This window comes from Halichoeres trimaculatus, unplaced genomic scaffold (genome assembly GCF_033239565.1).
Source record: "Halichoeres trimaculatus isolate MK-OKI-2021-1 unplaced genomic scaffold, fHalTri1.1 fHalTri1_scaffold_10, whole genome shotgun sequence".
Lineage (NCBI taxonomy): Eukaryota > Metazoa > Chordata > Actinopteri > Labriformes > Labridae > Halichoeres > Halichoeres trimaculatus.
In genome coordinates this window covers 9114257-10267689 of record NW_027437187.1, presented here as the reverse complement: position 1 = coordinate 10267689, position 1153433 = coordinate 9114257, and the positions used below count along the sequence as shown (strand labels likewise).

The 1153433-nt window shown below is 40.4% G+C and overlaps 5 protein-coding genes and 1 long non-coding RNA gene across 8 annotated transcripts; 3 read left to right on the top strand and 3 right to left on the bottom strand.

Annotated features, from left to right (window-relative positions):
* Positions 1-29146: 29146 nt before the first annotated feature.
* On the bottom strand, positions 29147-170797 carry LOC141796031 (uncharacterized). Its single transcript, XR_012598861.1, has 3 exons — positions 170685-170797; positions 82238-82408; positions 29147-29203 (listed from the first exon to the last, which is right to left on the bottom strand). It is a non-coding gene; the product is annotated as an uncharacterized LOC141796031 (long non-coding RNA).
* Positions 170798-299273: 128476 nt separating this feature from the next.
* On the top strand, positions 299274-815549 carry cdh13 (cadherin 13, H-cadherin (heart)). The gene is made up of 15 exons (XM_074678416.1): positions 299274-299560; positions 452104-452224; positions 492372-492583; positions 509848-509961; positions 525316-525321; positions 535457-535609; positions 570262-570406; positions 630593-630771; positions 697413-697553; positions 718751-718933; positions 719021-719274; positions 762176-762318; positions 785785-786018; positions 789381-789599; positions 813922-815549. The coding sequence occupies exons 1-15, from the start codon at positions 299516-299518 to the stop codon at positions 813927-813929; spliced, it is 2157 nt and encodes a 718-aa protein (XP_074534517.1). The 5' UTR covers positions 299274-299515; the 3' UTR covers positions 813930-815549.
* Positions 815550-948896: 133347 nt separating this feature from the next.
* mlycd (malonyl-CoA decarboxylase) lies at positions 948897-965419 on the bottom strand. Its single transcript, XM_074677666.1, has 5 exons — positions 964817-965419; positions 960874-960986; positions 960553-960709; positions 960009-960161; positions 948897-950141 (listed from the first exon to the last, which is right to left on the bottom strand). Exons 1-5 carry the CDS (start codon positions 965360-965362, stop codon positions 949596-949598), a joined length of 1515 nt encoding a protein of 504 aa, XP_074533767.1. The 5' UTR covers positions 965363-965419; the 3' UTR covers positions 948897-949595.
* Positions 965420-967273: 1854 nt separating this feature from the next.
* Positions 967274-1010858, top strand: LOC141796715 (DNA topoisomerase I, mitochondrial). 3 transcript variants are annotated; one of them, XM_074677966.1, is made up of 20 exons: positions 967274-967457; positions 967620-967748; positions 971069-971123; positions 972821-972873; positions 976387-976503; positions 976641-976728; positions 977698-977828; positions 977930-978045; positions 979737-979858; positions 982970-983092; positions 983213-983400; positions 983773-983917; positions 985363-985506; positions 988576-988761; positions 995368-995436; positions 1004926-1005040; positions 1007838-1007965; positions 1008144-1008244; positions 1008764-1008913; positions 1010557-1010858. In XM_074677966.1, exons 2-20 carry the CDS (start codon positions 967633-967635, stop codon positions 1010657-1010659), a joined length of 2250 nt encoding a protein of 749 aa, XP_074534067.1. In that variant the 5' UTR covers positions 967274-967457; positions 967620-967632; the 3' UTR covers positions 1010660-1010858. The 3 variants fall into 3 exon arrangements, with proteins under 3 accessions (XP_074534067.1, XP_074534064.1, XP_074534066.1); XM_074677963.1 differs by having other exon boundaries at positions 976638-976728; positions 1010557-1010857; XM_074677965.1 differs by having other exon boundaries at positions 967285-967380; positions 976638-976728; positions 1010557-1010857.
* A 360-nt stretch (positions 1010859-1011218) lies between these two features.
* Positions 1011219-1015473, bottom strand: hsbp1b (heat shock factor binding protein 1b). Its single transcript, XM_074677967.1, has 4 exons — positions 1015281-1015473; positions 1013310-1013376; positions 1013041-1013167; positions 1011219-1011773 (listed from the first exon to the last, which is right to left on the bottom strand). The coding sequence occupies exons 1-3, from the start codon at positions 1015323-1015325 to the stop codon at positions 1013046-1013048; spliced, it is 234 nt and encodes a 77-aa protein (XP_074534068.1). The 5' UTR covers positions 1015326-1015473; the 3' UTR covers positions 1011219-1011773; positions 1013041-1013045.
* A 2819-nt stretch (positions 1015474-1018292) lies between these two features.
* LOC141796956 (solute carrier family 66 member 2) lies at positions 1018293-1106572 on the top strand. Its single transcript, XM_074678305.1, has 5 exons — positions 1018293-1018336; positions 1022501-1022755; positions 1023228-1023361; positions 1071128-1071344; positions 1106381-1106572. The coding sequence occupies exons 2-5, from the start codon at positions 1022547-1022549 to the stop codon at positions 1106553-1106555; spliced, it is 735 nt and encodes a 244-aa protein (XP_074534406.1). The 5' UTR covers positions 1018293-1018336; positions 1022501-1022546; the 3' UTR covers positions 1106556-1106572.
* Positions 1106573-1153433: the final 46861 nt, after the last annotated feature.

Below are 1153433 nucleotides of genomic sequence, written 5' to 3'. Positions count from 1 at the left end.
TTGAAAAAAAAGATTTATTTTATCATGAAACAAATTTATATTTTTTCCACATAAACACAAAAAAAGTACTGAAAATTGGTGCCGTTGAGTACCGATACCTATTGCCTGGCACCGGGCATCTGTACCGCATCATTTCGAATGTAAAAGACGCCCATCCCTACTTTTTTTCAAGGCATTCACTTACTACAGATACTATGATGCTTAATGCATACTTTTCATTCTTTAGGTGTTAAATGTGTTGGGACCAAGGTGTGTAATGGTTCTTCATATTTTGCTTTGTTTTGTTTTAAAAATTCCTAACTTGACATTTTAGAGTTTTGTTGAATGTTCGCAACACTGACAAAATTGTTTCAACATAAAGTCTAAAGTCACACAACACTGTTTTTATGTAGCATAATGAGAAATCAAACCAAACAACACAGTGTGGCAAAATTTAGTTTGACTGTTTTTAAGGCAGGAGTTACTTTCAATTGTTTTGATTGTCTTGTACGAACCATGTCGTGTTGGAGTGCTTCAGCTCTAAGGTGAGCCTTGAACGTGACCTGACCTTGTTAAAAAGTAAGTGTCAATATATAATCACCCAGAGGGGTGTTGAAACCTGAAAAAAGTCCCAGATATCCGTCTGGGGCTTCAGTTTCAAGCAGCAGACATCTGGTTTGTCCAGTTTCTCGGGTCATTTTGGCGTGTTTGACACCCTCTCAGTTGAACTCGTCTCTCAGTGAACTTCCTGACAGTTTGCACCTCCTAGGCTTGTTGCATGAGATTTGGAGGTGTCAGTTTATCCCCAGGTTATGCAAATGCTGAATCATTGAAGTGTTACGTGTTAAAGTTATATGTTCCAGTAGCCCCTGGTGAGCTGAGGGACACATTGTTTATTCACACGTCTCTTACTGTCATTTGTGCCACCTCTCCAGGATGAAGCTAATCTTATGTCTCATCTCGTATCCTACAGACTTCAACGACCTCCTGCATCCTCCTGTGTTTCCTCGCTTTTATAGTGCTGACTGAGTTTCCGGAAAAAGTTTTAAATGCACTAAAAATACATAAACACATTTTCAGCACATGGGTACTTAAACCTACTTAAACTCGGGCCCTGGTGAGGTAAGCCTGGACCATCGACCATGTTAGATACAGCAGTCTATCTAGCAGTTTATTATTTATTGGATGTATGTGTGGAGAACAATCCCATCATTGACACCGTCTCTCAGACCAAATAAAGCTTAACTGACTAATAAGGTATATGTTTTTATCATCCAGAATAGATATCAGTAGTTCAATGAATCAATTAAGATGTACAATTGTAGTTTATATGTTTAAAAACTGATGTAAATGTTATGCTGTAACATAACATTATGCAGTTGCTTGGAGACAAATGCAGCTACATCTCTGCCTTTCCACAGGTGGCATTTTGTATCCGGCATCAAAGCTCATATCAGAGTGTGAGAAAGGATGGGGGAATGGCAAGAAACAAGTGTGTTTATAGTTTAATTACTTACTATTGTCTTGATTACCTTTGCCCAGTGCATGCTGGGATTGTCCCCAGCCTGTTGCAAAGAGTATCAAAGAAGCACGCGGCAAACTCAGGTCTCAGAATATGAGACAACGCGGAAGTGCTAAAATCTGCTGTTTCTCGAGTGTTCACTTGAGGCTGGCTCTGGAAGTACCGGAAGTCACATACACAACAAGCCATAAATGAAGTATGTTTTTATAGGGGGGGGGGTCTGACTTGGCAGTTCAGAGAATATTAAGATTGCGAGCTTGCCCCCCATGAATGCCTGACCTGTCTGTATTTGCACACTGTAATTTTATCACCTATTTATATACCTTCTGTATTTTAATCAACTGTTTTTATTAGCTCTATTTATTCACTCATTCATTCATTTTAATTAAATGTCCTTTATCAGTATTTTTAGGTTGACTGTTTGAATACATGTTGTATTGTACACGCACTGATGCTCTGCACAAACAAAGTTCCTAACGGATAAATAAAGTTCTTTGTATTGAATGAATTGAATTGCCCAATCAGAGGCACATCTCAGGTCATGTAACTGATGGGCACCCTATAGCTGTACTGTAAGCCCTTGCCACTACCAATATTGCTGCGTGATGGCCGATCTGCTTCAAAAATCTGTTTCAGAATCAGACAGGCGACGTCGAGGAGACTACATCCATTTATTCTACAGTCTATGGCTTTAACTCATCAAACTGTGACTCAGACATAGACAGAGGCAGCTTTGCACATACAAATTGCTTCTTTCCAAAACAAAAGATCCTGTTAGTTTTGTAGCTGTTCTCTAAGCCCCCATCACTTTCATTATGGTCATGATAGCCAATTTGCTTTAAAAGTCGGTTACAGAAACAGACGAGTGACGTTGGGGAAACAAAGTCCATTAATTACACAGTCTATGCAAAAAAGGGATATGTTTTTTTTTTTTTTTTAAATAAATAAATAAATGAAAAAATAAAGGTTTATCCTGTCCCTCTTGTGCCCCCTGGCAACATTAGATGGTTAATGGGGAGAAAAAAAAATTGGCCTGAGGACTCACACTGATGTTTCAGAACACCCCTAGTTCAGCCTCTGTCTGAAATGCTTCATTTCAGCTGCTGTCTCTTTAAGGCTCCACAAACCCCCTTCTTTCTGACTGGCTAACCCCCTGAAGGCCTGTCCCAGCAAAGCTATGTGCTGTACCTTAGTGTTTGAGGCCTGCTCCTCCAACGCATCATGAACCAGTTAGGAGATCCTTAAGTGATGACCTCATAGTGTCAGCAAGTCGCCTGAAGATCTTGTTTTTTGAGTAGTTTGCAGACAGATTCAGGGGATCTAAAGATTGGCATGTGTTTAGTATAAACATCCAGCATTTCTACTTCATATCCATGTTTAAACTACAGTAGCGCATAATACCTGCTCTTTAAGCTATTACCCTCTCATTCTGTCCTTGTAACCTGAGTCATGAGATACCACAATGACTTGCTGCATGCAGACAGCTGCTTTGGCACTCTGTTGAATCTAACAGTGAATGAAGCAAGAAGTGACCAACCTGCTGGTCATGATGACAGCAGGGTTTCGTATGCAAAACACACTCCACATAATGAAAAAGACACACTCTCTATCGTCCATGTACACAAAGACGAAGCATACAGAAACACAGCATCTTAAACAGAAACAAAAACCTCACCGTGCTTTTTGCTGGTTCCCTACTTTCGTAGTCTGACCGCAAAAGACAAAGATTAGAGAGCACTAAACAACAATGACTGTTAACAGCTCATTGTGTTTCCTTTGTTAGAAAAAGCCTCTAAGCTTAGTTATTGTTACCACTGTCACTGTGAGACTCCTCTCTCTGACAAACCCTCCTGAGAAGCATCATGATAATACAGAGGAGTGTTTCAGAGCATGTACATCTGTGGACTATAAAGTGTGTGTTTATGAACAGGAAAGCTTGACCATGAACATGTTGCACTGGAAATAACAGCCCCACTTGAAGGGGCTTCAAAACAGGAACAGATGCCCTATCTGTTGGTCAAACTTACTGGGAGATTATGGTTGTTGAATTAACCACACAAGAGCACCGAAAACATGTAAAACTGCTACACATATGACAACAGATTAGAAGCTTAGCGTGTTCTCTGGACCAGACTGTGTGCCATATCTCTGCATCTATGTGTGCTATGTCCATTGATCCACATTTCTGCAACTTGCAGAGTTATAACTACTCTTTCTTACATTCTTTGCAGAGTGAAACCATCAGTACACTGCAAAAAAAATGAAATCTTATCAAGCGTTTTTGTCTTATTTTAAGTAAAAATTGTCTTATTATACATGATATGAGCCACATTTAACTTATCATTCCAGAAAAATGTCTTGTTTCAAGTTATTACAAGGTCTGAATTGCTTGTAACAAGTAAAATAAATCTGCCAAAAAACAAGAAAAATTTGCTCGAAAATTTGCTTAAAACGAGCATGATGTCTTAATCCAAGTAACTTTTTTTTTTTGATCTATTGGAAGATTTTTTTCTCTTGTTTCAAGCAACTCAGACCTCATTTTTTTCTTTAATTAACTTGAAATAAGACATTTTTATGGCCTGGTCAAGTGATTGTGGCTTATATCAAATTTAAAAAGACATCTGTTCAGTGTTGAAAAGAGTGCCTTTATACCCATGATGCCTTGGTGTCGAATGCAGGGCATACACAGAAACATGAAAGAAACTCCCTCTAGCCACAACAGAAGGCATCCATCATTTTTGGCATGAAAACATTACTTATATTAAAATCCTTCTGAAGTTAGTGAAATATGTTTATTTTAATCCCAAAACTCATTCAACAAACAACACAGTCAACAAAGAAACAGCCTTTAACTAAGCTATTGCACTGCAGTCACAAAGTTACAGTTACAAGTGTTTTGGGGGCAAACTCTGGATTTAAACGTCTACAGGAGGAGCTATATGGACATCAGAAATCGCATATTCTCATGCCAGTGATGATCTCAGAATAATTTTACTCAAAAGTGCATTGGCAAAACTTTAATTCCCAGAACTGTGAACAAGATATACTTTTCCAAAGATCTGTCCTTCTCACTCTGTTTTTATAAAAAGAATGGGTCAAGTTGGCAATTAATCATAAGTATCATAACACAAAAGCACAAATACAGTACTAACCCAATAACACCAACAGGAGATCGTTTTCAAAAACTAACTGAACATTAACTAAAATGGAAAACTCCTGGATTATTCACAACCAAGCTACACTTCAAACTTTTTGCATGTCCAGCACGTACTTAGACATAACTTTTATTCCCTCAACACGTCTATATCTGAGAACTCTTAATGTAGTCTCTCTGCTACATCACCCGTCTGTTCCTGATGAAAGGTAAAGAAGCCAATAGTAGGCAGGGACTATATTGTAATTAGCCTACTAACTAACAGCTACAGGGTGCCAGACCCGTCACTTGAGTTGCGCCTCTGGTTGGACAAATATGTGATCATAATGTTTTCTAAGCTCTTGAGTTAGAAAAAAAAAATATGCCCCCTGTATAATATTTACCATTTGTGAAATTAGCGATTCAGAGCCAAGCTGTTTTTGAACCAGGCTGTAAAAGTCTGTTTTTTTTTTTTTAACTTGGTGTGTACGTGGATTCTCGATGAACTGTGGCTTTTAGCAATTCCGCATAGGCCTAACTTTTGTTAACCAGATGATGCCCCTTAGTGTACTGGTATGTTTTTAAGATGTGCTTAAGAAGTTAGCATCATACCCTTACGGCATGAGGAAGGTGAAAGGACAGCAAGCTTTGTGAAACTGAGAACTCTGACTTGAAAATGAGATCAGACTTTTCTCTGAGTGACAGGGACATAGACGCATCCCCATAACAGAAGATACAAATACCAAACTAAACTAGAAAAGCACTCAGAGAGTGCAGATCTCCAACAAGTATATTGTGATTGTCACCAACACTTTAGTCCTACTTTAATGTTATACTCCCTTTCAGCAGACTGTCTGCTACAATTTGGTGTTAGTTGCAGGTTTGTACAATCTTCCAGATTCCAGATACAATCCTGATCTTAGTATCCAGAATTTTGCCAGGATCTGGATCCTACTTTTACATCTGTCAGAAATTATGGTGGCCTTGTCTTGTATTGTTTTGCAAAGCAATCTGACCATTTATAATGGAGTTATATACACATATGGTGAAAACGGCCCTATCTCACAATGATAAAGAATCCTTTAAAAAAATCCTGGATCCAGGCTGTGATCTGGATCACCTCCAAAATTTAATCACTTCTTCCTTATCCCATTTTGAACATCTCGTGAAAATTTCATCAAGATCTGTTTGTTATTTTTTGAGTCATGTTGTTCACAGACAGACAAACTCTCCCCAAAACATAACCTCTTTGGCGGAGATAGTAAGCCAACTAAACAACAAAACAACTAAACAACAAAACAACTACTGACAAAGATAAAGAAAATAACAAATCAACTAATCAAAAAAAAAAACAAAAAACCAACAAACTTCTCTAAATCAGAATTAGAAACAATCACAACCATGACACCTTCCTACTTAGTCTTCTTAGTCTTCTCTTCTTTTGGATATGTTGGCAACATGTTCCAATTGAACTGCCACTCTTTTTCAGAAAGCAGCAGACATGCTAGATTAATGAATGTGTTTTACTCAACATACAACTGAAAATCATCAGTCCCCTTCTATGATACAATGAGGACTAAACTAACAATGTTTTAATGAACAGAAAGTTAGCACTGTGCCAGAATGTCTCTACAGCAGTTACCTACAATACCCAGGTTGGTGTGTCTTTGACTCTTAGTGGGAAAAAGGAGCACACAGCCTGCCCTCTTTATGGGCCTTCACCATCATTATGAAGGAAGACACCCCCCTGTCCCTGCACACTCTAACACATGCACACAAAGATGCACGGGAAGAGAAGGGAAATCGGAAGCAGCAGAACGAGCAGAGAAAGTGAGGGAAGAGGGGAAGGGGAGGGCGCTGTGCACAAAGGAGAAGCCTGGATTAAGTCATGAGTGGCAAGCGACATAGGTTGGATTTTTAAAGAGTGAGATCACATCCTCTTCCCTAAACAGAGGAGGAACTCATCCTCGGGTGGACAGAACGGACGAGTGGAGCGCCACTGTCTGTCTGTCTATCTGAAACAAACACTGGGACATCCATTAGCAAACTAAGACAGTGACATCCAGCTCTAGCTGAGCACACAGGACACGCCACATGTCAGAGGCTGCACATTTAGGGACACACAACCAAAGTGTGTTGGGATCCAGAGGGGACACTGTTTGCTTTGATGAGCGTATTTTTTCTGAACAAGCTTCTGCATGTGTGCAGACATGTAGATGATGATGACTAATGAATACAGGTTCAACCATTCCTCATCAAACTGTAAAACAACTGAGACTAATTGCTGCTAACTACATTTTAATTGCATGTTAATACTCAATTATTTTCCATTTCAAAACACATTTTAAGCGCATATAAACAATGTAGAACATAAATGTCATAAAATTATCTTTATTATGATACAGATTTCATGCTGAGGTCTGATCCATGATTTACTTTTTGTAACCATTGACAAATGTGCAGGAGTTGATGAACAAAAATTTTTTTTTTTGTCACAATATGCCAGTTTGAAGATTGCACTCTAAGCTTGTGCTCTGTTAGCTGTTTGCCGCAGTTACTAACATTTGTCTGTTTAGCTGCATGCAGAGCCTGATGTTATCTTTTTTCCTTAACAGCCACTGTGGCTAGGGGTTTCCCAGAGTAACGAACCACTCAGCATTTATACTAGCCACATTTTTATTGTTGGATAATTGTGTCTGATATGATTAAAGCTGACCATGACATGCTTAAGTTAACTTTAACTGTACTGAAAACCTTTTTTAACCCATTTGTGCCCCACTGGCAACAAGTGGGGCACAAATGTACCACTGTCATTTTCTACTCACAATAAAAAATCTCAATGTTACTTATTCAACTTTTTTCATATGCTAGTAGACAACTAAGATTTTGGTTGATGAAAGATAGTTTCTAAGTGGTTCCTGTCACATGACATCATCTGCTTCCTGCTCCTTCCGGCAGAAGACATAGTGGACTCAAATCGTCCTGGAAAGAGGCAATTTTTTTTTACAAGTTTCTTATGATTTACCCCCCAGACATATTTATAATTATTCAATTAGTGAAGTCTCTTGAGTAACCCTCCCCTGTTTTTTTTTATTGTTGTTCATGGGCTTATTTCTGTTAGTGGCAACAAAAGTTGCTGTTGGTGACATAGCCAGTTGCTATATAAAGGAAAACACTGCCGGTAGGTTTTCTCATAATGTACTTATTTCAAATCGTAGAATCAGGTACAATGGCTCATTTTAGTCCTCTAAGAATACTCTCCCTGGCTAAATACAATCACAGGTATTCAAGGCCTATGTCTATAGGATTTTGATACGCTACATTAGAGATGGGGAGTACTAGTATCAGTACCAGATATCAGACCTATACCTGCCTTTTTTTTCAAGGTATCTGTACTTGTGAAGGCTGCAGATACTAGCTAAATACTTGAGATACTACTTAAGTTAAAAAAAACTCTGACACCAAGCAAGTCCTCCTTGCCACTAGATGCTGCTACTTGCTGTGGTTTAACACAGTTTAACATTTAAACTGTTTTATTTTGTTCCTCAGTTTATTTTTTAAATACTCTGCAAGTTTTTAGACTGGGCTGTCTTTGTTCAAAATGATATGTCTGTGAATTGAAATTTTATGTATCAAAAGTACCAGTAGTATCGGTACTCAGTACTGTTGAGTAATCAAGAGGGAGTACTTGCTCTAGAATTAGTGTGAAAAAGGCAACATCCCTAGTTACCATACATCATTTTTAATCTTTCTCTTTTAGCGAACATTAGCCTGTGCGTCACTGAGGTAAAAAATGTTGACGTGTAGTTAAAGGTGCACTTTACTTTACACACAAGTACTTACCATAGCCCCCCCACCCCATCCCCCCACTTTGCGGTGTCATTAATCCTATTTCATCATGGGTTTTGCTGACAACTGTTAATACTGAACAATAAGAAAATCAATCTTCCCTCTGTTCAAATTTATTATAAAAAGGCTACACTAATAAGATCCTGTGTTTGTTGTCTCAGTCAGGAGAAGGCTTGCAGAAGAGTGGAAAAATTTACGTTTAATTTTGGAAAATTTCTTGCAAACTATCATGGGAATTTTAGCTCAGGAATACAAATTTTCGGGGTTTACTTTTTTTTTTTTCCAAAAAATTCCCAAGAAAATTGCGGTGATTTTTTTTTTGTTATCAAGTTGATATAAAACTATTGCATTAGGCGTGTTTGCATGAAGGCCTGCTTATAACAAACCAAAATGTTCAATATTTACACATGTACATAACTATGTTAATGCAGTAAATATAAATTCCTGTTAATTCCTATTAGTTTCTGAAAATTCCCACTGATTTTTATCAAAATTTCCAGAATTTTGCAACACTGTGCAGAGGAGACTGGATTCACATGTTGCAACAAGAGTTGTCCCTGTAGTTTCAACACAATGCAATGCCAGAACTTTGGATTTGAAAAAAAAAAAATCAGATACAATTTGGTTCATCTTAGTATAGGCATAGTTTAATCACACATTTGGCTAAATCTGACCAATACAGACATTTTTTCCTACAAATACCCAGCTGGCAAACATAAAAACACAGTCAGTGCTTCAACTTCTCATGCTGCATAAAGTCTGGGTCCCTGAACACCTGTAACACCTGTATTTTTACTAAAGAAACTCCTCTCACAGTGTCCTCCAGGAGACCTGCTTGGCTATAACTCACACTGGACCAGGACCAGTGAATGATGGGGCAGTTTGTAGCGCTACGGGAACCACAGACTGAACCACGACCTCCCTAAAATTTGGACTCTCTCACAGATCAATCATCCTGGGACAAAGCCTGAATGTGTGCTCCAGAGTGGGTGCTGATGGGAAGTTCACACTAAAAGTTTCCTAGTCAGCAGTGGTTCTGGTTCTACTGGAGGTTTGGGGATTTGAAAACTGTAGGCATTTAAAAATGTCACTTCAAAACACTGCTAAAGTCTTTCCAGGAAAAAGGAGCTCAGAATTTACAGGACTCCTACTCTATAAATCCCACTTTCTCAGGCTGAAACATGAAGACATACCTTTTTGGAAATGAATGTTGGAAAGCTTTCCACTGCAGGACACACCAGGAGTGTGAGACTGATTTGAGTCCCAATCACACGTGCTGTAGGTAAGACTGTGAGTCATACACATCGAGCACAATCCTGCCCTCATGCTCCTGCCATCAACTATCCCCACATTTAAATGCGGTGTAGAAAGATATAATATATGAAACCAATCCCAGTTTCTTTTCCTCCCACTCCCTAACCTCCCCTCCCTCACTCCTTTCCTCCACTTCCCATCCCTGACCAGACATGACCCCTCGTACAGTCTGCAGGGTGAGGTAGTAAAAGTCTGGGCTTGGTGGGCTGAGGGGAGATGGTGCACAGATGGAGATGGTCTCCCATTACGGCCTCAACACTGTTAAAAGAAATTAGTAAGACAGAGGAAGAAAGAGGGAGGGGGGAGACAAAGGAAGAGATGGAAGAGCTAGATCCAAAAAGGAAAAAAAACACACACACACAAGGCCGCTCTGGGAATTTTCCTCCCTTTTGGAAATATTTCCTACATGTCTGTAGCTGAGAAGCCTGTTACTTGTCCCTCTAACCCTCTCCCTCATTCTACCCTCCCTCCACCCTCCATCACCCCTCTTCAGACTGGGCTTTCACTTTGGGGGGCCCTCAGCTTCCCTCTCGGCTGACCAGGGAGCTTTCAAGGTACCCTGATGGATGCTAATGCCGGACTCTTTCAGATCATTTTACAGCCGGAGCCTTTGATCTGCCAGCAGGCCTCTCTCCACGGGCTGCCCGTCCTGAGAAAATGTAAATCCCCGCCTTACAGACACCTGTAAAAAAAATACAGCAGAAAGGGAGACAGAAAAAGAAGTAACTCTAAAGAAAAAGGGGAAGAAAAGATACAGTATTGTGACATTTGGTAAAAGGGGGCATAGTTAAGATTGCAGCAAAGCGACAAAGAATGAGATGGAAATTGTGCGGAAATAAGAGCGAGTCTCAAAAAAAGGGGGAGAAAGGAGCAGAGAAACTGAGACATGGCAACTAACAAAGACAGAAAAGAGGAATGGGTACCACAAAACAGAAGGACAGAAGGGACATGGAAGGAGGCAATAGAAAAGAAAGGCTACAACGGCAGAAAAGAAGGAAAGTTCATCTAAAGACCCAGCATGGAAGACAGGAGGAGAATAGGTGGGTGAGGGAAAGCAAGATGGAAATAGTGGAGTAAAAAGTTAGTAAAGGCAGAGACAGATGGACAATTTGACTGGGGAAGAAAGAAAAAGGAAGACGGAAAGCCAGCCCAGACAGACATACGAGGCCTGCTGTGCAGCTTAAGGGCGGATGTGTCTGTAAGGTTGAAAATTTAAGGAGGAAGAAGTGAAAAAGAAAGTATGGTGAAGGGGACAGGAGGGCGATGGCAGTGAAAGAGGCCTCCCACACCAGCAGCAGCAGCGCTCTGAATAGCGAGGCTGCTGCTAGACAGCTGGCTGCAGCTGATCGGAGGACAGACTCTGTGCAAGAGCGCTTGTCTTCCTGCAGCCAGCTGCTGTGTCCAGAGGCCAGCAGTGACAGCACAAGGCTCAGAATTGATTACCAGAGCTGGCAGTTCAATGGGTTGGATGGAGTGCAGCGAGGGTGACTTCTCTGAAGTAGTGTGCACTGTACAGCAGCAGTGGAGCACAGCTGGCACTTACTGTATCCTCCACTGAGAGCGAAATAAGAGGAAGGGAGAGAAGAGAGGCTGCTATTAATGTCATTTCTCCTCTTCTCAACCCGACAGATCAGTGAAGGTCGCGTTGCGGAGGGGAGAAGCTACAGAAAAAGTGCCTGAGACTTCAAAGCTTTGTGAGTCTTGAGAGCTCGCAGGTCGAGCTGTTCACTGTGGAACATGAGGTTGTTCAGTTCAGCTGAGGCTCTTCCTGTTTCAAGCTCAGGTCATGCACATGCAAACTCTGCTGTGCATTTGAGGTAAACATATAAAAGTTGTCTTGTAAAGTTAATCCAACTCGAGCCTTAATTCACTTTATTGACTTTACTGCTTTATTAGATTCAGAGGAGGAAAGGGTGAGGAGTGGAAAAAAAACATGTATGTTTAGGAAATCATTCTCCTATCATTCACTGAATCCTCGATTAGACCTGAAATCTGATTCACCTCCTGTCTTCTCCTGCTTCCTTTCCTTTCCTCTCACTCTCTCCTGCTCTCATCCGCAATCCCCGCCGCTCCCTCCGCCTTCCTGTTGTCCTATCAAAACAGGAATGATGTCACTCTCCATGTAGCTCCGGATGGGAAGAAAAGCAAGCCTTGAGTCCACAGTAGCAGCAGCAGCAGCATCCTCCTGTCTGCATGCCTGTTCCTCGTCAGTCTGTCTGTTTGATCAGGGCACATCCGGCCATCCTGTGACTCCCCCGAGGCCTCTGTGTCAGGGGGAAGGAAGGAAGGAAAAAGGGAAGGAAGGTAGGAAGGAAGGTCTTGCGGTCATTCAGGAGGGAGAAGGGAGAAAGGGAGGGAGGAAGTGTGAAAGGGTGCCTTGGCTGGAGCTGATCCACTCCACTGGAGCCTAAGACTATAGAAGGGCTGTTTGGACAGGGACAAGGCCAAGCACAAGAGTGTGTCTGTGTTAGTGTGTGTGTGTGTGTGTGTGTATGTTCATATGTGTGTGCAAATGGCTGAGCACCAAAATCATCACAGAGACAGAGAGACAAAGTTCTGTCGTATCTCTTGATTGCATCTTTAAAAAAGTCTGCATATAATCCCAGTTGGCCCATAAACTAGCTGGGGACAGCAGAATGTGAGTGTGTGTGTTTTGTGTGTGACTCAGTGTGTCTGCTCATAAGAGAGTGACAGCTTACCTCAGTGGAAATTCAACTGAGTCATCATGTTCGGTGACTGCGCTGAACTAGGAGAGTTTAGCACCCCTCAGCGCTACAGACACCCGCAAGCACAATCACACAAATGCACAAACACTCACTTCCAACTCTGGGTGAGAAGATCTGCCTCGTTCTCATGTGAGAGAAAAGCCGTTCCCCTCATCATTGTGAGAGCGGCGTACGGTGTCCCCTTGCAGATTTTGCTGAGTCCCCTCTTTTCATATGACAAGTTAGTCTGAGCAACACACACACTGTGACTGAAAACTGAGAATAGACGTTGTTGGAGAATGCTAATGTTAGCCAGCAAAGGATCTCTTCTGCTCCTGGCTTTTTTTTTTGCTGTGGAGCAGAAAGGAATGAAGTGCATTGGAGAATGATTTGGAAAAAGATATTTCCTGGTGTGAGAACCGGGGCGGCTCAGAGGATGACTGCCAGGCTCAGAAATGGTGAGACGCAGCCTCTGTTCAGCTTCCTCTCACTTCTGCAGGTAGAGAGTCTGGGGTTACTGGTTTGATCTGTGGAAGAGAGAGGACCAGTCTGAGGACCAGGAATGGAGGCCCGTCTGTCGGCTACATCCAAACTATCTCTGCTTGAGTGCTTTTGGGGAAAATCAGTGATATGATCTGAGACTCAGCTTATGCTTGGTGCGACTGCACCAGACAAATCCTTTGACTTTACAAACCAAAAAATGCGACTACAGTCGATTAAAAGTGAATCAAGCAAATAATGAGCCTTGTAGCCAAAACACCACCTCCATGGGCACCAATCCATTTTTTAAGTCCAAATACAAACAGCGATACCTTGTTTTTTGTATTTTCTGCTTAAGACACTAATCTGATCTGAGACCTGTTTTTATTTAACATTCACCATTCTATTATGATGAGACTGAGAATTATCATTGTAAGATTTTAATCAACACAATACAATTATTTTATGGGCTTTTAAAGTGTAAATGTGTAGCGAGTAGAGAACCAAAATGAATAACTGTAAAGCTCAAAAGATGATAAGTGAGGAATTAAACTCACACACATTGTAAGTTGCAGTCAGAGTTGTTGTTGAAATGTGCGTGAAAACACTCCCACACTGTTGAGCTGCTTCTGGTGTTGGTGACGTAGCAGGGGCTGCACCAAGGGTGGGCCCAATGGTCCAGGGCCCACCCACTTTCTGACAGGCTCACCGCAAACTTTCCTTTGAAAAAATTATTTTTTCTTTTTTAAATGGTTTAAAAGAAGAATCTTCTAAATTTTGTCACTTTTTGCTCCTTTTGTTGTTGTTAGATGCCCTGTCTTTATGAACTCAGCCAAGTTTGACAATCTTGTAACCTGTTGGTATAAAAAGCTGTGACTCATTCAGCCTCATGTTATACCAGTAGGACTAGAGAATGATTTTGGAAAGGACTGTAGATTTTTGTCTTTCATTTAACTGTAGTTAATGTTTCTGTTCTTACAACCTATAATATATCAAAAGTTGAGGTGGAGCAGTCCTTGGTGCATTCGAGGACTACTCTTTGGCCAATACCATGGGGAGCCATTGCCGTAACTAAATGTTAGAAAATGTTACAAATTTTTATCAAATATTAAAGGATCAAAGCAACCAAATCTGCTTTAAAGTATACAAAGTACGCTAATTTATTTATATTGTTATGGTTATTTACTAACTTTTGTAATTTAAAGTGATACTCCTGGATGGAACAAGTTGGGTCCTATCACAAGGTTTAGGGCAGAAATTACCCCTACAGCAGTGATTTTGTGCAGCAGAAGCCCAGAGCGCTCGCACCAAACACCCCCTCCCTGCTCCTCTGTCAGTTTCCTCTGCACTCAGACGAGGCCATATTTTACTTGACCAAAAACACAAATAAACAGACTCCCACCGAAAAAATCTGATATCGGTTTGCATTCACACTTTATATAGAGAATTTTCAGCACATTACTTTCACACAAAAACACAGCTAAATAAGGCTCTAGTTCTCATTATGTCGTAAAACGGTGCTACCTCCGCTGCAGAGCCATAGCTGGGTAAGAGCCGCTCACCGCTTAGTGTATCAGTCTGCACGCGCGGCGTGCCAGATATAAACAAACGCAGGTAGTCTGCCAGGACGAAGAGACACGATGAGAACTAGAGCCTTATTTAGCTGTGTTTTTGTGTGAAAGTAACGCACTGAAAATTCTCTAAATAAAGCGTGAATGCAGACTGATATCAGAGTTTTTTTGTTGGGAGTCTGTTTATTTGTGTTTTTGATCAAATAAAATATGGCCCCGTCTGAATGCATAAGAAACTGGCAGAGGAGCAGGGAGGGGGTGTTTGGTGCGAGTGCTCTGGGCTTCTGCTGCACAAAAACACTGCTGTAGGGGTAATTTCTGCCCTAAACCTTGTCATAGGACCCAACTTGTTCCATCCCGGAGTATCACTTTAAGGCCCACCTAAAATTGGTTTGGCCCACCCAAAACTGAAATCCTGGCTCCATACCTGTAACGTAGTAAACTAACATGTTTGTCGTAAACACAGAAGAGCATAGAACTGAGTTAAATAGATCTGCCCTATGGATTGGCCCCTCATCTGATCTAAAATTTTGACCAATACCCAACACCTGGATTGGACTGTTGCTTCCCTGGGAGACATGTTACAGGAAGTAGACATATCCTAAATTTCCATTTAGGGATTAATAAAGTAATTTCTATTCTATTCTATTCTATTCTATTCTATTCTATTCTATTCTATTCTATTCTATTGCAATAGTTAGCTAAGGTATGAGCAGAGGTTGTCTTGCTGGTAAAGCAACAGGACTGATGTCATGGTCTTTCTGCTGAGCAAAGCATGCTTAGCAGCTAAATAAAAGGTTAAGGATCCCTCAGGTGGTTTCAGTTCTCTTGGGGACAGGATTTGTGTTGATTTGAAGGAAACACTCACAAAAAGTTCAGAACACTGATAGAATCCACATTTGTCAACAAAGCCATCAATCCTGATGTGACAATCTCTCTCTCTGTCTTCTTCTTTTTTTTTCTCCTAACAAATCATAAAACGAACACAGTGTCTCAAAATGTCACTCTTTTCAGAATTCACCCTTAAACAAGAGCTCTTGTGTGTTGATCTTTTATTCTGGTTAGTTTAGGAACCAGACGTTCCTTTTTTCGAATGAAAACGTAACTTATTGCACTAATGTGCTCTTGCACACAAATAAGCCATTAAGCCATCAATAAAATCGTACTTTAATAATGGAAAAATGTTTGAGGAAAATAACTTCATTTTATTTTTATAGCCTGACATTTAATCTGTTAACATGAGAGAAGCAGAGTTCATGACCCTTACTGCATCCAGCCAATACAGAGAGCTCTAAATCTTTTGACTTCTTAGTAAATAAACGTTGCATTGCAACAGTTTTAACGCACAGTGTATGGTGAAGGCTGCATCAACAAAGAGGCATGGGAAAATGAAAAGAAACAATAGAATATCCTCAACTTTTACAGCAAAAATCAGAATTTATAACATCTTCACAGTGTGTGCAGTGAGTCAGAGAGAAGGAGAGCAGAGGCAGAGATAAAATTCCTTCCCAGTGTTTGAGAAAGCTGTCTGCCAGCTGCAGTTAAAGTTGAACCATAAACCCACACATCACTTCCTGTGTTGTGTCATTATTGTTTTATTTGATTTATAATTTCTCTTTTTCTCGCTGTGTATTCAGCTGATAAGACTCAGAGTCAGGGATAGAAAAGGCACACCCTTGCCTGCTCTTGTTCAGCTACTAAAAATAAGTGGTGAAGTAATGTGAAAAACATTGCTCTATTTACATTCTGGTAAGTTACAGCCTCGACACTGCCGGCCGGCCTGCAGGCTGTGTTGAATCTGGGCTAAATGACTGTGGGGGAAATTTCACTGCTCTTTTTCTGGCTGAGGGAGAGAAAAAATAGTGAGAAAGAAGTAATAAGGAGAAAAAGAGAGAACTGAATGAGAAATACTGAAATTACAGAGAGAAAGAGTTAAGAGTTGGGCTAAAGCTGCTTATAGTGCCAAAGGGTGTGAGGGCCAGGGACGGGTAAACACATGAGAGGAGGTAGATACTTTGATATTATGCACTCAAGTCAGATTGATGAAAACTCAGATGAAAATTTGGGAGTATTTAAGACAAAATCAGTGATGAGGCAAAAGTTGATATCTAATTATATAAGAAAAGCAAAAAAGATACAAAGAATATTCACAGAAAAAAAAATAGTGATGACCCTGCAGTTTTACATTTTAACAGTTGGATTAAAAATAACTCAATTCATGCTGTTTTATAACCATAGACTGTATAAAACATGTGCGACATCACCCGCCTGTTCCTGAAACCATAAAATGAAGCCAGTCCGTGGACGTAGCCACATTTGTTATAACGCCAGCTGTGAGTTTTCTTCGAGCAGCTACAGGGCGCCCACCAGCCACATGACCTGAGCAGTGTCTGATTGGAAAATCAAACGATCCTAATAACTTCTAAATTGCAGAGATAGAAAAAAAATCACTCACCATTCAGTGTGTGCCGATAGTGAAATCAGCGTTTTAGACCCAATACGTTTTTTTGACCCAGGTTGTAAATATGCTTTTTAAAGCCATAAAAGTCAGTTTTTAAAGCTGGGTGTGAACGTGACTTCCAGTCTTTCTGCAGCCAGCCTCAAATGGTTTCTTGACAAACAGCGACTTTTAGCATTTCCACATAGGCTTAATTCTTACTAACTGGATGTTGTCCCTTGTTTATAATTCAACTCCTGGGTCATTATAGCTCCAGCCCAGCAGCAGTCAGTTTGACCCAGCGAGATGAGTTATATGTTAAATGCTGGGTCAAATTAAATACAATCCTGGGTTGTTTCATCCACACACATTTGAACTGATACACCCATAAAAAAGGGTGGTTTTATTCAGCTCCATATGAGACATGTTTCATGTAGTGGATTGCAAACGACCTGTAAATGATGAAGTGTTCAGACAGTTGATCCACGTCATAAATGGTTGACACAGCCCGAGAGCCTGCAGTACATGGACTTATGGGACATACAGCAGGCTCTCACGTACACTGCATTCCCTCCTCACTAACAGTTACAAAAAATTACTTTGCTAAAATCAATGCCTTAAAATGTAAAGGGGCAATTGTTTTAATGTAAAGGCAGTTATTTAAAGTGATGTTACAGAGTAATATGTCATATTTAATAGAAAAGGTGCTGATATATGTGGCTGCTTGGTGCATGGAGCCTGAAGCGATGTCTGATTGGTGGAGTACATCTGTTGACATGATGACGTGATGACGTTTGGATCACATACAACCCAGCTCAACTAATGTATGTTGGGTTGATGGGTTTTTAACTCAGTGCTTGAGTTTCATAAAAATAACCCAACACACATATAACTAACCTGTTATGGGTTAAACATTCCATAACCCAGAACCTGAGTAATGAAATAACCCAGACCTTTTTAGTGTATAAAGGAGACATTGTTTCTGATAGTTTAAATGTGAATGTAAAGTAATGTGTGCAGTTTGTCTAAACCTCTACATATTAATATGTTGTAGAAATCCCTGAATCTGTCTGAAAAGTGATCAAAACAGTCTTTTCTAAAATAAGCATGAGGACTTAATGAGACTTGCTAAAATGATGAGATCATCAAATAATGATCTCTTTACTGGTTCATGAAGATGGGCCTCAAACACCAAGGTCTGCTCCGACCTCAGAAGGGAGAGGGTTTGTGGAGCGGGAAGCCTTAAAGAGACAGCAGCTAAAACAAAGTGTTTCAGACAGAGGCTGAAATAAGTGTTTTTTTTTCTTTTTTTCTCAACTAACACCCGTGTGAGGAAAAAAGTTTTGGATTTTTATATATATATATATATATATATATATATATATATATATATATATATATATATATATATATGATACAACACCACCTCTCTAGGCTAGGAGCAAATCAGTTTAAAAATATGTAGGATAGAGACGACCAAATGACTTAAGTTGATTATTTCAGTTGCTGTCTTGAATAACTGAAAATAAAACTTATATAAAGTTTCCTCTTATTTTTCCTCAGTTCCCTAGGCCTGCTACTCTCCTTTTATTCCTTTATTAGTGTGACAACATTTGATAAAAAGACACAGGGTTCATGATCCTGGGCATTTTCTGTGAAAATTAAGCTGATATTACCCTTTAATATGACATCCTGGCAACTAATCCGATTTGTTAGGAGAAAATATGAAAAATAAAACGTCATTCTGCCTGCAGGTGCTAATGTGCAATGTAACCAAGCAACTTCCTGTTGAGGCTTATCTGAGATGTCAAAAACTCAAGTTGAAACAACTAATTTTCTTACACTGGTGTTTAAAAAAAACTTTTATTTTATCTTCTGTTCAGTGTTTGCAGACCACCCCTCCATTGTGTATTGAACCGGTCGAGAGATCTTACACAATAACCTTATTTCAGCAAGTTTTGTAAAGATCTTGCACTTTTCGTAGATCGGCCTGTCTCAGATCCAAGGATTTCTGCAGCATATGAACAGGAGTAGCAATTTGTGAATTAGCACATGCTTAGTATGAACACCCAGCATTGTTACTTTATATTCATCTCTAAATCATGGGAAAGCACAACACCCCTCTTTAATCCTGTTGGTTATTCCCTCATAAGGACACGGTTGACTTGTATAACCGGGGCTACCCTGTAGCTATCTGTGAAGAAACTAAAGGCTCGCCCTTTACCTCATCCCATTTATCAAAGTTGGATGAAGTCAAGCTTTTCCAATATGACACCTGCCAATAACAGGCCACAAACCTTCTATTATACTTCACAAATTGAACTATTTTCAATGAGGATGTCATCTGTTTTGGGAGACCCTTTGATAAAATTTAGAGAATGCTGAAATAATCCTCCAGGACAGTACAAGATGTTCCAGGACATTTTGCCCCTTCTCTTTTTTCTCATGCTTTCATGACTGGAACATTGGTCAACTGTTTTCAAGGTTTTCCAGGACATGTAAGGACTCTGCAAAAGTAAAAGCAGGGGTAAACAAACAGATGAATCAGAAAACAAAAGAGGATGTGTCAGAGATGCTAGAGCAAGATGTGTGCAAGAGACAGTCTGCTGTCATCCCTGTCATGTGAGTGTGTTAATGTGTGTACACACACAGTTAAATCTCATTCCTTCCTAATAGCCAAAGGGAGCTGGGGGACAGAGATAGTCCTGCAGGGAACTGCAGGGCGGACGTAGGATACAAATCTCTCAGGCTGAATTTATGAATGATTGGGATCAGAGGGACACGTGGACGGATGTGTGCTCCCTGCTCAGGCCCTGCCAGCCGTCACGCATCCTCTCTGACGACACTGTTGTCCCCAAGCTGAGATGATGCCAAGAGGGTTCACAATCAGCCCCACTATGCTCAGCTGACATGACATGATGTTAAAGTCTCAGAGAGGAGTCTGTCATACTTCTGTTTGAAAGGATTAGGGCTGTTAACCAGTACAAGATCACAAAAAGATGCAACTTATAAATACTAGTTTCATACTAGGATGTTTTTTGTTTGTTCCATTTATCTCACTTGATTCATAAATGTGTACAAGTTTTATTTTTATGTAATGAAATTCAAGTCATTTTTAAAGTGCTGATACAAAATATGAATGAAATCAGCAATAAAGGTCCCATATAAAGCAAAAATCACTTTATTAAGTCTTTTAGTGAAATTTGTGGGTCTTTGGCTTTCCTCCCAGCCCACAAAATGTGATATTTAATGACAAAACCTGTACTTAGTGCTTGTGAATGTAAAATCCTGACCTGAAATGAGCTGTTTGGACTTTGGGGATTTGCCGACATCAGCGATTTCCTTTTTTGACCAATCAGGAGCAAGTCTGACCTGATTGGTCCACCAGAGTAGATACCCCCAAACCCCCTCCCCGCCCACTCCCTTCCTCGCTGCTGGAGAGAAATCTTTCCAGTTGCGGGGAGGAGAATGCCAAAGTTGAAGAGCCATCACTGCTCTGTTTTTGGCTGTAAACAGCCACATAGTTCCATTTTGCACAAGCTTCCCATCTCAGAAGAAGACAAGACTAAGAGGCCAGAGTTCATTTATCAAGGAAATGTGCCAGCTACACTCAATAAAACTAAGCATGTGTGTGCTAGTCACTTCACGGCCGACTGCCTTTCCAACTTTGGACAGTACAACAGAGGGCTAACACATAGACTGGTCCTGAATCCAGGCGCATTACCAACCATCCGCTAACAAACCTCGGACCCTGGAAATGTCAGTATTTTAAATGCTGTGTGCTGTGGAGCAGATGTAAGAGCTTTCCCTCAGTGTCCCCCCTGTCTCTGTGTTAGCTTCAGGATGCTAACTTTAGCTGCGGTTAGCCTGTTGTTTTAGTCTGTAATGTTACGGTAAACGAGCTTCTCTGTTTTTTAAACATTGTGCACTTGGAGCTCGTGGCGCCGCTCTCAGTGACGTGGAAGAGTGGGGCGGTATCAGCAGTGGCTCATTTACATATGAAGGTCACGCCCACTAAATCAGAGTGTTCTGAACAGAGGGGCTATGAGAGCCTGGAAACAGTGCTGCTGTGCTTGATTTATTGGCTTTTTGGACCAAAACATGTTACTACCATTTCATGAAGACATCGATGATCCATATTTAACTGCAGAAAAGGAGCAGAATATGGGACCCTTAAAAACATCATTTTTCAGCAACAACACAACAGCCTTAAAGCACAATGTGATGGGATATAAAATAAAGATGTCTGCTGAAACCAAGGTTTTTTTCTACTTCTGCATAAAAACAAGTCAAAGAGTATTAAAGTATTTTTTCTGTTTTTTTTTTTTTTTTACCGCAAAAGTTTCTGTTTTGGTTTCCAGAATAAAGACAACATATGAGAAAAAGCAGCAAAAAAAGGTACTGCGCCCATGCAGCACAAATATCTCTAACAATCTGCTTTGAAGCTGGAAACAATTTAGACGGTCGTGGTTGAGTAAATTAATCACGTACCAAGGCCTCCATTAAGTCACTTAGGGACTGTTTGAAGACAAACACTTTGATATGGATAACTAGATTTGGTTATGCAGACATAAAGCAGCCAATCTTTATTTGACTGCACTTCATTGACGCCTCATCTGATCTTTTAAATGGAGGCAATATGAGAGCTGGCATGGCAGAGCTGAGTCACACCCAACCAGCTGATGATGAAACAGACCCAGACTCCGTCACGTATCTTGCCAGCCAGCCCCCACCTTCCCTCACCTCCCAAACCTCTGATGAGGAGAGAGAAATAAAAGGGGCTTGTTTGCATCTTATCTGCAGGAAATAGCATTAGCCAAAATTGTACTCTTGGGCTGCAGCATGAAAGGGATGGCATAGCTACAGCCATCATTAGCCCTGTCCCCTAACGTGCGGCCTGCCTCTGATCCAGAGCCAGGGCTGAGCAGAAAGGCAGAAGGTGGGCATAAGAGGATCGGCAGCCCTGGGTGGGCTCCGCCACTTGGGCCTTGCTAATGGGCCGACAGCCATCAGCCTGGTATGTCGGTATGCAGGCCGCCACTGCTCGTGCCGACGTCAGGGGATTTTAAATCGGCTGCAGCAGACGATTGTGGAACAAGTGTGGCCACCCAGCCCAGCTCACCACCCTCACTGCCTCAATCAGCGAGCATCCAGCTCTCATCTCCACATCTCCCCAGTGAAGTGAAGCCAGCAGAGCAGAAACTGCGCTGAGTTAGTTCTGCTTGGTCTGCTTTAATCTTGGTGCTTTTTGTGTCCATGTTTCCATGTTTCCTCCTTCTCAGAGGGAGCAAAACAGTCTTTCTCATCTCACTCACATCCCACAATGCCCTGCACTGCCACCAATGAGAACTCAGCCTTTTCCCAGCACTTTCCACCACGGCAGCTATTTTTCCCATGCTCCCCTTCCAGAGAGCCTATTTGGGGCATTGAGGCCATCAAACCAGCTCAGGATGAAAAAATAACACTTTGAGTCAAGGAAAAAATCTACTCACTTCTTAATTTAACAGCACTATTGTTTCTTGTTACACTTCCTTCTCTTTATCACTTTAAAAAAAGATTGTTAAACAGCTTTCTCCTGACTTCACTTTCTTTTTTCTACAGCTGTATTACATGATGTTTCCTGTGCTTTCAGAAACAATGAGCTAATCAAAACGCTACGCGCCTGTATTTACAGCTTCTTTTGTGACCACTGTGTCGGGGTGAAAAGAGCGTGTGTCCTCGGGGCAAACACAGCACCTGTCGTTGAGGATAACGGGCGTGTCAACGAGAAAGGCATCACCTTTGCTCCTTGTATTTTACAACACAAGACTCTGACAGTCACACAGCTCTGGGGCACCGCGCAGCATCACAGCCCCGGCACAGGGCTGAAGGGACAACTGTCAAAGACAGTGTCAAGTGTCTCCTAATGGGACACTCAAGTGTCCTCTATTGTTTTATGAAAAGGTTGTGATGTACAGTGAAGCACAGAGAGCTGAGCAAAAACAGGAAGGAGAGGAAACGTATATTCTATAAGAGCCCTTTGATGCTTCAACGAGATGTTCTCACAACCAGACTGAAGGCTGCGACTGCACAAGGAGCTGAGCTGGCTTATCAGAGGACGACTATTAATACCAGAGGGACACTGTCCCCCTGTCCCCTGGGGCAGAAAAATGGAGGAAGTCATCGATTCTTCCCACCATAATCTCTGGGAAGGACAGACCTTGCCTTTTCCCTTTTGGGTGACGAGGGTTATTATTCTTAAATTTTTGAAAGGGCCCACACAAGAGCTATTTCTGTTTCTCAGCAATGGCGAGGCTTTAGAGAGTCAGAGCCTGAGCCACCGTAACACCAACACAGTCTTTCTCAGGACTGGTTCCTGATGTCAGAGAGATTAAAAAATCTACCAACAGACAACACCACTGTGCATTTCTGAGATGTAAAACTACCTGTAGTTATATAGGATGGACTTCTTATGATACTTTAACCAAGCGGCAACCTATGGTCTGAGAATATGAGACAATGCGGAAGTGCTAAAATCTGCTGTTTCTGCTATTGCTTGAGGCTGGCTCTGGGAGTACCTGAAGTCACATACACACCAAGCCAAAAAGGCAGTTTTCAAAGCAGTAGAGCCAATCATATTTACAGCCTGGTTCAAAAAATGTAATCAGCACACACATTACGGGGGTGAATTTTTTTTCTAACTTGGCCGTTTAGAGGATGTTAAGATTGTGAGCTTGCCCAGTCAGAGGCACAGCTCGGTCATATGACCGACGGGCGCCCCATATCTGTACTGGGAGCCCTCGCCACTTCCATTATGGCCATGATGGCTGATCTGCTTCAAAAATCTGTTTCAGAAACAGACAGGTGAGGTCGGGGAGACTACGTCCATTCATTATACAGTCTATGGCTTTAACTCTTCCAACTGTGACTCAGACATAGACAGAGGCAGCATGGCATACACAGTTTGCTTCTTTTTAATACAAAAGGTCTTGTTAATAGTTTAACCCCTTTTCTCTCTGTTTGCTGGCTACCTGTGGTCTGTGAGTTGAGTTTACTTTCTTGGAAGTTATTTTCAAAGTGTAGAAGAGAAGTTATCATCTGATTATGTCTGTTAGTTACGCCAAACTTCTCAGTTTTGAAACAAGCATCAGATAGATAACTGATTAAATCTCACTCAAATGTAAGCTTCACAGAGGAAGTAGCAATCATATTTCTTTTTCCTTTCACATATTTAAATGTCCACCACAAACTGTGGGATATTTATTCATAACAATACAGAGCAGAGGAGATGCTTGAGATTTTCTTGGAGAGGGGCCTGACATGTCCCCACTGTCCATCAGTTATCTTTAACACTTTGTACTTTTGAGGTTGAAGTCTGCCAAGCTGTGATTGGGCGAGAAGCAGGGTACACCTGGACAGGTTGCCAGCCTACTGTAACAACACAGGTAGAGACAGACACAAACTTTTAGCCAATTCTGAGTGGCCAGTCAACCTCTTGTGCTTGTTTTTGTTGGAGGAACCCACACATGCAAGCAGAACATGCTCCGAAAATAAAGTTAGTCCTGACCTAAGGATTCCCAGCAGAAACCTTGTTACTGTGAGGCAAAAGTGCTAACCTGCCCCTACTTGTGCTTTGGTACATTTAAACCAACCTTTTGCTGTGGGTATGAAGGGTTTCAGAAACTATTTCAATCCTGTTACCTCCAGGCTATCCACCCAAACTTTTCATCAACCTGCCCTCATTTCTGACAGGCTAAAACTGGACCTAAGCACCCACCTTTTCAATACCAAATGGTCTTAAAATGCTGCTTGAAGCAGATCTTCATTAATCACTACTTCCTGTGCACTGTGCCCCATAGTGTCTTACTCCTGCCCTTTAAACAGCCTGAGTACACAGCCTGGTGCAAGACTTGGTTTCTGTACTTGTGTGTGTGAAATGTGTCTCAGCACATTGCAGCCTCACACGTGCTGCAGAGAGGCACAGGAGAGGAGAGGAGAGGAGAGGAGAGGAGAGGAGAGGAGAGGAGAGGAGAGGAGAGGAGAGGAGAGGAGAGGAGAGGAGAGGAGAGGAGAGGAGAGGAGAGGAGAGGAGAGAAGGACTGAAATAAGGAATGACAGAAAGTAGGACTGGTAGATTTGGATGCCAGAGCAGCTGTCAGAGGAGTCCTCATGGCAGACTGTGGACTGGAGGACAAACTGCACAGGGGTTGTGACAGGATGAGGATGAGAGGAAGACAGGCAGCATCTGTGTATGCGTGTGTGCGTGGGTGGATGTGTGTATGTATTAGTGTGTGCACAAGTATCAATGGAAGTGTGCTTTGTGAAGTAATACTCTTCCTCTGGCAGGCCCAACCAATAGGTCCCCCTGAGTGTGTGTGTGTGTGTGCGTGTGTGAGTGTGTGTAGATCTGGAGCAGTTAGAACAGCACCAAAGCAGATGTTTCCTCTGTTTGACTCTAGAACATGAACATGACGACAAACAAAGGGGCTCAACCAGAAGACAGGATCTCATTGATCACACCAACAACCAGAATCAGAACTGTGAACAGTCGAGAGGATTTTAAAACTGAAGGAACCACGCTTCAATTGAACAACAAGTATCTTGTCCTCTCGTAGTTTTCTGAGTTTAATGTTTTAAAATCTGTTCAGATCTGTGTTTGAGCGCAGTGCAGCTAAGAGCAGTCAGGCTATAGTTAGCAGGGAACAACACAAACAGGTTACAGTGTCTTTCTGTAATAAATTACAGCTTGTTTATAAACTAATTCTTTTTATGACTTCTGAGCTCTTAACACTGTATGAGTATGCTGCGCAGTCATAAAGTTTAGTTTTTAGCAGGTTTAGATGTGTTCAATATAAAAAGACATGTTTTATGTTACAGTGTCCTGCTGTGGTCAACACAGATCACAGATATGTGTCAGTTTAGCTGCGACTTACAGTTACGCCTGTGATCAATAAGTATTTCTTATCTAGATCATACTATAAACAGTCAGGAGCCTGTGTAGGCTGTTTTATTAAGAAATAGAGCAGATGTCTTATGCTGTACTTATGCTTTATTTCCTGTCTGGGCTATCTTTTGTGCTCAGTCGGTGAGCTTCAGCTTTAAACTTTAGGGCTCTAGCCTACTGCGAGTAACTTTTTGAATAATAATATCTGAATATTCAGAACACCTCATGATGATGTCTATTTTGTAAAATGCGTGGCTCTTTGTGACAAGCACTGAGAACATGTCTTATTCAGAGTGCAAATTACTTCATCAAACTTGCACAGATGTCACAGAGATACACACAGAGATAGCAACATGCGAGCAAGTATTTCATTTCAGGAGTGACTCTGTAAACCAGGGATTTTAAGCCAACAGTTGAAATATTTGGATGGATTAAGGTCACTGTACTGATGCTTTATTCTGCATCTCATACACAGGAGTCATGAATGAAACAACCTCTGTAAGAGTGATTGACTGATTAGAAACTGCTGCAGAGGCCCATTGAGCTGCACCTCTGTAACACTCCCAGAGTTGGTCAGCTGTGAGGAGCCGAGCAGCTGCGCTGAGCTAATCCTAACAGTCAAACGTTATGAACACAAGTGTTCTGCTGCTGCCACGCAGCCAGCTGCATGTCAAAAGTGTCGAGTCACCCTCAGAGCAACCACTGACCCCCTGATAGCTCTGTCGGACTGTGCACTGCACAGCCAGGTAGAAACAGGCAGGTGTACAGTCAGGTACGTAGTGAAGGAGAGTAAACATTCAGGTGTTTACCATTTCAGAGGAAGGTACCAGTGCATCCCAGCTAGAAAGTTTGGATTCAGCAGGTTCTGGATTTAAGAAACCAGCCTGTGAACCCAAAACAACAGCGCAATGTCACATTTATTGAAGGGGCTGTGAGAGTTTGAACGTGATCTTGAAAAAGTCTCCCTTCTAGATATATGCCTGATCAAAATCTACACTTTAAAATTAGATTTTCAGGGCCAATATTATTGGTTACAGGTTATTTCAAAGTGCTACTTCTTAGCTTAGGAACGGATCGGTTTACGGCACGTCTAGGTCTCTATGACAACAGCATGCTGACTGACAAAGTTTAGTACTTAGAAGAGATAAAACACCGAGATCTGTGTTTTTCTCTGCTAAAAACGCTTTCTGTGATTAATTTTGTAGTGTTGGTGGACCCAGGAGCTTAACTGTCAGACAGAAAAAGGTCAGAAGAGCAGAAGAAAGGTAAACAGGAGAGTGATGCAGCCCGAGCTACAGGCTAATTAGCCTGTAGCTTGGGCTGTATCACTCTATAACACAGGAGCTAAAGTGTTTGTGCTAATGTCCATTCCAACCCACAGTCAGCAGTTATTCTGCAGTGGTCTGTTCAAACTTGAGAGTCTATCAATAAAATGAAGAGTGAGGTTACGTTAGCTCTGATTGGTAGATGACTGACAGGACATAACCAGGATTTACTAACATCATGCATTATGAACATGTCTTAGAGCACCGGACTGCCATCTTCGCTAAATATTAACAACTGCTAAACTACATACAAATGGAAAGTATTTTCTTACTGTCACATTAGCCTAGAGAAACGTAGGAGCACCGAGCTAACATATAGCCGGCTACTACAATGTTTGCTTGATGCCATGTTTTAAACTGTAGCGCTACGTACATGTGCTGATAAATTCCTTACTTCGGCGCGTTGTATTCAGTAAAAAGTTGTCTTGAACAAAGAAAATCTGTTTTGATCTGATCTCCATTTAATTCGAAAGCAAACACGCCTCACTAAAAGTAATTTCTGACAGTGTGTGGAGACTCCGGGCCACAAGGTGGCGAGGGAGTGCAGTTAAAAAAAAATCCTCCTCATAGCATTTTAAGCATTTCTTTCAACCTATGATTCAGGATCATATCAGCCTTTCCGCAGTACAACACACTAAACATAGGAGATAGCTAAATACATAAATTACAGTTAACCAATAAGAATTTGTGGTCAAGTGTTAATTAATTCATTTGGTACCAACATTCACAAAGTAACATCACTTTGCTGTCCAGGCGAAGTGATTTTACTTTGTGACAAAGTGACATCAAATGGAAAAAGATCTACACACATGAGGAACTTTTAAGAAATTATGTGTTCACATTCTCTCTTACACACACACACACACACACACACACACACACACACACACACACACACACACACACACACACACACACACACACACACACACACACACACACACACACACTTTCACCACTGGTTAACACGTTCTTGCTACATGACACAATTTTGGCTTTCACGGTGAAATAAAAGTGATTTGTAATTTACAGAACCATCAGTCATTGTGTGAAAACAGATGAAAGCAGAAAAAACACCTGAAGCTCACATTTACAGGAATCCATGCTTTGTGGTTTCTGTGACAGTGAAAGACGCAGTGACAGTATCAGATCATTGTGATACTGAAAACGACAAAAACAAAGTAAGAGATAGATTCTCCGCTGACCTTCAGGCCCCTGAAAGCCTCCCCTGTTTGCTGCTGTTCATACACCTGCAGCAGGTCTGAGCAGAGATGTGTGTCAGTGGAGTACTGCACCAGCTATGAACTGAGTAAACCAGTACAATATGACATCAGGCAAACACATGATTATGAAACTAATGTCAACATCAGCACAGCTAAAGGCAGACCAATCCAAGCTCCACCAAGTTTCACTTCTACAGGAAGCTCATGCAGGGATTAATGGGAATCCATCTTCATCTGTCCTCACAGTTTTTATCCTGATCAGAAACAAAAAGCATCAAAGAAAGACGGTTGATGGGCAGAGGACAGCTTTTCAGACTCTTGAATGAGACAGACAAGCCAGCGAGACTGGTTTCAATCACAACAAAAGTTCAGGCAGCAGTGCTGTGTGCTGCTGTTTCCACAGCCGGTGGCCTCAGGGGAACATCAGGGGAATCACCAACACGGCTCACACAGTCTCCTGAAGGCACCTCCAAAAACCTCTGTCTGTTTCTCTCCTTAGTAACTCATCATCTGAACCTGTGTCACATTTTCTGCAGATACAAACAACCCGCCAAACGCCACCTGACATGTCTGTTCACACACAGCAAGTGAGTCATTCAGGCTGGACTGGAAACAAACACAAGCTGATGCTCACATGAATCAGCAGTGGGTGTGAGCTCAATAAAAGAAAGGTCATTCATCTCACCTGGGATCACCTTCGAGGCTTGTCTCTGCCAACCATCCAAATGACATGCTCCTGTTCCTAGAAGACACAGCACACAGAGGCATGAGGAATGATTCAAGGAGTGACATTTAAAGATTACTCTCAAGCTTAGACGTGGAGGAGCTGTGACTAAACAGAAAGATGTCTTAAGTTTGATACTCTGATAAAACATGGAAAGTCCTGTCGCTCTGACACACTGTGGTTACTGTAAAAAGGAATCCTTCATGTACTTTCCAGTGTTAGTTAAAGTATCTTTACAGTTTTAGTAAAAGTTATATTTCCAGCACAGATCTGAACTGACATCATTCATGTAAATACTGCAGCCCCACCAAATGAAACTAAATCTCATAATGTTTGTTTCCTGTAACACAAGAAGTGGGTTAATACATCGCTCTGTGGAATTTTTCCTCCTCTCATGCATGTGAGGCCTTATCACTCGTCACACTGACTTATATGAGCAGAGTGGATTATTCCACAAAGGGGCCAATTGACTTTATGCTAAGTCTCCTTCCTATCAGGTGTAATCTCCTGCTTCCCCACAGAGATCGTCTCATGTGAGCACTGCAGTGAAGCCTCTGGGCAATTTACCACCACGGGTCAGGGAGATAGCTTTGCTTCCGACAGGTAACGCCTCGCCCCTCCCGCCCAGGCTCCTGCATAACTTTATTTAAAGGTGGGACAAGGATGAGACAAGGATGAGAGAAGAGCTGGGGAGTGAGTGAGGTGAGGATGTTGAGATACGAGGATGGCCAAACACATAACCCCCTTTACTTTCTTTTCTCAAACTTATTGAATACAGGAGGAATACAAAGCAGTTGAAAGGTAGAGAGGTTTGAATTAGATCCCTCAACCTTCTGAAGTCAGGAAATGGGATCAGGGGAATGACGAGGAAGGCATCCAGGACTTAAGATCCTGCATTGTCTGAGATGGCTTTTTAAACATCTTCCATTATCCGGCCTTGTCTTTGAAACCTGAGCTCCTGGCACAACACATCGGTTACCTGCTTCCTGATAAACAAACAGGAGACAACGCTGCCAAGACACTGAATTCAGTGGAAACCAACTTGACTCTATGCTTCAGGCTACAATGCTTTCAGAACCTGTCTGGAGACATCTTCAAATATTCATAATAAGTGATTAATACCACAGAACTACTGAAGGCTTGCATACTTTTATTATCACTATGTACAATTATATTTAATGACACCTCTGCGTCTGTGATACATTACAAATATGCATTCAAATTATTACCAGCATTATTTATCACAGCAATTATCACAACACTGAATTTTATTGGTATGTACATCTGTTGTTGCTTTATCCCCACTCTTCATCTTCATATCAAACCCTTAAAGGCTATGTAAGGACTTCATGAGTGATCTTAAAGTACTCTCTCTTTCATTTATTTGCCTGATCATGGATCACAATTTAAAGTGAGATTTAATTTTTTTTTACCTTTAATTTACCAGGTAAAAATGTTTGAGAACCAGTTCTCATTTATGGTTTGGCCAACAGAAGCACAAACACATGTAAAGAACAGGGGCCCTGTTCTATGAAGCAAGTTCAGTCTAGCGAGATAGCCTTGGAGCTACCTCGCTGAACTGAGCGCGGTAGCCGGCTGTCTCGCTACACGGTTTTAAGACGCTGGTTATCAACCTCATAAGTTGATCCAGGTAGGCAATGAGCGCGTGCACGCATATAAGGCGGAGCCAGCTGCATCTGACCAATCGTGAACATGGAGCAGTCTGGAGCGTCAGAGCAGGCCGGAGAGAAAAGGACCGCATACTTCACACAGGAGGAGCAGGAGGTGATCATGAGGAAGTATGACGAGGTGAAACATGTAATTAACGTTAAAAGCAACACCATCACCGCTGCTAAAGCACAGAAGGAGTGCTGGCAGAAAATTGCTGACAGTCTAAATGCGTAAGTGCAGTGCAAAAAAATTTTTTTGTGCCATTATCATCCTGAAATAGCACTGTTCCCCACCTTAGTTCTTACGTGAATTTATTCATTTGTTCATTCCTATCGTGTTTACATTTTTTGTGTGATATGTAGCCCACATGAGCCCTACATGAATTCCTGTCACAATTTTAAGACGAGCAATAAAATATTGTCATGGAACAGAAGTGTTGGCATTGAAGATCTTGTTACGGCAATGAGAGTTCTTCATTCCCTTCAACTACCTGTAGAAAGTGTCATGTACTACCAACCCCTCCCTGGAAAACCGGTACCTTTCATAAAGGTGGTCATACGAAAAAGAGAGTGGGTCGAGCTCCGATGTCCGCGGGATCCTCTAAGAATGGACGAGACATTTTTTCGTGAGGGCTCATTGGTCAGTGAGCAGGGTTTTTATAGTCCGCGAGTTCAATCCTAGTTCGAACGGCTAACCTGCCCCGGAGCAGGTTAGCTGTTCAGCGTGTGTTGCCATGGAGACTCGCCTCGCTGAGGAGTGATCCCGTGTCGTAGAACAGGGAATCCTGAATCTATCCTCAAAGCTACCTCGCTAGGCAGTAATCCTGCTATCTAATATAAACAAAATGTTAGTACAATAATATAGAACAAAAAGTAAATAAGTAAAAAGCAATATGCTTAAAGTGTAAAAATTACAGGTGTATGTATAAGTGTGCATGAAAGTACAAGTTCAAAAAATGATCAGCAGGAGCAACAGTCAACTATAGTCTCCTGAAGTTTAAGCTTGAAGGTGGAGAGTGGAGTTAAAGTTAAAAGTCTGAGGGTGTTTTGCGAGGTGTTCCAGTCATTAGCTGCTGCAAAACACAAGGAAATACGGCCACAAAATATGGAAGAACTGAGGATGATGAGCTTGATGTATTCACTGGACTTCGTGTAGTATGAGGTTATTAGCAAACCATCACAATTGTTTACTTCTGAATGCTGTTTCTCAGTGTCTGTGGTCTAGAGCAGGAATCTCAAACTTGTGTCATGGAGGGCCAAGAGGTTGCAGGTTTTCTTTCCAACCAAAAACTCCACCAGCTGATTTCACTGATTAGTCCCTGCTCTCTGCTTGAAGGTGAGGTAATCAGTGAAATCAGCTGGTAGAGTTTTTGGTTGGAAAGAAAACCTGCAGCCTTTTGGCCCTCCATGGCAAACTTTAGCAGGAAGAAGTGAGTTGATAGAGTGAGAAGAAAGATCTGTTCTTTTTCTTTAAAACAAGGATTCCTTGTATTCATTTTGTCATGATGGCAGACGCTGGAGCAGGACCGGCAAAAAGAAAAAAGATTTCAGGGCAGAAGAAAGCTGAACAGGAGAGTGATAGAGCACAGGCTAAAACATAGGAGAAAACAAAATAGGAGGAAGAACCAAATGCAATGATGTAACAGAAACTTTTATTTTAACTAAACTCAAAATTAAAAAACTCAAACAAAAGGAAAAAATCAAAAGTGCTAAAAAACTTAGAAAAAACCCAAGAGGCTCAGGAGACACAGGACACGAGGCACGACATGCGGAGACAGCTACAATGAACCAACCAAGAACAAAGGAAACACAGACTTTATACACAGGGGAGTGATCAACACAGGTGTGAAACAAGATGCAGGTGAAACACAAGGATGCAACAAAGTGACTAGAAAACACACACACAAAAGGAATGACTAAGATGAACACAGGTGACACAAAACACCGGACAAGAAAAGAATTACAAAGAAACACAAAAAGACTAAAACACAAGAAAACCCAGAAATACACAAACTACAAACCGAGTAAACAAAGGTTGATTGTTGATACCTTTCAAACAAGAGCTATACTAACTGCAAATAAATACATAACCTTGTTGCTTTGTATCCTGCAGAAAGTTGTCTTCATCAAAGAAAAGTAGGAATGATTACGATTGAATGACTTGTTTTACTAGAGAAGTTGTTTACTGTTGTGCATCTCAAATGTCCTTTTCTTTTTCTGTACCCACATCATAAATAAAAAAATTAAATAAGAGTATTTGAAAACAAACAAACAAACAAACAAACAAAAAAAACCCAAGAAGCTCTGCTCTCCATTCATTTTCTTCAAAATAGACGCACAACTCAATAAGAGTCACATCTTTTCGACAGTGATGGTACTTAAGGGAAATTGAAGGGCCGTTTACACAACAACGGTTTCAGGGTGAAACACAAAAGTTTTGTTGCGTTTTAGCCTCGCTTTTACACGGAAACAGTGTTTCAGCCGACCAAAAACGCAAACTTTTGAAAAAGACCTCCAGAGTGGGATTTTTCTAAAACACTGCCGACATCATTGCTGAGTAAACAGTAAGCCGCTGTTTCAGTGGAAACAGACATCACACTCCGCTTCGCGCGTGCATACAACAGGACAACAATACCGTCGTTACAATTGTCGGGTACTACCGTGTTGTGCTTGTGCTGCTGAATCTGCTGAATCTGCTGACTGTCTTTCAACAAAATGAGGATCTGTTGCTCCACCTTTGCACTTAGTATTCCCAAATACACCAGATGATCGGCTCAACTTTACTTCAGGTGGAGATCTCCCAAAAGCAGCTTCCGGACAAGACAGTTATAGCACCAACTATAGGCCTGGCCTGCTCACTACAGCGTTTCAGTCGTTTCCGTGTAAACACTGATTTTTTTCACTGCGTTAAAGCGTTTTCAGATGAAACGTTGTCTTTTAAACGGGGCCTGTGTCTTTATTCAAGGAAAACAGTAGCGATTGCAGCCAAAGGTGTCACTGCAATAAACAGCAAGTGGGAATTCCTCACAGGGCTTTTTAAGCTCTTTCCATTTGATATTTGAAGTTCTGCTGTGTGACCCTTTGACTCCTCTTATTTATCTTACAGAGCCAAAGCAACTTTCCATCACTCTCTCCCTTCATGAGTGCTTCAACAATATACCACCATCTTTGTAATCTGCACCATGTCCTGAAATGACAGCAGCTGCAGTGGTGGGCCACACTGTGATCTTCAGTGGATGTGGGGAATCTCCCCCTGTGAACAATGCTTCAACCATTAACACTTCAAACAGCCTTTTCTGGGCATCCTCAGCTCTGAAGGAGAAGATAAACGGCAGCATTTTATCAGGGTATTATTGTGTCTGTGAGTGCATGTGTGTGCATGTGTTACGCAACGCACACAGTTCATCCAGGTGGGTGACAACAAAGACACAAGGGTGCAGGTAGAGTACCAAGCCTATTCTGGCTTTCTAATCTCTTCATTCTGACACACACTTTGATTTGTGAGTCAGTCTAAAGCCTAAGTAAACAGCCCGTCCCGTCACCACCCAAGGAAAGACTGCCAGCTACTTTCTGTCAACTCTCTGGTCTCCTCAGGGTTTGTTCAAGAAGGTTATCCTGGCTATCCTTTTAACCCTTGGTTAGCAGTTGATTGGCAGACATTGACGAGCCCCCACTCTCCCCTTTGTGAAGTGGTTTGTTCAGAATTCACCCTCTGTGTTTGTCCCTCAGCGTGACCAGGCAGATGTTCCCTCACAGAGATCACTGACTTATAAATGCATTAAAGCACAATCACACAATGCTGAGAGAAATAATTCATATCATCAAAGACAGAAGTGAGATAAAGTAAGAATAACAGACGACAAAGAATTCAAAAGAGAGGAGAGAATGAGAGAAAAGGGAGGGTCTGGAAGAGCTGCAGGCACTTCTCAAGACAAAGCGATGGATTCCTGTCCTGTTATTGCAGGTTAAATCTTTTGTTCTGAAAGAGAAAACACACAGAGCATTTTTTCCTCCTTCCTCCACTCAGGCCGGTAGCTCGATATCATCAGTCTAGTAAAGGTGGTCTTTCTCAAGCGGTCAGCTGTAAGTGTCCTCACCAATAAACTAACTTAGCCCAACCCAAGACCAATGAAGTGCAGATCTGCAGCTGGCATATCAGAAATCATTGCTGCCATCTTTGCTGTTCAAGACACAGTGTGTAGAAATGTGAGTATTAAGCAACACTGAGCAGTCAGGCTCCAGACTGAAGCACGACCTCACTCACCCCTTTGTCGTATTGGCAGTTTTTAAGGAGCTCCTGTAATGTGCAGCGTGAGTCTCTCTTTGTTAAGATTTTATCATCGAAAAGGTCTTTTCATACAAATTTACTGATGCACAAACAACCAGATTTTTTTCCACTTCAGTATACTCATGAAATACAAAAACACTTAGGTTACTGGTTTGTCCATCCTTTACTGCTGCCTGTGTAGTTCTAAAGGCTAACTTTAAGCTAACAAAAATACCAAAATGATCATTTTGTTCTGATTGGGGATACATTTTTTGAACCTAATGCATATTAAATATTAAGAGGAGGTATTGTTGTAACTGGCTGCCCTTTCTGCAATGTCGTTAGTATTTTATTTTTGATTGTGTTTTCCGTCATGGAGCCTTTTTTGTTTCCGACCAGAAGGTGTGCTGTCAGGAAGTATTTAAGCAACGCACTCCTGTGTTGTTGTTCGAGCTTCTTTCTTGGAACAGAACAGCATGGTATGTTACGGTGTCTCCCGTTTACTTTCATTCATTCATTGATTCATTCGTTCGTTCCTTGAAGTTTGGCCGGTTGTTTATTATTTGTTTCCTTTGGTAGCATGTATACGCTCCCACCAGAGATTATCGAGGTTGCCTCAGAGTTATTAGCATCCCTGGTCGGCAGAGTGAGGTATGTGTGTTGTTTGTTTATTTGTTGGAACTATTGTACTATGGTCAATAATGTTGTGATGCTTTTGGACGAGTAATGCAAAGTGCATTCTAACTATAGCTGAGCTTCTAACAGACTTTTTGTGTGTTTCAAGTAAATGAATTTGTGCAACGAAGTATTTATATTTTTGTAAATGAGCGATTTTTAGAATTGTAATGAACGTTTCTTGTTGTATTTATCCAGTTTCACGGTGCCGATTAAATAAAGGCAATTGCACCTGTTGAGTTCGTCTGCTTTGTTCGAGTGGCCGGGGGCCAGCTACAATTGTGCTTTTTTAACCCTCTATGTCCCTCGTTGCCTCAACACAACATGTCCATTTTTGCTCTTTTACACACAATACAGCCCAGTTGTCATAAAATACTTTTAAAAGAGAAAAGACATGAGGAACCAATACCAGAGTTTGAATTTGTCATTTGACCCTCTGGAGGTCATACAGAATCCTTTTTTCCAAACTTTCTTGCAAGGACCAACTCGGCCAATTCTCTTCTTCCCACTGTCTAATACAGGGACAAATAAACTAAAATAACTAACTAACTAACTTTCTGCTACTTAAATTTACATTATTTGATATGTATTCAAGGAAACATGTAAAAAATCAATTGTTGGCCTGAGGCAACACTGTACCATTACAGATTCACCATGACACCATGTTGGTATGGTGTCTTGTGGTCTAAATACTGTTTGAAAACCAAACTGGTCATTAAATTTTGTTTTGGACTTTTACAGTTTTCACCTCGATAAATTTGATGTCAGTTTTAGTTAAGTTCGGACTTAAACTGTGGGCTCTAGTCTTCTAAAGTGAACTTTGTGAGCTGTCTTTACATAGCACAGGCTTCTATCCTCCACACATTTTTCCCACAATGAAAAGTCTGTCCCCTGGAAGCCACAAAACCTAAGTCTTTTGTTAAATCGTTCATGTAAAGTTGGATAGAATATGTTCAGACTCCTTGATTCATTCATTCCAATGGGCTGTTCTTCAGTGGTACAGTGTTGCCTTCCGGCAACGTTCAAACAGGAAATCTTATGAAAAAAGTTATTTTAAATTTTTTTTACTCTTTTTTTTGTAAATTGTATACTGTAAAGTGTAAACTGTTGAGGCCATCAAGTATTATCCATGTTTTTTTATTTTTTATTTTTTAATCTAAAAAAATAACTCTTTGTTTTCACGACTGACCATTACGATACAGTGTTGCCTCAAGACAACAAACCCGCCAAAAATATCTATAAACTTTTCAGATTAATTTAATAATTCAATTTAATTTCTTTAGATTATGTTCATTTGATCTTTAAAAAAAATTCAAAACATTTTTTTCTAACTGGCATCACTATGCATACCATAGAGGGTTAAGGCTTTACTTTGTCGCTCTGGTACCCCTGTAATTTCTTCACAGGATTTGCAGCTCAAACAATCTCTATTTTTCTCTCAGTGGTGTCTTAGAAAACTCTTATCTCAGTTTCTCTTTGAAAGGCTTCAGTTTTGTTGCTGCTTCTTTAAGGCTCCTGCCCCAGGAACCCCCTTGCCTTTGATTGGGCGGCCCTCGAGAAGACTCTAGAGGCAGAGTCATGGGCAGATCTTGGTGTCACCAAAGTGTCATGAACCAGGTAGGAAGTCCCAATGCGACAACCTCATCATTGGCAAGTCTTAAAAAAATCTTGAGCTATTTTTAAAGTACACTGTTTTAAAGAGTTTCTTTCTTTCTTTCCTTACAGCACATACATTCGCAGTGGTTTGAAAATCTGTATGTTTGTATAAACATCTTGCACGTTTACTTTACATTCATGTTTACAAAAACGATGAAGCACAACACTGGCTCTTTAAGTAATTCATTGTGTTCACACTTGACACCCTTTTTCTTCCTCTTGGAATACTTGCTGTACATGATTTTCAAGTTATAATCGAGTCATTCACAACTGAAATAAAGAAATACAAACACCAATGATCTCTCATCGGTTTGTAGCTGCTGATCTTGCTCTCCCTCTCTAAAAATGATGGAAGCTTTAGGCTTTTTACGTAGGAAATAGAAGCAACTTAAATTGTTTTCTTTTTCCTGATAAAATTGTGGAATTTATCATAATTAATTAAATTAATATATTCCTCCCACTTGTCAGTAATATGTCTGACTAACATATATCATGTGAAGGGGTCTGAGTGAAGAATTGAACCAACAGTGATGGAGTTTAAAAAAACATGGTGTTGGTGCTGTGACCCCACACGGTGTCCTGCAGCCTGTGTGCATCCCACCTCAATTCCTCACATACCCCACTTAGACGTGAAACCTGTGCTGACAGCTCAACCTGCTGACCTCTGTGACCCACACTCTCCTTCCCCCTGCAGTGGGACGCCTCTGGAAGAGGAAGTGACATGGCCACGGAGGGGAAAGGTCGTCCCAGATGATGCATTTCAAATGAGAGTGGACAAGATTGATGGTGAAGGCTGCCGTGGAAGAAACTTGTTTTCACTGGTCAAGGAATCTCCTCTTTATCGTGTGCCCTGTGCCAGTCTGTGTATGAGCCGGTGGAGGCTCCAGGATGGTGGTAACATGTTGCATGTTTTTCCTTTTAAGCTACTCAATGTTTGTCTGGGACTTCAACTCATCTTGTAGATCATCTAACTTGGGTTTGGTTGCTGTTCTTGATTTCTGACGTCTAGTCTGGAATCATTCATGTTTGTTTCTGTTTTCTTAGTCAACTTCTTCTGCTGCTCCTGGTTATCATGAATTTGGCAACAAGTGCTAACAAAAGCTAAGCAAACTAAACACTGGAAGATGCCAGGCCAAAGACGGTTACCTAAAAGAAACAGAAGACTCAATCTCCTGTTGTTTTATTATTTCCTCTTCATGTCACATTTCTCTTCTTGGGAGCAGCCTTTCAGAGCTCAGTGTTTATGGAGCCAGTTAGTCGTTGACTCTAAGCTTAAAATTGATAGTAGAGTTTATGAAAAGCGCACTTTTTTAGCTTAAGATTCCAAAGTGAGAAAAAAAGAAATATTTTTTTTTAAAGGAAGAGATACAAATCCATCAAATACAATCACATCAATAGACCAAGACGTTAGGGGACATCAAATTTGTCTGTTTCACATTTTTGAAGTGTAACATGAAGAACTTGTGCACTTCGGCAATGACAAACAGTGGCCCTGACAAAATGTTTCAAACAGTGAAAAACATTTCAAGGATTCATAAATTAACATTCTTTTTTTTTTTTTTTTTTATTTTTTTTTTTACTAAATGTAAGAATGCAATTTCATGAAACATTGAAAAATCTTATGACAGGAAACATCACATAACCACAAACATTATATAAGACTTTCAAAATTGGCCATGGCAAACAGTTTGTTAAAAGCCAGAAAGATACTTCATCAGCCACAAAATAATTTCACCAATGGTAAAAATATGTAATAGGATATTAAAAAACAAAACAAAACAAAAACTGAAATGTACTTTCACTAACACAAAAATCGCTAAAATTTAGAAAAATTGCAAAATTTTTTAAAAACTTTTTTTCTTTTTAAATTCATTTAGCATTATTTAACATTTTATGTTTTGTTTGTTCCTTCTACTAATGATTATATTTTATATTGCGCAAAATTTTTACTGGGTAAATTAAACCATTTTCTTTTTGTTTCTTTTCAGGTTTCTTTCTTTATTCATTTTGTATTCATAATTTCTTTCTTGTTTTACATGCTTTTATATTTTATCAAACCTTTTTGGGGATGATTTACAAGACATTGGTTGGTTTCATATTATGTTCATATGAGGTAAAAGGACCTTGTTGACCCTCTGGATATGTTGGACCCTATACTCATGTAATCTACACTTCATCCTGCAAACATCTTATGTAGACCCAAAATAAAAAGTATGATGCTTAAGTCCTTCATGGGATGTGCACTGTGAGTGAAAACAGAATGACAAAGCAAAAGAAAAAAACTTTATCTGCGATTACCAACCGTAAAGCAAAGCAGCCAAAACTTACTCTGGGTAAGTTGTTTATGACATGAATTTATGTTCAGTATATCCGTTATTTTTTCATGATACTGGCTTAAAGATACTTCATAAAGAATAAATGACAACAGGTGTGTGAGGGAAATCATTTGTCAAATCAAAGGTCTTTCAGTCCCACATATGACCTGTTGTCAGAATACTGCCCTACAGTCCCTTTCTTAACCCTGCCTGCCTCTCCCTGAACATCCAGGAGCTGGGTCTGGGGGCCACATTCTTGCCCTCTCCACACTCAACCGCCAGTGCAGCACGTGGCTTTGTGCAGGCTTCACCGATGGCTCCTTTTAGGACTTCTTAGTGGGTCACACGCACAAAGCACTTCAAGTTACCAAGCAGTGAACCTGATGGGATCAGAGGAGTCACCTGGGTTCAGGAGAAGAGGAGGGAGAGACAGAGACTCATAGACTCATGGGTCAGACTCAGCTTCTGTTTCTTTAAGAATGACCCGTCCCCTACCTGAGGTCTAGTCTCTGAAATCATACAGAATAAGACCAGAAGAGGAAATCTCCATGACTGACCGACTGAAAGATGTATTGTTTGGTCTGCTTGTGATGTATGCATATGATCTCACACACACACACCCAGACAGGCATATGTGTATGCATAAACACACACATTCATGAAAGCATAAACCTTCAATGAAAAAACACACATCCTCACAAACAGATAAGATAAAAACACATATGCATTGAGGCACACATATACGAATGTACCCATGCACACAAAGACACAAACCCACATGGACATGTCCAACAGTGGTGAACAGCTGCATGGGTCGCTCTGGAGCGAGACCAGCCACCTCTTGGCCACAAAGGGCTGCTTGTGCCCCCGGCTCGCTAGGAACATAAAACACAAGAGATAAGACCAGACACTGTTTGCCAGGAGCTGCCTCCCCAAACAGGAACTGCAAGTGCAAGTGTTTCACACACACACACACACACACACACACACACACACACACACACACACACACACACACACACACACACACACACACAAACACACACACACACACACACACACACACACGTATTCGAATGACTTGCAAGGGCATAGAGAATGTCCTAATGTGTGTGTGTGTGTGTGTGTGTGTGTGTGTGTGTGTGTGACAAGCAAAGTGACGTTCACCTCTGCTGAACTACTTGAACCAGTTTAAAGCTCTGTGACGACTAAGTAGCTGAGCTCTGCAGCAGGTGAGCTGAGTCTTTGTTGCTGAAGTCGAGGAGCCACTTTTTATTCGAGACGGTTATAAAAAGGGGATATTGGTCTTTTTAAGGGTTTAAACTGCCCCTCTAGTACCCCGTCATAAGTTGAAATGAATTACAGCGGAAAAAAAAAAATCTCCATTTTTCTCACTCTGGTGTTTTAGAAAACCTGTCTTTCAGTCTCTATCTGAAATAAGCTTCTGCTGTCTCTTTAAGACTCCCTGCTCCACAGACCCTCTTCTCTCTGATTTGCCAGCCCCCTAGAGGCCTGTTAGGGGGCGGAGCTATGGACAAACTTTAGTGAGCCAGTTAAGCGATTCTTATGCAATGACATCATCATTTCAGCAAGTCTCATAAAGATCTTGCAAATATCTATTTTTAGAATGGACTTTTTGGAGCGGTTTACAGACCGATTCAGGGATATCAATTACACGTAAATATGTGGTTGCTGTCTGTGACCAAGAACATAAGAAACATACTGTAGCACCATGTTTTTTTTTTCTTTTTGCAGTTAAACCACAATTCATGTCTGTAATGAAATATAAATGACAATATTTTCTCATTTTGCCCCATACTTAAGTATTTATTTATAAATATATGTAGTTAAAATGTTTTGGAGTGTTACTTTTCACTTTTGAAGGAATATCAAACATAGCGTCATTTTTCAAAGACTGGTCTGTATGAAATAAAGCTTATCCTCAGGATGATCAAAGCACAGACATTTGTTAACTCACTGTTGTAGTAAGATAAGCCCTATGCAGAGCAGCATGGTAGAATAAGCACATGATATAATAATATTGTGAGAAGTCAAATAATCATCTTCATGTTAAATCCCGTAATCAACATAGCTTCCTTAAAAAAAATATAATTTAAGTATGATTCAGCATACTCTGAATGTTCACTGCAGAGACTTTATTATGAACACGGAGTGTATTAAAAACTGATAACAGCCTCTCTACTCTAAGTGCATTGATAAAAGGAAACACATTTTTTTAATACAAAGGAATTCACGCTGCTCTTTCATAGCGATGTATTTCATAGATTGGCAAAAGAGGGGTGAACTATTACAAACATTCTTGGTGTCATATCTAATTTAAATCCTGAAATATTATTTTTAAAAAAACATAAGTTTTTCTTTCTGAAAATGTTTTGTGCTCATATGATCTAAAAAATTCTCCTCCACAGACTGATTTTTCTCGCCACACTACACTCCCTATTGACATGAAACTTGCGTACACAAACTCAGACCTGGTGGAGGATTTGATCTTACCCTACGCTCATGTTCAGATTGGTAACTGCGCTCTGTGCGTTGATATGAGAGCACACCCATTTTTTGGGCGTACGGACCATAGACGGTATAAAACATGGATGAAGCATCGTCACCCGTTTCTGAAATGGTAAAATGAAGGGATCCGGGGATGCAGCCACATTCCCTATGACCCCGGCTGTGATTTTTTCTTTGAGCAGCTACAGGGCACCCGGCGGTCACATGACCTGGGCTGTGCCTTTGATTGGAAAATCAAATCATCCCAATAATCATTGAACCAGGCTGTAAATATGCTTTTTAATGCTGTAAAAGTCTGATTTTATGGCTCGGTGTGTACGTGACCCTCAGTCTTTCTACAGCCAGCCTCAAGCGGATTCTCGATGAACAGCAACTTTTAGAACTTCTGCATAGGCTTCATTTTTACTTACTGTATATTGCCCCTTGGTACGCACGTTCGATAAATGAGGGCCAATAAGATTCAGTTTCAAGAAGCGTCACAACAAAAAAAAATACTCACAAATTTCTTCACCTTGTGCTAAGTTTATTTGCAGCCTTTGTGAGTACTTGCAAGTTGCTCTTTACTCTTGCAGTACTTTGTTACGTCACACATACTGTGTTTGAATTGCTCTTGTGGCTGCTATTTGGTAAAGTTACAAAGGATAACTTTAAATATTCTGCAACATGCAGTGATCGTCACGTTTTAGAAAAATCCTCTTGCACGCGCTCTCTTAGTGGCTGTCTGAGGTCAAGAAGAAGAGGAAAAAGTCAGTGGACATTCAAAGGAGTCGGATCTTTTGTGTTTGGATAATGAGAGTCCACAGAAACCTGCTTCAACAATGAAGACGTGCTCTTTTCTTCTCTGCGTAGCTTAGCTTCTGCTGAGTCATGATTTGTCCAGTCACCACTTGCAGGCCAGCACAACAGGGCCACACACACCATGACACAGTGGAGTCTGTGTGGCTTGGATCAAGGTCCAGTCACAGAAGGGAGGAGGGAAAACCCCCTAAACGTGACTGATGTCTTTGTCCTTATCGCTGCCCTTCTTCTTCCCCCTCTCTGTCTGTCCATCCATCACCAGCAGAGTCCCTCTCCCTCTGTCAGCCCCCCACGTATGTCCATCTGTCACTATCACCAATCCCATCTAACATCAGGTATCTGTCCACGGTGCGTCTTTAAGTTCGTTCTCCTCTCCTCATTTTATGCAAAGAAGGCCTGCTTCTTATGAAATCACACGATGCAAGTTTCAATTCATGATCTCGTGGGAGAGTTTCTGCACAGAGCACTGACAAAATTGACCTTTGGTGTTTTAAATATTTGTGCTCATTGAATCAACAGGGTGTGCATCTTTGTAAAGCCAGATGTGTGGGGAACATATCGGCAGGGAGATGAGGAGGCCAGGCACATGAATGTAGCCGCATCACCCAGCAGTTTATTTTAATAATTTCCTCTTCATTCATCAGCTGTCCATACCGACCAGTGGGCCATGCAGCTGTAGCTCATTCATAACCTCCAGCGGCCACACACACACACACACACACACACACACACACACACACACACACACACACACACACACACACACACACACACACACACACACACACACACACACACACGGTCTCTCAGTCACACAAAGTCACACATTGGACTCATACAGTTATTTGTGTAGGACAAAATGTTTTAAACCTGGTTGAGTTAAATAGAAAAGTTAAACAAAAACACTTTTGAATGAAGTCTTGTGTGGTTTAGGATGAAATTTAGGGGATTTTACCGAAATGTACTTTTCATACTCAAGGTGGAAGTTAACCATCTGTGTATGCAAATAAACGTGAGAAGGTACTTTGGTTTGAAAACATCTGGGACTTGGTCCCTTTTGGGAAAACACATAATCCACAGAATCAGTCGATCAAACAGGAACTGAGTGATATAAAAGACGGCAGATTGAGGAAGAAGAAAACAATGATGCGTACCGTTTGTTCTTGAAATCCAATGTGAGGCTATAGTAATGCAGCACATTCTTATTTGACACATCATTTCCTCTTAATACACCTTCTCTCTACTTTAGACTTTAGGATTTAGTTTTTACAGGCCTGCTCTCATTCAGTCATGATTGTCCAGAGAAACATCCCTCCATGTTGGGATAATGTAATGCTTTGACAGAGTGTCCAAGTGATGAATGGACCAGAGGTTCAGTCATACTGCTGCTTTACTTTCAAATCCCGCTCATTCATGATCGTGAGAGGAAGGTAAGACAGCCAGAAAAGGGAAGTTCAAAAACGCTAACAGTCAGCTGATGCCACAAGAAGTGCTTCATGGTATGCAAAAGTTAAGCTAAGAAAGCAGATTCACATGGCTGAAAGATAGTTCAGATACTGCTTTTGATGGTGCCAACTTCCTCTGAGACAATTCAAATCCAACACTATCACTCGATGCGTTGTCCACAGGAAATCTAAAAATACCCTTTATTAGAGTGGTATCTCAGTGTTAACACCAACAGCTGCATCTCATTGTTTTGTAATCGAGTTAAAAAAAATATGATCCATTGCCTCAAACCATTGAAATATATTCCAAAACCATTATAAAAGGATTCAAGATGCAAAAATTGCTCTATAATGTGTTTATTGAGGCTGTCACTTTAACACATTAATAGGATCAATTGCACAGCAGATTAATGGGTTATAGAAATTAACGCAATTAACTCATTCCCTGCCAGCCATTTTCAGAGCATCTTTGAAGACCTTTTAAGACCAAACTAGAATAGAATAGAATAGAATAGAAAATACTTTACTTATTCCCAAGGAGAAATTCAGTAGTCACGGCAGCAATCAAGAAAACAAAAGTAAGAAAGTGTATAGAAAGTGCAAAAAGGTCCACAAGAAAATAGATAACGACTGCCCGTCCACCACTCTCCAGCCCAGCCAGTCTCCACCTCCACAGGGTCCAGGACTGAGCCTCCCCAGCAGTCTGTTCAGTCTCTGTCTCCTGGATCCTGTCTGCTCACAGCAGGCGAAGTTCCTCCAATGTGGCGCCGGCGTCCGATGTCAGCTCCGTCAGCCACGTCTGTGAACAGCACGATGCCACTCTGCCCTCTGGCAGCCCCTCTGCCGCTGGGCTAGCACGGCTCCATCCCACCGGAGATAGATCCCACGTTCCCAACAACGATGGATGGAAGGACAGGTCCACGTCGTCACCTCTAGGCTCACACCCAAGAACCAGCACGTCCTCCTCACCTCCTCCTCATCAAGCCCTACACTAGTTAGCATTGACATGCTACAGGCTGCTAACAGCTGAGTTCACTTGTAAACAATGCAGCCATGGTTACGTGTAGGATCTCCAGACTAACACAGGAGAAAAGTAGTAAAAATATCACTGAAGCCTCTAAAAGTTTGGTGCCCATGACCATCAATGAACCATACAAAGTAACGATCCACTCCAAATACAAAGACTACGAAAAAGAGACAAAAAAATTACAAGAAACGGACAAAGAATAAATAATAAATAATCTTGTTTTCTATGAATATGTAAACACCAAAACTGCCTAGGAAGAGTGGACTCTCTTCTTTTATGTCTCTCTTCCTGTTTTTAACCAAAAAATAGACAAAATATATTTTTTTGATCACGTTCACCTTGGACGCTCAAGCCTTTGATCCTCTCCATGAGCTTCGTCATCTTTTCTCAAAATTGTGCAACTTTGTCTCTCTAAACTACTGTGACACATCCTTGGTTCGAGCATGAGCTGCCTGAACTTATTTTTCTGACTTGCAGCGTCTCGCTAAGTCTCTGTCATCTCACTTCTTCTCCTCATATCCATGCTGATCTCTCATCCAAAGAGTGCACCGCTCTCACCTGCAGTAGTTTACGAGCAGGATTTTGATCGACAAGCTCCGCCAGACCCCGCCTCCCCCCGCTGAATAACATAATTTACTTCTACAGACGTAGTTTACAGTTGCACAATGTCAGTGGCATCTTTTTATGCTATGACCTTATTAACAGTGGCTTACTCTCTTAGTGAAGTTCACTATGACTGTAGTAATTAGAGATACATATTAATTCAGTCTGAATATAAAATCAAACTTAAAAGTTAAGTTTTCAGATATTTTGGGGTTTGCATTTTTACATTTTTGGGGCTGTATCCATCCATTCATCCATTCATTTTCTATACCGCTTATCCTGTTCAGGGTCACGGGTGGCTGGAGCCTATCCCAGCTGTCATTGGGCGAGAGGCGGGGTACACCCTGGACTGGTCGCCATTCAATCACAGGGCTTACACATAGATGGACAACCCTTCATGCACACAGTCACACCTAGGAACACTTTAGAGCGACCAATTAACATGGTGAGCATGTTTTTGGACTGTGGGAGGAAGCCGGAGTACCTAGAGAGTACCTCCTCGGAGTACCAAGGAGAACATGCAAAACCCACACAGAAAGGCCCACCGGCCAAGCTGGGAATCAAACCGGTGACCTTCTTGCTGAGGAGCTGCAGCGCTAACCGATGCGCCACCCTGCAGCCCCTAGGTTGTTATCATCAAAAACAAAAATAAGAAAATTCTTTTTAACTTTTTCACCTCAAGAGTACTGAATATTTTGAAGTAACACTTTCATATATCAGATAAAAACCTTGAACTTTGTCATTCACAATTTTTGACATATTGTATATAATTTGTTGATGGCGTGAGCCTGTTTGTTGAATGATGATTTGGTTTAAACCTTTAACTGTTCTCTGTGTAAATCTGTCTCCAGGTGACATCTGCCATCTCTAATGTTAAATCAAACTGAACACGTCTTTCACGCCGTCTTTTAGAGACATGTTTTTTTTGAGTTAAAGACCTTGTCTGAACTTTAGAATATTATCTTATGTTCTGTTTTCAGACAGGGGAAGTTATGAGTAATACATTCTTTTTAGCACATTTTTTGGATATGAAACTTGAGGAGGGGATTTTCCCTGATTATCCGGAAAATAAAAAAGAGGATGAGGTTGACTCAGTCATTAAGTTATTTACATTCACACTGATAGCAGAGTCTGCAATGCTAAGGAACCATCAGTGTTAACTAATACTGTCTGTACAACCATGAAATGTAGATCTCAGTGTCTTGCCCATGGACACTTAGGCAGAAGTTAGTGTCGTGTCCTCCGATGCGCCCCGCTGTCCATTGACCTGCTGCAGGCACAGCGGCTCTGACCGTCTCCGCTGCCAGCACTCTCTCCGCGGTGCTGTAGATCACTCAGACCAATCAGACGCTGTGCCTCGGCTGCAGGGCATTTAAAGGCGAGGAGAGGCGCTCATTTGATTGGTAAAAAACAGCGCTCGGCTGTGTTAAACCCACTCACGGCTTTTCTCCTCCCTCTCTGCCATTTGCGCGGAGGGAGGCGTGGAAGCGCACCCCTGCCCCTCGCTGCGCCTTCAGTGCGCCTCTCTTGGCACTGCAGGAAACTTGCAAAGTGCACCGGTCATGCCCTGTGTGCACGGCGAAAGCCGGTGCAGGGCAGGTGCGCCTGCGCCTGGTCTACGAAATTTGAGCCCATTCAGTCCACACCACATACAGCTGAATGATGCCACAAGGAGCACAGACAGCTGGTCCATGCTGTGAAGCACGGACAAAGAGTCCGTCTCATGTGGCGCACAGACAGACTGTGCCACTGCTGCACGGCTAGAAGTCCAGCAGGGTCTCATATCAACTGCGTCCCCTCCTCACTCACAGTTTCAAAACACAGTCACAAACTAATGATACTGTGTTGTGCTTACTGAAACAGTAGTTAGTTACTGTTGTTAACTCTACTCAGAAATCATCATTTTCAACACTGAAAACTCAGACATTTGATACATTTGAACTTACAAATTTTAAGTTTTCATAGTTTAATCCAATGGAGTAATTTGAACTTTGGGGTTTACAGTGCAGGTTGAGGGAAGACCCACTCTTCTACTGTGTCAAAAGAAGTAAAGTTCTGGAGTGAAGGTAGTCCAAGTTAAACAAGTTTATGTTCATCATAGATGATGCTGAATATTAGCTTTTGGTTAACACCACTAATACATTTTTTTTAAATAACGTTTTACTTCAGCTTTTGAGAAACGTGGGTTTCTGTTTGGCTCAGTTGGTAGAAGAGTAGGCGCCTCATGTAAAGAAACTTTACTTTTGTCTCACCGGCACACTTTAGCTTTCATGTCTAATATAAAGCATAAAACAAGGAAAAAGTGAAAACACTGACGGAACCACTTAAACAAAAACCATCCCATCATAGATCTGCTTGTGTTTGAATGAATGCTGTTCTTGCGTCTCTGATGCTACCGTCACGTTAACTCTGTGGTTACCCCGCCCACTGCTGTATGTGACAAACCTGTTTTAAAGCAAAGGGTTGACTGAACTTGTGAACACAAGGTCATGGACATGTGATGAGGGATGATATCTGTAGGTATGTATCTTTTCAGGTTTTTGATCGATCGTCTCTACAAAATGTGATTGTTATCAAAAATAACTGAATAAAAAACTTCCTAATATTCATATTTTTCAAACAGTGGACGACCCTCTGGCTGAAAGCAGCTGCGTTCTCTGAGTGTTTCTCTAATTACAGCTAATTCCTGCATCACCTCCCTGTGCCTCGAGACATTCCACCGCTGCTTTCTATTTTGGATTGAGGTATTTGCCTGTTTTTGTCTTCCTTTGGTTGCTTGGAAAAAAAGGTCCTGTGATTGGGCTCTGAGAAGAACTCTCCTTCACTCCCAAAAGGGATCTGACTAAACTTTAACTGTTGTCAGGCAAAATAGGCTCACATGACAGGAGGGGGACTGATTCCCATGTGATTGGTTGATAATTGCCATGTTTGGAATGATGGAAAGATTCTTTGAAATCTGTGTCGCCACTGTTCATGGGCAATTTACTGTACATGAAAGGGGAAAGTCGGCATCACTGATTAACAGGAGTCAATATGTTAGCAGACTGACTCTACCTTTAGTGAACCCTGATCCACAAACAACAAACCAACACCATCTCCAGGTAGATCACACTCTCTTTTCAAGCTCCCCTGAGAAAAGATAATCATTGTGAAAGCAAAGTATGCAGAAGTTAACACCCTTAACACAGATGAGATTAAACCGAATTCCAGCTCACTGCTGTCTGTTTGCTCACAGTTTGTCTTGTGTTAGCTGCTAATGCAGTGACTCATAATCAGCAGGGTGGGCATGGAATGATACTGAAAAAAAAAAAATGCTGTGCAGCCAACTGCCTGTTAAAAAGTGTCAAACGGAGGTGAGCTTACATAATGATACATAGATAACCTCTGATCAGCAGCAAACAGGATGTTTTGTTTCTTCGGGTTCCACTGTGAAGGATGTGAAACAAAAGATGAAGTGTGAGGCGTGGTGAGCGCTGGGCTGCAGGTCTGGAACAGCTGAGAGCTCTCGTTTTGACTCAGCGTTTCAGTGCATCCCGCTGCATCACGAGCACAGCCTATGGTTGATGTCAGACTGCGGTGTGTCGTTCTGGCTAGAAACAAATGACGTGTGTTGAAACTATTTTTACAGCACTGCCAAAGGGTTTGCATTTTAACTATATATTAAAAAATCTTTTTAGAAAAAGAAGATTCTTAATACTTATTTTAAAGTGTCAAATGAAATCGGTAAAGATTTGTTTCTGATCTCTGAGAACCCAGTTTCAGCTTCTTGATTTTGACAAAATAATCGACATGGAAACAAGTAATGTTTTTGAGGTGGAATTAAAAACAAAGACAAAAAATAAACAATTGGATAAACCAAAATAATTATTTCTAACGATTTACTTCAATAAAAAAAGACATTGAGAGCAGTTAAATATTTTCATTTGATCTATTTGGTCAGAATATTTAGTTTTTCTTTATACTGTTTCCCACAATATTGTTAAGTTTTTTCTATTGTACTAATGCAAGATATGTTTTTTCTTTTTTTTTGCTGTAAGCTTTTGATCAACCAGGGCTGGTGTTTAATTATGTTATTTTTGCACATTATACAGTTTTCACTGTTAAATTAACCCTTTTATGCCAAATGTTTTATATTTGATACATGAGCTTCAAAGACCTCTATCACATCGACATGATAAAAAAAGTTTCATAAGAAAATAAAGTTTAAAAATTTGAAATAAAAAAAGGTTAAAAGATGTAAAAAAAAAAAAAAGTTTTAAAAAATGTTTAAAAAAAAGTTAAAAAATGTACAAAGAAGGTAAAGAATTAAAAAAAGCTTAAAAAATATTTAAAAAAGAGAAAAAAAAGAAATGAAAGAAGAAGTTTTCTACCAGTCAATATGCCATTTTCAAAATGGCTGCTCTCAAGAAATCAACCACACATTTTTTTTCTGTCAGGAAAACAGTTGCTAAATTTCAAAAAAGTTGCTGTAAAAATAAAATCAAACTGTAACACATATTTAAAAAAAACTATTTTCTGCATTGAAAGGATGCGTTTTTACAAAAAAATGTAACTAAAAATAGTTGCCAAAACTAATTAATTAATCAAAAGTGACACAAAAAAAAATCACAAACAAAATGATGACGCCATTTTATTTTTGCAAGTTTTTTTTAAGTTTATAAAAACATCTCATTTTACAAAAAAACATGGACAATTCTGTGGCTGTTTCTTGGAGTGTCAGGCTGTTAAGGGTTAAAATGTGTCAGTTTAGTTTGAATGTATTTCTTTAACAGTGAGAGTATTTGTGTACAAAGTCACAGTCTGCCCTCTTTGTCTCTGCACCTCTCAGCAGCGTGCTGCTGACTATCATTTCCTCTGTGCCCTCCAGCAGCTGCAGGCAGCCACTGTGACTAGCGCCCTCTATGAGCGTCAGGCACTAAATGTTTCTCTGCAGAAGACAGCAGCAGAGCAGAGCAGGGCGGGCAGCTGGACAAGGACAAGTGCAGCATGGTCACCAGCAGCACTCGTGTACAGAGACAGTGGTGCAGCCCCCAGGAAACAGCTGCTCTGCTATCAGTCACACTTACACCACACACTGGAGAGAAGGAGCTAGGCTGCTGGGATCAGTCTGTTCATGCCTTAAAGAGTATTCCTTTTACATTATCAAATACATCAAGTGGAAGTTTTGAGTCTGTCTACAAGTATGTGAAAATGTTAACCGAGAGATTTACAAGTCAAGGTCACGCCTTGATTTCCTCTGAAATCAAGCTTATGTCACATTCAGCCCACATACATTTTGTTTTGCAGGTTATTTTTGTTAATTGTATGCATGTGTGACTGCGTGTAAGTGTGGGTGTGTGGGAGGGTGTATGCGTATACCAGCTGTGAACAAGTCAACCGCAGGTCAACAAAACAACAGCTAAAAAGAAGCCATAATACTATAAGAGAGTGTCTGTCCATGAAGATGAGGTGGGGTTAAGATGTTTAGGTGTGAAAATTACAAAAATACTGAAAAAAACAAACAATCAGAGTTCATACCATCAAGAGAGAGTCTGAATGAAAATATAAAACAGATGAAAGGAAAGCATAAAGAAGTGAAAGCTTTTCACCCAGCCCCTATGTTCAAACATGGAAAGAATACCACACAAAGCATGAAACATCTGTACACCTGAAGAAACGGAGCATGTCCTGAACTGTACAGCTTTGCTTTCTTACTTTCTTTCTCTTCTTTGACGGTAAGTCGCTGCACATACTTCTATGTCCTGGTTCCTGTCAGGTCGCACCTTGTGTTTTCACTTTCTAGGCATTTAAGAGCAAAAAGCCATCCCCTCCAAAACCTTCACAGTTTAGATAAAGGGACGAAATCTTCTGTTTACATAACTTGAACACAAGCGCAAATTCTGCAATCTTTCAGTTTTAACCTAAGAAACCTTCCGAGGATCACAGCTTCAGCATGTCAAGCACAACAACAGTAGGTGGGGGAATTCAATCATGATTTATTCAGTAAAAAAACGACTCAAAATGAAACCTGATCTGCATTCATCTCATGTTGTTTATGCATGACAGACGTGGAGGATATTCTGAGATGTACAGATAGACATGCTCACAAAGTCAACATTTGAACCATTTCAACATTTCGGGGTGTGGCACCTTGTAGCGCTTTGAAACCATGTTTGAGATGTATAAGAGTCAACATGTGCACACACCAACGAGAACCACATGTTTAAAGACAGGGCGTGTGTCATCTCCAGCTTCAGTCATGCATGTGCTTAAAGAAATCTTAATGAGCGACACTGGAGCATAACAATTAGTCCGAGCACATACTCGCCATGGTGGCCTAATCTTATCAGCTTGGGTGGGGAGAGGAGGCGGCTGGTGTTATTTCCGCTGGCACTCTTTCACATCAGTGTTTGCAGTGGTATAACCACTCTACTTCAACCGTGGCAGGGAAAGGTGGGCTCTTATCAGTGTGAATAAAGTGCTCTCAGGAAGAATTGTGACTAACTCAGTACAGGAAAAAAACTCTTCACTCAGTTTCAGGCTTTATCTAACGCACGGGTAGGTGATGGTTTCTGTAACTCCTAAGATATAACTCATCACTTCTTTTATTAGAGAGGGGATTACCTGTGAGTCATACATGTTTGTATCAAGAATCAGCACATCATTCCTCCTTGTGCATGCCTATAAAAGAGAGTTTTTTTTAAAGAGCAGAAACAGTGAGTCATCTCTTAGCATGTACTTCATGGCTAACGCTCCACTTCCTGGTGTTTCGTTACTCGAGTGCTCTGGGAATGTGAGGTCCTTGCAGGGCCACGGTTAATATCAAGAGGGCAGGTGGAGAGAAGGGAGAAGCACAGTAGGGTTTCATATCAGGTGTCTTTAATGTCTGTGGGTCGGACATTCCTGCTTCCCAAAGCCTGGGGTTCCCATCTATCTTCATGCTCACACTGTCTGCCACCTACCTGCAGCATGCACACCACATTTCTTTCTCAAAGAAAAAAGTGCACACTGAAACCCATTCAGACATGCAACGACACCAGCTCTCACATTCAGTTTCCAGTTTCCAGTTGGGACGGCAAGGCATTAAAAAAAAGACATTCATGAACAAAGTGCAGGGCATCGACACTGCTGGGCTTAAATGCAAGACAGACAGACTGGGATGCTCCCTGTATCCAGGTCTCATGGACCCCCTGACATTTTCTCATCTTCCTCCATCCACAAAGCCTCTGCTCACCCTCTACACCTTACTCCTGAGCTTCCTTGTTACTGGCTGCACCATCTGAGTCATAAAAGGCAGAACACAAGCTGCTGGTGTTGGTACCAGGTACCGTCTGGGTGTGGTTCCCCAGCAGAGGAGGAGGGGGAGCAGAAGGATGAGAGAGCTGAAAGAGTTCCCATTCAAATCAAAAAAGAGGGCCACAGGAACAACTTCAGGTAAAGTTAAAAAGGAAAGCAAGGTCCTAAAGTCTTTAAGTTTTTATTCTTGAGTTGCAACATCAGAGGTTCATCCCAGAATGCTGTTGCTTTTGCCTGAGACTTAATCGTTGTTCTTGTTGGCAGGTTGTAAAACTCCACAGTTAACCTGTTTGGGTGAGTCTATCATCAGCTGTGTTTCCACCAAGCAGTTCGGGTCGGTTCAGTATGGTTTGGGACGGTTTGGTACAGTTAAGCCTGATCCCGTTTGCGTTTCCACAGCAAACTGTGCCCTCTCGTGGTGGGCGGTGTGTAAGCCGCATGCCGGAAGCCGCAGCTGTTAAACAATAGCGCAACGCCACAGCAGCTTACCCCACTATTAAATCCAACAAAGAAGAAAATGCGACACAGTAAACAAACAGCATAGATGGAAGACATGCAGCATTTCGTCCTCTCTGTGATTAACATGTAACTCTCTGTGTACAAAGTGCAATCAAGCTTAGTTTCAGAGAGGACTGTGTGCTGCCAGGAGAAATGCAGCCGCTGTCGGGGTCAGTGACGATTCTTTTGACCAATCAACCGTCTGCAGTGTGTTGCTCAACCTTCCGAGAGCGGATCAGGTCAGTCTGGCACCCATACGAAAGGGTCCCAAAAAAGTGGGACGGCTCGTCTCGGTTTTTAGGGATCCATCCCGGGATGAGTCAATGGAAACGCCGCTAAAAGCGCACCGTACCGAGACGAAGCGAACTGATCTGCTTGGTGGAAACGTGGCTCAAGTTTATTTGCCTTTGATGAACATAAATAATATTACATTGATGCCTACTCTTTTAAAAATCACATGTTGCAAGAGATGATGCATGGTGAGCTTATCCTGCTCATGATCTGGGAATCAAATAAAAATACAAAAGAGTTGTCGCACGAGTTGATCTTACATTTTCTTCAAATAAATAAATAAACATTAAAAAAAAAAAAAAAAGTAGATAAAAAAATCTATCCATGTATATAAAAAAGATACCTCATGAACCTGTTGCTAGTGACTCTCCTACAGCTTCATAGCAGTGCTTTTGACAGCACACTTGCAGGTTATCAACATCAAACTGAACGCTTTCATTGAAGTTTTTATTCAGTTAACGGTCTCTTCATTGTATCTGTCACTACAGGTGTATTAAAGGACTATCATAAAACCTATATCTAAATCTGTGAAATTTAATGTTTGCTGCTTTTGGTTTAATCATCTGGTTAAGAGACATGACTCATTATTACACCAGCACACGAGGCCCATAAAACACAGTCAGTGTGAATCATACTGCACATCATGTTCAAATAATTATTCTGACAAATTATGCAGTGTCTTATCAAAAATTAAAAAGAGTGAATAAATCTGATGTGTTTCAATTTTTTTTGGTTCTGATTTCAATTAAATGCGATGATTCCAGAGGACTTTAAAGATGAGGTTGTTTTTTTAAAGGACAAACTTGTGACTGTTATGCTTGATTAAAGTAAGAGTTAGCTTTCTCTTTCTCTTTCTCCAGCAAAAATGCTCTGGAGTGTCTGCAAACTGTCTGCTGTCCTGTGTGTGTGTGTGTGTGTGTGTGTGTGTGTGTGTGTGTGTGTGTGTGTGTGTGTGTGTGTGTGTGTGTGTGCTGCTCCATCTTTATCTTCCAGCCATGCTGCTGGGTGACATTGCTGTATGAAGGATTTCCTGGTCAAAACTGATAACACGTTCTTCATCACCCAGGTCATTTCCTTTACCCACAATGCATCTGGGCCAGCTGGTGAACTAGTTTTAGGGTGAGCTTTGGGGTCAATGTCCGAGTCTTCAATAGTGTTAGGATTCAAACATCACTTTAAGTCAAATCTCGTCGAGATATATTTGTAATATTTTTCTCTTTCTAACTGTTGATATTTTATTTTTTACAACTAACTCAGGAAAATGTATCCTTTATAAACTATAGAAAAACACGACAAAACACTCAGGATTGACTTAAGGATAAACACACACAGAGCTGACTAAAGGGAGTACCAGTACTGCCTATAAGGCTACGTATCTACTTTCATGGTCTCATGTCCCACCAGACATCTCCCTTTGATTATCACATCAGTTAAACACTAACCTTGTGAAGGTTACATGAAAACAAATGTCAGAAACCTCATTTTCATCAGAAGGAATTTAGCAGTACAGTAATACACATTTGATAAACATTTCAGCTTCAGCCCTGAGCATGACATCAGAGGAAGATGGCAGCAGTATGATAATGATGTATTCTAAGTTCACCCAGTGTGACAGCTGAAGAAGGAGAGAGAGACAAGTGTTTTCAGTTAAATTAGCACTTCACAAATTTTTATTTCCTTAAAAGTGCAAGAAAGAGCAAGCTGAAGGTCAAAAATCTGAAATTTTGTCACAATAGCAAAGTGTATAGCACTGACTACGCAAACCCTGGTCATAGAGATAGAGATAGATAGAGAATGCTTTCTTTATCCCGAGGGGAAATTCAGGAGTCACAGCAGCAACCAATAAAACAAAAGTAAGAAAGTGTATAAAAAGTGCAAAAAGGTCCATAAGAAAATCGATGACGACAGCCCGTCCACCACTCATCCACCACTCTCCAGCCCAGCCAGCCTCCACCTCCACAGGGTCCAGGACTGAGCTTCTTCAGCAGTCTGTTCAGTCTCTGTCTCCTGGATCCTGTCTGCCCACAGCAGGCGAAGTTCCTCCAATGTGGCGCCGGCGTCCGATGTCAGCTCCGTTAGCCACGTCCGTGAACAGCACGATGCCACTCTGCCCTCCGGCAGCCCCTCTGCCGCTGGGCTAGCACGGCTAGCTCGTCCATCCCACCATCCCATGTTCCCAACAACGATGGATGGAAGGACAGGTCCACGTCGTCACCTCCCAGCTCACACCCGAGAACCAGCACATCATCCCCACCTCCTCCTCCTCACCTCGTGGGAAATCATCAAGCCCTACGCTAGTTAGCATTGACATGCTACAGGCTGCTAACAGCTAATTTCACATGTAAACAATGCAGCCATGGTTACATGTAGGATCTCCAGACAAACACAGGAGAAAAAGTAGTGAAAATATCACTGAAGCCACATAAAGTTTGGAGTCCATGACCAACAATGAACCAAACAAAGTAATGACCCACTCCAAATACAAAGATGACGAAAAAGAGACAAAAAAAATTACAAGAAACGGACAAAGGAGAGAGAGCTGCTGCAACAGGCAGCTACTTGGGCAGCGCCTAGCAACGAGAAATGTTCATGGTCATGTTCATTTCCAAGTAAAACTGAAGGGATTGCACCAGAGTAAGATTTTGCTGTACGGGGAAGTACTATTGCAAGTAGAAGCTGCTGAAAATTGTCTTAGAAAAGTCAGAGTCAGGCATCTTTAACAGAACAGGATGTAAAAAAAAAAGAGGGATTGAGTTCTTGAGGAACACTGTCAGCCATGGGAGTTCAGTTCAACACTGACTTTAGGAGAGGAAGAAGAGAAAAAGAGATCTTATTTTCATGTTCATTTGAAGAATGTGGCATTCACTTTGTAAAGAGCAAGCAGCGTAGCTTGACTGAATTCCTTGGACATGAGTGAATAACCCCCCACTGTTTTCTGCAGCAGAGGGGCAAAGGAGTAGAATGATTATAAATTATGGATCTCAGAGATTAACATATGATACAGAGCATGTTCTATGAGGAACAGATACATAGTAAATATCATATGTCAAGAAACATCCGGCACAGCGAAACACTAACGCTCATTGGCCCTGGCTGAAACTTTGCACACCATAAAGATGTAACTTGACACTATTCGTGCTGTAACAAATATGAAATTCTTTATGTGCTTTTAAGGGCCCCACAAATGTGTTTGCTAGCTGATATGAAAACGTGATGCCTCTAACATGCAGGCACTGAAAATGCACTATCTGGTTTCTTCTTATGGCATGTCTATAAAAAGTGTTGAGCCTATTGGACGACCAGGTTTCTGCAGAGTTAGGTGTATGAGGAAACAACAGTTTACGTGGAGAGCAAAAGCAGGCAGTATACACACTCCTGCAATGACTTTCCCTCTCACATCGGTAGAGATCTGCTCATAATTTGTTATCACTTCACACAAAAACTCAATGCAGGTGTAACTAACAATCTGTTACTAAGTCGGACATTAAAACTGTTTACCTTGAGGGTTAGATGGCTCGATCACTGACCTTTACAACTCTCTTGGAGGTTGCTTTCTTCTCCTACCAGGGACAGAACAAGCTGTTATGTGGAAGTGCTAAAAACTATACTTTTGAGATTCTGCTTGATCTGGCTGCAGAATGACTGGGAACCACATACATATCAAGACAAAGACGCTTGTTTTTGCAGTAAAAACAAACATGTTTACATGGTTCATAAAATGAATTGGGTCTACAGCTCATGTTTGTATCGACACTTACTGTATGGAAGATTACATTTTTACAACCCGTTACTTTTGAAGTTTAAACTTACAAGTTTAGCCCGCAAAAGGACATGGTTGAGTTGTTAAGGGTGCACACAGTAGCTGTCTGCAAAGAGGCTAAAGAAGGCCCGCCTCTTTGCCCCATTCTGACCTAAATCAAGCTAGGTTGAGTTTAGCATTTCCATTATGGCGGCCAGAAGACATGGGCTTAAAAACTTAGTATCAGAAACAAATGGGTGATACCTGGTCCATATTTCATACATTGTTTTTTGTTTGTTTGAGGTTAAAAAATTGAAGTTTTTTTTACAGAAAATTTAAACATGTGAGAAGGATCTGTTTAATTCAAAATGCACACTGTTGAGAAGACATGGCTTCTACCAAGGCATTTGTTTTGGAATTAAATGGAGATCAGATTGGAATAATTTTTCTTTGTGCAAGACAACTTTTTACTGGATACAACGCCCAGAGGTAAGGTATTTATCAGTACAGTTAGTACTGCGGTTAGTAGTGTGGTTGGAAGCCCAGTGCTCTGAGACATGTCTGTAACGTGAAGTTAGTGAATCTTGGTCTTTCCTGTCAGTCATCTACCAAGCAGAGCTAACGTAACCTCACTCTTCATTTTATTGATAGACTCTCAAGTTTGAACAGACCACTGCAGAATAACTGCTGACTGTGGGTTGGAATGAACATTATCACAAACAGTTTAGCCCCTTTGTTAGCCTTTAGCTTGGGCTGTATCACTCTCCTGTTTATTTTTCTTCATCTCTTCTGTCCTTTTTCTGTCCGACAGTTAGGCTCCTGTGTCCACCATTGCTACGAAACTGACGGAAGCAGAGAAAATCACAGATGTATCTTCTCAGTGCTAAACTTTGTCAGCTGGTGTGGTGTTGTCATAGAGACTTTGATGTGCTGGAGGATGTAATGAACCAAGAAATATTGGGCAATGTCTACATTGCACACCCAAAACCAGTGCAGAAACTGAAGTTTTAGCAGGACACTGGCTGCACTTACTGACAACTTCCCAGAGACATTTGAATTTGATGTCTTGACGTGAGGTGATTAGGGGTGATGACTGGTGATGGCTTCTTGGATTGGAAGGACAAAAACATTAAAAATAAACTCTATGTGAGTACTTAAGGTACCAGACTATATGTCAGGGAAGATGATTGTAAGAATACACCTGGGACAAAACATCACAAACTCTCTGTTATTAACAGCTGATGTTTAAAACAGCTACTAATAAGGTTTCACCTTTCTTGGAAAGTTTTGATAAGAACCTACAAAATTACCCTTAACCTTGAGTTATGAGCTAGAAACATAGAACTACTTCCCCAAATAGCACAAGAATAAAAATAAAATCAATTTCAACTTTTGACAGAGCCACAAGAAGATCTGTGATGTGGTTTCATTCTGTTGGATGACAAGGTAGCCTTCACTGAGGAGCCAATTGAACTGACAAACTGAACAGTCGGGGGAAGGGTGTGTCTCTCCACTAAAACCAGATCTCTCCTCAGTAAAAGTTTGGAGAGGAAGCACTGCTGTTGGCTCTGAAAGGAGGAGCCCTGTCAGGGTGGCCGAGGATGATTCTTCTTTTGTTCTGTCCCTGTCACCTAATCAATTTTCTTTGGCAACTCCTAAATAAAGTCATATAGTGGTACTAATGTTTTAATATAACGCCATGTGTCTGTGGCACAGTGACGGCCCCAGACCTCCTGATCCCCTCCTTCTGTATCTTGATTCATTCGCGGGCTAAAGGGGCAGCATTTGTTCTGCAGCCAGGCAGAATGAAGAAGATGAGCAAAGAAACAACAGAAAAGGAGGGAGGGAGGCAGGGAGGGGTGGGACAAGAAGAATGGAGAAGTGAGTTTCAGGAAAAAAGAAAAGCAAAGAGAGACAAAGACGGAAACGAAGAATGAAAGCAGTAGAAGAAAATCCTCATCAAAAGCTTCAGACTTCAGGAAAGCTGTCAGAAAGAAAAGGGAAATAATTTGATCACAGAGGAATGAAGAAGAAGGAAAGGAGGAAGATGGTGAAGAAGAAGAGGTGAAAAAGCAGCCGTCTGAGAGCGACTGCTGGGCTCAGCAAGTTAGTGATTACTGATTAGCCAGATCGGGCCTGCAGGGAGGCCTGCCTGTCCTTGGCTTGGGAAAACAACATAAAAGGGAGCCGGCTGTTTTGTGACGGGACTTGAAAGCTTGGTAGCTATCGGGAGACATAAGCCTTATCAATGGCCGGTCACCAGAGCTGGGCTATATGAAGCAACAAGGGCACTGCTTTTCCACAATGAGATAACCAAGGCATACCACGGCCCACATTTGCATGCGCTGGAGCAACAGACGCCCAGAGACACACTGTATGACAAGAAAGTGAGAGACAAGTATGGAAAAACATCAGAAATAAAGTGAGGCTGGACCAGGGTGTGCCAGCAGAGGACATGATGCCAAGCAGCCAGGGCACAGCCAGCCGGACAGCCAGTCAGTCAGCGTGTGCCGCTCGGTGCCCAGATGGGTGTGACCACCTGACAGTTAAAGACAGAGCTTTACTTTACTGTGGCAGCCTGCCTGATGCTTCTTTAATCACGCTGTCCTGTCTTCTACCAGGCTGCATTGGGTTTTTCCACATATACATGTGAATTGAAGTGAGAGGTTAACAAGTGCAATGGCACCTTTCAATCATTGAAAAGAACACCTTGACACTTGGTGTGTGTGCGTTTGGCTGCTTTGTGGGACAGTTTTCCATTGGGTCAGGTCCACTAGTCCAATCTGCTGAACCGGGGTCAGTGGAAAAAAAGCAGCTTTGTGAGGGACAGGTCTTTGGTGAACCATGACAAAATGAGAAAACATCAAAAGACTTTCTGGAAAGATCTCTGCTTTTCCTGCATCACCACTGTACATAACACATTGGACCAGCTGACAAGCAAACTCTCACACAAAGAGAGCGACACATACACACACACTTACTTCCCTTTCTTAGTGCTCCAGCCCTCCAGCCCTCCCAACATGTTTGTGCTGATTGATTTTTGTGGGGTAAGGTCACTAGGAACAGCTGCTGATAGACCGGCAATTCATCTGGAGTTCAAAGAGTGCTCAGGTCGGTCAGTGCCGTTCCTGTTTGTACTTTACCGAATGACAACGTCATCAGGCACCCTGCCTTGTCAATAGCGTGGGTGGCAGGGCAGTCTGTCCGTCAGTCAGTCCCTTCTCTATGTGCTATCACAGTTACCTAATCAATGTAGTGGAGCCGTGCATATGGCGCTGTACAAGCCTGGCCTTCAGATAATGTAATGTCATGGACATCTCAAACTCTGGTACTCCTCAGAAACTAAACTTTTTGAGTTTGGAAATGAGGAATCTTGCTCTTCTTTTCAGAGAAGTGAAAGAAAAGATTAATTTCCTCCACCATCCCCACTTATAACAAGTCAGCCGGACGGTAAGTTGATGACTAATGAGGATGTTTCCAAGATCAAATATAGTTTGACTTTGCATAAAAAAGTCAGTGACTTGGATCCTGCTTTCCCCTTTTTGCCTGGTATGTGTTATTTTGCATTTCTTACAAGTTTAGAGTAACAAACTCATCAGCCCCCTTGTATCTGCTCCAAGCTAAAGGTGTGTTTCAAGCAAAGACTGTATAAAACATGGACGAAGCATCTGCAACATCACCCATCTGTTCCTGAAACTATGAAATGAAGCCAATCCGCGGACGCAGCCACCTTCGCTATGACGCCAGCTGTGAGTTTTTCTTCAAGCAGCTACAGGGCGCCCTGCGGTCACGTGACCTGAGCTATGCCTCTGATTGGAAGATCAAACAATCCCAATAACTTCTAAACCGCAGAGACAGAAAAAAACTCACCCATCGTACAGTGTGTGCTGATAGTGAAATCAGCGTTTTTTGACCCAAGCCATTTTTGAACCAGGCTGTAAATTTGCTTTTTAATGCAGTAAAAGTCTGTTTTTATGGCTGGGTGTGTAGGTGACTTCCGGCCTTTCTGCAGCCAGCCTCAAGCAGATTCCAGTGACTTTTAGCACTTCTGCATATGCTTCATTTTTACTTACCCCTTGGTTTCAAGTAGCAAGTTCCTCAAGTGATATTCAATGACCATGACAATGCTTAGTTGTATCCACATATAGGATGAGTTTCATAGAGAGGTACCAGAGTATTTAGGAGTCGAAACATGAAAGACAACCAGCTAACTTCCTGGAGTGAGCTAACAAAATGTAGCTTGTTCAGATCAAATAAAAAGCTTTTTTTCATGATGAATGGTCCAGTCCATGTAGGATCAGGGCTGACCCTCAGACAGCTCTAGACTGGTTTAACTACTCATTATTGCAACAGTAATAGTTACTTAAACAGACTTTGAGCACAGCTGTGTTATTTTTAGGTCCACCAGAGGTGAAACTGTTGCTGGAAAATTTGTTTTGTCAACAATGCAGTTTGTGGAACATCTAACCTTTTTCCTTCTGTTTTTGAATCAGATAGTGTCTCTTTTGCTCATTTGTACAGGTATTGCCTGTGCATAAGCCACAAGCCCTCAGACTCCTCTGTTGGCCCCTGTCTTGTTTTCTTTCTGTTGTTGTCCCACTTCTAAGACCGCAGCCGCTTCAGATCTTGTTTTCCTGCCGCTCAGCTGACTGGCTGGCACACCTTTCAAAGGACAAAGTCCCTGAGTGGGAAAACAGAAGAAAACACACGTGCACACAAATTCGAGCACTTGTGAACACATACATGTAATCAAATGCAAACAAAAGCAGGCGCACCGGGATGCAGACACATCTCACACACAAGCCAAGCGCACAGATGAATACATGCACGGAGAAGCTACATACACACAAAGAACACACTTCCAAAGTCCTTCAGTGTCGTGCCTCCCCACCCTACACTTGATAAACCCTTATGTGAGCCTGACAAAGCAGGAGAGGGCACTCAGCAGCCTTTGAACACTGGAGCAGGTTGCATAAGACGGATCAGTGGACCAGCAGACTGCATTCACACACTGAACTGTACCCAGACATGTATGACGGGTGAACCTCTCATCCCAGTGGCTTCAAGCTTTAAATACTTCTTGATTCATCACAGTCATTTCTGTTATTTGAGGCAGTTTTACACAGAATCTGTGTGAGTAACAATGACATACAACCTTAGTGTGATTGATAAAATAAATTCAGGTTAAGAGTCACAACCAAGAGGAAACATCCGGTAAGTAAAAATGAAGCCTATGTGGAAGTGCTGAAAGTCGCGGTTTGTCGAGAATCTGCTTGAGGCTGGCTGCAGAAAGACCGGAAGTCATGTACACATCCAGCCATAAAAACAGACTTTTACGGCATTAAAAAAGCATATTTACAGCCTGGTTCAAAAAACGGCTTGGGTCTAAAACCCAATTTCATTATCGACACACAGTTTTTTTTGTATCTCTGCTGTTTAGAAGTTATTTGGATTGTTCGATTTTCCAATCAGAGGCACAGCTCAGGCCGGGTGCCCTGTAGCTGCTCAAAGAAAAAAAAAACTGCCGGCGTCATAGCAAATGTGGCTGCGTCCATTGATTGGCTTCATTTCATAGTTTCAGGAGCAGGCAGGTGACGTCACGGATGCTTCGACCATGTTTTATACCAGTTTAGATGTTACCAACTCCAACACACCTGATTCAAATGATCAGCTCGTCATCAAGCTCTGCTGGAGCCTGATAACAAGCCATTCATTTGATTCAGGTGTGCTGGAGTGGGGTAACATCTAAAACATGCAGGACAGGGGTCCTCCAGGACCTGGGTTGGGTAACACTGTTTTATACAGTCTATGGTCACGACTTGTCATGACCTGGTCACAGTCAGTGTTGCCAGCTTAGCGATTTTGTTGCTATTTTTAGCGACTTTCTGGAACCCCCCAGCAAGAAAATTAGAGAAAAGCGACTAGCAACAAATCTAGCGCCTTTTTTGGTCGTCGGAGGCTCCAAGATCACGGGAGAAAAGTAAAAAAAAAGCGCTGTTTTCTCTCTTTCCCCATTCATGCATGGCCAGCTGTGCACTACGGGCACTAGGACAGCTCAATTGATAGATAGGTTCTTCTATCTACACACTTCTAGCTACTTTTGAGCAGGCCTATAGCTACCTCCGATGCTGAGGAGTTGGCAACACTAGTGACAGTGCTGTCTCTGTGCACCTGGTGGATGGAACTTGTCTCAGGCTCTACGCACACAGTGTCTAATACTCGTTCACGTGCATGTTTTGTTCATTTTACAATTCATTTAAAAATGTATTCTTTGTTTTTAAATCTTAACATGGATCAGCACCTCAGCACATTTCTGACCTTATAAGTATTTACACTCCCTCGCGGTCCCTAAGGTCTGCTGTTCACTTTCTCCTCATGGTCCCAAAAAACTGTTTAAAAACTTGAGGTGGTCAAGCCTTTTCGGTGGTGGCTATAAAACCACGATCTGCTGCAAAAAATTATAAAATCCCCCACCTTACCAACTTTTAAATTATGTCTTAAAACTCATTTTTATTCTTTGGCTTTTAATTCAGCACGAGAGTTGTGTGAGCCGTGTCCTTTTATGTCTTTTATGGCCCTAACCTCTTTGTTTTTATGACTCCTATTTGTTTCTATGTGTTATTTGGTTTTGTATTTGTTTTATTGTTTTTTTTAATTCGTTTTTTAAAGTGCAGCACTTGGTAAACTTTATTCTTTTTAAAATGTGCTTTATAAATAAAGTGGATTGGATTTTTTGCCCCAGCATGTGACTTCCATGTGACAAACTGTAATAACACGTTATGACTTAAATTTGTTGTCATTCACAGAGGGAGTTATTTTTTTTAACTCACTGTTTGCCAGTCTTCATCTTCACTCTACAGAAGATTCATCTACCAAGGGAAGGGACAAATCATTTGTGTTTTTTTATTTTTTTTAATTTGAATTAATTTTAAATAAAGCACTACATGAGTTTCTGAACTGATATAATGCACGGCTCATTTCATGCTCTAATCTGAGCTGTGGTTACTGCACTTATTCTGTGATAAAACATAACTAGGATGTGCATCTTAACTCATATAAGAGTCTACTGCATCAGATATTATGGAGGACATTAATGGAACAAGAAACACTGTAATAGCATGGTCAGGTTTTAAGAGCAGAGTGCAGCGAATGACAAAGGAGTATTATTCTGTTTGACTCACACTTTTAGAAAAGGAGTTTCTGTGGTGGGAGTTAACATGCTGTTAGTCAGCAGTTCATATGTTCCATGTTCCATGTTTTATCTTCTCCTGTGGACTGGAAACTCCAAAGTTTCAGACCTGTGACGGACTGTGACAGCAGTGGATGTCAGATATGCTGCAGCCCCCTGAGACTCCGGCAGGGATTATGTTGGAAGAGAAACTGGCTGAATGAATGAGTGTCATTGTCTTGAGGTTAAAAATGCAGAATGTCAGCTATAATTTAAGGGCATTAGCAGACATATCAAGTTAACAGCAAAGGATCTGCAGTATTTGGCGCCCCCAAGTCTGAGTGTTGAAATGATTCGGATGTGTTTGATTTGTTTAAGAGGTGTCAGAGGTCACACATTTTTGACTGTATGTGAAGTGCACAAACCACAACCTCTAGTCTGAACATATGGAGCCTACGCAGAAGTGTTAAAATAATCTTTACAGCGAGAAATAAACATGTTTACTGCCCAGGTAAATTTTTGGATTGGATGTAGCAGTGTTGCCTACTTCTCAGTGAGGAGGGTTTCTGTTGGCTTTCCAAAAAGTCTCTACCAGTCGTTAAATGATGCTATCTCCGACTTTGCATGTTGCATGGCCATTTGGATGTTACTGTATTGGGTGCTATAAAACAGCAGAAAAAAACTGTCTAATAATTTGAAATAGAATCTTCATCACAAAAACTCAAAATTATAATCACAATGTGCATTTATGCTTGAAATATATGGGATAACACACCGTCCTTCCTATATTTCAGCATAGCCCCATCAAAAGCTTAGAGACCACTACGTTTACATGCAGTCAGTAACCCTTTCATAACCTGGTTGTGCACAGTCATGTAAACATCAATAACCCTTTTTAAAAACCCAAATATGCTCATATTTAGGTTTTAAAAACCCCCAAATCACCTCTGGGTTACCCCTTTTCTAGCTTAAATATTTGGTAATGTTGAGATATCCCCACTGAAAGATACATTAATTTATGTTCTGTGCATGTTCTGTTCGCAAGGAGTCTTGGTCTTTTGAGTGCAGGAAGTCTGCCGTGCTGCAGCTGTTATTGGTGTTGCTGCTGTTGCTATGGATACAGGAAGAAGAGGCGGGAATGATGCGCACTGGTCATGACGTTCTCTATGCATCAAGATGTTGTCTGTGCATCACTGTTTTGATCAGGATGCTACATCAACAGAGTTAACCCTGTTTGCTTTTTCAGTCCAAATGTTGACTGCACGTAACTGTAGCCACTGTCTCAACTCTTCACTGCATGATACATTAATGTATACTCTGCATCAGGGGTAAACATTTAGAGCATGTGTCTACAAATAAATGTGATGCCCACAATACAAATTCTTTTACTTATTCTATAAATTACACTCCTCAACTAACCTGATAGAAAACAGAGACTTTCTTTTTAGAACTTCAAATGAACTGAGGCCAAGCCAGGGTGGGAATAGACGGTGGCAACATCACACTTTTGGGATTCATTTGGAGTATGGACACAAAGGGGTGAAGGGTTGCTTTGTTTTTAGTCATTCATTTGTTTTATTTAACCTTTATTTAACCAGATAAAAGACCCAATGAGATCAAGATCTCTTTTTCAAGGGCCACCTGGCCAAGAGGTCAGCAACACATGTCATTAAAACAAATTCAGTGGTGGCAATATACAATAAATTAGGATATACATATTTAGTGGTGTTTTTCAATTAAGGGCATAGAAGACAATTCAGAAACATAAGCGCTGTTCAGTCGTCTCACGCTGTTAATCCATTAGCATGGACAAAAAGGCTCTAAGTGAAACTTACCAGTTTTTCCCATATGAGGGCATGGCTGGTTTCATTGACAGGTGGACACCCTGTTGCTGCAAAAAGAGCAAAGGCCCATCTCTTCATCTCATCCAATCTTAAATAAAACTAGGTTGAGTCAAGCTTTTTCAATATGGCCGCCATCTATGATGGGCTCCAAAACTCTGTATCAGAAATAAATGGGTGATGTCACAGACTCTTGGTCCACATATTACAGAGTCTGTGGTAGTGCTTCAGCACAGGCAATACGTAATGTTTTCAACATTGGTCTTTCATTTTTATGCAAAAATCATTAAACTATTCCTGCAGGTGGTAGGAGCTGCACGGTTTGCTAAATGACTCCACAGCTGTAAAGGAGTGAAACACACTGCACTTAGGAGAGTATCACCTCATCTCACAACTCTCATCATCACCAAACTAACTTGAGGAGTGGCGTCAAGAGGATTTATTTTTCTACAATTTGAGCAAAATGAAAACACAAAAATCCATTCTTCAACTGTAGTAATGTAACGTTTTGCATGGAAATGCCTTTTTAATTGTAATCTTTGCATTAACCTCTAAAAAATCAAACAAAATCTTAATTTGTGTAATCTGAATGTATTTTTGCTGTCACCCTTTTCTGAAACCCCATTATTAGATGATTAGACATAGCTGGTCAGAATGAAATGTGTGATGTTGCAGCTATTAACCATGTGCTGTAACCACTTGACTAACAAGGCACATTTTTTTAAACGGGAAGCATTTTGGCTGTCATACAGATTATGCAGAACTAAGTTCCTCGTGTCTGCATCCATAAGGAATGAATGGAGAAGTTGTTGAAGTTCAAAGCAGCAGTTTCCATCCCTGAAGAGGAAACCAGAGCGCTCTGTTTGTCATTGATGTCATCGCCAGCAAACCACACTTCAAACTGGTAATAAGGCAGCAAGGGTATTCGCTGCAAAACACAGAGGGCCTTATTTGTTCAAGCCGCACACCCGGTGTGTGTGTCCATGCCTCCACCAACACTGTGTGCTAATAGTTCCCACATCAGACTCTCTGAGTGGCCTCAGTCACATATGACTGCCATGCATTGCCATCTCCATCCACCTCACCTCACCTCCAGCAGGCTCAGTCAATTAGTACATAGCATGGAGAGCGCAGTGCGAGCTTCTGAAGGGGCCTCCCAGTGGGGGATGTGAACTGCCTGGCTGAGAAAGCGGAGCTGTATTTACTGAAAAGCACATTTGGGATGCTCTGATAGTGATCTGACTTTAATTTAACTGGGAAAAAGGGGATGTGAGTGCATGCATGTGTGCATGCGAGTGTGCGTAGAGCTCGGGGTTTGTGGGAGCCCTGCACAGAGTAATTGAGACCGTATTTCAAACAGCCCAGACCAGATCTTGACTCAATCACGTCTGGCCCCATGGATGGGGTAGACTAGGGTCTACATCATTGTTTGACATTGTGTATGCTGCGGATTGATTTTCTGGTTCCAGTGAGGGAGCGGGAGAGGGCAAACGGACGTGAAAGGGAGGTACAAGATTATGCATCATGAGGAAGGAAGTACAGAAAAGCGTAGCATTTGGACCATGTGGTGCACTGTACATTCAGATTTTTCTTCTCCTTTGTCCTTTCATTTCCACTTTATCAAATTGAATGCTAGCTGTGTTTCCTCTTTTGGAGACAAAAGGCAGTGATATGAAAATGTATTATAACATTTTGAGCCACGAGACAGCAAATCCAGAAAAGAAGTCTTTGTTTAGCAGTGAGCACATCAGTTACCAAACTGTACAATCAGCCCATAAATCTCAAAAATCTACCCTGTAAACCACAACAGAGAGAACTACACCCCTGATTAGGGTCTGGATAAAAGAAGCATGGAAGTGTGTGTGTATGCATGTGTGTGTGTGTGTGTGTGTGTGTGTGTGTGTGTGTGTGTGTGTGTGTGTGTGTGTGTGTGTGTGTGTGTGTGTGTGTGTGTGTGTGTGTGTGTGTGTGTGTGTGTGTGAAAAAGAAAGAGTGGTCTGGGAAAACCATGCTGCAGTCTGCTGCCTTCCTCACCTATGGAGGCGCAAACAACTAGTCCCTCCTGGCACACTGAAATGAATAACTTTTGATCATTTCTCAGTGTTAACCAGAGCTGCTCTTGTCATGTGTCTAAACCATTATCAGTTTTCTCATCAGGTCCATGCTTTGAAGACTAATTTTAGAGAAAAACAAAAGCTTCTTGAATTGTGTGTTAAATTAAATTCACAAATGCTTTCTTTGTTTTTCTTGTAATGTTCAACCAGCAAAAATTCATATTCTTTTTTAATCTCTGGGAACTTTTGGCTACCTCGAAGTTTCATAAATGAAGAGTTTTTCACTAACTGGGAGGAGTCGGTAGTTTGAGGTGAGTTGACCTTGAAAGCTGCAGCCACAAAAAGTTCATACAAGGTTTCTGTATGTGAACAAGCTTGAAAGCTCTGAAATAGGAATCAAGCTGAAAAGTTTCCATCAATGAAGCAGTGTTTGGACCATATCATGATGGGTGCTAGCTAGGCCTGGAAGCTCATAATGGTGAAGTGCCAACGTTAACATCAATTCAAATTGACTTGCCTTTTAACTCATGATATTATATCTGAGCTGTGTCATCAGCAGGTTCTGCAGGGCCAGATTTAACACAGCATTCGCTCCTGCTTTTCAGAAACAGATGAGACTCACCCCACAGCAAACATGTGAATTGTTTGTCCCAAAAGTTTGAATGGAAAATTCCATTTTCAAAAGAGTTGGGACACTACGTAAAATGTTGATAAATACTGAATTGAATTAGGCTTCCGGTCTTTTAAAGCAAAAACTGTCTCAGGGGTTCTAAAATATGAACAGACTGCAGGGATGGGTTCCTTTCACATTTGAAACAATACGGTATAAATGCCCAGTACCTTGCAATCGATATTGGTACTTAACGGTACCATTTTCAGGTACGTTTTTGTGTTTATGTGGTAAAAAATATAAATTCAATAAAATCTACTAATACTTAAATCTCAAATTTCTTCAATTTAACATATTTTTCCCTAAATATATATTAAACTTCCAATGCTAGGTTCATGTCCAGCATGGAAAATTGACAATTCTGTCAGTGCCTCACATTCACAAGGATGAGTTCAGATACCTAAACATGGTACCTTTTGATTTTACGTGAATCAGTACCCGGTACTTTTGAAAGAATTCGGTTGGTACCATAAACTGTATATAGAGTGGACAGTGTGGCTCCGCCATTTATTATTGTACGGTTTTGAAGCCAAAATACCTTTGTCACAGGCGCCACCATTGTGGCAGTTTGCAGCCAGAGTCTGCGCAGTAGAGACTGTGAAGGATTCTAGGAGAATCTGAGTGGAGCTTGGTGACAAAAATGATAATAATTTTTTTCCGTTCACTTCCAATCACTTCTTGACTCTCCCTCCCGACATATTTTTCAATCCCCGAAAGAAATACACGAGAACGGCAGCTGTCAATCATTGTTAAACGTTACGTAAAACCTAATTTTTAACCTTGTATAACTACTGAAAATGAAACTTTTCTGAAAAAAGGGGACTTGAATACAAGACAGCCAAATGATATCTTCAAATCACCACAACAATCGGATGTGAGAAACATTTCTACAAGGTGTATTAATTTTTTAAAGTTTGACCACAGCGCGTGTGGAATGGCTGGAAAGCCAGATTTTTTTAACCTATACTGCAGCCAGTCACCAGGGGGAGCAGATTTTGTGGAGACCTCACTTCAAGCGGGCGTCCATTTTTTTTTACAGTCTTTCTCGGTACCTATAAAAGTACCTAATTCGGTACCCATCGGAAACAGAGAGTTGATAAGAGAAGACACGATGTGACCAAACATGTATTAGTCTAGTAGCAATGGTGAACACAAGAGCTGTACTGGGAAAAAAAGGACGTTAGAACAAAGCAGCAACCTTGGGTCTAAGAGTATGAGACAATGCTGAAGTCTGCTTGAGGCTAGCTCCAGGAGTACCAGAACTCACATACACACCAAGACCAAAAAAAACCTATTTACAGCCTGGTTCAAAAAACGTCTCCTGTCTGAATTCCTAATTTGACTACCGGCACACACTGTATGGGGGCTGAATTTTTTTCTAACTCGGCAGTCCAGGGGATATTAAGATCGCGAGCTCACCCAGTCAGTGGCACAGCTCAGGTCATGTGACCGACAGGTGCCCTATAGCTGTACGCAAAGCCCTTGCCACTCTCAATGTGGCCGCGATAGCTGATGTGCTTCAATGTCCATTTCAGAATCAGATGTTTAACGTCAGGGAGACTACGTCCATTAATTATACAGTCTATGGTCAGAGCAGTAGAAAACTATCAAGGAGAGTGACAGAGCATGAGCTAAAACATGGTCAGGTTACATTTGCTCTACTTGGTGAGGTTGAAGTTGGTAGATGAGCTCTGGTAGGGCATAGCGTCTCATTAATTTGCCTTCTTGACAAATGAACACCTTGGCAAGACTCATGTCCTTGTGAAAGCGGGTGATAGTCCGTTCCACAAAAACACAATCAATTTAGGGCAAAGGTGTCACAGCAACCAATGCCAAACAGTCAAAGCATCTCTAAATGAAAAACAAGTGATGTGAGATGTCCTTATATAAACAGATCATACCAAAAAATTGAAACCTATTTTTGAGTCTGCAAAGGAAACTGTCAGGAGAAAAAGAAACCATCAGCAAACTGATTTGTTGTTGGTCCAGACCTACGCCAACACTCCCCAGACGTGGTAAGACTGATATCTTTGTAGATATTCTTCTCATGGATGGAAACAATTACCCCTTTTTCTTGTGTTTGCTAACGCAGATATGGATTAAAATACATCAAGGATACATATCATTACAATAAATTCTGAAACTGTTTTGTCTCTGTGCAATTAAACTCAGCACACTGTTGCTCTCTCTCTCAGTAATTCCTCATTGCATCTGTTTTTTATTTTGCTTTGTTTTTCTGATGGCATCCCCACAACTGAGCTCCGTTGGCTTTTTAGAGGAAGTTCAGCACTTAACAGCTCATAATTTTTGATGCGTTTCTGATGTAAGCACAAAATTAACAGTGTGGGTGAGCGTGAATATTTCTTAATCTGTAATAAAGCTGATGTGCTGTTGATGTATCTGAATTAACTATTTTTTGAAACACATTTGTTGAACTAAAAGAGACACAAAGATGTTTTTAACTCTGCAGATTTAATAATGAAGTGAGTTTTAATTCATTTTTCTTCTTCATTCATAGCACTCACCATGTATTCACTCTGTGATGTCAAACACATGATCAAAAACCAACACAGCACATGGTTTGAGTTTCACATCTTTAGGGATCATCCCACACGAGCTGGGAAAGTAAATGTGCGTGGGTGGGAGGGAGGGTGGGTGTTTCGTACTTCCAGGTTTACTGCTCCTCTACCTGTAGGCCTTTGGGTTTTTGTTCTCTCCTGTCTTTGATCTCAGTTGAATGACTGACCTCAGTCAGACCTGATAAAATGTTCCCCACCTACAATCATTGTTGCACTTCACATCGAAGAGGATGATCTCAAGAGTCTTATGAAGCCTCCATTAAATCCAGGCACCGTACAAGATTTCTGCTGCTGGGTTATTCAATGCAATTCTCATTGCACTGCAGGAATGCACCACAGATGCAAGAACTCAGTGAGATAATGTATACAATATGGAACCATGAGAAACAAGCTTTTTATATGATCCTAGTTACCGGTTTTACAGGAAGTTCATCTAAAAAAAGAAAAGAAAAACAATAACCTACAGAGTTAAACAGAGATAAGAAGGGAATGAATGTATGAATGCATGACCTAACATTTTCATAATGTCAAGCCACATATGAAAACAGTTTTCCTGCAGCGTGACGTCAGATTATTATAGGACAAAATACCATAACATCCTGAGTATGCTGGACCCTTTTTTCCTTACTCAAGACGGGGTAGCTGTTCAGAAGGGGGTGCAGATCAAACGCTGTGGCCTGGGGCGGATTAGATCCAATTCCACTTTGCTGCAGAAGCCTGCATTTATTATCTGACATTTAGCATACAGTAAAGTCAGACATAGCCCTTGCAGAGGGGGCCCCTCAATTGGAGTCTCCTAAACCTTGGATGAAGAAAGGAAAGGGGCGACTAGAGGCAGCCTGAGAGTGGAGAGCATCTGACTTTCATTGCTGAGCTCAGCTTGTGTGTTCCACTTAGCCAGCGGTATTCTGAGGAGATGCACAGCGCTTTACCAGAGCCACACAACCAAAGACTCATGATGTCATTGAGGTTCGATCATCGCACACTGCAGATGATGCTGCCTCTGGCCAAATTGGTTCCCACACTTGTTATTGCTAATATCATCTTCAAAGTAATAACAGTTAGAGGTTTCTGGCTTATATTTTAATTGTGTAAAAAAAAGTAATAAATCAATGGAAGTACTGACTGAAAGTACAAACAAAAAAATAAACTTTTTTCTTTTTTTTTCATAACCACATTTCATGTTGTATTGTTTTTGGAGCATCTGCTTGAGACCCCCTTAAGACAAAGACAAACAGAGAGCCCTGATAAAGTTCCCAAAGTTCCTGCTGGGAGAGGCAAATCTTCCATGACATATTAAGTTTTCAAAACTTGTTGACAAGTTTCTCCAAATGAGAATAATTTCTTTATACAAGGGACTAAATGAGAAAATTTCCCTTTCCCTATTGGCTGATTTCTTTTACTGTTTGTCTTTTAATATCTTAAACCTGGCAAATGTGGCTGAAATGGATTGATAAGAAATGTTCTTTTGCAAAGAGATAAGACAAAAACTTGTCTAGAGATTTGTTTTTGCAGTATCCAAAACTTACTGACTCAAAAGTCCACTTTTTTTTAACAGGGTATTTCAAGGTCACGGTATAAGTGGGTGTTAACCTCCAGATAGGCTCGACTGTACTGTACTGCTTTCATTTTGTAGCCAATCCACTTTTTAGGAACATCTGAGCACTTGGAATGAATTCTTCACTTTAGATAAGGAGAACAGGTAATCTGGTCCAAATAGGCCATCTGCTGTTCCCACTGCCAATAACAGAGCCTAATAACATGCTGCATCCAATCAGATTGTACCACAGTCAGCCGAGATAAAGGCATAGCAATAAAATGAAACAATCTGCTGCTTTGACACTACAAGGAAGAGAGCTTGCTATTTCGCTGCTGGGCCGGGGGCAGGAATGTGCTCTTTGAACCAGCTTTATTTAACAGCGGAGCAGCATGCGCACAGCACGCCCAGAGTCTCTTAGCTGGCTCAGGGACCGTTTTCTCCTGGCGTGGGCACGTCAGACGCGGGGCCACCGGGTCAGGGAGCTGGCATCCTCACCCCTGGCACAAGTTGCTCCCCTCGGGGGCGTAGGGGCTGACACTGGGCCCATGGGGAGCACCAGACAGACAGGGGCCTACCAAACAGCTTGTGACCATAACCAACAGTGGCAGAGAACAATGAATGCAATTATTTACAAGAACACAGTCCAAGTCTCTTTTAGTCTGTCCCTATTACGCCTGTTTACTCCCACTCTCCTTTAGCAGGGCAGCACGGAGGGGCTGTGACCCTGTCGGTACAGTCGTCAGCAGGACGTTTTCAGAGAGCCCAGGGCTACCACGCTATTCATGCTCTACTGCCGCTCAGCGTCCAGCTGCAGCCTCTTTCCTACCAACTGCACTGTTTGACAGGAGGTCAGGCGAAGACACATCACACTGAGTTTAGCTGAACTTTTTGAGCTTCCACTAAGACAGCAAACAGTACAACACAAAACTTTAGATTAAAAGTTTTCTTCAGGTACTGCGAGGTACTTCTGGAAAAGATAATTTGACTCACACAGAAGTGTAAATCATCTTCTACCATTACTATAAGGGTATTTAAAAAAGGACGCCATGGCTGTTCTGCTTCTCTGTCTTTTTTGGACATTGTGACAAAATCACACCAGATCTGTCCCTGATCTGTCTACGCTCCATCACAGCAACAGATAAGATGGGTTTCAGTTCAAGTCAATGGATTAACTCACACTGGCTTCCCTTCATTGTATTTTGGTCAAAACACAACGAATGACCTCTACCCTTGCAGGATGGCAGACAGCACATCAATTTTCAATGAGCAGATTGAGCAGGAAAAGAAGTCGGGCACAGGAACCACATTAAAACACCAGTTGACTTTCAAAATAAAATACACCGTCTTGACACAAAATCATATTTAACTTAAGAACAACAACAAACCAACTTAATAAGCAGAGCCAGGCCAGGAGTCAGCAGCTCTGTACGGCCAAACATCAATGAAGAGAGGCTCATCATTGGGATGAGAAGCAGAGAAACGCCACCTGTCTTGCCGTCCCCCTTCTTCCTCTTCTTTTTTGTATAACTTAATTAATCTTTGTGTTTTTGTGGAAAAGAGACAATTTTAACCCATTCCTGACTACACCAAAAATAGCGATTAAAAGGTCAGACTACAGAGTTTCCCCAGGTATTGATGATAGTGATTAGAAAATTGCAGACCAGAAACCATACAAAAATATCCTTCTGCTTACAAGAATAAACATGCAGCCAGTGTGAGCTGATGGATAAGAAAGCACACAGTCAAATTGCTAATGAGTGGTGGACATGGATCTGGTGCAGAGAGTGGTAGACTGAGGACATGCAACAAAGAGCCAAGATCACTTGTTAAAACAGCAACTGCTGCAACAAAGACTGTTGCGCCTCAGTTCATGGGGCGCAACTGATGATTATGACTTTTAAACCTACATCAGCGTACAGTGACAACAATCTGCCTTCATGATCCCCATCATCAGTCTTAGGTGATTTCTCATTTCCTACCTTATGACGTACGTAAGGAAAATCCTACAGTGTTCAACATTGCCCTCATCTTCTAACTGTACGTGTTGTCGCCATAGACTGTTAACAAAATGGATATCATCTGGCTCGGCTTGAAATGAGGTTGCCATAAAAACTGCTGGTGCTCCACATTGAACCAACTCCAGCTGAGCAAACAACCTACTCAATTCGGAAGCTACACAACAACAATAATAATACAAAGACAGTTTCATAAGCCCTCATTCTGACTGTGCATGCAAACAATGACGCGTACACATACAAACACAGACTTAGACACACATACAGTAGATACAGTCAGCTCCACTCTGCTCTCCTCCTGTGGCTCTTGGCTGTGGCCCTTTAGGAGCCTCCAGATGAAGAGAGCGTGGAGTGTGGCAGAGGGTCCTTCCATAAACAATAAACAACAGTTATCTTGTGTGCGGCCGTCTGTGTCGAGGGGCACACCAAGCCAAGCCCAGCATCTGAGAGGCGTCTGCTCTTCTTTCCGCCTATGCTCTTGTCTCTTTCAATGGCTTCGAAAAGTGTGGATGTGTGTGTACTCCCAAGAGTGTGTGTCTGTGTTTACAGCACAGCACAGGCCTCCTCTGTATTGTATTCTGAAGCTGGCTGAAAGTAAAAAGGCAGAATTAGGAGAAGTGGGGGCAAGAGAAAGGGGGCTGCCAGCACACTGCAAAACTGTAGGGAGCTCCCCCAGATCCCAGCTGCCCAGCACTGGCTGAGAGTGTCAGGCGAGTGCCAGGCTTCCTCGGCCCTCATGGAGGTGGGCCAGAGTGAGTGGGAGGAGTAGGAGGTACATGTCAGAACAAAATGCCAAAAATAATGTCTGGGCCTTCACAAAGAAGGCTTTGGAAGACACACAATGCTGACATACACAAGAAAACTCTGGGGGGAACTCACTAAGGATTGATTGCGGCTGCTAATAGCAAGAAGTGCGCATCATTTAGCACATTATCTCCTCTGCCTGAAAGTCCAATTCGCATAGAAGATTGCTCCAACAATAATCAAGCACAAAGACTCCCACAAAGTTCAGCAGCTCTGTGCAGTTTGCTCCAGTTTGGCACCTGGTTATGAATGAGATGAGCTGTTAGCATCTCCACTGTGCCTAGTCAATCTGAGCTGTATCTCATCCCAACAGTGCTTAATTACATCCTCATACATGACGAGCTGGATTGAGAGGAAGTCCTTACCTAACAATTTTATTTAAGAGTCATTTCATCAAAGATGTGATACAAATTTCACATTTTTTTTAATTCAGCCAACTTCTCGAAGCAAATATGAGAAATGCATCTAGTTCAGATTGAAAAGTAAACAAACAAAACAAGCAGCCTCAGGCTCCATTTTCACAACAACTTTTCATCCTTACATGCAGTGAAAAAAAACCCTGGGAAACACGAAAACACAGAGGGTCTGACACCACTGTAGTAAGCATGCCAGGCCTGTAGTTGGCGCTATAACTGTCTTGTCCAGAAGCTGCTCTTGGGAGATCTCAACTGAAGTAGAGTTGGGCTGATCATCTGGTGTATTGGTGAATATTAAGTGCAGAAGTGGAGCAACAGGTGCACATTTTGTTGAAAGATAGTCAGCAGATTCAGCAGATTGAGCAACACAAGCACAACATGGTAGTTCTTGACAATCAAAACAAAAGTACAAAAGTACAAAAGTCTTCTTTCTCCCTTTTTTTTTTTTTTTTTTTCAATTTTTTCATCTCTTTTTGGTAATCTTTGTATTTGGACAGGATCATTACTTTATGTGGCTCATTTGTTGCTCTAAGAAGTGACGACATGGACCTGACCTTCCATCCATCATTATTGAGAACATACAATCTTTCGCCAATAAGATGGACGAGCTAGCTGTGCTAACCCAGCCACAGAGGGAATACCAGAGGGCAGAGTAGCATCATGCTATCCACAGACATGGTTAACAGAGCTAACATCAGACACCAACGCCACATTGGAAGAGCTTCATCTGCTGTGAGCAGACAGGATCCAGGAGACAGAGACTGAACAGACTGCTGAAGAAGCTAAGTCCTGGACCCTGTGGAGGTGGAGGCTGGCTGACAGGACGACGATGAACTAGCTGTTGTCATCTATTTTCTCATGGATCTTTTTGCACTTTCTATACACTTTCTTCCGTATTAGTATTAGTATCAGTAATAAGTATCATTCTATTCTATGCGCTTGTGCTAAGTGAAGCGTGACGTCAGCGTTTCCACTGAAAACATCGGCTGACTGTTTACACGGTAATGGTGTCTGCAGCATTTCAAAAAAATTCCACTCTGGAGGCTGTTTTCAAAAGTTTGCGTTTTAGATCTGCTACAAAGCCGTTAATGGGTAAATGCGAGGCCGAAGCGCAACCAAACTTTTGCGTTTCACTCTAAAACTGTTGTTTGTGCAGGGGCTGATCCACCTGATTATTATTACTTTAGTAAATTCACAGGAATATTAACATAAATTATGTGTAGTTAGAATATTTTTAGGACATCCAGGGGTGGGAATGTGTACCTGTTGCATTTGAAATGATTCGGTACTGATGCCTGGTACCTGGCAATTGGTACTGGTACTTAACCGTACCAATTTTCGGTACATTTTATGTGTTCCTGTGGTAAAAAATATCAATTTCTTTAATAATAAAATATAACCTTTTGTTCATTTTAAGGTATATATTCTTCAACATACCTTGCATTGCTGTGTTAATGTCCAGCATGGGAGATCACCTAGCCTTCCACTCCCTCACAGTCATAAGGATGCATTTAGGTACCTAAACATGGTACCTTTTAGATTTTACGTGAATTGGTACTTGGTACTTTAGACTCAATTCGGTCAGTACCCATAAAAGTACCTAATTCAGTACCCATCCTTATCCAGGGGTGAAAACTCTGGATCATTTAAAGATTTAGATGGTAGATATTTCACTCAAAGTGCATGAGGCTGTTACCACTAGTGTTTTTGTATTAGGTGTTATATGCCATGAGGCAAACTTGAGCAGTAAACAGTAAATATAAATGAGTAATGACTCATTTAAATGTATAAGAAAAAGCACACTGACACACAGTGACGCTGCTTGCTCTGCCGCACAGTTTGTGGAGCATTAGAGATGCCCTTTTGGCTCATTTCCACACGCTTTACAGGTGCAACATGTGTGTAATCCTTTTGTGAATCAGGCCCTCAATCAGTCTGGTGGGATGCAGAAGGGCACTTTCTGTATCTTTACACAGAAAATAAAATGTCTTCTTTTCCAAAATATAATCGGAGACATAAGTTGTTTATAGTTTATGCAGAAATAGATCCAAGACTTCCTGAGTAACTCAAGGAAATGGTCTTAGAGCAGTGGTGGCCTGAATGCTTCATTCTCCATAGAGGCTGGCAGCACAGTGGAAAATAAAGTTTATCTGGAACTGCTTAATGCATTATTTGTCTAACAATCAAGGAAGTGAGTTTATTTTGCAGATAATTATAGCTTTTGTTGCGTTGATGGCCAAGATAAGCCAGAGTTCCGAACCATTAACCAGTTGTGCTTTTTCTGGCAAACACCAGCACTGAGTTTATAATGCAAAACCCATTGTAAGAGACCTGGCAGTAAGCTAGGAGCTCAGCCACTGTGGTGAGAGACTCCTTCTGCAGTACAGCGCAAATCAATCAATCACTCTATCAGCTCAGTCTTTGAATCAAGTATTGGGTTTTGTCACTGGACTTAATTGTTCATAAATTAAACACAAGATATTTATCACCACAACAGTTCCCACCCTCCTATCTCTTGATCCGCTCACATCAAATAACACAACTCAATGAAAAATGGAGGCCATTAACTATCACTATTCAAACCATATGTTAAGCCAAAGTCTAATCCCACTACCCCCACACACTGAGAGGGGGAGTAATGTCGACAACCGTCCAAAGTGGAATGTGGGCTCTGAGAGTTAGAGCTTTACTGTTAGCAGACACTGCTACAGCTCAGGCCAGAGCAGTTGGAAAGTCCCTTGCCGGTGCAGACACTTTTGCCCTCTGAACTGACCCAGGAACCATCTGAGGAGCTGCTCATGGCGTTTGGCAGTAAGCAGCATTTTTCCATGGTCCTGGGAGAAAGCCCTTCCTCTACAGAGGCAGGTAATCACAACAAAAGCACATCCCACCCTGAGGCACGCATGCTCCAACAACTCCACCAGGAATTAGGAAAATATTCCTGAGCTTCTGGCAGAAACAAATAACCCTGTGGCACTCTGCGTGACAGACTGACTGCTGCTGGGGAGCTATTGTGGGTGGGGGTCACAGGAACCGGAGACAGGAAGTGACATCAATTACAGAGAGAAACCCATTTAGACATAGGACAGTGTTTGGGTATATCCAGGATGAGACTGCATGTTGGGTCTTTGACATCTAAGGTCGTCAGAGGTTAAAATGTGCTGTTTGAGTGGAAAATGAGGGGTAAAGAGTGTATTTTAGCTAATGGAGGTTTATAATTACTTCATAATGTTTGTTTCCTGTTCTACACATTTACAGCATCACCTCAGACAGCCAGGTCTCCAGGTGTGTTTCCTGTGTCACAGCTCTGACGTCAGCTCACTGTGTTCTCTGCGGCTGAACTTTTTCCTCTGGACATCTGGACTTTTATATGTCATGCCCAAAAGGGTTATTGTGATGCACTTCATTTCATTTTATCTATCTATCTATCTATCTATCTATCTATCTATCTATCTATCTATCTATCTATCTATCTATCTATCTATCTATCTATCTATCTATCTATCTATCTACCTACCTACCTACCTACCTACCTACCTACCTACCTACCTACCTACCTACCTACCTACCTACCTACCTACCTACCTACCTATCTATCTATCTATCTATCTATCTATCTATCTATCTATCTATCGAAAGTTTAGAGTTAACCTGATGTCAGGAGGCATTGCCGTAAAACGTCAACTGTCAACCTTCTTTGTAAAACAGTTCAAGGAAGAGAGCATTCTTAAATTTATGGATAGTACAAAAAACACAAAATGGTGATCTGTTTAGACTAGTTTGGTATGCACACACTTTCGTTAACCAAAAAAAGGATCTAGTACCATCTATCATAGTGGAGTAAGACATTTTTTCATCATTAGTCTGATTCTCTTTTCTGTATGTATACACGGACAAGAAAAGATCCCCAGCTGTGACTATAGGATTGAGCTATGACCTTAGTCAGACTGCTGCCTGCATGTAAATGTAGTGAATGTAAGGTCACAAATTTCAAATTGAAAAGATGCCTCAAACCCCATATATTCGCCAACTGCAGTCAGTCACCACCTTAATGGGAAGCCCTATCGATAACTTCCCTGATTGAGTTCAGTCATAGGTCTGTGGTGATTTGCACTCCAGCTTTTGTTCTGTGGTGTGTGAATGAGTAAGTATGAGTTAGATAATACTGATAATACCTTACTGAAGCAGCCTGAGTGTGCCATCAGTAGTTGGATGAGACTAGCCGTGTAAAAACCTTTTCAGTAGTCAGACAGACTAGAAGTACAAGCCCATAAGTACGAGTTTATCATAGCATTCTGGCTGCTTTTGTGATGTGTTTACCCGCTGACATCTGTCTGGTTAACTGTACCTGAACGCTTAGTGCCACTGGAGGTAGCTTGACCTCACAGTATTAATAAAACAGTGATCCCATTTGACGCAAAGTCGCAAAGGTGTGTAGGATGGACTAAACAAACGAAAATATGAAAATGAAAATCTTCGGTGTACTGTAGCTACACATACAGTTCCAAACTAAATTGCATAAGGAGCACTGTGTTAATGCTGGCAGCCTTTGAGTACACAAATATTACCATAATGAGAGACACTGGACACTGTGGTGGCACACATTTTTGTTTGCTGTCAGACAGTGTCACTTCTTTCCAGAGCAATTAATCCTTTTATTTTGACTCCGTAAATGACAATTTCAGCAGAACAGAAATTGTTTATTTCCCAATGAGGAACTTAAACAGCGGCTGATTTTACACCCACTGCCAACACTTCCTGCAGGCCAAACAGGAGGTCTCAATTTGTGTGGCCACCATGTAGTTTGGTGACATAAATACAGGAAGCTTTGTGAGGTCTCATACCAGAGCACTTTCCTCTGTGAGTGCTCAGAGTAATAAAGGTAGAAAAGCAACCACCAAAGGACAGATCTGATTTCCTCACAAGCTGGCCCCAGAGACAAACTATCCAAAGCTCAGGTGCCCTTGGTGGGTTTGGTCGCAGTATCCTTGACAAAATTTGTCCTGCACACACACACACACACACATATGCTCCTGGAGGTGCCACATGTGAACACGACTGTTCTTTTAATAGACATGCGCTTGACATTCAACAGCCACAACAGAATCTGTTTCAAGGCAATCACTGGGCCAATGAATTCACGTTGTTCAGGTAAAAGGTGAATCTGCATGACTTACATTGGGAGCTTGTACAGGTAAGGTCTCCTCAATCTGGTCCATGTTGATGATGTCATGCAGGTGAGTCTGAACAAAGCATCTGGTCCACCTGCCTTCTGGTGCTGCCTCTTTGTACTTTGCATTCTTCTCTTCATCAGAAAATATTTCTGGGTAGAGTATGATTTCATTTGTCTGTAAAATTAATACACAAAAAGAAACGATTTAGAACACAACTTTTTTTTAATCAGCATCATCGTTTTTATTTTTGTTTACACTTTGGACGTGCCTGCAACAGTCAAATGCCTCTGTCAATGTTCTGTTTTCTTCTCCCTAGAGACCATAGGTTTCTTAGCCAGACCCACCAGGCCTAGCCCACCCTGGCACTCACTCTGACATAGCCAAGTGGACAATTATTATCTACCTCACTGCTCTTGCAAGCAAGCTGACGGGATGGGCAACATTTGTCTGGCCAGCACATACAGTATCTGTCTGCCTGTGGAGGGTCAATGAGTGCATCTTAGTCCACTCCTCCAAAGTCAGACTCATATGTTGTTAATCTGATCTTTAAGTCCAATGAGTGGGATTTTTTAAAGAGAGTATAATGTTCATTTTTCGTATTAAAAAAATTGTAAAACTGTGAAAACAGCTCTTAAAAAACTTCACACTGTGGCAAAGAGTGCAGGAAACCCCACTGTGGTGTGACTCATCATGGGATCTTCTGAAATAGTGGTCTCCTCCAAATCCTCCTCTCCTTCTCCTCTCATTACAAACATTTTTTGAACCCACCATAGTCCCTTAACAGCCACCCCTGACTGTCCTTATGTCACCAGTCTAAGACACAGAGAACAGTCTTTAGTCATTTTTACAGTCTGGGACAGTACCTTAACAAAGCCCCCCTCGAACCTTTTTACTCAGTCCACACCATTGAACAATTGTGTCCTAGAGTGTGATTCTGCATCCATGCTGCACAAGCACAAACGGCAAAATGTCAAAACAAACACTCACAAACACTCCTAAAAGGTAAAACACAACAGAAACGACTCGATCCCTCTGTGACATTTACACTGCCTGTGAGACTTCACATGGGCATTTAAGTCCTGCCTTTAAATGGCAGTGTACGGAGAGATTTTGCCATTCAGAAGTTACAGATGACACATCAGTAGGATTCAGCTCTGCACCTTTCTGAAATCAGCTACAGCAGCTTTCATTTTGACAAGCTCTGCCAAAGCTATCATATACCTTTATGACTCAACCTGCAGCAACAAACCAATCTGTGGCAGGCAAAGTGAAGTACTTCCTCTAAAATGACTCAACCTTGACCTTATACAAGAAACTTCAGCATGTGGCAGTTTTCTGCAGACCTTTGTGAGTCAGAGCACAGAGCTGTGGATAGAGCATGAGCAGGCAGTCGGAAACAGTGTAGAGAAAACAATAAAGAGCAGATAATGATAGATATTGCCTGTGACACAGATGGGTCAGGACTGATGGAGATAGACAGACTAAAATTGCAGAGTTGAAGGGAGGACGCATGACTGGAACTGGAGGATCAAAGAGGACGTTTTACACACTTACATTATAGCCTTCAGATGGTGCAAAGGGTGGTGTGGTGATGCATATGGCTCTGCACGATAATTCATACTCTTATACCATGGGCGGAAATGTTTTTTAGATCTATTTATAAGGAACTTTTTTTCTTTACGTGTCATGCAGTTTTTGGGGGCTTTTGTTGCTTGTTGAATCGACTTGTACTTGACGTCTCCATAACTACCAATAGTTACACAGGTGATCATCAGTCCGACTCCTGAACCAGGGCCGAAGATTATAAGTGTGTAAAAAAAAATAAAAAATCATCAGCTAAATGCTGCAGCTGCAAAAAGCCCCTAAACAAAAAACATGCACATATGAGGGTCGAATAAAAGTTAAATAAATAAATAATAATAAAAAGTCAAAATAACTCTTTTAAAAAAAATACCAGCAAATTATTACACACTGTTAAAAGCATTTATAAATTCAGTATGAATGACTTTGTTATGATATGTGGCACAGTTAACTCACTAGATTGGAGGAAGAAACAGAAATGTGAGAGAAAGCAAAAAGATGAAGTGTGCTGGAGGACACGTTTTAAATTGTGCTGTCAGATGATTAAAATCTAATTAATTACAGGATTTGTTATTAATTAATATAATTAATTACATTATAATCTCATATCTTCTTAAAGGGCAACTCTGGTTTTCGACACCTGGACCTTATTTATAGGTGTGTGCATGCTCATATACTCACTCAGACAAACATCGTGCAGCTCGGAGTCCTTCAGAAGTTATTTAGATCCAACAGATTTTAGCCGCACTTAGTGGGGGCCACGGCAAGGGAGCTTCAGTGCGGAACATAATCTCTGCAAAATCGCTCACTTCGGCTAAATTTTTTCATCTATCGCTATCCATCGTTATCACAAACACACTCCTCTTCTGTTGCCATAGGTGAACACTGTCCACAAGCGCACCACCAGTTCGCATTGAGTCGTGGATGTGCTCCTGTTTGTTGTTCTCGAGCCAGCTCTTCGTGTCTCTCCCTCTGCATCCTTCTTTCATGGAGCTCCTCGCCCGTGTACTCAGGCTCAAACCGGTAAGGACAACCGTCAAACTCGAAGTCATAGTCTGAAGACGGTAGACGATCTGACTTCATGATAACACTGGCGATGGATGAAGAAATATAGCCGAAATGAGCGATTTTGCAGAGATCATGTCCTGCACTGAAGCTCCCTTGCCGTGGCCCCCGCTAAGTGCAGCTAAAATCAGCTGGATCTAAATAACTTCTGAAGGACTCCGAGCTGCACGATGTTTGTCTGAGTGAGTATATGAGCATGCACACACCTATAAATAAGGTCCAGGTGTCGGAGTTGCCCTTTAAGGTCCTCAAATAAAGAATTTGAATTCTAGGACATTACAAAGTTGTAGTGCCTGACTCTTCAAATGAAAACACGGAGAAGAGTAGATTTGTAAATCCATTTTTTTTTCAACTGGCCAATATCAAAATGTCTGTGTTCCCTGCTACTGAAGTCTATAGACATCAACTTGTTTGCAGCCGTTTACTGCAGCTATAGAAGTAAATTATGATTTTCAGCAAGGGGAGGCAGGGTCTGGCGGAGCTTGTCAATCAAAATCATGTCTGTGAACGACTGTGGGTGAGAGCAATAGGCTCTTTGGATAAGAGATCAGCATGGATATGAGGAGAAGATGTGAGATGACAGAGACATAGTCAAATGTGCCAGTCAGAAAAGTTCAGGCAGCTCACGCTCCAACTGAGGATGTGAGACAACATTGGTAATGGAGAGGATCAAAGGATGGAGCACGCAAGATGAACGTGATCAAAAAAAGTACATTTTGTCTGTTTTTGGATTAAAAACAAGAAGAGAGACATAAAAGAAGAGAGTCCACTCTTCTTAGGAAGTTTTGGTGTTTACTTAGTCATAGAAAACAATATAATTTGAGATCTGAAAGATTGTCCAAGATGCTCTGAAAATAGCTGGCAGGGAATGAGTTAATTGAGTTAATTTTTTTAACTGCTAATTTGTGGTGTAATTAATTAATCAAAACGCGTTAAAGTGACAGCCATAGTTTTAATGTAAGGGACTAAAAATGCAAAAGACATAACAGCTTACAGTTAAAGCCATGCAGTGTAATGTTTAAGTTAAAAGTGACAACTGACTTATGGCTAAGTCCCGCCCACAAACCCAATGAGCCAATCACAGTGCATATAGCTTTCCAATTCACTTGGACAATCTCAGCCGGTACATCCATTGAAAACACATTGCAGAAAGTTATTTTTCATTCAGTTTTGTAAGGTCAATACTGTAGAACCAAACTAACAGAGACTCTCTTGGTAAAGATGGTAAAAAGCTGATATATTTTCCTCATGACCAATGCTGACCCACTATCTTGTTGTCTAAGATGGTGATAGCAGTGGGTGCTGTATAACACATTTGATAATGTTGCGATCTGTAAATTTTGGTTTGTAACTGAAGCTACTATATTGAAATAAATCATCAACAACTACTTTGGCTAGAAACTAATTGTGTTATCATTATTTTTAACAACCTGAGGTGCTTGTAGGGGTGATTTTGGTATCCATTACACTACATGATGCATCTGTGGTCTGATCCGATGCTGTGACAGAGCAGAGTTGGACTGGAGAGGGCCAGTGATAACGCTGTCAGTTTAATTTGCCTCTTGATAAATTGACAACTAAAGCTTGTTTGTTCATTAGTTAAGCTCAGGGTAGGAAATCCGGTCAGATTTTGTTGGAAAATTGCAACATGGAAATCATTGAATAGGAAAACTTATTTGTTTTGTTATCAATCAAATCACATGATGCCAGTCAGATGATACAGTGAACACCGAAGTCTAAAATTCATAAAACAAAAATACCCTCGACAACCCTATCTGTTTCCATCCACAGTCTTAGAAAGCTGCAACTTCAAAGCTTGGAACAGTGCCGCTCTCTCAAAGTCCGAATGATCACTTGTCCCAGTTTGGACGTGATCCTAGAAGTTTTTGACATCGATGTCAAGGAGACAGGCTGGCTCATTCAGACAGATTTGCTCCTTCCTGGCTCCACTTGCTTGTTCTCACAAGATCTCGTACATTCATGTCCATACATCGATCAACAGTATATGAAGTACAGCAGATCAAGAAATGATTTACATGCACTGCAAAAGATTTTTAGCGAATAATCAAGTTAGATGTTGAAAAAATATCTCAGACAGCAGAGCTCCTACACCACTGGTTCACCCTGCCTGTGAGCTTCAAATGATCCCTCAAAAACTCAAGTTTCCTTGAACCACTCTTCATTTTGACTTTTTTATTAACCAGTCTTAAATTCAAAGAGTATTTAAAAACTGAGACAGTGCCAAAGAAACAGCAGTCCCACTTGTTTGATAATGTAACCTGTAAATATGGAATCCCATAAGTAGTAGGGCTGAGATGATATGCTTTTCTCCCAATTAGATTCTTTTATGATTTTTGGGGTGCCAATTTGATTGGCATTTTTTTTTTCGATTTTTTTGTTCACTCATTGAACATCCAGGCCAAGTGAAAAAGTTGAATACAAATGATGTCGCTACAGACAATATCTAGAGCCACATTTTTCCCAAAAAATGCACATCACGTGTGACAATTTTTAGTATTTATACATGGGATCTGACATCTCAATGTCTTTTCAACCCAACTTAGAAACAAAGACTGAAATGAAGGACTTAAATTAAAGACAAAACAAAACAAAAACAATTTTTTTTTACAGAAAAAATCACAATTTAAAATCATTAAACAAAAAAATCCAGAAACAATTATATGATTTTTTCTCCCACCCCTAATAAGCAGAGGGAGAAGAACTGTGTATAGACCCACAGTGATCTGTCATCATCTATATTATGCAAGCAGCAAGAAATGAAGCTGATATCAAAGTGATAAAACCTGCAGCTCTTTGAGTGTCCACTTGAGACGGGCTTCAGAAGCATAAGACACCACAAACACTGCAATCTTTACAGCGAAATTAGCTCCTGACTTTTCTTTTAGTTTCGGGGATATTAAGGTGATAAGTTTGCTCAATCAGAGGATCCACTGACCTTACTAAAAGGAAAGTACACTGTAGCTGATAGCAAGGAGGCTCAAATCCCACCTTTAAATCCTCCTGTTTACCTCGCATAACCTTAAGTCAAGTTGACTCAGGTGAGTTCAGTATTTCTAACATTACACCCGACAACGACATGCTACAAAACTCTGTATGAGAAACAGAGCTTAGGGAGCGCAGTATTGCGTCTTACAGGGACGTGGCTGCATTCATAAAATCCTGACCGCACCGTCACAATTGGCTACTTCTAGACTGACACCAAACAACTGAAATCAGTGCTTTGTACATAGCTGATTTCAAGTAATCTGCTTGTTTGTTGTTCATCTATTTCTTTCATTGATTCCTCATTTATTCATACTTTCTGTCACACGTTGATATTACTTTATTGTATATAAGGGTAAGTGTGACGACCAAATTTGCCCCAAGGATAGAAAAAGTATCTGTGATACTGATTCACTGATTCCCCGCCAATTTTGAGGAACTTAGTGGAAGTTTCTTTTACAGTCGTTCAGGGATTTAACTGTGAATGATCAGCTTCCACCATCCCTTTTCTTCCCTCTCACATGCTCAGCTTTTCATACACAGGGCTGTCCAAAAAAGTGCACTTTGCTATAGTTAATTGAAAATACAATACATGATACTAGCTTGAACCTGAAAACAGTTTTATGTGTTTCAATTTAAAGACCTGACAGGCTTGAGCCTCTTCAATCAAGTGCATGGAATATATAAGGGGACAGTTCTCATCTACACTAGTTTTAAGTATGGTGTTCCTCAAGGCTCAATGTTAGGACATTTCTTTTTCCAATTAAGTTATTTTTTTCTGTTTTTTTACAACTTTATTAAGAGTCAACAAGACAGTGTATAAAGCGGTAAACAGTGAAAGAGTTGGAAAGAGGCTCAAGGATGAATTTGAACCCAGGCCACCTGTTTGAGGGCTAGCCTCATGCAACACGCGACCCTAAATGGGTCGACTTTTTCCGTGCAACATCCTTTCTTCAGACTCACCTTCATATGACATTGTATATCTCTGATACTGAAAAACAGTACTCAGTCGTATTCAAAGGACAGAAACATACAAGATTGTTGAGGTTCTGGTCTAGATTGACATTTCTTCAAGAGAGATTTCATAACAATTGTGTTTTTTTCTTCTTCTGCCGTCACCACTTACATGTACACACTCAGAGTTTCTCTTTGTCTCTCTTGGTCCTCTGCTCGAGACACACACGCTCCATTATCTGTCACTCTCATCTCTTGGATCCTGCCTCTCACTGGCCCCAGGCACCACACTGAATATTCATAACTGCCCTCTGATGAGCATGCTAAATGGGTGTCAAGATGATTTGGCCATATGACAGAGCTGGATTGTCTTTGATAAGCCTCGACTTGAGGCAGAACAAGGCAGCAAGGAGGAAAAGAGGGGCACAGAGAAAAGAGACTTTGACCCCAGAGGGTTTAAGTTGAACCAATCAGAACCCAGGAGCAGGCCTGTTGGAGCCATGCCTCGGCTGCAATGGAGAGGTCAGTAGGGGGGCGGACCCCTGTTGTGGCCCTGGGGGTGAAAGTCATTGTCACCAGGCTTTAATGGGTCCCAAAATTCCTCCACTGACCAAAACCTGTGAACGATTGAGAAACGAAATACATTTGTGATTCAAATTGGGCCTCTGGGGGCTCCACCATGAGGTCCGCAGTTGGAAATGCTTCTCAGAGGAAACAAACACTCTCCCATACCCACAAGGATAAGCCAACCTCGTGTCCTTTTTGCTACAATTTCACATTTTCATATTTTAACATCACAAAACTGTGGGATTTAGCTTGGTTTACTTCAACCTTGGGACAAAGGCGGCTTTTATTTGAAAAATGAATTACTTAATTTGTTTGGCTGCATAACAAAGAGAAGAGGTAGAGTGGGAAAAACAGCAAAGTTACATGGTTTGGTGTTTTTCTTTCAAAGGCCTTCGACCATTAACAGTCTAAAAAAGTAAAGATCCTCTTATCCCAGCCAAGAAATGTTTGTTCAAGATCACAAACAGTAACAGAAACTTCTTCATAATGGACCTGCATCAGTTTCTCAACAACCATGAGAAGAAAAGCCAGTGTGTAATTTCAGGAGGGAATAATTTCCCTTTTTTTTCTCCTGGTTTATTTATTTACTACACCACTTGTATTAGTTTGGCATAAGCTTTGCGAGCCACCTCTGAGCTCCACAGCAGCAATAATAGGAAACAGAGATTTCTTGATTTGATAGCCCCTTTGGAGTACTCTAGCTTTCCTATAGGCACTTCAGACAAAAGCCAGGGATAAAGCTTGTATGTGTTCCCTGTAGTCTGTGTGTGGCAGCAGGAATCCCACACCAACTGGAACCATTTCTTCCTCTGGACAATGAGTTTAAGATGAAGAAGAAAAAGTTCTCAAAGACAATATCTCTGCTCAGCAAACAGACCAAACTGTGTCTCTGGATGCCTCTACTCATATACCTTGTTTGCTCTGTTAAGGTTCAAAAAATGAAATAATTCAATTTTCTTTCTCTTTGTCTTCACATTGCAAAACTGTGAGGAAGGCCTGCACAGTGTTACAGTCAATATAATGACTTTGTGACTGGTTTTGAAATAGTCTCACTTAAACAGATATTCCAGTTCATAAAGGTGATTCTAAAGGTGATATCTCAGCAGCATCTGATGTCAAGTGAAAATTTCTTGACAGTGCTCATGGAAAATAGAGTCTTTATCTTGATAAAAACATACCAACCTCATCTAAAGTTCTCATCACAATCAACCCCAAAAGAAGTGTCTTCAAAGAGCCTATGAGTTATTGTACCCTGCCAGACCAAAAAAAAAAAAAACTTGCCATCAAAAAGAAAAGCTTCTGCAATGTCACCAGATTTATTTCCATCCAGTGTTGTGTTAATTTTTCACCTAGATCTTCATTGATGATGGTAGAGTCTGATTGCTAAGCAAAGCCTTCTCTAGCACATCCCAAAGATTCTCAATAAGGTTAAGGTCTGGACTCTGTGGAGGCCAATCCATGTGTGAAAATGATGTCTCATGCTCCCTGAACCACTCTTTAACAATCTGACCCTGATGAATCCTGATCATTGTCATCTTGGAATATGGCCGTGCCATCAGGGAAGAAAAAGTCCATTGATGGAATAACCTGGTCATTCAGTTTATCCAGGTGGTCAGCTGACCTCAGTCTTTGAGCACAGACTGTTGCTGAACCTAGACCTGACCAACTGCAGCAACCCCAGATCAGAGCACTGCCCCCACAGGCTTGGACAGTAGACACTAGGCATGATGGGAGATCACTTCATCTGCCTCTCTTCTTACCCTGATGGCCCATCACTCTGGAACAGGGTCAGTCTGGACTCATCAGACCACATGACCTTCTTCCATTGATCCAGAGTCCAATCTTTATGCTTCCTAGAAAATTAAAGCCTTTTTTTCTGGTTGGCCTCACTGATTGCTGACTGACAGTGGTCAGACTCTACCATCATCAATGAAGATCTTGGCCAAAAATTAATGCAACACTTGATGGAAAAAGGTCTTGTGCCATTGCAGAAGCTTATCGAAACAATGCCACAGTGAATGTGTGCTGTAGTTATAGCTAAAGGGGGTCCAATGAAATATTAGAGTGTTCGACCTTTTTTGTGGTGACATTTTTTGGCCGGGCAGTGTATTATGACCTCCTTTTCTCAACAAAAAAAAGAAAAAGAAAAAAACCTCTCAGAACTAAATGAGGTTTTAAAGGAATAAGTGTTTTCTAGTCCAGTGATGGAGCTAAGCTAACAGCAGCTCTTCTGCTGATGTTGAATTGGATAAAGACAGTGAGTAACATCAGCTTATCACTACCTTACCTATGACAAGTGATGATTCAAGCAGCTGTTTGTTCAGTTTTGTGGGGTTAATTGCATCATCACTGCAGACAAACCAGTCCAGCATTAAACTGGAAGCAAGCTGAGACCACCTCTTCTCGGTCCAAACCACCCAGAGCAAGCAGGGAAACACCCCCTGTTTTAGGACAAAGACTTGAAACGTTTGAGCTGTGAAAGCATCTTAAGCCATTTGTATGAGGACGTGTCAGAGTCCATCACAAAGAAATGATAAATATGTTTGGAAAGACTAAATTGTAGGAATCTTGAACACAATTAACTTCGAAAGCTGGTAGATAAAGTAGTTAGAGTTTGTGAACTGAGTTGTTTATATTCTTTACTGCAAAGTAAATATTATTTCTTGACACAACTGGTGGGCTGACACTGCAGACGTTGTGTCTTATCTTGGACCTGCAAACTCCTCTGCCCTCACAGTCCTGGCACAGCATAAAACCTGCCCAGCCTGGATGGTAGATAGGGACCACCAACCACTCTCAGGCCTCTCTATCCCTCTATCTGTGACTGGTACCCCACATTTACCAGGCACATATAAACATGTGCATGCACGCTCACACAAAACAGAAACCTTGGTAGGCTTAAAAACCTGCTCACTAATCTTTCCTAAATCTTCCCCCCTGTTTGGCTTTATCTGTCTTTTGTTATCAGTGCTGGGACTAAAGAATGGCAGGAGGTCACAAGGGTAAGACTTCTTTTCCAGCATCTGCTTAAAGAAAGGGGGCAGGAGTGGAGAACTACACAGGCCAAGGGGCCTCCCCTAACTCAACTCCTCAACCCTCCAAACCCCAGCCCCCAACTCTGATATTTTTGGAAGTCTTTTTTCCTTTAGTCCTCTTTTTTTCCCTTTTCCTTTCCTCCAAAACCCAAATAAAGTGTGTGATGGATGAGTGAGCAGCGGCAACACCTCCCCCATCAATCTAGAGGCTGCCTCAGTTTAGGGAGGAGGAGGTTGTCCCTTCACAGGCCTCTAGAGGACCCAACAGCATGGCCCCCCCATGTCTCTCTCACACACCCACTGGACACACACATGCACCATCAAACACATTACACAGTTTTCATCCACAGTATTCATAAAGAAACATGTGCAGGTGAAATACAGGCACAGTATAAAGGAATACAAATGATGGATAAGCACTGCTCCCTTCACTTCACTTCAGCATAACACAGTCAACCCCTGTAGCCCCAGCAGCAGCTCTGAGTCTGTGGACCCCCATGTTCACAGAGGGCCTGATTTCAAACCAAATAATGAGAAATGCCATAACCCAGACAGGATGAGAACAAATGAAGAAAAAAAAGTTAGACTAAATGTAAAAGACGGAACAGGAGGGGTAAAGAAAAGCTTGTGCAGAAAGGAGACACCAAATGGTCCTAGTTAGTGGCTGCTGAGCACAGAGAGATCTGAACAACACAGTCAGTCTCCCTCTCTGAGAGCACCACCAGCACAAGGAGTGAATTCCAAGAGAGTGTCGTCACCAGGAGCCAGCGAAAGGCAGGGAAGCGGTTTTAGAAGAAAAAAGAAAACCTTGGTTTCAGCCTGTGGGTGAGTTTGTGGGTGGTTTGGTGGGTGCTGTTGTATATATTCACTCTATATATACCGTCTACACGTGTGTGTGCTGCGAGTGTATACACAAAGTTGGCAGATAGGTGGACAATGGGGGGTCAATTGCATGGGAATTTGTAGTCCTGTATGCACACAGGTTACAAGATCCCATCAGTCTCTGAGATTCTAATGCATGCATTATATACTGCAGATGTGTGTCATAACATTGGTAGTGTGCTGATGACAGTTTAATGATGTCTGATGGATTGGTCATCACAGTGCTATAAACCAATAAGTTCATTAAAGAGGGGGTATTGGGCTTTTTTGTCTTCATACTGTCCCCCTAGTACCCCTGTAGTAGCTTTAAATGATTTACAGCTGAAAACAGAATATCAGTTTTTTCCCACATACTTTGTTTCAGCTGCTGTCTTTTTAAAGTTAGGGTCTGCAGGATTTTCCTTAAATAAGGATGTCAACTTTTACATGCGTGTCAGTGTCTGTGTCTGCCTCAACCTCCCCCTCAGCCTGTGTGTTTATGTTTTGGTTCAGTTGGGATGTTTCTGGGCAGTGGTTACATCAGCCAATCACATCGCGCCTAGTGTGTAAGTGATAGTGTTGATCATAGCGAGGGGAAGATGCTATTCAGAGTAGCTAGTGGATGTAGCACAGAGGAAGAAAAGCTCAGCTACAGTGAAACAAAACGCCAAACAGATTAATTTTTTTTTTCTTCCTGAATGAGGGTGAAGCTTGTGCTAACATGCCAAGTCGGGTGCACGGCTCTTGAGTCTGTCCTATGTAGAAATGTGATGCTGCAGGTGGTTGCTGGGCTAGTGAGTGGGTTCACGTAATCACAGTTAGAGGCTGTTGGTGTGTGCTGCAGCTGGCACTGAGCCAAGTAGGAAAAGCCCAGTTTGAATGTTGTGTTTACAGAGATGTCTACAACGTATGACTGTGTAATGGTTTAAAAATCTGCAGAATTAACTTTCATTTGTAACTGGGAAAACTTGATTTCAAATTCTTTAAATAAGAATAATGTCTTCATTTATGAAACTCTACAAACCCCTTTTTCCTCAAACTTTTTTCACTCTGCAAGCAACTGAGATGTCAGTTTTGTTTTTTAATCTCTTGAAATACAACATTTTCTGCTTTTGTCAGTGAATAAGGTTCATATTAAGAAGAAGTACCCACAGAAATAAAGCTCCAATTGATGTTGTAACCCATTGGCTATTTCCTCGATGACAACATGCACTTCTGGGAACAATGGCCAACTTTTCAGGCATTCCAGCTGGTGGAAAGCAACTTCCAGCTTAAGTCTCATAATGCTGTGTCCTTCATTGCTAGCTGTTATATCTAGCAATTTGAAAGGTACTGCTGAAGGAAAAAATGAATTTAGCCAACCAGATCTACAACCAACAGCTCACACAGCCTCAGTATGAACAAACAAACACCATAAAACAGGCTTTTAAAAAGCTGTCAGGTCTAAATGTTAAATTAATATTAAATTAAACTTGGTTTGAAATGAAGGTCAGATCAATAAGTTTTGGTGCAATCCACAGAGCAAAATCAACGCATGTACCAGCTTATGCACAAAACATTGAGATTTGTTGTTAAGTTTGGCTTTTAGTCAAGGTAACTGCATAGATATCAGATCAACAGATACATGTGTTGCTGTGAATATAAATCTGTTCCCACCAAGCAGTCCAGTGTAGATCAGTACGATTTAGTACAGGTTGGCTCGGTTAAGCCTGGTCCTGTTTATACGTCCACAGCCTACCGTGCCCCCTTGTGGAAAGGGGTGTGTAAGCTGGATGCCAACAGTGCCAATAGTGTGACGCCATAGCAGCACAACCATAGACTGTATAAAACATGGACGAAGCATCCGCAATGTCATCCGTCTGTTCCTGAAACCGTGAAATGAAGCCAATCCACGGACACAGCCACACTCGCTATGATGCCAGCTGTGAGTTTTTTCTTCGAGCAGCTACAGGGCATCCGGAGGTTAGGTGACCTGATTCTCAACGAACAGCGACTTTTAGCACTTCCACATAGGCTTCATTTTTACTGACCTGATGTTGCCCCTTAAGCGCGCCACAGTGTACCCCACTAATAAATCCAACAAAGAAGAAAAACGGGACACAATAAACAAAGAGAAACAATGGAAGACATCCAGCAATTCATCTTCTTTGTGATTGGCAAGAGGCTCTTTGATACTAAGTGCAATCAAACTTTGTTTCAGACAAGTCTGTGTGCCGCAAGGAGAAATACAGCAGCCGCTGTCGCTCTATAAGTGACGATTCTTTTGACCAATCAATAGTCTGCAGTGTTGTCGCTCGACCTAACGAGATCGGATCGGTTTAGTCTGGCACCCCTGCACAGGGGTGCCAAAAAGTGGGACGGCTCATTTCAGTTATTTGGGGGTCTGTACTGGGATTAATCAGTGGAAACACTGTAAAATGCGTGCTGTGCAAAGACGAACCAAACTGAACCGCTTGGTGGAAACACGGCTTCAGACCTTATGAATTATTATCCAATTATCATCAAACTACATCACAGGGATTTGTGTTTTCATTACAAAGATTTTTAGTTCTTATGTACGATTTGTGAATAAAGATTCACCAACCCAGAATGCACCTGTACACCTGTCAGTTGTCTTGATCGGTCATACTCCAGTTTCATGGAGGAAAGTTGCTTATGTGATCCACTTCAGTCATGGTGAACATTGATTGACACACACATTTACACATTCAACAAGCAGGATAAGTGTGCTCAGTGAATCCAACAGCCTGTCAGAAAAATTCTTGGGCCTGGGCTTACTTCCTCTGAACACAGTCTTAAAACTGTAGTGAGCTGACTCATACTCAGTGAAACCAGATCCAGCAGACTCCAGACAGCCTGATGTTGGGATGGGGACCCTGTGTTGTCATTTCTGTTTGTGGGTCAGCCAAGTGCCATAATTAACATCCCACATTGTGAAGTGTGCTTCTTTTAATCCCTGTGTTTGGCTTTAAAATAGACTGTTTCTCTTTCACTGTTGGAGACCTGTATGCTAAAGTATCTAATGTGATTTAGGAACATGAACTCAGGAGAGGGTCAGTAGATATCCTTAGAGTGAGGTTTATAGATCTAAAACATAAAATCCAGGTTAAAAGGCAAACAGAGCTGCAGCAGAGCTAAAAATACTAGTTATCACGAGCACTCGAGGAGCGGAGCTAAACATAGCAGCAGGTTTCTGACACAGTGAGAGGGACAGAGATGGATAGATAGAGATGGAGGAATACAGTGAGAGAGATAGCCTAACTAACAGCTGTGAACATTTTCCATTTGAAGTGAAAAATTCCTGTGTACTCGCAGCCCTGCACACTCCAGCGGGCTTCCTCTCAGCTCCATGTGGTATTTCTCCCCAGCTAAGATCCAGAGAGTGGGAGAGAGAGCTGCAAACTTTCCCAAGGATACCATCCAGCCACATGCCACTCATGTCCTCCCTCACAGCAGAGCGGCCCCGCTTTCCTCTCTTCCCACTCGCCTCCTACGCTCCCTCCTTCCACTACAGTCCTCCCACCCAGACTCAGAACTCTTCAGTAGAGGTGGGTGATACTGGGAATTTTGGTATTGATCCGACACCAAGTAAATACAGGACTAGTATCACTGGTACTTTTCAATATTTAAGGTTGATGTATCATCAAACTGCTGACTTTTAGGTGTTTTTGTGTTTTTTTTCTTCTACTGATTATGTTGTTAAAACCTGGGACAGAATTTGGGCAAAGTTTAAAAGTGATTACAAAATACTTTAGTGTCATGATAAACATTTATGTTCAGAAACGATTGACCAACAAAACAGACTTTCCATAAAACATTTTTATGTGTGGAAAAAAAAAGTGCAAAAATGATCACTTTAAGGTAAAATACATTTTTTTAAGGCACAGAGTTGAAGACCGCTAAACAAACACAGACACAGACACAGTCAGTTCATCACATTTAAAAAATCGCAGCAGTCAGTGCATGCAGGAGAAAAAAATAAACTAGAGTAACAATCTTTTTACAGTGGCATCATTCGATATCAATACCAATGTTGGTATCGATATTATCGATATTTGGATAGATCTGCCCACCTCTACTCTACAGGACATCACCACTGAAGAAATCACTTCATATTCTCACGATGAGTGACAGATGAGCATGATCTCAACAGCTCTGTGAAGGATGGTCACAATTTTTTTTTTTTATGTAGAAACCTGCAAATTTGATTCTGAACATGTTAAAGACACCAACTTTTCTCAGTCTGGCCTCGCAGGGATTCCCATGCACTTTGTTGTTTTACCTCAAACAACATGATCAAACTAAAAACCTATCAGTCACAGCTATTTACACCACTAAGTGGCAAATCAAATTTCAACATCCTCATGATGGAGGTGATGCAGGCAGCTTGGTATTGTAGCCACTTTTTGTCTGTCATCCAGCGACTGATGGGTTTTAATTCAGTTATTTTGGAAAAAGATGGATGACAGGGTTAAACGTTTGAGTCTTTCTTTACGTGTGATGGAGTAGGATTTGATTTAAATGGATGCTGTGACAGGTAGTATGCTAAGTGTAACCTTTTAAACCCTGCTCTCTTTCAAGAGGATCAGATTTTCATCGGTCAGTGGTAAAAATTAGCACCATAGTTTTACATAAAAAAGTGTCCGGGTAGACGTTAAATAAAGAATTAAGAACTCTAATGTCCAGGGGGAATCTTGGGGTGCAGCTGTATGCCCTTTAGATTAAAAGGTGACATTTAAAGTTGTTTGGGTATCTGATTAGAATAAATTCTCACACCAGATCCAAGTCCATCTCTGCTCCAGTGCATTTTGACTGCTGCGCTCATCAGTCAACTGACACTGGCAGCTTGTTTGGTCCAGTACGTAGCAGGACTACAAGATAGAGTTCCAAGACCAAGAGTTCCTGCACTTCCCACCCTCAGGATGAGTCTCTCTTCATTCATGTTGGCCTGTAAAACCTCAAACCTGTTGACTCTTCGCCAAGCTCCACTCATAGTGTTAGTTTCTTGTAGTCTAGCTAAAGACGATCTGGAGTGAACATGGTGTATTTCATTTTGAAAGTCAAGCAATTTTATATAGTATCAGTGCCAGACAAGGGCGTAGGTTTGCATAGGGACGGTAGGGACATAACACTACCAACTTTTCAGGAGGCACAAATTGTCCCCACCAACTTTTAAGCAACTTTTTGCACAATATAATGAGTTCAGTTATATAGGGAATTTGGATTGTCCATGTGCCGGTCCATTTTTTTTTCCCTCAAACGCACGTTAGATTGGCTAATGACACACACACACACACACGCACAAGCACACTCACTCATCCCCAACAGAAATACGTGTCGACAACATGCTGCCTCCTTCGAGGAGGAAGGATATTAGAAGTTTTTTTCGGCCAGCAGCAGCCACTGTAAGCAATGTAAAAAGACGTCAATGTCGTGGAGCTGGGGAACACACCACTAAATTTGCTACTGAAAGTCCGACCTGCATCAGAGCTAGCATAACATTAAACTATGTGAACTTGCTAACCTGCAAAACTCGAGTAAGAAGCTTGTTCTGTCGAAATGTCATACTCGTGCGAAACTTGCCACTGGAGGCTGATTTGACAGCCTAAGTACTACCGTTGTTTTTCAGTTTGTTTTGTCGAGATGCATACAGGTAGAACGTTATTAAAATCCCTTAATATAATATGTTCAAATATTGCAATTTAAATTTGCTAATAAAATCCTGACATTTATTCTGGAAGTTTTCAAAATGTTTCTTTAGTAGTTTTTGAAAATAAAAGTTTGAATCGATGGTGTACCAGGTGAACCAATACACATGAAAGTTAGAATGAGTCAATACAGATTTATTTTGCATTGATCATTTAGCCTATCAATTAATTAGGTTCATATTTGTGAGAAATGTAGCCCTGACCCCCGTTCACCCAATCTGTTTGGTCTTATTAATGTCCCGTCCCCAGCAAAAAGTGTACATGCAGGTTATGCTGCTATATTGTCCCTACCAATGTTGAGACCAAACCTACGCCCTTGGTGCCAGACATCCATATTTTCTCTTACATCCAGCAAAACTGGAAAACTTGTGTATCTGATCCAGAGAGACCTGACCTGCCAGAACTGTGGAGCACCTGAAACTCAATGGAGTCAGTGAGAGTTAACACAGTGACGTAAACTGAACCTCATTACCAGTTCTGTCAGGCCATTAAAAATTAATCTAATTAATTACATGATTAGTAATTCATTAATCTAATAATTACTATTCTAATGACATATCTGCTTAAGGTCCCCAAATTAAAGATCTGACTATAGGATATGACAAAACTGTAGTGCATGACTAATCAAATGTATACACGAAGAAGAGAAGGTTAGTACTGCCCGATATTAAAATGTCCCTGTTCGCTGCCATTGAAGTCTATAGATGTCAATTCGATTGCAACTGTTTACTGCGTCTTTAGAAGTAAATTATGTTTTTCAGCAGGGGGAGGCAGGGTCTGGCACAGCTTGTCAATCAAAATCATGTTTGTAAACTACTGTGGGTGAGAATGTTGCGCTCTTTGGATGAGAGCTCAGCATGGATATGAGGAGAAGATGTGAGATGACAGAGACAAAGCGAGACGCTGCAAGTCAGAAGAGTTCAGTCAGCTCATGCTCAAACTGAGGATGTGTTGTGGTAGTTCAGAGAAAAAGAGCAGCGTGATCTTGAAGAAAGACAACAGAGATCATGGAGAGGATTAAAGGATGGAGTGCCTGAGATAAACGTGATCAAAAAAAGTATGTTTGTCTCTTTTTTGGTTAGGACACAGAAAAAGAGACATAAAAGAAGAGAGTCCACCTTTTTTAAGTAGCTTTGGTGTTTACATAGTCACAGAAAACAATATTATTTGGGTTTTGAAAGATCGTTTAGATGCTCTGAAAATGGCCGGCAGCCAATGAGTTAACCTTGCGTTAATTTTTATAATTAATTAATTAATCTAATTAATGCGTCCAAGTGACACCCCTAGTTATTACATCTGGTGCTGTGACAAAGCCGATACTGATCTGTTGTAGACCACGGTAGACCTGAGCTCACTCAGGGGATTAGATATCCCAGTGAAAGGAATGCTTGGTTCAACTTGCTTAGCTTGATCCCACAGCAACCTGACCTAGAGATCCAGAAGAAGTTTTTGGATGGATGTAGAGATCCGAGGTGAGACCCAGCTAACAGCTTACACCAGTGTTACCCAATCCTGGTCCTGGGGGACCCCTGCCCTGCATGTTACCCTAGATGTTACCCCACTCCAGCACACCAGATTCAAATAAATGGCTCGTTATCAGACTCAAGCAAAGCTTGATGACGAACTGATCATTTGAATCAGGTGTATTGGAGTCAGGAACATAAAAAACATGCAGGGCAGGGGGTCCCCAGGACCAGGATTGGGTAACACTGGCTTACACATTACCCTGTGCTCAAGACAACATTCGGACATGGTGCAGGAAGGGCTCAAGTGAGAAAACGAATGGATGAACGTCAGCCCCGCAGTTCAAAATTTGCAGAATGTCAGGTCCACCTATGTTTGAAATGAGCAGGTATGGAGAAAGAATGTTTTTAAAAATTAATTTTTGTTTTTTTCTTGAGATCTTGCTGCTGCTTGTTTTTCTGAAATGACAAGATCAAATCTGTGGGTTGATTCCTATTATTAACCAAAAGACGCTGTGTCCACTTTTCTGACACTTCCTATGGGATTCAGGGTAAGTAAAGCCTTAATCCGTATTGTTTTTTTTTCTGTGCTCTTAAAGCATAAAGGCAGCTTTCCACACCATCTCCTGGTAAATGAAAGTGATCAACCTACTCATTGAATTTTAAGAGCGCCAGAAAATGATCTTTTCAGCTTGACAAAACATTTTTTTTTTTATTTAGAAGCAAATAAGTGGAAATCAAATCAAAAACAACCTATGTTAAGTTTTTTTTCCCCTTCCACTTGCACAAAGCGTCCACTTCACCTTAACCTACAGTTCTTAGAGCTAAGAGGAAATCTGATTTTGATGGTTTCACAGAGTGATGCATGAGAAGCAACCAGTGAAATATAAATTATTAGGATTGTATAATCAACCACCCACTCCCTCTATGTTGGCCCGAGTTCAAATGCACATTAAGAAGCCTGGATGTCTTTCTCCTTTTTTCTCGCCCTGTAACAGCCTTGACATGTGTGTGTTTGTGTGTGTCCTGGGCTCTGAGCTGTACTCGTGTGTCCTGTGGCTCCTTGGGTCCCCAGTTGTGTGGGTAACATGATGCTACGACCCCAGCCAGTTGCCACAGATGGTGAGAGCACAACAGCCAAGCACAAGTGGGGAACGAGGAGGAAGTGTTGTTATCACCAGCTGGCTCAGAGGCTCAGAGGCTCTGTCGGAGTAAGACGAGTGCAGCAACAGGAACGTGTGGGTGGCTGTATGAAGGCTGTGTGTAGGCCCCTGTCTTCTGAGGGCGCGACAGAAAGGAGTCTGACCAGGAGTGTACTCGTAAGCTGCTTCTAGGTGCACTAGGCATGAGTGTGTGACCTTTAATGCTCCTAAACGCGGTGGCCCACACATGACGTACTTCTAGCCCAGAGCATTTTCTGTGACCTTCATCTTGTTTATTTGTGCAGCCTTCTGAGCGGACGCTGAGAAGCTTTTGCTTGTTGCTGTGTTGTTTTAGTCTTGATTACCCAGCGATTAGCGTCTAAAAGTTACAGCAATTTGCAAAGATCTGAGATAAGTCAATACTGCAGGAAATATAACCAGAAAAAGATCTGCGGCAGTGTTATTCCTTCATCGGACAGTCTGCTCCAACTTTTGGGGTTTGATTTTTCCCAGGCTGATGATAGGATGAGCAGACAGAATTCAGTCAGCAGGGAAACATCCTGAGTTGAACCTCTTATGTCTGCATATCTGGATGCTTTACATTAGCGCCTGTCTGAGCTGACAGTCTCTGAGGGGTTCAGACTTAAAGGAGCGAGGGCCTCTGACGGTTGGGAGGATGCAGCCATGAGACCTTGCGTACCAGTAAAACTAAAACAAGAACACATTTCCCGTAACATATATCAAATCCCCTCCCATTTTCAACGTTTGGGTGTGTTTCTGTGTGCCGTCAGTGTCTTCATGTGGCTTTGTGGTGTCATCAAGTTCACACTCAGCCATCAGCCTAGGAAGTCTCTAACGTACGGCATAAAGCTGTAAAAATGAAACAGAAAGCCACTTTGAAACATATCACTGCAAACATTTAACAGTCTGTTTACACTGTAAGGTAGGCTGGAACTCTGCAGCTTGACTTTGAAGATATGACAACACAAGTGCTCCCTTTCCTCTTTTCACTCTAATCTTTCCACATTTACATCTCCATTTATAAAAAGTCCAAGGCCGACATTCTCTCCCTCTCATCATGTCATCCCACCCTTTCCTAAAGGCAGATATTATTAGCATGTGGAGTCATCGCGAGCACAAAAACAAAAGGGATTGTCTGCTGCAATAAAAAAGGGACTTCACCTGCACTGTAAAACACAACATTGACTTTAATAAAGAATATTACGTGAACCCAACTCACTTTTTATCAAAATGTTATTTGCACAAATTTTAAACAAGTAATGATAATTTGAAGTTGAGAAAGTTGAGAAACTTTTTCTGAGTTGAGTCAACATAGAAAAATAAAGTTGATAACAAAATGTTTTTAGTTGATCAGTCCACACATGCACAAATAAGCCCCGATCTACTTAGAACGCAGTGGATATATAGCCCAGCTATACTTCAAAATGTGCAGGGGTGGCGTAGGCGGTTAATGCTTCAAATGGCATGGACTAGCTCTCTGTGCTCCACAAGGCATAGACCGTTTGTCCGTGCCATGTCTGTGCTTCACAGCATGGACAGGCTGTCTGTGCTCGACATGATATGGACAGACTGTCTGTGCTGAACACACTATCCAAGTGATAATTAAACTTAACTGCAAAAAGAGAGACAAAAAACATTTTTAACTACAATTCACTACATTTTCATCATTTCATTTCAAAATTGGCCAAAATAGCAAATGTCTGGTCAAACATTTAGTTTATTAATACACAGATCATTAGGCATACTTCAGAATTTAGTAGATACAAGACCCTGTGCCATGGAGCACAGACCACCAGTCAGTGCTGTGGGGCTCAAACAACCTGTGCCCCCTGAAGAACAACATTTCAATGTACAGCAGGGTCTCATATCTACTGCCTTCCCTCCTCACTCACGGTTACTGAAGTTATAAAATTAGAGCTGATTTTTGTTGTGATGGTGTTTGTAACCATGAGTGAGGAGGGAACGCTGTGGGTATGAGACCCAACTGTACTTAAAAATGTTATTTCATTTAATTGTTTCGAACTGCTTCAATTGTTTTCATCACATTTACTTAATGCATAAGGAAAATATAATGATTTCACAGCTTTCAGTTTTATTTAATTGTATTAAGTGTAAAACTTAATACAGATTTAAGTGAGTAGAGCGTATACTTTCTAGAGTACAAAACAGTTATCATGAAGCATGACCTAAGTTACATTAACTAAGTAAAAAATGTAAGGAAGGTTTTGTGTACTCAAACTTATGTACTTTTATTTGTAATATTTGAGTCAGCATAACTTATTTTTTTGAGGCAACAGGTTTCCATTTTTTTGAGTTAGGTCAACTTATTATGTTTTTCAGTATGACATCATCTCTTCCTGGTCTCTTTTAATATCTCTGATGTCCACTTTCAGTTGTGCCTCTGCCACACTACATCTTTAAGAGAGTGGAGCTCCTGTTAGGGAAGGCACGGTTACATAACAGCCCCCCTGCCCCTTCCTCCGCACATGTTTCAGAGTGTGACATGAGTTCCACGCTGAAAAGGGGGACAGAGGACCCTCTGAAGGATCAGAGCTGGAGGAAGGAGGACAGAGAGAGGGGAGCGATGTCCACACAGTACATCATTCCTCCTCCTCCCCCTCTCTGTCACCCTCCACCCTCTCCCCCAGGCAGTCAGCCGTCCCCCGTCGACAGACAATGGGACTGTTCAACCAAAATAGTACCTTGCCTAAGCCAGGCTTCCTGCCTGAGTCCTGGCCTTGCAATACCCCCCACCCCACCACCCCCATCAAAAGGGGATTCCAGTGGATTCCTAACTCCAAATTATGACTGGATTGGAGGAAAGTTTAAAGGTGATGTCCTCTCAGTTATCTGACATGTGGAGGGACAGGAGCAGAAAAGCTGAGTAGAGCCGTGAAGATGTAGAGGCGAGACTAAAAACAGAAAGATAGCACATTGTAGTTCAGAAAGTGTTTGAACACACCAGGGTCAGACCAGAGGCTAGTTGAAAGCAGAGAGTACCAACACCCCTCTTTCTGCCCTGGTTGCTAAAGATGCCCAAGTTACATATCAAGAAAATGATGGACTTCTGCAAACTCCCACAGCTGCTCTGGAGCCCTTTTTGAGATTAGTCAACTCTGACCAAATTAGACCACAGACGACGGTACTGCATGTAGAAGCAACAACAATGGACACACATGCTGTCAAAAACAGGCTGTGCTAAGCCACAGAAAACACAAATGATGTCTTTAAATAGGCTAAGAGACTGAAAATCCCCCTAAAATCTTGGCCTGCGGAGGGTAAACAGAGTAAAAGGAAGTACTGAGAGCGTCGTCAACATCTACAACTTGAAAAATATTTGCATTGTTCTTTGAATATCTGCAGAGTGCTTGAATGGAGAATAAAAAAACAAGTCCACTTGAGACTTAATACTCAGCATTTGCCCATGACATATCCATACCAGGCTCATAAAAACCATAAGAGAGGAACTCAATAATATGTGTTCACTGTAAAATCAAGAGCCGTATCACGTAAGTACAGTATAAACAGATGAAGCCGTCTTCTGGGAAGAAGATATCTTTCTAATTTATCATTTGAAAGAGAAAAACCTGAGCAAAACCATTGGCTTTTTGCCAACCACAATAACAGAATGGTTCACAATTTGCTTCTTTCTCACACCAAACACTTTGTGACTGCCTGAATTTGTTGATCCTGTGTTTGTTCTGCCTTATTTGGAGATGATCATTCTTACTAAACATGACGTCAGTGATAAGATCCCAAATCTTCAGTGGGTTGAGATCTTTAACTTTTTTTGGTCGATCTCAAAACACTGGAACATTAACAGCAAAAATGCCACCCATTTTTGGCAATTTTGCGAACATGATTTTAAAAAAAGTCTCTGACCACATGAAGAGATTTCTAAGCCCATCTTTCTTTCTATGCCCTTACAGCCTGAAGACAGACCCTGTCCTCCCAAGAGTTCTGCTCGCTGCAAACCCAAGAAAGACTTTTCCTCTGCATTGTGTAGAAGACATGTTGTGAAAGGTTTTGGCTCTGACTGTCAGACAGCAGTGGGGGCTGTCTGTGTGAGGGCCTCATTCATGGCTGTGGAAATATGATGTGGTGAGTCGATGCATATGGGGCTGTGCATTTCTAGCCCTTTCTGTCTGAAGTGCATTCAAACCACGTCGTCCTACTGAGAGCTTTATTATTCTGCCCAGGGGAACACGTCGTCTCTGTGGCTGCGTCAGGGATCCTCTGCCGACTTGGCCTCTCTGGTTTCTATCTCTCTTTCCACAACACAGTGCCGAGACTTACTGGGAATGCACCTTGTCCATCTCTAGAGGACCACCAGGACAGAACAGCACGCATCCTCTCATCTGCAAATGTCCCTTCAGCACTGTGGGAACTCCGGAGAGAGTCTTCCTGCTAAGGCCATTATGACTCTAAATGTCTTCTTAACATTACGTTTACATGACTCAGGCACGTGTTTGTTAAATGTGAGACAAAAAAGAAAATATATGCAACTGCTGGTGACACAAATTTGATCTACATAAAAACATAACCCACAAATTATATTTAAAGAGAGGCTTTATACTGCCCCCTCATGTTTTATAGCTAAAAAAAGTTTTTTTTTTTTTTCACAGCAGTATTTTAGAAGCAAACACCTATTACAGCCTCTGTTTGAAACACTTCACTTTCCCTGCTGTCTCTTTAAGGCTCTGTGCCCTATAAACCTCCTCTTCCCTCTGATTGGTCAGCCCTCTGAAGAACTGTTGGGGGCGGAGCTATGGGACTTTCTTATTTGAGGCCCACACCTCAAACATGTCATGAACCAGTAAGGAGAGCCCAGTTTGATGACCTCATCATTTCAGGAAGTCTCATTAAGATCTCGTGTTATTCCTAGAACCGACTGTTTTGATTCGTTTACAGACAGATTCAGAGATTTATAAAACATATAAATGTGCAGTGGTTTGGAAATTTGCACACGTTTGGTGTCAGCATCCAGCTCCTTCAGTCTGAAAAATTTCAACAAATGGTTGGCAGATTTTATCAAGTCAGGTGAATGACCTCCCATCTTGGCACAAAATTTAAAAAACAGGGGGTCTCCTCCATCAGGAGTATAAATACTACACTTCCTGCATTTCCATAAACCATCTGTCACAAACTTTTTTTTTTTCTGCATCAAACATGTAGCATCAATTTAAATCAAATACATCAAGTATTCCAGGCAAATTTGTTTTCAACCACTGGACTTTTCCAAATCCCAATTTTAAATCAATTTCCACAACATTAGTTTTCCACAGTTTTTTAAAATTTGTTATTAGAGCTGTTGAAATTGCCACGATGATAATATGTTAATAAGAATTTCCCTTAATGCCACAAACTTATTTGACACATGATTAACATGCACACATTCTGTGTATGACCCTCGGCCCGCCCAGTAGGTTGGGAAATCAGGAATGAATACAGCACTAACATAAAACTGGGGTTGACAAGCACATTAGTAAAGATGGTGTGTTGAATGGGAAATTCAGCTCCAAAGCACTGCTAGATGGCACAGTGGTCTTCCAAACCGTGCCGTGCTCAAGCACAATATGCCCCTCTGTGCAGCGCTGTCCCCCTGCTGGGGAGTATGGCCAGTGGTCACACAACTCCAATATGAACCATTTGTAGGTATCACACACACGCATGGCTCCCCTACGTCATCATGAAGAGTCTGTTTACACAAAGCGCAATCTCATCAATGTCAAAACAATGAGACACAAAGAGCACTGCTACAACTTTAGAGACTTTCCCCACTATTGTTCAAAATGATTTGTGGTGATCATACGTCACGGATCATACACGTTGTCTGTAAACTTGTGCTCGTGCATGAAGTGAACCGTGCTGAAGCCCACCTCTCCGAAGCGTGCCAAAGCAGAGAAGTGAATCCTGCTTAAGCATGGCACGCTTATGGTCACACTGGCCAAACAAGCTGGGCTTTAGGGTTGAAGTGTGCTTCTGCATAGTACGGTCTGCCAGTGTGACCACACCCTCAAATACCACTTGCAGGCCAAGCATACAGGGGCTGCAGAGAGATACATTTTGTGATATAATTTTTTTTAAGTGTGAAGTGTCCAGGGAATTATTTATTTATTTATTTTTTATTTCTGACCACAACTGGACAATGCATCTGTTGTTGTAATGCATGAGCTTTATCAGTTTGTGTTAAGATGCCTAAAAAAACAGACTGTTTAGTGTAAAAATTTGAAAATTGTTTCTTTAAGGTACATTTGGAAAAGATAAAAAAAAAGTGCTATCAATTTGAGATTATTAGCCACTTAACTGTGAACTATCATACAATTAATCATGATTATATATTTTGATCGTTTGACAGCACTAGTTAAAAGACAGCTTCAGTAACAAACACTGTGCAGCCCTGTTATCCCTGTTATCAGCTAATGCATATTATTTCAAAACACTGTTAACTCACCTGATTAGTAGGGAACTTACTCTTACATACCTGCATGTTAACTCTAAACATTGTGTACTTTAGTATTTAAAATGGTTTCATAATGATGTTGACATTTCGAAATTGGCTGATGGAGTGCTACCCTCAACAACATCAAAGCTGGTAGCCGCCATTCCCAGACAATCTGCAGCACATCCATGTTGATATCAGTTAACTAAAAGACACCTGTTGCCTTGCTCTGGAGTACACTCATGCAGGGTCATGAGCACAAACAGCCAGCACAGCTCAAAATTATCCTTTTAAAACTGGCAGGTTGCCCTTTGGTGAGATATCGACCATCATCTTCAAAGACATTTATAGCCCGATGGGTCAGCTTGAAAGGTTGGAGAACCTGGGGTTTCAGAGTAGCATGATCATATTCGGACCAATAAAAAAATGTTGATTTTGTCCATGGAGGCAAAAGTGTGTCAACCTCCTGAGATACTTATTACAGCCGTCTCAGCTACTACGATGGACAATACCAAGGGGAATTTTCAGTGTCAGTGCCGAAAGGCGTCAGTATATCCCCTACAAAGCACAGTGGAGCGTGCACACACAGAGGCCTGCAGGGACAATCAAAATGAGCTCTGTGTGAGTGTAAACGATAAAAAATGTCATTCACTGTGTCATGAGGTGACGTCACATCCGAGCTGCAGGTGATTGATAGAGCGCCAATCCTCAGAACTACAACGAATCACAGGAACAACAAAGAGAGTGATCATCAGTGAGTTTACTTGTGTTTCCAGTTCAGTACAAGTAACACATACCAGCAGCACTCATGAATGCAGCCTCATACAATTAACAACAATCAGTTGCATCCCCTTAAGGACTTTCCCAGCACAACAGTGCTCGCCATATCAATCCTGTCTCTTGCTCCCTCCCTCGCCTGCAGTGCTGTGGTATCATATCTGGCCTCTTTGTGCACAGGGGGATTTCCAGCCGCTGAAACGGTGAGCTGGTTGGGAATGGGCAACCGACCTCTGGGCAGCGTTTCTTTAACCGTGTGGGAACGGAGCTCTCCGTGTGGGACTGGATGACACGTGACGAATGCACACACACTTTTTCACAAGCATACACAGTAACACTGTGACACAGATGGTGTGAGAGCGTGACAGTGACAGAGGAGAGCAATAATTCAGGACCAAATTATAGGCTCTTGTTGAATCGGTTGGCTTTAACTGACCTGACCAGAGACGGTCCTCTTTCTACAGGGGTAATAAGGTGAACTGTCTGCTACATACTAAAAATCATTTCTGCAAATTTCACCAAGAAGCTGAAAAGGTAGAAGGTTTAAGTTTGTAGTTTGTGGCTAACTTTTCCCATGTTGTGCTAATCAATAACCCTGATATCAACAAGGCAGCTTCATCTAAAAAATGACACTACTTGAATTCGTATCCACCCCAACAGCCATATTCTCAAGCTGTGGTAATAGAAAGGTGACGTATGACTTCAATCAAATTGCATGAACCTTGCTGTCTATGCTGGTCAATCCACTCAGCATAGCAAACAAATTTCACTACCTGGGTAAATAGCGTGAATTTTCCAGTTGAAAAACAATCCGTGTGTTTGCTCCTCAGACTCGTGCACACTTTAGACGCCAGAAAGGCACATGAGACTGCTTTGAAGTGAGACAAATTCTTTACATTCTTTCTGATCAAGGGAATTTAACTGATCGAGTGCCACTCCAAAGCTGCATCTGAAGCCTGTGCAGCCGATCAAGTTGTGTTCGAAGGGCACAAATTGTGAATTATTGCAGCTAAAATAAATAAATAAATAAACACTTGAAGATCTGAATGTTTTGAGGATATTTGGCCTTATATAAAGGTCAAATTCTAGAAAGAAACTCTTTCTTGTTTATTTCTCTTGTTGGTGAAGTGACTGTGGCCATGGGAGAAGGTGCCCTGATACATGATCATTATGATCCTCCATCTTTTAAGTTTTACCATCAAAAACATTTATCAATGCAATTTTCCTTTGTACACAACACTCTTTTACTTGTCATCTAACCATTAGCTCAATCCTAAGAGGCAACCTCTGGTCTTAGAACATGAGACAATGTGGAAGTGCTAAAATCTGCTGTTTCTTGAGTGTGGCTCTGGAAGAACCAGAAGTCACAAACACACCAAGCCAAAAAAAAAAAAAAAAAACGTTTTCAAGGCAGAAATTAACCTATTTACAGCCAAATGTCTCCAGTATGAACTGCTAGCTGTACTATCAGCACACACTGTACGGGATTTTTTTTCTAACTCAGCGGTTCAGAGGATATTAAGATCGTGAGCTCGCCCAACAGAGGCACAGCTCTTGTGTGGGTGATGTTGGGGAGGCTACATCCATGTTTTATACAGTCTATGCTCCATCATGTATACGTAAAGAAATAATTTGTCTGTTATTTGCTGCTGTAGCAACATGGCAGTGCAATATAGCAGCCTCTGCAGAAGAGACCTGCTCCTCTGTAGAGACAGAAGGCTTTTCTAATTTAACAAAAACAAATAATTGATAAAAACTACGGTAATTACACACTTATTTGGCACACCTGGTAAAATCCTGTCCTCTCCAATAGCTGACTTTCACCATTTCTCTCACTCCTGGTCTTGTTCCTTCATTCATCAAAACAGCTTCTATAAATTGTGTACCCAAGAAACCTGGTGCTAAAACCAAACTAGCTAGCTAGCTAGCTTGCTAGCTAGGTGATAGATAGATAGATAGATAGATAGATAGATAGAGAGATAGATAGATAGATAGAAAGTAGATAGATAGATAGATAGATAGATAGATAGATAGATAGATAGATAGATAGATAGATAGATAGATAAAGACTTTATTGTCCCACTTGAGAATATTGTCTTGGGCAAAGTGCAAAGTGCTACATCAACATATAAAAGATAAAGCAACATAAAACCACAATAGGAGCACAGTACAGCATTTTGCCAATCTATATGCTGGCTGTTTAATAATACAATAGAAACGGGAATGAAGAAAAGTTTAAAACGGTTACTCTTAGTGTGACACACTCTATAGCATCTACCAGAAGTTAACAGCTCATGCTCTAAAAAAATAGTGTGAAAAGGATCAGACAGTACTCTGTTAGCCAGAATCTAGAGATTTCCTGTTCCATTTCAAACCTTCCATTTCTTTCTAAAAATATGTAAAACTTTAGTTGCGACAGATGTAGCTCATACCTTTCCAAAAAAAAAAAAAAGACCTGTTTGGAAAAACTCCAGTCCCCTGCTCAGCACTGATACTGCCTTTAAACTTACACATGATTTGTTGATGGCAGCTGGCTCTGAGCTCCTAACTATAGTCATCTTCTTTAGCATAGCTTTGAATGCTAACTGCCATACCATCCCCCTTGACAGGTTAGCCTCATGAGCTCTCCACTCACTTGGTCTAAAACTTAGCCCTCTGGCTGCACTGTTTGATAAACTTAAAACAGGGGGTTTTGTGCTTTTTTCTATGCTGTCCCTTGTGTACTCCTACTTAGCTTTACATGATTTACAGCTCAAAAATGCACATTTTTTAATATTTGTGTGAAGCACTTTAAGGCTGCCGTCTCATGAAGACTCCCATCTCATGAAGACTCCCTGCTCCACAAACCTCTTTCTTCTGATTGGTCAGCCCTCTGGAGGCCTGTCAGGGGCAGAGCCATGGGTAGGCTGTCATGTCTGAGGCCTGCTTCTCCAACGTGTCATGAACCAGTCAGGAAAGCCTTGTTCCATGACTGTGTCATGTTAGCAAGTCTCTTGACGATCTCACCATTTCAAGCAGTTTACAGACAGATTCAAGGATTTTTGCAACATATTAAGTGGTTTGAAATCTGAAAAACTTTAGTTTGTAGTTCCAGCATTGTTACTTTATATCCATGTTTAAAATAAGTGAAAGCATAAAACCCCCTCTTTAGAAACAAGGGATCAGGAACCCCCACAGTAACCCCTGGTATACCCCAGGGATCTGCCCTGAGCCCCTTCTTCTCTCATTCTTTACCTCAGGTCAAGCCAAAACCTTAAGTGTCACTCTAACCATCAAAAACTCTTAAGTTCCTTTTCCCCCACAAGTCAAGAGTCTGGATGTCATCCTTGACTTTAAGTTCTCCTCCTAAATCTACATCACTGATGAAACTCTGCCAGCAAATTTTCTCAGCAACATCAGTCACCTCCTCGACACAGAACACCACTGTCATTCTTGTCTTTTCTGGTCTTCACTAACTTCTTCATAGAGTTTAACTAGTCCAGAACTCAGCTTCTTGGATCATAACAAGAACTCCTCCTACAGAGGACACAACCCTTATGTTAACTAATCCATCCATTGCAACTAATTAGTTTTTTTACTTAAGTTGTGTCATTGTTTGGTTGCACCTTTAAGACGTAAAGTACATCTTAAGTAGCAGGCTGTAGCTATCATACCATTGACTGTATACTAACCAAAAAACTGTCACAGCAATGACTTTTTTGTATGATCTGGTGATAATAATGATATAGCCTCAACTAAAATATACTCAGTACGTTCACATGAATGCAACGGTTCAACTAAGGCCATAGCTCGATCTTAAAGTCACAGCAGGGGGATCTAGTCTTGTCTGCTTATACATGCAGAAAAGAGAACTGCACGTCTATCTGTCTGAACGTCTCACCACGTATTGATATAAGTGGCGCTGAGCCCTTTTTTGATACACAAAAGCTGCATACATATCAAACTAGTTTTGATTCACCCAAGGAGGAAATAACATTCCAACTACAATTTGCGAGATGGTTACAGCTGTAGCTCTTCATGTTGTTTACATACAATGTGTGTTAATTACATTACATTACATGGTGTTCACTGTTTTGGAGCACAGCAAACCTGTTTATTATGGTCTTCTACTTCTTCTGGGTAAAATTTGCTCAAGCTGAACACCTAGGTGTAGCGAGACATGCTGAGTCCTGCCGAATCCAATCATAGTCCGATTGTAATCACATTTTCTAGGTTTATCAATTGAGCTAAGTCAGTTCTAGGTTCGACTTTGCTGTTTACATGCATCTTAACAGTCAGATCTTGTACTGACTAAGCTCATAGTCCAATTTCTCAAGCTGCTTGTGAATGTACTGACTGAAGCTTATATAACAGTACTTTAGTATTGATTCAACATTCAATACTTTATTGCCATGTCGACACTGTCGACTGGAATTTGTTTCAGTGGGCGTCACGCAATGACAACACTCACATACACACTAACAATAAAGATAATTCATAAAAAAGATAAAAAAGATAATTAAAAAAAAAACACCTGATCTATGAACAGTCTGATGAAAGTAATTCAGCTAAAAAGATATGATAAATAAACCAGGGACATAAATATGGCGCTTGTTGCAAGATTTAGCAAAAGGAAGTTACAATGAAATTGCCCCTAGATAATAAATAAATAATTAAATAAATAAATATTGTGCATATTAAAAAGTACTAAACTTAATAAAACCTATATTTGACCACTGAATTAAGTGATACCAAAAGTCCTTTAAAGTGTTGAGGAGTTGGATGGCTTGAGGGTATGTGCTGCTCTGGGACCTGCTTGTTCTGGTTTTAATGCATCTCAGTCTTTTTGTAGCAGAAGAATCTGAGCAGATTCCCTCACTGAAAAGACTGGACATTTGTTTTTTTTTTAATATAACAGATATGATTGTTTTTGTTATAAAATGTTATGATTGATGTAATGTGTAGTGGTGGCCAAATACATTAGAACACCTGACAGATCTGAAAGTATGTACCTTTTTTTTGCTTCCAAATCATGATCATGAAACATGCAGATGGTTGCTCAGAGCACAAAAAAAAAACAGATGAAGGGAGTCCTACTGTTGTTTCTACTTGTAATTTTAATACTTGTTTTTTCCACCTTTTGCAGCAGTTAGAGCAGCACATGTCTCTGGCATAGTGTACATATATCGCCTGTAAACTCCACTACTAATTTTATCCCATGCTTTCTGCAGGCTGAAGACTTTTTTTGAATGTTTAATAGATCCGTCCAGTTTATCTTAAAACTCTAGTCCATCATTTTCAGTGTTTCGTTTCATAAGAAAAATGACTTAAACCTCCTTATGATAGCTGTATTCTGTGGTATATAGAACATCATGATGACTCTTAAGATATTTCATTTATTACAGGGGTATTTTAATGACCAGGTTATTAAAAACAGCTGTCTTAATGTCTCAAAAGGTGCCTATATATAAAATGTATTCACATTATTTTTTATGTATCGATACAACACAAATGTCATGTCTACATACCACAAAGTCATGCTGAAATACAGTGTATCAATGTAATAAAGCCACCCAAATATTATGTGAGATGTCTGATGGAACAGTTGATAAACAGGATATATCTAATTACGATTCAAGGGCCCTGACAAAGACCCTCATACAGAGTCTGTTACCCTGCATAGTGCTGCTCTTGTACAAGCAAAATACCTAATCTTGTCTCAATGAGTGAATCGCTAAAAACATGTCTGGCCAGTGGTCAGTAATGTGCAGACAAAAGGTTAATCAAATCTACTCAGCAAATGCAGGAAACCCCAGCTGCACAGAAACCATTCTTCTCTTAACAGACTTGTAATTTCAGAGACAGACAGACAGATGCGGCTTACAAAACAACTCGTGAAGAGGAATGCCAGCCATTTGGCGTGTACAGTACAACAGATGAATAGCTTTTGTTGAGGGGTTTCACCGCGCCTAGTTGACAGAGGGCTAAAGTCAGTGCTCCCCAGCCCAGCAGACAGACGGGACAAAGACAGGCCAGTGTATTTCACACACAGTTTTTCTCTAGGGGCCTTTTCACAGCTAATCCACTGGGCCTGAGAGGAGCAGCAGGACAGGTCAGTAATGCTGCTCCACCTCTGTGGAGGCCTGAGTCTTTGGCAGCATTATTGAGGCAGATAAAGGAGCTAGACGCTGCCTTCTGTGTCTCTGAAGTCACTCTTGTAAGGCTGATCCTGATCCCTGACATGGGACTATTGGAGAGCAGGCTGGCAGGTCATTGGCTCGGTTTGATGGCCAGGTAAGCTGCTGTAGAGCCTGCTGTTCCTATAGCCCGACTTGGCTGGACGCTCACACTATGGCCTGGCTGTCATGAGATGAACAACAGACATCCCTACCTTCCATGACCACCTCCCCTCCCTATTTCATTCTGTCGTCCTCTCACTTTTGCCCCCTCTTTGAGCTCCCCACCCCACTTCTGGACACCCTAAATCACCCAGCCCACTTTTTTTTATTGGTGGCTGCTGCCTCTGAATCAAAAGCACTCTAAATATGTCACATTCCACATGCTACCTATCTCTGTGGTGGTAGGACTTTCTCACAGAACTTAAACCCTATTTTTCTTTCAATGAGAGTACTCTATTGTTGTACAAATTGTCCATCCAAACCCTAGCAACTTCCCCAAATCGGTATGCCACAGGAATTCCTGGCTCCACTGCCAACTTTAGCTACCTGGTAAAGGGGATTAGGGCTGCTTTATCCTTTAGTCAAGAATGCGGAATGGCTGAACTTCTGACCAAGTCAGACAGGCTTGACATTCAAAGCCTCTGTTCCAGGGTGATGCCTCAGACCTCTGTTGTCCTTTTCTCCACTTAAAGTTCAATCAGGACAATTTGATATCAATATCACTTAATAAGCCTTTCAAACCATTCTCTTCTGCAGATAATGACAAGTGATGCAAGGTTCAGGTAAATTAGCAATGTTGACACAAAGGCTGTCATAAACCTTGAAGATCAAACAGTTGTGAAACAGGTCAACGCCCACTCAAATACTTGGCCAAAAACTGAAATTACAATTATAATCCCAGCGTTCATGTTTGAACACCCTCCATGCTCATCAAAGATGTTGCGTTAGAACAGGTAAAACCATGCGTCCCCCATTTATCCCATTCCTCCTCCTTGGCCTGAAGGCTATCATGTGAAAATAGCTATCATCGATAGCATTCCTGAGTCATGACGCCGCGCTCAAGGTGACTACCACTCCCAGGCAATAAGTCTTGTCACACTCAAGCCCATTCATGACTTGAATCCCTGTGAAAGCCTTCCATCAGAACCTAGCTGCGAGGGTGCACATGGCTCCATCACAACACGCAGAAATAATGACAGGGCAAAAACAAGGGGGAAAAAAGCTACTAACAGAAGCAATGTTTCAAGCATCACATCTAATTCAACACATCTTAATTCATTTATTGGTCTGAAAGCTGCATGTTCTTAAACTGCATAATCAAAAAACTTCATGAAAAAAAAGGAAGAAGAGGTAAAAAATCTTTAAAGATTTCTAGAAAGTGGCTCCTCAAGCCGGTCTTTTGAACTGATGAAGGTATGAGGGACATGCCAGGGCAGGATCATGCTACAGCATGTCAGCAGGGTGACGCTTCAGCCTCCTTGCGAAGCGGTTATAAATATCTAAGCATTCAAATGCTACCTGCTAAAGCAATTTCAACCTTTGCTGAAAGCTTATTGAGCATGGGAAACATGCAATGAAACAGCACCAATGTGGAAACAAAACCACGACTTGTGAAGTTGGTCCAAAGCAGCTGGGAGCTGACGTTTGCCAAAGGCTCACCAGATCAGCATACATCACAGAGCATCCAATGAGCATATTTTAAGACCTCAGCTGGTTGTAAAATGCTTCCTGTCCAAACATCCTACTTTTAAACAAAAAGGGAAATCTTTAAAGCAACAAGACTGCTGTAGCTCCATCTATATGAACTGAATGGGTTAACTTATAGCTATGGTATACAGTGGATCATATTTGTTTATTGGTAATGACAACATATTTCTTCTGTACAACACAAACAAATGACACTACCATGGGGGATTTTTAGTCAAAGCACAAATGGCATTAAGCTAAACTCTAATACGTTATGAAGACACACTGAAAAGAAGAAATATGAGCTGTGGGAAGTTTGCCTGTGTTCAAAACATAAAACTTAATTCTGAGAAACTGTCGCTAGGCCACAGCCCAAGCTATGATCAAACACCAAAACCAAATCTTGCATCTATCTCAAATCAAAACCAAATGGGGCTTTTCCATTTTTAGTCTCTGCCTATCTCAGTAATACCACATTAGACAAGTGAACAGATTAGAAACACGAGAGAGGAGTCTTAGAAAATAAGGTGTGTCTGAGTTTTGGCAAGGTAAATGTAAGTTCTGTAGCAAAGAAAAGTATAAACAGGAAGTTCACCTGAAATTTAAAGAAATCAACACAACAGGTGAGGCAGACAGATTGATTTGAGTTGATGGTTTGGCTGTTCCAACAGCTGCCAATCAGGCTCCCTTCAAAGAGGGAAAAATCCAAACTTTTCCCGCCTGTTGGTCTGTATTCAAGAGAGACAATGCACAGATTTACAAGAACAGAAACGTGTTCAATCCAAACGTGTGCTTCATCCAGTCTGCCCTTTAAAGCTTAACCACAAACTGCACTGCTGCAAGGAGTCACGGGGGACGATGTGATTAACTGAGACACACACGTGTTATGTCATAGATCAGACAATCTAAAACCCTCAGGTAGCAAATATGTTTCACCTATCTTAATTCTTCTCATACAAATATCTTTACAGTGACAACAAACTTTGGGTTAAAGAGGGAGCAAAACTGGCAAACGTTTAGAAAACATTTGTGCTATACACTATAGAAGAGAACAAAAGTACAAAATATAAGTACAGAGAAGAGCGCTATTTATTATTTATATGCACACAAATAAAACTGCATTAGAGTCTGATAGTTACATAAATAAAAGTGTGTATGAGGAAAGTTTGCTTGGCTAATAGAAAAGATTTCCCCTTTTTAAGAAACAACAACTACGATGAAAAAACATGAGAGAACTAGTAAACACAGGATCTGGTTAAATAAGTAAGTGCAATTAAAAATTAATTACACAGAAAATGAGAGTTATATTAAATGAAATGTGACTTTGGTGTGTAAAACAAACTAAATACAGCGCCTGGTGCACTATTCAAATGCTACTAGCTTTTAACAGAGCTTGTCCGACACTAGATCAAAAGCATGAATTCAGAGCAAACGAGGGAGTAATGGTTAAGAAACCTTATGAAGAGATGATTGTTTTGCAGCACAGCATTAAAGGCCCCATATTATGCAAAATTCACTTTAAGTCTTTTAGTGAAATTTGTGGGTCTTTGGCTTTCCTCCCAGCCCACAAAATGTGATATTTAATGACAAAACCTGTACTTAGTAGTTCTTGTGAATGTAAAATCCTGACCTAAAATGAGCTGTTTGGATTTTGGGAATTTGCCGATGTCAGCAATTCCCTTTTTTGACCAATCAGGAGCAAGTCTGACCTGATTGGTCCACCGGAGCAGATACGTGAACCCCTTCCCCGCCCACTCCCCTCCCTGCGGCTGGAGAGATTTCTCTCCAGCCGCGGGGAGGAGAATGCCAAAGTTGAAGAGCCATCACTGCTCTGTTTTGGGCTGTAAACAGCCACATAGTCCCATGCACAAGCTTCCCATTTCGGAAGAAGACAAGACTAAGTGGCTAGAGTTCATTTATCAAGGAAATGTGTCAGCTACACTCAGTAAAACTGAGCATGTGTGTGCTAGTCACTTCACGGCTGGCTGCTTTTTCAACTTTGGACAGTATATCACAGAGCTAGCGAATAGACTAGTCCTGAATCCAGGCGCATTACCAACCATCCACCAACAAACCTCGGACCCTTCCTCAGTGTCCCCCCTGTCTCTGTGTTAGCTTCAGGATGCTAACTTTAGCTGCAGTTAGCCTGTTGTTTTAGCCTGTAATGTTACGGTAAACGAGCTTCGCTGTTTTCTAAACATTGTGCACTCGGAGCTCGTGGCGCCTCTCTCAGTGATGTGGAAGAGCGGGGCGGTATCAGGGGTGGCTCATTTACATATGAAGGTCACGCCCACTAAATCAGAGTGTTCTGAACAGAGGGGCTATGAGAGCCTGGAAACAATGCTGCTGTGCTTGATTTATTGGCTTTTTGGACCAAAACATGTTACTACCATTTCATGAAGACATCAATGATCCATATTAAACTGCAGAGAAGGAGCAGAATATGGGATCTTTAACAGGTGGTTCAAGAAGGAGCCACACAGCTACACAGAAACAGCACTTTGCTGAACGCAATGAAAGTCTTCATGAGGATGACAATTAATGAGAATCTTTTGATAAGAGCCCTTGCTTCATTGTGGAATAAAAATTTGGGTCATAAAAGGTCAAACAGCTGAATCATTTTACACTCTGGGAGCTTGAATCTCAGGATTTAAATTTTCAAAGTTACCCCCTGCACTTTTTCTGCTTTTGAAAATTGGTGCATGTGAGCTCTGACAATTTGAGTTGCAGTTAATTTCTCTATCAAAACTGTTGCCATCAGTTTCTGTCCATGCTAGTATTGCTGACCTTCAGGGGGGATGGGAGGCACCTGTGAGGGGGATGCTGCGATCAGCCTTGTCCTCCTCTCAGTTCTGCAGAGCAGCTGACTTATATCAGAGGGCTGAGTCTATCAAGGACATCACCTCACAGGCATACCACTGAGAAAGAGGAGCTACTCTCCTCCACCAAGTATTCAAACACAACACATTTTAATTTGCTCCATTTTGGTTCCTTTCAATGGGTCAGTATGAGCTTAGAAAATCAGACTTGTTTTTCCATTCCTCGAAAACCCTGGGGCGGCCAGAGCAGGGAGAACTGAGGCCTGACACCTGATGCCCTCCTCCTGGCACCAAGGGCCACTGAAAGATTCCTCAGGCCTGTGAAACCAGCCGGCTGTGCACAGGGTTCAAAGATTCAACAAATTCCAGGGCAGCTCTCAGGGGACAGTTACTTTGTGAACGGCCACACAGAACTAAAAACCCTTCAAATATCTGAGAGTGGTGATTATAGACTCAATAAAAGTATCAAAGACAAGGAAAGCTCCTCTGATGAGTACTTAACTGTGCAGAAACAGATATCTACGGCAGTATTTCCTTTAATGATAGTATTTCAAGGCTTGATACACAACTGCTTTATCTTTTCACATCACTGCAGCAGTTTTAAAAGAACAATGCATTTCAGTGCTTACATTATGGTGACAAATGTGTTCTGCAAAAATAGTTAAGACTTCATTTGTAAAAGTCAATAAAGTGGTCACATATGGCCAAACAAGGGAGAAAACCAATACGCAATCTGTGACTCTGAAAAACTTCCTGTTGAGGTGGGAAGCTGGATACCAATAAAGGACACTGTGTGTCTTTGAGTGTGCATGTGTGTGTGAGTGTGTGTGTGTGTTAGTGAGGAGGGGGTGATGTCCAGATGGACAAAGGGCCAACATGGACGGACTGGGGTCACAACAGAAACCAGAGTATCAAAGCTGAGAGGGCTGATTCCAGAAAATTGGCACTTTCAAGCAGCACTTATCTGGGGGTATCATAGAAACTTAACCCCGCCGTCAGAATGGCCGCCTGGAAGGAAATGAGTTGAGGGTCATGACCTTGAAAGCACAAGTCAAACTTCGCCGGCCATGACACACAGAGAGTCACAAGGTAAGATGCACACTCACAGCTTCAGCGCACCAGATGGCTTCAAAACCTGAGTCGACGGCTGATGGAAATCTCTGTAGACCCACGTTCTATCTGAGCCCCCTCCACAGGAAAAACAGAGTGATACATAAGGAACAAGGCAACTGTCACAGGACGACCACACACCATCTCACACCAGTTCCTTTTTTATCAGCTAATCCAAGGACCACAGAGCAGCATGAAGAGTAGAGCCAAATAAAACAGCAACAGCGTGCTTCAGATTCATTTCTTGTAGATTGTCAACAACATTACCTGGCCGGGAAATTTGGTGAGGGGTTTTTCATGTTTGTGGATTACTTTTTGGTTCGAAGTGAGACTGCATGATACACTTTCACTGATTGCAGTGCAGTGTTGCAGTCCTTGAAGTTGTGATATTTGACTCGTTTCTGTTTAAAGGGGCTGACTGTGAGCCTGCAGAAGAAGATGTGGAGTTGGATGAGGACAGTCAAAGAATATTCTTGCTGGAGTCCCTTTCACCTTTACTCATTCTATCTTTAAAGTAAAATATAACAAACACACAGGCTTTCATTTTATTGAAACATTTTTTAATTGTAGTGTGTTCAAAACTTAATTCCCCCTGCAAGTAAGCTGCTGATAACATGCTTCTCGCCCTGTTGGGGTGGCCTTTGCCCACCTGCTCACCAGAGAGAGATGATTCAACAATAAGGCTTTATATCCCAGCCAACTAACAACATTTTGACAAACTCAACACCAGCTGATACCTGTACTCATGAGGCTGATAACAAAGAACAAACAGACACCGCACTAGAGTGGCTGCACTGGAGCATTGTAAATATCCCCTTAATGGTAACACTTACGCCCCTTTTCCAGTGAAGTGGCTTGGGGTGATAGTTCACCTTGTGAACTGAGAACCAGCTTGTTTTTCCACAGAAAAGAGCCACGTCAGTTTGTCACTAAATATGTCAGAAAACACATAGTTTGCAACACAATAAACATGTTGATCTGGGAAAAAAACATTTTCTTTATAATTCAACTACACAAAAGCTAAAGCTTTCAATGTGATCTTTTTCTCAGGGGTTTTTCTTTTACATGCCATGTATGTTGTCAAGGCAGTACTGTGACATACTGTGACGCCTCACATCAACTTCCTTACTCACTTCTCTCAAAGCTAACTCTCTTAATTTTCATAAAAACAAAAATAAAATTAAAAAACAGGTGGCATCATGCAGATTAGGGAAGCTGTGCACAGATAAATGAATCTGTCTCATATTTTTACAGATAAATGAACCTCTGCTGGTGCATTCAGTCATTTGTCACTGAAGGATTTACATGCTGATTAGGTGTTATGGTGCGAGTAATTTATTTAGAGTTCAGATTTTTCAGCTGCCGCGGATGAAGCTGATAAAGCAAATGAGATGCTAAATGTATTGGGATTTAGTGTCAACTTGCATCCATTTGTGTCTTTATTTTGACCTAACATAGAATTCACTTAACATGATGAATTCTTGATTTGTGTTTGGTGTGGACACAACGATTCAGGTCAGTTCGTTTGTGGTTGAAACACAAAGATCTAGTGTGTGATCAAGCTTTGGCTCCAAACAAACACTCAAAGTTGTTTTATTGGAAAAAGGTTCAGAGTTACTGTCTGGTGTTTAATATAAATTACATAAATTCTGTTATGATGAATACATTGATGATTTTCTACTGTCTATCTATCTATCTATCTATCTATCTATCTATCTATCTATCTATCTATCTATCTATCTATCTATCTATCTATCTATCTATCTATCTATCCATCCATCCATCCATCCATCCATCCATCCATCCATCCATCCATATATCCATCCATCCATCCATCCATCCATCCATCCATCCATCCATCCATCCATCTATCTATCTATCTATCTATCTATCTATCTATCTATCTATCTATCTATCTATCTATCTATCTATCTATCTATCTATCTATCTATCTATCTATCTATCTATCTATCAAATGCAGTCTGATCCAGTTTCAGTCAAATGCATCATGGTCTCAAATCCATAGAATAATCTAACAAAAGATTCATTAAAAGCCTGATACTGGATAAGAAAAATGTAATGTAGAGGTTTTTTATTTTTTTATTTTTTATTTTTTATTTTTAAAGGCAAAAAAACAGCAAAACAGTATCAGCATTCTGTTTTAACCATCATCTGACCTGCTCACCAAACATCAGTGTCAGCTCCATACTGCTCTCTATACATTATCCCTACATTATATTCATGGTGTGATTTTCTTTAAATCTCCATTCTGAAATTTTGTCCTCAACAATACAATGAATGTTTTTTTTTTTTTTTTAGAAAATGTTTTCTCGTTATACTGTGAGCACTGTTATGTCACTGACCACGCTGTCTAAAGCACAAGTAGGTCATAATGATGCATCACGACTTTGCTCAAATATCACCAAGGCAACAAGACAACAAATAATTGATGTTGTTCGTCTTTTTATGCATCGTCTCCGCTCATTCATCAGATTCATGTCAGATAACTCTCGCTGCCACCAATCTTCACTGCAGCCCAGGATAAACTTTTAGTCAACAAGTGTCTCAGTGATGTCCTATGTCTGAGATAACTGAGAGGACTGAGAAAGTTTATTTCTAAATGCCAGGATCATTTCTTTGTTTTAAAAGCAGAAAATGTTGATAACATGCCTTTTCAACATTCCCTCAAGTCCTGTTAGCAAGGCAGAGTCAGGGACACTGCTAACGACTGTCGGGATCGGACTCAGGAGTCTCTCAGCGTCTGCTGATCATCCAAACCGAATCATGACAGCAACTCTGACGACATTCACAGTGAAGATTGTTGCCTTGCTTTTCTACATTACTCACTACAGTAGCGTTCCCCCGGGCCTGTAACGAGTCACAAATACCATTACGGGTGCCACTCAGCAGGCTGCCAACTCTTTGAAATGACAGCGAAGAAGCTGCAGAAGGACAAAAACACCTTACTCATTTCCAATCTCGGTTATCTAAGTAGGTCTGCTGTCTGCACGCTTCAAACAACCCAGCAACAACCTGAGGCCTCAGCTTGAGCTATGTCTGTGCTACAGTGTTTACATTTTACAGTGCCATATTAAACAGCATATTAGTCAAGAGAATGTGGCCTGAGGACATCTGCTCACTGATATTGCATCATGCACAGTGGCTCTTCAAGGTGTCCCATTTCTCACTCACATGAGATGAAATCATAAAAGTTGATCACTAAATGCTTTTTATGATCAAATGCAGTCAGTAGGTTTTAAAGGTGCAAAGTAAAGGAACAAAAAATCTGTCTCATTCCAGGTACCACAGGCATGCAGGGAAATCTCCTGTAAGATGAAATTTTTAGGCTCTCATCTTGTTTAGTCAGCAATAATCTTCACTTTGGATTTTCCCACCAGCAGCGAAGTGACCACAAGCTTGGACTGAACACTGAGAAATCCTACATTTTGTGTCCAACAGGAAACTTAAACGCGCTATTTCTAAATCGTTTCCTCTCTTCAGCCTGCCTCGTGAATGTGTAGCAATACATCTAATGAAACTGACTCTTATGAAATAATCTCACCGATGGCTTTCCCGGCACCAACTCTAACTGCCAAGAGTGAGAGCATTAGGATGTTGACACCAACACATATCAGAAGAGTGACTCATTGATTTGTTTTAAACCCTTGGAGTCATTTAGTATTGACTTGTTGTCGTAGATGTCAGGACTCAATACAAACACCCTGAAATACTACTCCTAAAATCCATTGCAGCGAGGACACACACTGATGATGATAGTGAATTGTTTCCAGAAATAGATTATGTTACAGCTGTGAGTGGTTACAAAGAAACATGGTTTTCGATTTTGATTTTCCAGGTTCTGCTCTTTCTGGAAAAATAAAAATCACCATTAGTGGGTTTGACAGTGCTGCCTTTTGTAGTCTTACATCTGTGAATTAATGAACATTAACATTAAGCTTATCAATTCGGAGATTTGTTGACCAACCCCCTGGAGGACTTGGTGCTGGTCATGTCCGTCACAACATTAATGCCATGTTTCTGTGGCCAGGCAGCGTGCTGTGTTTGTTGACATTTTAGAGTCAAGGTCAACATCAATAAATCTCTCTTTTTCTGAATCTCACTGCTCTACATTTTTTATTTTCAGACTGCTGCTGTTTTATCTTTCTTTTGCTATGTGATGCAGTCAACATTCTTATATCTCCTAATGTAATCTGGTTCTTGTTGGGTGGGAATACTGCTTTAAAACTAGGCACCAGTAAAATAATGAAAAAATTGTAATTCTTTAATTAGAGAATATTTGTAACAATCCATTTTTAATAAACTAATGAATATATAATGCCTGAAAAATGATGGCCTTTTCCTCATCTTAATACAAGGAATAGACTCATACAGTAAAACCAAAGTAATATTCTCAGAATGTTTAGCTTGATGAGGATTTCCCAGCTGATCATGAAATTATTGTTCTCTATCAATTTTTTGTTTTTGAATGTCTTCCTGTTGGTAAATTAGGTCTATTTTATATCATTCTGTTTTTGTGAAGCAAAATAGGATTTCCACATTCTATTCTATTCTATTCTATTCTATTCTATTCTATTCTATTCTATTCTATTCTATTCTATTCTATTTAAATATTCTTTTTCTATTAAATTTTTTTGATTCTATTCTATCTAATTCAACTATTTTCTATTCTATCCTTTTATATTCTATCTTATTCTATTCTATTCTATTCTATTCTATTCTATTCTATTCAAATACTCTTTTTCTATCATTTTTTATTCAATTCTATTCAATTCAAACATTTTTCATCTATTCAATTCAAATGTTTTTTATTCTATTCTTTTCTATTCTGTTCTATTCTGTTCTATTTGTTCTATTCTATTCTGTTCTATTCTATTCTTTCAATTCTATTCTATTCTGTTCAAATATTCGTTTTCTATTGAAAATTTCTGATTCTATTTTATTCTATTCAAATATTTTCTATTCTTTTCTATTTCATTTTATTCTATTTAAGTATTCTTTTTCTATTGAAAATGTTTGATTCTATTAGAATATTCTTTTTCTATTTACATTTTTGATTGTATTCTATTCAAATCTTTTTCCATTTAATTTTTTTGATTCTATTTTATTTAATTCAAATATTTTCTATTCTATCCTTTTCTATTCTATTCTGTTCTATTCTATTCTATTCAATTATTGTTTTTCTATCTTTTTTTATTTAATTCTTTTCAATTCAAATGTTTTCTTATTCTATTCTATTCTATTCTATTATATTCTATTCTGTTCTATTCTATTCAGTGTTTCCCTGTCCAGTAGATCAGAAGGGGCGATGAAGCAGTATTTCTGCATCAGAGGGTCTAAAAAAATTCATGTAAGGAATAACACAAGCAAAATGGGAAAATGAGATATTGCAGATTGTAACAGATACATGATTTTATAAAAGCGTCACCTTAGAGTTAAAATGTTTAAACTATGAGTCATGACTTTCAAGTCACAACTTCTTGTTGATGGGAACCAAACATTGATATTTTGTATTGCAGATGCCCAAAACTAGACTCAAACTACAAAGGGTTAAAAGGGCTAAAATGTGACTTTGTTTTCTCAGCTTTTAACTTAGTGGCTAAAATTACCACTGCCCAGGTGGTGGTAAATCTTGGGCATCAGGATTTAAACTACCAACCTCCCACCTGTCTAAACCTTAACTGATGACACTGACAGCTGTTGTAATATGAGTGACAACAACAGTTATGTGTTTGGTTACGAGTTGTTAAAAGAAAGACAAAAAAAAAAAAAAAAAAAAAAAAAACCTTTAACAGGAAACAGAAAAAAAGCAGACTCAAAACACCAGTTGCCTCACATTCCTGGAAATCCTCCTAAAAATGAATACCAAGAAGAGGACGTGCAAGCAGCCTTACTGCGTAACTGAGTTTCCATTTTGCTGTTTGGTAGCTTGACAACGGCTGCTTTGTTGCCTCTTGCTCACATCATGCTCAAACTTTTTTACATGTTACATGAACTGTGACACCAGTGATGTAAAACGTGACATTTTTCTGCATCACTGGTGTGAGCTTTATCTGGGCTAACATCGTCGCACGTGAAGAAAAGAAAAAAAAAAACTGATGAGCTATGTAAAGGATTGTGACATGTAGATACTTTGTTTGTTAATAATGTGTTTTAAGATAAGTATCGTCTACAACACTGCAGAAACCAAAAAGAAAACACACAAATGAGCGTGTAGTGTTTGAAGGAATGACGTTGAATGAGTCATGGGAACTATCTGCTTGGTTTTCATCTGACAAGAGGCTTCACAAACCTATCTGTACACATGGATTTTATGTCAAACCACACACCAATAACATGTGATTACACAAACTTGACTCATCTTTACTCAGTCTCATAGCTGGAGCTTTCAGGCCCATGCACAGGTTTCATGAAGTGCTGCTAAATGGCTGGGATCAGCAAAGTGTGGGGAGCAGACAAGGTAAGACTCTGGAAGTGAAGGTCTGGCTTTCTGAGAGGAGGCTGTTCAACGGTTAAGTCTCAGATGGTTACACACCTGTGGGCCTCAAAGAAAACACCAAGTCCTTGAAAAACCTCCAAGATGCATATTTATAAAGTTTCCCAGAGATTGAATGTAATCCCTCTATAACCAGAGATCAGACTGAGTATTTAACAACATATGAGGAGATTATAGTCTTGGTGTAAGAACATAAATTAGAAAAACAAAACATAGACACAGGTTTAAAATGTGACGATGGATGTGTGACCGAAAAAAATTAAACCTACATGCCCACTTTCCTCACTCAACACTTTTGGAAAGCTAATCTTTCAAAACTTCCAAATGTTCATAGATTTCTTTTGTTACTTCCAAGTATGCACATATCAAATGTAAAGAAGTCTACATTTACTGCAGCTAGTTCTTTTTTTTTTTTAACCATTTTTGTGATGGGGAAAAAAACCCCAGACATAAAAGACAGCATAGGTTAATTGAAATACATATGGAACCTACCTTTAATAAGTTTAAAAGTTAGGGCCAGTATGAGATTCTTTTGGAATAGTAACCCCAATCAAACTTATCAGGGTTACAGGGTTTTGACTGAATCTCTAAAATGTGTTACAGTGAAACATCTGGGACCCCAGAATTTTCTTTTTCAGTTGAACACAGTGTGTTCTATTCACAAGCATATTTGGAACATTAGTTAACAAGTGTTGATTATTTTATAACAGTCTTTTTGCAGCCAGTGCAGGTTTGCCAATGATGGCGTCACAATGCTGTTATCATAATTTTTTGTTGCTTTTTGCATTAGATTAAAAATATGTTAATATGAATTAGGGTTCGATGTATCATAGTATCATGATTTTTTTTGTTTAATGACTTTAAATCATGATTTTCTGTTCAAAGTTCTTTTTGTTCAAAATTCTTTTTTTTTTTTTTTTAAATTTAAGTACTTATTTTAAGTCTATGTTTATAAGTTTGATTACAAAAAAGTTGAGATGTCAGATCCCCTGAATAAATCTTAAAAACTGGCTCACATGTTATGTGCACTTTTTTGGGAAAATACAGCCCCTGATATAGTCTAAAGACATCACCATCACCACCAATAAACTTTTTTACTTGGTCTGATGTTAATACAAAACAAAACAAAAAGAAAAAACAAACAAACAAGCAAACAAAAACTAAAATAGAATAAAATAAATAAATAAATAAGAAAAATGGCAAAAGTTGGAAATATCATAGAAACACAATTTAAATCAAATTTATACCCCAAAAATCATAATATAATAAAGTTGGGGAAAAAAAGACTACTGTCTCAATATCTCACTATTCTGCCCACTAACAATTTTATACACATGCAAATTCTTAACCAGTTACATGTTTCAGATCTAGTTTTAATATATTTGATGAAACAGAATTGTGTTTTTGATTATGCTTTAATTTTCTGAACAGGACAGTTCATTTGTACAGAAGCAAAATTAAACAGCGTTATTCTATTCATTTAACATTGGTCAGCAACTGTTTGTCACTAAGGATGGGAAACCCTGTTGTCATTCAGTGGGATGTTTGTTCCACAGAAGTCACACTGATGAGGCTACCTACAGTGTCTGAGAAATCATTTGTTGTGCTTTTTAATCAGCCTTGGCTGAGTCAAAATTTTAAAATGAAAATCTGCCTCAGAATTCTTCTCTAGAAACTCATGGGCTATTACTTCGTGTCCAACAATGCTTTACTGACTGTGTTGATTTAAGGGTATTGCACATAAAGCTGCCCTCACATCTGACTCTTTGATGGTCATCAAAGTTGGATTGGCAACACTTGTGTTTTAATGAACGGCAGTGGCTAGCAGACTTTATGCTAGCAGCTGAAGCAGTCAGTGATACAGTATGATGAAACTCTGGCTCAAACTCTGACTTTGAGGGGCATCCCCTCAAAGTCAGTGAGTGTTTAGAATTGTCCCAAAATATGTCTGTATGTGCAGTTTAACAAATACATTAAGTTTCATACATTTCTTTCAGTTTACTGGACAGACTTCTTTGACTTACAGGAGCATATCTGTAAAATGTCAATTATTTCAAACAAAATCTTGTTCAATAACAGTTCATACTGCTGCTCAGGTGAGCTACATGATGACATTCAGGTTATGTGAAGTGGCAAAGTGCTGTCCTAATGCAAGTTATACCATTTTGAGCACTTGCAGACTTGTGCACTCAGACACTTTCCAGGTGATCTCACTTAAGCCTGTAAGGGCTCAGGGCTCAGGGTTGAGGGGGGATGTTGAGACTCAGCCAGTGAGTGCTCTGAGGGATGCTGCTTCATAGACTTATATGTATTGGTGTAGTGTCTGTGATGTCACTCATTTGTTTCTGACACAGAGTTTTGAAGCCCATCGTTGATGGTGGCCATTTTGGGAATGCTGAACTCAACCCATCATTGTTCATGGTAGGATGAGGTGAAGAGGCGGACTTTTAGCCTCTTCAGACACAGTTACAGGGGTGCCTACCTGTCAGTCGAGACATGCCCTTGCATGGGCAAAACTTATGAATTTAATATCTTCAAATACAACCAGTTTCTAGGGACTTGGAGCAAAAAAAATTTAATTTTGGTTTGGTGTTTTTCCCTGTTTCTGCAGCCATCCACAATCTTGAAAAACTACACATTTTAGCACGTCCACACTGGCTTCGTATCCTAAAAATGGGACTGCTGCTTATGCTGGATGCAGCGGTTTCTCTCCATGTACTTACAAGCTGCCTTTCACAGTCTGTCAAACTATCTGGCAAACCCCATTCCACATTTTTTCTACTACACACAGATTCACAAAATTAAATGAAAGATGAGGCTGGGGCACAGTTTTATCATGAGCAGTGAGGGTAAAGGCATCCAGACACATGGCAGCATATCTTAAAATCAATAATCAGGCCATAACCTTGCCATGGTAGGCTGGTGATAAGATAGAAATGCACAATTACCCCATTCATTATTATCATTACTATTACTTTTTTTTGTTGTTATCATGAATGAGCCCACTTATTTTTGGTGTTTTCCCTAGGTTCACAGCCTTAGGAGGCAGCAAAGTCTTCGGCAGTAGGCACGTTTCTTGTGGTGGTTTTCCCAGCTCTTTGTCCACCATACAGAATGTGCTTGAGTGTCTGTGAACACGTTGGGGGGGGGGGGGGGGGGGGACTTTGCCATGCGCAAAACAGCATGAGAAAAAATGTGAACCCGACGATGTACAAATTACACCAGGTCATGTAAGTTAGAATAATAACATAAGGCTATTTAGTCTGTTATATATATATATATAAAAAAAAGTACAGACCTGATTTATGAGAGAGGTAACTCTAAAGTACTTCTGCTGTGATCTGGCCCCAAAAGAAAAGTACAATTACCTTGTCTTACAGGAGTAGGGGAAACACTGCTTTTGTTTTGAAACCTGCAGCACTGTCATTAGTTACCAACTTGTTACGTTGATGTTTTACTACAATCTGTGAAAATTCTGAGAGAAACTGTAACAGCCAATCAGAAAAAATATTTGATTATCTTATTTCAAGAAAGCTAAAGCTGTTAGCCTGAAGTATTTTTTAGAAACAGTGTGGTATGAGATAATATTTTCATGTTTTGCATCTTTACCTACATGTAAAAATGTTCACAGCAGTTATTCAAAGACACATAACTCTTCACGCATCATTAGAGGACTAGTCCAGTAGTTTTGCATTATGTTTTTAAAAAGTTGAGGCGCAAATGAGAGGAAGTTGAGACTCAAGCTCTAAAGAGCCCAGATTCTACGGTATATTTCTTGAAATGAATCCAGACAGTGTCTTCCTTTGTGAGCCTTAAAGCAAGTTTTCTGTTAATGAACGAATCATTAGTTGTTTAATCTGGTATAGATTAGCGGATGTTTTCGCCTTGTTTCTCTGACAGTCATGTAGATATTAAGTGGATGGGTGTCAGGGAAATACAGTAAGAATTAGTTCTGTGTTACAGAAACAGTTTAGTTCACTACAAACTTTCAGACTGAGGTAATATTTTTGTTGTGGCATCATGACCCAGAGCATGATTTAGTCAACATCATCATAAAACTGTAACTGTGAGCTTATTGTTCACATGTGATTCCCTTCAAAGTGTCATGGTGGGACTTCGCTGTCACGGTCGTCTCGCTGATGGTAGTTTGTGCTATAAAATGATAAATTTACTTCAAACAAATCTGGGATTTAGGCACTTTTTAAAGCCTTGGGCTCTTCCTGTTTTCTCATTCATTTTGACTGAATTAGGCCATTCAATGTGTTTATGTTTTACTCTCATAATGCTTGTATTCTACAGTACATTCACTGCTTTGCCACCACATGTGACCACAGAGGCTCTCTGAGAAAAGCATTAAAATGAATGCAGCAGTTCCATCTTAAGGTCAGCCGCGGGTACTGCAGCAAAAAATAAAACCTCTTTTCCTCTCACTGAGACTCATCTTCTGCTGCTTATGAAATCTAAACAAGAGCATACTCAGTGTGTTGTGAACTGATTGTGAAATGAATCTGCAGGAGAGGGGAACATGCTTCACCAGAGAGACCACAGAAGGAGCTGCACATGGAGGATTGGAAAGGGCTGCCTGTCAGTGACCAGAGGGTTCCTTCAAGCTCAGAGCTCAGTCTGTAAGTTTGTTTGTAAGCATTATTCTCAGTCACGTCTTTGTCAGATGTGAAACACACACACTTATGCACAACTGCAGGCATACATCTACAATCATACACAAACACGACTGGAGCATTTTGGGTTGGATGCCAAAACCTCTCCTGGCACCTCTCTGAGTTTCCCATGAAGTTCTCTGTCGAGCAAAAGTGACTTGAACTGATTGAGGTGAATAAGTGGCCTAAGCAAATAGCCCTTCCACTGTGACAAGGGAGCTGAGGGAGCAATTAGCCTGGTCTTGAAATCTACCGCTCCATAACCTGAGATAAACCTTCTTGATTGCCACACAAAACTGGCCTTTCCTGAATGGCATGCCGTTGAGGAGAAATGGGGCTGAGTAAAGTGCCAGGCTGGCAGCAGTCCTGGACTTCAGCGAGTTAAAACTTAGCCTCATGGGAATCAATCATACATATCAACAGGAATGACAGAAATACAGCAGGACTAGGATTAAAGGCATACCTAACAATCCCAAAGCTGCTGGCAGGTAGAAGGTGTTGTTCACCAAAACAAAGCTGAGCGCATGCTTTGCTAACTGCTTTAAGCGTTGGCACACATGAAACTGATCTTTATGTAAATCCGAAGGTTTGACAAACAGAAGCATTACTGAGACAGAATCACAAAAACACATCTGTAACAGACCGACACATCACAGCTGCTACAGCATCTTATTCACCACAGTTTCCCTCTCAAACTTCAAGAAGGCAACTTTTTTTTTCCTCGCTTCATCAACAGGTGCCTCCACAGAAATCCTCAGCTAACCTCACATCAGCTTATATCTTCACATCTCCTGAACTTACTGCACTCAGGATGCCTCTACTGGTGATAAAACCAGCAACCAGAGGTTTGAGCGAACTCTGGAGTCTAAAGCCCTGTTTCCACCAAGTGGTTAAGTTCGGTTCATGTCGGCACAGCACACTTCATTTCCACTGATTAATCCAAGGACAAATTCCCAAATTAGCGACCTGTACCTTTCCACTTTTTGGGTCCCTTTCAGACCCTCCTGGAAGGTGGAGCTACAACACTGCAATCCATTGACTGGTCGAAAGCAGGGGTGCACCAATCAAAATTTTCTGGCCGATTACTAATCAGCGATCTTTAAAAAGCCTGACCTGCCAATTTAGGCTGATACCGGTTTTTATTTCTTATAACTGACAACATTTACTTTCAGTGTTCCAATCTCATTTTATTGAAAATCATTGAACAATACCTGTGAAACAATAAAATCTATATGTTTTGACTTAAACAACCAATAAAGTGTCCTGAGGATGGACCAATCCCAGATCCCCAATCCCTGATCCTCAATCCCTAATTCCTGATCCCTGAACCCCGATCCCCAATCCCTGATTCCTGATCCCCGATCCTCAATCCCTGATCCCCGATCCCTAATTCCTGATCCTCAATCCCTGATTCCTGATCCCCAATCCCTGACCCCCGATCCCCAATCCCTAATTCCTGATCCCCGATCCTCAATTCCTGATTCCTGATCCCCCATCCCCAATCCCCGATCCTCAATCCCTGATTCCTGATCCCCGATCCCCAATCCCTGATTCCTGATCCCCGATCCCCAATCCCTGATTCCTCATCCCCGATCCCCAATCCCTGATTCCTGATCCCCGATCCCTAATTCCTGATCCCGATCCTCAATCCCTGATTCCTGATCCCAGATCCCCAATCCCTGATCCCCAATTCCCCAAAATTAAGGAAATAGGCACAGATCGATCGGTGTATGTCTAGTTGAAAGAGTTGTCACACAGTCTTCTCTGAAACAAAGCTTGATTGCGCTTTGTAAGAAAGAGCCACAAAGAAGGCAAATTGATGGATGTCTCTAATAGTTGCTATTTGTTTACTGTGTCGTGTTTCTCTTCTTCATTGGATTTATTAGTAGTGTACACTGTGTTGGCATCACATTGTTATTTAACTAATGCAGCTATTGGCATTCGGCTTCCACACTGCTTACAACAAGGGGGCACGGTTGGCTGTGGAAACGCAAACAGGACCGGGCTTAACCACGCCAGCCCCTACCAAACTGTGCTGATCTAAACAGGGGCTTTGCAGACAAGATGCCTGGTCACCACAGCCTGACTCCTACTCTGGGTTAAAGCCAGTGGCTAAAAAACAGCTACAACAAGCTGTGAAGCATCAAAGATTATGAACTTATGATATAACTTGTTATGATTCAGCAAACTCTAACTCAAATGCTGACAAGTTGAAGACACAGGACTTAAAAATCACTGCAGTGTGATGTAACCAAACTACCAAAGCAAAGGCGCTGGTGGAAGTACAGTAAAGGGATTCAATATGAGGGGGCTGAAAGGATAGAGGGAAGGAGGGAGGGAGGATTGAGCGTAACAAGCAAGCACACATAAAGCCGGTCTCATTCTTTTTTTCCTCCCCTCCCTCCCTCCTCTCCATGTCTCTGCCTCTCTCTCACCATTACAGCAGCATTAGAAGCTGAGCTGCTCAACTGTTCCAAGATGTCAGAACTACAAAGCTCCGTTGAATGAGGGAATGTGGGGCCCAGGGCGGCGAGGGGGTCTGGAACAGCTGGCCCAGTGGTGGGGCCTCCTGTTCCCTCGCTCTGCAGCCGCTAGCTAGCTGGGACAAGACAGGGATGTCTGGCTATAGGGGGAAAGAGGTGGGTGTGTGTTGGTGTGTGTCTGTGTGCATGATGTGGAGGATGAAGGGGTCAGGGAATGTTTCTGTCATGTCAGTGTAGGAGACATGACACAGGGATCACCAGGCTGCCCCCCCTTAGCAAAACTGGGGAGGACAGGATGGGTGGGGACTGAAGGGAAACCATGTGGCGGGGTAACTAAGAGGAATTTCAGTCAGTGACGTATGCCAGACTCAGAAATTTCATTGATGAGTGGTTGCTTTGCTGAATGACATGGAGGGTAAACATCAACAAGAAAGTGAGAAAGCAAATCCAGAGAGGAGTTATTCATCCTGTTACTAACACAGGAAAACATGCACGTGCACACATATGGACCAACGGCCGCATCCTCATCTGCTCATGCTCTGCGTGTAGGGAGACATGGAAAATTACAGGGGGAGAACACTTGTGGCTTCCATCTCATCTTTGGTGTCAGAGAAGTGTGACTTAAAAGGGAGCAGGATAAAAGGAGGCTAACTATTTTGGACGTCAGGAGAAAGCTGGGAGCTGTTGGAGCGCATAAAAAAACAGACATCATACCAAATTTCAAGCAAAGTTCAAGGAAGGTATCAGGTTAATATATATAGTTGAATTTGGCTGCTCAGTGAGCCTCCGTTTCCCAGAACGTGAACGTAGACGGGAGTTCATGGGAGCTTGTTGTGGGCCGCCACACATGATGCTGGAAAAGCAGGCTCAACGCAGGCACTGGAGAGCGACTTTAAGCAGCTACATCTGCACTCACGGATATACAAGACCCACAATTACTGGCTGCAATGGAAACACCACTTTCAAAGAACAAACTGAAGGCAAACGTTTAACGTAAACCACCATACAGTTAATGTAACCAAATGACGTCTGGTCCCATGAACGGGCTCTGTTGTTCATTTAAGATATGGCACCATGCAGGAATCTCACTGTAATTGTATTGTTGCTTGTTTTTATTGCTGTTTGTTTTTTTCCATGCTTTGGGGGTGTTGTCATCTGCATTAATGAGATACATATGAATTCACTGGAGCTCTTTCTGACATGTAAATGCTCTTAAAAGATGCTACCCACAACACAAAAACACACACAAACATGTAACAAAAACAAAAACAAAAAATCAGTATCTGCATGTTGCACACACATGCCTTAATACACACACACATGCAGCATTCCTGTTGGGGGTGTGAGTGCTGGGGACCTCATAGATTGTGAAGTGCACAAATTCCAAAACAGAGAAGTTAAACATCCCCTTTTAAAGAGAAGACTGGATTATTTTACAGGAGTTTCTGTTTGGGGGCGCCACACAGGCGACCATGCTCAACACGACAACATAAAGCTCAGACTCTGGGCGGCTGTGAGAGCCTTCCAACAAACTTCAGAGCTTCAAACAGTGCACGTTAGTGATTTTACATCAGTTTTCCTCACCCTTTTAGAGTCATATAAACATCTGGAATTGGGCATGACATGGCTTTTTTCACCATGGCAAGAGAAGAAAGTGACAGGCTGAGAGAAAAACAGCAAATAAAACAACAAAGCACAGGAATAAAACTTGTAAAGATTCAGCATTTTAAGGCTTTCCCTTTTTACTGTGCAAGCATGCGAGGTATGTGCTGGAGGAGGACACAAAAGATGACTCCTGGAGTTCCTCTTTTGGCTCTCAGCGCAGCAGTGAAGGAGCCAGGAAGCTTTTAAAGCAGCCAGGCAGCACAGCAGCCCCAGCTGGAGGAACTACAGCTCTCCAGGTCTTAGAGCAGCTTCCTGCAAGTGCATGTGCAAGCACTGCATACATGCAAAGAGTTAACACTAGAGTGTGATCAATCAGGGTTACCTTTCTATTTTACACATTTTACTGTTTCATGAATCCATAATGAAAAGATGAGCCTCAGACATCTTTGTAAGGGTGTTTAACCTTTCAGTCAGTGGCTCCTTTGGAAAGTGGGAGCTGGTCCACAATCCCTCTTAAGGAGATAAAAATGAACACAAGGCTTAGTCACACCAAATGTGGAGGAGCATCATATTTTAAGAACATAGCATATGCAGTACAAAAAGGTCAACACTGCCGTTCTTCTTGAGGAGGGGGTCTTGGAAGATGCTTTATGTGGGTGTCATGGGTCTGGAATCTGGTCATAAAGCTGATCAACCTCCTTGAAATTTTGAAGCAACATTAAACTTGTAAATTTGTAGCTCTGCAGATCAAGTCTTTCCATAAAACAGACACAGATGCACATCTTTTCTCACAGGTCAGACTGACACGAGTGTGTTTCTGTGAGTTTTCTGTAGAAAATCCTTCATTTCATTTCCCCTCATATGAATAAAGATGTATTCATTTAGTCCTGGGTCCAACACTTGATTGATTGACATAAAAGACAGGAAGCAGTCAGTTCATCTCTCCCATAATCTGCTGCTTGTGACGGACGGCACTTTGAAACTCAAACCAGCAGCGATCTACCTCCTGATATTTACAATGTTAACATTAAGGGAGGCAATAGCGCTCATTTCCTTCGTTTATTATTGCACACACTAGTTACACAAAGAGAGCAATCTTACACAATTCACCTCTGCTGGAGGAGCGAAAAGAGAAGGGGAGCTTCTGTCTGTGGGAATGGTCACACAGGAGCGTGGAGGGGAAATGGAAGACGAGGCTGCAGAAATTTTGAGAGAAAAGTACTTTTAGACAGGAGCTTAGTTGGACTGAATGAAGGGTTAGCTTTAAGGCAGGGATGTCCAAAGTCATGGTCTAAGGTCCATTCTCATTCAGCTCCCAGCTTTCATCACTGAAATGAACCACGCTCTAAATTGTGTGTACGTTTACGTTTTCTGTCAAGATCACAAACCCAGACAAAGTCTATTTAGTAAAATCTCACTAAACTACATTTGGACTGAGCATAGGGAACTTGTATCAAGCTAAAGCTCTGTACATTCAGAAACACAATTCTTACAGCCGCGGTCTTTAAATTAGACATGCTGGCCGATCCATCTGTGCCAATTTCCTTAAAGGGGACATATCATGTTTGTTTCTCCCTTTCACTTTGCCAGACTAGGATGCCTGTAAAGCATTTCTGCCCTCAGTACAAGTCATTTAGTTCCTTCATTGCCCCACAATAGCGTTCTCAATATCCTCAGTTTAGGCCATTCTGAAGATCTCGTTGAAACGCTCCGTTTCCAGAATGACCTCCAGTAACCTCGCAACGTCACAGCCCTTTGTGCTCTGATTGGTCAGTTCTATCAGAGGGGCGGAGGGGGTAGAGCCAGGGGGGTGGTTTTTGCAGAATGGCAGTATTTACAAAATAGCCACATTGAATGGAGCAGACCGAGCAAGTTTGCTGTTTGCCAAAACTTCACTGTAAGGCATTGATAGCACTAATAAAATGGTAGAGTGTAGGATACATCCTTTCGTATTGGACCCCGAGTCAGACCCAGACGGTTCTGCAGCTCAGGAGGGTCATGGTGGGTGTATCCCTCGGTGGGGGTTGTGTGACTAACTGACATCACAGAGGAGAAGCTGCTTTATCAGATTACTCCAATAAAAAGAGAGGATCCTCGTGTTGTCATGAAGGTCGAAATCTTGAAGCCAAATGGCAATGCCCTTTTTTCAGAGGCATCAAATCTCGTTCTAGGATATCAAAAAAAACTACAATATCTATTTTTTTGAAAATTCAGGGGGTGCAAGGTCTTGTTTTCAACTTTATTATTTTATATGTAAGTATTAAATCACGGATCAGCATGATGTGTCTCCTTTAATTTTGGGGGATCGGTAAACGGTGATTGGTGATCAGAGATCGGTGATCTGCATACTCTTACATATGAAACTGATCTTATATACCTCCAGGAAGGTCTGACAGCCAGCCATCGTTGCTTTTTTGCTCTGAGACCTAAAACTCAGGACACTTTATTGGTTGTTAAAGTCAACACATAAAGATTTTATTGTTTCACAGGTATTGTTCAATGATTTTCAATAAAATAAGATTAGAACATTGAAGGTATATGCTGTCAGTTTTATAACTTTACTAATAAAGTGTCCTGAGTTTTAGGTCTCAGAGTAAAAAGCAACAATGGCTGGTAGTCAAACCTTTCCAGAGGTATATAAGATCAGTTTCATATGTAAGGATGGGCCGCTCACCAATCCCTGATCACTGATCCCCCAAAATTAAGGAAATTGGCATGTCTAGTTCTATTAGTTATGATGGCACAAGTCTGACTGACTTTTACAGAAGCCACTTAAAAAAAAAAGCAAAATAGAGCCTTCATTATGTTACTGTCTTGGTTAATAAAGCATGCTTTTATAAAACCAAGAATGGGCTTCTTCAAAAAAGTTTGGAGGAGGGTGACTGATCAGGTATGAGGAACCGGTCTCTGCTTTGTCTGCAGTTTGGCTCAAAGTCACGTGCAAGCCACTGTATCCTCTTCTTCGATGAATTGGAAACTAGATGAGCAAGAAGATGGATGAAAGGAAAATGCAAACATATGCCGAATTCAGTGATGATGTGAATTATCTTGGCTTTGGGAATGTGACAGATTGAAATGATCTGCCGGTGAGTGAGTCTCAGGATGAAAGGGCAACTTTGACTAGACTGACAGACCCGACAAAGACAAGTGGCACCAGAACCATTTTTAAAACTTCCCCCAATTTTCCTGTTAAAGGACACAGAGGAAAAGAAGCTATTTTTGGCAGTTGAAACACCAAGAAAAGTTTCTGAGTATCCCAAATCCCTCCAGTGGGTCAACTGTCAGTGGCACTAAAACCAGGACGCTTGGTGACCTCACACTGACTCCAGTGACAGCTCAGCTCCCATGCCTGTGAGACATTAGACTTAAACTTTGTGGCTTTTTCTCTCATGCCACTGTTAGACACTGTCTGGCATAATGTAAGCCATCCTCTGAGAAATTACATCTGACTGCTGCGACTGTAAACGTCCTGTTGTTTGAGCGTCATGATGGCAAACTATGATGAGAACTTGTCAGGTGTGTGGATGTGGACTGGGTAAGTTTGCCTGCTTTCCTTGGCAGGTGGCATTCCCTGTAGGACACACACACACACACACACACACACACACACACACACACACACACACACACACACACACACACACACACACACACACACACACACACACACACACACACACACACACACACACACACACACTGTCCTCTGTAGAAGATGACTCACACTGCTGTGACATCTGGTTAGTGTTGGATACATTGTTCAGGCCAGCGCAGTGACTTAACGCTTCACATAATGGAAGGAAAAAGGAAAAATGGAAAGCTGTGGAATAAAATACATGATCATTATATTAGGCCTTGGTTCTCTCTTACTGTTTTTTCCTCTATAAACAATGGGACATCACGCTGCCAGCTCAGGGGACAACTTTGTACTGGTTAGTTTCTGGACTCTCTGGTAAGTAACTCTGGGAATATAAGTGAGTCGATATTTCTGTTTCTGATACGTAATTGTTTCTAAACGTGAAAGCAGGAAGAGTCCAAATCCCTCCCTAAGTATTTCCCTCCCTGCTTCTTTCATGTTAGCACATGGTCCACTTTTGCAGATATAATAGTTTGCTCTCAGACTAAAGGGAAAGCTGTGAAGTTGGTGAACACAGTGTCAAGTCTAGTGTAAATGAAGCTGCCCTTGTCAATAAAGAAACAATAGCATTAACTGTGTATGGAAATGAGCTTGAGACAGATCCAAAGCAAAATAATCTGCAGAGAATTTATCCTCTCATCCCTCATTACTGCATCCCCCCACAGCTTCATCTGGGAGAGACACTGGTGGAGAGAGGCTGCTGAAGAGACCCACCTCCCTCTTCTCCCAGCGCTGCCTCAGGAATGCTTTTCTTCTGGCCCCCTTAGCCCCATGTGTAGACGCCCTCTCTGCAGGGTGTGTTTTGCATGTAAAGCAGGCTGCAGATGCTGTCCGCAGAAAAGCGACCAGGAGGGACAAGGGGGACCGGGACACAAGGAGGCCCCACTGCCATGCCACCCGCCTGGCCTCGCTTCACTTTGCTGCCATCCCCTCCACCGCCCTCCTCCCACAACACCTCTCATTACTTCACCCCTCGACAGTCCCCCTTTGCATCCCCGGTTCGACATGCCACCCCTCCATCACCCGATCCCCTCCATCCAGCCCCTCAGCCATCCCTCTGCCACCCTCCTAGCACACGCAGTTGTGTGTCTCCTGGGAAACAAACTCTGGTGGGTGTATGGAGGCATGCTGGGCTCAGACACGCACACACTCACACACACAAACACACACCATACCGCTTCAGTAGACAGAAAGACCTGAGAGACGGCATTTGGACATGCACAGAGAAAGAAAGGGAGAGGGGTGGGAGAAAGAGAGTGATCACTTCTAATAAAATGGTCCTTTACAATCCTGTTATGCATATTTGGCTTGACATGACCACATTCAGAGGAAATAATTAACAAGTATATGGCAGACATTAATATTGCATTTGACAGCAGACAGGTGGCTGGCTGGGAGCAGATGTTAGGAGGCAGAGGGAGACTGAATGAGAGGGTGATGGAAATATACTGTAAGATTCTTTCACTCGCATGTTTTTACCAGAGTTTGTAAACTTTGTGACTAAATGTAAGACAGCAGATGAAATGATCGAGTTGTAAAGACAGACAATAGAGCTTTATGGCCCAAACCGGACATTTTTGTCATCCAATTTTTCCCCTTATAAGTTTTGTAAATCAATCTTCTTTGTGGTTATAAACTTGAAAAAAAAAAAAAAAAAACTTTTGTAAACTTTTTTTTATTTTTTTATCTTGCATTTGAATAGTTGAGGTGAAATGACCTGTTAAAAAGGCCATATATTAATCAATCATCCAACTGTCAAACAGTAGTATAAGTATGACACCACGTTTCAAATGATGCGCAGCACAGCAGCCTTCACATTTTTCATCCTTTCAGCTCCTCTGACTGCCGCACACAAAGCTCCACAGTGTGGCCAGTCAGGGAGTCTGCAACTGGGATGACATAATGCTGTTTTCCATCCAACCTCTCCACTCCCAGGATCTGTACAGTGCTGAACAAGGTGTGTGTGTGTCTGTGTTGGAGTTGAAAGGTGAGCAATTGAACTGACACACTGGTACGTTCAGATAATGACCTCTCTTTTTTCTTTTTTGGTGACTTGTCAGTACATCTCAGCCCGTCTCTACATGTGCAGCCTGTGATTCTAGAAAGAGCCTTTGTGACGCCTCACACAGCTTTATGTAATCCACAAGCTTTCTTTCCTCTCCTCTGTTTGATGAGGAGTTACTGCTCGACAGAGTGACAAACATTCAGACTGACTGGTCTGGTTTGGTCTGCATCAGATGTCTGTTTTTCTTTTGTGTTTCTGAGTTGTTATTCTTAGAATCACAGTGCAACAGTTTGGACAGCTTATGCCAAAGCTGCGTGCTGTCATGCATCAGAGGTGTATATGAATCCCTATTCAACAGGAGCTTGACATGACCTACAACAAGTCATCAGGCGTAAACGCACAAAACAACACCGGACATGAAATGAAGTGATCCACACAGAGGGATGTAGAGCCTGTTAAACATCCTGCATCATCTTCTGTTTTTCTGCAGGAAAAGAAAAGCTTTACTTCCTTGAAGAAGGTTTGTGTGTTGAGATGGAGGGCAAGGGAGGAACAAGTTTTTTCTAGCTGCACCCTCATCTAGCTTCTTTTGCCTAACTGATATGGTTTTTATCTTATTAAACTGCCATGAGTGGCTCCTGCTGGCTAAACAGCATCAACACCCTACACTGACCCAGGCGCCATTTATTTGAGCTCTACGTATTGACAGTATAGATTAGAGATGCACGATATTATCGGCACAATATCAGTATTGGCTGATAAAAGCTTAAAAACACGTTTATCGGTATCGTCAGATATGAAAATTTCTGCTGATATGCACAGCCGATAAGGTGCTATTCAGTTAGGATTATTATTATTTTCCATCTGAAAAATAAGCTCCTTAAATAAAATGTAGCACTTCATTTATTTGCACTGCAGAGCTCTGTGTCTGTCACCAGGATGTTACAGTAGCTCTAAAATAATCAAATGCAACTTGGTTATGTTTAAAAATGCATTGTACATTTAAAGTTCATGTGATCTAAAGAAATTATTTTTCTGTATTTCAATACTGAATGTCTTTGAAAAAATAATACATTTCGTATTTATGGTAAAATCAAATGTTTATTTGTCTTGTTTTATGTGTGTTTCTTAAACAAATAAGACCGTCACAATAAGAGTAACATATAAATTCCAGCATAGGATAGACTTAGCTTTCTTTACAGTGAAAAAAACAAATTAACTTGTGATTATCAGTATCGGTATTGGCCAAAAGGGGTTTTGATATATCGGCATATCGGATATCGACAAAAAATCCAATATCGTGCATCCCTAGTATAGAGACTACTGCCCCTCCCTTTGTGCTCCCGCTGGCCTGACAAGAGGACGGGCAGTAAGAACCAACATATGGACATGGTTATCAGGTAGACATGTGTCTGGTGTTTCATTCTTTACATTTAGTTTTTTGCTTTGTATGTCGTACCATTCACAGACAGTACATGACTCTAAGGGCGCAGTCACACTGGCCATCCAAACCGTGCCATACTCAAGCATGATTGCCCCCCAGAGTACGGCCAGCGGTCACACTACTCCAATATGAACCAGACTTTAGCAGGTATCACACACTTGTTTGGCCCGCCTGCGTCACGGCGACACATCTGTTTACATGAAGCGTGATCGAAAAAGGGTCATCACAATGAGACACAGAGAACACTGCTACAACTTAAGGGACTTTTAGACTTACATTAAGTTGTTTTAGCCCGACACAGCCCTCTAACAACCTCGCTTTGTTTAAAATGATTGTCGAGAGGAGCGCTCGCAGCGATTGTATGTCATGGATCATATGCATGGTCCGCATGCTTGTGTTTGTGCATAAAGTGAGCTGGGCTGAAGCCCACCTCTTCAAAGTGTGCCAAAGTGTGGTCACACTTGCCCAACAAACTGAGCTTTAGGGTTGGAGCGTGCTTAAGCACGGTACAGTTTGCCAGTTTGACCGTGTCCTTAGATGTGTTAATTTTGGCAGCTGTTTCGGGTTTAGTCTGAGTTCTGGTAAGAATCAGTTTAGGTCGCGTTTGATCTCTTTAGGCCTCTACAGATTTAGTCCATAGTTTATTTGTTACTTTTAACCAAACTTTTTCTCTTAACATTCATTCATGTTGTCAATCAGAGACAGGTTTTAAAGTCTAAAAGTAAAGTGTTAAAGTCTGCAACATTTCTTCTCTGAATACTTTTGCTTGTGTAAGATCTTCGTGTAATAATTGAGCCTCAACTTTGCTGTCCCTGCTGATCTACAGGGAAAGGAAAGGTTGTTGCTCACAGACACAAATTGGTAAGAAGAAAACACTCTCTCTGTGAACACTACGTCTGGATAAAGTGCAGACGCACCAGGTAGTTTTCTACACTCTACAGCTTCTTCATCTTTGATGATAAAGAGTTGGTCAAAACTTCCAAAAGTCTCACTGAGTGTGTCAAACCTATCACTAAACAAGGATAAATTAAACTGAGGACACAGAGCTTTTAAGGTTAAAATCATCCATGAAATTCGAAAAGATGCTTGGAGGCAATGTGAGCTTATACTCACAGCACACCTGTAGTGGGACAGTGACTAAGCTAATTCTGTAACCCTGAGCTAAAAGGAGTTTCTGTGACAGGAATGTATTGGTAATATTTAGACAGTTTAAACACACGATGGGGAAAATAGCATGGATTTTGAATGTTTAACAAGTTTACCACAAACAAATACATCTCGTCATTTTCTAACAAACAAAAACAAACACACATTTCTCAGAGTTTCTATCAGTGAATTGTTTCAGCTTCTCATCTTTTCATCCTCCTCATAGAAAAAAGGTTTGTTGAGGAGTATTTATCATCACAATTTTTGTCAACTAAAATAAAATTATCTAGGGCACTACATAGCTTTGAAAGAGTATCACCATGGTTAGAATACACCTTGGTCTGTGCCAGGATGCTGTCAACAAAGCATCTCTCCAAAATCCCTCTCTCCTAAATCTGTGATTTCTGACTGACTGTGTGACTCTCGAGCTCAGGGGCCAGGAGGAAACCCACAGGTCAGGAGGTAGGGACTCTCGAAGTCTCCGTACTTCTCTCCAGCATTTGGAACCACTCTCGACCTATCACGAATTCCTCCTTCTTGGCAGTGGTACAGTTTTTCCTCTCTCCCTTTCCTCTTTTCATCAGAGCTGGCAGTGGAACTGTAGTCTACATTCTGCACTAATTAACAACCTTCAGAGAAGGACCACCAAACTGGTGAACTGGCACACTCAGCGCACGCTTACAGTAAGACTCTCCTACCGTCGGTTTTTATCTTTCTTCATTTCCCGTGCTTCCTTCCAAAAGCCGGGTTGTATTGACAGTTTGTTGCATTAGTCAACAAAACTTTCAAGCTAAAATGAAGCTCCATGTAAACTTGAGCCTCCTCCAGACCGCATACACAAGCACACTCTCAGACAGGAGGAAACTGATCTAAGCCCTTTCTATTAACCCTGCTACAAACTGTGGCATGGCAGCTCGCCCTGCAGTGAAAGCTCGTTGTATGTCATCACGCTGTGTCTACATAAAAAATGCAACACCCCCAGCCCCAACTCTACCATATTAAACAAAAAACAAAACAAAAAAAGCACTGCCTTTTATTATATTGTAGTATTTCTGACTATTTTAATCCTTTTCTCCAAATCCATAGAATCCATCTTTTCCTGTTTGTGAATTTGGTAAATGTCCCAACCTGTGTAACACTGTGGCTCTACAAGCTGTCTTGAATGATGTGAATGCCAGGACTGGAACAAACAGATGACTGAATCTTAACTCCTTGTGTAGCCTCACTTACAGTTCAGCGCGTGTTTGTAAATCATTAATGCAACAGAAAAGAAGCAAATTTGACTTTCGACTACAAATATCTGACATGTTTGAAACTCATTACTTTGAAATTTCTTTTGAAAAATGAATCAGAATGAGTGGGAACATCTGGTTGGAGTGACAGGTTCAAAATGTATTAAAATGACAGAAGTATCAGCTCTTCTATTTGTTTTACTATTTTGTAAAGAACTACCTAAATCAATAAAAACCATTCCCACAAGAGCATTCATAACACTCAAGGACCTGAAAAACAGACTTTTGGAAATTGTGGTTTACATATAATTTCAGTTGTGGTATCTGTTATACATGGGTTGCTGAAATGACCGCAATATTATGTCTTTTCAAATGAACCAGCTGTTATCTACAGCTGCACACAGTTTTAGTGTCATCACAACCACAGATTTTGCAAAAACTAACAAAAAAAAAGTCTGATGTGCACGTCCTCCAAAAAAATAATTACATTTTGGAGGAGACATACCACACGCCCTGTGATTGGCCCAGTGTGCAGCATGATATTTTCCCATATTTACAGAATTTAAGAAATCTCTGTACACAGGTTGTACATTTCATCTCCTCCCTATTCTTTTTTGGAATAATCCCTGTATGATATAGCGCAACATGTATCTGCTCCAGTATAATACAATATGCTCAAAATCACTGTGAAAATAAACAGAAAACTTAGCGCAGCGTTTAGCCTACCGTTAAATATGGGGAGTGGCCCGCCCCGGAAGTTGATTTTTTTTTTTTTTTTTTTTTTTTTCATGCAGCGCCAGATCAAAGCAGAAGTGGTTCAGAGTTTCCTCTCTTATGAATCAGGTCTGCACCTTGTTAATTTAATTTAACAGACTAAATACCCTTGTGTTATTTATCTTTTTTTTTTGATGGGATGTCATTAGTACATTGTTGGGTTCCCATTTCTCCTTCACAGACACACAAACGTGCGCAGATTCACACACAGAGACAAGCACATTCCCAGGGCTGTAAACCTTGGGGAAACACTGTAGCGTAGCGTGAAACAGGTGATCTGATGATCATACAGAAAAGACTGACCTCGAGTGTTTTGGCGGAGTAATGCACAGCAACACAGACACTTGGATGTAGACGTACATGGTACATGACTGCATTAGCTGCCACGGCATAGTATTAACGCTGGAGTACTGTCTATATCTCTGACACGACCAATCAAAGTGTCAAGAAAAGCAACGTGCCTACAGAAACTCCCTCTCACACCCCCTCACACACACACTCACAAACTTTGCGTCAAAACTCCAAGCTTCTGGTCTCGGCCCTCAATCGAGTCTCTGTTCACTCTCCTCACCCTCCTAGTCTTTGCCACCAACATCCTCACCACATAATTTGTCATGGAGCAGCATGACCTGCACCCAGACAAGCAGCTCTCAAAGCTCTTTGAAATTACAGTCAGATACAGAACAGCGTAACCTTTGGGTCTCACTGCTTTCAATTCTTCTTGAATTACTTATTTGCTGAAAAAAGGTAGCTTCCTAAAGAGATGGACTTTCACCCAGGCAACAGAGGGTAGGCACATGATGTGATGATGGGCAGAAGTCATTGTGATGCCAATCACTCAGTGGTATTTAGTGGGCTTTGGTCTTTTAAATTACTGTGATGCCTGAAATGCACCAGATACATCTGCAGTGTGACCATGTTGGGCTGCGTCTTGACTGTGTTTGTCAACTTACACCAGAACACTGGAGCTGTATGACTGACAGAAAGCTGGAGTCACAGACTGAAAAGTTCCTGCTCTTCCCACTTTATTGATAAGTCTCTCTTCATTCATGTTGGGCTGTAAAACCTCAAACCTGTTGCCTTTTGGTCCAGCTCTGCTTATTGTGTCCATTTGTCATAGTAGTCGAGCTAAAAACAAACTGATTTTGACACTGTCTGCTTTATTTTAAAAGTCACTGGGTGTTATTAGGTACTTTCCGGTTACGACTTCCTGTCCTGCTTAATCCTCCCTATGCTAAATTTATGTGTCACAGCTCCGCATCCGTCAAAAATAGGATGGCTGAGTATTACCTGCATCACGACGGACCAGCCACGCTGACAGACTGCAACAGAATAGATCTGGTGTAAGTCGACACATTGAGGCCCCGTTTACATGACGCCGAAAACGGTCGATTCCGCAAACATTTTGTTGCGTTTTGGCCTTCCGTTTAGACGAGACCACGTTGCGTTTTCAGTGAAAACGCAAACTTTTGAAAAGGCTCCCCAGAGTGGAAAGATCTGAATCTGCTCCTCCATCCAGCTCTGAGTAAACACAGAGCGGAGCGTCTCAGGGTGAAACGCTGACGTCACCGCATGCGCACTCGCAGTTTCAGGTGAAGGCTCCGCGCTCAGCCACATTTCCAGTTGAGCCAGTAGGTGGCGGTAATGCGCGTTATGGTTTGATTGCCGACCGTCTCACACAACAAAACGGCAGAAAAAGAAAGAACAGAAGAGGAGACTTCTCCTCCTGGAGTCGTATGAACGCAGATTGTTTTCACGCCGTCCTCATGTAAACGCGGGTGGCTTTTGAAAACGCAAAGGAAGAATCGTTGAGGGAGTCTCCGTGTAAACGGGGCCTGATTTGAATGAAACCTTTTCAATCCATTTGCCGTGACATAATGGAGTTGCACTGCAGATACATCTAGTGTATTTCATCTGTGAGGGTTTAATGTGTTTAACATTTTCTCACACGTAGAAAATATTTTTCTCACATTTTCTACGTGTTAGCCCCTACAGGCAAAGTTAACATCTGACAGTTGTGCTGTGTTCCACATGGATCACTTGCAAAGTTTTTCTCCCCCACAGATCATCAACTGATTTTTTGTCTTCTAGCTGATACACAATCAATAGCCCCAACCTGGTGTTTTGTTCTGAAATGAATAGATGGTATTCGTAAAAAGACTTGGTATCTTTAGCAAAGTGAAGAGATGTAGTTGAGTTGCTTTGCAGAGCTCCTTGACAAATGAGGAGCACAGTTTAGCTTTCAAGTGTGGCGCCGACAGAACGTGTCGCACAAATGTCCTGTGGAAATTAATTTCGGCAACTCACCTTAAGGTTATTTGAAAAGAATAGACTTTTCAAGACTCTATGATGAGTCTTTCCAAGTTGTGGGGGTTAACTCAGTTTGTAGTTTAGTGTCCAGAAGGTGAACAGACTATCTGAATAGTGTTCTTCGCAGCCAGTTGCTCTCAGACAAGTTTGTACCATGTAACGTTAGTGAATCCTGGGCTGTGAACGAAATCACTAACCTTGCAGAGCAGACAGACCTGCCTGATTCAATTTCTGAACTCCTGCAGGTCCATCTTGAAAGGCTCCAATGACCAACGAATTCACTCGGCTAAATTCTAACCGGCCCAATCAGGGAAGAGAGGCGGGAGCTGTGGGAGCAGACGTGATGTCAGCAGACTTTTGTACTTGTCAGCGTTCCTTTGATTCTTAAGTTAAATTTATAAAAACGAAAGCTGTCGTCTAAGGCCTTTTTCACAGCTGTTTCTTGTGATTCAGTAGTTGTTCATCTATTGTTTCTTAGAAGCATCGGCTCACATAAGCTACGTCATACCGTGGCTTGATGTGGATTGGTCTGTGGTGAGTGTGTTGATCAGAACGGTCGTCTAATCACCAGCTGCAGATTTTTTTTTAAGTCCCGCCTCTGAAAACAAATCGGAAGAGCTGCTACCCAGATGGACTAGTGAAATTTTTCCGTGGCGGATATATGAAACTGTCCGTCTGGCGTGTCAGGTTACAAAATCACTCCCTATTCACTGTATAGTGAATACGCCATTTTTTAGTGCTGTCCGAAATCTGAGCAAGCATGGTCATTCACTATATAGTCCACTTGATGTATCGAGTGCATTTTTCAATGCATTTTGAAAAGTAGTGTATCAGCAATGCCCACTATATAAGCAATATATATCATCATGCATTGTAGTTCAAACCGAAGAAATTGATTACTGATAACATTAAACAACATTAAAAACTGTCAGAGAATAACACTTAGCTCTCTGTTTAACTTTTGGATAAGCCCGTTTCACAACTTCGAGCAGAGAAACAAACAACACGGACGTTAGCTGCTGAACCGTGATGCATTCACTGGACCTTGTAATTCTCAAACACATCATAAGTTACTGCGCAAATGTATGATTTATTTATTTGAAAAATGTGTGTAATAGATGTTTCTATTATCTTTGGCTGTTGTGGAAAATACACTAAGTATCATATTAGTTATCACTGAAATAAATACTGTTTTGCAGTGTTTGAGAAAAAATTATAAAGGTAAATCCCCAGCCGTCCGTGAGCAGCGCAAGAGTTAATACGTCACTGTTAGCAGCTGGCGAGTGAGTGAGTAGTGTCCGAAATGTTGTTTTAATTTAGCTGATTGAGTGGACTTTATAATCCACTATATCTAATTCACTATATAGTAGGGCTGGGTGATTATAATAAAAATAAGAATCCTGATTATTTTAAGTGATATTGAAATCACGATTAATATACACAATTATTCATTTATTCAAAAACTTCAGTACTGATTTAAACACAACTTTAAAGAACCAGCAAGTGGCACAAACAGTATAATTGATACACATAAGTCACAGTGTGTGACTTAGTGTGACTGTGTACACACTCGCTGTGGCTGCACATGGAACACAGAAGAGCTATGAAGCAAAGGAACTTGCATACATCTACACTGTGTGGCATATTAATTGTTTTTCTTCGATTATTTTGTTTTTATGATTGTCAGATGGCAAAATTGAAATCACGATTAAAATCGGATTAATTGTCCAGCCCTACTATATAGGGAGTAGGGAGTAGGGAATGAGTGAATGTTTTCAGACACAACCCTGGTTCTGTCCTGCCAGTGCTCATCCTCCAACTCTAACCTCACCAAACAGAGCTAACGTAACCTCACTCTTCATTTTATTGATAGACTCTTGAATAGTGCTGACTGTGTAGTGCTCCAGTGGAGAAAAGGGGCCTTTAATGAGCATGAAATGAAAATAAACTTAAAAAAATAAACACAGTTCATAACCCTTCAACTGGAAAAATTAAGAGGTCCCTCTGCGGTTAAGTCTGCTTGCGCTCTGACTGCTGTCAAGACAGTCGAGTCACTGATGCCTCTTGAGATGTTTCCCTTTAACAAGCAGAAGGAGGATATTAGAAAGAAAAGAAAAAAAAGACATCTGTAGATTTTTATAAAACCACAGGTGTTTCATGGAAGAAAAGTTAGAAAAACTGGACAAAGGGGGACAAAATCATGATGTATGTTATTTGTGTTTCAAATCTCATGTGACAATCTGAACTGTGGGTCCAAACCAGAAAAAAAGACCCCACCAGACAAAACAAGAGGCGAGGAGTAAAGAACCAAGGAATTCCGAGAAGACGCTGGGTCCAAGGAGACAGTTTGCTTTGTTTCCCAAAGAGATGCTCTGGCATGCCATTGATCAAAGACAGCCTTCCAGCGCTAAGTGACTCTGAATAGCAGCGAGAGGACAGTGAGAGGACAGTGCAACAAGACTGCTGGACCAGAGCGAGGCGAGTGTTGCTGGCAGGGCTGAGCATTGTTCTGGGAGCAGACCAGGAGGCTATCACGGCCAGGGCCAACCGCTAGCCACGTGCTCCTCACCGAGGCCCGCGTGAATTATTACATTTCATTCTGTTATCTTTCAGCATGGTTCATTACAGGCAGACAATCAGGCTTCAAGGGGAGCAGCATGCTCAGGGGTCCCCCAGATGCCCTCAGAGACAGAGACAGGGAGAGAATCCCTGCACTCTCCCCTGAAAGGGATGGAGGAGGATGGACAAAAACACATTGTCTATGGATTTTGAAAAGAAGGCTTATGGCTGCAATGAAAAAAGAAATGTGCTTTTAAAGAAGAGAAGAATGAATATGCCCGCTGACGCAGGCTCAATGAGATGTACGCTAGCAGAGCCTTAGAAAGAAGCGGGAATTAAAAAGGGATGGAATTTTCAGGCAAATGACACTCGAGTGTTTGAAAATAACTGACAGCTGCACAATAGGACACCAAAACAGACTGCAATCTGCCCATAGAGAGATGAAAAGACAGACGCTTGAATGGAAGTGCGACCAAATACATACAGAGATACTGTCCATTCACAGCACAAGTGGATAAATAGACAAGCGTGAAAATGGACATGAAAGGTGAGCTTTGGGTCTGATAAATGAACCAAACAAAAGCTATGTGAAACAATTAGGCCACTTACTTAAAATACACAAGTTTTCCTACTGTAGCTGAGCCCTTCAAGAGTTACTTTCATCAGGGAGTCGCATTATTTTTGCTGAGACACTCAGACAAAATGCCACTTGTTGATCTGCTGCCACTCAAAGACCTGTGAGGATCAGAGATGATCCTGACTCCAGAAGTACAGTGATGATAGCAGTGTCTCCAGGTTAATGCACATGTATGAGTGTGTGTGTGTATGTGTGTGTGTGTGTGAAGGTGAATCAGAACACACTCCTCTTGTCACTTGCTGTTCGCTGCATAACACAGACATTTTCCATTCTGTCAGCACGAGCAGCGAGCACACTGGCTCCTTCTAAACTCAGCCGCCACTTCATTAAATGACTTCAGACTCTTGGCAGAGTCAGTGGGAAAAGTCTATATTAACTGTGTGTGAGATCCACGGGGTGACCAACAAAGGCCATAGTTGTTCCTCGACGCTGGGTGCTGCTTGGGGGAATTCTGGGGCCTATCGGGGTACCCCTCCGCTGGGCCCTGCGCCCCATTTGTGTTCCACATTTGCTCTGGCTTTTCCTCCTCTTTCTCTCTGAGACCTCACATACACACAGAGAGAGTCAAATAAACACATTCAGATGCAGAAAAGTCACATTAAGCTCGCCGACCTTTGCCCTACTTTCCAGGAAACTGCACTAGGACTGTGAGTTACTGTAAATCACAGAGTGCAAGCCAGTAAGGGGCATGTGTGTGTGTTGGTGGGGCACAGTTTTGATTTTTTTTTTTTTTTTTTTTAATGCTGGATCAGGCTGCATGAAGGGCTGGGGGATGAGATGAGGGGGATGCATGTGCAAAGGCCCAAGAATGATGAGGAGCGGAGGAGCTGGATGTGCTGAAGCATTTCCTTGCAGGTCGAGAGAGTCAGCGTGATGGTACCTGATATAAAGGCGGAGAAGATGAAGGTTGCTCAGAACTCGAGTGTTTTAAAAATGTGATGCAACATTCACAGTGCTTATGGGAAATGTTGTACTCTAGGATGAGTGGGTTTCAGGAGTTAAGATGTTAGTTCCTCAATGCCCATTAACCATAACCTTACAGAGCAGATGGACCTGCCTGATTCAGTTTCTTAAGTCCTGCAGATCCATCTTGCCAGGCTCCATTGACCAATGAATTCACTCGGCTAAATCTGACTGGCCCAATCAGGGAAGAGCTGAGGGAGCAGCGGAAGTGACGAGCAGACGTGAGGTCAGCAGACTTTGTACTTCTCAGCGTTCCTTTGATTCTTATGTTGACTTTACAAAAACGTCAGCAGTCGTCTAACGCCATTATCACATCTGTTTCTTGTGTTCCTGTAGTTGTTCTATTGTTTCTCAGCAGCAGCGGCGCACATAAGGTACGTCATACCGTGGCTTGATATGGATTGTTCTGTGGTGAGCATGTCAATTAGAATGGTTGTCCAATCACCAGCTGCTAATTTTTTTGAAGGTCCTGCCTCTGAAAACAAATCCAAAGAGCTGCTACCCAGACGGACTAGTGAAATATTTCCATAGAGGATACATGAAACTGTCCGTCTGGCGTGTCAGGTTACGTTAACCATTAGACAAGGTAAAACCAAATACTTTGAAACTGAAATCTTGAGGAGTAAAACTTGTAGGCTGAACCCAAATGTTAACTAGTCAGTGTTTTTGAACTTGAATGCACGGAGTGATGACCTCTTCCTTAATCATCATGGTCATATTACACTATGTTTGGTTATAGATAGCTCCAATGTGTTAAAAACAGAGCTGTGCAACCTCTATATCAGGTGCTCCCTGCACCCTATTCCTGGTGAATGCTGGAGCAAAGACGCATCAGTTTTTATAGTGCCAACTTAACAGGACAGGAAGGGAAGTACTGAAACCACATTAAAACACCTGGTGACTTTCAAAATAAAACACACCATGTTAACATCAAAGACTGTATATAGAGTGGGCAGCGTGGCTTCCCCATTTATCATTGAACGGTTTTGAAGCCAAAAAACTCCTGTGACGGGCGCCTATTGGTAGCAGTTGTGCAGCCAGAGTCTGCGCAGTAGAGACTGTGAGGGATTCTGGGAGGATCTGAGTGAAGCCTGGTAACAAAAATAATAATAATTTTTTTCTTTTGAGAGTCTCATCTCTTCTTGACTCTACCTCCTGACATATTTTATAGTCCCCCCAAAAAATACACAAGCGCGGCAGCTGTCAATCATCGTTAAACTTGGTGTAAAACCTCACTTTTTAACCTCTTATAGTGACTGAAAACGAAATCTTTTCCGAAAAAAGAGGACTTGAATACAAGGCAGCCAAATGATATTTTCAAATCACAAAAACAACAATCGTATTTGAGAAACATTTCTATGAGGTGTATTGATTTTTTAAAGTGTGACACAGCCCATCTGGGATGACTGGAGAGCTGGATTTTTTTTTACCTTTACTGCAGCCAGCCACCAGGGGGAGCAGTTTTTGTGGCGACCTCACTTTGAGCCGAGGAAGATTATGTCCATTTTTTTTACAGTCTATGGTTGACATAAGATCATATTTAACTTCAGCCCAGGAGTCAACAGGTTTGAGTTTTTCAGCCCAACCTGGGCCTAGTCCTACAATCTGCCGGACATGCGGTCGGTGTGAGATGACTGAGAGTGCAGTCAAAATGCTACAAAGGGGAGACGAAACGAACATTGATCTGGTGTGAGTCTCCAGCCTTCAGCGGCATTGACATTTGAACACCACACCCAGGGAAGGCACTGGGTTAAATTATTTAAAATTTACTGCCATTGTTCAGATGAGTGCATCAGAAAAGTAAAGCAAAACCTCCCTTAAGGAAAAGGGGCAATATTTTCTAAGATGTACATCTGATTTTTACTTGCTACAGGCCTATCTGCACCCCAGAATCATAACATAACACAGGGTTGCATTTGTCTTCAGATTTTGTACAATTTCTTTGTCTGTCCACAACTAAAGAGCTGTAAGAGCTTCAGCTGAGGCTTCACACCTGCCAAGACACAGAGAGACAGATAGGCAAAAACAGGCTCCCAACCTTGATATGTTAACCTATTTTTCCCCCCACAATGATCTCCTTCTGACACTTATAAACCCAGAATCAGGCACAGAAAAGATCAGGCCTTTTCCAACCAGACAAATTAAGACCGATGTGAAACAGCGAGGAAAAAGGACACTCGAGTCGAGCCATGCAGTCCATCAGTGGGAGTGACTTGATATGTGACTGCTAACTTCTGTGGTGACCTTTTTTCCCAATCTGCAGGATTTATTTGTTCTAATTAAGAAGGTTAAGGCCACATGCCTTCACAAATTAACTCATTCATCTTTATGTGACAAGTCGGAGAAGGAAAGACCAATTACCAGTGCTCAGAGGAACAAGCAACTTCTTCAGTATCAGGAGGTGAAAAGTCCATCACATGGGGTTAACATTTACACACACACACACACACACACACACACACACACACACACACACACACACACACACACACACACAAACACACACACACACACACACACACACACACACACACACACACACACACACACACACACACAGAAAGACAGAGGGAAAAAAAACTGCTCTGGGCTGACTGAGGTGCTGTCTCATTTCCTTGTGTTGCCATCACCTTTACAAATGTTGCAGAAGTGTGCTCAGTCACTTGTGGACTGAATTAAGTCCTGACTGTAAGCCGTGGACTCTATGATATATGATTGTAGTCTCTGTGACATTGTGATGTCATCCATCTGTTCCTGAACAAAGTTACGAAGCCAATCATCGGCAGGGGCCATATTGGAATTACTGACTCAAGAGGCGGGCTTTGAGCCTCTCACTAACAGCTACAGGGTGCTAGACCTGTCCGTCACATGAACTGTGTCTCTGATTGGATAAACTTGTAATCTTAATATCTTCTAAACTGCTGACTTAGGAAAAAAAATACAGTATGTGCTGATAGCAAAATTAGCCATTCGGACCCAAGCAAGTTTCTAAACAATAATGTCTCATGTATTTATTTATCTTATCTATGCAGCAAATCTGTTTTTATTTATGCCTTGTGTGTATGTGTTTTTTTTTGTTCTGCAGCCAGCCTTAAACAGATATTCAACAACCTGCAACTTTTAGCACTTCTGCATAGGCTTCATTAAAAAAAAAAAAAAGATTTTGGCCCTTGATTTTAGAGCAGAACCTCTCCAATGAGGCTTTTGGAGGGACGAAGTATGTTTCAAAACTGCTCCAAGATACTTTGCAAGTCCAGGGTTACTACAAAGCGATCATTGGCAGTTGAACAAACAGCTGTCACACTCAGCACGTCAACATTTAACCTGGATATAAGGAGTCTGGATATAACAAGCATGTTTTTATCAATGACAATGATAAAATGACATTGCCATCAGTTAACATTAACTTAATCGATAGTATTATTATTATTATTATTATTATTATTATTATTATTATTATTATTATTATTATTATATTTATTTATTTTTTATTTTTATTTATTTATTTATTTTTATTTTATTTATTTATTTATTTTTATTCTTTTTTGGGGGGGGGGGGGTAAAAACTGTTAACTTTGATTCAATGATTATAAATATCTTAGTGTCTTGTTTAACAACAAACTAACATTCAAATATCAAATTAAAAACCTTACCGTCAAATTACGTAAAACAAGATTGGCGACCTGTGTAGAAGTAGACTGAGTTTCCCATTTCAATTTAATTCAGTTCAATTCAATTCACTTCAAAAATGTAATTTAATCCTTGAGGGGCAATTAAAGGCACATAGAGCAGTAAACAATGTAATCAACTATACACAAAGATCAGAAAAAAACCAAAAACCAAAAACAACAAACCAAAAAATAAACAAACAAACAAGAAAACAGCACAAACTGTACTGCACATTTAATTCAAATTTAGTCTTTTTTTTATTTTATTTTATTTTTTTTATTTTTTTTATTTTTTTTTTTTTTTACAATTTTAAAATACTTAATCCAGGAAAATATACAAATAGAAAACGATTTGCTTGGATAATAATTTACTAAAAAAATACTAAAATACTGATTATCAAAATTTAACTAACTACTAAAAAACCTGAGTATTGGAGACCAACATGATGGGTTCCAAATAGCATGAGGTAAAGTGCAGTAAGGATTGATTAAACAAACAGAGGAACGTAGGTGTATAACTGGTGCAAATAGCATTCATTCATGGTTAAGGGGGCAGGGAGGAGTGCATTATGGATGCATTGTCTGTCGGAAAAGGTTTACTGAAGCAGTTTTTATTTCAGTCAGGGATTACTGTGATGTTGCCAATAGACATGCATCTACCACAACACTAAAGCTTTTGGATACTGTCTTTCATCCTGGGCTTTGGTTCATTACCTGTTTTTGCTAATTAATTTCTTTGCTGTGAAACTGTATTTAATCTACATGAAAATTCAAGTCTCTTGTTCTCTAAATTTAAAAATACAAAATTGGATTTCAGTTTGCACAATTGAGATTTAGTTAGAATAGAAGAATACAATAGAACAGAACGTACTGGATGAAATTCAGTTTGACTTTACAACGGTAATGGTGGTGCCACGCTGAACGAAAATTGAACTGTGAAACTTAATCTTTGGACAAAAGTGTCTGCTAAATGAAATTGTACAATTGTTTAAACTGTTATAAACATGTCAGATGGATCTAAAATTTGAGATCTAAACCTGATTGTTTTTTTCACTTTACATGGTTTAAGTTATACTGAACAGTGTCACAACTGTTCACACATCACAAACTTTTCTCATGTCCTGCGTAGTCCCCACTGCAGCATCAAGGGTTTAAATGAGTACAGGGACTTTCTTGTAACAGAGGCAGTCATCTCTAAAGGTACGGGGTCTTTAGGGAGAGTCCCTGATCAGTTCAGCTTGGTTAAGTACTGAGATCCTTTAAAAGAATGAACGGTCCTCAGGTGGTTTGACTTTGCTATGCTGAATTTCACGAGTTTGTTATGGTTTAAAAGGAGTTTGTGCTAATTTTAAAAGGTTAAATATAGCATGGTGACCTTTGTACAGTTGTCTGACATTCCAAAGGTTAGCAAAACAATTTCCTTAATCTTTGTGATCTCTCTGAAAACACAGACAACAACACCGGCCCGCAGCAGGGGTGTGAATTTCAGCTCTTTTTGGAGATCAATATCATAAGCTCAGCTAGAAAAGCACTCATAAGACACAACAGAACAAAACCTGTTTAAACCTAATAAATGATGAATAAAACATTTTTTTTAGAATAGGAAATTTCTACTTAATTTGTATTATTCACTTATTACGCCACACAATGTGTCATAGTTTCAAATGAACATAATTGTTATGAGTTACATAGCACACCTATGCATGTTTCTATGGTTCTAGAGAGAGAGTATTTACGTCCAATGTCTCACAGCCTGTATGCTCAGTTATGACCAGACCCACCACAGTGGGTACCAAGATACATCCAAGCTTGGTTTATAATTATGTATGTTTATGTATATTTATAAATGTGAAGTGTACACACCACACTTAAGACCTAAGTTTGCAACTTGATAGACTCACAATAAAATAAAATACATTACCAAAAATATAGCTCGCCTAAAAGACAATCCTTATATGATGATGCTGCAAGAACTGATTAAACACCAGAAAATCATTTATATATCAAACATGATATGACAAAAAGTCCCCTTAAAGGTCAACTGCAGATATTTTGTTTATCAATTAAAAATATCAATATTTGGTGCCAGTAGTGCCATAACTGAATTTACTGCTCTAAAGCCCTAAACAACAGCTGACCTGTTATACCAGAAGCAAATAAAGTTCTTGAAACAGGAAATTCAGATTGACACAGGTATGGGTGCCAAACCTCATAAACCCTCGAAAGCCTAACCTGTCAATTCAGATGAATAAAAGAATTAAAAAAAAAAAAAAAAAAAAAAAGACAGAACATTCTCATCTTTTTGAACTGAGATGTTTATGGACCCTTTCCACAAAATTCACGACAAGATCTTACTATATTGTTTTGTTTATGATATACTGTTGTATCATATTTAACCCACTGTGTAATTTTGTCAACTTTGTACTCAAGTTTTTTGAACATATGCAATCTTTCAATGCAATGCTTATTCTAAAAAATAAGGAACAATTTCAAAGCATAAAAGGGCAAAAATTCAACTTCAGCTGCTTGTAGTTGTATGATAATCCTCAAGGGGGTAGTAAATGTTATATATATATATATATATATATATATATATATATATATATATATATATATATAGTTGTTTTATTTTATTTTTTTGTTATAAAAGTCATTATCAAATATGATACGTTCGGCACTATAGGGTTAAGAATAAAAGGTTTCAAAAAGATATTTTAGGGATAGGTCGAGGCCATGATTTTGGAAGTGTCAGTTATTGAAAACTGTATTGAAAACTAAAGCATTAAAAGGAACATTATCTCATTAAAAAGTTGTACATTTTTTCATTATTTACACTGGTTTTCGGTAGTAATACAGTCTCCCTGCCAGACGGTGGCTGCAGTGCGTCCTAAAGCTGTTTGCTGACTGTATTACATGACAGAGTAAGAAGAATGGTGACTGCATCGAATCATCTGCTGAAATAGAAAACATTAGCCAAAATTGCTGAGAGTGACAGTTGCGCTGAAACTGTTGAAATTCAGTCATGCTCAGTCTGCAGTTTCCTCAAACACGTCACACTGCTGCATTATAGAAACACCAAGGTGCTTCAAGAAAAGGTGCTGCTCGAGGCTCATCGACCAATCACACAATAGATGCCAGTGACAAATTAACAGTATTCTACGTTAAAATGCCAATCTTTAAATAAATGACACCTAAACACAGCAAAAATTGTTCTGGCTGAAACAGTCCACACTGTGTACATTAAGTCTGGAGCCACCAGGGGGTCTGCATTGAATGAAAGCTGCCCAGTGAGTAGCCTCCAAGGGTTTGATGGACACAATTGCAAAGAGAACTCAGGTTTTCTCTTTTTCTTACACTGTACAGTGGTTAAAGTGATGATAATCAGTGTGTGCTCACGTGTTGGAGCATCGCATACAGCTGCACATCCAGACCACTATCAAGGACATAAGGATGCTCACAAGCCCAAGAGCAGCAGTCCTTGTGCATCTTTATCCAGTCAGGACTTTTAATCCACCCCAAACACAACCCCTCAGTTTCAAGCCAGAGATGACACAACATCTGTATTGAGGTTCCATGCTGCCAAACCCTACACCTTTTAGAGGAATCTATGAAACGAGAGAAGTTGCTTTTTGATTTAAGAACACCAGAATAATTTGAGCACGAGTAGCCACTAACTTCCACGTGACTCCTTGGCACCCTGCACAATCCAGCTTACTTCATGAGGAGATTCAGAGCTCAAAATGAAGAGAAAACACTGAGACTCAGTTCTGTGCACCACGGGAGATTCTTACTCCTGAGAAATATCTGGAGTTTTAAAATACAACATCCTTTCTAAAGTAGAGAAGACTTCTGAAAAGGTCTCTCTGTCTCTAATTGGCCTCTTCAACCTTTTCATCAGGGCTATTTCTCTCTCTGTCTCTCTCACAAATGCACCTACAGCAGTGTGAGCATACACATACACGCCACTACACACTACATTCCCGTCTAATCCACTTCCATGCTCTTTGTGGAACACACTCCAGATTGGTTTTGCTTCTTTTATAACCTTCCAAGTCGGGGTCATACACTGGGGTCATGGGGGCGTACAGAAGGACTTGTAGCATCACTTCAAAGGGAGAGCTTGTTTGGGCTCAACCCCTCACATCCCTACATGTCTGCTTCTTATTGTTATTACTACACGCTAAAAGCTGGGTTCCCATGCTGCTGCAGACATGCCTGACTTGTCTTCAATCCACTTTTCTGCATGAACCAGGGCTGTAGGTGCTGCAGCAAAATAAAGTCTCTGCCTTCTCCAGATGTAAAACCTAATCCGTGCTGTGACAGGCAGAGAATTTTCACCTTGGTGCAGAATAAGATATTTATTGATTTCCTGCTAAAAACCTGCAATCCCCTGACAAGCAGAGTAAAGACTGCTTTCACTGCTTCAATTATTGAACTGTCAGGTTGATACATCTGAGCCTCAAATGAATGTGTTACTGATGAAAATATGACAATCACAGATAGTGAGAAAGAAAGTTTGTTGTAATTGCTTAATCAGATAAACAATAGTGTTCGAATGGTTTAGTATTATGGTATCAGATGCTGAGTGGTAGCTTTTAAGTAATGTAAGTTGTGACTGTTGACCTGATGTAATGTCCCTGAGTCCCTTTAAATCATACGTTTCTGTTTCATCACTATGCCTCTTCTGCCCTCTGGTGGTGTTCCAGGTGAACTGCAAGTTAGAGCATTTATTTATATCTAACTTATAACTTATATCTTTAGGACTAATTAAAAAAAAAAAACAGCAACAACAACAACAACAACAACAAAACTCTACAGTGGCACATTCTATTCCTCAAGATACTTCAATTGAAGGGGCACGATTAGCTAATATCGCTCTGGCTATTTCAACACATTAAGTCCAGCTTGAGTACAAACACTTGAAAAACACATCTCCTCAAATATCTTTGCTTTTTTAATGAGTGGTATGAAACTGTATACACAGTGAAGCTTAAAATTAACAGATACAACGCTGGTTAGACTTTCAGTGATCAAATTCCTGTGCTCTACAGAGACTGTCGTCCTCTTTGTGAGCAGCTCAGAATCAATACCAACCTGCAGCCTCTTGCTCTGTGTCACTCTCACTTCTCACCCTGAATGTACTCTAACTCCTGATCCTCCCCTGAATATGATTTAATGAAGGTATTAAAGGGGAAAAAATAGTAGATTGTGCTGCATAAACTGCATCATGATATAAAACAGTTCTTGCCATGGAGGTAAAAGGGTTAAAAGTATCACCCTGCACAAGGATTTCCATTGCTTTTAATAATAATCAAAATGTGAAGTTTCTGTTCAACTGTGAAAAACTTTCTGCAACCATCTGTTTGCAATCCTGTTAGCTTCTCTTTGAGCTTAGTGGAGTTTACATTTGTAGTTGTGAGATGCGTGTGGACCTACCATAAAACTGGTTTTCTGAGACTCACACTTGCCGGTCACTTGTCATAAATTGAACAGACTTTGAACAGACACTCTACAAATCCTAATTTATAAACAGCTCTATGTTTTAGTTTTTTTTTTTAAAAAAAAGGTATCATTATAATCTAACGAGGGAGAAAGTCTGATTTCAAGGAGCACTGCTAGACCCATCATTTCACTATGTATCTAGCCAGAAAGAGGATGCTTCAGAGGGTATCTAGATTTTTTTTTTTTGCTTTACCTTTTCCCTCTGCAAACTCCTGTAGTTGCTTTACGTGTTTTGAAGTTAAAAAGAAAAATCTGTATTATTTTCTAACACTTGTTCAGAAAACTATTATTTCAGCTTCTATCTAAAATGCTTTGTTTTACCTGCTGCCCCTTTAAGACTCCTTGTCCCACAAACCACCTCCACTCTTAGTGGCCAACCCTCTGAAGGCCTGTCAAAATGGAGCTGTGGGCGGACCTTGGTGTTTGAGGCGCCCTTTTCCAACTTATCATAGGAGATCCTTATACAATGACCTCAAAACTTTAGCAAGTCTTATGAAGATCTCAGTCTTTTTGTTTTTAATTAATAAATGTGTTTCGAGCAGTATAGTCAGACTCAAACAACATTTGTATGTAGCTGTTTGAACATGTTTAGTATGAACATCCAGCGTTGTAACTTTATGTCCATGTTTTAAAAATGGAAGAACAAACCACCCACTCTTTAAATGCTGTCTTGTGGGTAAAGTACTGTAACACATTTAGATTTTTGGAGGTGGCTTAATTTTTATATGACTAAAAAGGTATTAAAATGTGTCTAATATACCAAATTAATTGTATAATAGTTATGTATAGTCAGCCTGTGTTACTTGGGACCACACAGATACATTTCAGCTGTATGGTTCCAAATCAACAGTATTTTTATAAGAACGTATTTATTAATTCAAGTTTTAATGTATTTCTGCTGGAATCTCATAAAGTTTCAGTTGTACCAAGTTTAGCTGGGTCAGCTTTTATTGCAAAAGCCAGACCGACCACTAGAGGTCAGAGTTCCATTATCTATGAACCACACCATCATTACATAATTGTATTCATCACAGCACTGTCTTCTCATAAACTACGAAAAAAAAGCTACAAAAACAAAAACTAGAACCCTGTGAGATTTGTTGGCAGATTTTTTCATACACAGTTTCCAAATTTTATCAGATCTAAAACAGCATTTTTAATAATTTCAAAGAAATACAACCATTTTGGATAAACAGCCCAGAACCACAGTCAGCTGCAGCTAAGGAAGACATAACACCATGAGTAAAAGACTTGGATCATTTATCTAGTTAACTCGTAATATTCTATTTACATATCCCAAATTCACGCTCCTAATAATGTATTAATGTAATATAACACTAATAATGAGGAATGCTTTCATTTTTAATCCTGAAGTTAAGTTTCAAAGACATGTTTTGAATCTCCTAACTAAACAAACAAGCAAACAAACAAAAAAAAAAAAGAACATATCCTTTGCATTTACGTCATTTCACTTGCACTACATCTAACAGATCTAAGGATCATTTGCAAGAAAAGTTTCACATTCTACCACATCAAAGACAGTCTTGCTGGCAGCTGGGTGACATGAGATCAGTGGCTGTACCTTTGGGAAATGCGTTGACAAGTCTTGACGTATGCACACGGGGGGATTTTTAGAACCACAACATAGCAACATCAGCAGTGCATCAAATCAGATGTAATGTCTGACTTACTGTACTGACAACAATAAACAGCTGTTATGAAACAATGACCGTGAACAAAAAAAAAAATTTGATTTTACTTCTGTCACGTCTTCAGAAAGCTATACACGCATTTTGCGCCTCAGCTGGTACAGAATAGCAGAACAGCCTATATTTGAAAAAATGCAAGGCTTCACACTGGGGGAAATGCATAAAGGCACAACATGACTTTGCACCAGACTACATCACTGAGAATCAGAGAAGCTTTCAGTTTACAAACCAGGAAGGCATCTCAGATCTTTCAGCTTCTCTCTTCAACTATTCCTTTTATTATTTATTGATTAATTCAATTGTAACACTATTTCCATTATTTTAGCATATTGGGAATTTTAATGCATTTATTTATATTTATACTTACCTTATTATTATCATAGTAATCATATGTATTATTTTTAAAATAATTTTATTTATCATTATTAATTTGATAATAATAATAATAATAATAATAATAATAATAATTATTATTATTATTATTATTATTATTATTATTATTATTATTATTATTATTATTATTTATTTATTTATTTATTTATTTATTTTTCATTTGTTTTAACATTTTGAAATATCATTGTCATTTTGATCTATCTCAATACATGCATTATATTGTTGTGGATGTACATTAGTCTGTACTCTAAAATATTTGTATATATTTTGCCATTATTTCAATTTATGATTTTCTAAGTCATTTTTTTTTCAATCACATTAAAGCACCTTGAACTGCATTTGAACTATACAAAAGGTCTTATGTACATAAATAAAAGCTGATAGATTGATAGGAAACATGCATGGCAATAATTACCTGAATTGCTGCCCTTTGGTCACCGCTACAGGGTCATTAAAACACACATTCATTGACTTAAAACTATTTCTTTCCAAGAGCACTCATTGCACTTAACAACAAACACATGAACCCACATATTGAGCAATATTTTCAACACAACACAATACAATACAATACAATACAAACTACCGATGTGCAAATCTCTCCCTCTTTTTTATGTATGTTTGTGTGCCTGCAAGCTTTTAAAATTTTCATGGTACTTGTTACATGACAATAAAGGTCTTTCTATATACAACAAAAGCAGAAAAAAAAAAACACTTTATGAAGACACTAGGCAGTCACTCTCTCTGCTTGAACTCGTGTGTTTTTGCAATAGCTGAGTTGGAAATGAATGCATTCAAACATAGTACACAACACAACATCCAGAGAGTTCATTCAGGCTTTGATGCTCCATATAGCTGCATTCCTACAGTATGATCGCCAGCATAAGTAGGAAGAGCAGCTGTGCTGATCCTGGTCCAATTCCATAGTAGACACATCCTTAAATCTAATCTGACACCACTCTGCCTCCTCCTCCTCCTCCTGCTCTGGCTGCTCTGCTAACAGATCAGATGTTAAACTCAGTCTTTTTGTTCTTTTCAGAGGCTTTCACACACAACTATATAGTTTTTCTCATGTTTCTGTGCCAACTCCACATCCTGCGCTCAGTGAGAGCAGGAGGGAGAAAGTGTGACAGTATCACTTTGGTTCAGCTGCTGAGAGGTTGTGTATTGGTGTAAAAATAAGTTCTAACAAAATGCAACATGTTAATTTTGGATACCGAGAAGTGTAGTGACGCATTCAGGCATGTGATACAGGAGGAGTAAAGATGACTGACTCTTGCCTCTCAAAGTGAAACCACTATCATGTTTATCGGGAACATTTTCTTCTGTGCAAATGATGTTTCTTTGTAACAGCTGTGATCTCTGGTTATGTTGTATTCAAAATGTTTCTACATGATTGCTCACACATGCTCCTTACAACCAACACACCTTCAGACTTCCGTGACTCTGGTGACAGCTGTTGACAGCAACATTTAACCCTAAGATGTAAGAAAGTAGAACATCCACACATCATAAATTGTATCATATCCTGAATTCAGAGTATCTTGTCTCGCTTTCTAACACTGTTCTGCCTGTTTACTGAGAAAGAAAAGATATTCCTACTTCTCATTTGAAGCGCAGCATCTGCTCTAAACAGTTCAATAGAGGAAATCAAACCATCAAACTCTGTGGTCTGTCTGTCACTGCCAACATACGTTTTGCTTGTGTTAAGGTAGCGTGACAGGAAGTGATGACGTCTTCCTGTTCGGGTAAGACAGCCTCTCTGGTTTCAGTCACAGCAGCTCCACATCAAAACAAACTATTCTAATCTCCCAGCAAAGTGTCGGCATGACTTGAGTTTACTGACATGCACGTTCAGTTTCAATATTGCTTAAAAAAAACTTTTCAGAATCATTCAATCAAAATACAACTACAATATTCAAAATATACTGAGCTGGGGTAACCACCACAATTCTCATTATTCATCTATAACAGTCATTTAGGTCCAAACTGTGATATTTTTCTGACTTCAACTAATAAGAGGAGTTTTTAAATTGGCTCAAAGGAAAAACGCAAAAAATTTAAAACTTGAGATATTTAACACTTGTCCTAAGACAGAAACAAAAGCCCCGTTTCCACCAATAAGTCCGGTTTAGATCAGTACAGTTTGGTACAGGTTGGGTCGGTTAAGCCTGACCCTGTTTGCGTTTCCACAGCTGACCGTGCCCCTTCATGGTAGGCGGTGTGTAAGCCAGACACTGATAGCTGCGCGGGGTGTGACGCCACAGCAGCGCAACACAGTGTGCCCTGCTAATAACTCCAACCAAGAAGAAAGCTCTTTGTTACTAAGAATCATCATGCTTTGTTTCAGAGAAGACTGTGTACCGCGAAGGCAAATAGAGCTGCTGTAGCACGGTAAGTGACATTCTTAGACCAATGAACAGACTGCAGTGTTGTAGTTCCACCTTCAGGGATCAGATTTGTTCAGACTGGTACCCTGATGGAAGGGTCCTATATACCAAAGGATCTGTCTCAGAATTAGTCAGTGGAAACCAGTGTTGCCACAGTTACTTTGAAAAAGTAATCTGATTACTAGTTACTGATTACTCCTTTAAAAAAAGCAACTTAGTTACTTTACTGACTACTTGATTTTAAAAGTAACGCAATCAGATTACAAGTTACTTTGTTAGTTACTTTCAGCAGCTGCCGGCAACACCTGCAGCTGCATAATTTGGCAAAAAATTGTACAATGCAATTAAAATGAATTATGATGTGAGCCCACATGTTTTGTTTAAAAGTAACATGCAGACATTAGTAGTTGTAAAATGTGTACTTAACAATTAAAAACAAAAATATTTATTTTACACATTTTGAATTTCAAAATCCAACTAACAAATGCTTTTACAGTACCATTTTTGGTGCACTGGGCAATTTTTTATTCAATTTATTTTCTTTTTATTTATTTTATTTTTTTTTCAGTCTAGTTTGGGTTTTATCAGTTTCATTTTTCTTAAAGTGGTAGTCTATTGAACCTGTATTTGTAATACAACAAGCAAAAATAAATGTTGCTGGAGTGCGGGCTCACATAATCCTCAGTACCCTGCTCGGGGCACCCCAGTCTAAAAAGTCTGGGCACGCCCCTGCTTGCCACTGGGTGCCTCGTTGTGGCCTACGTTATGTTGCTCTGCTCCTCAGCGGATGGATTTGTGCTTAACAGAGGGTTCAGCTCTTGGAATAGAGGGAGTTACAATGAAAGATGGGACTCACCTTTCCCCAGGTAAAAATCAAACAACTTCTCAAGCGTTTATGGCCGCAGTGCACTGATCTCTCTCTGATTGATTCCTAAATGTTTGGGTCAAATATCTTAAGCAAACTGCCAGTTCAGAGTGAACAACGAACCATAATATCATCATCTTTAGCTGACACAAACTCAAAACAGTGACTGTGTTTCCAGCTAAAAAACGAACATCTCTCCTCTCCCCCTCTGTTTCCCTTTGTGTCGCTGGCTGCTATTACTTGTGAGTTGTCCTCATGCTGTAATGTGATGAACACGCGACTCCCGTCACTCCCCGAGACACAAGAAAAAAGCATTTCGATTTTTTTACATAAAAAATGAAAAGAAAAGTAACGCAAAGTGAGTTGAATAAGTAACTTTAATCTGATTACTGCTTTGGTAATAGTAACGTGTTAGATTACTCGTTACTGAAAAAGGTGGTGAAATCAGAGTAACGCGTTACTTAGTAGCGTGTTACCGGCATCACTGGTGGAAACGCCACAAAATGCATGCCGCACCGAGACAAACCGAACTGAACCGCTGGAAACGGGGCTAAAGTTGTCCAGTTGTCAGATGGTACAGAGCAGATGTGAGTGTTTACTTGACTATACACTTAAAAAGGGGTTTTATGCACACTTTTTAATAGCGATTTTTGAGACCAGTGATATCTTTTGCAAGGAGGACCTGGCCAAGTATGGAAGCAACGTAATTTTTCCACTACAAAACAATCAGAACCACATGGAATTAAAAGCCCCGTGAGAGAAATCAGCTATTACATCTGCATACAGAAAGCCTGGATTCAAACGTTAAACTCATGATTGAAAACATACAAGGTAACTGAGTTCAGCCTGTAGACTGTCCCTGGTAAAAAAGAAAAAAGTGCTAAGTACATAAATGCTTTCTTTCCCAGTTCAGACTAAATGAACAAAAAATGTCACAACTCACAACCTTCAAATGTTGTGAATTCCATCATTCAAGATTGAAAAGAAGAAAATGTCTTTTGGGATTTTGCCCACAAAGGGTTTAAACACACAAATACCACATTTAATTCAAATTTCATCCTACTTCTTTAAATAAATAAATAAAACAATTAACAAAAAGATAAATAAATGATCTGCATGGTACCCTGCCCCACGTTGCTTTTTCTATCTTCCTTTATTTCCACTGTTTTTATTTGGACTTGATGAAAATGAAACACTGGCTGTCTTATTGTTTTTTGGTTGTTTATTGGTATTGAGTCTCATGTCTTATGTCTCTGCAAAGCAGGAGGAAAAATTAGGTTCACAGGACTCATCATGTGATACGGAGTCACAGGTCATTGGGTATACGAATTGGCGTTTCCCAGCAGGCCTGATTCAACACAGTGCACTGATTGGATCAATAAATCTTACACACTTACCGTAAAACTTAGGACTATTCATTTAAACAGCACATTTGCTGTTACATGTTGAAGAGATTAAATTATTTCTGATATGATTAGGGTAAATATAATAATTTTGATAAATTATATTAAAATATCTGCATCAGGGCTTGTTTTTGTGGGCTGACTTTCAGGCGTGCATGAGCTATATTCAGGCACTGCAATGGCTGCAACATTGATACTACTCAAGTCATAGGATACACAATGTTTTTAAATTACAGTTACAGTAAAAGGTTTTCTATTTTAATTGCAATTGACCAGAACATCAAAAAAAAGAGGATTCACATTTTGGAAACATTACATCTTTTTCAGTAAACATACAAAGTAGAATAAGGGTTGTATTTTTCATAGATGGATGTATCAACAAGCAATATTTTAATAACATCCAAATGATTCTATCCCTCTCTGCTGTTTTTACCCAAATCAATTCAGATTGAAGACTTCAAAAACAATATTTTCAAACTCTTCAAACCTCTGATGTTTCTCTTTGGGCTGTTTTATCCAAATTGACTATCATCTCAGATGAAGCTCACATTTTCATTTCCTAACCACAGTGTCTTTTTGCATCCAAAACAATATCAAGGAGCCAAAAGCTTCCAGTGACAGCAGCCAAAAATACCACTTAGTACGTTATGCTCCAAAGCATTCTGGAGATGAGTAAAAAGTGACTGTTATGCATTAACTGACAATAATGACAAGGCAGCAACAGCAGGAAGAGAGATACACATCTTCAAAATACAAAAAGAGACTAGAATAACGCTTGAAACCATCAAGATGAAATGTGTCATATTTCCAAAGAAGTCACAGTGAAGACACTCATGATACTAAGTACAAAGTCACTCCCCCCTGAGTCTCAGCCAAAGCTGCTCCAGTGTCTCGGCTGCTCTCACAGGAAGCTTCTTCCTCCCCCTTCCTCCTCAACCCCTCCCTCAGCTGAGGTGGGCTGCAGAGGGAACACAGCATGCAGATGTTGACGTTCCACAACGAAAGCTGTGCCCACATCCGCTTAGAGTGAAGTCTCATACAGCCTATAGCAGCCTGTTCAGAGTGACAGCCAACAGCAGGCAACAAACTATGGCTCATCTACAGAGCAGTTCACTTACGGCACCACTGGAGATAAAATGTAAGTATGGGAATGGCTTCAGTGAGCTAGACTGAGCTTTGTTTGAGTGACAGGGTGAGTGACAGATGGGGGGCTGGGAGATGCACCATGTTCACATGAATTTAAAGAACAGTCATTAACAAAATTTACTCACACATCAGCACACAAGAAGGAGCCTTAAAATAAAATTAAAGCGTGCAACATACACACCCTCTTTATGTAACTACCTGCTAAACTGATGGATTGTCACAGGTGCTTGTCCCAGACTAGAACATGGCCCAGCAATTATTGATACCTGCTCCTATCACCCTCTGACACATCCGGAGGTGGCCTAATCACAGGTCTGTCTGTCTGTCTCACTCAGACAGAAAATGCGGAGTGATTTTCAATGAACTCTGCCCCATCATTAGTCAGCTTATTAGAATTACCAAGGAAATGTGCACACTTTTACCAGCCAAGGGTAACCTCGTCTTCTTCTTCTAACGCATAATTTTCTTCCTGGTGTTAGAAATGATGTGCAAGGGGGAAGAACAAAATGTCAGGTAACGCTTGGACTTTTTGTCTCTTTTCTTTTTGGCACAGTCAGACTCCCTCCTCTACGTAGTAGGAACATCAAGACAGTTCCTTTATGTTACACGTAAAACCCTCTCGTAAACAAACCCTACCTCTTTTAATCAAGCTAGTAATCCGCACAGCTTAGTAGCATTTATAGCACATCTGTTTATCACCCCATGAAGCCAAAACAGGATTTCAGCGTTTTACTATAGGTTTCAGAGCCGACGTCATTCGGCACGCTGACGCAACCTTTACCCAGTAGGGTATAAGAAGGTCTTATTATGTACCGTAACGTGTTTTCCTTCGTTCATAAAAACATCCCTTCCCAGCTGGCCCTCCTCACTTGTCCCATTACATGACAGCTGATTTGGAACAGCACGACTGCTTACTACGCGTCACGAGGACACTTCTACAAACGCTCGGCACGCGCACAAACTCACAAACATTCAGCGCACGCGACAACGGCTCTCAATCAGCACTCTGTCTTACCTGTTTCTGGTCTCTGTGTCGTTGGACGGCAGCACCTTCGTATCCTTACGTGTAACTTGAAAACGACGAGCTTTAAAACAGCGTGTAAGAGTTGTTTACAAAGTTTCACCGTGAACTCCGATTGGTCTGAAAGTTTAGTCGACGCCCCACTTCGGTCACTGGGCCGAGTCTCACTCGTTATTTCCCGGAATCGCTGCATGCCTTCCCGAAGAGGGGGTACACTGTCAAGGAGGCTTCATGAGTTTTCTTTTTGCAAAAACTCGTCTGATTCCCTCCACAGCCTTTCTGTAGTAATGGAGATCGTTAAACCCACGTCAGCTGCAAAAAGACACAATTCCCCCGAGAGCCAGTGGGAAGGGCCTGATATGAAAACTGGACACTGAAAGTGAATGCAGCAGCACATTGAGCTCTGGACTTCAAAAAACAGTTTCAAAATACTGAAAATAAAAACGGATGTTGTGCCGTATGCTTGACATGGTAGCTTTGTTTTAATATCCGGAATATAAATGTTACATTTAAGTGTTATTTTTAATAAATAACAAGGTTAACCATGTGTTAGACATGCCCTATATCATTCCTCTGAAATGAAAATGGTCCCATGAACGTTTGAGTGTATGAATGAGAAAAAAAATAGATATTCAAGCATGTTTTTTTTTTTTTAAATTAAGCTATCATTCTTCTTTAATTTTCCTGTTTCATATTTGTCCCTTCATTTATTTGTATTAGAAAATTTAATGCAGACATGTATTGAACAAAACTCATTTTGGCCTTCAGTACAAGGTGTAGTCTAAAAACTTCAGCCTTTCTGATTCAAAAATGGTGCATACACAGACTCTTTATACAAAAATCCTTGCACCTGCTGCCTTTAGGCTGCTTCACATCAAACAAGTCCAGATTAATTTGAAAGTTGTCTGAGTTTTAAAGATTTGATTGTGCATTACCTTCAACAATAAATCATGTGGTTGTATCTGCAGACTCAGTGTTTCCTGGGGCAGCACCGATCTAAACAAAGTTAAACAAGAATTTTCCAGGGAGCATCTGGATTACTTTTTGTGTTTGTTTATGGCACCTAATGTTCTTTATTGAATGAAAGTGCCTTTGAGAAAACAATAAATTGTTTTCTTTGCATCTGGTGGTTTCCAGTCTAATTTACTTTTGTATTTTAAAGGCCTGTTTCTCATCAGTTTTCTGCTCACTGATCTCATTTATAAACCCTGTAGGTGTGCTCATGGATCAAAAACTCATTTATGTTACTCGCTGAGTGATGTTTGTCTTCTATCACTTTGCTTACTTCATTCTGAAGTCACAGGGACAAACCTGCTGTCAGCACTTAGTAGAGAATAATCTCAGCAGCATATGACAAAGACTATAAACTTCACTTCAGCATAATAATGTATGCTGCCCATTGGGTTATAAGTCTGACAAAAACCATACCCCAAACACCCGCTTTTACCTCTATATAAGTAGGTCTTATCACCCTCTGGACCAATCTCATTGACTGCATCTCATACTACCGCCAGTAGATGGTGCAAGTTGACCTGCCTTGCTTTTAACATTAAAATAACACCCTTTCTCTTTAAGTTTGCTAGCAGTTACTGCATTTGTATGCTGATTTAGCATGACTGCATGGAAGAGTTGCATTACTGTTCTTAAGCCAACCCAAATTAAAATAGAAACATTCCCCCCTGTGGGATTTTTCACTAACTGCACACTTCATACTGCCAATATGCAACAACAACAGATTATAAGACTTGTGCTGCCTTGGCAGTTATTTCAAGTTAATGTTCACCAAGACAGTTTTTCAAGTCCTTTCTATGCAAAGCTATTGTTTTATTAAGACATTTACAGCTATGGTTCAGACTGAAGTAAGATTTTGTTTTGTAGTACAGGATATCAAACATACAACCAAAATTAGAAGGCTTAAATAAACTTCAACCTTGCAACCCAACCAGAGACCTATGCACACCGTTCATGTAATGCAATGAAAATGTCCCAGTCTTTGACCATCTGTTGATAAATCCATCTACCAAAAGCATGACCCAAACATGTATGATTTTCTAGGATCAGGAAAGAGTTGGTAAAATAATTCCAATTGTAGAGTACAATATCTACATTTTCAGGGTCATAGGTCACATCTTGGTTTTATTTTTGTCCATGAAATTGCTTCAAGAAGAGACAAGAACAAATTCATTGTTTTTTTATCCAGGTAGTCAACAATATTTGTGGGCATTTTTCTTGGTTTCATGGTTTCACTGTTTGCATAGTTACGGCATGGTTTCACACATACAGGGCAAAACCGAGCAAGAAAACAAATGTTCCTGGAAAGTGAAGATCTATTTACCCTATGAAAATGCTGCAAGTTATCATTTTTGTCAAAATAAGAATAACTGCACACCATACAATCACTGAACTTGTGAAAAAATCAACTTTTCCGTGATAGCCTTACACATTTACATATTAGAACATATTTCCTCTCTGTTCACATGAGTTATTGAAATATGTTGCTGCAATATCCTTTACTTTAAAGGCAGTGGCATTTTCTCCCGGAGGCCAAGGGAAGCCATGCCTCCTCTCTTTTTTAGACTGTAGCTGTGATTTAATGAAAATACTCCTTTTTAACAGTTTAGATAAGTCTTCTGTGTTTTGTCACTGTCATCTCTTCCTTATTTCTCTCCTCTAATTATTGAGCATTTTGCGATGTGTAAAACAGCGCCCTCATAAATGTTATGCGGTGAATGAGTGGTGAAAATATGATACTGCACGCTGTTGTCCCCAAGGAAGCCAAGCCGAGTTGGTGTCCCTTGGTGAGAAAAAACAAAGAATGATTAACCAATCAGATGAGGCCGCAGTCATGACACTGCTCACCTGTGATTGGCCAAGACTGTGTCAAGGGAAGCTAACCCGTCTTTGGCCTCAAACCAATCAAATCACAGTATTGTCATTATAACGCCACTGAATGAAATCAGGGAGGTTAGCACATTAGCAGTCTGCATGATGCGGCCCGTTGTGTGTTAGAGTGGGTGGTTGAGTAAATTAATAAGATATTTAAGCTAAGTCAAGAGGACAATGTACGTGTGAATAAGTGACTGAGGGTGGTAGAGTGACAGGGTGTGCAGCCGTGTTCAAAGCAAGTAAAATGAGCGCTCTCTGGGCGCTCTGACAGGTCACTCCGTTACATGAAATAGCGATATACAAACTGCAACATAGTCTTTAATGTACCACACTCCCTAAAAATCATACAGATAAGAGGCTTTGTCTCACTTGGCTTCCTAAAAAAAAAAATCCCCACGCCACGCCACTTTTTAAACGTAGGGTAAGGAAGATTTTCCCTCAAAAATAGATTGTCAACTTGTACAGGAATGATCCTGCTCAATCGTCTCTTACAGGCCTCTATGCATGTGTGTCAGTGTCTGTGTCTGCCTCAAACTCTCCCTCAGCCTGTATGTTGATCTTCTGGTTGTTTCAGGACGTTTTTGGGTGGAGAGTGGACGTGGCTACCTCAGCCAATCACAGCATGTGGAAGAAGCCATCCTGAGCAACTTTGATTGTGGACGTGGCACAGAAAGAGAAAATCACAATCAAGTTGAAACAAAACGCCAAACAGATAAAGCTTTTTCCTAAACGAGGGTAACGTTTGGCTTGGCTTTCACTCGCTTTCAGGAACTTGGAGATAAGCACAGGATGAATGACGCAAGCTGGCTTTCTTCTAACTAGGTATGTGTCTAATACCTGTGATTAGCTTGTGCTAACATGTCAAGTCAGGTGTGCGGCTCTTGAGTCTCTCCCACATAGAAACACAATGTTGCAGGTGGTTGCTGGGCTAGTGAGTGTGTTCATGTTGCTTTGGTCAGAGGCTGTGGGTGTGTGCTGCTGCTGGCACTGATCCAAGGAAGCAAAACCCCGTTTGAATGTTGTGTTTACTAACAAGTAACAAAAATTCCTGCAGACCCCACCTTTAAATTCTTTAAGTTTGTAACAGGTTTCCACTTAGTGGAACATTACTCTAACAAATGTCAACTCAAGATTTCTGAAATGTACAGCTGAGTTTGTTTCTGGAGGGCTCACTGTGTGGTGGTTTACTTTATGTTTTCAGGAAACTTTGCTGATTGATTTTCTAATCAAACCAAGTGTGATGCTTTCTAGCTCCTTTGAAAAGTCCTGATTCAGTCACAGTCATTTAGCTAGTGTTCAGTGTGCAGTCAGGCAATTTCTGAGAAAACAGAAAAGATGAGCCTGATTGCAGACACCTTACTGTGCTGTTTGCTCTGTTCTGAGAAGAGGAGGATAGCTGGAGGGGTCTACTATATCCTGGTGAGACTGTATAGATGTTAAAAAAGCATAAACTATAAGATGAAAAAGTGTAAATGAATTCATATGTTACCTTGATAAATAAAGGAAAATCATCAGTAAATGAATGCCATAATCGTTTATTTTTCCCTCTTTATCAGTCTCTTTATACTTTTTAGTCAAACATTACGCAGTAATACATAAGTAATGGGCAGCTTATCATACTGTAACAATGGACACATTGTTATGTTCATATAGCTTTTGTAGCTGCTCCATTGGGCTTTCTCCCACCCACAGAGGTGGCTGCTTGACAGCAATCATGCTCTTTGATTGAACTGCTTTCATGGTCAGACCCCCAGGGCCACGCTTTAAGTGAGGCAGGTGAACAGCAGCATGGTGTCCTGGACGAGTGACTATTTAATTGACAGATAGTTCAGTTTGGCCTCCTCCAGAGCACTGTGCCAGAAATAATGCAGAACAGAAAGAATGCTCACAGGGAACCTCACTGTCACCTTTCATATTCACTGTTTGCACAGCAGGTTTCAGATCCAGCCCAAACTTATGACAACTCCAATTTTATTTTGGTGGCTCTTTTTCAGAACAAGTGGCAGAAAAACTTGAGAGAGTCTTGGTTAGGGGTCGTGTTTTTAAACATAGAAACTTGTACCAGCAGGGCAAGTCATATCTTAACTGATGTAACTGGGCCCCCCTGCTTGCTGAGCCGTACATGTCACTGTGCTCACAGGAAGTATACTTGCTGGACATGATGGCACAGGAGTAGTATTGATTCCTTTAAACACAGTTGAATGTGTCAGGACATATACTCTTAGATGCATGATTCCTCACATAACCTTTACATATATTTTTTGGAAACTATTTCTGCTATTTTTGCTGGAATTTCTGTTTTAAATTAAATACAAACGTTTGTTATGACTTAATTTTTCCATTCAGCTTTTGATCAGATTCAGTCTACCCAATTAACACAATCAGAAAATATTCAGAGCAGTTGTTGAACTTGCCAATACATAGTCCCTTAGTATTTTTTTTAGAACTGACTGGTTGAAGTCTATTAGAAATATAACTAAATATGTGCAGAAAATAATGAGTTGTGAAAAACAAACAAACAAAAAACCTCTGTACAGCACGTGCCCGTTGAGATATTAGGTAATTGTACTTAATAAATGTTTTTGAAACAAGTTTTCAATGTTTTTATTTTTGCTTTTGTTGGTGTGTATGTGTTTTCTGGTGCTTCTGCAGCCAGCCGCAATAGGTGCTCAATGGGCACCATGTATCTCTGTGTCATAACTGGTGACGAGTACTACATGCATCATTGTTTCCTTTTTGAGAAGGCTGGCTGGCCATCTCTTGATCAGAGACAGAACAAACATTGTTTTTTGTATAAAGCCCTTACTGGCAAACTACCACCCTACTTCTCAAACCTGTGAGAGTTTTATGATGGGTCCTACATGACTCGTTCATCTAATTTACAAACTATTAAAGTTCCTTGAGACTACAGTGAATTTGGCAAATCTGCATTTTTTTATTTGATACCCCTTACTCTTGGAATATACTCCACCAAACTCTAAAGATAACAGCCTTTAGCTCTCAACAGTGTTTAAAACCTTGATCACTATTCTTCTTATTGTAACTGTTTTAAATGATTCTTTTGCATTGTAATTGATTTATTTTGAGTCATTTATTATTATTTCTGTGTACAATGCTTGTGATCTCGATGACATTAAAAATGAGGGTAACCTCAATATCTTTTTCAAGAGTAAATAAAGGTTTAATGAATGAATGAACTGCACTTTTTAACATCTCCACATAATGTTATATATATTAAATCCAGAGATTGCAACTCCATTGAACCTAGAACCTAGGATCTAGATTTGGCATTAATTTACATAGTGAACATATGGGTGAAGCTATATTTTATAATTTTTGTATGAAGCATATGCAGAAGTCAACTGGCCAGTCTGGCCTTTCATGTCACAATGGGTACAAAAAGGGTAAGGGTTCTGAAAGTTTGCAATCACAAGGGCAGGGTCAAAAGGCAAAATAATATTGAGCTGAGTTGAACAGGCTCCTTAAACTCAAACAGCTCAGAGAAATGAGAAATGGAACCAAAACCAGCACCGCCAAGCTACTGACCTCAAACCAACCGGAGACCATCCTGATAAAGAAAATACTTAAGATGGCCAAGTACGCCTAACACAAAGAGCTGGGTTTGAAACTAGGTCCAGAGACTAAAATGACTTGGTAGAAGCTGCTTGAAATGCCAAGTCAGGCACAGGGGAATTTCAGGGGGCTTAACAAAATGGTACACTGAAATATGCTGGAAACACCGCGCCTGAAGTCCTCCGACACTGTCCCCCTGCCCAAGAAGCAACACACCTCCAGCCTCAGTGACCACTGGCCAGTAGCTCTCACTCCAGTGGTGATGGAGTGCTTTGAGAAACTGGTACGGGGTCACTTCACCTCACTCCTCCCTAAGAGTCTCGACCCCCACCAGTTCGCCTACAGGTCAAACGGATCAACAGAGGATGCTGTAGCCACAGCGCTCCACATGTCACTGTCCCACCTGGAGCAGCAGGGGTCCTACACACGGATACTCTTTGTGGTTTAACACCACCCTTCGTCAGCCTCAGCATCGACTCCCCCCCAGGTCTGCGTGCTGAGCCCTCTGCTCTGCACTCTCTACACATCTTACTGTACCTCTGCACACCCCAGTAACACCATCATCAAGTTTGCAGACGACACCACAGTAGTGGGGCTCATCTCTGGGGGGGATGAGTCTGCATACAGGGCTGAGGTTGAGCAGCTGAGTGGGTGGTGCAGAGATAACAACCTGCTCCTCAACACAGCTAAGACCAAGGAGCTGATCATCGACTTTCGGAGGACTAAAACAGACATTCCACCCCTACACATCAACGGGGAATGTGTGGGGAGGGTAGGGGACATCCACTTTCTGGGGGTCCACTTAGAGAAGGACCTGACTTGGACTGTGAACACCTCTGAGCTACTGAAGAAGGCCCAGCAGAGAGCATCCACCAGAGACTGCTTGTACCTTTCTATAGGTGCACCATCGAAAGTATCCTGGCGTACTGTCTGTGCGTGTGGTACACCAGCTGCACAGTGGCTCAGAGGACGTCACTGCAAAGGATCACCAACAAGGCCAAATACATCACTGACTTCCCCTTTCCTCACACTGGAAGAACTGCACCTGAAAAGGCGGGAAAAATAACCCAGGGCCCCTCTCAGCCCGGACACCTCATGTTTAATCTGTTACCGTCAGGCAGGCGGTACAGGTCTACCACTACAAGGACAAACCAGAGACAGTTTCTACCCAACAGCAGTAAGGGTCCTGAACAAAGGCTGAAATCACTACCTCATTGTCGTCAAATAATTACAACATAACAAGTACCTCATGTCATCAATGCACCTGAACATGGCAGCTACTTTGCACTTTACACTGTTTTGCACTGACTGAAGGGCTTTTTGCAATTCTGTTGTACTTGTTGCAATGACAAATGAAGTTCTGTTCTATTCTATTCTTTTCTATTCTATTCTATTCAAAGTAATAAATCTGACACCTAAGAGATTCCCTCTGACACCTTAAACAGTATCTCATCCATGTTTTCTACCTTCTGCAGGTAAAAATAGAGCCACCCATACCTATGAACAGTATGTGTGCGGGTAAATTTTTAGTCCAAATGGGAATATATGAGAACGAAAATGATTGTTTCTCCTATACAAAAGAAAATAGCATGAAATTTAGTTACGAAACAGCAAACAAAGGAACTCAGCACTTCATTATGCCTGCAGTTTTGATCTTTGGCTTGAGCAGATGCAGCAGTATTTTTGTGGGTTGACTTAATTAAGATGTGTAATCCATGAGCTCTCCAGAGGGTCAAAGTACAGAACAACAGTAATTAAATCAAATAAATGAATAAGAATGAGAAAGTGTTTTTCTTTCTTGGTTAATCTTTCTTTTTGATGTTGAACATTATAGAGAAATCTTGTGTGTGAATGTGTTCATATTAGAAGATAGGATTTATAGTATGTTAATTGTTTGCTGATTTATTTAGCAGCTGGCTTGAAACAGGAAGACAAATATGTGAGTGGAAACAGAAGGGCTATTTAGTTGGTTGTCATTTGTGGGACGTTGTGAAATAATAACTTTGTCATAACGAGGACACAAGCTGCTCCAAACCCTGGGCATCTCATGTCCTCATCTTCCTGATTGAGTCTCACAAAAGTCTTATCAGTGTTTTGTCACAGATCTTGCTAATACACACTCCTGATATATGATGAATTGACTTTGAGTCTGCACATAACCACAGTGAGACTTTGAGGCTAGCCACATCCTGGAAAAAGTCATCAGAATAATTTCAGAACTCCATTTTTGTTAAACTGATTGACAATTAAGATTATATTGTAATATTGTGATATTTTTTAAGCACTACTGAGAAACCAAAGCAGAACTAAATATCTGATTAAATAATAAATTTAAAAAGGCACTTTAGGGAAATAAGTACATTCAACATTTAAAGTAGCAATCAAAATTTGTTGCACTAAAATTTTCTTGAGTTTTCTTATTAAAATTGTTTCGGTAATTACAACATTTTCTAGGAGAACGTAAACATTCATTATAGTGCAAAGCTAAATTTTAGGTGAGCATTATACAAACATAACCTGAAAATTAAAACATGATGTACATGATTTTGTGGGGGTCCCTTTGGGGTTCTTGAATATATTTATTTACCTGATTTCAGGTGTGTTTAAAGAGGGGTGCCATGCATTTTAAAGGATTTCTTCTGTCCCTCTAGTAGAAGCTTTACATGATTTACAGCTAAAAAAAAGTCCCTACTTTTCACACTGGTGTTTTCATATCAGCCTCTCATTTAGCTGCTGTCTCTTTAAGGTTCCCCACTCCACAAACCCCCTTCCCTGTGATTTTCCAGCCCTCTGGGGGCCAGTTGAGTTCAAAGATATCGGCAGACCTTGGTGTTTGAGGCCGGCCCCTCCAACATGCCATGAACCAGTCAGGAGATCTTCATGGGATGACCTCATCATTTCAACAAGTCTCCAGCAGATCTCATGGAGCTATCTTGCAATTTTTGGAACACATCGTATATTTAGAAGTTTAGACACAGATTCAGGTTTTTCTCTCACGTTTTAAAATGTAAAGTTTTGAAAATATGCTCAAGGTCAGAATGAACATCCAGAATTGTCCAGGATAGCCCTTCCTTTATTTTGTTGAAGGGCTGTGACCCACTTTTTTCTACTTGGCAGACTACACAAAAAATGACATGAAATCTAAAGCTTTCCAGCTCCAGAAGTAAAAACTGTGTCATTTCATGACTGTACAGTGCCTTAGGCTGCTTTACAATGAGCAGAGAGCCTCCCTATGGGGTGCATACAAATTTCAAACTGCAGACTCACTCAACCAAAGATGGCTTTGCCAGTTTCTGCTGATGAACAGATACAGCTTTCTATTGGGGGGAAATAAAAGTAGTGTGTTATAAAAATGCAGTTGCACTCAGAGACCTTCAGCTGCGCCAAACCACCCCAAATGAAATACCTAGGTGGTATTGTTTTGATGATGATGATCTGATTAGCTTATGTCAATGTTACGACTGGCTCGAGAGCCACAACAAAAAGGGAAATGTGCACCAACAAATCAGAATTTTCCTAAGCATATTTTATTAAGTCAGATTTTAGGAAGAGGATGGAGTGTCATTGTCTGTATCAGTGGAGGGTGTGAGTGTGTGGCTGTAGTGGATCATGTGTGGTGCATGTTGTCTGTGCAGGAGGTGAGAAAGAAAGAAAGAAAGAAAGAAAGAAAGAAAGAAAGAAAGAAAGAAAGAAAGAAAGAAAGAAAAAGAGGAGCGACTGCTGCAGTGGATGCCAGGGAGAGAGGACTGGTGCTGGTGTGGGCGGGCCTGTGCACCAACCAGGTGCACCTGGTTGCTAATCAGCACCTGGAAGAAACAAGCACAGAGACAACCAGTAACCAGGGCAACAATGAAACATGACCCCAAGAGGCCCCCCAAGGCTGTAACGGTTACAAACAAGTTAAGACATTACATTTCTTATGTTTTGGGCTCAGCATCTTGTTCGATCAACTACAAGTTATTACAATTTAAAGTTTTATAGAATTTTTGTTAAATCACATTTTTGGTCGTTGTTACATACTGGTCTCTAACAAGCCCCACAGTATAGTTAAGTTGAGGATCAGGGCCCAAAGGTGTGCCCAGCCATTAGCAAGAAAAACAAACCTTTAGTACTAAAGGTGGAAAAAACATTGATTAGCAGTATGCATGAGCCAGGTTAATGGGCCAAAAGACAATGAAATGTAATGGAGGTATATCCCAGCATTACAGCCAGTAATGGCTGAATTACCTCAGCTGTTCAGCTATTCAAAGGTGGACACTGTGCAATGCGTTGCTGTTTAAGATAAAATATGCAAAGACAGTGGACAATCCTTTGGAAAGGTGGTGATGTGTAACCATACAACAAATTTAGATTTGGGAGACACAACATTATTCAGTGAACAGATAGGAGAAGGGAGGCAGTCAAGGCTGATGTGGCTGTCAGTTTTACAAGTTTGATTCACTCGCCAAATGCTTTTACCCATGACCTTCCAAGATGTGCATGGTAAAATGTTAGAGTTTATAAACTGTAGTTATTCATTGAGTTACTGGGGCATTGCTGGGGTGCTTGTTTGGCAAAGCAGCTTTCATACTGATTGTTTTATTTTTGAGGTCTTTTACCAAGCGCTCAGAAACACCATAAACATTTAAGCTGTTCAAGATCACCAAACTTTCTCTTTCTCTTTGTTTAACTAACTGACTAACTGATAGCTGTTATTGTTATAAAATGTCCATTTCTCCGGCTGACAAATGTTTTCTTTGATCTTCTCTCCGTCACACCATTATCGCTTGCCAGGTTTATTGCTGTTTATTGCTGTTCATGCCTGGTAGACATGTGCAGTTTGAAGTTGTTGGATGGGGTTTCCTGGAGATTCTCCTGAATTTTGACGTATTCTGCACCTGAGTCCCTTTAATGGTGTAATGAGTTTGCAATTGTGCCTTCGGCTAACACTGCAGCCAAACAAGCTGTTCCATAACAGTATGGTAGGACTACTGGTCCCGGTTGTTTAATGACTGAATGTACAGACCCTGGATATTACTTCCACCTCAACACAAAATTTCTTGATCCCAGTTGTCCCTCATTTGGAGGGTCTGGGGTTCAATCCCCACTCCTGCTAGCATGACCAGACACTGAACCCCAGTTTTCTGTAGCTCTTGGTCATCTGTGTGTGAACTTGTATGAAAGAAATCAGCTAATACGGATTGTTCCCCACTACAGCAGCCTGTGTGAGTCTACAGTGTGTGAGTGCGGTGAATGGTACTAGAGGGCAAAAGTGCTCTGAGTGGTCAGATTAGAAAAGAGCTACATAAGTATAGGTCCATTTCCCATTGACCACAAATACCCCTCTACAGGACTTAGCTAATGTCTGCAACTTTCTAGCATGTCTGAGCGATGGCAGAGGGAGAGGAGGGTGAGTAGCTCAGGAGGTCAGAAGCGCAGGACAGGGCTGGAGAAAAACTAACAGTGCATTCCCTTGGCTGATGCCTTTTTGTCAGAAGCTCCCATTGGGATGCCCAGGGAGCGCTAGCAGGCTAATTATCACAGCGCCAAGTGCTTAATCCCCATCTTAGTCATTAGTCTGTGAAACAAACAGTGGTGCTCAGATTGAGGGTAATTAAGAGCGATCCCTGACACACAGGCTGAGTGTTATTCCTCTAAGCTCAGCTTCACTGTCAAACAACTCTTTTGCTTGCTTTCAGCAGCTCAGCTGTGTTCACAGAAGTACAAATATGCATATGGAAAAGAATTTCCCTTTGACTTCTTGCAAACAAAAAAACTTGAGAAGTAAAACACAGAAAACAACTTTTATCAAAAACCCAGAGAGAAACAAAGGTGAGATCAATTCTTACCACCAAAACAGTATTTTTATTCAGGTGAATATTAATACACACTCATTTGTATTTCACTGTGTCCTCTGGTTCTGCTTATTGACCTTTTGCATATTGCATCATAATGTCTGAGCGCTCTCACCTGGGAGACATGTAACTGACTGGATGCTGTGGCTCAATAAATACTCTTGATACACTGTTGTAAACTGCATAGTCAGCCATGATTATCTCCTACTGTGCAGTAGGCTGAACTGTGGAATCAGAATGAACTCCTGTCAGCTGTGACGGCTCAGAACCAAAAACTGTTTCCTGGCGTACACATGATGCCATGAAAACAGAGTTTTCCCTTTGGTCAGAGTTTTCATAAAACTTTGTTTTTATCAGTGATGTAAAACTGTGTTTTCCTGTGGCTTAAAAGCCTCAATGTACAGAAATGTATGTGGTTTCCCAGATACCCAGCTTCATGTGGACATGGCCTGACTCTGTGAGACAACAATCTCAGAGAAGGGCCAGGTGTGTCTGTGTGTCTGATTGCCCTGATTTGGAGCAGCTGTGAGGAGCTTATATACTGTATGTGCTGTGGCTTCAGCTCCTGGTCCTGACTCTTTATGACACCTTAAGAGGTAGTGAGAGGTTTGCTCTAGGGCTGTCATTTTAACGCGTTAATTAGATTAATTAATAACACGCAAATTAACGCGTTATAAAAATTAACGCAGATTAATCTGGATCCCAAACCCGCGGGGTGTTCAAAGACACACTTATTTTCAAATGTCTGGCATTTACAAACCGTTTGTCCTACTTGGAAAAAGTGGTGTTCTCGTCAGATTCTCAAATTTCCGACGGTCCCTGAATGTATCACACTTGACGTCAGCAACATGCTTTAAACGGGGGGAGTGATTTTTGGGGGACTGCCGTCCACATCTTGTTTAGTCACACGTCCTTTTTAAAAATCTGCAGAAAATGAACCGTTTGCTCTAGCTTAATTCTGTAAAAACCAGATAATTCTACACCCTTTCTGCATCAAAGAAGCCCTGAATGATCAATATTTGTCCTGTATTTAAATCTAAAGAATTCTTTGAAAATTTGCTTCCATCTTCCTGGTGTCATGTTTCAGTTTGGGGCTGCTCTGCACCAATGAGCAACAGTTTGTGTGTTCAGAGCATGTTAAACTAAAAATACTTCACTTTTCTTTGATCCAAGACTTGAATTAAGTGTTTTGTACATAGTTCCTCACAGTTTTTAGCCTTTAGCCCTGGTTCTCCTGACCTCATAGAAGTATAGAAGTTCACATTGAAGTGAAAATTGAGTCCACATCAAGTAAAAATGTGACATGAGCAAAAACTGTCCTAATAATCAAATCAGCTTATCTTAGGTGCAGGACTGCGTAGATTTTGTAAAGATAGAACCACAACGCTTTTTTCATGTGTTCCTTATGCCTCAGGGTACCTAAAAATGTGATGTATATATTCCCAACTTATTTTTTAATGTTTTTTTAGTGTCTTTTAATGTAATTTTAATGTCCTGGAATTCAAATTCTTTATTTTGGGACCTTAAGCAGATATGAGATGAAAATGCGATTAATTAGATTATTTAATTACAAATCCTGCAATTAATTAGATTAACTTTTTAATTGCCTGACAGCACTAGTTTGCTCATGTCTGGTTTCAGTGGTTGGCTGTGTCCCTGTGATTGTTTGCGATCTCAGTGATTATCCATTTGAGTTAACTTTCAGAACCCCCTCTTCTTTGGTCTACAGTTGTGTCCAACTTCTCCTGCTGTGACAAATACTGCAATCTTCACGGGTTGTCAGGACAGAGTGTGAAATGTGAATGATGGAAAATGTATTCCAATCTGACACACTCTTCAAATTTCAGATCTTTTAATTTTTAGCTTTTCAACTGTTGTTTAACTGGTTGTCGAAGGATGTGTCTTTCTCAATCTTTGGTTTTATGTTGAGTAAGTTCTTATGGACGCACATGGATTGCACTTTATGAAAACAGAAGGAGAGCTTCTCAGACCAGTTGTTTCACTCTGAACAGTGTGGTGTGTATGCATTAAGGACAGGGAGGTTAGCTGTGACATGATGCCTGTGTGCCAAAACTTGCGTGCCCTTTTGCACAGTAAGCATATTTTACCAAATGGCTTCTGAAACATGTTTTTCAACTAAAATGCACCGCTGATACAGCTATTCTATTCTCCACTGTGATGATTTCATAGTCATGAATGCAAATGATCAATACCAAAAGATTAAACCTTCTCTGAGGTTAATGTGTAGTGGCCTTTTTAAATCTTTGTTTATTTCATCTACTTTCTTTTTTCCTCCATCTTTTCATTCCTGAAGCAGTCATGCCTGACATCCTAAACAACTAATTTAACTGCCTGGACGTTGCGGCCAGTCGTGATCAGGTGTATTTATGATCAGTAGAAATGTGCCTTGGAGTTCCCTCATCTAATTTATGATTCACAGTTACAGACAGAGAAAGCATGGAGGCCTCCCTGGTTCACTTCTTATTTAATTCTTGTGACATTATGGAGTCTTTCCCATCAGTCTCTCCTCAGTACCTTTGACTGTGGTAGTTAAACACTTACTCTGTAACCCAGCAGGCAGATGTTGCTATCAATCAAAGGTTTGGGCTTTAAGTAGAGCAGACAAGAAGTAAAAGGAAGGAAAATCTCTGAAATATTTAGAACAAAACTGCAAAATCTCAAAGAATGATTGTGTTTAATGTTCTTGAGGTTTGGCAGTTTTTAGTGATTCTCACGATGCAGTGTATTTTCATTGCTTCTCTGTGTGTACACTTATTCCTCACAGCTATCTGTTAATGGTATTCCCACCAAGGACCGGAGCATGATAACTGGAGGAAAGCTGACAATCCATCACCCTAATCTCTGTGCCTTTCTGTAATACAACACTGGCTGCTGCTGTATTACTTTGCAGGTTATGAGCACAGTCCGTAAGACAAAACACCTGTAGCTGCTGGCTAAGATACGCACCATTGATCTTAACACACCTAGAATGTGCATTGGCTTTGATTAACCAGTTGTTCTTCTGGTTAGGTCAAAGGTTAATTCACAGTGTGGGGTTCTCAGCCAGGACACAGGTAAGGTAACCAGATCTTGTTGAGTAAAAAGGTATTGTTAAAGGACAAGGGGCAATAATTAGCACAGCCCAACTGACGAGGTGGAAAACTACCAGCCTGGCTTTATCAGACGGCTGAAAATAAACTGACCTCTGGGGTAACAGCCGGATAATACGACACTATGTTTTGCCTTAGATTCTGCAGTGAAATAAACAGGTACTGGTGCTGACTGGTTTAAGTTAAACACATTTTTTTGGTGTTTTCTCTGGTCTCCTTGAAGCCTCCTTTAAAAGGCAGAGCTCCTCAAAGAAAGAGTTTTGCTCTGTTGACACACATTTGGCTACATGTTTCTTACTCCTGGAAACGTTCCTAGTGGTTGGCAGCTGCACAGCGCTCCTTTCCTCTGTGATGCCAAAGTTAAAAAAACAAAAAAAACAACCAGCGTCTATGATCTGGGAAGGACAAAACCGGTCTGAGTATGCATGTGTATGCTACGGCCAGCAGGGGGAGTAGATGCACGCAAAGACACAGACACGAGCCACTCCACCTGGCACATGCTTCGCAGCATTGAGTGGATGAAGTCATCTGTTTACAGAATACAGGACTACATCTTTTTTATGGATCCCCCCCTCCTCATCTTTCTCCTCTTCATTATCATCACAGCTATGTCTATTACATGAAAAGGCTGCTGCAAAAGTGTGCGCAGATCCAAAGCCTGATATTGACAATCATATGTTCTATTATACCGTCTCTAAATGTTAATGTCAGGAAGAAGAAAGAAGACCTGTTACGACATGTTCCAAAGACCCCAACATTTCATATTCACGTGTGGCAGGAGGGATCCCATTTGAGAAATGTTGAGATGTCTCACTGGTTGAAGTCTGCTTTTAAAGCAGGCATGATGTCAGTCACTCTTCAAAACTCTTCTTTTTATCCACCAGTAAACAGAGTCCTTCATCCCACCAGGGGTTTCCAGAGCAGCAGCAAAGCTCAGGTGTATTCAGACCACCCACTGATCCATCTGTGCTGAGAGGATCCACGTGTGACATCTTTGACTCCTCACAAACGGAGAGGGAGGCGGTAGAAGAGGGGGCAGTCAGGGAGGTTGTGCTGGAGCAGTTTCTTTTTCATACGGCACTTTCATCATTTGACTCAGCAAGACACAGCTGATAAGCCGGATCAAAAATTACCAGCACATGTACATTCAAACAAAGCATCAGATTTCAACAAAGCAGTGATCCTGCTTCTTGGTAGCAAATGTAAATGTGACATCGCCTTTCATTACTGTGAACAGCTAATGGAGGTTTACTGGTGACATTTAGCTGTATTAGGGGGAGTAATTATTTGTGCAGCTCATATTATGAATGGAGGATCACCTCAGAGGCTTTTTACATCATAAGATAGATGTCATTTACCAAGCATAATGCACATGTGCTTTTGGTGATGTGTTCTATTTACCTTTGTCTGCAATGCCGTGAAATTATAGCTATTCACTGTGAAACAGAGGAGCAATTCAGGTCTTATTTTTGGCTTACAAATTCTTGTAAAAGGTGAATGTGGACTCTTGACTTCTCCTGATAAATGCATTTCATTTATTTTTATATCTTTTAATCCTAAATGTGTGAAAATCAAGTCCTTCTCCTGCCCTTCGAAGCCCCCCATGACAAGTCCTCTTTCACTCTGACCTGCACCACCCCCACACTCCTCACAGCAGTCTCCACTGCTCCAGTGCCAGCTTCCTCTCTTCAGCACTTTGGTTCAATCTTTGGATGTGAAGCAACAAAACTTTTTTCCATTGCTGCCTTTTCCCTCTGGATAGACAAGGGGTTTCTGAGGAATAGCAAAAAGTCAATCAGGAGCATCATTATACCAACGGTGGCCAGGAGGTGGCGCTTTGCTTCAAGCCACTCTGAGGAGAACTTCAGCAATTTTTCCACTAAGTCCCCTATCGGATCTGTCTGCTTAATCCAGCACCAGCTCAAAAAAGTGTGTGTGTTGTCATTTTTATAGTTTTATGTAGTAAACAGGCAATTTTGGGCTACTTCAATACTAAAGTAGCCTCCTAACCCTAACCAAAGCTACCTAGCCTTGTTAGGCTACATAAGGGAATACTGTTGCCCACACCCACACACGCACACACACGCACACACTTGTATGACAGTCTTGCCTCTGGGAAAAATCAGGCAAAAGATCAAAATGGCATTAATCCTCCACGTCATGCCTATGTGGAGGTTACATATCTAATATTTATTTTCTCACACACTGTAATAAACTGATTTCACTCAAGCACATTGTGTTTAATTTTTTTCTGTTCACATTTCTACATTGCATCTTACTTTGCAAGTCTCCCAGACTGTAGCTCTCAGATTTCCAACCATTTCAACTGCTGGCAGCCATAGACCCCTCCTCAAGGTCCTGCTCAAGGTCCAGCTGGCTGACCACTGGAGGATTCTGGTTCAATACCCTCAGGTAAGCCAGCTTGGTGATGGCAGTGCGGCGCTTATGGGACTAAAGCCCCATGTCTATGTGCTGCTAGGTGGGGTCTTTATGTGCCTGCAGGTGCCTCACAAAGTGCAATACATGCCTATTGCAGTGGGCAACGTGCTCAACAGTGGAGGGTTCTCTCTGTGGCCAGGTTATTTAATTACCTCTTTTCTTATGGTTGTTCAATTGATGAATATTCCACAGATGTTTGGAAACACACTATGGGAGTTTCCCACAGATGGGGCATTCCCCTGTGCTTTGGTTTTAGTCATATCTAAAATAGAATAAATTAACTAGAATAAAAATTAAATTAAACATCATGATTAAAAGTTAAGCTGCATTAGCATCACATTTAAGCATTCAAAAACACAATTTTTTATATACAGTGATTGATATATAAAATAGTAAAAAGGCACATAGTCTGAGCAGTCTAAAGCAGATTTAACCCATTAGGTATCGATAAATTGATCAACCCATTAAAGCCATTCATTTCAACATTAAACAGTATGTTCAGGAAACATAACTCACATCCGTGTCTCTAATACACTAAAAGCAGGAAATAAAATGTAATCCATTCTCAGAGCAATGGGATAATAATATTTTCTATTTGACAAAAAATCAACACAAAATGAAAAGGTAATTTTGGGTCACTCTGTCATAAATAAAATGTTTCCCAAAAAGAATTTGTTGACTGAGACCAGAAAGAGCTAAAAGGCTGAAATTCAAATCTGCACATCATGACTCGATGCTTTGACTTAGGAGACTTAAACTTGAGTACAAGCAACGTAAATTGATGTGTGACAAGTGTGTACAGTCACAGACCCCAATGACCTTGCCAAGTATGACCAGGACCCCCCCACCTGTGGTATGGGGAACTCAATGATCACCTAAAGTAATCCAATTTTAAACTTGCTGTAAAAATGTTAAAATGTATTGAAGGTGAGCACTTTAATCGTCAAAACAACGTTTTTAAGACCCAGACTTTGAAAAGTATAGGTCTGTTTGACACCAAAGTGATGCCTTTCTGCTATAGGTCCCAGACAACATATTAAGAACCAGACTTAAAGGACTTCTGGAAAAAAAAATTGCAACAAACTTTCCATTCCTGTCAAAAGGGTGTCAAAGGATATAGATTTGACTTTGTATCCTAGTAATGGCCAAAAACACTTCTAAAAGACTTGGTAATTTACTCGTTTCTTATTCTTGTACAAAGACGCCAAAACATGTACTGTGCCACGTTTAGGTTCTTAAAGGACAAGTGTTTTTTTGTTTTGTTTTTTCTTTCCAAAACTGTCCCTGTAAATGAAGAGGGGGGCCTGAAATCCCCTTTTCTTTAATGTTTCATAAATGTTTTAGGATACACAGATGAAATTTGAATATGTGCATTGTGACTGGCTGGGCAACCTGACCAGAGTGACCTTCCCAAGTGTTCTTTTAATGAGTCCTGAACTTTGTACTGTAATAAGATTTTATGTGAAGGTCTCTGAATGCTTTGAAAAGCACTTTTTAAGAGGTATAGGATCATTATTATTCAGTAATTAAAGAAACTTAAGTTTTGCTTTGAGTGACACAAAAAGACCTGTCTCTGACATAAACTGCCTCAACCTAAGTTAGGTTGAGTTCATCATTTCCAGCATGGCACGAGAGAAACTTAAGCTTCAGAGCTTCTTTATGATATCAAATAGTCCATGGGTGAGACACAGCATAGTCACACAAAAACCACACAGAGCATCTTTCAGGTTTTTTTTTTTAATCTTCCTTTTTTCTCACAACGTACACATCATAAAGTTGTTTAAGGAAGCGACTGCTTGTTGATAGTGGCAGCTGCTGTCTGGATCACAAAGTGAAGGTCAGAGTTAAATTTACATCTGCATCGCTGGAGTGGATGTGAGTGATTAAATTAGGAGGTACAGATTAGTGGTGCAAGATGCTGTGATCAGACTGAAATGAGTCACTTGATTAAATAGAGCTGTGCTCCGAAACCGCAGACATGATCAGGTGTACAAAAAAACACCGAAGGTGGAATCTCAAATTAGACAGGAAATGACATTCATTATCATTGTGATGATGTTCAGTGGGTGGATTCTATTTCTCTACACGTTTGGCTGTTGCCAAGCAAGCCCGAGGCACAGCTGGATCAAAATGCAGCAATGACCCTAAATGATTCTCAGAACAGTTGTCAGCAGTCGCACGTGCATTTTATCAGGTAAAGATGTTTAAAAAAATTTTAAAAAGAGGAAGAAATGTGACAAACACGCTTACAATACAGGGGAGGATGTTTTCTCATGTATATATATATTTTTACAGCCAATTTAAATTGTAATTGATCTTGGTTAACCTACTTGATAAAATCATTTGGAGAGTAAAATGTTTGCACTTAAGCTTTATACTTATCATTTTTTAACCAAGTGCTTATCTGTAAAAAAAAAAAAAAAAAAAAAAAAATATATATATATATATATATATATATATATATATATAAATGAACAAACTTTTCAGAAGGCCAACATTTCTGTATGTGTATGTATATATATATATATATATATATATATATATATATATATATATATATATATATATATATATATATATATATATATATATATATATATATATATATACAGAAATGTTGGCCTTCTGAAAAGTTTGTTCATTTATATTGACTGACTACTACAAACCAAATCTTAAAACTAAACTTAAAATCAAACTTTAACATTATGCCCTGAGGTCTTTTGTCAGGCTTATTCACAGGTGAGGGCTGTAATAATAAAAAGATGCCTCCCTATGAGAGTGTGGTCTGACTTCCGGAGTGACAAGGAGCCTGCTGCTAGAAGAGCACAGAGTCCATGAGAGTTCTTAAGGTAAAAGCAGCTCTGAGCAATTAGAAGGCCAAAGACCATTAAGACATTTAAAACAAGTAGAAGAAACTTAAAATCCATCCTGAAACACACAGGGAGCCATAGCAGGGATTTTAAAATGGTGTTATGTGGGCCTGCCTCCTGGGGTTAGTCAGGACATGTGCCTACAAAAGCAATGAGCCAATCACAGTGCTTATAGCCTTCCAATACACTCGGTCATTCTCTGCCCATACCTCCCTTGTAATGTCTTGCAGAAGGTTGGTCTATGTTTTGTTTTGTGAGGTTTTTCTAGGATTTTGAGTTTAAAGATGGTCAAACTGTTCACGAGGTACATGCAACTCCCTCACTTAGTATTCTCAGAGGCTGGGGGACAGGATTTACTTTTTTACCCTTCCATAAGCATCATCTCAACAGAGAAAAATTTCTTCTTTGGATAAAGTTGTGCAGTAGACCACGACATCAACTCAACATGAATGAAATGAACAAGGATGTCTACATCCGTTTTAAGGTCAGAGGACAGTATGTATGAGGCAACATGATGTCACTCTACTGGAAAGAAATACAAGGTTTCCTTTAACATTAAAACTGTCACTGCAGTCTGATGGACTGTTTGGGATTCTCCCTAGCATTAGCTAAAGTTAGCCTACTGTTAGCTTCCAGCTGTCTTGTCCATCATGTCTTTGTTTGTTGGGAGTTCATTGGCCTGTTTTGTTTTAGTTTTTGTTCTTTGGTGATTGTAGATCATTGTTAGCTGTTATCCCATGGGCCCTCATTAAACTTACGTTAGCTTCATTAGCTGATCTGTTATACCTGAGATAAAAAAGGTTGGCAAACATGCTGAATGATTCAGTTGTAATACTGTAGCACTGAACTAGCAAAGACATACTCTTGGTAAAGATGGTAAAAAAGCCATTATAATTTTCTCATTACCAATGCTGATCTTCTGTCTTGTTGTCTGAGATGGTGATAGCAATGGAATGTGGTTTATCATGTCTTATAACGTCCGGATCTGTAAATTTTGGCTTATAACTGAAGCTTTTTATTAACCCTCCAAACAATAAAACAATAAGTAAATCTTTCCAATGCACAGTTTAGACCCTTTTGTGACTTCTAGATGATATGTGATCTTTCTGTGTCCAGAAATCATCAATAGCATCCTGTGAAATGTCTCAGAGTTTGATAGCGGCCTTCAGCTAGTCTGTGTTACTGAGTCTGATGTCTCTTGGGTTAAGGTCTGGCCAGTTCTCTGCCAATCAAGCACATTAAAAGCATGTAATCTAACCAAAATTCAGTTCTTCTGGCAGTGTGGGCAGGTACCCCTCCATAAGCAGCAAGTGCTCTAAAATTTCTTGGCGAACATCTGTGTTGACTTCGGACTTTTGGTAACACAGTGGACCAAGAGCAGCAGATGACATGACGCTCCAAACTGTCACAGACTGTGGAAACTTTGTACTGGACTTCAGTACAAAGTTCTTCCTCCAGACTCTGGGTCCTTCATTCACAAATAATAAATGACTTCCATCTGAGACTTTGGACCACTGAGTCATAGTACAGTGTTTTCTCTCCCTAGTCAGACTCTTCTCTCAGCTTTTGGTCCTAGTAGAAAAATCTACAATTGAATTCAAAACTAACTCTTTCTGTGCTGCCCACCTGGACTGTGCTGGGCTCTCAGGGGGTAACCTTGTTAGCACTGTTCTTAGGCCTGCAGGATCCAATTGTTCTGATTGCTGCATGCAGTGTTACTCACCATGATTGTCACCGCTATCACCGTCCTCATCAGTGAAGCTGTGGAACTGATAGTAATTGTAATTGCCTTCTAAGTGGTGATTGCATGCTTTTTGGTCCTCCCATAGCTGGCTGTTGTTACAGATAATATGTAATTAGCCCCATAATCTTTGGTCTTTTGAGCCTGTTCTGTAAACTGAGTTCCTCCTTCCATTGCAGTGATTGAGGAAAGGTTTGTACACGAGGCTAAATGTTTAAAGCCAGAGCATGCTTTTTAATCATGGTGCTTTGGTGAAAACAAAGAGGCAGTAAGCAATCTCAGACCACCATGCTTCACAGGCAAAAGAGTTGCCAGTTAATCTTGAAGAAATTGGTGCCTCTGGGAGTTTAAACACTTTCTGTTATCATTGAAGTTAAAACATGTCCAGCTTCTGTGAAAAGCTGAAGAACAGATGGGAAGACAGATAAAGGATCTTACATTTTCTTTCCAACAAATTTTCATTAGGAAATCTCAAAGGGCAACACTAAAAAGATTAAAAGTGAAATGTTTCTATGTTGGACTAAAGACAAGAACTGAGCACGCACATATATCTGTGTGTGTCTGTTCTCTGGACTGTATTTTTCCTATACATGCTAAACTTGACAAAGAAAGTTCTGTGTCTTTATTTTTAGATAATGAACTCTTTGCTACCAAAATAAAAGCTGTTTATTAAAAAAAGACTTACATTTGTTTTTCAAGGACATGCACACTAATGCAAATTTACAGAGTATGAAGTTACACAACATTCATATGACTTTTTTTTCTTCTTTTATTCCTTTATTAACACCTCATGTTTTAGTTATGGATTAAAATATCCTTCCAACCTTTGAGAACTAAAAACACAAGAAACAATCTCACACTTTAATAAGTCAAAAAATCAAACAGGATCACATCAGACACCAACAAGTCAAAAAATAAAGAGAGGACTGAACAGTGCTGCATATCTCTGGTTTGTTAGACATTTTAGAAACTTAATAAAAACTATTTTCATCAGGTGTTGAAGACTGATTTTTCTTTGGTATCAAAGGTTATATTTGCAGAACAGATTGTTGTTTAAGCAGGTTTGGAGGACCAGGGGCAGGCTTGTGAAGTTAGTGTCCTTTAAATTGCTTGAAGTATGTTAGGCAGGTTAGACAAACTTGTGGATGCAAACAGACAGGTTCGCAGATAAGTTAGGTTGCATCTAAGAAGCACACTTTGAGGAAAGTAAGTTAGGAGGTTGGATTGTTTTGTATATGACTAAAACTTTTGTCCATCACTTAAGTCCAGTTAGCAGTTGTTCTAGCACTGCCCCAGTTAGCATAATCAGCATCTGTCCGCCGTGTTGGGTGGCAACAGACTAGTGACATGTACTGCTGTGTGTGCATTTCCTTGACAAAATATGCGCTAGAATTTCTTCATCTGTTGTTCAGAATCAGCTACCTATCACAGGTAACTGGCTCCACCTCCTTCTCATTCATCCCCGCAGCGTCTCAGAGCTTTAAAGGATAATTTCGGTTTATACAGTTTTTACATTGTTTATAGAATGAAGTAGAACAAAATACTCACCCAGAAGGCTTTCCTGATCCAAGCAGTGCTTCAGGAGATATTTAGATCCAAAATCGTGCAGCAGACGTCTGTATAATGGGATCCATCAGGGCATAGACAGGGACGCTCCTTAAAACTGCATTAATCGTCCAAAAACTCATGTTTTTCACCAATATTCCATCATAGTCTGCTCTGGGTTAGATATCAATGATCTGCTGCAGTCTGTGTCACTCCAGACAGCGCTGTGTGGCTGTACTGACCTCTGAACTCACGAAGACTTTGTTTACGCTTGCCCCTCAAAGAAAGGAGTCAGCTCTCCAGAGAGTACTGCGCATGCGCAGTACTTTCTTTGAGGGGCAAGGGTAAACAAAGTCTTGGTAGTTCAGAGGTCATTACAGCCACACAGCGCTGTCTGACTGCAGCAAATGACTAACCCCGAGCAGACAATGATGGAATATTGGTGAAAAACACGAGTTTTAGGACGATAAATGCAGTTTTAGGAGCGGCGCTGTCTATGCCCCGATGGATCCCATTATACGGACGACCGCTGCATGATTTTGGATCTAAATATCTCCCGAAGCACTGCTTGGATCAGGAAAGCCTTCTGGGTGAGTATTTTGTTCTACTTCATTCTATAAACAATGTAAAAACTGTATAAACCAAACTTATCCTTTAACACAGTCGGACGCTGAGTGTCTTCTGACTTCAGCGGGGAAGTGTAGAGTGGGTTGTTCCACTGTGGAAACTGGGCTTCTCCATGATGATTGGATGATCTGTCTGAGGCTGAATCCCTTTTTAATTGACAGTGAAATGAGCTAGTCAGCAATCTTGAAGTATAACCCTCCACTGGAGCATCTTCTCAGTTGTTTTGGACTGATCTGGAGGCTTTAATGAACCCCAGTGAGTTCACCTTTCTTAAAAACGACGAGCGTTGAGAGAACACTGGTTGGTACGACAGGGTCACAGATCGTTTTCTTGAAAAGGAACAGAGGGTAGAATTTACGTTTAAATAAACAAACAAATCTATGATGTAGGCCAGAAGAAAATGAGTTTCCCCTCCTTGACTGACCAGCAGCCGCCACTGCAACAGACCCAATATTGTTTAAAGGGAACTCGTCCTCTGTTGTAAGACATCTTTGTGTACCAACGAAAGAAGTGAGTCCTTCAGCATATCAAGCAAGTAAACATGAAACATTCTGGCATTCATATGTATAAGAATTAAAAAAACAACTTCATTATTTTATTAGTGTTTAGTGTGAACAGCGCTTAACTCATTTCAACAATATAAGACTGTGAGTGTAAATCTGTCTTAAACACAACACCTGTAAAAGTCCAAGTTTTATTTGATATAAGCAGCTACCAAAGTTAGAATGATACCCCGAAAAGATGATTCAGAGTGAGTTGAGAGTCAGAGCCAGGAAGCACAAAGTCGGCAAAAAAACTGCAGGTCCCTCAGAGGAAAGCTCAGGTGATGACACCCGATAAAGCTTGCACTTTAACTGCTCTTCACCCTGTGTTTCTTATTTCTTTCCTGCCAGGTCATTTTTCTACAGGTACTGAACCACAGATGCATTCAAAAATGCACAAAGCCAAAGAGAAGTGAGTGATATGAAGTGATATGGTTGTTTTTGAAGTACCAACAAGAATTTTGAACAATACTACCACCCCTGACTGCTTCACATCATGAGGCTAAGAAGAAAAAATAAATAAATAAAGATAAACCAGTCTCCTAGACAAGGCCAGCACTTCTGATAAATAACCCCTGAGTTCATACACAGAAGTTTTGAAGACAGGGAACTTGCAATGATATTTGGTTCAGCCAGAGGATCACCTGCAAAATTTAGTTCAAAACAAAACTGTCTCTTCAGTAGAGTTTTAAAAGATTTAGTCTATTTTGACACCAAACAATGCCTCAGGTCTGGTCTTAGTGATTTATAGCAGCAGACAGCTTAGGGCAGCAGACTTGTGGGTTGTGTAAATTTCTGAGGAAAAACAGAAGGTTTGATAAAAGTGGCTGCAGTCTGTGCATTAAGATGTACAAGTCCCTGATGGCGCTGCTTAAAGGGACTGGGAACAGGAATACGAACAAAGCAACAAAGGTAAAACTGCTAGAATGAAGCCAGAGACATCAGACATGAAAAATACGACACCTAGGTGGCACTACAAACAAAACCCTTCCTGGGAATGGGTCATGAACCTTGATTCACCAAAGTCTTAAGTCCATGACAGATAAGTTTTTCTCTGACTCTATGCAGCAGGGATTTGAGACAAAGATACTATGAAGGTTTACTTTATATGAATTTATCCTTGCCAAATTAAAAGCAGCATCAACGTGTGTAAGTTTAGGCACGGCTGGAAACAACACGCAACAAGCAGTGGGCCTTTACAGTACAGCTAAGTGAGCTATTGATAATCTTTAACACAGATTACTTCACATGACTTACAATGACAAAAATCCATTCACTGTAGACAGAGACAGAGGGAGTGGTGGCTGAAACACAGTGCAAGTGTTCACAGGCTGAACACATTCCTGCAGCTACAAACTGAAACTGAAAGGTGTCAATGTCTTAATTTTAGGAGAGAAATAATTTTAGGTTAAATTGCAAAAGTTTTGTTGTGTTTCAGCCTTGTGTTTACATGGAAAAGGCGTTCCAGCCGACCTGAAACGCAAACTTTTGAAAACGGCCTCCAGAGTGGGATTTTTCTGGTACGCAGCAAACGCCGTTGCTGTGTAAACAGTAACCCGGTGTTTTCAGTGGAAACGCTGACGTCACACTTCGCTTCGCACGAGCGCATAAGACAGGACAACAGTACTTTTGTTACGATCGTCACAAACTACCGTGCTGAGCTTGTGCTGCTCAATCTGCTGTATCTGCTGACTGTCTTTCAACAAACTGTGCATCTGTTGCTCCACTTTTGCACATAATATTCCCCAATACACCAGATGATCAGCTTAACTCTCCTTCAGTAGAGATCTACCAAAAGCTGCTTATGGACAAGACAGTTATAGCTCCAACTACAGGCCTGGCATGCTTACTACAGCATTTTTAGCCCCTCTGCGTTTTGGTGTAAACGCAGATATTTTTCACTGCGTTTAAGCATTTTCAGAATAAACATTGTTGTGTGAACAGTGTGGGGCCTGATTTTAAAGACAGAAATCAGACTTGGTGGTAATCAGTATCATTATCAAGATTCTTCTGTTTAGTGAGCAAGTAATTCTTTCAACAAGGTCAGGACTTCCTGGGTTCTACAGATCTACAGTTTCATTCAGCAGATGCTTTTGTTCAAAGCAATGTACAACATAAGCATTAATTTAAACAGAAGGAAAAACCTAGTTTGTGCAACAAAAGTGCTAGAAGTTATTTAGCTGCAGCTGCTGCCATTAAGTGCAGGATTTTTTTTTCTTAAATAATGTAGGATAATCTAACCAACTAACCACAATTAATTGCTGCAACAATATACTTCAACCTTCAATAACGTTCAGTAATAAGTGCTGAAAGTTCACTAAGAGCTGAGTCTGACACCTTGTGACTCATTTCACCCCTGAGGACAAAGAGGAGAAGGGTGAGCATCAGTGCTTAAGTGTTCCCTGAACAGATTACGACAGGTGTTGCCTCATGTCACGTTGTATTACCAATCACAAATATCAGGAGGGTTATATAAACCAGTAAAGAAGACAGATATCTTTCAGTATTCTTCACATTTTGGAAGTGTGAAAAAAAATTAACTGATCACTGAAATATTGTTTTTGACGGGTAGATGAAGACTGTTAAAAGCAAAAAAAAAAAAAAAGAAAAAAAGTGAATTCTTCAGTAACAGGCTCTACGGGACATATCGCTCCAATTATTCTACACAATGGCATAAAATGCCTGAAGAGCATCATTAGAGCAATTATTTTACACCTTGAGGATACATTCCGCTGTTATGATGTACAGAAGTCTTAGCGCCATCATCTCTCATCTTGTCGGTAAAATTATCTTTTCCGTTATTTCTATAACCGTCACAGGCATGTTAATGCTTGTAAAAGGCCGTGGTGTGTATGCAACACACAGGAATACAAGATTGTTTTTCAGTGATTTGAGGATCTTTGTGGGCAATTGATACATTAGCAGGTAAATAAATTCAAAATTATGTTTTGCTGAATGTATGTGGCAGCACCAACCCAACCTATGCCTCATCTCCCTTATCGTGTGTAGCACAAGATCTCTGGTAAATAAGCCAGGTGATTTAACAGGATAAGCCGCAAGTCAGATGGAGTTTAGGAAATGCAGAATGGAGAGCCTGACAGAGACTTTTTACCCAGTTGTACCCAGACCCTTGAGTGAGTAAAAGGAAAGAGATGATGTACCGTAGAACCTTCAGGTATGTTTTCAGTGTCACCTTATGTTGTCTTTGGAGGTTGAGTAGCTTTGTGTGTTTTTTTCTTGTGTTCCAGATAAAAAAAAGAAAGTTCTCCATTTAATAACCTGAGCAACCACTTTAAAAACACTTGAGTCTGTGTCCTTTGATCAAAAGTTTTCTCACTATTTGTATGGAATATGCTTAATATGTTTAAAATCCACCTGGTCAGAATAGTTTCTTGTTAATATTTGTGCTCCAGAGAAAGGAAAAACACTCACATGTTACCGAGGTTAACATGTGAACACAGAGGTCTATGTTTGCTGATGAGGTCACTGAGTGGAGCCAGTGCAGAGAGATCCTCTGAGTCGCCGAGAGAAGGTAGAGGAGCAGCTTTAGCCTTCAGGCTGGATGTGGAAAAGACAGATAAGTCTTCTCAAAGGTTTTCAGGGTCAGAAATCCGGCTCTATTTAAGCAGAGTGAGGTCACCAGCTACTAGGACCATGATATGTGCAGTTTCAGCTTTAAGGAGACTGGACACCGTTTTGCTTTCAGTTTTATTACATGGTGATGTTCTCCTGAGCTAAAATGATATAAAATCAGGAATTATATTAACAACATTTGAACGCAAGGGCTGTGTCCGAAATCACTCCCTACATACCATAGTGCACCATTAATAGATACATCATTTTTTGCGCTGTGTGCATGGTCATACCCTTTATAGTCCACTCAATGTATCTATCCCACAATGCATTTTGAAGTAGTAGTGTATAAGGGATGCTCACTATGTGAGCGATATATACCATCATGCATTGCAGTTCAAACAGAAGAAAGGGCTGATTATTGTTAACATGAAACACTATTACATACTGTCAAAGAATAACACTCATCTCTCTGTTTAACCTTCAAATGAGTGCATCTCATAACTCCAAGAGGAGAAATACACAACATGGACGTTAGCCGCTGATCCTTTAATCATGTGAGATGCATTCAAAGGACCTTGTAAATCTCAAGCACAGCATAAGTTGTGGTGCAAATACATTGAAACAGTGGCGATTGCTTTAAGACTGCAAGGGAAGCTCAGCTTCCCCTAAAATGTCCCCAAAAAAGTAGTGATATGTACTGCTGTGTGTACATTTCATTGACAAAATATTCACTAGAATTCTTTCATCTTTTGTTCAGAATCAGCTCCTATCACAGGTAACTGGCTCGACCTCCTTCTCATTCATCTCCGCAGCGTCTCAGCGCTTTAACACAGCCGGACGCTGAGCGTCTTCTGACTTCAGCGGGGAAGTGTAGAGTGGGTTGTACCACTGTGGAAACTGGACGGTCATTGGATAAACACTGGGCTTTGTCCCACCCATTGGACGCTCAGCGTCTCTGGGGGTCTATGAGGCAGTGGGCTGGCCTGGACGCTGGGCTTCTGCATGATGATTGGATGATCTGTCTGAGGCTGAATCTCTTTTTGATTGACAGTGAAATGAGCCAGTCAGCGATCTTCTGTAGACTGGAGCTTCTCCTGTTTAGAACAGCTCAAGTCTTACACCTGCAACACAATGGGCCAAGGCCGTTTAAGCAGTCTAGCTCTGCTGGTCATTGAGAGAACACTGGTAAAATCACTGGAAAAAACACCTGGTTGGTTCGACAGGGTCACAGATAATTTTCTTGAACAGGAACGGAGCGTAGAATTTACGTTTAAATAAATAAACAAATTTATAATGTAAGCCGGCAAAAAAACAAGCTTCTCTTCCTGACTGACCAGCAGCCGCCACTGCATTGGAGTTACTAATTTGTTAACCTAAAAAAAGTGTAAAATGTAATTATTATATCTGGTTGTTAATGTGGAAAATATGTAAAGTATTACATCAGTTACCACTGAAATCCATGCAGTTTGCATTCAAACTGGAAAGCCGACCGTCTGTGAGCGAACTGAGAGTCACTGTCAGAGGCTGGCGAGTGAGTAAGTAGTGTCTGAAATGTTGTTTCATTTTGCTGATTGAGTGAAATACATAGTCTACTACATCTAATTCACCACATAGTAAGTAGGGAGGAAGGAGTGTGTGAGTGATTCCGGGCACAACCGTTGAGTATGTGTGTAAAAAAACTAAATCCGGCTTAGATGGATGAAGCGGAATTGCTAAAAGTTGCTGTTCATTAAAATCTGCTTGGAGCAGGCTGCAGACAGGCTGGAATGTACACACCAAGACAGAACAAAACATCATAAAACCAAACAAACAAACAAACAAATAAAAAATCACACTACACTTTTATGGCATTACAAAAACACATAGACAGCCTGGGTTAAAAAAAACAGCTTAGATTTAAAAGACTAAGTTAGGTCCCAGCACACACTTTATGGGGGTGATTTATTTTTTCTAACTCAACAGTTTAGAAGATATTCATAATGTGAGCTTAGCTGCACCTCTGATTGGACACTTATGATCTTGACAGGTGCCCTATAGTTGTTTGAAAGAAAGCTCAAAGCCCATGTCATACCTATATCAAGTAGCTTGTCTGCAATTGGGTCCTGTCTCTCGTTTGTTGCCACAAACATAAAAGTATTCTGTGAAAATGACCAACATGTTACAGAGTCTATTTTTTCTTTTTGACCTTTAGACAGCCACAAGACTTCATATTTAAGGAGCATCAGCTGCATCTCTGGTCCATGTCCTTTCTTACATCAGGGCACCTACAGAATACAGTGCACAGCAGCAGATGTGCACAAGCTCCACTACCAAAACCATTATCAGAGTTATTGTAGATTCTTTTCATAGAGTATCATCCCTCAACTCAGTTTGTACAGCTGAGTTCATCTGACCAGCCCAGGAGAATCATGATCTGAAGCTGTAATGTTAGGAATAAACAGGGAACAACTACAGTTTATTAGATGATAAATTCAATATATTCATTTTTATGAGTATAACTTCTTGCAGGCTTTGCCCAGTATATTTCCTCCTTATAAATGCCAGGACACTGGATTTCTGGCCACTTGATGTCAGTGTGTCTTATGTAAACTGCAGGGATCTTTCTTAACCTTTACTGAAGCAGATCTTTGTCTTGAGCTTCAGGATACTTTCCCCACGTGGTCCAAATGAGGGAAAGTAACGTCAGCGCTTACTTACCTTAACACAGACAGGTCTTAACTTGGTGCTCTTGTGCCACTTGACATCAGCCTGCAGTCTGTCCGACCACCGAGCAGAATTAATGTGGTGCGGGAACAGGACTGAGAGAACATAATGAGGTTTATAATTAGCCTGAGGGTTAGAGGGCTGGCTGCTGGAGGTCAGGCCATGCTTCTCTGCTCTCAGGTTAATGCATATGTGTGTGTGTGTGTGAGAGAGAGAGTGTGAGTGTGGAGGGGTTCATTCATACCTGACCACTAATTAGCTTTTGCACCTCATTGTAAAATCTTAGAACTTTACATCAAGTTCAGCAAATACTACACTCCAAAATCATCAACTGAAACTTCTCATTTAAAAACAAAGGAGGTTTGTAGATTTTTTTTGACACATTCATTTTTTTTCTGTTAGGACTCAATCAGCTGCACCAACTCACCAGCTTTTAGTCTGTTTCAACAGCCCTCAGTAGGAGGGTGAACGGCAGCACTGACACAACCAGATCCACTCCATGACCAGAAAACACTTTCCAAGCAGGTCTTTGAAGGTCCATTTTTTCAGTACAGCTAGCAGGCTGCACCCATACAAAGAAACCCTTTTGGAAACATTGACCCAACACTCTTTAAGTGACATCAAAACCAAAGCCCTCGCCTACTTCTGTCCAGTTGAAGCTGAGGCTCCTGTAGATTACACACAAAACACACAGACTTTCATAGATTTATCTAAGAGCCTCTAACCTTTCCCTTGCTATGTTATCATTAAACACGACCTTAGTTCAGAGGGCTGTAAACCTTTACAGTGGGGGGATTTGGGTTATCACGGAGGATGACATTTTGATGTGAAGGCAGGGCTGTTAACGGGGGGGCTCTATCTGAAAATGATGGCTCCTGGGTGTTCAGGTTATGAGAGCTGTAAAAATAATAGACCTCACAGCTAAGTTTATGTTGCTGTGTCACTCCTGTTACCCCTTGTTTCAGTGTGCATGTGTGTGTGTCTGAGAGGAAAATAAAGATTGTAATTCCACAACACTGAACCTGCTGGAAATGGGTGTTGTACCTAAATTGGAGCAACAGTTACAGGAGCCTGTAACATGTTTGTAACTTCCAGGTAAAACCGCAGAGACTAGTTTGCTCTGATGTTTTAACTTGAAGCTGTGAGTTCTACTTGTTTTGGCTGCTCTCTGAATTCTTTAAGGGCATCATCGCAGAGCAGGGTAAGGTGTGTGTGCATGATTGGCCCTTATTTGGAACAAGTGTTGGACGCTCAGACATGGGCTGTGCCTCAAACTCATACTCCATCAGTGCACTTACATGAAGTAAGCTATAGACTCAAGGCTGACGTTTTTCCCGTGGGATTCCCATGGGATTCCCGCGGAGTGGGAGACGACTTTACTTATCACAGGATTGAGAATGTGCAGGTTAGAAAGTTAACAGGAGCAGACAGGAGTGGGAACCAATCAGGAAGATAAAATATAATATGTGACATGCAGAACTACACTTCCCAGAAGCCAACAGTAAACTTAAAAAGAACGCAGAGAAAATCAAATTAAATTCAATGTATTGCCTAAAAATTAAAAGAAGGAGAGAAAATGGCGAGTGAAAATCCACTCCTGTGTCACTCTCGAGTACGCTATGGACACTCTGTACTTAGGCAAAGCATGAAGCAGGAGGGATACAGCAGGGTTCAGGTGGCCAGTGTGACCGCGCTCTAAGTGATGTCTATCTTAAAGCCATTTCTATCTGAGAAGAAGCGTGCTCAGGTGTTTGGCAGCAAGCATTCACAAGAAAAAAACAAATGAGAGTGTAAAATAATTCCCACTGAGAAGTGCAGTTATTCAAACATTTTAATGTGTTTTTTTTCTCCTTTTTGTGGAACACCTGAAGTGGCCCCCTTATGACAAGACTGAATGCTCAGCAGCCCTCAGGTAATTACAGTTTGAGACCCCTGCTTGAAAAAGCTGTTTTAAACAAGGTAATGTGTCACATGGTCCTCTAAAGACTTTCCTTACTTCTGCAGCTTACTGTGGCTGTTTTCCAAACCACTTAATTCATACTACATGCCTGCTGCTTCGCATGTAGTATGTAGCATAACTGTCCTGATGGGTCTGTTTTATAGAGTACTACTCTGGTTTTCAGTTTTGGAAAATGGAGCCACAGGTGATGGATTCATTTTGCAATCATTATGAATGTTCAACACAAACTTTGGGCAGATCTCAGCATTTTAGTTAGTTTGTTAACCACATCACAGCAGAATCATCATATCTAATTTTTAATCCTACACCAAAAGTTTTATCGTTTAGCCTACTGCAAACAAATCTGGAAGGGATTTTTATTTTTACAGCAGATTGAAAAAACACTTCCTACAAACAAATCCTCAATTGGTTTAAAAAAGTTAATTAGTGGTTTATATGGACTTATATGTAGAAGTGAACGCCTGTATTATAACTGGAAGTAACAAGATTTACTGTTGTTTCTTTAGTGTCACTTCAATTTCACTGACCGTCCAACAGCATTGTTGCATTGAGCCGCGTTTCCACCAAGCAGACCGTTGTTAGGTAAGGCGCGCATTTTGTGGCGTTTCCACTGACTCATCCTAGGACAAATCCCCAAAGACCGAGATGAGCCGGCCTACTTTTTTGGGACCCTTCCGTATGGGTGCCAGACTGAACCGATCCGCTCTCGGAAGGTGGAGCTACAACACTGCAGACCGTTGATTGGTCAAAAGAATCGTCACTTACCCCGACAGCGGCTGCATTCATCCTGGCAACACACAGACTTCTCTGAAACAAAGCTTGATTGCACTTTGTAACAGAGCGCTACATGCTAATCACAGAGAGGACAAAATGCTGCATGTCTTCCATCTGTGCTCTTTGTTTACTGTGTTGCATTTTTTTCTTCTTCTTTGGATTTATTAGCGGGGTAAACTGTGTCATGCTGCTATGGTGTCATGCTATTATTTAACAGCTGCAGCTTTGCAGCATCTAGCTAACACGCCGCCTACCACGAGAGGGCACAGTTTGCTGTTGAAACGCAAACAGTATCAGGCTTAACTGAACCAAACCATACTGAACCGAACCGGACTGCTTGGTGGAAACGCAGCCTTGTAGTCATAATGCCGACTTATTCCTGTAGATGGCAGTAATTCACCAAAACCTGCTACCTGCATAGACAAACAGCATTAGCACTGTGCATTGTGGGAAACCGGATGCCAGGTAGACTGGTTCGTTGCATACTGAGATATTTTCCTGGATCAGGACATCCGGGGTTTTTTGGCATACTGCAGATTCAAAATTAAATAGTAAAATAGGCGAAAATAGTAGGCACTGCTAGTGTTGTAAGGGGTTTGTGGAGCAGCCTCTGTGCTTTACTTTCGGCAACACAGCCCATGCAGGTTGATGTGTGAGAAATGATGGAGACAAAGCAGAGCAGAGGCATATGAGTCTGTTGTTAGCTCTCCCTCCCTGACTGTTGTTTTTCAACTGTAATTCCTGTTGTGGAGGCAGCTTTATTGTGTCATGTTGTAAGGTACTGTATCCTGCCATTGTGCTATATTGAATGGTATTCTGATTTATTGTCTTACACAGTTGCATCATTGATTGCAATAAATCATTATGTAACAAATCATATTGTGTTATTTACTCTGCCACGAGAGGCCTTTGTTCAGAATAATATTGATGTGACATGTTTTGTTTTAGACATACAAACACAGGACCATTGTTGTGTTTTCCAGCGAACAGTTCCACCTCCAATGCATGATTTGTGTCAGGGGGACAAAGGATGTCATCACTTCCTGTTAATCTGCTGCAGTGAATCTGCTGTTTTCCTTTTCTGCCTCAGTAAACGCTGTAACATAACCCAATACAATACAATTTGAACGAATGCTTTCCCCTGCAAGATGCACGGTTATACTCTTTGTTTCCCTGAAAAGCAGGTGTTTTTCCACGTGAAAGGAGTGGAATAACTTTAAAGGAGTAAGTGAGAGAAGAGAGAAGATTAAAGCTGGCGTGCAGATCAGTCATATGGCGGCACTTCAGCGATATGGTGGGAGATTGAAGCTTGTGTTAGGGCTGTGCATATTTTTATGTAGAAAAGGCACAAACAGGGCTTTAAAGATGGAAGAAGAAATGATATCACATTAAAAACCTAAAGTGGGGGAACCCTTCTCCAAATGAGTGCATTTAGATGGAGGTGAATTCACAACAAGTACCAAACAAGTGACTCAAACCGGTCAAATGACAGTGACAGGAAATGTGAAAGTGAGTGCAAAAGCAGGTTAGTGGTGCCTGCTTTCCGCTTCACTGATGCTCTGACAGACACATGGATGGCGAAAGGATAGATACAGCAACATCAACCATCTAGGTCACCACTGAACCAAACAACCCAAGACAACAGAGCAGTTCATTCAGCATCGCTGATATTTTGTGGAGCCACACTTGAATGATGTTTTTTCTCCATTATCTGTGTTCAAATTATCACATCTCAGTTCATGCTTTTGCCATGAGACGCGATTCAGGATGCTTCTTCGACTTTACTTAACCATTCACTGGTCTGGGCTTAATGAAACTGCTGATGGGCATTAGGAGAATAGGATCTGGCTCACATATAAATGTCTCTTTAATTTTTGAAGCTGCTGGAGTTTTCATGTCATGCTGTAATTTTAGATGCGTTTACATGCCTGTGCCACACTGTATTTTGCCACACACTGCATGTCTCATAGTAATTAAAGCTTGAAGATTGACTGTACCTGTGGTTTTTGGTTGTAGACTATAACATTATGATGCAAGGATTTAAAATATCATCTTTTTTTCCCCCCTCACCCTCCCTTTGATTGCATTTCTGAACCCCATAATTGAACTACATTATTACATTGTTAATGCCAATCGGCCAAATCTATCTTAAAGCACATTCCTCTCCCCAGTGGTGGGGAAAATTGACAATTCAACAGTTAATGCTGTTCCACCACAGTGCAATTTTCCCAAACAGCTTCAGGCCCACTGTTTCTGCTGTACTCTGTGATTTAACAGCTTTTCTTGGAGGCAGCCGAAAGAAAGACTTTCAACTTAATAGCTCAGCAATAGGAATACAACAGCACTTTCCTCATTACAGCTACAGCAGTGTGGCCTTGTGTTTCATTTTTTTCTGTGCTTCATTTTTTCACATCACTGCTCAATAATATATTCCTCTGACTGCTACATTGATTTAATGCTTTGTAAACTAACTTTGCAGATAAATTGCAAATTGGTCAGTCTTATTTGCACATCATAACTTAGAAATCAGCTCAGCTGCACATGGAATATTGATTTTGTTAGTTTGTCTGCACAGATCCTTCAGAACATTGCAAGAACTGCATGGACAGATATAAAAGTTTGAACAGTTATTTGTGCTGAAGAAATCATTTTACGCTACTTTGGTTCTGCTCTAACCCTTTACCCCCCGAGGTTAGTTAACATATTCTGAAAGTATTGAATGGAATCCCACGCTGAATGCTGACAATTAATGATGTCAGTGACCTCTCACCTTGGAGCAACTGCAGGTCAAGTTTACAAGCGGGGTGTCAAAAACTGCAGTTTACCAAGCATCCTCTACTGACTTTATGACTCCATTAGCACTGAAAAACAAGTACACACCAATTGAAAACGCAGATGTTCACATCAAAAATAAATATTTTTACAGCCCAGCACGAAAAAAAAACAACAACAACAAAAAAAAACAGATTTGAGTCTCAATAGATCAATTTTTGGACAGCACACACTGTACAAAGAGTGATTTACTTATAAATCAGTGGTTAAAAGGATATTAAGGTTACAGGCATGGACTGTATATAGAATAGACAGCTTTGCTTTGCCTTTTACCGTTGTACGATTTTGAAGCTGACATACTTCAATCAGACGCGTCACCATTGTACAGCCAGAGTCTGTGCAGTTGAGGATCTGTGTGGAGCCAGATGTGCTTTTTTTCTGTCTCTTTCCAAAGTCCAATCTCTTCTTGGCTCGGCTTCTCGATGCATCTTACTATGCCATACAGATGTGTGAAACATTTTTAAGAATGACTTTATTTTTCAAAGTCGACAACAAAGTGACCATTGCCCATCTGGGATGAAATGGTGGCACAGAGTTTCTGACCTACAGCGCAGCCAGTCAACAGGGGGAACAGATTTGTGGAGACCTGACAACAAACAAAAACAAGATAACCCAAACACCTAACCCTTACTCAACCCTAACCCTAACCTTTAACAAACTAACCCTAACCCTTCTAACTGTAACTGAAACCCTACACCCTAGATTGATTTAACCAGTCAGAAAAATTCAGTGTCTGAGACTTCTTACTGTTTCTGTTTTTTTTTCCTTTGGTTTTTGACAGTTTTTAGGTAGCCCTATTCATTTATTCCTGTGGCAGGGGCTCACCAGTCTCCAGCACTGATAATTTAGGAGTTTTGGGCTATAAATTTTGGGAACTCCTGCTCCATGATCTGAACGCTCTCTGAAAGAAACAACATTAGATTTAGTATGCATGGGGATGGACATTCGTTAGACGCGCTCATATTTTCATGAACTGTGAACTGAACCACTCAGTTTATAACCCCTGAATGGGAATGAGAGCAAAGTTCACTCCTGGGGCAGTGAGCGGCCCGCTTAAAATCCAAGGGGCACCGAAAGGTGCTGAGAGTGAAGAAGAGTTGCCAAGAAATGCTGAGCGCTGTGATACACAGCAACAGGACTCAGATATGCCACTAAGGCACTCTGTAAATCCAGCATGGCTCATCCTGCAGTTCAACAAATACTGTTATGTTTTTTCTTCATAATAGCATACAGAGATTCATTAATGTGGAGAATTAGCTTGAGTGATTTGGATTAAAGCATAGATGGCTCTGCCAAACAAGAGAACTTGTAGCAAAAAAGCATGAACTAGTTCATTTTTTGGACTATGAACTAAGTTCAAAGTTCTTAAAAATGAACCATGAACATTTATTCAAATTGGTGTGAACTGAACTTTGAGCCAGCTCACTTTGCGCGTGAGCTGGCTCAACATTGGAAGTGATGGCACAGAACTGATGCCTGGTACTCGATATCAGTTCTCAACGGTATCAACTTTCAGTACTTTTTGTGTGTTTAGTGATGATAAATGTTAATTTTTTTATAATAAAATCTGAACTTTTTTTAAATGTATTTCTCAATGTATAAACTTGCAGTGCTGTGTTCATGTACAGTGTGGTATATCGTCTACTCTTTCTCTCCCTCATAGTCACAAGGATGCATTTAGGTACCGAAACACGGTACTGTTTAATTTATGTGAACCGTGAACTGGTACTTGGTACTACAGATAGAATTCTGTTGGTACCTTTAAAAGTGCCTTATTTGGTACTCATCCCAAGGGTACTCATGCTCACATTTACTCTTCACAGATGAATTTCCTATAATCTCTTGATATGATAGTGTTGACAGGTTTAAAAAAAAAATAAAAAAATTAGCATGCCAGCATCATTATCATTTCCATCTTTGGATTACAATAATTATAACAACAACATCAATAATAATAATAATAATAATAATAATAATAATAATAATAATAATAATAATACTGTTTCGTTTTGTCTTTAAGTGCTGTGAAAGAGAGCTTTGAGTGTGACAATTTTTATGAATGTAACACACAGTTGCCTCTTTTATCTGTTACAATCAGAACCTTATGGAGAGAAAATAAATTACCTCCGTAGCCAAATTGTGTTTAAATTTGTTTTGTGTTGCAAGGGACAAATAAAGTAGAATTTAATCTAATCTCTAAAACAGAATATGAGAAAATGTGCATCTAATCAAATCCAATTTTTATTATTTAGTCTAATTCAATCTGTTTGAGGAACAGAATAGAGGAGTGGAATAGATGTCTCTTTGGGTATGTGCCTCTTTTACATAAGCAGGAACCATCAGCTTCAGTGCAGAGTAAGTGTGAACATTTAGACTCTGTCTCTTTCAGGTGACTGCTGTTCATCCCCTGTGATCAAAAAGCAGCGGGGATGAAGCAGGAGCCTGCAGACGCCTGATGGGTGTCTGTGATTCTCTGCTTCTGTCACCCTCACCCACTGAGAGGGAGGAGAGAAGGGGTTATGAATAAGAGAGAATTGGTAAAAAGGAGGCAGACGGGGAGCTAAAGTCATACGTGCTGTTGATAAAAGGCACGGCAGTAATGAGCGGGAGGCAAAGAGAATGCTAGAGAGAGGCAAATGAGAAGCAGAGATACAAAATGTACCCTTTTCATCCGTGGTCTGCTCTCTTACTAACACACAAAAGGGTTGTTAGGACATGCTGCCTCTTTCCTGCAGCCTGTCTCTCCTCTCTCTGGCTGCTACATGTGTCTCTTGCTGGTCTACCTGCACTGTTCAGTGAGGAGATCAGAAAGCATTAGTCCAGAAACAGGTGGAAACGGGCAGAGAGCATAGGATAAAGGGTATCTTATACTGAGATGGAGCTGATTTGCTGAGACCCAGTCTCTGCAGGATAATGAAGCCTGAGGCTCTGGCAAAGACATGGCGATGATCCTCAGTCAGAAAGCGTTCAGGGTGACCAACCAGATGTCTCACTTAAACAATCAATGCTCAAGGATTGGCCAGCTCCGAATTGGCCTGCTGGGCTGACTTGAGGAGGAAGTGTAGGGGAGAAATCCTGCAAGAAGGAACAGAGAAGCTGATCTCTCTTTGGTGAGTGAACAGAGCTACTGGGAAAATGTTTCTTGAGGTACGAAGAAATACACATTGTTGTTGTCGGGCTGAGCATCATGACCACGCGAATTCGGCCGACACTTGTAAAAAAAAAGAAAGAAACTAACAAACAAACAAAAAAATAGTTCAACACATAAAGTAATGCTATGATGTAGTCAGTCAATCCCAATAAACTTCAGTTGGAGAAAGTTTTCATTGATTTCAGTCTATAATTTTTTTAACCCCCACCTTCCAAAGACAGCTAAGTCCTTCCTGTTCCTCATGTCACTCACTGAGGCATACATTACTCCAGCTGTCCTCCTGATGGAGTTTCAGGAGACTTTTAGACTGATTAATATCGTACTGAAGCTCTTATTCACTGTCTTTCTAAGACGAGAGTCGAGTTTAGCTTTTTGTGTCCCCTTGTGTTAGACAGCCTGTGAGACAGAAGTGAAGTGATGTGAGAGAAACAGGTAAATCTTCTCACTTCCTCTTGTAAAAAGGGTGTTAACGTCTACAGAGTTCATATAAGTCTTTGTAAAACGTTTTTACTTTTTTTCAAACCATACATGGATAATATAGAAGCAGTTTTTCCGTCAACTGTAAAAATAAAAATTCAATCCGTTCCAGATTTATTTGAAATAGTTAAAACTTTGGTGTTAGATAAAATATGAAATAATGAATTCTGCTGTAATATAATTTGTCATTTCTCAGTTAATTTGAAATGTACCTCAAACCACTGAAAAGTATTAAAGATGCTCTGAAGAGGATCTGGAGGATTAACTGGACTGCCTCACCACCTCCTGGCCCAGAGTCTTACATGGCAAAGAGCAAACTTGATAAGTAGTTTAGAAGCCATCTATATTTAGCACAGTTGACAGCCCGGAGTTATAAGATGTGTCTGTAATGTGTAACATTAGTAAATCCTGGTTAGCTATGTCCTGCCAGTCATCTACCAATCAGAGCTAACGTAACCTCACTCTTCATTTTATTGATAGACTCTTAAGTTTGAACAGACCACTGCAGAATAACAGCTGTATGTGGGTTGCAGCTTAGCCTTAAGCTCAGGGTGTATCACTCTCCCGTCTAGCTTTCTTCTGCTCCTCTGTAGTTTTTTTTTTGCCTGACAGTTAGGCTCCTGTTTCAACCATTACTACAAAATCAATCCAAGAAGTCGCTTTCAGGGGAGAAAAACACAGTTCTCACTGTCCTGGTGTCCCTTGGCCGTTTAGACTGTGCTTCTTTGCCTGTCCTGTGGGTTTGTTTACCTGATTTGGACTGGTTTTGGGGTTCTTCTAATACCCCCCAGTTAACTGTAAGCCTTATGATCCTAAACTTTATGTTATGAAGTTAAAAAAAAAAAAAATCCACCAGATGTACTTCCTGTTCTACAGTTTCATTTAGCAGATGCTTTTGTCCAAAGCAACGTACAACACAAGCATGAATTTAGACAGAAGGAAATACCTGGTTAGTGCTGCAAGTTATTTGGCTGCAGGTGCTGCCATTAAGTGCTAGAGGATTTTCTTTTGATTTAGTTAATTCATTTCATTTTATTTTATTTATGCATCTATTTTCATGTAGAATAACCTAGCCAACTAACCACAATTAATTGCTGCAACAGTATCCTTGTATTTCTAAACGACAGAGGAGCCAGGTCAGGGAAAACACACTCACAGGGGACTGTCTGCACCAGGCGCTACTCATGGACACCTCCACCCAGCACAACTTTTTACATTACTTTTTTGAAAATATATATATTTCTGGCTGCTATAACATTTTGGTTTATTGTTACCTTTCAGGTTGTTGTTTTATATCAGGCTTTAAAAGGCTTAGGAGGTGAAATCAAGCTCAAACAAGCCAGCATCAAGTGTTGGGAACATTTAATCCAGTGCTAGCCCACAGTCTTGGTGTCCCTGGTCTTCTTCTGGAATGACCCATTGAGCCTGCCTCTCTGCCTGTCCTGTGGATTTGTTTGCCTGATATGGACTAGTTTCTGGATTCCTCTAATACCCTCCAGTTAAGTGTAAGCCTCATGATTCCATCGTCTTTTAGAGTGTGGTACTTTGTGTGTTCCTGATTTTTCATTAGGCACAAAACTTAAACATGTTTATATTACAAGTTATTTTGCGAGCAGTTTGACTTCAATAGGTGTAAAAACTGAAGAGAGACAGGATGTGTGGAGTTAACCGTGGATGATGCTGCACAACTAAGGGACTGACCAGGAGTTGAACTAATGACCTTTGCAAAATAAAAAAAGACCTGAAAGCATTTGCCTGTCATTTTCCAACTGGTGCTGCTAAACCAGCACCAGTTCATGAAATATTAGTCATCATTATAAAATACTTGGTGCTGAAATGGGCCAAACAAGTTGAAAGTTTTTGAAGAGATGTATGAAAGCTTTATGAGTCAGCCTCATTACTGTACAGTGATGAGATGAAAAGAAGATGGTTTTGAGATCAGTCAGAGCCTGAGCTGGGCACACGCACATTTTACACTCAGATAAAGAGTTGATGAATCATTCAGTTCAGTTAAGAGGGTGAGCACTTCTGGTCACAGTGATCAGATGGTGAGTCAGTAGAGGTAATAGGATGGGCTAACTTAACCTAGCTCAAATGAAGCTAAGTTTCTAGTATGGCATCCATCAAAGATAGAGTTTAAAACTCTGTATCAGGAACAGATGGGTGATGTCACAGAAACAATGTTTTCATACATTTTAAATGTGCAATGCAATGTAAAGAAGGGCTCTGCTTTAATTTACTTGGAATCTAATTAAAGAGATTTTTTAATGAAACATAGAGCAGCTGCCTGTAACACTCAGTACCTGCTAAAACTGGTCTTAAGAAAAAGTACTAAGGAAGTCCTGTTTAGCAGATATTGAAACACATCAATTGAACTGAATCAAATACAAGGATATCAAGGAGGAAAAGTTTCATTTTAAAGTGTCAGGACCAGCTCCAGTAGATGTAACAGAAAACATAGATTTACACATTACATGTTAAGCCCTGACATCTGTTTGAGGTTTTTTCAAAACTGAAACTGGCTTTTTTTTGGGCGCTGTGAATGTGTGAGCTGTCACTTGTGTGTTAATACTAAATGATTGTACAACATGAGCCGCCAGCAGGACAATCTCTCCTGGCAGTGTTACCGGCTCTAAATAGCTCATTAGCTATTGGCCATAATCCTGTTGTACACTCTTTGCTTTGCCAGATAACCAGAATGACATGTGCATAAAAATGAGAAGAAAATGGCAGAGTCTTTGAAACGGTGGCTGTTTAATCACCTTCCCCCCCCTCTCTCCTCTGTTCTTTCCTTGGCTCTTTGGCCTGACACGGCTCTGACTGACTGCCTGCTGGAATATGATGTTAACTTTATTCACAAAGGGAGAGATCAAGAGTTTGACATCATTAGAGTTTCCACATTGCTAGCATAAGTTTGATTTAACTCTGCTTCTGAAAGGGTGATACATCATGGCTGTAGTCATCAGTAGTCCTGTGGAAAAAAAAAAGACAAATGAGCCTTTACAAATTCTCTCTCCTCTTCTTTTCTCTGTGCCATTTGGTTTGTTCAGAGGAGCTGCAACGACTTAAATCCACTGAGAGCATCAGCAGCTTTTTACTTTCATATATTTTTCTTTTGGCTTATTCTACTTTATCCCCCATCCCTTGTTGTTGCTTTTAATATTGCATGAACAACTTTATTTCACAGCTGAATGAGTAGAAGCTGGTCTCTGTGTTGTGTTTCAGTTTAAAACTGTTGACGAAGGTACCAAAGGAATTATCTTTCAAACTTTTTAGTGGTGGCAAGTAAAGACAATACTTTTTCAGAACAGAACATCAACAAGGACACGGTTTAGAAAGGACCAACACATCTAGCATGGTCTTAAAATGTTCGCAAGATTTGCTTCATTTTGTCTTTGAATGGCTTTGCACGCTAATTGGAAACAGGGTAAGGCAGAAGAGCATTATGTCAAAGTGAAATAACTGAACGTTTAAGTAAGAATCAAGGTCTCTAGCACTTAAAGAGGGGATATTGTGTTTACTGCTTAAAGCTTATATTGTCACTCTGTAGAAGCTTTACACTATTTACAGCTCAAACAAAAGCTTTTATTCACACTGATGTTTTAGAAAATCCTTTTTTCAGCCTGTCTAAAACACATCCCTTTAGTTGCTGCCTTTTAAAGGCTCTCTGCTCTGCAAACCACCTTCCCCCTGATTGGCCAGACCTTGGTGTTTGAGGCCCGCCTCTCCAACGTGTCATGTACCACTTGACATCATCATTTCAGCACATCTCGTGAAGATCTTGTACTGTGTTTTGAACGCTCTGGTCAGTTTACAGACCAATTCAGGGGTTTCCACAACATCAATGTTCCGCAGTGTAAAAATCTGGACATGTTTAGAATGTCTATCCAGCATTGTTACTCCAAATGCATGTTTGAAATATCAGAAAGCATGCAACCCCCTCTTTAAATGGAGAATCAGTAAAATTGGTGTGGGACTCCAGTCAGTATAACCAAAGGAAAACCTACGACCTCTAAAATTACCCAGACATTGTGTTATTTCAGGTTTCACAACAGTAGTATTCTTTGTAACTGTGTTCTTGTACAGCTAGAGTCAGAGCAGTTCCTGTATTATCAGCAGGAAGACAAGGAGGAGTTTGAAGGTGTTGGGCCTGTCAGATTTGTCCACTTGTACATATTCAGAATAGAATAGAATAGAATAGAATAGAATAGAATAGAAAATACTTTGTTTATTCCCGAGGGGAAATTCGGGAGTCACAGCAGCAATCCGTTAGCCATGTCAGTGAATAGTGTGATGCTACTCTGCCTTCTGGTATTCCCTCTGTCGTTGGGTTAGCACAGCTAGCTTAACCATCTTATTGGAGATGCATCCTACATTCCCAATAACGATGTTGTCACTTCTTAGCTCACACCTGAGAACCAGTATGTCATCCTCACCTCCTTCTCCTCACCTTGTGGAAAAACATTAGGCCTTGCACCAGTTAGCATTGACATGCTACAAGCTGCTAACAGCTGATTTCACACGTAAACAATGCAGCCATGATTACATGTAGGATCTCCAGAAAAACACAGGAGCAAAAAATGATAAAAATATCAATGAAGGCAAAACCAGGTTGGTGTCCACAACCAACAAATGAGCCATACAAAGTAATGACTCACTCCAAATACAATGACAAAAAAATAATTACGAGAAACGGACAAAGAAGACAAAGCTATTGCAAAAGGCAGCTACAACCAACAGGGCGGCGCCTAGCAACTAAGGAGAAGAAAAAGAGTTTCACTGGTATTCTTGGAGGAAGGTGACATGTTAGGGAACGATAAGGGTTTGCTTCTTTTTCAGCAGATGATGTGAGTCTGTTTGCCCTGACCTCCAGTGTGCAGAGGCTTCCTGCAGATGTGATGAAAAGAAGCACCTCCATTTACGAGTGGTGTGATGACTTTTCTTTGAGAAGAATTCAGGTGTTGTCAATCTGGAGTCTTGTAAAAACATATGAAGATATTTTGGGACCTCACAGGAGGAGCTATAAAACCCTGAGGGGGAGAGGTCGCTTCACCACCTGTCTTAACCTCCCGCAACCTCAGATAAGCAGGAGAAAACAGATTTTTTATTATTATTTACCCACAGTACCTTGCAGTGTTTAAAAACATTTATCACCCAATACAAAGCTCCAGTTTGTGTTATTTACACCTGTGGTCCCTTGGCACTCTTGAGAAAAAGGAGCTCTGAGTAATGCCAAATGGTGAGTCATCGGGTTGGGTAAGAGCACTTTTCTCACCTACATAACCAAACAGCATGAGGAGTCCACAAAAGAAAGAGCTCCAGGAGACACAAAGCAGCACATTTTCTCCTGTAGCCTTCAGTTTGAACTGGCTAATAGTTTCGTTATTGTGAGTTATTGTGACTGACAGCTCTGACTAAACCCCGCTGGTGACCCGGGTAATCAGTGTGTGCAGAGGAGATCGCTTCAACTCCCAGATCTCAGTTACAGTGTTTTCTACTTCACAGAAGAAATCCTCGGAACAGATATTTGCAAAGAAAAATTAAATTTTAATGAGGAAGTGCAAAGTATGTACACGAGCAGCATTTCTGTGTCAGGGAATCGTTTGATCCATTTTTTACATACTGCTGCTCCTCTTGGATATTTATGAGCTGGATGGTAGTCTTGAACATTTATTTCAGTTCAAAATGGAAGTTGTTTTTTTTCAGAAGTTGATGGATCAATAAAGTTTAAGTTGTATTCCAGAGAGCATGAGCAAAGCAGTCATGGGTGTGGCTCACAGGAGCATGATTTTAAAATGTAGAAAATCAGTATGAGATAATTACTCAGTCTGTATCACATGATTTGAGATGTGAAATATTAACAATGTGAAGATCTTGTCCTATCTAGAGAGATTTAACTTCAAGAAAAAACAAACAAACAAAAAAACCCTCTTTTGCTTTCAGGAAGTTTAATATGCAACGTCTCCCTGATGGAGTCGAGACACTGATGATTGTGTGGGAAGTTGAAAGATGTCATGAGGAGTGGACTTCGGCATAACTGGTTTTGTCTAGTAAACATGTCTATTAATGTAACTCATTGAGGCAGCTTGGATCATTGACGTTTGAGTTGCTAACTTTGTCTGCTAGGAAGCACTACAAGTGTGGTTAAATCATGCCTTTAGATTTCATTCAGACATGGACTCTCAACATACACTCATCAGACACTTTATTGGGTACACTTTGCCAATACTGGTTTGGACTAGATTCTTTAAGGTGCTTGAAACCTGCCACAGAGAGTTTGGTCCCTATTGACATGATAGCATCACGCACTTGCTGCAGATTTGTTGGCTGAACATCCATGATGAGAATCTCCTGTTCCACCACATCCCAATGGTGCTCTATTGGTTTGAGATCTATAAAGGCCATAGGAGGGAACTCATTGTCATGTTGAAGAAACCAGTCTGAGATGATTCCAGCTTAATGACATGGAGTGTTATCCTGCTGGAAGTAGCCATCAGAAGATGGGTACACTGTGCTCATAAAGGGATGGACATGGTCAGCAACAATACTCAGGTAGGCTGTGGACTTTAAACCATGCTCAGTTGGTACTAAGGGGCCCAAAGTGAGCCAAGAAAATATCCCCCACACCATTACACCAGCAGCAGCAGCCTGAACCGTTGATACAAGGCAGGATGGATCCATGCTTTCATGTTGTTGATGCCAAATTCTGACCCTACCATCTGAATGTGGAGCAGAAATCCAGACTCATCAGACCAGGCAACGTTTTTCCAATCTTCTATTGTCCAGTTTTGGTGTTGCTGTGTGAATTGTAGCCTCAGTTTCCTGTTTCTATCTGACAGGAGGGTCACCCGGTGTGGTCTTCTGCTGCTGTAGCCCATCTGCCTCAAGGTTGGACGTGTTGTGTGTTCAGAGATGCTCTTCTGCAGACCTCGGTTGTAACCAGTGGTTATTTGAGTTACTGTTGTCTTTCTATCAGCTCCAACCAGTCTGTCCATTCTCCTCTGACCTCTGGCATCAACAAGACATTTAGTTCCAGAGAACTGCTGCTCATTGGATATTTCCTCTTTTTGGGACCATTCTCTGTGAAGAAGAGATGGTTGTGTGTGAAAATAGTAGATCTGCAGGTTGTCAAATACTCAGACCCACAACCATGCCACATTTAAAGTCCCTTAAACCACCTTTCTCCTCCATTCAGATGCCTGGTTTGAACTTTAGAAGGTAGTCTACACCATGTCTTATATGTCTAAATGCACTGAGTTGCTGCCATGTGATTGGCTCATTAGATAATTAATTGGCAGCTCAGCAGGTGTACCTAATAAAATGGCTGGTGAGCATACACAACACAACGATTGAAGCATGTGTAGAAAGGAAAAGCTCCTTCATGTCAATGGGTTTTGGAGCATGCCAAGGTCCCTAAAAAGGCTTTTCATTTGGCCAAACAAATTCCCTGCAATCAAATAGGACCCTTGCAGCATCCCTGCTCAGGAAAGAGGATGTGAAAGTAGACAAAGCTGAGCTGAGATTCTCAGAAAATGCAGAGAAAAAGAAACTATCCAACAAAGATCATGGAGCCCACTGAGTGTAAAATATTGAAAAATAGAAAGTTCCAACAAGAGAGATGTGAATGTGAATGTAAAAATGTATGAAGATGTGAAGGTGGATTTTTCTACTATTCTTTGGGGAAGATCAGAACAATCTTTTTATAATGGTCGTCTCTGCTGGAGATGGAGGCTGGTGTGAATTTCTTATTCTTTGTTAAATTGGTCTGTTGAACACAAAGATTTATTAACCAGGCTCTCTTTCTTTATAACCCTGGATTCAAGCTGAGCACTTTGACAGTGAAGAAAGACCTTCGCTCAAAGTTCTGGCTCATTTTATGAAGTTGAAAACACTGTATATTGTAATAATTTAGAGGGTGTTTTATGTAATAGGAGCTCCATTTATAGATTCATGTCCCTTCTCCTGCTGGAGCCCCTGCTATTGACTTGAATGGTTTCAGTTGGTATTATGCAGAATACAAAAAAAAGACTCAGGTGTTGAAACACCATGGTTACCAAAAAATACAATACATTGAACAAATGCAACAGCTTAGGCCTGGCTTCTGAGAAACTGTATGAGACACAGTTTGTTTGCTTATTTTTCTGTCAGCTGCATTCAGACTGGTCCGGCTCACTTGAGATCAAACTGGTCTTTTTGTGGTCGCCAGACTGAAATAAGTGTGAATCTTAAGCTTCAGAGTCCTGGGTTGTTTGAGTCTGGATTTAGTCGTTGGAACTGGGTTTTTGTTTTCTGCTAATCTTAGAGTTAATAGTTTAAGTTGATGTCTCAGTCCTAATTTTTTTCAGAGTTTTTAAAGAAACCTTTTAAGGAGAGATATTTTTCCCTGTTTTAGTTTTATTTTCTTGTGTTTACTTTTTTTTAAATTTCTATTTATTTATCTTTTTAGCTTTTTTCATGTCCAAATAAATGAACGCCCAGGGGAAGTTATGACATTTACTACGACTTGAGTCAGTAAAACTCTTGTAAAATCATAAATCATAAACCGTAGGCATAGTGGTTCCATAAATGTAACGATGGACGCATGTTGCACAACATGCTAATCCACAGGATGTGTTCTGTTGAGCTGGATTCTGATTAAACAAGTCATAGTGCGAATCGAGAGCAGAGGCCACAGAGAACTCCCTGTTTTGTAAACATTAAATTTGTTGAGTCATTTCATTGAGGCATTATTCATCACTGATCATTACCCGGAAAGACGATGTTAGTTGCTTTGTTGCCAGGTGTCTCTTTAATTCAGGGATGTATTTTCCTCCCATTAAGCATTCACAAGGTGTTCCTTCCTTACTGGGACAATACTTTCGGTCTTATTTTGTATTAACTAAAGAAAATGTTTCCATGGGCTGTCTTTCTTTTTTCCTCCTGCACAGGTTTCTGGTTGTTATGAAGCCACACAAGACTGTTAATAACTTATCTTGGCTTCTTAAAAAATCTAAAACACTAAATTCTTTACAACCAATGCAAAGATCCTCCAGGGACAATAATGAAGATGCATGTTGGAAAAGGAGAAAAATTGTGCTGGACACTTATTGGAAAGAAATGACTGGTTAAAACTGGAAAATGACAGGCTGTTTGCCCTTAGAGAATAATAAACAGGGATTTAGTGAAATTATCTTTCTCATTTCCAGAAGCCCAAACCACCTCATCTGGCTCCTCTCATTGCAGAGGAGCAGCGGCTCTACTCCAAGCCTCTCCCGGATGTCAGAGCTCCGAACCCTATCTCTAAGGCTGATCCCAGACACCCTGCGGGGAAAGCTCAGTTTGGCCGCTTGTATCAGGAATCTTGTTCTTTTGGTCACTACCCACAGCTCGTGGCCATAGGTGAGGGTTGGAACGTAAACTGACCAGTAATTGAGAGCCTTGCCTACTGGCTCAACTCTCTCTTCATTAAGGTTGATCGGTACAGTATCTGCATCACTGCCAACGCCGCCCCATTCCGTCTGTCCATCTCTTGCTCCATTTTCCCCTCACTTGTACAGAAGACCCTGAGATACTTGAACTCCTCCATTTGGGGCAAAGACTCTCTCCTAACCTGGAGTGGGCAGTCGTGCTGATCTTCATCCCAGCTGCTTCACACTCAGCTGCAAATCGCCCCAGTACGAGCTGGAGGTCAGTGTTCGATGAGGCCAACAGGACCACATCATCTGCAAAAAGCATACCCCTGAACCTGACTCCCTCTGCCACTTGATTGCGTCTATGAGGAGATGTTTCGGGCATGTTCAACTGGGAGGAGACCACAGGACATGGTGGAGAGATAATATCTCTCGACTGGCCTGGGAACGCCTGGGTATCCCCTCAGATGAGCTGGTGGAAGTGGCTGGGGACAGGAGCCATGGGTCTTGGCCGTTGGCACTGCTGCTCCCACGTCCCTGACTCGGATAAGCGATGGAAAATGGAATGGAATGGAATCTTTCTCATTTCATTTTTGCTGCCACCAAAGACTTGAGATTTAACCAGGACTGGCCAAAAGTAACTCTGTGTAGCTCACACACACACACACACACACACACACAAACACACCTGCTCCTGTATACACCTGACTGCTCAGAGTGTAATGAATGTTGAAAACACCCACTGAATCATCGTAGAACATCTCATAACCAGTTCAAGATTGAAGTTGAACAGATAAACACTTTCAGTTCAGGGTTAGTTTTTTTTTTTATTATCACTATTTGCAGAGGATATTAAACCCTCCTGCTGAAACTTACCCACTTTCACGACACAGTGACTCACTGCAGTAAGTGGAGCTGAAGATGGAGAGATTTCATGCTTTTTAGCAGGAATGATGCACCACTTTGAAAGTTTTGTGTGTGGGGTGAACATGCACACGTTAAGTATCTTATCAGTGTTGACCGCAGAGGAAGAACTCACTGGAATTTACATACTTAAAAAAAACCTCACTTAGTGCTGCACACATAAAGTCAGATCCCCAGCAGATGAGAGCTGTAATCATGAAAATGGTTGAGCAATGAGAAGCATAAAGAAACGTCAGCAATGCTATTAGACAGTGTATGACAAAAAAACGAGAGAGATTGAGAGTCTTCTATGGGAGGCCTTGGGTTCTGGTTTGTTGCCTTATATTGAGATTAAAGCTCAAAGCTAATAAAGGCCTGCAGAGCTTTTCTTCCCCACCACTCACCACCCAATCATTCCTCCAGCAGCTCCCTAATACTGACAGTCAGGGGCTGTCTCCGTCTTAGAAAGCACACTATTACCTTCAGTTAGCAGGAAGCGCTGTAGGCATGTCTACAGCATGATTTGCTTTGTACTCATTTACAAAAGCATTGTTGAGGCATGCATGCATAACCCAAAAGAAGCAAAGGGGAGGAATAAAAATGATCCTCATGCATGTCATCCACGCTGCTTCACACTAAAGGTCAGCTCGCAGAGATTAGTTTCTGCTTCTTTGTTAACTCTGCTTGCAGAAAATGGATCATGACAGAATTATTTTCATGAGGAAGCAGGAAGCCGTGACGATGTAATTGATTGTTTCTCACTGTTATGGTAATTACATATCGGCAAAGCAGGCAGTGATATAGTAAATATCGTGGGAGGCTTGAATAGGCCACCCTGTCTTTTGGTATGTGATGTAGTGGCTTTGCTGTATTATTCCCACCTCCACTTCTCCTGTGAGCCAACACAACAGAAATCATTTCCTGCTGTTATTTATTCTATAACGCACAACCAAGGGTTGGATTCTCACACTTGCAAGTTATTGCAGTGATTTCGCATCTTCAGGTTCTTTTGTATACTTGATGCTTTTCACAGTGTAAACACAGGGACAAAGTGACTCTTCTAGCATCCTCTTTTCTGCCATCTGCATGTCTCACTTTCCCACACACCTATTGTTCCCTTCAATATCATCTAAGCTACTGCTTACTTTTACAGGATATATATATATATATATATATATATATATATATATATATATATATATATATATATATATTAACTATCGAGCTCTGCAGGACATCAGAAGCCACAGCACAGATTTCTGAGAAAAAAAAGAAGGAAAAAAAGAAAGTGTTTTGTTTTCTTCTTCTGATGACATACTGTGATCAGCTTCATTGAGAGAGTCATCAACATGTTAAGCAGCATATTTTATCTCAGTTCATTAAATTCAAGACAGCAAGCTAAGGAGGGGCTATGATGTTTTTAAAAAGCTTTAAACTGTACCCCTGGTAATGGAATTGCATGGTGCTTTAGTAAAACCCTTACTTCAGCCTCTGTTTTAGCTGCCGCCTCTTTAAGGCCCTTCTTTCCACAAACTCCTTTACCTCTGATTGGCCCCTTCTCTAGGCCTGTGGGGAGCTGAACCATGAGCGGACCTTGGTGTTTGAGGCCCACCTCTCCAGTTTGTCATGAACCAGATCCTCACGTGATGACATCATCATTTCAGCAAGTCCTCAGATCTCCTGCTGCCCCTCTGGACACTAAACTACACTACAAACTGAATACACAAAACAAACGCACTTTTGATAAGAGTCACATCCTCACAACAGTGGGTGCAAGTGTTGGGAGATGCAGTCTTTGACACCAGCTTTTCCAAATAGCCCTCACATATATATCTGAGTAAAATGCTCTGAAGCAGGCTTAACAGCTAGTCACCATCTCAGTTTGAGCCACTATTTCTCTGCTGGCAAACAGCTTTATTCAACAACTCCTAAAATGTTGTATGTGTGCGCTCACCATTTCACTTTGGACTGCTTTCTCAACAAGGGCCAGTACAAAGCAGGATTCACCAAGAACCTGAAGCTGAAGCATGGATCTGTACCAACTGTCCATGACCCAGCTACATTCGTGAGAGCTGTAAGTTTTACTAATTTATGTTGCTCTACTATATGCTCTACCAAGCATGATAGCCTGATCAATGTGGTTTTAGCATGGCAGCTAACGTAAGTTACGATTCGTAACTTAGTTTCCTTACACTACGTTAACACACATGAGTAAATAATATCAGGGGACATTAAAGAGAAGATATATGGACATATATTTCACGTGAAGCTAGCTTTATAAACATAATGTTATCTTTAATTTGGATGGATATGACAACCCCTGGCGGGGCTAATGTTGTGCTACAGCGTAGTGAATGCACTCCCAGCTGTTATTTTGGAGGCTAAGACCACAGTCACCACTAATGTGTGTGTTACTGCTGCAGTTTAGTTTGCTTGATAGATGTTTCTCATGGTACTGTCTCGAAAAACTAACAGTCTAGGCTGCACACAGTTCTTTCTGCTCGGTAAGGTCATATAACTCATGCACATTCTCGTAAAGAGCTCAAAGTAACAAGAAGACAGCAAAGATGCAACCATAAGCAGGAGCTAATGCTACCTAGCTTCATGCAAGAAACTGTGTAACAACACGCACAAGCAATGTTTAAAAAAGTATCAAGACGCATAATATTTGTTACTAACCACTCAGAAACGTGTAGAGTTTGGATTTCTTCAGGTGCCTCGCTTTCTGGGTCAGACTCTGGATCAAACTGGTATGACTGAACCACGGCGTTTCTATGAGCCACATCTACGCACTTTATGTAAACACTGCAGCATGGTACCACGCCCTCGTCCAAAGAAGTGCAGGGCAGCTCATTATTACTTTTTTTTTTTTTTTGTACTGAGGGCAGCTCATTATCATTTAGTGCTACACCCACAGAAACAGCTTGTTCTCAGGAGCGCTCGGGAGAGGGGATTTACAGAGTGACGGAAGTTCAGAAAATAACTGGATTTTGAGGCAAGCAACTTTAAATTGACTGTCCTGGGACCTCTGAGACCTATTTGAACTTGTTGAAAAGTTGCATAATACGGGACCTTTAAAGTTTTACAACATTTTTTTCTTCCTGAAATCCACCTCGAAATCCTATCTGCTGTTGGGATCAGGATAGTCTTGTTTTGTTTTTTTTTCTTTCTTTCTTTCTTTTTTTTTTGTTAAGTTTTCTAAACCCAACTGAAAAGTTTTAAACAACAGACTAAAAATTTGATTCAGATTAATACTAGGATTGGACTACTTGATCTAATCCAATTTCAAAATTTGTCTTTCCCTTTTAAACAACCCATTGTCAAAATTTGGTCCAATAAGACAACCAAAGTCTGATCAGATTAATTTTGAAAAACTGGCCCATAGAGACTCAGCTCTGAGCTCAGACTTCTGTTCTATCTGATAACGGTGTTGTGAAGGCATATTAAAAGAGATAACCTGAAACCATGATTTTTATTCAGACTATATCTGTACCAATAATAATAATAATAATAATAATACTGTTTTTTTTCAGGCCAGAATTTCCCACAGGAATCTGTATCAATTGCGCAAAAGCAAAATGTGTCTTCTATAAAGACAGGAAGCCAAAAGGCAGTCTGTGCTCACTTCTATAGCTGCTGTTCATCCTCAGCTGTTTTAGCTCTGATCCTCCTATGTTGTATTTCATCACTCATATAAATTTGATATAGCCTCTGATTAAGACTTTCCTGAAAGTGACACCACAATTCACTTTTTTAAAAAAGTAATACATTATGACCTTTTTTCCAAACACTTTTTGCACAAGTCTTCTTCTGATATTATCCTTAAAATGAACCCTGTTGGTGTGATGGAAGTAGTCGTTTTTTTCTGTCCAACTTGCTCTAATCCTGTGACTCAACCCCTCAACCTCTCCTTGAGTTTGATTAATGACACAAGACTCTGCTCAGTCATGGGCTGTGGTCGTGCATTACGTTGTCATATCTTGTCACACACAGAGGCCACACTGCAGGCACAACACAGTGACAATGTTCAACATCATTCTTCCTCTGATGTATTTTTGTCCGAGGAGCTGGGTTGCGGTTGGAAACAGTCAGCACATGAGTGATTCTCCGCTGCCTGTTGGCTCACTTCATACACCTTGTAAAACAATGCCAGGCCAGGCTGGGCACAGTGCAGCCATCTGTTTCTCATGGAGATCCCTTCCTGAAGTTTGCCTGTCAATACGCTTGACGGAGAGGGATGGCAGTCATTGTTTTTCTTTCAAGGCCACCCCCTCTCCTTTTGTTTGAATGAGAGACAGGGAGAGTTTGAGGGTGAATAGAAATAAGCATCCTCTGCTCCTCCACCAATAAAGACCCCAGAAGCAAATAACTGAAACAGGGGGTTGTGCGCTGGCGTCACTTGAGAACACTTCTCACCTCACTGTGTGATCACCAAGTAAGCGCCTCAGAGTGCACTTATGGTTGTCTCCATAGGCCAAGGAAACCAAGGGAGAAAGGTACTCAGTGTTTTCCCTACCATTATATGGTGGAGGCGGCCCAGAAGTTGAGTTAAATTTATTTTCAATACAGCGCCAGATCACAGCAGGAGTATTTTAGAGTTCCATCTCTTATAAATCAGGTCTATATCTTGTTTTCTTTTAATCTAACAGACCAAACAGCCTTATGTTATTTATCTAATTTTAATGATGGGATGTCATTTGTACATCGTTGGGTTCACACTTCTCTTAACAGAACTTCACCATGCAGGAAAGAGCACGTGATCTTAGGCGCACCGTGAGGTTCTGCTACAGGGCATTAACAGACACACAAACACGTGCACGGATTTACACACACAGACAAGCATATCTGTATATTGGACAGAGAGCTGGGAAAACCACCACACGAAACGTCTCCCAACGCCTTCTCTGTGAGGATCAAAGACCATATATAGAGTGGACAAAGTGGCTCTGCCATTTACCATTGTATGGTTTTGAAGCCAAAATACCCCGTCACAGAAGCAGATATTGAGGCAGTTGTGCAGCCAGAGTCTGTGCAGTAGAGACTGTGAGGGATTCAGGGAGAATCTGAGTGGAGCTGGGTGACAAAAATAATATTTTGTTTTTCTTTTTTTTTCTAATCACTTCTTGACTCTACCTCCTGACATATTTTACAGTCCCCCCAAAAATTACACAAGAACGGCAGCTGTCAATCATCGTCATACGTGAAGTAAAACCTTGTTTTCAACCTTGTATAACTACCAAAAACGAAACAGAAAAAAGAGGACTTGAATACAAGGTAGCTGAATGATATCTTCAAATCACCACAACAATCAGACGTGACAAACATTTCTACGAAGTGTATTCATTTTTTGAAGTTTGGCCACGGCCCATCTGGAATGGCTGGAGAGACAGGTTTTTTGACCATACTGCAGCCAATCACTAGGGGGAGGAGTTATTGCGGCGACTTCACTAAAAGCCAAGCAAGATGATGTGTTGTTTGAAATCTGTTTTCATTTGTAATTTAACAAAAACTAAGATGCTGGACACTGGTTTTTTTAGTTACTGTATACTCTTTCTCAGAGTGCCTCCACTCCACCTCTCAAACCTGTTCCTCAAGAATCTGAAAGTCAGCTGGTGTTCTACGTTTAGTCCTACCTCAGTGCATCTAAATGTTGCTTTTTGAAATTATGTCTCGAAGTAAGTAAGACGCAGCCATCCTGTTTTTGACAGACACAGAGCTGTGAGGCATAAATTCAGTTTCGGGAAGATGAAGCAAGACAGGAAGTCGTGACCGGAAAGTACCTAAAAACACCCATTGACTCTCAAAATAAAACAGACCGTTTTAAAATCAGTTTATAATTGGCTTGACTAGGATGATAAACAACAATATGAGCAGAGCCAGAGCAGGGCCCCCCCAGGGATTACTGCCTAACGAGGTAGCTTTGAGGACAGGTTTCGGATTCCCTGTTCTACGACACGGGATCACTCCTCAGCGAGGCGAGTCTCCATGGCAACGTACGCTGAACGGCTAACCTGCTCCGGGGCAGGTTAGGTTCCAGCTTGAACTCGCGGACTATTAAAACCCCGCCCACTGACCAATGAGCCCTCACGAAAAAATGGCTTGTCCGTTCTTAGAGGATCCCGTGGACATTGGAGCCCGACCCACTCTCTTTTTGGGATGATCACCTTAATCAAAGGTACCAGTTTTCCAGGGAGGGGTTGGTAGTACATGACACTTTCTACAGGTAGTTAAAGGGAATGAAGAACTCTCATTGCTGTAATAAGATCTTCACTGCCAACACTTCTGTTCCATGACAATATTTTATTGCCCGTAATAAAATTGTGACAGGAATTCATGTAGGGCTCATGTGGGCTACGTATCACACAAAAAATGTAAATATGATCGGAATGAACAAATGAATAAATTCATCTAAGAAATAAATTAGGCATGTTGCATGTTACAGTAAAAGTGCATGGTGAACAGTGCTATTTCAGGATGATAATGGCACAAAATATTTCATTTGCACTACACCACTACACTTACGCATTTAGACTGTCAGCAATTTTCTGCCAGCACTCCTTCCGTGCTTTAGCAGCAGCGACGGTGCTGCTTTTAACGTTAATTACATGTTTCACCTCGTCATACTTCCTCATGATCACCTCCTGCTCCTCCTGTGTGAAGTATGCGGTCCTTCTCTCTCCGGCCTGCTCTGACGCTCCAGACTGCTCCATGTTCGCGATTGGTCAGCTGCAGCGGGCTCCGCCTTATATGCGTGTACGCGCTCATTGCCTAGCTGGATCCACTGATCAGGTTGATAACCAGCTTCGTAAAACCGTGTAGCGAGACCGCCGGCTACCGCGCTCAGTTCAGCGAGGTAGCTCCAAGGCTATCTCGCTAGACTGAACTTGCTTCGTAGAACAGGGCCCAGGAGTTAACAGGTTTGAGGTTTTACAGCCCAACATGAATGAAGAGAGACTTATCAATGTAGAGGGAAGCGCAAGAACTCCTCGGTCTGTGACTCCAGCTGTCTGTCAGTCACGCAGCTTGTCGGCAGCAGGTGTAAGTTGACAAACGCAGTCAAGACGCAGCACAATAAAGTCAGGCTTATCTGATGTATTTCAAGGGGTAATAGGACTGACATGGTGGGTCTTTCCTCAGCAAGCTATCACTCTCTGGGATACCTAACCAATACCTTGGGCACATGCTTTAAATGAGTGACTAATTTCTTCGGGGATACTGGACCAATTTTTTTTTTTTTTTATCATAAATGTGGACGAACTCTACGACCACACTTCAGAAAGCTCTAACAGATATCTGGCTTGTGCTTTCAGCGATGCTTCTCAGTTTTAGTTGGTAAAACTGTCTCCTTCAACTATTTATTTTCACACATCATACTTAACTCAAATGGATTCCCAAGGCTCCATTTTATTTATTTATTTATTTATTTATTAATTTATTTATCGTTACGGTATCGAACAGATTTAATTGGTCCTGCAATGAACATTTTAGACTTTATAATCCTGCTGCTGGACTTCAGAAGAAAAATTCTCCAACTGTTTGTCTAATCTTTTAATATTCTAACTTCTTTTCATGTTGTAATTAATTTTCCCACCTACAGTCCTACTTCACCTCCCCCTGGCATTTTCTCTTTAATTCTCTCCCCCGTTTTTTTCCTCCTGGTGGTGAGGTTTTGAGTTTTTCGAGATGGAAGTCATTGCTTGTGGGGACAGAAAACCTAATCAGACCTGGTGGGTGGTATTGGAATATTTTGTTCCAGTTCATATGAATATAGTTGAATTGATAAATTAGTAATTGGAAATCTTTCCGGTGCAGAACAATTAAAAATGTGGCTAATTTATCAAGTCGTTTGCACACTCTGGGAAATTAAGAGCCCTCCATTTTAAAGGTTATGCAAACCGTTGTTACAGTTTTATATTACTCCTCTCTGGCCATTACAGCCAGGACATCAGCCAAACATTTCAATCGATTGCTGCAGCCAGCTCCATACAAATGTGTCGTCTCTTTTCTTCATTCTCAGATTTTCTCTCCTGTCTTAGATGATTTTCTGAAGAAAGACATTGAATTTTCTAGAGAAACAGATGACGCTGAGGGTTAAAAAAAAAAAAGGGGGGGGGGGGGGACTCACCCTGACAGTAGGAGACAGGATAAGCAGGAGACAAACGATAGTGAAAGTCCATTAGTGAGTTCTGCATCTTGGTAATTGCCTCTCATTATCCTCATCTCTGCACCAAGGTGCCACAAGTCGTCTTGAAATTCATCTATGAACTCATATTTCAACAAGATGTACAGCAGGAAGGGCAGGAAGAGGGAGGAGGAGGAGGATGAATGAACAAGAGGAGGAAATGGAGGCAAAGGTTGAAAAGCAGCTGAGAACAGGAAACGATATTGGTGCCAGGGACAGAGTTGTCTGAAGAGAGAACAATGTGAGACAACAGACACTTGGAACAATATGTTCAAAGACAACAGTATGATGGGGCCATGCCCTTTTACCCCGAAGTAAGTGAAACTAATCCCTGCAGCTTTTGGTGTCCTCACTAGTGTTGCCAGAAGACAATTGTACGAGTCCCTCCAATCCGAGTCCCAAGCAAGTAGCAAGTCATTTGGTCCAAGTCTCAAGCAAGGCTCAGGTTTTCTGTTGTGGGCAAGTCAAGTCACAGCGCTTGTCAATTCAAGTTGACTTAGGTCACAAGGTTGTGGAGTCAAGTCAATGGTTATATCTCAGATCTATACCTTAAAGAGAGAAACCTTATCTTCCTAAAGTAAATGTCAAAAATACAATCAGATTAGTCTACAGCTCTGCATGGATTAAACCATATATTTTAATATTATAATGGAGAGGTATAATTATATTTTAATATGTCATTTATTATCAGGCACAAATTTAGCTACCTATAGTGCCTGGCCATGTGCATTTGTTTTGCTGGCATAGGATCCTTTATCCACCCTCCAAAAGAATAACAGAGTAAACTAAATGCAGCTATAGCTGGAGGAAAAACTTATCTGACAATAAATGAAAAGGCATAAAGGTTTAGCGTGGGAGATATTTACTCTGCTGACGAGTCATGACTGGATGTTTGTTATGAAGAGTGAGGAAGTGTTGTAAGACGGGGGCTTGCTGCCATGGATGGATATTATTTATACAGTCACATAGGCTTCAGTAGCTCATATCAGCGTTTGCGACAGTGGTGAGTGAAATTATTTGCCTTATTATTAGCAACAATGCTAATAGTGTCAGCTTGGTTTCACTTCTTTGGCTTCATGTTTTGCATTGCACATTCCTTCTTTTTCCTTTTGAGATTTTAAAGGCAAATTGCTCTTCTTTTTGAGTAGCAAAACTGGCTACAGGTTCGGGGGCAGTAGCCATTATTAGGTAACAACCACTCTGTGTTGTGTGTGCCCACTGGTTGCTTGTGTACTTGTGATCACACCTCTCTCCAATCAATCAATCAATCAGTCAATCAATCAATCAATCAATCAATAAAAGTGGGAACCAATAGCATGGTGAATATGCTAAGAGTCGTCTGACTCAGCTTGTCTCAAGTCAAGTCAAGTCGAGTCTCAAGTTTTTAACCCTCCAGTTGCATCAAGTTGCAAGTCGTCAAATTTGCGACTCAAGTTTGACTCGAGTCAAGTCTCTATGACTCAAGTCTAATTTTCTTGTTGCCAGTTTTCGCTATGTCTGATTAGCAAATTCCCTTTTAGGTTCTGACATACACACCACCCAATTCACATATTTGACATTAACAAAATTGAGCTTAATCAGTCTGTTCAATTCTCAGCATTGGGTCATGTGTAACGTTTTTTTTTTCATCTCTCTGAAAACTTTAGGAGTGCATTTACACACAAAGCAGATACTTTCAATCCCCAGGAGGATGCAAGCAGTTCAGGTGTATGTTTCTGTCTTTCCATGCAACTCCTGTAAAATGTTGTTGTAAATACAAGTACTTAGGCTGAAACCCTCAGAAAAGCCAGATTAATGCATATTATAATATGTACTTTCCACATTTTATGAATTAATCATTGTTGACATCTTTTAGATGAACACAGGTCTAATCTAATAAGCTTTAAACGTGGGCAGCCTTTGAGTCCAACTGAATCTGAAGCAGACTCACTGCCCAGGAAACCGTAGGAAAACAGGGCAGAGCAGGGTCAGCCAATATGTGTGTATGCGCTGGACACATTAGGCCTTGTTATCCAGCTTTTGATGGACGCTGGAGGGTTGTGAGGTGACAGGGTGAAGGTAGGCGTAAAGACACAGGAAGTAAGGACAGGATGTGAAACTGAGGAAATGGAGAATTTTGGGGAAGAAAAATAAAATCATGGGGGCAAAGAGACAGCACGTGAGGAAATGAAAGGGGAAGGGTCTGCAAAATGACAAAAAGAAAGGTAAAAGAAAGGACGAGAGAATAAGAAAATCATATGCAAATCAGGCTCTGAAGCAGGGCGGATGAGGACAGTAATGGCCTCATTTGTATTCTGACAGCGGCAGAAGCGCTGGTTTGAACAGGGCTGAGCTCACCTGCAGTTTATTTCACCGCATTAATAACAGAAGAAAATAACATGCATGGCATTGTGGGTTTTTTTTTTTTTTGTGCTTGTTTACTTCAGTGAACATCTTCGTTTAAGTGATGAGACAGACTGGTGCATCAAGAAAAAGACTAACTTATTGTTAACTTGGTACATTTGCAATTAGACACATTTAGGATTTAAGCAACAGTTTTTTTGGTCATTTGATGTTAAACAGTTCATATCAGTGTCTTGATAGATCAGTCATTTATCATGGTTTCATGTTCCTTTACAAATACAAATGCATAGCACACACAGTTATAACACATGACTCAGTGTTGTGCTGAGAGCTGTGTTTATCCCTGTGTCTATCTGTGGTTTAACATTCTGAATAACATCCTTGAATGAGTTGTGGTTTATTAATTACTTACCCTCAATTTCTCATTTAATTGAAAGCAAGTGACCACTTTTTTTGAAGACTTTTGGCTGAAAAATACTTTCCTCACAGCTGATGTGTCTCATCATTCAGGCAGCGTTCTTTTCCATAAAGTATTTATTTTCCCATTTCAAGTTTTTGCCTCTAAATCTGCCATTTTGATGTTGCTGCTGTATTGTTTACAAAACTGTAAAAGAAGAAGAAACAGATTTTTAGTGAGAAGTACCTGGGGCTACTCTGATTGTTTTAAATTATTTATTATTTTAACCAGAAAATAACTAATTGAATATAAAAAAAAATATCTTTATTAAGAGTTCCCTGGCCAAGAAAGCAGCAGCACAGTTAACAAAGTGACTCACAGATGGTGAGTAGCCTTTTCACCCTCACCTTAACCTTTTATTGCCAAGCTTATTGTGTTTGATACATGAGTTCTAAAGACCTTAATTGCATCAACATGATAAAAAAGATGCTGTAAGGAGGATCTGTTTTAATTGGCCTGCCTCACCACCTTCCGGCCCGGAGTCTCACACACACTGTCGTAAATGACTTTGAACAATTTATCAGTGCAGTTACATGGCGCTACAGTTTGAAACATGACATCAAGCAAAAGTTATAGTAGCTAGCTATTTGTAGCGCCATGCAGCCCAGTGCTTTGATGTATCTGTAGTCTAACATAAACAAGCAAACACTGTCAGTTTGTATGTAGTTTAGTAGCCCGTTATATTTAGCACAGCTGGCAGCCCGGTGCTCTCAGACATGTCTGTAACGCTAAAGGCTAACTAGCCTGTAGCTCGGGCTGTATCACTCTCCTGTTTATCTTCCTTCTGCTCTTTTGTCCTTTTTCAGTCTGACGGTTAGGCTCCTGTGTCCACCATCACTACAAAATTAATCACAGAAATCATTTATAGCCGAGAAAACACAAATCTCTCTTCTCTCACACTAAACCTCGTCAGCTGGTGTAGTGTTGTCATGGAGACCTAGACGTGCAGTAAATCAATCCGGTCCTGCTCGACTCGATCGGGAAGCTAAGAAGTAGCATTTAAATGCCCTGCGGCCGAGGCGCAGCGTCTGATTGGTCTGAGTGATCCCCAGCACCGTGGAAACAGTGTGCTGGTAAGACCCGCTAGCGGAGATGGTCAGAGTTGTGTCTCTGCAGCAGGAGAATGGACAGCGGGGCGCATCGGAGATCATGAAGTGCGTCACCGTGTGGGCCAGCTCCCGGGAAAGATTTAATCTGTTCCTTTGTCATTAATAGGAGTAAGAAATGAAGAGGCAGTTACACAGCTGGATTATCCATTCAGAATACTTTTGATCCACCTGCACTCCTGGTTTGTCATCGCCAAATAGCAGAACCTTTGGTGATATACTGTATACTCTCCCAGTGTCTCCACCTCATCCTCCTCACAATAATGTACTCCATCTTTTTAGATCACGTTAAAAATAAAGACTAAAACAGAGAAATATGGGAAATCACGGGTAAATCCTGAGTGACATACATTTATTTTTTCTCTTTTTTTTCTTCGTCTTTTCTCTCCCTCTTTTCTTTGAATTAAATGAAATGAGAGAACCAGATATTTACTCTGTATCAGATGTTAAGGCTGTTTATTGTTTAATTGTAAGATGTGCATCAAACTTCCAGCTGCCGTCAGGTTAACTTTCCATTATGACAAACGGCTTTAATCTGACATCAGATGTGACGGGACAGTTAATATAGATACAAATGTTTATGCTGGTTCAGACAGTTACATTAAATAGTGATTGCTGTGATTGTTTATTGCATTAAAATGTGGCTGACACTCTGGAAACCTGCCTCTGAGGCGTTGTTGACATGTGCGCACAAGTGCGCCTGTCACCAAATTACAGGTGCAGATGGTGCGCTCCGCTTTGTGCCGAGGATAGACCAGGTTGGAGCTGGCGAGCTTTCAGCACTCTTTCTGCACTGTTTTTGCGCCAACATGAATCTTCCGACACCTCCCCCTGGTGTGCCGTCAACTCCCCCTGGCGCGCCGTCACACCCATCTCTGCGCAGACGGTCTACCGAATTGTCAAATTGGCAGCGCACTGCAGTGCGCCGCACAAAATTAGCACTGCGCAGGGTGCGCGAGGCTTGCGCCCCCTGCACTGCGCCACAAAATTAGAGCCCTCTTGTTGATTAGGAAGACCAACTAACACAGTTGTAGAGAGAACAATGATGAGTCAGCGCTTTAGAGTTGATGATATACCTCAGAGCTCCATGGTATACAGCAATACAGGACATTATTGTAGTCTCTCACAGACATAAAGTTGCAGGATTAGTTCCTGAAATAACAAAAAAACAAAACAAAAATAAACCATTAAAGTTTTACTCTTCCCACCAGCTGCTCAATACGATGTATAAAGAAAGAGATATTCAACAATTAGGAAACCAAGACAAGGACACCTGTATTGAGAAACTTTATCTGTGATCCCTGGGAGCTAGAGATTGAGGGAATTTTTGGTGGTTTAGATTTGTCAAATTTCAGAACAGCATGACTTTGTTTTGTTATTTAAAAACAGTTTTAAATCAAACAATTCATTAAAGTGTTAAAAACTGTTTGTAACCTGGAGGGAGCTCAGACGGAAGTGTGTGCTGAGCAGTAAATGTGCTCTATAAATAAAGTTGGCTTTGTCCTCTTTAGTTCTTCATTTTGATGTGCTCAAACTCACCACAACAGGACTCTTCATGAAGAGAAATGAGTACTTCAAATTGTTTTTCAAAATTCCAGACTGCCAATACACTTTGTATCATAATTGTGACTCATTAAGACACAATAAAAGATAATGACTGTGTATAACCATCCAGGGTTTTACATAACAGAGATCCATAAAATTACACACTGACAAACAAAAAGAAGATTGCATGGCTCAGTGGGCATTTGCCCAAAACTTAATATTTTCAAACGTTTGCAATGAAACAATCAATTACAAACATAATTGGACAAATATGGAGCTTCTCTGCGCTGGACTGTGCGTGAGACTAAGAAAGTAGGACAAACTGAAAACTTTATTAGAGGCAGGGAACTTTTTTATTCAGTCTCTTTAAAATGAAAAATAAATAAATAAAATAAAATAAAGAAACGGTCTGAGAGGCTTTTCTCCCACAGGATCTTTCCCAGTGAACAAGAGACTTTTGGAGGAACTATGCGCTTTTCAACCGCAGGAACTAAACTTAGTTCTGGGCTAGCTGATCTGCTCTGTGGTTGGTATTTTCTAGAGGTCCAGGAAGTATGGAAGCTGAGGCCTTCAAGTTGGCCACTTGCTTGTTTAACTTGGGTTTTATAACTCTGAAACAGTTGTGAGCCTGATAGTATGAATGTGTCTCTGTCAGCCCCCCGGTGTGACGGTTTAACAAGTGATCCTGTAAAGTACAGACCTTCAGCTGAACATGTCAGTGAATTTTTAATTTACAACAGCTGTTGAAACACAGACAAAGACCTCAGGATTTTTTTGTTGTTTTGTTCCTTACATTTGGCTGTATATTGGTGCAGTGGTTAGCACCAGGTAAAATCCTGGTTCAGGCAAAGTGGGCCTTCCTGTGTGGAGTTTCAATGCTCTCCCAGTGCATTTGTGGATTCTCTTCAGGTACTCAAGCTTCCTCCCACAGTCCAACAACACATTCATCAGGTTAATTGGTGATCCTTAAGTAATCTCCTCCAGAGATAACCCCCCAGGTCTGGCTTTGAGCCTCCACACTAACAGCCATAGGGCACCCGCCTGTCAATCCGAGCTCTGCCTCTGATAGGGCAAACTCTCATTCACTCATTGCCAAGTCAAAAAATAAATAAATAAATAAATAAATAAATAAATAAATAAATAAATAAATAAATAAATGAATAGATAAATAAATAAAATTTAAAAAAAAAAAAAAAACTTTGTACAGTATGTGCCAGTAGAGAAACAAGCTATTCAGACATAAGACTTTTTTTGTATGAAGCTGTAAACATGTTTATTTCTGCTGGTAAAATGTATTTTTTTTGGCTTGGGGTGTAAGTGGTATCTGGTATGTGGTATTTTCAGAGCCACCTTCAAGCAGACACTCAACAAACTGAAGATTTTAGCATTTCTGCATTGTCTCATATTTTTAGACCAGCAGTTGCTGGTCAGCTGTATCTACCGGTAGTTCCATGAGGACTCAATGAAAACACAGATGCTGTTGCCAGAGCTTGACAAACTTTTCCTCTGTCTCCTAGATGCTTCCCAAACCACTATTTTGAAATTCTTCTTTGCCATTTGTTTGATTACACTCATGACCTTTGCATGCACAGAGTGCTCCGTGCTCTCAGTGGTTAACCCTCATTGACGTGGCTGAACAAATGGTGGGTGGCAGAGAGGAAAATCAATCCTGAGTATTTCTGTCACGAGGTGGTGACCCAGACTTTGCCTCAGTGGCTGTTCACTATGAGACACTCTGTGAGACAACAACAATACAAAAAACACAAAACAAACAAAAAAAGATAGTAATTAGGGATGTCCGATACCAATACCAGGTATTGGTATCAGGCCAATACCATTTTTTTTCAATACCGATACTCGAGAAAGCTGCAGAAACTAGCAGCAGATACCCTAGGCCAGTGGTTCCCAACCTTTTTTGGGCTGTGACCCCATTTTTACATCACAAGTTTCTGGCGACCCCAGACACCTAAAACAAACGATTTTTTTGCTAAAAAGTTGTTTTTGTTCATGTAATATCTAGCAGCATCTTAAACCAGCAACAATAAACATTTTAAAGATAAATCACCGTGCTTCAGTTTCAGCTTCAGAGTTTTTTTTTGTGTCTTTTATGTATTGTGACTGTCTCTCTCAACTTTAAAGTGATACTCCAGGATGGAACAAGTTGGGTCCTATCACAAGGTTTAGGGCAGAAATTACCCCTACAGCAGTGATTTTGTGCAGCAGAAGCCCAGAGCGCACGCACCAAAGACCCCCTCCCTGCTCCTCTGCCGGTTTCCTCTGTACTCAGACGGGGCCAAATTTTACTTGACCAAAAACACAAAAAAACGGACTCCCACCGAAAAAATCTGATATCGGTCTGCATTCAAACTTCATTAAGATAATTTTCATCTCTTCATGTCTTTTCGTCCTGGCAGACTACCTGCATTTGTTTATATCTGGCACGCCGCGTGGATTGATACACTAAGGGGCGAGCGTCTCGTAGCCAGCTGTGGCTCTGCAGCGGAAGTAGTGCTTTTTTACGACACGATGAGAACTGGAGCCTTATTATGCGGTGTTTTTGTGTGAAAGTAACGCGCTGAAAATGATCAAAATAAAGCGTGAATGCAGACCGATATCAGATTTTCTCAGGGGGAGTCCGTTTATTTGTGTTTTTGTGTTTTCAAAGTCAGGTGCTGTGGTGGAGAGAGCGCATCTCATCTCCGACGTAACATCCAGTCGAGAGGGTTAAACTTGTTTTTTTATTATTATTATTAACATAATAATTATTATTATAAAGGAAAAATGTGTGGTGTTTTAATGTAAATGAAATGTATGGGCCTATTCAATCATTTAAAAATATATTAGTATTTTTTTTATCTTTTTTTTTTTTTTTTTCTTTTTTTTTATCAATTGCAGGAAATTCCAGGCAACCCCATTTGAATTTCAGGCAACCCCATGTGGGGTCACGACCCCAAGGTTGAAAAAGACTGCCCTAGGCAAAAAAAATCTTACGTCTAGCAAGTCCTCCTCGCCACTAGATGCTGCTAATTGCTGCGGTTTAACACCTCGGCAAATGTGCACCAGGTCCTCTTCAGACACCATGAATGAACCAGGGAGAGTAAAAAGTTTAACTGTTTTATTTTGCACTTTAGTTAACCTTAAAGAATACTTTAACCCTGACAGTTGTTAGTTTTATTGTGGACTTTTAATATATATATTTTAAATACTTATCAACAAAATTCTAAACTCAGAGAGTTGTTTGAGTTTTATTTGGACTTAATGGCAGAGTGACTGTGCTGTCTTTGATCAAAATGATCTGTCACTGTTAGTTGAAATTTTATGTATCAAAAGCACTAGTAGTATTGGTAATCGGTATCGTGAGTACTCAAGAAGGAGTACTTGTACTGGTATCGTCTGCATAAAAAGTGGTATCAAACATCCCTAGCTGTAATGTATTAAAGCTGTGCTTAGAGAAGGTGCTGTGTGTTAGTAGCTGTTTTATAGTTTTTTGTTTGTTTTTTGTTTTGTTTTGTTTTTTTCACATGGTTTTTGAGCTCAAAAAACAAAAAAGTGTAAGTTTTTCTCATGCTGGTGTTTTAGCAAAGCCTTACTCCAACCTTGTCTGAAACGCCTCACTGTGGCTGTTGTCTCTTTTTCTGCACTCTACAGATCCATCCTCTCTGATTGGCCAGCCCTTTGAAGGCCTAATGGGGGCTGAACTCTTGGCCAGACCATGGTGTTTGGGGCCCGCCTCTTCAACCTGTCATGAATCAGTAAAGAGCTCCTTATACCTCATCATTTCAGCAAGTCTTGGGAAGATCTCTTGATGATTTCATGTTTATTTCAGAACTAACCATTTTTACCAGTCCGGACAGAGTCATGGATTTCCACAACGCATGAATGTGTAGAGGTTTGAAAATTTGCACACATTTAGCTTGAACAGAGAGCATTGTTATTTTAAATCAATGTTTGACGATAATGGGAAAGCGTCATACCCCCTCTTTCAGACATGAAGTCTGATCCAAACATTATGGTTTTGATTGAAAAGGGGAAAAAAGGCTTGCAGCCCTTCTCATTTCAGATGGATGTAAGAACAATATATTTTAGCTTTAATTATGTGAAGATTTGCAAGTAATTTTATCTCCCAGCAGGATTTAAATGAGGTACAAAATGATCCCCAACACATTAATCTAATCTTTATATAACACACAGTAATAACCAAACCAAATGTCCAGAGCTTTAAAGTAACTTGTTAATTCTGGATGAGGAAGCAGGTAATTACACACAGACTAATAGCACAAAGATTAAAGTCCAGCAGCAGCAGTTAAGTCAACATCATAAAAACCTCTAATAAATTCAAATGGCTTTTGACTTCTATTATTTTATCCATAGAGAGAACAAAAACATCTACAGTTTATTAAAAAGAAGGCAACGCACAGCTCCATACTAACATTTTGCACTGGTTGCACTGGTTGCACTGGTGTGCCTAACTTTTTTTTGTTTTATTTTGTTTTTGTGCACCAGGACAAAATCAAGGTGCACACAGTTTTTTCATTGTGTTGCCTTTCACACCACAAGTTCAACTTTTTATTGCTCTCCAAAAATTTCATTTCATTTCAGGGGTGGACTAGATCCATCTCGAGTTCCTCAAGGCTCTGGTTATTGCAGGACTTGGCTGACGCGTCTCTCTACACCCTTGCAAGGGTGATAGAGGGGGCATGGGAGTTCACCCAACCAGTTCACATGTTCTTTGTGGACTTGGAAAAGGCTTTTGACCATGTCCCCCGAGGTATCTTGTAAGGTGTGCTCCGTCAATATGGTATCGATGGCCCGTTGTTACGGGCTGTTCAGTCTCTGTATTTTCAGGAGTGAGAGCTTGGTCCGTATTGCCAACAGTAAGTCAAACTCGCTGTCTCCCTTTGTCACCTATTCTGTTCATTACTTTTATGGACAGGATTTCTAGGCACACTCAAGTGGTGGAGGGAGTAAGGTTCGGGGGTCTCAAGATCCCATCTCTGCTTTTTGCAGATGATGTGGTCTCATTGGCTTCATCAAACGCTGACTTCCAGCTCCCACTGGGGCAGTTTGCAGCCAAGTGTGAAGCAGTCGTGATGAAGATCAGCACCTCCAAAGTCGTGGCCATGGTTCTTAGTTGAAAAAAGGGTGGACTGCCAACTCCAGGTCAGGGGGGACCTGCGACCCGTCAGTACAAACTAGACAGTGGCAGGGGTACTTTTGCTTGTGCTGACTTTGTTTATGGAAATAAACCTGGAAATAAACTCATTTGATATTTATACTGTTGTGGCATCTGCTTCATTACAGTTTATAAAACAAAGAGTTAGATGAATCCTGGAAGCAGGATCTGTAAACACACTGAAAAAGAAAACAGTTGGACCAACTTAAATTATTGCTTCAATTGGTCACACCTTAATAAATTAAGTCATTTGAAATGAAGTTAATAAGTTCAATCAACACATCTGATTAAGTCAAATGAACTTAAAAATTTAATTATTCTCAAATCAACATTTTGCATCAATCCAACCTCAACCTCAAAGTAAAATCTGACGAGGTGTTTTTAAACTTTATTGCACTGTAAAAATGTGACAAGTTGAGCTTCCTTAAAAGAATATAGAAAAACAGTTGTACTAAAAGGTTAGTAAATATGACTAATGGTCTTAAGTTGAGTTTACTTAATGTCTACTTGTGAAGTTTACTTTACAGCCTATTGAATCGACTTATTTCAAACCGTGAGTGAGGAGGGAATGCAATGGGCATTAAACCCTGCTGTACATTAAGATGTTAACCTGCCAAGAGCACAGGCCTTCTTTGCGCCATATGGCGTGGACCTGCTGTCTGTGCCCTGTGGCATGGACCATGTTCTTTTAAGAGTGTTTAATATTTTATAAATGAATAAATGAGATGTGTTGATGGGCTAAAATTGTGTTCAGAAATTACATACTGGGTTTTGTCTTCAGTTAAATTTAAATTACCATCATCAAAAGTGTATTTTAATTGGAGCCCTAACTGCCATGAATCACAGGCAGCCAAGGCAAGCAGCCTATGCCATGGAGCACAGCCAGGCAGGCAAGACAAGCAGCCTTTGCCTTGGGGCAAACTTTAAGTTGGATTGATGCAATTAAATTTTTGAGTTCATTTGACTTAATCAATTGTGTTGATTGAACTTATTAACTTAATTTGAATAACTTAATTCATTTAGGTGTGACCAATTGATGCAAAAAATCTAAGTTCGTCCAACTACTTGTCGTTTTTTTGTTGTAGCAACGCAGAATTTCAAGTTGATATGATCATCAAAAACACCTTGGAAACCTTAGCTTAAAATATTGAGTTTGATTGATTAAAAAATTTACATCACTTCAACTGTTTGAAGATTCCCTTTTTATAGTGCACTGTCAGTTGAACACTGATATTTTTCAGTTATTGTGTCTTAGGTACATGCATCAGGTGGAATCTATGTGGGGCTTGGCATCTTACCAGGGACTGAGGGCTTCCTATCTTGGCTGGATGGACTCTCAGGAGTGGGGATGGTTGGAAGGACAGTAGAAGGGCTGGTCGTAAAATAAGACTTTTTTTTTTTTGCCCTTGGAGAGTTTTCACTGTTTCTACTTTTCTTCTTCCCTTCGTTTGGTCGGGATTATTTGGGTTGGGCTACTCCAGTCAAGTCGCTCACAATTTTTAAACCTGCACAGCTTGGAGCAGTGAGTAAACAGGACCACCGACAATCAGAGGCAAACACCCTTTTTCTATACGTTACTTCCTTGACTTTTGGCTAAGCATGAGTCTTTTTTTTGTTATTTGTTATGGCATGACAATCAAAAAAAGGATCAGTGGAACAGAAAATCCTGAAGTGTCCTTGGGTAAAACACTTAACCTTGAACTGCCTCTGGTGCTGAGTCATGGGATGTGAATCTAGTGTGAACGACATGTGATGTCCAAGGGCTTTGAGTGGTCAGTGAGCGAAAGTGTTATGTAATAACACATTATTTAGTATTTATAGGCAAACAGAAGATTTGGATTACATCATTCTAACAGAGTCTGGTGGAAAATTTACAACAGAAAGTCTAAAAACTTCTGAAGAGCCACAAGAAACATCCACAAGACAACACAAAAAGGTTTAAGGATAGTCTGCAGAGAAGAAAGCACACAGACACAAGGCAGGCGAAACAAACAGTGGTAATCAGAGTGGACAGAAACACAAGAGCGAAGGAAAAAATAGGACACAGAAGTGGCAAGCGCTTCAAACTGAAACAGGAAACAATGTAACTCAAGTGAGGAAAATGATGGTGAAAATATGCGCTGAGAATGAAGTGAGAAAAAGAAATAAAAGGGATGCAAAAAGCTATCTGGGCAAAGACACCTCTCAAGATGTGTCACATCAATCTTCAGGAAGAAGTCCAGCAGATTTATTACTCTATGATTTCAGTTCTTCCTGTTGATAGTTTCTGAAAGCAGTGATAGACAACGTGGAGGATATTTTAAATATAACTCAGTTTGTTTGTAGAGCATAAACTTTGATTGGGAGTTATGGCATGGAAAAGACACTGATTGAAGGAATGGAAAAGCACATACATTTACACTTTAACAGGAATAATGAAAATGTAAGGATCAATATGATGTGTGGTAGTAAATCTGGCTAAATGTAAAGCTTAAACATGGATAGAACTTTAAACTCAATATGAATCAATCCATAAGAAAACCCTTACAGTGGTGCTACCAACCAGAGAACCTGAGGGACATTTTCTAACTGAATAAGTAAAGCATTTATAAACCATTGGATCAAGATGTCAGGTTGTTCGTTTCATTTAGGGAATGTGTAGTGAACAGGTTGCTTTGCAAAACAAGCCTTCAGACCAGTGGCGATTTCTCTAAGACTACAAGGGAAGCTCAGCTTCCTCTAAATTGTCCCAAAAAAGTGGTGATATGTACTGCTGTGTGTACATTTCATTGACAAAATGTGCACTAGAATTCCTTCATCTTTTGTTCAGAATCAGCTACCTATCACAGGTAACTGGCTCCACCTCCTTCTCATTCATCCCCACAGCGTCTCAGCGCTTTAACACAGTGGGACGCTGAGTGTCTTCTGACTTCAGTGGGGAAGTGTAGAGTGGGTTGTTCCACTGTGGAAACTGAACGGTCATTGGATAAACACTGGGCTTTGTCCCGCCCATTGGACGCTCAGCGTCTCTGGGGGTCTATGAGGCAGTGGGCTGGCCTGGACGCTGGGCTTCTGCATGATAATTGGATGATCTGTCTGAGACCGAATCCCTTTTTGATTGACGGTGAAATGAGCCAGTCAGTGATCTTGAAGTATAACCCTCCACCAGAGAATCTTCTGAGTTTTATAGTCAGTTGCTTTGGACTGATCTAGAGGCTTTATCGATCCCCAGCGAGTTTGCCTTTCTTAAAAACGACGAGCGTTGTGTTTAAAGATTCTCTCTCCTTTCACCAATAAGCAGCAACAGCTACAGCTACAGCTGCTGAGCTTCTCCCCCTGTCAGTCACACTTACAGCCTGCAGGTGTAGAGAGAAGCTTCTCCTGTTCAAAGTGGCTCAAGTTTTACACCCGCAACACAATGGGCCAAGGCCGTTTAAGCAGTCTAGCTCTGCAGGCCATCGAGAGAACACTAGTAAAATCCCTGGTTGGTACGACAGGGTTATAGATCATTTTCTTGAAAAGGAACAGAGGGTAGAATGTACGTTTGAATGAATAAACAAATTTATGATGTAGGCCAGAAAAAAAAGAGCTTCCCCTCCTTAACTGACCAGCAGTCGCCACTGCTTCAGACGGATTGAGAAACTCAAAAAACATGTAACATTCAGCTTTTTTACTGTTCATCTGGCTGTGTAAGATGTTGATTGATTGGTCAAAACCCTTGAAGAGGGTTATTAACTTTCACTATCACGAGCAGCACCAGAGACAAACTGATCACGTCATGTTAAATTGTTCCCTGAAAAGAGTTCAGAGGGTTTTGATGCTTTTTTCCTGGCATCACAGCCCATAAGCTGAGGTGAAACCAATGACTCCTTTAAAAAATTGGTAAATGATGTGGCTACAATTATTGTTTTAGTTAAGCATGTTAATTCAGGGATGGAAGCAGAACAGGTCACAGCAACTTTTGCTTATTGGTTGCTTCAAAGAAGCTTAAATCAACAGAGGTGGTGTTAATAGCAGCAGTGTTTCAAGTTGTGACATTTGCCAAGTTTATTTTTTTAAAGGTGCATAAACCACAGAGCTCAGAGAAGAAGCAGAGCGAGATGAGAACAGTTAAACATTAACTCAACCACAATAGGCAGAGAAGAATCCATCAGGTTTGGAAGCTAACTGCTGTGGAATCACTTAAGGCAAGTACACACTACAGGATAATCTGTCTGATTATTGTAATTTTTTTAAATTGATGCTTTATGCCAACATGTTTGTTTTTGAAGTTAACAGCCAGGTAATAAGTAAGATGGTGAGCATGGTTATCTTCTCAAGGTTCTGCTCACTATCATCACCTGCTATTACATCATCTCTTACAGCAGCATTTTCAGGGCTCTAATTTCGTGGCGCAGCGCAGGGGGCGTAAGCCTCGTGCAGCACCGCCGTGCGCTGCCAATTTGACAATTTGGTAGACTGTCTGCGCAGAGATGGGTGTTACTGCGCGCCAGGGGGAGTTGACGGCACACCAGGGGGAGGTGTCAGCAGATTCATGTTGGCGCAGTGACAATTTTGTGCCAAAAAAGTGCGCTGAAAGCTCGCCAGCTCCAACCTGGTCTATCCTCGGTGCAAGGCGGAGCGCACCCCACGCAGCTGTAATTTGGTGACAGGCGCACATGTGCTCACATGTCATCAAAGCCTCAGAGGCAGGTTTCCAGAGTGTCAGGCACATTTTGATGCAGTAAACAATCACAGCAATCACTATTTAATATAACCGTCTGAACCAGCATATACATTTATATCTATATTAACTTTCCCGTCACATCTGATGTCACATTAAAGCTGTTTGTCATAATGGAAAGTTAACCTGACGGCAGCTGGAAGTTTGATGCACATCTTACAATTAAATAATAAACAGCCTTAACATCTGATACTGAGTATATATCTGGTTCTCTCGTTTCATTTAATTCAAAGAAAAGAGGGAGAGAAAAGACGAAGAAAAAAGAGACAAAGTAAATGTATGTCACTTAGGATTTACCCGTGATTTCCTATATTTCTCTGTTTTAGTCTTTATTTTTAACATGATCTAAAAAGATGGAGTACATTATTGTAAGGAGGATGAGGCGGAGACACTGGGAGAGTATACAGTATATCACCAAAGGTTCTGCCAGCTATGTAACTGCCTCTTAATTTTTTACTCCGGATATGACAAAGGAACAGATTAAATCTGTCCCGGTAGCTGGCCCACAAGGTGACGCACTTCGTGTCCTCCGATGTGCCCCGCTGTCCATTGTCCTGCTGCAGGCACAGCGGCTCTGACTGTCTCCGTTACCAACACTCTCTCCCCGGTGCTGGAGATCAGTCAGACCAATCAGACGCTGCGCCCCGGCTGCAGGGCATTTAAAGGCGAGGAGAGGCGCTCATTTGATTGGTGAAAACCGCGCTCGGCTGTGTTAAACCCACTCACAGCTTTTCTCCTCCCTCTCTGCCATTTGCGTGGAGGGAGGCGTGGACGCGCAGCTCTGCGCTCATGTGCGCCTGTACTGCGCCTCTCTTAGCACTGCAGGAAACTTGCAAAGTGTGCCAGTCTCGCCCTGTGCGCACGGCGAAGGCAGGGCAGGTGCGCCTGCGCCTGTGCCTGGTCTACGAAATTAGAGCCCTCAAAGTTCGTAGCTTAAGCACAGGTTTTTTTTTTCCACTGTTCAAATTCTTTCACAACTGTCAGACAGTGGTAAGAGCGTGTGTGCTATGCTTGTCACTCTATAATAAGCCTTGCGGTTTAATTACATTTGCCTGACAGTATAATTGCCAAAGGTGCTTTCTCTATATTGGCATTGACTACATACTGTACAGTCTGTCTCATTCTGAGATAAGCTGTAGTTAATATGGACTGATGGATGTATAACATGTACAATTTATAAGTTTAACATGTAACATTAGCCAGAAAAATTAAACAACTGAGAAAAGATTAACATAACAGTGTTTAACTGTTCTCTATTTTTGTGTTAAAACCATCAAAGATGCCATTGTAATGTCTTTGTGCAAATTATATAATATATGTGTGTGTGTGTCATTGTAGAAATAAAAAGGGGATTGGGAAAAAAAATTCAGGTAAACTTAATATTTTGACATAAAAAATACTTTGTAAGATAACTCTAAATATTATAATTATTATAGTTTCTGATTGTTTTTAGTTTTTGTCTCACAATTTTGACACAATGCATGGTTTGATCAAAAAGCTAGCCCATGTATTTGTCTATATGTTTTACAACAGTAGATGAAACAATTTATAAACAGTTTTTCATTCTGAAGGCATTTCTCCACCCCCACTTTGAGAAAGAAAAGCGAGACCTAGGGCTCTAATTTCGTAGACCAGGCGCAGGCGCAGGCGCCCTGCGCCGGCCTTCGCCGTGCGCACAGGGCGTGACCGGTGCACTTTGCAAGTTTCCTGCAGTGCCAAGAGAGGCGCAGTACTGGCGCACATGAGCGCAGAGCTGCGCGTCCACGCCTCCCTCCGCGCAAATGGCAGAGAAGGAGGAGAAAAGCCGTGAGTGGGTTTAACACAGCCGAGCGCTGTTTCCACCAATCAAATGAGCGCCTCTCCTCGCCTTTAAATGCCCTGCGACTGAGGCGCAGCGTCTGATTGGTCTGAGTGATCTCCAGCACCACGGAGAGTGCTGGCAGCGGAGACGGTCAGAGCCGCTGTGCCTGCAGCAGGACAATGGACAGCGGGTCACATCGCAGGACACGAAGTGCGTCACCTTGTGGGCCAGCTCCTGGGACAGATTTAATCTGTTCCTTTGTCTTTATTCGGAGTAAAAAATTAAGAGACAGTTACACAGCTGGCTTATCCATTCAGAATACTTTTGATCCACCTGCACTCCTGGTTTGTCATCGCCAAGCAGAGCCTTTGGTGATATACTGTATACTCTCCCAGTGTCTCCACCTCATCCTCCTTACAATAATGTACTCCATCTTTTTAGATCACGTTAAAAATAAAGACTAAAACAGAGAAATATGGGAAATCATGGGTAAATCCTGAGTGACAAACATTTATTTAGTCTCTTTTTTCTTCGTCTTTTCTCTCCCTCTTTTCTTTTAATTAAATGAAATGAGAGAACCAGATATATACTCAGTATCAGATGTTAAGGCTGTTTATTGTTTAATTGTAAGATGTGCATCAAACTTCCAGCTGCCGTCAGGTTAACTTTCCATTATGACAAACGGCTTTAATCTGACATCAGATGTGACGGGACAGTTAATATAGATATAAATGTATATGCTGGTTCAGACGGTAACATTAATTACTGATTGCTGTGATTGTTTACTGCATTAAAATGTGGCTGACACTCTGGAAACCTGCCTCTGAGGCGTTGATGACTTGTGCGCACAAGTGCGCCTGTCACCAAATTACAGCTGCGTGGGGTGCGCTCCGCCTTGCGCCGAGGAAAGACCAGGTTGGAGCTGGCGAGCTTTCAGCGCACTTTTTTGGCACGAAATTGTCACTGCCCCAACACGAATCTGCTGACACCTCCCCCTGGTGCGCCGTCAACTCCCCCTGGCGCGCCGTCACACCCATCTCTGCGCAGATGGTCTACCAAATTGTCAAATTGGCAGCGCACGGCGGTGCGCCGCACGAAATTAGCACTGCGCAGGCTGCGCCAGGCTTGCGCCCCCTGCGCTGCGCCACGAAATTAAAGCCCCTATTGTTGATAAAAAAAAGTGAATTCACTGTAGAAAAGGTACACAAGGAACTCAATTAATGTCATATTTTAGTAATAAAACTAATCACAAATCAAGCAACACTGAAGGTTTTCTGCAGTTCATTTACTTTCATATTTTTTGGGAGGAGAAAAACAGATTAATGGACCAAAAGCCTGTCTTTTAGAGCATCAGTCCCGTCCAGTCTTTCTTTAATTTACAATCAGTGCCATCACACACTTGCCACATGTGTGCCAATTTTCCCTCTGCATTACTTTTTTTCCGCGCAGTTGCTCCTTTTCTTTTCCATCCTCTGTTCTTTAAACTGTTTTTCCCTTTAGTTTTTTCCTCTTCTGCTTTTTAAAATCTGAGCAAAATTCCATTAAAACTACAGGGAGGATAAAATTATGATCTACTTTTCTGACCACTGCAATCTTTAAAATTTGAGCTCACACAAGGTTCCTCTGAAAAAGGATCGCCTGCAGTTTACACCAGCAAGCAGGGGTCTGTACATGAAAGTGCCCTTGTGAATGTTTCCGCAAAGTACGTCTATAAATGGATGCTCCAGTTACCTGGAAACTACCAATCCAGACTCACGGAGTAAACATGTTGGTATAGCACAGACTACATTAGAGCTCATGTAAATATGTCTCAGCTAAGTACAGAGCTATACTGCTCGCCTACCTTCCATGATGCCAAATGTAACCAGTACACCTGACATTGTTTACCTACATTGTGATAAAAAGAGGCCGAGGCAGAAGGACAGCTCTGATGGTTGTGTACTTAACAATAATCTAGTGTGAACTCAAAAAGACCCCAGAGGAAAAATGTGACAGTTTAATTTCATCGAATCACAACAAAGCTCAGGAGGGAATGTGCCCTAAATCTCGTAAGACGGCATGATAGGATCTGCAAGAATACTGTGTACTTCGGTGTGTTTACACTGTTTGTATTTTAGCTATAGATTAAATTATGTGCACTTGCATTTCATCAAATCCTTTTTTAGAAGTCACAGAGTGCTTCATGCACCTGCTTTGAATTTCTCCTCTTACCTTTGCCTCACTTTGAAAGCAAAAAATTACAGTACAGAGCTCCTTGGCTGTAAAAAAAAAAAAAATAAATAAAAATAAAATGAAGAGTTGTTTGTAGGCTGTGTTGGTGTAACTTAAAGCACTGCCTTGCCAGCACATGCATGTGGTCCTGAAAGGAGGCACTTCATGAAACCCCACTGTTTCTGTATAATAGCTCATACATTTGGGTGTCTGGAGTAATCTCCCACCCACACAAAGCGGAATAAGCCAACTCTGTAAATAAACTCATGATATACACAGGTTCAAATCTACATCTATACACCAAGAAATAGCCATGTAGAGAAATGGCAATTAGAGCTGGTTTAAATCCTCCCTTAGCACTTGAGTCGTTGAATATTGACTCTAAATCATAGTGAGGCTTTTACAGTTTGATAATAGAAGATTGTATAAATGATTGGGAAAAAAAAGGGTGTGACACCCTCAAAAATGCAGCCGATATTTGTCAGCTGGGGACATTTCCAGCAAGTTCCTTCAAAGACAAGAGGGTTCTTGAATCAATGCTCCAGGATTCATTAAATCCTGCTGTTATTTTGTTTCCCTGCATCTTTTGATTGTTACTTCTACCATTGATGAATGGCATTTGGTATAAGCAGTATTTTGCTGCATATGTTATGTAATGTGTTGATAATTTGAAGTTTTGTGACTGTTAAGGCTGTGGTCACACTGTTTACACTGTAAACCCCAAAGTTCAAATTACTGCATTGGACTAAGCTATAAAAACTTAAAATTTGTTAGTGAGTTCAATTTACTCAAATGTCTGAGATTTCAGTGTTGAGAATGATGATTTCTGAGTAGATTTAAATTTTGTTACTGTTTAAGTAAGCACAATTTAAAATCATCAGTTTGTGACTGCTTTTTGTAACCGTGAGTGAGGAGGGGACTCAGTCGATATGAGACCCTGCTGAACATTTAGATGTGCAGCAGTGGCACAGGTTCTCTGTGCTCCACATTATATGGACTGTTTGTCTGTGCGTCATGGCATGGACCAGCTGTCTGTGCTCTATGTGGCATGAACAAGCTGTCCATGCTCTATGTGGTGTGGATAGTCCAGACCAGTCAAGCATTTCATTTATGAATATATTAACCATTAGGCACACCGCAAAAGTCAGTAGGTACAAGACCCCGTGCCATGGAGCACAGACCACCAGTCAGTGCCGTGGGGCTCAGAAAACCTGTGCCCCCTGGAGAACAATATCTACAACATCTCCTCACTCATGGTTACTAAAGTTGTGAAATTAGAGCTGATTTTTGTTGTGACGGATATGAGACCCAGCTGTACTTGAAAATGTTATTATGTTGAAATGCTGACTCAGCATTTCAACATATTGTTATCCTGTGACTTTATTATGTTGAAATGCTGACTCAGCATTTCAACATATTGTTATCCTGTGACTTTATTCCACTTCTTCTTCTTCTTCTTCTTATTCTTCCGTACGTTTTTTGGCTCTTTTCACAGCCTTCAAATTTTGTCCGATTTTCACCGTTCAACTTTTAAACTATTCAGCTTGTTTAGGAATAGTGTGCTATATCTTTTCACTTTTCTAACTATTAAACTTTTTGATTTATTCAGCTTTTTCCAAAAAAATTTCTCTATGTTAAACAGATGGGAAATTTCAGCTCCTCTGACTAAAATCTGCTTCAACTTCAACAAGCTCTAACTTCAGCTTACTCCCACTTACAGACTTCATTTTTGCTTTAAAATGTTCACTGATCTTTCCACTACTGATATCTGTAATAACGTTTTTAATATCTTCAACTGTTTTTGAGATTTCACTGTCTAAGCGACACAAACTTTTCACTCTTTTCACCTCTCCTCCTGCTCTCAGAGGGCGGAATGTTTTCAATTTGACTGAGAGAAGCAGCTGCTGCTACTGAAAAAAACTGCCGATTAACCTGCCATAAAATTCTCAAACTTGACTCAAATCAAACAAAAAAGGCTGCTACTCCTTCAACTTCAACTGCTTCTACCTTTTGCAGACTTTGACTCGAGACTCTGTTCACACATTAAACTGGTCCTATTCTCCTCATCTCATTTACACATTAATCATAGATTTCTGCTTTCTTCTACATTTTTGAGATTTCACTGTTTGGTTTCTCTCTCTTTTTATTTAATTATTTTAACTTTTGTAGGCTGATTTACATTTCCACTGTATCCACTTTCTTTATCCACTCATTGTCTTTTCCTCATTTCTCTTAACATTTTTTTTTTCCTTTATTTTACATTTTCAGTTTTTTCCACTTTTATTCAAACTTTTCCAGCTTCAGCATTTCAACGCATTTGCTGCAAGGAAATGCAACTTCTCTAGTTATGTTGAAATGCTGACTCAGCATTTCAACATATTGTTATCCTGTGACTTTATTCCACTTCTTCTTATTCTTCCGTACGTTTTTTGGCTCTTTTCACAGCCTTCAAATTTTGTCCGATTTTCACCGTTCAACTTTTAAACTATTCAGCTTGTTTAGGAATAGTGTGCTATATCTTTTCACTTTTCTAACTATTAAACTTTTTGATTTATTCAGCTTTTTCCAAAAAAATTTCTCTATGTTAAACAGATGGGAAATATCAGCTCCTCTGACTGAAATCTGCTTCAACTTCAACAAGCTCTAACTTCAGCTTACTCCCACTTACAGACTTCATTTTTGCTTTAAAATGTTCACTGATCTTTCCACTACTGATATCTGTAATAACTTTTTTAATATCTTCAACTGTTTTTGAGATTTCACTGTATAAGCGACACAAACTTTTCACTCTTTTCACCTCTCCTCCTGCTCTCAGAGGGCGGAATGTTTTCAAATTGAGTGGGAGAAGCAGCTGCTGCTACTGAAAAAAACTGCCGATTAACCTGCCATAAAATTCTCAAACTTGACTCAAATCAAACAAAAAAGGCTGCTACTCCTTCAACTTCAACTGCTTCTACCTTTTGCAGACTTTGACTCGAGACTCTGTTCACACATTAAACTGGTCCTATTCTCCTCATCTCATTTACACATTAATCATAGATTTCTGCTTTCTTCTACATTTTTGAGATTTCACTGTTTGGTTTCTCTCTCTTTTTATTTAATTATTTTAACTTTTGTAGGCTGATTTACATTTCCACTGTATCCACTTTCTTTATCCACTCATTGTCTTTTCCTCATTTCTCTTAACATTTTTTTTTTCCTTTATTTTACATTTTCAGTTTTTTCCACTTTTATTCAAACTTTTCCAGCTTCAGCATTTCAACGCATTTGCTGCAAGGAAATGCAACTTCTCTAGTTAAGTGTAGTTGTTCTGATCTGCTTCAATTTTTCATTACTACATTTACTTAATTCATAAGGCAAGTTTATTGATATCACATCTTTCAGTTTTGAGTAGGGTCAACTTATCGTGTTTTACAGTGATAAGCAATCTTTTTTTTTACATTACTTAATATTTCAATTTGTAACAAATAAGCACCCAGGTTTATTTGGTTAAATACATTCAATAGAAAGATTGTCCATGATAATTGTAGCTACTTAAGATGTTTAGTTAAATTAACAAATATCATCACTTATTTTATTATTATTATATTTTTAAGGTAACTGGTTTACAAGCATTTTTCAAGAAAACTAAACTTATCCAGGTTTACAGTGTAGGTGAAATGTATTGCCTGTTTTAGTTTAATGGTGTGGTGTTGTGCTGTATGATCTGTTAGATATGATGTGTAAAGAAAGACATTTGGTTACGAGCATACTGTCGTCAGACAGTTTGCCCCGATCATTCCTGTTCTTATACTTCAGCCTCTTTCAAATGTGCAGAATGAGACACCAGAGGACTGATGAGGGCTCTGCCTTACACTGCTCTGTATTTATGTCTTCATTACAGGAGCTAATTGCTCCTGTAATGAGCTGAACAGGTTTCACTAAGACCTTTTTTTGTTTGTAGCAGGTAAGCTTCCAAACCAGACTGTTGAACCTGGATGTAGTCATAATAACGAAGCAGCAGGGAGGATGCATTCATCACCCTCTGTCATACTAAGACAGGCTGGACCTATAAAGCATGTCTGTGATGAATACAAACCTTCACAATGCCCAACCGGCTCTTTGACTGTTGTTCAGACAGGGTTTGGGTTACTGAGTTTACTTTAGATTGCAGATGTTAGATAATTTGTCTCTAGGGCAGCAGTAAGAGATGCATGAGAGAACATTTCGTGTGCTCTGCTCCATGTTTTATGTATCTCTTCTGAGTCCGAGGGAGGTCGGTAGTTCTCTTGTTGCATCTGGGGAGGTTATCTTCACTGTTGCTGTGTCAACAGATTTTATTGTGGTAAAGAAAAGTTTTTAGTGAGTGATGGACCAGAGAGTTTAGGGACATGTGGCAAATCAAGGTAGGCCAACAGATGGATGGATTTAGATTTTCATGGTGTGCTCAAAGCAGAGCCGCTTTAAGTGTAACAGCTGGCGGCTGAAAAATACTGAGTGCAGCATATAAACAGGTACATCTCAATGAACCAGAATATCTTAGAAAGATTTATTAATTTATTTCAGTGGTTCAGTTGAAAAAGTGAAACTCGTTTTGTTTAGGTGCAGCGTAGAGGTGGGCGATACTGGGAATTTGGTATTGATCCAATACCAAGTAAATACAGAGCAAGTATCGCCGATAATGATACAGATACTTTTTAATATTTAAGGTTGATGTATCGTCAAACTGCTGGCATTGAAGTGTTTTGTTATTTTTTCTTTTGATTACGTTGTTAAAACCTAGAATTTGGGCAAAGTTTAAGGGTGACTACTAAATACTTTAGCGTCGTGATAAACGTTAATGTTCAGAAACAATAGAACAGGAAAAGGACAAATTTTCCCCAAAACACAGTTGTGTGAAATTCTTTTCTTAAGAAAATAAAATGCAAAAAAAAATCATTTTAAGGGTAAATTATAACAAAACCTTTTTTAAGGAACACAGTTGAAGACCACAATATAAACATTTAAAATTCCCATTTTTGCACTTATTTTTTTAAATAATAAAACTTAAAGAATTATCACACCAAAAAAAATGAAACAAAGAAAAACTGAAACAAACATTTTCTTTTTTTAAGTAGAACTCTCTATTGAAACACTTAAAAAATTAAGGAACATTTTTTACCTTGAGTGCATGGTTTTCTTTTTTTTTTTTCTTAAATAAACAAAGGGAAAAATTATCACTTGTAAAGGAAAACAAACATCTTTATGGAGGTAGAGAGTTGAGAAAGCAGAGAGCAGACACAGGTCACCACTTTTATAAAACCACAGCAGTCAGTGCATGCAGGAGAAAAAAATAAACTAGAGTATCATATTTTTTTGCACTGGTGTCATTCAATATCAATACCAACATTGATGTTGATATTATCGATATTTGGATTGATCCGCCCACCTGTAATTCAGTGTACACAGGGTAAAATATGTCAAGCATTATTTCTTTTAATTATGATTATAGCTTAGAGTTGATAAAAATGGAAATGTTGGCCTATGTTCATTTATACATGGTTAATACTTCTGAACTGCGTAAATGTGGTGTGTCATGAAGACGATCAGCCCGTGGCTCAGCTGAAACGAAGTAGATGCTCATGTTGTTTTGACAGCGGTCTTCAGCTCATCTGTTTTCCTGGATCTGGTGTCTCTCATCTCCTTTTGACAGTGCTCCCTCTTAGATTTTCTATTCAGGCAAATTTGCTGGCCAATCAATTGCAGTGATATCATGGTCAGTTAGTCAGTTTTTGGTGATTCTGTGTGTCCTGTGTGAAAATGAAATCAGCATCTCCATATAGGTAGAAGCATTAAGTTTCCAAAACTTTCCTGATAAACCTCTGCGTTGACTTCAGAAAACACAGTGGACCAACAGCAACAGGTGACATGACATCCCAAACCATCCCTGTCTGTGGAAATTTACTCAAGACTCTTGGATTCTGTGCCTCTCCACTCCTTGTTTCCCAAATGTACTGAAATATCTCTCATCTGAAAAGGAGACTTTGGACCACTGAGTCACAGTCCAAGTGAGACTCTTCTGACACTGTCTCTGGTTCAGGAGTGACTTGACGTGAGGTGTGTGGCAGCTGCAGACACATTCCTTGATCCGTCTGTGTGTGATGTCTCTTGATGCTCTGACTCCAGCCTCAGTCCACTCCTCGTGAAATTTCCTTAAGTCCTTGAATGGCTTTTTTCCTGACAGTCTTAACTCGTGTTGCTTGTGCATTTTTATTTATTTATTTTATTTTTTTTTTTTTTAACGCACATTTCCTTTTGTTAGTAATTCACCTGGAAACAGCACACAACACTGTGAACAGCTTCTTTAGCTATAACCTTTGTGTCTTTCCCTCCTTGTGAACAGTCAATGCGTGTCTTCTGGACAGCTGTCAGTCAGCAGTCTTCTCCATGATGGTGTAACTGACTGAACCATTAGCTCACGGGTGGCCAACCTGCGGCTTGCATGTGGCTCTTTGCCTTTCAGTGTGCGGCTCTTCGATCCATTCATAAAAAAAATATTTATATGTATATTGTTATGAATAGTGGTGTGGTGATCAATCTTAATCAGTATTGATCAATACTTGAGTAATGAGACTGATACTTAAGTTTCAGTTTCTCTTCTCTATATGTTCTCCTCTCAATCACTCATGTGCTCATAGATAGATAGATAGATAGATAGATAGATAGATAGATAGATAGATAGATAGATAGATAGATAGATAGATAGATAGATAGATAGATAGATAGATAGATATAACTTTGTCTCCTCTGCAGTAAAAACAGAAATTTATCTATCACACGGCTTCAAGTCTGAATTGAAACACACTTACAAACACAGTAAATCTAGCTTTGAAAATTGGAAGTGTATTGATTTTTACTTTATGTCATTTCGTTTAAGTGTGAAAGGAAGTGCGTTTGTCAGACCACGTGTGGGATGTGGCTCTTTGTTGTACCATGGTCATTTTTGTGGCTCTTGGTCTCGGAGTGGTTGGCAACCCCTGCATTAGCTCAACATATTCAAAGTTTCACAAAATTCTAATTTTACGAAATACGGAAAATTGACTCACTAATAAGAATAATTGAAATGAACACATATTGGTAAATATCCACTCTGCATGTACTCAAGCCATACATTATATAAGTTTCACTTTGTGTCATGGACTTTCCCATGATATTATAAGTTGTACTGTATGACAATCAATAAATATTTCAACATGCTGTTTGGGAAAATTTCAGAAACATTGAACTGGCATAAAAAAATACATTAATGTTTAATGTATTCACATACCCACGTTCTTATAGAAAGCATGATTTAGTGTAATTGTAATTGGGCCCCGATTGACTCAACTCCCTGACATTGAGTGCAGACACTGAAACGTATGATTCCCACCATTGTGTTTGCTACAATGGCTAATCAATGAACACAAGCGAAAGGAGAAAAACACTAATTAGAGAATGTTTTACATCCACAGGGCCGGCCTGTTGTCTGGAGGAGGTAGGCTCTGCAGAGACAGACTGCTGTGAATAAAAATGCATTGTGTGTGTCCATTGTCTCTGCTTTGCAGTGCCCCCACACCCAAGAGGGCTGATAAGATTGCTAATTGAAAAAATGTTTTGGCTTTGTACCAGTCTTGTGAATCCCTAATGGTACTTATTGTGTAGTTCTGATTACGTCAGCAGGTTAGTTTGAAAGAGAAGTGTTGTGAAGATACTTGGAGCACTTAGTGTCGGCTGTGTGTTTGTCTTTCTGTGTTGTTGCTGAAGTTGTTTTGTGTGTAAGTGCGAACACGGTTGTGTTGCCATCGAAAGTACTGCTGTGTGTTGTCCATACATTCACTGTCTCCTCTCTTTCTCCCTGGTAAACAGTGCACAAGCTGGTGTATACACTTGGGAATTAAAATGTGATAGCAAAACTCTAACACACACATCTTTGTATTGTGTACATCAGGACATTTATTAAAGCTATAAAATCTAATCCTAGCAGTTCCCTTCATTTGGTATTGTGCCGTAAATCTTAATCCTTAACAATCCTGGAAGGGCACAATTTAATAGGGTTGCAGGAAATTCATGCTTTAACACAAAAGATGACTCAAATTGTTATGTAAATGAAAACAAATAAGAGACGAGGGAACTTTGCTGGTGCTGGGCCCGGTTGTTTATTATGGTATAATGAATGACCTTGCATAATAGGAATTCAAATTGCCTGGGTTTACACGGTAACACTTGCTTTGAGCAGGGATATTAATCTATCCCTGGAAGAAACGCAGCATGCAGATGAAACTTTTTTTTCAGGAAGTTATGAGAAACTTTGGTCTGGAGTGTTTATGCTAATCAGGGATGTCAAATGGTTTGTTTGTTACTTTATTGCATTTGTCCTGTCGCGTAAATGTGTAGCAACTCCATAAAGTTGCAAGGGCACTAAGCATACAGCGCATTTACTTGCAGTTTGGTTTGTTTTATAGTCACTTGGGACTGAGGAGCGGCCACAGCTGACCTAATGATTATTCAAAATATGACCATAAAGCCTAACTGTGATAATAACAACAATTTCTGGCTTGAGAATTAGTCCCAGGAGGAGGAGAGGCTTTTGCAGGGATGATCAAAAAGGTCTCACTGCGGATGATACTGCTGGGCTTTTTACTTTGTTAGGAGCATGAGTTCCTCTAAGTACAATCACACAAAGACTCCCATCGCTCATGGCCACAGTTCATTTGGCTGCAAGAGAGTCTACACTTGTAGAATTGTTGTGGGAGTGTGGAGCTGTTTGCCTGCCTTCTCCATTAAAACATGCCAGATTAACGTACTGCTACACAGCTCCATGGACACCTGCTGAGCTGCACAGAAGTCACAGCCCATATGGACCCCTACATCTCCATTCTTACACACTCACTCTCTTTTTCTCTGTGGATTTCCCTTTCTTTTCCTCCCAATTTTCATGCACTTTGTATTTCACTGCTGCCAGACCCCTTCCATCGCACACATACTGATAGGGAAATACTGTAGATTTTAATTGGATCCTGTGAATTTATTATGGTGATTATAGAACACAGAGGTTTCTGGGATTTAATTCCCAGTTGCATTGTGCAGGGATTTAATTGGTGCTCATTTAGACAATGTTGTAGGGTGGTGCAATGTTTGGATAAAAAGAGGCCATTGAGGGAAATGGGTGCTGGATCTGGTCCCAGGAATTCTTGTGCTGTTGCTTGTTGCGTCTAAGTGCGACAGCAGTATGCAGCATATGGCGGTATTTAACATTTCATTTCCAAGTTCAACACATGTACCCTCAGTCCCATGAGCTGCCAACCTCTCTGCCTTTCTCTACCCCCTCTCCTACCCCAGTGCATCCATTAGAGAGCCAGACAGTGTGCACGGATACCAGTGAGTGAGAGCAAAAGTGCTAAGAGCGAAGGTAGACAAGGCCATTCAGGGACGGGGATGTGTACTGCATACTTATCCAATCATCCTGCCTTCTGGATTTCAAAGCAGGCCGAGTGCTGAGCTGCTTTCAATATTCCCCCTGTCTCCTGAAGGAAGAAACCACAGAGAAGCTCTGGCTTTTTTTCTTAATGGGCCCTGATAGAGATGAAAACAAACACAGCCAGAGAGTCGCAAACAGAGCTGAAGGATCAATCAATATTTTTTTGTGGATGCAGTGTGGGCAGAATGCATAAATCCAGTCTGCTGTGTCTGATCATATGCTTTCATGAATTCTTGTCTCTAGCATTGTACAGAAGACATACAGTACTCGTTCTTGTATTCACGTGTTGTCATATTTGCTCAAGAATGAGCTTGTGCATTTATCAATGAACCCACTGTCATGCAGTGAGCGTGGGGTAAACTTTATTCCCCAGCTGTTAGAAAAATTGCCTCTGACAACAGATTCTCCCATAGGAGGACTGAGGGACTGAGGGAAATACTGCCAGAAATGACACAGAGCCTCAGGGGAAACTACTGTCACCAATGATGGCAACAGTTCTTCATGTCTATAAGGAAGAAAAATAAAGTCATTAGTAACAATCTCAGTCACTCGTACCAGAATAATAAAAAATATATTTGTGAGGTGTAATGTTCTTGTGTTTTCTTGAAGGGATTCTGTTCGACAAACCTGCATTTTTTCTGACACAGTTAGGCCCAATAATATTAAAGAATGAAACATTTTGTCACCAGTTATTTTTAACATGTTGACTGGTTAAGAACACATCAATACACTTCTGAATAATCAGTTATCAACTTCTGTCATTTTAATTCTGCTTTTCTTCATTGTCTTGTCATGGTTACAGGGTTTGACAACCAAGTAACGTAGATTTGAACAGGTGTAAAGGTAAGTGACAGTGTTATGCTTGAATACTACAGGTACTATTGTGATAGCAAAAACATTGTGAAGCAATATCCAAGTGTAAAATGACATCTCCACATCTTAGAGGTTTCTTCTAAGTAAATCTGTAACAGGATTTTATTTATAAAGGGCCCTCTGAAGACAAGGAGACAGGTGTTATAATTGTTTAACTTGTGATGTCACAAGGTGAGCAGATTCTTGACAGACCTTTAGACTTTGTGTTGACAGACAAATCACAAACAAAGAACTGATTTCACAGTAAAACCCAAGGTTATGAGAACATGGAAAACATTCTTCACAGTTGTAGAAGAAAGACTGCATTTTCTTTTACCAAACCAGTCATATAACTCTGGCCTGATGCCTGATCTACTAAGATCCTAAACAATGACTGCTAAATTGCGTGTACTGACTGAAAAAATTGAACGTTATTAGTGGGTGTGTTGCAGGTAATCTACTCAAACTGAATGCACAATTGACAACAATTGAAAACTGTCCTAGCTACAGCTGGATTTAGCATGTGCTATCTGTTGTCACCATGGAGACTTTAGGAGAGCAGAGTTGCCGTAAAAGAAACATGAAGTTTGAAGCCATTGAGTTGGAGAAATCAGAAGTATGGATCACAGGTTACTGCGCAGGAGGTGAGAGCTGTGTCCAGTGTGGTGCGCCACTGTGACACCCGGGCCATAGTTGCGCATACAAAGCAGCTGGTCAGTGCTGTGTCTGAGCTGACAATGAACTTTAATGCTCTGTCAACATGCCAGAGGTCATCAAGTGGCAGTGGTCCTTCAACTGAGCTGTTGGTGAATAAATAGGGAGGGAAACACAAAACCCTAGTTAAAAAAAAATAAATAAATAAAAAGAGCAAAAATAAATGACGTTGTTTGATAGACGGTGTGTCTCCTTTATTTTTATTGCTGACAGTCCAAATATGTTGATATGCACACTAAAGCTTCTCTCTCCATTGTCTGTCATTGCACCTCTGACCGCAGCTGTTTGTGTGTAACGCTGTGCCAGTTTGCACCTGCCTTTCAAACGTAGTCACTATAGACGCAAAAACAGCGACCACTAACAATTTCAGGCCTAATAAATTACTCTGGGGGTCTAAATGATTTTGTTTGCATCTCATCCCCCCAGAATGTTGCGCTTTCTGATGATCTGCATATGTTCTGCATATTCATGAAGGCAAACACGCTAAATGGGTTGCATGTGCTATTTTGCTCATTTGCCAGGCGCAATTCTTGGTACACCAGGTATGTAAATCTGCTTTCCACGTGCTATGAAGTTTGCACATGTTTTTATAAAAGCAAAACTTTAGTAGATCAGGCTGCGTGTGTATTAATTTCTACAAAAATAGTTTCCCTTTTTGTATTGGATGTCTAAAATGAACTTCCTACAATATTGATAAGATTCAACTGTAAAGTAACACCGAAAACCTGGATAAGTTGAGTTTACTTGAAAAATGCTTGTAAACTGGTTACCTTAAAAAAAAAACCAGACAAGTATTGAAATAAGTCCACTTAACTCAATATCCTTAGTAGTTACGATAATTATGGAAAATCATTCTACTGAATGTTTTTAATCAAATAAACCTGATGCCTATCTGTTGCAAATTAGAATATTAGGTAATGATAAAAAAAAAAGTTGCATATTGCTGTAATAAGTTGACTCAAAACTGAAAGATGAGATATCAATGAATTTGCCTCTTAAGATTGTATTTAGTTGAGTTATTCAGATCTGCTTCAATTTTTATTAACACATTCACTTAATTTTTCATAACTTTAGTAACCATAAGTGAGGAGGGAAGACAGTAGATATGAGACCCTGCTGTTCATTGAAATATTGTTCTTCAGGGGGCACAGGATGTCTGAGCCCCACAGCACTGACTGGTGGTCTGTGCTCCATGGTGCGGGGTCTTGTACCTACTGACTTTTGCAGTCTGCCTAATTGTTAATGACAATAAATTAAATTTTTGACTGGACTATCAAGCCATTAAGACCCATTTTGGAAGTGTAAAAAGATTTATTAATTCATTTTTAACATGGACACCCAGTCCACATCACATAGAACATAGACAATTGATCAATGCCACAAGGAAAACAGACAGCTGGTCCATGCTGTGATGCACAGACAAACAGTCTGTGTCATGTGGAGCACAGAGAACTGTTTTGTTCTACAGCAGGGGCTCATATCAACTGCATCCCCTCCTCACTCATGGTTACAAAACGCAGTCACAAACTAATGATTTTAGGTAACAAAAGTTAAATCTACTTAGAATTCGTCATTTTAAACTGTGAAAACTCAGACATTTGAGTAAATTAAACCTTACTGACAAATTTTAAGTTTTCATAGCATAATCCCATTGAGTAATTTGAACTTTGGGGTTTACAGTGCAGCACAGATCCAATGAGTGTTCCTTATTGCAACAATATGTTCGCTGAGCACACAACAGTTCCTCAACTTCTCTGAATACTGATAATTCCCTTTTCACATTGGTGTCCTGCACCCTGGAATGCTCTCCTTCATTCTGAGATCTTCTATTCAGTCTGCTGCAAAAATACTGTAGATCCAGCATGTCACTTCTTGTTTTTTTTCAGCATTCGGCAACACATAAGGTGTTTAATTTACAGTTCCTGCAAATGGTGTTTTTTTTGCAAGGTTCAAGGAGACTCCTGACCTTAAAACCCCAGATTTTCTACCCATCTGGTAAAATGGATCCGAATGGATCTCATCTTTGAGTTCTTAGTTGTTCTCCACTTCTCCCTGTTGAAAAAAAAAAAAAAAAAAAAAAAAGACTTCTCGGTTGCATAATGCCTCACTCTAATCACCTTCTGTTTGCTGATCGTGTCTGTTAGCTGGGCAGATCACTTATTTCTAATCTTATTAAGAAGAGAGGCACCTACACTGAGATGGAGGCGTGTTGTAGATGTGAACAAAACAATGTCAGTAATTTCCAGCAGCAGCGATTTAGCGGCATTATGCTTCTTTCAGTTAGATGAATCCTGCCTTTTCACATTCTTCACCCTGGACTACATGAGATTTTTCTTTCTTCCTTTCCAGTTACAGTCTCAAACTATTCCAACACTGACAAAGCACAGGGGATCCTCAGGAAACTAATGAGCGGGTCCAGATCTGGTTGCAGTAGATTAAGCAGTCTGGTATTGAAGTCACTGCAGCTTCTCTGCTTTGTTCCCTTGGATTTTCAACTCTGTATTCCCCACACAAAGACGAGGAAGAGGTGTTTGAGGAAGCTTTCAATCGCTCGCAAAAGCTTTCAGATAAAGTTTGTTGTATTTCTTGCTGAGAGCTCTCATGTAGTATGTGTTACCAATTAAAGCACCTTGTATGCTAAGTGTTTTCTACTTTCAGCATTTATTCAGCCGGTCTGTATTCATTCTCCGTGCTTTGCAGAGGGATTTATTTTACTGCTAATTTCAGCTGCAAATGTGTTTTGGAGTGCTCTGATTGTTTCCTGTGTAATGAAAGCAACAGTCTTTGTTGACTGCCTATTTTGAGGACAATTCCATCAAAACGAATGAAATTGATTTATTAAAAAGGTCTGGGGAAGCTTACATTGCATTGGTATTTCTTTAGAGGGCAGAATGACGGCTGACAACCTGATTCCATTAGACTCCCAAACATTTTGTAATTAAACACTGCTCTTAAAAAGTCTTGGCAGCAGCCAGTCCTGGCGTTCTGTTTTCTGTCTAAAATATTTTGACAGGAGAGAGAATTCAAAGGTACAGACACATTTAAATGTGCTGGCTTGACAATATGCACACACTTTAGACTTGTGTGAACTCGGTCTTATAATTGAGTGTGAAATGTAACCCACTTCCTGCTGTGGATGTGGATTAGCTCAGATGCAGAACAAGTCTTTGCACATGGCTCTTCTGGTGCAGATCCTGAATCTGAATGCAGCTCAGAATAAATGACCGATGTTCGATTTCAGATGTGAAGCTCTGCCACTGAGAGTTGGAGGAGAGGGGCTGAAAATTTCTTATTGGTAGAGCACCCAAAGTGTTAATTCCCATGCTGTAATTTTTCACTTTAAAAAAGTACCATGCAATTTTTTTTCTCTGACCCTGGGAAATGCATCTCTGCCAGCTCCAGATGTGGTTCTGTCCGAGGTACTCATGGTGGGTTAAGATGAGTTTAAACTCCTTGGGCTCTAATTTCGTGGCGCAGTTCAGGGGGCGCAAGCCTGGTGCACCCTGCGCAGTGCGAATTTCGTGCAGCGCTCCGCCGTGCGCTGCCAATTTTACAATTTGGTAGACCGTCTGAAGCAGCATATACATTTATGTCTATATTAACTGTCCCGTCACATCTGATGTCAGATTAAAGCCATTTGTCATAATGGAAAGTTAACCTGACGGCAGCTGGAAGTTTGATGCACATCTTACAATTAAACAATAAACAGCCTTAACATCTGATACTGAGTATATCTGGTTCTCTCATTTCATTTAATTAAAAGAAAAAAGGGAGAGAAAAGACGAAGAAAAAAGAGACAAAATAAATGAATGTCACTCAGGATTTACTCGTGATTTCCCATATTTCTCTGTTTTAGTCTTTATTTTTAACGTGATCTAAAAAGATGGAGTACATTATTGTAAGGAGGATGAGGTGGAGACACAGTATACAGTATATCACCAAAGGTTCTGCTATTTGGCGATGACAAACCAGGAGTGCAGGTGGATCAAAAGTATTCTGAATGGATAAGCCAGCTGTGTAACTGTCTCTTCATTTTGTACTCCTATTAATGACAAAAGAACAGATTAAATCTGTCCCGGGAGCTGGCCCACACGGTGACGCACTTCGTGTCCTCTGATGTGCCCCGCTGTCCATTCTCCTGCTGCAGGGTCCGCGGCTCTGACCGTCTCTGCTGCCGGCTCTTTCTAGCACACTGTTTCCGCGGTGCTGGGGATCAGTCAGACCAATCAGACACTGCGCCTCGGCCGCAGGGCATTTAAAGGCGAGGAGAGGCTTTTCTCCTCCCTCTCTGCCATTTGCACGGAGGGAGGCATGGACGCGCAGCTCTGCGCAGCTCTGCGCAGCTCTGCGCTCCTCTGCGCCTCTCTTGGCACTGCAAGAAACTTGCAAAGTGCGCCTGTCATGCCCTGTACGTGCTGGGAAGGCCGGCGCAGGGCAGGTGCGCCTGCGCTTGCACCTGGTCTACGAATTTAGAGCCCCTTATCTTGTCTTGATGTTGGGTTTCTGTTAATACAATTTTATTATCATTAAGAGGTCTAGACCTTTGAATGTTTCTGTAAAGTGTCTTGAGATAATATTTGTTATGATTTGGTGCTATAAAAAAAAAAAAAAAAAAAAAAAAAAATTGATTGATTGATAGTTCAGTTGCTTTTATTTCCCTCCATGAATCACTGACCTTTAGGCACAACATCTTCTTGAGCGAGAGGTACAGACACCCTTTAATCAGAACATACTGAGCAGAACACTTTGTCCTCATGACAGTAACTCAAAGACAGAGTATCAGAGGAAAAAATCAGAGCAAAAGGTGGACCAGGCTATTAAAGTAAGGGGATAAAGGTTCACCTGGTGTGAATTAATTAACTAATTTATTTATTTCTTTATGCATCTCAGAGCAAGAGGATGTTGAACAGCTGCTATGGGTTATTGTTTTTTTTTTTTTTGCCTGTTTTGTTTTTCTGTGCTGTGTCACAGGTTTCTTCTATAGTGCCATCAACATTTTTTACGTTTAATGCGCTGTTTGCTGCTGTCTGTTGTTTGCCATCCACTGATCTCTAACTCTCATGGATGCTCTTTCTTGTAAACAATTATTCATACTGAAGCTTATCCACTTACATGCATAAAGGCACCCAAGAAATGTACTTGACCATCACCCAGAGTAAATATGTTTGCCACCACTGCCCTAAATGAACAGTATACAGTTGACAACCAAAACAATGTCAATGTCAATGTCAATGTCAATTTTATTTATATAGCACGTTATATAGGACAAGCCAGACAAAGTGCTTTACATGAGAAAAATATAAACACTTTTTATGATTCTGTAACGGTTGATGCGCCAGCATGTCTAAGCTCTTTAATTAAAATTTTGTATTTCATGCTAAGATTGAAATATTTGTTGTTACCCATTAATTCTCGAATGTATTGTTTTACATAAAAATGTAGAAAAAATGTAAAGCACATTATAATGTGTTGATTGCTAAATTACAATTATTTACATAAGGTCCAGTTTCAGTTTTCTGGCTCAATTTTAGGATAAAAACATGAAACCAGTCTGAAACTCCTCACTTCTGTTCAAATGGAGAAGCAAAGGAAAATCTCTGAAAGGCAAAGAGTCAGAGTCAAGCATGTCATGATGCTGGATGGTTTTCTCATTTGTATGACAGGTGGTCCAATAAATTTGTTATGCACTGTCCATCTAAATGAACAAAAAGTGGACCCCAGTTTGGACCTTATCTCCACCCAAAAAGGTGTTTGTGCACAGACAAGTGAATAAGTATGAATTCTGCCAGTGTTTGACTGCTACCTCTGCATTATAAAACATGACCCCAACAGACGATAAAAGTAAAGTTCACATGCAGGATCCTCCCAGGGTGTCACGATTGTTTGAAGAAGTGAGAGGGCCACATTCCATTTATCTTCTTAGAATCAATGTCTCTTATTCAGAGCTTTCACGCATGTGGCTCTGAGCAGGGCTTTAAGGACAGAATAACCTTGTTTACTATCACAGCTGGAGCACAACATGCAAAGACACATGACTTTCATTTGGATTTCAAAGTTTTTTTTGTTTGTTTGTTTTGTTATCAGCCGATGCATTTGAAATATATTTACAATTAAAATGTAGCTCTGCATGAGCTCTGCAACAGTTAAGGATTTGGAACAGGGGCATCATGGGTTGTTCGCCGAGAGGGAAATATCTAATAGATGAGGGTAAAGAAAGAGATTCTGCATTTTAAATGAAATTGTAATACTAACATCTCGAGTGTAGCCGGTGTCATTTCTTGGTGTCTGCTCAGTGCTGCTGCACGGAGCGCAGTGTCTCTCACGCTGCCGCTTCATATTTCTGGCTGCTGTGGCCTGAGGGCAGCTGTTTAGATGGAAATAGTTCAGCACCATGGAGAGATCCTGCTCGGCTTATTCTTTCCATCTTGAGAGATCAAAAGGCAGCAGAATGCCTGTAAGTGAAGGATGCCAAGGAATAACATCCATCTGGAGCACACTGAGCTTTGTTATATAAGGCCAGTGTTGTGGTTTTTAATGTCTTGCCTCCAAATAAGAAGAAAAAATTGTACAAGAAGGAAACTCAGATGAAAAAGATTGTTAAAGTTAGCTTCTTGAGCTGTAGGGATGTTTCTTTTAGTTGTCTTCCGAGGAGAATGGTCTGCCTCATGGTGCTAGCAGGGAAGTACTTTAAAGATTTTCTAACACTGAATCCCCGCCTAAATGCTTTCTGAGGCCTGTGTGTATAAATGTCTGTGATTGGATGTGTGTTCCCCTCAAGACAGATCACATGCATTTAATGTGGCCTCAGATAAAAAAGGTGGAGAACAGACAAAAAGGTTAACGCAGAGACAGAAGAAGGCAGAGCAGAATGGCTGGAGGCTGGCCTGGGTGTTTTTAAAGGAGCAGGGAATTTGTGCAAATGAAAGAGATGATTAAATCCCTCAGAGTGTGAATACCAGTGGACAGAAGTTGAACATTTCCTCCAAGCTTCAGGATGTAATTCACAACCGACAAGTTTGTATCTGTCTCTGCCTGAACACCACTGAGTTTCAGAAGCAATGGGAATCTGTTCACACGTTTGTGTGTGTGTGTTTGTGTGTTACCCATGAATGAGTTCATGTTAAGTTGCCCTTCAATCAGCAGAACGTGGGCTGCTGGTTTACTCGGGTCCTACATTTCAAACCCTAAAAGGAGAGCTTTTGTGAGCTGGCTCTTTCTGCATCTGATTACCCGCTGGCTTAATTGATCTAATTATTGAACTCTGCTTGTGGGTGCTTTGTGTTTATCCAGTCAGGCAGAGTCTCAGAGATAAGGATATGCTTCTTATCATTCCTTTTGCTCCAGCTGTATTGCCCTCAACTGTTCAGTCACAGCATGCCATTATCAAGTTAATTGGGCAATTAAGAGAAAGTTGCATAATGAATGTAGTGGATTGCCAGTTTTAACTCAGTAAATTGGAACGGTGGAGTAGCTGAACTCACCCCAAATACCATTATTACCATGTGAACACTGGTGTTTACTGGTAATCCAACAATGAAAGTGATGAAAGTGTGTACCTTTGAGGGAAGGGAGAAAACAAGAGAGAAGCTGTCCCACTGTGTGGAAGCATCACTGTGTGACAAGAGTTCCCTCGAGAATTTCATTCTTCATCTTCATCTTCATCCCACACATTAATGTACAGAGTCTATTTAAAGAGCACACTGTCTCTGTGCCGTAACATCGCTACGACTGCAGCCTGCTTTATGGTGTGCTTGCATGGTGGACCAATTTGACTGAAACAACTGCAGCTTATGGGGCGTTGTTGTCTCTTAACTTTACAGTATTTTTATCTAAACTGTTCTATCTGGAAACAAACACTTTTAGAGCAGTGTAGTGATTATCTAACTTTGAAAACAATATGAATATTTTTTAATCTATTATTTCATTATTTACGGGCTGCAACGGTTAGCGCTGGTTTCAATTCCCAGCTTGGCCGGTGGGCCTTTCTGTGTGGAGTTTGCATGTTCTCCTTGTGCATGCGTGGGTTCTCTTCAGGTTCTCCGGCTTCCTCCCACAGTCCAAAAACATGCTCATCAGGTTAATTGGTCGCTCTTAATTATTCGAAGGTGCGAGTGTGTGTGTGAATGGTTGTCTGTCTCTGTGTCAGCCCTGTGATTGGCTGGTGATCAGTCCAGGGTGTACCCCACCTCTCGCCCAATGACAGCTGGGATAGGCTCCAGCCACCCACGACCCTGAACAGGATCAGCAGTTCAGAAAACAAATGAATGAAGGGATGAAAACATAAATATACCAAAGACCCCAGCAATAGCGATATTTATTACTGTAAGGGATAATGACCTACAAAGGTGTCTATAATCAGAAACTAATGGATGACGTGGAGGCGTGAACCATCCAACGTGAAGCAGTGAACTAATTTTTTTATCTTCTGAACTGACTCCTTTCCTGTTTGAACACACTTTCTGATTCAATTTTAGATTCAGGAACTGGAACTGGCATGGTGCCAATGTGACAGGTTTCCTTGTGTTCCCCTCCTGTGTGATTGCCCCTCATTTCTTTCACCTGTGTCTCTTTTCACACCTGTGTTGATTGTCAATGTGCCTGTATAGTCTCCGGCTGTTTTCCAAACCGCCTACTACATACTACGTGTAAATGTAGCAGTAGGCACTGCAGACTGCCTACTGCTTTACACGTGTGTATGTACTATGTAGTATGTTTGGTAGAGTAATACTCTGGTTTTCAGTTTTGGAAGGTGGAGCTACAGCTGATGATGTTTTTTTTTTGTTTTTTTTTTTTGTTTTTTTTACTTCATTTAAAATGTAAAAAACAACTATGGGTTGACTGTAACATTTTAGTTACTTTTTTTTAATTATATCACAAACATCAAATTTTATTTTTAATCATACACCAAAAGTTAAATATTGTTTATTTAAAATCATCTGGAAGGGACTGGCTTTTTATTTTACAGCTGAAGGAAAAAACACTTCCATATAATCCACGTAAAAAAGGCAATTATTGGTTTAAATGGGCTTTAATGAATTTGTAGAAGTAAACAACTCTTTAACAACTAGTGTGAGTCTTTCTTATCACTTCACTTCTATTTCACGGACCGTAACGTTAATGTTGTTGTAGTGCTGTAATTATACTGACTCATTTCAGTAGAAGGTGGTAATTCACCAAAACCTGCCACCCGCATTGACGAACAGCGTTTGTGATGTGCATTGTGGGAAACAGTATGCCAGGTAGGCTGGTCTGTTGCATACTGAAAAATTTTCCTGGATCAGTACGACATACAGGGATTTTAAGCACACTGCAGATTTTCAAGTTTTTGCATAGAGACTGATTTTCGCCCAAAATAGACACAACCAGTGTAGTAGGCAGTTAGGAAAACAGCCTCTGCGTTCCCTTGAGTTCCTTTGTCAGTTCAATGTGTATCCGGTCGCTGTGTGTATCTTGTCGCACATCTCCTATTTTCTTCAGTAATTCCTAGTAAGTTTTTCCAGTGTTTTTCACTTTGTTTCATTTGTAAGAGTTTTTGATTCCTTTTCTTTTGATCTTGGTTTTTGAGTTAAGCTAATAAAACCATTTTTGTTCAATCTGCTTTTGGGTCCTCCAACTCTCTTGTTTTTCACTGTGGATTTCTGGACAAGCAGGCCATCCACAACAACCCAGAGCAACCTACAAGACAATTCCAAAAACTCCCAGAGAGATGTGTGGTTAATACCTTAAACAGGGCATTGAAATTAGAAGTTAGACTAACAGAGGAGGGAGAGGCACAGCATTGTGAGTTATTCAGTGGTCCCCCCAAATCTCAACCATGGTGTCCCTTTTTGTCCACAGTCCTTTCTTAATTCAATAAGTATGCTATGTAATCATGATCAAAACAGATTGAAAGCCCTGTTAATGATCTGTAAATTCAGCATGCTGTACATTTTAATCATCTTATTTCCTCCCACACTCACATACCACCGCTCTCTTTCTCTGAACTCAACTGTTCAATCAGTCAATTGACATTGATTCTCCCGGCTTTTATTCCCCAGTGTCAATCATTTCTCCATCACCAAGAGAAGTTATCCATCTTATTAACACACCCACTCTTTTATCATTATTTTTCTCATCTTATGTGTAAATTCACAGCATGGCAATTATCTCAAGGGCTCAAAGTAGTGCTACAGCTTCTTTAGAGTTAGTCACAGGAACTGGGAGACTGACCCACTTCAAGGCCTCTCTGGTTAACCGTCCTCCGTTCAGCAGACACCAACACTCTTTGAACAACACTAAAAATAGACTGCTATAGCTCCCAGAAGCTCTCAGAGAAATTATCACATACATGAATCACAGGCATCACATGCTGCTCTGGCAACTAGTTTTCACACAAAGAGGAAAATGTCCCTTTTACAGCCTTCTGTGGTATCGTGGTTGTCAGCGTCGTCATAGCAGTGTGCATAATAACCTTGAAATCTCCCCTGTGCTAATACGCTAACGAATCCCTGTTTTATCTGCCGAAGAGATTAAAAAAACATAGTTTTATTAATTTTGTCATTATATGGTTGTAAATGGCAGCAATATCATTTCAAAGTCTAATGAATTAACTTGGAAATGAGGCTTTGCAGCCAATACTGCCACTAAACCAAACGCAGAAGGACACCTTAATGGGCCATTATGCTGCACTGCAAATCATTCTTTTTTCCTTGTTTGGGTTTTCTCTCTTATTTTTCTTTCACAGCTGAAGAAAAAGCATGGAAGAGGGGCGGGCACTACAGTCTTCACCTCCCATACACAAAGCTGAGAGATGGAGGCACAGAGACAAACAGAGGACAGAGATAAAGTGGGAAAATAAGAGTAATGGTGGTTCTTGAAGCCATAATCCCAGTCAGCCTGTACAATACAGACTTTTATCCTCCTTGTAAAAGGATTTCTGTGTCTACCCCGTCCCTTAAGGTCCTCCATGTTCCCTCTTCCCCGTGTTATGGTCACCTTTAAATACCCTTTGGTCGCTGTGTTCTGTGATTTGCTAGAAAAGAAAGAAAGAGTAGGAGTATTTACACTCTGAAGAGATGAAGTGAAGTTAGTGTACGCTTTAAAATGCATTTGTTGTTCTCAGACATCATTTCAAGTCAGTATGATTACTTCAGATTACTGAAGTTTTTGTAATAACACATAATTAAAATTAGCATCATCTTAACCACATAACAGGTTTCAACTTGAAAATCTATGTCCATATAAATCAGAAATGCATATAGAAATGCATATATATATATATATATATATATATATATATATATATATATATATATATATATATATATAAATATATATATATATATATATATATATATATATATATATATATATATATATATATATATATATATATATATAAATATATATATATATATATATATATATATATATATATATATATATATATATATATATATATATATACTTATATTATGATATAATTATAATAATTTAAGTTGCAAGGTTTTTTATGTCACTTATCATTTTCAATAAATTTCATTTCGAGAATGACTATTTCATCTATTAATGGGTACCTTATAAAGAAAAATAAAATTGCATGTTTCAGCCTTGAAAGCAGAGATTTCTTAGTTATATGACACAAGTTACAGTAAAATTACTTGTTAATTTTTATTTTGAAATGCTATTACAGTACTGTAAAAATTTTTTATCATAAAATAAAGGCAACATACTGACCAACCTGCTGCCAGTACTTTACCCTTGTTTTACAGCAAAGACATTTTTTGTTGTGATGGTGTTTTGTTACCGTGAGTGAGGAGGAAACACAATGGATTGGTGACTTTGCTGTACATTGAGATGTTACTGCGGGGAGAGCACAGGCTGTCTGTGCTCCACTGCACGGACCTGCTCTGTGCTCCACAGGGTATGGGCCCATGTATTCAATTATTTTTACAGTGCATTTAGTGTTTATGCTGATAAATGAGATGTGTTGGTGGGTTAGGGTTCAGACAGCTGGTCACTGTCATGGAGAATTAACAGCTGGTCTGTGTCATTTGAAACACTGACAGCCTGTACACTCTGTGCAACATCTCAAAGAACAGCAGTACCTTATAATTACTGTGTTCCCTCCTCACTCACGGTGACAAAATGCCATTACAACAAAAATCGCTATCTGAACTTACATTTTATAGTTAACCTAACAAAAGATTTTGTGTTGACTACACTAAAGTTTACCGCCATCTTTTCAGCTTTAACAACTTATTATTAATGATCTACTTAACTTGGAAATTTTGAGGCAATCGATTTTCTAAGTCTTTTCAAGTAAACCACAAATTACATTTTACAGTGTAGAGGAGAAAGAGGAGTGACTCATTTTGTGTCAGGCGGTTTTATGATCCTTTGGTACTGTTTGCCTGTTTTTAATCCATTAGTCAGTGCACTGAAAGACGTGTGCAGCAGCTCTCCTCCTGGGCTCTTCCAGGTCGCTGAGAGGTGATCATAAATATCAAAGGATGCACTGTACCAGTTAAGACAACGAGGAGGAAAGCATACACGTTTCACACCCAACCAGACATTAAATCAAAAGGTAGGTTTTCAATGGATCAAAAATGTCTTAGTGTCTGCCAACCTCTCATCTTAAATTCGAAGGCATTGACATTTTGAATAAGCTCAATTCCTGCTCACATTAATGTGCTCTTTCTCCAGCTCCCATTTCTTGACCTGCCAATACATAGCAGTCGCTGATATTGTCAGCTATGACTGTTGTTCATTACCTGAGTGTTTCTTATGTTGTTTAATCTTGTGACACAAAGAGTATCATCCAAGTTAGATCATCTACAGTATCAAAAAACTAGTCTCAAAATAGCTGCTTAAAGTAATTTGAACTATTTTACAAGGCACAAGGGCACAACTTTAGAGGAGCATGTCCATCTTAAGCAGCTTTTAAAATATTTATGAACATATTGAGAGGGGACTCAGAGTCTCCAAAGCTGCCTCAGATTCATTTGCAGCTGCACAGTCGGTGGTTGATATCACAGGCTGACATTTCTCACAATCTGAGACTAGTGTCCATACCTTTCAGGGCTCTTCTCTCTGTTTCTCTTCTTCTCTCAGTCTGTTTGTCAGTCCCTCTGTCTGTCTGCATCCTCCTTGCTGTGGCATCATATGATGAATTACTGGTACATAAGGGAATACAACACTGACCCATCTAATGCTCCCTTGAGGGCAACCAGTGCTCCCATCAATTTCTATTTTTGATTTTTCATAGACACACAACACATACCCAGGTTTTCTATTCTATTCTATTCTATTCTATTCTATTCTATTCTATTCTATTCTATTCTATTCTGTTGAAAACCAAGCCTCTGTCTGGTATGCTTTGATTTAGCTGCTGTCTCTTTAAGGCCCCCCCTGCTCCACTAACCCCCTTTCCTCTGATTGGCCGAGATCTTTTTTTTTTTTTTTCAGGGGGGTGGGGGGGGGGGGGGGGTCCAGTTAGGATGTTATGACCTCATCATCTTAACAAGTCCCATAAAGATCTTGTGAAGAGCTTGTGTCATTAAGTTTGTACGCTATGTTTACAACAGACTGATTTGGGGATTTCCACATCACATGAATATGTAGAGGTTTGTAAATCTGAACATCTGGCGTTGTTACTTATATCCATGTTTGAAATATGGAAAACCATAATACCCCCTCTTTAATCAGGTTCATAAGCCTGTAGTTTTTTGTATTCCTATGAATTAACATATTCATCCTCATGATCTGCCATGTTGTCTCTTTTACGCAACAATAAATTAAGAAAAGAAAAAATGAATAAAAAATGAAACTTAATCATTTTGTTTTTAAAAAAGAACTGCTGGTTGTCAAACAATAGGTTGTCGTCCAACACTTTCCCATCTTTGTGGAAGGGAAACACCCACACCAGATATGTCGTGGCCTATATATCTGTTTGGGGTATTTGATGCTTTCTCTTGGCATATTGCTTTCAACACAACAATATTTATCATTTGACATATTCCACTCTTTGTTTGAGGCACAGGGCATTATTGTTCAGCATGCATCTTTACAACCCACTCCTCTGTTTTTGGATGGAGTCCTGCATGTCTCAGTCGTTTTCTGTGTCTTTCTTTCAAGGATTTCTCTCTTTCTCTAAACAACCCATGGTTAAGCCAGCCGGGTGTTTCTCCAATAACATTATTTCAGGAAACAACAGACCATGGCTCATAAATATATTCAAATATATTCCTGGACAGTAAAAGCAGCATTTTACGGCAGAGCTTTTCAGAGGACTGTAATCCTTTTTGGCACGATTAATAGTTACCACATGTGAAGTGAAATCGTTTAGCTCAAGTGACTTGTTTGTGGGTGAAAAGCAGTGAATAGATCAATCACTATGTCACAAACTGTTCATCTGGTGGCTCTCCCCTCAAAGATGAGACATTTTTGGAACCTGCAACACAAATACTTAAATCTCAAAAAAATATCAACAAGATTATCAGTGCCAATATAAGTTATTTCAAAATGCTACTTCTTAGCTTTCTGATCGGGTTAAGCAGGACTGGACTAAATCACGGCACGACAAAGTCTCTGTGACAACATCACACCAGCTAAAGAAGTTGAGTAGTGAGAAGAGAGACCCGTGTTGTTACCTGCTAAAAATGATTTCTGTGATTAATTTTGTAGTGATGGTGGACACAGGAGCCTGACAGGCAGAAAAAGGACGAAAAAGCAGGTGAAGGATAAATGGGAGAGTGACACAGGGTAGGGCATAGCTAACCAGGATTCACTAACGTTACACATGACGGACAAGTCTCAGAGCATCGGGCTGTCAGCGCTACATATGGACAACTACTAAACCACTGTAAGAACTGACAAAGTTTGCTTGTTGTCACGTTAGCCAATGGATAAATCGTAGCACCAGGCTGCTAGTAGAGCTGCCTATGGCCAGCCTGATATAAACTACATCATCTTGTTGCGTTATATCTGATAAAAGTTGTCTTTAACTAAAAACTTTTTTTCCAAAACAAACACACGCCTTGGTAAAAGTCACATCTTCATGACAGTGTGCAAAAGACTCCAGGCCAGAAGGTGGCGAGGCAGTCCAATGAAAACTGATCCTCCTCACAGCATCTTTAAACAGATGTACTTATAGCTAAATACTATCTCATTACAAACAATGTTAATGCAAAAAGAAGAAAAAACAAAATTAATTTAGGGAAGAATTTATTAAAAACAACATTTAAGCCTGTAAAGTCTGTTCATCAGCTGATCAGCAGTTTAAGTCTTTGAACACTAACTGCAAAAATGTGGATTCATTTTCTGTCAGGTCTTCACTCTGTCATGACCTTCTGATGGCAAAGGCAAAAAAGCTTTCTCTCTTTGAACGTGGTCGGATTGTTGAGCTGCACAAGAAAGGCTTCTTGCAATGTGTCATCGCTGCTGAGGTTGGATTCAGTAAAACAGTCATTTTGAATTTTTTCAAAGATCCTAAGGGTTAAGAAACCAATACATCAAGTGGTAGATCCAAAGGATCTGCTGAGCCAAAGGATCTGATTGGCTGTCTGTCTTAGGCCCAAATTAAGGCCACTACTGGTGCTGACAGCAGCCCATTAACCAGGTGGCATTGGCAAGAGAAGGACTTTAAGAGCAAAAAACCTCTTCAAAGGACTTGTCTCTTTCAACACCACAAAATATGACTTTTGATGATTAAAAATGTAACCTTGACTGTTGTGATGGCTTCCAACTTCACCATCGCCATCCTGATGTGGGCTGCTTTTTCTCCAATTAAACAATGGAACTGAACATCAGTTCCAGACAGTGGATGTTCACAGTGAAACTATTAAAGTTTAGCCCCCTCAAAACACTTGGATCATGCAAGCCAAAACAAATTTTTGAAGTGATCAACAAGAATGCTGGAGGTACTCATTACTGAGTCTTTAAAAAAAAAAAACATTGATTGATTGATTAATTGATTGATTGATTGAGGTGTGGTCTAAAATGTTCGATTGCAGCTGAACAGCCTCTTCCAGTTTAATTGTTTGTTTGTTTTACCAATAAATCACTTTTTTTTTTTTTTGTATCACTTTCATTTCTTGATTTTCCATTTTGAAACTCAACTGAAAAGCTGTATAAGAACTTGCAATGGAAAATGTAACTTCTTGCAGTCTTATTCTATTACTATTTATTTCATTTACTAGTGTTTTATTTATTTATCTATTTTATTCATTTTATGATTCCTAGCATATGTAGTTTTATGCTTTTACTCTATATCTCCAGTGTTTCCTCAGCAGGGGGCTGCCTGCACTGGGGGCCGCTGGCTCTGGCTGGGATGTCTCTGTCTGTGGTGGGCGTCGTCTTGGCCAGGTGGGGGTCTGCAGCAGGGCTTTGCTGCAGTGGGCCCCTTGCTGGTCCTGTAGTGAGGCATGCCCGGGTGGAGGCGTCCTGGCTTTAGACTGTGGACGCCGCCCAGTGCAGTCGGCCTCCTGGTGTTTCCTGACCTGGCTCCTCTGTACTCAGCCACACGATTTTAACATCACACATTTAAAATCATGTATTGTGTGTGCACATGTATGTGTGTGTGTGTGTGTGTGTGTGTGTGTGTGTGTGTGTGTGTGTGTGTGTGTGTGTGTGTGTGTGTGTGTGTGTGTGTGTGTGTGTATATGTGTGTGCGTGGGTGGTGCTTTGGGGTGGGGGGGACTGTTTTCAACATGTATAGTACTTTGTGCTGCATTTCTTTTGAATGTATGAAAAGTGCTTTATAAATAATTGATTTGATTTTTCAACCAGTCTTACAGTTTTGGTCAAGGTGTGTATGTGTGAAGTGATTGAAAAAAATACAAAAAAACAAACAAAAAACGATTACATGTAGATTACTGCAGGTAACATCGTGAACAAAATCACTATAGGCTGTATTTAACACGACATCTCCACCTCCTTGATGTTCATAGTAAACCAATGGAAGGCTGAGGAGGCAGGTATTATTATAATTAATCACTTTGTGACATCACAAGTTGAGCATATTCTGAACAGACGTGGACCACAAACAAAGCACTGGGTTGTCTTATTTCACATCACACAGGTGGGGGAGTACTCATGGCACCCAACAATATGAGCCAACTGATAAAAATCTGTTTTTCATATGTCCCCTTTAAAAAAGCTTTTGCTCCATGATTGCTGTTTACTCTCATTATGTTCAGTTCAAACAAAGAACCTGTTTGTACTTCCACCAAGGTGGAAAAAACAACAACTTACTGAAACTAATAATTTTAGACCTGTCAAAAGCACAAAGAGTGGGCCCCTCTGCAATTATCTATGTCTCTTTACTTCTGTCAGGTGTAATTCACACACCCTGCGTGTGCTGAGCTGCTCTGATTGCAGAGACGGAGATAATGCGTAGAAAAGAAAAGGGTAAAAGATAAACATTTGTTATCTCTGCTTGAAATTTTTCTATACAACCTGTGGTCTCTCTGACATGAAGAAGACAGGTAAACACTCTGTAAACATCACACAGCAGGGCAGGGAGCGAGTTTGGAAACGTTTAATTTAACCTTAAAGACAGCTTTGTACCACATCCTACGCATCATACATCCTATACATTAATAGACAAAGGCTGTTTTCCAAACCCCTTACTACCCACATACATGAATGTACTAGGTAGTAGGTACTGCACACTGCCATCTGCTTTTGAATGTATATTTTTCTTTTCATGGTGTTCAAAAGTTTATGGTACATTCTAAATTTCAAGGGCATTGCACAAATCTGTAAAACTGTGCGTACTCAAAACTCAAAAAAGGATGAGAGAAGTTACTGTAAATGGTGAGGTGATGGGGAATGAATCCAGAGTAGGAATGAGGCATGTGAGGGCAGGTGAGAGTCATGGGGAGACAGAGACAACTCCACACATGAAAACATACATAAATCACCACAAATTCATCATATTTGAATTTTAATCTTTCACCTAAGGTCGTATTGTTTACTGAAAATAAATCTGGAACAGGTTGAATTTTTAATTGTACAGCTGTTGTAAAAAATTACTTCTGCATACCTCACATTGGTTTATAAAAAAGGTTGAAGGATGGTTTATATTGACTAAAAAGAGAAGTAGAAGTAAACACTTATTGTAAGACTGGGAGTGACAAAGTGTTTTTTTTTTTTTTTTTTTGCTTTGTTTTTTTTTCTTGCATTGTTCACTTTTATCCCACGGACTGTCTACCTTTAGTGTTGTTGTACCATAGTTTTCAAGCTTACTCATCCCAGTGGGCAGCGGTAGTGCACTTAAACTCATGTATTGTGGAAAGCAGTATACAAGGTAGACTGGTCCATTGCATACTGGGAAATTTTCCTGGATCAGTGGGACACATAGACTGTAAAAAATAAATAAATGAATAAATTTAAAAAATTGGACATCATCTTGCTCAGCTCGAAGTAAGGTCTCCACAAAAACTGCTCCCCCTGGTGGCTGGCTGCAGAATAGGTAAAAAAAAACAACAACTTCCCTGTCATTCCAGATGAACTGTGGTCAAACTTTGAAGAATAAATACACTTTGTAGAAATGTTTTTACATTTGATTGTTGAGGTGATTTAAAGATATTATTTGGCTGCCTTGTATTTAAGACCTCTTTATTCTGAAAAGTTTTATTTCCATTAGTTATAAGAGGTTAAAAATTAGGCTTTACGTCATGTTTCAGGATGATTGACAGCTGCCGTTCTTGTGTACTTTTTGGGGGGATTGTAAAATATGTCGGGAGGTAGAGTCAAGAAGAGATTAGACTCTCGGAAAAAAAATGATATTTATTGTGACAGGAGTATTTTGGCTTCAAAACCGTACAATGGTAAATCGCAAAGCCTCCTGTACACTCTATATACAGTCTATGGTACGACACCTGGGAGTTTTTAGCAGGTTGTAGATTTTGCTCCTTTTCCACCAAATTTGTAGACACTTGTTTATTTATCTATCTATCTATCTATCTATCTATCTATCTATCTATCTATCTATCTATCTATCTATCTATCTATCTATCTGTCCCTCCGTCCGTCCGTCCGTCCGTCCGTCCGTCCATCCATCCATCCATCCATCCATCCATCCATCCATCCATCCATCCATCCATCTATCTAGTTTATTTGACATGGACCATGCAAGAAACAGAAAACTGTCACGCCACAGTTAGCTGTAAAGATAATTTTCATCAGTCGAACAATGTAAAAGAACATACAATACAAATGAAAAAGAACAAACGTAGGCGTAGTATAGTAGGCGGTCTGGAAAACAGCCAAAGTCAGATTGAGGGGGCCTGCTAAGTCAGCAAATATCGGTTGCTTTGCTCAAGGGAACCTCAGCAGTGTCCAGGAAGTAAATTGGCATCTCAAGCTATCAGCTCAATGGGGTATGAGGATTTAAACTGGTGGCCCTCTGGTTCCCAGTTCCCATTGCTTTACCCCACTAAGGAATATAGCATAACATTGTATAACATAAGATACTAACAAGTCTGTTTACTGTGATAGGAAGTTTGAAAAATCAGCATTCGAGTGTTTTTGCACACATGCTTCATCCCACCCCTGTATGAGTCAGCACCCTGGTTGAGCCACCCTGACCAAGTTCCTAATCGGATGGGAGGAAAGGCTAAAGAGGTAATCCTTCAATAAATAAATGAATAAATGATCAAGTTTACTGCTGCATTACGCACAACAGCACACCTTATCTTGAGCCACAAAGCTGCTGAGACAGGATTTATTCGTTTTAATTAGAGGTCTTCTGCTGGGTTTAACAGGCACACACATCTACACACAGACCTGATGTTACAGTTGTTTCTCTCATGTATCCTCTGCTCCAGAGTAACCATCTGATTTCCAAGTTAAACAGGGTAAATGTTTCCTCTTCAAATGCTCTAAATGGATTTGAGCATTCATGCGTAGCAGACTATCCACGTCTACAAATTTGATCAGAGTGCATTGAGAATTTGATCACGCTATGACCTCATCATCGCCCGATAAGTGGCTCGTAACGTGAGCCATTGTGTCTACATGTGTCATTAAGCCATGTCAGATGGAGGAGAACGTGAAAGGGGATTTTCATGTTTGGTTTTTGTGGGTAATTTATTGTAAATATCTGCAACATTATCAACGTTTATGAACTGACTATTTGCACAAGTTGTAAATTCATTTCTATATGAAATTAAAATTCATGAACATGCTTAAAAATGAGCTCTTTACAGAGATTCAAACAGACTCCCAGAGTAATAGAGCACAGGCAGAATGCAAATATCAGAAATGAAAGCAGATGAGATTAATGATGTTTAGTGTGCTGGCTGAGATGTTTAATTTCTCTTTCATATTAATGAACACTCAAATCCTCAGATGGTGGCTTGTTAAATAAAAAAGAAAGTTTTTATGTTAAATACTGTCAGATAAAATGTAATCTGTCAACATTAAATTGTAGAATCTGTCCATGGAGGCCTGGAATCTTCGGGATGGGAGATTTTCTGGTCTAAGTTTGGAGTTAGAGGAGCTCTGACAGACAGAGTCGTACCTGAGTTCACAGTGCCACTTCATTACCAGGCGTCCTTCCAGTTCAGCAGCTGTTGTCTAGAAGGACAAAGTTCGAGTAACTCTGAATAAGAGACGAATAAGGATGAATGAAATGAATAAGAGGAAGAAAGACCTTTCAATAAACTTAACTCAAAATGAGTCAAAAATAAGTTTATCATTGATCACTGCTCAAATGATTCCAGAAGTAAGCTGAAGATAACTTATCCTCTTTACAAACATAAAGTATATCTAAGAACAAACATTAAAAAAACTGTTTTGGTCATAAATGTCAACATGAAAAAAAGGCTGTTATCAGCTGGCAGCCTGAAATGAATGAGGAATACGACTGATTCCTGCTGGGCCACTCTATTAGGCACACCTGTCCAACTGCTCGTTAACGCAAATTTCTAATCAGCCAATCACATGGCAGCAACTCAATGCATTTAGGCATGTAGACATGGTCAAGACGATCTGCTGCAGTTAAAACCGAGCATCAGAATGAGGAAGAAAGGTGATTTAAGTGGCTTTGAACATGGCATGGCTGATGGTGCTAGACGGGCTGGTCTGAGTATTTCAGAAACTGCTGATCTACTGGGATTTTAACCAACATTTATCTCTAGGGTTTACAAAAAGAGAAAATATCCAGCGAGCGGCAGTTCTGTGGGTCAAAATGCCTTGTTGATGCTAGAGGTCAGAGGAGAATGGACAGACTGGTTGGAGCTGATAGAAAGACAACAGTAACTCAAATAACCACTGGTTACAACCGAGGTCTGCAGAAGAGCATCTCTGAACACACAACACGTCCAACCTTGAGGCAGATGGGCTACAGCAGCAGAAGACCACACCGGGTGACCCTCCTGTCAGCTAAGAACAGGAAACTGAGGCTACAATTCACACAGCAACACCAAAACCAGACAATAGAAGATTGGAAAAACGTTGCCTGGTCTGATGAGTCTGGATTTCTGCTCCACATTCAGATGGTAGGGTCAGAATCTGGCATCAACAACATGAAAGCATGGATCCATCCTGCCTTGTATCAATGGTTCAGGCTGCTGCTGGTGTAATGGTGTGGGGGATATTTTCTTGGCTCTCTTTGGACCCCTTAGTACCAACTGAGCATGGTTTAAAGTCCACAGCCTACCTGAGTATTGTTGCTGACCATGTCCATCCCAAAGCTGGAATCATCTCAGACTGGTTTCTTCAACATGACAATGAGTTCCCTGTACTCAAATGTCCTCTACAGTCCCCAGATCTCAATCAAATAGAGCACCTTTGGGATGTGGTGGAACAGGAGATTCTCATCATGGATGTTCAGCTGACAAATCTGCTGCAACTGTGTGACGCTATCATGTCAATATGGACCAAACTCTCTGAGAAATGTTTCCAGTACCTTGTTGAATCTATGCCACGAAGGATTAAGACAGTTCTGAAGGCAAAAGGGGGTCCAACCTGGTACTAGCAAGGTGTACCTAATATAAGGAAAATTTAATTTCTTAAAAGTCCAGCGTGACTGCTGACTGCTGTATAACTGAGACTTGCTGGAAACAGAAGAATGAGCGCTTTCTAATGGCATGAAGTTGTCTAACCAATGACAGTGTTTACATGGCGATCTTTATACAGACTGGAAAATAAGGACTCTTGGCTTGAAATTGACTGTGTTGGAAGAGAGACGACACTAAAATCCCCAAAAGTTAGCATTCCTTCCCTAAGGCACAAGCTTCTTCTTCCTGTAGTGTTACCAGTAAAAAAAAAAACAACAGACTTAAGCCCTAGCTATAAGTGTTGGTAGGATAAAGATGTGTTACACTGAAGCTTCACACTCTGTTTTTCCTCCGATAGCCCTCTTGATATGTGGACTGGGAGTCTTATTAATTCTCTGATTAGACCGATTGATCCTCCTACACCACCGCTCTGAATGACAATCAAGCTGGTAAATGAGCAGCCGTCTCCCCACAGACTTCATTCAGTTTGGTTCACAGGAATGGCAATGTGTCTAAAGTGAAGTGACAATCCCATCTGAGGTCACTTCAAACTTGGTGACTGAATAAAGCTGCCAGGAAACTGCACAGCATGGTGGAGCTTATTGATCTGTGTTTGGAGGGCAGCCCTGCCTCTCACCAGCACTTATTCTGCATTCAAACTGATAAATGCAAGGCTTCTTAACCTAAGGATGTTAGTGTTTGACAGTTTCTGCACACAGCTCATGATGTCAAGAAGTCAAACTTCCTTTCACATAGGCCCAATCTGGGGGGTAAGAAACTGACTCACTGTCAGATAAATAATTTATAGTCAGCGTGTAAATGCTTTACTCAAAAACCTTTACCTCAGTATTTCAGTTTCAGTTTTTTAAAGCTGGATGACTGAGGATGAAGCTCATAGTCTAACAGTTAAAGAAGTGGCAATTCAAATACATCAGCTGACAAACCAACACCAGCAGCAGCAGCAGGCTGAAGCATTGGCACCAGAGGGTAATATCCCCCAAAAATGAACCCTTTGCAGGAATTTGCAGCTTGACACTGGCAACAGAGAGACTGGAAACCAAATAGGCTACACACCAAGCCAAAAAACTCTGACTCTTATGGCACTGAAAAATACGTTTAACAACTTGTTCAAAAAACAACTTGGGTCTGAATCACTGTTTTCACTATTGGCACACACACTGTATGGGGGTGAATTTTTTTTCTAATAAGGTTAGAAAATACAGGATTTCTAGGTGCGGTCAAGTGGTGGGAGAGAGTCTTTGCCCCAAGTGGAAGAGTTCAAGTACCTTGGGGCTTTGTTCATGAGTGAGGGGAAAATGTAGCAAGAGATCGACAAATGGATTGGGGCAGCGTCAGCAGTGATGCAGATACTATATCGGTCAACCGTAATGAAGAGAGAGCTGAGCCAGAAGGCAAGGCTCTCAATTTACCGGTCAGTCTTCATACCAACCCTCACCTATGGCCACGAGCTGTGGGTAGTGACCGAAAGAATAAGATCCCAGATACATGCGGCTGAAATGAGCTTTCTCCACAGGGTGTCTGGGCTCAGCCTTGAGGATAGGGTTCAGATATCCAGGAGAGGCTCGGAGAAGAGCCGCTGCTGTATCAATGCATCTGTATTGAGAGGAGCCAGATGGGGTGGTTCAGGCATCTGGTGAGGATCCCTCCTAGATGCCTCCCTGGGGAGGTGTTTATCGGCATATCCAAGTTGGAGGAGACCCCGGGGTAGACTCAGGACACAGTGGAGAGATAATAGCTCTCAATTGGCCTGGGAACGCCTTATCACCTCAGAGGAGCTGGTGGAAGTGGCTGGGGACAGGAGCCATTGGTCTTTGCTCATGGCAGTACTGCCCCTGCAACCTGGACCCGGATAAACAGTGGAAAATGGAATACTAAGATCACAAATCTGTCCAACCAGAGGTGCAGCTCAGGTGACCGACAGGTCTGTCGCCCCATAGCATAGGAGGCCCAAAGCCCCCCTCTTGACTTGGCATTTCCAATACGGCCCCCACCAATTATTGACTTCATTACTCAGCATCACAGACAGCTGACATTACTGAGACTGCCTCCATATATGACTATGCAGGATGGATCCATGCTTTCATGTTATTTACCCCAAATTCTGAACCTATCATCTGAATGTGGAGCAGAAATCCAGACTCATCAGACCAGGCAATGTTTTTCCAATCTTCTATTGTCCAGTTTTGGTGTTGCTGTGTGAATTGTAGCCTCAGTTTCCTGTTCTTAGCTGACAGGAGGGTCACCCGGTGTGGTCTTCTGCTGCTGTAGCCCATCTGCCTCAAGGTTGGACGTGTTGTGTGTTCAGAGATGCTCTTCTGCAGACCTCGGTTGTATCCAGTGGTTATTTGAGTTACTGTTGCCTTTCTATCAGCTCCAACCAGTCTGTCCATTCTCCTCTGACCTCTAGCATCAACAAGGCATTTTGTACCAGAGAACTGCCGCTCACTGGATATTTCCCCCTTTGCTCAATTTGTATTTCAGCAGGTTGTCTTCACCATGTCTACACCTTTAAATGAGTGTCTGCCATGAGATTGGCTGATTAAATATTTGAGTTAACAAGCCAACATGTGTTCCTAATAAAAGGCTGGTTAGAATAGTTTGATCCTGAATAATTGCCTGGCACGTCTTCATCAGTTGACTTCAACAAGCTTTCATACAGAGAGAGAAGTTGGTATCTCTGATTAGAATACATTGCGTCACTTTACATTTAAAAACAGCTTATTATAATCAAACATGTCTGTTATTTAATCTGATTATGCAAATTAAATACTGGACAAGTCAGCAGTGACTGAAAGTTGGTCAGGTAGCAGCGACCAGTCCTTAGTTTGAAGAGGTCTGATCAGGAAATATGATTGGCCCTGCGCTTGAATACATAGAGCCTCAGTTCATTAGCTCTGAAGAGTTTTCAAGTTGAACTCGTATCACAATCAAAAACTGATAATGTTTAGATAAAAGGTTTAAAGCCAGCATACTTCAAAACCCGGAGGTGGTCCTCTGGTTTTACCTCTAAGACATCTGCAGTTCAAATAACTGCAAGAATCCCTCAACAGAGCTGACATCAAACATTTCTGCAATTTAATTATGCGGTGCTGGAGCAAACATTTCTTTTTACGTTAAATAGCTTAAAGTGGTTCGCTGCATTTGCAAACAGAGAAACAAAAATGCAATAAAGGAAAACAAGTCCTGCTTTCAAAACACATTTATCACACTCAAGGAAGAAAGGAAACAGATAAATCCTGGAGTAAATGTAAAGGAAGGGGATTATGTTTTTCCTCTGTATGCAGGAGTCTGAATAAGTACAAAACAGACTTAACCATTCATTTTTTTATTATCATTCCTTCTTCTTTCTAAAGAGCTTTAAAGATTCATATCTCTTTCTGAAAGTCCAACTTCCCACACCTCCTCTCCAAATCACGTGCTTCACTCACAGATGTAAAGCCCAACACAACAGAGGACGGAGTGGAAATTACTTTTAGCCGCTTCTAAATGGATAAAGATCAATATCTTCTTCTTCTGTTCTCTTGCACATTCATTACCTGTACATACTTTCAGTGTAATCAATATGAACTTAATAAAAAGTGTAAACACAGCAAGCATCAGTGAGAGAATTCACGTTAATAACTCTGAACAAAAGCACTGTTAAAGCAACTGGGTGGTCTTTAAAGATTTACCACTGGTGAGTCTAAAATTCGAAATAAGGTCAAAACAAATACTTCAAAAACTCTCTCTGCTAAAACGGTTTTAGAAAGCATAGAAAAGTCAGCCACAGGAGCCAAAAAGAAGAAAAAATACAAGAAAACAACAGAAGTCAGCTAAAAGTCAGGCAAGAGGGCTTCGACAAGAAAAATGTATTGAGAGTCTTAAAGGTTGAGTTACCAGACAGGTAAAAGAATCCAAGAACTGGCAGATGCTTGATGGAGTTAAATTATTTCTCACTGTTATGAACATGAGTTTCAGTATTTGGTAGGCAGTTAAAGAATAAGCTTTCCTCTTTCATCAGCAAACCCAGGACTCATTTCAGATCAGAGCTGATAAGAAAAATGTTTTAGATTCCTTGCACCACTCTGAAACGGGTCATCGTAGTCCACACCAACACACTGTTGTTCAGTAGTGGAGTGACAGGGCTATGGGTATGTGCCTGTTTCACCTGTCCCTGACATCACCTCTATTAAGTACATGTATTGTGTTCATTCTTGCTTGTTCTGTCCAGAGACAGTCCGCATGAAATATCCTGTAGCAGCAGGAACCATTACTTTTTCTTCAGAGGTCAGTTTCCACATCAGGTTTTTGAAAATGTATCATCTAAGTTGGAAAATGGAGCTTTGTATGTTTTCAACTTCACTTACAAGTGTTCTTGAAATTGACGCATACCTGGTTAGTACTCCCACTTTCTCCTCATTCTGTAACAGTTTTTGAAAGCAGCCACACATTTTTAAAAATCTAAAAATAAAGAATTATTGATATCAAGGCTTCCAAAGATACAAATCAGAGACAAATTAAATGTTCATACATAGGTGGAGTTTGGTTTTTCAATACTCATGCTGTTGTGATGTCCTCTGAGATGTTGTTTTGATACCCTTTAACACAACTATACAGACTAACAATTAAAACGGCTTTATTCATCTCAACCTCTGTCGCTATGGTGGCGCTCTGCCTCAGTTTTTTTTTTTTTTTTTTGTACGAAAACAAAAACAATAATTTATAAATTGTATCATTAAAAACAGTGGTTTACAAAATGCTTTGAGAAACAAGAAAAATTAAAAAAAAACACAAACAGTGAAACACTCCAAAGTACAAACCCACGATGAGATAAGAGCTCAAACAGTGACATTCATGCAACATGATTAGCATCTGAACCAAAGCAACACAGGAACTCATCAACAAAAATGAAGAAAAAAAAGGCAAAAGATATGAAGAAAGTTTTGCACCATCCAAAAGTGTACTACAGTGAGACCCTCATGACAGAGCAGCAAGAAAAAAGGACTATGTAGCATTAAATTAATTGGCCAATTGGAGGTATAAATATGTGCATTTTAACAGAAACATAAAACAAAAATGGACCTAAAACTAAACCCTGTTGTACACCACAGTCATTGTTCGAGGTTGATGAAGTGTAATTACCAATGGTGACTGCTATGCATTACTTCATGTCATAAATGCTGTGGGTTGGGTCAGCTTTACCTGGACATTTAGGAGACTGTTATTTAGATGATGATCATTTTTAGCTGCTGACACTTGACTATACGTGGGCAGTTATTGTTCTAGATATGTATGTCTCATGTGTGATATACAGGGCTGCAGTCTCAGCGATGCCACCTATTTGTTTCTGACTCAGAGTTTTGAAGCCTATTATTGTTGGTGGCTGTTTCGGTGACACTGAAAAAATGTAGACTGAAGACTTCCATGTAAGAGGAGACTTTCTCAACATGCAAGAAAAAAACAAACAAAAAAAAAAGTAAATAAAAGTTACGTACAACAGTTTCAATCAAATAAGCTCTACATGTCTCAGCATGCTGGGTTTAATTTAACACCCTGGTTATCCTCTCAAGTTGTTGAGTATTTGCAGTGTTAGACTTCTGTTTTATTAACAGCTTTCAGGTGTGTTTAAATGTGTGAGTGGTTGGGACTAAAAAGCTACCTTTTAGAAATAGAAATAGAAATAAACTACAATATTCAAGCAGCAGTGTGCTGTGAGCTCAAACAGCACATCTTGATTCTTTTCATATCTTCATCTTCATCTTTTCTCACTCTATCTGCAGCACTGAGTGCTTATTTAGATGCTCGGGGATGAATAAAAAATCATGAATTGATTGTTGTGATTGTGGGGTTTGGGACTCAGATGTGTGAAAATGGGAAGCAAGTGAGAGGAGCGGTAGTCATGCATGCATAACTTTACTTGAATGAGACTTCATAAGCAGATGTTTTTTTCATTCCAGTGTGTTTTGATTTGTCTTTTTGTGAGGAACATTAACCTAATTTATTCCAGACAATAACAGTAGTTTTTGTTGTTGTTGTTGTTGTTGTTGTTGTTGTTGTTGTTGTTGTTGTTGTTGTTGTTTTAAATTTGATTTATGTATTTATATATTTGCAACAAGCAATGTTCAGGTTCCTTGGCCACAGATGATCTGCTCCAGCATCTCAGGTCAGCTTAGAATTGGTGGTTAAAAATATCTTTACTGAAGTACAAGGGCTGCTTCTATGTGCACTGTGGTGTGAGGAGTATAAAGGCTAAATGCTGCAGTGGTCAAGTTGTAAGAGAAACAAAATATTTAAGGTTTCAAGGTTGGACTGGTTTGGACTGAATAACTGTTATTTTTTTCTTATTTTTTTCTTCTTGTTTTGAAAACAATTTCAAAAACCAAATGTTGTAATCCTTATAGATGATTCCAGTTTTAGCACCATGGGGTCATTGCACATCATTGTACTGGTAAGTAAAATTATTATTATTATTATTATTATTATTATTATTATTATTATTATTATTATTATTATTATTATTATTATTTTAGACGTGGCAATAGAAGTTCTATATTTTGAACAGCATTATCTTAAATACAGCATTTATTATGGAGTTAGACTGCATAACAGTTGTATCAGATAGTTGTACCACAGCCAGCTCTTTTTGTGAAGCATCTTGAGAGTTAATATTTGTTATGTACTGGTATATATGAGTAAGGGCGCGGTCACACTGGCCATCCAAAACGTGCCGTGCTTAAGCAGAGCTGTTCCCCAGCTGAAGAGTACGGCCAGCGGTCACGCTACCCTTATATGAACCAGACTTTAGCGGGTATCTCACACGCGCATGGCCCGCCTACGTCATCATGAAGCATCTGTTTACATGAAGGGCATCTGTTTACATGAAGGGCAATCTCATCGGAGTCAGCACAATGAGACACAGAGATCACTGCTACAACTTAAGAGACTTTTAGACTTATGGTGCCGAAGCGTGCCAAAGCAGAAAAGTGAATCGTGCTCAAGCACGGCATGGTTGCAGTCACACTGGCCATTCCAAATGTGCTTTAGGGCTGAAGCGTGCTTAAGCACAGCATGGTTGGCCAGTGTGACCGCGTCCTAAATATTAAGTGCTCATCAAAGTATTTACTATCAGTTAGTAGTTGGAGAGAGCCTATGTTTCTGGGTTTCATATTCTCCTGCTGGAGTAAAGAAATTTTTCATCATCAGTTTATGTTGACGGTTTAGTAGTTGTGAAAATAGTGTGTTGATTTTTGGTTCCTTCAAATTTTCTGCCAAAGTTTTTACCAGTGATACTGATTACTGCTCTGATTCCACTGCAGCATGTCAAGTCAGCCCAAGAGTTTTTTTTTTTTTTTCTGTCTGAAGAGGGGCTAAACATGGACCCACTTCCAATGAGTCTTTCTGTGGCTTCCAGAGGATGATTTACTGTTGGTTTAGTTATTATCCTTTTGCTTTTAGTGCTTCTGCAACGGATGGTTACTCTGCATAATTAAAGAGGGTCTCTCTTTTCTAGGTTTAACTGAGTTTAAAGTTTATGATTATGTTCTAATTTGTCATGCTGCTGCCCACAGATAAGGCCAGTAGCTTCAAGTGGGGGGTTCTTCTTCTTCTTCTTCTTCTTCTTCTTCTTCTTCTTCTTCTTCTTCTTCTACTTCTTCTTCTTCAACTTCTTCTGTCATTTTAATTTATAGGTTTAATACTGTCCCTCAATGACCCTTTAGGTAGCTTTACTTGATCTACATCAAAATGATGTTTTAGAAAATCCTTCTTCAAGTGTTTTCCTGAAGCACTATATTTCAGCTGCTGTCTCTTTAAGGCTCCCTGCTTTACAAACCCCCTTCCTTTTGATTAACCTGATCTCCAGTTAGGATGACCTCATCATTTCAGCAAGTCTCGAGATCCCGTGCTAATTTTGGAATGGATCATTTTGATCAGTTCACTGACAGATTCAGGGATTTCTACAATGTATAAATAACTGGAGGTTTGGAAATCTGCACGTTTATTCTGAATATCCAGCATTGTTGCTTTATATTCATGTTTAGGATATAAGCCATCATAATACCCCTCTCTTTAAGTCCTGTTCGGACCATGCATTAAACATTTGTGGCTCTTTCATAGTTGTTTAGTATATTTCAATCATCGATAATTCAATTCTATCAACAGAATCAAATAAACAAGAGTCTGTGTGTGGTGTTGTTGCCCTGATGGTCTATACCAGACACTAGAATGGACACGGATCAGCTCCGGTCTACAATGCAGGATGGGGCACACAGGAGCCAATGTGGAATCAACATGTTATGAATGTTTTAAGAAGACAAGTTGAAAACCAGGCGAGCATAAGATCATACAAACCTGCAACTAACACCAAATTGTAGCAGAAAGTCTGCTGAAAGGGAGTATAACATTAAAGTAGGACTAAAATGTTGCTGACAATCACAATATGCTTGGAGGAGGTCTGCTCTCTCTGAGTGCCTTTCTAGTTCTTCATGTTATTGTAACTGTTATGGCCTCTGGAGCACAAAGAAATTCACCCACAAAGTTTTAGGACGCGGTCACACTGGCCAATCGTGCCGTGCCTAAGCACACTTCAGCCGTTTAGCACATTTGGAATGACCAGTGTGACCGCAACTGTACCGTGCTCAAGCACGATTCCCTTCCGTGCTTCGGCACGCTTCGAAGAGGTGGGCTTCGGCACGGTTTACTTCATGCCCGAGCACAAGCACGCGGACAGCGCGTGCGATCCATTACATATAATCACCGCGAGCGCATCTCTCGACAATCATTCTAAACAAAGCGGGGGTGTTAGAGGGCTGTGTCGGGCGAAAACGACTTAATATAAGTCCAAAAGTCTCTAAAGTTGTAGCAGTGCTCTCTGTGTCTCATTGTGCTGACTCTGATGAGATTGCGCTTCATGTAAACAGATGCTTCACGATGACGTAGGCCAGCTGTGCGCGTGTGTGATACCTGCTAAAGTCTGGTTCATATTGAGGCAGTGTGACCGCTGGCCGTACTCTCCAGCTGGGGAACAGCTCTGCAGGGGGGCAATCGTGCTTAGGCACGATTCGGGCCAGTGTGACCACATCCTAAGGCTCAAACCCCAAGAGACCGATAACATATAAAGGTCACAAACAAAGGAGTCAGGAGTTTTAAAGAACATGTACTTTAACACAAAAACATTTATTTGTTGAAGAAAAGAAAAATAAATTAAAAGGTTGTAGGCGCTGGCCAAAAAGAACAAAAGAGGGATGGTGGACCTGGCTAACCACACAATGGGCCATCGAACCAGCCACCACCCCCTAACTGAACTACCTGACCAAAAAAAAACCCTAATTCAAAGAAATGAAGCAACAAAAATAGGAGTACCAGTGCACTACAGCCAAACTAAAATAACAAAACCCAGCAATCTAATATTCCTGGGGAGGGGGGACAAAAAAACATGATCAAAGAAGAAATCTTCAAGCAAAAAGAGAAACAACAAAAAACCTCCTTAAACCTGTCTCCAGTTAACTATGTGTGTGTGTGCAGCCCAGCCTCCAGCTCTCTCTGACGCGTGCTCCTCTCCCTGCTCCACTAAAAAATGCCCACTCCACCTGAGTGTTAAACAGCACACAGGTGTACTGCAGCCACACAGGTGGAGGGAGGAGGAAGGAGGGAGGAGGGAGGGGGGAAACAGAGAGAGAGAAACCCCAGCTGCTGCCACCACACACATAACAGTAACATGTCTATTATGTGACGATTTTACAGCATGAGATCAGAGAAGTAACATCCAAACGCTCATTTCACTGAACACAAGTCTGTCATAGTCATCTGTGTTGCTCAGACATGAAACTCCGTGGTTTGTTGTGTCGCCCCTGGTTCAAAGCTTGTTGTTCTCCCCAGGCATAAAGAGTTGTTTTGTGGCATCTGGATGTCAGGCTCAGTAAAGCAGTCGTCTCTCTCTCTTAGGAAAACAAGGTGTCTGCCTCACTCCCCCCTGTTGGTCACATCTTTAGTGTGTGAAAGGAAAGAGTGGAGGAGAAAACGCGAACATTTTAGAGGGTGTTATGCAAGAAAGATCCTCACATCTGAGTCTGATCTACAGGGAAGACAGTGGGTTCCCATGCAGCGTGGGCCTCAGGAGACAGCAGAGCGCTCTGGCCTCGGGCTCTTTACTGTGGCGTTCACTTATAGAGGCAGCTTCAGAAAGAAGACAACCTCCTTCCCTCATTACAAAAAAAACAAGGAGGTTTTCCTCCTCTCCGCCTGCCTCTCCGTCTCTGAGTGAAAGCTTGTTGCTCCGATGTTCCACATGAAGGATTACCCACTCTGCTGTGAACACTTTTACTCCATCTAGTGGCAATATATCTCCAGCAAGTTGAGCTCATTTTCACAAACACTGTGGACTGTGTGATGGCTGGTTTATGCTGAGACACAAAGGAGAGATCTGTTTTTCTTTTCCCTGGGATAAATGTGTTCTTACAGAATGTTAATACCAAAGCCTTATTAAAAAATAAGAACAGTCTTTTGTTTACCTACAGCAGCAAGGAAGGAAAAATGAGCAAGAATGAGGGAGGCACAGCGAGAGGGAGGGATGGAGAGAGTCAGTTTTGTGGCTTAAATCAGATAAATGGAGCTAATTGCTTCCTCATGTCCCCTGTGTGTTCGTGTTGTTGTTACGCATGATTAGCCTAATGAATCTGAATAATTGGGAACATGTATACACGGTTACATTGTGCTACAGTTCAAGGTTTCAGGACCGGAGAGGATTAGTTTTAGTGAAGCAGCTGAAGCTAATAAATAAAGTACATACGCGTTATTAAAACAAATCACTGTTATTATTAAGCTTGACCAGCGAAAGCAAAATTAAACATAAATATTTTAGTCTGAGACTAGAAAAGCTTTTAAAGAAGACCCATGCTGCATTTACTGACCTTTTTCACAAATTCATCTATTCAAAGAAAATACAATTCGTGAAAAAGATTTGGACTTAATGTTGTTACAAGATGACTTTTCTGACTTTCTAAAATCTGACTTCCACAGTGACCCTGATCATGTCACTCTGAAATGGCTTTACCATCTAAAGGGGAAAGTTTGTTTATATTTGTTAATTTATTGAATTTATGAATTGAGTTAAACTCAAGCGGCAACCTCCTGTCTAAGAATATGAGACAAAGTGGAAGTGCTAAAATTTACTGTTTCTCGAGTGTCTGCTTGAGGCTGGCTCCAGAAGAAGTCACATACACACCAAGCCAAAAAAAAGCAATTTTCAAAGCAGAAACCAACCTATTTACAGCCTGGTTCAAGAAACGTCTCCTGTCTGAATTGCTAACTTTACTATCGGCTCCCACTGTATGGGGGTGAATTTTTTTTCTAACTCGGCCGTTCAGAGGATATTAAGGTCACAAGCTCACCCAATCAGAGGCACAGCTGAGGGTAACATGACCAACAGGCGCCCTATAGCGATATGCGAAACCTTTGCCGCTACCAATATGGCCGCTATAGCCGATGTGCTTCATTTTCCGTTTCAGAAACAGACAGGTGACGTTGGGAGACTACGTCCATGTTTTATACAGTCTATGGTTGAACTATGGACAGAGTGAGAAATGCAGGGTGTCCCAAAGACCCAGTGAAAACTATAGATTAAAAACATGGAGTACATGCCTCAGTCTTTTTAACATCATAAAAACACCAACATGATGGTCATCAGCAAAACTCAGAACTTAAAATTTATGTTTTAAATTGTTAGTCAACAAAATGATCTAGCGTTGGTGTTTCCAATCTTCTCCATACCTTTTGACATCCTTTAAATTAGTCTAATTTTTTACAGACTCTCTCTTTGAAATGACATAACAAATATTTATTCCCTCATGAGATAAAGTATTTCTGATCCTGATCATCTGAAAACACTAGTCCTTCTTCTTGTTTTTGGGTGTCCCAGTGACATCAAATACCCATCTACAGAAAAACAGGTCATTACCTCAGTGTAACAGAGCTCCTATCACAGAAGTTGAATTAGCAGAGCTTTTAGAAGTTTACTGCAGCCATGTTTTTATGAGTTGGAAAAAAAAACGACGATATACAGTCAAAAATATGTTTGTGTAAATACAGTTTATAATACTTCAGACAATAACATATGATCTTTTTTAAACCCACTGGTGTATGTGACAACTGGTGGTCCATCTTATTTCTGGCTGGAACGAAAAAGTCACTTATTTAACTGTGCTTAAGAAAAAGCAAACCAAGACCACACAGTTCAGTAGTATTCCCAGTTCGGGGGAAAAGAAACATTGTGAAAGAAATTGCAGTTACATTTCCCCGTAGGTTTTCTCTTTGTCTTTGCAAATGTGAGTTGTGAGCATTTTGGAACGATGAAGTTTAGCCTTAAAGCTGCCAAACTGAGCAAAACAGACGTTTCTGTCATAATTTTCTGATTCCACTCAGCCATGGCTGAACATGTCTTTTTCTAAATCTACAGAGTCTCATGAGGACTTAAAAAAATATGTTTTTAAAAAAAATACTCTGACATTTCATTCTTCCCTCAGCCGTGTCATTTTAATTGATAATTTCAGTCGCCTGTCTTTATGGACCCAGTGCATTTGTTCCCCATCAGCTGAGCTTGTGTGCTTTGAGGCGGGCAGTCACTCGAGTGACGTTCCCAATGCCTTTACTTTCCTGATAAATGAATATGGCAGAAAAATTGTCTAGGAAAAGCAATTCCTCAGGCGTCACAACAATTCCCGCCTTCATTTTTCACATCCATTGAGGAGGGAAATGGAGACTTTGACTGCTATCCCTGCACTCAGAGATACTCTGGGAGCCTCACCTGACTTTTGTGTAGTGCCACCAGTTTCTGTTGCCTGTACTCAAGAGGGATATAGGCAGGATATCTTTCATCGCATTGTAAACAGCTTATAACTCTGTGTGTATGTGTGTGTGTGTGTGTGTGTGTGTGTGTATTAGAAAAATTGAGGGTTAGAATAAGGAAGGAGCAGACATCAGGAAGCTCTGAATGTTTCCATTATCTTTGAGTCCCTTTGTTCTACCTCTGTAGAGGAGACCCATCCATCTGCTTCACTCCCGATAAATTTGTCTGTGTGTTGGAGGTTAGGGGCACTTTGCATGAAGATTAAGTGTGCTCTTTGACAGCTGTGCCCCTTAGGAAAGACCGATGGGCTACTTTAATAGACATCTGACCTTTGGGCCCAGAATGAGAAAAAGTTTGTGAGTTTATTGAATAAAACTCTGCAGTGTCTCAACCTTTACCATCGGCCAAATCTGGACCAATGACCTAAATCCACAATACTTTTCCTTTTCATGGTTGTGTCATATCATGCACATGACAAATATGGCTGCAAGGAGAGATCCTGCAAACCTATTGGCCAGAGAAGGACCCATCCATTAATATCAACCTGTTATTGCTTAATCATGGACTCAAGATGAGTTCCGGAAAAGTTATTGGGCTTTGTAGCAGTAGCTTTTTAAGCTTTCCACATCAGACATTTTCATTTTTTGGACTTTATCCGTCACCTCTGGAAAAGTAATTATGTTTTAAGTCCCTCAAGTACCAAGCAATGACATTTTTCCTGTTTTGTCCCTGTAACTGGTGCTAACATCGTACACAGGTGGCGCCATGTAGAGCCAGAGTATGTGCAATAAAGATCATCTGATGGTGCCGAGGTAAAGCCTTAGGCAACATCTCCTCCACAAACCATGTTAAAAGACAAAATAATGTAGATCTCTCACTTCCCTGGAGTCCATAGCAGAACAGATTCTTGTACCTGTCCACAGTAGACACTCATGATATTTGAAGATTCAGTGACTTTTGTCAGTTTTTAATGTTTTATTTAGTCATCCTTTCTCTTAAAACATGTTTGGGGGAATCTTTCTCAGGGGACCCAAACTTCCGCCAGTCAACAGAAGGAGCTGATTGGTTTTTGCTTCACCTTTGAGGAGTTGTTATGTCGTCCATCTGTTTGAACACTCTGTGGTTTCCATCTTGTTGCATTAATTCTGAAATGTTTGAAAAGTGTCTAAAAAAGGAAATTTTATACAGTTTGAAACCCTGATGTGGAATGAAAAAAAGCAGGCACATACTTCTCGTCTCCTTTGTGTGTCACCACCTCCAGCTGGGCAATAAACCTCAAACTTGCTCCCACTGTGATGCAGCTTCCTCTGTTTCTTTATTTGATACAAGGAAAACACAATGCCAAAGATGTGTAACAAATATGAAAAAAAGTCTGTTAAGGTAGAGGTAAGAGACAAACAACACTCAACCCAGACCCAAAAGAGCACAGGGTGGAAAACATTCTCTAATTTAAAATGACAGACACCAAAAACTGCCTCACTTCCACCTCTCCACCGCTCTCAGGAAATAGTCACTGAAGGGTACATGTACAAAGAACAGATTGTATCTGCTCACAAAACCATGGTTGAAATCACAAGGCAGATCATGCAAGCCAAAATAGCCACTGAGTTTTAAAGTTTTTTTTTCCATTTACTCATGTTTTACTCTCTTTTATCTTTAATTATTTTTTTCATTTTTTTATTTTTTTATTTATTTATTTTTTTTTATTGGGGCTGTGCAAGGGTAAAAATTATTTGAATTATTACCAAAGGGTAATCCTTTTATTAAGTAGTGTAATAAAAGTAGTAGTGTCCAAACTTTTCAAAAATCAGTCACTTCATGTCAGTCACTAACATCCTTGTGCCATCACCACAGACTGATGAAATCAAACCTCACCTGTTCCTCAAGTTTCTTTTGATACCAAGTGATCAGTGGTCAGTTTTCTGCAGTGTTACGTGCTACGTAAACATCAACAGACTCTGCTTCTAACCAAGGAAAATGTTCTCCATCTGGGGCTGGTATGGGGAAAATATGTCAGGATTTTTTTTTTTTTTTTTTTTTTTGTATGTCAGGTTCAGTATTATCATTGCAACTACATTTCTTTTCCGGCACTCTTAGCAACTTTCTGCAGTAATTTTTGCATTTTCTGCTCCATTTCATAACTCTAATCTAGTCTTGTATCCTCTCATGTGTTTTTTGAACTCTCACATTTTCAAAACATGATGAACACAATCGTTCAAAGATGTCAGCTGGGAGAGTTGTTGAGTTTCTGCAGAATGTACAGAGTTTTAGCTTTATACAAGTAGCTTATGCACAATCAAAGTGCACTTTATTGAAACATTACTGGAAAGACTTTGGTTTGGTTTGTGCAGTTTATGGAAAATGTGAGTGTACAGATATTTAGAACATAATTACTTTTAGTGAATTAATACATTTTTTAAGATAAAGGTTGAGCCTGAAGCCTCGTGAATTTCCCAGCATTTCTCTGTGATTGTTGCAGAACATCCTGATTACTCAACAAACACAGAGAAGTTCAAGTTGAAATGCTTTGATTTTTCTCCCCTCAGTATGGATCATCTCAAACTCCTCTTGATGAGCAATGGACATGCTCCTCCTTGCTTTCATGATTTTACATTTTAAACCCCTTCCCACCACAATAACAGTAGTTCCCTTCCGACTAAATAGCCCCATGATAACACTGACTGAAGTCAGTCTAATGTTTGCACGCAGCACTTTAATATGTGTGATCAGGTCTTTCATCAGCAACTGGGCTGAATTCAAATGAGCCGTCCTCCAATTTAACAATTACTCGTTGGTTAATTGATTATTTCCAACAAGAATCTCAGAGGTCACAGACAGTGTCGGTGCAGCATGACTCGAGCTGTTGAGTGTTTGGATGAAGGACACCTGAACAATTAGCTTCCTGTCCTTTTACATTGAAGAAAGGCCTTGTGATGTTACTTGACAACAAAAGCGATATTAATCTGACAGTAATACAGAGTATCTTTCCCAAACAACTGCAGATATGAAACTGATTTTATTGGAGTGTATTCTGCTCAAGGTGTAAATGAACTAAAGTGACAGCGTGTAATCACAGCATCCCTGTCATTAGCACTACTCATCATATGGTATTTATAGTGTGCACATAGAGAAACCTATATGTTCATACCCCTGCATCCAGAATCAATACATGTATCCTGATTTAATAACTTCATCTTTCTTATGCAGACGTCTGTGATGTTTGCTCTGTGCACCACAGACTTCAGCAATGTTGAAACCTGAGACAAATGAAAGCACTGTGGCTTATTGTGGTCTTAGCACTATTAAATGCCAACACTGTGCTGCACATTTAGCTTATCTACTTAATTTCCTGTGATGGAAGAAAGGCCTGATTAATAAGGCTTCACTGATGCTCCAGAAGATGCCGTCATCATGTTTTTTTTTTTTTTTTTTTACGTTACCTGGCTGAGGCTGCACCTGGGCATCTGTCAGAAACCAGGGAAAAATGCATGTGTGCCGTGGCGTCCTATTTTTATTTTATTTTATTTTTTTAGTTTTCTGGATAAAAAATCCACACAACAATAAAATAAAATAAAATAAAATAAAATAAAATAAAAAAATAAAATAAAATAAAATAAAATAAAAGCAGAAAAATAAATAAATAAATGAACTCTTAAAAAAAAAACAATTTATTATTTATTTTTATTTATTCTTCTTTTTTTTTTTTTTGGGGGGGGGGGGGGGGGGGGGCAAGCTCCTGAGAAATAAATAAAACCTCATGGATTCTGAGTCTAAAAGTCAGGAAATTAACCGACGACAGAAACTTGCACTGAGTCCCCACAGCTGACTTCTTTATGCAGTCTCGTACAGTGGTTTTATTGTAACGCAGCTCTCCAATGTTTCATCACTGAAGTTTCTTTCTCCCCGGCTGCCCGCAGGCTCCGCCGCTGCTCTGTGCGTTCCTACAGGCTGCGTGGAAGGACTTCCCGCGCGCTCGCACGCGAAGATGAGAAACCCCATAAATCAACTCAATGAAGAAGACGGATTATGGATGCTGGTTTAAGCGCTGTAAAGCTGTCTGGTTGAGCAGCATATGAAACGTGTTACTCTAATGATTGATCTCGGATGAACCTGCAGCTGCTGCTGCTGCTTCACCTGCGAAATAATCCGGTGTTGAAAATTAGACACGCTGACCCTTCACTGAGAAAGACACAAACCCCCTCCTCTTCTCCCTTCTCTCTCAAACACTCCCCTCTCCTCCTGCCTCACCTCCTCCTCCCCCTCTCTCCATCCTCCTCATAAATCTATTGGTTGTGGTCTCAGCTCCACCATCCAATGCTTTGCTGATCAGACTGCAGTTGTATTTCGGGGAAGTTGGCAGCCGGCGGCTCACGGCGAAAGGCTCTCCTCTCTGCTCCCCTTCTCTCCGGCGCTTGGACAGTGGAATTATGAGCAGAGCTGATCCAGCCTCTGTCACCCAGTCTTGAATCTGTTTCCGTTTCACACCGAGAGAAATTGAACCGACCATGGAGATTGGAATCCGCATCCTCTTGGCTTTTCTCGTCCCTCAGGTAAGACAGGGGAGATGTTCGTGAGAGAGTGTGTGAGCTGGATGTGGGGGGCAATTTTAGACACCGCAGACGATTAGATCCTTTTTGTGGGGTAAATTGCTCTGCTTAAGCTGGTGATGTTATTTTTCTTCAGTGTGCAGAAAGATGGCTTATCAAGTTTGATGCACTCAGTCACAGAGTCACCTGCGTGCTCCCGGGTCCGTACGTGCCGTGCCAGAGCAAGTTCATCCCGGTTTGGTCCCTTTGTGCGCATGGGTGCTGTTTGTGGAGCTCTGGGGCAAAGGCAGTCGGGGTTTGAAAACTGCAGTGACTGCTTACTTTTTGAATCATATAATTTTGTAAGACAAAAAGAGAGCGATGGATGACATGAGAGTGGAAGGAAGGGGTCAAATAGATCGTGAAGACAGGAGGAAGAAACGGAGAGGGCGCGCAGGAGTTGAGTCAGTGTCTATGTGCAAATCACGGCTCTGGCTGTTGTCTCCAGCCGCATCTACATTCCGCTCAGCCACCAACTTGAGCGTTTCTTTGGGCTTGTGAGTGTGTGAGTGTGTGTATTTGTGTGTGTGTGGGAAGCACAGGCGGATGAAGGAGGGGAGGGAAGGAAAGTGTGTGAGAAAGAGAAGTATCCTGGTTGCGCTGCTGTGTTATTTGCGGCGTCTCTCCGGGTGTTTAACTCAGTCTCTTACTCTCCGCAGACGTGGATTCTCCCGGGATATTTAATAAAGTCTTAATTCCCACTGTGATAGAGCCACTCGCCCGTTTGATCTGACTTTAATGTGGGCAGAGAGAGAGGGGGACTCGGAACAGCTGTTCCTGCCAGTCAAGTCTTGAGATGACTAAATGGAGGAGAGCGGCAGCGAGGCTCACACTGAAATTTCTCTGACACCTCTTACAGTTTAATCACCTGATACCAAACATTTCTTAAAACGCTTAAAAGTTCTCAGCACTGCCGATGCATTAGCTCACACAGCTTATACTTACAGGAAAACAGCAAAGGTAGCCTGCAAAAGGCTAAAGCTCTCTTTATACCATTGATTCATGGGTCAATGTCGACTCTGTTAAATGTTAAAGGCATGCTTCACCTTCTGCTGCAATAATGTGTGACACAAAGAAAGGCACTGTGTTTAGTTTTTTTTTTTTTTAAGTTTGGTGACAATGCACTCTAGAAGATATGTCCTCATCTTTGTGCTTTTGACAGATGTGTCCTTCATGCTTGCAGCAGTTTCTGTGGACTGTCTTTAGCACATGATTGCTCTTTGTTGTTTTGTGCTAAGATGAACTGATTCAGTCTTTGGTGGCTGTGATTCCGTTCAGGAGTGGTCCATCCAAGTAAGGAACGATCTGGTCTCTGAATCAATTCAGTTTGATTTTGTACAAAGCAAAATGATCAGACAATCACATTTTTTGATCAAGTATGACACAAATAGAAGAAGAAATTAAAGAAAGTGTTTCTTTTAAAGAAACTTAATTGTATTACTTTTTCCAAGAGACAAACAATAGACAAATTGTAAACTGGAATAATAACAAATAAATTGGAGCCAAAGTGTCTAAGGAGAATGTGAAAATCGATATGATAAGGCAGAAATCTTTGTTTTAGTTTCTAGCAGAGCTTCACAAAGTCGTTGAAAGTACTGTAGATGTGTAAAACAGCAAAGTTCTCATTGCTCTAAAGTAAATTAAACAGAAAATTTAGATGGAAATATATATGGCAGAGCTCATTGGGTCAAATCAGACAGATGAGCAATGCTGCTGTGGGAAAATTTGCAGTGATTCAATAATGAGCTACTCGTGCCAAAGATAACCTCACACTTTGCAGAGTGAAGGCTGAAAAAGTGTCAAACGTTGGATATTTCTCATGCAACTGCTTGCTAATGCTAGCATCATTGTGCAGATTTAGTCACGGGGTGTTATCAGATTGAAATTTGTCTTGGAGCAAATGTGCATAATCTCGTCAGTGCAAAGCTTAGAGACGGGCAGACTTTTGGAAAGTTTTTCCTTTCTTCATTTGAATACACATGACTTAACTTCTGAGGTGGAGTTTAAATCCCTTCACTGATAACAGACATGATCGATTTCTGCATGGAAGATTGCTAACGCTACCTCGCCAGCCACCTAGCGAGTGTTTGAGTCTTGAGATTAAAGACGCTGAGTGCAGTTTGCAGAATTAGAGCAAATCGTTCAGGAAAACGAATCACAAATTTGAAACCATTGATTGGTTTGTGTGAGATTTGACCTGGGATCTGTAGCCCTTTATGGGACACTCATCAGAATACTTTGAATTAAAAAATTTCAACCCTAGATTGTTGTTGGAGGATTTTCAAAATTTTCTCATTTTGTAATGTGTGAAGGAGTCACCCGTCACAGTTTCTCACCCCATCAAGGGTTAACATTCAGGGCCGTATGCACATTCAGCTATTAAACAAACGGGACCATTAGTCCTAATGTTCTGTTATACAACGGCCCGTTTGGTTGCAACGTTAGCTGCATGCATGACTGCAAATAATCAGACAGTTAACTAATTACACCATGAAAGAGACGCAGGTGCAATTTACGTCATAATTCAGGGGAACCTCCTGGAAAACCCCATCAAACAAATTTGATCTGTGCATGGCTTCCACTCATAAACTGCAAAAAAAAACCTGGCAAGTGGTAACAATGCAACTAAGAGAAGATAAAAAAAAAAAAAAAAATTAAGCCAGAGAAATAGAGATTTTATAACAAGAATACACTAACAGCTGTTTTCAGTGAGTCACTCAGGTAAACAAAGAGAAAGAGAAAGTTTGGCAATCTTGAAAAGGGTAATTGTGTGTAGTGTTTCCAAGCGCTCTGTTGAAAACTTCATTAATAAAATCATCAATATGAAAGCTGCTTTGAGGAGCAAGTGCTGCAGCAATGCCCCAGTACCTTGATGAATAACTCTTAAAGCATTTTATAAAATCCAACATTTCACCGCACACATTTTGGAAGGACCCTGACGCATAAAAGCAAGTAAAACTGATGGCAGCGAGCCACACCAGTTTGAGACTCAAATGTCTCCCTCATCTCATCTGTTCACTAATAAAAAAAAGTTGTGTCTCCTAGATCTAAATTGGTTGTATGCCACCTTTGCAAAGGATTGTCCGCTAACTTTGGGAATTTCATCTCAAACAGTAACGCATTGCACGATGTTCGCCTATAAACAGCCAATCAGTTGCTGTAATCCTGCCATTAGCGCCTGTAATGGTGGTGAATACCTCCATTAAATCTAACACTGTTTTGGGCCGTTACCCTGGCTCATGCATAGCGCTAATACATTTTTTCGCCATTATTACAAACAGTGCGTTTTATTCACTGATGGCTGGTTATGCATACGAGCACAGATTGGACCAGTTTGGACTGATGCTTTGCACCCCTACTGTTTTGTAGTGAAGTGAAAACTCTTCAGGTGCTGAATCCAAGAGACTAAAATCCAATCTACAAAGCAGAAAAAAAGACAACACAAAAACTTTCATGTAATGGGAAAACAAAAGTGTGTGTGAAAATGGTCACACAGCACAAAAACCAGAGCACCATCATTATCACTGCAGCACAAAATATGAAACATGCACAAAGCCTTGAGAAAAGTAAGGGATTATTTGGCTTTTTGGTTACCCCTGTGACACCTGGTGGTAAAATCAGTGGTTTTTAGTGCAGACTGTCCTTCAATGTCAGTGCAAATCACCGCAAGGAAGACATGGAGTTGTCAGCCTGTGGTGACTTAATGCTGTGAAATAATTCTTACATATTCAAAACTGTTCACCTGGAAAGACAGGAAGAAAAAAAAACCATCAATCCATTGTTCAAACTGAATTAATCATCTGGCTAAATGTAATGACTCACTCACAAATGTCATGAGCGACTTGAGACAAAGCATCAGAGAACGGCTTTAATCAAACTGCGAGGGTTCTCTTCACCTGCTGTTTTGACCTTTGACGCAACCACGTAGAAAAAAAAAGAAACTCTTTCTCTTCATGAAAACGAGTACAAATGCCTGAAGTAGTTACACACTTATTTGCTCTCCTAGTGGCACACTGCAAGGGTTTAAGTGGCAGTAAATTTTAAAATAACCTAGCAGAGAGAGTGCTTCTAAACACAGCAAACATGGGGGAGCCCTGAAGCATGGCAGAAAAACAGCTCATTTGGGAAGCGGTGTGTTGTGCTGCGTCTCCCTCCCTTCTTTCTACTCTGGATGCATACAGAGGCCACAGACAGACAGAGAAGTCTCATTTGTTTATTTCTTCTTTGACCTGTGTAGGCTTGGAGCACATTTACAGCTGTGTGTTATTCATTTTTAATAAGAGAAGCAATGTTTTCATTTTCTCATTGCAGTTTGATCTTCTGATCTGAGGCGATCATGATTCAAGCTAATAGAGCTGACAAAGAAGTGATTTATTTATTGATTAGATCCTGCCCCCTCATGCACACACACCACACAGATGTGTGTCACTATATTTCTGAGGCTTTCCACTGACTGGATTCATTTACCGACCTCTCAGGGAGTTTCGCTGTTTCACTGAGAGATGTTTTGTCTGCACATGCGCCTGCTGCTGCTGCCGCTGCAGGTTCATTCAGAGTCACACACTCACTCAGAGCGCCACATCTGCAGTGGGTTAGATGTATGGTGCTGCCTTTCTGTCCTTTGGCCTCTACTTCTGGCTGGTTGATTTACAGGCTGACCAAGCTCCATGGGGGGATCTCGATCCTCTGCCTGTCTCACCAGAGGCAGGTGCTGTAAATATTTCCAATACCCCAAAAAATAAATTCATCCTCCGCCTGAACGAGGCACAGATTGATGCAAACCAGTGGAAACTTTTACCATATGTCAAGCTTTTCTCCTCCAGTGATGCAGAATTCAGCACCTCAGCTTCCCCTAAAACACACACATTAGTATGCAACATGTCAACAGACACTTAACCCACCTAATTCATCAGAAGGGAAAGTGCATGGCTGCCTTTCCTCCTCTCAGAATCACAGCAGCATCTAATCTCTCTGTATTATATAGTGAGTGGGATCAAATTGTGTTCCTATATTTATAGATCCTCAGGTAGGAAGCCAAGTTTCACTATGCACTACCATACACACCTACATTTCTCCAACACTCCCACATATGGGGACACACACCAGTAGCAGCCCTCTCCTGCAGCAATAAATCCCTGTTTTCCAAATGAAACGCTAAGTAGTCTCTCCGGGTGGAGCAATGATTCAGAATAAGCACAGCACAGCTGGGACATGCAGGTGCAAGGATTATTTCTTGTCCTTTTTTAACTTCACCCTCCCCTCAGCCTTTCTTCTCCGTTTGTTCACCTCCTTTGTTTTGATCCACATCCTCCTCTCCCGTCCAACTTTGTCTTTTACTTTAATTAACGTGTTTAACCATCAGTCACCTTTATTTCCTTAAAACTCTCAGTGCCGTTCCTCCTCCTACTCTTTCCAGGTTACCTGTCCTCCATCTCTTTCTCTTACCAGTCAACTGTGGAGGACAGTTATACTCACAGTTTAAATTCCGGGCCGGCGCTTGGGCGTGTCCGTAGGAAGATTTGCTGTCATAGACGTTTATGGGTGCAGTGACCAACAGACTGTTAAAGATCCTGTTTAAGCCTCTACAGGCACAGGGGGACTGAGAGAAAAAGGTCAGTGTGTCCAGGATGAAGTACCTTTGGTTTGGTGCTGAGGATGGAGCCTGGCTATGGTGTCCTGTTACCTGCAGGCAGGTTTGTCATGTGTCACACAGATGCCAGTTTTAGCCTTTAACCCTCTGCATGGACTTCCCTCTTTGTTTCCTGACTCTGGGGAGGAGAAAAGTGCGTCAATAAAGTTGTGGGTCTGTGACGGTGTGAAACAATCGGTCCTCTGGGCATGGAGTGTAGTTTTGGTTCAGCTGCAGTAGAACAGAATGAATGGAAGTAAGAACTACAGAGACCATCGGCTTATCTGCGCCCCTCATCCTCTGTGCTCTGCTCGCTGCCTCAGTTCTAGTACAGCCAAAATGGAGAACACCAGAGTGGAACAGTGAAATGATTTTGTAATTTTGATGCCCCAGAAATAAATCTGTCAAAGACAAGTGTTTTGGTTTCCCAATTTCCACGCATCAAGAAATGACCAAACTAACAAAAACAATATGCAGACACAAGAAGACTTTGGTGACCTATACATTAAGACAAGTAGGGATGGGAATCCAAAAAAAAACAGTTCCTGTTGAGAATTGATAAGAAATGTTTCAATCTATCAATATTGTAATCCTTGTGTTATCAATTCCCTTATCAGTTCTTTACACTATTCCAGAGCTGCAGGACCTTACATGACTAGTCTGCTGGAGCTGTCTTAGCTTAGCAGTTACATAACGTTTCTCAAGATAACTCTGATTCCTTATTTTCAGCTTGAAGATTTACTGATGAAATGAACTCACAAAGAAATGTACATTACTCTGTCATAGGAGATTCATATTCAATATATTTGCAAAATGTAATAAATCTCTGTATTTACCAAAAATGATATAACAAAGAAGCGCTAGCTTGATACTTATGTATACTGAAAATTGCCACTTATATGCTAGTGGTTAGCATACATTGGTATAACTTTGGCTTCTGAATAGAATTTCAACTTTGATCACAGAGACATGTCACAGTCTCACTCTTTGTAAACAATACAGAAAAATCCAAATGTCAAAATACTAAGAGTAATGTGCAGGCTCATGGCTGGTTTCATTACAATGGAAAGGTTCCAAACAACTTAGAAAAATGCTATAACCACTTTGAGACACTAGATGGCCTACTTGAGTCAATGATATATTACAAAACAGTAGATCAGTGTCACATGACCTGCAGTTTTTCCTTATTTCTGTATATTTACACCCAGAGCCATCCAGATCCAGAGACATTTTTATTCACTTTTAAACTCAGTTTATTGTTGTTGACCAGAAAACCTGTAAAGCTACTTTTATTTTTTTACAGAGAAAATTCACAGACAGAATTGATGAGGGAAGTGATAATGAATCAGATTAATAAGTAGAATTGATAAGGACTTTAAAATCAATAAAATCTTATCAATTCCCATCCCTAAACACAAGTAATATGAGAAGAAACTAGGCTTAACTGTCACCTTTAAGAAGATAAAGGGAAAAATTGAATAAATAAATAAATACGGAAATTTTTACAGTTGCAATTTACAAAAACAAAAAAAAAAAAACAAAAAAAAAAACACCTTTGAATCACACACCATCACCAGCACTCTACAAAGAGACCAAATCTGAAGTTACACAGAGCATCGAGCTAACAGAGAGTGTCTCAGTCACCATGGATGGCTGGACTTCCCCATCTACTCAGAGCATCAGAAATATGGAAACTCTCTTTCATTCTTGTGGCCGAATTATTTTTTGTGACACATCTACATCTTCGTTCAGGGCTAGAATATCATTGAAATAACTTCAGTCTTAAAAGCAGCTAGCAGTGTGATGAATCACATATCACCTGCTTTGGCTATCAGCCTACATATATAAATATTAAAACATATACATACCTGCAAAATGAGTGCTCAACCATGTGTAGATAGCAACAGAGCACCGAGATGTGATGCTCGCACAGACAGAAGCACGCTTCTTTACTTTTGCTTTGAGAATCAGACGGTTAGATTTCCTCTAGTTATTGTCAATGCAGACAAAATAAGCCACAACCAAACATCCTCAGAAAGCAGAGCTGAAGAAACAAACAGGTGTAGGAAGGAGAAAACAGACCCTGCATGCTAAAGCTCTTAGGTAATATTTCCCTCTCATCAGTCAAACTCAAAGTAGTTACAGACCTGCCATGTAGAGAAGCACTCAGAAGCTCTTACTGTCGTCAGGGGGAGAGGATCAAGGAGACAGAAGGGGAATCTGAGGAACAGTTGGAGGATACTCATGAGCAGCCTTCAAGGGAGTTTTTAACTGACAGACATTACACCGTAAAGCATATCACTCCCTGATTAGATGCTGCACTAGATCTTCAGTGAAATTTCACATCTCTGAAGTTTAAAAGGGTCATATCATTCCTTTTTCCATCCATCCATCTTCTACCGCTTATCCATGGCCGGGTCGCGGGGGCAGCAGCCTAAGCAGGGAAGCCCAGACTTCCCCCTCCCCAGCCACTTGATTCAGCTCTTCCTGGGGGATTCGAGACGTTCCCAGGCCAGATGAGAGACGTAGTCTCCCCAGCATGTCCTGGGTCTGCCCCGGGGTCTCCTCCCGGTGGGACGTGCCCTGAACACCTCACCAGGGAGGCGTCCAGGAGGTATCCTCATCAGATGCCCGAGCCACCTCATCTGGCTCCTCTCAACATGGAGGAGCAGCGGCTCTACTCCGAGCTCCTCCCGGATAGCCGAGCTTCTCACCCTCTCTCTAAGGGAGAGCCCAGCCACCCTACAGAGGAAGCTCATTTCGGCCGCTTGTACCCGCGATCTTGTTCTTTCGGTCACTACCCAAAGCTCATGACCATAGGTGAGGGTGGGAACGAAGATCGACCGGTAAACAGAGAGCTTCGCCTTCCAGCTCAGCTCCCTCTTCACCACGACAGACCTGTGCAGAGTCCGCATTGCTGCAGACGCTGCACCAATCCGCCTGTCGATCTCTCGCTCCATCCTTCCCTCACTCGCGAACAAGACCCCGAGATACTTAAACTCCTCCACTTGGGGTAGGATCTCGTCCCCGACCTGGAGAGGGCAGTCCACCCTTTTCCGGCTGAGGACCATGGACTGAGATTTGGAGGTGCTCATTCTCATCCCAGCCGCTTCACACTGGGCTGCGAACCACTCCAGAGAGTTGAAGGTCAAAGCTTGATGAAGCCAACAGGACCACATCATCTGCAAAAAGCAGTGATCCAATCCTGAGGTCACCAAACTGTACCCCCTCGACACCCTGGCTGCGCCTAGAAATGAATCATTCCTTTTTTTAATATTTAACACAGTCCTATGTTATCTTACATGATCACCCTCACTGTTTTTAGTCTAAATATTATATAAATTAAACACCAGGAGGTTTAAACCAGTTATAAACAGCCTTTTTCTAATTGCTGAGTTTTGGAGTGTGTGTCTCTTTAAATCTACATGAGCTCATTCTGCCCCTCTCATCCACAGAGCGTGACAACATGAATGAGGCATGTGCCTACATTGCAGAAGACAGTGGAGTTTGAAGAAGTATATGACACGACAGAAATGCAGATAATCAAAAAGGACTTCAATAATTTGCTTGTTTGAATAGTCTGTAAGGTTTTAAGCAGGACAACAGACAAGAGGAACTGTATGTGCAGGAGCTTGTTACACAAGTAAAAGCATACACAAGGAAAACAAAAAAGCAAAACAAAACAAACAAAAAACTGTGGTTTTGTTTTATTAGCGCTAATAAGTGCACACATGCAGACATAAACAGCTGTTTAGGCAGATTGACAGCTGATCTAGTAATGATCAGCTGTAGCTGCTTTCTGTATTGCCTTTCAGGAAAAGACGTCTCATGTCCCTCGAAACAGGTGTCTTTGTTTTCTTACTTCCTGCCTTCACTAACTTGTTTTATTTTATTTTATTTTCATTCTTCTCTGGAGGGAAAAGGTAGAAGTGTGAGATGCACAGAAGCATCTTGTGAGACAGATGTAACAAAGTTCAATGATCTTGAACTGAACAGGGACAGGTGAGATGGATCAGACGCAGGTGAAACTCTAAGGATAGGGCACACAGTCACCAAGGAGGAACAAAATAAAGGCACACATGGAAAAAAAAGCAGGTCAGAATGAAACATGAAGTTATGACATTTATCCCCATTGTCTCCGCCCTACCACCCCATGTGCATTAACAGGGCTAGCATCCTTGGAGTGAGGTTTAAGGAACTCAAAAGCTAATGATCATGTTAAGGAGCCCTGCCAGTCATTAGGGAGGGGAATCAATAAGATTTTATGGATATCGATGACATTATCAACTCTGCATATAAATTCCTTAACGATTCCCTTATCAATGCCTTTCTTTGAGTTAAAAAAAAGTAGTTGAAGCAGCAGAGCTACTCTATCCACCATCGCTGTCGTCTAAAAATAATCAAACGACAAACTATTTGTACAGCATTTACTTCGGTTGGTATGAATTCAAATAAATTATACCTTGAGTCTGGCATGCATTGTGCTTATGTGAACACAAGAAATACAAATCTTCTGTGCTTTGTTGAGACCGGGCAGCAGCAACTGACAACTGGTGGAGAGCATCGATGCGACTCCTTATGTTTGATCCCGTGCCCTGTTGACAAATGTTTAAGCATGTTGCTGGTGTTTCCACCTTTGCATGGCATTCGACTTTTTATTCAGTCAACCATATTTTTTTACTCAAGGTCTCTGTTCTCGTAGACTGGCTCTTACAAGACCGTTTTTCAAGGCACCTGGAAGAAAGCATCATTGAGGGAATTGCTAAGATAAATGTAAACAATTTTGATGTATTGAAACATTTGGGACCAGTTCCCAACAAGAACCGGTTCTTGATCCCCATCCCTACCAGTCACCACAGCGGGATGACTTCTTTCTTTCATTCCCATGTCTGTCCTCTTCACCCTTTTCGTCCTCTTTCCATTCTGCCATCTCACCCTGCTGCTGCTGCTTCAGTTCCAGTGCAGAGCGGCCAGAATAAAGGGTTAGAGTTTAGAAAAATTGCAGAGAAGTTTGCAGTTTAACAGCCCATAGAGACACACGAGCACTCTGAATGAAAGGAGCATGAAAAGACTCAAGTGAAAGCAGCCCAATAGCAATCCTGACTTGGCTGTCTAAATGTACCCTGGTGTTACAGTGGTTCTAACAATCGGCTGGCAAATAGGCTTTCTGGTAGGCTTTGAGGTTTCAGTCTCCTTCACATAATACTTATCTGAGCTTTTTCCACCGTGAAAAGCACAAAGCCAACCCTGGTGTGGAGCACTTCAGAGCTCTTTGTGGAAAGTTTTGGAGTCAGCTGTTATTGACAGAAAACATCTAAGTGTAAAACTTTCATGTAAAAAATACTCGTGCAGATGTGAATTGAGAAGCACACATTAATATTTCCAGCCTGGTTAAGAAAATGTCTTCAGTCTGACTGACTCATTTAGCTATGGACACACACCGTATGGAGTTTTTCTTACGTGTTCTTAAAGGTCCGAACCATTAAACAGAGCTGCAGCCCTTCAGTGGATTATGAAGAGGTGTGCTGATGAGGTATCATGTATGAATGAGAGTTTGGGGAATTCACTTATGAAATACCTACCATGACTTTGCCTAGTTGAGGCTTCACAGGGCTGTTCAGATGTTCTTTTGGAACCAGGTTTTACAGATTGGATTTATCATTGCATTGACTGTTTATCATGGGTTGTGCTAATCAGCATAATAAACATCAAGCTGTTATTAGTTAGAAACCAGTTTGTCCCGAAGAGTAGTCTCGTCCCAAAATTTAAGGTCATCCCTCCTTGTTTTTTTTTTGTTTTTTTTGCTTGTTTCAGATTTCATGGGGAGTCATCCCTTTGGTACATGAGTTCCTCTGACTCCCTCTGTCCGTACAGTTGAAGGATGACATCCTTTGTTATAACACCAGCTCAGGATACAGCATCTTGACACCAATTAAGATCCTGTATCCTTAACTAGTTCTTGGAGGTAGACATAAATTGACCACAAAGCTTTTAGTCAGAATGTTGTGTGCTCCATGTGTAACCATTCTTCCTTCAGTGTTTCTGTGAAAAAGTGTCTCTTTGGTTTTGCTAGTTTTTTTACTTTAGTCTTGTCTTTCATGATTCCCAGGTTTTATTTTGTAGACATATCTCTCCTCTTGTTTCCGGTCATTTCACTTCCTGCCCTGATATTTTTGGGCCCTTGGGATTGTGATTCCTGTCCCTCACTGTTTACACCTGTACATCTTTACCTCGTGTATAAAAGGCTGCATCTCTGCTTGTCCTGTGTCACATCGTTGTAGTTACTCTGTCTTTCATGTACCGCCTTGTTGACCTTTCATTTCTGCTAAGCCTTGTGTTTATATTTACCAGTTTGTTTTTGGTTTTCCAGTTAGATGCTGTGATTCTTAGTTGTTACTTTGCTTATTTAGTTGAGAAGTTCTGTTTTGTGTGGACACTTAGTTTCAATGAACTTTAAAATTAATAGTTTACTTTTGTCAAACAACCTGACAGTTGTGTGTTAAGATCTTTTCTACTGATCCATGTCAAAAAGCTGTTTTATTTGCACCATTTTACTATTTTTTTTCTTTGGTGTTATTCCTTGTCTGCTCTCGAAATCTCCTATAGAAGAAGAAGGCTTTGACCTCTGCATCTCCTCCTTATTTAGTTTCTGATTTAACTTTTGTTTGCACCGTAATTGTGAGGTGGTAAGACTCTGAAGAAACCTTTACCTCATGGTTTAAACCCACTATGACCCCTAAGTGCTGAATTTTTAACTCTTGTTTTGTGAGTTGTTTGTGATACTGATGTTTTGAAGACTACTGTGAAATATGGTTCTGTTTTTTGTGATCCCTTAGCGTGCTGGGGTGACTTGGCCTCAGCTGGTCATTGTATTTATCAGCAAACAAAGATGCTGAATGAAGTATACTTTTCACCTGTGTAGCATTAGCATTGTAGCTTTCACACCATAAACCTTTAGCTGAAAGCTCTGCTGGGTTTTCATTTGACCACACAGAGCGTTTATCACAGCTATAGAGGTGTCTACCTCACAATTAAGTTTAAACTTCATTGGACAAACATTTTAAGTACATCTGTATTTGTTTGCACTAAGTACAGTGATATTGCAGTTATGTTTTCACTGCAACAGGTTTTATTTTTCATTCATGAGACAACACTCAAACATACTAAATAAAAACATTAAAACAGGTATTTGAGGATGCTGTTTCTGTTTGCAGGAAATCCTCCAGTGTAACAATAATTCTGCTCAGAAACATGGCGAGCTTGGCTGGCCTTGTAGGAAGTCCATCGAGCATACTGCTCCTCAACCTTATTCTCCATCTCCTCATCCTTTTTTCTCCCTTTGGCCATGTATTTGTCCATTCAAAACTGGATCTCAATTATGTTGGGCACCCACTGCTTGGGGTCCTTGGATGCTTACTTGTTTTCTTTACACATATGTATGAAAAATCTTCATTTTACACACAGACGATACAAATCTAGAGCTACAATAATACATGATTAAAAAAAAAAAGTAAGTCAAAAAAAGAGAAAATGTATTAAAAGGACATCAGGTTTAGATATTGGATTAAAAAGTGATTAAAAAAAAAACCTCTCCAGACTTTGGGCCCTCCTCTACAGAAGAGAAGGTAGGTGGATTCAGTGGGCTGGACTTTTCTCTGACAGTAGGGCAGTGTGTGTCAGGCTCACCTAGCAAGTTATTGATCAGGGTTTTCTGTCTGCCCTGGAGTCTTCAGGTCAGAGGTCAGGAGATCACAGTGGCTCCTGTCTCCCATCCTCAGCAGGGGGGGAGTGCCCAGCCTTCTCCTGCCTCTCCTCTCTCTGAGCGCTGGCTGTGTACCCAGGCCTTTCACCACACTCCTCCACCTTCATCACCTTCTTCCAGCCAAGCCTCTCTTGCCTCAGCTGCTCTTGTTCTCCACTTCATTGGTCTTTCTCTCCTCTTCCTTTCTCTGTTTGGCCTCATGAATCCTCTTCTCCTCCAGATATATTTTTCTCTGGTTTCTCACCCTCTCCTCCAGTTCATCTCTCTCCTCTCTTTCCTTCTTGAGTTTCTCCATGTCTTTCTCTCTGCTTTCCATCTCCAGGGCTCTCAGCTCACCATTCATCCTCTCAAGACTTCAGACCTGTTAACTCTAGCTCTGGCAAAATTAGAAGGCAACTCTTTAAGTTGCCATATAATATTGATGGGCAGTGTTTTACAGAGATGTATGAAGCACTTAGAAATAAACAAAAACTGTTGTGAAATGCTGTGTCCATTCATAGTTGTCCTCTTGTTAGGCAGGTAGTTTTATTGCATTTTTCGTGCAATATCGTCAGAAAGTCGTTATCTGAAAATTTGAAATATTAATCGATAGATATTCATTTGCCCTTATCACCCACCCCTATCTCTGAGATGTAATCTCCTCAGCGGGTCAGTGTGAAATGATGGGGTAGTTGTATCACTCCTGATAACTCCAGTGATCTCACTTGGCCACCACTGTTCTTTCAAAGCTCTATATGACCAGTGTATGACTGTATGACTATGACCAATTTAACCTGAGCCCAAACTGACCCAAACATCTTGTTGAGTCTTGAAAAATGTCTTAATCAAGTGTTTTCTGACTACGACAGGAGCAGAACAGTGAAAGTCGACAAAGCAGCCAAACCCATGAGTCATGACCACAAACTCAGAATATGATAAATAACACGTGACTAAAGGCGACATACCGTTTGTTATTGTAATGTGGGGCTGCACAATATGGCCAATATCCAATATCTCCATATTTGTAGGCTATATCTCGATACAGGATATATATCTCGATATTCGGTTTTCTCCCCTAAATCACTATATTGATGTTGAATCCAACCCTTTGATGCATAAAATGACATCAGTAAAATGATTCAAGCAGACCTTTTAGTTGGATTTTTAAAATTTAAATGCAAAAAGGGGAAAATCTCAATCAGGTAAAGTTTAGCAAACCTTTTACTTAAACCAAACTTTATGTAGTTATATATTTTTAATTCCAGTAAAATCATTCATTCATATTTATTCAACTGGCTGATGATATGATGCAATATGATATGATATGATATGATATGATATGATATGATATGATATGATATGATATTATATGATATGATATGATATGATATGATATGATATGATACAATATGATATGATATGATATGATATGATATGATATGATACGATATGATATGATATGATATGATATGATATGATATGATATGATATGATATGATATGATATGATATGATATGATATGATGTTATATTACAAAATATCATGAACTAAATTTGGAGATAATATGACTTTTATTTATAAATATGCTACCTGGATAATGTTGGTCATGCTAAAAGGACTCTAGCGACTTGTCTTTGAGCCTGGGGTCTGGTTTAATTGTATTGGATTTGGATTTGTCCTCTGATAATATCCCAGCTTTAAGTATTTTGGTATTCAGCTGTAAAACATTATCAAAATTATCTGCCGTCATGTTTCAAGCTGTCCCCAGCTGAGTGCTGTGACTGAACAGCACTCAAAGAGGAGTGGGCAGAGTGCGCAGAGAAGTGAAAGTGAAACTTAAAAACAGGTTGTGTTTGTTTCTTGTTGTGGAGAGCTGGGAGAGAATCAGGGGTCATACAGGCAGCAAAGCAACCCCTAATAAGCAAGTACACTGTAGAAAACTGGCCCGGGAACCCACAACTGATGAGACATGCAAGAGACTTTCTTCTCTCCTCTCTTAGAATACACAAATCACCAAAGAGATTTACGTTCCAACTTCTGAAAACATTTGGGTTGCTATTCATACTCGATGATTGCGATATAGTCATTTCATACATTTCACATGCAAAAACCTGCAAAAAATTGAGTATATTTGATACATCCCCCTGCCCTATTGTAATGTTATCATTTTTGCCATCAGCTGACTTCATAGGTCAACATATTTGTTTAGTGTTGTTTTAATACTTTGGTCTGCACTGGAACTTCTCACAATCTGTTGAAAAGATATCAACAAACCTTCACACATATGAAAACACCACGGCAGACATGCTTAATTAGCAGCCTTGGGCCAAATGAGGCTCTTCACAACCTCAACTCAGCATTTTAATATTTTATCAAAACTTTTTACAAATACCAAATGATATGCATTACAAATTCCTGCAACTAGATATAAGTGACCTGTTGATGTGGATGTGCAAACACTCTGATGACCTCCTTATCTGCCCTGTTGCAAGTTTATGACTTGTGAAATCTGGAAGTGAAAGTAAAATATCTAAACAATCATTTATTGGTTTAGCATTAATTAAATTTGGTTCAAATATCATTTCTAAGCAGTAGCATCCCTTTTACCTAATTTTTCCTTAGCGCTACCCTCTTCTCAAAGTTGGGTTATATGATTATATTAAATCCCTCAGTGACACATTGACCCCTACGGGTTTATTTGAATATGATTCCAATAAAAGTCTTATTATTTACCTACTTTGTGGAAGTTTTTAGTGTGACAGTGATAAAGGATAATCACCAGCCACCAACTGTCAGTGACTTACATCCCATCCATCCCTTACATGCACCTGTTTTTTGTTCACACCTGGGAACAAACCCCTAAATGCCACAAACTGAAACAGATCAACTTCACTAAAGAGTTTTATTACCTCTTTGTGTGTTCCCCTGGGACTTGGGCTGAGTTGCCCTTCTGTGTAATGGACATTAAGGTCAAACGCTATCTTAACTCCGCCGTGGGAGGTTGTGACCTTTGAGGGAATCACTGTCTTCTTCAATCTTCTCTCCCTTCATGCCACCATCACAGTCTCTTAAGGACTGAGTGAATGAGAAGAGGATGAGAGATAGAGATAGTGAGAGCAGCAATTTAAGTAAATATGTACTCTTAGCGCTCCATTAGAATCTGCTCGATTTGATATAAGTGCCCCAATTATGCAAAACGCCAATGGACATGGTGTGGTGTAATCATGAAATGTGCCAAGTGAGAAAAACACAGAGAAAGCACTGCATCCTGGGAGAGTGGATTAATGGCTTATTTGTAAGTATTTGATGACTTATAGTGGGCAGAGAGAGCAAAAAACAGACACACACACACACACACACACACACACACACACACACACACACACACACGCACATATAAAGAGCCTCAGTATCCATGTGTGAAGGACACACAGTACAATGCAATCCTGTTCCTCCAGTTGATCACGCCTTCATCTCAGTTTGTTCTCCACTTGTCAGTTCTGTTGTTAGACGTGCAGACGAATAAGCACTCGAATAAAGTGGATGTCAGGCATACAAAGAGCTGAAGAGCTGCCAGGTACGAAGATAACAAGTTATAAAAACCTGCTCGTAAACTGCGCAGCCATATTCACAAAATCAAGAGCACACGGAAGAGAGGAGGAGAGACGTCATCCACACCCCTTTTCTCTGAGTGTGTCCCTCTCGCTGCATCCTCATCCCCCATCACTGGCTTGAACAAACACTATCTGTAACACGTTATAGATATTCACGAGCTGTTCACCCGCTCTGTTTGTCTGCCACGCTCACAAACACCCCTGATATGTCCTCCCCGCTCTTCTGCTGTCACACGCTCCAGCCTATGTTTGGCAGGAGGCACAAGTTTCCTTTTTCAGCGCGACGGCAATGACTCCCCTGTACTGCCTCAAAGAGTTCTGAAGCTGCTAGCAGCACACTGGGAGTATTCATGTAAAAGGCCTGGCACTGCGGGGCTCTATTCCTTCCACAAGAGTAGTTTTGCTGATGATAGAAGCAGGGGATGATATTATGAGATGCATTGGCCTTTTTAAGGGGCAGCGCTTCATTGTTGGCAGGCTGTAATTTTATTTGGTTAAGGTAATAGATGTGTTGCAGAGTATTCTTGAATAACAGACACTTGGTATAGGTCACTGGAAAGCCAGCTCTTACTTTGTTAATTGTAGCCACAGGGTCCAAAGAGGTTGATTTCTGTGAGATGTGCTTTATCCAGGTGTTTTATGTGAGGGGCACCTCAGCAATGTTTCTGCAGATATACCAGTCTTTTAAAAAGAGTTTTCCCTAACACACGAAGCCAAGTGGCAAATGGAATAGAAATAAATGTCAATCAAAGACTTTCAGTTCAGAGAGAGAAGAGCTCCTTTTTTCTTGCTCTTATATTTATTTGCACTTCGGCTGAATGAAGCATTAGGGAGGAAAATTCAAAACATTAACAGTTAACCACTGTGCTATAATAAGTACCTCAGGGCGGAAACACATCGCTAGGTTTCAACTTGACCCAGACCTAATTAGCTCTTACACACAAAGTTTGATGAACACTGAAAGTGCACTTTCTCTCACAGCCCACATGTACACACACCTTTAAAGAATGGTAACTACAGGGTTTAATGGGGTCCACAATTTTCTGAGTTTAGACCTGAATGCCCAACTGAGAGTATGTGATGCATGGCCTGCAGTATGCTTACCTTGCACAATTCCCTGTGGACTAGTTTACTCCTGGCATACTAATACAGAGTCCTACCTTGCCTTAAAATGAGGTAAAAATGGTGACTCAACTTAAACGTTTGATATCTCTTTAAGAGGAAGAGGAAAAGAATTTAAAACATGGGCAACATCTGCTTAGGTCGTCAAATTGTAAACTTTATGGTTCAGAAGTTTTAAAGCCAACCTCATCTGTTACAGAAATGCCAGCACAAGCAGTTTTTCATGGTCATAAAAATGCACATTAAAGAACTTAAATTATAAACAGCCATAGTTTGATGTAATTACAATCAAGACTTGGATTGAAAGCTTTTCAGACAGCTTTTATACCGCACTGTAATTTACTGTGTTTGTATTTTTGTGTCTGTAAATTAAATGCTGTTACAATAAAATGTAGGGAACAAAGACAGTCACAGTGAAAGGAGAATAGTCATATCAATCAGGTGGCTGCACATGAATGTTAGCTGCACAAACTCAAACCTATACCCAGGCACTCATCACACAGTATTTCTGCACAGCAATATACTTCAAAACTCTACTTTCATAATCAAATAACTCCAACTGTTACTGGCTAATATAAGATCACCTTGTGGATAATTTTCCGAACAATATTTGTTGGTTATATTTTTCCAGTGGCTTTGGCAGTATAAACTATGCTGGAGTAATAATAGATTTATAGCATTAACTAATATCCCCAGACCCCATCCCAAATGGCACTTGAGAAAACAATGGTTAGAGGACAGGGCACCCAGGACCTTAAAAAGGGAGGGGGGGAAGGGTTTTTATAAAAAACAAACAAACAGACAGACAAACAAAAAAACCCTAAAAATAGAAACAATTAAATTAAAAAAGGATATTTTATGTTCCTATCCAACTTACAAGTAAATATATTGAATTATGACTTTTTCTGATTTTTTGTTGTTGTTGTTGTTGTTGTTTACTTAAGTGGAGTTTTGTACTAAAATTTGTGGCTCCAGTCTTGCTCTTGTGAAACATGATACTGGATCAGTGTTTAAGTTTCTGGCTGTTTTTGTTGTTGAACGCTGATTATCACTTTTTTTTTGTTTTTGTTTTTTTTTTGAGAAAAACTCTGGAAAGGTCACCAACTATAATGATAAAGTTGCTTAAGTTGGCAACACTCACTGTATCTCATTAATCTTTTTACGTCATTGTCTCTGAAAAGGTAGTGAAATAAAAAAAAAAAAATTGGAGTATTTGGGACATTTCTTGTCTCACTACAGTGAGTATTAGTAAAAAAAAAAAGAAACAGCAACTTATTATGGCCAACAAGTGCTAAAACTCAGGGTTCCCTTTTGAGAAACTGCTTTAAAATGTTACTGTAAAAGTAGAAATGTTTGTTTAATGGGCCTTTGACTGTTCAGGGTATGACTCTTTGAAGCTCCCATGCTTTGTGATGTGGTGACACATCAGATTGTATTCTTCGGCAGCAGCAATGGTTACATGGTGACACTATAAATACATACTTATCACTCTATTCTTCATTAAAGCTGCAATTTTCTGCGTCAACATTTTGCTTAAAACTCTTTGAGGGTGACATTTTCAAAGATTCAAATATATTCAGAAGGCCTTTCTCCTGCTGCTCTTCACCACAAAAATAGATGAAACCTAAAACACAACTCCACATAATAAGACATGTAAGGAACAGCCAGTGAGCAGTTTATTAGGGTCCTCGGCCTGAGCCAGGGCACCTTCTAGCAGGGCTAGAAGGTGCCCTCGGCTGAAGGCCGAGGGCACTATTGTTCCTGCTGCGTTTCTTTTTTTTTCTTATTATTATTCCGCACTCCCCGAGAACGCAAATTAGACCCCCTAAACATGCTCGAAAACTCACCAAATTTGGCACACACCTCACAATCCAGAGAAATTGCGATTTGGTACTGAACATGACCCCCGACATCCCATAATAATCTCTCTAGAGCCAAAAAACCTCTAAAAAAAAACAAAAAAAACACACTTCAGTGTTTCCCATTAATTAATGAGACTGTGGCGGCCCGCCACAGTCTCATTTGGCCCCGCCACAGTCTCATATGGAGAAAAAAATACGATCCGTCACTCGGTCAGATCATTGCACAGCTGTAATTTCCTACCGCACGTAAACAAGCAAGAACAAGAGTGCGCGCGCACTGGTCACGCTCATACACGTCGCTCTTTACTTGATACGTTTGACGCAAACCAGATTCCAGAGACACTGGAGCGGGGCGTCTGACTCTGAGGTACGTGCATTTTTGGGCATTAGCGCTCATGCTAACTGCAGCCGTGGCCACAGTAGCTCACTGCGCTGTCTGCCTCCCTTCACTGGAAGAGGACCGGCTGCACAGCGCACGTCTCGGTACCAGAGTTTCAGTAACGAGAGCGACCACACTGTTTTAATATCATAGCGCATTCAGAGTCAGTGCAGGCACACAGTACAATCACCTGTTACCATCCCAACGAGCTGACGCGGCTTATTATTTCATGGTCTCCTCTCCTGGGGCCTCATTTTTTACAGCGTGTAAAAGTCCTCTTAAGTTTCACTTACGACGAAAAGGCAAAACGTGCATACGACCAAAACATATACACTCTTTTCAGATCTATCAAACTCTGTGTACACACGGCTGCACGCTATTCCCTGTGATAAACCACACCGCGCCGAGAACAGCGTAAATGCGGTGACGTGAACACACCTCGTTTCCCGCCTTCAGCACGCCCGAACATAACCATATATGGTCAATGCAAATCAGTACGTGCATATTAAGTAGCCATGTGCGCTGTGGGATTTTATAGCGACATCAGCGTAAGATGGTGAACACAACATACGGAGAGAGCATGGAAGAAGCTGAATTTCTCTCAAAGCCAGATACACAGCAATATCAGGAAATATCAGTCAGAAAATGATCTTGCATTGATTTAGGCTACATTTTGTGATGAAGTGGGCCTTAGCAAATTTAGGCATCTTTATTTATTTAAACTATTTTCTGCAGTCACTGTAGAAAAAAAAATAATGAAAACACAACAGTCCTAAATCCAGATAAGGGAGCAGAGAGAAGAAGAATAACGGTAGGCTACAGTCTCAGTAGCCTGATAATGGATCACAGATCATGGAAATAGTGTAAATAACCTGTTGTTGAAATGCTGTTCAGTAAATTTTTCAAAATATTGTGAGTAAGTGAGTTTTTGGTTTTGTTTCTGAATCAAATTTAAAATATTTCTGATATGCCTTTGTAAGTTCTTATTTATCAGCGTACGTTCATGTCCATGGTCCCAAACTGCACTTACTGTAAGGGCGATACATCGTGCTTAAAATCGTACACACACATTAAAACCGCCGAGGGTCAGCGACCCTGCCACCACAGTCTCTTAAAATCCTGTGGGAAACACTGCACTTAAACGGCCCTAGCTCAGGCTAGGAATGTCGTAGAGACATGAAACCAACATCAAAACGTTCCTCTCTTTGAGGTGCACAAAAAAAGGTAGGGGTCACTATGGCTCTATCTTAAACAGGAAGCCGGCAATTTGCCCGCCAAAATAAGAGATTTCGGCATTTTTAGCCTTTCTGCAAAAATTTTCTCCTCTGAAACCAAAAATGGTACAGGTATGAAAATTGCATCACATGACAGACCAGACCCTGCTCTACAAAAGTTGTGGGGGTTTGTTGTTGTTGTTTTGGGCCCGGTTTTCGAATGGCGAGCCCTCAAAGTCGCTGACCGCTTTTGGCCAATTCAGGATTTCTCCATGTTAGCAGATGAGGAGAACCGATTTCAGGTCAAAACACACATTCTACTAGTGCCACATTTGGGCATCTAGACAAAAAACTAAAAGTCATAGAGCTTTAAAAATTACATGGTTGGATTCCTGACAAAATTGTCTACAACCATATGATATTTTTACACAGATTAAGCCAACATTGTGACCTACAGGACAAGTAGTTTGGACGTTTCTCATAAATAAAAAAATCCATTTCCAGCACTCTTCCATCTGTTTTGTGACGCATTTGTGCTTCTAGAGAAAAAAGTATAACTCGTACAGCTTTGAAAATGCCAAAAATGGATTCCTCACAAGCCCTTCTATCAAATATGATATTTTTGACACAGATTGGTGTAAAAATGTGGACTCTGTGAGGGTTTCTTTACATTAGATGGCTGATAAAATCTCCCTCTACACTCTAATCACACTAGTGTCACGCTAATTAGAATTCCAAGCATGCAGCTGGTGATGTCATTCAGCATAGCAGAGGATACGTTGCCATGGTATCAACTGACTCCCAGACATCCCATAATATTCTCTCAGAGCCATTAGGCTCACTTTCACCCTATGCACACCAAAACAGCCCTAACTGGGGCTAGGAATGTCGTAGACAGATGAAACCAACGCCGAAATGTTCGTCTTATTTTGATGGACACATTGGAGGGAAAACCGGCAGGAGCCCGAGGACCCGTCTAATGCTGCTTGCAGCTTTAATTATATATAAGGTCTTATTATCTAACATATGGTGCAAACACAAGTCTACAGTTTTAAGTCTTCACACTTTGATCCTAGTCTGCATCAAAATGTCTGATAAAACACATAAAATGCTTTTGGTCAGATTTTTTTTTTACAAATCAACACATGAAGACAAAGATGCTAACAAATAGAACCAGGTTGTTTTAAAAGTCATAAACAAAGAGACAATTGATAGATCTCGTTTCTGTATTGCATCGTCTAAAGGCTGAGGAAAACAATCAAGTTTTACAGTTTTCCAAGCTGTCCAGTAAAAAAATTGATGTCAACTACAAGTTTTTCAAGTTTTTTTATTTTTTATTTTCATTTTTTTGTATTATTCTATCGTCCCTAAATGGGTTTTTCAAAGCTATGAAAGTCTGGTTATTTGTAATCTATGATAAAATACAGTCTGTCAAGCCACAAAGAAAAGACACTTAATTTTATTAAATCATAGTTGACTAGTTTATTTTAAATAAATTATAGTAGCACTGGAGATCTCCTTGGTAAATTTTTCTGCTGCAAAGAAAGTAGGCAGAGTAAAGAAGGGGAGAGAGAGAGAGAGAGAGAGAGAGAGAAGCATTAGCAGGTGAGCTGCATGCTGCTTAATTAGACAGGCAGGTAAGAGCTGCAGGGAAATGTGCAGCAGGAGCAGAAACTGCAGCAAGGGCAGGAGTAAAAAGGAGACTCCCGAGACAGCAACGGTCAGTTAATCTGTTTACTTTAGTTATTGGAGGTTAATTTAAGAGATATTCTGTTAAATTGAAATGCTTATTGTCAATTTTTGTTCAGGGTTTCAACCTATTCTTATGAAGACAAATAAAAAGAAAAGAATCTTCATGAAAAGGGAATTGAGTTGTCCTGTGTCCTCTGAAGTTCTGCCTTTGGCCTTTACTAGTTCAGGCATCCTGCAAGTAACCTTTAAAGATCTTGACACAGTCTGTAGTACCAGGACTGCCAGCTTGGGCTGAGGTTGGGTTCAGTTTGTCATTGTCTTGAACTCAGGTGGAATTTTGTACCAAAATATGTGGCAGGTACTGGTGTTCTTAGCTGAACCTATGAAGGCAACAAAAAGCAACAAAACATCCGTGCTGTTTGAGATTAACAGCTGCACAGGCACAGATGTTTTGTTGCAGCATAGACCAACAAGTTATATTTTGTTTTTTAGTAAAGTTCAATCTAGCTGGGCAATATCTCTGAAAGCATAGAGTGAAAAAGACTTTTTAAAGATCAAAACTGCTGAAGTGCAACACATTAACCAGTGGAAAGGAAATCCTCTTTTTCTGAATCAATAAGGTAAATGTACAAAAACTTCGCCAGGGGAAATATACAATACAATCTGCAGTTCATACTTTAGGCCTGTTCTACTAAGATCTCAGATAACGAGCACTAAATTGTGTGTACAAATAAAAAAAATGACATGTGCTCTTATTGGACATGTTTCAGGCTAAAACACAAAGCCCCTGTCAAAAAAAAAAAAAATCAAAGCTCAGAAATGGCATTGCAGGAAAGACAATATGTCTCCACTATTCTTACTTTAGACAGTCTAAATTTGTGGATATGGGCATGGAAGATTCCCTCAACTTCGCTGGTCATTCCACCTCTGTCCCCTTGGTGCCACAATGATCGCTGCCATTTGTGCGTAACCCTGTGCCAGTTTGCGCTTGCCTTTCAAACGTGTCAAATATGGATGCAAAAACAGTAGCTGCAAAAACAGTTTCAGGTTTGATAAATCACTGCGTGTTCAGATGACCTGCAGAAATTCTGCATATTCATGGAGGAAAACACGCTCATTTGGCGGGCGTAAACCTCTGTGCCCCCAGTTCGTGTATCAGCTTTGCACGAGCCATCAAGTTTGCACATGTTTTTATACATGCAAACCTTAAGCAGATCAGGCCCTTATTGCATTATGGCGAGCTGGTTATTTTCTGAAGCATCATTCTGCCTTAGTTGTCTAATAACTTGTCCTACTTTTGTGCGACATATGAATGGTGAATCCTGTCTTTTATTCTGCTGGCCCTTTTGCAGTGAGTCACTGCCAGCCACAGTCATGAGGGTTACACTTACGTTAGCGGGAGGTGGTGGGGGAAAATTGGAGTTTAATTACTTAACACTGAATATAAAACAGCCACCTTTTATATTTTAATTGAAAATTAACATTTTAATTCTATGTAGACTGGTTTATGTCTGTGTCAAGTAAAGTTGATTTCAAGGTGATTTTCATGCATTTCAAGGCAAATGATGAGCGACTACAAAGAAAGCCAGGAATCATTTTAAGCTTTGATGATGGTATAAGTTTTATCATCACCTTGACTTAAATGTCGTACTTGAAGGTGGAAACCGATCCTCTAATGTGCTGCTTCACTCTCAAAGCATGTGATGTGATTGTTTGAAGGCAGCAGCCCTGCTTTTCCATTCCTTTTCTAAATGACTCTGGGGTTTTTTCACTTCGCTCCATGTTCAGCAAGTGTCTTTGAAGTAATCAAATCCCCTCTGCTGTTGAACCGATGAGACAGCGGAGAAGGTCTACTTGACTTTTACAAGAAATCACGGCAGCTGGCTGACGTTCCCCTTTGCCGCTTCACACGTTTCTTTACCAGTTGTTCTTTTCATCAGCTCTTGTTCTCTTTCCTGCTCTCTCGTTTCTCTCCTGAATGTGTCTCCAGTAATAGGTGAATCACACAAGACAGCTTTAACAGCTTTAACAGCTAATTTTTGCCCTTTCTCTCCCTGTCTGCTCCATTATTCCAGCTTCAGTGTTGCAGTAGACATCAGGCAAGAGAAATATTTGCCTTCAGAGGAGAAATCAATATTTTTGTCTTCTCTGAAGCCAGCAGTACCACCTCACTTGCCTAGATGGCGACAAAACGCCAGATAATCTTGGAAAGGTTGACAAGGATAATTGCCACTCAGATCCACTCAGCGTTTCCACTGTGTGTGCGCCTGAGTGCGTGTTTGTGTGAGGCCTGTTTATGCCTGTGTGGTTCCTGGTTACAGCGTTTTGTACAAATGTGTTTCATGGAGGTAGAGTGGCCATTCAGACCCCTAAACCTGACTGTCAAGAAACAGACAGGGATTGGAGGACCCATTTGAAGTGAGCACACAAAGCACTATATTGGTGCCTATGCAGGCAGGTCGCTTCAAGGCAATTAGAATAGCTCTTCCCACTTATTGCTTTTGATGTCAGCGTGTGGGGAAATGAGAGAGCCAACTTTTGCCTGCCGCTGACAGAGAGGGCTGCCACTTCAGTGGAATTCCTTTGGACGCAATTACTGTCGCCCTCCATTCATAGGTTTATCTCACAATGTTGTAGCAGGTCCAAGGCTTTGAGCTTCTAAATGAGTTAAATGAGGAGGAGGAAAGAAAATGAAGCTGAAAAAAGCCATGCAGGCAAAATCTTTTTAGTTTGATAATGACCTTGTCCATTACAGTGTTATGAAAGCTTCACTTTATTTTGAAGCTGTTTGAAGTCTAGTTTAATGCTGTGCTGATGATCGTTGCTTCGATGTTTTCCTGTGGGAACACTTCCTGTGCTCTCAGCAGCATGTGGTTACACTGCTGTGTGGCTCTTTGTGGGGACATTTGTTTTTTACTGTTCGACTTACCCCCAGTTTAGTTGTTGAGTGATGGTGAAGCTGAGGACGGGTTGTCACTTTACTTGTTGAAGTGATACACACTAACACTCTGAAACAGATTTACCAATATTAACTTTATTCTTTTCTCCTGTTTTCCTCAAAGAGGGGTGATAGTGGATTTTTCAGGCACTATAGAGGGATTATCAGTCTATGTCATCATAAAGATGCACACGCATCTTGACCGCAAAAGCAGCATTTAGGTGCATCATTCAGACCAGTTGGTGTTTTTTAAACACTTAATTCAACCTGTTATCAGCATAAAATTGTACAGTTCTGTGGTCAGTTTTTAGAAGCAGTACTATACAACAGAGGCAATGTCTGTCAAGTTTTGACCGTAACAGAGCAACTGGTGTTTTGGAGTTAATTGCAACCATGCTAACTGGCATCTCTAAGCGGACAGTATCAGTGATTAATGGCCGAGAGTCACCAGTCAACAGAGTCACACTTCACACTGAAACACCAGTGATGTAAACGGGTGGTGCAGTTCTCTGGACGTAGTTTTCTGGTTCTTTTATTATGAACCGGGTCTCTGACTCAGCAGTCTGTGTGCTTTTTTTGGTCTTGGAGCATTTCTGATTCATTGACACATGTTTACCTCCTGGTATGTCACAGTCTGGTAAGTGTCCACGGATAATGCAGTCACAAGCATCCAGTGACAGTTGTGTGTTTATATTGCTCTCTGGGTACACACCGGATGTCCCCCCTAAAACCATCTGTCCACCTGACCTCTTCTATCCACTCACTGTTTTCTGACAAAATCAGCTGTTTACCATCTGAATAAGTGCTGATATTCAATTTAAAAATGTGTTTTTTGGTGGTTAACTCCCCTACGTCAGTTGACAAACCATTGTACTCCTCAGTGCTTCTGCGCCCAAGTTGCACGCGTATCCAGCGTTGTTGATACAAATAATCCCTCTATACTTTCCCTCTAGTGCCTCTGTAGGAGCTTTACATAGTCTTCCTAAACTTCCTAAGTTTCCTGCTCTGGTGTTTTGGGGTGAATTCACACCTGGATTGTTTGGGGCAGTAGTTCTGAAGCAGTGAGCAGCCCCCCTTGAACCTCTGTTCATTTAGGCATATGTGAACACAGCAATCGTGCTCAGATGTGGGGCAAAACAAACATGAAGGTTGAGATCCCCAAAAATACGTGGTCTAGGCAACTGACTCATAACTGTGGCTCACACTGTAGTGATGGGGACAGTAATGAGCTCAGTTGACAGCTGTACAGTCAAAACTAGAGAAGAGGAAGGAGTAGAAAAATTTAACCACAGCAGCAGAAGAATAGAAGGCTGAAGAACTGAGGAAAATGAGTTGTGGCCTCATGTGGAGCAGTAAAGAAACAAAGTGCCGTATCCAAGTGCCTAAACACAGTCAGGACTCTTAAAAAAGCTACATTGGTCATATAGCGTATATTGTTAGCTAGATAAATGCTATAACGCAAACTAGCCATACATGTTGTTAATGCTCCATGGCTGTTGTTTACTGTGGAAAAGGAGTGAGAACATGAATGAATGAATGAAGATGAGGAAACTTCCCATCTTCCAGGTATGATTTCTGACCAATAAGAGAAAAAATTGATCGCACGTGACATTTGTTCACAACTTTGAACTGCAAGAGACTTTTGCCTTGTGAACACAAATGGACCAAGGGACAACCGCTACATTTGTATCATTTCTGCCCCTGAATCGGAACAAAGCAAACGAGCTACAGATGTGAATACACCCTAAAACTCTTATTTCAGCCTTGGTCTGAAGCTCTTCATTTCAGCTGCTGTCTCTTTAAGACTCCTCTTGCCACAAACCCCCTTCACTCTGATTGGCCAGCTCTCTGGAGGCTTTTGGTGTTTAATACCCACACCTTCAACGTGTCATAAACCAGAGATCTTTATCTGATGACCTCATCACTTTAGCGAGTCTTGTGAAGTTCTTGTGAAAATTTTGTTTTGTCTTTAGGACAGACCATTTTTAACAGTTTGCAGACAGATTCAAGGATTTCTACAACATAAGAGTGTGTAGCAGTTTAAAATTCTGCATCCTTAGTACAAACACTCAGCATAGTTACTTTATATTAGGACTGTAGCTTATGCTGACCAATCTATAGATTATTTTTCTTGGCATTTAAACTGTTTAATTTGTCACAGACTTGTGAAGGACACAGCCAACTTTGGATAACAAAAAGCAAGAGTCTGGAAGTCTGGAGTCAGCATGTCCCTTCCCAGTGTGTAGGCTCTCTCCACTGGTAGTCCACCATGATAGCTTCTAGCTGTGTATTTACTTATTTGTCTTCACACTCATCTGTAAAGACTTTGTGAAAACCCTTGAGTAGGTACGAGTCCTCCTAAAGGACTGCCTCAGTGAGTTCTTGAGTTGTGTGGTCTGTGCAGGAAGTTGTCCTGCAGACCTCGAGTAATTAAAACATACAGGCCAGGGCACAGAGCTCACAATCCATTTGGATAAGTGCTTGGATAGCTTTTTGCAAGCATACTTAAGGGATTTTGGTGAAGTTGGTTGTGCTGTGAAGCTCCCAGGAAAGGCTGAAGCAGCAGTAATGGAGAAAAAAAAATGGGACTGAGGTTAAGTCTGAGTGCAGGCGGGGGGATGCTGTAAACCTGAACACATGCTGTGATTAATGCAAATAACTCAAAGATGTACTCTTGTTGCAGATGGCAAAGCTGTTCTCCCACAAACAAAAGGATCAGGTTTACTCTGACATCAATGATTTTCATTTGCATATTACAGAGTTGGCATTTGCCCTTTTCATTATCAGAACTTCACCTCTCTTATCAGCTGAAGGAGAGCTCTGGCCGAGCTATAGGCTTCCTGCCACACAGATTCTCCGAGGAGCGAGCAGACTGGATTTGATTTTCATTAGGATTGCATGTCTTCACTGTCACATCCGCTCCCAACCTTGCACGCTTTACTGGACACAATTTTCCGCTGCGCTGGTCTCCATACTGACGGCTTGGGTTTTCACGCCGCAGTAGAGTCACACCGGGTGGCCGGTTATCAGTGCATTCACCATTACAGAGCCCTGTGTGGTTGACCTGCTCAGAGAGGGCTTTTCTGCCTTTCCTGGAGTCCCACTAGGAGACACGCTCTGCTGCTGTGCTGAGACACAACCTACAGAATTACAGGAGCTGTAGCAGGCTGTCACAAGTCAAACAGTGTACTGCACAGACCTGGATGTGCAGGTCACACATCCTCTATCACACACACATACACTGTGTTGACAGACAGCTGAAGGCTGAGACAGTACAGGCTGATGTTACTGCTCCACCGAGGGTTTGGAAGATCGATGGGAGATAATTATTTCTAATGGAGCCAGAGGAGAGACAAGAGTGTCCTTTTCAGCCATAGCTGAAAGCCAAAGAGAGTGTGTACACACCACATCCGAGTATTTGACCGAGGTTTGCTTTTCTTGGGATTCAATTAACTGCAAATGAGTCGACTGGCCACTGCTGTTATTAAATGTCTGTTATTTGATCAGAGTCAAACTGGAAGCCTCCAGTTTAAAAGCCACGGCTCAAAAACATTACCCCAAAACTGTGACCCAGATCCTCTTTTAAGTTAAGTTTTTCTTTCATAAAAGCTTTCAAGTGACTGCACATTTTTCTTAAATCAGATTTTACCTCCATATATTATTACTGATGAAATTTGTTTTTTTGTGTTTGTAAAGAAAAGGAAAGATACTACATCAGTGTTCTTTCGATTTTCCTTTATTTTTCTAGCAAAGTAAGCTCCAGATAAAGGTTCAGTAGTTGCATTTATTTTAGATTTATAGGCGTGCCTCATTTTCTGTGCCTGAGTCTTTATCTCCCGAGCCTCTCAGCATCCCATGTTTTGGTATTCAGGTCAGAAACATGAACATTCATTACAGCAGCAATGTGTTCCTCCACCAACAGAGGATATAGGCTTGAATTATCATGGCTCTGCCTCATGATTTATGATTTTCGGCTTTGGCCTAGTCTGGCTCTCTGTCAGTGCTGGCAGACGCCCCCTCTCCAATACAGACTCACACACCTTTAGGACATCAGCGCACGTTCACATTGCTGACCTTAATAAAGAATAACTTTTTCTGGGTAGTATAATTAAAATGTGGAATAATTCCTTGGAGATGGTTAGATTTGCATGTTGGTCAGCAAAATCAACAGGGAAAAAATTATCCAAACAGAAGACAAACCAAAATCTGTCACTCATTATGAACTGAAGCTTAAGCTTCCTTATGGAGGAACCCTTTGACTATAGTTTGATGTGAAAGCTGACACTCTCACAGGGAGGCCACAGGTGAAGCCAGCAGTCATCGTAAGAAAATTCTGCCCTTTTTTTTTTCGGGGGGGGGGGGGGGGGGGGGGGGGTAGTTGCTTCTTTAATTGAGGACAACCCTCTCAGCAGTCTTTCTTCAGAAATCAAAGCTCGACATGTTCTTCTATTGATCAGCTGTTTGGGTCTACAAGACTGGAAAGAACCAAAACAACTTAAGAATGACTGATCAGCAAATTAACTATTTGCTGATTTCCTTTTTGTATTTATATTTCTGCCTTTACATTTCAGCACTCCATATTTTAATCAAATACGTATAATCCCCTGACACTTGGCACGATATTTTTCATGATACACTATACTTCTTTACTTCTTCCATACTTCTTTTTTTATTTTCTGTCCTATCATGTTTTAAGGATGCAGTCACATAGTTTACTGGCCATCCAAACTGTGCTGTGCTTAAGCACGACCCCCCCCCTGCAGCGCCATTCCCTCATTAGAGAGTACGGCCAGCGGTCACACTACTCCAATATGAACCAGACTTTAGCGGGTATCAGTCATGTGCATGGCCCACCTACTTCATTGTGAAGCGTCTGTTTACATGAAGCACGATGTCATCAGAGCACAATGAGACACTAACAACTCTGCTACAACTTTAGAGACTTTTGGACTTATGGTAAGTCATTTTGGCCCTCTAAACCCCGGCTTCGTTTAAAATGATTGTCAAGAGATGCCTTTCATACGTCATGGATCACATGCGCTGTCCGTGTGCTTGTGCCTGCGGACAAGCACCGAGCCGAAGCCCTCTTCTCCAAAGCGTGCCAAAGCAGAGAAGTGAACCGTGCTTAAGCAAGGCACGGTTTGCCAGTGTGACCGTGTCCTAGGGCCACGTTTTCTCTCTTTGTAATTGATCCTCCTGCCCACTGGCCATTACGGCAAACTGTTCAACTGTTGTTTTATTGATTTGATTATCTTATGTCATTAACATCAACCTGCCAAAGGGACTAAAGATGGAAATTGGCCGTTGGCTATAATCTTGCATAGTTCCATGTATATGTCCATTAATATGTATTGTCCCTGTTTTAAATAAATAAACTTTAACTCCAACTATGCAGACATGTGCTCAGAAAAAGTAACCAGAGTTAAATCTGCAACAAGAAATGATTGTTTTTCAGTTAATTTTTTTTTTTTTCCTTTTTCTTATTGTGTGTGTGTGAGTGTGTGTGTGTCTGTGTGTCTGTGTGTCTGCATGTCTGTTGGCCCCACTCAGCAGAATGTGGGCTGAAACTTTGTTGTATTAAACTATCCAAAAAAATAGAAATACAATCATCCCTGATGGCTACCAATCATGCCACACACCTGTATTTCTTTCCAGAGATTACGTTTTTTACAGTGTCCAGATTTCATATGAAATGTTGCTGTGGCTTAGTGGAACAGTTCCCGAGGGTCTTGGGTTTGATCCCAGCTCCTGCAGTCAAGGGCTCTGAACCCCATATTTCTTCTGGTGTTGTTCAGCAGTGTGTGAATGTGAATGGATGTGTTTTTTTTTTGCACTGCTTGCCCCTTAATGAAGTGGACACACCTCTTAGTGAAAAGTGACATGTACAGGCACCAAGCAGTAAGGAACAAGGAGTTCCAGCTGTGAGCTTTTACTTCTGGACAGAGCCAGGCGTCGTCGTTTCTCTTTTCATATTGACCACAAACAGTTTTGTAAGTTTCTCTGGCAAGCAACAGCTAAACTGTGAAGCGCACAGTGACCGTCAAGTGGTTATCAAAATTCTACAACCTGTACAGGAGACAGAAGGGGATGGAATAATTCAGTGTGTGTTTGTTTGTGTGAGTGTGTCTGTAGCCTTTACTTGTATTAATAATACACCTTTGAGCCCTTCTAATCTCCATCTAAAATGAACATTTTCAGCAGTGAAAACAAAACACTGCTCTTGAGCTTTAATGGTATTGCTCATTGAAATGGAGGAGTCAGCCGTCAGCATGCTCCAATAGTTTGATTTTAATAATAGGAAGTATAAAGCAGCCAGCAACACGGACTTTTATTCTAAACATCCTCGCACCAAAACACTTTAGAAAGGTAACGCACATGTCAAGTGTTTGACTGCACCGCAGGCGCTTCTTGATAACTCTCCACATCAAAAGCTCAGACAATTTATTCTCTCTCCTAGTCTGAATGTGAAGAGGCTCCAGCACTTAACTTTGTTTCTGCAGTGGGTGGGTGGAATCTCCTTCATCTGTGCTTTGCTCAAGTTGGAGAATAACTTGACTTAGCCAAGAAGTGATAATGAATGTGTGGGTAAGCAGACAATGAAATGGTGCTGCCAAGCTGAGGAATACATGATGAAGGTTTGAGTTTTTTTTCTCTCTGTGTGGTTATGCACTGTGAGTTCTGAAAGCAGTTAAGTATGAATACATCCATTATCTTTTAATGCTTTTCTCCTTTTGGGGTTCGAAGCTGGAGCGTAACCCAGCTGTTAGAGGGGGTGACAGCATGGACAGGTCACCTGCCTATTGCAGGGCAGTAGGGGTGGGTGATAGCCTTAAAATTCAGTGGCGATTGTTCTAAGACTGCAAGGGAAGCTCAGCTTCCCCTAAAATGTCCCACCAAAAAGTGGTGATGTACTGCTGTGTGTACCTTTCATTGACAAAATATGAGCTAGAATTCCTTCATCTGTTGTTCAGAATCAGCTCCTATCACAGGTAACTGTTTCAACCTCCTTCTCATTCATCACTGCAGCGTCTCAGCGCGTTAACACAGTGGGACGCTGAGCGTCTTCTGACTTCATCGGGGAAGCGCAGAGTGGGTTGTTCCACTGTGAAAACTGGACGGTCATTGGATAAACGCTGGGCTTTGTCCCGCCCATAGGACGCTCAGCGTCTCTGGGGGTCTATGAGGCAGTGGACGCTAGGCTTCTGCATAATGAATGGCTGCTAGCATAAAATAAAATCTACGTTTAAATAAGTAAACAAATTTATGATGTAGGCCAGAAAAAAAATGAACTTCCCCTCCCCGACTGACCAGCAGCCGCCACTGTCAAAATTATGTCACAATATTTTATGGAAATTTGCCATAAGGATATTTATGATGATATTGGGGGGCAACAGCATTTTTATTGCACACACAGTACGGAAGCCACTTTTCCAATCGTTTATCACTACAACACAAGCTTGAAATGTAAACATAATAAGTAGGTCAGATTCAGAGGAAATGTGACATTTTGGTGGTGGAAAAGATAATATTGGCGATGAAAAACTTCATTATTCTGTACGACAAAACACTTCTTTCTATAAAAACACTATAAGGAGAAGGCATGGGCTGAAGGAGCTGAAGTTTGGGGTAGAGACAGATGAGCTTAACCTACTAATTAATTACCATGCAAGTATGTTGTCATGGGTTGGATTCCAGCAGGAACATGTGGTTCACCTTTGATCTTGTGATCTCAGGTATCCAGCTGCTATGGGCGCTGCCCTGCGCTGTGCTGCGCGGCGCTCCAAACACATTCAGTATGAATTGGTACGTGGCCAAAATCTGCGTAACTGCACTGGATGACCAGTCAACCTGATGGGCATTTTCTTTTTACTGTGGGGCTTGGAAACTTATCCCTCATCATTAAAAAAATGACAATGCCAAGTGAATTAAAATTAATTCACAAGAATAATCCAACATCTAACTGGTATAAGTCTGATTCCATAATGTGTTGAGCCCATACAGCAAAGAGTCAGTTTCATATGCGGATTTGTTTGACTATCTAGTTCATTATTACCTGATACAAAGTTCAAGGATTTAAATCTTAACCTTTTCTCAGCTTTTGGCCTGTGATTTTGATGTGACAAAAACAAAATGTGAAATTCTCACAGGCTCCCAAATGCTCCCTGTGAGCACGTCACGTCAGGCAAACTCATCTGGAGCTTTAACTGTGTCTGACAGATGGTGTGTCTTTACATTATTGGTCATAAAACACATTTATTGGCCAAATTACTTCAGAACAGTTATAAATGGTGCCAACAACAACATCTGTTGTTTCACTGTTTTGTTTTAAAACACACCAGGTTAAATACATTAGACCTTGTTTTCTTCCTTTGGCTTCACATACACAGCAAGTATTCAAAGAAAACGGGTATATTTATTTTCTTGTCATATTTCTGTCCATTCACTCTCATCCACTTATCTGAGATCAGGTTGTAGGGGCTCCAGACTTCCCATTCCCTTCCCTTTTTTTTTTTTTTTACCAACAATAATGTAAAATTGTATGTAAAATGAATTATTCATGTAAACAAGGCATATTGTCTTGCTTTTTAGATTTGTATATATTGTCTATATATGTACTCACTCTTCAGGGTGCTAAAAAAGGAACTCTAAAATGCAATAACAAACGTGTAACTGTTTACAATTTAACTTTTAGCTTTTTTTCCACCAAACATTTTAAGTGAAACAACACAGAATCAGTGGCTTGATAAGAGATTCAAATCTTGCAGGCTTTACTCCTTTTCCTGCTGTCACTCATTTTCTTAACTTTACCTTTACAGTGCATTTGTGTTGTCTCCTTCTCTTTTGTCTCCCTGACCTCCTCCCTCCTGTTCTCCTGTTTGTGTGTAACTGCTGCCTCTCCCCCATCTGCTCAGCGCAGAGTAGTGAGGGGGATTTGTCTCTTTCAGCTCCCAAGTTACCTTATAACCTTTATTACCACGAACAATGTAAAATGATTTACTGTATATTAAGGTCTTTATTTATTTTATTACTCTAGCTTATTGTTTTTATTACTCTTTCATTCTTTCTTATAATAATAATAATAATAATAATAATAATAATAATAATAATAATAATAATAATAATAATAATAATTGGCTCCGATCACAGCTTAAAAAGAAAGAAAAAAAAGTCTGGGTGCTGAAAAAAAAAAAAAAAAACACAGATTAAAAAAAACAAATTGGCTATGATCATGTGCGGCCTAAAAAAAAAAGTTCAGGAGCCAACAACAACAACAAAAAAATAGATAAACAAAAAAATAAAAATGAAAAACTAATTTGCTCCCAATCAGGAGCTGGCTCCCGTAGTTCACTTTGAAGAGCCAGCTCATTCACGAATGGCAAGCTTCTTTTCCTCTTGATAAGGCTGAGTCCAGTGATTCTTATTTCTGCTGTTTGTATCTGTGATCTCATTCTTTCAGCTGGAACCCAAAGCTGATGACTGGAGGTGAGGGTTTGAATGTAGATCGATTAGTAAAATCCTCTCAATGGTCTGTCTGTCAATCTCACAATCCATTTCATCCTCACATGTGAACAAGACCTGTGAACTCCCACCCTTAGGGCAAAGACTCACTCCCCACACAGAAAGAGAAAAAATCTTATTTTCACACGCTAGAAGTGAAAGTGAGTCGTGAATTTCTTGTAACAAAAATGGAATCTACCATTTGGGTTGGAAAGTTTTCTTTTTTGTTTCTTGATATAACAAATTGTGGTTCATTAATTGAAACAGGTTCATTTTTCTCACCAAGTTAGCAGATTTCTTCTTCTTGTTATGAGCTCATCCTAAGGTCTTTGTAGCAACCCCTTCAACTTTGAATTTTTCATTTTACTTCAGGTCTCCTTGAGTTTGATTCTTCTTTGGATAACCCTGCATTCACTTACTATCAACGAACATCTCTCCCTAACATGATGAAATACAACATCTGGTATGATCCTGTGTGTTTGTGTGAGTGTATTCATCCTCATATATCATTTTAATTACACCCAGAGAGCCCCTCAAAGATCCATAGGATTATTTCCCACGAACCTTTGTGTTGTACATGACGTGCATACCCATCACCCAACAAAAGAGAAAGACTATGAAACATTCACCTCATTTATTCCCATCCTGCACAACCTTTTCTCAAGCACATCCATTTTTTTTCATACCTAGCTTTACACATTCATGCGCTCTTGAATGCATTCACACACACAGACACGTATCAGTAGTCAGTGCTAATGAATATTTCTGATTGCTTGATGTCTGAGCTGCTCCCCAGTGTCACACACTAGTCAACACTGTTTATCTACATTTCTTTACAGCTTTTATTTAATGTTTCACAAATATTTAAAACGCCAGCTTAAGTTTTTCTTAAGTGGGCAGAAAATGAATCAACAGTGAGTATATAACCGATAAATGATGACCCCTCTTGAACCTGGCAGGACAATTCAACATAAAAGCTCAAACAAACACTGCAGCAAACATATTCATTCACTTCACTAAAGGACCCACTTCAGAATGTGCACTGATGCTGATAAAACTGGAATAAAATATTTTCTACCTCTTCTCTTGAAATGATTGTGACAATGTGGTTTATTCTTTACAGATGAGTGTTTATCCTCTAGAAACTGACTTGATAGATCTTTTCTAAACAGATGTTACTTAATGGGCAACAGTATCTTTGGTGCTCTTTGGTGTCACCTAACCTTGGCTGTACAGCTGAGTTCCGGTGTATGCAGCATCCTCAGAGTGATTAAGTTTCTGTCCGCAGACCACTTATATAAGTTATTTAAAAGTCAAGAGAATATTTCTTCCAATCTTTTGGAAGAGGAAACCCTGCGAGTTCGACCCCAGTGCGTCCTGCTCATCCTGCCAGATTTCAAATCAGCTTTATTATCTACACATGAGCCAATTAGGGACTTTAATAAGCTAACAAAAAGGAATTATTTGAAAACTTTCTTATTTATTTAAAATGCACATTATTTGTATGTGAAAATAACCCTGTCATATTCTATTTCCATGGCTGCAGGGGACCTATATTTTCAACAGCCTACTTACAGAGCAGACCAACATTTCAGTCAAACACAAGTCAAATCATTAGGGCCCGTATGCACGTTTAGTCATTTAACAAACAGGACCATTAGTCCTAACGTTCTGTTATGGAACGGCCCGTTTGGCCGCAGCATTGCGCGACTGCAAATAATCAGCCAGTTAACTCACTACACCATGAAAGAAACACAGGTGCAGATTACGTCATAATTAAGGGCAACCTCCTGGAAAACCCCGTCAAACAAACTTGACCTGCACATCTACCACTCATAAACAATAATAAACCTGATGAGTGGCCACAGTGTGACTGAGAGGAGATCAAGAAAAACATTTTTCAGCCGGAGGAATGGAGAGTTTATTACAAGAATACACAAACAGCTGTGAGTGAGTCAATCAGGTAAAGAAAGAGAAAGTTTGGCGATCTTGAACAGAGTAAATGAGTGTGGTGTTTCTGAGCCCACAGCAGAAAACCTCAATAATAAAATCAGTAATATGAAAGCTGCTTTGCCAAACAAGCACCACAGCAATGCCCCAGTACTTCAATGAATAACTCTTAAAGCACAGAGCAAATCAGACTTGTTAAACTGATGGCAGCAAGCCTTGCCAGGTTGAGACTTTGATTATCTCCCTTACCTCATCTATTCATTGAAAAAATGTGTTTTTTCCTAGATCTAGATTTGCTGTATGGCTACGCATTGCCACCTTTCCAAAGGATTGTCCTCTGTCTTTGCATATCGCAAATGCGATTTTCCATCTTTGAACAGCCGGACAGGTGCCATTAGGGCCTATACTGGTGGTGTATACCTCCATTAAATCTAACGCTCTTTTGGCCCGTTAACCTGGCTTATGCATACTGCTAATCTTTTTTCTTTTTGGCCATTAGTACAAACGGTTTGTTTTCCCCACTGATGGCTTGTCATGCATACGGGCCCAGACCCTTGACATTGATATTAGGTGCCACTGAAGGTCTTCTGCTTTCTATCTTCTCCATCAGCGCCATCTGTGACTCTGCCAAAATCCATGAGAGATTAAGTCAATGAGAGAGATCACAGTCTGCTTCCACTTGCGAGACAGCCTATCTGCAGATCTTGACAGCAGGAGAGAACATGCTAACTCCACTCTGAAAAGCCCACCTTACCTGAACAAGGACTCAAACTGGTGACCTTCTTGCTGTGAAGCAACAGTGCTAACCACTGCACCACTGTGTAGCCCTGTTAAAAAGAGATTCTTGATTTTGATTTTAAAAAATAAATGTCATTGATTTATTGGCCAGTGCCCACTTTAAAAAGATTCTTTGATGTTCACACCAAAGTTCGGTAGACTGCAGGGGGGCTGATGCTGCAAATCTTCAAAAAGAGGAATGATTGTAACATTTAACTTCGTTTAACTCTTATTTTTATCTTACCCAATACACTTTTTATATACAAAACATGTGTTAACTAAACAGCTACTTAACACTTTAATCAATGAAGAAGAGTATGGCTGAATGTTCCAGTGTTCTGTATTCTACCGATGGCGTAACGTGTAGTACAGGTGAATTTAGTTTGGCTCTCTACTGCCATGTTAGACTTAATCCTCATTCTGTTTCTGTGCCATGGAAGGTCAAAGGACCAGAACACATATCTGGTGTGAGTTTGCCGTCACTGAAGGGTGAGATGTGTTTTTTTAATTTTGTGTAAGATCAAGGACCTTTGAAGAAGAAGTATTCCACGTGTGGTGCTTCTCTGCATTCACCAGCCAAAATTACCAGTCCGCCCAGCACCCTTCAAGCTGCAGCCTCGATGTGGATGAAGACTGAGAGTGGAGGAGATAGATCAAGAGTGAGGAAGAGGGAAAGGGTCCAGGAGAGGCTGGAGAGTGAAGGTAATAATGGTAGAATTGTTGAAAGGTGAGGCAGCCGGATGAAGGGGAGAAAGGAAAGAGATAGAGGAATTAGTGAAAATGGAGGCTCTGTGGCGTTGCTGGTGTGTGGACGGTGGGTGGACGAGGTTGCTGAGTTGTGGCTCTGAAATGGTTCCTGACAGAGTCATTTCTCACGTGGAGATTTACCCAGGCTCTCTCCAAAGGTGGGAGGACAAGAGTGAATAACCCCTTCCACTTGTCATGAATATTTATTTGGTGAGAGCGTTCACAGGCTGCTGTGCAGAATGACAAATCGTGGTCAACTACCTTTATTCTTCTCCCATCTATTATTATTCTCCATCCACCTGGGACAGTCGTCTTATCTCCAGGTCTGTCTCTCTTGTTGTTTAAAAGGCAAGAGTATGAAGAGAGTAAAGAGAATGAAAGTATGAAGAGTATGTGATAAAGAGTAAAAATACAGGATTTCTTTTTTAATTTAACCTATTTTTAACGAGGTAAAGCAAAAGTTAACACTCTTTTCCCAAGCTCAGTGCGGATACTAGGGACAGACAGTGTAAAAACCTCACATGAACACAAGGCACAGTGACTTTTGGTTCGTTGACAATAAGAACATAACAAGGCACCAAATCACAAAGAGCTTTATAAATCAGATGGGAAATTTGAGATTGAGTACAGGTCCCAGTGATGAGTTAATCTTCCACAACTGGTAACAAATCTAAACGCCAGTGATACATAGTGTCAAGTGACTTGAAACATTCAGCCGAGGCACCCATGTACACTACATCTCCATAATTCAACAAAAGAAGAAAGATGAAAGGCCAAGATGGCAATATGTGATTTAAAAGACAGAGTAAATCCCAAGTACTTATAGCTTCTGACAAGTATGATTTCATTTCCTTGAGAAGTTAAAATCAATGGAACAGTTGTTACTTCTCCACTGGATTGAGAAAACACAAGTTTTGTTTTATCAGTGTTTATAACAGCTGGCAATAGCAGACAATAGATACCAAGCAGCAATAGATGATAGTGTCATCAGCAGGAGGTCCTCGACTTGTGTCTTTTCAACTTTACGACACCAGTTAATATAAGCACATAGGAAAATAGAGGTTTTAAAGTTACACTGCTCTGTTTGTAAGCTCCTATGACGTGTACTAGTTTCGGAAGCATATGAATACACAGCTGCGCAGTGCTACACGGTCATCAGCACCGTCCACTTTGTCTAGAGTTGGGTCATAGTGTAGATTGTCTGTGGTTGTGCTCCGTAATTTTCTCTGTATTCTCACCTTTTTGGCATCATAGACACAAAAAGGAAAGCAGGATCTGTTTTCCCATGAATATGAAGTATAACACATGTATTTGGAATCCGACTTCCATGGAATTTGGGGTTATGACGTGTGGTAAGAACGGTACTCGTTCATAACTCAAGGACGGCTTGTAGAACAAGAAGACTGAAATTATATATTGAAAGATTAATGTGAATTGATCATTAACTAGTCATTAAGGGGAGAAGGGGTAGGATTAAATAAGCTGATGCTTCTTTCTACTCCTTTTCAAACTTTATTGTTTTGATTGTTTGGGGGTTCTTTTCTCTGTTGCTGTTGTTTTGTTTTTCCTGTTTTTTTTTTTTATTTTCTCTATTATTATTTATTTTTGTATTTTCTTTTTTTCCCCTCTGCTGATGTATTATTTTCACATGTTTGTATATGTTTATTTGTCTTTTAAGAGCTGGGGCTTAAGTCACAGTTCAGTGTTTACGATGATAAAGCAGGGGGTTTTCTTTGTATTTTGATTGAGCAAATGATTTCTTCACAGGTCTTAATTTTTCACGAGGGACATACATCTTCTTTTTGAGTTCCCAAAGAAACGAGCTGAGGAGATTCTGATGCTGATACTTCTTTATGCAGCGTTTCAAGCAGAGGAAATGATTCATTAGAACAAAAGAACCATTCTACTGTTAGAAGTTGAAATTTCATAGAAGATGACTTAGAGAGATTAAAGAAACAAAATTAGATTCTTTGTCTGTGCACACTTAATCCCATCCCTGCCTGAGTCAGTGCCAAGGTGGACTGTCCCAGTCATAAAATCCCAGACATGCCTCCTGATAGAGAGTCTAGCTGTAAAGAATGTAAAAGATGTATTAGACATTAAACTCTCATGTGTGATTTTAAGGTGAAAGTTTGAGCAGACAGTTGCAGACTCATCCATCACTAAGGGATCATAAGCTTTAATTTGGAGCTGTATATCACATTTATTCTCTTGTTGTCTGTGTATTGGGTTCATGTCAGTGCACTGAGGGAAATTTCAGACTGCTCCACTGTTACCAGTTTGCAAACTGGGTCTGTGAGACCATTTACGCTGAAACCAACTGCAGGTTTATACGACTCTGGTGAGGCCAGTGAGACAAAAATGACTAAACGCATGAGCAGTGTCGGCGAGTATAAAGTCCCGGAGAAAGCTGTTTGATATCTACAGTTTTTGTAGAACTTCTCATCTAACAAAGATATTTGTCTAAATGTTTATGTATGAGTGCAGCTTTGAGAATATTAGAGCACAGTTTTCATTTCAAACACATGACGTGTGAAATGTTCCCCAGCCTCGAAGTGGTCTCAGTCTGTCCTGGTAGCCTAGTGACGGCCCATAAATGTCCCTGTTTTATCTTTTTCCATCATATCTCCCCATTTACAACCAGCTGCATGATGTCCTGAATTTTCCAGCATGCCAACCTGTTATTACCCAATTTGGAGCAAACAGCATATCCCAAAGTGAAACGGCCTCATTTACAAAATCTGACTCATCTTTCTACGTTCCTGTATGGCCAAACAGAAATGTCCAAATGTTGCAGTCAAAACCTCTTCTACATGAGTTTGATGTACAAATGCTGCTCTAGTCCTGCAGCTCAGACATTTCCTCCATCATTACACTGGTCTCAGTAGCACTCTAGTAGCAGCCATTGTTCTCTAAACACCCCTTTCATTATCATTTTATCAGTCATGGCTGCAGAGATTTGGAGAGAGATTTGGATCTGGGCTGGATCATCTGCTGGTGCACAGGCATCAGCCAGGGCACTGCTGGCTGGCTCAAGTGTTGAAGGCATGAAGAGGCATTCGCTCACAGTTCCCAGCAAGGAATTCAAGAAAAATCCATTCAGCTCATTATTTTGATGCTTTCGTTGGCTCTGCTTTTTATAGTGTCATTTCTTTATGTTTATCAGTGACACTCATGTCCCCACGTCTTCTTTCTCAGCCAAGCGTGCACTTGAAGGATTTTATGTCTGTCAAATCCAATACCATCAGCTGCAATATTTCACTCATTACATTAAATAAGACATCTGAAGTGTTGCCATATAAATGGTTGTTTCATCGCAAAAAAATCTGCTGCATCTCACTGAAACAGCTCTCTAGATTTCTCTTGCATTTTCCTGCACAGGGACTTCACCTGGCTGCTGTTGATCCAAGAGAAAGTGCACAAATGGAAAACAGACTCGGATAAAACAAGCAGGGATGCAATTTTCCCTAAATCCGAATGGTAAATGTTAGTGACAAGAGCAAGTTTTCAATAACTTTGAAGCAGATAGAAGAGAAACAACAAATAAAGTGCAGCCTTGTTCCCATTATTTAATTTTCGCTCTGTTGTAGTACAGGGTGGGCAAATATGGAGGGATATGAAAAGTGACAAACAATATAGCAGGTTGTGTGTATTTGTTTGCAAGTGAAGGCGAATTCCTGTATCTCATTTTTTGGTCGACTGGCCAGCATCGGCCTTACATGTGGCTGTGAGTGCTATTATGGTGAGTGGTGAGTGTGGAAACAGAATGGTTTGAGGCTATTTTTTTTTTCTTATCCAGCTGGATCTCTCTCTGGGAGGAGAGATTGGGCTTTGTAGTTGTGATTGGAGGGAATTAAGGCCTGCCTTTGGTAGCCGGCAATAGCAGACAACTGGGAACAGGTTGAGCTTCTGAATGCTTGTGTGTGTGTGTGTGTGTGTGTGTGTGTGTGTGTGTGTGTGTGTGTGTGTGTGTGTGTGTGTGTGTGTGTGTGTGTGTGTGTGTGTAGTGAGAGAAAGAAAGAGAGTGTTTTACTCAAAGCAGCACACCAGCCTCTGAGGCCACATGCTCACCTTGGTCCTATCTGCACAAGGATAATGGCACTGAAAGCTGCTGCAGTTCACCTAGCAGCACGTTTCTCAACCCTTCTTGACCTACTGTACCTCTGTGCTTGCACTTGTTGCAAAACTATGGACTAGAGAAAATTTCATGCCTAATTTAGATAGGAAACTAGAAAAGCACTCAGAGAGCACAGACTTCCACCAAGCATATTGTGATTGTCACCAACACTTTAGTCCTACTTTAATGTTATACTCCCTTTCAGCAGACTGTCTGCTACAATTTGGTGTTGGCTGCAGGTTTGTACAATAATTTGTACAATAATTTGTTACCTGACAGTGTTGAAAATGAAGATGAACCAGTACATATTTCATATTGTGGATCTTAGTATCCAGAATATTGCTAGGATCTGGATCCTACTTTTACATCTGTCAGAAATGATGGTGACCTTGTCTTGTGTTGTTTTGCAAAGCAATCCAACAATTTATGGTGGCGTTATATACACATATGATGAAAACAGCCCTATCTCACAATGATAAAGATGGATGATATATTGTCCCACAATTATTAACGATAAACGATATTATTGACAATATTGTTTTGAGACCAAATTAACCACTAATAGAAAGATAACATATCACACTAATGCAATACACCTTTTCAAACACAGTTAACTTTTATTTCTGAGTTTTTTTTACTAACGTAATTGGAATTTCACTAACTTTCAATTATTCTAAAAAAATAAACCCAAATAAAATTGACTTAAAGTCAAAATTTGCACTTGAATGAAAAACTGTATCAAAGTTCAGCATTTATTTTGACATGTAGCAAACTATACTTTGTGTCTGTGTAAATTCTCACTCATCTAGCTCAGTCATTTTGAACAATCCAAAGCAAAGCAACTGGACTGTTCAGAGCTTGTGAAGATGTTTCTCCTCTCATCCATGAGACTTCATCAGCCTCATTAGCTGAAGCTGAAATATTTCGACACAGAGGCTGTGGCATTTGGGCTAAGAAATATCTTCTTTCCTCCTAATTTCCACAACGTCAACCAGCGTTGGCCCTCAGGAGCTCCTGAGGCTAACTGAACTATGTGTGTTTACGTTAGCCTGATGCTAGCAGCCCCCCCTCCCCTGAAGACAAGATTCTGAATGACTGACAAGAGGGTTCACCCCATTCATTTTTGCTATGGAACAAATGCGCCCAGGTGCTGACATCAAGCCTGATTGGAGGCGGGAGACGAGGGAAACAAACACGCATGCACATGGCGATATATTGAGGCTGGCATAGTTATTGAGTTTATTTCATGTATTATACAACTTATTGATTTATTGACTATCGTCCCAGGCCTTATCCTTGATCCAGGCGGGGATCAGGATCACCTCCAAAATTTAATCACTTCTTCCTTATCTAATTTTGAACTTTTCTTGAAAATTTCATGAAGATCTGTTTGTTGGTTTTTGAGTTATGTTGTTCACAGACAGACAAGTTCTCCCAAAAACATAACGTCCTTGGCGTAGGTAAAAATGGACAGACAAGCTAACTTGATAACTATTCAAAAGTGCAGCATCTAAAGGTTTCACTGTGCAGAATAAGACTGTTGATAGTGAAGCAGCTTTGACTCTGGCACAGAGGCCATTATTTCAGTCCTCAGAGATGTGTGGATAGTTTATTTGCGACAGTGTTAAAAGATAGTGAAAGGAAATTAACACACTCGTATCATTAAGGGCTGAAAAACTACATCAGACGCTGTAGCTATCTGTGAAGTCCCATTTGTCTTTTATCACTACACCATCAGTATTAATGTTGAGTGAAAGAGATGCAGTATTAGCCAAGCTGTCTGTTTTTGATGGCTCCAGAGTTAACCATTGTCACTGATGCAATTTCTGTCGAAAAGTAAAGTGGGCATTTATTCAGCACGAAAAATATTATCCGTTTTTCAATCATTGATTAACCTTTACAGAAAGTGGAAATGGGGACTCCTGTGATCAGGTTCATTTTGTTTTGACAACCAGCTTACTGTACATTACTACTTGTTTAGTGCAAGGCTTTGCTAAAAAGCAAATCCTTTCATTGTTTCTGTGGGTCTTTTTTAAGTGCTAACCCCAGGTGTTGGAAAACGAAGCCAAGGCAAAGGTGAGGAAGACTGACGTTCCTCAGGTGTCTTGACTATTAGTTTGTTTTGATTCAGACCTAAAGTAAAAAAGAAGTAAAAAAAGTTTGTGCCATTGAGATAATTAAGATAATGGCTGGGTTGACTTGAATGTTGTTGCTGTTGTACTTCAACTAAAAATAAGGTTGAGTTAGCATTTCCAACATGCTCATCTGTTTTGGGGCTTCCCAAAACTTTTTTTTTTTTATTATTATTTTTTAAGTAGGCTTTATTGTGTCCCTTTTTTATCACCATAATATCTGCACATGATATTCAATTTAAACAACAACAACAACAAAAAAAAAAATTCTTTAAAAACTTCGATTTCACTGCTGTATCTTGAAGGCTCCTTGCTCCACAAACCCGCTTCTCTCTGATTGGCCAGTCCTCTGGAGGCCTGTCCTTATGTGATAATCTCATCATTTCAGTAAGTTTTATGAGGATTTCCGACAGATTTTGGGGATTTATGCAACCTAGAGACAGTTTGAAATCTTTAGTATGAGCATCCAGTTTTGTAACTTAATACCTATGTTTAGAATATGGGGAAGCAGAAAAGCCCCTTTAAAGAATAAACTTGTCAGGCCACTTTAACTACATCCATGTTTCCCCAGTAAGTTGCTTATTTCCAGTAATATCAGTCAGTGCAGAGAAGTCAGGTAAGTTAAATGTCAGCCTCTTTACTGCTGCAAAAAAGAAAAGGAAAACAGAACAGAGCAGAGAAAGGCTAAGAGAGGTTAATAGACTCAAAGAGCGGGAACACAGAAATGACTCATTTATATCAAAGGCAGAGCTAAAACATCCTTCATCATCACTTTGAGACTCAGTGATCTAAAAGGTGCAAATCAAAGCACACAGCTCGGTGGTGGTTTTCAGGCATTCTGATTTACGTTATACAAGTGATGACTCTTCTTGTTAATGGTGTCCTTGGTTTGTTTCAGGTCAGAAAGAGACTTCAAAGCTATGTTTTTGTTTTTCACAGGCAGTCAGAATCCTGAGAGGTCTGGACGACGTGCTCAGCCATGAACAGATTTGTGTTCAATTTAAAAATACCTGTCTATTACAAACTCATTACACTGTGGTTTTCAAGGTACTAAAGATTTGTCAGTACTTAAAGATTTAATCCTCAAAAAGCTTTAACTACACAGTGGGAACATGGCATACTGGCAGTTATCAGGGGCTGTGTTTCTGTAGCAATCATAGGAAGAAGTCAAACTCTCTCTAACTGCAGTTACCAGAAAGTAACACGCAGCAGAGATGAAATAGAAGACACCATGGCAGCCTGCGGGGCTGCTTCTAGTATATTTTCACCTCAGAGGGATTCCAACTCTCACCTGCTCCTCTGCACGCTGGGATATCCTTGATATGATACAACAGTCCGACACACAACCTGCCAATTCTAACGGGAGCCTGAGTGACTCATGGAATTTTAAATACGGTGCCAAAGAGATCAGGCAGAGACAGAGCAATGGTTAGCACGAGGGAGGGGGAGTCTTTTTTATATTATTGGTGTTTATTGAAGCTGAGAGTGGAGGGGGGAGTGTCTGCTGATACCCCCTCTGAACCATCTCTTCTCCCTCCTCTGAGTTTTATCAGAACAACAAGGGCTCCCTGATAGCAGGCCGTTGCACTGGGAAAAACAACCCGCTCTTGTTTTACAGCGGCATCAATGAGACGGAGACAGACAGAAGGAGAAAGAGGAGGAGGAGGAGATAAGGAGGGAAGAAGGGAGGTTGACGGAGCATTCAGACGTTTGGAAATAGTGGGTCGCATTCGGGAATGAGGCAGAAAACCAGAACAAAGCTTTAGCATCATATGTGCATGTGTCTTCATTCTCTTACTTCAATGTCTGTCTGCTGCAGTTGAGCGCTTTAAATGACTGAGGAATCACAGTTTTGTCTCAGCATCCACACTTTGTCAGCCTTTTGTAAGGAAAACATGTTTTGATTTGTGTGGTGCTGTTGTGTGTTTGTTTCCATCGAGCGGCGAGGCTGTCTGGTAGCTTCCCTCACACTGCATGCTGTCAGGATGAAATGCAGGCTGGTGGAGGGAGAAAACTAGCTTATGAGGACTCGGACAGACTAACAGGAAGAGAGACGGAGACAAGCCTGAGGCACACACAGTCCCAAGAGTGGTGGTGTGTTGGCACTTGTGTGTGTTTGGCGGTGCATGTATGCGTGTGTGTGTGAGATGTGTGCTTGTGTGTCCCCTTGAGGCTGGAAGTAGTCGTGGGATGGAAGTGCTGCTGATCATCAGCCTCCAGGACAGCCACTCCAGACCGACTCTAGATGTATGGAAATTGCACACACACGCACACACATGCGCGCAGCAGCTTGCACTCTCAGAGGGTGTTGGGATCTGAGGTGCATGAGCAGAATGTTAAGAAATATCAAGGCTGAATAGGAGGACCTTACAATGGCTCCTTTTGATGTATCTCTGTCTTGATCTCTCTGGAGTTTCTCTTTCTGTGTCGCTCTCTGCAAAGGTCTGCTGAGGTGACTGAAGCAGCCACGTGTGGCTGACAGCGGAGAAATAAAGTCGAGGTGCACAGGGGGAGGAGGAAGGAGCAGAGAGCGGCGGGAGGGAGTGAAGATGAGATGATTAAAATCCTCATAAAAAGGGTTGGCATGCAAAGAAAGAGACAGGCTAATAGGACGTTAAATAATGTGTGAAACTTAAGGCAGCTGCGGAGTTCGTCTGCTAGCGTCTGACTGTGAAGACAGAAAGAAAAATAAAACAGGATTGACGCCGTCAGAGTAACAAGAAAGGAGCAGAGAGATAAAAAGACGAGAAGCAAGGGGAGAAAAATCGTAAACATATGAAGCAGAATATTTTACACAGTTTTAAAGTACACAGCTCGTCAGATCAGGCACCTTCCAGTGGTATTTAGAAAATCACACTAACAATGAAAGCATCAACACCCACACAAGGCAGATAATGAGAAGGCTGAAATAATGGAAAGCTTATAACGAAGAAAAGAGAACAACAGCAGAACAGCTGCCGATAAGATTAAAGCAGAATTAAAACAAAATGACTACACTGCATCAGAGATGATGACAGCTAAGAGAGAAATGATGACAAACAACTCGTCCTCGTGTCTTAGATAATGAAAAAAAAAGTCTTGCACACTCCCTCTACCCATTATCTTGTCTTCCTTTTCATTTTTCTCCGCCCCGTTTCATCACCTCCCTTTCATTATAATTATTATTTCCCCCTTGTGGGTCCCTGGCCACACAGCCAGGCGAGCATTTCCTTCCTCCACAGGAGCCTACTGGGACGACCAGACTGTGCACGGCTGCTCTAGTTTTCCTGAGCACACAGAGAGGAAAGAGTACCAGCAGGGTTGAAATACACATCTCCATTCTCTCACATTCATTTCCTCCTTCTCAGGGAACTTTAACAAACCCCGGCTGGTTTTGTCATGTGCTTTCTCTCCTGGTTATTTTACAGCACGTTAATGTCAGTATCTGCACACATCAGTATTCAGACACCACTCATATTTAATGACACAAGGTGTAAGTGCGCTTTGTATTAGACTGTGAGCTGTAATTTGAGGAGAGTTTGCATGAATATGTGTGCAGAATGAAAGATGGGGAAAGCATGCTGCTGAATGATGACGAGCTGCTGATTGCAGAATGAATACATTGGGATGCAAAAGACAGCAGTCACATTAATATGCCGTATACAATGATTTATTAGCAGAGCCTGGTGTTTCTTCTGCGGGGTCTGTAATGTGGGAAATATTGGCTCTACACCAACAACTTCCACAGCTGTGGGAATAACTTCACAATGATGTGACCATTTAAAACTACTCTGTGCCATTTTTGGGGTTTCTTTCCAAAATAATTTCTTTGAAATGTTATCAAAGGAAACCAAACCCCTATGGGCACCAGCATTATCAGTGCTAAATGATACATGAGCAGCTGACAAAACAAAGCAATACCTCAAACCCCAACGTTAACCTCCAATATTACACCCCGCACTGAACATGATCTTTTTATAATTTGTGGTCTGGTTTAATATAATAAATCTGTGATTTATCATAATGGATATGTGAGATATATAACAAACACAACCCACGCTGCCTAATGGAAGGGAAACAGCCCTGACAAAGTGTTCTTGGCTGACAACATGAGATGTGACTGTGCTGCTCTGTTGTTCAGAGGAAAACGTTCAAGCAGCATCCTGCTATGGCAGCATCACAACCAGCGGTGGACAAAGTACAGAGCTTCAGTACCCGAGCCATACTGTAGATCCTCCTTACTCCAATAGAAGCAAAAGTTTCTCTGTTGAATTATTACTTGAGTTTAATTCCTGGAGTTCTTCTGTTTGAAATACTAAAAAGGGGAATATTCTGCTCTCCCTGACTTTAAACATGAATATGAAGTATCAATGTTGGATGCTCAAACTAAACATGCAGACTTCCAAACCACCACATATTCATACTTTGTAGAAATCACTAAATATTTCTGCAAACTGTGCAAGACGATCTTTTCTGAAAATGGCACAGAATCTTCATGAGTTCTTAATGAGACTAACTGAAATAATGTCATTACATAAGGATCTCTTAAGTGGTTCATGACTCATCTGAGTGTCAGCCCTCAAACACCAAGGCCTGTCCATGGGTCTCCGTCCACAGCACAGGCCTCCAGAGGGCTGGCCAATCAGTAGGGGGGGCTTAAAGGGACAGCAGCCAAATTAAGAACCTAATCCAGTGTGAGGAAAATAAGGATTTTCTTTTAGGTGTTGTGGCGTGGCATTGAGGAAGCCAAGTGAGACAAAGCCTTTAGATCTGTATGTTTTTTAGGGTGTGGGGTACATAAAAGACTTTGTTGCAGCTTGTATATCGCTATTTCATGTAATGGAATGACCTGTTAGAGCGCCCAGAGAGCACTCATTTTACTTACTCACTCTTGTTATGTAACTGACACTTCAACACCGACACACACCCTTTCACTGTCCCACCCTCAGTCACTCATTCACACATGTACATTTTCCTCTTGACTTAGCTTAAATATCTCATTAATTTACTGAAACGCCCACTCAAATACACAACCGGCCGTTTCATGCAGACTGCTAATGTGCTAACCTCCCTGATTTCATTCAGTGGCTTGATGATGACGATACTGTGATTTGATTGGTTTGAGGCCAAAGATGGGGTGGCTTCCCTTGACACATTTTTCACACAGGTGAGCAGTGTCATGACTGCAGCCTCATCTGATTGGTTAATCATTCTTTGTTTTTTTTTCACCAAGGGACGCCAACTCGGCTTGGCCTCCTCGTGGAAAACAGTGTGCAATATTGTATTTTCACCGCCCATTCGCCACATAACATTTAGGAGGGCACAAATAAGGAGGAGATGACGGTGACGAAACACAGAAGAATAATCGAAACTGTTCAAAGGACTATTTTCATTAAATCACAGCCACAGTCTGAAAAAAGAGAGGAAGCATGGCTTCCCTTGGCCTCCAGGAGAAAACGCCACTGTTTAGGTGTAAGTTAACAGTTACTAAAAGTCCATGTTAAAGGTCTTTCTGGTTTGTGAGTGGAGTCGTTAAAACATGTTTACTTTAATCTACTTAATGTTAATTCAGATAATATTTTAGTTCTCCCAAAAAAGTATACCATGCAATAAAAACAGTAATTCAGTAATACAGTGACTGCAAGCACAGGCAATTAGGTTTTAGATGCCCATACCTGCCCATAGTTTGGCTCCATACCTCAACACGCCTTCACAGATTGGATGGGGAATTTTTGTTGCTGTGATGAAGTTTTTGCAAACATACTGAAAAATTAAATTATTCCATAATTCTTCATTTTAAAAACTGGGTGTTTGGGTGGAGAACCAAAGGCATCGATAGCACCACTCAGACAAACTACATGCAGAACTACAGAAACACAGTTTATTTTAGGATCATTGACAAATAGTCATATAGCTGACTTAAGCAAAAGTGGAAAGTAACGGAGTGCTGATAACATGGTTTTAAGTACAATATCTGTCTTTCACTTTTAGTGGAGTGAAACTTCTTAAATATCAGACTTTGTTTCTGTCCACTTCTGATCACAATAGCATACTTTTTCTGTTTTCCTCCAGCAGCATAGTTCTGGTTTTAATCAGGGTCTTGGCTCAGACCTTCCTCACTTTGCCTCAGGCCTTCAGCTGCTCATAAACACAGCGCCGCCAGCCACATCCCAGCCCTCCCTGCTGCTGGTCCCAGTCTCAATGCCAGTTCAAGATTGACTCTGAGGCTCACTTCCAACTGATACTCCTCTCAGCCTGACAATAAAATACTAATTACTGTCCTTGCTTTGTGGCATGGAGTTTAGATCTGCTCTGACAAAGCCTCCTTCTCCCCCCGCCTCCCCTCGCCTCCCGCTCGCTGTGGTCTCACCTCGCAGTCACACCGGCAGAGCAGGAAGCCACTCTCTCTCTCTTAAATGGATTAACGCTCTGATGGAAGTGGCTGGGCTCGGTGAGGGTGTGTGAGAGGCGTGTGACTGATGGAATTAACCATCACAACGACGGGGTGAGAGGGGGTGAAAGCGGGTGTTGAGCAGTGACTGATGGAACAGTGCTTTGCTGGAGGGAAAGAATGGATGAGAAAATGTGATGGATAAGGCAAACACTTGGCACCAAGGCTGGAAATAATGGTGATGTGAGAGATGGAGGGAACAAACGTTGGCTGCAGGGGTCAAAGGCAAAGAGTGAAACTAGATGGTTTGATGTTGGAGAAGCAGGGAGACAGAGGGAAACAGGGGAGGAAAGTTTGAAAACAAGATGAGAGAAAATATTACAAGAGAAGGACCAGAGGGGAGAAAGTGAAACAGAGGGTGAAAGAGAAGGAAATAATAACAAGAAAAAGAAAGGTGGATAAGCCGCAGATGGACGTTTGTATGCTGTGCCATGACTTGCAGAGGAAGGCCACAGTGATGGATAGCAGCATTGTGTGAGGCCAGGGCACATTCACGCACATGACTGAGACCATACGCTGGATGGATAGAGGCATGATCCTTCAGTTCATTTAAAGCAATGGAAATTACTGCTTTATACACATGAATGACAGCAGAAAGAAATCAGCAGGACAGACGCTGAAAAAAAAATGTTCTGTTTCTCTCCAGCCACCGACTCAGCTAGGAAGAGACAATCCTCCATCAGCTCATTTACTTTGGTTTTTGTGTGCGGTATTCTTATGGATTTGCTGCGGCTTTTTTCATCTTAACACCTTGAGGGTCCTCGATTTGTGCATGGATCTAGTTTGTTTTGAGTGAAACAGACAAGCCGAATTGAACAAACAGGGTGCATTAGCCGTGACTGACAGATGAATACCCAGCCTGTTTGTGATGAAAAACGTAGGCCAACTGGGTATGTTATCGTTTCCCTGCATGTTTGTGTTTTTCGCAACAGCTGAGGCTCCAGTTTTGTGTTTTTAGGCACTGTAAGCTTCAACAGGAATGAGATTAAGGCCTCTGCTGGGAAATTCTCTCCAGATAGCTTGCATATCACTCGACTGACTTTATTGTCCCCGTGGTGGTATAATCCCAGTGCACATCAGCAAACATGGGCATGCTTGAACGCACGCTTGCACACATGCATGCGCACCCACCCACAGACTGGCACAAGCCTCCTCATTGCCCCAACCGAGTGAACTTCAGCTGTCCCTTATCTCCCCTCTTGTTGCTCGTTTTGAATTCAGCTCGCAGACAAAGCTTGATCCTGTTCCGTTCTGTTTGGGTGTTTAAATCCTGCATCGCTTACGCCTAACCTCGGGGTACACTTCAACTCAATTTCACAGTTGCCAGCTGCTAGTATGTCGTAATTCAATTTACGCTCTTTAAGGAAGCAGAGGCTTGCTCTCTGGGGAGTGTAAAAGAAGGAATGGTCTCGTCAGCTTTGGTCAGTGGCCCACAGCAGGATAGTTCAACGAACAGATAGCCTCTTCTGTTAGGCATGATGTTGTGCACTTGACTGGCCAATGGGATCTCCAAGTGAATTTACAGCAGTCTCAGGATCAATATGTAGGATTATAGCTAAATCAGATCATCTGGAGTGTGTTTTGAAAAAAGATAGTAATTTTACAAAGTTAGATGAAGACTACTTTTGTGCCTCTTCTGACACCATCTACTTTACCAAAATCTGTTTTTGACACAGTGTTTTAGGTGTTTGTGTTTTTGTGAAAACAGGAAAAAAGTTGTTCTCTGGCAATAAAATCAGATTTCACCTTAGTGCAGTCCCCACTTTGAACACTTCTCTTTCATTAAAGAAAATTCAACCTGAAGAAAAAAACATGAATTCCTCACTAAATCCAGTAATTGTGAACACAAATTCAACACTAACATCTCACTCCTCTGTGTATTAGAAATCATTATCCACTGATAAGAGCCCACTCTGTTTGGGAAACTCTGTCTTTGGGCTTGCCTCATGCCTCTTCAATTCATCGCGGGCTGTGGGAGTGGTGACCTGAAGAGCACGAGGCCTTGGTAGACGTCTGCACTCTATTGAGTGCATACTTGAAGGTTCATTGCTGTCTATTGAATTAATATTCCATCAGTGCAACCCTGAGGAGTATGATGCAATGTTGTGAATCAGGGATGCTTTGAATTATTAAAGCGATGGCAAACTGTTGTTTCAAAGAACGTGTGCTCACTGTAAACCTACAGAATGCTCGGCTCATTCAGCAGAAGGGTACAGCTATTTTCCCATTTACAGCAAGTGTACCATGGTACCAGAAAGACCTTCAAAAAAAGAGAAAACAAAACATCTACTTATAACCTGAAACAGTTGATTGGTCAGCCTTGTTAAGTTAATACAGCTCTTTTCAGGGTTACAGCTTATGGAGAAGAGAGCGCTGTCTGAATAGCCATGAATTTATTATTTGAAAAAGATGATGCTCTGCAGCAAGGTAGAGGTCTGAGGGAGTCATCGTTGACATATCATTTTAGAGTAAGGGTTTGCTTGCATGCACATTTAAGGTGTCGTGTTCAGTAGATCTGACTGCAGGTACTCATCTTTATCTGCCTACAGTTGTTTAGTCTTTGCAGGTCTTACTGTAGATTTGAAACACATGAGCTCCTATCACAAGAACAGCACAGGTGATGTAAGGTGTATAAATATTGGCTATGTTGTATTTAACTGTCTCAATAAACTGAGCGGTACCTATGATCCAGCTTTACAAGAGGAGGACTGTTAAACCAAAGGGTTGAACAATGTTACTTTGCTTCCACAGCTAGTGAAATATCCACATTCTAGGGCTTCTGGATCTCCTCTGACTCCGGCTCCCTCAACATCCTTCTCAATCTCAGTGCAGCTTTTGCCACCGCTGATCACTCCATCTACCTTAGTCACCTACAGTCACATGTAGGTATAACTGGTTCAGCACTGTCCAAGTCCAAATCCTACTTTTTAGACAGGTTTTCATACATCTTCTCCATCAGTAACTGTACATCTCAAACTTTTACACCCGGTGTCCCCCAAAGATCTGTGCTTGATTCTCTCCTGTACATGCTGCCATGGTCTTTACCTCTACTGCTACGGTGATGATACCCAGCTCAACAAGACTGAAGCAAGCTAAACAGATTAAAAACTTCCTGTTGTTATATAAAGTTCATTTTTATCTTATACTTCTTACCTAGAAGACCTCATTTGGGATTTTAAATGAGGCAACATCAGCGAGCTAGATCAGGGACAACTTCAGCAGCACTAATTTAACATCTGCCATGTGTCATTTTAACAATTACTTGACCAATGTAACTTCATTGTACTCAATCAATCGTGATCACAAAAATGTTTTTGCTGTGACACTGGGCTTGTGATGAGTTCCGGTCTTAAGTTATAAGTCATGTTACAAAGTGCTCTGTCTCAGAGGGATTCAATCACTCTAACCTCTAACTGAACATTGCCTACTGTAACATTTAAAGATTTCTGTTGCGTAAAGGGCAACACTCTTAGGTAAACTCCTTCTATGTGTGAACACATAAGTGATGTTGATTACCTCAAGACAGAGTGTAAATAAATTAGTAGTGTGTATTAACACCTCTGTGATAGACACAAGGTAGGGTTTGTTACATTTTTTTTTTTGTGATGATGTGCCAGGAAGCAAGCCCCTGGAGTTAAAACCAAACAGTTGATGTAACTTGAGTGCATCTTAAAGAGATAAACTGCAGTCTCCTCTCTTCTTCGCGGTACCAAAGGTATTTTCTGAGTCCCCATATTGAAGGATGTCCCAGAGAAATACCTGTACATGGAAGAGAGAGGAGGGAGGAGACTGATCAGAGGAGTGATGATCAAGGAAACATGAGAGCTGGCTTTAGGATGTGTTTTCATTGACAGACATGCTCCCATATGGACTATCACTCTCTGATTGGACCTGCAGTGGCTCAGACTTCTCTATATGAAACTTCACATCAACGGAAGTTGAGAGAAAAGAAGACCTGAAAACAGGCACTCAATACCCAGTTTTATAGAATTGTTTAGGTTGGTGTCATCATCCAGTAAAATTCTTCATATTGTTAAATAAAATATGTAGAATAAAACAAATTCATATGTGATCAATTATTTCTCTCAATTATGTTGATTCTCTTTTTCTTTATGAAGATTATTTAAGTCAGAGAAGTACTTGTTACATTTCCTTAAGAGTCCGTCATGTTTTATTCACGTGTAAAAGGTTATTAGAGAATAAAGAGTAACTTGGTTTCTATTTTTATTGAAATCTAATAATGTCTTTCTGAGAAACAATAAACAAGGTTATATTAATAAGTTTTAGAGTTCATGATCACATAGTCTCTAGAAAGAGGCTAAATAATTAATAAATAATCTAATGATGACACATTTTACCCGTAAAGTGACCCCTGAGATTCTTAACAGCACACAGAATAAACAGAGCAAGTTTTTTTTTCTTCATAGTAACGTGTTTGTTAAACAGCTTGAAGGAACAAACAAAGCTCTGCTACTGTTTAATTTGGGGATGTCCTGATCAGTATTTTTTGCCCCCAATCCAGATTATTTGATATTGGGTATCGGCCGATATCAAGTCCTGATCCGATTTTTGGGTTTGGAGATAAACTTTGCTGAAGAAGTGAGATGGTGAAGCAGCACAGTCTTTTTGTTTTGTGTTAACAATACTGAACATATATATATATATATATATATATATATATATATATATATATATATATATATATATATATATATATATATATATATATATATATACATAAAGTTATAGTTAAACCTTTTTAAGTCTATTCAACTTGGTCCAGCTAGTTTTGAAGTTTAAACCCTCTGGATCCTGAACCTGTAGGAAGGATCAAAACACCACTTATTTTTAAATGACTGGCATTAACAAGCCATTTGTCCAATCCAAAAAAATGAAAACACTTGGGTTGTCGTTAGATTCTCAAGTTTCCGAGGGTACATGAATGTATCACATAGGAAGCTGAAAACATGTCTTAACATGACGCAATTTGGATTTCGTGTCTTCTCAGAACAGTTGCAGAAAATGACCCGTTTGCTCGCTAAATTTTATTCAAAAATCATCTACGCTTCTCACGGCTTTTAGCAAACCCCGAATGGTGGACAACTTTTAGCATGTAATAGGCTTCAGCACGCTAAAATCAGAGGCTGCCCTGAACACAACTCTCCAAAGACGGTGAGAGACTTTGAAGGTACGTATTAGACACCAACAGGGCTATCTCCTGGTTCCCCTTTAATGGAAATATTTATTTTGCTACAAAACGGATTATAACTTTAACTGACCTGAACCATCCATGGCAAGGGATCAATTTTTGTGTGCTGCAGGCTCAGCAGAAACACCGGGCAAACTTCTGTTGATAGACCTATCTCACCATCATCACATACTCAAATGTCACTACGGACTGTGCTGTACGGCTGCAGTGAAGTGTCTGAACGGAAGGGCATACCGTGGATAACCGAGATGGCATAAACCTGCGTACCACCTTCTTCTCAGACCCTGGGCGCTGTCGTCCTCTCTCTGGATATTTATCCGTTCTTTTGAAGCACAGACACGGCGGAGCAGCCTCTCCTCCGTAAGTGAACTACGTTGCCTGTTGTTTTGGGATGTTTTGGTCGAGCTGAAAACCTCTTAAAAAGATTGCAGAGCATAGATGTGGCTGTTGGACTGTCTTCACTTTGTAGTTTGATGTAAGCCCCGAGTTGTTAGTGCTAACCTAACAGACTTTAAGTGTTTGTATGTTTTCACCTTTTGAGCTGTTTGTCACTGTGGAGTTACCATAGGATGCTGTAAAGCCAATGTTATTGCTGTAACGTATCTGGTTGTGCACGTGTGTTAAAGCTAAGTGTGGCTGCTGGTTGGCATGACTGTACCAAACCTTTTGTTATTATTCTCTCTTCAACTTAATGAGGCTAGGTGCACTTATAGCACTCGGTTTTACTGACCCTTTGGCTTTATGAGAGGATTGGCTAGAATTCCCGATCAACGATACTTTAAAGATGCAAAAATCGGCCCGATTAGATACTAGAGATCAGGATCGGGACGTCTTTAGTTTATTTTTAATTAGAGTTATTACAGCACATGTGCAGCAGACACTCAAATAGCTGTTAGTGCTGACTGACAGATGATCTAGAGGTGATCAGCTGACGCCGTCATCACTGAAACATGTGGCTTCATGTAACAGGACAGGAAAGGACCTCTCATTGCTCTTATATTGAATCTCCTCCATTCATCTCTCCTGTCTTCATTTGCTCACGTCTCCCCCATGCATCTCTGGTGGGAGAGGTGATGACTCAAGTGAACGAAGCAAGTAAAGGAAGGAAGGATGAAACTTTGGAGCTTTGAGACGCTCCCCTTGTCAGTCTGCTTAGTACTGGAGCTTTTACTTTTGACCTTTGCAGCAAGTGGCTTATGTTGTAAGACTCCCAAAAACAACAATCTGGATGTGTCAGTGCCAAACCTCTCAGAGTGGACCTACCCTGATGGGTCGCATCCGCCTCAGAGGATTACTTTGTCATTTGACTGTTTTATGGCTGGCAGCTAAGGTGAGCTTCTGGGAGAAGTCCAGACTTTTCTTTCTTTGTCTGATTTATGAACTTTTAAAAGACTATGAGACCCAAAGTGTGGAAAAAAGGGCCCATGTGAAAATGCCGTAACTCCCCTTTACATTAGGTTGTGCCGTTGCCAGACTTAAAAGCATGACTTTGAGACTGATCCTGTTAGCAATGCTTGAGGCATACCCGAGAAATAAAGCAAATGCTTCCTTCTGTAGCACAAACATGTTGACTTTATTGGAGCAGAAAGTTAAATTTGAATCTGCAGACTGACTCAGTTGGATCAAGCCTAGCGTTTGCCTCCAAGCAGTAAACAGCAGAAACTAGGAACACATACTTAAACCAGCATTCAGGAAAGAGGAGCCCTGCTCATGTGTGTGATTTAGTCATCAGCCCAGAACAAAGGAAACTGTCCTTCAACACTGAAGTGGATGCTTTTGTTTGAGTGCTTCAGCACTGAGGGTTACATTGATGGTTGGTGTAAACTAAAAGCTGCACACTAGTTGGTTTTTACATGTTTCAAAGAGAGGCTGGACTATGCATTGATTCGCGAAGGTATGTAAATGAAGACCAAACATGAGACGTCCTTGATGTCACTGTGGGGATGCATCACCTAATAGACAGCTTTAGTTAAATGTAGATGTATGTATGGGGAGTTATTTACCCTTGTGTTTCAGCAAACTGAGGTTCTTATTTTGGAAACACATTAATTCTACATTTTTGCATTCAATACAACAGCATTTATATTTCCAGAAAATAAGGTTTTTGTTCAAGCTGTGATATCAAGCCTTTAGTGTTGGTTCTGAAATTGGGCCAGACCTGCCAGACTCACAGCTCTGTTTAACAAATGAAGGATTTTTGCATTTAATTTAATGCTTTTCCAAAGAAATAATGTTTTTGTTGAGCCCTGTTCTATAAATTTCTTTTAAATAATAATTTGGATGTTGAGCAGCCAAAGAGGCTTATGAAGCAGTTATCTTTAAAGAACATATCTCATGGTTATGTTTCATAATAAACTCGCACAAAGGTAGCACCATGAATGACTGCCTGAATGACTTAACAGAATGCTCACTTCAAAAAGAAGATATTTGGGCCCCTTGGCTGGATGAAGGACTCAGTAACAACAGTGTTAACAAAAAGTAACAATAATCAATTAAAAACGGATTTTGGTTTGGCTCAGTGGTTAAATACAGTCAATCGTTTCACATTTGTGTGCTGATGTCTCTGTGAGGTTCTTCAACCCGCAAAAAGAAAAAAAAAAAAAACACAGATTGTTGAGTGTCTGTATGCGGTGGCTCCATGCTGGAAACCACCCAAATACATATTGACAATCTGGTTCATCTCTTTGCCTCACCCAAACTCAAATTAAGCTAGGCTGAGACAGCTTTACCACCATGGCCCTGGTCGACTGGTTGACAATACGCTTTAAAACTCTATTAGAGACCATTATAGATTATTGTACAGCCTATGGTTTGTACATGGATCTATGGCAACCTTGAGTGTGTTTTGTTAAGTTGTTGTCATGCTCTGTTACATTCTAGAGAAGAAATGAGAGAGGAAATCGAATGTACAGCTGTTGCAGCTTATCACACAGCTTCTGTAAGTTCAAAATAAGATGTTGCACAATGGACCAGTCACAGGGCTTGCAGTCTGTGTAGTTTTGATGCATGGTTACTTTTTGGATGAAGTGCACATAAGGCTACATGAAAAGGCTTCTGCATGGGAACAGAGTTACAAAGACTTCTGCAAAGAACTCAGCACAGACACTGTAGGCTTAGTCCTCAAAGTTTGGCGTATTGTTCCCCACTCTCGCTTCCTAACTTCCCACTCTACCACTGTTCTCTTAATGAAAAAGGCAAGACAGCCCATCAAAAACGTGATAAATAGAGAGAGATTGATTTTAAAAAGTATCTGTACAGGAACCAGCTATCAGCTGCCACCTTTTGTGGAGCTATACCTCAAAAATATTACCCAAGTAACCTGGGGTTCAATCATTCAAAACATCCAGAGGACACCTCGTGTGACCCATAACACCATAACATCTTAATTTGCTAAAGTTATAAAGTCCACACACATATTTTTACTCACCTTAACAGGCCCTTTACAGGTCTGTAACTGAAAACTCTGGATTTTAATTTACATTTTAATACATATCTGTAACATTTTTATATTAGCAGTAGACTGATTAAAAGAAGCTGATGGATGCTTTGTAAGTGAAGTGAGGCTGACTTTATAATTTAAGGGACGTGCTTTGAGAAGTCAACAGGAGAGGGAAAAAAAGGATTTTAATTAAATTCAAGGTTAGAATACCTTCACACTGGGTGCAGTATGACGCTCCCTCACTCTCATAATTCTTTGACTGTGGTTCAATTACTTTAGTAAATCTATTTTTTGCTTGGATTAGCTTTCTACATCAGGCAGCAGCTCATCACACATCCGTTATTATTATAACACTTTGAAATGTGAGATATGACCCTACGTGAGTGTGTGGCCATGTGTGTGACTGTGTAATAGAGAGACTTTGTAAAGGGCCTGATGTGTGTGTATATGTGTGTGTATGTGTGTATGTGTGTGTGTGTCAGTCTGTGTGTACATGTGGGTGCGCCTGATGGATTTTCAATTTCATTTCCTATGTACACGCTCTGTCCACCAGGGCAGTAGATGAGATTTAGCCTTTACTGCTGGTTCTGAAATTGGGCCGGTCCTGCCGGACTCACAGCTCCATTTAAATGCATTAAAGCAGAGAGAAAGTGGCTCGTACATCAAGGGTTTTGACATGTGGCAGTGGGACAGTTCACAGCTCCGTGGATGGTTGCCGCTTGACATGCAAGGTTCTCAGGAACATCCATTAACATGCGCTACATGCGTGAGCTAACTGATGACTGGGTCAGGTCTCAGTTAACAGCGTGGAAAGGGAACATCTCTGTGGCTAACAGCTTGTTTGATCATCAACAAGGGACCTTCATTTTTATCATATGAATCAGTGAAACTCTGACAGGTGGCTGTTGATCTTTACATCTTGAAAAGCACAGGTCTTAAATTAGCTTTTACAATCAACTATCATGGGTGCTGCCAAAAAGGGCCTCAAATGGAAGGCTGGTGGGAAAACAGAGTGATGGATTGATAAGCTTCAGGGTTTGTGAGAAGGAAATACAACGCATAGTTTACTTTTGTATAACGTGATTCTATTATACCTGTGTGGGTGTCGTCTATGCAATCGAAGGAGAATGAGCAATGGTAATTGTTGCAGTTTCCTGAAAGGGTGTTTGTTCTCTGTGTGAAAGTGGGCAGGACCAATATGAGAATGATTGTGCTTCTTTGAAGCAGGGGAACCGCTCGCTCGAAAATTTCTAACCTGCCAGACAGAGACGCGCAGACAAGATGGCCAAAGAACAGGATTTTCTAGTAGAAGAAGTGCAGAAACACAGGCATCTGTATGACTCTTCACACAGAGATCACTGTGATAACCAAGTGGTAAATAATTCATGGTTGAAATTGCAACCACTCTCGGCTGAGAAGAGAAATCGGTTAAAAGAACCTGGATAAATCTTTGGGACAGATATGTTGTAAACCAGTGGTACCCAACCCTGGTCCTGGAGGACCCCTGCCCTGCATGTTTTAGATGTTACCCCACTCCAGCACACCTGATTCAAATGAATGGCTCGTTATCAGGCTCGAGCAGAGCTTGATAACGAGCTGATCATTTGAAACAGGTGTGCTGGAGTGGGGTAACATCTAAAACATGCAGGGCAGGGGGTCCTCCAGGGCCAGGGTTGGGTAACACTGTTGTAAACATAGGCGAACTTCTTCGACTCTCATTAAGTACCCTGGTAGACTTACATTTGTGACACACCGCCCCCTGCAGTTTGGGAGTGAACACCAGCGGACACATCAGGAGGTGTTAAAAAACATAAAAGCATCACGCGTGGATCTTGTGTGTCTGATTTCCGTGTGTCACATTTGCGTGGAAACCATAATACAGCCTGAAGGCTCCCTGCTCCTCAATAGAGTATGTGAGTGGAGTGAAACAGCGAGAATTTCCGCTCCTCGCAACCGAAGGTTTCTGCCTCTGATGCTTTCAAGGGGTCTCTTGTGTCAATTAAGGGGTCTCAGACCCCCCATAATTTTCACACTGGGCATGCTTCGGACACATGATGTGAGTGGTGACGGAGCTAAACTGGAGTGGGACAGCTCACTGCACCGCCTTCCTATCCTGGAAGAAAAAAAATTGGGCTCTTGTCAAATTCACCGCTTACATGCTCTTCTCCTCAAACCCCCTTTCCTGTAATTGGCCGGCCCTCTGAGAGGTAGAGCTATGGGCGGACCTTGGTGTATTACCAATGAGCCATAGACCAGTCTGAAGTTCCTGATGGAATGACCCCATCATTTCAGAGAGCCTCAGAGATCCTCCTCTTAGAACAGCAGTTAACGGATTCAGGGATTTCTACCACATATGAATGTGCAGAAGTTTGAAACCTGCACGTTTATCCTGAACATCCAGCATTGTTACTTATCAATGTTTAAAATACTTGAAAGAATTAAACTCCCTCTTTAAAGGTTTATCACAAAGTTTGTGTCTTTGTTATTACTCCATTAAGAATTTTACCGAAAATGATTGCGTCTGTATGCTGAGGAGAAAAACATGTTTATCTTTGCATTTAATCGTTTCTCTCCAAACACTCTTAGACTTATTTATTTCTTTAGTTTTTATTACCAGCATTTAACAGCTGACTATAAACCTAACTAACTAATAAAAGCCATTTAATGGAGTAAGCACTGTTTTTTTCAAACCATAATGAAGTGAATAAAATGCTTGGAAAACCAGTGCAGCAAAGCCAGTCGTGAGAGGTGGTTGAAAAGACTGAGGAATGTGAGATTCTGAGACAGAGCGGATGAAAATGTCTGTGGAAACGAGTTCACTGGAAGCGCCATGTCTCAGTGGGTGTGAGAATGCATGACAACTGTCTGCATAGGGGAGAGACACCAGCCTGGAGAGAGAAGTGTGCAATTGTGGGGACACGATGAATGAGTCGAGTCAAAAATTTGCTTCTGGGCACAGATGCAGGGTTGAACAGTACAAGTAAAGAAACACCAGAGCCTATGTTTGGCAGAAATTTTGAAGGGACCCATTTTGACCAAGAAGTTAAGACATTGTCTTGGTTAATGTTGACCTTACATGTGAATGTTTGTCATTGTGCAGCTGCATCCCTCTGGGGAAAAATGAATACATTCTTGGAAATTCATAGATGCTTTTAGCATTGACCTTCATATGACGGATGTTTAGCCTCATACTTCAGTGTCATAAAACTGTAGAAACTTTCCTTTTTTTAATTAGTATAATGTATATTCCTTTTAAAGGTAGGGTCTGCAGGAATTTGTGTTACTTGTTGGTAAACAGAAATTCAAACTGAGCTCCTCCTCCTTGGCTCAGTGCCAGCGGCAGCACACACCCACAGCCTCGGACTTTGACTATGTGAACACATTCAGTAGCCCAGCAACCACCTGTAGCATTGCGTTTCATTATGGGAGAGACTCAAAAGCCGTGCACCTGATTTGACATGTTAGCACAAGCTCTTCACATATCTGGTTAGCAGAAAGCTAACTCTTGTCACTCTTTGTCCCAAGCTGATTTCCAAGATCCTGAAAGTAAGTGAAAGTGGAGCCAAGCTTCACCCTCATTTAGGATGAAGCATTATCTGATTGGTGTTTTGTTTTAGTTTGGTTTTGTTTTTATTCCTCCGTGCTACGTCCACTATTGTAGCCACTCGGGATAGCTTCTGACCTTTGCTAATTAACATGCCAAGTCACACACTGTGATTGGCTGATGTAAGCATGCTTACCCTCCACCCAGAAACGTGCCAGTACAACCAAAACATCAACATACAGTCTTCTGTAGTGAGGAGAGGGTTCGAGGCAGACACAGACACAGGATATATTTATAGAGACACGATATATGAATAGAGGCCCAGAAGTGGCAATTTAGCAGGATTGTTTCTTTAAAATTTGACATTCTGATTTTCTTTCTGTTTTTTTATTTTTTTATTTTATTTTTTTTTGTATAGGAAAATCCTGCAGACTCTACCTTTAAGGGTTTTTTATGTCTGTTTTGACAGAAAGGCCTGATCTAGTACTGAGCTCTGTGAGACCGTGCTTTCCCTCCTCTCCTACAATTTTCCAACCTTCTTCTTTGCCGTGTTAACCTGCACACCACCTCTGTGCTGCTATAACCAGAAGAAAGCTGCTTTGTTTAATTAAAACTCTCACATGCGAACCAGAAATAACAGTTTTCAATGCAACCTGTGAGCAACAGGGTGAGTGGGGAAAGTGAAACAGTTTCACCTCACCAGAATGAATCCAATTATCACTTTGTTTTTTCAACTTCTTTGTGTTAACAAATTCATGCATTGTATATACTGCGACTTTGTGCACAAACTGCTGTTTAAGTTGCTTCTTTGGCCAGAGTGCTTTACATGCAGTTGTTGTACTTCATCTCCTCATTTCACTCTGAATTGCTTTTTGTCAGGCCAGCTGGTTTCTGCGTTGCAACCATCCCAGAACCGGGAGCTCTGGTGTTTTTCAGATTACAAAAAGATGCTCAGCTTTCCTATTGTATCAGGGATAATTGTAGAGGCATCCCTTGGCTAAAAGGTCTGAAAGAATTACACGAGAGGCATCTGTGAACAGGTGCTGGGTTTTTGTTTCTGGCTATCTGGACTGAGAGTCAGTGGAGACCGAGTGGCACAAAGTGAAGGGGATGAGGGAAGGGACACTGGCGGGAACATGAACGGGCATCACAGCCAAGAAATGGTCTCTGGACAAAAAACCGGCACACACAGACAAAGCAGGCAAATATTGAACTATTTCACAGTTGAATAATGTCCCTCTCTTTTCATTTTCACTCTGAGTCCAAGCCCATTCAAGCAGATGGTGTGTCGACAACCTCATGACAGGATCTTTTCTGTATTTGTGTAATTATGTGTGGCTGAGTTGAGGTCAGAGGAGAGTGCAGAGTTTGACTGGAGGCCTTTACAGTCAGTCCTCACATAACTGCAGTGTCTTTTGGCTGAATAGTTTCCCTTTGGTCTCTGAAAATGGATTGTGACTGTTGATAGCATCAAAAATTGTGCATCCAAGCTCCAGATCACAAGTCAAATAGGGCTACTGTTGTTTGTGCAGAAAAACACTCCTAAAGCCCTGCTGCTCAGTACAGCTTGCATTTTGCACATCATTATGACTGAGATGAGCTGTCAGCATCTTTACTCTTTCAGCGTCACACTCTGCTGCACAGAGCTGGGCTGTGTGCTCCCACCCTGATGACAATAGATCTATCCACGTTATCAATGGTTTACTCGTTAGAGAAACATTCAGTAACCAGAGAAAAACCAAGAACAACCATCCAGTGTTAACCATTGTAGTGTAAGGATCTGCTTGTGGAGTTGAGTTTGGTAGATGTCACATGAAATTCCATTCATATTTATATCAAGCTTTTTCTCCTAATGTGGCACATAAAGCTGAACCTTGCAGAGCAGACTGACCTGCCTGATTCAGTTTCTGAACTCCTGCAGGTCCACCTTGAAAGGCTCCAATGACCAACGATTTCACTCGTCTAAATTCTGACTGGCCCAATCAGGGAAGAGAGGCGGGAGCTGTGGGAGCAGACGTGATGTCAGCAGACTTTCGTACTTCTCAGCGTTCCTTTGATTCTTAAGTTACATTTATAAAAACGGAAGCTGTTGTCTAACGCCTTTTTCACAGCTGTTTCTCGTGATTCAGTAGTTGTTCATTCATTGTTTCTTAGATGCATCGGCTCACATAAGCTATGTCATACCGTGGCTTGATGTGGATTGGTCCGTGGTGAGTGTGTTAATCAGAACGGTCGTCCAATCACCAGCTGCAGATTTTTTTTTAAGTCCCGCCTCTGAAAACAAATCGGAAGAGCTGCTACCCAGATGGACTGGTGAAATATTTCCGTGGCGGATATATGAAACTGTTCGTCTGGTGTGTCAGGTTACATAAAGCTGCTTGTTTCACAAAAATAAAAAAAAGAAATGCTTTGTTTCACCTGGTGGCTTGGCCTTAATGAACAGGGATAGGAAAGCAGAGAGAGGTGAATTTGTAAGAGTTTGGGCTTAAGGACTTCAGCACAAAATGTGTCAACTTTCAACTTACTTGTTAAACAGTCAGTTTATCTCAATCAATATCTCTACGGCTGTGAATGGTTCTTGATCATTGAAAGTGGCTGTGTGTGCAAAAGCCTCCCTTCTAGAGATATGCCTGATCGTAATCCACACTTTAAAGTGAGATTATTAGCACCAATATTACAGGTTACCGGGTATTTCGGAATGCTGCTTCTTAACTTCTTGACCGGGTCGAGCAGGACTGGATTTATTTACATCTAGCCAGCTGACCAAGTTTAGAGGTAAAATGAGAGATCTGCGTTTTTCTCTGCTAAAAGCTATTTCTGTGATTAATTTTGTAGTGATGGTGGACACTGGAGCCTAAATGTCAGACAGAAAAAGGACAGAAGAGCAGAAGAGCAGAAGAAAGCTGAACATTCCATAACACAGGGGCTAAACTGTTTGTGATAATCTTCATTCCAACCCACAGTCAGCAGTTATTCTGCAGTGGTCTGTTCAAACTTGAGAGTGTGTCAATAAAATGAAGAGTGAGGTTGTGTTAGCTCTGCTTGGTAGATGACTGGCAGGACATAGCTAACTAGGATTCACTGACATTACACATTACAGACATGTCTTAGCGCACCGGACTGTTAGCTGTGCTAAATATAAACTGCTGCTAAACTAAACTAAACTGACAGTGTTTACTTGTTGTCACATTAACAGTCAATCTATTAGCCTACAGATACGTTGGAGCACTGGGCTGCTAGTTACTTAGAGCCAGCTACAACAACATTTGCCTGTTGTCACATTTCAAAGCGTAGTGCTGCTGAACTGTACTGCTCAATACTTAACCTCGATACGTTGTGTCCGGTAATAAAGTTGTATGAACAAAGAAAATTTGTTCCAAAAAACCACACCCCTGGTGAAAAGTCACATCTTCACAATATTGTGCACTTAGGGCCAGAAGATGCTGGTCTCTGGCACCATTTAGGGGGTCATGAGCTGAAACATTTGGGGACCCCTAGAGATTACACCTTACCCCTAAATTCCACTGCAAGCACCGCGCAGCGGAGCGCCGTGGTCTTGCTCCGGTTGTCAAACCTCACTGGAAGCAGCGCTGCTCAGCTCAATCTGGAGAGGGAGAACTGGTCCTCGGAGAGTCACAGGCTCTCGTATTATCACACGATCACCATCCACTCCCATAACTTTTGATATGTCAGTCCACACTTTGTCCTTTCTGCCGTTATCCTTATTAAAAGGATGTTTGGGATCACACAGAATGTTGAACTTATCCACTTCCAAGATCAGCTTCTCTTCATCCATGCCTTTCTGTTGTGTCTAGGACCCTCCGACTGACTGTTTACCTAATGCACGTGGCTTCAGATGTGGCATATGTCATAACATATGGGGGAAAGTTACTTTTGAGGGTCCGTGCATTGTGTTTTATTTGGAATCTTCCGGGTACTTTACACAGTGACTTCCTGTCTAGTGCGTTCTTATCGACAGTGAATTTACGAGGATTGGAAGCGGCAGCGCAGAAAACAGACCTGAAGCGTCTGAAGCAGGTTACTGGCTAATTTTCACAAACTTAGTGCTCAAAAGTTGGTCAATCAGACTAAGTGTTTACATTTCAAACAGACATTTTTTTTCCGTGTTGAAAGTCTTTTTTTTTTTTTTTTTGGTTATTGTGTTGATCCTCCTGATGACCGATCCTTTGACATTTGCCAAACCCATGTCTTTATTCATGGTAACAACAGTCATTGACAGGACTCCATTTCCCAAAAGGATGCACTTTGAAAAATATTAAAGATGAAACAGATTTTTTTTAAACCATGTTGCTCCTAATTGTACAAATTATATTTCATGATGTTAATTCTCTGTATGTAACACTCACCATCAATGAATACTGACATCAGAGCGCAACAATTTGTTTTAACGGTCCCAGTGGTGGATACTTCAATTATAATTCATAGATTTAAGATGGCTCCCCAGAGAATACTCTTCACGGGAGGCTTTTAATACATTCATGTTAACAGGGATTCACTGTTGTGAGTGTATTGACAGAGCACGTTTGAGTCTAACAGCAGGTGACTTCTAACGCTCTTAAATTAATGCATCATTTTGAAGTATAATAACCTCTCCAGTGTGTTTCTGTTGACATTATTCTGTATTTTGTCACTCACACCAAACTGATTTTACCATTTTCAAAGCTGCCTGTGAGTAAAGTGCAAACAGAGGAAGATCTCTTTAAGATATAAGCCCTCCAAAAGAGGCTATTTATTTATTTATTTATTTATTTATTTATTTATCACATAAAGTACCCTTGTTTTTTCTCTACCAGTGAGTGTGCTCTTGGAGTTAGGAACTTTTTTTAGTCCTGCTACCATCATAAGACCATAGATATTGTGTTTAGTTTTGACTGGCTGTGCTAATTTATTGATTTGAAAACTCAGTGCTTATCATTTTTCAGTTGCAGATACAATGAACATTCAAAACTAAGGGCATGTAAAATTTTAAGTTTTAAACCATCTACTCTTAATATGATTTAATCCTCCAATGACAAGAAAATCAAAAACTGTGAGTTAAGTTTAATGCAACACTCTGCAAACTGACAGAACTTGGCAAACAAATCTCCTTTTCTATCTATTGTATGTCTCCTGCAGACAGATTTAAGGCTGGGTCAGGCCAAGTTTGGATTTGATGGATTTCATATTCACCTTACTCACTCAGATTTCCTGCCTCCCCCCTGACAAGGCCAGCAGAGCTCTGATAATGCTTCATGTACAGTATAATGTCCATGAGTAAAGCGACAAGGCCAGCCGATTGCTGATATTACTTCATTTGTTAAGTGGATTGGCTGCTTCCTTTCCAACCAGCAGCAGGCAAGGTTAAAACATCGCTTTGTCACAGCATCTATAATGGGAGTGTTTTGCATTTGCAGATGCAGGATCAAGCAGGGTTGGTTAGTAGGAAGAGAAATGGAGAGGATGGAAGTATCCATCACCCAGGTGAAGCAGCCGGATGCCGGCACAGACCTGCTGCCACCCAAACACGCTCTCAGCCTCACTGAGACACACGTTCAGAGTCCTGCGTGTCCGCGGACCTCTGCCATCACTGTCTGCTGCTGGCTGTGTGGGCGTCGCTCCGTCAGTCAGCATGAAGGGCAGACCTGAGCCCAGTGGGATCAATCATTCTTCAGGACACACTGGCAGTGTAAACCTTTGATAAAGAGTGTCGTTCACGGAGAAACCCCCGTCAAGGCCTTATTAAAGGCCTGACACAGTGTGATTAACGAGAGAGCCGCTGCAGCCAAGCTGGGCTGACGCGGGGCTTAGAAGCAGGGGGTAAGGAGATGAAAGAGGAGGACTGTTCAGGAGACCCACAGGACTCCTATCACGAGAATCCATGTGTGCTCACACTTTAAACTGATGGGCATTTCAAAGTTTAACAGTAAAATATGCACAAAGTATCATCATTACTTAATTCAATTTGACATTTCTCTTTATTTTTTTCTTCAATAATCACTCATTTTCTTATTATTCACTGCATGGTAAAAGTGTGAACATAACACACTTGAAGAACCACAATGCAGTCTGCACACTCAGTGCTTCGCTATCAGCCAGACTCCATTATCTGTAAGCTGAACTCTCACCCTTTGCAAAAGACCTGCAGCTTCAAACTTCAACTTTGCTTTCTCTCAAGTGGAAATTACTGCCAGTTTCTGCAATCCATTTTCAGAATGAATTATTAAGGAAACTTTGTCAGAGCTATCTAAGTTACTTAAATATGGTTGGAGAGAGCCGGATTGTGCAACAACTTGCCACTTGAATCTTCACACTTAGAAACAGCCACTTAAGCCGTGAGCATAAGAGACGTGAAAGCCTGTAGGGATGTTGTGATTCATAGATACACTGCCTGGTAACACTTTACTCGAGAGGTCTGCAAATTTCATCGCACCTAGGTAATATTTAGACAAAGTTATTTCTTATTTCTTTGAAATTACCCCCTAAAATTTAATGAGAATCTGGTGAAGATTAGCACATAACTTCTGGCCAGATTCTCTTTTGCAGTTTGCCTGTACTCACAGTGTCTATCACAATCAGGTAAGGCCAATTTACAGACCCAATCTTGGTGAATATCACATCTGAAGGTAGGCCTGTCACGATAATCAATAAATCAATTAACCGAACAATAAATAAAAATGTCCGTTTGCCAGCCTCGATAAACTGACACGAGCATGCATGTTTGTTTTTCTCCTGTCTTTCGACCAAAGAGGCTGAATGAGAAGATGGCTCACTACGTCTATCTTTCCTAACATCGGGGTGCATAGGTTCTATAGCGGATTTAGCGGATTTTTAGTGGGGTGAGCATCTGTCTGAAATGCGATCTTTGGCATCTTTTGCGAAGGGGCTGCTCGCTCATACACACAGAGAGCTGAAACGAGCGTCCTGAGGGGTAAGGAGGAAACACAAGCTAATATGAGTGATGGCATGAAAGATACGGTTCTTAAGCCGCCTGCCACAGTCCCAGTGTGGGAATATTTTGTTTTTTTATCAGAATGAACAAAATGTGAGCTCATGAACACCAACGAGCTATTATGTCGCATTTGTTTGAAAATAGTGGCGACGAAGAAGAAGAAGGGGAGGTGCAGTGGAGCCTTTTTCTTCGACAATCCGCTCTTACTGAGGCTTTTGGTCTGCAAAGTAAATAGAAACAAAAGCGCCAAATGGTGGGCGCTCAAAGACAGATACATTGCTAAAGAAATGCAGCTCTTCTATACGTTTGAAAGCCAGAAATGTTAAAAATGTTTGACAGACAGTACGGATTGACTGGGAAAAAGTACATGTTACAAACAATTCAGGAACTGTATAAACTCCCTTTTATTTAGGCTGTAGTTTTTATTGTTTTTTTTGTTGTTGTTGTTGTTGTTGTTTCTTTTTTTTTTCTTTTATTTTGGGGGGGGGGGGGGTCATTTTTTTTTTTAGAGTTAGGGTCTATGTTTTATTGTTTTTGATTAGTATTAATTATTTTCATTGACATGTATTTTTTTTCTAAAAGAGAGTCCATTTCATTTTCATTGTATTTTTTTCTCTTTCTTGTTTGTTTAATTTATTATATTTTTTGTGTAATTTATTTTATTCAAAAGATTCTGACCTTTTAATTACAGTTAAATACTCTTAAGAAATTCAAGTTTCTTGCTTTTGCTATGGTGTACTCACTTTATTATCCCATTTATCATAATTAAATCTATGAAAAAATGAAAAAAAAAATAATATTGACAATAATATTGTTTATCGGCAATAATATTTTGGAAAATTATCGTCTAGCAAAATTTGTTGTCGTGACAGGCCTACCTTAAGGCTTCAGTTGTATAATGTAAAACATTATAGGCCTAATCATAAGGGTAAAGGTTTATCATTTTACATGTGATCTCTCTTGTGCATATCAACAAACCCGGTACTAAAGAACTTGGTGATATTATATAACAAATAGCTAACTATCAACTGCTTATTATTCACTTTACATTTCATAGGTGATTAGAGGAAACAATGAACCTAACTTCTGTTTTCAAGAACTAAGCAGCTATTTATCACCTGCTTTTCTGAAAAAAGCAGAACTGTTGGGATACTTCTGAAAACATTTTGTGGTGGGTTGTGATTTAATTTCAAATAAATCATTTGCTAATCATCACCTTCTTACCTTGCAATTTGGAGTCAATTTCAAAGAAACTGGAAAAAAACAAAACAGTAATCTACCTTTTTAAGAAGTGATGTGCTAATTTAAAAGAAGTTATGAGCTCATTTCAAAGGAATAGAAAAAATTTGTCCAGTTATCAACTAAGTGTGATGAAATTTGCGGACCTCTAGTAAAGTGTTACCCACTGCTTTCCTGGGTTTAGTTAATAACAAAGTCATCTGTAGCACCAAGTGCTTCCGACACAAAGTCAAAACACAAGTAAGCATGACCAAGAGAGGAGGACAGAAACCAGAAAAGACTTTCAGAGACTCCACTCACTTTGCTCCCCCATCTTCATTAAAGGAGTGTACTGCAGTGTGATATTACATACGAGTTCTCTTTAGCCCCTGTGATAGAGATATAGAAATGATACGCAGGAACCTGTGAGACAAGATGAACGAGAGAGATGAGGGCCAAATCAAAAGAGAAATGAGAAATGTGGAGGTAGTGGTGGCTGAGCGAAAGTGTGTCGGGTGTGAAAGAAAGAGATACAAGAAACAGATGGACAAATTGATGGTTCGCTGGTCTGCATCACTGAGCAACACTATATGTCAGAACAGTTGTGCTGTCCTGTAATTCACCGCCACAGATATCTACTATTTCTGCAGCCAATTCAAGACAAGTCTACTTCTTATACCATTGAAATAAGGACTAATACAGTAGTGTTATTGCTCATAAAAAAAAGTTCCTTGAGAGAAAAGTTTCCCCCAAAGTCCCCCACTGGTGTTACTACAAATTCCTGCACAGAGAAACAACTGGAGGGACATGAAGTGTAGGGATATGAATAATATTTACCTGTCGTATCTGTGAAGCAAAGCTCCAAGCTGTGAATCGCCCTTTTGTTCGTTTGACGTGCTAAGGGCGATTCGCAGCCAGTTGCAGCCTGTTATCCCTGTTGGCTCCTCACCTTGTGCGTGGCTCCTCTCCCTGCCTTATCAGGATGCATGAAACATGGCAGGAGCTGTGTTGTTATCTAGCCACTCCCTTGTTATGATGTACTTTATGTGGCTTGGACTACATTTGTGAAGCGAACCTTCGGGGGAGCAGACAGAATATCCACACACACACACATTTTTAAGCGCACAGGTACCTTCTCGAACATGCATACATGCATGTCATGAATACTGGCACCTGTGACAAATGCATCTGCTTATGTATTCTCAGCGAGTGCTTCGTCTCATGAGATTATATATTTTTAACAAGTCCTCCCCAGTGCCAAATTGTTTCACGCTTTGCAGGAAGAGCCTGCAGGGCGTGGAGGTGGCTTGCAAAAGAGGTGGAATGAGCTGCTCGATGAGTTATTGATGAGGCAGCCTTTGCATGAAACTCCCATTCTGTAGATGAGCACAACTATGGAGCTAAGGGGCTGACCATCCTGTGCACATACAGCAGTAAGAACAGTTGGAATAATAATGCTCTCAGGCGTAGCTGTCAGACCTGATAATGGTGCTTCGTTTTTGCAGTGGTTGAGGGATCAACAAAGGTGTTGCTAGTTTTCCAGCATGTGTAACTAAGAGTTCACGTACCTGAGCGGTTAATGGGTGAGATCAAGAATCCTCAGAGAAAACTCTTATATTATAATTGACTGCTTATTAATAAACAACCAGATGTGAAGGATCTCCTCAGCTCTGTTATTCCAGCATAAATCAAAAGCTGAGATAAAACAAAACTGCGTAACCTTGACATACAGAAAGCAGCTGAGAGTTATTATATCCACAAAATGCTAATTAGTATTGTTGTAATTTAGCTTTTTAGTTAATTTTATGGTTGGTCTGCTCGAGTAGGATTTTGACAGCTATGATCTACTTCCATCTGAGCCGAAAAGTGCCTTCATATTTTCTGGTATTCACTTTTGTATTACAACGGCTCTTGGCTGCAGCTTTTTTCACGAGCTATAATAAAGCAGACTTTTTATGATTACATTAGCAGACTCTCAGACTGCACAATTACACAGTAGAATGGTTTTAAATTAATGAAATAAAACAAGATAAGCAGAGGTCAGATAAACAGATTATGATTGGGAGATTTTTGAAGCTTGGCACTTGTCATTGGAGAATAATCTATTGACCCTTTGCAAGACACTATCAGCATCTTAGTTAACATGTCTGGTTGTTGAAAAACTGTGTATCTCTTAATATATGATAAAATACATACTAGGAGTAACAAAATAAATCAAATATTGATCTGTTACTTATAGACACATTAATATTACAGGCATGTTCACAGGGGTCACCCACCCCAAACTTTTTGACTGTGCTTATTGTCTTCATTTGCCTTGTTAAAGATGGAACTGATGTTAAAGTCTTAGCAGGTCAGAAATCCAAAAGGGGCTTATGGTGTGCCATTTATTGAGCAGCAGTGCTTGTCAGTCACTCAGCGACACATGCTGATCGCTCTGTGATGCCCACCAATCTGTAAGTGACACCTGCCAATTTGAGCACTTGGTAGGTGTCATTAAGCAGGTTGGTAGGTGTCACTGGTCAAATGGTAGATGTTGCTGTGCAATTGGCAGGCGTCACTGGAAGACTGGTTGTTGTCACTGAGCGAGGGCAAGAGTTGCTGTGCAATTGGCAGGTGTCATTGAGCAACTGGCAGGTGTCACTCTGCGAGTAGCAGGTGTCACTGAGGAACTGGTAGGTGTCACTCTGCAATTGTAAGGTGTCACTCTGCGATTATAAGGTGTCACTGATTGATTGGTAGGTGACACTGAGCGATTGGTAGGTGTCACTGTGGGATTTCGAAGTAGGTGTCATTGCGATTGGGAGGTGTCACTGATCAATTGGCAGGTCTCACTGAGAGATTGGCAGGTGTCACTGAGCGATTGCTAGGTGTTGCTGGAAAATGTGTTAGTGTAACTGAGCATTTGGCAGGTGTCAATGAGAGATTGGCAGGTGCCACTGAGCGATTGGTAGGTGTTGCTGGAGAATGAGTTAGTGTAACTGAGCATTTGGCAGGTGTCAATGAGCGATTGGTAGGTGCCAATGAAGGATTGGCAGGTGTTGCTGTGAAATTGGCAGGTGTCACTGAGTATTTGGCAGGTATCAGAGAGCAATTGGTAGTTGTCAATGAGGGATTGGTAGGTGTTTTGAAGCCCAATGATAACAGTCACAGCCTGATGGAAAAGCTAAGGCAGGCCCTTCGCCCCCTTTAGACAACCACAGTGTTTCTGCCTGTCAGTCCAGTCAGCCATGTCCTCTTGTTCTGTGAGGATCTCAGACCTAAAATATCTCAAATTTGAGCACAGTGTACATTTAGGCAGACCACAATGTTGAAACTGTAAAATGTAAAAAATACAATGACGTGAACAAACAATTAGTCCATACAGTTGAAGCAAATGTCGTGCAAGTGCAGTAAAGTGCATTTGAATTGGTCGCAAAATGAGCAGGTTATGATTTATTTTCAATGTTGCTTATCACGAAAACACTGCCCTCACCAAGGTAGCCGCCACTTGGGCATGATGTATACAGGGCTGCTACAACGTGCTTTTGTATCCAGTCGATTATACCTTTGCTTTAGCCTGCCCACTTGTCCTGCTTCTCCTGCAAATCACTTTGCAACCCACCTTCACCCCAGCTCCTCCTCTAACAGTGTGTCTGATTTCACCAGTCTTATGCGGTCACTAACGCTCGCTGTGTTCTGAACCCTGGGGGTCTTTGCTGATGCTCTCCCTGCCTCGGCTTATCATGTATGCACATGAAAGAGAGGGGAGGTATATTCAAAATAAACTCCCCATACAGTGTCTAGACTGGGAAATTAGTTTTTAAACAGAAATCACCTCTGTTCTCCATCACAAACAAGGAAGTGTTAACACATCCCTGATTTGAAAATGTTATGATGAAGTCCCTTGTTGTTTTATTCTCAGGAACTTGACCTGCTGGATTTCAGCAGATACCAGGAAAAAGTCAGATGGCTACTGTTCTCTTTCCCTCCTCTTGGGGCCAAAAAAGAAGTGGTTGTGTGTCTACAGCCCTGCTTTGATTGATCTGATCAATGGCTCACATGTTCCGAGGTAGTTTTAAGCTCTGTGCCTGCAGCCCCAGAGAGAGGAGGACACACTAACAAGTTTCCTTTTTTTTTTTTTTTTTTCTCAATTCGACTGAGCTGCTGCTCTGAGAATCTGAGCAGGCTTTACCGAATGACTGACAGCTGCTGTATGTGTGTGTGAGTGTGTGTGTGTGAGTGTGTGTGTGTGTGTGTGTGTGTGTGTGTGTGTGTGTGTGTGTGTGTGTGTGTGTGTGTGTGCGTGTGTACTTTGGCAGCAGCATGGTTGAACACTGATGCGGTGATCCAAAAAGGCAGAAAATTCTCAACAGCACTCTTGAGCTCTCAGATTCTGGGATTTTTCTTTTGTTGGTGCGCTGTTCTGCAGCTCTGGGTTTGCCGTTATTGGGTGCAATGTTGTGCCTGAGATTGGGATGGAAGGTCTTGAGTGGTGCTGTAGCAGGTTTGTGAGCGTGTGCATGTACGTGTGTGTGTGTGTTTCTCTTATTTGAAGGTGGTGACAACAGATCGATCCCTCGTAAATTTTCTGCCTTCCTCCAATGAGGCAGACTGCCGGATCCTGCAAAGAGGGAACAGTTGGATACAGGAGGACTGGTCACCTATGGCTGGGCTCAGACTGTGACAACTCCCTCTTATACCCATGATCAGCTCAGCCAGATGTATTTTATCTTTAAAAGGAACCATACAGTCCTGGACAAAGCCTTTCCACTTCCTGTTGGATCTTGAAAATGTCACATATCCGTTCTTTATTTGGCCTCATACTCTTCAATATTATTTCATTTTCATTCTTTAAGTCTAAAGTCCAAAGGAGAAACGTTTTCTTTCTTTATCCCTTTTATCCTTATATGACTCATCGTCTGTTCAGATAGACAGTTTTCAGAGCTTTGTCTCAAGCTGTTAGCTGCATACAGAGACACTTTTCATGCTTCTCTCTGTGCATTCATCCCCTTTATCCTAGCTCGGTATAACTCCACTGTTATCGATAGTCACTCAAAATGGCAGGGAATAATTACCTGCCATTTCCTGAACTACGGGTGTTAGATAATGTTATCCTTGTTTTGAAATGCCTTTAGCGGTTTTGTTAATCAAGCCGTGCATTATTACATTAATTGGCTCTGATTAAGTGCTTAATGAATGGATATTAGGCTAACGAATCACAGCTCAACAAGGGGGCGGGGCTAATGTGAGAGCTCCCAGATCCACATAGAGACGTCAGAAAATGAAAATGAATGTGTTTGTTTGCGCACATTCTGACACACACACACACACACACACACACACACACACACACGCCACACACACGCACACGAAGGTAGCCAAGCATTAAATTCAATTGAGTGGAGCCTGTCAATAACAGGGCAGGGGGCCATTTATTCCAGGACCTTTCGAAAGGATCCTTGTCTCCGTGAAATGAGATGAATGAGAAATAAAGAGATGAAGACAGAACATGAAAATGCAGAAAAAAGAAAGAGACTTTTGATCAGGCACCTGAAAGAGGGTGCAGAAGAACTTATTATATATTCTATATTATATGTAATCTGCTTCATAGTTCAAAGTTACTGAAGCACTTGAGAAAAAAGTGAAAAATTATTGATAAAAATAGTTCATATCTGTCTGCTGCTCACTGTAAAAGCAGTGTTTCAAATCCTCCTGCTGACATTAAACCTTCTTAATAGTTGTTGTTTTTTTCTTGTTGATATCTTCTAAAGAGAGTAGACTTAAAAGAAATGATGGATCTCAAGAAAGAGGCTTTATGGTATGGCCACACCAAAGGCGAATTTGCAGCGAGATTACATGCAAAGTCAATGCAAAGACGCGTTTAGACGCCGATTCGCCCTGGACGGCGTGTTTGGGGTGTTTCTGCGTTTGGAGCGTTTGCGTGTTTGGAGCTTTTGCGCGTTTGTGCGGCAGACACGAATTCGCTCGAGTTGAAAATATTGAACTTTCGATGCAAATTCACATGAAGGCTGTGCCACGGCAGCCAATCAGCGATGACATTCCCCCGCGACGTCATTGATTTGATGACGCTGGGGGGAACAGCCACCTGCTCGGACTCCAACCCCGCCGGGAGATGGAAGCAAAAATAATCTGTGTGGTGTGTCATTATCCAGAGTTATACGATACGACGTGTGTACTCTACAGAGACCAGAAAAAAAGGAGCAGGCTTGGGTGAAAGTCTCTGAGGAGACAGGTTTTGAAGGTAAGTTCTGTAAATGTTTATTTCCAGCTGGATTTGCCTGCTGAGGTCATCACTGAGTCCGACTGTGTTTTCCTCAGTGGAGTTTTGAGCCTGATAGTGAGGAGGAAAGAGCGAGGCAGGGGCAGAGCCAGGGAAAAGATGGAAGTTCTCTGTGGTCCTCTCTTTCCTCCACCCCTTCATTATCCCCAGGGAGACCTCCGGGAACATGGGTCAGGTTCGGGTGGTCGGGGGTCCGGGGGGTCAGAGGTTCGGGGGGTCGAGGATGAGATCGCAGGGAACAACCAGGCAAGGCTGGTGGATTACCAGGGAGAGGCAGCAGGCCTTGATTGTGATCTCCAAAGCTTTCACACACTCTCCTGTCATACTTTTGAAACCACAACTCATCGTTTTTCAGATGCTCTTTTGGGCTTTCCGTCTTTAAATGAGCAGGCTCTCTACTCCGCATGCGCAGTGCCGGGCTAACCCACGTTCGCCCCTCAGCTTGTCAAAAAAATCCAGCGTCCAGACTCGGGCGTTCACACGGTGCGTTACAGGTAATTCACGCAAATAAATCCGTGAGTTCGCGTTTGGTGTGGCCGCAGCATTAGAAGTCAGTCTCTGCATTTGTCATCAGTCCAACCTAATATCTCAATACACACTGACCATCAAATCTATAATGTTATTGAATGCTAGATGTAAAGTAAATGTTTCTGTGTTCTTCTCACAGTTTGCTATTGTGCTTTCTCAGATGGAAAGAAAAAAAAACTCTGTCATTCCTTGTAAAAAAAAAAAAAAAAAAAAAAAATTACACAATCAGTTTTTGTGCAGCCGTAAAGCCTGCCATTAGTTGCAGCAGTGAATGTAATTGTTTGGGAGGACAGGACTAGTACCCTGAGAATAGTGCTTCCCCACTGCACTGGTCACTTACTGACAAAAATGCTTTGCACAGCAAAGCAGCCTTTGCTTTTTCATGTGCACAGTTTGATTGGTAAAATACCAAAGTCTAACACCGGGAATACCACCAGGAATAGACGCGTCTCTGCTCCGCTGCGTGTTGGCAGCTTAAGTCAACTCACACTGGCTGCATGTTCAGTCCAGCACCTTGCAGGGCACCAGACAGCTGGAGTTGGGAGGATGAGGAGATCTTGTGCTTCCCAATTCATTAATGAGCCACCTGTTGACTTAGTTTCTTATCTTTGTGTCTTCGTAGTTCATAATTTTGACTTTTTTTCCTCATAAGTTGACTTAAAATAAACTATTCACCTATTTAATTTTATTTCTCCTCTTGGCAGAAACATATCACCTGTTGCAGGGAATGTTCTGACATTATTATTGTCCTTCAGGAGGAGGAGACTTTTTTGTGTATACAGTCAGTGCTACCATGTCAAGAGCCTAGTGTACATTAAAGCTATTTATTTCCCTTTCCTTATTTCTCAGTCATTTCCTCTAGAGCTCTTTGTAACATACTGTGTAATGTGCTGAGCATGCTTACATGTTATAAATCATACCCAATGTATGATGCACACTCAGCTGGTGTGCATATCATAAGCCTTCATTTCCATTGTGATGTGACAGCATTCGGATGGTTTACTACACCAGCTATAATCCGTCCTAATCTTCTGCTACTTAGCTCATTTATTCCCAGTTGTCTGAATGACTGCAGAGCAGGGCTGGTACAGACACAGCTCAGGCTGCTATCGAGGAGGAGTGGCATGGAGCTCTGAAAACTCCTGTGTCAGGATTATTCTCCACCCCTGCCGATTGAGATGTCAAGTAACATGATCGTTGATTTCAATAAAAAAAAGAGCTTTGATAAGCTACATCCCGCTTAAGTCAAACAACTGAGCTTTTGATTCTTCTTGTATGTGTGTGAGCGTGTGTATGTGTGGCTGAGCACACAGTAAGACATCACAGTAAGGATGGCAGCCGCAAAAAGTTCTCCATTGGTTACACAAACACAACTCAGCAGCAATTTTTATTTGTCCTTCACACTTCATGCAGCTCTCGCTCTGGCTCTGTCAAACCTGTCACTGTGACTTGACATGCTTTTCATCCTTAAGTGTTTTATTTTTTCACTCACACATGTGAATGTGTCTGATTCAGTCTACCGAATGAATCTGAACTATTTGAATCAAATGATGAATCCAGGCAATGAGTCGTCAGCACCTTTAGGTAATTTCTGCCAAGCTCAGGTACTGCACTGTGTGACCCAGTGATCCTCAGCTTACTGTGAAAAACTAAACACGTGTTGTGTGTCTTTAAGCCGTGTACCAAGCCATATGTGGATCTAAATGTGTCTGAATGGAAAGGTAAAAGCAGAGGCTGTGCTGACTTTATTTTCAGGGTCAGAGAAGCAAACTGTCACAGATCCTCGACTCTGACTGATGCACAGGCAACGTTTAAGACATCGAGAGATGGAGGCAGAGACACAGAGTTGGCTTTTGAGACTCGAATTTAAAGTCTGCAGCGAGTGTTTCATAACAGCAGCACTCTTTAGACTCAGACAGTGCCAGTAAGAGCAGACAGAAAGATAGAAGAATATAAAAAGACCGCTGAAGACTGGACAGACGACTACAGCAGCAAACAATTTTCCTGACAGAAATCACATCTTTCGTAATCCTTTTATGTAATAACTCCTCCTGTCTCGTCTTGCCTCTTTTTGAGGATATTCCTGTACAGTTATCTCCATTTTTGCTGTGGAGTTACTCTGGATTCAGACACTTCAAGTCTAGTCTAGTCTAAATATCTTAGTCTAAATACTGATATCTGTACATGTCGTATTAAACCATGCATGGGTTTGCAAATCAAGTGCACTCAGTTCCCTCCTGCAATTTGCACATAGCTCTTCTTTATTGGACCTCAGCACCTGTTTCAGACAACGACAAGCAGAAAATTAACTCCAGGCCACTTAAATTGGACATTATCTTGTTTTCCATTTTCAAGTGGTGTTAATGAAAAGTTGCTAAACACACCCTAGCATCCGAGACAAACAGGATTTTGCGTTAGTGTGTATGCAGATATGCTCTTAGCCTGTATTTGTTAGTTTTCTTACTTGTTTGGATGACTCTGTGTAACATGGTGCTCTGGTGTGAAGCACCCGTCAGCTTCCTGTTCTCCAATACAGACAAATGTAGAAAACGTACCAGGGATCAGGTCGACATCACTGCTTCTCTCTGTGTTTTCTGTCTGCAACAGACAAACACAGCTCAGGCATTGTTATGATCTACCCAAAGGGATTTAACACGGGGTTGCTGAATGAGAAGAGGGGGTGGCGATGTAAGAGCTGCAGGTGTGTTGGAGGGCAGAGCACAGAGAGCACAGGACCAAGCCTGGCTTCAGCTGCATGCAAAACAAACCCATCTCCCCACTGTGAGTTCATGAGCAGATGTGCACGACTTCTTCCAAACATGCCACTGTGACACAGGTGTCATTAACAAAGCTCACTCTTTCTACTTCTTCTCTTTGACAAAAATAAGGCAGTGGTTCTTGCTTATTTTGTCGAGCTACATTAAAAAGCCATCACAGACCGTATCTGTCAGCTCCTTCCACAAGTCAAGCTAACAGAATATTTTTTGTTGTTGTTTTATTTTCACATTAAGGGAATTCATTTTTATGGTGAATCAGATAAACTGTGATCTTAGTAGATTCTTAAATTTTAAGGACCTGAGCTTAAATCTAAAATGGCACCAGATTGAAATTCCTAGTAAGTTCTTGAGGGGAGGATTTACCAAGAATTATGCATCAGCACTTCCAGCGCTGTTTCATGATTTAATTCACAAAATGAATTAAGCCAATAATAATCAAGCATAAAAATGCCAGCTGCAGTTCACTCCAGTTTTGCACCAGATTTTAACCAAGACAAGCTGCCACATCTCCTCAGATCGGAGCTGTTTGCTCTCATCCTTGGCAACACTTTATTCATTTTACATGTTTACATGTATGATGTGCTGGTAAAGAGACAGAGCCTTGACAGTATATTGTGAAGTTGATCATGACAGATGTTACAGAAATGTATGTCTCTTTTTATATTACTTCCTGGAATGAAACCTCTGTTGTGCTGACTAGCACAGGGGTTCCCAAAATTTACTATGACAAGTCCCCCCCCCCAAACAGCATTTATTTCTGGCTGGGGACCCCCTTTGGAATCCAACAGACTATGCTTCAAAATATGTAAAGAAATATTAACTTTAAGGATGTTTTTCTAACTTTTATTCACTTTGCAGTAGGCCTAATTATTACATTTGTTTAGAGCAGGAAATTATTAACATAAGTCAGACTCACACAAGTAGGTTGTTGCAAAAGGGAGGGTTTTTTTAGAGCTCTATCTGCAAGGGAAATAGCCTCCAAATTAAGCTCAGTTTTTCAGATAGCTTATTGACAGGCTCAAACCATCAAATCGAAACCACAGATCATGACATGACTCTGAAGTTGCAGCTGTCACACAAAGTGCAGTTAAGTACAGTAGGAAAATTACATGCACCATGTTCAGGAAAAAAATGTCACTAGGAAAAAATAATGATTCTATTTTTCCCTTCCCTCCAATTTTTTGAGACCCCCAGTGCCTCCTAATGGCCCCCACTCTGAAAAGCACTGTACTAGCACCAGAGATGGGAAGTAACGAAGTACAACGACTTCGTTACACTACTTAAGTAGAATTTCCCAGTACTTTGTAGTTTTAGAAGTATTATTTTTTTGGACAACTTTCACTTTTACTTCGCTACATTTTTAACAGAATATCAGTACTTTCTACTTCTTACATTCCCTCAAAATGCTTGCTACTTTTTGTCTAATGTACATATATATTTTTTGCACCGTTAGACAAAATGCAGTCAACTGATGTATTTAACACCCCGCCCCGCTTCGCAAGGTGAGTTGTCACTACTGCTTCTGCCAGGCACGCAGCCGTGTTGTTCAGATTAACAGTGTCACAGAGACACAGGTAACATTAGCACGTCAAACAACAGCCATAACTGACGCACCAAATGGACAATAGAGAAGACCCCGAGGAGGGCCTAGTCCCTGGATCGTCCGAGTCTCAACAAGACGTCAACTTTTACCCATGGCCATACCTAAAAGAATTGTTCCTGTATGCTGGTTATTTATTTTCATTTGTGGTCCCTGGCTGTGCCACTTGCAATAACACACCACCTGGACAGTGATGGACAGTAGTCCATGATGTTTAGTTAATGATGGACAGTAGAAAAAAAATATTAGCAATAAAAAGTTGATTTAAAGAAATGTTGGGCCTATGAGAATGACTTCCAGTTTGGAAGCAATCATACTCTAAATGTAGAGAAGTATAATGTGTAAAGCTGAAGTGTGCAATACAAATGCAGACAAACTAGACTGTGAAGCATATAAGATACATCTTGTGTGTGCCCAGCAGCTTCTGAATAATATGTTACGAAAGCATTATTAGTGTTCTTAGGCTTTGCACTGAATCGTGCAATAAAAATACTTTTTACTTTAGAGAAATACTTCAAAGTACATTTCAGAGCATGTAATTTTTACTTTTACATGAGTCGATATTTGGATGAATACTATTACTTTTACTTAAGTTGTTATTTACACTGGTACTTTTACTTCTACTTAAGTAAAGAATCTGGGTACTTTTCCCATCTCTGACTAGCACACAGTATGTGTGCGGGGGTCCCACCATTGAGAGTCAGACTGGTTTAACTCTTAAAATTAACAAAAAAAGGAATGTTAAAGTAACACCCGAAGACTTTCTTTATGAATATATTGTTTCGAAGTCACCCAGACACCCACTCCATTGCTTTTTGATTGCTTACTCTCATCTCGTGCCACCAAAGACCAAACCATCGACTGTATAAAACATGGACGTAGTCTCCTCAATGTCACCCTGAAACAGTGAAATAAAGCCAATCCGTGGATGCAGCTACATCTGATATGACGCCAGCTGTGAATTTCCTTTTGAACAGCTGCAGGGCACCCGGCAGTCACGTGACCTGAGCTGTGTCTCTGATTGGACAACCAAACGGTTCTAATAACTTCTAAACCACTGAGTTAGAAAAAAAAAAAAAATCCCTCACCGTACAGTGTGTGCCGACAGAGAAATCAGCAAATTTTAGCACTTACACATAGGCTTCATGTTGCCCCTTGAGCCAAACCTCCAGACTGCTGGAGTCATGAGACTGAGGTGACTCCAAACCCAATGCTGAACCCCTCCTGGTTCATGTCTGGGGCTGTAAAATCCTCAAACCTTTGGACTCCTGGCAGGGATCTGTTCACTGTGGTGGTTTGTTGTTTATTTTGAAAGTCAACCAGATGCTTTTTTTGTGGTTAAATTGCACAGCTTCCTGTCTTGCCCAGTTTGCTCTCTTCAAATTGATGCAGTGTTGCTCCGACATCCTACAAAAATAGAGGTGTTTCCTATCTCATCAGGAGAGCCCTGACCTGCCAGATCTGACAAGCAGCTGGAATAAACGGAAGCAGAGTTAGTGCGAAGGTAACACATTGGATTGGAGTGAAACCATCATGTCACCTGCTGTGACCAAGCAGAGACAGATCTGGTGTGATTTGACTGTTACTTCTTGCTCAATGGAGCATCTTGTAGAGCAGAGGTTATCAAACTTATAATTAGCCTAATGTTAATACTGTTTAATAATTAATATATAGTATTTTGCAACAAGAGAGTTCAGCTACATTTATACCTTTCAAGTAAATCATTTTGTAAACTTTAAGAAAAGGCTGACTCCGAGGCAGTGGGGGGCATGTAGGGTGGTCAATGCCCTTGTGGGCCAAAAACTTGTGCTTAAGTGCCCTCTTTGGTGCAAAAACACGCTTAACTACCTCTTTGGGTGGTTAAAATATGATACACTGCTTTCCTGGGTGACAAAAACACATCTTGTATGTACTTTTTTTCTTCTTTATGCCCCTGACCTTCAAAAAGTCATGCACGCCACTGCACCAAAGGGTTTTTTGGTTCCTTTTTTTTTTTTTTTTTTCTTTTTCATTTGTCAGCACTATGCAGTGGTAGATATGTGGTGATCGTATGAAAATTGATCTTATGGCACATTAGGTTAGAGTATTGGAAAAAAAAATAGCTGATTTTACTGGTGCAAGAGATCCCAGTTTGTTGATATTTTCTTTTTAGTGATAAGACACACTTTTACAATTGTTTTTTTTTTTTTTTTTCTGTTATTCTGTGGACCCTCAAGCTATGGCTTGTGGATCCCTGAGGGTCCTGGGACTCCACTTTGAAAAACACTGTTGTAAGTAGGGATGGGTACCTTCCACATTTGAAATGATTTGGTACCAATGCTCAGTACCTGACAACCGTTACCGGTACCAGTATCGGTACTCAAGGGCAATTTTCGGTACTTTTTTGTGTTCATGTGGTAAAGAATATCAATGTGTTTAATAATAAAATAAATATATTTTTAATTTAACAGATTTAATCTTCAGTATACAACCTCGCAATGCTGTGTTCATGTCCAGTAAGGAAAATCACCTACTCTTCCACTCCTTCACAGTTACAATGATGCGTTTAGGTACCTAAACATGGTACCCTCTGATTCAACTTGAATCGGTATCCGGTACTTTTGACAGAATTCGGTCGGTACCTAAAAAAGTACCTTATTCGGTACCCACCCCTAGTTGAATGGCGTCAAACTCCTGGATGCACTCTGTGAGTTTGATCATGTAATTTGAGCTCATATGCACAGGTATATAAGGCACAAAATCAGCGGAACAACACTTATATGAATCAGGCCTCAAAAGTAGTGCTGGATCCAATCCCTCCAGCTTTTTTATCATTCTACCTACTTTACTTCACAGCTTGTCCTATCTGAATCAGGTACACACAGCTGCACATACTACACCTTACCAAGACTAATACATAAACATCAACAAACTCTTGGTATTCTCTTTCAAGTTTCCAGCAGCAGATTCATCAGTTTCCCATAAGGCCTTTATCAGGCTACATTATAAGGCATTATTAATGGCTAGTTTGCTCATCTACGCAATGCCATTAAACTGTCGTCTTTTTTTTGTAACACAATGTATTAAGGGCTTAATGTCCCACCATAAATTACCTGACAAAGACTCTGACACAAATAATCATGCGGCAGGGTTCTGGAGGAAAATACATTTTCAAGTACAGATGGATCCATCAGTAGTGCAGTAATAGGCTGGAAAGTCATTAACATAACATTAATTCCTTTATTAGGGATAGTAGAAACAAATAGCTTTTCAGAAAGATTCTGACTTGGAGCCAATCCTCTGCGGTATATGAGAGGAAAAGTCAGCTTGAATTCAAATGAAATATATATTGAAGGCTTAGAAATAATGATGCTTCCACTCTCTTTGACTTCACTTTCTTTCTAAGAATGTCCTCCAATTTCCTATTTTCCCCCTCCGACTGTTTGTTTCAGACTTTCTCTCCATTCTTTACCCCCCTCTGCCTCTCTTTCTTTCTCTGTCAGTATTTGATTGTGCTGTGAAGGCTGTGATTGTGTGTCTGTGTGTAATTAGCTGTTTGAATGAAGGGCAAGTTAATGAGATCAGCTTCAGCTGTCCCTACACAGGAATAGCTTTGACATGTAGCAGAATCATTGGGTTGTGTATGCGTGTGTTCATGTTTGTGTGTGATATTACTCGAGCTGTCTTCACTCTGGAGCACACACAGGCTTTCACTTTGAGACATCCATACCAACAACATCCAACAGTCAAAAACCATTGATATCTTTTGGATATATCGCACCTCAGAGTTTTCTGTTCAGGTGTTATGCTGACATCACTACAGTCGTGCCTTTTTGAACAACTACTGTGAGCATGAAGTTTGAATAACAACTTCTTTAGTGCTGCAGAGAAAAGTCACTTGGTGTGCTCCAACACCCTGTGCCATCATTACAGACTGATAATATCAAACTTCACCTGTCCCTTATTTGTCTCTTGATACCAGATGATCGGTGGTCTGTTTTCTGCAGTGGCACGTGCTGCATAAACATCAACATACTCTCATACAGTTTGCCCTTGGGCCTGACTTTGGATATGCTGTAATATTTGTGGAGGATCTGGGATCCTAGAACTACGCCCTCAAAAAGTCTGTGAAAAACCTTCGCTGTGTTGAATATGCCTGTTTTCCCAGCAGCCTCCCTCTCCTCATGTCTGCCAGTCTTGAAGAGTTCACTGCCTGTGTTAAGTTTCCAAGGACCATCACTTCCTCTAATGGTTGCAAAATCCATTTTAATTTGAAAAGCTATTGCATTTTCACATTTTGGATTGATGCTCATTCATAATTCATAATTCATTTACCCATAATCTATATTCAGTTCAGTTAGCCTGATGTGCTCTGAGGCTTCCCAGGTGGGAGACCTTGATCAGAGGGTAACCCCCCCGTCGGGGTTATTTGGAGGGATGGGCTGTGTGCATTGCACGGTTACCCGCAGTCAGATAACTTGATGCAATGCATCACATCTACCAGTTGGTTATTGAATTCATATTAAAATAGTTCTGCACCAGCAGTGCATGTGCACTATATGCATTTCATTTTAGGACGTACGTGCAGAGCAAATGAAAACTGCAAATATGTGCCTTATTTTTTTCTACACCAGTGGCACTTACTGCTACACTGCAAAATACTGAAATCTAAACTAGTGATTTTGTGTAATTTTAAGCAGAAAATGTCTTTTAAGACTTCATCTGAGCCACATTCACCTGACCAGTCCAGAAAAATGTCTTGTTTTAAGTTATGTAAAGACAAAAATGAGGTTTGGAAGGCTTGTAACAAGTTAAAAAATATCTACCAATAGATCAAGAGAGAAGTTGCTGGTTTAAAGTCAGTATTTAAGTTTCAAGCAAATGTTCTTACTACATTGGAAGCATGGGAAGTTGCTTAAGGCCTGCCCAAAAGTAACTAGTGGGGGGGTGCTGAACCTGAACCTGTATGGCTGCCTACCTGTCAACTGAGCTGTCCTAGTGCCCGTAGTGCACAACTGGCCATGCTTGAACGGGGAAAGAGAGAAAAAAAGTCCAAAAAAGTTGCTAGATTTGTTGCTAGTCGCTTTTCTCTAATTTTCTTGTGGGGGGAGTCCAGAAAGTCACTAAAAATAGCGACAAAGTCGCTAATTTGGCAACACTGCTTGTGCTTCTCAATCTGCTGTTTCTTCTGCCTGTCTTTCAACAAAATGCGCATCTGTTGCTCACCTTTTGCACTTTGTATTCCCCAATACACTTGACGATCGGCTCATATCTACTTCGGTGGAGATGTTCCAAAAGCACCACCTACAGGCCTGGCATGCTTACTACAGCGTTTTCAGTCCCTAGGCGTTTCCGTGTAAATGCAGATTTTCTTCTCTACGTTTCAGCGTTTTCAGATGAAATGATGTGTAAATGGGACTGTAGTCTTGAAATAACTTGAAACAAGTTATTTTTTATGGGTGCACAGATCACAGTTTTCTGGACGATCACTGATCTTTCAAAAGCCTGACCTGCCGATACTCATTTGGGCCAATACTGATTAGTATTTTTTATGTTTTTACAGCTGACAACATATACCTTCAATGATCTAATCTTATTTTATTGAAAATCATGTAATGATACCTGTGAAACAATAAAATCTTTATGTTTTAACTTTAAAGAACCAATAAAGTGTCCTGAGTTTTAGATCTCAGAGCAAAAAGCAACAATGGCTGGCTGTCAGACCTTCCTGGAGGTATAAAAGATCAGTTTCATATGTGAGCATGGGTTGATCACTGATCACCGATTGCTGTCCCCCAAAATTAAGAAATCTGGCACCAATGCATGTCTAATTTTTTTGTCATATAATTCAAATGAGCCTCACATCGAGTATGATAAGACAATTTTCATTTAAAATAAGACAAAGACACTTGATAAGATTTCATTTATTTGCAGTGTAGCAAAATCATGATCACAGATTGTGCTCTTTGTTAAGACTGACCCATTCTAACTTTACTCTTATTAGTGTATATTTTGTTTTTTCAAAAGTGCTTAAGAGAAAAAAGTATGACATTTTAGAAAATGTGTTTGCTGTTTTGCCTGCAGATGGGTACTAAGATTAATATAACCACATGTTTGTAATCTGAATAGAAAAGCTACAGCTGGCTCGTGACACAGTGCAAAGAGTAAGAATAACTTGTTTTCATGTGAAGACTACAATGACAGTAATTACATCAAATTTCAACTGGGAATGTGTTCAAACTGAGTGTTTCAACAGAGTGTTTGAAATGTAACCACAAAAGTTTGAGAGTGAAAGTCCAGAAAAATTAAATTAAATTCAGGAAGGGAAGAGAGGATAATTTTTTCAGCAGAAGAAGCTTTTGGGAAAACTGTAGACATAAGGTTTAGGATGTATAAATCCCTCGTACAGACGGCTCTCAGCCTTGCAGAGCTCATATATTTAGGCAGACACTGTCTTCTGCAGCTTTCTGTGTTGTCTTGTTTTGGAGGGCAGCTCTGTTTCGCTCTGTAAACTGTTGATGCTTGTCTCCCCGTTAAAGAGGTCGGCAATCATCACTGTCACAGCGGCACAGAGCCGCAGAGAGCCCCGCTGTGGGGCTGATGTGGTGGGAATGACTTGGAGGTGTGACTGAATGAGAGATCAACAGGGGAGTGACTGTCCTAGTTTTTCTTTATTGCGCTCTCTACTTCCTGTATGTTGTGTTTGTGTTGACAGCCGACTGTCTGATTGAACATCGAGGCCAATTTTGGTCCACACATCACCATGCTCAGTGGTTTACAGCTGGGCAACGGGACTGTGCTTTCCTGTAAAAAAAGCAGAGCTGTGGTAAATGTGTGTGTGTGTGTGTGTGTGTGTGTGTGTGTGTGTGTGTGTGTGTGTGTGTGTGTGTGTGTGTGTGTGTGTGTGTGTGTGTGTGTGTGTGTGTGTGTGTGTGCCTGCTCCAGCATGCCTAATTGAACCGTCAGATTGCTCATGCTGTTCAGATGGTGCAGCTTGTCCAGACTGAAGCCACAGGGTGCTTCCATTCTCCAGTTGGCTTAGGGTTGTACCACAGCACAAGTTGGACACCACTCCACCCTCTCCAGCTCTCCCAGCATTGAGGGCGTTTAAACACCATCTGTCCTCAGTGTCATCTCCTCCTCAATCTGCACCCATCAACGCTGCCACTCCACAAATCCACTTTGTCCATTTCAAGCACTCTCTGGTTTCCTTCACACAGCTCCTTCAGCTCAACAAACAACCCGGTCTGGTTGAAATCCTCACCTGACAGATCACGACAAACTGTGTACCTAGACCTTTAGTAAATGTCTCGCTGTCAGTTCATTACAAAGCCAACTTACTGACCCACACTGCAAAAAAATGAAATCATATCGAGTGTTTTTGTCTTGTTTCAAGTTATTTCAATGAGGCCTGAATTGCTTGTAACAAGTAAAAAAAAATCTGCAAATGTAATAAGAAGAATTTGCTTGGAAATTTGCTGAAAACTAGAACAATGTCTTAAAACAAGTGACTTTTCTCTTGATCTATTGTTAGACATTTTCAACTTGTTCCAAGCAATTCAGACCTCATTTTTGTCTTAAAACAACTTGAAACAAGACGTTTTTGGGGACTGGCCAGGTGAATGTGGCTCATGTTAAGTCTAAAATACATTTTCTATTGAAAAAAAGACAATCACTTGATAAGATTTCTTTGTGATCTACATCATCCTCTTGGGTGCTTTCCTGCTCCTGTATTTTGCATGGTTTATATTCCAGCATTAAATCATGGCAATGTTGTGATGTGCACCATCGATGTGACTAACACAGACTGCAACCCTATGACTGGTCTGCCATGTGACACTTCCATTATATCTCTTCTTCTGCTCTGAGAAGGATTCAGCCATATATCCCATCTCCCACCCATCTAATAATTGCACTATGTTGTACTGGTGCTCAGTATTTATCCACACCAAGCCCAACAAAGCCTGCTCAGATTCTGTCAGCATGGTTTCCTGTGCACAACAAACAGAAACAGAAAAGTATAGAAATTGTGCTGCCAGCTAGCAACTCATGGAAGCAGACACCAACAGCTCACTGGTTCATACACTCACCAGCCACTTTTTTAATTACACCTTCTCATACCAACTGCTCAAATGCTTTAATTCGTGGTGGCATTGATTAAACAAGAAACAAGGTACTGGAAACATTCCTCAGAGAGTTTGGTCCATATTAACATGATAGCATCACACAGTTGCTGCAGATTTGTCGGCTGAACATCCATGATGAGAATCTCCTGTTCCACCACGTCCCAAAGGAGCTCTATTGGATTGAGATCTGGGGACTGTGGAGGACATTTAAGTACAGGGAACTTATTATCATGTTGAAGAAACCTGTTTGAGATAGTTTGATTTTTGTGACATGGAGTGTGACCCAAGAAAGTGTGCCAAGAAAATCGTCACCACACCATTACACCACAGCAGCAGCAGCAGTCTGAGGCATTGATGCACGGCAGGATGGATCCATGCTTTCATGTTGTTGATGCCAAATTCTGACCCTACCATCTGAATGTGGAGCAGAAATCAAGAATCATCAGACCAGGCAACGTTTTTCCAATCTTCTATTGTCCAGTTTTGGTGTTGCTGTGTGAATTGTAGCCTCAGTTTCCTGTTCTTAGCTGACAGGAGGGTCACCCGGTGTGGTCTTCTGCTGCTGTAGCCCATCTGCCTCAAGGTTGGACGTGTTGTGTGTTCAGAGATGCTCTTCTGCAGACCTTAGTTGTAACCAGTGGTTATTTGAGTTACTGTTGTCTTTCTATCAGCTCCAACCAGTCTGTCCATTCTCCCCTGACCTCTGGCATCAACAAGGTATTTTGTCCCACAGAACTGCTACTCAATGAATATTTTCTCTTTTTGGACCATTCTCTGTAAACTCTTGAGATGGCTGTGTGTGTCTTTACTTCCTAACCTTATTCTAAGTTTGACAATATGAAGTTGTCTTAGTTGTTGAAGTTTCATATCGCTTTATGCCTCTCCTTATTTGATACTGTAAATTGCCTCTATATGTGTCCCCATTATAACCCTCACAAACCTGTCTTTGGCCTTAAAGTTATCTATACACAGAGACAGCGTGTGTCCAAGATTCCTGAAATTTCCTCAGCAGTCTTCTGAATGCACTGAGTTGCTGCCATGTGATTGGCTGGTTAGATATTTGCATTAACGAGCAGTTGAACAGGTGTACCTAATAAAGTGGCTGGTGAGAGTAGTCCTCAGTGGTGCACACCATTACTGCGCATCTGCAGAGCAGAGTCAATGCAGAGGTGTAAACAGGCTTTTCTTTTTTTAATCTCTTTCTCTACTTATCCCATTTCTCCCCAGATATCTCCCCCTACCCCTAAAAAATCAGTTTCTAAACACAAACATGAGCAGAAACTCTCAGGAGCAGCTATTAAACAAATGGAACCATTAGTAGACATCATGATTCACCTGGTAAATGAGTCTGCAGCAGAAAGCTCCACATCCAGTTAAACACCAGCATAACAAACTCTGGTGTGTGTGTGTGTAACCATCTGAGGCTGTGTGTCAGAGCAGACCAACACTGTATGGCCTACGTGGACTTTGGTATTCAACACTTAAGTTTGACAATATGTTTTTCTTTCCCACACTTTCTTCCCACGGACATTGTGGTGCTAGCTTCAGTGGGCTTACTTCTGTAGATTTCCCAGAGTAGATAAACACAAGTATGAACAGTTAGTGTTTGTGCATGAGTTTGAATACACTTTTGTTTTACATATGTTTTAATTTAATTTTCTCTGAATTACTGAGCCATGGTTGCTTCCACTCAGTAAACAAAGCATATGAATGATTCAATTAATATTAATTAGAAATGCCAAGCCCTCATGCTATTGTCTTTGGGCCTGCATTGAAAATCTCTCTCTTTAGTCTTTTCTTTCTTGCTTAAGCTGATTTTGCATCCCCTGTGGATTGAATGGCTGTTGTTCCCGCTTTTGCGGTGATACTAACACACAAACTGCATGTTAGTTTACTTCCCTCCAGAGGCAGGGTGGTAATAAGTCCCTCATTATTTTCAGATAATATAGAATATATACACAGACTCTGAATCAAGTATCGTAAAATGACATGAAGACCAAGCTTTCTCCTGAGAGATTGTAGAGACAGGCCATCCATCACTCATGTTATCTTTCAGGTGATTCTGTTACAACCTTGTTTTACCACTGGATAACTTAGGTAGTTCTTTGGTGTACGTTTAACCCTTGTATTATTTTTGAAAAAAAAATTACATTGATTATGTTGTGGGTCATTTTGGCCTGCACTATGTAAATCCACTTAAAACAGTAAAAAAAAAAAAGATTTGTTTTAGATTGTATATACATTTATAAAAGAGAAAAAAAGTCCATGTTTTTTACAGTCTATGTGCAAAACACACACTAAAGTGCTCTCTTTGGAGCCAAAACCTGTGCTAAAAGGCCATCCTTGATCACAAAGGCACTAAACTGCCCCTTTGGCTGGCTAAAACATAATAAAGTGCCTTTTTGGGTGGAAAAAGAAATGTGTGCTAAAATGCTCTCCTTTATTCTTTTTTTTTTCTTGTGTTTTTTTGTTTTGGCTCTTCCCATTAAATAGTCAGTGCACACCACTGGCAATGTTGACCATTTTATTTTATCATCTTTAGATGCTTATGTCCTTCTGATGTAGAAACAACAGCAGAATTGTCCTCCAGATCCTCTTTATTGTAGGTAGATTAAAAATCAGGATCATCAATAACATTGTCCTCTGTCTCTGAAATCTTTCTTCTTGAACACTATCTCAGTTCAAAATCTGTGATAAAGCTTCTTTAGCTGGAAACTTATTTGAACTCATTTTTGGTGTTTATGTCAAAGAGATGATGTGAGAACATTGACAAGGACAAGGAAGAGGAACACATACCTGGGTCTCTGAGTCTGAATTTCTATTCAGAGGCAGTCAAAATATAAACAATTGGGCCATCAAAATAAAGTACATCAAAGAAACATCTTTATTTTGGATCTGAACAGTTAACTCACCCATGTGAAAGGGTCTGGGTCAAAATGACCCGCAACATCATCTTTGTTTACAAACTGTGCACAGACATTTCACTACACACTAACGTGTCCAGATTTTACACATGTGTTTGTAGCCCTAAATAAGGGAAAGTCACAAAATTACATGAAGAAAAAGAAAGGATAAGTAGTACTTTAGTCAACATGAAAGCAGAAACAGGTCAAATTGACCTGTAACACAATACAACATCTGTTGATCATGTGCTGTGTGCATGGGGTTGAGCATGGTTTTTACCATGTGCTATTAATTGATAAATCTCATTTTTGTGTTGGATTCATCTTCATAACTGGGATGATGTGTCTGTGAGTGAGGATTTTTTGGTGTTTATGGAGGAATTTGTGTCTTACAGGTGAGGGTGAATTTATTCAAGTTAATTTTGAGTTTTGTGTGTTTATGTTTTAGGTTTACAACCTAGTTGCTTTGTACCCAACTGTGTGTGCGTGGCCAATACATGTAGAAAGAAAAGAGACGAATCATGTCCGCCGCCACACCTGTTCTGAGCCCCTTTCAGAGGAAGTTTATTGAATTATAAGAATTATAGTTCTTTAAAATCTGGACAACCACAATGACACTTTTGTAGCTGAAAAGCACAGAGGTTGTGGGGTTCACTTTGGTGCAGGTGATGATATGAAATACCTGCAGGACAATAAAGAGAACAGAGTACTTGTGCTTTCATTAAGAGTTGCATTGACTTCTATATTAATGGGTTCGATAAGAGTACGTGGGACTTCACAGAGTCAGTTGTATTTCTCTCAGGGGGAAATTGTAGTAGATGGATCGGCTCTTGTTATTGAATTAAGAGCCACCTTGTTAATGCCAGCTTTATGGCTGAATGTGGGCAGGAGACAAGGGCATACCTGTCCTCTGTCAGCCTTAGTTAAATTTGAACAAATGGCCCTGTGTGGACTGGAACCAAAGGAGAAGTAGCGGTGGTCTGAGTCATAGCTCGTAGGCTGTGTCACACCCCCACAGCAGAGCAAACAGTACGCTGCTGTGTTTTCCAAGGAAGTGCATATGGAGGGAGATTCACTTTGTCTGCCAGCAGCTGTGGCTCTATTAAGGCCTTGGCTGATGGATCTGTGGCCATCTGCTCTGGACCAAGATACAGGGAGCAGAACGATCCTGTGCCAATATCTGTAATATCTGTCTGAATCTGACTACATGTTCGACACAGTGACAACAAACACTCTGCAGAGAGACATGAGCGTCAGCTCAAAGACGCCTCAGTGGTCAAAAAGCTTCACTCAGACTGGCGGTTGTGTTGATCATGGGAATCAGAGCTGTCACTACCACCATCATCATCATCATCATCATCATCATTCCTGTTTCAGACCTTGTCATTGTTGAGTGAGGTGTATTTTTATTCTAATATTTACACCCTGTGTGTTTTATCTCCACGCGATAGCTTCAGAGCCAAACTAACAAACAAAAAAAAAACAATGTAACATTCTTGAATTCACTCAAGCAGAATTTCCAGTCTCGCCAATGCCACTGCTGCTTAGGAAATAATGACATCACTTCTTTATTCCTGCATGTAAGGTGTGAGCAGACTGCAAAGACTGCCTGCTGCTGAAATAAAAGTTTAAATCAAAGTGTCTCAGATAAGGCCAATAACATGTTCGTGCAGTGACAGAACAGTCTTCAGGTCAAAGGTCAGAGAAACAAACCAGTAACCATCTCTGTGACACTTCTTCTTTTTCCCATGTCTTCAGACGATGTGAGCTGGTTCAGTTGTTGCCTTCTCCACCAAGCATTGTGAACCGTCATGGGGTCGGGAACTGAAAGTTTCACATTTCTCACCATTTCTTCTTTGTTTCCAAAATCCATTGGCAGAAAAAAAATACTGTGAAGCGGCAAAGAGAAAGCTAGAACAGACAGGGTGGGAATAAAAAGAGAAAAGTCAGTTTTACCCTGAGGAGCAGACAGGTTTGAAAAATGTTCTCATGCCTTTCCAGAGATTTAACATGAGAACTACCAGAGCAGAGTTCATGCTAACTTGGATTAACATACAATCATACACACGGTGGGCCTGGAGGGAGGCAGAGAAGCGCTCTCCATGTGTGAAGCCTGTAAAACCTCTGTAGTTCAGGGTCAGTTCGTTTTCTTTCCACTTTTTCTCCCTTTTTTTCTGGTAATGCATTTATAAAAACATTCACATGTTTGCAAGTTTTCTGTTCAAAAAGAAAAGAAAGGTCTTAAAAGGAGATGTGTTTCTGCTGTTGGGGTTAAATTGTGGAATACTGCAAATATAACCTTAGAAACTTGTACTGCGTGTTATTAGGGATGGGCACCGTTCACATTTGATATGGTACGATATGGTACCAATCCCTGGTACCTGGCAATCAGTATCGGTACTCAATGGTATCAATTTTCAGGACTTTTTTTGTGTTTTTGTCGTAAAAATATATATTTTTTATAATAATAAAATCTAACATCTTTTCAATTAAACGTGTTTATTCTTCAGTTTATAACCTTCAATGCTGCGTTCATGTCCAGTATGGAAAATCACATTCTCTTCCACTTCCTCACAGTTGTAAGGATGCGTTTAGGTACCTAGACATGGCAGCTTTTGATTTTATGTGAACCGGTACTTTTGACTGAATTCGGTTAGGTACCTATAAAAGTACCTGATTCAATACCCACCCCTACATGTTATATTTTTCGAAAAATTGTTTATTGGGTTATTTTTGAAATCCACAAGTGCTGATCATGTGACGATACTGATAATGATGTTGATCTTTTCTAATATCTGTTTTTTTGTTGCTTAATCTTCTTAAAAATGTAGGGTAGGCCTACATAAGCATCCTTCTTCTGTCTATGCTATTTTAGTCAATACGCAATATAACAACTTTGGTTTATTTAAAATGTTTTTCTTGTGAAAAATAATGCAACATGTTTCAAGACTGAATAAATCTTACTACTACTACATTAAGGAAGTTATCCATCTGTTTGTCTCACACTTGTGAATTATGGCTGGTTGCGGAAACACCAAAAATTACATTTGTAAAAAGCTTGGTGAAATTCATTATTAAACATACAGACCCTGTTGACAACAGGTCTGAAAACTTTAACATAAATGGATGGGTGATTGTGTATGTATAATATCCAGTCTAATGTGAAGCCCAAGCTGACATCATGATGACAGGTTTTCTCCATATCATCTTTTTACACATGTGTAATAATTCAGCTGTAAAGAGTCAATTTACATGAACTGACATTCAAGTAGTATCCAATTAAAAACCCAATTAAAAGTGAAATGGAGATGAATATAAAAGGCTTTGTTTCAATGTGTGTGTGTGTGTGTGTGTGCTGTGATGTTCCTACATGCTACTGTCTGTGTCAAGTAGGACTGAATGCAGAAACCTAATTTTTATATTTCACTGTAGATGATTTCTTTCACCAGTGAAGAAAATCTGAAACTGAACTTCTCCCAGCTAGCTTTGACAAGCTCAGCGTGCTTATATTGGATAAAAACGAATATTTGACCTCAAATCATCAGAGAGTTGACCTAATCTTTTTCTCCTGCCCTAATTTAGCTCCATATTCTGGCAATTTGGAGGAGAAGGCCTGTGGTTGCAAAAGACACCACAGTACACTGTAGAGGAGGAGAGATTCTCTGCGTGAGTCTGCTGTCTGTGTGTGCGTGTGTGTGTGTGTGTGTGTGTGTGTGTGTAATTACCAGGGTTTTGAGTGATTTCTGTATCGTATCTCCAGTCCCACTCTTTTTAGGGGGATGACAGATCCAATTCACTGTCACAGAGAACGGTTTGTTTTCATGCCAAGTTCTCAGACGAAATTTCTTGTCAGTACAGAAACAGCAAAGGCGCCATGCTTTCCAGGAATTTCTCCACAAAGTTCATCATCCTCATCCTCATCATCATCATCATCAAGTCGTTTTCTTTATTTCACAATAAAGTGCCACAGCTTTTGAGTTTCAGTGCATTTTTATTCCCCTGAAAAATAAGATGTTCATCAACGTTCCCCCAGAGAAATGTATGACATTAAGTCCAAAGGGTGAGACGGATCAAATGAGCAGCACTGAAAGGACAGGAAATAAGCGGAGAAATGTGACAAATCTTCACCTGTAATTTTGCCACAGAGTGATGGCACCAAGTCTCGGCTCAAAATGATCCTTTGATTAGTATAAAAACCAGGAAATGACCTCGTTCCCCTCAATTACTGCCTTTCTTTTTTCCCCCCACATTGAAATGTAAACCAGGTTTGCTAAACGAAAGCACGATGGCCTCCACAGCCGCGCTGCAGCATCAGTGCTATTGTGTGTGATGGTAGATGAATAAACATAATGGATGGAGAGAATTCATCCAAGACCCTCCACATGATTTTCAGTTCTTTTAAAAAATGCAGTGTAGCTCCGGTTGCAGCTCCAAGTCACGTTTAAAAGCTTTTAATCAGGGCATCCTACATCAGCTCTACAAAGCTTCACACAGATGAAGTAAAAGTGCGTGCTGAGTGTGTGTACATGCACTTTCACACTATGTGAGCACAGCTTGACAGCACCGTCGTGCGTTTGGTGTGTGTTTTGGGTGCAGCCCATTTGTGTGTGTATCCGGATCAGTGGCGCTTTCAGACCTTCTGGGTCTGTTACTCCCCTGCTAGCACACCAACCTGTCAGCTCCTCTCCTCCTTCTCCCTCCTCTCCTGCCGCCTCTTCCTGTCTCTCATTCACTCCCTCACGATGAGCTGATGAATGGTCCTGGGTGAAAAGGTGAGAGTTGTGACTGCTCAGTTCCTTTTCCTCTCATAAGGAATTAAAAGATACAACCTTTTTTCTTTTATGTGTTTATTTGCGAGTGACCCTTCCATCCTCTTTGACTTTCTTTCAGCAGATGCCTCATGAGTACTTGGAAAGTTTAAATGATTTGTGGCTGTTAATGTGTTCACACAGTAAAGGTTTACGACTCGTGTGCTGCCTGCCAGCTTTTGGTGTAGACTTTTTACGAGACTTGAGATAAAGATGAGCTTCTTTGTGCACATTAAACAAGTATTTCTGTGACAGCAGCAGAAGTCGACATAAGCACTATACACACACTAGATTATGTTAAGACACGTGTCTTACACTAGAAGAACTTCTTTTGAAATCCTGCTCTGAGAGTGCCGACAACGTTATTAAGTGGATAAAGAGTTATCCACCAGCTACTGGTACAAAACTATATATGAATAGCAGATCAATTACTCTACTGAAAGCAAACTGATCAACAATAATTTAGATGACAGTCATTTTTTTCTCTTTAATTACCTCTGCCATAGAGGTTGTGTTTTTTGGGAGAGTTTGTCTGTTTGTCTGTGAACAACAAAACTCAAACAGATCTTGATGAAATTTTCAGGAAATGTTCAAAATGGGATAAGGAAGAAGTGATTGAATTGTGGAGGTGATCTGGATCATCGTCTAGATCCAGGACATTTTTAAAAGATTCTTTATTGTTGTGAGATAGGGACGTTTTCACCATATGTGTATATAACTCCTGTATATAACTATAAATAGTCGGATTGCTTTGTAAAACAATACAAGACAAGGTCACCATAATTTCTGACAGATGTAAAAGTACGATCCAGACCCTGGCAATAATCTGGATACAAAGATCCAGAATATGAAATATGTGCTGGGTCATCATAATTTTCAACACTGTCAGGTAACAAATTATTGTACAAACCTGCAACTAACAACAAATTGTAGCAGACAGTCTGCTGAAAGGGAGTATAACATTAAAGTAGGACTAAAGTGTTGGTGACAACCACAATATGCTTGGCAGAAGTGTGCGCTCTCTAAGTGCTTTTCTAGTTAAGAATGCCAGACTGTCACTGGTTATAGCCTACCGCAAGAAGACCTTTTTTATTTCATTTTATTCATTTTATTTGTCAGGCTTTTTGTACCTTTAATTAAAGAATATTGGGCAGTGGATGAAGTAGGAATCAGGGTTAGAGTGAAGAATGACATGCAGGAAACAGGCTATAGGCAGGACCCCACTCGAGAATGAACCTCATGGGGGCGCAACTTCTGGACCATTTACAGAACAATGGTTTCAGGATAAAACACAAGGGTTTGGTGTGTTTTGGGGCCGCTCGTTCATGCAGAAATGACATTTTCACTGACCCAAAATGGGCACTTTTGAAAAAAGTCTCCAGAGTGGAATTTTGCTGTAACACCACCGTAGGCCTGGGTGATATATCGATTATATCGAATTTTTGCTTGTGGATGATTTAAAAAAGGAAAAATTCGAATTTTTCTCCCCCCGCTATTGCGCACCTTTTATACCGTGGCAAGCGCTGACTCCGCGTATTTGCAGTGTGATTTAACAGTTCACTAACAAAACAACAGAAACATAAATGTCATTAAAAATGTTCTTGTGCATCTTTGAGACAAGGGTTAATTAACATCTGTTGATCATGTGCTGTATGCATGGGGTCCAGCATGCACGGAAGGCAGCCAAAAGATGCTTGTCTATGGCCAACTACAGGCCTGGGATGCATACTACTGCCTTTCTAGTCCTTCAACGTTTCCATGTAAACGCCTTATTTTTTTGCACTGCATCTTTTGCATTTTCAGGTGAAATGTCTTGTAAACAGCCTTCTGGACCACCAGGCCATCTATCTAAATCTATCTCTGGTTCTCTCAAGTTGTGTTTTTTATTTCCATTTTCCGTGATTTTTCTTCTGTTGTTAGCAAAGAGTTTGATGATGCATGTGATGCATATTTTAGCGCTGTGTCAATCTTTGGTCATAGAATGTCAAACCTCTTACTTAGCAAATGAGACAGTGAGATGTGTGATTCAGCTGTGGCTGCCCTCTTCCTGCATTCAGAGTCAGAGTATCCCCTCACACAGCACAGCATCACACCGTAGAGGCCTTACTTAGCTAGCTGTTTTAGTGCTCTCCTGCTGAGCTTGTTAGGGTCAGATAACAGGACTTTTAATTACAAGAAGAATCCAACACCAGAGACACAAAAAGCCCTGCAATGCCAACCAGAGGAAGAGTGTCTGACAGTTTCCATTATATATAGTCCCTGGTATTAGATCTGTGATTAGGTCAAAGTCCATTTACGGCATCACCCTGATGTTCACATCCACAGTCACACAGAGTGTCTCTAACCTCACACATCCTTAAAATGAGCCACTCAGTTCAATATCAGCCATAACCTATGATTACACGGCACTCTATCTCAACAACCCCAGTTTAATTTTCCCGATTGCAATTGCTCTTATATCAGGAATTGGGCTTTGAGTCTGTGGTATAATTATGATTTATGTCAACAATGAGGCTGTGTTTTCCACCATTTGATTGCTTGTTCACTGAAGTGCTGGTACCTAAACGCTACCTCACCAGAATGAATAACTATCAGCCCTGACACTGTTTCTTTCTCTCTTTCATTCTTTGTTTTCCATTGCTGCCTCAGTCTCTCATTTATAGCAGCAGCTGTTACCTGCTGAATGCTAAACACATATCACAGCTCTCATCGCTCACATCCAATTTCTCCCATTGAGCGCTGAGAGATTTACTTCGATGTGATTTACCACAGCGTCAAAGACATTTCCACTGTCCCCGCCTGAATCATTTCTTCTCTTTCTGTGAGAGGTGGGTACTTACATCTGAGTGAAAAGACGACAATGCAATGTCATATGACACATTCAGTACTGAACTAAATGCACATTGCTCGGCTTTGGTGACTGCTATCCAGAGCGTCGGGAAATCTGAGTGTGAGCCGCTGCTGTACATTCATCGCCAGTCAAACTGTCAGCTCACGTCATGTTATGAAACAGTCTGATTCGAGTCGAGCCTGTGCTTATGTCGTGTGCTGGCATATACACTGTATACATGACAAGAGAGCTCATTACTCCTCAGCCTCGGCGCCTTGAAAATACTCGTTAATTAACCAATCTTCTAACAGTATTACTGAACAGCGTCCAACAGGACTGCTGGCATCGACTCAGACACGACTCTTCAATATGTTGCCCAGTTGAGTGTTTGATAGAGCCTGCCTGCAGAACCGGATTAATGAGGTCAAAACATTTGTGCCAGGCACAGAATCAGAGAAAAATAATTGAAGACTTTTCAAATAATTATTTGACCTGGGTCTCTCCTCCGTATTTGAGTGCATATTTATGTCCATTTGGTACCTTTGATGATTACATTTCACACAGGCTCAATTATCCAAGGGACACATTTCAGATAACACCCAGGCTTTCCAGGGTGGTTGATTTGTCAGTTTTAACCCCATCAGTCCTCCCTGTTATGGTATCACAGCAAAGCTTTTGATTCTGGGACCCTCATGCTGGAAATGTTCTGCATTAGAGACCCTCATTGAGGGACAGGATTGGTGAAAGCATTTGAGTACAGAAAGCTGCAAACGGAGCCCGAGATGGATGATTCAAGGTGGATGCAGGTGTGTGTTGTCCCTGAATTGTCAGTCAGCTTTGTTTTAGTGGCTGTGTGTATTTATCACCACCTTTAAGTGCTCTCTCAGAGTGCCTTGAGGGCTATAACTCTGACTAATGGAAAACAGAGACCTGGGCCAATACAGACAGGACACTCTCTACTTCTGGCACATTTACCTGTCTCACCTTTTTGTTCATGTTCCTGCAAAGCCAGGCAAACAAAATTCCATAATTTGCAATGTTTGTCTATCTGAGGACGATAACTTAACAGGGGAGTCATGGTTCTTGGTTTTTAGTCAGGGGTGCATGACGTTAATTGTGTCACATTTGGGCCCAATTTCATGGAGTTACAGCACCACAAATTGAAAGTTGCCTCCTCGGTTAGTTACGGAAGATACAGGACACAAGGTTGCACTAATCCAGGTGTGTATTGATTGCCGTGTCTGCGATGGCTTGCACATGCCGTGACAGTTAATAGATTGTTGTTAGAGAAGGAGTCGGAGGTATGCTGTGAGATGGAGTGATTGAGGTGAAAACATGGGGAGTAGAGAGGAAACACTGATGCATGAATAACAGAGAGCAGCACAGACTTACTTAGCCTTCGGTGTGGAACACATAAACTTGTTTGACCTCAGAGCAAGCTTGAGGGAGGTGAGTGCAGATATAAAGAGAGGATAAAAAAGAGTGACTGAGGAAAACCGTTTATCAAGTGCAGGGATTCAGCTGTGTCCAGATGTGATTTTTAAATCCCCATCCATCACCCCAAAAACAGCCGGCTCGTAAAACAGAAAAACAGCACTTAGTGTTGAATGTGTGAATGTGACGCTGTCTGATTGCATTTAGTCAACCTTCATATACAAGATGTCCATAACACTCTTTTTGCACCTCTCTTCTTGTTTTTACTGTGTTTCTTCCTCCTCCTTTCTCCTCTTTTACTCATCTGTACTCCACCGTTTAGCTCTGAGTAGACGTGAGCAAGGAAGAGGAAAATGTTGATGCATTTTTAAAACACTTGAATGTTTGCTTTTACATAAAGTATGACCTTTTCACTTAAATCCCCTGATGAAAAGGTTGACATTTTACTGCAACACAGTGGATGTTTTCAAAATGAGCAGTGACTTTTATTATTTTTGTTAGTTTCCCACGAACACAGGCTGTATTGTCTTCTACCTGCAGATTATCTGCTCAGTTAAACTAGGAAACTTGCACCACTGTTTTCAAGTCACAAGAATAGAGATACCAAGCCTTTCCACTTTTGAATGTATGGGAATTTAAACACACACACACACACACACACACACACACACACACACACACACACACACACACATATATATATATATATATATATATATATATATATACATGTATACATGTATTTTATTTTATTGTATTTTCATTTTGAATAGATATGGGGAACCAGTCTTAAAGTTTGATTTGTTAGACATTTTGACTCTGTAAGTGTTTTTTTTTTTTTTCTTTTTTCTTTTTTCTTTTTTCTTTTTTCTTTTAGTATTAGCATTAGTATTAACAATCTAGTCACTTTGCACCCCGGGGAAAAAAAGAAAAAAAAAAGGTTTTCTTGATCCAACAAGTGTAGACTTTAAAAGGAGCTCTGCTCTATATTCATTTGATTCCAAAAGAAATGCAACCCTTGGCAAGAGTCAGGTTGTTAGGACTGCAGGTGATAGAGATTTTTTTTTTTCTTACTGCAGACAAAAACTGCCTTAATCCTTCATCGCATAGATTTAACAAGGTACTGGAAACTTTCCCCAGAGAATTTGGTCCATATTGACATGATAGCATCACACAGTTGCTGCAGATTACTCGGCTGAACATTCATGATGAGAATCTCCCGTTCCACCACATCCCAAAGGTGCTCTATTGGATTGAAATCTGGGGACTGTGGAGTACATTTGAATACAGTGAACTCATCGTCATGTTCAAGGAACCAGTCTGAGATGATTTCAGCTTTATGACATGGAGCGTTATCCTGCTGGAAGTAGCCATCAGAAGATGGGTACACTGTGCTCATAAAGGGATGGACATGGTCAGCAACAATACTCAGGTAGGCTGTGGACTTTAAACCATGCTCAGTTGGTACAAAGGAGCCCAAAGTGAGCCAAGAAAATATCACCACCAGCAGCAGCCTGAACCGTTGATACAAATCAGGATGGATCCATGCTTTCATGTCGTTGAAGCCAAATTCTGACCCTACCATCTGAATGTGGAGCAGAAATCCAGACTCATCAGACCAGGCAACGTTTTTCCAATCTTCTATTGTCCAGTTTTGGTGTTGCTGTGTGAATTGTAGCCTCAGTTTCCTGTTCTTAGCTGACAGGAGGGTCACCCGGTGTGGTCTTCTGCTGCTGTAGCCTATCTGCCTGAAGGTTGGACGTGTTGTGTGTTCAGAGATGCTATTCTGCAGACCTCGGTTGTAACCAGTGGTTATTTGAGTTACTGTTGTCTTTCTATCAGCTCCAACCAGTCTGTCCATTCTCCTCTGACCTCTGGCATCAACAAGGCATTTTGGCCCACAGAACTGCCGCTCACTGGATATTTCCTCTTTTTGGGACCATTCTCTGTAAACCCTAGAGATGGTTGTGGGTTAAAATCCCAGTAGACCAGCAGTTTCACCAACAACCATGCCACATTCAAAGTCTCTTAAATTACCTTTCTTTCCCATTCATTCCTCGGTTTAACTGCAGAAGATTGTCTTAACCATGTCTACATGTCTAAAGTTGAGTTGCTGCTGTGTGATTGGCTGATTGGAAATTTGTGTTAACAAGCAGTTGGTTTCAAATCCACATTATAGTAAGATGCCATCTTTGTGCCTGACCACACCTCATTTTAGGACCAACATACTTGCAGGCACAGGTTCATTTGCTGTCTACACTATTAGGCTCTGAGTGTGAAAGGACAACTGCATCGAGTTGAAAATAATGGCACTTGTGCTGCATGCCAAGCTGTATGTTACCGAATCCACTGATTCTTTCCTGTCAGTACAGCCTGAAGACAAAGGACTACTTTCTGAGATGGGGACATTTTTTGCAAACTGTGTAGTCAGAAAATGACGCAATCACAGCAGCAGTTTCCACCCCCTTGCTATTTCTTCTCTTCTCTGATTTTTTTGCTGTTCCAGTCATACAAATGTACAATTGCACACCATCATGGGAGAAACAGTCTGTAGTGTGAACTGTGTGTATAACAATAAGTTATACAACAGCCCCTGTCTCCCTGAGCTGACTCTGCTTTCCAAAACAGCACTGAAGGAGGGTACCTAAAGGAACCACAGCACGACAAAGACTGCATTTGTTTGTCGTTCACTTTGTGTTTCCTACCGTCTGCGGTCGTGGTAACTCGAAGATCATTTACATAAGTTAGTACTGCAGGTGGAGGTAAAACTCTCCTGTGAAAGTTTTGATCTAAAAGATTTATCTTAAAGGTAATTGGAGCGGGTAAGCATTCCTGAAATGTCAGCAGCTGTTTGTTTATTCACTGAGCCAGCCTGGGAGTTGAATATATTTTGGGGTGTTTTTGCTCTGAGTTTAGCTGCAAGATCAGGTAGTCTTTATTCTCTGTCCATGTTTACTGCTGCCAGCAAGTTACAGACGGAAAATATAAATTTAGGTAAAAACAAAACGCACTGCCTGGGAATTCAGTTTTTGGATTGTCTTCAGTCATCCATTTATTTTTTCAGGAATGTGTATTTTTTACCTTCACTCATGGCGGCTATTCTGAGCGGAGTTATATAAGAAAGAAAAGTACAGTGATAGATTATTAGAAATCATTGTTCTCTTTGTTATTTTGCTCGGGGTGTTTCTGCAACTTTTTATTTTATATGAGATGTTTTCAGATTGTTTGCAGAGAAAACTACAAGGCTGTAATCTTTGTGTTCATCATCTCTCAGGGAGGATTTGACAAGCGTTTCTTAAAGTTCTGTAGCAGAAGTCAAAGGCAGCGACATCCCTCAGATTTCTGAATGTCCTCCGGGGAAAGAAAACCATCCAGACATCCTGAGTTGTAGCGCTGACCCTGGATATCTGCCGAGTGGCTCACCGTGTTGTTTTCGGACTTTGGAGCACTGGGTCAAGCTTCCAGTGCAGACACAGATCCTTGTTTTACTTGGAGAAAAAAAATGTGTACAGATGCTGGGCTTACTCTTGACCTCCAAGGGTCCAAGGATGTCTGGGGAAGTACATGGTTTGTTATGGCAGGAAGCAACAAATGGGCATGCTGCAAGTTGAAATGGTTCCAAGGTGACGGGATAGGAACCAAGGCGAATCAGTTTGCATGCATTCAACGGTGATAAAAGCCTCTATATGAGGGAGGCTAAAGATTCACAGTTCAGCCTTGTATTCTGTGTCTGGCCTCAGGGCTTTGAATAAAACTTTACTTCCTGCACTTTTATTGGACACTTCCTCCTCTGACCTTTTTTCCTTATAGACTGGATTGAACAGTAAATTGGCTGTTCTGTTGCTGATCCTCCCTGTCTCTCTTTCTCAGGCGGCATTATCTAACGCCACTAACTCCAACGTCTCACTGACCTTGTATCTCTTCTCATCAAGTCAAAACACATACACACACAGGTAGAGAAACACACACAGTGCATACTTTAAGCACAACATCTACTGCTAATGGGTTTGAAGGTCACAACAGCCACTAGTGGTAGATGAGCGAAAATCACTTTGTCCCTGTACTCCTCCAATCAAAGCCCTCTCCTGTGCTGTGGGAACCCTTTAATTACAGTCCCCACTTCAACAATGTGAGCTTGTTAATGATGTTCCACATTCTGTACTCACTGGCGCGCCCTCTAATTATGTCCCCACCCTTCAATAACACGGTTGTCAGGGAAGCAAGTGCCAGAGGTTCCCCTCTACAGCACTTCCTCCCCCCCGTCTGAAAGGGACTGTGTAATGGGCAGCCCCCCTCTCAGCCGCGGCCTTGGCGCTTGATGAAGGACGCCGGTCGGTGGTTACACTGCGTAGGACTGATTACCCCCCTGTCCCTCATTGACCCAAACTTTAGCATCTCCTCCTCTTGTTGCCAGGCTCTGCTTCTTACCTCCTGTAAGAATGATTATTGCTGGCTCTAACCCCCATTGGCTAAATGGGTTCAGGCTGGAAAAGGTACTCCAGAGGAGCTCTCATCAGAGCCTGAGGGATAAATCTGCCCCCTGTACCCCCCTGCACCACTACACCTCGGCAATGCAGCTGTGTCCCTCCCTTTGCCTACCTCTTAAAGTCATCTACCTCTGCTCTTCCTCCCAGCTGGCTTCTCTTGCTTGCCTTCCCTCCCTCTCAATCCTTCTCTGGGGGTATCTGAGTTGTGACAGGTAGTGTAGTCTCCTGGGCTGTGTGGCAGAATGGTGCTTGACCCCAGTTCAACCTCTGCCGCTGTCCCGCGTGCTATTCATTTATCTCCAGCCAGGCAGCGCGAGGCTGTTTCTTGTTCGATTAGGGAGCGCTGATTTTGAAATCAAACAACATCACAGAGCCTTAGTGAACAAAGACGAGCCACAAAACTGTCTCTGGCTGTCTTTTACACACACACAAACACACACGCACACTCACAGACACACAACCAATAAGGAACAGTAGGGCATTGCTGGGTCAGCTTGCACTCCAGCACTTAAACTGCTAATCTGTTCCACGGTGATGTAAAGTGAGCTACATGACTGACCAGAATCAATTTGCAGTATTGACTCAAGCAAACACAGACTGTGATTCAGCCTCAAGTGTTGTAACCTGGGCTGCATGGAGACAGAACACATCATGAACCAGGCAGCAAAGAATAAAAATAGAGACGGTTGTCTTGAGATGCTTTGAAGGTTCAGGTGAAGAACGCAGAGACGGGGAAGACAGTGTGGATGTGGGATGATTTGTGCTTGATGCTGAAATGGTTTGCTGATGATGTAGCATTTGTAAATAACTGGATATGCTGGCTGCTAAAAATCACAACTTGGCTTGTTTTTCCCTCCAGCCTTTGGAATCAAAGACAGAGAGGAGGTCATTTATTAGTAATGACTTCCTGTGAAAAAATGAAGAACATTCATTTAAATGTAAGTTTGTAAGTTTCACTGGAAGTTCCCAAAGGCAGCCGAGGAAGACTGCCTACGGGTGATTATCACATGATGCAGGGTGCTTGGTTCATTTTTCTTTAGTTAAGTGAGTCCGAAGGAATCTGTAACTTCTGCAGTCATTTGAACAGTGGCGTGGCGTGGGGATTTTTTTTGAGGAAGCCAAGTGAGACAAAGCCTCTAATCTGTATGTTTTTTAGGGAGTGTGGTACATAAAAGACTATGTTGCAGCTTGTATATCGCTATCTCATGTACTGGAATGACCTGTTAAGGTCATTTTACTTACTCACGCTTGTTACGTAACCAACACTTTGAACATCTACACACACCCTTTCACTCTCCCGCCCTCAGTCTCTCATTCACAAGCAAACATTGTCCTCTTGACTTAGCTTAAATATCTTATTAATTTACTCAACTGCCCACTCAAATGCACAACCAGCCGCTTCATGCATTCAGTGCTAATGTGCTAATCTCCCTGATTTCACTCAGTGGCTTGATGATGACGATACTGTGATTTGATTGGTTTGAGGCCAAAGACAGGATGGCTTCCCTTGACACAGTCTTGGCCAATCACAGGTGAGCAGTGTCATGACCGCAGCCTCACCTGATTGGTTGATCATTCTTGTTTTCGTTTTTTTTTTTTTTACCAAAGGACGCCAACTCAGCTAAGCCTCCTTGCGGACAACAGTGTGCAATATTATATTTTCACCACTTATTCGCCGCATTACATTTCGGGCGTTGTTTTACACGTCGTAAAATGCTCAATAAGTAGAGGAGAGAAATAAGGAAGAGATGACAGTGAAGAAACACAGAAGAATTATCTAAACTGTAAAAAGGTAGTATTTTCATTAAATCACAGCTACAGTCTGAAAAAAAGAGAGGAAGCATGGCAGAAAACGACACTGCATTTGAAATTCCTTCAAAATAGTTTAGCAGTATTTAAATAGGGTCTAAGTTGTGCCACGCACCTTTTTGGTCACTGTACAGGATTTTCTTTGTGGTTGGTGATTCTTAACATTTCACATACTGAAAGTGGCCAAAAGCAATAATTTATCCTCTTCGTTAAGCACTTTTTTGTAGCAGCTGTCTCTCAGAGGCCAACACTGACAAAGCCTCATCCACTACTGTCGTGCTTCAGAGCTGTTGTCAAAGTTAGTATGAGTCACATTCACATAAGTCCAGCGAAATGTTCAAAATTAACACTTGAATTGCTTGTAGCCCGTGGAAAGAATAAAATAAAAATAAATAAATAAAAAAAAATCTGGTGTAAGAAAAATGTACCTGTCAAATTTATCTTACTCAGACATTCTTACTTCAAGGAAACTTGACAAGTCAAATTTTCTTACCCCATTTGCATTTTTTTTTAACTGTGCAGGCAATTCAAGCGTCATTTGTGTCTTTTAACAGCCTGAAATCAGACATTTTTCTGGACTTGTCAGTTGAATATGGCTGAAATTAAGTCTTGTGAGATGCTTTTGACAGAAAAGAAAAAAAAAAAAAAAAAGACATAAACACTGTACTGCAAATACTGACTGCGTGTTAGCGGAACAGTGCAGAGCAGAAGTCTCATAAATAAGCGTTGGTTATGAACAAAGCAGTGCAGGAAGTCAGCCAGCCGCCTTTTGAAATCTGCTTGTACTTGTCAAGTACCTTTAAACCTTCATGTCAGATGCGTGATTTTCACATTCCCTTATGTTCATGAACAAGCTGCTTTGCACTTCCCACCTATGGTCAAATGTGTGTGTGTGTGAACAGGGTGAAATACAAGGCTGAACCATGTGCGCATATTCCCAGGTGGCTTGTACTTTTAAAGGGAACGTGAAGTTAGTGTGTGTGTGCCCACATTATTCTTGGCAAATGCAATTCTAGGTCTTCAGCATATTTACCCTTTCAGTGGCGACTAAACATAAACTTTTACAAACAAGACCACAGGAATATTTTTTATGTGCATATACATTTGGGAGATCCAACTATCAATGATGTCACAGATTGAGCAAACGTGGCCCCATCTGGATTATTCCAATACAAAACTAATTTACAGTTTGAAACTAACAACAGCTGACGTTTTATTTTCAAATTCTTTGTAAATAGGACAAAGCAAAAAGAAAAGCCCACTTCTAAAAAATCTTTAATATCAATATATAGAATATTGTAGGTAATATAACAGAGATAACCATGAGGCCTGCCTCTCTGAAATGAACCTTTTGCCCTGTGTGTCTTCACATACATTTACACGGGACAAACGGCTCAGTGTGCTGCCCTCGTGTCTGCAAAGCGTCATTCCATCAGAAACAAAGCTGACGAGCTGGACAGCCGCCAGCTGACAGGACTTTGTCTGAGAGGCCGTAATGAGGAGGGGACATGTGGTCAAGAGCTGATACTCTGCTGTCAGGGGCGGGTGGGGGGGAGAGGCCTCTGAGCAAGTGACACTTTTATCTGTAATGACAAGGGCTGGCAAATGTACAGTAGCCATTTGAGTGGCCATAATGAGAAAAGAAAGAGGAGTGATCAGGCTCTGATGGTGAACTGCAATGAAAGACAAAAGCAAAGGCTCGGGGGAAAAGTGTTTTTTCAACTATTGATGGAGCCTCTTTGATGTATAGTTACTGTCTGAGTGGCTGTAATGGGTGTAGTCAGGCAGTGATAATGCAGTTTGTGAAAAAAAAAAAGCAAATCAATTTGGGATATTGAAATCATACAGAGCAAAAATTCAGATCCTAACCAGTGAGTAAAAATATCTCAATAAAATGAAATAAAAAGCCACATTGGCATGACAAGCTTAAATAAGCATTTATTGCTCATACACTGTGGTATCCTAAACTTTACTTACCTAGCATTACTCTCATATAAAATAACCTGACAAGCTATACTTACTCACTGCACTGGCAGGTTGTTTTACTTATTGTAGGCAGTTGAGGTCTTATTTTTGTTTGGGAGTTTCTTGAAAGACAATGTTAATTTGGACCTGTCAGGTGGATGTTTATCACATCAACGCTAGTGAGATTTTTTTGGACTAGCAAGACAAATACATGTGTTTGAATGAGAGTGTTTTCTCTGGAGGGGGAGTAAGATAATTTTCCGACACACAGCACACGTCTGACTGCGTTCTTAAGCAGACGGATGTCGGCAATGAAGAAAGTCGTCTTTAAAGTGTGACACTGACAATGCAAACAGCATGAGTGCAGGATGAAATGGAAAATAATGAGATGAGTCAGTCACAGCACTATCCCACCTGTCCATCTATTCACAGCTGAATACAGATTGTAATTTTCTCTTCAGATATGATCATTCTTATGCGTGATGACTTTATTCTCGCAGTCCAGGCTCGAATCTTCGTGACTTTCTCACTGTGCCTTCACAATCACTTCCCATATTGATCTATTCCAGGCTGTAGTTTCTGCCCTTCAAAAGGCCTTCATCTGCCGCAGATAGGGGGGCTGTATTCCAGTTTTCTCCAGTGACTGTGCCCGAGCTGAATTAGACTTTTACAGCCTGGCTTCAGACTATCATTTGTGCTCTGCTGCTCTGGGACCAAAAACTAAACAGCTGCACTCAAACTCTTGGCTCATTAAGGGAGTGGCTTCAGCTGGTGTCTAACTTGTAACATTAGACATTTGATAATCAATGTGGAGATTATACTACACATGCAAGCCGCAGGGCTTGGAGTTGACTTATTGTAACAGGTGCCAGTTTGCCACAACTCCAGTAAACACAGTTTCCCCAAAAAATAAATGTATCACCAGGCCTGCAATGAAGTGCTCACATTTTTTTTCTGTCATTTTTTAAATATAACTTATTCCATAATAAAAATTTGATAAAGGTATTTGCCTCTATAGATCATCTAACTCCATCAACTCACCAGACTCTACTTCTTTGGCTCCGTTACAGTGCAGTTGCTGAGGCTTGATGTGCACGTGCCCAAGTGAGGCTGCGTGCACGCCCCCTAGTGTCTATGCAGTTACATAGGTGCACGTTTTCAAGGTTTTTTAGTTTGCTGCTCATGTGCAAATATACTGAGGTGTTCTTTTTCCCTAATCTCAAACTATGCCCCCCTCCTTCCAGGGTATAGTCTGGTATTGCCTGTACTCCTTTTCTCACCTGAGCGGGGCGCTGTGCACGCTGCTGCCCCCCAATTCACCTGTTCTTGTCTTCCCCCATCTCTGTCCCTGTCACCGTCTGTTTTTAGAGGGGCAGTAACTGAAATGTAAAATTGTTGCTCTAAACCATGTGCAATGACGAATGAAGCTATTGTCATCATCATCAACATCATCATCATCGTCATCTTCTTTTTTTTTGTATGGTTTTAACCCCCTTTGTTTTTATAACTCTTATTTGTGTCTATGTGTTATTTTATTTGTTTTATTTATATTATTATTATTGTTTTTTTGTTTGTTTTGTTTTGTTTTTTTCTGTGCAGCAATTTGGTAAACGTTGTTGTTTTTAATATGTGCTATTTAAATAAAGTGGATAAGAACGGATTGGATCATCAGGTATGTCTAAAATCAGCCCTTTGGTCAACAGTGCCCTAAAGTCCATTTCCCCCCAGTTTTCATCCTACATTGTAATAGTAATGTCACTGAACTGAATCTAAACTATGTGTATATTTAGGGTGTGGTCACACTGGCAAACTGTACTGTGTTTAAGCATGCTTCAACCCTAAAGTTCAGATCATTTAGCCAATGTGACTGCAAATGTCCCATGCTTGAGTACGATTCTCTGCATGAGCACAAGCATGTAGACATGAGGTATGACACATGAGGTCTGATTGCTGTGACTACACCTCCCAGCAGTCATTCAAACAATGGCGGGCTGTTAGAGGGCTGTGTCAGACCAAAACAACTGAACATAAGACAAAAAGTCACTGGAGTTTTAGCTGTGCTCTCTGTATCTTATTTTGTTGACTGGTGGGATCGCACTTTGTGTAAACAGACGCTTCACAGAGACCTGGGAGGGCCGTACTCTACAATGGGGGAACAGCGCTGTGGGGGACTGTGCATGAGTACAAGTTTGAATGAATGGCCCAAATGACTGCACCCTTGCATTGTCTATAAAGACCACAGACATAAACAAAGTATCTGGTAACATCTTACTAAACTACATTTGGACTGAGCATAGTCTACTTGTATAAAGCTAAAGCTCTGTACATTAAGCAGAAACTCAACTACTCTTACAGCCAATGAGTTTAAATGGATGTCTTCATCATGATCATCCAAAAATCAAAAAACTTATCAGAGGGCACAAGACTAAATTAAAGTCATGAGATGGTGCAAAAAAGGCCAAAACTGTTGCAGAAAAATAGTTCAGAATACAGCCTAAGAAATATCTGGGGCTAAAAATGTTGTTTGCAGGTCAAAATATTCATCATGAAAAGAAATGCTGATTAAATCTGGATCCTGGTCCTGACTTAAAAAAAAAACAAAAAAAAAAAAAAAAAAACACCTTTCCTCTCACTGCCCTTAACAGAGAAAATTTTCCTTGGTCAGAGGCAGAGTTTGCTGATGTTAATGCAGCACATAACACTGCAGAAAACTGACCACATCATCTGGTATCAAGAGAGAACTGAGGGACAGGTGAGCAAAAACAAAAAAACAAACAACAAAAAAAAAGAACATACAAAACTTCCCATCCATGTCTGTAGATGATCAGAAAGAGACACACACCTGCTGCTCTGTCTGTCCTTAAATGCATTCATTGCAGTCCCACATTACCCATTAAGTACAATCCTTCTAATTGTTTTAATTGTTTTGTGAAGCATCTTGCTGCCGCTGTGATTTTGCACTTTCTGAGATGAGTCATTTCTAACAAGCCTCCCCACATGATGCTCACCTGCTCCTTATTTTTCTGGCTGCCAAATGTCTTAATGTAGTGACTCACTGTCATTTCAAATAATAAAGCACTGCATTGTCAGCTGGGACACGTTAGAGCATCTGTAATGAGATCCACTTCAAACATGATCACTGCACATTTCAGAGTGTGGCATTTAATAAAGTCATTACATGTTTTGAGAACATTTCTCTAGTCTCACTGTCTCTCCTACATCGACTCCTCAGCTTGAGAAACTCTTCACCCTCTCCTCACTGTTAAGAATGGTTTTTCACCTCAAGAGCTCTCTTCAGGATGAAGATACTTTGTGAAGTACAAGGGTGTAGTCTTAACTTTAAGGAGGAACTCTTGAGGTGTAGCTCTTGAAGTCGTGTGCTTCTTTTTGGAATGTGCAACAGGGAGCTTTACGTATAGTAATCACTATTGCAGTAATAACAAAACACTGCTGCCTTAAACTGTATGTGTGATGGTAGCCAATAGTGCTTGTTTATATGTCTGGCCTCCTCTCTCTAAAAAGCAATGAGGCTATTACATCGCATCACCAGCTACTAAATCATATAAGCACAAAATGTGTTATGGAGCCAGGATATGTAGTTTAAATCAGTCATATAAAACTCTCACAGCATTTTCGGTGGAAGCCATTAGCAAAGTCAGCATCCAGGCTGCGTGGTACTCCTCGAGCAGCCTGCCACTGGGAGTTTGACACCATTACAACAGGTTACAAACACCCTTTAAACCAGTGGTGGAGCTCGTTATTTCACAGCTACACTTTAAGCCTCTGCACCGGCAGACGCAGAGCAGCTTTTTACGGTGTATTCCACATTACTCTCTGAGTGGGAGTTGCATGTGTTGATTAAAAGTGGCTGCTGCAGCTGTGTCCTTGTGTCAGCATCACTGTGGACCGCCGATACCATTTGGTGGGAAAATGTGGCTCTGTGGCTCCCAGACGTCTCTATTAGACAGTGTTTGTGCATGCACAGCTTTATTATTCTGATTTAATACAACAATGCCCCCAATATCCCGTTCTGCTTCCCCTCCTTTCACTTTTTATTTATACCACTATTCCTCGCCTTCCCCTTTTCTTCCTCCTCTGTTTCGCTCCCTGCACCAGGCAGGACCTGCAGCACAATGGATATTAAATCAGATTTATTGTCAAGCAATGGAATCGTGTTTGACCCACAGAAATGTTGCCAAACTAACACCCTGGAGCAATTCCTCCCGCCATCTCCTCCGCTTGCCCTCACTCAATCTCTGCTCTGACATGCCCGAAGTGACAAAATGCCCCTCCACTCCAAATTGATAGCCCCTCAATTTGCTACCTGGAATTGGCTACACTCAGTTTCCAGAATGACACCAGAGCAGTCTGGAATTAGGGTCAGTGAGAGGGCTGCTTAAAGGCAGGCATTACAATAACTACAGGATGTGCTGACGGCTTATGGAGGCTAAGGCTTAGCAAGGCTGTTTGACCACTGACCATCCTTCACCCCATCATTTGGATGTGGAGGACGCTCAAGGTCAATGCTTAGATGATATGGGGGATGCAAATGATGCAAATGTTTGTTTGGAAGAGGCTGAGAAAAGTCTATTTAAGAAATAACAGGGCTTTAGAGATTGAGGTCACAGATCCAGGTGTAGAATTTCGACATAAAAAGACTGGATGGAAATCTGAGAGACTCCTTCACCTTGATAGGCTGTTAATGTGGGGTTTCTACTGATAAATACTCTTTGGGAAACCACACTGAAGTCATAATACAACTAAAGGTGATAAACAGGGACAAAAGCAAAAATTTGACAATGTGATTCAAAGCTTTGATGCATTTCACTGAACAGAAGTCAAGTAAAAAATAATAGATAAAAATAAGACATTAGATATAACAATTACTCCTGAATTGCTGGAAAAAAAAGAAAAGAAAAAAATGGGGTAAGAAAAATGCGCTTTTCAAGTTTGTTGAAATAAGGATAATACCTCAACACAAAAACAGCTAAACTAGATGATTATTCTTACACCACTGGCAGATTTAAAAAAAATCTTTAAAGCAATTCAAATGTCACTTTTTGTCATTAGATATTATTAAAAAAAAAAGGTTTTCTTCAGGTGAATTCTTTTAATAGAATAGAATAGAATGGAATAGAATGGAATAGAACTTTATAATCATTGTAACAAATACAAAAAATTGGAGTCACAGCAGCAATCAGGAAAACAAAAGTAAGAAAGTATACAGAAAGCGCAAAAAGGTCCATAAGAAAATAGATGATGACAGCTTGTCCATCATTCTCCAGTTCAACCAGTCTCCACCTCCACAGGGTCCAGGACTGAGCTTCTTCAGTCATGCTCCATCTCTGTCTCCTGGATCCTGTCTGCTCACAGCAGGTGAAGCTCTTCCAATGTGGCGTTGGTGTCTGATGTTAGCTCAGTTAGCCATGTCTGTGAATAGCATGATGCTACTCTGCCCTATGGTATTTCCTCTGTTGCTGGGTTAGCATGACGAGCTTGTCTGTCTCATTGGAGATAGATATTACAGTCCTAATAATGATGGATGGAAGGACAGGTCGATGCCGTCACTTTTTAGCTCACACCTGATAACCAGTATGTCATCCTTACCTTGTTGTCCTCACCTTGTGGGAAGACATCAGGCCTTACACCAGTTAGCATTGACATGCTACAGGCTGCTAACAGCTGAGTTCACATGAAAACAATGCAGCCATGGTTACATGTAGGATCTCCAGACAAACACATGAGACAAAGTAGTAAAAATATCGCTGAAGCCACAAGAAGTTTGGTGTCCATGACCAACAAATGAGCCATACAAAGTAATGATCCACTCCAAATACCAAGATGACGAAAAAGAGACAAAAAGATTACAAGAAACGGACAAAGAAGAGAGAGCTGCTGCAAAAGGCCGCCATAGCCAACAGGGTGGCACCTAGCAATTAATATGAAGTATAAAGCCAGTCGGTTTGGTCAATAAAGTCTTTTCATCAAAACAATAAAATTCAAGTTTTATCAGCATGTATAAAGCTGTCTGTTTTGGGGGTCCAGTAGAGGAGAAAAGGTCTTTCTTGGGCAGGTGGGGGTCTTTCATTCAACAGAATCCATTCACCTAAGCATCTGTGCAGCTGAACTGTAGCTTATTCATTCTTTGTTCTGTTGTCATCATGTGAAATTATCAATCCCGACAGCTTCTCGCTCAGTTGTTGAGTCCAGTCAATCTGCCCAATTTCCTGCAGTTGCTCCACCCATGTCTGCTTGTCTTTTTTTTTTTTTAATCAAACCAGGAATCCACAAGGTTTTTCTGTGTTTTTACTTTCTTTAATGCATGAGTGTGGCTCTACGAGGAATAAAGGTTGTTAAAAATTTGTGCTGCCAACCTTGTCTGAGCAGCTTTATATCCCAGCTCTGCACAGTTTGGAGCCTGGCGCTTTGGGCCTAAATATTATAACACAATAAAACACATAGATATTCTTTTTATGCTGGAATATAAGTCTCACTCATGCACTGGACTTGGTCCACTTTGAATGAAAAAGTTATATTGGTGGAAAACAAGATGGTCGTCATGAACCATGGTCGTCATGCTGATCTGTACTAGCTGCGTAGCTACCTGGTACCTCCACAGTGGTTATCTCTGTCCAACTGTTCTCTTTGCCAGTGAAATCATGGCCTGTTGTTTAGGACACATTTTTGTTGTTGCCACACATCAACAAAGTGATCCTACATTTCTGACTTTACTTCAAACTTTACACTTTGTGTTTGCTATAAATAACATGGCTGTGTTTTGTCCTGTTTCTGTCTCAAGTCAGCCTGTCTCCTGATTGTTTTACTGCACAGTAAATCACACTTGAACACTAGTCATGACTAGTTTCCCAGCAGAATAGAGGGAGTAAAATAGGATTAATTTATCTGTTGAGAATCTGGCACCAGACTTGCATGAGCCATCAGAAAGTCAGACCATTGCTGAATTTTAATTAAAGAAAAGAATCAGACCCAGAACCAGCTTAGTTATCCTGGAGTGTGCCCTTCTTTATGCCTCTGGTTTTACCAATACTTCACAGGCTTCACGATGAAGGCCATGTGAGAGAATAAGTGTTTGTCCTGAGTCAGCCTGGACCAACTCTGATGACTTACTTTAAACAAAAAATATACTGTTTGACCTAAGGCTCAAACTGTGTCCAGGAAATGACTGTAACTTCAATTTCTGCTCATAACTTGATTTATTGCGTAACTGTATCTACCAGCAGCAAAGTAAAGACACACTTGTGGCACTATTAACTGTTCGCACCAACACAAAAGCGTACTTATTCAGTTTCTTAAACTTGACAGTAAAATTATTCCTACCCCCATTGGCAGTTTTTTTTTAACCTTTTATGAGCAAATCAGGTTCAATTTTCTCTTTCAGTATCTTGAAATAAAACCTTTTCTGGACCTGTCAGGATAATCTGTCTTAAACACTGCAGTGTAAAATCCATCGTACATCCTGCCACTGCACATTACTTCCAAGAACAATGAACTCCTCTCTGCCGTGTGTCTTCTCCTGGCTTAGGCAACAGCCCCATCTAAGTACTCTTCTCAGATCCACCTTAGGTCCATCACCTGGAATAGCAGCAGCATCCTAATACGCCCAGGAAGAAGGTAACAACTGCAATCTTTCTGTCCGACAGCAAATGGCCTAAGATTAGGGGCATTAGGGTGGAGGAACTTTCCTTAGAGTTTAACAAGCTTCACTCCAGGTTTATATCATGATTGATTCTGTGCTCTGAGCTTTTTTATCAATCCATTAGTGCGCAGGCTGCAGCGTGGCAGCCGTCCAGACACAGGCATTAACATCCCATCTCAGGGCCAGAGACACCAGGAAGGTCAACAGGATGGGAGGGGGGCTGAGGAAACATTTACTACTTTGTTACAGTTATTTCCATACAGCAGCACAGCCGTATATCCAACATATTCAATATTTACTACTGTGTGAGCCAGAGAAGGGCTGCAGTAACATTTATTACTTTGCCTCTGTGGAGGAGGGAGGTAGAAACACTGATACTTGTGTTTGGATGTTGAAGTATGCTGAGGTTTAGAGGGAGGAGGATAAACAGTGGAGTTGTTTTTATTAAGTATGCGACACACAGGCAGGAAATCAACTTCAAAAGTAAACTCTGTGTTCACGGGACTTTAATAATTTAAAAAAATGAGATTCAAATGTCTTTCTTACTCCTTAATGTATTGTCACATTGACTGCCAAAAACATAAAAATAATAAAATGAGAGACATTACTATCCCTGCCTGACTGAATAATGTCCTGTTTTTCTTTCTGTTGAGTTCCGTTAACCACTTCTGACTCCGTACAGGAGAGCTGTGCCGTTGGAGCACACAGGGAGAGATTAATAGAGCGTATTATGTAGGACATGAATGTTTAAACAGTTGTGCATTCATCATACTTTGTTAATACAACAACTTATTCAGTGGCAAATTGGAAGATGAGTGGGCGAAGCTCATGAAAGCTTCCTTTCTCTTGTTGGAGCTCGACTGGGGGAGCCACTGCATTCATTAATGCTCAGTCATATTTATTGGCACAGGCCTGCCATCAGCAAAAGACGAGTTCTAAAAAGCCCATGAGTTATCATTAAATCAAACACTTATGGATTATTCATTAAAACGTAGCAAACAGGGGACATTTGGAAAGTGCTACCCCTGATCCTTTTGCTGCTGAATGTAGAGATCACTTTAAAAACACTCAACAGAGTAAACGAGCTCCACTTCAGGGGGCAGAACCTGGGACAGCTTTATTCTACAAATGTGTTACATTTTTAGGCTTTGCTGTGCCTATAGATGGAAAAAAAGTAAAATTGCAGGTTTTCTTGAGAAGATAGGACAGTGGATTGAGTACAACGCTGGGACGAGAAAGCAGAGGATGAAATTAAGCAGAGGATTGAGTTGGAACAGAAACCTGGACACCTGCTCTGAGGACTAAAGCTTCTGTATATGGAGTGTAATACCAACACAGAGCCAAAGTGGTCCCCTGTTAGAAGTTTTTTATTTTTTATGAATAGAATAAGAAGTTATATCAGTGATCAATTATGTTTAGTGTTGGGTTTTTCGAGTTACAAAGTAACGTGCTAAAGTAATATAACTACTTTTTCGGTCAAAAAGTAGTGTAATGTGTTACTACCGAAATACGGTAACAAAATGTAGATCCTTTTTCAGTTGGGCACAACATTACTTTTCCCAGGGACTAATTTGACAGATACACTGCCTCAGCTGTGCGCATGCACAATGGTCACGAGTTCTCACTGAGACTGGTACTCCCAACAGCATGCAGAGAGAAGTCAGTCATCATGGCATTATTGTTTTTCTTTTCAAGTCTCTGTGGGATTTTTCATAATAAAGAGCACAAGTTATGACCTGTTATGTCCTCCATGGTAGAACTTGACTTAGGCCTGACCACATTTTGGGAAATGAGATGGGATTCTGCCTACAGTCGAGCAGCAAAAAAGTAACCTAAAAGTAACAAGTAACGTTAAAAAGTTTCTTTCCATAGACGGTAACTATTAAAGTAAAGGACTACTTTTTCCAGAAGTAACATGTAATGAGCAAACACCACTTTTTAAAAGTAGCTTTCCCAACACTGATTATGTGACTCAGTGTAGATTTTTGAATGAATGAGTAGATGGCAGCTTAAATAGTTATAACTACAAGTAAGTGATAATCAGGAAAAACAAATGACAATAACTTCTTAAGGTTTTCAGTTTACATGAGCTAAAAGAAGAAGAAAGAAGTATGAATTCATCTAATCCTACCTCTTTAGATGTTTCTGTAATTCTTAACTGAAATTAAAACACTGTCTTAGATTTACCAACAATTTTAAACTTGTGCAGTGAGTATCCAACATATCATTTATACAGAAAACACAATCATACTCATACTCTCTTTACAAATAAGTCTACCCTACCCTGTACAGTTTTGATCCAACAACAAGCTAACACCTTGTGCTATTTTTTCATCCATATATCTTTACAGAAATATTTCTGTATAGCTCTATTTCAACAGACTTATGCTTAAAATATGTTTTAGTTTTGCACTCAGTCTGTTCCACAGTTTAACGCCACGGACAGGGATAGAGGAACTTTTTAATGCTATACCCACACTTTTGACCTTTAGGTTTGCATTCTCCCTTAGATGACAAGGGATAATGCAGAGTTTAAGTTTATTTTACGGAATTAATAAATAGATAAAAATTCAAGGAATAAAAATAAACCAATGACCAGAAAAGCCCTCAGAGAGTGCAGACCTCCGTCAAACATATTGTGATTGTCACGCAACACTTTAGGCCTACTTTAATGTTATACTCCCTTTCAGCAGACTGTCTGCTACAATTTGGAGTTAGTTGCAGGTTTGTACAATAATTTGTTACCTGACAGTGTTGAAAATTCATGTTCTGGATCTTAGTATCCAGAATATTACCAGGATCTGGATCATACTTTTACATCTGTCAGGAATTATGGTGACCATGTCTTGTATTGTTTTGCAAAGTAATCTGACCATTTATCATGGAGTTATAAACACATATGATGAAAACAGCCCTATCTCACAATGATAAAGAATCCTTTAAAAAAACATCCTGGATCCAGATGGTGATCCAGATCTCCAAAATATAATCACTTCTTCCTTATCTCATTTTGAACATTTCCTGAAAATTTTGAGTTATGTCGTTCACAGACAATCAAACAAACACTCCCAAAAAAACAACCTCCTTGGCAGAAGTAAAAAGATTTAAAAACTAAAAACAGAGCACTCTTCTTACTGGGAGGAAATCCTAATGTTTTACGATATTAAATGTTAACACAGAGTGCTCTTTATTCATGTTCTTTCTCCCTCAGAGAGCATTTGCTGTCTCTGTTTGTTAATATGATATTATGTCCATCTTTTTTGCCTCCAGGGCCATGTTCAGACTTGTTGCCTGGGGTGGCCTGATCTGGGCACTGAAACGGAAGCAGTTTTGTACACAAGCAACAGCATACAAATGCATGACATCAAGCTTCTCTGTTATGTTCCACTCACCACAGGGTCAGGAGCAATACTTCATTCATCCCAGGAGGAAAAAACAGATTAGAAAACAATGGAAGGAAGAAAGGATGAAAAAGCAGGAGTTATGTAACTGTCTGCTCATACAGTCATCACATGCTCATTAGTGACAGTTATAATGACTGTATTAAGATATAAGCTACCTTAACAGATGTTCACTTTGGACTTCAAGCATCTACTTCTAAAACCAACAGATGCTTTCACCAACAATATATCCATATTTGTTGTCACAGTTAAACTCCTGTTTCACTATTCGTGGGCTCACCTTTCTCACCTCTTAGCCTGTTGGCCACTCCCACCCAGCCTCACCTGAACTCACAGCACCTGTGCACCCAGCTACAGCTCACCTGTACTCAGGCCTGTCTTTGAGGCCATGTCCACACGTAGCTGAGTATTTTGGAAACCACATATCTTTTTAAACAATTATGCCTATCATCCACAGAAAACCGCAGCTTTACTGAAAACTCTGGCCAAAGTGAAGATTTTGGAAAACTCTGGTTTCTGGTTTCGTGTAGAGGCTGGTAAACAGAGTTTACGCTCTCAAATGTCACATTTCCATGATGGGGGCTCATTCTGATTGGTTGGCACTGGTTTTCCATCTGGAAAACACTGCCAAATAAGGGTTTGACATGTCTTGAGATGCAACAATCAGCAGATTTGCCCACTGCATGTGGATGAAAGTGTTTTTAAAAATGAACAAGGGGGATATTTGTTTTTTGAAAATGCCCGGCTACATGTGACAAGGCCTAAACCTCACCTTTCCACCACTGTTTTGCAAGATTGTTTCCAGCACTTGTATCTGTTTTGTTTCCTGGTTCTGACTCTCTTGCTTGTCTTTGACCTGTCTCCTGCTGTTGCCCTTTTTGTTTTTTGTTTTTTGTTTTTTTTAGGCCTGTTTTGCACTGTTGATTGCTGAGGTTTCTCCAATGAAAAGAACTAGCTGGTATTTTCCATTCTTGTGTGCTGCTTTGGCTGTGTAGTGGAGTCTCTCAACCCAAAGGTCAGATCTTACTGCCACATGCTGAGGACTCTGAGACACTGATCCCCAAACTCCTCCTGCTGTTGGTCAGAGGTGTGTGACTGTGACTGTGTATGAATGAGATTAGCTAATACTGATGGTCCCTTACCGCAGTATCCTGTGCCATGCCATCAGAGTGTGATTGTGGTGTGAATGGGTGAATGTGAGTGGCAGTGTAAAAAGCTTTGAGTGGTCAGAAAGAAGAGAAAAATCCATTTACCAATTACCAGCCAACCTTTGGCCAGCTCTCTAGACAGTGCCTAATTTGTCCACTTGAGGTCCTGAAACAGAGAGAATGCTTATCCTGTGGCTCCAGGGGAGGCAGAAAAGCCACAGGATGCTTTAAAAGCACATAGCACCTGGGGCACACTGGATCATCCACAATCATCAATCATAGTTAATGGCAGAGAAGCATGAAGAATTATTTTTCACCTTGTGGATCCTTCCCGTGAGTGACATGCATGTCAAACTACATTAAACCAATGATATAAAAGCTTCTTCCAGGGTACACCCACATAAAAAAAAACAAAGAAAAAAAAAAAAAACCTCATGGTTCGTTTTATTCCCTCTTGCTGTGCTTATAGTATTGAAGTTATGGGTAATAACACAAGCAGATTTCATATAGAATAGAATAGAATAGAATAGAATAGAATAGAATAGAATAGAAAATGTTGAATTTTTCCCAGAAGGGAAATTCAAGAGGAGTAACAGCAGCAATCAAGAAAACAAAAGTAAGAAAGTGCAAAAAGGTCCATAAGAAAATAGATGCTGACAGCTTGTCCATCATTCTCCAGTCAGCCAGTCTCCACCTCCACAGGGTCCAGGACTGAGCTTCTTCAGCAGTCTGTTCAGTCTCTGTCTCCTGGATCCTGTCTGCTCACAGCAGGTGAAGCTCTTCTAATGTGGCGTTGGTGTCTGATGTTAGCTCTGTCAGCCATGTATGTGAATAGCATGATGCTACTCTACCTTCTTGTATTCCCTCTCTTGCTGGGTTAGCATGACTAGCTCGTCCATCTTATTGGAGATAGATCTTACGTTCCCAATAACGATGGATGGAAGGACAGGTCCATGTCGTAATTTCTTTGCTCACACCTGATAACCAGCATGTCATCCTCACCTCCTTCTTCTCACCTTGTGGGAAGACATCAGGCCTTGCACCAGTTAGCATAGATGTGCTGCAGGCTGCTAACAGTTGATTGCACATGTAAACGATTGCACATGTAAACAATGATGCCATGGTTACATGTAGGACCTCCAGACAAAAAAAGGAACAAAAGTAGTAAAAACATCACTGAAGACAAAAACAGTTTGGTGTCCACGACCAGCAAATGAACCACACAAAGTAACAATCCACTCCAAATGCAAAAATGACAAAAAAGGGATGAAAAAATTGCAAGAAACAGACAAGGAAGAAAGAGCTGCTGTAACTGCCAGCCACAACAGGGCGGCGCCTAGCAACATATAACACACAAAACTCCAACACAGGTGTTCCCTCATGACCTGACTTCTAAAATACCCTAGAGAAATCCATATGAGTGCAAAAATGGGATTTGGAAAGCAGTCAGTAAAAGACAGAAAAGGTAGCATTACAAGTATCTTAAAATTTGAGTTTCAGTTTTTGGCATCTCCCAGTTTGGTAGCTGCCAAGTTAAGCCTTGCCTCTGGAAATGCTCCTGTTTGCCTCTGAGTTTATCACATCATCTTATCAACTGCAGCTTGTAACTGCTTGGGATGCTAAACTTAATAAATCTAGTTTGCAACTGAAATTAAAATTAACAGAACATAAAAAAAGATTTGTGTTCGCTCCTCTCTGTGCATGGATATTTTTATTCACGACACCATCTGATTAAAATGTTCATAACAAGGACTAACAAGCAATTAGCACAGTCCAATGACACCAAACAGAATGACTAAGATGTTCAGCTATTAGAGGAATTTCACATCCAGCCATGACAAAAATGCGGGTCATGAAAAGGTCTCTGACAGAAAAAATAAATAAATAAATACACTTCATGTTGCAAACAAAGTATGACTGGCAGGAACAAGCTCATCAACATAAAATATTTATTCAGGTCTATTCATGAGAGTTGTGTGAGGACTGGTTTTGTAGAAACTGATCACAGAGACTTTTAATTGGATTAAAAAGAAATAAATCAGCTAAAATGGAGTTTTACTGATAAGGTATAAATAATGAACTGGCACTTTGCCAAACATCTGTTATGCATTTGGGCTGTTGCTTGCAGCTCTTATGAAAATGAAAGTTATGAATTAAACAGAAGTCATTGTGAGGAGTGGATGAGAAGTGAGAGAAAATGTGGTTTGTGAGATTAAAATAGTGGAGGACGGTCTAATAAATGTTGCCACAGCTGTGAAGAGAGAAACCTTTGAGTTTTGTCAGTTGCTTCAAGGTGTCTGGTTTTTCCCTAAAATGTTGTTGGCTCATTTCCAATCTTCCTCATTTTGGGTACTTCCCCAAAGTAGCACCAGAGTGATTTTTACACATCACAGGTCAAGAGGTGGGTCTGTCTGATTGGTCATCCCAGTGGTCACCCTTTAACCCTGAACCACTACTGAAACTTTTGATGATGATGGTGATGATGATGATGATGATGATGATGATGATGATGATGATGATGATGATAACTCAAGACATACATCATCTTTTTGAGTCCTTAAAGAGAGAAGTTCAGATATTTAAATGTTGAGTTTCCTCTGCAGATAAGTATGGCAGAAGTAGAACACATTCTGAATTATTCTAATAATGATCATTTCAATAGTTAACAAGGAGGTTGTCAATATTTTAAAAATGAATAAAGCACCGATGCCTAATGTTCATATTAAACATGTGCAAACAGCTTCATTTACATGTTTTAGAAATTACACAATACGTCTGTAAACTGATCAGAGCAGTCCGTTCTTAAAATAGCAACAGTCTCTCAGAAGATATTTATGAGACTTTGTTTATGCATACAGATCCCCTCTTTGTTCACTTTTGAGTAGCAGGCCTCAGACACTGGGCCTCATAGCAGCTAAAACAAAGTGACAGAGGCTGAAAAAAGGGTTTTCCAAAACACCCCAGTGAGAAAAAAAATGTTGTTTTGTTCTTTTTTCCAAGCTACTACGGGGAAAGAACGGGACATTATCTCCTCTTCAAAATGGAAGTGATTGTGGGAGAAAGCCCTCCAAAGTTTGGACTTGGTGGTATCCCTTAGGTACTGGCCACTCAGTATTTTCACTGGCCACAATTTGTTGTTGGATAATTATGTTCAATATGATTAAAGCCGATGATGACATGCTAAAGTTTACTTTAAAAAAGATTTACAACCTCTTTAAATGTAAATGACCCCTATGCACACTCAAAACAAGACTACATCAATGTTAAAATCCACAGGTCCTTAATCAGGTATTCAGCTCTGATAAAGTTGTGTGTAACATTGTGCTCCTTTCATATGAAAATATGCAGTCTATTAAGACATAGTTGTTAAAATAGTGGTTTGTTATTGCTTATGATAAAATGGTAAAGGGGATTAATTGAACGGATAAAAACTCAGCAAGAGACACTGTCTGCTTAAATATTTATTAATGATTGTAATCAGAAAATCATTTCTTTTTTCATGAGAATGACAATGAAGGAGAGGTAAATTAAATTTCCTCAGAGTTTTCATCATCAGAGTCATCTTTTTGCTTCTCTCTGCTCCATGTTTGAGATAAAATTCAACCCGCCAAAGTAGCCAGTGGGAGTGGTGGTGCTACCAGCCACTGCCGAAATCCACCCGCATTTGGCCGGTTGGCTGGTGTTAATGTCAAGCCCTAGATACACACACCGCTTTAATATAGATTAATTTAATGTGACACTTGCAGTTCATAAGGCGTCTTTCAGGAGCCCGTCGGACCTTCTCTGACGCAGCTAAGGTAAGCCTGACCATAAGCCTAACCGTAAGCCTGCCTGGGACCAGGCTTGTCGCGCTGGCTAATTTACCATGGCTACTAAGCCACGCTAGCCCTAAGCCTCATTTGTGGAACAGAACACTCACCAAAGTTAGCGAGTCTAACTGAAAAAAAAGCCATGCTTTGTGGAATACCCCCCTGGTCTGTGAAAGCTGCTGGGTGACCTGCTGCTGTTTGCACACTCTATATGGCCTGGTTAACTTTAGCCTTTTGTAAAATCTAAAGGCAGTAGAGTTTGGAAAAATAGAAGCAGTGAGATTAAAAGTCACAGATAACGAGATAAATAGATAGATAACTCCCTGTGTGTTGGATGCAAATAAGATTAGAGGAAGACAGAGTTGCAAAACTATTCAAAAAGCACCTTTTTTTTTTCCTTTGTTTTGTTTTTTTGCAGCAAAAATAGTTGGATTTCCTCTTAGTATGATTTAGTATGGCTTCACTCATATTGTGTGATTTGCATTGTGTTAACTTTTCTGTAAACACAGGGAAAGTTTAGATTCCTTATGAGAATGGTAAATATTGGGGTGTGGACAGAAATGTTATAGGTGTTCTGTATTATTGCGGCCTGGTCTAATTAGGTCACTGCTTGTGTGATCATACACTTCCCTTAACTGATAACTCAACCGTTAGACTTTGTTGATGTGTGGAGGGTTATGTAGTCAAAGGGACCCAATCAATTACGTACTTGAAAGGCATAAAGACAGGCCCTGAGAGAAGAGTAAAAAGAAAAAAAAGAAGAAGAAAAAAAAAGGATCTCTGGCTGTCACTTTGGGCGGGATCAATGACTTCAGTCCTGTGACAACACCTGCCAGCTCTGTGTGATCAAGAGCAGCACTTTGAGAGGACTGATGATCCATCATCTCCTCCTCTCTTCTCTTCACTCCTGCTCAGAGTAGGCAGACAGAAATATAAAGATAGCAGCATGGGAGGACATGGGTTGTGAAGGAAAAAAAAAGTGCTCTGGGTCTTTATTGATGCATCCATCAAGCTGGTGTATTTGACCCTCAGCTCTCAATCACTTCACCAAAGATCACAACACAAGAGCATGAACTCACCAGAGGCAGAGTCACAGTTATAGAAATAATTGCAGTTAGTGCTCCTCCGCCTGCAGCTCGGTAAAGTGAAACAGCAGCAAGTGTTAGATATCAGAGCTACTTAAAACATCCATAACCACCATTCGACAAGGTTCAAAAACCGTAATGTTGCTTTTAGGCCATTTTTAAGACTGTGTGTAGAAGTTTGTCTACCAACGAGCAGACCTAGGAAATAGGTTAGAGAGGGCCTGGCTGTCTGTGTTACTCAGCTGAGGTTTTCTGTACTAATAAGACAGTACTGTTCATATTGTTAACCTACCTGTTCTTTGACATCTACCAGCACTTTGTTTTACTGTCATCACAGCTGATACCATTCTGTTTTCTAGTTTGACTGTTTAAAAGTCACATCTTTCGAAGTTTATTATAACAAGAGACTTTTATTGAGGATAGTCTGTCAGGAATAAAATGTAGATCACCGAATTAGCAGAGCAAAATTTGCAAAGGTTATCAGGAGTTGTGGCTCAAATACACCAGATGCGTCTCCAGTCCAGCTCCACTCAGTTGTGTGCTGACTTCAGACGTCAACTCACACCAAGTGCCTGTTCAGTCCGGCAAGTTGAGACCATGGACTTCCTGTACTTCCCACTCTATTGATGTCTCTCTTCTTCCTCATTGGGTTGTAAAACCTCAAACCTGTTGACTCTTGGCTTGGGTCCTTTCATTATATTGGTTTGTTGGCGTAGTCAAACCAAATTTGATCTGGGTTCGACATACTTTGTTTGCTTTTAAAAGTCACTGGATGTTTTAGGAAGTTCCTGTGAACCACTTCCAGTCCCTCTCAGTCTACCCTACGGTGAATTGATGCATTATGGCTACGGCAAAATAGAATAGCTGTGTATCTGCTGTGACCTGCTGCAGCCAGACCACAATGGAACTGGAATGGAAACCTGTCAGATCCAGTGCCATGATAGAGCCGGACAAGAGATGCATCTGGTGCATTTCAGCCGTTGTGACATTTACATTTGTTCTCTTCACAACCAGTCACAGCAACACAATCAGACCCATCTTGGACTTCGGGCTATGGAGGTAAAACACATTTACAAGCAGGTTGACTGTAACAGAGATGCAAGTCCCAACTGCTGTTTGATGCAACGCATAGACAGGTTCTAATGTTACAAATGACTTTACTGCACCGTTACTTTTTCCCGCCACACTATACACATCAGTGTTGGGGGAACCAAGTCCTTGTCACGTGTTGTTGGATCTAAAATGTTTGTTTAACCAGTCATGACTATAAAATGATGTTATGGCAGTACTCAATACCGTTGGCTATACTAAATCTGTACTGTATCTAACTTTATTCTTCTATATCCATATTTACATCCACCAAGGAAGTTGTTTTGGGGGGAATTTGTCAGTTTGTTTGTCTGTGGACAACATAATTTAAAAACTAAATTTCAAGGAAATATTCAAAATGGGATAAGGAAGAAGTGATTAAATTTTGGAGGTGATATGGATCACCGTCTAGATCCAGGATTTTTTTTAAGGACTCTTTTTTATTGTGAGATAGGGCCGCTTTCACTTTATGTGTAAATAACTCAATGATAAATGGTCGGATAGCTTTGTGAAACAATACAAGACAAGGTCACCATCATTTCTGACGGATGTAAAAGTACGAACCAGATCCTGGCAATATTCTGGATATTAAGATCCAGAATATAAAATATGTACCAATCACTGACAAACCTGCAACTAACACCAAATTTTAGCAGACAGTCTGCTTAAACGGAGTATAACATTAAAGTAGGAAAGTGCTGTGTGGCAATCACAATATTCTTGGCAGAGGTCTGCGCTCTCCGAGTGCTTTTCTTGTTGTTTTCTGATTTTACTTTTTATTTAGTGTCATAATCCCAGAGAAAGAAACTCAAAGATCCGTGAATGATGTAAAGAAAAATGAGAAGGGGTCACTGTGATGGCCATCTCCTTGCCTTTGTGATTTTAAGTCAGTTTTTCCTCAGCTGAGAAAGACTGGAGTTTCTCAACAACTACTGCAAACAGAGCATCATGAGACCCTGCAGAGCATATTTATCCATATTGTTTTATGTCCTCCAAGGGCAATGGGGCGAGACAGCGCTGTCCTCTTGAGAATAATCCATCCACTCTTGCGCTGAGCTGAGTGTGAGCGCACAGCTGGAAAGCAGCCTGGAATATGATTCTCAATTTATGGCGTACTTTTCTCAGGATCAAATGGGATTGGATGTGCGGCCGAATTTGAAAATGTTGTTTCCTATGCCTTCCTAAACCAGGTTAGGAGCTCCCCAGTGATGTTCCATCAGAAGAATCAAATTTCAACACTGTATGGGAAGTGTTTTTAAATTAACTTTGTGAAAACACAATATCCACTCTTGTAGGCTGTTGTGGTCTGGGTTACCTCTGTGAGAAAGTGGAATATTGGGAAAATTTGTTTTTATAGATAGAGCCTGTGTTTGTGCAGGGTTTTGGCCTCCAGGCCGAAAACAGAAAGGTAAACCTACAAAGTTCATAAATCAGACACATTTCTTCTCTCAAAGCTGAGCTGTCTCTTCCTGATCAGTTCTGTGAAGCATGCCACTGTTTCTCGACTGTTTTCTCATCTGCTCATGATAGTTGTGCACGATTTCTTTCTCACTTTATTGCTTACTAGATGGGAGAGACAGTGAAAAAAAAATCCTTCTCTTACACACTATCTGTTTTAGGCCTCAGTGTTTATCAAATCTACCAGGAAATGGCAGATGAGATGGGATCCCCATGGTGCCGAGAAAAGAGATAGTTTGGTATACAAATAAAGGATTTTAGTCTTTCAAAAGCACTCCTCTTGGGGAATATGAAGGATATGAAGGACGTCTCATAGAGTAAAGAAAACTAAGTAAAGCAAATACTAAGTCACTGTCAGTGAGAGCTTTTGCAGGAACTTAAGAATCCCAATCATGAGCCTTATACTGGTTGTGGGTGCTTACACAGGGAAAATTATTTATTCATATCTGTATAAATAAGAAATCCCAGTTTCTATTTACTGCATCTTATTTCTGCAGGCCTGAAAATGTCACGTTTTACTACTTAAACCACAAAAGTGTTTAAATCTGAGCAAAAACTCGACATGCTGTGACCTGTTGTGGACTTAGGACTTTTAAATGTCGATATCATGCAGCAGATATGGTCGATGCAACTTTAACCACACAACCATCCTCAACACCAACTGTATCATGTTTGTTACGTTGAAAACATCTGGCTCGCATGGTTTAAACTCCTGCAGTGACCCTAAGTCGAGGTGGCTGACGGGAGCAAGATAGACTTCTTTGTTGATGTGTCAGTATCACTCTGCAATTTTGCGATTTCAAATTGTTTTATTTATCCAAGAGAGGCAATTACATTTCAGTTTCATCCCTTCATAGTGTTATATCTGATCTTTATTTGATTCATGTTGTCATATAAACAGATATATACATGCAAAATAAATACATGCAAAATAAACATAAAATATAAACACTTTACAAAACACACATAAAAGAAGTAATACTATTTGGCCAGCATGCCTAACAACCTTCTGTTGGATCATCCTTAAAGCAAAATGAAAAGCAAAATGATTCACAAACAGAAAACTAAAGTTCCATCAAAACAAAAAACAAAACAAAAAAAAACAAAACAATGCCAAACAAGATTTAGAATTTCTTGGATTCCCTATGTTTGTCTAATGTGTTGGTTTTAATACGTTTTCTGACGATATGATGATGCGTTTCATAACGCAATACCTTTGACTATAGTACTTTCTTCCTTAAGTGTTGTTCTGACTCATGGATTTATAAATATTTCAAATCATTTTAAGTTGTAACTACCTTTTATGACAAAATGACACTTATTGTTGGGTGGTAGGAGATTTTTGTGAGCTTTGTGGGCTTTGTACATGATTTGCAGCATTGGGTAATCTATTTGGTAACCCTTCAAGAAACATACAATGACAGTGACATATACATTGGGAGACAGGAATGGGAGAACACCGAAACACATAAAGGCTTATTCATAATCATTAGATCATCTGTTTCCAGTCCTGCTACATTTGATGTTGCTTTTCTTTAGCAATATTGAACTTCTTTTTAAGCCCATACTTGTTGCTGTTTATCATAAAACCATTACCAGATAGGAAAGAAGGGACGTCAGAGGGTATGAAACATATGGCTGATTTCAGACATGTAAATACAGGACACACAATCCACTCTGCAGACCAACCACAAGGTTTGTGGTCCACATTGTTTGGCAAAGGTGCATGTTTGGCAAATTGTGTAGGTGTGTGCATGGCTCTGAGGTGGATGGCATATGGTACACACATGATTCAATCACAACTATAAACCAGGCTGCAGTCAGAAACAGGAGTAAAGCCTTCTCATTTTCCTTTTTATTGTCAGATTTCTGCTGGCAAAATGAGATTTCTTAAGTAGGTCTCAGATATCAGGTACATTGTTGAATGGGTTGCATAAAAAACACCTGATCCAACTTGAAAACTTTCGCCCAGTTTGTCAGATTTGAACCAGACAGTGCAGAGATATCTGCGCCTGTTTACAGTTTTTCCTTTCCTCTCAGAGGATGGCCACTGTGCTCAGATTGAACTGACGTCAGTTACAACAGACTCCACTGCTGGCAAGTTTTCATCCAAGAAAATAGGGATGAACTTTTCAAACAACTCCTGAAGCAAAATCCATCTCTCTACTGTCCGTCTATAGGGCTCTGGATGTCCTAAAGCAAACATGGTGAATATGCTATCAGTTACTTTGAGCTGTGGGAATAGGAAGTGTTTGTTCAAACATCTCTGTATGCAGAGGATGACATGTGGGGAAAGCATCACTGAAATGCACAATCCCATCAAGTTTTCAGCGCACAGGGAAAATGTGAGTGTCTGGCTGTCTCACTCACTGCTGGGAAGTAATGGAGGGAGATTATTTTCTTTTGGACAATGTGAGGGACGGCGAGAAAGCAGCACAGGTGGAACATGAAGAGATACAACATGGAACACAGAAAAGAGTGAAAGGAAGAGTTGGACACAGTCACTTCTAAGAAATAGATGAGCTGGAAGTATTCATCTGCTCACAGCATTGTGTCCTTGTGATGTCCGTTTGGTGACTTTATTAATGGCTTACTCAGAGTGTTCCCTTTGATGCTGGTAATATTTTGGAGCGGCTCTCCATTATCATTGTGTATGAATGGATGGAGAGAACAAAAAGAACGTGTGCAGATTTCTTTCACCCAGGCTTTCTTATTGTGCTTGCTTGCAGTTCAGTTTTTAGGAGACTGTGTATTATGAACCGCTAACATACTTTATTTCTGTTACTATTACATGCAGGAAGAAAATAGCTGTCAAATCTGACGGTTTACTCTCAGTTTTCTACTCAAGTTTCTCAGACCCGTCTTAGAGTAGAAATAAAGAGAATGTGTGGCCTGTATTTTTACAGATTAGTTTTTCAAAGTGGAATATATATATATGTATATATATGTGTATATATATATATATATATATATATATATATATATATATATATATATATATATATATATATATATATGTGTGTATATGTGTATATATATATATATATATATATATATATATATATATATATATATATATATATATATATATATATATATATATATATATATATATACCATCTACCAAACACAAAGTGAATTTGTGTTTGGTAGATCATTTCTAAATCTTCTACCCTTATAAAGCCTGCCTATTTCTGTTTTGAATGGAGCCACATTTGTCAGGAAAATTTTTTAGTAGGATGAAAAGCAGAGCTGAGTTTGTGGGTTGTGCCAGTGACAAAATTGCCAAATCTTCACTGCCAATGCCAAACATTTTTATTCTGCTGATGTTTCTTGTTTGATGTGGCGGTTTCAGATGTAAACCTTTGTTTATTTCATTCATAAAGACACTTTTCTCAGTTAAGATGTAGCTTATGAAAGGGTAAAGAAAAGTACATTCTGTCGCCAGGCCTCTCAGCATACTTAGTGTCAAAGTTGCAAGAACCTCATGAACACAGTTTGACCATTTTTGAGCTCAAAATCTCAGAAAAAAAAATGATAAGACCTTATAAAAAAGACCTTCTGCAATGAATTTTAATAGATGTACAGGAATAGGATGACCAAGTGAATTGAAAGGTTTTATGCAATGTGATTGGCTCATCACGTTTGTGGGCGGGACTTAGCCATAGGTCAATTGGGGGACTGTGAGGTCACTCTGCTACAAAAGGCACAACAATAAGCACTTATCAGAAATATAGTCATATTGCACATTAGATCAAACAGGAGAAACTCTGCCGCAAATTCTGTCAAGTCATACTTCAACTGAACCTTCTGTTGAGTAGTACTTGTGTTGGTACACTGAGCCAGTGTCATAAATACCAGTACTAAGGCCAGGGCTAAAAGGGTTTAAAGGGGAATAAACAGACTTTATAATGGTATGTGGTTTATTGCCAAGAAGTATTATCATATCAGAGGAATAACAACCAAAAACAAATCCCCTTACTTTCTGTGCTTAGTTTCAACTGTTTCCCAGTAACAAGGAAAATTTGAAGAAGCGTCAGAGACATGACTTCCAAAAGAGTTAAATGACTCATAGAAGGTAACAGATATGTGTGAAACAAGCAGTAAGAGAGAAGGAATCAGTGAAAAGAGTTAAGGAAAGTGGGGACAGAGAGGGCAAAGAGAGCTTCAGCCGGTTGTGTAAGGAAAGCAATTAGGGAAGTGATGAGAGGTGGAATCCTGCTCTAAAAGGTTCTGGCTCAGGTCAGTTCAAGGTGGAGGGAGGAGTGCTAAAAGAGAAAGTATCAGCAGCAGGCTGTTACTTTTGATGAATGGAGGTCAGCAGGAGAAGGAGAAAGGTAAGCTGATAACGACAGATAAACTGTGCGGAGAAACAAACACAGACTTCAATCCTTTACTTCCAACGACAACCCACTCCAATACGCGTGTGCTGCCCACCAGCTGCACAACAAAAGCTGCAGACACAGGCTGAGTGATAACACAGGCTTCATGAATGTCTGTCCATAAACTCTCCTACTCTCTATCGCTTTATATCGACCCTGCTGCATCACAGAGCGATCTCCTCTCTGATAGGTTTGTCTTTAGGAGCAGCTGCTGATTAGTCACATTATAACTTGAACAGTTTCAATGTGTGTGAGTAAAGTTTGATAACATCACCATTCACATGTAGCTTTTTTAAAACAATGTCCAAAATGGTTAAACCTCCCTGTTAGTGTATGGCTATTTTATCCAGGACAGCTTGAGTCTATCTCTCATCTCCACTGGTTAAAAAAGGAGAAAAAACTTGGCTGTCGTTAAGACACAAGAAACTCAAACAAAGACGGGGGAAAGTCACTTGAATAGTCTCGAAAACACTTCTTCGTGTTTACCTACTCAGGCTGTTAGACAAAACACTCCTTTCAAGGTGAATGAACATGGCATCTAGATAAAGCTGAACGTGCTCAGATTGACATGGTAAATCCCCACAGGGAAGAAATAAAGTGCATTCAAATGAATTCTGCCGGATAGCAGCTGGTGCCTGCAGCTGACGCTCTCGTCGTTTTCCAATCCCTCACTTCACACCTCTCTCTCGACGTGCCTCCGCGCCAAAGTGAGAGGTGTGAGGGGTGGAGGTATTGACAAGCTTGCCAAGTACAGAAGGGATTTGAGCAGACTAACGGTGAGGACATGATACTGTCAGGGTTACGCCAGCTCACCTACCATACAACTCTGCACCCCCTCGCTGCAGGGGCGGGGGTGGATTTGCATGGCAATGGCACTGCTTGGATAGAATGCAACACTGAGTAAAATCAGTTTTCAGAAGCTGTTAGAGAAGTTTTAAGAAGTGGAAGACATAGTAAGGAGTCTATAGCTGCTTTGTGACCACAAGAACAGGAACTGGGTACATTTTAAGAAACTACAGTATGCTTTTTTCAGGAACTAGGGTCTAAATTTAATTCTGGAGTAATTGAAACAGCCCTGCTCATGGGTCCAAACTTTCAACAAGTCCAGGAACTTTGGGGTCGTGGCCTGTAGGTGTAATGTTTCTGATTAGTGGAGCACCTAGAGTGTTTTTAACTTTACCTACCAACAATAAGATCACACACAGCTGTGATTGACTTGGTTAATAACTCTTAAACGATGATCTTATTTGAGCCTGATAGTGTGACTGTATCACTGTCAGCTCCCAGTGTAGAGGTCTTCAATAAGGGGACCATGACCCATAGGGGGTCCATGTAGGTACTGCAGGGGCGCCATGACATTTTTAGTTGATTAGGCCAGGGGTTCCCAAACTTTCCTATTCCAAGCAGGGTTCGCTTCTGGCCAGGGACCCCCTTTGGAAGCAGACGTTTCAAATTATGCAAAGCAATGTCAACTTCAAAAAAGTAATTTCTAACTTTTATTTATTTTTCAATAATTATTACATTTGATTAGAGCAGGAAAATATTAACAATCAAAAGCCAGACTCACACAAGTAGGTTGTTGCAAAAGGGGAGAAGGCATTTCAAGGCTCTGTCAGCCAATGTGGGGTACTCCTTTCTTACATGTAGCCAGTAGTTAGACAGGGGAAGAGCCTCAAAGTTCAGTTTAGTTTTTTAAATAGCTTTATAACTGGCGCAAACTGCCAGGTCGACACAAATCATGACATCATCATGCTGTAATTGTAGCTACCACTCAAGAAGCGGTTAGGTACAATAGGAAACTTGAGAATCCAGTGATTATGGCACTTTACGTGCTGTATGTTCAGAACAAATCGTAATAAAAAATTAAAAAATGAAATAAAATAATCATAATAATTATAGTTAGATCCTTTTTTTCACTTTCCTCCAATTCCCCTGGTGTCCCCCCAGAGGGCCATGGCCCCCACTTTGAAAACCTCCAGATTAGGCAATTCATCATTTTCCAAGTAATTTTTCCCAAATATTTAAGTTTTTATTCATGTTATTGTCTTTGAACACACTGGAAAAAGATTTTATCTTTCAGTCAGAAATGAACACATTCAGCAACACACCAGGTCTCTTTAACCACGCATAGGTTCACTCAGCAATCACAAAGGAAGACCCACCTCTGTCGCTGCTCCACCTATCACACGACTGCATGTTTCAGACAACACCCCTGGTTTCAACAATTTCCAAGTTTGGGATCAAAAAAGTAATTCTATTCTATTCTATTCTATTCTATTCTATTCTATTCTATTCTATTCTATTCTATTCTATTCTATTCATTTTTTATTTTATTTTTATGAGTCCCGTGCTTGATTTGCAAAATCTTCCTGCAACTTCAGTCCTTGGTGGAGTCACAGACAACAATGGGCCCCAGGAACCATGTAGTTCCTGGTAAAGTGGGGACTAACCCCAATCAAATCTGGGACTATTTTTTTTTTTTGCAGAGGGGACATTCCCTCCAAGAGCAGTAGTTAGAGGACTATAAATCAGCATGTCCCCTTATTTGGAAAAAAAAACAAAAACTTCATCCTGAACTGTTAAGCTGCCTCTCCAGCATATCATGAATTTATTACAAATGTACAGTCAACAGATGGATTACAGTGATTCCTAATGGAGGCACGTCACATGGCAGCTGATAAAACACACACATTGTAAATGTAAAGGTGATAGCCTTTGACCAAACCTATACTTCAATAAGATAAGCAAAAGTTTTTCTTCACTTTAATGACTTAGAAATGACCTGAGTATAACTTTACCAATAATAAGACAAATCTCATTGGTGTTTTTGTGTCTTTTTTTTCCATGAGAGCCTCAGGTTACTGTAATTTTCACTAATTAAACCATCCACTGTGTTTTTATCAGCATAAAGAGAAAATTCTCCCCTTCCCTTCGTGTTTGCATCCATTATTTCCTTTGTGTTGTTTGTTTTTCTCTCTCCCTTGTTTTGAAGCTTCCTCCTTTATTACTATCTGTTTCTGCATTCATACAGAGACAACAACCACCCACCAGCAGCAAATATGCTTTCTTCTCCTCCCGCTCCCCGCTCCGCTGCTCCTCCTCCGTAGTGTGGCGGTGTGTTTACTGCTTCAGTGTTGTTTTACAGGCCCAGCAGGTGTGGCCAGAGTTCGGCAGCATGGGCCGGACCAGATGGTTTCATGACTCAGGTGCTCCACGCCTGGCTGACCTGCCAGCTGCAGGTGTCTGAGGCCCGGTGTGATTGATTTTCTCCCTCTCCTGGCGTGGTGGCGCCTGGATGTAGCCAGGCCTGAAGTGGTCAGCCAGGCCTATGCTGAGGTGTGTGCACTGACATTTACTGTGATGGTGAAAGAAACATTGCGAGATTGGGGAAGAGGAGTGTTGAGTGGGAAAGGCGGCTGGATGAAATGTCAGGTTACTGGAAAGCTGTCGGGCTGGATTGCTGGCAACTTGCAGGGGGGTTGCAGAAACACAGAGACATCCATACCAACACAGACTGAGGAGATCAGAGACGGGCATATGCTCACTGGTTTACTGGATCACTGGCAAATCCTTCAACAGAAACAATATGAGGAAACAAAGAGGAACCCCCAGAAATACAGCAAAACTGAATGATTTTTTAGGCATCACTGAGCACAGTTTCTTATAGATAATTTCTACATATTTAAATGTACAATCCTCTTTAATAACTAAAGTTTTCAGGTTATTGAAAGACAGCAGGAGACAGCTGCAGGCTAAAACACTCAACACTAACATAATGAATCTAAATAGACCAACACTTATTGTTTCCCTTTAAGGCTTCAGGCATCTATTTGCCACATTCAGCTCAGTGAAAGGAACTGACTAATACATCTAAGTGATGGAGACATTAGAAAGCATTAAACGAACAGACCCTGACAGAATTCTGATCTCTCCTTTTCTCGCCTCTTTAAATGGACATTTCTTCCCTATCCCTCTGTCTGGTTGAGTTTGCCTCACACACATACACACATATACACACATATAAAATACATTCCTCCCCATTATAGCTATCATAGCCTCTCACCCTCTTCAGCAAATATCAGGCGTAGTGGCCCTCTCCATCACTATCTATCAGATGCACTGTGGATTCTTGAGGCAGTATTGATTTCCTCCAGAGGTGACATTTACTCTGAGCTCCACCAAGTCATTGCCTTAATCACCTGACTGCTCCTTCACACTTGAACTGCATCAGGTGTCAAACTCTCGAGTGATGAGCTGACCCATTATCGTTCCTCCCCATTGAATATGAGTTGCCTAACATCACAGCTACAACAGCTACGACATCGGCGTAAGAAACCACTCCAACATGTCCTGTAGCCATCTCATTTAGGCTCTAACACAGCAAAGCGCTGACCTTTACATGATGGTGATGAGAGGCTTTATTTATTTATTTTCTCCACTAAAGAATTGAATCTTATTGAGCTCTTTTCATGGGTTGCATGTTCCTTACACGTTTCTTTCCATTACCGAAAAAGGACCCTTTAAGAGGAGGGGGTGATAGAGATGCTGGAGGTAAAGAGTATGGATCCTTCCTCTTGATTGAGTATTCTTTGGCTCCACTTAGAGAGCTAACATAAACCTATAGACCTAAACCCTAAGTGCACGTCAATAGGTAGCTGTATTTATTTCTCCCTCTTGCAAACTGATCTATATGAAACCAATCCAAACCTTGGTGGTTTTCACTGCCGTAGGGCCTCTGCCTCCTCTTACCTTTTCTCTCCTCTGTAATACACACATTGATTCTATAATGTGATCCGGTTGGTTTTCTCTTGTACAGATGTAAACTGGGGCTTTTGCAGTATACATGTATTGACGATTACTGTCTTTTTGACAAATGAGATAAGGTTGTGGTGCTAGAAAATAGGCACAGAGTAATAGTGTGTGTGTAGTTAGTTGCCGGGAGGGGTTGGTACAAGTTCATCATGCTGGTTCCTCTCCTGCCGCTAAACAGAGGGGAGATGAAGAAGCAACAGCGCTGCTGAAAAAGAGGACACTGGCTGTTTTTACAATACAGACGCTGTGACCTTCAAAGACCGCATTTGACGCTGATTGCATCACAGCAGCACATCGAAAGCTGTCCCGTTTTGAAGGTCCCTCCTAATGTGACCAAAATACGTCCTACTTTCTCCAAGCATGGACGCTGTATTGTGTCTTTCTTTAGGGCCGAGCATAGCCCAAACCAATTCAAAATAGATGGCGGACTTTTAAATGACAGAGTCTAAAACCTCCAGTCTGAAAACATGGGCTTATGTGAAACTACACTTCCTTGAATGTCCACTTGAGGTTGTCTGCAGAAACACCTGAAACCACCTAGAACATAGTTTTGGTCTAACTAGCCAATTTCTGTAATGGCAAACACTGTACAAGGGGTGAATTATTTTCACAACTTGTTCAGTAAAGTGGCTGTGAGGAGTTTGAAAGTGATCTTGAAAAAGTCTCCCTTCTAGATATATGCCTGGTCGTAATCCGCACTTTAAAATGAGATTATCAGCAACAATATTACTGGTAACAGGTTATTTTAAAATTGCTATGTCTTTGCTTCCAGGTCGGGTCGAACAGGACCGTGCTGATTTATGGCAGGTCTAGGTCTCTATGACAACACCATGCTAGCTGACAAAGTTTAGGAGTGAAAAGAGATAAAACATAGAGATCTGTGTTTTTGTCTGCCGAAAACAATTTCTGTGATTAATTTTGTAGTGATGGTGGACACAGGAGCCAAACTGTCAGACAGAAAAAGGACAGAAGAGCAGAAGAAAGCTAAATAGGAGAGTGATACAGGGGCTAAGCATTACAACCCACAGTCAGCAGTTATTCTGCAGTGGTCTGTTCAAACTTGAGAGTCTATCAATAAAATGAAGAGTTAGGTTACGTTAGCTCTGCTTGGTAGATGACTAGCAGGACATAGCTAACCAGGATTCACTAACATTACACATTACAGACATGTCTTAGACATAGACTTTATAAAACACAGACGTAGCCCCTGCAATGTCACCGTTCTGTTCCTGAAACCGTGAAATGAAGCCAATTTGTTGACACAGCCAGTCACCATTTTTTTTAACCAGGCAGTAAATTTGCTTTTTAATGCCCTGAAAGTCAGTTTTTAGTGCTGGGTGTGTATGTGACTCCCGGCCTTTCTGCAGCCAGCCTCAAGTGGGTTCTCAATGAACAGCAACTTTAAGCACTTCAACATAAGCTTCATTTTTTACTAACTGGATGCTGCCCCTTGATCTTAGAGCACCGGGCTTGCCAGCTGCACTAAACAGAAATGGCTACATTATTGCTGCTCCTGTCACGACATATAGCCGGCGGCTACAACATTCACTTGATGTCACGTTTCAAACCCTATGGCTACGTAACTGTACTGATAAATACCTTACCTCATTAAGGGAGTCCAATTAAAACAGATCTTCCTTATTGCATCTTTAGGAATTTAATTTACTTACGAGTTTTGGCCATGCTGACTTGACTGACCGGCAGGCACTCTGTAGATGTCTGCAAAGAGTCTAAAGACCAGTCTTTTTACCTTTTCCTAACTAGACCAAAGCTAGGTTGAGTAGAGCTGCACGATTTGGGGAAAAGGTGCGATTTGCGATTAGGTGGACAATATTGCGATTGCGATTGTGCTTGCGATTTAATAAAAAAAGTTGTGTCATGATGAGTCTACAGGCTTGCTTGGTTATCATGGAGAAAAAACTGAATTGCATGTGCTGACATTGCGATTGCGATTGCGATATCCTCTTTTGCGATTACGTAATTGCGTGTGCTGACATTGCGATTGCGATTGCGATCGCGATAATTGTGCAGCCCTAAGGTTGAGTTCGGCATTTCTAATCTGGCCCCTGCCACTTTGAAACTCCTTATCAGAAACAAAAGGGTGACGTCAAAGACACTACATCCTTTTATTATACAGCCTGTGGTAATACTGTTTTAAATGATGCATGACAGTCACACAGCTGTAACACCTACTTCTCTCTCTACTTTTTCTTTCCTTTCTCTTTTTTAATGCAAGCACTGAGTTTTAACTTTCTCTGTTGCAGTTTTAAACCAGTGCTAAGTTGTCCCAGCTACCTGCTGAGCCTGTGAAAACACACAAAATGTGAGAATATGAATTTTCACATTGTTCATTTATGTTCTTTGTTCTCAGTTTGGATTTGAGTCAGTATGATTGCTCCAAAGATTTGTGCTGTGACTTGTAGTGACACTTGCCACTGAAGCTTTCAAATGCAACAATATTAAAGCATAAAAGGAGTTCTGGTTCTGACTGCCCTTGGGACTGAGTCTTGTAATTAAGCATGTTGGTCTATGCTTGATGTGGAGCTTTGTTGTGGCTGCGAGTTGTTCTAATTTTACAACCAGACATTTTTTACTATTATCTGTCTCACTTAATTTCCCCCTGCTGAGGGTGTTCTCTCTGCCAACTTCTTCATGCGTGTACCATTGTATCACTGCCTACACTGATGTCAGGCAGAGCTTTGCCTGGTCGTTCAGCCTCATGCGTGATGAGTTACAATGGATGAGTCAGTGACTTTCTTGGGTTGCTTAAGTGGCTGCCTTAAGTACAAGACAGACTGCAAATATGCTCACTTCAGCACTTGGACTCTTCTACAACAGAGCCGTACTGTTGTGAAACATACTGAATGTTATGTTGTGGAGGTTTTTTTTTGTTTGTTTTATGTTGCTCTGAAACTTGTATATGCTGTTGAGCACTATTACACTAATGCTTGCTTTAGCTTTAGTTCTTAAGTTTAGTTCTCACGAGGTTAGTTCTATTCACTCAAAAAATGAAACAAATAAAATAATTTAAAAAATTTGTGATAATAATAGAAAAGATAAGAAAAGAAAGAGCTGATCTGATTTCTCAAACCAAAAGACAGTTTTCCTTTTTGGTCCATCTCCAACAAATTCAGGCCCAGAGATGTGGCCTACATGTCCGTATCGTGTTCATACAGGGTTCCTCTTTGCATGGTACAATGTGAACCTTCATATGTTAAAGCAGTGACAAACTGTTCACAAACAGTTGTTTTTGGGACCGATTTGGAGTCCATGCAGCGATTCCCATTACAGAGTAATGCCTTTTTATTAACTGCAGTGCCACCTGAGTGCCAGAAAGCATTGACAGTTATCAGCTTTGCCCTTTTTTTTATAGAGACTTCTCCAGGTTTACAATATCAATTCTTTATTGCTTCAGGGTCTGGGTGTTTTTTTTCTTTTTTTCTTTTTGGCATTACATATTTTAAGTGTTCATTTTCATTTTTAGTGGTCATGTCCTAGCTGTTTTGAAACATGTTGCTAATGTCACATTTAAAATGGGTTTACAGTTTTCACAAAACAATCCTACTTTTAGTAAGAGCATAATATAAATTGTTTTTTGTGCTATTTCAATACGTAAATTTGAGTTTTAAATAATTTTTATCAAAATCCTTTTAGGGCAGTCTCCAATTTCTTACTGAATGTAAGTTGTGACATGATGAACTGAAATGTAATTTCCCCTTGGGGATCAGTAAGATAATTCTGATTCTAGTTGTGATGAAGACGTGGGAAATCAAATCCATTAATTAAAGACTGCATGGTTAAATAATATATCACTCTAGTCACACACATCCTGTACCTTAGTGTTTCTGAGGGATCAAAATGAGCCACATTCAGAATGACCTGATACCGATCCTCTGGTCTATTTGTAGTTTGCCCCACTGATCTCTCCACTTTGTCCCCACATGCCCTTGGATTTATTTACCTCGGTGGCTCTCTGTTGATCACCTCATTAAGCTACAGCACAAGACACAGTTTTCTGTGGGTCCATCTCTGCTCGAGCATGTTAATTATTCCTTTTGGAAAGATTTTGTTTCATGCAACCAAGGCTCTTTGTTTCCTCCAGACTGGACCGCATAATCCCTCTGTGGCTCTGTGCTCTGACTGTCACACTAAGCCAATCACTGCAGAACAATGATGCCCTCACAGCGACTTCAAACAGGAAAAACACTAAAGCTGAAACCCAATGATGACACTTAGCAAAGCACTTCTTTTTGATGTTTATGAACATCTTCATGGTCAGGTCAGGTTCCAGTGTTTTACCTTGGTATGACTCATTATTTTTCTGCGTGCTGTACTGATCTTCTAACTCAAAATAAAAGCCTTACACAGGATTTTATTCTCTTATATTGTCATACAGTGAGCTGCAGTTGGGAGAGAAATAAAGCCATGTCCTACTTTGAATAGTGCAACAGAACCCTGCGAACACACGTCAGTGTGACATGAAGTGTGTATAATTTTCAGAGACAAACTGACAGAACACATGTCCCCTCCATACTGGTTTAATAAGGGCTCAGGCAGCGAAAAGAATAAGCCGTCAGCAGGTAGGAACCACAGGGATGAATGAACAGTTGCTCAGACGTAACACCTTGTTTGGATCAACTGTTATCTTTTTTGACATCGACAGCGGGACCAGGACACAAAAGTTTTACCATCCTTTGTTGGTGGCATTCTACAGTAAGGTGTTTCAGAATCTGTCCCTTTAACTGGGTTAAAGCGTGATGGGTATCTTTACTCGTTCAGACTGCAGAACATGAAACCATCTTTACTACGTGATTTTTTTATTTGGATATGCAAACATGTGTAAGCCTTCTTCTAATAGCCTGATGTATTACATCTTAATGTGTAACTAAGGGTTATTACCTCCACCAAGGAGGTTATGTTTTTGGGAGAGTTTGTTTGTCTGTGAACATCATAACTCAAAAAGTAAAGAACAGATCTTGATGATTTTTTTAGGAAATGTTCAAAATGGGATAAGGAAGAAGTGATCAAATATCAGAGGTGATCCGGATCACTGTCTAGATCCTGGATTTTTTTAAAGGATGTATATATAACTCCAGAATTCATGGTCAGATTGCTTTGCAAAACAATACGAGACAAGGTCACCATCATTTCTGACAGATGTAAAAGCAAGATCCAGATTCTGGTAATATTCTGGATACTAAGATCTAGCATATAAAATATGTACCGGGCAGTGGCGGTTGTTCTTAGACCACAAGGGAAGCTCAGCTTCCCCTAAAATGTCCCCAAAAAAGTGTTGATATGTACTGCTGTGTGTACATTTCATTGACTAAATATTCACTAGAATTCCTTCATCTTTTGTTCAGAATCAGCTACCTATCACAGGTAACAGGCTCCACCTCCTTCTCATTCATCTCCGCAGCGTCTCAGCGCTTTAACACAGACGGAAGCTGAGCGTCTTCTGACTTCAGTGGGGAAGCTTAGAGTGGGTTGTTCCACTGTGGAAACTGGATGGTCATTGGATAAACGCTGGGCTTTGTCCCGCCCATCGGACGCTAAGCGTCTCTGGGGGTCTATGAGGCAGTGGGCTGGCCTGGACGCTGGGCTTCTGCATGATGATTGGATGATCTGTCTGAGCCTGAATCCCTTTTTGATTGACAGTGAAGTGAGCCAGTCAGTGATCTTGAAGTATAACCCTCCGTCGGAGCATCTTCTCAGTTGTTCTGGACTGATCAGGAGGCTTTATCGGGCGAGTTTACCTTTCTTAAAAACGATGAGCGTTCAGAAAACACCGGTAAAATCCCTGGAAAAAACACCAGGTTGGTACGACAGGGTCACAGGTCATTTTCTTAAAAAGGAACGGAGGGTAGAATTTGTGTTTAAATAAATAAACACATTTATAACGAAGGCCTCAAAAAAATGAGCTTCCCCTCCTTGACTGACCAGAAGCTGCCACTGATACTGGGTCAGCATAATTTTCAACATTGTCTGGTAACAAATTATTGTACAAACCTGCAACTAACACCAAATTGTAGCAGACAGTCTGCTGAAAGGGAGTATAACATTAAAGTAGGACTAAAGTGTTGTGTGACAATCACAATATGCTTGGTGGAGGTCTGTGCTTTCTGAGTGCTTTTCTAGTTTGATTATGATTTATTTACTTTTTTTTTGTCAGGTTTCACCACTTGATTATTTTTTTTAAGTGCATTTAAATGAAATGTCCCAGCAAAGTAATTTGCAGGACAACAAAAATAGCAGTATGCAAAAACACAGATGAGCTGTTACCTGAGCTCACCTCGGTGTATGTGTAATGGTGTGTAAATACCCACAGTCCTTGTCTGTGCCGCTCCATCCCATGGAGTTTCAGGATCAAGCAGCTGCTTGTATTACAGAACGGCTCCTGTAAGAAATGTCAGACTGCCTTGTTGTTTGCCTGTTCTGTTGCTGAATCCTGCAGGCAAACTGTGTGCGTGCTGTATTTACTTACGTTCCATTAACAGAGGTAGCTATGGTTGAAAAAGCTTATGTTGTAATGTACAGATATTGTATAGAAATGCCACGACAGTAATGGTGGCTTTTTGTCTGGTAGAAACTTTCTTGTATTTGTCTGTAGAAACTTCCATATTATACCTATTATGAACTCAGTGATCCCTTCCTTTGAGAGCTGCAGTGTTTGGCATTTCACAACATTTAAGAGAATTGATTTGATGGAAATGGACTGTATTAAGTAATAGTATTTGGAAACTGGCAATCATCTCAATATAAAATCATCCTTTTGAGTTTGTCAAATAAGAATAAGTTATTAATATTTCCACAGGGTTAGGGACGGGTTCCCTTCAACTGGGGCCGCCATTTCGCACCGCTATGTTTCTAATGTAACACAAACTAGTAACATAATCTGATGTGAGTACCTTGTCCAAATAGACAAGATGGATTTCGACCTAGAATCTGACCGCTAAATATTCCCATTTCTACACTGTGCCTTTCATTTGAAGGTTAAAGGATAAACAAGATCATTTAAATCTATCATGTTCAAACTATTAAACTATATAGCAATTCAAATTGTCAGTGAGATGTTGCTTTCTATAGCCTTTAGACCACTCAATTCATATTCACACCACATGCATGCACCACTGCTATAAGCTGCTAAACTCAAGTGTGTTGCTCAAGGACACTCCAGTGTATGGACAATAGGTCCTGTGACCAAATCCCTGACCTTTATGTTAAGAGCTAACTGACTCCACCATTGAGCCACAGCAGCTCAGTTATTGTGAAACTGTGTTCTGTAAGCACATGTTCAAAAGTTTTAAAGTCAGTTCCTCCACAAAGTGCACATAAACATAACATAAAGGTCAAGATTCTGCTCTCTGAGGGTCAGACTGTTGGTCTCACACCCTTGCAGATGTTCAGCCTCCGAGGCCATCGTATACTTTATTTTATTAACTTAAAAACAGATGTGGGTGTTTGCTTTTTAATGTCCCTGAGGGCTGATATCTCAATTCCCACTTTGCATAGGAATACACCTAAGCCTTCATATAGACGCCTTCAGAAAGTGTTGGTATGGATCTTCTTATGTAAAATAACACAAAATGTGTCTCTGTCCTTCGATATACAGTTTTTAATTAATTCTTCTTGTTTGAAAGGAATTTCTCAGAGCGATGTAATGATGGGAAGCGTTGATAAAATGACTCAATTCATTCTGTTAGGCTTGACTTGTGTAACCTTCATGTCTAGTGCGTCCTTAAATGGATTCCTGATGGAGAACATTCCCCTCAATGATAGCCCCCTTTGCCAACAATGTGTCATTAGCATAGCTTTGCCTTAATGCTTTCATGGTCCTACTGTGAGTCACTGAGGCTGGATTAATATTTCCTCTTAATGGATGTTAAAATAGTTGTTCATGCTGTTTAACGGGGCTCAGGGGGATGTGTACCCTGTTTTTGGAGGTAACCACTTCCTTCTGCGCTCTTTCTCGTACCAGCCTGTGTGTGTTCACCTGTTAATGTCATGTCTTGTATTTGCATGTGGTCCCATGTACCCTTGCTATTCTGACAGGCTTTTGGGCCTTTTAGGCAACTTGATTAAGTTAATGGACCAACAAGCATTTTATCCCACCTTGTCAGGAAGCCTTGTGATAGAAATGAATTACTGTTCCAACATGAGTAGGAAAAGCACAAAGTCCCATGGGTGCAGTGATTACTTTGCAGGGACATTACATGTAATGACCTCGACGGCTGAACGTCTGCCAAGGTCTTTTCATCATGCAGACAGTTCTCCATTCACTGCGTAAATGCTGCTCACTGAGAGCCTTGTAACTTCATATAACTGTCACTCGAAATGAGAGGGAATATTTCACATCTGAAGATTTGCCTGCTAACTTTCTGTTAAAACCTTAAGGTTACATCATTTCTTATAAAACACAGAAAGCTTTGAGTTTTGGCTATTTAGCTTTTAACTTGCTTTGAAATGTTTACTTTAACAGATTGATGTAACTGCAGTCAGCATTTAATATCAGCCCAGTGACACAAAGGAACTTCAGCAAATACCCTTAATGTGGGATCCTTTGTCTTATGTTGAAACAGCTCATTGAGTGAGGAGACAGTTCTGAGAGATTCACAGAGCTCTTCTGCTTTTACATTTAGTAATATGCGCGACTGATGAGTCTTTTATAGATCTTGGTAATAATCTTTGAAAGGTTCTTTCCTCTCGTCTGAACATAAATGATACTAAGTGCCTTCTCACAGTATGTTTGTCTCTGGCTGTGAAAGATAGTCTGTGCTATTTTATGTAATTTTCACCACTGAATAATGCCTCCTTAATACGACACTTCTACCCATGACACACACATCCTTTATCTTACCCACACTTCCTTTTCCGGGTTTTAGGGATCTGGGGCCTCTCTCAGCTGGCATTGGGTGTGAGGTGGGGGACATCCATGACAGGTTGTTAGCCCATCACAGGGTAACATGTGGGTGGAAAAAAACACTTATGAATACTTTCACAACTACGAGCAATAAAGAGTGACCAATCGGCCTGATGAGCATGTTTTTATCTTTATTGCCACAGGTACGGGGAAAGTTGGTGGGCTGTTAATGTTGTAGGACAGGGGTGGCCAACCTGCGGCTCGTGAGCCACATGTGGCTCTTTGCCTTTCAGTGTGCGGCTCATCGATCCATTCATCGAAATATTTATAAAGTTATGAGTAGTGGTCTGCCGATCAATCTAAAATATCGATTTACTGATGCCAACGTTGGGTTCAGTATTGATCAGTGTGTGGGTGTACAGGTTGATACTTAAGTTTCAGTTTCTCTTCTCTCACTGGAAATTTAAACACACTAACAAACACAATACATCTTGCTTTGAAAACTGGAATTTTTTTAATTTTCATTTTATGTCATTTTGATTAAGTCTGAGTGGAAGTGTGTTTTTAAGACCATGTGTGTGATGTGGCTCTTCGTAGTACCGCGGTCATTTTTGTGGCTCTTGGTCTCTGACTGGTCGGCCACCACTGTTGTAGGAGGTGAAGTAGAAGGGTGGCAGGTTTTATTGTAAGATGAATGTGATGCATATTTAGTTTAGAAAAAGTTAGATCATGATTTTGTTTAGTGTATGGGTTAGGTTAAGGTAAGGGTTTGGGTTAGTGTGTTTAGGGTAGGGTTGAGGTTTGCATGTCTTGGGTTAGGGTTAGTGTGTGTTTGGGTTAGGGTCATCATATTTTCTTTGTATCGAGGCATCATTTATACCCTCTGTAAGTAAAATAAAAAGTATTCAGATCAATCATATTTATTTAAAGTTACAGGGAGCCACTGCAAAGGAGTCAAAGAGCCAGCAAGTAGCCATGAGATCATACGACCCAAGTCAACTTCACAGTCAAACAAACAAAAAAAAAAGGTTTTAAAATTGTATGCCTCACTTTAAGGTTTCCCATGGGGCTAACAAAAAATAGTATAATTAGTGAGTATGAAATACAGAGAAAAAATAAATAAATCAATAAAAAAGAATGATTCATGAGCACATGAATAAAATCAAAAAGTCCTCAAGGAGAGTCAGCAGGGCAGCAGGGCAGCAGACCCCTGACTACTGGGAGCAGCCGCGAGCTCGTTAAGGCTGAGGACCAGGTGAACCTCGTTACCAATCAATGGGCTCACCTGAGAACAAGCAGAGGCAGACACACACTACACACTGTAACACTGCATGATGCAATATGACAAGTTATTATTCACAGCAAGTACACCAAAATCATGCAACTACTGCAAGAGTATAATTTGTTTCTGGACTGAAAATTAGGAGACAGAATAATTTTATAGCATGTTTTCATGGGAAAAGCTTTCCTTTAAAATGTGCTTTGTCTTCTCAGCAGAAGGGTAAAATATGTTAACAGGTCAATAAAAGTCTTTGCTCCATTTCAAATTTAAATCTAAAGCCAAATTGAATTTTCAACTTCCTTTCAGTGTAAGTAAAGACATTTGTTTTTACACTGAACCTTAAATAAAGTCATTGTTGAATATACATAGTAGACGTCTGACTCTGTCCAAGTTACCCAGGACAATAAATGGGCCGAAATTCAAACAGAGCCTCACCCTTCTCCTTTTTTTCCTCTTTATCCAGATGTAGTCATTTCCTTACTGTTATGGTTCTGAACCGGATATGTATCCACTAGGACCCAGAAGCAGAGAAAAAGGAAGCAGGCTGGTGAATTTATTGATCCTAAAGATGTTTGAGGGAGGAGAGTGCAGGCAGGTGGTAGTCAGTGAAAAGAGCATGGCAGAGTGGGACGATGAGACAGGAGACCCATGGAGGCACTGGAGGAGAGAGAGGGACAGCAGTAATTAGTCACATAGAAACTTGAAAAGGTAACTTGAAATCTTGAAATTCTGGTACTCATATAGTTGGCTGATGTACCACAGGAGCAGTGGGTGTACTCTGGCACTGGAGTCCACACTCTGTTTAAGCCTGTGGTCCACACGAAACCAAAGTTTTACATCACTGAAAATTATGTGTCCCGAAAACTCTGTCCAAAGTGAAGATTTTGGAAAACTCCAGTTTCGTGGTTTCATGTAGACACCAGTAAAATGAGTTGTTGGTCCTTGAATGTCACAGTTGAGTGACGGGGGCTCATCCTGATTGGATGACACAGTTTTATGTCAGAAAAACGCTGCCTATTATGGGTTTGGCATGCGTCGAGCTGCACTCACCCGCAGATTTGCCTGCTTCTTGTGGACAAAAGTATTTTTTTAAAAGTTTGAGGAGGGAAATCTGTTTTTGATAATACTTGGCTACGTGTGGACAAGGCCTAAAAACTGCCTCCTGATGAGCTCGATAGGACCCAGGTGTGCAGGTGGGGTGCTGAGTGACAGTGCTGAGTGACAGAGCCAAGCCCAAGCTCTGTAGGGAAGACCAGGGAAAACTCCAAACAGGAGATACAGATCACCACACTTATCGTCTTAAAGGTAAATTTAAAAAATACTTTGTATTGACCCAACACCCCCTGAAACACACCTATTAATCATCAAGAGACTTACTGCAACCTGTTTGTGCTCTGCACCTTACTCAGCACCCAGATGGTGCCACTTAAGATGTCAATTCATCTTTTAAATAATTAGGGAAGCGCATTAGGAATAAAAGACGAATGCTGAATGAACAAAACTAAAAACTTGTTTGGAAGAAGAAGAAAAAGTATCCATCAGGAGAAAACCGGAGTGCACTGCAGAACTTATTAGTGCTCTTAAGAAACTTTCTGCGTGTCGGCTGATTTCTTTTGTCTCTTTACTTTTCCGTATCTGCTGCAGCCTTATGTTGTTTATTCGGGATTAATGAGGATTAAGTCTTAAATTATTTATTTTATTCCTCCACCTGCTTGTGCCTGACAGGTTTATCTCCACAGAAACCGTGTGTTCATGTTCATTCCTCTGACCTGTCCTTTGTTCTGTGTGTTGCAGGTTGCTCGTGTGGGTGGCCAAGAGGACGGAGAGCATGAAAGCTGTGTACCTGGCTTCCAGGTCAAACAATACCAGGTGGCGTACAGCGGACCATTCCAGAAAGGCCAGGCGCTTCTACAAGGTCAGCTCAAATGGACACAAACAACTTTGATATTTACAATATTACTGTTTGTGCCAGGCGCTGGAGTTTACTCTGCTGCACTCTTTCTCTCTGTGCTTTAAAAATGCTGCCACTCACCGACACAAATCTGCATGAGGGAGCGCAGAACACACACAGGGTGGAACACTAAACCCTTAGCCTGCAGTCTGTGTCTCCTGAGGGGTTGAATGGCAGTGTATCCAGAAGAGCAGAGCTTAGCCAGTCTCCCCCCAGGTCAACCTGATGATGTGTGTGAGTGTGAGTGTGTGTAAAGGTTGTTTTATGCATCTTATGAATTCTTCAACAGGAGATGCAACAACAACAACAACAACAACAACATAATTTGTTTGCAAATGAATTATTCTCCTTGATTGGATTATATTTACAAAAGCGTTGTTTTTCTGCTTTTGTTCCTTCCCTGAAGACAGCTTTGGGCTGCTCGGTTAACTTTGCATTTCCTGTGCGCCTGAACGCATGCTTGTTTTTCCTCGTGGCTATTGTGCCAGAGCGTTTCAGTCCCCGTGCACTGGTTACCATGCTCGAGCTGACTGAGACCCCCTCAGGACTGGGTCCCAAAGGGCCTGGGAGTTTCATTTCCCTTCCACTGCAGAAATGTGTGTTTGATCTCAGCAGGTTTATAATCACTACATTGAAGATTTGAGAGGAAGGTGGCAGGTCCTCGACTGAGCGGTCAGTCTCGACGGCAGGAAAGCAGCCCCACCATGATTTTGTTCCTGCAGTGGCATGTCAGATTCCCCTGAGAGGCTCCGCTCTAAACTCCATATTGCTGCCACAAGTTATTGGTCCACTGTGCTCCTCTGGGACCTGTCTGCAATGCCCTCTGCTCAGCTCTGCTCTGACTCCACAGAGATCAGCAATCATGTTTCTAGCGAGCATTCTGCTCCTCTGGGGCTGTTGGTGAGTCATGGCTGCTGGCTCGTCTTTCCATTGAGACAAAGCTTCCGCCAAGTTCTGCAAAGACAGGGAAGCTCTCACTTATTCATTAGCTCAATAAGCTATTCCTGTGTCTGCACCATGCTGTTGTGCTTTTCCCCATTACGTATGATGAAATATAACTGAAATATGTAAATTCAAATAGGAATAATTTATAGATTATTAATGCAGTCTGTCAGTTACTGTGAAGCTTGTTTTCATCCCTGTCTCATTATTCAGCTGCTTTATGTATTTCATCATTGTACTCTGTTGCATGTTACAAGATCATATTAGTGGAATATCATTACCTACCTCAGTGAGTAGCACACATCATGCTCTAACAATAAGTCTCATTTTTATGCGTCTCACTGAGCACAGAGGTGTTTTGATACAGCACAGAGTTCAGCGTGTAGTCCGCTCCGTCGCCTGAAAATACATACTTTCCTATCAAAGAGGCAAAATATGACAAATCTGAGCATTTTCTTCTTCAATCTCTTTTTTTTTTTCTCCTTTTCAGCTTTATTGTGTTTGATTCGGTCAGCCAGTGAGGCATTTTGTCATCTGGAGGTTCAGTGGTGCGTGTAGTAGGTGACAGAACTCAGTTCTGCTTTAGTGCTCTGCTCAGGGACGACAGAGTGCTTCTATTACCTTGAAAATGCTCCTGTCAGCAGAAACACCCTTCACCATGGGGGGTCCTACTGCTCACCAGTAATGGACAGAGCATTGGCATGCCTGCACTTACACTCACACTCCCTCTGCATATATGTACATGTGGATGGGTGAAGAAGAAAGAAGACAACATGGGACACGGGGACGAAAGCATTAGTGGGTGTTGCATCTTGTTCTTGTTGAGAAATAACACTGCAGAAATGATGTATGGTTGTTGATTTTTACAGCGTCTCTCAAAGACTCAAAGCACTTCCACAAACACAACCCCACAGTGAGCAGGGAAGCTGAACAGCAAGCTAAAAAACAATAAGATGATGCTGAAAACAGCATGCAAGAGAGAAGCAAAGAAGCAAATGAAGCACATGATTCATCTTATAGTGTAAAGTGTGCATCCCTTTGTTTCTGTTAGTTACTCTTCTGCTACACAGGGGCACATCTATGTGAGCTTGTTATTGACAAAGTAAAGAGCAGCAGAAGAGAACACTGTGTTTTAATGCTTGTTATTCAGTGCATCACCCGTGTGTGCAGGTTTTACCATCCGTTTAGCTAAATTTGAACCAATTGTCTGCTGAGTGAGCGCATGATTCATACACAGAGCCAGAGGCTACAGCCAGGCACAGTGACACATGCAGATTTATGGAAATGCTGCTCAGCCCTGTGCCACCTGCTGTTAGACCCCCTGTGTAATTACCAGTGGAGGGGCGGTCTGCATGTGAGAGATACCTGTTGGCATAGACCCGGGTTCAAGGACATCCATCTCAGCTAATGGCCACATTGAAGAAAACACAGGTATACACATGCAGAGTCCAAACATTCTTCACTTCCTGCTCCCATTCTGTTAACACTCTGGATTTTACTACCTGTGTGTTTCCTTTGTTTGTGTCCATTCACCCTACCTGTCCACCTCATCTGTGGTTTCTGATACAATGTGGAGAAGTGACCCCTCTGTTTGGCCAGCTCAATGAAAGGTCGTTACTTTGAGTTTGATAGAACTATGTGGAAGTTTTCCATCTAAGGCCATGTCCACATGTAGCCAGGTATCTGGGTAACCGCATATATTTTTACAAGTTTACGCCATAGACTGTATAAAACATGGATGTAGCCTCCGCGACCTCACCTGTCTGTTCCTGAAACCGCGAAATGAAGCCAATCCATGGACACAGCCACATTCGCTATGACACCAGCTGTGAGTTGTTTTTCAAGCAGCGACAGGGCTGTTTCTGATTGGACAATCAAACAATCCTAATAACTTCCCAGTTGCAGAGATAGAAAAAAATTCACTCACTGTACCGTGTGTGATGACAATGAAATCAGCGTTTTAGAATCAAGCTGTTTTTTAAACCAGGCTGTGAATATGTTTTTTTAATGCTTTTAAAGTCAGTTTTTTTGGCTCGGTGTGTACATGACTTCTGGGGCCTGTACTACGAAGCTGGATTAAGTCATCCAGGATAACTCTGTGACAACTCGCTGAACTTCACCGGATCTCCGTTATCCAGATCTGCTGTACCACGAAGCTCGTTATCAACTCGATAAGTGAATCCGGCTGGGATCTGTGCGCGCTCACATGAAATGGGCGTGGTTAGCAGCTCCGGAGCATTTTCAATGGACACTGGAAAAGAGAGCATCCTACTTTACAGCGGAGGAGCAGCAAATAATCCTGCACAAATAAGAGGAGTACCGCAGTATTATCCAGGCCAGGAGCACGACTGCGGCCGCGAGAAGCTGGAGGGATTGCTGGCAAAAAATCGCCGCCTCTGTGAATGCGTAAATTTCCAAAATGCTGATATTAATAGACCTATCTCATCATGTGACGACACGGGCAGTTAGGTCCTTATTCATTCATGTTGTCAGTCAGTGTGTGTGTGATCAGCATCGTATCCGACCTCATAATTAGAAAAAGTCCACTTTCCTACAAATCCATAGGAAAACGCTCATTACAGGCAATTTGTATTGCAGATGCAATAGCAGTGGGGAAACAGGACGTGGGAGAAAATAAAAAAATAAATATAAAAACATCCTTCAAAGTGGTCAGTATGAACGATTCCATTTGCACACATTTCTACTTTTCCCTGACAATGTCTCAGTTATGATGATCAGTAAGATATTGTTTGTTCACAGCCCATAAGAAAAAATGTTGGGCCAAAATGACAGGGGGCGGTCCCACGCCGGAGGACTTCACTCCGGCTGAGCAAATTGGTGACTGAGCGGTCTTTCATGCCCGGCCGAGAGAACGGATTGGTCAGCGGGCGGTCTGTCACACCCCGTGAGCTCTTATCCTGGAACTTAACCTGCTCTGGACCAGGTTTGGCGTTCAGCATCAGTTACTGAGGCAACATGTCTGGATAAAAAGAGATCTTAACTTATCCTGGAAGTTATCTCGCTAAGAGCTAATCCAGCTTCGTAGTACAGGCCCCTGGTTTTTCTGCAGCAAGCCTCAAGTGGATTCTCAACGAACAGCAACATTTAGCACTTCCGTATAGGCTTCATTTTTACTAACCGGATGTTGCCCCTTGGTTTACACCTGTCATCAACACAAAACCGCAGCTTTACGTCACTAAAAACTCCAGCCGAAGTGAAGATTTCAAAAAACTTTGGTTTTATGGTTTTGTGAGGACACTGGTACACAGAGTTTTTTATCTTCAAATGTCACAGCTGAATGATGAGAGCTCATTCTGGTTGGCTAGTACAGGTTTTACATCTGGAAAACACAGCTAGATATGGGTTTGGCATGCCTCGAGCAGCACTTATAGCAGATTTGCCCCGCTGTGTGTGAACAAAAGTATTTTTAAAAATGTATGAGGGCTGGATATTTGTTTGTGAAAATACCCAGCTATGTGTGGACATGGCCTGAGTCAAGTGGCAACTTCCTGTTTAAAAACATGAAGCAATAAACACAAATAGTTTGAATGTCTCATTTTTTCAACGGCACACACTTCAGAGAGAAGTTTTTAAACAATTTATTATGTAGAAGTCACTAAACTTGCACATTTTGCCAAAATAAGGACATAGTTGACTTGACTTGCGAGAGGGTGCCCTATAGCTATTTGTAAAGAGACCAAAGGCCTGCCTCTTTACCACATAGTAGCTCAAACAAAACTTGGTCAAATTATTTTTTTTCATGAGTAATCTTCTTTAAAACCTTATGTACACACAAGGTTAAACATTAAAAATTTTTGTCCTTCCTGTGAAATCTCTTTTGTATGAACACTCAAGAGCAACAATCGATGGTTTGACTAATTACTCTTTACTACAATTTACACGTCATCACATCAATTTAACTATAAAACAACCTCAAACCATTCTGAACAGAGTGTGAATTAATTACACCAAACAAAAGGCTTCGTAGAAAAATCCCAACAAGCTGCATTTTGCAAAGGCCTTGATTTGATATAAGGTTGAAATAAGTTTACCCTGATGGTGAGTAAATCCATCCCTGATGAACACTGAATGAAGAATTTAGAGAATTACTCCTTTATAAGCTGTCAATGCTAACTAAACACAAGCTGCTTTAAAAGATTCAAAAGAGACAGGGACCCTATGCGTTTTGACTCCGATGGTATGTAAGCTTTGCCTTTGTATACTGTCAGAAATGTTTAATTGCATCAAATTTTCTGCATACCGAATGAAATCTCCACAGGGCTGAGGAGCATTATGCAGGTGAGGGGGTGGCTGACATTTACTGAAGGATAAATTAGGTTCTCAGCTCAAAAAAAAAGTAACTTTCCCCATTCTTTCTCCCAGTGGGTCCGCCTTGACATGGAGAAATACAGCAATGAGATGTATTGATTTTCACATGGTGTTATAGCTCACCTTAGTTTTGCAAGCTGTTTCTTTCTGCCTTGCTGCTGCCTCCTCCAAGGTAGCAGTAAAGTTGATGCAGTTTGCTGTCGCCAACCTGGCAGCCTGTCAGGCATAATGGCACTTCATAATATCAGTAATGCTGTTGCTGTGCAGAAAGCGGACTTATTTAAGAACATTTATAGCCAGGAGAAAACGTTATAAACGAGGCCATCATAAGAAGACATTACATTCTGTTAATTCATGCAAACGCGCTTTTGATTTTACAGTGCCCTGGGATGCTACAGGGCTTACAACGCTGACAGCCAATAAACTGTGGAGAAGAAAAGAGGAGAGCTGCCTTATCTGTATCCTGCAGAGCAAGACCATGGCTCTGTGAGGCTTTCCTACACCCAACAGCAAACATGATTACTCCTAAAAACATGGAAGCCTTCAGCCAAATTGCATCACTCACATCCTTTAATTAATCATTCTTTTGGATTTGACTTCAAGAAGTACACCTGAAGCAGGCGGTCCTCTCCATGCCTGACACTACTGGCAGTCAGGTGTCCTCCTCCTGCTCAGCAGCAGTGAAAGAGCGGCTCTCCTGGCTGGCACGGGGCCCAAAGCATATTAACTGCTGAGCCTCAAAGACCTCTCAACTGGCACATCTCTTGTGTCTTGCTTGCGCGGCCCAGACTTGATCATTAAGGCAATTTAAGAGTACTTGAATTCTGATAGTGCTTAGTAGTTTTCGATAAACTAGATAAATGGAAAAGCTCTCTTATTTGTCACATTTTCCTCTGACTTGGCGCTGCTCTTTAGGTTAAGCTGTCCTTTGTACTTTATCTTTCCAGGCAAACTAAACTGTCTTTCATCAAATACTCCACAACACAATGTATGAAAGATGAGTTTCACTCGTGCACTGGTTCCTCATGTGTCTGTTGCTCATGCAGATGCTATAAAAGCCTTTTCTTCTCCACTCAGCCCACTAGACAGTCTTCAGTGAAATACGTAAAACTAGAACATCCTTTCAATCCTTTGCCCTGCCATTTAGAATGTCATTATGTTACCGCTGTTACTTTACACAAATGTGTCCCACTTAGGGAAGAATAACAGGAATACAGACATTATATCTACCAGTTAGCATAGTAAGAGCCCATTCTGGCCAGCTGTTTATTGCTGCTGCTGAGTAAAATGCCATTGTGTTTCAGGCTCAGAGCCAAATGTGTATTTCTGTTAGGTTGTTTGCATAAACTAAAGTGTAAACTCAATTTTAAAGAAGATTCTCTGTACCAAGATGTAGCAGAGCCACAAAGAGTCAGGCTTCACTGTGAGTAAAACTCTGCTGTGTCCCACATTGCAAAAAAGTTTAAATTTTATCAAGTGTTTTTGTCTTATTTTCAGTAGAAAATGTTTTTTTGGGGGGGCTTAATATGAGGCACATTCACCTGACCAGTCAAAAAAAATGTCTTATTTCAAGTTATTTAGAGACAGAAATGAGGTCTCATTTGCTTGTAATGAGTTAAAAAAAAATCTGCCAATGTAAAAAGAGAAAAGTTACTTGTATTGAGACATTATTCCAGTTTCAAACAAATTTTCTAGCATTTTTTTCTTATTCCATTGGCAGATTTTTTTTTTCTTGTTACAAGCAATTCAGACCTTATTTTTGTCTTTAAATAACTTGGAACAAGACAATTTTCTGGACTGATAAGTTTAATGTGGCTCATATCAAGTATTTTTTACTTAAAATAAGACAAAAACACTCACGATATCAGTTTTGCAGTGCACTCATGGTTGTCCTAATTACTCATTTTGGCATCATGACCTGTCCTACCCTCCTTGACCCACCAAACCCACCCTTCCAGTGCATTTGTGAGGCTTGTGAGGCACACTGGGATTGGTCGTCTCTTGCACCCTCTCTGCACAGCACAGTGTCTGTCCCGATCATGCCACTCTCATGCCTGTAATGGAGGATCATAAATCACTCTCTGAAGCCGGCGTCACCAGGACCTGCAGCTTCTTTCCAGTGTATTTTTAATTTCACCATAAATCAAGGTGTGCTTTTGACAAATGACTATAATTACAGCAAAGGCCATTCTGAGTACGGGTATGCATGTGTCCATGTGTGTGCTGTATGTGAGTGTGTGGACAGGTCTCACTTTATTCTTAGTGTCGTATGCACAGTATGAGTGCTGTGAACATTTTATATATCTGTAACAGGTATGAAGGCAGCGAGGGAGTGAACAGAGAGGAATAAAGAAGATAGTGTGCGTGGGACCCTGATGGACTTGTCTGTCTCACAGCTACAGTAAATCTTATATGGGTCAACCTGTGGCTGTAGGCAGCAGATAGATGGTTGTGTATAAGGATGGAAGTTATAGGGACTGATGTAGAGAGGCAGGAGAAGAACTGAGGGAAGTATCAAGAGTGCTGCCTGATCACCATGTTGGCAGCAATTTAGTAATAGGTGAAAAGAAATAATCATACTTTATAAAAGCCAAGGCAAATTGGCTCAAATTATTTTTGGAGCACCATTTATACAAAGAGCAATTCAAAAATGCTTTACAGAGTGAAAAACAAAACACAAATAAAACAAAATAAAGGAAAAATAATTACATAAAATATAAAAATTAATGATATAATCAGGAAAGAAAGAGAGAAAGAAAGAAAGGTTAAATACATATTTTCACTAAATCACAGTTTGAATAAAAAGGCATTATTTATTTAGTAGAACTACCTCAAAGAGATATCAAAAACCAACGTTTAAAGTGAGTTTTTATCTATTTGAGGGCAGTGTACTCAGAATAAAAGAGGACTGTTTTCAGCCTGGACTTAGAGGCAGTCAGAGACACAACTTGTCTAACATTAGCTGGCAGCTTATTCCAGGTCTGGACTGCTTCTCTTAGCTTTGTTCTGACTCTTAGCATCACTGTGACACAGCAACAGTTCATATGTCACAAGCCTGTCACTGGTGTAATTTGGCACTGAGCCACAAGATTTCAAAACTGGAGTGAAAAAACTTCATCAAGACTTATTCAGCGACATTTTGAAGTTGCTGAAAAGCTTCATTCAAAGTCCTGTGAATAGACCACTGCAGTTATCTAATCTACTGGAAATAACCTCTCAAGGTCTGGCTTTTGCATTATCCCTCTGACTCTAGCTTCGTTGCTCAAATGGTAAAACAGCAGATGAGTCTGATTTTATGTGACCCTGGAAATTTTAGTACAGGATAACTCTGAGATTGTAATCAGCGTTGCTGTGATAGACTCCTCGAGATCTAGAGATTAAAGTGTAAGGGTCTTAAAATGGAGCCTTGTGGCACTCCCCATGTTTTTCACCATTTGGTCTGACAGACATTTCCATTGAGACAAAGCCCTTTCTGTCATTAAAGTATGATTGAACAGTTTCCAGCATTGGTAAAAGCTACCTAGATATTGTCAGTATTAACTCAAACAGCCGTGTTTGGGGTGACACTCAGAGTTAGAGTCAGTCTCTGTTCAATCAGTTGGCGCTGAGTCACAGACTGAGGTGTCCTTGGGCAGGACATCAAACCCCAAATAACTCTTAATGACAACGACAGAATGCAGAGATTGAGTAATACCCATGGTTCCCTGCTAGGGTATCCTTGGCCATCAGTGTGTCTGTTTTTCTCACACTGGTATTTTAGAAAAACCTTGTTTCAGCTGAAATGCTTTGCTTTAGCTACTGTCTCATTAAGGCTCTCCACTGTAAAAACTCTCTTATCACTTGATGCCTGTTAGGAGCTGAGCTCTGGGCAGACCTTGGTGTTTGAGGCCCACCCCTCCAATGTGTGATGAACTAGTTATGGGATCCTTATTGATTGGCCTTATCATTTCAACAGGTCTCATGGAGATCTCCTGCTACAACAGACCATTTGGAGCTGTTTACAGACAGATTCAGGAATCTGTACAACATATGACTACGCAGCAGTTTGAACATCTGAGAATGTTGAGTGTGAACATCCAGCAATGTATACGCATACTGCCCCTTTTTTAAAGAAACACCAGCCCTAATTTGAAGTCATGTGTCTGACCACACTGAATGCTGCAGACTATTTCAAAATGCCAACTGTCATTGCCTGCTGTTTGTCATCAAGCAGACAGCTTACAGCTCATTTTTAAAATTAAATCACAGGAAAACCTTCATGTTTCAACTACATCCCCTTTCTCTCTGATTGTACTTCAGTTTTAGAGCTCATCTTGTAAAATGCTCAGATGGATAAGGCACCTTTCTATCAGCACATCTGCTGCTGGCTGTGAACTGGCATCTCAGTCCACTGGCACACAAACTGGCATCATCAGTCCTGAGAGGCTGCCTGTAGAGGCTGCAATCACAGGGCATCAGGGGTGCAGGGACAGTGGTGCCAAGACCCCATCTGCAATCATGCTGCAATTGGCAATCTTTGGTTCACTATCTGTTACTTGCTGTCTACATTCTTTCTCCCAATCTCTCTGCTCACCCTCCATCCTTGAAGAGGATCACTTTTGCTTCCTCTGTACACTCAGGCAAGATATTTACATTTCAGATGCAAATTGCAGTACATCTGCTAGTCGCTCTAACAAACATCATTCATGGCACCCCTGGAATGAAAAATAAGTCCACATGTTTAATTCAATACAGTCTGTTCTCTAAGAGGGCACTCATCAATTAGTAACATGATGTTTTATAATTGCAGCTCTGAAGGACTTATGGGAGCAGGTTTTGGCAGGCACATATGAACTGTCAGCTTTAATATTACATTATTCTGACCAGACATTGGCACGTCTTGTGTCTGTAAGAACTAAAGAGCTTGGTTTTACATGATGCACGTTGCTCAGAACTTTCCCATGTGTTTGTTTATTCTCCCAATTTGCTTTATGTGAATTCAATGCATTTGTTGTATCATTATCGGTTTTGTTTAGTCGTTTTCTATTCCAGCTTTACACCACTGCAGAATAGCAACAGTGATGGACTTCTCTTTCAGCTGTCAGAGCATTTGAATTACAACTTTGGCTTTTTTAATTATTGCACTTTGATGAGTCTGTAAAAGAAGATTAAATGCATCCTCAGATCTGAAGCTTTAATATCATTAAAATGTTTGCAGGACATCCCTTTGGACATGAATACAAAAAGCTGTAGTGAATAGGTGTGCACAGTCTATTCTTGGAGTGGAGAAACCTTTGTGCTGCTCTCTTGGAAACTTTAGCCCAGGTTTTGTGCTGGTATGTTTTTTTTTTTTCTTTTTCTTTTTTGTCCGCTGCACTCAGGGGATCGATTTGGCTAGCTGGCTTCACTGAGTTCTTATAACACTGAACAACTGGATACAACATCAATACAACTTTCCTGGTGTGACAGTTTGAAAACCTCTCCAATCAATTATGGTTCCATTTCTCTTAGCATGAGAGAGTGGTGGCTTTTTTCTCCAGATTATGAATGATTTTTAGAAACTTTTACTAAATACTCTCTCACACACACATTTTAAGCAGTATGGACATTGGTTTTTGATGTTCATTGGTTTTGTTTAAGGAAATGTTCTCCATCAGTCTTTTTAACAGGGTGAGAGTAAATGGCCTGTGGTTAACTGTATCAAATAAATGTATTTTTTTGTCAAGTTAAGTTAATATCAGCAGTATTCAATTACAGTAAGTTGAAAGTGATAGAATAGGGAAAAGTACCATGAACAAACACAGAAACGTAATTTTTCTTCAGTTTCTGAAGACTTCATATTTTTCTGCTGACCAAATATCCTTCAGGTCAGTGGGCTGCGTCCTGTGCACAAGCACAAACAAAATACAGATGCAGAAGGGTCCATTTTATAATGTTGGTGCATTTTACCCATGCAACAACTGCATGTCTTCACATGCAAAGTCAACATAGACATACTAAAACTGAAGTTTATCAAGCACCCATTTGAGGCTGGCTTCAAAAGCACTGGAAGACACAAACATGGTCTTTTAAAAAAGACTATCCTTACAGAAAAAAAGTAACTTTTTTAAATAAATGTAGTAAGTAAATGTATCAGTTAAGCCTATAACAAGGCATGGCTGGTGTAACTGTCAGGGCACCTAGTAGCTGTTTGCAAAGGGGTTGAAGACCCTGCCTCTTTACCTCATCCTAAACTGAACAGAGCTAGGTTCATTCAGGGTTATCAATATGGCGCCCACTACTGACAGGTTCTTAAACTCTGTATCAGAAACAACTTAGTGATGTCACAGAGACTTTCTCCATATGTTATATAGTCTTTGGTTTTATCCTGTAGATGGGGCTAAAAGAGACTTGGATCACTTCAGTGCACAAAGTAAACCAGGTACTTGGCGGACCTGTTTTGTGGCACCACTCTTAAATAATCAAAAAGACGAATGAAGTCCAAGCAGGAAGGAATGTTGTGCATCATGCCAAGCTGGTCATAGGCAGTGAGTCCATCCATACTTCATAGTATGTAAGTAGGTGTATCTGTCTTTTTTTTGTTTGTTTGTTTGTTTGTTTGTTTTTTTTTTTTTTTTTTTTTTTTATGGTAAGACCTCTAATACAAACATATGGTGTCCAAAACCATCAACAATGCTGCCATATCAACTCCTGTATTATGGCAGATGGTCCTGAAGAGAGCTACACATCTGCATGGAAACTGTTAAGCTCAAATACAGATTGCTTCTAACATAGGAAGTTTTTATCATAATAATCTTAAAGAACTCCTCTCTCATCTTTTGTTTATCATTTCCTACATCAAGATCTGTCAGGAAAATGTGGCTCCATGAAGTTTAATGAGACACTTTTGCTCCTTCCTGAGTTTTCACAGTGTGAACGTCTGTTTTGTTTACGTTTTACGTGTAAGGAGGCACCTCAGTGTGCTAATATGGATGTCATTCATCTGGTACGTCTTGAAGTCATTATCCCTAAGTATCTAACACATAACATTAGATGATTTGTGTTGTTACTTTACCATCAACTGTTAATGATAATCAAGCTCCTTTTACAGATTTCTTTCTTCACAGTGTCTGTAAGTGTATTTGGAATTGTAAAGCAGGGTGAGATTTTTTGTGCAGCAGAGAAAAGTCATCAAATGTCTCCCTGTTTCACAGTCACAAACAAACCATCAGTACCTCATTATTTCACGGCCTCCGCTCCATGCAGCGCTTGTGTTTTTCATTCAGCTGTCACTCTAATTATGAGCAGCAGAGTTACATCAATGTAAAGACACATAAGCAAACATTTTGTGTTCCATGGGTGTATCTGTTCTTTCACGATAAGACCTCTGACACGCACATCTGGTGCCCATTGCTGAGTTTCCCTTTTTCAAAGCTATTACATGTATCATTCAGTGCTGAGCTGCTGTTTTCTGCCGTTGACATTTCAAGACTCATGTCTGGGTCAAACATAACCTCAAATTACCTTCCTAATATCAGGCTCAGACATAAAGACAGCTTACTGAATGTGACAGCCTTTTGAGATGTACTTATCCTTTTTATAACTCTGTGTGGTGCATGTGCATGAGCTGACATATGTCCTCTATTTATCCTCAGCAACCTAATAGTATTTACAGTCTAAGTTGCTCAACCAACAAGATACTTAACAGGATGAATCAGAAGACAGTACAGTCAATAAGACACAATTGAATTTATGTATGTCAGCCATTTCTATTTTCATTTCTAAAAGTTTATTTAACAAAAAAAAACAAACAAACAAACAAACAAAAAAAAAAAAAAATACAGCCAGTGGCCAGTGAAAAGACAAATGCATTTTAATCCACAGTTCAGGGTAGGGTGACCAGGTGTCCCGCTTTTTGCGGGCCTGCACAGCATTTTAATCACTTTCCCACTTCCCGCAAATTGAGACGATATCCTGCATTTGATCAACTCTTGCTCTCCAAAGTGCGGCAGTCTCTTTTCTGAAAGCATGATCATCCAGTAGCTGAAAGATGGCTATTGCCATTACGTTTGTCCGCTGTTAATCAATATAAACGTACATGTGGCGTCAGGAGTTTATCAACCTGTCATCTGTGTCCTCCTTACCCATTGACATGAAATAGAAATGTAAAAGCCGTATACACTGAACTAAAGATTTTGGTGGAGAAGCATGAAATTCCTCAGAAAAAAAAAAAAAAAAAAAAGATCTAAGAATATATTAACTAAAGGTCAAAACCAGTGCAGGGTGGTTCACAGTGAGTGTTTAGGGATCTTGATCAGTTATTTCTCCACTCCACAGGGAGGTGAGTATGACGCAAAGCGACACACGTCTTGATGTAAAACCTACATAAATGTCTTCTTGTTGAATGTTCTGTGTCTCTTGTTATTGTCTTTAGTTTGTGCTTCTTGTGGTTTTGATTTGGTTCTTGTCTTGTGTGTGTCTTTTTGGAATTATTCTTAGCATTTCTGTGTTATGTATCTAGTCTCTGTCTGAGTTTCCCTGTGTTTGGTTTGGTTTGGTTCTCCTTGTGTTTCCCTTGTGGTTGATTGCCCCTCATGAGTTTCACCTGTGTCTTGTTCTGCACCTGTGCTTGATTACCCTTCCGTGTATAAAGTCTCTGTTGGTTCGTTGTATGCCTGCTGTCACTATTGCTGTTCCCTTGTGCCTTGTATTTCCTGTGCTTCTTGGTTTCCTCCGTGAGTTTTCTGGTGTTTTTAATTTTTTTCCTTTTGTTAGAGTTTTTGGGTTTACTTTGATTTTTTTTTAGTTAAGTTAAAGTTTTATTTTATCTGCATTTGGGTCCTCCTATTTTGTTTTTACCTGGGAATCCTGACAACTCTAAATGTATTACAATATTTCAGAATCTTTCACAAGTAGATTTTTAATAGTTTTTATGAGGATCATTTTCCTGTGGCAAATCCATTTCCTTGTCTTTTGAATTGGAAAATTCCATAGAAGGGAGAAAAAACAAAAATGTGAATACTATGTGCAACCAAATCAAATTGTTGTACAATTATAAGCTTGGTCTCATTAGAAATATTAATGTTTCAGGGTTAAATGGACATTAACTAAAATTTGACTCTATGTTTTAGCGTTTTGGTAATGTGTCCTACAGTTTCTCCCACAAACGCACTCCTTGTCCCACATTTGGCTTGTAAGCATCTGGCCACCTTAGTTCAGGGATGTTAGTACTTTTATTTCCATGCATCTTGTCCTTGTGAATAGAACAAAACACAAGTCTGAAGTGAAATTAAAATAATAATAATAAAAAATGTTCATGCACACATTCAGGCAGAAACAACCATTGCTGAAATGTATGACTAAAACATCTGAAAGCACCCGGGTGCTTTTTGGTGATATACTCATACACAGATAAATGCTACTTAAACATATATTTCAAACTCAGCAGACTATGCCAATGCACCTTTGGCTTCACCAGCAGAGGCCATACCTCAACAAGACCTCCTGGCAGACATTTCCAGTGAACTGTGACCTCACTAAAGAGCCAGTGATGGCCACTGTCATAAGAATGACAGAATTACTTTGTGTCAAAAGTTTCGTTCACGCCCATATGCTACTTTCCCCCATCCTCGACTCTTGGCCCAGAGCCCAGCATGGCTCCCCTTGAGTGGTCAGAGAAAGTGCTGAGTAACTTGGTTCAAGCCCCAGGGGCTCAACCTAGGTGTTACTCGCTTCCTGAAAGCCTATCGATCTGCCTGAATGCTTCAACGCCTTGCTGGGTGACTGTGCGTGGCAGGAGCTTGGCTTGTGTGTGAGATTACGTTTGCTTATAGATTTGTGGTGTGAGTTGAACTGACAGTCCATGTGTGGGTGTGTGTGTGTATGTGTGTGTTTGTGTGTGTGTGTGTAGTCCATAGTTGTTTGATTGACATGTTTGGGTGTTTCTGCAGTTGGCAGGAAGTTTTCAGCTTTTTTCTGCTTGGCTGTTTAATGGGTTGGCAAAAATCCCTCCTCTGCTTGGGCCAGAAAAGACCTTTGAAGACAGCCACAAACTGGCCTGTCCATGTGCCACTGGTGCACCCATACTTAAAGTTGTTCAGTAAGTGTACAGTTGGAGCAGAGCCTGTGGCGAATGCACACATACACTAACAAATCTAATGGAGGTACAGTGCCATCTGGCATCTTTCTTAATCTTGTGCTTTCATAGCAGGTAGACTGGCATGCTCACTCAACATGCTGACAGCAAAACACTCCAGCCATGCTCATGGTCTCATTGTCCCATCGAAGAACTCAAGGATACTTCTTTGAAAATGACATTATGTAAGCTCAAAGGCGATAAAGGCCTACAGTGTCGATTCACATTGCCATAGAAATATTAGAGCATCAGCTTTGAAAAAGTTCATAACTTTACAGTAAAAAGCAAAATCATGAAAATATGCCTTTGAATTATATATCGGCAGTGCTTGTACCATGCTAGCAACAAAAGCAGCAAAATCAATGGTTATGTATGTGTCGGGGAAAGCTGCAAAGAGATCACACTCCATGTAGTTTGGGGGTAATCCAATCCCTTGGCAGCAATGACAGACAAAACTTGGCAAACGTATTGTACCAATTAGAAGAGGCAGGATTTGGGACAATGCTTGTTAAAGACAAACAGGTACACTCTTTGACCCACAGAAAAGATATGAAGATACTGAGGACAAACGATCAAAAATGGTCAAACTGTCATCTCATCTTACAAAAGCTTTCTAACCATTATTTTTTTACCAGGGCCTGACTGTATCACAGTGTAAGCCCTCAATAGTGGCTGAAAGCTTTTTTTTTTTTTGTACCATCATTTAATAACAAAGAAATAAATAAGTAAAATTAGATAGTAGAAAGAAAGGTGCTGATAAGAGTTCTGTGAGGAGCTTCTCTGACAAACCAGGTATAAACACTAAGTTTTTCACTTGAAACTATCTCAACATAAGTCTTCAGCAGCTATGCCCAGAGAGCGCAGCACTTAGCAGACAGAAATTAATTGCCCTGTAGTTCTTTGAATTTTGTTTGAGATGCCTATCCAAGTAACAAACTTGTCTGATGAGTACAGAGATAAATGGGACATGATTAAAATATGAATCACAGGTTGGCTGGAAATAAACTATCTGGGGCCGGGATCAGAGACATTACTAACGGGAAAAGTTACTGAACTGATCCTCCTCATTCCACGCAAAAGTGGTGTTGATGTGATATTGTTGATGTACCACCATGTTGTTTTTACCCATTTGTTTTTTTCTGTTGAAAGCTGTGTTTTTACTGTGTTTTTCTTCTCACAGGGTTAATATAATTACCATCTGTAATTTCTGTTTATTGCAGTCTGATCAGAACTAGAGATGCACCTGCCTAACTTGTCAAGTCCTGATACCAATGTGATACTTAGGCTCTGTAAGGGGTGGGTACCAACTAGGTACTTTTAAAGGTACCCACCAAATTCTGTCGAAAGTACTGGGAACTGATTCACGTAAAACCAGAGGGTACCATGTTATGGTACCTAAATGCATCCTTGTGACTGTGAGGGAGTGGAAGAGAAGGTGATTTTCTATGCTGGACATGAACCCAGTATTGCAAGTTTATTTATTGAAGAATAAATGGGTTAAATTGAAAAAAAAAAAAAAAAATATATATATATATATATATATATATATATATATATATATATATATATATATATATATATATATATATATATATATATATATATATATAATTTGGGGGGGGGGCAAAAATCCTGTACAATTTTTAGGAAAGCAGCTTACAGTATCCCCAAACTTCTGAGCTGCTGTAGTTATCTTCCTTCATGATATTTTAGCTCCACTGTTAAAATGCACAACGCCAGAGACATTGATGACCCAATTCATGCACACGGCTGCTGCCTTTTACAGAAGAGTAAAGAACTTAAAAGGATCTGCCTTATCGATTGGTCCTTTGTCACTGATAATTGGTATAACTTTGACTCTGTATCAGGCTCAAAGTTACAAAAACACAATTTTTTTTTCATACAATAACTTATTTGAAACCTCCACCTTATCCATACCAAAAACTTGCTGTTGCCTGAGTTAGGAAATAATTTATCAATTTTGTAGTTCCAGTCTGAACACAAAATAAAATGCAAGTAAATCCCTGAAGTCAGTGTGCAGCTCTGAGGACTTGGGGGAACCGAGTATAAAAAGCTGAAAAAGACCAGGAGGCAGCCCTGAAGCACTCTCTCACAGCAGGACAGCTCTGAGCCCCCCTGGATTTTCTGGTGAGAGCATCACGGTCTTAAGGTGTGAATGCTGGAGCTCTGAGTAGATACGCTCTGATCATGTTCTTATAAATAAACATGGAATAAATCATTAAACTGTGAACTTTTAAACATGGTGTACAATGTCTGAACATATCATCCTAAACAAGTTGAAACAAGTATTTGGGGAAAGAGCTGCGGGGTTAGAAACAGAAACATGATCCAATATTTATAGCTTTCATACATCTGAAGGTCAGTTTACAGCAGGCGCTGCAGCAGAAACATGGGGTCACTGAATTTTTCTGTGACTCTGAGCGTACTCTGCACCAGATGGCCGTTCAATAGCTGTCATATGTTTCAGAGGATAGTGAATGACTTTTGACCCTGACAATTATTTTGGCACCAGGTTTAAATGATCATTTAAGGTTTGATTTTGACAGAGTGGGATAAACAGCCACTTTTCACATGTTTCCTCAGGGTCTCCTGGGGCATTTGATAACGCCTGCTCATGCCAGATTCACTGATGACTGTTTATCTTTGGGTGGAGGGCTCAGATGTCCACAGAATGTTCGCCAGCCTGCCCACTGTGCTAGTTTGCTAATAAATTAATGATATGAATATTGATTTTCAACAATATGACCAACAGTCTGGCCAGAAGTCCTGAGAGGTTTTTGAATTGATAACTGGAAAGTTTTATATTAACTGATAAAATTTTGAACATGTGGGACACCTCTGACATGCAGAAAAATTACGACAGCCTAGCCAGCAAAACCACCTACAATCAGTTTCCATTTACCAATAACCAGAGCCCAGACTCTCTGACCTGGAAGTTTCTCAAAACATCCTTCAGTAAAATGTGACTTAAATCAAACACACACGGCAGAAGATGGGAACATTTCTTAGTTTGATAAAGCTGCTAATCAACAAGTTTGTCCACTCTGGATGTTCATGTTAGTTTCTCCTGAGCCTTGCCTGTTGTCAGAGTTGCTATGTTTGTAGTGCTTCATTCTCCAGTGAGTTTGCTTCCTGATGGGCTGTCACATCATGTAATATCATTATGGTTGTTGGTCTGTGTGTTTGACAAACTGCTGATCCACTGGAATTTTGATGCACAACCATCTCGATGTTCACAAAGAATGGTCCCAAAAAGAGAAAATCTCTGGTGAGCAGCAGTTCTCTGAGACTAAATGTCAGATGTCAATGGACAGACTGGTTGGAGATGATAGAAAGGCAACAGGAACCACCACCACTGGTTACAACCGAGGTCTGCAGAAGAGCATCTCTAAACAGACAACACGTCCAACCTTGAGGCAGATGGGCTACAGCAGCAGAAGACCACACTGGGTGACCCTCCTGTCAGCTAAGAACAGGAAACGGAGGCTACAATTCACACAGCAACACCAAAACTGGACAATAGAAGACTGGAAAACGTAGCCTGGTCTGATGAGTCTGGATTTCTGCTCCACATTCAGATGACAGGCTCAGAATTTGGGGTTAAATATGTGAAACCACTTGGTTAGACAAGATTTGCATCGTGAATGTTCAGCAGACAAATCTGTGGCAACCGTTTGATGCCATCATGTCAATATGGAGCAAAATCTCAGAGGGATGTTTCCAGCTTGTTGTTGAACTTATGTCACCAAGAAATGATACAATTCTGATGTAGGGGCCAGCAAGGTGAACCTAATAGTGGCTGGTGAGAGTGTATTACTTTAAAAAGCCTGTCTTTCTTTTTGTTTTGCAACCTGATCATCAATGTTTAGCATGTTAGATGCTCAGGGTTTTTAAAGTGGGTTAGCCTCAACATTCTCAGTGGTTTAGAGAAAGTAAATTTCCCCCCAACAAGCACTACCCTTAAAAAAAGAGACAACAAAAAAAAAGTTGCTGTTTTTTGTTGTTGTTGTTGTTTGTTTGTTTTTTTTGTTTTGAAGGGGGAGATTGGTGCTACACTAATCTGATTGTTCTGGGGCTTGCATCCTGCTTTAGTGGAGCTTTGTTAAGCAGTTTAGAGCGTGTGGTTACAAAGTGCAGAACAAATGGGTAAACAAAATTTCAAATGAGGAGTCAACATTAAAGAACCACATTTAGAGACAAACCACATCAAATGAATCCAAAACACAAGACACTGTAAGGTTAACAGGGAACAGGGGTGCAGATGACCTATCGGTTTGGGTTGCAATTTATGAGGTTCACCCTCAAGTTGGTGGCCTGGGTTTCAGTCCAGCCCAGGGCCTGTTACCCGCATGTTGCTCCCCGCTCTCACCCCCTTCCTTACTCTATCCACTGTCTTCTCCTCTTTCATTGAAGGCATGAAAAGCCAAAAAAATTACTTTAAAGTAAAAGAACTAGGTTAACAGGAAACAGAAGTGAAAGTAAGACCGTGAACCGTGCTTTGTATTTAGCATACCAGATCCTGTCATTTCTACGATATTTCTGACACTAGAGTGATTTGCTTTATTGTGAATGATTCTTAGTTCTCTTCTATACTGAATACAAATCACATTTGGTTGGGCTTACTGCTGAGTCCTACTCACAATGGTGGTGATGGCTGTGATTTACTGATGCCACTAGCTCTGCAGCTGATAGAGCAGATACTCCTGCCTTTATAAATCCCAGCACTGATTTGAACTGTCTTCCTACTGCCAGGCTATCTCACCATGATGTGCTGGCATCCATCCCTGCCCTGACCCTCTTTGAAGAATTGCTTCACCCTGCCACTGACAAACAAACACAGGCTGATTGAAGTTTGTTATGGTGCTGAAATAAACCCCACTCATTCCCTTCAGATATGTTGCTGTGGTTAACCTTGTCTAGCTGAGCTTCAGGGGATCTCAATCGCATCGATACGCTGAAACATTTTCATTTATATTTCCACATAAAAATAGGGTGAGGAGTGCAGCGATGGGTTTTGAAATAAGAATTCATATGAATTCATATTTAAGCAGGTGTAACCTTGAAACAGGCAACTTCAAAGACCAAGCCTGTAGGCCTAAACATTTCCAGCTTTTGTGCAGACAGCCGCATGTTTACTGTTGCTGTCGGTGTGCATTTGAGAGTTATTTACTTTGAAAATCCTGGATCCCTTTGCTCCTCAGCTGACTCGCCAGCTTATGGTAGTATTTAATGAACATGAGAGAGATCTGATCAATGATATTTTATGTTTTGCTTCCCATATGCCTTACAGTGCATCACTGAAACCATCATGTAAAAGATGCAGCACTTGCATTAAAGAATGTGTACCCTATACGCTAACCTGAAGTGTGATTAGAGAAATCTCCTTTCAATATTGGCTCCAAACTTTGTCACAGATTGCTGCTGGTAATAATCAGAATCTCATCTAGAGGTTTTGTCCTTTGTCTGCATCTGTGACTGCCAGTGGAGAGTCGAGGAGGCTGTCTGAGACTTATTTAGCATCCTGATTAACGTAGGTGATTATAACAAGAGTGCTGCATCCTGTCTGGGGAAATCCACATTGCAATTATGGCAGAAAAGATGCTCAGGAAACCTTGTTAAAATCCAATAAGCCCAGGGTTCTTTCTTGTTTGCTTTGTCTAGTCAAGGCTAAAAATGAAGATCACAAATACCCAAATTAAATAAAAGTGTGAGAAAACCGACAACAGATACATGGTTAGGTATAAACCTGAGTTCTCCTTGCTTCATAAATCGGATGATTTACACTGAATTACGTTTGTGTTTAGTGCACTCAATGCGAATCTATGACTGCAAATAGAAACCATTTAGAATTTACCAACAGCAATTTAACATGAAGTGGCCCTGGCCCTCCACAGGATCTGGATCAGTGCTTCATTCTGCAGCCCTCCACTGGAAATGCAGCTGCACCTGCACCTGTGTTGCAAATGTGAGATAACATCTGGCCAAACCTAGGAGGCAGCACTGAAGTGTACCTCGAGCATTAGTGGATGCTGTCTCCGTAGAGACTCTTCCAAGACATGAGTACACATTTACTTTATCTTCTGTCAGTGTGTTCAGAGAATTGAAGCCATGAGACCAGGTTGGCCACCATTTTTGGTAAAGACTGGAACACCTCAAAACAGTGATGTTTGTTCAAACCAAACAGCAACGGCGAGCCATTAGAGATGAAGCTGATGTGGAGGTGCTAAAAAAAAAAAAAAAAAAAAAAAACTCAGTTGTTTGAGTTTCCACTTGAGACTGGCTGCAGAAGCTGGAGATTACACACCCACCAGGGAAAAATAGGGGGGGGTGTCAGCATCAATAAACATGTTTACAGCCTGGTTTGGAAAGCAGCTAGTGTAATAATAGCTCATTTCTCCATTTGCATACACTTTGCAGAAGTGACATCATTTATCACACATTTTTTCAAAGGTATGAAACAAGTTTTGCCCATATTAGAGCTGTCTGCAAAGAGGCTGAGATGCCCTTTAAAAAAAAAAAAAAAAAAAATTACCTCATCCTTACTCTAACAAGACTAGGTTGAGTTGAGCATGACCAGTATGGCACCTTTCGATGATGGGTGTCACGAAGACTACGTCCATGTATTTAAAGTCTGTTGTTCAAACCTGAGGCGTGAGAAGTAAGGCTTTGATCATGAGTAGCTTGGTGACAGTTTCCCTTTCTTTTTTCTTCAGAATGGAGCTAACGTTTCAGTAGTTTAGCGTAGTTAAGTGATGAAGTCTTGCATTTTCTACACTATCTACAGTTTCCCAGAACAAAGGTGAATTGCTGTGCTTTATTTGACTGTGGTCTAAAATGAAACCACAAGGGATCACTTGATGATACCAGCTGATCAGGGGCACGGCCATTGATCGGTGGGGGGCCCCTTCCCTTTGAAATCTGATTTGCCACAATGTATTTTTTTCCTTTACAGGGGCTGAACCCATATCCAATCTCATATAACACATTTTTGGGGCTTTTTGGTACTTTTAACTTTCATAATTACAGAGGGTGTCTATCAGATATCGCACATAGCATTCCTGCTGTTGCAGATTTATGGGTATTGGGTCACTAAGCATTAGGGATGGAACAGTTCACAAAAACCACGGTTTGGTTCTTATCACAGTTTCTTGGTCAGGGTTTTCAGTTCAGTTATACATTGTTGTTGTTCTTTTTAGCACCCCAGATTACCATATACCCTGATGATTCACTATTAACTGATTATTTTTAATCAATTTTGTCATGTATAGTCCTGAAAAGCCTGAAAGAATGAGGCTGTTTCACATTTCAAACATCATTAAAGCTGAGTGAAACATTGCTAGTTTCAACATGCCAACTCCTCAGTAAGGAAAGTAACTGGCTGTCCCAGAAGTCACTAAAAGTCACTAAATGATGCTGCTGTCTAATTTGTAGAATAATTCATTTGCGTGTAAATGTCATGGACTCTGTGGGAGAGAGAAATAACGTGGAATAGACGGTAAGCAGGTAAAAGACAACATCATTAATATGTAAAGAGCTACAAATTAACTTGCTCCTGTCCATTCTTGTTTTTTTAATGTCCAAATATCAACCCTCCTCCTTTATCTGGGCTGGGGACCTGCAGAAGTGACCATAATGAGACACACAGCCATGATTTATTTGAACACTGACCATTAAGGAGATCAAAACACGCTTTAACTTCTGATTCTCCAAACCCCAAAAAGTTCCAAGAATTGTTGTTTTTCAATGAAAAAAAAAAAGTTAAGTTAAAGGTATAATTGATAGTTTGGTTTAGATACACTTTTTGTTATACTGGTTAAAATGATCTATATGTACCGATGGCAAGAAATACATGATGTGTTCTTAAAGTAGAGCTGAAAATATCAGCTATCTACAGCAGGAGTAAAACAGGGAAAACACCAACCAATCGTCATCCAGAGACACTTTGTTTGTAAACCAATCAAATCCCGTTGCCGTTCAGCCTGCCTCCTGTGCGTACATTTCACTGGCGTGCACATGATTCAGTGTAAAGAAAAGAAAGACGGAGGCTTTCTTTTCTTGCTCTGTTCCCCTGCCTCTAACTACTGCCCCTCTCGCTCCACCTTGGGCCTGTCCCCTCTGACCTGATGGGGTACATGGCTCTGGGCTGTAGTTCGGATCAGAGTCTAATAAACTCTCACCACAGGGGCTCTGACAAGAAAAAAAAAAAAAAAAAAACTGTGATATTTGGTAAGTCTTAGAGAAAATGTACATGTACTATTTGTATTATAGCTTTACTCCTGATATCATGTCACAGGTAAAAGTGGACAATTCTAGCATGACAGTCGCGAGTACTGACAAAAGCCACATTTGTTTATTGTTTTTTTTTTTGTTTTATGTTTTAACGTTTTGGTGTTTCCTTATCTCTAAATGAGACATGACTCTACGTAGTGCAAAACATAAAATGATGTGCTGAGTCCGTCTTTCAGTCATTCACAATCATAGTTGCGAATCAGCGGCGCCTGTGCATGTGAGCGGGGGCGTTGCTTTGAGGGAGCCTCAAGGGGAGCGGGAGGAGGGGCTAGGAGGAGTTGTGACGAGATGCTACATTCAAATTCATGCTAGTTTTTCAGGACTGCCAACTCTGCCTTTAAGTTAGCAACACTTAGTTGTCGATTTATCCTCCACTTTCTTGCTCACACCAAATCTTAAGTGCTCCATGACAGCACACAGGTCTCAATGTTCAATGCCACAGGTACACCCTCCAACTCTGTCTTCTCCGCTCGTCATGTTAACAACACACATGCTTCCTTATGCTGTACTCCTGCACCTTGCATTGCACATGTGTATGATCGGAGTTACATACTCACTTCAAACTGAGCTGTAATATGAAGAAAAAAGAAAAACAACGAACCAAACAAAGCACATGCGCCCTGAACTGAGTGAGGGAAACCCAACGGTTCAGATTTTTTTCATAAACCATCTCATCCGTACTAAGCATGTGGATGTAGCTACAGGTCATTCCCCAATATGCCAACACAATCAACCACTATTTAGTTTACCACAAGGTCAGTCTGCTTAAAGCAGCCAACAACGTGTAAACTTAAACACTGAACATACAGCACGGACAGGGACCACATATGAGAATAACTCACTCAAGATACATCTTTTTTTTTCTATCATGAACATATTTCAGTGTATTTCATTACACCATATTAATCTTGGTCATCTCAAACACAATGCTTTGCAACCAATGACAATCCCTGAAAGGGAAAAGTTGCAAAACTAATGAATGGATGGATGGATATAAAGCTTTTGTGACATGTAGATATAGCTCATAGTTTCTGTACAGAGCAGTCCAGATATAAACATTGAGCTCACTTTGAAGCTTAGCTTGCTATTTTTCTCTGGGTGAACGCTTCAGTGTGGTGATGTTAAATCTAATGAAGAGTATATTTTAGCTTAGCTCACTAGATTTCTCACAAAGCTCTCTTTTCACTCCTAATAGGAAAAGTTGATACACACACCAAGTGTCAGTGCGCTGCCTGCATTGCTGTAAAAATGTAACTTATCTAATTGTTTAATATCGGAGAAGAGAAACGATGTGTTACTGCCTTATTAGCTCAGATGAGATTTAAATGTAACCATTAGCCAGCTCATGTGTTGGCCACTGAGCTTCAATTATGGCTGGTAAGACCTCTTGTGTCAGCTTAAATGAGACCTCAATAAAACAGTATCAGGTTCATTATTTTGTGGAAATAGTGTTCTGTGTGTGAGCGCTGCGGTGTCCCGACATATCCTGTCCTGTTAAGGTGGACGTGCTTTAACTCCAGGCGATAACGAGGAGAGGATCACCCTGAGCTTTGAGTCAGACAGCACTGGGCTGCCCCTCATTATTCCACCATAATGACTCTCTCTGTCTCCTCCTCACTCTCTCATTTCTCCTCTGTTTCTGTGTAATTTAATGGCAGCAGCTGAACGACACAAACAGGACCCTGTGTTACCCGAAGAGAAACAGCAGACTCAAACAGCATAAAATGAGCCGGCTTGTGTTGTTGACTCTTACAAAAAGGAGCTTCTCAGATCCGTGTAAGAAACCAAACCATCAGATCACTTCCAAGCCAGACGCTGCTTTTAGCACAGCAAACAAAACCTTTTCAGGGTAGGAGATGCTGATTTTGATTCAAATGAGGCTGTGAAACCAGATAGCTTTGAGTGTGTGTAGTCTGTAGAATGGCTTCAACTCCGCTGCTAAGCCGTTAGTGACTGATCTATTTTGTAAGTGCCAGCTTATCATAATCAGCTTTTGCACATTTCTAAGCTGGTGATTCAACACAATCTCTGAACCTCAAGTAAATAATTTCAAGAATGTCAGTGGCGCACAGTGAAACTTCTCTCCTGTTTTGACAGTTTTATAGTGGCATAAAGTGAAAAAAAGAAGAACTAAAACCCTAACAATAGAAATATTCGTCTGAGGGCAGAAGTTGACAGTGACATTTTAGAGCCCTGTTATTTGTTCAAACACTCAAGGGGAACACCGTGTTATAATTAGCGTGCTGTTTCCTCTCAGCTGAAATCCATTGTACATTGTGACAGGAACTTGTAGAAAAACAACAACAAAACAATGAATGTCAAACGGAAAAAAAGGACTCTGTTCCTTAAGTAAGTGCATAAACAACTTTTCTGTTCTCGTCAAAAGTTGAACATGCAAAATCTTGACTCTTATGAATTGCAGACATAAATGGACGGAAAGAATTTTTCTTTTTTGCAAAACTGCTGTTTTCATTTTTTCTTCCTCTTTAGAAAAAGATCTGACACAATGTTTTGCAGGCTGAAATATCTCACATGGTCCAAAACTAACACGTTAAGGGTATATGTGTGGTCACTTTAGCCAATTATTTGGAGCAGACATCGAGTATTTAAGCTAGTATCTATATTTGCATTGCACTTTAACAATCTCCATTATAATTAATGTAATAAAGGTCCCATGTTATGCAAAAATCAATTAATTAAGTCTTTTAGTGAAATTTGTGGGTCTTTGGCTTTCCTCCCAGCCCACAAAATGTGATATTTAATGACAAAACCTGTATTTAGTAGTGCTTGTGAATGTAAAATCCTGACCTTAAACGAGCTGTTTGGATTTTGGGGATTTGCCGACGTCAGCGATTCCCTTTTTTGACCAATCATGAGCAAGTCTGACCTGATTGGTCCACCGGAGCAGATGCCCCCGAACCCCCTCCCTGTCCACTCCCCTCCAGCAGTGGGGAGGAGAGTGCTGAAGTTTAAGAGCCATCACTGCTCTATTTTTGGCTGTAAACAGCCAAAGACTTCCATGCACAAGCTTCCCATCTTAGAAGAAGACAAGACTAAGTGGCTAGAGTTCATTTATGAGGGAAATGAGTATTTTAAATGCTGTGTGCTGTGGAGCAGATGTAAGAGCTTTTCCTCAGTGTCCCCCCTGTCTCTGTGTTAGCTTCAGGATGCTAACTTTAGCTGTGGTTAGCCTGTTGTTTTAGCCTGTAATATTTCGATAAACGAGCTTCGCTGTTTTTCTAAACATTGTGCACTCAGAGCTCTTGGCGCCGCTCTCAGGGACGTGGAATAGTGCGGCGGTATCAGTGGTGGCTCATTTACATATGAAGGTCACGCCCACTAAATCAGAGCGTTCTGAACAGAGGGGCTATGAAAGCCTGGAAACAATGCTGCTGTGCTTGATTTATTGGCTTTTTGGACCAAAACATGTTACTAAAATTTCATGAAGACATCAATAAACCATGTTAAACTGCAGAGAAGAAGCAAAATATGGAACCTTCAAAAGTAGTTCTGTCTACTGGCTCTCTTGCTTTCTTCGGACTGCATTAACATTTATAAAAGTAACATACAAAACATTTCCAATCCCCAAACTACATTTAACAACTTTTAAGTTTAAGTTTCTTCCTCTTCACAAACACATTGTTTTCCATTTAACTTGCCCCATTTCTCAGATTTTCAAAGTTCTTCACGATATAAAGGATGTCACTGTCTGCTTTCTACAGATGTAATTCTTTCATTTGACTCAAGAGATTATTGTTTTATTGTCCTCTCAGAAAGGGCAGACCTGGCAAAACATACAGTGAAGTTATCTCTGAGGAGCCTAAACACGCACTGAGGTACACTCTTTGGAGCCAAGCCATGCATGTTTTCAAAAACTCCCCCTCATAGTACGTCTTTGATACTAACTTTAGCAATTAAGTTGCTTGCCTTCACCACTGCATCACTGACCTTCTGACTGCATTTCTTCAGTGGGCATGATTAACTACCCACGTGGGCAGGATTTGACCCACGGACCATATGTTTGAGACCCTGATCTACATAGTCAACCTCCGAGCATGTATGTAAGTTAGGCATGTTTCCAGGTAGTCGTCATGCTGACCCTTAGAAGTCCATGAGGCGTTTGTTGCTCGTCCTCAGATCAAAAAGTTACTGTACTTTGATGTATGGCTCTGCTGATCACTGCAGGGTAACAGCTAATCAAAGAGTGATCAAGGGCTGTAGAGCACACATATACACACAAAATACGCCTGTATGCACTGGTGTTATGCAGAAACCCGACTTTTAACGAGAAACTGTGCAATCCATCCTCTGTAAACGCAGCTCACCATCTGCTTGGCTTACTCTCTGACTACAGAACCATGTGTGAGGTCGTAGGATTGTTTGAAGAGGCAGGAGTAAAGGAGACAGTAGATGATCATGCTTCACCCATTAACCCTATGGTATATAAGACATAAAGCCTTCAGTACCCTTGTGCATACATCAGTGAAACCATTGCAGCTGAGAAGTCCAGACCTTGTTAAAACTGAATCCGACAAAGGCTGGTACACCTTGATCTGAGATAGGTTTCACATGGGTAAAATGCAATCCAAGGTGTAAATACATTTCCAAAGTGACTTCTTCTGATGCCCTGTGATTATTTCTAGACGCTATTCTCCAGAGGCTGAGCACACTTTGTTGAGTCAGACACGGCAGCTATCAACTCAAACTTACCCTGCCATCACCTCTGATATTACTCCTCTGATTCCCATCTCCCCCATCATGGAGACTTGACATTTAGTTACAAGATAGAAAATTGTCTTCAAAACACCTCAAAGAGAGCTTCAGAATCTGGCAGATGGGGAGAACAATCTAATTTCTGTGCCAGGCAAAGAGAGCAGAGGCAGTGGGAAAAAAAATCTGTGATAAAGTCAGATATGAAAATAAATTGCTTCATTAATTAGTGGCAGGAGATAATGATTACAGATGTGCATGCAAGTAATTCATGTCATTGTTCTGAACCTTTTCACATGTGAAATCATTTTAATCAAATCTGATTTGACTAAACTGAAAAAAAAGCTTTTAAACTTCATGCAGGGATTCTATGTTCAATATCAGATCCATTCCAATCTATTCAGCAGACGTGCAGGATGCACTTCTGACTTTATCACGTCAGTTATCTGCGCCTCTTTGGGTCCATTTGTTTTCCATTTCTTTTTTAACATTTTTTTTTCTGACTAAAAAAACTGCAGACTGATTAGTTTGGATACACTCAAAGTCTTTTCTTTCATAGCAAAAAAAAAAAGCAGATAAATTAGCTCGTTATAATCAAAAGGCACAGAGAAAAAAAACAGCTGCTTTTACAGCCGAGGCTTCTGGTTGTTTAAACTCATTTTACGCCTCATTTCATCATATACTTTTAGGTTTTATCACTGAATCATTTTCTATCCTCACATTTCTTGTTAACTTATGGTCTTGGCCTTTAATGCATGTCTCTTATTTTATGCTATTTCTTCGTACTTCCTGTGATATCACACATAATGCAAAGATTTTCATGTGATCCTTATAATGTCCATTATTGGCCTTACAGCTCCAACACATTTGAACGGTGTCTGTTGAAAATCCTTCTTATGGTCTCTTTGAAATAATTTCAGTGCTCAAACAAACAGCAGACCTGTTCACATTTTATGCTTCAGCCTTAAAACAGACTTCTCTATGTTTACATGTTTACCTGTACCAGCTACAGCTGCAGCCGCCTGTAAAAGTTCCCTCATGAGCTCCCTGCAGGTCCCCAGCTTCACGTCAGTTTGTAACACGTAAGAAAGCTGTCAGTAAAATGGACCGTAATTGTCATAAAGGACTTATGCGACCACGAGGTCCGCTCATCAAAGCTGAGTGAAACTCTCTGCAGACTGAGAGCATCTCTCCTCTCGCCTCGTAAAGACCTGGAGTCGCTCTCACTCTCCTCCTTTTTGGTGCTGAAAGGGACCAGCCTATCTCTTCACTTCTTTTCACTGCTGCTTAAGATCTTCCTCTATAATGCTGCTGTGTCAACAACATGTAATCAAGAACAGCTGGTCTCTGGCTATGTAATGTTAGCCACAATATGAATAACACTTCATTTATCCTGGGGGTAAATTATTTCATCAAAGTTGGCCTAATAAGCACTAAAGTAATATCAGAGTAGTAACAGAAAGAACAACAACAAAAGAGAATGAATACAAAATAGAATAACAGTAAACTCAGTGAAAGCTGCAGAATATTGGGAAATAGCTTTGTTCATCTTTGTTCAACAGTGTGGAAGCTATGGATGGCTACAGTGTGGTTATTCTTGAAACTCTGCCTGACGCCTGGCTAGTCCTGTTAGCATATCCATCTTTTTGACACACGTCTTATGTATTTTCTTCAAAAGCTTCCGTTGTCTTGTAGCAGCTATCTTCCCTTGAGCTTTAGTCATCTCTGCATTCCTGTGTGTCTCAAATATTCAAAGTTCTGTAGAAACCTCCAGAGGTTTGGCCAATAAGCCGGATGGCTTCAGTGCTACCAGCTGAACATGGATGCTGCGCTGCTACATCAACAATAGTAACAGCATTGGAAGTTCAAGTTGTGATTCCAATGTGAAAAAAAAGAGTCCACACATCAATCAATCAATCAATCTATCTATCTATCTATCTATCTATCTATCTATCTATCTATCTATCTATCTATCTATCTATCTGTCTATCTGTCTATCTGTCTATCTGTCTATCTATATCTATCTATCTATCTATCTATCTATCTATCTATCTATCTATCTATCTATCTATCTATCTATCTATCTATCTATCTATCTATCTATCTATCTATCTATCTATCTGTCTGTCTGTCTGTCTGTCTATCTATCTATCTATGGTGGGAGAGAAAAAAATGAAAATCAATAAATCATGATTTTTTTTTTTGTTTGACAATATTAAAGTCAGGAGTCTTTGTGAAATTTTTTAGTATTTTTTTTTTTTTTTAAGTTTTTTTTTTTTTTTTTTTCAAATTTAAATTCTTCATTACCGTCTTTTTTATGAACTGGATTGGAAAGACATTACCACTTAACTCCAGCAGATTTTTAAATGTTTCTCCCTGACTCAGGTGATGTGCATTTTACGGGAAAATCTGGCTCCTGATGTAGTCTGTAGACATTATCATCATCATCATCATCATCATTTAACTTGTCAAAAAAAAGCAAATAAAAAATTGCAAAAATCTCAATTTTCAAGAATTTAAATCAAATCGACGCCCCAAAAATCACAATAGCGTGAAATCACAAAATAGATAGCATACCGTCCCAGCCCTTCTATCTATCTATCTATCTATCTATCTATCTATCTATCTATCTATCTATCTATCTATCTATCTATCTATCTATCTATCTATCTATCTATCTATCTAATTGCACCTCTGTTGAGTGCAGTAGTAACGTTAAAATAAATGGATAAATAAATAAATGAATTAATAAATAAAATCAGAAGCCAGTGAAATGATGGAAAAAAAATGTAGTACAGTAAAGCAGAATTTTCCACAGCAAAGAGTGATGGAGACTTTTTAAGGATGAGATTTTTCATTGGAATACTTTCACTCTCACAGAATGAGATCAGCCAAGAGAAAAAGCTGTCACTGCCTCTACAGGGGGTCTACAATCAACAGCTTTGCCACAGTGTTCAGTGTCAGTCTACTGAATTGGTATTGATTTAAACACACACCCAAAATAAACACATAACGAGAAAAAAAAAAAAAAAGAACATGCACAAAGTCTGGCTGCTCTCTTGATGTTTTTGATTTGAACATGAGAATATTTAATGTGTCATTCAATCAGTCATACAGCCCCTTCAGAAAGTCTTTATTTCTCTCTAAAAGCTTGAGTGAAGTTAAAGAGCTTTCTGCAGTAAAGGCTGTTGAAGAAGCCCGAGGTAGTAATGGCTCCTGTTGAGTGAGTTTCTGGAACATTTGCCTCTTGCAGACTTCACAGGAGGTCTTGCCCTGGAAACTTGAACTTGAATGTCAAACTCGATGAAAAAGTCAAGCCCCCTTCTCCTCCTCCTTTTCCTCTTGAGTCATCAGTAAGGGTTCTCAGAGTTTCTAATCCATGATGCACAGAGTTTTTCAACCCTGCACCACTGCTCTGAAGAAATATAGTGCATGAATGGTGGCTCTGGTGGTGAGAGGGGTAAGTTGCATTCTGTCATTGTTGTCTGACTTCAAAGCCACCAGCTCACCAAGCTCTTCTCTGAATCCCCCCAAACCTGACAACATTAGAATACCATCAAACACTCTGTGGCTGCCTTTGAAATGCTACTGACACTCGTTGGCGCTGCAATTTGCAGGCTCTAAAGAGCGCGGCCATGTTATTGAAATAAATCTGAGGCTTGTAATGGGAATGGAAATGAACACATCTTTCATGCTTTGGCTTAGAAGTGAGTGTTGAATATTGAGATGCAGGCTTGTTTCCCTAGAGAGTAGGATGTTGACTTTGTAGCTCTCCCTCAGTGTCCATTGAAGCCTCGCCTCTCCTGTCATTTATTTTTTTTCTTCATTCTCTGCTCCCTTCTTCTTTTCTCTCCTCCTCCTCTTCTCTCCAGTGTTCTCCCCCACCCTCATCCAGATGGCATGAAATGGTTTTGTCCTGAGGGAGGATTTGAGAGTTTCTGCTGCATCATGGGAGATAAAAGAAGCCAGACTAAACAGTCACAAAGGTTAAGTGTACTAAATGAGTGCTTTGATAGACTTCAGTCCATTGATTTATAGTTAGGTAGTGCTTACTACGCACTCTTCTCATTGCACTTGGTGACTGGCGTGATGGAAGATTAATGAGCAAAGACTGACAAAAGAAAGAAAGAAAGAAAGAAAGAAAGAAAGAAAGAAAGAAAGAAAGAAAGAAAGAAAGAAAGAAAGAAAGAAAAAGAAAGCTGAGGCCCAGGTAGCTGAGTAAAATGAGGTATGGGCATGAGTGATTTGGATCATGATGACTCTAGCTATGAGTCACTTCTTCGTGGATGTCAAATCAAAGAAATGCCAGACAAGGGTGGAGCCACATGCTGCAGAATAATCTTCACAAACAACTCACTTCATCTATTGTTAATGAGGTTCAAAATGATGTTTTATCAATGTCACAAGCCCCATGATGACAGCTTTGAACCAAGCGAATACTCCTTGCAAAGAGGTGGAAAATTTCTGGAAAATTTCCACAAACTTTCCACAGGAAGTTAGGCTTGGGAAATTCAGATTTTTTTTTTTTTTTATCAAAACTTACTGGACTTTGTGTCGTCCTCAGGTGGTGCCTATAATGGCCTTGTGCTGTGGGTATCATGCACAGTGCATGAAGGGATTTTGGCCTCAATAGCCATGCAGTCAGCAAAGTGCTGATATGTGGTCAAGGAATAGAACAGCTATTAAAATGAACTTACATTAATGTTCTTTCAGCCAAAATTATGCTAAAATAAATGTACCCGAGCTATATTTAAGTTCCTTGTTAAAAAATCCCAGTGAGCTCCCATAAATTTCTGTGGGAAGTTTCCAACTGTAAACATTCCTGGAATTTCGGATTCAGATTCAGATTCAGATTCAGAATATTTATTGTACCCTTGGGTAAATACAGTTTACAGTGAGTGAGTACTCTCGTATTATTTTTGCAACACTAGTAGCCACAAGCTACAGTACAGGCTGGTGAGCTTCTAACTGACTAACTCTTTTATTGCGTCCTTTTCTTCAACTTTTTTAATTTTATTTTTATTTATTTATTTATTTATGTATTTATTTATTTGACAGCAGGCAGCAACAAGTGGTATACCTGAGGTATAAAAGTTACTTTATGTGAGTGAATAATAAAGGTTACAATTTCCTTGGCAGTACGAGTCCAATGTGTGATGTCATACCTTGGAGGCTACTCTCACCATAAAATCTTTTTCTTTTTGTTACTTTTTGCCCCTTTTTTTAAATCCAGTTTTTATATAATTGTATTCTGTTAGCTAGACCAAAAAAGGAGTACAGCAACCTCTGTCAATGAAGGAGTGGGCGCAGACTGAGAGGTAGACATGAGGGATATTCCATTGGTCCTCTGCCATAGTGACAAACATCTAAACGTTTTGACTTGCAGTGCTCTCACAGAGCCAAAGGGGCAATGCATTTTGGAGGCACTGGCTAGATGTATGAGATAGAAATTTGGTTTTGACTCATAACTGAACTATTTTTGCAGGTGATTCATGGTGTTTTGCTGATCAATCCAGGTTATTTTGAGAAAAAGCAACAAGAAATATGCCAGAATCTTTGCAACTTTGGTGGCACTGACTATTTGTATGGGAAATGAATTCAGCTTTGAAGCATGAGTGAACATTTTTGGTACAGATATTCGCTTTTGCAAGTGAGCTATGGTATTGAGCTGAACTGTAAGACTGTTTTGCCAAATGATCTTCGAGTTTTGAGAATGTTATTTCTGTTTCAAGAGATGGGCTAAACCAACAGAGAAAAACTGTAAATGAGCCACATTTGTAAGGAACATGTATTTGTAGGATGACCAGGTTTGGCCCATGAAAAATTTGCCAAATCTACTCTGCCAATGCCAAACATCTTATTCTGCCACTGACTGCTTCTTGATTTATTGGATGATTGAAATTTCAAGAAACATTTTGGTAATTCAACAGTTATTCATTTAACAGGAGCCTCAGTAGCCTGCAGAGTAACCATATACAGCCAAAGCCTGGCTTGTCAATTATTGTCACTGTGATCCAAAAAACACTTGTGACCTACACTTGTGCCGCGTAGCTGTCGTAATCTCAACACCGCTGAGGCCATGAGAGAGCACGAGAAAAAGCAAGAAGAAAAGGGGAGGCTAGTTTGCACCATGTTGCTGTAATTAGTTGTCATGGCTGTTTTCTTCAATTTTCATAAATATTGTGCATTATGAATACACAAAAATAAAAAATGTTTGTTTAACTGAGCAGTAGAAAAGGGGTAGGTTCATATTATATTAAGGCAGTGTTTCTCAATTCCGGTCCTGGGCCCCCCCCTGCCCTGCATGTTTTAGATGTTACCTTACTCCAGCACACCTGATTTAAATGAATGGCTCATTATCAGGCTCGAGCAGAGCTTGATGACGAGCTGATCATTTGAATCAGGTGTGTTGGAGTGGGGTAACATCTAAAACATGCAGGGCAGGGGGGGCCCAGGACCGGAATTGAGAAACACTTTATTAAGGGTTAATTTGACACATTTCTGTTTTCATGTTGACCATAGCACCAGTTATCCTTTCTTTTTCTTTATGAAGTTTTGTGACTTTTCCTCATTTAGGGTAATGAACTTGTGTGTTCAGTCTGGCCACTTCAGTGTGTAGTGAAACATCTGTGCAGAGTTTGTAAACAAAGATGATGTTGCGGGTCATTTTGACCTGCACCCTCTATTATGGGTAAGTAGCTGTTCAGATCCAAAATAAAGAGCTTTCTTTGATGTACATTATTTTAATGGCCCAATTATTTCTATTATAACTGCCTCTAGATAGAAATTCAGACTCAGAGACCCAGGTGTGTGTAGAGGAGGAACTTTTTCTCCCTTGTCCTTGTCACTGCTCCCATGTCATCTCTACACTAAAAATGAGCTCAGGTATGTTCACAGCTGAAGAAGCTTTATCACAAACTTTGAACTGGGATAGTGTTGTGGAGGAAAGGTTTCAGAGACAAAGGATGTGTGACTGAGGACAATGTTATTGATGATCTGGGTTTTAAATTCTCCTACAATGTGGAGGATTCAGAGGACAGGTCTACCATTGTCTCACCATCAGATGAAAATTATTGTCCACAGAAGAGACATGGGCATCTAAAGATGGAAATATAAAATGGTCAACATCACCAATGGTGTGTGCACTGACTTTTTTAGGGGGGGCAGCTGAGTGTGTGCCATCTAGGGGGGTATGTGTTTGGGCTTCCAAGAGAGCGCTTTAGTGTGTATTTTGCCAGGTCTGTCCTTTTTGCTAGGACAGTAAAATATATATCTCTTTGTGTGAAATGCAAGAACTACTTCTGCAGAAAGCACATAGTTACATGCATCCATCATGTGGAGGACATTGGAAATGTTGAACATTGGGAATCTGAGAAAAAAGGGGCTAGTTAAATGAAAAACAATGTGTTTTTAAAGAGGTGGGAAACTTGAACAAAATAGTTATTAAGTACAGTTCGGGATTAAAAATTCATTGTATGTCTCTGCTTAACGTTTAAATCAACTAAACCAAAGTTGTTATGGGCTTTTCCTTTTTTTTTTTTTTTTTAAAGACAATAGAAAAAGTTTATGCTTCATCTGACTCCTTTTACCGGCATGTTTTGGATTACACTGCTATTGTTGTTTTATCTATTCTCATTGGTTTTGATTGTTTTTCAGGTAACTTTCTTGCAGTACTCACACATGTCCGAAATAAAGCATTAATGGCATTCCTTCTTCATTCATTCATTCATTCATTCATTCATTCATTCATTCATTCATTCATTCATCCATGTGTAAACTAGCCCTGATTGGTCATTTGATCAAGAGTCAGTGAGTTTTAATGATGGTAGATCCAGATCACAAACAGACACATGTGTATCAAAGTGGATATTTCACATACATTAGCACATTTTTCCACAACCCTTTTTTTTTTTTTTTTTTTTTTGTCATCTCATGCCTCCGGTTGTCTAAGTGTATGTTAAGTGTCATTTATTACTTATTACAAAAACAAAAATATTGCAATGTTGTAAGAGCAGTCAACAACAACAGTCTATCAGTTTAAATGTTTCAAAGAGCCATCCAGCTAAAATATTGCATGGCTTTTGCTCCAGAGATGAGAGCTGTTCTTTATCTCCAGAAAGACACCACTGATCTTCAAGCTGCTGTGAGAAACTAGCTAAATATTCACACAAATCTGAACCCATTCCCCCCTCAGAAAGATGGCCTCCCAGTCCCTACTGGGAATAGAACTTGGGGATGAGAGAGCACCGGATCTTTTGTGAAGGATTCCTTTCATCTCACCATATGCTACCAAAAACTTTTCTGTGCTCGCTGAATTAATCATATCTTTTTAAAGATAGATTATGAAGCGGGACAGTGTGGGTGTCAGCCCTGCTCTTGTGCCTGAGAAGTGAACACAGTCTTTTCCAAAGACAACATGATTCATATTTTAATGATGGAATGACTTGAGTTCCTTTTCTGTTTGTTTGACTAGGCAAAGACAACACACCAAGGATTGTACTTGACTACATTTTATTTTAGATCAGTTTTCTGAGTAAAAACATAAAGTGAAAGCAAAAAGGATTCAATCTGTCCATCCACAGTGTGCCTGCAGCCGATTGGCTGACATCTGTGGTCCAGTGATCAAGTGAGCAAACATAGAGGAGGAAAGGAATACGCTGCTCATGCTGATATCACAAAAAATCTTTTCACAGGTTGGTCCCTCAGGTCAATCACTGCTCAGAGAAACAGATTTCATAAAGCTGACACCTTTTTCCAACCACAGACAGCTCAAATGTGAGCTTACTGACATCATTTTAGCACTTCTCACTCCACACACCCTACTTTAAAAATAAGTCCTCACGACTTTAAGGAGATGTTAAAGAAAGTATTTTTTCACTTTTAAGTAGATTTGCAGGCTGGTACTTTTACTTCTACGTGAGTAAGCTGTCATAAATTTGAGGAGAATATTTGAGTACTCTTTAAACCCATGGTGATTTGTGTCTTGGGGAAGTGACGTTTAGACACAAGTGTCCTAGTTCTCTGAGAGCAACACTCTACAGTAGATGTGTGAAGCATGACTCCATCAGCATACCATACGATCACTCTTCCAGGCTTACAGATCACCATGCTGGTGGTAAATTAAAACAAGCCTTGACTATTTTGACTCCTCTTTTGCTCTGAGCTACACCTGATGACCAGTGTTGGCAGCTCTGTGGAAACTAGCTCTGTTGAAAAGTGTTGTATGGTTTGATGCTTTGAGAGATTAGTCTCACGATGGGGGTGAGAAAGTTTCCCCTTCCTGCACACAGATGACAAGTCACTGTACTTTTGTCCTTTACCTTGAGGAGGGGAAAAATAAGTGTGATATTTCCAAGACAAAAAGCTCACACCTGAATGATCATCAGTCAGGGTGTGGATTTAACGCAGGAGGTATTCTTCCTCTTGGATGCTCCTGTGCTGATGTCAGCAGAAATTCACCCACTGAGTCCAAAAATGAATCTCGTGTATTTGTTTTCTTTGACATAAAGTCAGATACATTTCTTTACATGTAACAGAGTTAATGTATCAGAAGTTGTGAGATCCCATGTCAGTTGGGGCAAATAGTGGAGTCATAGTGACACATAAGAAAGTGTTACCACTGTATGTTTTAATGGCCTGTTTCTTTCCTCAGTTGTACTTACAGGGGCTGTGAGGAGTTTGAAAGTGATCTTGAAAAAGTCTCCCTTCTAGATATATGCCTGATCGTAATCCACACTTTAAAATGAGATTATCAGCACCAGCATTGCTGGTTATCTACAGGTTATTTTGAATTGCTACTTCTTAGCTTCCAGTTCGGGTCAACCAGGACCGTATTGATCTATGGCACGTCTAGATCTTTATGACACCACCACACCGGCTGATGAAGTTTAGTAATGAGAAGAGATAACACACAGAGATCTGTGTTTTTATCTGCTAAGAATTATTTTTATAATTAATTTTGTAGAGATGGTGGGCACAGGAGTCTAACTGTCAGACAGAAAAAGGACAGAAGAACAGAAGAAAGATAAAAATCCTGAGAGTGATACAGGGGCTAAACTGTTAGTGATAATGTTCATTCCAACCCACAGTCAGCAGTTATTCTGCAGTGGTCTGTTCAAACTTGAGAGTCTATCAATAAAATAAAGAGTGAGGTTACGTTAGCTCTGCTTGGTAGATGACTGGCAGGACTTAACCAGGGTTTACTAACGTAACACATTACAGACATGTCTTAGAGCACCACGCTGCCAGCTGAGCTAAATATAAACATCCACCTAACTACTCACAAACTGACAATGTTTACTTGTCACGTTACCCTACAGATAAGTGGGAACACCGGGCTGCCGATAGCACTACATATATCCAGATACAACAACGTTTGCTTGATGTCACATTTCAAACCATTGAGCTACGTAACTGTACTGACCTCGACGCGTTGTATCCAGTAGAAAGTTGTTTTGAACAAAGAAAAAATGTTTTAAACCGATCTCCATTTAATTCCAAAACAAACACGCCTCACTAAAAGTAATTTACGACAGTTTGCCCGAGACTCTGGGCCACAATGTGGTGAGGGAGAGCAATTCAAACAGATCCTCCTCACATCATCTTTAAAGCAGAAGGCATTTTGAGTGGGGACTGCTGCTTGGCTGTCTATCTCACAGATTTTGTGTTTTTGATATATTCTGTCAATCTAGTCTTTATTTATTTATTTATTTAATTCTATTTTATTATATATACTTTCAAAATAATAAATCTTAAGGTGAGTTCTTGATGTTTCTTGTATAGTTTGTATTGACCATTTGGTGCAAACTTTTTAGCCTTTTAGTCACTTCAGGGGTCTTGTGGCAACAAAGAAATAAGGAAAACAGATCATTGATATTTTTTTTTTCCCATGCTTTTTTCTACACTATTTTTTTAAATAATGGTTTTAAAATAATATAGTTAATACTTCCTAAGTTTTAAATGGATTTCATGACTTTCTCCAGTGGTGACATGCTTCATAATCTAAAAGAGTAGGCAGCAGTACAGAGTGTGTTTGTCTGTGTGTCTGTGTGTGTCTGTGTGTGTCTGTGTGTATCGTTGGGGGGTTGAGGGGGTAAAGTGGAGGTGAAGGGAGGATTGTCAGGGCTGAGGGTGGGGGAAGACATGGGGATCATGTTTTGACACTGAGGGGAGTGTGTGAGAGCGATAAAGAGAGGATGAACATGATCAGAAGGGATAAAGCCTGGTAGAGTCCTTGGCGGTGCCTCACTCTGTCAGACAAGACAAGCTCCTGTGTGCACGTGGCTCCGAGGTGACACTTTTCTTCTGCTGTAAATCCCTCCTTCTCCTCCCTGCACCTACCCAGGTACCACTACATCCTCTGCAGCCAGACACTCTAATAAGTCTTCAAGCTGTAGCATGTGGAGCATGTGGAGCATCCATCCAGCTCATAAATATTGTAGCTGGTTTATGTGAACACAGATCACTGACTTTTGTTGTAGCCTCGCTGACAGAGCTTTCACAACATCCTACTCTCTCTTCAGGGTATCCGTTTGTCTTCAGGGCATCTCTTTATATCTGAGAATTACACGTGTTGGTGGATCGTTTGGCAAGCCCCTCAAGTTCTTTTCCTAACAGTGCAAGAAAAAACCTCACTCTCTGTTTTCGTACAACACATCATGTTGACATTTCTTTTAGTTGTGGATTATTCTTTGCTTAACATCTTCCCGTTCTTTTTGCTTCTTGCAGTTGAGTTTGATGACTGTGCGGGGAACGAAGACGTGAAGTTTGAGGTATCGGATCCCAGCTTCTATGTGGACAGGGATCTAAATCTGGTTCCTCAGCAGGAAGTCCTTCACAGCAGGCCACTCCTGCTCATCCACGGGCTCAGTGCACATGCAGATGACATGGCACAGGTGGAAGTCACCGGACTGCCTGGCCGCTCACCGCGTACTCTAAGGGTCAGTAACTTTTGGTGCTTGTGTGTGTGTGTGTGTGTGTGTGTGTGTGTGTGTGGGATATGGTGCGCCAGTGTTTTGTGTTTGTTTCTGATCAGTTTGTTTACTTTACCACATCAAAACTGGAAAGGTTACGCTTCATTAAAATTTGAAAAGGTCACTCTAATGTAGCATAATGGGACATAATGTTGCTGTGATCAAACAGCAATGCCCTGGGGTGAATATGAGAACTCCTGTTTTGTTTTGTTTTAACTAATTTCTTTCCGGCTAAAATTCTGATCCTACTGAGTCTAGAAATACTGCTCACAAAATGATTTAAAAAAGGAGGCTTTTCTTTTGTTTTGTGGAATAGAATAAATAGAAACTCATTTCAGACTTATTTCTCATCCAGGGGCAGTAACTTTCTTGAGTGACAACCACCTTCAATCACATTGACAGAAAAGAAACAGTCTGGCTAAGATTTTTTTTCTCAGAAACACTGCAGCAATGTGTCACTTCCTGCTCTGATTTCTTTTCCTTTTTCTGAGATTGTTGTTTATTGTCTTTCTTGGACCAAGCTGTTCCACTTGTTTCCTGTTGTTGTGCCGTGCTTTTCAATCTCAGTTTGGAAAGATTTTTGAAGCTTGCTTGAGAAGGAGACATTGACCAGAATTTTTAAAATGCCTGACTGCAGTCAAGACTACATGCATGGCACGTTATGCTAAATTATGTTTGTTGAAAACATTGTGAATTTTTTTTTTCTTTTTTACTGTACAACTCTGGCACTCTGCACTGCATCTTTTATGCTTATATCTTAAAATATTTTTTTTCTCCCCATTTTTTTATTTAATATTTATAATTATTTTTATTTTTATTATTATTGTTATTATTATTGTGTTTTTATGTCTTTATCTGTTTTTCAATCAAATTTTAATTGTTTTCTTTAATTATGTTTTTTTTTCTTTTCTTTTTTTTTCTTTCTGTAAAACACTTTGAATTGCCTTGCTGAAATGTGCTATATAAATAAACTTGCCTTGCCTTGCAGACTTCCAAGTTTCCAGTTCCAAATCAACAGGAACAACAAGAATAATCAACCACAAAATTAAAAAAAAAAAAAAAAAAAAAAAAAAAAAAAAAAGCACAGACAGCTAGTTCATGTAGTTTAGAATAATTTGTAGCTACAGGCCTCCTCAGGTTTTTTGTTTTCTCTCTCTGGTTGGGTGGTGAGTTTTGTAGGCTAGGATGAAGTTTGTGAGGGGCAAAAAACAGAGTGAATATTTGAAGCAATTTATTTATTCCTCATTCAACAAAAAATGTCAAACATGTGCTGAAGATATGGCCTTAGGTGCACAGGTGTAGACTCATAGCCATCAAAACCACCACTGCATGAAATACCTGATCTGAATAATAACTGCTCTGTGTTCAGCTGTGAGATTTACAGGTACAGGTACACAAACACGGTTTACTGTTTGTTGGATGAGAGAAAAAAGGAAAACTCATCAGCAGACTTAATATTTGTCTTTCAAATGTAATAATAAAAATAATGGTACATTTTGTTCATGTTTTACTTTTCAAAGTTCTCAAAGAAGCTTTGCAAAAACAGATATAAAAGGACATAAAAAACAAAACATGATAAAACAGTCTTTTGAGCATCAACAGTTAAAAGCAGTTCTGGATTTTGAGCTGGGATTTGAATGTGTTGAGGTCGGTGCAGTCATGGTTGAGTCTGGGCAGTGAGTTCCAGAGGGAGGGGAGAGTCATGGTGAACGCTCACCCCAGGTTCAGTGCTTGGTCCTATGGAGGTTTGCATCAAAAGAGCGAAGACTGAGGGGTGAGTCATGCAGGTGAAGCAGGTCAGATAGAGAGGGGAAAGGTTACAGAGGGCTTTTTGTGTCAGCAGAAGAACTTTGAACTGGGTACGTTGGGGAATCGGGAGCCAGTGGCGGTTTTGAAAGACAGGGTTGCTTTCCAGCACTGCCTGTGCTCCTGTTCCTGAGTGGATTTAGTGCAACTTGGTCTGTTTTTCTCCTAACCACTGGGAGTGGTGGTGGCATGTCAAACCTCTAAAACCAACAAAGAGAAGTCTTTTTGTTTTCTCCTCCTCTATGAAGAACAGAAGCCAACTTAAGCCGCGTTTCCACCGGTTCGGTTCGTCTCAGTACGGCGCAGATTGTGCAGCATTTCCACTGACTTATCCCGGGACAGATCCCTAAAAACCGAGACGAGCCGGCCTACTTTTTTGGGACCCTTCCATATGGGTGCCAGACTGAACTGATCCGCTCTCGGAAGGTGGAGCAACACACTGCAGACCGTTGATTGGTCAAAAGAATCGTCACTTACCCCGACAGCGGCTGCATTTCTCCTGGCGGCACACAGACTTCTCTGAAACAAAACTTAACTGCACTTTGTAACAGAGAGTAACATGTCAATCACAGAGAGGATGAAATGCTGCATGTCTTCCATCTATGCTCTTTGTTTACTGTGTCGCGTTTTTCTTCTTTGGTGGATTTAATAGTGGGGTAAACTGTTACAGCATCACGCTATTGTTTAACATCTGGGGCTTTCGGCATCCGGCTTACACGCCGCCTACCATGAGAGGGCACAGTTTGCTGTGGAAACGCAAACGGGATCAGGCTTAACGGTACCAAACCATCCCAAACTGTACTGAACCGACCCAGACTGCTTGGTGGAAACGCAGCTTTAGGTGATTAAGCCTCAGTGAAGTATTTTCTTCCTCATCTGTGACAGGATTTTAGCTTAGGTAAACTTCAGTCAAAGGGTTAATCACTGAAGTTTCCTTCTTCATAGAGGGGTGGATCATGGGGGCATGTGTGGATGAGCAGATGAGCAGCTGAGTTCTGGCTATAACAGAGTTTATCGAGGACTTTTGATGATAAACCATGAAGAATGATACAGCAGAGTTGATTTTGGATGAAATGAGGGCATGAACCAGGGTTTTAGCTGTCATGTAAAAACATTGGTATGACCTTTCTCTTGGACCTGTTTTGCTGTTTTCTTTGCTGGTTTTGTCACAGACGATTTTAAGGTAAAATGCTCCTCATGCTAAGAGACTGTTATGCATTTGGCTTCATTTCTGTTTCCTGTTTTGGCCAAACCCTTTGAGTTACCTGGTGGTTAAATATGATAATTTAGGCAGTGTGTTAATTAGACGGTAATCATCATCAGCTGGATGAAGGCTCAGATGTCACACGCAGTGTTTCTGAAAGAAGATTCATGTTCAGTTGGTAAAATTTCAGCACTTTTTTTTTTTTTTTAACTCTGCTGAAATGTTCTGCTAATTAAGTGTTTCTATGATTTCTGTTTATCACATCTATAATGAGGGTTCTTTCAGAGACTGCAGAGAGCACACAGCCCGATTTTTGTGGCCCAATACCTGACTCCACTAAAGTCATTTCTAATCACATGTCTGGTCTCTATGTCCTGACCCAACACCCCCTGTGGTGAGAAACACCTACCCACAAACTGTTTGTACAAACATGGTTTGAGCTGCTAACATCTCATTAAAAGAGCAACTAAGTTTATCCCCCCTGAAATGGGAACTATTTCTTTATTTAAGGGGGGAAAACGAGGAGTTTGGAAAGGAAAGCTTGCTTGGAGACAAACACAGGCAATGGCTGTTGTTCAGAGCACATTCCTAAATCTTAATTGCAAATTAAAACATTAAAAATGCAATTCTTCAAATGCTAGAGGCATCTGATGTCAGCCATAGTCATGCATACAGTGTGCTGATGAATTCCCACCTTTTACATGAGCCACACTTGTGCAACCTTAATTATCACCAATCAACATAATCATATTACCTCAAGAGTTCCTATTAGGCAGTTTAGAAGGACACACACCAATAATCTCTATAATCGTGCATGGGAAAGTGAAATCTCAGATATTTAGGTATGACCATGGAGCTTTATGGAGAGGAGGCTTCAGGTTAAAACCAGAATGTGTTAACGCCTCAGTCAGGATGAAAGAAATCACTTTGGAGTTCACAGAGAAGGTTATCGATGTAACATCCAACAGTGAGCCATGGATTGAATTAACAGAAAGCCACTGACTGTCAAAAGAGAGGAGAGACAGAAACATGTGAAAGACAGGGGAGGTCAGGAGAACAGCTGCTGCTGAGCTGTGCCAAACCCACGAGCAGATCAACACCATCACCAGAGATGTGACAGTTTCTAACACTGATGCAGATGGCACCGGAAACCAAACACAAACCTCAATCTGTCTGCAGATTGTTGAATTTAATTTTTGATAATTCAGGGTCAAGAGATGAATGAATTAAAAAGAAGATATTCACCCCAGTTAGCTGTTTGAACATGCTCTGAGTCAGACTGGACCTCTGTTTACCAAAGACAGGAATAAAGTGGAACCAGTGAAATTGGAAGCATACCCAAATGTGCATTCCCCCCTTCCCTCATGTTTACAATGATTATTTATGCATGAGGTAACATGGAGGGAGAAATAGATGTGGTCACTTTTCTACAGAGAAACATAAACAGCCGTAATGTGTATGCACCAGGGTTTAGTGTATGAGGAATTACTGGCCAGATCCAATTATGTGGGAACTTGGCCAGTGAGCCTGCACCCGAGCACTGAGCTTTGTTTCCCTGCAAATGTGTCCTTTTGTTTTTGTCGTCAGTAGAAAAGTGTTTCCCTGGCTAGAAAATTGACTGCCCTTTAAGACTCTGTGCACCTGGATCAACACCACTCGCCTTTTTGTGTTTCCACTGTTTGGCCCATGTACAGTCGTTTGATGAGGAGGAAGTTTTTAGATACTGCAGGTAGAGTCGGTGTCCTGTTCCTGCTCTCAGAGATCATCTGTCTCCCTGCTGCAGAGCTCAGAGTCCTGCTGCTTCTCTTCCTCTGGCCTGCAGCTTAATGAATGTCTTCATCCCTTTCAGCGCGATGTGGCTCTCATTTGTTTGTGCCTCTCATTGCTTATTTGGTTAGCTAGTCCATGGGTGTTACCTTGGCAAGTCATTGAGGACTTAAATCAATTAGTCTTTTGGCAAGTTGTGTGTCTGAAGTTTTCTGGTGACTAATGTGACCGTCTGCTCTCCTCTACGTGAGTAAATGAGGAAGTGATACAGAGACAGAGAAACAAAGAGAGATGACATTTCCTCAATGACATTTCACTTTGCCATGCATTCTGTTCCAACAGGAGGGTAAGCTTTACTTTTGTGTTTGCCAGTAAGACATATGAGAAGCAATGTTTTTGTTCCATCAAGGCTAAAAGTATTAGAAAAACTTTTGGCAGTGTGGGCATGTGCCACACTGCCAAAAGTTTTATGTCCCCCAAAGGTTACTTTGTGACAAATTTGATTGTTTGCAGTCTTCAAGTATCATTTTTAAGTTAACCTTTGTATCAACATATATCAAAATATCCATAAAACTATTTCCTTTGTAGTTATCTTGGACACTGGAGCTGGACAGTCAAAAGGAAAAAGTAAAGAGGAGCAGAAGAAAGCTGAACAGGAGAGTGATAGATCATAGGCTAAAACATGTTCTAGTCCGTTCTTCAACCCACATGCAGCAGTTTTGCTCAAACTTGAGAGTCTATCAATGAAATAAAGAGTGAGGTAACATGTCACAGACAAAGCTTAGAGCACCAGGGTGTGATAAACATCAATCAAAAAGTCCGCTTATATTCTGTGCACTAAACTACAGAACTAACTGAACTCGCAGAGTTTGAAGCTCTACGTCACAATAAATGATAGCATGTCTGGTCAAAAGTTGTCTTGAACAAAGGAAAATAGTCATAAAAAGTCTGATCTCCATTCATTTGCTTAAAAAAAAACATATTGGAAGAAATCATGGGGGCGGGGGGATTACTACATTTACATCGCGTCAGTTAAAAGGATACAACTGTCCATCAACAGAATGAGTGCAGCTGATTGGCTGACATCCAACCACCCAAATTTACCAAAATGAAGACAACAAGCATGAAGCAAAAACAAAACACACCACAGTGTGAGCTTTGGCAGAGTGACAGGACTAGTTTGGGACACAACATCAGAAAATATTTTATATAGAAATGTTGATTTTAAAGGGGCTGTGAAGAGTCTCCTCTCGTCTCTTCTAGATTTATGCCTGATCATAATCCACGCTTTATAATGAGATTATCAGCTCCAATATAGATTATCTTGAAATGCTACTTTGTGGCCTTGCAATCAGGTCAAGTAGGATCAGATCAATTTGTGGCACGTCCGAGTCTCTATGACAACACCACGCCGGCTAATTAAGTTTAGAAGTGAGAAGAGAGATCTGTGTTTTTCTCTGCTGAAAACAATATTTTTGATTAATTTTGTAGTGATGGTGGACACAGGAGCCTAACTGTCAGACAGAAAAATGACAGAAGAGCAGAAGAAAGCTAAATGGGAGAATGATACAGCCCGAGCATCGACTGTGTAAAACATGGACATAGTCTCCCCAACATCCTCCGTCTGTTTCTGTTACAGAAAATGAAGCACATCGGCTATTGCGGCCATATTGGTAGTGGCAAGGGCTTTGCCTACAGCCATGGGGCCCCTGTCGGTCAGCTGACCCTCAGCTGTGCCTCTGACTGAGCGAGCTCCAGATCTTAATATCCTCCTAACTGCAGAGTTACAACAAAATTTCACATACAGTGGGTGCGGTTAATAGGTTAATTTCTGCTTTGAAAACGGCTCTGTGTATGTGACTTCCTGTACTTCCAGAGCCAGCCTCAAGCAGACACTCCAGAAACAGCAGGTTTCAGCCCTACCACATTGTCTTATATTCTAAGAGCGGAGGTTGCCGCTTGAGCCTGAGCTAAAGGCTAACACATGGGCTAAACTGTTTGTGATAATGTTCATTTCAACCCACATGAAGCAGTCATTCTGCAGTGGTCTGTCCAAATGTGAGAGTCTATCGAAGGTTGAGGTTGAGGCTACGTTTGCTCTGCTTAGTAGATGGATAAGGACATAACCAGGATTCACTAGCATTACACAGCATTAGGCTTTCAATCGTGCTACATATGGACGGCTGTATGAACTGACATTTTGCTTGTTCTCACTTAAGCCTATGGGTACGTCATAGCGCCAGGCTGCTTGTGGTGATACATTCTACTGGTGTTGGGTACAAACTTACTTTTGCTTGCTGTCACATTTAAAAAAAAAACAGGACTATGAAACTGTACTGATTAATACCTTACCTCATCATGTTGTATCCTGTAAAAAGTTGTCTCAAACAAAGAAAATTTGTTCCAAAATAAATACACGCCTTGTTAAAAGTCACATCTTTATGACAGCGCGTGAGACTCCGGGCCAGGCAATCCAATTAAAACAGATCTTCCTCATAGCATCTTTAAGATTGTTTTGTGAACGATGATAATGATGGTAAAATGCGAATTTGTAACTGAAAACTAGCAGGGATGAGTCCTCCTGTCAGACCAACAGTCAAACCTGTGGTACTGCCGTTTTAACTGTTTGAATAAATGCTCTTTTTAAATCCATCAAATGGATCAATACTTTTGCTGGATAATGAGCACACTTGTGCATTGTGAGCTTGTAGTAATACAAAATAAAATCCCAACAGGACAGGATTTTATTTGGTATAAGTACAGGCTAACTATTCTGTTTCTCCCATAACATTTCACTTCTTCAGCGGACTAATAATTCAATGGCTGTGTAGCCTGAAGTTAATTTCCTTTTGCGCTGTTTGTAAAGCATACACAGTCACAAAGCTCATGAATTAAGGAGGTAGAAAGAGAAACACAGAGGAAAAAGCCTGTCACATTCTTCAGGCAGAGAGGAAGATCTTCAGAGGATGATAGAGGCATACGAATAAGTCTTCACATGAGAGGGTGTTTAAGCACACTCATTATTTCGCTATCAATTAGCAAGGCTCTTCAAGCTCTGGGACTCATGTCATCAGGACATCTATTGTCCCTGTGTCTATATCCTGAAGTCCCCCCTCTCTTCCCCACACTGCGTCTCCAGAGACCGATCAAACACGAGTTCACAGAGCAGCTTCTTAAGAATCTATAACTAACTCCTGGCACATTTTGAAGCTTGTCTCAATGAGCCTGGGGTTTGACTCATGGAAGATCTCTGCTGAAAACACCAGCTGCGCTTGAATACAAAGCTTTAGACACTGAATCCAAGATCACAGTCATCAAGCTGCCTTGATGCGCCTTTAACAACTCAACCAGAGAGAGGGTTTCTCTTTTTAATCCGTGTTTTAGAAATTAAATCTCACACTTTTTGTCACAATTCGACAAAGTTTTCGCTCAAGCTCCCATTGTTTCCTCCTGAGCACACACAGGAAAGACATCCCTCAGTGGGTTTATTGGCATACCTAACCATATCGAGGCAGAAAACATCGGCATGTGATAATTGATAAGTGCTGTGAGTGAAGGTGAAGAGAATCGGTTTTTAACACCTCTGTGTGTGCTGTTGGTTTGCTGTAACAAAAGCCCACAGGGAGGAAGGCAGCTGATAAATGTTTCCAATTATGAGCCAAAAAAAAACAAAAAGGGGGCATAAATTACTCCTAGAATTCAAGCGATCAATAAGTGAATTAATGGTAGAATGCATTTCAATTTAACAAATGCGTGCTCAAAGATATGGACCTCTTTGCGTGCTTGTTTTTCTGTGTAGCTTTGCTTGTTTTGTGCAGGAGAACAGTTATGCAGAACATTTGCTTACCTTCAGGGTGAATTTACAGCACCATTCAAATGCAACAACTGATAAGAGGCAAAATAATTTTAGTCCAAAAGCCTATTTATTCTGCTTTTGTTATGTTTCATCCATTTTCACGTCCTGAATGAAATACAATATTGCTTCCTGGGCCGAATCCTCATCCTGCTGTGGCAAATAGATTTTCTCTAACCAAGCTTTCAGTGTTCAGGAAGGCTTTCTGGGGATGACTAAAATGTGACATCTTGCAACCACAGCACAACATCTCACATTGTACACCACAACACAAATAATCTCCCTCTCTTCCCGTCTCGGTCCCACTCAGCCGATCTCTCCTCTGCTTGTTCTCTAGCTGTCATTTGTTAATCTGTTTACTGCTTTTGTCTATTGTCTGCCTGTTTTATATTGGGTCCTCCTCACCCTCCATCTCCCCCTGAAATGCTTTACTGCATCTCCCTCTTACTTACGCGGTTCTGTGATCTGTTATGTGTAGGAGTGAGTGCTGGAGAGGCAAACAGCTTAGCGTCATCTCTAATTTACAGGATCAGCACAGCAAACCTTCACTTTCAAATTAATGATGTGCACAGTTTCAACAAGCTGTGCTAATTGTAGAATATTTTGTCTCTCATCAGGTGTGGTATGATTAGAGAATACAACATGTAGCGTTTGAGAAGGGTTTTGGCTCTGAAGATGACGGTAAATATATTTTTATATGTTGGTATTTAATTGACTTTTATCCTTTTTCTTGGATGGATAATTAAAAAGTCCATTAATTCTGAACTGCTGATAATTTGTTGTATGAATAATGTACAATTTTTTACAATGTTTTCTGGCACAGAGCATGAATTATTGCTCTCCCAATTCTTATTTCAGAACATAGTCCAGCTCCAAACATGAATCCTGGGCAGCTCAAGCCAGGGCATCATGGGATGGCTTGGAGGGATCTTAGAGGCTTTTAGGTTTTGGTGGCACAACAAAATAATTTGGAAGAAGTTCTAAAATTAGGTGGCAACTGAAGTAGAGGAGCTAAATTTAGATTATGAAAATGATGCTGAGGTCTTTCAGATCCAGTTAAAAGCCTTCTTCCTGGTTGTTGTGGCAGCAGCAGATGAGAGGAAAGGCTGAGTGTGACAGAAGCCGAGGGAAACATGGATCATTACAGGATGACTTTTTTGGGTCAGCAGAGGCAAGAAAAAAAAAAAAGATATTTTTGAAAACATATTTCAAAGGCAAGAAACAGGCAAGATGACTTGAAAATTTGAATAGCTAATATTTGTTTGTGGAAAAACACACGAAAACCTCTCCAATATTCAAAGTTGCAGTGTGTCCCATTGTACTCCTGTGTTTCAGTGTTTGTCCACTCACCTCTCTTCTGCTGCTCTCAGCCTGTTGGCCACGCCCACCTAATCTAGCAGCTCAGAGCACCTGAGCACCCAGCTGCAGCTCATCTGCAATCAGGCTTGTATTTAAACCTCCTCCCCTGTCCACCTCTTCTTTTCTGGGTTGTTTCTCAGCTTTTATGTAAGACCTTCTAGCAGTCAAGTCTGCGTTGCTTTGCTGTTTCTGACCCTCTCCGTCTGTCTTTGACCTTTGGATGCTATGATTTAACCGACTGATTCCTGGTTTGGATCCTCTTGCCTTCTTGACAACGTTCTCTGACTTTGCCCCCACGGTACTGTTGCCTTGTCTTCAACTGCTGTTTGCTGAAGTTTCTTCAATTACAAGAAACTACGGGCGTTTTATATTTTTGTGTACTAGGATCAAACACCTGTTGCACAGTGTGTAGTATTTAGTGCCATTTAGCAGATATGACTTTGTAAATTGGACTTAAGGACTATACATAAGTATGTTTGGATAAGTGTAGAAATCCATCACTTCAACACTTGAACAGTTCCCCTGCCTCTGAGGTCATGAGCTGCCATGTTTCTACGGTGGCACAGAATGGACAGACTGGTGAGGGTCATGTGTTTTTTTTGTGTTTAGTGGGATGCTGCCAAGAATGAAGAAGTTAGAAGCTAAAAATGAAGATGAAGAGAATGTGTTGAATTTGTATTGATGGGGGTTTTTATTTGTAAAAACGTGATTACAATCATAAAAACTGGATCTTTATTGCCATGATCAAAGGAGGTTCTTGTCCTTATTGGCCATCCTTGTTTCTGGAGTTTCACATGTTTGAGGGTTTGTGTTGTATTTTGCACTTTATGAGGTGGATGTATTCAAGGGGTTGTTTGAAAGTGTTCTTGAAAGTGATCCTTTCCAGATATATGCCTGATAGTAATCCACACTTTATGAGATTAACAGCACCAATAATGCTGGTTACAGGTTATTTTGAAATGCTAGTTCTTGCCTTCCAGTGCAGGTCGACCAGGACCAGATTGGTCTAGGTCGCTATGACAACACCTCGTCGGCTGACGAAGTTTAGTAGAGAGAAGAGATAAAAGACAGAGACCTGTGTTTTTCTCTGCTGAAAATGATGTCTGTGATTAATTTTGTAGTGATGGTGGACACAGGAGCCAAACTGTCAGACAGAAAAATGACAGAACAGGAGAAGAAAGCTTAACAGGAGGATGATACAGCACAAGCTAAAGGCTGATTAGCCTTTAGCTTGAGCTGTATCACTCCATAACATAGAAGCTAAGCTGTTTGTGATAATGTTCATTCCAACCCACAGTCAGCAGTTATTCTGCAGTGCTTTGTTCAAACTTGAGAATCTATCAATAAAAAGAAGAGTGAGGTTATGTTAGCTCTGCTTGGTACATGACTGGCAGGACATAACCAGGATTCACTAATGTTACACATTACAGACATGTCTTAGAGCACTGGACTGTCAGCTGTGCTGAAGATAAATGGCTACTAAACTACAAACTGACAGCGTTAACTTGTTGAATGTTACTACATCGGAGCACCGGGCTGCCGATAGTGCTACATACAGCCGGAAGCTACGTGTGCTTGATGTCACGTTTCAGGCCCTAGTGCTACATAATTGTACTGATAAGTTCCTTACCTCGTCGCGTTGTATCTAGCTAAAAGTTAACAAGAGTGTATGAAGACTCTGGGCCACATGGTGGCGAGGGAGTACAATTAACACTTATCCTCCTCATTGCATCTTTAAAATTATTGATATCTTGAAATTTTTATCAAGAAAATGTCACATTTTTAGATACCAAAAGACAATAATGCCACCTGAAGTGCTTCTAAAGTGCAACAATATCTGCCATTGAGTTAAGAAGACATGTTCAGTTTCTTATGTTGAGATAAGTGTGAAATATCCAGCCACAATCAGGGGGTCCACCTGAACTTGTACTCTAGTATAAGGCTGAAGTCTTTCACAGCATGCAGTATACAAGACCAAAAGTACATATCCACACTTTTAACACATATCATCCAGTCTTAAATCATTTTTAACAAAGCTTCACACAGCCACAGGACCATTGAACAACTCTGCTTGGCAACCACACACACACGAGCTTTGAGTGCAGGCTGTATCAGAGACTATATTCATCTGTATTACCCCCTGTATTCTTATGTGTGAATAAATGGTGGCAATAGCAAGTGGGAAAAAAATGACACTATGAACACTTCTCAAGAGACAAAAACACTTTTTTTAAAATTTCTCACCTCTCAATTAAAGATTGATCACAAAGTGAGAAATATTACATCAACGCCCACAGCTGGGGGCACATGAGCGTGATACAGACCTGGCTGTATGTTCAGGAGTTTATTCCACATCGAGTCGCTGCACTTGCTGTTAGAGCTGGCCGATGCTGGCCTTGATATAATCTATTTCTCACCAGGTCTCCAACACATTGTCACAAATGAGTAATGACACTTCTCAATATAGCATTGAGAGTGAAAATGGCAGAATAGACAAGGACGTGACTTTGCTGCCACAGAATCTCTGCACTCAGATGACAGTGATGAAGACTCCATCTTCCTCTCCCTCACTGCCGCACACTCACATATAAGCACAACTTAAGCATAGTGTGCTAATACAAGGCTAATCTCTTGCCTTTGATACCTCTGAATGAAAACACATTTAATCTTTTTAATAAGCCTTTTGTCTCCTTGTGGTACTTACAGTGCAGATAAATACAATGCATTCAAGGTGATATGAGAGACAGATATACATGTGTATCAAGGCTGAAAAGGCCCACAGGTATCCTCTCTTACATCATCACTGAGCTGAAAGGAAAGGTTTCACTGGTGATGCAGACTCCAAGAGGAGGAGAAAAGCAGACAAATGAAAGTTGCAGGAAATCCTCAGAAGACCCAGTGATGGAGCTGAACAAACAGCTGTGTCCACTTCAACCTGTCTAGAATTGTGTCTGATACCTGATCACTGACGACTTTTAAATCATCATCACCCACTTCCAATGTATCTCAGCTCCGTCAGGATGTGGATTTGACAGCGTGATCTACCCGAGTCCAAACCATGGTCACCAGTCCCCACATCCAGACTCGGAAATGACCTCATAGGGCCGGTTTACGTCTAAGCTCTTCCTCTCCACCTCCACACATATCACACAGCTGAGCCCTGTGCATGATGGGATTGATGCGCTCATCCCCAGGCTTCAGACCGAGGCCAGGTTTTTACAGGCAGCACTTAAAAGTCCATGGACTGGCCTGGGAAGCGGTCGAATGCATGTCCACACACTACCGAGTGTGCTCTTTAGACACAAAATAGGTCATATAATCTCTCTGTTATGGGCAGTGTTGTGTTTAACTGCTTCAGGTCCAGCTTTAGATTCCTGTCTCTGACATTTGGAAGGTCACCCCCCAGTGGGCCTGATAAGAGTGGCCATTTCAGAGAGCGCCGAGTGTGTCTTTGCTTTGTTCTGCTTGGGTTGTGTTTATGATTACTGTTTCATTGTGTTCTCTCTGACCTTTGTTGCTTGGATGGGTGGAGGTGTGTGTGTCTGGCGTTGCCCTCTCTGTATGAATGACAGCGCCGTGCTGTAAACAAATGGTTCAGTCTTTTCCTCTTACCTGTTCTCTTTCCATCATTATGACAGCGGCGTGAGTGGTGCCAGCGTCCCTGTCAGCCAAAAAACAGTAGCATGAACAGTAAACACACAAACAGCTCCCTGCAAACACACTCAAGGCCGCATCTGTGCGCGGTGCACATTGTCAATAAAGTATTGTAAAGTAGGCTGTAAAAGATGAAGGACAAAGGAGATGATTTGCATTGCAAATGAAGGCACAAAAACACAAAACAAAACAGGCTTTATTTTCCCTCTCATTGAAAATATGTTGTTCCTTTCACCAAGGTTCAGTGACAGGGCTTGTTAACGTGTTGTTTCTTTCATTGTCAGTGTTCTGTCAATGACTGCCTTTGTGTTAGCAGCAGACTGTGGGTGCAGATCAGATTCGTGTCAAGAGAAGATTCAGTTTTGTGTTGTTTCTTACTTTGTAAAAAGCTCTATATGACAATATCTGAAGTGCTGCTTTTTCTCGCACTGCCTCTCATGGGGCGTGTCACTGTAGGGCCGAGGCAGCGTAAACAAACCCATCCTAAAAGCCATCATTTACAGACCATAAGACTTGAGTGAAGGCAGCTGTAGGCCCGTGACAGAGGCCAGTCAGAGGCGTGAATCAGAGTGCTTGTAAATTCAAAACCCTGTTACAGTTTGTCGTTGAAGCAAAACATGATGTTTTATTTTTTTACACACTACTGAAGCAGAATTTAGAGAAGAAAAATAAAACATCAGGACTCAGTATCATAACCCAGAGTTGACTGAGGAATCATTAATAGTTTGATAAAGTTGGAACTGGATCTCTTGCCAACCCATGCAAGAGAGAGATCCAACTCTGAGTCATGTAACCCTGGCTGCATCCCAGAAAATTTAACCTTTTTATTTTATTATTATTTTTTTTTTGATGTTTAATCAAGATGTGAGATTATTCTGTTTGCTTTTTATTTCTCTGAGGAGCCCCCAAACTCCTTTGAGCTGCGTCCAGACTTTGTGTTGTTGGTTTTTACTGCTCAGAGATTATGACTGGTGCATCCTTTTATCAAGCTTGTAAGGTTATAAGGACAAACAAACTTGTTTCTGGTTTAAATGTCATCTTTAAGGAATAAAAACCCCACTTAAGAACTGGCTTGATGGAGCTGGTTTAGCATTGCACTCTCCTCCCTGTGTTTTGGTGTTATGACTCCTGCTTGATCAAGCCTCCATGAAGAATTTCAACAGTAACCATCAGTGTCTCCTGAGTCTTCTGTGTCAAGAGTCGAGTTATTGATGAATTCCTCCACAGCAGGAGCGCCTGTTTCCTCCCAAGTTTAAAACTGGAAATGTGCACCGCTCTGGGAAGAACTTGAGCTTTTCCTTTTCTCTCTGCTGTTGTTCCAACAGCTCTTCCTTTGTTAGTTTGCCACATCAGAAAGTGCTGGCGAGAACGCTTCAAGCGCAAACAAGGCACATAAGAAACTGAATCCAAACACTTTATGTTGAGATAGCATGGCTGTGTGTTTAGTACATGTATGTACTCACTTAAGTCTTTACCTACAGTTGAATGATTCTGGACTGGGGTGATTTATATTTTACAGGAGTAAAGGAACAATTTTACTCATCAACTGATATATGCATATCTAAAAATATGATGTACAATTACAATTTTAAAAAAAAATTCAAATTCAAATTCTCCATTACAATATCAAGCGTAGCATTAGTTCAGGCAGGCCACGACACAAGCTCTAACAATTTAGCTGCCATCATCAGTGCACATCAGCTGATTGCTCGGCTGACTCCTGTGTTCGCCTCCCACTAGAACACTGTATTCAGAGCGGGCTACTTAAACAGCTCTAGCCCAACCTCCTCCTTGCTTCCTCTGCTGGCACTTTGCAACCCACCTTCACCCCAGCGGGGTGTGCTCTTCCTGCCTCAGGCTTTTTACGCAAGCTCGTGGAAGAGCAGGGAGTCCCAGAACAGAACCATACCTCCAAATGATACTGTGCAAGTTTATAAAGATTATTTTGACAAAGTGGTCCTGACTGAACTTTGTTTATAAAATGGATTGGAAAAGAGTTACCACTTTTCTCCAGCAGAGGGTGAAATGTTTCTCTCTGACTCATGTGATGTGCATTTTATGGGGAAATTTATGGCTCATGATACAGCCTGTAGACATTATCATCATCATTTCACTTTTTCACTTGGTCTGGTGTTGAAAAATCAAACTAAAAATTTCAGAAATCGTAAATATCAAAGAATCCTAATTTAAATTGAATAAGCACCCCAAAAACTCTAATAGGCTTGAATTGCAAGAAAAGCATATTGTCCTAGCCCTGCTAAACTGATAGTCTGCTTACCTTCTGGACACTAAACTACACTACAAACTAACTTTAATACGTTTTTTTGTGATGTTTTAAACAATAGCTCTAAATGAACACATTACCTCATCGCTTTGCATCCTGGGAAATGTTGACTTGAACATAGAAAAGAAGTGTTACTCTCATTTGTTGCTCTCCTTTCATTTGCTTCAAAACAAATGCATGTCGGTAAGAGTCATGTCTTTATGACAATGGGTGATTGTGCTCATGGGAAATGGAGTCCATATCTAGGAAGAGAGTCCAGATAGTACTCACAGTGCCTTTAACACATGTACTGAATAGAGTTAAGGTCTTCCTTGTTTTATTGTTATTGTGTGCCAGGTGTTTTGCTGCTGTCATTATCCCTGAAACCTAAAATCAATCAATGGATAAAGATGCCCACTTTTCACAGAGCATGGTTAGTGGATGTGTTTCTGGGAGCATGGCAGAGCATGAGCCTGTTTTTTGTCTGTCCTGGGCCGTGGTCCAGGTGGGCAGACAGTCAGCAGACTGTCCCTCCTGTAGGTCATCACCTCGTAGTTAGCAGCCAGGATTCCAGCTCCCTGTTTGTGTTGTCAGTGACAGACAGGATTTTTATCAGCAGCCAAGCAGGAAGGCCTTACCTGTACCAGTGATTCCGGTGAAGAAGACAGTAGAAATCTGTGCCTACATTATACAGTTACAACCACAGCCTTGTTTACAGCAGCATGAGGGTTGGAGATTGAATCAAATTATGTTCTCGAGAGCAAAAAATTCATTTCAGATTGGCTTTGTTTCCACGAACACAATGCCAAATGGTTCTCAGCTCAAATGTGTTTTGTTCTGCCTAAGATATTTCATCTGTGTTACTCTTGCAAACTTGCATCCACTTGTGTTTTTTTCCTACTCTCCCTGAATTCAGAGTTACAGATGTACATTTAATAGCTGCGGAGGTAGATATTCAGCTTAGATATCTCCTCTCTTTTCTACTTTGTTGTAGAGCATGTAGCAGAGCATGTGATGCTGGCTGGCACATGCAGGTGTCCAGCTTTTTTACCTGCCCCCTCACGTGCAGCTCTGCCGTCAGAGTTTGGAGTCACTCCCGGTGTAGCTTGTTCCAGATTTCATAACCATCACCTCAAACCCTTTCTGTACCACTTGCTTTGTGATATTATATATTTATGGTGGGTTTAAAGTACGTAACTGACAAAATGTTAACTCATATATTTTAATCAATGTGTGTATGGTATGAACTGCCCAGGGGCCAGTACTCACATTCTGTTTATACAAAACTTAACAACTTGCTTTCTCTTTCTTTCTTTCTGCTGTAGGACATCCTGAGCGTCAGCCGAACGCTGCCGAACAGATCCAAGAGATCCCTGCTGGTCCCTCCTGTGATCATCACTGAAAACCAGAGAGCCCCTTTTCCCAAAGTCATCGGCAGGGTAAGAAACACACGGTCCTATCACAGAACAGGCTGCCTGGATTTCTCACCAGCATTTAAGTCTTACTCAAGTTTTTTCACAATAAGGAAAAAGACCTGTGGGAAATTCTGACCGGTGTGTTATTGAATATCAGTGGAAAGTGGTCCAAAACAAGGATGGTGACACTGAATTGATTCAGTCTTTGTTAAGGTCATGGGGGATTTCTATTTATTTTATTTATTTTCTGTTAATAGATGTAATGGCAGGCTGTATGGTGCTGCAGTGGTTTGTACTGTTGTCTCACAGAGGCCCTTATTTATCAAATGTGCGTACGACTGAAAAATGGGTGTACGCTCCTTTCTATGCACAGATCAGCATTTATCAATCTGAACGTGGGCGTTTGGTACGCTCAAATCCCACGCCAGGTCTGAGTTCATGTACCTGTAAGTTTTATGTCAGTGGGCAGCATGGTACAGCGAGGGAAATCCGTCTGTGGAGGAGAATTATTGGATCATTTGAGGGCAAAACATTTTCAGAAATAAAAACTGACGTTCTTAGAATAATAGTTAGATACTTGAATCAGATATGACACCAAGAATGTTTCTAACAGTTCACTGTTCTTCCGCCAATCTAAAAAATACATCGCTATGAAAGAGCAGCGTGAGCTGTCGGCTGATTTTTCCCTCTAAAAAAATGTTTCCTCTATCAGTTTACTTAAAAAAAAGAAAAAATAGATTCTGCTATCAGTTTTTAATGCACTCCCATTTCCATGATAGAGCCTCCGCAGAGAACATTCAGACGACGGTGGATCAAACTTTTAGCCTGGATTTTTTTTAAGGAAGCTGTATTGATTACATGATTCACTGTGAAGATGTTTATTTTACTTCCCACAGTATCATCATAAAAACGTGAAACTATTGACTAGTGACTATTTCAAAGCAAAAGACGTTCATTCACATCAGATCACGATAATCATGATTATCATAAAACTCCGGTCTTCTCGTGCGTAATTGCTCACAATCGACACACATCTTGGCCGGGCACCAACACACAGATCACAGATTAATTAGCCAAGATTTAAACGAAGGATGTGCAAATTAAATGTTTAAAACAGCTGTATTTTAGTTTGTCACATCCATATTCTGAATCACTGCAGTGATTTCCTTGCAGGTGATTTTTTTCAGATTCATTCTACCTTTCTGACTGCCAAACAACGCAGTGTTGTTTCTTTCTACCTCTGTAGCGATGGCGTTGATTACCAGCATGGAGAAGTTTCCTTTTTGTCTCGTAATGCGTCCCTCCATGTCGTAAACTCTGTGGGTTTGGCCAGCTGAACCTTGAATATTTGGGGGCGTGTTATGTAAATTACAATTGTTTTAAGCCGCCAAATTTATCAACAGCTGATCAGGCCATGTGAACATTGCCATAAGCTCGGTTTTACACCCAGGTCTGCGCCAATTCCTACGCAAGATTGATAAATGGGGGCCAGTAAAAGGGCTCCTACTTTGACTCCCAGTCTAGGCAGTTTGCATGTTTTCCCCATGGGTGAGTGGGTTTCCTCTGGTTTCCTCCCTCATAAACAGCCTCAGTAGTAGGTTGATTGGTCACTCTTGATTGTGGGTAGGTGTGAATGTGTGTGCAAATTAATTTTATTGTCCCCATCCAAACTTTTTTTGAGGATGATAATAGCAAAAAAAAATTGCAATTAGTTTTGATATTTCAAACCTGAGTGGCACGTTTTTTCGACTTACTAAATATAAAGCTTTAATAGTTTGCCATCCCACAAATTGTGTTTTTATCTCCTTTTCAATAAAACAGTTTGAATAAAATGGAAAGCTTACTCTGCTGATGCTTGCTGGTATAAAATTGTAATATTAAGAATAACACAAAAAGGACTCCACACTTTGTCTCATTGTTAGAAGAACTGAATTCTTAAAATTGCAGCAATAACTCTTCTGCTTATTTGCGCGATGGTTGCCCTTTTCTTGGGAAATTTATTCTTTTCATGTGAATCTAACAAAACAAAATGTACTCTAAGACAGGGGGTTCTTTAGTCTCTATCAGCACTTACATCATTTCTAAGTGTAGATGAAAGTAGCAGCAAAGCTCTTTGTCTCTCTGAAAAAGGACTTCTCTCTTTTTACTTCTTCATTGTTGTCTTTTATGGATTCTATGTTTAGAAAGGCAGCACTTTGTTACTGACTGCCATGAATTTTTTCTTGAGCTCATTACATGTTTGGGATGTTGTCTGGATGCTTTTTAGAGTCAAGAGAAATTTGTGATTATTGGTGTTATATTGATCGTACCAGTATGCTTGATTTATGTCTTAGAAATGGGTCATTTTTGTTGAGGGTTGCAGGACTAATCAGTCCATAATGACTGTAGTCTTCATGCAATGTTGTCAATTCAGCGAACTTCAAGTCTAATTTCCTCAGACCCTGAGTGTAGAAGTTTGGTCTTGGAATCTAAGTCAAGTTTTTCATTACCTGAGAGAAGGTGCTGCTTGGTTGAGTCTTCTTAATTGATACTGTTATTATTTTAAGGAGGACTGCTTAAACAGAAGCTGCAAACGCTTCACTGTTCAAGCTTTGACTTTGACTGGCCACTTTATTAGGCACACCTCTCCAGCTGCTCGTTAACGCAAATTTCTAATCAGCCAATCACATGGCAGCAACTCAATGCATTTAGGGATGGAGGCATGGTCAAGATGATCTGCTGCAGTTCAAACTTAGCATCAGAAAGGAGAAGAAAGTGACTTAAGTGACTTTGAACGTGGCATGGTTGTTGGTCTGAGTATTTCAGAAACTGCTGATCTAGTGGAATTGTCACGCACAACCATCTCTAGGGTTTACAGAGAATGGTCCCAAAAAGAGAAAATATCCAGTGAGCGGCAGTTCTGTGGGACTTAATGCCTTGTTGATGCCAGAGGTCAAAGGAGAATGGACAGACTGGTTGTAGCTGATAGAAAGACAACAGTAACTCAAATAACCACTGGTTACAACCGAGGTCTGCAGAAGAGCATCTCTGAACACACAACACGTCCAACCTTGAGGCAGATGGGCTACAGCAGCAGAAGACCACACCGGGTGACCCTCCTGTCAGCTAAGAACAGGAAACTGAGGCTACAATTCACACAGCAACACCAAAACTGGACAATAGAGGATTGGAAAAATGTTGCCTGGTCTGATGAGTCTGGATTTCTGCTCCACATTCAGATGGTAGGGTCAGAATTTGGCGTCAACAACATGAAAGCATGGATCCATCCTGTCTTGTATCAACGGTTCAGGCTGCTGCTGCTGGTGTAATGGTGTGGGGGATATTTTCTTGGCTCACTTTGGGCCCCTTAGTACCAACTGAGCATGATTTAAAGTCCGCAGCCTACCTGAGTATTGTTGCTGACCATGTCCATCCCTTTATGAGCACAGTGTACCCATCTTCTGATGGCTACTTCCAGCAGGATAACGCTCCATGTCATAAAGCTGGAATCATCTCAGACTGGTTTCTTCAACATGACAATGAGTTCCCTGTACTCAAATGTCCTCCACCGTCCCCAGATCTTAATCCAATAGAGCACCTTTGGGATGTGGTGGAACGGGAGATTCTCATCATGATGTTCAGCCGACAAATCTGCAGCAAGTGCGTGATGCTATCATGTCAATATGGACCAAACTCTCTGAGGAATGTTTCCAGTACCTTGTTGAATATATGCCACAAAGGATTAAGGCAGTCTTACTCAGTACTAGCAAGGTGTACCTAGTACAGTGGCCGATGAGTGTATGTCTCACAGCTTTCTTAATTAGTTGACACTTTTGTTTCTGTAGCAGTGAGATCACTGCAGATGTCCAATAAACTCAAAAAGCACCATACCCACTACCAATCATGTGGTAACTAACCAAATTTCTGGCTCCAGTGGTTGAGTCACTTGAGAGGCTGATGTTATTGTTTACCTGCTAATGCTGATGAAGCCAACATTCCTCACTTTCACTTCTTTGGGTGCACCCTGGAAAGATGTCTTTTGAGTTTGAGCTCATCCCACCTTCACCTTGATGGTTCTTTTACAGGTATCACATTTTTCTCTGCACATATTTTTGTATTTGCAGCTAAATTTGCGAGATGCCTGATTCGTGGCAACTGATTGAGCATTCTGGCACCAGAGCTCAAATTAAAGTTGAATTACAGCAGCCTGAGGCCTGCAATAAAGATATGCTGACTGCATGGCTGATAACAATATTATTTAATACTGTACCAAATATTTTTCTCACCTTGGCAGCTTTGGCTCAGAGGTGGAGTGGGTAAATCGGTAGTTTGGGGGTTCAATTCCAACTCTTGCAGTTACATGCTGAAGTGTACTTGAGGTAGACACTGACCCCCAAAATTTCCCTGTTGCTGTTGTTGTTGTTGAGATGTGTTTCCACTAGAGGATCACAAGCCAGTAGTCTCATCAGTGCTGGTCCCATGCCTGGATAAATGGGGAGGGTTGTGTCAGGAAGGGCATCCAATGAATAACTGTGCCAGAACACAAACTGGAAACGAGTGATCTGCTCCTCTAAAAAGGAAAAGCTGAAAGAAGAAGAATTAGGGTACATTTACCTAACCTTTGTCCTTTGTCTTTATTTGATTTTTTGGGCATTTCTTCAAGGAAGAGATGAAATTGAGGATGCAATGCAAAATATGAGTTATACAAACAACACTAAAGCAGTAATCAAAGACATTACTGTGAGAGATTCAGTTCAAGATCCTGTTGCAGTTTTCCCATCTCAGTGGGGATTTTGCAAGAGCTGCTTCATGTAAAGCGTACAAAACAAGCTAATCTGAAGAGTTAGTCAAGCAGTGTTTCCTCCTGCTGCCTCCTGTACTCCCTGGTGACTTCTTCAGCTGTCTGCTGTCACATGTCACAGACAAACCTGTGGTACCAACAGCTAATGACTAAAGTTCAGTGAATGTTACAAAGTCTTTTAGAGTGAATAAAACTAAATAACTCAATGTAATGCTAAAGTAATTGTCCCATTATTGTTAAGGTGAAGGCACTCTTCTACATCTCCTTTTCAATCAAAAAAATAAATACAAACTCAACAACAGGAGAAACAAAAGTCTTGCTTTTGCTTTTATTGAAAAATAAATTGTTAGTTTTGTTGTGCCTAAAAAAAATCCCACAAAGATTGGATTCTGCCATGTGTCAAGGTAAAACTATGTAAGATCCACAAATCCATCTTGAAGTGGCTTTCAAGAGCTCTCTATTCATACAAACTCAGCGAGTTACTTTAGGACTCGGGAGTTAGACTGAAATGAATATTTGAAGAGATAAGTGTTATTTGGAGAAACAAGCTTTGCCTCTGTCTACAAATAGAGCAACATGTTGTTTTTGTCAGCCGCTGAAAAACTGCTGTTTACCCTGCACATGAGAGGCAGCAGATGTTGTCGAATAGCCAGATTGGCAAACTTCAAAACATAATTAGCTCATGAAGGTGTTTTCAGTTTGGCACTGAGTCAGAATCTCAGGTGTTTTTGGATTAGAGAGGTGGCTTTGCTAAATATGCAATACAGTTTCAGAGCAGAGATGAATTATGCCACATATGTGTTGTTCACAGAGCGTGTAATAATAATCTACATTTTAAAAACCGTCAGCCTTTTATTCTTTTCTCAAGGGCAGGTGATTGAAGCATCAGCAAACTCTGTGACAGTGAGCTTACAATAACACTCATTACCCAAACCGTATGTACGGCGCATGAAATCAGGTGAGACGTGCCTCAAACAACTTGTCAGCTAATTTGACGCTGTATATTTCACAGAGTATTTGTCGTGCCCATCTTTCTCTAATTGTCTTAACATTTGCACCAAGCAATTAACTGGCAGTTTTTGGTGAGCTAGAAACACAGGACACTTTTTCTTCTGATCCTGTGCCAGAGCACGAGTGAGCTGATTAAAAAACAACCTTTAGTGCGGCCTCATGTGCCAATGAAAGAAATGCTATAAGTTAGTAATCTGTTTCTCAGAGGAAGAGACACTAATGTCAACATTTTACCGATATGAACTTTTTGAATTCAGTTTGTAAAAAATACACAACATATAAACTGTTACACATTTTTATTTATACACACATGTACATCGGTGGCGATTGCTCTAAGACTGCAAGGGAAGCTCAGCTTCCCCTAAAATTTCCCCCAAAAAGTGGTGATATGTACTGCTGTGTGTACATTTCATTGACAAAATATACGCTAGAATTCCTTCATCTGTTGTTCAGAATCAGCTCCTATCACAGGTAACTGGCTCCACCTCCTTCTCATTCATCCCCGCAGCGTCTCAGCGCTTTAACACAGTCCGCACTTGGCGTCCTCTGACTTCAGCGGGGAAGTGTAGAGTGGGTTGTTCCACTGTGGAAACTGGACGGTCATTGGATAAACGCTGGGCTTTGTCCCGCCCATTGGACGCTGAGCGTCTCTTGGGGTCTATGAGGCAGTGGGCTGGTCTGGACTCTGGGCTTCTGCATGATGATTGGATGATCTGTCTGAGGCCAAATCCCTTTTTGATTGAAAGTGAAATGAGCCAATCAGCGATCTTGAAGTACAACCCTCCACCGGAGCATCTTCTGAGTTTTACATTCAGATGTTCTGGACTGATCCGGAGGCTTTATCGATCCCCAGCGAGTTTACCTTTCTAAAAAACGACGAGCGTTGAGAGAACACTGGTAAAATCCCTGGAAAAAACACCTGGTTGGTACGATAGGGTCACACATAATTTTCTTGAAAAGGAACGGAGGGTGGAATTAAATTTAAACAAATAAACAAATTTATGATGTGGGCTGGAAAAAAATGAGCTTCCTTCCTTCCCCTCCTTGACTGACCAGCAGCCGCCACTGAGCTTACATTACTATATACTGTTTTATGTAACACAAGTAATTCAATTCAAAAAGTGAAAATAATGTATGTATCATTTAAATTCATCATTTATTAATTTGGATTGTGATGATTATGGCTTACAGTTAATAAAACAGCAGAACTGAGTATTTCATAAAATATGAATGCAACATCAGACAACTAAAGTATTTTTGGTCTAAAAGTGTTTCCTGGCTCTCTGAATTATTTGATAAACAGATTTATTATTTTTTAATACATACATGTGTATTATTATTAAATGAATAAATGTATTATTATTTAATAAATAATTATAATTATTATTGTTATTATTATTGTTGTTGTTGTTGAATAAGAATTGAATAACTAGTTGGGGCTTTTTGTAGTTACTTACAGCATCATTGTGATGCATAATGGAAGTGCATACGGAAACTTAAAGATTACAAGTGCTTTCTGTGGGCGTGCAAAAATGAAAAGTTGTGCGGACCACCCTGTTTGAATAAGGATTTTGTGGGTGATTGGGAAAGCAGAGTGGCCATTAATTAAATGCAGTTTGTAGACGTCTGGTTGGAGGTCTCAGTGGAGGATGCAAATTGGCAAACTGGTGAACTCCTGTTGAAGTAACACAATTTAGGAGGCTATCAGTGAAAAGGTGAATATTGTGAGCAAAACCAGAAAGTTTGCTGATGAAATGAAAAGAAGATGGTTATTCCTGACAGTCCAAATATGTTGACACAGCCACAGAAAAAATGTCTCTTTTCTGCTTCAGTCATTGCACTTGTGCCTCCTTCAATGACCACAGCCATTTGTGCGTAACACTGTGCCAATTTGCACCTGCCTTTCTAACATGCTCCGTACAAGCACAAAAACACCGGCCGCAAACATTTTCAGGTTTGACACATACTATTTTGCTCATGTGAAAGAAATCCTCAGTGCACACTGTTCTTTAAATCAGCTTAGCACACACTATGAAGTTTGCACATGATTTTATTCAGGCAAACCTTGAGTAAAACAGGCACTTAGATTCTGAGTCCACGGATCTCAAATGTGATGAAAAATGACTTTCAACTGAAAAAAAAAGGACTTGGGACCACAGAGCAATAGTCCAGTCCTTTTTCTCCTTAGCCCAGGTAAGACTCTGCTGTCTTTGTCACTGGTTTGGGAGTGGCTTGACAAAAGGGAATGAGACAGTTGTATCCAACTTCTTTGACATGTCTGTGTGGTGGCTCTTCATGCTCTGACTTCAGCCTGAGTCCACTCTTTAAGAGGTTCCCCCAAAACTGTGCATGGCTTTTTCTTGACACGCCCAATTAATCAGCTTACTTTTTGTTTAAAGAATCTGTATGATTTGAGTTTCATTTTTTTAACTGAAGAACTTGAATAATTTACCCAAATTTGCTAACAGAGTTACACCATGGTGTAACACCAGGTTGGACTCTAACCCGCAGCTTGCTTGAGGGTTAAAGCCTTTGCACACGGACCACTTGACCCAACCACCAGGTCAAACCTGCAACCCCAAAAACAAGCAGGGAGAAGAAGCCACATGAGAACTGATCCAAAACCAAACAAGTTTAGCCAGTTTAATTTGAGGATAGACCTGCCAGTTTTTTTTTTTATTGTCTTTTCCATGATGCAACATGCGTTTGGAAATGTTGCCTATACGTCAGTTGCTGTTAAAAGGAGTGTGACATGATCAACATGATAAAAAAAGAGAACTACAACTTCTTATTTCAGCAAAGTGAAATGAGTTCTGACGGGGTCAAACTTGATTCTAATTGTACTTTTCAGAAAATAACAGTAATCATGTTGAAGGCCTGTTGAAACATTAACTTTGACCATCTTCTCAGTATATCCTCTTTAACACATGAATAAGTTTTTGTTCGATTTAATTCTTTGCTCATACTTTTTAAGAACAACCACGGGAAGGTCGTTGCATCGACCTTTAAACACAGCATGCATTTCCTGAGGCACTGGGTGAGAAGTTGGCTTTGTTTATTTTTTTTAGGTTCACTTTTTTCAAGAAAAGTCCAATAATCAGGTAAAATAAGACGATAAAATGTGGGCTGTGGGGTGTATGTTAGTTCAATATCATATCAGTACAAGCTGTACCAATATAAAATGATAGTTTTCAGGGTTATATTCATACATATAATAAAGTCATAGATTATAAATGTCTCATGCATTTCAGAGGATGACAGATGATGAAATGTGTGTGTCATATGCAATGTTTTATTAATATTTGAGGCTCTGAAATATCAGAATGTCCCACTTATCACAGTAAGTGCAGGGGCATTTTCTCAAGCTGTTGAATCTATTTCATCTTAAAGAGTAATTTATATGAGACATCTTTATAGGTCTGTTTTAAACCTGACAGGCTGCCAATTCCCCCATTTATATGTCTTTACCTTTTTCTGTTGATTCATCCATCTTCTTTTTAAGTCTCTTTATGACACTTTTATTATTTAAAGCCTAATAAATTTAAATTGATATATGAGCTATGACATATGTAACACAATAAACAGAACGATCATAAGTAGAGGAGTAGAGGACGAAAGAAGACCCTAGAGGAGACATGTCTTGTTCTTTGAGTTGATGTAATTAGAGTCTGACAAAGAAAAAAACATTGTTTGATGATTTGTTTACTTTTGAAATCCTGAAGTTAAACCAGTCAGGCCATTGAAAGGATTTTGTTTCTTTCTGCATGGTGTCTCCTTTAAGTAGATTCCTATTATAGTTCCTTGCTTTGTTGCTAACAGATGACTTTACATGTCCAGGTCAAACCCATGTGGTGCAAGTAAAAGATGACATAGCATCTACAAAATATATGCAGCTCCTGCAACAGCTCCTCAGTTTATTTCCTCTCAAAAGCACTTGCATTGTTAACTTTTCATGCTGTGCAGCCAGCATGCTAACCACATCACCTGAGTCATCTTGGGACAAATGAGCCACATAGAAACATAGATCCTGAACCCTCTGAAAGGCTCTGCTTTTATATCTCCAGGTGTTGCCAAGCTTTCATGTATCTCCGCGTGTCGAGCAGCTTTCTTTGTGATAAAACTGGGCTTGTAGAGAACAACCACATCCCTGCATGCCTGGAGAGACTAATATAACAAGATATCCCATACTGGGCCCTGTACATAATGGATAATTGTACCCTGGAGAGCACGGCAAGTGTACAGAGCCTGTGCCTCCAGCCTCCATATGGTCCCTGTGAAGAAACTCTAAGGCACAAAGAAACTAGATTGGCGAGTGGACTCAGTGAGCGAGTATGTGACTGTTGGGTTATATTTTTAGGAGGAAGATGTAATCCAATGGGGGTCTTGCAAATATCTCCCTTGGTGGAATGTAAAAAGAGAGCAGAGAGCGATAAGAGTCAGCAGATAAGTGTGCTCCATAGGGGACATAAATTATCTTTTCAAAAACGTGTAGCCGCTGCAGTTTTCTTACAAGATCATTTGGCACATTGTGCATACATGTCATGAACTCTTTCTTATTGCACTCTGATACCAGGCTTTCTTTCTACTATTTCTTCCTCCCTTTGCCTTCTTAGTCATCAAATCTATCCATCCTCGTTTCATTTCTGTGTCCATCCCTCCCTCCTTCTCCCATCCCTCCACAGACAACTTTGCATGAGGAGACAGGTTAATGCGGCCTATTTTACCCAATAGAGGCTATATAGGTCTGAGACTTGGTGAAATTGATTTTCCACACCAATAGCTTCCTCCTTCTTATGCAACTTACCACTTCCATATGGCAACCATTCATTTTTCATGCTGCCTCCTGCTCTCCAGGGGACGAGGAGTCAGAGGCAGGGGAAGGGTTGGATTGAGAGAGCTACATTCTGGCACGAGCATGGGAGGGTGAGGGTGGGTCGGCTGACAGTGAGGCGCACAGGGGGAAGGGTAAGAACCTTGTTGTTTGTGTCACACCTCCTGCTAGCTGTGGAATTGTTTTGATACAGAGGTCTCTCCCCTACCCTCCCTTGGGGGTCCATAAACAGCTCACAACAACTCACACAGCAGCTGGAGCATGCAATGAAACTGATACGCTTTAATGTTTCTCTTAGTACACGCCACTTGAGTCCCTGCTGAGGGGACCATTTTTTAGACTGTTCAAATATTCATGGAGATAAATCAATCATCGCTCAAGTAGTTCAGATGTTTATTCCTGAAAACCTTTTCGCTCATGTCTCAGATGGTGTGTGAGTCAGATTTAAAGGCAGGGAAATATCAGAGTTCAGGTAAAATGTATTTTCCTGCAGTAACTTTGTTATCTACTGATTTTATCAGCTCAACCGTGCGTTCATTATGACTGAACATTTCACTTATATTTTGTGTGCACCATGAATGTGGTGAACTGTAAAACTGAACATGTCCGCTGGAATCACTTTGCTTGACTTGGCTTTGTTTTATGTGCATGTTCATGCTCACAAAACTCTTCTCTGACTTAACTGTAGTTATATGTCATTCATTAACGATTTGTCCAAAGTGAATGAATCATCCTATCTGAATCACTCACTGAAAAGAGTCGATCATTTCTCAACTTCAGTCGCGCTCTCCTTCCATCTCATGTCTCTCTTTCTAGACCCTATGAGTCAGTTGGGAGCTCTGTCCTGCCAAAGCCCACCCCTTCATGTCTCCAAAATCAAGAAAGAAGAAAATATTTTATTTAACATTAAGGTGTCGCAAAATGTAGGTGCGTTTTATTGCTGATGTTAGTCTGCAAATGGCTCATGTATCCAACCTCACTCAGCTGACAGTTTTATGATCTGCAAACAGCCTTAATTCAATCATGTTCCAGTCAGTACAGCATCGTTCAGTCAGTCAGTTGTTTACTGACTGTACTGAAAGAGTGTTCTGAGTCTGAACATCCACTGTATATGAAGTGGACAGCATGGCTCCGCCATTTACCATTGTATGGTTTTGAGGTCTAAAAACCCCCCTGACAGGCGCTGCCATTGGCAGCCATGTGCAGCCAGAGTCTGCGCAGTAGGGGGTATGAGGGACTCAGAGAGAATCTGAGTGGTGCCAGGTGACAAAAATAATACATACTTTTTTTTTTTCTTTTGAGAGTCGAATATCGTTTTGACTTTACCTGCCAATATATTTTACAACCCCTGAAAAAAAATACACGAGAGCAGCAGCTGTCAATCATCGTAAGACTTGTTTTCAACCTCTTATAACCAGTGATGGGTGTAACGAGTTACAAAGTAGCGCATTACACAAACGTAACTACTTTTTGAGTAAAAAGTAGTGTAACGTGTTACTGAAAATATGGTAAAGGAATGTAGTTCCTTTTTTCAGTTGGGCACAACATTACTTTCCCCAGCAACCAATTTGACAGCAGAACTGCCTCAGCTGTGCACATGCGCAGTGGTGGCAGGCTCTCATTCCACACTGAGGCTAGTACTTGCAATAGCATGCAGAGAGCAGTCGGTCATCAATGGCGTTATTGTTTCTCTTGTCAAGTGCTCTGTGGCATTTTTCAAAACAAAGTGCACAAAAAAATGACCTGTTTTGTCCTCCATAGTAGAACTGTAGGTAGGTCTATACCAACCGGCAACCTCCGGTCTGAGAATATGAGACAATGTGGAAGTGCTAAAATCTGCTGTTTCTGAAGTGTTCGCTTGAGGCTGGCTCCTGAAGTAGCGGAAGTCACATACACACCAAGCCAAAAAAAGCCATTTTCAAAGCAGAAATCAACCTTTTTACAGACTGGTTAAAAAAAAACCTCCTGTCTGAGTCGCTAATTTTACTACTGGCACCCACTGTACGGGAGGTGAATTTTATTCTAATGCGGCTGTTCAGAGGATATTAAGATCGCGAGCTCCCCCAATAAGAGGCACAGCTGAGGGTCACGTGACAGCCGGCGCTCTATGGCTGTAGGCGAAGCCCTTGCCACTGCCAATATGGCCGCTAAAGCCAATGTGCTTCATTTTCCGTTTCAGAAACAGACGGGTGACGTCGGCGAGACTACGTCCATGTTTTATACAGTCTATGGTCTATACACATTTAGGACATGAGATGGGGTTCTGCCCAAAGTCGAGCAAAAAAGTAACATAAAAGTTACAAGTAACGTAAAAAAGATCTTTTCATAATTACTAACTAAGTAATGGACTATTTTCTCAGAAGTAGCGTGTAATGAGCAAACACTACTTTTTAAAAGTAACTTCCCCAACACTGCTTATAACTAATGAAAGCAAAACTTTTCAGAATAAAGAGGGCTTGAATACAAGGCAGCCTGGTAATATCTCCATATCACCACAACAATCAATTTCTTAAAAAAAAATAATAAAAATCTTTAAATCAGTGTGATAGAATTCAGTTCGATCCCTAGTGATTGCAACAAATACAGTCATTTGTTTGTCTGAAAACTCCTGTGTGGAATGGTAAGTGTCTTTAAAAAAGGACTGAAATGAGGAGCGATGCCGCTCAGTAATTAAGACATTCAGTGAGAGGATCTGATATTTCTGTAGGTGATTCTTCTGTTCATATGACGTTAACACTGGGTTAAAATCAGACGCGGTGATTCATAGTTCACAGCCTGGAAGAGAAAGGGAGAATTATGACAGTCAGACAGATTGAGGATTTTTATTCCTCATCTATCTAGTCATTATCCTTACTGCTTATCACATTTCTGACAGATTGCCAACGTATCACTGGAGAATTTTTCTATTACCGTGTAATTTCACTGATGCTTGAAAAAGACAAGATCAGCTAGAGATAAGACGCCACTTTGTCCATCAAGGCCACAAAAAGGTTGGAAAAGTTCTCTCAGTATTGTAGCTACAAATGCAAACTGTCTTTTTTTTCACAAGTTGCATTTGTTTGGTTCATATATGGTATTTACTTCCTGTTTGGTTTTGTAATTCAAACCCTGTGTTCCACCTGTTGCCTTGTATTCTGAAAAAAGATAGAGAAATAAGCACACGATAAGGACCACAAAGATCAGGTGACACGTGGAGTCACTTCCACAAGTGTCAGATTTGATTTGACAGATCTACACGGTACCTTCAGGGGATTCTTCAGGACTTTCTCTGTTGGTTGTTTCATAAGATGCTTATTTATAAGCAGTTTTTTTTTACTTGCTGAAGATTGCTGCCGGCAAGCCCCCGGGCAAACGTGCAAATGCAGACTTTAAAAGGAAACAAAAACAAAGTCCTATTAAAAACAAATGAACATCTCGGCTGTTTCAGCGTTAAGTTTCCCCGCTGTGATATGTGAAGCCGAACTAACACACTGTGCTGCTCTGGAGCTGTCAGTTAATAAATCTGTCTTTGTCTGTCTCAACCTCAGTGTCCAGATTATAAAAGTACACAACATGTAGGGCTTGACATGACAGGTCTGATAGAGCTCTGTGAGAAGAGGAACCGGAGCGAGGTCTGGATGAAGTCTTAGTCCTGTGTAGCAGCAATTGGTTTCCAGTGCTTTGAGGGAGCGTGAGCACACATTTGTTCTGCCTGTCAGTCCATCTCCATCCTCTGTCTAGCTGCTCCAAACCTGTTGTCTCTCAACCGTAACACATTTCCTTTCTTCCTTCACTTCTTTGTTTCAGCCTCTTCTTTTATCCATCCCCCTAACTTTAAATATCTGTTAACTTCTGCCTTTTTGCAGCAAGTGTTATCTGCACTAAAAGAAAAAAATGGTGGGCTGATTGCAGGATTGCAGTACTGTTGAACAATGTTGAAACAGGAGAAAGCAGGCAGCCTCCGGCACCGTCATTAAGCCTAATTGATTATCTTAACTGTCTCAGGAAGACCAGAGAGTCCCATCTTTCCCCTCCGTCTGTGTCAGCGTGCTAATCATTCCTGCTCACGCTGGATGTTTGCTAGCAGCAAGTTGAAGCAGTCTGATGCAAATTTGAGCTCATGCCTTGTCCTCCAGACGACACCAGGCAGATGTGAAAACATTTTGATGAGTAAAAAAAACAAAAAAGCATTTAAAAAAAAGATATGTATATATTTTTGAGGTATGGACCACTTGAGATATGTCCTGAAGTCCTGCTGCCTGAGCAGACTGTCATCAACCAGCACTTTGGTTAGCCAAAAGTCATCGATGAACTTTAGTGTTGTCTTTTTTAAAGCCTCCCTGAAAATCTCAACAAGCATTGACAAAACTTCAGGTACATAATCTTTAAAAAAAAAAAAAAAAAAAAAAGCAAGAGGAATGCACAGTTAATGGAAATATCAAAGCATTTTTTGTAATGTAGCAGGTGATCAGAAAAAATATGAGAACTCAATGTTTCCTGACCACACTCAATAGATCATTAAAGACCTGCACAAAACTCATGCAACTGAAATAATCAGCGGACTAACACTCACTAAAGGATTGTGGGTTAAATCCTCCACTACCTGCCAAAGTGCAAACAGCATTAAAAGATTATTTCCCATTGATCCATTCTGCAATAATTTAAAACAAAACAGCCTTTGTGCTATTCAAATGAGCCTAATAGCAAACAGCTAATTCATTAACACTTGTGCTAACAGCAACAAACACAGAGTGAAATGTTTACAGTCTCCTGAGAGCTGGTAGTCATTTTACTGCAGTTATTTACTCATACTTTCAAGGATGGTAAAATATATGAATTTGTTTAATAATAAAATGCATATCTTTCATTTCAACATATTAATTCTTCAATATTTAACCGTGTAATGCTGTGTTCATGTCCAGCTCGGAAAACTGCCTACTTTTCCACTCCCTCACAGTCACAAGGATGCATTTAGGTACCTAAACATGATACCTTTTGATTTTACGAGAATTGGTACCCGGTACTTTTAACAGAATTAAAAGTAAAATAAAAGTACCTAATTCGGTACCCATCCCTATATATATATATATATAAATATATATATATATATATATATATATATATATATATATATATATATATATATATATATATATATATATATATATATATATATAAATATATATATATATATATATATATATATATATATATATATATATATATATATATATATATATATATATATATATATATTTGATTATATATATATATATATATATATATATATATATATATATATATATATATATATATATATATATTTGATATATATATATATATATATATATATATATATATCAACTTTCGATCTCCCCTGGTCACTCTGTTGTGGACCTAGATGACCAATGGACCCATCCTGCTTTTTTATGTTGGGTATGCCCTGTAATGGGGAAGTTTTTGAGGAAAACACTTTATTGTTTCTTGCAACAGAATATCTAGTAGACCATTACCACACAGAAGTGCTGTGATTTGCTTGAGCAGACAGGCTGATGCTTCAGTATCAGACTAGGGGCCTGTATGGATTTCAGGGTAAAATCTCGAGAAAAAGTTTTGATTAAGGTAACTCGCTGTGTAGAATTGTCGAACAGTCTGTTATTAATTGTTTCTTAATGTCATGGTCAAAAACCATGAGACTCAAGGTTCATAATCATCACAACAGCCAATACTAAGACATGTATGTCTATAGGCCTACATATAAGTCCTTCTGAAATATTAAAATGTCAACAAATGACTCTATGAATATAATGGTTTAATTTTGGATCTTGGACTATGTCAAATCACAGTATTTGGTGTTTATTTTGAAAGCTTCTAGATGAGGAAAAAAAACTTGTTTTTTTTTTTTTGTAACCTCCTTATATATTTTTTTCTTTTTCTCCCATTTGTTTTCTGACAGACAGCTATGATATAAACCCTGTTACTGGAAAATCTTTGAACGCATAGAGCACCATTCTTACAAACTTTAATGGTGCCCTGGCATCAATTGTATCCGGAGATGAAGACACAAGCAGATGTGCCAGCTCTGTCTCTGACCTGAATAAATTATCAGGGTCTTAAAAATCAAACATCTACAATAAAAAGTGAAAAATCAATAAATCGATCAGACTTCCCTCTCTCTTTCAAATCCTTAAACAAATTCTCATGAGTCCAAGTATGAGTCTTTAGTGCCAGAATCCAAGTTGAGTCAAAACTCTAAGAGTCAGGACTGAATTTGAGCTCTGGGCACAACACTGAACCCCAAGAATGCTTTAAAAGTACAATCCGTTTACCACTGTACGTCTGATAAATATGTAGTTCTGACCAACAACCCAACTCTTTGCTGAAGGAGTAATTTTACTCTTTTATATAGGACCATTAAAAACAATGTGGAAAGGATATTTACATTGGAGTTTTTCTTGGCCATTTATGATAATTACTAGTAAGGATAAAAAGATAAATCGATAAACACTTTGAGATACGAGGAGGAAAAGAAACTAAACTGAACTGAAGCTTCTTTACTGAGGCAGAATTTCCCTCCCAGCAGATGCAGTTGACCTTCTCTACACAGCCTTGGTGCTTAATGGCTCTTTTCAACAGGGTTCGCTCTGGACTGAAGCCTCTCTCAGGCATGTTGTGATTAGCTCGTGACACAGAGGTAGATGGGAAATGATAAGCAGAGGCCTGGCTAGCCAATCAGAGTCATTGAATTAGCGCCTTTGCTTTCCTTTTGTCCCATGCTGGGGTCTCAGAGCAGCTTCACCGGGTCGTGCTTCCAGCAGCAGGCCTCCTCTTCTCCTCATCACTGTCGTTAGCAGGCTGAAGTGGCAGGACAATCAGGCAGGGCACTGGTGCAAGCCTGGCATACAAACACACACGCACAAACAAACACAAGCACACAAATGCTTGTACACTCAGACCCAATCAGTCCATCATTTCAGTGCCTCCTCAGTCACTCACTAACTCACACATTCACTTTCTTTCCATCTCTCTTGCTCACACACACACACACTCACAGGCACACACAGTCTGACCAGGTCCCAGGAGTCCTTTCATAGCTGTTGATTGTCATTCGCAGCTGGCTCTATGACCTTGACAGGGATAACAGAGGTACCGCGGAGGGATGCTACTGAATGTACTGTCCCTCACAAACACACACACACAGAAGCCATCCACTCTTGTTTTCTGTGAAAGCACAAGGGCATTTGGAGCAAGTGTTTATGTGTGTGTGTTTGTGCAGAAATGGCATTTTCTCTTACATGGCTGCTCTTTGTATTTTATAAGAACACTCAGCCTGATATATAATTTAGGTATCTGATTCCTTCTGTTTGAGAGCAAATTTGCACATTCCTGTGCTGCTTTTTCCGCTGGCGTTCTTTCTTGTTTCTTGTTTCCTGACAAGCCCTCAGACAGCGGGAGGTGTTATCACACTTTAAGCACACACAAATCAACGAGTACAAACCTTCCCACCCAGGTGCCCTCTCATTGTTTTGATGGTTATTTTCTCTGGATGCTCAGAGGTGTTTGGTGTTGCGGAGCCGCCACACCTCCTGTCATCCTCCTGCAGTATCATGAGCCCTGCAGTCTTTCATGTCTGCTTGGTTGGTAATGAGAGCTGATGGAAAGAGGTGAGATTCCCCCATCAGTCCTCCCACATGCACGCAGAGGGAGACAGACTCACAGAGAAGACAAAGCCACTGGGTGTGCCGGCGTGTAAGGAAAGCTAAGTGTGTGTGTATGTACGTTGTAGATTATCACACTCCTCTCCCACTGAGACAACTACTAATCACACTAAACTTCTCCTGACACTTCAGTTACTCTTCCGCTGGAGTCCTTACATCTTTATCAGCCATCTCTCCCTCTCACGTGCTTCCTACTTCCTCTGCTCTCTCAGTCTGTCCTCACACCACCCCCTAAATCCTCCTAGTCCATTATTGTGTTTCTCCCCTTCCTCTCAATGATGTGCAGCCATCTGTGAATCCAACTGAGATGCACCTTGATTTTCTTCACCTGGTCCAGTTCGTGGATTTCAGCAGGTGCCGGTTGCTACGGTGATTACAGATCAGAAATATCTCTATCCTGTGAATGACAGCTATTGCACCTGTGTGTGCATGTGTGTGTGTTTGTTTATGATAGAATAGAAACAAAATCTTGAGTGTTGATACATGAACAAGACTCAGACCAAGAATAAAATTACATACAAAACTAATAAATATTTGTTAACTCAAAAAATAGGCAAATAAATAAACAAATAAATAAATTAATGAATAAAAACATCCTTTATGGTCAGTCTTAGACACAACGCCGTGCTCTTGATGTATCACTCTTCATTAAGGTTATTTTAAGAGGGGAAAACCTAGGCAAAGGGTGACTATGGGTTATGCCCATCCTTAAACCTGTTGCTTGTGTTCAGTGTACGGTGCAATTGTCAATCTGTGAATATGTTTTTGAAAATAAGATATTTTAAGGAGGGGCTGTTGTACTATTCTCAACTTCCCACTGTCCCTCTGGTACCCCTCCTTGTAGATTTTCTTGATCTATGAATCCCATTTTTTATTATTTTTTTTTTTTTTTATTCCTCACACTGGTGTTTTAGAAAACTCTTATTTCAGCCTCTGTCTGAAACACTTAGCTTATGCTGCTGTCTCTTTATAGCTTTCCACTCCAAAAACCCTAATCAATCTGATTGGCTAAATCTATGGAGGCCTGTCGGGGGCAGACCTTGGAGTTGAGATCTGCTCCTCCAACAGTATTGTTAGGAGATCTTTGTGCAAATCGAGGTTTTGTGAAGAGCTCGTGTTATTATTATTATTATTATTTTTTTCAGAATGGAACAGTTTGAGCAATCTAAGCAGTTCTGAGGATTTCTACAACATACGAATATGTAGTAGTTTATACTATCGGCATGTTTGGGTTTTGTTCCCCTTTAGCCTAAACCTGAGAAGCCAGGAAAGAAAGAATTCAAAACACATTACAAATGAAATATAAAACAATACAAACACCAATTTGAAATAAACTAAAATCGTCTGGGGCTGCACAAGGGTGCAGCTCTGCAGCTTCACATCGAGATCACCAATTTAAATCCTGGTTCGCCCAGAGGAGCTTTCTTTGCGGAGTTAGCATGTTCTCCTGTGCATGCTTGGGTTCTCTCTTGGCACTCTGGCTTCCTCCCACTGTCCAAAAACATGCTTAGCGGATTAAGGCCTGGACCACATGTATATGGATATTTTTTTGACCAAATATCTTTGTCCTCATTTAAAAAAAAAAATCTCTGTCCACGTAACAGAAATATCTCTGTCCATACAAAGAGGCAAAACTTGATCGTCTCTGAAGCCTGCAATGCCATGCCTGGCCAATAAGTGGTAGATTAGCAAAACCATAGAAGAAGAATGTTATGGGCATGCGCAGTCAAAATCAGGAAGAAGAAGCAGACAACGGAGTAAGGAGATGGCAAAAAATAAATAAATGAAAAAATAAAATTGAGTCGTTTGTGTAAAGAGACGATGAGGTGGACTTGTTGATTTATGAACATTAACAATATCATCAAAAACAACATTAGTGCCAAGAACACAGAAATAGTGTGGTAAATGTCGGCCATCGTTTTTGTTGTTGGCAGCTGTTGTTACAGTGACTTGTTGCTAGGTGCTTGATGTCATCGCGTCAACACCAGCTCCGTTTAACACCTCTTTGCGGATCCACTCGACCAGATATTTTTTTGTTTCTTCACTTTTTTTTATCCATTTGAAAAAAAAAAAAATCTGTTTATGTGGGTGAAATTGTCGTGATCATATGGTTGAGAGGCCCAGTTGGACAGAAAAATGTGCGTTTAGGAATAAATCCATATTCGTGTGGTCCAGGCCTGAGTGGTCATTCTAAATTGTCCATAGGTGTAAGTGTGTGCATGAAAGGTTATCTCTCCCTTTGTGTCATCCCTGCGACTGACTGGCAAACGGTCCAGAATGTACCTCACCCCTCACTCCAAGGCAGCTGGGATAGGCTCCAGCCACCTGCAACCCTAACTGATAACTGGTGGAGAAAATGGATGAATGAATGAAATGCAACAAAACATAAATAAAGTAAAATAATAAAAAAATAATGCCTCGTAGCGTGAGGACTACAACTTTGGAGAGAAACTAGATAAGGCAAGAGCAGAAATGTGTTTTTGTCATTTTTCTTTGCACATTAGCCATAAATCACTCATATAATCTGGAATGAGCATCGCAAAGAGCTAAGGTGGGGAGAGTGAGAGGATGGAGAACGGAGATAAAGACAACTTTGAATGTAAAGTGAGATGTAGAAGTGAAAAGGAAAAAGCAGGGATGGACACATTAGAAAAAAAATCAAGCGTGGCCCCCCGAGCGAGAGGGAACAGAGGGGAATGATGAAGCGGATCATGGAGATAAATGGCAGAGAGCTTTGGAGAGGCTGTAAGGGCTCGAGCTTCATCTGGCTCGTAACGCTGCAGTCTCATCTCACATGCTCTTTCAAGTGGCGAGCAGAAAGGCCTTCATTTTAGCCGCCGTTCCAGAGAAGCTGGCTCTCATTAGAGGTGACCTCATGGCTCTGCTCTGATCACGAGGCAGAGTGGGGGACAATTTACATTTTGACACTGAGCAATGGTGTCAACTGAGGCCAGAAGGACGTCAAAGTGATGAAAACCTTGTGTGCCGTTTTGTGGGTTCAGAGTCCACTTGGAGTATTTTTGCCTCATAAATCAATAAAGACTTTAATTCAAAAAGACAAATCACAGCTAAGTAGACAAACTAAACAAAGATAAAGTGTGTCTGGGTACAGATTGGTCTTGTGAAAAATATGACAAATAAATCCTAACACCAAACTAGTTTCAAACTAAACAAAAGTTTTTGAGCAAGAGATTCATCATTTCCACCTCAACATTTTTTCTGGTAATGAAAACAAAAAAACTTTTACAGCAACAAAATACCATTAAGTTGGCTCTTTGCCTCAGCATTTCAATACAAGAAAGTAGGACTATAGGGTTAAACAATCATAATACTTTTATTTTGTATAGCACTTTTCAATACAAGTAATAAAGTGCTTTACAAAATAAAATAAATTTATAAAGAAAACAGGTAAGGCAAATAGCAAACAATAAAATGAATTAAAAGAGGAAGCCAAGCAATACAATAAATTTGTAAATAAATATAAAAACAAAACAATGAAACTAAAAATGAAGCAAGATAAAATCACACTATAAGAGCTTTTCTGTGAAAACAGGCCTTCAATAATAGAATAAAACAAGAGACTGCTTGTGTAAAGTGAGGAAAACTAGAAGCCAGCACCCCACACCTCTGCCTGTACATTTTAGCAGGGACACAGTATTTTGCAGGGACAGAAGGCTTGCAGACAAAATATTTTCTCCTTGAATCCTTACATCATTGTATTGCTCTTGGAATGGAGCAGAATCTGTTGATGCCAAAAGACGAGGACATGGTCACAGCTGCAGGACAAACGCCAACACTCTGAGGCTGAGCTCTTTAACAACTCTGCTAGCTTGGTGCATGCTGTCAAGTACAGGGGGATCCCTTTTGAGCCTGTAGTCCTCCAAAAAAGAGGTGTCAGAGACCAGCAACCCAGTGCCATGGAAACACACTAACAGGAAAATCCCCAAACACACAAAAATGAATAAAAAACAATACTTAAGACTGGTAGAAAATAAATTCAACTTCCATCACAGATACTGCATCCTGGCTTGTTACCTTGGGGGTCTTTAGGCAACAATGAAATGTGGAAAACAAATTAAACATTTTCAATTTGCATGATGTAATTACAGTTTAACTCCTGGATTTGTAACCCACCAGGGGGCCCTCCAGTTTAGGAGCCACTGGTCTAGAATACCTGCAAATAAGAAAAAAAAACAAAAACAAAAAAAGTAAGAAGACAGACACTCCCATGAGTGCTCACACACAACTACAGGTGTTTACAGCTGTTCAAAAGTTTGTGTTACAAAACATACACATGCAGAACAGATGATAACCATCGGATCCAGTAAAGATGAATGACAATGCTCTGTTTGATAAAAAAAGGACACTGGGCTGTGGTAAACAGTCCTTTTCAGTGCTGTGAGTATATATTAAGTATTACAGTAAAGCAGCTGTGCCTTTTGCTTAAATGTCAATGCAGAGTAAAGTCTGGGATCATTTACACTGTTGAGAGGGAGTCTTGTAACATTGGTCCATGCATCATCATACTTAATACACCAACCTGAGTTTGTGTGATCTAAAGATTTTTATGGATGAAGTGAGGTTAGAGAAATAGATTTTGTAGGCTGAAGCCCTGAGCATTTAAAAGTTATGAACTACTGTGTCTTCCTGGCTCTCTGATAGGATGGGAGCTGACACACTGATTGGTCAGTTTTTGGTTTGTTTGTTTGCTTGTTTGTTTTTTGATTACCAAAATAAACCCTCGGAAACTGCACTTCCCATCACACCCAGGTTTTGTGCCACTTAACTATCAAACATTTGTTGGACACAATTTTACTTCCAGTCACTTATTCTAGACTGTGTGCTGCATCGTTTTAATTAAGCTCTTTGTTTTGTTTTTGTTTTTTAATTAAACCAACTGAATACAGCATGGTAATGAGGGAGCTGTGAAAATGCTCTCAAATACGTATCTTCTCAACATATTATAAAAGTCTAAATACCAAGGATGGCCAATGGGCTGCCATATTTAGCTTCTTTTTGCACATAGCAGTGATCTCGACATCTTATCTGTTGGTTGCGGAATGGGTGTTAAAAAAGGTGTGTTGAGGTGAACTGGTCAATAGATGTGTTTTGACACGTTCTACCTGGAAAAGAGAAGCTGCATTGAATTGCATACAACATGTTAGTATTCCTCAAGGTAAAGGTTGTGCCATTATGTTGGCTGGCTGATGTGAACTTCTTAATTAAAGGGACATAATTGGCATGTTTGGTGAAACCTGTTCTTCACACACAAAAAAAAAGGTAAATTTTATTGAAATTACACATTGCCTGCTTTGAAAAGATCTTTATCCCGTGAAACGTGTGTGTGAACGTTGTAATTCTTATCACCAAACTTTGCTAAGTTTGTCAATGTACATAATTTTGGCTTTTCTGTCATGAAACATGGTCTACCCTGAAACATCTACCCTGAACTCTGGATCTCAAAGGTCCATGGTCTCTGTTGGTGTTTTTTTTTCTTTCCAGTCTATCTAACATGCTGTTTTTTCTCTGCTTCTCTTTTATAACCTGCCTGTTCCTGATACCTGGGAATCCATGGATGCTCCTGGCTATGACAGTCTCATGTGAGTACAGTTTTCTAAGAACACTCTGGGTCGGTCTGCTTCTGTCTGAGGGCTGTTAGTCAGCCAACTTTGCTGTAGTTTTCAGAAACATCAGAAGTGAACTAGACTAAGTTGGGTTCAAACTCCAGTTCACTTGTCCACACCATAGATACAGAGTTTGTTATTTTTAAACTAATTTATCTCTTTCACATTCCTTAGCTAGAAAAAAAAACTCCCATGGAACAAGGGATAGTCACTAGGCCCTGACGTTATACTAACTGTCTTATTTTTAAAATTCTCAAAATTTCCATGAATGAAGTCTAAAGACTGATAGAAACCGAATCAATGTCTTTCCTTAAATATTTTTTAATTGCCAACTTCTGGGGATTTCACATTGCAATGAAAGCTCAGAAAGCCACTTTGCACTTATCTCCTGTGGGTGAATGTATCTTCTTTTTTTTTTACAGGAAGCGGTAATTTACACATTCTTTGCAAGAATTATGATTTACATGGGGTAATTAACAGTGAATGGGTTGTTATGTGAGCTAGAGTCCTATTTTGATAAGCACAGTTGTGAATAGGCTTATTAACACCTAACAGATTATTTTTCTTATCACTACACTCGGGAACTAGGGCACCAGACTTGTTCAGAATGAAGGATAATAAATATTTTGGGGGTTAAAAAATGTTGTTTTCAGGTTATAATAGTCTTAAAACATCATTAAAAAACCCCTGAAGAAATCAAGATCCTAATCCTGACATTAAAAAACCCTTGCATATTTTTTTTATATATTGCCCCCTTATGGAGAACATTTTTTCTTGGTCAGAAGCAGAGTTTGCTGATGTCTACACAGCATGTAACACGACAGAAAACTGACCACTTATTATCTATCAAGAGAAATTTGAGGGATGGATGAGGTTTGATTTCTGTAATGATGGTTTTACGCCACTTAGTGACTTTTTTTTTTTTTTAAGAAATACAAAAAAGAAATTTATTAAATGAAGCATTCATCTGTTACTTTCATGGTTAATAAGTATATCAGTAAAGCTATTGGCGTTTGCTCATTGGAACAAAATCAAATGTGGCCCTCTGTAAAGACAAAAAAAGAAAAGAAACATGCCCTGGTGTGCTGAACCTCTTTAGGAACTTTTCTGGCCTTTATAAAGCTCTCCTTAGAGCTTTGACATTTACACACCCTCAAACCCAAAATACCTGTGACCATTATTGTTTTTGCGTACAGTTTGGAGTGACTTTGAGGAGATCAGTTTTGTTGCTCCACTTTTCTCAATCAGACCTGGTTTGAGTACTGTAGATCCCTAGTCTGTTCTCACATGTGTCCACTGACTGTCATTATTTCCTCACTCTGGAGTCCAGCCTGTGATAGAAACATTTCTGCCACAGTGTTTATTGAGTTTAAGGCCAACAGCAACACAAGACGAAGGTGAAATATTCCAACACTCCTCTCTGCGGATTGATTTGGTTTGGCAGTAAATGTTGTTGTGGGGTTTTCACCATTAGAGCCAGGTATACAACATTGCTGGGGGACAATAAAGGATCAATAAGGAAGCCATGAGTTTCTATTGTCACTGTGTAAGAGTGTGCTCATGTGTTTGTTCACAGGTAATTTCAACAGAGAAACCAGGAAACCATATCTTTCGCCTGACGGGCCCCGGTGCTGACCAAGATCCCAAAGGTCTCTTCACCATCGACATCGACACAGGAGATGTGTCAGTCAGCCGCTCACTGGACCGGGAAGACATCGACTCATACCAGGTCAGTGTGTGTGGGTGTGTGTTTGGATTTAGATTCTTTGTTGTTTGCTCTGTATGTTCCTCTGTATGTTCACCTTTACAGATCCTTGTCAAAATCAGAGTTCACGTAGCTTCTATCTTGTACGATGATTGCTTTTCATCTCATGTTGATTCATTCACCAGTCTGCTGCAGAACAGAATCAGCTTTGGTGAGCTAGTGTTTGTTGAGGATAAGCTGAACAGTCAGAGGTGGCTTGTGGAAAAGCCTTTTGATGGTGTAACCCAACTTCACATAATACGGCAGTGTTATTTGGAAATGGTTGAGCTTTTTTAATGCTGAATTGATACTATCAGTTTGAAGATGGTGGCTCCCTAGGTGATAAAAGAACAAAAGCTCTGTTTGGTGCCCTCTGAGTAGTCTGCCTCACGAAACCATTTCCACCTGTAAATTAAGTTAGAGGGGTAAGGAAAGAGTCCACTTTTTAAGTGTGTCTAAAGATCTTATCCTGATTTCAGAAACCAGCCGAGAGTGCGGGTGTTCAGCTGGATGCAATCTGTTGATAAGCTAACTGGCTTTTATAAAACCTCAGAAATAATTCACTCTGTAAATACCAACAGATGTGAGAGGAAAGCAGACAGAAGCGGGTGGCTGAGAGGCGCAAACATATAATCTCAATTTTCTTTGGGAGGCTTTTCCTGCTCTGGCGTTATTACATGCATGGTGTAACCAGGACATCCACTTTCAGTGGTTACGGTCTGATTCCAGTTGTTTACAAGCACCTTTGACAGCCAGTAACTGTGTCCCTGTATCTCATGAATAATCTACTTAGCAGGCAGAATGGTCTGCTAGAGAACATACATGCAGGCCCAGTCTCCCGAGGAAACGGCTCTATAGGGAACATTTTCTTCAGTACGTAGAGCAGGCACGTTGAGAGCCTCCTTAGTTCCTTTTGTTGTGCGGATGGCACAAAGAAAGACACTGAACCGATCATCTTTTCTGAACAGACTGGACTGGATGGTTGATGGTTGTAATCAATAAATAATAGAAGAACACCTGTAAAGGGTTGTGAAATGTGAAAAATCATTTCCAGTAAGTGTGAAGCAGCAGTGTTTGAGACACTACCCTGTAAAAAAATGTATGATACACTCTTGTATGCACATAGTGCTTGCAGTATACTTCATTATAGTGTACTGATAAAGGTTTCCATTGTGAGGTCCAGCTGTTGTAAATACAGGTAGTAAGCTCCTGCTCAATGAACCAATCACAGGGCCTGCGGTCCACCGCATCTTGATGCGTTCATTTTGGACATGCATGTCCAGCTACACTTGTAGGCTTTGCCCATAGTTACTCCATTGACTGCATACAGTTATAAACCAGGCTTTAGGGTTTTTTTTTTCAGTCTGTTGTGGTAGTCTCTTCATGACACAACAAGCAGGGATGTTGTTGTCAGAGCTCAACAAACTGTTCTTCATAGTTTTGACTTCATCATACTTTTTTTTCTTTGTTTCACTCTTTTGTTGTTGTTGCTGTTTTTGTTGTTGTTGAGCTTTCTTTCACTCTTTTTTTTTTCAATGCTTCTGACTTTTCCTTTGTGCAGAGGGCTCTGTGCTCTCATTGGTCAACCTAACTAATGTGTCAGAACACAATGTAGAGAGAACAATCATACATGCCAGACTGCATGTTGGGAAGTAGGAAGGCACCCCACATGTGGCCTTGATGGTTGTTCACTATATTAATTGTTTGTTGTGGACCTGATGTACCTCATCTGAATCTAGAAAACAAACAAACAAAAATATCAGCAGGATACAGCGGCGTTAGCTGTGGACCCTACCTCAGAATAGCAATGCACTACACCTACACAAGATCACACATAAATGTCAGTTTAACACATACAGATGACTTATCTAACTCTATAGAGGGGATTATTTGTTGATCAACAACTCCAGATGCATGGGCAACTTGAGTGCAGAAGCACTGCGAAGTAAAATGGTTTTTCAACAACATGGGGGAGTTCACCACCAAAAGAATTTTTTTTAAACTAAGTATCATCATTTTGATGGATGGTAAACTGCTCCCAGGTTTGTGAAATAGCAGTGAGTGGATAGAAGAGATCAGCAAGTGGACAGATATTAGGTAGACAGACGTTTTTTGAGGAGAAATCTGGCATGTACCCAGAGAGCAATTTAAACACACAACTGTCACACTGATGACTGCTTTATCTGTGCACACTTACCAGACTGTGACATATTAGGACGTAAACATGTGTCAATAAATCAGAAACCTTCCCAAACCATAAAGAGCCCACAGACTTCTGAATCTGAGCATTTTTTTTTTAAATGACTTGGACTAATTCCTATATACGATCCACAGAGTCCCTTTCTACTTTAAGAGATGTCTGAAGACTCATCTGTTCAGGGAACACTGAGGCACTTGAGCTGACCCTTCTCCTCTTTGTCCTCAGGGGTAGAATGAGTCAGAAGGTCTCAGACCAAGCTCTTAGTGAATATTTAGGGCTGATTATTAAATGCTGTCGAAGGTTGAACTCTATCCTTTCAGTGATTAATTGTGGTTACTTATGGCTACATTATTCTACATGGGAATAATGAAAAAAATAAATAAATAAATAAAATGAAAAAAAAAAAAAATCTTCTTGAACTTGATGGCAGCACCTGCGGCCAAGAAACATGAAGCGTTTTGTTCCACCAACGTTTTCCCTTCTGTTTAATTACTTACTTGTGTTGTATGTTCCTTTGGACTAAAGCGTCTGCTAAATGAAACTGCAGAACTGACAAACTTTAGCAGATGTGATCAAGTATAGTTGTTGATTGCATACTATACTTCCTTGGTATCAAAAGGTGTCTATATTTCCCCCTTCCCAACAAGATGTAAGCTTGAGGTTGGTGTCGATAAGGAAGACAGGGTGTAAATTTGTAATCCTAAAGTGAGACAAACACAATTAACACCATGACACCAAAACTGTGATTTTTAGCAAGATCACTTCAAGATATACAGCTCTTTAACCTGTTTATCATTTCACTGCATGACTATTGTGCTCCTTTCTCTTTCATACACTTGTCAATTGACAGTGTAACCAGCCAGCTAGCCTTTCCTGCAGGGCCTGGCTCCTACTGCAGCTCAGAAGAGAAGAGATGACAGATAAAAATGATGCACTTAACCCTAAACCAAAATGAATTCCCCCTCCAGCCTAGTTTTTTGGGGGGGATTTTATAAAAAAAAAGATAAAAGTTAATATGTTGTGCTGGAGAAGACAATATTTTTTTTTTTTTTTTTTTTTTTTTAATCCGAAGTTTCTATCATGGTCATGCTGTAGTCACACCTTCAAAGCAACGACATTCTTCTAATACATTTTCTGATGTACCCAAACCAGGGTGACATCTCAGTGGATTAAAGTTTTAGTGTCCTTGTAAGCTGTATTAAAAGCTGGTTCACAAAGCTCTGAGTAAGACAAAGAGCGTAAAAGCAGGAAGAGAGGGACATGGATCTTGGGACCTTCCCCACAAAGACATTTCGCTGGGTTCGGTATGGTAAAACTTTAGCTTGGGACAGAAATATTCAATGACAGAGTGGCTGAGCTGAATATAAAGTGACAAGGGAGTTTAAGATAAAGACAAACTTCTGGTGAGCTTGAAACAAAAGCCTGCTTATCATCAGTGTAATTTCCATGGCTAAATAATTTGAAGCTGTCGAGAGTGCTGCTGATTTGTCATGATACAGAAGAGCATGACCCGTAAGACAGCTTTATCCATAAACAATACACTGATACACAAGTCCTGCAAGTCTGTGTCATGATAAGGATGATGTATTAAAACAGCAGAGCGCAGATACATTATCTACACTTTCAGCTGTCCAGTGGTCTTTTTTCATCCAGCTTAAAACTTCTGGGCTGCTAAGTTGTTTTCACAGTGTGAAGACTTCTTAGTCTGTGTGAATCTCTTCCTTTAACTCATTTATCTTTCACCCTTTTGGCTTTCTCCTCACATGAGAAAAAATAAAAAAAGCTTTTGAGCCAACATGGAATCAAACATATTCAGAAGTTTCCGTCCAGTACGGGCATTTATTCTCTTGATTTCAATATTAGACTCTGAGTCCAAGAGTGATCCAAAACATGTCACTCTAGGTGTGTAGGCACTGGACGAAAAACAGAACAACTTTATTAAAGCTGCCAGTCAGAAAAAGTGGTGATTCAACTTATATTTGACTGACCTCAACTTCTCACAGCAGACCACTGTTAAAAACACACTGATGCCACAGAGTTGACCAAAATGTGTTATATTTGATCCGTCCTGGATCACCATTAGCCCGTTCCTCTAAAGTCTCTCTGATTTTCTTGTCCATTTTTTTTTCTATCTACAACTTGATGAAAGAAGTCAACTAAATGACTATAGAAGGGAAACTGCTTTCAGCACACCATTGTTTGGATAACCTGGAGTTAGAATTTGCTTCTTCAACTAATTATTTCTTCCCCAATGAAATGCTTTCACACCGGGGCCCATATGCACGTTCAGTCATTAAACAAACAGGACCATTAGTCTCAACATTATGTTACGGAACGGCCCGTTTGGCAGCAGCTTTAGCTGCATGCATGCCTGTAAATAAACGTTAAGTTAACTAATTACACCATGAAAGAAACACAGGTGCAGATGACATCATAATTCAGGGGAACCTCCTGGAAAACCCCATCAAACAAATTCAAACTGCACGTCTACTACTCATCAACTGCAATAAACCTGGTGAGCGGTCATGGTGTGATTGAGAGAAGATCAAGAAAAACACTTTATCTGAGGCAAAACTTGAGATTTTATTACAAGGATACACATGGACGAACAGCTGTTATCAGTGAGTAAATCAGATAAACAAAGAGAAAGAGAAAGTTTGGCGATCTTGAACAGAGTATATGAGTGCAGTGTTTCTGAGTGCAGAGTAGAAAACTTCAATAATAAAATCATCAATATAATATCAAAGCAGTTTATGAACTCCAACATTTTACCACAGACATATTGGAAGGACCCACACGTATAAAAGCAAAGAGCGAATCAAACTGGTAAAACTGTTGACTACCGTATCAAACAGTAACACATTGCACGATGTCTGCCGTTAAACGGCCAAACAGGCACTATAATCCTGCTGTTAGCAGTGGGTAATGGTGGGTACACCTCCATTAAATCATACCCTCTTTTGGGCTGTAAACCTGGCTCATGCATTCCACTAAACATTTTTTGCAGTTAGTACGAACGGACCGGTTTCCTCGATAATGGCTGGTCATGCATATGCGCCCTGATCATTGTCATAGATGAAATCTGTTCAGCTTCTTTGTGCAAGTACTGCACACACAGTAATATACAGTTTCACATGACAACCCCTCTACCTCGCTCTGCTCTTGTCTGTCCACACTGCCCTTTCCACAACCGTATCGGCATGATATCTTGTTCACGGTGCTCTTATCAGAGGATGGTACGCCTGCGTCCTGGCCATAACTCAGACCAGCGTCTCCTATCAAATACAGCTTCTCTTTTTATTGATGGTCCCTCGTGTGCACAGTGAAGACTATATCACTTTTACAGTGCCCAGAGGTCCTCCCAGGCTGCCCCAGTCACATTCATTAACACCATCATCTTTCACAGTGCAGCTAATGGCTTGTCAGGGGATGAAACATGATAGATTCAGAGGTAGACAGTAATCAGTATCACTAATAAAATAGTTGATATAAAAACATACAATGAGATCTTTTTTAAACCTGCCTGTTTAACATGTTTAACATGTCTGTTAAATGCTCTATGAGGAGTTTTCATGTTGTGTTGATTCTGGTGACCACTGTGCCCTTTAATCAAAAATGTCAAGTGATTTTCCAGGATGAAGAAAGCATTTTTTTTTTTGTTAACAGATTCTGCTTTAACACTACTTTTCTTTGTTCATAAAACCTTTTATCAGATTCAGAGTGATGGGCAAATGCATTGATTATTAGCTTATTAACACTGGAGGTGATTGTCACAGCCTCCTTTACAAATGAACCCACAAATGACTTATAAAAAAAAGGATACCAAAATAGATTTAAAAAAAAGGATGCCACACAATGCTAACTGCATAATAGTCAGCTTCATTTAATAGATCTTACATCCACATCACTAAACTAAAATAGTCTAAATAAGAAAGCAAACAAACAACAGAGAATGGAGATCTGGCTAAACAGGGAAAAAGATGGAAAAGTGCTGAACTAACCACACAACCAGCACTTCTCCCTAAAATACCGAACCATAAAACACATCCTCTGAGAAAGGAAGAAATTGAAAAACAGGACGACGGGCCCCAGCTAAAATGACAAAACCTGTCTAGACATTCACAGATAAAATAAACAAGCCTGATGGGGAGAAAGAAACAGAGAATTGATTAAATGGGACGATCATCCTAACAAGCTTCAGCCCTGAAGTGTGTGTCTGCCAACCAGCCAGCTCTCTACCACCTGGCTCCCTAAATCCCACCTCCTCCTCCCTGATCGCAGTTTGATCTCAGGTGTGCCATCAGTAGTGGTGGAGGGAGACCAGAAATGCACAGGAGGAGAGTTCCAGGGCTGCACGTAACAGACACATTACTTTTATTTTAACCCGTCAATGATCCACAGTCTTCAAATAAATGTTTAAGTGCACAGGAAGTTTCTTTGTATGAAGCAAAACTTATAGTATTTACCACACAAAACATAATGTCCAATAAAAACTATTCAAAGAAGAAAAACTCTGGTTGTCCAAGACACCTGAGGATAAATATTGACTCCACTTTTCTTTGCAGAAAAATTGACTTAAACACTAGTACAAGTGCCCAGCTTGTGAAATAATTACCTCCACCAAGGAGGTTTTGTTTCTGGGAGAGTTTGTCTGTTTTTTTCTGTGAACAACATAACTCAAAAAGTAACTAAAGGATCTTAATGAAATTTTAAGGAAATGTTCAAAATGGGATAAGAAAGAAGTGATTAAATTTTGGAGGTGATCTGGATCACCGTCTGGTTACAGGACTTTTTAAAGTATTCTTTATCATTGTGAGATAGGGCTGTTTTCACCATATGTGTATATAACTCCACGATAAATGGTCAGATTGCTTTGCAAAACAATACAAGACAAGGTCAGCATAATTTCTCACAGATGTAAAAGTACGATCCAGATCCTGGCAATATTCTGGATACTAAGATCCAGAATATGAAATATGTACTGGGTCTTAATGACAGCATACAGCATATTGTGATTGTTGGTGACAATCACAATATGCTTAGCAGAGGGCTACGCTCTCTGAGTGCTTTTCTAGTATCTGAAATATCTTGTTGCTGATAATGTCATTTCAATGGAGCCTCACTGTGATAGCAACACTATTTTAACTGAGTTCAGGACTCTTCACCTTGATAGCTCAAGACTTGATATTTCAATGTGTGGATCCTAGGGATGGGTACCTTTCACATTTGAAACAATTCAGTACCAATGCCCGGTACCTGGCAATCAGTACTGGTACTCAACGGTACCAATTTTCTGTACTTATTTTTATGTTCAAATGGTAAAAATATTAATTTCGTCAACTAAAAATATCTATATTTCTTCAATTTAACATATTTATTCTTCAACACAAAACCCTGTAATGCTGTGTTCATGTCCAGCATGGAAAATCACCCACTCTTCCACTCCCTCACAGTCACAAGGATGCATTTAGGTACCTGGGCGTAGTACCTTTTGATTTTACAAGAATCGGCAGGTACTTTTGACGGGATTTGGTCGGTACCTATAAAAGTACCTATTTCGGTACCCATCCCTAGTGGATCCCATGATCACATGACCACTAGATGAAAAAGCGGGCCTTCTTGTAGAGATTTATCATAGCTCTGCAGTTCCTCTCATTTTAGAGAATTTCCTGTTTTCTAAACTCACCAGTTGTTTTGAGTTTTCAGATGCATCTTTGAGCCTCCCATGTACACTCTGCTGTCCTAAAACCACCTGGGATAATAATATACTTGGTCATTACCAATACACCTTAATGTGATATAAGCATGTTTTTGTTCTAATTAGTCAACAGAGACACAAAAGTGAAAGATGGTCATGGCTTAAACCTCTCATCTGTGATGTTTCAGAGGGTAAATGTCAGGAAATGGCAAGTCCCTTATTCTCTGAGAGACATAAATAAACTCTGTGTTGTTGATGGTGTTTGGACAGAGATTACATCCATCTGTCTTCAGAGTGTGGCTCTTCATGTCAGGCTTGTACGTCACTTTGTGTCTGTGGAGTCACTTTCTTACACAGACCATGTGGCGCTCAGGGTGTCAGCATTGACTGTTTAATTCATTGACATGGTATCTATGACATCACCCATTGGTTTCTGAAGGAAGGTTTTGATGGTTTCGTCGTTGGTGGGTCATAGTGGAAATGCTGAATTTTGACTCCTCCTAAAGGTTTGACATACAGCAGTGGACAGATGCTCTCTGACACTGTGTTTAATAGACTATCCACTCCTTTCCTTCCTGTATCTTTCATACTGTCTCACTGCCTGAAGATGAACGATTGATATTGGCAAAGAAAAGCTTCACTCACTCTCACTCTCCCCTCACGGCCATTGTTCTTCAAAGTAAAACTGCAATCATCCCAGAAAATCCAATCAATAGAGTTGACTGGGCTGGTAATCAAATGCAGTGGTCAGAGTTTTGGAGACTCAGCCTGAAATTGATGCATATTAAAATACAAATGCAGACATTATAACAAGTAAAAGTACAAACTAAGCAGGACTTGGAAAAGGAAAGTGTAACTCCAGCAGAACAACAGCGAGGGGTCAGCTCCTGACAGATGGAAGTGGGAATTGTAAGTAGGCTCTTACAGGGAGCGTGGCGACAAACCAACAAACAAATGCCTGACAAAGTAAACATTTGCTGAGGAAGAACAAACAGACACAGTGATCAGCTGGGCCACATGTTCACAAGGATTTAATGTCAACCATTATTTTCTTATTAAGCTCAATTAGAGTGAAAATGAATGCTAATGAGATGGAAAATGGAGAGGCAGGGAGATGGGCGCTGGGAGGAGAACAGGGCTTATCACCGTGTTTGTGACAAGCTCGGGGTCGGCTCGAGATTTTCAGGGAAGAGCTCTAATTGGCTCAGAACAGACAGAGGAAGGGAAGAACGTGAAGTGATAAATAACAGTCTTGTTTACACAGGTAGAAGGACGACCCTCAGTAATGCAGGTCATCATGAGAATAAATCTGCTGAGTCTTTCGTGCGTGTTCTTCCAAGCCATGCTGGAAATTCTTAAAGAGGCTGAAATACAGAAACTGAAAAGTGTGGTGGATGATTTTCCAACATGCAATCTTTTTATTGTACTCTTGTACAGTTTACAAAGACAAATAAGGAGTCTGTAATTACACTTTATTCTAGAGAGGTTTATCCTTCAAACCAACACCATTGTGATGTGGTGGTCAAGTTTTTGGTTTTCTTTCCACAGTCCCTGAAACTCAGAGCCTGGTGTTGTATCTCAGGTTTTGCAGTCAGAGCAGCCATTCCTGTGATGCCCTCTGACAGCAGATCTAAATAACCATACTTTGCTTCTTATATTCTGTCTGTCAAGCCTCAGATCACAGGGACAAAAGGAGGGCTGACTGAAAAAGAAAAAAATCATATAGCTCTATCTGAAGTGACAGCTGTTTAGAATTTTAGATTTTAAAATATCTCTGCTTTCAAAAACTGTCCAAAGCGCTCTTCTCAAAACAGTTTTGTGAGGTTGTCAAACTGTGTAAAGAAAGCCAAACATTTTTACCTATATTTACCTATTTTTTGACAGAGAAGGCTTCAAGCAGTGTGACAGCTCTGTCTAAGAGAAATTACTCAGACTGCAAATGTGCTTCTGACGGTGACATTTGTTTCAGTGTTTTCATTTGATGGAAAGCAATTTTAAGCAAAAAAATGAGGACAAATATGTCAAAATATAATCATACATGAAGGGTTTTCAATGTATGGGAGTGTTCATGTACAGTACTGCGCAAATGGTGTGGAGAAAATGCTGTAAACTAAGAATTCCTTAAGAAATGGAAGCAACAATGGTTTATTTACATTAACAAACTCAGTAAATAAACAAGAAAAATCTGAATTTAACCAATATTTTGTGAGACCAACCTTTGGCTTTAAAACAGCATCAGTTTGTCTTGGGTCACCTGCACACATTTTAGAGAAACTTGTCTGGTGGGTTGTCCCAAACATCCTGAAGAACCAATCACAGATTTTCTGTTGATGTAGGCTTCCTCAAATCATTGTGTCTCTTCATGTAATCTCAGACACGCTCACTGTCGACAGTTTTACAAGTTTAATTTGCTCTTTGCTTTGCTTTGCTTTGCTTTGAAGTGTTGAACTTCATAAACTGCTTTAAGACTCATCCATCGAGGTACTAGGGCATTGCTGCAGGGCTTTTAATTGTTCTGCAAAGCAGATTTCATATCGCTGATTTTATTTTGGAGGTGTTCTACAGTGCACTCGGAAACAACACTCTGTTCAAGGTCGCCAAACTTTATCTTTCTCTTTATTTATCTGACTGACTGACTAATATCAGCTGTTCATCTGTGTGTATTCTTGTTATAAAATCTCCATTTCTTCCTCTGAAGATTGTTTTTCTTGATCATCTCTCAGTCACACCATTACTGCTTGTCAGGTTTACAGGGTGGGCCAGAAAGATTTACCCATCACTTTTTGAAAAATGCTTGCAGACAATCATAACAAACATTGAATAAAGTTTATATACTTTATTCTCTGTCACAAAAAAAAAAAAAAAAAAAGATTTGCATCTCAATATGGCCACCCTTTGCCTTTCTCATAGCCTGGAGACGACCTGGCACTGCCTGGCATGAGCGCAGCACTGTCTGCATCATGTTTTGACCATGACTTCATCAGAGCTGTCTTCAAAGCGGTGACACTGCTGTGAGATACTCTTGAGACCTCCCTCTCCAGGATAGACCAGATCGCAAAGTCCATTAGATTGATGTCCAGACTTGACGGAGGCCACATGTTCTTGTCCCAGAAGTCAGGAAAGTGCTGCTTGCACCAGGCCTGTGTGACATTGGATGTGTGAGCTGGTGCACCATCTTGTGTGAAGACATGCTGGTTTCCAAATGCATTGGGTCACCAAGGTAACCCTTTTTCTTCAAGCATGTGAAGGTACACCTGGCTGTTCACTTTCACACCCTCCTGAATGAAGACCAAAGAAGACTTTGAGCCATCAGATGCAACAGCAGCCCACACCATGACTCCAGCGGGCTTCTGACAACCAAAATGAGTTCTGCAGCCCTTCAGGTAGGTGCTGTGCACTGTGTGCATAAACCCTGTCATTCTGGGAATTGACCACTGCCTGAACGGTGAAGATCTTCTCATCAGACCAAAACAGGACTTAGTCTGCGGCACTCTGGATCTCCTGCAGCATCATTTTCCCTCTCAAGCCGTTTTTTTTTTTTTTTTCAGAAGCAGCTGAAATCAGTTGTCTGTGTTGCATTTTCAGTGCTTTCAGTCCGAGATCCTGTTTGAGTGTTCTTCTCAGTAAACTTCTTGAGATGTTCACTTCCTTTGCTGTTGCCCTCGTGCTCCTGCAAGGATTCCTTTAAATTCTCTTCCTCACCATCTCAACAACCCTTTTGGTCCGGACTGAACGTTTTCTTCCAGGGATTGGCTTGCTGGTGGTATTGCCAGTCTCCTTGTATCATTTCATGACATTGTAGACAGTCTTTCGACTTTTTATGTGATGCCGTCTATTACTGTCTTTTACCATCTTTTAATGTCTTTTATCTCTATCTTATTTTGTTTTATTGTTTGTTTTTCTTTACCTTCTTTTACTCCTTTCTGTTTATTTATTAATAATATTATGTGTTTTTATTTATTTACTTGTTTTTTAGATTTTTTATTTAATTGCGTTTCCTATTCTTGCTGATTTTATGCTTTCTATGTTTGGTCCTCATGGTCTCTTTTTAGGCTTCATGGCTCTTGTATTGTCTGGGTTTCTAAGTACTATAAATTATGGAAAGGACCTTTTCACCCCATGTCCTTTTACACTGTCTCTCACTGTTAGTCTTATTTTAAACTGTGCTTTTTGTTTTTATTTTATTGTGCTCATTGTTTGTTTGTGTTTTATTTGTGCTGAATGCTTGTGAAGCACTTTGTAAACTTTGTTTTAAAAAGTGCTATACAAATAATAAAATTATTATTATTATTAAACATTCACCCTTTTCATGATTTGCATTGTTGTCGGTCTAGCCTCCTTCAAGGCCACAGTCTGGTCGCGCTTACCCTTCAAAGCCATACTCGACAATCATTAGGAAACAAATGAACTCTGGCACATCAAAAGCTATGCCTTTTAAGAGAAACTATCCAAAATTACAAGTTTCTAGGACATAAGATAAGCAAACAAAATTGACTTATACAATGGGCAAATCTTTCGGGGCCACCCTGTATTACTGTTTTTGAGTGGTAGACATGCGCAGTTTGATTTTGATCGGGTTTTCCAGGAGGTTCCCCTTAATCATGATGTAATCTGCACCTGCATCACTTTCAGGGTGTAATAGTTAACTGGATGATTATTTGCAGTCGTGCATGCGGCTGACACTGCAGCCAAACGGTCCGTTCCATAACAGTGTAGTACAGTGTTAGGACTAATGGTCCTGTTTAATGACTGAACGTGCATACAGGCCCTAGACTTCTTGGTCTTCTTTACTTCTTCCTTGATGGTATGGTGTGAGGGATAAGTATCTGCCTCCATGTCTTAGCACTGTGGGCACCACTAATCCTGAACAAATCTACAACTCCATTTGTAGAGCCCTAAACTTACAAGGACCCTCGACCATTCTTTCATTATTGAAGTGCTTTCTCCAGACCTTTGAGAAAAAACAGCCAAAATATCTTACATTTTGTCTCACCAGTCCAGATCACCCGCTGCCATTTTTCAGCAATCCACTTCACTTTATGTCTTAGTGCTGAGTTGAGTTGCTTGGTCTCATTTCCATGTCAAAGCTTTGGCTTTTTGACTGCATATCTTCTTCTGTACTCGGGTCCTACTGGTTCTCTTCCAGTCCTGAACTGGTGGCACTGCTGGACATCCTCCCATTTGGAAGAGGAATAACTGGACAGGTTTTTTATCTCTAAGTTTCCTTGGCTGACCACTGTGTCCATGATCCTCAAGGTTATCCCGTTTTTATTCTTCTATTTTGTTCACTTCTTCAAAAGAGCCCGAGCAGCACATCTTGAAGCTGTAGTCTGCTTTGAAGGGACCTCACTGATGCTGTGCAGCTACCTTACTGCTGAAACTGAAACTTTCTTCCACAACCTTACCTTTGTAGCAGAGTTTGGCTTTTCCACATCCCATTTTAAGCCCCCTTTAGTTCAAGACTGTTCCAACCTACATGTGAAAGCAATGATCATGAACACCTGTATGGTTTAGTTTGTTGATCATACTCTTGAGTTTCATCCTACAGAATCCCTGAAAACCAAACTTTGATTTAAATACATTATTAGTTTACAACAGTTTTTCCAAACCTCCCTGAAACGTTTGCACAGAGCTGTGAATCTGAGCTATAATGAACATCACCACCATGACAAACATGGTGCAGAACAGCGGGCTGTGGACAAGATTGACACTTGCAGCAAAATGGTGCAACTAATAACATACTCTGTTAAGGCAAATGTAGGTGCTATAGGTGCCAGCAGCTGCAACATGCATACACTTCTATAAAATGTTAACGTTGTTGCTCTTACAGAGTGGAATCCATTTGAACGTGTATGAATTTTATTTAAATTATCGATGGAGGGAATGCGGCTGCACCTTGACATGACCCAGTCCATACTGGTGTATTTCTTAACAACTGTCAGTCATGGATGTGCATTGAAAAGCTGAATGTTTTATAACTGGGCTCTTCACTGCTGGTTATGCTGTGCATCAATGTAAAGTAAATGTATGAATGAGGAATAGGATGTCTGATGAATGCCGCTGGCCATGTCATAAGATGCTAAGGCCCCTGGGGTTACCCCCCTTCACTGTTCCCACAGTTTTTCTCTTTGTCAGAAATGGATCAGAGTTGAAACAAATGTATACTAATCCTCTCGGTTCAAATGCAGGGTGCTTGTTACAGAGCAGGTTCTCACAGATGTGTATTAACATTCACAACAGGGTAAGCATAAAATCGCCTCAGGCTTTTCATTTTTGCAGACAGACAGAACACATAATTCCTACAATTTGCTAAATGTGGTGACTTTGCAGGTTTTCAACCCTATAGCTTGCAGCACAAAGCACATATCATATGGTTGCCTGCACAATTTTGTTGTTTAATCACATTTTACAGTCACTGCTTCTGTTTCAACCTGTCCTTCTGGATTAAACCTGCAGCACCGTGGCTGTTTTTAGCTGTGCAGGTGTCAGAAAGGATCTTTTTTTTTAATATATTCAACTGTCATGTTGCCAAGGTGAAAAAGAAAACCTCGCTGTAGGTGAAATAGAGAATCATTTGACTTTCTTTTGACCCACTGTCAGGTTAAAATCAGTAGCACACATGATTGTTGGTTGAGTTTCTAGTCAGGAAAGTCAAGTCTGTATCCAAGTCCTCTGTGTTGACACTATAGTCATGTGAAAAGAATTCAAGTCAACGCCTGATTCCTGCCTCCGAGTCTGAGTCAAATCCCCATTCTACATCGTACATGTTGTAAGGAAGACAGACCCTCACTCATTTTACGTTATGTTTATACATTTTAGATCCTCAGTGAGCCCTTCAGTGTTTATGGATTTCATTTGATTTGAATCATGAAGAAGTGGAAGTGCTCTGGACCGTAAAGAAATGTATTCCAGGCCTCTAGAAATTTGGAAAGAGCTCTTTGTCTCATCTGCAGTTGGATCACTGTGGATGCTTACTGAACTCAAATACCTGCAGCCACATACAGAATCAGAATTTCTGACCAAACATCTCTTGGCTCAGTGGTTTAGTCACTTTTCTAACAGTTATGTAATAACAACACTCTGAGTAAACTCAGCATCTGGCATGTTATTCTGACCATGTTTGTCCTCTGCTCTGTGACGGTTCTTTTACGTGTGGTACATGCTGTGCAGCTCTTGATGTATTGGCTTGTTAAATCTTTAAAAGCAACACTTGGACGTCTTCAGGTATCGTGGCGGGAGCTGATGCTGACTCTGACTCTTGAACACACTTAAACACATGTGCCAGCCCTTGCTCTAATGGGTTTTTCTATCCTTTTACTGAAAACTTCACATCAATAAAACAGTCTTTGTCAATAGTAAGTCTAAGCCTCTCCATCTCCAAAGTCTTAATGCAGTCTTTGCTTTAGTCCAAGTCATCAGTGCCTGAGTTCAAGTCTTATATACTTGCTTGTAACATTTATTTTCTGCCAACGGGCCTTACCTCTCATTAAAGAGGAAAGTTTTTTACAAAGCTTGAACAGTTATGTTTATGTTTGTAGTGATCACTGGTGAGCTGGATCTTCCCTTTAAGCCAGACTGCCTGTCTTACTCCTGCACCTGGACTTTGCTTAATGTTTGTCCTGTAAAACACATCAACCTGAGTCACTCTTCTCAGGTTCAGTGTTAATTTTGGCAGACATTTTTGATTTTATCTTCAGATAAAAACACCAAATGATTTTAATCACATTTAAATATTTTTTATTTATTTTTAACATATTTATTTATTTATTTATTACTCACTTACTTATTTTGATTTGTTTTAGTACTTTTTAAAAATTATTTTATTAAGTCACTTAGCCAATCAGAGATTAGTATAAAGGTTGTACCTCTTGTGCCTTGACTCTCCACCACCACCACCACCACCGGAGTATAGCTACTGTGCTGTGCTGTCTTTGCTGATCTACAGGGGATAATTGCAACTGCAGTTACAGATTACTAGACCAGGATAGATGGAGATTTGGATCTTTTAACAGTCATAACAGCAAAACATTGAATTTTTAATGAACCAATGTCTTCCCTGTAACTAGTTGTAGTTTTGTCACTAAAACAACATGTTTTAAAAACATCTCTGAAAATGTGTAAGATGCATGGAGATGGAGGCAATGAAAACTTCTACTGACACACCTGTTGCTTATACAATACGCATAAATTAATACTTTTTTTTTTGTTTTGTTTTTAAAGAAGTATTCAAGTTAAGACGGAATTATGAAGAAATTATTTTCCCAAACTTTTTCTGTGTCTTTGGTAGACTAACTGGGACTTAGGTTCATTTGACAACTTAACTGTACTTCCTTTTGTTTGTTAACAAAACATGACTAATTTGGGAGTTCTAGCTTCTATGTATAGTTTATAAAAGACTATGCTAGGCGACCAGTAAATGGAGCATTTTGGGTGACAAGGAAGTAGGATCATGCACCACATCTGGGGTGGCCATGGAAAGTAAGACACATTACGAGAAAAGCTCTAAAAAATCCAGTTGCTATTTTTGATTCACTGATTCATAGAAATGACCACAGTGCTTCGCAATTTCTGATCACAGCCTCCTGAACATTTTAAACCACATATTCTGCAGCTATATACAGCACGGACTGCTGTCCTCATTTACAGTAGATGTTGCTTTATGAGCTTCTGCCCTGAGACAGGTGAGGCCAGTTGTCCAAATCCCACTCCTGTTTTCTGCTTGGCTGGACTGTAATTTCCTGGGCTTTAGAGAGCAGGACACGCTGCCCTGCACACAGGAAAACAGCCCTGATGTGCACTTAGTCCCTGTATGTGGGCAGGAGATAAAGAACACACACACACACACACACACACACACACTGGCCATCATTGAGAACACCACCAGCACCAACCCCTGAAGCAGGCTAACCTTTGGTCCTATTAGCTTTTACATTTAGAAATAAGGCCACAATATTACAGGGTTTTTCATATTTCACTCCGCTGGTCATACCTGTGCTTTTTTAAGATATTGCACAAACATAATTATGTTTGCATCACACAGATAAATCATTATTCTTGTCTGTTATTTGAGGTCCCACACAGAAAAAGATCTTCTGAACGGATAAATTGAAATTGAACTAAAGCCTAAATAAACACAAGAGTATGAGACTTTCTTTAAAGCGGTCTTTACGCTGCATTTCAGGATTTTTCCCTTTAAGTTTTAACATTTTGTCAGTTTTTAAGCCTTTCTCCAGGTCAGGATCATTCCACTCTGTGAGATGTGTCACTATCCTGCTGTCCTTCCAGAAAACCCCCCAAACCCCTGCAGACAAACTGCTGTGCCTCTACTCCCAGATAACCTGATTAAACAGTGAGTGCCCTGTTGCTCAGCCTCGGGCATTACTGCTGCTAATACAGCCTGTCCACTGCCTGCTGAGACACACAGCACAGCCCCTAATGCACTCTGCCTCAGCACCAGGCCAGCTCCTCTTTCATCTGCAGAGACAGAAACACTCGGAATTACCCACTGAAATGGCTGACATTGACCACAAAGGAGGGAAAATGGACTGAAGTAGGTCAATAGTTTATTTGAATTCAGCCAGAGGAGCAGAGAAAAACAGCTAAAAACATTAATCCATTGCTTGATGTGATAGGTCGATGAGAAATAAAAAGACATGAATAATAAACTCAGTTCTGTCAAGGTCAATTGTTTGCAGGATCACTAAAAATGTGTGTATAATTCCAATTTTAATTACCTATTAAAATAAACAACCTTCTCATAGACCTGCATCCCACACCATGCTGCACAGAGGCATTTATCAGTAAAACACAAGAAGGCTTCCAACACATTAACATCATAACGTCCCTGTAGATACTAAGTTCAGTCTGATATCGTAGCTCATTGACACTTGGCTGCTGAGTATCAAGCTTTAACCTGCAGATGAAGCCAAATTTATTTCTTTCCCATTGATAATAGAAAATTTGCATGCAGCAAAAGACAAGAATTCCTTTCAATCTGCATCTTTGTTTTAATTTATTTGTACTGAAAAGTAATCTAACATTTAAAGGTAGCCTGTGGGTATGCCAGTTAAAACCTAACCTCAACAAAACTTACCAAACCAAACCAACTAACAACAAAAACTCAGCAACAAGAGGTCCAACTAAAAATTAAATGGAGCTGACATCAAGTTTTTACCTAAAAACAGTTTTATTGGTTTTACAGTGTGTTCCATGACATCCTGATCAGAATCAACTGAGTGTCTGAGCTCAAATTATCTCTGTTAAAAACAAAAAACCTTGCATGAAAACTTTTCTTGCCAAGGTATTCATGCCAAAAATTATGAAATGTTGTTGTGTTGCTTAGTTAGAATTTCAAAATCTGCACACAGGTTTGTAGAATCAGTGTAACTATTCACTGCTAGTTGTTCTTAAGATATGATTAGGCTGAAAGTATATCGAGAAATGTTATGTGCAAGGGTATAAAATTATCTACTTTTCAGAAGACTTAAATTGTTTGCAGTTAAAGAGGATTTCTGAGCTGTTCTGAGGTGCTAAATATCCAGTTTGTTTCATAAAGAATAAAACAAAACAAAAAGATGAACATAAAGAAACAAAACAAGTCCTCTGTGGCTTAGCACTTAAAGCAGAACAAAGTTATTAAGTGTTTCACAAAACATCCCAAAAATAATGATAAAAAATAAAGATAAAAATAACATCGGCAAGAAAGACAGAAACATTGGAAGAATGAAAGAAAGGGAGGAAGAAATTAAGAGGAGATGATAAAAGGAAGGGGGAGGATGATTGAAGAATGGGAGAAAGTCAATAGAAGGAAGATAAGAAGGGAGGGCAGGCCAAGGCAAGGAAAGGAAAGGAAAGGAGGAGAGGGAGAAAGAGACAATGGAAGGAGGGTGGATTGAAAACAGAAGAAAAGAGGGAGGTACAATCAAAGGAGGTCAGGAAGGAAGGGATGGTGGTAGGAAAGGAGGAGGAGATTGACAAATAATGGAAGGAAGGAGGAAGACATTTAAATGATGGTCTATGAGTATTTGGGCTCTGGTCTAATCATTTCCAGTCTTTAATAGTTTACTAGTCACAGATATGTGTAGTAATTTGGTTGTAGCAGAATAAATCCAACAAACTGAAGAGCCTGTTCACTTTGTCTTATTTCAGTTATCACTGAAACCTGTGTCCTCACTAACTTCCATCACAATATTTATAAAGTGTGTGTTTGTGGTTTATAACCTTTCTCTGCATTAATTTCTCCAGAAATATTACAGATATTTGAGGCTAGTTTCTTTTCAAATAACAGTTTGGTTGTAAATGAAATACTTGTGCTATAAGAACTCTCAGCTGTTGTGATGATGGCGCTCCTCTTCCTGCATGCTCGACATCGAGTACACCTGTGAGGAGAAATATAAACCGCTGGAAAGGAATTGGCACAAGCCAGGCTTCCTCTGACCCTCCAAACAGAAACTTCAGGGGCAGACAAAAGGAGATTGAATTATACCCTCTGAGAGGGGAGGGAGGGGGGTTGGTTTTTTTGTACCATGATGCACCAGGGAGAGCCTTTGTGACTCTTTCAACACCTTTCTGAAGCAGGATTATTTTTTATCTTACCAGACGGCCAGCTGAATGAAAGGCCCTTTTCTATCATTTTCTGTCGTCTTTTTACTTTTAACTCCCCCACTCTTTTTCACCTTCCATCTTTTGTTCAATCTCTCTTCCTCCAAAGACCATCTATTTATATCTCCTTTGACATTCCAAGGGCTTCTTTTCTTTTGATGTAATGAGGAACATTTCAGATCCAGGGTTCTGGATAAGAGACGGAACAAAAAAATCCACACACACAATCCGATATTCCAAGAGTAGTTTTGTTTGCAGAAGAGAGCGGCGTTTCTTAGATGTTCATGTTGATTGTGACGAGTTAAAAAGGTTTCAAAATCATTAGCACCCTGCTTTGTGAATACCAATTAGACCAGTGAGGCATCTACATATCCCTTTAAGGATTAAGGGCTGGCTCCTCAAACATGGACTACACAGGGAGCTATTCTGAGGATTCTGTTTGAACAAAAATCTGTTTTTGTGGTTTTGAAGTACTGAATGTAAGTGAGCCGTATTCATTTGAGACTGTGTCAGACCAGCAGAAATATTTGGGGCAGGAAATGTAGAAAATTGGAACACATTCATTATAGAGCTGAACACCCTGTACCAAAGAACACAGATAGGTGTGTCAATTCAGTCCAATGGTAGATTAGTATTCTGTTTGCTACTCAACACTTTTTAATGCCAGACATGGAAATCAATTTGGGTGTTATAATGGAGGGAAGTTTTATGATTATTATCTATCTATCCAAACCCACAATCATAGCCAAGTTTGGTTGAGGTAGAAGAATACTGATGTAACAAAGTTCCTCTCTTGTTCCTTTGCTAAAACCGTCAGCTTGCTGGAACTCACACTCACAGGCTAACATGGTTTGGTTTAACAAAATAAATGTTCACCATGCTAGCCTGATGAGTTTTCTGGGCTATTATTTAACAGCTTGTCCTACATAGGAAGAATTTTGGCTGTGTGAAATTGTATGCGTTTTGCATCTTTTTGGTCAAAAACAAAGATTGTGTGAAACAAAGACAAGCAGATGCTGATGCAATACAGAGTGATGCAAGATCAACAAAATTGTTTTCTTGTTGCCATCAAACCGCAGGACAATCGGAACAGTAGTTACAGGAACATTTCATTGATTCAGTTAAATCTAATTCATTTATGAAGCACATTTAAAAAACAACAGCAGTTGACTGAAAGGAAGAGTGTTACAGCCTGAAAACACAATAGTCAGACATGACACATTAAGAACAGGTTACAAAATCAAGAATTGCACTACTCACAACAAGAACAAGGAATAAATCACAAGGAATTAAGTGTATTTTAAGATGTGATTTAAAAACAGGTGGGGGGTGGCATGCAGAGGTATTAGGGGTGGGTACCTTTCACATTTGAAACGATACGGTACTGATGCCTGGTACCTGGCAATCGGTACCAGTACTCAACAGTATCAATTTTTGTTACTTTTTTGTCCTTATGTGGTACAAAATATCAATTTGTTTAATAATAAAATATATAAAAATTTCAATTTAACATATTTATTCTTCAATATATAACCTTGCAATGCTGTGTTCATGTCCAGCATGAAAAATCACTGACTCTTTCACTCCCTCACAGTCCAAAGGATGCGTTTAGGTACCTAAACATGGTACCTTTGCGTTTAACGTGAATCGATACCCGGTACTTTTGACAGAATTCAGTCAGTACCTATAAAAGTACCTAATTTGGGACCCATCCCTAAGCGGTATTGAATGCCCCAGTTTAGTGGCAGCCAATGCAGAGGCACGTTTTCCCCTGTGCTACAGCTGTGATCTTGGGACCACCAGAAACAGCTGGTCAGCGGTGACCTTGTGCGGACAAGTGACTGTAGGAGGTCAGAGAGAGAGAGGATGGATGTTGCCCATTCAGTGATCTGAAAGTAAATAATAAAATCTAAAAACTGAAATGAAAAAAAAGAAAAGAAAAGAAAAAGGAAAAAAAGAAAAGAAAAGATTTTTTTTAAAAAAGAAAAGATAAGAAAAGTACAACTTTTCTTTGGAGAGTTTGTTTTTTGAGAGCTTCTGTATCAACACATCTGAAGCAGTGAATCTGGCCGTACCTCACTCAACCCATCATTTATACCCATAATTCCTAGATGTTTGATGTAAATTCCATTGTTATCCACCCAACAGCTGTTCAGGTTTTCCCTCTTGGGGACACTAAAGAGAGAGTTTAGGAGGAGCTTGGGTCAGGACTCTCCCTGTGAGGACCTGGTGGGTTGAATTATCAATCCATTAAACAGAGACGTTTAATAAAGTGTTTTATCCAGATGTTGGACCAAAATTTCCCTCAGTGGAGGGCTGATAGGGTTGCTGAAGATATCCTTGCAAAAGGTTGTTATATTCAGTAATGGACAACAACACAAGTCATTTACTTGAGGACTGTTATTCAGTTCATTATTTGAGAATCTGTTCTTGATTTGACTATCATTTTTGGGGAAACTTTATTCTTTTCACTCCACTATATTTCAATGAATACTCTATTCACACACTACTTTTGTTTTGGAGTGATATGAAAATTATTTTTATCGTTTTATGACATCCAGTCACAAAGACATTAAATTGTAGTTCTGAGTGTGGTTTGTCCAAGCAGTGTAACCGTACCTTTTCACCTCCATGGTGGAACATGGAGCAGAATATTCAATCATCTATTCTCACCCACATGAATTGTGAAAAGTATTTTTCAAAGCAGGTACTGCAGGACTTATAGTAATGATTTCACTCGGTAACTTTCACTTGTATTGGCATAGTATATGACTAGGAGGATCTATGACTCAAGCAATGAAGCCAAGTTTCCACCACTGGTTTTCATTGAGTCTTTAAGCTTCGATATATGAATAGAATACAGTTGGAAAACATGCACAAGGTTGTGACTTCATTTGCAGAAAGAGGTTCAAGCTCCTTCTATGCCTTTCATACAGCTATAGTGAGAGCATGAATCAAACTTGGCATCTGTGCATCCTTCTTTTCTCCTTTTAGCGATAAAGGAAGCAAAGGCAGCAGATGTGGACAGGGTCAGTGGATTAACGTCTCTGTTTCCCTGTGCATGTTTTCAAGAGAAGCGGATAGCTTTAGTATCTCTGCAGAGGCATGAGAAAAAAGGTGAGTAAATTTGTAATACTTGAATTCTGTTTAGAATAAATCAATTTTGACTTTTTAACCCAACCACTGAGAAGTAAATTTAAAGTTCCTGTTTGCACAACAATTTACCCCAAAATGCAAAAACGTAGAGAAAAAAAAATCTGTGTTTACACGTAAATGCTAAGGGAATAAAAACACTGTAGTAAGCATGCCAAACCTGTAGTTGGGGCTATAACTGTCTTGTCCAGAAGTAGCTTTTGGTAGATCTCCACCGAAGTAAAGCTGAGTCGATCATCTGGTGTATTGGTAAAAACTAAGTGCAGAAATGGAGCAACAGATGCACATTTTGTTGAAAGAGTCAACAGATTGGGCACACTCAGCAGCACAAGCACAACATGATAGTCCTCGGTGATCGTAACAACTGTTGTACTGTTGCACTGTTGCATGCACAAAGTGGAGCACGATGGGCTGCAGTATTTCAGAAAAAAATCCACTCTGGAGGCCATCTTCAAAAGTTTGCATTGTAGCTTTTGTGTAAACAAGCAGACCAAACGCAACAATATTTGTGCGCTTCATCCTAAAACGGTTGTCGTGCAAATGGCCTCCAAAAAGCACTGGGCTATTGTGATTTTCCAATACAACAACAGCAGAAACAGTAGCTAAACTACAGTGTGACACTTTCAGCATCTTACTTCCCACATCGTTGTTTGTCTGCCTCGATCTTCTTTCCTCCTATCAAACTATCTCTGCTGGAGCAGTGCTACAGTTTCACAGTGATCAGATAATTCAACCTCTTACTGTGTCCCTGGGAAAACATGAGGGGAGTGAGAGGATGAGAAGGCTCTTGCTCTCAGAGACCGTCAGGACTGTATTGGGGCAGGCCTGAGCTTCTGTAGGGTGGAGCGCAGCCTGCTGATATAGGCCAAGCCACGGGAGTGTTAGGGAGGTGCACAGGACTATTCACCTTGGAGCTACTGTGGAGCAGTTTCACTGGGATCTTATGAAAACGGCAGGCAGGCAGTCAGAGCCCCTTTGAATTCACCAGAGTAGCAAAGGGAGGATAAGTTGAATGGCTCAGGAGGAGCTGAATGCAGAGTGAATGTGAAATGAGGCGATGGCATAGGAAGGGGCAAAGGAGACGCTTCCATATGCATGGCTGGGTCCCTTTCCACCACCTCCCTCTTCACTCCTCTTTTCATGTCTGTGTTTAAGGACGTGATGAAGCCAGCTCAGCTCAGCTTCTTTTATTCCTCGCTGTCACAATAAGCTAAGTGATCAAATGACAGGAGCTCTAACCCTGCCTACAGTATCTGTGTCCTGTAATCAACCCGAGCTTTATTGGAATATGGCCTTGAAAAGAAAAATATAGAGTGTTTATTCAGAGGCAGAAAAGGAAAGATACACTGCTTTGGTTTTCCTTTTCTCCATAAACAAATTGTTCTTTTGAATACAAAGTTTTTAAAAGGAAAGGAACATTCTGTCTTCTGTTTTCATGCATGGAGGGGAGATTCTGGTTTCCAATGCAGGACGAGTCGTATCAGTCAACAACATCTGCGAAAGGAGAGCAAAAGAGGTGGAATGAATGGTCAAGACTGAGCTTCGCATTGATTTCTTTAACACAGTGGCATTCTTCTGCAGGTACCTATACTGTTATCATCAAATAGTAATGCCACACAAATGTGAGGAGATAACGCAGAGCTTTATGTAAACAAATAAATTTGTCAGTCCTCAATATACAAGAAAGAGAAAACCAGGGGGAAGATAAAAGGACGGGCAGCTCCAGCTGAAACGAACAAAAGAGGTACAGGTGTCCGGGCAAGCCTTGATTATAGAGTGGATAGTGGAAGTCTGCTAAAGAAACTCAGCATAAAGTTTTGTTATTACCTCCGCCATGGAGGTTATGTTTTTGGGATAGTTTGCCTGTTTGTCTGTGAACAACATAACTCAAAAAGTGACAAAGGGATCGTGATGAAAGTTTCAGGAAATGTTCAAAATGGGATAAGAGAGAAGTGACTTAATTTTGGAGTTGATCACTGTCTGGATCCAGTTTTTTTTTTTTTTTTTTTTTTTTTTTTTTTTTAAGATTCTTTATCATTGATAGATAGGGCCGTTTTCACATTGTGTGTATAACTCCACGATAAATGGTTGGATTGCTTTGCAAAACGATACAAGACAAGGTCACCATCATTTCTGACAGATGTAAAAATATGATCCAGATCCTGGCAACAATCTGGATATAAGATCCAGAATACAAAATATGTACTAGGTCATCATGATTTGTAACATTGTCAGGTGACAAATTATTGACAAACCTGCTACTAACACCAAATTGTAGCAGACAGTCTGCTGAAAGGGAGTATAACATTAAAGTAAGATTACACTGTTGGTAACAATCACAATGTGCTTGGCGGAAGTCTGTGCTCTCGGAATGCTTTTCTAGTTTATAATATTTCTGCAAGAGTAGGAGTGTAACGGTACACGAAAATCACGGTTAGGTACATACCTTGGTTTTATGGTCACGGTTCGCTACATTTTTGGTACAGTATGGAACAACTCAAAAACCATTTGCTTGTTTAGAATGTTTATTTAACCAAAAACTTGCCATTATACAGCAAGGGGGGAGGCTCTTCAAGCTCTGGTTGGCCATTAGCAGCAGCCATGATGCACAATTCAGACACAAGCTCCTGTGGCTACGGAAGCTCTTTGATATTCATCTTCTGATTGGCTTAGCGTGAGACATCACGTCCACGTGATATGCACATGATCGCAAAGCACAAATCACAGACCACTTTCCTCATGAACATTGAAACGCCTTCCTGCTTAGCCAATCATAGACGAGTACTCACGTGAATATTAAAGATATTGTGCATATATATTAAAGCCATGTGCAGCAGCTAATGTAAACTTACTGTACTAGTTCGAATACAGCACTGTACCGAACCGATCAGACTTATGGAGCGGTTCAGCACGGATACATGTACAGTAACACCCCTATGCAAGAGACATGAAGATTGGTGGCATCTGATATCAAAAAGCCAAAATAAATAAAAGAAAACAGGTCCACTGGATAGAAAAGTGTGACCATGAAATGGCCATCTCTTGGTCACTAGACAGTAACCCATGGCCACGTGGTAAATGATTTGTGACCATGAGGTAATAACCTGTGGCTGCAGGTTCATGTCTGTCAGCTTAACAGCCTCCTCTCATTTCAATAATTTGCACATCGCTGGGTCTACTCCCCTCAGTCAACCCAGATAGTGTCCCCCCTCAGCCCTGGAAAGCTTCATCCACTTAGTTAGTGGCATCTGGAGAGGAGAGGATCAAGGAAAGAGGAGGGTAAACCAAAACAGGATACCCTGGTGTTTCCCTGCTTGAAAGGAAAACTAAGAAATCCAGAGTCCTGTGAGGACTTCGTTCTATGACACTGATTATGTAGTAGCTGTTCAGAGCAACTGTAACATGGTTTATTCATACAAGTAGGAGCAAAGCTTGAATATTAAGTCTGCACCACCTTTAATTTCAAAGATAATCTTCCTCAAAACAAACTGTGACCTTTCCGTGTGGAGCAGTGTCAGGGTCTCACTGTGATAATGGTCTCACACAGGAGAGGAAATTGTTGTGCTTAAGCATCCTAACACCTTCTCAGGGCAAGAAGCAGAGCGAGAGGAAGGGAAGGCTGCAGGGGAGAGATGCTTTCACTGAGCCCTGTGATGTTAACAGACAGAATGGCCTGTAGTCACAAAGCTACACTCCGGAGGTGAAGCCAGGTCAACCAATAGACAGAGGTGATGGTCACAGAGTTTATCATCTCTCCTGTGACTGACTGCAGCTGCTCAGGAGTGAGCAGGACCTATTTTCTTCAATTCTCGCTGTGTTTAATAAGCAATTTTCCCTCCAAATCAAATCACTGCCACATAGACTCTAATTTTCAACTTGAGAAAATAGTCCTCCATGATCCATGATAGCGGCAAAATAACCTCCTCATTTCGCTAACAGGCAAGTGATGAGCCGTGTGAGCAATGCACTGCCTTGGCTCTAACTTTAACTTCATGAGCCAGCCAAGTGCACACACACACACACACACACACACACACACACACACACACACACACACACACACACACACACACACACACACACACACACACACACACACACACACACACACACACACACACACAAGCTATACTATCAATATTTGAAGATTCTAGGGTACTTGGTACTTAATTTCTTTAATTTCATACCCCCAGCTAAATTCATAAGTAAGCATGTTCATTCATCTTACCTCTAGTCAAAGATTTCTCATTAGGCTTATTTTAAGCCACATTCATCTGACAAGTAAAGAGAGGAGTCCTTTTCAAGCTATAACAAGCTTTTAATGTGTAAAAACACCTGACATTGCATAAACAAAATATACAGATCATTAAAATAAAATAATACTCTTATTGCAAGAAAGCTGACAAGACACTTACCACTGGCCCTGTCAGATGACTTTCTAGTATATTTAGATATATCTAATTGAAATCTGATAAATAGCCTGCTACAAGTTAATAAATAAATAGATGAATAAATAAATATATAAATGAATTAATAAATAAATAAACAAATAAATAAAATGAAATAAATAAAATGAAATAAATAAAATAAATAAATAGAAAAAAATCACATTAAAACACAGCAGCCTTATTCCATTTTTTAATTATTATTTTTTTAATGGTCAGTTTTGTCTTCAACACCAGATGTATGGATGATTTATAATAGCAGTTGCTAAAGTCTGTTGTATAACCTATTCATGCTATATGCTGGAGGTTTCTAGGGTCATGTACCCACTCATGCAAAATAGAGTGTTATAGACCACATACTGTATATGCCAAGAAAAAAAAAATACTTTTTTCATTATGCAAACACATCTGAGAGGAGTAGTAGGGTGCAGGGATTTGCACACACAGCCCACCAATAAGAATCCATAGGGGTTCGAGCTATCAGAGCTTGTGCTGCATCCACAGTGCAAAGATGAGTGAACACAAACCCGTCACACTTTGAGATTGCAGGGTGAGGAAACATTCTCTCTGTTCATTTCAAGACAAGGTGTAGAATAATGTTTGAATTGCATATATGCTCATTTTTGCATTCCCTCAAATGCACAATCACAGTATTCTGAGTGTTTCCCAGCTCAAACACTTCTTTCAGTTGAGCCATCATTTTGTAGAAAGCTTGGTTGACTAATGTGCACGTATCAAAGAGTGGGTATTGTGTTTTTTCCATTTTTTAAACACTATGCAGGATGCTTATATCAAACGTACAGGTGTTCAAACTGCTACATATTCACATGGTAGGAATCTCTGAATCTGTAAACTCAGCTAAATAAATAGCACAAGATTTTCACAATACTTGCTGAAAGGATTAGGTCATCACACAAGGATCTTCTAACTGGTTTATGAAATGTTGGACCTGTGGACTTCAGATACCAAGGTCTGCGCATAGCTCTACCTCCAACAAGCCTCAAGAGGGCTGGCAAATCAGCGAGAAGTTTGTGGAGCAGGGAGCTTTGAATGAAGCGTTTCAGACAGAAGGTGAAATAAATGCAGCTGTAAATCATATAATAATATATCATATACCAAGGGGTACCAGAGGGACAGTATAAAGCCTGTAAAAAAAGCACCTTACCCCCTCTTTAAAAAGTGGTGTTGCTACACTGGTCTCTGACTTTGTGCTCCATATGATTTGAGCATTGAAGTTGTTTTATTTTTTTTCTTAGTATAACACTGGAACACGATACGATTAAAACATCTCTCGGTGCTTTGAACTGATTCACAGGTCACAATGGTGTGTAGAACACACTTCGTTTTCTGGTTGACAAAAATATCTTAAAAGTGTGTCTCTTCTCTAAATTTCATGGCACAGTTTAGCCCTATGTCTTACACCAACACATTAGCGACTTTTCAATTTGCATGCTAATATCTAAATAACCTTTTATTGTGAGTACACCTTATTCAAAGTGAAGCCACAGACATTGCATGTGAGGCCGTAAAGCTTGAATCAAGTTATGCAATTTGAAGCTGTAGATGTCTAGCTTCGTTTGACAGATCACACCTTTTTTCTCCGCTGTGATAAAATAGGTGTTGCATTATGTTTTCTCTCCCTCTACCAAGCAGGTTATTGCTGTGCTCGTGGTGTGTCCCCCACTTAAATGATATGATGCAAGACACTGCATCTCTAATGTTCTCATTAAGGCACAGACATGCTGAGAAGAAAAGCTAGACTCTGCATGTGTGTGTGTGTGTGTGTGTGTGTGTTCGAGTGTAGTCATGCATACACATGCTTGTTGGCAAAGGAAAGTAATTATTTTGTCATGCAGATCTTTGTGTGCCTGTTGCCTTTATTTAACATGCCTGGAAATGGCTGTGAGTCTGTGTGTATGTGTGTGTGAGTCTGTATGTGTGTAGGTAGATGGATTTAGATGGGAATACATGTTCAGTTGAAAACAGCATCAGCTGAGAGTCAGCAGTTCTGCAAGATGGATCCAGAGGGGCAAATGGTTCCTGGTCATGGAAAACCTCTTGTGGTACATTCTCAAGGCGGAGAGGAGGAGGAGGGGATGATGTATGGAACCATTAGTCTCCCAACACCTAAAACACTTAGTTCAGCTGCATGAGTGCCATTACTGCCATTACACCATATGCTGTAGGCGCCGGAGTGACGGACACATGGGGGACTGAGGAAGAGGAAGATAGGGGAGTGTGAGAGGGAGAAGTGTGATGACCTGTGGGATACGGAGGTTGGATGATGTCATGCATTACATGAAGGAAGAAGAAAGGATGCTAATGTGATGCTGCAGATAAAGGAGGAGAGGCTCTCAGGAGCTTTGTCTGTGGTGAATCAAAGTAGACCTGATCCAGGAAGTGGAGAGATCTCTTTATTCTCAGGTACAGATTGGAAAACACATTAAGTCATCATATTTATGTGGCAGGGTTGTGCTTGTCACAGAACAGAAAACTACCAAAAAAGGTAATCTGGCAATGTCGTAATACAATAAGAGTGATTTATTTTGTAGTGCATAAGTGAAACTATTTACAAAGTGCATAATGTAATAGAAAAAGCAAAATCAAAATCAGGGGCTGCACGGTGGTGCAACATTTAGCGCTGCAGCCTCACAGCTAGAAGGTCACCGGTTTGATTCCCAGCTTGGCTGGTGGGCCTTTCTGTGTTGATTTGCGTGTCCTCCTCGTGCATGCGTGGGTTCTCTCTGGGTTCGCCAACTTCCTCCCAACAGTCCAAAATAAAAACTGATTATTTGGTCTATTTGTGTGTGTGTGTGTGTGTGTGTGTGTGTGTGTGTGTGTGTGTGTGTGTGTGTGTGTGTGTGTGTGTGTGTGTGTGTGTGTGTGTGTGTGTGTGTGTGTGTGTGTCTGTGTGTGTCTGTGTGTCTGTGTCAGCCCTGTGATTGACTGGCGACCAGTCCAGGGTGTACCCCGCCTCTCGCCCAATGACAGCTGGGATAGGCTCCAGCCACCCGGGACCCTGAATAGGAGAAGCGCTTTGAAAAATAAATGAATGAATGAAACCAAAATCTCCCACAGTAGGGGAAAAACCACAAAAAGTTATAATGTCCCCAGAAATAGACAGTACGGTTTTCTCTGCTACCTCCAATGTAACAGCCTGACTGACTCTGACTCTTTCCAAAGACTAACTGAGCTGCCTGACCAAGGCAGCTCTTTTAAACACCTGTAGCGCCTCCCTCGTGGCTCACAATTTGAAAAAAAAAAAAGAAAGAAAGAAAATATCCAATTTCTTCACCTTAAATATTGTATTTGAACCCACAACATTAAACAAAAGTACCTCTTGTTTAAAAGAACATTTTAATCTAAAAAAAAAAAAGAAAAAAAAAAAAAGAAAGAAAAGAAATCACAAAGCACAACCATAAGCAGAAAGTTAAATGTCAAAGAACAAACAACCAATTACATGACCATGGGACCAAAAAAACTCACGCCAGGCTTTACATAAACGTAAGTAATCTGGGCGTTCTTCCTTTTAATCCCCAGCTGTGGTAAGTGCCTTGTAGACGTGTGGTTGTATATGTGTGTTCGTGCTTGTGTCTATGAGAAAATAAAGCAGCGCTGCCCAGGTGTACCCCCCTGCTAGTACTTGCAACAGAAAGAGTGAAATTAAATTTTATGTTTCTGGTCTATGTGGTATCCTACAGAATGAATATGTGAGTGTGTCTGTGTCAGTGTGTACGCGCGCCGTCTGCTGCTGCTAATTCAGTAAGGAACATAGATTATATACCATTAGTAAGAGATTTTGCACTCAAACCCAGATTACTTCCATAGCGGTTTCAGTCATCTGACATCTGAACTGAGACATATGGCTGTAATATGTTAAATGTTCTACACTTTAAAGTGAAGTTTTTAAAGCACACAGGCAGTGTGGACAGCAAAGCCTGGTCAAGCCAACCACGTTGTCTACTATAGGATCGGTTTGCGTAACCCATTTCTGACTCAGGAGCTTACGTGAGCAGTCTTGATGTGCACTTCCTCCAAATGTAACCATGAATTGAAGAGACATAGACTGCAATACTCTCTGAGTGGTCTGCTAGTCATGTTGTAATAGTCACTGTATGAATGACATAAGCATCTTTGATATGACATAAGGTGTTAAACATCACTGTGAAAAAACAAGCACAGTTGTGCAGACCACAATGGCCTTCTGTGTTTAGAAGAAATATCGCTCCAGGTATGATATTTGTCTGGGAAGAGCTGTATTTGACTCTAAAGTGATGAAATTTTGTACTTTCATGTTCTGTTAATCTTCTGTTTCTCTGTCTTTGTCATGTATTTGTGTTTTGGGTCTTCATGAGCTGGCTTCTTTTCCTGAGATAAAGAGACTGTGAAGAAAAGAGACTGGGTTAAAAAGTTTTAGATAAATGTGAGATAAAGGTTTAACCTGAAATGTTACCTGCAGTTTTCTTCTATTAATAAAACTTATAATAATGCCTCCAAGCAATCAGTGATGAGGAACCAGGTTATTGTTCTGAAAGAAGTCAGGTTGTAACATTTTAAGTGAGTGTTGTGCTGCGTAATGTTGTGTTTTGACATTTGCCTGAAGCATGTGGAGACTGTCAAGTAGACAAAGAAGCGTAAATGAGTGTGTGTGTGTATGTGTGTGTGTGCTAAGCTGCACTTGCTTATTGTCAGTGTCTTTGTCTCTGTATTCTGACAGCGTGTAAACACAGTTCTGAAGTCTCTATTATTAAGTACATCATCTGAACAAGCGTGCAGCTCACAGTCACTTGACACAGACATCTTTACTTTCCATTCAGTTCATCTTAATATTAATCCCCCTGGCACTTCTTCGGCCAACACTGAGTCGTCTTACAAACATAAGATCAACTGCTGTGGCCTTGGGGCTAAGTAACTGTGCCTGTTACATAAGCATTTTGACTTTTTGCTTTTGTAGCCTGCTTCTGGTCTCAGCAGTATTTTTCTAAGTTCTGTGAAGTTGGTATGGAGAGCAGAACTTCAGCATCAAACCTTGTAAGCAGTCTTTGTCCTCTGTCCTGACTCAAAGCCGGTTAATGACTTCTCTTGGTCATTTTGCAGCTGCTTGTCTTTTAAGGGGTGCATGAAAGCATGAATATATCTCCCCAATCCTGTTGCCCTCCATTGGCTTCCAGTTTGTTTTAGCATTCATTTTAATGCTTTCTTATTTGTTTTTAAATCCTTGAGTGGCTCAGCACCTCAGTACATCTCTGGCCTTTTTAATGTCTACACTACCTCACAGTCCCTGAGGTCTGCTGTTCACTTTCAACTTGTGGTCCCCAAAAAGAAAAGTTCTTTGCACATCTATTTTTTGGACAGGTGTGTTGGAGGTTCAGGTACCCCGTAGAAGAATTTCAAAGAAAACACCCGCACACCGTCCGACTTGCAAAAAATAAATATTGTTTAATTCTGCAGCGTTTAGGTCCTAGACCTTCATCAGGCAAACAATTTGATTGGTAGATGGAGCATGTTATATAGGAGGTGGTGCCTCACACCTGCAGACACTTTCTTATCATGACTCCAAGAAGTTATCACAACAGATAATGAGGATTAAAATACCTGGCTGAAAGAGCAGAGATAAAAATCCCACCAAATAAGTCAAAACAACTCAAAAAAAGTCTGAGTTGTCGCAACAAGTTCTCCATTCCATTTCTCATCCTGATCATGAAATTGTCCCCTCAAACCAACCCAGGGGTCCCAAAAACCCATTTAAAGACCTGAGGTGATTGAGCCTTTTCGGTGGTGGCTCCCAAATTATGGAATGATCCGCCTCTTGAAATAAAATCATCCCCCACCCTACCGACTTTTAAATCATGCCTTAAAACTTATTTATATTCTTTGGCTTTTAATTCACCATGAGAGTTGTGTGATCTCTGTCCTTGTATGTCTTCTTTGGCACTAGCATCCCCGGGATTTTGATTGTGGGTGGGCCTCCAGAAAACTGGATGGGCCAGTTAAAAAGCTGGATGGTAACTCGTTGGAGGAAATTTTACTTAAAATGGCAGGATTTTCCTGCTTTTCGGGACATTTTTCTTGTGAATTTAAATGAAAACAAGCTGCTTTGCTTAGCCATGGTTAAGAAAAAGCTAAGTGTTTACCGCCATCTGTTTTGCAGCTTGATACTTGAAAAGCAGCGCGCAAATGTCATTCATTTGATTGGATGACTTGATCGTCTCTCTTTGATCAGAGACGAAGAGACCACACGTGGGGGTACAATCCACTGATTGGCTGAGAAGCTGTCACTGCATGGTCAAAATGGTTGGGCCCAAAATACCTAAAATGTTAGCGCCGCAAGTGTTCTATGGTCTTAACCCATTTGTTTTTATGGCTATTATTGGTTTATATGTTTTTTTGTTTTTTTTTTTGTAATATTTATTTGTTTTATTGATGTTCTTATGTGATTTTTTATTGTGCAGCACTTTGGGAAACTTGATTATTTTTAAAATGTGCTACGTAAATAAAGTGGATGGATTGGATTGGAGTTTAGCATTGAGCTAAAACAGTAAATGTGGTCTTTGGAAGCTCCATGCAGCAACAGCTTCTGAATAGCACAAGATCATCACAAAATGTGAAGGGCAGCTCCAAACACCAAGGTCTTCTCATAGCTGTGCCCCCCACAGGCAAGACAACTACATTACCAGTTTCACCTGTAAGCAGTATTTGCCTGGTAATGTAAGGAATAAATGGACTTTTTAAAATCTATTTTCTTGAAAAGTTTTATCTGTTTTTTTAGTGATTTGCCTCAGTCACTATCAGATATTTGAGCAGTGAAGAGAATATCTGACCTACGACCTGGTAACACAGAATGTTGAACAGATACATTCAAATAATGAGCTGATGGTGGACTGACCTTCCCTGCCAAATCAATACCATGCACATTTCAGCTGTTAAGCTATTTACAATATTGCAGAGCAGAGGGAGGGGCTGAATTTATGAATAGAGAATTCCTTCATGTAGGAGCCGGCAGGGGGAAAAGAGGAAAAGAGAAAAAAAAGGAAACGAGAAGGAAATGAGTCATCTTAGCAGAGAGTTGCTTTTATTCTGTACATCTGAAATCCCTATGGTATAGGTATGTAGAGGGAAATTAGATGTACACAAATTGCCTCAGATTAAATCAAATCAAAAGAAGGGAAATTTCCACATTAGACAGTGGCAAACCCACAAGTCTGCTAAATGAATGTTCATGATCATTGCATGATCATATATAAGGAAATCGCTCGCTACTTTGAGCACAGACACGATGTTTGAAACCACTTATCTTTTTCAAGACAAATGTTGGAAATCAATCCCCACAGAGTCATTGTTGTTGGAAGAAGCAGATATTGCAGTTGTGTGAGTGGAAAAAAGAGACAGAGCATTTTGAGCTGTAGCTGCCTTCCACTAAATAAAACTGTTGGTCTGGTTTTTGTGTCGGTGGCAGTTACGTGAAAGTACTGAAAATAGGAGCTACGCCAAGAAAAGTCTTCATTTCAGAAAATAAACTCCTCTATCTTTTCATTCACAGCTGGAAGTCTCAACCACAGACTTTGACGGGAACCTTGTCGAGGGACCTGCCATACTTGTGATCACTGTCATCGACCAAAATGACAACCGGCCTATTTTCAAAGAGACGCGCTACACAGGAGAGGTGCTCGAGGGATCTCCGAATGGTAGGTGACATTGTTATATTGAAGGACCCTGAAGGGAACTGGGCTGTTATTGGATTTGGTCGGACAGCAATATCACACACACTATGATTGCTGCACTCGAGATGTGCTCAGATCTCAGGCGAGGTGTGAGAGTGTCTGAGCGAGCTGGTTTGAACATGTTGTCTTTGTAACAGAGTCAGGCGGGTAATACCTTAATAATATAATTACTTCAGCACATACAGCAGCACCGCACATCGTAATGTTGTACATTATCACCTCAGCTCCCTGACTAACAGAGCCCTGGAGGAGATCACCTGCTAATGAGACAGTTGCCCTAAAACTCAAATATTATCATTTCAGACAAATGTGTGATTAGCTAATCACTTTTATTGGCACATTTTGGGCTGATTTACAGACTCTAATGAGGATGTATTTCAATTTTATGCTATAAACAGAATATATACAACTTAAATCATAAAAAAAAACAGTGTTTACTTTTCTTTTTTTTTTTTTATTATTTTTTTACATCTGTTCCTTATTTATGCTACTTTGCATGCTTGATTGACAGTACTTGTGATTGACAGCGGCATATGTCACAACCTGCCCTCTGCTCCTCTTCATATAACTGAAGCCAATACAATTATTTTTTCCTCTTTTTTTCCCTAAAACATGTTTTGCTAGTTTTTCCGGACTGCCAACCCTGCCTTTAAGTAAAAGTACAAAGTACCTTTCTCAAAATTTACTCAGAGTATTTATTATTTTTTAACGAAGAAGTTTTGCATTGTCAATAGCAGGCCTTCAGACTGATTTGACGAGATGTTGCTACCATTGTGATGTCATGGTACTGCTCAATCTGTGATGGATGTTTCCTCTGTAGAGATCAGTGTCCTATCACACATCATGTGCAGACATTATGTCATCACATCACTGACATTAGTCAGAAAACACATTTTTAAAAACTAATTCAATTTGAGCTCATTTTTGATTGCTCAGCCTAATAAATGAGTTGTCATTTTGTTTTAACCTTATGTCATTAGCACGGTTGCAATCGGACAGCCTTATTGGCTACAATATGTAGCTGAAAGGTTTAAATATTGATTCGGATAATGGGCGTACTCAGTGGAGACCTATGATTTTAAAAGTAATGAAGTAGTATACATGGTGAAAATTGTACTTGAGTATGATTAAAATTACACACATGATAAATGTACTCATAAAGTAAAAGTACCAAAAAAATCTACTTAATTACAATAAATTGAGTATTTGTGGCTATGGTTTGCAGAGCCAGCCCCACCAGCCTTCAGTCCTCCTTGAAGCGTAATGTACAGATACCTGTGCTGGTTTTGTAGCAGACACGGCCTGAATACAACTTTTATCTCCATTTACCAAAACAAATCCTCTGCCGAGCTGTCATCAGTGCTTGTTTTTATCATAGATCATTGTGCTCCAAACCATTAACTGAGCTTTGCTACATTTCAGACACCCTGTGTACCCTGCGTTTTGGGTTTATACTGATAAAATGTTAATACTAGGCTGGCTAATTATGGTGCCTGTCAGTAAGGGTGATTACATTTAATCATTTAGTTGACTATATACACACATCTGCACTGCATGTCACACCCTCTTTCCTCTGCTGCACTTGACCCAAAAAAGTGAATCACTCACTGACGTTTCATGGAGTAAACTACCAAAAAATATGACGTGTGATTGACAGAACAGACGTAATCTGATGTTGTGTCGAGCTGTGTTATTGTGTCCTACCGAGGGGCTTATCTTGTTTTGCATTTTCAGATCAACCTCGAGATTTATAAGTCTGAATCAAGAAGATATGAGTTTAACAGGGATCTGTGAAATCGCCCTGTTGTCACTCAGTGAGGTATCTGGGTACGTCTTGAGCATAAAGTGTGAAGTGCTGAGGTGAATGTTCTTTTTTATGCATCAGGTTGTTGTTTCTACACAGCAATCCACTCCAGTTTGCCTGATACATGCAATGTGCTACATTTTGTCAAATCTCTGATCCCACAGGCTCTTATTACCTGAGATGACTGGTTTGATGGGGCCTCGGGGAGCAACAAGCAGCTCTTTGGGGCGTCCCCTGTAGCCAGCACTGAGAGATAAATTTCAGACACTTTTTCTGTGTTTACAGTCTGATGACCAACTTTAGAGGAGAGAATGAAGAACTTGCATCTACATTCAGGTGACTGTGTAAACACAATAAATGTTTGACTGGTTGCTGCTGATAGAATCCAGGCTCACTCTCTGCCCTTTTAGCTCTCTGCAAAGATTGTTTCCCTGCGAACAGCAATACCAGCTGAAATAAATGGTACATCTGGTATATCTCTTGTATTACAAGTGATATACCAAAACACTTCTGCTGCCAAACTCCAAGATGATATTTTGTCTTATTGGTAAGTGTTTGAGGATCTTAACCTTTAGAGGTAATTATATTTTCATAAATGGCCTTTTGTAACCTGCTTTAACTGTGTTTGGTTCTTTTCTTCACTGTATTACTCATGTTGCCTCTGAAGAACATTTTACTGAAGTACAGCTTGGAATTAAGAGTTAGAATAAATTAGTGAGAGTAATTTTTGCTCTCTTGACCCCAGATATGATTCAGAGCAAAACTCAAATCCTCCTCCTCCTCCTCTCCACCTCCCTGTGTCAGAACGAGTCAGAGAGATTTTAGATCTGATTTGAAGACATTAGAAGCGAGCTACTTTTTATATTTTACATTTCAAATAGTTATATGACGGTTATCTGATTCAGATGATCGATATCTGCTGACAGATTGTTAATTTATGAACTGTAGCAGGAGACTCTTCTCTTTTTCGCTGGCAAATCTTTCAATATGATTCACTTTGAGGCAGAGCCTTTAGAGACTCCTCACCTCCGGCCTCGTCTGTACATCTGAACACTTTTCCTGTGTGTCACTTTGTCACAGTGGTTTCTTTGAGTTTCTTGAGCTGATGTCAGTTCTGTGTCTTGGTCTTTTATTTGGAGGTGACAGCTGTGCCCTCTCAGTGGGGAGACATAAATAAATGCTGTTTGAATGTACAGTGTGTCTATTTCAGGAAAGTTTCACTTTTGAACCCCTTTGTATAAACTGACTGCTCCAAAGGAAAAAAAAATATCCATGAATGTGATTTTAATATTTTGCCTTAATTCCACTGAAACACTCGCACAATCAGCATATCCTGACTGTCACAGCCTAAACATGACCAAGTCCAGTTATTCATTAAATCAATATGCTTATACAATACACTATTGAGACATTTTAATGCAACAACACCATCTGTACTGTATGGATTAGTCTAGGTTTTGTCTATTAATGTCAGCATTTTTGGTCCATCTAGAGTTGTATTTGTTCCTTGTTTGAACATTTAATGGTTAGACTGAAATAAAACAAACAAAAAAAAAAGCCAGTGTCCATCAAACAGCTTTCGCTCTTGGGGTCTCAGCATAGACTTTATCAAACATGGACGTAGACTCCGCGATATCACCCATCAGTTCCTAAAACCGTTAAATGAAGCCAATCCATGGACTCAGCCACATGTAATATGATGCCGGCTGTGAGGTTCCTTTCCAACAGCTACAGGATGCCGGGCAGTCACATGACCTGAGCTGTGTCTCTGATTGGACAATTAAACGATCCTAATAACTTCTAAACAGGTGAGTTAGACACAATCTCACCCACTGTACAGTGTGTGCCATTAGAAAAATCAGCGTTTTAGACCTAAGACTTTTTTTGAACCAGGCTGTAAATTTGCTGTTAAATACTGTAAAAGTCTGTTTTTATGGGTGTGTACGTGACTTTCGGTCTTTCTGGATTCTCCATGACCAGCAACTTTAAGCATTAAAGAGCTTAAAATATGTTTTACGTGATTTTTCTGTGGTTGAGGCAAAGAAGATAAGGAAATGTTATATGTCTTATCAAATCCCTCATAAAGCAAAATAAGTTGTATTTATAATTCTAAATGATATCTATCCTTCCAACCATCTTGAACATACGAGGTAATTGTGAAAATAACACGTGGATTTTGTGAAAGAGACATTAAAACTGTTGAACATTTTTTCTTTGAGTGTGAACATGTTTTGGAGTTTAGGTTAGCTTTTTGAAGCTGGATGGTAACCAAACAAATCACTTGACAACAGCAGAACTGGATGTCTGTTAAAGTCTGAGTACAGCTAAAGGAAAAAAAAAACTTGGACTTCCTGGTAAACAGTTTAATTATACTCAGTAAATATTACATTCACAGATGCAAATCCTCAAGGTCAGACCCCACATCAAAGGATGGTAGAATAAACTGAATCTATACAAGAAATCCTTATGTTTCATGTCTAAGAAAAATGCCCTGAGACTTTATTTTTTACTTGAACTATATTCACTCATCAAGTAAGACCCTCACTGCTTACTTTCTGTTTTCTTTATTTTATCTTGACAGCTGTTTCAACATGTTTTGTAGTAATTGTTAAATATTCCTAACATGTCTGAACATGTTTATTCGATAAAATTAATTAATTAAAAAAAAAAAAAAAAAAAAAAAAAAACTTTTAGCACTTCGACCTAGGCTTCATTTTCACTGACTGATGTTGCCCCTTGGGTCTTAAGGGTGTGGATCCCTGCTGTCATTTCAAGGCACAAGGCAGGGTGCCTCCTGATCAAGTCTACACGTCTAACATGTAGAAACGGACTACCATTCACTCAATCAGTATGTTGAGCATGTTTTTGGGCTGTGAGAAGAAGCCTGAGAGGACTTGTGAATGCACAGGGAGAACATGCAGACTCCTCGCAGAAAGGTTTCTGATCCACCAGGGAATCACTTCAGAAACCTTCTTACTTCGAGGCAACGGCATCAGCTACTGCACCATCATGCAGAACAACATTCAAATCAATTTTACATTTATAGATCTTGCAAAAACACGGAGATGCCTGGGTGATCTTCTCAGCTCCTTCTCTCTTTTCAAAATCATTTCATGCTCGGGGCGTATTTTTCCTTTTTACCAGAGGTCATCAACTGCGTTTGTCCCAGGGCCATTATTTTTGGCAGACACTGTAAGGGGCCAGATGCTCTCATGAAATGTATATATATAATACTTTAAACCTAAGTCAAATGTTACTATGTTGTGCATAAATTCTCCTTCCAAATTGATGGGATTGTTAAGACTTTTTCAGGGTTTACGGACTCGTTTTACCTGCTCTGCAACAAGTTATCAGGAGGCGATTGCAATATTTTAGGTGTCATATTTATGGGGCTGTTAAGCTGTCCATCACCGTCAAATGCAGCCTCGTAGGTCGTGGAGACCTTTGACAGGAGAAAGGCCTTCTCAATAAATTCAAAGCTCAGAAAATGTCAAACTCAAAGAGCCTCAAGCAGAGAGTTGATGCAGAAAGGGCTCAAGTGAACGCATCACAGTCTGTGTGGGGATGGGGTCAGCTGACTGGATGGGAGCAATCTTTGATCATGTTGGGTATTGGGATTAAAAGGTGTGTTTTTGTGTGTGTACATAAGGTTTGGACACATTCACTTTTTCACATCACATAAGACTATGTGAACCAACGGCACGTGTTTGATGGGTAGTTAGAGCAAAACTGGCTACGAGAGAAAGCAGAAGGATTTTACTTTGACTGAGTTTTCAAAGTGAAACAAAACAATGTCCTGCCTCTGACTCATCCGCATCTGGTCAGTTATATGGAGCGTGCTCATTAGAAACCAATGATTAGAGGCATTAGTTTAGTGAACCTCACTTTCAGTGGACTACATGTAAATTTAATTTAATGGGATTTTCTCAAAACCATGTTCAACAAACAAGAATGAATCATCCAAACAACACAAAGACAAGTAACTCATGTAGTTCAAACCTTCAACACTTGTCCTAGTTAACTTTTGGAGTGTGTGAATGCCTTCATCTTTGTCGGGACATCTGTAAAGCAGGGGGCGGTTACACTAAATGCTGTTTCATTTCATGTATGTCCAGATGTGGTGTGAATGATTGTCAGTATCCAGTGTTTATATATATGATGTTATATCATGAGGCTCGGGTGAGAACTGAGGAGGCGGCCACATCCTGCTGTTCTCTGCCAGGTGCTGTTTGTCTCTTTTTGTTGAATATTTCACAAAGGCCAGCTGGATTTGCATTCATATACCGAAGACACATGGAAATTGTTTTTTTGTAACAATGAGACTGCGTGGTTAAGCTGTATTTGAGATATTCTTCCTGTTTTAATAGAAAGTGAGGGGTGATTTAATCTGCCTTATTTATTGCCAGTTCCTCAGTCTCCTGGTAGAGTATATTCCTCCTAGTCCCACATCTGTCATAGCTGCACTGCATGGCACTGATGATGAAATGATCAAAAATCTGTTGCTTCACTCTGTTTGCCCCGACCGCTCACCTTGAACTGTGTTCCAGTGATACACTGAAGAGGAGGCCCCTCCGGTCCACCTGTCAAGTGCCTTCAGGGCAAACATGTTGAAGACTGTGTGGAGAAATACTGTACATTTGTTTCATACAAGTCGCTCAAATAGTTTCACAAGCTGAGAGCAGAGACGGCGAAACAACAGGCGAGAGTAGAAGAGAAAAAAACGAAACCTTTGACTTGATGGTGCTCCTTGCTTTGTTTGTTCTCACATCATTAGTGCAAAAAGCCACGGACAAAAATCTTAATCATCGACAGAGCTTTACAGATAAAAGGAATCAGTCAACAGGCAGCAGAGGAAGGACACACACACACATGCAGACACATACTAATGCAGACAGCTTCACATAGAGATATTCTGAACAGTTGTCAGCTTCATGCTGAACTGCTATGAATCCCTAATGCAGACATTGCTTATGCAATCCTATATATTAGGTAAGCAACAGCATGTCATTACTGGCTGTACAGAAAGAGATAATAAGCTGACAAAACCACACCACTGAAGCTTATTTAAATGATGCAGTCAAACAGAAAATGCCGTTTTGATGCTGTGGCAGTGGAGTTGAAAGGATGAAGGATCAAAAAAAGAAGCAAAAGCCTGTTTCCTCTAAGCTCACACAAACAGTTCTGAGACAAGTTTCACAGACAGCAAGTATTATTACGACATAATAACCTGTATGTTGGCCGAACAGACGGCTCTAATATGTTCCACATGTTGCACCCCTTCATGTTTTCAACATAAGGATTATGACAAATCCAAGAGGAAAACCTCCCATTGGTTTGGCCACAGTGAAGACCAGATCCACGAGAAGCCCTGAGTCATCACTTTAGTTTTCTGGCTCTGTGGATAACTTCACTCTGACTTCTGCAAGCTCAGCGATATCACTTTAAGGAGAAAAAGAAGTCATTATACGTTACAGGGTTAGATCTGGAGACCTTCTTCCCTGATTGGGTGAAAGGAACTTGGCCTTATCTTCAGTTTATTCCTCATTTGAAACATATATATTTATGGTATATATACAGTCAATCCGTGAAGACCCACTAAATGCTTTGGTTCCCTCGGCGTCCTGCTAGCTGCTCTTTCCTCAGCACATTATATCCTGCTGCTTGAATAAACCAAAGTGAGCAAAAGAAAATGAACGGAGGTTTGATTTTATTTTCTCTCAGTATGATCTGACAGCTCCTTGGTGCTATCGTTGCCATGGATGCCAGATCTAATTGAGCTAAGAGATAAGATGAGGGATGCAGCTCTGAAGACTGTCTCTGGCAGATGCCTGCAGAGCCGTGTACTAAATAGTCTACTTAGCCATCATGTCAGTTCAGTCTAAATGATCTCTCTCCAGTAATAAATCAATCATTAAAATTGTATTTAACAGCCTGTCAGCTCTCCATACATTTCCTCGACAGTTGTTGTAGATTCTGAAAGGATAGTCTGGCTCTTCACCAAGATTCAGAGCCAGCTTTCTCCATCTTATCAAAAATGGAGTCTGGGTTTGTTCCTTCCAGTCTGGAAAGCAGAAATCAGAAATGATAGTACCTGGAACAACATTCACATGGCACACTCAGGAGAAACCTTCCTCTCATAGTGTCAGGAGTCAGTTAAACAACCTTGCCTTAGGAGTGGACCTCTGAGCAAAGCTTTGCCTCCACAGATTCCCCAACGGGTGAAAGACAGATAAAAATACCATCCAGCTTCTCAAAGATATCTGTGGGAAGGAGGGTTTCAGAAGCATTACTACACGTACCAGCTCCAAAAGCAATGGAGACCATTACATGTCATGTTAAACCACATAAACATCATAAAACAAAATTCTTCAGAAAAGGAGGAAAAGGTTAAGTATGTGTGCCACATCAGCAATTTTTGATCTATTTCATTTTTTATTTTTGCTAGAAATAAAGTTGTTCATCACTGCTGTTAATATCTTGTAGTCTGAGTCAGAATATCCCTAAATTTGGTTGTTACAGTTGTCCTTACAATGAAGTTAAAATTAGACATGCACCGATCGATTGGTGCCGATTTCCTTAACTTTGGGGGATTTGTGATCGGTGATGGGCCCATCTTTACATATGAAACTGATCTTATAAACCTCTGAAAAGGTCTGACAGCCAGCCTTTGTTGCTTTTTGCTCTGAGACCTGAAACTCAGGACACTTTATTAGTTGTTTAAGTTAAAACATGAATATTTTATTGTTGCAAATGTTCAAAAATTTTTAATAAAAAAGGATTGGAACATGCTCCCAGTTATTAAAAAAAAAAAGAAGAAAGAAAAAAATCGGTATCGGCCCAAATCAGTATCTGCAGGTCAGGATTTTTAAAGATCGGTGATCTGTGAATGGCTAGAAAACTGTGATCAGTGCACCCCCTAGTTAAAATATCAAAGGGGTAACAGAAAGTACAAATACAATGGAGAAATAAATACTAAATCAGTTGCAATAAAAAAAGAAGAAGTAAGAAGAAATGAGTAGAATAGTTGGAATAAGCTTTGTGCAAAAGCACTGATGTCAGTTTCTCCAGGTCAGCCCAAAATGTCAGGAGGCTTGCGATAGTGACAGTAGACAGCAACTTTAACTCACTGACGTAAACTGGGCTGCTTTCCAATACAAACACTAAATCCATTATCTAATCCTCTCCTCTGTCCCATCAAGGGTAAAGTTGTTATAAGCAGTGCCCCTGCAGATTTGAAGCACTTTCATAGGTTTCTTTTGAACTTGTTTCATAGTTTTCTGTGTTTGACTTCAATCATTTCTGTATTTGCAGCATGTTTACTGTTGCTGCTGTTACTCCAACTTTTTGCAGGATGTTATTTTTTCCTTTACATTGCATTTACTCTATTCTTTTGCTTCTTTTTAAAAAAAAATCTTAATCATAAGCTCCATTATTTGCGTTTACGGCAAATTTCTCATAATGAAGACCCTTCATTACAGATCGCTCATCTTGTTGGCCACCATAGACATGTATGCGCGCGTGCAAAAAAAGTGAAATACTGATTGTATACTGTGTGTGTGTGTGTGTGTGTGTGTGTGTGTGTGTGTGTGTGTGTGTGTGTGTGTGTGTGTGTGTGTGTGTGTGTGTGTGTGTGTGTGTGTGTGTGTGTGTGTGTGTTACGCAGTGGGAGAAGCTGCAGGGGAGAATGTCACACTGCTTTGACATTTCTGTTCAAACTGATAACAGAAAGCAGCCACAGCCTGAGTCTCATGACAAGCCCTCTCCTCCCTGTGTTCTTTACTTCTCTTCATTTTCTTCATACCTCGTTATCTCTCTCATTCTTTTCTGCCCTCATGGCCTGCTTTTCCTTGGACTCTTCAAGCAGGGCTCTTGCAAAAAGAGTCTGAACATTCTGTCACTTTTTTAAACCAACATTGTGGTTAAAAAATTGTTTCGAAAAACAGATTGTTTCAGCTGAAAAGACAGCATATTTTAGCTCTAAACAGATCTTATTATGTCTTTTGATCTGGTTTTTACCCCTTAGTTCTTTAAGGAGATTTTTATTTATTTATTTATTTATTTATTTATTTTGTGCGTGTGTTTGGGGGTGGGGGTAGTCAAAATGATGTTCCCTTTTTTTTGTGTGTGTGTCTGTTTTTTGTGTGAGTGAGTGTGTAATTGTGTATACGTGTGTGTGTGTGTGTGTGTGTGTGTGTGTGTGTGTGTGTGTGTGTGTGTGTGTGTGTGTGTGTGTGTTTATGTTTTCACATCAGAAAGCTAAAGGCTGCTACTCAGTGCTTTCAGGGCTGCATGCTTTCAGCCCCTTGTTAGATGTGACTGTGCTTGACCTCTATATAGCACTTAGAGTTGAGCAGCAATTATAATAATTAGCACTGGTAATAAAAAAGTGGACTGATAATAATAGTTACAGCAGTTGGAGACAGGCTGATTCATCTGCAACAAAGACTCACAGGAACCTATGAGAAAAATTTGCTCAAAAACTTACAGAAAAAGTGTGATTAGCATTAAAGTCATTCACAAAAATTACAAGTTTGTTTAATCATAGAACAAAGGAGATGGCGTTTTTAACTTCTTTATGACAACAAAATGCTGTAAACTAACTGAAAACATTAATGTGTTATTCAGCCCATCCATACTTTGTGTTTACAGCAGCTGTAGCAGATAAGTCTTGGTCCTGTCCTTTCCAGCCATGTTCACTCAGAACTGAGTCAACTCTTTGTAGATTCCAATCTTCTATTGTCTAGTTTTGATGAGCCTGTGTGAATTGTAGCCTCAGTTTCCTGTTCTTAGCTGACAGGAGGGTCACCCGGTGTGGTCTTCTGCTGCTGTAGCCCATCTGCCTCAAGGTTGGATGTGTTGTGCGTTCAGAGATGCTCTTCTGCAGACCTCGGTTGTAACCAGTGGTTATTTGAGTTACTGTTGTCTTTCTATCAGCTACAACCAGTCTGACCATTTTCCTCAAGACATTTTGGCCCACAGAACTGCCGCTCAATGGATATTTTCTCTCTTTGGGACCATTCTCTGTAAACCCTAGAGATGGTTGTGTTTGTTTTTCTTCTCCGTTCTGATGCTCAGTTTGAACTTCAGCAGGTCATCTACACCATGTCTACATGTCTTAATGCATTGGGGTGCTGCCATGTGATTGGCTGAACAGGATAACCCGATAAAGTGGCCAATGAGAGTATCTTATATTTCACAGTTCTCTGAAAGCCACACAGGAGCCGCAGGACAGGAGTTCAGAAAGAGTTAACAACAAAAGTTTATGTAAGTTATCATGGACAGGCTTCTGCTAAAGAAGATACTTCATGGTGTTTTCCTACATCACTTTCAAATGGGAATCAACAGTTGGTTGCACAATACTGAGAGGGAAATGGGTCATATACTATGCAGTGCATATATTATCAGGCTCAGTAACTTCCTCACACTGCAGGGCACAGTTCCTTTAATCAACTGCTTCTCCCACAGGATTTCTTTTTGAAACTATTTCTAGCCGTGGATTAATACACATCATGTGCTCCAGGGACTATTTACGGCTGCAGGACTGTGTTTGAGGAATCAACTCAAAATAACCTATCGTGCCAAAACTCATTGTACTAGAGGAATATGTCATCCACTGCAACACTGTGACGCATCACTCCCACACTTTATTTGCATTTTCACATTAGGTTGTTTCAACAATTCATTGCTTTGGAAATATATAATGTAGAACACGCACAATGAAAAATGTTCTTCCAGCTTTCCTCTGCAAATGTGCATCATTCTGCAAAGCCTAACAAATTACTCACAAGATATGCAAACATGTTTTAACCGCTTTAAGATGGATGGCTTTTTGCTTTGACTGATCTTCTCTTTTAATACATGGGGCACCTTTTCAGAGGGCACTGAGTTTCCCTTCTCTGTTTATTTTAAGAGTCACTTGGGAGTCGTTGCAACACCAACGAAGCAGTAACATCACTAAGAGTTAGCACACTGTCAGTATTTGCAGAAGGGGAATTCTTTGATCTAAATTTCAGGAAGGGAGTAGTGCACAGCCTGGAAATCACTGTGTTACTTCTGTCACGTTTTCAGCAATTTATGTTCATCCTCCCTCTGCCAGCACCATGCAGGCAGGCTAAAGTTAGCATCTAGGTGATATATCTTATGTAATTGGACATGATGGGGTATAAATGAAGATATTACTCAGGGCTGAGCCTCTGTTTGTGTTCCAGACTAATTTGTGTTTATATCAGAGGTAATTAAAGCCCGAGTTCCCGCTGTGAAGGGAGCGAGGATGGATCTGGTCCTCTGTTCTGCTCCATGCACTCTCAAACACCCAAACACTCTCATACACACTCTTTTGCTGGATGAATTCAGCACATGAATCAAACTTGAATCCATGTCCCGTGTAATTTTTATCACATTAACATTGACATGTTTTGTAGTTCTATAAGGATTATATTACAGCACATTTAATGAAGGATGAAAGCACAAGTTTAATGAAAATAAGTGGTGTCTTTTTTTTGTTTTGCCATTTGAGGGCTCTGATGTTGACCATGCAAACTCATTTAAAGGAGGATCCTGTTATTTTCAATCATGCCCAACTCTCTTCTCCTCTTAGTTTAGATCCAATGTTGTGACTAAGGCTTTCCAATATTGCATGTTACTGTCACTCTACAACTGTAAACTGTAACTACTTACCATTCAAATTCAATAACAATGTTACAGTTATAGAAGTATTTTAGACTTTTCAGTTGCTGCTGTACAACAAATGGACAACAGCATTAAGATTTCACCCTTCAGATGGTGAAGAAAGGGTAGAATGAGTCAGAAGGTTTACAATCTAGCTCTTGGTGAATTTTCAGCACCAATGAATGTTGTTAGGGGTTGAAGTAAATTATTGCAGCAACTAATTCTGGTTAATTGGCTACATTATTCTATTTTTTTTTGGAAATATAATGATAAAATAAAAATAAATACAAAATTATTGCACTTAATGGCAGCACCTGCAGCCAAATAACTTGTAGAACTTTTGTCGCACTAACTAGGTTTTTTCCCTCTGTCTGAATTCTTGCCTGTGTTGTACGTTGCTTTGGATAAAAACATCTGCCAAATGAAACTGTAGAAACCGTAGAAGTTATGCTACATTAGCCAAGCGGCAACCTCCTGTCAAAAAAATATGAGACAATGCTGAAGTGCGACAATCTGCTGTATCTAGAGTGTCCGTTTGAGGCTGGCTCCAGAAGTACCTGAAGTCACAAACACACCAAGACCAAAAAAAGCTGTTTACACAGCAGATATAAACATAAGTACAGCCTGGTCAAAATAAAAACATCTCCTGTTTGAATTTCTAATTTCACTATCAGCACACACTGTAAGGGGTGTGACTTTTTTTCCAATTGGGCACTTCAGAGGATATTAAGATTGCAAGTTTGCCCAATAAGAGGCACAGTTCAGCTCACGTGACAGATGGGCGCCATAGCTGAGGAGAAGGAAGTGAGGACGACGTGCTGGTTCTCGGTTGTGAGCTGGGAGGTGACGAGGTGGACCTGTCCATCGTTGTTGGGAACGTGGGATCTAGCCCCGGGGGATGGACGAGCCAGCCGTGCTAACCCAGCGGCATCGTGCTTTTCACGGACGTGGCTGATGGAGCTGACATCGGATGCCGGCCCCACATTGGAGGAGCTTCGCCTGCTGTGAGCAGACAGGATCCAGGAGACAGAGACTGAACAGACTGCTGGAGAGGCTCAGTCCTGGACCCTGTGGAGGTGGAGACTGGCTGGGCTGGAGAGTGGTGGACGAGCGGTTGACGGGATGTCGTCATCTAATTTCTTATGGACCTTTTTGCACTTTCTGTACTCTTTCTTACTTTTGTTTTCTTAAATGCTGCGGTGACTCCTGAATTTCCCCTCGGGGATAGATAAAGTATTTTCTATTCTATTCTATTCTATTCTATAGTTGTTAGTGTGGCGACTCAAAGCCCACGCCATGTGACAGCCGATTTGCTTCAAAAATCATTTTCAGAGACAGATGGGTGAAGTCAGGGAGACTGCGTCCATTGATTATACGATCTATGACATCAGCACAGTAGCAACCTAGGAGACAGAGTATTTCACTCACTCAGCACACACTCACAATGGCTGTTGATCATTCAGTGAGTCCTATGGTCGGACATCATCAGATCTGGGTCTGCTCAGTCTCCAGTGTGTTCTGTTTTGTTCTCTCTCATCCGTCAACTCACACCAGTTGTGTGTTCAGTCCGGCACGTATCAGGACCGCCACACAGCTGGAGCCCTGAGGGTGAGGAGCTCCTGCACTCCTCATTAGTGTTGGGTTATAAAACCTCAAACCTGGTGGCTCCTGGCCTGGCTTCACTCAATGTGTCGGTATGTTGTCCTAGTAAAGTTGAATATGAAATGGTGTCAACAGTTTATTCTATTCTAGAAGCCCAGGATGTTTTATTGTGGTTCCCAGCTTCCTGTTGTGCTCAATCTGCTCTGTGCAAATTGATTTGTGATGAGTCATGGGCCCTGACCTGGCTGAGCTGACACACAGCCAGAACGCAATGGAGCAGAGCAGGTGTGATTGACACGTTGACATGAATCAAACCATCAGATCCGGTGCCCTGGCAGAGCAGAGACAAAGCTGTTTTTTTTTTTTTTTGTATTGTTTTTTTTTCCCCCGATCGCAGGAAGTAATATTATATCCACTGCCAAGACTTGCGTTTCTAATATCATGAAGCAACTATCCAAAAAAACGCACAGTACTACTAAACCAGCTGCCAGAGAGCGCAGCGCTGCAAACACCAGTGACCCAGGTGCAGATTAACAGCCAAGGTTTGGTTTGAAATCACAGCCAGTTGCACAATCTGTAAATCAGGACAGAAGAACCAGTCTGCTTTCAGATGGTTCATTATTAAAATACTGCTGAGACCAGAGGCTGGTCACGTTAGTCAAAGGACAGAAAAAAAATGCTCAAGTTACTTCCCCATATAACTTTTTACTTTCAGATGCCAAAACTTGGATAGTAACTCAGATACTTTTTAATAGTACTGACAATATGGATGGAGAAAAAAAAGAGGAGGAAAGAGACTGATCAGAGGAGCGATGATTGAGGAAACATGAGAGCTGGCTTTGTGGAAGTCTTTTCACTGACAGACACGCCACCATATGAAATATCACTCTCTGATTGGTCGCTACAGCGGCTCAGACTTCTCCACATGAAACTCAACAAACACAACAGAGTTTAACGAGAGAAAGACGAGTTGAGGACAGGCACAGAGAATCGTTCAGAAGTCATGATTCTGGTAATAAAGGGTTTGATGCAAGTTTAAAGCATAAAATACTGAACAAAACTATCATCAAACCAATATGATGGAGAATTAATACTGAAAAGTAAAATCTAATGAATAACATCTTTCTGAGACACAGAAAACAAGGTTACATTAATACGTTTCAAAGTTCACAATCTAGATAATGGCTAATTAATTAAAAAAAATAATCTTACAATACGCATCAAGAGGTGATCAGCTGATGCCGTCATCACTGAAACACGTCACTTCATGTGACACTTCGGAGGAGAGGATGTCCCATTGCTCTAAAAACAAATTTCCTCCATTCCTCTCTCCTCTCTTCATTTCCTCGAATGTCTTCATCATCTAAATAAAACCTTTTTTATCTTTTGATCTTCTTGATCAAGTCGTGCATGCTTTTATCTCTTCTCGCCTGGACTACTGCAATGCGCTTTACACAGGGATAGGCAAAAATGCACGGCTGCAGTTAGTCCAGAACTCTGCGGCACGACTTTTAACTTTTATCACCCCAATTTTAGCTTCTTTGCACTGGCTCCCTGTTAATTTTAGAATTGATTTTAAGATCTTTTTGTTTGTTTTTAAAGCTTTGAATGGACTGGCCCCTCAATACATCACAGACTGCCTCCAAATGTACATTCCAGTGCGCGCTCTGAGGTCTTAGGGCCAGTCCCAGCTTGTGGTGCCTAAGACGAGACTTAAAACCAAAGGAGACAGGACCTTCTCTGTTGTCGGTTCCCAAACTCTGGAACACTTTGCCCCTCCACGTGCGAATGGCCCCTACAGTGAACTGTTTTAAGTCTCATCTTAGGGCCCACTTTTATTCTCTGGCTTTTAACATCGTGTGAGTTGTGTGGTCCTCTGTGTCTTTTAATTTATTTTATCTTATTTATTATTTTAATTTTTTTTTTTATGTTTTATTTATTTATGGTTTTTGCTTTTGTACAGCACTTTGGAGACGTTGGTGTGTTTTTATAATGTGCTATATAAATAAAGTGGATTTAGATTTTGGATTGGATCTAAGACGCAAGTGAACGACGCAAGTGGAGGAAGGAAGGATGAAGGACTTTGGAGCTTTGAGACACACCCTATGACTCCTCCCCATATATATATATATATATATATATATATATATATATATATATATATATATATATATATATATATATATATATATATATATATATATATATATATATATATATATAATACCTCAATAATTGTGGCTCTTTTGCATCCCTGCTAAAGTTAGAGCACCTTTTGAATTGGAGTCATTGAAAAGTCTTCTGTCCCTTCCCTGCTCTCCTGCTTTGAGGTATTATCTGTAAGAATGAGACTTCCCAACTGCAGTGTCAAAATTTTTCTGGTAGCCTTACTGGATTCCCCCCCCCCCCCCCCCCCCCCCCAAAAAAAAAAAAAAAAAAAAAAGAAAGAAAAGAAAAAAGAAAAAAACCCAACAAAAGATGAGCAGTATCAATAGGTGATTGCTGGCACGGGTACCTTTTGAAATTAGAAGTGAAAGTTGAGGCGGTAGGGATGGTGGTGATCCAAGAATAGTAAATGGGTGCAGAAAAAGCTAGAAAAAGATTGATTCAGGAGAAAGATAATGATTCAACTTGAAGATTACACCAAAACGGGCAGGTAATTTGTAGCATGATGGTGCCCATTTGTCCCATTATGGTCCCTGTCCTTCCCTTTCTCTCTTGTTCTCCCTTTGTGAACTCAAGAACAGCCTGTCCAACACCCTACCAGGTGACCGCTGTCCCACAATGCCTCATTATCAGCTTGTCAGACTGAGAAAGCCTGGTAAATTAATGTCTGAGGTATCTTACTGAAGCAGCCGCCCAATTAACTCTAGGGCATTGTTGTGTTAGGAGAAATGAGTTTCCCCTTCTTGCACTTCTAGATGTGTACGTACACGATGCCATTTGGCTCAGTGAAGTAATAAGGCCACCTGGTTAACTCGTCTTTTCCTCTAATTACTTGGTGACTCATTGAAATTGGATGGTATGCCAGTGATATTTACAAATTAAACACCGCAGGCTGAATGACTCATCATTTTAAACTTAATACTATAACATGATAAAAATCTTTATATGCCCAGTAGATAGAAATGCATGATCCAATCCTGCATGAAACTCACTCGTTTATATGCATCTGTTCTCTTTTCCACCAGTAAGGCATCATTGATTTTCTTGAGCCTTCTTAACTGAGCTATCTTCTTTTGAATTACCATAGGGAGCGATATGCATTACACCACTGAGAGGAAAAAATTGCATTGTAAATGGGCTTTATTTTCAACAGTGATTTGATCTGAATATATGTGAATAGGGCTTTATTTGAATACATTTCTATAGTTTGGAGTAAATTATTTTGCTCCCTGGTGGCTCCTATATGCCTCCCTGCGTCATTCCAAAGCATCAGCATCCATCTCCCTCTCTGCTTTTCTCTCGCCTTCTCAGCATTTTGTCATTCCTTTTCTCCTCTCTCCTCTTCTCTCTTATCACACATGAAGGCTATGTAAATAAAAATGTCTTCCAAATTTTGGGCAGACTTGCCTGAAGAAGTCTGAGTCTCAAACTATCGTAGAATAAAGGATTGGGAGTTAAAGGTGTGACAATGGCTCAACTCTTGGCTCCCCTGGTGGCCGTTGCAGTACTCGAGTGCTGCTAATCTATTAAAGAGTTTCTATTCTCCTTTGCCCCTACACAAAGTCCCACATCAACTCAGGCTTGATTATCTGGCCTCTCTCTGGTTCGGCAGAGACCTGCCGCTCTCACTCTCACACACTCTCCAAGCCCTCAGAGTCTGAAAAGACAAACCAATCTCTCCCCATCGCCCTGTTTCCTCTTCACGTACCCGACAAGAGAAGACGTCCTTTGAATAGCTCAAAACCTTTGCTGCACCTCAGCTTCTTCAATTTAGATTATCGCCACTTTGTATTTCACAGGATCATTTATCATAGCCTGTCTTCCAAAAAAACAGCTCCTCATTATTTTTTTCCCAAAAAGTATAAGCTTTCATTTAACTTCAGTTGATATCTGCATGCTCATATTTACACGAAAACACTTTGTTCACTTGAATAATCCTGTCCTAAATGTACAACTATTCAATTGGAAGATAGGCGTTATGCTTCTGTCTGTTTTGTTTTATCTTCCTCAGTCTTGTGGATTTATTTATTTATTTATTTGAAGTCTTCTTTTCTATTCTATTCTATTCTATTCTATTCTATTCTATTCTATTCTATTCTATTCTATAACTAAATGAACACACTTAGCAGTATTTCCAGATGATGCATATTTATGGATCTTTCAGTTTTTTTCCATTGGTTCAGCTCATTTCTTCAAACAGAAATTACACTCTCAAAACTCTAAGATCATTTGGTAAAACTGTCTTACAGCTCAGCACAATGCCATAAGAATAAAGTGGTAGAGAATTAAAAAAAATATATATGGTAAGAGTAGCCTCTGAGGTTTGATATCACACATTGCTCTCATACTGCTAAATAAATTGTAACCTTTATTACTCACACACATAAAGTGACTTTTATACATCAGGGTAAAAGGAAAATGTATAAAGCCCAAAATACTGTAATATAAACACATAAACAGAAACAAGGGAAATCATACGTAGCCTGCAGTGCTGTCAATAAATCTGGAGTTTCACAACTAACACTTCTTCACTGGTCGCTGTCCTCACCTTCCCCATCCTGGCCACCATCCTTGCTCTACTGACCAATCACACGCTGCCGTCTGTCTGGCCACAGATTCTTATTCACATTAAAGTGTATTTTCACAATCATAGACAGAACCTGTCACCTGGACTTTTGAGATGTGTAAAACTCATCTTTAGAGATCTAGTTTCACCTGACTTTTGATTTATCAATATATCAAATCTTCTAAGAGATTCATATATGGTATTTATGTTATTATGTTGCTGACTAATTTTGACAATTGAACGGACTATTGTGCACGAGGTGCCTTATACAATGACATGCTGCTGATATTTTTTTGAGAGACTTACCATTAGACTGAGAATCAACAACCAGTTTAGATCAACGAGGTGTTGTCACTTGAAAATTGTGCTAAACTAGGTGGAGCTAACTGTAGGCTACCTGTGCTTTGTATTTTGCAAAACTAAACAAAAGCATTTGCAGTTTGATGAAATCAGTGGGAAATTCAATTATGTTTTGAACAATTGCACAGTAGTTTTGAGGTTTGTCATTATTTTGAGAATGTAATTTCTGTTTCAAGAAATGAGCCAAACCAATGGAGAAAAAAAAACAACAAAAAAAAAACTGTAACACAGTAAAAAAAAAAAAAAAAAAACATGATACCACATATCACACGGGAGGCATATTGTGGAAGGGAATGTACCTGATTTAGTGAGTGGTTATTTATGTCATGGATGATGTCAGCAGGATGTGGGCACAGGCGGTTTTGAACTGTGACAAGATGGGCAGGATCTTGGCAGAGTTGAGGGATCTTGTCACAGCCTGTAGGGATCTTTATTACCTGGCTACTAACAAGCAGGAATAAATATAGATTTACAGCTAAATGAGCTTTCTATTGCACAGCGGGTCGCGCTACCATTGCAAAACTGTCACTGCTTATTTTTAAATCATATCAATCTATGATCAAATTAAAGCATGAATGTGCATACTGTTTATGATTCAAACTAAACTGAAAACTTGCTGAAGGTAATGTTAAACAAGGTGAGATGGACTTCTGCAGAGATATTCATGTTGAAATTTCTGACCTCATTCAACACCCATTCCCTGAATTTTGAGGTCAACACACCTTAAAACATACACGAGTCAAACGTATCAACTTTGATCAGTGTTGCTGTTATCTCTGTCTCTTATGGTTGGAGTTACTGTAGAGAACAGCAGCTCAGAAATGCTCTCAGTAGATCTGCTATCTGGATTGTTGAACAGGATGTTGCTCCCTTTTCCTCTATAGGAGATGATTGGTGTCCAATACCCCCTCAAGTGGCTCTCACATCTGCGTCACTTATTGTCATTTTCTCCCCACTCTCATGAAGAAAACTAACTTTTGTATCACAGTGTCAACAGGCAGAAGAAGAATGGGCCTGGCACCTTTTTTTGCAGACTGTTTGAAATCAGTTGGGGGGGGGGCATAGGAATCTGGCCCTCACTGAACTTTGGTGCGGTGAGAACCATCTGTTCGTTTGTTTTTTTGAATGGTTATGTCCTACCAGTGCTCATCTACCAACTCAAACCTCACCAAGCAGAGCCAACGTAACCTCATTCTTCATTTATAGACTCTCAATTTTGAACAGACCACTGCAGGATAACTGCTGCATATGCACTGTAAACCCAGATAAGTTAAGTTTACTTAAAAAGTGCTTGTAAACTAGATACCTTAAAAAAAAAAAAAAAAGTAATGTTAATTTAACTCAACATCGTAAGTAAAGACTATTATAGAAAATCATTCTGAATGTCTTTAATCAAATAAACCTGATGCTTATTTGTTACAAATTAAAATATTTAGTAATGTTTAAAAAAGTCGTATATCACTGTAAAACATAATACGTTGACCTTACTCAAACATGATAGATGTGATATTAATAAATTTGCCTCTTGAATTAAGTAAATGTAGTAATAAAAAATTGAAGCAGATCAGAACAATTAAATCAAATAACATTTTTAAGAACAGCTAGGTCTCATATCCACTGTGTTCCCTCCTCACTCATTGTTACAAATGCCATCACAACAAAAATCAGCTCTAATTTCATAACTTTATTGACCAAGGCAGTAGATATAAGACCCTGCTGTACAGGGAAATATTATTCTTCAGGGGGCTCAGGTTGTCTCAGCCCCACAGCACCGACTGGTGGTCTGTGGCACGGGGTCTTGTACCTTCTGATTTTTGCAGTGTGTGCCTAATGGTCATATCAGGTAATATAATTATAAATGAAATGAAATGTTTGACAGGACAATCATGCTATTTTGGCCAATTTGAAATTAAGTGTAAAAAGATATATTTATTTAATTTTGACACAGTCAGTCCACACCACATAGAGCATGGACAGCTGATCGATGCCACAAGGAGCACAGACAGCTGGTCCATGCTGTGACAAACAGTCTGTATAATGTGAAGCACAGAGAACCTGTGCCACTGCTGCATGTCTAGAAGTACAGCAGGGTCTCATAACGGCTCCGTCCCCTCCTCACTCACAGTTACAAAATGCAGTCACAAACTATTGATATTTAGTTGTGCTTACTTAAACAGTAATAAATTTAAATCTACTCAGAAATCATCATTTTCAATACTGAAAACTCAGACATTTGAGTAAACTAAACTTACTAACAAATTTTCATAGCTTAGTCCAATGGAGTAATTTGAACTTTAGGGTTTACAGTGTGTGTTGGAAAGAACAGCCGTGTTTTAGCCCGTGCTCTATCACTCTTTGTTAAGTTTTCTTCTGCTTTTCTGTCCTGTTTCTATTTGACAGTTCAGCTCCAGTGTCCAACGTTGCTACAAAATAAATAAATAAATAAAAATAATTTTCTTCAAGAGTTCTGCTTCTAGCCTGGTCACCTCACTTCCCCGTGCTAAAATCTGCTGGACTTTGTAGTGTCATCAAAGGAACTTTTGGTCTATGTGCCGTAAATCGATTCGTGTTATGCCAAGAAAATCCAACCCAACCACAGATACGGAGAAATATCATTTAGAAATAACCAGATTTTGCAGATGATCTCATTTTAAATTGTGGAGAAATGTTTCAAAATCACTTGTGAAATTCTTACAAGACCTACAAGTAAATACTTAAAGTATGTAAAGGAGATGTAGATATGATGATAAAGATTAATACTAAAATTGGACATTTTGCTACTCTTTGACTACCGTGTTTTGTTTCTGCAAAGAGAAAATACACTTTTGAGATGTGAATGAATGAGTTATTTGGGGCATCCATCAGAGCTTCATTCTAATTACTCTAGTACTTGTGTCTATAAATTCAAGATACAATAACCTTTCCAGTGACCTCAGTTTTCTGCATTCCCCAGTGGCAAACATAAGCATGCCTACACTAAATTCAAAAAACACGTGTGCAGAGCAGCATTAAGATGCTGCTGTGCAGAGTATACACTGAGTCTTTGGATTACATTTGAGAGAAATATTATTTTGTGACCCGTCATGGACCATTTCCTGTTGTTGAGCAGATGTTTCCTCCATGGTTTCATTCATTCCCCCCTTCGGTGCTCCACACAGTTAGACTAATAGGAAATCCTTCATCTTTCAAAGACAGCCTTGCTATTTGGAGTAGTATTTCTCCTTTTCATTACCACCATTAATTCGGTATCCCTTTGTCGCTCAACCTTTCACTATGTTGTTAATTACTGCAGGAGGGAGGCCAGAGGAATCAGGAAATTAAAGCTTAGTTTATTTATAGCTTTTCATCTCGGAGGAGATCTCAAACAAAAAGGGAAATGTAGGTTTGTGTTTCTTAATTGATGTAGAAATTTCAGACTAGTGCTGCTCAGGTCTGTGTCGATGTGAATCTTTATTTATCCTCCTGACAAACCTTAATAAACTAGCAGCTATTTTATGGTATTTAAAAGAAAAGGAGCTGTCCTCACTGGCAGCTTCCTTCTTGCCTCTCTTTAAGCAGTCTAGCAATTCAATTCATTCATTCATTAAGACTCTGATCTGGCACGGTGTACTGATGAGAGTGTGATTGGAGGAGACAGCCACCTCCATCTAGTCAGTCCATCATCCTCCCTCTGCACCATCTCCTACTTATTCGTAATCACTGCTCATCCTGCTGTGTTCGAGTGAGACCACACTGTAGAGGCTCACAGAGAATTTCTACCAGCTCTCGTTCCTTCTCTTATCTCCTTCGACAGCTCTGTGCCATTTTTCACCTTTCCTCTTCTTTTTTAATTTTCAAAAAAGTAAAACTCTGTTTGGTTTCTCAGGTTTTACACCGACAAGCTACGGATCAGCTCTGGGCGAAAGGCTCTTTGATTGAGTATTGATCCCAGATTGTCAGGCGGGCAAAGATGACAAGAGATCACACAAGAGAACAAGGCAGCTGCCTGTTGTGCATTTTCTGCAGCAATCAGCTTTGCAGGACAAAGAGATGTATCCATCAGTCAGGAATTACACGGTTTTGTCATCTCTGTAGCGAGCTGTGATCACATGGTCACCAGTCTTGTCAAAATGTACCTGATTGGCCCGTGGCAGTAATAGAATTGTCAAATCCCCCCATCATAGTGCATGCTGTACATCACCTTTAAGCAAAGGAATTTGTGTTTCATATGACATTTCAGCGCTGAGTAATGGGAAAGCAGACAGGAATCAATAAGAATGGGACAATGTGAAAGACAAGTGTTGTAGAGAAGCTCTCCAGCAGTAAACACCTGTTAGAGAGGGCTGCCTGTGGTGATAAGAGGCCTGAGGTGGGTGTAGCCATGTGAAGTGATGGGGAGATGGATTTGGGTGTTTTTCTTTTCTTCTCTTCATTTGTTTTTATTTTCCCTCTGACATCTTGAAAAATGGTTTAGCGATGAAAATAAAACACATAGCGCTTGATAAAAATAGAATGCTGTCAGAGTCATATTTCCCTGAAGCTTTATAAAAATTGCTTTTTCTGCATTCATTTATCAGGAAATGCACCGGTTTGTTTAGTCCCAGGAGGACAGACTCTGCAGTATTTATGTTGCAGACACACAACAGAGAACCTTCTAATTGCCTCCATGAATGTTTTTATGGTCTTGAGCACTAGAGGTAATTTCACCATCTGAATTGATTCCCAGAAGACTGAGGGTGTAATTGGTTGAAACCACTACTCCAGTGAACCTTGCATGTGTTATTTATGATTATCGACAGGCAAAGATAATTAGAGGGTTTTTTTTCTCTCAAATTTTCCTAGTTTTAACATTTTTAAAGAGGCATTTTAATGTGATCTCAGGACAAAGATGTCATTTTATATATCTGAAATTCAGTCAACCAAATGTAACATATTGTTGATTCTTGAGTGTTTTGAATGCTGCTTTTAAATAAGATTAATTATTATTATTATTATTATTATTATTATTATTATTATTATTATTATTATTATTATTATTATTATTATTATTATTATTATTATTATTATTATTATTATTTTAGTACATATTTTCTGTTGTCTTACATCATATATTGTGTTAGTATTGTATGCAATACAAATGTTTTCCTCTGTTTGCTTAAAACATGACATTAGAACTATATCATCCCAAATGAAACATTAGCTGTGAGCAAGGAGGAAAATTATACCCACCATAAAACCCACTAATGTGATCCAGTATTGCTGGGGGTCTCCAGTGGGTAAAAAGTCTAAAGCTGTTTTCCTTAAAGACTTCCTTTGTGTTCAGCAACCTGTAGTTTCTATGCAGGTGTAAAGCTCTTGCCATCTATTACCACTTCACATCAGCTTCCTTGATTATTTATTGTCTTAAACTGTAGAAACTAATTTATGACTTATTAAGTGAGATATTAAAAGCATGCCAAACCCACTGCATGTTTTGCAGACAAAAGCGCTTTCTTGCCTCTTAAAGCACAATCCTTTGGGTAGCAGTTTTAACACAATAACACTTCACTCTGCCTTCTCTACTTGTATATTGATCTTACTGCTCTATAAGACACAGCTAACTTTAGATGTTGGTTTCACTGGAGCTTTTTTCTCGCTCAGCTCACTGTTAGTAGTTCTTGTGCTTCCCATGCCTGTCTCTAGTATCACACCACTTTCAGGGGTCATCATAAGACGTTTATTTATCCCAAATTTACTTTACACTTTAATGGTGACATATGCTGCATGTACACCTTGTCGTTTAATGACCATGCGGAACCGAACAAATCATCAAGTCCTCATTTTGTATTTGTTTTTATATTCCCTATAAAGTGAGAACTGACCTGAGTCATCAGTTTCTTAACAGTTTTAGTATCATGAACTCACAATTAAGCACTGAACAAAATCTGTAAGGATAGGTGAGTTATTTTCAAGCCTGCCTTTGTCGGACACTACCAGAATTAAAAATAAATGAATAAAAATCTAAAACTGCAACTTTAGAGTGTGACATTCAACTGAAACACCAACAAGCCTCAAAAGAATCCTTTGAAAATGGCACTGTAATATGCAATGTATGAATTTTAACTGTGTGCATGGCACATCACTGGCAGAGGACAAGCCCGGTGTGATGTTTGAAACTTCTGGAGTTCTTGTCTTTGTTTTTTGCAGTTAAGGTTTTGGGGTAAATTACATTTACTGGGCAGCCCTTTAAAAACTGGCATTTATCAACTTTGGGGTTTGGTTTCACTTTACAATGAAAAATATTGTGCATGACTTCCAGCTTTTAGAAACTGTACACTGTGATGTGGTGTCTTCATAAGTCACTCATCTTGTCTTGAGAGGACTGCCTTTGAATGACTGTAACTGACTGTATTTTATTATGACCTGAACTCTTAAGCCTTTTGGTACTTTCCTCAAGTGTCACCTTCAGGATTCTGTGCTCTTAACTTTAAAACTCAAAGCCCTGTGGCAGAAAGTACAGGGTGCTGCAAAAGAGTGATATCAGACACAGATATCAGCAAGCTCAGGCTACTTAGTGATTAAGTATAGAAATGACTCTAGGAGACCTCAAAGGTAGTATGGTGGACTACCAGTGACCAGGGATGGGGGAGTATCGATACCAGGTATCGTATTAGGCTGATACCAGCCTTTTTTCAAGGTATTGGTACTCGTGAAGGCTGCAGATACCAGCAGCAGATACTCCAGGCAAAATTAAAAGTATGTCGAGCAAGTCCCCCCAACCACTAGTTGCTGATGATTGCTGCAGGTTAACACCATGGCAAATGTGGACCAGGTCCTGTTCAGACAACATGAATGGACCAGGGAGGGTAAATATTTAAACTGTTTTAATTTGCACTTATTCTCTGGCAATTGTTAGTTTGATTGTGCACTCTTAATGTTATTTTTGTTAATATTTATCAAACAAATTCTAAACTGAGAGAGTTGTTAGTGTTTTATTTGGACTTAGCAGAGATATGTTGTGATACTGTGCTGTCTTTGATCAAAATGATCTCTTACTGTTAATTGAAATTTCATGTATCAAAAGTACTAGCAGTATCGGTACTCAGTATTGGTGAGTATTCAAGAGGGAGTACTCGTACTAGTATCGGTCTGCATAAAAAGTGGTATCCAACATCCGTACCAGTGACACTTCCCTTGAAACTCATCAGTCTGCGCTGTGCTGGTCTGGTGCTGTAATTGTTAATTTACAGTATTCCTCAACAAAAGCAGTTTCTTTCATTGGATACATCAAAAAATATATTAAAAAAAAAAGAGAGACAAATTCATTGTTTGTAAACCAACTTGGACATAAGCCAAAGCCTTGTTCTGGTCATAAATTTGTCTCAGTGCCCAGCTGGAAATTAAATGCACACATGGAAATCAAACACGGAGGACAGAGGTGAAACAGATCAGAATATGGCACACAATCACAATTGAGGGAAAATCATCGGCTGTAATATATATATATATATATATATATATATATATATATATATATATATATATATATATATATATATATATATATATATATATATATATATATATATATAAGTAGTCTTGTGATGTCACCCATTTGATGGAAAAAAAAATGAGTTACCTTGACACAAGATGTTACCTGAACCAGGTTTTAAACAAGTTTATTTCTGCTGTAAAAGAAACATATATATATATATATATATATATATATATATATATATATATATATATATATATATATATATATAAATTGGGGGGGGGGGGCTTGTTGTGTTGTGGTTTCTAGTGTTTCAGCAGCCAGACTCAACTAGACTTTTTGAAAACTTTAAGACATGAAACTTAGGGAGAGTACCTTTAAAATTAAACAGGAAACACAAAGGCAAGAGAAGCAAAGTAGGGTTGAAATACATTGATTAAAGACTAACAGATCACAGACAGGACAGAAGGGAAGATGTTAACAAAAGGGGAATTACAAAAAAAAGGGAGTTTAAAGATGTATAATACTACCAAGAAAATAAAAATCCAAAGCAACTCACGACAGAACTTTGCCAACCAGCACTAAGTTATTGAAAGGGAGATGACCAAAAGAGTATGAAGTTTCTTGTTGGAACAGTAATCAAAGCCCAGTTTGAACATTGTTCAACTGCAGAGTGATTATCTGCATGAAGTCACTTCAATCTTGAAGATTTCCCTCTTAGAATCTGCAGTGTGTGTGTGTGTGTGTGTGTGTGTGTGTGTGTGTGTGTGTGTGTGTGTGTGTGTGTGTGTGCATGCGTGCGTGCGTGTGTGTGTGTGTGTGTGTGTGTGTGTGTGTGTGTATGTGTGCACGCGCAAGAGTTACCTTCAGCAGAATGTTTGTCCAAATGTTTGCTAACATCAGTCTGTACAATGTGTGACCTAAGCTTCCTGCATCTCTCTGACCCTGACTTCTTTTAGCACATCATCAGTCATCTCTGACTTTGACTTCACCAGTTAGCATGGTTCAGACAAAACTCTAGAGAGTGGGCAAGGATCACAGAGGTAGAGTGTTTTCTAAAACTCATTTCACACGACCAAACTAATGTTGTGTCTGTGAAGGTCTTCTGTTAATGGGACTGTTTTGGTTTCGTACATTTGCATACGCCTGCACATGTGCTGCATAGATCACTGGAGACAAGCTGCTTTTGAAAATACTGATCTGTGTTACCCTCAAATATGACAGATGGCGTTTTTTTGAAGCCACATTGAAGCCGTTGGTTTTTTCCAACATGCTTGATGAATATCTGTTAATGCAATTTGTGCCAATCCAGTGAGCCACATTTTAAGAACTGTATAAGATTGCTAAATGTGATTTTGTCCTGTGATGTCATGAAGCGTCTTCATCTATGTCCTGGTTTGACATCAGTGTCTTACCAGTCACAGCTTTGACTGGCCTCTAAGGGAGAATACATTACAGCACGTTGCCTCATTCACTTTCATCTCCTGCCAGAGGAATGACGGCTTCAGACCTGAAATTAAATAATTGTGATGTTTACAGATAAAGGTCTGTTCTGTATATTCCTGCAGCATATTTGCTTGGGCTGTAAACTCCTTACCATCCCTGTGTATCACACAGTGCATATTTCACCATTCTTTGCTCTCTGACATGAATGTAAACAATAGAAAATGTCCAAAGGCTCATGCATTGTGGGCGTTTTGCTGTATTCTTGATAGCCCCAGAGATGCAGTCTGCCATGGCTGATATGTTTTTGAGTGACACTTTATCTCAGCAATCTCGTTGATCTTAATGAGATTTCTGTCCTTCGTTGGTGTGTGTGTGCAGCATCAGTGTATGTGCATGTCTGTGGAGGCTGCGATTAAGTGGAAAAAGAGCGCCTATCAAACAATTTGTTTCTGACAGTGAAGGCTTACAGCCGGGAGGAGGCGGGACCTCTGCTGACCTTGGACTGCTGACTGGACTAAGGAGGCTTATGACACTTGCAATCTTGTCTCCCTAATACTTCCCTTGGGTCCTTTACTCAAGAGAGGAAAGTGAAAAAAAAGTTGTCAGGGGTTCAAAGTTCAATATCTGTTTTGAAAATGAACCACAATCATAGAATAATAACTCTACTGAGAAGACATTTTTTCTGTGTGTAATATTTGACTCATCCATTTTTGAAATTTAAAGGAAACCATAGTGTATGTGAGGTTCCAGCTGCTAACGTGTTAAGTGTCTGTGGCCGTGGTGAGATTACCACCCTGCTGGTAGCACACACACAGTTAAAACCTTCACAAAACCACATGTGAATAACGTATCGTTTACATTTCAAACACAGCTGGAGACCAAATGAGTGTGAGGATGAGCTGCCCACTACATCTGACATGTATGTCACTGTTGCCTTCTGTTGCATCAGAAGTCAATGCCAAAAGAGAAGCACTGGAGAGGGACCTTGATCTCCATATTTAACACAACTGCTTGTTCTCTCTCTTTTTTCTTTCTTTTTTTATTTTGAATTTCATTTATTTTACTAAAGTTTTGCCAAACCAAATATTTTGATTGAGATCTGTAAAATCAGAATAAGGTACTATATCTGCCAATGGAGATTCTTTAGGCTTTGTCTTGAGTAGAGGCTGTTAATGCACTGCCTGGCCAAAAAAATAAGTCACCAAAAAAAAAAAAAGGTCACCCGCTGTAATGTTTTGTTGGACCACCTTTAGCGCTGATTATAGCATGCATTCGCTGTGGCATTGTCTCAATAAGCTTCTGCAATGTCACAAGATTTATTTCCATCTAGTGTTGCATGAATTTTTCAAGATCTTTCATTGATAATGGTAGAGTCTGACCACTGTCAGTCAGTAATCAGTGAGGCTAAACTGAAAAAAAGGCTTAAATTTGCTAGAGGGCATGAAGATTGGACTCTGGAGCAATGGAAGAAGGTCATGTGGTTTGATGAGTCCAGATTTACCCTGTTCTAAACTACTAAATTTAGGTTAAAAACTGTCCAACACATTATTAAAAACTGGAAGGATAGTGGGGACCCATTGTCTTGGAGGAAGAAATGTGGCTGAAAAAAATCCTGAAAGATTATGTTCAGCAATTGCATAAATGTTTGGTAATGTCAAATCTAAGAAAAACAACAGTAGAACTCAGGGCTATGTTTAATAGTGCACAATGTGAAGGGAACTCAAGGGATTGGGACTTATCAGCTGTAAAGCCTTAAGAAAACTAACGATCAGTGAGGCTAACTGAAAAACAGCTTCAATTTTCCAGGAAGCATAAAGACTGGTCATGTGGTCTGATGACTCCAGATTAACCCTGTTTCAGAGTGATGGGCCATCAGGGTAAGAAGAGAGGCAGATGAAGTGATCTCCCATCATGCCTAGTGCCTACTGTCCAAGCCTGTAGGGGCAGTCTATGATCTGGGGTTGCTGCAGTTGGTCAGGTCTAGGTTCAGTAACAGTCTGTGCTCAAAGAATGAGGTCAGCTGACTACCTGAATATACTGAATGACCAGGTTATTCCATCAATGGACTTTTTCTTCCCTGATGGCACGGACATATTCCAAGATGACAATGATCAGGATTCATCAGGCTCAGATTGTTAAAGAGTGGTTCAGGGAGCATGAGACATCATTTTCACAAATGGATTGTCCTCCACAGAGTCCAGACCTTAACCCCATTGAGGATCTTTGGGATGTGCTGGAGAAGACTTTGTGCAGCGGTCAGACTCTACCATCATCAGTGAAGATCTTGGTGAAAAATGTATGCAACACTGGATGGAAATAAATCTTGTGACAGAAGCTTATTGAAACAATGCCACAGCGAATGCATGCTGTAATCAAAGCTAAAGGCGGTCCAACAAAATATTAGAATGTGTGACCATTTTTTGGGGGGTGGTGACTTCTTTTTGGCCTTCTTATCATTCCTTTGCAGAAAGATTAGAAGGGCACACTGTGGTAAAATCAAAAAAAGAAAAAAAAAAAGAAAGAAACAAATTCTAGAAAAGAGTTTGGTTGTGATGTATTAAAATGTCAAACTTTAACATAAATAAAGCGCAGTATTACTTCTCTTTGGGGACAAATATTTTAACAAAACAGTCAGGGAGGGACAAAGGACACTAAATTCACCATTCTTTACTTTTATATAAAAGTGCCCTGCTGTGAAAGCACCCACCAATGAATGCATGTTTGCAGCTGTATCAAAAACTACTGTATCAAGTAAGGCATTAATTATGAGCTACAAATGTTCTTTGTTTGAGCTTTCCCAGCAGTGCTTTGATGGAGGGTCATCCATATGTGGCCTGCAAGAATAAAGGTTTTAGCTGAAGCACATCAAAATGCAAGGATTCCCTTGGCAGAAGCATTCTGTAAAACATGCATAATCTGTACCAACATATGGTTTACAGTGTGTATGCATTTCTATATCTGTCAGAATCAGCAGAGTCCACACGAAGAGAATTAGTCCTCCCCCCGCGACCTCTCCTTTAAGCCGACGTCCTTCACTTTTCCAGTTTATCTCTTTCTTGTGTGAAGGGCAATGTCCGAGACCCCACTGCCCATGTGCACATCAAAACTCTGATGTCCAGTTGCACACAATGACCCCTGTTCCCTGGTCTCAGTCATGGATTACAGTAGCTATGTGCACAATCCCATTTGTTGCAACAAATACCCTCCAATCTCTTCAGGCTTGGTTGCTGTGCAGCATCCATCAGCCATCACTGTCAGCCTGAGCCTTTCCAGCCCGTCTGTCCATCCCCTGACTCCCCCACTGTGCTGCCTTTTAACTCCAGACTGCTCTTCTTCCTCATCCCCACAACAAAATCTCCTCAGCAGTGTGTTGTGCTTCACATGGCTCAGGCATGAACCGTGAGAGTGAACTGCTGTTCATTACAACCGCTGCCTTGTTGGAGTTATCTGGTTCTAACAGGATGAGCTTGTATGTTTGACTGCTTGCTTTTATTTTCCTTCATCAACACAAAACAAAACAAGAGGAAAGCAGTTCATGAGTGCTCTTCTCTTGTTAGCTTACTGCTTGTGGTGTACCAGGCGGTCTGTAACAGTAAATCATTATCTTAACATTTAAAACATCTGCAGTTAAAAAAAGAAAAAAGATAGACCCATGTTCTCTGCAACTCAGCACAATCATCTGATCTTTGATGGGCTTCATCAGCCTGAGTTCTTGGTTTCATCGCTAAGTTGAACGCATGTTTTGGTCAGTGGAAAGGATGTGATGGTAGCCCTACGTCTCTACTCATCAAGTTGCTTCAGAGCTCACTTAAGCCTCACTGTATGAATATGTCAGCATCTGTGGAAGTGTTGTATTGGCTGATTTTGTCTTGAGATGTTGTTTGTTCAATTAAGTATCACTACAGCTTTGTGAGAAACTGACTGTGCTGTAGTTGGTTAGACCTTAAAGCTGATTTACATGGTAGTAACCAAAGGGCAACATCCAGAATCCACTTGAGGTTGGCTGCAGAAAGACTGAAAGTCACGTACACACCCAGCCAAAAAAAATGTTCACTTTAATTGCATTAAAAACTTATTTACAGCCTGGTTAAAAAACAGCTTGGGGCTTAAACAGTGATTTCACTATCACACACTGTACATTGAGTGATTTTTTTCTATCTCTGCAGTTTAGAAGTTTAGAAGGAGGATCGTTTGATTTTTCACTCAGAAAAATAAATAGAGGCCTAATTTCCTGAGATAAACAGGCCGCACAAAACGCTGATTTTCCGAAAATTGGACCACGAACCCGGTTCTGAGAAATTCACAGCCAGCGTCATATCGCGTCTGCAGACTGGCTTCATTTCACGGAACAGACAGGTAACGTGGCATAGGCTACGTCCATGTTTTATACAGTCTATAGTAGTACCCGACCCAAAATGTAAAAAAAAAGTACACACACACACACACACATATATATATATATATATATATATATATATATATATATATATTCCCCCAAAAAATTAACTACTTGTTACAGCACTTTTGTTAACAAACAGTTATTAATTTATTGTTAGACTATATTTTATTTATTTTTTTATTTTTTATTTCATTTTCGGTCAGCAATTACATTTTGAGTTGTTGTTACATTTTAGGCTCTAACAGGGCACCTTGTGTCACCTGTGTTATATTATTCTAAGCTTCTGACACCTAGGAGAGGCTTAACAGCTAACTCTGGCATCCTGGACCCCTCTCCATGCCAGATCTCTCTGATTATCATGTCCATCAGCAGAATTCCTCAATTAGCAACACGTTCAATAGAGCCAGGCTTTGAACATGTGAGCTTCAGGTAGTGACAACACTGACGCCACCAACTCCAGCCTATTAAACCCAGAGGAAAGAGGAGACAGAAAAGAAAGAGGAGTTAAGAAGTGGGTATGACGGCAGGTGTTTTCTGACATCACGGCCCACAACTTGTAATATTCCTCTCCACTCTGATCCACTGACTCATCTGACATTTGCTTAATGGTTTTTCACAAATTCTGTCCACATACCCCCAGTTAATACAAACCCTCTAAATCGTACTTCTACAGGACTACACCCTTCCTTTGATACCTAACTGTTCTGTTTCTGCTGCTAGATCAAAGTTTGTTCCTTAAATGTGTGTCCTCCCATAATGCTGTATCACAACGCCATGTAAAAAACTTTCCTCTCACTGAGTGACCACATACTTTGTCAGATCTTGGATTGGCGCAAACTCTTTCTTGTGGAACCAGAAGTAGAGAACTCAATTGTCTCTGAGTCATTCCTCTTGTCATAATTATAACAATTATACATTTTATTCAACAAAAGTTGAAAGAAGAAAAATTGACTCTCTGACCAGGTTAGATTTCTTGGCTAAGAGGGAATATACCATGGTGTACACAGAGTTGTTCGCCATCCACATGTTTGCTTGACTAAAGTATTTTAGTCGAGAACAATTTCCACTCAGACGTGAGATGAGTAAAGTGTTTTTGATGATCCTTTCAGCAGGATCCATGGCAGAGCTTTTATAAGGCTTTTCCTTTCTATTAAACTTATGACTGAGACGCACTCAAAGCAATGTTTGTACGCCACGTTTTGAGGGAGATTCTCATCTTTACTCACAAGGACAGAGTGAATTGACGCCGGTATGTTGATGATTATGGACCTCTATTTGTTTCCTCTGATCTTTGATGGAATCCAAATTGCGCAAGAGTCTCGCTCTAAATAAATTGTTTTAAATGGAAATTGATTCAACCAACTCCTGCGCACTTCAAAGGCTCCTTTATTCTGTTGCATTGTTCTTCCGTGCACAGGGATAAATAAAGCATTGTGTATAACACACCACCCTGAAGCAATACGCAGCACCTCTGTTTGAAGAAATCATCAGAGTATATCTCAGAGGTCAAACTTGAAGATTTCTGCCCTGATTCACACCCTGCAGCTATCTTTACGGACATTTATCAGTGTGTTACAGCTCGTATGTTTTCACAGCAGTATCACACGGGAAACGTTTATGAAAAATTGAATTCAACCTTGAAATCTGCTCTGTGTTATAAAATTGGTTTGCCCCTTTCATATCTCCATCTTGCCCTTTAAGTTATTTACTCATCTCTTTTCTCTTGTCTCCATCTGTGTTGTTCCTTTTTTTTTTCTCTAAATCCCTTTTTAATGTAACATCAGTGTATTGCAAGTGCACACTTGAATGGTGTGAGGTAAAACTGCATGAGGGAAAAGACAAAATAAAACCACCTCCATTATCAATAAAAGGGTTTTTTTCTAGCATGTGTGGGGAGACATTTACCCTACACTGCCATAAAGGAGCAAATATAGAGTGAAGGATGTATACCCAGATGACCAGTTTAAGAGAGGAGAAGGAGGATTTGACCCAAGCCTGTAAAGACATCCAGGAAACCTAAACCCAGGCTTGTTAAGCACCTGGAGTCTGCCCGATCCATCAACCAGTAAACAGTTCAGTTTGCACAAACTCCAGAATGCGGCTCCTAAATGCAACGGTAGGATAGGTTCACTTATATGTCACAGAGCTGCTGTAAAATTTAAGACATCTGCAGAGATTTCCATAAAATCTTCACACACATTTTGAACACCATGTCCCTTATCTCATATCTCAAAGCTGTCTTTTGGGATGGGTCTGTCATTACCTCAAGGACCTCACTTTCTGCAGAAAAGATGAATATTGAGGGAAAAGTGAACTGTTTCAGTATAAGTTTTAGACACAACCACTGAGGTGGAGTTTGGCTTTGCTGAAAGTCATTTCACATCGAACATTTATGCCTTCCTTCCTATCCTTTATCACACATATTCAAAGGTAAAACATCGATCATACTGATCTAGTTAAAGGAACTTTTGTGCTAAAATATTTAAACTGTTATGAGCTTGACCAAGTAAGGGGTGTTAAGATAGGCACAAACCATGACCCAAGCTGAAATGTAAATGAGAGAAGGGATGGACAGTAGGGGGATGCAAGGGTCTGGTTTTCATAACTGGAAACACAAAGTTGGGTGAGCTCACCAACATATTGGTCTCTCTGTTCACTGTGAACGGCTCTGTCTTTGAGTTCTAGTTTAGTTTAGTTGGGTCTCAAAATTTATCAGCTGGTTTCTTTGGTGTGAGTCAAACAGCAACCCCCAGTCAAATAATATGAGGCAACACAGAAGTGCTAAAATCTGTAGTTTGTCGAGTGCCTACTTGAGGAAGGCTACGGAAGTACCAGAAACCACAGCCAAGGCAAAAAAAAAACAACATCATTTTAACAGTAGAAATACACGTGTTTACAGCCAGGTTCAAAAACATGGCACAGCATTGCAAGTTTATACATGGAGAAATAAATATGTTTACTATTAAACAATCTTATATTTACTACTAGATAAACACACAAAAGAAGGGGAAATTGGTACCTTTGAGTACAGATACTGATTGTCAGGTACCGAACATCGGTACTGTATCATTTCAAATGTGAAAAGTTCCCATCCCTACCCATCACAGGACTGCTGTCTTTAGGAGTAACAGCTAAATCCCACTAGTTTTGCTCTATCACAGTTTTAGGTTTGAAGTCAGTGAGTTAACTGACACTGGCCAATGCATTCAGCTGCATCTCTGATTCTGCTGGTCAGAGCCCTCTGGATTGCAGTACTTCTATTTTTGAAGAGTAACAACGCATTGATGTGTACAGAGCAGATCAAGCGGAACAGAAAGCTGGGCCCTGTAGCAACATTGAAACCTCTAGTTGTCTTCCAATATGAAACACCAATTTGTATTTAACTTTAAAACAACAAACTGACAAAATAGACAGTGTCAGATCAAGAGGCAACAGGTTTGAGGTTTTGCAGCCCAACAGGAATGTGTAGAGGCTCATTGTTGCTGTGAGAAGTGCAGAAAGGAGGAGGAGTCTTGTGAGTCCAGCAGTCTGGCAAACCTGGTACCTGTCAGACAAAGCTAGATGAAAGAGAGAAGTCTTTATTTGGCCTCATGACAAACAGCTTAAAGTGATTTACAAAAGAGAAAAGAAAATCAGAGGAACAAGATGAAAAGCATACAAACAAAACAGATATATATATATATATATATATATATATATATATATATATATATATATATATATATATCCTTTGCTCTTCTGCCCTTTGGCGCTTCCTTTTTTCAGATAAGCAATTTAATCTAATTAAAGGAAAGAAAGGAAGAAACAAAGAAAAAGAAAGAAAGAAAAAAGTTTTGGAACAGGATGCAAGAACAAGCAGATTGTGAGTCAGACCCTTCAGTCAAGCTTCAGTAATCTTTAAAAAAACGTTAACTGACATATAAAAATACTCAGAGATCAAGTTATCATTTTTTCAGTTTTACTTCTGAAATTATTTCCAGTATATATGAACTGGTAAACATAAACAGCTCACACATTTTAGGAGTTACACCCCCATGAACATGTTAACGTGATGTTGTTTGCTACTGATGGAAAAACTTACCAGTTCTTCACTCTCAAGATTTCTGAGCCACTTGAACACAAATAAAATATGTCCCCTCAGCGAATTAAACCATTAGAATTGTCACTGAAGCAGGGTCTTCCAAACGTAATGTTGCGATTTCCTCATAGTGTTGTGGAAAAATACTAAATTAATCCATGAAAAGAAATCATTTTTTATTTGTGAGTCACTGAATTAAATACTCAATATCAATAGTGCAGAAGATTATAAAGAGACATATAAAAGAGAAAATAAATAAAGGCTGTTGTTCTTTTGTATAGAAATGTGTTATTACTGTGCATCAAGCCGCCAATGTGTGTGGTAAAGAATAAAATGAAAAAAACAAAACAAAACAAAAAAAACATTTTGTTTTTGCTCTCAGAAAGGGGATGCTCACTGTTCTTGTCTTTTTGTTCACAGACCAGTGTGAAAAGCATTTTTTCTTTTAATAGCCAGCTACTTCATGCTCCAGTCCGTGTCAGAGCAATCCTCCATCATCCTGTGCTGTAACGCAGGCTTAGGAAAAAGAGTGAAGAGCCGCACGATGATAACCCTTTAGGTCAAGGACAAACAATCAGCAGAGGAGCAGCGGCTATCGGTTACTTTTAGCCTGCAACTCCTTGTTTAAGCATTCAAAAGGATGGAGATGACGGAGATCCAGGGACACACAACACATAAAAAGACTATGTGAATCTAAGGGGAGGTAATCCATACAAATGACTCCATCTAGCCTGGTTGTTTTGATGTGGTAGTGTTGCCACAGGGTATAAATCAGGAACAATGAGAGATCAAAATGTTCTTCAAACAGCCACTTAATCTGTGACTTTGCTCTTCTCTCATTCACTTATCTATTATGTCTCTGTTTTTCTTCTAATGTTTGCTGGAAATTAGAACAGGCAGATCTTGCAAGAGTGTGCTCGTCTGCGTTTTGTTGGTGTGAAAGAAAGAAACAAAAAAAACTTTTGTTCAGCTGTGATTCAGTTGTGTGTCCTGTCCTTGAACGTCTGTTCTCTTTTCACACTTTCTCCTGACTGAGTGAAACTCGACTAAAGTTTGTAACTTGGAGGTAATGCTGCAACTTCTGAAACAGATGGTTTCCCTTTAAACTGGTATTGACTTACCAGTGATCTGCTGTCCAGGGGATCAGCACTTTGCAATCCCATCAGACATTTCACTCTGAGTAAGAAGTTGCTTTGGAGCAAACACTTGGCTGTGCTGTGCTGTTGGTGACTTATCTTACCCTCATGTAAAGTGTGGTGGTAAAACTGACACCGTTGTTCATTTTCTGCTCTCCCTCCTTGGATTGTGTGCACTGAAATTTGCACTACTAGCATAGATTAATTCTTTACGGGACTTTAGCATGTTATAGGTGCAATGTGTCTTTGTTTATGTAGCATCTTCCCGACGGACATGACAGAAATGGTAAATAATATTTATAACTAGTAAAAAAGAATCAGCTGAATTTAAATAAAATTGTTTTGTTTTTTGTTGACTTGGAGAGGTTTTTGTAGCTTTACAGAGTAGGTCACTGTTCACAAAGGTTTATATCCTCGCACAGAATGGACAGATTTTTAACAAACATGTCTCTGAATATATAGTGTGGCCCATGGACTGTATAGCATACGGACATAGTGTCTGTGACGTCATCCTTTTATTTTGAAGGACATCGTCATCAAAGGCCACATTTGTCAGTATAACTCGACCAAGCTTTTTTTAGGTTAGGCTGAGGTGAAGAGACAAGCGGTGTAACGACACATTATGTAAAAACGCCCCAATTTGTAATAATGTACTTAGGGGTGGGTAAAAATATCAATGAATCAGCGCATCGAATATTGCCTTGCTCAATTCAACATTGATTAAGCAAATCCTCTGATTCAATTCATCTTCCTGGCAAATAGGGAAGTGTTATTTCCATTGCGTGGACGAGGGCCATGAGAGACCAAACAACAAAAGAAAAAAAAAAAAAAAAAAAAAGGCAGCCAAAGCATCAGCACAAAGCCAGATCCTTCAGCTTTAAAGTCTATCGTTTGGGTTGTTTCAGAACCACACATGTTCTCATGGGGCATGAAAATCAATCATTGAAGTATGTAAATCAATATCGAATCGAAATTGAATCAAATCACAACCTAGAAAATCGAAAATCGAATCAGATCGTGAGGTTTTTTAGCAATACTCAGCCTTGAATGTAATACATTTTCACTTCATTATGTAGTAACGCCACATTTCATAATACTCTGCCGCATTTTGTATTAAAATTCTTGAACGCACTGTGTAATAAACTTTGCCACATTGCAGTAACCCGCATTTTGTTATAAGTGATACAATATGTAAGAACTTATTACACAATGGGGCAATGTTTATAAGATATTATTACAAAGCAGCGTTATTACATAATGAAGTGAAAATTCATTACATTATTACATATTGGGGCATATTACATAATGTGGCACTACAAGTCTCTTTGTAGACAACTACAGGGTGCAAGCCTACATTGGCAAAACTTGTATGTTTCGTTACTTTTTTAGCACCGATTGGTGCGGAGGTGCAAAATTAACTGTACAAATGCTGGATCTTACTTAATATTAATCACAGGAACTTTCATTTGTATTTAAAGGCAACCATACTTTAGACACAGGAGAGTGAACAGTCTGGAATCAAACCTCTACCTGTGACTCAACATTACATTTTCAATGCATTGCACCTTTAAAAGTGGGTGTCTGTTTTTTTTTTTTTTTTTTTTTTTTTTTTTTTGAGGATGATTAACTGCCATGAAGTTAATTTTTCATTCATTAATATTCAAAAACACTTATCCTGTTCAGGGTAGCGGGTGGCTGGGGCCTATCCCAGCTGTCATTGGCCAAGAGGCGGGGTACACCCTGGACTGGTCGCCAGTCAATCACAGGGCTACCCAGAGAGAACCCATGCATGCACAGGGAGAAAATGCAAACTCCACACAAAAAGGCCCAATGTCCAAGCTGGGAATCGTCCTTCTTGCTGTGAGGCTGCAGCCTTAACTGTTGCGCCATCGTGCAACCCCATGAAGCTGATCAATTAATATAGATAATAGATAGAATATAGATAAAAAAAATAGAATTATAGTGCAAGCTCCTCCCTTGGAAAAAAAAAAAAAAAAAAAAAAACAAGAAAAAGTATCACTTTGACTAATTGAACATATAAGTCATTATGTTTTTCCATTTTGATACACTTTTTTTACAAATATGAATATGAATAAATTAATATATTTATGCATTGATTAATGAATCAAGAAGTTGAAAAAATAATAATTAAAAATGACATTAAACATTAGCTTTCTCATTAGGTGTATCTGTCTTTCATTGTTTACCTGTATACCTGTTTACCTGTATTCTGATTAGCAGTGATTGCTGAAAGTTCTCCGTCTACCTCATTTCTCTGTCAGAAATGATGGTATGTAAAGGTGTAACTCTTGACTCTTCATTCTTAGAGAGCAATCAATACCTATCACAGCTAATAGATTTCCTGAGCCATGCAGAATAGTGTCACACTAACATTTCAGGCCTTGCACCCTCTTGTTCTCCTTCCTCAGAACTGTACAGCTAGCTTCTCCACGCTGATTACCTCCTTTTCCTGGTTGAGATCAGATGAATGCCCACTAATAGGTTTTCAGTTTTATTCACCGAGTCCGCGGTTCAGAATTAGAGGGATTTTCCGTGTGTAATTAATTGAAGTGTCCTTTTAAAAGGGAAGTATCTTTTGTCTTGATTTAGTCAGTGGAGTCATTAGCTGAAACCTCGATGGTGGAGGGGCAGAGAGATTATGGATTGGTGAATCATATATTCCCAGCTGAGATACTGGGGCTGTTTAGATTTATGTAGGAGGTTACTGTCCCTGGAGCCCAACTTCTGCATGCAGTCTTATAGTTAATCTTATTCCCAGAGATGATGTAACTGTATAATTCAGTTACGTCTCCATCTACTTGTGCAACACAGTAAGTTTACTCTGCACCATGTACACAGAGAAGCAAATAAAATAAATTGGCGTTCCATACATTCACAAACATCTGCTCTTTCAGCTCCTTAATATATATGCTGAAACAAGGTTTTCCTGCATTATGTGCAGGTGGATTTTAGAATTCAGACGAGAGATTGAGCAGGGGAAAAAAATAAGAAGTGAATACTCTCCATATTGGTATGTGCCTCATGTGGCCAGTATCATTAGTTCTGTGAAAAAAAAAAGTTACAATCAATCCTGATTTAACAAAAAAGAATCAAACTACCTTATGATTTACACAAACAAACATAATAGAGGCTAACACCCTTATGTTAATTTGACAGTACTTTCTGCAGAAACTAACATGGAATTTAAGCAAGACCAAATTTATTAATAAAACTTGGGTCAATAAGATCAAGCTGCAAATTCATGACAAATGCAGAGAAGATAGAAAGAATTTCTGACATTGATTTTTTTTTTAGGTTATGATTGATGATAAACTGTGTTGGACAAAATATATAAAGTATATGTGTAATGGTGTGTTTCATTTGCACTCAGAACTGGGAAGTCGGAATTGGTATTGATGTCATCTCTGAATTAATCATTCCAGCCGTCAAGTCAGAAAAACTTGCCCTAACAGCAGAATTTCTGTGTGTAAACATTTAATAATACTACATATAAGACTGATTTATTGAGACAAACAATAGTCTGGAATTCTAAAGTAAAAAATAATATAACAGGAGCTTAATTATTGTAGGAATTTCCTACTGAGAACTCGGAGGACGTTTGAGTTGGGCGTTTCCACCCGGAACTTGTGAAATTCTGAATTTCAAGTACAAATGGAACACATCATAAAATCACTTGCAATCATGTATAAATCAAAGGGTCTTGTATACTTTGTTCTGTTCCTTTATTATTTCATGAATTAACCTCGGTGTGATACTGTACAGAACCAACACAGACCCAATCATCATTGCAATGAATACCCTGATTCTTTGATCTAACACCTCCCAAAGATCACACGATGAGAAACTATTTCTTAGTCCAGCATTTTATTCTGGTCACAGGTAAAGTTTACAGCCCTGGTGTCAAACAGAATCAGCAAATTAATGCTGTACAGGCTGTACAGGTACACTCCAAGGCAACATGGGACTGAATGAAGTGCTGAACTAATATCATAAAATTAAGAAATAAAATAACATAATTCCACAGAAATTTATGGATCTTGATGACTTCAGAACAATCCAAGTTATACTTAGAATCATGCATCAGTAACTTCCTTACAGTATTCAAAGGTTTTTTACACAATTTGAAATGATTGTTGTAAATCTGTGAAACACTGCTGGTGAAATGGCAATGCGTAAATCAATACAAAGTTAAAAACAAAACTTTGGAGATTTTCCACAGATGCGAGAAGGAAAACAGAACCAACTGTAGCATTTTCTTTATGACATAAGGATTTGACTTCAAAGCTTCTTTTTATTTTATTTTTTTTTCCTGTTGGACTAATGTAGCAAATATAAATCAACCACATGTTTGTTGGCGTTACAGAGATGACCGAGCCTGTGGCTGAGGATCTAACTGATCTCATTTTAAATGGAAAGGAGGGATAGGACTAGATACGATTCATACTTGATCAGCGTTTTTCAAAGAAAACTTTTGTGTCAGTCCTCAACAGGAGATGTGCATTAGTAACTGATTGCTCTGCTTGCACCAAATGTTTTACCTTTATTTTTTAAAGTCTTCTTTTTCTAAAATTGCCAGAAAGAAAGAAAGATAAGTGTGTGTCATGTAGCACTGGAGCAAAGTGGATAGCATCACGTGGTAGGAGTCCTAGTACGCCAATATATGTAAGTCTGTGTATGCTTAGAGATAGAATTTTGCATTGGGATACTGCTTACAGGAGCGCTCTGGCCCACTCAAAGCACCAGATGTGACACACTGGTGTCATAACAGGAAGTTGTAGTGGTATACCACAGATGGTTTTCCTACCTGGTGCAACAGCCCTACAGGTTGGGATTCAGAAGTGTGCTCTTACTCCCACTGAGAAGTGGTTTCTCTACTTACAGCTCCAACACCTGTCCTCCCGCCCACACACCTACATATGCTGATTACATAAAACTGCATGTTTATGTTTCTCAAAACTTAAATAGCTCCACTCCTGTTGCTTTGTCTTATGAACAAGTATAGTCAGAAAAAACAACAGTTGGGTGTAAAGTATAGCTTCTTTCTGTCTGTCCTTTACCAAGTATCACTTTAAAATCAGCCACAGTAGATTGTGAGAAATCAACCTTTTACCTCTTTATTTATCTATTTATTTATTTATTGGTTTGTTTATTTGTTTAATTGTCATGGGACCTCCAACTTCAAACATATCTCGAAGTAATACCTCATCAGTGTGTCTTGAGCAAAGTAAGACCCTTATTCAGTGTATCTTTGTTGACTTTTGGGGCTTTTACACATTATTCAGGGAGAGTATGGAAGGAAATCAAGAAGAAAGGCTTGAGAAAAAGAATGGGATAGTAAAAAGGGGCAGAAGAACCTAATTTGGGATTGAACTTGGGCTTCCCACTTCTAGACCAACAGCATCCACACGTGATGTGTGTCGTAGAATCCCATGGCCAAACAGGGCCTTGAGAAAGGTTTAGTTTTAATCACTGTTGTTGTTTTATGGTAAAAAGAGGGGTTGTTATATCAGCATGGGGACAGAGATTAGCACAAGATTATCAGGAGGAAACATAACAAACACCTTTAAGAATAATTGGGACTTCCTTAACATTAAATCAATACAAGAATAAATCTAACTGTGGACTGAATCTACCTGAGGAACTTTAACATTTAATCCATAACTTTAAAACATGGTTTGGTTTGCAAATGTGCTTAATTCCACAGCTCCACCAGGCAGACTACACATGGGCATGCCTTAACTCCCCAATAAATTACCAGCTCAGTGTTGTAGTGTCTGTTAAATTTGCATTTTTAGCTTAACTTTTTAACAGTGACAGAAGGTGAAGGCAACCCATCCATAGTGATATATCTGTATATTAAATAACTGATACATTTATCTCCACACATGATCACAGTTCTCAACTTTTGATTTTAACGTCAGGCACAAGTCTTGTAAAAGCCTTTATTAGATATTTCCTCTTAAAGCATATGCAAAGTGATAAGCAGCTCTTTGTTTGTTTAATGAGTCAAAGCCCAAAATTAAAATCTTCAAAGAAAGTGAATTTGTCTTCACTAGTTGCATCATTAGCAAAATCCCTTTCAAGAAATTAGATGTCATCATCTTATTAACTTCTGCTTTGTCTGTGTTTTTTGTGCCCAAGCAACAAAAAAGCTTTGATCGACCAGTTTCATTGAAGTGCCTAAAAGTTTGCGTAAGATAAGGTTTAAAAGAATCAGTACTGTCAACAATCTGAAGGTTTTTCTTTGTGTAATTGGAAAACGTACAGCATCATTTCAACCCTTTCTTGAGAAAAAGACGTGCTTTTCTGAAGGCCCCTGACATTTGAAGGCATTTTCATTTTCAACAAACCATTCATCAATCACTGTAAGGATTTTTTTTCTCCACTTCTATTCTTTCTTCTTGAATTTCCACCCATCTATGAGTTCATGGTTCAACAGTCAGTTGCTGATTGATGATTGCTCAAATTAATTGAATGCTACGAACTCAGACCAAGTGCTGATTTAGATTCTTAGACGATAAGTCACCAAAGGAAGCGTGAAAATGTTCTCGACAAGTGCCATGAGGTGGGGCTTTGAGGGAGTGAGGGTTAAAGTGTGAAATTGTCTACCTTATTGAATTTTGCTAAGCTGTGTAAAATCATGCCCCAGATTCTGCACCTCTTGCCTTTGTCTGACTCTTTTATGTAATCTGCCTCTTAATCATTGGCAAACTTGCTGCAGTAAATCATGTGTGAGAGTTGGGATCTTTCATTCAAATTTCTCCCCAGGGGGGAGCAGCCTTGAGCCTTCAGTCCATATTCTTAAGTCTTCATAAGAAGGACGTCTTGGCTACAATTCAGCCTTGGTTTAAGATATCAGTCTCAAAGCCTGGTGCAAAGCAGGGTGAAAGATAGGAGATGCAATGCATACATCAGATACACTTCCTTTCTCTCAGTTAGCATGAACCATCCATTGTCTGCCTGGCTCAAGACCAGAAGTGTAAGAAAGGGTATGGGTGCAGAAGACGACTGCAGAGAAATGCTTCAAATGTGCTTTTACAAGGACTACCTTCTCTTTTTCCAGCTCTTCCTCTCTACAAATCACCTTCTGGTTATGAGCGTTGTGGCTGGCTTTCCCATACCAGTGGAAATCTTCCCACCTCCTCTTTCTCTGGAGGGCTTGTCTTTGTAAATAAAGCCAACATTCCTCCATGGTAGATTGAGCTGGATGAGCGAGAGCCCTGAGCAGCATCACACATGATCTGCCGTCCAAATATGCTCACACCAGCATGATTAATGAAGCTTTAGGAGCTGAAAAGCAATACTCTAAATCTTCTGGGCATCTTCAGATTAATGACTTGTTTTTAGAATGATTCTGGTGGAAAGGCGCAACAGAACACTGTAACACAAAGTATGTGCCTATGAGGTGATTACATTTTCTGGACTGATGATGGGATCACAACGGCTCTGTGCTATAGTTTTTTTCTTTATCAATACACCCTGCTCAGCCATGAGCTCTTTTGCATTCTTTACTTCCAAATTGAAACCTCTGGTCGTGAGAAATGAAGCTGACAGGAAATGCTAAAAGCTGCACTTCTTCAAGTGTCCACTTGAGTCTGGCTTTGAAACCATAGAAAAATACATACACACTAACTGATAAAAGGGTAAATTTTACCCCTAAAATAATCGGTTTACAGCCTTGTTTAAAAAAGGACTTCAGTCTGAATAGCCTGTGCATTTTCTTGTCTAGCGTGTTTGGAAAACATTACAGTTGAGTTGCCCAATCAGAGGTACAGCTCACCTGACTGGCCACCACCTTGCTGGTACAACCTGGGGTTCTTCCTCCAAGGTACTGCACGATTTCCCACACTGAGTACTGTGCTCCAGCCTAGAGCAGGAGCCTGCACACCAAAAGGGTAGTTGTGGTCATCAACGATCCACTCCGGATCATGACATGTTGTCTGGGGCCCAACCCCATGTTCTACCTACCAGACCTTGCAGGAATCCCCCCTACCAGCCTACAACAAAAGGCGGCTACGCCTGCCGTGGCAAGGAAAGCCAAACAGCACCCCTGCCACACCCTACATGCAACAACAACAACACATCCAGTGCTTCCAAGCAGGCTTGAGTCCAGTCATTTCTTCAAGATAGTGGCTCAAGCTTGCTTACTTCCATCCTGTAGGACGTGTCTGTGAAAACCTGGATGGTGGGAGCTTGAAAGCAAGAGAGGGTGATGGCATGATGGATGCGTTCTCACCGGTACATTCAAGACCTACGAGGGGTGTCAAAAGGAGAACTGCTACCTTTGCTGACACCAGACCCTCCCCAACCACCTTACCACTAGGGTTGGCTACTTTGGGGTCATCTGGTAAGAAACGGGGCCTGTCAGACAGTGCAGCATGCGAGTGCGGGGAGCCCAGGCAGATCGCAATCACATCACCATGACCTGCCCCCTGTACCAGCCATCTTCCGATGTTTGAAGATGATAGCCACCTCGTAGCTACTAACAAGCAGGTTCAAAGTCTACTCTTTACCTTACACTACCTGGACAGAAGCTAGGTTGAGCTTGGCATTGCCTCAATAGAGCTTCTGACAAGTAAAGGCTTCAGAACTTCAAATTAGAAACCATCAGGTGATGTCATGGGTATTACATCCATATATTATACAGTCTGTAGTTACCTCTTACTCACCCCACCTCTATCTCTGCTCTGTTTCATTATAAGTGTATCTCATACTTTTTTTTTTTCATTACACGTGACAAACTTTGAATCATAATCTTTTCTCCTTTCTTCAAGTTCTTTTAGTTTTATTCCTTTGTTCCATTTTCAGCTTGTATTTTCTTTAGTGTTCTCTGTGGCAGCGTCGATTGCTCATCCTCTTCATTTGTATTTATTTTTGTTGATTACTAATTGGCTTCTGAAAGTCTTCTGTCTGGCACTTTTCCTGTTCTGCTCTTGGCTTGATTTTCGACTTCCTTTTCTGTCTTTCATTCTCACATCGAGTTGACTTTTCTCCCCCCCCCCTGCTCTTTCTGGGGTCACAGGCGGAGGTAATTCAGCTGGTCATTATGCTCCATGGAGTGTCTGCCAGCCTCAGGGCCTGACATTTGGCTCCACAATGGGACTTGTAGCATTCATTATGGCAGTGAGATTGGAGAGGACATGCAAAGATATGCAAATACAGAAGAGAGTAATGTTAACTGTGGAGGGGAAAACCCTGATTAAGAACACCAGTGCAGTAGTTTGTCATATGTGTGTGGACACAAATTATTGAACCGTTGCCTGAGAAAAAAGAAGTAGCTCCTCAAGCACAATGATAAGACAGCATCATTCGTTTAGTATAATAGATCTGAATATTGGATTCCACAACATGCTCTGTTAAAAGACAACATGATGACTCACTCTCTCTTGGCATTTACAATGATGGCCGGAATTGTTTGAGCACCAGACAGACCTGAAAATATTGACCCCCCCTTTTTTTTATTTTTTGGCCTCCAAAACATGATCATTAAACATGCAGATGGTTGCTCCAAGCACAACAAACATCAGATGTACTGAGTCCTACTGTTTTCATCTACTTTAAACTTTGACATCATCTATCACTGTCTGGTACAGGAAATGCTTGGCAGCTGACAGGAAGGCACTGAAACGAGTGGTTAAATCTGCTCAAAGAAAAGCCAAAAGCAGCCTTCCATCTTCACTGAAGTCATCTATGTCAGTCGTTATAAAAGCAGGGTGTCATGTATGATGACAGACCCCTCCTACCAGGCTTACCAACTGTTCTTTCCCCTTCCCTCGGGCAACAGACTGCTCAGCCTCAAAGCCAAGCAAATTGGCTGAAATGCAGCTTCTTTCCAGAGGCTGTGAGGCTTGTGATCTCCACACCCTGAGTCCAACATCTGCAATTTATTTTACATTCTTCTCAGTTTTTATACAATGTGTCATTTTATTTGTAGGCTTTTGGCTTACTTATTTATGAAACAGGATGTTTTTGTTTTGTATGCTGTTGGACCTGGGTAACATTATTCGTTCCTTCCTGTTTTCAACATATTTACAATGACAGTTAACTGAACCTTAAACCTTGTAACGCCACATTATGTAATTATGTCCCGATTTTCAGTTCATTATGTAATAATGCTGCATTCAGTGATACAATTCTTGAACACAATATGTAGTAAACAACTGTTAAAAGTTGTTACTTTTTGCATCACTTATTACAAAATAAAGTAAGAACCAAAGTAACTAAAGTTAGATTTTATTACATAATGCAGCAAAGTGTATTACATATTGTGTTTCAGAATTTTATTACAAAATGTGGCAGATTATAACAAAATGCGGTGTTATTACATAATGAAGTGAAAATTTATTACATTATTACATATTGGGGCATTATTTCATAATGTGGCATTACAAACCTTTAATGTCTGGTACGTCCATCTTTTGCAGCAGTTACACACTGAGGCATATTATCAATATATTTCCAGAGAACTTCAACACCAATGTTATCCCCCTTCTGCAACTCAAGCCAAATGTTTGTCTTTGAATGTACAATGAATCTATTTAGTTTATTTTACAACTCCATCCGAATTTGTTGGATGGGGTTGTGGTCTGGACTTGGGAGGCATATTTGTAGATTGTTTCTCTCGGTCACAGGATTTGAAGCTGAACATCCAGGCTGGGGGGCATCTCATAGATTTTAGATTTGTAATCCTTATCAGTACCTTAAGGGCAAACTCAATTCTGATCGAGTCTGACAATGCACACAAAAGAACAATACATATGCATTACATAGTAAATAATAGCACTATTAAAACATTTTAAACATAATTCATGGATCAGAACCACAACTCAAATTATTTTTTTTCGAATAACTGAAACAGCCTTCAAAATGTTGATCAAACATTGGCCTTAAAGTTGTCACTTTCAACAAAGACATGTTTTACCCAGTTCCTCTCTGACCAAACCTGAACCAGGTATTTTGGTTTTCTGAAAAGTCTTCTCAATCTCCTGATGGCTGGTTTATGAGAACAGCAGCATGGGAAAATATCAGACTTCAAATGCCCTCATACTAATGTATGTTATTATGTGATACGGTTGGAACAATATAAAAATGTATATTCTTCTGTCTGGCTATATGGCTTGAAAAATCCCATAGTATCAGCAACAAGGAGGAGCACACGAGCTCTCTGCAAAGGTAGAGCAAGACACTGAATACAAGGCAGCTGGAGCAGCTTCCTTGAAAATGGCTACAGCTCTGTCAGACAAGCTCCTAGACAAGATATTTTTTATTAGCTAGCGTAAAGTTTTATAACAAGAAATCAAAAGTTACAAAGTGATCTGACAGAAGACGATTCTGGGGTAAGACTGCCAAGTTGACAGGTTCCACGCCATGAGCAAGAACAATATCCAAGTGCAGTTAAAGCGATGAGTAGGATAGTTCACAGCCTGTGTGAAACCCAAATAATTCAGGCCCCGTTTACATGACAATGTTCTATCTGAAAACACTGAAACACACTGAAAAAGAATCTGCGTTTACACGGAAATGCTGAGGGACTGAAAACACTGTAGAAAGCATGTCAGGCCTGCAGGTGGCGCTATAACTGTTTTGTCCATAAGCAGCTTTTGGGAGATCTCCACCCAAGTAGAGTTGGGCCGATCATCTGGTGTATTGGGGAATACTAAGTGCAAAAGTGGAGCAACAGATGCAGGCTTTGTATAAAGACAGTCAGCAAATTCAGCAGATTCAGCAGCACAAGCACAACATGGTTTGTGACAATTGTGACAACTGTACTGTTGTCCTGTTGTATGGGCTCGCGCAAAGCGGAGTGTGACATAATTGTTTCCGGCCAGCTTACTTTTTACACTGCAACGGTGTAAGCAGGGTTTCAGAAAAATCCCACTCTGGTGGCCATTTTTAAAAGTTTGCGTTTTAGGTCTGCTGAAATGCCGTTTCCGTGTAAATGCGAGGCTGAAACGCGACAATTGTTTTGTGTTTCATCCTATAACCGTTGTTGTGTAAACGGCACCTCAGTAATGACATGAAGGCAAAGGCTATCATCAACAATGTCCACATGCATATTAAAGTCAGAAACAATGATGATTTTATTTGAAAGAAGGATGATTTGAAAAGGAAACTGTGAAAAATCAGATTGAAAAAACCAGAGTACGGGCCAGGAGGCCGGTAAATGATGGCAACCCCCCCTTCTATTCTGCCTGAGCCTCGAGGGATGTGAGTTTTGAGGTAACTGGGAGGAGTGGACTTGTTTAAACTAATATTAAATTAAAAAAGTAGCTCAGGAAGTTTCTTCACTTTTTTATCCAGCATGGATGTTTGGTGAGCATGGTTGTTAAATTCACCATGGGAAATGTTGGAAAGAGATCTCAGCTCTTCTTATTTCTTATACACCTTTTTTTTTTCCCTTAGTCTATCCTTTTTTTTTCTCACTGGATGCAAACCATTTATCTTTTCAATTATCAAGTTAAGAAGTGATTTCATTAGTGGGCTCTGATTGTCATTGTTTAGGATTGAAGTTGTTTGGCAGGTTCTCCTGCTCATTAACCGGGGTGTTATTTATTTTCTCATTAGCGTGTTATTTATACTCTCATTAGCAAATGTGTTGTTAGAGTGCTGTGATGAAAGCAATAATCGTCCCTCTGTCAATCAGTATCTTTAAATGATTTAACAACACAATACCACAAAACAGTATTTTAGAACAGAATCAGACCTTTTTTTTCATTTTATTTTCATTATCTCATCATGCCTTTTGATTAATATTGCAGTTTATTCATCATAATAAAGCTATTGAGTTATAAAGCTTTTTTTTCCCAGTGGTCCAGCTGTGACCTGAGCAGACACTATCTGAGCTGAAAAATGGAAAGTGTGTTTGAAGTGGAGGCAGGGAAAGACAGCTGGACATTACTTTACTTACTTCACAGCCTGAGGGATATCTTGTGATATTAATTTTCACTGCTGAACATAGAAACCGTTTTCCCAACTACATCTTTGGCTTGTATTGTTCTCAAGTTAACCCAAGGAAATCTATGCTGGACTCACCAGACCTGTGACTGACCTATCTCTAATATTTTGTGGTTTGCTGCACTCATTCCCTCATCCACCTCCCAGAAATGTGACTGAGAATTTCACCTGCTCTCTAACCCTGTGATGAGCTTCTCCTCATTCATGTTGCTTTGTTGTTTTGATGCCTGTCCTGCTCGATCTGCTCTGTCCTGTGTGCTGTTGCTCCGTCTTCTTGTGAAAAACAGTCTTTCTTATCTGATTTTGAGGATTTGAACCTGTTGAAGCCAGTTCAAATGAACACTTAAGGAGAATTGAAACTCATCCAATCCAGTACTTTGTTGGAGCAAACAGATCAGATACAAATCTAGTCAACTTTGACTGATGAGCAGCTCACTGTATGCCAAAAGTTTTCAGAGCAGTGGCTTTACTTTTATTTTTTTTATACTGCTCATGTTTTGAGGCCTTTTTACTCAAGAGGATCGGATGGTGGAAAAAGCAGTGGCTTTGCATAATAGCCTTCTGTAAATTTTCTTTTGTTGTGAAACATACAGTTAGAATCATGGTGAATTAAAGCTATCCGCAGAGGAGTAGAAAGGAGGTAGACGTCAAAGAAATGTGACTTCAATGGCCCCTGTTTTTGTGTGTTTGGAACCTTAACACGTTAATCTTGTTGACCACACCTGGTATCACATAAACAGTGGGAGAATATGGGTTTGCTCTCCATTAGCCTCTGCCATCCATATGTTGAAGTGCTCCAGTGGGCACTACAGTGGCCATACACTGGGCGCTTCAGTGCTCTAGGTAACATAGCCTGGTCCCTTTACATAAAATCCTTTACCATCAGTGCGTGTTGTGTAAAGCTCTTTGTGAGGTCAGTAATACCCGTTAAGAGCTAAATAAGTGCAAAGCATTTACTGTAACACCTTCTACCATGCATTTCAAGTATAGCTAAGCTTTAAAAGGAGAAAACCATCAATTTATAGCAGTGACAGAGAGAAAAACCAGTCAGTCTCCATGGAAGTGCTGGAAGGGCTTCAGTGTAGAAGTAGGCATGTATAAAATGTGTATTTATCCAAGGCTAAATATATTCATGAGGAGTTATGAACTGGCATCCCTCTCAGTCAAAGTCAAAGCAGACCAGTATCAGTGTAGTGTAGTGCAATCATTCCCAAAGTCTGGGTCCTGACCCAAAGGTGGGTTGCCAGAGGTTTTTTTATTGGTCACCAAATTAGTTTTCAGAATGTTTACATAAAATTCATGCTTTCCTTAAACAGAAGAAGTCTCCCCTCGTCCATTTGTTACTAATGATTGGCTTTTTACACTGTCGTAGCTGGTTATGATATGATTGTGAAGGGTCATTTCCACAATGTTTACTGTAACTGGAAACATGTGACTGTTTTTAAAAAGTCTGAGCAAAGAGTAAAGAGCTTCTCAAACAACTAAAGCCACACCGCCGTATGTTTTCTACTGTTTTACAGCACTCAGAGGAAAATGCTGTTACTGTGTCACCATCACACATATGAAAGCGCTGACCAATTGATTACTTTGATCTGAAGTCAGATTCTAAACCCCTTTGAGTTTGAAAGTTCACAAGCACCAGCAGCAGAAAAGGGGCCGTTACAGCTTGTTACAGCTGTGCAGTGACGTCACACTGAAAAAAAAGGCATAGACGGAAGATGTTACCTTTATTCTGGATGAACATCACATCTTAATATCTTGTCCTAAATATCACATGACTGGGATACAATTCTGAAAAGCAAGCAGGCTAACCCATATTGTACAAATGCAAGTGTATTCAGAGTGTGCAGTGAGTGAAGCTGCAATCTATTTATCAAATGTGTTAGGTCTGTTAGCTGTTACAAAAGTTGTGAGATCATGCAGAGAAATAATTAAAGACCTTTTTTTCTTTTCTTTTTAAAAATGTTTGATTAATCTTTGCACAGTTATCCTGTCAATCGATTTACAGATTACATATTTTGGATTGGGCCGCTGTGGCTTGTTTCCCCAAAAATGTGGGTCACCTGAAAAAAAAAAAAATGGGAAACACTGGTGTAGTTTATCAATGTATCAGTTATCAATGTCATGGTAATACTGTGTTTGACAGCTAGACAGACATTTATACCTCAGTGGTGATTCATTTGAACTCAGAAGCTGTCCTAACAGAAGACATGTAACAGCTGTTTTTGAAGGATGGATTGAAATTTATAAGCATGAGAAACTGATCCTAACAGACTGTTTCTGAAACTGATTCCACAACAAACACACCAAACACTCTTGCTTCTTACACTGCTAAAGTCTTATTTGGCATGTAAGAAAGAACCACTGTAAAGCTCATTTAGCCTCAGCAGAGAAGCCCCTCAAGATGTTCTGGGTACAGTGATAGATTAGAGTGCAGATTGAGTTGTTGCAGAAAGGAAAGGGAGGTAGAAAAAACATTTAAAGACCAGGGGGTGAGTTCCATAGGGTAGTTCACATCGTAATTGTGCCTTATGGGATGCTATTATTCAAATCACTCTAATGAGCAAATATAACTAATACACCAGAGACTGGCAAGAAGCAGGTCGAATGCTGAGCATTGGTACATTTGACATGAATACATATCATGATGACACACATTCATAGTCATAGAAAGACATTAAACACAGACAAACCATCATTAATAAATCTCCATCTCCTGCTTCTAAACTCTCTGAAGTATTATTTATGGCTCCTTATGATTGTGGTGCCCTTAGGGCTTTAAGTCACTCTGAAAACAAAATAGAATAAAAGAAAATAAAAAATAACATCCCAGTGTATGATTTTCTGTTGCAGCTGATATCCCTGTTTTCTTGACTTTGAAGACCTCTAAGATTGAAATTTGTTTGTTTCCTGGACAAAGACTACATTTTTATGTTAGCGTCATCACCATCTGTCATGATGTGGCTCTTGCCAAAGCTTGTTTTTGTTTGTTGATTCAAATGAATGAATACAAATAACCCTTTAACACCACTTCTATTAGTTCAAGCTCACTTTTTTTCAGGATTTAGAGAGATGAGGTCATGTATTGATTTGTAGCTGCATCAAACTATCTTTTTTGATAGTTTAAACATTTGTAAACCATGAAATTACAAAAGGTAAGCAGATGCTCCCCTTCAATGTTAGTCCTCCCTGAGATGATGTGTTCCAGGGTCCTAGTAAATGTCTGAATAACATCAAATGCAGGCACAGACCTGAAACCTAACCCCATCCTGTTGTTCAGCAGGCGTGAGTTACAGGAATACATGAGCAATCTGCAGTATGTGGGAGAAGAGGGAAGGGTACAGTGTACAACACAGTATATGTTTTTTTGTTGTTGTTTGTTTGTTTTTTGTTTTTTAAATTTCAGTGCTTTCACTTTACCTCACACTTCATTTTCTTTCATTTGTTGACACTTTTAAAAGTGCCAGTGATGAAATTATCACTTTAAGTAGAGGGACATCATAACATGTAACCATATGTACAAACGTCAAGGTCAAAATAATTGAAAAAGTAAAATGTTTTCTGATATTTTTGAGTCCACTCATGAAGATTTGAACAAAAACCAAAACATTTGACTCTTCTGTTTGGAAAGATGAGAACAGCTAAAGACGCAAAGGCTGACAGACAGCCTAACATCCAGTGCTGTGGTTCGAACATTGAATCAATGCTGCCGATAGGTAGAACACAATGCAACAATTAGTCAGATAGATTGACTGGCTGCTGTAAGCTGTTAAGAGCTGCCGCCGTGACACACTTTCTCCACTTTGACATTATCTTTTTTTCAGCTTTAAGCATGAAGAAAAATTCAGACCTGACGAAGAATAAATGCCTCTGCAGAGGATGAAAACCATTGAAACCTTGTGCCTCTTTACCCATCAGCCTGAACATGTGCGATTGACGATGTCCTTTATTTTGTGATCCAATCAATACTTTTTATCTATGATTTTTACACGTTTCCAATTTTTTCACAAGTCTAAATGGCCATTGTGTTCTTCTTCACCGTAAACTGTTATCATGAGCCATCATGGAGTCTTTGTTTTATGTATTTTTGCATAGCTAACCCCACCTTGTTTGTTGTATACTTTCATCATACTTTATTTTAAACACACTGATCATGTGTTGGTCCAGCCTTACCCCTCTCACTGCAAACCAGAAGAAAAACTGTAACAAAGAGTATACAAACATCTCCTAAAAATTTACCAGGAGAAAACTGCTCAGACCTTGGCCAAAACTGTGTTTTCCTTGGAGCTTTTCAGTCATAATAAGAGGATAAGTAAGATAATGGGTATTCATGGATATTTAATGAGCACCTTGACTTTCTATACCTGGACACGAGCCTAACTTAAATTAGACAATGTCTCCTTATTTTGCCAAAGTCAGTCAAAGGAAGCTCAACTGGGAGTCACAGACAGTAATCAGAGTTTAGAAAACGGACGTAGTCTGAAGGGTTGCCAATTGTTTTCTGGCACAAAGTCTTTAAGCTAATCAACTACCTTTTTGTAAATAGTTAGCTGAGTCAACCTTACTTTTAGTAATCTAATAGGAGGCAACACAGGCCTCGTCTCCTCACCAATAGCTGATTTATAGGCAAGTGCTTATGTCTCATTTTTAATATATATATATATATATATATATATATATATATATATATATATATATATATATATATATATATATATATATATATATATATATATATATATATATATATACACATACATACAGACATATACATGACACCAGGAAAAAAATGCCTAATTGAAAGCTATTACAGGACAAAGATGTTTTACTGTTATTGGGCTTTTTATTTTTTATTATTTTGTATTTATATTGTTTTTTATTTATTTATTTTACACACAATATCACCTCATTTTCTCCTATTTATCTATAATAATAATAATAATAATAATAATAATAATAATAATAATAATAATAATAATAATGATAATTTATTTAAAAAGCGCTTTTCAAAAAGTCTAAGACACTTTACAGTTGTTAAAGTTAATACAAGCAAGAAACACAAGTCAAACAGAACAAAACAACATTGTAATCACACATTAAAAGCTTTGTCAAAAAGGTGAGATTTTAACAGAGATTTAAATGTTAAGGAGTCAAAGCAGTTTTGAATATGGGTGGGGAGTGAGTCCCAGAGGTGGGGGCTGCTCTGTCTCCTCAGGTTTATTGTTTACTTTCTGTTTATTTGGCTTCAAAACAGGACTCAAAGTGGGAATTTTTGTGCTAACTCTGTGTAAAATGCACTTTGACAGTAGAGCTTCTCGATCTTGAGTTATTCTTATTTTGAGGAAGTTGACAAATAATTTTTTTTACCCCTTGGGCTGTTTTTTTTTTTCTTCCTAGAAGGCATCATTTTTGTTTTCAAGTATCTTGAAATAAGAAATTTTCATGGATTTGTCAGAAGAATGAAGCTAATATGAGAGAGATAATAAGAAAAAGAAAAGAGGGGAATAAGACAAAAACACTTAGACCTGGGTTTCTGCAGTGCATTCCTTTTTCTGTCAATGTTTGGATTTCCCTCAAACACTGTCAGCACTGTTCTCTGCCACACACCCTTTGTATTCGTATTCCACTTCTCATGAATATGAAGGTGTGATTCATCGTCTTCTATTCCAGCAGTGATGGCGTTGGATAGGATGAATTATCTTTGAACTATCTTTGATCTCATCCACACCTGAGAATAGAAGGGGTCAGCTCTCAGTCGTCTTCACTCACTTCAGTTTGATTAATCCAAATTTCATTTCAGGTCTGGGGAAATCCATTGTACATGTTGAATAATTTAAAAGGAAATCCTTATCGTTCACTCTGATACGGATACACTGTGATAGATAAACAGAATGAGTGTCTATGTGTGTGTTTAAACTCTTACACATGTTCACATCACATTCACATTTTTTTTTCTGTCTGGTTTATGTTCTCTTCATCTTGGCTTTTCACACTGTGTCAGTTCCCTGGTGGCACTGACAGATCCGTCGCTCCCCTCTGATTTCCCTTGGTGTTTGAGAGCTATAGGAGTGAGCTGTAGACATCAGCAGCACGTCTCATGAAACTATCCATACATCGCACATCTTTGTGTGCTTTGTTTTCTCTGTCACTCTTTGCGTAAATTGCTCATGTTTTGACTCATACTCAGCTGCTTCGCTTGCTTTTGAACAGTTTTTGCCAGAGCAGCACATCCATCTCATTATTCATAACTTGAGACATGTATTGCGCACACTGTTTCATGCCTCTGTCTCTCATGTCTCCGTCTTTAAAGCTCCCCTTTCCCCTCCCTATCCAGCCCTCGCTGGTGTCATCCAGCAGGACAGCAGATGGGTGGAGTGATAGTGAAGTAATAGCGGGCCTGCAAATTCACATCCAGCGCATATAACCATCCAATGTAGTTAAGATTGATTGAGTCTTGAGCTCCAGCCAGTGGATGAGGCTGATATGAGGAGGCAATGAGTCTTAGCGAGGCCACTCACATGATATCATGCTATGATTAAACACAACAGACATCAGTGTCGGGAGTCATACCCGGCCTGTTGTCCCATTACAGAATACTAGATGTTTATCATGGAGGCTGATTGATGCTGATGCTGCATTGTACTCCAGACTGATGCACCGTGGCTCCATGATGCTCATTTGTGAGAGGAATTGTGGTATCTGATGAAGACAGTGAGAGTGAGAGGGTGATATTGGCTCTGATATCACAATAAAACACGTTATGTGATTGTATTGGCGAGCCAGAAGAATGAGAACATAATTCACTGAGATCTGCTCAAGATATGAGTTTAGTGGCTCTAATTTTCTGCAGGCTGATGAGGTAACGTGTGTGTGTGTGTGTGTGCGTTCTCAGTGAGTCATCTCTTACGGTGTGGCTTTAAGGTGTGAAGTGGAACAGAGTAAAGGTAATGAAGGAGATGGGACTGTGTAATTATTCTGCAGGGGAAGGATTACTGGTTTACTTAACCATTAATGGTTCACCTTGAAGTGCAAATGCCAAGGGGATAAAACCCACACCTCTCCGCCCCTCATTACCTCCAGCCGGACTAAAGGGGTTCGGTGCTAAGCCACTGCTATTTAATGTAGACTCTGCATATTTTCCACTAACCTTTTTGTGTCTAATTTGAACAGTCTGGCTAATGCACTGTGGCAAAGTAGTGTCGGGTATTAGAGAGGAGCATGAAAAGGGATCGGTGTTTATGAGCCGTGCCGTGCTCATGATGCTGGGGAGAATTTGGAGTTAAGTATGTGGGTCAAATAACAAACGCAGGGTTTCTTTTTCTTTTGTGCCATAAAAACACATTGAAATTCCATCAGCGACATCAGTACAGAAGTGGATAAAATCAGCATTTTGTAAGGTAACCCTTGAAAGGGTAAAGTGTTTGCTATCATAGAAAATTAAAGCACAAGCCTTTGCTCATCAGTTTCATCTCATACAGGGTGAGCCAGAAAGATTTACCCATTGCTTTTTCTGCACCATCCAAAAATGGTTGCAGACAAACATAAACACTGAACACAGTTTCTATACTTTATTCTCTGTCACCAAAAAGATATTCATCTCAATATGGCCACCCTTTGACTTTATCATAGCCTGGAGACAACCTGGCACTGCCTGACATCAGCAACATGTTTTGACCATGACTTCATCAAAGCTGTCCTCAAAGCGGTGACACTGCTGTGAGATACTCTTGAGACCTCCCTCTCCAGGATAGACCAGATGACAAAGTCCATTGGATTGATGTCCGGACTTGGCGGAGGCCACATGTTCGTGTCCCAGAAGCCAGGAAAGTGCTGCTTGCACCAGGCCTGTGGGACATTGGATGTGTGAGCTGGTGCACCATCTTGTGTGAAGACATACTGGTTTCCAAACGCATTGGTTCACCAAGGCAACACTATGTGTGTTAACCCTGTCATTCTGGGAATTGACCACTGCCTGAACGGTGAAGATCTTCTCAACAGACCAAACCAGGACTTTGTCTGCGGCACTCTGGATCTCCTGCAGCATCACTTCCCCCCTGCCAAGCTGTTTTTTCTTAGAAGCGGCTGAAATCAGTTGCCTGTGTTGCATTTTTAGTGCTTTCAGTCTGAGATCCTGTTTGACGATTCTCCTCAGTAAACTTCTTGAGATGTTCACTTCCTTTGCTGTTGCCCTCATGCTCTTGTGAGGATTCCTTTGGATTCTCTTCCACATCATCTCAACAACCCTTTTGGTCTGGACTGAACGTTTTCTTCCAGGGATTGGCTTGCTGGTGGTACTGCCAGTCGTCTTGTATCATTTCATGACATTGTAGACAGTCTTACGACAAACATTCACCTTTTTCATGATTTGTAGTCAGTCCAGCCTCCTTCAAGGCCACAGTCTGGTCGCGCTTACCCTTGATGCCATACTCGACAATCATTAGGAGTAAACAAATGAACTCAGGTACATCAAAAGCTATGCTTTATAAGAGAAACTATCCAAAATTTTAAGTTTCCAGGACAAAAGCTAAGCAAACAAAATAGAGATATATGATGGGTAAATCTTTCTGGCCCACCCTGTATCAGTGTGTTGAGTTATTTATCCTTTACAGCATGCTACAGTCTCTGAAACTGATTATAATCATGTTATTTACTTATTTTTCTATAGGATTTTTTTTTTCACATTTAGAGAAAAAACATTTCAAATTTCACTTGAACACAAACTCTGTATTTACAGTGAGCCAGGCATTTCTTTAAAACACCAGGCCATCTCTCCAGATCACAGTCATGCGCTGAATCAGATTTGAGATTATTTGAGTCAATGCCACTGACAACATGAAGCAGTTTATGACCATACAGATTACAGATTAATGCAGGCACACACTACACACACAGAGTCTAGAGAGTGTGTGTGCGAGTGCGTCTCATTACAGACGCAGACACACATTGTGGTTTCGGGGTGTATCATAGATTGCTTTCTATTTCAGCTCAGCTGCAACGGGCAGAGTTTCCATTTTTGTTCCCATTACCAAATAAAATGCATCACGCTGTTTGAGCTGACACGAGGGAGAAAATACATTAATAGGAAAAAGTGAACTTTTTTTCCACAGCTGTCTGAGCAACAGCAGTTTGCATTTGTGCCTTTCATACACCTGCTGCCATGATTGCTCTGATTTAGGACTCCAACATGATACATATTGTACGACACGAGGAATATCCTGCTGACCTCAAGTTTTCTCTGCTGTTATCGGCTGGTTTAGCCAACGTGTTGTATTTTAGATCTTTTACTCCTGTTGTGTCCTTTTCACAACTTTCTTGAGTTAAATTCCTGAGATTTTTTTTTGTCCTGTGAGACGTGCTCCAAAAGCATGACAGTCAACTCTTCAAGAACTTTGGTTGATATTTGAGAGGGTTACTTTTGACACATGCATTGAGCTCTTTTTCACAACTGTACAAGAGAACTACGTTTAATGCTGTCTTCTTTTGCCTGTCTCCTACAGGAACCATAGTGATGACAATGACAGCGTTAGACGCAGATGACCCCGCCACAGACAACGCCGCGCTACGCTACAGCATCGTCAGGCAGTCGCCAGACAAGCCGTCTTCCAACATGTTTTACATCGATGAAGAAAGAGGCGACATTGTCACCCACATCTCCCCTATGCTACTTGACAGAGAGGTGGGTGGACTTAGTGAGTGTGTGTTTGTGTGTGTGTGCATGTGTGTGTGTGTGATGGTCTTTCTCAGTGTGAAGCAGGGACTGAGATGTTGCTGGACACATTCTTTTGATAAGCTTTTCACCCGTCACTGCTGTTTCTTTGTTTCAGTTCACGATTGCTGTGAGCAGTGAGAAGAGTGCCTGTGTGTGTGTGTGTGTGTGTGTGTGTGTGTGTGTGTGTGTGTGTGTGTGTGTGTGTGTGTGTGTGTGTGTGTGTGTGTGTGTGTGTGTGCCACATTTGACACCTATTTGTGTTTGTGTGTATCTTTGTCAAAATAAGTGCTGGTGCATTCCAGCGGAAGGCGCAGACGGCAGATGAGTGTCTCTCCATTTCCCCGTCTAACAGGAGCGAGACAGTGGGATGATTGCTTTTTCAGCGGGGTGACGAATGCCAGAACATCGATTGGGCTCGCTGGTGGAAGAGGAATATTAGCTGTTGTCAGACACTTAGCGCATAGTTTAATTGAGGTGATACACACTCATCTGCCGGTTCTGCTGCTGTCCAACAAGCCTGGTTGAAAACCTCCCATCCGGAACTGCTGGAACCATGTGGCTAACCGCTCTGATGAGCCGCTCCCACTGTAAACTCTTTAATGTGCTTAATTGATTAACAGTTTGGTGAAATGAGATGCAATCGATGCACAGAGCGCTGGTGATGCTGTTCTTTATTCAGTCTTTGAGGCATCGAATGATGCTGCAACATGTCTTGGCCTTTGTGGTTTCTTTCCTGTGGAAGCTTCCAGATCACTTCCAGATAATGTAAAATTATCCACGACACCCCTTCACCCGTCTACAGCCTAGAATTATCACAACTGAGAAACCTTTGAAGACAGCACACACAAAAATTGTCGACCAGCTTGTTGGGCTAATTAAACCTCCCAAAGTTCTTGAAAGAGACAGAATCTTCCCTTTACTTTATCCTCCACAGGCAGTGAACTCTTGAAGATGTGAGAGCTTTCAAGTCTCAGAACCTCTCTAAAGAAGTCATCTTTGACTCTTTCACTCACTTTGTTCATTAAATTATCATCTAGTTTAACCCAAAACAATATTTTCAGATTAATTTCACTGAGAATGGTTTAGAAAGAGCTGTTACATACCTGCCTCTGCTCAAAAATTTAATTTTTGTTCATTTTATATCTTAGTATCTTTAAAGTTTGTCATAATGGATCCAGGCTTATTTTGATTTAATGAGGAAATGCATGAAGTCTGATAACTTTTTCTAAGAGCCATCACACAAGTCAGTGTTGTTGGAGGACTGCAAGCATAAAAACAAACTTGTAGAGTAAAGAAGTGGTGCGACCAGTGTTGCAGTTACGAGAGATCCAGAGGGAGCTCATGTGACCATCACTTAACTGCTGATTCAGAACAATGGACAGCTCCGTCTGATGTGTGTCTGGTGTACATGTGCTGAACCTGGCTTCATAAAAATGTTCTGTCTGTCGCTGTCAAGGAGAAACAAAGATGGATTTTAAGTTTATAAGTTCTTTCTGTTTCTTTCATTTTATCAATTTATTTAATACAATGTAATATCTTTTTTTTGCTCTTTATATTATTATTATTATTGCTATTATTATTACTATTATTATTATTTATTATTATCATTTTTAATTATGTATTTATTCATTTATTTATTTTGTTCCGTTTGTCTATTGAGAATTACTGGGAGTCTTGAAAACCATCCTAAGAGTGATCTAATGAAGTGAGGACCATTACTGCTGCATTTCAAAGATGAAAATATAGACAAAATATAGTTTTGGGTGCTGAACTGTATTGTGTATGTTGTGGCATCAAATAACTTTTGATGATTTTTATTTTCATTTATTTATTTTTAAGAAATTGTCGTGACATTGTGGCATAGTATATCACACACATTTTGTCACAATTGAGACCCAAGTAGGGGGTATTGTGCTTTCCCATATTTCAAACATGGATATAAAGTAACAATGCTGGATATTCATTCTAAATGTGTAGGTTTTCATTCACCACATGTTCAATAAAAGTTTGCTCAAGACAAACTTTTCATGGGATTTTCAAGAGACTTGCTGAAATGATGAGGTCCTTATATAAAAATGTATTGCATATTGTAGAGGCGGTCCTCAAACACCAAGGTCTGTCCATAGCTCTGGCTACAGGCCTCCAGACAGCTGGCCAATCAGAGGCAAGCTGGTTTGTGGTGTTAGAAGCCTCGAAGAGACAGCAGCTAATAAGAAACACTTGCTGAAATGCTGAAATGAGGATTTTCTAAAACACCAGTGTGAGAAAACTCCATTATATAAAAACTGTAAATCATGTAAAGGTGCTATGGGGGCACCAGAGGGACATTATGAAGCCTCGAGAAAATGCTTCTGAAAAAAGAACATTGATAATAAACAAACAAAAACTCTCTGCAAAGATGTGGCCTTTGACGGATTCATAGTTTTTTGTTGTTGTTGTTGTTTGTTTGTTGTTTTTTTTTGTTTTTTTTACAGAAAGGGTAAGAAAACACAATTCTTTCATAAAGGAGACTTTCAGATTTTTACACATCAACTTATCTTGTCTTTGTCAGTGTGTGTAATGGCATACTCTTTCAAACTTACCTTTAAACTCTTCTGTAACCCCCTCTCTGAATCTCCTTTGCTAAAAGTCCAGAGGTTAGAAAAAAATCTTGTGACTTTGAAGAAACTGGACAATAAATAAGGAGGGTTTTTGTTAACTGATGGTTTTGAATTGCACCTGATTTACAAGAGTTCTTTCCATATCCCTGACTTTACCTTACCTTACCTTACACTAAGGAACCATCACATTTGTCTGCATCTTTGCATAGCCAAAGGAGACAACACACTGCAATGAAGATGCCCCAGCCAATGAAATGTTTTCAATGCCATCAAAGCTGAGAAAGCAAAGTCAATATGGTGACTTTGTCTGCCACCAATGTTGATACTACATCACCAAGAAGAAACAGCTGAGACTAATCCCTGTCTGTGAAACTATCCCTGTGTTAAATTAATGTTATTGAAAACAGGACCACCTCTAAGCTGTATAAGCCTGGAGCAGCATGTATGATTGTCTTTATGTTGTATCTCCAAGTATTTATCTCCCTCTTCCACGCTGCGTCGTCATTTATTAGTGTGCTGGATTTACAAAAATGTCCCCGGGGTTTAGCAAGACTCCAGCCGCAGTGCAGCATCTCTGTAAAATGAAAAAAAGAAAAGAAAAGAAGTGTGACTTCTTCAAAAGCACAGTAAGTCAGCTGAGCCAGATGGAAGTGCAGAAGGCATACGTTTTAAACTGTCCTCCTCTGGGTCCACGGAGATTTAAACCCAGCCACTTCAGCACATTCCCATAAATACAGCTCCACCATGACACCCATCGCTTCCATCTGCTGTAGAGGCCATAGTTTTTGGAGACAGCATGCTGGGCACATGTGTATGTGTGAGTAACAAAGAGGTTTACATACAAGCAGCTCTACGTTGCCTCTCTCTTCTCCAAATTCCTCAGATATAATTCAGGTAGTGCTCTAAACACGTTTGGACAGACACCCCACCTACCCCAGGGAGGCAGAAAGCAATCCAGAGAAAATTGGACAATCAATTTCATGACATTGAAATCAGTTTGATTTTCCCTCTAGTGCCTTTTTTCAGAGGCGTAAAATCCAGTCCTGATATGCACATTTATTCCACCGCTCTGTGTTTTTCTCCTCACTTTACTCGAGACACATCTCCACTCACTGTCTTTTTTTATTCTGACACTCCGTGCTGGTGGATCAATGGCAGGCTGTAATTTTTGACAGCTTCTATTGCTGGGGGGAATGAGGCCACTTTCATTCCTCTGAATAGATGGATGAGTGTTCATGTCTTTGACTGGAATCACAACATGAAAACTCTTAATCAGCTGAATGTTGTTGGAAGAGCTCGTTCTACTTCACAGGAGAAAAAAAGTCAATTTTAACATTAATTTTATGTCCATATCTACTTTTAAGCTCAGGCTGCTGCAGCTCCCACAAGCAAACACTTTCAAAATGTGGAGAGGAAATTATTCCACTTCTCAAACGTGGAGGAATGTTAAATTAGATCAGAACAGTGGACGTACTGTAAGAATTGAAAAGCTCCTTGTCTTTAACTCACTAGTTTGCTTCGTATTAGGTCTAACAGAGAATTAATCTGACTGGTAATGAGAAAGAAAATGGTGCAATTTCTCAGTCATGGTAATAAGAGGGTTCAGCTCTGCTCAGCTAAAGTGAAGGCAGGCGTACAGCAGCTTGAGAGAGCCGTTGTGGGAGGGTGATGTTTTCAATGTGGAGGTGAAGGAGAGCTGTAGCTTTGTTCCCATGTGTCACTGCAAGTGATGAAAAGAAAACCATCTCTGATCTTAATAAATCAGCTGTACAGACATGAGACTAGGAAGGCAGACCGTAGCAAGATCTGAAGACGCCTCTGCTGATCCTGCATAATGTGGAAAGCTTGACCCAGTACCTCAGAAAACCTAGACTCTTCAGTCAACTGGGCTGCCGTTCTGCAGTTGAAGTATTTTGTAACAAACTGGGTTTTTAGGAGGTGCCTAGATGTGGAGCAGAAATGTCATGAAGGCACTTGGACAGGAGCTTCATTTTAGGTTGACTCAGTGGTAGAGTGGGATGCCTCTCAATCAGACGAACAAGGGTTTGATGTCAGCTCCTGCAGTCGCGTGTCTTAATCGAGACACTGAACCCCAGATTGATTGTGCTGTTGGCCAGTGGTGTTTGGGATCTAGTTAATACTGATGGTCTCTTACTATACTCCTCAGCCTCAACACAGCTTTTGACTCCAATGATCCCTCCATGGTGCACCAGCCAGCAATCCTGCAACTCATTCAGCCCTCTCCTGGTTCAAATCTTACCCCTCAGGCCTTGTCCACACGTAGTGGGGGATCTGGGAAATCACATTTGGTTTCATCCGTTTAGGCCTGTCAGCCACACGAAACCGCAGCTTTACGTCTCTAAAAACAATGTTTTCTGAAAACTGTGGCCAAAGTGAAGATTTTGGGAAACTCCACTTTCATGTTTTCGTGTAGATCCCGGACAACTGAGTTTTTCAATCTCAAACGTCACCAAAAAATGTCGGGGGTTCATTCTGATTGGATGGCACAGGATTCACATCTGAAAAGCGCTGCCATGAAAGGGCTTAGCATGCTTCGAGTTGCACTTATCAGCGGATTTGCCTGGTTCATGGGGACGAAAGTATTTGAATTTGATTTTGGCATTTGTGGGGACATAGCTAGCACCAGCTGGCTTTCCATTCAACCACCCTGTCCCAATTCAAGTTCACCTGTTGCTGTAACCCTGCCACTCCTCTGCTGGAGTGGGGTGGAGTGGCAGGAGAGGATGGCTCTGTTACTTCTTCTGTCACCTGAGAAAAGTGAAAGTAACAAATTGATCGCCATTGAGAGTGAAAAAATGGTTTGAAATGGTGTTTTGCATTAATTACCCATTGCCTTACTCTTGGTTTGGTGAAAAAGCCTTCCACCTTTCTTCTTTTATCTGAAATCCAGACCTGTCTCAAAGACTTGGGAAGCAGTGAGGAAGTGGAGAAGAATTTATGTGTGTTAAATCCACTCACGGCTTTTCCCCTCCCTCTGTGCCATTTCGCGGAGGGAGGTGTGGATGCGCACCTCTGCGCTCCTCTGCGCCTTGACTGTGCCTCTCTTGGCATTGCAGGAAACTTGCAAAGTGCGCCAGTCACGCCTTTAGCGCGAAGGCTTGAGCCAGGTCTACGAAATTAGAGCCCATTGTGTGCTGCATGAGGATTTTTTTTTTTTTTTTTCAACCTTAATATTGGTGGGGACTTTTCAGCCATAGTTTGAGATTGGTGTATGGACCATATGGTCCATACACAATTCTACACCCTTGCCTGGTGATGTGTGAACAAGGCCTCAGTCATTTTAAGTACATCTCTATCCAAAATTGCAAATCCCATACCAATCCCATCACACATGGTGTCCCCCAAGGATCTGTGCTCGGTCCCCTCCTGTTCATCATATGCAGCCATTGACTTCACTTCCACTGCCGCACTGATTATACACAGCTCTACATTTCCACAAAAAAAACAAAAAAAAAAAAAACAAATCACTCCTCCCATCATTTCCACCCTCATAGACATCACACACTTGTTAAACAGCAACAATCTCTAACGTAACAGCAATAAATCTGAAATTGTTATTACTGGCCCTGAATCTCTGCATGAGTCCTCTTTTTTTATTATCACTACGGCAGCCTCTGGCATCAGTGTGCAAATGTTGTGAGGATGATAGGCCTTTTTTTTTTTTTAGTACAAGTCCATTTACTGTTCTGTGTAGCTTACAAAAAAGCAAAGTTCTCCTGAATATCATCTTGAGTTTACTCGTGTATAAAAAGCATGTGGAGTGGCTTTTTATTTACTGATGTTCTGGTTTATACTAGCCTCTAAAACATGATGGACAGCCCACTCAGTCGCAGACCGACAGACATGGACACAGAGATGTCGAAGAGGAGTAATGACACACTCTAAATGGGAGAAACGAAAGGGAAGAGCTAAGGTTATTGGCCTGAACTTCATGCAGAATATATTTTCAGTCACAAGGCAGTGATAGAGTTATCTCATTTCCTCGACAAGCAAGTGCACCCACCCACACACACACACACTGGTACATGCACACACACACCTATGCACACACACACCAATCGTTGTGATCTATTTAAGTCTACAGAGTGTCCGTGTGCCGGCAGGCTGTAACCAGAGAGGACAGACTGCTAATGGCAGCGTGACTTTCTGACTCCCTAATGCTCTCTGGCCAATCTGGGAACTGTCACTGCTAAGGATAGCCAATCGATGAAGTCGGCCGACCCCTCCATCACCTTCCATGTTCTACAAAGGTGAATTACATGGGAGGCAAAATGGATGTCTCTTTGTGAGTGCGTCTGTGTGTGTAGCTTGAAGTCTGATGGTTACATTCAGGTAAAAAACAAAAACTTCATGTTGGTTCTATTTAGAGTTTTGTTTTTACCGTCTCCATCTTTGGAGATGTGTTGGGAGTGCCTGTTAAATCTTTTTTCTTTCCTCCTTGTCAAACAGAGTGCACATCTTAACAAGCAAATACAATACAGCTCAGTTTTTGTGGACCTGAAGGTGACTTTCAGGCAGAAAAGTACTGCTTAACAGTCTCTATTGGAAAAAGATCTGCACCTGAAAACATCATAACAAAAGCACTCTCCTTCAGCGTGAGCCAGCTGAAACAGACTCAGCCTGTCAGGCTGTATGCATTAAAAATAATCCCTGCTGACAGAATTGGTTTTTCTGTTAGTGGAGGCACTCTCATCATCCGTCAGCATGTGATCTTTACCTGTTTGTTGTGTAAATTAAGGACTTTTCTTTGCTGTCAGCTGCACTGTAAATGTGTTTGCTTTACATTATCCCCTCAAGTTTGCGTAAGTATGACAAATCCAGAGTGACAGGACGATGGATGAACAAGCACAATTATCCCTGATCAGCTGGATAGTATGTTTTGGTGATTGTGAGCGGAGTGACCCCGGTGTCTGTGCGGCGAGACCTCGGTGCTGTGCTTCCTGACGGTGTTTGAATGATAAGAAAGCTTATCCTGCCTAATGGCTTATTTGGCTCAGTGGCCAGAGTGCCTATGTGCCTGTGCGCTGTGATAAATGACAGCTGAAGCCTTGGCAGGTTTCACTCTTCGGGAAAACTGCATCCATTTTCAGCGCTGTCTTTCCCCCTTCATCGCTCTGTTTCCCCCTCGTCCTGCCTGTTCATTACATTGTTTTCCTGCTTATTTTCATTTTGTGTTATTTTCCCCCTTTGTCTTCGGCCTCACTGTCTGTCAGCCTCGCCTCCCCTCCTCTGTCAACACTTCACTGTGGACATCCAATTACTCGCAGGTCATAGCATAGTGATTCCATTCAGAGCAGCGCCATTCAGAGCCGGGCCTCTAACAGCCATTCAAATTACATCCTCGGCTGCCTTCAGAGTTGCCGCTCTGCAAAATGTTGTTTTCAAACATTTCTGGGGCCACCACCTAATCTGATCCCCCAAACATAATTGAATGTCAGTCGTCACATAAAGATGCTTCCCTCTCTTCAATTAGCGTCTCGTTTCCCCGTGTCACTGCGACGAGACAAAGCAGACAGAGAAATATTTACTCCTCCCAGGTAGAGGCAGGGGAAGACTTATTATATTATGTCATTTATATGCAAATAATACAGCACAGGAAACACATTGATAAGATTTCATTACAGCAGATCTGATGTGCACTTCAGTTTATAAACTCCCTTTTCATCCTCCTATTATGATCTGGAGATTGGAAAAAGTGCGAGTAGATGAGCTGGGTGGAGAGAGAAGCCGTCAAGGATGGGCGGAGGTATTAGGCCTCTGGGTGGATGAGGAAGAAAGAGGCATGGAAATCCGGGCCGGGGTGTCCGTGTGAAGAGGCGCAGAACTGCCTGTGAGGTGGCCGACGAGAAGGATGGATGATCAGAGAGGCAGTGAAGTGCTGGTTCAATATCTGCTCAGAGATGCAGCCTCCAGACAGCAGCTTAATGGAGGAGCTGGACTGTGTGTGAGGCTCACGGATGCAGAGGCTGAAGCAGGAGGGGGAACAGTTTTAGCCGCAGCAGCAGCAGACTGATTTTATTCAAAGCAACAACAAAGAAGCCAAGGCACTTTGTATTCACTGCCCAAAGAGATGTTTTTCAACCATATCTGTAGCCACACGCCTCGGAGTTGTGTGGAAGTAATTTACAGATACAGGAGTGTATATCTTCAGGAGCTGAGAGAATGAAGACCTACAGTATGTAAATGAACTTCAGCTGGTGTCAACGACAAGTAGTGTGAAATATATTCATAGATCTTTTTACCCTTCAGAAACACTCGATACAGAATATATCCTTTTATTCTGCTACATCCTGTATGAAGTGCAGGATGTTGTGAAGTTTTAACATCCTTTGAGCTTCCACTGTGTGAACAGAAGAGAGAGTGTCACTTCTTTCTCATCCGCAATTTGAACGTTTGCTGGTGATTAACACAATGATCTTTTGAAAGTGATTTGCGCATCATTTTGATAAAGCTGTGGCGCATATGTAAGTGAGGGAGTGGTGCCATAGTATCTTACAGATTTGTTCCTCACAGCTTTAATTGAGACAAAATATCCATGAAGGCATCCAGAAGATGAAAATGTTAACAGTTAACATGATTCATGGCACTCCATTTATAGGCCATGCAATTTACACATATTCTGGTGATATTGTGATTTTTTTTTTGTGGGATCTTCTACTGGGTTCTAACACACGGTCTACCAGACTTTTGCAACTCCTGGAATTACCATAGCAGTCATTTTGACAGCTCAGACATTATTTGAATACAATTTGGATAATCAATCAAAAGATCTCTGAATTACTGAAAAAGGTTAAGAAGCACATTATGGCACAAAATGGAAATTATAATTAAAAAAAAGCTAGATGAACATTCTTCCAAACACCAAGAGATATCACTCTCTGAACCTGCTTCTCCATCCTCTGAAGAAGGGCTAAAGCCTAAATAAATGTCATTCTCCCTCTGGTTATCATTTTTGCCTCTATTTGGTTTTGAGTGAAGCTATAGATAGATTTCAGCTTCACAGTGCATAAAAAATAGCAATCAAACAAACAAACAAACAAAAAAAAATAGAGCAGAAGAAAGAGCGGGAAAATGTAGCACATTGTGAAATATGACACCCCATGTAAAAAGCATGCAGTTACTTTGACTGCTATGGTAAATCGAGTTAGTATTCCACAATCTCTTTTGTATTTTAAAATTTTAACATTTAAATAAAATCTACTCACATTTAGGAACAGTCAGGGTCTTACTGGTGCAAAGGATTTATCCCAACAAAGTTATAACCTTGCTAATTTTGAAAGCAGTCAAAATGACTGCCTTGGCAGTTCGCGTGTTAAGACCGTAGCTGCAAAAGTAAAGAGTGGCTAAATGCCTTACAAATTTCATACTATTTGGAAATGCATTTTATTTTTTAATCCATCAATGTAGAAGATAAACAAAACTAGGGATTTGATTTTATATAAAACCATGCAAACAGAAAATGTTTGATCCTTTGCCCACATTTCTCTATTGCCACAAGACCTCCTGAGTTGACTAAAGCAGGATAACAGAATTATCATTGGTGCCAGATTTAATCAAGACCCTTTTACACCAAGCAGTCCAGTATGGAGCAGAACAGATTCTAGCCTTAACTTCTGGGATCAGATTGGCATGTCTGGCACCCCACCCCAGTGGGAACCAAAAAGTGGGATGGTACAGGTCAGTAACTTGGGGACCTGTGCTGTTTTATAGTCAAATAAAATGCCATAAAATGCAAGTCTTGCTGAGGAGAATGGAACTGACCTGCATGGTAGAAAACACAGCAAATTATGCACATAAAATGCCCAATTCTCCACCAGTCAGCTAAATTAGGTTTATGTTTATACTTTTTGTCTTTTTTGTCTTTTTTGCCCAGGTGGTTGTGGCTGAAATGTTTGGTAACCCCTGTTTTAAGATCTGTGGAGAGTGCTTTGCCTTACACGGGTTTCCTAATAACAGGGACACTTAACTTTAAGTCACTTCTTCTCTGGATAAAGAAAATGCAGATTTAATCATTCCATTGACTTTTGTCTCGTAAACTGGATCAGCTCTCCTCCCAAACTTTTTTTTAGAGTGAAGAGGGTTTGATATATATCTGCACCGTCAGGAAGCATCTTTGCTTTCTTTACCCCTGCCTGTTTCACAGTACGAACTTGAGGAAATTTGGTCTTTTTGAGCAACACACACACAAAAAAATTTCCTTTGAGGGAAAAACAGCAATTATAATGAGAGTATCATGAGCAGTGTTTATATAATTTAAAGTCTTCTTTCAGGTTTTACCACATTTTTCCAATCATTCAGTACTCTACTATTTATTATGGATAGGTCTCTTTGCAACAGAACTTTAACCCACAGAGGGTTTTTTTTTCTTTCTTTCTCTCTTTCTCTCTTTCTTTTTTTTTTTCTTAGGCTGTGGACAGCTGTGACAGTGACACTTTCTACAAGTGAAGTGACAACAGGTTTAAGATATAGATGTATATCACACTCCCCCTGGCAGATGTTTGTCTGATCATAAACTTCAGTTATAAGAAAAACACATGTCTACACACCCATGACTTCACACTTATGACTTCATGTTCATTTTCAAAACCACTTAGTTCCATTGTAACAGAATTGTTAAGATTAGATTTACGCACCCTTTTTTTAGTGCAGGCTGAAGTAGTTACAGTCAGATAATGCTTCCTCAGTCAGACCGTAAATGATGGAACATCGGAAAGAAGCCCAGAAAAGAAGGTGAAACACTTGAGTACATTACCAAGAGATCCCATTATAAGGAGTGTTACTGCAGTGTCTCCTTATGTGATGGCCGGTAGCCAGAGCTCTGGCAGCTCTAATCAATACAGTGCAGTTGGTGTGAACTCAACCACCTCACGTTCTCGTGTTCTTCCCCTGAAATGAACAAGGTGGACAACGTTCACAGGCATTGATGGAATACAGCACCCCCCTTTTCCCCCTCCATCTCAATCCTCCTCCTTCCCCCCCTCCTCCTCCCTGCTCTCCCTCCTCTATCATGCCTCTGTCCAGTTGCATTAGTGAGGAAATGAGATTCCCCCTAATTAATTAGATCTCTGAGTGCTAAAGATGAAGATTACATCCCAATGAAGGTTAGAGGTGTCAATCACAGGTTTTTTGGGGGGCTGAGCATTCCTCAAGATAAATTGAGCCCCCTGGGCATTGTGGGTAAAAGTGTGTGTTGTTAACCCCCCCTCCCCTGTGCACGCTTTAATTGAGTCTCACTAACGGTATTCAATGAAGGCCTGAGATCAAAGAGAACAACAAGGTGGAGAATTATATTCAGCAGAGGAGCAGATGAGAGATGGTCTGTTGGAGGAGAGGAGTGGGAAGAAATGGGAATGAGAGAGATGACGGTGAAAAATGTGATCATTAAGATACTAAAAGGTTGGAACTAGGGAGAAGAAAGGTTGGACAAATTCGTTAATAGAGTTTAAAACAAAGGAAGAAGTTGAATTCACTCAGAGACCAATTATTCTGTTAAATCACCCAAGTCTCAGTCTTAAAATATTTCCAAATATTACAGTTAAAAGATAAGGCTGGATGTAAAATTTAATATTTTCCAGTCGGATTGGCTTGAAAAAAAATGATTAAAGTTATAACCTTGAACATCCTATTCAATAAAAGCATGCTGAGTTATTATGGTGTTCTGAATGAGCAGTCGTAACAGATGAAATCCCTCACATTTGCGGATTTCATTGGTCTCGCTGAGCTGTGGATGGTTACCGTGACCCAACAAACAGAAAAGCTCAGAAGGAAGAGTAAATCTGTTGGAGGGAAACAAGTTTGATGTTGAGATGAGGACAGTCTGAACTGTCAGCACTGACACTGATTTGAGCCCAAAGAGCTAAAATGAGTCTTTGCTTGTTGGGAAGAGAGAGCAGGGATGATTTTTTTTTTTTTTTTTTTTTTTTTTTATAACTTGAAAGACTACTTTCTCAAACATGCATTTACAATTTATTGTCACCAACTCGATTTACTGGCTGACAAAACATGTTTTGTTTTGTTTTTGTTTTGTTTTTTAATTTACTTAAATCATCTTTTCATTATGCCGGCCATCTCTGGTTATATCCTCTACATCATTAGTTAAACTGATCAACTGATCTTACCTCTGCAATAAAAGTGAGACTTAGACTGTTTTTGTGTTTTGGTTTTTTTTCTTTTTGAGTTTTAATCTTTTGTTGTTGATTTTCATCTTAGGTCAAAATACAATGTGATTTAAGCAAGTTTGAAAGCTTTTAAGAATGGCTCATTCTCTACTGGTAACTAATCAAGTTTACTTTAATGAAGACTAGGCTGAAAATGTTGCATAGTGTTCTTAATCAACATTTTATTTGGCAAAACAGCTCAGTCCATAAAGCAAAGAGTGAAGAGGCTCCACAATCAGTGGCTGTTATGTGATCAACTCTTTTCCGTGAACTCTTTTCTGTCTTTCCAACTATAGGTAATCAACAGTGTAGTGTCTATATTTGTTTATTTATTTTTATTACCAAATTTTATATTCTTATTTACAAAGATTTCAAAAATGTTTTGTGATGTATCAGCTAGATATCACATGTACACTCACTGGCCACTTTATTGGGTACATCTGTCTAACTGCTTGTAAACGCAAACTTCTTATCAGCCAATCACATGGCAGCAACTCAATGCATTTAGTCATGTAGACATGGTCAAGACGATCTGCTGATCTGCATGCTCAAACCAAGCATCAGAATGGGGAAGAAGGGACTTTGAGTGAGGCATAGTTGTTGAAGCAGACAGGCTGGTCTGAGTATTTCAGAAACTGCTGATCTACTGGGATTTTAACCCACAACCATCTCCAGGGTTTACAGAGAATGGTCCCAAAAAGAGAAAATATCCAGTGAGCAGCAGTTCTGTGGGCCAAAATGCCTTGTTAATGCCAGAGGTCAGAGGAGAATGGACAGACTGGTTGGAGCTGATAGAAAGGCAACAGTAACTCAAATAACCACTGGTTACAACCAAGGTCTGCAGAAGAACATCTCTGAACACACAACACGTCCAACCTTGAGGCTTAAATATAATCAAATCATCATTAGACTGTTATCACTACAGGATGCCTGTTGGGCTGTGCCTAGAAGTAGTTTGTGTGTGCACACCACTTTGGGACAGTCAGTACTATTGATAATAATCAAAAATTATATATTTTTTTTATCTTGGAAAACCTAAGGAAATGACTTTGGGCATTATTTTAAGAGAGTGCAGATATGTTTTCTCACCTCACAGGATCAACATTAAAAGCGACCTGTTGGCCTGGATACATGGTCAACAGACTGCAGAGCAGATGGTTTAATGTTTTACGATAAGTAAAAATGCTGCTTTCTCGCGATGTCATGTTGTCTACATGTGTTCACAGTGTTCTCCTGTGACACTGAGGTTTTTTCAGTGACTTGTCACAGCGCTATCATTTCAGAAAAAGTCAACCATGAGGAAAAGAAAATCAGCAGGAGAGAAGTGAGAGAAAGCTTCAGTCACACCAGCTTTATCTTCCTGTTGTGTTGAACCCTGCTGATTTTAGGTTTCCTACTGGTAAGACAACATTTATCAGCTGTTGAAAATTTGTTCAAGTCTTGAACTGTATGTGCAAAAGACAAGACCAAAGACTTGTAAAAACATCAAAAATTTTTTTTTTTAAAAATGATTAATTGTGATGCCAAGCAAGACAAGGACTGTCTTGAAACAGTTCAGAATGAATCACAAAAGCACACATCAAACCTCTTAAGATTTCATTCTGACTTTGAAAATGGTTTGAAATGTCATCTGGTGTAAGGCCAGCATAAGTCATCCATTTCCTCATGGTTTGCAAGAACAGAATAACCTGCTTGGTATCCCAGAGTTGCTGTAATGACTCTCCCTGCATCCATTATTTATGTCCACGTGGCGCTGGGGCAGAGACACTGCAGAAACACAATCTGTTCAGAGTCTTAAACTGGACGAGCTGACAGATGATGGAAAGTTTCCTCTGTCAACCAAACGGCCTTTAATCAAGCTGTAGTTAGAGAATTAGCTCTAAGATCATAAAACAAGAGGTTAGGGTGCTAATAAATCAAACACACTGTCAGCTCCTCTTCACTATGGATCATGCAAATCTTTAAGAAAAACAAAGAACCTTGAACTGAACCCTGTATAATGTCACCAGGGTTATTTATTCTTCAATCCTTGAACTTTTTTTCTCCACATAGCCGGCATCACTCTTCATATTTCCCATCAAATCAATGCAGACATGGCCCATACCGAAAAGGTCGATTGCTGGACAACCATTTAAAAATATATCCAATACTTTGGACAAAGAAAATATGAGTTTTCTGAGAGCTTGCTGTCTGTCAAGAGAATATATTTACCTCCTCGGATCTGACTTACCCATTTATTTATGCATGGAAAAGTAGTTGTTGCACATAGACTACTGTTTCTTCCTCATCTCTCATTATGCAGGCACATAAAGTCCAGCTGCAGTCAAGCACAAGGTAAAAAGGGTAGCTTGGCTCAGTTTTTATTTATTTATTTATTTATTTATTTTTTTTGTGGTTGGTTATTCATGACTGCTTGTGTGTCTGATAAATAATGTCTCAATTGCTATAACTGATTATTTTCTGTAATTCCTACTCTGATTATACTTCCTTTGGACAGGAGCTTGGCTTGCTTGGTTCAGTTCTATAGTATGTAATGCTTAAGACAAAAGTCTTCTACTGCAAAGTGATGTTGCAAACAACACATTGATTTAAAATACAGTGAGGCATTATAACCATATTGTTATTGAGTACAAATACTGATTTAAGGTTCAGTTCAAAATTATGCCACAGAAAGGCTCAACCTCCCAGTGAGATGGCTCAGTGACGTCAACAGCAGAAGCGAGAGGAGGAGACATACTACCTGTTGCCTCCCTCAATATTTTCTTGTTGTTTTTGATATTTGTTCATGTCAAAAAACACACCTGCCCTCCATATAATTTCTCTCATATTGATACAAATGTCATCCAGTTGAATTTGTTTCAGGATGTGTTTTTTTTGTTTGTTTGTTTGTTTGTTTGTTTGTTTATTTGTTAATCTTAAAATTATGGGAACCTCCAGTCTAAGAATATAAGACAGTGCTGAAGTGCTAAAATCTGCTGTTTCTCTGGTGTCTGCTTGAGGCTGGCTCTGGAAGTACTGGGAGTCAAATACACACCAAGCCAAGAAAAAAGCTGTTTGCACCACAGAAATTAAACTGGTTCAAAAAATGTCTCCTGTCTGAGTTGCTAATTTTAGTATTAGCAAACACTGTACGAGGTGTGAATTTTTTTCTAACTCAGCAATTAACAGGATAATAAGATCACAAGCTCGCCCAATCAGAGGCCCAGCCCAGGTCACGTGACTGACAGGTGCCCAATAGCTTTACTAGAAGCCCTTGCCACTACCAATATGGCCGCTATAGCTGATGTGCTTCATTTTCCGTTTCAGAAACTGACAGGTGACGTTGGGGAGACTATGTCCATGTTTTATACAGCCTATGTTATGGACTGAAGCCTCGATGCTAATGCAGACTAGCTTCATTTGTACTTCAGTCATGGACAGCACTTGACATCTGATGTGCCTTTGCCTCTAAGAGTTTTTTGTTGTTGTTTTTGTTATGGTTTGTTTGTTTCTTTCATATTTTGTAAGGCATAACTGTTAAAGTTATTGTTTTAAATAGTTTGTTTCTGTTTTTGTACTGAGTTTAGGGTTACATTATAAACCGCTAGCTTTGCTTCATTATAAACTGTTAGCATTATGCTAAGCAAGGATTTCTGTCCTTCTAAGGCCATATCCACATGTAGCTGGGTATTTAGGGAACTGCATATATTTTATACTTAATGCCCGTCATCCACAAAAAAAATACAGTTTTCTGTCAATAAAAATGAAGCTTTCTGAAAACTCCAGCCAAAGTGAAGATTTTGGAAAACGCCGGTAAACTATTTTCGGTTATTAAACGTCACAGCTGAATATTGGGGGCTCATTCTGATTGGCTGGCACAGTTTTACACCTGGAAAACACTGACAAATATGAGTTTGGCATGCCTTGAGCTGCACTTAGTGGCTAATTTGTCCGCTGCGTGTGGATGAAAGTATTCTAAGAAACAAATGGGGGATGTTAGTTTGTGAAAATGCTCGGCTATGTGTGGACAGAAAGGATAGAAGACTGTTTTCTTGTAGTAGAGCATACATTTAAAGAAAAACTGAAAAAAAGCATGAGAGAAGGAGCTACACCTGTTGCCTGTCTCATTATTTTCCTGTTTACAAAAAAAATCAAATATGGCTAGTCGTCACATCCAGGCCTGTCACACATTTGATGAACTCTTTCAAAAGCTCATGACTAATTCTCTTTGTAAACAAATGCATTTATTGTCTTAAACAGAGAGAACTTCAGTGGCAAAGTAAAATATTAAAGTAGCTCAAATGCAGTTTTATTCAAATTACTATGCAAACAGAAGAAGAAAAAAAAGGAAGGGAGACCTTTTTAAAATTCAGAAGTAATCCTTGAGAATGAAGAGCTCTGACTTTCCCCGTTTCCTAAGGATGTAGTGAAAGGGCAGCGCCGAGAAGGAGTGAGGAAAGGACAGGAGGGTGAGACCTCAGAATTGAGAGATGAAGGAGAGTGACAAGCAGAGGAGGGCATGCAGGTGGAGGGCGGAATAATTAGGGGAGACAACTGCCCACTGCTTGGAGGGAAACATTTGTCCTAAGTGGAAGTGAGGGCTCTGGTAATGTCGGGGAGGTCCTGGTGATGCTACACTGTCATTAAGCATAGAGATAGAGAGCTTCAGCAGTCTTACCTCCCTCTTCATCGCTCTCCTTTCTTATGACTTCTCTCCCTCTGTCTCATCCTTCAAGCTGTCTCTTTACTTTCTCCCCTCAGACCTCCTCTTTCATCCCTTCTTTTCGCCATCCTCATTGACCTGAGGATAAAGAGTATTTGTCAACAGCTCTTGCTCTCCAGTGAACCTCCCCCCTACAATAGCCCTCCAGGCGAGAATTAATTTCACCCTGTCTCTATGAGAAAGTGCATTGATTGGAAAAGTTTGTTGTTGTTGTGGGCTCAGTATTTTTTTTTATTGTTCCCCGTCCAATGCCACTTTCTCTTTGGTGATGAAGTTCAGCCTGGTTCATTGCCCCTGCTAAAGCAGACACAATGCTATCAGGGTCGATCTTTCTTGAGGTGACCATCTTTAACAGCCTTGTTGTGTAGATCTCCCTTAACAACCATCTGAAAGTGATCCTTCAGAGCAGACATGGATCAGTCTGCAGCTAGGATTTGTGTTGGTGGTCTTATCCTGCCGTGGGGGAGAAAATGAGAAGAGGAAGTTGGCATTGATGAAAATTGCGGCATATGTGGAGAGGTCATACTCTAACTCCCTCGGTGGAGCCCAGCAATGGGATTTTGTAAATTGGCTTTTATTTGTTAAGCCCATCGCCCACAGGCTGTCAGATCTGGAGTTAAACGGTCTGTCTTGCCACTTTCTGTTTAATCTTGTTTAATCTATTTGTAGCCAGCCTGAGTCAGAGTTGGAATGATTGCACTTAAACAGTATGTTTGCTGTGGTGCCTTCACTTTCAGAAGCATTATTCCCCCTGGACAGAAATACAAAGAAACTATAGGCTTTTTTCATTATTTTCTTTCTTATCTCCAACGCTAGCTTCTAATGTTTTTTGCAGCATCCCAGTGGAGGCCGGGGAAGACTAGGGAATAAGCCCAGAAAGACAGTGTGCAACATAAAGACTGTGTAAGACATCAATATTCAGTGTAGCTCAGTTTATTTTTTAGTTTATTTTTAACCATTACCATTGTACACTTCAAGTAGATGAGAGCCTTCATCCCTTGGGTCTTAGCCAGTTAGGGATGATACAGTTGTAGTCTGATTAATAACCACTGTTCTTGTGCATTTATTGGTTTCACAATGTTTCAATTGGGCAAATTCACATGAACAGTCCTGAAAAAAACATCACCTTAAAAAAAAAAAAGTCTAATCACACATGTGGCTGAAGAAAACCTGGTCTGTTAATTTAGTTGTTAGAAGGAAAAATTCTTGAAATAATTGAGATAATCTCTCACACAGTGATATCTATAGCTGAAATGTAGCAACACTTGCAAGATATTTTAGGTAGAAAACTCGAGGTGCTCCACATTTACTTCTGCAGTACCTCGTTCTCACAATCACATGACAAGTATCCACCATTGAGGTGGGATCCACTGAGTGCCGAGCTCCAGCCTCAGCTCAACCACCTCCCAGCATCCACCTGCAGCTCAGCATCTTCCACTCCCACCCCTATAATCAACCTTGTGTTATGTTAAATGCCTAATGATCATTCAGCTGTCATTAATTTGAAGTTCCTCCTAATCGTACACAAACTCTCACCTTCATTATTGGTACTGTATTCATGAATCTAAATGAGCTGTTGTTGTTATTGCATCTTGAGAGGACATTAGTTGTGAATTGGCTTTGAATGAAGACTGAATAATGCGGTTTAGGATGTGAATGGTCCTGAGTTCCTGCAAGTTGACTTAATCTACAAGGAGTGATGAGGTTAGCAAGCTTTGACAGTTGTATGTCGCTAAAATAAAGTTTTTAACTTTTCACATAGAAAAGTTACATTGGCGTGACTGATGTTGTCCCACTGTTGTACACGTGGTCATTTAATCAATCACAGAAAGCATTATCCCCACGTTTTTGTTTTTTTTTCATAGCACTGGAAGCCAATTCTCCCCTGTGCCATGTATTGAAGCTGTTGATATTTTATTCATTTTCATATCCACATGTCAAGAAGAAACAGATCCTGACTGATTACCACTCAGGTTATGTATTACCTTAACTTGAGTGTGTGGTGCTGGGTGATGATCCCATAGATACTGCTTCACATTCATTGTGTTTGACCCACAAGGTAAGCTTCAACATAAAAGCATGGAGCCAATCAAAAGGGAAATCTTCAAGATTCTGCTTTAGGGCAGCTGCAGAAACACCACAGAGTCACATGCACACGAGGCAACAAAAAAATAATTGTTTTTATTTTTACAAAAAAATAAACATGTTTCAAGAATTTTTTCTAGCTTGTAATTATAAAGTCATCAGACTTGGGCACAGCTGACCTATCTAACAAACATAAACTCTGTAGCTGTCTGCAAAGATGCCATGGAACGGCCACTTGACCTCATCCTGACCCCGATGAAGCTAGGTTCAGCGTTACTAATATGACTCTCTGTTGACAATGCCCCTCAAAACTCTGCCCCAGAAAAAAACGAGTGACTTCATGTGAGCTGTGTTTATACATTTTAAAGTCTATGGTTTGACTCTTTGGCCACAAACCTTTCTTGCAGCAAGTTTGTGGACACATAGACTGTTGTCTTGCTTAAGTATTTGGTTGTTCTTCCAGAACCTGGAATTGGGGGACTAGGATTGCACAGTGTTGTCCCTCTCCCCTAGTCAAGTTCATTTAGCATATCTTTAGTGTTACTTGATGATATCAACATGAAAATTTGGCCATTTTTGGTGACCAAGATCCTTTGGCTCAACTGAACAAAAGAGCAAGCTCTTTCTGCTCACATTAGCCTTTTTTCTTTTGTTAAACAAAACAATTTTAGCAAAGTAGCCAGCTCAGTTTAATCTCCTTACTAGAGCCTGCTCCTAGGCCCGTCTGGTTTGTGACACATCACTTGATATCCCAGCAAATGGAGGTGCTGCACCATAGGAGTAACTTTATTTTTGTTTCATGCAGACAGCATCTCGCATGATTTTCTGTCCCTTTTTGAGAGTGACAACCCCAGAGCAGACAACACTCAGAATAAGGTTGATTACAATTTAATAAGTATGAAATTTTAATGTGTTTAATGATGCACAACGATGCTTTCTGCAGCATCCCATGGCCGTCAAAAAATCAAACAAGACATTTTCTTGGTTTAATGCTGAAAGATTCTCAGACCATGAAGCCTGATACATTGGCAGGCTGCATACTTCACCTTAAGGTGCTTCATTAGTGTCTCATTGATATTCACTGTTTGCTTTTTACCAGAGCGTTTTGAGTCAGAGCATCCTGTCTTTTGACTTACAGCCTCACGCCGCCCTACTTTTCTTTCCGTTTTCTCAGCTTCTATCACAGTTAGTTTCATGGTTTGTGAACATTTGGGAAATCGTTTTGAAGAGTTTACAGCCTGTCAGACTGTTGCACCTGGGTTCAGCTAATAGTAAAGGAGCATTTAAAGAGGGAATTCAACAGTTGGACAACAAAATCAATACTTCTCTCATATCTACAGTTAATATTAATCTACTGCCAGCAGCCAGTTAGCTTAACATAGCATAGACTGAGGGTTACATAAGCCTGCCTGGCTGAGCCCCAAAGCAGTAAAACTACCTACCACCATCTCCAAGCTCACTAATAAACATGTCATGCCTCACTTGTTTACTCCAAACCAAAAAGATGCTGTGTTAAAACACATTCATTTCTTTTTGTGATGGGAGTGGTCCCCCTCTGGCTCATTTCTTGCTCCCAGCAGAAGAAAGAAAAGCTTATCTTGAGGGTAAAATGGGGATTTTTTTCTACCCCCACAAGTGATGCTGTTTTGAAAAGCCGAAAGAAAAACATTCAGTGTGTCAATAACCTGGCTTAAGAAGTGCTGGTAGGCGGGTTTGTTAACTCTGCACAGAGCCATGCATGGCCACAGCATTCAGAATACACTGAATGCAATGACATTTTCAAAGGGCAACTGAGGCCAAAGGCACAGAGCAGAGAGACTTCCCCGCCTCTCTGAAAGCATGAGATACAGTATCCCACGGCTCGGCAGGCTCATGGAGCTGCACAGCAGCAGCACTGAGAGACAGTCAGCACAGAAACTTCCTCTGAAGTTTGTTCAGTGGAATGGAGTCAATATTTGACTCTTTTCTCTCAAAGTACTAACCTGGGGATGGGGGTTTTGTATGTCCACCAACTGTCAGGGAGAGACTCTGGGTTCTGGCAATGACCTGCATGGATGACTGCGTGCCTGATAAGTCCTGTGGCCTCTGGGCTATAAAGATAAGAGCAGAACCACGGTGAGAAAAAAGACTCCAGTCCAAAAAAAAGCTCTGTAAAAATTTATGGACTGAAAAAAACACATACACTTCACACAGTCAAGTCTGAATACCTGTCGCTGTGTTTCTAACACAGCTCACAGCTTAAACTCAGTGTTTCTGACAGAGTTTGAGGGAAACATCTGACTTCTTCTTTAATCACTGCTCATGGCATTTTCATTCATTCATTCATTCATTCATTCATTCATTCATTATGTAAAAGTTGCTATACAGATATTATAGATGAATGAAAACATGTAGACATAGCCAAACTTCTTAGTGGAGCTACAAGGAGCATTACTGGTTACACCACACGTCTCATGACAAAACCTAATTATTGCCTTTTCTGAATCAAGTCGTGTATCAGTACCTTTGGTGATCATACCATTAAAAAGGATCCAGCAGCTCTTTTATGGTCTGATTTAAAGTAAATTTGAGGTAGAAGAACTATTAAGCTGGTGTTACTAGATGAAATGGTTTATGGTTTATGACGCGTCCTGAAGGCAGTTTTGGAGCAAGATATTTTAAATAATATAACCAAATGGAGGCACTGACTCCAGTAGGGCTGGCATGAGTGTGATAGTAAACAACAGGAGCCCACTACAAACCAAGGTGGTTTATCTCCACTAATCACATACTGTACACTCATCAGCCAATTATTTGGTCTACCTTGGCTAGTACAGGATTTGGACCCCCTTTAGCCTCCAGAACTGCCTTAATTCTCTTTTGCTTGGAGTTAAGTGAACTTGATCAAATGTGGAGCACAAATCCAGATACACCAGACCACGCGGTTTTCAGTCTTGTATGGTCCAGTTCTGGTGAGCCTGTGTGAATTGTAGCCTCAGTTTCCTGTTCTTAGCTGACAGGAGGGTCACCTGGTGTGGTCTTCTGCTGCTGTAGCCCATCTGCCTCAAGGTTGGACGTGTTGTGTGTTCAGAGATGCTCTTCTGCAGACCTCAGTTGTAACCTGTGGTTATTTGAGTTACTGTTGTCTTTCTATCAGCTCCAACCAGTCTGTCCATTCTCCTCTGACCTCTGGCATCAACAAGACATTCAGTCCTAGAGAACCACTGCTCACTGGATATTTTCTCTTTTTGGGACCATTCTCTGTAAACCCTAGAGATGGTTGTGCATGAAAATCCCAGTAGATCAGCAGTTTCTGAAATACTCAGACCAACAACCATGCCACCTTAAAAGTCTCTTAAATCACCTTTCTTCTTCATTCAGATGCCCAGTTTGAACTTCGGCAGATCGTCTTGACCATGTCTACAAGACTGAATGCATTGAGTATCTGCCATGTGATTGGCTGATTTGATATTTGTGGATATGAAAAGTTGAACTGGTGTTCCTAATTGAGTGGCTGGAGAGTGTATACTTGAACTTTTGCTTGACCATCATCATCTTTTGAAGTATAAACAGGATAAAGTGTTTAAAACTGAACTGCTTAGATGCTACAGGCAGTTTTGAAACGCAATGCAACGACCAATGCAGGCAGGATTTCACTGATGACCGACCCATTGGCTAAGGACGACCATGACAGACTGTTAAAGAAAAAAAGCTGTCTTGTGGTGTACTTCAAAAAAAAAAAAAAAAACAATAAGCCCAGCCCCTCTTCCTTGTAATATTTGTTATACCTCAGCTGTGATGTTTAGTTGGGTACAGCCATGCAGCCTTTTCAAGGCACAGCACATTTTGATAGTTCTGTGATCACCCATCAGACATATAATAACCATGGATACAGACAAAATGCCTTCCCCAGTACATCCTAAAGATTCTCAATGGGGTTAAGGTCTGGACTCTGTGGAGGCCAATCCATGTGTGAAAATGATGTCTCATGCTCCCTGAACCACTCTTTCACAATCTGAGCCCAATGAATCCTGGCATTGTCATCTTGGAATATGGCCGTGCCATCAGGCAAGAAAAAGTCCATTGATGGACTAACCTGGTCATTCAGTATCTTCAGGTAGTCAGCTGACCTCATTCTTTGAGCACAGACTGTTGCTGAACCTAGACCTGACCAACTGCAGCAACCCCAGATCATAGCACTGCCCCCACAGGCTTGGACAGTAGGCACTAGGCATGATGGGTGATCACTTCATCTGCCTCTCTTCTTACCCTGATGGCCCACAACTCTGGAACAGGGTCAATCTGGACTCATCAGACCACACGACCCTCTTCCATTGGTCCAGAGTCCAATCTTTATGCCCACTGGCAAACTGAAGTCTTTTTTTCCAGTTAGCCTCACCGATTGTTGACTGACAGTGGTCAGACTCTACCATCATCAATGAAAGATCCTGTTAAAAAATTCATGCAACACTGGATGGAAATAAATTTTGTGGCATTGTGAAAGCTTATCCAGACAATGCCACTGGGAATGCATGTCACAACTTTTTTTTTTTTTTTGGCCGGGCAGTGTATGTGACTGATCAATTTGTAGTGTGGTCACAACACAAGAGTGAGGTAGCAATTACATTTGTCTCTGTAGAAAGTAGTAGAAAAAAGAACTTTCAGTTTTACCCAAAAGTTAGTCACTGAGAAAGTTTCCAGCTGCAGCAGTAGTTTGCATAGGTATGAGAGAGAAAGTGAGAGCTTTTGGGTGGGTAAAATTCTTTAAATTAAGCCCTGACAAATTTAGTTAGAAACACTTGACAATGGGCAAAAGTATCAGGTCTGACAGGATTTTATTCTGAGACTTTTTCCTTCAGCGTGTCAGCCTGTTTTACAGAAGTGGGAAGACAAGCTGGAGGGTAGTGTGCCTATTATGATCAAACAGTGCAGTTTAATTTTAGTGTCATGGATTATGGAGATTTGAAGAGATCCTATTCGAAGCTTAGGCACTCTGTGGATGCTGCGTTGCCCAATTTGACTCTAATATAAATCCATCAAAAAGGAAAAAGCAAACGTACAGCTACTCTCATTTGAACCTTATATGACACATGTAGGTGGTGTGAAAGTAAATTTCAGCTTACACCGAGTTGTCAGAACAGTAACAGAGCAGTGTGTACTATAATGTGCTGAGAAAACTGGACATGGATGAATTCTGTCAGAGGTAGTCGGCTGGTGCTCCCCTTTCGCTTGACGTACACTGAAAATTGATACTTAAATTAGACTCTTCACCCAAGTTCTGCAGTACATGAATAATGCAGAAAGGTGAGCTGCTCAGCTCCTTGTGAAATAAATTTAACAGGGAAATGTCCATTGCAGAGATGTGTTGTTTAATAAACTGCAGAAACAAAGTGGCACCAACCATCAGCAGCAGAAGGGCAGCAGAGGAATCTACAGGAAAAGAGCTTTTTTTTTAATGTGTATACACAGATCACTCATTGTGAAGTTACTAATGGCTAACAAACACAATCAATTGGAGTGACTGCACACAAGATTGTCATTGATCCTTATATAATTGTGAGTATGCCAAACAATTTGGCCACTGTCTGAAAAACTTAATGGTCAAATTAAGTCTTCAGCAGGAAGTGAAGTGAATGCAATTACTTTAATTAAGAGTCAGACCAGCCTCATTGTGTGCGGTGAACCAGATCACATAAGAAAGTTCTTGTTTCTCATTTCCTCTACACTGTGGGAGAAATTAGTGGTCATCATTTAAATAGAAGTAAACACTTTTTTTTGTGATGCAGGAGCTATTGCTCACTAATTTAACATTACCGGGTGCATCAAAGCAAAAAGAAAAAAAAGGAGTCTCATCTTGTCTGAACCCACCATGAGTGCAGCTCTGAGTGAGTTTCAGTGGCAAGAAAAATTCTCAGCAATCAAAACTCACGTAATGTCCACATGAGACAGAGAGATGGGCAGTGCACTAAAATTAACTTTGGCATTGAATCAAGAGGAATGAAGCATTTCTAGAGTCTCTATCTTTAACAAAACACAGCTATGACAACTAAATCTCTCAATCAGAAGGTCGCAGGTTGGACCTCAGCTCCTGCAGTCACATGCTGAAGAGTCATTTAGGCAGACAGTGGCTACATTTACATGCAGTCAGTATTCAGGTTCAGGTTGATATTCTGGTTTCTGAAACATTCGGATGAACCAGTTTACATGAGTGAGTACACAGGGCCATTCCTCTTTACATGGTATTCTGATCAAAACTGCGATGCTTGGACAACATCTTTACACAAGGAGAATGTCATGAACCAATGCGCGTCATTTCTGCCTCTTCCTCCTGTATGCATAGCAACAGGAGCAACAACAACAACAGCACTGCAGACTTCCTGTACTCAAAAGACCAAGATTCTTTGTGAACAGAACATGCACATTATACAATGTAATGTTCCTTTTTCCAAGGTGGATAATCTGATAGACGCGTGCATGACCAAATATTCAGGTCAGAAAAGGAGTTACCCAGGGGTGTTTTACGCATTTTCAAAAACCAGAATATGAGCATATTCCAGTTTATGAAAGGGGTTATTGGTGTTCACAAGGTTGTATGTGTATGAATGAGTTAGATCAATACCCCAGGACCACCCACTAAAGAGGAATCATCAGGGAGGGAGTATTGTGCTTTCCTAAATTTTAAACATAGATATAAATTAACAATGCTGGATGTTTATAATAAACGTGCACACTCAAATGTGTTTTCAAACTGCTACATATTTATATGTTGTAGAAATCCCTGAATCTGTCAGTAAACTGCCCCAAAACAACCTGGTCTAATAATGACGTAGGATCTCCTAATTGGTTCACGACACCAAGTACTGCTCATGGCTCCGCCCCCAGATAGCCGGCCAATCAAAAAGGAAGTTTGCCTTACGCCTCAGATACACCAGATACGTCTGCAGCTCTGCTTTGTTGCGTGATGACTGGGTTTGTCAACTCACACAGGTGTGTGTTCAGTCAGGCAAGCAGCATGACTGACAGACAGCTAGAAACACAAGACTAAGGAGTTCCCACGCTTCCCACTCCATTGATAAGTCTCTCTTCATTCATAGTGGGCTGTGAAACCTCAAACCTGTAAACTCCTGGCCTGGCTCTGCTCTTTATGTCCGTTTGTTGTCAGAGTAAAGCTGAATATGGGGGGCTGTAAACTGTAAATGTAAATCTAGGAGATAAAGACCTATAAAAATGCCAATACACCTTCTTTAGGGTCGACTCCTTGTGGTGTGTTTCAGCGGGAGTTGTTATTTATTGTGGAAGCTTTTCTTAACCTGCACTCCCAACATTGTGAATAAATTACTGTTTGATTGGCTCCACCTTTCCTCCCTTTGAAAAAAATATCAGTATAGATTTCAGTACTTTGAGACAGCTGGACTTAACTGTTTCAGCAGTAACCAGATGACCGTATAACTTTGTTTTAAAGCATGTAATCCAGAAGATTAGGTTTTGTTGCTGACTAGATAGAAGAGACACACTGTGAGTTTGCCGTTTTGTTGTGCAATCCTTCTCTGAGCTCCTTGCACTTACAGTAATTTGCATAATGGGCTGAAAGTTTTAAGTAAACACTTACAGTAAGTATCCCTCCTGATGTGAGGTGCAGACTCTTTGTGTTATGTAAGCTGGAAAGCAGGAGTTGCTGAGCAGTTTTTTGAGATTGTTTTACCATTAACACTTTAAAAGAAAGCCAGAAAACAATCCAGCCTTCCTCCCTCTAAAGTGTGTTTTGACCCCTTACCTGAGATGTTCCTCTTTTTAGTTTAACACAGATTAGAGGTGTATTGTTCTTACACCTTGCATGCTCTCACAGGAATCTTCTTCTTTTACAGTGAACTGGAAACCTAAAGCTTTAGTCTGATCTTTTCAGTTCATGATGAAGGACATCCTGTAGACATAAATCCTAAACAGGACAAAAAAACGTCCCATGCACTGCAGTCTGAGCAAGTGTGTATGTGCCATTTCTGGACTCAACACAACCAGAAAAATGCCATATTTGAAGATATCAATGCCAAATTGATGCCTTAATCATTTGCAGAGGCAAGTCACGTTTTTGGAAATAATAAAAAAAATGTATCAATTCAAAAAACTTAACAAGTCCATTGGCAGATTTTATTTTTTATCGCTCTTTACAAGCAATCCAGGCGCACTAAGATCTTCGCTTTTTCAAGGCATCCACAAAAAAAAGAAAACTCATCCATCCTCCTCTTAATATAAAAGCAAAAAAAAAAAATACCTGAGCTCACAGGGATGTTGTTTGGAATAAGATCTACATTTTCTATACAACCTATCTACCTCCTCCTCATTAGATAATAATCACTGCATTTTGCTCAAAGGGTTAAAATCCGCAGGCTGAAGCTATTTCAGTGCGGTGTGATTCTGAATATTGATGAGTCAGATTGCCAGTGGTTGGTGAGAATCAATCCTGTTGAAGAATGGGAGTGTCGGAGCTGCTGTGGCCGTGTCGTTGTGCTGCTTCTCAGTAGGCAGACGTGAGAAGCCTTCCTAAACACCCATCTGCCTGCATCTGTATTCCCTGCCTGGCGCTCAGCAGATGCTGATGGACTCTCGAAGTTAGGCAGATTTACATACCGGTGAATCCAAACAGGTGCATGAGAAATAAAGCATGGCAGGTCAACAGCTTGTTGGAGACAACGTTGTGCTTAGAGTGACGACAATCAAGAAAGGAGACTACTGGCTTGGGCTCTTGTACATCACATTACAGCATCGCATGTGTGTTCAGTGCTGTTATAAAGCTTAATGTAGGCAGCATAACACTGATTACTGTCAGACCATCGGCATCAACGTGTGTTTCAAAGAGTGCTTGTGACACCCAGGTGACAAGTAGCACCATAAGTCCGTATGCTCATCATGGCAGGAGTCTGTTAATGTTTTGCTGTGTCCTTTGCTACAGGCAGAGCAGGATCTTTCCAAACGTGACGTGTGCAGTGTGTGCAGTGTGCCTTTGAGAAAGTAGCCGTTTCATTAGACTCTCAGAGGGGCTTCTGGTGCCGTACAGCTGGACAGGCAAAGGCGCCCTGTAAACAGTAGAATACAAATTGAGCTCCCACTTTTAAGATTAGAAACCACTAATCTACTCATCATGTTCATGGTGTTTATACCAGAAACCTTAATGGCTGCTCAGCAAGAGTCCAGTGGCCTTTTATTTGACATTTTCCCCCAGAATTAAAATTATTTCTCCAAGGAATAAATCTAGTGTTTTGTCTTTCAGATATTATTCTTTTGTTTGTTTTGGTTTAATTAACCATGAACTCCCTTCACACTGAATTCTTCTGCACAGTGCAAGATTCTTAAATTGCACATTTGAGATGTAAAATCCAGTTTTCAGGCACCCACAGTGCACTGTGGCTATTGTCTGACAGCTGGAATGACTGACCTGATACAACTCCACGTTAACCTCTAAGCAGAGCTCATGTCAACTTGTAAATTTGTGCTTCATTCATTAGGTCAACTTCTGATGTTTCCTTTCTCTTGTAAAAGGAATTGCATGTATTTATTTGGAAAATGGAGCTGAAAGAGATGCCTACATTAGTATGCATGAGCCTCATTAAACATGCACTCATCAACTTCACTTTTTTATTTGGATTCCCTTTGCAGTGGTACAAATCAGTGGTAATCAACTGTGGTGACATTTTCCAGCAATTATGAACAAGCTGCTCTCGTTTAAGCCGGAGGAGGAGAGCGATCACTCCATTTGCTCCCAAGTGCCACTGTGACAACATGTCACCTCCATGAGTGATAAGGAGATTTTATTGGGGATGGATATTATTTACCATGTAGCACAGTTCATTATCTGAAAGATAACCACTTTCAGAAGAGTCAGCAGTCACTGCTTGTTTCTGGGTGTCTGCTCCTAAGACAATATGAATTTATTTGATTTAGCACAAAGCAAACTGGTAAGTGGAGTCTGAAATAAGTTTGCTATGAGGAAGAGAAAATACAGAACGTGTCATTTCCAAACAACATGAACTTGCGTTTATAACCCGTGTTAGGGACAATCATTGGCCTACTGCACCAATAAACAAACTGCCTTTTTTATACACCTATACAAAATAAAACAGGAAGTAAATACAAAACACAACACATGGCACACGATATTACACTTTTAAGTGGAAAAAAAAATCTGTTTGTGTTGCTTTTGGCACCCTCTGTGGATAAAGTGATACCTTTCATCTTTTCTTTTTTTAAAGTTTTGTTCTCCATCCATCCACCCAACTATCCACCCATCCATCCATCCATCCATTTATCCATTTATCCATCCACCCCTCTATCCATCCATCCATCCATCCATCCATCCACCCATCCACCCATCCATCCATCCATCCATCCATCCATCCATCCATCCATCCATCCATCCATCATTCATCCATCACCTTTACCATCGTTCCTCTCGGGGTAGAAGGTTAGAGCTCAGAGTAGGGTGACATGAACAGGTCACCAGCCTATCGCAGGGCGGATACATAGAGACAATGTGTTGAATATTTAGCTCTGCTTCCTGAAGGTAGCATTGAAGCACATGTTTTTTGGGACCTTCATCTTTGACGTATTTTAGTCCATATGCCTTTTCAATTTTTTTTTTCTTCTTCTTTTTGAGTAACACCTTTAAAACAGGGAAATCAAAAGGTTTGTATCAAGTTCCTATGGTTCAGGTGCTGCAGAGACACTCAGATCCAAAAAGTTATAATGCACAACTGGTTAAATCCTTGCCCCTCTTTTAATTTCATGTAAAAATCTGTCAGACATTTTCACATTTTGCTGATTTTAATAAAATAAACCACTGAAGATGATCACCTTGTTTTGGTAAAGTTAAAGGGGGTGCAGAAAAAAAGAAAATAGAGAACATTTTATTCAAAAAAGAGGCCTTTGTTGTAACCTGTGTATGTCTTAGAAATACTGAAAATGACTTATTTATATTTTGTCACCACAAGTGTCTGTTTTGGATGTGTTACCGTGAATGTTGTCGCCTTGCTCCTTTGTCTCAGTAAATCTGTGAGATCTATGAGGTGAAAGCAAGCAACTATTTCAGTCCTGCTAGTGATAGTCTTGGTTGGACGGTCTTTGTTCCAATTAACATTTTTTTTTAACAAGTGAAGTGTTAATTTCCCTTTTGACAGATGTTTTGGTATTTCTCTTTAAAAAATGCTGCTTGTAAGAGGCTCAACTGGTTTCACAGTGGAGGAAGAGTAGATAAGGAGCCAAAAATGAGCAGAGTGTGGACACTACTTAAAGCCAATGGCACCATCATGTCCTTCAATAGTAAACAGTGTGATTAATATGTACACCTCATCTTTGAATTACTGTAAAGAACTGTACATTTGCTCACACCAGTATGTTTTTATACTTTGTCTTTATTTCCATTATGCCTTATTTACCCTCTGAAAATAAACCCCTCACAGAGCTCTCCTGAAAACAGACAGACTTAAGCTCTCAGTATGTGGTCATGCCACATATTCCTTCTTCTCTGATGAAAGGGCTCTTCGGTGTTGAGTAGAAAGCAAAAAAAACGAATAGTATGTTCCTTTGATGATGAGCCATGCATTAAAAGCTTCTCTTCTTTCTGATGGAAGTACAAAATAAACAGCCCTGTTGTGAGATGCTTCGTTTCTCAAGTGTTTTTGTAGCATTTGGGTGAGAGTACTGAAGTCTGTATGCTGTGTACAGTGCTGCCCAAGGGCTCATAACAGTGTTACCTAGCAGGCTGAGGTTTACTGGCCAGGTGCTGAGATTTCTTGCAGGTTGAGCACATGGAAGTGGAATAACTTTGCATCTAAGACAGTCAAACATCTTTTTATTATTATTATTATTATTATTACTGTTTGATTTATAGTCTTTTTTTAAAAAATATTATTCTTATCCAAAGTCAAGTGCAGTTGTGGCATCACTGACGTCTTGCTGTGTTGTCTGACACTGTCTTGATTCAAACGAAAGGACACAATTAGACATGGTTATGGCCTGTGGCAGTGCAACCTGATGCAAAGACCATCTGCTTTCTGTCAGGAGGCTTCATTTACACTCCATCACTTGATGAGGTAAGTGTTGGACAACTTTCAGGTCTTAAATCTTGAGACAGATTGGAGAACTGCATCCTTGAGAGGATAAATATTGAAGGAGTGTTTCTTTTTCTACCACTGAGCAGGGAGTTAAATCACTGAGTTTCCTGACATAACCAAAGCGTGTCTCTGCTGCACTTCTGATGGTAGCAGCTGAAGATAAATTCCAATGAAACAGAAATTGCTGTCTTGCCCTGAAGAAAGAGGACTCATCATTTCTACGCGTATGGTTTGATACATAAATGATCTTTGAGGTTAAAAGAGAAGTGATCCATAGTTGATAGAAAAAGATTTGAGCAAGGGTCATCATGTTCATAATTCATGAGCACAATTAGTTGACTCCAGCTATGTGGTCAGTAAATAACAGCAACCCCTGGTCTAAAAATATGAAGTCCATATGGAGGTGTTAAAGACTGCAGTTCTTTGAGACTCTGCTTTTGGCTGACTGTACCTGATTTTAACGCCAGGAAAACGCAAAGTAAAGCCTGAAAGCTATGAAAGCCTCAAAATGATTCAATTTACAGTAAACAGTGAACTGACCCATGTGAATACACAGATTGTCTATTTGTACCTTTGGTATTTCACATACTGTATTCTTGATAGACATAATGGGCTCTAATTTCATAGACCAGGCGCAGGCGCCGGCCCACCTGCCCTGCGCCGGCCTTCGCCGCATGGACGGGGCGTGACCGGCACACTTTGCAAGTTTCCTGCAGCGCCAAGAGAGGGGCATTCAAGGTGCAAAGGAGCGCATCCACGCCTCCCTCCACGCAAATGGCAGTGTGGGCCAGCTCCAAGGACAGATGTAATCTGTTCCTTTGTCATTAATAGGAGTAAAAAATGAAGAGACAGTTACACAGCTGGCTTATCCATTCAGAATACTTTTGATCCACCTGCACTCCTGGTTTGTCATCGCCAAATAGCAGAACCTTTGGTGATACACTGTATACTCTCCCAGTGTCTCCACTTCATCCTCCTTACAATAATGTACTCCATCTTTTTAGATCAGGTTAAAAATAAAGACTAAAACAGAGAAATATGGGAAATCACGGGTAAATCCTGAGTGACATACATTTCATTTTCTCTCTTTTTTCTTCGTCTTTTCTCTCCCTCTTTTCTTTGAATTAAATGAAATGAGAGAACCAGATATATACTCAGTATCAGATGTTAAGGCTGTTTATTGTTTAATTGTAAGATGTGCATCAAACTTCCAGCTGCCGTCAGGTTAACTTTCCATTTTGACAAACAGCTTTAATCTGACATCAGATGTGACGGGACAGTTAATATAGATATAAATGTATATGCTAGCTCAGACAGTTACATTAAATAATGATTGCTGTGATTGTTTATTGCATTAAAATGTGCCTGACACTCTGGAAACCTGCCTCTGAGGCTTTGTTGACATGTGCGCACATGTGCGCCTGTCACCAAATTACAGCTGCAGAGGGTGCGCTCCGCTTTGCGCCGGGAATAGACCAGGTTGGAGCTGGTGAGCTTTCAGCACACTTTCTGCACTGTTTTTGGCACGAAATTGTCACTGCGCCAACATGAATATGCCGACACTTCCCCCTGGTGCGCCGTCAACTCCTCCTGGCGCGCCGTCACACCCGTATCTGCGCAGACAGAAATTTGCTCATGCTGAACACCAAAGTGTCCAGAGACCTGCTTAGTTCTGCCGAAGCCAACTGCTGTCTGTTTGCAACCGCATTATGAAATATCTTGAGCTTTACTCAGTCCGTTTCCTAGTCCAACTAAGCTGTTTACATGCATCTTAATTATCTGATCTCGTTATGGCTGAGCTCATAGTCTTTTTTTTCTAGCTGCATGGAAGCGCACTGACTGACTTGAATAGACAGCTACCAGATCTGGTGCCATAATGGATCTGAGACGGATTGAACACTAACTGGTGTGATTTGGACCTTAGTGACTACTGGAGGAGGTCAAGTTTTCTCAGAACACTGCATGGTGTAAGTAACTGCAGTTATTTTGCTACAAAATTAAAACAAAGCTTAAAATACACAGCTTAAGATAAAAACAGCATAAGAAAAAATGAGTTCAACAGGGAAGTCTCCACTGAAACAAAACTACTTATGTTTGGGAAATTGATAACTTCCAAGTTCCAAAATTTGGCAGCAAGGGAGCCCTCACTGTTTTGCTTTTATAAGACTTAAAAACCCTTCAGAAGCATGAATAGCATCCAATAAGAGCCACAAATGAGTCCCAGTTGCAGGGTGTCTGAGATGTCTAGACATTGTCTGCAGTAATAAACTTGCATAAGTGAAGCTTAGAGTGCACTTACTTAAATCTATGTGATCAGGTTCCAGCTTTTTGTTGTGAACCTGCATCAGGTGGAGTGTGTGGAGGGGGAATCAGCTCAGAGAATAAAGCCAAATCTGTTTTTTTCCCAGTGTGACAAAGACATGATCTGATATTCTCAGTAAGCTCATTGTGTCAGCATTGCATCTGTCCCTGTCTGGTCTTAATATCACACTCGGGGCCTTTAGTGACTTGTTATAAACTGTGAGTCTTGAAGTAGATATTTTAGGTGAAAGCTCTACATTATTAGGTTAAGTCGTTTCAAGCTATCTGCAAACCTTGACAAGCATCAAAAGGTCACTCAGAGTTGTCACATGTAATCTGATGAATGTCAAGCCAGATGCAAACTCCCATAGACAGACGTCGGAGCAGACCTGCTTTTTGTACCCTGGGTTCAGGGATTGCTGGTTGATTCTTTCCTTCTCCTTGGATCCCTACGCATGGACCACTCTCGTGCATAAAACAACAGCCCGCTGAACTCTGGAGATAAAATTACTCCATCTAAAAATGGATACCAGATGGCTTCAAATCCATCAACCCTTTCCCTCACCTACAGACTCTGATTTTTGAAAATATATATCTTTATAAGTGATTTAAACTGGCATTACCACCCATTTTTTATACATTTCCCCACTCATCGCACAGTGATCAACTGGAGACATAACAAAGCAGATAGAAAACAATGGTATAAAGAAGATTTTATTCAACTCAAAGTGCTTCATTTGTTCAAACAAATAGGATGGTTGCCTCTGGCATTGCTTTAACTATCAAAAATTAATTGCTATTGTTGTGGGGTTTGACCAATCAGAATAAAGTATTTAGAACAGCCAGGATACAATAGAGAACATTTTATTCCTAGCATAGGAAATAAAGCCAACTCGAAATGATATTTTCCAAAGAACTGTCTCCAAGCTTGGCTCCTCATCCTCCTGTTTGTAAGAATCCTGTCATTGCTGCGTTTGGGCAAAGGTTTCTCACTGGCAGTCAGAAAACCACACAGTCCCAGCAGCAACTCGAACAGTAAGCGTTTCTTCACAATGTGATGTCACCATGGTCGTTCCAGACAAAGAGGAAAAACACACAAGCATTTTGAGAGTTTGAGCAGAGATGTTGTCATTCCCTGTTGTGCTCCTCAGACAAATCCACATCAGTGGCTGCTGCTTGATGTGGAATTGAATTGTGCTACTGCTGATGTGTCTTCCTGTACCTGGCCCTGAGTCTCTGTAGGAATACAGCCTCTCTTAACTTGGTCTGTTTGGGAAATGCTTCTGGCCCTGAATGGCAACACACTGAGATCAAGTGTGTTTATGTGTGTCTGTCTCTTTATGGGATTGATTTAGTCTGAAAGACTTCTGTTCATCCCACTTCAGTACGTGCAACTGAATCTGAATTCTCTCAAGACATAAGACTCCACTTTGTAAAAAATAGCCATGAATTTTTAGTGTTCTGAGATGAAAACCTGTTGTGAGCTGTATGGACAAAGCCAGGTTAATGACTGTGAGGGCATTGTTTCATATTTTGTTGGTTTGTTTGTTGTGTTGGCAAGAGTGTCCTGTTTTTACTTTCCACAAGTTACATTTTTAAAGAGGGGGTATTCTGCTTTCCAATTGTTTAAACATGGATGTAAAGTTGCAATGCTGAATGTTCATAATGAACGTGCAGATTTTCAAACCGCTATTGCATATATTGCAGGATTTTCCTAAAAAAATAAAATGTCACCTTTTACAGGAATAATCCTGCTCAGTTGTCTCCTAATGTCTTCTATGCATTTGTGTCAGTATCGCTGTCTGCCTCAAACCCTCTCCTCTGCCTGTATGTTGATGCTTTGGTTGTTTTGGTACATTTCTGGACAGAGAGTAAGCATGGTTACATCAGACAATCATAGCCTGCCCAGTGCACAAGTGATTTTGTGTGCTGGTCGGTAAGTGGAAGAAGCTACCCATAGAGGCTACAATAGTGTAGATAGCAAAGAGAAAGAAAAACACATCAAAAGTGAAGTGAAATTCCAAACAGATGAAGCTTCTTACTTAACAAGGGTGAAGCTTGGTTCAACTTTCACTCACTTTCAGGAACTTTGAGAGCTGCACGGGACAAAGAGCAACACGAGTTGGCTTTCTGCTAACCAGGAATTTGGTTAGCTTGTGCTAGCATGCCAAGTCAGGTGCACAGTTCTGGAGTCTACAGTCTGGTACAACACAATGACTTCAGCCTGATTGATTTTTGACAGTACATGCTGTATGGAGGGTGAAATTTCTTACAATTCAGAGGGTTAGAAATATTACAATTACAAGTTTGTCAAATCAGAGCCACAGCTGACTTGACGGACAGGTGAACTGTAGCTGTTAGATAAGGGAGTGCTAAAAGCCCACCTGAGCTACTTCTTTATTTATTTTAATTATTTTTATCCAGTTTTACGTCTTGGTGTGAGAGACATAAATTAAAGTAAAACAAAATAAATATTATAAATCTCTATATATGAATGATGTGATGCAGTGGTCTGTGTGCAAGGAAAGCTCTTAATACCCCATAAGGTCTATAGTCATCCTTTCATCTGCTGTACTTTGCCCTCTGCAATCCTCTACATGATCAGTGCAGTCCTTATATTTGTTCACCATGCAGTTCAGGAGACCCAATCAAATGCGTCCAGTCAATGATTAATCCGTCCTAATTGGTAGATGAGAAGGAATATTTGGAACTGGCGCCCTGAGGGATGGCCCCACCACCTCTTCTCCCTAGCGTGTGCCACCCCTGTTTGATCTGCGCTAATCTAATTAACACTTAAACAGGAACACCTGGGCTCTTCACTGAGCGATCTGTGACTGCTGCTGTGTGCACACACACACACACAAGCATACACACATACACTCGTGCTTCCCAGATGGGCCTTTGATAGCTGTGATGGTGGCAGGCGCTGGCTGATGATTGCACTTAACTCACACACTGTCTCACACTCACACATAACCACACACACTCTGCTGGATACACACAAAATGTATGCTCCACTTTCACCGTGGCGTGTGGTAATAAGGGACTATTTCGGTCTCCAATATACATCTAACTGCTCACTAAATGACACGATTAGACTGTGGTCTGATGGTGCACCTGATTAGATTAGCCTCGCCCCGTGCTTTCTGCTCTAACTTACCGCAGCCTTAAACCCAACCTTGACCCCAATTAGCCCCACATTCATCAGAGAGAGCTTAGGGACAGTGGTGTTGCATCAGCTTATCATCCTGCTGCTAATTGGCCTGATGAGGCGGGATGAATATGGTCAGCGTTGCAATGCAAGCCCCTCCAATCAATATGCACGCTGTAACAGCTGAGGGAAAAAGAAATGAGAGAACGCAGGCTGAGAGAAAGAGAGAGGAGGAATGTTGTATTTATTGACTTTTATTTATATGCATCACAGTGCAGTGAGAAACTGTCGTTCTGCACAACTTGATACATTTAAGTTGATGAAAGTTTAATGTTGTTGGAGTTTTGTTGTTGCTTAATGAGTAAGAAGACTCTCAAGAGCAGTTTCATGTCTTTCTTTTTTTGGTCAAATAACAGTCTGTCTGGCTTTGATGAGCTTTTAGTATTAAATTTTGATGTTTTATCAGACAGAAAGAGAAAAAAGCTGATATGTTTCCTTCACCAGAAAAATGATACCACCGACACTTCAGGAATACAAAGCAGCAGCCAGCAGGAGGTCATTGCATATTTTACACCGTGCCAACAGAATAATAAGGTGACCCTGATTCTGTCCAACATTTGCTCTCAGACCAAAAGAAATTCTATGGTACAATGATGTTGCATCAGCGGCCACTGTGTTGGCATTTTCTTGTAACCTGTTGTGTTTGATTGATGTTTGAAGCTTTCCATGGTGGTTAGCCTCGTCAGAACCCACAAAAGGGAAAGAAAAGAAAGTAGTCTTACCCAAAATGTAACAACTTGTTACATTTTGGGTTTGGGCAGAAAGTTATTATGTTTCAGGCTCAGCATCTGTTACATTATAAACCAGTTATTGTTTTTTTGGGTTTTATTACTGTTTGGGCTCATCTCTTTTGTTCTTTCACTGATAAGTTACTTATTACAGTTTGGGTTTCATTACATTTTTCACTTAATTCAATTACAGGGAGTTACATTTATGGTCGCTGTTATATGCTGGTCTCTAAGAAGCCTTTCCAGGGTCCAAGCAACAAAACTAAAATTAGAAAAATAACTATTTAAAAATGGTGCAGAGTAATGAAAACAAATTGTCACCTACACATGGCAAAAAATTATCAAGTTAAAAAAAAAAAAGTTACAAAAATATTATACTTATAATCTTTGAGAAATTGATCAGGAAACTATTTTTAATTGCTCTTATTTATTTATTTTATTTATTTATTTTTTTAACTGTCTTTAGTTGGTGGGAAGCATATTTATGTAGAAGAAGAACCTCTAAAGATAAATGTTCCCATCAGAAAGTTTTACCATTGACTCAATGAACATTGCTATTTTTTCATAATGCATTATCATGGGAAAGAAAACAGAATATTCTAGTTCATCATTAAATAACTGTTTTTTTTTTTTTTTGTCTGTTTGTTTTTTCTTTTTTTTTCACCCAAACAGATGAATAGATCTATTTTCCATGCATTGACAAATCATCAGATTCTTCAAAATAGATCGATTGATACTTTCTACAGTGAATTTACTCACAAAGCTGTAGTTATTTCAACACTTCAGTTAACATGGGTGTCTGTGAACAGATTCAATCTGATCTGAACTTATGGCAACTTCACAAGGTCCAGTCAAGTCTAACCAAAGGGTCTAGTTCCTGGATGGAGGGTAGACTGATTCAGCTGCTTTTTTTCCCCCCAACTTATTCAGTGGCTGTAAGTCTCCCATTTTACAAGCAAAAGGCTGCATTAAACAGAGTGAGACTATAAGAAAGGATTTGTCTTACGTCCTCAGACAGACTCAAGAGGTTCAGGTTCAATACACATAAAATCTGGGATTAAAGTTCTGTTGAAGGAACTTCATTGTTAGAGCAAAGCGTGATGGAAACAGAGTCCCACAAACAGCCAAGTCAGAGCTTCTATTGTTTGGCAAGACTTATGAGGTAAACAAAACACATCTAGTCAGCTGCCATCCTGAGAATAAAATAAATGAAATGAGAACAGAAAGTCTCATTTAAAACAGTTGGACGACAAACAGCGGCTCAGATGTAATTCTCCACAGCGTCTAAGACAACACAACGCATCCTATGATGAAGCAGATGGCTTTCAGCTAGATGGAAATTCTGACTCCCATCAAAAAAATAAAAAATAAAAAAAATGAATAAAACTGAGCCAAACTGAGACAGTTATGAATAAAAAACAAGAATAAGGTGGCAAGCATGACTGACATGTTTTCAAAGATGCTTCCTGTTGTCAAAGACAGCTGCTGGTGTGAGAGTGAGGATCATTTTTTTCAGCCGTCTTGGATGATTCAGTTTGGAAAGACTGTCTTTTTTGAAAACAAAATATTACGGGACAGTTAAGTTTATTGTAAGATGGATCAAAACATAATTTTGTTTGGCTGAATATATACAAAAAAAAAAAATTAAGACACTCACTGACATGTGTTGGAGAGGACTGTTGGTTCCCTGTTTTAGGAATGGGCCAAACTTCCAACCCTGTGAACGAAAATCAGACTTTGTCAGCAGTATTGGAGAACTCTGTGTGATAGTGGTCTGTATGGTACAAACAGAAACTATTCTGGAAGAGAAGTTTACAAAGTTTGACTCAACCAGAAACTGCTTCTCACTTTTCAGTGTGCAGTGCAGGATAAAGCATGAGTGATGTTACCCAGGCGTTATTTTTATCCATCAATCTACAGGGACGCCTCATACAACTTCACAGTACAGAAAACTCTACAGGCTGAAGTCAGAGTCTGTCTCTAAACAGCAGGAGAAAAAAGCCTGGAGAGTCGTGTATTTATCCGCAGTCATGACTTTATTGTCATTTTTACCCAAATAATCAACAGTTACAGCTTTTTTTGGGACAAAGTTTGAGGGGTTTTTTTTGTTTTTTGTTTTGCAAAGGTCAGATTAAGCCAGTTCTTTTTTAATAAGTTTTGCAGCTCCCTTTATTTGCTTGTTCACATTTTATCCTTTGGCAGATATTCAATAAATCCTCAGATCTTCACTTATTTATATGTAAAAGAAATCTCTGAATCTGTAGCTGGAGGACTATACTGAGACCAATCAAAATAGGTTGACTCCACTTCCATCACACAGTTGTGACTGGAGAAGAAAAATGTGTGGAGCTATGATAAATTCAATAAATTCACACATCAGGGTTCACAAAATCACAACTGTCTCATCCTCCAGCTCTGCTTTAGTTCAGCTTCCTTCTATATTAAGACTTTTGAGACTTGCAAGTCCACATTAACTTGATGCTACTCTATGTGAATTGATGCAAATACTGCACTATGGGCCTGATCTACTAAAGGTTCACCTGTAAAAAAAAAAAAAAAAAAACACATGCAAACTTGATAGTGTGTGCAAAGCTGATGCAGTAACTGGGTGCACTGAAGACTGCACCTGTTAAATGAGCAAAATAGCATGCACATCCATTCAGTGTGTTTGCCTGCATGACTATGCAGAATACGTAGATCATCAGAACGTGCAAAACAGTGGAAGGAGGAGGAGATGTGAAGCACATTAAACACTCACAATACGAATTATGAAACCTGAAACTGATTCCAATGTTTTTGTGTCCGTATTTAGCACATTTGCCAGGCAGGTGCAAACTGGCACAGCGTCACGCACAAATGGCTGCAGTCATTGAATCCAGAAGGAGACAGAGGTACAATGACAGACGGCGGAGAGAGAAATACTCTCCCCTGTGCGTGTCGACATATTTGGACTGTGAGAAATGAGATCTGATTACAGACCATCTTCTATTTATTTAATCAGCAGATCTTCTGGTTTGCTCACAGCACACATCTTCACAGACAACCTTCCAGCATTTCTCCTGCTGGAGTCCTCCGGTGTGTTTATTTGCCTCCTCCACTGGGACCTCCAACTCCATGGCTTCAAACTGCATTTTTCTTTACAGCCACTCTGCTCTCCCAATATCTCCACGTTGACACAAAAAAAAAATCTTCATTTAAATACAGTGGTGTGCACCACTTTTGCCCCAGTTATCAATTCTGCATGCAATCATACTAGATCACCTGCAACATGCCAGCTAATAGCACATGCAATTTTTTTTAGCTTGCTCGTTATTTGAGATCTTAGTAGATCAGCCCCTGTGTGGTACTGGCAGCTGAAGAGAAGTGCTTATTTGTTTATGAGGATTATGGTGAGCTGAGACTGTTTGCCAAGGACAAAAACTCTGACAAATGCATTTTTTTTTTTTTTTTATTGAGCAAATGACAAGGGGAAAGTGTTCGGGGGGACCATCAGACATTTAAAGCTCATGGTATTTCCTCCACTGTATGTCTAAACTGTCAATATACAGCTCTGCAGTCCTGCAAAAAGCGATTAGCTGAGGGCTCAGTGTAAGCATGCACCAAGTGACCACCACCTCTATCCATCTTTGTCACAAGCTTTAATCCTGGCCGTTAAAATGCTGGTAATTTTTTTGTTGTTACCCCAAATATCTCTGTGTCTTCAAATCCATTTGTTCCAGTGTTGATTTATTGGTGATCTTATAAATCAGTTACATGTTTGAAAGTTTTGATCAACTCTTCATCATCAAAGATAAAGCAGGCAGAGTGCAGAAAACTGTCCGTTCTTTTTTTTTGTCTCCCAGATGCTTTTAAGGACTGGTGTCCTAAAGTGTAACATAGTCATTGTGCTTTGTTAGGATTCAACATAACTCCACTTTTATTTATAATGACATATCCTTTATCTAAAGATCAGCAGTGACAGCACTCAGCCTCACGACGGGGGGAGAGACAAGGCCAAATTATACAGCTGAGATTTGGCAGAAGCTAAAGTTTTCAGAGAGTGAAATGTTACAGATTTAAACTATTGGTTCCACCTGAACAATCTATTGTTGGCTGTATAAATGAATTTAAAGAGAAAACATTTTGACTAAAGGTAAAAATGAAATATTGAATGAGGGCCAAATAGGCATAACCTGACACACCAGACGGACAGTTTCATATGTCCGCCACAGAAATATTTCACTATTCCAGCTGGGTAGCTGCTCTTCAGATTTGTTTTCAGAGGCGGTACCTTCAAAAGAATCCTCAGCTGGTGATTGGATGACCGTTCTGATTGACACACCCACCACACACCAAACATCATCAAGCCACGGTGTGACGTAGCTTATGTGCGCCACTGCTGAGAAACAATAGACGAACAACCACAGGAACACAAGAAACAGCTGTGATAATGGCGTTAGACGACTGCTGACGTTTTTGTAAAGTTAACAAAAGAATCAAAGGTAGTAGAAGTTAAAGTCCGCTTGTCACTCCCTCAGCTCTTCCCTGGGTCAGAATTTAGCCGAGTGAATTTGTTGGTCTGCAGGATTTAAGAAACTGAATCAGGCAGGTCCATATGCTTTGCAAGGTTGCAAATAGACTAAAATGTAACTTAAACTCTGACATTTTCACCTAAAGACTAAATGTAGAATTATTCTGATAAACGAATACGTCAGCAAAGTGGAGTATTGTGCTTTCAACTTCCAGTAAAAGTTAAACTTTTGTAAGAAAATACACACATAATCATTGTTTTTTACAAATATAGAAGCAGATAATGCAAATGTTTTTTTTTTTTTTTTCCCTTCGAGTAAGGCTGATCAGCAACATTTTCCAGGAAGAGGCTATCCTCTACTGTTATTCTATAGTCCACATTCAGTCAGCATGAGGGCACAGGGCTGTACTCGTATGTTTCACCATGAGTTTTTCTCTGCTGAAACTCTCTCTCCATCTATTCTCCACTGCTGCTTGGTGCTCTTCAGGGTCTCAGGGGACCTGAAGCAATCCCAGCATTCACTTGGCCTCAGGCAGTAAAACAGGTTGCCAGTCTTCTGAAGAACATTTACTGTTAAGAACAAATTTAAACCTGTGCAGAGATATGTCCTATAGGTGGGATTTCTATACCTGCATTTCCAAAAGTGCCCATTGAAGGAACTGAGGGAGAGGAGATGTTTGATATTACTGTGCTTTATAACCCAATTTAATATTCAAGACTCATCTGTAAACTGGCATTCTGTGTCTGATTGAGAATCTGAACTGGTGGGATTGGTATGACTGAATAATGACAGGTTAGAGTACTTGTGAGCATCTCGGGCAGCCTGTTAAATCAAGCCTTCAGAAATTCATCCTGTTCTCACACCAAAAGGAAATCCAATCATAGGAGATGTCAAGTGAACAAAAGGAAATGAAGAAACAGGAAAAAGAAGACGTAATCTCACCTGAAAGGGGGCAAAAAATTCTTGCAGCCCTAAAACTGACGTCAAAAGATTGTGCACAAAGGACGGGACAAGATGAAATCAAAATGTAGTAAGAGAGGAAGACAAAGAGCAATAAAGAACTACAACCTCCTTCCTGACAGACTTTGGAGCAGAAGCCGTCGGGTAAAATTGGGACATGTTTTACTTGAATACATGTTCAACAGCTCTCTGAGAGCAGTGGTGAAGTTTCTCTCTGGGAAAATTATTTCAGCTGTTTGTTTTTGTCTTTTGAGAGAAGAGTCAAAATGACAGAAGCTTGACACATCAGGTCCGTTCTTCAAAACTCGATTTTTACCAAGCAAAGGACAGAGCTCTTCTTTAAAAAGTTAGACGAACATATCCTGTTGTATCTGCTTTTCTTTTTTTAATTCTATTTTTATTTTTTATTTTTTTTAGGTTGAGTCATAAGCGTGTCTAAACTTAGTGTATCCAGAAAAAAACACTGGGGTAGTTACCACAGATTGCTTTATCCATACTTTTAAGTTGTCTGCATTGAACCCAAAATATAAAATGAGATTATTGGTGCCAAAATTGGATATTTCTCAATGCTGTTTCTCTAGAGGACAGGAATCTATTTGTGTCACTTACACCAAAAGTCCCTTTGATGATTTTACCTGACAAACAGAACACATTTCACAGTGTGCTAAACTAACCTTCTGTTGAAAGCAAGCAGAAAGCTTGTTCAAGTATAAAATTGACAAAAAAAAAAAAAAAAATTAGCCAATAACTGTTTTTTTTTCTTCTGATTATAACAATAAAAGTAAACTCAAAGATTTGTTAACAGATTTCCACCAAGCAGTCCCGTTTAGATTAGTACAGTTTGGTACAGGTTTGATCGGTAAGGCCTGATCCTGTTTGTGTTTCCACAGCCAACCGTGCCTTGGTAGACATGTGAGCCAGATGCTGAAAGCTGCGTCAGTTACCCAATAGCAGGGAAAAATGTGTCGAGCTGCTGTTGCATCACATAAAAGTGTCCAGCATCCTGCAATTTGCGTTCTTTGTGATTTCCATGAGGCTTTTTGTTCCAAAGAACAATCAAGCTTTGTTTCAGGGAAATCGGTTTGCCACAAGGAAAATACAGAAACTGCTGTCACACAGTAAGTGATGGTTCGTTTGACCAATCCGCAGACAGTGTTGTAGCTTTACCTTCTGTGGGTCAGATCAGGTTAGTCTGATACCCCAAAAAGGGGGTCGGTCTGATGCCCCAAAAAGTGGGACGGTTCGTCTTGGTTATTTGGGAATCGTACCAGGATAAGTCAGCAGAAACGCCATAAAACGTGTGCTGTACTGAGTTGAATCATAGCTGAACCACTTGGTAGAAATTGGGTTTAAGGATGTATTTTCAACCAGAGTCATTGGAATAGAAAAAGAACCTCCAGCCGTGGAAAAAATGCAGCTGATTATATAACAATTGATGTCGGATTTGATGTGTTGAAGCTTTACTGTTATAAAACAAAAGAACTATGAGAAGCCACAAAGGCAGCCACCCTGGCACCGCTTGAAATAGGCATGAGTGAGTGACAGGCAGCCAAAAAACTGGCGATCTCCAAAATAGCTGTTTATTTCACCAAGAAAAAGCAAGCGAACATGGCAGTACCAAACTGCTAGTTGGTCGGGGCAGGAAAGGTCTTTCTCCCCCATGAGATGACGTGCGCTCATCTGTACCTGTGCCAGGAGTCGTAGTCAGACCTCCAGGGACCTCTAAAAATGAGTGGTCACTGTCAAGAAATGTCACTTGTTCAACAAGGACAGTTAAAAAATGGACTTCTTGAAGCTGGTCTGAGGTCACACAGGGCACGGTAGAAGCCCTTCAACAACAAGAGGCAGAAAGAAAGGAAGGCCCGGTTACTCTTTGCTAGGGATCACAAGGATTGGTCCTGTGATGATTGGTCAAACGTTCTCTTCAGTGACGAATCCAGTGTTGAGTTGATGCTGAGTCCAGCCAACTTACTGTCTAGGGGGAGACAAACTGTCTGACGGTAATATTCTGAAGTTCTTTAGTTTCAGCACCAACTGGTCTCAGAGTAACTTTTCAAAGAGAAGACACGCTGTGAAATAAAGTTTTCAATGCAAAAGTGTGTTTTATATCTCTGCTGACTGAAAAATATCAATAATGGATCAAAATATTTATTTGAAACTTGGGCCTAAAGTGGAATTCGAACTATGAGCACTTTCTGTTTCACTCCCAGCACTGCATCACTAATCAAGTTCCATTTTCATTGGGCGAACCAATGAAAGATAAATAAATACATCCACCCTCCATCTGCTTTTGAAAGCTTTAATCTCAGATATCCTTTGACTTCAGGTGGAGAGGTTTTTTTTCTCCTTTTCAACGTAAAGCTGAGAATGCTTTTAAGTCTACATGCATCCATCCCAACAGTTCATTTTAAATGGAGACATTCACTGCTTTGAGAAAAGAGACAGATTTCTGATTCTTTGTCGAAAAATAGTGGCTGCCGGCCTCCTCTGAGTAAGATTTTAGAAAAATATTAATAGGCCTACATTGTGTCAATGACTCCCCTCCATTATTGTCATAAATATTGTGATCAATGACTTTTGAAAAGGAGTGCATCCAAAGACCAGCTGCAAATAGGCCTCTGTACTGTCTGTGGAAGGAGAAGAGCTGATATCTGCCTGAAGCGGAGTGTCTTCAGCATGTTGAGTCGTCTGGTTGTGGCTTTTCCTGTCTGTGCTGGATATTTATTAAAAGAGAGAGCTAAGGGAACAGGGCTGCTTGCTGCAAAGAACAGAGGCTTTGAACCTTAAAGCGCTGGTGTGATGAAAACAAACTGCAGGACACCCGAGGTCAGCTGATTGACAGCCTGTTTCCCTTAAAGTGAGAGGTCTTGTTCCTTCTGCCCATCTCACAGCCGTGGTCCTGCTGTCTTTGTAATTATCAGCTGTCTCCTAACCTGCCTGTGTGATTAGTGGGGAAAATCTCAGTCACAGGAAGCCAGCAGAGTAATCTGGAGCAGCAGGCTGTGATAGAAATCCTTATTTACGGTGTTTTCACAGCGATCATTTTTTAACAACTTCATTTTCAAGTTCTTCAGAAAACTAAAACATGCAAGCAAATGTTCCCATCGGTCACCTGATCTGTCCTCACACTCCAATTAATCTGAATAAAAGAACAAGAAAACACAAGATAATAAATTGAAATATCTAACACATACATTAAACATAATTGAATAGGAAAAGACAAGGGTTTGCCATCAAAAACAAAAAACAAAAAAATATACATATTTCAGGACGCCGCATTTGATCCTGTGAAAATGACCAGGGGCTAGCAGCCCAGAGCAGGAAGGACACTATTCATGAGATGAGTGTGTCAAAAATTTGCATGGGACTTTCTTTGTATGTTGTGTTGAATTAAGGAAAACTATGATGGCTTTATTTACCCATTACACAGGCTTGATGACACCAAGGGTCAGAGCCTCAAGTTTGCTAGATGAAGACAAGTAAGTGGTAAAACTTGGGCTCTGACAATAGCTATGGTTGAGTTGGATTTCTGTCAAATGCTTAATACTTAATGGCTCAAAGATTTTAACTTTATATGTGAAAGCTATAAGATGATGACGTTGTGTCTTTTGGCTTTGGATGACAACCCCCTCAGTGCACGTTAAAAGCTGCTCTGTGCCATCCAAAAATCCTGCTCTTCGTTTTTGGACTTTTGCCCATTTACATATTTAGTCCTGCACATCGAGCTGTTTTTTTTTTAAACTTTATTTTTTACCTCCACCAAGGAGGTTATGTTTCTGTGAGAGTTTGTCTGTTTGTCTGTGAACAACATACTCAAAAAGTAACAAACGGATTTTGATGAAATTTTCAGGAAATGTTCAAAATAGGATGAGGAAGAAGTGATTAAATTTTGGAGGTGATCTGGATCACTTTCTGGATCCAGGAGTTTTTTAAAGGATTCTTTAACATTGTGAGATAGGGACATTTTCACCATATGTGTGTATAACTCCACGATAAATGGTCAGATTGCTGTGCAAAACAATACAAAACAGGGTCACCGTAATTTCTGACAGATGTAAAAGTATGATCCAGATCCTGGCAATATTCTGGATACTGAGATCTGGAATATGAAATATGTGCTGGGTCATCATAATTTTCAACACTGTCAGATAACAAATAATCATACAAACCTGCAACTAACACCAAATTGTAGCAGACAGTCTGCTGAAAGGGAGTATAACATTAAAGTAGGACTAAAGTGTTGGTGACAATCACAATATGCTTGGCGGAGGTCTGTGCTCTCTGAGTGCTTTTCTAGTTTGTAATATTTTGGATCACACTCTTGCTGCCTTTCTTCATTTACCAATGATATTAGTTTATATCCCATGTGCACTGTTTTGTAAATGAGACACTTCTCAAACCAAAAGATTCATATTATCCCTTTCCAAGTGAGTGATACAAGAAAAGCAAACTGAGTTTATCCTGAACACTCTGATTTTTAATCTGTTTGTAACTTTGTTTCCAAGAGGAAGCAAGTAGAGAGAGCTGTACATCTTATGAAAAGTAAGCTCAGCTCAGTATCATTACCATGATAGATATTGTGTTTGCATGACATAGGTTCTCCATACAATATGTGTTGTGATGTAAAATGTCTATGTGTTGTTATACGGTACGTTTGAGCACCAACTCCCTGCCCTGGCTATGCTACAGTGAGCAGCTTACTTGTGCATTGGAGTATCCATTTGAAGCTCTGTATTGTGTTGCCTTAATCTGAGTTGGCTGTGTTTCCTGTGTTCATCATTCCCCTGGTTTCACAGTGGGTTCTTCTCAGTGTTCACAGAGAAGTATGGCAATGGAATACAAACCAGAAAGAGAAGGTGATGTGTGAGGAGATGTGATGAATGGCTCCAGAATCAGAGGCAGTGTGGACATGAAAATATTGCGAATGCAGAGATTCATGATGCTACCCAGCAGACCAATCACAAGGCTTGAGTTCTGTGTTGTTTTGAGGTGTGGTTTCATTTTTAAAGGGGGTGCATTTGTGGGGCTAAAGCTATGCCACAGTGTTGACTGAACACCGAAGAATAAACTGAAACTTTTACAGTGGCCTTGGGAAAGAAGTTGCTGTGTAACTACATGAAATATTTTTAACATGTTTCTTATGATACTGTTGAAAATCAAAAAATATTGACTCAAGCTTCAGTTCTTTTTTCACAGCATCTATTAGAGCTTCTTACCCGCTGACATCCACCACAGCAAATTAGAGGAGGATTATTAGACAGGGCCTTCAGGAGTATTTTTCTTTGGTCTCCAGGTCCTTAGTATGGTTATTTAAATAAAAAAAAGGCTTTAGGGGACAGCGCTGCAAACTGCACCACCCAGAGGGTTTCCAAATCTCTAGCCAAGAAACACTTCTGACTCAGATCATTAGCTGCAGTTATCTGTTATTTATTAAACATGCAGGGATTGTTTGTAAAGCCTGGGAAGGCGTCACCTTAATTAGTTAACATTTTTGTATCCCTAAGAGAGCTCTGAATTAAATCAGAGCTGTGTTTTAGATCTTTAATTTAGTATTTGATAGTTCCCCCAGGCAATATTCAAGCCACTACATCTGCACACTGCTAAACACAGTTATTGTCTGTTCTAAAGAGACGCCTACACTCTGTGATGTTGTCTCTGATGAAAGATGATTTAGAAGATACTTTTTAATCCTCGAAGTTTGACCAATATTAAAAATAGTATTCCGAGGTTGTATCATTGTTTAAGCTACGCTTTCAGACTGTTGACTGCTTCTTCTTCTTTTTTTTTCACAACAGCCTTTGTGAATCTTCTTACTTAAATTACAGGCCTTTGTCATTAGGTCAGGGGGAGCTTTGGTCAGTGCTGTTCCTGAATGCATCCTGTATAGATAAAGCAGGTATAAACTACAGGACAATCAGGCTGATTTTTGTCCCAATCTCCCCCTTATGATCAAAGCTAGCAGAGACCTGATTGTTTGATGTTTGCAAATGAGATCGTGTGCGATTTTCCTGTGATGTGGGGTGTGTTAAGAGTGATTTTGTCTGGTCTCAGCCGCTCAAAAGGCCTCTGATTAAGAGATCGTAGATAATGAACATATTTAATATTTGGGACTAGAAATCCTGTAGTGTGTGGGGTGCTCTGAAGGGCGCTCTGAAAACAGCGTGTGATGTCACATGTACCAGATCAAGACGATAGCTGACCCAGCTGACTGACCAAAGAGGAAGCAAGAAATCCATCTGTGATACTTGTGACAACTTCACTCACCTCCAACTCACATTATTATTCATACAGCCCATCATTTTTCTTGTTCGTGTTCTTTTTTGTGTTCTTTTGTGTTTTTGTTTTTTTTTTTAATTTAAGAGGCCAAAGACAACCATCATTGCTTTTTTTCCCCATTCACCATTCATGTTTGTTTTAAAGGGATAGTTCAGTTTTTTTGAAGTGGGGTTGTATGAGCTCAAAGCACAGCTTGTTTACATTCCCTACAGCTGGAAGGAGGAGGGGGGGATGGAGCGCACTAGCGCTGCGCGTAAGGACACATGAGTTAGTTAGGTCCAGATAAATGTCTATATTACCGAAGACTTAATGCACTTAAAAAATATTTTATGTAGCGTACTCTTAAACTGTGATATTACTTTTTGATTTTAGTTCTTGTAGGCAGAGGAAATAGCCTTTGAATTTGGTACCATCTGTCCCTGTTAGCGTCTATTTCCTCGTCACCATCGATTAAAGTCTGTGTCTTACTGAGGGAGAGGAGACACCTTTCTACTGTATCTAATGTCCTTAGTGGTCACATAGAGCTCATAAAACCCCACTTCAAAAAAATTGAACTATCCCTTTAAGTGGCAACCTCCAATCCAAGAGTATGAGACAATGCGGAAGCGCTGGAATTTGCTGTTTCTCGAGTGTCCACTTGAGGCTGGCTCTGGAAGTACTGGCAATCACATACACACACCAAGCCAAATCTGAATCACTAATTTAACTATCCGCACACACTGTACGGGGGATGAATTTTTTTCTAACTCGGCTGTTCAGAGGATATTATAATCCCAAGCTCGCCCAATCAGAGGCACAGCTCAGGGTCATGTGACTGACAGGCGCCCTATAGCCGTAAGCAAAGCCCTTGCCACTACCAATATGGCTATGATAGCCAATGTGCTTTGCTTGCCGTTTCAGAAACAAACCAGTTACGTCGGGGAGACTACGATTGTGTTTTATACAGCTCATGGTTTGTTTACACCAAAGCTGCATTTTACTACGCAAGATTTGGAATATTCAGCATGGACAAGCTGAAGTTCTGCTGAAGAATCAATTAGTGTTGGTGTGGAGTGCGGAGTGCACACCACACTTTAGGATTGGAAGAGAGAAATCTTGTGCGATCTGTCTTTTGTTTTCATTCAGTTTGTGCTCTCTAAATATGTGAAGGTTTGAAGAATCCTGTAATGTGTACCAGCCTTTACATACAGATATAAACTTGCTCTGTTTGCATTCTTTCCATGCACTGCCTCCTGCTTGACTCTGTAACAGAGTCAAGCAGGGAGTTGTTTTGGGATTTGTCCGTTATTATCCCCTCATTGTGGGAGTGATAGTCCACAAATTGCAAGGCGGGACCATGGGGGAAAGAGCCCTGATGCTCCCTCGTTTTTTTTTGTTTTTGTTTTTTTTTTTGCATGGGGATGTCTCAGAGGAGCAAGCTGTGTGGTATCTCTGTTTCTGATGGCCAAAGATGAAAAAAATGTCCCTTTGCTTTGTGCGGAGCCAGGGAAGCAGAATCAAGCTGTCGTGATTCAGTCCTTCAATGTAATGCTGCATCAGTGAGTTCACTGTCAAGGCTGGATCATCCCGACTCATTCTTATGGTCGATTAGATGCTCCCTCATTTGTATGCAGTGAGGTTAGTCAGAAATGATGGAGGCTGAAGTCAAATAATATTCTTTAACTTTTATTTCTGAGTCAGGTCCAAACTCTGGAGTAAAGTCTCCATTTGAAGTTTTTCATCCTCCCTGTTAGAGTAAATAATTTACCAGAGATATAGTCTCTTTAATAAGATGACTTCTTTTAACATAATCATTTACATGAAGTATTGAACTCTTCAAAGCATCATCAGATGAGGCAGAGACTTAGTCAGTGTGGAGGGCCAGGCCTGAGGCTGCTTTCATGGTCAGTGTGAATAGAATTTGAATGCAAGTGTTAAAAAAGGCATCAATAAAAAATTTAGAATGAATTTAAAGAGAGATCAAGTCAGATTGAAATATAAGTTGTGAAAGTTAAAACCTGCAGACCTCAGAGTTGTTTAGGATTACAAACACATTTTCTCACACAAAGAAGATATCACGGATTGATGGATTGTCAGATTGTTGGATATGTTGATGTTATCAAGGAGCAACATCTGGTCAGTAAAAATGAAGCCTATGCTGAAGTGCTAAAAGTTGCTGTTTATTGAGAATCGGCTTGAGGCTGGCTGCAGAAAGACCGGAAGTCACGTACACACCTAGCCATAAAAACAGACTTTTATGGCATTAAAAACACATTTACAGCCTGATTCAAAAACAGTTGCATCTGAAACACGGATTTCACCATCAGCACACTTAGTGATTTTTTTTCTAACTCTGCTGTTTAGAAGTTATTAGGATTGTTTGACTGTCCAATCAGAGACACAGCTCAGCCCACATGAATGGCAAGCTGTTGGAAAAGGTAGATCACAGCCGGCATTATGGCAAATGTGGCTGCGTCCACGGATTGGCTTCATTTCACTGTTTCAGTAACAGAAGAGTGACGTCACAGAGGCTACGACCATGTTTTACACACTCTATGGATATTATTTATCACCACATGCTTTGAAACAATACAGGATCTTTCCTTCTAAGTTTAATGGTTTCCAAAGCACCAATGCTTAAAATTAACAGGCCTAAAGACATACTTTTTAACTATAATTATATAAAAGCATACATTATGAGTAAAAAAAAACAGGCCATCCTACATCAAAGTGGAGCGTCTGTTTACACAAATGTGGTGTCATCAAACCAGATTAAATGAGAACACAGAGAACATCGCTCCAACTTTTTGGCTGAATCAGTTCTCAAAAGTAGTGGTTGCAGCGATTATCTGTCATGGATAAAACTTTATGCCCTTGTTATATGTGTGTGTGTGTGTGTGTGTGTGTGTGTGTGTGTGTGTGTGTGTGTGTGTGTGTGTGTGTGTGTGTGTGTGTGTGTGTGTGTGTGTGTGTGTGTGTGTGTGTGTGTGTGTGTGTGTGTGTTTTCATGCATGAACAGTTCCTTGTTGAATCCAATCCAATCCACTTTATTTATATAGCACATTTTAAAAACAATAAAGTTTACCCACAGTAAAAATCAGATAAGAACACCTAAAGCACACCTGTCTGAAGCGTGCCAAAGCAGAGAAGTGACTAATGCCTGACCATGGCACACTTGTGGTCACACTGGCCAAACGAATTGGATGCAAGTGCTTGACCACGGTTCAGGGATGTGACTCATTGCTCTCGACAATGGTTGCTGTTCAAAAAATGTTGACAAACTTTCACCTTATCCCTCAAAGCGTTTAATTGAGGGAGTCTTTTAGCATCTTCACTGACAGTTACAGTTTGCCTGGCTGTCAATGAAGTCAGTTTTCAGCCCATTGATCTAACCCAGATAGTGTCAAGATGGGCACATGTTCAGTATCTGGCATGTAAAAGTAGACTCTGAGTGTAAAATCGCACTATTTTATGTTTATTTTAACAAAAAAACAAAACAAAACAAAAACAAACAGAGTATTCTTCCAGATCAATATCTCTATTAGTTTGTAAACTAGGGGCATGTTTCCTGATAGTTTTGATTTGTGTTTGAGATATATTTAGTGACATCTCTGAGCTCGCATCTTAGCCACCTTGGTGGTAAAAAGGGGGATCAGACAAACAAGTTGTCCAGTGCTTCACGCATATAAGAAAGCCTAAAATCCATACATACATCCATCAGATTTATCTTTTTAAAACTTCACTATTACCATTTAAAACAACAGTTTGTGTGCTGTCAGTCAAGAGTGTTTACTCAATGAGTTTTGTGTATTTTTTAACATTTATGTGCTGGCTCTTGTGAATTCCGAAACACTAACATTATTGATGTTAAAGTTCTGGTTTTGTGATTACCTTCTTCCCAGATAGAGCCACCTCCTCTATAGGAGGAGATGAGATTATGTATAAAAAAACATAATAATGATAGTTTTCAAATGCAGTTTTATATAATTTTATGATCTACGCTTTTATCAAGATATTTCATTTTATTTAAGTATTTTTAGAGGCTAATTCACATAAGAATTTGCTGATAAGATGACATGACAGGTGGTAAATATGTGAGTTGGATTATTGCCAGGTTCATTTTTAGAACTTTTTCATAACCCTGGTCCCTGAGGTGTTTTTATTCAGCATGTTTCATGCAGCTCTCAGTACCCCTGTTGTGATTTTAAAGAAGAAAAGAGAAAGGGGAAAGCAACTTAAAATTAAACCTTGTTATCGGTGTGTCACCCTCCCACTAACACCCCCACATGTCCCTTAGTCTCTCCTCTGGGTGAATGCTTACCATGCCTAAGAGGCTGATGAAAGAAATAGATCACTAGCGTAGGTTGTGGTGGCCTAGAAAAGAGTCTCACGCGGCTTCCATCCTACTGTAATTAACCATCGTCAGAGTGATTAATCATATGTCTATAGAGGTGGAGTGCAGGGGGGTCTTGTGACCTGTGAGGTGGAGTGGAGCTAAAATGTTTGAGAAAAGAGTGGAGGCAAGAAATCTAATTATTGTTTATAAAAGAGTGAATTAATTTACATCTTAGATTAGCATTAACAGAATTTGAGAGGCATTTGTGATGTCTGTATCTGATTTATCTAAGCTCATGTCACAGAATGATCACACTGAGTCACTAACACCTGCTGTGAGCCACCCTCCAGTCGCAGTAGGAATGATAACTTCATGAATTTTTACCCTTCTTGACTCATAAAGCTTTTTTATGTAAATATAATTTTATCCTCACTTGGAAAACTTTGTTAATTTTTAGTTCAACAGTTCTTCATCACAACATAAGCCATCCAGGCACAGTGGACAAAAAGAGCCATGGCCTGTTGCTCCAACTTTTGTTACGTTGAGTCTAAAGTCATGTTGCATAGCATGGTATGATACACTTGTTGTGATTAAACTTGATATACATACAGTATGTGTAGTATAGATTGAGGCTGTTTTTGATATTTATACTTACAGGCAAACCACTTTCTTTGATGAGTTCATGTGTTGGTGTGGTCGACCCTCCCAAACTTGTAGGCTTCCCTTGGGAACCCTGCGTTTCACATCATGTTGCTATGAACTCTGGGTAATTCACTCATGCTGAGTTCACAAATACATGCCCACTTATGGAAAGGATGCATTAAGAGCTTATAAGTCCACAGGAACTCCCTTACGCACGATTTGACAGTGGGATAGCACTAAGTCCTCACAGGCTCAGTGCAGCACTTCAGGGTACCTGAATTTTAAAACGACTTTAAAGCAACAGCAGAATAAGCTGTCTGCATTGGCAGAGATGATTTGGCAAAATATTCAAGGGCACAACCCACACACTCATTTCCGATGATGTTTTCTGTGTTCCTTACAAACCTGACACCATTTAAAAGAGATATAAACAGGCTTTACACTGTAAAAACTTTACCAATAAGAATTGCTACAAAGAAATAATCGGTAACACTTAGAGGTCCACAAATTTCGTCACACTTAGGTGACAAATGGACAAAGATTTTTCTTATTTGTTTGAAATTAGAGCCCCCTTCTTTAAAATAATGTCCAAATTTATCGTTGCAGGTCACAATTAGTAGGTTACTGTTTTTGCCAGTTTCTTTGAAATTGACTCCAAATTGCAAGGTAAGAATGTGACTAATAGCAAATAATTCATTTGAAATTCAATCACAACCCACCACAAAATGTTTTTAGAAGTATCCCAACATTTTTGCTATTTCCAGAGAAGCATTTGATGAATAGCTGCCTAGTTCATGAATACAAAAGTTAGGTTCATTGTTTCTTCTGATAATCACCTTTGAAATGTGAATTATTCAATTTCCCAATGAGCAGTTGATGGTTAGCTATTTATTATTTAATTCACAGAGTTTGTTGATATGCATAATTGAGATCACATGTAAAATGATAAACCTTCATGATTAGGCCTATAATGTTTTACATGATACAACTGAAGGCTTCAGATGTGATATTCACCAAGAGTAGGGTTGTAAATTGGCCTTACCTGATTGTGATAGACACTGCGAGTACAGGCGCACTGCAAAACAGAATCTGGACAGAAGTTATGTGCTTATTTTCACCAAATTCTCAGGAAATGTTGGGGGTGATTTCAAAGAAATGAGAAAAAACTTTGTCGAAATAATACCTAGGTGTGATGAAATTTGCAGACCTCTAAAGTAAAGTGTTACCAAATAATCTACCAAACAAAAATAAAGTATTTAATATGCTATACCTTATATCTTCTTATGATGAACAAAAGGCAAATCAGATAATCTTTTTTTATACAGTTTTTTTTTGTTTGTTTTGTTTTGTTTTGTTTTTGTATGTCAGAGGGCCAAAGTGAAAGAAATACGACAAATTTTTAGCCATAAAATCAAAATCAGCTCACATTTGCTCTAACTTAAAGTTTGGGGTTATTTAGAAAATAAAAAAATGTGGTTAATTGATCAGGTAAATAAACATTAAGTGCGGCTTAAGTTTTATAAGGTGACAACTTTTATATTGTGCTTACAAGTTTATATTCTGTGGCATAAATGTGGCAAAAAGTTTCAAGTTTGTCTAAAATCATTGGTGGATTTTGCAGTCTTAGACAAAAATGTGAAGGTCTTTTTTTTTATGTTTTTATTACAATCCTCAATATTTTCTTCTTTTTCTTTGCTCTTAGAGCTGATCTTTGCTGAGCTACACTGAAGGAATGATATGCAAAGAAAGAATTCTGCATCAAAAAGACTGTTACCATGAAAAATAACAACCCTGTCTGTATATTCAGACTCATTTGAAACTTAATTATGTACCAAAAAAAGGACTGCAGAGCTTAAGAAATGTGTTAGCTTGTACAACTAAGCAAGCTTTTAAAGGAAGACAGAGACAGCCAAACACTTATTTTATAGACTACAAAGATCTCATTAAACTCTGTGTTAACCACACAATTACATGGCAAGTCAATGTTAATGTCTGCCCAGAAAAAAAATCTACTAATTGGTTTAAGTTATTTAAATCAGGGGATTATGAAATTTGAACAAACGAGTAACAAAAGTTACTTTCACTCTCAACTTGTTCAGCTCTTCTAGTATGTATGTATCTGGTGAGCTGCTGGGGGAGAAGGACTCCTTTTATATGCTGCTAAGGACACCTTGGATTTTTTTTTAATGCCAAAGAAGACAGAAAATGTATGTATCAAGCAGAAGCCAAAGAATAAGAGAGTATATAAGAGAAACAGGAATAATGGTGCTCATGTAGAAATACAGTATCAAGTGGATTTTTATACAACTCCTGTTGGGTTTTTTTTTAGAGCCTTTGTGTGCCTGTCATCATTTCTGTAAGCGTTTGAGAAAGAGGCTTGAAGAATAGCTGGTGGTTTGGTGTTTGGAAGGAGCACTCGAGAAGGACCAGAGGAGAACAAAGAACCCACTGCCAATTTGATTATAATATCACACCTATTCAGAGAGTTAATGCGGTGTCTCAGATGTCAGGCTGCTCTCTTTTTCTCTCAGTCTATTCTTTTCCTCTCCTTACTCATCCCTCTCCACTCCCCTCTCCCCCTCGTCCTCTCATCTTCCTCCTTCTCCATGCTTTGTACCAGGATCAGCCTTCACTCCATGGGGTTTGATGAAATCCTTTCAAGGCAGAATGTGACATTGTGAAATGTCATTCTCCTATCAGATGTCTGTGAAACAAGGCCTGTCACACTATCCAGTATGCTCAACTTTATTAGCTTTGTGTTCACTTTCACACCAGCTTTCACAAACACAATCACTCCAAAAATTCACTGGTGGGTTCCAAGATTTCCTCCCAACTTAAGTTTGACAAAGGAAATTAGACTACACTTTAAAAAGACAGAGCTTTTCTTCAGGAGGATGTGCTGTGTTGTGTTGTTCAGTCTTAAGTTTGGAAAAGTTTGAATGTTAGTGCCAAAGTTAACATTTTTTCACAATAAAAAGTTACTTTAGCTGCCTTTAGGAAACCCCAGAACATGTTTTATTAATGCATTCTGAGACTTATACTGTTGGACTGACAACAAGTTGATGAATCACATAAATTGAACCATAGTGCACTGGATTCATGAGAGACCATAACAATAAAATAGCATCATTAATCTGTGGCACAGTGGTTCAAATATAATCTTAAAATCTTTACCATGGTGCATAAAAAGTAAAACAAGCAGCAGAGATATTATTTTCATTGTTCTGGTCAAATGCTGATCTTGTACTGTACATATTGTTTTTTTTTTTCTGTAAATATTTCAACAGTAATATTTTTCCATATCTCTTCCAATTTCTAAGTTCATATTCTAATTCCATTACTATTCTATTTTTAATTGTTATTGCATTTTTTGGACTTTTTCTGCGAACTGCTGTGGCAACAACAACATTGAAAGAAAGGAATCTTGCATAGGGGGATCAATAAAAATATATATTCAACTCAATTCTGTTCTATTCTATTAAATTTAATCAAATTCTTGTTGTAAAAACAGCAGCATTTCATTCCTAAATGAATAAAGAGATATCTTGTCCAGGCAGGAACTGCCTGGACAAGATTTTTTGATGTGTATATATATATATATATATACATATACTCTCAGTCAAGTCAGCCATGCCCTCAAATTGGCAAAACTCTTCAGTTTAAATACTTAAAAAAAAAAGAGAGTCTTGAAAACAATTTACCCCGGACCCATTTTTTTTGGGGGGGGGGGGGGGGGGGGGGGCAGACTGTACACATGTTTAAATTTGCAGTTAAGATCTGCTTTTTTGAAACAATGGCTTTGGAGTTTGGTGTGTTTCTTTAGCAGAATCTCTAAGAACTGCGGTTCTGTATGGACTTTATATCTTTAGGGCAGAGGTTGCTGCTTGGTCAAGCTTTCATTGTTTCAGTGCAGAAACAGAGTAAGCACAATAATTTTCTGTTAGTGACTGAGAAAAAGAAAGAAAGGAAGAAAGAAACAGACTAGAAAGTCGCTCCAAAAGAGCAGTGCCACATGGACAGTTTGGGAACGACAGTAATTGAGCAATACCAGAGTTTCTGTTAGTGTCTTAAGCATGTCTTAGGTGTGTCTCTGAGTGCAAACGTATGTTCCAAATTAGAATACATAGGTACAGCTGTACAGAGAGTTATAATAGATAGCTTTGCAAAGGCATACAGGGCTCTGAACAGACTTCACCGTCACCTGACAGACATCTGATTTTGAAGCTATAACAAACATACATAAGACGTGGATTGAACTGATAAACTGGAATCTTATCAAGTGATTTTGTCTTGTTTTAAGTAAAATTTGTCTTGTTATACTTGATATGAGCCAAATTCAACTTGTCAGTTCAGAAAAAAATGTCTTATTTCAAGTTATTTGAAGACAAAATGAGGTCTGAATTGCTCGTGTTAAGTAAAATAAAAAAAAAATCTGCCCATGGAACAGAAAAGAAAAGTGTGTGGAAATTTGCTTAAAACAACAATAGTGTCCTAATACAAGTAGATTTTCTCTTGTTCCATTGGCAGATTTTTTTTTAACTTGTTATGAGCAATTTAGATCTCATCTTTTTTTTCAAATAACTTGAAATAAGACATGTTTCTGGAATGGTCAGATAAATGTGGCTCATATTGAGTCTAAAAAGAAAATTTCTACTGAAAAAAAGACAAAATCACCAGATAAGATTTCAGTTTTTTGCTCCACACAAGGGGCAAAATGTTCCTAAGTTCTTTAGGTCCCAAGAAAGACATTCAAACCTCAATAAATTTCAACAATCCTCGGCTTGTATTGTCTTTGAATAGGTTTTCCCTTCTTTCAAATCATTGCTTGTGTTGTTTCTTGCTTTGGACAAAAGCGTCTGTTGAATGAAACTGTAGAGCTATAGAAAATGATTTCTGCCTTGACCTGTCACTGAGTGTGGCTTATATGAAGTCCACTAAGACATGCACTTGATAGAAGACAGGCGCTTCAGTTTTAAGCCTTTGTGGAAAATGTTTCACGAAACAGAAAGCTACATTTACTGGTTTTATTGTTATTATTTTCATTATTTTAAAAACAGGAGACTGTTCGGCAACAATGTGAGAAGAAGGAAAGGATGGATACTCAGGGGTACTTTTGGTCGACAGCTATGCTGTATATCCTTCTTCCTCCATAAACATGCTTCTTTAAATTTGATTTAGTCTATCAAAGCCCACAGGAGTAATGGACTGAGAATTTCCTGTCCCACTGGCTAAGATGCCATTACTGCTCACAAAAGTTTAATGAAGTGCTGCCAGACAAGTTTAGGAGCTGAAAAATGAAAGAGTTGACTTGGAGGATTATATCACTCACTCAACACTTTGCCAGTAGAAGTTTTCAGTAAACTGGAAGGAAAATTCCCACTTGGAGTAACTCTTGCCCAGAGTGAATTTGTACATCCTTTGCTGGCCAGGTACTGCCAGGGAGTTTATAATTGAGTTGAGACTCAGGAAATACTCATTAAGACGTTGTCAGTCGCCAGAGGAGGCCACGCTCAATGTGTTTAGACACCACTGAGACTGCAGGTATCCCTAAGCCCTTCTTGTCTCCAGCTGGAGGGCAAAAGTGTATTACTGTGTGCAGGTGTGTGTGTGTTTTAGACTCAGCATGCTTGTGTATTCATGCATGCTCATGTGCATGGATTTTCTGAGCCCGCAGGTCCGCGGAGCACCATCTGCCTGCTCAGTGTTTGATGGAGCCGGAGCTGGTTGCGAGGGACACCCCCGTCACGCAGTGTGTGTGACAAAGTATCGATAGAAACACCTGCTTGTTCTCTTGCTCTTTCCAGAATCTCCTGCAGAGCAGCTGCTTGAATGGATAGAGTTTAAGACAGGAGGCGGTACGGGCTACTGTGCTGATGTTTCCCTTTGCATATGAGGTGTCCTGAAAATGAAAACTGACAGAACAGTTCTGATACGTCCCGTGCCAGTGAATTTGGTATTTAAGGGATTGTTTTTGGGATTGTTTGGATTAACTGGCATGCCGAGCCGAAGCGGCGACCTCCTGAGTTTGGATATAAAGCCAACACGTCGGTGCCAAAAACTGCAGATCCTTGTTTCGCCAAATGAGCCTGGCTCCAAAAGTGAGTTATTTCTGTATTTAATGCTCAACTTCTACTAAAATAAATATTAAACACCCAGGGAAATGGTTTTAGTCTTTGTAAATTATTTCTTAAATGGTGAATGTTAAAGAAACTCTCATTGGCCAAGAAATCCATCAAGATGTTGTGGAAAAGCAAAAAATAGAATATACCATGAATCCTCCCTGACCTAATTATTAATATTTAGTGATATTAATGCATCAGCAACAAAATGTTTGTAAATTCATATAGTTTCAAGTTATTCATACAAATTTGACTAGCCAGGCAACCACCTGCAGCACCACATTTCTACGTGGGAGAGACTCAAAAGCTGTGCACCTGGCGTTAGCACAAGCTAATCACAGGGACATTTGACACATACCTGCTCAGTAGAAAGCCAGGTCATGTTGCTCCTCATCCCCTGCTGCCTGAAAGCAACTGAAAGTCGAGCCAAGCTTCAGCCTCATTTAGTAAAAAGCTTTACCTGTTCGGTGTTTAATTTCTTTTGTTGTGTTTATTTCTTTTTCCTTGTTATGTCTACTATCATAGCTGATCGGGGATGGCTTCTTCCTCTTGCTATTATCAACACACAAGGTCACTTGTCCACTTGGGCGCGCTGCGATTGGCTTAGGTGGCCACGTCTACTCTCTACTCTAAAACTTCCTGAAAAAACTAAAACATCAACATACAGGCTTATGAGAGGGTTTAAGGCAGATACAGACACTTACACACGTGTAAAGAGGCCCATAGGAGACAGTTGAGCAGGATTATTCCTGTGAAAGCTGAAATTTTATTTTTTAAGGAAAATTCTGCGCACTCTACCTTTAACTTACCTTTGTGAAGAGGCTCATTTGCAAAGATTAGGGCATATTTTGCTCCACATGAATTCATGATGGCTTATTTAAAAAATAAGGTAACAACAGTGTTACAAAGATGTGTTTTCTTTCTCTGGAGAGCAGTTTGTGGAGTGGAGTATTTAAAACATGTGCTTTATTATAGGGGCTATGAGGACAGTCTGGAAAAGTTGCTGTTTTCTAGGACTCCATTTCCCATAAGCACTTGTACACTTTAAAGAGGACGTCACGCTTACCAATGTGAGAATTTGTTCTGATGTAAATGAATGAATAGTGATTCCTTTTTTCACACTGCTTTTCTTTGTTCAAGACAACATTTTATTGGATACACAGCAAAAAGATAATGCATTTATTTGTTACGCAGGGCTATTGTTTGAAACGTGTCATCAAGCAAAATTTGTAAATTCAGTTTCTACTATAGTTTAGTTTAGTTCAATTTTGAACAGACCTCTGCAGAGTAACTGCTGCATGTGGATTGGAATAAACATTAACAGCTTAAACAGGGGCTACTTGTAAATCAATCTGGTCCTGTCCTAGCTGACTGGGAAGCTAAGAAATAGCATTTAAAACGATAACCTGTATTTTTGCTGATGCTCTTATTTTGAAATGTGATCAGGCAGATATCTAGAAGGGAGACTTTCAGATTACTTGGAGAGTCCTCATAGCACCTTAAATGACTATGACTTTTCTGCTCATTTGTGCAGATTGAGCTCGGTATTGTTTTGTTTGTTTGTTTGTTTGTTTGTTTTGTATAATATTTCCCTACTTGGTAGGAAATATGAAGACAACTTCTTCTGCAAAGTATTTTTTTTTTTTAATAAAACCCGCCTTTAATAAAAGCCTGTTTACAATTATGTGGTGGGTTTCCATCCCATCACACTCCTCCAGCTTTAGCCCTTCTTTCAGATACCTTTACCTCTGGTGTTGAAAGAAAAAGAAAGAAAGAAAGAAAGAAAGAAAGAAAGAAAGAAAGAAAGAAAGAAAGAAAGAAAGAAAGAAAGAAAGAAAGAAAGAAAAAGACACTTGGGGGGAAAAAGGCAGTTGGCGATCAATGACTGGCATATAGGTCAACATTTCATACATGGCATCATTTCCGCCTCTTTCTGGGTGATTTCAGCACACGTGTCATTTTATGTATGTTTGATGTGATTATTAAAAGAGGCCTGAAGGCGTTTAGCCACATTGATCGTTTGCTCTCCCCCCGCCTGCCTCAGATTAAATTGATTAGAGCTCTGTCTATGATGAGAACAAGCCAAAGCAGAGCGAATGCTCTGACAACCAGCACTGTGGCTCAGTTTGACTCTGGGCCGATCAGAGGATTTGTGTACAGTGCGAGGCTGTATTGAGCTGGCTATTTGTCAGTAAACACTATCATCAACAAGAATCAGTCCATGAATTAAAAGATCAGTGAGATTATGAGGGAGAGAAAATAGTGCAGACAAACTGGTGAGTTAACAAATAGTTATTCTAGGCAATTATTTTATTGCTTTTATCATTAGCAACTGTGATCCTGCAGCAAAAGAAGCAGAGGCATGATAATAAATTAGCATAAAATGTTTTTTTTTTTTTTAAATGATGCTTTACAAATACAATATTGCAACAGGTTTTGTTGCTTTGCTTCAGCTTAGGTTATCAAAATGTTTGTTTCAGCACCACATGCTTTACATCAAACTCTCTGGAAAAGTATTAAACCTTTCTCATCTCTTCACAAACCTGCAGTAAGGGGCCAAATTTGGTTTGCTGGGTTTTTTCCACCCAGTTTTTCTCTCCTAAAATCTAAATTAATCTTTTAGTCTCTAGCAGACCATGTTTACATGGAGATTTACCAGATGTCTTATGGAGCATCGTGGCAAAGCAAATTAGCTGAGGCAGAAACTTTGTGGCAGTTCATTAACGCCCTCCTGGTGTTAGTGTCACTGTGTTAAAAAAAGGCAAAAATGTAGAATTCATGTAGCTTAGTGTATATCTCTGAGATCTCTTTTGAAAGAACGTGTTAACACCCTGCAGTGCTCATATGTATCCCCCTCTGTGTTTTGCATCACAGGTCGATGGGAGGAGTATTTATGTAGACAGGTGTATCTATGATGCAGAAGAGAGCGTCAGCGGCATCCTCAGTGTGACAGATGAAGTTTATTAAGCATGTGACAGCTAACACCCCCAGTAGGGAGAAAACCCTGCAGCAGATAAATAAATGTTGGCTTAAACAGCCCCTTCCTCCTGTTATTTACTCACCAGAGCCAACGTCTCTATTACACGTGAATTATGGCAACAAATGATAATTGCTTCCACGATCATTATGAATGCCATCCTCTCCCTGTCTCTGCAGCTATATATTTCACCATATGTTGTATAGATTGTGGATGTTGGCAGGTCAGTAGATGAATTCCCACTCTTATCTGTGGGTTGTGCTCAGAGGGAAGCGTCTTGGTAACCAAAAACAGATCCCTGCCCCTCATGAATCAGAATCAGTTCCAAACTAGACAAAAGAAAAAGAAAGTAAAAATAGGTGTTAAGACTCTCACAGCACAGCAGAAACTACATCATCCCTGCGTGGCAGCTTTGATTTCATGGATTATGTTGTGGAAAACAGTTTGTTGTGCAGGCAGGAATGCGAGACCTTGATCTGCCCAAAGCTTTGTGGAAGATGCATGCTAGAAACAGCTCTGAGCCTTTTGGAGATGTTTCAAATGGATCTACAGAAACCTTAGGTGGAACGTGTGCACTTTGATCTTATACCACAAAGCTTTAGGGGACTTCTTTTTTGCCATGTAGAGATTTTAAAATGTAGAGTCTTGAACTTTTTCCTAAGATGTATAAGACGTGTTTACCACAGCTTGTAACACCTGTGTGTACATGTGAGTGTGTAAATTTAAAATATTGTGAAAACTTGCAGTAAATGTAGGTATGCTTGCCTTTAGTGGACTGTTATTACAGTTTCCAAGTGTTGTTCAAACGTTGTAGTGGAGACACCAGAGTGTGTGTCTGTCTCAACTCTGGTTGGTGGATTTCTCGAAATTTACAGCTGAGTGTCAGCCAGGACACCACTTAGGGCCAGAGAATAGGGAGCACTTTTTTTTCTTAATGCCTACAGATATGGTTAACTAAGGATTAAAAGGATAAATAAGACGTCACATTTAAAATTTTCTTCTTATAATTTTACCTAAATTTAAAAAAATAAACATATAAAAAAAAAAACATTTTGAACACTCATTAACGCAAAGGTAATGAACACATTAATTTACTTACACAGACATTCACACACATCCAACCCTCCTTAAACAGCTCTGCTCAATCATCTGTCTTTACGTGCACCCTGGCAAGACAACACCCACTCACACCAGACAAAGCCTCTCCCATGCCAACACCATACGGAACGCAACATCCACACAAATCCCCCAAAATCCATATATCTCTGGAGCCTTTTCTATAAACACTGTCGTGTTTGCTCTTTCAACATGGAATCATTTGAAACATCGTATTTGTTATCACTCAAGTCATTTACAATTTTCCACCATCATCTCCATTCTGCCCTCACTGAACATAGGCACTGTAGAACTGAAAATCCAATAGAAATATATAACTAGTTAGTTTTGAGATTAATTTCAGTATACACAGCCTAACTTGCCTGAGTGTAGCTGTCTGTGACAGAAGCCAACTTATGTGCAACCAGTAAGTCACATATAATGTAAAAATCAACAAAATTAGCCTTCACAAGTACTGTAGACCAGTGTTGACCAATGAAACAACACTTCACACATCGATATTTACAGAAAGATTTTGGTTGCTTGTGGAAATTTATTGAACAGCAAACTCTTCTGGCCAAACCACAGGAGCCTTACAGGGACAAAAAAAATACTTGAACTTTAAGTCAAACCAAATTTCTAATGGAAGTCAGCACATCTCTTAAAATGAGTTTCAAACTTTCACAGATTTGCTGATCATCATTCATTTTCTGAACCACTTATCCTGTTCAGGGTCACTGGTGGCTGGAGCCTATCCCAGCTGTCATTGGGCGAGAGGCGGGGTACACCCTGGACTGGCCGCCTGTCAATCACAGGGCTGACACACATAGACAGACAACCATTCACGTACAAACTCACACCTACAGACAATTTAGAGTGGTCAGTTTACCTGATGAGCATGTTTTGGACTGTAGGAGGAAGCTGGAGAACACGGAGAGAACCCAGGCATCCACAGGTAGAACATACAAACCCCACACAGAAAGTCCCACCGGCCATGCTGGGAATCAAACAGGTGACCTTCTTGCTGTGAGGCTGCAGTGCTAACCATCGCACCACCGTGCAGCCCTTGCTGATCATCAGTGATGTTTAATTAGGAAAGTGTGTGTGGGTGTGTTTGTGTTTGTGAGTCCTTCCTAATGCAGAAGCTGCCACTGTTCGACTGTCCATCATCAAGACTGTATAATTAATGGACGTAGTCTCCTCGATGTCACCTGTCTGTTTCTGAAACAGATTTTTGAAGAATATTAGCTATCACGTCCATATTGGAAGTGATGGGGGCTTTGAGTGCAGCTATAGGGCGCCCTTTAGTCATGTGACATGAGCTGTACCTCTGATTGGACGAGCTCACGGTCTTAATATTCTCTGAACCTCCTAGTTGGAAAAAATTCACCCCCTGTACAGTGCCTGCCGAAAGTGAAAATAGCGATTCAGACAGGATTTAAAAAAAAAAAGAAATATCTGTAAATATTTTTATTTCTGCTATAAAAACATCTTTTTTGGCTTGGTGTGTATGTGACTTCTGGAGCCAGCCTCAAGTGGACACTCAAGAAACAGCAGATTTTAGCACTTTAGCATCGTCTCATACTCTTAAACCAAAGGTTGCCACTTGGTTCATCATTGCTTTTGTGCAGAAACCTGTTTTACTTTCATCTAACATCAGAAGAGCTCTGACTTAAGTTCCTTCACTGGTTGACTCTTTGTTTCTCCCTCTGCTGAAATGGACACAGAGCTTGATTACTTTTATATTATTTCCATGCATCTCCTGTCTGTAAATGTCTCTTCCTTTTTTTTCTTAACTGAGTGTTATGTTTAATTTATCTTTCAGACGCTGCCAACCACAACGTATGAATTAGAGATTGTGGCCAAGGACATGTCAGGAAGAGAAGTGGGCCTGACCGGGACAGCAACAGCTACTATTACCATCACAGACAAAAACGACCATGCCCCTGAGTTCACACACCCACTGGTAAGGAACATCTCCTTTTTTCTTCTTCTTCACTGCCAAAAAATAAGGTTGTTTTTTTTCTTAACTCCCTTGCTGCTGACACATAGCTTCCACAGATGTTTCCAGAGAAAGCTGTGTTGGTAAACCCCTCCAGGGGAGTCAGAGGTTGGGGTCAGTGTGAGCTGAGATTCACTGCATTACTTCCAGACACTAAATAATATTCTTCCAGAGAGAAAGCCGGGCCCAAGATTTTCTAGTTGGAGCAAACCTCTCTGATTGGAAGCAAACATGTTCAGGTTTTTTTTTTCTTTTAAATCTAATTAGAAACAGTTATATATGTTTTAATGAGCTGGTAGAGAGCATGTCATTAAGGTTCTGATAAATAGAAGATTTCCTCCGCTTCGCTCAGATTGTGGATGGTATCTGGTCCTCTGCAGGATACTTGCAGGTCATTACAATTACTGCCCTTACGGAAAAAAGGTCAAACACATCAAGATGGAGAGCGTTTATGGGAGACTATCTGAAAAATACTGGAGTTTAAATAAAAAACAAACTACACACTAGGGAAGAAAAGTCTTATAAAAAGTGTTAAGTGGCAGTGGTTACAGTTTTGAGAACAGCCATAGTCTTTACACATTTTGATTCATCATGAGGACACAGAAATAAAAGCTTCTAACTCTATCCACAAGCTGCACCTTGTCTTTTCTGTTACTACCAGCTAAACCTCTCCATTTGAAGACAGTGGCCTTGTTGCGAACATGTTAGTGAAATGTAATCTGACAGCAAGAGGGTTTGAGGCATCAACAATACAATCAGAGCATACTTCTGACAATTAGCGTTCCTACATCATTGTATCACCGTTCTTTAGCAGCTAATCAGCCGACACGAGTAGGTTACTCTGTGCCAGGCTGAGTCAAAATGAATCAGCAGAATGAATGTATGGGCTCCCTGATTCAGAGCATTAAGGCAAGAGGAGAAAATATGAAATTGTGTTTGGTCCACATGCAGTAAGACCGTCAGCATAGACCAGTCTGCAGAGTTCAGTCCAAGGTCTGAATAATCTGGTCTCTCTCTGTGTACCATACTGTGGATATGATGGTGACTGGAATAAGGCCCGTAACCATGATTACCAGGATTCTTTTAACACTAATACAAAGGACTGCAATCCAGTAGAGAGGTGACACTTATCTGTGATTAAATTTTTATGTGTGTGTGTGTGTTTAAGTGGCTGTAAGGAGTTTGAAAGTGATCTTTAAAAAGTCTCCATTCTCAATACATGCCTGATTGTAATCCACACTTTAAAATGAGATTATCAGCACTAATATTACTGGTTACACGTTATTTTAAATTGCTACTTCTTGGGTTTCAGATCTGGTCAAGCAGGACCAGATTGATTTAAGGCACGTCTAGGTCTCTATGACAACACCACACCGGCTAACAAAGTTTAGCAGTGAGAAGAGATAAAACACAGAGATCGGTGTTTTTCTCTGCTAAAAAAAATTCTATGACTAATTTTGTAGTGATGGTGGACACAGGAGCATAACTGTCAGACAGAAAAAGGACAGGAGAGCAGACTTGAGAGTCTGTCAATAAAATGAAGAATGAGGTTACGTCAGCTCTGATTGGTAGATGACTGGCAGGACATAGCTAACCAGGATTCACTAACGTTACACATTACAGACCTGTCTTAGAGCACCAGGCTGCCAGCTGTGTTAAATATAAACAGCTACTAAACTACATATAAACTGACATTGTTTGCTTGCTGTCACCAAGCTGCAACCTCCGGTTTAAGACTGTGAGACAATACAGAAATGCTAAAATCTGCTGTTTCTTGAGTGTCTGCTTGAGGCTGGCTCTGGAAGTACCAGAAGTCACATACACACCAAGACAAAAAAGCTATTTTCAAAGCAGAAATTAACCTATTTACAGCCTGGTTCAAAAGACATCTCCTGTCTGAGTCGTAATTTTACTATTGGCACAGACTGTACGGGAGGATATTATGATCGCAAACTCACCCAATCAGAGGCACAGTTCAGGATCACATGATTGACAGGTGCCCTATAGCTGTACACAAAGCCCTTGCCACTACCAATATGGCCGCTGTAGCCTTCATTTCGCTGTGCTTCATTTACTGTTTCAGCAACAGACAGGTAAAGGCCGGGAGACTACGTCCATGTTTTATACAGTCTATGGTTTTATACAGTCTATGGTTGTCACGGTAGCCTACAAATATGTCGGCGCACCGGGGTGACAATGTCGCTAACATATAGCTGGCTGCTACAACTTTTGCTTGACTTCAGGTTTCAAACTGTATGGCTACGTAACTGTACTGATAAATACCTTACCTCGACACGTTGTACCCAGAAAAAGTTGTCTTGAACAAAGATAATTTATTTCAATCAGATATCAATTTAATTCCAAAACAAATACACGCCTCACTAAAAGTAATTTACGACGGTGTGCGGAGACTCCAGGCCACAAGGTGGCAAGGGAGTCCAATTAAAACAGATCCTCCTCACATCATCTTTAAAAAGAGTCATTCTGATCAGCAGACTGATGAGACATGGCTTTTTCACATAATTATGGAGTTTTAGCGAATCAAAGTGTATTAAATGTTGATACGACTCTCCATACACAGAGAAATGTCTAAGGGTGCTTCAACAGAAAGCGTTACAAGAAGCATGAGGTAATCAGTTGATAAAAGACAAGATGTAAACAGGAATAAATGAGCCAGAAAAAAAATACAAACTTAAAGAGGGAACTGAATGATAAACGCTGTTACGACCTGGACTAATTATCGTATGAAGTTTTTGTTTCCATTCTTTAGGTTGTTTCAAGACTTGTGCCACAGCTGTTTGACTGATGGAAAACACAACTGCACAGTTATTGCCCCTACAACACACCCCACCTACACAGTCTCTGTGCATGTCTGTTTTTCGCCCACTCAAGGACTCTGCCCCTTGCTGTGTGACCTTTAGCTTTCTTATGTAAAAATCACTCTGTCCTTGTGTGCGCATAAAGCAAAGCCGAGGAACTGGCCAGCACAGATCACAGGGTGTGCAGGGAACATATGTGACATGCAGCCGCATGTCAGTGTAACAGGGTGACATGGGTGCAGGAGAAAGATAAGGGGAGCTGTGAGCAGGAATGGGAGGAGAAGCATCGAGGTTCAGTGATGGTTTGTTTAGTCAGCACTGCCCGGAGGTATTAGTGTAAAGCTAACAGACTAAACTGCTGCCTGTCAGTCACACTATAAGGAAAAGACATGTACAAATAAAATACAGAGAATTGTCAGAAATAAATCACACCTCGTGCCATCTCCTGATGAATCTGTCAGAAACTGCAGCTGTTTCTTGTTTTCTTGTTCTTTTTCTCACCTCTAGAAGTGAGAACACAGACAAAAAAATATGAGGTCCCAGAGGAAGTGCCTCTTTTTACCTTGAGGATCAGTTGTTACACTGAGTTGTGTTGTTCTTAATGGAAAGGCCTTCAGCTGTTGTCAAGTTTTGAGATACATCCCACTCTGCCCCTTTACCAAACTCTCCCCCACAGCCCTCCCATGATGCATCGGGGCGTCAGGAGAGCTTGTAAGGAGTGCAGCTGAGATGTGAATTGTTACAGCTCAGAGGGCTCGGCAGGGCCATGCAGAGTGCACCATGTCCGTGTCCCAGTTAATGTTCTCATTTCTCACTGGGAAAAGATCCGTTTAACGGCGTGGAGAAATGGAGCTTTTAAAAAACAAGTGTTTGAGGCACTAAGCTCGCTGTATAAATCCTCTTCCCTCCACTTTCCCCTGACCGCTCCCAACCTGCACATGAATCACCACTGACCTCTCAGGCGACCGCCATCACACTGTGAGTACTTGCAAAGGGCCCTGGGTTTGTATGGTGTGCAGCTCCTGAGCTTTCACAGTATAAATTATTTAACAAAATATTCAAGACTTTCATGGAACTTTTCAAAAATCCCTCAGCAAGATCTTGACTTGTCCTTTTTTTAAAAAACACCCCCTCCTACATATCCGATGTGAGCTTTTAAAGCATGTTTTTCAACTTGTGAGCCGGAGTCAAGCTGAGAAAGATAGAGAGAAGGATGAAAGATGAGTGTGAAGCTCAACACAGAAGGATTCAGATAGTGCTGAAGAAAAGAGCCGACAAATGAATGTACAAGAGATGTGTTCCCTTTTTCTTATTATTTCTCAAAACCAGCGACAGCAGGTTTCATGAAATGACACTGTGTGAATTCAGCAAACATAATCCCATCATAGGGTGCCTCTGTTTTTCCTCAGACCTACCTACACAGATCTTTGCATAGACATCTATTCATAGCCTGTGAAGTCTTTGCTTCAGACCACCACTCTGCTCATGCATATCCTCCCATGAGCCAGCAGGAAATCTCTTCTTGCTCCCTGCTTCACTCAGATGTCTGCCAGGAAATGTTGAAGTTACACTTCATGTAAAAGAGTCAGAAACAAGTCAGCCTCAGCGTGGCTCACTGCAATGAGATAATTATCTACTTCTGAATATTGTTTGCTGAAGGTTTGCCAATTACAAAATCACAGAAGCAAAGTTGAAACTTCAAACCTTTCTTACAAGCTGCTTCCTGTTATTTTTGCTAAGGCTTACTACAGGTTTCACCAGAAAAAGGTCTCTGGATTAGTTTCCATGATCATATATTTGCAAAATCGGAAAGGTTTTGGCAATCAAGATGCTCTTGAGTTCACTTTATCTGTTGGAGATGGAGGTATAAAAAAAAACTGCCATGTTACAATGGGCTACACCGTAAACCCCAAAGTTCAAATTAACACATCGGATTAAGATCTGAAATCTTTAAATTTGTTAGTGAGTTTAATTTACTCAAATTTCTGAGTTTTCAGTGTAAAATCATTAGTTTGTGACTGCGTTTTTTAACCGTGAGTGAGGAGGGGAAGCAGTCGATATGAGACCTCTCTGTACTGTTAGACGTGCAGCAGTGGCACAGGTTCTCTGTGCTCCACATGACACAGACTGTTTGTCTGTGTGTTAGAGCATGGACCACCTGTCTGTGCCCATGGTGGCATCAATCAGTAGTCCATGCTTCATGCTCTCCATGTAGTGTGGACTGACTGTATCATAAACTAATACATGTTTTTACACCTAATTTTAAAATTGGCCAAAATAGCATGATAGTCCAGTCAAACATTTAATTTGTTAATATATTAACCATTAGGCACACACTGCAAAAGTCAGTAGGTACAAGACCCGTGCCATGGAGCACAGACCACCAGTCAGTGCTGTGGGGCTCAGACAACCTGTGCCCCCTGAAGAACAATATTTCAATGAACAGCAGGGTCTCATATCTACTGCCTTCCCTCCTCACTCACAGTCAATAAAGTTGTGAAAATAGAGCTGATTTTTGTTGTGACGACATTTGTAACCATGAGTGAGGAGGAAACGCCGTGGATACGAGACCCAGCTGTACTTTGAAATTTTATTTAATTTAGTTGTTCGGATCTGCTTTAATTTTGTATTCTTAAATTCACTTTCATAAAGCAAATTTATTGATATCACATCTCTCAGTTTTGAGAAAGGTCAACTTATAATGTTTCACAGTGATATGCAACATTTTTTAACATTACTGAATATTTTAATTTGTAAAAAATTATTATTTGATTAAAGACATTCAGTAGAATGATTGTCCATAACAATTGTAACTACTTAAGATGTTGAGTTAAATTAATGTATTTCATTACTTAGTTTTTTTAAGGTAAATGGTTTACAGGCATTTTTCAAGTAAACTCAACTTATCCAGGTTTACAGTGTATAGCTGTGCGCTGAACCATCCTTTTGCAAAGCAGGAGAAGTGAAACTCAACGCTCCAAGCAATCACTCAACCCATCTTGTGTTGTCTGATTGTGGTTTAGCTTTTTAATAACCCTGTTTAAATGTGCTGGCCTACGAATACAGACAGTGATCTGTTTTTGGATGTCGTCTACCAACTCCAGCCTCATTCTTGCATCCAAGATTGCTATTTGGACGGCTCACAAAGAGCAGTGAGCTGGAGAAAAATTGGACGGGTGGTAAGCGCGAGGAGGTCACTGAGTTAGCAGCACTGGAGTCTTATTAAGCACATTATGGACTATTTTCTGCATCTGCCAGCGCTGATATTTGACTAATCAAACTTCAGTAGCATCAGGCAGAACAAACATGAACCTAGAAGGCTGATGTAGAAGGCGCAGTCATGGCAGAAAAGACAAATTAATGTTTGATGTAATCTGTTTGGTAAAGCAAATGATGATAATAAAAATATGAAACCTAACAGATAGTTTGGATTCATACGTCTGAGAGATGAATTTTCCAACACAACTTCCATGGATAATCACCACTGCTGCTCAGAGGAGAGAAACCTTTCATAAAAAATGGGAGAATTAGCTGAACAGCACGCCAAACTGTCATTTCCTTTCCCCTTAGTAAGGTCTTTTTAAGGATGGATGATTCCGTGTAATCTATCTTCCATTTTAAAAATCATAAGCCGAGGTATCCTTTCTTACAGAGCTGAGAAATTTATGAGATTTTGCTTCTGTAGGGGACTGGGCTCTGACCTGATTAATTTTTATAGTGAGGTTCTAATCCTGTTTTTATGAGGAGGAGAAGCAAGAAAGAGCGATGTGGGATCCCTCAGCTGCTCTGTCGTGTCAGAGGCCGATGATGATGAATGATGGGTTTTATCCACTTATTTTAAGGAGGGTTATATTTTTGTCATATGTGCTCTTAGCCATAGGTGTACTGTATCTGGGGTTCTGTGCCATGCAAATGTCATTTACATTTAATTGATAGTTCTCTGTGAAGGGAAGGCTTTTTTATGTATACCATTCAGTTTTAGAAGCTTTAAAAGCTGCTGTCAGAGAAGTCACTGTGTTGGCATGAGGCTGCAATCCATTTTAGCTGGTTATTCTGTACAAGGTGAGTTTCAGGGTCATAATTAGCCTACACAATACAAATGTCAGTGACTCAGTCAAATGAGGTGAATAAGTTCAAGGATGCTCACAAACTGGAGATCTGCAGAGAAACTTGCACAGAGCGGTGTTATCGCCCTATATTACTGCCTTACTGCTTGTTCCTCCACTTACTAGTTTCCATATTTTAGTTGTTAAGTCAGGAGCACTATTGCCATAGATTTAAGCCATTTATTGCAAAATACAGTTAAAGTTGGCTTTAAAGCTCCGTTTGTCAGAGTACTCCCCGAGTTAAGCCGGGCATACACTGTGCAATATTCTAAATCCTTAGACTCGGCTCCATCTCAAACTGCACGACTCAATCCCTGGGTTCAAAAGTTTGCAGCCCATGAATCATGTTCTCACACTATATGACCCGATGCTCAGATGCGACTTTCCTGCTCACACTGTACGTCAAAGCATCAGACTCATAGACTGTATAAAACATGGACGTAGTCTCGCCGACGTCACCCGTCTGTTTCTGAAAGGGAAAATGAAGCACATTGGCTATAGCGGCCATATTGGTAGTGGCAGGGGCTTCGCACAAACAGCTTGTTGGTCACGTGACCCTGAGCTGTGCCTATGATTGGGCAAGCTTGCCATCTTAATATCCTCTGAACGGCCAACTTAGAAAAAATTTTCACCTCTCGTACAGTGTTCTGCTTTGAAAACAGCTTTTTTTGGCTTGGTGGGTTTGTGACTTCCGGTACTTCCGGAGCCAGCCTCAAGCAGACACTGGAGAAACAGCAGATTTTAGCACTTTTGCATTGTTCTAATTCTCAGACCAAAGGTTGCCACTTGGTGAGACTCTGTATCCTACTTCCCCTATGGCAGACCTGGGCAAACTACGGCCCGCGGGCCACATCCGGCCCTTTGTACGTCCCTGTCCGGCCCGCGTGAGGCCAATCGTAAACATAAACATGAAACTCGTGCGGGTGCATATGTCTTAAAACTCCATCTATCACAGGCACTGAACAAGACATTTTGGCTTGAATTCTCCCTCTCTTTCACTGGCTCAGTCAGTCTCCTCCACCTGAACTCTGTGTGCTATTACAAACCCGCAAGAGAGTGCCGTTGGTACACGCGCAGCGCATGTACGCGACGGCACTGTCTTCAGTACAACGATACGCGTTTCACTATTTTGGAGTCAGCCATCTCACTATAAAATTCACGCTGCTCTTTCCTGATTGGAGAGGATGCTGCATTAGAGCAGAGCTACGTTAATCTAACTCACGACATGTCATGTCAAAGTTCTCCAAAAAAGAAAGGAAACAGCTAAGGCTCTGATAAAGTCTTCATCAACAAGTGCTGCACCGTTATCTGTCTCTGTCTCTGAGGTCTACTGCAGCGTCTCTGGATCAAACCAACTAAGAGAGGGGGGTGGATGGTTTCTGAGTTTTCGATATAACGCCCAAGTACGGGACTTGATTTGACTTAGTAAAATAATAGAGCTCACAGAAGCATACTTAAATTTTGGGGACTATCAGGAGAAATCACAAGCGAAGAGAACAGCGGGAGAAAGGGTTTAAAAAATGGGAGCTTCCCTCCATATTCAGGAGTGTTGGCAGTCTGCCAGCACTCTCGATCGGTAAAAGTGAGTTCATGTATGACAGATATTGACAAAGACGAAAACTTAAGACATTTTCTCTTTCATTTTAGGATTCAATAATTGTTTTGTTTTTTTCTACTTGACCTATACACCACAATTTTACATCACCTAATATAAACATTTACAGAGTGGTTTATTCTTCTGATAATCAGTTCAGACTATTCAAAATATTTAATTTAGAGCATTTTACGATGGAAGAAAGTTGGTGGCCCTCTGACACAATTCAGGTTCCTCATGTGGCCCCTGGTAAAAATTAATTGCCCACCCCTGCCCTATGGTGTTTGGGAGCTGGACTCTTGTATCTAGCTCTGCAATGTCAAAAGGAAGAGATGAAAAAAACCCAGAAGTGGGAGACGCACATAGAAGATGCTTATCAAAAACAAACGCACTGCCTTTGCAATTTGTGCCATTTTGTACAAAGAGACAACACCCAAAAAAAAAAAAAAAAAAAAAAAAGACAGAAGGAGAAGAAGATGTGTATGGACTGGGAATTGTCTGGGCAGGCGTAGGAAATGCGGTCTTTCAACTCTTCAGTGAGAACGGGAGGTAAGCAGCAACAGCTAAATTGAACTTTAGACCAACTTTGAGACGTCGCTTCAGAGATCGCACAGGCTCATTGCAAGAGGTTGAGGCAAATTGGCTTGTGGTATCTACTGTGCGATACCTTCACAAGGAGCAATCAGGATTTAAAACATGTTTGGTTTTGATGCGATCAGCGGATTTGTGATCGTCATAAGGTGTCAGTCTCTCCTCATTACCCCATGCGTGTTACACGAAGCACGACACACGATTGAGCCGAAATTCGGCCCGATCCAAAAAATAGTCACACAAGTAGCAAATAGGCTCAAAATGAGCCAACAATCGCACAGAGTATGCCCAGCTTTAGCCTAGCAGCCTACTTTGGCTTTCCAGGGAGTGCATTACCCTTTAGCATGTATCCTGATCTTAGTTAGCCCTTTTGCCATTGATCACTACTTTTTTTTTCATTGTGAATAATCCTCAAGTTTCTATTTTGATTCAGTTTTAACCTTTGGGACCTGGGTCTCTTACTCAATAAGAATTGTAGCATTGTAGCCACTCTCTGTTGAGGATGTCGTGCCTTTTTTCTAACCAACACTTTGCCTGATGAAGCTCAAAGTTAGTGTGCAGGCAAGTTCATCCTCCTTACTCCTCTCCTTCAGTCCTTCTCCAACTTTGTTGTCCTTGTCCTGTCTGTTCTCCTTCCATCTTTCTTTTCATTCATCCTCAGCCACTTCCTTCATCCGTTTTTACTGGCATGCCTGCACTTCTCATCTCACCTCCTCTCTTGCTTTGCTAATTTCGTTCAGCGTATGATGAGGCCTATTTCCCTCCTGCTCCTCATAACAAGACCATGATGGACCTTATCTCTCCTGTCACTCAAACTTCCTCAGTCAGCCAGTCCTTCTATTTTTTCCTCACTCATTTTCCCTTGCCTGTCTGTTTTTCTACTTTCCCCTATCCCCCACCTCGTTTTTCTCCCATCCCTCCTGCGTGATGACCAGGAGAATATGCTTACCTGCAATCCATCTGTCCTGCTGATAAAGACGTTAGCGGTGATGGGTGTAGCAGCAGGCACGGGGCAGCAGGGCCCTGTCAGTACTGGTCTGTCTCTGGGGGATGGCTAACGGGTGTCATGGATTAGCTCCAGCTTTGCATGATTGCTTCAGTAGCTCTGAGATGCACATTGGGCTTACCTCGGGTGATTCTGTGGAGAAGTTGGCCGGCAATCTCCGTCACAAAGGGTAAGGGATAGGGGAGGATTTGTGTGCTGTAGGTTTGGGTAGAGGCCTGTTAGAAGGGAGGAAGGAATAGCTGTAGTGTGCGCATGAGTGATTGTGCAATTTGAAATAGACACATAAATACACAAACAGATCAGGTTAGAGAGTGACATGGTGAGGCTGAGTTTGTCCCTGAAACTTCTGCAGAGTGACATTTAATTCAGTTTGCCAGATTTTCAGTTTCCCTCATGACAAAGTACAAATATGGAGGATTTATAAAGGTGACTAGCTTAAGATAACAGGACTATGTCTAATCCCCTTGGTCTTATTAACTTATCCCATGATACTATATTCAATAAAAGTGCATATTTTTATTCACTATCTAAATTTGTATAAAGCTAGCAGTAAAAGAGATGACCTATGTCAGGTTTTTTGTGGTAATGTGATGCACATGGTAAACAGAGATGTCTCCTGTCCCTCTGATAAGAAGTGGAGAAGATTTTTCGCCCATTTTATATTTAATTCAGCTGGATGAACAAATATGAGGGCTGTCATGTTCTGCAGAAGTAGAAAAGCAGCTTTGCAGTGTCAGATTCATCGAGAATCTATCTTTGGAAACTGCAGGAGCTGTTCATATTTAATAAGGACACAGGTAAGCTCATTAACTCTCCAGGCACACTTTACTGTACGCGGGATTAAAGCTAGGGGGAAGGCTACAAAGCAAATTGGGGGGTTAGACAGAGGAAGTTGCCAATCCTTTACACAGCTACAGTGTAGAGGATTGTGTGGGAAGATGAGTTACAGTGTGCGCTTGGTTTTGAGTCTGCTCCAATGAGAGTGTGGTCTCTTTACAGAGTCGACACTTCGTTTCGCCTGGAGTTAAGCTGCTTTTGGAGGCAGATAAAGGAAAGAGAAGTAGCTGCTTGAGCATGTAAACAAATGTGGTTTAAGTCAGGGCGGCTTTCTAAATATGACTCTTAACATTGTAGCATCTACACCAGTATTTTATTTTTATGAAGCAGCATAAACAAAAGTAACTGATGCAAAGTTTTAAAACTTTTGAACATGTATTACTGAACAACTGATTGTTGACAAACTGCTGATCTAGTGGGATTTTTACCAACAACCATCTCTACAGCTTGCATGGTCCCAAAAAGAGAAAATACCCAGTGAGCGGCAGTTCTGTGGGCCAAAATGCCTTGTTGAAGCCAGAGGTCAGAGGAAAATGGTCAGACTGGTTGGAGCTGAAAGAAAGGCAACAGTAACTCAAATAACCGAGGTCTGCAGAAGAGCATCTCTGAACACACAACACGTCCAACCTTGAGGCAGATGGGCTACAGCAGCAGAAGACCACACCGGGTGACCCTCCTGTCAGCTAAGAACAGGAAACTGAGGCTACAATTCACACAGCAACACCAAAACTGGACAGTAGAAGATTGGAAAAACGTTGCCTGGTCTGATGAGTCTGGATTTCTGCTCCACATTCAGATGGTAGGGTCAGAATTTGGCGTCAACAACATGAAAGCATGGATCCATCCTGCCTTGTATCAACGGTTCAGGCTGCTGGTGGTGGTGTAATCGTGTGGGGGATATTTTCTTGGCTCACTTTGGGCCCCTTAGTACCAACTGAGCATGATTTAAAGTCCACAGCCTACATGAGTATTGTTGCTGACCATGTCCATCCCTTTATGAGCACAGTGTACCCATCTTCTGATGGCTACTTCCAGCAGGAAAACGCTCCATGTCTCAAATCTCAGATCACTTAAAACTGCTTTCTTGAACATGACGATGGGTTCAGTGGCCTCCACAGTCACTAGATCTCAATCAAATAGAGCTCTTTTGAGATCCTCACCATGGATGTGCAGCCAACAAATCTGCTCCAACTGTGAGATGCTGTCATATCGATTTGGGGCAAAATATCTGAGGAAGGTTTCCAGCAACTTGTTGAATCTTTGCCACTAAATATTAAGATGGTTCTGAAGGCTAAGGTGGGTCCAAACTGGTGTACCTAATGATTTGGTCAGTGACAGGAATTGCTCTTGACTTTGAAGGGGTTGAAAACCTCAGTGGATAGTGTTTCAAAAACATCATATATTTTCAACAGGATACCACATTTTATTTCCTTCTGGTTTTCAAATACGGTTACTTTTTTTTTTTAATATAAGGAGAAAATCTATGAACATCAAACGAATTTCTAACCACATTTCAACACCACACAAAGTTTATTTTATTTTATTTTACTTATTCTTTAACCAAAATAAAATGAGTTTGTGTGATCCGCAAAGATGACCTATTAAAAGATGCAACGTTCATAGTAATGTGCTCTAGCGCCTCCCTGCTGTAACTGTAACTATTACAATGCAGCAAACTCTACTAGGATGGAAAGCCTGCAGTGTTGTCACAGGAGGTTTAAAGTGATAGGCCAGTGTTATGTGTTTCCCTCTCAGAGAAAATCTTTGGGCAGTGGGGACATGTCACAAAGTACTCTCCTCGAGGACAAATGAACAGCTGCTCAGCTGTCTGTCTGGCTGCCTGTCAGTGCAGCCCCAAGTGCCATCTGTATTCATAACACATTCTGACAGGCATGCACACATAAAACAGGCCGATTCAAACCCATCCGTTCATCCATGTTGGCTGCTGTTTGCTATCTGTAAGAATATGTTGAGCATATGTTTCTGTGCTGGACTGTAACTGGATGCATGTTTGTGTTTGTAGGAGGAAAGCAGAGCAAGATGGAAAAGTTAAGCAGAACGTAAGATTTCAGAGTAATATGTTTGCCCCTTAAACATATTTCATAACCCAAACTGACAAACATGTGTGTCCCTTTCCCTTCCTGCTTCCTTTCCGTAGCTGTTTTATGGAAACATACCTCTCCATTAAGGCCACAGCTTCAGTTTCCAGAATAAAAGACTGAAAAGGTCCTGATCACTGATTTGCTACAAGCAAACAATGCCAGCTGGCAACGGAAGACAAATTAAAAGCCTGTAAAAGAAATAGGAGGCAATTTCCATAGTGTTAATGAGGCAGAGAGCATTTAGTGTTCCTTCGTAAAGCAGACAGATGTGTATGCTTTTCCAAGGTTTCGCATCTCTTTCTGCAGCCCCCTTTGCCAGAATTTCAGCCTCCCTCTGAACCTCCATCTGCTGTATGAGTGGTACACTAAGCGCTCTTGACAATGTTGAGATGAAGGTTTAGTTGAATCATGCTCTGTTCTAACAAATCCACCAGCTGTTTCATTTCACTCTGCAGATGTTTTTCTTAAAGTCTGCATCCTCCAAAAAAATAAGACAAGCTCAAAGTCGAAAGAAGAAACTTGTTGCAGCTGATTTCGTCAGGGTGGATCTATTTAGCAATTAAGAGTGATTGGAGAGGGATTTGGTGATGATGTTTGGCATTTATCGGGAAACACTGTCAGCATTTCTTAGTCATCCTGCGTTTGGCTGAATATGTAATTTAACTGGCACTTTTATTTTTGTCAGTTTTCAAAGAGCCGATACTGAGAGGTGTAAGTAAATGCAATGAGTGAATACTGAAGATGGACTGATGAACCAGCAATTACTTTGACTTATTTTTGGATTAAATGCTGCCATACTGTTTTGTTATCAATCTAATCCCTCTAAACTCTCTTAAATGTTTCAGATAAAAAGTCTCATTTCACAACAGGCTGCCACAAGTACCAACACATCACTCCTTTTCTTAACAACTTGCAAAAGACACCTGCTGCTTTTTCTTTCAATTATTATTTTTTTTTCTATAATGTATTGAGATACAGCGGATGCAGCACTGCTGGGTTACCGAGGTCCCAGCTTGAACCAGACTCTGCAAGGATCTGCCATTAAACAGACCACATCTTTAACTTCACTGAGGTCTGCCCCTAAAAACTTCTTACATACTTATTTTTTTCATACACATAAGGTCAGGGGTGTGGCATCACCTCTTCTTTCACCAACACTTATTAAATGTTTGGGAACCAGTGAAATGTTGTCTCGTTAGGATTTCAGCTGCCTAACAGCTCAGGATTTACTTTGTCATGTTTCATGATGTGCCAAATGTAAATAGGTGACAAGTGACGACTACAGCTCGGCCAGGATAGAATGGTTTCAGTGCTCACTGGTTTCTGAATCAGTCAGGAACTGATAACCTGAAAGAAGTAAAAAGAAATACAGAATATCAAAGCTCCAGTTTGGGTCACTTTTGGTAATCTTTGCAGAAAAATCCATCACTTTTGTCCCTTTACTTATTTTGTCCTGTGCTTGTGTTTGTGGAGTTTTTAAAAAAGATACTTGTCCTTCTTCATAATATCCTTTAGCTTATTCAGTACAAGTTTATCAAAAACAACAAAAATTTCTCAGAGAATTAATTGGTGAATTTGACTGACACCTACCCAGTGTCAGGTGTCATTCACAAGAACATTATGACAACTAATTAGTCATCTTCTTAAAGAAGAGGTATTGTGCTTTTAAGGCTTAACACTGTCCATCTGGTATCCCCTTAGTGACTTTGCATGAGTTAAAGCTTTAGATATTTAGATATTCCCGGTTTCTCACACTGGTCTTTTAGAAAACCCTCCATTTCAGCCTCTGTCTGAAACACTTCCTTTTAGCTGCTGTCTCTTTAAGGCTCCCCACTCCACAAACCTCCTTCCCTCTGGTTGGCCAGTCCTCTGGAGGTCTGTTAGGGTAAAACTACTGGCAGATCTTGGTGTTTAAGGAGATTCTTGCATTGACCTTAACTTTTCAGCTCTCTGTCAGTTAAAGTAGTCAACTTCTAACTGGAGCTTTTGCTTTGGTCTGTTTCACCAAATGTTGGAAACTTCACAGGAAAAACAGTTGGGTTAAAAGACAGCACAATTTGGGCTGATTTATAACTTGGCCGCTGGGTCATTAGAGCACTAGCCCAGTAGTAGTTACATTGACCCAGCAAGATGGGTTTGTCCATTTTAACCCAAGGGATGAGTTAAATATTAACCCAAATTCGGGGTCAAACATTATTATTCAGTAATTTGTCTAAATCCAGTCTAACCAAAACATGCAAAAAACAAAGGCTGGTACAATTTAACTCCATAATATTGAACATGTTCTATAAAGCTGTGGAGCTCAGACACCCAGTCCATGCTGTGGAAGACAGTCAGTCCACGCCGAGGTGCACAGATTGTCAGTTTGTGTCTCATGCCACCAGTAGCATAGAAAGCCTGTGCCCCTCACGCTATATTGCAACGTACAGCAGGGTCTCATATCCACTGCATTCCCTCCTCACTCATGGTTACAAAATTATATCACAGCAAAAAAAACATTCTCTTAAATTTTAGGAGAGCAGTTATTTGAAGTTTGGTCACACAGAATATTTAATTGAAAAGGTGCAAATATGCACGAGTGCTCTGTTGGTGTCTGGTTGATGGAGCACATCTGTCAACATGATGACACCATGACGTTGAAATCACAAACAACCCTAACCCTAACCCAACCCATGTATGTGGGTCGATGGATTTTAACTCAGCACTTAAGTTGCACAAAAATAACCTAAATCTAATCTAAATGACCCATAACCCGTGTTATAACCCAGCATTTTAGTAGACAGAAAAAAAACAGATGTTTTTAGTGTCGACTCTCAGGACCTTTAACCCCAGCAGCATGAATTTTAAAATGATTTACTCAGACAAAGGCTACATCTTGTGTAGGGCATGGACAGGATAGAGCTAAGACCAGCCTTATAAAGCATAATACAGCGGGTCGATACAAAAACAGGTGCTTGGCATTTTACAAATAGATATTTGACGCATTTCTCACCAGGAGACAGGGTAACAAAAAGCCAGTAACACAATCATAGGTATAAATAGCCCAACCAAAAATTACAGTGCTCAAACTGTTAAATGAAACTGCACATTTTCTGTTATTTATTTCTGCTTTTAAGTTGTTGTGACTCAGTGATGACCCACAATTACCTCCTGGCAGCTTGGCATTACCCTGAAGTTTTATGAGACACGTTATTGAAAGAGTCTGGGATAAAAGAAGGATGAAAATGAGTTTTAATATGAAGACTTAGGCTGTAATCAGCAAATGACCTGAGTGCAGGACAATTGTGACTAGTGCTGACTGTATCTATCAATCGATCTGTCTATACATCCATCCATCATTGATTGTTCAGTGTTATTCTCTGTGTGAGTGAACTGGTCAGTGGGCTGTGATTGTGGAGCTTGTGTGTGTGTTCATGTACGCTCCTGGTCTACACACTGAATGTGTGTTTGTGTGCCCTTATTTTGTTCTTGGCCTGCACTGCCCCGGCCACACGGTCATCTTTTTCTGAGAGTGGAGCGAACATGATCCTCCCCTGTAATTGGCCCTCTGTCTGCAGCTGGGAGACTCAGATAAAAACAGCCTGCACACACATACAAAACCAAACACACACAAATACACACTTGGATAAAAGCAAACTTGGAGGCAGACCTTTTTCCCCCCTCTCCCTCTCCCTCCTTTTAATGTTTTTAAGTCATTTCGGGCTGGAAGCTTTGCCTCATAGTTTGTCATTTCCTTCCAGTCTTTCAGGTGACTGCTTGCTTTGTGCTCAAGGTGGAATTGCGGCCTTATCAGCGGCAGGGCAGGAGCCCAATGGCCACATCACAAGAAATACAGCGTTTCCTCCAGCCGCATGACTGCCCCACATGATTAAACCCAATCTGAGCGGCTGTTGTCAGTTTTGTCTGTACTGTATGAGTGAGCCCGTGTGTGTGTGTGTGTGTGAGTGTGTTGAGGTGAGAGCTTGCAAATGTTGCATTTGAGCTTTATCTGCACTTTGAAGTCTGGAGGAGCATGAGGAATGCCAATGAAGGCTTGTTTCTGATCACAGGGCTTGTGTCTTGGAGTGTGTGTAGGTTGTGTTTGAAAAATGGCTTTTGCTGCTCTGGGGTCTTACACTGAAGCTGAGGCATTTTCTGTTCAAATTCCAGCGTGTCCCACTTGTTATAAAACGACCACTGTGATTTTTCTTTATGTTGTCAACAGCCTCCTAATTTTCACTTGATGCTTTCAGCACCAAACTGCCGCGGGCTTGCAGGACAAAGGGGCCAACAATGCCCGTGTGGGTACAAACATCCTAACAGAACATTGTGTTTCCATCCACTGCGCCTTAAATGACAGAGAATGGTTCAAAGTGTTTTGTTTCTTTAAAAAAAAAGCTTTGGTGGAATAAAAAAAGAGCAGTAGAAAGGAAAGAGGAGAAATCAATGTTTGTCTCTCTTCAGATAAATGCATGGAGCCCAACAGTGTAAGGCGGTAAGAGGGTAATCTGTGAAACAACAATACCAGGGGCTGACAGGAGACGCAGTAATCTAGGCTGGACCAGCGCTATCCTTAAACAGAGTGTTCTGTGTCTAAAAGATTACACTATAAGCTCTGACACCATAATGGTCCTGAAACACACACACACACACACACACACACACACACACACACACACACACACACACACACACACACACACACACACTCTTCGCATAATTGCCTCTGCCTGCCTGAAGCTTCTGCCCCTGTTCACATTGTAGTCTTTAGTGGGCGCCGTGCTGGCAGAAAGCATCGATAGGAATCTGATTGAGGCCTGCTGCCAACAATGAGCGGAGAGGTGGGGAGTGATTGACACTGAAAATAAATGAAATGCGCCGTGAGGAGACGACAGCAGAGAACACAAAGAGTGTTTATTCTGTTACGTGTGCTGTTTATCCCTGCATTCTTGTGTGTATCAGTCCCTGGAATTATTGTTTGGGCAAAGGCTTTTTTCTTGGATTTGACAGCCGAGTATCTGACCCGACTGACAATTCAGCTCTCCATATCCTTCTCTTTGCTCCTTTTTTTTTTTTTTTTGTCATAAGTCTCTCTGTTTTTAGTTGTAGGAGGGGACACCAGTTTGTCTTCTGAAAGAGGAAGAAAAAAAGACATTTAAAAGTTTGTTACATAAACTTATATCACTATATGTGTTTTTATTTTTTTTAATAAACTGTTTTGTATCTTGGATCTATCTTAAATAAATGTTGCAGGATCCTCTGTCCCAATGGTCCTTAACTAGCTTCAGGATCCACCATCACTCCTTATAAACAAGCTGCAGCCCAAATCAAAAAAGATTTCAACATCTCAAATTTATTGGATGAAAATATGTTAAAGTCTGAACCCACAGCAGCCGCTGGGTGTCAGACGATTTGCACAAAACAACATGAATGCGAAAGCGACAACACAACAGAAGAGGTAACTTGTACAAACGGACACAGAAAAATTGTATGAGTAAGTAAATTATTAACTTCATCTATGATGAATGTAGCTTCATTGGGGTGTGGCCTTGTAATATCCTTCATAGTACTTGTATTTCTTTATTTACATTAGCATTTGAGCTGTATTTATCATAGCTTGAGTTATAAAAGAAAACAACCATTCACTTACTTTCACAACTTTTCTGTCTCTGTAAGGAAAACTGTCCTCTTAACTTCCATTGTGGTTGTACTTCCATTGTGTTGTGACTTTTGCAATCGTGTTGGATGTTGTGGTGTTTGCATTCACATTGTTGTTTTTTTGCAAATCAGCTGACACTTACTTGCCATTGTATGAACTTGATATATTACAAATATCACAGTGTGCCAATAGACACAAAATTCAAGCTCACAATAAAAACTTACGGAGTGCTGGTAGAGAGGAAAATATTCCCTTTAACACTCAGAGGGCTGCATTTAACTAAAAACCAAAAAGTAAATCTTGGGGACACAATATTGTACATAAATTAAGGTTACATTTAAGGTTACTCTCAACAGTGTTTCATGCCCAAATACGAAATATAAGATTTTTGATCCACAAACTCAAAGTATGCTAATCAAGGTGACATTTGAAAAATCACTGCTCTAGCACTTGTATATTGAAACCAACAGCGCTGTGGCGCAGCTACTCCAGCATCTTTTGTACTTTAATGTTTATCTGAGGTAGTGCAGTGGTTAGTGCTGCTCCTGGTTTGATTCACCAGCAGGGCAGGAACCTTTCTGGGTGGTTTGCATGTTCTCTGAAGGTACCCTGGCTTCTGTCCAAAAACCTGCTCTTCAGGTTGATTGGTTTCTCTAAATGTCCCATGGGTGTAAATATGTGAATATGTAAAAAGTTGTCTGAATCTCTTTGAGCCATGTAAGACACGACTGACACGTTAAAGCAGAAGCTCTTCTTTGCAAAATGACAGCTCAGAAATGAGAAAATACAACAGGACCCTCCACAAAAAGTAATTATTCTATCCCCATTTTTTTTTCTATTACAGAATCCACCACTGTAAGTTGAGGGCGTACAGGGGAAAAGGTCACTAGGAACAGTTGCAGCTGCTTTGTTCTCCTGATCATCTGAAAGTCTCACCGTAACATTCCTGTGCAACCAAGAAGTTAATTTGTGAAAAGGAAGTGAAATGTCCATCAAAACTAAATGGATAGCGGCATATTTAAGCACAGAAACATTAATTAATTTGCAGCAACATTTGTGATGCATTTAGCCCAAGCTGCAACCTCTTGTCTTAATATATTAAGCAATGAAGAAATGCTAAAAACCACAGTTTGTCAAGAGTCTGTTTGAGGCTGGCTCAGGATGTACCCTAAACCACACCAAGACAGAAAAACATTTTCACAGCAGATATAAACATGTTTACCGCCTGGTACACTGAAAAATGTCTTCAGTCAGAATGGCAATTTTTTTGTTGTTGTTGTTGTTGTTGTTATTTATTTATTTGTTTCTTGAATGCTGCAGCTTAGAAGATATTAAGATCACTACTTGCCAAATCAGAGGAGCAGATGCTAATTGACAGGCAATCGCCCTTTAGTTGTCAGTGAGGAGGCTCAAATCCCGCCCCATTTCCAATATGACTTATGCTTTTCATTTGCTTCAAACCTGTGTTTCAGAAACAGACAGGTGATGTCACAGATACTACACTTATACATTATGCAGTCTATGGTTTAGCCCTTTGCACTCTTTTGTCAAATTAGCAATGTGAAGTGGGCGCCAAGGCAACACAGTGGTTTTGTGAATCAGACCTTCAGAGTGAACAAAAGAGCTGAATCAACTCCTTTTGTAAGTAATACACGTTTAGTTTAGATTAGTTTAGTTTTTTTGTTTAAATTTCCTGGACAGTCCCCTTTAATTAACTATACAGTAAACGAGGCAGCTTTAGCCTTCATGGCTAATTTCCTGCTGTAGTCCCTGGCCAGTTGTAAAATAGGCAGCCTAAAATGTAATCATTAAGTTTTAAAATACAATTAAATACAACAGAAAAGACATAACATGTATGGTTATAAAAAAGCCTAAAAAAAAGGGAAAAGACAAACAACTTATCTCACAACATAAGAACAGACATAAACAAAGCACGACAGAGCAATTCATGCATTAAAGGCAAGACTGAGGCAACAAAGGGTGAAAAAAATAATCTACATTCAAAACACAGATAAGACACTACACTGAGGCAGGCAGCAATGTCTATATCACATCCAACACCTGTAGTTGTCACAATTTGAGATGGGAAATAAAAGTGAAGTATATATGTTTGTCTTTTATGGTGTTGGGCAGCGTTTTCCAATTTTGTATTGCTCTGAGGGAAAATGATTGTTGACGGAAAGTGCTCTTTCTGAGTGGAATTAGAAGGTCACCTCTTGTGGTTCTTCTAGTAGTCTGGCTGTTTTTATATTGGACCGTGAATGATATTAGAGGAGGTGGAGCAGTATTATGCAAATGTTTTTGTATTTTATAACATCTTCCCAGCTCAGTAATTGACAGTCATTTGATAAAATGCAAAGTATGCTGTCCACTGCTTACAACTGTGTTTGTTCTTCTCTAGTGTCTAAATGAGAGTGTCTCATGCTCATAACTTCATGCAGTGTTGATTCATCTGTCTCCTCCAACAGTTTGAGGCGTACGTGTATGAGGGATCAACGGGCGTGGTAGTCAACCTGACAGTGGACGACAGAGACGACCCAGCCACGGGGGCGTGGAGAGCGACCTACTCCATAATAAACGGAGATCCAGCACAGAGCTTTGAGATCCAAACCAACCCAGACAACAACGAGGGGATGCTCTCTGTCATCAAGGTAAAGATGAGAAACTGCCCCCCCACATACAGCAGATGGTAAAGATATCTCTGCCCTCTGACCCGTCTGATCCTTTATTTCTTTCAGCCGCTGGACTACGAGGCCACGGCGTTCCACACGTTGCTCATCAAAGTGGAAAACGAAGATCCTCTGGTTCCTGACGCAGGCTATGGTCTCAGCTCCACAGCGACGGTCCATGTCACAGTCCAAGACATCAACGAGGGTCCCGTCTTCTTCCCAGACCCACTGATAGTCACCAGGATGGAGAACATCCCAGTGGGCAGCTTTGTGGCTGCGCTCAACGCTACAGACCCAGATATATTACAGATACAGAGCATCAGGTAAGACGCTGGTGAAATCATATGAAACAAAGCGTGGGGATGTTTTAATTGAGCGTCTTTGTGGAGGACTGAGAGAAAAGAAAGAGAGCTTGTCTGTGTGATGAATGTCTGCTGTAGCTGCTTAGTTTTGTTAGTAATGAGATTTCAGAGTTTGGCTTTGTTTGGTTGAGCAACACAATGAAGTATTGTTTGTTTTCTTTACTTATAGAGCAGCAGTTAAAGTTGCAGTTTGCATAAAAAAAGCTCTTTAGTGACTGAGAGCGTTAAGGCAGAATTATAGAGCAGATATGTTGGGTAACGAACGGTTCATATTTTAGCTCGCCATATCACGACTTCCTTTTTGCCTCTCATGTTTCTGAACTTTCATCACTTCATCCTTTTTATCTCCCCCATGCGACGCTCATCTCCTGTGTCACTCTGTTCCCTATCTGGAATGTTTTCATCGCCCTCAGACTGCTTTATCAGCCTGTGTTGTGTAAACAGATGAAAGATATTGCCCAGACATCCTGCATTTTACTGACACAGGTCAAACCGTCCACCCCAGTCAACGGAAACGTCTCCGAGCAGGGTAGCTCATTAACTTTAATTCTGTTACAGAAAAAGCCCTCTGTCAAATATCACCATCATCATAACAGGAAGGCTATTAGTTTCACTATGTGCTACAATAAAAATGATTCCTCTGGCTGCCAGAGGGAGCTCTGTGGCGTGTGCTTCACTTCCTTTTACAAGATGGAAAACTCATCATTACATTTATTGGCTTTCAGGCCTAATTTATACTCAATTTAGATTGCTCTTTTCCCGCACCCTTGGAGTTATATATCATGTAAAAAGAGTGCTAAGTAAACACATGGGGATAATAATGACCCAGGGAAATAAAACTCACCAGATCGTGACTTAACTGCTCAAATTATTGATGCTGCTTTATGTGCTGTAAAGTGCAGTCGCTGTGTCAGTATCAAATGCTACATAACACTGAGTTGTTCCCCTGAATGTTGTGGAGGAGTCAGGACCTGTGTCTATAAAGCTTTGATAAGTAGCTGTCTGAGTTCACCGGTCAGGTCATGTGATGGTATAAATTTTAAAATGTCTGGAGCACAAACTGCACTCTGAATATAAACGCTGTGCAGTGTACAAGCAAGCAGAGATGATGTGTGTTGTTCAAGCTCAGAGTGTAAAGTGGGCAGATTGAAACAAACCTCTTCATGTTCATGGTTCATTATTTTCAATTTTTAACTAAGTTCATGGTCCAAAAAATTCACTTAAGATATTGTTCAGTGGAGTGTCTTATGATTCAATCAGTATTTATTTTAGCAGCTGCTTTGTTGTTTTGTTTCGGTTTTAGTCCAAAAAAATATTTGGGAATCCAAATTTTCTGCCCTGGAGTTTTACTGTAGGACATAAAAACCTGATTTATTAATTTATCTATCTATTTATTTATTTGTTTGTTTTACCTGTTTATTTTGCATTTTTGCATTTTTGCAGATTATTATTATTATTATCATTATTATTATTATTATTATTAATTGTAATTTTGTCATATGTGCAGAAGTTACCTAACATAGTTCCTTGTTTGATAAAAGGTTAACACTTCTTCTCATCTTTTATCTATGTGTATAATTTTGCCTCAACTGTGCTATCCCTGTTAGTCGATAGAGTTGTGAAAGGTCTTTCCTCACGGATAAAATTAGAGTAATAGAAGAAGGATCCTCACTTTGTGTCACAGAAAAAGAAAACACTCATTCCCCAAATGCTATGGCTCTATTTTAAATCTCTGGCTTCAAATTAAAGTTCTATGGATGAAATCCGACCATGTTACACGTTACGATGATCCTTGAATTCAACCTGCAGTGATTGGATACACAGTTTACTTCACTTTGAATTGCTTCTTTATCTTTGACAATGAATAGTTGATTAAAACATCTTATAGGCAAACGTTAGCTGAGCTGAAGACATGGAGCTGTTAATGGTAGCTGCAGCAAAAAAAAAAAAAAAAGTTAAATATTGAACAGACATCAACCCAGTTGCTGGTTGTGGTCTTGTTACAGCCCCACTGGATTGTATGAAACTTTTCTTCTATCCTCCTGTTTGACATCAGAGTATTGCTAACAAAGCTTGGTTGTGATGTTTGTTTGATGAAAGTTGAATTTCTGTTCTAAAACAAAAGTTATACCAATCTATACTTCTCTGCTAACATATCAATGCGTTTTACCACATACATTAACATCAAGCAACAACTCACAATACTTAATGAATCCTCCTTGCGTGCTGTCACTCAGTGTCTCCAAAATGGATTACACTCACATCCCTGTTCATGAACTGCAAACTGAGCTTAAACATGTTGATTATACTTCTGATAGACTTTTTTAAGAGCTTTTAAATAGTGAGAGTGTTAGAGTGTGCTTTGAACAGAAAGACTGCACATCAATTAATTCATGTAAAGTTTTGAGTATGATTAATATGTTTAAAAACGTATATCTATTTCGGTGATAGATAACGTATTGTTTTGACACCATTGTTGACCATTGTTTATCATCTTCTTGGAACATTCTTATACTGGCTACTTTGCATTATCTTGAAGCACTGAAGGGAAGGATCATGATGTTCTTTTACTGTTATTTTCTCTACTTTCAGTTTTGACCCTCTGAGTTTTATGTATATGTACAACACCTGCTGCTCCTGAGCTAAAAACCTAAAAGAGAAACTTCCCACTGATGCAAGATTCGGGTTTCACTGGTATGTTTTTGTTGAACAACAGAATAACAGGATGAATGTTTGTGTGAGTCACTCAGGTCAGAGGAGGGTGAACAGCTTGAGTCGTCTTTTCTTTTTCTGTTTTCTTTCTTTGACACGTACACAATTTTGAAAGTTTCTTTTGGGTTTTAAAGCTATATTGATAGCTTAAAAGTCCTCTCCGAAATGTGTTGCTGCTTCATCTATCTATAGACATGGAGGACTCTGCATTTCCGACAGCAGCTTTGTATTTCTGACTGATATTTCAAGACGTACGTCGGCATCTTCCTATCTCCATCCTTCCTGCTCTGCTCTTTTCATCTGTGGTTACATTTCTGTATTTATTTCATGGTTTCTGGCTTTGTTGCTGTTTTATCCTTTGACATTTTGCCACTAACAGTGACTTTGAAGTGTCAGAAATGTGACCTGCAGACAGGCTAAGGACACAGGGAGGGAGAAATATTTGGAGAGCTGGAAATAGCCGGAGAGCTGGCACAGGAAGAATATGAGAAAAAAATGAAGATCTGTTTACCTTCCTCTCTCCTTTCCTCTCTCTGCATGTGAGTGTGGGTGTGTTTCGTTTCTTGCTGCTGCTGCTGCTGCTGTGTGAGTGTGTGAGTGTTTGTCGCAGTGGGTCTCAGTGTGTCTGCCCCCAGGGACACGTAGGTCAAATGCATTTGACATGGAACACAATGCCTTGCTGAAGCAGTTGCACACTGCCAAGCACACACACACACACTCTCGCACAAACATGGGTTGGTTTTCTGTCTTCTTTTGTAAGAACAGCTTTAAATCTTCACAAGTTAAAAATGAGGCACATGCTACACTGCTTTTCTTGACACCCAATGAGCATATGTAGAAACAATGGGACACCATGAAGCCAGCTGTTAATTTGTTTAAGCAACTTAATTGATGAAATGATTGTGTTGAATCCGACAGTTGCTCAGGTTCTTTGTTTCTAGTAGTCTTCTGTGATTCAGAAGAATTATAACCAGTGTCCTCAACCTGTGCAAATCTGCCTTGTGTGACATTTCTGATCAGTGGCTTAACCCAAAGCCAATTCTGGCACCATACAGGCTGGATTAAAACTCCAGGAGGAGATTAGTCATAAAAAACAGAAGTCACAGAAAATGTTTCCATTTTTTTTTTTCCCTTTAACTGGATTTACTGTAGCAAGTAGCATTTAAAGGTAGGGTCTGTAGAATTTCCTTAAAATAAAATAGTGTCAACTTTAACAGCAATAATCAAGGGCATCTATACAGTGTGTTAGTGTCTGTTCCTGCATCAACCCCCTCCTCAGCCTGTATGTTGATGTCTTGGTTGTTTCGGAATGTTTCTGAGCAAAGGTAAGGGTGGTTGCCTCAGCCAAATCCCAGTGTGCCCAGTGCGCTAGTGACTTTGACTGTTGATAATAGTGGAAGAAGCTATCCTGAGTGGCTACAAAAGTGGATGTAGCACGGAGGAAGAAAAGCAAAACCAAATGGAAACAAAACACCAATCAGATCAAGCTTTTACCTTAACGAGGGTGAAGCGTAGCTCGACTTCCACTCTCTTTCGAGAACTTGGAGAGCAGTACGGAATGGAAAGCGATGTGAGTTAGCTTTCCGCTAACCAGGATGTTTCAAATACTGGGGATTAGCTTGTGCTAACATGCCAAGTCAGGGCTCTTGAGTCTCTCCCATGCAGGTGGTTGCTGGGCTACTGAATGTGTTCACGTAACTTCAGTCAGAGGCCGTGGGTGTGCGCTGCTGCTGGCACTGATCCAAGGAGGAGCCCAGTTTGAATTTGTGTTTACAAACAAGTAATACAAATTCCTGCAGACCCTTCCTTTAAGCAAATGGTGAATCTAGATAAATAAAGTAATTAAAATGTTCAGATAAAAACAGATATGCAACAAAAGACATACTAATCCATTTTAAATGTAGATATTCTGATTAAAACACAAGGAGGTATCATAGCAACCAAATGAAATCTTTTTCACTTCAGCCTCTCAAGGAGCAGAGGTTCAGGAGCAAAGATATTTTTTTCTACCCAGTGGGTTATTTATTTTACAGCAGACAGGCATAGAAGAAAAAAAGCATTTCACAGCAAACACTTACAGAGAGTGTGTTTTCCTTTTCCATATTTAAAACACAGATTTAACCTAACAAAGCTGGACGAGGGATTTTCTTAAACTGTTGTTCATGTAAAAATACAACAGGGATAACAGAGGGACAGGATAAAGACTAGAATAAAAACACAATACTCCTTTTTAAGACACCACTGCCAAGAGTGACAATATTATTTTTAAGATTTTTTAAGTCGTTTTGTTCAGGGCCTTAACAGGCTTCTCTGATTAGACAGGAGCAGCTAAAAAGTCTCTGACAGAGGGTGCCTGGAGTCCACTTGGCTTATTCATTGCTCTAGATTATTTGGTGACAGGTTGTGAAAGAAAACATGAAGTCCAATAGTGTGAGCACACCGTGACACAGAAAACATTACCCCTGCTTTTTTACTCAGCTACTTACTTCTGAATTTCATGAATCAAGTATTGCTCATGACTTGACCTCTGGATGTTCCTCTTCATAACTGCAGCTGCATTTTCTATCAACTAAACCCATAGCCCTTTTAGTAGAAGCTGACTAAAGCTTAGCTCACAATAGGAGATCATGAGAACAATCTTTGGCCCAGTTTTAATGATTCTAATATTTACCCTGCCAGATTTTCCTGTGGTCCAAGGGATTTTAAAAACAGTCAGAGTGATAATGACAAAGTAATGAGGGGTTAAGTTGTCAAAAACAGAGGAACAACTTCTTGATTTGCAGCAATAGATGTACCAGGGTGCTATGCAACAAGCCAAATTATTTGTTTGCGTTTACTTTGAAGACATATTTTGGGGCGAGAAATGCTGTGAGATTTCCAGTGACTGTGATGGTCACAAACTGACTGATACCATTCACCTGTGTTAGTCACATTGCTTTCCATACTATTTGAGGGGAAAAAACAGTCATCATTGTCATGAGGAGTCCCAGTTATCATGGTCTGTGAACATTTTTAATACCTTGCAGTTTGGCAAGGCATCCGCTGTAATTACTCACATTAAACGTATCATTTCACTGATGATAAGTAAAGTAAGGTGAATCAATCCTGCACCTAACTGAGATTCGTGCCTCATTACCACCAGAGTTCCGTTTAATTTATCAGACTTAACAAAATTCACAAAGTAATATCGTTTTTTTTCTTCTGTTCTTTATCTCTTATCCTTTGGTCCCTAATAACAAACCAGCATCAAATGAACTAGACAGTTATAATACTCCAGTGCACAACTGTTGCTTTGATAGCAGCTAGTCTGACCTTTTCTCTGACCATTAAGAAAGAAGTATATCACATAACAGTGTAACAGTATGTCGCTCATTAATGTGAAGTTCAAGATGAGATGAAGGATACTTTTTCATGTTAAAGGAAGGCAGACAGACAATACATCACTTTTTTTTTTGTAAAAATCGTGTTTGTATCATTACAAAATGCAGGTGTAAACATCAAATAAATGTCCATAGACATACAAGGTTCATTTCTTGAACCTGTGCTAATGCAGGGTTCACCTTCTGCTGGTTTAAACGCGGTAATGATTGGAGGCAGCGGTGTCAGCCTTGCCAGGAAAAGACAGGGCTTTTTTTTATTTTTTTGTTTGTTTTGTTTGTTTGTTTTATTTTATTTTATTTTGTTTTATTATTTTTTTGTTTTGTTTTTCAGGTTTTTTTCTTCTCTGTATCTATTTTTTTTAGCTCCAAAATTTTCATCAGTTCTAAAAGCTGATGTATTTTGCAAGGGAATACAGATGAAAGTTGCATTAAATCTTTCCTTCTGTTTAAGATAAAAGGCTTGCCTTAAAGTAAATAAATAATCCATGTTTTTTCTTAACATGATTTACAGCTAAAAAAGAAAAGGAAGAGCTCATTTTCTCACACTGGAGTTGAAGAACCCCCCCCCTGTAATACCACATTATGTAATATATGTAATAATAATTTGCTGCATGATGTAGGCTAATAAGTTCATACCTATAACATGCGGAAACCCGCATTATGTAATATGTGATTCAATACGTCAGAAATTATTACATAATGTGGCAAAGTTGATTACATATTGCGTTCAAGAGTTTATTACAAAATGCAGCGTTATTATATAATGTAGTGAAAATTAATTACAGTATTATATATTGGGACGTTATAGTGTGGCGTTACACCCCCCTTTCCCTCCCTTGACCCCATCATTTTTAGCTGTCTCATAAAGACCTTGTGCTAATTTAAGAACTGACTGTTCTTGGAAAGCACAACACACCCTTTTGAAACAACTGTTATCCAAGGTGTACCAGTTTTACAATTAACTTTCATGAAAACTGAACCCTCACTTGACATTTTAATGACAGGGCTCCAACTTTCTCTTGTTCTATAAACTCATCTGTTTAGACTTGCATACTCCCTCTGATAGTTTGCACTGTCTTTGTATTGTATGTTTGTTTTTCAACTTACTTTTTATGCCTGCTTTTAATGCACTTTTTATTGATACTTCATGTGCTCTTTGTTTGTGACTTATGTAAGGTGACCTTGAGTGCTGTGAAAAGTGCCCAGAAATATATTATATATAAATATATATATATATATATATATATATATATATATATATATATATATATATATATATATATATATATATATATATATATATATATATATATATATATATATATATAGTATTATTATTATTATTATTTTATTATTACTGGTGAATGAACTGTCAGACAGAGGCTTAACTTTTACACAGTTTCTGTGATTGCAACCAAAACATAACAGACAGTGAAGCATGGAAATGTTATAAGCTAAAGTGGAAGAGGGCTAAAGTTAGTGTGAAAAAATTATGACGTTGAGCTTTGTTTTGAGGTCTAGGCAGTTGCTGTTAAATGAGTCTTTCAACAAGTGAGTGTAAGAGCAGAAAGATCAGGGTAGTATAATTGTAATAAGGTAATACTCACTCATACAGGTTTAATACTGAATTAACATTAAGCCTTAACACATTTACCACCTTCAGAGCTTTAATGGAACTCTAATTGGTGGTGTAATCTCTTCACTACAGAAAGAACTGAATCTCACTGAAGTTGGAGACTACAGGAAGATGTTTTAAAAGCTGCAGATAATGCAGTGATGTCAGACCTCTCATTACTCTGGTTTCTTGCCCTGAGCCAGGATGAACCACGTGGGGTTAATTGGGGCTACCACAACATTCAGTTATCAGTCGGCTCTCCTTCACCCCTCTTTAATATAACTTAGAAACAGCTTATTTGCATCTGAAGCCGTAACATTTTAGCAAATAAATACAATAAATTATTCTGATGAGACCAAAAAGGACTTTCCGTCATCAACAATCTCTTTGCTTGTCTCTATTAATTTCACATTATTGGCGATGTTTCAGGAGGAAATGTAATTAAATGCTAATGATTAAATAAATGTTTCACATTACATCTACTTTCCATAACTGACACAATTCAACTACTGTTTCTTTAAATGTTTAATATCATTAATAGAAACAGCACTCAAGGCTACAAGAGTGACAATTTCTTCCTATCTTTCTTGGATGTGATGAAGAGAACTAATCAAAATAACAACAAAGCAATTAACTTCCTCTTTGATGCACCTGACCTCTAACGCTCCACAGTCTCCTCGGTGAGTTACATAATCACAGAAATATGAGTCTTTTTAATCCTGCTCACTGTTAAGGCCCAGTGAGGAGGTGTCTGAAGTTTCTTGCTGAAGAAGTTTTCTAGTCTGCTTCAAGGGTTTGAGGTTTAAGTGGAGTTGAATGAGGCTGAACAAGAAAGTCACAACAGACAGAAAGACTGATTGCTGGGGTGCAGATTGAGAGACTCTGGCTGTTTGCCTCTGATAAACCTGAGACTGTGTGAGTATTTTCTTGAAGCGTGGGCACTTAACATCTAAAATATGAACTTCAGGGTAAATTAGTTCTCAGAACTTCAGATGTAAGTTTCCCCAGAAAGTTTCCTTTGGTAGTTCTTAAATCCAATCCTGAACGTGACTCTTTATCCCTCTCTGGTGCCAATCCTGTAGGATGTGAGGAGGGGAGCAAATAATCTGAAGTGCCATTAAGAAAGTTTGTCTAATTTAATTTGGTCTCATTTCAAGTGACAGGTCTCCCATCGGTTGTTGAAGAACTATTTAAACTGAAGTAATTGGTGCTTGATGGGAGAAGGAGACTGTTTTCATCACAGAGTAAAGACATAGACGACAAGCAGTTTAAACACAGTGTGATATGGTGAGCCATGAAGCCTTTTCTAACTTTGTGTGTTGAATAGTTAGATGTTAGTCCTGCAATAGATTAGAGGAGATGTGAACTGTCCTCCAAAATCATGGCACAGGTGGAGTGAGTATGAGTAGGGATGTCCCGATCAGCAATTTTTGCCCCCGATTCCCACTCCCGATTATTTAATATTGAGAATCGGCCGAAACCGAGTCCCCATCAGATTTTTGGGTTTGGAGATAAACTTTGCTTAAGAACTGGGAAAGCGAAGCAGCTCAGTTTTCTTTGTGTGTTTACAATACTGGTTAGTAAAAAATCATACTTAAAGTTTGTTAAGTCCATTTAACTTAGTCCAGCTATTTTTGAAGTTAAAACCCCCTCGATCCCAAACCCATCAGCGGGATAAAAAAACACTTATTTTGAAATGACTGGCATTTACAAGCAATTAGTCACCTCTTAAAAAGATCGCAGAGCATAGATGTGGCTGTTGGACTGTCTTCACTTTCTAGTTTGATGTATTTCCATACTACTGACACTGGAGCCCTGAGTTGTTAGTGCTAAGCTAACAGACTTTACCGTGTTTGTTTGTTTTTGCCCTTCGAACCGTTTGTCCCTGTAGAGTTACCGTAGGATGCTGTAAAGCAGACATTATTGCTGTCACGTATCTGGTTGCGCACGTGTTCTGTAATAAAGCTAAATGTGGCTGCTGTTCCATGTCACTGCACCACACCTTATTTTATTATTCTCTCATCAACTTTATGAGGTTGGGCATACTTGTAGTGCTCGGTTTTACTGACGTGTTGGAGTTTGGCTGCAATTCTGGCTTTAATGACGGCTAACATAAATGATCGGCTGGTATTCCCAATCACCAATACTTTACGAAATGCCAAAATCAGCCCGATTCCATACTAGGGATTGAGATCGGGACATCCCTAACTATGAGTTTATATTTCTTGAGATTTTGAACCACATGAGAAGAAGAGCAAGGACAACAACTCTGAGCAAGCGTTTAATTGATCTCTTAAAGGAAGGGGAAACTGTGTCAACAGGTTAGCAACACTTCTCTGTGTTTCAGTTTGATAGTTAAAGGGATGGTACAGTTTTTTTTGTTGTTGTTGTTTTTGTGAGATAGATTGGTATCTGTCTGACTGTATATAGAGTGGGCTGTGTGGCTCCACCATTTACCATTGTCCCGTTTTGAAGCCAAAATACCCCTGTCACAGGTGCAGCCATTGTGCAGCCAGAGTCGCACAAGTCTATGAGAGACTTGAAGAGAATCTGAGTGGAGCCGGGTAAAATAAACAAAATAAATCTTTTTAGTTTTTTCTTGCCTCTCCCTTCTTTTGTACTATTCCCAAAAAAACTACATGAGAATGGCAGCTGTCAACTAATTGTGTCGTCAAGCCTCAGATTTACCTCTAATAACTAATGAAAAGAAAATTTTCAGGGAAAAGAGGACTTGAGCTCAAGCCAGCCTATAAATATCTTCATATCACTGCAGCGCATATATACATATAACATTTCTAAGAGGTGTATTAATTTTTTAAGGTTTGACCACAGCCCATCTGGAATGAATGGGGAGATGGATGTTTTCACCTATACTGCAGCCAGCCACTAGGGGGAGCAGTTTTTTGGCGACCTTGCGTTGAGCCGAGCAACATGACGTCCATTTTTTTTTTTTTTTACAGTCCATGGTAGTAAGTGTATAACACACAGGGATCCCAGTCAGCTCAGCCTTTTTGTTTCGAAAAGCCTCCAGAGGAACAGGAGCAAGGCTATCATCTGCTGTAGATGGGGTTAACCCTTTGTATTATTCACCTCACACAACCCCACTTCAAAAACAAGCCCTCACTTAAACACTGTCACTATCCCTGAAACCCTGCAGTGAGGCCACTACCCCTGAACTGTTTTTCACAACTTCTCTTTTGGAGAATAGGAAAAATTTCTGAAGTGTTGTGTCATCTATAATTCAGCGCCTACCTGTCTACTTTCACCTTTCACTCCGGTCATATCCAAGTTTAAAGGGATGGGACTTTAAAGAAAGAAAGAAAGAAAGAAAGAGGGGAGCTGCCATGTGTATGAAAACTACCAGGTAGCTTTGAGGAAGTCAGAAAAAGAAAAGAAAAAGAGGGAGGAGAGAATATGGCAGATGGAAGCATGCATATAGATGGTGAGAGTGACGCAGATGGTGAGATGAGGAGAGGTGTCTGGTGCTACAAAGGCTGACTTCAGCTGGATAGAAAAGTGAGATTCCCATCAAGTCTGTATTTGCAGCATATGACAGGAGGTGACACCAAGTCACACAGTTCACAAAGAAGGAGACAGCAAAGTGTGATTCACACACTGACATTTCATGAGATATATGCAGTTTGTCATTAATTGGGATTTTATTGGTCCTGACTGGAGTTCGGGCTGACATGATTGGACTGTTGAACATTTAAGTTTCTGCAAAGTGCACAAAAAGAATGAAGAAGGAAAGTAAAGAGGAAATCGATATTACTCTTGCTGAACTTTTGCTAACTAATTCTGAAAGTTAGCCCAAAGTTCAAAGTGGTTATGCACACACACCAGCCGAGAACATTTGTCAGAACGGACTTTGGCTGCAGGAGAGTGGCAGCTAAATGGATTCTGCCTACAACCATTCTGTCTCTTTCTATCCTTTTCTCTTACAACACATCTCATTAAAAAACAATCCTGCATAGGAACTGAAAACCGCATAGCCAGTAGACAGGACAATCATACAAGTTACAAATATCAGGCACTGCTTGTGCCATCAATGATGCAAGATCTGGGGTAATGGGTTCATGAATTTAAATTGGGGGTACGAAGCTTTCCAAAATGTAAAAACATGGATATGAAGCAAAAAAGCTGGATGTTCATTTTAAATGTGTGCAGATTCTTAAATTGTAACATATTTGTATGTTGTAGAAAATCCCTGAATCTGTCTGTAAACTGTGAAGACGTTCTGAAATGACATGGGATCTTCCCGAGGCTTGCTGAAATGATAATGTCATAACATACAGATCCTCTAACTGAGTCATTGCACGTTGGAGAGGTGGGCCTTAAACACCCATCATTAAAACACTTACGTTGGCACCGACAATCCTCCAGAAGGCCAGCCAATCAAAGGGAAGGGGTTTTGTGGAAGAATGCCTTAAAGAGACAGCAGCTAAGATGAAGTGTTTCAGACAGAGGCTGAAGTGAGAGCTTTCTAAAACACCAGTGAGAAAAATAGAGATTTTTATGACCAGTAATTTATGAAGAGTTACTACAGGGTCACCAGTGGGGTGATAACCTCTCTTTGAGATTTGTCATATCCCGCAGTCTCATCATAGTCTGGCCTCAAAATAAGAGCGTGACCTGGGGTTGGATTCTTTCAGATTGGAGCCCAATCACATCAGTTCTTTTGACTTGGTAAGACTCTGGCTCGTGTTTCTTAATTATCCAACAATCTATCTAAACACACTTCACATAAGACCCAAACAGTGGGAATCTGACACAGACAGAGTGCTTGATGTAAAAATCAACAATATGAATTATTCAGTCTCTTTTGGTGCCTATGTGAAATACTTGACTCTGATTGGTCAATTACAGCATTCCAAGGCCTTCCACCACTCTATATAAAGCTCTTACTTTGAAGTGTAGGCTGTTGAATCTGGAGGACCTGCTGTAAACATGACAAACCACAGGAGAAGTCTGGTAAATGTGTTTACTGTGGGGAAACAAAGAGAAGAGACAAAGGCCCTTCAGGGAAAACAAGAAAATTGCTCACCTCATAGAGATGTTTTTTCCTGCAATAACAACCTGCACGCCACAAATCAGCCCTTGCTGCTTTGTTGGGAGGTCGTTGGAGGTAATATGAATGAGTAATTAGTGGTTATCTATTTCTGTGTCACTGCTTGTGATGATTTGACCAACACAATCTTTTTCCCTGACTTTATATTTTAAAACAGTTTACATTTGTGGTAATCTAGAAGCTTCTGGACTACATGAGGACCAATGTGTTTACATTAAAAATAAAGAACATCACAGTTACATATATGAACAATAAAGCAAAGTAAATGACTAAACCTATGCAGGAACCTAAATAGACAAGGAAAAGTTTGAGGATTGTGTTTTAAAATGATTAGATCCCTGTAAGAATTTCGTCTCTGCCTTTGAAGAAAAAAGGGGTCTCTGTTTCTTCAGGCACACTTGGCCACTCTTTGTTCTTTCTAAAGAGAGAGGATGATTTATTATTTATCAGTGACACTTTACAATGAACATACAGGTTTTGTACTGAATGAATGCTTCAGAATTACATGAGCCATTAAAATTGAATGCGTTCATCAATGTAGAGCATATCATTCATTTCTGTTGCTCACTGTTAACTCGTGGTGAAGCCAGTGTGACTTTAGCCAAGGAGTTTGCCTATTATATACCATCAGTCAGAGAACTTTAATTCACAGTGACTTCGTATATCATTTAGAACAGATAACATTAACTGGAGTTTAACTTATATTTGATGACTGTGCATTTGCACAACTCTGTGTTAAAGTCTCAAAAATTCAATACATAAAAATACATGCGTTCTTACAAAATTACACAAAGTTAACCACTCACATCTTCTAATATCAATACCAGGAGTGTAGTGACTTAAATATCATTGTTCTTTCAGACTTTTATTCATCATTTAGGGTTGTATTTCATATTTCCTTATCATACTGTCCCTGTAATTCCTCAATGAAAGCATGTTAGCCTGTTTTTTTTTTATGTTGAAATGCTGAGCACAGCATTTCACCAAATATAATATTCTAAATATAGAAATCAGACTTAATTTTATATAGAAAGTAGTAAATGTAGAGAAGTGTATCAAAGTGGGGACTTTCCATGTGATATTTCAATAAGATCATAAGCACCAAAATATGTTGTTTCTAAATGCTATCTCTCAGTAACTGTGGTTGAGTAGTTCAAGCTTGGATCAGTTTACGACATGCAAAAGTCCTAATGCCGCAACACTGGCCAATAAAATTTTGTTAAGAGAAGAAAGATCTGTTTTTTTCTCTGCTAAAAACAGTTTATTGTATTTATTTTGTAGTAATGTTGGACACTGGAGCTGAAGGACATGAGGTCAGAGCAGAACAAAGCTGAACAGGAGAGTGATAGAGCACAGGCTAACACAGGGGCTAATCTGTTTGTGATGATGTTCATTCCAACCCACAGTCAGCAGTTATTCTGCAGTGGTCTGTTCAAACTTGAGAGTCTATCAATAACATGGAGAGTGAGGCTACGTTAGCTCTGCTTGGTGAGGTTGGAGTTGCTAGACATCCCAGAGCACCAGGCTGTGAGGAACACGAAACAGATAGTCTGCTAACCATCTGCACACTAAACCACAAACGGATTGTACTAAGTTTGATTGTTGTTGCGTTTCAAACAGTAGCTCTACATAACCTTGTGCACACTGGGAAAACTTGTCTTGAACAAAGAAAAGTAAGGTTATAAAGAAATGCTTTCCATTCATTTGTTTTAGAACAAAGGTGTGCCTTGGTGTGAATGAGGTTCTCATGACAGTGGGCACGAGTGCTCATGGGAAACAGAGTTTTTACCCCACTAGCTTTTCAGGATATTCCTCACAGTTCTGTTTATGTTGAAGTACAGCATGGACAACATAAATATAAAACTTATACAATTTATGCATAAGAGGCTTTGCAAATAATTGGTCAACAAATGCAATCATATGTATAGCCACTGAGCTCCTCACTGACCAATGTATGATGGTTCCTTAACTGATGAAATACCAAAGACAAACTTCATTGCAGTAAGCAAAAAGAGCACAAGTCAAAAATGGGTTATGGGAAAAAAAAACAAAAAACAAAACATAAATAAGTCACACCGGACTGTGAGTTGCATGTTGTTGTAGCATGTTTACAATATTTCTACAGAGAAATATTTTTTTTATATAAATTTGATAAATAAGCATTTGAATATTAGGAGGTTTAAATACTTTCCTACAGCACCTCATATCTATGACCACAATTAATTTTCAGTTTCTCTTCTCTATGAGCGCTCCTGTCACTCACTTTGTTCATTCCCCTCCTCCCCTACTCTACTGTTAGTGTTGCTGGTTAGACCAGTGCAGTGTGAGCTTAAATAAATTCTGCTGGATTAATTTACTCACTTGAATCACATCCCAAAAAAAAACTGTTTATAACAGAAAGCGAAAAAGAAACAAGTGAATTTTTATCTCTTTAAGTCACGTTAACAGACGCTGAACACTGTGAGGTGTCAGGCTGTGGAAACAGGGGTTGCAGAGCCTCCGTCAGGGTGCAGTGCTGTTGGGGACATGGAAATATTTTTTCATCAATATTCCTCATGTATGAACAGTGATCTTTTCCCATCAAAGAATCCATTAACACAGCACCTCATTAATTTGATACATAAGTCTCACCTTACTATAAGTTGCAGGACGACCCAAACAATGAAAAAGGAGCAACCTATAGTCTGGAAAATAGGGTATTTGGGGTTTTCTTTATTTTGAATGTAAGATTAATTGAGATCCAAAAAGCTGACATCCCTTGCTTGCTGTTTTAAACCACCCATTGCTGTGCAGCGACTGATTCAGGCAGCATCGTGTCAGCTAAAAGCTTAATGTTGGACATCATAAAGAACTTTACGAGCTGCACTTCTTCATTTTAATGCCTCTCTGATGAGCTAACACGGGCAGTCATGAGATCTCCTCAATCTTCGCCTGTCTCTTCTGTGTCCGGGATGTGGAGCGGCTGATTAGAGACTAATCAGATGTTCGGCTTTGTCTTTTATTTAGCTGCTGAGCAAAGGCAAGCCAGTCGTGTGGTACAGGAGGGAGGAGTGAGTGTGTGTGAGGGAAAGACAGACAGACACAGAGTGGGAGCAGGAAGAGGCTTTAGTCATACCGACAGTTTGCCAGGAAATAATTAAAACAAGCCTAAAAGATGCCAAGAGGAACAGAGAGAGAGGGATGCTGTGCTGTGAAGCAGGAGTAAATTGCTTTTCTTCCTGTTAATTACAGGGTTATGGTTTTTAACCCATGCAAAGAGGTGCTATTTTGCACCTTATTATGATAATAACTTTTTGTTCTGTGTTTTATTACTGAAGCTTGCTAATTTATGAAAATGATGCTACACTCAATGAGGCTGACACGCTGGTGTCACTCACTGTGTGTGATTCATTCGTCTGCATAACTAGTGTGTCTTCTGTTTGCGCTTGTGTCAAACGGGTGCCCTTGCATACCCCGGTGACTCTTTGTGCCAAATATTGACAATGCAAACCTTTCATTTTCATTTTTGATTTTCTGCCTGCTGTCTCTGTGCTCACTGTTGCTCTTCTGGCGACACAGTGGGTCTTTGTTCAGCACACTCAGAGGAGCGCCTGCAGTTGTTGAGCGGAGTTGGCAGCAGGCCTCATCTAGACTTTACCTGGCTCACAGCAAACAACAGTCACCGGACTGAAAACAGGAAAGGGGGAGCCTTTAAAGCCTCTTTGAGGTTGGGTAAAAGAGAAATCAAATGCATGGGCTGAGACCATATTCATGGGTTCAAGAAATGATAAGACACTGTAAAGATGACAGGGAGAGAAAAGAGCCTGTCTGCTCTGCTGTGCCCTGCACAGTGAGATATGCTGGGAGGAATCTGAAGTTGAAAAAAGACCAACCAAAGGAAATACAGAGTGGCTACTGTCTTTTTAAAAAAGCATCAAACGCTGCCTTTGTCACGAGTACTTTTTCACCTTTCCCCACTTTAATTTATACATGTAACACCTGATGTACTTGCTGCGTCTCAGTCCGGGACTTCATTTCTCATTTTCACCCTGTGAAGGTCAAACTTTGGGAGTAAGTGCTCTGTAAGATTCATCAGTAAGATGAGAGAGGTGACCTTATGACCAGATCTATTTTTCATTGGTTGTTCATTGAACTCCTTTACCTTTTTATTTCCATGCACATGCAAAGACAGAGAACTGGATCCCTCAAATGAAAAGGCTCAGAAACCCCATTTTATTCATTCTTCTCCCTCACACATAAGACAAACCTTAACTCCTTGTCTGGGGCTGATGATTGATGTGTCATGCACCAGCGTTTGCCTTCCCCTTTCTGAGTGCTGTCACATTTATTTGCCCTGTATAGACCCGCTGCAGTGTGCTGATACAGAGCAGAAATATGAACAGGTGTGATGTGGGTAATTTGTCCACATAGCTTGGAGCAGTAGTTGGCCAAGACCTGGCAGCTCAGCTGGGTTTTAAGTTGAAATCCAGCCCAGAGCGGCTGACCAAGGTCTCCCTGTGCGACCTCAAAGGAGTAGCTTATTTTTCAGGCACAATAGCTTCAACTCTCTTCTTCTCTGCTTGGGTCAAAAAGTACAAAAATACATTTTACTGAAAAGGACTCAAAGCTTGACCTCTGACCTCTGGCGGAGAGAAAGCACCACTTTGGCCCAGTGACATGTGTTTAGAATGAAATGCAGTGGTTGTTTCTTTAGCTCTGGCTCTTCGAATAAACAATTTGAGTCCTACATGTTAACACAGCCACACTCTGGAATAGGAAATGAACAGTTATAAAGTTGAAGTAAGGTTAAATGACAACAAAAGACATTAAGGAAGTCTTTGAATGTAGAAATTGTTATTGTAGGAAGTGTGCAATAGTATATTAGTGTGTTTTTTGTTGTTGTTGTTTTTGTTCTTTTATCTTGGCCAGTTTGACCAATATGGCATCTTGCAATGTATCGACATACAGTGGGGGAAATAATTATTGAAAGCATCAACTTTTCATTACATTTATTTCCAAAGCTGAAATTCAAACAAAATTTCTACCAGAGATCGGTATTAACTCAAATAATCCACACGTGAAAAGAAATCACAACGTTCAGGTCCATAAATAATGATTATATGGATTTAAGTACAATAACACAGGAACAAAGTATTGAACACACCATGGAAAGGCTGTATACTTTGGCAAAGAAATGCATCATACCAAATCTGTCAGTAATCATTACTTAAACTTCCAATTAGTGCAAACCAACATCAGCTGGGCTTGAGCAAATTGATGGTCCTATAAAAAAGGTCGTTTTTTCACGAAGCAGTTAAATATGACACACCTCATGATGGGTAAAGGCAAAGAGCTCTCTGAAGGCATTCACAACCTGATTGTTGCTCAGAATCAGAATGGAACTGGTTACAGACTTATATCAAAGCACCTGAATACTCCAGTCAGCACCGTTGGGGTTATTATTTGCAAGTGGAAGAAGCACCACCTTACCATCAACAGGCCACGCACAGGAGCTCCTTGCAAGACTTCTGACCAGGGAGTCAGAGAGATAGTCAGAAGAGTACTCAACGAGCCAAGGACCACCCTGAAAGTGCTCCAGAGAGACTTGAAGGCAGCAGGTACAATTGTTACAGAGAAAACAATCGGCAATGCACCCCACCACCATGGTCTCTATGGACGCTCAGCCTGCAAGACTCCATTCCTCAAGAAAAGGCATGATGAAGCTCGTTTAAAGTTTGCTAAACAGCATTTTGACAAGCCTGTAGAATACTGGGAGAATGTTGTCTGGTCAGATGAGACCAAAACTGAACTTGTCAGCTGTCATACTACATAGCATGTTTGGAGGAGGAATGGCACTGCACATTACCCAAAAAACACTATACCAACAGTAAAGTTTTGAGGTGGAAGCATCATAGCATGGGGTTGTTTCTCATCTCATGGTATTGGCAAACTTCATATAATTGAAGGAGCAATGAATGGAGCCATGTATGGGGAAAATCTTGATATGAATCTGCTGCCATCCACCAGGATGATGAAGATGAGACGTGGCTGGACCTTCCAGCAGGAAGTCTGGAAGCTGTCATAGCAAACAAAGGCTTCTCCACTAAGTATTAGATGAGTCTCAGTAAGCATGTTCAATACTTTTTTTCCTGTGTTATCGTACTTAATTCCACACAATCATTATTTATGGACCTGAATGTTGCGATTTCTTTTAATGTGTGGATTATTTGAGGTTTTTTGGAATTGTACCTTTGGAAATAAATGTGATGAGAAAAAAGTTGACACGTTCAATACTTATTTCCCTCACTGTATATGTGTATGGGCCATTGTGTACATGCTAACAAGTTCTTTATTTATTCATTATTATTTATGAAGGCAGTATGATGTCAGCACCGAGTCCACAACAAATTTCCCCAGGGGGACAGTAACGTTTTATTCTATTCTATTCTATTCTATTCTATTCTATTCTATTCTATTCTATTCTGTTGTATTCTATTCATTTAGCAGGGCTAGCTGCCAAGTGTGGATAATCAGTGCCAGGCAGTAATGGTGCTGAAATCGTAGTACTTAACTGCAGCTGTCAGTGGCCTGCTGAACGAGTCACTGCTTTCTGAATCAACAGTTGTGCTAAACTGACAGAAGAAAGAGGGTATATCACAGCTTAATTAATGTGTGAGACTTCTCCCTGCTGATTGATTGATTGATTAATGAGGTTTGGTAAATTGACTTATAGCATGTTGCTTCTCCTTCTGATCACTCAAAGTGTTGCCCATTCATCCACCCAAACATCATTCATTCACACACTTCATAGCAGAGGCTACCACAGTATGGGACCACCAGTATAATCTCATTCGTTAACGTTCACACACAGCCAACCAACAGCAGCGCAGTTTGACAGTATAATAACTTTCCTTTTTTTGTTACTGCTCCTGCTGTTTAAAGTTAATATCTTTGTGTCCTGGAGTCTTGACCTGGATCTGTTGACACTTTATTTTTACCCAACCAGTTATTTAACACAACCAAGCCCTCATAGTGGTCTGTTTCTAATTTGCTTTGTGTCTGCCTCCTTCATTCAACACATTGGTCTCTTCTTTGTTTATTTCTATTTTTGAAATTCATTTTTTGGGGTTTTTATGCCTTCTATTGAAGAGGGCAGGAGAGTTTATAGAGCAGGCAACAGTGTGAGGGTGGGAGGTGCTGCTACTTGAGGGCTTGCCTCATGGGGTGTGCAACCTAACCATTCAGCTATGGGGCCATTTACACGACAATGGTTTTAGGGTGAAACGCAAAAGTTTTGTTGCGTTTCAGCCCTGTGTTTACACGGAAACTGTGTTTCAGCCGACCTAAAATGCAAACTTTTGAAAACAGCCTCCGGAGTAGGATTTTTCGGAACAGCGCCAACACTGTTGCCATGTAAACGGTAAGCCGGTGTTTTCAGTGGAAATGCTGACGTCATACTCCGCTCCTCCTGAGCGCATACAACAGTACCGTTGTTTTGATCGTCACGAACTACCGTGTCGTGCTTGTGCTGCTCAATCCACTGTATCTGCTGACTGTCTTCATACAAAATGTGCATCTGTTGCTCCACTTTTGCACTTAGTATTCCCCAGATGGTCGTCTTGACTGTACTTCGGTGGAGATCTCCCAAAAGCGGCTTCTGTACAAGTCAGTTATAGCGCCGACTATAGGCCTGGCATGCTTACTACAGCTTTTTTAGTCCCTTGGCTTTTCCGTGTAAACGCAGATTTTTTTCAATGTGTTTAAGCGTTTTCAGATGAAACATCGTGCAAATGGGACCTATATTGTTTTTCTTAATAATGCTCACTGTTCCTTTACTGCATTCTTCCTCTCTTCTTTCCTCTGCTGATGGCTGATTAGAGGTTCTGTGCTGGTAAAATTACTTTCAGTTGTTGCTGTTTACCTATTTAGAATGCTAATAAAAGGGTTTTTCTTTTACCACAGTATCAACAGGCAGAGGAGAAATGTGCTGGTCTCCTTTCTGCAGCTTGATTAGATATCTGGAATCGGGTTTTGTTTTCTTTTTGGAAAGTTAATGAAACCCTGTTGATATTATTGTTTGACTAATGAGAATCAAGCATTTAAAGCTCTTTTAAGAAACGTTTTTATTCATAACCATTTAGTCAGTCTGATGTATCACAAACTCAAAACTCAGAAGTGTAAGAAAAAGCAAGAAAGGTCTCAAGAGAGTGGTTTCAAGCCCTTATATGTCTGTCATACAAATCCCCTGTCTTGTTGCTGATGGTCTTGTTTGCTTTTGTAGGAACTTAAATTCCTTTAAATCAAGTTTATACAGAACCGAAAGGTAATTGAGGCCCTTTTGGTGCAGTTTACTGTTGGTGTGTTGACCATAGACTGTAAAAAAAAAAAAATGGACGTCATGTTGCTCAGCTCAAAGTGAGGTTGCTAAAAAAACAGCTCTCCCTGGTGGCTGGCTGCAGTTTAGGTCAAAAAATCCATCTCCCCAGTCACTCCAGATGGGCTGTGGTCAAACTTTAAAAATGAATACACCTCGTAGAAATGTTCCTCACATCTGATTGTTGTGGTGATTTAAAGATATAATTTGGCTGTCTTGTACTCAAGTTCTATTTTTTTCTGAAAAGTTTCATTTGTTATAAGAGATAACACTCTCGAAAGGAAAAAAAAACAAAAAGAGATTATAATTTTTGTCTCCCGGCTCCACTCAGATTCTCCCAGAATCCCTCACAGTCCTTACTGCACAGACTCTGGCTGCACAACTGCTTCGGTGGCTGGTGAGGGGGGTATTTTGGCTTCAAAACCATACAATGGTAAATGGCAGTGGTAAATGGTAAATGTAACAATAATCGTCTTTTCTATTATATTATAGGTTTCCACCATCCTGGCATTATATCGGAAACTAAATATTCAGTTATGGGCACCAGCTGGTCATGTAAGGTCATGTAATGCTAGGCCTCTTGATAGTTAGGCGCTTGTGTGGCTGGTCTTATACCTGCCTCTGTGCCGCTGACAGCCATGACTGAAGGAGTTATACAAACCTGGGGTCAGATCTTAGATTTCGGTGGCCAAAGGTCAGGGTCACTGCTTCCAGCGGGGTCATATCTTAGCAACTGCTGGAGAAGATTCATTCAAATTTTGCACATAGAAGTGTACGTGAGGATGAATTTTGAGGATTTAGTTACACAAGGTCAAGGGTCAAATATCATACTGCTGTGTTTCTCTATACATCACTTTTGGGTATAACTGAATAATTCATATGCTGCTGACAACAAAAAATTCATTGAATAACAAAGTAAAAGTTTTTATTTTTTATTTTTTAACTAAAGGGTCAAAAGTCAACTTTTCCTAAGGTGTTTAGATGTAGAACTACCTTTTTTTTTTTTTTTTTTTCCATATCCTTGAGAACGATGAACACCTGGATGGTGTCTCTTCAAATTTGGTGCATAAAAATGACTTTATGTTAGGTTAACTACTGAAGATGGTTTTCAATCTTTATAGAAACCAGAGACTTTTTTGTGGAACCGCATTTAGACCACAGGTAATTAGGTTTGAATTGAGTGCGGAGGTAACTGATCTACCCCCTTAAACATAACCCCCTGTAGGTGGTACTCCGAGGGGTGAGGCTTGCCAGGTGAAAAATTCTGATTGGTGGAGCGACCAAAGAATTTTTGTCTTTGGAGCATTACACTCTGCTGTGACCGACTTGGTTTTATAATTTGTCAGAAACTACCTTTAGAACAGTCAAAGGTAATTTTAAATTACCTACCTCAGCTACACTTAAATACTACAGAACAACTATTTCTTAATTTATTTAGAGCGGTACAGTGACAGGCAACAAAAAGCTAAAATACAGCAGATGATGGTTCTGGATTTACAAGAGTGACTTTTAAAGTAGAAAGCCGATCAGTTGATATTTGATCAGATTTAAAAGTAGCACTCATAAACCCCTTGGTCCTCTGGTTACTTCAGTTTAAAGGGTCAGGTTGGTTTGGTCCGTGGGGACCAGATGTTTTCTGGACTCTGGTTGTTGGACGTAAGAATATACAGAAGTGGCAGTATGCAGGACTTTGGCTGGCACCTCAGATGACACCACCGTAAAGAAGTATTTCTGAGAAGAGATGGGGAGTGGATGATGGAGGGAAGGGGGAATTGGTTTTTATTACACACTTATTCACAGTCACAGTCTCATGCATCCCCGTCTTATCTCCATTTTCAATCCTCTTCCTTATCTCTCTGGCCCTGCTCTGCCTGATCCTCTCCTCTTTTTCCTCCTCTTACTTCACCAACCAAGAATTTGGATGAAGAGTGTAGTTGTTACAGCCAAACACGAGTCAACACGACCCATGTACTTTTGCTGCGCGTCTCTTGATTGATGTCCTCATATCTTTTTGCTCACACTCACATTCGGCTGCTCTCAGATAGAAACACACCATTAACATTGGCTGTGTGCCGTCTCTGTTCTCTCAGCGAGTTAGTCTCCAATCATTGGAAGATCTTGCTGGCAGGAAAGAGAGAAGGAAGCGATAGAGGAGCTGATAAAGACAGTGAGATAAAGTAAGAACCAACCAAGAGTGAGGACAGAAAGAAGCAGAGAAAGTCAGGGACATGAGAGAGGCTGAGGAAGTGAGGGAAATGCATAATAGGTTTTACTGTAATATGCTGCCCTGCCATCTAAGTGTTGGAGTACACTTGTCCAAGTTGCAGTGCACTGCAGAAAACTAAAATGGGAAACACTACCACTTAAAATAGCAAGACTAAGCTCTTGAGTGGTACTGTGTGTGTGCGTGTGAGTGTGTGCGTGTGTGTGTGTGTGTGTGTGTGTGTGTGTGTGTGTGTGTGTGTGTGTGTGTGTACAGGGGACCATAAGTGAGAGGAAATAGAGTTTGTATTTAAGTGTTGCCCAAATGGAATTCAGTTTTCTAATGGAGTTTCACAGGAATAACAAATGCTTATCTAATAAAGTGACTAAACCCACAGCAGTATATGACCTTCTCCTCTCTTGATACACACATACTTACAGCTATTTAGATATTCAAATTGGATGCATTCCCTCTGCCTCAGACAGCCTGAATCATTGTGCTGTAAAGCCGTGTAGAAGCACCTGGGAATCACATGTTGCGCCTCTGTTGTTTGACACTGATCTTGTTCTCATTATGCATCACTATCTCCAACTTACTGCTGGGCATTTTAATCAGCCAAATAGAAATAGAGTTTCTAGCACTTTAATCTCCAATGCCAGTGTATAGTGTGTAATTCTGATAAACCAACAATCCACCTCGAAATGCAGACGCCCGCAAAGGGGCGCAATTTGATTTCAAAGGTGTGAGGGACACACAGTAGTAAAAGTGCATAACAAAACCAATCGGTAAATCTTCAACCATTCCTTCACCTTAAGTAGATTTGTAACCATAGTGCCTGTTCCTGGTAACTTGAGACACATTAAATCATTTACAAATAAAATATAAAACACTATCCAGATTTATTTTTCTGAGAATTACTTAATAAGTGATTCATATTTTAAAACTGCAAAGCTGTTTTCAAAAACATCTACTACATAGCTACAGCTTAAAGGTAAAATTGGTAGTTTGATTTAGATACACTTTTTGTTATACTGGTTAAGATGATCTATATGTCCCAATGGGAAGCAATACATGATGTGTTCTTAAATGAAAGCCAATAATATCCACTATCTACAGCAGGAGAAACCCAGGAAAACATCAGCCATTCACATCTACTTGGATCCAACGTTTAAACCAATCAAATCTCGTCATGCTGTTTTGCCTTCCTTCTGCGCGTACATTTCACTGGCCCACTGCCCCTGACTCAATGCGTGTTCCCGAGTTAAGCGGTGTACAGGTTCACACTCAGCAGAAGAATGGCAGAGAAACTACCCATACCCTGATATGGGTAACCACTCCTCCAGCTACACAGAGCAAGAAAAGAAAGACGGAGGCTTTCTTCTCTTTTTCTGTTCCCCTGCCTCTAACTTCTGCCCCTCTCGCTCGACCTCAGGCCTGCCCCCTCTGACCCGATGAGGTACTTGGCTCTGGGCTGTAGTCTGGATCAGAGTCTAATAAACTCTCAGCACAGGGGCTCTGACAAGCAAAAAAAAAAAAAAAAAATGGTGATATTTAGTAAGTCCTAGAGAAAATGTACATGTACTCTTTCAGTCATTCACAATCATAGTCGCGAATCAGCGGCGCTCGTGCACGTGAGCAGGGGCGCTGCTTTGGAGGAGCTCCAAGGGGAGGGGGAGGAGGGGCTAGGGGGAGTCCTGACGAGATGCTACATTCAAACTCATGCTAGTTTTTCAGGGACTGCCAACCCTGCCTTTAACTCTTTCTGACAACAAGACTCTAAAGACTTTGTTGTAGCTTGTCCACAGGATAAATGATGTAATCAGTGGTACAATGACTCATAAACACAAACATATACCAAAAAATAATGATGAACAAAGAAGACGCTTCAACAAACTCAACATACTCAGGAAGCGCCCAAGGACACAGAGCAACAAACCAACACCACTAAACTCCACTCACAGAAGTACAACATCAGCTATGTGGCCAACGCCCTGTCCTTGCGCAACTGCAGGTGGGGTGATACTCCATGCCAGGACTCAACTCCCTCGGCTCCCCAAGGGAACACTGCCAATCGACACAACATGAAAACACAACAAAAAGACAGACCCCAAACTCACCGCAAACGCACAGTGTAACAGCGCAGTATTGCAGTATGCTCTTGTTGTCTTTGGTTTTGGAAAGCAAAAGTAAACCTGATAGCAAGCCACACAGTGGTTTTCAAAGTATGAGGCATGCCCATCCCTACTGGGGGGCGCCACAAAGTTCTAGGGGGAGGCGCGAGAAGCTGCACAAATATAAAGCACAAAAAAGTATGAACTCGGCAAAAAGTGCAGGAAGTACGAAGACCACTGTGCTGTGGTTTCCAGATTATTTTCCCTGATTCTCTGTCCGCCATATGGAGTGTGCTCATCTCTGTGAACGCGCGACCATGCAGACAGCCACAGGACCACGAACAGCTCTGCTCTGCAATCAAACAGGACACTCATGCTTCCCTCTCGGGTGGGGTGTGTATGCCCATGTATACACATGTATGTGAATATATGCACCCAGCCAACTGACATATGGCCCCAGAAATGTTACAGTTCAGGTTTTCAGGAGGTCTTTTTGTGTCAATGAAGAGGTCTCAGACCCTGCTAGACCCCCTGTATTTTGCGCAGTGCTAATGACGAAAATTTAAAGTTGGCCTTTTCTTAGACCGGATGCTCAAAGGCCATAATGTGTGGTTTGTTGACTATAATTTGTAATCTACTATTTGTGTTTGACAATCTATGCTAAATGCTCATCTTGACAAGAGTTTTGAAGATACTAAAAGCAGCTCTTTAAATGATTGATCTGGAATTGAATGATGTTTTCATTACTGCATTTTGATCAAACTTTGATTCTTTGCTGCCACAGTGTCCATGTTTTCTTTCCTGGCTCAGGAGCTGTCATCTCATTCTATTTCAATGTTTGAAGTTAATGTAGTCATTAAACTAAATGCAGAAATAGGCACTGACCCAAATTCATCTAATTATCAATTTTTACTAAAATGTGGGAGACTGCATTAGGACTGAATGTTCAAAATTAGTACTTCAGTGTTTTGTGGTTAAAAACCAAAGTGGATAATTCATTTCTTATTAGTAGTATTTGTTTTATTAAAATAGGCAAGGCACCTGTGACTTCATATTCTCTGAAGGGAGGATCACTGTCTCATACTATAAAAAGCCCTGCTGTAGCATCAACTTTCTTGAAAAAGTTAAACAGTTGTTTATATAGTTGTATATATAGTTGTCTATATTGGCTTTAATGTTTAAGAGGGTTAAAGACAGGAATAATAAGAATCAGTTGTGTTTCTTTTACTTCACAGTAAATGTTATCAGCCATTAAACTTTATCTAATATGTGTTGTAGTTGTTGCGCTAACTCATCCTAAAGGGTTGTGATAATACACCAAGAACTAAGTACAGCCCACCATAAACAAGAAAAAAAGAACAACATTAGCATTGTGCGTCTGTCCTCAATCCTTGGTTAAAAAAAGGGGGTTTGGCTACCAATGCATAAAATACCATCAACATGCTAAAATAGAGCCACCTGCAAAACTACCTTCAGATGTATGCATACGCATCCTGCAGACTCACCTGCTGCTGCTTTTTAAATGAGAGCAACTTGAAGAGAAGGGAGGGGCGTTGGTTGAGGGACTGACTGTGCTGCATTAGCTTTAGACCGTACATTCCAATACTTCCCTGTGTCCCTTCACCCACAGGCTGGTGGTGTTGTGTGACATCAGCCTTACAAACACCCTGATTAAAATCTGTGCACAGGTAGTGATTGTTTATCAAGCTCTGCATGGAAAGAGAGAAGGGCTCTTGGGGTTAGGAGTGATGTGACCGAATGTTGTTTTTTGTTTATACTTTTTATTTGTAGAATTCTCTGTGGGATGAAAGAAATGGGCTGTGGATGTGTGTTCTTCGGCTTGCCTCGTTTGATGTTTAACAGCAACAACAGCCCAACAAAAAGAGTTGGAATCTGCCAACTTCTTTGTTGGGGCGTACGGTTAAAAGCAAAGTCAGGTAACATTAAAAGCAGGAGTTTCATGATTCTACATATTTAAACGGATGGAAAGTAACAATGCTGGATGTCAGTACTCAGTATTACAGATTTTAAACCCTATACATACTTATATGTTGAAGAAACCCCTGAACCTGTCCGTAAACTGATCTAAAAAAAAAAAAAGCTCCTTTCCAAAAATAGCAAGACATCTTAAATAATACTAGCTGAGGTGAATACTGAATGTTGTTGAATGTTTATCATCAACAATATTGTTGATGACATTGTTGACATCGAATTACAAGCTGTGGTTTGTTGTGGCAACATTTAAAATAAATTAAAAAATAAAAAAAAATACATAATAAATTACACTTCTATTGGCACTAGTAGAGGAGTAGCCTTAAAGAGAAAGAAGCTAAAACAAAGCATTTCAGACAGAGGCTGATGAGTTCATGAAAACACAAGTGTGAGGATTTTTTTTTTTTTTTTTTTTGCTTCAAATCATGTGAAGCTATTACAGGGGTGCCAGAGGGACAGTATTGCCCAAATACATCTAAAAAAAAAAAGCACACTTCCCCCTCTTTGCAAAAAATAAATAAATTAATTAATTAATTGATTAGTTAATTAATTAGTTAATTATAAAGGTTTCTGCATTCTGCTACATGAAAAGCTTCAATTAGTTTTTGTCAATAGCTGCATTTCCAGATCTGTGCAAAACCTAAATATTGTGACTAAAAAAAAAATTGGAACCACAAAATTAAAAAAAGAAAAAGTTTTTAAGCTCTCATGGAGGGTTTTTTTTTTTCAGAAATTTTGCAAAAGTGCAATGGAAACACCTTTTTCACAAAACCATGCCACATAACAAAAACGCACCTCCTTACCTCCTCACCTCCTCGTGCCACACATACAGACTCTAGGGTTTATAGTTAGTTACAGTTAGTAAGGGTCTGCTATTAGTTATGGGTTTAGCGTTTAGAAGGCATCGGGAAGGCTGTGAGCGAGTCAGCGTCAGAGAGCAACAGGAGGGAGAGGTAGAGGTGTGTGCGAGTGGGAGTTGATGATTTTTATTCAATGTTTTGTTCCTGTCTGTTATGAGTTGGCGTGATCACAGCCACAGTTTGACCAGTGAATAAAAACACTCATGTTCATGAATCAGCATCATCATGAGAGCAGCATCCGGATGGACGTCATGTTTTACTGAACTCGAGTTGTGTTAAATTCTAGTTGTAACGGAAACACTGGCAAGGCAATTTTGTCCTTTATAGAAATTTATCAAAATAACACCAACCGTCCAGATAGAGTCTCCTTATTTGGTGTAGATATTGAAAGATGTTCTGGGCATCTACAGGCTTTATCTAATAGTCAGCTAGGCTGGACTGCCACTCCCTTATTTGGCCTTTGGTGATGGTGTTATAAGTCACTGTCGGACGCTAAATCTGTCACAGGTGTTCAACAAGGTATAAATCTGTTGACTGCAAAGGTCACAGCATATGATTCACACCATTTCCAACTAGTCAAACCTTTGTGGTTGGCGGTGTTATCACCCTCGAGGAGAAACTGCCATCAAAATGGAAATGTTTCATGTCAGGACCAAAAATATGAGTCAGGACAACTTTATATTGATCTGGAGTGACCCCTTCCTCTAAGTCAAAAAAGTAAACCCAAATGAAGTTGAGGAATGCCCTCTAAAGCACAACTTCCAGACCAAACTGTCAAACTGTCTGGGTCAAACATTCACGTCTGCTCCATTCTCATCACCACAAACACATCGACCACAAAAATGACTGTCTGCTCTGACTGTCTGTAAACCAGCGCCTTCTTATAAAACAACAAGCAGACATTCTGTCCCAGTTGTTTGCTTTGCAAGTGCAATGAATTTCTGTCATGACCCGGAGAAAAAAGGGAGACAAATGAGAGTTGTCAAAACAGAAAGAGTAATTCATACACAAAAAAGACAAGTAAACTTTACTGAAGAGTGATAGAAGTGTGGAGTTAATTAGTGCTTCAGAGTAACCCGTGGAAAAGAAAAGAAGAAACCAGTCATCAGGTTGTGCATGCCATCTCAGGGAGAGCCAAAATCAGGGAAGGACACAAGATCTCTCAGAGTGTAGCATACCCAGGTGCATCTTTTCCAGCTGATAACCCAAGACAAGATACTCCCCCTGCAACACAGAATACAACAGCAACCAGACACCGACGTGAAGAGGCATGGTGGCAGGGTTGTACATCCATTGGAAAAGGCATGTTACACACATGTAGCCATGAACACCAACTGAATCTTGTCTCATCTTTTTGTTGGATTGTATTGTCTTGTTCAGCTTTTTTGACTGCAGTTACACTTTTGGCTAGAATCTATTGTGTTTTTCTGGGTTGACACCATTACCCATTTGCACCATTGCCCACTGGCATAATAATGAGAGTTTTGTTGTGCTTTTGTTTAAGAAGCAAATGAATGGAGAGCAGATCATTTTTTCAATACTAATTATTTGTTCAAGACATGTTTTATTTTTTAATTTGCAGGATGTAAAGAAACAAAGCAATGGAGTTAGCGTAACTTCATGCAGAACGCAGAAGTCACAAGCCCAGCTGTGATCAGCTGACAGGCTGATGTTCAATCTCTAACCCCTCTCAACATATCACAGTGTGTGTGTAACGACAAGGTGGCATATTTAAGGCCCCGTTTACAACACAATGTTTCATCCAAAAATGCTAAAACCCAGTGAAAAAAAAAAAATCTGTTTACACAGAAGTGCTGAGGGACTAGAAATGCTGTAGTAATTATGCCAGGCCTGTAGGTGGTGCTATCACTGTCTTGTCCAGACACCACTTTTGGGAGATCTCCACTGAAGTAGAGTTCAGCCGATCGTCTGGTGCTTTGGTAAAAATTAAGAGCAGAAGTGGAGCAACAGATGCACGTTTTGAATAAAAACAGTCAGCAGATTGAGCAGCACAAGCACAACACGGTGGTCTGAGACGATCATAACAACAGTACTGATGTCCTGTTGTACTGCTGCATGTGCCCGCGCGGAGCGGAGCGTGATCATAGCATTTCCACTGAAAATGTCTGCTTTCTGTTCACATGGCAAAGGTGTTGGCAGTTGGATGAAAAAATTAGAAAAATTCCACTCTGGAGGCTGTTTTCAAAAGTTTGCACTTTAGGTCAACTAAATGCAGTTTTCATGTAAATGCTAGGCTGAAATGCAACAAAACTTTTGCATTTCTCCCTAAACCGTTGTTGGGTAAATGGCCCCTGAATCACGTTTTCACTCGGTCTTTTCCCTGCTACCTTTTTGCTACCCAGCTGCTGCTGTCCTAATAATTCCTCCTCCTATTAAGACTCTGTATGTCACTTATTAATAATAATAATAATTTTATTATTTGTATAGCACTTTTTTAAAACAAAGTTTACAAAGTGCTTTACAAGCATTCAGCAAAAAACAAAATAACAATGAGCACAATAAAATACAATCAAAAAGCAGTGTAAAAGGACAAAGGGTGGAACGGTCCTTTCCATAAATTATAATACTTAATAGAAACCCAGACAATACAAGAACCATGCAGTCTAAAAAGAGAGACCATGAGGACCAAACATAAAAAACATAAAATCAGCAAGAATAGGGAACGCAATTAAATAAATAAAAGTAAATACATAAATAAAAACACATAATAGTATTAATAAATTAACCAAAGGAGTAAAAAAAAAAAAAAAAAAAAAAAATATATATATATATATATATATACACATACATATATATATATATACATATATACACATTTATATATATATATATATATATATATATATATATATATATATATATATATATATATATATATATATATATATATATATATATACACATATACATACACATATACATACATACATACATACACACATACACATACACATACATACACATACATACATATACATATACATACACATATACATAATAATAATAATAAAAAGAAGAAATAAATAAATAAATAGGCAAATGAATAAAATAAAATAAATAAATAAATAAGATAGAGATAAAAGACATTAAAAAATGGTAAAAGACAGTAATAGACGGCATCACATAAAAGCAAGTCTGTAAAAGTTTGATATGTATGTATCCTTTTAATCTGTATATAAGTATGGAGGGTTTTGCTATGCACTCTCTGGCTGCTCAGCTAACCCAGGGAGTTCTCTGAAAAACAGAGCTGTAACGCCAATTCTAACTGTATCCATTTAGCAACAAATGGTTCAATGTATGACGAGAGTGTTCCTGACTGAAATGTATTTAGTTACTTTGGCCTCTTGATTGAAATGTGACAACAATCAAAATTTGTAAACCCAATTTGTAGTTTAGTTTAGTGCCCAGATGGTGAGCAGACTATCTGTTAAGTGGTCCTTACAGCCCAGTGCCTTGAGATGTGTCCATATGGTGTAATGTTAGTGAATCCTGATCCTATAATGACAATTAGCAGGACACTTGTGTTGTAGCTTCTTGGTTCATTATCTCTGTATCCACCACTAACTTTAGTTTTCTATGTCAATATACACAAAGACTGTTGAATTATATGTACACCATTTAACTTGAAATACTGGTCCCTATGACAAAAACGATGTCACTGCATATCCAGAGAATGAGGTGAGGGTATGAATATCCACCACCGCCCATATACTCAGCATTGTGTCAGTAGAAAATAAGCTCAGCTCCACGGGGAGAGATGGATGAATTCAGGAAATGCTTGGGGAGTTGATGTGGACTCAAACCTGCTCTGTGTCTCTGAATGTTTGACTGAGCTCTGAACAATTGATGCATGAATGTAATGTTGATGTATTTGTGGCTCTGACAGTGCTGTCTGCTTTCCAGGGAGGAAAAAAGAAGGAAATAGGAATATTTTAAAGTCAAACGCTGAGATGGTCTATAATTATTTTAAAAACCAACAGTTGTATTCTCTGGTGTCTCACTGATGCCTTTGACACAGTGTAAGTGTGTTACTCTCAAAGATAGCATAATCTTACACTTGTCACAATAATGAGCTGATAGGTTTGATTCAGTGTTCAGAGATAGTCTTCATATCATGATGACATTGTTTGTGTTTTACTGTGAGAAGTGGCAGCAGGAGAAAAAGGAAAGTGCCTCAAAAATCATCCAATGAGGGATTAAAGCAAAAATAATGTTCAGTGGGTGACAATGTTGGCCTCCATCATAAGCAAGTTTACCATGTCTGCTTTGTTTGTGGGATGTGGCATTATATACTAACTGTCATCTCTTGATTGGAAGGTTTAGGGCTCAGTGACGGATCAGGCTGTCAACATTCTGTAGTACTCCTGAGTAAGACATTTAACTCCTAACTGTGACATTGGTGTTTGAGCTGGGATTGGTAAATACTGTTGGTTGCAGCAGCTTCTGCTTCGAGTGGTCAGAAGATAACATGTGAAAACCGTCAGATTGCCATTTGTTGACATTAGTATATACTTGATTCCAAATTTAGACTAAATTACTAGACAACATTATACCCTCACCTTTATGATTGTGAACCTAATCACTCACCAATAGAAATTGATTAAAGAATCATGTTTACAGCTTTTTCTGTACTAAAGATTCTGTTTCCTCTTGAAGCAGCTGCCATCATGAAAACGTGTTAAATTCTCCAAGTCACACATTTTATATTAAATAATCCAACATTTTGACTTAGTCTAGAAATAAAATGACCTATACACCCTCTTAACATAGACCATTGTCCTATAGGGCATGACCATTTTAGCTAAAGATTTAAGGGCTTTTACCAGAGATGAACAGAATTATCAAGAGATGATTTAAGCCAAAAACTCATTTTTGTCAAAAAAAAAAAAAAAAAGACTTAGACCATAACTGTAATAGGGTGATGATTTAATGTGTGTGAAAAACTCACTTCATTCATGTGCTGAATGGCATGGTCTGTTCAGTAGGGGCAGCCATAAATGGGGCTGTGCTAACCTGCTGGTCCAACCACTAGCTGGAATGAAGTGAGAAAGGTTTTTACAGTTTACCCGATAATCCCACTTCCTCACTCCCCTGCCTCCAAGCAAGCTTGTTTTATTCCAGTTTTATGACAGAAAATAAACAAATAATATAAAACAGATATTTTAATTAGTGCACTTGCACTTTAACACTCTGTATTCACTAGATCAGTGCACGAAATCTTACAGGGTAGTGTAGTCTCAAATAAAACACTGCCCCTTCGCACGCAATGGAAATGGCGACTCCATTTCACAACCGTTCACAGGTGTTATTACCTCAGCCAAGGAGGTTATGTTTTTGGAAAAGTTCGTCTGTGAACAACAACTCAAAAATGAAAGACCAGATCTGACCAGGACTTTTTTAAAGGATTCTTTGTCATTGTGAGATAGGGCTGTTTTCACCATATAACTCCACAATAAATGGTCGGAATGCTTTGCAAAACAATACAAGACAAGATCACCATAATTTCTGACAGATGTAAAAGTATGATCCAGATCCTGGCAATATTCTGGATACTAAGATCCAGAATATGAAATATGTACTGAGTCATCATCATTCTCAACACTGTCAGGAAACAAATTATCGTACAAACCTGAAACTAACACCAAATTGTAGCAGACAGTCTGCTGAAAGGGAGTATAACATTAAAGTAGGACTAAAGTGTTGAGTCACAATATCAATATGCTTAAGGAGGTCTGCACCCTCCAACTTATTTTTTAGTTGATAATATTTCTGGAAGATATATGACCATCAATGGTATCTGATATAAAAATAAATAAGCATGAGAAAGAAAGAAATGTGTCACCATGAACCAACTCTCTCTGATCACTGGAAAGTTCATCATTTGCAACAGTCATCCATTGTTTGATCCGTTCCCGCCAAGATGTCAACCACTGAGGGTGAGAGGGGGTCCAGCTTTTCACACTTAACTTTTTAACTGTTTTGAGTGCCCCAGCTCTGAAATCAAAGTGCACTATGATTTTCCATACTGCCTGCGTAAACGCACATATGCACTCACAATAGTAAGTGTAAGTGCAGACGTACTCAGTTTGACACACAGCCAAGCAGTTCAGTGTTGGTTTATTTCCCAGATGTAGTCCCCTCCAATGCCTGGCTGAAGATCAGAATATTTATAAAGCTTGATAATTAGGCTGGTAGCATTTTGAATGCCTTACATATCACTGGGGTGTAAATTTGCTACATTCATATGTTACTTTCAGTCTAAGTTTTGCGTCACCAGAGATAGTTCTTTATCATACTTGTTCATGTGCACTCCTTTCTCCGTTAAGTTCTGTTTTGATCTATAATTAGGAGCTAAATTGACAGCCCTCCAATGAGACTTCTGCACCTAACTGTCAAGATAAAGGGAACAAAGATTGGGAAAATATAAAGGCTATGTTGAGAGTCATTGAACGTTTGATGTCCATGGTTGTCTGCTTCTATCTGCTGTAGATTATCAGAGCCTGAGGGATCATATCTGATGTGTAAGTAAGTTCAATGCTTGTGAGTGGAAAAGGTGGTCACAGGTCTTGTGGCTCTGCTCATGACTTAGTCGCGTTGTCCATATAAATTCAGATTCAAGTGTAGGAAAACGTGTTTTAAAAAAAAGAAACAAATGAAAACTTTTTCAAAAGTATTAGCCAGTCGAGATTCACTGAAAACAAAACGTAGGACAGTTGTTAGATCACCAAAAGACCCATCATTGTTCAACTGTCTGCTATGATAGTGCCCAGCAGCGAAGAAGCTCAAACATACTGCCCATCAGTAATACACCTGCAGCATATCTTACTCAATAGAATCCAAACAAGAGCAATCATGGGCATGTTTGTAGAGAGCAATCCCTCAAAGGATTCATTGCTTAGCTTTTTCTTAATAGACTGCAACCACAAACTGTTTTCCTCTTCCTCTGTAGCCCAACCACACATTCACAGTGACACACAGTGTAAATGTAATTCTGCAAAACTGAATGTTGCAACAGGAACCATCCCATTTATTTCAAATCTTAATCATTTCAGTTTTGATGAATAATTTGAACTACCCCTTTGTTTGTACACTTTGAAATGCTGGGTCTCACAGAGGAAATGGATTTTACAAGTTAAGTAGTTTTTTCGTGCCTCTAGCCTTTGAACAGATCTAATTGGGCGCCTTGAGAATCAGACAAAAGCACTAAACTCCTGCTGGTCCTGAGCAGCCTCCCTGTGCTCTCTTTCAGCTAACGAAGACAAACACTTTTACACTTTGCAGACTCAAACCCAGACTGGACTCTGAAGGCAGCATTATAACAGCTGAGTCGCCCCTGAGGTCGTGGTTTTGCAGAGTAGAGAAAATAGCCGTATATAACAACCTGGTCTCTCTAACATTGAGGTCATAGCATGTGCCCTGTGACGCACCACTTCCTGCCACTCGAGCAAAGTCTGAACAAATCACATCAGTTTCTTGGGAACCATTTCACAAAGCAAGCAGAACTTAAAGGCAACGCTTGCACTAAGCTGTGTGTTTTACTGTGTGCTTGCTTTTGATGGTTTAAAGTGTGTATTTGGAGCTAAATGAAGATGTGTGATCATTGTGTATGCAGGCTGTCTCATTTGATGACTGATTTGTTTGTTCCTTCTCTGCTTTTGGAGATAAACACGTATAACCAGATATGAATATTCCTAATGGCTTTTTAATGTCTTTCTAATTTGCCCTTTAAAGGGCTCTAATGGACTGTCCCCATGTTTGCACAGAGAGGAGGAACAGTGGAGCTGACTCATTCAGTGGTTACCTTTGAGCCAGCACTAAAGCACACAGAAGCAGTACTCTCCCGAACAAGTGCTGAGAGCTGCTGGAAGGAACACAATATCCTGATACTTTACAAAAACTCTGCTGAGTGTCATTGTACATGATTGTCTGCTTTGAAATATCCTAAGGTTGAGAGTGTGGTGTTGAGGAGTGGATCTGGAAGTCCATGTGAAGAAGCCTGCTGGTTTGGCTGCTCCAGACGTCAATCCTCTGGTAGTGGAAGCATTAATTTTTCTGGATCACCTCTCCTGTTTAGGGGCACTGGAGGCTGGAGCCTTCACAGTCGTTTGGCGAGAGGCAGGATACACACTGGACAAGTTGTCAGTCAATAACAGGGATTGAAAACAGAAACCAGCTCTCATTATCTCATAGAGAATCCCCTCATTTACCCGGTCTACTTAAGCTGCAAGATTCCAGGTCTTTTTCCAAGTCTGCCCTGCATCAGTGCTGCGTTCAAACTCTCCTTCCTACTACCTTTGGCTATAGAAGGTTTGAGATGCAAGGACTGGTGATGTTTGAACGTCAGTGCCAAAGAAAAGCTGTTGCTGCTGAAACAAAGTGAACAGTGAATCACACTGTATCTGTTTCCTGAAAAACAACACCGTACTATGAATAGTTCAGCATTCTGGTAAAAAAAAGATCCACATTGCGCTCCTCAGATGAGAAGATTGAAACTACTTTCTTGTCTGTATGAAGATTCGTAAATAAAGGTTTTACAGACTGGACCTTGGCATCATTACCACATTTTCAGGCAAATCTGGAATAAAATGCTGCTTTTTTTCTCCTTGTATGAAGCATGGACTGTATAATATATAAAAATAAAGTTTGTTCAAGTTTAGATTAATTCAAGAGGTGTTGAGCCTTTGGCCTCTCCACAGACAGCAGGGTGCCCAGCTGTCTGTCAGTCAAGACATCCATGTCCTCACATGGGCATAACCTTGTAGGTTTTGTAGCATAAAAATTTGAACTATTCAGACCCAAGCTGTTTTTTGAAGGTTCCCTATTTTTATTCTAGGGTTGCCACTTGGTATGAAGCCATTGGGCAAATTGAAATCATCTTATTTCTTCGCACATTAGCAGACTATTTCTTCTTCTACTTCTCACCCTTTGGCAAAGTAATTATAAAAATACAGGAAAGCTGTTCAAAAGATTAATGACGACCAGCAAAAAATTAGTTTAAATTAAGACATAGATAGGCAAAAAAAAAAAAAAAAAATTGATGTAATGTCAGAGGTTTCTGTCTGTTAGAGGGGAGTTTTTTCTTGCTTTGTTTGTGCTGTTCTCATGGTGGGTTAAGCTGAGATTAGACTTCTTAACTTGTTTTGATGTTTATCTCTGTTAATGAAATAAAATCTTATTTATGTTGAAAGGTTTAGATCCGTCAGTGTTTTTGGAAAGTCTCTTGAGATAACGTCTGTTATGTTTTAGGGCTGTATAAATAAAGATTGATTGATTGATTGATTGATTGATTGATTGATTGATTGATTGATTGATTGATTGATTGATTGATTGACACGAGGTGGGCCATTTGAAATGTCTTTTTTGTGGCCAAAATTGAAGCAGATCTTCAAAGTTGAAGTTCCGTCTTATCTGACTGTTAAACTGAAATTTATCTCAGTCAAATTTTCAGAAATGCATTTAACTGTCCAATGAAAGTCAAAATCAAATCTTCAAAAAATGCAGAGTGTTGGAGCAAAAATCAAGAATCAGAACAGAAGCAATATGAGTCCACAAGCTTGAGTATTTCTTTCTGCCAAAAAAACAAACAAACAGGGGAATTACAGCAAGTGCAACAGGCTTTAAAGGGATCACAATAGGTATTTTTAATCATGTAAGTGACCTTCAAGACAAACCTCTTTTCTTTAACAGTTTTTAATTAGCTGTTTGTAAAGGTATCTTTTTTTTTTTTTTTTTTTTCTTTTCTTTTTCTTTTTTTGTAATTAAAGGTCATCCCCAGTACATGTGAGATGCACACACAAAGGACAGTCCTGGACATCCCCTACCAAGAGAAATAAATCTCCAAAGGCCTTTGCACCCTGAGTCTGTTTTTTTTAGTCTGAAACTTAGGCACGTTAAAAAATACATTCAGTACCATGTTATTTTGTTGGCACACTTGCTCCGAAACTTTTGTCATTATTTTTTTCTGAATAGGTTTGATTTTTCACGTTTTCTTTGCATCCGCCCAGCTCATTTCCTGTGTAGTTTGACTATTCAGAGACTGTAGGCTACTTGCAAAATCACATTTTCACCTTTTTTTGGCCAATGTTTGAAGTTGAATGAAGACTTGTGTATAAGTATGTGACGGTGTGTCTGTGTGCCCGTGCCTGTGTGTGTGTGTGCCCCTGCGCACATACCTCAAACAAACCGACACCTGCTGCTCAGGATCAATTGCTTGATCACTGCTTGATGATTCCATTTTTCTTGTACTGGGAATTTTCGCAGTTAATACAGAATAAACACATTGGATTCAGTGTGCAAGGTCTCTGTGCGTAACATTTTGTTTCGGATTACGAATCTAAAAATTAAAATCCGAAAAAAAAACGCAATCACTGTGCAAAGACTTTAAGTGTCGGCCACACAGAAAAAGAGACACACCTGGCTACTGTGAGAGTAGGCCTCACTTCTGACTCAACTGCAGTTGATTCAAGGCAGTTAGTGAAGGAATTCCTCTGTTTCACTACACAAGAAGCACCCACTGAAGGCACAGAGGAGTCCAGAGGCCTTTGCAGACACAGAGTTGAATCTAATATATATGTGTGGCAGCCAATGAATATATGACGTTGCATAAAACATTATTTGTGTAGGTACATGTGAGAAAAATATTATTTGAAGTACTATCAGCAAAAAGTTTCTTCAACATGAGAAAATCATGCATAAGCAAAATTTTCCTTCATCACTTCCTGTGTGGAGTTTGTACATTTCCCCCATGAATACATGGGCTCTCTCGGGGTAATCCAGCTTCTTCCCTCTATCCAAAAACATGCTCATCAGGTTAATCGGTAATTCTAAATTACCTGTGGGTGTGTGTGAAAGGTTGTCTGTGTCTTGGCCCTGTGATTCACTGGTAACTGGTCAAGAGTGTACCCTACCTCTCGCTGGGAGACAGCTGAGATAGGCTCCAACCACCCACAACCCTAACCCTGATAAACAGCAGAAGATGAATGAATGAATGAATGATTGACAATGTTAGCTACAGTTACCAGTGAAATCCAGATAAACATCTCATCTGAAGATTACAGGTAATTATCTTAAAATAAGTCTTGGATCAGTTAGACTCTTTTTTTCATACCTGAAGTAAACTAAAACACCTCATTAGTTTCAAGTCTTTAGAGGAAGAATTATTTTTTAAGATGCAGAAAGATGGTAATGTTGATATCAGCTTATTTTAAGTCAACGACACTTATAAAAGACAAAATCCAATTTCACTTGTTTAACATCACGCAGTCAATAAACTGTAACCTGTTCTTAAGTGTGCTTACAATACGAATTTCTGTTGTTTGTGGTTGAGACAGTTCAAGCTAGCACCTGTGGTTGAATGACTGTATATGTGTGTAAGAAACGAGGGCCAGGAAGGAGGGAAGCATACAGTGATAAACAGTGTCACTATTTATAGTGAATTCAACCTTGCAGCAGTCTTTGAAGCAGTACAACATATGTGATAGAAATTGTGTGTACATGTGGGCGCGGGATGAGAAAGGTAATAGCAGAGGTTGATTGCAAAGCTGTTTCCCAAGGCTTTGTCGTGCTCTGTTAGCCAGAGAGCTTCATTTTATGGACAATTCATCTCCTGCTGAGCACTCCAGCAGAGAACGTGGCCTTGTGCTGAATGTGCCGTCCGTCTTGTGTGTCTGTGCACATGTGTGAGGGTTTTAAAAAATGTTTGGTTTTCTGTGGTTGTTGCTTTTTCTTGTCGTATTTCACAGAACTGCAGCCTGTCCTGGATACATGGCTATATAAATGGTTTGGTATGTGACTGTGGATCAGTCACTTGTGAGGTAATCACAGCCGAAAGTTCCTTCCCATCACAACCTCTGATCCGTCTTTGTCCGGCTGACTGGACACATAACTGGGGTCAGGATCTGATGTTTTGCCTCATCTTCGAGGGTGATGACTGGGGCTTGGCCCAAATGCACATTTGTCATCTTCAAACGCGGCCCTGCAGGAGCTGTGCTTGCAGTCACCCACACATGCATGCACAGAGGAGTCAAGCCTATGCACAAGGGGTAACTCTAGGCTTATTTTACACCAGTCTCTTCTTCTTTACACTCCTTTAACAGACTCTGCAGTGTTTTACTTTCTTACACTGGAGTAACATTTGACAAACTCCTGATTATAATGATGGATTTGGTCATTGCATTTTGTCCTGCGGTGTAATCATTGCCTTACAATCATGTTCAAGTTAATGAGTTTGTTAATGTTTAATCCTTTGTTAAACAGAGCACAAGAGTCCATATTTCATCATCTGAACAGTGAAAAGATGTTTGATGACTTTTAGATGTTTTAGAGACAGAATTTAAAGTTTAGCGTAGAAGTTTTGTCTTAATTTTTCTGGATTTTTTCCAGCCCAGATTTGGCATGTTAATGCACAACACAGCCACGGGTCCTCTTTAGCCTGTAGCATTACACTGCACTTTTTGTTGTTGCTGTTTGTTTTTCTTCTGTTCAGATGTTAGAATATGAAATAAATATAAATCCTACTACAGCAACATGGAAGTTTTACAGTAACAGACTCAGTGCATCCCTCTATCTCAAATGTAAAGTGATTATATCTGTACTTCCTCTGGTCTCAGAGTGGGGTGTCAGACCTCAAGTGTCAGAGATGTTTCTGATTGGTGGACAATGGTGTTTTCTCCCAGAGGCCAAGGGAAGCCATGCTTCCTCTCCTTTTTCAGACTGTAGCTGTGATTTAATGAAAATACTCCTTTTAACATTTTTGATTATTCTTCTGTGTTTTGTCACTGTCATCTCTTCCTTATTTGTTTCCTCTAATTATTGACCATTTTACGATGTGTAAAACAGAGAATGAGTGGTAAAAATACGATATTGCACACTGTTGTCTGTTAGTAAGAAAAAAAAAGAAGAATGATTAACCAATCAGATGAGGCGGCGGTCATGACACTGCTCACCTGTGATTGGCCAAGATTGTGTCAAGGGAAGTCACCCTGTCTTTGGCCACAAACAAAATCACAGAATCGTCATCATCAAGCCACTGAATGAAAGCGGTGTGCATGAAGCGGCTGGTTGTGCATTTGAGTGGGCCGTTGAGTAAATTAATAAGATGTTTAAGCTAAGTCAAGAGGACAATGTACGTGCATGAATGAGTTACTGAAGATGGGAGAGTGAAAGGGTGTGTGTCGGTGTTCCAAGTGTTGGTTGCATAACAAGAGTGAGTAAGTAAAATGAGTGCTCTCTGGGCACTCTTAACAGGTTTTTCCATTACATGAAATAGCGATATACAAGCTGCAACATAGTCTTTTATGTACCCCACTCCCTAAAAAACATATTGATTAGAGGCTTTGTCTCACTTGGCTTCCTCAAAAAAATAAAAAATCCCACACCACGGCACTGTTGGTGGAACACCAACAGTGTTTCCATTTTACCCACTGCCTAAACCAAGAGCGCCTGTAATTTCTGGTCAAAAGCATCTCTAGTTACTGTCTCAAGCTTGTGTGCTGTGTTAAGAAGTGACCTGGGGGATGTCAAGGCCAAAGACCACTTTTGCAACCAAATCATTCAAAACACAGCGGACACTATCTCAGACACTAAAAGTCGTTTGGCTCAGTTTGTCAGGTTAGAATCCTGTAACTATAGATCAGGGTTGCACAATCTTGGGCTGCATTTTTGGTGCTGCTGCAAGTCCGTTTGATTGTCCACCAACTGATTGGACCTACTTGCAGCACTGGACTGGTTTAATTAGCTGTTGGGCTAGTTTTTGGCTAGTTGTTGGCTAGTTTTGATCAGCCCTTTATCTGCTTTTTCCTCATTGGCCTGGCCCCTGATAAATATATAGAAAAATCACATCCCTTTCATATATTTACCAGCCTGTTAAGTGGCTCTGCTTGATCCTCATTTAACAACACCTCCAATAAAGTCTATGTGTTGTATAAGGAGCGCTTTCACATCTTTCACTAGAAGTACTTGTTTTCAGACATATTGTACACAAAGGATCTCACCCACTATGTCCTAACTCATTGCAGCGTTTGCTTTCAGATGTAACTCAAAGAGCTGCTTAGCTTTAAAGGACAGATAATGTGCTGTTAGAGAGATGTCTAAGATACAAGAAGAAACCTTGATTCCACTTTTCTGTAGGGGATTGCTTGTCTAGTACTTCTGCTAAATCAACAGAGCAAAGTGTTGTTTATGATATGTATATATAAATATATATATATATATATATATATATATATATATATATATATATATATATATATATATATATATATATATATATATATATATATGTGTACAGACTTCAAGACTGTAACTTTCTGTACATCGTTCACGGTGTGGGGGTGTTGTGTGTTTGAGGGAGGTAAACAAATCTGGAATATTTACATCCCTGTGTTGTCTGTGGATATTTCGGTGGAGTTTTTTCTCAGTGTGATGCCTGGATCCTAAAAATATATGACCCAAACAAACTGAGAGACAACTTTTCTGCCAGATCCGGGGTATATATCCTGGCACCTGTATGATCACAACTTCTGACAAACTTTATCTACTTTCTCCCAGGTATGCTGTTCTGCGAGACCCAGCAGGCTGGCTTAGTGTGAACCCTGTCAGAGGAACTGTCAACACTTCGGCCTCACTGGACCGCGAGTCCCCTTATGTCCATGACAACAGATACACAGCTGTCTTCATCGCCACAGACAATGGTGAGTGTCAGACCCCCCTGCTGTATGAAAATGATATGAGATAATTACACATACATGTGTTACGTGTTACTAATAATCTGTAAATCTTTAGATGTTTTATCTGACTTTTTCCACTCATCCATCAAATGGGTCATATTTCACTTCCATCTGGACAACAGCCCATAGACAGTGTTTTGGAAAGGTACAGCCTTTCAAAAAGAAACCCTCAAGGCGACGAGACTAAAGTTTTTTCAGCTTATATGATACAGTTGGCGTGTATCGCAGCTGAAAGGTAAATTACTCAGTGCAAGCTTGACAGATGACCCTTTCTTCAGGTAATTAAAAACCTTTGCTTTTCTGAGAGAAATGCTAATGAGACTTCTACTCTTTAGAGTCACTTCTCGCATATGCCATGAACCAACGAACCAATGCACCTTTGACGACCGCCTCCTCACCCTAAAATAGCATTAATTGATCCACTAAAGGAGCAAGTGAGGTCAGCTTGTAGAATTGTAAGATGGATCTGCACAATGTCAGTCATAGACTCGTGTTAATCCATCTGCTTTGCAAGGTTACTGAATATCTGCATTTTCATTATCTTATATGCCCCTGAAATGACTTTTATAAAAAAAAAAAATGAAGGGTTTCAAGCAGAAACCTCTGGCCTTAATAGATGAAACCTGTGAGGAAATGTTGAAAACTGCAGTTCATCGTGCGTCCACAAGAATCTGGCTGCAGAAACACTAGAAACCACATACACACTCATTTCAAAAAGGCTGATGTAAACTGGATGGTTTAAAAAGAAGTTTGTGTCAGAGTACTTCATTTCTCTATCTGCATATGGGGGTGATTTTTTTTATTTACTAATGCTATATCTGTTTTCTTTTTTTGTTTTTTTTTGTTATTCAACTTATAAGTTTTGCCCATGTAAGGGCTTAGCTGATTTGACTGACAGGTGGGCACCCTGTAACTAAACATGCACCGATTGATCAGTTGGCCGATCGATCTGTGCCAATTTCCTTAGTTTTGGGGGTCTTGATCGGTGATCGGCCCATCCTCACATATGAAACTGGTCTTATATACCGTCGGGAAGGTCTGACAGCCGGCCATTGTTGCTTTTTGTTCTGAGACCTATAACTCAGGACACTTTATTGGCTGTTTAAGTTAAAACATAAATATTTCATTGTTTTAAAGTTATTGTTCAATGATTTTCAATAAAATAAGATTAGAACATTGAGGGTATATGCTGTCAGTTATAAAAAAAAAAAAAAAAAAAAATGGTATCGGCCCAAAAAGGTATCAGCAGGTCGGGCTTCTTAAAGATCGGTGATTGGCCAGAGAATTGGTGCACCCCTACCTGTAACTGTTTGTGAAAGGGTTCAAGGTCTGCCTCTTTACCTCACCCTATAGCCCTTTGCACACCAGACACATATTTTTTGCGCAATTATTTTGCACAATTCTTCTTTTATTTTTGGAATCTACTGTTTTCAATGCAAGCTTACACACCAGCAACGTTCTTTCACTGAGCGAAATTGCAGCTTTTATTTTTCAGACCAAGGTCAATTTTTCCAAAGCTTCCCAAGGAGTACACATCTGACCAATCAAAACACCTGTTGTTGACAAGTCCCATACCAAAACATTCAACACTGATTGTGTTCATGTCCCAGCACCCGGTTCTTTGTGACAATAGAGATAAAAACTACAAAGACAACAATTGCAAAGACATTGTTTAGAGGACACTAGCTGTGGAGACTGAATATGACGCGTCCAAATTTTTCACAATTTCGTGCCGTTTATTTGCATCGCCTTAACTCAACTCAAACAAAACTGAGCCAGTGTTACCAATATGGCACTTGCTGACAATGGGTTTCAGGAAACACATAGCTGATGTTAAAGAGACCGTCTGTGTTTGATACAGCCTGTTATTTGAAACTAGCACTCGCATTTTACAAGAAATAAACATATGGTGCAAAAAAAATACAGTGAGAATTTATTTTAATGGAACACATCATCTATTTAGTTTCACTTTCAAGTCTTTGTCACAAAGCTTCATTAGAAAGATGAAAAACAAAAAGCACTGAAAATATTAGGAATAATATCCTCTACGTTATATTTTTAGGAGCATCAAGCCTAAGCCGTACTCTGTTAATTCACATAACAGTCATCACACCGCTTTTATCTGCATTACACAGACTTTTTTTGTTTTGTTTTGTTTTTTAAAGGAGTGCTGCTGCAAAATAATCACCAATCATGAAGAGTACCAAAAAACACTGTCTTTGATTTTAATTTCATTCTCCCCTGAAAAGAAGTGTCTGGTATTTTAACCTGTCCAGATTGAAACTGTCATTATCCCCCTGTGACAATGAGGTGGTCTTAATTGGCATGGCTCCCTGTCTGACCATATGGTCATTGGCTGGCAGTGTCAGTGGACCTGCTGCTCTGAGACTTCCCAAGGCACAGATGAAACTGTCTCAAGCCTCGATGCGTCTCTCCTTTTCCATCTGCCTTTCTCTTTGTGTGTCTCCCTGTCTCTTTGTCCCTTTGTCCCACTCTCTCTCTGTGTCTCTCTCCCTCTCCCTATCAATCTATCTGGTGTCCTGTGCTCAGGGAGATTCTGACAGATCCATTAGAGGAGCTGGGAGATTCTATTAGTAGGCAGCAGAATAGCACTGTTGTGCTGGGGAATTTGGCAGCCTCAGAAAGATGAGCAGTGAAAAAGGAGTAATGATGGGGCAGGAGGAGAAGCTGGGGGAAGTGGAAGGGTCAGGATAGGAAGAGAAAGGAGAGGGACATAAGAGTAGATAACAGGAAAAAGATAAAGCGCCAGGGAAGTGGGAACGGAGAGATGGAGACGATGAGAAATAGTGAAGATTATAAGAGCACAGCATGGTTTCAGATTAGAATTGGAGCCAGAAGATGAGGCGAGGTCAAAAGATGCTGTAAAGCTGAACATTTCTGTACCAAGTTGTACTAATAAAGACTGCAATGCTTTTGTGAAAATTTGGAATGATTTCAGAAAAACATGTTCTTGCATTTTGTCAAGATTGATTCAAGGTAAAGTGGTTAACAATCTGCCAAAATCCACCCAGAGAGCCCAGTCATCAAAATGTCACACTTGCTCAAGGATGAGTACAGTGAATGGTTCACCAAACTGTAAATACACACTCATGGCAAAGGATCTATTGTAGAGAATCGGCTGTGACAGCTGCTCCCATCCCAGGTTGGACCTCCTTTTTTCTTCAAAACTTCCTTAATCCTTTGTGGCATGGCTTCAACAAGGTACTGGAAACATTTCTCAGAGGGTTTGGTCCATACTGACATGATAGCATCACACAGTTGCTGCAGATTTGTCGGCTGAACATCCATGATGAGAATCTCCTGTTCCACCACATCCCAAAGGTGCTCTATTGGATTGAGATCTGGGGACTGTGGAGGACATTTGAGTACAGGGAACTCATTGTCATGTTCAAGAAACCAGTCTGAGATGATTCCAGCTTTATGACATGGAGCGTTATCCTGCTGGAAGTAGCCATCAGAAGATGGGTACACTGTGCTCATAAAGGGATGGACATGGTCAGCAACAATACTCAGGTAGACTGTGGACTTTAAATCATGCTCAGTTGGTACTAAGGGGCCCAAAGTGAGCCAAGAAAATATCCCCCACACCATTACACCACCAGCAGCAGCAGCCTGAACCGTTGATACAAGGCAGGATGGATCCATGCTTTCATGTTGTTGACGCCAAATTCTGACCGTACCATCTGAATGTGGAGCAGAAATCCAGACTCATCAGACCAGGCAACGTTTTTCCAATCTTCTATGTCCAGTTTTGGTGTTGCTGTGTGAATTGTAGCCTCAGTTTCCTGTTCTTAGCTGACAGGAGGGTCACCTGGTGTGGTCTTCTGCTGCTGTAGCCCATCTGCCTCAAGGTTGGACGTGTTGTGTTTTCAGAGATGTTCTTCTGCAGACCTCGGTTGTAACCAGTGGTTATTTGAGTTACTGTTGCCTTTCTATCAGCTCCAACCAGTCTGTCCATTCTCCTCTGACCTCTGGTATCAACAAGGCATTAAGTCCCACAGAACAGCTGCTCACTGGATATTTTCTCTTTTTGGGACCATTCTCTGTAAACCCTAGAGATGGTTGTTGGTTAAAATCCCAGTAGATCAGCAGTTTCTGAAATACTCAGACCAGCCCGTCTGGCACCAACAACCATGCCACGTTCAAAGTTCTTAAAATCACCTTTCTTTCCCATTCTGATGCTCGGTTTAGATTGCAGCAGATCGTCTTGACCATGTCTACATGCCTAAATGCATTGAGATGCTGCCATGTGATTGGCTGATTAAAAATGTGCATTAACGAGCAATTGGACAGGGATGCCTTACAGAGTGGCTTGTGTGTGTATTTACCAGTGAGGAGCAGTAAAACTTGAAAAATGTGACGAGCTCAAAAATGCAAAAAAGTGAGGATCACATTTTGGTATCCAGTGCTTGTTCAAATATATATTCTGACTAGCTGAAAATGCAAATGTTGCTGTAGAATTAATCCTCTCAGGAGTATGAATTTTATACAAATTTTATTCCAGGCTGTTCAGTAATTTTGGAGATATTCAGACTCTCTAAATGTGTTGGACTTACTGACCAGAGTCGAGTTATTAACTCAAGCTGAGCAGTAAAAACACTTTATGTACTTGTTTCCGTTCTGCTCCACTATTAAATGCAAAAAGAACTACAAAAAAATCCTACACCCACACCCTTAAACACCCTCTCTACCCATGCTGGTGTGTGTGTGTGTTTTTGTTGGACGTGATTGAAATGTGAGAAGAATACTGGTATCCACTCAGCCCCGCCCCGCCTCGCACGCTCTGTCATTGACAGGACAAATTTGCTCCTTCCCCACAGAGATCTGTGTAATGATTGTATGACAACCTTCCTATGTAGACTACCAACTGGATATCGATCGACCCTCACGTCTTCATTTTTATCTTTAAGTGAAGACCTCAGATGAGTATCTATCCCTGTTTTGCCCCGGGGAGGGGGCTGGTGAGAGGAGTGGTGAGTTACAGCGTATGTCAAACAGAGAGTGTGGAGGCTAAAGGAGACACGTATATATATAAGAAAAACTGTTTTCAAAAGACAGTTGGGAAAAACATGGTTATGAATAGGAGAAAAAATCGATAAAAGAAACATTTGGTGAGAGATGGAGTTAGCTAGATTTACACTTTCTATTTATTTACACAGATACTTAGAATCTATCTGCTGCAGGATTTTCATTCAATAAATAATCCTAGAAAATAAGATATTAATTAAGATTATTAAATTCACTGTGTACAGGAGGACAAGACAGGGCTGAAATATGAGTTTTCTGCATTGTTATGGACAATCCCATGGAGCCAAGCTGACCTTTTGTGCTTGCTCAGAATGGGAAATATACTCCTGATGAATGTTTTGCATGGTTAGATGCAGATTGACTGTAGCTCCTGATTAACAGCATAAGGGCAGGTCAGCTGGAGCAGCTCTCCTGGCAGCAGCAGATGGTGGACGATGGACCGAACCCTCTTCAGGGAATGAGGGAAGTCGTGATCAAGGGAGGAAGAGATTAGAATGAGAAAAAAATATGATGGAAGGAGGAGGAACATGGATGATTTAATCTGGTAGTGAGGTAATGGTAATGTTGATGTCAGTGTCGGGGTCATCTCAACTGGACAATCAGGAGTTTGAGGATCCTCCAGAGGTGCAACAACAGTTGAGTGCACTGTTAAGAGCTGCAGATGGAGCCATTTATCACTCCATCATCTGAAGACTTCAATAGATGTGTGAATGCCGCTGCAGGTGCTCCCACATACATGTGTGGCTGTGAGTCCGTCTACATGCAGCGCTGCTCACTTTCATCCCTGCACCTGTATTCATGCTCACTGTCGACTAACCGCCTCTGTTTAGAGTTCATTACTGAAAAGCCACAACCCAGCGTTGCCCGGGCAGCAGCACCTGGCAGGCCAGCGGAGCGGGCTTGGGTTTGTTTGAAGAGATGCTGTTCAACCCGAGCAGAAAGCTGGATGGGCTGTTTATGTAAAGTCTCAGCAGTAGCTTCTGCTTTTGCACGCCAACAAATTCTCTTCTGCTCTCTGATTCCCCGCCGGGACGCCAGCTGTTCTCTCTTCTTACCCCTTCTCCTTCCTTCACATTAGTTTTTGTATTCTGTGTTGGCAGATGTGCGTCTGTGTGTGGGTGGATTGAAGTTGTGAGTTCATCCTGGTGTTTAATGTCTTTGTCCTGGTGCATGCAGTGCTACTCTCTCCTGCCCTTGCTTATCCACTAACCGTTGTGTGTTGCGGTTCAATGTTTTCCTCTGCTCCTCATTTAAATGTTAAACCGCCTCCTGGTGGGAGCCATTTGTCATTTGAAGGCATGAATACATTATCAAAGCCCCAGCCTTCTGAACCAAGGCGGCACACACACTAACATGGACCCACTATTTGTTGTTTGTCGCCACTGAACCGCTTATTACAAAACCCACATAACGTACACAAGAGTCCAGCAGCGTTTGCTTTGAGCACGTGGATTAATCGACTGCCTCTGAGTGTGTGTGTGCGAGTTTCTTTCTGTTTCACAGTGAGACAACAACCACGCAGGCAGAGAGAGCTGTGTTAATTAGAAGAATGGTGGGTATAACTTACAAATGCACTCTCAGAACAGAGCGATACGTCTCCACACAGCCTCTTTGTATCCTCATAAAGCAGGAGGCAAAAAAAAGAAAGGGGACGCTGAATTTTAATAGGTCACCAAACAAATCTCTTTGATGCTCACATGTAAAGTAAAACAGGACTGTGCTGCTTGCGTGTGTGTGTGTGGAAAAGGTGTGTATCCGTCCATCTCTCTGTGACAGGTCTGCATAAGAGGTTCATCATCCTTTTTCTCAGAAGGGAGAAAAAGACTGACAGTCCTTCCTAGCCGTCAGAATCAGGACACACGATATGTGCATGTGTACAAGTGCACTTTCGTGTGCCTCCGTATGCGTCCATCTCTGTGCGCACTGTGCTGCCTCATTGCCATACTAAGTGCGGGGAACCAGTGTGCCGATCATTTCTGTAATGGGCTGAGTAATTTCCCTTTTCAAACCGCCCTCCCCAGATACAATGGTTTCACTGCGAAGTGTCTGTCCTGTCAGCGGCAAACAGTGAGGCAGTCTGGCAGGCGAAATGCAGATAGATAGACTCATGTTGTGTCTTTAGCCAGCCGTGATCAGACTCCCTCAAACTGCAGCGGGGAAATAATAAAGCATGATGTGCCGCTGTGGCAACCCAGTGCGCTGAAATCCTCAGGCCAAGAATAGATTAAAAAAAGGATAGAATTTAATAAAAAAAATCCAGCTCTCCTGCATGTGTGAAGATAAATGTCAGTGTTTACGCATAGATGAGTCTTTCAGCCCTTCATCTCCGGCCTTTAAATGAATAATAAACTCCACTAAAGCCTGATTTAGTTATTTATGAATCAAAGTTTGATTAATAAGGGATTTGGGACTAAGCTGTTAGCAGATACAGACTCGGTGAATGCCAGAAATCTGCCATGACTGCCCTCTATATAGCTGTCTCACGAATCCATTATCCCAGAGCCAAGAGAGCCAGAGCTGGTGAGCAGACTGCGCCTAATAGATTGTAAATATAGTAACAAGAGGCTCAGTGTCAAGGAGACAAAATAGGAAACATGAAGGCTGATGAAATGATCTCCAGTGACAAATTGTAGGTAGATTTTAACAATCGCAAAGAAATAAGACGTGACATTTTCAGCTGATTAATCCACATTTAAAGATTTGACATAAAAATGTAGGAACTGTCCATAGAGGTATGAGAAGTTTCCTTATTTCTGTTCGAAGCACGTTTTTAGGCTGAGTAGTGTTGACCAATTGCAATCCCTCAGGCTTGGTTTGGTGTATGCAGGAATCCATCTGCTTTAAAAGCAAGGCCAGCACGATGCATAGTTGCAGTGAAGTCTTTGAACCCACCAGCAATCACAAAATAATGATAAAAATCCTGTAATGTTTCATTTACTGCTTAAAAAAATTGTTCACACAATTCTAGATGAATCTATTCTAGAGTAATGATAAAAGAAGGCAGACTTCATACCAGGTAACATGACTTCATTTCACAATATATCACAGCATATCACGGCGTGTCACAACTTATTATGCAATTTTGTATAAAATCATGTTACGACTAATCACATCACGAAATATCACAATATATCACAAATCTTGTCACAACATGCAACAAAATGTCACATCATATCAAAAATGATCAAGGACTGGAATAATTAGTCGACATAAATGACTACATCGACTATAAAAATTCAGTGAGACAAATTTTATTGTCTACATGTTGTTTAATATTTAATATTGTTTTTATTGATGTTGTCGCACGGTGAAATGAAATACCAGGCGGTAAATGCTCATCTGTAACTTCAGTTCATTGCATGAGGCGCCACATTAACAGATACTTTTATGAGAAAAGATCACTAAGTTCATACATGAGGAATAGTGATGAGGAAATACCTCTGCACCTCAACGGCACTGCCCACGGACGGAGGCTCTGCATCTCTGGCTTGGACTGACTGACAGCTCCTGGTGCTTAACGCCTGATTACGTGATTTAGAGAGCCTCCTTCACTTTCTGTTACAGACAGTTTTTCAGGATTTGAGTCAAAAACTGGCGTCAAAACTTTTTTAAAAGTGAGGACAAATATCTGATGGAGCTCATTCAGGCTCACGCTGCACAGGTAACACTCAGAAGGAAAGAGGAGGGACGAAGTGCACATGAGCAAAGTGGAAATAGCGCATATAGAGAAACTAAACTAAACGCGTTGTCATGGAGACCTGGGAGAGAGTCAGGCAGGATCATACAGAAGTTCTAGAAGAGCAAAGCAAGTCCCAGTGAGCTAATAAAAATTAAAAGACAAGCACAAAGTTGCTAAGAAGTGGTTTTGTCAACACTGCAAAGAAGAATTTCACTTCCTTGTTACCTGCTCACATGACACATGGCTGACCAATCAGAGGTGAGAACCTAACTCTTGGTAAATGCAGTGGAAATCCAACACACAGGTTGATTTTTAAAGGTTTTCACAAATTTAAAGGCCAAATTAGGCTGAAACACAAAATAATTGTGATTAATCAACTTATCGAAAAGATAACCTATAGATTAGTCGACAGTAAAAATAATCCTTTTTGCAGCCCTAAACAAATCACATCATGAGTCATATGTCATAGCACCTTAAGTAATATCACGCCGTGATATATAACTTGTCATGTCACATCAACTCACATCATATCACCACATATCACGTAATGTTGAGTCACATCAAGTCATGTCACATCATATCACGTCAGGTGGAACATGGTGAGTTTTTACTTCTGGATTTATTTATTTTTTTTACATATTATGTGTTCGGTATTTAAAATAACTTGTGTTGATCAAAAATATTTTCATTTCCAAAATGTAACAGCTTGGTTATGATTTTTGAGAGTCTGGTGTTTCTCTCCTGGTGGTACTACACTGACCTAAACAGACATAAAATCGAAAATGGCAAAGAGTCTTGTCTCCGCTCTGCTGTCTGCCTGTTGTTGAATTAGATGGTCATGTATTATTTTTGTTCAACTACTATATTGTTACTGTGGGTTGAATGCATAACAAAATGAGCAAAGCTTCCAGAGTCTGGATATCTTTGCAAATGCTTGAGTTTGACTGTTGAGTGGCTGTTAGACGGTCCAAGGTCACAGCATGGCTGAATGAATTCTGGAACTGTTTACTTGACCCGTTACTGTGTTGAGGCCACTTTTACTCCATGTATACATCACTCTCTTGTCAATCTCTTTAGGGACAGAGCCACAGAGGCACGCAGGTTAACTACCATACTGAATTGTGTTCCTGCCCAGCCAATCAATTATGACCCTGTGCAACAGCAGGCCAGGGCAGAGCTGGCATGAGGGAAGGGTTCGGGGTAGGAATCAAGCCATCTTGACCTGGGATAATAGTGGTGTAATAGGATACGCTAGAAAGCCCAGCAGATCACAGCCCAATGCTGTCTTGCCTTCCAGTACCTCTCCTGTCTTGCTACATTGCCTCATTAACCCGAAATACACTCAGTCTTTTCCACTTTGGAGCTTCAGCACCACTTCTGCAACCTCCGTCTCTCTCCTTGTCCCTGTCTGACTGCCTCTGTCTTTCATCTCTAGACTTGTAGCAGACCCTCTTGGGGGACGTCGCCCCCTTGTAAACAGGCTCGGTTACGTCAGTGATTAAAGAATACCTTTGTTTGCCTCTGCCAGGGGAGAAACGCTACTCTGTGTTGCTGGTTGTTATCCAGCCCTGCCTCTCTTGTGTCCTTGGAATACTGATTCCTGCACAGATGACGAGTCCTTGTTATGCCTCACACATTTAAAACTAACACGCCTCTGCCCGAAATGCAGAGTGCTGGGCGAGTTCAGTGATTCCAGGATGCTGAAACTCACTTACTGGTTATGTGCAAAGTGAGCACATTCACTATGATTAAAATCTAAAATGTGCTCTCCGCCTCCTCGCCCAGCACCCATCTCCATCAGGATTTTCTAGGATGGCTTTCCATATGTCGATATGAACAGCTCAGGGTGGAGTTTTAATGATTCAGATCCAAATGAAATGATATGAGTGGGTAGAAAAGATGGAGAGGGAAAGATAATGAAAGATGAAGGCTGATGATGGACTCATGCAAACTCAGCTTCTGGAGGATTTCTTCCAGGTTAATGAGAAAGAAAGTCATCAGATCAACATAAGGAAATTGGTTGTGGTTTAGTAACTAATTATTTAAAGACACCGTCTCTGCACGTGTGTGTCTGTGGGTCTCTATTTGTATTTATATGTGCTCAAAGGTGGCAGATGTGGGTGTCAGGTGTGCAGGGATTTAAAGGTGTTTTAATTAAACAGCTTCACAGTCTCCATGTCGTGATAAAGGCAAACTCAATTAACACCTTAAGTGTTCAATTCTGCATGGGACTGCACAATTATACCTGGAACTGTCTTTCCCCGCTGTGCATGTGCAACCTTGTTAATGCACACCATAGGTGCTGTTTGCACTTATTTGTCATTATGCAAATTTGTTTGCATAAGTTGTAGAGATATATCTTCTGATGCTTGGCTGGGGTACATGGTCAGTGATTTACCTGAGGTCATGGGGTGTTTCAGGCCTTTCGAAATCAGACACCCACTACCAGGTGGCCCAGCCAAGGTTCATTGTGCCCCAGCAGCACTCGACCACGAATCTGCGTGCGTGCTGTTTTCTATGGCCCTTCTCCATCTCTTTCCTGTGGTGTCAAGTGCAGTGTAGGATCTGAACAGAGACTGGCCAGCAAAGCCTCTGCACCCAACCTCCACCAGTAGGCACCTAGCCTTCCAGCCTTGTCTATTGCAGTCGCTGACTAGGTTGTCATACTTCTCCCTCTTCCTTTCAAAAGCCTCCTCCATCCGCTCCTCTCACGGCACAGTGAGCTCCAGCATAACACCATACTTTGTTACCTCTGACACCAGTACCACATCAGGTCTGGGGGTGGTCTTTACGACATGCTGGGGGAACTTGAGTTGGCTGTCCAAATCCACTGGCAGCTGGCAGTCCTGTGCAGTTTTGAGAAGCCCTGGTGTTGCCCTTGATGTTGTGCTTGGCTCCTCCCCAGCTCTGATGAAGTTGATGACTTTCCTTGTGGGTTTCAACTTCCGGGAGCTGGCAGATGCTCTCTGCGATGGTCTTGAGCACCTGGTTGTGGTGCCACCAGTATTGACTTTTCCCCAGAGCTCTTGGGCAGCAACTCAGTATGTGCTTAAGGGTCCCCTTTCTCTGACAAAGGGGGCATGCTGGCATCTCAACCACACATCATAGACTGCCTGAACCAAGAACTTGATGTGGTTTGGTTCTGCCCACCACGGGTCAGTCCTCGAGATCTCCCTCTCCTCCACTTGCTCCGACCTTGTCCAGGCACCCTGCTGTCTCATTCCCAGGATTAACCATTATGTGGAAGTCCTTTACAGTGAGATACAATAAAACTTAAACTGCACTGCAAAATCAAAAGGCTCCTGCCTATGTGAACCCTCTGAACCAGGTGAACACACCCTTTAGCCCACTAAAGATGCCTGATTGTCTCTTCCTCTCTATGGCGCCCTGGTGTTGGAATACAGTAATTTAACATTTCACTTGAAGTGCAGAGTTCCCCCTTTGAGCTGAAGCTTGAGAATTCTTTCACAAAGACATCAGTACTCTGTGTCACTGATGCTGTGGATAGTCTGTTCTTAAAAATGAGGAGAAAACCCCAACGTTTTTGATTATATTATTACTTCTAAGGCTGCCAGAATGTTAGCATTGAGATCCAAAATTAATGTGCAACTTTTAGAAACATATGCATTTTGTCCCTTTCAGCACACCATAGTGAAATCAACATGCTCAATGAAATTTTACCTCCATTAATTTGGTCATTTATCCCTGTCCTGTTATAGCCAATGACACTTTTTCTTAGTAACAGACAACCTGAGGACAAGTAGCAGGTGTGAAGATAAAGGGAGTAGGAAGTTTCTTCTAAATCTTTCTAACTTTGTGGTTAAAACATTGTACCTGTGCACAGCTGCTAGAAAATAAGCCATGAATATAACAGGAAAAGTGTTTAGACTTATTCAAAAAGCACCCAATGAGTCTCTTCCTCTTGCTTTTGGCTGCGTAGTTTAAGTTTCACAAACTTTCCACGAAGATTTATTTCTCAAATAAGTCAACACCCTCAAACAATCAGAGTTTCCTCTCTGCAGCTGAATGACAGAAATCTCCACAGGAAGGCAATTTTGGTGTTTAATTAGTACAAACAGCTTGCAGTATAAGGCATCTTTAAGCTGTACCCTTCTCCCATCACCTGGTATAATAGCCAGCAACTGATAACCCAAACTCTATTCTGAGAGTAATTTGCCAGACTAGCAGCGCTGCACCTGTCCCCAGCTCCACGTCTCTCCCTGAAGTCATCTCTCTTAATGACTTGTGCCTATTGTAATTGGCTCTGGCTGGTTTCATTTACAGTTCTGATCAGCCAATCAGATTAGCACGGTGTCATGCGATAGTGTTTGCAGAAGCCCCGAGGAGTCTGATGAGTGATGGGACAGAAAGAAGCAGGTTATCTGAAGGGAGTTTTAACAAGGTCTGGGACTTCTACTGTGGCAGAATGGATAGGATAAAATAAAACTGGAAAATACAAACCCAGATACTGAATCCCAGAGCTCTTCAGGCAGTCACACAGGTGGTGAAAGGAGCTGCTTATTTTTCCATCAAATGCACAGTAGGAAAAAGGTGAATGGTGATTTCTTTTTCTTTTTAAACACAAACCTCATAACTGAGATTACATCATTGTTCATTTATGCCCTGGTTACAGGGAACATTTATTAAGAGGCTGACTGTGTTTGTAGGTGTGATAATACTCTACAGTCACATTTGTTTCCATTTGATTTATGTTCTGTTTTGTTTTTGTCTTTGAGCTGATAAAGACTGACTGTCCTTTGTATTGAAAGGCAGAAATCTTATAAATCTGGTATATATATATATATATATATATATATATATATATATATATATATATATATATATATGTGTGTGTGTGTGTGTGTGTGTGTGTGTGTGTGTGTGTAGTTTAATCAAGATCATATCCTAAAGGCTTTTCAGCTCAACAGCAAAGTCCTAAGTGCACATCTCTTTGCACACTTCTGAAGACTACCAAGGACTTCAAATGCTATGATCCATACAAGCGGTTTTATTTCTTTAGTTATGAAGAAATAAGTGTATGAGTTGTTATAAAAGAAATCAAAAACAACTAATCACAGGAATGTACATGTCTCAGCCAGTAAGATCAGTTATGTCAGAGGTGAGGCCAGGAATCTTGGTGTCTTATTCTTGAAAGCTTAGCTTTAATAACACTCAGGTCTCCAAAGTTGCAGTCTTGTTTCCAGAAGCTGTGTTTAATCTCCGAGGTTGACCTTTTCTTTCATTTTTTGATTTGTAAAAGGTCATCCGTGTTTTTATCACTTTAAGACTAATGCACTCTACTCTGGTATTAGTATGGGAAACATTCACAGGCTTCAGTTCATAGATGTGAGCCTATAACTTCCACCGGGGCAGACCTTCACTGGCTACCAGCTAGTTTCAGCGCTGATTTAAGACTTTATTACTTCTTAAAAAGCCCTGCAGGTGCCTGGTTGGCATTATATGTGTTGAATTTATCTGTATATGTCTCACACACTCGGAATAACCTAAAGTAAGACTGTTTGGTTGCACTGTAAAAAGTGATTTGGCACATTTGTTATTCTAAGATATTATTTCAAGTTGGTGTGACAAAAGATTACCATAGTTGTGAAAACACATACTTGTGATTTGGCATCATCGTAACTACAAAATATGTTTGAACTTAAAAATCTATGTCAGCATAAACAAATTATTTTTGTTGTGAGGAAGAAACACAGTGGATATAAGACCCTGCTGTACATTGATATGTTTCATCGCAAGGGGGGTGGGCAGGCGCCTGTGCTCATTTGCACGGACATGCTGTCTGTGCACAGCTGCACAGACCAGCTGTCTGTGCTCCACATGGCATGGGCCCATGTACTCAATGATTTTTAAAGTGCATTTAGTGCTTATGCTGATAAATGTGATGTGTTAATATGATAGGATTAGGACAGTCAAGACAGCAGGTCATTGCCATGGAGCATAAACAGCTGGTCTGTGCCATTTAGAACACAGACAGCCTGTTCCCTCTGTGTGTAACATCTCAATGTACAGCAGGGTCTTGTATCCACTGTGTTTCCTCCTCACTCATGATTACACAATGTCATCACACCAAAAATTAATATGCTGCAAAACTTAATGACTCAAGTTCAACAAACATCTTTTGTAGTTCTCTTGACCTTTTTTTAGTTCAAATTTTTTGAAACTTCATGTCGAATTAACTTAACTCAGTCAAAGCAACAAGATGACTTGAGAAAGTTAATTTGAGTCAACAAATCATTTTTTACAGTGCAGTGAAAGACTTTTTCATCAACAGCTCCTCCCACTCTTACACTAGTGTCAAATAACTGCCTATGTCTCTCTGGCAAACAGGTAGCCCGCTGGTTAACTATGATATCTTGTTACAATTATTGCTCAAAATATCACCAGATATTTTGGTCTGCTGTTCCACAACCAGTTTTCAAATGAGCCCTCCGTAAAAAAGATGCAGACCCTGACCACAGGCAGATATGTGATTTTAAAACTCCTGCTCCGATAAGTTTTGTGCTGTGAGCTTTCTTTTTCAGGCAGGTATGACCCAGGGTTAGATCGCTCAGGGTTTAATCACAGCTCCTCGTGTCCACATGTTGAAGTGTCCTTGGGAAAGACTCTGAACCCCAAAAAGCAGCATGTGACTGGGATGAGTTAATAGTGAAAAGCAGCATCATTTCAGCCTTTTCTGCAGATTTATGTCTTCAAATGAAGTTGTGTGATGGTTTCATTAAGAATGAACTCCTCCATTTGTTACAGTGGGTGAAGAAAAATGAGAAAAGCCAGCAGTGCTTGTGCTACTCCGTCATTAAGAGTCTGTCCTTTCCTGTTCAGCTCTGAAAAGTTTTACAGGAAGATTTCAGTCAAACTTTCTGTATTACGCCTGATTTAATCATGTGGTATCCAAACACACTCCTCTCCTCTTCAAAGTCCTTTTCTTCTTGCTCTCATCCCCTCCCTTTTTCATCTTAGATTTTCCCTTCATTCATCTTCTCTCATTCACCTCTATTATCTCGCTGTTTTCTACCTGTGAATTAGTCTTCCTGACTGTTTTGCTGCCGCATGATGTATTGTGACATTTTCCAATGAGCCATTCCTCATACCGAGCCTTGCTCCTGGCTTCTTCTCCTCCCTGCTTGTTGTTATTTCATTTTCTTCACCCTCTACTTTTACGTGGCGGAGGAAAATAATCATAGTAATAACAGCGCTGAATATTTTAGCCAAGGGCATAATCCACTAGTTGTTTGTACCTGAGCTGCCCTGGTATTTAATGGTTATTCTAATGAGAAAAAGACACAGCACGATAACAATAGCTGCTTTGTCCTTGGTGACAGACTCTACAAGTGGACCTTTTCTAATCCTGTCGATTCTCTGGAGCCACAGCATTTACTCAACTTATTTCACAGTAAGAAAAACTCATCATATGTATGACTCTTTCCCAAAATGAAAATGGAACTGGCTGGACTTATTCCCTCTCCAAATTTGTAGTGCTCCCTGGCTTCACCTCTTCTCATAAAACTTCACTGTTACGACACATGTTCCCCCAGAGGACGGACCGAACACAAACAGGTCTGAATTTTATTCTTCCCTCACCATGCAGAGGCAGAAATTCGTACTTTTCACACTGCTGCTGGTCACAACCTGTCTTCCCTTCCTGTGCTATACAACAATGTGGAGAAAAAGCCAGAGCACTGGAGGAAAAAAACAGAGCGATAACAACAGAGACTGACAGTCAGACAGAAGCGAGCGTTAGCCTAAAGCCAAAGTGTTGGGAGCAAAAGAGCGTTTGGGGGGTAGATAGACTGATACAAAGAGAAAGCAGGAGGAAGAGCAAAAGAAAGCTCAGTTTTTAGCCTGTAGCTGTGGATTAGACCTGACGGCCTCAGGAGTCAATCAGTCTGCTTGCTCCTCTCATCTCTGGGCAGCCTGGAGAATAACAGGGCTATCTCGCTGCCAGCCAGGGGCAGGTGGAGGTGTCAGGAGTGTTAGGCTGAGAGAGATGGAGGGGGTGCACGCATCCAGAAGGAAAAGGTTGGAGGTGATGAGTTTTGCTGCAGTAAATTTTTATTCAAATTGTAGATTTTCTGCATCTATCCAAAAAAAACTTTGTGTTCTGCAAGCCCTGGATGCTTTGACCTGACCTCCAGAAAAAAAGGTCCAAATACAACAATAGTGCAAAAAAAAAAAAAAAAAAAAAAGTCCATGTAGCATATGAAGTATTAAGAATTTAACAAACTAAATCAACTCCCCCCTCATTATGTTAAGAGGCTTAACTAACTCTCCATGCAGTATTTTATATCTGTTGTTTTAATTATAGCAGCACTTTTAGTCCATCCTCACTTGTGTTTGTTTGGAAGCTTGTTTTCGTTTGCCACTAGGCTTTATGTAAATTACAGGACAAAACTCTGAGTGATTGTTTAGGTTTCTTGGATTGTTTTTGTGTTCTCTGGCAGCTTACTGACTTTCCTTGCATTAACAATAACAACAGCTTTTTAGTTTCATATTGTTTTTCTGCAGTATATTTACATCTTACACACTGTCCTGGATGTGTGCACTAAAAACTGTTGGATTGTATAATGCTTACAGTAAATACACTCACCAGACCCTTTATTAGGTACACCTGCTCGTTAATGCACATTTCTAATCAGCCAATCACATAGTAGCAACTCAATGTATTAAGGCATGTAGACATGGTCAAGACGATCTGCTGCAGTTCAAACCGAGCATCAGAATGAGGGAGAAAGGTGATTTAAGTGACTCTGAACGTGGCATGGTCTGAGTATTTCAGAAACTGCTGATCTACTGGGATTTTAACCCACAACCATCTCTAGGGTTTACAGAGAATGGTCTAAATAAGAGGAAATATCCAGTGAGCAGCAGTTCTGTGGGCCAAAATGCCAGAGGGGAATGGACAGACTGGTTGGAGCTGATAGAAAGACAACAGTAACTCAAATAACCACTGGTTACAACCGAGGTCTGCAGAAGAGCATCTCTGAACACACAACATGTCCAACCTTGAGGCAGATGGGCTACAGCAGCAGAAGACCACACCGGGTGACCCTCCTGTCAGCTAAGAACAGGAAACTGAGGCTACAGTTCACACAGCAACACCAAAACTGGACAATAGAAGATTGGAAAAACGTTGCCTGGTCTGATGAGTCTGGATTTCTGCTCCACATTCAGATGGTAGGGTCAGAATTTGGCGTCAACAACATGAAAGCATGGATCCATCCTGCCTTGTATCAACGGTTCAGGCTGCTGCTGGTGGTGTGATGGTGTGGGGGATATTTTCTTGGCTCACTTTGGGCCCCTTAGTACCAACTGAGCATGGTTTAAAGTCCACAGCCTACCTGAGTATTGTTGCTGACCATGTCCATCCCTTTATGAGCACAGTGTACCCATCTTCTGATGGCTACTTCCAGCAGGATAACGCTCCATGTCATAAAGCTGGAATCATCTCAGACTGGTTTCTTCAACATGATAATGAGTTCACTGTACTCAAATGGCCTCCACAGTCCCCAGATCTCAATCCAATAGAGCATCTTTGGGATGTGGTGGAACGGGAGATTCTCATCATGGATGTTCAGCCGACAAATCTGCAGCAACTGTGTGATGCTATCATGTCAATATGGACCAAACTCTCTGAGGAATGTTTCCAGTATCTTGTTGAATCTATGCCACAAGGATTAAGGCAGTTCTGAAGGCAAAACAGGGTCCAACCCGGGACTAGCAAGGTGCACATAATAAAGTGGCTGGTGAGTGTATGTGTAACAGCTGGTCTTGATTAATTCCTTTTACTATTAAAGAAGGACCTTTATGAATACAACTACACATAATTGCACTCAGTAATGAGAGTAATTCCTGTGCTTGAACTGATTTATCATTATCACCTCTCCACTCTTGAAAAGTAAATTTGTACGTAGGATATTATCATTTTCATTATTTAAAAATATGATGATAATAATTAATCTTGCAGAGTTCTATTCATAAGCCAAAGTCATTTCTTTTATTTCTTGACATGTTGCCACTTCAAGCATGTGGACCAAACCTCTTTCAATTAGTTGGCAGAAAAGTCACAACAACATGACAACACTCATTAAAGAATGCAGGAAGTTTGTAGTCAAATCATGTCGAGGTGAGAAAAAGGAATTACACCGGTCTGGTTAAAGAACTGTTTGACTTTCACACACAGCGTCAGACTAAATTAACTTTGTAGGATGATTCTATTCATCATTTAAACAAAGGTGATTTGACAGGAATAGTATCACATCCTGGCACCATGAGACAACTCACTGAGAAGCAGTAAACCAAACCCTTTGAGTTGATTTTCATTGTGCTCTGGGGCTAATTTGACTGATCAGAGTCCCGTGTTTTTTCTGCAGTTTTTTCTTTCACTACTAGTTAAAAAATAATTTCAATATTTTTTTCACTGTAGGGAAGGAACAGCGAGCTGAATCCTTTTTAATTAGACAGGAACTCTCACACCAGCCGAGCCACATGTATCATAGTGACACCATTAAAGCAAGACAGTGAAAGGACAGCTTTTTACACTTATTTCATCACCCTGAAAGTCTTTTTTTTTCCTTTTTTGTAGCGCACTAAATCCCTCAGTGTCCCTTCTTTCTTTAATATGGCCTACTTTACTATCTATGTTCTTTTTAGGACCGAACACGCACACTTGAGTCGACATGTTGTCGCGGGAATGATCCATAAATTGCCTGTCTCCCATAAAAACCTGCGGCATGTTCAATCAGAAGCTTTGTGACAGGCTGGTGTGAAGGAAAGGCCAGCAGACAAGCTCCATTGATGCTGAGGCAGGCTGATGATGACAGGGCCATGATGCAATGGAGATAAGGAGGTGTGGGAGAAGAGAGGGGCAGAGAAATAGAGTGATTAGACGTGGGGAGTATTCATTTAGGAAGACAAACAGCTTCATTTAAAGCTAGCCAAGCACAGAGACCGGCTCTCCCACTGCAAATGGGTTGAAATTTGCATCTTTTCGCTGACGGGGGATCTGAGCCCTATCTTTACTTTCTCGGTCTTACCTTTGGAGTGATAACAGATTATCTCGGGTGTTGCCTCAAGAGCTACTGTCTCTGAATTGCTCTTGAATGCATTTAAAGTCTGCTTCTGCTGAAGTAATTCCTCACCGCTCTCGATCTGCTGTTGATATTGTTACAGCACCACTTCTCTACAGTATACAGGATCTGTTTGCTGTTTTGTTTTCTTCCTTGAGTGCATACACAAAAAGCACAGCTGGGTGCAGAGATAGCAGTCATTTCAAGATTATGATGCAGAAGAAATCACAAACGTGAAACCATTACATTCGATCTCTCCGCATCTCTCCCAATCACAGCGTGCTGATGGTTTTATAGCAGAGAATGAAATTAAAGTTTGCAGCTTTGCAAACAAACAGGTCGCACTGATTACCTGCAAAACACTTACTTGTTGAATCTGAATCCTTAGCAGCTGTGAAAAAGCAGAACATCTCTCTCTGCCTTTGCTATCCATCATTCATTTCTCCTCTGTCTTCTGCTCTGACTGAAAATGATTTTTGTTTCAGCCACCTGGTGTTTGAAGAGAGGGTTAAAAGTCTGATGGAAGTGTTTTACTTGCTGTTATCACTGCATCTTTTGTTCCCTGCAAAGTGAAAGCGTTTCAGCTTTTATAATTGACCCAGTGCATGTGGGTTGATGGAAATGGAGGGAGGGAGAGTGGCCACTTGTGTGTGTATGTGTGTATGTGTGTTTGTGTGTGTGTTTGTGTGTAGGTGTCAGTATGGGTGTACATAAGGTTGGACTCCTGCCATTATCTCAAAGGATCCGCACCTACACATGCCTTTAAGGTTCCCTCTACACTCGACACCGAGTGCGTTCATGCTTTTACACAAATAGTAAATATTTAGTACTTGGAAACATGCCTCCATCGCCCTGCCTGAGGGATTTAGCAGCCCAGGCAACAATTTATGTTGCTTCTGTTTAAGAGGCAGTCTGTGAATAAAAAGCCTCAGCATGGAGATGAGAAATTTTCTATCCCATTTATTTTCAGGTATCGTTGACATTTCATTTAAGAAGCCTTGGATATTTTTCAGGGAAAGCATTTTGAATGCATGTACACAGAGGCTTTCAGTGTTTCACATATAGAGAAATGTTCTGTAGTGGATGTTCACAGCTATGCATTAAAAATACCTCTGAATAAGGCATTATGATCCCCCTGCAGCAGTGTACTGCTATTAGTCTTTACTCAAAGCCAGTGCAAAGCATTTTATTTGTAAGTCCTCGTTTTCAGTACGAGTGTTAGCATTATACTGTAGCAGCACCAACCATTAAGCTAACCACTTGTTAGGATTCAGACCAAGCAGCAACTTTCAGTCTGAAAAGAAGAACCCAATATGGAAGTGCTGGAAACTGCAGTTCCTTGAGTGTCCACTAGAGGCTGGCTGCAGAAACAGTCAAAACCGTGAACACACCAAGCCAAATAAAGCTGATTTCTCTAGTAGAAGTAAATGTGTTCCAGCTTGGTTCAAAAATGGTTTGGGTGTGAATGGCTCATTTAGCTATACGTGCACACAGTCCGTCCACAGTACATGGAGGGTGGTGCTTTTGTTTGTTTTGTATTAATTGCCAAAATTATTTTACCAAGAAGGTTTTATCCATATAAAGGCATGGCTGACATGACTGACATGACTGACAGGCAGGCACCATGTAGAGATCTGCATAGAATTAGAGCCCGCACCTTTTAACTTAGCATTCCTAAAAATGGTGCCATCTGCAATAAGTGCCAAAACTCCATAACAGAAACAAATGAGTGACCTTACAAAGACTACAACTATGTATTGTACAGTCTGTGAATCAGACTATCATTTTTTCACAACCCTGAGTGTGAAAACCTCTCAGACAGGGTCAGACTAAATGAACTTTGGGGTTACGTTTAATTGGTGTGAGCTGAACTTTGAGCTAGCGCACTTTCTATGTGAGCTGGCAACACAGGTCATAGCCTCAGAGTAAAGGCCCATTTATGCTTGGTGTTAAATACAGCTACGGAACCTTCTGTCTTTGCTCTGCATTCATTCTGTCCGTTTTTCTGCACGTTTTCATGAAGCTTAAGGATACGGGCAGAAATGGAGCAGTACCACTGGAAACTCTGGGGGCAGTAGCTTTAGTAAGACACAAAGAAGAAATGACAGTGGCAGAACTTTCACTATGTATGTAACAGCCTCACTATCATACAAGGCTGCCTCCGTTTTGTTTTTTTTTCTTTTATGTTAGAGGTACATTAGCATACCTCCTCTACAGTCGCCATGTTTGTTTTTGAGTTTGTGATATCATAAACTTTTGACTCTTGGTTGCTTCCCGGTGGATGTACTGGTTAACAGCAATGCCAACATAACAGACGCACGGAAGTATGTGAGCCGTGACGGTAACATCGTTTGAAAGGGACGGATGCATTTTCATACGAAAATGTTTAATGCCTATAAATGGGCCCTAACTCTGATCGAGGATGCATGAAAACTTTACTTTTGTGTGAAAGTAAGGGTCACCTCGTTGCTTGGTGGGTGTTGCTTGGCTGATTGCCCCAGAAAAGGAATCGCATAGTTAATTAGTGATGATCATATGTGAAAAGCTGCCACTGCTATTTAATTGTAATTTTTTGGAGAGCTTAATACCAGAACTAAGGTTTATGTCATGCAATAAAGACATTAATAAAAAACACAATAGTGAGATATCGATTTCAAGGTGGGTTGATTGAATTATGTCCAATCATGCATTGTGTAAAATGAGAGAAAAAGCTGTACCTTCATCTAGTAGCCCTTCCATATCCGTCATCCTGTGGGTATATTGTTTAACTTAAAGCTTACCCTTTCCCACCCAGGGCTAAATGACCTGCTATTTAGAATGGTTTGCACGATGGCGGTCTGTCTGCTATGCACCTCCATGTTTATTCAGTGGATGAATGCTCAGTAATGTCCTTTGCACAATGGGCAATGGGAGATGAGCCCCCAGCATTTAACCGCAGCAAGACATTCTGCTCAGTGGTGTCATACAGCACTTAAAAATCCAGTGTTTCATTCCTGCCCCACGTGACATTCATTCCTCTTATCCTTTGACTTCACCCTCTCTGTTCTGCCCTAAATTGTCTGTGAATATATTTTTTCTTCCTTGAAGAGGGTAAGGACAGCCATTTTCCAATTACAGATCTTGTCTTCAGGTGTTAATTGCCGACTGACCTCTGGAGCTGTTGTGGATGCGGCGTGGATTTTTTAATAACCTCTAATCGCAGCGAAACAGAGAGAAGTAATAGAGAGGGAGCCAAGCTGTTTTTAAACCCCGCTCCTTCAATAAGGTGTAATCTCACACAAACAAGACACTGGGTTCTCAGTCAAAATGCTCTTTTGTAAAACATGAGCCGCTGTGATTCAGGCGCCTCTTACATAAATGACTCTTTTTAGGTTTTCTGTGGGTTAAATTGGGTCAGCTGGGAAGAAAAGAGCCAAATGGGTTTTAAAACCATTATGGGCATTTATGTTTTAAAAGGCAGCAGGTCTGACTCTGATTTTGATGCCTGGAAACATTTTGACACTGCAGGAAGCTTTCAGCTGCTCTTTTGACACGCAAGGACAACATCACTAGTTTTGCTTTGGATCATGTGTTTTTTCTCTCCATTCCTCACATGTTGTGTTTTTCGTGTGTCTCTAGGCTTCCCTCCAGCCACAGGAACTGGCACGTTGATTATTTACCTTGAAGATTTCAACGACAACGCCCCCTATGTGGTGCCATCGGTAGCACGAGTGTGTGAAGACGCCCATGACATGAATGTGGCCATTGTTGGAGGTCGGGACAAGGACCTCCCTCCCAACGCTGCACCCTTTAAGATAGAGCTGGGGAAACAGCCTGGCCTTGATAAAACATGGAGGGTCACCAGGGTCAACTGTGAGTATCTCATGATGAAATATTTGAATTCCTTCAGAAATTCAACAGCTGTCAGAGTAATAATGAGATTTAATAACAAGCCCTTGTAAAATCAATAAGTGCTTGGTATGAGAGGCTGAAACACACATCTGCTCCTCCACAGTGACCTGGGTACTCCACACAACAAGGAGGGTATTTTTTAGGGTATTTTTTACCGTGCTGCTATTCCCTCGACTCTTTCTCTCACCAAGAGATTTGATCCCATTTTCACAGACTTTCTATAAAGCCTCCCTGGAGAACAGAGGACTAGAAATAAAAAGAGAGGAGCAAGGAAGATAAAGCTCAAAAGTACATTTCTGTTCGAGGATAATCAAGGGTCAAGATACATGGCTGCAATTTTCATTTTATCTCACAGAGTTAATGTGAGCCCACGCTGAACACGGAGCAGCGCTCTTAGCCCCTGAAGCTAGCACAGACACGTGATGAGGATGAAAAGTAAAATCAAAGAAAAAGGAAAAAGAGAGGACATCCACGAACCAATACACTGATTCATGGGTGCATGAAGCAGTGTGTGTGTGTGTGTGTGTGTGTGTGTGTGTGTGTGTGTGTGTGTGTGTGTGTGTGTGTGTGTGTGTGTGTGTGTGTGTGTGTAAGTGTGAGAGAGAGAGAGAGTTTGAGTGACAGGGTAGAGCTAAAACCTGCCCAGAAGTATTAGCTGTGACTGACAGCAGGAGGGGGAGGAACAGACACTCCTCAATCACCACTGCTGGAAGAGAAAGACAAGACCAGCAGAGAGAGGAGCCAGCTTCCACTGAAATGGACTGGCACTGTGCTGGTCTCCGCTGGTTTTAGATGATGCATGCATGTGTGTGTGAGTGAGTGTGTGTGTGTGTGTGTGTGTGTGTGGGGTGGGGGGGTAGTTTTCTTATGTGCTGAGGTTTACATTAAGACTGAAAACAAAGAGACACAGGGGTCCTGTTGTTCCAAAAATCCTTCCAGCCCCATACAAAATATTAGGGGCCATTTAGTTGACAACAGTTTCAGGGTGAAACACAAAAGTTTTGTTGCGTTTTGGCTTCGGGTTTACACAAAACTGGGTTTTAGCCGACCTCATACACAAACTTTTGAAAAAAGCCTCCAGAGTGGGATTTTTCTGAAAAGCTAACACTGTTGCCGTTTAAACAGTAAGCTGGTGTTTTCAGTGAAAACAAGCGCATACAACAGTCCAACAGTACAGTCTTTTCAATGGTCACGGACTACTGTGTTGTGCATGTACTGCTGAATCTCCTGACTGTCTTTATATAAAATGTTCATCTTTTGCTCCACTTCTGCACTTAGTATTCCCCAATACACCAGATGATCGGTTCAACCTTACTTCAGTAAATATCTACCAAAAGAGGCTTTTGGACAAGACAGTTCTAGCACCACCTACAGGCCTGGCATGCTTACTACAGCGTTTTCTGTCCCTCGGCATTTTAGTGTAAACACAGATTTTTGTTCATGTGTTTTAGCGTTTTTAGATGTAACGTCGTGTAAACGGGGCCTTAGTTTGGATTTACAGATAATGTGCAAAGCTTTGCTAATTTTTTAATTCCAAGTTAGGGATTTTGCATGGTTAGCATGTACTTACTGACTAGGGCTAAGAATATATGCTATTCTCATGATTTGATCCTATTATAATTTTTGGGAGGCCGATTCGATTTAAGTTGCATTTCCTTGATATTTACTATTTTTGTAATTTTTAGTTTGCTTTTTGAACTCCAGACCATGTGAAAAAGTTAAGTGATGATGATAATGTCTACAGACTTTATCAGGAGCCATATTTTCCCATAAAATGCACACCACGTGAGTCAGGGAGAAATATTTCACCCTCTGCTGAAGAAAAGTAGTAACCTTTTTTCCAATCCAGTTTATAAACAAAGACTGAAATGAAAAATTTGAAATTTAAAAAAAAAAAAAATCTTTTTTTTTTTACAAAGAATCCTGATTTTGATATGTCCAAGAAAAAAATCTGATATATATCTATTTTCTTTTTTTCTCCCACCCTCAATATTGACCCCCCCATGCATAGCATACATTATCCTGCTTATTACCCGGCTACTAATTCAAGGTATAAACATGTTGGCACAAAACATGAATTAAAATTCTATTTGATTTTAAATGACTTTTATGTATATTTTTCAAAAAATGTCACTGTGACTTCACAGCAGTGGATGGATTCTTACAGTAACAGTAAACAGCTCTGTTTCGTCCCTGCACTCTGGGGTTGATGCACATTTCAAAGTTAACCAGACAAGTGTCATAACTTTTCACTCTGCTGCTTTCATCACCACCAGTTATAGTTTAAGTTCTATGTAGCGACAGGTTACCAAAAGTTTCTCTCACCTCCATCTCCAGGATTGCTGGACTGGATCTAGTGTGAAAATATCCATGATGCCTGCAGAATCACCATGCTGAACTCTTTTCACAGTGCTGCTAATTCTGAAAGTTATTTATCATAATTAAGGGGTTTTAGCCGATTACAATCCTGCTTCAAAAACAGCTGGTAGCTCAGTAAGAAAGTTGGGTAATAAGCAAACATAACCAATTTTTGCTTGTGCTTAGACATTTACAAGACTGCTTTTCATTTTCTCCTGTTACTGTGAGGAAGAGACAGTGTAGTTTGCAAAGACACAAACTTTTTCTCAAAGGATTCACCTGAATTCATTTCCATGGACAAACATGACCAAAGACAGAGCTGCTGGCTTCTTGCAAAAACACCTTGTGTCTTGTTTTCTTATATTGTGAATTTTACACCCCATGCGGCTGAAGTCTAACCTGTTAGATAATGTATTACGAATACAGGCAGCCCATCCAGTGAAGTGGATCTGTTGCTCATGTCACACCACACTTAGGCCTGCAGAGATACTCTGATGAGACAGATTTGCACGGTTTGTAGAATTACAGGCTTTTACATATGTATAATGTTGCGTATATTGCCTTTTCTTTTTGAGAATGGAAATTTTTGAATTTCTAACCAAACTCAAAGTCCTTTCATGGCTTTTATCTGTTTCAGGCAAGGAAAATACACCACTTTGCATATTGTCAGAACGAACTGAGCTGAACTGTTTTTCTTCTTCATCCTCTTGAGGAATTTTAGAAAGTGATGCAACATAATGTAACAACCTTATGCAACCTAAGTGGTGCCAATTTCTGGTGCTTTACGTGTCAGGGATAGCTTTACAAACACTGGAGGCACAAAGTACTTTGTTGTAATGTGCATATTTTGTGGAGCCGTGCACAGTGGGCAGCTCTTAATGTGGAATAGATGGACAGTAAATGTAAAACAAGGGATGGTGTGTCTTCTTCCTTAACCGTTTCCTTCCTCTGTGTGTCCCCCACAGCAACACACTCCCAAATCATGCTTTTACACAGTCTGAAGAAAGCCAACTACCAGCTCCCACTGCTCATCACCGACTCAGGGGTTCCCCCTTTGTCTAACAGCACAGAGGTCAAAGTTCAGGTGTGCGTCTGTAAGAAGAACAAGATGCACTGCAGCTCAGCCCACGCCCACCTCGCCAGCCTTCACGTGCTGCTAGTGACACTCCTGCTCGGCCTTCTCTGTAAGTACCATCAGCTCTGTAACACACACTAAAGATGGGGGGCTTTTATTTTCTCATCTTTATCTTTACTGAAACCAAATCCAGAAACAGGTTCCTCTTCTTCAAATTTCCAAATAATTAATGTCATTTACTAGATTTGCTTCTTGTATTCATGTTAACAAATGCACTATTTTCTAGTCGATCCCATCCCGTGCTGCTGGCAGTCCCCAGGAGGTGAAGCTTAATTCACTCTGAATATCCCATTGAAGCCATTCCACATTAACATGAATAATTCATCCTCCACCATTCAAAACACAAATGTATGAGTTGGACATCCAGCAGCTATTTTTGCTGAAATGAGAAACAATTTGCCAACAATAAGGCCCCTTAGATGTTCTTCTGGACTTGTTTTCTGTGGTTCATTGTTAGAGGTCTAATACAGCAGTGGGAGGTTAGAGTGGGAGTAAATGAGGAGGAAATGGTTTGTGAGGGAAGAAGAAGAAGAAAAAGAGACATTAAAGAGATGGTTGTTGTGTCTCAGAACGAAGAATAAGAGGATCTACGTCAGTGGGTCGGGCATTATGATATCCCATTAATGTGGAGTCTATATGTGACCCTTTCAGCAGCACTCCACCCCTTTTTTCCTCAGGTGGTTTTCTCTTTCCCTGTTTTTAGCATAATTGTGCCTACATAACAAAGCCTTCATGAAGTAGGCATCATCATTGTCTCGACTCATGTCTGAATCAGAGCTTTTGAAATGTTTCATACACATATAAAGAAAAACAGCTGCTTTTCTCTCTTTCCCCCTCGTACGCTTTCTCTTGTATAATGCAAGCAGTACGATTTAGCTGCTCCTCTCTAGATGTTAGATCAAGGCTGATTCGTCTCAGGCTCCTCCTAAGTCGGTGAAAAGATTTTTTCTGTTGACACAAAATGTGGGCAGTGAGTGATGATGCAAGGAGTCTGATGGACTTAATTTTTTGGGCTAAAGACTTTTTATTTCTTTTACATTTGTAAGTAGGATGTGTTTGTGGGATAAGCAGCTGAGCTGAAAATGTGGGTTGACCCTGTGACAATTTGCCAGATCTTCTTTTCCGATGCCAAACAGCTTTGGAGACAGCTATCACACTACTCTAATATAAACCAGACTTAGGGCATATGCTTGGCATGCTTGGGCATGGTACAGATCATAGACTGTATATAGAATGGACAGAGTGGCTTCACCTTTACCATTGTACAGTTTTGAAGCCAAAACTCCCCCGTCACAAGTGCCGCCATTGGTAGCAGTTTGCAGCCAGAGTCTGTGCAGTGGAGACGATGAGGGATTCTGGGAGAATCTGAGTGGAGCTGGGTGACAAAAAACATAATCATTTCTTTTCTTTCGAGAGTCTAATCACTTCTTGACTCTACCTCCTGACATATTTTACCATCCCTGAAAAAGATACACAAGAACGGCAGCTGTACATCATCGTTAAACATGATGTAAAACCTCATTTTTAACCTGTTATAACTAATGAAAACAAAACTTTTCATTAAAAAGAGGACTTGAATACAAGGTAGGCAAATGATGTCTTTGAATCACCTCAACAATCGGATGTAAGAAACTTTTCAAAAAGTTGTAATCCTTTTTTTAAAGTATGAAAACGGCCCATTTGGAATGACTGGGGAGATGGATTTTTTGGTCTATATTGCAGCCAGTCACCAGGGGGGTGGCCTCACTTTGAGCCGAGCAAGATGACCTCCATTTTTTTACAGACTATGGCTGGTCTATGGCAAATGGCTGGTGTGTCTGCGCTCTTATTGTGTGCTGATGGTGTTACTGACTCTTGTTTAAAGTTTCTGGTACCCCAAGGCATGAGCCATAGTGGTCAGTGGGTGTCTCCTCCAAAAACGGACATGTCAGGTTGACTGATCTAGAAAGGGCTGTGTCATGTCAACTTCAAGCTGGTGTTTCATAAATCAAAGGCGTGGCATTATGTGGAGTGAGTCCTTGTACCCTCTCCACAGTGAAGGCAGAGTTCCATATAATGGGATGCCAGAAAAAGGAGTTGTAGGCAGCAGAATGAGCTGTTTGGCACTGGCAGAGAAAATTTTGCAATTTTTTCGTAGGTTCGACCCACACACTCTGCTGCTCATCCCAGAAAAAAGCATGGCCCTTATAAACATGGAAACATAAAATGAAAAAAGAAAATACTTTCCTGCAGGATATGAGGTTTTTGTCAAAACCTTTTTGCTACGACAAAGAAATAACCTACCAAACAGGGTTTTTTTAGTGCGTTTGGTTGGTTGTGTCTGTTGTTGTTGCTTTTGTGCTCAATTTATTTTCTGAGCCCTCAGTTCAGATTGGAGTTGGTAAGCTGGTTTAAAAGACTTGGATTTGTGATTTTACTGTAATATCATCTTGAGAGTGGTTTCCTTGTTTGAACAGACCTTGGTGATTATAAGTCTTGGTATTGTAACTCTTGTTTTGGCTGGGAACTGTTTTAGTTTTTGGGCGAACAGTTCTGCTTTTCTCTGAACAACAATGATTGATTCCTTTCAGCTACCTTTGTTATAAATCTCTGTTTTGCCTGCTATGTTGGAAAAAAAATAATAATAATAATTTGCTGTTCAGCATCATGAGTGTCAATTTTCAAGAACACAATTATAAGTAATCTTTTTCTTCTCTTCACTTCTGCAAAGTCAAGAAAGCTGCTCAACTTAATTTAGTCGAATATTAATGTCAGTAAAGCTCAGCTGGAACGGGGATAGACAAGCTCATCAAAATGTAACTCCAGCTCCAGCGTTGGATATGACGGCAAGTGGTCTTGTCAGTGAGAAAACCTTTCTTTCAAGGGGATCAAGGAGAGACATTTCTATTTTAACTCATATGGTTTCTGTCATTCATGGGCTGATGCAACGATGGACATTGTTGCCTCACATCAGGAAGGTTCCTGGTTTGATTCCCCAACCTGGCTGGAGCCTTTCTGTTTGGAGTTGCATGTTCTCCCTCCAAAAACATGCTCATCAGGTAGTAGCTCTTGGGTGTGTGTGTGCTAATCGCTGTATGTCATTAGTTGTCTGCCCTGTGATTGGCTGGTGACATGTTCGATTTGTGACCTGTCTTGGGCCAAGTGACAGCTGGGATATGCTCAAGATAGCGGATGGATGTTTCTTTTAAGGGTTTCACCTATCAGAGTTAAATTTATGTCAAAATGATCCTGTAAATGAACCTTGTGCCCTCCAGGCTTCTGTAATTTTTAACTAACTCCTCAAACTGGCGTTGTGAAATATTGCTGATGTAGCGGTACAAATCAATGGACAAAAACTTTATGATCATATTTTTTGCAACATAGCCCCACATGTGTCTTGTATTGATTTAAGCTGATGTGAATCATTTGTATGGTATCAGCAGAAAAGATCAGCCTCCTCCGTCCTGCTCTCTTCCCTCACTATCGATCTGAGCATCTCTCTTTCCTGTGCCTGACGTGTCCTGGTGATCACTGCCATCACATTTTGCTCGCGTGTGTTGTGAGTTTCCAGTCTCTGATGTCTCTCTCGGCTCCTCCTGCCACTGCTCTCTCTTCAGCCACCCACCCTTTGCTTACAGGCAGAATCTGTGCGTCTTATCTCCTCGATTTCACCCGGTTCCTGTGAATCGCCACATCTAGCATGACCCATTGATTCTCCTCTGGTAATGGATCAATCTGTCTAAGCTGTATTGCTCTGAGCTCTCGCAAAGATGACCGTGCTGGGTTTGGTGCAGCCTTATCTAAAGAAATTATTCGATGCCCTCGTGTTGCAGTGAGGACACTTGGTTACCTGCAGCCTCAGTTGAAACCTGCAGGTTCACAGGACACAAAGTACTAAATTAAACTGACAACATGCAGCGAGCAGCAGCATAAGCACTTCCCACTCTGCCGTTGATAGGCCATTAGTCGCGGTTTCACTGAGACACACTAATCATGAGCGTAAGCTGATGCTGCATCAGCATTTGCAGGCGAGCAGCCACCTCTTGAAAAGTTTCGTGGCACCAATCCCCAAAGTATCCCAGCCGGAACAGCCACTTCACTTTTCACGCTCTTCTTCTTTTTAGAGATATTTTGTTATCTGGGGTTGCCATGGAAGCAGCTGCAGAGGCTGAAATAGAAAGCATTATAATTGGATGACATTAAGGGATTCTCCTCTGCAGATGTCCTTTCCCTCTGAACGACAGCAGCCTTCATTAAGCTACAGTAAACAGTGCAAGGATAGACAGAAAGATGGAGAGACAGTGGCCTTCATTAACCAAAAAGCAGCGCAGGCAGACAGACGCTTCAGCTGCTGTGCAGGGCTCACCTGAATAGACCTGTTAAAGGGTTGGGACAGGTGGAACAGTGTGCACATGACCCAGGAGCTGTGTTCCTGTTAAAACTCTTTAAATATGTTATTTTTACAGGTTTAATGTACGATGGATGCAGCTGACTAACTAACTTCATGAGGCAGTCACAGCTGAAACGTAGCAAAATTACTTCAAGGCTCCTTGATGCTAATAAACTGCCTGGCCAAAAAAAGGTTTCACCAAAAAAAAATAGGAACACACACTCTAATATTTTGTTAGACACCCTCTAGCTTTGATTTAGGCACGCATTCACTGCGGCATTGTTTCAGGCAAGCATCTGTCTTTCATCCAGTGTTGCATTAATTTTTCACCAAGATCTTTCATTGATGATGGTTGAGTCTGACCACTGAGCAAAGCCTTCTCCAGCACATCCCAAAGATTCTCAATAAGGTTAAGGTCTGGACTCTGTGGAGGCCAATCCATGTGTGAAAATGATGTCTCATGCTCCCTGAACCACTCTTTAACAATCTGAGCCTGATGAATCCTGATCATTGTCATCTTGGAATATGGCCGTGCCATCAGGGAAGAAAAAGTCCATTGATGGAATAACCTGGTCATTCAGTATCTTCAGGTAGTCAGCTGACCTCATTCTTTGAGCACAGACTGTTGCTGAACCTAGACCTGACCAACTGCAGCAACCCCAGATCATACACTGAAAAAAAAAAACATTAAAGTGTTTTTGTCTTTTTTTTTACAGTAGAAAATTACTTTTAGACTTAGGATAACCCAAATTCACCTGACCAGTCCAGAGAAATGTTGTGTTTCAAGTTATTTAAAGACTTAAATGAGGTCTGACTCTGAATTGCTTGAAACAAGTAAAAAAAAAATCTGCCAATGGAGCAAAAAGAAAATTTACTTGTATTGAGACGTTGTTCTAGCTTCAAGAATTTTTTTTTTTGTAAATTTCTCTTGTTCCATTGGCAGATATTTTTAACTTGCTTCAAGCAATTCAGACCTCATTCTAGTCCTGAAACTTGAAACTAGACATTTTTTACTGGACTAGCCAGGTGAATTTGGCTTGTTCTACGTCTGAAAAGACATTTTCTACTGAAAATAAGACAAAAACACATAATTAAATAAAAGTTTTTTTGCAGTGTAGCACTGTCCCTACAGGCTTGGACAGTAGGCACTAGGCATGATGGGAGATCACTTCATCTGCCTCTCTTCTTACCCTGATGGCCCATCACTCTGGAACAGGGTCAATCTGGACTCATCAGACCACATGACCTTCTTCCATTGGTCCAGAGTCCAATCTTTATGCTCCTTAGCAAACTGAAGCCTTTTTTTCCCGGTTAGCCTCACTGATTGCTGACTGACAGCGTTCAGACTCTACCATCATCAATGAAAGATCTTTTTTCGGTAGCAACTTTTTTATTGGCCAGGCAGTGTATTTGACACAGAGACCCTCTTTTACTCGAGGTAAAAACACTCAACCTATGAATTTACACACAATACTACGTATGAAAAAAGAAGTTTTCAAATAAAAGAATGCAGAGAATATCTTACAAATTACCGCACTCAAGGTTACTTAAGAGTTTTTCACTGACAGTTGGTATGACAGCAAGCACAACGCCAAGAAATGCTCAATCAATGGGTTATGAGAGGAGTCTGTGAGTTGTGAAGGGACGTCAGCTCAGGAGACAGTGGCAGACCTGCCACACACACACACACACATGGTAAGACAGGGCACAAGAAATACACATCTGTCTGTTCAGAAGATACAGGGAACAGTCAGTGAACATAACATATAGAGGTTGACGAGTACAGAGAAAGAGGAAACAAGGATGCTGTGTGTCCATGTCTGCCTCCGCTGGGAGTCTTAGACACAAATGCAGAGATCCCACCATATCTGATGCAGTACACCTCAACACACACGCTCACACACATGCACACAGCACCCAGAGAGATGACTCCTGCTCGAGCTCATCACAGAGACCTGTGCTGGGGGACAGATAGCGGGGACTGATCGCTGAGTGTATAGTCAGATAGTCTGACAGAGAGGCAGCGAGGATCCTGTTTCAATTCCCTTATCTGCGAGCTGAACTCTGACCCTGCAGGAGAGAGATGAGGGGGAGAAAAATGGAAAGAGCTGAAGGGGCGGGATGGAAAAGGAGACAGGAATAAAGGTGTGCAGATTAAACTCTTCTGTTTCTACCCACCGGGCTGCAGGCGTTTGCACAGCCACACAGCAGTAAAATCTTCATTTCTTCTGCTCCTTGCATCTGCATCTCTCTCATTCTCCCCATCTTTAGCTCAGCTCCCCCATTAGTGCGTTTGCACTTAAAGATTTTACACACATAATTAAATTTCATAAATGCTCTTTTCCTTGACTAAGAGCTTATGTAATTATGTTTATATCAGGCCTCATTTACGCTCTGCAGTTTGTGAGTTTCATATCTGGCCCGAATCCAGATGAGATCAGTTTCCCTGGGCGACATGACAGTCACAGCGGACCCTCCCTCTGTTTGGAAAAATAAGGTACTGATGCATTCTGGGAAGTGAGATAACCAACAAAAATGCCAGAAGAGTTTTTCTATTTAAAGTGCCACAGTAACCATTCAGAAAGTTCAATTTTAGATCTCATTGGCTGACAACTTTACAGCCTCTGGGAGCAAGGCCAGCTTTTTGTCACTCTTATGTGCTCAGAGATTTTTGGGATAAGCAATGAAGCATTTCTTGGCCAGGAATTCCTCAGCACAAGGGTCATTGCTAATAATCCAGTAAGCACTTTGAGATTATTTTTAAACTGACAGAAGACATTTACGACTTACATTGTTCACTTCCATGCAGATGTCTCTTTAGAGGGGTTTTAAAATGCGGGCCAGCAGATGGATGTTGGCGGATTTGAGGATGAATTCCTGCTGATATGTTCTGCTGATTTTGCAAAGCCTGGTGAATCCTACTGAACAAAACATAACTTTACTTGATGATACTTGGCTACAGGCTTGCATTCTTCACTGCCTCTAGTGATCACAATAAACACATTAACTTGATATGTGTTGCTTGAAGGTGCTTTAACTGTCCAAGTTCCTTGTTCCTTGTAACCTCAGTGAGACAGCGAACAGTGAACGAGTTCACTGGTACAATGGTGTTAATAACGTTGTCACAAGGGGAGAGGCTGATGCAGAGTGGCTGTGGCTCAGTGGTTCAGTGTTTCTATCAAAGGGTTGGCAGATCGAGCTCGGCTCCATCTGTCCACATGCCAAAGTGTTCCCAGGCAAGACATTTAACCCCTAAATTGCTCCCGGGGGTAGAGCCAGCAGTGAGGGAATGATAAGAATGAAATGAGTTAATGCTGATGGGCACCGGGCGCAGCAGCCTCTGCCATCAGTGTGGGAATGTGATGTGAATGAGTGAATGTGTGGTGCAAAACACTTTAAATGGTCAGGAGGAAGATAGTGCTTCATAAGTGCATTTTATTTTCCATAAAGCACTCAGACAACCTGTGGTAGCACTGGGCTTACTGACACACAGTTCCTCTGGGGAAGGTAAAGATTGTCTGCACATATTATGAACAACTACATCTTTCAGCATCTGGATGAGCAGCACCACATCGTTTCACATGTGTTCTCTCAGTACTTTTTTCAACAAATGAGACAGTACAGATTCACAGTGAGAGGAATTTTGAGGAAAATTCAAAGAAAGTCATAAGTCACAATTGTAATTCTACTCTCTCCATTGAGCTGTCCCTCTTTTCAGGGCTTTGCAGTCAACACCTTAAAGAGGTATCTCTATCACGCCCCCTGAAGGCCTGTTGAAGAGGAAAGCTAAGAGCAGACCTTGGTGTTTAAGTCCTGTCTCTCAAATGTGTCATAAACCAGTAAGGAGATCCTTATGAGATGACTTCTTTGTTTCAGGAAGTCTCGTAAAGATTTGTGCTATTATTTTTATTCATTTATTCTTAGAACAAACCACTTTAAAGAAACAGTGCAGAAAAGCGAAGAGGAGGTGGAAAAAGGACAAACTCAGTGCATCCCTGGCTTTGCTTAAACAGATTATGTCCTGCTATCAGCTCAAAGTTAGAGAAGCAAGAAACAACTATTTCTCAGCTTTTATTACTAATCATGGTCACAACCCCAGAACCCTCTTTAACATTGTTAAATCAATCACTTGCCCACCTCCCAGCCAACCAGCTGATTCCTCCCCGAAAAATGTGGACAATTTTTACCCTGTTTTATCAATTAAATCGATGTGATTCATTAACAGTTCAACTCCTCAACTAGTGATTCTGAGGTGTATTAGATTTAGACTCTTCACTTACTCACTTCGAGGAAATTTCCCTGTCCACCCTAAAAATGACCATGTTACACCAGTCCTTGCTGCCCTCCACTGGCTACCTGTGAGTTTCAGAATTAATTAGGAAGATTTTACTGCTTGTTTTTAAAGCCCTCAACACCCAGGCTCCTGCTTATATCTGTGACCTTGCTCCCCATGAGCCAGGTCGTAGCCTGAGATCCTCTGGCAGAGCCCTATTATTGATACCAAAATCTAGACTGGGGACAAAAAGGGACAGAGCCTTTGCTCTTCGAGCCCCCAAGCTCTGGAACTCCCTGCGGGAGGGTCTCAAGCAGGCAAACTCAGTATCGTCTTTTAAATCTTTGGACTTGTATTCAAGTCCTCTTTTTTCTAAAAAAAAAAAAAAAAAGTTTTCATTAGTTATACGAGGTTAAAAATGAGGTTTTACGTCATGTTTAACAATGATTGACAGCTGCTGTTCTTGTGTATTTTTTTCGGCGATCGTAAAATATGTTGGGAGGTAGAGTCAAGAAGTGATAAGACTCTTGAAAACGAAATATATATGTTTTTTTTTTTTTGCATCCTGCTCCATTCAGATTCTCCCAGAATCCCTCATAGTCTCTACTGCACAGACTCTGGCTGCACAACTGCTTCATTGGCTGCACCTGTGACGAGGGTATTTTGGCTTCAAAACTGCACAATGGTAAATGGCAGAGCCACAATGTCAACTTTATATACAGTCTATGGTTTTGACCAATCAGAAGTTGTTCTTTGTCGTAGCAACACAGAACACTTCTCTGCAGTGGCTTTGTAAGGGTCCTGGCGCACAGCAGTCATGTGACGTGATGCTATTGAAAGAAAGGTTTGCTTTGCATGTAGAGAGAGTCATAAATGCTGTGGTATCAAAGCTTCTTTGATTTAAAGAGCAAACCTCTGAGATGTGAAATCAGATCTTATTGTGCATTCTGCTTTTTTTGTGGAGAGCAGAAACAACTCAGCTGCTGTGATCTGTCTGTAGTCTTCAGTTATGCAATAAAAGAGAGAGTACACGTTGGATTGGGGATTAAGGTTATTTCATCTGCCATCACTGCTGCTGTTGCTGCTAGTTCTTATGTTTGCATTGCGAGTTAAGTGTTTTGGGTGTGTTTCGCAGTAAGCTTTAAACAATAATAAAGGTCTGAAAGTGCTGTCTTGACAGGCACTTAAGTGTTTTATTGAAGATGAAAAAAATCAGCCTCTCTTAAAAACAGATGTGTCTTAATCCTGCAGACGTATTCTCCTGACAAAACCCAAACAGAGACAAATGAGTCTCCATAAAACGACACTTTAATCAGGAGAAAGATTGATAAAAGAATGATCTGGGTTGAAGAGGAAGATAATCTCTTGTTTTTATCCTGAGGAAGCAACAAGAATTTAGATTATGTTTGGTGCGTGAACCTGACCTCTCTGGAGCTGCACTGATGATGTCATCAGTCTGAGTTTGATCCTGCATTCACCCTGATCCTTAAATCTCTGCAACTTCTCCACAGGCGAAAAAAGAAATGTTTGTTTGTAGCACCCAGCTTAGCAACGCTGAAAAACCTTGACCAGGGTCCTCACTATCTTTCTGTTGTAGCTCCCAGCCATGTAACACTCCGCATGGGTTGTTTTCAGACCTTCAATAATGTATGTTACCCTGCAAGACAAAGAGTGCACTGTGTGTGTGTGTGTGTGTGTGTGTGTGTGTGTGTGTGTGTGTGTGTGTGTGTGTGTGTGTGTGTGTGTGTGTGTGTGTGTGTGTGTGTGTGTGTGTGTGTGTGTGTGTGTGTGTGTGTGTGTGTATGTGTGTGTAGTTCCAGCATATACTGTGTCTTCTAATGCTTATGAGACCTTTGTGGCTGTTTCAGGATTGGCAGCTAAATCCCAGAGCTTTGCAGGAGCCTGCTTTCACTTTCCTCTGTTATAAACCTTTCTTTTGTGATCTCTGTGTTATAGACCCTCACACCCATCCTCTACACACACACACACACACACACACACACACAGATTACTGCAAAGTGGGGAACAATTACGGTATTATTCCACAGTGTGGCAGAGGGAAATGTCTGCAGATATTTTAAGAAAAGCAGGCACAGGCAGTCAGATCCACGGTGTACAACGTCCATGTGAGAGCACCCATTGTTCACCTGAGATAAGACCTTCTAATTGGGCAAACGGAGCGTAGTCAGAACGTTCCCTTACATGCTGCAGATGCACACAAAATAGACAGCCACTCACAAGAATGGATCCTAATTTTAGAAGTAATTACAGAAAGGAAGGCTTTGCAAACTGCCTGCATGGTGTAAACCAGCCCAGATGACCACACTGCCCCCTATCTGTGCACATATGCACTTATGTGGTCATACCCTATCTCTGTGCAGCAGCCTCACTGTTGCACCAAATGACATCCTCACAGCTTATAATGTGTGGCTCGAGGCAAAAGTCAGCCAGGTCGCACAGTATGTAAATAATGCATATTTTACTCAAATAGGTGCCTCGGACATCGCTGGACCTTTGAGATTAATGTGTTTTTGGCTGGTAAATTCAGCACACGAGGGATGGGAAATAAGCAGTAATCTCTGAGGGAAGCAGAGGCTGTACTCTTAACCATTTATCTTCTTTCTCCTTCGTACACACACACACACATATATATACACACACAAACATGCACACATATGTGAACGCCGGTCTTATCCTTCCACCCTGTGCCAATTCCCCCTGCATGTGCTCAATTTAGGAGGTCTGCAGGCTCAACCTGCATGCTAAAATCTTCTCCATGCAGGATTACAGGCTTTAATTTGCCTGTAGCTGTAATGCACTGCAGAGAACCTCTTCCCTCTGTGTTTCTCTGTAATTTCAACAAGACTAATAATGTAATTCAAAGGAGGGAGAGGGATGGAGAGGGCGGAGTACAAACAAAGCATTCACCATTAAACACAACAAACAACTCCCAGCCCAGATGTCACTAATTTACCTCCATCCTCCAGGGGTTTCAGTCCACACGATGCCTCCCCTCTGATCCCTCGCTTTGCTCTGACAGCCACTTTTCCTCTTCCTTCTCCGGCTCTACACTAATCCCTCCCAGCTATACCGACAGGATGTTTAAGGGCTTATTTACTCTTGTAAAAATATGGCTTTTTCTCAGCTTCCTTTGAAGAGACCTCGCACCACAGGGATGCGTACAGTACAAGGCTTGTTTCTGCCTCTAGATCAGGCAGTGAAGAGTTTTTGATCTTTGAACTGAGATGTGAACATCAGAGTATTCAAAGGAGCTGTCGCCTCATCATCCGAAGGCTGTTATGAGCTGAGTTGTCTCTGCAAAGGACCGAACACTCTGAGCTGAGTTTCATTAATCACATGATGGCACATTATTGTCTCTGATGTGATCCATTTAAACATCTCCATTTCCTCGTATTAAAACATAAACTTTAGTTTCTGACAAACTCTAAATGTTGCCACTTTTCTCTGAGGACATATGATTTGTTGATCATTAGCAAGTGAAGCTTAAAGACATCATAAATTGTGCATGAATAAGAAGTTGTTAAACCAGACTGTACTCGTGTTTGACTCATGTATTATAAATGATTTGCTGGTACATCTGTTGAACAGTTTAAAGGGGATATAGAAGGATTTTTCAGGCTCAAATGGGAAGATAACAGAAAAAAAATACTGAAGTTTTTAAGATGCTGAGGTTACATTCAGGCATTTATAAACATGTCCAACAAATGCGAACATGCTGGGATGGCTTAAATGACCTCTATCTACAGGAAGAAAATCCAGAAAGCTTGAAAAACCAAACTAAAGTAGATTACAAATACAATGACAGACTACAAATAAGACAGGGTGCAGGAAACAACTAATACATGGTTTGACATGTGACACTGCAGGGTCTGAAAGTCAATTAACTCAGTGACTTGTCTTTTACAAAAGTTTTTTCGAGTGAGAACTCCTACAAGTCTGGATCAGTGGCGCTTTGATGGCATTAAGGATGTATTTGCGTCATGTTCTCTAGCAGCAGGACAGTCCTCCACTTTTAGCTTATTGAGTTTGTTGCATTTTATTTGTTTATTTTGGACTTTGTTGTGTCTTGAATGTGTTTTCCTGAATTTTCAATGTCTCTTGCATTTGTGGCTTGTTTTTTTTTGGCAGATAACTTTTAGGCTATCACAGTTCATCGGCAGGTCAGCGTGCAGCACTTTTAATCTCCCTTTAAGAGTCATAAACTTTGAAAAAAAAATGTTAACATTGAAAGTTGTACACTGCATAAAAAATCAAAATTAAGCAGCAGTATTCTGTCTTTTGATTTGTAAAACTTCTCATCAGCCAGAGTCGCCTGACAAGACTGGGTCAGCTTTTCTGTTCAAGATACACTCACCAGTCACTTTGTTCGACTGCTCGTTAATGCAAATACATCCAACCATCCTGATGCTCACTTTGAACTGCAGCAGATCGTCTATGACTAAATGCATTGAGTTGCCGCCGTGTTATTGGCTGATTAGATATTTAAGTTAACAGGCAATTAAACAGGTGTTCTTCATAACATGGATGGTGAGTTTGTCTCCAGTGATGGTTCATGAGTGGCTTGCCTGGGTATCACCAGTGTGTGCACTACTCTAAAGTGTATCAGTCAACAGACTGTAAACAGTAGAAAGCTGTGTGCAGGTTGGGCTCATGAGTATGGTTGCCAACTGTCCTGTATTATCCAGGACATCCCGGGCTAAATTGGTTTGTCATGTACATGGCCTGTGTTGTCCTGAATATTGACTATTATCTCTTGTAAATTCAGCAGACTGCACTCAGCAGATCCCAGATCAGATACACAGCAGTGGCAGGTCGCCCCTCAGAAACAAAAAATTGTCCCCCACACTTTTTACAGAGGGGTCCATTGTCGAAAGCGTATTGGTCAAGTTATACTAATGGAATGGCGATACAGCCAATCACTGTCAGCCATTTGACAAACCCATGGTTCAGAGGAGGCAGACAGAGAGTTAACAGCAGATCACTGTAAAGTGGCGCCTGAGACGGCCGTGACAGGAAGATGAGCATATACATAAGACACAGATTTTAATTTAACGAGTGATGATAGGTTATATTTTTGTAACTTTGTCCTGTTGTTTTACATGTCAGCTTACATTTTTAATTCAACATTTAATGAAAATCTACTCTTCCAGGCATTATAACAGTGGTAGCTTGCCAAAAACATTTCAAATAATTTCTTCCACTTTCAGTTCACACTTCATCTTTTCCCATTAAGCTTTTATTTTGAGTTGGAAAAGATTTGAGACATGACAATAACATTGTCTTGAGTAAATGATGACCAATGGAATTACAAAAGCTTTACATAACACCCCCCCCCCCCCCCCCCCCCCCCCCCCCCCCCCCCGCACCTGCGGGGGAAAGCCTGAGGCAGGGAGAGCCCTCCTCCCTGCCTTTCCAAGTGCCGACGTGGAGGAGCTTGAGTGAGGGAGAGCGGTCAGCAAGAACCCCTGGAACAGAGCAAGCATTAATAACAACATTGACATTGGTGAGTCAGAACACAAAAGGAGGAGCTGGGTTATGAGCATCGTTCAGATGAGCAGCCAGACACTCAGGTAGACTTGGGCAGTTTAAATAAGGTGCCAAATAGATCAGCTGATCTGGCTGGGATGGGGGACCGATCAGCTGACGAGAGACTGCCGGATAAGGCCGCCTCCATAAGCACATGAGCGAGAGCTCGGCCAAGCAGATTGACTCCGTGCCTGTCTGAACTAACACTTTGCTCCATTATGCGCTGAATTTACACATCATGCTCACAACACCATGACACTGTGCACCTGTCCCGTATTTAGTAGCAAGAAAGTTGGCGACCCTACTCATGAGAGTTGAACTGTTAAAGTGTCACGTTGCAGTTAGTGCATTGTTTAGAAATACCACATTTAGAAAGTGCAAAACGTATCACAGCTGAAATCCCCCTGCACAGCATATTTGGGCCTTAAGAACAAACTCTCTGAGTGTCAAATTTAACAGATTTTGAGTGAACATTGTCACCATTGAATGAAATCCAAGCTTTAGTCAATGGGGTCAAAGGGTCCATATTAAAATGAATTGCTATCGCTACTAAGAAAGCTAGTTGGAGCAAATATCTCTAAGTTACACCAACAGATAATTATTTACATTTTCGTATAGTTTTGCCCACACACCTGACTCAAGATAAAGTCCAAGTGGGCACTGATTGTTGTAACAGATCAGCTATGAATGAGTTCCAGAGCAGTGTTGAATGACTTCCCTCAAGGTTGTGAATAAACTCTAGAAACGTAACTCCTTCGCTCAACTCCAGATTTTTTCACGCCCAAGCTTTGCCGTATGTATTCATTGGTGTTAAAGCCAAGCCTTATGTATAACCCAGTAGAAACAAAAGTCTCCTCCGTTTATTGTTACCAGATTATTCCTTAACTGTCTTTCCACCTCCAAGTTCTCGTCAGTTCCAGTGATTTTCTACAGTGAACTTATTCATCATTGCACTCTGGGTTGGTAAGGCTTATTACCTTCCATTACAATCTGTATTTCTCTGGCAGATTCCTGTCTTCTTCTATAATGTTTCGTATTCATGCTGCAATGCTGCTCTATTTGCATAACAGCCGTGACACCTGAGCTAATCAGCTGACTGCCTCCTCTCCTCACAGCAATTAGAAAGGCTGGAAAACGGTTACTGTTCCATTCAGTGTCCTGTTTGATTCCTACTCGCCCCTCGCAGCTCGTTAAATTTACATTTTACGCATTAGGCTGCTGCTTTTACCCGCAGAGACTGACAATAAATGGGGATGGTAAGATCAGTCAATATCAATGAATCGCTCTGATACTCGACTAAGTCATTCCTGCACACCACTGGAGAAGGCTCCACTCAAAATGCTCCTAACAAGGTGTTGTGAAATGGAAGGTGCTTCGCTATTTGGAAGCAGTTTTTCCCAGTGTTTGTCAGTGAGGATTGGGTGTATTTATGTACACAAAGACCCGTGGTGTGAAAATTGTCTGTATGCAACCTTCTCCAGGCAGAGGATAAAATAGAGAACGCACAGCTGGGTAGAAAAATGTAACAGAGTTTTATTTGAATCAACAACTGCTGCAACAATCCCACAGCTAGAAGAAATGTAATGTAACAGGAGTCATTACAAAATGCTCCCTGAGTGAGTCTGCAGAGAGCACAGCGTCGTTTTGAAGCTAATTCTACGAGCTGTAGCTTAACATGACTCTTTCATAACCCAACCCAACTCTGGCTTAGTGATCACATACTGTTCATCCTTCTCTTTCTCCTTTCCTCATCTTCCCTCAGACATAATTCGCTCTTTCATCTGTGCCTGACCCCTGAGTTCACAGCCTGTTTCTACACCAGAGCTGAGGTGAATTGATTTAAAAATGTATTTTCATGTCAGGGCCTTGACTTTCTAGCCAGAGGGGGAGAGTTTCCTCTTTTATATCCAGTTATTCTTGTGAGGTGAAACAGGACTGCTGAGTCTCATTTGCAAAAATACAATACCCAGTGTTTTTGAGTGTTTCTCTGTGACTTTTATTTCCTTTTGGGGGAAACTTTTAGTCCTGAATGTTATATAAGGGAGGCACTGTGAGGAAAAACAATACAGGAGGAAAAATCAATCTGCCCCAACCCAACCCTTCCATACCCTCCATCCTATTAGATATTCACCTCCATTCAGGCACGTTTCGATCGCTCCAGAATTTTCTAAAGTATACGGACCAATTCATTTGAGTGTCTAAGAAAATTATAGTTCACATTCTTCAGGACTGCTCCCTAATCTCATTCAAGGGAAAAAGAGATGTGGAAAGGGAGAGCTGGGGCTGGATCAAGACAGAAAAAAGACAGAAAGACATATTGGCATGTCAACTGTCGAAACGCAGACTGAGTTTGTCCGACTGATACTGACTGCCAACTTATTAAACAAAGCACACAGGAGCTGAGATCACAACAGGGAGAGCAGCAGTGCAGCCCACTCATGCGCTCACAATACAAATGCAGGAAGCATAATGCAACAGTAAACCTTTTACAAACACAACCAGCTATGACAAATTGCCACCTCCAAATTGGTTGTTTTACACCACATTTTGCTGCATGCATTTTGCTAGATTAGCAATAAAAGGCAGGGCTTAGAGGTAAGCCTGTTAAGCAAGGCAGAATGCTCAGGGTACACCTGATCTGTTCTTCACACTAACCACTGCATCTGTGTGCTGAGTTCTACTTTCAGCACATTTAAACACTGTCACAGTCATCAGGAGCACAGCCTGCAGCTCCAACGCAGAAGTTGTTTGCTACAGAATGAGCAGTGAGCTGCAGGAGAGACACCACAGAAACTTCACCTCCTTTTCAAAGCTACTGAATGTGAAGAGGTTTAAAACATGCATAACCCAAGGGTGAGAGACTCAACAACAAGGGGAGACACACTTCTAACGATGGCCAAACAGGGTGGGTCAGCATGCATTCATCACCTATAGTCTTACTCACAGTGGCTGTGATAACCAAATTAAACAGATTATAAACTAATTGATCTCATTGATCGATTTGCAGAATTAAGGCTTATTCCAGGGTATGGAGCCATTATTCTAGCAGAATTATTTGTGTTTGTGTAAATGCATCCACAAATATGTGAATCGATCCACACATGTGTAAACAGATTTGCAAATCCGTAATATATACACAAATGTGTACCCAAACCCACAAATGTGTGCGCCAATCCACAAATTTATAAACCGATTTTCAAACAAGCATAGTGTTGGAAAAGAGATGAGGTGTACAACATACATCTAAGTGTCAATTCTACTGTTTTCCCACACTTCAATACCCGTTAGAAGGAACAGGGTACAATGCAACTGAAAACTCTGCTACACTTCCCACACTGCCTTGCAGGGTACCTTTTAACTGTGCGCTCAGTCATTTTCCCACCCTGCTTTCCTGACAGGGTACTCTTCACTGTAGATTCAGCCATTTTTCCCACGCTGCTGCCTTTCACACCATGAAGGGTACTTTACAGATATAGTTTGTCCCTCAAAATACTGTCTTAGTTCTGAATTCCCAAAATACTTAGATTACCTTTTTGTTGAACTGTGGTGCTATCTATCTGACCAAACTACCTTAAAATTATTAATCTGACTCCATCATCTTCTCACTTCTTCCCCCGTGGAGTGTTGATGGGGAAGGATAAGGAGGCGTCCAGGTTCTCAATTGAACTCTAATTTATTAACAAAACGTCAAAATATAGTTTCACAGAGAGCTCTGGGTTCAGATTTACATAGCCCTCACTACCAACTCTAGTGCAGGGATCAGTTCGAAAATCTGAGCCCCCTCTCCTATCCCTTCAACGCTTATTAAGCTAAAAAAAAAATAGTGCTAAAAAATGTAGGTTGAGTCATCTTCTGGTGTTGCCTCCCCTCTCATTGGCTGCCAGCCGTTCTTGGTCTTCTGCAATCCGAGAGCCCCATTCCTGAGCGAGATGGTTTTTCCTTATCTGTAGGAGGAACTGTCAGGGACACACCTCTCTCTTCCTCCTTCAAATGTTAAACTCCTTCCCTCTGACTCTAAAAAGGTCATTATTAATTTGTTCTAGGGGCTACACTTTAGTCAATAATCATTGACTAGGTAACTTTAGTTAATACCTATTGGAGGCAGTAATCACTTCTTATTTCAAGTTTCTCTTCAAGTGTTCTTTCATGCTATAACAATTAAAGGTGCAGGATATTGTTAGTAAAGAGTGCACATATGAGCTATTTAATCTAATACTAGTCTTAAATGTCTGAAAAGTCTCAGTGTTTTTTTCTGCAAGACCAGAAAATATGCTCAAATCATTGGTTACACTGAGGTGGGCCTCCAAATTGGCTGTCTGTGTACACATGATTTTTGAGATTGTCCTACCGTGGAGTGATCTGCAAATGTGTTGAAAAAATCCATCTGTAAGCACTGAGTTAGTTTGCCCTGAGCTCAGGTTTGCAGGCGCAGGCTGCCAGGTATGGAGCTATTGTTTTAGCACCTTGTCTCAGCCACTGTGCATTTCACACCCTCTTTGTTTTTGTTTTTTTTTGCATTGTTTTGCAGAGATAGACATTATTATAACTTTTTTTCCCACAAAGATAGGCAATAATGAACCAAAATCAAAAACTCCAACTTTTACTTTCACCAGGCAATGAACTGTCCATCCTCTTCAATGCACCACACAGGCGGGACTGCAAGGTGCCACAGTAGTCCAAAAGAACCAAAGAGGGTGTGGAAAGCATAGCAGTTGAGGCATGGTGCTACAATAATAGCTCCATACCTGGCAGCCTGCGGCAGCAAGCCTGTGCTCAGTGCGAACTAACCCGCTGCTTAGATGGTTTTTTCCAACCATTTGCAGATCACTCCTCGGCAGGACTGTAGCAAACATCATATGTAAGCAGATAGCCAATTAGGAGGCCTGCCTCAGTTCATAGCTGATGATTTGTGTGTATTTGCAGATCTTGTAAAATAAAACACTTTGACTTTTCAGCCATTTAAGGCTATATAATTGAAAAGCAGTCTACATATTTGTGGGTTTGCGCACACATTTGTAAATATTTTACTCATTCACCAATCTATTTTCATGTTTGTGAATTAGTTAATGCATTTGTGGATTGACTCACATTTGTTCATCAGTTCACATATTTGTGGATGCATTAACACACACACAAATAATTTTGCTGTAATTATAGCTCCATACAAGGCGACACTTAAAAACAAACCTGAGATCAACTGAAAAGCACATCACCATTATCAGTTTTTTGTCTCTTTTGAAAAGTGAGTCAAGTTCTTTGGCTGAAGTTGAGTCTTTTGATGGATTGACTTGGAAAGCTTGACATGTCCGTGAACACATTAACACATTGGTGAAGCTAAAAGGTTAGCACAGTGAGATTTAAAGAGGTATTGGGGTTGGGGAAGGTTGTGTATGTTAGGTCTTGATAGGGGCTACAGCTACTGAAGTGCAGCCTGGGCAGTTGTTGTGTTGTATTGGTGGGGTCTATGGTATCGCCGGCTGACTGGTCAGTTATGATAGAAACTCACTGACCAGCTGTGACATAAAAGAAGCAAAGGTGGCCTGCCTTGATGAGACATGGACCCAATTGACTCCTGAAGGTGGGTTTTGGTATCTTGAACCAAGACATTAGCAGCACAACCTGTAGGTCCTGGGGTTTGTGAGGTGAGGCCTCCATGGTTCAGACCTGGTTGTTCAGCACATCCTAGACACTGGATTTGATTGAGATTTGGAGAATTTGGAAACCACCTTGATCTTGTTATCATCACTTGATGGTCCATAAACAACCTTCCTGTCTGTGGCTGCACAGACCCTTATGGCTGAAATACACCAGATGTGTCTGCTGTATGTCTCCACTCCATCACACCAACGGATCAGAAAGATTCCCATTTAAGTCAATCTGTCAACTTACACTGGATCCGTTCAAGTCCGTTGGCGTGGCTGGTCCATCGAATTGCAGGTAATATGCAGCCATCCTATTTTTGCTGGACGTGGAGCTGTGAGGCTTAAATTCAGTGTAGGAAAGATCATATTTAGCTTGACTACGATGACAAATGGACATAATGAGGGGCGTCAGACCAGGACTCAATAGGTTTGAGGTTTTGCAGCCCAACATGAATGAAGAGAGACTTAACACAACCCAACAGAGTTGTGCTGCAGACGTATCTGGTGCATCTCTCTGTCAGAACCACCATTCACTTTCCCAGCATCTCAAGTTGCTCTTGTATTGGATTGGACCTCATGGACCAGCCTTTACTGCTCATACACATCAGTGATCCTTGGCCATCCATGACCTCATTGCCACTTCACTGGTTTCTCTGTCTTGGACCACTTTGGTTGGTAGGAAATGACCACAGCAGACCAGGAACACCTCACAAGAGCTGTAGTTTTGGAGGAGTCCCAGCTGAATTGTCTTCTCCTTGTCCAAATCACATGCATCCCTTCTCTTGCCCCTCTTTTCCCATTTTCATGCTTCATACCCATTAGCCCATTCTTCTGTCAGTGCTCACAATGTTAGGGCTGGATGTTTGGTCTATGACGTTATTGTGTAAAAGAGAAATTTGAACTACTGGACAAAATGTCTAAGAAGTGTTAATGACCTCTTCAGAGTGCACATGTGGAGTATGCACTCAGAATAATGGTGTACTCATATCCTTAGTCAAATTTGAATTTAGTAGATGCTCCATGACCTTTCTCTGAGCTCAGTGAAGAGTCTGAAACCTGTGCAACCGTTTAAATATTTTTCAATTTTGTTTGACTGCTTGACTCCCACTTTGTCCTAAAGTGGTGATAAAGAACACTGTAGAGGCCCAAAGTGCCCACCCCATCCAATCCACTCATATCAGATAACAGATAAAAAGAGAGACGGGGAGAGAAAAAGAGGAGACAGAATGAGCAAAGCAGCGTGCAGACGCAAGGAGGGTTTCTGTTGAATGCTCAGCCGTCTCCAAACATGTCAGAAAATCTGGAGCAGCCTTGGATGAAATGGCTGGCAGAGAGGCAATCAATAAACTCTCACATTTCATTCTGCGCCCTGTGTGTGTGTGTGTGTGTGTGTGTGTGTGTGTGTGTGTGTGTGTGTGTGTGTGTGTGTGTGTGTGTGTGTGTGTGTGTGTGTGTGTGTGTGTGTGTGTGTGTGTGTGTGTGTGGATAAAGTGCCTGCCGTGTGTATTTATGTGACTGCGTGTGTGTTTTCTGTATCAAATTTTGAACCGGCTCGTTGTAAGCAATTCTGCCAGACTGACGAGACAAACTGTCACATAACCAGAGAACATGCCCTTCCCTCAGACTCCCTGAAACTCACTCCTCAGCGGGGAAAACACAGATCAGGCCCAGAGATTCACAGAAAACAATGAACATCCCTGTTCTGCTGCTTTGAGGCTCATTAGTTTTTAAGAGGAGTCTACTCTGTGAAGTGAAAGACATTCTCCTCTCAGAATCAAAACAGGCTGCTACAGGTGACTATATCAGTGTTATATGACTGATATTCAGTCACACAATCAAGCAATCGACACAATTAATCAATCAAGAAAAGGTTATTTGTTCAATGCCAAGTCACGCCAAATAGCAGCTTCAGGCCAAGCAGCAACTGTAAAACATGATGCTAATGCATAAGTGGTAAAATCTAATTAGCCCTTAGCTCAGGCTGTATCTCTCTCCTGTTTAGCTTTCTTCTGCTCTTCTGTCTTTTTTCTGTCTTACAGTTAGGATCCAGTGTCCACCATCACTACAAAATAAGTTTAAAAAAAATGTTTTTAGCAGAGAAAACCACAGATCTCTGTGTTTTATCTTTTCGCACAGTGACAGTGTTAACAAAAAAGAAAAAATAATTACATGTGAAAAGTATTACAGCAAACAAAATGAATGAAAGCGCAATTAATGAAATGAAGGGTAGGTTTTCAGTACGATAAAAGAAATAAATCCCTGTAGGAAATGGCAAGATAGGATGGGGTACCTGTTTTTATTTTGTCTGAGTTGGTTTATATTTAAAAAATGAAAATAAAAGACAGGATTATAAAAGGAGGAAGTGGTGGGAGGGAAAAAGGACAATGGAGCAGGCGTGCCGGTATTAAGGGCCTGGAAAAACAAAGAAATGTAACAAGCTGTGCGGTCAAAGTTGCAATAAAATTGAAATAAACAGAGGGTGGTTACTTGAGGTTGTAACACAGAAAAAGCAAGTGGGTTTTTTTTTGTTAATCAATCACATATTTATTAATTTGTTTGTTTGTTTTTTTGTTTTTTATTTGTTTAATTATTTTTTTTGAGGGGGGGGGGGTCTGTGTGGATTAGCTTTCATTTCATTGAGGATTTCTGGCGTTTTTTGTTATGGGCAACGAGGACAAAAACTGTGGGATTGACAATTTCAAAGGACTTAAAAAGGACAAGCGAGTTAATTTCCTTAGATTGGGATTTTTATATTATTACAGGTTGGAAAAGACTGTGTTTGGGGCGTTATTTGGGCAGATATTTACGTTGGATTGGCATTACATGCCCTGTGCACTGAAGAGCAATTTATTTATTTTGATTTAGTGGTAAACTTTTCCGATTTAAATACCATCTCCCAGGAATTCATTGGTTTTATTAGTTGAACATGATTATTTTTGATTAGTAAAATACTCCTTGCTGACAGGCACTGATTTCCTTAATTTTGAGGGATCAGTGATCAGAGATCGGTGATCGGCCCATCCTTACATATGCATATGGAGCTGATCTTATATTCCTCCAGGAAGGTCTGACAGCCAGCCTTTGTTGCTATTTGCTCTGAGACCAAAAACTCAGGACACCTTATTGGTCATTTAAGTTAGAACATAAAGATTTTATTGTTTCAAAGGTATTTTTTAATGATTTTCAATAAAATAAGATTGGAACATTGAAGGTATATGCTGTCAGTTATAGAAAAATAAAAAGTAAAAATCTGTATCTGCCCAAATCGGTATTGGCAGGTCAGGCTTTTTAAAGATCGGTGATCAGTGATCAGCCAGAAAATTGTGATCAGTGCACCCCTAGTTCCTAGTTTTCCTGAAAGTTTCCTCCTTGAGTGTTATTAACGCAGACTTGAGAAAGGTTGTGTTGTTGCATCACTATTTAACTTCAACAGCCAGCGTGGTGTTGTCATAGAGACCTAGATGTACCATAAATCAATCTGGTCCTGGACGACTCTGTCCTAGAAGCAAATAAGTAGCAATTCAAAATAACCTGTAACCAACAATGTTGGCGTTGATAATCTCATTTTAAAGTGTGGATTATGATCAGGCATATATCTAGAGGGACGACTTTTTCAAGATCACTTTCAAACTCCTCACAGCCCCCAAAATGTTTTTCAATCAACACTTTACACATCCCCAAAGCTTCTTGGAAACTGGTTGTGTTTTTGAACAACTTATTGTTTCTTTAATTACTTTCTCAAACTGAAAATACGGTTTATGCGTCAAATCAAACTCTGCCTGTTCTTCCATCACTTTTCATTCATCAGTTTGTCAGCAGTATAGAGTCAGGTGAGAACAGAATGGTGCAGCCACATATTTCTTGACAGTTCCTCAGACAAATGTGTGTCCACTGCAGTCACTGATGTCTGAATGTACTGCCTTTAATTAGCATGTCCAGCCCCTGTGACAGTTCCTTTTTGAGACACCAGATGTGCGTGTTAACGTGTAGCCACTAAAAGAAAACACGAGCAGCACACCTGCTCTGTCAACAGCCAACATTTTTCACAACTGTGCATCTGCTTCTCTCATCCAGCGGACATAATCTGAGACAGCAGTTGTGCTGAATGTTTTTTACAGTCCTGTGGCACAGACTCTGCACACACAGCGGTCATCCTGTTGTCAGATAAAAGTCTCTAATGGAAATCAAAAAATAATTGTGGTACAGTGTGAAACATCTCAGGTAACATGCTGTACATATTCCCATTTCCCTCTGCTTTAAATGATGAATCAGGCTTGTGTGCTTCTCTGGTGGTTCATGTTCAGCCACAGTGGTTGGTATCTCAAGGTTGATGACAGTGCTTTCAGCTGCAGAGGGAACAAAGAGGCAACAACCAGATCTTCTCTCCAACACCCCATCTGAATTTTTTATCCTGCTTTACTACCTTCTGTCTAATTTATTACAACCAATGTGATTCAGGCTTGACCTTGATTTTACAGTTTCTCATCTTTTGTCTCCTTTCTTCCCTCCTTCCCTCCTCTTCCTCCTCCTCTCCCACCAGGCCTGTAGATCCTGCTGAAACCTCTCGTAGTCCTTTTTTGCAACACTGAAAAAGCAACGACTTATCTCCCCCACGCAACCCAGGCTTAGGAGAGAAGAAGACGACGACAAAAGAGATGAAGAAGCTTTCTCACACCGAAAAAATCAAACAAGGAAACACACACACAATCCCCATTGGAATAACTGCTGTATGACACCACTCGGCTCTTTTTTTTTTCTAATTCTTCTCCTCCTGGCACTCTTGTCTCCTTCTCTTCATCTTTCCCTCTTTCATCTGTCCTCCTTAAATCCAGGCCATCTTGTTTATCCACACTGTATTGAACTATGGTCGACTTTTTTCCTCGATCTTTACCGTCCTCTCTTTCTCCACTGCTTTGTATTCCACGTCTTTGTGTTTTCTCTGTGTTATCAGTTTTGGCTCTGCACGCTCACACTGGCAGACAAACATGTGGTGTAAGCACCTCTCATGGCTTCATGCCACATCTGTAGGAGATACTTGAAACAACTTGTATATTGATATTGTGAGACAACAAAAGCTAGAAATCAAATCCATATCGAACCTCACCTTAATCCTCTGATCTCTCCTCTCAGCTCACATGAAACCTCCTTCTTCTCATTTATCTTTCTGTGTCTCCTCCTCCCCTCATAGCTACCTCTATTCTTTTTGTTTCTTTCCCCTTTGCTCCTCCATCCTTCCTCCTCCAGCACATATAAATCCTCCCCCTCCCTCCCTATCTGTCTTTCTCCCGTCTGCCCGTCTCTATCTATCGACCTCTCTCCGTCTCTGGGTGGGCCTGGAACACTGCGAAGGCTGAGCTACTGTCCTGGTCAGGGCACATTGACTTTTCGATGCGCTCCCTTCTTTCCTCGTCACAGACTGTGTTTGATCTTGTTTCCCTCGTTCAGCGGAGAGAACAGAGCCCGTTTCGTTGTCTGCAGTGGTTGTGGTCTTTTAGGACAAGGTGGTAGCCATAAGCCTTCAAAGTCGGAAACTCTCTGGAGTCCTTTCTTCGATTTGCTTCTGTTTTTATTGCATTAGTTGTCATGGAGTGGAAAACAGTATATCTTTATAGTAACGGTGTGAACCTTTAAAAAAAACTGATATAAATATTTTATTTTTTACCATTGTATAAATATACAGTATTGATTAACTTATGTACTTTGATTGCAAGTTTTTGGTCAGCCGCAAAGTGAGTAAATAAAAAAGAGGAACCTTTTTTTTCTGTGAGTTTAGGCACTATTTCTAATGCTATCGATGTGTTGACTTTATTGTAACATCTTTTTATTTTCTATTTTTTGTTTTATATTTCATTTTTAATCTGTGATTGTTTACAGAGTCTTGCTTTGATGACTGCCATGTGTTTACGTTCCGTTTTATCTCTCGTCAGTTCTGCCCCGATACTGTTCTCTTTCTCCATCTGTCATGAAAAGTCACAAAGAAGATGTGTCAGAAGAAATCAAAGAATGTGGTCTTGGTGGGTAGTTTTTGCTTTTTTTCTCTCGCGCTCATAGGAAGAAGGTAGAGTGTGTGTGGGTTTCGTTCAGAAGACCACGCGATTAAAAAAAAAGTTGACATGTTGAATGAGTTTTGTCTGTCTTTTGCACTAATTTAATAAAGCCGTTACTGAAAATTCCCACAGTGCTGTATTTACGTTTTTCGTGCTGATCCGGGGGGAGGAGGAGATGTCAGGTTCAAACATGTAGATGTCATGGAAAGCTCCTTTGAGGATTAGGGGTAATAAATTGGACTAAAAATGATACCGATGCCTCTGTTTGATCTAAAGAAGCGAATAAGGGCTTTTGCCAGAGGACTGATTATGTCCCTGTAGTTATTTTTAATGCTTGTCAGCACAACTACCAGCAAGGGTCAGAGAAGGTGATTAAAGAAAGGGGTATTGGGTTTTTGGGGGACTGTTTACCATCCTTCAGATAATCCCTGTAACAGAGTGTTTATACTGACGTCATGATTTGGGTAGTTACCCAGATGTGTGGCTGCACTGGAGGGACGAAAACGTTAACATTGAATGGACGGAGATGGAGGTGTGTGTGTTGTGTGTGTTAAAATATGATTTTAAGATGTCTTATCTGCCAACAAGTGTGGAAAAACACAAAGAGTATGGTAAAAATCTGCGTGAAGGACTCAGCCAGCAAGAAAAAGAGAGATATTTTTAAGGTCCCATATTGTGCAAAAATCACTTTATTAAGTCTTTTAGAGAACTTTGTGGGTCTTTGGCTTTCCTCCCGGCCCACAAAATGTGATATTTAATGACAAAACCTCCTGACCTAAAATGAGCTGTTTGGAACTTCCGGGGTTAGCCGACGTCAGCAATTACCTTATTTTCAGGAGCCTGACCTGATTGGTCCACCAGAGCAGATACCCCCAAATGCCCTCTCCGTCCACTCCCCTCCCCTGCATCTGGAGAGAAATCTCTCCAGCAGCGGTGTGAGGACTGTGGCTGATTTTGGCTGTAAACAGCCACATAGTTCCATGGACAAGCTTCCCATTTTGGAAGAAGACAAGACTAAGTGGCTAGAGTTCATTTATGAGGGAAATGTGTCAGCTACACTCAGTAAAACTGTGCATGTGTGTGCTAGTCACTTCACGGCCGACTGCTTTTCCAACTTTGGACAGTACAACAGAGGGCTAGCCAATAGACTGGTCCTGAATCCAGGCACATTACCAACCATCCACCAACAAACCTCGGACCCTGGAAATGTGAGTATTTTAAATGCTGTGTGCTGTGGAGCAGATGTAAGAGCTTTTCCTCAGTGTCTCCCCCTGTCTTTGTGTTAGCTTCAGGATGCTAACTTTAGCTGCGGTTAGCCTGTTGTTTTAGCCTGTAATGTTACGGTAGATGAGCTTCGCTGTTTTGTGAACATTGTGCACTCGGAGCTCGTGTTCTCAGTGACGTGGAAGAGCTGGGCGGTATTAGCGGTGGCTCATTTACATATGAAGGTCACGCCCACTAAATCAGAGCGTTCTGAACAGAGGGGCTATGAGAGCCTGGAAACAATGCTGCTGTGCTTGATTTATTGGCTTTTCGGACCAAAACATGTTGCTACCATTTCATGAAGACATCAATGATCCATATTAAACTGCAGGAAAGGAGCAGAATATGGGACCTTCAAAAAAGTATGCCTTATAAGAGGAGTTAGCATCCTTATCATCCCTTACCCAAAGGTATGAAAACAAAGATGTTACTACAATAGTTTTCATGAAAGAGGAGGTCCATGGATTAAATAATGTTCTTTAGGGAGAGGCTCAGTTTAAAAAAGTCCCTGAGAGACACTCAGTTTTACTTACACACTATTTATTGGCATGAATTACTTCTTAATCAAAGTAATACTCTATCATAATATATCTGCTTTTACTAAAGTGTGATTTTAAGATGCTATGGGCAGAGAACATGACCGACCTGACAGGAAATGCTGTGAACAGACTTGAATGTTGAGATTAATGACAGATTATTGCCTTGAAAATCTTGATGGAGTTAATAGCTAACCACAATGTTCTCTGTTTTTCAAACAACTATTTACACCCCTTACTCCAATCTGCGATAATTTTTGGTAGTCAGAAGCCTCTAAAGAAGGTCTTGATTTACTATTTTGTGTGACAACAATCTCATATACCTGCAAGCTCTTTGCCATTCTGCTGTAAGAGTGCCTCCAACATGGTTGAGCCCAAGTTGATTACATTATGTGAAAACACTTTATTGCTTCATATGGTTCACAGTATAAAAACAAAACAAATTTCAGCAAAGAGTTGGGGAGTACTGCTCTGACTTTTAAATGGTCAGAGACAGCTGAACCAAAAGATGGTAGCCACTATCCACTATCACCTAAAGCATTTCCTCCTACAGGTTCAGCGATGACTTTTGAAATGTTGATCTTAAGAGCTAATTTTAGAACAAAAGTTCGCCGACATTCATCTCTCAGTTTTCAGCCTTTGTACTGGTCTTATCGGGCTCTCTGTTTAAACTTCTCAAAGGGCAGACAGAGTGGTCTGTGTCCTCACATCACATTCTTTCAGAGGAGCACAGAAGTGGATTCCCCAAAAGGTGCATTCACAGATGTCAGATCATACTGTTTTTACCATTATATGATTAAATGTGATTTTTGGTGTAAATGTCTTGGTTATTGTGACCTTAAAGCCCCGTAAATACTTTGCTGCTTTTTAATGTCTGAAACTTGCAGAGAATGTCCTGTGTTTTGAATGTTAATCTTCAGTCTCCCCTGACTGACTGGTGCAAACAACCTTGATGTTTGGACTGAACCAAAAGATGGTAGCTACTGTCATTTTCTCAATCTGTAGTGAAGAGCAGAGTTTTTTTCAACACCCAACCTCCAGAATACAGATAAAGGTGAATCATTTTTTCCACGGATTTCCTGCTGTGATTGTAGATTTGATAGAAGTGAGAGGTGGGCAGTGAGTGACAGCATGAAGGAAGAAGTGGGCTTCAAAATGAAGACAGCACACAGCATCATTAAAATCAGGTAAGAGCAAGGTTTCACAAAGAAAATCATTATAAGAGCACAAAAACAAACAATCTTTATCAGTGGGTAAAGAAAAAAGAGAGATGAGATGTACAGGCACTGCAGGCTGATGATGGCAAGGTGACGGTTACAACCAGAGACACAGGAGAAGCACAGCATCCATTTACTCTTAAATGTTTTTTGTATCCTGGGAGATACAGACATCTGGCAGGCTGTGTGTGTGTGTGTGTGTGTGTGTGTGTGTGTGTGTGTGTGTGTGTGTGTGTGTGTGTGTGTGTGTGTGTGTGGGGGGGGGGGGTGTTATATCAAATTTCAAATGGCAGACTATGTGGACAAGGACACTGTCCATGAGGCAAGTCTTTTTTAATGTAAATTATATTTTGTCAAGACTCGCTTTAATAAAATAATGTTCCCTAGGAATAATTTTCTGTATTGTTTGTTTAGAGATAATGAATAACATCTACACAGCTATGATAACCCCATGATAACCAGGGGTTCAATGTCTGTATCTTGGGGGATAAATTGTCTGGATAGGGGTATAGAATAGGAAAACTCCTTCACAGATATACGTGTGTCTTGAGAACTATACTTCATAGATCCTCAATAATATAAAACTGTGGAATATTATTTACTCTGTATTTTACTATTATATATATATATATATATATATATATATATATATATATATATATATATATATATATATAGAATACTATACAATTAAATCTGTTTCCACCGCTCAATACATATGTAAAACATCATCTATTGATCAGGTTTTTTCAACTTTTTTAAAAAAGTCGAGAGCCAGATCTAAAGTGAAGCTAAATAATTATTTTTTACATATTTTAAAAGTGAAAAAATGGCATACTTAAAAATTTGAAAATTGAATTTTTTACCTCTAAACAGAAAACGTATCCCCAGAGATACCCGGAGTATAAAATAGAACATATTCAGGAAAAATTATGGAAGTGTGTTATTGTAGCCTAAACACATCAAAAAATAGCAATTAAGTAATTTTCATAAACACCTGTATGTGCTATGTAAGCAACACACACACACACACACACACACACACACACACACACACACACACACACACACACACACACACACACACACACACAAATAAATTTAAATAAATAAATAAATAAACACAGGCCTGTACAGGAAGCTTCCTGCCTTGTGCACAAAGAACAGCTGGGAAAGGCTGCAGCCTCCTAAAGAGGAAAGTGATGAAAGATAACGGAACAGATTCCAGTTATTGTTGTGGAAATGAAAAGTGTCGTTCCACAACTTTAGAAAGCAACAGTAGTGATTCTGGTCCGATGATACAACAAACAGGGAAACAAATGAACCAGAGGCATACAGGCACTTACTTTCACCCACTTAAAGCAGTGATCTAAATCTATGAAGATAAGCAATTAATTTTAAGGCTGAATACAAACTGCAGGTCTTCAATCTGTTCGAACTCACTCTGGACGAAAACACATCCCGCAGACTCGAGCAGTGACCTTACAGCTCAGGCTGACCTCAACCCCCTGGTAATGTTGTTTACAACATCACAGTGCCACATTAAGGTCACTATTTTATAACAACACTGCTGTGACATGATCCCAGGTGATGGACGTACATATCAATCTTGAGAATCTTTCCTCAGGTCTTTTTGATTCTGAAGAAAAAAACAATAAAGACGGGGCAGCAGCTCAGGCTTGCTCAGTCTGTTCTGTCCTCATGACTTTAAAGTAATTTTCTGTTTTGTTGCTTCTTGTTTGCTCGACCTGATGGGTCCAGACGTCCTCATTTTGTGGCTTTATTTCTTTGAGTTTTAGCTTTTATTGTTGATTTTGGGTTGGGAGGAGGCAGTGAGATCCAGCAGGTCTTTATGGCGCTGTCTTCACAGTTTTTCATTTTGGCTGAACTTGAGTTTATTTGGTTCAAACAAAATAATAAAAATATAGAACTATATAACACAGAGCTCTCTGATGGATTATGGTTCTATCATCACAATCTGAAAAGCAGTGGCGTCGTTAGGCCTAATTTGAGGGGCTGAAGCCCCCCTAAAGTATCATCAAGCCCCCCTAAATGATTTGAGGTGATTTCAGCATACTACTCACACCCTCTGTGGTTTTCGCGGGAGATGTAAAATCGCGAACGAGTTGAGTCTTTTGTATAGCTTTTTCAAATGAACGGTGAGAACCGATTGACAGCCGTGAGTGAGCTGTTCGTTCTGAAACGTGCAGGCAATTTGTATTCAGTAAAACAAAGGGCTGACACAAAACAGCGAATCAGTTATTTTTGTTCACCGAAAAGCGCTGTTCAAAAGAGTCGAAAAGACTCGTTCGAGAACGTCCCATCTCTCGCGAAAAGCATCCCGGTGTCGTACCTATCCTAGTACAACCAAAGTTACGAAACAAAGCCTCTGTTTAGTAGTGAAAGGAGATAACACTTTGATAGTAGAAGCTAGCTTAACCAATGAGGTAAAAACGACTCACAAAAGGCACTCAAGACCGTTTGGAGGGCTGAAGAGTTTATCTGATGAGGCAGAGACAGGCTAAACTTTCATATTGACTCCCAGCGTTTGAGCTAAGCTAGGAGCGGTGGGCAGGCTTTATCCGTCTCTTCTTCCTTGTTACTGGACGGACAGTCAAAAGGATGGAGGCTATCTTCTGGACTCAGGAGTAAAGCAAGATCATCACTGATGGCAGTTAACAATTGACCCCAGCCCCCCCACTAACAGTGGTTTATGATTATTATTATCATTATATTATTGTGATGAATATAACAATAATAATACAGTAACAATAATCACTCCGCCATCCCTATTGATCCGTAGGAGTCAGGGCAAAGGAGCACAGGGAATGAGAGGGGAGAGACCTCCACTGGAAAGGTGAGTCTAAACATAGAGTAGCCTAATTTGTCCGTAGGACACTGAAAATAAATAAAATAAAATTTGAATAAGTAATATGGTAAAAATGAGATAGCCTAACTCGGTGGGTAATAAAAACAGCCAAAGCAGAGCAGGTCATAAAATTAGAAGTGATAGATCTGGTCTAAAAAGGAGAAATAAAACAGGTTAAAATGTTTTAGATAAATAAAATAGTACGATAAATTATACTAAATACAATCAGCTAAAAGCCAGACTAAAAAGGTAGGTCTTTAGTTTACTTTTAAAAATATGAACAGTAGGAGCTACCCTCAGGTCTTGAGGTAGGCTGTTCCACAGATGGGGACATAATAATAGAAAGAGGCTTCCCCAAGTGTTTTAGTTCTAACTTCAGGTACCATTAAAGTCGACTACCTGATGACCTGAGAGCCCTACTCGGCTCAAATGATAAAAGCAAATCTGATAAATATGAAGGAGCAAGACCATTAAGAGATTTTTTAGACTAATAAAAGAACCTTAAATTCTATTCTAAATCTTTTCTAGTTACTCATGTGCCAAAATTTTATCAATCTGACTTCAAAATACAAAACTATTGTGTGTTGTCTGCAAAAGTCATGGCATTAGCCTCTATGTTGAGCAGTTATTAACTCTATGGGCTCTAATTTCGTAGACCAGGCGCAGGCGCAGGCGCACCTGCCCTGCGCCGGCCTTCGCCGTGCGCACAGGGCGTGACCGGCGCACTTTGCAAGTTTCCTGCATTGCCAAGAGAGGCGCAGTACAGGCGCACATGAGCGCAGAGCTGCGCGTCCACGCCTCCCTCCGCGCAAATGGCAGAGAGGGAGGAGAAAAGCCGCGAGTGGGTTTAACACAGCCGAGCGCTGTTTTCACCAATCAAATGAGCGCCTCTCCTCGCCTTTAAATGCCCTGCGACTGAGGCGCAGCGTCTGATTGGTCTGAGTGATCTCCAGGACCAAGGAGAAAGTGTTGGTAGCAGAGACGGTCAGAGCCGCTGTCCCTGCAGCAGGTCAATGGACAGCGGGGCGCATCGGAGGACACGACGCGCGTCACCGTGTGGGCCAGCTCCCGGGACAGATTTAATCTGTTCCTTTGTCTTTATCCGGAGTAAAAAATTAAGAGGCAGTTACACAGCTGGTTTATCCATTCAGAATACTTTTGATCCACCTGCACTCCTGGTTTGTCATCGGCAAGCAGAGCCTTTGGTGATATACTGTATACTCTCCCAGTGTCTCCACCTCATCCTCCTTACAATAATGTACTCCATCTTTTTAGATCACGTTAAAAATAAAGACTAAAACAGAGAAATATGGGAAATCACAGGTAAATCCTGAGTGACAAACATTTATTTTGTCTGTTTTTTCTTCGTCTTTTCTCTCCCTCTTTTCTTTGAATGAAATGAAATGAGAGAACCAGATATACCCAGTATCAGACGTTAAGGCTGTTTATTGTTTAATCGTAAGATGTGCATCAAACTTCCAGCTGCCGTCAGGTTAACTTTCCATTATGACAAACGGCTTTAATCTGACATCAGATGTGACGGGACGGTTAATTTAGATATAAATGTATATGCTGGTTCAGACGGTTACATTAAATAGTGATTACTGTGATTGATTATTGCATTAAAATGTGCCTGACATTCTGGAAACCTGCCTCTGAGGCTTTGTTGACATGTGCGCACATGTGCGCCTGTCACCTAATTACAGCTGCGTGGGGTGCGCTGCGTGGGGTGCGCTGCGCCTTGCGCCGAGGATAGACCAGGTTGGAGCTGGCCAGCTTTCAGCGCACTTTTTTGGCACGAAATTGTCACTGCGCCAACATGAATCTGCGGACACCTCCCCCTGGTGCACCGTCAACTCCCCCTGGCGCGCGGTAACACCCACCTCTGCGCAGACGGTCTACCAAATTGTCAAATTGGCAGCGCACGGCGGTGCGCCGCACATAATTAGCACTGCGCAGGCTTGTGCCCCCTGCGCTGCGCCACGAAATTAGAGCCCTATGTGTTGTTTTTCTTTTGATACACATTTGATCATTTGCAGCTCCTGGGGCTGAAGCCCCCCTGTCACTAAATCCTAGTGACGCCCCTGCTGAAAAGATAATACAACTGAAACTAAGGCTCTAGATTATTATTATTATTATTATTATTATTATTATTATTATTATTATTATTATTATTGATATTTGAGCTATTACTTGACCCCACCAAAAAACTAAGGAGATGCTCTATGTCTGCCTGATGTGTATATAACACTAATTGTCAGTGTCATGTAAAGCTACACCTAGAAGATGGAATTACAGGACTGTGTTTACACTTAATACATTTAACACACTCATTGCTTTAGAAAAAAAGAAAAAGAAAAAAAAACAGTCACTACAATGCCTAGTTTCTTTCATTCCCTCGTTCTTTTCTAATCAATAGTCACTGGACTAAGCTCATCTCTCTGTTAGAAATAGTTTGTTTGAGATAAAGACCTCTCTGACAACAGATGTTTGGAATAAAAAAGTGTGTCTTAAGGTTAAGGATTCTGTGAACATTGTGTTCCAGCAAGAATTGCAAGAGTTATAAGAATTATAAGACGTCTGAGAGGGCCCTTTCTGAACGTGGTGTAACAGCACAAGGATTCCAGCAGTGAAACACTCTATTCAACTTGAACTAATGCTTTCACCACAGCACCACATTTGAAAGGTTAGTCACGCAAGCTGTGATTACGTCGGTTTTCAAAGTAATCAATAAGATCTCAGCAGAGACTCAAAAAGGCACTCTTAGTCTCTGTGAAACTTGTGTAGAGATACTCAAATTGGGCAGTTATGACGAGAGTGGTTGGAGAATAAACCTTTCAAGCAGCACTTTTACTTTTTTCAATAGGTACAAATGCTGAAGTGGAGTTTGGAGTGACACAGGAGTTAAGCTAAAAGCAATTCTGAAAAAGGTAAATGCGTGTACGCGATGAGGGCTGTGATATAAGAGCTTGATTTTTCATATTTGCACTGCAGGAGGTGCAGCCATGAGGGGAAATATGACAGCTAAATAATCAACAGCTTTGTTGAAAATGTGTCCTGACTCCAGAAGTATTGTGAAGACCTTTGGGACACTTGAAAATAAATAAATGAGTGAGAGAAAGTTTTAACAGTTTTTAGACTTTAGTTGGTGAAGAGCAGTGCTTTAAAGGGACCAGCACACTCCGATGCATAATAAGACCAGGACCCTTTCCTGCCATCTTGTCCCTTATGGCCTTTGCAGCCCCTCAAACAGACATGTCCTCTCCTATGGCGCCATGTCTAATGTAGAATTAGATAGGAGCGTGGTGATGCAGATATTTAGAGGTTATCAATCAATCTTTATTTATATAGCGCCAAATCACAACAAATGTTATTTCAAGACACTTTACAAAAACATTTACAGGTCTAGACCCGTAAATGTTAATAGAATTTTATTAGCAGAAACCCAACATCAAGACAAGATAAGGGGTCTTATCTTATCTTAATCCACCATGAGTACAGGACTTTGCAGCATTTAGCAAGTTATTGTTATTGTTTCTGGTGTGACCCACTGAAGAAGTTGATTGCTGTAACTGTTTGTCTATTAAGTCAGAATGATCTTCTGGAGAAATACAAACCAGATTGTAAAAGTAAACATGTAGGAATTTGATATCCAGTGGGTGGAGACCTTCAAGTACCTGAGTGTAAACCTGGACTTGTCACACATCAAGAAGTCTTATACATGAAGGGCCAAAGTGATCTCCACCTGCTAAGGAGTCTGATGTCCTTTAACATCGCAGTGGAGTCTGCAGTCTTCTGTGCAGTGTCTGCCTGGGAGGTTGGAGCACGGGGGGGAACACAAGCAGACTCAACAAGCTGGACTCCATAGAGGAGGTGGGTAAAAGGAAGTCGTTTGCTGAGCTGATGTCTACCATGAAAACCTCGTCTCACCCTTTACGGTGTGGTCCCTGAGCAGCAGGAGACTGAGGTCTTGTTCACACGTACTCAGGTATCCTCAAAAAACAACATCAAATCTACCTTAATTATCTCTAAACATACTCCTGTCCATACGTAACGCAAATCCGCCAATATGTACAGTTTGAAGCAAGCCAAACCTGTGGTTGATGGTGTTTTTCAGTGGGTTTGTGTGGATGACAGGCCTAAACATAGAAAAAATATATGTGTGGTTTTTCAGATCTAAGGCTACATGTGGACATGGCCTAAGACACCCACTCTACATGGAGGAGCACTAACACAGCTCATTCATGCCATCTGTTGCCGGACTCATCAGCAGCAGTGTCACTGCATAATCATTATGTCTAAAGAAGCATGTTCATATGTATGAATTAGGGCTGGGCAACGATAAAACTTTTAATTGTAATTGACGCATGATTTCCCTGATTAATCATAATTAATTGCATTGTCAATTCAATATCTAATAATGAATTCAAAAGCAGTGTATAGTGCACTTTTATTGGAATGTTCTGCCATATGAACGAAAGTGCCATAACATCTGTCATGCAAACACTAAATCAGTACTTGTTATACAGAAATAGTTAAATCACATTTTTAGTGCAAATCAAATTAACAAAATGTAAATACAAAATTAAAGCTTATTGCCACTGTCAGGACATTAAAGTGATACTCTGGGATGGAACAAGTTGGGTCCTATCACAAGGTTTAGGGCAGAAATTACCCCTACAGCAGTGTTTTTGTGCAGCAGAAGCCCAGGGCGCTCGCACCAAATACCCCCTCCCTGCTCCTCTGCTGGTTTCCTCTGCACTCAGACGGGGCAAATTTTTACTTGACCAAAAACACAAATAAACAGACTCCCACCGAAAAAGTCTGATATCGGTCTGCATTCACACTTTATTTAGAGAATTTTCAGCGCGTTGCTTTCACACAAAAACACAGCTAAATAAGGCTCTAGTTCTCATCGTGTCTCTTCGTCCTGGCAGACTACCTGTGTTTGTTTATATCTGGCACGCTGTGCGCGCGGACTGATACACTGAGCGGCGAGCGCCTTTAAGTTCCGTGGCGTTGCCCCTCTTCTCCATGCTTTTTTTGGTTACTCATCGTGTTTTTCTGCCAATTTCACTTCTGATTCTGCCGTGGTCAGCAACAGACATTTACAAAATAAAGGCATGTGAGCAACATGCACTAATGTGCGATAAAATATTCAACGGCGTTAATAGATTGACGGGTTAACGCGAAAATAACGCGTTAACTTGCCCAGCACTAGTATGAATATTTGTAAGTGAACAAAGATACAAATGTAAATGTATACATCTTTTATTTTTCCTTGTATATAGTCCACCTTCCTTGGAGTGATTCCTGTAATTATCACTTTTCTGTGCAATTTTGACTTGGCAGCACTGTCACTTAACCCCTGAATTTACTCCTCACTGTGTTCTTGATACATCTCTTCTGGAAGTTAAAAAAAAAAAGAAATTTATTTTTTCACAAGTAAAAGTGTACATTGTGTTTATCTTATAGCATTTCTCTGAGTGTTTTAATCATTACTCTTAAAAAAAAAAGAAAAAAATCATGTCTTCTTTGCATGTTTATTGATTGATTTTCATTTGTAAAATCTTTTACTTGGTTTTATATCTGTATATATATATATATATATATATATATATATATATATATATATATATATATATATATATATATATATATATATATTTATATATATATATATATATATATATATATATATATATATATATATATATATATATATATATATATATATATAAATATATATATAAATATATATATATATATATATATATATATATATATATATATATATATATATATATATATATATATATATAAACACAACCAAGCTTTGTTTCAGAGAAGGCAGTATGCCGTCGCACGGTAAGTGATGATTCTTTCGACCTATCAGTGGTCTGCAGTGTTGTAGCTCCACCTTTCAGGATCAGATCAGTTTAGTCTGCCACCCCTATGGAAGGGTTCCCGAAAATGGGACTGCTCGTCTTGGTTATTTGGGGGTCTGTCCCAGAATCAGTCAGTGATTTTTATATTAATAACATTTACCAGACACAGCCTGAAGTCTGACACTTGTTGGAAACAAGGTGTTTTTTCCTTCACCTTGTTAATACTTGATTAATAATTTATCAACTTCCCACACCTGTCATTATCACACATAATCAGGGTACTTTAGATAAACACAATTAAGTCCTACACAGGGTACTCTCTAAATTAAAAACACTGTTCCACATCTCAGTCTTCCTCATTTAAAAACCGAAAACATATCATTTATATGAAAAACACACAATTATACAATAATACTTTTTTGTCACAGCTCAAAGCTAAATTCCTCATATTATGACTTTTATTTCTTTTTAGTTCTGATTGATCTGTAGCCTCTCAGGCTTAAAAATCTAATGCTTAAAACCATCTGTAAAGAAACCTGTTAATTTATGACCGCATATGAGCACATTTTGATAATATTTTAGCAAAGCACATATACACAAGCTAGATATTCTAACACACTCCAAGGTAAGTTTTTATTTGTTTAAAAACATCTGTGACTGGCTTCTTTTGTCTTTTTTTACAATAAGGAACTATAATCAGCTGTCCAAAAATCAAGCATTTTTATTCAATAAGTCAAGGGTAAAAACTCCTGATAGGATCACAATGAGGTCAGACATACCACTCATTCAGGTTATGTCTCAGGACATTTTCCCACCTCTGATGCAAGGTTGAACAGCACTTGAGCCAAATCTTTACACTTTTTTAAGCATGTATTAAGTTTAAGGTTTCATCTGGATACATTACTAACAGTACTGCCAACAGATACAGAATGTGGAGTTATCTAATGCATTCTTTGTGTTGTAGACTTAAAATGTTGGTATAAAAAGACAAAACACTTAACTAAAGGAGCTGTACATCATCAAAATGCCACAGGTAACAGGTGATGTGGCCAAAATCCACTCAGAAAAAGAAAATAATAATGGTGAAGAAAAAAATCAATTTCAAATGTAAAAACTGCCTTATGGCTACTGGTGGAAATCTACATCAGTTCCATGGAAAAGGCTCAAAGGGTTTTGGGTTTTTCATATTGAAAGAAGGACTGTAAAAGTGTTAAAGTGTTCCTCTCTCATTACCAAGAAAGAGCAGCAATGACAGCAGCTATAGGTACGTAATGCACCATTAAGTGATCATGCAGGGGGATAAATGCCAGCTGGAAAGAGACCCAGGAGTCGAGCTTAGCCTAGCAGTATCTGTGAAGGCACACATGGGGCCTTTCACTCATGAAGGATTATGCCAGTCTGTTTCAACACATTAATCTGAGCTGCCAAAATGAAGTGTGCCAAACTCATAGTACAGGCCCTCATATACCACACAGGAGATCAGAGTAAATGTACAAAATAAGAAAAAACACCCACTCGTGCTCTTTTCTCCTTTTTTATTAAAGACACACAGTACGCCTGTTCCCACGAGATTTATTTTCTGTTCATCTGAGTCATCATCATGAGATGATGTCATTGTGAATCAGCCTTCTGGTAATCCCTGGAAGTTGCTCATGAAGACTTTCAACATACCCACTCGGCTATTTTTCAAAATACAGGACAAGCATTTAGTTTAGTGTTGAAGAAAATGGTAGAATTGCATTAACAAAACACTGCACCTTCTGTTATTGAGAATGGAGGTCAAAACTAAGTCACTAACTCTTATTAGACTCCAGTTAATACCTGTGTCAGGCTCAGATCATAGACTGTGTAATGTACAGTTGCTGTCTTTATAAGGTCACCTATTTGTTTATAACATAGTTTTTAAGTCCAGCATTGGTGGTGGAATAATGGTGTAGCTTTTGAAGGCATGCTTTTACTGACAATATTACATAAAAGTGCTTTACTAACCTTGTAGTACAGATATGCTTGTTGTGTTGGTATGCATTGCTGGACACTTGAGAGGGCTGGGGGCTCCAGGGGTTTTATGGAGCACCCCGAGAAGGCAGTGACCACAAGTGAAGTTAATGCTTATGTCCAATAATAAAAAGAATCAATTATGTGTTTGTAACTCTAATAATTCAAATTAGTAATGTACCGTTGTAGAGGTTAGGGATGTGTTGTAGTCAGGGCTGCATCATCTGAACCCAGAAATCTCTGTAAAACCATATTTTTGACATATTGTTAATAAATGTGTGTTCATCTGAGAACCAGGACGTCTCCTGATCCTTCCCCATCAACAAACTGCAGGGAAAGAGGAGAATGGATTCAGATTTATAAATATTACGGTACTTCGGTCAGAGAGATAGCATCACATTTCCATCAGTGGAAAAGGCTTGACTCAGCCTCAGATTTAGGATAAGGCCAAGAAGCTGGCTTTCAGCCCCTTAGCAGACAGTTCCAAGAAGCTATGGCCATGTCCTTATTAAATTCCTAACTTCAATTTCTTTAAAACAATTTAGAGATTTAAACGAATTCACACTCCTTACTTTATATGCTGATAGAGAAATGAGTTGTTCAGACTCAAGCTGTTGTTTGAAACAGGGAGTACAATTTTCTTTTTGTAGTAAAAATCTGCTTTTTGTCATGGGTTTCTGTTATAGACTGTAAAAAAAAAGGACGTCCTCTTGCTCGACTCGAAGTGAGGTCTCTACAAAAACTGCTCCCCCTGGTGACTGCCTGCAGTATAGGTTAAAAAATCTGGCTTTTCAAGCCATTCCAGATGGGCTGTGGTCAAACTTTAAAAAATGAATGCTCCTGGTAGAAATGTTGTTGTGGTGATTTGAAGATATTATTTGACTGCATTGTACTCAAGTCCTCTTTTTCTGAAAAGTCTCATTTCATAGATATACAAAGTTAAAAACGAGACTTCACGTAACGATGATCGACAGCTGCCGTTCTCGTGCATTTTTTTCTGGGATTGTAAAATATGTCAGGAGGTAGAGTCAAGAAGTGATTAGACTCTCGAAAGAAAAAAAAAAGCATTATTTTTGTCACCCAGCTCCACTCAGATTCTCCCAGAATCCTTCACTGTCTTTACTGCACAGACTCTGGCTGCACAACTGCTTCAACGGCTGCGCCTGTGGCTTCAAAAGTGTACAACGATAAATAGCGAAACCACACTGTCCACTCTATATACAGTTTATGATTTCTGTAACCAGCCTCAAGTGGACACTCAAAGAACTGCAGATTCTAACACTTCCACTTTGGCTGTGTGGTTTTTGACCGATGTAGACCTCTTGGCTGCTCCCCTGATCCGTCCCCTCAACAGAAGATGATTTTTGCCACATTTACTCTCAACTTAATTTAAATGATTTAATATCTTTATTGTAGTAACACTATGGCTTCCTCTCAAGTTGTACCATTTTCACCAAAAAACAAAGACTTTATCTTCATACATTTATGACTTGATCATAAAATCCCAACAGTATTTTACACAAAGGTGGTCCTGATATTCTGTCGCAAATGTTCATAAGATACAAACAGGGTTACATATGATGCAGTTATGATAATGGACCCTCTTCAGGTGCATGCAGCTTCCCTTAATTGCAGTGAAATTGTCTTGGTCAGAAAAGTTTGAAACAGTCAGTCTAGTTCATTTCTGACTAGGATCGATGTGCACTCTTTCTGGACTCTTCACCACAGAGAGATATAACACTTTATGTGATGTCTGGGTTGTGTTTTTGATGTCAGCTCTCTGTGCAGGTTGCTGTCAACATTAATGAGTGTAACGAGCCTTCATCAAAAACTCCTCACTCCTCTCTCAGCTTTTTTTTACAAGCCCTGTACCTGCTGTCTTCCTTTGTTACTTCTGCCTCAGCATGCTCCTGAAATTAGCCCACATGTGTTGAAATCCTGGCCTCACCTATTCTAAAGGCTATGGTCTCTGACTCTAACATTCAGGTGAGAAAACTTGTGTCTCAATTAATCATGTCACGTTTAAGTTGCAACTATTAGCGATGTGTTGATTGGATTTGTCTGCTCCACACTTATCACAGCAGAACATGCAGCTACAAATGTCAACTTTTAGGATCAAACACAAATTTTGTGTGTAGAGAAATAAAGTTTCTGGTATTTACAGCTCCTGCCATCCTCCTTGCATGTAAGTAGGGCATTATCATTCATTATTATGTGTTTCCATCTACTCACAGTTAAAGGCTTCACTGTTTCATGTGACATGATTCATTCTAATGGCTGGTATCAGACCGGCAGATAAAGCAGAAAAGAAAAATATTCTCTGAGATGTAAGAGATGACAAAGTAGGACAAGGTTAGCACTGACAGGAAGGACAAACAGGAAGCTTTATGATTATAAAGTGACTTTAAAGCTAAAAGTAAACTTCAAGAATCTTTAAAAGAGAAAAAATCATCTAGGAAAAACTGTGGGATGACTTTACCCAAGACTCTTTGAGACTTTGAAATAAAACCGTCCACTGATGGAGCATTTTCAATACAACTTCCCACTCAGATGTGGTTGCTTTAAAGCCTTTCCAGCATGAGGATTTCCTCCCTACAGCTCCTTGCAACTTTCAATCTGCAGATGCCAATACCAGCCGTACCATCCAATAATAATGACACTAATATCCTCCATCCACCTTCTTCCACTTAGCCATTCAGACTCATTTATTCCCTCCTAGATGATCATTTAGCTCCTATTAACTGAAGATCCTCATCTGTAATGACCACTCAATTATCATTTTCACTCCCATTCTACTTTGGCTCAGCAAGGTTAAGTAACGCCCTGAACCTGTGACAAATGCTGAATGGGCTATTGGTGGTAATTAATGCAGCAATATATTTGGCCGAGCCTAAAGGGTCTCTTTATTTTCACCTTCATCCATCCACGGGTATTTCCCCCCATCACCCTGAAAATGCAGCACTGCCTTTTGTAATCTGCTGGTCTCCTCTTCTTTTAACACCCCAACAACAGAAACCCCACCCCCTTGCACAAGAAAAAAAAAAGTCCACTTTTTGGATGAAAGTCATTTTTTACTACATTTGGGAACCAAGGACCTCTTGTGGGAGAGACCTAAGGTACACTTTCCGCTGTCAGTGATGGTTTGGAGTGTCATGTCATCTTCTGCTGGTCCGTTGTGTTTCCTCCAGAGTCAACAAAGCCAGTTGCCAGTTAATTTTAAGGCACTTCATAATTTCTTCCGTTTACAAGCTTTATGGACTTGACACCCGTCCACAGCGCCAAATTACCAAAAGCTGGTTAAATGACAATAATGTTACTTGGCTTGATAGGCCAGCAAACTGGTTGGACCTGAACCCCTGAATAGAGACTCTATGGAGGGCCATCAAGAGGAAGATGAGAAGCACCAGACCCTGTAGTACAGACAAGTTAAATGCCACTTTCAAAGCAACCTGGGCTTCCATACCACCTCTGCAGAGCCACAGGCTGATCACCTACATAACACAACACACTGACGCAGTATTTCAGGAGCCTTAACACAGGGCTAAGTGCATATAAATGATCTAACTTTTCAGGGGGGAAATATTTCTGTAATAAAAAAAGTATCCTATTCTATTGGTCTTTTGCAATATTCTAATTGCATTGGATACTGAGTTTGGGTTTTCATTAACTGTAGGACATAAATATTAGAATTAAAAAATGAACTTTTTTTTTTAATTATTTACCCTGTGTGTCAATCTATGTGATAATTGAGTTAAACTTTTTGAGTTGAACTGAAATTAATAAATTTGATGTAATTTCTGATATTTAGATATTAAAAAGTTACCAATTACAGGTGTTTAAATTCTGAGCTTGTGCCATATATATATATATATATATATATATATATATATATATATATATATATATATATATATATGTCTCATCTCATCTGGTTTTCCATCACTTACCTGGGTCAGGGTCGCAAGGGCAGCAGTGCCATCAGTGAAGACCAATTACCCTTGTCCCCGGCCACTTTGACCACCTTCTTAGGGGGGATACCAAGGCATTTTCAGGCCAGTCGAGAGATATAATCTCTCCACCTTGTCCTGGGTCTACCCGGGGTCTCCTCCCAGTTGGACATGCCCAAAACACCTCCCGAGGGAGACGTCCAGGAGGCATCCTCACCAGATGCCCGAACTACCTCACCTGGAAGTTCCCGGGTGTCCGAGCTACGAACCCTATCCCTAAGGCTGAGCCCAGACACCCTGTGGGGAAAGCTCAGTTTGGCGGCTTGTATCCGCGATCTTGTTCTTTCAGTCACTACCCACAGCTCATGGCCAAAGGTGAGGGTTGGAACGTAGATTGTAAATTGAGAGCCTTGCCTTCTGGCTCAGCTCTCTCTTCACCACAACAGACTGGTATAGTATCTGCATCACTGCCAACGCTGGCCCGATCTGTCTGTCAATCTCTTGCTACATTTTCCCCTCACTCATGGACAAGACCCCAAGATACTTGAACTCCTCCACTTGGGGCAAAGACTCTTTCCCGACCTGGAGTGGGCAGTCCACCCTTTTCTGAGTGAGAGCCATGGCCTCAGTCTTAGTGGTGCTGACCTTCATCCCGGCTGTTTCACACTCGGCTGCAAACCGCCCCAGTGTGAGCTGGAGGTCAGTGTTCGATGAGGCCAACAGGAGCACATCATCCGCAAAAAGCAGAGATGGGATCGACCCCCGAACCTGACTCCCTCTCCCTCTGCCACTGCCACTTGCACCTAGAAATCTTGTCCATAAAAGTAATGAACAGAGCCGGTGACGAAAGGAGACAACGAGTTTGACTTACTGTTGGTAATACGAACCAAGCTCTCACCCCAGAAATACAGAGACTGAACAGCCTGTAACAACGGGACATTGACTCCATTTTTATATATGTTCTGTTGCACAGTTGTACACAGCACCGAGGGGGTCATATTTTTTCACAGAGCCAATTGTACATTTCATCATCATCATCATCATCATCATCATATCACCATATTAATCTTGAGAAAAGAAAAACAAAAAAGAAACCTTTGGAATGACCTATAAAATGGTAAGAGATAGCTGATAGCCTCTGTGTTCAAAAGAAAAGTCTTTCGACATTTTCTTTCTTGCCTTATTTTTGGTTGTATTGTGTCTGATGTGGTCTAATTGTTATTATTTTACCCTCCCTACTCTGTGAAACCTCAACACTGCAGGGATTTCCTTCTGAAGGACACAAATTTTCAAGTCAAGCTGCATTTAATGTTCCAGATGAAAGAAGTAAAAAGAGAGGTAGCGCCAACAATGACCTTGATCAGTGCTGAGATAAGGAAACCTTCCTCCAACGTGCATCTGTAACATGTTTTGATTAACAGCCGGCAATAAAAAGCAGATATTTTTATTCTCAAGGTCTCCCTTTCCACTGAGCTGAATGCAGGCACATGGTGTCTTTCTGTTGGTGACATTTGGTTAAATCCTCAGTAAACAGCAGTTATTTATCAAATGAAGCTGCTCCTTATGTAGTTTGTAGTCGAAAACCAGAGGCTATGGGTGCTCTTGTGTTATAGTGTCATGAAGACTTAATTCATAAACTGGGCTATTTTTGAATCTCTGCAAAACAACAACCTGCTCTCTTGGGAAATGAAGTAGGGCTTGCAAAAAGCGTGAGCAGCATTGAGAGGAAGAGTTTTACATTTAGGGATAAAAATATCAGACTAAGACGGATTGCTGTGTGTTCATGTAAACAATTCCACGGCAAATTTGACGGCATAAGTCAAAAAGGTTTGGATCAAAGCTGCAGGAAAAAGAGTAACACTATTTTATTTATCTGTTTAATACCAAAACTATCCAGCAAGAAAAAAAAACTATAGCATTTAAAAAAAAAGACTGAAAATAGAGAGAACTATAAGCCGTTTGTCCCAACCAACCAGAGAGAAAAAAAAAACTCTGCGAAATGGCTTTGTGTGTATCAAGGAAGAAGTATCATCCGACCTCTTTTTCCTCAAAAAGTTTTACCTCAAATTAAGAACTAATATTTGGAAATAGAAAGAGGAAGAGAAAAAGATACTGGCCTTAACCATTGATTGTCTTTTGATGGTCCTATCCTCTTCTATGACTTTATACAGGTTCTTATAATATTTTATGTATCTTTTTAGAATGTTAAGATGTAGACCATTTGAAAAAATCAAATGGTCTACTTTTTTTTTTTTTTTTCAGATGTCTGCTTTGTTTCTTTTTATTGTAATACTATTCTAGCAATGTTAATTTGGAACACGGGGGTCCCCAGAGATACATACAAACAGAAGGAATACAGGACATCATGTGCAGTATAGACTAGGGATAGACCGATCATTGGCCGGGTCGAGTATCGGGGCCGATATTTGGCATCTTGAGGCATGTCGGCATCAGAGTCCTGCACTGGGTCGGGTACCCGCAAGAACAGCTGATTTGCGGTTGGTTTTTAAAAACTTTTTTTTTCCCGGGATCGGACATGGGTGGAAAAAATAACATGCGGGTCGGGTTGCGGGTTTTAGTTTGACACTTCAAAATTAATATAAAATAATAATAAATACAATAAAATAAAAACGTAAGTTGTAAGCTGGTTGTAAGGCAGTGACCATATAGACTGTAAAAAAACATGGACCTGACAGGGGATATTCTGGCTTCAAATCCGTAACATGGTGGAAGGCTGAGCCACGCTATCCAGTTCTTATAATACATCCATGGTTGTGACATGATCACAGCTCGTACCTGCTGAGCGTCGCTTAAGTCTGGACAGAAAGTAAGTCTACTATTACACATGTAAAGGTCCTTTTAAGAGATTAAAAGTTTCAAAGCGTTAAACGTAAAAAACAAGTGATTTTACAGTTGTATGTGAGAAGATCACAGAGGGTTGATGATGGAGCTAAAGTCAGGCTTTTATTGGTAGAGTTGCTTCATTCAGGTGCGTTGTTTACTCACTGGCATCTGAACTATGGTGATATACTGTTCAATTTTCAGACAATAAGACCCAAAATGAATATTTTAAAATAGGTTAAGGGTCGGGCTGCGGGTCGTGTTTCAACGGGTCAGATGGGGTTGCGGTGCTAATCGAGCTGATGCGCTGGTTTGCGGTTCGGGTGCGGGTTTGTACGTCCCCGGGTCAGGGCGGGGCGGATCTTGAAAATTGGACCCGTGCAGGACTCTGGTCGGCATAGGCCTTTCTTTTAATCCAACGGCAAGAAACACATTTAAAACTGTGTTGTTGCAGCTCTGATGCAGCCGCTCCACTGTTTGCAGTCACTGCTCAGTCCCCAGCACTGTCCCACCCACAGTACCATCTGATTGGTTACAAGCAGAGCCATGTCTCAGGTAACAACCAATCAGCAGTGAAGTTATTACAGTTACTGCAGTTACATTGAAATTTTGGAAAACTTTATTTACTGTAGAAAACTTGAGCTATTTATTTTTTATGTTTTCATTTTACTTTATAAAATATGCTGCTAAGCCTGGGTGCTGTTTAATAAACATACACTTGAAGGCATTTGAATGCAGTCAGGAGTTTGTATTATTCAAAATGTTGACACCAATATTTTCACCGTGACTGCAAATTGATATCGACTTCAAATATCTGATATCGACTTCCTTGACTACAAATAATCAGTATCGGTATCAGCCCTGAAAATCCATATCAGTGTATCTCGAGTATAGACATTGAAAATGATACAAGAAACATCAAAACACAAACATTAAAGAATATTAAAAATTTAAAGTAGCACGAAACAGAAAAAAAACTTAACAAAAAGCTCTTCCAGCCTGAGCACTCCTTAGCCCATACCCCCATCCACCACCCATTTAAATAAAGCACACAGACATGTTAGCAAATACCTTAACGTTGAGCTTTACATCATGGATTTGTTGAATCCTTACTAACAGGACATCTTAAAGAGTCAGTGATGCCACCACAAACAGTGAGAAAAACAGCTTATTTCATTAAATGCTAAGCTGCACAGCTAATGTGCTGTGAATATGAAACTGAACAGCCTCGGAGAGTTAAATACCCTTTACACCGAGCAGACAGCATAACACAAACCAGCACATGACGTCTCTTTTTAACAGGTTCCTCCTGGTCTCGGTTTGTCAGAATGTTGTTCAAGGTCGCTTCTACGGCTCTCTCTCATTTGTTGTGTTGCTCACAGAGAGGTGCTAAACAGGAGGCCTTGAAATGCAAATGAGGCAATAAAAGATAAATGGAGGTTGTGGATGTCTGTGCATCACGCCAACAACACAGCATCTGCTTCATGTGATAACCTCGTCATATTTTACCAGCTAAATTATAAAACAGAGCCCTGCTGGAGAAACTAGTTTTATCAGCTGTGTCCATACATTTCGTGAATAAGAAGGTATATGACAGATTTCTGCTGTGCACTGGGAGTGACAGCATATATGTAACTGAGAATCTCAGCCTTTCCAGTAACAATATTTAAAAAATAATAATAATTTTGAATAGATATTTCAAGGTAGAACACAAGCAGCAAATAGACCGTACATCATCCAGTCCTCATCATCTTTATTAACCACACATTTGAGAAATTACAGCTTATGTTTGTGATGTACTAAAATGGGTTTTCTCTGCAGGTTTCTGACTGTAGAACCTGTTGGAGGTCTGTGACATGAAAGATGTGGGGTTTGGAAAGTCTAAAAAACACAGCAGGAGTCTGCTTTCTTTGATACACCATACAGTGTGTAATGCTATTCAATGTCCCGGGGGATTTTGAACAAGGGTCGAGAAAAGCCATGAAATCAACAAGGAACATAGCCAAGGTGTCTGACTCATGTCGTACACGGATAAACAGGAGGATTAATATAACTATGAAAGCCTGACCTTTTCCACACAGTGTCAGACAGACGTGTGTGCAGAGACCCCAGCCGCTCCACAGTCATAGTACTAGTGACTAACTGTTTATACCCCCAACTGCGTAACACTCCTCCAACCCTTACCTCCAGTTGAAACACTGCCCTATGTATATCCCAGACTCTTACATCAGCACACAGAAGAACTGGGGATTGTGCGTAAGTTTAGATATCTTGGGCTGACACATCCAACATTTTGCCTGATCCACTAAGATCCCAAACAACTAGGGCTAAATTGCATGTACAAACTAAAAAATTGCATGTGCTATTTGTGGGCCTGTTGCAGGTGATCTACTAAAACTGCATGTGCAATTGATAACAGGTGGAAACGCTCTATTTAAATGAGGATTTAGAGCATGCTACAGGCTGTCACCAAAGAGACTTTGACAGAGCAGAGTGGCCATAAAACAAAAAAAAAAGCAGTTTGAAGCCTTTGAGTTGAAGTAATCAGACGGATGGGTTACTGGCTTCTGCGCAGAAGGTGAGAGCTTTATCCAATGTGGCGTGCACCCTCCGCCGTGACACCCAGGCCATCATTGCACTCACAGAGCAGCTGGTTAGTGCTGTGTCTGGGCTTAAAATGGCTGTCAATGCCCTGGCAACAGTCAGGGGGTCATTTAGTGGCAGTGGTCCTTCAACTTAGCCCCCAGCAAAACGAGAGAGGTTCATCTCCTGTGCTCTCCAGATTACACGTGGATGAAGACCGGTGCAGCTGTAAAAACACAAAGCCCAAGTTAAAGAATTTGTTTTGAGGAAAACTAAAGAAGGAAGCGAGAGAGACAGTCAGAAGCACTAGTATAGTTTTTTTGTTATCATGATGTGTCATTTCCTGTTCTCAGGTAGCTGTTGTTCCAGTTTGTTTGTTTTAAAACATGCCCCAATATTCATGTTCACTCATGGTGTTTATAGCTTTGGTTTAATTGCATAAAAAGCAAACCTCAATTGGCCCATGAGAAATGTCAGATTGGCCCATGTCTACAGTCCTGCAGAATTAATTTTTCCCACATGTGGTGGTTGCCTTTTCCATCATCCAGCAGTTTGATAATGATATTGTTAAATAGACTATATCCATGCACTATCTTTTATTTCTGACAGTCAAAATATGTTGATATGCACACAGAAAATTTTCTCTTTCCCTCATCTTTTGTTGCACATCTGCCTCCTTCTGGCCACAATAATTGCAGCTGTTTGTGCATAAAGCCATGCCAGTTTGCACTTGCCTTTAATACATGTTAAATATGGACGCAAAAACAGTGACCGCAAACAGTTTCAGGTTTGATAAATCACTCTGTGGGCACCAGATGAGTACAGAATTTAATGCATTTTTTACTGCATATATTCTGCATATCCATGAAAGCAAATTCTTTAAATGGGTTGCATGTGCCATTTCGTTCATTTGACAGTTCTCAGTGCACTGGTTAGTATATTAGTATGTGCAAACATGCTATGAAGTTTGACACACTCAGACCTTAAGTAGATCAGGTCCATTGAGTTTTACGAACCATGTAAATGAACTATTGAGCAAAAAAAACAAAATAAAATTCAATCTTGCAGTCTCATTCAAATTAGACCCTCATTACCAGGAAACAAACTTCTGTTAGAATGTTTCCTCAATCAATAATCTTTTCTCTTATCAGAATCAGAAAGACTTTATTGATTCCAGGGGGAAATTTGGTATTATCGTCATGAAATGTAATCGGGTCAAAAAATAGAATAAGTAATAGATATACAATAAAATAAGAAATCAAGTAAGCAGTAAGTACCAAAATATAATAAATACTTAGCACAGGCGCTCCTTGAGTTAAATACAAACTTTGTTCTTATGTTGCCGTGTAAGTCAGATTTTTACCCTAAATACGCCCTTAATGTTTGATTAACTGTTCAAATACACGGATTATATTTCACCTTCTTGGCGAGACAGACACTCCTATCCTTTTTGTATCCATGATGCAAACAAGGTGAGAATACAGAGAAAATTACAGCGCACAAACACAGACAATCTACATTAAGACGCAACGCAACATAAAGTGGGTGATGCTGAACACCGCATAGCAATGCGTAGCTGTGTATTCATATGCGTCAAAAAAAAGTACACGTCTTTGGAGATTACAAAAAAAAACCTTTCTCTGTTTCCTTACGTACATATATTTATTGGCATTGTAAAGTTGAAACAACTCAAGTTGAGGACCTCTTGTTTTGTATAAGAAAGTGGTCTTTAGTGTTTCACACATTAAGCTGATAATAAGGCAGGGCCAGTGACAACAATCATATCATATTACTTGTCTAGTTCAAGTCAAGAAGTACAGTTTTTCTCCCTTTACTGGTGAGAACACTAAAGTTAGTGTTTGACAGCAATGAATCACTGTTTTTGAGGGGTCAGGAGAGTTTCAGAGGAAAAGCCTGGGGACCGCTGCTCTACGCTGTACTTTGTCATGAAAAATTAAAAAGACAAACATAAGTAAATATGAAAAGAGTGGAACTTTTAAGCGCAACACCAATCAGAATTTAACGTGTTGGAGCTTATAATTCTGAACCAGCTTTTCCATTACGTTCCCATGTCCATCATTAGAATAATTGCTTTTAAATGAATTATCCACACAGTGTGGACAGGGTCTGATGCAGCCAATTTACTTTTTCAGAAGCCACTGAACCCCTCGGTGATTGGGCCAATGCCTCACACGCTTTGTCCTCTGCCTCGCTCTTTGCTCCAGTCCAATCACTTTCTATTGACTTCATGGTCCACTGGATCGGGTTTTGTTGCAGGAAATGAATGTTAACACTGCAGCAGTAATTCAGAAATGAGCCGTGGTGCCTCAATCAAATCAACAAATTTGAAAACAGCATGGCTGAGAAACGCAGCACTTTGTATAACATTATCATAATTATTCCTGTCAGTTGCGAATGAAGGGTAATTTTTTCTTGTTAATCTGATGTTTGAAATGAGGAAAATCTCCCTCTTTTTTGAGGTCATTTTCAGTTTCATGCCTTTTTTGTATTAATCATATGCCTGTGGGTCAGAAATGTGTTTTCCGCACATCCATTAGCTTGTGTGATGCTCACCGACAGCAATTGAGTGACATTCTTCATCCTTCTCATGCATTTATGAAGTTCTGAATGAACTTCTGGTTCAATTGACAGGGCTGGCTCTTCACACAGCCTATTATTTCACTCATTACATTTTAAACCCACAATAAGATTTTTTTTCTTGCTACCTGATGACTGTAGAGCCAATTTTCACCCTCTTATTAACTCTGTCTTGCTTTTAATTCCTGGCAGAGGAATGTGGCTCTTTAGCTGCTAAAAGATTCACTGTGATGTTTTTGCCTGACATAGTAAAAATGTGATGAAAACAAACTTTACGGCTGTGAATGAAACACAGTCATGTGCAAAACTTAATCTAAAAAAAAAAAGGATAAAAAACTAGACTTGCAGAAAGATGCTTTAATATAAAAATAATAATAATAATAATCCCTCCATCCATTTTCCCAACCGCTTATCCTGTTCAGGGTTGCGGGTGGCTGGAGCCTATTCCAGCTGTCATTGGGCGAGAGGTGGGGTACACCCTGACTGGTCGCCAGCCAATCACAGGGCTGATACATAGACACAGACAACTATTCACACACACACTCACACCCAGGGACAGTTTCGAGTGCTCAGTTAACCTGATGAGCATGTTTTTGGACTGTGGGAGGAAGCCGGAGTACCCGGAGAAGTGCTTTGACATTTAATATATGGGCAGATCCAAGAACAGAACATTATGCTGGGTGAGGTGAGATATTATACAGACACAACAAAAAAATACAATAAAATAAATAAATAAATGTAAATAAATTGATAAAAATTAAAAATGAATAAAAAAGAAATGCTGACGACATCACATCAGGTGGAAGGAGGAAAGAGTTCTAAGAGAGAGATAAAAGAATAAATACATAAAAACATTAACTGTCAGGCAAGTGATTAAAAGCACAAGAATAATGTGTGTACAAACATACACTAATATCTACCAATGGAATAGATAAATATAAATATATATATAAAAAATAAAAAAAATAGATTTATAAAGCTAGTCTGGAAGAGTGAGTTTTAAGAAGACATTTAAAAGACAAAGACAGCCAGCCAGCCAGCCAGCCAGACAGACAGATAGATAGATAGATAGATAGATAGATAGATAGATAGATAGATAGATAGATAGATAGATAGATAGATAGATAGATAGATAGATAGATCAAATACTTTATTAATCCCTGAAGGGAAATTCATGATTTTAGATGTTACTGACTCTGCCCGCCTTATCTCCTGGTCATTCTAAAGCCAAGGGGCCCTGATGGAATACATAGTCCCAAAACTGAGGAGCTACCCCTGTCAAAGATGAACCCGTCCTTATTCATGTGTGGCTCCAAACCCTTGGCCTGGCTCGTTTTTTCAGCTTGCCATCATTGTAAATTTAAACACTATCTGATGTACAAATGGTGTATTTTGTTTTAAAAGGCAACTTCATGTTCTCATGTTTTTTTTAGTGCCTGACTTTGTGTCCCCCCTCAATGTGCTCTGTGCTAATTGGTGCAAATCGAGGGCTCAATTTGAGTCAACACACTGACTGGTATTGAAACCTTTCTGGTGCTGAGACGAGATAGATCTGGTGTTTTTCTTTAAAAAATGTGATTTTTGTGGGGTGGTTCTTTAGAAATATAATTCTATGACTTTAACTATGTTTATTATAATTTATTATATCGCCATTGAGGATATAAACATCATCTGTGCTGCACACAGTTGATCTCCCATAGTTTCAGGGATTAAACACAACCATACCTGTAAAACTAGTTTTCTTGCCCCTGTGGTCTTGTTTTGTTTTCACATTGAGGTCCAAGCTTTAGTTTCAATCTGTTTCATAACTATTGAACACCCCTCACATGGGGCCTAAATTGATGCATTTCAGTTTCTTATGAGACTGCAGATATTGACCAGTCTAACAGCAGGTCTCGGCTTGACATCACTCGTAGCTTCTCCAAATAATTACAGCCAACACAGGATGCCTGGAAAAACTGGCCTCGACTCTCAGAGGTCAGAAATGGATTGTGGGTTAGAGCTTGGACTTACTGTTCAAAAAGAAAAACAGATGGCTGACTTTTCCCACCATGCACTGTGCTCAGCGTAGGTTTTGTATTACAGGTGAAAGCTTGTGGCAAGTAGCTTGTGTGACATGATGGATGAACTGCTTCACACTGCTGTTTGATTAGTCACACTAAAACAAAGTTAAACAGACTTCAGGGCTTTTATTAAATCCTCTAAATTTGCCCTAAGAGCACACACTCATACCCACACTCACACCCATACTCACACTTGTGTTACTTAGCACTCCTGTTATTGTCAGTCTAAGCACTGATGTCAAAGATCACTCAAGCCACTGTGCTGAATTACAAAACAAACACTGAATACTAATTGGAAAATGTGCTGATACTAATTGCAACCATTTTTCAAACCCAATCTTGCATTACCTAAGGGCTTTGGTATCAAACCTCTGCCTATTAACTCCAGAATTTGATGTGACACAAGAAGCCCTGAAGTTAAAGTCAAGGATTCTGGAGACCAGTTGTGTGTCAGCAAAGTGGCAAAATAAGCTACTTATGGTATCAGAGCTGTTGTCGTATTTTGCTTGTTCTGTGGTTGAAGCTGTCCTTGTGAGCACATTTCCGTCTTCCCTCAGGAAACATTTTGGATGAATAAAGAAAGAAAGAAAAACAGGGGAAAAGCATAAACTCTTTCATTTTTTACTTTTTTTTTTTTTTTTTTTTTTTTTGCAGTGTGTTAAAAGCACATTTTGAAATACAAGTAAAACACTAAGCTGTCTCTCTTTTTAAAGTCTGTGTGAGAAAAGAAAAGTTGAATAACCACAGTTTCTGTCAGCAAGACTCATCTTCTCCAAGGTCACAGTGTGTTCTTTGTTTGGCCTCCCAATCTTCAACAAGTGTCTATAAGTAAACATTTATTTCCATAATAATTAAAAACACATTCTAACACCAAACTCTGGGTACTGCTGATATCAACAGGCCCTTAATTAAAAAGAACAAGCATTTAAAATAAATGATAGAGGGGAGCTAATTCAGAGAGACACACAGATGCAAATAAACCGAGAAAATACTGAGATAAAGTTCAGCATCTGCTTACAGACAACAGAGGAAAGCAGGCTCGGTGGGCGTGGGATTGAAACAATGATTGGTTAAAAAGTCAGCAGAGTTAATCTGCTCATTCAGCAGCGTTTGCTTTTGATTTAAATTTGTTTCTTACCAGATAGACTTTTCGACAATCCTTATGCCAGCTCAGGGTAGACTGGAGAAAGGGCAGCACACCAATTAACATCTAAATGTGCGTCTCCCATAAGATTATCAGGAAACTAGAAATTATCCATCCTGATGGATTAAACTTTATGAATGATGTGCACAGTTTGGGCCCGCATTTATACCTCAGGTGATCCCATGAACTCATCCAACTGAATGATCTCAGACCCTCAACTGCAGTTGTTATGAAAAGTTTAAATGTTTGAAATAGTTTGATCTTATTTCAGGTCTGACAATATGGCAAACGACAATATGGATTACTAAAGATTATGAATGTCTGACTGCCCACAGCTTACTTTTTAGCCATGTTTCATTATATTTGTTTCTTTCAGTCAATCAAAACCTAAAGAGGGAGAGGAACATTGTGTTTTTTAAGCTTTATTCTGTCTGTCTGGTACCACAGAAACAGCTTTACATGATTAACTTCATAAAAACGAAAAGTGCACTGTATTTTCCTCACACCAGTGTTTTAGAAAACCCTTACTTCAGCCTCTGTCTAAAACACATTTTTTTAGCTGCTGTCTCTTTAAGACTTCATGCTCCACAAACCGTCTTTCCTCTGATTGGCTGTTGGGGCCAGAGCAATAGGCAGGCTTGGTGTTTGAGGCCCACAACATGAGATCATGATATGATGACTTTAATGATACAGCCACAACGGACACAAATTTGCCTCGAGATTACATACAAAGTTGATGCAAAGACCGGTTAGGACGCCAATTTGCCACGGATGGCTCATTGGATGTGTTTAGCGCTGCGCGTTTGGGGCGTTGGTGCTTTGGAGCGTCGACGCGTTGGAGCGTCGGCACGTTTGGGGCATCAGACGCTTCTACGCTCGAGTTGAAAATATCGAACTTTTGGCGCGAAATGTGTGAGGCTGTGCCGCAGCAGCCAATCAGCGATGACATTTCCCCACGATGACACTGATTTGATGATGTTGGGGGGGACCGCCTGCTCCGACTCCAACCCTGCTGGAAGATGGAGGAGAAAATAATCTGTGCGGTGTGTCATTATCCTGAGTTATAAGATATAACGTATCTACTTTACAGAGATTGGAAAAAAACTAGCAGGCTTTGGTGAAATTCTTTGAGGAGACAGGTTTTGAATGTAAGTTCTGTAAATATTCGTTCCCAGCTGGATTTTCCTGCTCGGGTCATCACTGAGTCTGATAGAGAGGAGGGAGGAGCGGGGCAGGTCCTCTTTTTCCTCGATCCCTTCATTATCTTCAGGGAGACCTCCGGGAACATGGGTCGGGGGGTTGAGGATGAGATCGCAGGGAACAGCCAGGCAGGGCCAGTGGAGGTGGATTACCACGGAGAGGCAGCAGGCCTTGATTGTGATCTTCAAGGCTTTCACACACTCTCTTGTCATACTTTTGAAACCACAGCTCATCGTTTTTCAGATGCTCTTTTGGGCTTTCCATCTTTAAATGAGCAGGCTCTCTACTCCGCCTGCACAGTGATGAACGTCAGCCCCTCAGCTTGTCAAACTAGTCCAGCGTCCAGACTCAGACATTCACGCAGCGCGTTACAGGCGTGACGCTTTAAATTTGTGAATTCATTAGCAGCAATACCAACGTAAAGGACACACAGAAGTTTGTGAGCAGTGAGAGTAACATTTTTTGAAAAGGAGAGATACACTTTTGTACATAAAGTGTGTATTAATGGGCCTTTAGGGTTAGGGTTAACCCCTTGTTAGGCTTCAATAATCTTGTTTAATAAAATGAAATTATGTTTAGAACAGAAATTGGAACTTTTTTTTTTTCTTCCGGGTCTGATGTGTAGAACACAGAACCTCTGCACACAGGTGTTTACATCACATGACCTGGCTGTTAACTAGAATTCTGTACTTACAGAGAGTCTTTGGTTCTTTAAAAAAGTCTGACTCGACTGCGAGTAGCGATGTTTACATGACATACAATATGGAAGGTCAATTCAAACAAGAGCAAATCAAAGCCAGAGAACTCAGTGCCTGAATACATCATCACCTCAGCTTTACCCTCTGATGACTCAGGTCAGGACATCATTGAAAAACTACCAGCAGACTTCTTTCAGGTCCAGAGGGTGGCTTTGTTAACTCTGTACTCAAAAATGTGTAAAGCTTTCAACCATAGACTGTAAAAAGAAGTTTGAGGGAGAAGATGCCTCTGAAAACTGAACTATGGGTCACAAAGCCAGCTTCCTCGAGGTCACTGATATAATGTTTGCCTGGTCGAAAGCTAAAATGAAAAAAAAAAAAATGCCACCTGTTAAGGCAGACGTCTCTAATGTGCTGATTTCTGTGCAAGATTTCAGAAGCACAACTGCCAGACACTGGTCTTGCACACAAACTCCAGTGTTTCAGCTTTTTTTCAGCACTTGAGGCTGCTGAAAGGGGACAAAGTAAAAGTTTATTTCGGACATGTTTTCAGAGCATTACGCTTTCTTCTTTTTTATGGAGCTTTGTTTTTGGGGCTTTTAGCACGGTCAGTATTAAATTTTGAACTTTGTTCTGTATCACAATCTTCACTTCACTGTCAAACCAAAAGCAACTGGTTCATATTGCTAAGTAGTAGCATTTAGTTTTGGATACTGCCGTAATTTATTTTTACATGCAGTTGAATGAGTTTGTGTAATGGAAAAACAAATCACACAAATAAGCCAACACACAACAACCACAAACCACCTCAGCAGCGTGAGGTTTACGATCCATCAGTTTTATTTCTGGCTGGCGTCCTTTTTTTAGCAAAGAGCTCTATAAACCACAGTGTGTGGTCTATTAAATCAGCAGGGCACAGTTATTGATCACATGTTAATAAAATAATGCATTTCAAGCTGTTAAAAAAAAGATATGTTTCTATGTACACTGTAAAAAGAAAATCTGTAAAAAATAATGGTAAAAGCACTGGCAGCAAAGTTTCTAGACAGGTACTGTAAAATTACAGGCAGATGCTGTAAATACATGGAACTACATGAAATAACTGTAAAAATACAGGACTAGATTTTACAGTCAAAATAAAGTAAAACATAGTATTACTGTAAAATTACATATAAATTCAGTCAAAACACATTCAAATCAGATCTATTTAAGGTTAACCTTTGTAATTTTATGGTTTTACCTTTTTTTTGTTTTGTTTTGTTTTGTTTTTTAACAGATTTTTTTTCTGTAAAGTTCTGTATTTTTACAGTTATTTCATGTAGTTCCATCATTTTTACACTGTTTGCCTGTAATTTTATGGTATTTGCCTGGAAACTTTGCTGTCATTGCTTTACCTGTTTTTGGACAGTTCTTTTTTGTTTTCTACAGTGTAGAGCTGTATTTTTACAGTTATTTTACGTATTTTTGCATTTTTACAGTGTCTGACTGCAATTTTATGGTATTTGTCTGAAAACTTTGCTGCCATTGCTTTTACTTTTATTATAGTTTTTTTTTTCTTTTGTTTATCAGTGAATTGCAACCATGAGTGAGGAGGGTACAGGGTTCAGCTACACGCTATTATTGGCATAATACCTAAAAAAAAAAAAAAAAAAAAAAAAAAAAACATCCAGGATGTCATTTTACAGATAATTTCTCTAATTTTACAGTTTCTATAATGTTTTTGAAAAACACTTTAAAATCAAGGTTTAATAACCATAAAATTCATTTTTTTGTGTTTCTTTTTTTTTTTTGACTGTGTAAAATTAGTGAAAATATTCGTAAATCTACTGACATTATGTTGTTTTATAAGAAAACAGGTGAAATCTGTTAAAAATTACAGACCATTTCCTGTAAAATTACATTTTTTTTAACAGTCTAGTTAAAGAAAACCAGAAGACGCTGACTTAGCTTTGTAAGAGGATAAGATCCCAATAAATGTTGATCACGGAATTATTTTTTAAAAATTTTAGAACAAGAAGCAGCAGATTTGAACTTTGGTCCTAAAAAGCCAATACTTGATGAATTTTAGTTCATTTATCCAGATTTTATATTTGTTTGGAACACTTTGGGATCATGTGAAGATTTTTTTTAATAACTCTAAAATTTTTAATGTGGTAAAGATATACCAGAGTAATAGAGGAAACCAGAAGAGCAGATAACAGAAGCTGCAATTCTTCCCCTCAGACGTCTGACTGCTTATCTAACTCCTCTATTATATAGTCTGAAGACTATGACACACTTTGGACGTTGAGGAGTAACTGTTCACATGTACACCACAGAGTAATTTTCCCATCATCTTGCTGTTATGAACATGGCGTAACATAGACTCTGACACCAACAGGTGATACGTTGGAAAGCCTTTTACGCCCTGCCATTAAAACTAACAGCTCAAAATGAGATGTTGACTGAGACAGGGGGATCAAACATACTTTACCTCACCTCACCTTAGACACACAGCAGCTGAAATGTGTCTGTGGCAGTTCTTGACAGAATCTGAAATTAAAAGACTATTTCCTGAATATTAAAAGCTGTTAGAGTTGTTAACATTTAAGTTTATCTGCACTGACCTGCCAGAAACGTTTAAAGTGAATTTAACAATTTCTCATTCAGCCCCGCTCAGCTCTGACAGATAAGCTCAGGTGTCAGCTCAATGTTTTAAGTCCACATAATTGTGTGTCATTGTGGCCTAATCGAATCACATGGGTGCACGTCTTTGTGTGCTTTCTTTAGAGAGTGTGTGTGTGCATGATTAACTGTTGTACCCCTGATGAATATTGATCTTGCCAGTGAAGGATAGATTGCTGTCTCACTCTGGACAGGAAACTAAACAGCAGATCACTGTTACTGTTTCATTTCCTCACTCAGTGCCACATTTAATTATTGTAGGATTATCTTTGACATTTGGCCTCTGCAGCCCATTACCATCATTACAGACTCCACTGATAATGAGAATCCTGTTTGTTAGACTCAAACACCTTTGTTTAAGGCAAAACTGAGAGTAGCTTTCTTCACTAAGAGGTGAAAGAAGAAACATGAAAATCTTTAGATTTACTGTGAATATGAGGGGGTTACTGAGGTTATTACCCAGCTGTGTTACATACTTGAATTTGATTGGTCAAAACCCCGATGACAAAATGTTGTCCTAGAAAACCTCAAATACAGTTCACACAATCAAACAAGATGGACAATTTACAGACTTCACGAGGTTTACAAGGGGAGTACAGCTGAATGTCATCCACGAAAACATCTTTAAATTCAGGGGTCCAAGGATAGACCCTTGAGGGACACCACAGGATAGGTCTTCTGCCAATAAACAGGAGAGGCAATATTTCACCTCTGCCTGATGACACCATAGCAAAAGTCATCTGTTACAAAAATAGAAATGACAAAAATAGAAACGTGAAGTTTCATTTGATTTACAACAGAGTTAACAGACTAAAATTTTGACTTCAAGGTGATAGAAGATAGTTTAAAATTCATTCAACCTCTAGCTCTTTTTTTGTCCTCTAATGGACTTATTTTTCTAAGTTACACTTATATTATTCTGTCAGCAGGGGAGGTCTTCGCTACTTTTGCGCTCTGGGCAAACAAATTCACAGAGGAGAGAGTGACAGAAGACAGGGGAGGGAAGAGCAAAAATAAAGTTGAGAAATTAACGAAACTTTTCAGTGAGTGATTCAGTTCAGTTTGTTCACCCAGGCGATTTGTTCGTTTTAAATGAAACATTCACTAATGACACATCACTATCGCGAGTGATATGAGTGATCCCCCATGTAGATTGTGCCCTGGGTGGTCGCCCACATTGCCTTGAGCAGAAACTGCCCCTGTCTATCCGTACACTCTTGTTGGAAGTTTTGCACTGTACAGTTTATTTTTTTGCTGCCATGACTGTAAATTTCGGTGTTGTGGGACGAGTAAATGAGTATTTGGTGGCACATGGCCCATGTACGTCACTTTGAAGCATCTGTTTACACGAAGCATGATCTCTTCAGTCAGCCCAATGAAACACAGAAAGCACTGCTGCAACTTTAGAAACTTTTTGACTTCTGTTATTAAGTCTTATGTTATTTTGGCCCAACACGGCCCTCTAACACACCTGTTATTGTTTAAAATGATTGACAAAAGGAGCGGTCATACATCATGGATCATACCTCATGTCCGTGTGCTTGTGCCTGCGTAAAGCAGAGAAGTGAACCGTACTCAGCACGGCATGCTTATGGTCACACTGGGCAAACAAACTGGGCTTTAGGGCTGAAGCGTGTTTTGTTAAGCACAGTACAGATTGCCGATGTGACTGTGTCCTGAGAAACACTTTGTCAAATCAATACCATGATACCACAGTAGCCTGGAGTCTATCAGTGATTTGATGCAAAATATTGTTTTCTCAGTTCCCTCCAATTTGGAGGATGTGACTTAGCTCTACTTTTGTTTTTAACTTTTTGATAGATTAGCTAGCACTTTTCAAGGGGCAGATTTAGCTTGGTGTGGACAACATGTGCCTCTCATACAGAGGCTATAGTCCCTAAAAACTCCAAACAGCTCAAACCCAGACGTTTGTTTTCCTTCATCTCCCATGTGACACAATCTGTTTCATTAGCTGGAAGGCATTCAGTGAGTCATCATTAGCATTTGAGGAGCTAAAGTAACACCACAGCTGATACAAAAATGTGCAGAACACACTGCTTCTCCCACAGTAAACAATGATTCTTTTAACATTTTTATTCTGAAAAGTAACATCTTTTTGATTTTTTTAGATAAGGTGTTCATGTCTGCTTTGTTTTTACATTCTGTGTCTATTTTGGGCATTGGCTGTTCTATAGTGACAGAAGCATCACACCAGCTAAAGTCTCAGGCAGGGGGTACAGTGACAGTTGGGGTCCACTCCAGAAAAATTTATAAATATATAGTATGTTGAAAGACATGAGATAGATGGATATCTCTTACATTCTGTGATTACTAAAATCAGTTTGAGTTGGGTTTTATGAGTTAAACTCTGGTAGAGTAAACCCTGGGATTCAGCAGTCAGACATGATTAGATCCAGTGTTGAATAAATGTTTAAAGCAGTAAAAAGTAACAGAGGTTCAGAAATATTTCAGAGGAGAGACTATTGATTTGACGTTCTGACTCACTGCCGGTGCCTCACCCTGAAAAACTAGCTGTAAAATGGACCCTGCAGGATATTTGAACCAAGCATAAAATCATCCTTTAGCTACCTGAGTTGTTGAGCCATCATCAATCTTTCATTGTTCGGATGACTTGTTGAAATTTGAGGTATGAACATCACCTGAAGTTAACAGGCTGAAGCCTTTTCTGCAGGTCTTTAGCGTAGAAGCCAATGCACCAAAACTGACATGTATCCACAGGGACTTCACGTTCCACAGACATTATCACAGCTGAGGATCCATGTTCTACATGAAAAAAAAAAAAAAAAAAAAAAAACACTTTACAACCATGTTTGAACACAGCATTAATCCTCCAGATCAGGAGAGCATAGCCAGTCACAGCACAGTGACCCAACCAATAGGAACAGACTGTGTGCTCAAAGGACGCAACTTACCCTCCATTTCCTTACAGTCAACTTTTCTGCTCTTGTTCGGGCTAATGTCTTGTGGGTGTTTGTGTAGTAACAACCTTAACACATTTTTATATAAGCACCTTTTTAAAGCTCTCAAGGTCACCTTTTAGGGCAAGGTTTTTGAAGAGAATGGCAATGCAGAACCAATGTCTTTTGAAGATGTTCAAAAATGAGAAGAGGCACCAGCCTATTACAGGGCTAACACGGACAGACACTCCCTTCAAGCCAGACGCCGGAACCATCTCATTTGGCTCCTCTTAATGGGAAGGAGCAGCAGCTCTACCAGGAGCCTCCGAACCCTATCCTTAAGGCTGAGACCAGACACTCTGCAGGAAAGCTCATTGCAGTTGCTTGTATCCACCGTCTTGTTCTTTCAGTCACTTAGCCTTAAGTTTTGCTTTGGGCTTCAGTAGTTGTGATGATGTACTTGAAGCTCACTGTAGTTCATATTACAAACTGTTTATTTATTTATTTTTTTCTTTCTTCTTTTTTTTTATTTTCAAAGGTAAAACTGTTGGAAATCGAACACTTCCATGTTTAGATACAAAATGAAACATAAATGTTACAGATATGCTGGAAAAAAATCAAACGATCAAAAATAAAATAAAATAAATAAAAGATTGAAAGCACCCACCTTATAAAACCAGGAACCTGGCTGCCACTCCGTAGAATAATTCAAAGTGTTTCAAAATTGTAATCACAAATTATAACTTGGGAATGAGGTAGGTGACATGACTGTACGGTGGAAAGAGGGTTTAACTTTAGGATCTGCAACCTTTACTTTCATCTGAGCCATTTTTCCTCATCTCACCTGGATTAAAGTCATTTTGGAGCCACACAATCTACTTCATCTCCACAAGACAATATGGTGACCATAGTTAAATGCAGAATAATAATCTAAATAAGAACTTTTCCGAATCTACAAAACTGTAGAACTACAAAAAGAACACTTGAATTTGATAAAATGTGATGTCAACATTGCTGAACTCATCATTTTCTGTTGTTTACCAATGTTTTATCACATACTGAGCATGTATACGAAGCTGGCACATTGGCAGTTAAATAATTCCATCCACACACAATTAACGTCTCTACTTTCTTCCAGATTTTTCCTTTCTTGCTGATTGACTTATCTTACCAGGGCTGTAAAACTTGAGGTTGGCCAAAGTGAGGGGAAAGTTGATGGGCTGTGACGTTGTGGGTAGAGAGGTGTTTTACTTAGGTTATTGACAGCTGTGAAGGTGAGGAGGAGAATCTTACAGTCATTTTGGTATTTGATTGGTAGCCAGTGCAGATGGTTAAGAACCGGGGTGATATGATTCACAGAGGAGGTTCTCGTGATGATCTGGGCAGCTGAGTCCTGAACCAGTTGGAGTTTATGGAGAAACTTGAGTATTTAGTGTCAGTGTCGTCAATCATCAATATCCTCTGTAAGAAAAATAAAAATTCTAAATTTCAAAAATATTTTCTTAAAGCTACAGGAAGCCTGTTCAAAAGAGTTGAAGAGTCGCACGAAGCTCCAGATCCACAGGTTGCAGACCCCTGACCCCTGACCAAACACATCCTATAAGAATGAGTTAATGTTATGTGAGTCTCCAAACTCTCACAGATTCACCATCTGTTGGGTTTATGTAAATGCATTTTTCTAAATGGTAAAACACACAGCATTGCTTTGTCTGATCTTCATAAACCCATCAGGATCGTCTGCATTTGAACAATCTTAATGGCAATCTTTTTCTTTTCCTGTTAGAAACTTCACTTGTTCAAGCAGCCACTGTGCCAAAACCCAAGAAGTCCTCAAACTGGAAATAAGGTTCCTACCACAAAGTGTCTGCAACATTAAAGTGAGGTTCAGCTCCATTACAGCCGATGCATCATCCTGTTGTCTTCTTCATTTTATTCCCCCCACAATCAGCGTTTCCATCACAATGTTTGTTACAAGCGAAGAAATAAGAAAGCGATCCTCAGGCAAAGATGAAGAAGGTGAGGCGATGCTCTGTCTCTGGAAAAAAATCACAAAAAGCTCAAAAACAAAGCAGTCTGAGAGCAGCCTGTAAGAGCTCGTCTTGGCGGAGATGTAGAAATAAAAGGAAGAGAAGATATTGTGTCTTCTTAGACAGCTGAAGGGTGGCTGAGTGCGAAGTTGTGCAGAAACAGCGAGTCGACCGGTGAAGTAATTCAACTGAGAGCTAATGAAAATGAATGTTTTGCCTGTTAACCCTGCTCCGTCTCCCCACCTGCTGGCCTCTGCAGATAGCCAACCACCATTTATTTTCTCACACTGACACCATTCAGCTCAGTGTTACATGAAGCAAAGTGAGTAGAATAAAACACAGTGACACTCTCACCTCAGGTGCCCCTTTTTTTTCTTCACAGAAAATTTCTGCAGGAAGAGAAATACAAAGGAAAGGAAGAGGAAAATGAAAGTGGGAGCGATAACATCTGCAGGTTTCTTTTCCTGTGTTTGTTGATAGAAGATGCTCCTCATGAAAGCATGACCATGACAAAGCAACTCTTTAGGAGATACAGTCTGTAAATATGACACACAACGGTGCTCCGTTCAGTCAAAACAAGCTAACCCACAGGTTCGTGCACTTTTAAATTTGCCTTTTTTGTTTATATGAACTTTTCTCTCCTCTTATTCTACTTTGTACGCATATTCAACCCTGACTCCTGAAAACTGTCCGCTTCTCTGCTTCCTCAGTTTTGTTGTTTTTTTTTTTTTACAGGTACCTCTTGCTGCTCTTTCCTGTCTGTTTTGAAGTATACAAGTTGTTCTTCATAGACTGATTTCCTTTCTCTCCCTTGTCTTTTTTTTCTCACCTGTTGCTATTTTCTCACTTAGTCCTTTTTTGTTTTGCCTTATGTAGTTTTCCCTCACTGTTGGATTGTCTTTACGGCTAATTGCAGCTTTGTAAGTATCATGTTTGCTCTTTTCTTGCCTGTATGGCACTTTGCACAACAATATGGAAAATGACTGTAGTAAAAGAGAATGTACCACATTTAGCTGGTGAGAACAACTGCAGACATGAAAATGTTTTTTTGTTTGAAGACACCAGAGGCAAATAAAACAGATTTTTTTGTCTTTGCAAAGTAAAAATACAGTATATCTGTTTTGTTTTAGATATACGGCAGGCACATGCAGATTATTTCAGATAGTACAAAGCTCCCCTTGTTTTGTTTCACCCTAAAAAGTCACTTCGATATCACCTTAAAGAGGCTGTGAGGAGTTTGAAAGTGATCTTTAAAAAGTCTCCCTTCTAGATAAATGCCTAATTGTCATCCACACATTAAAATGAGATTATCAGCGCCAATACTGGTGGCTACATATTTTTTAAATTGCTACTTCTTAGCTTCCAGATTAGGTCGACCATGACCAAATTGATATACAACACGTAAAGGTCTCTGTGACAACACCACACCAGCTAACAAAGTTTAGAGAGAAGAGATAAAACACAGAGATCTGTGTTTTTTTCTGCAAAAAACAATTTTTGTGATTAATTTTGTAGTGATGGTGGACACAGGAGCCTTACTGTCAGACAGAAAAAGGACAGGAGAGCTAAAGGCTAATTGGCCTTTAGCTAATATTCCTGCAGCAGTTATTCTGCAGTGGTCTGTTCAAGCATTAGCTCTGATTAGTAGATGACTGGCGGGACATAACCAGGATACACTAATGTTACAAATCACAGACATGTCTCAAAGCACCAGGCTGTCAGCTGTGCTAAATATAAATGGCCGCTAAACTACTTACAAACTGACAGTGTTAACTTGTTGTCATGTTAGCCTACAGATACCTCGGAGCACTGGGCTGTTTATGTCACTAACATATAGCTGGCTGCTACAACGTTTACTTGATGTCACATTTCAAACCTTGGTGCTACGTAACTGTACTGATAAATACCTTACCTTGGTGTGTTATATCCAGTAAGAAGTTGCTTTGAACAAAGAAAATTTGTTTCGTTTTGATCTCCATTTAATTCCAAAACAAACACACGCCTCACTATAAGTAATTTACGACAGTGTGCGGAGACTCTGAGCCACAAGGTGGCGAGGGAGGTGAATCTAAACTGATCCTCCTCATAGCATAATTGAAACAAAGACTTGTTGTTTTCTAATAAAGGAATTTTTTTGTTCATCAACGGTGGATGCAAGCACAACTTGAGTGCAGAAGCACTGCAGAGTATAATGGTTTGTCAACCAACGTGGAGTAGTTAACCACCAAAAAACATATTGTTAAACTAAATATCATCACTTTTACAGATGGTAAACGGCTCCAAGGTTTGTGAAATAGAAGTGATAGGGAAGAAGAGATCAGCAAGTGGACAGATATTAGGTGGACAGAGGTTTTTTTAATGGAGAAATCCAGTGTGTAAACTGAGAGCAATTTTAACACACAACTGTCGCTCAATGCTTATGACTGCATTATCCGTGGACACTTATCAGACTGTGACAGACCAGGATGTAAACGTGTGTCCATAAACCAGAAACCCTCCCAAACCAAAAAAGCACACAGACTGCTGAGTCTGAGACCCAGTTCATAATAAAAGAACCAGAAAACTACGTCCAGAGTTAATTATTTACCCGAAGATGTTGCTGGTGTTTCGGTGTAAAGAGTGTCCCTATTAACTAATGACTCTTGGCCATTAATCACTGATACTGTGGCTGAGAGTCAACAGTTAGCATGGTCGTTATTAACTCCAAAACACTGGTTGCTCTGTGACGATCAAAACTTAACAGATGTTGCCTCTGTTGTATAGTATCATCTTTAAAAACTGACCACAGAACAACCGTACAATTTTATGCTGATAACAGGTTGAATTTAGCATAAAAAAAAATGCTAACTCGCCTGAATGAATGGAGCTAAATGCATTTGTGTCCATCTGTGTGATGATGTAGACTGATAATCCCTGTATAGGATATCCTGTCAGGTTAGTGAACTCAAAACAATGGATCAAAGTTCTGAAGTTTTGTTTTTAATTTGGATAATATTGATAACTGTTGCTTCCAAAGGCTGAAAATCTTCTGTGAGCATCAGAGGAGCGTGTAAATGCAGGGTTACTGCTGTGTTTGTAATTTCAAATACCTAAGCCAAAATCTTTGTTCGTTTCAGCTTAGCACAAATATAACCCAAAACACTGAAAAGTTACAACACTTAAAGGTACAGGTAAGCTTTATCCCTTTATCCTTCTGCAGATCAAGGGCAGAGTGTAATGTTTAACTAAGAGTTTACTCTCCTCTGTAGCTGTGGAATAATTAAAGACACAGCACTGCAGAAAAACTAATCCCTTCCTAGAAGTAAATCACGTTTGAGGCAGAAACACGAAGTGGACAGTCTGAAAATGAATGCAGTTGGGTTTCCCTTGTGAGGATAAAATATTTCATTTATAAGCCGTTGTCAGAACGAGGACCAATCAATAGTTACCATGATGTATCTGCGCTGTGATGCTGAGGCCGGGGTAAGTAATATGTAAGATATGGATTAACATCTCTGTCCCTCTAGACCTGCAGGACCTGGCATTTATCTCTCTGTCTGAAGAGCCAGAGACATGGGTCTGGGACTTCCTGCTGCCCTATTACCACATTTATTAAAATCAGGTCTGGGACCCCAGAGCAAGTCTCTGCCATCCATCTATCAGAGCAGTACAGTGTCTCTTTCCCTCCTTCTCCTCCTCCTCCTCCTCTATCCGAGCAGGTGGCAACAGCCGGGTGATGGATGACATTACCCAGCAGGGATTCAGCAGGCGGTATTATCATGGAGCAGGTATAAGCGTGGGGCCTCATGGTCCCTGCTCAGCCCATCGATTTGGGCTGCTGCCTGACCCTAACCTCCTAAAGGGGCCTTCAGACGGAGGAACAGAGCCACGGTACAAGCCCTGGGGATAAACTTTGCCCAGGCCCTGGTCCTCCATCATCCTTATTCATCCCTCGCTGCTCTCTGCTTCCTCTTTCTCTCCTTGTCTTTCAGATCCCATGCTATCTCTGTCTTTTCACCTCTGTCCTCTTTTAGGAAATTTCCATGTATTAATGCACACACACAAAAGACGTCTTTAAAAAATTACCATTGTCCTCCTGAAAAGATACAAAATGTAAGCTGTTACCCCGCAGCTGAAAAAGATGCCAATTCTTTCCTAAATGAGTTCATCCCTGAGAGGCATTTTCTGTTGTTTTGAATTTTAATGGATGGCAGAACATTCTCAGTGTGTGTGTGTGTGTGTGTGTGTGTGTGTGTGTGTCTTCTTGAATATGCAGAATAAACACCCTCTTCCTGTGGCTTCTTCATGTCTGTGATGCTGGTAAAGCAGTAAACTATATCTCCTGATTTCACACATGCAGCGTCTGAGGAGAGTAGAGAGTTAAAAATCCCCAGCATCACTCCCCACTGGCTGAAATACACCAGATACATCTGCAGTCCGTCTCCACTCCTTCATGGTTTCTATTCAAGTCAATGTGTCAACTTACACTGGATCCGTTCTTTTGCAGTACATCTGTGTGGCTGGTCCATCTTGTTGCAGGTTATACGCAGGCATCCTATTTTTGATGGACATGGAGCTGTGACGCATGAATTCAGTGTAGGACAGATCAAGCAGGACAGGACACTGTGACTAAATACCACCTAGAAAAAAGGGGGCTTTCAAAATAAAACAGTCTGTGTCAAAATCAGTTTGTTTTCACCTTGACTTTGAAAACAAAGGGACATAATGATCGCATCCAGACCAGGAGTCAACTGGTTTGAGGTTTTACTGCCCCACATGAATGAATGGGAAGCGTGGGTACTCCTCAGTCTGTGACTCCAGCTGTCTTTCAGTCATACAAAGCCTGAATCTGTCTGTAAACTGCTCAGAACTGCCCATTCTAAAAACAGCATTAAATCTTCATAAGACTTTCTAAAATGATGAGGTCATTGCGCAGGGATCTCCTAACTGGTTTAGTATGTTGAAGGGTGGGCCTCAAACACCACAGTCTGCCCATAACTCCACCCCCAACAAGCCTCCAGAGGGCTGGCCAATCAGAGGGAAGAGGGTTTTTGCCTTAAAGAGACAGTGAAAGCATTTCAGATGAAGTCAATAGGGTAAAAAGTAGGGATGGGTACTTTTCACATTTGAAATGATACAATGCAGATGCCTGGTACCTGGCAATCGGTGTTGTATCGTCGGTACTCAACGATACCAATTTTCAGTACTTTTTTGTGCTTATGTGGTAACAAATATCAATTTATTAAATAATGCTATATATATATATATATATAAAACAAATTGATTCTTCAATATATAGACTTGCAATGTAGTGTTCATGTCCAGCATGGAAAATCACTGACTCTTCCACTCCCTCTACTCTTCCACTTTACATGAATCGGTACCCGGTACTTTGGACATATTTCGGTTGGTACCTAAAAAGGTACCTAAAAAGTCTCTTTGAGAAGTGGGAAAACCTTGCAGAAGGGATAACAAAAAAGACAAAATGTTAAGTGAAAGAGATGCTGACAAAATTGAAGAAAAAAGACCACAGGTCCTGCACACATTTTCCATATTTTCTGTTATATTCTTGGGGGTCCAGTACCAAGTGCTTTGTTTGTGCTTCATCTTTGTCTGATAACATACAGACTGGCACCTGAAATACACAAGGTACGTCTGCAGTGCGACTCCATTGCGCTGCATCTTGACTGCTTTTGTCAACTAACACTGGCTTCCCTCTCCATTGTTAAGTGTCTCTTCATTCATGTTGGGCTTTAAAACCTCAAACCTGTTTACTCCTAGTCTAGCTCTGCTCATTATGTCTGTTTATCATCATAGTCGAACTGAACATGAACTGATTTTGAAATGGTCTGTTTTATTTTGAAAGTCTCTGGGTGTTTTTAGGCCATTTCCGGCTACGACTTCCTGTCCCGCTCAATCTTCCCTGCACTTAATTCATGTCTGTCAAAAATAGGATGGCTGCATATTACCTGCAACACGACGGACCGGCCACGAAGATGTACTTTAACAAAACAGATCCAGTGTAAGCTGACACACTGACTTGAATGAAACCTATTCAATCCGTTTGTGGTAACGGGACAGAGACGCATTGCAGGCGCATCCAGTGTTTTTTAGCCATGATGCTCTGTTCAGATCTGCCGTTAACATGATGTTACCTGTTATCTAAATGTAGTACTGTGACTTTTTTACAACTAAAAGAGGTAGATAAAATGAGATATAGGTCTTTATACTACAAATCTACATAAAATTGATCTCAAACTCTGCCACAAATTAAATGTTAAAATTAAACTTTTTTTTTTTATTATTTTTTTTTACAGTTTTTGTCTAGAGGACAGACATTATGAGAGGTGTTGCCTTCTCTCCACATTTTGAGGCTGCAAAATAAAGGCCTGATTCTCTGGTGAGTTCAATGTTCACTCACCAGAGGTTCAGAGAAGCAAATCAATGCATGGCTATTCAAATGCAATTCACATAATTTCCATCTCTATTTTGATTTATGTGCATTTATGTGTTTGTCCAAGGATTTAAGAGCTGTGTAATAATCATCAAGTGTGCAGGACAAAATGATGAGGTGCTTTACTTGTTCAATTACACGGCTGTTTGTTTGGAATTTATGATGCTATAAAATGAAAGTTGGAGTTAAGAAGTGTTCAGTCTCTAGGAGAAAGACTATTGTCTCCTTATAATTGTCTTCTTTCTTCTTTACGTTCAAAAGAGATTATAGAAAAAAACAAAATCAATTGGAGATGGTTGGTAGATCTGGTGCCTTATCATCTCTTATTTCTCTGAATCAAATTTACCGCTCGATATCCACACTATTTTTACTTTATTTTTGAGTGTGATCTCAATGAATTAATCCTTCATTTTTCTGCCTGTCTTTGTGGAACAATGAGCAGTGTTGGAGACTGAAGTGTGAGCTAAGAAAATGCCACAAGTAGTTACACTTCTTCTTTGTGATTTACCTCATTCTGACACACACAGATCAGCAAAACCATCATGACTGCAATCAGGTGAATATCACTGTTTTTTATTGATTTATTTATTGCTTTTTTTTTTACACAGGTGCCAGTGGGAAGGATATACAGTGGCGATCAAATTAGAGAACAACCTACAATTTTTTTAAGTCTCAAGGTCACAGATTGGTCCTATTTAAAATGATTCAAACAGGAGTGAAAGGTCAGTTTTTAAAAAAATTTCAAGACTTATTTGAAAGGGAACACTGATCAAAGTTATAGAACAGAAAGCTCTCAGAAATGGTGTAAACTTGTAAACTGGTGCAAATTTATTTAATTTGTAAATAACTAACTTTGTAAACTGGTGAGCCATTCTACAGACTGAAACTCAGCAGATTTTCCAGATGAAGCCAAAACAATAATCCTTTCAGCTGTAGCATGACACACTGCTCACCCCTAATCAATGTTATTATAGAAAACTCAAAAACTCAAAACTTCATACCATTTTAAAAGTATATTCATTAAGGACGGATGAACAACCATCCTCATAAAACTGAAAACTGTGCATCAGTGTTGTCTGCCCTGTGGTTGTCTTGTTCTCCATCGTGATGCCTGGCCTGGAGATCAGCTTCTGTTTCAATAGAAGGTGGCTTGGCACCGTCCCTTGCCTTGACAAGGTAAGCTTAATTAGCCTCCCTGTGTGAGCTTTTAAATTGACTTTGAGATGAGTAAATCCTACTTTACCCCTGGAGAAATGTTCCACAGACTTTATCACCTTTCACTGCACACAAGGCGCTTGCTTTTAGAGACAGGTAACATTCACATTTGAAACAGTACATTACCAATGCCCTGTACCAGGCCATTGGTACAGGTACTCAACGGTACCAATTTTCAATAGTTTGTGCGTGGTAATGTGGTAATATATATTTTTTATGATAAAATCTCTAAGTTTTTCAGTGTAACATTGATTTCTCAATATATAAACTTCCAATGCTGTGTTCATGTACAGCATGGAAAACTGGTTACCCTTCCACTCCCTCACAGTCACAAGGATGTGTTTAGGTGCCTAAACATGGTTCAGATTTTAGGTAAATCGGTACACAGTGCTACAGACAGAATTTGGTCTGTACCTGTAAAAGTACCTAATTCAGTACCCATCCCTAATTGCTCCTATCAGAGTCACAGTCTTTTTCAAAGCAATCCCAGATGGGGCTTTGTGGATATTCCCAACTTCCATTGCCAGTAACACCGTGATAGTGGACAAAGTGTAGACCAGTGCTTGCTTTTGGCATGCACTAACTGGTGTGAAACAGGCAGAATACAGAAACCTTTCATTCATTCATTCATTCATTCATTCATTCATTTTCTGAACCTCTTATCCTGTGCAGGGTTGCGGGTGGCTGTCATTGGGCGATAGACGGGGTACACCCTGGACTGGCCGATGGGAACAGGGATACACCATAGACTGGTTGCCAGTCAATCACAGGGCTGACACGGACAGACAACCTTTCACGCACACACTCGCACCTTGGGACAGTTTAGAGAGACCAATTATCTGGTGAGCATGTTTTTGGACTGTGGGAGGAAGCAGGAGTACCCGGGGAGAACCCATGCATGCATGGGGAGAACATGCAAACACCACACAGAAAGGTCCACGGGCCAAGCTGGGAATCGAACCAGTAAACTTCTTGCTGTGATGCTGCAGCGCTAACCGTTGCACCACCATACAGCCCAGAAACCTTTCATATCCACCCAAAATATTGAGTTTTGTGTATGACACAGATTGTCAAGAAGTCCATGGTTTCTGGAATACTGCATTTTTCTAACAACACAAATTTATTCAAGTTTCTACAATGCTGTTGTAGCCAACACTGAGCATTGGTTCATGAAATGATCTATCAAGTATCCAGGTTTCTTAAAACTTTAGCAGCAGAGTAAGAAAATTCAGCATTAGCTGTGGTTATTTTATCCTCTTTTTCCTGTATGCATCAACAGAAGTTGAAATTGACCCATCGTAGATAAACATATGTGATCAGTCTGGTCGGCATCAGGCTGGAATGAAATCTGTTTTAACTGGAGGGAGACCAGACCCATCTGTCAAAGCAAATACAACATTAGCTCACAGATTGGTCTCAGCAAACACGATTCAGAAACTCGATTACGATTCAGAAAGGATAACTCAATTACACTCAGTGGATGGCGGGCGTTCCTTGAAACTTGTTAGATCATTCATGTCAAGTGCACTTATGACTTATTTCGCCTCAAGGTAGTTCACTGGGATCTTAAGCTGTTGATTTCACAGTATATAAAATTGTTTTATTGGATGGCTGATGATAGATACAGCCTTCATGCACACCGTGAGAATTCTTTATTTAAAGCATTGCAGACCATTAGCTGAGTACAGCACAATACAGTGAAAACAGCATCCATATTAGCAGACGGCTATGCTAACATTTTACTTGACTCTAACATCATGTTATTACCAGCTGCTAACACGTAACAGTCATAGAAACTGGATCTCTGTCTCATTTGTTATTATAATCATAATAATAATAATAATAATTATTATTATTATTATTATTGGGTTTTACCGATGGTGATCCAGTGGTTCAGCAAAATTCCAATATTGCTTCAAAATAGTTTTATGTATTTATTTCATGTTACTAAAAGTGGTGGCCTGCTTTGTACAACATCAACAACTGGAAAAATACAAGCTGACAGATCTGTCCACAATTACACGTCAAAATATTACACAAGGCTCATTAAAAACCCAGTGAGAAGTAAGATTAAAGCTAGCTTCTCATTTTCTAAGTTTTCTTGGTGTCTGCTTTTATAAATTAGAAATGCCTTGTGTCAGAGCCCGGCCTTCATCAGGGAGCATCTGTGCATATCCATGCAAAGTAATAACCTCACCAATCTTAATCAATGACTCGACAACCTCCCACTGATTGTCTTTTGCTGTATTGAATGCCCACCCCACGCTCCGGTTTATGTGTGTCTGTCAGTGTGAAAAGGACTGGCAGAGGGGCTGCACAGATGCCAGGGGAACTCATACAACGAAAGGCGAGAAAAAGAAAATGCTCCTGTGGTCTGATCAGAGCAGCCACAGGGGAGCACAGCGAGGAGACTTAATTAAAACTCATGCGGATGGAAAACGCAGCGAAAAATGCCATTTTGTTCAGGCGGGCTGCCGGTGGCTTTGGGGTTGTAGCAGATATGTGTGTCTAATCACAGGGTTGGTGGGGCCTCTAGATGGGCTCACCAACCAAGTGACTAATGTAGATTGGAAAATGATCATAATTAACATGCACTGTAGCTGCTTGGTTTACAGTTCATAACACAGAAAAGCTTCAGTGGACATTTCTCTCTTCCTTACTCTGCTCTCTCAGTCAGCACCACCCTGATCAAAGCAAACACATGTAAAGACCTCCTCCTGGATGCTTCTGTCGTTAGCACACACCTCTACCACAATGAAGTCAGGTCCCTCCTGTGCTCCTAATCCTTTTTACATTTCATCCTCTCCTCTCTACACGCAGCATCCAAATGACAGCGCACCACTGCGGTGGAGCCCATCTCAAACAGCTATTAAAAATAATGAGATGGCTATTTTCGCCGCTTGTTACTTGAAAACAATCCATAACACACAGGGGCCCCTGGCAGAGGCTGAGGGGGAGCAGAGCAGAAGCCAACAATTGCTGAGTAGATTTACTTAATAACCTCTCGTCCTTGTTCGGACTCTGGAGCTGGTGTCGTGCTGTAAGAACAGTTCAAGAGACAGAGGGCTGCTGGGTAATATAAACACCTGGGACAAAAGCAGAAGACACACCTGACTCTGTGAGGGATATGTTTATCCTCATCCACTTTAGCTGTTTGTATAATAGCTGCTGTCCTGGTGCAGTGGGTGCTTGCTTCAGGAAAGCATATGGTGTTTGTAACGCTGGAGGACAAATTGTAGCATTAATGCAGTTTAATGAGACTTTTTTTAATAAGTGAGGCGACCATTTTCTGTTTCAGGACCATTACTCTGTTTCATCATCACAATGTGAGACATCACCTGGTATTTCTTCCCTCTCACCTGCAAGGCGCTGTGTACTAACACCTGTCAGAGTGTGTTTGAGGCATCGCTGAAGGGACTGTCAGTTGTTAGTTCCTGTTAGCTCTCACACCAGGTGTGTAAACTAACAGGATGTGTGTTTTCTCACTATTGCTGAATTTGGTAACAGTAAACAATGAGTTTCCCATGTTAAATGAAGTTATCCTGTGGAAAAGTTTGAATCTCTCTCAGAAAAAAAAAAAAAAAATAGATACATTAATAATAGCTGTTTGAGGTGAAGATGAGATGTTACACTTCCCGAGGAGGTGTTTCAGTGCCCACACTTCAGTGAAGCATGTTGCTCTGTGTGTAGTTGAGCTGATTGTGTATTAAGATTTTCACATCCCAGAGTGAGTGTGTTATGGAATAAATATTTCATAATGATTATTTAACAATTTCATGCTTTTTGAAATAATGAATTTTCATTTATTTTCCAAGTTTTATAACTTAAAAAAAATAAATATATACAAAATTAAAGTTTTTTTTTACAAGGTCAATTATTATTAGTCATAATGTCTTTTTTCATCAAAATGACTTGGTCTGTTAATCAAAGCTTGATGGTGGGATTTCTGCTTGATCCTTTAAGATCGATGACTTTGAGAGGGGTCCAGCTGCAGACCTCCACTCTCAGCTGCTTGAGGAGCAACTTTGAAACTGACTTCTCTCCTGCAGCCGTGGCGCAGCGCAGGGGGCGCAAGCCTGGCGCACCCTGCGCAGAGCTAACTTCGGGCTGCGCATCGCCGTGCGCTGCCAATTTGACAATTTGGTAGACCGTCTGCACAGAGATGGGTTTGACTGCGCACCTGGAGGAGTTGACGGCGCACCAGGGGGAGGTGTCAGCAGATTCATGTTGGCGCAGTGACAATTTTGTGCCAAAAAAGTGCGCTGAAAGCTCGCCAGCTCCAACCTGGTCTATCCTCAGCGCAAGGCGGAGCGCACCCCACGCAGCTGTAATTTGGTGACAGGCGCACATGTGCGAACATGTCATCAAAGCCTCAGAGGCAGGTTTCCAGAGTGTCAGGCTTATTTTAATGCAATAAACAATCACAGCAATCACTATTTAATATAACCGTCTGAACCAGCATATACAGTTATATCTATATTAACTGTCCCGTCACATCTGATGTCAGATTAAAGCTGTTTGTCATAACGGAAAGTTAACCTGACGGCAGCTGGAAGTTTGATGCACATCTTACAATTAAACAATAAACAGCCTTAACATCTGATACTGAGTATATATATGGTTCTCTCATTTCATTTAATTCAAAGAAAAGAGGGAGAGAAAAGACAAAGTAAAAAGAGACAAAATAAATGTATGTCACTCAGGATTTACCCGTGATTTCCCGTATTTCTCTGTTTTAGTCTTTATTTTTAACGTGATCTAAAAAGATGGAGTACATTATTGTAAGGAGGATGAGGCGGAGACACTGGGAGAGCATACAGTATATCACCAAAGGTTCTGCTATTTGGCGATGACAAACCAGGAGTGCAGGTGGATCAAAAGTATTCTGAATGGATAAGCCAGCTGTGTAACTGTCTCTTCATTTTGTACTCCTATTAATGACAAAGGAACAGATTAAATCTGTCCCGGGAGCTGGCCCACACGCTGACGCACTGCGTGTCCTCCGATGTGCCCCGCTGTCCATTCTTGTGCTGCAGGGACAGCGGCTCTGACCGTCTCTGCTAACCAGTCTTTCCAGAACACTGTTTCCGCGGTGCTGTGGATCACTCAGACTAATCAGACGCTGTGCCTCGGCCACAGGGCATTTAAAGGCGAGGAGAGGCGCTCATTTGATTGGTGAAAACAGCGCTCAGCTGTGTTAAACCAACTCACGGCTTTTCTCCTCCCTCTCTGCCATTTGCGCAGAGGGAGGCGTGGACGCACTCCTCTGTGCTTCTCTGCACTCCTCTGCGCCTTGACTGCGCCTCTCTTGGCACTGCAGGGAACTTGCAAAGTGCGCCGGTCATGCCCTGTCCGCGCGGCGAAGGCCGGCGCAGGGCATGACCGGCACCTGCGCTTGCGCCTGGTCCACAAAATTAGAGCCCTTTGTGTCTTAAACGTGTCATGCACTCCTGTTTTCAGCATTTCAATCTTCTCAGCTTTAGTGAAAGTCTCCATGTTTGAATCAATACTGCAAATGCTGCTGCAATGTCTGTGTAAAGAATCAACCAATCACTCAACTGGCTATGCCTTATGTGCTTTGATTGACAGACCAAGTCATTATGCTGAAAAACAACATTATAAAATAAAAAGGCCATTGTTGAAAAGGACATTTTGAAAAAAAAAAAGAGAGACTTTTTAAAACACTAAAAAAAAAAAAAAAAAAAAAAATTAAAGCTTGGACTATTACTTAAAAAAATTATGAAATTGTTAAAATAATCATCATGAAATATTTAATTGTAATGATTGGATATTAAAGAATAATAAAACATATTTCATAATAATATTGCCCTATTTTAAAATTAAATGGCTGTATCATATATTTGTCTGTTATTTGTTCAAATGGTGTTTATTTCAAAATGCTGTTTTATTTATTTTATTATGAATCTTTTGGGGTTCCATAGTTTGTATCACTTAAGTTTGTTTTATTTTTTCATTTACATTGTGATAAAAAGACAGAAAGAAAACATACAGGCGACTGAAAAAAGTCAGACACAGTTCAGTCAGGGTAAATGGTTAGAGCTGGGTATCATCGCTGATTAATGAATAAACCAAATGCGATCCAAACAATTCAAATTAATCTAAATCTCTACATTGTTTTGTTTTGGGATATTTCATGCCCTGTACACAAGCATGCGTACAGGGCAAGCATCTTTTATTTCCAGCTTTACACCAGCCTTATGCTGGAGCTCTTCCATGTTACACACCGCACACAGGTGCTGATCAAAAGGTTTGTCAGAGACCCACAGGTTTACAAGATTTCATAACTGGATGGAAACAGATGTAAGTGGGAATGGCAGTGGGATATTTCATCTCCCCAGAGATTTTTAATGCAACCTTTGAAGTCGCACTGATTGCAGTGAGGCAGATGGTAGGTATGAGGCCACAGTCAGACCACATGAAGTCTCCACTCAGGAGCTACAAGGACGACCTGATGAACATCCGCATTCCTGCTGGATAAAATCACAAGAGCAACTGATCAGCTTATGATGCAAGATGTTAAAAGCAAAATCTGCCAGCCCAGAGAGAGGCGACGCTTGACTGTTATTATACCAAGAGGATGAAAACAGAGGACATCAGTCAGTCAGAGGTCTGTGCAAAGGAGGAGACAGTCACTGAGTCCATGGTGCTATGAAGCACTTTTGGCGATGGTGTGTAGAATTTCTGTTTCCACAGAGGATGCTATCTTTTGCACCAATAAGTTTCTAAGCACAGAATAAACAAGAGAAGAAGAAGAAGAAGAAGAAGAGTTCTGTTTAGTGCGCAAAAGAATCAGTACTGACCAGTGTTTTGGTAATAAAACTTTAACAAAGGGAGGTTTCTTCTTAGCTAAAGACTGTTTAATATATGGAAGTTATCTCCATTACGTCACCCATTTGTTCTGTGACGGAGTCTTGAAGCCCATTGACAACAGGGTCCATATTGGAAATGCTAAACTCAACTTGGCTTTGTTCAAGTTATGATGAGGTAAAGCGGAGGTGCTTTAGCCTCTTTGCAGACAGCTACAGGATTCTTACCCATCTATTAAGTCAGCCATGTCATCAAATCGGCCAAACTTGTAGGTTTAATAATCTTAAAGATAATAAATTATATAAAATAAAAAAAACAATAGTCCCATGTAAAAGTAAAAGAAAGGTGTGAAAGAGAAATGAGCTATTCAGGCCCAATCTGTTTTTGAACCAGATTGTAAAAGTATTTGAGAGCAGCTTTTCTAGCTCAGTGTGTTTGTGGTTTCTGGAGTTTCTGCAGCCAGCCTCTAGTGGTTTCCTACAGAACTACAGTTTTTATCACTTCTGCATAATTTTCTCCTGGTCCTGTTGCTTGGTCTTATCATGCATCACAGGGTTTGGCAAGGGAGCGTTTTAATCTGGAACCTCGACTGATATCACTACAAATTGCCTTTGCTAATCACTGTATCATTAAAAGACCAGGCAAAACCCAAAGAGGGGCAGTTTCAGTGTACACTGTTTTTACCTCTAGTCAGGAAAGATGAAAGCTGGCAGAAACATTTACCTGAATAGAAACAGCCTGGCCGCTAGTTTCGTCCCTTTCCTCCTGTCAGGTTAAACTTACCTGTAATGTCTGGGCTGTAATTCCAGAAAGATTCAACTCTGTCGTGTTTAGCCAGGACTCTCACTTTGATTAATATTTCATTGAGGCTGTAAAGGAAGCCACAGAACAGAGAGGGCCGTCATTAACAAGACGATTGTAAATGAAAAGAAGTTTATTTCACATAGATTCTCTTTAGATTAGGGTCACGGATGGTTTACTCTAAAATAAACTGTTTATTACCTATGCCAAGGAGGTTATGTTTTTGGGAGAGTTTTTCTGTTTGTCTGTGAACAACATAACTAAATAAGTAACAAACAGAAATTGATGAAATTTTCATGAAATTTTTTAAATGGGATAAGGGAGAAGTGATTAAATTTTGGAGGTGATCTGGATCACTGTCTGGATCCAGGATTTTTTTTTTAAGAATTCGTTATCACTGTGAGATAGGGCTGTCTTCACTTTATGTGTATATGACTCCATGATAAATGGACAGATTGCTTTGCAAAGCAATACAAGACAAGGTCACCATAATTTCTGACAGATGTCAAAGTACGATCCAGATCCTGGTAATATTCTGTACAAACCTGCAACTAACAGCAAATTGTAGCAGACAGTCTGCTGATAGGGAGTATAACATTAAACTAGGACTCGAGTGTAAATCACAATATGCTTGGTGAAGGTCTGTGCTCTCTGAGGGCTTTTCTAGTTGTTCTTGTTTTTATTTTCATTTCTGCTGATAGTAGTAGTATGGCTGATAGATTCACTTTACATAGTTTTCTAAATATCCAAACATTAATGGTAACACCTTTTGTTCTGAAGAATCGGAGTGCACAACTGTGCACCTTCTCCCGACACAGCTGTAAGGAAGGAGAGGCTGAGGAAACACAGCAGAGGAAAATCCATTTGTAAGGGACTCGGTATTAAATTGTGCAAACAGCTGTGCCTGCTCGTGCTGAACACAAAAGAAAAGAATGGCCCCGTTTTTAACAAAATGAAAGCAATTCCCCGCACATTTCCCCTGGGTTTCCATCAGGAGACACTGCTGCTCTGAACAACTTGACTTTGCATGTGTACTTTCCCTGAGAGAGGAGGAGGAGGAGGGAGAGGGAGAGGCTAACAACATTGACAGGCTAAAACAAGACAAGTAAAGCTTGCTAAATGAGCACCACAGGGGATGGCAGAACTGTCCAGAGATGATAGTGACACGCTGAAATGAGACATTCACAGCAGCAGCAGCATTACATTAGGAAGCGTCCTGTGTAATGCCCTTGTTTAATACGACTGCAGTATTGTCCGCCCCATTGCTTCTTCAACAGGTGAATTAAACATGCTTATCTGCCCCCAGCAATTTACCCAAATTGCTGTGTACACAGTTGGACTAGGGTGGCATCAGTGTGTCGATGTGTGTGTCCAACCAAGCAGGATAACAGAAGATGCCCTCTCGCCATTAGACCCCCCTCCCTGCTCTCTGAAGATTTAACCAGAACAGGCTGATGTCCTAACAGCTGCTCCCATCAGGACACACACATGCACATTTACGTTAAATCTCCTGTAAGTATATAAACAACAGCCTCCTGTGTTTGTGAAATCAGCCCAGCCACTCGGAAAACACAGGCTGTTGGAGTACGCAGGGAGAAGAATGGGTGGTCACAGTGACCACATCGCTGACACCATTATTCGTACTGCCGACTCCTTTCTCCGTATGACTCCACAGGGAAAATCATGAATCCACAGTATACTTTAATATATTTTGATGTGAGCCAGGACACCCAGCTGAAAATGATGGGAACAGTGTGAAATCACAGATTAAGTGCGAGTCGGAACACCAGCAGATGAAAAGATTGAAATCCCTGCTGCCAAAAGGAACACAGGCAGAGAGGATGACAAAAGCTGCTTCATGTACCATACCAGCAGCTTTGGAAGATTGATGCAACAATTTCCCTTCCTTCAGGCCATTAGTGGAGATGAATTAAGGATGAGAAAATGAGCTTTTAGACTCTGTTGTGTAGAGTGATGTTATGGTCTAATGTTACACAAGTACACAGTAAATGACAAATAGATGAAGGAGTGTTGAAACCGAGTTACCAAACCTCAAATAACAAGAGGAGAATTCAAGTCTTGTCTGATTCAAGTCATCATTTTAAACATATTCTAGTACAAGAAAAGCAGCTGTTCTACTCCAAAATACTGACTGTCTGACCTTTGTGTGCTTAAGTGTGTGTGGGCGATTTCCATTGTTTGTGTAACAGGTCATTTCACTTTAAGTTTAAAGGTAGGGTCATAAGGAGTTTCTGTTACTTATTTGTAAACACAACATTCAAACTGGGCTCCTCCCTCTTGGCTCAGTGCCAGCAGCAGCACACATCAGCTTCCTCCGCCCGCATCTATGTAAACACACTCACTAGCCTAGCAACCACCTGTAGCATGGTATTTGGCACATACCTGGTTAGCAGAAAGACAACTCATGATGGTCTCTTTATCCCGAGCTGCTCTCCAAGTGCTCAAAAGTGAGTGAAAGTCGAGACAAGTTTCACCTTCATTTGATAAAAGGCTTTATCTGTGTGACATTTCGTTATTACTTTGGTTGTGTTTTTCTTACTTTCTTTTACTCCCACTATTGTAGCCGCTCAGGATAGCGTCTTCCACTTGCCAATCAACACACAGTCACCTCTGCACTGGGCGCACTGTGATTGGCTGAGGTAAGCGCCTACTCTCTGCCCAGAACTGTTCTGACACAATCAAAACATGAACATACAGGAAGAGGAGAGTGTTTCAGGCAGACACAGACACTGACACACATGAATAGAGGCCCATAGGAAATGATTGCGCAGGATCATTTCAGTAAAAGTTGAAAAAAATAAATAATATAAAACTTTTTAAATGACAATTAAAATACTTTCAGTGCCTCAGTCCTAATCATAAGGGTGTCCAAGTTGAGTCCGAAGTTCCAGATTGGCTCTATCTGTTGCCCCTTCTCCATCATTGGGGCACCTCTGGCAACTGGGTCCCCTCAAGAGAAGCAGTTCTCGAACACATCAAGCCAGCACAGTTTAGCCATTTAAATAACATCCTTCTATCTTTTCCTGCTCTAAACTGCAAAAGACAGCTCTCAGCAAGGCTCGAACATGGGTCTTATAAACCCAAACAAATCCTTTATAAAAAAATTCAAGTTGAATTAAGTTCAGAATTTCCCAATGACTACAGAAACAGATAGGTGGCTTCACAAAGATCACATGCATGTATTATAGAGTCTAGAAGTCCCCAGTATGGTAAATTCACTCACCTTTACCTATTTTGAAAATATACCACATGAACTTATTTATTCTCCATTTTACTCATTTCTCTCTGAACAAAAAGTGAAATATCCTCTTGAGATGACCTCTCCCTCTAGAATATGGGATATGCCAACCTAGTTTTTCTTTTTCAGAGCCCACCCCTATGGGTTCCACAAGAACTGGTCCTGCTTCCATCACATCACCTGCAAGGACAAAATATTGACTTGCTGCCCAACATTTCCTACCCACTGACAGGCTCCACTGTAAAGACATTAATAATGTTTTTGACTTCACCTGTCAGCGCTCATAATGTTATGGCTGACAGGTGTATCTACACAGCGCCCATGTTTAAAAAAAAGCATCAGAACAATGTGAACCCACTGAACTCCCAGCAGCTGGAAGTCAAAACATTTTCTGCCGTTGAATTCAGAAGAGAGATTCACTCACTGGTCAAGATGATGAAAATGTCTCTTATGATGTGATGAACATTTCTTATAGCTGACTGAGTCAAAACACAATCAACAACTATTGAAGGGTGAGCATCTCTCTGTGGTTTAAAAGCTGGACCATTACTTTTTGCAATGTACAGTCTGTAACAAGTGACTGACAGCTCTTAATTTGGAGTGCAAACAGGAAGCACACTGTGCTGATGGTGGCACTTTACAGAGAGGGATATGTACTGTGAAAAAATAAAAATAAAAACTATTAACATAGAACACTGTGCAGTACCAAGGTAGATTTATAGTAGAAATGATGGATGGTGGATATTACTGACGGTCACTCTACATGTAGAGAGTTGTGAGCTTGGCTTAACAAAATGTATCAAACCTGAACCTAAACTTGGGGGGAGAGGGGATCAGGCTGTTTGCTTCCAGCTTAACAATCTGCTAGGAAAAGCCAACCATTATAAGGCTCAGTATCGTGACATCACGATAATGGCCCCAGTGCATTCTTTTTGTGCCCCCATCCCTGCCCTGAACACAAGTGCAGACACACCTAGCCGCGACCTCCAATCTAAGAATATGAGACGATGCGGAAGTGCTATAATCTGCTGTTTCTTTAGTGTCCACCTGAGGCTGGCTTTGGACGAACTGGAAGTCACATACACAACAAGCCAAAAAAAAGTCGTTTTCAAAGCAGAAACAAACAGCCTGTTTCAAAATAACATCTCCTGTCTGAGTCGCTATTTTTACTTACAACACACTCTGTAGGGGGGTAAATGTTTTTCTGACTCTGTAGTTTAAACAATATTAAGATAGTGAGCTCGCCCAATCAGAGGCACAGCTCAGCTCATGTGACTGCAGGGCGCTGCATAGCTGTACCTGAAGCCCTTGTCACTTCCAATACAGCTGCGATAGCTGATTTGCTTCAAAAGTCGGTTTTAGAAACAGACAGATGACGTCAGGGAGACTTCGTCCATTGATTATACAGTCTATGACGCACACACACAGACACACAACACGCAAACATGCACAGCCATTCCAAAGAACTGCTATCATCACCATAAAGGCTGACCTTTCAGCACCAAGGACAGCAGCCATATCCACACTTATCTGACAGCTTGCTCACTGCTACCAAGCAGCAACCTACAGTCTAAGGATATGAAACAGTGCAGAAGTGTTAAAATCTGCTGTTTCTCTAGTGTCCGCTTATGGCTGGCTCTGGTAGTACTGGAAATCACAGACACACAAAAAGTCATTTTCACTGCAGAAATTGACCTATTTACAGCCTGGTTCGAAAAACATCTCCTGTCTAGTTCTTACTCGACACTTTGGAGGAAATTAAGACTGCGTTTTCACCCAACTGTGCTTCAAGCTGGACATGGTGTTTTCTTGCAATTTGTTCAATACCATTTTAAAACTCTTTTGATAGAAACACACAGGAAAAGTTGAATCTAAGCAACTTTTTGTCTCATTTCTCACAATAAATATCTTAATAGAGTCAATATGAAAATAATGAGTTAGAATTTGAATTGACAGTAAAAATTCTGAAATGGGTAATCGCAAAATTCTGTTTTCTTTTTTTCAGAATCAGAGTCAAGTCAGAATCAAAATAAAATTTAAAATTTTGAATAAGATTATTTCATGGACCTAACCCCCAAAAGACTAAAGTAACTGGTCCAAACTTTTCACACTTTCTGTCCATGCAGCAAGATAATTTAATTTGACAAGATAACTTGACATAAAAATTATAAATCTTGACATAGGTGGGCCTTGATAAGATTTTCCATGTGTGAAAATATAAAGAAGAAAACTTTTAGATCAAACTACTTAAAAACAAACAGCTTTAAACACAATAATTATTGAAATATACTGAATATGTGCAAAAATTTCTAGTTTCTTACTTTTTGTATTCTAAATAAAAGTAAATAAAACCTTGGGCCAAGAAAATGCGGCTTATATGGGTAAAACAAAATTGTATTAGAGATATTTCTCAATACAAGTGAGCTAATCATAACATAACCATTATCTCATGTTTAAAATAAGGCCCAGGGCCTGGATTACTGTTCTTTTTGCACTTTTTTTCTAATACCAACCACTCATGGCCTCAGTCTCACTGACCCACACACACTCACAGTCTGATGAACAAGCACCAAAGGATAGCTTTGTGATAGATTTCTTCATGTTTTACTTTGGGCCACAGGATAAAACTTTGAGTTTTAATCTGAACTTTTGTCAGATGAAATGGCAGCACCTGCTCCATCAGGTTACCAACGTATTGTTTAGGCTTCGTCATGCTTTTTCTGTTTACAGCATGGGATTAGGGCCATAAAAAAGTTAATTTACAAGATTAATCTCAAACATTTACAGGAATAAAGTCATACATTTTCCAATCTGATAAATTCAAGAGAATGAACCCATTATAGCTGTAGTCCAAAAAACAGGAGATTACATGTTTAAATTGATTGTGACGCCACACCTCCCATGGGTGAAGGTATCAAACGTTTCTGTCATATTTTATCAATGCTGCAATTTGCAGATGTTTCATTCGAACAAGAGCTGGCTCTGCTTAGAGGCCAATGAAAGCTCCCCAGCGTTGAAGGACAACTTTTTTGTACCTTTGTTGCCCGCAGACTACCTTGCTGTGATTGCAGAGAGTTGTGGCTTTGTAAAAGGGATGTTCCATATGATGAGTTATTGATTGTAGAAAGCTGAATCTGTGAATACCTATCTAACTCTGCTGGAGTGCTTGACAAAGTGTCTTGGCTACCTTTTCAGGGTCCTCGAGGGCCCGGAAAAGGTATCACACAACATCAGCATAACATTGTCATGAGTATAATTCTTCTTATCATAACTATACTGATGTGCCATAAGATTAAACTATTTCCCAATTTCGGTCCTCATTTTTGAACAGATCCTCCCCTGATAGCTTTCAGAGGGATTATCAGTCTACGTCATCATGAAGATGCACAAGCGTCTTGACCTCAGAAGCAACATTTAGCTCCATTCATTCAGACGAGTTAGCGTTTATTAAACACTAAATTCAACCTGTAAGAAACATAAAAATGTACGGTTGTTCTGTGATCAGTTTTTAGAAACAATACTTCACAACAGAGGCAACGTCTATCAAGTTTGGGCTGTCACAGAGCAACTTGTATTTTGGAGTTAATAGCCGCCATGCTAACTGCCGAGAGTCACCAGTTAACAGGGTCACACTTTACACTGAAACACCAGCGACGTCTGCAGGTAAAGAATCAACTCTGAATGTAGTTTTCAGGTTCTTTTATTATGAACCGGGTCTCAGCAGTCTGTGTGCTCTTTTGGTTTGGGAGGGTTCCTGATTTATTGACACACGTTTACGTCCTGGTCTGTCACAGTCTGGTAAGTGTCCACGGATAATGCAGTCATGAGCATCGAGTGACAGTTGTGTGTTTAAATTGCTCTCTGGGTATACAGTGGGTTTCTTCACCAAAAACATCTGTCCACTTGCTGATCTCCTCTGACCACTCACTGCTATTTCACAAACCTGGGAGCCATTTACCATCTGTATAAGTGATAATATTTAGTTTAAAAATGCTTTTTTTTTTGGTGGTCAACTCCTCCATGTCAGTTGAAAAACCGTTATACTCCGCAGTGCTTCTGCACCCAAGTTGCGAGCGCATCCGCCATTGTTGATGAACAAATAATCCCTCCATAGCTACAGAGTTACATTCATCACTTTGTTATCATAATTAATGAGCTAAATTGCACAAATTAACAGTTTTTGCATGGCCCTGATCCTGCTGTTCTATTTCAAAGACTGTGTGTTCGTAGCAGAATCTGTAGTTTGGTGTAGGCTAATATCATTGCCAGTAAAAATGGGACTTCAGATGTGTAAACTGAATCAGGAGTTGTGGTTTTGTGCATGTGGTGTCTCCCCCACACTGTTTTTACATTTAGAGCCTTTTAATTAGTTAAAACCTGTTTTCAAAAATAGGGTGTTGCTGAATCTAAAAACAAGTTTTTATTTCATGCAACTTCTGGTGAGAAAACCAATGTAGAGTTTATTATTATTTATTTATTTATTTATTTATTTATTTATTTATTTATTTATTTATTTATTTATTTATGTATTTATTTTACTATTTTTAAAATGTAATTTTAAGATTCACTGAATAAATAAGACAAAGAAGACATGCTGTAAAGTGTAAAAATAAAATCTGTCGTCAGGGAGTTGAGTTTATTGAAATATGAAAAAAAGTCTTAATACAAGAAACTAAACAAGCAAATATTTCTTACCCCTTTGGCAGATTTTGGCAAACAAACAGTTTAGCTTGCTTTGATATTGTGGATCTGTTGTTTTTGCACAGCAGGACATCATTTGAGCTATGAGCTAACCTCATCCTGTGCAGCATCTAATGATAGCGCTGAGTCTTTTCCTCTCAAGAATCAGTATACAGCAAAGAACTGAACACTAAAGGCAAAAGTGTTTTTTTAAAAAAAACAAAAAAACAAGTGTAACTGTGGTGTGATTCATGACTGAAGTAAACACCACTCAGATTCCCCCTGGAGACAGATTCAGTGTCAGAGAGAGGAGGAAGTGTTTAAACAGAGAGCGGGATCAGCCGCTGGGAGGTATATTTCCGTGTGTGTGGCCGTAACACATCCTCTGCCTACTAGAAGATGGTCACAAGCTTCTCCAGGCTCATCACAGTCCTGCTTTGAGCGTGGCTGGTAGCTTGTGAGTGTGACTTCTGATAGGAGCTGCCATTACACCGCTGGGTATGCATGAGCAGGAAAAAAAAGAGGATGGCCGAGACGCCGGCCAAATCATGTAACATAAGCCTTGAGCATATCAGACTAAGCACTGCAGGTAGTGTGTGCAGCTTACCACATCATTATTATTATTTCTTTATTAAAGCAAGAAGCAAAACTTTGGCTCTGTTGCTAGGGTGCATGGGACATTGAGTAGTCTGGGTCAGTGTAGTGGGAAGTGATGATAAAATAGAATATGATATCAACAGGTGGGTGTTAGCAGCATCGTGGCAAAAAGGACGCTGAGCCGAAAGGCAAGAATCTCAATTTACTCCTCATATGTTCCACTTCTCCCTTCTGGTCATGAGCTCTAACATGTGACCAACAGTGATACCCTGAGTTTGAGAAGCCAAAATGAGTTTTCCTCACAGTCCCAGCTTAGCCTTTGGCACAGTTTGAGGAGTTTCAATACCTGGAAGGGGCTCAACGTGGTTAGTTCAGCCCCACAATCAGGGTGTCTTCTGATTGTCTCAGTTTGGAGGTTTACTATATCAACCACCTCAGAGGAGACCTGAGGCAGGTCCAGATCAGACTGGAGGAGGCACATATCTCAGCTGGCTCAGGGACACCTTGGGACACCACCAGAGGAGCAGGAGGATATGAAGGAAGAGACTCTTTGTCTCTGAAGCATCTTTTCAAACAGACACAAACATCGTGGTATGAGAACCCAAACAACATGAAGTGAAAGCAAAGGCACAAGAGAATATAGGAGGGGGGAAAAAAACAGAACAATCAAAAATACAGAATGAGATAAAAGTGATAAAGAGAAAGAGGATCAATAAAAAGATAAAAGCATTAAAGGATGGAGGCAATAAAATAAATAAAACTAATGTGAATATCTAAAAGCCATAAAAGCAATAAAAGGAAATGAAAACAATAAGAAGGAGGAAGCCTTTAAAAAATCACTGTGTAATAACAAAAAGAAAATTGAGGTAAAAGTTTCAGTCGTGCATTCATATTACTTTGTTTTGGTTTATGAAAACGAGGAAATGTAGAAGAGGGAGGCAAAGATAATAAAAACTTTATGTGCTCAAACGATAATCGGGTCATTTGAGAATGCTGTCTCTCATGGATGTAAGCATTAAAGTGTTTACTTTTTACTCCTCATTATTGAGCATCTATTTGTGTCTCTGTGAAATATGAGAAGTGATTATTTGAAGGGAAGATCCAGTGACTGTTTTACTGCCCTGCAGTGATGTGGTGGGAGGAAACAGCTACAATGTGTAGTCTGTTAAACCCCACATTAATTATTTCTATTTCAAGGATAACGCTGAGATACAATTAATAAATGTGCAGGAGCAAATGTCCAAACCGTCCAGTAAGTGCTAACATAATATGCAGTTATCAGGAGGTTTTTTTGTAAAACTTTAAGAGTTTTAAATTTTAAGAGCTTTGCCATATTTTAAACATGGAGATAAAGTAGCAATACTGGATGTTCAGACTAAAAGTGTAAAGATTTCCAAACCTGTTCATATTCAAATGATGTAGAAATCCCTGAATCTGTCTGTACACTGATCAACACAACCTCTTCTAAAATAAACCCTCTGGAGGCCTGTTGGGGGCAGAGTTATGACCAGACCTTGAAGCTGTAAGCCCACCCCTCTGGTGTGCCATGGACATGAACATGCCATGAGATCTTCACTAGACTCACTGAAATGATCAGGTCATCACATAAGGATCTTGGGCCTCAAACACCAAGGTCTGCCTAAAGCTCTGCCTTTAACTGGCCTCCAGTGGACTGGCCAATCAGAGGGAAGAGGGTTTGTGGAGCAAGGAGTCTTAAAGAGCAAATACAAGTTTTCTTAGCATGAGAAAAAAATGTTTTAGCTGTAAGTCGTGTAAAACTACTACTACTACTACTAGAGGGGTGCAAAGCCTAAAAAAGCACAGTACCTCTTCCTTAATGATCTGTTAATTAACCAAACACGCATTCCACACATCTGAAGAGTCCCTCACAGTTGGTTGCTGAATCTTAATCATGTGTACAGGCTTGATATGAGTATCAGTGATATGGACTTGACATTGGCTCAGGTTTCTCTTTGGTGTCACAGACTTGACTTGATTATCAAAGACTCAGCGCTCAACCCCAAACCAAGGTTTGATGACTGATCTACAACACTTTTTTTTACCCCTAATGCACACATACAGTGTGAGCACGATGCGGTTTTTGGGCTTGCACCAGATCATACTGGATGTGTCTCTGGAGCGCCACCTAGGGCAGGGCGGCGCCTATAGCAGCTGGGTACCCAAGATCACAAGAGAACCACATGTTCCTGCAGGAATCCCACTCATGACGACCTACTTGCATGGTGAATAATTAGTATGTTAAATCCACCTGGCCCTCCTAAAACTTCAGCACCTTTAGTCCATGCCTTCTCCTTTCTGTTGGTGTCCTCATAGAAAGATTGTGTCGTATCCTATCAAATCACGAAGTTTTTTACCTCCAAGAATTACTCTTCCCTGTTCAGAATGTTAAGTTTCCTCTGGATCTGAACTGTTGAATACTTCTAGCCCTGTGCCAGTGACGTAGTTTTGATAAACAAGGATGAGATTTACGATGGGGAGCCAGAACATGGAGCCAAATTTTAAAACAACCGGATACTCTGATTGTTTTTGTGTCTGATTTCCTTTTTGGTACAATCTGCTCTGCAGAGATTGACACTTGTCTGCAGCACACTTTGGCAGAAATAGACCCACAGCGTAAGGCTGATTTATGCTTAACCCTCCCACAGGGTCTGTGCTTCTTCATGCAGACAAATAACGTCATTTTCGCACCTACGCCCCTTTTATTTGGAAAATTTACTGCACCCACATACTCAAAAATATCTAGTCTGCCAGACAGAGACGCAGAGACAAGATGGCAGAAATAGTCCAAGTACAGAAATGCAGGCATCTGTTTGAGTCTTCACACAGAGATCACTGTGATAACCAAGTGGTAAATAATTCACGGTGTGAAATTGTGGCCACTCTCAGCTGAGAAGAGGAACTAGTTAAAAGAACCTGGAAAAATCTCTCGGACAAATATGTAAATGTGTTGTAAACAAAGCCAAAACTCTCTGAATCTCTTCTAGTACTCTGGTAGATGTCAGTTACCTCAGTGAAGTGCGCTGCACAGCACTAGTGCTTTATTTGTGAATTAGAGGTTACCTGTCTACCTTGCTTTCGGGACACGTCAGTGGTGTTTTCAGTTAATCATGTTTTCTCTGATATGCAGCTTCTCTTTTTCAAACTAAAAGCCTCAGAAAAGTGAATTTCAGACATCGGCCTGTGTGAATGTGAGCAGGGCATCTCAGAGGCCATGAAATAATGAACAAATTCCTCCAACATTTCTTTCCCAGTAAGAATTCAAATCATCCAAACGAACTCTGCAGAAGCTTCTTTTCATTTGTCAGTATTTTTGTTGGACGTATTTCAAGTGAAGTGATTTGCTAGAAAAGTTACAAGGTTCAGCAATTACTCCCATCATTTACCGTTTACTTTTTACCTTTAACTTTTTTATTAACGACTGAAGATTTCTGTTCTTTGTACAGTCAGTCTTTCTACTAACCTTCCATCATGTTTATTTTTCAGCTGCACCACCAACAACTTCACTCATTAGACTCTGTTCTGATCACATAGTCATTTTCAGCAGCAACATTTTTAACACTAGTCAGTCTCTGCCCATCACTTTATCTGCTCCTGAGACTGATCTGCTGGAGTTGGAAAAATGTTGGTGTCTTGAATAAAGAAATTTCAAAGTTCTGTTTCTTTCTCACAGCGTCCTTTAACCAGGCCTATTCTGCCCTCACTCCCTTTGCTCCTTCGGTACCAACCTCCTCTCCACATCACCGAGCACCAAGCACTGATCCTGGGGTGAAAGAGCCTTTTCTGAGACACATCTGAGACTGTACATGTCTGCTTAAATTTCACTAAATAAAAATCAGTAGATCAGTAGTTTGTGAAATATTCTCTAAGTTTACTGCTGTGAAATTTAGATGCCTTCAAACGGCTTGAATTAGACGAGAATGAATGTTTGATTTTGTGAATTTTTCATTTAAACAGATGTTAGCTCAGACGGAGGAAGTACAGGACTCCTCTCAGAACGAACAGCTGCTGAGCTCCTAAAAATCTGCAATGAGCACCAGTGAGCGTCATCGTTTTGGCAACACTCTGCTTGATACACTGCTTCTTTTTGGACTGCTACCCCCAACATACTTCAAAGATCTGACAGAAGTGGTATTTTGCCAACTGTTGGGGGAAGTGTGAGAGTCACGGCCAGCTCATGGGTAGACAGAAAAGAAGTCTCCTGCACAGCTGGGAGAAGATTTATCTGACAACACAGAACTTTCTTTAAAAACTTGTGTTTTTAATAAGACTGTGCCTGATCAAATATGGTCTTTTACATGCAAGGACACTGTTAAGGGCTACCACTGCAGACATCTTCCAGGAGTGAGGGGAATAATAGGAGGAAGTCTCATTAATCTGCTACTCAAAAGTCTGGCTGAAGTTGCAATCACTCCACCTATGACCCACGAGTAAAAAAGGCAGCAAAGGCAGCACTTTGATGCCCTGAGGAAAGATAAAACCAGACCAAGCACTCTCTGCTGTGGCCAAATTTGAAGAAAAGAAAAAGAAAATCATAAAGGGCTCTCCTGGATACTCCTCAAGTGGAGAAAAATTACCTTGCGCATCAGTAAGTGCTCTGAACAAGATGCCAGGGAATAAATGATCAGCCGCCAAATTGTTCCAAAAATTCCTTTTACAGGAAGTTTTTCATTCTTAGGTCTTTTTAGCCAAACTCAGAAACTGATTTCAGGGTGATTTTGGCTTTGGATTAATACTTGTGAATGGGCACAGAGCCTGTGCCAGAAAGTAAATCTGTGATTTTGTATGAAATTGGTAACACAGAGGTAGGCAGGGGCTGATAAAAGATTATGTTGGATATTAGGAAATCAAAGATCAAGAATTTTTTATTATTATTATTATTTTGGAGCCTGAGCTCCGACTGGAGAATATCTTAGCCTCTGACACTGAGTTTGTGTCTTGTCTTACTCTTTCTGACAGTTTTAAATTGCGAGTCCTTCTCTAATATCTTAGAGTTTTAAAGCTTGTATCAAATGCGCTACAGGTGTTGGTTATGATTCAGTGACGGATCTCAGATTGCTTGTTTAGAGTCTCCAGTTCTTTAACTTGTGAAAGACATATACAAAAATCAATAAAGGAACATGTTAATAAGTGAAGTCATCATTCATTGCAGACCTGACCCAAAGTTGAAGAGATACGCATCCAAACAGACTGACTGCATTTGCCTCTTTTGAAAGATATTTTGAGTTGGAAAGCAGGTGGTCCCTGTGGTAAAGATCAAACTATACACCGCCTGGCCACAAAAAAAAAAAAAAAAGTCACCACCAAAAAGAAAGTCCCACTCTATTATGTCGTTGGACCACCTTTGACTTTGATGACGGCATACTGTGGCATTGTTTGGATAAGCTTCAACAGTGTCACAAGGTGGAGTCTGACTGTTGGGCAAAGCCCAAGGCCAATCCGTGTGAAAATGATGTCTCATGATCCCTGAACCACTCTTTCACAATCTGAGCCCAATAAATCCTGGTATTGTCATCTTGGAATATGGCCGTGCAATCAGGGAAGAAAAAGTCCATTGATGGAATAACCTGGTCATTCAGTATCTTCAGGTAGTCAGCTGACCTCATTCTTTGAGCACAGACTGTTGCTGAACCTAGACCTGACCAACTGCAGCAACCACAGATCATAGACTACCCCCACAGGGTTGGACAGTAGGCACTAGGCATGATGGGAGATCACTTTATCTGCCTCTCTTCTTACCCTGATGGACCATCACTCTGGAACAGGGTCAATCTGGACTCAACAGACCACATGACCTTCTCCCATTGCTCCAGAGTCCAGTCTCCTCACTGTTTAATGGTTTTAGTCTAATATAGTAAACACAGCCCTGAGTTCTGCGTCTAAGTGATCGCAGATTGTGATGATTCAGGATTTTTCTTTTGGCCACATTTCTTCCTTGAAGACGATGGGTCCCCACTTTCCTTCCAGTTCTTAATCATGCGTTGGACAGTTCTTAAACCAGTTTCAGTAATTTATTTAATCTCCTTAGATGTTTTCTCTGCTTGATGCATGCCAATGATTTGACTCTTCTCAAACAGACTAACATCTTTTCCACAACCATGGGATGTGTCTTTCCACATGGTTGTTTAAGAAATGAGAAGCAGCTCATTGCACCAGCAGAGGTTAAAAAACTTGTTGCCAGCTGAAAGGTAATCGCCAATGCAGTAATTATCCAATAGGAGGCTTTGATCTATTTTCTAAGTGAAATCCAGGGGAAGTTTTTTTGAGGGGGCCAGGCAGTGTCTGAAGTCGATGGGAACATTTGTAAGAATAAATTGACAGTGTGTCATTCATTCAAAGTGTAGCTAAAAACGTTCTTAAATAAGGCTTAAGCAAAACCCTGAGGTCACAAACACTAAGATGTGCCAACAAGTGTCACCTTTAAGGCTGTCAGTGCAGGCACATTATCACAGATTGCTCTGATGGTTTGAAATGTTCTAAATTTCTCTAATTCACAAACTGTTTTGTTCCTTTCAGCATATCCAAGCCACCGCAGCCTTTTGCAGCTTCCTGCTGCTTCCTGATGGAACATAAGGACACTATTTTACTTTTGAAGGCACATTTCACTTTCAAAAAGGAAAAAAAAAACATCCCCAGAGGGGTTTAGCTGACGAGTGGGAAGTAATATGCACTTTGTGTCAAACTGGATGAAAATATGACTGAGGTGCTTCAAATTTAAGCCCAGACTCCTGCAAGGGCAAAATGCATCTGAGTAGGACACACACTTAAACCTGTAGGTCCAGCGTTACCTACAGCTTTTCTTTATGTTATTAATATGGAAAAAAAACTGTTTCGAGATGCAACAACTAACAACAATTTAAACATTTGACATCAAGAATGCGAAATAACTCTGATTTAACACTTTAATTCTGCGAGTAATACAAAGAAATGTAAGAAATAAACTGACAGCTAGTCTTTCATGTCATACAATCAAAGGTCACATTTCCTCCTGACGTGCAGTTTGCTTAAAAACACAGAACAAATGTAATTTAGTTAATGTGCAGACATGCCAATAACTCAGCTAAGCTGGATGCAGTTATGACCATATACGATGTTGAACGAGAGGGAACATGAAGCTCAATGAATGAATGACTGATTTCATTACAGTGAGGTAAGGCATTGCATATAACAGCGGGATTCTTGGTATCACTCCTTAGATGTTTCTAAAGGCAGACAAAGAGACAGAGTGCACAGACTCAGATCTGTTCAGGATTACCTGCTGAACTACATGAGGTCTTCTTTCTTAGTGTCTGTGAGGTTTTCAATATGAGAACGAAAAAAGACTTAGATTATGTACCTCTGAACACAAAAGTAACATCAGGAACAATGATGAAAGGTCCCCTGTTGCTAGACACTAAAATACTGCTGGATATGGTGTTTGAGATTCAAGGGGCTTTGGTTTATGGGGTCACAATCAAATGGAGGGATAGAGACAGAAAACTCTTACAGAGCGAGACATAAGAGTCACTATCTACAGACAGCATCTTCCAGAGGTGCAGAGAAGGAGCTCTCATCCTCCTGTTTCTTGTGATGTGTACTTCAAGTGTTTAGATTCTGTGCACAGTAAACCTCATGAAGTTGGTTGTGTTTATTAACAACTGTGGATTTGGAACATATGTATAGTGTCAACCTTGACATTACCTGAAAACAGACTTTTTTGTTTGGCGACAATATTCACTTTGTTAGTTGCATTCATTCTGGTTGGATTTATTGATCAACCTTTGATTGTTTCAGTATCAGTGTTATTGTCCTTTCTGAGTACAGCCCCTAGTGAATCTAATGGCTGAAATACACCAGATGCATCTGCAGTCCACCTTCACTCAGTAGGTATCCATTCAAGTCAATGTGTCAACTTACACTAGATCCACTCCGTTCCATTGAGTTTGATGGACTTGAAATGGTTTTGATGATCTATCTATTTTAACATTCTATTGCTATGTGTTTGTTTGACTTTTTGATCTTATATGTTAAGGACTTAAAAGTCTTCATGTTGAGAGCATGTTAGATTAATTGTTTGATTATTAACTAGTGGTGTCCCCAGATATTTTTTTGTTTGTTTGTTCGTTTTGTTTGTTTGTTTGTTTGTTTTTAGGGGTGGTTGATGGGACCAATAAAAATCTTGGGATGGCATTACAAACCCAAAAGCTATAAGTGAATTTCAGTAATTCTAGCATGGTGTTGTGGTTCATCCACTAGTGTAAAATATGGGAATATGAGAATCACCTTATGATATACAATGATTTTTTTAGTTCACAGTAACTGATCTACACAAAATACTACTGGTATACTTGGTTCCAGCAATCCAATAAAAAATACAAATAAATACAATTATGATAAATGGGAGGCAGGCAGCAAATGCAGCAGGAGGGCAGTGCCCCCTGATGGCGTCACTATCTTTACTTGCCCAATGTCTTCTCTTCACACTGTTAACTAGACAATGGTTAATTATAACTTTGTATACAAATGTTCTACCCAAGCAGCGACATCCAGCCATTAAGAGATCAACCAGAAGTGTTCATTGAGTGTCTGCTAGAAGCTCCAGAAGTTCAAACTAAAACAATTATTGCACAGGAAAAACATGTTTACAGCCTGATACAAAAAATTATCTCAGTCTGATCAGCTCAAATGTTTTAATGGCACAAACTCTGTGCCCGAATTATGGCAAAGTGTGCAAACTATTTTTTTTGGCTTCAGTATTATCATGTTCACCTGGGCTGTTCAGTTAAAAATTGATTGGTCGGGCCTGATTTTCAGACTAAGGACACAAGCTGAAACACGACATGCTTTCAGTGTGGTGTCTTTGGACATCATAATCTGTCAGCACTGCAATGCACTTGTTGTAGAGCAAACACATCGGTTTGGTTTTTGGACTTGGTGGTAAAATAAATACTTTCCAATCCACGCAGGATTAAACTGATGACTTTCCTCGCTAATTTTTCATTTTAGGGTAAACAGACATGCTATTTTCACCTGTGTAGGACTGCTAATGTTAACTTTACAAACACACCTGCTCAATGACACAATGCATTGGGTTAGTTGTTCGGTTACGATTGGTATTGCAGTTAATATACGAATCTCAAGCTTTCGAATAGCTGCAGCTGCTAAATAAATAGTTCTAATGTACACTGTTCACTCAGTGAGTAGACATTTTGAAGAAGGGGAGATATGAAAGGGTTTTTGATATGAGGGAAGTTATGTGTTCAGTTGATTCTCAGCTCATTTATTCACTTAAGACGTCAGCTGGAAACAAATTAGCTCCGTTACCAGCTGTCCTCTTCATTTGGAGGAGCCTCTCAGTCACAGACAACATGAGAGTCCCAGGAGACCACTTCAATGTAATTGATTTATTGATTTATCGTGTTGTTTATTTGTCCATTAATTTGTGTGTAATTGTATTCTGGCCACCTCTTCCTGGAGACCTGTTTTAATTCTGTAGCTGCTATAATTTTCAGAGACAGAGCATGAAATTAAACAATTAAACTTCATTATTTGTCATGACTCATCATGTCGGACAGTTTGTGCCTCAGACTGAATTGTAACACTGCATTATTTTTTCTTTCTTTCTTTTTCAATTCTTATAGTGCAAAAGCAGAAAAATGACATGAGAACAAGACCACACACACAGGAACACAACAAATGCAAAATAGAGTTTACTTTGACATCCAGTGAACAAATATAGGAAATGTATTTCATAAAAGCTAAATCAAAAGCAAGAACATGTATGTTAATATGAATGTGTGGTCATGTACAAGTGTATCAAAAAGAAAATGGAATAAGGTAAAAAAAAGTTGTGACTACTTAAATTATACTCTATATCCATTTGTAGTAATGTGTGTCAGCTTGAGCCACTTTCTTTAAGGATTGTGTCTTTCATCTTTCTAGGATTTTCATACCACCTTTGATCAATCAAATAACATATTTAAAAACACAACAATGCCCAAATTATGAAAAGTAAAACCATTTTTTCACTTGATGTTTGTTTGAGACTCTTTCATGACTAACGACTACATCAGTGTGGTGTGGCTTGGAGGTGTTCAGCCTGTTGCTCTCTGAAGGTGTCACTCTGGCCCAGGGTGCTCTGAATGCAGCCTTCAGCTAGTCTGTAGTCTAAGTCAGGTGTTTGTCATCATCCTTATAACAGAAACTCAATAACGTCTGGATGGAGTTAGGCTCAGGCCAGTCAGCTGCTCATAAGACAAAGTAATAATATGGTTATAAAACCATTGGAGGAAGTTTTGGTGCTGTCAGCAGGTGCACAGTTCTGCTGGAAAAAAGGATTTATCATAAAGTCAGCAGATGATGCCTCTCTGCTTTCCATCGTTTTCTTATTTCCCAAATGTAATGCAAGTAGTTTCATCTGAAGGAAGGATCAAAGTTATCAAATTTAATAAAAACTAATGAAAATAAAAATGAGAGGTGAAAGTCACATTTTTGTTGACTGAAATACAAATAAAAATAAAAATGAGGCTTGTCTTTCGAGGGTTTTTGTCATCCCCAGATGGGATGGGCTTTGACGGGGGATAAATATCTCAGGGAATTCCCACCAAAGAGGGAGTCAAAATTTGGCTCGAAACATAAGAGCCGTTCCTTATGTTTTTGGGTCCAGTTTCCAAAAACCCAAAACAAAGGTTTTAGCTCTTGGGCTTGATTCAGGATGCATTTTTGTCACCCCCAGGGACATGGGATGGGCTTTGACAAGGGACAAATATTTAATGGAATTTCATCTAAAATTAGGAAGTCGAAGTTTGGCCTGAAACTGTTTGGCTCTAATATTTTGACACCTGATGTGAAATGTTTTTGTATTTCTCTCTGATTCATGATAGAAAAAAAAAAATGAAAAATTGGCAGTGCTCCATTTGGGATTACTTTGAGTAATAAATATGACAGCCCTCTTGATGTGTGTGAGGACATTAAATATCTTGGTCATGTCTTGTCTAATGACTGGACGGATGACAAAGACATCTATAGACAGTGTTGTGAATTATATGCTCAGGCGAACATGCTGATTAGGAAATTTTCTATGTGTGCACTGAGTATGCAGCGGTTCAAAGTAGCTTATAACGATGCTCTGAGGCTTCTGCTTCATGTCCCAAGGTGGCATAGAGCCAGCCAGTTATTTGTTTCCAATCAGGTGCCAACATGTGAGGCTCTTTTAAGAAAGATGATGTTTAGTTTTATCTGTCCACTTGATCAGTCTGAGAACAACATAATAGAAGCCTTGGTCAGCTGCTATAGATTTACTTCTAAGCTGAGGCGACATTGGTGTAATAGGTTATATAAACTCTAATAGCTCTATAACCTGTACCTTATGACAAGGCTCATCTACAAGGACCCAGGCGCACGACTTGTATGAGCTTTGAAGGGTTTTATTACAAAAAGATGTAAAGAACAAAAATGAACAAAAACCTCAGCAGGTGCTGGAAAACCACAAAAACTGAAAATCACAGGAAAGCCTGGCCTAAACACACTTGGAAACAAAACTCTCAACTTGATACAATAGCAAAAATTATCTGGCATGACAAGACAAACAGACACAGGACAAAGGGAGACGCAGACTATATATACAAGAGGTAATGAGCCACAGGTGGAGACAATGAGGACGGGGTCAACAATCACAAGAGCGGGAAACACACCAGGACAGGAAGTGAAGTAATCTGAAACAAGAGGAGAGCCATTACTACAACATAAAAACCAGACAGGACAACAAAATATCACACTGAACTAAGGATGTGAGTTAACATATGAGACGAGACATAACACCTTATGTATCTCTGCATCTTTTTATATATTACTGCCTCTTTTACGTCTGTTTTGTTTGTTTTGTTTTGTTTTTGTATGTGGACCTGTGTCTGCAATAAAGATTTATCATTAATATGATTGTGTCTTTTAAGAAAAGGTACCCTGTGCGCAGTGGAAGTATGGGTAACATTTTCAAGGGGAAAATTCCTACTTTTCGCCAAGTCCATCTGGAAAGCTCATACAGAGAGGCTCACTTTGCTGACCTTGTCAAGGTAAGGAGGAGCACCTGGCCTAGTCCCCTGAAACAGAAGCGGATCCCTGGCCAGGCAGCACGATGGCGCGCAGGACAACCATGGGACAGACAACACTGATGCAGAGCTTTCTGATATTATGATAATGATTGTTTATATGTCCTCAGTGGATATAATTTAAAAATGGTATAATGTTTTGAGTTTTTACACAATGCTTTTTCTGACATTTTTTAAACTCACTCCTGACAAGTAACCCATTTATCAAAAAAGACTGAAACTAATTCTAAGACTAATAAAAATTGGACTAAAACTAAGAATTAAAAAAAGAACTAAACGGAACAAGAAAACTCACTTTAAACACTAATTGAAACTAAATTGAAACTAAATTGAAATTGAAAACAAAAAGTCAAAGTGAAATTAAACAAACAAAACAAAACAAAAAAACGCAAAACTATTATAACCTTTGGAGGACTCTCTGCCTCAGGTGCGTCTGGATATTATGCACGGGGATGCTGCAGCTTTATTCCTCTCCTTCTGTAGCCCTCCAAAGGTCTTGGATAAACTTTTCTTTTTTTTTTTTTTTATTCTTCTATGGTCACGGTTATCTCTGTTTTTTGTGCACCTCTACTTCCACACATCTTACCATCAAAAAGCTTTGATACACCATAGTCAGACAGCTTTTTCAACGGGGATCTTCTGTTTCTGTGATTGCTAAGTCATCAACCTTTCCTATGCTTGACTGGACAGCAAGATGCCTGGGGTTTGTCCTTTTCAAGCAGTGATTTACTCAAGCTGAAATATACTGACACACTGTGTAAGGACACAATTTGCAACAGGAGATTTGAAATTACATCTTTTACACTAAATTGTTTGGTATTTTTAGTTTCTTTTCTCCAATATTCAAAGTGTTATTATTTCAAGTCACTTTGACACACACACAAACAAAGACTGTTAGTGGCAGGGGCTGCTGGGAAAATGCCAGGCTGCCCACCAGGGCACTCTGAACCTTGTGTGCAGATGTGAGGGATAATTCTCTTGAAGTTTGTTTGTGAGTGGCACCTCTCACACACAGTTATCAACTATAAAAGTCAAGGAGTGAGAGTTAGACAACGCACTGACAGCTGAAGGTTTTCACTCCTCCACCTGAAGTCCTCTTGGCAAAAGAAGGAGGAGGTGCCATGGTTCCCTCTGTCTCTCACTGCTCAGTAAAGAGTACAAAAGAAGTCTCTATTTTCAGGGGCACCCTCCCCTCAGCTATTTTTATTCCACAACCAAGCCTGCTCTGATAGTTTTATCAGGTTTTGTGCTCCAGCCGTGTAACAGTCTTACTCTTGAAAATTACAACATTTCACTCTGAATAAAACTGAATCCATGCTGTGACCATGAAATAAATGAGCACATTCCTCCTGCAGAAATCCTGCTCCAATATAAAATTCAAACTATTCACCAAATGTCACTCAGGAAGCCCTCTTCTCTTTCCTGTGTGCTCCAAAATTCACTTTCCACTCAGTCTGAACTCACCCCAGGCCTGTACCATTGTACCAGCTCCATGTCCTTGGTGTGAATAGCTAAGCACACGTATAAACTTTTCCACTATCCCTCCCAGTCTGCCTGCTCCTCATTTCTGTGAAATAGTCAATGCAGATAAATAATAATGGAAAATTCACATAAGAAAAAGAAAAGCTTCCAGTGGGTGCATTTTAAATTGTGGCAGCAGAAAGGTAAACCCCTGCAAGACTTCAGGTTCCTCTAGGGCGAGCATTATTAAATCATCTGACAGACAGTTTTAGGGAATAAGAAACCCTGAGTTCTTAATCTGCAAATCAACACCAGAGACACATGAGAGGGACTGTGATACGAATGTTCTCCAAATTTTGTCTATCAAACAGTCTGCTTACCATATTTGTATGCAACATTTACAGGATACTGCGCGACCTGAATATGTGTGCATGTTTCGAATTACCTACTTGGTAGGTACATGGCCACTCTCAGAGGACTGATCACTTAAAATGTCAATGAAGACATCCATACATCATGGAAGTGCCGTGCAGGGTGATCTTACATCTCCACCCAAGAACATTCACAAATACAAAAATACAAAAATACACTGCCTGGCAAAAAAAAAAAAAGTCACCACCAAAAAAAAGATCACACAATGTAATATTTTGTTGGACCGCCTTTAGCTTTGATTACAGCACACATTCACTGTGGCATTGTTTCGATAAGCTTCTGCAATGTCACCAGATGTGTTTCCATCCAGTGTTGCATTGACTTTTCACCAAGATCTTTCATTGATGATGGTAGAGTCTGACTTCTGTGAGGCCAACCAGAAAAAAAGGCTTCAATTTTCTAGGAAGCGTAAAGATTGGATTCTGGAGTAATGGAAGAAGGTCATGTGGTCTGATGAGTCCAGATTGACCCTGTTCCAGAGGGATGGGCCATCAGGGTAAGAAGAGAGGCAGATGAAGTGATCACCCATCATGCCTAGTGTCTACTGTCCAAGCCTGTAGGGGCAGTCTATGATCTGGGGTTGCTGCAGTTGGTCAGGTCTAGGTTCAGCAACAGTCTGTGCTCAAAGAATGAGGTCAGCTGACTACCTGAATATACTGAATGACCAGGTTATTCCATCAGTGGACTTTTTCTTCCCTGATGGCACGGACATATTCCAAGATGACAATGCCAGGATTCATCAGGCTCAGATTGTTAAAGAGTGGTTCAGGGATCATGAGACATCATTTTCACTCATGGATTGGCCTCCACAGAGTCCAGACCTTAACCCCATTGAGAATCTTTGGGATGAGCTGGAGAAGGCTTTGCTCAGGGGTCAAACTCTACCATCATCAATGAAAGATCTTGATGAAATATTAATGCAACACTGGATGAAAATAAACCTGGTGACACTGCAGAAGCTTATCAAAACAATGCCACAGGGAATGCGAGCTGAAATCAAAGCCAAAGGCGGTCCAACAAAATAGAGTGTGTGACCTTTTTTTGGGTTGCAACTTTTTTTTTTTGGCCAGGCAATGTATGAGCGAAGGGGTCCTGGAAAGGGCTCATCAGGAACAAATGGTACCGTTTTCCAATGACTCCTCAGCCACCTTATGGACAAAATACACCAAATGTGTCTCTGGTCTGGCCCAGCTTGACTATGGCAATAAAAGCCAGTCCAAGAGTCCACAGGTTTGAGGTTTTACAGCCCAACATGAACAAGGAGAGAATGGTGTGGGAACTGCAGGAACTCTCCAGTCTCCTGACTCCAGCTGTCTGATTGTCCTGCAACTTGCCAGAATGCACATGCAGCCGGTGTGAGCTGATGGATGAGGGAGGTGACAGGTTTAGCAGCAGCAGGTTCTAACCACGGTAACAGAGGCTGGGAGCTGTCATGGAAATGGAGGGTTATGATCTGCTATTGACTGATAAAACAGTCCTGGGATCATCAACTTGACAGGAAGACCACTACTGATGTGCAAAATAGCAAACAGCAGTAAACACAGGATAAACAAAAGATACACTGTAATAAAGTATGGTATTCATTGTTCTATTTGTTCTAACATCTTGCATGCACCACCATGAGCAGATCTACAAATAAAACCATCAAGGAGTCAGTTGTCTTCATCCCTCGCTACTAAAAAAAAAACTCTCCCAGAGAGTGCAGACCTCCACCAAGCATATTGTGAATGTCACCAACACTTTAGTCCTACTTTGATGTTATACTCCTTTTCAGCTGACTGTCTGCTACAATTTGGTGTTAGTTGCAGGTTTGTACAATAATTTGTTACCTGACAGTGTTGAAAATTATGATGACCCATATTTCATATCCTGGATCTTAGTATCCAGAATATTACCAGGATCTGGATCGTACTTTAACATCAGTCAGAAATTATAGTGACCTTGTCTTGTATTGTTTTGCAAAGCAATCCGACCATTTATGGTGGAGTTATATAGCCCTACCTCACAATGATAAAGAGTCCTTTAAAAAAAAAAAAATGGATCCAGACGATGATCCAGATCACCTCCAAAATTTAATCTCTTCTTCCTCATCCCATTGTGAACATATCCTAAAAGATTTATCAAGATCTGTTACTTTTTGAGTTGTGTTGTTCACAGACAAACTCTCACAAAAACACAACCTCCCCTGCAGAGGTAAATTTTAGTGCTTTTCTAACACTTTGGTGGCTGAGCATTTTCAGACTGAGACGTGCTGCATCCTGTGTCCAACAACTCTTTTTGCCCCCATTCGCACGCTGAGTGTTGAGAGGCCTGCTCTCTCCTCCCATGATTGAATCTATGACTGAAAGCAGCTCCACACATCGTGCAGATGGGAGTTAAAATTCATATAATGCAGTCAGTTTTTTGTCTGTTTACTGCTGAGCCCATTACCCCATGTGCAAAATTTTTAATGAAGCAGGACAAAAAAAGATTCACATCTCTGCATGTTTCTGTCACGTTCTGGACATTCTTTCTCTCTCACACTGACACACTCACACATCTACAGGGCAGCAGAGCTGGGAACAAAAAGCTCTTGCAGTTGTCATATCTTTTGTTTCGTAACACATGGGGAAACTCATGACAGAACATGAAAACGCTTTTAGAAATGCAACATGGTTTGGTGGTGCAAAAACACTGCAAAAGCTTGTTGCTAAAATATTTTTGATATTTATGTTGAAATGCTGACTCAGCATTTCAACATATTGTTATCCTGTGACTTTATTCCACTTCTTCTTCTTCTTCTTCTTATTCTTCCGTACGTTTTTTGGCTCTTTTCACAGCCTTCAAATTTTGTCCGATTTTCACCGTTCAACTTTTAAACTATTCAGCTTGTTTAGGAATAGTGTGCTATATCTTTTCACTTTTCTAACTATTAAACTTTTTGATTTATTCAGCTTTTTCCAAAAAAATTTCTCTATGTTAAACAGATGGGAAATTTCAGCTCCTCTGACTAAAATCTGCTTCAACTTCAACAAGCTCTAACTTCAGCTTACTCCCACTTACAGACTTCATTTTTGCTTTAAAATGTTCACTGATCTTTCCACTACTGATATCTGTAATAACGTTTTTAATATCTTCAACTGTTTTTGAGATTTCACTGTCTAAGCGACACAAACTTTTCACTCTTTTCACCTCTCCTCCTGCTCTCAGAGGGCGGAATGTTTTCAATTTGACTGAGAGAAGCAGCTGCTGCTACTGAAAAAAACTGCCGATTAACCTGCCATAAAATTCTCAAACTTGACTCAAATCAAACAAAAAAGGCTGCTACTCCTTCAACTTCAACTGCTTCTACCTTTTGCAGACTTTGACTCGAGACTCTGTTCACACATTAAACTGGTCCTATTCTCCTCATCTCAATTACACATTAATCATAGATTTCTGCTTTCTTCTACATTTTTAAGATTTCACTGTTTGGTTTCTCTCTCTTTTTATTTAATTATTTTAACTTTTGTAGGCTGATTTACATTTCCACTGTATCCACTTTCTTTATCCACTCATTGTCTTTTCCTCATTTCTCTTAACATTTTTTTTTTCCTTTATTTTACATTTTCAGTTTTTTCCACTTTTATTCAAACTTTTCCAGCTTCAGCATTTCAACGCATTTGCTGCAAGGAAATGCAACTTCTCTAGTTTCAATCTGAGGTTGTTGTGCAGCTGTACCTGAGCGTATCAAGGCTGGTGCTCACGAAATTAAGAAAGCCTGACTGATAAGTCAGAGTTTCACCTTCAGTAAACGCTGTGTGAAATTCTTTCTGCTCCGTGTGTGTGTGTGTGTGTGTGTGTGTGTGTGTGTGTGTGTGTGTGTGTGTGTGTATGTGTGCCTGCATTCCAACTGAATGCTGCTTTGCTTGCAAGCTCTAAAAATGTCTCGTGCCTGCAGATAAATTCAGCCACTTTATTAGGTACACCTGCTCGTTCACGCAAAATATATCTATATATATATATATATATATATATATATATATATATATATATTCATATATATATATTCACCAGCCACTTTATTAGGTACACCTGCTCGTTCAAGCAAAATTCTAATCAGCCAATCACATGGCAGCAACTCTGCTGCATTTAGGCATGTAGACATAGTCAAGACGATCTGCCGCAGAGTACAAATCAAGCATCAGAATAGAGAATAAAGGTGATTTAAGGGACTTTGAACGTGGTATGGTTGTTGGTGCCAGACGGGCTGGTCTGAGTATTTCAGAAACTGCTGATCTACTGGGATTTTAACCCACAGCCATCTCTAGGGTTTACAGAGTATGGTTCAAAAGAGAAAATATCCAGTTACCAGTGTTGGGTGTAAAAAATTACAAAGTGACACATTAAGTAATACAACTACTTTTGGTGGGTAAAAAGTCGTGTAACAAGTTACTGCTGAAAATATGGTAAAGAAATGTAGTTCCTTTTTCAGTTGGGCACAACATTACATTTCCCAGGGACCACTTTGACAGCAACACTGCCTCAGCTGTGTGCATGCACAATGGTCGCAGGCTCTCACTGGGAATGGTACTTGCAATAGCATGCAGAGAGCAGTCCGTCATCATAGCATTATTGTTTTTCTTGTCAAGTCTCTGTGGGATATTTCAAAATAAAGAGCACAAAAGAATTACCTGTTATGTGCTTCATAGTAGAACTTGATGTAGGTCTATACACATTTAAGACATGAGATGGGGTTCTGCCCATAGTCAAGCACCATAAAAGTAACATTAAAGTAACATAAAAAGGTTTCTTTCCACGGGGGTAACTAATTAAAGTAAGGGAATTCATTTTAAAGAAGTCACGTGTAACAAGCAAACACTACTTTTTACAAGTAACTTCTCCAACACTGCCAGTGAGCAGCAGTTCTGTGGGCGAAAATGTCTTGTTGATGCCAGAGGTCAGAGGAGAACGGCCAGACTGGTTGGAGCTGATAGAAAGACAACAGTAACTCAAATAACCACTGGTTACAACCGAGGTCTACAGAGGAGTGTCTTTCTGTCATCTCCAACCAGTCTGACCATTCTCCTCTGACCTCTGGTATAAATAAGGCATTTGGTCCCAGAGAACTGCTGTTTGTCAAATACTCAGACCAACAACAATGCCACATTTAAAGTCTATTAAACCACCTTTCTTTTCCATTCAGATGCTCAGTTTGAACATCAGCAGGTTTCTCCATGTCCACATGTCTAAATGCACTGAGGTGCTGCCATGTGGTTGGGGAATTTGCTATTTGTGTTAATGAGCAGTTAAACAGTTGTGCTTATTAAGTGGCCAATTACCGTGTATTAAAGTTCGGTGCAAAGGTTCAAAGAAACTGACTTCGACCCCAGTCTGATGGGGTGGCCAGCTGATGATAACAAAACATTTTTGGCCAAGATCACATTTGAATTCCCTGAAGGGATTCAGGATCCACAGTAATGTTTATTATTTGTCACAAAAACGACCTCCATCAATTATTTCACACATTTAGCTACTCACACTCTCCTCCACATCACAGCTGAGGATACCTGGCTTACCTGCAGCTATAGGTGTTAAGCTGCACTGCTGCAACATGAGTCTTCTCTTGTATAATACACACACACACACACACACACACACACACACACACACACACACACACACACACACACAAACAAACACAAACTATAGTCAACGGAAGACCTGCCAAATAACAAACCTTTTATTGATCAAAGTACCCTTCATAAATATTTCCTGATAAGATAAAGAATGAATGAATGACTGCAGGCTCATTGTAAACTGGTACAAGCTCCGAAGAACAAAAGACAGAGGTAACCTGACAATCAAAAGCTTTTCCCCAGATGAAAAAAAAAAAAGAATCAGCTCACGAATACAAATAAGCATCTTCGGGGAACACTGCACAGACAGTTGGTAAAACCTGAAACAGATGCGAAATACACGGTATGGAAACGAGAGGCATCAAACATACTGCAGGTAGCAAGAAAGGATCCTCTCACTCTGGGAAGCTATCCTTGCTCTGTTGGAGATAAACGACAAGCTCAGAGCTGCCTGGGAAGAGGACAGCAGAGAGATCAGAACTGACTTTAAAAGAGATTAAACAGTGATCAGGAGAAGTGGAACTCCTGGGAGAGGAAGCACCACTATACTAAAGGAGGTGGTGGAGAGGTGGAGGTGAGGAGAAAGCTTTTGTCAAGTAGCAAACTGGGAAAACTCCTCCACCCTGCTTCAATGTCCTAGTCCTCAAACCCAGGTAAAAGTAGCAGGTAATCCACAGACATGTTCTGTGGTCAGTCATTCTGCGGGTAGTCTTGTTTTTGTAGGCTCTAAGTAGGTATAGCTCACAGGAACCTTAAGGTGAGTAAAATTAAATGTAAAAAAAAATAAAACAGAGCAAAGCAGAAATAGTGTTGTTTTTTTATACTTATTATTTTCACGTTTGTATCTTTCAATCCAAAAATTTCATTTAAAGGTCCCATATTCTGCTCCTTTCCTGCAGTTTAATATGGATCATTGATGTCTTCATGAAATGGTAGTAACATGTTTTGGTCCAAAGAGCCAACAAATCAAGCACAGCAGCACTGTTTCCAGGCTCTCATAGCCCCTCTGTTCAGAACGCTCTGATTTAGTGGGCGTGGCCTTCATATGTAAATGAGCCACCGCTGATACCGCCCCACTCTTCAGGGTCACTGAGAGCAGCGCCACGAGCTCCGAGTGCACAATATTTATAAAATAGCGTAGCTTGTTTGGGTTACTGTAACATTACAGGCTAAAACATCAGGCTAACCACAGCTAAACTTAGCATCCTGAAGCTAACACAGAGACAGGGGGACACTGAGGAAAAGCTCTTACATCTGCTCCACGGCACACAGCATTTAAAATACTCACATTTCCAGGGTCTGAGGTTTGTTGGTGGATGGTTGGTAATGCGCCTGGATTCAGGACCAGTCTATTCTCTAGCCCTCTGTTGTTCTGTCCAAAGTTGGAAAAGCAGTCGTCCGTGAAGTGACAAGCACACACATCCACAGTTTTACTGAGTGTAGCTGGCACATTTCCCTCATAAATGAACTCTAGCCACTCAGTTTTGTCTTCTTCTGAGATGGGAAACTTGTGCATGGAACTATGTGGCTGTTTACAGCCAAAAACAAAGCAGTGATGGCAGTGATGATGCTGCTGGAGCAGCAGCGGGGAGGGGGTTCCCCCTGAACCCCCTGCCCCCGCTGCTGCTCCAGCAGATACCCCCTATCTGCTCTAGTGGACCAGTCAGGTCAGACTTGCTCCTGATTGGTCCAAAAAGAGAATCGCTAACGTCGGCAAATCCCCAAAATCCAAACAGCTCGTTTAAGGTCAGGATTTAACATTCACAAGAACTACTAAGTACAGGTTTCGTCATTAAATATCACATTTTGTGGGCTGGGAGGAAAGCCAAAGACCCACAAATTTCCCTAAAAGACTTAATCAAGTGATTTTTGCATAATATGGGACCTGTGAGTTGTATGTTTCATCATGTATTAATACATAGTGCATCAGGCTTTTTTACTGGGCAGAAAAGCAACTAAATTAATTCATGTAATGTATAGTGTCATACCTCCATCTTCCATAAAATAAATCACATGTAAACTGCTCTCGATGTCATTTAAATGGATATTGGATTTTCCAGCTTTTACATTCCTCAGAATAAAGGCACACTTCTTTGGCAGAAAGATGGATGAACTGTCTCATTTTCATTTTAATGAAAACAGATGGGAGGAATCAGTGGCAGCACAAACACTGTTTCCGGAGCCTGATTTGATACCATTATGAATTTGCCATCTTGTAATAGCTCAACAGTTTGCTAATGGCTTTGCTGGTGTTACGTAGAGAAGTCTGAAGGATGGAGGCCTTCTCATGTATCCTGACAGTCAAACATGCTCAGCTCCTTCTTACCTTCAACTCAAGGGCAGCTCAGCACACCATGACTCCATATGCTAATGCTAGATGTCATGCGTGGACATCATAATGAGTCATTTAGCGCCTGACTTCTCTCATTTCTATTGACACTGCTGAAACATCCAGAGGACAAGGATTTCTCCTGTCTCTCTTAACTCATCATGTATGGACTCATTACCAACTGATCAGTCTTACTTTACATAAGGGGTCTTCAGTGTGTGTTAGGGGGATAATAGATTAACAGTGTAAATGTAAAAGTGGAGTCAGGGCTCAGTGCCCTCAGTCTTTGAATAACCGTCTACCTTTAAAAGAGGGTAAGTACCAGGCAGCTTGTCAAAGAGCTTCAGGTGGCGAGATGAAAACTGACCATGAGACACTCTCAAGACCCGTTAATCCAAAACCTTCAATATGGATCTGGATACTCGACTATCTGGGCTTCCACCTATGCTCTGCATTCATTTTGTCTGTATAAAGCTCACAGATACAAGCCAAACAGTGCAGTACCAACAAAAACCATGGGGGCAGTGTTGCTGTTACTACCTAATAAGTAGCTCTGGTGAGACAAGAGGAAAAAATGACAAAGGTGAATCTTTTTGGAGAAAACCTTTGCGAGTTGATGAGGAACTTTAGCCTGTGTTTGTTTTTGTCATAAACTTTCCTGGTGGATCTACTGGTCAACAGCAATGCCAACATAAAGGACGCACGGAAGTATGTGAGCAGTGGCGGTAACATCTTTTTAAAAAGAACATGTAAATTTTGTACAAAAAGGGGGTATAAAAGAGCATTTAGACTGCGAAGTGCATAACATTGCAGGTAAGACAAATCTTACCTGATGGGAGGCCAAACCTGACTATTTGCAGGTAAAATCAAAATGTTGAAAACTTCTTCCAGTCTCAACTTGACTAGAAGCATGGTTAACAAGGCATCCATTGCCTCTCCCAATCACAAATATTTCAAGCTTGCAGTGCTGTTGGATGTGTCACAACTCTGAAAGGTCCCATATTATGCAACTTTTCAACAAGTTCAAATAGGTATCAGAGGTCCCAGGACAGTCAATTTAAAGTTTTTTGCCTTAAACTCCAGTTATTTCCTGGACTTCAGCCACTCTGTAAATCCTAGGGTGACCATATTTTGATTTCCAAAAAAGAGGACAAAGGCACTGGCCTCGAGGCACAAATTCAGACAGGCTTCTTATATTCTTAATATTTTCACTGCCCCGTGGTTACTCCCGTCTGTGGAAACACCACAGTACTGGATTTTTTTGAGTGCTTCATGAATGACTTCAACAGAATGGGGGGTTATTACACCTAGAGATGGGTACCGAATCAGGTACTTCAAAAGGTACCGACCGAATTCTGTCAAAAGTACCGATTACCGATTCATGTAAAATCAAAAGGTACCACGTTTGGGTACCTGAACACATCCTTGTGACTGTGAGGAAGTGAAAGAATAGTCGATTTTCCATGATGGACATGAACACAGCATTGCAAGGGTATATACTGAAGGATATATATGTTAAATTGAAAAAAAAATATATAATATTGTTAAAGAAATTGAAATTTTTTACCACATAACTACAAAAAAGTACCGAAAATTTGTACCGTTGAGTACTGTTACCGATTGCCAGGCACCGGGCATTGGTACCAGCACCACTAAACTTTTTAGCAACGTCAGAGTCAGGAAATGTCTTCTTAGCAAGGCACTGGTGCAATCCATGGACCTGTTGCTGTTGTGGTGTTTTACAGTATGAAATGCCATTGTCATGTCATGTTTTCCGGTGTCCATGTGAGCTTTGAGATCTCCAGCACCTTTATTGGACACTGAGACATATGTGCCAGCTTTGCACACGGTACACTCCGCCTCCCACTTGTCCCGATCGGGATGGTATGTCGGAATTTTTTTTTTGCAGTTCATCTGTGAAGCTGCACTTACGCTTAGGCATCTTCCGTGCAATACAGCTCCGCTGTCTGAACAGCCCCCTGTCTTCTCCGCTCTCTCTCTCTCTGTCCCTCTCTCTCTCGCCTTCTCTCTGATCCTCTCACTCTATGCGTGTGTGTGCACGCGCAGAGCAGACCTGCCCACAAGGCAGCCTCTCGGTAAGTGATGCGCATGACAGTATTGTTTACAAGCGCCGGTCAATTTACGGACGCGCGTAATGGTCCTATGAAAATCAGTGAACACCGGACATTTTCGTGAATTTATTAAACCCGCCCGGACACCCCGGACAGAACGTAAAAAGTGGACATGTCCGGGTAAAAGAGGACGCTTGGTCACCCCCCTCTCCCGAGCGCTCCTGAGAACAAGCTGTTTCTGTGGGTGTAGCTCTACATGATAATGAGCTGCCCTGTCCACGCCTCCTTCACAACTTCTTTGGACAAGGGTGTGGCTTTTGCTCCCCTAACCATGCGGCCATGTTTACAGAGAGTGCGTAGATGTGGCTCATGGAAGCACCGTGGTTCAGTCATACCAGTTTGATCCAGAGTCTGACCCAGAAGGAGAGGCGTCTGAAGAAAACCAAACTCCACGGCTGCAGCAGGACGTCTCTGGGTGGGTAGTAACTACTGCAGTTACCATAGGGTAAATAAAGCTAATGATAGCAGCTTGGTGCTAACCAGAGTTATATGACCATACTGAGCAGAAAGAACTGTGTGCAGCCTTTTCCTGACAGTACCATGAGGGACATCTATCAGGCAAACTACACTGCAGCAGTAACACACATTAGTGGTTACTGTGGTCTTAGCGTCCATAATAACACCTGAGAGTGTGTTCGCTACCTTGTAGCACAACATTAGCTCCACCGGGGGCTACCGTGACAAGTAGTCACATCTGTTCAAACAGAAGATAACATTGTGTATATAAAGCTAGCTTCACGTGAAAAATATGTCCATATATCTTCTCTGTAATGGCCCCTGATATTATTTACTTATGTGTGTTAACGTAGTGTAAGGAAACCGAGTTACAAACCGTAACTTACGTTAGCTGCCATGCTAAAACCACATTCATCAGGCTATCGCGCTAGGTAGAGCGTATAGTAAAGTATAAATTGATAAAACTTACAGCTCCCATGTATGTAGCTGGGTTGTTGTGGGTGCACCGCCATCAAAAACAAAATTAATCCACTGTCTTCAAAACCTCATGAGAGGGAGTTTAAAAAAAGACTTCTTTGCTCTTTTGTGCAGCCAACAACAGAGCAACCGCCGTGCTTCACTCACACCTTCCCCATGTTCATTTTTACCAAAGCAGCCGAGCAGCCAAAGTGAAAAAATGCACTGCGCGGAAGGGGCGGGCCTGGAGGAGTTACTTTTCTAGGATCATGACGTCATGCAGGGCAGATCTCAACTCCGCATGTTTGAGCACACGTGTCCTGAAAACAGACTTTGTCTGGAGCAAGAAGAGAAGGAGACAATAGAATTTTCTTATTTCGAGGGTGTTTGTAGACAGGCTGAGGACGCATATTACTGTTACAAAACCAGTCTAAAGTGAATTTTGCATAATGTGGGACCTTTAATCGATTTCAGCTTTGCAGATGAAAGTTTCTGTTGTATAATGTAGTTGTACTTTGGATTCTTAGTTGCTTTCCTCCCAGTTAAGCCCCGTTTCCACCAAGAGGTTCACTTCATTTTGTCTCATTACAGCTCATGGCGTTTCCACTGGCTGATCCCGGGACAGATCCCCAAATAACCAAGACGAACCATCCCACTTTTTGGGACCCTTCTGTCAGGGTGTGAAGGAGGATGTGGCGTTGAATGAAGTGTTACCTTCGGTTCTTGTACTGATTTGTGCTTGTTCCAGCCATGTGATGGTGTGTGTGTACTTGCAGGTTGAGAGCTCCTGAGAGGCTACAGATCACTCAGTACGAAGGGAGAGTGGACACCATCGTCAGGAAAGGTTTTGCTTGAAAGCTGGATGATGGATCTTGTTTACCCATATACATATATTTATCAAATAACTGCTGAGGGTTTCTGTTGAGTTTTTTGCAAATATCTGCATAATATAACTGCTGCTTTTGAGAATGTGTGTGTGCTGATGTGAAAATTTGATCGATGCAGCTGCAGGCTTTAAGTTGAAGAGGAGTAGAATAGAAAGTACCTTGGGAGGAGACAACAATTCTGATAAATGCAGCATGAAAGTGTGTGATGTTTGTGAGTGTGCATTTAACCTTTCTTTGTTAGGAAAACACTGGACGATGCTGGGAAATGAGAGGAGACATCACTGGCTCTTCCCAAAGATGACAACATTTCAGATCAGAAACTGAATGTCTAGAATAGGCGGATCTTCAACTATATGAGGGTTTAAGGGCCAGATATCCAGGTTCTGTCCCTAAAGGAAGAGTCCAAAACTTGTATCAGGGCTGTTAGGGAGAGTTAAAGAAGAACCCAGAGCTCTGTCGCACATTTTTAACTTGCTGTAATCATTAAATCTGAGTTAACTGAGAACTTGGATGCGTCCTGGTCATCTTCTTCTCCGGTCAACGAACACGCTGGGAATGGTGAACAGTTACAGAGTACCCGCTCCTTTTAACAGATATTGTAGTTGGGGAAATCAGTAAAATTGGCACTTAGAGATAATTTTAAAACACCATTTCCTTTTCAGGTGCCAGACGAAACCAGTCAGACCCCAGGAGGTGGAGCTACAACACTGAAGTCCTTTGATTGATCGAACTTACTGTGCGACAGCGGCTATATTTCTCCTGGTGGCACTCAGACTTCTCAGAAACGAATGTAACCCCTCTAAGCAGTTAAGTGGGTTTAAGCTGTGTGCTCCAGGTTTTTCTGGGTTCTCGCGAGGTTTCGGTGCCATCTCGTGGTAGTTCAAGGAGCTCACGTAACATTCTGGGCACAGGATTAAAACATGGCTGAACAGTCTGTCGTGGACTGCTTTGGGTAAGCCCTGGAATGGGCTGCAGCAGGTCCGTAGTTAACTAAATCTTTCAAACAGATATTCTGTGTTTGCAACTGCCTTATGTTACAAAATATCCGCAGCAGATGGAGCGCGGAAGTCACAAGGTTAGTCGCGGATTTTTGATCTGACTGGTTGAACATTAGGTGAGTAGCATGCTATGCTGCTATGCTGAGCTAGCGCTAGCCGAAGGCAGTGTTGACAAAGTGAACTCTGGGATTTGTTTGATTAATTCAATTTGTTTTTCTGTCATTTCATGATTTCTTGATGTCGATTTGGTCATGATCAACTTGTGTATATATGCAAACAATTACTCACCTTTTCTATTGTACAAAATATTTCAAACTTTTAAACTGGTCCCCAGCCTCCATGAGCAAACTCTAATTTTCCTGGTATTAGCCCAATACAACTACTGTTCGCTCAAGTCAAACTACCAATTAACTATAATCTGAGTGCTACACAAAGCTTGATTGTGCTTTAGAACAAAGAGCCACATGTCAATCATAAAGAAGACAAATTGCTGCATGTCTTCCATTGTTGCTCTTTGTTCACCGTGTCGCGTTTTTCTCCTCTGATTGATTAATTAGGTGGGTACACTGTGTTGCACTGCTATGGTGTTACGCCATTACGTAACTGATGCAGCTCTTGGCATTTGACATACACACTGTCTAAATGAGGGGGCTCGGTTGGCCGTGGAAACGCAAACAGTATCAGGCCTAACCGAGCCAACCCGTACCAAACCATACTGATCAGTGGCGGGCTGGGACTGAAAAACAGCCCGGGACTTTGACTGGGCCCAGCCCACAACAACGGGACACATCGGTAGATGTCCCCCACGGACAGCGTCGACCGTCAACCGACGGCAATCTTTTAAATCCTCCAACAACGCTGTCTTGCACTGTCCTGTCGTTTGCGCAGCGTGATTGACAGGCGACTGCCACAGCCTGATCCACCCCGCCCCCTCTCTCTCATGTTGTGGCTGCGGCGGCCCACTGGTCCATCAGGCCATAGGGGAAATCCCTGGTATCTCCGTAGGTCTTTCCGCCCTTGATACTGATCTAAACCTGACAGCTTGGTGGAAACAGGACTTTAAATTACTTTGATAAATCCTTAAACAAATTCCAGAGAATTCTCCATTGTGCAAATCTATCATTTAATCTAGCCAAGGAATGAAATGTCAGACCCAAACACTTCTGACAGTCCCTGTGTAAACTCCATTTAGAATGTTTTTCATCTCCTCACTTCACCATCAGACAGTCTACAGTCTATTCGCTGCATGATTCAAGGACACAAGACATGTCCTTCAACTTTAATGGGTTTTTTTCTTATTTGACAAATTCCACGGTGTTTTTTTCATCTTCATCAAGATAAGCTCCAGGTTTAGACTGGAGTATGCAAGGCCCAAGTGAGACAGTAGAGATGAGATTTCTTTGCAAGCCAAAACTTGTATGTTTCTCCCCAAACTATTGCAGGTAGTTGAGAAATTGGGGTGGGAATGACTGTAATGCAGCGGCCACACTGGAAGCGAATTCACGAATTTAAACATTCGTCACGCCTGTAAAGCGCCGGGTAAACGCCCGAGTCTGGATGCTGGACTATTTTGACAAGCTGAGGGGCTGACACGTGTCACTGTGCAGGCGGAGTAGAGAGCCCGCTCATTTAAAGATGGAAAGCATCTGACAAACAATGAGCGGTGGTTTCAAAAGTATGACAGGAGAGTGTGTGTGAAAGCCTTGAGATCACAATCAAAGTCTGCTGCCTCTCCCTTGTAATCCACCTCCACTGGCCCTGCCTGGCTGTTCCCTGCGACCTCATCCTCAACCCCGACCCATGTTCCCGGAGGTTTTCCTGGGGATAATGAAGGGGTCGAGGAAAGAGAGGACCACAGAGAACTTTCATCTTTTCCCTGGCTCTGCCCCTGCCCCGCTCTTTCCTCCTCACTATCAGGCTCAAAACTCCACTGAGGAAAACACAGTCGGACTCAGTGATGACCTGAGCAGGCAAATCCAGCTGGAAACGAATATTTACTGACCTTCAAAACCTGTCTCCTCAGCGACTTTCACCCAAGCCTGCTGCTTTTTTTCTGGTCTCTGTAGAGTAGATACGTCGTATCGTATAACTCTGGATGATGACACACTGCACACATTATTTTCTCCTCCATCTTCTGGCGGAGTTGGAGTCGGAGCAGGTGGCGGTTCCCCCCCAACGTCATCAAATCAATGACATCGTGGGAGAATATCAGCACTGATTGGCTGCCGCGGCACAGCCTTCACGCAAATTTGCGTCGAAAGTTCAATATTTTCAACTCGCAGAGCGCAGAGGTGTCTGACGCCCAAACGCGCCGCACAGATGTGTCCAACGCGCCTCGGTGGCAAAATGACTTCAAAATGCGTCTTTTCATTGACTTTGTATGTAATCTCGATGCAAAGTACCTTTCACATGGGACAGATATTTCATGGGGACTGAATTACCCCCTGACATCATTTTGTTGTTGTGAAGCATTCACACAGGATAAGCAAAGCCTGAGATTAACTTGGAGTTTCTCATGTTTCTGATTGAACGCTGCACAGACCCGTCGTGCTTTAGCAGCTTTACTTTGCAGGGCACAGCCAGAAAAAATATTCTTACGAGAGAAGTAGTCCACATCCGGCTTCAGTCAAACAGTTCAGTCAAACAGTTCAGTTTAAAAGTTCAGGACATACCGAATAAATTGAATTATCCTTAAACTTAGAAGTTACTACTGAAAAGATCCTTTCTTATTGTGTCCTACCTCTGATAGACTTTTATCAATGTTGTGATCATGGGCTCTGAGGCAGTGATGAGTGTCAACCTGTTGTGCGCAGAGAGAGACTCAAGATCATATTTTGGGCCCTGTGTCTTAAGACCCCTTTTGTTATGGAGCTGTCCAAATATTTGACGGTGGTGTGTTTTTTTATGTTTGTATTATTATTATTTTTTTTAACATGATCATGTCAGCTTAATATCCTGTAAGTGACATATAACCAGCAAGGTGTTTTTTTCATTGTCATATTTATATTTATAAACGAGACTATTTGTAGTCTATTTTTTAATGGCATAGGGTACATTGTGAGTCTCCTTATATCTTATATCTATCAGCACTGCTGTCAAAACTTAGGTTAAGAATGCCCAACACTACCTGAATCATCTTTTAACAGAAAATGACCAGAAAAATACTGCAGAAACAATCTTATAACATATATTACCACCCAAAATTACAGAGGTGCCGACTGGAACTGGATTAGTTTTATCAGAGGATCTATGTGTGTCTCTTGAAATTTGGTCGGTGATTTGCCCTGGATTGTTTATTTTACAAATTACAGATATGGTTGATTTGCACAGGATTAAAAATGCAGATGTCCTCCACAATTATTAGAAATTATTTGAGGTCCCCTGGTGAAACTAATCCATTGCAAATAGGGCTCCAGACTCCTTAATGTGGGTGTGTGATTGAGGCCTTGCACACACATGGCCGGGCATTAAAAAAAAAGCGTATATCTCCCCCTCATTTGTTTTTTGAAAAACTTTTGTCCACACAAACCGCAAAAACCCGCCGGTAAGTGTGACTCCATGCATGCCAAACCCAAACTTGGCAGTGTTTTTCAGACATGAAAGCCATACCAGCCAATCAGAATGAACCTCTGTCATTCAGCGGTGAGTTTCAGAACCAGTTACTCTGTTTCCCAGAGTATACATGAAACCATAAAACTGGAGTTTACAAAATATTCACTTTGGCCAGAGTTTACAGTTAATTTAATTTTTAGTGACGTAAAACTGCGGTTTCATGTGGATGATTGTGGGGGACCAAAACTGCCAAATTTAAAAATGAATAAAAGTAAAAATTGTAACAAAAAAACTTGTCAATTTCTGCATTCAGATGCGGATCAACCAATAGGCCAACAGTTCAACCTAAGACACACATAAAGATAAATAAATATGAGTGCAAAGCGCTTTTATTATATGTATTTTTTTTTTACTTTTATATATTCATGTATTTATTTATGTATTTACTTATGTAATATTACATTTTTGTTTTGATTTCCACTTTTATTTATTTTTAATTTTGGCAGTTTTGGTCCTCCATAATGACAGGCTTGAACATTTCAAAATATTATGAGGTTTCCCAGAGTCCTGGCTACATGTGGACATGGCCACAGACCGCCCTGGGTTTGCAGTTGGCCTGATCTTTCATCTTTTGGCTGAGTAATAATAGAAAAATGGCATTATGAAAGAACAGACAGCATTTTTTTTCTCAGTCATATAAAGTAAAGAAAAATATTTGGGATCTAGTTAGTGGTTTGAATCAACCTGAGTCATTTCTCATCAAAAGAAACTCAGTCATTCCTTACATGACTAAAGTGCCCTTCAGTCAAATAATACTTATAAAAAATTGCGGTTGGATTAGACAGCAAAGTGTTTTGTTTGTTTGTTTGTTTTTGTTTTTCAAAGAAACAGTGTAGACACCTGATGTGTGTCTGAGTGCACAAATACGGTATGTGTCAAGTTCACCAGCTGAGTTGTATACACTGTTTCTTTTACATCATATGCCTCTAATGCAGCACCTGAAGGATCAAACTTTGTAAACTCAGCAAGAAAAGTTTCCTCTGAGGCAAAGTTTACTTTTTAGGTTTGTCAGAACTGGGGCTTGATAAATGTTCTGCTGAACAGAACAGAAGTGACTTTGCTAAAAGGAGGTAGAAACCCAGAATAGACACAGTGGAGGAAGATTAGAAAACCAGGGCGGGAGAAGAAGCGTTCAGAAGAGACGACCAAAAGTCCACTTCTGTTTGATTCAGTCAAATTAGGATTAATGTGGACTATTGTAATGAATTAGGAGGGCAGGAAAATTGAAATGCCTTCAAGGCAGCACTTATATCTTTGTATAATTAAATGCACAATGTGAGTATGGGTTAGTGTTGAAACGACTCAAACAATGAGCTGAATATAGAATAATAAATGAATTAAGAAGGGAAAGTGAGAGCTTTTTTCAGGAAACCTGACATCTTGATATTCAAAAATTTGTATACCTTTTCTTTTCTTTCAAAACCAAAACTGGGCCTACGCAGAAAAAAACAGAACCACTCATTGAAATGAAGAGCATGGCTCACTGTGGGTGCTTTCAGTAAATAAAACTCATCTTGATTGTAAACACCAAACATATTTGTGATTCCCAGTTCAGAGGAATACTAATGAGAGCAGCAGACTGGGAAGCGTTACCTTCCAGATGTTGCAGACTCCTACAGCTCACAAACATAGCAGCTAATGACAACACAGCTCTGACCCACCTCAAGTGGAAAATAGAAAAGACTGGCTTGTGGAATTAATCACCAATACTCTATTCCAGATAAAGGAGCCAGAGCCTGTATGCATGACCAGTCATTAGTGAGGAAGACAGACCGTTTGTAGTAACGGTGGAAAAAAGATCAGTGGTATACATGAGCCAGGTTATGCACTAGTCAGGCCCAAAAGAGCTGGAAATAGAACAAAGTCTGAACAGAAAGTAACCTCAGTTTAAAAAGTAAGCGATGTGATAATGAAATTGAGTCAAACCTTTGTCCCTCTGCATTGTTATTCAAAATATGTCATTAAAACTGAATGTACACAGAAATTAGATTTAATTTTTAAAACCAACTTCACAGAGTTCTTTAAACTCAGTGTTAGAAAGGTTGATGCTGGATTGGTGAAATGGTTATATCGATCTGGACACTTTCACAGGCACTCTTGTCCAACTGCTCGTTAGCGCAAATTTCTAATCAGCCAATCACATGGCAGCAACTCAGTGCATTTAAGAATGAAATCATGGTCAAGATGAACTGCTGCAGTTCAAACCAAGTATCAGAATGGGGAAGATTCAAGTGACTTTGCCTGGTCTGATGAGTCTGGATTTCTGCTCCACATTCAGATGGTAGGGTCAGAATTTGGCGTCAACAACATGAAAGCATGGATCCATCCTGACTTGTATCAACGATTGGCTGCTGCTGGTGGTGTAATGGTGTGGGATATTTTCTTGGCTCACTTTGGGCCCCTTAGTACCAACTGAGCATGGTTTAAAGTCCACAGCCTACCTGAGTATTGTTGCTGACCATGTCCATCCCTTTATGAGCACAGTGTACCCATCTTCTGATGGCTACTTCCAGCAGGATAACGCTCCATGTCATAAAGCTGGAATCATCTCAGACTGGTTTCTTCAACATGACAATAAGTTCACTGTACTCAAATGTCCTCCACAGTCCCCAGATCTCAATCCAATAGAGCACCTTCGGGATGTGGTGGAACGGGAGAGCAACTGTGTGATGGTATCATGTCAATATGGACCAAACTCTCTGAGAAATGTTTCCGGTACCTTGTTGAATCTATGCCACCAAGGATTAAGGCAGTTCTGAAGGAAAAAGGAGGTCCACATTGGAGGCTGGATCTTGGTCTTGTTGATATAAAACTTTTTTTTTCATTCTTAATAAAAAAAATATTTCTTCTGATTTGCTTTCCACATTACCTGCTTTGCATCACTCTTTGATTGTGCAGCCTGTTGGTCTGTTACTAACCTAAAGGTGTTACAAGTCCTACACAACAGCCCCATGGTTATAAATACACACTTTTCAACAGCCACCATAGTCAGATAATTATGTAAGGTCAAAGCCCTTAATCTTCTTTTCTGCAGCTTCAATGCTCTCAATTAGAGCTCGATTTCAATTTACTAATAAATGGCTCACATGATGTCTTTCTGTGTTTTAGTTGTGGCACCTAACACCTGCTGCACCCTGAGCAGGTGCAAGGATCAGGGCAGTAGTGCTGAGGGACACGTTTGTGCTGTTAAAGCTGTCAGTGTTGGATTATTTGTGGAAGCGAGCTGACAGCAAAGAAAAAACTTCGATACCCAGCAAAAATGTAGGTAGCAGTCAGTGAGGTGTAAATGGCTAACAGCCTAAACTTCCTTTCCTGTTTGCCACACAGTCCAATTAACAACTTAACTTCACTTTAGATGGAGTAAGTTACACAGAGGCTGCGCTCTGGCTTATTTCATCTGAATGAATTAAGTGAAGTTGTCTTTACTATGTTTCAACTATACTTAAGTACACATTGAGATATAAAACTGTTTTTACTTGGACCATGATGCTTCAGAACTAACGTACACGGAAATAAAAAGTCTAAATTTGAGTATTTCTTGTTTGGTTGGTGTTAATTTTGTCAGGTATTACAGATTTAGGTCTGCATGTTGGCGTAGTGGTCAGCGCTGCTGCCTCACAGCAAGAAGTTCTAAAGTCTGAATTCCAGTTTGAAAAAGGTGGGCCTTTCTGTGTGGATTTTGCATGGACTTCCCATGAATGCGTGGATTGATTCCGGGTACTCCAGCTTCCTCCCACTGTCCAAAAACATGCTCATCAGGTTAACTGGTGATTCTAAATTGCCAGCCGGTGAGTGTGCAAGTGAAAGATTGTCTTAATACGAAAATGTAGGCTTAAATCACACCTCAGTCATTTTTTGTCTCTGAAATCTCTAGTTAAAGGCAGGGTTGGCAGTCCTGAAAAACTAGCATGAATTTGAATGTAGCATCTCGTCAGCACTTGCACTCGCACTAGCCCCTCCTCCCCCTCCCCTTGGAGCTCCTCCAAAGCCCCCGCTCACATGTACGAGCACCGCTGATTTGTGACTATAATTGTGAATGACTGAAAGACGGACTCAGCACATCATTTTATATTTTGCACTACGTCCAGTCATGTCTTATTTAGAGGTAAGGAAACACCAAAACGTCAAGCTAAAAAACAAATGTGACTTTTGTTAGTACTTGCAACTGTAATGCAATCATTATCCACTTTTACCTGTGACATGATATCAGGAGTAAAGCTATAATACAAATAGTACATGAACATTTTCTCTAGGACTTACTAAAAATCACATTTTTTGCTTGTCAGAGCCCCTGTGGTGAGAGTTTATTAGACTCTGATCCAGACTACAGCCCAGGGTACAGTAATCGGGGTATGGGTAGTTTCCCTGACATTCTTCTGCTGAGTGCGAACCTGTACACTGCTAAACTCGGGTACACGCATTGAGTCAGGGGCAGTGGGTGCAGGTGAAATATATGTACAGGAGGAGGGAAAAACTGCAGGACGGGATTTGATTGGTTTAAACAGGTTGGATTCTAATCGATGTGATTGATGTGATACACATCATGTATTGCTTGCCATCGGGACATATAGATCATTTTAATCAGTATAACAAAAAGTGTATCTAAATCAAACTACCAGTTATACCTTTCAATTGAAGGTGATGAAAAGTGTTTATTTCAGTTTAATTCTTGGCAATCAACTGTCAAAACAATATTTCACAAAGTATTATTGAGGTTGAGAAAAAAGTAGTTGCACTACATTGCAAGACCAGTAGAGGGCAGTAGACAAGGACAAAGGCTGTTCAACAAAGATGACACCATAGAAGTGACAGCAGGCTGACATCATTGCAGCACTGCAGTTAGCCTATCAGCATGGAGGAGATTCAGCCTGTGCTGAGTTTGATCGTGCTTTATTTCACTGCAGATGGATTTTTTAACCTGACACTTGAAAGGAGGCAATGGCTGGTGAAAAAGCCATTTAAGAACACCTGAAACACTCAACTTAAAGTATAAAGAAAACAGAGATTGAGCGGTGTTTCAATCTCAAAAGGGATCTGCTTGACTGATGTGTTTGAGTGGGATGCAACAAACAGCTTCAGATTAGTGTTAAATATTTATCTGATGAGGGTATTTTACATGTATATAGATACAAAGAAACTGGGGCGCATTTCAAGGGACTTTTTCTGTGCTTCAACAGCTGTTGTAAACTTGATATTCACACACACTTAGCTGAATGTCCACAATTTACAAGGTCACTCTTGAAACCGTAACACCGGGAGCTGACAGAGACACATTCTCGCAATTTGGCTTAAAGAAAACCACTGTTCAGTAGATATTAAACTAAGTTAATCACAGCTGTGTGTGATGTTGTGTGGATGGAGGGAGAAATAAAAACATTATGGGTGCTCCACCAATCAGAAATGTTCCGCTTGCAGACCCCGCCCTCCAAAGTTCCTGAACTTCTAGAGAGTACTACCCAGAACAGTAACCCTAGAACTAAATTTAGACCCTAGTTCCTGTGGTCAAAAAGCACATAGCTCCTAAAAAGGTCCTCAAAACGGTCTCCAGTTCCTGGGGAGACTTCCTGCCAGATCTGTGTGAGCGGGTCACACAAGTCTTATAGTCAGTTGTTAACGCTCATCAATGCAAACTGAGATCCAGTCCCTCAGTCCATCAATGGAGGTGGTTTGTATGCAGAATTTGAGACTCTTCACATAAAATCTACTTTATCAGCTCATAGAGATGCTGTTAACAGATTAGTGAAATAATGAATAGATCTATATTTACAGAGCATGTAATAATAACAGACAATCTCCAAGGCACTCAGCTCTAAGAACACAAAAAATGCAGAAAGTAAATTCCTTTAGCAAAATAGGCAACTGGCCCAATTTAATAATCACTAGTTAAAAATAAAAAAGAAAGAAAAACATCACTTGAAGCATAAGCATAGTTAACCTTAGATGGGCCTGGCAGAATAAACTTTTTATATACCTTCCTGTTGCATTAATGAGCTCATCTTTCTAGGATGCAACACAGCTGGTGTTTGCAGAGCTGTTGCCAGCTCAGTAGAAGCACATTTGATGTGAAAGACAGAAAGACACAGAGATGGTGATGCAGATTACCAAGGATTTCTTCATTAAAAGTACTAAAAGCAGGCTGAGCCCTCTGGGTTTGTAAGCAATATCTAATGCCTGTGTAATCTTCATCTAATAGAAACTGGAATCTCAATCAGATGCAAAGCCATGCAGGCACGCTGGGCAACGGGAGGGGAGATAAAGGCAGAGGGAGATAGGCAGAGGCTGTGTGATGTAAAGTAGGTGAAACAGAGAGAAGCTGAGGAATAAAAACAGGCTGGATGGAGAGAGACGAGGCCTAAAGTCAAAGAAGAAGAGTTAAGATTCAGAGCATCGAGGCACTGAGCAGAGGAGCCACTTCTCCTGATCACAGCTGGGCTCATTGCCCAGAGTCATGGTTGTCCGACTGACGAGAGCAGAAGCACAATCATCTCTCAGCTGCTCTACATTTGATAGTAGAGCTACAACATCTTGTTCGAGGACTGAACTCCTTTTTTACTGTATGTCTCTGATTTTCTAATTTGCCTTTGCTTAAGTGCTAACTGGTTGATTTGAAAGTTGCTTTTCTATCTCTGAGTTTCACGGTCAATCCACGAATCTCTACCCAACATAAGAATAAACATAAAATAAAAATAAAATGTTTCTGTGTGTGACATAATAGTTAAATTCACAGATTCATGCAGATTCTGATTAGCCCCAAAGGGCCGGCCAATCAGAGAGAAGGGGGTTTGTGGAGTAGGGAGCCTTAAAGAGACAGCAGCTAAAATACAATTCCCTCCTAGCAGGGCTTCCCCGTTGTACATTCAAACCTCTGCAGATGATCCAGAATGCAGCAGCACTGCTGGTCTTTAACCAGCCCAAAGCAGCACATATCACCCAGCTGTTAATCTCTCTGCATAACTGGCATCTAGTGTCAGCTTGAATCAAATTCAAAGCTCTTCTTCTGGCTTACAAAATACTGACAAGAACTGCGCCTGCCCATCTGGGATCCCTCATCCAGGTCTACACGCCTTCTCGCCCACTACGCTCTGCTTGTGAAAGATGCCTGGTGCTCCCAGCCCAGCACGGCTCCAAATCACTAGCCAGACTCTTCTCCTCTGTTGTGCCCAAACAGTGGAATGAATTACCTAACTCTATACGATCAACAGTCCCTTTCTTCTTTTAAGAGATGTCTAAAGACTCATCTGTTCAGGGAACACTTGTGCACTTAAGCTGACCCTTCTCCTCTTTGCCCTCAGGAGTAGAATGAGTCAGTAGGTCTAAGACTCAGTTCTCATGATTTTTTGGCGCTACTACTTGTTGGTTATTATAACCCCCCCCAAAAGGAAAAAAAAATTGCACTTAGCGGCAGTACCTGCAGCTGAATAACTTGTAGCACAGTTGTCCCACTAACTAGGTTTTCCTTCTGTCTAAATTCTTGCTTGTGTTGTATGTTGCTTTGGACAAAAGCGCCTGCTAAATGAAACTGTAAACTGTAAAATGATGCAATTCAGACAGAGGCTGAAATTAGGGTTTTCTACATCATCAGCATGAGAAAATGGATTAATAGAATAGAGTTTTTGAGCTGCAAATCATGTAAAGCTGCTACAGGTGAGTATTAATAAGCCTAAAAGTAATCCAATACCCCCTCTTTAATATCTTAAAGTTGTTTAGAGTGGGGCTGGAGTGACCCAAACTAATAGCCTTGTAGGTCACAGTGTTACCTCTAACATCAATCATTAATCGATCCATTTCAACCAATTAATCTGAGTGAGAACATGATAGATATTACATAAGGGCTCCATAATGTTTAATTTCACAGCTGTGGGATCGATCAGCTGGAAAGAGGTATGAGGGCAGAGCTCGTCAGAGAGGACGTGCTGTGGGAGGCTTGTCTGAAAAGAAAACCTTTTTATTGAACCAAATGAAGCAAAGCAGTCTGAAAACGTCTCTCCTTTTTTTTTTTAATTTAAAGATCTCTTCCATGTTTTTTCATCCCCTCCCCCATCCCCCTCTTCCCCTGACTTGTTTATTCATCCGGCCTGTCTCAGAGCGGTTAAGCTGTCCATGGCAGAGTAGCAACAAGGTTGTTTGTGAAGTCTGTATGGTTGGATAGGAGAGAGCAGGAGAGGCTTGATAGATGTCATAATGTTCCCCTGGTATTTTATTTCAAGGCTGCACAAACACACATTTGTGGGGCTGTGTGTGTGTGTGCGCATGTATGTGTGTGTGTGTTCTGTCGCTCGTGTTTTAAGAAAAACGACTCTCCAAATGTCACAAAGAGTGTGTGAAAGGGAAGAAGAGCATTACACATTGTAACAGCTACAAGTTCATTAAAGCTCTGACGGAAAAGCTGTAAGATGTTTGCGTAACGGGTCTACACCTGCTCTTTCAAACAACCTCAGGAGGTGGTCACAAACCTTCTAGGCAACATCAAAGCAAAAGTGCAATTAATTTTGAAAACCACATAAAGCACATATGTAAGAAGGAGAGTAAATCAAGATAATAATGGTCCCTGCACTTCAGGGTGCACTAAAAGCACTGCACCCCATGAACATGTTCAGGTAATAAAAGCTCTAGTGTTGTGTGGCTTTTCAGATGCTGTGGTGTCCAAAAAACTCTCCAGCTCTTTTGATTACTGGAAAATGAAGAAACATGATTTTTATTACACCAGCGATGTTGGGTTGGAGTTGTGATTATTGTGACATTTCTCTAACAGCTGAAAACTTGAAGATATAACTTTTGAACTCTGACTTTTCTCTTTTAAAAAAGAGCAGCATACACTTTGGAAAGCTCATTTGATGAAGGATGTGATTTTCAAGTTGCACAGAGGTGGTACTTTCAAAACTATCTTGGTTAATTCTTGGTAAGACTTTATTTAGCAGCAAACAGTACAAGATAAAGTGCTCAGTACTGGAAAGGGAACCTCAAGTAAAAAAATAATAAATAAAATAGAGATGAAATTTACCTCCAGTTAATAAAGAAATGGGCAACAGTCAATCAAGTTTAAATGTGTGTGTCATCATTTAAAAGGGGTAAATAAAAAAAAATGATGAAGAAATTAATTTATAGTGGCTCTGCTTGACCTGGTGGTACAGCCGTACAAATGTGGAGCAGCCAGACTGAGCTTCCAGAGGCTTCCCCCAGCATGTTGTTTTCCTGCTGTCACTCCCAGTTTCCTGCTATGTTAATGTTCATACCCTCACCAAATAAAGGTCAAAAGCCAAAATTAATTATCAAAAGAATAAAAAAAGAATGTTTTATTATGATTTTTCCATATTGGTTTATGTTTGGTAAAGGGCTGTTTAATCACAGCCTCTGTATCATCAATTGTGCAATGAATCATTTAAGTGGTGCAGAAAAGTCTGCAGAAATGCATACTAATTGAAACTGTGTATTTTGTATTTAAAGTCTGCATCAGGTCCCCTACACCATGGGCGTAGAATTCCATATGGACGTTATAGACATGTGCGCACCACCTCAAAGGATGGTTGAAATGTCCCCACCAATGTTAATGTTGAAGAGGAAAAAATGCGCCTCATATAGCACACAAAGAGTTAAATCTTTTCCCAGTTCATCACTGCCTCCCAAATACATCTTTGAGACTGATCAGGATGTCGGGCGAGAAAAGAAGGTGGAAGGCTTCTTCACCAAACAAAGAGTAAGGCACCTGACAATAAATGCAAAAAAACATTTCCAACAGTTTCCCACTATCAATGGTGGTCTCAAATGGAAGAAAAAAACAACTGATGCACTCTGTGTAAGAGCTGTGAATTTTTTGTAGAGATAATAAGAATATAAGTAGCAGGCAGACGTGTTTTTGTATATAGGGATATTTTAGTAGTACTTCTGATTTAGTGATCCTCATTTGAAGGTTGTGTTTTGTTCATTATGCCATTACACTGTAAAAAAAAAAAAAAAGTGGCATTGGTGGCAGCAGCAGGAGGTAGCTGTTCTGGTGCTGACTATGTCCCCACCAATGTTGTAATCAAACCCACACCACTTCCATAAGCACATGATGACCGAACATTTGGATGAGCTGAAGCACTAGCACACCTAGTGGGAGGACATGAAGCCTCTAATGTAAAGATGAGGACTGAGCACCGGAGTGTGATATGAGGAGGAAACTGCTGCTCCGTGAATATGGTGTAAAAAAAAGATAACCACACTGCTTAAATGTGAGGGGAAGAAACTGTCATAAATGTCTGAAGTTATGACTTAATCAGTTTAAGTTTTCCAAAGTTCAACCTTGAATGGTCTTGTGTTACTGCACAGCATGAGCTGGGGTTTCCCTACAGATTCTGCACATAGTGAAAATAAGTTGTTCCTGTGAAGTGTTTGTGCTTCTTTTATCATAAATACACGCCCCGGCCCTGGTGCCTATTCTTGTCATACCACTGCTGCATTTGGAAAATAAAACAACAAATCATGCTCTGTTTGGCTCCATTAAGTGTTTATGCTTTGATGTACTCTTGGGCTCTCTGTTCCAAACTTAACAGGCCATCTGTGTAAACAGTTATCACTAATCCACCATCATAAAAGGCGCTGCTCGCTCACCTCAGCTGGCATCTGCCACACTCCACAATGTGTCCCTATCTTAATCAATCATTCACAGCCACACTCTAAGTCTTTCCCAGCACCCTCTCACTCCACTTTCATATTTGAAGGGCCCTTTTTAGACAGTCTACAGGCACAGAGGGGATGAGGGCACATGTGACTGCATGTAACAGGTTAATCTGAGCATTAAGTGGGAGCAAAGAGGTTGGATAATGTTCCCTGATTATTTGAGGGTTTGTTCTGTTTTTTGTTTTTTTTTGCCAGTCAGTCTTCCAATGCAACATCTATGATATTTTCCCAGGGCGTTAAAAAATGGACAGCACTCATTTAAGTCTGAGATGGTTTAAAACATTGATTGACTGGTTGATTGAAGGGGTGCACTGATCACAACTTTCTGGCCGATCACCAATCACCGATCTTTAGAACGCCTGACTTGCTGATACTGATGTTGGCCGAAACTGATTTTTATTTTTTATACTTTATAACTGACAGCATATACCTTCAATGTTTCAATTTTATTTTATTGAACAACATTAAAACAATATCTGTGAAACAATAAAATCTTTATGTTTTAATTTTAACTAATAAAGTGTCCTGAGTTTTAGGTCTCAGCAAAAAGCAACTATAGCCACGTATACATGGACCCAAATATTCTGCTTGCATTCGGTTTATTTGCTCAAGCAGAAAGAATTTAGCCTTTGTATACACCTTATTCTGAAAGAAAAGTGCCAATCTGAATGGACATTTAATCGGTTTCACAGGGGTGGAATATTCCTTTCCCCAAACCGATTGAGGTATCATGTATCCACTCAAACGGAAAGTTGTCAGGGTGTGTTCTTTCAGCGCATGCTCAGATATGATGTAAGAGGCAACTAGAGACGTTCCTCAATTTGTTTGCATTGGTTTATGTTTGTTTGCGCATGCTCCATTAACTATTCTGTTTGATTATAGTGGCGCATGTAGACCAGAGATTGGCATATTCCTTTCCATGTATACTATTGTTTTTCGGGAAAGTCATTCAGAAAGATTCTGTTCTGAAAGACGAAAAACTCCTCATGTAAGTAAGGATTAAACAACAAGGAAGCGTGCATTAGACCGTTCTAAGGCACGACGTGGAGTGGGAACACCACGACGCGCAGCGGAGTGGAGTCGGGGCGAGAATCCTGTAGTGTGAGCCAGACTTTATAGAGACGGGGCCCAGTAAGAGCGCAGGCTGCCCTCACATGCGTTGAAATGTGTGTGACGCGTTGCTATGGTAACGCGCACAGCGGAGTGATACAATGGTGATTTAACTTGCCGAACTAACTTTCAACTGGCGTGCATTAGACCAATCTAAGGCATGCCAGTTGACATTGGAATTCTCACTGACCATGGTATAACTGTGGCTAATGCCTGGCTGTCAGACCTTTCCGGAAGTATATGTTTCATATGCAAGGATAGGCTGATCACTGAACCCCCAAAAATAGAGAAAATCAGCACCAATGGATCGTCCGACTGATCGACCGGTGCATGTCTAGTTGATTGATTGATTGATTGACATATTTAAGCAAATTAGGCAATTGAGTTGATCTAAAGGATATAAATGTCAAAAGTAACTTATGGCTTCTGGTGTTATTACAAACTTTCTTCTAGCAATAATGCGGGAGAGAGAAGGGGATGGTACTGACAAGGTCAATCTACAAATTCTAAGAAAACCACAGCACCCTCTAGGACCACTCACCTCTGAGAAAAAGAAGAAAAAAATACAGTTCTCCACTAAAAAAAAGGGTCTATTCTCTCACATCTTTGGCTGTGGATTAACTCATTAGAACAGGACATCTGAGTGAGGGTGGCTTGGTGTGGCAAACTGCCACTGCCATACAAAGCTCAGAGGAATCAAGCAGCAACCTCCGGTCTGAGAATATGAAACAATGCTAAAGTGATAAAATCTGCTGTTTCTCGAGTGTTTGCTTGAGGCTGTCTCCGGAAGTAGCAGAAGTCACATACACACCAAGCCAAAAAAAGCCATTTTCAAATCAGAAATTAACCTATTTACAGCCTGGTTCAAAAAACGTCTCCTGTCTGAGTCACTAATTTTACTACCGGCTCCCACTGTACGGGGGGTGAATTTTTTTCTAAACGGCCGTTCAGAAGATATTAAGATTGCAAGCTCCCCCAATAAGAGGAAGAGCTGAGGGTCACGTGCCGGCTGGTGCCCAATGGCTGTAGGGAAAGCTCTTGCTACTACCAATATGGCCGCTATAGCCAATGTGCTTCATTTTCCTTTTCACAAACAGACGGGTGACGTCGGCGAGACTACATCCATTTTTTATAGTCTATGAGATGGATGTGAATGCTCCACCCTGAAGCTAACCCTGCAGAAGTCCCTGGATGAATGCCACAGAACACCAGTGAAAACAGCCAGGACACCATCAAAGAGCGACACAAGGAGTGACCATGGGGATTTGAGAAAATAGTTTTCAGGAGGATGAGCTCACCCAGTCATTTCTAGAAGCCTGTTTTGTGTTGAGAGTACAAGTTTGTAATGGAGGCCTTATACCATCATTACTCCTTTGTACTTCATATACAGTCTGAAACATAATGGAGTTCCAGTGTGTCATTTCACATGACATTCAAAACACATAATAGCACATATGTGCTGAGTTGTTCAGTCCTGCCTTTTCCTCCAGCTCTTTGATGCATCTCTTACTTTTTCCGATGACAGCTGAATCGTGGGACCACTTGGTCTCGCCATTATACCTCTGAGACCCATTCATCCAAAAAAGAGAAAATGCATAGATGCACTATAGCTGGCAATATGACTAGGGCTGAAAACATCTGGGGCACATGAAGCCCTTTTTTAACATTTTGTAACCACTTTGAAGTATATTCATAATATTGGTCAACTGTAAATCACACAATCGAACGCTTCATGGACAGTTTAATCAAGCTGAGTCTCAGCACATTGATGTTATGAACATTAAAAAATAATCTGTGATCTAATGACAAAACATTCAAAAAGTGACTGGCAGGGAATGAACACATGGAATAATCCAGTTTAAACAGTGTTTGTTTGGACATTACCAAATAATGATCCTTCATAAGCAGATTTAGAGGAGAGTTGGCTGTGTAAGAGCGCACAGCGAACACCAGACAGAGAGCTGCTATGCACATGCTTTAAATGGATCAAAGGAGGACCAGACCACACCCTCAGCACCCCTACTTCCCACAGCCGTGTGTTCATTTCCCTCTGAAATACATCATATTTTCTGCAACTTAATGAGAAAAATATGGCTTTTTGGAAGAAAATAAACATACCTGAAAGATCTTGCTGATTTTTTTTTTGGTTGTTTTTTCATGCTGTCATCCTTGAAGGCCGTGGAAAGCAAAATCAGACATTTTCTCTTAGACACCTTTAATAGGTCCTAAATAAAGTTCCTTACAACATATAAAAGCCATTCCACCATTTAGAGTTTAATTGTGGAGCTAGGCTTCACAAACTTATTTCAGAGTTTCTGTGTTCAGGATTTGATGGGCGGGTCAGAAAGGATAGCCGCGTTACGTAACGCAGCCATCATTAGCATAAACCCACCCCTGATTCAGAAGCAGTATTAATACATTTGGAAGGTACTCTAATCTCCGCCACTGGTATTATGTGCCCGCCAGAGAGTGTAAGTGTGTGTTTATGTTATAAATATTGTAAATTTGGTGAATTATAAATTCATTTTGCTGAAGGTGCAAATCCTGAGAGTGATTTTCTATCGCGTATCACGCCCATGTAATGTTAGCAAGTGTCCCTGTATGTAATCATGGCATGAGGGAAACCAAAAATGAGCGCCGTTAGCGCATGTCTTTTTCTGGTACATTGGTTGTTTTTATACTGAGAGAAGGGAGCAGCTGGCTCAGATGGAGGAAATTCGTCGTCAATTAACATTTTCTGTGCCCATGCAGCATGAGACTGTGAGGAACGAGGCTGAGCACTATCAGTGTTTGACTCAGAGTCAGTTTCTGGCTCAAACAGGTAGGGCTGGATCCGTCCGTTGAGGCTGCTAGCGCTAGCTTCCATTGTCACTGTAGCTGTCACAGTCACAGTGACACCGAGGCGGCTCCCTCCCTCCCGCGCGTGTGGCGTGATTTCAGCGCTGCGAACTGAAACGCCTCAAGGGTCTCACCGCAGAGAGAAGTGCTTGTTTTTCCAGGATTTTGAGACCTAATTTTATATACTTAACCTTTTTTTTAATCTTTCAAATTTGGCTCAGTGGTCAATGACACGTTTCTTTGCTGTGACAAATTAATAATACAAATTTATTTTTGCTTTACACAGACTTTAAGAGTTGCTCGTTTATCTCCTTTGAACCAAATGTAGCTGTCCATCACCATGTAGCTGGACATATACCATCAAACTGGCTTCATCCACGCTTTCCTGACAGAGAAGATACAACTTCTGACCTCCAGTACATAAACACATCCCCGGCTGCATTACCTGAGGATAAAGGTATAACCCCAGGCTCACACTAAATTCGGTGCGGGTCCGGTGCGGCTTCCGCATGTAATTCGTATCATTAAAATCACCGTTGTAGGCTCACATTAGCCCCACGTGGTGCGAGTCTGGTTGCGGGAGCCGTAGGGCACAACGGAAAGAATCCGCAAGAAGTCTATCTTTTCCGGACGACGGAGAGGGTCCGCATCAAGCTGAATGAAATATGACGAGGTATACAGGAAGTGAATTACCGGGTGGCATGAAGATCCGTAGTTTTTTAAAATAAAATCAGTGAACAAACAAATGTAACTTGACTCTTCTTTGACAGCACAGTCGCGCTGGTAGCAAATGTAAACATTACATCACACCTGGTGACACAAGGTTGTATTTTGACAACAAGAGACAACGAGAGACTCATTGAGGTGGAAAGTCATCCCATTTTATATGACACATCCCATACTATTATAAGGATAATACAAGGAAAGAAAAAAGTTACGTTATTAAAAATAATAAACATTAGAGGCACAAGCTCTCGCACAAGTCCAGACAAGAACGTGAACCCACGTGAGCTTCTACTCTCGTAAGTGCCCTTTCCGTACCCAGCACCGGAGCCAGCCGCAGCCTCTATCTGGAGCTGATGTGAGTGGCAGCTTGCGGAAAATCCGCACAGTATCTGGACTGCAACCGTTCCAGAGCCAGTGTGAGCTCGTTGGAAGTTGCGGGCATGCTGAGTGACCCACCCCCACCTTTCAGACAATAATGAAGTTGTTATTTTTGTCCTGTAAGCTCAGCTGAGCTTTTACAAGTGTGGATGTGTACATTAATATGCCTCGAAGTTGATTAAAACAACTTGTGCTGGATTTGATATTTTTGCTCCTTTCTTCCTTTACTGTGGAATCAATACTTCATGAAGAATTCAGCTCAGGAGAGGTTTGCATGAACCTTGACATATTTCTTTGTGTTGAATTTTGTTTTGTGTTTATTTCAGTTTTCATCATTTGATTTTTTTTTTCTTTTTCTGTGAAGTCCATCCTGTCGTCTCAGCTGGACCAGGACTTCATCGCAGCCACGTGTGGCACCTGAGCCTTTCCAGGGTGCTCCTGAACTGTGGCTTCTTTAGGAGGCAGCCCCGTAGAAAGTTCTGGCAGTCTGAACAGACAAACAGGAAGTGTGGTTAAATACAAACACTGTGCTCAATGTGGCTCTGACTTTGTGTGTGTGTGTGTGTGTGTGTGTGTGTGTGTGTGTGTGTGTGTGTGTGTGTGTGTGTAGATGACTTACTGGTGGAAAGCCGTTCATTGAGACGCGGGTTTCTGTTGACCACAGCGTCGATATTGTAGAACGGGTGCTGTCCATGTAGCAGCGCGTACATAACCAACCCCAGCTGCCACACTGTGGCGTGTCTGGCCTTGTAGCTGTTGTTCTGGAAAAGCTCGGGGGGCAGGCACAGACGTGTTCCTATAATACGCAGAGAAAGAAAGACAAACACTCAGGTTTAATGAGGGGACAGATGTAGAGGACTGAGACATTGAATATGTTAAAATGGTTCAGAGAAAAGGATTATGATCAGTGAGGGACAGCGTACCTTCTCTTGTGGTGTGAGGCTGCTCTGACAACTCTACGCCACAGCCAAAGTCAATGATCCTCACACGAGGGACTCCAGTGCTGGTCTCTATGAGGATGTTCTGGAGCTTTATGTCTCTGTGGAAAACCCCCCTGGACTCTATTTCCATCAGAGCAGCCACCAGTTGTTTTGCGATGGTCTGAAGAAGAAAGAGACACGTAGAGATTAAACGGCATGCTTCACACGGACACTGCACGAAAAAGATAAACACTACAGAACAAGTACTCACTTTTGCCTCATGCTCTGATATTTTGAACCCTCTGGTCTGCAAGTAGCACATGAGGTCCATGCATGGTACTGGTCTCTCCAGAACAAGGACCAGCTCTTTCCCCAGATTGAACCAGTCCAGCAGGCTCACAACTGCACTGGGTCCCGAAGTTGTTGGCTGGAACCTCTGCATCAGTGCCACCTCCAGAGGGATTTTCTGGACCACTCCATTTTGAGTCTTCACAGAGAGAAAAAGAAAGAAAGGGTTGAGCAGAGTTGAGCAAACACATAAACAGTAAACAAAAACATTGATTCAACTTTAAGGTCATAAAAAAAGTGCTAGTTGGAGTTAGTATTTTTCTGCCACCGTCAAGCTCAGAACATCTCAAAAAAACAATCACTGGTGCAGAAAAAGGAAGCCAGCTGATATTTTACAGATTCAAACGATTATAAAAGAAGAAATTACTTACCACCCAAATGTATCTGGCCTGTGACGCACAGATGTGCTTGATTGCAACCTTCAGAAAACACAGAAAAAAATGTGGTCAGTTTTTGCTGTTAAAGTGCAGAGGCAGGAGTGTGTATGAGTGTGTGTGTGTTTTTGTTTGCTCATGTATGTGAACAGTATGGAGCATAATAAACTTACTGGCATGTTATCTGCCCTCCTGACGCCGGCATAAACTGAGCCAAAGCCCCCTTTACCAAGCAGTTCTTGTTGCTGGTAAGTGGCCTCAAAGACAGCTACAGAAACAAAACAGAAAGAAAAACAGTCAGAGAAAACATCCTTTCTATCTGCGTTGATTCTGTTTGTGGTTGTTCTCATGTAGCTTTGTTCGTATAAGTAACTATCTCTGGTTTGTAATGTGAAACCAAACCAGAAACTTTACTGTGAAAGAGTCAAGTTACATTTAGACTTCTGATTAGCTTAGCTTAGCATCAAACTGAACTGAAGAGCTGGGCTCTAAAGGAAAACATGATCCATGGAGTGATATTTCTAAACCCTGTCATAAATACATTTATCATATCAGTTTGAAACAACCACAGAAAGTCTTATGTTCTCCTGAGCTGCTATTTTCTGTAGCTTCACCAACAGAAATTGAGAACAAATTGTACTTGAATTCAACTATATTTATACAAAAATGTGTAAAATGTTATTCTCATAATATAAATAAGATGTTATATATAACATACCTCTGGCTGAGAGGACATTTTCCACTGAAGAGGGGCTGGTGGAGCTGCTGGGAGCAGGGATGTCTTTGGGGACCTGATGGACGGTCTCACTGAAGACAGAGCCTCTGGGTTCTGGTTGGTGGTCGTCAGCAGCTGGAGCAGAGACCTCTCTTCTTTTTTTCCTTGGCCCCTCTTCGGCCTCATCATCAGTGGCCTTCCTTTTCTGACTGGGACTCTTGTTCTCAGTAGGAAACGGGGTGTCACTGATATCTGAGTACAGATTCAGAATGTGTCCTGGATAAGAGTGATCAAGAAGAAGAAAACAAACGTGTTAAAGAACAAATCAAACCCACACTCCACACGTTGGTTCTTAGACTAACCAGTCATATTAATCAGTGGACTACACAGATCTGTAAAACAGTTTGGTAGTTAATAAAAACTGAGTATCAATTTTAGACATGAAGTTCAAACTGCTTCTAACAGTTGATTAAAGTCACAAACGTCCATTTACCAAGTTTGAACTGATCTCATGAGTCTAACATTTTCCTACTTTTAAAAAAAAAAAACAGATATAAACAATATCAAGTCTCTCTCAACGTACCTACACGGCCATACAGATGAGCACAGTAAGCCGACAAACTCAGGTCACTCATTGAGTCGCTCTGGCTGGAGCGACTTGGAGTTGTCCTGATCCTTTTTTGGGCTCGTTCAAGACTCCCCGTGGATTTTCTCTTGGGGAGAATCTTGGCGCCCTCAGATGTGCAGCCTTGTCTTGACTCATCGAATGAGTCGGTGTTGTTCCCTGGATGAACAGAAAGTTACAAAGGTTTTAGCCCAAAGTCTGGTCAAAGTCAGGTAACAATCATTTAATCATTTAATATTCCTGAATATACTTGTTTTTTTGAAATCATTTGTCATCTACTTACTCATTCGTGCCTTCGAGGCTGACCGCTGAACAGTGTTTTTCATACAGAGAGATGCAGATTCCATGGTTCTCTGACACTTGTGCTTCACAATGTAAACAACAATTGGCAGGTAACTCTTGGTCTCTCTTGGTCTCTCTTGGTATTCAAGTTGTGTTCCTCAAACTTGTACCTTTCAGACTGGTATCTGTCTCAGAGGTCTGTGAACTCTGCAGGAATCTTAGAATGTTCCAACTCTGCTGTGACATCACAGAGCTGTGACATCACAGAGCTGTGACATCACAGAGCTGTGACATCACAGAGCTGTGACATCACAGAGCTCTGTTCTCTGTTCAAATTCAAATTTGAATTTTGATTTGTTCAAATGTCAACAACTTGATTAATTTGGTTAAAAATGGACACAGTATGGTGCTCTGGTATCTGAAACAAGTAACAACACTGAGATTTCATTGCTATGTGAAAACATGGTTGTTAGCATCTTTAGCATCATATCCACACCCATTGGGGCATCGTGCAAACGGCGATGGGGTCAAAAAATTGTGACTAATCACAGATTTTTCTACAACACTGGCAACATTTTTTTTCCTAGCAAAAACACTGTGTGTGCAGGCATAATCCATACTTTTGGTTGTTATTTTGTTTTTGTTTTTGTTTTTACAGATATACAGATTACACAATTTAAAATGTGAACATGAATAGATTTTCGCAATAATCCAAATTTTGTTTACACTTGTGACTTAATACAGCAATATTCAGCAAATTTTGAAGATATTATTTTGGCTGCCTTGTATTCAAGTCCTTTTTTTTCTTTTCCACCATTCTTGTGTATTTTTTTCAGGGATTGTAAAATATTTTGGAAAGTAGAGTCAAGAAGTTATTAGAACTTCAAAAGAAAAAAAAAATAACTGTTATTGTTGTCACCCGGCTCCACTCAGATTCTCCCAGAATCCCTCACAGTCTCTACTGCGCAGACTCTGGCTGCTACAACTGCTGCCAATGGCGGCGCCTCTGACGGGGTATTTTGGCTTCAAAACTGTTCGATGGTAACTGGCGGAGCCACACTGTCCACTCTATATACAGTCTGTGGTTGCAATCAAGATATTTATTTGTGTACATAATTAGCCTTTTACTTTTCTTTTCATCATTTGGGTGTTTTGGCACCCATTGCTCCGGAAGTTGTCTGTGCGGCAGGTGACACCCTTCAGGTAGTCTGAGCGAGCCGTTACAAATAAAAAAATAAAAAAGTTCAGGATTCTGTGTTTAATTTGTTCAATTTTTCAGATGATGTTCAATTATTAATAAAGGAAAACAAAACGATGAATAACAATACGTTTTGCTTTTTTTTCCTTTTTTTTAAATGAAAAAAAAATAATGAAAACCCATTGGTTTTTCAATATTCCGTTTGATAATATAGATCACATAAAGGGAAGTTGAATTATGGGCCATGGGCTGATTTTGATATTATTTAATTTTCCGATCATCGTGACCCAGAAGTTGTATCTTCTCTGTCAGGAGAGCGTGGATGAAGCCGGTTTGATGGTAGATGTCCAGCTACATGATGATAGACAGCTATGTTTGGTTCAAAGGAGCTCAACGAGTGACTCTTAAGGATGACGACATGACAACAGAAAGAAAATCAACCAGATTAATGTAAAAGATCCAAATAAGCTTCAAGAGGGGATATGAGGCAACATTGCTGTATGAATATAATAAACATGCAGGAGATCTTCACTAGATCATAACAAGACTCTCTGAAATGATGAGGTCATCACATAAGGATTTTTTAACAGGTTCATGACACATTGGATAGATTTGAATATTTGTGAAACTCTTTTCTGTTCACATGGTCGTATTTTCAGAGCAGCTGAGGTCTGACTATCAAGCCAACATAACTAGGCAACACGTTTTCTCAGTCCTTCAGTGGAATCAGTCACCTTTTCAGTGAGTATTTCCTTTGTGCTCATTGTTTGTTTCTGAAGTACTCTGAGATGTGATCAGGGCACACACACGGTAAATAAAACCTGACACACCGCTGGTCTGTCAAGACGCACCTGAACATTGAAATCAAAGGTCCCTTCTTGTCACTCTCTAAGCTGCGTTACCATTAACGAAACATTCAGAGAGGAAGAGTGAGACAGGGCAAGTGTTCAGGACAGGAAGGTCACAGATGCCTGATGGTGGATGAGCAGAAACGTTGACTTGAACACATAAACACTCCTTGCTGTGTACATCCATCTGCCTGCTCCTTCATCTCTCTTTACCAGCATTGATTTAATCAAGTTCCTGTGAACACTAGACTTCCATGTGGATGAGCCTGAGTGTGTGGGAGTTCATGTTTGTGTGCATATTGTGGGAGCCTCTCCTGTCACTTTGCATGTGCAGAATGAGCGAGCAGGGATTTCATTGAGTGTATAAGGCCGACTTCATAGTAATCAATGGTTCTTCTCATCGGTCACCTGGAGAGGACTAACTGAGCACAGCAGGGAGATGGATGAAGGGTGGGGATGAAGAAAGAAGTGAGTGGGGAAGATTGAGTGGAAATAGAGAGGAAAAAGGTGTCTGCGTGGACACAAGTGAGGACAAGCCCTGACTGATGGATAGCCTTGACCTCACACCTCTCGTCTTAAGATGCTAAATTATGTATTCTGGGAAATAACATGAAAACAGGGTTTTTAAAGGCACTGTGGGGAGTTTTCCACTGATTGTGAAACAGTTTAATTCTGATATTGATAAAACTCTTCATGACCTGCAGAGAGCAATTAGACTAATTTAGAATAGAATACAATAGAGAATACTTTATTTATCCCTGAGGGGAAATTCGAGAGGAGTCACAGCAGCAACCAAGAAAACAAAAGTAAGAAAGTGTAGAGAAAGTGCAAAAAGGTCCATAAGAATAGAGATGCTGACAGCTTGTCCATCATTCTCCAGTTCAGCCAGCCTCCACCTCCACAGGGTCCAGGACTGAGCTTCTTCAGCAGTCTGTTCAGTCTCTGTCTCCTGGATCCTGTCTGCTCACAGCAGGTGAAGTTCTTCCAATGTGGCGTTGGTGTCTGATGTTAGCTCCGTTAGCCATGTCTGTGAATAGCATGATGCTACTCTGCCCTCTGGTATTCCCTCTGTTGCTGGGTTAGCACAGCTAGCTCGTCCATCTTATTGGAGATAGATCTTACGTTCCTAATAACGATGGATGGAAGGACAGGTCCATGTCGTCACTTCTTAGCTCACACCTGAGAACTAGCACGTCGTCCTCACCTCCTTCTCCTCACCTTGTGGGAAGACATCAGGCCTTGCACCAGTTAGCATTCACATGCTAAAGGGCTGCTAACAGTTGATTTCACATGTAAACAATGCAGCCACGGTTACATGTAGGATATCCAGACAAACACAGGAGAAAAATTAGTAAAAATGTCACTGAAGAAAAAAACAGTTTGGTGTCCATGACCAACAAATGAACCATACAGAGTAATGATCCACTCCAAATACAAAAATGATGAAAAAGAGATGGAAAAAAAAAAAAAAGGAAGAGAGAGCTGCTGTAACAGGAAGCCACAATGGAGTGGTACCTAGCAATGCCAAATACTTGATTTATTTCTTGAGATAATTTTCTTTTGACTTAATACTTTGTTCTCATGGCTGATGTTGGAGCAGGATCATCAAAAAGATTTACTCTTTCTGTTTTAGTTTTGTAAGGGTTAAACTTGTGTGCATCACCTCATTCAGTCATTTACTGGGATACCAGAGCTCACATCATGACTTTCCTGGGCTTTGACTGGTAACATTTAACCAGTAAAACTGTTCACCTTTTGTAAGCTAACTAACAGTTATAAACAAAGCTTAGATACAGTTCATAATTCAATGTAGCTACTCAGTACATTACCTCACCTGGTTCCTGCTAAGAGTTGCCTCAAACAAAGAAAAGTTACACAAGCAAAAGATCGGTATACATTGTAACATTGCTTCAACATCAAATACAGGGGAACAACCATTTTGACCCAAATATAGTATGGCCCCAGTTTTAACATTACCTCCCTCTTTTCAAAACCAATCTTCAGAAAAAGACAATGATAACCAAAATTTACTTTGCTTAAAGAAACTATTTTTTAATTAAAATTCTGAGAAAGTCTGTGAAGTAATTATTAGAGATTGCTTTCATTTTTGGCTCTAAATACAATCACTAAGATCAGTATTTCAGATGCTATTCTGAAGATCGCATGGGAATGTGTTTGATACATTTCTCAATAACGAACTTTCATATCCTCCTGTCAGCCTCCTGGAAATGGCCGCTTTGAGGACCACGATATGCTTTTCACAGTATTTTTCAGACGGTATTTTTGGATATGTGAACTTTGGATATTACACTCTGTATCTTATATTTTTGGCTGCCTGCCAGTTGTTAAATATCTCTGCTGAGTTGAACATTATTATCTTAAAACTAGCATCATAGCTCCATCTCAGTTGCCACCATTATACATCAACAAACCCTCTTCAGATAAGTATTTGATCTTAAGTTGTTAGAGGAGGATGCATCCTTGCTTGTCGCCTTTCTACTTTAGAATCAACAAATCCTTCTGCAGTACAATAAACGATCTAAAACCAGCGCAGGCTTAATTTCCTGCATTCTTACAGGTTAACTTTGGTGTTCCAGATGGTCTTCATTGTTGTGTTACTGCCCTCTACTGGTGTGGCTGTGGATTGCAACTATTTTTATTTTTACCCCATCACTGGCCCAACTTGCATGATGTCCACAGGCCTCAGAAACGTAGACATCAATGGGCCAAAGGAACTGTTGACTTCCTGCAAGAATAGTTCTGGGAGCATTTAGATCCTGCCTTTAAGTTCCAGGAACTTGTGGCCAAAAAGCACCTTATGTAGTATCTTTACAGCAGCAGGAGATGGTGCTCATGTCGTTTTTTCCTAAAAAAAATACTAAAGATTTTATCTATAGGTGTTACCAGGATCAACAAAACAACTCTTTCAAAGTGCTTTGAATTTCCCTTTTACTGTGACTGATGCATCTTTGTACCTGGAACTCAAATTTATCAACTGAGCCAACAGCTCGTTGGATTTTTCAGTAAGTCTTGGATGAGATTCATCACTGAGTATACCATTGTTTTTCAATTTATCCGTCATGGCAGAATCACTCTGTTAAATTATCGATATCACAGTCTAAGTATTGAATGCCTTTTTGTGTTGTAATTTGAGTCCAACTTTACACCATCACCAGCCTCAAACAGTTTAAGGTGAAGTGTTTTTTAAGTTAAGGCTAAAGTTCTGTTCCTATTTTGTATCTTCGAGTGGAGCAGTCATGAGGAGAAAGCTTTAAAAAGAGGCCACATGTGGAAAATATTCAAATGATTTGGCTGATTGAGACAGCTGAAGCTCCATGAGCTACAGTCAAACTTTACCATCATTTCAATCCTGTTGTGTGAAATAGAGGCCTCTGTGACGTGTGTGGTTATTAGGGTTGATTAAAGCATGTTAAAGTAATTTCATTGATTTAACTTGCTCGCTAATATCTTTCTCATAAAATAAACTTTTTGAACCACATTTTTCATCTGATCATGGGTTACAGAGGTGAGATTTCTTTACAAGCTATTACATAAAGTTGAAAGTTGAGAGAAAAAGGAAAATATTACTGGCACTAAGGCAAAGATGATGTAGTCCATGAAATTGAGGTGAAAGTCAGACGCTTTGAATGAATAAGACAAGCTATCCCTCATGTTTTTCATCACTTGTAGCTATAGAAACAAAATCCAGCAGAGGAGTGAAAGAGAGGTCAGTCCAAGAACTTTAAGTCCCCATGAGGACTTTATAAGTGATGCTGAAATAAACTTATTCATTTAAATTTGCCTGTCCATAATCCATAGTTTGAAGGTGGATAATCAGCACCAAGACTGGTTATATCTAAATGCTTTTTCTCAATATCTGCGGTCAGGTCACATTTTTCCTGAATCCATTTACTGGGCGTAGACTGAAAGTCCATTTGATAACTGACACCAGTCAGCAAAGTTTAGCAGTGAGAAATGAGTTTTCCAAGTAAGAAGCAAGATCTAACTTTATGAAAAAGATGTCTTTGATTTATTTCATCGATCCTGAATTGGACTTCTTCCTTCTAGGCAGATGTTCAATGCTAAATGTCTGTTTAAAACTGCAAGGTTAAGTACAAGGTTGCATTTCAAACAGCAGCACTATTTAACTATGAATAAATAGATTACTTTGTTGCAAGTGTTTAATAGACAATCCAATCACAGTTCAAGTGTTTCTATAACCATTGCACGCCTCAGTAAGCCTCAAAACTTTTCAACAGTGGGTGAGGGTGCACATGGGGGATGTAGTCGCAGTATCACTTCTGGCCACAGGTGTCACTGCAATCAGTGCAAAATAGTCCTCACAGTACCTTGAGCTGTCCCAATCTAGAATGTTGTATTAAACTCAGAATAACCAACACATGACCTGGACTGGAGAAGTAAGACTCAGGGCGCAGTCACACTGGCCATCCAAACTGTGTCGTACTCAGGCACAAGTGCCCCCTGCAGCGCTGTTCCCCCAGCTGGAGAGTACAGACAGCGGTCAAACCACTCCAATATGAACCAAACTTTAGCAGGTATCACACACACATATGGCCCACCTACATCATCGTGAAGCATCTGTTTAGACAAAGTGCGATCTAATCAAAACCAGACCAATGAGACACACAGAGCACTGCTACGACTCTAGACATTTTTTTCAGATTTATCTTCAGTCGTTTTCGTCCCACACAGTCCTCTAACACGCCCACTTTGGTTTGATATGATCTTCCAGAGAAGTGGTCGCAGCAATCATATGTCATGGATCATATGCACATGTCCACATACATGAAGTGAATTGTGCTGCAGCACACCTCTTTGATGTGCGCCAAAGCATAGAAGTGAATCATACTCAAGCATGGCACACTTGCGTTCACACTGGCCTAACGATACTTTAGGGTTGAAGCAGTACGGTTTGCCAGTCCTTATCATAGCCTGTAAAAAAATAGACATCATCTTGCTCGCCTCAGAGTGAGGTCACCATAAAAACTGCTCCCCCTGGTGTCTGACTGCAGTATAGGTCAAAAAATCCAACTCCCCAGTCATTCCAGATGGGCTGTGGTCAGACTTTAAAAAATGAATACACCTCATAGAAATGTTTCTCACATCCATTGTTGTGGAGGTTTAAAGGTATCATTTGGCTGCCTTGTGTTCAAGTCCTCTCCTTTCTGAATCATTTGTTTTTATTAGTCATTACAGGTCAAAAACAAGGCTCTACGCCATGTTTACCGATGATTGACAGATGATTGATTAATGATTTTTTTTCAGGGATTGTAAAACATGTCTGGAGGTAGAGTCAAGAAGTAATTAGACTCTCGAAAGAAAAATGAGTTATTATTTTTGTCACCCGGCTGCACTCAGATTCGCCTAGATTCCCTCACAGTCTCTACTGCTCAGACTCTGGCTGCACGACTGCTTCCATGGTGGCACCTGCGATGGGAGAGTTTTGGCTTCAAAACCGTACAGTGGTAAATGGCGAAGCTAGGCTGGCCAAGTCCAGGCTATGTACAGTCTATGGTCATTACCTGCACTGATACAAACATTTAAAGACCAACTGAGAAGATTAAACCCCTGGGAAACCCCAACTCAAAATACTTGTTTGTATAGACATATATTTCATGTCTCTGAGGACTCAAGTTTGCAGGTCGTCGGGATCCATCATGGTGAATAATTCATCTTCCTTTTTTGGTCCAACTCCTGTTATCACTCCCTGAAAATGTAAATTAACTCTGTGACAGGATGCTATATCAGAGTGTGACCCCTCAGTAACTGAGCAGCACGTAAGGTGTGATCATCTGTGTGAGAGTTTTTCACATGAAGAGTCTAGCAGTCCCATCGAGACGGATTTCAGATTATGCGAAAACAGCGGAGGGTAAGTTGGAGGCCATCAAGTGAAAATTGAGGAAATTGTAACCCCCTCTGCTCTGGCTGCTTTTGTCTCCTTGCAACCTCCTAAAGACACAGCAAGGCCAATTAACCTCCCTCATTACCGCTGCCACCGGCCTTCCGCTCCGAAGGATTGGAGGAGATGGGAAACGCGATGGGGGGGTGGCTGAATGGTGCGGGTGGCAGGGTGTAGATGGGCAGCAGTGCAGAGGGGTTAGAAATAAATCAGCAGGATGAAAAATAAGAAAACGCAATTTGTCACACAATTGTGGGCTTCCACTCACTCGTCTCTGCTGTTGCAAGAGCAGCACAGATTCACGAGGCGCAGCTTGCGTGTCAGCCCAGCTGCTGCATCTATTTAAATGAGAGCCACGGCTTCATGAAGTGAGACCGTGTTTCCTCTCAATATGCAGCTCTGCAACTGCTGTGCATGTCTCGATGAAGGGAGGGTGAGAGCGCTGTGATAGAAAGGGTGCAGCATGAGCCAATCTGAGGAGGAGAAGCAGTGTTAACGGATTTTAATGATAACTTTGCAGAAGTATGAGTAGGATTGAGAGTATGGAGGAGGTCTAAAGTCGTAATAGGTGGCTGGGATGCACGCAGTGACTGTAAAAGACTAACTGGGTTGACAGGAAAAGCTACTGACTGACTCATTGCTCAGTTTGTCAGGGGAAGAGAGGAAATATAAAAAGTCTCTCTGCCTCAGCATATGTTATATATTTCATCAGATAAAGGATCCGCTTGTGCTTTGTCCCTGCTGCTGTGACGAGTTTTCGGCTTAAGATGGAGTGAGTCATACACTGCTGAGCTCTTAACACAAAGATATATTTGGACTTCATTGGTAGACCTTAAATCTAATGTTGTAAATACGAAGAAGAGGAAGACTAGGATCTTAATTTGGCTTTTACATGACTCATTTGGATGTTGTAAGAGGAATTTAGAAGATCCTGTGTTTGGTTGTCTGGGAGCAGGAGATCCCTTATCAAAACATTTGTACCTTGGAGCTGAGTATAGTCATCTTCTTCTATTTCAAACTGAGGTGTGACTAAGATGTGATTGGCGCATACAAGATGCTGTCTGCAGAAGACAACAAAACACAAAGCCCTGCGTCCACCAAGCAGTCCAGTTTAGATCAGTACAGTTTGGCTGGATCGGTAAAGACTGATCCCCTTTGCATTTCCACAGCCAACTGTGCCCCCTGGTGGTAGGTGGCATGTAAGCCAGATGCCGATAGCCACATCAGTTACATTGTAGTGTGACGCCATAGCAGCGCGACACAGTGTACGCCACCAATACAACCAACAAAGAAGAAAAACGCAGCATGGTGAACAAAGAGCACATAGAAATTCATCTTCTTTGTGATTTCCATGTGGCTCTTTGTTGAAAAGGGCAATCAAGCATGGTAAGTGATGATTCTTTCGACCAAGCAACGATCCGCAGACCTGTACCTCCACCTTCTGGGATCCGATTGGTTCATTCTGGCACCCCAATAGAAGAGCCAAAAAAAGTGCGATGGTTGTCTAGGTTATTTTGGGATCCATCCCAGGGTTAATCAGTAAAAACCCTACAAAATGCGTGCCATACCAAGATCAACTGAACTGAATCACTTGGTAGAAATGAGGCAAAAAAATTCCTTGTGGTCCCTGGTTTCTGCATCTCTGCCCACTGAGCACCGTGAGAAGCTACTTTATAAATAAAAGTCCTACTGATCCTAAGTTAAACTGAAGTTTCTAATTTGTCTCCATGTATAGTTAACATGGAGAGGTATCATTTTTGCTAGCTGGTTAACTTTTGAATCACAGTGAATTATACCAATTTTTGTGGTAAAAATTTGAAAGGATTGTACAGTGACACCCAGGTGGACAAAGACTGAACAACAAGGTGCCAACTGGTTCCTGGTTTCTGAACCTTTGCCCCTAAACAAGCAAATAAGATGTTAAACAATCTGATTTTTGTTTTAAATGAGCATTTAAAAGGCGTTACCCAGGGCTCTACTTTGTGACCTTTTCAGGTCTCTCCATTTTATTAATGACCTGGGTCCCATATGCACTTTAAGTCATTAAACAAACAGGAACTGGATCATTAGTCCTAACATACCATTATAGAACAGCCCATTTAGTTTTAGCCTCATGCACGACTGCTAATAACCAGACAGTTAACTAATTACACCATGAGCAGGTCACATGATAATTCCAGGGAACCTCCTGGAAAATCCCATCCAACAAATTTAAATCGTGCATGCCTACTGCACATTAATAGTGATAAACCTGGGGATCAGTGTGACTGAGAAAAGATCTAGAAAAAGCATTTTTTCAGAGATAGTAATAAACTATAGATATGGTATTTAATTGTACCATTTATATATATTTTAATTATTTTTTATATATTTTAGTTATAACAATAATATACATGGACAAACAAAGTAACTGTGTGTAGTGTTTCTGAGTGCACAGTAGAAAACCTCAAACACAAAGTAAGCAATCTGAAAGCTGTTTTGCGGAACAAGAACTGCAGCAAAGCCCCAGTAACTCTATGAATATCTCTGCCAACAGCTGTTTTAGCATTTCACTACACACATGTTTGAAGGGCCTAGATGCAGAAAAGAGAATCAAACTTGTCAAATTGATGGCAGGACCCTTGTTGGTTTGAGACATTGATTGTCTCCTTGTCTCATCAGTTAACTGCAAAAAATGTTGTCTCCAAATTCAAAATTTGCTGTATAGCTCCACATTGTCATACTTTTCCAATTTTGAACCCTATAATATCCGCTGGCTTTGCAGATTTTGTCCTAAATGGTTAGGCACACCTCGTCCGCCTTTAAACAACCGAACAGGTGTGGTAATCCTGCTATTAGCACCTGCAATGGTGAGGTCTACCACATTAGATTTAATGCTTTTTTTGGGCTGTCAACTTGTTTGTTTGGGTTTTTTTCTTTTCTTTTGACATTAATACAATTGATTCATTTTCCTTGCTAATGGCTAAACATGTATACAGACCCTGGATATGGAGATGAAAGTCAAAAATAAACTCATGGCGGTGTAATCTACATCTATGGTCCCAGGTAACAGAGCTTCAGTCCCCACAAACAGCTGAACTCCCAGTGCTCAACAACTGAAATCATGGTCTCCAGTAGAATCAAGAATATAAGCGCCACTGTGATACAAGACATTGCAGGTTTTGTTGGGATCCCGTGGGAGAAAGGGTTTCTCCTGTAGCAAGTCACTTATTTGTCTTAGAAATGTGCTCTTTCTGGATAAAATGTGTAACTCTCCTCAGTACCATTAGTTATGGAAACCCTTTAAGCTTCCTATACAGTAGTTGAGCTGAGCCTGTGGTTTGCTTACAGTCGTGAGGCACTCAGGTGTCTCCCACACAGAGACAACCAGGTCCAGCTGTAGGAGCATAATTGCAGACCAGTCACACATTCGTCATTTATTTTATCTTTATAAGACACACACACTTTGTCAGTGATTTAAACAGTCTCTTCGTGCTCTCTGCAGTGCCAACCTGCAGTGCCTCACACACGTCTTACAGGTGTGAGGGAAGGGGAGGGAGGGAGAGCTCCTTTGATGTCCCACCTTTTACTGCAGTGACTCCTCATGTTTAATATAAACCCTCTCATACTGTTGATTTTAAAGTCATGTGCAGATGGGTGCTGAAAATGATGCCATTCTCTGATTAGGATCCTTGAAAAATGCCAAATCATTAACAAACCTTGTTCACATGCAGATTTCCTGTTACGATAACCAAATATTGAGCGATCAGCCAGAGCACAGAACACCAGATGTGTTATCTGTGGCGTCTTTGTGGGATGTTCTGCTTATTAACATCGCCAGAAGATCAGAAGGAGGATGAGAGCTGGAGAAAAAGTGTATTTAATCCTAAAAGTAAACTACTACACAAAAAAACACTAAAATAAGACAGATGACTTGCTAGAATATCATCAATATAATAGTTTAATTCACTAAGACTTGTGCTACTCGTCTCTGCAGGTCACTTGTTTCATAAATTGTCTTTTCAGTCAAACCAAATCCCTCCCACTGGGTTTATTTACTCAAAATTAAGGATTATGACTTAATAAGAAAAAAGCTGTTATAAAATGGTGCAGCCAGCCTGGTCAACCTCACCATGCCAGCAAGTTTTGCATATTGAAGTGGTCGCTTATTTCTATAAACGCCATCATCTGTGTAAAACACTGTGACTAAATAAAACAATCTGCTCTGCACATGGAAAATGGTGGCATGTTTAAAGATGGTGTATTGTGCTCTTTTGACTTTATACCACACCACAAACCCCCTTCTCTCTGATTGGTCAGCCATCTGGAGGCCTGTCAGGGGCAGAGCTATGGGCAGACCTTGGTGTTTGAGACCAGCCCCTCCGACTTGTCGAGGACCAATAAGGAGATCCTTATACAATAACCTCAGTGTTTCAGTAAGTCTCATGGAGGTTTTGTGAAGATCTTGTGCTATTTTCAGCATTTTGATCAGTTAACAGATATATGAAAATGTAGAGGTTTGGAATCTGAATATGTTTGGTATTAGCATCCAGCACAGTCACTATTCATAGATATAGTAAACATAATATCCTCTTTTTAACATTTTGTTATTTTATTTCAAAGGAGTTTTAAGACCATATTAACCATGTAGAGCATTTCCTGCTTGTGTCTGAGCTCTTTAGTTAACGTCAGTGGCGCAGTTGGAGAATGCGCTTGGTCAGTGATAGGAAGGTTGCAGGTTCAAGCCCAGCTCTGGATGACACATGGCGATGTGTCCTTGGGCAAGACACTTAACCCCTAGTTGCTCCCACTGCTGCGTCAGTGGTGTGTGAATGGGTATGAAAGGGCGTGACTGTGTTAGACATACTGATGGATAGCTATCATAGTAAAAATTGGATCCATCAGTGAGTGAATGTGAGAGCCAATGGGTGTGGATGGGTAAGTGTGACCTGTGGTTTAAAGCAGCTTTGAGTAGTCCATGACTAGAAAAGCGCTATATAAGCTCAAGTCCATTTACCATTCATCCACAGGTCTATCCTCACGCTAAGGTTTTGTAGGATAACTGGGCTGATTTTTGTCCTGATCTCCCCCTCACAATCGAATCCAGCCTGATTGTCTGATGCTTGTAAAGTACATTGTGTGTGATTTTCCTGTGGCGTGTTTTGACTGGTTGGAGCTGTTTGGAAGGCCTCCAATTGAGAGATTGTGGATAATGAACATGCTTAATATTTGCGACTAGAAACCCTGTAGTGTGTGGAGCGCTCTGAGGGGAGCTGAGCATGTACAGCGTGTAATGTCACGTGTACCAGAGCAAAACAAATCAAGATGCAAGCTGCCTCAGCCAACTGACCGAAGAGGTAGTAAAAAAATCTATCTGTGAGACTTATGATGTCTTAAGTCACCACCACCTCCCACTGTAATGTATTACAGCATTAAAGTGCAAGGTGACTTTTTTCATAGTCGTTTTTTGAGTGTGAATAGTTTTCAAAATTTAAAAAACAATCATCAATACTTTATCTAGTTTTTTAAACTAGAGTCACGTTTTACTATGAAAGATTTGGGATATTGAGCGAGAAGAAGCTGATATTCTGCTGAGGGATAGGTCAGTGTGTGGTTTTCTCTGGAGTGCACAACACACACTCCTAGATCATAAGGGTAAGATCTTTTGAGATTCATCTTTTATAATCATCAAGTGTGTGGTCTCTGAGGCCATGTCCACACGTAGCCAGGTATTTTCAAAAGCGAGTGTCCCCCTCTCGTTCATTTTTTAAAAAATACATTCGTCTACACGCAGGGGGCAAATCTGACGTTAAGAGCAGCTGGAAACATGCCAAACCCATAGTGGGCAGCCAATCAGAATGAGCCCCTGTCGTTCAGCTGTGACATTTAAGAACCAAAAACTCTGTTTATCGACGTCCACATGGAACCATGAAACCAGAGTTTTCCAAAATCTTCACCTTGGCTGGAGTTTTCAGAAAATGTTGTTTTTAGTGACATAAAGCAGTTTCGGGTGGATAACAGGCGTAAACGTATAAAAAATATAAGCGGTTTCCCAAATACCTGGCTAGGTGTGGAAATGGCTGAAATGTGTGAAGGTTTAAGAATCCTGTAATGTGTGCCAGCCTTTATTTGCCTGGTGACATTAGTCTTGTTAACTGCACCTATATGCTTAGCCTGTAAGTCATAGAAACTTAAAAAAGACTCAAAGTACTCCAGTGATATTTTAGTTAAAGGCTTTTTTACACTGCTGATGACTTTTGACCTGGCAAGATGCCATCCAGAGGGCAGAAGGAAGCAAAAAAGACACAGTTGTAGCTCACTTAAAGTGTGTTGAAAGATACAATTTTAAAGAAAAGTTTTTTGCATTTTTCGTCCCACAGAGAAAGTTATAACTTGTCTCTTGTCTAAACTTTCCCAAATAGAGCAGGTAGAAACTATGCGTCAGAACATCTGCTTTTCTGAAACCTAACATCTGCTTTCTTTCTTAAGTGTCAGAAATTGAGACTCGTGCACAGCAGGAGGCATGTTTTGGCTCAAAGAAGGAGGTGGTGCTATTTTTAGACATTTCCAGGTGGTCAGGATATGGAGAGCAGAAGATGAGGAGAGGAAAGGACAAGTGAAGAGCGGTTTGTGAGTGATCATCACCTCTGGGACTCAGACTGTTTACTTGATCAATGAACCCTGTTGCTAAGCCAACAATGTGTGTGTGGATGTGTGTGTGTTTGTGTGCGTGTGGGTGGATGTCACACTCAGTCTGCCCAGCAGCTGTATCAGGCCTCGAGTGGATGTCACCCCCAGGTGATACCTGTCTGTTTGCCTCATTTGCATTCAATAACCCAATCTGATACAAGACGTCAGGTCAACTAATACTGACTAATTGCGATGGATGAAGGAGGGCGGGAAATGCCATCAGCAAACCACATTAGTTTTAATTACAGCCGATAACCAGATATAGCAGATCTGTCAATCTCCAACTCGCTGTAACTGGGGGAGACGGGGTGGGAGGGGGGTGAGCTGGGTCTGAACCAAAGGGAGAGGATGAAAGAGAAAGGTGTGGAAGAAGAGAGAGTTTATAGTGTGTCAGGAGGAGAAGGAGGAAATAAAGGTGAAGCATTGATTGAACTGTGTATGAGAGGTCTCTCTCAGTGAGACTCTGCTGCCCTCTGTAGGTCACACTGATTTAAATGTGCACATTCAGAAAGGCAGTGTGTGTATCTCTGGTGGTGAACATGTTGAACATGTGTGTGCCTGTGTGTGTGTCCTGATTGCTCGTAAAACCGTGAAGCTCTTTGAAGATGAGCCGAGGGATTGGATGAGGTGTGGGTGCAGGGTCAGGTTACCGGGGGCGGAGAGTGAGGAGAATGGTCCTGATGCGAGGTGAGAAGCATGAAGGAGGGCCAGCGACAGCAACCAGGAAGAATGGATTAACACACTTGGACGAGCCCTCCCCTACACACACACACACACTCACAAGCACATGCTCACCAGGGAAGTCAGTGGCCTGCAGGTAGAGACCACCTTTTAGGGAAGTTGGTTCATTTTGCACTCGCTCTCAGTTTTAACTGAAAAGCCCTCTTTCCTCACATCATCGCTCACCTGCACACACTGCTATGAATAGCCCACACTCACACCATGACATTTTGAGCATGTGTGCTCGAGTCCACAGCATGAAAAATGTCTCAAGCTGTAAAAGCGAGATGTATTGATTTCTCTGAAATGTCAGGTGTAAGTGTAAAAATAAAATACCACACCCTATAAAATTTCAGAGGACACATCCTTCAGCCTGAGCTGATGCCCTGAAAGAAGAACACCAGGGAGCTGATTCAACTCGATAGGCAAAGGATTGACTGGAGGTTATTCTATTTCACCGTGCAGAGAGCAGAAGAAACAAGAACATGAAGTAGACAGAGGAAGCATCATGAAACCAAAGCTGAGGGCTGGAATCAAACATGTAAAGAGGAAATAAGACAAAAGTGAGCTCCTTGGACTCTAGTATCTGAACACCTCAGGGGGTCATGGATCATACTGAGAAATAGGACATGACTTCATGTATTGGTTTGTGGATTTTAAGCATCATAGTGGTCTGATCATCTTGATTTTAGAGCCTTAATTGTTCATATTTTGACAATAAGACTTGATACCTCAACAAAAATATAAAAAGGTTGTTTTATATGAAACTTCTCGAACTACAAGGTACCTACACTCAGTAAAAGTTTCATTATGGTCTGTTTGAGTTGACATTATACACTGCCTGGCTGAAAAAAAGGTCACCACCAAAAAAAAAGGTCAAAAACTCTAATATTTGGTTGGACCGCCTTTAGCTTTGATTTTTGATTTCCATACATTTCTGCAGTGTCACAAGATTTATTCTCATCCCAAAGATTCTCAATGGGGTTAAGGTCTGGACTCTGTGGAGGCCAATCCATGTGAGAATGGCATCTCATGCTCCCTGAACCACTCTTTCACAATCTGAGCCTGATGAATCCTGATCATTGTCATCTTGGAATATGGCCGTGCCATCAGGGAAGAAAAAGTCCATTGATGGAATAACCTGGTCATTCAGTATATTCAGGTAGTCAGCTGACCTCATTCTTTGAGCACAGACTGTTGCTGAACCTAGACCTGACCAACTGCAGCAACCCCAGATCATAGACTGCCCCCACAGGCTGAACAGTAGGCACTAGGCATGATGGGAGATCACTTCATCTGCCTCTCTTCTTACCCTGATGACCCATCACTCTGGAACAGGGTCAGTCTGGACTCATCAGACCACATGACCTTCTTCCATTACTCCAGAGTCCAATCTTTATGCTCCCTATCAAACTGAAGCTTTTTTCCCAGTTAGCCTCACTGATTGCTGACTGACAGCGGTCAGACTCTACCATCATCAATGAAAGATCTTGGTGAAGAATTAATTAAACACTGAATGGAAATAAATCTTTTGGCATTGCTCATAGAGGGATTGTACATCCTTTTTAATGCTTTATCTGTGCTAATGAGAAAAATCCTAATCCACAAAGTGCATGCAAAGGGTTGCAACCAAAAGTATACTGCACATTTTAAAGTGTTTCTGTGTCCAAGTGCTGTTTGCTTGTATGCAAATAAGTTGTTATACTTTTTTAGGGGGACGGAAGGAGTGACTATTGGGCAAATTAATCTTAGAAAAAAACCCACTGAATTCACAAACACAGGAGCTTAGTCAAACAGCTCGGCAACCTACTTTAAAATTAATTTGACTTTGGTATCAATATAACACTTGGGGCATGAATCAGGTACTGTCAGAGGTTAGTTATAAAGACAGAGATGAGTTTGTGTGGATGAGGGTCTTTAGATTGCTCAGGCTGGCTGGGTTGTTGTAAGTAATGAAAACCGCATCACATTTATCATTAGTTTATCTTACATTATGCTGGTAGGAAGCTAAATATCCAGCCTTTATGTGGACGGGTTTGAGCTCTGTTAGCAGCTGTGAGCAGAGATGCTGAGCACTCATCATAGCAATCATTAAGCAAAACAGGAGCATGTTTCACAAAACTTATCACCAGCTTTATAACTTAGTCCATGAGATGTTACAGATTGAAACGACAAATGTGGTGTTTTTTGTGGTGTGTGAGGTCAGATTATCTGGTAAAATGTGAAAAATTTTGTCTGTCACCTATCGTCGTGTTGGTTATTGGTGACACTAGCAAGTAAACCTTGCCCTCATCCTGAGAATAACCATTCCTGTGTGTTGTGGCTGTTAACAAAGCTGCATGTCTTGCTCATTTTTGTTTATGGAATGTAAGTGGTCACCCTTCAAATCTTATCCTGCTTTTTGGAAAACAGTAAAATGTGACACTCAATGAGAATCTCCAGAGTAGAAAATGTACTAATTTAAAAGATACTTCTGGCAGTGTGAAGTTATAGTTGGTATAACTCGTACCGTGTGCAGCAGATTTAGACTTTAAAATAACTGCATACACCGAGTCCTGTCACTGATTAGCCTGTCTGGTAGTCTTGTCTGATTTTTACAGACACTTAGATGCACCAGTATGAAATAATATCATGTTGTATTGAAGGAGACTCTGAATGAGCCTCTCAGGCCATAAACTCATCAGGGGCATTTTTACTGTGGTTTTAAGTGAAGTAGGAGGTTGGCTCATTGTCTCGAGAGCTCTTTGTGCTAACAGTGGATTTGTCTGGCAGCTTTTAGAAAGAACAGATTTAAGGCAGGGTGGGCATTAGCTTCACTTTTCAGATCCCAAGGCTATATCCACTTCTTTTACTTGATCTAATAAAGCTTTATCAAGAGTAACCTGAAGTCTCAGATCTCGTTTTCTCTGTAACAAGCATCTCACAGTACTGAGTGCCTGGGTGGAACACAAACAATTTAAAGTGGTTATCCCCCTCCCCCCCTTTTTTGTTTGTTTGTTTGTTTGTTTTTTTGTTTTTGCTTAACTTTTGTTAATCAAATATGGGGCTGTAATCTTGGTAGGATTCAATTGGTTTTACAGTTTGTTTTTTTCCTCGAAATCAGTGTTCTGTCAGTGGCATGGTCAGAGTGCACAGGTACAGAACTGTCTGTCTTCACATGTTGGTCCCTGGTGACCTGTCCAGGGTGTACCCTGCCCCTCATCAAATGATGGCTGGATGAACTTCAGCCCTTTGCGATCATTCATTTTTATTAACTGGAAAACACTGTTCTGGATATCTGGATGTACAAACTTTTTTTGGGGGGGCATCTGAAATTGCATTAATATGCTAGTGGTTAGCATACATCTTTATGACGTCGCTTCTCTTTCTACTGCTGCTGCTTCTGCTGCTCCTTCTACTTCTTCTGCTGCTGCTCCTCCTGCTCCTGCCTCTCAGTCAGTGGTCCAGGGGCAAGACTATGAGCTACTATGAGTAGCCCTGAAAGCTCACAGCAAAAACACAAAACACAAGATAATTAAGAAAACATCTTCATCAATTTGACAACACATGTTTAGAAAACACGCTGCAAAAACCACAACACCACACATTAGAAAAACGTGCTGCAACACAACAGAAGTGTTTCCAGAGGACACAGTGATGCATGTCTGCAGACACGCTTGTTGTTGCCAGAGATTTTTCAGTCACAGCTCTGTAATGGTTATCTTTCCGTCAGTTGTACTGGGAAATGAAGGAAAGAGTGTGTGTTTTTGATTTATTTAACATTGTATACACCATTTAACACTACTCATACCATTTGGCAGAAGTGTGGACTTGAGTCATGTGACTTAGACTCGAGTCAGACTCAAGTCACAATTTTGATGACTTTGGACTTGACAATATTATCAAAGACTTGCAACTCGACTTGGACTTTGACAGTGACTCAGGACTTGACTCTGACTTTAGCGTGATGACTTGAAAATACTTGAAATTTTCAGTAAGGTTGAAAGTTTAACACATAACTTAAGGTTAAGAACTGGTAATAACACCTAAAACCTAATGTTAACCAGTCCAACATCTTCACTTACACACACCAACCCTATATATCCACTTACACACCCTGCATATATACACACACTCAGCACACACACACACACAATAGATGAGTTAAAATGAATTATCACATCACAAAATGACCACATTTTCAAAAGTTCATTTGTTGTTGCAGCACTCAGCACTCATTGTTTTCTGAATGCTATGCCAGCACTCTTTTTCTGTCATCAAGTTCTGTAACGCTGGTCACATTTTATCTGAAAAAATAAAGCACCTTAAAACACATTAATCGTACTGGTCAAATTTGATGGATTATTTGTTACATATTATTTGGTAAAAAAAAGTGCTTATGGCTTGAAAGGACTCGAAAATTTTAACAAGCCTATGACTTCAGACTTGACTTGTCTTCTCTTTACTTGAGACTCAACTTGGACTTGCGCGTCTTTACTTGAGATTTGACTCAAGACTTGGGTTTAAGGACTTGAGACCTACTTGAGACTTACAAAAAAATGTATGACTCTCTCCCACCTCTGCCATTTGGGATGAACAAAAAAAGGCTTTTAAATAGTTTACTGTGTTTTTTTTTGGTGTTGAAAGAAAGAAAGAAAGAAAGAAAGAAAGAAAGAAAGAAAGAAAGAAAGAAAGAAAGAAAGAAAGAACGGAAAGAACGGAAAGAACGGAAAAAAGATTAAAGAAAGAACATAAAAAGGATAAAAGAAAAAAGGATAAATGAAAGAAAGAAAGAAAGAAAGAAAGAAAGAAAGAAAGAAAGAAAGAAAGAAAGAAAATCAAATCAAAGTTTATCTGTGGTTTAGCCTCTTACACTAACAGTACAAAGAAGGACAAAATACTTTTATATCTCAATCTGTGTCTGAATGATTGAGAATATGGAAATGTCATGGCGAGCTCTCTGGACACTGTGACAAATGGATTAGCTCCATTCGTAAGGCAATCTCCTCCAAACTGGGGACAAGAAATGCACCATCGCCACACATACATGTACTCCTCATCTCCAAAAGTAATGAACGGATTCTTTAAATTACTGAATTATTTTTAGGTCAGGCGTGACTTCCTGCTGCAGAATCAATTTTAATCAGGTCTTTTGCTGATTTTTAGAAAGTATTGGACCTGAGACATGTCATACGACGGGGCCACGCGGTATTGAACTTGGCTGTGAATCCATTCTGAACATGTGCTTGGCTGGAAAGTGACAAAACTGTAATCTGATTGCATACAAATGGAGACTAGTCTGAGTACACACGGCTCAGATGTGGAAGCTGAGAGTGATCAGAATGCTGTCTTCTGTATTTGCCTACAAAGGAAGCTCTGACACAGATATCCAATTTCCCTCCTGTTTGATCACAGATTATTAATGAAATCAAACACTGCCTTTGTCACTGTGAGATTTCTTGTAATAACATGTTCCAGTTCCACTTCTTTGAACTGGCCTTTTCCAAATTAGCTCCGTTTAACACACGAGAAAGAGACTTGATTAGCACTTTACCATTTTAAAACAATTAAACTTTCCCATGAGATAGTTCTGCAGCGCTGTCCTCTGAAGCCTTCACAGAGGAGGCTTGTGTGATTTTATTAAACAGGACCTGATGTGTTCATAAATCAGATTACAGTGCTGTTCCTGCTCTCTGTGCGAGTTATTTTTCTTCATCGTCCTTTGGGAACTAATACCTGACTGATAGCTTTGGAAAAGTCATTATTTTCCTGTGCTGCATATTAAATCTTCCAAAAGTCTATAATTAAAAGCTGCTGGACACTTAAAGTCAAACTGTTCTCTGGTCACCTCTTGAGAAGGGGTGACTCAAAACAAGCCGTCGCTACAGCCAGCAGGTGTGGAGATTGTTTTGTTTCCATAGCAACTTATACCAACCTTTACTGAGAGACGGCATCTCTGATCTCTGTCCCCCACACACACACATCTTCACACAGAGGGGAAAGGGTCTCTTATTGTCTCTGGTCTCTTCAGTGTCTGTGAAGGGCATCCTTTAAACAACTGTCCTTTTTATGCTTCTTTATCCTCCTCCTCCTCCTCCCCTCTGCACAGCTGAACACCATCAATCTCACCATTTACTTTAACTTTATTTCTCACTCCATTAGTTTCTAGGACACAGGGTGTGAGGGGGGAGAGACAGAGAGGGTAAAAAAATGAAACGAAAGTTTGGCTCCTCAGAGAGATAAAATGTAATTTCACAGTCAACTTGCTGTGATATATTATTTCACAACAATGGGACGTGGGCTGATATGAGCCCTGCTTGGCACCTGTACAGAGCAGTTAGAGCATCAGTGACGGTTCTCTGGAGAGGCTGCTGTTTGTGTGTGTGTGTATGTTTGTGTGTGTGTGTGTGTGTGTGTATGTGTGTGTATGTGTGTGAGTGTGAAAGTGTGATAATCTAAAAATCCCCCTGATTTTAGATCCCAGGAGGCTCCACTTCAGTGCAGTCATGATAAACAGCAGGAAAAAAATAACTGTTTAGTTTTTTTTTTTTTTTTTTTAATATCAAATATTCAGTCTGTGGTTCTGTGACATTTTGCTCTAAGCTTAGGAGAAGATTCACAACTTAACATCAGGTGTTTATAAACCCAGCAACACAAAAGCAACCCTCTGCCACTGTCTCCAACATGCGAGCAGTGAGTGTGTGCAGCCAAATGAAAGAATCTCAGCATCATTTATTCCAGTAGCTGTGTGCTCTCATTGCTCCTGCTTCACCATTACACACACTGTTATCCAGGAACATGGCATAGCATTGATAGATGCCTCGTGCTTCATTAGCCACAGTCTCTCAGCCTGCAAAGCACTTACACATTATCAACAGCTTCAGCCGGAGACCTAATGATGCAGATAGTCTAACCGATGCACTGCAGACAGGAGGAGGGAGGACGCATTACATGAGAGATGTCATCGTTTCAATTATAAATGTTAAAGTCTCTAATAGTCTACTCCAAAGCCGTTCTGTTCATCTAACCAAACAGGTAAATTAAAAATAAATTAAACATAATGAAGTCAACATATCAATGAAATTAAGTGCAATCTAACAAAGCCGAGGTGTGAGGAGTGTGTCCTGGCCTCACAGTTTGCTGTTCTTCTGGAACTGGCTCACCAGCCCCAGCACCTGCTCTGACGCTGTGATGGATTTATTCTGCAGGTACAGAGCGCTGTTTGTGGAAGTCTCATTCAGGAAGTAGCGATAGTTCACCATGATACCGCAGGAGTTCGCAACACCCCTCGGGCTAGTATCGGCATGCCAATTAAGCCGCCACATAGTCGCGCCATTTTGCAGGTGAAAGTTGGCCACTGGGTTGAGAGCATAGCCCCGCCTCTTCTCTCCGTACAGGTACCAGGCACACAGACGCATCAGGGCGGGTTCAAGGACGCGGGATAGACGCTCTGAGTGCACCCACTCACTGGTGCTAATCAGCTTGCGTAGCGCCTCGATGGCGGGGACTCCTGGGGATGAGTCTGTGGCCTGCTCCACCTCCTTCCACTCCTGCTCAGAAAGGAGGTCAAAGCCCCGGCTCTCCTTCTTATACTGGCTCAGGTGGCCCTGGAGCCAGGCGGAGAAGCCTGGGATTGGAGACAGGCTGGAGAACTGGCTCATGTGAGGGAACTCACTCTGGAAGACATGAGGGGAAAAGAAGAGGGGCGATTAACCAATGAACACACACCTGTTTACGGTAGCATAATGTCAAAACAATGGCAGCTTTTCTCGCACTAAGTTTTCAAAAGGAACTCTATGGAGTCAGAACACTGACAGCAAGATTTGGCATTGAAAAAGAAACTTGGCATTGTAGAAAAAGTTAAAGTGAATCTGAAACAAGGATTGGCATTGACAGACATAAAAAAAGACAATAATTTTTGAGGACTTTTTATGTTATGATGTGTTTTTCAACGCCAGTATTTAGATATGTTTTATAACACCTTTTTTTAAAGTGACACTGGCTTTTAGTCAGTCTCTTTTTTTCAGTTTTAACTTACTGGCAGTGTTTTATCCAAAGGGCAACATCAGGTCAGTAAAAATTAAGCCTATGTGGAAGTGCTAAAAGTTGCTGTTCTTTGAGAATCCTCGAGTCTGGCTGCAGAAAGACCAGAAGTCATGTACACACCCAGCCATAAACATGGACTTTTATGGCATTAAAAAGCACATTTACAATCTGGTTCAACAAATAGCTTGGGTTTAAAATGCTGATTTTACTATCGGCACACACTGTACGGTGAGTGAATTTTTTTCTATCTGCGGTTGAAAAGTTATTCGCATTGTTTAATTTTCCAATCAGAGGTACAGCTCAGGTCACGTGACCACCGGCTCACAGCCGGCGTCATAGCAAATGCGGCTGTGTACATGAATTGGCTTCATTTCATGGTTTCAGGAACAGACGGGTGACATCGCGAAAGCTTCGTCCTTGTTTTATACATTCTATGGTTTTGACATGGAGGGGACAGGTGAGGGTTGGGGCTGGGCTTGGAGCGTGAGAACGCGCTTCTAGGTTTTCAGGAGAGGAGAGCGGCCTCTGTTGGCAACTAGCAACTTGTTGCCCCTGCGGCTGTGATAGTACACTGGAAAGTTATGGATACATGTTCACCTCGAACTCCCAAACCGCCAGCAAGTCTGTTACTCTGGGTTGGTATCTTTAGGATCGGGCGAGGTCACTATTGCTCCAAGCCCCGCCCCCAGCCCCCACCCATTCCCTCCATGTAAAAACACTGTCAGTAATTTGAAACTGAAAAAGAAAGAGAATTGAAACTAAAAACCAGTGATGCTAAAAAAATAAAAAGGGAAAAACATAATCCCAATATTAAAAAAATATATATTAAAAAACACATCATATAAAAAATCCTCAAAAAAAGAGACTTTTTTAATATTTTTTTTTAATTCAACATTTTACGATACCAAGTTTCTTTTTCAATACAAAATCTTACTGTCAGTGCTCTAACTCCGTAGAACTCAGACAACCGAGAAATAAAATAAGGTTCCTCACATTGTGTAGCTGGCAGCAGAACATACATTTCCCATTGTGACTCAGTGACACTGACTCTATGTATCGACAATGAAAGGCTCTCTTATGTCACTTTAACATGATGGTGCAGCTGCTTTGTGTCAGCGCGCAGCTGGCCTGATTGGATTTTGGATGGTTTTCATCACATGTTTGAGATAAACGAGGCAAACCTGACGCAACTGAAGGTGAGGATTATGTTTTCACGCAAAGTGATTAGTCAGATTATCCAGAGGCAGAGATGGAGCTCAGAATGCGAAGTGAGAGGTCATGATCTGGATGATGAAAGAGATGGAGCTGGGGTGTGCAGTGTGCATCGCCATGCGACAAATACAGCCAGAAGGACTGTGAGATTTTGGGCAATTATAAATGATCACAATAAAAAAGACAAAAATGCTATTTTAAATTCTATACTTGATTTAAAAATATGAAATGGTTCAAATTTTTCCAGTGCTCAAAATAAAAACGATTAGCATGCATGCAGACACTTCACACAGAATAATATCAACCTCCCACATCCTGCTTGACAAGAGACAGACAAAAAGACAACACAAAAATAGAATACACGAAAGGAGAAGAACACAGATGAGAGGCAGCAGAGATTTGATCCTCTCCAGAATTCAAAGGGCACCAGCTCTGCAGCAGAGGAGACCGGAGATCAAAACTCAAAGTTTCACAACTCAAAACTCAATTTCCATGTTTATGTGCAAGCTGCTGTTTGGGCCTTTAGGAGAAGAGCAGTATACAAATCAACTCCACTGCTTCACAATCCTGCCTCATAGATGGATCCTCCTTTGTTTCCTTTGTTTCCTCCGATTCTCACCTTCTTCTCCTACCCCGTCCCTTGCACTCTCACCTCTAGAAGACTGCTTCTCTTTTGTGCTGTTACACCATGCCTCGTCTCCACCACCCACACACACAATCCAAAGTGTCTTCGCTCAGTCCTCTCCTCTTGCCAAAATCCTCTCCCCTCATGTCTTCCCGTCCCGGTGTCTGACCTGTGAGTCAAATGCTGTGATGAGAGAGGAGGTGTCAGACAGCTCCTGACCCTGGGCTGCCTGAGTGCCTTGCTCTGAAACTGCCACCTTGATTTTAACCTTCTTGACTTGAAATAAAGCCCTCTCATTTCCCATTTACTGCTACCTCTATCTTTGTGTTTCCCCCCAATCTCTTGAATCCTTATCATCCTGATCTCTCCAACTTGTTCCCCATGTCGAGTGTCAGCTAAGGTTTAAAAGTAAATAGAGGTTGTGGAAATGAAGACAGGGGCAGTAGGAAAGGTGAAATGTGAGAGGAGAGAGAGGATGGAGGAAAAAAATGGACAAGTGCCAGAACTGTGCTCCAGGGTCCAATCTACAAAGACAAGCAAGACCTCCTCCTTTCACCTTAAATCACGACTGTGACCTTTTCTTTTCCACTCTATCATCCATCCATCATTACAGTGGTCCCTCTGTGGCTGGCTGCTCCTCTCTTCACCTTTACGGGAGGTAATGCTCTGTCAGACAGTGGAGCTGCTGCATAATGCCTCTGTGCTGTGCTTATTCTGAGGTCTTCAATGCAGAGATCTGTACTTACTCTGTCAAGGTCAGAAGTTTGACTCCCTGAAGGCTCATGGAGGATAATTGCACTCGTGGGGTATTTACATTCAAGATTTAGTGAAAAGTTACAGAAGTCACACAGAGGAGTTACATTTCTGGGCAGTACTTAATGCAGCTTTACAGCTGCCAAAAAGCAGCAGCAGCAGAAAGGTCAAATTATGTGAAGACTGCGAGGTCACCAAATTTCTGTTTTATGGCACAGTTTAGAGCAATATTAAGGTCGTAACATTTCCAAAAAGCAGGGCTCTGGTTTGTTAATACAATCCCAGGCCACCGTTTAACTGCAGTGTGTCTCTGTCAGTTAGCCAAACAGACATCTACAGTGAAAGAGCCATATCAAGGGTAAGCTCATAATTTGGCTACAGCCAAAGTCTTTCCTAAAACCATAGCCCTGTTTTCACCGAGCTGTCCAGGTTCGATCAGTACAGTCTGGTACGGGTTGGCTCGGTTAAGCCCGGTCCTGTTTGCATTTCCACAGCCAACTGTGCCCCCTCTTGGTAGGCGGAGTGTAAACTGGATGCCGACAGCCGCATTAGTAACATAGTATAGTATAAATAGTGTGACTCCATAACAGCGTGACACAGTGTACCCCGCTAATAAATCCAACAAAGAAGAAAAACGTGACGCAGTAAACAAAGAGCAATGATGGAAAACACGCAGCATTTTGTCCTCTAGTGAGTACCATATGGCTCTTTGTTACAAAATACAATAAATGGTAACTGACGATTCTTTCGTCCAATCAACAGTCTGCAGTGTTTTACCTCTTCCTTCCGAGATCGGATCGGTTTAGCCTGGCACCCCTACAGAAGGGTCCCAAAAAGTGGGACGGCTCGTCTTTTCTGGGGATCTGTCCCCGGATCACTCAGTGGAAATGCCGTAAAGTGCGTGCTGTGCCGAGACGAACCGAACTGAACCGCTTGGTGGAAACGGGGCTTACGGCTGCTCTGACACAGCCAACCAGCACATACGACTGACCCAACAAGAGAATTTTGTGGGACTTTCTGGCACAACACTCAACTTGAACCTTATCTAAAGGACAGAGATCATATAAGTCAAAAGGCAACTTTACATATGAGCAGACAAAAGTTACAAGTGGAGTCCCCTAAGGTTCCATCCTGGGGCCTCTTCTATTTAACATCTATATGCTCTCCCTGGCTCAGATTATAGAAGACAACAGAGTAAGTTACCATAAGTAAGCCAACAACACATTGTTATACTTTACAATAGCCCCGTTTCCACCAGGCAGTCCAGCATGGATCAGTATAGTTTGGTACGGGTTGAATCGGTAAAGCCTGAGTTTGCATTTCCATAGCCAATTGTGCTCCCTCTGGGTAGGTGGCATGTGAGTAGGATGCCAGTAGCTGGATCAGTGACATAATAATGTGACGCCATAGCAGTGCAACACAGTGTACCTAGCTATTAAATCCAACAAAGAGGAAAAAGGCAACACGGTAAACAAAGAGCAACAATGGGAGACATCAGGTGTAGAGGCCATTTCAAGTTCATTTTAAAGATTTTCACACTTCAGCAAATTTACTTCAATTTTTACTCCATATGATTCATTGTAGGTCAAATTCATGTAAATATAAGTTTAAAATAATTAAGCAGGTTGTTTATGTTAATTTATAGATTTAATTAGATCTATTTGAAATGCTGGGTCATGAGCTTTTGTTAGGTTGGACTCATAAGCTGCTTTAAAGAAAAGGATGATGAATTGTGGAGCTTGCATCTATCGAATAAATGGACCACCAAACATAGATCTGTGAGTTTTTTGGGAAAGTAAAGTGGACACACATGTCAGGACAGCAGTTAGGGCTCCTCTCATTCAGGTGGCTTTTTAAATACTCTGGAAGGATCTGCCACTACATCCAGCAATTTTTTCTTTGTGATTTCAATGTGGCTCTTTATTACAAAGCGCAGTCAAGTTTTCTTTCAGAGAAGGCTGTGTGCTGTGAGGAGAAATAAGGCTGCTGTCGCACAGTAAGTGATGATTATTTCGACCATTCAACAGGCTGCAGTGCTGTAGCTCTGGATCGGTATGTCTGGCATCTCAACAGAGGGTTTCAAAAAGTGGGACAGTTTGTCTCAGTAATATGGGGACCTGTCCCTGGATTAGTCGATGGAAACACTATAAAATGTGTGCCATACTGAGATGAACCAACCTGAATTGCTTAGTGGGAACAGGGCAAATGTCAATGCTTTTTTTTGCTTGTTTGTTTGTTTTTTTTATTTTACTTTTGTTTTATGTTTTTATATTTTTCTGTATCCTACATGTAGTGCTCTTTTAGCTTATGTTGCAAAATATTATATTCATTTATTCTCCCGTACAGCACTTTGGTCAACAGTGGTTGTTTTAAAGTGCTTATCAAAAAAGTTGGTTTGGACTAGATTGGAATGCCACCAGGCAATCATTGCCCATAAGTAGGGCTGGGTATTGCTAAGAACCTATGACGCGATTCGTGTAGTTTCGATTCGATTCGTTTCGTTTTGTTTTAATTTGATTCGATTCAATTCGATTTAGAGTCTTTAGGTTGAGATTTGATTATAAGTAAAGTTATGTGCTAATTTTCACTGAATTCTTACTGAATTCTCACTGAATTCTTATAGATTTGATGTTGATTTAAATGCTTTGATTATCAATTTTCATGCCCTATGTTAACAAGTGGTATGTCACTTCATGTTTTCGAGCAATAAAACAACCCAAATGTCAGGCTTAAAAGCTGAAGGATCTGGCTTACGCTGCTGCTACTGCTTTGGCTGCCATTTTTGTTGTTGTTCGGTCTCTCGTGGCCCTCGTCCATACAATGCAAATAACACGCGCACACCCCCCCCCCCCCACCCACCCCCCCCACCCCCACCCCCCCACCCCCCCCATTTGCCAGGAGATGAATCAATTTCGAGGATTTGCTGAATCAATATTGAGTTGGGCGAGGAAATACTTTGATGCATCAATTTATCAATATTTTACCCACCCCTATCAATACAAGCTCTGGGTAAAATTGTTAAAAACATCAATAAGTGGATAAACAAAGAATAAAACTGAGGTTTAAATCCAAAGAGGATTAATTCAAAGTCAGCTAACAGCTTCAGATGTTACAGTAAAAAAACACTAACATGCCAAAAATCTCGACATATGCTAATGCTTTCACTTGTCTGTGTAGGGTGATAATGATCTGTAACCAGCTGAAACACTTGTTTTACGCTGTTTAAATGAATAATTTTTATGAAATCATCTCCACTGAGATAATAATTAGACAAAGTTTATTCTTATTTCTTTGAAATTACCCCCGAAATTTTACAAGAATTCAGTGAAAATTAGCACATAACTTCACTTATAATCAGGTAAGGCCAGTTTACAGCCCCACTCTTGGTGATAATCCCATCTGAAGCCTTCAGTTGGATCATGTAAAACATTATAGGCCTAATCATGAAGGTTTATCATTTTGCATGTGATCTCAATTATGCATATCAACACACTGGGTACTAAAGAACTTGGTGAAATTAAATAACAGATAGTTAACTATCAACTGCTTATTGGGAAATTGAATTATTCACTTAACATTTCAGAGGTAATTATCAGAGGAAACAATGAACCTAACTTCAAGAACTAAGCAGCTATTTATCACCTGCTCCCCTGGAAAACGCAGAAATATTGGGATACTTCTAAAACTACTACTTCTTTTTGGTGGGTTGTGATTTAGTTTCAAATTAATTATTTGCTAATCGTCACATCTTCACCTTGCAATTTGGAGCGAATTTCAAAGAAACTGGAAAAAACAATAACCTACCAATTCTGACTTGTGACAATAAATTTGGACATAATTTTAAAGAAGTTAGGTGCTAATTTCCTAACTCTAATTATTACCTAAGTGTGATGAAATTTGCAGACCTCTAAAATAAACTGCTACAGATATTTGCATTCGAAAGAAACGTTTACAAAAGAGGATAGTAACATGTAAAACTAGAAGACCTCTTGATGAAAACCTCACCCCCCACCTGTAAGGCTCTTACAACACAGTGCCATATAACCTGCTATATTCAAAATGTAAAAACAAAAAGGCAAAACAATATGTTCCTTCCATGAACTGTGTGTTGATATTAATAAAAATGCCAATGAGTGAAAAGCTTCTGGCAATCAAAATAGTCTTATCATGTGATTAAGTAGAGAGGAGGCAGCGTAACGCTCTGAAACCTGATTTTAAGATACACTATAAAGAGCTTTTTCCCATCTGCTGTGTAAAGTGCTTTTGATGTTTCATTCAACGCTCAAATCATTTTACAAGTGCTCGCTGGAGTGGCCCAACATGGAGGGCTCTTCTGCGCTTATTGAGAGGGATGGATGAGATTTCATTACTGCCTGTCTGGTGGCTGCAGCTTTGTTTTTATGTGTACACATGCAGCAAGTGCTTAAACAAGTGGGAGATGTAGGATTCAGCTCTGCTGCTTAAATAAGAATAAAAACTTTTGGAGAGCAATCAAACAACAATCTTGTGCGTCACAGCTATGAGCTTGGATGGGAGGACGCTGTGCCTGCTGGGCCTCACCTGAAGGCTGCTGTATGCTTTTAATTAAACCCAATGAGTGAGTCATTCAGAGCGACGTGCTGATACAGAGGAGGAGACAAACAACACTTTTAGCAGCTACACCACAGGGGAGGAGATGAGGAGCTCTGCAGGAGTCGCTGATTGTCATAATAAGATGATACTGAGCTGGAAGACTGGTGAAGATGGATGCAGAGGCAGAAAAGCACCAAAACAAAGGCCCCCCTCGAAGAAAAGGCGTCAGAGTGCTACACCTATGACCCAGAATCTCACTGTAGCAAAAGCATGTGTGGTGAGTTTGTCTTAAAGGAGACAGGGTGGTGGAAAGGCTTCCTGTTAAGACTGGATGCTGCATAAAACACCTAAATCTTCACAGAATTCAAACTGAGCAAACTCCAGGAGTTTGTCACAGACCGTGTCAGTGTTGGATCCAGCACCCCAACCAGGAATCTGTTTGATCAGGATTTGTCTTTTAACTCCCACATTCAACACATTTCTGGGACAAATCCTGTTTCATCTCTAATCTGATCAGATTTTTTAAAACTCCCATTTATCAAGCTGTCCTAAAAAGCCTTTAGAGACTATTTTGGTTAAGGGGATGATGATGCTCTGATAGCACAACACAGTTTTTGCAGTGTTGTTTTTAAAAACACAAAGAAACCCCTGTCTTTGTCGGTCCCCTGGGTCTGGTTGCAGACATGCAAGTTTTTTTTTGCAACCATCAGAGAAGTTGGTGTGCCTGCTTCTAACCTCTGACAGTTTGACTCTGCAACACCAAAGCAATCACAACAGGAAGGTGGAAGGTGGTCGTGTTGCTTCAGGTGTTGAAGTGGTTTTGTAAATCACTCCTCACATCACCACAGGAGCCAATTCAAACCATCTTGTAAAAGCTCGGTTTCCTCAGCTAGTGGGCTTCAAATACAAGCAAAAGGCTTTTGTAACTTCCACATTGTCAGAGTTGGTAGGCTGAAGGAAGACCAATGTATCTATGTAGAGGCAAGGACAAATGTGTTTTTTACTACATGGACAAAACAACTTAATTTATTAGAGAGGATCTGCTGTTATAAACGGAAATTGACTTTACTTTAAAATGAAACAATCAAAAAACACAGAATGCTACTCTAATGACCAATTTAAGTATAATTTTACCCATTACAACATTCTCTTCTCCCCTTTTCACAGTAGTTCTGTCAATTTCAGATGGTTGTATTTGATGTTCTAAGTATTTTGTAGAGTCATTTCATATAATGTATTGCAGCGCTGTGTGACTGTGTGCCACAGTTGATAAACAAAGCTCTTTATGCTATAAAAGTGTTATTTATACATATCTGCAATTTATCCCAATAGCTGTTAAATTTCTTTTTTAACAAGTCTCATTATGAATACATTTTTATTTTTGAATTTGTATCTTGGCAGTTAATTCCACTGTCACCAAAAAAACCTTCATCACCTATATTTCTCTCTTTTATTTATATTGATGCCTCAATTAAAAAGATAGGAGAACAGATAGAGTGAGAAATTAGGAAAAGAGGAATGACCAGCAACAAAGAGCTGCAGGTTGGATTTGGACCCTGCTTGCTGGATTCCAGGATTCAGCCTCTTTGCATAAGGCAGGGGTGGCCAACCAGTCAGAGTCCAAGAGCCACGCAAATTACTGTGGTACTACAGAGAGCCACATCACACACATGGTCTTACAAACACACTTCCTCTTTTCTCATTTCTTTAGACATTAACAAAATGACATTAAATGAAAATTAATACGTTTCCAATTTTCAAAGCGAGATTTGTTGTGTTTGTAGGTGTGTTTAAATTCCTACTAGAGAAAAGAAACTGAAACTTAAGTATCAATCTGTACACCCAAATATTGATCAATACTGATCCCACGATGGCATCAGTATATCAATATTTTAGATTGATTGGCACACCGCTACTCATAACTTAATAAATAAATTTTTATGAATGGATCAAAGAGCCACATGTGGCTCACGAGCCGCAGGTTGGCCACCCCTGGCATAAGTACTTTAATAGAACCACTGAACTAAACCGTACTGCAAAGACTGAAATCTAAGCAAGCTTTAATAATAATAATCACAATAATAATAATAATTATTATTATTTTTATTGTTATTTCTATTACAATGTGCAGATTTATACTCTTCACAGGCAATTCAGGCATCATTCTGTGTCTCAATATCTTTTAATAGGCATTTTATAGACTAATTACGTAAATGACACAAATATTAAATCTAATTTGTGCTAAAAATAGGACAAACACTTGGTGAGGATTTTTCAGTTTTTGTAATGAGGCGCTCCCTGGATCATTTCATTGCTGCATCCCACCAACTCTCACCTGTAGTTTTCTCACCACCCTCTTGATGAGGTAGTTTCCCAGCTCCACCCCTTGCAGGCCGGCCTGGGTAGAGGAGATGGAGTAGAAAATCGCTGCATTTATCTTGTTCACATCCTCCTCAGATTCAAGAGTGGCAAACTCCCGGACGATACTCTAAGATAAAAAAAAGAGAGATTCTGCATTACTCCTCTTTGTCCAGTCACATCCTCAGTCTTTGCTACAAAGCTGCAGCTAAAGGAGTCTGTATTATAGAGTGGTTGGAGCAAAACTGTAAAAATGTTGCACTCTTACACACTGGTCTATTTTCAAATTTCAGTGTTGTCAAAACCACCTTTTCCTCCCTGAAAACAATAAAGAAGGTCAGTGCAGGAGAGGTTGTTCCCAGGGGGCCGTGCAGTTTAAAGGTCTCTGTATTGTTTTTCACACAATCCATTTGTCAGCTTAGAGGAGGAACAAAATAGTAAATCCCAGGAGTTAAACCAACCTCCCAGGTATAGTTAAGTCAGACAAAGCAATACAAACGCCTGCAGCTATTGCTCCTGACCTGAATGTTATCAGAGATGTCTTCTGTAAGAGCCACATGTAGAACAACCAGTGGCTCTCCTGGCATGGCGGCGTGGGTGAAGGCATAACAACGGCGGTACGGCCCCACTCTGCGCTTCAGGTCAGTCCAGTTCCGTACAGGGTGTACTGCCTCATACCTGGGAGAGAAATAAAAATTAGCTGCACTAGAGTCAGCTCGTCAGAATTTACACCTCCATCTAAATGTGCTGGTAAACAAGTCTTTTTGAAACATCCAGAAAACCTATCAGACAGAATGAAAAAGAGCATGAGAAAGAAATAAGGGAGAGATCTAGGTCCTTACTGGCTGATCTTCTGCAGGATCTCACAGGGGGACTGCCATGTGATCCTCTCCAGTCGAAGCAGACCCACGGAGAACCACTCAGACAGCAAACTCTTCAGCGTGCCATTCAGCTCCTGACAGAGAAAAAGATGAGACTTTAGGATAAACATCCATATGCAGCTGGTAATTATTGACTGCTGGTCTCGCTGAATCACAAAAGCAGAAGAGCAGTTTGTGCCCTTAGTTACAGTTAAGGGCACATTTATATATTGTACAAATAAATTAAATGCTTATAGAGATTTAGAAAGGCAAGGTCATGCTTTTTGAAGTTACAGCAAAGAATTTCCTCACAGAAGTTATTCTCATCATTTTTCTATCATTTCAAACAGATGAAGACCATAAAGTGTTCTTAGACATTCCAGCTTTTATGGGACTGTGAAAAAACTGAATAAACACATCGTCTTCACCGCTTCACAGCCCTTTTTATTGAGACTCCTTCTCTTATGAGTGACAGCAGAGCGGCTTAAATTTTTCTGTAGGCAATCAACAATTCCATACCAGCACCTTGCACAGTGTGCGTGGGGTTGTGTGCTCCCCTGGGTGTCTGTATGCTGTTTGAATGTTTTCACATTATGAGTAGTGATTTGTTTGAGCTTGCGATGGGTGTGGAGGAGGCACTTCAATAAACAACTTGCCATTTGAAAGCAGGCCTGTCCTCCTGCAAAGGTCAGACTTTATTTAAAGCAAATCTCTAGCAAACACACAAACAAACGCACAAGGTGCACGCACACAAGCTCACTCAAACACATAAAAACTGCTTTTATTGGCAGTTCCATAGGACAGCTTCACTTCAGGCTTACTTTATTGCCAGCTTGTCAGTCATAATCATAGCAAGTACAAACAAGCTCAAATACAGTGGGGGGTTTATAAGCCGATGGCAGATACTCTCCGTGAGCAACTTTCAAAACTCGAACTAACAAATTTGAAATTCATCTCCACAAATATGTAACAAGCGTTGCATTATTCAGCTCTATGGGTGAGAGGTTTCACGCTGGAAGATTCTGTAAATTGACAAGCAAATCAAAACTAACTCTGCAAAAGTGAAAGAAAACTTTAGCAAAACTTCCATCACTTCTCCGTGTGATAGAAAATGCGTGTGTCTGTGTGTAGAGACGTGTGCTTGTGCACCTTCACCAGCTGCCTGAGGAGAGTAATCTACGATGGTCACTTATTCCAGCACAGCGTTTCTGTGGAAAAAGCACCACATCAACAACCTCTGAGTGTGCAGCTGCTGCCTTGGGTAGCCAATTCTCACCCACACAAAAGGAAGGACACACCGAGATGTGTATTCCATTGACCTAGCCGAAGATGGAGCCTTTTGAAACGGAGCGGACGAGTATCTGAAGCCTGGGGTTAGGAGAAAGGCCGAGGAATGGAGGTGAAGGAAAAGAGGAGAATCCTGCACTCCATTAGAAGTAAAATAAGCAACACTCTTTGACACTGGAGCTGTATCAATGCAGTGAAGCGCTAATAGTGTGTGCTGATGGAGCCCCCGCTACCTTGAGCGGTTATATTGCCATCAAACAGAGCAATGGAGACTACTGTGCCTGGAAAGAACATTCTGTCTACCCAGGGCCAAATGACCGCAGACTGCCAAAGTGTTTACAAGTCATACTCATAGTGCGCCAATGCCTTTCCTCTGGTAGGCTGCATGCCACTTGTCAGCCTCATGGTCTGTGTGTGTGTGTAAAAAATAGCCTCTCTGACGCTCTTTGACAGTGTATGATGCAAATTAGAGTTTCATCTTTGCACATTTCTTGGATAGGTGAACATTAGCAGTTAAGTTTGTACACATTTCAAAGTCATGCTCCTGGAGACTTTGTGTATTCCAAATGTTCACTACTTCAGAATTTTCCACAAATGTCACTTTTCAGCACCTAACTTTTAGGTACATTAGATGTTTCCCCCTCTTCCAGTCTGCATAGGCTATCAATGTAAGAACTAAAAGCCTCCAACGTGTCCTAACCTTTTCTGATTTTTAGCACAATCAATCTAGCAACAACAAGATGTGAACCTGCAAGATGAAGGTGGTCAGCAGTTGGTGCCTAGGTGGGCGCTTCAGCTAGCTCAGGCCTTTGTAAGGCACAAACATCTCAGTGTGCCCTGATTATTGGGATTAAATTCATCTGAACTACTTCTCAGAAAGAAGGAAATAGATTTTGTGGAAGGGAGAGAAGCCAATGAGAAATTATACAGTTATGGTTTGTGGATATCATATTAAGTGTGAGCCATCAATACTTGTGTCCAAAACTAAAAACAGTTTGTGTTATATTATATATGCTAATGGCCTTGACTGACCCCTTGCAGGGCAGTTTAAGTTCACTCAAACAAGTGAACACACTTTATCTACTAAGTTTAGAAATATAAAACTGGCACTATTTGCTGGAAATCTAAATGTCTGCTATCCAGTTCAAAATCAAAGACTCAAGCAGTAAATTTTGAGGCTTATGATCACATCTAATAATAACTGTGGGCTGCTTCTATTACTGTTGATGTAATCCAAATGAAAAGCAGCTGGTGGCCTGTGACAAACACATAATACTTTCTGTTATGCAACTCATTAAGTTTAGACATATCGAGAATAAGAAAACACAAACATCTACTATTCTGTTTTATTAGTTAAGCTCCACAGCGTTGATAAAATTAAGAATTAATAAATCCTGTTTAGTTTTAGTTGTTTTGGTTTAGTTGTTAAACCTTGTTTATCAGATCTGAATCCTAAAGGTTTGACATATTGATTCCCATCTCTGAGTTTTCTTTTACTATTTTTTTCAGTATCAGCCACCTTGGATTCCATCAAATTGAACATTGCACTACAATCTTTTTTTCTTTTTCATTTGAAGCTATATATTCATATCCCAGTGAAGAAAATGTGTCTCATAGTGATAAAAGTGCAAAAATCATCATGTCTCCAGCAGCTGTACTATTAAGAATTGAAGCAGAAGTTACAGGACGAAGTAGAGCCAAAATCAAGTCAGTGCTTTCAGTCTGCTTTGTGCACATGTGAGGAAAGTACATTCTGTAGGGGAAAAAAAGCATAGAATTACACTGACAGAAAGCTCGCAACTTGAGATTGCTTCGCTCTTATTGAAGGGGGTGCAGCCAAACTCCAACAGTTTCAGACCTGCAGTCTGTACTGATCATTGTCATTATATCTGAGAGAACATGAATGACTAAACTACATGGTACAAGACATGGGAAAGGTTATCTTCCCTTCAAAAAATAGCCTTGAAAAAAGAAAGAGAAGGGAAGTGCATAAGAGCAGTGTCTGCATAATAGAAAAGTTGAAGAAGCTAACTTTTCTTATGTTTTCATCCACTTAAAATTTCATTCCTAATGTTCTTTTTATGAGTTATAATATTCTGCAAGTGCAAGCTGTCAAAGAGCCTTTTAGATGTTTTATTTTTGAAGCTACAAAGCAGAGAAGCTGTAAAAAAGGTACTGTAAGATGATCTGCACCACCAAGGAAACCCATAAGTACACTCCCCAAATAGTAATAATAATAATAATAATAATAATAATAATAATAATAATAATAATAATAATACGTTTCTTTAAGAGTGGCTGATCTTCCTGCAAGGAATAAAATATGCAGGAGAAAAAAAGAGAAATCCTAATAACTTCCTCATGTTACGGAGAGAGGGTAAAGTGGGGCAAAGGTATCAGCCACTCAAGTTGCTATGCAATGTTACACCATGTGAGCGGGGTCAGAGAGGATAGTGGGCTCAAAGCAGAGGGGGATAGTTGTGTAAGCAACCACACACTCCCTACTGTTTCATATCAAGCAGAAACTTAGTTTAAGAGATAAATATCCAGGGTTACATAACAGGGCCAGACGCGTGTACGCGAAAGGCTCTGCTTGACTCATGCAGGCACCCGTAGAAAAAAATAAACAACGTTTTACCCTGATATGAGGACTGTCGTTTCCTTTGGAGGCAATTATTTCAAGTACATCAGCTCGGAGATCCACCAGAAACTTCACTCCACCCTCAACCCTGCTTATATGGTTGAGTAACTGTTTATATCGGGGAGTCAGGTTGTACCGCAGCCTGTCTTCAACCTGTAAAATAGTCGCCAGGTCTCGTAGCTGAGTGTCCAGCAGCTTCAGCGCGAACTCTGACACGCTTTTGTGATCCACTCCAAAGTCCCGTGACAGCTTGGTCAAGACATCGACTTTGCTTTCTTTGTTGAGGCTGCTGTAGAAGAGCATAAACTCCAAACTGTTAGACTCAGGGGGAGGAGGGGACTTGTCTCTCGTCTCGTATGTAGGTAAAGGTGCAACGACCCTCGCCAGGATCTCATCCATGCCCGTGACACCGCCACGAATCGGGGAGGAGTAGCAACGCCAACCGCTAACGTCCGAGGCCCACGGAGCTATTCTCAGTAGAGTCCGATGTTTCCAGCACCTCGCACTGCTGCGAAAAGCCCAAATCACTGGGTGGGATATCATCGCCAGGAGGGAGCTCAGCTGCTAGTGAGGAACCCGTGACCACAAAAACACGCAGGGAGAAACCGTTTCCGGGTTCCTTAAAGGGCCAGTACCACTGATGAAGCAACAAGTCACACATACAGAACAGAGTATATGATTATTATATTAGTTTTGTATCTGACGCATCTGTACTATGAAAAAGTTAAATGTAGATTTCAACCTTTACATCTGTCCTATGACAGATTTAGAGACATACACGTTTTAGAAACATTCTACTTCTAAAGATGAAACCTTTTTATTTGGCAAATATTTCAAAAATGTCTTGCACAGTTTTTTTTCTTTTCTTCTTTTATTATTGTTTTCAATAGTGCCTGAATATTTTTTATTCTTATCAGCTGATTGTTAAGACTGTTGTAAAATGTGGTAATCAGTGGGCATTTTGTTCAAATAAACAAATTTGAGTCAAGGATAAGTGTTTGCTGGCCTCATTTCATCTTGCTGTATACTAAATTATTTGATTTTGTTTTCATGCTGTTGATTTTCACCAAGCCATGACTTCCAATGGTAAAAATGCAAAATAAAATGACTACACTGACACCTCTTTCTGTATCCGGCATGTTGTTAATTCTGACCTTGCTGCACTGAAATACTGCTGTGCATACTTTAAGGTGGTTAAGAATGGTTGACCACACAGCACAGACAGTTCAGATAGAGGTTATTTATTCTCACAGAGCATTCTGTACCTGCTGATGTCTGAAGCCAGAGTAGAGGGACAGTGTAAAAGTGACAACACTGCAGCTGATTTGTTTTATAAAGCATTGCTTGCTTTGCTTGCTGCTCTAGGCATTTGTTGTGAATCTGTACCCCCGTTTTGTAGGCTTTGTTCTAGATATTGTCGTGCTAGTAGTTTAAATTTTTTGCACCCCATCATACAGCTACTGCACTGTTCTCTTTTTTGTCTGATTGGTGCATCTTCATCCTGCCTTTGAAAATGCAGGAAAAAGGATTCATCATCTGCAGCTCACCCCAGGGGGCCTCAGTGTTACCACTCAGCTCCCTTTACCTTCAGCTCAATAAATCCATTCTCCACTACTTTTTGATGTTTGCAGTAGGTTATATTATATGTGGATACAACAGATATGTCAAAAGAGGTCTATTTATTGCAGCAATTTGTCAAACAACTGTTGTACAAAAGTGCATCAACAATCTACACGTGGTTGTTATGATCTTTCATGTTTTGTTGTCTTTCTTTAGCGATGATATAAGATGTTCCCGCGTTCCCTTGCCTTCTTGTCCTCCTCAAATGCTCGGACTTGCAACGTTATATCTGACTTTGGATGTGTTCATGCTATAGGTTCATCTTGATTTCTTTCTTTCCATCCCCCTCCCCAAAATTAACAAGTTAAAAGAAAACTTAAGGTGGCCATCATCTGGACATTGGCCACATCATGAATGATTAAGGTTATTTTCAAGTTATGCTACTGCTCATGTACTGTATATGAACAGTATCATCCATGTCACCCTGGGAAGATTTAGATATTGATTAGGCCCATTCTAATGACATGAAAAGTTTTGTCTTTTGATTTAATTTAACTTTAAATCCATGAAAACCACAACACTTTGATTTTATTACTTCTTTGAAGTCAATGTGTTGGAATTTTAATCTTATTTTTTTAAATCATTATTTTGTTGTTGCATTTGAAGTTGAGGGAATTGTGATGAGTTGAACCGTAAAAAGTTTAAAAACCCACAATATCTAAGACTTAATTTATGAGTGTGGTGCTTAAAATCAAACAAACGTATTTTTGTATGGTCTCGAACAAATTCATTTATTTGTTTCTGCTTATTAAAAAAATGTGGGGAAAAAAAAAAAAGATTTTTCCGATTATTTCGAGTATCCGTGAAGGCAGATTTCGCCGGTCAAAAACGGTAACTCAGAACATCGTGAGCCAATCAGAAGACAGCTGGGGGTGACGTAGCTGAACTCAAAACTAGCAACGAACGGCGTCCTGCTGTCCATCAAGTTAACCGCCTAAAAAGTTTGTGTTTTTCATGAAATATAGTTTTTGTCTTTTTCTTCAAATTAAGACACAAGTGATGCTGTAAAGTTCTTTTGGTAAGCTGGAACGTTGGAGTGATTGGTTATTGATTCGTGACAAACGGTTATGTTGGTTTCTCTGATGAGCTATGTTAGCTAAACGCTCCTCACATGTCTGCCCACATCACTTTCAGGCAGGTCTCCAGTTAGGTGTGCTTATCCTATGACTTACATCACCAGGTACATGTGAGAGATGGGAGAAAAAGACGCTTTAGGAGACGAAAAAGCCAAACGCAAAGCGCTGAAGCTGAAAAGGCCGAGTGGGGATGAAAGTGCGGATGCTTCCGGAGATGCCCCCATCAAAAACAGGTTCGTAATCTATGAAGAAAGTAAAGAACTAATGGGCTGATACTACTGACAGGAATTCTGGGCTTCGGAGGATTATTTCACCTCGCGCCCTTTAGCCACAACCCAATTCATCCATTCACATTTGCTGTAGCCACACCTGAGACCTCTTAAGCGCATTCATGTTGAGTCTATGGTACTTTACTCGTTCATGAGTGAGCTGCTTCACACTGTTAAACTTGTCCCTAAGTCAATCACTATTTCAGCTCTCTCTTGTCACTCTTCAAATAATGATACAGAGTCGGTTGTTATCTATAGTAAATAAATCAAACAAACTCAATGGATTTAAATGATAAAACAATTGCCTCAGAATTACTTTAATCAAAAAGAAAATAACCCCAGAAGTATGAGTAAATGTCTTCATAAACGTCTCTTGGTTATTCTGAGTGAAAATTTAATTTAAACTTAAAATCACAGGTTTGAGGCACAAAAAGATTCTCATGACTTTAAGGCAAGGTTAGTTTATTCATTGGGTCTACAGTGCCTCACAGAGTCCAAACAATAGTTACATTAACAGCATTAAACGATACCTGACATAGGACAAACATAAGCATAGTGTTGAGGTTAATCCAAACTTTTTTTTATTTAGCCCCCTGGGATTAGTTCAGGAGTATACTTTTCATAGAGCACACAGAGATATCAGCTGCAACCACTGAAAGAGATGTATTTGCAACAAACTCTGGTTGACTTTTTAAGAATGACCCAAATAAAAAATGGGATCATGATGGATGGAAAACTGTTTCTCTACCATCTAACCTGCTGCACAGAACAAATCACAGATTTTTAAAGGCTGCCTGTCGGTCCTCCAGTCACAGGCTCAAGGAGGACAAAACACACACGCAGTTCAAGTAAATAGAGTTAACTCATTTAATAATGACATTCAATATTTCTAAAAACACTAAGTGTACCCAAATATTATAGACAAACTTCTGTTCTGAATTAACCTTAAATCTGGCTTCCAGTTATACTGATGCAAAATATATTAAAATATAAGTTCAAGATCTGTTAGTGACATTTCAGTATTATGGTCAAGTATGTTGAGTTTGCACCAGCTCATAGCTAAATCCAATGTGCTGCATGCTGAAGTTTTTCTTCTGGATCCGTTCAGCTGGAGATGATGCATCTACAATAAGTTCCATGCAGTTAATGTATTCACAACCTCATTTGTAATGTAACAATGTAGAGCTATGTAACTGTACAAGAGTCTGCAGTTCAAGTGTGCTTGTGTTTCAATGGATGTTACAACCTTTCTGATGCCCAGTAACTGCTCTGACTGTCTGAGCGTGTGCAGCGTGGTTATTATAGTTAGAGAACTAATCATAAAAACAAAAATCAAAAACTATAATATCATAAAAATGCCCATGTTCCTTTTTACTAATGGACACATGTGCCGTATAGTTTCTCAGCAATGCAGGGAGCGTAATTTAGGCTTTGGGGTAAAAGTTCAGACCTATTTTCTTCAATGATATTTTTTCTGGAGCTTGCTTGAGCTCTTTCTCTGAAACTCCTGGATGAAGTTTTTGCTGATAAACAGTGTGTCCAAACTTTTGAGACTGGTGTGATCCGGCCGAGGCATGGACGTATGCAGAGGGTGGCATGAAGTATGTGATCCCAAACTTCAATACTTCTAATTTATTGTTTCAATTTTGTACTCCAAATAAGGACCTGTAGGCGTCAGAATTCCCCCCAAAACCAGGAAGTATAAAAATCAAAACAAAAAGAGGCATTCAAAAAAACATTTGAAACTAACCCCAAGATAACTGTACTGTGTTTTTTTTTGTATTTTGAAATTTAGAATGTATAACCCTGTTTATTAGTGTTTTAAATTAAAATGTGTGTTTCACAAAAATCATCAATCTCTGCACATTCCCCTATAACAAAGCATGTGGACTTAAAATATATAAAAAAAGAAATATTGTCTAATAACTGCAATCACATAATTTTACCAAATAGTACAGCACTATCAAAAATTCATACAGGCAGACTAGTGGAGACAGATAGACTACTCTTAAAATTTTTTGATAGCCCTAAAATGTCACTGAAGTGCTGCTAAATCTTGCTGGTTCAGAGAGAATAATATTTTTGTTTTATAAAAAAATATATTTTCTAATATCTTAGTGATAACCATTTTGTCAATAAAAAAAAGTTATAAATATGGAATAAAGGAAATATAGATATAACTCACCATTTTGTCAAATACGATGCCTGTGAGCTTCCCTGTTATTGGTATCACTCCAATAATACATGAAAGAAACCTGACTTATGAGTGGACTGCTGAGGCTAATCAGATATAGAACGTGCTGCAAAGATATTTGGCTTTCATAGTTTCTAAAAAAATGAGGACAAATGAATTAAAAATGTTAAAACATGCAAGGATGATGGATCAGAAAAGACAAGAGCCATATGTTGGTGTTTATGTGCTGCTGAAGGACAAACACAATAACGTGTTACATGGAGAATGCTACTCCGGCTGAGCTGTCGAGCAGGCTCTTGTTGTTCAGTGAATGCATTCATTTCACCGAGTACAGTGTGTACTCCATCTTCATATGAATAAATTAATTTACCTTGATATCTGATGCGTTTATTACCATGCATATGTGAGCAGACAAATGAATGCAGAGTGATCTGTCATTGGCTTGTGTAATTGATGAGAGTTGGGAGATGAATAGACACCTGAAAGTGCTTCTGGCAGTGGAGCGGGCAGCCCTGTGTGACAGCTAGCCCCGTGTTATTTCATGGCACACTGACTGAATTACTGATTAAGGATCAACTTATCCTCATCAGCTACAGGACTCATGGAGCTCATTTTCCTCATCATGACAGGAGAGCCTTGCTTTAAAAATTAAACTGTGTGTCCGTCTGGTGCTCCAGAGTTTGGAAATTTTAAGTTAAAAAAAAATAAAACGGAAATACTTTTGCTCTATTCCATCATACATCCAACCTTGATGGGTGTAAAGGTCAAACTGAAAAACAAAATGTTCATAACTGCAGAAGGATTCACTGTTTTCTTAAAGCTTGTATTTTCGCGGAACCATAAGCAGCCAAACATGAATCTAACGTCAGCCCAGTGTGCTCTTCACATAAGTCTGTACTTGATGAAAGTGCTGCTCAAACTGGGTCTCCAGTCCCTCCTCAGTCATTTCGCAGCAGAAGTGGAAGCTACTTTATTCATGCACTCCTAGATCATTCCTCCCTGCTTATGTGCTACGAATACTGCTACACTAACAAGCATTTTTCTTTCCTCTCTTTATTTATCTGTTCTATTTTGACATCCCGGTGGACAGTGCAAAGTCAACCAAATCTGCAGAGAAAACTCTCAATGGAAAAGCCAAAATGAAGGTAAATCACCAAGTTTCTCCCCCCCCTCCTCTCTCACAGAGCCTGATTTATGGAGTCTGACCTACATCCAAAATATGTAAATAGAACTTGTGAGTTTGTTATGGTGGTCACCTGAGCACATCCATAACTCTTGCTGTTTTGGAAAACTTCTCTCCCTTTTACCCACTGACCCCAGCTCAGAATGTCAGAGCTACAGTGTGTGCAGCAGCTTGTCCTTGTAGGTAACCTCCATGCTATTTGAAACCAGCAACATGAACCGGATATATTTACATACATACCAAGCTAGAGGAGGTAAAGAGGGGTGAAGTGATCTCTTTCTGTTGTAGGATTTCACACCTCAATGATCTAGCTGGACAACTGTAGCATTTTTTATTCTTTGAGTACAGCGTACAATTATTTATTGTGTGGGTATTTTAATCCACTCAGACATGACATAACCAGTTCTTTGAAAGATATTAAAATTGGAAGTTGAAGGAATTTATTACCCCAGAATTCAGATATTACATGACATCTAGGGGCCAGTTGTTGAAAGAATTTAATCCGGATCAAAATGATCTGGATTTGGAAATCCCATTTCTTGCAATCCAGGATCAGGTAATCCATCTCAGTTTTATGCCGTTTTTTCAAAGCAACATTGGATTGGATCACCCTGATCCAGATACACAGTTTTCAAGATTCTACTATGACCCCTTATTTGTGCCACAACAAATGAATAACCAATAAAAAAATACAAAGTGGATATTTTGAAAACATCGGAAATGTAAAAAAAAAAAAGGAGGCTAAATGTCCAATAGTTCTCAAAAAAAAATGTACAGGGTTCATCTGTGAAGGAGAGTCCAGCATTTTTAGGCTCAGATTTTAGAAGGTGGATCTGAAGTTTTTCTCTGGTTTGCTGCAGTTTGGTCTGCTTGGTTTGTTCCTCGGCCAGGAGTATCTGAGCTTCTGCTCTTTCAGTTCCTCTTTTTTTCACTTTGCTATACTGAAAGGCTTCATTGGTTGCTTAACTAACTTTGTCACTGTAATGGTTAAACAAGTCAAATGCAAAATACAAATAAAAGTGTTGACACTAAATTGTAAAACTGTTGCATTACTTGACCAATTTTAAAGTTTTACTACATTTTCTTCCTGAAATCCACCTTGAAATCCTACCCCCTGTTGGGATCAGGATATTCCTGTTTTTTTGGATCAAAGTTGTCCAAATCCTACAGAAAAGTTCTGAATAACACAAATTTAAGGTTTGATCCAGATTACATCCAGGATTAGATTAGGTGATCTAATCCAGTTTTGAAATCAGTCTTTCCTTTTTGAACTACCCATTTTCAGAATTTAATCCAATCTGATAACCAAAATCCGATTGGATTACCTTTGAACAACTGGCTCTAGAATATGGAGGGTTAAGACAACAAACTCGAAGATAAAGTCAAATGACAAACATTTTCAATTCCCTTCATGAACTGTGGACCCAAGCAGGAGTTAAGACGAGTTCTGTGTATCATACTCTAAGCTTCTAACAACAGCCTCAGATAAATGCAGCTTTGTACAGGTGAGATGCTCAAAGGCAGACTGGAGAAGTCTTGAAAAGTGTAACCTTGGTGATTCAATGTTTGACTACTGCATAAAGTGAATGTGGGCAGTGTCATAGGACCTTAGTTCATGTTCCAGCATCTAACTTTAGTCTACGCTTGTCTTATTCTCAGGCCAAGACTCCAAAGTCGGAGTCACAGTCCTCAGAGGATTCCAGCAGTGCCAGGTATGTTCCAGGTCATGGCTGTGTCTGACTTAAAGCTGTGATCATGAGTTAGCTACAGGGACATTCATCTGGAAATCATCCCCTTTCTCCACTGAGATTATGGAAATTAATTCTTGTGTTTTGATCTCAAGACCCTGGATGGAAGCCATCCCCATTTCATACCAAGTGTTGAGCTGTCTCACAGAGAATTTATCTTACTCTGCGCTCAAGACTAATGTCTGCCGCCTGTCAGGAGAGTAATAAATGAGAAAGCATGGTTTGAGTAGTCAGAAGCTCGGCTGGGCGTTTCCTGGAAAGCAGGCTTTGGCCAAAGGCCTGCTGAGTGGAATGGGTCTCTGTGATGTTTTATACGGGTTTGTTAATGGATTGATTCTCCAAAGTAGACCTACACATCACAGTGTGACAAGTGACATTTGAAAATAGATGTCGTAACTTTTGCCAAACTTTGGCATTTAACGGTTCCCTTTCAAAGTGGTAACAGTGGTGTCTGAGCAGGTTTCATGCAGGGAGGAAAGTTAGGGCCTGGCAGCAGAGCTCAGAAAGGAACATAAGGCTATTAGAACCACAGAGCGTAAATGTCAATGGACGCAGTGACCCACCTTCCTTTGTATAGCTTTTTATAGATTTTGCTCAGTGGTGCAGTATGGCAAAAATCCTGACCACTTCTACACACGCTTTCTTTTTTTCTCTCCACATCCTACACTTGAACTAACTTCTGTGCACACTAAGGCTGAACAAGCAAACAAAAAGAAAGAAAAGTAGGTGGAAGAAGGCGTTTCCTGTGATATATGTGATTTGTTGTGTTAATGTGCGGACAAAGAAAACCTGCTAAGGCTGCGGTCACCAAAGTGTGATAATGATTGTACTTGTCTCATCATTATAGAAATTCACAGTCTCTCCTTGGATCCATTTTTCATGTCGAGGTACATTTGTCAGCAGGATGTCTTTGTGAAAAATTTCCTGCAACTTTGAAAAAGCACTTTTAAGTCTAAGCTGACGTAAGTGCATCATAATTGCTGTGAAGCTTGGACTGTAATTGTTGTTGTGCTCTTTAGAGCTCTACAGGTCCTCTTTGTGAGGCAAGTTTATTCATACAGCACATTTCAGCAACAAGGCAATTCACAGTGCTTCACAAAGACATACACATAATCATTAAAATGGCAGGAGGTGAACAGTTTTTGGAATAATGAGTTTTACATCCTGGAAAAAGAGTCAGGAGTTTGTGTGTAGAATGAAGCAGACTGGATCAATGCAGGAAGTAGAAATGACAGACTACAACGAAGGGAATGGATTTGTCACTATTTTGTTTTTATAAAGCTGTTGAAATGTTTTGACTCATCCAACATTTATGTTGTTTGTTGTCAAGATCATTTCAACATTTTCTTTCAGTTAAGCCGCGTTTCCACCAAGCAGTCCGGTTCAGTTTGCATTTTGTGGCGTTTCCACTGACTTACTCTGGGACAGATCCCCAAAGAACCGAGACGAGCCGTTCCACTTTTTGGGACTCTTTCGTATGGGTGCCAAAGGCTGTTTTCCAAACCGCCTACTACACTCGCAGTGCCTACTATTTTGGCCGAAATTTAGTAAGTAGTAGGTAGTATGCGAAAACTTGCAAAATCTGTGGTATGCTAAAAATCCCTGGATGTCCTACTGATCCAGGAAATTTTCTCAGTATGCAGCGGACCAGTCTACCTGGCAAACTGTTTCCCACAATGCACAGCGCTGACGCTGTTTGTCTGTGCGGGTGGCAGGTTTCGGTGAATTACTGCCATCTAGTGGAATGAGTCAGCACTGCAACTACAACACAACAACATTAACATTATACCGTCTGTGAGATAGAGGTGAAGTGATGAGAAAGAAACACCTGTAAATCTTGTCACTTCTGGTTGTAAAAAAGTGTTTACTTCTACAAATTAATTAAAGCCCATATAAACCAATAATTAGCCCTTTTTAACCATACCTGGATTGTATGGAAGTAGTTTTTTCATCAGCTGTAAAAATAAAAATCCAAATGTAATTTCAGTCATCGATTTTACTTTTGTTGTAAGATTAGAAATCAAGAATGATGATCCTGCTATGATACGATTAATTGGAAACCAGAGTAGTATACGACAAAACAGACCCAACAGAACAGTCATACTACATACAACGTGCAAAAGCAGTAGGTAGGTTGTAGTGCCTACTACATACTACATTCACATGTAGTATGTAGTAGGCGGTTTGGAAAACAGCCAGACTGAACCGATCTGCTCTTGGAAGGTGGAGCTACAACAATGCAGACTGTTGATAAGCACAGTCTTCTCTGAAACAAAACTTGATTGCTTTTTGCATCAAAGAGCTACATGCCAATCACAAAGAATGAAATGCTGGGTGTCTTCCATTGTTGCTTTTTGTTCACTGTGTCACATTTTTCTTCTTCGTAGGATTTATTAGCGTGGTACACTGTGTCGGGCCGCTGTGGGCATCCAGCTTACATGCTGCCTACCACGAGGAGGCACGGTTGTTCTGTGAAGACCGGGCTTAACCGAGCCAACCTGTACCAAACTGTACTGATCTAAAGCAGACAGCTTGGTGGAAACAGGGCTTTAGGAACAACATCTTTACTGTATAAGTAAAACAAACTCTCACATCATCTTCAGTCTACATGCAGCCTGGATCAGTTTCTAGATGACGTGTGAGGCCAGCGATCCTGAGAGAGGAGGGCCGGCTCAGTCAGGAGCTATCACTGATCAGTGCAGGGAGAGTGCATTAGGCTCTGAAAACGTGTGCCAGGTAGCTGCTACCACAGCGTCTCATAATTAGGATTCAGTGAGCCAGAATGATAATTATGGGCTACATTTGTGCCATTTGTCCAATGCAAAGTGAAGGAAAAGGGAAACATTTTTTGCATTCTCTAATGTGTTGATTTCTTCATTTGTACCATTTTCCTTCAAACCAAGTCTTCACTGCAGGGAAATCAGGGCTTGCAGTTGTATTATTATAATTGTTTTTCAAATTGCTGCAATTATGTCATTATCATTAGTCTTTGGATAATGCTGCCTCATTATGATAATTACCGGTATATGTGGCTTCTTGTGGTCAGTGTGTCACTGTTGGATGGGTTTCTTCTTGTTAAACTTGTAGGGTAATTTTGTCCTGACTCTGGAGCCGCAGTGTGGAAAAGAGCAAATGAAAAGCAGCCATTAAGCTTTTATCCTGCCTTGTTATTAGCTTGTTGAGTAAGGGCTAATAAAAAATCAACGACCTCACTGTGTTTTTAAAGAGAAAAACAACACAGAGGTTCAAACAACACAAGATTTTTGGTTTGATTATGAGCGTACGCTTTTTGAGCATTTGAGAATTCAAAAGAGGTGACTGCAGCCTCAAACATGCTTTAAAACATGCTTTTAAAAAACTTAGTGTCTTTTTTTTTAAGACAACAAAACAGTCATCTGAATGAGTAAAGGGGCTTAAATGACAATCACACTCAGCTCTACATTCATGAGGGTGACAACAGTTCTCTGTCCTGTTTAGTGCATTGTTGAAACTGGGCCCAGAGGATGAAGACTTCACACCAAAGAAGACAGGGTTGAAAAGGAAAAGGATAAAGGATGAGCCGATGGAGGGTCCGTCAGACCTCGCAGCCAAACCGTAAGTCTGACAGGTCTATGGGCCGTGCTTTACCTGTTGTGTAAACTCAGTTTTTTGGGAGCAAATTAAACAATAACATTATTTTTCTGTAACATCAAAACCAGATGAGATTCTGCCTGTCTTTTCTTAATCAGCAGCTCAAAAAGAAAAAGTAAGTCAGGCGATCATGGAGGAGAAAGTGATGAAGAGGCTCCCAAGAAAAAGTCAAGAAAGAAAACCGAAAAGGTACACAACCATCTTCGTCTCTGATTCATGGCGTTGACCACCACATTTCTGTTGTTATTTATGTAAATATCACCGTGGGATGCAGATGGCCTCGCGGTCTGGGTCGTACCCCATGAAGTAATTCTACGCGACTAGACTACTGTAATGCTCTGTACGTTGGTGAAAATCAGGCTTCTCTCGCGCGCGCTTACAGCTAGTCCAGAATGCAGCTGCTCGTCTTTTAACAGGAGCACGAAAGCATGAACACATCACTCCAGTCCTGGAGTCCCTCCATTGGCTTCCCGTTCATTTTAGGATTCATTTTAAAATTTTATTGTTTGTTTTTAAATCTTTTCAAGGATCAGCACCTCAGCACATCTCCAATCTTTTACGCGTTTACACTCCCTCGCGGTCCCTGAGGTCTGCTGATCACTTTCACCTCGTGGTCCCAAAAACTCGTTTAAAGACCCGAGGTGATCGAGCCTTTTCGGTGGTGGCTCCCAAATTATGGAATGATCTCCCACTCAATATAAAAACATCCCCCACCCTGACGACTTTTAAATCACGTCTTAAAACTCACTTTTATTCTTTGGCTTTTAACTCAGCATGATAGTTGTGTGATCCGTGTCCTTTTATGCCTTTTATGGTCTTAACCCTGGTTTATGACGCTTATTTGTTTTTATGTGTTATGTAAATTGATTTTATTTCTTTTATGTTATTTTAACTGTGCAGCACTTTGGTGAACTTGAATGTTTTTAAAAATGTGCTATATAAATAAAGTGGATTGGATTGGATTGGAAGTTCACCCTCAAGCAACTTGGCCCAGGATCAAATCCAACCTGTGGTCTCTTTTCTGCACGTCATCCCCGACTCTCACCCTGTTTCCTGCTTATTCTTTTCTCTCCTATCTAAATAAAGGCATAGAAAAGACACTAAAATAACTTAATAAAATAACTCATTTTTGTTGTTGTCGTGGGATAATTGTTTCAGACAGTAAAGAAGGAGGAAGAAGAAGAAATTCCAGTTTCCAAAAAACCTAAGAAGACGAAACAGGAGATTGAGGAGGCGAGACAGTTGAAGATCAAACTGAAGGAGGAAGAGGAGAAGAACCGTTGGAGATGGTTGGAAAGAGCTGCCCCTTTGAAAACACACTGTCTTGAACTTCACAAACACACTCACACACACATATTAAACACAGTCTCACCATCTTGCTTTTTGTCAGGTGGGAAGAAGAGAAGTATGAGGACGGGGTGAAGTGGAAGTTCCTTGAACATAAAGGACCGTACTTTCCTCCTGAGTACCAGCCGCTGCCAGACGACGTTAACTTCTATTATAACGGTGAGTTTGGCATGTTGGCAAGGGAGGAACAGGCATCTGAACCAGGGTTGAAGTGGGTTTTGTACACTCTGGTGTCAGTGGGATGCTCCAGTAAAACCATTTACAGTAAATGATGAGAAGCTGATCAAAGGAATGAACTAATCTGAGGATTTTCTGGGTTTTGTTTCATTTGTTTTGTGTGAACAAAGCTCTGGAAAAGAACACGCAGAAGCAAGCCACAGAATAGAAAAACGTCCCAGTTACAACAAAAAGAAAGATTTGATAAAGTTATCATAACTCTTGGACTACAAGTAATTCAGAACTGCACAATACATTAAAATACATGTCAAATTCAATGCTAGTTACACACCTGCATGTGAACGACAGAGGTTAGAAAGTCCGTGAGTAAAAGATCATTTTAGATCAAACCTGCAACTAAAAGTTCTGATTTTGTCTCCAGTTACACTAATAGACAGGACGCCAAGAGGCGAATTCCTTCTATATAGAGGTTTAAGAAAAAAAAGCAGTCACAAACCAGTTTTTAATCATCGATAAACACTGGACAGGTTGATCGAGCCAACGTCGAACTGAAATCTGCGAGAGATGGTAGAGATTCAAGCTTAAACAATAAAGATGTGCAGAGTCATTTTTTTAGAAAAGAAGACGTTGAAGACAGAGAGACCAAAGGAAGAAAAAAAGAGATACAAAAAAAACGGCTGAAATAAACTCAATCAAGCATTAGATAACACATTAGACGTGTTTTCATATACATTTGCTTTGGCTAGAATGTAGCCTGATTTTTGAAAAGTGTCTTGAGTTAGCATTTGCTTTGAATTGCTATAGTTTATCAACAATGCTGTTGACATACCAGGACGTGAATGTGTGTTCATAAACCAGAAACCCTCCAGGACCAAAAAAAGAGCACACTGACTGCTGAGTCTGAGACTTGGTTTATTATAAAAGAACCAGAAAACTACGTCCAGAGTTAATTATTTACCCTGAGACATTGCTGGTGTTTCAGTGTCAAGTGTGACCCTGTTCACTGGTGACTCTCGGCCGTTAATCACTGATACTGTGGCTGAGAGTCACTAGTTAGCGTGGTCGCTTTTAACTCCTAAACACCAGTTGCTCTGTGACGGTCAAAACTTGATAGACGTTGTCTCTGTTGTATAGTATAATATCTAAAAACTGACCACAGAACAACCATAGATTTTTATGCTTTTTACAGGTTGAATTTAGTGTTTTAAAAACGTTAACTCATCTGAATGAATAGAGGTAAACGCTGCTTCTGCGGTCAAGATGCTTACAACATTTTTATGATGACATAGACTGATAATCCCTCTATACGAATAAGAGTGTTCATTAGTCATATTTCAAGCCAGAGGCACACAAACAGCTGCATCTTAAGGATGCTTGAGGTGTTTGGGGTTTAAACCCTGGTTGTTGTCTGCTTTGTTCAACAGTCCATCCTTCGTTTTGTCCTGCAGGGAGCTTCTTTGACCTGTAAACTTTTGTCCTTGCATGTACTTGTTGGTAGCTCACTCTTAGTATCAGAGTTGAGTTTAAATCTTCGTCCTGGTCTTTAAGCCTTCCTCTGAAATTGAATGGACTCGTTTTATAAGACTGTAAAAGGGCTGAGGCGGGAGTTATAGCTCATTGGTTGTACAGTGTGTTGGTGTACCACGGTGAAATGTCTGCTTGTGTGTTCTCAGGCAAAAAGGTGAAGCTGAGTCTTGCAGCTGAGGAGGTGGCGGTGTTTTTTGCCCAGATGTTGGACCATGAGTACACCACCAAGGCGGTGTTCAGGGAGAACTTCTTTCAAGACTGGAGGAAGGTAAAGTAAAGAAAACGTGGAAAACAAAGTGGATATTGAGATTTTGATGTTTAAACATGATTAACAGCTGATTTAACATCATATCTTACACAGTTATTGAACTGAAAAATGAAAGATTTTGAACAAAAAAATTAAATATTAAAGCAAAACATATTCCACCAATCATTAGGGCCTTTTGATCGCCTGTCACTTTTTTCAGCAACTCCCTGATACCATGTAGATCTCCAGCCCCAATATCTCGTTAGTTTTGAAAGATGAAAAATATCCGTAAATTAATCAATAAAATACTTTCCATATCAGATCCAGAAACCGTCTCTTACAGTTTCAGTCAAGTTTTCCTTCCAGCCCCACATTTCTGTACCTGTGAGACGTGTGTTTGAAAACCTGCTCGCCGGTGTCTGTCATGGTGGCCTCTGCTCAGAGAAAACACCGTGCCAGCCCCTGAAGGCATATCATGCAGAATTAATTTTGCGCTGCTTAGTGCTCAATGCACTTGAAAATACGATTTGTGTGAAGGCATTGATATGCTAATCCATACAAGTAGCTCCCCTGCATATGAACAAATCCAATTAAACTGTTTTATTATAGCCGGAAAAAACTCTCCTCGCTCCACTGCCCTCAGTGCCCGCCTACTGTCGAGTGTCAGTCATGCTTAGACACGCAGGCTGAATCTGTGTCCATACTGTCAGGGAGTCTTCTGATCTCATCTCCACTCTACCTTTGGAAATAGTGGAATTACAAACACCTGATTTTAAAAGTGACATCAGAAACGACTTTCAACTCTCTGTGATGCTTGTTCTGCTGCTCTCTTCCCCAGGACACCACGTCAAAGCCGCTCATGTTGCTGTGACGTTTAAGCACCAGAAACTTCTCAAATGACCTGTACAGCTTTCACTGAACATCTCTGTGCTGTTGCCCTGTTAGTGACCCTTATGATGGGATGACCTCTGTGCAGCAACCTCACTAAGTCCACAATCATAGTTGAAGCTGCTGCTGCTGCTGCTTTCAGGGTTCTGCTGTGTCAAGCCGGCTCTTTCTGAGCATGCTCAGAGAAGAGATTATCTAAAAATTAGTCTGTACTCTGGCCTTCAAAATGATGCCACTTAATTCATTTTCCATCTGCTCTGCTGCCATATAGATGAATAATTAAACCAAATGTCACTGATCTGCTTGGATCAAGCACATCTTACTCCTTTTTATGATACATTATTGTTGTAATGCCCTGTTGGCCAGACAAAGGTTTAGCTCTGAGAATTAATAGCTCCCTGAAAATTGAAAAAGCAGCTCTGTGGGTAGCTCCTTTGTCTCGTGTTTTTTTTTTTTTCTTTGGATTGAGTCTTTTGCTCAGCACATCAAGTGTTTGGATAGCGTGTTCTTTTTGCTATCAGCTTTAAAGGTATAATTGGTAGTTTGATTTAGATACACTTTTTGTTATACTGGTTAAAATGATCTATATGTCCCGATGGTAAGCAATACATGATGTGTTCTTAAAGTAGAGCTGAAAATATCAGCTATCTACAGCAGGAGAAAACCCAGGAAAACAACAGACAATCACATCGATTAGGATTCAATCTCTTAAACCAATCAAATCCTGACTCAATGCATGTTCCTGAGTTTAGTGGTGTACAGGTTCACACTCAGCAGAAGAATGGCAGAGAAACCACCTATACCCCGATTACTGGTAACTGCTCCTCCAGCTAAACGGGGCAAGAAAAGAAAGCCCTTGCCTCTCTTTTCTTTTCTTTCTTTTCTTTTTCTGTTCCCCTGCCTCTAACTACTGCCCCTCTCGCTCCACCTCGGCCTGTCCCCTCTGACCCTATGAGGTACTTGGCTCTGGGCTGTGGTCTGGATTAGAGTCTAATAAACTCTCGCCACAGGGGCTCTGACAAGCAAAAAAACCATTGCGATATTTAGTAAGTCCTAGAGAAAATGTACATGTACTATTTGTGTTATATCTTTACTCCTGATATCGTGTCACAGGTAAAAGTGGATGATTCTAGCATGACAGTTGCGAGTACAAACAAAAGTCACATTTGTTAATTGTTTTTTTAGCTTAACGTTTTATTGTTTTGGTGTTTCCTTACCTCTAAATAAGACATAACTTGACGTAGTGCAAAACATAAAATGATGTGCTGAGTCAGTCTTTCAGTCATTCACAATTATAGTCGCGAAATCAGCGGCGCTTGTGCATGTGAGTGGGGGCGCTGCTTTGGAGGAGCTCCAAGGGGAGGGGGAGGAGGGGCTAGGCGGAGTCCTGACGAGATGCTACATTCAAATTCGTGCTAGTTTTTTCAGGACTGCCAACCCTGCCTTTAAGGCCTTGAGTTACAAAATACACTTGGTTTCATCAGTGGTCCAGCTCCATATAGTGAATAAAGACTGATCTGTGCAGACAGGCAAGTCTGTCCAGCTCCACCATCCTTTAAAATTCAACCTGTGTGTTGCATTTTCACTGCATTTACCCAGAGTTAGGTTCTCACCTCTGATTGGTCAGCCCTGTGTCATGTTTGTTTGTTTGTTTTTATTTCATTCATAATGACATAAAAAGTCAAAAGGTAACGCATTATTTATAGTTACGTAGTGCTGAATCATGACAACAATCAAGCTCTATCAATTCAGTTTGTAGGGTCCATAAAACGTGTCCGTTATATGTGGTAGTGTCCACCATTAATAAAAAAAAAATACAAGAAATCATTTCCAGTAGAGAAAAAACAGGTCTTTCTTCTCACTGCCAGACTTCACTGGCCAGTGTATTGCTGTGAATGAACTTTTTTTTTCTCCCTGGCAAATTTGAGCTGAAAGCAGATACTGGGTAATAGCATTTAGAACAAAGTGAGACTGTTTCAGTATCATTCATATAGTCTTCATGGTGTTTTTAAGTTGCATCAAACAAATAATTGTATAATACATTATTTAGTTCTTTTGTGCGTTACTATTTGATTTTTTACCTGTCTTCAAAAGGAGAATTAATGGATTATCACTCAACTCCATTGATTTTCTGATAGAGCAGTTGTTCAGTTAGCACATGATGTCCCAGCCGTTGTGCTGATACAATAAAGTTTCCAAACTCAGGAATGACAGAAACATCTGTTTGTCACACTCTTTGTTCAGGAAATGACCCACGAAGAGAGGACACTGATCAAGGATTTAGACAAATGTGACTTTGGAGAGATCCATGCCATGCACAAAGCCAAGGTGGAGGCCAGAAAACTCCTGAGCAAGGAGGAGAAACAGGTGATGCTTGCACTTTTCTTGTACATTGAGCACTGTGTGCTAATGTCACTCTGTCTAAGGTGAGTCAGAACTTGCACCACATGATCCTGGAAACTTGACCTGGTTTTGTTTCCACTGAAGGTTTTGAAAGAAGCCAACCAGAAGATAACCGATGAGTTCGGCTTCTGTTTGCTGGACCACCACAAAGAGCGCATCGGCAACTTCAAGATTGAACCCCCGGGGCTGTTCAGAGGTCGAGGTGAACATCCCAAACAGGGCATGCTGAAGAAAAGGATCCAACCAGAAGATGTCATCATCAACTGCAGCAAGTGAGGAACCTGGGTGTAGAAAAATCTGCTTATTAACATTTAAAAAATGTATATGTCTGCATCGTTTTATTCACACAAACATCATTAATGCTTTGATGCAGTTGTTTGATTTCTACAGTTTGCTTCATTATCTACAATTCTCAAGGATCTGATATTTAAGCATGAATCAGTCTCATCTCTCTGGCCTGCAGTGAATACATTCATATTTCATATCCATTCACACACAGTCACACAGAGAGGGAGCACACTGTTTCTGGTCTCAGACAGAGTATGTTCTGAAATCTTAAACCTCTGTAGGATGCTGTGGCTTCTACTTCTAATGCTGCGACTGCTCACACACTCCTTTGTCCTCTTTCTCTCTTTGGTTGCCAGGGAATCTAATATCCCAGTGCCCCCTGCTGGTCACCGCTGGAAGGAAGTCCGGCATGACAACACTGTGACATGGCTGGCCAGCTGGACAGAGAATATCCAGGGTGCTATTAAATATGTCATGCTTAATGCCAACTCCAAGCTGAAGGTATTATGTCAGTCTTCTGTGTGTATTTGTGTGTATGTATGGCTGGGTTGGTGGGGGTGTTAGGAAACTCAGCACAAGGGATAAAATAGTAGCTCACAGAGAGAAAATGTGTTAAAATCAAATCTTTTTCAGCAAAGGATGTTTTTGAATCCTCTGTTCAAACTGAGGTTTGATCTAAGATTTATTTCTAAACTTCCTTGATTTAAAATAAGAGAAAAATATCAGGGACAAGACAGAGAAAAGAAAGACTGACACTGCTTTATTTATCCTCTATCAAACATTCTTTATCTGTATTACAAGCAGGAATACATAACCTCAACTGAACAGTTCTGATTCTTCTGAAGGCAGTTCAGAAAAAGTAATCAGCTCTTTTGTAAAGACAGACTGTGTTTCCATGAAAACGATGGATAAACACGCCGCTTAGCTGTTATCCAATTTGGCTTATTTCACGTTTCTTAACTTATAAGTGCTGTTTTTACACACAAAAGAGACTGAGTACATAAAAACAGGGTAGACAAACCCCCAAAACATGTTTTTTACTCTATTTATAATTCAGAGTATGTGATCTTCATTGAATACATTTCTCAAAAGGTTTGATTTCGCTGAAAGTTATAAGGAAGGAAAATTGTAATCTGCCAAAAGAGGCATCAGAAGGTCAGACCAAGTAAACATCCAGGCAGAAACAGCCACAGAGATTGTATGAATGCGTCTCAAACTTTATTTTTATCAGCAGGATGAGAAGTTGGTAAATCTGAGCTTTAGAGGTGAGAAGAATTAACATTTTAGCATTAAATATGAAATAAATTAATCACAAATATCATCTATAACTTTCAGGTTCAGGCTTAAATGACAACCCTTGTAGGTTGAAATGTATGTGTGTATCAGTTTGTGTGTGTGTGTGTGTGTGTGTGTGTGTGTGTGTGAGGGATGTCTCATTATTCAGTTTTCTCTCATTTCTATTTTGCTCTTCTCTGTTTGCTCACTCTTCCTTCTCTCCATCTTTCACATGCAAAGGTTAAGTGATTCCACCATTTGTCTCTGTGACAGTATGCCTGTGTGAGTGTGTGCCTGTGTGTGCCTGTGTGTGTAAACTGATTGTTGATTTAATTGTGTCTTGGTCTTAATAAATAACCAGCAGCAAACTACAGGGAAACAGAGCTTTGTCATGAAAGTTGTCTCCTCGTTTTTTCTCTGTGGTGCTCTTTCACCGCTCGTCTTCGCGGCGTGATTAGCATATTGAACGTTTTGATGATAGGCTTTTCACTGAGATTCATTTGGAAATTTATTTTTTGTACCTCTGTGTGTCAGTTCTTTTTCCATTTCCTCCTCTTGGCTTTTAGGCACCCTCCCTTTATCCAAGTTTTCATGTCCTAATCAGTGTTGCTTTCTTCCTGTCCACACCCCTCTTCATCCTCCTGTTCCTTCTTTTTGTCCCCTGAATGCAGGGAGAGAAGGACTGGGAGAAATATGAGATTGCTCGGAAACTGAAGACCTGTGTGGATGCCATCCGTACTCAGTACACTCTGGATTTAAAATCTAAAGAGATGGTTAAACGACAAAGAGCTGTGGCTGTCTACTTCATAGACAAGGTTGGTCTTTGTGTTGGTTAAAGAAAAGCTTTGGAATCGAAACTTTTTTCGTCCTCACACACTCGTGCTAAAAACACACTGCTGTCAGTTTTAGAGGATCTGCTCAGTGCTCACCAAGAGGCATGTGGAATCATTGGAAATCAATGCGATGTGTCTTGATTGCCTTTTTTGCTTTCTCACTTAGCTGGTCTTTTGCAAGGAGAAAAATTGATTACGTGCAGCCATTTTCTGCCACTGACCCCAAGCTAATTATCTCATTTTGTCATTCTGCATTGAGGGAAATGACAGATTGAGTTTGTGATTGCTTCTGGCTCATGCCAAAGACTACTTAGTAGGGGTGTAAAGTACATTAATTCATTCTGAACTGTTTTGGTTGGGCGCAGATGCGTAACGAAATGGTTCAGCGCAGTCCAGAAGGTAATACAAATTCAAAATCCCCTTACTGACAGATAACTAGATCACATCACACAGTGGCTGATAAGACGTTGTTTTTAGTATAGTCACTTTCTTAAATTCTCTCTGGCCTGAGTTTCTTTTCAATTCTTTTTGTTTCTTTTCTTTTTACCCGTGATAATGTCCCATCCGTGATAATAACCCATGAGCCCAAACAGTGGTCACCTGTGGTCATCAAGATGTGTCAGAGTGCACTTAGTGTGTTTGATGATACAAAAAATGCCTAACAAGCCTCTTGCAGGGCCTTAGAAAACACATTTCATATTAATCTCTGCTCTGTTCACCCTGTCAGAGAGTCTTAATCCAGCAAAAATTTAGCATAGTTGCGTATTAAAGATGCTGTTAGGAGGATCTGTTGCAATCACACTTCCTCGCCACCTTGTGGCCCGGAGTCTCCGCACACTGTCAGAAATTACTTTTAGTGAGCAGGGAGTCCGCCGGGTCTTAAAAAGTATTAAAAACTGATATATCAATCGTGGGAAAATTAAGGCCCTTCAAAGTATTAAAAAAGTCTTAATCGTAATGTTATGAGATATGAAATTTTATTGTTATTCAAGCTTTGACTCCAAAAGTATCCATGAATATTTATTTTCCTCCTTGCGACTGTTATATACTAATCTGACACGCCAGACAGACAATTCCATATATCCGCCACAGAAATAGTCCATCTGTTTTGAAAATGTTTTCAGGGTCTGAACCTTAAAAAATAACCACACCTGGTGATTGGATGATCATTCTGCTCGTCACACTCATCACAGACCAGCGTGAGGATCTGGAAAAAGCTTTAGCATCTCAAAATATTTCTCTCTAGATCATAAGAGTTTCTCAAGCCTCCTGAGAAAATTTCTCAGACTTTTGAGGAGCTGGGATCTTGGATTCTTAGGATTGAGAGAAGGCTTTCCCCAGCTTCTCCTGATCTCAGTTGTTTTGGAACAAATTTTCTTTGTTTAAATCACCTTTTTGCTGGATACTACGCGATGAGATGAGGTATTTTTCACTACAGTTACGTAGCACTGTTGTTTGAGACGTGACAACAAGCAAAGTTGTAATTTTGTGAGGCGCAGACTATATGTAGGGCTAGCAGCCCAACAAATCCGTAGGCTAATGTGACAACAAACTCAGTTTGTACAGTAGTTAAGTAGCCATCTGTATGTATTTTATGCAAGTTGGCCTTAAATAACTGTTACTTGTTGTGGTAATGGGAATATCAATTAACCTGCCTTAAGTTTCATTTATTCTTTCAAGCTTTATTCCTTCTCAGCTTATGTAATATCTGTTAAAATGAAAACTACAATCATCAAAGATCGGTTGCCAACAACAGCTTAAAGTCGCAGTAAGGTCTTAAGACTTTTTGAAAGGTTTTTTAAAAAGTCTTAAAAAGGTATTGAATTTAACCTCAGGATTTCAGCATATACCCTGGTGAGGCATGATATTGTTATGGAATTAAATGGAGATCGGATTGAAACAAATTTTCTTTGTTCAAGACAACTTTTTACTGGATACAGCACACTAAGGTAAGGTATTTATCAGTACAGTTACGTAGTGCTACAGTTTGAAATGTGACATCAAGCAAATGTTGTAGTAGCTGGTTATATGTTAACCTGGTGCTCCAATGTATCTGTAGGCTAACGTGACAACAAGTAAACATTGTCAGTTTGTAAGTTGTCAAGTAGCCGTTTATATTTATCTCAGCTGACAGCCTGGTGCTCTGTGACATGTCTGTAATTTGTAGCGTCAGTGAATCCTGGTTATGTCCTGTCAGTCATCTACCAAGCAGAGCTAATGTAACCTCAGTCTTCATGTATCACTCCCTGTTTATCTTTCTTCTGCCCTTCTGTCCTTTTTTCTGTCTGACAGTTAGGCTCCAGTGTCTTCCATCACTACAAAATTAGACACAGAAATTGTTTTCAGTTGAGAAAAACACAGATCTCTGAGTTTTAGTTCATCTCTAAACCTCTTCAGCCGGCGTGGTGTTGCCATAGAGTCCTAGACGTGCTGTAGCCCAATCCGGTCCTGGACGATCCGACAACTGGAAGCTAAGAAGTAGCAATTTGACTAACCTGTAACTCTAACATTGGCGCGGATAATCTCATTTTAAATTGTGGATTACGGTCAGACATATACCTAGAAGGGAGATGGTTTAAAGATCACTTAAAAACTCCTCATAGCCACTTTAATATGACTGTTCTGGGACAAACATCTGCCCTTTATGTGGTGAAAAAACTCCTAAAATGTGATCACCCAATGAAAAATCTGCTTTTTTCAATCTATTTCACATTTTTATATGCATATCTAAATATTTTATTATTTATATTATATGATATTCATAATGTATTTTTTTTTAATGTAGACAAAATATTTGAGGTGGTAGAAAATTTGCCAACAGTTTTTAGCTTCATAACAAAGTGTACATTAAATTTGACATGTTGCTTTTTTTCTCTCAGCAAACTGAAAATGTTACATTACTGAAACTTCCAGAACCCATATTTCTGCGCACCAGTCTACCCTTTGTTGTGTTTTTGATGCAGCTCTTTATCTCTATTGGAGTCACATGTCAGTGTATGTCTTTAACTGTCATCTAATGACAGTCTCTGTCTCCTCTCACTCAAACAAAAGCTTGCTCTGAGGGCTGGTAACGAGAAAGAGGAGGGAGAAACAGCAGACACAGTGGGTTGCTGCTCTTTACGTGTCGAGCACATCACCCTTCATCGGGAACTAGACGGCAACGAGTATGTGGTGGAATTCGACTTCCTGGGTAAAGACTCCATTCGCTACTACAATAAGGTCCCTGTCATCGGGAAGGTAAAAGAACAAAACACTGCCACACACTTCTGCACACACACTATTTCTGCTTTAGTGTGTTTGACTGTGCCTGAAAATATCACCTGTAAAAATTATTCAAACTGTATTCAGAAATATTTTCCACTCTCCAGCCTGAGCCAAGGAGAAACTAACACTGACGTGTTCATACTGTACAGAGCCATTATATCTCATGATAATCATCCAGAATTTGCCCTTTGGGTTTTGGCAGAAGTCCCTGCAGAGAAGGTCACTTGCATACATATTGACATGCACGGAGCCCGAGGCAGGGAGCAAACTGAGGGATGTCCTGGAGGCACAATTGTAGATTGGTTCCCTGTGGCTGTGCTGGTTTCATCTGTCTGTTTGTTAGATCTGCTCAACTGCCTCCCTGCTCCTCCTGGATTATATGTTCATGTGGGTGAATCCAGCATGTTTGTAAAGTTTCCTTTTTTACAGGATGTCATCTTAAAGTCTAAAAGCAACAGAACAAAGACAAAAGCTGTTCTTTTCTTTGTATTCATGTAACCATGAAAGACTTTAGACCAAAAGACGAACGGTGAAGCATTAGTCTACTCTGAATATAGGGGTAATATACAGATACTGGTGGTTATCCCAAACGGAACCCAACAGGTTGAGACAAGGGTGGCCCAACTTGTAAAGTCCACCGGTCTGTAAATGAATTCAAATGAATATACCATCAATGTTAGAGGCTTAAAGCTGGAGGCTAAGAGCTAAAAAGAAAAGAAAAGAGGACACAACAGTAGATGGTAACTACAACCAACTTGTTTTTGTTAAAACATAATCAAAGGATTGTTTTAGATAGATTGAAGTTAGAGGAAAACCCTCTCTCAAAGAATTTATAAACGCACATTTTCAGATTTTTTGATATTTTTTAACCACTAATTTAACAGAAATGTTCACTCTGAAGTACAGTATGAGTAACAAGGGAGTCTTAACTAAAAGAGCAGCATAAGAAGTTTAACATAGATAGCAAGACAGAACAACAGGAAGTAAGTAACATTACATTAATAGATGAATTAGCAACACTTCACAGGAAAACGTGCACAAACTGTCCAGATGATCCTTAATCCTAGTTCTAATTAATCCAAACTGAAAAAATAATCCAGTTTTAGGTGACCTTGTAACTTTGACCAAAGCCAGCGTAATGGTGCATTCCATTTGTACTTGGAAGTCAGAATTTCCGAGTTCTGAGCGGGAACGCTGGTCAGAATTTCCATCTTGTAAAGTCGGAGCACCCACACCACATTCCAGTTCCCAGTGAGAAATTCTCAGTTCAGGGGTAAACAGTAATTAAGCTCCTGTTATATTCTTTTTATTGTAGAATTTGTGACCAATGTCAGTCGCAACGAATCAGCTGTATACATAGTATAATTTGATGTTTATATACAGAAATACAGTTGTTATAACAAGTTTTTCCAACTTAGTGACTGGAATGCTTGACTCGGAGATGACGTCATTCCCACCCCTGACTTTCCTGGTTCTGAGTACAAATGGAACGCAGCGTAAATTTAAGGAATGACAAAAAGAATCTGTCCACAGGACTGAAGGTTACAGCCCGTGACAACTTTCAAGAGCATAAATAAGGCAGCAGGTCATGTAGTATGTCCTTGTAAAAAGATATACTAATGCTCCAGTCTGTTATGTGAGGAAGACAAGCTTTGTTTTTTATACAGAACACAGTGATGTGTGCAAATTCCAAGACCAGAGACAAGCCACAATGCAGCATGGGAAACCGCGTCCAGCATTTCCAAATACGCTGAAGTAGCATGCTCCCACCACAGTCAAGTTCAGATAAAAAAGCTGCTATCCAATCAATAAATACATTTTTGAGCAACAAGTCAAAATCAGTCTTCGCTTCTATAAAAGAAAACCCAACTCAACCCGTGAGTGTTTTGTTAGACTCTCGGTATAATGATTTAAAAGTTGGGGCACACTCAGTCCCCTTATTTGCTAATGTAAAAAACTGACAGTCATCTTTTACCATCCTCATAGCCCTGAAAAAGTTCATTGTCTTAGTCCTGCTGGTATTTAGAACCAGTATTACTTCATAAAGATTCATCTGGACAGCATTAAAAGCAGCTTGTTCATAGTTAATTGCATGTAATAGCACAACAAGATGCAATAGCATTGCATCTTTGACATTTTAACATAAACTATATATATTATGTATTTCTGGAATATGTAACCAGCCCACCCTGAACGCCACAATCGTTCTGTTTGAAACACTGACCTTTAACTATAAAGTGTCCCTTTTACTTTAGAGAAGATGAGGTTTTAGGGTCGGTCAAAGCTGTTTCAGAAAGCCTGAAAAGCCTAACCAGTAAAACCCCTGATTGCTCTTTTTTTAAGCATGAAAACAGCAGAGATGAATCAGTGTTTCAGATTAGAAAGAAGCCTGTTAATTGATGACTTTCAGCAGGATGCATTCTTCTTAAACTGCTTTAGATTATCATTAAATACTTGTCTGAGGAGACAAGTACGTGTATAAAACTAAACTAGAATGCATACCCAAAGATTACCTCTGTGTTTCGAGAGCTGTATTAAACCGGATATCCACTGACACGTTCAGCTGAAGGTCTCCAGCTTACAGGGTCACTCTTTAAACTTGAACACCAGGAGCTTACAGAGACATAAACACTTTTAGGCTGAAAGGGGAACATTTTAAAGAGTTATTAAACCAAGTCAATCACAGCTGGGTGTGACTTTGTGGTTGGAGGATGAAAAAAACACCAACTAGAAATGTTCTGGACACCCCCCCACAAATCCTTTTCAAGTTCAACCCAAGAACTAAATTTAGACTCTTGTCCCTGCAGTCAAGAAGCACAACAATCCTCATAGAACCCTTTGTTCCTGGGGAAAGAGACTATTCATAAATATTTATTTAATATTTAAAGAATCTTATGATTTCTATTGTTGACGTCTGTTACTTTTGCTTATGCAAAACCTTTCTTAAAGAAAGTTCCATGCTGTCGACTGTCTCAACTGTTTATATAAAGATCATTCTAACAGATTGACAACATGATTATTTAAAAGAACAGAAAGTAATTGGATATTGCAGAAACACCTGTCAGTTGTGAATTAATCTGATGAATCAAGTGACAATGTTTACTGTAGAGAGCAGGTTAGAAAATGCCAAAATACAACAAAACAAAATGTGCCTGCTATCTTTTAGAAAGCCTTGTTGCTTTGTCTGCAGTCTGTCAAACAGCTGTCACATTTGTGTGAATGTGCATGTATGCATATGTAAATCACAACCCCTCCTCTGGTGTCAGCCCATGCTATCTGCTATTCCAGAGATGGAGAAAGAAATGTTAGCACCTGACAGCTAAAGTGTTTTGTTTCTTGGCAGAACATATAATTATTCAAATGAGTGCATTCAAAAGCAACACATTAGCTAGAATTAATTAGTCGCTTGCATATTTTAGCATCATTATTCCTAGGGAAATCAGCGAGATTGCTGCTAAATGTCACTTGGAATAAAATGGAAGGAAGGAAGGAATTTAATTTGTAGACTGTTGTGTGGATTCAAGTTGTTGAATCTAAACTTAGGACTGTACTTTGGAACATATACACTTCAGACAATCCACTGCTGCTGAGAAAAATCTCAATGCAGGCAATTCACAAAATGTAGCAAGTAACAGCTGACAGTATTTATTTTGAATGTAATGAAACACAACTAGTCCTACTGCAAGCAGAGGGGATCTGTGCAAACTCTTGTGTGACTTCTCCCACCCGGCATGCCAAAAAAATGACTTGATAGCATCTGTGTTCTTCTGTACATTGTTAAAAGTGAAGCACCCACTTAGTGAATCTGAGCACCAGGTTTATGTTAAATAAATACATGTTTAACAGACGCTCTCCAGGTCTGTGTGATCATGTTTGTTTCTTAAAGGATTATAACCTCTCCTAACACACATTTGCATACAATACATCACAAAACTAATTAGAGGAGCTTGCAAAAGTGTCTGAGAAGGATTTACATTTTCATGCAAAAAAAGCACTTGCTCTCTACTTTATATCCTCGGTTCAATCTCCCAAGGGGGGAAGAAACTGCCACACAATCAGCCAGTGAATATGTCTCTGTCTTTTATTAAACAGCACATCTGTTGCTATTAATTGGTGCCTTGCATATCTTACCGGTTTATTTGGGGAATAGTGCGTCTGTAAAAGCTCAGGAAGAGGCTGGAAATGTCATCTGTAACTGTGCCAGTTTGCCTCCTCCGGCTCTGCTCAGAGATGGATAAATGAAGTCAAATGCGCACAATCCTCTGCAGTGTGTGTGCGTTACAGTGTTTAAATATTTGAATAATTCTGCCATCTGCGTTTTTTTAAGAATGTAACCAACCTGTTTTTTTTAACTCTGCTTTGCCTGTTTTTACGATGTTGCAGACCTTTACTTAGGAGGGATCCCTAAGTCAGGGGTGTCCAGTTTTTTTTCAAAGAGGGCAATGTTCTGATCTTTTGAAGATGATCAAGGACCAGTAGCTCTTAGTGACATGTTTATGAAAATAATAGATGTATGTTGTATTTTCCAACTTTTTAGTTTAGTGATTTCTGTAAAAATGGGTAGCTAAGTGTGGTCAAACATCCTTGTTCCATCATCACAGACTGATGAAATCAAACCTCACCTGTCCCTCAGGTGTCTCTTGACCCCAGATGATCAGTGGTCAGTTTTCTGCAGTGTTATGTGCTGCGTAAACATCAGCAAACTCTCAGGGAAAATGTTCTCCATTAGGGAGCGATATGGAGATAATACAGGGTGTCTGTGGGGTTTTTAAAAGTATCAAAAGTTGATAAATCAGTTGTGGGAAAATTAAGGCCTTTAAAAAGAATTAAAAAGTCTTACTCGTATTGTTATGAGATATTAAATTTTATTGGTATTCAAGCTTTGACTCCAAAAGTGTACATGAATATTTATTTTCCTCCTTGCGACTGTTACAAACTAACCTGACATGCCAGACAGACAGTTCCATATATCCGCCATAGGAATAGTCCATCTGGTTGGAAAATGTTTTCAGGGGCTGAACCTTCAAAAAATAACCACACCTGGTGATTGGACGATCATTCTGCTCGTCACACTCATCACAGACCAGTGTGAGGATCTGGAAAAAGCTTTAGCGTCTTAAAATATTTCTCTCTAGATCATAAGAGTTTCTCAAGCCTCCTGAGAAAATTTCTCAGACTTTTGAGGGCCTGATTCTTGGATCGTAAGAATATTGGATTCTTACGATTTAGAGAAAGCTTCCCCTGATCTCAGTTGTTTTGGAACAAATTTTCTTTGCTCAAATCACCTTTTGTACTGGATACAATGAGATAAGGTATTTATCAATACAGTTACGTAGCGCTGATGTTTGAGACGTGACAACATGCAAAGTTGTAATTCTGTGAGGCGAGGGCTATACGTAGCGTTAGCAGCCCAACATTTCTGTAGTCTAATGTGACAACTAACTCAATTTATACAGTAGTTTAATAGCCATCCGCTGATAGAAAGCAAATAACACAATCTCAAGCACATGTTCTAAATTTTGACAATGACGAAATAAGATTCTTGTTTTTCTGAAAGTTATCCTTAAATAACTGCTGCTACTTATTGCAGTAATGGGAGTGTCAATTAACCTGTCTTTAGTTTTATTTATTCTTTCAAGCTTTATTCCTTCTCAGCTTACCTAATTTATGTTAAAATGCAAACTCCAACTGACAAAGATCGGTTGCTAGCAACAGCTTAAAGTCGCGATAAGGTCTTAAGACTTTTTGAAAGGTTTTTTAAAAAGTCTTGAAAAGGTATTGAATTTAACCTCAGGATTTCAGCATATGCTCTGTAATATGTCAGGATTTTTTATGGCAGGATCAGGTCTGGTTTTTATCAGGTTTGTTGTTCATATTCAGACTGTTTTGACCACCACACAATAATTTTAGCCCCAAATATTTATTATGAGCTCTGAACAACTTCTCTGCACCATTTTTGTAACTTTATTCTAGTCTTGTGTATTTCTATTTTTATTTCTGTGAACACTCACATTCTCACATCATGATAAATATCATTTAAACACATCAGCTGTAAGAGGAGTTCAGTTTCTGCTGTATGTACAGAGCTCTAACTTCATACAAGTAGCTCAGGCTCAGTCCTAATGGAGTTTAGGGCATGGTCACACTGGCTATTTGAACCGTGCCATACACGAACAAGCCTGATTGACTGGCTTTGGACATGCCCGCTTTAAGTCTCCAACAACAAACACTGGACAAAACTTTGGAGTAACACTGCAATTTTCAGTTCTACCTCCTTTGTGGTGGCATGTTTCAAAGAAAAGAGGTCATTTGTTCCACGCGGCAAATTTCCTCAGCTATTTTCTTTCCATTTATCGACAGTTTGATGAGCCTTTTTCAGCCATTTTCTTTGTCTCACCTTTAAGAAGACCACTCTGCCTGATGTACTTTGATGCCTCTAATAGTACACTAATCCTCAATCCAATCTGCACCTTTCATCATCAATACAACTCCCAATTTTAGTGATTCCTCACAAAAGGATTGTTTGAAAAACTTTTATAGTATGTGCTTTAAAAAGATCATTCCTGTGTGCTTTGGCAGGTTTTTAAGAATCTAAAGTTATTCATGGAGAACAAGCAGCCTGGAGAGGAGCTCTTTGACCGTCTAAATGTGAGTATCTCACCGACTACAATATTTTTTTTTTTCTTTTTTATTTCTGACGTGTTACCAGTTGTTCCAGCTGCCAGTGATGGCAAATTTAACACCTTTTGTGAAACACAGCCAGCTGAAGTGTTGTATTGTTGTTAAAAGCAAGAATTTGTCCAACGTTGTGTAAAATGTGCAAGAAACTCCCCTGAGGTGTGCAGAGAAGGCAGAGAAAGTGTGTGAAAAGAAAATAGATGTCTTTTTATTATTTTCCAGAGACAGAGGGCTGAGGCAGAGGAAAGCAGGGACTAAATTGTGAGGTGTACGAGATGAGATTGAATGAGGATGAGCCTGTGGTGTAGAGAGATGAAAGGAGTAAAGTGAGGAAACAGGAAGTGAGAAAAAAGGGAAGAATATTGGAAGCTAGGACTCTGAAAGCGGTAAAAGAGTTTCAAAAGAGAGAGGGGATGGACTGTGGCCGATAAAAATGAAACTGGGCTCCTGAAAATGGAAAGTGAACATGCTGGGAAGATGAATTTTCACGCATAAAGGTCTACCTCTCCCTCTACCTGCAGGCAGCAAAGCCACACAGAATGGTGCATTTGTTCACAAGGTTTGTCCACCACAGAGGGACACCAGGCCTCCCAGGGTCAGCTCAGTTTTCATGAAACCAGATCAGCCACATTCCCCCCGTTTGAGGCTTTAGCTCAGACTGGCTGATCATAGGGATGCACTGATCTGACGTCTTCAGACTTTACGCTGGGACATATTTTTCTGACTTTAAGTTAAAAGGGACATATGATTGGACTTTAACTTTGATTATTGTTATTTATCATCAAAGCTAAAATTATGCAGCAGCAAATTTAAAAACAAAGATGAATTACAATTTTTTTTATTTGTATACATTTTAAATACAGGAAAAGATTTGGTCAGGAGTCAAAGTTTTGTTTAATCTCCATTGATTAGAATACAAAGGACATTAGGTTACCTTTATGTTGGAGTCACAAAGTAGTGCAACATTACTTACACTACCACTACTCAGTTCATTAGCTTTAAAGGTGCTCTGTGTGGCCAAACAAGCTTTATTTTGAAAAAAAAAGGTAGCAAGGAGCCTTTTTTGAAAAAGGAAAAAAAAGAACAACAAAGCAAAAGGCACTTATTTTTTATTTTTATTTTTTTAAAGGAGCTTTATTTAAAATCAATTAAAAAAACACACACACTTTTAAAGAACAGTCAGATTGGGCTTTATTAAAAAAGTGCTTCATTAAGGAAAGCCAGCCTACATCTGCTCTATATAAGACCTCTTGCAAATGCAAAAAAAAATAAGAATACTTACACACATGCAAAAGTCTTAGACACTTCATTTGAAACACTCAAAATGTAATAAAATGTGCTACGAGAGACAAAACACCTGCATTGATAGCAAACATGCTACAAATATACTAGTGACTGAAAAACAGAACAAGGGTTTGAATCTTTTATATATTTGTGGACTTCAGGTTAGAGAGTTAAGTATTAAGTCTTAACACTTAAACTCTAAATTAGATAAATTATAGTTTTGTCAGAGGGATTTGCAGGCTGTTGGGCAATATGTAAAACTGGCTACAGCATAATCAGCTGCAACATACCAGTGACACTGACTTTAGTTTCATCAGTGTGATTTCATGGGTTTACTACTTTATGGCCACTTTATTTTTAATTTTCCCCAGCTTTCCCTGTTTCTCATAACCTGATCTCAAAATACCCAAAACAGACTCAGTTCACTGTATAATAACTCAATTTGTATTTACCTGAGAAGAACTGTTGGCTGTAGGTTACTCATAGGTCAAAGCACTAAGGTTGTTCCTGGTGCCGGAGAACTGAACCTTTCATAGCAGTGTTAATTTCGTTGACTGAGACTGAGGAAAAATAAATAAAAACTAAATAGAAAATCAGACATGATGATGGAAACGTTTGTCAACAAATAAAGACGAGACAAATAGGTTTGGGAGGGATGCAGACCCAGAGTGGCACTGGGTTGAAATGTATCACAGAAGCTTATAACCTTGTCCCCTGTATCGGCAGCTCTTTTTTTCTCAAACGCAGCTGCCTGTTACCTTGACAAGATGTCCGTGATGCGCACATGCAGCAATGCTTGTCAGAGGATCAAAATATCGAGAACAAACCTTTACTATTACACAGTAAAGTATCTATGGTAAAAACTAGACATGCACCGATGGAGTGGCTGGCCGATTGATCGGTGCCAATTACCTTAATTTTGGGGGATCAGTGATCGGTGATGGGCCCATCCTTACATCTGAAACTGATCTTTTATACCTCTGGGAAGGTCTGACAGCCAGCCATTGTTGCTTTTTGCTCTGAGACCTAAAACTGAGGACACTTTATTGGCTGTTTAAGTTAAAGCATAAAGATTTTATTGTTTCACAGGTATTGTTCAATGATTTTCAATAAAATAAATTAGAATATTGAAGGTATATGCTGTCAGTCATAAAAGATAAAAAAGTAAAAATCAGTATCAGCCCAAATGGGTATCGGCAGGTCAGGCTTTTGAAAGATTGGTGATCGGTGATGGGCCAGAAAATTGTGATCAGTGCACCCCTGTAAAAACACAAGTATATTATGGATAGTAAGAAGAGCAAGAGAGGCACTGAAAAGGCAAGAAATAAAGAAAAGCATTACAGTCTGATGCCACCACATGAGCCAAACTTAGTAACTTCTTCGTCAAGAAGAGCTGCAGGATGGAGAGGATGAAACGGGGAAGGCAAGATGTAAAAGAAAGTACATAAGGCCTGCAAACTCCAACCCAAGTTTATGTATTGTTATAACACAACGCTAAATTATTTAATAATAGTATTGTAATGCCCGTTTTGTAACTGCAAAAATGATGTCGATTTGTAATACAACACTTTATAATCTGGTCACTGTCGGCCATGACCACGCCAACTAACAAGTTTGAGAAAAAGAGCAAATTGAAAATGAATGTCTCATCACAGTCTAACCTGTGGAGTCTCCTGCCTCTCTCAGCTCTCACACACACACACACACACCTCCACCCCTCCCTCCTGCTGCACTCTTACTCTTAGCCTTCCTGTAGGCTTCACTGACTTAACACTGTGGAACAATGAGCAGCCACACTAACATAGGATAGCAGAGCTGTTACAGTATGATGTGACGCCACATAACTAAACAGGCTAACGTCTTTGTCTGTTGCCCCTCAGCAGCAGCAGTTACACAGGAGGAGAACTAAGACCAGTTTGCAGACTCTACACTGTTTACAGGACATTTTCACAGTCAGGTTTTTTACATTATATTTGACTAAAATCCGATAGTAGTTGGTCAAATAAAAGTGCACTAAGAACAAAAGACTTGAGGCTAGATTAAGACCAAAACTCTTAGGTATTTAGTGGAGCAAAACTAAACAAAGACTAAAAGGTTTCACATGGCTAAAATGTGGCTAAAATTAAATGATATTATTCAAAAGACTAAGACTAAATCAGAATTTTTTGTCAAAATTAGCAGTTTCAAAGAAGAAAATGAAACACTTGTTTCTTGGATAGAAAACACCTTTTGCAGTTACTGTGAAAAACTGTTGGCGTCTATGCACACAGAAGAGAAAAAGGGAAACAAGTGACATACATCTGTCCCAGTGTAGTTAATCGATCATTTGAGGCAGATTGCACATGTCTCAGTTTTGGGGTCAGTTCATCTTTTCTGAAAAAATCTTTTCTGCGTTGACCTGCTGGGAGGTAGTGAATCAGAGGTGTGAAGAAACATGTAGTGAATAGGTGAATATGAGGAAGCAGGAGGTGAGCCAGCCACGTGTTGGAACGTGAGAATTGACAGGCAGGAAGAAGCTGATGGAAGACAGGACTGGAGTGAGTGAGGGTGAGATGAGGAGATAGAGCAATTGAAGGATGGAGTGTGGGGCCTCTGCTCTCTGCCCTCCAGTGTGTCAGGAAATGTCAGGGAGTGTTGGAGGTGGAATGGTAATGGCTGCTGTGGGCAAGCCTGATTGACACACTGAAAGGCCAGGCCACTGAGAGAGCAGAGGGAGGGAGTGGGGGTGTAGAGCACAGACAGAGTTGTAGGAAAGTGACAGCTGGTCCAGGAGAGGGCAGGTTAGGAGGAGGAAGGGAAAAGTGGCAGGAAAAGGTAGGAGGTGGACGAGAGGTGGTGGGATGTCATGTTGATATGAAGAACTGGAGGAACGTTCTGAGCTGGGGAGAAGGATGAGAGATGAGTGGTTTGTGAAGGATGCTTTTATCTAGTGGGGTGAAAATGGTGAATGTTGTTAAAAATGAAGGTGTGAAATGTTGGGTGTTGGAAGGAAAAAAAATGAAAGGGTGATAGGTTAAGCCTCTCATTGTGAAATTCATTAACCTGAATCTTTATTTGATTTTTCTACTTTCCTGTTTGTAAGGCTCAGCAGGAGCAGCACACCCTCTGCTTGCTTTGTGTGGCTCAGAATGGTGTTGGTTTTTTCAGGAGTAACCTGTTAATGTGGCACACCTTTGACACAAAGACAGGTGTGAAAACTTCAATAACCGAGACAAGCACACTAGAGGCCTGCTTGAAGGGGATTAAGTGTGAAAAATGATGCAAGTAGTGCACCACAAAAAACAATGAAATCTAAGCAAGGTTCCTTTTTTTAATCTAAATTGTCGTTTTAGAATTAATATGGGCTTTATTCACCTAATAACTCCAGAAAATGTCTATATTTCTCAAGTTTGTGAGACAAACCAAGAAGACAAAAATGATGCCAGAATTACTTATACAAATAAAACAGCTGGGTAAGAAAATTGATTACTTAGTTTCCTGTATTGAAACATTATTCTTGTTTTTATGGAAGCCTGTTTCTGCCAGGTGAGAAAGATGAAAATCAGGAGACCTGACCAAAAAAAAGAGAGATTTGCTTTTTGTAAAAAAAAAAAAAAAAAAAAAAATATATATATATATATATATATATATAGTTTACTGTCCCTATCAGCTCAACTGGGGCAAATAGTCTTAATTCTTTGAAAAAACTCAGCAAGTTTTATTCTTGGAGCATCATCTAGTGGTTGAAACAATGACCACTGCAGTACTAAGTCCATTAGAGCTCCCAGTTTACATTTTAGTGCAGGGTTAATGGTACTTTCAAAGTACCCTAGTCAGGGGTTGTTGCAATTGGAAAAGCTGTGTCAACAATGCAGTTGGAATATATAAGGGTGTACGAAAAAGCCAACTCAAGAATCAATACCAAATAAGATGTAGGGCTCATGATACAAAATACTCACGATATGAAATAACTTTGGTTCACAGTATCACAAAAAAAAAAAAAAAAATGTCGATGCCTGTCTTTTTAGTTATCCCTCAAAGAACTAATTCTCATGTTTTGCTAACAAAACTGGCATCATTATCTTAAGAATTAGGAGAAATATAAGGATTTACAATATATATATTTGATTACAGCACAATAAATAGCACAGAGTTTGCCTTTGAATTTAGTGTCCTATTCTAATGAAAAATGACACCCATCCACATCCAGACTGGGTGAATACATCAAACTCACCCTTCCCAACGCTGTGTGTGTTTATGAAGCAGCTGACAGCTCTCAGTGGATCAATCTGAAAACAAACCGAAGTCATATCTCCTGTTCATCCCCTCAGAATTAAAGTGAAAACCTTCAAACAGCCACCTGTTAAAAACACCAGCACTTAGCTTGATTGGTCTAATAGCCCGAGTACTTTAGCTTCAGCTCACGCGAGCATCAGCTGATGTGGTGGATGATCGACAGTGTTTTCTCAAACTGCTTGCAGAGACATGTTGAAGCAGGGTAAACATGTTGAAACATGCGGTTTAACACTGCCATGCTGTAGTTTTGATCAAACACAACTATTATGTACAGTGTCATACTAAGACGGTTGTATGTCAAAGTTATGATCTCCTAACAACAGCAGCCTCCTATGCTCTGATGCAGTAAGGGAGGGTGTGTGAGGAGAAGCTCTGATCCAGACTGATGCATCTTCAGCCAAAACTGGCAAAAATTCACCATGAGTTCTATAGAGCTATGTATGAATTTTCCATATTATCAACTCCAGACTTGTGGAAAAATAATTCCTTGTTGGGTGCCCACATTCACACACTAAAATTTGGTCCCATTTATATCATTCAAACTTGATTTTACATTTTTACATCTCTGAAAGTCCATGCAAATCTGAAGTTTTTTGATTTTACAAAATGTTATTCCACTAAATTTCGTTACACCCCTAGGAATAGATTACAAATGTACCTTACTTCTTGAAGATACTATAGAAACCAGGTGTAGTACCTTGATTCAGGAATGCAAATCCTTCGAAAGGTTAGGTCAACAACTGGAAACCTAAAAATCCAACTTTTGTCACATAATTCCAACGTCTTGAAATGTTGACTTATTTCCTTGAAATTTCATTCAAGCATCTCATAATTTCAACTTTTCTTTCTGATAAATATGACTTGATATCTCAAAATGTAATGATTCACATAATTTTGATTTAGTATCTTAGAAGTTTGATTTTTAATCTCACAATTTCAACTTTTTATCTCCTAATTGTGACTTTGTATAATTTCACATTTTTATCTCGAAACTCTATTGAAAATCTCATAATTTAAATTTAGTATCTTAGCATTTTGACTTTTAATCTCATAGTTTTAACTTTTTGTTTGGCAATTTTGACTCTTTAAGCTGCTATGAGGAGGATCTGTTTTAACTGCACTCCCTCGCCACCTTGTGGCCTGGAGTCTCCGCACACTGTTGTAAATTGCTTTTAGCGATATATGTGTGTGTGTGTGTGTGTGTGTGTGTTTTGGAATGGAATGGAGATCAGATCAAAACAAATTTTCTTTGTTCAAGACAACTTTTAACTGGATACAAAATGCCGAGGTGAGGCATTTACCAGTACAGTTACGTAGTGCTACGGTTTGACACATGACAACAAGTAAATGTAGTAGCCAGCTACATGTAGTGCTATCTGCAGCCCGGCACCCCGAGGTATCTGTATGCTACTGTGACAACGAGTAAACACTGTCAGTTTGTTAGTCGTTTAGTAGCCATTTGTATTTAGCCCAACCAGCAGCCCGGTGCTCTAAGGGGTCGTTTACATGACAACGTTTTAAGGGTGAGACGCAAATAATGTTCTGTGTTTCGGCTTAGCTGACCAAAAATGCAAACTTTTGAAAACGGCCTCCAGAGTGGAATTTTTCTGAAAGGCTGCCAACACTGATGCCGTGTAAACAGTAAGCTGGCATTTTCAGTGCTTTGCGCAAGAGCATACAACAGATTGACCCAACTCTACTTCAGGGGAGATCTACCAAAAGCTGCTTCTAGACCAGACAGTTATAGCGCCAACTATAGGCCTGGCATGCTTACTACAGCGTTTTTAGTCCCTCAGCATTTCCGTGTAAACACATAATTTTTTCACTGTGTTTTAGCGTTTTCAGATGAAACGTCATGTAAACAGGGCCTAAGACATGTCAGAAAGGCATAACGTTAGTAAATCCTGGTTAGCTATGTCCTGCCAGTCATCTACCAAGCAGAGCTAACGTAACCTCATTCTTCATTTTATTGATAGACTCTCAAGTTTGAACAGACCACTGCAGAATAACTGCTGCACACATCCTCAAAGCATCCTTGATACAATGTCAACATGTCTTAAAGCTTTATATCTTTGGGTTCAAACATCCAGGAGTCAAATACTAATGGTATCTCATTTGTTTGTGATCCATGGCCCCTTGTTTTGAGATAACTAAAAGTGCTGTTTTGCAAACACATCTGATGCTGAGAGCTGCAGAGCACGTGCCAGGTGCGGCAGGTTATTAGAAGCAAGTGACAGGAAGTGATCATGTAGCTTGTTAATAACAGATGATATTTTATTTGGAAACATAAAGAAAAATGTGAACGTCAGGTAATGTACTCAGGAGGCCATCCAAGGATTGTCTATGTCTGTCAGTTTCTAAATGCCCATCCATGACGACTGTGCTTTGAAGAAGCTTGATCTTTCCTTGGCACACACCAACACAACACACACACACACACACACACACACACACACACACACACACACACACACACACACATACACACACACACACACACATATCAACTTGAGTTCTGAGTTCCAGATCTGAGCTGAAAGTGGAGGCATTTGTCAGGTTTGTCAGGGAGTTTCCTCTACAGATTGCACATCATTAGAGCTGCAGTACACACACAGACTGCTGTTTGAGGTAAACTGTAACCTCTCAGAGCTTTCTTTAACTACATCTGTGGCTGATATATTGAAATATAACCTGCGGGGAATTGTATTCCCTATGAGCTGTTTTATTTTGGCACTTATCATTATTTTCCTCTTGCTTCAGCGTTTCCCTTCTGCTCACTACTTGAAGATGTTTTTTGTTTCTTACAGAGTACTGAGGCAGAGAACAGAATAAATTGAATGGAGTGAAAAATGAGAAGCAGGTCATCACTGCTAGTTTAGTATCTCAACAGTCAATATTTCACCACAAATAAGCTAGCTGTATGTTAATGAGAAAGTCCAGCACATTGTATCCTGCATAATAGAAAGCAAATAAGAAGTGCGGTAATGACGAGCTGTAATAATGCCTGGGGAGATGACAGGCAGTACACACGCAAACACACATTTGTGCAAAGAGAACACATGATGCCAGGGGAGTTGGGGGGCGACAACGATCATACTTGCCCCTTGGATTTGCAGACACATTCATTAGCATTGCAGGGGCAGTTGTAGTTTGCTCATTAGCAAGGCAGGCAGGACAGGAAATGTGCATTTGTAGGGACGTGTGCACCTGAGTGTCCTTCAACACATACAAGCACTTATGTATACACACAGCTTCCTCTTTCTGTCTTGATAATGATCCGCTGCAGAGAGACACACACACACATTTCGGTAACTCTTTGACCCCAGGCGTCCTGCTCCTGACCTGGCCCTGTTTAAACCACATTGTTGTAACTTCATTAACATGGTTACTTTAGCGCTGTGAGCTCACTGCAGCAGCAGGCTGATTGGGATTTTTCCTGCCGCTTTCATCTGTGTTTAGAAATGTGCGTTATCTCTTTCTCCAGGTCCATGTGTTTGCTCTCCATATCAGTGTGTGTTCAGGGAGCCTCATGTTTGTTTTTCCATCACACCCGCTCTTACACTGTTAACTCAGTTTCATCCTTTTTCTGCTCTGATGAGGCTGCAGCCGTTTGACAGATGCTAATGGTTATATATCTCACCACTGACTGTACGGCGTTCACTTGTTAAAACACTCGCAGAAATGTCAGGTGGGAGGAATAGTTCTCTGATCATTTTTAATCTTTTTTTTAAAGGAATATTATGGTGATGAATCCAGAGATGGAGTTTTATGTGTTGTACTGAAATATTTATGTGATGTAATACCACACTGCCACCTAGTGGTAGAGTTTGCGTACAGCTGCAGCCAAGCTTCTCAGATGGCTGTGTACTGATGAGTGTTGTTCTACTTCTCTCATTGCAGACAACAATGATGAACAAGCATCTGAGCTCTCTGATGCCAGGTCTGACTGCTAAAGTCTTTAGGACATACAACGCCTCCATCACTCTACAGCAGCAGCTCAAAGAGCTCACACACCGTAAGCCAGACACACACACACACACTGCAGTGTTTTACACAGAATCATACCACACTGTGGCACAGGGATTTCTATCATCATTTACATTTTTTTTAAGCCAGTATATTTTTATTTATAATACTCATTTTGGTGTGTTATACGTGGCACACCATCAACCAGAGACCCAGTCCCGTCTTGAAACTGAAAATGTGGTTGAATCGCTCCATCAAATGTGGTTTCAGAGAGACATAGAGAGAGGGAAAAAAAACACAGTAGCTAACTTTAGCTTCTTTGTTATGGTAGCTTTAATCTCTTGTGTCAGTCAGCTGACTGATTGGCTGTCATCCCACTCCACTTTTAACAGTTTACATTATGTGTGGTGGCAAATATTGAACATTTTTCATACTTCTTCCATCATACACTCTTACACCTCTAGATAAGCTTCAGACCCATTCGTTGTCAGAAATTATCCAACAAATCAGCCCTGATGTCTCTTGTGTGCCTGGATTTACCTTTTTCTGTTTTGTTCACCTCCATCACACACACTGCACCAGCAGCTTTCCTTTCTTCATACACACACTGCAGGGTATCCTGCCTGCCTCCTGCTGTTTCTCTCACCTGTAAATATCTGATACTTTGACAGCATTCAACAGCTGCATGTCTGATGAGACGTCCAAATGCAATTCATGCTTTGAAATTCTTTACCTGATGTTACATCATTATAACAGGGGATCAGCATGTAGACGAAGATAAAGTACTTCACAATAACATTAACTGCATTCAGCTGCATGCAGACTTTTAAAACAGCGGTTGAATGAATTTCATATTTAAAGGCACTGCAAGAACTTTATAACTAATCTTGAAATAGAGACTGAGAGCCTTACATTCCTTACTAAATGGAAAACAAGAATTTATGGACCAGTGCCTGTGTTTATGATTTTGTTTTTTTTACTCACCTCTAGCACCTGATTTTGTAATTTATTTTAAAGTATCGTTTTATTTGTTCTTTTACTGTTGTTGTTGTTTTTTTTTCACAGTGCCTTTTATTGTACCTATTTATTAATTGTGACCATAGACTGTAAAAAAAAATAGACGTCTGCTTGCTCGAAGTGAGGTCTCCACAAAAACTGCTCCCCCTGGTGTCTGGCTGCAGTATAGGTTGAAAAATCCAGCTTTCCAGTCATTCCAGATGGGCTGAGGTCAAACTTAAAAAAATTAATACTTCTCATAGAGATGTTTCTCACGTCTGATTGTTGTAGTGATTTGAAGATATCATTCAGCTGCCTTGTATCCAAGTCCTCTTTTTCTGAAAAGTTTCGTTTTCATTGGTTATACGAGGTTAAAAACAAGGCTTTATGTAACGTTTAACAATGATTGACAGCTGCCGTTCTCGTGTATTTTTTTCAGGGATCGTAAAATATGTCGGGAGGTAGAGTCAGGAAGTGATTAGACTCTCGAAAGAAAAAAAATTATAATTTTTTCACCCAGCTCCACTCAGATTCTCACCCAATCCCTCATCGTTTCTACTGGGTAGAATCTGGCTCCAAACTGCTACAATGGCGGCGCCTGAGACGGCAGTATTTTGGCTTCAAAACCGTACAATGATAAATGGCCGAGCCCCGCTGTCTACTCTATATACAGTCTATGATTGTGACGTGTGCTGTAGCCCTCTTGGCCAGGTCACCCTTGCAAAAGAGATCCAGATCTCAATGGGTTTTCATCTGGTTAAATAAAGGTTGAATAAATAAATAGTAACACTTTAATGTATCTCTGTTTATAATCCAAAATTTAAAATGAGATTATGAGTGCCGAAATTGGATGTTTCTGTATCTGTCATTGGCTCAGATTTTTAGAATTTATAGCACATAGACCCAAAGTTTTTTGACAATACTATAACAACGCTATAAAGTTCAGCAAATTTCAGCACTGCCAAGTGAGTTGATGAAGTTAAAGGCAAAAGTGTGCCCTTTTTCCCTGAGAAAAGGATTCCTTGGATTTATTTTGTAGTAATGGTGGATGCTGTAGATGGACTGCTATACTGCAGTGGTCCATTCAAACATGAGAGTCTAGTGGTAAAATGAAGAGTGAAGTTACGGTAGCTCTGCTTGGTGAGGTTGGAGTTGGTAGATGAGTGCTGCTCAACATTACCGATAAGTCTCAGAGCACCGGGCTGTGAGCAGCGCCAAGTGTAGACAGTTTGCTTGTTGTCACGCATTGAACAATAGCTCTGTGTAACTACTCGTGTTAACAAGACAAACTGCGCTCTACTCATTTGCCTCCAGAATAAAGACATGCTTTGGTGAGAGTCACTTCTTTTCCAAGTGGGTGATGGTGCTCATGTAAAATAAGAGTCTCTGGCATTGGGTCAGTCTGGCTCTTCGTCTTACTACCTGGCTGCCTGTGACAGAGGTTCATGATAAAACTGCCACACTATTGACATTTTTTATTTTTTGCTTGCTTGATATTTTAATGCCCTGACATCAGCCAGCCTCTCTAGCCATGGCAGGAGTATATTATCACCTCAACCAGAGCCATGCGTCTCCAGCTCTTATCAGGGCCCCTTTGGCTGCCTCTGCCACACTTCTCAGCTACAGATAGAGGTGTCACACACGCTTCTTCTTTCTGGATTGCCACTAAAAGTCAATCCAAAGATCTACATGTGAATACAGCCTATGTTAGGTGAGGAGAGTGGTGGTAGCTTATTTTTAAAAGAAACTGGTTTGATTTTTGCCTTCTTAAGTCTCTGTGCTTAATTCTGGTCAAATCTGTGTTTATGCTTGGATTGTCCTCTGAATGCTGTTTCTGTCTCCCTCTTAAGAGTCAGACACTGAGGAACAGAAAATCCTGTCCTACAACAGGGCTAACAGAGCAGTTGCTATTCTCTGTAACCACCAGAGGGCACCACCAAAGACCTTTGATCAGTCTATGGCTAACCTTCAGGCTAAGGTAAGAACCCTGGACCTTGTTTTTACACGTTTTTATTACTCTCACACATGAACTGATGATTGATTTGTTGTGTCATTAAAATAGCTTCCTGAACAACCTTTCCTGTTCAGTCTAATACTGTAAAACGAGCAGTAATCCATACATATGGGCCTACTTTTTCTTTGTGTACTCCCACCAGATTGATGCTCGAAAAGAACAGCTTTCTTTAGCAAAGAAAGAGCTGAAACAGGCCAAGAAGGAGGCCAAGACAAAGGAAAATGCTGACCCCAAGCTGCAGAAGTGAGTGCTACAGAAGTACAGAAAACTCCATGCTGTGGCAGTCAGACAATTAAAAGTGACTGACAGCAATCTGAAACGGCAGGTGTCTCTTAATCTCAAACATCACACTCAAGAACCAGTATAAAGGTATCCTGCAGGTTTAAGTGGCTCCACACAGTAGAAATGACAGCTTCACTGGGTATTATGTGTGTATGTGGGTTTCAGGTTAGGAAGTGGATGAAGTGGTGGTGCTGCACCTCCTGCTGCTAACTCACAGAAATGAGCTTCCCTGCTGTTTATACCGTGTGCAGCTAGCTGTTTGTTACCACGCAGTAAGACGAAAACTTAAAAACAGCTGCCTTTTTCTGTATAGGATATAGGATAGGATATAGGAAGCATAGGATTTCCCAAAAATAATGAAATGTCACTTTTGTCATTTAAAAAGCATTTACTAGCAGTAGAATTGTTCCTTTATAAAAAAAAAGGCATTTATCAAGAAATATGTGACTTCATTGCACCTGTGTGTTTACTCTGAGTCAGGCTGGTGGAGCGGAAGAAAGCTGCGGTGAAGCGCTGTGAGGAGCAGCTACTAAAAATGGAGGTCCAAGCGACAGACAGAGAGGAAAACAAACAGATTGCACTTGGTACCTCAAAGCTGAACTACCTGGACCCACGCATCACTGTGGCCTGGTGAGTCAGATCTTTCATGGAGATCTTTTAATGAAAAACCTCTATGTTTGCGTGATGTAACTTCTGTGTGCCTGTTTGAGGGAATTCAGAAACTCTTGAAACCTGAAGGACCACCCTGAACTGGTGAAATGACCTCAAACGAGGATTATGGGCCCAGCTTGTGAAGCTGTTGCACTTTTTACTGCTTTTATTCACTGTGACGCCCTGAGAGGGGCAGCTCAGTGGATCTGATCACCTGTCTTGAACTAAATCAAAGCCAAAAGTTCCCCGGTACTAAATGTTAAAGATGTAATGAGATCAATAACACAATATCCTCAGACCAAGTGCCTCTATTTAGTTGCTCTCTGTGAACTTGAATAAAGATTAGTCTTTATGGCAAAAAGTGTGAGCAGAGCAGAGGGTTTCCTGAATAACATGGCAGCTTATCAGAGCTGTGAGGCATGCATGTAGACTTTATAATACAGAGACGTAATCTCTGATCATCCTTTTTGTCTATGGAGAGTTTTGAATTATTGGCAGTCACCACATTACAAAGCTGACTCCCTGACTTCTGGTAAGAGACAAAGAGCTTAAGTTGAGGTGATCCTTTTAGCCTCCTCTCAAACAGGTACAGCACAACCATGTATCAGATAAGTCAGCCAAAAATCTCTCAGGCTTGATATCTTCAAAAAAAGGTAAAAAATTCACCCCCTGTACAGTGTGTGCCGATAGAGAAATGAACGAATCCAACTCAAAGTAATTTCTGGAACCAGGCTGTAAACAACTTTTTTCTGAACTGTAAAGATCAGTTTTTTTAGAATTAGTATGTACACAGTTCCTGGTGCTTCTGCAGCCAGCCTCAAGCAGACCCTCAACAAACTCTAGATTTGAAAACTACTTTCATATTCAACTGGAGGTTGCCACTTGGGCTGAGAATAGAGAAACAATTTGAACATTTTGGTCTTTGCATGTCAAGAAATAAGAGAAGAGACACCACCAGACCGCTGCGTCTTCATTCCCATTACGGAGAATTCAATAGGTCACTTGGCAAATTGAGGAAAGAGAAATCCAGCCTTGCTGAAAGATTCATAAAGAACCATTTACAGCCTCAAGTCTTAAATTGTCCTTTTCCTAGATATCACAACAAGCTTTGTACTTTTACTTAATGTTACTTAGATATTTTCATGTCATGAGATTTTGATGTTGTATCCCTGAGACAGATTCTTTGTTTTCAGTCATTTGAAAATGTCACAACTATTCATTGAAGTAGTGTTTTCCACCATGACTGTAGATAAGATTCTTACAGACAGCATTCTCTTTAGTTAAATGAATTACACTCTGAAAATGGGGGGAAAATGTATCTACTAAATTTAATTTAGTAATGATAATGGCACCATTGAGTGTTTGTATGTAATCTACTTCATCTAATCTTTATATGAACTGAGGAGAACTTGTCTATCCTCAGACACCAATTTGGCAATGTCTCACAGTGATGCATGTCTATCGAAATTTTACAAACAACTATTACGTCATGTTGTGGCACATTCTTCTGAATTTCTCGGAAAAAGAAATTAGGTGACCTTTTAATGGGTAAACTTGTGCTTCAAATGGAAATATTTATTTTGCAGTGTTAACTGAACAACTTTTTTTTCTCATGCATCCAGGTGTAAGAACACAGGGGTACCTGTAGAAAAAATCTACAACAAGACCCAAAGGGACAAATTTGCCTGGGCCATCGACATGACCGAAGCAGACTTTGAATTCTGATGTCCAAGTCTCATTAGCTGGTAGAAAGTTGCAGTTAAGAAGCATCTTCTATTACGTACAGTACTTTAATAGAACATTAATTGTCTGTTTATCAAGACTAATGTGCTTTTGGGATTAATACTGTCCATCACCACTCATCAGACAAATTTTGTTTTCTACTGTTCTAGTCCTTTCTGCCCTTTTTTTTGGCACTTTCTGAAAATGGATTTGTTTTGTTAGCAAAATTTGTTTGTGTTAACTTTAATAAAGGTTCCTGTTCTTTCAATGCAGAAACGACAAATGTGTGGTTACATTTGGCAATTATGCAACTTCAAAGGAAAGTCTGCAACTATATCCTCCCTCAATGACAACATCAAACTGACAGCTGCAGAGGAGAGATTGCAAAAGTCTTAGCTCAGTATTCCCTTGAGTGTTGTACTATAATGTCATCCTAATGAACTTCAAAGTAAGTAGGGCAATAAAACATCAACACATCACTCAATCATCAGGGTAATTAGCATGATAAAATGCAATGCTTCAAATAAATACAGAGAAAACTGTGAGCACCTCAGGTTAAGTATATTTTTTAAAATTCACTTAGCACCTGGCCAAATATTTATTATGTAATATACATGAGAAATAACATTGTATTAAATAACTTTAATAGAAGAAAATCAGAATTGGAATGCATCCATTAGTTGACAGTAGCAGTGCTGTTTGTGAAATACTGCAGGATCCAGGTGTTGCTATATTCATCCCCTGTGATGGGATGATGACGGTTGCAGGTTGTATCTCAGCACAGACTAAGGCAGAACTGTCCCTGTTAGCCATCGTCTCCTGGGATTTAATTAATCATGATATATGATGGCAGGGAAATAACCTGCAGGTCAACACACAAAATCCATAAACCGCATTCCTGCACGCAGGTGTTTTTAGTTCTAGAGGGCATATCACACTATTCTACAAACAAGGTTCAACTTTTCAAGTCAGTACATAACTGTAACCGTTTATCACAATATTCAAAATATAAAAAAGCATTTCACACTACGACACACCAAATCAATAGAAGTCATCTTCAGAGAGGGAAAGTCTGCGCTCCTGACCATGGGACCCACTTCACACTGTGTTAAGGAACCTGCAGGACAAAAAACACAAACAGTCTCAATCACTGGCCTGCATTCAGTTGCAGCTCTAATTTAAGAATGCGCTAAAGTTAACTTCTTCAGTTTGGTTTCATCCACAGGTCTAAGGGCATCAAAAATGTGCAGTCTTCTAGTTTTTGTGATGCAATTTCTTGCTGGCACCAGTCTGGTTAGCTGCACCTGTACGGTTACGGTAGCTCAAAATCCAAACAGTGACACCGCAGATAAGTTTTGAGGTGTCACACGCTTCACACCTGTGCAAATCAACCATGTCCATAATTTGTAAAGTAAAAATTCCTGGGCAAATCACTGACCATATTTCAAGACATACAGAGATCTTCTGATAATGTTAATCCAGGTCGAATTCTCTGTAATTTTGGGTGGCAATACCATAAGACGGTCTCTGCATCTTTCTCTGATCATTTTGAGTTGAAATATGATTCAGGCACTGTTGAGCATTCCTAACAAAGGTTTTGACAGCAGTTTGGAAAGACATAAGATGGAAGGAGACTCGCTGTGTACTCCTGTTTCAACAATAAATAAGCTATAGTCTCATTTATGAATGTAAATATAACAATCAAATAAATGCTTGTCCCTGGTTTTATGTCACTCACAGGATGTTAGACTCATGATAACAAATAAAACACATTACAGTCATATTTTAGACAGCTCTAAAACCCAAGAGGTCTAAAAACAGAGCCTAGATTATGATTTTGAGTCTCTCTGCAGTACAGTAGGTGGACACAGACACGCTGTCTCAGAGCACATGATCTTATTATTAATGCAGATCTTCTAGGGGTAGTACTAAATAAGAACTGATCTTTTGCATAGTAGCTTTGAAGTTTGAAGATGGTCAAATTTATTCAGCATATCCAGAAGTTTTCAATACATATTGTTCAACTGAAGCTGGATGTGGACGTCTTCTCTTATAAAACTATTTGGCTGGCTGTTCCCTGCAGACTGAGGTGCTGCCGCTGAAGCACGGTGGGTCTGTGCAGCGTTTCCAATCAGAAACATGAGAAAAATCAAGTTATTTACAGGCTTTGCTTCTCACGCTGAAAGTACTAGATGTCATGGGAATAGTACTTCAGAGTTTCCATGGGTGAAATGTGGTGGTGTTATTTTACATCACGGAAGAAGGTGGAGATGCAGCACAACTATGGTGGCCAGAAATACCCAGAAGATCAATGATGCAAATGCAAACTACAAAGCTAAGCTAATTAAAGTCAATCTTAATGTTGTGCAGCTCTTCCTTCTTACCTTCATTATGGGCCTTGGCCCTCTTTAGCCTTTTCTGGTGGTGCCTCAATCTCTTCCACGCCGGCTTGGGTCATCAGATCAGCGATGTTCTTCTCCAAGTCGTCAATGCGTGTGCTCATCTCATCGAGTGGAGAATCAGTTAAGGTAATAATTGATTACAGAGCAGATTAAATGAGGTGTATAAATGTTAGTGTTGGTATTGTGTCTATGTATGAAAAGTACCATGTGTGAGACAGAAATACAAGAAACCATATCAATATTTAGGATATTCCTCCCAATGATCTGGTCTGACATGGTCTGGAACTTGTCCTGCATCTGCTGGAGCAGAGTCTGAACCTGTGGGATAAAAGGACAAACACTTAAAGAGCAAAGAAAATGAAGAATTACCTCACCAATCATCAGCCTCTGAAAACATCAGCTCTGTCAGAGAAACACACCATGCCCATGGTCAATGAAGGACTTAAAAAAAGTATCTAGTTTCCTTGACAACTGTGTAAAAGCTTAGTAACTCTGAGAGATATTTTTAGATCAATGACATGCACATGTGTGCTGTAGGCGTGTTATAAGTGTTATAAAAGTACACTATTGGTGCATGACCTATCTGTTAATTTGTTGCGCAACGCTGCTCTGACGGTCTACTCTCTCAGGAGTTCTGTGAATGTTAGTTACTTCCAACTGTGTACCTTTACTATCAACACATTAGCTACTTTAACACAAATTCACCTCTTATTTAGTTTTCTGCTCAGTATCATTACAGTTTCTTCAGTCCATAGGGTCACCTGTCTCTGGCACCACTTTTTCACAATCTTTGCAGAAAAGTTTGAGGACCCCTGACGTAACCTATCCATCTTCATCTGCTTAATCGAGACCAGGCCGAGCAGTCTTAGCAAGTCCACCCAGATGCTTCTTGCCTCAGCAACATTTTCTAGCCTCTCCTGGGGAATCTTCAGTCTTAAATACTAAGAAATGTACATACTAGAAATATTAAGTAAAATCCAAAGGTCTGATTTCAACAAAAATGTTATTTTCAAATGTCAGAGACTTTTAGTCCAACCAAACTGTGCTCCTGAGAAGCAGCTTGGGGTTATTTGAGACCTTCAATGTGGAAATCCCTGTAGGCTTTAGAAAAGGCACTCATGTGAGCTTTATACAGGCACTGATGAATCCACTGAGTCCTGTTATTGGCTGAAATCAGCATATCTGAAAATAATTTGACCTGCTGATGGCATGAGCTGATTTACAGTGTTGAAACATTTTAAGTGTTTTGAGTGAGTAAGCCTCGTGTTTTAGATAACTGTAAGGTTTCAGCTGTGGGGACACAAAATTAGTGCCTCTATAGCAAAGTAAACTGGATGGCCGCTCTCATCATGTTTTTGTTTATTAACTCTTTATTCTGTAGTCTTCGTATTTGTTGTTGATGTTTTTACCTGTCTTGCACAAGATGTCGAGTGTCGGCCTATTTAGAAAAGCTTTAAATTATTAACCAGTTAGTACTTGCAAGCAGCTTTTTTTCTTTTTAAAACATGACTTTTTTGCTTGATAAAAGGTTAAATTAAAGGTTGCTGATTTCAAACAAAGTAAGTAAGTAAAGTCTAACAGACTTGGGCAGTTTATGTTTTCATAATGTGGATTTATTTAAGTCCCTGTTCCAGTTAAGAGGAGCAAATAAATGACAACAAAATATAAACTATGATACATTCTGTAACAACCTGCACTGTTATGTATAACTTGGGACACGGTATGGTCCCAGACCATTGCTGATCTAAAGGAGAGCAAACATTCGTTACTGGTGCTCATCTCCATGACAACACTACCGTCTGAAGAATGAGGTCAAGCAATTATAACATCCCACTGTTAATTTGAGGTTATGATAGGGTTTAATGGGTGGAATTAAATATTTAAAGTTTTTTTTTTTTTTTAAAGAAAGAAAAGAGAAACGAGTGCAACTAAAAACAGTTCACTGTCGCTCATTAGCCTGTATGTGATGCTATTCTTCGGTTATGGTATGATGTCATTGCAACGACTAGCTGACGATTACATAACGTGATAAAACAAAATGTGGAATTTTATCATTTAATATCCCTATGTGAGCATATTTTATACGCAGCTGCTCCATAATTTAACAGCAGACTTCACTAAAGGCTGTAGAAATGTTTTTGTGGCTAACCTCTGCTAACGTTAGCATCTGCTAGCCAGGCTACTGTTGCTAACGTTAGCTTTCAATAGCGATCTCGACTCACCACATTGGTCAGGTCCTGCACTGACTTAGGATCCGTCTCAGCCATGGTGTGAGAGTGATTATCGGTGCCTTGAAAAAAACACAAATGTAGAAGCGTCTCCTCTGACTGTTTACTAACAGATTCGTAGCTGCTCCAAACAGATATAGGTCTGCACCACCCACAGCACGGTCAGCTGTTCAACATCTCGGCCACTCTCGCGAGAGTTGGGTGACGGAAGCATGCGGAAAAGTGGGCCTGTTCCAGTCTACACCTTGAAGCCTGTGCCCTGAACCTTTATGGGCTTGGATGGGATGGTTATTTCTTCCATCAGTCTTTTTGTATTGTCTAAAATCCTCCAAAAGTTGTGACACAGTTAAGATATTGTTAAAAAGGTTTTGATGCTCTACAAAACATTTGAATCTTTTATTTAAAAATTAATAGAGCTTCGTGCCAGCAACACTTTTTAGACCAAACTAAGGACAGGAGCAACAAAGCACAGAGACATGTGCAATGTAAATGAAACATTTGGAAGATTCCAAGTATGCTGATTCGCGGCTGTAAGGTTCATGACTGGGTTTGAAAAAGGCACAGAAGAGAGGGTCGAGATGAGGTTGCCCACTCTGCGAGAGACAACATCTGCAAAAAGTTAAGTAAATGTCAAGAATGTTTCTTGCTGTATGATCAAAAAGACTAGAGAATCTGGAAAAGTTTCAACAAAATGGGCAAGACTGATATCTGGTTCTACATAACCCTCATTGAGCATCACATTAAAAAGAGGTGTGGCTCTTTAGAAATCACTGCACATAATCAGCAAAAGATCCAAAAACTTTGGTATGTCAACATTTTCTTGTGCTGTTGGTCAAAACTGTGCTAAGAGAGGAAAGGATGTACATAGATACTGTATGTTTAAGGTAAATGTGACTCTGGGCATAAGCCAGTTCAATGGAGTTAGATATGGTAGAAAACAGTTCTGTGGTTTACCAAATCACATCTTAACTTTAACATCTGGGACCTTTTAGGCTGAACATGGGTTTGGAGTGATATGTGCATCCATCCATCCAGACAATGGCTTTTTCAGGAAAGACAGTACATGTCTCAACAAGACGGTCCCAAACCAGATTCATGAATCAGCATGGCTTCCTAGTAGGAGAAGAGACAGTTGTTACTCTAACCTGTACAACATTAAAACATTTAGCACAACCTTAGCACAAGTCACATGGGACCCCAAACTGTTAATCTTGGCAAACAGGATTGAGATCTGTGGAGGCCACTGGAGTCCAGGGTACTGATCGTCATGTTCATGAAACTAATTTGAGATTATTTGAGCTTTGTGACATGGAGCAATATCCTGCTGGAAGTAGCCATCAGAAGATGGGTACACTGTGCTCATGAAGGGATGAACATGGTCAGCAATAATACTCAGGTAGGCTGTGGACTTAACACCAGACTCAATTGGTACTAAAGGGTCCAAAGTGAGCCAAGAAAATCTTCCCCTCATCATTACACCACCAGCAGCAGCAGGCAAAGCATCAATACATGGCAGGATGGATCCATACTTTTATGTTGTTAGCCCAACATTTGGGGCCTACCACACTGCAAAAAACTGAAATCTTATAAATTGTTTTTGTCTTTTTTTAAGTAAAAATTGTCTTATTATACTCGATATGAGCCACTTTCAACTTATCAATCCAGAAAAATGTCTTGTTTCAAGTTATCAGAGAACAAAAATGAGGTCTGAATTGCTTGTAACCGGTAAAAAAAATCTGCCAATGGAACAAGAAAAAATTGCTTGAAAATTTCCTTGAGACTAGAGCAACATCTTAATACAAGTAACTTTTCTCTTGTTCCATTGGCATATTTTTTTTTACTGGTTACGAGCAATTCAGACCTCATTTTTGTCCTTAAATAACTTTAAACAAGACATTTTTCTGGATTGGTCGTGAATTTGGCTCATATTGAGTCTAAAAAGGAATTTTCTACTGAAAATAAGACAAAAACACTTGATAAGATTTCAGTTTTTGCAGTGCATCTGACAGAGTAAAATCCAGACTCATTGGACCAGGCAACTTTTTTCAGTCTTCTATGAGCTAGTTTTGGTGAGCCTGTGTGAATTGTAGCCTTGGTTTCCTGTTCTTAGCTGAGACGAGTGTCACCTGTTGTGGTCTTCTGCCGCTGTGGCCCATCTGCTTCAAGGTTGGACGTGTTGTGTGTTCAGAGATGCTCTTCTGCAGACCTTAGTTGTAACAAGTGGCTATTTAAGTTACTGTTGTCTTTTTATCATCTCCAACCAGTCTGTCCATTTTCCTCTGACCTCTAGCATATGGATATTTTCTCCTTTAGGCACCATTCAAGCCTAGAGGTTGTTGTGTGTTTGAAAATCCCAGTAGATCAACACTTAGTCAAATACTCAGAAAAACAACCATGCTACCTTCAAAGTCCATTAAAACACCTTTCTTCTTGATTCAGATGTTCAGTTTGAACTTCAGTAGGTCATCTTCACCATATGACTAAATGACTTACGTTTGGCTGGTTAGTTAATTTGTTAAAGAGCAGTGAAACTGGTGTACATGGTGTTTTTATTCATTCATTTATAACCGAGAATGTACATAAACATTCATTACACACAGTCTCCAGGTATGTGGAGTTAAAGTTAACCAGACTCCCTCTTAATCTACCAGGAATGCGCCTTAAAGTCTCGGAGTCTAGATGTTGTTCAACGTTTTGAATGAGAAACTTTTATTTTACATGTATCAGCAGTTTATTAACCTGAAGGACCCCAGGGAGACACATTTCCTCATTCCTGTCTTCCTGAAATTTAAACTGTACTGATGCCGCATAGACCTACATACTGAGGACGGGACTGGTCTGCACGTAAGCCTCAACGACTGTTGATATCTGTGCGCGCGCGACAGCACGTGCACGCTCCTCCTCCTCCTCCTCTCCTGAGCACGAGTTGGTATCTAAAAGTAAGAGCTGCAAGGAAACCCAGTCTGCACGGAGTTCAAACGTTCATGGTTGATCAATTTCGGGTTTGTGGTTTGAAAGGGGAGAGTCACTGAAGTGAGAGAAGGCGGCTGGTGAGTAACGGTGGATGTTGTCCGTGGTTTACCTTGACATGATTCAACTCTTCTTTCTGCCGGTCAAACGGACAGAGTCCCTACAAGGAGCGATACACAAACAAGCTGCAGAGTAAAGTGTGTGTGTGTGATGTGAGCGCGCTATTTAAAGCTTACTCTTCTCTTTTACAACGCAGTATCGCACTTTCTCAGACGATGTTTGTTGGAGCACCATAGAAGTCAGGCTCAGAGTGATAATCCGGCATTATATCCACTGAATCCACTGTGATTAGTCAAATTAATGTGTGTAATGTGTTGAAGAGCTGTCCCTGTGCTGCTGCTTTCGTTTCCCAGTAGCCAAAAATGAGAGTCTGTATGTTAAGGCATGTCAGTGAGTGACCCAACCCCACGAAGCTATGCTTTGCTTACATAACAAAGCTGGTTCTGTTACTGGAGGTGGCCCCACACATTTTGGCTACTTACTTTGGTGTGAGAGGTTACACACACAACAACAGGCAGGAGGAAGGAGCTGAAGACGCCCCTATTGTTAAATCCAGAAGTAATGTTTAACTGTGGGAAGCCTGTAAAAGGACATTTATGGAATGAGTTTAAGAGCTTCTCTGTAGTTTTATATTCACAGGAGTCTGTTAATGCTCCACAGAAATGAGAAGGAGCACTTGCTGAGGTGTACAATAAGATTTCTGCTATAAGGAAACATCTTCAGAGCAGCAAGGACATCACTAAGACTATACCAGATGCATAACCATGTAAAAGCCTTTTAAGAAGAGTTATCAGATGTGTTTAAACTGACTCCTAGTGTCCCAGAGACTTCCTCAGCAGCTGTGTCTTTACTCATCCCTTCATCTCCCCTTTTACCATAAATGGGTTTTTGTTTTGCCAGGACCAAACTACTTGTTGTTGTGTTTACTGACTCTCTAAGCTACTCTGAGTGACTAGTCAGCTGACACTGACTGCCAACCATACAGGGGAAACATGGGACTCCTACATGCTGGTTCACTTGACTTTTGTTGTTATTACACAACCACAAAAGAAATCAAACTAACACACCAAACCAGAGTCTCTCACTGTTTCCCTTTTAGTGTGAAAGTCACCTCAGAGACTGAGAGTCATGTTTATCGTTTAGTAGTTTTACACGATCAAAGAATTTGTTCTGTTTTGGAGCAAGTGGAAACTATCAAAAATGAATCACACCCAGTGTTCAAGGATGTTAAATAGAGCCGCAAAGATTCCAATTTTGAAGAAAATGATTTTCAAAGCAGGTTCAGTAGTTGTGATGGAAGAGCAAAATTTGTGCAAAAGTATGTGAGATGGTTGTTATTGCAGAAATCTTTCATTCTGGCTGTTATACCATTTCCATTTCCAGGGGTTTCTTATCTGTAAAACACATTTTCTGAAAAAGTAATGAACATCTCTGCTCCACAGGGTGCCCCAGAGAAAGAGGGAATTACTGTGTAGCTGATGTTTTAATCCCGTTGAGAATGGCTGCTAACTCTTCATGCAAACAGCATTATTTCAAGGATTGAAGTGTTTGTGTAAGTTGTTGCAGCACCGATTACAGAGTTTTGTGACAACATCTTCACTGTGGGAGAACAGAACGAAGAATCCACAGTGTTTTTAAAATCAATCAGTAGGTCATAAACTTCTAGTTTTGACCTACATGTCCAGACTGCAGGACACTTTAAAGATACCCACAAAACAACCTCCCTCCTCTTATTTGACCTTTTCTCTTGCTGCACATCCTCTCTTGTTCTAAGATGTTATTGCATCTTGACCCCCTCACCCCACCCTTCATCAGTCATTCCTGTCAGGCCGTATAGTGAAGACAGAAGACAAAAACACACATCATCTGTACCTTTAAGGGGGCAGTTTAGTGTCAGGTGTGTGCTGCACTGCAAAGTGATCAATCAAAGTGTTTTATATTCAAAATTATTTGACCTGCACACACTGTGCTTACTCTGCCTCTATTGGTTGACTGAAGTGGATAAATGGATGAGGGGCACCTTTATAACATAGAGGTGTTACGATGTAGCAGCATGTGGCAGAACAAACTTAGTAGAAGAGGTATTCATAAGTATGTTGACATGAGCATACCATTGTTATAGTTTTTGTTAATCTAGAATTAGCCTTTTATAGTGCCACAGAAGCACATCCCCTTCCACAAAGGGCAGCCACAGCACAGAATAGTCAGACTAGTAACATACATGTTTCAGTTTGTTGGGAGGGGCTGTATGAAAAGCATATACAGGGTGAATAAATTATTGAAAATGAAGGGCTTAAAAAAAACAACTACAGAATCTTAAAATCAATGTTACTTCAAAGTGTCCCAGCAGTATGTTGTGTGAGACTTTTTGAAGAGTTAAGCAAAGGGGTTAGTGTTAGTAACTAATAGCATTTTCTTCAGTAACTATGATTTTAAAACCAGCACTTTTACTCATTATAATAATTTTATTATTATTATTATTATTATTATTATTATTATTATTGCAATAATAAAATAATATATAATAATACTAATGACAATAATAATAAGAATGACGATAATATTATTATTATTATTAATAATGATAATAATAATAATAATAATAATAATAATAATAATAATAATAATAATATTATTATGATTGATGTTGAAATTTATTAATTAATTTTTAGACATGCACCAACCCATCAGTGTCGATTTCCTTAATTTGGGGGATCGGTGATCAGCCCATCCTGACATATGAAACTGATCTTATATACCTCCAGGAAGGTCTGACAGCCAGCCTTTGTTGCTTTTTGCGCTGAGACCTAAAACTCAGGACACTTTATTGGTTGTTTAAGTTAAAACATAAAGATTTTATTGTTTCACAGGTATTGTTCAATAATTTTCAATAAAGTAAGATTGGAACATTATAGGTATTTGCTTTCAGTTATGAAAAATTAAAAATAAAAATCAGTATTGGCCGAAATTGGTATCAACAGGCCAGGTTTTTAAAGAAGGGTGATCGGCCATAAAATTGTGATTGGTGCATCCCTATTTATTTTGTGTGTAAAGTTTTGTACTTCATTTCACATTGCACCATTTATTGAGTAAAACAAAAGGCAGAGATGAAACAACCTTCAACCATCAGCAGTGGTCTGGTGAACTAACTTAGAGGAGGAGAAGACCACACTGCTCATGCTAAAATCACAACAAACCCTTTCACAGGTTGGTACCTCTGTCAGCTCAAATGTGAGCCTAACCTGATTCTGATCAGAACAAGCTGTCCTGCAATCCGGACACTTGGTTGTGAACTCTTTGAACTCACACCAGACTGACTTGAGGTTTATATTTTTTAAAGTGCAAAATATAAACAGAAAGGGAACTCACATATTCAGGAACTTCAACCTAAACATGTGTTGTTCTCACATCAATGTCTCACATTAATTCTTCTGTTGGTTTGACTTCAACTGTAAACACAAGAAACAATGTTCTGACATTATTTGGAGCTCAAATCTTACTGACTTCTTTTCAGCCCCTGTCACTCCATAACCCCTGATTTAAAAAGAAGCACTCAGGATTTTAAGGGGGTTTAAGAGAAAGCTAATTTTTATTTTTTTACGGAAGTACAATTGGAGACTGAAACTTTTATTTCTACTTAACTGAAATGTCAGCAAAGTAACTCTACTGGTGCATTAGGTTTAAAAAACTGTCTAAAAAGGTCTTACCTTTCAGTTCAGTCTCAACTACTATAAAGAAGACTGCATGACAGTTAAGACATGAGTAATACAGGCGAAAGTTTCCAGCCTTATCTTTGTCATAACTGGGTAATGGACCCGAGCAGATATGAAGTGTTGTTATGAGGCCTACAGGAAGTCATTATAATGAACTCTATCATTGAAACAAGAAGACAAGAAGAGTTTTCAGACATCCACTGGGGAGAAAAGTCATTAAACTGGATTTTAGTCTGCTGCGAGTGTCACTGAAACATCTGTATGACTCAGTTTGTGATTATCCCTGAATATGGTCAGAGTGACCCATCGTCGGCTAAACCAAGATTCTGAAAATGACATGAATCTGCATCATCATGTTGTACTGTTTGCACTTAAACCATTTCTAAATGTTTAAGGTGAAGAGGGATTATTGATCTGTGGTTAGAAGTAAGGTGAAGTTTAACACTGACCTGTCCTCTCTCTGCCCCTCAGGATTAACTCTTTGCCCTCTGAAGACCTGTGAGTGTCTGTGCGTGTGATGGAAGCAGAGGTGGTTCTGCAGGATGTGGACATCGAGGGCTCGTGGTCGTTGCTGGCGTGGCTGGCTTCCTGCCTCATGGTGTTTGGAGGAGCTTTGCCTTATGTACCACAGTACCAGGAGATCCAGAGGAGCAACAACAGTGAGGGCTTCTCCACCAGGGTGTGCCTGGTGCTGCTCATAGCAAACATCCTGCGCATTTTCTTCTGGTGAGGAGTGGAAGAAGAGGCCTAGATGATGTCATTTTCTCTTTTCCAATCTCCCTTCTTTTATTTTTGCCCTTTAGAAGGGAGAGCCATTTATAAGACCATCCCTCAGATCTGTCATGTTGTCAGAAATAATTGAAAAAAGGGAAATTGCCCACAAAGGATTGATTTATGAAAGCATTTAAGGCCACGTGCTGTCAACTTTGAGGCTTCCTCGTAAATTGTTTTATACATCAGGAAGCAGAGGTCACTGTTTGGGTCGGAGGATCAGAGGAGAAAATCTGAGAGAAATCCTGATAGAATATGAGAGAGCTTTGTATTATTCATAAAGGAGAAGGTATTGTATGTCTCTGTTAACTGTGCTGCTGTTGGATTTTTTTTTCTGACACTGAGTTTTATGATTTTGTCATTCATAAACTGTCTTTTGTATGAAAAACTCAGCAATGTGATCAGTATTTTTATTTTGTTCTCACAGGATAGGGAAGCAGTTTGAGCTCACCTTGCTGCTGCAGAGCGTGGTGATGATCCTCACCATGTTTGCCATGCTCCATCTCTGCTGCACGGTCCAAAACACCAACCGAGTGAGCACCAAGCAGCACCGACTCTCAGGTAACGAGACTTGAACAAATTTTTCATTTCATTAGCCAGAGACAAAAGTGACCAGATTCAAGAATATTTCATTACAACTCCATGTAGTTGCTTCAGCCCAGAAATAATCCTCCTTTATCAGGTCAAAAGTCTGATGTATAATGTCCTATTCTTCTGCGGCAGGATTTCTTAATTTCTTCTTTTTTATTAAAGGTTGTTTTTTTAGTCTTAGAGCATTTATGTCCAAAGTCAGGCCCAGGGGCTAATCGTAGCCCAATGTCAATTTTCATACAGCCCCCAGCTTTTATCTTTCATTGTGTATTAATTATGGCACTGGGATAAATCATCTAAATTATTTGTTCTGGTACAATTAATTTAATTTTACAAAACAAACTAAAATCTACTTGGTTACGACTCACTAAACTACATTTGAACTGAGCATATAGGCTACTTGTATAAAGCTAAAGCTCGGTACATTCTGCAGAAACTCAACAACTCATATACATATATTTAATACATGGATTTATTACGCGCATCAATACAGATTAAAGGACACAGGACTAAATTAAAGAATAGAATAGAACTTTGTCATTGTAACAAGTACAACAAAATTAAAGTCACAGCAGCAATCAAGAAAACAAAAGTAAGAAAGTGTATAGAAAGTGCAAAAAGGTCCATAAGAAAATAGATGATGGCATGTTGTCCATCATTCTCCAGTTCAGCCAGTCTCCACCTCCACAGGGTCCAGGACTGAGCTTCTTCAGTCATGCTCCATCTCTGTCTCCTGTATCTTGTCTGCTCACAGCAGGTGAAGCTCTTCCAATGTGGTGTTGGTGTCCGATGTTAGCTCTGTTAGCCATGTCTGTGAATAGCATGATGCTACTCTGCCTTGTAAAGTTGTGAAGTTGAGCGGAAAGTTGTTCAGAATGCAGGGTAATAACTATTTGGTAACGAAAAAGTTGTTTTCAGGTCAAAATATTCTCAAAAACATCATGAAAAACAATCCTGATTAAGTCCAGATCATGATCCTGCCATAAAAATATCCTGACATATTTTGCCTGTATCGCCCCCTAATGGAAAACATTTTTGTTGGTCAGAAGCAGAGTTTGCTGATGTTAACACAGCATATAACACTGCAGAAAACTGACCACTCATCATCTGGGATCAAGAGACACCTGAGGAACAGGTGAGGTTTGATTTCATCAGTCTTTAATGATGGCACAAGTGTGTTTGACTGATTTCACTCAGAAATCACTCAAATAAGTAGTTATGGCATTTATTTATGATTAATAAATACTATGTCAGGAAGAGCTGCTCGCCCTTGGTCATTTTCACAAAATCACATGTGGCTCTTTTTGAAAAGGGAGAAAACCATCCTGTCCATAACAAAGAGTCCTGCACTCACCGTAGATTGGCTGAAGACTCAAAATCTATCTCAAAATACCCGGTTTCCCAGAATGCTGTTGAATGAATTTTAAACGCAAGTCCTGAAGCAGTGAATCATTTCTTCTCCGTGATGGACACAGCTCACATTTCTCTCTGTCAGCAGCTTTACAGCCTCACCACCTCCTTCTTACCAAAAGAGGGGGCTGTTGGAATAGTTAATGTGAGATGCTGCTCTTTAAACATTCCCATCACTAACAGACACATACAGGTGCTGCTGACATTCAAGTCCAAAGGTTAATGAATGAAATGATGGTTTAGATATTGAAACATACAGAAACAATGTAAAAGAAGGTGTTTAGTTCAGTGGCTATAAATGTGACTGTAATGTCTCACGTGGGAGCTCTCTGTCTCTGTCTATTCTGGGTACATACATGTGCCTGCGTCTGTGTGTGTGTGTGTGTGTGTGTGTGTGTGTGTTGTTTGTAGAAACTGGAGGAAGTAGATAAACGATAGTAAACTGCCAGAGGAAGTTGAGGCTGATATGAGTAGCCACTGTGCTGTGTGTGTGTGTGTGTGTGTGTGTGTGTGTGTGTGTGTGTGTGTGTGTGTGTGTGTGTGTGTGTGTGTGTGTGTGTGTGTGTGTGTGTGTGTGTGTGTGTGCGCATGGCTGCAGAGATGATTTCTAGGGTCACTCTCCACAGAGCGCTGTCTTTCCTGAGTAATTGTGTTTTTTCCTCAGACCCTGCTGCTGATTGGTTTTAAACGGGTTGACAGAAATTCAGTGAAAGCTCTGTTTTTATTAGATAACATCTTGTAGGCTGAAATCGAATGATGGGATCTTGCTCTGCTCTGATCTTGTTGCACCGTGTGTTATTAAAGGTATCACTTGCGGGAGTGTTTGATTGGTGATGAAGGAAAGTGTGTGTTGCTGTTAGTTGCAATTCCTTTAAAGTGTGTTGATTGAAAACTGGATTGCATTGGTACAGTAAAGCACTTTTGTAGAGTGATGATCTTTTATTTCACAGCATCTGTGCCTCTCTTGTCTCAGCACAGCGCTGGTGTATTACTCATCCTGAGCATTTTTTTATTAAAGCCCACGCTTCAACTTTTCATATCGAAGGGGATCATTTATGAAGAGTTACGTTGCTTGTTTTCTGCGAGGGTGGAGGATTTTGTTGGTGCTTTGCTTTTGACAACAAGTCCACCTGCAGGCGATGTTGAGTTCTCCATATGTCAAACAGAGTTGGTAACAGAGAGGTTATTGATTGGAAAAGATACAGACCAGGATCATCTTCATGTGTGAGCTTGTCCATCATAAACAGGCTCACTGGGACATAGCACCCTGTTACATAAAGTAAAGAGCTAGCGGGGCCGGAGGTCCGGTTTCATAGAGCACAGGTCCAATGGGGGATGGTGGGGTCAGGACAAGAATAGACCAGCCTTCGTCCTTATGGTCCGCTCCTCCCTCCGTCCCTCCATGAATGCGTCTTCCAAGCAGATCAGAGTTATTTCTGTTATTTCTGTGCAAACTTGTTTCTTCTTCTTCCAAAGATGTGTGCTGGCATCTTTTCTGACCATATTTGAAGATCTTTCCTGCTGAGCTCTTTTCTCTGATAGTTCTCCAAAAACACTCCCAGCACCCTGTCACTGCTCTTTATTTCTCTTCTTTTCCCACCTTCCTCCACTGTTCTTTTCTGTCCTCTTTCCTCTTCCTGTCATGCTGGTGCCACTGAATCTGCTCCCACCTCTTCTCCTTATCGTCCTCCCTCTAACTTCTCACTTCAGAGGAGACATCTGTGACTCAAGTCCATGTGAGCCGTACCAGGGTCATCTTTGATCCTGCTGCACACAGGCCTGTCAACACCTGTTCCCTTTTCTCTGACCTCATATCCTAGATCCTAAACACACCAACAAAAATACACACAGAAAAAAAAAGTGAAACAAAAACAGACTTGTCTTTTGTAAGTGCACTTTATGGTATACAAATATATATATATATATATATATATATATATATATATATATATATATATATATATATATATATTAGGGCTGTCATTTTAACACGTTAATTATATTAATTATTGCACCGCAAATTAACGCAGATTAATCCGGATCTCAAAGAGGTGTTCTCGTCAGATTTTCAAATTTCCGATGGTCCATGAATGTATCACACGTGACGTCAGCAACATGCTTTAAACCGGAGCAGTGGAAGCGAGAGTGATTTGTGACTGCCGTCCACATCACGTTTATTCACATGGCCTTTTTGAAAATCTGCAGAAAATTAACTGTTTGCTCTAGCTCAATTCTGTAACAAAACAGATAATTCTACACTCTTTACTGCATTAAACAAGCCCTAAATGATTGATCTATGTCCTGTATTAAAATCTAAAGAATTCTTTGAAAATTTGCTTCCATCTTCCTGGTGTCATGTTTCAGCTTGGGGCTGCTCTGCACCAATGAGCAACAGTTTGTGTGTTCAGAGCATGTTAAACTGAGAATACTTCACTTTTCTTTGATATAAGACTTGAGTTAAGTGTTTTGTACATAGTTCCTCACAGTTTTTAGCCTTTAGCCCTGGTTCTCCTGACCTCATAGAAGTATAGAAGTTCATATTGCAGTAAAAATCGAGTCAACAGCAAAAACCGTCCTAAAAACCAAATCAGCTTATCTTAGGTGCAGGAATGTGTAGATTTTGTAAAGAGAGAACCATAAAACTTTTTTCACGTGTTCCTTATGCATCAGGGTACCTAAAAATGTGTTGTATACATTCCCACCTTATTTTCAAATGTTTTTTTAGTGTCTTTTGATGTCATTTTAATGTCCTGGAATTCAAATTCTTTATTTTGGGACCTTAAGCAGATATGAGATTAAAATGTGATGAATTAGATCAATTAATTACAAATCCTGTAATTAATTAGATTATTTTTTTTAAATTGCCTGACAGCACTAATAAATAAATTTATATATATATATATATATATATATATATATATATATATACATGTAATGTTCACATAGAGGGATCTGGACTAACTCTTTTAGTTTGCTATTAGCAATGAACATGAGTCTCTTGGAGCCAATACACTATGCAAGTTCCTTCATCCACATTCTCAATGTAGGATGGTCCAAATTTTTCAATCTTAATGCAGTAGCTCTCCTTAAGTCTCTTTAAGTCTGTGTGTTTGTGTTGATTTGACCTCTGAAACACAGCAGAACTCTGTGTGTTTGTTTTACCACATGAACATTATTAAAGACAGATGCTGTTGACATTGCACTGTGTTTGTAATCTTTACAGCCGTGTCTCTGTCGTTGTGCAGCTGACTCAGAGTCTGGACTCTGCAGTGACTTCTAGCCATCGCCTCAGGGTGACACAGTAACAGTCCCAGCCTGTGTTATGGGTAACTGGAGGCTGATAGAGGGGCACAGGAGGAGAGGAAATGTCAGAACGGACTGTGACCCCAGGCAAGGTCTCAGGCTCAGTGTCAGTGTTGTAACTTTGAACTAGTGAGGAAGAGGAAGTGCTGGAGAACCAATGTTATCTCATATTATGTGAATAATATGCATACTGGTTAAAAAAAATAGAAATCAAGATCTGAAGTGCTTTCCTAAATTGACTAATTGAACAATGTTGCTCTCTGCTGGCTGGATGGGGTAGAGCACCACCAGAGTACTTCCTCATATTTGATCACAGCTGTAAATTTACTCGAGTACCAGTAACTTTCATGCATCAAATTTCTTCATATTTCATCCACATTTGGCTGACCACTCTCTCCTCTCCACGCCTACAACACTACTTTGTGAGTCACCCAGCAAAGAGCTGCAATTTGTATTTAACATCCTGTTTGTGGGAGCCAGGGAGAGCTTAGCAGACCATAACAGAGGAAGAGATAGGACTCTTGATAGCTGTTGCTGACCCCACGGTTGTCCTTAAAGCTATTAGCACTCAAGTAGTGAAAGCAATTTCACTTTATTCGATAACCTCACCAGGAGGGGTTAGACCGAGCAGACGGACATGTGAAAGGAACTGTTTGAGGGCTGTGAGCTCAGCCTGTGGCTAATTTATTATCAGCTGCAAAATTAACTTTTACTCTGCTTTCTTCACCCAGAAAGAACACGTGATAACCCGGGCTGTTTCCAGAAGCTATTGCTTCATAAATTAAATCCAGGCTCTTTTACAGAGCAGCAGTTTTCTGCTGCTCTGCACTAGGATGTGAGAACTAAGTGGAATATTTGACAATGTCTAAAACTGATGGAGCACCAATTTTCTGATCTGAAATACATTAAATGACTTAAGAAGTGCATAAATGCTGAAATTGCTTTGGTGATTTTTGATTACAGACAGAGCTGATCAGTGGACTTTCTTAAAAGTATTTTTTGGGGGGCTTTTATGTCTTTAATCAGAGAGGAGAAGACAGTGGATGGAGCAGGAAACAGGGAAAGAGTGAGGAGTGACATGAGGTAAAGAGGTCACAGAGTGGAACCCCGGCCGCTCACGCACGACTTTTTACCTCAAATTTAAAGCTTATTTTATTGTTACTTTTCTATCTTTAATCTGCATTTTTTATAAAGTACACAACCATCTGTTGTACCTTTAAACCATGTTGATGAGTCCTTACCCAGAGCCGGTTCAGTTCTGTCATTTTAACTTGTCCAATTGTGTCATCAGTGCCTGCTTATGGTTGGACTTCACACCTCTGCTCTCTATGCCAGTAAACATTTAGACTCAGTCACCCTGATCATTTTTTACTAAAATAAAAAAAAAGAGAAACACTTACATTGATTTCAGGTCCAGCGGTGTAGTTGTATTTTCTACTCTTCCTCTGTTTTCTGCTTTTCAGCTACATAATTCAACAGAAACTGCAATCATCAACAGAAACACACCTCAAAGCCCCCTCCACACCCTCTTTTGATTTTTCAAACAACTAATTCAATCTTAGCAGGACAATAATGAGCACAAGCTAAAGGGGCTGTGAGGAGTTTCTAAGTGGTCTTGAAAGAGTCATCCTTCTAGATATATGCCTGATGGAATCCACTCTTCAAAATGAGATTATTAGTGGTATTAATAAAAGTTACAGGTTATTTTGAAATGCTACTTCTGTGTTTTCTCTGCTGAAAACAATTCCTGTGATTAATTTTGTGGTGATGATGGACACAGAAGCCTAACTGTTGGATAGAAAAATCACAGAAGAGTAAGGAAGGGGTACTTTTTACATTTGAAACATTATGTTACCAATCCCCGGTACCATTCAGTATCAGTAATCAACGGTACCAATCTTTGGTACTTTTGTGTCTTTATGTGGTGAAAATTTTCAATTTTTTTAAAATTATACAATTTAAATTCCTTTCAGTTAAACATGTTTATTCTTCAACATATAACCTTGTAATGCTGTGTTCATGTCCAGCACAGAAAACCACCTACTTTTCCACTCCCTCACACTCACAAGGCTGCATTTAGGTACCTAAACACAGTACCTTTTGATTTTACATGAATCGGTACCTGGTACTTTGACAGAATTCGGTCAGTGCCTATAAAAGTACCTAATTTGGTAATCATCCCTACAGAAGAGCAGAAGAAAGCTAAACGGGAGATTCCAACCCACCGTCAGCAGTTATTCTGTAGTGGTCTGTTCAAACTTGAGAGTCTTGAGACTCTTCATGAGAATGAAGAGTGAGGTTACGTTAGCTCTGCTTGGTAGATGACTGGCAGGACATAACCAGGATTCACTAACGTTACACATTACAGACACGTCTTAGAGCACTGGACTGCCAGCTGCGCTAAATATAAACAGCTACTAAACTACTTACAAACTGGCAGTGTTAACTTGTTGTCACGGTAGCCTACAGATACGCCGGCCCGCCGGGCTGCTGATGTCGCTACATATAGCCGGCTACTACAATGTTAGCTTGATGTCACGTTTCAAACCGTATCCCTAAGTTACTGTCCTGATAAATACCTTACCTCAGCGCTTTGTATCCAGTAAAAAGTTGTCTTGAACTAAGAAAATTTGTTTTCATCTGATCGCCATTGAATTCCAAAGGAACATACACCTCACTAAAAGTAATTTACCACAGTGTGTGAGACTCTGGGTCAGATGGAGGTGAGGGAGTGCAATTAAAACAGATCCTTCTCAAAGTGTCTTTATCATGAAAAAAATATATAGTTTCTGTAATTTATGTGTTACCTTAGAGGGGAAACTGCAGTCAATTGGAGGGAGAGCTCCAAATGTTTAGCTTCACTTTTAGGAAGCTGTTGTGTCACATTTCATGCAGTCAATGATGGAGGTCACCTCTGGGTGTTGTCTGAGTAATCTGATCTCCATACTTATTCAGATGTGTCCTTGTGTGATCTGGACACAGGATGCATGTACAATCGGATGTAAACAGAGGCCCAGAGCTGGTAAGCCAATTTGCAGGTGAAGGTGTGTCCATTCACAACATCCTGAGCCGCAGTGCTCTGGATGCCCCGTACATTTGGCTAAGTTTGCTTTGGGTGCTGAAGTTTGTGAATCTTTCATAGTTTCATATGTGTTTCATTCATGTCTGACGTGGCTTAACGTGTCGTCCACAGTGAAGTAATTACTGAATGGTGCCGTGCTGAGTATGATGACTCTGCCATTCACTCTTATCTGTAACACTCTGGTGCTGCTGCTGTGTGGTAATTCAAGTGTAAAATACACAATCACACACTCACAGACACACACTGAAAATGGACACAGAGACACACACTGCAACACAACCAATTGCATTTACATATCCTAAAGCACACAGTAAAAATTGCTCTGCTTACTTTGAACGTCAAGTGTGTTTAATTAAGCCCCTGATAACGGCCAAGTTTAATTAGCAAGTCAAACGAAGTCAGGTATGTGAGAGGTGCTGAGCCTGCTGGATTACCTGGGCAAAATGTTTGAAAATGAGAATGAATAACATGCCTCTGAGGGAGTAATTGTGGAGATTATATTTTACTTGTGTTCTTCAAAAGCTCAGTGATAAACCACACAGCTAAAATGTTCCCTTAAACCAGAGATAAGAATTATAATTAACCTTTTGGTTGAGCGACTGTTTGCTGAGTCATTGTTTGCCTGCTGTGCATCTTTGCTGTGTGATTCAGCAGCAAGAGTGTTGCACAGTTGTGTCCTGAAGAATGAGTGTGCTTTTTGGTCTGCTGTGAAGTTGTCAAAGTGTTTGACACAAGGATACTTTTCAAAACAATCAGCTTTCAAACGGCATGGACAGATTTTCAACCATGAGCTGCAGCAAGCAAATGACAGACGACAGAGATGGAGAGAAGAGAGAGTGCTGTATAGGGAAGAAAGCAGTGCCACTGACAATCCAGAAGATAGATGCTAATTCTCTCACAGCGGTTATGCTCCAAAGGACTAATGAATGTTTCCACATCTCTACACAAGTGTGCGGGACCGTGAGGGACTTGTTTGCTTGCAGTCAAAGATGTGCATCTTTCGTCCTTCTGTGTGTCCCTTGGCTCCTCCCTCTGTCACAGCCTCCACACAGTTCACTCTGCTCATTCTCAGCTCTACGCATACTGAGGTGTGAAGGCTCCTTGAGTATCTTATAGAAACACATGACAGCCATGTGTACTGCAGAGTCCCCTGTGTGTTGCTCGTTTAGACCAACAAATGAACGTCATCTCGCTCTCTTTGGAGTGGAGTCACCACCAAATCAGCTTCCCTGGTGGCTGGCTGCAGTTTAGGTCAAAAACTTTGTCTCCCTGCTTAAGCTGCGTTTCCACCAAGCAGTTCGGGTCGGTTCAGTATGGTTTGGGACGGTTTGGTAAAGTTAAGCCTGATTCCATTTGCGTTTCCACAGCAAACTGTGCCCTCTCGTGGTGAGTGGCTTGTAAGCCGGATGCCGGAAGCTGCAGCTGTTAAACAATAGCGCAACGCCGTAGCAGCTTACCCCGCTATTAAATCCAACAAAGAAGAAAAACGCGACACACTAAACAAAGAGCACGGATGAAAAACATGCAGCATTTTGTCCTCTCTGTGATTTTCATGTAGCTCTTTGATACAAAGTGCAATCAAGCTCCGTTTCAGAGAAGACTGTGTGCCGCCAGGAGAAAAGCAGCCGCTGTCGGGGTCAGTGACGATTCTTTTGACCAATCAACGGTCTGCAGTGTGTAGCTCCACCTTCCGAGAGTGGATCGGTTCAGTCTGGCACCCATACGGAAGGGTCCCAAAAAAGTAAGTCGGCTCATCTTGGTTTTTAGGGATCTGACCCGGGATGAGTCAGTGGAAATGCAGCAAAAAGCGCGTCGTACTGAGACGAACCGAACCGGTCGGCTTTAGTCAAAATTTAGGTGTTAAAATGACAGCCCTAATATATATATATATATATATATATATATATATATATATATATATATATATATACTTCAGTATATAACCTTGTAATGTTGTATTCATGTTGAGTATGGAAAATCACCAACTCTTCCACTCCCTCACAGTCACAACGATGCATTTAGGTACTTAAACATGGTCCCTTTGATTTTACGTGAATCGACACCCGGTACTTTTGACAGAATTCGGGCGGGACCAATAAAAGTACCTAATTCGGTACCCATCCCTATCCTCGTCGAAATATTTCTAACTTTCTTTTATCTGTCGGTTGTATAAGCTCTCTGTCATAGACAGACACTGTCTGACAAAGACTGTTAATTTTTTTTCCAAAACAACCGGTGTAAAACAGAGAGACTTACACTCACTTTGCATTCAGTAGACCCTCAAAAAAGGCTGATAATATTTTAGCCTCCTCAACTCGTGTCCTTATGAAGAATTTGTATGCCTATTTATTGCCTTCACAGCACTGCTATTTGCCTGCTTGTGGTTCATCCCCTCTGCAGTCAGATTACTGAATGCTTCTTAATCTTAAATCTTGGTGTTGCTGATCTTTTATGTATCATTTTACCTTATTTATTTTTTGAAACTTTGTATTTATTTAGTCGGGCTGACTTTTAGCTTTACCCAGTGTCATCATCTCCTTTAGTCTTGTTTATTTTCTTAACTTTTAACTCCTTGTGTAGTTTTTTATTTTTTTTACTGTTGCTTTCATGTCAGCTCGTCTTTGTTTCTGTTTGTTTGTCCCATGTAGGATTAATAAAGTTTTCTGAATCTGAACATCTGTATGCTGTAGTAATATGAACATATTATTGGGCTGCATTGTGTTTAAGTCCTCCTTTTTCTGAAAAAAGTTGCTTTTTATTAGTTATTAATTCAGAAAAGCAGGGTTTAAATCACGTTTCACATGACTGACAGCTGCCTTCATTGTGTTGCGTTTTTCAGGAATAGTAAAATACACCAGATGAAGAGCCAAGAAGAGATTAGGCTTTTGAAAGAGAAAAAAAAACTTTTTTTTTGTTATCTGGCTCCACACAAATTCTCTACTGAGCTGACTCTGGCTGCACGCTGTCCACCCTTCATACAGTCTATGGTGTAGGAGCTTCACAGCACGGAAAAAATGATGATGCACACTGAGGAATATCTGTATATAATGATCCAGTACAGACACATCATCATTCACCTTCCACACAGAGGAATGGTAATATGTTATTTGACTTTACTTTTTAGAGAAAAAAATCTTGACCTTTTTATCCCTGATATTTTTAACTTCAAACCAGAATAATGACACCTATACTTCTCAATCAGGACAGCAGGAATTTATGAGAAAACAGAGTTTCCAAGGCAGTCCATCTGTGTATAGCAGATGTACATTCTTGTGGTATCATCCATCAAAGACTGTCACTACACATACAATAAGATCAGGTTTCTTAGTTTACCCTTTGGCTCAGAGAAGACATCAAATCAGACTGAATGAAAACTTCAAAAAGCTTTTTCTTCAGATGTAAAATTTGATATTGAGGATATTTCTCTGCTCTCTGAGGGTCTGCCCTGGCACCCCGTGGTTATTTATGGATGTGGGTTAGTAATTCATGAGCAAGTCTTTGACCCTGCTGATCTGGTTGTGTCAGTCAGGACAGTGTGTCACCTCATTAGACCATCACAGGGAGACGGCCTGACAAGGAGACATCATCTATCACCATCCATCCGCGCCATGTAACCTGACAGGTGTGTGTGTGTGTGATTTGAGTCTTGTATCACACTTGAGTTTCTGCTGGGCACAGTGTCTCTGGGCGTCTGTATCAGAATGTGTGGAGCAGCTTGTTTGTGTACCACCGTGAGTGGATGTGTTTGTGTGTATCTGTGTGTTTTTGTGTGTCTCTCAAGTCAATAGAGATGTCAATATCAGGCTGACCAGATGCCTGTAAAGAACATGAGGTCATTATCTCTTGATCAGTCGATGATGGGCCATTTTTAGCGTGGAGAGCGTGTCTGTTTAACATGACAGGAGAAACTGTGACACATTTTCTCACTGATGATATAGAAATATTTATTGATGCAGAACTCTGCAAAGGATGGATCTGACGTTAAAAGAAACTGTTGTCTGCATTGACCAACGGTGTTGCATCTAAAAACCTCTTCCTCGGTAAAAACATTTTATTTTGCAAATATGAGGCTGCATCCTTGAGAGTTTTCATAAATGATTTATTTACAGATTTGAATCAGTCTCACCATCATTAAAACTATAAGTCAATAGGGAGAAATATTTCTTGAGGGTGCATGGGCATTTTCAGTTTTTCTTAACATCCAGGATGTTTGAGTTTGAGTCCAAATTTATATCTTATAGCTTATGAATTTATCAAAAGAAATATCTTTGATGAAGAATAAAGACTTGTAGAAAGTCACAATATGAACATTTTTATCAGATGCATGCTTAACATCAATGACAGTTACTCACCATCATTACCTGCTATTTTTGTGCCTGTCATTAGCTTTTTTTGATGTTTGAATACTTTTTAAACTGTATTTTGATCTGTGTTACATCAGGCCTGGTGTTTTGTGTGCGCATCATGAGCGCCATGTGCTGGCCACAGAAGTGAACCCCATATAGTGTTGGTTTGTACTTTGAAAACATTAATTTTGTTTGTTTGTTTGTTGTTTGTTTTCGCCTCTGTGGAGCCAGAAATGTCATCTGGCCTCAGAATAAAATCTGGCCTCAGAATAAAATCTCAAAAAGGTGATCCTCACCTGTCCTCTTTTCTCACAAGTTTTCAGATGGGAGTTAATAGAGGCAGCTGATGGAGTCTCACTGTCAGTTGGACTTGTTTTGCCTGAAGCATCCGTTCTTGGACACAAACAGTACAAGATTACCTCCTTTTCTTGTTTATGTGGCGTGAAATGTGTGGCTTTGGTGGCAGTCCATCTAGAGAGAGTCCAAGATTATGTTTACAGACTCCTTCAATCCTTAAAGAGGCTGGGAGGACTGTCTGTTTGAAGTGGTTTGCAGCAACACTTTTGGCCTGAAACATATGCACACTGACATGACGAGACTCATAACAAGGTGTGTGCTTGTTTAGAAAAATGAATCGGGGCAGATCTTCTTCATTTATCAGCATTTATGGGATGCAGTGGTTTGAAACGTGACAACAACCAAACTTTGTATGTCTATGTATTTAGGACAACTCACAGCCCGGTGCTCTGATATGTTCCCATAAGATGTGACATTAGTAACCTCACTCTTCATTTTACTGATAGTCTCTCAAGTTTGAACAGACCACTGCAAAATAACTGCTGACTGTGGGTTGGAATGAACATTATCACAAACAACCCATGTCTTAGCCCGTGCTCTATTACTCTCCATTTAGCTTTCTTCTGCTCTCCTGTCTTTTATGCCAGTCAAGCTCCAGTGTCCTATGTAACGACAAAAATTAATTTAAAAAAAAAAAAAAAGGTTTTTAGTACAGAATCTCTCTTCGTACTGCTGAACTAGGACAGCCGTGGTGCTTCATAGAGACTGCTACGTGCTGTTAATCATTCTGGTCCTGTCTGACTCAATCAGGAAGCTGAGGAATAGAATTTGGAAATAAGCTATATTAGCACTGATAATCTAATTTTGATTGAATTGGAGAAGAAAAAAGAAAAAAAGAAATGGTTTGAGTTTCTACATGAATGTAGTTCAAAGAAGAAAAAGACAAATAACATGCTGTGCAGACGTTAAACATTGTACTAGGAATTGAAGTTTGTTGATGGAAATCTCTGGATACATTGTGGGCAGGATAAAAAATAAAACATGTTTTTTTTTCTCTGTGAGATGAAATATCTTGCACACAAGAAGGATCACCCTCAGGTGCTCTGTAGATATGTCTGATTTCTACTTTTACGTTACTTTTGCTGCCAGCCGACAATTTTAGGTCTTAGCTTTATAATGGGTTTTATAAAGTTCAGAAGTTTAAGTAATAGAAATGTGTTGTTTCAGTTCCTGGATGAGATAAGAAACCAAAGGTAAAGTAAAAAAAGTTTGTTGTTTTGGTCAAAACTGCAAATTGAAGCAGCTCCTGCATGAGTCAGTGGTTTCAGACTCGCCATGTTCTCACTGTGGTGTTGACTCTTCAGATGATGGAGATTATAGCTTTCTGTTCTGATTTTCTGTGGCTGTAGAAATAATTCACAGATATATCATGTTTGTTGAAGCCATGCTGTTTAGACATCCTACAGACGTGTGGAGGGTAAATTAAATCACTTGTCCTCTTTGGTCTGACCGGCTGGTCTGGCTCATACATTTTTGAAGCACGCCGCAGCCTTTAACAGCTCCATTGTGGCCGGTGGTTGGCTATGTTATTAAAGCCGCACACCAAGAAGCACATTAAATAAATATTCCCAAAGTGCAGTGCCCCTGTGGAGGGGGGCACAGCCACTTTGTTGTGGTTTCTGTGTTGGATGGGAGTAGTGGTTTGTGGCAGCATGCAGGAGGTGAAAAGTTTGGTGTGGCAGGAATTCAGCCCCAGACTAGTTGACTGCTTTAATTTTGTAAATGGCGACTTATAAACCATTTTTTTTGTTGTTACTGACCTCCTGATATTATATACTTCGCTGTATGAGATGATGTTAAATTACTTCAGTGTAATTTCTTTTCACTGATTCTACATAAAACGTGTTGTGTGCAGGTCTGTAGCATTAACATGTTCAGGTTTCTATTTCTATGTTTGCTGTCTGAGTAGTGCTGATCAATCAGGTATCAGCAGTCTGCATTGTTTGCATGAAAAACACTCCATATGCAGATCCCAAACAGGCATAATGCAATCGACCTGAACAGCATCCAGCCCGTGCTGGCAGTAATCTGACATTGATTTTATTTTCTCTCCTAACAGACGTTTGCATGCCCACATCTCATTAGACCAAACATTTCTGAAATGACTCACTCGACCTTCTTTTCTTTTTAAAAGCTGTTTTCTCCTCCTCTTAAGGACCTGACATGGCATGGCTTTTTCATTTTTGACAAATCTGCAGGATGATCATGTTAATTCCCTAAAACAAGGAACCATTGGTTGTAAACAGACTCTAAAACATCAGTTTATTTTTCAGGTTGACACCACTGAAGCCAGGGTGACGCTTTGGTAAGCATTTACAAGGAAACTGGGACTTACCAGAATGAAAAGATGCTAATCAGGGGTCTTGATAAAACAACAATCAAGGGTGAAATGCAAAGTATCGTTGCGTTTTGGCCTTGCCGAAATGACGTTTTAGCTGACCCAAAACGCAAACTTTTGAAGATGCCCTCCAAAGTGGAATTTTTTTGAAACTCTGCAGACACCTTAGCTGTGTAAACAGTAAGCCGGCGTTTTCAATGGAAACGCTGATGTCACGTTCCCCTTTGCACATGGGCATTCAGCAGTCCAACAGCACCGTTGTTAGGATTGTTGCAGACCACCATGTTGTGCTTGAGTTGCTCAATCTGCTGAATCTGCTGTCTTTCAACAAAATGTTACTCCACTTCTGCACTTGGCATTCACCAATACAGATACCAGATGATCAGTCCAACTCTACTCCAGATCTACCAAAAGCTGCTTCTCTTCAAGACAGTTATAGCGCCACCTACAGGTCTGGCATGCTTACTACAGTGTTTACAGTCCCTTAGCATTTCTGTGTAAATGCAGATTCTTTTTACTGCGTAATAGCGTTTTACCAATGAAACGTTGTCATATAAACAGGGCCTAGAATGCAGATCTGCAGATCTGGAGCTTTGTTTGTGTTTGGTCTGACCCGGTGTAAAATCGAGTCAACAGGACTAGGCTTTATAAAGGCTACAGAAAAAGAGATGGGTACCTTTCACATCTGAAAGGATAAGGTATCCATACCCAGTACCTGGCAATCAGCACCGTTACTCAACAGTACCAATTTTGTGGACTTTTTTGTGTCTATGTGATAAAAGTATCAATTTGTTTTATAATAAGATATATATATTTTTAATATATAGCATATTTATTCTTCAGTATATAACCTTGCAATGCTGTTTTCATGTTTAGCATGGAAAATCGGCTCCTTTTTCATTCCCTCACAGCCACAAGGATGCATTTAGGTACCTTAACATGGTACCTTTTGATTTTAAGTGAATTGATACCTGGTACTTCTGACAGAATTCGGTCGTGACCCACAAAAGTACCTAATTCGGTACCCATCCCTAAGCAGAAATGATACAACACAGCAGTCGTCTTGGGTTATTTGAAGACGTCTTCTTGTTAGAATGACTTTGATGTCGACTGTTTAATGATGTTTTAAACTGGCAGCAAACATCACCAGTTGTGTACCCCAGCATCAAGGGGCACATTGGCTTGAAGACATCCTCTATACAGGCCCACCACAGGCTAATCAGACCTGCATGTGTCTGCAGCAACAGCCAGTGACTTGTATCTACCACTGTAGTGAGTGTTTTGGTCCTGCCTTCTAAGGCCCACTACCTTTAGCAGCCTTATTGTTAACTGGCTACAAAGGCCTCTGCAACCTGCCTCCACGTGACGCTTCTTCACCTTTCAGCCCCACTCCTCTTCCTCAGCAGCCAGGTTGGCACATTGTAGCTTTTTTATTTGGTATGCTTCATCAGTGGCATCCTCCAAAAGGATTGTTTGCTTGATGATGAAAGCAAAGCAGTAAGTAAGAACAGAGGACCAGGTCTTGGGGCGAGTTGGTGTTGATTTTGGATATGAAGGTGAGTCTTTGGTTGACAGGAGGTAAAGACTTCTGAGGGATGTGGACTCATGGGTCTCGTGTACGTAGATCACCAGCTCAAACCACCTGAGCTTAGGGATGGGTACCGTATTAGGTACTTTTATAGGTACCGACCAAATTCTATCAAAAGTACCAGGTACCGATTCACTTAAAATCAAAAGGTACCATGTTTAGGTACCTAAATGCATCCTTGTGACTGTGAGGGAGTGGAAGAGTAGGTGACTTTCCATGCTGGACATGAACACAGCATTGCAAGGTTATACACTGAAGAATACATTTGTTAAATTGAATTTTTTTATATTTCATTGTTTAAAAAATTGATATTTTTTACCACTTAAACACAAAAAACTTTGTACCGTTGAGTACCGGTACCGATTGCCAGGTACCGGGCATCAGTACGGTATCGTTTCAAATGTTAAAGGTACCCATCCCTACCTGAGCTATACTGACTCCCCCGACTCGCCATCATTGCTGCAAGTCGCTATCACCATCAACCAAACATCTGTTGACTATCAGAGGGTTGGCAGCTTCTCCGTCAGACCAGCTGATGAGACGGAATGATGACCACAGAAGACCTACGACTCAGTGATAACACTGTTCCAGCCTGATGCTACACACTCTATCTGCTGTAGTGTGAGGAGGGAACAGCATTTGTAGACGACCTTGTGTCTCAGGAGTATTTGGAAACAGGGTCTGTTCCTTTACATTTTTTATGTGAATTGTTAAAAAAAAATCCTCTCAGTATTTCTTTCGTCTGCTTTTGGGTGATTATCATAGTGGCACCAATGGAAGAACGATGTACACCAACTTAGTGTCCATTTAACACCATTATGGTGTTAATGTTTTACATTGTGAGAGTTGATCGGGTGACACCGTCATAGTGTTTAAGGTCCCATATTCTGCTCCTTTTCTGCAGTTTAATATGGATCATTGATGTCTTCATGAAATGGTAGTAACATGTACTGGTCCAAAAAGCCAATAAATCAAGCACAGCAGTATTGTTTCCAGGCTCTCATAGCCCCTCTGTTCAGAACGCTCTGATTTAGTGGGCGCGGCCTTCATATGTAAATGAGCCACTGCCGAGTGCACAAAGTTTAGAAAACAGCGAAAAAAACAAAAAAAACTAATTTACCATAATATTACAGGCTAAAACAACAGGCTTACCGCAGCTAAAGTTAGCATACTGAAGCTAACACAGAGACAGGGGGGACACTGAGGAAAAGCTCTTCCATCTGCTCCACAGCACACAGCATTTAAAATACTCACATTTCCAGGGTCTGAGGTTTGTTGGTGGATGGTTGGTAATGTGCCGAGATTCAGGACCAGTCTATTCTCTAGCTCTCTGTTGTACTGTCCAAAGTTGGAAAAACAGTCGGCTGTGAAGTGACTAGCACACACATGCACAGTTTTACTGAGTGTGGCTGGCACATTTCCTTGATAAATGAACTCTAGACACTTGGTTTTGTCTTCTTCCAAGATGGGAAGCTTGCGCATGGAACAGCTTGTTTTAGGTCAGGATTTTACATTGAAGGTACTAAGTACAGGTTTCGTCATTAAATATCACATTTTGTGGGCTGGGAGGAAAGCCAAAGACCCACAAATTTCACTAAAATTAATAAAGTGATTTTTGCATAATATGGGACCTTTGAACTTTTAACACTTGGAAAAGTTTTAATTTTACACTTTTTCAGAGGTTCCCATATAAACACCAGAGCAGTGTTAAGTTGAACCGTAGTGAGTTAAATTTACCCTCTCAGATTTGCAGTGTGTGATATCAAAGACAATTCTGTTAAACTAATTCACACAGTTAAGCAAACCTGCCCCGTCGTTCATGCTGTTGTTGTTAATTTGATCAAAATTAGTCCTTGACTCCCATAGTCAGAGAGGTGGCACAAGAAGATTTCTGTAAGGTTTAAACCAATTACTTCCAGAGTGAATGTGAAATGAGACCAACCTCCATCTTTTGCTCTTCTTACCCTTTGTTGTTTGGCATGTTGTGCTCCTATTAGCCCTGATCAGAAGGACTGTGAAAGTGTCAGACTTTGAAAAACCTCTGGCTCCCTCATTAAAAGAAAACTCCATCCCTGGCACAAAGAACAAATCTTCTAGCCTAAAAGGAAATATGCACTCTAAACTTATTTAGTAATGAGTTCTGCTGAGTTAATTACTAGCCAAATATACATTATCTAAAGTGATGGGGATTTTTTTAAGCATGATTAAATCTGCTTGTGCCAGATTACCCCCGAGGCATGGCTGACTTAATGAGTCATTGTTGTTGGAGAGACGCTGCTACATCTCAAGTCCGCCTTAAATTAAAAACACACTGTGTCAGGAAAAGTTTTTCTTTGTGTGAACTCTTCAAAAACACTCATTTTGTGGAGGAAGAGGAAGTTGCAGTTGTGTGTGTAGCAGCGGATGTAGCCGGATGCCTGCTTAGCTGCTGTCCTAATTGAGGAGGTGTTTGTGCGCCGGGCACTGAGCCATCGTTGAGACTCAGGACTCGCACAGACCGCTCTGACTGCTCTCCAACATGTCATACCGTGCTTCGTGAGAGAGCACCATCGCCTGCAGGACAAACACAATCACATGTAAACGAGCTAAAAGTAGCAAAGTCACCAAAAAATGCTGTCAACCACATCATTTGACTTACGATTTAAGTTTTTAGTTTTTTAGCTTTGCAGACTTTTTCTTGTCAACAGTTTTGTGTCTTTCATAGCTCCTGTGGAACAAATGGTGTAACACCCACGATAAAATAATGATTAGGATAATAACTAGTGCATTAAACAGAGTAAACCTGACGACTATTTGGCAACTAGCTAGGGGGCTAAACTTGATGATGTACTTTTAGGGGTAAAGACTTGGGTGGATAGTTTCTCTGTCAGATTTCTCATTTCCAAAGACTGTCATCATTTTGTTGCTCCACCTTTTTCATGTTTGTCCTTTCTTTCCTCCACCCAGTCTGTCTCAGTTTACACTCCTTCTATCTCTGGCCTTCACTCTGTCAATATTCATCTCCTCCTGTGTCTAAACTGCTGAGGTAAGCAAGCAGATGTCAGCGCTCACTCCAAGATATTAACCCTCAACCTCCCCCCAAATGCCAAAAATTAGATGCTCTTCTTGAAAGCTTTTGATTACAAAAAACAAAAGCTTGGTCTCTCTGTGAAAGTAACACTCAGAAATTTTAACCTCAGTAGCCCAACTTATTGTAAAAGTAAGTTATAGTTATGGAAGTAAGATCACAGGATTTGAAGATTTTATATCTGAGATAGATCAATCAACATAGATCAACCTTATTGGTTAAATGAGGTGTCAATCAAAGGGACTACAATGTTGACACTATGCTGTTGAGATTTGAAACACATCACAGAATTTACAAGGCTCTGTTCAAGCTAAGTTGAAATGTCCAGGAGGCGGGTTGAGCCTGCTGGCTGTAGCCTTGAATGTAAGCACTCTGTATGTCATGCATACAAGCCAGTTGTGAGTTTTTCTTCAAGCAGCTCCAGGGCGCCCGGCGGTCATGTGACCTGAGCTGTGCCTCTAAATGGAAAATCAAACGATCCTAATAACTTATAAACCGTAGAGATAGAAAAAAATTCACTCACCGTACAGTGTGTGCTGAAAGTGAAATCAGCGTCTGAGACCCAAGCTGTTTTTTGAACCATGCTGTAAACATGTTTGTGTACTTGACTTTCGGTCTTTCTGCAGCAGATTTTCAACAAACAGCTACATTTCGCACTTCCACAATGGCTTCATTTTTACTAACTGGATGTTGCCCCTTGCTGCAAACCCAAGTGGACTTGGGACTCGGCAGGTATTGAATACTAAAAAATCGTCTCTGCATCATCATCAAAAGCGCTGATAAGGTCAACCCTAAAAATTACTATTTCATAGTCACTGCTAATGATTCAGTGATCACTTGAATAGTTCCTGATCCCTCTGTAGACACAAGGAGATTGAGATTAATCTAAGACTGTCCAAAGTTGTTATAAGTTAGTTAAATATGTATATAAATCTTACAGTGTCCCTCTATTTTATAACGACTGGCACTTCCGCTTTCTCTGTTATTTGAGATGTTGTTTAAGTTTTTTTTTTTTGTTTGTTTTTATTTATTTATTTATTATTTGTTTGTTTATTTATTTATTTTCATACCATTAAGCAAAATGGATCTCAGATGCTCTGTACAACCAGTCTTGGGACTAATAAAAACATTTTAAAATTGGCACCACTAGTGAAGAGTCACATGAAAGATTTATTTGTTGACTGAATGATTAAACTGGTTGAATGATTATAAGAATACTGGAAATTCATAACTCGTCCCTAATTGTCAATGTGTGTCTATTTGGCTTTATGTTGTCTGTATATTTTTAGCCAAAAGTTTTGAGAATCCCACAAATTTTGTATTAACTAAGTTTGCTGCTTCAGTTCTTGTGGTGGCAATTTGTGTTGACTCTAGATTATGAAGTGATCAGATGAACTGTATTTAAACTAAAAAGTTATTTCCTGCCTTAAAATTTTTTTTTTAAAAAGTGCCATTCTCAAAACTCTTGGCCACAACTGTAAATCTACCATCAGAGATGTGATGATACACACTATTGGATCCTTTTACTTTTATGGAGCAGAAAAGGAACACATTTATTTACCTTTAAGCACATCTTAAGATCAAAGCTCTTATTTCAATCAACCTTCTTGTTACTAATACCTCTGAGTCGTTTGTGATCATGGCCTCAGCCTTTCTTCCTTTCAAGAATATTTTTAGTTCTGAACATTGTGCCAGGGTCGCAGCTTGAAGATGACACGGATGTTTGAGCAGACTAGTTTTGTGCACAGAGGCTTGATATTATTTTTTTTCTTCATTTGACGCATCCTGGGATTATGGACTAACTTGAGAAAATGGTGAAATTGACTGGGCCAGGCGAGTAGCTCCAGGCTATTTTACCAAGTAATATGTGTGTTTGTACATATTTAAAAATGTAGACAACAGATCATTTCTGATTATAGGGAAAAAAAACCACTGGATGAGAATTTGGCTTTATTTAACAGATTACAGTTTCTACATTTTAAGAATCAAAGGTTTCTTTCTCATCCTTTGTCTCCTCTCTGCAGAGATTTCAACAAACATCTGATCGATAACAAAGAAAATAAACTTCATGTTCAACGTGAACTTTTCAGACGATGCTGAAGCAACCAACATTTTTCAGATTAATTTCTAACTTCATTCCTCCTGCTGTTTGTCAAATATATAACTCTTGTAATTTTATTGATATTCATCTGCTCTGTAATTATAAACACAGGTAGAGGGAATAACTGCCTCGACAGGGAGCAGTATACACACACAGACACACACACTCACACACAGAGGGGGGAACAAAAGTGAGTAGCCGGTTGTGTTATGAAGAAGGTAAATTGACATTCTATCTAAATAATGACTTTTAATGAGTTAGTGCTGTACTAATTACTGTCGACTCAGACTGGATAAAGAAGAAAATTGTATCCTCATGAAGAAGACGTGTTTGTGTCAGTGTAAACTATCTGTATGTAGTCTGCCGACAGGCTAAACAACAAATAGAGCTGAAACCTCTAGCTGGCCCCCCTGGAGGAGAGGCAGTTAGTTTAAGAAAACTCAAAGAGTTTTCACAGATAGAGCTCACAGTTTTACTCCTAAAAGCTGTAAATCTTGTTTAGTTAGTCAGTGAAGGCAAAATGTATTTATATTTAAACGTTTTAGGGCTTTTATGCCTTTATTTTGAGAGAACAGCAGACAGCAGGAAACTGAAAAAGTGGACAGCCTGCTTGTGGACTGTAGCCTCTTAACATTCAGCACTTGCCTAATAATAACAATGGAGTCTAACCAGATCTGTGTCTGTTCCATCTCTGCTCCATTGCGTTTTGACTGCGTGCTCTCTTTTCTGTCAACACACACTATCAGCATGTTCAGTCCGGCATAGCAGGAACACTAGACAGCTGATTTCAGGCCTGGCTCCACTCCTTATGTTGCTTTGTTGTTGCAGTAAAGTAAAATAAAATCTGATGCCAGCACAGACATTTTATTCAAAAATTCATCAGATGTTTGAATGTTGTCTTCCTATCCTGCTCGATCTGCTCTGTGGAAAGTGATGCATCATTGCTCCTAGTCGTATCGGGCTAAAATAGAAGTCTTGGCTTATCTGAACCAAGGTTAAAATAGTTTTGGATTTGTCATTATAGTTTAGTTTTAGTTAGTTTTGACATTTTTTTCCCATTACAGTTTAGTTTTAATTAGCTTTAGAGCGGGCATTCTAGTTTTTATTTAGTTTTGATTTTTGCAACAAGGCTTAGTTTTAGTTTAGTTTTAGGTTAGTCTTAGTTTTTTCATACCTTATTAATCAGGTGCAGGATTCAAAAAGGTTAGAGTAAATATTTTGTGATACTGTAAATTTTCAAGTTCAACATAGTTCAAAATGCTCAGTCAGTGCTGATGCCGAAATGTTGGCTGCTGCCTTAAACACAAGAAAATAATACAAACTTTATATAAAAAAACTAAACATAAATTACATTAAAAAAGTTAACATAAATTAAATAAGAATAATATAAGCATAAATCATAAAAAACAATATAATATGAGCTTAAATAATTAGAAACTGGGACTCTGTAACAATAAAGTCAGACTCGCATGCAGTTAAACTATTACAGATGCTCTAATTCATTGCGCCACTACGTTTGGTCACAGCACAGAGCACAGCCAGTCAGTGCAGTAAACAAGTACGTCTGAGTAGGGCTGGACAATTAATTGGATTTTAATCGTGATTTCAATTTTGCCATCTGAAAATCATAAAAACAATGTAATCAAAGAAAAACAATTAATATGCCACACAGTGTAGATGTATGCAAGTTCCTGTGCTTCATAGCTCTTCAGTGTTCCATGTGCAGCCACAGCGAGTGTGTGTGACTTATGTGTATCAATAATACTGTATGTGCCACTTGCTGGTTCTTTAAAGTTGTGTTTAAATCAGTACTGAAGTTTTTGAATAAATTAATAATTGTGCATATGAATTGTGATTTCAATATCACTTGAACTAATCAGGATTCTTATTTTTACCATAATCGCCCAGCCCTACGTCCTAGTACGTCACTATGATGGTGCTGTAAGGCACTGACAACTGCCGAAAACTGTCGTAAAATTGGTTGGGAAAATGTGTTGGATTAATTTAAATCCTAAAGGCTATTAATATTGTCAAAAACTATAACTAAGGACATTTTTTCTATAATTTTAGTTAGTTTCAGTTAGTTTTGTGAACACAAGATACAGTTTTAATTTACCCATCGTTTTTGTTTTCTTTTCTAGTTTTTATTAGTTTGAGTTAACTGCAATGTATTTAAAATTTTAGTTTTTGTTTTTAGTTTCGTTTTAGTTCACTATTACAACCTTGATCTGAACTTAAAGGGGGTGGGAAGAGTTTGAAAGTGATCTTGAAAAAGTTTCCCTTCTAGATATATGTCTTAGCTTCCTGATTTGGCCGGACCGGATTGATTTACTAGGTCTCGTTGACAACACTGCACCTACTGACGAAGTTTAGTAGTGAGAGCTAAAGGCTAATTAGCCTTTAGCTTGTGCTGTATCACTCTATAACACAGGGGAAAAACTGTTTGTGATAATGTTCATTCCAACCCACAGTCAGCAGTTATTCTGCAGTAGTCTGTTCAAACTTGAGAGTCTATCAATAAAATGAAGAGTGAGGTTACGTTAGCTCTGATTGGTAGATGACTGGCAGGACATAACCAGGATTTACTGATGTTACACATTAGAGACATGTCTTAGAGCACTGGACTGCCATATCAATATCAACGGCTACTAAACTATTTACAAACTGACAGTGTTTACTTGTTGTCACGTTAGCCTACAGATACGTTGGAGCACCAGGCTGCTGATGTTGCTAACATGTAGCTGGCTGCTAAAAGGTTTGCTTGATGTCATGTTTCAAACTGTATCTCTACATAACTGTTCTGATAAATACCTTACCTTGGCGGGTTATATCCAGTAAAAAGTTGTCTTGGCCAAAGACAGTTTGTTTTGATCCGATCTCCATTTAATTCCATTACAAACACACACCTCACTAAAGTTCATTTACAACAGTAAATTAAAACAGATCCTCCTCACAGCATCTTTAAGGGCCCTGAATAATTGAAACAAGCTCAAGGTTGATGAAATGTAAAGGTCTTATTGTTCTTTTTAAATGTCATGTTGTGTCAAATAACTCTTAGTAAACCGTGTTTCCAGCTGGCGAAGCACAAAGGCAGCCAATTAGCTCTAATGTCTATGTTTATTTTCAATAGATCGGTCACTACTAAAATAAACAGTTAAACATCATAAATACTGCCTCATTTTATTTGCAGACAGACTCATTCAGTGTTTGCAGGCCACATGGCTCACTTCATATTAAGTGGATTGATCACAGGCATTAAGTGAAGTAATTAAAGGGAGTTAAAGCATCCTGTGCCCTATTGTGCTGCGTAATAATCACATTTTCACAACCACATGCAATTATTGAGCCACGATGCTTCAGAGAACAGCAGTTGTGTGTCTATCAGACATTCATGGGCTGTGATTAGTTGTCAGTGAGGGTAAAACATTTCATTGAGTGGTAACTCTGGACACAGACCTCCTCTCCTCTCACCCGTCACGTCGCAAGCTGTCACCTCAGCCCTGAAGGTCACTGTGTTTGATCCGACAGGTTTGACTCAGTGTAGTTCTGCAGATAATAACAGTCCTTCTGCTGCCCTCAGACTTTGTATTCTAGCTCACATTATCTTTTATTTACACCTGCTTATCTCCATTGAGAGAAAGGCTTCCATTGATAACCTGTTTGCCTTTCGTAGACCCCAATTTGAAACCTTTTGCTCCCCTGTGTCGTCGTGTCCTTATCTGGACCTCCAAATCCTCCGTGTGGTTAGGTGATCCTTATCAGACCAAACCACCTTCACACACAGCTGGACTCCACTGTGTAGATGGGTCACGTGTTTTAGACAGGTTAGAATCATGGAGAGAAAGAAAGTCTTTGAGAGTGGTTTAGAGCGACAGGAAGAGTCGGGAACAAAAGATCCTGCTACCAGTTCATTTGATTTTCTCCTCTCTTGTTGCTGTCACTTCAGTGTGATTCCCTTCTGCTCCCTCCTCAGCACCAAGGTCACTACATCTCAGGGCAGAGGATTCATGCAAGAAACACAAACACATTGTTGTCATGTGTACTTATAAAACTTTTTCCCTTCTGAGCTAAACCCTCGTACTTTCAATCAAAAATCTGCCCTTCTGCACAGAGGAAATCCGGTTTTACTGAGAGCCATATCTGAAATTACTTCCATGTTTAAACCATTGACTGTGATGGCTTTACACATTGGATACTAAGTGTGTTCAAAATACTGATTCCAAATAACTTCTAAAATTAACCATAGAGATCAGAATCAGAATCAGAATCAGAATCACCTTTATTGGCCAAGTATTTTCAAGAATACAAGGAACTTGACTCCGGTTTAAACTGCACTCTCTCAGTACAAACGTGGATAGAATTACAAGAGTAGAAATGAGGACCATAGTGTCGGAAAAGACAGCCGTTAAAACAAAGTGCATCAGATGGAGGCTGAATTGAGAAGGACAGTATAAAACCTAAAAAAAATCACAATATGCTCTATAGGGGATTTTACAAAATTCATGAAAATGTCCAGGTTTTGCTCATCTTGTTCTACAGACCATTAATATTTATAATAAAGCACTGCTCTGGGCCACTGGCATTATTCTGATGTACCTACCTGTCAGGATGTTAAACATGCACGCTGTATGTGTCATGAGGTGAAAGACCTCAGGGCACTCCCATCAGATCAAAACAGAAAACATGCTCTGACTGCCTGCACTGTGCTCTCAGAGAGGGAAAAAAAACTGAGGGAATAAGAATGAAGGAAATACTTCCTCTCATTTTCTTTAATTTTGAGTCATTATTTATATTTTTGCATAACCCCATTTAATAATTGTATGTACAAAACAACAAACTAACACTAAAGACTACAGTTGTTTTCACTTTTTTTAAACTAAAATTCATTCATTCAGTCAGTTATTTTCTACCACTTATCCTGTTCATGGTTGCAGGTGGCTGGAGCCTATCTCAGCTGTCTTCAGGCGAGAGGCGGGTACACCCTGGCGAGCCAATCACAGGGCTGACACACACAGACAGACAACTTTTGCCTCATACACTCACACCTACTGGCAATTTTAGAATAACCAATTAATCTGATGATCATGTTTTTGAAGGAAGGAAGCGGGAGTACCTGGAGAGAACCCGTGTACGTAGAACATGCAAACTTGGTGAGATAGCGGTGCTCACTATTGCATTACTAAGATTTTGAGGCATGTTTATATTTTTGCACAGTAGAAATATATTTTTGAGCAATGGGATACCTCTCTTTCTTTTCATTTAAAAGTAAGTTCTGCGGGAATATCTTGGCTCAGTGCCAGTGGCAGCGCATACCCACATCCTCCGACTCCAGTGTGACTACATGAACACACTCATTAGCCGGGTAACCACATATATCATCACCTTTCTACATAGGAAAGTCTCGAGAGCCTTGCATCTGACTTGGCATTTTAGCACAGGCTAATCGCAGGTATTTGACACAGACCTGCTCGCTTCGCTCTTCGGCCTGAACGTCTCTCCTAGTGCCCAAAAACGAGTCAACGCCAAGCTGAGCTTTACCCTCATTTAGGATGAAGTTTTATCTGTTTGTCGTTTCATTTCACTTAATCTGTCTTTCTTTCTCTGTGCTATGTCCACTATCGTAGTTGCTGAGGATAGCTTCTTACATTACATCATCAAAACGCAAAGTCACTTGAACACTGGGCACACTGGGTTTGGCTGGTGTAACCACATCTACTCTCTGCCCAGAAACTTCCCGAAACACCCAAAACACTGGCATACAGGCAGAGGAGAAGGTTGGGGCAGACACAGACACTGACACACATGTATAGAGGCCGGTAGGAGATGATTGAGCAGGATAATTTCTGTAAAGACTGACATCTTATTTTTAAGAAAAATCCTGCAGACCCTGCATCAAAGAAATGTTTTTCTTTAAAAAATAAATGTATGATTTATAAAATGGCTTTGTTATCCCTGGCTATTTTTGCAGTATCTTCAAGAGACCAGATAGTGTGTGCTGTTTTCAGGTTTCCAGAATATGGCCACCCTATAATAAAACATCTGAAGCACGTTATTTGCTAAGATAACCATGTATACTAGATTTTACAATTAAAGGATAATATTATTAAATTGTTTGATTTTATCAAATGCAAAAAAAATAAAAAATGTGATATTGGCATTGGCAGACCTGCTCCTAACCCTCATATTGTGTTTGTTTCATGTTACACATCTTTGTGTTCCCAGTCAAAAACGACCAGTCCAATAGCTCTCATCTTTCATAATGTAATAGTAAAAATATTACAACATCTTTTAACAACTTAAGATCATTACAAATTTTGAACTTACATTAATTATTTATGGCCTGTAGGCCTCATTGATCTAAGCACAACAACACAGTCAGTGTGGTCCTGCACACCTAGTCTGCATCGTAACCTAGCCTCTGTAAATGAAGTGAACATTGCATCCATTTAACTTAATCTCATGGCCTTACATTCCTGGTCAGTCATGCTTGGACTCTGTGGCGGGATTCACAGATGCTCGGGCTACTTTTTCTGCACATGGAAGCAAAAACAGAAAAAGACAGACCTCTCTGCCACGCGTCAAAGCAGAGTCCTGCTTTTCTTCTGCTTTCACAACCAGAGCCTGATAACTTCACATGCTAACAGTCTTTTAAATGGGCTAGTTTGCAAAAAGATAACCAAACTGTAAGCAGGGTGTTGCCTCAGTAAAATATCCTAATGATCAGCCGTTACTGTGTGGTGGTGAAAATGACAGATTACTCTCATTTAAGTGTCAGTGGAGAAAAATGAAGGGAAGAAAAGAGCAGTGCTAATGTTTACTGTGGTGCCATAGATTAAAATAACTCCAGAGATAGATAACAGCCATAACTGTTAAAAAGAAATAGGATAGCACATCATCTCACTCAGCATATCAGATGACCTTAAAAAAGTTCAAACTGAAGAACAGAAAATCCTTTGAAACATCAAACTTTTACTGAGCCGTAGACAACAAATCTTAACAAGGAATGAACTTCAAAGGGAGTACACTGAAGCATAAAAAGCCAAAGCACCACCAGACACAGCCGACCTTGTGAGATCTCAAAAGATTTCAGACATTTACGGATTTAGCCTCTGCGCAAGGAAAAATACAGAGACTTCTTAGGATGCTATCAGGGCAAGTGAAGGACAGTGCCAATGAAGGGTTTCTTTATCTCTTTTCACACTAATGGATCTTACTTTACCAGATAGATGCAGGAGAATGAGGGAGAAAGAAAAGGCCTGGAAGGACAGCAGGAGAGAGCTCAGTGAAACCACATGAAGAGGTCTTTCTGGTCCTCTGTGTGAGAAAGGAAGAACAGGCTGAGGAGCAGGATGTATCTGGAGTGTCTGTTACTGTGTCTGCACTTTACAAAGTGTGTTACATGACTGTTCATTTTTATGTTGCCAAATCAAGCTCAGATTAAAACGTTTGGGGTAGAATTTACATTGAAAAATATTTCATTCAAAAAAAAGCAAAATTTGCACTTCTACAGGCTTTCTGTAACTGCATCTTTCTGTATGATAACGTTGCATTCCCCCTGAGCTTAAAAACCTGGCTTTAGCTGTCTTGGGGTCTTGTTGTCTCTGGCAATGACCCATCAGCCTCATCCACAGTGTAGAAACCCAGCTCTTCGACTGTCATGATTAATGTTAAGAACCACAGGTAGCATGTAGCATCCGTCCAGGGACATTTGTAGGGTTGGCTTCAGGGTTTGGCATTTACATTCATGTGGTACAGTCTACACCATGGCAGTAAACGAAGCATTCATTGATGCTTTGAAGCATTGATATAAAGAAAAACACTCCTTTATATTTCAAAATACCAGACTGTCAACTACAGTACCCTTTTTGTTCCATGTCTGGCCCTTAGAGAGCTGGACATGCAGTGATTTCCACTTCAGAGCCTGTATTGGTTTTTGGCTTTCACTCTCTGAGTTTCTTCAGATTCTCTGAATCTTTTAACAATATAATGAACTGTAGGTGGGCTGCACAGCAGTGCAGTGGTTTGTGCGGTTTACATACAGTGAGAAGGTTCCTGGTTCAACTCCCCTGACAGGTGCCTTTCTGTGTGGAGACTGCAAGTCAACCCCCTGCATGTGTAGCTCCCTTGGCTTTTCCTTCCTCCCACAGTCAAGAAACATGCTCCCTAGGTTGGCTGGTCCCTTCCAGGTGTGAGTGTGTGCATGAATTTGTTGTCTGTCTACATGTTGGCCCTGTGATAAGCTGGGAAGCTGTCCAGGGTGTATCCCATGCCTTACCGCCCCTTACCACAAGAAAAAAGCAGATAGATGGATGTAGATGATCAATACAGATGATAAAAATCCCTAGGGATGTCCCGATATTACATTTTCACTTCCGATATGATACCGATACTGCAGCGTTGAGTATTGGCCGATACCGATCTTAATCCGATACGATATCAGCATTAAACATACATACTTTTATTACTTATTTTGTCGTATGTCTGTCATGTTAGAAAAGGCTTGATTAAGTGATATTATTCAAACAAAGAACAGTAATCAGCAACAGTAGGTATGAGGAAAAACTGACCCATTTATTATTAACCAATGGGGAACAGAAATTTTAACATTAAACATAAAAATACTAGTAATTGAATAAAATAAAGAATAAATTAGAAAACCCCAAAAATAACCTAAATAAACCAAATAAAAACAGCAGGAGCAGAGTCTGGAATGGACTGCTTATATCGGAGATTTTAGATGCATTCCGATACAATACTGATATTTGTTTTTTTGCTGATATAGGACTGATATCCGGTATTAATATTGGACTGGGACACCTCTAAAAATCCCCAAATTCCTTGATTTTTTACTCAGAGAAATATTCTGCTTTTTGTTGCGACTGTCCTGACTTTAAACATGTTGCTCAAATGATATCTTTTTCTTTTTCACTTTACAAAACAATAACATTTTGCAGTTTCACCATTTTATAAGTAGAGTTTCAACCAAATATACATTTCCTAAACAATTTTTAAACCATACAATTTTTTTTTTCCAAACAGTATCCACTGTCTTTACTCTTTTGTAACAGGGGTTGTAGATTAGCAGGGTCTAACCCCATAGCACACCCAGCTGTCTTTTTTTTTTTTTTTTTTAATTGTTTTTTAGAGGCTTTTTATTCCATTTATTGGATAGTAGAGAGGACAGTGGGTAGAGCAAGAAACAGGCCAAGAGCAGGGAGTGATATGTAGGAAAAAGGCCACAGGCTGGAGCGCGACCTAAACCACAAGGCCTTCTGCACTCCACCCAGCTCTGTCTCAAGATTTTCTCTAAATGGGACCATTAGGTATAAATATATATAGAAAACTGCATGAGGATGAAGAAGAAGAAGAAGAACACCAACACCAACAACAACAAGGAGAAGAAGAAGACCCTGAACCAGCATACAGGAGCACAAACTTTACAAGGACACTATTCACCAAGAAATACATTTTGGTTTTCTTAAATAAAACTAAATGAAAATGATAAAATAAACATATTTTAGAAAATAGTAACATGCAAAACATGCAACAATGGAAAAACAATTTACAGTAAATTAAACTTGAAAGGCAGACACCTCTACATACATTTCAACAGTTCAGCCGTGACTAAAAATCTGCCCCAAAATGTGGATTAAAAAAGGATGAGAGTCATTTTTGGGGAAAATTGCTTACTCATGGCTGACCAGCTGACTCCCATTTATCTGAGAGCAGCAGGTGGCAGGCAGTGACTTTTAAGGACAAAGTGGACGGAGGCACTGGAGCGAGGATGAATGTTTAAAAGGTAGATTGGATTGTGGATGTGGCAGAGTGAGTCTGACAGAGTGCCAGAGAAGTCAGCAGACCTGAAACTGAAGCAAATGTTGTTAGGTGTGGGGATGTTATGTGCAGACGGAGCTGACAGAAACACGGCACTCTGCTATGATACACACAAGCAAGCACAGGAGTGGGCCGTCAATCTACTCGTCTGTGGAGCCCAATGTGTCACCTGCGTAAATTCAGAAAAGGGATCTGAATAGACTTTCTCTGTCTGTATTCATAAACTGGAGTATCCCTGAGAAGTGGGCTGTATCATGGTGAAGGTCGTTGAGCTCAGGAGGAGATATTCTGACGCGAGTACGGAGATGTAGAGTATAACGCCATGTATAAAATGATACAGTTGAATCAATTAGTACACAGCAGCAGTCGAGTGGTCACAGTGCTGTAGATGAGGATCGTTACGGCCAATAAACACATTAGTTAAACTCGCCGAGGTCAAGAAGTTAAAAGTATGAACACATACGAGAGAAATCAATCAGTCATGAAAACACAGTCACGGTTCACTCTCAGGGTCAAGGCTGCTTACTTTCTGAAGTGTTACTGCAGCAGAAGCTCAGACGGCTCAGGACCAGAGGTCATATGCTGCAAGCTGACCTGACTGTAATTAAATCATTTTTTTCTCTCAAATCAGATTCTTATTCTGTGCTGTTTACGTTGCTAAAGCCACTTACACATTTCAAGAAAATGTTCCCTTGTCTTCATCCAGCAGACTTTAAGCTGATATGCTTGTTTCAGGTCAGAGAACAATTGGACAATCAGCCAGAAAGACAGGCCGCCCGGCAAAGGCCTGCATCTCCCTGCATATCAATTAAACTTTTTTCATAACCATGGGATACATTTTATTTATAAGAGCTGTGAAAATCCCATTACAGCAGGCTCTTCGGTAAAAAGCTGCGTCACCTCAATAACAGCATGTGTTGAACCCCCTTCTTCCCCAAACATCAAACAGAAAACAGAAATCCATCCGTCAATAACAAACCAGCTGTTTACACAAAAACAACTTTCCTCAAATGAGATTTGTTGATGTTAGACATGTTGTGTGCACGGCGATCACTGAGCAGACGAGTGTTTGTAGAGTGAGTCAGTCAGTAAACCGACAGAGAGCGTGTGTTTAGTGAATACATCTTCAGTTATTGCACCAAACACAGCATCATAAGTTTCTTTAATATTCTGAGTTCACAGCTATAAAATCAAAGCAGGCTACAGGATAATATAAAGAACATACTGATTGTTGTCACACATATCCACCAGCTTAACAAATACTGACACGAGGAGGAGAGGAGAAAAGTTAAAGGGATAGTTCAGTTTTTTTGAAGTGGGGTTGTATGAGCTCTATGTGACCACTAAGGACATTAGATACAGTAGAAAGTTGTCTCCTCTCCCTCAGTAAGACACAAACTTAAATCGATGGTGACGAGGAAATAGACGCTAACAGGGACAGACGGTACCAAATTCAAAGGCTATTTTCTCTGCCTACAAGAACTAAAATCAAAAAGTAATACCACAGTTTAAGAGTACGCTACATAAAATATTTTTTAAGTGCATTAAGTCTTCGGAAATATAAACATTTATCTGGACCTAACTAACTCATGTGTCCTTCCGCGAAGCGCTAGTTCGCTCCGCCCCCCTCCTCCTTTCAGCTGTAGGGAATGTAAACAAGCTATGCTTCAAGCGCCCATTGTAGCCTCGTGTAAGTTTGATCAAGTATCGTAATTCTTTTGTTTGTACTCTAAGGATTGTGAGGCAGCGTAGGAAATTCAAAATGAGTGACCATGACAGCGAGTTTCATTCACTTTGAAAGCAAAAGGATACCTGTATGAACCGGAGTAGCTACACAGAAGAGGAGCTGCTACAGATGGCGACTGAAAGGAATACAGAGGAGACATCCACGGACAGTGGACATCAAGACAGAGTCGGAAATACTCAGTGGTGTAAATGTCTGAGCTGTGACTCAATGCCCATGGATGCTGAGTGTTACTGCTGTCACGAGTGGAACTTGGTTACAGACACTCTTCAGGATTTGTCTGAGGACACTGCTGGCTCTCAAGCCGTCTGTATAACTCATCACACAGATTTCCCTGCTCTTCTGAATTCTGGCGTGTCCTGTAACAGCAACAACAACAACAACAACAGTCGTGGCAGCAGTAACACTCAGCATTTCGATGTCCAGTGTCCGCGGATGTTTCCTCTGTATTCCTTTCAGTCTCCATCTGTAACAGCTCTTCTTCTGTGTAGCTACTTCGGTTCATACAGGTATCCTTTTGGTTCCAAAGTGAATGGAACTTCATCTTCGCTGTCATAGTCACTCATTTTGAATTTCCTACGCTGTCTCACAATCCTTAGAGTACAAACAAAAGAATTACGATACTTGATCAAACTTACACGAAGGTAAAACCGGCGCCCGAAGCATAGCTTGTTTATATTCCCTACAGCTGAAAGGAGGAGGGACGGAGCGCACTAGCGCTGCGCGGAAGGACAAATGACCAGTTAGTTAGGTCCAAATATATGTTTATATTTCCGAAGACTTAATGCACTTAAAAAATATTTTATGTATCGTACTCTTAAACTGTGGTATTACTTTTTGAGTTTATTTCTCGTAGGCAGAGAAAATAGCCTTTGAATTTGGTACCGTCTGTCCCTGTTAGCGCCTATTTCCTCGTCACCATCGATTAAAGTTTGTGTCTTTCTGAGGGAGAGGAGACAACTTTCTACTGTATCTAATGTCCTAAGTGGTCACATAGAGCTCATACAACCCCACTTCAAAAAAACTGAACTATCCCTTTAAAAAGCACTGTTTGATGCGACACCTGCAATAGTGTGAAAAAAGACCGCATCGTCCTCACATTTGCTCTGCAGTTCTCTGTGGCGTCTGACACGCTGCTTTAACGCTGCTGTTCACTTGGCACTTGGATATTTTTGTCTTTGCATTTTTGTCATCTCTGCACCTTTAACACAGACTTATGATAATGATAAATGTATTACTTGGATGTTTCTGCATCAGAGCGTTTTGTTGTACAGAAATCATTATGCAAATGAATATGCCAGTTGAATAGCTATTCATAAGATGCAGGAAGCTTTTTTTTTTCTGTTTTGGCAGATGTGACCGAAAAGCGCTCAGAGAAACCGCAGCGGTGCTGTCTGGGACCAAGGACACAATGTGTCTGACTGTTTGGACTTAATTTGTTTTGTTAATTTACTGCTCATAAAAGATTAAAGAGAGGATGTACTTTCCACAAACTGGGCAATGAAGCAACAAATACAAAACTGGATTAAACATGTAAGCTGAAAAAATGATAATAGGATTGAAACAAATCAAAACTCATATACATAATGTGACGTAGCGCGTCTCCCAGAATGCTTTGGTCTCCATCTACAAACACACATATCATAAAAGGCACGCACACTTTTAACGTTTGCATGCACAAACACTACAGTCACACATTCATGAGCTTCTGAATCTGAAAGAGTCAGAGTAATTGCAGTCTGTGTGTTTGTGTGTGTGTGTGTGTGTGTGTGTGTGTGTGTGTGTGTGTGTGTGTGTGTGTGTGTGTGTGTGTGTGTGTGTGTTTGTGTATTTCTGTTTTATGCCATCACGTGTGCCCATTGTCAAAATGCAATCTAAAATTTTCCAGTCTCGGCAAAAAGCACAGAGAGGATTAGCTGGAAGAAAACAGGGACACAAATTATTATCTTAATCCGGCTTCTCCGGTGAAAATAATAACTCCATTGTCCTTTCACTTCCTTATAGTCCTTTCTTTCTTATCACTGTCTTGCACATTGCTGTGTCTTTCTTCCTTTTTTAAATATATACATATGAGCCATTAATTACTGTTTATTGAGTTTCTCTGTGCAGGGTGAAAATGAGAACTCTTTCACTCTGAGCTTGTTGTTCCTGAAGTTGAGAAGGTCAATTAATTCCTGCTCTTTTGGATTAGACGCTTCTTTTCCTCATTCCCAGAGACATGGCTACAGTAGCTGTTCAACGAGGCTCAGTGCTCTCAGGAACGTGACTCGATAGTTTGCAGCCGGGCAGGTGTGTGTTTGGACAGAAATAGCCGGCCTTGTTTCCACAAATAGCCCCTGTAACGCATGACTGGGCCTGAGCTGTCCTCTCTGCACACAGAGGCCGTGTTGGTTCAGTCTGTCACCGGGCAGCATTCCCTTCAGTCCCTCCATCCTGAAAGACAACTCTGCAGCTCAAAGAAAGGGGGGATTAAACATAGCTGATCACATGGAGCAGTGATGGACGCAGGAAAATGTGACATTAGATTTCCTTTGTTGGTCCAGTTTAATTGAGTTTTTATCAGATGCTCACTGAATATCAAATATTAGCTAAGGCACAGGGATGTCTTTGTGATCAGTAGTGTTTGCAGGGAGAGATGGTTTGAATGCTGGGCCAGCGTTACATATACCCGTGTTCATTAGTGATCCAGTCGATTTACTAGAGAAGCTGGATCTGTAATGAGTTTCTTCCTCTCCCTAAAGTTAAACAAGAATTAGTTTGTCTGGGTAAATCTTCTGGGAGGACAAGTTGTGTGCTTTTGTGTTTTATACTCCCACAGTGTTAATGAGTGGACATTTATTAAGAAGCTTTTGTATTATTCAGGGAGCGGACTGAGAAAGAGGGAGAAGCTTAGAGCAGGACTTCCTCTTTGTATTAAATCAAACCTCTTCTACCGCTGAACAAGGACATTCTCTCATACTTTTACGGAAACGCCCCGTACTACAACACTCCGAGACAATGAGATATACCTACGCACATTTTAAACACATACAGTAACTTTGGCTTCCCATATCGTAGCTGGACAGAAATGTTGAGTACTCCCCTTATCTTATCGGCTTCCAGACATTTTCTGAGCAGAGCCCCACACTGCCAGACGTCTTAGATCATTTTGACTGATCTATGACTATTTAAACACTGATTAAACACTGAAAATACCAAGAAAGAGGAGACTCACTCCACTCATCAGGAAAAAAGTTTGTTTCTACTTTTTCCGTTATTTTGAATCAGCAGTTGAACATAGGCTGGTTTCACCAAAAGCACCTGTTTTTGACCGATCTCGAGGAATTTATCTGCTTTGAACTGATCATGTCCCGTCACACTGACCTGGGTCATAAACTAAAGCAGAGTTTGTGGTTATTAGGGTAAGTTCAGGGTTACCTCCAGGCTTACAGCACTACAAAGGTGGTTCATTTATTTATCAGTTAGATCACTATTGGAACTAATGCCGAACACCTCTCTGGCTCCAGGGCAGCTTCAGCTTCTTTTATTTGTGCTTGTAGTTTCCTTTTATAGCAAGGAGAATGCACCTGGTCTGACACACTGTGACTAAATAATTATAACTCCAAAATTACTCAATAAAATTTTAATAAGATGAAATTAAAAAAACACAAGAAAATCAAAATAAAAATCATCATTGAGTAAAGTCTCAGTTTGCCTCATGCAGGACCTCTGTAAACTGATAAGAGGTGGTGGAAGAGAGACTGACAGGACACTGTGATTTATTTATTTATTTATCGTCATAACTTTTCACCTAGTTTTGCCAAAAATGTTCAAATTGACTGCACGGCTTTCCCATGGATGTAGCATTCAACAGTGTATCTTTTAGTTGCCTTGCAACTAGTCATGGGAACTGTCAGAGCTGGTACCTTTCGACTTTAAATATTAAAAAAAAAAAATGTCTGCAAAGATGATGGTTGTTTAGGCTTTGGAGATGCTGCAAACTTTAGATGATGGCGAGTCAGATGCTGACGCAATGTCAGAGATAAATGTGTTGTTAAACATGTTAAAACATAACGCTGGTGTTGTTTTGTTCTTTTGAGAGAATATAGGAGATGTGTAAATAACTAAATGTGTTCAGAAAGACAGATTGGAATGTTTGAATCTTGTTGTACAAATGAACACTCATGGCGATCCCACTGGTGGTGGAATTCTGGCGCTTCTAAGGCTCCCTGCTCTACAAACCCCCTTCCCTCTGGTTGGTTAGCCCTGTGGAGGCCTGGAGGCAGAGCTATGACCAAACCTTGGTGTTGGGCTGCACAATTCTGGCAAAAATGTGAATCACATATTTATTGCTTACAATTAAGATCACCATTACTGCACTGATAAACTTTAAGAAAAAAAAGAACATTCAAATGGTCATTCATTGGGGTGTGTATTGATGAAATAAATATGAAATAAGTCAATTAATCTCGATATCTCTGGACTTAAATAAAAATAAATAAAATTGCATGCCATGTGATATCACTGCATTGTTTCGTTATGTGTTATTGACCCAAGTTGGCTATGCAGTGTCTACTTTGAGTTGTAGTTATGAAGTCAACCACCTGCTGTAACTTTTCTTCTATCTCCCTCTTAGTATTTTGACATTTGGAGTTGTCAGTAATTTTTACAAAAACTAACCGTGACATGATTCTGTTATGAAACTTGAAATTTTGCTTTAAAACTGGAGTTTTATTGTTGTATGCTAACCACTAGCATATCAATGCAATTTCCCATATACATTAGTATCAAGCTAGCGCCAAGTTTTCTCTATCGTTTTTGGTACATTAGGAGATAAATAACATGTTGAAAGTTTCAGTGCTTCATGGGTAAAGCTTAATGCAGGAATCCTGAATCAGAGTTTTCTTGGGAAACTGTTTCTGCTAAGCTAAGCTAAGGAAACTGGGGAAGAATAGACTACTTAAGGTCCAGCTGCTCCCAAGTCATTCAGTTAAAGGGAGCAGCCAGCATTAGCAGCAGTAGGGATGGGTACCTTTCACATTTGAAATGATACTGTACCAATGCCCAGTACCTAGCAATTGGTACCAGTGCTCAACAGAACCAATTTTTGATACTTTTTTTTATGTGGTAAAAAATATCAATTTGTTTCTTTTTTTCCATATAACATATTTATTCTTCAATATATAACCTTGCAATGCTGTGTTTATGTCCAGCATAGAAAATCACCTAGTCTTTCGCTCCTTCACAGTCAAAAGGATACATTCAGGTACCTAAACATGGTACCTTTTTATTTTATGTACCCGGCACTTTTGACAGAGTTTGGTCAGTACCTATAAAAATACCTAATTTGGTACCCATCCCTAATCAGCAGACCCATGTGTTGTAAAGATGCTTTGCCACTGGTTGAAGGAGAAAGCAGAGGCAGTGCTGCGTTTAGGCCAGGCATTTATTCACAGTGCAGCCCGTGAAATAAAATACACAAAACATTGTCCATATTTAGAAATGAGATGAGTGTCAATCGGGGTCACAATCTTCTAAAGAATAGTCGTGCAGCCCTATCTTTGGATTTTGTGGCCTTCCTCTCTAACACCCTCTGAAAGGGGTCATGGAGCAGTTAGGGGACCTTATGTGATGACATCATCATTCAGCAAGTTTCATGAAAATCTTGTGCTATTTTTTTTTTAAAGACCTGTTTTGATCAGTTTAGAGAAAGATTCAGGGATTTCAAGTTTGGAAATCTGCAGGTTCAGTATAAAAAACTAGTATTTTAACTTTATGCACGTGTTTAAAATGGGAAAACAGAATACATCCTCTTGAATCAGCGCCATCAAGTTCAGTATTTTCTGGGCTGCAGCTGAAATATTACATCTTAAACTGTCACACATGCCTCAGGAGGAGTTATTTTAGCCAGATATCATACACAAGGGATGAAATTAAGTTAAAACTCTAATGTTACTATCTGTCTTGCTGGTGCCCAACTCTGGACGCTACAACAACGAACTGAAAAGTTTGCACTAGTTAACTCAGCTCTCAAAACTGAAAGCCTACTAAGTCATACAGGCAACTTTCACACATCTTAAAAAACACAGAGCGACTCCTCAGAGCTGAGTCGTTGTGCCTGCAGACTGTCAGAGCTGAGTCAGCACCTTGATGCTCTCTAACTGTCACTATCCATCCTTGTCCCTGTCTCAGAGTCTCTTCCTAATGTAATTTCTCTGCTCGACCTGATGGGAAATACCTTGAGTTTAGCCTCCATAAATCTCCCTCACTGACTCAAGGCTGCTCCGTGCTCTGTTTTGGACTAACCCTCATTGTCCTTCGATCTCTAATCTCCGTCTCTTCTCTATGCAGCTGCTGTCCTTTGGATAAACCCGCTCAGGCTATCACATCTCTGAACTCACACCTGAACACACACACTTACACAAATTGATTGACTCATCCTGCCTGAGCAGCTTCACATCTTCCCAGAGTAACTTCATAGCCGAACGCTGACATCCTCGCGCTGCGTCTTCACCCGTCTTAGTAATTGAATTGTTTGATCTTGAATAGCTTTTGTGTAAACAAAGGGTTTGTGGGAAGAAAGAGCAGATTCCTGCTTCGGGTGTTCTGGTGACTTTGGGGTCTTTGAAGTGCAGCCCCGGCCCTGACTCTCACCAGACAGGAGGATGCTGTAGGAGAAGGCCAGGCCGCCTGTCTGGTCTTAGGGCACATGAGAGCATCCACAGAGGAAGTAGGGGTGATGAAAAAAACACCTTTTTAGTCTGTGAGGTGGGTGAGGAAGCACTGAAGCGGTGGGAGAAAGGAGAGATCTCCATGGACCTGAAGTTGTGGATGATGCATGATGGGAGGGGAAGACAAATGAAAGAGATGACTCCATGAATGATGCATAGCTTCCTCTCTTCATTATACCCTTCTGGGCAATTTGATTACGCAGGTAAACATACGAGGCTGGATAAGTGAGAGATGAAATGGAAAAGAGAGACAGAGAGGGAGTGGGTGTGGTACTTTAGGCATGAAAAATGGATTGGATTGCTTGCTAAGAGCACAAAGTGAAGTTTTGTTGTCTGTGTGAGTGTGTGTATATGTGTGTGTGTGTGTGCTGATAAAGTTGAGGGAGGGTGCAGCTGAATTAAAAAAAAAGAGAGATGAAAATGTGAGATACTCAGCAGGAGGCTGTGCTGAGAAGTTGTCAGTAGTTTTGATTCTCTGTTGCTGCTGTCAGCATGTTTATACTTTACTGCTGAGGCCTCATTCAGATGGATGAAAAGCTTTTTATTCTGCTGATAAAGGGCAGCAGCAAGTCTCTCCAGAGATGCTGGTCTCCATCTGCTCGCTGCCTGTGAGTGGTTGCAGTGACTCTGATTTGATATTCTTTGTAAGTTAAGGGGTTTTGGAGGTTGGAGGGAGCTCTGGATGGTCACTGATATGTGCCCGTTGTCCTCAGTTTGTGATCACTGTTCCACGTCTCGTCCTGTCACTTGACATCTGATGTATGTGAGGGAGCTGAGGAGGAGGTGAACATGTATAAACCCACCTCGCTGTTGTCAGCACGGGCAGATGAGCTCTTTTGTAGCTCTCGATAATAAAGTCATTAATCATGTTCACTGTTTGCCACTAATACACCACGCTGCACACGCTGCAAGATGTCTCACTCTGACTGTCCCATGATGCAACAGCAGACGCAGCTCAGTGGAGCAGAACAGAACAGGTCCCAGTTCTGTGCTGTGCTGAGCGTGTGTGTGTCCTAGTGTCCCTGTACATGTACAGTATCTGAAATTATGTTAGAGTTCAGACAGAGGAGCACTTTGAACTCAAGGCTGTTCATTGATGCTGCTCTGTTTAACCCTCTAGAGTAGGGACTCACGATATTATCGGCACAATATCGGTATCGGCTGATAAAAGCTTTAAAACACGTTTATCGGTATCGGCAGATATGAAAATTTCTGCCGGTAATCACAGCCGATAATGTGCTATTCAGTTAGGATTACTATTATTTTCCATCTGAAAAATAAGCTCCTTAAATAAAATGTAGCACTTCATTTATTTGCACTGCAGAGCTCTGTGTCTGTCACCAGGTTGTTACAGTAGCTCTAAAATAATCAAATGCAACTTGGTTATGTTTAAAAATGCATTGTACATTTAAAGTTCATGTGATCTAAAGAAATTATTTTTCTGTGTTTCAATACTGAATGTCTTGAGTTTGAAAAAATAATACATTTCTTATTTATGGTAAAATCAAATGTTTTTTGTCTTGTTTTATGTGTGTTTCTTTAACAAATAAGACCGTCACAATAAGAGTAACATATAAATTCCAGTACAGGATAGACTTAGCTATCTTTACAGTGAAAAAAACAAACAAACTTGTGATTATCGGTATCGGTATCGGCCAAAAGGGGTTTCAATATATCGGCATATCGGATATCGGCAAAAATCCAATATCGTGCATCCCTACTCTAGAGCCCAGCATACGAGGGAGGGCTGAAAATGTTGTAGTCTGACTAGGAAGGAGTTAAACTTAGCATGCATTCAATTCAACATTTTCTGACACCTATGGCATGGTTTTTTTTCAGATTATCTGACGCTGATGTAGTGTTAGAGGACTTTGAGAAGAACCAGAGACATTTTGTAAATATTAATGAAATCTTCAAAAAAAAGGAGTTAAATCCCTAGTACACTCACACTGACTTGGTTGTAAGATCAGGGAATGATGCTCCAGCTTTATCAGTTGTGAAAAAGTGGGCAGCTGAATTCAAGAGGGGTAGGGGGTAGGGGTAGGGGGAGCCTTGAAGATGGCCCAAGGTCTGGACGTCCTGCCACAGCAACAACCCAAGAAAACACAAACTGTGTTGAAAAATAAACCATGCCGTAAGTGTCCGACAATGTTGAATTTAATGCATGCCAAGTTTCATCACTGTGGCATTTCTCCTTAGTAGTCAGTTTCACACATTCACCACGTCTCAAGACATTTTTTTTATTGCAGTGATGGGTTTATAAAGATACACATTAAAGCACACATAACGCATATTTTAATAAACAGGACCACCGGTCTTTGCTGCATTTCTGAGTTGAAATTAATATCACAACGTCATTTGTGTTCCTCTTTTCTAAAGTTTCAACTCAGTAAAAATGATTTTCTTTGACTTGCATATGCACTTTTTATGGATGACCATGATTTAGGTCATAAAATATGTTTGGTTTTTTTTAGAATTTCACATAAAAATTTGCACAAGTGCCAATAGTTTGTTTTGATTTTAATGTCAGTTAAATTCAGTTAGTTTCAAAGGATATTGTGCAACAATTTTAAATTTAGAATTTAGAGCTTACAGAGGGGCACAGCTATACGATTTCTGTATTTTGAAATATCTCTGGGAAAAAAATGAATATTTTCTTTTCTTTTTTTGTAAAGTTTTTTTTTTCCTTTTTTTGTTAGTTAGTTAGATGGTTAGTTTGTTTGTGTATGATAAGAGTTAAACATAAGTCCATACATATTATTAAAACTTGGGATGTAAGGTTTATATTACACTAAAGCAAATAAAAATACCTTAAAATTTGTACTACAGTGAGTAAAATGGTAAGTAAATGGTGGAGTTGCACAATAGTAAAGGTGTTGTGGTGACAGTGATTTGATGTTAGAGATTCAGAGTTTAAGCATTTTCTGTGATCTATCTTTGAAATGTTAAGAATTAATAATCAGTTAATTATGAGCAAAATTTTGACTTAAGCTCATACCAAACACATTTTCCTCATTAATTACATTTTACTCACCAATCACATAACTCGTGGTATTGAAGGACCAGATCCCATAAAGGCATGTTCAACACACTGAATATGATCATGTGGAGCAGGTTTATAAAATAAACCTTTGCAGACATACCATCAAACAAGAGAACTGAACATGAAAATGTCTCACAGTGTGCATTTTTCTGCATTCTCCTTCTTACTGTAAAAAATAAGCACTGTGGTGTCAATCAGTAGCACAGCTGGGTCACTATCAGTGAGAGAACTTGCTCAGACAGCTGCGATGTCACAGGTCTGCAGAGGAAAAAGCATTTCAGCTGCAACACTTTCACCAATTTGTAAGCTTCATATTTAAAGGTGGGAAATGATAGCTGAGTGCAATATGTGACCACGTTATTTGTTTCACTTGATAGAAAATTAAAATCAAACTGTGAGTTCAAGTTAGTTCTTCACAACCAAATAATTAACACTCAATTATAATCGCTATTCAGTTGAACATCATCAAAGGTTATCAACCGTTGACAGATCTTTCCAGTCTCACAAAAGTTAATATTGACATTTTTATTTCCTTAAATAGTGTTTTGAGAAATAAAGCGACAGACACAAACTACCACTACTGACGCCAGTTAGAGACTTTTTTTCCTCCTGCAAATACGTCTAAAAAATAATTTTATATTTAGAGTTTAGTTATTTAATACCAGTAATGTTTAAAACAGTCTGTTAAGCCTATGTTCTAAACCTCTCATGACTGAAGCCAGCAGTCATTCATAACTACAGCACTAGAGGGGTGACATATGGAGACACATGGTGTATGAGGACCAACCATAAAAGCAGAGCAAGCTGAAAAGCTGAAAGACTGAAAAACTAAAGTAGAGGTATGAATATTGAGCAAATCCTGTAATCGAATGCGTCATTGGGTACACTAATGGGAAATGGATCAGTAACTTCATTAATTTGTCTGTGAAAATACCACTCATGCTCTGGTTCCTGGTTTTCTGGTTTTACAGCTTTTCCATTTGGAACGACTGTGGTAATGGTAACATGGTAACAGCTCGAGGTGCTTGGTTTGACACCACATTAAATCAAAATATATATTTATGCAGAATCACTATGGCCTGTTGAAAAGAGCCTTTTATGTTTTTATTTGTTATTTGTGTCTATGCTTGTGTAAACAGTTGGCAGTGAGCACACAGCGAGGGTGTGAACACATGTAGGAGAAAAGCTCATTAACAGAAGACAAGGTGCTGACAGCATTGTATAACATTTAGAGGAAAGGGCTAAGAAAGAAGGAGATTACTTTCTATAACGTGTCCTTTCTGTCACATTGTTTTCTCTACCAAACACTTGCATGACAATGACACACACACACTCTTCAGGTGGTGTGAAAGGTAACAGCATCATGTCCTGAAGTCAGGAGCTTGGCAGCAAACATCGTCACACTCCAGCCCCCACGCCAGCTAATGTGCTGTTATTTAGCCATCAATCCTCTTTAGCTTGTGCCAGCTGGTTTTTCACAGCTTCATGGTCAGGCATGGGCAAGAAGAGATTTTCCATCATTGCATATAATGGTCTGTTAAGGTGGTGGCCTGAGGCGACCAGAATGTAGATTTAGACTGAAATGTTTCCTCTTGTAAACTCTTACAGGAGGGGCTCAGTCTGGGTCATGGGTGGTCACCTTTACTAGCCAAATTGTGATAACAAATGAAATCTTTCTTTATATTGAAAGACAGGATTCAAGGTCATAATCTTTTTTTTTTTATCGTTGCCTTACTGAGGGGGAAAGGAACTGAAAATCTCCTTCAGCTGCTTCACAAACTTCACCAGAAAGATATTCAGTGAACACATAACTCAAAAAACCCTCTTTTAAACATTAGTATTGTTTTATGAAATTATGAAAGGAACACATAGCTGAAGAAATAGTAAAATAAGATACATCTGTAAAAACAAAGAGTACCATTGTACACCCACTGAGGAAGCTACATGATGTGCTCAGTCAAAAGATTTTCTCAGTGGTGTAGATAGAGCAGCTTGACGGTATTTCGTTATTGAACATGGTTGTCTCGTACTGTACAGGCACTTGGATGAGATGTTAGTAGAGAAATTGAGCAGGGGGTCAATACAACTTGTAAGATCATTAGGAAACCACAGATGCCGCTGAGTGACGGCATAACACTAAAGAGAAATCCAGCATCAGTCCCTGTTCAATCCATCGTGCTTCCAATTTAAACTTCAGACCCTGATGAGGAAGTGAAGGAGTCTTGTTTCTACCTGAATGGGTCTAATTTGCATAATCACCTATTCACATATTATCCTATAAAAAGTAGATTTTTAAGTTTAACTTGTTTGGACACTTGTACACTGACCATCTTTACTGTGTTGTACTCAACCATGATTCCCCTCCCACAGCTAGCAGTCACACTACTCTGATGGGAATAAGACTTGAAGTACACACATGGTCCGTCTATCTGACATATCATGCTGATCCCTGATTTAATGCTTACATATAATAAATTTGAAAACAAGACCTTTCACCCCCTGAATTTTCAAAAAATGAGATATTGTGTTTTTTCTGATATCCTAGAACCAGATTTGATGTCTCTGAAAATAAGTCATTGACATTTGGCTTTGAGATTTCGACCTTCATGACGACACAAGGATCCTTTCTTTTTATTGGAGTAAACTGATAAAGCAGCTCCTCATCTGTGATGTCAGTTAGTCACACAACCGCCACCAAGGGATACACCCACCAAGAGCGGAGTATCAACGTACAAGCTTTACATGTTACAGTACCGGTTTGACTCACCACACTGAAGCGTCCTGAGATGATCTGTGTTGAGGTGGATTTTCTTCCTCATGAGCTGCAGAACCGTCCGGGTCTGACTCGGGGTCCAATACAAAAGGACGTATCCTACACTGTGCCATTTTATTAGTGCTATCAATGCCTTACGGTGAAGTTTTGGCAAACAGCAAACTCGCTCGGTCTGCTCCATTCAATATGGCGATTTTGTAAATACTGCCATGCTGCAAAAACCGCCCCCTGGCTCTACCCCCTCCGCCCCTCTGATAGAACTGACCAATCAGAGCACAAAGGGCTGTGACGTTGCGAGGTTACTGGAGGTCATTCTGGAAACAGAGCGTTTCAACGAGATCTTCAGAATGGTCTAAACTGAGAATACTGAGAACGCTATTGTGGGGCAATGAAGGAACTAAATGACTTGTACTGAGGGCAGAAATGCTTTACAGGCATCCTAGTCTGGTATAGTGAAAAGGAGAAACAAGCATCATATGTCCCATTTAAGGGTTGAAGTATTCTTGGGCACAGTACAGATGGCCATTGCGACCACACTGTAACAAGTGTTGACATTTTTGTCCTCATTTTATTCCCTTTGTCTTTGAGCTTTGTCGTTGACACACTTTCAAAGATACACAAGTCAAATGTTACGGCTTTGAACAGTAACAACAATTATGTTTTAAGGTGATTTTGACCAATCCTTCAGAAGACAACCTGACGTTTTTGGCCACAGCGGCTTAAAGCATCAGGATAATTAATTGATTACTTTATGAAGTTACTGTGTTGGTTGAAGGAAAGTCCGGGTCGTATTCACTTGTTGATCTCTCTGTCCATTTATTTTTTCGCTTGAAGCTTAAAAAATGGTCAGCAAACCACATAAACTACAAGGGCTGGGATGATATGCTTTTCTCACAATTCGATTCAATTACAATTTTTGGGGTGCCGATTCGATTAGGATTCAGGAGCCATATTTTTCCACAAAATGCACATCACATGAGTCAGAGAGGAACATTGCACCCTCTGCTGGAGAAAAGTGGTAACTGTTTTCCAATCAAGTTTATAAACAAAGAGTGAAATAAAGAATTTGATTAAAAAAATGATTCAATGTCAAAAAAATCCAAAATTTGACATTGTCAAAAAAATCCCAATATATAGATTTTGATTTTTCTTTTCCACCCCTATACAACCCCACACCTAACTACTGCAGCATCACGCTGGCACAATGGTTCCCTCCATGTAAAACTTGACCCCTAATTACCCCGTACTACACCGTGTAAAAGAATCCATTCAGACACAGCCGGGTTAGGATCAGTTAGTCAGATGTTTAGGTCTCCTCTAAAACACTCAGACGTTCACACCTAATCTCTCCGGCTGGCCACTTCTTCCTCTCTATTTAAGTGACTGTTTTCAGAGGACTAACAACAGCTTTAGTCGGCCGTGGTCCTGGTATTTACTTCTGAGAAGTAAAAGCTCCACATGATAAATTGAGTTGTGTCAGTGGAAAGATAGCTTCATACCAAAGGTAATAAACTTCCTAAATGTGGAGCCTGGCTTTGCCAAAGGCCAGGTTATTCCAGAGTAATAGAAATGTAAAAGCTTTGGAGTATCTCATTTATCTTTGTTCCTTCCACTTATGCATGTGTGCAGTATTGATTTAGGAGTGCTGTCTTTGCAGAATTTCTATGCATCCTGTAATGAAATGCCCTCATTCCTGCTCCCTCTTCCTCCAGTCTTTTTTTCCTGCTATATTAGCCTCTCCTCATTCAATCTTTGCCTGTCACTATTGCTCTACCGTTTCCATTTTCATGTACTGTAAGCATCGTCTGCCCCTAAAGCACTGCACACACTCACAAATGCATAGGCGTTCACTATTCGATCTCTCTTCAGGCTCTATCTGTTTTCCTTCCTTAAATCCTCCCCCACTTCCTCGCTATTTTCACCTTCCCTCCCAGTTTCTCCTCTTCTCTTTCTTATTTTATTTAATGTTGTCCATTTTTTAAACTGTTGCTGAATATTATTGCTTTAAAGTCATTTGCCTGTGTCTGCTCTTTACTCCAGACTTGGACTTTCGCTACTTCTGGAAGTGGTGTGCGTTCGAGGACTACCTGCTGTTCTGCTTCGGCTTCACCGTGCTGTGTGCGGTCGTCACCCTGCTGCTGCTGGACTCTGCTGTGTTTGTGGAGACGCTGGGCTCCCTGGCGGTCATGTTCGAGGCCATGCTGGGCCTCCCGCAGCTGCTGCAAAACTTTCAAAACCACTCCACCAAAGGCATGAGGTACAGTACTCTCAAAGGTCAAACAGAGCCCAGCAGGAAGCCCATAAGTCAGTGTACAGAGGGGGATGTACAGCCGCACAATAGGAGCTGGTGCACACCACTTTCATTAACTTTAATGAGCAGGGAGTGCGAGTTATTCTCAGGAACAAAATATGCAAATAAGGTAATTTATAATCATTACAGGTGGTGCAGAAGAAAGTCAAGGTTTTGGAATATCTCACAGTGTGAGGGTAAATAATTATCCAAGAATCTGCTTCATTGACAAGGATAAATGCCAAACTGGGAAGCATTGATTGAACTTAAACAAGATTAATTTTGTCCACAGTGCCTCCTCATACCTGACATGTAGTCCGCTAACTGCACAGCTGTGAAACATAAAGACGAAAGTAAACTTTCCTGCTTCAGGAGAAGGTGCAAATCACATTTCCCCAGAGGGACACAATGACATGAGAGTAAAGACTCAGACTGTGCCATGTTTCACTCAAGGTCACCCCAAACAGAGAGAGGGAAAGAGGGGCTGAAGGATGAGTGCAAAAGGCTGAGTCTGCATAGAAATGTCCTTTTTGCTGAGGTCATGTTGGAGTGAGCAGAGGTCAGTGTATAAACTAATTAGCCTCTCAGGTAAAGACTGTGAGATCTATTACTCCTCTAATGGCACAGAACCTCAGACTAATTATCATCATTATTTCCTCATTATGCTTCTTGTCCATCATCAGTGCACAAATCACACATACTGTGTGTGTATGTGTGTGTGTGTGTGTGTGTGTGTGTGTGTGTGTGTGTGTGTGTGTGTGTGTGTGTGTGTGTGTGTGTGTGTGTGTGTGTGTGTGTGTGTGTGTGTGTGTGTGTGTGTGTGTGTGTATGCGCGCGCACAGAAAGATAGTGTTTAAGTCAGATAGATGTTCATGTGCTCTTCTGAAAATGTTCCCACATTTTTCAGGGATGCATGAGTGAAAACAAATTGTGGAAATAGTGTGTATTTATATTTAGAGCACCTGCTGTGTGTGTGTGTGTTTCATAAACTCACAGCAGGTATACTCACGCTTTTGCGATGCAGAAATACGATGTGAAATCACATTTAACTGTTGCTTATGTCAGTGTGTACATACCAAGGTGATGTGATGACAGAAGTCTGTTTGTATGCAATTAGTGGGAGTATAAATATGTCATTTTGTTAGTATTATGAGATGCCTTATGAGTAGACTATAATGAAAAAAGACATTTTTTTAATTCAGCCCATGAGAGTTGCTTAAGGTAACAATAATATTACAGAGGGGTTATTTGTTCATCAACAACGGCGGATTTGTGTGCAACTTGGGTACAGAAGCACTGCGGAGTAAAATGGTTTGTCAACCGATGTGGAGGAGTTAACCACCAAAAAACACATATTTTAACTTAATGTCATCACTTTGACGGAAGGCAAAATGCTCCTAGGTTTATAAAATAGCAGTGAGTGGACAGATTTTAGGTGGACAGACGTTTTTAGCAGAGAAACCTAGTGTGTACCCAGAGAGGAAACATAACTCTCACTCCATGCTCATCATGACTGCATTATCCGGGGACACTTATCAGACTGTGACAGACCAGGACGTAAACATCATTTCATAAAATTCCCTTATTTTACCTTGGTCATAAAATCTGTTTCTGTTAATCATAATTTATAGGTTCACTCAATATTCACTGTCCATATTGAGTCCATGTTTGGTGAGAACCTCAGCCCCAAACCAACTTTTTCATTAAATAAGCAAAGTCAAATCTGTATTTTGAGTATCAGCAGTTATTATTGCTTGTTTGCAGTCAAACCTGGTTAACTGAGGTTGGATAAAGAATACACATTTAATTACACACATGCAGATGTCACTGGTGTATCAGTGTAAAGTGTGACCCTGTTAACTGGTGACTCTTGGCCGTTAATCACAGCTGCCGTCCAGTGTAATGGTCAAAAGTTGACAGACTTTGTTTCTGTTGTGTAGTATTTTTTTTACAGCTGTCAACAGAAAAAACGTACATTTTGATGCTTCTGACAGGTTGAATTCAGTGTTTAAAAACGCTAGCTTGTCTGAAGCTAAACGCTGCTCCTGCGGTCAAGATGCGTGCACATCTTTATGATGACGTAGACTGATAATCCCTCTATATTTTATTTAACAGCGCTTTTCAGAACAGAATAACTAAGGGCTTTAAAAATAAATACTTAACTAAAAGAGAAATGTGAGGAGGAATAAAACACCAGAAGAATAAAGTAATAAAAGAATCAAACAATTAAAACTTAGAGATACAAGATCCTGTGTGGGATACAGCCTGAGAATGAATACAAATTTTGAGGATTTAAAAATGCTCAGATAACATCCACTGAAAAAGCACATTGCTGAGAATATGTTTCTCAAGGAGACTAAAAAGAGGATAAGGAGTCCACCAATCTGATCACCTCAGGCAGGTGGATCCAGAGGGTGGAAGCTTTGATAGAAAAGGTCAAAGTAAAGGTCAAAGCAAGCAGAGCCTTAGCTGAAGAACTCAAGTTATAACTGAGCCTGCTCACAACCAGGGATGGCCCGAAGTATGGCCTGAGGAGATAAGAAAAGTACTTGGAAGCAACTTCAGGAAGTGCTTTAAAATTTAACAGTAAAATCTCAAAATCTATTCTGAAATTTATAACGAGTGCAGATTCTGTTGGCCAGTTTACAAAGAGTTGCAGTTGTCTAAAAAAGAAGAGATAAAAGCATGTCAGACAACCTCCAGATTTTCCTGGATAAAAAACAACTCATCTTTGATATTTTGCAGCTGAAGAAAACAAGACAGCACAACTAGTTTGACACCCACGGTTCAGACCGATGCTCTCATCAAAGATGACGGTTTGATTTTTAGACCTGGAAGCTGTATTTTGTGATCCAAAGTCAAAGTGTGTCATCATTCCTGCTCAACCAGAGCCAACAACCTCACCCCAGTTTTTCAGAAGATGCAGATGCAGAAAATCCTGTGATATCCAGCACAGGGGCTGTCACACACAGAGTGTATTTGGCAGGTTGGCTGATGGATGTCAGGTCCTGGACAGAGTTACTGCATTTGGTTTAGTTTTTCTAAACTTTTGGTTCTGATGGAAAAATAAGAGAAAAGGTTCTGTTTTCCTTACTGTCTACAAATCTATAATAAAAGTCATAGAAGACCCCAGCTTCTCTTCCACACCCTGCCTCCTTCACCTTCATCAATAAATAAGTGTTTTGGCTTGTTGAAGCCTGTCTGTCAAAGATCAACTCCCAATGTGAAGAGCATGTGTGAAAGACATGTCAGGACATGCTCCTGTTCTTCTGAAATTATCCAGGAAGTATCAGGGCTTTGCTCAGAGCTACCATCTAACAACGGTTCAGTACAACTCAAATTGTTGTCAGACTATCTGTTTTGTGAGTTTGATTTGGCTGATGATTCTTGAGAAGTAATAGGGCTTTGTACAGAGAATAAATAATCCCCTACCTCTGACCCAGTCTGTTCAACAGGTAGCTCCAACATCGCTCATTTTCCTCCCTGTGCTCTGAGGAGAGGAGGGGTGTCTCAATCAGGGTGGCTGACTTGTGTAAATAAGACAACTAACAGAAAGGGACAGCTGTGTGTGTGTGCTTGTAGGTGACACAGATGCTTTTGTCCTGTCTCACAAATTTGGCTTAATGGTGGTCAGGTCATTTTCTGACGTGCTGCAGAGTCTCATCATAAGAATTTCATCACCGATGTGAAGCCATCATAGCTTTGTCATTTATAAGGACCACAGACTGTAAGAGTGACAGAGATACTGGTCCAGGTTTGTTTTTCAGGTTACACTCTTAATAGATGGATAGATAGAAAGATACAAGCTTTATTGTCAGTGTACAGAGTACAGTGAAATTCTGCTTGGCAGCATCTCTCAAATAGTAGTACCAGCAGCAGGATAATTCAAAAAGGCAACAAAAATAAAGTGCAAGCCAAATGAAGTGTTTACATAAATAGTTGTAAAAAAATATAAAATATAAATAGTAGTGCTGTCAGTCGATTAAAAAATAATAAATTACAGGATTTGTAATTGATTAATCTAGTTAATCACATTTTAATCTCACATCTGTTAAAGTTCCCAAATAAAGAGTCTGAATTCTAGGAAATCACAAAACTGTAGGGCATGACGAATAAAATGTATACACAAAGAAGAGAAGATTTGTAAACCCACATTTTTTTCAACTGGCCAATATTAAACTGTCCATGTTTGCTGCCATTGACGTTGTGCAACCATTAACTATGTCTGTAGAAGTAAAATGTGTTTTTTAGCGGGGGTAGATGGGGTCTGGTGGAGCCTGTCAATCAAAATCCTGCTCGTAAACTACTGTGGGTGAGAGCGGTGCGCTCTTTGGATGAGAGAACAGCATGGATATGAGGAGAAGATGTGACATGACAGAGACATAGGGAAACGCTACAAGTCAGAAAAGTTTAGTCAGCTCACGCTCCAACTGAGGATGTGTCCAGTAGTTCAGAGAGAAAGAGCGTGAGAAAAGACGACGGAGATCATGGAGAGGATCAAAGTGCCTGAGATGATAGGGATTATAGAAAGTACATTAACGTGTACAGTACGGTACACGTTAATGTGACAACCCTAATAAATAGACATAAGATATAAACAGACTGTGCAAGTCAGGTTTTTTGCTGTTGCCCGTTGGGCTAGAGGATAGTAGTTGTGGTTGTAATGCCAGTTGTAATGTCACTTTATGTTCTTGGTTTGATTTGTTAGTTCTTCTTGAACAAAATCTGTTGTTGTTTTTTACATTTATTTTTATTTATGCCTTCAAACTGATTAACATTGAAAACTGCAGATAAATGTGAAGAAAGTGCACTAATTTCGTTTTTTAAAATAAGAATAATGTCATATTATAAGGAACTAGATAAGTACATTTTTCTTACCACATTCGTTTTACTCTTCGCAAGCAACTCGGGCATCATTTTTCTCTCTTAGTATCTTAAAATAAGACAATTTTGGCTTGTTAGGTTAATGTGACTCATATTTAGTCTGATAAGAGACAAAAAAAAAAATAGAAATAAACACTTGCTCTGATTTCTTTTTTTACAGTGTTGTAGGTGAATGTTAGTCATCCACCAGAAATGCTTTGGCCAAATGTATTTTTCTTACTCTTACATTTTATGAAGTCAGACTTAAATTGCACAAAGTACTGTGCAGCATATTGAAATATTATATCTGAGTGTCTCTTCCAAGATGTTGTTGTACCATTTTTCATCACATTAAAATTTCATAGCTGTTGCACACCCGTCGGGGGGATAAGTGTGCAACATAAAGTAAAGAAGGACTTTTTCTTGTCAGTCCCCAAACCCCAGATGCAAAATTTAGTTGAAAGAGGAGAGAAGAAGTGTCTATAAAACGAGAAAAAAAGTATATTTTTACAAACGTACTTATCTTCAAAGATTAAGATTTGTGAACTGAACCAAAGTCCCTTCTATATTAGCGTTTCAGCTCCTCAACCCAAAGAATAACCCACTAAACAAACAAACAAAGGCAACACAAAAAATCGATCACACAAAACCAAGAAAACACTGTTTTGAATGGAAAGAGAAAGATGAGCTGACTGGTTAAACATGCTCCCTCTCATCTGATCCGTCCCTCCAGCCACAACAATACAGACATGTCCATGTCAGTGACATCTCTTTAATACATGTTCACCAATGAGTCCTCACCTTGCTCATTATACAGATTGTTTCAGTACTGTTGGTGTGTTTTAAATCTCTTTAGGTTTGAGATGAGAGGGATTAAAGGGACTGAGGAAGCCCGGACCACCAGGAAGTGGAGCTTGAGACTAGACTGGAACCTCAGGCAATGAGAAATGAAGCTGGGCCCTGTTCTACGAAGCAAGTTCAGCCTAGCGAGATAGCCTTGGAGCTACCTCACTGAACTGAGCGCAGTAGCTGGCGGTCTCACTACACTGTTTTATGATGCTGGTTATCAACCTCATAAGTGGATCCAGCTAGGCAATGAGCGCGTGCACACATATAAGGTGGAGCCCGAAAATTGCTGACAGTCTAAATGCGTAAGTGTAGTGCAAAAAAAATCTTTTTTGTCATTATCATCCTGAAATAGCACTGTTCACCATGTACTTTTACTGTAACATACAACATACCTAATCTATTTCTTAGATTAATTTATTCCTTTGTTCATTCCTGTCATGTTTACATTTTTTTGTGTGATATGTAGCCCACATGAGCCCTACATGAATTCCTGCCACAATTTTAATACGGGCAATAAAATATTGTCATGGAACAGAAGTGTTGGCATTGAAGATCTCATTACGGCAATGAGAGTTATTCATTCCCTTTAACTACCTGTAGAAAGTGTCATGTACTACCAACCCCTCCCTGGAAAACCGGTAACTTTCATAAAGGTGGTCATCCGAAAAAGAGAGTGAGTCGGTGCGGTCCCTGAAAACTCTTTCGCACTGGAGTCCTCCTCGGACAATTCGAGCTCCGATGTCCACGGGATCCTCTAAGAAAGGACAAGCTATTGTTTCGTGAGGGCTCGTTGGTCAGTGGGTGGGGTTTTTATAGTCCACGAGTTCAATCTGGAACCTAACCTGCCCTGGAGCAGGTTAGCCGTTCAGCGTGTGTTGCCATGGAGACTCGCCTCGCTGAGGAGTGATCCCGTGTCGTAGAACAGGGAATCCTGAACCTATCCTCAAAGCTACCTCGCTAGGCAGTAATCCTGCTTCGTAGAACAGGGCCCTGGTTGCAGAGATGGTTAACACTGTAGTACATCATGTGTCCACTGGGGGCTGAGGGAACACAAACACAGCAATTAGAAAAGGCTGGTCTTTACATCAAAAATAAATGTTTACAACTTGATTTGAAAAAAGCTGAATAGCTCACACACTGTACATGAGTTCAGTTTTTTATAGGCTGTCTGGATATCAAGATCATGAGTTTAACAATTGAATGCACAGCTCACCTCATTGCTGTGCCTGTTAGTGAGGAGGCTCAAAGCCTGCTTCTTTCCCTCACACTACTTCAACAGAAGTTAGGTGAGTTCACCATTCCCAATAATGCTTCAAATCTCCATATCAGAAACAGACGTAATAAAGACTATGTTCATTTATTACACAGTCTATGGTCAAGACCCAGGGTCTATGCTAGCTTCTGGCTCAGTAGGGAGAGTGACTGAAGAAGTGAGCCAAACAGGGGTTGGAAAGGCATGTGCTGATTTGATGCAGGCGATTGAACTGGATTCAAAGAGATGGTCCTGTTCCTGAATTTACTAAGTGATCTGCATGTCATACTCCACAGTCTCACTTTTGTTAATTCTTGTTTTAATTTCCAGGAAACATTAGAGTGAAATATTTTCATGCCAAAGAGGAGACGTGAAGGTCTCTGCTGCATGGAGGCAGTGTGCATGTTTCTCCCCTGAAAAGAAAATCCTTCCACTGCAGAAAAGTGAGAGTCGCTTCACAAACCATATGATGCACACACATACATCCTCCCCCTTCTTCTTCTTCCGTGCCCTCTTTTAGCTAACTGTCTGCTCTGTCATGTAGCTTTCATGCTGGAAACTCACGCACAGAGGGTCAGTCAAGCCTGCATATACTTTGCCTCATGCAACACATGCATTCATAAACATAAGAAATGAGCTCTGAAAGTACTTACCGGTAAGATTTATGTTCTTATGTAATGTGGTGAAGTACCTAAAGGTTGAGAGGCACAGCTGATTCACTGTTTTAATGGCAGTTTTTCCTGTTAATATGCCCCATTTCACTGAAAGTGTCTCCAGGGTTTACATCTGGCTCTTCCTATGCGAACTCTTAAGACTCAGGGTTGAAACCATGCCAAAGGTTTAATATGCAACAGAAATGCATCACTCTGAGTTATTATTATGCAGAAAAAAAAGAAATCAAAAACATTGCTTTGTAATGATGATAAATAATAATAAGTTCTTGTTAGAGTCCAGTAGCTTGGCTGACCCTACATGTTGAAGCAGCACATTCAGCAGCTGTGTCTCTGTGTGTCACAAGTTTCAGATCTTATGACTCTCATCATCTGCACTAAAAGTTTTTCTCATTCGTTCAGTTAAACGACAGCAAACTGTTTTCCAGATCTGATGACGCAGCACACGCTCTGCCCTTCCTCTCGTCTTCTCCCAGGGTGAAACAGTTACTGGCTGTTGTCATGTCAGAGTCTCTGGAGGCTCATTACTGAGCCGAGGTGGTGAGAGTATGGATCCGTTTTATAAAGAGCTGCTCACCTTTCCCAGGTCGCCCAGATAGCCTCAGCTTTAGACTGATGTTGTTGAAAAGCTGAGTTAAAACACATCTGCTAACACAGAGCCCTTGGTAAGAGACAGAAAAGCAGAGAGAAAAGGAGGGGGGGGGGCAGAGTAGACTGGATTAGTCATGATAAACAGAAAAAAAAAGAAAATTGATTAGTTCACAGCTTTGAGGGGAAAAAAGTAAGACATCTTAGTCATCTTCCTTTCTTTTTTCCCCTTACTTTTTATTAAAGCTTTCATACTAATCTCTCATATAATCTGCATTTAACTGCAGATTTTGTTGGCAGGCATCAGTGTTTGGCATTTAGGTTTTCTGGTTTCTTTTGAATTGTTGAATCTTTATGAAAAGCAATGTGAGTGCACTAAACAGTCAGCTCTAGTGTTTTAGTATTTCTCCTTCTCCTTTTCTTAAGTTGTGAGTTTAACTGTGAACACTAAAATGCACTGGACATGAAGTCTAGGCTTCAAGTTCCTTTTTCCCAAATTCTGGCCGAACTGAAAGCTCTCAACTTGAGTGAAGCTCCCAGAGGTTACTGTTGTCAGAGCTTAGCAAACAGGTTCAAAGATTAATTCAAACCAAGCTGGTTTGTACTCTTTACTCTTCCAGTGAGAACAGAATCAGAAGTGAGGGTGTGGAAGTTTCCAGATGGCAAGCATCTTTATGCTGTGGTCACTTTCATTGGTGTGTTGGCTTTAAGATGGGCAAAAACATGTTCACTTTCACTATTAGTTTGGATGGTGTGAAGTACACCCCTCACAATTTTATCACTATACTCAAGGAAATATGCAAGAACAAATGAAAACTAGAAAATCACTCTGAGAGCGCAGACCTCCTCAAAGCATATTATGATTGTCACTAACACTTTAGTCCTACTTTAATGTTATACTCCCTTTCGGCTGACTGTCTGCTACAATTTGGTGTTAGTTGCAGGTTTGTACGATTATTTGTTTCCTGACAGTGTTGAAAATTATGATGACCCAGTACACATTTCATATTCCAGATCTTAGTATCCAGAATATTTCCAGGATCTGGATTGTATTTTTACATCTGTCAGAAATTTTGATGACCTTGTCTTGTATTGTTTTTCAAGGCAATCCGACCATTTATGGTGGAGTTCTATACACATATGGTGAAAACGACCCTATCTCACAATGATAAAGAATACTTAAAAAAAAAATCCTGGATCCAGACGGTGATCCAGATCACCTCAAAAATTGAATCACTTCTTCCTTATCCCATTTTGAATATTTCCTTAAAATTTCATCAAGATCTGTTTGTTAGTTTTTGAGTCATGTTGTTCACAGAAAAATAAAAAAACAGAAAAACTCTCCCAAAAACATAACCACCTTGGCAGAGGTAAAAACGGCCTAAATCATATTTTAACAAGTATTACAGCTTGCAGTTGGCTGCATTTTTTTATAGAAATAGAAAATCCATTTTTGTTTAACTGCCACTGTAGCTTGAGTACTCCAAAATTGACAAACTACTCAGTGCTGTGTTGTCTCTTCTTTAAACCAATAATACTGGAGTGTGTCATAATAAAAAGTGACATGTTAAAATTTAAAGGGAGTGTATGGGCTTTTTTGGGCTTTATTGTCTGTTGTGATACTACTTTAGTAGCTTTACATGATTTACAGCTCAGGAAAAATCAGCCTCTGTCTGAAACACTTTGATTTAGCTGCTGTCTCTTTAAGGCTCCCTGTGCCACAAACCCCCTCCCCTCTGATGGGCCGGCCCCCTGGAGGCCTGTTGAGGGCAGTGCTATGTGCAGACCTTGGTGTTTGAGGCTCATCCCTCCAAAGTGTCATGAGCCAGTAAGGAGATCCTTGTGTGAAGACCTCATCATTTAGACTCGTCTGGTAACAATCTTGTGCTATTTTTTAGAGCGGACCATTTCGATCAGTTTACAGACAGAAACAGGGATGTCTGCAACATGAATATGTAGAGGTTTGAAAATCACATAATGTGCTCTTTGCTCTACTTGCAAACAGGAAAAACAATGCTCAGGTTATTCATTTTGGTTTATTATTTGAGCCTGGTTTGTATCAGTGTTGATTTGGCTGAAACTACACTCTGAGACATGTTGCACCTGTAGCTCAGCTTGCCTATTTTTTTAATAATGCTGAAATTAAAACCATTAGTCCTATGTGTTATAGGATATGGCAGAGCCCTTTTGTACGGAATTTTATTGAGCTTTCCTCTCAGCTGAACTTCACTGGAAACAAAAAAGAAAAGCTCAGAGGTAATAATAAGGCTCATTATCGATCTCTTTGTTTGAACTCTCTGTGACCACCTGCAGATAAAAGCATAGGCAGAGTAAAGTGCAGCATCTGTTAGCCGCACTCTTCAAAGGAAATCTGCTTTTAATTCCCTTTGTGGGTTCATGTTACAGTGAAAATTAAGGTAACAGTCACCACTTGATAAAAGATCAAAAGTGGTTTTGATGTGAAAGCAGCGTTAATAACTCCATAGTTCACAGTGACTATTACTGACCTCTATGATGCCGTCTTGCTTTGAAAACTCAAACTGTTCAAAGCACCAGAGGCTCATAAGTCAAATAAAATAGCCAGTCTAAGTATTTATTGAAAACTGACTATTCAGAGGTACCAGCATTTTGTAGCCAAGAGTTTTGACCCTCTGCCAGTCACAAAAAGGCACTCATCCCCCTGGTGGAAGCTAGAATTAAAAGTTAAAGTATCAAATAAATATCAGTGTGTTTTTTCTTTTGTGAGGGATTTCTCAGTGCTCTTTGTGCAGCAGTCTGGGGAGCTTGCCTGTTTTTCTCCTCCCTCTCATTTATCTACTTTGCCTCGTCTCCAGTCCTCCTCTCGCAGCTCTGCAGAAAAGCAGCCGACCTTCACAATGTCACTCACAGTGGACTGTGGTGCTGGAAATCTGTGGCGCTGAGTAAAGAATATGCAGACAAAAAGAATTTTCCTTCCCCTTTCAATAGGAACTTATCTCTGTTTGAGTCTTTTCTTCGACAGTCCTCAGCTTTCCTGATCCACACTTTTCTGCTGCGTCCACTTCGATCATCTCCTCTGCTCCACGGTGTCTCAGCTGAGCCCAGATAAAAAGAGCTATCAAATACAAAACATGAATAGACATTTTTTTTTTAACACTGCAGGTTTGCTGCTTGTTCAGGTCCTATCTTCCTTCATACTTGTTTCTCTGTGTCACTCACACCTCACAGCTCCCAGCTTGTTTCTTGCTCTCAGCTCAGGGTAACACCCTTCAAACGTTAATGGTGTTCCTATCATCCTGACCCTTTAGGAGCAGCCTGATGGGTGTTTCTCTTCTCTCCTGAGGTGCCCATTACCTTGAGCCCATTTCAGACAGAGCGGCAGCACCTTTTCATTCTGGTTCTGCAGGATGTCATGCAGACACAGAGATGACCTCCCAGCACTTTGTGACCTGTGTACCAGAGCAGTGTGTCTCCACAGGGCGTGCAGCTGGGAGATGAGTGTGAGGACAGTGGATCAGATATAAAAGTACATATCTGAATTTGTAAATAGACAGCCACCCCTTCCTCTGGAGGTAGGGATGGGTACCGAGTTAGGTACTTTTATAGGTACCGACCGAATTCTGTCAAAAGTACAGAGTACCAAATCACATAAAATCAAAAGGTACCATATTTAGGTACCTAAATGCATCCTTGTGACTGTGGGGGAGTGAAAGAGTAGGAGATTTTCCATGCTGGACATGAACACAGCATTGCAAGGTTATATATTGAAGAATGAAGAGGTTAAATTAAAAAAAAAAAGTATTTTATTCTTCGATAAATTTATATATTTTTTTTCCACTATAACACAGAAAGTACCGAAATTTGGTACCGTTGAGTACCGGTACCGATTGACAGGTACCAAGTATAGGTACCGTATCCTTTCAAATGTGAAAGGTACCCATCCCTATCTGGAGGTTTTAAACAGTAAAACAAACAAACAGTAAACCTGAGTCTACACAAGCAGCAAAAGCTCTTAGGCTCAGGCACATCAAATCTATGTGTTTTTTAATTCATATACAGTCCTAAAACCTGAGAAATCCTTTCCTGGGGCTCTGACACCACACCCAGAGTTATAACATGTAACAATCCACAACACCAGGTCCATAAACCTTTTGTTTTATACATTTCTTGAGGGGGTGGTTAACCCAGTTTATGTTCAACCTTTAAAGAAGAGATTGCCTCATAAAACTTATTTGTGATTCTTTTTTTTATTATTATTTTATACTCTAAGTCACTTTGTTTCCTGTTTGATACAATTTGGCTTTCAATTTGAAAGGACTATAATTGTGCATCAGCTGGAAGGTGGAGTTAGATGAAAATAACTCGGGGAAAACAATGTTTTATTTTTTGTACCCTCAGAGAGGCTTCAGCTCTTACTCTGCAACTTATTGTTCTGTCTTTCCTCTGATGTGACCTGGAGAGTAGGTGAAAAATGCTTTGTGAAACTTGTAAATATGAAGCAGAGAGAGTGCTTTCCTGCAGGTTTATACATAATCTTAGCACCAAAAAGAAGGAAATCTGTGTTTGGTGGATTATTTTATTGTTGTGACAGTGCCTCTTGGATAAAAAAGATAATTATAACTGTGTGTTGTCACTCTAGCACGAACAGCACACCTAAGCTGATTACCAGAGTGTTCAGTAGGGTTGTGTACTTCTGGCAGGCCATCCCATCCTCTCTTCTCCCAAATTCTGGAGCTACTCTGAGCAACCCTGCGCTGGTTTGGTCCTAAACTGTGGAAATATGGAACAGGGTTGCAAAATCTCATCTCCAGATCTGTGCACTGAGACGGCCTCCAATGACGTCAAGTCTGTTGTTTTTTCCAGTGACGGAGGTGTCGCCTCACACCATCACACTGCCCCCACCAGACGATGTCGCTCCATTATTACACCCATCAGTATAGGGTTTTGTTTTCTTTGGACTTTGTCTCTAAAATCCTAGTCGTATAAAGCTTGTCCTTTACCTTAGAGCCAGAATGTCTCATTTATCATGATTCAGGCTTTAAACTTAGCAGTCTTGTGTCCTCCTCTTTGGTTTGGGGAGGTTTTGGATTTCTTCATACCAGTTAATGAATATTGTGATATTGTAGAATAGAATAGAAAATACTTTATTTATCCCCGAGGGGAAATTCAGAAGTCACAGCAGCATTTAAGAAAACAAAAGTAAGAAAGTGTATAGAAAGTGCAAAAAGGTCCACAAGAAAATCGATGACGACATCCCGTCCACCACTCGTCCACCACTCTCCAGCCCAGCCAGTCTCCACCTCCACAGGGTCCAGGACTGAGCCTCCCCAGCAGTCTGTTCAGTCTCTGTCTCCTGGATCCTGTCTGCTCACAGCAGGTGAAGTTTCTCCAATGTGGCGCCGGCATCCGATGTCAGCTCCGTCAGCCACGTCCGTGAACAGCACGATGCTTTGCCCTCCGGCAGCCCCTCTGCCGCTGGGCTAGTGCGGCTAGCTCGTCCATCCCACCAGAGATAGATCCCACGTTCCCAACAACGATGGATGGAAGGACAGGTCCACGTCGTCACCTCCCAGCTCACACTCGAGAACCAGCACGTCGTCCCCACCTCCTCCTCCTCACCTCGAGGGAAATCATCAAGCCCTACACTAGTTAGCATTGACATGCTACAGGCTGCTAACAGCTAATTTCACATGTAAACAATGCAGCCATGGTTACATGTAGGATCTCCAGACAAACACAGGAGAAAAGTAGTAAAAATATCGCTGAAGCCACAAAAAGTTTGGTGTCCGTGACCGACAATGAACCATACAAAGTGATGATCCACTCCAAATACAAAGATGACGAAAAAGAGATGAAAAAAATTACAAGAAACGGACAAAGAAGAGAGAGCTGCTGCAACAGGCTGCTACTTGGGCAGCGCCTAGCAATGATGTTGCATTATTTAGGTAAAATTTGCATTTTTTGGTGGTTAACCCCTTGTATAGCCAAACAAACCATTGAACTTCTATAACCAAAATGCATGCACAGCTGTAACTGTTTACAAACAGTAAAAGTGTCTGTAAAGAAAGGCAGATAGCATCCCCTGCTGTTTAAGGGGAATCTTTTCATTCATTTCTCATCTCTTCAGATTTAATCATCACCTTTTTGTGCAGATTTTAAACATTTGCAAAGTTTTGGAATTTGAGTTTAGGAACCTACATTTAAGTACATGGGTACATACGTTTTGAGGCTTCCAAGAGAGAATTAGTCTTCATCGTGTTTTGGAATCACAAGAGAGAGCAGTTTAGAAAATGTATGAATTAAACACCAGAGCTGTGTTAATTTAAACTGAGGAAGTTAAATTTACCATTTCAGATTTGCAGTGTGGCAGTAGTAAGTTCTAAATTAACACTGGTAAGAGTAGTTTTTAAAGCAACAGTTTTTGTTTAATACATTTAACACTCATGAAGAGTAAAGCAAAAGAGAGTAAATGTCTTTTCATTATGAAAGTGTTAAGTGTCAAATGTAAATAACACTGTAGGTTTTAATTCTCTTATAGTGTTAAAAGTTTTTCACACTTCTCAGTGTAATGTATCAGACAGTGTTGAATATTAACTCTTTCCAAAGTAAAAATGACTCAACACTGGGTCAAGTGTTATTTCAACTCACTGTGTGCACTATGTCTGTGTTGAAATTAACTCTATCACTGTTGAATTGATACTGTTCATTTTGTAATGTAGAAACATACAAACTTCAAAGGAGTGAAGTGAGCCAAAAGACAAAATGCAGCACTTAAATCTACTTCTGTGGATGACAGCATTGCCACAACCCTGTCCAAAAGCTGTGGGAGATGAAAGTGTTGGAAGTTAAGGGGGGGTGCCTCAATTAAAGGGATGGTATCACTGGGGCAGAGCCAGGCATCAGTAACCTAAAAAACAAAAACAGACTGCTGGTAAAAAGAGAAAATCACAGCCAAATCCCCACAGCACCAAGCTGAAGAACAGAGAAGGATGAGGGGAAGGCAATCGTGTTTGGGTGTTAACTGATTCAGCGCAAATTGAGGCATGAAATGAACATCTTTGATAAACAACAAAGTGTCTGATATTAAAAAAGAAAAAGAAAATATTAGAGATTTGTAGCAGGTAGCTTAAAACACCAGGAGAGCTTGTTGAGTAATACTTTGTTTTGTCTCAGGGTAACTGACTGCTCCGGTAGAAATCCAAAAGCTTTTGTTCCAATTAGCTGTGATAACAGTTTAGCCAGTGCCAGATAGTTTTTCTGTTTATTGAATCATTTCGATTTTTTATCAAGCAGAAAAAAAGAAAAGAAAATTAAAAGAAAGAAAAACTAGGCTCCATTGAATTTCTTTAATGTGTGAATCTGTAACTTTACTGGCAACCTTTAACCAGGGGCATAGGTAAATGATGAAACAGTGTTTTTATCATGGGCCAAAAGTAATGATCCTACTTTGTATCTAGGGCTACATGGTGCATGGTACAGTGGTCAACACTGTTGCCTCACAGCAAGACGGTTCCTGGTCTGTCTGGGCTTGGCAGGAGCCTTTCTGTGTGAAGTTTGCATGTCCCCACTGCATAAACAAATAAGCACAGCTAGCAGGTAGTATCTTGTAGCCTAGCTTGGCCTCACCAAGACCGTAAAACCAGTCACTAGAAGCATCTTGACTCACTGTACTGCTAAGAAGTTTGACTCCTTCTGTGACCATTTGGTAGACGTCATCACCTGCTGCTCTTCCCCTATTTCCTGTCTGTATCCAGCTGTCCAATTAAAAACAGAAATGAACACAGCAACATGATGGAACCCTGGCTTTCAGGAGGATTGTCTTCACAATGATTACACTGGGGAATAATTTGTTAAGTTAGATTTTTATGCTGATTTAAACTAAAATTGTCATGCTGATTCCAAAATTGTAGTCAGTTTTTTTTCTAGCACGTCAAGTTTTTTCTCCTACCTTACTCTCCAGATAAGCTAAATTCCACTGATTAGTTGTAGTAAGACTTGCCAGCTGATTACAGTTGGACTCATCTACATCTATGTGGCAACACTTTGTGCAGTCACAATTGAGACAGTGCGGTGAGAGGTGTGTGGAGCTCCTAATAGGTCAGTACGATCAGTATCTGCAGAAAGCTAGCATAGTAGGAATTACAAGGATTTTATGCTCTACTCTTAATCTTGTAACCATGGGCAAGTTCTGTTTCGTTTCATGCTGTTTTTTTAGTTTTCAAAGCTTGTAACTATTCCATCTTAGAGTTCTATTTACATAGGTATATATTTCCTTTGTTCCAGATCAAGTCTGCTCCTGTAGCTCCTCCTGTTGCCATATCCTTTGTAAAAACATAATAGTGTAAAAGAGACATTGCAGCCATGCCAGTTTCTTTCATGTTTCACTGGATGTCAGTATTTAAAGGTCCCATATTCTGCCCCTTTCCTGCAGTTTAATATGGATCATTGATGTCTTCATGAAATGGTAGTAACATTTTTTGGTCCAAAAAGCCAATAAATCAAGCACAGCAGCATTGTTTCCAGGCTCTCATAGCCCCTCTGTTCAGAACGCGCTGATTTAGTGGGCGTGACCTTCATATGTAAATGAGCCACCGCTGATACAGCCCTGCTCTTCTGCGTCACTGAGAACAGCGCTACGAGCTCCGAGTGCACAATGGTTAGAAAACAGCGAAGCTCGTTTACCGTAACATTACAGGCTAAAACAACAGGCTAACCGCAGCTACAGATAGCATCCTGAAGCTAACGCTGAGGAAAAGCTCTTACATCTGCTCCACAGCACACAGCATTTAAAATACTCGCATTTCCAGGGTCCGAGGTTTGTTGGTGGATGGTTGGTAATGCACCTGGATTCAGGACCAGTCTATTCACTAGCCCTCTGATGTACTGTCCAAAGTTGGAAAAGCAGTCGGCCGTGAAGTGACAAGCACACACATGCACAGTTTTACTGAGTGTAGCTGGCACATTTTCTTGATAAATGAACTCTAGCCACTTAGTCTTGTCTTCTTCCAAGATAGGAAACTTGTGCATGGAACTATGTGGCTGTTTACAGCCAAAAACAAAGCAGTGATGAGTCAGCAGGGTGGGCGGGGTAGGGGTTCAGGGGTATCTGCTCCAGTGGACCAATCAGGTCAGACTTGCTCCTGATTGGTCAAAAAAGGGACTCGCTGACATTGACAAATCCCCCAAATCCAAACAGCTCGTTTTAGGTCAGGATTTTACATTCACAAGCACTACTAAGTTCAGGTTTTGTCATTAAATATTATATTTTGTGGGCTGGGAGGAAAGCCAAAGACCAACAAATTTCACCAAAAGATTTCATAAAGTGGTTTTTGCGTAATATGAGACCTTTTTTTAAAACAAGCACATATTTGTTGAGAAAAGTATTTTTATATTTTTTAGAGAACAGGATCCTATAATTCAAAAACTCAAAAAAAAAATCAACAAAAAGTTTGTTACCCACTGTTCCTCATCCAGAGAGAATAAGCTATTGTGCTGTGCCAGCTCTGAATGAGAACTGTTAAAGTAACCCTCTGTGTGTGGACTCTCATGACTGTGGGATTGTTGGTTGTCGGGGTACACATAATTTATTTGGTGTTTTTGAACAAGTACAAAGTTCAAATTGAAGATGTCTAGTGTACAAATTGATGCTGCAGGTGTGAATCTGAGCATAAAAGTGATATCCATCATTAAATGCATGCTTTACATACACACATTTTATGGAACCCAAAAATTTACCTGCAGCTCAGGATAGAACTTTAGCAGAGTTTAAGAAAAGCTCCAAACATCATCATCACGCTCAGTATTTTCCACTTAAACAAGCACTGCTGTGGAAACTGAGTTGTTCTGTTATTGGTGCATGAGTAACGCACTGTTGTGGTAAGAAAACATCCCGACCCCTACAACCCACAGTCCAGGTGTTTTGAAGATGAAATCATATAACCACACAGTGACTGAGCTGGCTGCCTCCCCAGAGAATTAAAGTGGAATAATATATTACACACCCTGAAGTCAAGGCAGCTCTGCAGATTCACTGAACATGTGTTATATTTACGTGTAGTGAGGAGGTTAGATTCAAGCAGCAGCAGCAGGCAGAGAACTACACGTAAACACAAAACAAACTTTAGTTTTGTTCGTGTGCGTTCATAGAAAGAATCTCTTCTTCTCGCTGATTAACTAACTGCTCTCATTGGTTCTGATATAAGCTTCACTTTCAAGGATGTAGTTTGATTTCTTAACATTGCATCATTATATTTCAGTCGCTGCACTTACTCAGATGAATCCCAGCTGCTCCTGCTGTGTGTGTGGTTAAACTCAGACTTAGCAAAGAGAAGCAGGCTGTTAGTCATCATCCAGCCTTGATCTGCTGCGGTGTTACATTTTGACCTGTACAGTCACTGACCCTTAACTGTGTAAATAAATAGAGAAGCTCTTGCTAATCGTCTGTGTTACAGTATTTGTCTGACTTTGCACTCTGAGGAACCGCTCTGCTTGAAATGCTCCCGACAGGAATCCAAAGTGTGCCATAACTCAGCAGGTTTGATTTCCCGTCTGCTTAATAAAACACCTGAAAGCAGACTGTGCAGCTTTGTGGACAACGCTGTAATTCTGTTTTTATCAGCATCCCCAAAAGACTTTTTTATTTAAGGATCCGAGCTATGACAAATTGAGTGTTGTTTTAGAAAACATGAGATTATAGATGTAATAAATCAACAGAAAAAGCTGAACAGGCCAACTCGTCTACTCTGACTTGTTTACATTCTCTGAAAAAATGTCCAAAATATCCTCAGGCAAGCTCTGTGTGATTCTCCTCCTCCTCCTCACCTCCCCTCTGCCTCATTTGGTGGAGTAGAATCCATCTTTTCTTGGCAGGTTGGGAACTTTTGGTTGTTTGCCTGTGCGCAATCGATCAACATGCATAATTCATAGTTAGTGGGTTAAGAGCAGCTCGGCTTCTCTCTCTGCTGGGCCCTTTGATTTTCGTCTCTCTGCCGACCCCCCCTCTGGGACAGCTACAGCCCTTGCTGCTAAATCACCTCTCATACACACACACACACACACACACACACACACACACACACACACACACACACACACACACACACACACTCACATACAAACACAAACACGAACACACACTAACCATCATGTGTGGGCACACATGAGTGTATGCAAAGATGCAAAAAGTACAGACGCACAAATCAAGCCGATGCACACATGCATGGCTGCATGCGGAGGAGATTGATGGTCTTTGGAGTTTTAAATATGAGCCCCTGCTGTTCAAGTGTGTCTTTTTCCCAGAGTTGTGTATTAGCATGATCAAGCACTTACAATGGCTGCATAACCCCCCTCCGGAGAATCTTAAAGTCTCTCGTACTAAGTGTGATCCTCCTCTCAAAGCCTGCACTGGATTTAGTTTGTGATCTGCTGCCTACTTATCTTCACGGTAATGGTGGGGAATGGGTTGTGGGTCCTCTGAGATACCTCAGGTTGCACACTGTTCTGAGGAACTCAGCACAGAATGAAGACAAATCCCTTCACACACAGATCCCGTCACAGACTCGGTACGGGTGCAGCAAAGCTGTGCCTAATATGGAAAGACGGTTCTTTCCAGTGAAGTCAGTGTTGAAGAATTTAGTCTCTTGTTTTGCGGATTAGCTTTGTCACTGACTGAGATTTCACATGAACATTGCACTAAATTTACATCCACTCGAAAAAGCAATTGGCAGGTCTTTGAATTGACTTTAATAAAATGAGTTTATGTAACACAATAAGATCACATTCCGCATGTGAACAAAATTGAATCGAGTACAGGTAAAGTGTTAAAGAACAATTAAAAAAAAATAACTCTTTGGATGAACTCAATTTGATTGTGGGTAGAATTTCCATCCAATAAATACATGTAGCCCCAACTTAAACTTAGTACATCCATGCAATATAACAAAAATGATTTTGTCCAACTGATTTATAACAAATATAATCAAGATGAAACTATTGAATTTTCAAAGTGAAATTGATTTACATTTGTCCAACTTAAACCAATGTGATTAATTGTAACTCTAAAGGGGCTGTGAGGAGTTTGAAATTGATTTTAAAAAAAGTCTCCCTTCTAGATATATGCCTGATTGCTGATTGTAATCCACACTTTATAATGAAATTATCAGCACCAATATTGCAGGTTACAGGGTATATTAAATGGCTACTTCTTAGCTTCCACGTCGGGTTTACCAGGACCAGATTGATTTTCTTTGTCTCCATGACACCACGCTGGCTGACAAAGTTTAATAGTGAGATATAAAACCCAGAGATCTGTGTTTTTCTGCTAAAAATGATTTCTGTGACTAGTTTTGTAGTAATTGTGGACAGATGAGCCCGACTGTCAGACAGAAAAAGGACAGAGGAGCAGAAGAAAGCTGACAGTGATACAGCCCGAGCTAAAGACTAATTAGCCTTTAGCTCGAGCTGTATCACTTAATAACACAGGGGCTAATCTTTTTGTGATAATGTTTATTCCAACCCACAGTCAGCAGTTATTCTGCAGTGGTCTGTTCAAACTTGAGAGTCTGTCAATAAAATGAAGAGTGAGGTTACGTTAGCTCTGATTGGTAGACGACAGGCAGGACATAGCTAACCAGGTTTCACTAATGTTACACGTTACTGACATGTCTTGGAGCACCAGACTGCCAGTAGCACTACATATGGACGACTACCAAACTAGTTACAAACTGACAGTGTTTTACTTGTTGCCATGTTAGCCTACAGATACATCGGAGCACTGGGCTGACGATAGCACTACATAAAGTCGGCTGCTACAACGTTTGCTTGATGTCATGTTTCAAACCGTACTGATGAATACCTTACCTAGGTATCCAGTTCGCTGTATCCAGTAAAAAGTTGTCTTGAACAAAGAAAATTTGTTTTGATCAGATCTCCATTTAATTCCAAAACAAACACACGCCTCACTAAAAAATAATTTACGACAGTGTGCGCGAGACTCTGGGCCAGATGGTGGCGAAGGAGTGCAATCAAAACAGATCCTCCTCATAGCATCTTTAACTAATTTGAGATGGATGGAAATATACTTTTTCTCCTCTGTTGCTGGTGAATAAACCAAGAGTGTTAGTTACCAACATCAAACCAGCCAGGAAGCTTTCTGATGCTGCAGTGCTGGAACTATGGAGAGCTGAGCGAGGTAACAGCAGCCAGCCTGGAGATGAGCTGAAGCACTGTTGACTGGAAACTTGTATCCCAGTCTACATCCACTCAAGTGGTGAAGCATGGCGGTACAGCACAGCTGTGCAAGCTTGCAAGATTTAATCACAAGGTGCAATGTATGTGTAGGCTGAGCAGCTTTTCTCAGGTGCTGAACATGAAGCAGAGCGTGTTGACATGTTGATTTCACAGAACAGAAATGTTTTGTTAGTGGAGTAAATACCTCACACTGTTTGTGTGAGTGCTGTGTGCTGGCCTAACATGCAGGACTTTCATAAATTTGTAGCTTCATTTTTGTGATAGCCCTGTTGTCATGTATTGACTTAGAATGATTTGCAGCCATCATGTTCATCATGCACATGGCAAAATGCCACAGATTTAGATTTCAGTTATTGAAGGCACAGTGAGGACTGTTTTTTTGGCGTTGAATCTGTTTCTCTGCTTGGATCCTGAGAAATAGCACCAGAAAAAATAAAGTTTAGTGCTGATAATCTTATTCTTAATTGTGACTTATTAGCAGTAAAATATATAATCAATTTCAATATCAATTATAGCATCCTTAGAGGGCCTTCACAATGTGATTGACTGTTTCAAATACCAGTTACACCAGTTGCACACAATAAATACAAATTTTGCAAAGTTTTGACAGTTTTCAGATTTAAATATTTGTTCATTTGATTGACGTTGGTCTCTACAAACTTCCCCTTATGGACAAAAACTTGTGTTTGGAGAATTACAAACTTTACAAAAGTCTGCTTGTGCCAGCAACAAACTTCTAGCTATCCCTCTTTTCAGTTTGCCATTCATCCGTCCCAATATCAATCCATCCTGTGGTCCCTTGGGCAGAGAGCACAGAGCAGGATGGCACAGGAGGCTGGGACAGGAAGATAATTAGACTGCAGTTGATGTAAATTGAGGCGGAGTAGAACAGGAGGGCTGAGGTGAAGATTCAGGAGAATGTGATGTGAGCAATGGATGCAGGGAAAGAGGCAGACAGCTGGATGGATAGACGAGAAGAGGTAAGGGGTTTGGGGAGGTGAGAGCGGTAGGCACTTTGTGGGGAGGTCAAAGGATGTAGGAGGTAAGGTAAGGTAAATAAACTAAGTGTTGCCCTGAATGAAATAAACATGCTGTTATAATCATTTGGTTGCACAAACAAAGATTCTTTTGAGGTCTTATTTTTAATCTCAGCGTCACATGGTTACAATAAAACATCAGATGGAACCTGCTTGGGCACAGTTTTCCTCAGGTATCCATAGTCAGAGTGAGGGATCTGGTTTCTATTTCAAACCTTGGGCTGATAACTAGGAAAACTATTGGCCTTCTTGCTAATGAAACAGTATTGGGGGAGCTGGTTTTTCCCATACGTCTGTAATGTTTGTTTACACCAAAGTCATATTTTACAACGCAAGATTTGGAATATTGAGAATGAAAAAAGCTGAAGCTCTGCTGAAGAATCTGTTGGTTCTCTGTCCTCAGAGTCCAGACCAGACACTGTAAGATCAGCAGAGAGAAATCTTGTGTGCTCTCTCTTTTGTTATCATCAAGTGTGTGGTCTCTAAATGTGTGAAGTTTCAGAGGATCCTGTGATGTGTACCAGCCTTTACATGTACCATGGTGTTGGATCCTGCAAGGAGGATTGGAGTGTGTGTGAGTGTGTGAATGTGTATGACTGTGTGAATGCTTCAGTGCTTTTTGAGGGCTGAAGATTTCAGCTGTGTTCATCTTTTATTCATCTGTGGCTGTAACAGATAACATTAAACTGGTACATCAGCTCACCTTTTTTATATTACATTTTTTAATATTACAGTTCATAATTCAAGGTTATCAGCTCAACTCGTTATTTTCTCACCTCACATCCTGCAGAAAGTAGTCTTTAAAGAGGGGGTTTCAGACTTTATACTGTCCCTCTGGAAACCCTGTGGTTGAAATGACCTTTGTATCTCATTATTACCTATAGATTCATATTCTACACAAACCAAAGATCATATCAGATCCACTATGTCACAACATATTGGTCAGGGGAGGAACTTCTTGCATTTATATAAAGGGATGGGAATCAAAAGCAGGTTCCTGTTGAGAATCGATAAGAAATGTTTCAATCCATCGATATCTTTATCCTTTGTGCTTAACCATATCAATTCTGTACATTGTGCCAGAGCCGCCGGGCCTTGCGTCGACTAGTCTGCTGCAGCTATCTTAGCTTAGCAGTTAGATAACGTTTCCCAAGAAAACTCTGATTCAGGATTTTCATCTTGAAGTTTTACTGAAGAACTGACTTCATAAAGAAATGTGCATTACTCTCTCCCAGGAGATTCATATTCAGTACATTCGAAATGGTATAAATCACCTTATTTACCACAATAACAAAATAGTGGAAGCTTGATGCTAACGTATATGGAAAACTGCATTGATATGCTAGCAGTTAGCATACATCAGCATAACTTCAGCTTCAGAATAGAATTTCAACGATCCTCACAGAAACATATAACATCAACTCTTTGTAAAAAATACTGGGAATTTCAAATGTCAAAAGCTAACAGGCTATTGAAAGGCTCATGGCTGACTTCATAACTATGGAAAGCTTCCAAACAACTTAAACCATTGTTATAACCTTTGAGCCACTAGACGGCCTACTTGAATTATTAATATATCACAACCCAGTACATTAACATCACATTGTGTGCAATTTTTACCTGTTTCTGTTTAATTATGCACAGAAATATCCAGACTCAGAGACCAATTATGATTTATTCACTTACAGTACAAACTAAATTAAATGTTGTTGACACAGAAAATCAGTAAAGCTACTTTTTGTACCAAGAAGATTCACAACAGGAATTGATAAGGGAATCGATAAAGAATCAGATTGAGAAGCAGAATCGATATGGGCATCGGTATAGACAAAGTTTTATCAATTCCCATCCCTATCTATACATATACTATAACTTAGTTATAAATGTTGGGTGTACTATACTCAAATTTACAATCTCCACTTAATTTTACATCTATAAGAATGTAAAAACACATAAAAACAATCCAGTTTTTTAAGTGTTCATTAATTTAGGCAGTAAGGGGTTAACTAAGAAAAGTGGCATTAAAAGGCTCTGGATTTTTTAATTTCCTTTGACATCAAATGCACACTTGTAATGGCACATCTTTACGATAGTGTCATCTCTGCTCAGCGCCTTCAACAAACTCTGAGTCCTGCTGATGATGGAGCTTAAAACTCAGTCAGCGTGATTGATTCTAACAGTTAGACAGAAATTAAACAAGAATCCCAGACTGTGCCTAATGGTTATTGGAGACCTGTGACATTTCGAGAAGCATTAGGTAATTTGCAAACATTTAGGACCTGAAATCAGTAAAGTGCACAAACCGCTCGTGTCCTTTAACTCTCTGTCCCACTCTCTCAGCCTCTCTCTAAATGTCACTCAGGCCTGTTTCCTGTGTCCGGGTTGAACTCGTCCACTCCAGCTGCTTAGTGGAGCTAATAGCTGGCCTGACAGCACTCGTTCAATACCCAGCACAATTACTGCCCGGCCCACATACGGCAGCGCCATCACACTGTGCAATCAGACCCCCCTCCTGCTCTCACCATCGCTCTCCCCTGTCCTGTCACTCTCCAGCTATCAGGGGGGCTTCGATCCTCACCCCGGTCAGGATTTATCACCTGCTGCCCGGCTGCTCTGTCATCCATCTCTCATCATTTTCCTTCTACCTCCACCCTCCTTCATCCATCTTCCAGACTCTGTCTTTTCCTTTTCATTCCCGAAGCACACAGTTCACCATTTCACCCTCTCACCTCTGTCACTGGGCTCAGATAAAGGTGTCAGGCCTGTTTTAATCTGTGAGTGACTGAAGTGAGTCACCCTGAGTCCATGCGTGTGTGAGTGTGTGTTTGTCGTATGTGTGCTCTGATGAGAACGTGAGGCAAATGAGCTTTGCCCCAGTTGTCAGCATTTCTGTTTAATGTGTAAATGAAAGAAACAGGCACACATACTTGCTGTGTATGTGCGTGTGTGTGTGTGTGTGTGTGTGTGTGTGTGTGTGTGTGTGTGTGTGTGTGTGTGTGTGTGTGTGTGTCCAGTCACTCAGTCAATAGTCTCGATCGATATCATAATAACTCCTTCTCCCTGGTGAGGCTCAAAGCCTCGCTTAGGACCAAGTTCAATTGTTTGCTCTTTGTGTCTTTCATCACCTGTCAGTTGAGCTCCACGTCACATGATGAGGGGAATCTCAGCCAGATGGAGCTAGCATGACAAACAAAGTCTGTCCAATGTGTGTGTGTGAATCTGTGTGTGGATCTGTGTGTGAGTGTGGCTCTCCTCCCCAGATGAACGACCTCAAACTGGTATTTTGTCTCTATTCTGCAGCGCTGCAGCAGAGGCAGCTTTGGTACAAATGACCCGCCCTCCTTAATTACATTGTTAATGACTCATCCTCGTTAATGATGTTTGCGTCTCTTGAGCAAAGAAATCAGCCAAAGGGGAGAGCAGAGAATTTAGGAGGGTGAGGGGGAAAGAGGGGAGGGAAGGTTAAGCACAGGCAAGGAGAGAAGAAGAAGAAAGAGGCTCATAGGAGGAGAAGTGAAGGTCGGCAGAGGAGGGATGGTGAAATAATTCCAAGGCAGAATATTAAAGTTGTTGTTCTTGTTTTAGAGACACATATTCAAGTGAAGTTTCCTCGTCTGGATTTTCTGGCTCTTTTGACCTTCGCCTCATTATTGTTCATGGAGGAGTGAAAGTTAGCCAGACAACAAAACAATTTGCAGTTGTTAAGTGGAGGCTCTGATCCTGTCTTAGTCATATAACATTATAAAACATTTGCATCTTGAGCACCAAAGAAACATTTCTACTGACTGAATGTGAAAACTGCCTTTAATATCTGCATCCAGCTTCACAAAATTGTCCAACTTCTGTATGATGCATTTATTCCATTACTGCAGGGACGTGACGCTCTCTGCACTCAGGTGAAAAAGTATGTGCATGTCTTAAACAAGGGTTTACAATCAACCATAATGTAGGTTTCTTTAAAGTTTCAAAACCATCTTTTGACACTCACAGGCCACTTTATTAGGCACACCTGTCCAAATGCTCATTAACACACATTTCTAATCAGCCAATCACATGGCAGCAACTCAATGCATTTAGTCATGTAGACATGGTCAAGATGATCTGCAGTTCAAACCGAGCATCAGAATGGGGAAGAAATAGAATAGAATAGAATAGAATAGAATAGAATAGAATAGAATAGAATAGAATAGAATAGAAAATACTTTATTTATCCCCGAGGGGAAATTCAGGAGTCAAAGCAGCATTTAAGAAAACAAAAGTAAGAAAGTGTATAGAAAGTGCAAAAAGGTCCACAAGAAAATCGATGATGACATCCCGTCCACCACTCTCCAGCCCAGCCAGTCTCCACCTCCACAGGGTCCAGGACTGAGCCTCCCCAGCAGTATGTTCAGTCTCTGTCTCCTGGATCCTGCCTGCTCACAGCAGGCGAAGCTCCTCCAATGTGGTGCCGGCGTCCGATGTCAGCTCCGTCAGCCACGTCCGTGAACAGCACGATGCCACTATGCCCTCCGGCAGCCCCTCTGCCGCTGGGCTGGCACGGCTAGCTCGTCCATCCCACCGGAGATAGATCCCACGTTCCCAATAACAATGGATGGAAGGACAGGTCCACGTCGACACCTCCCAGCTCACACCCGAGAACCAGCACGTCATCCTCACCTCCTCCTCGTCACCTCGAGGGAAATCATCAAGCCCTACACTAGTTAGCATTGACATGCTACAGGCTGTTAACAGCTAATTTCACAAGTAAACAATGCAGCCATGGTCACATGTAGGATCTCCAGACGAACACAGGAGAAAAGTAGTAAAAAATATCGCTGAAGACACAAAAAGTTTGGTGTCCATGACCAACAATGAACCGTACAAAGTGATGATCCACTCCAAATACAAAGATGACGAAAAAGAGACGAAAAAAATTACAAGAAACGGACAAAGACGAGAGAGCTGCTGCAACAGGCAGCTACTTGGGCAGCGCTTAGCAACGGAAGAAGGTGATTATAGTGACTTCAAACGTGGCATGGTCTGAGTATTTCAGAAACTGCTGATCTACTGGGATTTTAACCGACAACCATCTCTAGGGTTTACAGAGAATGGTCCCAAAAAGAGAAAGTATCCAGTGAGCAGCAGTTCTGTGGGCCAAAATGCCAGAGGAGAACGGACAGACTGGTTGGAGCTGATAGAAAGACAACAGTAACTCAAATAACCACTGGTTACAACCGAGGTCTGCAGAAGAACATCTCTGAACAAACAACACGTCCAACCTTGAGGCAGATGGGCTACAGCAGCAGAAGACCACACCAGGTGACCCTCCTGTCAGCTAAGAACAGGAAACTGAGGCTACAGTTCACACAGCAACACCAAAACTGGACAATAGAAGATTGGAAAAACGTTGCCTGGTCTGATGAGTCTGGATTTCTGCTCCACATTCAGATGGTAGGGTCAGAATTTGGCGTCAACAACATGAAAGCATGGATCCATCCTGCCTTGTATCAACGGTTCAGGCTGCTGCTGGTGGTGTAATGGTTTGGGGCAGATTTTCTTGGCTCACTTTGGGCCCCTTAGTACCAACTGAGCATGGTTTAAAATCCACAGCCTACCTGAGTATTGTTGCTGATCATGTCCATCCCTTTATGAGCACAGTGTACCCATCTTCTGATGGCTACTTCCAGCAGGATAACGCTCCATGTCATAAAGCTGGAATCATCTCAGACTGCTTTCTTCAACATGACAATGAGTTCCCTGTACTCAAATGTCCTCCACAGTCCCCAGATCTTAATCCAATAGAGCACCTTTGGGATGTGGTGGAACAGGAGATTCTCATCATGGATGTTCAGCCGACAAATCTGCAGCAACTGTGTGATGCTATCATGTCAATATGGACCAAACTCTCTGAGGAATGTTTCCAGTATCTTGTTCAATCTGAGCCATGAAGGATTAAGGCAGTTCTGAAGGCAAAAGGGGTCCAACTCGGTACTAGCAAGGTGTGCCTAATAAAGTGACCGGTGAGTGTACATCCCATTTCCTGCATTACTACTACTGATAAAAACAAAAACCTGCAAAAATGCCACAAAATCCTGAGATACTATGAAAATAGATGAAAGAAAGTATTGCAGAGAGGCCATCATTAGGAACCAAGTTAAGATACTAAATCCAGCTTTTAAAAACAAGTAATAAAAACTTAATGGATGTACTTTAGATATTGCAGTTATTAAATTCTTCCAACGACTCTTTCTGCACATTCACTCAGACAAACTTCAGATTCTGACACATTTGGCTTGAATCTGTTATTCTGATGCAAAAGTCTAACTTTAAACTACATCAGTCAAGGATTGCACCACATTGATTTTGCATGCAGCCTTGGCTCTATTAAATTTGTTCTTTATTTATGATGATGTTTGTATGGTGTGGTTATGAATGTATTCCTTCATCTTTGCGAGCTGTTTTTGCCTCTTGCCTCCAACTTTGACTTAAACTATCCAGTTTCTGATCTGTAAAACTTTTACGATAGTTGGACCACAGACTTAGCCGAAGCTGATAAATGTCTCCAAGTTTATTCCCTTTCTAGAGAAAAGAGGCGCCGAGTAAAAACAGTGACCGAAACAATAAAAGTAAAGATGACAGTTGTGTGGGACGGTGAGGGGAAAGAAATGGTGCTGTGAAAGGAAGAGATGAGCTGAGAGATGAAACAAGAACTCTGAAGTTCAACAAAGGGACCTCTCTGAGGAGAAGAACTCCAGTGAAGCTAAAAGTGAGATTTTCTCTGAGGAAAACAGACGACTTACAGAGAGAGAAGAAAAAGCATGAAGATTTTAGACTCTTTAACACTTTTATCTCTGGAACTGTTCCGTCAAACTCCAGAGTTTTTACCGTGAAAGTTAAATGTTTAGGGGGAGCTGAACACAGCAGTGAGACTCAGATGAGTTTGATTCTTGATGAGACCTAAAGGGTTAAATATGAGCTGTCAAAGAAAACAGAAAGCTGTCTAGAGCAGACTGGTACATCTCACTTCTCAAAAGTTTATTTTTTTAGCTACTTTTTGAGGCTTTTTCATGCCTTCAGTCAGAAAGGAGAGAACAGTGGATAAGGAAAGCCAAACAAACAGACCTTTACAGCACTAAAACTCTTAATTACAGCCTGGTTTAAATAACATCTTGGGTCTGAAATGCAAATGTTGTTATAAGCACACACTGTACAGTGAGTGATTTTTTTTAACTTGGCAGTTTAGAAGATATTAGGATCACTAGTTTGTCCAATCAGAGAAGCAGCTCAGCTCATGTGACTGACAGGCACCCAATAGCTGTTAGTTTGGGACATCAAAGCTTGCATCAAATCCAATATGGCCCCCACCAACCATCAGCTTTGTTACTCTATTACTGGGCACAAACTAAACTGCTAGGCCGTCTGCGCCTGATTAGATTAGTTTTTGAAGCTTAAGATTTACGCAGTCACAGTTTTAACAAATGTTATTCTGATGGGAAACCGTGACTTTTTTTTTCAGCTAAGAGTGCTGTTAGGGAAACTACTGGTTCTGAAAATCCAGGAATAAAGGATCCAAAGAAACAACAATACGTTTTCAGAGGTGTTTAGGATCTTGGAGGTTTCCCGTAGTCATCAGTAGATGGCAGAACGTATTATCGTGGCGAAGAAGAGACATTAAACTTTGAGGAAGAGCTCATTGGACATGAAACTGGCTCACAGACCTGAGTGCTGGATGAGTCATCAATATATTTTTATCATCTTAAAAAAATAAAAAGTTTGTCAAAGCAAAAGACTTATGATGGAAAATATATATTCAAAACATTTTTCAATGCCACAGAAGTGATGAAATTTGTTATTTCTTGATGTTTTCTGAAGGAAATCTTAAAGCACTCACACTGAGTATTCTAACAGCTGTTTAATAACTTTAATCGTTCGTATCTCTCAGTTTTCCTGCTGTGTGTGCAGCTTGCATTAGTCTGAGTTTTTAGTCTGAGGATTTAGTTCATTACCAGAAATGATGAATATTAATATCCTCAGTTGTGTGCCACGGTGGAGCTGTTTGCTACAAATGTTTTGGTTCCTCATCCAGGCCTGCAGGGAGCCAAGGGGAGTTTGACATGACTCTGCGTTCAGAGCCCAAGGACAGCGCGTGACAGATGTCCCCAAAGTCATTATTGCATGAACCCCCAAAACGCACTCATCATCCCTTTCTGTCTCTCTGAGCTCTGCTCTTTCTCTCTCTGGTGTTTTTTTTTTTTTATCTTTGCTCCCTCTCTCTGCCTGCATGCAGAATAAATGCTGTCCTCTGCAGCCTCTCTGGTTCTGTCCTTCCTCTCTCAGCCCTCTGACCCTCACAGCACGTCTCAGTGATGACTGATGGTCCTGCTGCATACCCATGCTCAGTCAGCTCTAATGAAAGAAAGATATAACCACATGTTCTTTTAATACCATTGGGAGTTCACTGTCCAGAGAGCAAAAATGAGGAACAACTGCAGTTCCCCAAATAAATCATTTTCAGATGGTAACATGTTTCCACCCAACATGAAGGTCAGATCAAAGCCCCTGTGAGGAGCCTTTAGCGGGTCATGAAACACACTGAGAATAAAGCCAGAGGCTTTTACGACCTTCAAAAGTAAATGAGACCATCAACAACAAAGCAGACACTTCTAATGTTTTAACTTTCAGTGCCTGCTGAAGAAAAACTCTTTCTTTTCTTTGTTCATTTCTTACAGTTTGTTGCAGATCCATAGACTAGGATAAGTCGTCTCAGTCATCAATTGGTTAATTAGTAAGCACTGTTTTGAAACCTTCCCCCAGGGATGGTCATATTTTAAATGAGACAACCTGACATGAGGTTAAAAGGTGGTATTAAGGCAAACTTTTAGTCTGTTTGTCAACTCAGTTGTGCCAACGATTATGCAAAACTCTGAACTTAAGTATCATCAACAATAATGAATGGGAAAAAATTCAAACCTTGTGTGAGTGGATTGGAGATATTTTAAAGGTAGGCCAGAACTATTTTTAATGATTTATTTTTAATAATTAGCTTCAAGTGGTCCAGGGTCTGCCTGAAGTAGACGCTTAAGTAACTGGGTGGAGTTGGCTGCTTGGAAACATTAGTCTATGTAATAAAAAATAAATAAATGAATATATAGATGAATAAATAAGTTTATTATTATTATTATTATTATCGTTATTATAATAATCATTATTTTTATCATTGTAATTATAATTATTATTATTTTTATTATTTATAATAACAGTAATAATAAAAATCTAAACTTTTATTTAAGTGCTTTTTATTTGTGACCAATGACTTAAAACAGTTCCATTATGATATACATTTTTTATTCTTCATCTGCTGGATCCCACAGCGTTTTGGCATTGGTTACATTTTTTTTTATAACTTTTTTTCTCTTTTTCAGTTTACATTAATTCCCAAATATAAACACTTTTTTATTTCTTCTCTCTTTCATGCTTATTTATTGTTTATAGTCTTTTCTTCTTTTGTATTTGTAGTTGTCAGCCTGGTGTGTTGTGTCAGTGTTTCACTTTCACTGAGCTGTATGCTTTGCTGGCAGTACTGTTCAAACCTTAAGTTGAAAAGGAAAATAATGAAAACCAAGTACAGATTTTGATCTTGAGGACCAAAAGTAAAGGCAGGTACACACTACAGGCCTGATTTATGAATGTTTGCAAATGAGAATGAATGAATCTGTTCGGACTATTTTGACACTGTGTGAAGAATTTCATTTTACTCTCTATAATATCCTCTTCATAATCACAGCTGACATAAATATGCAATTTCATGGACAGCAGAAAAAATAAGAGACACTGCAAATCTTCTTTTTTATTCTTTGTACAGTGGATCGGTTTGTTTTTTTATTTTGGTTCATATAGCAGATGGACTTTTATGTCACAGAGGACAGCAATTAGCGCTCATGTTTACCACTATTTTGGAGTTAACAAACCTAACTTTAGTGAAGACAGAGAGAAGGAAGAGTTGGGGTGAAAAGGGTAGGCAAAAAAAGAATAATACAGGTGAAAAATGTGATGAATGATGAAGATGAGGCAGAGAGGAGGAAGCAGTGAGTCATGATGAAGAGTAACCTGTCTGCTCTCTGTCTCATGCTTCCTGTAAAGTTTCAGAAACTCCTCCTGGGTTTGGTGTTGACACCAGGCTGCAGGCAACGACTCGTCTTCTTCAAGGTCTTTCTTCTTCACCTCTGATTCTGTCAGACGGTCTTTGAGCGTCTTTCACTTCCCCTCACTTTCTCTAACTGTCTGATCAATGAGTCGTTTACTTCACTCTGTTCATTGATTTTTTGTATTCCTGCTGCTTCTCGTGCAGCAGGAACTAAATCAAGAACAAAACGTTGTGAAAAGTCTGTTAAGTGTTGGCAGGTAAAAGCTGGAGGGGAGGAGGGAGCTGCTGTTTTCTTTTCAATTCGTTTTATCAGAGCTTCTGTTCAAAGTCAAAAACAGGATGAGTGTGCCTAATTGAAAAAAGAAAACAGATGAGGTCAAAGCTAGACGTGTTAGTAAACGTGCTCCACGAGACTTGCTGAAATGGTGAGGTCCTCGCATAAGTGTTTATGACATGTTGGACAGGTGGGACCTTAAACTCCAAGGTCTGCCCATAGCTCCGCCCCTGACAAATGGGGGGGTTTGTGGAGCTACAAATCATATAAAGCTACAGTACAACTGAGTTTTATAATCTTAATATTTTACTTGTAAGAGTCTTTTCAGTTTACAACAATAAACAGAAACAGATTGTGGGAAGAAATTTAGTAATGATACTGTTACAGTGAAATACTGGCACCTTATTGCCAGTAAGATACTGTCAAATTTACAGTAACCTTTTTACAGTGTACTACAGGGGTAGCAGAGGGACAGTATAAGCCTTGAAAGAACAATACCTCTTCTTTAAGGATGTGAGAACAGACAGCGCTGGCTTGGATTGGGAAGGGTGGAAATAGGGCCACACGATATGGTCTAAAACCAATGTCTCAAAAGTTTCAAGCTATAAACCCAATACATGATAAACATCTCAATATCCTGATTTCTCCTCAAAATCACTGTATACATTTTATAGTCAGCATTTTGATGAATAAAATGACACCAGTGTAGCGATTTAAGCAGACTTTTAAAAATTTCTAAAAATTGCATTTGCAAACCCCAAACCTGCAACTGACAAGATGTGCAAGCAACTAATGTCCCTCCTCTTCTGATACAAAAACATGGATGCACAGGAGAGTTTTCGGGATGGGGCTGCTTGCTGTGAGAGAATCACCAGCAGAAAGTGAAGGAAGTGAAACTTTGAAGAGACTTACATACCGACGTCTTAAAACAGTATCATATATTTTCAATATATCCCCCACCTCAGCAGACAGTTGGTAGCTGGTAGCTGTTCAGATCTTAGAAAAACACTTCAAGACCTTCCACTTAAAAGAGGCTGGTAATTTACTTCAAGTTTTTTTTTTAGTTTGTCTGCTTCCTTCTTTATGTAATCAAAAGTGCTTTAAAGATATAAAGTAGGGCTGTCACTTTAATGTGCTGACTAGATTAATTAATTACACTGCAGAGTAATGCGTTATAAAATTAACACCATTAACTCATTGGCAGCCAGCCATTTTCAGAGCATCTTTAACAATCTTTCAAGACCCAAATTATATTGTTTTCTATGACTATGTAAACACCAAAAGTACCTAAAAGGAGTGGACTCTCTTCTTTTATGTCTCTCTTCCTGTTTTTGATCCAAAAACAGACACAACATATTTTTTTCTATCATGTTCATCTCTGGCGCTCTGTCCTTTGATCCTCTCCATGATCTTATTCCTCTTTTTTCACGATCGTGCTGCTCTTTCTCTCTGAACTACCACAACACATCCTCATTTCGAGCGTGAGCTGCCTGAACTTTTCTGACTTGCGACGTTTAGCTATGTCTCTGTCATCTCACATCTTCTCCTCATATCCATGCTGATCTCTCATCCAAAGAGCGCATCGCTCTCACCCACACTAGTTTATGAACATGATTTTGATTGACAAGCTCCACCAGACCACGCCTCCCCCCGCTACCCCCCCCCCCCCCCCACAATTTACTTTTATAGATGCAGTAAACGGTTGCAATCGAATTGAAAAAAAAGTCTTCTCTTCTTGGTGTATTTATTTGATTAGTCATGCACTACAGTTTTGTAATGTCCTAGAATTCAAATTCCTGTATATAATCTGCGTATAAAATGATAATGTGTTGGGATTTAACAGAGAGTCATGTTCTGTGTATTTTGGCCTAAACAGGTATCCTCAATGGCAGCTTGTGCCTGGTGAGAAATGACTAAACCTGTCAGAAAAATGTAGACGTTCTCACTGCAGCTCTGTATGCATCATGTTTAATTGAACTTTAGAGGTTCACATTTTGTTGATGAACTGAGACAGGCTGTTTCTTTTTAATGTTTGGGCTTTAAGCTGAGTATTTTTAACAAATTTAAGAACGTTTCTGCTCACAGATTCTCTTTCCCTCTTGTGTTTCTGTTGCTTCAGTGTGAAGATGGTGCTGCTGTGGACAGCCGGCGACGTCTTCAAGACCACGTACTTCGTGATGAATGAAAGCCCAACTCAGTTTGCCGTTTGTGGTTCAGTTCAGATTCTGATCGACGTGGCCATCCTCTTGCAGGTCCTCCTCTACAACCAGGACACACGGGTCAAGCTGGGCTGAACAATGCCTGTCTTTAAGCTTCAAACCAGGGCTCATCTCCAAAGTCTGCTGAATCTTCAAAAGCCTCCAAGATAAGATGATGGAATCACGATGGGACATATTTTGAGATCATGGAGAAAGCCAAAGTCAGTCTATTTTTTTCCCACTTTCAGTCCTAACTTGAAATATCCTGTCCAAAGTATCCTGCCTTTCTGTGCAATTCAGCGAGCAGTGAACAAATACCCTCAGCAGCATTTTCAGTTCAGCACATATAACCAAACATCTTTACCTTTTGCATTTTTAAAGATTGTACTGACTTTTTGGTACATTTTTATTCTTTTATACTATTTATTTGTTCTTGACTTGGATGCTGGACTGGAGTGGAGTGGACATGGAAACATTGCTCACCCTGGCAGCTCACTCACTGCAGATCTGGACTGGCAGCTGTTACAACCGGCCCTGCACCGGCAGCCCTACACTGGAATCTACTGGCTGATTGATGAGCCTCCCACTTCTCCCTTCACACCTCACAGGACTGGTCTCAGGATGCAGTGTGTGTGTGTGTGTTAGTGTGTAGGTATGTCTGCACGCACAGAACTTGCTTTTAATGTGATTTTTCTGCTGCTGAAATTGATTTTTGCCATCGGCATCCAGTGCAGCGCAAAGGCTCCATAACATACAGCATGTCTGTGTAGCTATGCAGGACATCAGTCTGTAATGACTCTGCTTTAGGGCTCTAATGAAAAACAGTGTAGGTCCATGAAAACATCAAACTAAAATGAAAACTAATGAAAATACAGCAATGCTGCACTTTGCACAGCACCTCAGTCACAAACAGGTCAAAATAGTACAGTATGAGTTCCTGGGAAACGTTTTGAGCCTTTGTTGTATTCACAGATTAGCCTTGTCCCATCATCTTTAACTTTTCAGACCTACACTCTTCAATAACTTGAGAACGCATCAGTGCCAGTTACCAATATTAGAGGTGTGGCACCTCGCGATTAAAAACTGGAGAGAAATACAGAGACTTTTGTAGCACCAAAAAGTTCTTGGAGGAACTTACTCAAAGAAACAAACTCAGGCTCAGTGCAAACTTTGCATGGTAAAACTAAAACATATATGACAATCATATCTATTAGTCTATAATCATCTCTGACCAGCCTACAACAACTTTAAAGTGATTAAAAGGAGCTTTATCCTCTTATGTCTTATGTTTAAATATATTCATGAAATAGTTAACATAGATGATCAAATTTTATTTTTGCTCAAAATGCAAAAGCCAGCTCTGAGAACCACATTTTTCATTCTTTTACCAAACCAAAGACAGAATTTTCCAAAGAACCATCATCTATAGCCAAGGACGTGGTCACTCTGAGGTAACCCTTTTAAGGTGCTGCATTCTTAGATTTATTACCATTAGTTTAAAAAAGGTCACCAGATTTATTTGCTTATTGTCACCTGTCAAACAAAGTTTTAACCGTAGACTGTAAAAAAAAAAATGGACGTCATCTTGCTCCGTTTGGAGTGAGGTCGCCACAAAAACTGCTCCCCCTGGTGACTGGCTGCAGTACAGGTCAAAAAATCCATCACCCCAGTCATTCCAGATGGGCTGTGGTCAAACTTTAAAAAATTAATACACCTTGTAGAAATGTTTCTCCTTCGATTGCTGAGGTTATTTGAAGACAATTTGGCTGGCTTGTTTTCAGGTCCTCTTTTTCCTGAAAAATGTTGTTTTCGTTAGTTATAAGAGGTCAAAAACAAGGCTTTATGTCACATTTAACTATAATTGACAGCTGTTGTTCTTATGTATTTTTTTTCGGTTATTGTAAAATATGTTGGGAGAGAGGAAGAGCCAAGAAGTGATTAGACTCTTGAAAGAAAAACAATATTATTTTTGTTTCCCAGCACCACTCAGATTCTCTCATAGCCTCTGCTGCACAGACTCTTGCCCCACAACTGCTTCCAATGGTTGCGCCTGTGACGGGGGAATTTAGGCTTTAGAACCTTACAGTGGTAAATGGGGGAGCCACGCTGTCCACTCTATATACTTTCTATGGTTTCAACCAATCTAGTTAATCCAGCACAAGTATCAGTCAACAAGACAAAACATTATGTCTGAAGATGATCAAAAAAAAAAACTATGAGTGGAGACTGAGTGACAAACATCGATTTAACATTTTGAACAAGAAGTCTGACCTAAACCCAGACAGTTAGAATCAAGATAAAGAAACAGTCAAAATGTTGTTAATCTCATTTTACTATGTAGGTCATGAAAAGGCATCAGAATAAGAACATCAGTTAAAACTCCTCACAGTAAACTTAGCAAAAGTGATGTAAGATCTCTGAGCACCCTCCCTTTGGCCAGAAACAAAACATATTCTGACCTCTTTTTGTCATCACATAACTTTTGTATGCGCCTTTAATGATGTAAAAATGTCTCTTTCATATAATGAGCATGACTCTATCCTAAGAAGCAAACAAACTTAAAAGCTCCCTCACTGCTTCATTTATCAGAGCTGTTAGAGAAATGTTCATCTGTTTCAGCCAACGAAAGCACTCACAAGTATTCTGTGCCCAAGTTGTGTTTTTAATCAAGAACTAATTCAGCCTCATTGTCTCCGGGGAAGCAGTTCTTTTAGTTCTTTTACTTAATTCCTGATAGTTTCCTCTTACCAAAGTGCTGCAGGAAACAAATCAGCCGCAGCGGCTGATCAGTAGTCAGAACAGGTTCTTTAAACTTCTCCCTCGGCCTGAGTTAATTAAGTAATAAATCTACTGCACCTGCGTAAAGATCACCAGTCAACCTTTTAACTCAGCCTCCAGTCAGTGGATGTCTGTTAATCTGGACCCTTCAGTCTCCAGGTTCTCCTTACCAAGCACCTTTTTACACCTCACACTGCAGAGGTTATTGTTTATTTCATACAGATAACCTCTGTCTGCAGCTGCCAGTATGCTTCAGTATACCTCAGCCTTATTTGATCTCTTTATTTCACTGTTATCTTCCAGGTGAGAGTTAAAACATGCATAAAAGGAGCATTGCAACAACATTCTGAATGGGTTTTTCTGAATCTAATTAAGTACAAGGTCCTGCTCCCTCTATATGGCAAGACTAGATTTGAGGTCACATCAGGTCTTTGATTTTTTTCATTGATCTTTGTTTTAATGCAGCTCGATATTCAAGAATAATGGTTGCATGCATTTAGATAAGAAGCTCTCTCTCATGTGTGTGCAGTGAATTTAAAGCTACAATCAACATGATGCTAAACCCGATAGAGGGTTTACAGCTCTGTTTATCTAAACTAGTCCAAGCAGTGAGTTATCCTGGTGAAGAAAAATAACCACGCAGAGCTTGATAATGCAATAAGAAATATAAGTGCATCTGAGCCTGAAGTGGTAACGTTACTTTTAAATCAGATCTAAAATTTTTTATGAGATTTAACCATCAGTTCAGCAACAGTCTACATGAGAAGACTTCAGACACTGCCTCTTTAATTTCCCCTCACTACGAGTCCACTCTCTGCTGATTGGCTGGCCATTTGGAACCCTTTGACTGTGGGTGTGTTTGTATGACCATATAAGGAGTTCCATGACTGTTTTGGTTCCATAAAATCTCCACAGTAGACAAACTTATGTGTAAACCACAGCTTGGAACAGGCGCTATGGGTATGTCATCTCAGTGATGTCACTCACCGACCTCTGAAGGCGTGTATGGTTCATACATCAGGAGGTAGTTCATAATGCTGATGATTTAGACCCCAACTATCTTTAAGTCAACAAAGGAGCAGAATTGGGGCTTGTATCCTCCAGTCAAGAAAAATCCAACACCTAACATTTAAACTAATGCTGTCATTTTCCTGTACTCAGATTAATGTAGCACTCAAAAGCTTTATATCATTATTTTTGTGGAACTGTAATAATGTAATGCACCACTACTTAAGCTCCATTTTTCTACAGGGTGGGCTGGTGCTCACTGAAAGTTGGTGTTTGAAGCATCCTGCAGACTGAGCTCTAAGGATTGAAGGTTTGATCTGACATACTTTACCTAATAACTTCAATCTTTGCCTTTGTATCAACACCCAAAGCTAATAATTTAAGCTAAGGGCTGTATCTTGTTGAATACACTTGACAGGAGAGCAGATCGACCAACCCATCTCCTTAAATGTATCTGCAAAACTGTCGGACCACTCATTAATCATGTACTTGAAGGTTTTGTTATCCAGTGTTTTAGTGGTTTATTTTAGTAACGGGGCAATGAGAACTCAGATAAAAGACACTGTCTTTCATTTCTCATGCACATCAATCACAATGCCTGAAAAATGTCTCCTGTAATCTTTATGTTTATGTATGAGTACATATGAAATCAACACGCAAATCTCAAAGGAAAGGTTTGAATATAAAAATATGTGTAATGAATGCACTCAGCCAAATATATAAGAGCCTATGAATCCATCAACACTGTTCTTCTGGTGCTGTAATAAGCGAGAGTGACATTTATAGACGTGCTCAGGCTGCTGTTAGACTTCTTTGACGTGCAGCCTTTTTCTTCTGTGACCTTCCATTGTGTGGCTCCCTCCATGTGGGTACACATACGTTCTTCACTTATCTTACATTATATCTGCTGGCAATATTGTGAGCTATATGTGTCTTATCTCCTGTTCCCCTGCAGCAAACCAGGGCTGTATTACGTTTGCATTATTTCTGTTTTCTATAAGCTCTTATCTTCAGATGTGTATCTTTATTTTCTCTCTCTCAGCAGAGGCCTGGAGCTGAACCTCCCTGGATTTAGCTTAACATTTAGGCTCCATGTTGCCTTTTCCTCTCAAGGGCGTCTGGGCAGATTAGCACACACTGCTCGGCTGTGATAATCCCTCAGCCTGATTCACATTGTGGTAAATGCACTGACTGCCTCTTCACCAACACAATGATAAGAAAAGGGTTTTTCAGCTCTGAGGGGAGAGGGTTGGGTTGTTACTTCTTTTTAATGCAAGATATAAAAAAAAAAGAAAGTGGAATATAATTTGTCCCGGGCATGAAACACAGTCTGGTTTTTGAGGGTCACACAAAAGAAAAGGTTTTGTGTGTTTTTCTCCTGGAAGATTGTTACTACATTCAGAAATATGCAGTTTTTATGCAGATGTGTAGCCCTTTCTAGAACCATCTGTAATAACTGTGCTGCTGGCGATTCAGATAAGCTCAGACTTCTGAAAAGTGGTTTGATTTCAGACTCAGGTAGACCCACTGCGCACACCTAAAGCCTGGTTTATACTTCTGCGTTGACCCAAAGTAGTAGTATCTGCCACAGTCATGAGTACTAAATACTTGATATCTACTTGTCTCTTTGCAGTACTCCTCTAAAACACATAAGGGCAGTGTCATCTGTATCCAGTCCTGTTGAGCATTTTATGCTATTTATCCAAGGGGCCACACCGGTTAGTAAAATTGAAGCATATATGGAAGTGCTCGATGTTGCTGTTCAACTAGAATCCACTTAAGGCTGTCTGCAGAAAGACCGGAAGTCACGTACACACCCAGCCATAAAAACGTTCAAATAACGGCTTCTGAATTTCAGTGTACGGTGGGGTTTTTTTTTTCTAATATGGTGGCTTAGAAGTTCTTAGGATTGTTTGATTTTCCAACCACAGACACAGCTCAGGTCACGGGACTGACAAGTGCCCTGTAACTGCTTGAAATAAAACTTACAGCCGGCATCATAACAATTGTGGCTGCGTCTGCAGATTGGCTCAGTTTCAAGTGCCAGTAACAGATGGGTGATGTCACGGAGGCTACATCCATGTTTTATACAGTCTATGGGCTTTAATTTCGTGGCCCAGAGCAGGAGGCGAAAGCCTGGCACACCCTGCGCAGTGTTAATTTCGTGCTGCGCACCGCCGTGCACTGCCAGTTTGACAATTTGGTAGACCGTCTGCACAGAGATGGGTGTGACTGCGCTCCAGGGGGAGTTGACGGTGCACCAGGGGGAGGTTTTCAGCAGATTCGTGTTGGTGCAGTGACAATTTTATGCCAAAAACAGTGCAGAAAGTGCGCTGAAAGCTCGCCAGCTCCAACCTGGTCTATTCTCGGCGCAAAGCGGAGCGCACCCTCCGCAGCTATAATTTGGTGACTGCACCTCCAGTGTGCCTCTCTTGGCACTGCAGGAAATTAGAGCCCTTTGTGTTTATCATACAGCAACAATGACAAGGAAGACTAGAGAGGAGGTAGAATGGAACGCCGATTACAGAGATGCTGTAAATATGGGAAGCTGGGTCCCGCTCAGCAAACCGATCTCAGGGCTTTTCGGGCTTTGCAGTCACATTTAGGAGTAGCTGCACATCAGGCTATGTGTAGCATATGTGTAGGCTTCTATGAGGAAAAAGGGCATAGGGTATGCTGTGGATTTAAAGCAAATGTATAAACCAGGCTTGTTGACTCTCACCCACCCCCTCTGCTGGCAGCCTGGTTTGTTCAATCGAGGAGTATTTTCAGTCAAACCCACACCCCACATTACTCACTAACTTAATACAGTTTTTTTTAAGTAGCGTAATCATGTCCTATTAGAGAGAAATGCATAAAAAAGTTGAGTCACTTGCCTGGTCTGCCTCACTGTTTGTCCAGCATGCTTTGTGCTTTGATGTGGTCTCACTCTCTTCTTTGAGTCCCATCTATTCATGCACTTTGCTGAATCTGTTTCTGGATGAAACACCATATCACAGGAGAGTACCTCTCTTTGTACCATATACTGTTGATCACACAGGTGGCCAGCTTACGTTCTAGGTGATGAAAAGAGTATGACAAGTGCCTCTTACACACCAGATTGTAATGTTTGTGTATTTTTTTTAATCATGGAACAGCCAGCAAACAAATTCTGTATTATTTCTCATTTTCCCTGTTTTTTCACTTGGAAACCAAAGAAAATGCTGCCAAAAAAGTATTTTAAAGCACCTGAACAACATCAAACTGTTCAGAGACATGATCTCTGATATTGTGATTTGTGTAAGATTTAAGGTCAATAATAATCCAACGAATGCCAAGAGTCACCAAAGTGTTTCTGTGTAAAAAGTTTCTCCCATCCGATGACAATGGTGTGTGAAATATTTATCACGTTACTGTCTCCAATATAAAGTATTCATATGCAGCATGTGGTCTTGTGTTGTTACTGTTTTGAAATAGATGCATGCCTGAGGGTACAAATAAAAAATCATCACTGACATTGGAAGAGAAAAACAAAAGCTCTGTTGGCTCAGCAGGCTGCCTCTGTTACTGTCGGCAGGGTTTTGACAGGATCTAAGCCCAGAACCCAAAAACCTGATCTGCACCTCACAGGACCTCTTTGATTTAAAGCCAGCTTCAAAAAAGAAAAATCAGCCCTGAGTCACACAACGATGTGCAATAATGCATTTCTGTATAAGTCATTCCCTGCTACAGAGTGTGTGTGTGAGTGTGTGTAGGTGTAGGTGTGTGAGCCGTCCTGGGACAACCCTGAATCTGTAAGTCTGGAAGGATTGAGGATACCTGTGCATCAAATAAAGCTGGGAGCTTGAAGCTGAGCCTGCAGCCGTGCTCACCGGAGGAGATGGATGATAAGTAGGGGTCAATTAAGACCTGTGTTCCTTCAAGGCTTTAATCCCCTCTGGCTGATGCATTACTGCGCTGATACACACTTTGACAAACACACAAACGCGAGGTAAGGCCTCTGGCAGCTCTGCAGCGTGGATGGTAAAATATTAACGTGGTTACAGTAGATAATGGGCGAATCTTTATGGTTTATAGATGAGCTGGACAAGGACAGACAGTGTGCTGCACCTATGCTGTCTCTGCTCTTTCTCCTCACCTGGCTTTTTCATTCATTAGTAATAAGTTAAATTCTAGCGGGGCCGGGGCATCTCTCTGAGCCTGATGGGAATCCTACCTGTACATATGCCATATACAGAGTACTTTCAAGACACATGACTTTACCTCTGAAATATTAAAGATAATTTACGGTAAATCTGGCTCATAATGGAGCCATTTGGCTGCCTGCCATCTCCTGCCTTCCTGTCCGTCTTTGCACTCATCCATCAGCTGATCATCCCACATATCTGTCCATACGCTGAATTCTGTTAATGATTAATGAGGTGTGCTAAAATTGTCCACCTGCACTTCATGTCCGAGATGTGCAGTGCTGTCCCACTCCTGTTATTAATGATAGTCGTCATGGGATGAAGAGAGAATAATGTGCACTTTTTTTTATCTCCAAGCAAGGTTTGAAACTGCTGTCCAAAGCCAAACCAATTTTACTAAGTACAAGACAAGTGTCGCATACGTCTCTGCCTGGGGTGAAAACCATCAATCGCTTCCTTATGTTATAAGATTAACTGATGAAAATATTCAAAGTGATGTAGCACTTAACTTAACCTTTCTATACCTGTGAGACGACGTGACAAAAGAAACAAGATTCATGGTGATATAACCACACGCGTAAACACTCAGGGGGTGAATTTACAGAGAATAGACTGTGATTGCTGATAGCACCAAGAGTCGCTCCAATGCGCACAGCTCCAAACAGATTTCACTGTTTATCATCATCATAACTGTATTATTCACAGATTTTATAAACAGATCTGTTCTTGTTTTCTTTAACTTCATTCAGAAATACACTGTCGACTTGTGGTCAGTGAATATGTCACTCTGAGTTCATGGGGCTGTTAGCTCCAGTGTCAGTGAATTATCTCTTATTTGCTGTGAGCTTCATTTGGATAGAAAAGGGCCAGTCTGCTCAAAATGAATGTCTGAAAAATCATTTGAATGTATGCAAATAATCATAGTAATAAAAACAGAACAGTGGCACACAAAGACACTGTTTGCTCTGCAGTGCATTGGTGGTGCATTTTTCCCTTTTGCATGTGCTTTGTGAGTTGGACGATGTTGTTTTTGCTCATTTGCACATGTTTTGAAAAAGCTGTGTAACTCTTAAGTGAATCAGGCCCTCGGTATTTTACATGACACATGCACAGAAGTTTTTTTCATCTTTACATGATAAACAGATTATATCACAAATGACATGTTTTGCTTTTTGTGAATTATGATTCCCACTAATGAGATTGTAAAAGTTAAGTCCATCAGTAAGCTCTTAACTGTCAGCAATGCTGAAAGATTTTAATTTTTCATCCTCTTGTGTTTTTACACACAGATTTAAAGTGCATGAGCTTCAGTAGTTAACAGGTTACACCAGGTTGACCTGTTTCAATCAGGCGGTCACAAAAGAGACAGAGAGTGGTCTTTAAATTGTTTTCATTAAAAGTCTTTGTAGACTCTGGAAGAAAAAAAATACTTATTATTAGAAACCTAATACCATTAGCATATTTTTTGTACTGGGAATCATTAAGTTCATCATATGAATAGTTTGCATCAGAGATGAAGTGGCTGTAGACATCCAGTGACATCTAACTCAAAACATTGATTTGATAAAATGAATTGTTAAACTGCACTCAGCACAAAACCAAGACGCAATTTGCTTTTCTGTTGACTTTCAGATGAACTGTATGACACACCTTGTTTGTCTTACTGAGCAAGTGAAGGAACACTCTGCTTTGCTTGCCCCATCTTGCAAGAGAATAAAGACCAGACAAAGACACTTGGATAGTTAGCCATGCTGCACTACAGCCCTAAAGAGACAACACATTGTTGTCCTGTTTTTCTTGCAATCGTTTTCAAATAGCAGCAGCTTATTTGACTTCTCCTAAAGAGGGGGTATTGTGCTTTTTTTCTTTTTTGAGGATCTAATCCCTATTTTTCTTTCACTGGTGTTTAGAAAACTCTTATTTCAGCCTCTGTCTAAAACACTTTGTTGTAGCTGCTGTCTCTTTAAGGCCCTTCACTCCACAACCCCCTTACCTCTGACTGGCCAGCTCTTTAGAGGCCTGTTTGGTGGGAGCTATGAGCAGATCTCTGTGTTTGAGGCTCGCCCCTCCAATGTGTCTTAAACTCTTAAGACCAGAACTTTTGGTGTGTGGTGTCTGGTGTGCAATTTTTAATTCACATTGCTATTTAGGATAAGTAAGACCTGATAAGTATAATAACTATACTTGGTTTTAGTACAGGAAGTTTGATTATTTGTGTGATAAGTTCTCCATTAGTTGTTTGTTAGTAGTGAAAGTTTCTTTCCATAGAGGGTAACCAAGAAAAGTAAGTGACTACTTTTCCCAGAAGCAATGTGTAATGAGCAAACACTACTTTTAAAAGTAACTTCCCCAACACTGGTGGTATTGTACTTAAACATGTTTGTTTGTTTGTTTTTTCTTTCTTTTTTTTTTCACTAAAATGGGTGTAATGATGTGATTTCACCAAAAGATGATGTGGGCAGTGTCCGTGAATGTGGCTAATTAGCCAAAGTTTTAAAAAATGAAGTATCATAGGTCTGAGAGGCAGAAATGTAATGTCCACAGATGGACGCTGGATCAGTTAGGTAGAAGATCCTTGAGTGATGACGTCATCATTTCAGGAAGATGAAGATCTTGTGCTATTTGAAGAGCATAGAGTTTTGATCAGTTTACAGATAGATTTGGGAATTTCTACAATATAAAGGTTCATGTGGAGGCCTGAAAATCTGCATGTTTAGAATAAACAACCAGTATTGTCCCTTTATTTCCATGTTTACGGGCAGAATACATCTCTCCAGAATCCTTGTGTCACATAACCTCACACTCTGTATATGCCTGTGTGTATGTTTGGAAAAATTCCCTTCAGTCTCCTATCAAGGCTACACAGTAAATTCATTCATCTTTCTCTCCATCAGTAGCTTAAAGTACAAGGAGACGTTTTGTTTTGTCAGCATGGCCATATCAGCTACCATTTACTTCTTTTTATGAAGGCAGTCACCTCAAATAAAAGGAAAAATGAGCAGGGCACAGCGTGAGAGAAAGGGAAATCAAACCGCAGATGAACTTGCGTTTACAGCAGCGGAGCCACTCTGAAAGCTCTGAAAGCTCTGAAAGCTCTTCAGCTGGAGACCCTGAGAGAAAATCACCTCTCTCGTCGTCAGCGAAACCAATAAAGACTCTTGATTGCTCACTTTTCACATCTTAAACTGACCTTTGACCCCCACTATAGCCAAAACGTAAATGAGGGGGTAGAAGGAGACGCTTTGATAACAGGAGGCATAAAAAGGGAAAATGTTGAATAGCTTTTAGAATCAACTCCAAAAGAGTTGAGGTGATGAGATAAGATGTAGAGGACAGGTAGCAGAACTGCTCATTTTAGTAAAGAAAAGTGCGGCGTCAGAGAGGGAATAAAAGAGTTGATGGTGAGGACGTATGAAGCCCGAGAAGAGAAGACAGAGTGCATCTCAAACTTTCTGCTTTTGGGAAATGTAGTGCATCCAGATGGCTGTGAGCTACGAGCAGCCTCACAGTCCCAGAGTCCAGGACAGTCAGCCCCCCAGGCACATACTGACAGACCTGGCACAGCGGGACAGGATCAAACTCAGAAGATGGATGAGTTTATTCTGAGGTCACAGACTGCAGAGGACGGAGGAGCGCAGGCAGGAGGAGAGGAGCAGAGTGCCCTGAGGGGGAAAGAGTGAATCACTTTCAGGTGTCTTTAAAAAAAACACCATGTTTGATGATGGAGGAATAAAGACGTGTTTTTCATTTCTCATCATTATAACAGCCACAAAATGACCAATTTGAACTCTGGCTGTTGTTTGAAGCAGGTTACATAACAAATGTGAAGTCAGAGTGTTACATTACATGACTTTACATAACAGCGCTGAAGCACCGCGATGCAGAGACCTTGTGTATCTCTTGTGTATAGGGGCTTGTATAGGCAGCAGTGATTTTCTGCTACACAGATCAAGAGAATGAGCTGCTGAAATGAAGATAGAGAATCCATCATCCTCTACAGGGAAACACTGCTTTCTAACTTCTCCTCTATCACACACATCACACACATCACTCTTCTTCCCCTCTTTGTTTGATCCACTCAGCTATTCAGATGTAGATTCAGCAAAATGTTTAAAGCGGCTTTCATAAATATTCAAACACAAACAGTCGATGAAATGACTGTGTTATAAGAAATGTATCGCTCACTGTGGTGGACCCACAAAGATTAATGACCCCACGCTGCACATCCCTCAGCTCTTCACAGCGCTCTCAGATTAGATCTTTCAAAGGACCAGTATGAGAGATTTATGGGCCGTATAGGAATGTAGTATTCATGTTTGGAGTGGTCAGAATGATGAAATGGTAACTGGACTGTGTTTATGTACCGCTTCCTCTCGTCTTCTGACTGCTCAGAGTACTTTTACATAACATGTCACATTTCTCCATTCACGCTACGCTTTCAAACTGATGGTCAAGGCTGCTGTGTCGAGCCCATCAGTACACAACTCACACAGCTTCAGTCCAGGTCAAAATTACTATCCCCCTACAAAATGTGAATTTTTTTTTTTTTTTTAATCCCAAAGTGGACAATTTTTTTTTTTTTTTTTTTTTTTTAACTTTTACAATTGTACGAGTCCCTCTGATCCGAGTCTCAAGCAAGTAGCAAGTCATTTGGTCCAAGTCTCAAGTTTTACTGTTGTGGGCAAGTCAAGTCAAGTCAAGTCACAAGGTTGTTGAGTCCAGTCAATGGTTATATCTCAGGTTTATATCTTGAAGAGAGAAACCTTATCTTCCTAAAGTAAATGTCTAAAAATACCATCAGATTAGTCTACAGCTCTGCATGGATTAAACCATATATTTTAATATTATAATGGAGAGGTATAATTATATTTTAATATGTCATTTATCATCAGGCACAAATTTAGCTGCCTATAGTGCCTGGCCATGTGCATTTGTTTTGCTAGCATAGGATCCTTTATCTACCCTCACAAAAAGAATAACAGAGTGAACTAAATGCAGCTATAGCTCGAGGGAAAACTTATCTGACACTAAATGAGAAGGAATAAAGGTTTTGCGTGGGAGATATTTACTCTGCTGACGAGTCATGACTGGATGTTTGTTATGAGGAATGATAAAGTGTCAGAAGATAGGGACTTGCTGCCATGGATGGATATCATTTATACAGTCACATAGGCTACAGTAGCTCTTATCAACGTTCACGACAACAACATTCAAAACACAATCGACAAACATATAGTCAACACAAACACATACACACACTCACACTTCTAATAATGTTAGCTTGGTTTCACTTCTTTGGCTTCGTGTGCAGTCTTAAAATGACTGATAATGTTGGACGTTGTTCCCTCTTTTTCGCTTATTTTATCATCACATATCTTGCATTGCACATTCCTCCTTTTTCCATCCCAGTGGAAGTTTTTACACGCAAATTGCTCTTCTTTTAGAGCAGCAGAACTGCCTACAGGCTCAGGGGCAGTCGCCTTTATTAGCTAACAACCACACTGTGTTGTGTGTGCCCATTGGCTGCTTGCGTGCTTGTGATTTTTGCTACACACCTGTCTCCAATCAATCAATCAATCAATCAACAATCAATCAACAATCAGTGTGTGAACCTATAGCGTGGTGAACATGCTACAAGTCATCCAACTCAGCTTGTCTGAAGTCAAGTCTGAAGTCAATGCCTTTCAAGTCAAGTAGAGTCTCAAGTTTTTTGCCCTCAAGTTGAGTTGCAAGTCGTCAAATTTGGGACTCAAGTCTGACTCCAGTCGAGTCTTTATGACTCGAGTCCAATTCTGTGCTTTGTACACAGAAAAATAGTTGTTTCATAAAACAGGCCCACAAACTACCAGGGTCAAAATCATGAGCCCCACTGGAGTGTGATGTTGTTTTCAACGTTTTTTTATTTACATCTTGTTACCATATGTTTATGTGAAACTGTGGAATGCAGCCAATCCGTGGACGTGGCCACATTTGCTATAACGCTGGCTGTGAGTTTTTCTTCCAGCAGCTACAGGGCACTCGGCGGTCACATGACCTGAGCTGTGTCTCTGGTTGGAAATCAAACGATCCTAATAACTTCTTAACTGCAGAGATAGAAAAAAATTCACTTACCGTACAGTGTGTGATAATACTGCAATCAGGGTTTTAGACTCAAGACGTTTTTTGAACCAGGCTGTAAATATGTTATTAAATGCTGCAAAAGTCTGTTTTTAAGTCTGGGTGTGTACGTGACTTCCAGTCTTTCTGAAACCAGCCTCAAGCTGATTCTCGACAATCTGCGACTCTTAGCACATAGGCTTTATTTTTACTGACCGGATGTTGCCTCTTGAGTGTTACCTGCTATAGAGCTTTACTATGTTTCAGGTCTACATTAGACTGATCTCAGACTCTGTCCCCATGATGAGATGACTCATGAAACCAGAGTTAAGATGACACTAAGTTAATAACTGACCATTCAGAAAATCTGTTGCATTCTTGTTCAATACTCTTTTTTTTGTATTGTTGCTGGGGGCCATATTAGAGATTCTGTACACAACCTAGCTTTGTTGACCTGAAGATGCAGTAAAGAGGCGGGCCTTCAGCCTGGTCTCAGATGGCCACACGGTGCCCACCTTTCTATCAAGCCAGTTATGCCCTAATAAAGGCAAAACTTGGGAAATAACATCACCCCAAATGGTGTGTGCTTAAAGAGAAATGAGTTTGTTTGACCCGAATTGACTTTTTTTAACCAATTTTTTTGGCTTATTTATCTTTTTGTAGCCTGCTGATTTCCAATGTTTCTGCAGGCAGCCTTGAGCAGAACAATCAAACCTCACCTGTCCCTCGGGTGTTTCTTGATCCCAGATGATCAGAGGTCAGTTTTCTGTAGTGTTAAGTGCAGCATAAACATCAGCAAACTCTGCTCTGACCAAGGAAAATGTTCCCCACTAGGGGGCGATATGGGGAAAATATATCAGGATGTCTTAATGGCAGGATTAGAATCTGGAGTTTATCAGGATTGTTCAGACTTTTTTGACCAGCAAACATTTTTAAACCCAAATATTAATATCCTGGAATTCTGAACTTCTTTTCATGCACCATTTTTTTTCTGCACCATTTCATTACTTTAATCTAGTCTTGTGTCCTCTGATGTGTTTTTGAACTCTTAAATTTTCACATCATGATAAATTTATTCATTTTAAGACGTCAGCTGTAAGAGTTGTTCAGTCTCTGCAGGATGTTCAGAGCTTTAGCTTTTTACATGTAGCCTATGCTCAGTCCAGATGTAGTTTAGTGAGATGTCATAGGATAGACTTTGGTTTTCTTTGTGACCTTGACTGAAAATGTAATTAAGTAATCTAGAACATGATTCATGTCAGTGACATAATAAATACACATTGTAAGATGAGAGCTGGGGCTGTTTGAATGGGCATGAATGGAAAGTGGGCCTCAGGCTGTGGATTTAAAACATGCCTGACGGGGAGGATCAATGCAGCTTCACGCAGCATGAAAAGGAGAAAAGCACTCAGCAGGATGAGGGTCAAACAACCTCATCTGGTCTGAGAGTCAGAAACACAACATCACACACAGATCACACCTCCAACCAAACAGCTGAGCCTTCCTGTGAACACAAGCATGTGCACAGACTTGTATAAATGTGCCGTTGTGCAGATGGGGAAAGTTATGCAAAAAGAAGTGTTGGTATAAACTTCTGCAGCTGCTCTGACTAAAGAGACGAGACACTTTCTAAGTCTCCTTGAAGATGCCCTCACTTCACAGACTGCTCCCCTGTGGAGTACATGTTTTCCTTTGCTTTCGCTGACACGTCTCCATCTGAAGATCAAGTCCACAGATGGCCACGCTGCTCTTTTTTCCATCTTGCTCGGGTTTATTTTGGAATCATTACTTGTGTGATGGAGACAGGTTTTTCTATCTGTGACCATTTGACACTTTTTCTGCAGTATGCAGTTTGTATGACTGAGCCACACATTTCCTCTGAGTGTGTGACTGCATATGTGTGTGTTATCATATTGGCTCATCGTGTGTGTATGTGTGGGTGTATTCTTGCTGTCTGTCACGGCGAGGAACGCTGCACAGAAAGTGTCATGTTACATGGAGCACTGACGAGAGCTGCTGTTTCTGCATCTGAGGCAGACGACACGCCAGCCGGCCGGTGAGCCGATCTGACAGACTGAACATCAGAGTGAAGATGGAGTCTTCAAATCTGTGCTGTCGGAGGAATTCAACCTGCACACAGCCCGCTGGGGGCTTCCTGCATACAAGCAAAGCAGATAACAAGATCCTTCATACAGAAAGAGTACATTTCCTTGAATAAACTTTCCCCTGAGCGTTCTTTCATTTGAACTGTTCAGTGGAAACTTCACACATCCCACAAAGCAGTGATTCAGGAGCTGCAACATTGAAAACTCACATGAAACTCAGAGTCAGAATAAAGAAATGTCCTGCTGAGAGTGATGCAGACTCAGTGGGAGTGAATGAAAAGGATAGGGACAGATATTTAGAGCCTTTGTGAATCCTTTTTATTTTCTTATGTCTCATTGTTCATACCAGACCACAGGAGAGAGGACCCTGTGGAGTGGGTTTGAAACTTCTCCCATCAAAGGAAGAAGTTTTTTCAGAGTTGCTCACTAGTGATGTTCTCTATCAGTGATTTGGTGAAATAAGTTGCAGACAGTGGAAAACCCTGAAATCAAAGCAAATATATATTTATTTTCAAAGGTGTGAGCTCAGAGCAGAGGGAGCGCTGAATGAGGACAGTTTAGTGTTGACTCCACCACAACAGGCAGAGAAGAATCGATCGCCGTGAAACGCTGAGTGCCGCGGACTCAGAAGGACTATTTAATCTGCATACATTTATCATTTTAAACCTACAGAACAGTCATTTAATTAATGATTTTGCAAACGTGTTTGTGTCTTATGTTAGTGGCTGAGTAATAGGTGTGATAATGAATGGTTAACAGGTATTTATGGGATATAGAACCCCATCAGTGTGTAATGAGACCCTAGAGTCCTGTAACACCCCCGTTGGCCTTTTTGTTTAATGTATTCTTAGTTTCTGTCTTAATGGATTAATCTTGTGTTTCTATGTATCTGAAGTATCCTCTGTCTTAATCTTAGTGAATCTAATCTTGTTAGTTGTATGTGACATTTATTGTTCTGTTTAAAGTATTTCTTGTTCTATAATTGCTTTATTATGTCTATTTTTATTATCATTTTTAATTTCTTAGTAAGTAATATCTTTTTTTTTGTGCTGTTGTTTTTCTAGCAAGGCTCCTACATAATGTGCAAGTCAATCGTGTTCTAGTACGGCACAGTTTAGATGGCCACTGTGCCCTAGTCTCTGTGTTTCTTCATGTCCTGGTCGGTTCGTCTAGTCTTCTTGTCTCCATGTCATCTTGGGTGCGTAAGTAAGTGTTTTTGGACCTATTAATTTTTTGGTTTGTGGTTATGGACTTTTGGATTTTGGTCAAGTTTTTGGTGTTTTGAGCTTGTTCGGGTGGTGTAACGGTTAGCGCTGCAGCCTCACAGCAAGAAGGTCACAGGTTCGATTCCCACTTCTTCTGGTGGGCCTTTCTGTGTAGAGTTTGCATGTTCTCCCCGTGAATGTGTGGGTTCCCTCTGGGTCCTCTGGCTTCCTCCCAAAGTCCACAAACATGCTCACCAGGTTAATTGACCAATCTAAACTGTCTGTAGGTGTGAGTGTGAGAGTGAATGGTTGTCTGTCTCTATATGTCAGCCCTGTGATTGGCTGGTAACCAGTCCAGGGTGTACCCCGCTTCTCGCGACAACTGGGATAGGCTCCAGCCACCAGCAGGGCTGGACAATTAATCAGATTTTAATCGTAATTCCAATTTTTCCATCTGACAATCATAAAAACAATATAATTGAAGAAAAACAATTAATATGCCACACAGTGTAGATGTATGCAAGTTCCTGTGCTTCATAGCTCCTCTGTGTTCCATGTGCAGCCACAGCGAGTGTGTGTGACTTATGTGTATCAATAATACTGTATGTGCCACTTGCTGGTTCTTTAGAGTTGTGTTTAAATCAGTACTGAAGTTTTTGAATAAATGAATAATTTTGTATATTAGTCGTGATTTCAATATCACTTCAAATAATCAGGATTCTTATTTTTACCATGATCGCCCAGCCCTAGCCACCAGCAACCCTGAACAAGATAAGCGGTTAGGTAGATGAATGAATGAATGAGATTGTTCAACAAATATTTGTTGAATTTAAATTTGTACCATGCTCCTTCCCTCTAATGTTTTTCATAAACCCTGACAATAACTACCTGTTAACACCATAGACTGTATATAGAGTGAACAGTGTGGCTCGGCCATTTATCATTGTACGGTTTTGAAGCAAAAATTCCCCCGTCTCAGGCGCCACCATTGTAGCAGTTTGGAGCCAGATTCTGCGCTGTAGAGATGGTGAGGGATTCTGGGAGAATCTGAGTGGGGCTGGGTGACAAAAAGTATATATATTTTTTCTTTTTGAGAGTCTAATCACTTCTTGACTCTACCTCCCGACATATTTTACAATCCCCGAAAAAATTACTCAAGAACGGCAGCTGTCAATCATCGTTACGTAAAACCTCGTTTTTAACCTCTTATAACTAAAGAAAACAAAACTTTTCAGAAAAAAGAGGACTTGGATATAAGGCAGCCAAATAATATCTTCAAATCACCACAAAAACCGGACGTGAGAAACATTTCTACGAGGTGTAATGATTTTTTTAAAGTTTGACCACATCCCATGTGGAAAGGCGGATTTTTAAACCTATACTGCAGACAGTCACCGAGGGGAGCAGTTTTTGTGGAGACCTCACTTCGAGCCGAGCAAGCGGACGTCCATTTATTTTTACAGTCTATGGTTAACACACACTGACTACATTTACATGCAGTCATTAACCCTTCCATATTTGGAGTTTTAGCAATAACCCTGGTTGCTCGAGGGCCATGTAAACACCAATAACCCTTTTTAAAACCTGAATATGCTCATACTCCAGTTTGTAAAAAGGCGAAAATCATCCCTGGGTTACTCCTTTTCTAACCCAATTATGTAGCCATGTATTACCTATCCGGTTCCCAAGGAATCTTGGAGGAAGTCCGCTGTGCTGCTGCTGTTGTTGCTGCTAATGTTGACATAGTAAGAAGAAGCAGAAATGATGCGCACTGAGTCATAATGTTCAATGTGTTGAAATGTTGTCCATGCTTTGCTGATTTGATCAGGATACCATGTAAGCAGGAACAACCCTGTTTGCTGATGCATTTGAACAGGTTACTCTGAATGTTTCAGAAACAGGAATTTTGACCTTAACCTTAACAATGACTACATGAATACGTACTCACTGTCCAGGGACAGGATGGCCATAGGGGAAAATTCAGGACTTTTCCTGAACGGCCGGCCTATTCCAGACCTGAACCATCTGTTGGTCAGAGGGTTTTTTTTTCTTCTTTTTTTTAATCAATAACATGAGGGGCAGACTGGTCATTTGGACGTTCTGGAGAATACCAGAACAGCCGGTGCTGCCGACAGGGCAGTCACTGTCTCATGTCTAATCTGAGAACCAGCTGATGTCTTTTTTTTTCCATTCCCAACTTTATGCTTGTTTTTTTGTTGTTGTCTCATGGAGTCGATATAATTTACTGCATTTTGATATACTAGCGTGAACAATGTCTGCAGACTTGGGTGGGTGTTTGTCTCTATTTCCTAATGTTTTCATCACCAAATGATTGCTAATTTACGGAGCTTTTCTATTGGCACAAGTGGAAGTCTCATTATGACTTTGTGTTCTTTTACTCATTACTTCTTTTTGTTTTCTTCTTGTCCACCTCACAGGACTCCAGAGGTTTAATAGAGGGGAGGGAAACATCCACTTCATCACTGCAGCACAGCTGGTTCTCAAATTGAAACAAATCAGCCAGCTTTTTGTTTCCCTGTATGTTACCAGACTCCAAGAGGTGTGTGTGTGTGTGTGTGTGTGTGTGTGTGTGTGTGTGTGTGTGTGTGTGTGTGTGTGTGTGTGTGTGTGTGTGTGTGTGTGTGTGCGTGTGCGTGCGTGCGTGCGCACACTCCACTTTTGCCCCATGTTTTCCCCAGCAGCACTCTGTCCTCTGTTCACTACTTGGCATGTAAGGTCACGCACGCAGCAATCTCATAGAACAACATACTCATCCATCCGTACACACACACACACACACACCCCGACACACACACACACACACACACACACACACACACACACACACACACACACACACACACACACACACACACACACACACACACACACACACACACGCAGACCAGCTGTTTCTCTGCACAGGGACATAGTGCTGAGGCAGCGGACAGAAAACCTCTGGTGGAAACCTCGGCGGCGTATTTAAAATAAAAGCCTCTGCCCTCGCAGCCATTCACTAGTTAAGGTTAGACGGAGATTGCCAAAAGGCTTTTATTTCACAATCTGTTCCCACTTTCACATCCAATCCCTCCATTCCCTCAGCAATTAGCCCTGGATTAGATTGAGGTCAATACCCCGCGCTCTGTGGCTGCCCATTTTGTGCAACATTCCCATCCTTTCCTCTTCCTCAATAACAAGTTCCTTTTCACCGTCCTCCCTTTTCTTTACGCCTTCATTTAGATTCAAATTAAACTGCTGGCTGTAAAGTGAACACCAGGACTCTATTGTAGCTCCTCGGACTATTAATCCTCAGGTGAAAGCTATTTCCTGCTCTCAGGTGAGATAATTATAATGTCTTTATGACAAAAAGAGGCTGTGGGTACCCCTGAACCCCCTGAGTGGCCCCACACTGCCTATTGGACAGGTGTTACAAGCAGCAGGAGTTAATACTGATGATGACGATGATGATGATGATGCTAATTAAAAACACTAAACACTGCTGTGATGAAGACACCGACACGGGTCATAACCCCTCATTTCTATCAGCTGCAAACCAATTTTCTTACATTTACTTGAGGGGCAAAAGGTAGAAAGTCTATCTGCAGTTTGTCTCAGTCCGTGGGGTTTATTACCGCTAACGCTGACAGGATGGATCCAGCAGGGCTCATTTGTATGTTGTGTGCTGCATTAACTTGATGGTCCCATGTTTTACATCACCTTTCAGAGCAGGTGGGTTTACCAAAGGTCATGTGTGAGGTGAGCATGCTGAGGAGGCATCGAGCTCTGCAGCATCTCCAATTAAGAAGTTTAAGTAGAGATAGTATTACAGGAAACAGACAAAAATCTCATTTTACTAAACTCTGAATAACAAGAATGCACCTTACACCCCGCTGTGTGAAACACTTGATTCTGATTGGTCATGGACACAGAGGATATATCAGTATTATGCTTAAGTTATTTTGTCTGATTATATAAGTTATATAATCAGAACAAACAGAACAAACATTGAAAGGCTTAAAAGATTTCACTTTGCATGGGCTGGTTTTAAGGATGCATTAATGTGTTAACTCACTTTGCTCCACCGGCAACAATTGCTACCAAAGTGTATCACTGTGATTTTCTACTCACAATAAAAATCAACGTTACTAATGCAACTTTTTCCACTTCTGTGCTAGTAGACATCTTAAACAACGATTTTAGGTGATAAAATAGAGTTTCCAGGTGGTTCCTGTTGTGTGACATCATCCACTTCCTGCTCCTTCAGGCGGAAGACATGGTGGATGCAAATGGTCATGAAAAGAGCCAGTTTTAATACATTTTTCATGATTTTCCTCCTAAACACATTCATAATTATTAAAGCATTCAAGTCTCTAGAGTAACCTTCTGCTAAAAACTGGTACCTGGGAGAAATGTTTTTTGTTCTTGAGCTTATTTTTATAAGTGGCAACAAAAGGTGCCAGTGGGCACAAAGCTACTTGAAAACTAAAGGAAAACACTGCCTGCAGGATCGCTCACAATTTACATATAAGGTGCAATTTTCTTGACACACAAGTACTCACCATAGCCAATGCGCACACCTACCAACCCCCACACACACCACCTTTAAAAAAAAAATAAAATTACTATAACTATATAATTGTTTTGTTATAACATAATAATAATAATAATAATAATAATAATAATAATAATAATAATAATAATAGTAATCATCATCATCATCATCATCATCATCATATTAATAATAATAATAATAATAATAATAATAATAATAATAATAATAATAATAATAATAATAATAATAATAATTATTATTATTATTATTATTATTATTATTATTATTATTATTATTATTATTATTATTATTATTACATATCTATAAGGTGACCTAGTGACAAGCTGTGTGAGAACTGGCAACGATTGCTGCTAGTCATAAAAATGCTATTTTCCTCAAAAAAAAGTACAAAATGGAGAAAAATAAATATATAACATGAATCAGAGGGACTCAGCTGATAAAACTGCATGCCTTACAATTTTGAAAAAAAAATTAGACATAAAGGGGTTAAATCTAAAAAAAAAACCCAAAAAGATCATATGCATGGTGATCTACTTCGATTTCAATGAAAAACTTTCAAAATTCCACTATTCCACTAGGGAAGTTTGTCCATCCAGGGGCTCTGAACTTGAATGAAGTTTGGCAGCACAGAGCCTGTCACCTTCGGTTGTAGGAAAAGTTTAAATCCAGCCACAGATGTCGGCAGCGCTCTAAAGACGCGAGGACAGAAGTGTCCTCTCTGCCTCACCTCGAAGGAGATAACTGATGGCTGGAGGCTGAGAGGAGACAGAGGTGGAGATGAGAAGGCTGCAGGAAGAAGAGGAGGTCGAACAACGAGGAGGAGAGGATGATTGATTCTGACCATGGAGGAAAAAGGCTTGTGAGGACGGGAGGACATTTAAGATGCAAAAGGATGGAATGAAAGGAACAGGAGGTTAAAGGCTAAAACCAGGAGGAAGGATATTTAGTATGCACGCTTCAGCTGTCTGCTCATTACCTCTCACACTGTGAAAAACAAAGGTGATAAGAGCCAGGCGTTGATAACAGCTTCTCTACCACAGTTTGTTTATTCTGTAATATGAAGATAGAATAACAAACACCTCGTACCTGCAGCTCAGTGCAGGCTGAAAATCACTTTCTACTGAATAAAAGTATTCTGTAAAACAGTCACACACTTACATACATGTAAGAATGACTGTGACTGTTTATTTCAACAGTTCTTTTACCAGGAAATTACTTTTTCCACAGCGTAGACCACTGATGGTTTATAGGAAATTAATATAGGAGGACAAAATCCTCATTACAGCTGATGACAGTTTCTTTATTCATGCATCTGACTTACGAAATGTAGCTGCACCATTACTGAGGTACAGCTCAGTCCACCAGTTCTTTCTGCTCATAATACTGCCAGGAAATCAGAACTGCCTTAATCCTTCATAGCATAGATTCAACAAGGTACTGGAAACATTCCTCAGAGAGTTTGGTCCATATTGACGTGATAGCGTCTCACAGTTGCTGCAGATTTGTCGGCTGAACATCCATGATGAGACTCTCCTGTGCCACCACATCTCAAAGGTGCTCTATTGGATTGAGATCTGGGGACTGTGGAGGACATTTGAGTACAGTGAACTCATTGTCATGTTGAAGAAACCAGTCTGAGGTGATTCCAGCTTTATGACATGGAGCGTTATCCTGCTGGAAGTAGCCATCAGAAGATGGGTACACTGTGCTCATAAAGGGATGGACATGGTCAGCAACAATACTCAGGTAGGCTGTGGACTTTAAACCAGGCTCAGTTGGTCCCAAGGGGCCCAAAGTGAGACAAGAAAATATCCCACACACCATTACACCAGCAGCAGCAGCCCGAACCGTTGATACAAGGCTGGATGGATCCATGCTTTCATGTTTTTGGATATTTTCTCTTTTTGGGACCATTCTCTGTAAACCCTAGAGACGGTTGTGGGTTAAAATCCCAGTAGATCAGCAGTTTCTGAAATATTCACACCAGCCCGCCTGGCACCAACAACCATGCCAAGTTTAAAGTCACTTAAATCACCTTTCTTCCCCATTCAGATGCTCGGTCTAAACTTCAGCAGCTCATCTTTTCCATGTCTACATGACTAAATACATTTGCTGAGCTGCTGCCATGTGATTGGCTGATTACATATTTATGCTAAGGAGCAGCTGAACAGGTGAACCTAATTAAGAGGCCAGTGAGTGTATACAGCAGTGTAACCATCCAGATGCTCACTGACTCTGCAGCACTAAACTGTGGGGGCTAAGAGGGGCGTATTGCACTTCTTCCATATCCCACAGACTAATACACATGAAAACATTTGACATTGACAACCACTTTTATTGTTTTAAAGTGGGGATGAATGTGAGTCATTGTAGTAGTATGTTACATCCCCAGTGGGTACATTCAACCGAAAGGACAGACATTTAATTTTCAAAAGAGAAACTATCATTGTTGTATGGCAACAGCGAAAAAGGCTTCAAGTGTGTCAGCCTCTGGAAGGCTGGGGAGGGCCCTTTAAGACATAGCAGCTGAAATTAAGCATTTCAGACAGAGGCTGAGGTAAGTTAAGAGTGTTTGAGGTATAAATCATGTAAAGCTACTGCAGAGCTTTCAGAGGAACAGTATAAAGTCTGAAAAGTGAGCAGAATACCCCTCTTTAAGGATTAGCCCCTGACCAAGTGAAGCATTTGACAGCTTCAGATCTGGATAATTCCTCAAGTGATGACAGTGAGCAAGTCCATCTCTGCTGCAAAAAAATGAGGACAATGTGTAAGGGGAAAAAAAAAATTACCATCAGAGGTTGGTGGCAGAACCTTGTCAGAGCCAAAATTTCCAGATCATCCTCAACAAAAAATGTTTCTCTTTTAAGACTAGCATGGTAAACTGTGAACCATCAGCTTTTTTTTCGGTGGTTAAAATGTGTGCCCTTAAGTTTTTTTCTCTATACCAAAGGCTAAAATGCCCAATAGGAACCCCCCCCCCCCAAAAAAAAAAAAAAATAAAAGAAAGAAAAAATAAATAAAGAAAAATAAATACATAAATAAATACATAAATAAAATAAGATAAAATAAAAAATAAAGAAATAAAAAGAGAAAAAACAGGGAGAAAAAGAAAAAGAAAAGAAACAAACAAAATCAAAAAACATGCAAAACAGATTTTTTTTTTTTTTTTTTTTTTAACCCAGGCCACCTGCGTGAGGGTAAACCTCATGGAGTGCAACCTTAACCACTAGGCCAAAAACAGACAGGTTCCAAAGAAAATAAAACAGTGCTTTCAGTCTTGTGCAAACAAACAAACAAACAAACAAACAAACAAACAAACAAACAAATGGTTTTGGTCTATTTCCTAGTCTCTGTATCCTTGACAACCATATGTGTGTACAATTTGGTATAGGAGTCTTGCAACCATAACTGCACAACCTGATAGGCATTTTAAACACTTCTTATGTTCAGGAAAGACAGCTGCAGTAATTCAACTGTGATCCATCTTTGTAATGGCATAGACCGTATGAACAGCAACAAGAAAAAAATGTTGTATTGGGAAAACTAGTGTGAATAAATAAGTCAAGTCAGACTGTTTTCAACATTCAGGAAAAATCTGTAAAACATGCCTCAGAAATATTAAATATCTGTGCACTCAGCAGCTCCAAGAGACCAGGATGTCTCTGACTCCGCTATTATTTGAGTGTTATTGGAAAGGATGTCTAAATGGATCTTCACAAAATCTAATACTAGTCTTCCATCCTGTTAAGAAAAAAACGTCTCTGAGACATGACAGTGAGCAGGGCGGTGAGCTGAGAAGGCGGCTATTTGCAACAGCAACATGATGGCTGGGACGGCGAAGACAAAGGGAGAATCAGAGACAGAGAGGACGAGGAAACATGAAAGGCAGACAGGTAAACATCCAGTGAGAGCAGTAAGAGGAGACCTAAAAAGCTTTTTTTTTCACATGCTCTTCTTTGCTTCTGTTACAGATCTGGTGAATGTGACATCAGGTGTGGTGGTAAAAGTCTGTTTTTTTCCAGCTTTCAGCCTGAAACCCTATGCCCTTTGTGAATTAATGTACCTTTTTGAAGCCAACGTAGAAAGAGAGGCAGATACAGTACATCATGGAGGGACAGGAGGGAAACAGAGACAGATGATGAGCCAGAGATCTACCTAACATACATTACAGAGAAGTGAGGAGTGCATTTTATATTTTACAGTCACTTTCAGCTCCATCAGTTTCAAATTAACACACCACATCATGGCGTCTTATATCGAACAGTATAGACTGCAGGAAGCTAAAGTATAGCTAAATTGAAAAGCTATCAGCGAGACCTTGTCCTTCATTGACTGTAGCCTGACTTTGATTGACGTGAAGAGCGGCTAAGTGGCTTTCTACTTTCTCTAACCAGCAGGCTGTAAATGAGTTAGAACAATCTCAGGGAAAGAGGAACATCCTCCTAGAGAGGAGGATGTTCTTATCGTCTTTGGCTTTTCAGGCAAAATGTAGTTATGAGATTGTTAGCAGTCATGCTAAGTACAGTATGAACACAAAATGAATCACAGATAAATTTTATTATAAGCACACATAATTGGTTTAAAAAGCTGGTCCAGGTTGTTTACCTTGTTTCAGTAAGCATGGATGGAGGATATGAGTAAATGAAGCTTAAGTGTGTCTGACTTAAGGGTAGGCTAACAGTCTGTGGCTCCTGTTTTAGCAAAGCTCAGAGCCCATGGCTAAAAGTGAGGCCTGTCTGAGTATGTCTTCATGGGACGTGTGTTTGGGCTTACTTGTGTGCTTTTTTGCTTTCTCCTGTTTGTTTTGGTTGTCACCAAGCCTAAAACACGTTTATCAAAACTCCAAAAAATGGACAGTTTGTCTTTCCATTCAGCAACCAACAAATATATTTTGATCTGCCTGGAGTCTTTACTCCACTCCGAAGTCTTTGGGGCCACACTACAAGAAATATATTGTTTCTATTTTAGCCATAATGTACAAAGATAAAGATGTTTTGTACAAGATTCAAGTTTTCCTCATGTAAATAAAAAAGATTATTTATGACACTAAAGTCAAAGCACAGTATTTAAGTTCAAGATTAGGGTCAAAGTAAAATATTTCTGTAAGACATTAAGATCAAGGTAAAGTTTTTATGTAGGAGATTAGGGTGGAGGCTAAGGTTTTTATGTATGCAAATAAAGTCAAAGGGAAATAATTTATTTATTTGAATAAGGGGGAAGTAAAATATATCATCTGTGCTCTGCTGCACAGACTGGTTGTCTGTGCTCCACAGGGTATGGGCCATGTACTCAATGTTTTTTACAGTGCATTTAGTATTTATGCTGATAAATTAGATGTGTTGATGGGTTAAGATTAGGACAGACAAGACAGCAGGTCATTGCCATAGAGCAATAACAGCTGGTCTGTGCCATTTAGAACACAGACAGCCTGTACCCTCTGTGCAACATCACAATGTACAGCAGGGTCTTATATCCACAGTGTTTCTTCCTCACTCATGTACAAAAGCACAACCACAACAAACATTAATTTGCTAAAAACTTAATGAATTAAGTTCAACAAACATCTTTTGTAGTTTTCTTGACCTTTTTTTCCTAGTTCAAACTATTTGACACTTCATGTTGGATTACTTTACTCAGTCAAAACAAGATGACTTGAGTGAGTTAAATTGTATCAACAAATTGTTTTTTTTACAGTGCAAATGCAGTGTGCTGAAATACCCCACAAGGAAATCAAATCATCAGCTAGCCTCCTGTTTTGAAATAAAGCATGGGGATCATGAAATTAAATTTAACAGTCTTACAAGAGACTCAGTTTGATGCACAATCACTTCAGACCCATAATACTTATGACAGCATGGTGCTGATGAGCTAATAGCGCATATATATATATATTTTAATCAAATTTATATGAAAGTATAATATTCCTCATTAAACTGCAAGCTGGTGTTCTTCTGTCCCTTCAAATTAGCATCCTGGCTTTTACAGGAACTTGGAAAGTTAAAATGGTCAGAGCAGGAGGAAGATGGATTAATGTCCTCATATATGATCTTTCAGATACCAATATTCCTTTTTATGAGCCAGTGATTAGAGTCTTTCTCATAAAATGACATCCTAATTTTATTACATCACAACTTTATTTTACCTTTAATCTTTGCATAAAACAAATTTAAATGTAAACCCATACATTACATTTTTAGACTTGAATATTGTTTATTCCATTTTATAGACCCTTATCTTGTGCACAGTACTTTTAATGGAACTCTAATCTTATATGTTTTAACTTTTTAAGAAGTTTAACTTGTTCATTACAACTTTTAAAAACTTTAATCTTGTGTATTGCAGCTTTTAAATCTTCGATCCTTGATTAAACATCGTTCATTACAGATTTAGAGACTTATCACACACATTGTGACTTTTTTAAAACTTAATCTCAGATATACAGTCTTATTCCAAAAACGTTTTGTTCGTTTTGCTTTTCTTCCTTCCTTTTTAGCGGGGCTTTAATTCTCTATTGTATCGCTCAAACAGAGCTTGTATTTTGTGTTGAATATTGATTATAATGGTTCAGTGAAAACCAGACACCTGGAGAAAGTTAAAGCTCCTGTTAAAAATGTTTCCCTTTCAATCATTTAGGCAGATGACACGACGGCCAGTGTTATAACACCATATTGTCTTACATAAATGGAGAACATTGTGACACAGACAAAAACATGCACACTTAGTCACCAGGTACATTACCCACACAAACATATCACGATCACACACACACACACACACACACACACACACACACACACACACACACACACACACACACACACACACACACACACACACAGACACACACACACACACACACACACACACACACACACACACACACACACACACACATGCGCGTGCACACACCATCACACAGGGGATGCCTGCTGTGTCTCTTCTTGCTGGTAAACAACTCCTCGACCTTGTTCCACTCTCACATCCTCGGTGTGACATATCTGCCCACTTGAAGAGCTTGTACTGTTGCATCACACAAACACGCTACGGCACACACACACAAACACACACTCTGTCTTTGTCTTCTCTCACTCTGTCTTTGTTGCTTTCAGATACATGGCACAGAGACAGAAAGAAAAGGGTGACTGAGCCAGAGAAAGGAGACGTTTCTCCTCCCACACACACCTAGCTTTCTAAAAGCGGCTCTCTCCTTTCCACTGCTGTATCACTGTGAGCCTTTATGGACCTCTTGTTCCCACTGTGAATTATTAACCATCGCTCTACAAGCCTAGACAGGCTGGTGGAAAGGAGAGCATCTCTCAGACACTCAGCTTAAAAGAAGAGAGCTCCACTTTTCTGTTTTTGCTTTTTTTTTTTTTTTTTTTAGCAGTGCTTCCCTCTCACTCTCTGGCCGGCCATGAAACACTTGTGGAAAATCTGCTGGGTGTGTGTCTGAGGCAGGGGTATCCTCTTACTCCATCACTGACTGCTCATGAACTCCTGAGTTCATTCCTTGTAAGGCCTTCGCAACTTTTTAAGTCAATAATGAATGTCATGAAAGGAGACACCTAATCCACGGTGATAGATGAGACACAAATCCATGAGACTCCTATCAGGTGCATGTGTGTGCACCGTGTGTGCTGTAGCTGGGATTATCCTGTTCCTGTTACACAGCTTTAATTCATACCAGGATTTGGTTTCTTGAAGCTTGAGAGCACCACTAATGTGAAGGGAACTGCTTTGCAAGCATTTTATCTCCTTTTCCCACTGAAACTCCCAAACCTGACTGCGAAAAGCTTCACAGCATTCCAACGCACACTGCGACGGACGCAAAGGTTATAATCTTCTTATACATGCACAGTGCATATAGTATTTCAAATTCTAATGAATGCACCACAAAGACCGTCATGGGATTAAGGAACTGCACTCTGCAAAGAAGCAGCGTGTCAGAAGCTCAGACAGTAGGGCCGTATAGAGCCTCGATGGTGGAGCGTATCCCGAGCTGCAGCCAAGGCCACAGAGTGCAAACGCTGCACTTACTGTATGTCGCAGCGAGCCTATGATTCACAGAGCGGAAATCGTTTGATCATCTGATTATTATGGATCCCCAGTTCCTTTCAACGTATCACTTCAAGCGTGTGATATGTGACTCTTTCATGTTTACTGATAGCCCAGCATAATCAAAGAGAGGAGCTGGATATAGACATGACTCACAGACAGGACTGAGCCAGCTCTGCTTACAAACAGTTACTTTGGTTTAACTGAATGTACAGAGGTGTTAAAACAGCACACTGTTTTACTTCAGGACTATGAGAGTGAATGCATCCCCTGCTTAAGAAGGAGAAAACAGTATTAACTCCAAGCATAGTCCAAAAGTTACTTGTGGGATTTCTGTCAGTAATAGGATAATTGATGTCATGGAAAGAAAGTTTGAGGAGAGGACTCAACTTGCACTGTAAAAAGTGATTTGGCACATTTGTTGTTCTGAAATTTTATCTTAAGTAAGTATGACAAAAGATTACTGAAGTTGTTGTGATAACACATACTTATAAGTTGGCATCATCTCAACTACAAAATATGTTTCAACTTTAAAACCTATGCCAGCATCAATCATTTATTTTTTGTATTGTGATGTTATTTTATAACCCTTAGGGAGGAGGAAACACAGTGGGTAAAAGACTCAGCTGTGATTTGGGATGTTACACTGCAAGGGTGGGGCGTCTGTGCTCATCTGCACTGACCAGTTGTCTGTGCCCTGCTGCACAGACCACTTTTGTGTGCTCTACTGCATGGACCGACTGAGTGTGCTCCACAGGGCATGGGCCCAACTCACCGATTTTTACGGCAAATTTGGTGTTTATGCTAATAAATAAGATGTTTTGGATTGGGACAGACAAGACAGTAAGTCATTGCCATGGAGCATAAACAGCTGGTCTGTGCCATTTAGAAACATCCCAACGTACAGCAAGGTCTTATATCCATTGTGTTTCCTCCTCACTCACGGTTACAAAACACCATCACAATAAAAAATTACTTTGCTGTAAAAAATTGATGAATCAAGTTCAACCTACATCTTTTGTAGTTCTCTTGACCTTTTTTTATACCCAGTTCAAACTATTTGATACTTCATGTTGAATTATGTTAATTCAGTCAAAGCAACAAGATGACGTGAGTGAGTTAAGCTGACTTAACAAAATATTTTTGTGCTAAAGGCTCTGTAGGGGCCTCAAAAGTTAATTTTGGACTTGTCTCACTTTTATATATTTGTCTGTTCAAAATCACCAATTTAAAATGAGATTATCTGCACAGAAGTTGGTTATTTCTAAACGTTTTTTTCCCCAGTATCTGTGGTAGATAAGTGAAATGACCAAATGAAAAGTAAGATCTGTCCTTTTTCTCAAGCAAAATGTTGTCTTGGATTTATTTGTAGTACTGGCAGACACTGATGCTGAACTGGCAAAAGAAAAACAAAGGACAGAAGAGCAGAAGAAAACCTTCTGGACACTGAACTAGGCTACAAACTGAACAAAGTTTGTTTGTTGCCATATTTCATGTTTCAACTACAAATAAGTACATTGCTTTGCATCCTGGGAAAAGCTGTCATGAACAAATAAAAGTACTGATAACAGAAGTTCTCCTCTCCATTTATTTGCCTCAAAGCAAAAGCACGCCTTGGGAAGAGTCACAACCTCACAACTGTGTACCGATTAAAAAAATACTTCTGATTCAGAGCACAGGTGCCATTTCAATCCACTCTAAATAAAAAGTCCTCATAGAGCATTTTAATCAAAAACTTGTGATTAAAATGCTTGTGATTAAAATGCTAAAACAGAATCCACACAAAACTAGAAAACACAGAAGACTGGGGCTACGTTTACCCTGCAATCATTAACCCTTCCATATTTGGAATATTTGCAATAACCCAGTTGTGTACGGCCACGTAAACACCAAGAACCCTTTTGAAAAAACAGAATTTGCTCATATCCCCTTGATGCTTGTTGTCGCAAATTTATGTCATACCCTGTCAGGTCTTGATGCAGCTGAAATGACCTTTGAATCTCATTATCACCTATTGATTCATATTCTATGCATACCAAAGATCATATCAGATCCACAACGTCACAATGTATTGGTCAGGGGATGAACTTCCCATGTCTATATATAATACAATTTAGTTGTAACCATTGTGTGTACTGTACTCAATCTCCACTTTATTGAACATCTTTAAGAACGCAAAAAGACATAAAAAAACAATCTATTTTATGATTGTTCATTAATTCAGACAGTAAGGCGATATTCCAGTTTTCTGAAACCTGAAAATCACCCCTGGGTTACTCCTTTTCTAGCCTGAATATTTTGTCATGTATACACCTATCTCCATCGAAAGGAACATACTTTGTGTTCGGTGCATGCTCTGTTCGCAAAGAATCTTGGTCTTTTGAGTACAGGAAGTCCGCCGTACTGCTGTTGTTGTAGTTGTTGCTGTTGTTGCTATGGATACAGGAAGAAGAGGAGGAAATGGTGTGCACTGGTCATGACGGTCTCCATGCGTCAGGATATTGTCCTTCACTGTTGTCACTGTTTTGATCGGGGTACCATGTTAACAGGAAAAATCCTGTGTAAAACAGGTTTTTCAGAATGTTTCAGAAACAGGAATATTGACCTGAACCCAAATATTAACTGTATGTAAATGTAGCCACCGTTTTTCAGACACAAAACCCATGCCAGCTAATTACAACTAACTGTGTCATTCAGCTGTGACATGTGAGAACCAAAAACTCATTTCCCAGGCGCGTCCATGAAACGACAAAAACTGAGTTTTCCAAAATCTTCATGTTGGCTGTAGTTTAAAAAAAAAAGTTGATGTAGTGACGTGAAACTGCAGTTTTGAGGCGATGACAGGCCTAAAGGAATGACAATACCCAGCTACATGTAGACATGGCCTGAGAGCTGAGGAAACATGGAAACATAATGAAGGGGAAAAAAAGACGATGAAATAACAAAGAGCGAGGACACTTGACTGCAGGTATGTTCAGTCCTGTTTGGTGTTTTGAAGTGGGAGATCACACAAACCCTGGCTCGGTAAAACCAAAAGACACAAGAAAAGAATGTGTCTGCAGCTTGGTTACAAGAAATAAAGCCAATCATTTCATTAAATAAAAAAAACTAATAAATGAAGAAATTAAACATGTTTTTTTTTTTTAAGAATTATTTTACGAGCTTTTGGCTGGTAGATTCACTCCTGTGGCATTATGAGTGCTCCTGTGCTGGAGTTTATTTCCCAGGATAAACCCTTTGAGATGCCTCATCTCATCTTGGAGGAGGTCCAAAAGACACATTCACAAACAGAGCCGGTCTCAACTGATGAGGTTTGAAGATGCCAGAAACGATGTAGCTTTTAGCTGTTTCCAAAGAAAGATTAAAAAACGTGTTTGTACATTTTTGAACTTGAAATAAAAATGCTTCAAAAACAGTTTTAACACAGGAAATTATGATACAGGTCTGAGCAGAGGATGTCTGTATTACACAGCTTCTTACTGATCACCTGGCTGTGTTTTCTATTTGACACTGATTGGTTAAACCCTCTGACAACTGTTATTGATTCTGAATTGCAAAGGTCAAGCTTGTTCACATCTCACTTCCCCAAATGTAAAATTAATAGTAGAATAGAAAGTTTTTTTTTTATCTTGGTTGTAAAGAGAAGAACAAAAACAAGAATGAAGTGCGAGGATTCATGAATCCAGTCACGAAGAAAACACAAATGTACACTGTAAAAAGGGAATCTTCAATCATTTGAAGTGATGTAATTATTTTAATCAATCAAACTCAATATTTCTAAGTTAAGGTTTCCAATGTATTTTTGTGGATCATATCAACTTGGAATTCTGTGTTGCTGCAACTAATAAAAAAAGTAGTTGGACCAACTTAAATTATTGCTTCAATTGATCAAACCTAAATAAAGTTCTATGAAATGAAATTAACAAGTTCATTTAACACAAATTAATAGGTCAAATAAACTAAATGTTTTAATTCTTCTCAAATCAACATTTTGCATCAATCCAACTTGAAGTCTTCAGTTGTTTCAACTCAATAATCTGCAAAACCCAAAAGGACAAACCGTGGGTGAGGAGGGAACACTGTGCATATGAGACCCTGATGCACATTGAGATACCGCGCGGGGCCAGTGTGTCTGTGCTCCATGGCATGATCCAGCTGCCCGTCTGTGGTCCACTTTGCTGGCTGGCTGTGCCCCATGGCATTGACTGCCTGGATGCCTGGCTTTGCTCCACAGCACAGGCTGCTTGTCCTGGCTGTCTGTGCTCCACGGCAGTGAGGCCTCGAATTAAAATACTCTCTCAGTAATGGTAGTTTGAATATAACTGAAGACAAAACCCAGTTTTGTCATTTCTGATAATAATTTTAGCCCATCAACACATCTCATTTATCAACATATAAAAAAATTAAACACACTTAAAGGTACACGGTCCATGCCACAGGGCACAGACAGCAGGTCCATGCCATGTGGAGCACAGAAAGGCTGTGCTCTTGGGAGGTTAACATCTTAATATACAGTGGGGTCCAATATCCACTGCATTCCCTCCTCACTCACAGTTTAAAATGAGTCAATTATATAGGCTGTAAAGTAAACTTTACAAGTAGACATAACGTAAACTCAACTTAAGACTATTAGTCATATTTACCAATATTTTTAGTGCAGTTGTCTTCTAGATTCTTGTAAGTAAGCTCAATTTTTCACATTTTTACAGTGCACTAAAGTATAAAAACACTAAGTCAGATTTTTACTTTTGGGTTTTGCAAATTATTGAGTTGAAACAACTGGAAACCTTAAGTTGGACTGATGCAAAATGTTGATTAGAGAAAAATCAAATTTTTAAGTTCATATGACTTAATCAGTTGTGTTGATTGAACTTATTCACTTAATTTCAAATAACTCAATTTATTCAGGTGTGACCAATTGAAGAAATAATTTAAGCTAGTCCAACTGTTTTCTTTTTTCAGTGTAAGCAGGTGTGTATGTTTCACAGTTTGTGTAGTTTCACTGACGTTAAAATGATGCATTGATATGTCGTAATTAAAGATGTAGGGGGAAACCACCTGTGCCTCTTTTCACAATTACTCATTCTCTTTATTTGTGGTTTTCCCCCCTGTTGTTCCTGAGGGACACTGCTTACCTCAGCCTCAAGCTAGACGCTTCTTCAAGTAGACAGCTCATCATGTTGAGTGACAAATGCTGGGCCAGAAACTTTACCATCTGAGGAGGAGGAGGCCAGCACTAAATATACCTCCTTCGTCAAAGTGAAAAGTTGCGAATCACACATTGAAGAGAACTCTGCTGGCTCACTACCATGGCTTTGAGCCAGCTTGGTTTTTTTTAATCATTTCTACCATCCACTCAGAAGTAACAGCTGAGAGAAAGAATGATGAAGGCTGCAGCTTCAACGACAGCAACACATTCATCTGCATCTTTTAAGTAATGTGATTGTTACATGCCAGAGGATTACAAACCACTTAAACTCAAGGCAGAGGAACCAAGATGTTAACTAGAAAGATACAAATGAGCCCATTAGTGTAGTCTGCAGGTTTCACTCAGAGATAGTGTTGACTTTATTAGTATGGAGAGATGAAAAAAGCTCATTAGCTCTGTGTTTAAAGATAAAATGATTTAGAAATTATTTTCAAAAACAAATACCAGAGAGACGATTAAGTTCAGCGTCTCATTAAAACTTCTCCCCTCATCCCGTCTCTCTGTTTAGAAACTCTTTGTGTTACAGCGTGTCCTCTCCTTCTCTCAGGAACCAGCTCTCTTGCCTGCAGCGCTGTGTTCCCTCCTTTACTGAGTCTTGCGTGACAATTAGAGAGAACAGTTGGCCTTTTCTGCCTCTCAGAGCAGCTCTGCCCATACATATGTTGATGCTCCACACCATCTCTGCTCCATTCAACAGTGAACAATGATTCAGGGCTGGCTGTAATTTAATACACCCCCTTCATTGTTGTGTGCACTCAAATTTTTTAATTGGAGTGTGTGAGAGCAGGAGTAGGGTGAAAGAAACCTGGAGAGAGGAAAACCTTGAAAGCAGCCGAGAGAACAGGCGGAGGAGTATTGATGAGGTGACAAAAAAGAGTGATGAAAGGATTGAGTGAGATTACATGATTGGATATTTTTCTTCAGGCTTTCCTTTCAGCACTAAAGATTCAAGTCGTGTTTCTCCTCTCTGTCTCTCCAGCCCTCGCTCTCAAACACACACACACATGCATGCACACTCTCTTTTCTCAGTCAAACAGCTCTGGCTAGCTTTGAACAGCTTCCACCGCCTGAGGTCAAAGAGCATACTTCAAACAGAAAATATAATTGTCCTCTTCCCTTTTAAACCCTACTGTGATGTATGTACACATACAATAACATGAGAGCACATAAACATTAAAAAGATGTGTTTTAACTGAGCGTTTGTGTGACTTTAAAGGAACATTTCATCTTTTCAGGAATCACATTTATTCCCTTTCTTGCTCTAAGTTAGACAGGATAGCTGAACCACTCTGTGCTTAATTTAACAAATGATTTTCTAAACTTTTAACAAATACAGGAAACTGGGAGACATCTAGATCAACTAAAGCTTTCCTGCACCTCCAGATTGACTTTATTACAGTCAGAGTTACTGACCATAGATCTTTCTGGTAATCCCTGAGCTCTCTTGTCTTGTAGCCTGATGCTGTGGACCTGCCAGACTCCAGTTGCTGCTACAACAGCAGCCGATACAACATTAATAGTATTTATTATCACTGCTGCATGGCTAATGTCGGTGTGACTCAAGAAGTTTTAACTGATACTCTTTTTTTTTTAGCACCAGCAGTGTAAATGCCAATATGAGACGTGTTGACTTTAACCGCAGTATCATTAATCAACCAATCCTGTTGTGGTCCAGGCCAATGGATGCTCTTTTAAGCTACATCCTGAAAATCTAATCCTGGATGGCAGAAAATCTTCTCCAGCTTAAGCAGGACAAACTGAGGATTAAGTCATTGATCCTGGGGCCCAGAGAGATACACTTTTACCCAATCTACAAACTCTGTCTTTTAATCCATCACCACAAGTGAAAAACTTGGGCGTCATTTTTTACTCTGAGGGTACGGTCACGCTGGCGAACCGTGCCGTGATCAAGCACTCTTCAGCCCTAAAGCACGTTTAAAATGGCCAGTGTGACCAAAACCATGCCTTGCTTGAGCACGGTTCACTTCTCTGCCTTGGCACGCTTCGCAGAGGTGGGCTTCAGCACGGTTTACTTCATGCATGAGCAGAAGCATGCAGACAGCACGTATGATCCTTGACTTATGATCACCGCCAGCGCATCTCTCAACCATCATTTTAAACAAAGCGGGGCTTTAGAGGGCTGTCTCGGGCCAAAACAACTTACCATAAGTCTAAAAGTCTGTAGTTGTCTATGTCTCATTGTGCTAACTCTGACAAGATCACACCTTATGTAAACAGACGCTTCACAATGATGGGCCATGCATGTGTGATACCTGCCAAAGCTTGGTTCATATTGGAGAAGTGTGACCGCTGGCTGTATTCTCCAGTGGAGGAACAGCGCTGCGGGGGGGATTCCACCCCATCCTCTCTCAGGGCAACACGAAGACGCTGATGTATGCTTTTATAACCAGTCGTATAGACTACTGTAATGCCCTGCTTTCTGGTCTTCCCAAGAAGAATATTTCCTGTTTACAGTTATAACAGAATTCAGCAACACATGTCCTTACAAAGACCAGGAAGCAGGCCCACATTACAGTGGTTTTGAAAATCCCTGCATTGAGTAGTCGTGTGTTTCAGGATAGATTTTACGTTTCTGCTACTTGTTTTAAATGTCTTAATGGTCTTTGGCCTTCTTTTCTCTCAGAACTGCTCTTACCTTATGAACCTTCACAGACTGTGCTCTTCTGGCAGCAGGCTCCTCGTCATTCACAAAGTCAGGACACACACTCATGGGGCGGCATATTTTAATTATCACAGCCCCCACTTGTGGAATAGTCTGATAGAGGACCTCACGACGGTGGAGAACATCAAAGTTTTTAAGAGTGGGCTTAAGACCCACCTTTTTAGCTTGGCCTTTGGTTAATATTTATTTTTCTTATCTCTATTTATTTTAGTAGCTTGGGTTTCTTATTCCATATTTATTTATGTCTATCTTCATCTTTTTATAGTATGTGTCTTACTCATATTTTAGCTTTTATAAGTTTTTATCCTTTTATGACTTTTAGGACCCCAGTGTTTTCTCTGCAGAGCCCTCTGCAGTAGGAGCAGTGGTCAGCTGTGGTTGCAGGGGCCCGTCACATTGATTCCTAGTGGAGGTTGGCGTCTGCTACACCTCACCTCTGAGCCTGTGTTGGTTTCCTGTGGCTGTGGCCATAAGTGTGTATGTGTGTGTGTGTGTGTGTGTGTGTGTGTGTGTGTGTGTGTGTGTGTGTGTGTGTGTGTGTGTGTGTGTGTGTGTGTGAGTGAGTAAAGGGTGTTTTAATTGAAGGGCATGTGTGATTATTTTTAATTAGACTGTAAAACACTTTGTCTTATATCTTTTTGTATGAAAAGCGCTTTATAAATGAAGTTTGATTTGATATTTCCCGGACTGCTCTTTTAATTCCTGTTTACATAATCGATTTTTCTGCATAATAAGCAAGACTACTTCAAACATGACTTTGCATCATAATTAGAAATGACAAAGCCACAAGTCTGAGCGCAGAGGAGCAGCTGTGGATGGTATCAGAAGAATAACTTGCTTGCTCGGGCAGATTCTGCATACAGGCAGCTCTGGGATCAATTGTTTCCGCTCTCCAGTTTCCTCTCATGGTTTTCTCTTTGCTCCATTAATCTGAATCAATTGAGAAACTGGGCTGTAGATGCAAGGTATGATCAATTATTGATGGCCAGTTCTTGAGGGACGTTGAAACATATAGTTGATGCAAACAGAAGCCTACTGTGCTGAAAGAACATTGCGCGCTGTACATTGTTAATAGTTGTCTGTGTTCCTGTGGAGGTGCAGCTGAATAGACAGAATCCAGTGAGGCTGCAGGGAAAGTACAAGAGTGATGGAGAGGAAGCCAGCTTTGTGCCTCCCCTTCTTCTTCTTCTTCTTCTTCTTCCTCTTCTTCTTCTTCTTCTTCTCTTCATCTTCTTCTTCTTCATCTTCATCTTCTTCTTCTTCTTCTTCTTCTTCTTCTTCTTCTTCTTCTTCTTCTTCATCAATACTTTTCTGATTCTTTCTTCTCCTGTCTCTTATTATTCTGCTTGCAGCTGACAGCCCCCCCCTTACTGGGCACTGCTGCTGTTCGAGGATGTGATGCGGTGAGGGATTTGATTAGAATGCATGGATGTGATGTGTGTGAGCGTATGTGTGTCCTTAGGCCGAGAAAACACACACACTTTTAACACAAGTAAATTGACTCAAGAGGCAGGAGAGTGTTTGTGTGGAAAATGTGTCAGTGCTTTGGGTCAAACAGTCACTGTCTGTCACATTGACACGCACCTTTACCTAAACAGTCACTCTAATACCTATTTATTCATGACTTTAAAAAACAACCAAACAAAAAAAAAAAAAACAAAGTTTGATATTTTGAACATAATAAGCAAAAATATTATCCAGGATTTGAGTTTCAATGAAAAAAATAACATTATTTATTTCTCATATCCACATACTGTCATCAGCTGGCTAAGATTGACATAAGAACAGTACTGTGACCTATAAACAATAATATGTAGTTTTGCACTTTTTGTAATTCAATGAGCAGTTTCAGTTAGCTTAAGCCATTTTAAGTGGTGTTTTTTAAGTTCAAATACAGACGGGCGTCTGTGTCTAGTCTTTATGTTAAACTGAGATATGCAGCAATCAACCACTGGTTTATAACAAAAAGGAGACTGGCATTTAAAACCTGACATCTTTCTCTTGGGAAAAAACAACTTTCAGAAAAAGCTTTGTATCCTCAGTACTTCCCTCGTCTACAAGGTTTTCAGGTGTGAGCAACATCTTTCTATAGTAACGTCAGAGTTCAAAGTCAGAGTTTCTGAAACTGACCACAGTGCTGTGCAAGGTTAAAGCATCATAAATAATAAAAATGAAAAAAATGGATGTAACGTGTACAGGAAGATGGAATCGCGTGCTAGTCAGGATTGCGCCGGTTCCCCTCTGAGCAGCTGCAGGGTCGTCAGTCAGGAACCACCAATCACCAATCCTCCTTTAATCCTGGAACGTCTCCAGTTGGTGGAGCATTGACAGGAATGTCTCTCTGTCACCCGCTGCAGATGATGGGTGCTCCCACCCTGTGGCTGTTCTTGGGGGTAGTTCTTTCCTCAGCATTTGTCCCTCCTCCTCAGCCAAAGCCAAAAACATCCCTTTTCTTCCTCCTCTGCCAATTCTCTGGTTGACTTCTTTTGGTTCCCACAGGTCACTCCTGCATCCCTCAGACGGCATTTGGTTGACAGCACCATGTAGCCTCGGCATCTAACTTCTACTGGATTGATGGGGGAGACAAGTCTAGGTGTTTCCTTTGGCCTGATGTTTTTTGTTTTTTTTTTTTGTCCTCCCACCTTCACTGATGAAGCTGATAACTCAGTGATCCTCTTCTGGTGCTGTCCGGTTGATGGCCCTCCAACACCTCTGCTGCCTTCCTCAGGACCTGGTCGTGGCACCATCTATAGCTTCTCTGGGAGAGGGCGATCCTCGACTTATTAAGTTGTGCTGGAGGTTTGCACTGGGGCTCTGCAGCGTGTGCAGCATTCCTCACCCCCAACTACCAGCAAAGTTTCTGAGGACAGAGAAGTGTTGTAGGTTGAGCAGATGAGGAAGCTGAGCCTTGCCTGTGGGATCCTCCAAAAGTCCGTAAGATAAATAAGAGCAAATGAAATGTTACACTTAACTAGAATTTAAACCTGAAGCAAAAAACCCATCAGAATATCTTATTTAGATCAGTGTTTCCCAATCTTGGTCCTGGGGGACCCCCCTGCCCTGCATGTTTTAGATGTTACCCCACTCCAGCACACCTGATTCAAATGAATGGCTCGTTATCCGGCCCCAGCAGGGCTTGATGACGAGCTGATCATTTGAATCAGGTGTGTTGGAGTTGGGAACATAAAAACATGCAGGGCAGGGGGTCCCCAGGACCAGCAGTGGGACACACTGATTTAGATTACAGAAATTTAACTCCATCCATGATTTAACTTATTAGAGGCAGCTTAGCTTCTTCTTCTTCTTCTTCTTCTTCTTCTTCTTCTTCTTCTTCTTCTTCTTCTTCATCATTTTTTGTTTTTATCTGAAAATTTTATCTGCATTTCAAATCACCTGGAAAATAATGAAAAGAAATACATATTCATATTTTTTTAAAAAGTTAGAGGAGGTATTAGATTTGTACACCCACCAGTAAAATGTCTTTTAAAATGAGAAAAAGCAACGGGTGCATTATTTTAACCAATAAGTCTAAATGTAAAGATAACTTTTAAATTATTTAAAATAGGATCACCACAACTGTATTAGCATCATAATGGTGTCTTAATTGTGGGTAAAGATACAGAGCTTGCACCGTCACCGTCAACCCCTACAGGTTGACATCCATACACCTGAGATGGTAACACATTATTAGCCGTGTCCAGGCAACCAGACAGCCTATCTAAAACTTATTCCCCATTTTTTTTCATTATAGGAAAGTGACAAACTGTTCCAGGACATACCAAAATGCTATCCGTCATCCGTGCTTATTTACATTGGGTAGTAGAGCATTGTTCACTGGTAACCAGAGCTACAGCTCCACCTGTTGGTGGGTGACCAATGCAGCTTATCTAATTTTGTCGCCTCCACAGGATCATGAACACAAATGAAAACCAAAAAAAAGAGAAAACAGACTACAAGTTGTAGTCCTCCACTCACTAACAAGCTAAATTAAAAGTCCTGCTCACATCCCCCAGAGCCCTCCAAAAAAAAAAAGTGTCACACTTTATTAGGATGTTAAGCACAGCTCCAAATGCTCTTTCAGCTTCAGTGCAGCAGCAAACGCTGCAGTCAAAAATAAATTGTGGCACTTTTGAGACTTTTCTCTCTCTCTCTGAGTTCTCAAAAGGTGTTTTGTATTCTCTGCCTCACCGCTTTCTGCCACTTTGTGCACCGTGGCTGGCTGAGTGCCATATCCTATGTGAGCAGCTACAGTCTGATAATCAGACTTGACACTGAGCTGATGTGACGCTCCTCGAGGTTCAGGAGTTCTTGCAGTGAAGCTCAGGTTTAAACAGAGGTGAGGTGGATTTTTTTTTTGTGTCATTTCTTTTCTAACTTCTCTCCAGAGGCTTTTACTCTTTTCCCCCCTGCTGTCTCATCTCTCTTCTCACCAAGCACCTGTTCCCTAAACTAACAAGCAGCAAGCAGAGCAGGTGGAGTCAAAGTGACCAGAACTGCTCAGGCTACACCATCAAGCCTCCAAATGTAAGAGCGCCTGCATCTTTGACAATCTGATGTTACGCAGCGTTTAATCATCGTTGTGATCATTCTGGGTTCCTTGTGGTGAGTGGGCATCATCACCTCTGCTGTGAAGATGTGGAAAGTGACGCTGCTCACTCACTGCCACTGGTATGGTTTCTATTTCTGATGACACCGTCACTTTTATTTATGGTTGTTGTATTCATAGATGACGTGGGCGTTTGACACTGTCAAACAAAAATACTCTGGAGGTGACAGACTGTTTTACAACAATCAAACACCTGTTTTTAATTCATTGCATTGAAACAGCAGACATGTTTGGAAAATTGGCAGCAGGCTGATAAGGTAGATGACAAAATGACAGAGTCGTTGTTGTCAGAGTGAGTTCATCTGCTGGCCACGTAATCCATTTCAGCTGTGACAGGCAGATCAAATGAGGAAGAGCAAACAGGCTGGTGCAAACAATCACTCCCATACTGACTGAATGATGGCATATGCTCTTCTTTAGGCCCCTGTGCAGTGATGGACTGATTTAATAAGGCGAAAGTGTCTCCATCCTCACCTCCCGTTAGCACCATCACCACTTCTTCATCTCTGTTTCTCCAGCTGTCACGCAGACTAATTGCCGTCATCCCTCTGGCAGTGAAAGCATTGCTACATTCCCTCAACATCCAGCAACCCCGGGGCTGTGAGGGTAAAAAATGACCACTCAACATACATTACAGCATGCTGATATGTTCAGAGGGGATGCTCTGATTAACAATGAGGGCAGCTGACTTTGACACACCAGGCTGCACATGATTGAACAGGGAAATGTACAAACACTCCACTGGCAAACACAGCGGCACGAAAGGCAGCCACTTGCCAGCCTTTTAGCATAACACATGGTCAGAAATGTTAAGACATCCAACTTCTTAGGTCCAGAGTGACACAAGTTAAAACCAGATTTTTATAGTCTTTGTTGTTACCAGAGCTCATCTACTAACTCCAACCTCACCAAGCAGAGCTAACATCACTCCTCACTTTACATTTCATTGATAGACTCTCAAGTTTGAACAGACCACTGCAGAATAACTGCTGACTGTGGGTTGAAATCAACATTAGCACAAACAGATCAACCTGTGTTTTATCCCGTACTCTATCACTCTTGTAATAGCTGTTAATATACCCCCAAAAGGAATGAAATATCTACAGAGTCAGCTTTATGTCACTTTGCTCTTTGAACCATTGAACAGAGGAGATTCAAGCCATTACCTTTGTAACAAGTAACATTGACGATGATGGACTGGTCCCCTCAAGTCCAACTTTGGTGAGTTGTAAAATAAAGTGACAGATCTACTGAACATAGATTTACAGAAGAGATGAGGTAACAGTGTTGAAGTTTGATTGACAGTATGTCAGAGACGTGCTGCTCTAAGTGCTGTAAAAGGTGAAAAAAACAAATATAGTTATCAGCTTCGTCAATGAAGGTGGGGGGAGAAAAACTGTCAGACCAAAGGAAACACCTAGACCGTTCTCCCCCATCAATCCAGTGGAAGCTGGTATCTATGACGACGACACACTGGCTGATAAAGTTTGGTAGAGAGAAGAGAGATCTGCGATTTTCTCTGCTAAAAACGATTTCTGTGATTAATTTTGTAGTGATGGTGGACACGGGAGCCTAACTTAGGGTGACCATATTTTGATTTCCAAAAAAGAGGACAACGGCACTGGCCTCGAGGCACTAATTCAGACAGGCTTCTTATATTCTTAATATTTTCACTGCCCCGTGGTCACTCCCGTCTGTGGAAACACCACAGTACTGGATTTTTTTGAGTGCTTCATGAATGACTTCAACAGAATGGGGGGTTATTACACCTAGAGATGGGTACCGAATCAGGTACTTCAAAAGGTACCGACCGAATTCTGTCAAAAGTACAGAGTACCGATTCATGTAAAATCAAAAGGTACCACGTTTGGGTACCTGAACACATCCTTGTGACTGTGAGGAAGTGAAAGAATAGTCGATTTTCCATGATGGACATGAACACAGCATTGCAAGGGTATATACTGAAGGATATATATGTTAAATTGAAAAAAATAATATATAATATTGTTAAAGAAATTGAACTTTTTTACCACATAACTACAAAAAAGTAAAGAAAATTTGTACCGTTGAGCACTGGTACCGATTGCCAGGTACCGGGCATTGGTGCCAGCACTACTAAACTTTTTAGCAACGTCAGAGTCAGGAAATGTCTTTTTAGCAAGGCACTGGTGCAATCCATGGACCTGTAGCTGTTGTGGTGTTTTACAGTATGAAATGCCAAACATGCCCTGTCATTGTTAGGGGTCAGTCAGTTTGTATTGTTGCATTTGACCTTTGTTTATTTGTTTATCAGAAACCCCACTACTAAGCCGTTATTTTGTCAGTGTTCAATTTTGTCATTGTTAATTACATACATGCCTGCAGTCTTATATTTTTTTGTTTAAGTGTAGACGTGGTTGCATTATTACACCAGCAGGTGGCGCCTGCGCTCAGGTTAAACAGAAACAATAGATAAACTGCAGAAGAAGACTGTTGTTGTGTTTTGGAGTTGATGCTTGACGGTAACGGAGAGAGCATGAGCACCGTAGCATATACTCAGCAGCTAAATGAAGACACTGCAGGGAGGATACAAGGGAAAAACTGTTCTGTGAAAGTGCTGAAATAAAGTTGCACGAGTACAGCATCTAGAAGTGTCCTCCTGTGTCCGTGGCTGCAACATATCTGGCGAGCCAGCCAGGAGAGAAGTTCGAAAGGAGCAGCGGCCGCCATTACCCGACGCCGTTGAGGTAAAGAACTTTTCTCCTACAACGAACCTAGAACCAACGAAATAAAAGGACAATAAAGGAAAAAAACGGAGTAAACAGCAATTAAAGTGAAAATGGATGATCTAGAGATTCTTCTTGACCGCACCAGTACAACGCTTTGTCAACTAAGCGGAGACCGGATTTTGGAAGTATGTAAATACCTGAAGTGCATTAAAGAGGATGGAGCTGCCGCCAATAAAAGTAGGAGAGCACTCATAAAGACGGTGGAAAGTTTTTTGGATGATGTTGAACGTAAAGCAGAACCTGAAGAAGCACTGCGCACCGTAAAAGGACTGTTAACCTTTATGGAAGGCACAATGGCAGAAAGCAGCGCCAGGACAGAGCGGGAAGTTGACGACGCGGCTGAGATGAAAGGGAAATACTTGGAGCTTCAGCAGTCCCGTAAAGCCCTAGATGAAGAGATAAGGTGCATTGGGGAAAAGTTGAACATTCTAGGTATGCCTGCAGTCAGTCCTGTCTCAGAACCGCTCCCTGCTAAGCTTCCAGAAGTGACCATTCGTCGAGAGTTCAGGATCTGTGGTCAGATCGGCGAGGGAGGGCAGCGTGACAAGCTGTCTTTCACCAACCTCATGCACCAGATAGAGAATGGACTTCGCAAGGGTCATGGTGAGTCTGAGGTCATAGAAGCAGTGATAAAAGCCATAAGCCCAGGCTTGAAGCTGCGTGATATGCTTGAAATAAAGACTGATTTGACTCTGTCTCAGCTAAAAATAATATTAAAGGGACATTACAAAGAAGATGACACATCAGATCTGTACCAGAAGCTTATCAGCATCTCACAAGAACCAAAAGAGTCAGCCCAAGACTTTCTGTTCAGAGCTATTGAGCTAAAAGACAGACTCATTTTTGCATCCAAGGACAGAGAGTCAGAGGAATACTACAGTCCTGACCTGGTTAAGAAGAAGTTTCTTAGATCAGTTGGAACAGGACTACTCAGTGACAACATAAAATACCAGATAAAGCCACTACTAGACAACCCAGATGTGACTGATGAAACTCTGATTAAAAAAATAACCGAAGCAGCTAACCTCGAGGCAGAGAGACTCAACAAGTTGAAGAGGAGCAGCACAAAAACTCCAAGAGTGAGTGAGCTACAGACAGTCAACAGCACTTGGGACACCCCACCAGGCCCCATGTCATGTAAAAGCTCAAAACCTGAAAAGAATAACACCGAACTTCTCACAGAGAAAAATAAGGCAGCTCATCTCCCCCCAGAGCCTGAAGTGCACTCCTTAGTGAAAGAACTCCAGTCAGAGGTGGCTGAAATGAAACGTTTGATGCTTGCTTCTTTAACCACAGGAAAGTTACAACACACCAAGCGGACAACAGAGACCAAGGACAATCGTAAGAGAGGCTGCAGAACCTGTCAGGAAAAAGGAGAAGGAGAAAACTGCAGTCACTGCTTCAAGTGTGGTCAGGTGGGTCACGTCTCCAGAGGGTGCAGAGCTCCAGGGCTGTCGCAGGGAAACTTCAGAGGGCCACTGCCAAGGGACCGGCAGTGACCCAGTCTCCATCAGCAGAGTCCCGCTACTGTCACTACTGTCTGCAGGAGGAGTGCACAGAAAGGAAACTCCACACATGTGCTGGTTGCTCAGCTACAACATACTGCTCCAAGACATGTCAGAAGCGCCAGTGGAAAGAACACAAACCCCTGTGCAAAGCAGTCAGCCAAGTTGAGCAACACCTTATTGAGAAGGAGAAACAAAAGCACACGCAGCCACAGAC

What these genes read in the sequence shown, in the direction of transcription:
- cdh13 (XM_074678416.1), top strand. Translation starts at nt 299,516, where the DNA reads ATGGAGATTGGAATCCGCATCCTCTTGGCTTTTCTCGTCCCTCAG. An exon ending in CTATGCTACTTGACAGAGAG is followed by an intron (nt 630,772 to 697,412) that starts GTGGGTGGACTT and finishes TTTATCTTTCAG; the next exon opens with ACGCTGCCAACCACAACGTA. An exon ending in GGATGCTCTCTGTCATCAAG is followed by an intron (nt 718,934 to 719,020) that starts GTAAAGATGAGA and finishes TATTTCTTTCAG; the next exon opens with CCGCTGGACTACGAGGCCAC.
- mlycd (XM_074677666.1), bottom strand. Translation starts at nt 965,362, where the DNA reads ATGATATCCCACCCAGTGATTTGGGCTTTTCGCAGCAGTGCGAGGTGC. An exon ending in ATCCTGCAGAAGATCAGCCA is followed by an intron (nt 960,710 to 960,873) that starts GTAAGGACCTAG and finishes TTTCTCTCCCAG; the next exon opens with GTATGAGGCAGTACACCCTG. An exon ending in ACATCTCTGATAACATTCAG is followed by an intron (nt 960,162 to 960,552) that starts GTCAGGAGCAAT and finishes TTTTTATCTTAG; the next exon opens with AGTATCGTCCGGGAGTTTGC.
- LOC141796715 (XM_074677963.1), top strand. Translation starts at nt 967,633, where the DNA reads ATGGGAGAAAAAGACGCTTTAGGAGACGAAAAAGCCAAACGCAAAGCG. An exon ending in AGCTCTTTGACCGTCTAAAT is followed by an intron (nt 995,437 to 1,004,925) that starts GTGAGTATCTCA and finishes CTCTCATTGCAG; the next exon opens with ACAACAATGATGAACAAGCA. An exon ending in TGGCTAACCTTCAGGCTAAG is followed by an intron (nt 1,007,966 to 1,008,143) that starts GTAAGAACCCTG and finishes TACTCCCACCAG; the next exon opens with ATTGATGCTCGAAAAGAACA.
- hsbp1b (XM_074677967.1), bottom strand. Translation starts at nt 1,015,325, where the DNA reads ATGGCTGAGACGGATCCTAAGTCAGTGCAGGACCTGACCAATGTG. An exon ending in TGCAGGACCTGACCAATGTG is followed by an intron (nt 1,013,377 to 1,015,280) that starts GTGAGTCGAGAT and finishes TTTATCCCACAG; the next exon opens with GTTCAGACTCTGCTCCAGCA. An exon ending in AGACCAGATCATTGGGAGGA is followed by an intron (nt 1,013,168 to 1,013,309) that starts ATATCCTAAATA and finishes CTGATTCTCCAC; the next exon opens with TCGATGAGATGAGCACACGC.
- LOC141796956 (XM_074678305.1), top strand. Translation starts at nt 1,022,547, where the DNA reads ATGGAAGCAGAGGTGGTTCTGCAGGATGTGGACATCGAGGGCTCGTGG. An exon ending in ATCCTGCGCATTTTCTTCTG is followed by an intron (nt 1,022,756 to 1,023,227) that starts GTGAGGAGTGGA and finishes TTGTTCTCACAG; the next exon opens with GATAGGGAAGCAGTTTGAGC. An exon ending in CACTCCACCAAAGGCATGAG is followed by an intron (nt 1,071,345 to 1,106,380) that starts GTACAGTACTCT and finishes CTGTTGCTTCAG; the next exon opens with TGTGAAGATGGTGCTGCTGT.